This window comes from Vulpes lagopus, chromosome 11 (assembly GCF_018345385.1).
Source record: "Vulpes lagopus strain Blue_001 chromosome 11, ASM1834538v1, whole genome shotgun sequence".
Classification (NCBI taxonomy): Eukaryota; Metazoa; Chordata; class Mammalia; order Carnivora; family Canidae; genus Vulpes; species Vulpes lagopus.
This window is the reverse complement of record NC_054834.1, coordinates 84,045,062-85,168,837: the sequence shown is the minus strand read 5'-3', so window position 1 is coordinate 85,168,837 and position 1,123,776 is coordinate 84,045,062. Positions and strand designations below refer to the sequence as shown.

The window sequence follows — 1,123,776 nt, the reverse complement described above, 5'->3', positions numbered from 1 at the left end:
TAGAGAGTGGAAAGCCATCTACAAACCAAAGAGAAAGACCTTGGAAGCAAGCAGCCCTGCCAGCACCTTAATCTGGGCCTTCTGGCCTCCAAAATTGTGAGAAAATACATTTCCATTGCTCGAGCCCTCCATCTGATATTTTGTTATGACAGCCCTAGCCAACCAATACAGTTGGACAGCGCTACTTTTCTGGACATCCATTTGGTAAATTCTATGGTGCCATGCTCATTTCCCAAAATTAAGCAGAGAGAAACCACTTCTTACAAAAGGAGCCAGCTGAGAAGAAGTCCTTTTCTTTCTTTGCAAAAGGGCAGGGTAAGTCAAGAGTATTTATAACTGAAACAAACTGTTTTTTTGTAGAAGAAAGCTGGATATCTGGAGATTCAGAAACTGTTCCCATTTTTAATAGCATTGCGAGAATCACTTTTCGCCTTAGTTTTTCCATCTGCAACATGGTGGCAGTGCCTGTCTCTTTCAGCAACTATTACATAGTAGATGCCCAATAAATTCCTTCAGTCAATATTACTGAGTGCATAGTAAAGGCCAGACATTGTTCTTATGATTAGGGATACAGAAATGAACCAAATAAGCTGTTCTTATGCTCTCTAGTGGGAGAGAAGATAGTAAACAAATGAATATATTATATTGGGGTATGCACATCCCAGAACCACTTGTCCCCATCTGTGCCCTAGGTCTAAGCCAGTAGTCGACCCAGCACCAACTCACACAGTTCCCTTAATCGTAAAGCCCCATCTTCCACCCAACTCTCTGGGGACTGGGGGACCACAGCAACTCCTGTGCCCAAGTCAGAGTGCCTACTGGATCTGGGTAATAAGACAGACGTTTTAAAAGAAGAATGCAAGGCTAAGTTGCTCTGAACAGTTAGGCACTAACTAAACCAGGGGAGGAAGAGTAAAGAAACAAAAGTTTACCTGGCTGGGCTTGGGGGAGAGCCAGGAAAGGTTGGAAAGTTTGGGAAGTGGGAAGAAAAAGTCTTTGGGGCAGCAACTATGTATGGTCGATGCTGAGAATGAGATATATGGGACTGGGGGTGATTGGCTGTTCATTTTAAATCTACTCATTCTTCTGAGCCTGCTATTCCCTTGACTCAGGCCGCCTGTGGGGTTTCCTAGTGGGAAGACCTAGCTCCGTGGGGGTTTCGGCTGAGAAGTCACGTGTTTTAATCTGGCTCAGGTTTCCCCTTTAAGACTCTTCAACATCAGAAACAACCATGCCCTGAAACACCCTGTGAAACCCTCCAAATGGCAAAGGGCAGCGCTCAAAGCAACCCAGGGTCTTCTGATTTGCTCTCTCCTTCACCTCTCTGCAGTCCTTCAGGTACTTCCAGTACTGGAGAAGCTATCCTACCAATAACAGTTTTTAACTATAGGAGAACGCTGACCTCTCAAAAGAGTAAATTTATTTAAATCTTAATGAGTCATAACAATTTTGTGTCATCTTCGTTTTATGGAAATCTAAGTGGGAAAAAAAATCCTTATGCAGAGGGAATGAGAAATAGGTACTGAACGAAGTGTGATAAACATTCTCCCTTCTGTTAAATTTTATTACTCTGCAGCAGACTCAAGTCAACACAACTAAAAAGCAAGGCAAGTTAAGTTTGAGACTTCACAGTGGCTCTTTTAAAGGTCTGTTGTGGGGGGCATTTGGGTGGCTCAGTGGTTGAGCATCTGCCTTTGGATCAGGTCTTGATCACGGGTCTTGGGATCAAGTCCCACGTTGGGCTCCTCATGGGAAACCTGCTTCTTCTGCCTATGATTCTGCCTCTCTCTGTGAGTCTTTCATGAATAAATAAATAAAATCTTAAAAAAAAAAAGTCAGTGGGGCTTGGATACTCTAGTACTAAACGAGCAAAGTTCTGAAAGAGACTTCTGCAGCCAGTGGTTGGGCAGCAACCACATAGTCCTAAAGCTTGGGCCAAGGCATTAATTTCTTTGGTTCATGGATCACAGCAGGGTTAAATGCTGCTTCCCCATGCCTTGGAGATATCCAAATATGAATCAAAACTTCATCCTCTGTTCTCTCCCATTTGGCTGCACAACCAGCAAAGAGAGAGCAACACAAGTATCTCAGGGGTTTTCATTCTGTAAACCTGTCCTGGGGGTAGGCCCTGGGAGAGGCACTGGGTACTGAAAGGCACAGGTTTGACCCAAACCTGCTCTTCGGTGTCATTAACAACTTCAAGACTTTACAAATCTCATGGAGGCTCAAGTTCAGTTGGAAATTTCAATCTGGCCTTCACAATTTCTAGGTGTATGTTTTATAAGGAAACTTACTGCTCAAATTGTTTTGTTTTTTCAGCCTGAAATGTATTTACATTCATGGTTGTTGCATAGCACCCAATCCTATTTCAGGTCAACATCGAAAGATGATGCATCATGAAACTCCATTGTTTGTCAATAATTGGGGAGAAAGTCACTAAGTTAATTTTTTTCATCCAGGTTGCTTTGCTACACCTAATATAAGTGTGTGTGTATGTGTATGTTATTAAAAAATCTTCCTGTTGAACAATTTTTTGTTTGCATATTTTACTATATGTAGCTATATATATAGTACATTTATAAATACACATACATATTTCTTTCTTATTTTAATAGGTAGATGCTACTAGGTTTATTTGTACCTATTATTATTTATTTATATCTATTACTATATAGATATACTATACTATATACAATAGATGTATCTATTGTTTCTTATTTTAATAGATGTGTCTTACTATCATTTAATAGCTTGCATTCCTAATAAAAATTGGTAACATCTACTGTTCCAAGTGCTTTATATATGCTAACTTATCCAGATGGTATGGTATTATTAGTACCTCCTATTTTACAGGTGAGAAAACTGGGTCACAGAGATCTGTATAAATAGCATAAACCCTGCCCTGGGATCATGAAAATTAAGATAAGTAGAGTAGCTGTTACATGTATTTTGCATAGTTTCAGTGTATTGAATGTCTATGTCATTGATTTCAGGAAATGTGTCAGTTTTTAGAAACTTTTTTACTGAGAAGATGGGATTGAAGAAGAAAACAATATAAAAGTTTAAAAACACTGAGCAAAATAAAACATGAATTTGTCATAGAGGCAAAAAAGAAAATGTACAATGTTTTTCTCCGAACCTTTTTTGATCATGTTCACTCATTGTTTGATTTAATCAAAACTACTATTCATTTTAAAAGATAACTAATTCAAGGATTCCTGGAGTGGCTCAGCGGTTTGGCACCTGCCTTCAGCCCAGGGAGTGATCATGGGGTCCTGGGATCGAGTCCTGCATTGGGCTCCCTGCATGGAGCCTGCTTCTCCCTCTGCCTGTGTCTCTACCTCTCTCTGTGTGTGTCTCTCATGAATAAATAAATAAAATCTTTAAAAAAAAAATAAAAGATAATGAATTCATGCTTCAATATAATTCTGTTTCATTCCAAAATCTGAAAATGGCTTCAGTTCCAGATGGACACAGGAAAGCACACATTATCATTTTTATAGTTTCTTCGCACACAAAGCTTCCATTTAATATCTTAGGCTCAGATTTAGGCTCAGATTTAACAGGATGTGAATATATGTGTCTTAACTTCAACTGCTGAGAAGTTCACAGGGAAGAGCTAACAATCTGATAGACACTCCTGTCCTCAACTGTTTCTGTGTTGAATCATTATTGCATATATTCCTCATATTTTCCTGAGGAAAATGAGAATTAAATGAAATAACATATTAAAGAATTTGACATATTTGCTTAATAAATGTTCAGTAAATTTTAATTCTTTTTCATTAACTGAGTTCCTTCAATAATCACCCTCTTGGAAAAAGCAGAGTATCCTAGGCTGGGGTCTACGTAAGATCAGAACACTGAAGACAAATTTTAAGGGAGAACCATGAAGTGCATGAAAAGAATAGCATAGAAGGGTCTCTGATACAATGAATTAGCTCAGAATAAGGGTTGAAGTGTAAGACAAGAATATTGTTTCTGGGTAAATGTGGTAACAGCTTCTTAAACGAGTCCTTAAAAGAAGTACATATAAACTGAAGTCTGACCTGTGAATTCCTGGGGCCGAGGCAACTCTATTGTGGGGCCCCTTTGGAAAGAGTGGAACACACAAGAGAGGAATTGCTTGCAAATGACTAAAGGAAGATGGGCTCTATTGGCTCAGAAAGCAGAACATCAGGCTGTCGAGTGGAGGTGAGTGGCAGCAATGGAGTAGATACCTGCCAGGGCTGCAGGTTGAACCGAGACCTAGAGACAGGCAGCAGCCAGGAACATAGTGGGTGATGGGAGATTGGGCCTGGAGGCAAGTGCTCAGTCAGCTTAGGTGGTGGAATATGGAGCAGTGTTCTGGGCCTGGGTGTGGTGCCATGGAGATGAAGTACCAAGAAGTTGCCATAGGGCATGGAAGGCACCCCCACGGATTTCCGGACACCAGAGGTGACTTTAAACTTCAGAAGGAGGGATCCCTGGGTGGCGCAGCGGTTTGGCGCCTGCCTTTGGCCCGGGGCGCGATCCTGGAGACCCAGGATCGAATCCCACATCAGGCTCCCGGTGCATGGAGCCTGCTTCTTTCTCCGCCTGTGTCTCTGCCTCTCTCTCTCTCTCTCTCTCTGTGACTATCATAAATAAATTTTTAAAAAAGTTAATAAATAAATAAATAAATAAATAAACTTCAGAAGGGGTCCCTGAAGCCTTCAGGGTATCATAGTGAGGAACGCAGCCAACAAAATTTAAGTCTAAATGTTAAAAAGATGTGGGGGTACCTGAGTGGCTCAGTTGGTTATTAAGCATCTGACTCTTGATTTCAGGTCATGATCTCACAGTTGTGAAATCGAGCCCTGTGACAGACTCTGCACTGGGCATGGAGCCTGCTTAAGATTCTCTCTCTCTCCCTCTTCCTCTGCCCTTCTCCCATCTAAAATAATAATACTAAAAAATGTTAAAAAGATTTATTCACTCAGGTTTGGGATGCAAATATTATATCAATATATCCATATTTCATATGGATATAAATGAATGAAAAATCACTTAAAGCAACACTTCTCAAATTAATATTTGTGGCCCTTAGAGGTCATTGCTCAGCTCTAAGAATAATTTCACAGTAATGTATCTTAGTCCTTTCCCTAGTCCCTCCTCCCAGAGGGACAGGCCACAAAACAAATTACAGGCTTTTCTTAGAAATAGGAAGGTGATGGGAAAACAAGGAAAGGAGTAGAAGAATGGTGTAGGTCACGAGGACCTACAGGCAAAATTAAGACGACTAATGGAAATAATAAGGCCACAACGATTTATGACAAATAACAAACACAAGCGACAGATTTCAGATTTTGTTTTTTAAGAAACTTGAGCTAACAAGCCAAGACCAGTTCAGTTTTGGGCCTAGCCTTTCTTGAAAATAATTGCTTTTACTAACAAACAGGAATTTGCCTGAATAGAAAGTGCAAGTCAAAACACAGAAAGATTTAGTAAAAAGAGACACACAGGTTTTCTGCAGCTCACATGGGTGAGTCACACAATTACCTCAGGGAATACAATTAAAGGCAAAGGACCAGGGAAAATCCAGGAGGCAGAGTATTTAATCACACTGGAGGGAGCAGGATGGTGCACAAAGTCTTGGTGATCGGGTTTACGCATGGCATAACTTTATCCAGCCCACAGAGAGGAAGTGTGCCATCCCCAGAGCTGAAAATTAAATTATTCTGGAAATGAAACCAGTAAAAATCAGCACAAATGGAGATAATCAACCCCTTGTAAAGATAATCCAAGAGACTATCTTGAAATGAGTGATTCAGGAAGATTTGGATATCTACAGATAGAAGACAACTAGAATAGGGCTAGAACGTGATTTCCATAAAAAAAAGTCACAAGACTATTGATGGTATTTTCTACTGTATGGTGTGAGGAAAGATAGTGTTAATGGAAAACACTAATCTTCATGGAGCCTAGGAAAAGCATGTTGTGAAGGAAAGACCTGGTCATTGTTTTCCTCATATTCCCAGAAATTAATAGGAAGCTTTGGACACAGGTGTGCCCTTGCCTGGAGAGGGACAGCTGGTGGAGTGCAGAGACCATTAACCAAGCTTCTCAGTAAGAATGCCTAGTGTAGCTTCTTGTCCTTCAAATATCTTTTCTATGAAATTGGATCAAAACCTGCTATTCCCAGTGTTAGAATCATGTATAAGAGTGTGGGTCTAAAGTGTTCTCCTCAACTAAAACATTTTAGCCCAGAGACTTCAGTAACATGCTTTTAAGATTTTATGTCTGATTTGGCTGCTCAGATTTGATTTGTTTTTGAAGTTTATTCATTGGTTCTGAAGTGTGCTCTAGATAAATATGAAATGCATTCATGTACCAACACTGCACACACTTACACACACACATACATACCACAAACACTCTTTGGGGGAAACCAAACAGAGTCATAAACCATTGAAAAAAATTTTATAGCACAGATTTCTAGAGTTCCTCATGCTAATCTTTATTTCCTGCTTCCTCCTTTTACTCATCAAAAGCGAGTTTGGAGGTCAAATTTAGATTTGCTTTTAAAAAATCCCTAAAAAATGGATGAGATTTCTGCTTCCGAAAAAGATGAAGCAACAGAAACCGGATTTACTCCCCCACATGTAACAACAACAAAAATAAACAAAATACATAAAACAATGGTTTTCAAGACACTAGACATCAGGCATTAAAGGACAGTGATCCCTGAGACACAAGAGACAAAGTGAGTCCTACATAGCCCCAAATTATCTAATTCACAGTTGTAGAACATTCTAACCAACAACACCCAAAGCTATTATTTTTTTAAGTACACATGAAGTATTTAGCAAAATAGACCATACTCTAGGCCATAAAACAAATCTCAATACATTTAGAAAACCTCAAGTCACACAAAGTATGTTCTTTGACCACAATGGAATTTTATTAGAAATCAATAGCAAAAAGATATCTGGTCAATCCGCAAATATTTGGAAACCAAATGACACACTCCTAAGTAACCCAGGGGTCAAAGAAGAACTCAAAACGAAAATCAGAAAGTATTTTAAACTGAACAAAAGCACAATATATCAGAATATGTAGGATGTCACTAAAAACAGTACATGGGGTAAATTTGTAGCAATAAATGACTATGTTAGAAAAAAAATCACAAATCAATGACCTCAGCTTCTACTTTAACCAGAAAAAGAAGAGGGAAAAAAAAAGCAGAAGAAAAGAAATAATGAATATCAAAGTGGAAATCAATGATATAGAATACAGAAAAACAAAAGAGAAAATCAATGACACCCAAAGTTTCTTTAAGATAAATAAAATTGGTAAACCTTTAGAGATATTGGAAAAAGAAAAATAGAAAACACAAATTATCAGTAGCAGGAATGAGATAGGTAATATCTAGGTTCTACAGACACTAAATGGATAAATAAGGGAATGTTATGAACAACTTTATGCCTATAAATTTGAAAACCTATATGAAATGAACAAATTCCTTAAAAGACAAAAAAAAATTGTTTGAAAAAATAGATAATCTGAGTTTCCTTATATGTGAAAGAAATTGAAAGCGTAATTAAAAACCTTCCCACAATGAGGGGTGCCTGGGTGGCTCAGTTTGTTGAACAACCGACTCTTGATTTCAGATAAGCTCTTGATCTGAGAGTCATGAGATCAAGCCCCACTTTGGGCTCCACACTGAACCTGGAGCCTGTTTGAGATTCTCTCTCCCCCTTTCTGTCGGCAATCCCCTCACTCGCTCGCTCTCTCTAAACACAAAACAAAACAAAAAAACCTTCCCACAAAGAAAAGCCGAGGACCAGATGGCTTCAAAGATAAATTCCATCAAATGCTTAATGAAGAAATCGCCTACCAATTCTACACAAATGCTCCCAGAAAATTGAAGAAAAGGGAATACTTCCCAATACATTCTTTGCAGCCAGCATTAAGCTAATATCAAAAGAAAAGACATTACAAGAAAACTAAAGCCGATATCCCTCATGAACACAGAAAAAATTTTAAACAAAACACTAGCAAGTCAAATCCAATACATAAAAGGAAAATATATCATAGCTAAATGGGGTTTAGTCCAGTAATGCAGAGTTCATTTAATATACAAAAATCAATGAAATAATCCACCATATAAACAAACTAAAAGAAAATCATGATCATCTCATATATACAGAAAAAGTATTTGACCAAATGCAACATCCATTTCTAATAAAACCTCTCACCAAATTAAAAATAGAAGAGATCCTCCTGAAGCTGATAAAAGACATCTATGAATACCCTATAGTTAAGATCATACTTAATGGCATAAGGCTGGATGCTTTCCACTCATACTATTTCTATTCAACCAAACCTCTAATACTGGAGATTCAAACTAGTACAATCAGCTAAGATATAAAATAAAAGGCATTCAGATTAGAAAGGAAGAAGTAAAACTGTCTTTATTCACTATGCAGAAAAATCTATGGAACCTATGAAAAGCTAGTAGAATAAATGAATTTAGCAAGGTTGCAGGATACAAGATCAATATATACAAAAATGAATTGTATTTCCACAAACTGGCAAAAAATTACAGATTGAAAAATAATTTTAAATACTATTTACAATAGCATCAAAAATATGAAACACTTAGAGATAAATCTGATGAAAGATGTAAAAGAACTATACATTAAAAACCACAAAATATTGAGAAAAATTAAAGTTTTGAATAAATGAATACATATTGGTAATTCACGGATCAGAAGACTCAATATTGTTATTTTTTTAAGATTTCATTTATTTATTCACAAGAGACACAGAAAGTGAGGCAGAGGTACAGGCAGAGGGAGACACAGGCTCCCTGTGGAAACCCCAATGTGGGACTCGATCCCAGGGCCCCAGGATCTCGCCCTGAGCCAAAGGCAGACGCTCAACCACTGAGCCATTCAGGCATCCCGACTCAACAATGTTATGATGACTTTTCTCCCAAATTGATTTACAGATTGAATCCAATTTCAATTCAAATCCCAGCAGGATTTTGTAGAAGCTAACAAACTATTTTCAAAATACAAATGAGAATGCAAAAGACCTAGAATGCCAAAATAACTTTGAAAAAGAACAAGCAGCACTTGGGTGGCTCAGTGGTTGAGCGACTGCCTTTGACTCAGGTCATGACCCGGAGGTCCTGGGATCGAGTCCTACACTAGGCTCCCTGCAGGGAGCCTGCTTCTCCCTCTGCCTATGTCTCTGCCTCTCTTTATGTGTCTCTCATGAATAAATAAAAAATCTTAAAAAAATAAAGAAAAAGAACAAAATTGGAGGGTTAATACTACCTGATACCAATATCTATAACACTACCATAATTGCAATGTGGAAGTACTAGTACAAATAAAAACAATTAATAAATGGAACAAAAAAGTCTAGAAATTGACATATATAGACAACTCATTTTTGATCAAGGTGAAAAGGCAATTTAGTGGAGAAAGGATAGTCTGTTCAATAAATGTGCTGGAAAGATTGAATATTCATGCATAGAAAAATAAACCTTACAGTATAAACAAATATTTACACAAAATGAACCACAGACCTGAAAGTAAAATCTTAAAATCTACCTTAGAAGAAAACATAGAATATCATTGTGACCCTGAGTTAGACAAAGATTTCTAGATTTCAAAAGCATGATCCAGGGGATCCCTGGGTGGCTCAGCAGTTTAGTGTCTGCTTTCAGCCGAAGGCGTGATCCTGGAGTCCCGGGGCGAGTCCCAGGTCGGGCTCCCTACATGGAGCCTGCTACTCTGCTTCTCCCTCTGCCTATGTCTCTGCCTCTGTGTGTGTGTGTGTGTCTCTCATGAGTAAATAAATAAAATCTTTTTTTAAAAAAAAAAAAAGCATGATCCATAAAAAGAATAAATTGATAAAGTAGACTTCATCAAAATCCAAAGCATCTGCTCTTCAAAAGACAATATTAAGGGAAGGGGGAAAAAATGAGCTACACACTGGGAGAGTAAATTTGCAAATAATATATCTGATAAGAAATTTGTGTCCAGAATATATAAAGAACTCTCAAAACTCAGTTATAATAACACATCAATTTTTTTAAATGGACAAAAGATTTAAACAGATACTTCACCAAAGAAGATATATGGATACTGGATACACATACATGAGAAAATTTTCAACATCATCAGTTATTACAGGAAAGTAAATTTACTTATTTTTTTGTTGAAGTATAATTGAGAAAATTTTATCTATTTAAAGAGCACAACATGGTGTTTTTTGTTGTTGTTTTTAAAGATTCTATTTATTTATTTGTGACAGACACGGAGGCAGAGACACAGGCAGAGGGAGAAGCAGGCTCCATGCAGGGAGCCCGACAGGGGACTGGATCCCAGGTCTCCAGGATCAGGCCTTGGGCTGAAGGTGGCGCTAAACCGCTGGGCCACCCATGATGTTTTGATATACGTGTATATTGTGAAAGGACTAGCATAACCAAATTAATTAACATAATCATCACCTCACAGTTACATTTTTTTTCACTTTTTCCTTTGACAAGAACGTTTAAGATCTACTCTTAGCAAATTTCAAGCATATGATACATATATTTATCAGCTACAGCCACCATGCCATATAAGAAAGAAATGCAAATTTAAACAACAATGAAATACTACTATACTCTGTTAGAATGGCTAAAGTTGAGAAGACTGACCATACCAAGTGTTGGCCAGGATATTAGCTTCCTAGGGTTTCCAGAACAAAGTACCACAAATTAGGAGGCTTAAACAATAATAATTTAATAGTAATAGTATTATTAATAGTATAGTAATAGCTAAATAGTAATTTAGCTGTGAAGGCTAAAATCAATGTTGGAAGAGTTGGTTAGCTCCTTCTGAGGCTATAAGGGACCATCTATCCCATGCCTCTCTCCTGGATGAGGTGGTTTGCGGGCAATCTTTGGCACTCTTTGGCTTGTAGATGCATCACCTCAGTCTCTACCTTCTTCTTCATATGCTGTTTTCCCTGTGAGTGTGTCTGTCTCTGTGTCCCAATGTCCACTTTTCATAAGGACACTAGTCATAATAGCTTCATCTTAACTTGATTGTCTGCAAAGACCTTATTTCCAAATAAGGTCACGTTCACAAGTTCTGAGGGTTAGAACTTCAAGATCTTTGGGGAAGAACACAATTCAACCCATAACAAGATATGGAAAAACTGAAACTCTCACCTACTACTGGTGGGAATGTAAAATGTTACAACCACTTGAAAACAATTTCGTAGTTTCTTCAAAAGTTAAACATATAATGACAATATCATCCAGTTGTTTTAATTATGGGTATTTAACCAAAAAAAATTAAAAGATACGCCCACAGGAGGATCTCTACACAAACGTTCATAGCAACTTTATTTATAATAGCATGAAATTGGAAACAACCCAAATATCTATCAACAGGTAAATGGATAAACAGATTGCGTATAGCCATGCAATGGAATATTACTCAGCAATTTTTTAAATGAACTATTAATGCATGCAACAATACAGCTGTATTTTGAAATAATTATTCTAAGTGAAGGAAGCCAGACAAAAAAGCAGTAAATGCTGTATGATTTAATTTATATAAAATTCTGGAAATTGCAAACTAATCTAGAAAGCAGAAAGCAGATCAATAGCAGCCTGGGGCCTGAGATGAAGAGGAATGGCAAAAAGGGCTTACCAAGGATCACGGTGAAATTTGTAGGGATGATATGTTCACTACCTTGATTATAATAATTGTTTCATTGGTATATACATATGTCAAAAATTCTCAAATTGTACATTTTATATTTGTGCAGTTTTTTGTTTTTCTATTTTATCTCAATAAAAGTACACCAAAAGCCTTTTATAATTTTGTAACTGCATTCACAAGGAAATGTATTTAAAATATTATTTAGGGCAGCCCAGGTGGCTCAGCGGTTTAGCACCGCCTTCGGCCCAGGGAGTGATCCTGGAGTCCCGGGATCGAGTCCCATGTCAGGCTCCCTTCATGGAGACTGCTTCTCCCTCTGCCTGCATCTCTGACTCTCCCTCTCTCTCCTCTCTGTGTATTATCATGAATACATAAATAAAGTCTTTAAAATAAATAAATAAAATATTATTTAACCCCTCAGTCCTAGTTAGGTTTCTGGCCTTGGACTAATAAATTGCTTTTTTCCAGTAACATAATGCCAATAAAGTCATTATGTTGGAACAAAACTATAGATTGATTTATAAACATAATGCAGAAAAATTAACTTATGTTCATGGATTCCTGGTCATTTAGCCATCCATACCTTCCACCTTTATAGAAATTCATATATTTAAGGACACTATGATTCCTGTTTCAACCTAGATAAACAGTAAAAGCCAAGTAGCACGCCTTGAAAGACTCCCAGGAGAACCAGCAATATCAAACAGGCTTACCAATATCCTAACACTCTCTGTTCATTGAGCTTTGCAGTCTTTCTTTTTAGAAAGCTGCCCTGAAGTCTAATATTTAACCAGTTAAACCTAAGAAGGGTAGGTGAAGATCTCTGTCTACAGGTTTCTTTTCATAGCTCCATGATATCTCCTGTCTAATCTCAACTATATTATCTTTTCTACCCTGAGGTATAGCATTTTAAATTGGCTTAGAAATAAAACCTGATGGTTGGGCACCTGGGTGGCTCAGTTGGTTAAGCATCCAACTCTTGATTTTGACTCAGGTCATGATCTCAGGGTCATGAGATCGAGTCCGACATCAGACTCTGTGCTGAGTGCGGAGCCTACTTAAGAGTCTCTCTCCCTCTGTCTCCCCATCATAGTCTCTCTCTCTCTTAAAAAAATAATAAAATAAAAAATAAAACCTGACAATCTCCAACCCTATGAGTGTACATGATAAGTATGAACATACCAGAAACTTCTTTGCCCCTGATCCATTAGGATCATTTTCCCTACCTCACAATGCCTGTGGTTGTATTTCTGGAGGCCCAGTTGTGCCTGGCATTTGGCTTACATTATTTGTCATCTTACAATAATCCTGTAAGGTAGGTGTTTATTGTCCCACACACAGACACAAACCTTAGCAAATTTATGCAACTTGACCAAAGTAACACAGCTAAGAAATAATGGAAGAAAGACTTTCAACCCATCGGTCCTACCTTGCTCTTTCTCTCTGCCTCCTTCTCCCCTATCTACTCCTTCAAGATGAGAACACACTCAAGTATTCTGGCTGAATTTTTCTGGGGAGTCTTTAGATGAAATTAAAAGGCGCAGCAACCCCTCTATTTTGTTATTGTTCTTGTTTAAAAGGAGCGTTGGTGATTACAAAAGGTATCTCATATACAGAAATTATAAACATATAATTGCAGAAAATTAAATGGAATAGAATATCTAAATTACCAGAAAATGATTAATAGATGTCAAACAAATATTGATCACTCCTCAGCCTTTCCATTTAAGTTCTAAGAGCGAGCTCACAGGGTGGCCACCAGAGATACAGGCCTTGAGAAAGCTCTTCAGTGAACATTCTCTCCGGAGGGTTCTCCTCCTTTGTCAACGGATGTGTGCCCTTTTGCCTGCTTCCTCTGCACATCCTCTCCAAGATTACACTCGGAGGGTAGAGGAAAGCATGAGCATGGCACAAACTAGGCTCTGTACTGACAAGGCAGGTTTCAGACACCCTGTGCAGACCAACCGAGACCGAGATTCAGCTGAAACTTCCACGTGACTGGAACTTTCTTTCTGGCTAAATACCACACACTGGAAAGCCGTTAATTGAATTAAATTGATATAAATTGCTGCCTGGATTAAGGCAAAAAACTAATTCATTGACTCACCCTGAAACTGGCCCTTAGCCCAGTGAATTTTCACTTGTTTTCTCCCCTTAGTACTCCAACCACTGTGTGTATTATTAGTTAAAATACCATGGTGTTGCTGAATCACAACATAAAGTGATATTTTGAACACATTCAGAAGACTTTAATAAATAGCTGGGGGAGTCTCCTAAAAAATAGATATTAAATAGGTTAGAAAACTTCTGTCTTATATAAACCAACATACCCTTTTATCTACAGTACAGTTACCTCTTATGAAATAGCTTATCACCTGAAGTTAATGTGTAGCTCAGGGTAGGGCTGTAACAATAAGTCACTTAAACTCTTTCAGTGTCCTCATCCTTATATAGTGACTGCAATAATATCTACCTCATTATGTAACTGTTGTGGGTATTATCTAATAATTGTAGTTACATTTCATGAGGTTCACTATTTGCCAGGTTATGAGTTCTTCCCATGTATTATGTTATGGAGTGGACACTCTTATTACTCCATTTTACAGAAAGGAAACGGAGGCTGGGTAAAGTGCAACAACTTGGCATAGTCAAAGAGAAGATTCTCACCCAGGCAGTGTGACATTTTAACTACTACACCTGGAGCAAAGTCTGGCACACAGCAAACACCCCATAAAGGACAGCTACTAAAAAGAAAGAAGGACAAGAATATGGCTTTTCTCTCTACCCAGCAAGAAACCAAATTCGTACTCATTCTTTGTTTGCCCCAAAATATCTTTTATTTGCTTTAAGTAATAATAATAATAAAACCCACTTTGCTGAGCATTTACTATGTCTCAGTCATTTTTCTAAGCACTTTGTGGGTATTAACTCAAGTAATTTCAAGAAGCCAGTGAGATGGTACTGTTTTTATGCTAATTGTGCAGATGAGGCAACTAAGGCACATAGAGGTCATGCAAGTGACCCATCACACTACTAGTGAGTGACAAAGCCAGAATCCGAAACTAAGAATCTGACCCCAGATTCCCTCCTGCATGTCTCCACTTGCCCATCAGTGATCATGACACCAAGTCCTGTGTGTGATGTGCCACCATCATCAACCTTTCTCCTGTCAATATCTTCAGTATCTTCAACTCCGTTGTATGTAACATCTTGATTGGGTGACATCACCCAGTGGCCGCCCTCTCCCTGTATGTGCCTAGGCTGCTGGGCATTCTTAAGAAAATACGTGATCCACTATAAATTCATGGTTCTTGACCATATCTGGGACCCTGGCAATGCGCAGATTTCCAGCTACATTTCCACAGCAGCTCTCTCGTGGACATAGGAGCTAGGCTCATCTCCTTTCTCTGACTCCAGCTCTGTTCTCATTCCTAATACATGAATTTCCCTGCTACTTCACAGAGAAACTAGAACCTAGCAAATGACAGAACTTTCTACTCTCCGGGTGCAGACTTCACCTGTGTCTGCAACCATTATTTCCTTCATTCCTGCTGTAAAGGGAGGCACTGCCTTCCTTTCCAAAGTGAATCCTTTTACTTTTTGCTCTAGAAACTTCTGTCTTCTCAGGGGCCTCACCCTGACTTTTTCTGTAACAAGTATCTTTAACTTCCACATCTCTATTGGATCCTTCCCATCAGCATCCAGACATGCTCAAGTCTCTCACCTAAAAGCTAACTTAGTGACAACAATAACAACCGCACCTGCTCTCATCCCCAATAGTGTTCTCACAGTCTATGCAGCTATTTTTCCTTCTCCCAACAACCATGAACTGCTTGAAAGAACTGTCTACACTTGATGGCTCTGATCCTAGTCATCCCCAACCATTAATGCATCTTGTGGCTTCAATTACTAGGAGCACTCTCCCTAAGGTCATAACTTACGTCCTTGTCCCTAAATCCAGTGCAAATTTCTGCCCTTTTATCCTATGATCTCTCCAGAGCATATGAAACTGTTGATAGTTCTCTCCTTGAAAGACTCCTCCTCAGCTTCTAGACACCTATGTCCTTCTCAGTCTGCTTCCGTAGCTGTCCCTTAAATGTTTTTGTTCCCTCTGATTCTTTTCAGGGGTCTTCTCTTCTCTCTCCATCTACAACAGTCACATCCCCTCCCATGGCTTTATATCAACCACAGATAACTGCCAATTTTATGCTCAACACATATATGCAACTGCACCTTGGACATCTCCACTTAGATGTCCCATAAGCCTCTCAACATATTGTAAACTGAAATCCTACTCCTTCCCCAACTTGTTTCTCAGTGCATGGAGCTCCCAGATTGGCCATACCAACAAAGGGATATCATTCTTGACAATTCCTCTTTCTTTCTAGTACACCTGGTATTGATGATTGCTCTACTTCAACATCTTGCAACATGTGTTCACTTATCCCAATCTGCCGTTTTCGAATCCGATCGTGAGCTATCTCTTTGTCCAGACTCCTGCAACAGCCTCCTCATCCTTATTAAGCACTCATGTCCAAGCCATTCTCCATTCTACATCAGAAACGTTCTCTCTAAAATGTAACACATAAGGGCACCTGGGTGGCTTGGTTAAGCATCTCTCTTTGGCTCAGGTCATGATCTCAGGGTGCTGGGATGGAGGCCCACATTAGGCTCCCTGCTTAGTGGGGAGCCTGCTTCTCCCTCTCCCTCTCCCTCTGCTGCTCCTCCTGCTTGTGCTTGCTCTCTCTCTCTCTCTTTCTCCCTCTCTTTCTCTGTCACATAAATAAATAAAATCTTTTAAAAACAATAAAATATAACACATAATGCTGGTCACAGCAAAACCCCTTAATGGCTTCCTATTGGCTTCAACATAAAGGTTATTAGCATGATTTTGGACCTAGCCCCAGTTTTCCCATTTAGCCTCAGTGTTTCCAGAACCTCCCACTTCAATATCCAATATTTCTGCTACAAAATTTTCCCAAGTACTTTATGTCCACTCTTGCCTCTATTCTTTCTGACTAAAACATTTGCCCAGTCTCTTTTAGCTCAGCAAAGTCTCTCACACTAACCCCCCATTTCCATTACCATTTCCAGGCAACTGCTATTCTGCTTTTTGTCACCACAGATTGGTTTATATTTTCCAAAATTTTATAAATCCAGTGACTGATGTCCTTATAAGAAGTCTATATGAAGACACAGAGAGATAGACAGGGAAGAAGGCAATAGGATGACGGAGGTAGATTTTGCAGTGATGCAGCTACAAGCCAAGTATGATGAGGACCACCAACAACCACCAGAAAGAAGCATGGGAGAGATTCTCCCTCAGAGCCTCAAGAAACATCCTTGTCAACACATTGATTTTGGACTTCTAGTCTAAAAAAACTGAAAGAGGGGTGTCTGGGCAGCTCAGTCAGTTGAGTGCCTGACTCTTGATTTTGGCTCAGGTAGTGATCTCAGGATCATGGGATCCAGGCCCACATCAGGCTCCTCACTCAAGTGAGGGGTCTGCTGGAGGTTCTCTCTCTCCCTCTCCCTCGCCCTCTCCACACCTCTCTCTCTCACTCTCAAATAAATCAATCTTAAAAACATAAAAATAAAAAACTGAGGGAATAATTCGTGTTGATCTAAGCCACTCAGTTGTGGTCCTTGTTATGGTAGCTCTAGGAAATGAAGTAGTAATATGTTTTTTTTTTTTTAACTTTTCAAGACTGCTGAACTGTTTCCCAAAGTGATCACACCATTTTACATTGCTATGAGCAGCGTGTAAGAGTTCCAGTTTCTCCTCATCCTTACTGACACTTAGTATGGTCAGCCTTTCTAATTTTAACCACTCTAATAGGCGTATAGCAGTATATCATTGTGGTTTCAATTTGCATTTCCCTAATGCTTAATGACCTTGAAAATCATTTCATATATATTTTTTTCTATCTGAATATCTTCTTGGGTGAAGTGTATGTTCAAATCTTTCGCCTATTTGTTATTTGGATTGTGTGCTCTCTTATTATTGAATTTGAGGGTTCTTTATATGTTGTAGATACAAGTTCTCTATCAGATATACAATTTGCAAATATTTGCAAACCCAGTAGTGGTTTTCATTTTTATATTCTTCACTGTATCTTTCAAGGTCAGCTAGGTATTTAAAGTGCCAGGTTAGATGCCACTTTTTCTTAGAAGCCTTTTCAGAGCTTCAAGCCTTGATGAGTGGACCTTCTAAGTACTTGTCGAATTTCAAATACATCCTTGTATCACGATAAGCATTGTATCCTGTTAGAATTGTTTGGTTACCTGTTTGTTTCTTTTCCTAGAATCTAAAGTTTGTGTTCATGGGCAAGGACTCATTATGCCCTATTATTTGTTGTATCCTCTTCACCAGGACAAAGATTGACAGAGGCTAGCTTTGGGTAATTTTTTGCTTGGCTCTCCAGAATCACCGTCCAGAGTTCAGTTCTCCACCTTGCTCTGTACTCTGGGAAGCTGACTTCGGTGGGCCCCTTGTCCATGGACTTCTGGCTGGGTTTGTCTGGTGAGAAAAGATCAGAGGGGGGAGAAGATAGAGCAGACTATTTACTCTCACCTCCCTCTCTGACAGCTTCAGTTCGGTAGTAGTTGCTGTCCTGTGCTGCTGGATGTTCCCTGTCTACAGGTATAGCTCTCACAAGGATCCTGTGAGTACTCCATGCCCTTGAGTTTTTAGTCCTTGGTGTAGCAATAACAGATTCCAGCACTTGCTGGAAACTAGGTCTTCACCACTCTGTTTTGGTTCCATTCACACTGTCCATACCTTTATAGCTCTTTCATTAAATCTTCACTATAATTCAGGGCCTCACCTCTTTTTCTTGCTAAGACCCTGATTCCCCGCACACACAAAAAAAATATTTGTTAATTTTGACCCTCACCATAACCCATACCTTAAGTGAGTTTTAAATCCCTGAATTTTCTCTGCTGTTTTCATTCAACATAATTCAGGTTCTAATATTTTTCTTGAGTTTCAAATGACTCCAAACACTATATTCCTTTTAACCTCATTCATACCTCCCCTCACTCACTCACTCATTCAGCAGAAACTTCTTGACAATTTACTAAGTACCAGGAACTGTGCCGCCCTGCAGAGTCGCAGAGAAGGAAAATACAGTCAGTCCCCCAAGGAACTCACATTCAAGTGAGAGATATGATCAAATAACTAATTCTCATTCAAAAGGATACATTGAGCAATGGAGATATGTACAAAGGCCTGAGGGCACAGAGCTCTAGCCACCTCATTCCTGACTGAAGTCAGGAGACATCAATACAACAGGACTGGCCTTCCCACAAATGACCACTCTTGGTATGCCAGACTCTGTGCTAGGCATTGTATGTACTTACCCCATTTAGTACAGCAACCCTATAAAGCAAATATTGCCACCTATGTTTTACACAAAAGGAAACGGAGGCTAAGGGAGGCTAAGTAGCCTGCTGGTAAGTAGCAGAGCACTCCCGTTAACCATGATACTGTCCTATGTCATAAATCTAAAACACACACAAGATCAAAGTATGGGAAAGAATAATTTTCTATTTCTATTTCTTGGAGAAATAATTTTCTCCAAGGCTAAAAAGCTCTTTGCCACAGATTTTCACCTCAAAACCACAATACTTCAGGAAGAGATGAAAAACTAGCTCTTTTCTGAGTCTTCTAATTGTTGAATAAGAAATATGGTGTCGGTAGGCCAGGAAGCTGTCATCACCACTCTTCATTACACTAATTGCTCTTAGATGAAATATGGTTTGTTTCCCCTTTTTATCCTCCTCACATTCATAGCTTTGCTACTTTGGAATGTTCTCTGTTTTGGGGGCAAGGAAGGCTTTCTCCTTTTCTCATTGCACGGAGGGTACAACTGAAGTCCAGGGCAGGTGACTGTCTCACCTGGATCCCACAGCCAGTGGGAGATGGCTCAATGTCCCAGTGACTGACCTTATTTGCCCCAATAGCTACCCTTTGCCCCAACAGCTGCCCTCTGCCCCAATAGCTGCCCTTTGCCCCAGCCAGGTCCATCTACTCGCTGTTGCTTATACAAGCGATTCACACTCAAACCTTTGCATTTTTCCCCACAACTTCTTCCCATCCCAGCACAGCCTCTTCCCGTGCCTTTCTGAATACATCTACCCCTGCACAATCACTCTAGCTCCTCTTAATCTCTCAACCTTTTACTCTCCCTGCCCTGAGCTTCATCAAACTTGACATCAGCGTTGCACTTTGCTTCCAGATTATGCATGTGGATTGCACTTGACTGTGGTAGTAGATACCTGCCCACTCGTGCCTGAATCACCTACTTTGGAGATATTCCCGTAGTACACAATGTAATTCTGCGGCCACAGGAGAAATGCTTCATGATTAAAATCTCCATAGTCAGTATGCTAAAGGCATCCCTTTTCTGCCTGTTTTCAGGCAGAGATGCTAACTTCTACATCTAATGATATACTGCAGACTCAGTGCACACACTGGAAACTCTCACTTCTCTCAGCCTCACCTCTTACTCCAGCTGCCTCTGCAGTAGCCAGCCCTGCACAGGCTTCCCCCAGTTTCCTTCTGGGGCAATCTGACAGCACCTCACCTCTAGCCATGCCATGCACCTGTTGCTACCTGCCCCTGGGCCTCTTAGATGCTAAGGCCTGGGACCATGCTTAAAGCTCACCACTGCCAAGGAAATGTGCAGAGGAGTTAATAATCCTAGGATCACCTTAGCCAGCAGGAATGAGGAGCCTGTAGATAAACGCTTTCTTCTTTTCCTCAGGAAAGACAGCTCAAAGGTCTTCTGAGGCCCTACAGGACTGAACACATGTTGCTACTGCAATGGCCAAGGCAATGGCTTTCCCTTCTACCCTATTTCACTCTGGCCTTCAATCTCATTTCCTGGCAGCGATCTCATCCCAGGTTCTGCTTTCTGGGGAACCAGGCTAAAACAATGTATTAGTCTGGCTGAGTTGCCATAAGAACATATCATAGATTGGGTGGTTTAAACAAGAGAAATTTATTTTTCACAGCTGTGGAGGCTAGAAATCGAAGGTCAAAGTCCAAAGTTTCAATCTTTGATGAGGACTCTCTTCTTGGCTTGCATATGGTCTTGCTGTGCTCTTATGTGGCCTTTCCTTGACGACTGCAAGTGGAGAGATGTCTCCCTCTTCTTCCAAGGCCACTCACTGATCCCGTCTAGGACCTCATCCTTAAGATTTCATTAAATGTGATTAACTCCTGAAAGCTCTCTCTCCAAATACAATCACACTAGGTTTGGGGCTTCAGTGTATGAACTGGTGAAGGCAGATGCAATGTAGACTATAGCAGACGCTGTTACTCATAAATGTTAATTTGATCTTGGCCAATAAGGCTGAGAAAGGTCCCCCAAGATTCCACCACCTTCCTTTTTTTTAATTATTATTATTATTTTTCTTTAAGCTCCCTTCTCCCTCTAATGTTTTAGTGATTAAGGCCAAGGTCCTATTTAGGAAAGGTCTTATGTTAGCTTGTTCTCATGAATATTAAATGTTCCTAGTGTTCTGCTGGTTATTTGAAAGACAACAGCTAGAAAAACTACATTCTAATTTTTTCCTACTAACTAGTTTAGGGAGCAACTTTTGCTATCTTAAGGAGTGGCCTAGAGCAAATAATTTTGCCTTTCGAGATGGCTTTTCCTGGCTGTAAAGTGGAACAACTGCTATGAAGTGGGATAACCCAGCTATTTTGCTGGGTGAAGGGGATCCAAGGAGATGGAAAGTGGGGGATGGCATTGAAAAAAGAAAAGGAGATCAACAATGGAAGAACATTGGGGTACTTGGAGGAAGGACCCGGGTGCACCCCACGGGTCTCCATGGTCCGCACTCCGGAGGAGGGGAGGTCCAGAGAACTCACAGAGCGTCTGGGTTCACGGAGCAGCTCAGTTTACTCCCAAATTGCTTGCTGCCAAACCCGCAGTGTTTTCCAGAATCCGGGTGGTTTGCAAGCCCAGATGTCAGACTTCCTGTCCCGGAGATTCTCAACTTGCTTCCCCCCCCCGCCACCACCCCCCCCCCCCCCCTCGCCACCCCAGCCGCTATTCGGCCTCCCCCGGGAAGGAGAGAAGGGGCTGGAAGCAGGAGGAGCCTGCACGGGACGGCCTCACCCCTCCTCCGTCCCCACCCCAAAGGCAGGAATTTCTGGGACGGGCCGGCGGTCCACGGCCTCCTCCTCCTCCCGCTCCCCCTCCTCCTCCTCCTCCCCGTCCGAGCCCCAGGGAACGGGGCGGGGAAAACCTCCGCGACTTCCCCGCCCGCAGCGCGGAGCCCCGAGTGTCCTCCCGCGGCGCGGGGACCACGGAGCGGGCCGCGGCGGCCGAGGCGTGGGGCGCGAGGCGCCGGGGGTGCGGGGCCCCTGCGACCCCCCGGGCCGGCGAGCCCAGTGGTTAGCGATGCTGTGGCTGCGGCTGCTGCTGCTGCTGGGGGCGCCGCGGAGCCTCGCCCGGGGCGCGGTGGCCGCGCTCAGCCTCGAGCCGCTGCTCCGGTGGCAGGGTGAGTGTCCCCCGGGCCCAAGGGGCCGGATCCGCGCATCGGGGGCGGGGGGGCCCGGGAGGAGGCTAAGGCGACCGTGCTTTCGGGGAGGCCGCTGTCGGGGGCGCGGAGGAGGCCGTGCGCACCCGCCGCTCCTGCGCCCGCCGGGCCTTGCGCCCCGCACCCGCACCCGGCACCCCGCACCCCGCACCCGCACCCGCACCCGGCACCCCGCACCCACACCCCGAAGCCGCACTCCGCACCCCGCATCCCGCACCCCGCACCCGGCACCCCGCACCCGCATCCCGCACCCCCACCCGGCACCCGCATCCCGCACCCCCACCCGGCACCCGCACCCCGCACCCTCACCCTGCACCCCCACCCCGCACCCGCACCCGCACCCGGCACCCCGCATCCGCACCTGCACCCGCGGGGCACCCTGCGAGAGGCTGCCGGGCGCAGACTGGGTGACGCTCAAAATGTAGTCCCTGGAGACCTGTTGATGGGGGAGGCCGCCCTGGGAGGGTGACTGGTCCTCCGTGCGAGCTGGAGCAGGTGCGGCTCTAGCTCCCCTGGGGCTGACCCCGAGAGCTGGGTCTGTGGCCAGGCTGAAACGAGGTGGTCTGCAGGGCATTTGGCAGCCTGGGAGCCAGGTTCCTAACTCCGCCCCGCAGCACAAGTGCCCGCAGAGATCATCCCCCCAGCGTCCAACCAGCACCCAATAGGCATGGGACTCCCAGAAGATGTGTCAGGAGTCACGAGGAGAGGCTGTCCCGCCAGGGGCCCACAGGGGACAACCCGGCATGGGTGCCCCTGAGGCACAGAGGCGGGGCCCAGAGGGAAGGACCCTCTGTGGAAGGAGGGGGGGGGCGGCGGGTAAATGAACCAGGAGCCTCCAGGCAGCTCCTGTCCTGTCTGCCTTGGAGGATGAGTTTGGAAAGAAGTGAAACAAGTTGTGACCAACGCCTTCATTTTTGTTCACTTCTCAACATACTGTGCGCTCATTTTTGAGGCAATCTTTTCTGGACTAGATTCTCTAGCCCCCCCGCAGGCCTTATCAGGGACAGGTTGAGTAATTCTTATTCTAAAACGGCCAAAGATGAGAGACCTCTCAACCTTCATGGTAAATTCAATAGAAATGGTCCTGTATGATCCATCTCCACCAAGGGCTTGTTCCTTTACATTTTCAAGTGCACCTGAGTGCTAGGGATCTAGAACGGGGCCGCAACCCTAGGACGGAAGCTGGACTCAGGCCACACAGAGAAAAATGTGCTGGTGATCCTCTGAGCCAGGGTTAGCACTAATGAGCTAATCCCTACTATATGTAGCAGACCCAAATCCTGGCCGGAGATAATTTCTAATCAGTGCCTTCTTCTCAGTGGTCAAGGACGCTCTGAAGTTAAAACCGTCTGCTACTTCCCGTACATTCCAAGTGACAGTTTGCAAATCTGAAAACCCGACATAGTTAGCAGAGAGATAGGAAATGCTGTTACTAGTGTTCCCTGAATGTGCACGCTGTGTGCATCGGAGACCGTGTGACGTTGACTGTGCAAGTCCTTGCACAGATTCCCCTCCCTGACTTCCACCATCCCCATCGGTAAAATTTTTTTGTTGTTTTTTTGTTTTTTGTTTTTCCCCCATCGGTAAAATTTTAAGTATGATCTAGATGGCTTTGAAATCAAGTGTTTCCTGTCTATACAAAGATGGAAAAAAGCAGATCTTAGCATTGGAAGGGACTTGAGACATTGTCCGCTCCAGACATCCGTCTTTGAAACATGGAAGCTGAGGTACAGCTTTTACACAGGTTTCTGACCATGTGTTGGGGGTGCCTGGGTTTACTGCTGTGATCCACATGTGCGCCAAACCACGCTGACTTATTTTTAGCCATGGTTGGTCTCCACGGAGCAGCTAGATGACGTATGCACGCATCTCAGCTTGATATTCACTAATAAGGGATATGTAATAACTCAAGGCAGATTGTACATATGGCACTTTTTCATCTGAGTTGTTTCATGTGTATTGTTGATTTGATATATATTATAAACATCCCAGTCTTGGGAGGCAGATGATGGATGCTATTGTGGGGACTTTTGATTTATCAATAATTTTGTGTTCAAAAATCAGTAGATAGTGTCGTATAATAGTTAAGTTCATGGTCTCTGAGCCAGACTGTGTGGGTCCAGATCTTGTCTCTACCGGCTATGTCACCTTGGACACGTTACTTCGCCTCTCTGTGCCTTAGTTTCCTCATATATAAGAATGGAGGGAATAATAGTACTTACTCAAGTGTTGTCATTTTGTTTCAGTATCACCACAACACCATCTTCCTCTGGCCAATCCAGACCATTGTGACAGGTTGATAGACCTTTAACAATCACATACTGCCCTGTGCACCGCACTGTACTGCATGTCTGCCATGTGCCTCCTACCTCTAGTTGGCTATCATACATGCCTCACGGTGATTCTGGAATCTGAGCTCTTCTAGCAAGTGCTGTAACTTTGTAACTTCACTCACTCAAGTACCCCCAACACTGGGAGGGCAGGTGGGAGGATGAAGATGGGAGTGGGCTCCGGGGAAAGGTGGACATAGTTTCTGTAGAGGTTGCTAAAGGAAATGAATAAAAGAATTTTAAAGCTATATTGAGAGCTGAAAATGATGTGAAATGGCCTCAACCTACCCCAAAATAGGAGACTTTCCTCAGCAGCACTTATCTTCCCAGGGGCAGGACTGGAGGGAGCCCATGGCTGTGTTAGTCCTTATGGACAGTCAGGTAGGCTTTTCTGAATGATCAAAGGGAAATGAGGGTGCTGATGTGCCTGAGGTCATAGTGCATGACCATGGGGGCATGTCTAGAAGAAGACAGTGAACTGGGGTAGAGGGGTAGGGTCATCTCTTGAAATCCTGTGTCAACAGGAAGAGGGGTGGAGGGGCTGAAGACCTCTGCTGTGTATTCACTATCTGTTGAGCACTATGTGCCTTGTCTCTCTTCGTAGTTTGGATTCACCCACAAGCAATCTCTGAGACATGTACTTATTTCAATGCAAGTAGTTTATTTGGGAGGTGATTCTAGAAGACACGATGAAGGAATAAGGAAATGAGACCAGGAAGGGGCTCAATTTCACAGGTGCCCTTCTCAGTCACTGTGGAAAATGCCGTGGATCCACTGAGGGGCAGGAAACAGAGGAATTCATCCACCAACCCCCATTCCTCACCGATGGAGGGCTCCTCCTGGGGCACTAGTCTCCCGGTCTCTGGCCTGCATGAGCTCTGTCAGGCAAGGAGACACAGAGTCAGTCACAAAATATGAGCACTGTCTCGGGCAAATGACCTCCAGGGTAGGCAGTGCGGGTAGGAACTAATAGAATCTGCTACTCACTCTCAGATTTGGGGGGGAGAGGTAAAAATATGAGTAGGATATGTCCTCAAGAGGCTGAGAGTCCAGAGACAGACACAGAAATATAAAAATTACAAAACAGTGCAGTAGACGTTAAGATAACAAGGTATGAGCAAAGTTCTAAAGGCATACTGAGAAGGGACTGGCCTGAGGGGCTGCACAGTCAAAAACGCATTTATTTTCCCAAAAGATAAGTAGGTAGTCGCCACGTGGGAAAAAGGAGATAGAGGATCCCGGGGGAAAGCATAGAATGTGTGCCAAGGCACAGAATCATGTGTTTCGGCAATAGGCTGAAAGTTCTAGTCTGAACTCTTTTGTATGGAAGAAAGAGGACCCACTGAAGGTCACACGGGCAAACATTAGGCTGGATATAGGGACACCAGGATCTCAAGGGGGACCCAAGGGCAGGCTCTCCTGTGCAACCAGGCCTCCTGAGAACTGACAACTGGCTGAAATAAAACAAACTACTTTCTCTGTTTCCTGCTCTCAGGGGCTGCTTGCTGGTCCCTGTTTGGTACACTTTTTGTGGACTGGTTTCTTCTGCTTCCACCTACAAGACCTTTCATGTGTAGCTCCCAGAGCTTCTGTGGGTAGAGTTGCTCAATCTTCTAGGAGAGGAATCTGGCCACACTTGTCATAGCATGCTGGCCAGTCCCTGCACTCTCCCCTGAATCAGAAGGCTTCCTATAGCTAGTAGGCTGTGAGAGTGGTGTGAGGTGCACGCAGGGATCTGCTCCCTCAGGGACTGTGACGGAGGAGATCCCCAGGACGGGGTTGTGGCAGGAGAAGTAGTTGTGACAGGACAAGCAGTTGTGACAGATCTATATTTGGATGCAGGCAAGAGATGAGGGAATGAAGAATTTGGTCAGAGGCACTCTGCTTATGGAAATAAATTCTGGTTGCGTGAATTGGGTACTGCCGAGAGGAGTCTCATGGGTTTGGACAAAAGGGAACCAGATCACACTTTCAAGCTTAAGAATGCCAGGGTCAGTTTGGGACTTGAAGAGGGTAATTCTGGAAGGCAGCAAAGAGACCATGTGAGAGGTTAAAGTGACTGCCCAGGAAGAAAGACATTGATGACCTGAGCTAAGTCAGTCACAGCAGGAATACTGAGAAGCAGAAAGTGTAGATTTCAGAAATATGGGTTAAAGAAGAAGATAATTTAAAATAATAAACTTAGTGAAGGACACGGGAGAAGTGACAGAACAGGAGGAGCAGTGGTTATTCAATGGAAAAAACAAGGTGGAACTATTCTTAGTAGTGACCAGGTCCAAGGTGTGGTTGCAGGCATGGTCACTGAAGTGGGGAATGGGTGAAAGAAGTCCTTGGAGCAGAGGAAGTTGAGGAACCCAGCATTCATAGCAGTACCGACACATACATTTCACATATGTATGTGAAACGAAAGTTTCATTTAAAAAATATCATTACCTTTACACGACGTGCTGCTACTCATTGACTCGGTTCCATGCTGCCTCATTTTGTAACACGGCTTATGACACACTACATTCATATCATGACCCATTGATGAGCCATGACCTGTGGTGGAGAAAACACTGGACCAGAGTATTAGGGCATCTGTGCAGAAGTTAAAGGCATTGAGGTGGAGAAGACAACAGGGAGCTTGTGGGCATCAAAGTCATAGTGAATGTAAGGAAGAGGTTCAGGATGGTGCACCCCAGTGTTGAGAAAGGGAAGACTGAGTGCCATATGGGAGAGGTTTGTGAAGGAGGGTGCTGAGAGCCACCACCTGGAGGCAGCAGTGGGCAGACGCGGTGACCCCGAGATTTCCCCATGGCTTCCATTTCTGATACAAAGGTAACGATGACTCCCTTGACTGCTCCTAATAGTGCCTGACATTTGGAGAATGATCACTGTGCTATTTTACATACATTAACACACTGAGCCTTCACCACAGTGAGGCAGGTACTATTAATACATACCCTTCTTTACTGATGAAGAAGGTTAGAGAGCTTGCCCCAATAGGAACTTGAAAAATGGTAATTCGAACCAGGCACTCAAGTACGGATACAACAGACACTCCCCATAGCCTGTGACCTCATAAAATAGTTCATTGATGGGAGCGTATGACTTGATTCTGTTTCAGGAGGAAAAGGAAGCCAGCCTCTTGTTCTCTGCAATTACCAGTACATCCACATGTAAGAGTGAATATTTTCCTAAAGCAGAAAAGCTATTGATTTTTTAAAAAATTGTTCTAGGCAATTCCTACACCCCTGGGCAATGAGCCATCCTCTAATCTAGAGATGTGGAATTTAAGTAAAAGCCTGATCAGACACTGGTTTAGCTGTCCTACCCGGCCATCAGTCACTCCCACCACCTGACTCCGTTTCCCCCATCTTCATCATTGTCTCAGAATCTCTTCCACTTCATACTTTTCTCATCCCAGTTTCTCTGACTGCCTGTTTTCCTCAGGAGCCTTTGAGAGTCAGCATAGACTTCTAGTTTTCCTAGTGCTTTTCTTTTTCTCATTAAGCTTCTAAATTCTTCCTATTATTGTTTGTTACAGTAACTGATGCCACACAATGCAGGTTCCAAGCCAATGACCAGAACAACAGAGTCACACAGAATTCAGTTGTCCCTTCATTTCCCGTTCCTTGACCTAACAATTTGCTTATTTATTCCAGTTTTCTGAAGAAATGATTTCTTTGTTTTGCCTCTTAAACTCATCCCTGTGTGATAAATCCTCCTATGATCTATCAAAGTAATATAGTTGAGACATTACAGACCCTTGCCGCCATTTTCTTTTTATTATTATTATTTTTTTTTTTTTTTATTTATGATAGTCACAGAGAGAGAGAGAGAGAGAGGCAGAGACACAGGCGGAGGGAGAAGCAGGCTCCATGCACCGGGAGCCTGACGTGGGATTCGATCCCGGTTCTCCAGGATCGCGCCCTGGGCCAAAGGCAGGCGCCAAACCGCTGCGCCACCCAGGGATCCCCTTGCCGCCATTTTCTTTTCGAAATTATCCTTGAAAGCCCTTTAGGAGATGTTCCAGTACAAAGCTAGGAACATAAATTATATTTCTTTAATTATTCAGATTGAAAGGAGATATAGTTCATAAAAGAAATAAACAAAAGAAGGCCTAGTAGACATGGTATTAGGTCATTCAGAGAAAAATATAAAGCCACTCAAGAAAAATGGAGGAATATCATTTAAATTTCTGTAAATTGGGTTCTGTGATACAGAGCTAAACAAAACAAATAAGAGATTTCTGCTTTGATGTGTGGTCACACGATTTTTAAATTTATGAGATCTTCCAGACTACTACAGTTTCAAAGAAATATGGTACTATGCTAAGTGAAATAAGTCAGTCAGAGAAAGACAAATACCGTATGATTTCACTCATATGTGGAATTTAAGAAGCAAAACAAATGAGTAAAGAAAAAAAAAAGAGGGAGACAAAGAAACAGACTCTTAGCTATAGAGAACAAACTGATGGTTCCCAGAGGAGAGGTGGGTGGGGGATGGGTGCAATAGGTGGTGGGGATTAAGGACTGTACTGGTTGTGATGAGCACTGGGTGTTGTATGGAAGTGTTGAATCACTATATTGTACACTTGAAACTAATATCGCACTGTATATTAACTAACTGGAATTTAAATGAAAACAATTTTTTAAAAAAGATAAATGGAAAAAGTAAAAATAAAAAAGATAAATGGCTAATCTAAAAACACACTCAGCCTCCCAAGTAATAAAATAAATACAAAAAAAAGCTTGTTAACATAAAAAAGAAATATGCTAGTAAAAACTTTTACTATGTCTGGCTTTTGGCATTGAGAACTTTCCTTTTCAATTATGAAAATATAAGAGGAAATTCAAAGTGGTTATCTAACTGAAAACATTGTTGTCTTATTTGGCACTATCCATGTTCAGTGTTAGGATTTGCTTTTCTTTTATTAACATTTATAAGGTGATCAAAGTGACTGAAGTTATCCTTATGACCTATGAACCCAGTGCTATTATTACACCCATTGTACACATGGAGAAACCAAGGCAGTTACTGTTCAGCTTCAAACAGTTCTGTCCTAAAAGCTGTGCTCGGTAGTTTGCCAAAGCCTTTCTTCCAAAGTGTAGATTTGTTCAAGTAAGAACAGGGTGGGTTCATGGGTATGTGGCCAATGAAGACACTTAGAGTCCCCTGCTCAGCAGGGCATTACACTTGGAGTTTGATGTCCTGTGGTTTTGAGTCTTGGAATTCTCGATAATTTTAATCTCTAAATTTGTGCTCTGGGCATGAAGTCTCATGGAACAATTAAACATGAACCAGAAGCTAGAAGCTTCAGCTCAAGTCAGTCCCACTTTTGTCACCCACCCATCCCCAACCAGATCCCCTGGATGGGTTCTAAGTTCCTGCCTCCCCATTCCTACTCTCCATCCACTGTGCCAACCAGGTTATGTTCGGGTTAGGGGACAGGAGGCCCAGGGTCTGCCAGCGGATGCCCAGTGGCATCTCAGGGAAGAGCAGGGCAGCGGCTACCCACCCTGGGCTGACAGTACCAGGCGTGTTTGGTGAGGACTGAGTGGGGATCCTGTACCTATCCCCAGTCCAGGTACTGAGTGTGAGTCCAGTACTTTCTGACACAGAGGTTGCAATCCCTTGTGGGCTCACGGGAAGTGGAAATTGCCTTCACTTCCCTGCCCCAGGTAGAGCCCCACATTTTATTTTACTCTGGGCCCTGCAGAGTAGGTGGCCAGACTGAACCAGAAGCATGGGGACTAATATGGTTTGAATTGTAACCCCCTCAAAATTGGTATGTTGAATTCCTAACCCCCATATCCTGGGACTGAGACCTTATATGGAGATAGGACCTATATGGAGGTAGTCAAATCAAAATGAGGTGATTAGGGTGGACCCTAATGTCAAATGACTGGCGTCCTTATAAGTAGGGGAAATTGGGACACAGAGATATCTATAGAGAGTAGATAACATGAAGACGCCCAGGGGGAAGCCATTTGTCGCCAAGCCAAGGAGGGAGCCTGGAACAGATTTTTTTCTCACAGGCTCAGAAGGGGCGAATCCTGCTGACACCTTGATTTTTTTACTTCTAACCTTCAGATTCGTGGGACAGTAAATTTCTGTTAAGTCACTCAGTCTGTGGGACTTTGTTATTGCAGCCCTAGCAAACTAGTCCAGGGACTAACACTACATCTGCCATTAAAAGTTGATTTGTTTTTGTGTTATTCCCTATAAATTAAGTAAGTTAAGTAAATGTGTATTTTTCTTAAATGAGTGTATTCTTAAAACACCTAAGATGGATGAGCTCAGTGTCAACACATTTGTGTTCAATAATGTCACATCATTTCCAAGATTGTTGTGGTTGTTGGTGGAGTTGTTTTCTGTTTCTGTTTGTTTTGGTGACCCAGTCTTTGAATCATATCTTCAGGGCTTCTACATGCAGGCATTTGTGAGGGAAGTTTATGTTCTGTCTCACTGTGTCCTGCTGTAACTTGCTCTCTGTAGCGAGGCTTCCTGGTGACTGAGATGGTATATTTTCAAGCCAGTCTATAGGGTAACAGAACTTCTGTGAATAATGAGTTTTATACCAGCAACGTCTGTTAGGTACTTTCAAGCTAAAGACAAAATGATGGAGGGATAGGCAAAAAGCTAAAAGGAAGACAAAGGTTTTCAACTCAGTTTAAAAATTCATTGGTAAGATACAGAGATCCAGGAAAGAACTGCAGAAGAGATGAGATTTTCTGCAAGGGTCAGCTACTGCTAGATGAGATTGGCAGAGAGGACGGGACGGGAGGGAATCCGAGTAAGCAGGGAGTGGGGGTGGCAAGGACAGTCTAAACGGTTAACCCACTTCACACAGGGGTTGGTAACAGGTAATTTGAGTCCCCACAAAACGGGAGCCAGTACAGCTGATTAGCTGGGTTTCATGTTTCCCCACATGTGAGAAAGAGTATTGTGTGCCCCATGGAACTGGGAGTGGCGATTTGGGAAGATTAGAGAGAAAGTGGGAGAGAACACGTAAAAAGATTTATCGAGAAGGATCCCATGGGCCTGTGGAGGTGGTGATTATCCAGGTTCAGAAGCTGCAGGAGAATAAACAATGTGCAAAATCAAGGACAGTGCTAGGGCAGATAAAGAGATGGAAGTTCTGGATGGGATAAGGAGATATTTTAAAATGTACTTTACCTTTTAGTTGATTAATAGAAGGCAATTGAGAGGTAGCCACAGGCCTTGGTGGGTGCTGTCAGATTAAGAGATGAACACCAAGTCTCAGATGATTTGGGATAAAATGCAAACATGCGTGCAGAGAGCCAGGAGGGGCAGGCACACTTTTCCACTTTGTTCTGTGGGACTGTTCTTTCAAGTACAATGCACATGCCGCAAGCATCAGAAATTCCTTGCTTATTGGTTTGGAAAGTCGTATTAAGAATCCAGATTTTCTGCACCATTCAGCCATGAACAGAACTCGATTCAGTGGCTTACAGCATCCTCTCCTGCTACAGAGTAATCTAAGTAAGGAACACAATCAGATCTGAACCCATTGTTCACTGGACAGGACAAATCCAAATTTGTGTAGCTGGAAAAGGCCAATACATCCCTAGAGAGATGCTGCTCACCTTTCAGATTGGTTACAGGGGAGAGATGCCCTCCCTTCTGGACCCTTTCCATGTCCAAACTGAAATAGAGTAGTCCCTTCTTTTCGCAGGGGATACATTCTCAGACCCCGAGTGGATGTCTGAAGTCGCAGATGGTACCAAACCCTATGTAGACTATGGCTTTTCCTATACATACATACTTATGATAAAGTTGAATTTATCATTTAGATACAGTAAGACATTAACCAGAGTAACGAATAATAAAACAATTATAATATATTGTAATAAAAACTATGTGAATGTGGTGTCTCTCTAAATAACTCATTGTACTGTACTCACCCTTCTTGTGATGATGTGAGATAATAAAATATCTATGTCATGAGATGAGGGCCATAGATATTCTAACATAGTATTAGGCCACATGTGACCTGATGACACATCAGAAGGAGGATCATCTGCTGCCTTCACCGTGGTTGACCTCGGGTAAACTGAAACAGCCTAAAGCAAGATGGCAGATAAGAGGGGGGGAGGGACTACTGCACCTGTCAGAACAGAAAAGAACTGAACAGACTCAAGAGATACTACAGGCAGACAGTGCCTGAGCACCAGCTGTGTGGGTGGATAGAATAGAAGAGCTTTAACCCCAGGGAAATGGGGTGGGAAATTGAAACTGGGTTGCATTTGGCAAGCTGCAATTTCCTAATAGCTTGTCTTAAGCAGTGCACTTGATGTGAACCGTGTATGTGAACTTTTCCTTCTACTTCCCTTTAACGAGGAGGAGCACAGAGCCTGGATTAGAGCCCCCCTCATGATGGAATTTATTGAATAGCAGAAAGCCCTTTGCTTGCCTAAAGTCCCACCATCAAAAGAGCATTTCTTTAGGAACTGTTGTTTTATTGTTTGTTTCAAGTGTTTTTGTGTGTGAAAAGTACAGAAACCCCAACGAAGTCTTAAAGCTTCAAACCTTATTCACTTACCACTTCAAACCTTCAGCCATTTCTAAGAGAAGAGCTGTCTAAAGCAGAAGGAGGCACCACAAGACAGGTGGAGCACTGACTGTGGGCCCCACATTGTTTTAGGTGCTCACAGTATAGGTGGAGGTGATCAGAAGGGGTGTCAAAAGCGAAGTGGTGGGGGCCTCAAGAGAAATGTCCTACAGGTACTTCCCACCAGCCAGCACTGTTCAGACAGACAGATGAGACGGTAATAGTAGCCCCCAGGCTTTAGACTCCAACCTCGTGGTATCACAGGCATCGGCAGGCATTTACCAGCCAACTGCACAGCTGAAACCAGAAAACAGATCATTGCCGCTGCCTTTTCCAGAATCCTCACATTCCATCAATCACCAAATCTTGTCATTTCTTCCTCCTTTGAATTCTCTTCTAAGTGACTAGAGTCTCACCCTTCTTCCCTCCTCCTTTCCTTTCCCACCACAACCAGCTGAACTGACAGCTTCTGTCCCCTTGCTGGATCACAGCAATAGTCCCCACACTGTGCTCCAGTTCCACTGGTGGACCATCTCATCCCACCGAAAGAAGAACTGCAGGCCTCGGATGTTTGTCTCACGCCTATATTCTGAGCACCTAAAACAATGCGGGGCACACAGTCAGTGCTCAGTAAATGCTTTTGTTCAGCGTGCTGATTCATCCTCTACACCACAGCCTCAGTCATGCCTTCTCTCATTCCTAAAGCTCTCTCTCATCCAAAGACTAATATCTGTGAATAAAATTCAACTTCTTCATAAAATGACCCCAAACCACCCCTAACTTTGTATTCTACAGCCACCAAAGTCTTTTTTATAGGTGGGCTCTCATCACCCTGAAGCTGATTGTTTTTGTCACTTCTGAGCTTTGGTGATTTTGCTCCAGAATGCCCCCTTGCCCAACTCCCTGGCTGTGCATCTATAGACCTCCTCCACTACTCTGAACTCTCTCTCTCTCTCTCTCTCTCTCTCTCTCTCTCTCTCTCTCTCTGCAGTGAAAACAGGCATCTTGCTTGGCTAGTTTCACCAAAGTACCTCCACGTGTGACAAATGTTAGGTCCCTAATAAAGGACTGTTGAACGAAAATGCGTGTGTGTGTGTGTGTGTGTGTGTGTGTGTGTGTGTGAGAGAGAGAGAGAGAGAGAGAGAGAGAGAGAGATTGAAAGAAAGCGAGAGATATCTCTGATAGGCCAAATCATCCCTTCTAGATCCGGCTTCTTCCTCATTGTGTTTGTTTATACTCTGACACCAAAATATACTTCAGCATTAAGGTATAATTCTTTCTGTACATTTCATGATGTGCTCTCAGGGATAGCATCAATTCCTTAAGGGCAAACATTATGACATACATATCCTCCTTTCTGCAGGGTTCCTAACACATACCATACTAGGGACTGAAAAATCATTTGAAATTTTAACTCTCCTACTTCAAATTGTTTGGCAACAATTTGCAGCAGTTTGTTTTCTCCTTTATAGGTTATAAATTAACGTGTGTAAATAAAGCTAGACTAAGACCTTTATGGTCCTCACCGAACATGTGGCTATTAAACTTCAAAGACAAAAAGGATTTGGGAAAAAATGTAAAAGAATGACTCAATTAAATAACCTTTAAAGTCCCACCAGTTCTAAAGTTTATGGTTCAGGTTTATGGTTAGAGTTAGTCTCCTCCAAATGACCTCATTCCTTACAGCATTGTTCTCTGTCTCCTCCCTGGAAAGTGGACAAGTGCATGCATACACCAACACTCTCCCCACTCAGAATGATCCGATGACACTGAGGACCTATGTCTATCTCATATAGGACACTAGTTGAGGATCCAGTCAAGTGTTTCAACTTCTGGGCTATTTTCTTTTGTTTTTCATCACTTGCCTTTAAGGGATACTCTAATGTAGCTGTAATGTTTTCTTTGGAACTGATGGAACTTCCTTCTTTTTCATTAACCAGAATTCTCATGATTTCAGAAGAAATAGATATACTTTTAAGGGACAGATATTTAGGAAAATAATTTCTCTCTCTCTCTCTCTCTCTTTAGAGAGGTTTTATTTATTTATCCATGAGAGACACAGAGACAGAGACAGAGACATAAGCAGAGGGAGAAGGAGGCTCCCCATAGTGAGCCTGATGTGGGACTCGATCCCAGGACCCCGGGATCATGACCTGAGTCAAAGGCAGACGCTAAGCCACTGAGCCACCCAGTTGCCCCAAATAATGCCTCTTTCTATCTCTGGTATCCTACAACAGTACCTACCACGTGGCTAGTACCCAATGAATACTTGTGAAATAAAGTAATATTCTACATGCAGTCATGAAAGGATTACCTTTGACTGAAGTCCTACATTTAATCAAGGAAGAATTATCCTCCCATTTCTTAGAAAAGTGCATGTTATCCTGTGGGGCCAAAGAGTGGATCTAAAATGATCTCCTCCTCAAAAGAACCCAGAGGTAGAAAGTAGAACCACTATCTTCTATTTTATTCCCTCTCCAAAAAAGGATAAAAATTAGTTTATAAGTTACTTCTAGTAAATCAATCCTTTTCTCCTCTTAAACTTATAATTATGAAGGGAAGTATAATAACATTTTACTGCAAAGAGATTTAGTAATTCTGGCAGTACTTCATTAATCACTTAATCAGTGTTCAAGCAGAACTGATGTCCTTGACATATATAATCAATCTTGCTTCCTCCCACATTTGATTTTCATCCTTTCTAAAACCTGACTATAGACACTAAGGATTGGGGGCTTTTCTTCACATTATGTTTTTGTTACAGACAACCCCTATATGCATATAATAATAATCAGAATATTGATACCTATATTGGGTCTCCTCATAGTCTATTTGAAAGCAATTGTTTTCTCTTCAGTGAATTTATAGAGATTAATGGTGCCAGGACCAGATTCTATTATAGTTTAATGGGAAAATGGGATTGGGCCATTTTTTAGCTTCGTATGGCATAGTATTCTTTTGGAGATGGCATATTTATTGTTATTGTTAAGCCACAGCTACTTGTTTATGATACATTCCGAGGAACTTTTCCAAAGCTACATTCTAAAGGCAGCTGGGCATGAAAACATAATAACGCTCCAAAAGTGAGCAGCATGGGATTCAGTTTATCTAATATCTTCTGCTTCAGGAAGGTATTTTTATGATCACTGGTGTAACTAAAAGTTCTGATTCCGATACTCCTTTTCTCATAACATTTAATAATTTGAACACTTAAAAACATTACTTATCCACCCAAAATTTTAGTGATATATAATTTCCATGTTGATTTACAGACCTTCCATTCACTCATCCATACACCTTTTGTCAACATCATGTGTTTTTCTCTTTCTCATAAGAGAGCTGCAGAATAGACTTTCAGATAGATGAGCATGAAAGAGGAACAGATGAAGACTCTTAATTCATGATTGCATATATATTTGAGCAAACAAGACAAGAAATTTGTTTTTTGGCTTTCGGAGAGTATTTTTACTCCATAAAAGGTGACCTCAGGATTATCTAAAACTAAAAAGCCTATACACACTGTGTGCTGCAAAAGCTAAAGTAAAGATGAATTTTTCTGAAAATGACTGGAGTCTTTGGGGACGCTCAAATTAGCACTCTCCAGGTGCTCCATCGGATCTACAGTTGCCTCTGCAGACCGAGAATTGGGAAGCCAAAAAGATAATAGTAACGATAATAACAACATCAATTTGCTGAAGTCTTCCTATGCCAAAGTGGTGGGTGATGTGCTTTGCATGGGTTATTTAACGCAATACTCTTGCTATCCCTGTGAGGTCAGTATCACGCATGCTCCCATTTCAAAAGGGAAAGGCAAGGCTCATTGAGATTTAAAAAATTCCCCAAAGTTCCAGACTAGTCTGCCTGTTTGAGAGACGTCAACTACTAGTCTGTCCACCCATCTTAGTGTATAAACTGAGGCCCAGAGGGCTGAGATCCAGCCAGTAAATAGGTGGAGATATTTGAACATGTATATGAGATAGAAGCTAAATTACAGAACAATTATAGTAAAATAATTATCCTTTAGTGAAAAATTAATGAAACTTTGGGTTAGCTGGAAAGTAATTAGTAGGTTACAACAGAAATTAAGGTTAACGTTCTACCCAAGCATGAAAAGGTGAAAAGGAGAGTTGGAGAGAAGGTTAATTATCAGAGTCCACACAGCACTGGCAAGGGGTAGATTTGATCTTGAATGAGTATTACTAATAACCATATAGACATGGTCTTCATTAGGAAAACAAATTTCCTGATCTAAATGAAATCTCCCTAAAACCATTCATTCTCTTCCCCCGTCCAAACACACACTCGCTTCTCTTTTGCTCTGATATATGATGATCAAAGCAATTTTCTGACAACTAATTCAACTCCTCAAATGTATGGTTATAAATAAGGTTATCAATTATTAAACGAGGTATAGCTTTTATTAATACATTGACAATCTTTTTTTTTTTTAACAATGTCTTAAGTGATTTTGGTTACTGTAAATCAGTTCTTGGCCTGAGTAACTTTGAAAAAAACAAAGAACTTTTACCAAAATGAAGCATTGTCCCCATGCACTGATGCACAAGGTGGCTTGTTCTGCACTGTTCCAAATCTCTAGAAGGCCTCTGCTTGTTACTTCTATGCCCTGGCCACACAACACAACTTGCCCCAAACCACAGGCATTTTAAGGAAAGCTGATAATGTCCCTTCAGCTTTCAAAAGAATGGACAGGAGGTAAAATATAAGAAGAGAGCCTACCTAATGAAAGAACAAAAGAGCTCTTGGCCCTGACCGACATTCTGAGTTGAGGAACCCAGGAACCCTAGGCCTCCGAGCCTATACAGGCAGGCCTCTGTAGCTGTCAGCACATTTAATCAACATTAAGTATTTATTGAACTTCTATAATGTCCTCAGTACATTCTGTGCTTAGACTGAAAAAATTAGATGATTTCTACCTTTGAAAAACCTGTGAGAGGACAAGTTCATAACCACATAGCAGATGTCTTCCAGACCAGTGACTCTAGGTATAGTCAGATAGTGGGCACGTAGCTAACACCATTCCTTGGCTGAGCCCCACCAGCTTTTCCGCAGGGAATTCACTCAAATCTCTTCTTCTGGCTCCAGGGGGTTAGAGGCTCAGAGGTATGTCACAAAAGCTACTTTCTCCATATCTTCCTGTGGCGTGTGTGGTTTTTGCCACTGCCATAGCACTCTACCACTTTTCATGTATCTACGAATGGTACCAGGCCTGAACCAGCATCTTGGGCATTCATCTACTGCTAGTCCAACCCAACGAGGCTGCTCTTGTGAAAAGGCCATCGCCACATCAAATGTCCTCATGTTTTTATTCCACATGGACCCAGCAAAGAGAATGAATATGGAAAAGTTTTTTCCCCCACCAGCATTGCATCTTGTATCAAGACACAAAACAGCACTTTACTTATATCCCCTTTTGTTTTTCTATAGGAATTTGATGGTAGAACTTTTTATTTAAGCGACTTTTCGATTCAGCTGGTATGTTTCTAATATTCAGGCACTTGCTTGAAGAAAATCAAAGTGTCACCAAACTTCTGGGCACACAATGTCCCTCCCCTTTAGCCCCTGGTGTTATTACCAATCCCTGTTCTCTCTCCAGTTGTGGTGAGCTCCTTCACCATAATACCACTCCCCTGTGGAGTCACAGGCAGCCTTTGCTACAATATGACCATGGATGTCTTAGGTCACTTTCCCATTAGTTCCAACAAGTCCATTTAAGTTTCCCAAGAAATCTCTCTGTTTTGTGCAAATAAAGTCCTTCTGGTGGACACATCTATCAACTCCAGATCCGTTCAAAATGACCATAAATTATAGCACATGGCAGCATGGGCATGCACACTGGGATCCTCATGACACTAGTTAATAATATATGAAAGTTCCATGCTACGTTTTCTATTTTGTTGTTGCAGATAAAGGAATGTTCCTTATCCAAAGTGAGAGCCTCAAGAAATGCATTCAAGCAGGCAAATCTGTACTGACCCTGGAGAACTGCAAGCCACCAAATAAGCACATGCTTTGGAAATGGGTTTCAAACCACCACCTCTTTAACATAGGAGGCAGTGGTTGCCTGGGCCTGAATTTATCTAATCCAGAGCAGCCATTAAGCATATATGAGTGTGATTCCACTCACGTTTCCTTGAGATGGCACTGTAACAAGAACATGATCATCGGCCCTCTCCAGTACACAGTCCAGGTGAATCACAACAATATGCTTGTGGCCTCATGGAAATATCTTCATAAGTGGATTTCCTATTTGTCAGATGGTGGAAGCATTTGTGAATATCTGCACAAAGGTAAAAAATAATTTAAATAAAAGTATTTATGAAATGATATATTTAGAATGTTTACCCCTAAAGTAAAGATTTGTAAATTATATAATATGACAGCACCTAGAGCCTCAAGGGACTTCTGCTAAATACATTTTAGTTGCTTACTTGACTCTTATTAAAGGATTATTTGAGTCTTAGAATGAACTTTCTAAATTCTGCTAAAGAAGCAAACTCAGAATTTAAAGGTATTTGGGGTGAAAACACTTAAATAACTGGGAATCAATGGAAAAGAGGAGAAAGACTAGAAAGATAGGAGAGAAAAAGAAAATAAAGGTGGGAAGAAAAGGTCTTTAAAGTAAAGACTGGTCAGGGTGAACAGAAGAACCTCTCTTGCCACCATTTCCCTTATTGTAGAAACTCAGCCCCATGTATGAGCATGACTACAGAGCACCTCAGAGCCTCCTCACTCGCATCCATGTCATTCATGGGCAAGGCATTTATTTATTTATTTATTTATTTATTTATTTATTTATTTATAAAAGAGAGACAGAGACAGAAGAGAGAGACAGGAGAGAGAGAGACAGAGAGGCTCAAAGACACAGGCAGAGGGAGAAGCAGGCTCCATGCAGGGAGCCCGATGGGGGACTCGATCCCAGGTCTCCAGGATCAGGCCCTGGGCTGAAGGTGGTGCTAAACCGCTGAGCCACCAGGCTGCCCAAGGCATTTAAAGATAAACCACAGACTACTGTCAGGAGCAATTGACATGTATGGCTGGGAAACCATGATTTCAGGAGTAAGGGCTTTATTTCTCCATAATTCCTTAATATTTGGCATTTTGAGCAGGAAATAAAAGGACAAAGAAAATGGCATAAATTCTGAAACCTCAAACCTGTTTCTTAGATTTTTGCTCTGTAGCTCTCTTCATTCATTCATCTATGCAACCTTCACATATTTATTGAGCACTGGTTGTTTCTCGGGTACAGTGCTAGACACTTAATTTACACAAGCCAACGAGACAGATGTGGCCCCTGACCTCATGGTGATGGTGCTCTGTAGAATTATGCCTTAACAAGAGCATACCCTTCTAAGGACTTTATACCAGTCCTAGGAAACAGAGCAAGACACCCTTAAGATTCAAAGCAAGACTTTCTTCTGTACCTACAGTAAATGAATTTTACTGGCGTAAAATTCTTGACAGAGCCAAGAGCAAGCCATTTGCAAGGACTCACAATAAGCAAGTGCTGCAAGCCAGCACTCTGAATAGTCTATTGTTCTAAGGAAGAACTTAATATTTTGCTTTATATTCATTTTTTAGCCATATACTCACATTCTTACGCACTGAGTAGAAGTCAGGGTATTGAAATAAGATGATGTGCCCTGAAATATCTGTATTTCCTAAACGGCCCAAACCTCCAGGCCTGGCAATGTGGTGTGTGCTCAGTCTAGCCCCTGCCAACTGTGGTGACTGAGTGGGAACCTCCACAGCTGGTCCTTCTGCTCCAGGACCTGTTGACTTAATTGAGGGTGGCCCTGAGCCCCCTCACCATGGAAAGCCCCCGTTGAGTCATGATTAAGGCTAAGGATACTCAGTTACTGCAATACTCTGAGAAAGCAGCTGACAGGACACCTCCTCACACTCCTCTCCCCTAGACTCTTGTAGAGGCCTCCTAGCTAGTCATCCCATTTTCCCTTCTCCTGTGTAGGTTCGGTTTGCCACACTGCACCCTGAGTTAGTCTTTAAAAATGGAAATCTTATCATGTCATTTTCTCATTCAAAACTCACTAGTGACTTCTCACCACCCTCATAGTCAAGGCCCAAATCCACAATGTGGCAGAGCCAGCCCTCTGTGAGCTGATGGGCCAGCATTTCCCCAATGCCACTTCCTTTTGCACCTCCTTGCACTTCCCCATTCACCCCACGCAGGCTCTTGTCACAGGCCCTTTATATTTGCTGTTCTTCCTACCAGAACAACTCTTTTGCAAAGACTTGCTCCTTCACTTCACCCAGTCCTCATTCAGAGACGCCTTTGTTGCAACCCTGTCCAAAATGGTGCCCCTCCATCCTTCAAACACACACAGAGCTGTTCTGTCTTCCCGTCCTGCTTTGTTTTTCTTCGTGGCACTTAAGTTTTTCTTCGTGGCACTTATCACTACCCAGAATTATACATTTACTTATATATTTGCTTTCTCTTTGTCTCTCCCCACTGGAACAGAAGCTCCATATGAAAGGGAATGTTTGCAGGTTTGCTCTCCAGTACATCCCCAATGCTGGGCGCATTCAATGCTCAATAAATATCTGTTGAATGAATGAATTCATAAATTCCGATTAAAAAATAAATCCTGAAAAAAATAAAAAAATAAAAATAAAAATAAATCCTGATAAAACTGTTGAGGTTCAGATGCTGATCCCTGATATATTTGGGAGCCAGAAGTTGTTTTAAAGTCGATCTTCATTTAATTTTCCTTCCCATCCACTGACAAACACATGTGCTACTGCGGCAGGGCACCACTGTAAATAAACAGGTAAGAAAATATCTAAACAAGCCACTTACCAGCACGTGCTCTGAAGCCAGCACTTTCCCTTGTACTGCTACACACTCTAGACAGTGAGGTCCTGAGGGTTCTCTGTGGTAGAGCAAGGGCCTTCGCCATCGTAGATTTTCAGTCAATAAGAAATGCATTCTCTATATGATAGCTTTCAAAGATAAAGCTGACATTATTCTTATTTAACTTTGATTTTTTTCTTCTAGATATGTACACAATCAAAGGGAATGCCCACGGGATGCCGTGCATGTTTCCTTTCCAGTATAACCGACAGTGGCATCATGAATGCACCCAGGAAGGGCGGGAAGATGACTTACTGTGGTGTGCCACGACAAGCCGCTATGAAAGAGATGAGAAGTGGGGATTTTGCCCAGATCCCAGTAAGAATAAGCTCTAGTTTCCCCCATATGTCATGAATGAATCAAGCATGATTAGAAAGTTATCTGTATCTAAAGAAAAAGCACCAGGATTGACATATTGAAGTCTGAATAAGTCCCCTGATTCTGTTTATCCAGATTTTGATTTTGTGTTTGTTTTGCCTTGAAAAGACAATTCTGATGTATATTCTTTTTTCCCTCTTATGTTCAAAAGATGTTAATTAGCCATTCTTCATTAAGCTCAGTGCATAAGGATGCTTTAACTAGAATGAAATTATAACACTCTGTGTGCTCATTAATCCCAGCTTCCGGGCAAAATACGTCAAAACAAACCTGAATGCATATAAAACTCCTTCTTTATTCCAACTTTCGATCCACCCCCTCCTATAAGCTGCCTTAATTTCTCCATGTCCAGACTGCTTGTCTTGCCCATTGTCAAGTCTAGGCATCACCTGGTCTGCTGATGACCTTTCTCAAATTACAGTTGCCCTCATTATTTCTCAACAGTGAGTTCTCATCTTGATTCCCTTTTCTTATTGCTCAATTTCGAGCTATAACCTCAAAATCTGACAGCTGCAATGTTCTAACTTTTTTCAGTTAGACTTGATTTTTATTTAGCTAAAAGCTTTCCAATAGCTGTTAAATATTGAAAAATATTGATATATATATTATATATATATATATCTTCTACTTTTTTTAGAGAGAGAGGAGGGAGAGGGATAGAGGGAAAGAGAATCTTAAGCAAGTTCCATGCTCAGAGTGGAGCCCAGCACAAGGCTCAATCCCACAACTCTGAGATCATGATCTGAGCTGAAATCAAGAATCAAATGCTTAACTGACTGGCCACCCAAGCACCACTATATCTTCTACTTTCTGTATTCAATATCCTTAACCTTGGCCCCGGAAAGTCCGAGAATATAGCTTCTACTATCTCCTCTTCCTTGCCTACTTCCACTCCACATATATGACAAAATGAAACAAATAAATTTGAAACAAAAGCAAATTGAAGAGAGGAATTTCAAAGAATATGGTTTATAGGTTATCTGTAGAATTGTTTTCTAATCTAAGAACTAGGATGACTTAAGCAAATCAGAGAGAATACAGGCTTTGAAGTCAGGCAGACCAAGATTAGTGTCTGTTTCCCTTCAACAATGAGATCTTGAGTCTCAGTTTCTTTGCCATAAAATGGAGATAATAATAGTAGTACCTTTTTGGATTACTGAGATCCAATTTGATGATGCCTCTAAGGCACATGTACTTTTAGTACATTGTAAGCACTCACCAAGATTAGCCATTGCCATCACCATCAACGTGTATCATTATCAAAGCTCGTAGATCATTATACTGAGCTAGTATAGTGGTGAATACCAAGAGTGTTAGGATTAGGACCCTCCCTTCAAAGAACTTGGCCTCTAGATGTAATACTAGATTTGCTCAATGCTAGAAAATACAGACTATATTTGATATAATATTCTAGAATCACCTGGAAAATAGTTACAAATACATATCCTGGCTCTTCTCTCAGAGATGCAGTGGGTCCAGTGTGTGGGACCCAAGCATCTGCATTTTTGACAAGTTACCCAAATGATGCTGTTGCAGATAATTCTTCATCAGACAATTCACAGTATGCAGATAATTCTGTGCAACATACATCTATATACAGCAGTGATATTAAGACACTTAACAACTAATATGATAGGGACTATTGACCAGTCCAAGTGGAGAATTTAACATAGAGATTAAGAATCCTGAAGGCTCAGTGCTAGTTTCAACCCCTCAGCTTTGGGAGTGTGAGGAGATGTGATGAAGGAAGAAATGTAGGAGAGACTGGGGCAGGAGCAGCTGGACGGCTCAGTTGGTTAAGCGTCTACCTTCAAGTCAGGTCATGATCGCAGGAGCTTCAAGTTAGGCTCTCTGCTCAGCAGGGGGTCTGCTTCTCCCTCTCCTTCTGTCTCTCCCTCCCATTTGTGTGCTCTCTCTCTCTTTCCCTCTCTCTCTCTCTCTCTCTCTCTCTCTCAAATAAATAAAATCTTTTTAAAAAGAGAGAGAGACTGAGACAGCAAGGGGCACTCAAGAAGCTCAGGATGGCAGCTATTCATCAGCCAGCGTGAAAGTCTTTCATTGTTTAATAACTGTCTAGTCATTAGCCTTCTCTATCTGAATCCGAATTCCTGTATGTAGGTGTCTGTGTTTGTAATCCCTATGCTCCTTAGATTCTTGAATCAGATGCCATATTATTTACATTGTCTTCCCTTTCCATTTCCAGCTGTCATACATGTTATTATTTAAAATAAGTAGGGGCACTGAGGCTCAGTCAGTTGAGCATGGGACTCTTGATTTAAGCTCAAGTCATGGTCTTGGGGTCATGGGAGTGTGCCCATGTTGGGCTCCATGCTCAGCACAGAGGCTTCTTGGGATTCTCTCTCTCTTCCTCTCACTCTGTCCCTCCCTCCCTCCCTCACTGCTGCTCTCTCTCTGTCCCTCCCCTACTCTTGCACTTGTGCTCTCTCTCTCTCTCTCTCTCAAATAAATAAATATGGGCGTCTGGGTGGCTCATTTAGTTAAGCATCTACTCAGGTCATGATCTCAGGGTCCTAGGATTGAGCCCCAGTCCGCTCCCTGCTCAGCAAGGAGTCTGTTTCTCCCCTCCCCCCTACTCATGTGTGCATGTGTGCACTCTCTCTTTCTCTCAAGTAAATAAAACCTCTAAAAATAAAAAAATAAAAAATAAACCATAAAATGGTTTATTAAAATAAAAATAAAAAATAATAAAATAAAAAATAACATTAACATGTATTTCACATGGCCTTAATCCTAGGGACATTTTTTTTAACTTAAATTCAATTTGCCAACATATAGTATAACACCCAGTGCTCATCCCATCAAGCGCACCCCCCTCAGTGTCCATCACCCAGTCACCCCAGCCCCCTGCCCACCTCCCCTTCTGCTACCCATTGTTCGTTTCCCAGAGTTAAGAGTCTCTCATGGTTTGTCTTCTTCTCCAATTTTTCCCCACCCACTTTACCTCCTTTCATTTATAGTCCCTTTCACTATTTTTTATATGCCACATATGAGTGAAACCATATGATAATTGTGTTTCTCCGATTGATTTATTTCACTCAGCATAATACCCTCCAGTTCCATCCACATCAGAGAAAATGGTGGGTATTCATAGGGACTTTTTTTTTTTAACCACAGTATTCTCCTGAGGTTCTGTGAAGAACCCTGTTACCATCCTCTGTCTCTTGTATTCAATTATGGTTTCCCAGGTGGAAGCCTGGGTATGGTGGTGTTTGGGGCTTTTCACCCCCCACCCCCAGTCTTCCTATAGTTCAGAAGCTTCTTCTGTTTGTCAGCCTGCTAGATTCCAGTTCTCCTGACCTTTACCACAACCAGCACTATTTGTACAGTGCTGACTGTACAAATGGTTCCAGTTTTCTTGCTTTCTTGTTACTTTTGGTTCCTAGTGAGCAACACAACTCAAAATGATGTGTCAGAGCCTGAAATCTGAGCAAGCTGATAGCTTTTCCATGGTAGCAACAAGTGGATAGGACAGAAAGGAGTGAGTGGAATAAGGTGCAGATTTGTACCTCTGTATCTCATCTTTCTTAATGGAGATTTTTAGTATCTCACTGTAAAATGATGCTTCCTTTTAAAAAAAGTTGATTATAAGTGAGCAAAACTTAAGTTTAGTACTACTACAAATATAACACACTGGCAGTGAGGGGTAAAATAAAGCACCTGTCACCTTAGAGCTTCAGGAACAAGGAGATATATAGGAATTTCTCTGGATTTGTTTAGAGGCAACTCTAGTTGCCTAGCTAGTCCCTCTTAACTGTGTGTCTTACTTTACACAGCTGGATAGTCATGTTTAGTTAGAGATATTTTTAAGATATAAACCGCTGGAATTGTCTGATTGCCCTTGAACCTTATTTAGCTGATACGATTTCTTTTATCAGTAACTTCAATGGTGTAACGGAGCAGATTGGTATCAACATAGATGTATTACTCTATGAATGAACCTCACCGACGTCTCCAACACTGGTTGCAATGCTGTTATTTCTCCTGTCATTATGCTCTCTTGCTCGTTATAAGGACCATACCAACCTCCTTAACTTCCTCTAACTTCTTACCCTACCCCTCATTCTCCTTCCTGATTCTCATCAGAGTATCTCAGTTCTTACTTATAATGAAAACAGGATCCATCAGAGGAGAAGTTTTGACAATTTCTGTTTCCTAACCTTTAAGCCTACATAGGTCTGCGTTCATCTTTTTCTTGCATCCTACACAATAGTGTTCCTCCTTCTACCTAGGACAGATATTCCTGCTTGGACTCCAGAGCTTCCCATTCAACTTTCTCCAACCTGTTTCTCAGTGTTTCTCAAAGTGTGATCCCCATTCCAGCAGCATCAGCATTCCCTGAAAGCTTGTTAGAAATGCAAATTATCAGCAACACCCCCAAATGACTATATCAGAAATTCTAGAAGTGCAGTCCTGCAATCTGTTTTAACAAGTCTTCTAGATGATTTCAATGCCCACCGCTCTACTGGATCCTTCTCCCTTAGCAGTTAAACCTGCTTAAGTCTTTTTGTTTAGTTGTATGTTTTTATTTAAATTCTAGTTAGTTATCATATGGTAAAATTGGTTTCAGGTGTACAATTTAGTGATTCACCACTTCTGTATAACACACACTGCTCATCACAAGTGCCCTCCTTAAAACTTATCACCCATTTAACCTATTCCCCATGCACCTCCCTCCACCAATCCTCAGTTTGTTCTCTGTAGTTAAGAGTCTCTTATGGTTTGATTCCCTCTCTCTTTTTTCCCTTCCCCTATGTTCATCTGTTTTGTTTCTTAAATTCCACTGTAGTTAAGAGTCTCTTATGGTTTGATTCCCTCTCTCTTTTTTCCCTTCCCCTATGTTCATCTGTTTTGTTTCTTAAATTCCAAACGAGTGAAATCATGTGGTATTTGTCTTTGACTACCTTATTTTGCTTAGCATAATACAGTCTAGCTCCATCTATATCTTTGCAAAAGGCAAGATTTTATTCTTTTTGATGGATGAGTAATATTCCATTGTATAGATATATATATTGTGTATATATGTGTATATATATATATTGTGTATATATGTGTATATATATATATATATATCACATCTTTACTCATTGATCAATCGATGGACATCCATAATTTGGTTATTGTTGATAGTGTTGCTATAAATATTGTAGTGCATGAGCATCTTTGAATCAGTATTTTTGTATTCCTTGGATAAATACCTAGTAGTGCAACTGCTGAATCATAGGGTAGTTCTATTTTTAACTTTTTGAGGAACCTCCATACTGTTGTCCAGAGCGGCTGAACCTGTTTGCATTCCCACCAACAGTGTAAGAGAAATCTGCTCAAGTCTTAAAATAAACCTTAAAAATAATATAACACCTTCATCCCCACTTCTCCTGCTTCTTGAAAACACCCATACCTTTTACCCCACCATAGACAGACTTTTAAAAAGAAATATCTATACTTCATCTTACTTTCATTACTCAGTCCATTGTCTCTCCTTGACTTCTTTGACAATGCATGCTTGATCTCCATTTCATTCACTCATTCCCACACATCTGTATCGAACACCTACTATGTGCCAAACTTGCTGCTGGGAATATAACCATGAAAGTGAAAGATAAAAGTCATAGTGCCTATCCAAATGAAATTCACATTCAAGTATAATACCTAAGTTAATATATAACTTTTGGTAAGTGCTATTTATAAACAAAACCAAAAACAGTGTTATCAGTAAGAAATTTAACTTAAATTTGTAAGTCGAGGAAGGCTTTTTTTCTAAGTTGTATTTAAATCTCTAGTCCAAGAAATGAATAATAGTTATCAAGATGGAAAGTGAGAGGATGAAGTATCTACCTAGAAGTGCATGGTAAAGCAATGTACAACGAGGCAAGTGGAAGGGAAGGTTATGGGAATGGTCAGCACTACTAGATGTACAGGTGGTAAAGGGAATATATTGTTTGAATAGAATTAAAAATAATAATAAAACCAACTACAGGTCAATCTACTTTTGACTCACCATGCACATGCACTGAGAGATCTAAACAATGTCCATGATTAAATACTCTCACCTACCCAAGGCAACTGCTTCCCCACCTTCACCCCCAGCGTGCCACTCTCCAAATGTCTGAAGGCTTTGAGGAGGGAAAGAGGTTACTGCTATCTAGGAAAGATGATGAGGGAGGGAGAGAAGAGCAAGCTACTCTTGGAAAGGTTGGCAGAGGCCAACTCATTCAGAAGCATGGTAATTCAAGGTGTCCTACAGGTAAAGATTTACCTAATTCTAACTATAAATGGAAGCTATAGAGGGATCTTAAGCAGTGATATGATAATGATTTAAAATTTTTTTTAAGGATCACTCTAACTCCTTTATGGCAAATGGCTTAAAGGGGAGCAAAAAGGAAATCCTAAAGACCATTTATGAGGCCCCAGCGTAGTTGAATCAAGGATAGTGATGACTTGGGTCAGGTAGCAGAAAGTGGGTTGGAGAATGGTGTATTGAAAATCCAAACTGGATTAGACTGAATAAGACTGAATAAGACTGAATAAGGTTCTAAGCAACACAGTTGAGCTGGAAAGAAGCTGAGCTGTCAGGTGTCTGAGTAGCTGATTAAAGCAATAAGACTAAAATGAAAAAGCTAAGCTTTCAATCACTTACTGTGAGATATAAGCAAGAGCCTAAAATGGGAGGAAGCACCAACTCCACTTGTTCAATTTTTCCTTATGGAAAGGCACACTGTTCAAAGGTCACAAAGATCAGCACGGGACTATCAAGGGAGGCCTAAATAAAAGCCTCCTCAGTTTTGTGGACTCTGGGGCCAAGGATAAGGGGAGGGGGAAAAGTTAGGAGTAGAAAAGGACTGGGCACTGAGAGTGGATAAAAATGTCTTCAAGGTTCCCCCTCCTCCATCCCCCAACCTCAGTGGAGGTACCTGAAGAGGTTGTCATCCCAAGGCCTCAGAAAAAGAGGCTTAGAAATGAAGGAGCCAGAGCTAAGAATGTGAAGAATATGATGTGCCTGAGTCTTTGACTGAAACTCCCTTATGAGACTTCAGTGCACTGGCTGTAAACCAAGTCTGATAATGAGGTCTACCAGGTAAAGCCTTTGTGATAGCCTATGGTCAGGCCTGAAAAATCACATGTAGATTTTTAACCAGGAGGTGGACTACTCGGTGGTAAGGACAAACATAAAGGATAAGGGAGAAAATGAGGTGTTAATTAAGACCCCAGGTTTCTGATATGCATAGCTAAGTTAATGGAGATACAGATTTGGAAGAGAAAATCAAGCATTCAGACTGGAACATGTTATATATCACTCAATCATGTGAGATGTGGACCAGGCAGTTAGACATAAAGATCTGTATATATTTGAGAGTTGTAGTTAAGGGATTTATAGAAATGGGATAGATAGTCTAGAGTATGTGTAGAATAGAAAGAAAGGGGACTCGGGGCCAAGTCCTAAGACCTCAACATTTAGTTTGAACAAAGAATGAACCAGCAAAGGAGACTGAGAACAGGCAGCCAAAGAGGTAGAAGATAGCCAGGCATGTAAAGGCAAGAAAAGAGAGTACATCAGCCAAGACAGGAAGCTCAACTTGCCAAATGCTGCTGATGGGCTAGATGTGACAAGATCTGAAACTTAAGTGTTCGCTAGACTTGGCAACATGGAGGTCACTGATGGCCTTACCAAGATATACTCTAGTTGCTAGATTGAGTGGGTTAAAGGGCAAATGGAAAAAATAGAAGAGAAAGAAACACTTCCCAATTCATTCTGTGAGGCCAATATTACCTTGATACTGAAACTAAACAAAGACATTACAAGTAAAGAAAACTACACACCACTATCTCTCATGAATATAGATGCAAAAAATCCTCAACAAAATCCTGGGAAACAGAATACAACAACATATAAAAAGAATTGTACTCCATAATCCACTGGAACGTTTCTCAAGAATGCGAAAGTGTTTTGAAATCTGAAAGCCAATTAATATAATACCCGTCTCAATAGGATAAAGGACCCCATATGATTATCTCAATAAATGCAGAAAAAATATTTGACAGAATTTAACCTCCCTTCATGTGATTAAAAACAACAACAACACTCAAAAACCAGGAACAGGAGGGAATTTCCTCAACCTGATGGGAGCATCTATGAAAAAAGATGCTCACAACCAACATAAATAATGGTGAAAGACTGGATGCTTCCCCTCTATGATCAGGAATAATATGAGAATATCCACTCTTACCACCTCTCTTCAACATTGTACTGGAGATTCTAATCAGGGAAAGTAGGCAAGAAAATGAAATAAAAGGCATACAGATTGGAAAGAGGAAGTACAACTCTCTCTGTTTGCAGATGTCATGATCTCGTACTCATAAAATTCTAAAGAATCCACTAAAAAACTATTACAACTAAGAAACACATTCACAGCATGCAAGATCAATATACAAAAATCAATTGTATTTCAGTATAGTTGCAATGAACAATCTAGAAATTAAATTATGAAAACAATTCCATTTATAGTAGCATCTAAAAGAATAAAATACTTCAGAAAATATTTAACAAAAGAAGTGAAAAACTTACATCCTTAAAACTACAAAATATAATTGCAAGAAGTTAAAGAAGACCTAATAAATGTAAAGACATTCCATGTTCACGGGACCAAAAAGACTTAATATGGCTAAGATGGCACTACTACTGCAATCTCTATCAAAATTCTAGCTGGCTCCTTTACAAAAAGTGACAGGCTTATACTAAAATTCATATGGAAATTCAAAGGGCCCAAGACAGCCAAAATCATCATGAAAAAGGATAAAGTTGGAGGATTTACACTTCCCTACTTCAAAACTTATGCAAAGTTACAGTAATCAAGACAATGTGGTCGTGTCAAAATTGAATAGGGGCACCTGTGTGGCTCAGTGAGAAGAGCACGTAACTCTTGATCTCAGGGTTGTGAGTTTGAGCCCCACGTTGGGTGAAGAGATTACCAAAAAATAAACTTAAAGAAATTGGATAAAATTGTGAATCTTTATTTATGGTTAATTGACTTTGGACAGGATGCCAAGACAATTTAATGGGGGAAAGAATAGCCTTTGAGCAAAGGGTAAGGGAAACCGGATGTCCACATTAAAAAGAATGAAATTGAACTCCTATCTCTCACTGCATAAAAAAATAATTAGCTTAAAATAGATCAAAGACTTAAATGGAAAAGAAGACTATAAAACTTTTAGGGAATGTATATGGCCTTGACTACGGCAATGCAGTCTTAGATGTGACACCAAAATGCAAGCAACAAAAGAAAAAATAGATAAATTGGACTTCATCAAAGTTAAAAACTTTTGTGCTTCACTGGTCACTATCATGAAAGTGAAAAGAAAACCCATGGAATGGAAGAAAATATTTGGAACTCATATATCTAATAAGAGACCTTATTTCTAGAATATGTAAAGAATTCTTAGAATTCAATAATAAAAAGACAACTCAATTAAAAATGGATAAAGTGTCTGAACAGACATTAATCCAAAGAGGATTTACAAGTGGCCAATAAGCACATGAGAAGATGCTCAGTATCATTAGCCATCAGGGAAATTCAAACAAAAAACACAATGAGATGCCACTTTACAACCAGCAGGATGGCTACAACCAAAAAGATAATAACAAAGCCAAAAAATAGAAACAACCTAAATGTCTATGAACTGATAAAAGCATAAATAACATGCAGTATAGCCATGCAGTGGGGTATTATTGGGCTTTAAAAAGAAAGGAAGTGCTGGTACATGCTACAACATAGACTACTCTTGGAAATATTATGCTAAGTGAAAGAAGCAAGTCACAAAAGACCACATATTGTAGAATTCCATTCATATGAAATGCTCAGAATAAGCAAACCCATAAAAATGGAAACTAGATTAGTGGTTGCCTTCAACTGAGGGTGGAGATGGGGACTGATGGGGCAATGGAGAATTACTGCTAATGGGTACTGGGTAATGAAAATATTCTAAACCTGATTGTGGTGACAATTGCACAATTCTTTGGATATACTAGAAATAATTGAATTATATATTTTAAATGGGTGAGTTACATGTCATGTTATGTATATCTCAATAATACTGTTATTTTTGAAACAGTAAATGGGAGATGAGGAATTGAAGACAGTATGTGTGTAAAAGTATTTGACTAACGAGGGTAGAGAAAAGGCAATGGCTTGAACAGGGATTCCAAGGGAGGAAGTATTTTTGTTTCTTATTTTTTAAGAATAAGAGAGATGCTAGGTCATCTTTGAATGCATGTAGAAATAATCTAACAGAGAGAGGCTGAAGACGCAGGAAAGTAAAAGCAATTGGTTACATTGCTTTTCAGAAGACAAAAGGAAGTAGGATCCAGATCATAAATGGACAGACTGGACATCTAGCTTTTCAGAAGACAAAAGGAAGTAGGATCCAGATCATAAATGGACAGACTGGACTTTCATAGATGTAAGGACAATTTCTTTATAGAAGGGAAGAGGGAGAGGATGGTGCAGGCCCAAAAAGTTTGACTCATTAGGTGATGGGGAGGAGAAACTGGTCCAGAGGCTGTGGACTTTCTCTCTGAGGAGAGGGAAGAAGGAGTAAGAAGTTTGGACAATGGGAATGGTATGAAATGAGCATTGTGGCTGTTGGAGAGCAAGCTTACTAGAGAAAACTAGTAATGTTTCCAGAAAGTATTCAGGATGGTTGATAATCAACTGATCAGAATGACTTTTCTGTGCTCATCTGTTGGGAGCAGGCACAGAGAAGGCAGATGACTGGGTTCCTTTGTTGAAACAGCACTCCATGCTCATTTATGGACTCAGTACTTAACTTACTTAAAGACTTAGAAACATGTAACAAAATGGAAACCATCGCTTTTCTTGGGCTTCTAGGACCCATATCTACTAGTTTTTCTCTTTCTTTTGTGGCCACCACTTCTCAGTTTCCTTTGATAGTATATTCTCCTCTACCCAATTATCTATAAATGCTGATAGGTAAGCTTGGGGAATAGCATGAAAGAGATGGAACATGGTACCTGCTTTCTTGATATTTATATTTTATCAGGAAAAACAGAGAATGAACAAGAAAAATTAATACATCATTTAATTTCAGTTGTGATCAGGGCTACCCAAGAAGTGTGTAAGGCATTAAGAATATAAAGCAAGAAGTCCTGACTTGGCTTGATATTCTTTTTACATGAGATTTACCAACACAGCAGTTTGCAGGGAGCAGAGATCCAATAACTGTGATGAGTATATAAGAGGCCAAAGAGAGAGAAAAATAATAACCTTGTAGCTTGGACTTGCTTTAACCATATGAGAATTCATTTTTTTTAAGAATTCAAAATTTTTTTAAAGTGGCAAGGAACAGTTGACCTGGGACAATGGCAAATCTGTATCCCTAGAGAAGAAAAACCAGCCATGTTAAAAGAGGAGGAGGCATGGCTGCATCCCAGCAAAATCCATAATAAAATCAGTGTTGACATGAATAAATCTCAGTGCATTAAAAGAGAGGTATATTTAGGGAGGGGAAAAAATCACCTATTTAAAACATCATGCAAAGGATTTGGGTAATCTTTCATCAAATAGTTGGCAATACAAAGATATATAGGACACAGTTGCTTCCCTTAAGGAGCTCACAATTTATTTGTTGCTTAAGGAGCAACAATATAAAGACAACCACAGATGCAAAGAAATATAACAATATGATTCTAGTCCTTAGAGTAGAATTTTTCAAGAATAATTAAATGCACCTGAGACGCCAGCCTTCAATCTCACATTTTCAGTGGCTTGGGAAGAGAGACTATGTATGAAGAAGCAAGAGAACTAAGAATATTAAGTGCATATGCCCCAGACCAAGATGGGAGCCTGTGCAAACAGGTTCCTGGGAAGCAGTCTCTGTGGCAGAGATGAACACTCTCTTGGGGCTCTCTTGGGGGTGTGCTCTCAGGATCAAAACACGTGGAGAGGAAGGGGAGAAAGTAGCATTGTGCAGGATGGTGATGCAGGCCTGGAGATCTCTAGACTGACTGTATGAGAAGTTCTCATACTGGAATTACCCCTAGTTGAGGTGCAAGGAGGGATCGATAGCCCTGCACTGATTAATCATGATTTGCAGGCTGCCTTTGGGAAGGGAGAGTGATATTGGGCAAAGAGACTTTTCAGTGAAAGCAATCCTTGAAGAAGGTTTAACAATGAGATGTGTCTGCTGGCAGCTAGAGAAGGTCTTATTTAAGGCCTTTGATCCTGAAGGGAGATCAGGACAGCACACGACCGTGCCCAGGCCCAGAGTGGCACTTTCATCCCATTTGTTACCATAAAACCTTCAAATAGGTGGCATGCAGCCCATCTAGAGAAGAGAGACTTCTATCTTACTGCAGAAGTAGAAGTACAAATTCTTCCATTTTAGTTAAAACCAAATTTAAATGACAAATGAACTTAATTGTTAGAAGAATATAGGCACTTGCAGCAAAAGTTTGACTGAAAGTTTCCTTTCGATTAACATTAAGAATTGACATTAAGAACTGACACAGGGCAGCCCTGGTGGCTCAGTGGTTTAGCACCACCTGCAGCCCGGGGTGTGATCCTGGAGACCTGCCTGGGATGGAGTCCTGTGTCGGACTCCCTGCATGGAGCCTGCTTCTCCCTCTGCCTGTGTCTCTGCCTCTCTCAATCTCTCTCTCTCTCTCTCTCTCTCTCTCTCTCTCTGTCACTCATGAATAAATAAATAAAATCTTAAAAAAAAAAAAAAAAAAGGAATTGACACAGCAGCGCCTGGGTGGCTCAGTCAATTAATCGGCTGCCTTCAGCTCAGGTCATGATCTCAGGATCCTGGGATGTAGCCCTGAATCTGACCCCCTGTTCAGCAGAGAGTCTGCTTCTTCTCCACCCCCATTCATGCGTGGCTCTCTCCCTCAGATAAATAAATAAAATCTTTTTAAAAACAGAGGAATTGGTGGAGATAATGCAAAACAAAATCTAACAAAACTGGGCTGTGTAATTTGCAACAGAGACAGGATCACCGGCAAGCCTCTCCTCTCAACTGCTTAAAGCACAGAATTCAGGCAGGTTACTGCAAAAAGCTGTATTTACACAGCTCAATCTATGTCCTATTGAAAGAGCAGGACCAACTTTTGGCAAAAATGGGAATGAGAGCAATTGAAGCGTCCTCCAGACCTTTTCTTATCATGATATGGCTGTGGGCTGAAGGATTTATTATCGGATCTTTCCTTATAGCAGGAGATGAGAGGTAGTTACTCTATTCCCAGATCTCTCTTCCTGCCATCCTCCCCCAATTTCCCCTCCTGACATTTTCTACCTACATCTCTCCCTCTCTGACATCCTACTACCTTCTAGTAGTAAAGGGCTACTCAGACCTGCACTCCTTGGGAAGTGCTTTAATTTTTTCTTCCAAGCCAGTGTTTTCCATGGGTTCGTTTTGTGAACCACCTGTATTAGAATCAGGAATATGTTTATTTATTTTATTTTAAAGATTTTATTTATTTATTCATGAGAGACACACACACAGAGAGAGAGGCAGAGACACAGGCAGAGGGAGAAGCAGGCTCCATGCAGGGAGCCTGATGTGGGACTCGATCCCTGGACTCCAGGATCACGCCCTGGGCCGAAGGCAGCACTAAACCTCTGAGCCACCCGGGCTGCCCCAGGAATATGTTTAAAATGCAGGTTCCTGAATCCTACCCCAGACCTACGAATGCAGAATCTCTAGGACTAAGACCAAGGAATCTGCATTTTCTTTACAAGCTGGCTAAATGCTTTTCTTGCACACTGAAATTGCAAACACCTCCTGCCCCTTGTCTCATGGCCTCAACTGTCACGCTACATGAGCAGAGCTGAGCGGATGTCCGTTCACACTTACTGTTCTGTCCATCTCAAGGATGGCCTAGCATTTTAACTGAAGACAATCTCTAAAGATTCGTTCTCCATGGGGAAATTTCAGATACCAGGGCAAGATGATCACTGAAATATGCCTCCTTTCTTTCTTTTCCTTTCCTTCAGTTTTACTTGGTGATAGCTTTGTCTTCTGCCCTCCTCCAATCTTGGATCCTTCTATGTATACATAGATCAGTCAGAAAGCTATATAGACAACTTTAGATTTATATTTGGTTTAATCATTTCTAGTTAACTAACTCGGTTCTGGGGAAAGCACATTGTGATCAGACACGGAAACAAACTTTCTACCTTCCCAAGGGAACCATCTAAGTATTATGGGGAAGGAAACATTTTGTTGTCAAATAAGTCTGAAGTATAACCAAATTAAAATTGTGCTGCTTCTTTACTACAGACCTTCTCAGAGCCTTTACTATGCTATTGTACATTTTGCATTTACCAGAGGAGGTTATTTATGCATTATGTCCCAGCTCCTCTTGGAGAGCTCGTGGAAATACACTACTCTGTGGATCCCACTTTGGGAAATACCGTTCTAGATTTTAGCAAGTTGCCTGTCCATCAGCTACACTCATGATGCAGCATGTTTCATGTTTTCTCCATTCTGAAATTCTTTGGCTGAATATGATCTCGGGTAATTACTGTGCTGCTTAGTTCACCTTGGAGTTTGATTTAAAATTTAGCAAAATTACCCAAACTAAGTCTTTTGTTTCTGTTATTTCAATAAACTTCAAATTTCAGTTACACTTTTCATACTTCATAAAATTTACTTTTAAGCATACTATGTAATGTTTTATAAGTACATAGTACTTGTGTAAGTATTTGTACAAAATGTACAAAAAGTACATTTTGATTCTCTTCCTTTCGGTTGAAAGAACCTTATCTTAAACTGGGTATCAGTGTTCCTGTTCTCAGTGTTTATTTAAAAACCTGTGTTCATTATAGACTCATATTTCAATTGTATCCCTTTTATTCCACCTAGCATTTTGGTATTTGTGGGGAAAAGACTTTTTGAAACAACATTTGCATGTGTCTCAAATAAACATTTAAATTCACGCAGCTTTCAGTATAAAGTTCTAAATGACTACTTTTTAGGGAACTCAGATGTTATTTTCACAAATATTTCCTTTCTATTTCATTCTTTTAAGAATGCTTTCTCTTATTTTCCCAGAAAGGATCAAATCTTCTTTATTAATAATTTCTTGAATTTCCTTTAAATCTTGAAAGAGTTGAACTATAAAGTGCCAGTGGGATAACAATGCATATTTCATGATAAAGACCTAATCAAGAATCAATAAGGCATTGAAGTTTTAGAGGTTGAAGTTGGAATCATTCCACTCAAATTCATTTTAGAAATGCAGTGTTGTATAGATAAAATAAGATTATAATTAATGTTTTAATGGACTTTATTTTCAGCGTCCACAGAGGTGGGTTGTGATGCTGTCTGGGAGAAGGATCTCAATTCACACATTTGCTACCAATTCAACCTGCTTTCCTCTCTTTCCTGGAGTGAAGCACATTCTTCATGTCAGATGCAAGGAGGAGCTTTACTAAGTATTGCAGATGAGAACGAAGAAAATTTCATAAGGAGTAAGTAGGTGGATGACGCACACTGATATTAATGCAATTAAAATGACTTAACAATTATGTTCAGGTATGCAAAAATATATTCTGAAAAAAAAAAAAGCCCCGGGGCACCTGGGTGGCTCAGTGGTTGAGCCTTTGGCTCAGAGCGTGATCCCACATCGGGCTCCCTGCATGCATCCTGCTTCTCCCTCTGCCTGTGTCTCTGCTTCTCTTTCTGTCTTTAATGAATAAATAAATAAAATATTTTTTTTAAAAAAAGTCCCTTAGAAAATGTTTTCTTTTATTAATATGGTGCCAATTCATGCCCAAAATTGTGACCTGTCTCCTGGGCCATTCCACCTGGCACGCGGGCATCTTTCTTATCTTCTCTCCCTTGGAGAAAGGAAGTTGAGGCCCCAGCAAGGGACCCAGAACAATTTGCAGCTCTAGCAGGTGGATCTGGGAGACTTACAAACTTAAATACAAATTCCTAAAAAAAATTAAAAAATAAAAATAAAACAAAATAAAATAAAAAAACAAATTCCTGCTCTGCTGGAGATCGTAGCTATTCAGCTTCCATTAATGAATAAATAAGTTACTTGTTAATTAAACAAAATCTCACCTGTCAGTCAATATGCACAAATACAAAGGACTTCTCATGGATGACAAAGAACTTAAAATTTGGTTAGAAAAGCAAAAGCACACACCTGCTAACTAACAGGACAAGACAATAATATGTCAAAATAGTTGTGCTAATGGACTAAGTCTTGTGTTTACCCATCACCTAAACTCTCCTCTCACTTCTCCCTGTGGATTAAATGTGTTTGTAGATGGGTACACACAGCTTTTTAAAAATTTTTAGAAACATTTGAAAGTATCACAAAGTCACTCTTTTTCTTTTCTTTTCTTTTCTTTTTTTTTTTTTTTTTTTTTTTTATTTATCCATTCATGAGAGACAGAGAGAGAGAGAGAGTGAGGCAGAGACACAGGCAGAGGGAGAAGCAGGCTCCATGCAGGGAGCCCGGCGTGGGACTCGATCCTGGGTCTCCAGGGTCAGCCCCTGGGCGGAAGGCGCGCTAAACCGCTGAGCCACCCCAGCTGCCCAAGTTAGTCTCTCTAATTAAAATTTTCTGATGCTTTTTTTCTAATAATATTGCACATGTAGTACATGTTTATTCTAGAATAATTTTTTAAATTTCAAGTATACAGAAAGAAAAATATCCCATAATTCCATAATCTGGAGATAACCATGTTTTTCTGGGGGGGGAAACATGTAATGGCTTGCATATAGTTTTCATGGAAAATAGTTTTTGAAGAAATGCATGAATGGCCAGGAGCAGGGGCCACAGAACCACCAGCTTGAGTTTAACTCCTGCCTCTACTTTGCAGCAGAGCTACCTATATGGGTGACCTAACCTGTCTGGGCCTCAAATTCTCTCCTATCAAATGGAAATAATAACAGTGCTACTTGTTGGTTGTGTGGATTACATGTCATGATGCAGATGAAGCCTTACAAAAGTGCCTGGCACACATAACAAACACTCATTGTGTGTTAACCATTTAACAACTATGCACACGGTTTGATAATATGCTTACTTCTTCATGTACCAGCATATGATGAACACTTATCCATGTCTGCATCATAATTTTTAATGATGGCATAGTATTATAGGTTAGGAATAATATATGTATTTAACCTCCTACAATTATATAGTGATATATAGATAAAATTATTTATTTTGTTTCTATTTATTTGCTGCTATTATTCATTATTCCTGCACTTACCTTTGGGCATAGACCCCCAATTATTTCTCTATAAGTCTGTGGAACTAGGTTCACTAAGTGGAAGAGGAAGCACATTTTAAAGCTTTTTAAAATCATTAATACCTTCCAGAATGAATATAACAAATGCTTGAACAGTGCAGGTTTGCCCCTTTCCCCACAGACATGCAAAAGTAAGAAATTATGATCGAACCTGATTTGAGTGAGTCCTACTGCAGGAAAACACCAATTTCCAGTATCATTATTAGCCTGTAATGGTTTTTACAGAAAATTTTGCATACCATGTATGAATTATAATTGTTATCTATCTTGACTGTCAGGATTTCTAATAAGGTTTGGACTTCCTCAACAAACTTGAATAACGATGAAAGAAATAAGATCTGTCAAAGACTTTGATTTAAATACCAAAATTCTATAATTAGATTTCGGGATTGTTTAGGGAAACAGAAGTCTATTCATAAAGGCAGAACCCTGTTCTGACCAAGGTATTTTTTAATGATGAGAATAGTCTAGTTTCTTGCTAATCGCTGGTGAACATTAATTATGATATAAGGAATTATCTAAGCTGTCACAAATGTCAAGAAATATTCAAAAGAATTGAGGTTTGAGTTTATTATTACAGAATTGTAAGCCAATTTAGCTGTAAACCTAAATAAGTGTTTTTGTGACCTTAAACACAAATTATAAATTACCCAGTGATTTTTTTATGTGTATTGTTAAAACAACTGTACAGAGAGTATTCAAAATAATTCTCAGAATAATTACTATTTAAGTATTTTAATTAGGTTATTTGAAAATATCGCTAGGCACTTGCTCTAATATGAAATGTGAAAATTCTCTATCTTGTCAATCCATCTTCCCTGCCACCTCCTGTCACGATAATTGTAATATGATTTAATCAGATAGTATTAGTGAAGAGAGTAATCAAATTGACATCAGGAAGAGATTTGGTATAAATGCCGCAGGAGCTTGCAAGGGTGGGACCTGTGAATGATTTGCTGTTTTTGTTTAGGGATTTCTGGGGTCTCGAAATTATAAAGCCCCTTTTTTCTTTCCTAAGTGGGGTAGGTTCTTCCAGTTTCCCACTATTGTACTGACATGCTCAATCGCAGGGGCTGCCCCAGGCTTGTTATGGGAATACATGATCTTTATAATCTGGGGATCATACAACTAATCATTCAAACTGAGACTCTTTTGAGAGTAAAAGAGGGTGCAATTAGTAAGTATTCTGAGACTACCAGCATAAACTGTCAGTTTTCCTGGCAAACTGGGATAGTCACCCCATCTATAAGCCTTGACTGTCAGGGCCTGGGTATTGGGCAGGGCCCCTGCATCTAGCTCAAAATATATTGGGTTCTGAAGCAGATGAACCATAAGAGGAAAAGGAAAATGCTCCCTTTTGTAGATTAAAAGACTAAATAACAATATTCGAAACTGTCCCCAAATTAGTCACTTTCACTATGTTTCTGACACAGTTTTTAAATTTTTATTCATAATAATTTGGGGGGATTTTAAAGGCAGTGCTTTTATTTTTTTAATCAAAATAATTGAAATATAACTGTAGACCATAATGTACACTGTGCAGATTCTTTTGAAATTATCGTGGCTTTCTTTTCGGCATTGTATATGATCAGTTTTGGTGAACTCATTCTCTCTTAGGGGAGCCATAATCCCCAAATCCAGAGACATTCTTTTTTTTTTTTTTTTAAGATTTTTTTTTAATTTATTTATTCTTGAGAGATAGAAGGAGAGACAGAGCCAGAGACAGAGCCAGAGACACAGGCAGAGGGAGAAGCAGGCTCCATGCACCGGGAGCCCGACGTGGGATTCGATCCCGGGTCTCCAGGATGGCGCCCTGGGCCAAAGGCAGGCGCCAAACCGTTGCGCCACCCAGGGATCCCCTCCAGAGACATTCTTAACATTTTAGTTTAGAAGGTTGCATTTTGCCCTCAATATTAATAAAAATCCCTATTTTAAATACTTAAAAAGCATCCTTTAAACAACTGTGTAAGACTTTTTATCCAATCGAAAAAATATCCATCCCTTAATTTCCATAACATACTTCTCTCTGGTTGGCCTTCCACATTTTGAGTTGACTTTTATTTTTAATTTTTATTTCTTGTATTTCCTTTATGCTAGAATAATTTTTAAAAATTCATGTAACAAAAGAAAAATTTCCCCTAATTCTACAATTTTGATAACCACGTTTTTCAATATAAGCGTGACAATACACATGTTTATACATAGCATCTATTTTTAAAATGGGGCTAAATTAAAATGTGAGGAGCTGTGACCTAGGGGTTTGGAGCAGGGGCTGTGGAGGCAGCCTGCTAGAAAGCTTTCTCCCAACCCAGGCTGAAAGAAGCAACATAGCCTGGCTCCAGCCTGCTATCGATCCCTCTGGGTACTCTGGTCCTTTGGATTATGCTTCTCCTCTTGATCAGACAACTCCTACTGGCTCTCATACTGGACAGCCCCCTCCTTGCTTGCTTTAGCATACCTTCTTAAATTTGAGGACTTGCCTCCATTCACCAATAATACTTCCCTGTTTTTCTCTTCCTTGCCAGATCCCTAAAGAAAAGCTTCTGCCCATTGTTCAATTATTTAACTGTGAAATACTTAAAAAATATTTGAGTGCAGAAAATTTTATGTGCACACACATATACACATTATACAGATTTAACATCACTTCTTCTTGTTCTACATTTGCTTGGAGCCTATGGTGGCCTCAGCAACCTGGAGTTTGGAGATTTCAAGCTAAGGCTACCATGGCACCAGGCACACATAGCAAGAGAAGGAAGACAGAGGGGCACTTTCTGGAGTGGACTTCCGGACACTTTCTCCTCCCCCATCTAAATGTGTGAGCATGAGCTCACACAGATCAGATGGTCTCAAATTTGCAAATATGCAGTCTTGGGAGGATTGATGATCACTGAGGGGCAGCACTTCTGGATGGATGAAGACTTCACAGCTAAAGAATTGCTGTTTAGTGAGCCTTTAGGAGACTGCTGTTTCTCTCAAGTCGGCAGAAGCTGACTTTGTTACTCTGAAGCATCAGAGTGGGGTTTAGCAGCACTTAAAACCTTTTGTCATTGACTGGAGTTCATTTATGACTGCATCCTTCAGGAATAACAAAACTAGAAAGAAGTGTAACATTGTGGGGAAGGGGTTGTTTGCTTCCACGGGTTGAAAACCCTATATTTCTCTTCATTTCAGAGCACTTGGGCAGTGAAGCAGTGGAAATGTGGATGGGTCTGAATCAGCTGGATGAACATGCTGGCTGGCAGTGGTCGGATAGAACACCACTCAACTATCTGAACTGGAACCCAGGTACCTACAGCGTTTTATGTGCCTTCAACGGGTGACAATATCCTGCACCCTTACACAGCAGCTATTTCCCACATGTATATAAGTCCTGTTATTTCAAAAGTGGTTTATAAACATTTTTAAAGCTTGCCTGAATTCCCATCAGGCAAGCTTTTCCAGACAAGAAGGAGGTCAAGAAGGTAAGCTATTTAGCCAAGGTTGCAGGAGGATTGGGTTAGAGTCAAGACTCCTGTCAGCTGTTTTAAAATAGCGACATTATGCTGAGTGAAGTAAGTCAATTGGAGAAGGACAAACAGTGTATGTTCTCATTCATTTGGGGAATATAAATAATAGTGAAAGGGAATATAAGGGAAGGGAGAAGAAATGTGTGGGAAATATCAGAAAGGGAGACAGAACATAAAGACTCCTAACTCTGGGAAACAAACTAGGGGTGGTGGAAGGGGAGGAGGGCGGGGGTGGGGGTTAATGGGTGACGGGCACTGAGGGGGGCACTTGACGGGATGAGCACTGGGTGTTATTCTGTATGTTGGCAAATTGAACACCAAAAAAAAATAAATTTATTATAAAAAAATAAAAATAAAAAATAAAATAGCGACAAATTGCAAAATATTTATTTAAAACAATAAAAATCAGCTATTGCTATCTTTGTGAAATCATTTGTCATGTCTGGATTAAAACCTATACTAAATCATAGATATAATATAACATAGGATATGCCTTACATGCCAAAGAGAAGGGCTATCTCCCTGATGCTAAAATCTATATTTACATATATATCAAATATATCATATTTGAATAAATAAAGCGACATCAATATATATTAAAATAACTGGTTTGCCTCTAACATTAAACACACACACTGTATTTTCAGAAATAAATTTTGAGCCATTTGTTGAATATCACTGTGGAACATTTAATTCATTTTTGCCAAGTGCCTGGAGGAGTAGAGATTGTGAATCCACCTTGCCTTATATATGTAAAAAATACCTAAACCACACTGATCAAGAAGTGATTGGTAAGTGTTTTTACTCTAAGTTGTTTTCTTTTTTTTTTTTAAGATTTTTATTATTTATTTATTCATGAGAGACAGAGAGAGAGAGAGGCAGAGACACAGACAGAGGGAGAAGCAGGCTCTATGTAGGGAGCCTGACATGGGACTCAATCCCGGGTCTCCAGGATCACACCCTGGACTAAAGGCAGCACTAAACCGCTGAGCCACCAGGGCTGCCCTCTAAGTTGTTTTCATGAGTTCCTTACTTGTCCTTTCAATGCACTCAAATTCCTTTATATTTTTGCTAATAACTCATAATTTAAGGCTAGTTTTTATATGAATAAATATATGTAATATATGTAAATAGATTCCAAAGGCACCATGAATTTAACAAATGCACTTAGGTTTTTACTAAAGACTAAAATAACATAAGCATTGAAAATATTGTCTGCTTATTTTTTTAAAAAGTTTGCATTCTCAGTTGATCTGCATTAGATAAACAAGATATGCTTCCTTTCTCTTCTAGTTTTGAGTTTTATTTATGGTTACCCTAGAAATTGAATATAAATTAGAACAGAGTTTTATAAAATTCTTTACTTCATTGATCTCCTATCACACTCTGTATCTTTTATTATCCTTGTCCTTGAAATAACATACAAACTTTTATGTGCGACTAAGACTTAAATACTACCTAATTACAGCCTAATACCTGAAGCCCAATTATTTGTTTTTAAGGTCTATTGGTCTTTTCAGTTTCTGTGGGAATTAATGTCTTAACTCAGAAAGTAGAAATAAAAACAGAACCATACCTAAAAGGATCATTACCAGCAAATTAGAAACAACTCCAGATTTTAAGTAATAAACTGAATTATTATTTTTAAAAATTATTCCTTAAAATCAGACTTTAACTTTCATTTTTCTTAAAGTGGCTAAGCCTAAGGGTATGGTAAAGTAAGGGAGCGAAGGGAAAAGAAGCAGAATTGTGCCATTTTTTTATGTGGGGATTTTTTTTCATTATGTCTGTCTTTCAAATTGTTAAAGTAATCCTATGTTGATGAAAATTTATATTAAGGTTAATAAGTAACATTTTACAAATTGTGGAAAATGACATTGTTTTTTGTTGGTTTAAAAAGAAAAAGATGCTTGGAAATATTACACTACCCACTGTGAACCTGGCTGGAATCCCCACAGTCATAACTGCTATAAACTTCAGAAAGAAAAAAGGACCTGGAATGAAGCTTTGCATTCTTGCCAGTCTGATAACAGCACATTGATAAACATTGCTTCATTAGCAGATGTGGAGTTTTTTGTGACCCTCCTTGGAGATGGTGAGTGCCAAATGTCTCTGATTTAAGAGGCATGAAATATAATGGAGTTACTATTTTTATTAATGGAGTTGAAAAGAAGTTAAGCTATTTAAAAGTGATTATTTATGGCACATATATCTCCAGTTCCTAAATAATATTCAGGAGTGCAAATTCATTAGATTTCTATAAAATATATGCTCAGAAATTTTGTAACACCTCACATATGCCAGATATATTAGAGGTTTTTTTTTTTTTTTTTAAGGGACAAAGGTCATTTCTGGAACTTATAATAAGAACTTAAACCTGCAATTTAGCTTTATGGCCACTACATAGCAGTAGTGTGCTGTGGTCATGTAATCCAAACAATAATGGAATTTCTGAGATAAGTAACTGGATTTTAATAACTTCAGCCAGTGAAAATTTATTTGGTTTGGTAGTTTCAAGCTGTGTGCACATTCAGGAGTTCTGAGCTCCTAGGCCTCCACCCACCTTCTGTCCATCAGAGCAGGTCTCCCCCTATGTTATATATTTGACATAGAATTCTGCTGGGAAAACTTGAAATCACGGAGTTAAAGTAAATTTTTTTTTTAATGAAAAAAAATCTCCAGAGTCTACTCTGGTGACCTTTTGAAAGTTAGGTTTTTAGTTTAGAATGAAAACAAAAATCCTTCTCTGTCACTTTTTCTTACCTCCTGCATTTGAGATTAAAAGAATCCCGTGGCTGCCTCTGTCTGAATAGGAGCACTTGAACATTTCTCTCAGCCTCCTAGGGTCTTTTCACCTTACCTGGGCTGTCAAACTTTATTTACTTTTCTAGCAACCCCATTGCTCCCATTTTAACGCTTCTAAGAGTTTCTGCTCCTTTTTTCCCCATGGCAAAAAAAAAAAAAAAAAAAGGCAAGAAAAAATATATTGTAAAGGTGGGTTTTTTTTTTTTTAAGTGCCCTTTTCCTAATCCAGTCGACCTTCCTATTTTTCCTTTCTCTAGGCAGAAGCAAAACCATACTGTTCAAATCTACTTTTCATATAGTAGCAGGAACTAATTAGAGTCCCAGCAATCTGACTTGCTTTTAAGCTTTGTCCTTGCATTGGTTTTAGCTCACACACTGTCCCACTTCCAAGGTCTTGTCAAGCAGATGGGGTAGTATAAGAGGAAAAGATCTAAGTACATATTTTATATCAAAGCTTAAGCAAGTTTTATTGCATGAAGGAATAAAGAAGAAATCATTTGTAACAGGCCCGGTGCATTATCTCCTTTGCATATAATGGGATTCCTATAATTTACATTTATCTCTTACAGAAAATGCATCAGAAACATGGATTGGTTTGAGCAGCAATAAAATTCCAGTTTCCTTTGAATGGTCTAATGGCTCCTCAGTCACCTTTACTAATTGGCACACACTTGAGCCCCAAATTTTTCCAAATAGAAGCCAGCAATGTGTCTCAGCAGAGCAATCTGTAAGTTGATTTGTTTGTTTAATGCTCACTTTGCTGGACTTGTATTGAGGATCATGTGCATCAGGGACTTGGCCTGTGGCAGAGACTAAGATAGACACAGTCCCTGTTCCTCCAGGGGCTTCCATGCTAGGCAGTAAACATGTACACACAAGAGAAACATGGTAATTATAGTTGTGATAGGAGCTTTGAGGAAATACATGACGCAAAGGTAAAAAACTTGGCTTGGGTCTGCTACTTCAGACAGGGCAGTCAGGAAAGGCTCTCTGAAGAGGTGACATTTAAGATGGAACCTAAAAACAACAAAGACAACTCTTGAGGAGCAAGGAAAGAACATTCCACAGACAGGGACAGCAGCTAGTGTAAAACCCAAAGCATAGCTAAGGCTTGCCATGTTTAATAATCAAAAAGGGGACCAGTGTGGCGTGAAGGTAGAACGGAGGAGAGACTCAATCAAGAAGGAGCAGAAGGAATGCAAAACTGTGAGGCTTGTAGCCCTGGCATAGGCTCAGAGAGACAAAGGGCTTGGTTGGATTTACATTTTAAAAAGTAACTGTAGTTGCTACATGGAAAGTAGATCAGAGAGAGGAAAATGGAAGCAGAGAAATCAGTTTGGAGGTTTCTCCAGGGTTGAATTTGGGTAGCGAATGTAGAGACAAGCAGAGAAATTCAAAGATCCTTTGGAGGATAGAAATTGTTGCTAGATGGTCAGATGTGGGGTGAGAGCAGCGTAGGTGTTTGGCTTGAGCAACCACCATATTTGTGGATGATGGTGCCATTGACCACCAGGTGAAGTTGGGAGGGGAAGATCTAAGATGTCAGGAAATTAGAAACTGATGGTTTTAAAGTTTCACTGTCCTGTTAACACAAAAGGATTTCTACAATGTGTGTAACCCCATTGAAAAGTGTGACTTAATGGAAAATTTTGTTCTTTTCCTCATGGGAAGGTAATGGTCCCAGTGGTCTTAACATCACGTTTATCTCTATGCTCTAGTCTTTCATTTATCTAAAACATCTGATTAGACTATACAAAATTAGTTTAATCCCAAACCATTTGAACATTTATTATATGTTGAGAATACTTAATCTATTTGATCAGATAGCTACTAAGCTAACTGGTTGAGTTTTAAGTCATTAGGATTTGGTAGACATTCTCACTCTTTCTTACCACCAAGATACCATAACAAGTACAGCTTATTAAATGTTACTTAAGTAGCTTGACAAAGTAACTATGCCAATGAAACTTGGAAATTATCTAAGCACTTACTTGCAGGGCACATTTCATTGTTTTATCTTTCAGGCTGTCGTAGGTATGCTCAGTTACAATTTAAATGCTGAGGCAGTTCCCAAGTCACATTTGAAGGACAAACAATGACCTCTCTAAATGTTTGTCTTTGGGTCTAACTCCACTGAAAGCCACCATTGTTTATTCTACAATATTTGATGCTTTATTGGTTCACTGGTTTTGAGATAATTAAGATAACCTTCATTTCCTACCATCATTCTCCTTTTTCATTTGACAGACATCGGTATTTCACAGAACAGGAGCTAACATTTGGACAGAAAATTATATTTAAGAGAGTAAGGACAGGTATTAATATTATAGGATGTATCAGGACAATGCTGTTGTAAGTGTGGTTCTTGTGTACCCCTTTCTGGAAACTCAGCAGCTCCTTAAACAGTGGAGGCGTAAAAAAGAATATTTATTCCCATGAAGTAGATCTCAATATGAATATAATTATTATAATTAACAAGTTACCTAAGCATGGGTGATGCCTAATTTGAATGTGAGATCCTAGGAACTGTTTCATTCAAGCATTCATTCATCCATCCATCCAATTGTTCTTAAGCAGTTACAGTATGACTGACCTTATCCTTTAGCTGGATGGTTTGCTGGAATATTCCATGGTGGGAGGGCTACAGAGCTGCTCTTACAGATGAAGGTGTCAGCCTCCTATACAGTATTCATGTTCCCTAAAAACCCTGCTTGCCTGAGATACAATTTAAAATTTGAATTGTGTGGTTTTAGCCTAAAGGTCTGATTTGTGTTAAAATAACAAATCCTTTGGGAGGATAAAATTTTAATCTGTTAGCAGTTATTGTATATCATTATTAATGTAGGATATTAGAGCAGCCGTCTGCAGAACTAGACGACATGAAAGTATCTGCCTGTCATATAAAGAAGAAATGGAGTGAGGCTTTGGAAAATTAGTAGTAAAGAAGGAGCTTGAACACAAAGATCAGCTATTATAATGTTATCTAGGGTGATTCATGGTAGCTTCCAGGCATTTCCCTAGCATCAGGTTTATACATGTAAGTAGCAAAGCATTCAATTTTATACTTAGAAGTGGTTAAAGAGAGGAAGCAGCATTCTTCCTTGGTCACAGGGATGATTTCATCCAAGTGGCTCTGAAAATGTGGCCCCCAGATCAGAAGCATCAACATCAATTGGAAGCTTGTTAGAAATGCAAATTCTCAGGTCCTACCTGACCTATTAAATGAGACACAATGATCATGAGGTCCGGTCATCTGTGCTTTAGTAACCCTTCCAGATAATTCCGGTACACAGTAAAGTTTGATGAATCACCGCTCTAACCCATCCTTTTAAAAGAAAAATTGAGAGCAGCTTAATATAAATCCAGGCGAAGCCTGGTATTAAATCCTGGTTCCAAATTGTACTGACTATAGGACCTTGTACAAAGTATTAAACCTAACCTTTAAAATGGGAATAATAAAAAAATAAAGAAAGAAAAATAAAAAATAAAATGGGAACCATAATGCCTACTTCACAGCAACGTTGAGATTATATATGACAATTACCCAACATGAAGCCTGGCACATTATCAAGAAACATGAGTGGCCCCTCCCTCCTGCCCACCAACATGGGATTGTGTGTCTTAGAATGGTTTGCACACTGGAAAGAGCAAGGCCTCCCACTCCCATGCACAGTGAAATGCACAGTGAAAGAGCATCAACCCTTCTAAGGACAACACAAAGTCCTGACTCATTACCCCATCCTGAAACACTTAATATTAATTATATTTTTATTCAAAATAACTGATGTTGCCTATCAGCATCAATAATGAAGTTTATTCATTCATCTTGTTAACATTTTTCTACTTAGGAGGGACACTGGAAAGTTAAAAACTGTGAAGAAACACTTTTTTACATTTGTAAGAAAGCAGGCCATGTCCTCTCTGACACTGAATCAGGCTGTCAAGAGGTAAGTGCTACTAACATTGTGTTTAGGTATAGTGACTTCATAACTAGAATAATTTATGCAACAGCAATTTAAAGTGAACCTCTCTTCCTCTCACACCTGCCTTTGCTCCCTCCTCCCTCTCCTACCCCTCCCTCTTTATCTCTCTTCCTTCTTTCCTTCCTTCCTTCCTTTTTTTTTTTTTCTGACCTTGGGCTGCTTTTAGCAAACCAAGCAATTATTAACTAGGGGCATATTAAGGATTTACAGCACTGTGAAGGGTTGTTGACTACTTTTCTTTTGAAATTAAAAATATAACTGATCCACCTGTATAAACAATGACTGCCATGCGATGCCCCCCTCTCATAGTCTTCCAGTGAAGACTGCTAGAGTGAAAAGAAATGCATTCCTTTGATGGAGAGTGAACTTTTGCACTCAGAGTCTTGCCTTCCTTTTCACTCTTCTTAAACTTAAGTATTTGAATAGAATACAATAATGGCAAGAAGCGCATGTTTGCAATATATTTATTATTTGGGAAAGAGATAATAAAAATACTTCCATATTTTAAGTAAAAAAGTATTTTTGGTACTTGACATACTTATTTTTAGTACTTAAAGTAATAAAAAATGTGTAGTATCTCAGGTTTAAAATTAAAAGATAGACAGTTATGTTCTAAATTTCTTAAAATACATCCAATATCCTGCAGTAAAGTTCTCAACACATGCACTCTCTCTCTCTCTCTCTCTTTCTCACATGCACATACACTAAAGAATTTGGGTTTAAATATTAGAGATTCCTATGCATCTCCAAATTTTCCCAAACCTGGCTTTTTATGCAATTCTTTATTTTCTCTTCTAATCCAGTTATTTATGTTTCAATGAAGTGATGACCCATCTCTCCAAGAAACTGCATTTTATTCATTAGTCAATGCGTAAATATATGAATTACTCTTCATACCCTAGGTTAATAACACCTGTGCCATAGCTGACATGCTACCAAACATTATATCTAATGAGCACAATTCCCAAATTACTTAGAGTTGATTGCTGATCTAATCCCTATCTGATCAGAAATGTTGAAAAAAATATTGGTCTTACTCTGGTTTTCAAGGCAACTAAACATGTTGTATTTGCGTTGAAAAGGAAATTAACTCCTTACACAGTAGAAACAGAACTGATGTTCTATTCAAACTTTTGTACACTGCTTCCCTTTTCTGACTAGCATTACCAATATTTAAAGTTCAGAGTAAATTTGGAGGTCAGAGCCAGTTCTCTAATTTTATGATGAAATTCCCATTTATATTTTTATGTATCAATCCGTGAAAATGGTTTCAAAAGCTTCCTTCCTTTTAGCTAACTGCTCCAGTGCACTTCTCTAAACAGTTTGTACAGTCAAAATCAACTTATAAAATATTTCTCACACCACACACAAAAATAAACTCAAACTAGATTAAAGACCTAAATGTGAGACCCCAAACCATAAACATCCTAGAAGAGAAGAAAGGCAGTAATTTCACTCACATTGGCAGTAGAAACATTTTTCTAGATATGTCTCCTAAGGCAAGGGAAACAAAACGTGAAATATACTATTATGACTACATCAAAATCAAAAACCTTTTGCACAGTGAAAGAAACCACCAATAAGATGGAAAGGCAACCTACAGAATGGGAGGAGATATTTGCAAATGGTATATCCAATAAGGAGTTAACATCCAAGATATATAAAGAACTTGTACAACTCAACACCTAAAAAATCCCCAAATAATCCAATTAAAAATGGGCAGAGGACTTCAATAGACATTTTTCCAAAGAAGACATACAGGTGCCCAACAAACACATGGAAAGATCCTAACATTGCTCATCATCAGGGAAATGCAAATCAAATCCACAATGAGATATCACCTTATACCTGTCAGAATCTCTAAAGTCAACAACACAAGAAATAACAAGTATTGGTAAAGATGTGGAAAAAAAGGAATCCTTAGGCATTCGTGCACTATTGGTGGGGATGTAAATTGGTACAGCCAACTGTGGAAGATAGTATGGAGGTTCCTCAAAAATTAAAAATAGAAATACCATATGATCCAATAATTCTACTACTGGATATTTACCCAAAGAAAGCAAAAATACTAATGTGAAAGGATATATGCAACTCTATCTTTATTGCAGCATTATTTTTTTTTTATTGCAGCATTATTAACAATAGCCACGATATGGAAGCAACCTAAGTGTCTATCAATAGAGGAATGGATAGGGAGATGTAGTGTACACACACATCCTCAACACACACAGAGAGGAACATTACACAACCATAATAAAGGAGGAGATTGTGCCATTTGCAATAACATGAATGGACCTACAGAGTATAATGCTAAGTGAAATAAGTCTGAGAAATACAAATACCATATGATTTCACTTATATGTGGAATCTCAAAAAACAGATGAATAAACAAACAAAACGCAGAATCAGACCTATTAATATATAGAACAAACTGATAGTTGCCTGTGGTGGTGGGGGCAGTGTTGGGCAAAATGAGTGAACATTAATGGGAGATACACCCTTCCAGCTATGGAATGAATAAGTCACAGGAATAAAAGTCACTACATAAGAGGGGAAATTTGCTTGATAATTTCAAAGCAAAAAAAAAAAAAAGACTTTTTTCCCTCACTTATTTTTTTTGGGGTTTGTATAATGTGAGCAATTGTTTCAATACTGTCATCATCACCGTTTAAAGTGAAATGGCACCTCATGTACAAAAGATACTCACAAATACAATCAATTATTCTTCCCACTTTCACTGTGTGGACAAAGGCTTGTAGTAAAGAGCCTTTGTTTTTCTGGTTATTACTAAGCCACATTCCTCCCCCAGCCACTTTTCTGGAGCCTGTTCAGTTCTCAGATTTTTTTTTTATTATACTAAGCAGCCTGTGATCTGAAAACTACTAATGGAGAAGGAATACTTTGTTAGGAAGGTCAAATTGTCAGCCTTCCTCTGCCTGTCCTTCCAAATACAAAAGCAGTCTAACCTCCCACCCCATCTGGAGTGATCCAGGGGGTTCTGGCTGGAGCTGTCAATTACTCACATAGGCAAGGTTATGGGGGGAGGTTAAGGGAGTGAGTTCAGAGCGCACTCCGGCTGGCTGGATTTGGAAATCCTGTGATCCACACCTCATTTAATAATATGTTTTGAAGTAAAATAGCTGAGTTCTAAAATAAGGTTTTCTTTAATTTACTGCAAGACTGCGACCTTTTATAAGAAACATAGCAGAAATCATTTTATATCTGATCAAACTCTGGCAAGTATTGGCATGACACAGAATAAAGTGTATTTTAAAAGTTGCAAATACAAAAAAAAAACCCTGGTGAATACATAAAAATAGATAGATGTAAGTGGTGTGAATTTGTAGTACTAGAAGAAAAGGAACTAAAATAACTCAGTTAAAGTATAGAAGACTAATGAATGCGTGTCTCCTATAATATATGATTTTAAAGAACAGAGCCACCCTTTGTTGCTCCCAGGGCGGAGCCATGGAGCTGCACATTGATTTGTCATTTTTAAGTGCCAAAGCTTGCTTTCTCTCTCTCTCAAAGGATAGCCAGTTGACTTAGGAATAATTTTTTACAAAAAAAATATATTTTATAAATATATATAGTTTATAAATAAAATTATATTAGGCCAGAATTGACTCCCAGGCCAGCTTGTTCACTAGCTTATGACTTTATCCAGGGCTCTAACCTCAGTGAATCTTAGTGGGATAACATGAAATAAGTAATACAAAAGAAAGTTGAAAAAAATACGCACTATCATTTAGGTATATATGTATCTATAAATGTTTAAGGTCGCTGCCTGCACTGTCTCCCTTTGATTCTCCAAACTACTCCATAGATAGTATTACTATCTTCATTTACAGAGGAGAAAATTAAGACATTTAGAGGCTAAATAAAGTTGCGCAGGAGTAGAGCCAGTACTCAAACCCGTGCATTCTTCCTTCAAAGCCAACACTCTTAAATTCCACCATCCTGTAAGAACCGTTTGTATGAAGCAGAGAAAGAGAAAAAGAGAGATCTTGAGTGAGTGCCCCTTTGTTTTCATCTGTTTTAGGCTTTAAGATTTCAGGTGAATTGAAACTTTTAGGTTTTAATGATTAATAAAATAAATATAGAAGTGGCTGTAGCTAATGGCATTACCAGGTAAAACACAAAGATTTCAAGACAAAAATTCAAGTTTTGAGTTTTGAGTGGGTCAGAGAAAAAGAGTTATGCAAGTAGTAAATGAGAATACACAAAAACAATATTGTGCTGTTTGAATCAGATTATGTCCTTGATTTTTTATTTCCTTCTTTTTAAGGGATGGGAGAGACATGGTGGATTCTGTTACAAAATTGACACTGTCCTTAGAACTTTTGACCATGCCTCCAGTGGTTATCACTGTCCTCCTGCACTTGTGACCATTACAAACAGGTAAGGTAGAAATTTTCTATCAGAAACATGACTGTACATTTTTGACAGGAGGGCTCCTGGGATGATAAAATCTAGTGGTAATCAGTAACTTGTCAAAATCTAAAGTGTACTGTACATTAGAGTATTAAATTATTTAAATTATTGATTGAGATGAATTTAAATCATACAACATTATTCCAAAATCAATTTTTGAGTAACAAAGAGAAAATTTAAGATGACTTTTATTTTCCATAAAGATTTATTAATTATTTAGCTTTGCTAATATATTCAGTTGTATTTAGATTTTATCTAAAGGCTTGTAATGGAAACAGGGTATGTTATTTAAAAATCAAGTATGTTTTTAATGTAATGTGTGTGAGTGATGTGGGTTTTCTTTTTTAAAAAACAAAGTATAGCTAAACTGTGGAGGATTTTCAAATGCTTCCCCATTGCTTCTTACCTCTAAGTTGGCTTTGATGTAGACGTCTCTCTGCACAGGCGTCTTCTCCACACTAACAGAGAAACTGTGTCCTTTGACACTCCACAGAATTTGCCACAAGCTATAGAATTGTAATAGGGAATAAAAGTACCAATAGTGGAAGTGACCTCAGTGTCATTATCAATACCAGGAGAACAATGAGGGCTGGGAAACCGAGTCAGCCAAGCTGAAGACGAAAACAAGGAAGAACCTTCAGTGGTTGAATGGGAACCTATACCTGCAAAGCTAGTCACTTGCTTTCTTACTGAGGCAGTTGCCTTTAAAAATATCCACCGAAGACCAAGAAACAAGACAATTGACACTACGGTTTTATCTAGAGACACTCCACACATAGGTCTAACCTATAGGAGGAATTGTGATTTCTCTGCTCTCCCCATAGAGGAAGTCAACATTCAGTGCCACCAGGATTTCTTTCCTACTCTTACCTCTTACCTTCTTTCCCAGTCTTTCCTCCAAGTCATGCACAGAACGTGCACACGCACATGCACACATGACTGGATTGATAGCACTTGGCAAAATAAATTGCCTAGTGAGACATTTTGTGCTCAGGAGACCCTTCCTTCAGGAACAGCACCACCCTTGTGTGTCACAGTGTTGTTTTGGGCTCTATCTTCCTTCTTCCCAGAAGAGCTGCCAGGCAAAAGGAAGCCTGTATCTTCAACTCGCTCACCCACCCAAAAGGCTTTAAGAACACCTTGGGTTAGAAGTCCTCCAGTAAGTGAGCCAACATTGGGCTTTATTCAGGAGCCTGATCAACGGAGCTATGCTCTTTTGTTAATTATAACGTAATTATGTTTTTCACTAAAGAAAATAATTCGTTTCACCTGTCTCTTATGTCTTATTCTTTCTTTTCTTTATTTGTGTGTAATATTCCTTGAGTACCTGTCACATACCTGACACTGTGTTAATTATTTTTCATATGCTATCTGACAAGGCAAAAAACCAATGGTCAAGAATTTATTAGAAAATTATTTATTAAATATCTATATTGTGAGAGGCACTATGTTCAACACTGGCATACTGTACAAAAGAAATAAAAGGCATGGTGTAATTGTCCAGGTGCCACTTGCAGGCCAACAGCTTAGGAGATAGAACATAGAAATATGAAACAAGTGAAGAAGGTGGAAGAACATAATAAATGGATAAATTCAAAGTGACATTACAGATAACCTATAATGCCAGTGTGACCAAAGTAGGGGAGAAATCTGTTAGCGTTCAAATGCTTCATTTTCTCAGAATCCTGGAGACTTCCTACAAATAACAGGAAGTGTCTGTTATCTACCTGGTTTCATTTCCTCCAAAACTGGATACAAGAGTATGTTTTAAATGATTTATTTTTTATAAACTGTATTCAGTAGCCAATACTAATGTATGGTCTAGGTCTAAAGCAGAACTATAGCATAGCTAAATTTGTTTGCATTCCATCCACAACCCCATAGGCCCACCCAGGTGACCTTGTGCTAGTATGCTACTCAATGAACAGTCAAGCCCCTGCAGTTCTAACCATTAGCCCCAGAGAGGCATCTCTCCCAGACAGTTACCACGTGTGTACACTGCCTTGCAAACATGTCTACATCCAAAGCAATGACTCCAACAGAGACATACAAGTTGAGGAAAGGAACGGCCCCACATTCTTAATTTTTATTCATTCATTCATTCATTCATTCATTCATTCATTTATTCTCCATCAGGTAAGAAACAAAGACCCACACTACACCTCATTCTATGAGTGACATCACACAACAAAATTTTTCAACAGTGTTTTTTGTCGAGAAGGTGGGACAGTAGAGGGAAAGTCTCCTCAGATCCAGGAGTGTCCACTAGCAGTCTTGGTAATCATTTTCTTCCATTACCAATTTTCTGTTTGACTTAAGACACTCTTGTCACTCATCAGTGCCCAAGCTTGTAGTTGCTAATTGATTTTCCACTCTTCTGCACAATTGAGGACAGATATGATGGGCACAATTAGAACCACCTGCTACAAATTTCTAATTTCTTTCGTTATCAACCTACTGCTCCTGGTCTGGGACATTTAACACTTTGTGGAACAGAGAGGAAGAAAAACAGACCCTTATTGCGAATATCAGAATGTTATTTTCTTGCTAACTGTTAACAAAATTTTTTCAGACCTGGACACTTGACTTCCATATAGGGCATGACTGCAAAACTTGAGTTCCAGAGTTACCATGGATAATTGTATAAATGCATGTATATAATGAATCAGTCAATATGGAATATTTGGTATAAAATAATCCAAATAACATTTAATTTTTTGCATTTTGCCAAAAGCAAAAAATCCTAGAATATTTTATTTTCTCCTAGGTTTAAATGTGCATTATTCTCAAGCATTTTTACAGCTCTGCTATTTTCCTGCAACCAACGTACCCCCTAGACACTTTTTTCCCCCTGAACACTTTTGAAGTTAATTATTTATTGTGATAAAATGTGTAGAATATATGATGTATCATTATAACCATTATTAAATGTACAGTTCAGTGGCATTAAGTACAGTTGTATTATTGCACAATCATCACCACCACCCATTTCCATAACTTTTGCATCTTCCCAAACTAAAATTCTGTACCCATTAAATAATAATTCCCCATTTCCCTCTGCCCCAGCTTTGGGCAACCATCATTCTACTTTCTATCTCTATGAGGTTTAACTGCTCAAGTTAACACATCAGAGGAATCATGCAGTAGTTGTCCTATTGTATCTGGTTTATTTCACCTAGTTTAATGTCCTTCAGGTTAATCTATGTTGTAACATGTGTCAGAATTTCCTTCTTTTTTTTTTTTTAAGATTGTATTTATTTATTCATGAGAGATACAGAAAGCGAGAGAGGCAGAGACACAGGCAGAGGGAGAAGCAGGCTCCATGCAGGGAGCCTCATGTAGGACTCGATCCTGGGTCTCCAGAATCACGCCCTGGGCTGAAGGCGGCGCTAAACCGCTGAGCCACCTGGGCTGCCCAGAATTTCCTTCCTTTTTAAGGCTGAATAATATTCCTTAATATGTATATACCACATTTTGTTTATCCATTCATACAATTGACATGAGATGCTTCCACCTTTTAGCTATTGTGAAAAATGTTCCTGTGAAAATGAACTTACAAATATCTTTCAAGTCCCTGGTTTCAATTCTTTTGGGTAGTATGCCCAGAAGTGGAATTTCTGGATGATAATTCTATTTTTAATTTTTTGAGAAACAGCCATACTGTTTTCCATATCAGCAGCACCATTTTACATTCCCACCAGCAGTGCACAGGAGTTCCAATTTCTCCAATTTCTCTTAGCCAACACTTGTTATATTGTTTTTATAAAATAGCCATCCTATAGGTATGAAATAGTATTTTTTTGTGGTTATAACTTGCACTACCCTAATAATTAGTGACATTGAGTGTCTTTTCTTGTGCTAATTGGCATCTGTATATCTTCTTTGTAGAAATTTCTATTCAAATACTTTACTCATTTTTTATTTTTGTAAAAAAGATTTTATTTATTTATTCATGAAAGACAGAAAGAGAGGTAGAGACATAGGCAGAAGGAGAAACAGGCTCCTCACAGGGAGTCCGATGTGGGACTCAATTCTGGAATCCCGGGATCAAACCCTGAGCCAAAGATAGCCGCTCAACCGCTGAGCCACCCAGGCATCCGTTTACCCATTTTTTAATTGGACTGTTTATTCTTTGTTGAGTTGTAGTAGTGCTTTATATATTCTGGATATTAATCCCTTATCAGAGACAAAATTTGCAAATACGTTGTTCTATTCTGTGAGTTGCTTTTTTCACTCTGTTGATGTCCTTTGATGCACAAACTTTTAAATTTTGATAAAGTCTGTTTTATCCATTCTTATTTTGTTGCCTGTGCTTTTGGTGTCATATCTAAGAAATCATTGCCACATTAAATGTCGTGAAAATTTCCCCTTTTTTTAAATGAGTGTTATAATTTTAGCTCTTGTGTTTAGGTTTTTGATCCATTTTCAGTTAATTTTTGTAAATGGTATAAAGTGAGAAGAGTCCAGCTGTATTCATCATCTACAGGTAGATATCCAGTTTTCCCAACATCATTGTTGAAAAGACTGTCTTTTCCTGTTGAATGGTCTTGGCACCCTTGTGGAAAATCATTTGACTCTATTTGCAAATGTTTATTTCTAGGTTCTCTGTTCTATTCTATTAATCTATGTCTGTCTTTATGCTGGTTCCACATGTTTTTTTATTATTGTACTTTCAGTAAGTTTTGAATTCAGGAAGTGTGAGACCAGCTTTGTTCTTTTTCTTTTAGTTTTGTTTTGGTTTGGGTTTTTTTTTTTTTTCTATTCAGGATCCTTTGAAATTCCATATGAATTTTAAGATGGATTTTTCTATTTCTGCAAAAGACATCATTGGGATTTTAACATGGACTGCATTCAATCTGTAGATCACTTTGGGTAGTATAGATATTTAAACAATTGGTTTTTCAATCTATGAACATGGGATTTCTCTCCATTTATTTGGGTCTTCTTTAATTTCTTTCATCAGCATGTTGTAGTTTTCAATGCACAAGTCTTTTGCCTCCTCAGTTAAGCTTATTCCCAAGTATTTTTTAATTTTTTGATGCTATTATATACAAAATTGTTTTTGTAGTTTCTTTTTCAGATTCTTCATTGTTAGTATATAGAAATGCAACTGATTTTTGTGTGCTGACTTTGTGTCTTGAACTTTGCTGTATTTATTAGTTCTATAGAATAATAGAATGCAGTTAACTTTATTTTTATTTATTTTATATATATTTTTAAAAGAATTATTGATCTGAGAGAGACAGATAGAGAGAGCATCCACAAGTTGGGGGAAGGACAAAGGTAAAGAATCTTCAAGCAGACTCCCCACCGGGTGAGGAGCCTGATAACATGAGGCTCAATCCTGCAACCCATGAGATCATGACCTGAGCCGAAACCAGGAGTCAGACATTGAACCAACTGAGCCACCCAGGCACCCCTAAGATTCTTTTTAAAAACATATTTTAGTTATCCTCTTTAAAATTATGCAATAAAAACATTCTCATTGGTATAAATTTAAACAAGCCAGAAGAATATAAACTAAAAAATGAAAGTGCCCTCTCACTGCCATTCCTCCTCCCTCCCAACCAATCCCACTTCTCTCCCATTAACAGTTAACAAAGGTAACTGGCATTAACAGTTTGGAATTTGTTCTTGTGTGTATGTTAAGTATCTTTTTAAAGTCTCTATTTCTCCTCTAGTCTTTTGAAATAAACAACAGCCAAAAACTTAATATCTCAGGTCCTTGAAGAATGCCACCAAAAACTTCTTGTAGTAATAATCATGTGCATGTCTCCCATTTTAAAGCTACTAATATTCTATTTCTATTCTTTATTTAAAAGAAAAAGAAAGAAATTTATGATTTTTCAGTTAATTTTTGTAAATGGTATTAAAATAAGAATCCAACTATTCATTCAGCAATGAGTCAGTTATTTGATATGGTATTAAAAAATGTTAACAATTATGTTATTAAAAGAAATCCCATTGTAATTATTCAGTTCAAAGTTGAATACCTCCTAAGTGGATCACTGTATGTAAAACTATCACTATATATATATATTTTTTTTTTTTTTTAAGTGAAATAAGCTCTCTAGTGAAGCTACATCCAGTTCATTACTTTTTTTCTTATTTCTCATTTTAGGTAATACAAACACTGCTAAGTGTTGTGTTACTCACAGACAAGAAACATATTTTTTTTCAGCTACATTTTGTCACTGGCTAAATGGATAAAGAAATATATTCAGTTAGAGATTCAAATACACAATATCTCCTTTTGAAGTGTGAATTTTTTAAATGTAAAATTTATTTTGAAATGAAAAAATTTGTCAATGTATCCCAAAAATATGTATTGCTGCCTTCAAATTGCACTTTTAAAATTAAAATGTAAAGTTTAGCACCATAAGTAACAATTTCTCATCAAACTGATGGAAATTCAAGATATATTTTTCTTATTTACATTGAAAATGCACATTTGATTTCTTAACTTTTTTAAGGAGTTGATTGGAAAACATTATTTTTCTGATTTTAAGAATGATTTCCCTAAAAATTTGATTTTTTTATAAGTAGTTACACATATGCAATTTGTTTTTCTAAAAAATAACAATTTTTACTTTACTGAATTCCTTAGATATAATATGTTATTCTGGTTCAAATAATAATATAAAAATATGTATATATGGTTACTTTTTGTCTTATGTCACAGCAACATTTGAATTATATAATCCACTGAAACCAGACAAAAAGTCCAAATTAAAAAAAAAGAAAAAGACTTTAAAAGATCATCTGCTCTATTACTGTAAGTGAGAGTTTCACAACACTTTTAAGTGTTTGGGACCAAATAGTGAGTGGTAACAAATATAAAATGTCCTCTTACTTCTTTATCTGTTGGAAACAGACACTCCAAAGGCTGCATGCTATGATCTAAAGTTAAGTTTTTAGAATATATGATTTAAAAGAAAGACATATTTCCTGAATTTCTTTATTAACAATGATACCTTCTAAACTGTACCAAGAAAACTAGAGTCCTGATTTGAAGGTTTTAGGATCTAATATATGAGTGTTAAAAGCAACTACTTAAAAGATACTTGCTAATTTAAGAAGCACAAGGTTTTCATATTTTTTTTTGTTGTTTTTTGGGGGGTGTTCTATTGTTTTAAGCAATCATTAATAGTGATAAAATAGCAAATCAGAGTAGACTAAATAAATCTAAAACCAACAGGGAACAAAACCAAAATGTTGTTATGAAGAGTGACACCAGTAGCCAAGTTCACAGACAACGTTTTTTCTCCCTTATCCAATAAATGCCATAGTACAAGGTAATGGAAGAACCAGTAATATCTCCTGGGTTTGAACCAGCACAGTAACGGTGGTCTGGCCATAGCCTCCATGATGAAGCGCCTTGCTGGCCTCCTAAGACAGCAATCAAAGGCACTGGCTGGGCATGATAACAAAGCAACTCTGTCTCAGAGAAGAGAAGGTAAAGCAGATCCTAAGTTATGAGAGCAAGAACCATTGAAAGCATAAGGAAAATTACAATAGCATCTAGATAATGTTTAGTTTTATGTACTTTCCTTTTGAAACACATTTACATAAAACTCTGCCACTGCAATCTGGTTAAAAAAGAACTTTTCTAATTTCAAATGTGTGCTCTTTCGATTATTAATAGAGTACAGAAAATATTTACTAAAGTGTAATAAAAATCCATATGCTCTGCAAAGAGGAGTATCATGGGTGCCTAAGATAACTAAATATTGGTAGTGATGTTCATAAGGCAGTTAAGAACTTTAGTTCTTTGTATTCTTTTCTCTCTTCTTTCCATTTCCTTTGGAACTCTTCTAGTCTTGAACGACCCCATTGCTTTTGTTTCCCTTAGCAACTGAAGTATGCATGCTAATGAAAAAATTCCAGAATTGGATGAAAACATCTAATTTGCTTTCCTTGGTTTCCTGGGTAATCTCATCAGGTCTACCCTTTCTTACTGACTCAGCAGTTCTGGCCAAAAGTCACCACTGTTTGAAATGTGTTTCCTCAAAACTTCAGATGTGGGACGCCTGGGTGGTTCAGTGGTTGAACGTCTGCCTTCAGCTCAGGGGTGTGATCCCAGAGTCCCAGAAGTCCCACATCGGGTTCCCTGCAGGGGGCCTGCTTCTCCCTCTGCCTGTGTCTCTGCCTCCCTCTGTGTCTCTCATGAATGAATAAATAAAATCTAAAAAAAAAAGAAAAAAAAACTTCAGATGTGTTGAAAATAAATTTTTCAAGGTAGTTTACATCTTAGTTTAAAATTTCAGTGCCAAATTTTAATCCTCACATTTTTCTATTAGATATTCATGTGGAAGCATATATACAAATTTTCCAGATTCCACTTTTGATGCATTCATGTTGGGAAAGGAGAACTGCCACCAATCAATGAACACTAGTTCACTCAGCCATGTGGGAAAAATATTAGTGGGTGTACATCCTTGGTTTAGTTCCTAGGGTTTTAAATTTATCTTCAGGGAATGCACACATCTGAACACATTTAAATAAGCCAATGACTCCATGTGCTTGTGAACAAACTAATTTGGGAGCCATAAAATTGCTACTCAAATCTCTGTTCCATTCTCACTAGGCAAGTATGCTGGGTGGGTGCATGTGAACTCCATGTTGGCAATGTTCATTCCTCTTCCCCACCGCACAAACATTATGGCAAGGTATGTGCTTTGTAGCCTAATTACAAAACAGGGACATGTTGTGCCAAGAAATATTTTGCTAGCTTTATGGACTTTACCAACTATACTCTGAAACTGGAGCTGGACTCTATTCCTTGAAAGAATTAAGCCTTGTCTTTGAGACTCAAATTTTCCTCACTCATCTATTTCTGGGAATTGCACAGACATTTGGCATGTATTAGTAATGTTCAGGGTCTTTGAGTATTTTTCTGCTCCATGTTCTGAAGAATTCATCAGAAATGCTTACCCTGGTGCCATTTTGTGCACCTCATTATGCTTTAATGACATTTTTTTTATTGCCCAGAAATTTACTATAACCATTTCTTTTTTTTCCATTTTTAAGGTTTGAACAGGCTTTTATTACCAGTTTGATCAGTAGCATGGTAAAAACGAAGAACAGCTATTTTTGGATAGCTCTTCAAGACCAAAATGATACAGGAGAATACACTTGGAAGACAGCATCGGGGCAGAAGTCTGAGCCGGTGAAGTACACACACTGGAATGCACGTCAGCCTCGTGAGTAGAGGGGACTATAATACCACTTCTCCCTCCTATTTTCTTTGACCAAAATTCCTTCCACCCCATGATACACCTCCTTTGGTGCTTCTTTTATGCCTAATCAATTAAAACAATTACCACAGGTTCTCAGGGGGTGACCTATGGCTGGCTATTTTTAAAAGTATAATCCGTGTGACATTTGACAGGTTCAAGGTATAAATTCATTGCTCAAGATCACATATGCCTTTATTAGCAGGAAGTCCAGTTTCTTCCTTCTAAAGTCTTTTCCCCAACCCCATCCCCCTCATTGTCCAAGAATCGCAGGGGTTTACTCAGGCCAGAATAGTCTGTTATACTTCAAAGCACACTGAATGGGCACATATGGACATATCTGTCAATCCACAGTCAGTGCCACTCTGCTGTGGAATGCAGGCCCATTACTTAGGTAAGACTTTCATTAATCCATCTCCTCCATGGACCTCTGTGGTAACTTAGCCAAGATTTCAGAGTTAGAGCTCTATTAGTTCACTCTCATAAGCTCAGCTCTAGATTCCAAAACATGAAACTGTACCAGGTTAGTCAGTTCCAGAGAAGCAAATGGCTCCAGCCACAACCTACACTAGAACTAGGCCCTGTGGAACAGGACACCAACCTAGACTTGACACCCTTTTGCCTCATCATGAGTTCCTATTTGGATGCCTTGGTCCCTATTTTACTTGTGGGTCTCAATCAGGCTACCTGAAGAAATGATAGGCAATATGTTACCTCTACATTTGTTTCTGGAGGAAATGGGGCCTCAGGCTCTTCCCTGAGGAAAGATAAATATTATTGTAATATTATCAAAATAATTTTCATAAATCAAACATGTAATAATAATTAGTCAAATGACTAAATATATCAACTAAAAGAGATTGTCAGAACAGATCAAAACATAAGACCCAACCATATGTTGACTACAGGAAACCCACTTTAAATATAAAGACACATGTAGATTAAAAGGATGGAGAAAGATACACTATACAAATACTAATCAAACAAAGGCAGTAATAGCTATATTAATTTCACACAGCAGACTTCAGAATAAGGAAATTTTTCGGGAATTAAAAAAATGAACATTATGTAATGGTAAAGGAGTCAGTACTCTAAGAAGATATAACAGTCCTGAATGTGTATGTGCTTAATGGCAGAGTGTCAAAATACATGAGAAAAAAGCTGATAGAACTGCAAGGAGAAATAGATGAAGCTACTATTACAATTAGAGACTTTAACACTCCCCCTATCAGATATCTATGGACTACCTAATCCACCAAGATCAAATTACACATTCTTCTCAAGCTCACATGAAATATTTGCTAAGATAGACCACATTCTGGCCATAAAACACATTTTAACAAATTTAAAAGAATAGAAATCATCCCCAAATAGCTAGGGGAATATTGAAAAAGAAAACCAAAGCCGGGGCATCACAATGCTGGATTTCAGGCTGTACTACAAAGCTGTTATCATCAAGACAGTGTGGTACTGGCACAAAAACAGACACATAGATCAATGGAACAGAATAGAGAACCCAGAAATGGGCCCTCAACTCTATGATCAACTAATACTCGACAAAGGAGGAAAGACTATCCACTGGAAAGAGGACAGTCTCTTCAATAAATGGTGCTGGGAAAATTGGACAGCCACGTGCAGAATTCTCTTACACCATAAACAAAGATAAACACTGTAAACAAAAATAAACCATTCTCTTACACCATACACAAAGATAAACTCAAAATGGATGAAAGATCTAAATGTGAGACAAGAATCCATCAAAATCCTAGAGGAGAACACAGGCAACACCCTTTTTGAACTTGGCCACAGCAACTTCTTGCAAGACACATCTATGAAGGCAAGGGAAACAAAAGCAAAAATGAACTATTGGGACTTAATCACGATAAAAGTTTTCTGCACAGCAAAGGAAACAGTCAGCAAAACAAAAAAGACAACCTACAGAATGGGAGAAGATATTTGCAAATGACATATCAGATAAAGGGCTAGGATCCAAGATCTATAAAGAACGTATTAAAATCAACAGCAAAGAAACAAACAATCCAATCATGAAGTGGGCAGAAGACATGAACAGGAATCCCACAGAGGAAGACATAGACATGGCCAACAAGCACATGAGAAAATGCTCCACGTCACTGGCCATCAGGGAAATAGAAATCAAAACCACAATGAGATCCCACCTCACACCAGTGAGAATGGGGACAATTAACAAGACAGGAAACAACAAATGTTGGCGAGGATGTGGAGAAAGGGAAACCCTCTTGCCCTGTTGGTGGGAATGGGACCTGGTGCAGCGACTCTGGAAAACTGTGTGGAGGTTCCTCAAAGAGTTTAAAAATAGAACTGCCCTACAACCCAGCAATTGCACTGCTGGGGATTTACCCCAAATAGACAGATGCAGTGAAATGGCAGGACACCTGCACCCCAATGTCCATAGCACCAACGTCCACAATAGCCAAACTGCGGAAGGAGCCTCAGTGTTCATCGAAAGATGAATGGATAAAGATGTGGTCTATGTATACAATGGGATATTACTCAGCCATTAGAAATGACAAATACCCACCATTTGCTTCAGTGTGGATGGAACTGGAGGGTATTATGCTGAGTGAAGTAAGTCAATTGGAAAAGGAGAAACATCATATGGTCTCATTCATTTGGGGAATATAAAAAATAGTGAAAGGGAATAAAGGGGAGAGGAGAGAAAATGAGTGGGAAATATCAGTGAGGGTACAGAACCTGAGAGACACCTAACTCTGGGAAACAAACAAGGGGTGGTGGAAGGGGAGGTGGGCGGGAGGTTGGGGTGACTGGGTGATAGGCACTGAGGGAGGCACTTGATGGGATGAGCACTGGGTGTTATGCTATATGTTGGCAAATCTAACTCCAATAAAAAATATATACAAAAAAAAGAATAGAAATCATACAACGTCTTCTCTCAGGCTACAGTAAATTAAACTAGAAACCAATAACAGTTGAAAGATCCCGAAATACTTAGAGATTAGACGATACATTTCTAAATAACACATGGATCAAAGAAGAAATCTCAAGAGGAATTTTAAAACCTTTTAAACTAAATGAAAATGAAAATACAACTTATCAAAATTTGTAAGATGCAGAGAAAGTAATGCTTGGGGGAAAATTTAAGGCACTAAATGCATATATGAGAAAAAAAGAAATATCTAAAATCCATAATCTAAACTTCTACCTTAGGAAACTAGAAAAAGAAGAGAAAATTAAATCCAAAGTAAGTCAAAGAAAATAATAAGAATTAGAGCAGAAATCAATAAAATTGAAAATAGGAACTCAATAAAGAAAATCAACAAAACCAGAATTAGGTTCTTTCAAAAGATCAATGAAATTGATAACCCTGTAGCCAGACTAAGAAAAAAGAGAAGACACAAATTACTGATATCACAAATAAAAGAAGGAGCATCACTATAGTTCCCAGAGGCATTAAAGGATAATAAAGAAATATTATGAACAACTCTATATCCACAAATTTGGTAACCTAGATGAAACTGACCAGTTCCTTAAGGTACAATTAGCCAAAATTCACACAAGAAGAAATAGACTATTGAAGTAGGCCTATAGCTATTAAAGAAATTGAAACAAAAATTCATAACTTCCAAAACAGAAAGCACTAGGTCCACAAGGGTTCACTGGTGAATTCCACTAAACATTTAAGGAAGAAATTACACCAATTCTCTACAATCTTTTCCAGAAGTTAGAAGCAGAGAGAATACTTGCTGTCCCATTCAGAGGCCAGCATTACCCTAATACCAAAATCGGACAAAGATATTGCAAAAAAAGAAAATTACAGACCAATGTCTCTCATGAAGAGAGTAGCAAAAATCTTCAATGAAATATTAATAAATTAAATCCAACACTATAAAAAACAGTTATACACCACAACCAAGTGGGATTTATCTCAGTTATACAAGGATGATTCAACATTCAAAAATTAATTAGTGTAATCCATCACATCAATAGGCTATTTTAAAAAGTCACATAATCATATCAATAGGTGCAGAAAAACATGTGACAAAATCCAACACCTATTTGTTTTAAAAACTGTTAGCAAACTCGGAGTACAGGAGAACTTCCTCAACTTTATAAAGAACATCTACAAAACGCACAGATATCATACTTAATGGTGAAAAGCTTTCCCACTAACACCAGGAAAAAGGCAAGAATGTTCCCTACCAACACACCAACACTTCTTTTAAACATTGTAACTAGAAGTCCTCACTAATGCAATAAGACCAAAAAAAAAAAAAAACAAATAAAAGGTATACAGATTGGAAAGAAAGAAATAAAACTTTGTTCACAGATGATAAGATTGTCTATGTAGAAAATAAGAATCAATTAAAAAAAAACCCTTGAACTAATTAATACGTGATTATAGCAAGATTGCAGCATAAAGATTAGTGAACAAAGGTCAACTGCTTTCTTATGTAATAGCAATGAACAAGTGGAGTTTAAAATGAAAAACATTATCGTTTACATTAGCACCCTCCAAATTATAACACTTATATATAAACCTAACAGAAAATGTATACAACAATCTATATGAGTAAAACTATAAACTTTAATGAAACAAATCAAAGAAGAACTAAATAAATGGAGAGATATTCCATGTTCATGTATAAAAAAACTCAATATTGTCAAAATGTCAGTTTTTCACAAACTGACCTGTAGATTCAGTACTATCCCAGTCAAAATCCCAGCAAGCTATTTTATGGACATTGACAAAGTGATTTTTAAGTTTATATGGGGAGGCAAAATAGCCAACTCCATATTGATGGAGAAGAACAAAGTCAGAGAACTAACACTACCTGACTTCAAGACTTACTATAAAACTAGAGTAATCAAAACAGTGTGGTATTAGGGGAAAAAAAAAAAGACAAATCAACAGAACAGAACAGAGAGCCCAGAAATTGACTGACATGCACCACAGACCTAAATGTGAATCACAAAGCTATGATACTCCTAGAAGATAATATAGTAGAAAACCCAGATGACCTTGGGTCAGGCAATGACTTTTTAGATACAACACCAAAGGAACAATCCATGAGAAAAACAATCTTCGTTAAAACTAAAAACTTCTGCTCTGAGAAAGACAATGCAAAGAGAATGAGAATTCAAGCCACAGACTTAGAGAAAAATCTGCAAATACTACATCTGATAACAGACTGTTATCCAAAATATGCAAAGAATTCCTTAAACGCAACAATAAGGAAACGAAGGACAAGATTTAAAAATGGACAAAAGACCTGGGGTACCTGGGTGGCTCAGTCAGCTGAGTATCCAACTCTTGGTTTTGGCTCAGGTCATGATCTCAGGGTTGTGAGTCTGAGCCCCAAGTTAGGCCTCCCATTCAGCAGGGAGACTGCATCAGTCTCTCCTTCTACCCCTCCCTCTGTTCACACTTTTTCTCTAAAATAAATAAAATAAATTTTTTAAAATGGACAAAGCTTAAACAAGGAAGATATATAGATGGCAAATGAGCACATGAAACTATGTTCAACATCGTGTATCACTAGAAAATTGTAAATTGTGATGAGATACCACTATTAGAATGACCAAAGTCCAAAACACTGACAGTACCAAATGCCAATGAGACTATGGAACAGGGACACTCATACATTGCTAGTAGGAATGCAAAATAGTACAGCACTTTCAAAGATAGTTTGACAGTTTCTTACAAAACTAAACATACTCTTACCATCACATAACCCAGCAATCATACTCCTTGGTATTCAGTTTACCCGAATAAACTGAAAACTAATGTCCACATAAAAATCTACACATGAATTTTCATAGAAATTTTATTCATACTTACAAAAACTTATAATCAGTCAAAGTGGCCTTGAGCAGGTGAATGGATAAAGTATAGTATAGCAGACAAGGTAATATTATTCAGTGCTAAAAAAAAAAATGAGCTACCAAGCCATTAAAAAAAATGGAAAAGGGGATTCCTGGGTGGCTCAGGGGTTTAGTGCCTGCCTTCAGCCCAGGGCATGATCCTGGAGTCCAGGGGTCAAGTCCCACTTCGGGCTCCCTGCAGAGAGCCTGCTTCTCCCTCTGCCTGTGTCTCTGCCTCTCTCTGTGTGTCTCTCAAGAATAAATAAATAAAATCTTTTAAAAAAATAAAAATAAAAGAAATGGAAGAAACTTAAATGCATATTACTAAGTGAAAAAGGCCAATTGAAAAATCTACATACTACATGATACCAACCATTGACAAACGCAAAACTACGGGACAGTTAAGAGAATACTTGTAAAAAGTTGTTTGGAGGGGAGGTAGGGATAAATAGGCAGAGCACAGAGGATTTGGGGGGCAAAGAAACTATTCTATATGGTAATACAGTGGTATATATATATATATATATACATATATATATATACACATATATACACATTTGTTCAAACCATAGAATGTACAACATCAACAATGAAATCTAATGTAATGTAAATCATGGATTTGGGGTTAATAATGATGTGTCACTCTAAATTTTAACAAATGTACCATTGTGGTATGGGATATCAATAGTGGGGAAGGTTTTACATATATGGGGCAGGAGGTATAAGGGATGACTGTACTTTCCATTCAATTTTGCTATGAATCTGAAATGCTCTAAAATACATAGTTTATTATTATTTTAAACTATACTTTTTAAAGATGCCTGCAAGGTGAAGTTAACACAAATTACATTTTTTGTGTATAAACACTGGTGTATATATATATATATATATATATATATATATATATATATATATATATATACTTTGCATGGCTCTATAAAAGAAACATTATAATTTAGTCAATAAACAACCTACTCATTCTACAAATTTATGAATAATATTAAAATGCAGAGAATAGTAAAGTTCCATGTCGTACTATTACCGAAAAAAAAAAAGCTCAGGTTTCATTTCTAATATACTTTGGAATTTTGTTAGGAATGTCTATACCTGTCAAAATAAATTAATACATTTTGAGTAGACAAAGTCTTGATTTTTACCTTCCTCGGGGCATATTTGGATGTCTAAAATCTGAAACTGAGGCAGAGCTCCTTGTCATTCATAAGTTTCTGCTATAATTTATTTGAGTGGCACTACTCTTTTCCTGTTCTCCCTGAAGCAAAAATAATATCATGATGCTCAGTTTGGCTGCCCGTGTTGACTGACATTGAGTAAATTGTCTCTGAATAAGATGAAAATGTAAATCTTTTTCTGAAGAAAATAGCAATATAAAAACCTCTGTGTTTCTTTTTTTCTTTTAAATTGCAGTTTGCAGAAACACCATCCTAAATCACTTTTTTTCCCCTGCCTGTCATGAAAGTATCCATTAACTTGGTCCTCATGTCAGAATCTTAATCCAGTCCAAACTGACTATAAAAATTGACCACCAAACAGGAAGCCTGCTGTTTTTGAAAAACTTAGCCAAGACTCTGTCCTTATGTCATATCATCAAAATATTCCATCTATGGTGGAATCGCAGTTCCGCCACTTTTTTCAACTTTGTATTACATTCCTCAAATGGTGTAATGACCCCGCATATACCCATAACCAGTGTCATCCATTATGAACTCATGGTCTATCTTGTTTCATCTATACCCTCACCCACTTCCCCCTTTCCCATATTTTGTCATAGCAAAGCCCAGACATCGCAATGTTTCATCCACAAATATTTCAGCATTATCCCTAAAAGATAAAGACTTCTTTTTCAAATACATGACTATAAGACAATTGTCACAGTAAAAGTAATTAATTATAATTTCCATGACATAAATCTTCAGTTAATTCTGAAATTTCTAAATTATTCATAGATACTAAATAATGGATTTTACACTATTTTGCATCCATCTATTACTCAGGCTCTGTGACAAAAGTTTTGTTTCTAAATCTAGATGCTACTGCAGAAAAGGTGTGCTTTGGGCAGCCTGAGTGGCTCAGCGGTTTAGCACCGCCTTCAGCCCAGGGCCTGATCCTGGAGACCTGGGATCGAGTCCCACGTCGGGCTCCCTGCATGGGGCCTGCTTCTCCCTCTGCCTGTGTCTCTGCCTCTCTCTCTCTCTCTCTCTCTCTCTCTCTCTCTCTCTCTGTCTCTCATTAATAAATAAAATCTTAAAAAGAAAAGAAAAGGTGTGCTTCACTCATATGGGATAACTCCAGAGCATTTACCCCAATCTTACCAAGTCAGTAGAAATCTTCTGCCAATGGCAGGGAAATTGGGATCCCAGGAGAGCACATCAGATCTGTTTTTCTTGAAAGTGACTCCGCATAGCAAGGAAAAGCCTTCCAGCCAGCAGATAGATAGGCAGAGCCAGTTTAAGGCTTCCCAGAGTTCTGAAACAAATCACCACATAAATGAGGGCAAACTTATTCTCATTTCTAGGCACTCTTTGGAAATGTCCATATCTTTTTATAGTCATGTAAATAACTGTCATACAAAGTAAAAACGGGATTGTAGATCTTGAAGGAAGGGCTATGGGCACACACAGAAAAGAAACGTAACAGGGGGAATGAGAGGGAGCTCCATGGAAATGGAGGAACATAATTTGAAGGGAAGATTCAATCATTCAACAGCTCTTTACTATATGCCTGCCCTCTCTGGACCTTGACATTGTCTCATGGTAGACGCAGTCGAATCTGTTTTCAAATTCTGCATCAAACTCTCACCATGCGGCAGAAAAAAAGGACAGAGAAGGAAGGGGTAGGAAGAGGACCTAAGAAGTAAGGATTATTGCAGGATGGGAAAATAATTATACTCAAGTAAAATAATTGTCCAGAGGCTCTGAAGGCCCAGCTACAGTTCCCTCCTACCCTGAGGCCACAGATTGATTTCGTTCGTCTACTTTCAGGTATTTGGCCAGAGAGGATAGATAGAAGCTTTCCAAATCAGCTCAATTTCTATGGTTAGTGGCTTTGCCAAATGGGAAGGACAAGAATAGTGAATTGGAATTTCTTAATTGACCTAAAGTTATCCATATTTGAGGTTTGATGGAGAGAGTGAAGGGGGATAGAGGGAGGGTAGGGCACGTAAAGAAAATCAGTTTAAATGTGAGATTCACCACTGCCCTCCCCTGCAGCCCACCACCCCAGGTGGGACTCAGCACAGCCCCTGCACCGGCTGACGATGGACCACAGCAACAAGCCCTCGCATTCTCCATGACACCTCGAGACTGTCCAGTGACGCTCCACCTGACAGGTTCTGGGGCCCACTTAGTGCCATCACTCAACGTGAACACTTGATGCCGTTTCTTTCAATATTTATTTCAAAATTTCAGAGGCAACAAACGCCCTAGCAGCAGGGACTTATTTGGCTGGTGGGGGTGGGGGAGGCGGGATGGGACACTCAACATTTTTTTTCCATTTCAGAAACTCAAATGTCAAAAAAAAAAAAAGCGCATTAAGAGGTTTATTTGGGTAAATGGCCCGTGGTGGATTTCCCCCCAGAAAGGGGGAAGGAACGAGCGGGTAGACCTTTCTTTTTGGACAGAAGCTAGAAGGCAGGAAACTTTGTGCGGTGTCACCGTGAGCACCTCCAGCTGTATTAGTGCCATTGGAATAATAAATTTGATATGGTGGTGAAAAAAAAAATAGGAATAGGATGATAGTTTTTCTTCTCCAATGGGAAATGAGTTATTGAATTTGAGAACAATTTCTCTAGGAGAAAAACCCCCTCCACTCTCTCCCATACCCTACCTTATTATTTGGCTTTTGCAAGCACACCCACAATATAGGATTATAAATTCGGTTTATATCTCCCTTAGCCCAGTCTCCCTTTATTACCCCGCTTTACTGCTTCTTTGGGGCTGAGACTTTAAAATTTGGGTCAAATGTTCCATTAAGTTAACCACTTTAGAATACCAATAACACTCCTGCAGCACTTTTCATCTTCATAGCAGATCACAAACATCTCCTTCTCCACTAATGAAGATGAGTTGAGTATCTACAGTATCTAAAACCAAAGCTATTTAATCATTGTCTGATGTGAAAAAGTAAGACAAAATGCAAGACCAACAAAAAAAAAAAGTATATTACATTTTAAACTTGCTGATTCGAGCTTTTTAAAAATTCTTTGAACATGCAGGAAGAACTTCTGCCACAAAATCCCAGCTTTTATAATGAAAAGTCAAAATAAGAATAGAAGCAACATCTTAGGGGTGGTTTTAGCCCTTCCTATCTTTAAGGATGTGTTTAAAATACATTATTCCATTTGATCTTCATGAAAACCAGTGAGAAGAAAAGGAACTGTTATCCTCACATTTCAGACAAGGTTTCTTGTGATTAATTACCTGTTTGGCTTTTGAGTCACTAAATATTTGTGCTGAGACTAGAACTCCAAACTTCAGGCGCCAAGTCAAAGGCTGCTGGGGAAGGAAGGACAGATGCGTTGAGGGGGGAGTGTACGTTTGCCTTGCTCTTTCAACTAGAGCAACTCCATTGGCCTGTTACATTTGGGGCTTCCATGCAGATTTCCACATTTTGATTTCATTAGAATCTCATCACAGAGTATGCAGCATCTCCTCTATTGTTCATGACCCTGCTGGATCATGAGCTGCATTCTAAAATTACATTGAACAGGATTGCAAAGCTCCTCCTTCCTTGAACAGGATTGCAAACATCTCCTCCTGAGAGGTTGCAGTTACATGCTATAATGTTTCCCCTTTGCGTGGCTCCCATCATTCATTCATCTTTTTTTAAGATATTAATTAATTAATTAATTTATTTATTTATTTATTTATTTATTTATGAGAGACACAGAGAGAGAGAGAGAGGCAGAGACACAGGCAGAAGGAGAAGCAAGCTCCATGCAGGGAGCCCGACGTGAGACTTGATCCCAGGACTCCAGTATCATGCCCTGGGCCAAAGGCAGGCACTAAACTGCTGAGCCACCCAGGGATCCCTCATTCATTCATCTTTAACACTGTTAATTAGCTGTTCTGGCCAATGGAGCTGACTGATGGTCTGTGTATGCACCAACTCTCTCTCTCTCTTGACTTTTTTTTCTTCTATACAAGTCATACTAGTCATGTTTTCTTGTTTACTACTGGTCACTTTCACCTTTCTGGGTCTCTTTGACGCATCAGCATGCACACACACACACAGAACTGTGAGCTTCTTGTGTCTAATGTAGGATGCCTAGTGTCTAACGTAGGACGTGAACTCAGGATTGTTGAAGACACAAACGCTGGTTCTTTCTCTTTCTCCCTTATTCCTTCTCTTTTTCCACAAACTCTTCCATTCCTTTAGGAGAGGCTCTTTGTATATCTTCCTCTGTCTTCTATATCACTCTCTTTAGTCTTTCTGTGAGCATAAAATAATCACCCATTGCTGACAAGGATAAAGCCAGTTGCTCTGTATCTAAAAAGAAATTGAAGCCATTCCTTGTGAAGGAAATTAAGCAAGACAAATATCTAGTACCAAGTGACTACATTTTTAAAAGTGCCTTTAGGTCCAGAGTCATCAGAGTCTTCAGATGTTCATCTATAATTGCTTCCTTTTTTTTATAAGCACCCCTAGAAAACTCTTTTCTCTTTTTTTATCTTTCAAATTTCAGCTCAACTGTCATTTCCTGCAAATCCTTTACTGACATCCTGAAGCGGACTCCATCACCCCTTCTGGAATCTTCCCAAAGAAATCTGGACTCTCCTTTACTGTAGTACTTCATACATTATGTTCAATGCAATTAATTCTTTGTGTCTATGCCTCACACTAAAATAAAGAATTTGTTTTGTTTGTTTTGTTTTGTCCTTTTATCCCTAGCAGCTACTATACTGACTAGCCTGGTATGCAGATATAGGTGCACAATTTTGTTGTTGTTGTTGTTGTTGAAGTTGATTTAGATAAATGAACACTTTGGCTTCAAGAAAAAAAAGGTTCATTCTTAATTTTTATTCTATTTTTGGAATCGGATTGCTTTCTACTATCCACTGATATTTGAGGTGTATTTTTTAGCTGTTCTGTGAGTTATATAGATTTGATGACAAAAGAGCATCTTAACATAGAAATTGTTTCTATGGAAAAATATGGTTCATTTTCCAATATGTTCAAGCATACACAAAAGAACAGAACTTCATCCAGAACTAGATGGTCTTTCCCTTTTCCTTAATGTCTGCCTAATTCCTACCCCCAGAGTTTCACCCCATATGGAATTTCTCTCCACTCTCCCGTGGTTTGCAGTTTGGCTTTCTGTTATGTACCTTGCCTTGAATCCATCATTTATGTATTTTCTCTGTCAAATCTGTTTCTCAGAGGATAAGCACGATGCATTTTTCATTGTTGATTTTTCACAATGGGGTTTCAAAACACAGTATACAGAGTAAGTGCTCAGTAAATGATGGTCTAAATTTTTCTCTGAGCAGTTAAAAAAAAGCTCAATAATTGAAAGTAGAAGAATATTGGCATTTGACTGAAATATTTGGGGCTTGATTGAATATTGGGGATATTTCAGTCCCAGGTTGAATAGTGCCTAGCTCCCTATCATTTGCCATCTGAGCTTCAAATGTCCAAATTCCAATCTTCATGGGCTCTTTTCCCTTACTTTTTCATTTGTTTGCTTCAAAGATGAAAGGAAGAGAAATGAGATAGTTCTGCTAAGAAAGCATTCTTCTTCATCTTTCTTGTTCTTGTGTGGCGCTTCTTTATGAGATGTCAGTTGTGCAATGCTCTAAAGACCTGTCTTCCAAGAACAAAATGTTCTAGTAATTCTGGTATTTAAAAATGTTGTTTTCTGCTTTTAGGCTACAGTGGTGGCTGTGTTGTCATGCGAGGAAGGAGTCCACCTGGTCGCTGGGAAGTGAAGGACTGCAAACATTTTAAGGCAATGTCACTGTGTAAGCAACCAGTGGGAAAACAGGAGAAAACGGAGCAGGAAGAGAGATGGCCCTTTCACCCCTGCTATTTGGACTGGGAATCAGAGCCTGGCTTGGCCAGCTGCTTCAAGGTGATGCCAAGGGTACCTAGGCATTCTCAGTGGAACCAACATTATTTCAGTTTTGTTCATGTATCCCAAATTCCTTTACTCCAGACCAGTGCCTAGCACACAGCAGGTACTTAATATTTATTGGCTGTATCTATCGTTTCAGTTATATTCCAAAATAAGTTTAAGTCAAAAGACTGACATATCTCTGATAATACTGAAGTCCTCTTCTTGAAGATTGGTATCAAGGCCCTAGTCAATACTGTTCTGACAGTATTGCATAGTCCCAAATGAACAAGGCAGATGCTCACTGGGTATTGAAATGGTACAATTCCATATCATTTGTATGAAAATGAATAAGTCTCTATTATGGAATAACACCATTATGCTGCTAAAAATAGCTTTTGCAGCTTGACAGACACCTGAAGGTCAAACAAATTAATAGATACAGTTGATATATATGTGTGTGTGTATATATATATGTCTGTGTGTGTGTGAAAATTGTGTGAATAAACATCTTTTTGCAAATCAGCTTTAGATCCTAGATGTAAATCAGTATCTACAATATTCTTGTCATGAAACATCTAAGAATGCATTCAGTTTAATGTACACATGTACAATCCTACATCAAATTCATCCGATAACAGTGACCTCACAAGGAATAAGTTGAACCTTAGAAATTAGCAAACTGAGGCAGCCAGATGAAGTGATTTGCCCAAGATCACAATTATTTATTGACAGAGTTGGAACAAATGCCTGATCTTAGGGCTCCCAGTCCAGTGCTTTTTCCATTACAAATTACTCGGACATGTCAACAAATGTGTGGTGTGTTTGATGGGCATGGTGCTAGGATTGATGAATTTTAAGTATTCAAGAAAAAGTTCCCAGAGGAGGTGAGTTTTGGCATATAATTTTAAAGATGGAAAGGCTGCGCTGTGTCCCACAGGACCAGGAAACCTATTCATTCTGGTCTCAGCAAATCAGAGTCTGGTGAAGCCTGGCCGCAGGATGCCTGCCTGGCATTACAGACTCTGGCACAATGTCAGGCAGATAAAAATGAGGAGTGCACAGAGGCCTCGGGTCTGGAGTTCTGTATTTGTGGACCTTCACCCTTGATCCTAAATAAAATCAGAAGTACATCTCCATTTGACTGATGTCTTTCTGCTACTGTGAGGACAGCTGAGAAACAACAGAGAATTTAGGCACAGCTAAGACCCAAAGACCTTAGTAATATACCTGTCCTGGTCCCGGGTCTCATTTCTCATTTCCAGCTATAGGTTAGCCAGATTCATGATCATTCAGCCAATTCTAACTTGTCAGAAGGTAATCTGGTGGGATAGAAATTCATGGACTCTTGAAGCAAGGACTTCTGGATCTAATCCTAGCTTTGCCTATTTGTAGTTGCTTGACCAGAAATTTGTAACCTCTCTTAGCCTGACTCTCCACATCTCTTAATAAACATTTATTAAGGGACAAGTATATGTCAGTTACAGGATATTTAGAAGAAGAAAAAAGAGTCCTCAAGGAGTTTATTTATAAAACTGAGCTCATTATATCCTCCTCGTGAATTTGTTGTGAGAATAAAATGAGAAAATAGTTTTACGATGATTAGACACATCCTAGTTCAATAAATGTTATTTCTCCCTACTAGGTCAAGCTTTTAATATAGAATAATGACAATTGTATTACTGTTATTTTCTTGTCCAGAATTAAATCGCCTCACCTTATCCATAATAGTGTCAATTTTCTTTTTCCTCCTACTAAACCAGGTATTTCATAGTGAAAAAGTCCTAATGAAAAGAACGTGGAGAGAAGCAGAAGCATTTTGTGAAGAATTTGGAGCTCACCTTGCAAGCTTTGCTCATATTGAGGAAGAGAATTTTGTAAATGAACTTTTACATTCAAAATTTAATAGGTAAATATTTGTTAATTTTTTAAAAATGCAATCAAATATTCTGTTTCCCAGTAATAACTTATTAGGGATGAGTATCCCAAATATTTGTTTAAAATCTCAAGAATTTGTTTTAAGCCTTAAACCAATTAGCCATTAATTGTGAAAGAAAAATTTATTCATATAGTTTTATATTTATATTGCACCAAGTTCTTATTCTATAAAACAAAGAACAAAGTGATGGTTGTTTTGATATTTGAAATCTTTTCTGTATATCTCAAGTCAGAATTTTAGAGCCTTTCCAGAAAACTCTAATTATCTAACCCCATGATATTCAAAGTGTTGTCTGGCAATCCCGAGAGTCCTAGAACCCCAAGATTAGGAGATCAAGTGGGCTGAGGTCCTAGTTCCATCACTGACTCACCAGAGCAGCTCCCACCAGCTCTACTTCTAGTTATTTGTATATAATGAGTCCATGTAAGATTTTGTTTGAAAAAAAAAAAAAATCCCACTGATTGAAAAAAACATTCCAAACCAACATCCGAACTTTACATTTGAGGAAAGAGGCATTCACTTGTTGGTATCCATCTTATAGGTTTACAGAATCTTGAATTACATGAAATTAGAAGATCAATTTAAATTTGAAGAAATGAGAAAAGCTTGTGCTACCTTTTACCCAATGTAAAAATTCTTTCCAGTATATTACTGTGGTCATCTACTATCCGCACAATTCCTTTCAGAGTGATCCTTATTTGGGAGAAAGTCCATTCCATTGTTGGAGGCTGGTTTCAAAGATCAAATTTCTAGTAAGCCAGAGCAATACAGATCAAGTTGATTATATTTTTGAACATTTGAAGACAGCCATTATGTTCTCTTTTAGTGAGTCTTCTCATCCATTGGCCTCTTTTTGTAATATGTTCTTGTCAGCTAGCATACATTTTTGGAATATCTTCTATGGGAGGGGTACTTTTAAATGATTAGCTGGTTGGAGAATGCAATAGACAAGACAGACAAAATCCTGCCCCCGAGAAGGCAGTATGAATCCAATGGCTCCATACATTTATTAAATAAAAACAAATGTAACATCAGGTACTATGCTCCAAGCTCTGGAAATCTGGAGTCTCAATGAAACACTTGCTTAAATTACAGAAAAAATCCAAAACTATTTTTTTGGGAAAATCCTAGCCTTCCCCATAGGTTACATTTAGGACACTCCAAACAATGATTAATATGTAACATCTATCAAATTATTCATCTCCTGCATCTATAGTAATGTTCTTAATGGTTGGAGCCATTGAAATCATCTCCCAATGTACTCTCATAGAGTACTGTTGGGGGAAAAGAGTCAAATATTTGCAAAACAACGCAGAAACTTGGAAATTTACCATATGCATTAGCATTGTAAAGACTTCTAGAAGGAAGCATTTTCTTCTACCACAAACCTCTTTTTCTGAGAACACTTATCAACATCCCATGGAAATTCTAGCCCCTGTGAGAAATCCTGACCTAAAACCACGTTTCTCAAATCTGGCTGATTCTCACACTCACTTGGACATGTTTTGACACAGAGCCCTCTGGTCTCACACCAGAACTGCTGAGTCAGATTCTCTGAACCTGTGCTCGCTTTGGCAGCACATATACTAAAATCAGATTCTCTTTTTTTTTTAATTTATTATTTTTTATTCTTTTATATAAATTTTATTTTTTATTGGTGTTCCATTTGCCAACAAATAGAATAACACCCAGTGCTCATCCCATCAAGTGCCCCCCTCAGTGCCCGTCACCCAGTCACCCCTACCAGCCGCCCACCTCCCCTTCCACCACCCCTAGTTCGTTTCCCAGAGTTAGGAGTCTCTTATGTTCTGTCTCCCTTTCTGATAAAATCAGATTCTCTGAGACTGAAGAAAAGTTCAAGAAGCTTCCTGACTAAGTGGACCACAGTCTGGTGTGGGGCCACAGATTCAAGGGATGCAGGATAGTCTCCATTGTTCTAAGTTGTAACTTTGCTTCGTGACTTAAGCTCTTTGCAAAACATCCTTTCATATTTGGGTATAGGGAGGTTTGCTATATGAAATAACCACGTGCAAACTGCATCCAAATTTGTTGTAAGATCAAATATCATTATGTCTATTTATATGAGTTCTCACACTTGAAATTTCTTGTAGAACTTAATGCCAAGCATCTACCAAAGTATTAATCATTAGCACTTAATCACAAAAGCTGTATAATATTACTTTGCACCAAGAGTGCCAGGGAGTTTAACAAAATCTCATGCTTGATTATAGCAAATAAACCAGTTCTCATAGTAGCATACATGCTTCTCCTTGTTATGGCACTGCTTTTTTATTTCTATCTTATTATTTATTATATTATTAAAAATGATACAATTATAGGAAACTGATGAAGAAAAAATTAATGCCAGTTCATCATCTAGGAGCCAGTACGTATCAGGAAAAATGTAGAACTCTGAATTCACTGAGTAAAGGAATAAAAAGTTCTTAAGGCAGGAGAGTGATATGAATTCCCAGCCTGGGTCATTGATGTGAAGGTACCTGGCTTAACCTTAAGGCAGCATCCTCCCCCTCCACAACCTTGTAAATTGTAAATTGTAATCATGGCAGTCATCAGCCAGGCCCCAGTGCTCTCATGGATTTCTAAGTCACATTTTACTTTCATTTGTATTGTTCAAGCAAAATAGCTCACATATCTGAGAAAGGGATGCTTCAGAATAGGCTTGCTTCACTGCACTAACGAAAATAAAGCATCTGTCATGACTTCTGAATCTTTTAAATCTTTAATTCTCCAAATTATTCTCAGAATATTATCTTAGTGAGATGGTTCGTTGTACAATTAGACTTTATTGGTTGATTTATTGAGTACTCTGTGGTTTGATGTATTTGTCCTCCGCCTAATAGGAGGAAAGATGATTCTCTGTGGGGCTTCTCGCCAAGTCTAACCCCGTGGTGAATGCTGAAGTTAATCTACTGTGCCTCAGACTGATTTGCTATGAAATTATGTTGGGATCTGAAAAAATAAAAAACAAACTCTGCTGTGTACCTTTTATTAAAGGGTGTGGTGGGTAATTAACCTTCAAAGAATATATGAACATTTGACCGAAAAGCAACAAATCAAAGCATAGGAAAGTAGTAAATATATAGTAAAGTAGTAAAAAGTCTTCTAGGGAAAAGAAGTTCCAAAATTTCTTACCAACTTGCTTTCATGTGTTCTTAAATGATTGAAAAGTGCTGCCATCCCTTATGAACATGAGAAAATAGTGTTCTGAATATAAGTTAACTTCTCCCCTAATTGCATGTCATCAAAGAGCACACCATACAAGCCCAGAGAAATAGGAAGCCATAGCTCAGATTTTGCATATAGAAAATGTTCAGTAAATGTTCATTGACTTGATCGATCCTGCCAGGAGTATCAGCTGTTTCCTGTGCACATAAATACTTTAAAATATTACTTGAACCTTTTACATTATGTTGTGAATTGAGTAGGAAGAGCCAAGTTTTTGTTTTTTTTCACAGGACAGAAGAAAGGCAGTTCTGGATTGGATTTAATAAAAGAAACCCACTGAATGCTGGCTCTTGGGAGTGGTCTGATGGGACTCCTGTAAGTTTTACCAAACTGAAGAAAAGGAAATGAATTCAAAACAGGTGACCCTGGAACACTTTGGTAAACCAACCAAGGGAACCTGGAAGTAATGACCATATTTCCTGTGACTCAGACCCAGATAAAAACTGCACCAGATCCTGGTACCATAGGAGTTATTTCTGCAAAGTCCTGGGAAACCTTTGCTAGCTACATAGTTTTGAGGCCAGCTATAGGATCTCATCCTGGAAATAAATAAGAATCTCCAACCCCCCTCCCAAACTATCTCTCCATGTAAAGAGTCTTGAGAAAGAAGCAACTGTTGTTTAAAATAATATTAGGCTTTCTTTACTCCACCTTCCCTCTCTAGCTTGGCACCTAATTATATGAATATGGGACCCTTGTCCAGATCACAATGAAAAGAACCATTTCAGTTTATCTCTAAAAAAATGCCAGCCTTAGAAACACCATCTCCTTCTCAACCAGAGCAAGTTATCTAGAAGGAAAAAAAAATTTTACTTTTCTTTCAACCTCATACTTGTAAAAAGCTCTGTGAAGGAAAAAAGGAATTCACTATTACTTCTTTTTTCAGGTGCAATGAGGAATTCTCATATTTTCCTTAAGATGATAGGGAAAAAATGGAAGCTGTATCCCAGATTGAAATGAGATCCATCTGAGGGCACATGCAAAATCAAATTATTCAGTTATACCTGTGAAATAGGAGGCTAACGTAAGCCTGCAGTGAGCACTTATTGCAGCTCTTATTTACTGAGCCCGAATTATATTCTTACCATTGGTTGAATGCACTGCTGCATGATCTCATTTCACCCTTATAATGATTCAATGCAGCGGTTATTGGTATGCTTAAATAGTTTGCCTAAAATAATGCATAACAGAACCAGAATTTGTACACAGGTTGTCTGCCTCCAAAGCCACGATGTTATGTCTTCTTGTTGGCAAAATATCATCAGCCTAACTTTGAAATAGTAAAGATCAATAGAAAAGAACAATCTCTAGCCCCACTAGAAAAAAAATTGCAGTAAGGAAAGGATCTGTGGAAATCTGTATGTGGAAAACAAAAATAATAAGGACATGCTAGTTAAACATGTAACACACACACACACACACACACACACACACACAAATAGTGCTGCGTCTCTGAGAAGGGTATCAGGACCAGAGAGTAAGAAGAGACCTTAGAGATCACCTGCCCCATCCATTTTGCTATCAGATAAACTGAGGCCCAGCGAGTGGAAGGATCTTAGCAGACTCCACCTGCTACATAAATGACAGTCAATATGGCACCTGGAAAACGAAGTGTGGTATGTAGAGGCTGAGAATGCTTCCTTTTGTTTTAGTAAAACAATCTCATTAGTAATAGAGAGGAATAGACTATTTGGTTCAGCATAAATGAGATAAACCCATTAAGCAGTGCATGGAGTTCCTCACCACCACTCCCTACTTGGACAAAACAAATGTTCAAACTCACACTATGGTCTGAATACATATGAGCTTATGTATTTTTACATTAGGTGAGTTGTTGTATGATTGTGTACATGTTTGAGGAGGCGTATAAATGTTTCAAACATCCTCTTTTTTCCAAATTTTTACTCCAGTTTCACCTGTGGTCCATCCACTTTTCTGTCAGGTAGCCATTAAATCATTGATAAGATTGAATTTTTATTAATATCTCTCTTACATGACCATTCATGGAAAGCGTTGGATAGTTTTCCAATTAAAGCTAGTGAAAACTGGGGATCCCTGGGTGGCGCAGCGGTTTGGCGCCTGCCTTTGACCCAGGGCGCGATCCTGGAGACCAGGGATCGAATCCCACATCGGGTTCCCGGTGCATGGAGCCTGCTTCTCCCTCTGCCTGTGCCTCTGTCTGTCTGTCTCTCTCTCTCTCTCTCTCTCTCTATCATAAATAAATAAAAATTTAAAAAAATAAAAAAAAGTTTAAAAAAAAAAGCTAGTGAAAACTTAAAATTTAGTGATAAAGACTAAAATTTCAGGGTATATGCAAAAGAATCTACATCACAGATGAGACCCAAATCTAACAGATCAGAGCCTTTCAGAAGTTTGCCCAAGGTCCCAGGGCTAGCCTATTGTGGCCAGTGAGAAAACAGTACAAGTTCAGAAGGAACCGTGCTTCTGATTTATTCTTTCTGGAGAAAGGACTAGCTTGCCTCCTTTTAAGAAAAAAAAAAAACGTCTAAAAAAATGTTAGTTTCGTTAGCTTGTTCTTCACAAATATGGAACAACCTTTAATTGCAATCTTATCCAGACATTTCTTAAGCTTCCTCCAAGTCTACTGTGGTTTATTTACAGAGATGCCTGTTTTGATCTTTTGAAACTTTTTGTGGGGGATCATTGTTAAGAAATAATGAATTTCATCTGCTGCAGGTTGTCTCTTCATTTTTAGACAATACTTATTTTGGAGAAGATGCAAGAAATTGTGCTGTTTATAAGGCAAATAAAACATTGCTACCCTTACACTGCAGTTCCAAACGTGAATGGATATGCAAAATTCCAAGAGGTAAAAACATAAGATTTTTACTATATGTTTACTTTCTAATAATCTACAGAATTTTTCCAAGTGAAGAGTTACAGAAATCTAAAATTTAAACACCTGGACTGCAGTACCAACAACCATCATGACGAACCAAACTGTACTACTTCAGCAAAGAATGCCCCACGGGGGAATGAGAAAAAAGTGACACCAGGGCAGTACACTAAGTTAGTTAATAGGAAATGAGGGTAACCAACTATATTGTGGAATACGGTATTTTTCAAGTACTATCTGGAAGAAATGTCACTGTGGCATTACAAGCAACCAAAATTATTTGTCAAATGAATAGGTGAAAGCACCTAACGTAGTGTGTGACGCACAGTAGGCCCTTGACAAGTGTTCACATCCTTTCTTCTTTGATCAGAGGCCCCTCTTGAGCCTCCTCTTCAAGTGTGAGAGCCAACCATACTTCAAACAGGACAAAGTATCTAGTTTTTAAATGGTATTTTAAAAGGCAAAGTACAAAATACTGTGTTTAGAGCTGAAGTAATTCAGAGATGGTACACTTGTGAAGAAAGGTCACTCAAGGTTGTCTGCTTTCACTTTGCAGATGTGAGACCCAAAATTCCACCCTGGTACCAGTATGGTAAGAACTCTCTTGGCAGTTCTTGAATATCTAATTACATGCCATTATATACCATTCCTGTATTATTACTGTCTTCCAATTGAGCTTCTCTTTTCTTATGTCAATCTAGAACTAATTAAAAATCAAATTAATAACAAGTATTTAAATGATTAAAGGTTAATATTCTAACAACACTATTTTCATGACATGTGAATTTAAAATATGTATTTATCCCAGACCTTGCAATACAAATGAAGTTTTCTTAGATGAGATAAACCAAGGAAAATAAGCAAATTATATACTTAGTTATATGTATGTAAACATACTTATTTATGTATATGGCACACACACACATACTTTTTTTAATGCTAAGTGACTAAATTACAATTGTGGGGTAAATTGTAGTATATCCTATTTAAATTGAATTATATCAGTCAATGGCTTTTGCATCATTTGCATTGGTTTTCAGTGTTTTTGTTGTTGTTGTTGTTGTTGTTTTTCAGATGCACCTTGGCTCTTTTATCAAGATGCTGAGTATCTTTTTCACACCTATGCTGCAGAATGGCCCTCCTTTGAGTTTGTTTGTGTCTGGCTACGTGGTGATATTCTCACAATTCATTCTGCACATGAACAAGAATTTATCCACAGCAAAATAAGAGCGGTATTTGAATACAATTAACCATGAGAAATTCAGAGCTTAGCTCCTTCTTTTGTCTTTGGGGGGATTTTTTTTAAAATTTGACTTCAGACATTTATTTAAGTTTCATTTAAAGCCATGTATTTTTGAGAATTGATCGTCTTCCTGTTATAGGGATTAAGAGAAAATAACGGAAACACAAGTTTACCGTGTTGGTCAATCATTTCATTATTGTCATTCTTTATTAGCAACAGTTATGAGTAAGTAGAGTTTTATTGTCTAAGTGAGGCTCATTCAATCATTCAATATCTATTTATTCAGTCTACTCTTCTAAGGGCTGGGGCTTTATCAGTGATTAAAATAGACCAAAATTCCTGCCCTCATGGGTCTTATACTCTAGTCTGGGAAGAAAGACTGTAATCAATATAAGTACATAGCATTACATAATATTTTAGAAAAAGATAAATAGATAAATGCCATGGAGGAAAATAAAGCGCAAATGAGGGACAAAGTGTACCTGAACAGTGTGTGTGTGTGTGTGTGTGTGTGTGTACATGGCTGTTTTAAAATTTTGAATTTTACTTACAAGAATATAATACTTTTAAGTCTATAAAGACTCAATATTCAGAAAATAAGGAGTGGTTTTCCATTTCAACTTAAGTTAAAGACTTGGACAATCTTTGAGGAGCTAGGCTAATTGGAGAGAAAGCATGCAAAACCTGTTAAATAATGAAGCAGACTGCCAAAGAATAGTGTACACTTTCAGTGTATTTCTTCAACAAGCATTTATTGAGCATTAGGTATGTGTCAGGCATTGTGATATTTGTCAAAGTCATAAAAATGTCAAGAACACAAAAATGAGATATAGTCTCTGTTTTTAAAAAGCTAGAAATAATAGTAAGTGAAAAGGGAGCAATATGTACAAATTATCAAGGGAACACTAAGAGGGAGAAACTTATTCTGAATTTTTACTAGGAAATCTTTGAAAGTAAGAAAAAAACCTTTTACTATTATTTCATGATCGCCAGGAATCCTTTCTTGAGCTATCATCTTTTCATATATTTGTAAGTTGATTGTTAAAATGAAGCTCTATGTTTAAAACATCTTGGCATGTAAGAGAAATGTCTTCTCTTACAGCTCATGGAGCTTTTCCATTTCTATAATCCTATTTGATGCATAGACAGCCTACAAGGTACAGGTAGGTCAGGGCTATTACTGAGTTGTAATGGAAAAAGCTGAAAAACAGAGGGATTAGGTGACAACCTCACGGTCCCACAGAGACTTAGTGAAGACTAACCACAAGAATGAGATATTCCCCACTACTGGTTTGTGTGCTATTTTACCACCCTTTCTCTCCTACAAATAGAACACTCAAGCCAAATCCATGTTAAGCATCAACATGTCAGAAAAATACATTTATTTCTTTAACAAGACAACAGACTCCTGGTGGCAATAACAAGACATCAGATCAATTGTCTGAAAACCAATCCATCCATCGACATGACAAAGTGCATGTCTCAATTGGAACTGATATTTAGCCAATACTTATTGTAACCGTATCAGGCACTGTGCTAAGTACTACTATTTAATGCCATTTAATCTTTCCAAGGACTGTCTGTGGGAAGTCTATTATTAGGACATTTTACAGTTGAGGAAGCTAAAACTCCAAAGAGGTGAAGCAACTTGGTTACTTACACAGCAGCTAAGTGATGGAATCTGGAAGTGAACCCAGGTTATCTGACTTACAGAGTCACTTAAAACCCTTCTGCTGGCAGTAAACAGCAACTCTGTCTCACGCATGAGCAATAAAAGACTTATTTGATCTTTCCAACAGGGCTTAGGTCTCCTAGGAATATCTGCAGGTCTCTTCTCTTCACCTTTCCCTGAATTCACTCTCCCAATTATTAGTGGTTGGGAAGCCAGTGGGGATGGCAGAGTTAATACCTCCCGAAGAAGGAAATAGTAAAAACCCATGTGTTTAGCTGTTTAAGAAGCCATACCTAGTGCCATCCATGGTACTAGTTGAGGACTAGATCTAGTTGTGATGTCAAACCAGGTGAACCTTGTGGTGTCTTACATGGCAAAATTGTTACCCAGCCTGTGACCATGTTGATACAGAATGCCTTGTCAGTATGATGGGCGGGCAGCTGACTGACCTAACATCCCACTGTGCTACAAAAGAAAATTACTGGATGGTTTAAAATGTGTAGATGAAAAAGGGACAAGGGAGCTAAGGGAAAGGGTATCAATTTAGAAAGAAGAAAGCTCTAAGTTTCCAAAGCAGTTCTTATTATCACGTAATCTATGGCTGTGTTATGCACTCTTTTGTGGTGGTAGTAGTGATATTTATAGTGACCATTTTCACTTCACCAGTAAGAAATTCCATATCTATGAATGTCCTACTAGAATGAGTCAGTCCAGAAGTTATTTTATTCCAGGATGAGTAACTAAACATGTAGAGATCATAAAATTCACTTTTGTGGCACTCTCGTCCTATAAATGCAGGAAGAATCAGAATAGTAATTAAATATAATTTTTAGAGATTTTATTCATTTATTCATGAGAAACAAAGAGTGAGAGAGGCAGAGACATAAGAAGAGAGAGAAGCAGGCTCCGTGCTGGGAGCTTGATCCAGGACTCAATCGCAGGACCCTGGGATCTCAACCTAAGCCAAAGGCAGATGCTCAACCACTGAGCCACCTAGGTGGCCCAGTAATTAAATATTTTTGGTATTACATATCTGTTGTATAGTTTCCCTATAAAGAATAGGAACTCAGAAATGTGAAAAACAAAAATAACATTTAGTTGGGAAGTAAAAGAACTATTGAAAAAGAAAGCTGGATGAAATTTTAAAGATCTGAAGCAGATTTTTTTTAAACAAAGTGTTTCCATCTTGGAAAAGTGGTTAGTCAGTATTTTCTCCTTGAATAACAGAATACCACAGGCATGATGAGAGTGAATTTTTGAGTACTTATTTTTTAAGCCATCTTGTTGGCTAGATTAATGCCAAAAAAGTAAAAAGCCATAAGCACTTTAGGAGTTCTTTAACATGAACTACTACCCAATTAATCCACTTAGCTAACTTCAAAATTGCAATTTACTTTTATTTTTATAATTTCATGTCTAAATACTTCTAAGAAAAATATATTAAAGCTATGAGTCATCCTCCAAAATATGGTGTTTCAACCCTTAAAATAACATGGTTTTGATATGACAGGTTACTCTTCCTTGTATTACTTCATAGATCAATGACTTCATAAATTATATTGGATATTGCTATATCTTATTTTTATAAGTATTTTCCCATATGATTCTATCTATAATGACTATAACAAAGTATGGTTGATGTTATGAAATCTGTGGTCATATTACATTTCTTTATTTGAGAGAATATTAATAAGTCTTCTATTTTTGTGGTTTGATACCTAAGCTAAAAGTTACAACATCTATTTTTCACCATGGATTTTTCACTTGGGATATCATCTAGCTCATCCTTCTAGCTTGTGGTTCTATTCTGTATCACAACAGGTTGTGATGTGCCATGTGGAGGATCACCATGATATAATTGAGGTGGCAATAAATATGTCACTTAAGATGTAGTTATAATTTCTCTTTAGAGGTCCTTAATTGGGGCAGTGAATGATCAGGCCATGATTTCCACTACTGTTGCACATGAGACCTCTTTAGATTGAATGAAATTGTTGTGGTTCTCCCACTGAGTTCACAGCCAGTCTCAATGGATCCATTCCAAAGCCTGACAATAGGAATCTAAATTCAGCATGTAAGAACATGTCCATGAAATAACACCTCAGGGATCCCAAATTATAGTTGTTCCATCTTGCATTATTCTCAAATTGCTGATATGGCAGACAGCCACACTATTCAAGGAATAAAAATACCTGTTTATAAATTAAAATGTTAGAGAACTCTTAGGTTCTGTTGTATGATGACCCAAAATTCATATGGAGAAAAATATGTATCTTAACATGTATTTCCAATTTTTACAGAAGAAATGAAGTGCAAATTTAAATACACAGTGCTTTCAAATTAACAAATTTTTAGCTTAAAAATTAAGTTACATTTCACACACACAGCATACACATAAAGTATATTGATTTAGAGGTCTTAGAGAAATCCTTACTGCTTCTTCCTCTTTTATAGTTAAAGAGGGAATTTCAATTTCCTGGGTCATAAGTCCAGCGTTACATCTGCTGTAATGTATGTGTGTGTGCATGCACACATGCATGAACATGCTGTTTCATTTTATACTTTATTGTACTGATATCTGTATGATAAATAATGGTACAAAATTAGTAAAATGCAGAAATGATTTTCTGGTTGTTAAACACTGGTAGTTTTGTAGTATTCCTTTGTCCTACATTGTGTCTATTTAAATGGGAAGGTGCTAATACTGTTTAAAAGCTTAACAATCAGACTAATGCCAAAAATTCAAAATCTTTTTTCTATTGATGTCTTTGTGCTTTGAATTGTTTTTCAAACAGAGTGACTTATGCAGTGAACTATAAATCACTGAGATGATAAACCACTAAATCTTTAATCAAAAAAAGGAGTCTGCATCCTATTTTACTTTACAATATTATTTTGTAAAGCTCTATTATGAGAGTTAGAAAATTTACTTTTAAATACATAGGGAAAGTTGTAAGAAAGATTTTCAATAGTTGATTCTAATTTCCCTTCATAATGAGGAGGGAATATTTTTAAATAATGGTTTCAGGTTCTCTCAAGATGCTAGGCCTTAGTGTACTCTTCTTTAGATAATTGGGTAAAATAGTGAAGAATAGAAAGCTATTAACAGCAACCCCATTAATCTTAATACTGAAAAGGGAAAACAAGTAGAATAAATGCTGACATATTCTTTTTTTTTTTTTTAATAGCTATCAAAGTATGGTGTAAATTGGTGGATTGGACTTCGAGAAGAAAGAGCCAATGATGAATTTCGGTGTGGACCTAGATCAATTTGCATTTTATTTTGTTTGACAGGTTTTATTTGCAGAATGATTGGACTAGATCTTAGTGATCAATTTGTTAAATAGGCTTCAAACATTGTCTTTAACTTATAAATTTCCATTTTTCTAACTAAAGACCTGAGTATCTTTTTAATTTAATAAAAATTACCCCAGAACTCCAAGAATGGTGTTGGAGATTGAACATATGGGATAGAAGAAGACCCTAAAATTCCCTTAATTTACCTACAGCTGGAAAGATGGAGCACCAGTAATATACCAGAACTGGGACAAGAGAAGAGAAGGATCTATGAGTAATCAGAGCCAGAGATGTGGCTTCATTTCATCTATAACAGGTTATTATATTTATCCATTTTGGGGTTTATAATACAAACTGATCATTTTCAGAAGGCTAATGTCTCCTTTACATTGCATTAGTTCAGTGAGAAAGTTTTGTTTGGCTGGCTTGCTTTTTTTAGTTGAATATGTTGAGTTTCATTAGTCTTAAGGATGGCCATTTCTATAGTTAGTTAATTCCATGCATTCATGTTCTTGAAAATGAATTACAACCATAGAAGTCATCCCTCAAGAACCAAAACAGCACCAGAAATAGACCCGATGAAACTGGTCAAAAATGTGCCTGACAAATACTACTCTCTAAAAAATTTCAATATGGGCCCATTTTTAAACTCTCTTCTTAATATTCAGTTTATAATTATAATTATAATTTATAATTTACTTCCACTTTCCCATTTTTTTAAGATTTTTAAAAATTTTTATTTATTCATGAGACACAGAGAGAGAGAGGTGGAGACATAGGCAGAGGGAGAAGCAGGCTTCCCGCAGGGAGCCCAATGCGGGACTTGATCCCAGGATCCCGGGATCACACCCGAGCCCAAGGCAGATCTCAACTGCTGAGCCACCCAGGCATCCCTTCACTTTTCCATGTAAGAAAAATTTTCATTGAATTCAGTATTTTTTTAAATACCTGGCATTAACTGCTTCTTGCCATAAAATATCAACGATCTCCAAACTGTTTGAGAAATACAGTTTACCCTTTAAGATGGGTCTTTAAAATTTAATTCAGTTCATCAAATACAGTGTTATTTGGGTTGACTGTCCACTCATATCCATCCCACTCTTTATATCCTATAAAAGGTAATTATGTTCCTAATACTTAACAGATTCATAAGGAACCTATGCCCCAAATCAGAAGAAGGATAAACATAGAAAGCAATCCTTGGTGTGAGGGTATTTGCAGAGAAAGGAAAGGAAAAACCACGTTGTTAATCAGCTCTCTCTTGCCAGCAGGTGTCACAACAGCCTACAGAAAGGCTGTTTTGTGATTCTGGAAGACTAGCAGCTATTCTGCATTGAAAATAGCATTCTTTAAAAAAAAAAAAAAAAAGGCATTCTAGCCCCTCCTTCAAAATGCCAACATTTTTTGGCTTATATCCCTCACACTAGAAAACTGAAACTGCCTTTGCAATTTACACGCATCCTTGCACTATTCTGGGATTTATAACTTGAATGCTAATGAAATGCATTCTATAACCTTTACTCTGAAAAATATAGCTCTTCTAAATTAAAATACATTTTCCAGGAGGCTAAGGACTTTGGGATATATCTTCCCGAGGGCATGTCTATGTGTGCCTGTTTTTTTAAGGGTCAGTGTTGAAAGTGCTTCTTTCTTAGAAGTTACTGAGTTAATTTTTCAAGATTACATATTTTCTAAAAAATTATAAATTAGAAATGATCTATTGTTTTAGAATCTTTTTTCTCTTTATACCGAAGCTGAATATTTTAAAACAAAAATATGAGTCTACATTTTTTTGTTAACCAAACCAAATATTATAAGAACTTTAATCAGTTCTGTGATTTCAATTGTAGTATTTTAATTAGTTGGGGTTTGGGTTTTTTTTTTTTTCTAGTTTTGTTTTTGTTTTTCTGCATTTGCAAAATTTCTACATTCTTGAATTAGAATTACTGATTTGGTACCCTGCCCAGTTTGCTCTGGTCACCAGAGAACTCTACAATTACCAGTTTAGTTCAATTTCTAGATTTAAAAAAAAAACTATGATAAATCATTAGCAGTCATAAAAATGCGATAGAGAATACCTACAAAGAGTTTCCATTGTTTCAGGTCATGTCTAACCCATTTACTCCTCCAGGACTCTGGGCTAGTGAAGAGTGTTCAGTTTCTTTGCCTGGCATCTGTAAGCGAAAGAAGATTTGGGTCATAGAAAAAGAGAAAGATACCCCAAAACAACATGGAACATGTCCCAAAGGATGGTTATATTTTAACTATAAGGTAAACTCATTTTCAAAAAGCTGCCTTTGTTGCTGTTTTGTAGATGTTTATTTTAGAACAAAATCAAACGGTAGGTGTGGCTTTGAAAAACCAGAAGTTGTCCATTGGGACCAGGAATTTTATTGTCACTACTTTCAAGAGATTTCAGTTTTCAATGTATGGGCAAACCTCTTGGAATAAACAGCCTTGACATCACCCTTCATTTGTATACTCAGTTTTTGCTATTGACACAGTCATTCATTGTGCCGTGTGACTGTTTCATTAGGCGTGATGCATGCGAGCATGTGTAACTAGGCCCTGCCCTCAAATGAGCTGTCAACTGCAGAGGGTACAGACTCCATCTTCCCCTTCTTTTGTGTCTTCCCTGCCTGGAGCAGACATAGAGTTCTGCCCGCCTTGTGAATTGACCCACTAATAACATAACTCAGTCAATGTCATCTTGAGCCTCATAAAGCTGGTGCTTCTATGCAGAATTGAAAATTTTTTTAAATTGCCAGTGGGGATATTTGTAAACCAGATTTATTATTTCTGATACTGCCTCCAATTAAGACCCTCCACTCTTTATGTTTCATAATGAAATAACTTTATAGGCCTTAGGTGGAAGTAATTAAAATGCATCCCAAATTATAAATGTTTCATTCTTTGATAATGGAAAAACCCAAACTGTGTCATAATTTAATATGTTCATATGAAATTGCTCTTTAATTGTGGACAGCCAGTTATCAATCTGTATGTTCAGTTATATTTGGCAGAGCCTTCTCTTTTTTGTGATCATCTCATTGTTAATTTGTGATATGAGGCCATTTGGATTTTTTACATGTATTTGTTGAGCACCTACTACATATATGGCATTGATTTTTTTAATTGTGGTAAAAAATTCACATAATATGGAATTTACCATCTTAACCATTTTTAAGTGCATAGTGCAATAGTGTTAAGTATATTCACATTGTTAGGAAATGAATCTGCGGATCTTTTTTATCTTATAAAACTGAAACCCTAAATCCAAAAAAAGAACAACCCCTTGTTTCCTCTCCCCCAACCCCTGGTAACCACCATTCTACTTTCTGTTTCTATTAGTTTGACTACTTCAGATAGTGCGGAGAAGTGGAATCATACATTATTTGTCCTTTTGTGACTGTTTCATTTCACTAAGCAGATTGCCCCCCAAGTTTATCCATGTTAAAGCATGTGTCAGAATTTCCTTCCTTTTTGAGACTGAATAATATTCTATTATATGTATATACTGTATTTTGTTTTTCCACTCGCCCAGTGATGAACATTTGAGTTTCTTGCACCTTGTGGCCAAGAGTTTTTGCTGGGTAATTGTATATATATATATATATATAACTGTTATCCCATCTTATATCTGAGAAGAGCAAGACTAGTCACATTGTGTGCTTTTCCTGAAACTTAATAGCAAATAAATGTCAGGTTGAGAATCAACCTCAGATTTTCTGACCTTGAGTCTGGTAGTGTTTGTCTCTTTCCTGTAGTTGCCACTTCATATAAGAATTTAAGGATTACCAGACCAATTTAGCCCCATGACACAATCTAGTGGCACTGTGAGATATCTTCTAAAATATAGTGGTTTTCTAAGACTTTATATGGTATGGAGGTACATTTTTAATAGTTAATATGTTCTCTCTGATTCCTATTTCCCCATACTTTAAAATCTACCAGTTATACATTTCAATATAAAAAACATAGCAAGTATTTAGTAGAACACTGAGTATTACTAAGTCTTGAATTAAAACCTTTGACAATTAGTTCTTTTTAAAGCTATTCTACTGTGGAAAATATATTTAAAATAAAACATGCCATTTTAACCATTTTTAAGTATACAATTCAGTGGAATTAATTACATTCACAATGTTGTTCAGCCAACCCCTTTATTTCCAAAGCTTATCATCCCAAACAGAAATTCTGTAACTATTAAACAACGACCCACTATTCCCCATCCCTCCAGCCCATGGTGAATTATTTCCTGTCTCTGTGAATTTGCCTGTCTAGATAGTTCATATAAGTGGATTAACACAATATTTGTCCTTTTGTTTCTGGCTTATTTCACTCTGCATAATGTTTTCAAAGTTTATCCATATTACAGCATGTATCAGAACTTCATCCTTCTTATGACTGAATAATATTCCACACCACATTTTGTTTTTTCCATTCATCTGTTGATAGACTTGGGTTGTTTCCACTTTTTTGGTTATTGTAAATAAATCTGCAGTGAACATTGGCATACAGGTATCTTCTGGAGTTCCTGTTTTCCCTTCATTTGGGTATATATCTAAGAATGGAATTACTACATCATATACCAATTCTATGTTTAACTTTTTGACGAACCAGTAAACTGTTTTTCACATGGCTGAACCATTTTACAAGCCTACCAGCAGTATATGCTAGCAATTTCTCCACATTTTTTATATTTTATTTATTTATTTGAGAGAGAGAGTACAAACAGAGGGAGAGGCAGAGGAAGAAGCAGACTTCTCACTGAGCTGGGAGCCCAACACAGGGCTCGATCCTAGGACCCCAGGGTCACAACCTGAGCCAAAGGCAGATGCTTAACTGACTGAGCCACTCAGGCCCCCCTTCTCCACATCTTTAACAACATAGGTTATTATCTATATTTTTAATTATTTCCATCCTAGTGCCTGTCTAGTGTTATCTCATTCTGGTTTGATTTACATTTCCCTAATGGCTAATTTTCTCATGTGCTTATTGGCCATCTATAGACTATCTTTGAAATAATATTTATTCAAGTCCTTTGCCCAGTTTTATTTGGGTTATTTGTCTTTTTATTGTTGAGTTGCCGGAGTTCTTTATATATTCTAAATATTAAGCTCCTATCAGATACATGTTTTCTCTCATTCCATAGGTTGCCTTTTCTAATGTTCTTTGATGTATAAAAGTTTTAATTTTAATGAAATTCAATTTATCTCATTTTTCTTTTGTTATTCATGCTTTTGGTGCTATATCTAAGAACAGGTAGCCAAACCAAGGACATAAAAATTTACTTATGTTTCTTCTAAAAGGTTAGAGTTTTAGCTCTTATATTAAAGTTTTGGTCTATTTCTTAGTTAATTTTTGTACTTTGCAACTATTAAAACAGGTGCATCCTGGAGTGCTCTGTATAGAACAGCCACAGAGAAATGCCTATGTTGTCTCAAAATCACACTTTTGATGCAGACAGTGAGCGACCCCAAGTATGAATACAACTGTTCTAGTTACTAATCATAATTGCTCTCATGTATAAAAGAGGATATTTTAAGGAAATTAACAGCATATCAAATCCTTGGTATTAGAGAAATAATTCTTAAAAATTTTCAGTGGTTGCTTTTGATTTAGGCCTTAGCTATTACCCTCTCCCCAAACTTCTTTATCTGCACAACTTAACTCCAGTCCATGTTCAATCCTGTGTAAACATACTGACTGTGTGTGTATAGAGGCCTGGGAGCAGTGATGGTGGAGCGGATTCAGGGCAAGAGAGCAAATGAATGCCTCCTCTGAAATGAATAGAAAGGGGTATGAGTAAAGCACAAACACATACCCAAGGGGAGAAAGGTGTTCTGAAGCAGGACTGGAGCAGGATTAAAACATCCTGTGTAGTTCAAAAATTTAAAAAATCTTTATTGATAACTAGCAGCTAGATTAGTGGTTCACAGCCCTGATCAAATATTTAGAATCACCATGTGAGCTTTTTAAAAATGTCAAGATGCAGGAGACATCCTAAAGATTCTGATTTAATTGATCTGCATTAGATCTACATTCCAGTTGTTTTTTAAAAGGTCCCTCAGTTATTCTAATATGCAGCCAATATTTGCCCAGCAATGCAGCAGTTGCACAATTTAGTCTTTGAATCATTCAGAGGATTTGACTAATATATACAGCAGGCCACCTGAAAAAGATGATCTTTCACAGAGTGAGATTACAGGGGGTCTCCAAGTGTCCCCACCTATCACACCTTCCCTTGCATAGAAATGGTTAAAATCCCACCCTTGGAGTCTCACTCCTTTGCCTTGACTTTATTTTTTTAAGGGAAATATTTCTGAGATTTGCCTCATCTGTCATCTATACCTTGGAATAAGTGGGCTTATCAGATCAGTAGAAAAACTGGTAATAGAAGTATTGATAATGGAGAGGAGGAGAGCCCCGTGGGGATGGCTCCCCTGATTAACAAAGTTACAGAGGAAAACTGGGAGGTAGCCATGACAGACATTATTCACGTCACAGTTCTGAATGAGCATCAGTACGTTATGTCCCACTAAATTTTGCTTCTTGTTTGTCAATTTCCTAGGGCTAATTTTTTTTTCTAAGAAGAAAATCCTATTTGGTTGACTAATTATCCACCTTTAAGAGTTTTAAAACTGAGATACCAGAAGTTAAGCATCTTTTCTAAATGTTTCATAAATTATTTCTTTTGCATTTGATGATATATGAGTCCTGACCTGGGACAACCCCTAGAAGAGTGAGTCATCTAAGATACCTGTCACAGCAGGGCTGGAGGCAGAAAAAATTCTAAGTGTGCATATAGTTATGTGTTATTAGGTTAACTCTTATGCTTTACTCACACATTTTTATACAAGGATCTCGACTGAGTGCTAATGGCTGCTTTGTACATCTAGTTTGGGATTAGCCAAAATTTGATTTCATGCACAACATAGTTTTTCCTTTAAAAAACACTCTCTTCTTTTCTAGAAAACAAAAAAAAAGCATCCATATTATTAACACTTTATTCATTCATTCATTTAATGTTGGACATTGGTAATTTGATGGTGAGGAAAAACAAACATAATCCCTTCTGTTTGGTAGCTTTCAGACTAGAGAGGGAACAAACATTAGTCATCAATCAAGAGTATAACTACTTTATAACTGTGACATGTGTGATGAAAGGGAGATACACGGTTCTCTAAAAGCATATAATAGGAGAACCTGGATGAAGTGGAAAAAAAGACAGGAAGCACTAAAAGCAGGGGGTACAGGATGTGCTAAGGTCCTGTGGTGAGAGGGAATATGATCTATCAAAGAAACTAAAGGAAGCATAAAGAGTGTGAAAGTGAGATGTGTGAAAAGTGTAAAAAGAGTGTGGAAAGTGAGACGAAAAAGAGTTTCTGGTTTTTATCATAAGAACAATAGGAAACTCCTCAAGAGTTTTAACCAAAGAAGGATATGATCAGGACTGAGTTTTTAACAGAATCATTCATGCTACAATGGCAAAGACAGACTGGAGGAAGGCAAGGATGAGGAAGGTTTGAAGACTGGTTGGGAAGCTATTATAAAAGTCCAGGCAAGAGAGAAGTAGTTTGGGCCAAGGTAGTGAAGGCAGAGCCTGTGAGGTGGCAGGAATGGAAAGAATGGGGATCTCCACTCTGAGAAATGGGTCTAAATAGTCATTGAAAAGGGGATGGAGTGGGAAGGTGAGGAGACTCCCAGGTATCAGGCTTATATAAATACATGGCTGACTTTCAACATCAGTAAGAACACTGGAAAAGAACCAAGTTTGGGGGAAAGGTCATAAATTCCATTTTCAAATTTTGAACCGGAAATGACTTTGAGACAAAAAAAGAATTTTTATACAAAACTTATTTGTAATACAGTAGGATATCCTTAATTCACACCAATAATAAGAGAGGCATTAAACTTGATCACATTTTGCAAATTAGTAAGTAAATAAACAATTTAAAATTAAGAGTGCTATACTTCATCTTACTGCTTTGCTTTAATTACTAATGACACCATTTTGAACTATACCAGTAAATATGTTTTTGGGTTTTTTTTTTAAGAAACAATGAAGTTGTGGTAATGGGAAATAGTTAAGCTAGTAAACCTTGGCTGAGACAAATGTGGGGGAAGGGGGAGTACGAGTGTGTGATGGGAGGCATATGTGTGTGTTTTCTGGAAAGATTTATTGAGCTAACTAAACCAGTGAGGTTCATTGGTATTTACAAATGGTTCATTAGTGACTATCTGAACACAAGGTGAATTCACATTAAATGATAAGACTGCCTAATAATTAGTGTGTGCCACTCTTCGGAATTTGTAATTAGAGAAAAGAGACAAAATGAAAGGAAATAGATAAAAGAATAGTTGTTATAAAATTAAAATCCTTTAAAGCCAATTCTGTTTCTTTGTGAAGCAAACAAGTCAAAGAGGACCAGAAGAATTGAAAATGTACTTCCTCTCTTAATTGGTAAATCAACTTCAGGCTACATTAGGATTTCTGGTTTTGTTCTAAAAACAGTGGACAATCCCTACTTGTTATTTATTTAACTTACTTACTTACTTATACTTACTTATTGAAAATCCCTAGTAGTTTTAAACTAAAGAGTGACATGACCAGGATTAAGTTCTAAAAAGAATTACCTGGGAACTAATTGACATCTGGCGCTGGATAATTCTTTGTTATGGGGGGATTGACCTATGCGCTATAGAATGTTTGGCAGCATCCTTGTACCCTACCCACCAACAGCAAAGCTCCCACCTTGAGCTGTGACAACCAAAAATGTTTCCAGACATTACTGAATACTCCCCTTTAGGACCGTTGGACTAAATCTAGAATGCCTGAGAATGTCAGAATGTCATTTGACAGCTATTTAGGAGTCTATTGGCTTTTACTATGTTCCATAAATATTTACTGGGGACGTTCTTTGTTGTGATGTTCAAAGAAGAGCAACACTTAGCCTCTCTGCTTTTTAAGATGACCATGGGGAAGGGTTGGGTGACTGACAAATATAGAAATTAAAGGATGAGGAAAGATGTCATTCCAAAGGAGGATAGGGAAGGATGCTCTCTCAAGTGTAGGCTTCCACACTAGCTTAGAATTATCTTGTAACTGAGTTTTCTCAGAGGCAAAATCTTGAGATCTAAACTATCAATGACTAGGTTTCCCTGTGGTCATTGAGAAAAGTATTCCACATGGAACATCCTTTGCATACAGTCTCTCCTGACTTCTCCAGAACTTTGCCTAATCCACTATAGCCTTTCTTTTCTATCTCTCCCTCTCCTCTGACTCCACCTGGCCTTATTGATATGTTTAAATTTCACTGAGCTTTGGTGGGGAGCGGGGGGGGGGGGGGGTCACGTCTAAACCCCACCTGACCTGTCCAGTCGTTACTGTTCCATTTCTCACCGCATAATGACTAATCCTGCTATGCCACAGACATTATTTTCTCATGAGTAACAATCAGCTTTCACTGCCAAATTCCACAGCCTTCTTTTTGTGTTCCATTACTGGCCTCCCTCCCTTCTGTTTCTCCTTCTTAGGTTCCCTTGGTTCTCCCTTGCTTCTCTTCCAGTTGGGCTCATTTTTTTCTTTTCCGGCTTTTCCTCATTGACTTACAAACCACATAGCTAACTCAAGTAATCAGTGAATTTAAATACCTGATGTGGTTGGATTCCCCCGTATTCCTCTCTCACTTAAAGTGAGGAAGTGTATTTGTAAATAAAATTGAACTAAACTATTAATTGCTACCTACAGAATTTTTAACAATTAAATCTACCACTATACACTTTGCAATCAGGTGGGCTCCTTTTTAAAGAGAATATTATTTTTCACTGAGCAGAAGACATTGTTCTGATATCCTGCGTAACAAAACACATCCTTGCTTCAGTTCCTGCCTGATACAAATGCATGCAAGATAATGACTTGCCCTAAGAGCTGGTCCTCTGTTTTACTTTCATACCTTTGGAGCAGCTCAGAGAAAAATTAGCCATTTATGCTTCAGAAAATTATAAAGAATTCTAAAGGTTGATCCTCAGTGTCTTTGGGAGGTTTTTAATTCATTTTGAAAAATATGGAAATGAATGGTTTTTTTGGACATTTTTTTAAAAGTGCCTTTTGATGAAAATCCCCAAAGACCCAAGTGATTGGAAGAACTGGACATCGGCTCAAGATTTCTGTGCTGAAGAAGGCGGGACGCTAGTTGCCATTGAAAATGAGGTGGAGCAAGGTAAAGTACTCAACATTTCAATCAGCCAAAAATAACCATTCTTATTCAAATATTTATTACAATGTTCCCCCCAAATACTAACATTTCTAAACCCACATTTTAAGTATTATATTGCTAATGACACATAAAATTTCAGTTTGACCTACAAGGTTTATATCATAACATCTGTAAAAATTAGTGCATTGCATTGCTTATAAACTGCTGATTTTTGGAGTCTTGTCTCCCTAGTAATAGTGGAAAAAATAAGAACATATTTATGATCTTTATTTCAACATGACTAAAACAATCGGAGGTAAATTCTTTTATAATTGCCTGGTTATCAGTTTTAGATCCCTTTAGATTTACCTGTACACTTGTATCTTATATTTAGGCAGTTGTATACTTCAGTTTAAGTATAGGAGATAAACCCTCTTTTGTTTTGAATGAACACTGGAAATTGCTTTGTTAATGATATGACGAAATCCCAGGTTTAGCCAGCTAATGTCTGTCGATTTATACTGAAACAAAAGTGAAAGAGACTGCATTACCTTAATAAGAACAAAGTAACAAATTCCTACAATTGATAGATAACTAAGTTTTGCTGTCATTTAAATAAAATCATAGCTATAAATAGAATTTGATGATTACCCAAATGGTTTATATGGTATTAAATTTAATAATATATTCCTATTTTCCAGCTTTCATTACTATGAATCTTTTTGGCCAGACCGCTAATGTGTGGATAGGGTTACAAAATGATAATTATGAAAAATGGCTAAATGGAAAGCCTTTGGCATACTCTAACTGGTCTCCATTTGATGTAATAAATGTAAGTTTTCAGATTTATTTTTTAGAAATCATTTTAGCAAGAGATCCTATTTAATACTTACTTATTAAACTGTTTTTTGCTCCCTATACTTTATAAGCATAAATTTTTATTAGTCTATTATTAATATACTAATTTTCAATAATGTAACTACATATCATTTTCATGTGTTCCATTAATGTAATTACTATCACAACAAGTATTTATTTTGTAGGTTATGAAGTGATCTGTGAACAGGTTTATTAAATGCAAATACAGGAATAATAGTGTTGTTTGAATTTTTTAAATTGTCCTTAATAAAAATGTCAGTGTTATAATAATGCTATATGTTACCCTTTTTTAAAAAAACATGTATCTTTTTAAAGATTCCAAGTCATAACACCACTGAAGTTCAAAAACATATTCCTCTCTGTGCTTTGCTATCAAGTAATCCTAATTTTCATTTCACTGGAAAATGGTATTTTGAAGACTGTGGAAAAGAAGGTCATGGGTTTGTTTGTGAAAAAATGCAGGGTAAGAAATATTTGCTTTTTTATTCTTTTCATCTCTATGCCCCACTCTTCTCTTCCATATTTGTTCTACACACTTTGTGACTGTCATTTTCATAGCTAGCAGTGCCAGGTACTTACTTTTTTGAGTTTTACATATATTTACTCACTTAATCTCCACTACCCGAGATTTACGCCTTTTAGTGGGGTTCTAAAGACTACAGAGACTAGTGGGGTTCTAAAGATTACAGAGACCGCTTGAGAGATAACCACATTTATGCATCCATTTTGGGCATGTCAAATGGCTTTACTGCTTTGTTCTGGGTTTATGAGTGTATTCAGGTAATGAAAAAGACTTTAAGAAAATGGTATAAAGAGTCAAAGAAATAAACTAAAATTTCCTACTTTCTTGGAAACATAAAAATGTGGCTGTGGCTAAATATGGCATGTAGCATGTTTCTAGAGCTGATGATCAGAACCCCAAGTGACTTTTGGTATGAAATACAAAAGCCATACTCTTACACATGGTCAGTGGGGTTGATAATCAGGTTAAATGTACTGCAAATGACCTTTAGTAATAAAACTAAAAACAGCTCATATCTCATGCTTTCACCAAGTGCAAGGCTTCCCTGTACCATGCTACCCTAGAACACCACAGTTTGTTTCTGGAGCTGGGTAGGACTCTGCGTAGCCTATTGTATATATACTTAATGGAATATGAATTTTACCTCTTAGCATTGCATGCATGTGAACTCTCTAATGCACTAATCATCATCCCCAGAAACGGAGTTCCACAGAAGCCCTATTTCCTAATTCACAGTTACAACTTAAACATAATACTAGGAACTGAAAGAAGATACCCAGTTATAGCAATAGTATTATGAGAAGAGCAAAGTCTTGTAGGGAAAGAAATATCAATATACCATGAACTTACACACTTATGATATACCTGGCACTGTGCCTTGGCTTCATAAGCAATAAGGCATAAAAGCTTCCCAACAATGCTAGGAAGTAGGTAAAAGTCTTCCCATTTTACAGATAAGAACCTTGAGTCTTAGGAAAAGTAAATAATATATTCAAAGTCTCTCAGTTAAAGACAATGATTCTATTTTATGACCTTGATGTTGATCTCTTCTTTAAATATACTACTCTCTGACCATTTTCTCTTTGATAATTTTGGGACTAACAATGTAAATGTTCTTTTGGACATAGTATAAAGTAGCTGTGGTTGAGAGCATAGGCACTGGAGTTCACGCCCCACCTGGGTTCTTTCCTCACCTCTGTAAATAACTACCAGTGAAGTTTCTTATCTTCTCCAAACTTGATTTCCGCGTCTATCAAGTGAGATAATTACTATCTCACAGACTCTATGTATATACAATGCTTAGCAAGTTGCTAGCATATTAACAAAAGATAGTTTCTACTATTATTTCCAAAAAATATTATTCAACTACATAAATTCTTTTTTTAAAAAAAAGATTTTATTTATTTATTCATGAAAGAGAGAGAGAGAGAGGCAGAGACACAGGCAGAGGGAGGAACAGGCTCAATGCAGGGAGCCTGATGTGGGACTTGATCCCCGGGACTCCAGGATCACGCCCTGGGCCGAAGGCAGGCACTAAACCACTGAGCCACCCAGGGATCCCCCCAACTACATAAATTCTTGTAGCCTATAGTTAAGTGCCCCAATTCTGATCCACTTCTTTATTTGCTATATAAATATGTGCTTACATTGGACTTAGAGCCTAAAGTCTAACGCCTGAAAGATAAAGATTTCTAAGTAGCAGGGATACAAGGACAAAGTCAAGACCCCCAATTTGGGACTTGTTTTCAAACATATCTTTCTTTTTCAGGTCAGTGGGTGGCAAAATCATGTTGCTCAAAATAACTTATGCTTTGAAGTTTGATGGAATCAATTACAAGTGGAGAATTTTATATGTGTGAAAATACAGATATATAATGTAATGGGGAAAATAGTTAAATTGGTATTTAGGTCACATATATGAAAATTTCAGTTAATTTAATTTACTAATTATTATTTTTAAAAATCTACTATGGTATTGTACTGGGTTTTTTAAAAAAATAACCTTAGGCTTGGTACACAGGCTGGCAAACAGACCTCTAATAAAGAATAAACAGGTATAAAAGTGTACTCCATCACCATTTAGTTGGTAAATAGGATAATTTCACTTTGGTTTTACAATATGCACTACTATTATTTTGAGGTCACATTTTCAGGTAAAAGTCAAATTCCCATTTTGCCATTTTTACTTGGCATAAAGAACCTACATTTACTGAGCACCTGCTATGTTCCAAGTACTGAGTTTCAGTAAGTACCCTATGTGGTTATCTCTGAATTCTACACACACCTTACTAAGGAAGGCCTTACTTATCTCTTACAGAACATAAATTTGAGGTTTGGAGGGATTATTTATATTCCCAAGGTGATTTAGCCTTATATAGTCAGGACTGGGATTGATTCCCAAGTCTTCTGACCTACCCACACCTCATCATGCTCAAGTGTAATACATTCCAAATGTAATAAAACCAACAAACAAGGAAATACCTCAGACACTTTGGATCAAACAGTTCAGAAATACTTACCTTGGTTTTCTGTTTTAGGTTTCCTAAATTTAGCCTTTCCTAATACATACTATTAGAACAAACTGGCATACTGTTCTACATACTGTTAGAACAAAAAGGCAAGTGCACATATTAAAGAGGAAATGTCTTGGATGTAAAAACACGGGCTTGGCTGTCATATAATCTGTCACTCATGAGAAAGAAAGCACCAGTGATCATGTCTGGGAAAATCTTGCCTTTTAATTTGTAAATCTTGACTCTGACAGGTGACATATTAATAGTAAGTCATTAAGGAACTGTGTCTATTTTAATTGTTTATTAATGTAATCTTTAAACTTTTTAGAATTTATACATGTAAACATTAAACATGATAGCAACTATCATGCAGTCTCAAATGTAATAAAGGGTGGCATCTGAGAATATGCGCTTGTAAAATTATGTTTGCAACACAGTATATAACTACATAATATATGTCAATATTCCTTAGTATTAAGATCACCCAGAGCTGAGTGTGTTAGGCTGGGTGTAGCTAGTGGAATAAAATCCACCTAAGGAGATCAGTTCCATCAAAAAGTGGTCAGTTTAAAAAGGTGCAGTCAAAAATAGAAAATCTGGAAATGGTTAACTATATGTGTATACTTTTAAAAACACTCATGCATTAAAAATTTCCTAAGTGTTCTCATTCTTTAGCATCACCTATGCTTTCAGGTATTATCCTCATTTCAAAATAGTTCTGGGAAGGAAAACTCTGATGCTAACCACAGTAGGGATCATTATGACAGGGATCCAGGCTAAGCTTTGCCTCCTCCTTTCTCAATCAGATGCTAAAAATAATTTTTTAAAATTAATTTTTGTTGTTCTTGTTCTAGATACCTCTGGACACACTGTAAATACATCTGATATGTATCCAGTCCCTGATACCTTGGAATATGGAAACAGAACTTATAAAATAATTAATGCAAATATGACTTGGTATACAGCAATAAAAACCTGCCTAATGCACGGAGCAGAACTGGCCAGCATTACAGATCAGTATCACCAGTCCTTCCTCACGGTTATCCTCAACCGGCTAGGACATGCCCACTGGATTGGACTGTTCACTGCAGATGTAGGTATCTTAAATCCCTTGGAACATCCCTGAATAAGTAAATTTCAAATCTGCCTCCTTAGTGATATGGCCAGTGAATTAACACAAAAAAAAAATTCCCAGAAATAATAGTAAATGTAACATTTAAATAATTGGTTTATAGAATAACCACTGACCGACCTCATGAAGAGCCTATGACTACACATTAAAGGCATACACCTTTTAAGAGAATACGTCCCCTTGCCTAATTTCTGAGAATTAATGCCCTTCAAAGGTTCTCTGAAAATTTCTGAGTATCTGCCTCATGTGGGCAATGGAATACATCTTAAACTCAAGCACCTGCATTTGAGTAATTCGTTGCATTTAAGAAATCCCCAAGAGAAATGGATCGTACTTCCTGTCTAGAAATGTGGTTATTATTTTTTTATTTTTATTTATTTATTCATGAGAGACAGAGAGAGACAGAGGCATAGGCAGAGAGAGAAGCAGGCTCCCTGCGAGGAGCCCGATGTGGGACTCGATCCAGGGACTCCAGGATCACTCCCTGGGCTGAAGGGAGACGCTCAACCACTGAGCCACCCAGGCGTCCCGAAATGCGGTTATTAATTCAGTACCTCCTTGGAATTTAACACATGGGTTTTCTGTCTAGGGGTGTATTTTGGAGAGAAAGATTTTTTTAATTTTCTCTTTTTTTAAATAACAGTATTATACACTCAAAGTAGTGAAAAGTAAAATCTATTCTACCCCAACCTCTGGTTCTACTCCCCAAAGATAATCACTGTAAACAGTTTCTGGTGCATCATTTAGAAATTTTCTAGATATGCACATATATACACATAATGCATATGTTTATTTTTTTAAGTACAAATGAAGTCACATTACATGTGTTGTCCTTAAATTTGCTTTTTGTTTAGCATTCCTTATACAGCTTTCCATGTCAGCACATAAAAATCTAACACATTCTTTGGGACAGCACCACATGGGATATACCATTACCATTCTCCCCTGAATAGAAATTTGGGCTCTTCCCAGTTTTTCACAACTACAAGTAATCAAACAAACAACTTTGTGCAAGTTGAATAAATTCCTGGAAATGAAATTGCTAAGCACGCTTTAAATTTTTAAGAAATAGTGCCATAATGCCTGCCAAAAGTTTGTACTGATTTACATGCCAACAACTATGATAACATGTTGGGTTTTTTTTCACATCCTTATCAATACTAGGTATTATCAAAATTTAATCTTGCCATTGGGATACGGGAGAGAATGGTATTTTATACTTGTTTATCATATTTTTGCATATCAGAATGTTTTAACTTGCTGTAGTCAATTTTGCATTATGGCCTCTGGATTTTGTATCGTACTTGAAAAGATTTTCTCCACACCAAGAGGATAAGATATTTAGCCAAGTTTTCTTTAGCACTTTTATGTTTTCAATTTTATGTGTGAATCTTTGATCAATCTGAAATTTGTTTTGGTGTAAAGAACAAGATATTGATCAACTTTTCTCTGATCTCTTACTGGGAATTATAGTGGCAAGCAACCAAGGATTCCCAAAAACTAAAAAAAGATACCGTTGTGATAGATATTTTTTTGTCCGGTCATATTCACAAGCTGTCCTAGATCCTCCCCCTGAAAAATAAGTCTAGATGTGGAAATATAAATGTATGTGTCAAGTAAGGGCTGCTCAAACAGCATTGGGTAATGCCACCAGCAGTCCTAGCAAGGAAATAATGGCCCAATTTCCCTCCACAGAATGGTCTTAATTTTGAGTGGTCAGATGGAACCAAATCTTCCTTCACTTTTTGGAAAGATGATGAGTCCTCCATCTTGGGTGACTGTGTTTTTGCTGACACCAGTGGACGCTGGAGCAGCACAGCCTGCGAGTCATTTCTGCAAGGAGCAATTTGTCATGTACCTTCTGGTAGGTTCCATTCTATTCAACCCAACAAATATGTACTGGAAACCTACTGTGTGCAAAGCACCATGCTAAGCAGGAGCTATGAGTAAGAGTAATAAGAAGTATCTGCCCCCAAGAAACCTCTGGTCTGGTATATGTGATGTTCAGACAAATGAGCTATTATACCAGGCAGGGCTACCAAATGATGGAAAAGTAGCAAGTGTCATGGGGGTTAGCAAGAAAGAGAACACATCATTTCCACTTGAGCATAAGTAGAAAGACTTCTTGAAGGACATGACTGTGGAGACTTGCCTTGAAGAATAGATGGGATTTAGTCAACTGGGATGGGACATGGGGAGGCATTCTGAGCAGAAAAGTTTGCACAAAGACATGAAAGGAAAAAAGGATTGGACATGTATAAAGCAAAGCTCATGTTGAGATTTGCCTGCATGGCAGGGTACCAGTAAGGAGGTGGGAAATTAGGCTAGAAACCTTCATTAAGAGCATGTATGAAGGAAAAACTAATTCTTCTAAAACACCATAGAAGTTATCCTTCCCTTTTCAATAGCATTACATTTACTGAGTGCTTAAGAAGTGTCAGATACTAGTTCATTTAAATTTATTGTGTAGGGGCACAGTCAGTAGAGCATACAACTCTTAATCTCAAAGTCAGGAGTTTGAATCCCATGTTGCAGGCAGAGATTACTTAGAAGAAAAAAAATTTAGGGGCACCTAAGTGGCTCAGTTTGGTTACGCATCTGCCTTTTGTTCAGGTCATGATCTCACAGTCCCAGGATCTAGCCTCACATCAGGCTCCCTGCTCAGTGGGGAATCTGCTTCTCCCTCTCCCTCTGCCCCTCTCCACTGCTCATGCTCTATCTCTCTCTCTCATTCTCTCTCAGATAATTAAATCTTTAAAAAAATTTTAATAAACTTCTCATGTAAGAAAGATGTTGTTAGCTGTCTTTTTATAGATAAAGAAACTGAAGTGCGAGGAAGATAGGTAACATGTCTACAGCCATTCATACATAGGATCTCAGCATGGAGAGTCAAATGACTCTCATGCTTGACCTTTAAAGCAAAGTCCACCTGAAATTTCCCTTAGTTATATATTATGTTATGTTATGCTATGTTACTTTACTGAATGCATGTTTTTCTCTCATAGGTTGATTGGCAAGTAAGGATTTACTGAAACTATAATATACAGCACTGCACAGAACACATTTTGTATATTTGGAAGTGCCTCTTGCCTACTTCATTCAACTTCCAGTATTTCCACGAATCACATCCCCAAATTTTTCCACCCTTTAGGATACAAATTACAAACATAAAAGACAGCTACCCTCACCCAAGCAGCACCCAAACTAAACCTAAGAAGCAATGCATTAATATCTCCTGGTATGTTAGGTAAAGATTATTTCTGCCAGAAAGTCTACAAAACAATCTTGGTTTTATGATCATTTATAGTAAACCCACTCTTTCAGAGTATTATCATGAAAATCTCATTACACATATTTATCTTAGTCTGTCATAGAATTTAATGCAATGTATATCTTAATAAATGAACCCAGTCACCATCCTAAAATCATAACTGATTTTTGTTCATAGAAACAAAACAATTTGGACATCCAGAGTTGTGCTCAGAAACATCAATTCCCTGGATAAAATTCAAAAGTAATTGCTACAGTTTTTCTACAGTCCTAGACAGTATGAGTTTTGAGGCTGCTCATGAATTTTGCAAAAAGGAAGGTAATTCTTTTTGTGATGGTAAAATGCTTTCAATGCGTTCCTTCTTGACATTTCAGTAAACAATGTAGTTTTCTTCATTTGTCTGATTATTTAGTGGCTTTAGGAGTAACAAAAAAAATTGAAAAAATATTCAATATAACCATTGAATTTGCTTGTTTGGGGTTGGTTTATCTATGAAATTCGATGTCCAGGATAGAATATGAAAACCTAAGATGATGTCTCAGAATACTACACTTTCCCAAGAAAATGTTCCTTTTGAATGCATTTGAATATAAATTTTTAAAGTTCCCTAAAATGAATATTCTATATGCTTGGACTTCTTAAGTACAACCATATATCTTTTAATAAATGTGGTATAACTTTTAAATTTTTAATTAAAAAATTACTTAATTTGCAGTAGAAATTTTCACTCTGCAAAGACTGAGCTTTACAAATTTTGGTATAGGAGACATTTTTTAAATTGTATTTCACATAAACACAAATACTTGTTTATTTACTGCTTATCTCTTTTATAGGATCTAATCTTTTAACAATCAAGGATGAGGATGAAAATTCATTTCTCCTAGAAGAGCTTTTTGCTTTTGGTTCTTCTGTCCAGATGATTTGGTTGAATGCTCAGTTTGATGGTGACAGTAAGTAAGATTTGGGTAGAGAAGAGGAAAGGGCATAAATAAATACATGGTGGTCAAGGTTGATGAAAAAGGCATCTGCAAACCAGAAGGCTCTTCTTGGATACATTTGCTGTGAAAAAATAGCATGAATCCTAAAGCCATTTCTTCCAAAGACAATATTTCTAACCCTTTTCTATACCCTTGTGTCCTTTGAAATAATCTCAGAATACCAAAAATGAAAACAAGCAAACAACAAGCTTATCTTATAATTACTCTCACGTCATGAAGATTCTTGGATGGAAATTTGTGTTCACAGACTTAGTCATAGACAACAAAACCCTGTTTATTTAAAAATACTCAGATTATTCCTCAATGTTATAAAAGCACAACAGAATTATAGAAATGTTTCGATGATATATTGTGCTGTCAGAATTATTTGCTTTTCATAAAAACCAGAGTTTGTGATCAAATGACAGCATGTTATTCTTCCATGTAATTGATGGTTATTGAAAGTATTTATAAAGAAAATTCTCTTAATTGGTACGGAGAACTTATTATAGGGATATACCAAGGTGGAGGGTGGGTCCACTCTAATAAGGAGTGTTTCAATCACAGACATTGTTTAAAATTTCTAGCCCATTGTGATATAAAAGGTGACTGACTTTTAGTTACTTTTATTGTTGGTTTTAAATACTTGCCGACAATGTCCCCCTATTATTGCTTGCCCATGGATGGGCTCTATAATTGCCTCTACCTCTCAGTACACCAGTGGCTTGCTTTTTAAAGAAATTAGCTGTAAAGTTATTTTAGAAAGTGAGCCATTTTGCAATAATACAGATGTTAGGACTTAAAATGATACCTTTAAATTGATTATAATGATAGGGAGTATTTCAAAATTCAAACTGTTACGTTAAGGAAGATGGTATTCTAAATGAACTAAATCAGAAAAATATATCTATAATAAACAGAGAGCCATTCACAAGGCAAGTTTACTAATACGCACCTTTTGATGTTGTATTCATGACTGTACCCCCTGAATTGCATGCATCAGATAAGAAGACAGCCTCATGGAATTCAGGAGAATGAACCTTTTATGGTTCATTCCAGTCTTAGTATATTTGATAATTACACATATAATTCATAGTAAGTTAGCATTTTTTCCACAGATAAAACTATAAAGTGGTTTGATGGAACTCCCACAGACCAGTCAAACTGGGGCATTCGGGAGCCAGAGATGGACCATGTCAAACCCCATCTGTGTATTGCCCTGAGGATCTCAGAAGGAGTGTGGCAGTTATCCCCATGTCAAGAAAAAAAGGGATTTATATGCAAAATGGAAGCAGGTGGGTAAAGCCAGAGGGTAATTCTTCATTTTGATTCTACCCTGACTAATGTTGACCCACCTTTAGCATTTATAGCTTTGAAAATTCAAGTATTCAGGGAGTATTCTGATAAATTTTAACATTATCATCTTGTTCAACATCAAACAAGTCAAAGGACATTTCAGCTCCTTCTTTCTCTGATATGAAGAAAAAATCATTATAAAGCCTATGACTTTCCTGTGTCATCCTAGCTGTTAATGGGCAAAAAAGCAGTTTAACCTAAAAAAAAAAAAAAATGGAAGTAGCGATGTTACCCAGCAACCCTTACTGGCAACTGCTACTCAGAAATTTTAAGGTTCATCTTTGGTCCCAGGAAATATAATCTAGGCCTAGGTATTCTTGCTTGATAACTGGATGAGATTCTCTGTTGCTAGCCATTATATTATAAAAGTCATACTTCAACTTCATCTTGAACTGCATGCTTTGTTGTGATAAAAAGAAATAATAATTTTAGAAATTTAAGCCAGAAAAATTTTAGTCAGCTGCAAACAATACAGAAATTTCTAAGATAGGATGTTAGCAATGATCATTAACTGGAAATGTGTTTTTAATAATAATCACAACATTTCTAGATGCAAGTATTGCAGAGAAGGAGGAAGTGGTGTGGCCTCCACTGCTGGTGAAGGCTTCTGAGAGGAGATAAGGTTTTGGAATCCCAAAAGATAAGGAGAATAGAGAAGGGAAGGCATATGAGACAAAAATCCAGTATGACTACAGGCAGCAACTGAGAATAGCTTAGATGAGAGTGAAGGATTCACATTAGGTGGTGATGGGAATAAAATTGGACTGTAATGTAGGATCCATTCACAGAGAGTACCAGTCTAAAGAGCTGAACTTCATGGTGAAGAAGACAAAGAACCCCTATGTGCTCTATAAACACCTGCAGGGGAATCACACTAATCCAAGGGAGGCAGTTGTAATTTGAGTGATAGAGCTAGGAACTAGGAACATGAGGAAGAGTAGAAATAGGAAAAGAGAATCAGCAGGCTTTGGTGATCCAATTACACACTGGGTAGGAATGAAGGAGAAAAACCTGATAGGTGTCATCACCAACATTCAAGCTCCCAATAGTGTGGATAGCAGTCCTGTGTGGAAAACATGACTAAGCCTAATAAGTAGTGTACCCAAGTGATCAATAGCATTTCATTTCAAAAACAAATCAGAAATACCTCATATGTGTACAGGACTTTAAAGCTTCCTATAATATAGAGGGCACCTCTTTCATCACTCACAGCAACTTCCAAAAGCAATGCAGCAGATATATTCCCATTTTACAGATGAAAAAAGCACTTGTCCAACAAACTGAGGCCACATCAAGAACCATGCCCCAAATTGTCTGGCTCTATATGCTTCTGTGTATCTGCCCACTGCATGCATCCAGACAATAAATATTCTTTTAATAGTCTCTCTTTAAAAAGTATCTTCACACGCACATAATATATGGTCCCATGTTTAAGTGTGCAAGAGTGAAAGGGCATAAGTACTACACCGAGGCACTTCCATCACTCCCAAACTCTTTACTGATCTTCCTCTGAGTCATTCTCTACATATTTTTCTGGATCTTTACTGATCTAGGTCAAAAATAGCAGAGTTCAAATTTTGAGTTAGAATCTACTTGAAAGAGATACATTTCTATAGTAGAAAGTCCTCAAACAGGAACCCTCCACTTTTTTGAATGGAGGAGCTATTATTCATTTCCCAAGATTCTTGAGATTGCAAAGTTGAGAAAGTGCTGATTTTAAAATCCCCGCATGGAGTAAAGAGATTATCGTTGCTGGACAAACTCCATCTCAGAGCTTAACAAAACTTAGTTCCATGCAGGCAGGGACTATATTTTATTCATATTTTTATTGCAGCACAGTGCTGAGACTGGATGGAAATTTTTCAGCTTAAAAAAAAAAGCAGTGTTTGTGTTTGTGAGCAACAATAATGATTACAATAAATCAGGGGTCAGCAAAATTTTCTTGTAAAGGACCAGACAGTAAATATTTTAGGCTTTGGGAACCATATAGTCTCTGTCACGCTGCCATTGTGGCATGAAAGCAGCCACAGACAATACATAAACAGATGAGTGTGGCTGAATTCCAGTAAAACAGTAGTTATAAAAACAGGCACCAGATCTGATCCATGAGCCATAGTTTGCTGAGCCTTGCTGTAAATAATAACATAATTTTGCTGAATTAAAAGAAAATTTTCATCGCAGTTTGTTTTTGTTTTTGTTTTTTGTTTTTTTAAATTTGGTTTTAGGTCTTCATGCAGTAAAGGAGCACTCAGGAAAAGGTAGGTTTGAATAGTAGAAAACATTTTGATTTCTCTTAGAAATAATAAAATAGAAAGTAGCTATGTAACAATACCTATCTTAACTTGTTATCATTGAGCTTTTCCTTTTTTTCACCTTCTTTCAGGACCAAGTCATAGTATGGTGCCTCTTGCAGTAGCACTGACATTGATAGTAATCCTGGCACTTTCCACCCTTTCCTTCTGCATATACAAGCACAATAGAGGTATCTTCAGTAGACTTGCACCATTCGGGAATCCTTACTACCCCACAACCAACTTCAGTACAGTACATTTGGAAGAAAATATTCTCATTTCTGATCTTGAGAAGAATGATCCATAACAATGAACTCAGAGAATGCCACTGCCATAAAGATAAGTAAAGACTTAAGTGGAGTCTTCCCTGCATTTTCCTTTACAGACTAGATGCCATTATAATGTGAATTGTATTATTTTAATTATTCTTAAACTGATTACTGGTTTTGAACAGTAACCAAATCATAGAGGTGTTGATTTATTCATTTCCCCAAACTGTGATCTATTCTTAAAATGGGGAAATTATACAATGGTTACTAGTCAGAAAACAAGAACTAGTAAAGGTAACTCCCTACTGAAGACTCTTGAACTAATGTGAATAATAGGTTTTGTATTAATATATTTCTACTGAAATTTTAAAAGATTTTTCAAACTAATCTGATAACTATTCAGACATTTGCCCACACCTAATCCATTAAAAAAGGGAGAAAGCATAACAAACTTTTAAACTCTGTACTTGTATACAAGATGAAAAGTTAAAGACTTCTGAGAGGTTTCTTGTTTGTTTTTTAATTCAATCATTTTAAAAACAGTGTTTAGAAAATTAATTTCTAAGCTGAAAACTCACACATTCCAGGCTCTAAACTAATATTTAAGCTGATATTTATTTTTATTAGTTCTGACTTCTGAAATTAAAAAAGAAAAATTACCTGTCTTTACGTAGGAAAGATCTTGGTTAGTACACTTGCATAAGCAACCACGTAATATGGCCTAAAACCTTCAATTACTAAATAATGACTATGTTTGATATTTTAAAATATAGATAAGCTTAAAAGAATTCATTAAAGTCATACTATTGTTAAAATTAATGGCCTTTCTTAAAACTAAAGGTATAAAGTAATATATAACTCTCCTGACAACTAAAAGATATAAAATTTAATTTGAATTTAAAGGTACTGTAATCTGAACTACAGTACCATTAGAACCACACTAGAGAATATATGGAGAAGTAGTAAATAAATGACTCTCCAGTCATAATCTAAATACCTTTGCTATATAAATGAGTTTATATGGGGTATTCTATTTAATAAACTGACGTTCTTAAGAACTATCTCTGTGTCAGACTAGTTAATGCAGTTGGTAAATATGAATAATAGCATGACACTGTCCATAAATTAAATACTGCATATTTGACTTTCTTTCACAAATTTCTTATATGGAAAAGTGACTTCATAATCAACATTTTAAAGTTTACTCATTACATAAATATTCATTGTGCTCGCTTTGGCAGCACGTTTACATAAATGTTCATTGTATTCCTATTAAGAACCAAGTGCTGTTCTAGAAACTGGGTGTATTGAGGTGAGGAAATTAATGAGAACTCTTGTTTTTATGTCACTTATTTTCTAATGAGAGAAAAGTGAGAGCAATCCAGTAAAGATATTCATAAGTAGAAAACACCAGGTGGTTATGAAAATTAAGTAAGGTCTTGTGATAGAGAGGAACCAGGGGAATCTCCAGGCCTCCCTAGAGTGTGCATTATTACATCCATCTGCCTTGAAATTAGTGGCCACTAGTCACAAGGTGGAGCTCTGGGAGAAAGTATGAGTGAATTTCTAAGTGGAAAGCCATCATCATTAGAAATAGAATTTGATGAGCATGGAGTCCTTGTAGCCTGAAACAGTTAATACAGCTTCTAAAAGAGGCTCCTTGCTACTGGTGTGTAGCTTCCACACTAGGACGATCTACTTCCATAATTTTCTTTTTAGTTTTGATATTTCATTTTTTAAAAGATATTATATTATGCAGCAGTTGTATATTTATAACTCACAAGAATAATTGGCTTGAACTAACCGGGTATAAAAGCCCGATTTAACAATCTGTCAAGTGAAATTAAAGTTCTGTTCTTTTTAGTGTACCTGGTAAAAACTGCTAATCAATTATCCTTCTAGTCAAAGTATATCGAAGTAGAATAGTCACACATAACAATTTGACCAAGTCTGTCATTAATAAAGTGGTTTTGCAGAAAGAAACTGCACTGTTTGTCAATGCTCTGTACTTTGCTATTTAGTATTGAACTACATCTCTGGGGAATCTGTCCCCATGTACAAGATCATGCACTCCTTCTCATTATTTAAATTTCAGAAATAGAAAGTACTGAAATATTATGTTTTATTTATATATGCGCACTTCAAAAAGCTTTTTCCACATCTATTTTTAATCTGAACTAGATTCCATAGCTATAGCATGAAAAGCAAAAAGGCATCAGGGTCACAAACTCATTCACACATAATTAATGTGCCCCTTTCCAAAAAATCAATTATTATCCCTGACTCTGAGTAATGGAAAATCTTGGATTTTATTTATTTATTTATTTTAATCTTGGATTTTACAATTAAAGGTATCTTGAGCTCTTCCAATTCCAATAGTCTTCTTTCAGTTTAAATGCTTCTCCAATAGAAAGTTCCTCTTCCTATCAAGGGTGGATTAGATGGTCTCTTTAGGTAAACAGTCTTTTGGAGTTTTCTTTTCCTCCTCAAAATGGTGTTAGATATATGAGAACTTGTGTCTTTGTAATACTGGGGGGAGAAAGTGATAAGTGACTGTAAATGTGTGTTATCTGTGTCCACTGAGGGTAGTTGTCTGGCCCTATTCCTGGGAACTTTGCTGGCCTCAGCTATGAAGCCTATAGTTGGTGAGAGTCTATTGTCTTTGATTTGCTCCATTCTGGCTCTCCCTGGTACTGCCTTATCCCCAATATATTGGCTATGACTCCCATTCAATTCTCTACCTGAACACTGCAGTTATACACAAGGCCACTTCACTTCTGCAATCTAGTACCATCAGTTACTCTACTAGGGAGTACTAAATCCTGTAGCAAACAGTCCCCAAATCTCAGTGGCTTAACACAGCAAAAGTTTATTTCTCATCGACAATGGGTTTGCAAAAGGACTTTGCATTCATGGGTCCAGGCATCTCCTATATAGTAAGACCTCTAACTTATAGGGCCTTGGAGTCTTCCAATGGGTCTCCTACCTCTGCCTCACAGAAGTTAACTTGAAATCTATCTTTGATTAAGACTATTGATTATTGAAATACATTCTTTAAGTTAAGAGTCATCATACTAAGAACACATACCCTGAAGGTACATAAAGATTTTCAAGGGACACAGAGACATGGATATTTTTAAGGAACTCAGTTTCCAGAATCTTTAACCTTCATATATATTCTTTCTTAGAAGTAACCTTCATGAGAACACATGTGAGATCATAGTGTCATGCTGATTCTTCTTTTCCACCTCTCTTGTACAAATGCCCATCACTACCATAAACAAAAACAAAAACAAATCATAGCTTTCACTCCAAATCTTGCTATGATGCTTTATCTTGGGAAAATTCTCCACCAAACAAAGGGAAAAAATTCAAAGTCATGATGTCAATGAAGATTCTTTTAATAAAGGAATTCTAAAACCAGTGTAGAGCCTGATGTCTTTCCCTATGTTCATAGATTTTTCTGTGAAGGATGAAGTGATGAGTAAGAAATTCCATGTTGGGCTATTCTAAGTTAATATGCATTAAACAGTGGAACATAAAGAATGATAACTACTTTTATTTTAAGACTTTTTAGCTCATGCAGCCCCTAATTTTTTGTCAGAGAAGGCTTTTCTGTAGAGAAATTTCTGATGAAAGCAAAAGAAGTGTAGATATTGTTAAGAACCTGACATCTTACCTTATCCTGATGAAAAGCTTATGACAGAGCTCTGTGCTTAATCTGTCTTAGATTTCTAAGTGACGCTGAGTATTAACATGCCCATTAAACTGAAAAATGGGCAGCCCCAGTGGCACGGCAGTTTGGCGCCACCTTCAGCCCGGGGTGTGATCCTGGAGACCTGGGATCAAGTCCCACATCAGGTTCCCTGCATGGAGCCTGCTCTCTCCCTCTCCCTCTGCCTGTGTCTCTGCCTCTCTCTCTCTGTCTGTCATGAATAAATAAATAAAAGCTTTTTAAATTTTTAAATAAAATAAAATAAACTGAAAAATGGAATCAGATATTTTTCTGAACATTTATTTGTCTTATTTGGCTCAGGGATTTTGACAATGAAGATTGGCCTTACCTATTAAGTTTTATGATGAATATTTTTCATTAACTGAATAAACTAAATTGGTAACTCTAGTGTTATGATTAAAGCACTTTTTAAGATAAAGATATTTTAATAGAAAACTAGTATTGACAAAACTATAATGAAATTATCAATATATCATTTTTCCCAACCTAACTTTGTATATCAGATAGAACAAGAGGTGCCTATGAGTGAAAGAGTAACAGGTATAATTAATAGTCATTGGAAAAGTCTTCCTAAAGTCTGTTAATTTTACTTCTAGAAAATTGACAATGTGAATCACTCTAATGACTGGGTAACAAATCCTTTTACAACTTGACTGTTTCCAGTTCTTAGCTTTAAGCAAAATTCAAAAGGACATAATCAAATTGTCCATTGACAGATGACAAAAGTGTTTTTAATTGTAGAATCACTGTGATTTTGGGCACAAATGAGAAAACAATTCAAATAATGAAATTATATCCCTATAACAAATCCCCGTTCATTCCTATCTATTTATTTACATGAAGAAAGTGTTTATATTAGCCAGGATAGGTTAGAGCATGCTGTGAAAACAAACAAAACTTCTAATGTTAATGGTTCAAAACAAAACTCAAAAATTAAAATTTTTGGTCATGCAAAGCCTACTATGGTTCCATAGTTTATGGTTCTCCAGGGAAGTTCACATCCAAGCAATAATTCATAGATCCAGTCTGCATGTTCCTACCTCAGGAATATGGGGCTTTCAGTGATACTATAACAGGAAAAAAGTAAAGAAATCTTAAGCTTCTGGGTCCTTAAGTGGCACTTTCACTCACATATCATTGGCCAGACTAGTCACATGGTCCAACTTACCTGCAAGAAAGTCTGAGAGGTCTCCCAGGGTGCTCAGGAAGGAGAGGATAGCCAACTACAAAGAGTCCGGCAATCTCCATCAGAGTTTCTCAGCATGTATAGCTGATATAATAATAAAAATAGAATTCATGCTAAATTCTAACTCATTCTAGCAATTTTAAATTATTATTAGCTAATTTTATCTGTAATCCATTTCATTAAGAGATACACTGCCTATAACATTTTAGTTTGATATATTCTAATCATTTATTAACTTCTGTAATATATTTATGTTGTTCTGACCAATTGTGTACTAATAAAAATTAAAGTGACAGTTCAATATACAAGAAAATGTATAACACTTAGAACCTATGTTGGCAGGGAATTTTATAAATAATTTTAATTTGTATACATATTTTTTTTTTACTGTAGCTAACATGACAAGGTAATGAATAAAATATTTTCAAGATTAAAAATATATTACATTAAGATAAAACTCTGTGGGGGGATTGGAATGGAAATACAAGACTAAGGAGAAAAACAAAGCAAAATCTCTGACTGCCAAGAGTTTGTGTGTATTTCTATTTTTAAATAGATTATGATGGAATTCAAATTGTTAAGGTATCTCCAATCAAAGGAACTAGGGTTCCATGAAGTGGCTGATTCCAGGTCCAGGACAGGAAAAATGTGAGATGAAAGTAGATTACCTTGTGGTCCCAGAAAGTAAAAAAATGCTCATGAAAATATGAGGTCATGCCCAAGGAACACAGGAACTAACCTGAAGGAGCTCCCAGTGGCCAATATTGGAACAATTTGAGCAAAAAAATATATACATATATATTAAATATATATATATGCATATATATTGCTAGTATTGTATTATAACCCATAGAATAAATATCTATTAGTCCATATTGTTAAAAAATAAACAACTGAATGAATGAATAAATAAACTGAGGAGAAAGAAGCAACAGTTCTTTTCTACAGGAGAATTATAATTAATAAATGTAAAAGGAATGAGAGAAACAAAAATTACTATTAGGCAAACACAACAGTAATAATTTATATAGGCAAGATCCAGCAGTGGGTGCTAAAATTAGTGGGTGACCGTTTGAAGAGAAACAGGAAATTTGCATAGCCTTAAAGTATCACCCCCAAGACAGTCACTAATTATAATGGGAAAGTACTAACTTTACAGTAAAAAAAAAAACCCACTTTAACCAAGTGATCAAGGCTAGTCTAAGCATGATAATCAGCCATATCAGCATCTTGTGTTCCCTGGTATGATGTCCTCCTAAGGGCACGTGACTTCTTTGGCATCTTTTTCAATAAGGAATAATCTTAATTTAATAATAAAAAAACACCAGACAAATCCAAATTGAGGAACATTCTACAAAATAACTAGCCACTTCCAAAGTACCCAGGTCATAAAAGGAAAGATTAAAGAACTGTCATAGATTAGAGGAAAATAAGAAGACATGACAACTAAATGCATGGTAGCATCCTGAATTGGATCCCAGAACAGAAAAAGGACATAATGGAAAAACTTGAATTAAAATGAAATTTATAGTTTAGTTAATATAGTATCCTACTTGTATTCATTTCTTACTTTTGATGATTATACTATGGTTATATGAAATGTACCAATACAGCAGGCTGACTGACTGAATGGTACACAGCAATTCTCTATACTATTGGCAACCTTTCTGTAAATCTAAAATCATTCAAAATAAAAAGTGAAAAAATCTGCTATGATATGAAATTCCATTGGATGTATTAACAGAGTGATGTGACACTTTTTTCCAATGCTATTATTTATCATATGCTGAAAATTGCATACTACTTTAAAAAAATGTTTAGATGTCAACTTGGAAATGTGTGAAGGGATATATATCTTTTCTTTCAAAATTCTTTTAGGAAATATGCAAACACAACCATTTGAGGACCACTACTATTTGACATTCTTTCTCTCCTGACCCAAATGAAAAACAAGCAAAATTCATCTTTTCTTCAATCTGACTAACAGCCCTCCTACCAGAGGTTTGGATTGACACACATCTTACTGTCGGTCGGCCCCATTTATTTGTTTTTGCTCTCTTTTCTCCACACTCTTTCCTGATCCTGTCTTGTTAGGACTCTCATTCTCTTACTCTTGCTTATCCACAACAACCTCATGGCTTAGTCTTAATGGCAGATATTTCAAAAATGTTATATCCATCATAATTCTCCTTGCCAACATTTATAAGACACTGGATGTAGTGATTATTACAATACATGGTTGGACTCTCCATTCTCTCTTCCTCCACTTCTTAACACAGTGACAAATAGGGCAAGACCAAATCCAGTCTGGTGCCTGTTTTTGTAAATAAGTTAACAGAACACAGCCATCCTCCTTCATTTTCACACCATGTATGACCACTTCCTGTCTGCAACAGCAGAGCTCAGCGGTTATGACACAAACCGAATGGCCCACAAAGTCTACACCACATCTACACCACTTACCATCTGACCCTTTAGAGGAGAAGTTTGATGACCCTGATCTAAAAAATTAAAATCTAAAATGGGCAATCCAACATATTTTGATATGTCTTAGTAAGCACTATTATATATATAGGAAGTACTTCAACATATTGATAAGCAGTTCTAATCAGTAAACATTTCTTGAGAGCTTACTACGGCACAGAGACAGTCCTAGGTTCTGGTACTGGAAATATGAATAAAATTGTCTCTGTTCTCATGGGGCTTCAGGGGCAGAGGAATATGTAAATAATAAGTTCAATATAATGTGGTACAAATAAAAACAGAAGGAACAGAATCAGAAAAAAAATAAAAGGACACCAATTAATTCTGTCAGAGAAGGAGGCTTAACATGAAAAATGATGCCTATTAAATAGAAACTTTTAGATAAACATCTTTCTTTAATATCTTTTTAAGCTGAGAAAAAAGTTTTCAGTTTGAGGCTAACAATGAAGAAAAGGTGGATCCAGTCGTCATGATGTAGCTAATTTTTCTGAATCCTCAGAAAAAAGAGTTGCAAGAATAGTATACATTACTGCCTTTATACTGTGGCTAAATCCATTTAAAGCCAACTTGTTTATAGTGATTCTAAGCTATTACAGCAGTGGATTGGAGCAGGCAAGTAAGTATGCATTGCCAATCATACCACATCATTCAAATATTAAGTTCTATTCAGTTAAAAAAATAATTACAAATAATTCAGTTTAAAAATCTATAGATCGGGGGAGGGGCAAGATGGCGGCAGAGCAGGGTCTCCAGGTCACCTGTCCTCAACAAATTACCTAGAAAACCATCCAATCATCCTGAAAATCTACGAATTCGGCCTGAGATTTAAAGAGAGACCAGCTGGAACGCTACAGTGAGAAGAGTTCGCGCTTCTATCAAGGTAGGAAGACGGGGAAAAAGAAATAAAGACACAAAAGGCCTCCAAGGGGGAGGGGCCCCGCGAGGAGCCGGGCTGAGGCCGGGGCGAGTGTCCCCAGGACAGGAGAGCCCCGCCCGGAGGAGCAGGAGCTGCACCGACCTTCCCCGCGGAAAGGCCTCCCGGGGAATTGGAGCAGGATCCCCAGAAAGGCGGGGATGCCCTCGGGCTCCCTGGGACAGTAACAGAGGAACTGCGCCCCGGGAGATGCGCCGAGCTCCCTAAGGGCTGCAGCGCTCGGCGGGACCCGGAGGGGCTCGGAGGGGCTCGGGCGGCGGCTCCGCGGAGGGGGCGGCGGGGCTCCGGGAGCAGCTCAGCGGCGGCAGCTCGGGCGGAGGAAAAAGCTCCGCGCGGAGGGGGCTGCGCGGCTCCGGGAGCAGCTCGGCGGCGGCGGCTCGGGCGGAGGAAGAAGCTCCGCGCGGAGGGGGCTGCGCAGCTCCGGGAACAGCTCGGAGGGGCTCGGGCGGCGGCTCCGCGGAGGGGGCTGCGGGGCGGGAGCGCGAATCCAACAGCGGGACACAGCCCAGGATCCGGCCTCCCCCAGGGACAGGCAGAGGCCGGGAGGGCCCAGGACAGCAAGGACGCTCCTGCCCGAGCTGAGCAGATCAGCGGCCCCGCCCCGGAGCCCCCAGGCCCTGCAGACGGAGAGCCCCGGAGCTACTGCGGGAGCTGACTCCAGGGTCCCAGAGCTGCCCCCGCCACTGTGGCTTCCTCCCGGGGCCTCACGGGGTGAACAACCCCCACTGAGCCCTGCACCAGGCAGGGGCAGAGCAGCTCCCCCAAGTGCTAACACCTGAGAATCAGCACAGCAGGCCCCTCCCCCAGAAGACCAGCGACACGGACCAGTTCCAAGGGAAGTCAAGGGACTTAAAGTACACAGAATCGGAAGATACTCCCCCGTGGTTTTTTGTTTGTTTGTTTGTTTGTTTTTTTGTTTTTGTTTTTGTTTTTTTGTTTTGTTTTGTTTTGTTTTGTGCTTTTTTTTTCTTTCTTCTTGATTTCTGATTGCTTCCCCCACCCCACCCCACCCTTTTTTTTCTTTTTTCTCCTTTCTTTCTTTTTCTTTCTCTTCTCTTTTTCCCCTTTTTTCTCTTCTTTCTCTTTTTTCTTTTTCTCTTTTCTTTCCTTCTCTCTCTTTTTCTCCTTTTCCCAATACAACTTGTTTTTGGCCACTCTGCACTGAGCAAAATGACTAGAAGGAAAACCTCACCTCAAAAAAAAGAATCAGAAACAGCCCTCTCTCCCACAGAGTTACAAAATATGGATTACAATTCAATGTCAGAAAGCCAATTCAGAAGCACTATTTTACAGCTACTGGTGGCTCTAGAAAAAACCATAAAGGACTCAAGAGACTTCATGACTGCAGAATTTAGATCCAATCAGGCAGAAATTAAAAATCAATTAAATGAGATGCAATCCAAGCTAGAAGTCCTAACGACGAGGCTTGACGAGGTGGAAGAACGAGTGAGTGACATAGAAGACAAGTTGATGGCAAAGAGGGAAACTGAGGAAAAAAGAGACAAGCAATTAAAAGATCATGAGGATAGATTAAGGGAAATAAATGACAGCCTGAGGAAGAAAAACCTACGTTTAATTGGGGTTCCCGAGGGCGCCGAAAGGGACAGAGGGCCAGAATATGTATTTGAACAAATCCTAGCTGAAAACTTTCCTAATCTGGGAAGGGAAACAGGCATTCAGATCCAGGAAATAGAGAGATCCCCCCCTAAAATCAATAAAAACCGTTAAACACCTCGACATTTAATAGTGAAGCTTGCAAATTCCAAAGATAAGGAGAAGATCCTTAAAGCAGCAAGAGAAAAAAAGTCCCTGACTTTTATGGGGAGGAATATTAGGGTAACAGCAGACCTCTCCACAGAGACCTGGCAGGCCAGAAAGGGCTGGCAGGATATATTCAGGGTCCTAAATGAAAAGAACATGCAACCAAGAATACTATATCCAGCAAGGCTTTCATTCAACATGGAAGGAGAGATAAAGAGTTTCCAAAACAGGCAGGAACTGAAAGAATATGTAACCTCCAAACCAGCTCTGCAAGAAATTTTAAGGGGGACTCTTAAAATTCCCCTTTAAGAAGAAGTTCAGTGGAACAATCCACAAAAACAAGGACTGAATAGATATGATGACACTAAACTCATATCTATCAATAGTAACTCTGAACGTGAACGGACTTAATGACCCCATCAAAAGGCGCAGGGTTTCAGACTGGATAAAAAAGCAGGACCCATCTATTTGCTGTCTACAAGAGACTCATTTTAGACAGAAGGACACCTACAACCTGAAAATAAAAGGTTGGAGAACCATTTACCATTCAAATGGTCCTCAAAAGAAAGCAGGGGTTGCCATCCTTATATCAGATAAATTAAAATTTACCCCAAAGACTATAGTGAGAGATGAAGAGGGACACTATCTCATACTCAAAGGATCTATCCAACAAGAGGACTTAACAATCCTCAATATATATGCCCCGAATGTGGGAGCTGCCAAATATTTAAACCAATTAATAACCAAACTGAAGAAATACTTTGATAATAATACACTTATACTTGGTGACTTCAATCTAGCTCTCTCTATACTAGATCTTCTAAGCACAACATATCCAAAGAAACGAGAGCTTTAAATGATACACTGGACCAGATGGATTTCACAGATATCTACAGAACTTTACATCCAAACTCAACTGAATACACATTCTTCTCAAGTGCACATGGAACTTTCTCCAGAATAGACCACATACTGGGTCACAAATCGGGTCTGAACCGATACCAAAAGATCGGAATAGTCCCCTGTATATTCTCAGACCATAATGCCTTGAAATTAGAACTTAATCACAACAAGAAGTTTGGAAGGACCACAAACACGTGGAGGTTAAGGACCATCCTGCTAAAAGATGAAAAGGTCAACCAGGAAATTAAGGAAGAATTAAAAAGATTCATGGAAACTAATGAGAATGAAGATACAACCGTTCAAAATCTTTGGGATGCAGCAAAAGCAGTCCTGAGGGGGAAATACATTGCAATACAAGCATCCATTCAAAAACTGGAAAGATCTCAAATTCAAAAGCTCACCTTACACATAAAGGAACTAGAGAAAAAGCAACAAATAGACCCCACCCCCATCAGAAGAAGACAGTTAATTAAAATTCGAGCAGAACTCAATGATATCGAGACCAAAAGAACTGTGGAACAGATCAACAGAACCAGGAGTTGGTTCTTTGAAAGAATTAATCAGATAGATAAACCATTAGCCAACCTTATTAAAAAGAAGAGAGAGAAGACTCAAATTAATAAAATCATGAATGAGAAAGGAGAGATCACTACCAACACGAAGGAAATACAAACGATTTTAAAAACATATTATGAACAGCTGTACGCCAATAAATTAGGAAATCTAGAAGAAATGGACGCATTCCTGGAAAGCCACAAACTACCAAAACTGGAGCAGGAAGAAATAGAAAACCTGAACAGGCCAATAACCAGGGAGGAAATTGAAGCAGTCATCAAAAACCTCCCAAGACACAAGAGTCCAGGGCCAGATGGCTTCCCAGGGGAATTCTATCAAACGTTTAAAGAAGAAATCATACCTATTCTACTAAAGCTGTTTGGAAAGATAGAAAGAGATGGAGTACTTCCAAATTCGTTCTATAAGGCCAGCATCACCTTAATTCCGAAACCAGACAAAGACCCCACCAAAAAGGAGAATTACAGACCAATATCCCTGATGAACATGGATGCAAAAATTCTCAACAAGATACTAGCCAATAGGATCCAACTACACATTAAGAAAATTATTCACCATGACCAAGTAGGATTTATCCCTGGGACACAAGGCTGGTTCAACACTCGTAAAACAATCAATGTGATCCATCATATCAGCAAGAGAAAAACCAAGAACCATATGATACTCTCATTAGATGCAGAGAAAGCATTTGACAAAATACAGCATCCATTCCTGATCAAAACCCTTCAGAGTGTTGGGATAGAGGGAACTTTCCTCGACATCTTAAAGGCCATTTACGAAAAGCCCACAGCAAATATCATTCTCAATGGGGAAGCACTGGGAGCCTTTCCCCTAAGATCAGGAACAAGACAGGGATGTCCACTCTCACCACTGCTGTTCAACATAGTTCTGGAAGTCCTCGCCTCAGCAATCAGACAACAAAAAGACATTAAAGGCATTCAAATTGGCAAAGAAGAAGTCAAACTCTCCCTCTTCGCCGATGACATGATACTCTACATAGAAAACCCAAAAGCCTCCACCCCAAGATTGCTAGAACTCATACAGCAATTTGGTAGTGTGGCAGGATACAAAATCAATGCCCAGAAATCAATGGCATTTCTATACACTAACAATGAGACTGAAGAAAGAGAAATTAAGGAGTCAATCCCATTTACAATTGCACCCAAAAGCATAAGATACCTAGGAATAAACCTAACCAAAGAGGTAAAAGATCTATATCCTAAAAACTATAGAACACTTCTGAAAGAAATTGAGGAAGACACAAAGAGATGGAAAAATATTCCATGCTCATGGATTGGCAGAATTAATATTGTAAAAATGTCAATGTTACCCAGGGCAATTTATACGTTTAATGCAATCCCTATCAAAATACCATGGACTTTCTTCAGAGAGTTAGAACAAATTATTTTAAGATTTGTGTGGAATCAGAAAAGACCCCGAATAGCCAGGGGAATTTTAAAGAAGAAAACCATAGCTGGGGGCATCACAATGCCAGATTTCAGGTTGTACTACAAAGCTGTGGTCATCAAGACAGTGTGGTACTGGCACAAAAACAGACACATAGATCAATGGAACAGAATAGAGAACCCAGAAGTGGACCCTGAAATGTATGGTCATCTAATATTCGATAAAGGAGGAAAGACTATCCATTGGAAGAAAGACAGTCTCTTCAATAAATGGTGCTGGGAAAATTGGACATCCACATGCAGAAGAATGAAACTGGACCACTCTCTTTCACCATACACAAAGATAAACTCAAAATGGATGAGAGATCTAAATGTGAGACAAGAGTCCATCAAAATCATAGAAGAGAACACAGGCAACACCCTCTTTGAACTCGGCCACAGTAACTTCTTGCAAGATACATCCACAAAGGCAAAAGAAACAAAAGCAAAAATGAACTATTGGGACTTCATCAAGATAAGAAGCTTTTGCACAGCAAAAGATACAGTCAACAAAACTAAAAGACAACCTACAGAATGGGAGAAGATATTTGCAAATGACATATCAGATAAAGGGCTAGTTTCCAAAATCTATAAAGAACTTATTAAACTCAACACCAAAGAAACAAACAATCCAATCATGAAATGGGCAAAAGACCAAAAAAAAAAAAAAAAAAAGAGAAATCTCACAGAGGAAGACATGGACATGGCCAACATGCACATGAGAAAATGCTCTGCATCACTTGCCATCAGGGAAATACAAATCAAAACCACAATGAGATACCTCACACCAGTGAGAATGGGGAAAATTAACAAGGCAGGAAACAACAAATGTTGGAGAGGATGCGGAGAAAAGGGAACCCTCTTACACTGTTGGTGGGAATGTGAACTGGTGCAGCCACTCTGGAAAACTGTGTGGAGGTTCCTCAAAGAGTTAAAAATAGACCTGCCCTACGACCCAGCAATTGCACTGCTGGGGATTTACCCCAAAGATACAGATACAGTGAAACGCCGGACACCTGCACCCCGATGCATGGCCACAATAGCCAAACTGTGGAAGGAGCCTCGGTGTCCATCGAAAGATGAATGGATAAAGAAGATGTGGTTTATGTATACAATGGAATATTACTCAGCAATTAGAAACGACAAATACCCAGCATTTGCTTCAACGTGGATGGAACTGGAGGGTATTATGCTGAGTGAAATAAGTCAATCGGAGAAGGACAAACATTATATGTTCTCATTCATTTGGGGAATATGAATAATAGTGAAAGGGAATATAAAGGAAGGGAAAAGAAATGTTGGGAAATATCAGGAAGGGAGACAGAACATAAAGACTCCTAACTCGGGGAAACGAACTAGGGGTGGTAGAAGGGGAGGAGGGCGGGTGTTGGAGGGGAATGGGTGATGGGCACTGAGGTGGACACTTGACGGGATGAGCACTGGGTGTTTTTCTGTATGTTGGTAAATGAACACCAATAAAAATTAAAAAATAAAAAAATAAAATAAATAAATAAATAAAAATCTATAGATCATGTGTTATATGAACAAAATAATTAATATCCTATGGCTCTTTTATAATTTATAGACACAAAAATCGTGGCTTACACTAAAAAACTAAAACTTTTATAATTGAACATTAGAAATAAATATTTAAAAGTAATATCTATTTTAGAAATATTGGTCTATGATTTACCAGTTTATGATTCCTAAAAGCCTGACAAAACTTAGGGCCTCTTGGATTATTTGCAAGAATTTACAGCATTTATAATTTTATATCTGATGCTTACAATTCAATATAAAATGACTGAAAACACAGACTTTTTCATTCTTTTTGTTGTAAAACTTAGAGGTACAATGGTTACAAGGTTATGTGATTTTAAAAAAAAATAAGCTATATAACCCCTATGTTTATTCCAACGTTATTTACAATAACCAAACTATGGAAACAACCTAAGTGTCCATCACTAGATGAATGCATAAAGAAGATGTGGTATACATACACAATGGAATATTACTCAGCCATAAAAAAGAATAAAAATCTTGCCATTTGCAACAACATGGATGGATCTAGAGAACATAATGCTAAGTGAAGTAAATCAGTCAGGGAAAGATAAACACCATATGATTTCACTCATGTGGAATTAAAGAAGCAAAACAAATAAACAATGAAAAAAGAAACAAACCAAGAAAACAATTTCTTAACTATAGAGAACTAATGGTTACCAGAAGGGAGGTGGGTGGGGGATGGATGCATGGGATCAAGAGTACACTTATCCTGATGAGAACTGAGTAATGAATAGAATTGCTGAATCACTCTATTGTATGCCTGAAACTAATGTAACACTGTATATTAACTATGCTGGAATTTAAACTTTTTAAAATACCACAAAAAAAAATCTCAGCTGTAATATTCAGGCTTACATAAATGGCCAATATTTTAGGTATATTTATAAATATGTCGAGCCATATGTTCCATTTAAGTCAATTCCATTATTGTTGCTGCATTCTAAATTTTGAAGAGAGAAATCAACAAATGTGCCTAAATTTGAAATGCTAGATAAAAAATTGAAAATCTACATGCTACATAATGCATAATGAAGAATTGTAATTGCAGAAGAAAATCCATAACTAAAAACCACAAAATGAGTCCCACGTATACCAGTGACCTTCTTTACTCAGAGTTAATTAACACAAGCACTTGCTTCTTGCAGAGCACTTTACTATAATTTAGAACAAATTAAGAAAAAAATCACTCAAGTGCTGTTTTCTTCACACCATGAAGTGAGCATAGTGGGCCAAAGTTAACTCATTTAAAATATTGTCATCCATTTCTTGTAATTATGAGTAGCAATACCCTTCCTTTTTTTGAAAAAAAAAAAAAAAGACATCCTGATCTATACTATCTTCAGTTTGTTTCTATGCTTCTATTTAATAATGGAAATTGATTTTAAAAACTAATATAAAATGCCCTTTTCAGTCTCTCCAATTAAGTGTCTCATTTACATTAAATTCAAGCATTGTATATTTTCCTGGGCATTCTTCAAATAAATATACTCTGAGTTTAATATGGCAAATTATTAAAGGACTACATTAATATTATCTCTTGCATCTCCCCTAATCCTATAATTGTGAGTTTATTAATGTTTCCACATGGCATTTTGTGAACTAACTTGAGCTTCTTTAGCCCTAACTTATGAGGTCATGTCCCCAGGTAGTTATTTAAACTTTGGTTTTTACCTTCCCAGAGATCAGAGTTGGTAGGAGATGGAAATCCAATTCAAAGATGTAGGAATCAGTGGCACTCTTGCCCCTGCAGACTTTGAGGAGAGAGTAAGACCCAGAGCCAAAAGGTAGAACCAGGGAAAACTTACTTAAAAGGATTGGAAAAAAAAAATAAAAGAAATAAAAGAAAAAAAAGAAAATAAAAAAATAAAAAGGATTGGGAGGAGTGAGAACTGAAAAGGAAGCATTACCTCGCTGTCACCAAGGACTTTGGAGTTCCTGATTCAAAATGCAGTTCTGTGGAGTCCAATGAGCATATTGAAGAGATATATGTATTGCTATGTTTATTACAGTACTGTTTACAGTAGCCAAATTATGGAAATAGTCCAAGTATCCAATAGATGAATACATAAAGATGTGGTACACACACACACTCTGGAATATTACTTAGTCATAGAAAAGAACATAAAGAAGTCATAAAAAAGAATGGAAATCTTGCCATTTCCAACAATATAGATAGGTCTAAAGAGTATAATGTTAATTGAAATAAGTCTGTCAGATAATGACAAATACCATATGATTTCACTCATATGTTGAATTTAAGAAACAAAACAAAGCAACAAAGAAAAAAAGACACAGACAAAAAAAAACAGACTCTTAAATAGAGCACAAACTGATGGATACCAGAAGGGAGGTCGGTACAAGGACGGGTGAAAGAGGTGAAGGGGATTAAGAAGAGTACACTTAATCATGATAAGTACTGAATAATGGATAGAATTATTGAATCACTATATTATGCACCTGACACTAATACAATACTGTATGTTAATTATACTGGAATTAAAATTTTTTAAAAAGAATGAGCATCTCTGAATATAGTATATACCCAGGCAATAGGTTCACATAGTCCTTAAGCAAAAGCTCATCTGATTAGGCAAGAAATTGTTTTACTCAAGATGATACCTAAAAGTGCTAAGGAAACCAGTGTCTCGCATACTCCCAACAAAGGTTGCATCTTAATGAAGCAGTACCTCCTGGCCACAGGGAAAGATCAGAGAACAGTGACTTTGATACAGTAGAAACTCCCTGGAGTTGATACTACAACTTAGACTTCCCAAGGGAAGTTTAGAGAGAAAAGAGAAATATTGAGCAAGAAGGCCTACTTGTTTATGCATTGTTTTAGAAGGCAATTTGTAATTGAATTGCATATTAAGGGGTGCCTGGGTGGCTCAGTCAGTTAAGCATCCCCACAGAAAGACTGCTTCTCTCTCTGCCTATGTCTCTGTCTTTCTTTCTGTGTCTTTCATAAATAAATAAATAAATAAATAAATAAAATCTTTTTAAAAAGTAAAAGAAAATTCTTTTATGAAAACTCAGCTAAAAGCTTTGAGAAGACTCAATACAGGTGAAGAGTTAATTCTGTTGTTGACTAAGACAATGACAAATATTGGAGAAGGTTATAAAAATGTAGGGCTTTGCACCCAGATTGGCCTACAGCTATCTTTGAATTTGCACCACACTAAAGACACTGGAAACTGGAGATTGTGGACAAAACCCTATGGGTGTGCTTTATGCATGAGACCAACAGGAAGCCATGTTAAAATGAATGATACTGTCCCTGTATCAAAAGACCTGGAGAAGATGTGTGTTTATGTATCCTAATAGAAAATAAAATGTTTGTACCAAGTATGCATCTATTGATTTCTATGATTCCTTGCTCTAACTGATATTTTTGATTCCCTGAGTCCCAACTGAGTTAGATGAGAGTGATGCAGTATGCAGTATGAGTAATAACAACAACAGGAAATAATGATGGCTGCCATCCATGGAAGTACACTTCTTAACAAATGTACTTTAATATTAAAGTGTAACATTAAATTTACTGATTAATATTCAATTTTTGAAAAAGATTTTATTGATTTATTTGCAAGAGTGACAGAGGGCAAGCACAAGCTGGAGCAGAGGCAGAGGCAGGGGCAGAGGGAGAAGCAGGCTCCCCACCAAGCTGGGAGCCTGATGTGGGGCTCAACCGGAGAATCCTGGGATCACGACCTGAGCTAAAGGCAGACACTCAACCACTGAGTCAATCAGGTGCCCAAAGAATTTTCTTTTTAAACTCATGTTTTATGTTTTTAAATTTAATTAAACTATAAAATTACAATACCTAGTTTGGGATAAATAGATTCGGGAACAAACACAACCAATTCATGTTAAGCCTATGAGGGACCCAGTGGGAGCAACCGCCTTGCCTCCCACTTGAACAGCGCATTTCACAGAGGGCTTGGCTAGCCCAGCATGGCAGCAAAGCCATAAGCTGCTTATTCAGTGATTAGTGTTTGAGATTTACAGCAAACACAGAAAGTAAGAATTTCCCTCAGAACTTAATTCTGAAATCCACACAGAATGGATCTGACCACAAATAAGCAAGTCCGTGCAAGAGAGAATATAGCTTCCCAGGTTACCTGTCTAGATTGTAACTTGATTAAACATGTCTGAGGAAAGAAAGCAAGAAGGTGCTGAGGAAAGGGGTAGGGAGAGGAATCAGTCCCCTGTGGAAGCAGATTCACACACAGATATCCTGGGCAGTTTTGTGGGGGAAGGGATTTGGGTATTGGACAATGTGTATTTCTACTTCCAATGGTAAGGCTCCTGGGGCATGGCCAAAGAATTTTAGGGGTATAAAGTCTTCCCTGGGTAAGATGGGCGTATATTACAAGATCATTTTACCCCGTGCTATAAGCATAACCTCTTTTATTCCATTTCCATGCCCAAAATCTCTAGTTAGGATTTGGGTCCTCAGTGTAGGTTTGCCTAGTATGGAGAAAATGTCTGATCTCCCATATTTTGAATACATTAGGTCCTAGAAGATGGGCTGTCTATGATATAAGAAATGGCTTGTGATTATAATTAAATTCCCATGCACCTGAAAGAAGGTGCTCATTCTGCAAGTACTCATCCTATATGTCTAATTGTAAATTAATTCATTGGCATTGTGATAGCAACTTCAGTCTCCTGTGTGATTGTGTAGCGGCAGTGATGGTTCCAGATTGTCACTGTGGAGGTGCTCAAGTGAGGGTGATCTCGTTGGGAAGGGGATCTTGGCCCAAGGGACTTGTCCTGGTTCAGTGATGGAAGAACACATGCACAGTGCTTACTTGGATGACATAACAATCCTAAATTGGCATTATAGTCTTTAACTTGGTTTTTGTGGGTGTTTAGTTAGAGGGAGCTAAGACATGACATTCCCTGGTCTCAAACAAGAGTGACTTTCTGTGACTTAAAATTAAGAACCAGGTCCTGGGATGCAATTGTGATATTTAAGGCCCAATCCATCTCCACTTAGCATCCATTTTCTGTGATGGCAACTAGGCCTCTTCCCACCATCTCTCATTCTATTTATTTCACCATAGTGTTTGAGGGATCACAGATTAATGTCATGCATCTTGTTTTCTAGATGGCAAAAATGGGCTTAGAAACATTCTTCAATATGAAAAAAAAATTAAAAAAAAAAAGAAACATTCTTCAATATGACCACTGAATGATACATGGCTAATTTGTGGCAAAGTTGGATTCAGAATCTGATCTCATGATTCCAGTTTCCAATTCTTGTCAGTAGTTTGTGCTGCCTGTGGTTTGATTAACCCCAGAGCACAAGTAAAGTGCAGATTAGAGGAGTTGAGGGCTTGGTAGACAGGGACAACTGAAAAGGCCATGCTACTAGGCCATAAAATCAGACATGGGCAAGTAGGTTTCTCAGCTAACTGAGATGCCTTGGAAGGTGAGACATAGTTGCAATTCTGCTTTGGAATCCAAACAAGTCTTTGGAACAGGGAAGGAACCCCAAGGAGAGCTCTAAAAATGGAGAGATAAGGGGAGCCCAGGTGGCTCAGTGGTTTAGCGCCACCTTCAGCCCAGGGCCTGATCCTAGAGACTGGGGATTGAGTCCCATGTCAGGATCCCTGCATAGAGCCTGCTTCTCCCTCTGCCTGTCTCTCTCTCTCTCTCTCATGAATAAATAAATAAAATCTTTAAAAATAAAAATGGAGAGCTAAAGGAAAGGAGTGTAGGAGGGGGAGAAAGGAAAGGAGTGTAGGAGGGGGAGTTAGGAACCCCAGAGGAGCTCTACAGGTTGCCTGACAAATGATTAAAAGCAAAGTTACCTTGATGAAGTCCCAATAGTTCATTTTCGCTTTTGTTTCTTTTGCCTTTGTGGATGTATCTTGCAAGAAGTTACTGTGGCCGAGTTCAAAAAGGGTGTTGCCTGTGTTCTCTTCTATGATTTTGATGGACTCTTGTCTCACATTTAGATCTCTCATCCATTTTGAGTTTATCTTTGTGTATGGTGAAAGAGAGTGGTCCAGTTTCATTCTTCTGCATGTGGATCCCAGCACCATTTATTGAAGAGACTGTCTTTCTTCCAATGGATAGTCTTTCCTCCTTTATCGAATATTAGATGACCATACATTTCAGGGTCCACTTCTGGGTTCTCTATTCTGTTCCATTGATCTATGTGTCTGTTTTTGTGCCAGTACCACACTGTCTTGATGACCACAGCTTTGTAGTACAACCTGAAATCTGGCATTGTGATGCCCCCAGCTATGGTTTTCTTCTTTAAAATTCCCCTGGCTATTCGGGGTCTTTTCTGATTCCACACAAATCTTAAAATAATTTGTTCTAACTCTCTGAAGAAAGTCCATGGAAGCTTTTGCACAGCAAAGGATACAGTCAACAAAACTAAAAGACAACCTACAGAATGGGAGAAGATATTTGCAAATGACATATCAGATAAAGGGCTAGTTTCCAAAATCTATAAAGAACTTATTAAACTCAACACCAAAGAAACAAACAATCCAATCATGAAATGGGCAAAAGACCAAAAAAAAAAAAAAAAAAAAGAGAAATCTCACAGAGGAAGACATGGACATGGCCAACATGCACATGAGAAAATGCTCTGCATCACTTGCCATCAGGGAAATACAAATCAAAACCACAATGAGATACCACCTCACCCCAGTGAGAATGGGGAAAATTAACAAGGCAGGAAACAACAAATGTTGGAGAGGATGCGGAGAAAAGGGAACCCTCTTACACTGTTGGTGGGAATGTGAACTGGTGCAGCCACTCTGGAAAACTGTGTGGAGGTTCCTCAAAGAGTTAAAAATAGACCTGCCCTATGACCCAGCCATTGCACTGTTGGGGATTTACCCCAAAGATTCAGATGCAATGAAACGTCGGGACACCTGCACCCCGGTGTTTCTATCAGCAATGGCCACAATAGCCAAACTGTGGAAGGAGCCTCGGTGTCCATCGAAAGATGAATGGATAAAGAAGATGTGGTCTATGTATACAATGGAATATTCCTCAGCCATTAGAAACGACAAATACCCACCATTTGCTTCAACGTGGATGGAACTGGAGGGTATTATGCTGAGTGAAATAAGTCAATTGGGGATCCCTGGGTGGCGCAGCGGTTTGGCGCCTGCCTTTGGCCCGGGGCGCGATCCTGGAGACCCGGGATCGAATCCCACGTCGGGCTCCCGGTGCATGGAGCCTGCTTCTCCCTCTGCCTGTGTCTCTGCTTCTCTCTCTCTCACTGTATGCCTATCATAAATAAATAAAATTTAAAAAAATAAAAAAAAAAGAAATAAGTCAATTGGAGAAGGACAAACAGTGCATGTTCTCATTCATTTGGGGAATATGAATAATAGTGAAAGGGAATATAAAGGAAGGGAAAAGAAATGTTGGGAAATATCAGGAAGGGAGACAGAACATAAAGACTCCTAACTCGGGGAAACGAACTAGGGGTGGTGGAAGGGGAGGAGGGCGGGTGTTGGAGGGGAATGGGTGACGGGCACTGAGGTGGACACTTGACGGGATGAGCACTGGGTGTTTTTCTGTATGTTGGTAAATTGAACACCAATAAAAATTAATTAAAAAATAAATAAAAATGGAAAAAAAATAAAAAATAAAAGCAAAGTTACCCATTTGTTTTTTGGTTTGTTTTTTTTTTTTTTTTTTTTTTGGATGAATCTTATGAATGGCAAGACTTCCTCCTGCAGTCCTGGATAGTAGCAGGATTGGGTTGTTTCTGTTTTGTTCCATGTTTCCAAAGACTGATATATTCTTATTAAAAGCTAGTAAGCTGCATTCAAAACTGATTAAAGATATCAAACAAACAGCTCTGAAAGTCACATAACCCCAGGGAAAAAAAGAAAACTTTGAAAAAGCCGTTTTTATTAGTAATGACTGGAAAGCAAAAGAATGAGAACTGGAAGACCGCTGAGTGTAGATTCTAATAGGTTACACCCATATCAGATATAAATGCAAAGGCTTTTAGCATCAGTTTTGTTCATCTTCTACTTGTTCTAGATATTCCTCCTAATCCACAATCCACCTGTCTTCACCCTGTTATGTACCTCGGCCTGTATCACTTGGACTTCCTTGCCCTCTAGCTTCTGTTGGGTCCAGTTCAATGGAATACTCCAAAAGGAAGTTCAAAGATTAAAAAAAACAAAAAACAAAACAAAACAGTTCTGGATCTTTATCCCTTTGGCTCTCCCTTAGCTTAATGTAACATAACAGTGGCCACATTCCTCCACTGAGGTCACATTGCCTCATCTCCTCTCCCACAGCTACAGTGTTTTCCAGACCCAGGAACAGCAAAACAGCTTGTTTCTTCAGGCCTCGGGTAGTAACGGCTCCCCGTTGCATGGAGTTCCCGGGTGCTTTACTGTTCCTTGTTGCTTCCTTTAACCTTCCCATACCTTTACAAATAGCTCCTTCATTAAACTCTCTTCAATTCCACATCTCATGTGTCACCCATTTTCCAGAAGGCCCTGATATAGCAAGCTTGCAAACATGGGCCATGCTTTTGATACTGGAGTGGTCCACACTCTAGCAGTCTTTATTCTCCAGCTTTCAATTTCATTTTTGTGTGAAGCTTTTCCAAGACAACAACATAAAATTCCAATTAAGCACATGTTCAGCCTACCAAATTCTAAAAGCAAGCATAGTAAATCATTCCCAAGTAAGCCATTCTTGGGCTAAAATAAGAGTGGACACTGTCAAGGGAAAAAGGGTTATTATAAGCCCAAACTGTTAAATTATACTTTCATGACTGAACACAACTGTAATCCATATTATTATTTTAAATTACACTATAAAAAGCAGCCATTTATCACCTTTCCAAAACATAGTGATAATATATTACCAAATTATCAAGGGTCCTTTATTAAAGCTCTTGAATTTGATTTATAATGCATGATGTAGCTTATCCTTGAGAAAGATCTACTAAAAGGTATACTTAGTCTTAAAGCTAGTGAAATAAAATCTCCCTCTAATCAGCCACCAGAAAGCTTCCGCTTCAATGCTTTGTTGATACTGGTGTCAGCAGGACATTAAAAGCTTGAAGCTTTTTATGTTTGATCAAATACCAACATTATGCTGAAGCAGAAGTATTAATTCACAGAGTGAAGCTTCCAAAACCTCTTCAATTCTCCTTCATCATTCCACGCCCCCACCAAAAAGGTCATATCATATCAGGGGGCTTGGGGACAAAAAAGAGATGGATGTTTTGTGAATGTTTGTTATATACAAAACCACTCTAGAACCCGAGGGAAAAACAATCACTAAAATACACTTTTCTGAAAATGCCAATCATACTCTAAGAAAGAGGAAAGTAACTGTTGCCGGGAAACAAAATGGTGACACAGTTATTATTTTCATCTCAGAATGAGAAACAGAGTACCAGAAAGGGTCAAGAATTTGCCCCAAACTTCCCACTAGTGTTTGGGGCATCTGGGATCACTGTCAATCAGATCCTAACACTATATTCCCTCCCCGAATAAAATCTCTGTTAACAAAGAAATAGGAAACCTCACAGGTTAAAGAAATTACTTTTCCCCCACAGCTTTAATTTCTTTCATCACTTTGATTCTGGGCCTTCCAAAAGAAAGTTTTCATTATACTTCCAGATTCACAAAATACACTCAGGGGAACAAATTGAATTTTAAGTGTGTCTTAGAAACCTGCAGCAAACTGTCAACAATAAAAGCAATGTTCTCAGAAGATTATTTACACAGAAGAGCCCAAAATGTATTTACATTGACATCTATGAAGCTGCTATAAACACTAATCTTAACAACTTCTAATGGTTCTCTCCTCTTCTTATATACAAATACACCCCAAAATGTGGAATTATTGTTCCTGACACAGTAATTTGGATACTGTGCAATGTATAAGATGCCTAGCATCATCATAACACTATTAAGGCATGGCACATCCTAATAATGTATTGGATTTTTTTTGACGGAATGATAAGGAAAATAAGAGTTGGCACCATTATTTCTAACAGGCATACAGGTAAGCTGGAGAGATTAAGTGCTGACATGGAGGTACATATATGCACTGGGGAAAAGGAGGGAGGAACAAGAAGGACCTTTTAGGTTGTTTGAAAACAAAATTTCAGGGAGTTGAAGAAACAGAAGTTGTCTACTTTTTATTGCCTGGGTCCTTATTTATGGCAATAAGGAAAACGAGCGTTTATGGAAAACGCTCGGCATTGCACAAGTGATATACATCAGAATCAATAAAAAATGGAATTTACCATGATATTATAACCAAATATCATTCCTAATGAAATATTGGATCTAATCGAATTGTCCATTTTGGGGTTCCAGGGCAGATTTTTCCTATGATCAAAAGAAGAACACAGGACCAAAACCATACCTGGTATTTTGTTTTGCCATCCCCCTCCCCTAATCAAAGAAAATGGTTTTCTAAATTGATTATTTTCCTTGTCAACAGATGCAAGGCTTGAAATTTGTTGCCCAAAACATTCAGCAATGAGTAGCTTCTCTTAGCTTAAAGATTCTGGCACAAAGCTCATTTTTATGAAGGCTTGGGGACTAGTTTAGTTAATAGTCCTTTTCTGGGACACCTTTTCTGACAGACTCACTCCCTAGCCTCTCTTGCAGCTCAGGAGCAGGCATGTGACCTAGACGCCACCAACGAAATGCACATGAGTGACACTTCAAGTCAGAAGCAAACACCATTGTGGTAGGCTGAATTATGACCCCCAAAGATATCAGGTCCTGGTTCCTGAAACGTGTAAATGCTGCTGTACATGGTAAAGACCTTGCAGATGAAATTAAATTAAAGGTACTGAGATGGGGAGATTAACCTGCATTATCCAAAAGGGCCACACATGAGTCATATGTATGCTTGTAAGAGGATGACAGAGGAATTTGACATACACAAAGAGGAGAAGACGATGTGACGACAGAGCAGAGAGGGATTTGAAGATGCTAGTCTTGAAGACTGGAATTTTGCAGCCACAAGTCAAGGAAAGCCAGCAGTCATCACAACTTGCAAGAGACAGGGAATGAGTTCTCCCTTAGAGCCTCTGGCAGAGCACCACCCTGCCAGCACCTTCCCTGGTTTCTCCCAGTGGTGTTAATTTCAGACTTCTGGCCTCCAGAATTGTGAGAGAAGAAATTTCTTCTGTTGTAAGCTCCTCAGTTTGTGGTAATTTGTTACACACCAGGAACTAATACAAATATGAAGAAACAGGTTCTGCACGGTACCCACTGTGGAGAGACTGGCTGAAACATACCGCTTTCAGAAGAAGTGGTTTCTGAGGTTCCAGGACTACCTTCAAGTATGTAGGAAACTACCAAATGCTATGCCCAAAAGGTGTGGCTGAGGAATCCTTTGGTACGATTTATGCACTGTCTTGGCTGTGTAGTCTGACTCTCTCAACAATTCTGTGAGCTATTTATGTTTTCGTACATTACTTTTCTCCTTGAGCTAGAGTAGATTCAGTTGTCCACATTTAAGATAGGGATCTACACCAACAATTAAATTGGCATTATCTTAAACATGCTGGATTATCCTTACCTATAGCAGGTCACATATGGGGCATTCACTTCTTCCCATATACCTATGTAAAATCCAATTAAACTAAGAAGTGAGGATAACTATGAAGTAGAAAAGAAAGGGAGATGATACAAGGAGCACATTTAATTCAGTTAGAATAAATTCATTGAGTCACTGTATTCAATCACAATAATGATGGGTCAAGCCTTGTCTTTGAGGAGGCAAAATGCGTACTTTAAAGATAACGATATTGTAAGTGAATAATATTTAGTTCTTGCCCTGGTATCTTGTCCTACGGTTTAGTGAAAGAACATGCTTCTCTCCAGGGCCTTGTCACTCCAAGAGGGGCCTAGGAGCTTCTCGCATTAAAGAGGAACTTGTTAGAAACATCAAATCCCAAACCTCAACCTTAACCAGGCTTAATGAATCAGAATCTGCATTCTAACAAGATGCCCAGGAGATTCACATGCATATTAAACGTTGAGAAGCACCTCATATGGGTACCAGGAGGAGGACTTCCTGGAGGAGATGGCATTTGATTTGGCACGTAAGTTGGTGCTTGGGTTGAGCTATAGAGAAAAACATTTCATGTAAAGAAAACACAAGGCTTCAAGGTGGGAAAATATGGAACATGATGACAGGTCATTAAATGTTTTTTTAAAAAATCCCACATAGAGCATAAATAAAGGGGAAATAGGGGGATGCCTAGGTGGCTCAATGGTTGAGTGTCTGCCTTTGGCTCAGGTCATGACCCCCGGGATCCTGGGATCAAGTCCCACATCAGGCTCCTCACAGGGAGTCTGCTTCTCCCTCTCCTATGTCTCTGCCTCTCTCTCTCTCTCTCTCTCTCTCTCTCTCTCTCTCTGTCTCTTATGAATAAATAAATAGAGTCTTTAAAGAGGATGGGAGGATGTAGGTTAAGATCAGATTGTGAGTGGGTTAAGAGTCAGGTTCTGGAGTTTTCACTTTAGCTTGGAAGCAACAAAGGTGCATGAAGGGGCAGGAGAGAGGGTAATATAACCAGAACTGTGTTTTAGGTAATTTAATCTGACAACATGTGTCAAGTTGATTCAGAAGAACAACTAGAGGATCTTAGTAGGGAACATATGTCAATTGTTCAGGAAACACCAAAGTAAAGAGTATCAAGGAAAAGAAAAATATAAAGTACTGGTTCTGAAAAAAAAATAAAAAGAGCTTGGTACTGTTTGTTTGGGGATGTGAGGGATAGCATAGATAGAAAAATCCAAAGTTTGGGTGTTCAGCAAAAAAAGAGAGAAATTTGGAGGATAATGGATTTAGTAGCAATGTAAAAGTTGATGAGCCTGTTCATTTTAATGCATCTTCAGGACATGCATTACATTTGGAAGCATGAGTTTAGAACAAAGCTCAGGAGAGAAGTGGAATCTGGAAAGAGATTTAGTAGAAATTGGCATAAAGGTGATAACTGACACCCAGGCAGTAGATGAGCTTGCCAGCTTGACATAAAGTGTGGATGATTAAAAAAAAAAAAAAAAAAAAAGACAGACATGGAAAGAGCCAGGAGGAATAACTTCACTTATGGGGTGGGAGGAGGAAGAAAGGAAAATGTACTAGCCAGGGATCTTGAGAGCAAACCATAGAAACCAACTAACTTTCACCCAAGCAGGAAAGGAGTTTACTGATGCATATGGGTTTGCTCTCAGAAAGCAAGAAAGGGGAACCGTGCCCAGAAAATAAGAAGGAACCAAATGAGGCCAGCAGTTGTTAGCCAGGACAAGCTCACACAGGCCAGGAGAGAAATTGGTGAGAATATCAACGCAGTGCTGCCTGCAGGACATGTTCAGCAGTGCTGAGGCTGCACCACTTCTCTGGGTAGGAGACATTTAGTGCTACTTCCACCTGCATAAATAATTTCCGACTGTTCCAGGCAAGAGTCTCTGATTGGCAGGGCACAGGCCATGAGCCAGCATGCTAGCAGCTGGAGCGAGGGAGGGAGGAAGGGGAAAGGAGAGAGTTAGAGCTACCACCAGACTGGCTGCTTCTGCCTGCCTCTACACCCCTGCCCCAGCGATTACCCCAAACACACAGAGGTCAGGATGCCAAGCAGCCAAAAACTGGCAAATATTAACTAGAGCAACCAGGAAGGAAAGTCAGCAGAGGAATCAGGAGTACAATGTCATAGGACAAGAAAGAGCAGTGGTCATGTGGTCACCAGTGGCAAACAATCAGGGATGCCAAAGAGGATGCGGGCAAACAGTTCCCGGATCAGGCTACTGAAGTCATCTTTAAGAGAAAACAAGCCAGACTTTAAGAAAAAGGAGAGAGAGACAAGAGTGAAGTGACTACGTGAAGGTTACATATAAACTATTCTTTTGTTGTTGTTGTTTAAATGTGGAGATGGAAGGAAAGAACCAAGAAAGGTTGTTGTAGTTGGGGGATATATGAGCATATTTCAGGCCACTGGGCAAAAACCTGTAAAGAGGGTGACTGAAAATTCTAGAGAAATTAAAGAAGTGAAAGAAGATCCTAGAGGATGTGGGAGGGGTTGGGGTCAAAGATAAGCAGGTGGTGGCAGCAGGAGACAGAAGAGAGAATAGAAATGGGGACAAGCAAATCTTGATGTGGTTCCTTTACTTTAAGTTCACATTTATGATGTGCCTACCCTAAATAAGTATTGTGCTGGGTGGACACACAATATTGATAAGGTAAGCAATGATCCTCAAGGAGCTGATGAGTTAGTCACATTAAGTGACATCTAATGCTCATTCAACCCTAAATATGCTATAACTTTAATATTTTTTAAGATTTTATTTATTTATTCATGAGGGACACACAGAGAGAGCCAGAGACATAGGCAGAGGGAGAAGCAGGCTTCCTGCGGGGAGCCTGATACAGGACTCGATCCCAGGACCCCGGGACCACGACCTGAGCCAAAGGCAGACACTCAACCACTGAGCCACCCACGTGTCCCTAACTTTAATATTAATTGCAAATATCAATAAAAACAAGTTAGAATTTAAAAAGGTCAAACAGGATACAAATTGCTATAGGAATTCTGGGCGAGAAACAGATATTTCCAACTGGGAAGGTTTCAAGGAGGAAACTGACCCATAAAGGATAAATACACAGAGCAGGGGCAATGAGTATTTTGAGGGTCTGCCAGACAAAACAAAAAAGTCTCAACTATAGCACACACAAAAATTTGGACATTAGAGAAGACATTTATCAATTTTGGGGCTTCCCAGCTTCTGAATCTTATTTGAGGTCCCTTCATCTTGAGAGGCGGAGCTGTCACTCTATTAGCTGGAAGTTCAGATCCTCATTTTCCCTGCCACCTTTATATCTGGAGCAGAGGGGCATGGATTAATCAGGTAGGCAAACCTGCTTCTGAGTCCTGCAATGCCTGTCACTTCACTTGACTCTGTAGCATAATTTTATGATTCCCGTCCACTGTCTAGATTAATTCCCAGAGCCTGGTTCTCCCAACCTCCTAGCAATTTGAAATCTTTTCAATAAATTTGTTTTAATTTAGCTATATAGTCTTTTTTATGTTGCCTGCAGCTGAGAATCCCTACAAACAGGTATGATAATCCTGACCAATATTGATATGATCATAGAAAATCTTATAATCCAGTTTGAATGAAGAATTGCGGGGGACACTACATACCAGCCAAGGTTGTGTCAGGAAAACAGAATGCTCTCTAGGCACAAGTAAAAGGGGATTTTTTTAAAAAAAGGATTATAAAAAACTCTGAAGGTCCAGGGAAGCAAAGGAGAGAGAAGATGTTGCTAAAATTCATGAAATTTATAAATGGGTACATCGTAGAAACCACCACTGAGGATCTCAGCCCTCTGCAGCACCCAAGGAGGTGGTTCTCAGGAGGATGCTTGGAAATCCTGGCATGGCTGCCCAGATGTCTGTCATCTGCAGATGCTCGTGTACTTGTCTGGAGCTGCAGCTGGAGAAAAAACCTCCTGCTGCTCAAGCTTGGACTCCCCTCCTATGCTCTAGATCCTTAGGGATTTTGTTATCCTTATTATCTCTCTTGTCCAGTTGCCTCAAATTCTCTTTCCTGACTCATTTCCTGCACCGTATAAAAACGCTCAATTCTTGCCCTATACTTGGCTATTTATTTCCCTTTCTTTCTGCTCTTATCCAGAGGCAAGATATCTGGCTACCTGGAAGAGCAGTTGTCTGCATTCAGTCTCCACTAACTAACCTCATGCCAGAAGACATTGTAGCGTATTAGGAGCTTAGCTTTTAAAATGCTCAACATGGGTTCATATTTTGCTAGGACCACTTATTTAACTGTGTGACCTAGTACAAGTCACTTAGATTCTGCAAGTCTGATTATTTTCTTAAATTGGAGATAATCACAACTTCTCAGGGCTGTGTGAGGAGTACTTAATTAGTTCAATGCCTGGCATATAGTGAGTGTGCATTAAATGTAACCTGTTGCTTACTCCTTGAACCTCTGTGGTCAGGCTGCCCCTCTTCCACTGTTGATACTACTCCCACCAAAGTCTCCAGTGACTTGTTAAAAGTGATGAAAAATTTTCCATTTTTTAAGATAATATTTGATCTGTTTAAAATGTTCCACATAATTGACCCCTCCCTCTTAATTTAAACCCAATCTCCAAACCAGGGTACATAGGATGATTCACTAAAGTGATAGAAGAAAACATTGCAACTTCTATTGTTTATAAAATACATCATATTTCTTTCTATGCACCATATGCATGCAAAGAAAACTGCCAGTTAAATATGACACAGCTTTATGACACATGTAAATGACATGTGTCATTTACACATTCAGTTAATATCTATTACACGAACACTTTTACATTTACTTAAATATTTATTTAAACTTACAAATAATGGCAACATGATTGGTTATGACTAAGTTCATGTATTTGTGGACAGTGATGTCATTTCAACTCTGATCAACAGACATTAAAATGGGGGAAAATATGCATTTTATATGATATACACATGCATATATATATATTTACACATATATAATGGAGTATTAGCCATAAAAAAGAATGAAATCTTGCCATTTACAACAACATGGATGGAGCTAAAGAATATAATCTAAGCTAAATAAGTCAGTCAGAGAAAGATAAATACCATATGATTTCACTTACATGTGGAATTTAGGAAACTAAACAAATGAGCAAAGGGGGGAAAGAGAGAGAGAGAGAGAGAAATCATAAAATAGACTCTTAATTATCAAAAACAAACTGATGGTTACCAGAGGGGGGTGGGTGGGGAGGATGGATTAAATAGGTGATGGGGATTAAGGAGTGTGTTTGTCATGATGAGCACCAGATAATGTATGGAATTGTTGAATCACTACATTGCACACCTAAAACTAATATAACACTGTATGTTAACTAATTAGAATTAAATAAAAACTTAAAAAGTCAAAAATAAAATAAAATGTCAATATTATGTTAATAATTGTAGAAACTAGATGATTGATATGTGAAGGTTCATTATCCTATTCTTTTGGGTATGTTCAAAATTTTCCATGATAAAAAGATTTTTAAGAATCAAAACTGGCTGGCTCAGTCAGTAGATCATGCAAACATTACATGGTCTCATTCATTTGGAGAATATAAAAAATAGTGAAAGGGAATAAAGGGGAAAGGAGGGAAAATGAGTGGGAAATATCAGAGAGGGAGACAGAACATGAGAGACTCCTAACTCTGGGAAACGAACAAGGGGTGGTGGAAAGGGAGGTGGGGGGGGTGACTGGGTGACGGGCACGAGGGGGGGCACTTGATGGGATGAGCACTGGGTGTTGTGCTATATGTTGGCAAATTGAACTCCAATAAAAAAATAAATAAAAAATAAATAATAAAAAAATTTAAAAAATAAAGATCATGCAACTCTTGATTCAGGGGTTGTGAGTTTGAGCCCCACATTGAGTATAGAGATAACTTAAAAATTAATAACTCTTTTCTTAGGCCAGTGGCACAGGCAGGATGGGCAAGTGTTGCAGTCTGTATACTGCCAGGAAGCTCCACAGCCATGGATCAGATTAGAAGTAGCATGACGAACAGTGTAAGAAAGCCCATTTGGGCACAGCTGGGAAGGTCAACCCTTTTGGAGGTGCTTCCCATACAAAGGGAATTGTGCTGGAAAAAGTAGTAGTTGAACCCAAACAGCCAAATTCTGCCATTAGGAAGGTGTCAGGGTCCAGCTGATCAAAAATGGCAAAAAGAATCACAGGCTTTCTACCCAATAATGGTTGTTTGAATTCTATTGAGGAAAATTATGAGATTCTGGTTGCTGTATTTGGTCACAAAGATCATGCTGTTGGTGACATTCCTGGAGTTCACTTTAAGATTGTCAAAGTAGCCAGTGTCTCTCTTTTGGCCTTGTACAAAGGCAGAAAGGAAAGATCAAGATCATAAGTTTTGATGGTGAAAACATGACAATAATAAATTTTCATATGCCCCAAAACCAATAATAATAATAGTAAAACAAAAGGCATCTTTTAAAAAGTCAAAAGAAAATATGTGTCTTTGGAATGCCTGGATAGCTCAGTTTGTTAAGGGTCCAACTCTTTGTTTCAGCTTTAGGTCATGATCTCAGGGTCTATTAATATATATTACATAGATTAAAATATTATATGTATACAACCCATAAGTAAATATACATGGGGATTGTTCAAAAACTTACTGACTGAATACATAATTTAAAAGGTTTGGAAACCGCTGATTTAAACCATGTCTTGATAAGTAATATTCTTTCATTGTTTCCCTCTTCCACCTCTTCTTCTTGACAATCTTCATGCCTCCATCTCTCCTCTTCCCGTCCTTTACCTTCCATGTTAGTATCCGTAGAATTCTTCATTGTTCACCATTCCTATAACTTTACTCCCTGTACACTGATAACTCTCAAACCTCTGTCACCTAAACAGTTTCCTCCTGAGCTCCAGACTAAAGGGATTAGTAAATTTCTCCACATCCATGCTATGGATATCTCAAATCCATCAAATCTAAAACAGAGTTTGTCTTCCCCTTAAATCTTCCCCCTCCTCCTCTCTTCCTTATCACAGCAAATGGCACCATCATTTGCCAGTCACCCACTTCAGAACTCTGATTTATTCTTTCAACTCCTGCTTTCTACTTCCAAATAGCTCTAAAATATGTCACCTGCTCTCTTTCTCCAATTTAGGTGATGGCTGCAACAGAAAATATGTTACATTAAAAGCCAATAGTTCCATCTAACAATGTAAAATTAAAATGAAAAAATAATTTGCATCATTAGTTTATCATGCTAGAGTTACTGAGATCATCAGAATGGCCCAAAACAAAGACATCTGCTGTTAGAGGGTATTTGCCAGGACTCAACACAATATTGTTTTAAGCCAACAATTAACTGGGATGTGAAACCTGATTTTTTTTATCCCATAATTTGGTATCTAGTGACTTAAGTATCTGGCTGTTAGAGAAAATCCCATTACCATTTGGCAAACAATCTCTGACTGGATTGATTAGCCATGAAATGAATGCAAGTGATTTGCACAGCTTAAATATGCACTTAATAGTTTAAATATGAGATGACATTGACAGCTTTCCAAATAGTACTAATATTCCATTAGAGCAATTCACTAATGTATATCAATATAATCCTTACATATTACCATTATTATTACATTTTTTTTCTTTATACTTTCAGAATTTCCCATTTTTACCTTGACTATATCCCTAATTTCTTCATTCTGAGACTTTTCGGGGTTGAGGAGCTGCAGCAAACACAAGTTAAGCCATAATAATCATTGCCACTTTATTGCTGACCTTATTCTCCTCTTCTACTATTTACAATTTAAATGGAGACGAGTTTGGATGGAAACTACAAAACCCTATGCTGCGGTACATAATTTGAAGAGAAATGCAAAGAATCTGAATTGTACATGGATTGACAGGCATTAAAATGAGAAGTTTCTTCAGAATAATTGGGAGGGCCTAACGATGCCATAAATAACAGTGATATATCTAACCCTTTCAATATTCAATAGCAGCTTATTATATTCTGTCTCCCTGTATGAGCTGCTTTATCTCTTATCTTCGCTCTGTTCCCATCATTACTGTCCTCGTTAACACCCTCCTGTTTCTTGCTTGGACTTTCCTAACAGCTCGTCCAGTCTTACCAACTTGGCATTTGTCCACAGCTGCCAGACTCATCTTGTCATTTTTCCAAAATGTAAATCTGATTATATCTTTTTGATGTTTTTGTTTTGGATCAAACCCTTTCAGTCGTCTGCATTGTGGAGAGGATAAAATCCAAGTTCCTCAATGTTACACCCAGAACCTTTTTTGCCATAGCTCTACCTTACCATCTAGTATCACCTTTGACTGCTTCCTTTGGGGCAGACAGACCTTGCCCCATTCCTGGGTATGCACTCCAGGTCCCAAACGTAATGTACTGTGTCTCTCCACTAGAAGGGCCTCCTACCCCACTCTCATTTGACAGCCTCTATCAGTGCCCAGTAGCAAATGTTACCCCATGGCCTCCTAACTCTGGAAAATCTTCATTACCTACTCATGCAAAATTAACTGCTCACTCTTTTAAGCTAGTATCCTGGCATTAACATGTCTCTGTCTTGCACTAAATCCTACCAAATCATAAATGCTTCTTTACATGTCTCATCTTTCCATTAGGCTTGGAGTTGCTTAAAGAGAAGGACCATATCTTGTCCATGTTTTATATCTCCAATAGTGAATTTAGTACCTAACAATTTTAATAATAAATTTCAGTTATTGCACACTAGAACTTTTCCAGGTGCTATTCTAAATGCTTCCCTCATTTAATTCTCACTGTACCTTCATGAAGTAGGTACTATTACTAGTCCCATAAGAAAAGTAAGGCAAAAGTAGGTGTTTAATAAATGTCAATTAATGAATATTATTGCTTTTTTAAAAAAAAATTAATGTAGTCATGTCATCATTACTCCTAATACTTTCCAGACATTGTTACAACTGCAAGATGATGCCTTGGTAGAGGTAAAGTATATGCAATGGCATGAGTACAGCTATTCGGTTTGGGAAGACATAGATTACCTGCCATTCTGAATTCCACTCTATGTATACAGGCCTTCAAGATTAACTGCTTTGTTTTAGTTATTTTTGTTTTCACATGTTATACTGGCTTTTTAAATAATTTTCCCCCTCCTGATCTCATTTATACCTAATCATTATCTACAGAAACAGTTAGTACTATTATTACTTACACATTTCCTTAAACTGCCAGATACAGAAATTAAGTTGCCAAGCCGGAGGGGAAAATGCCCACTTCAATACCACTAAGTGGGTAGTTCTTGTGCTAATTTAATATTTATCTTGTTTAAGTTTTTTCTTCCGCAAGTCACATTAGTAAGACAGATTTAAGATTTATCCTAGATTGTGAGAGATAGTTGTTCTGTGTAACTACAGTTTTGCAATTCTTTAGCATGTGAATGTAGATAGATTATTAAATGATATGGGTTTTTTCCAGAAAACATTTTTATTTTAACGACTCCAATATGCTGAGCTCAAATGTATAAAAAATGGGGGAATTTGGGACTGGGTGTAAGGTGAGAGGCAAAGGTATTTCTAGTCCAAGGACTGATGCCAAATCACAGTTTATAAAAACTACCTGCTGCCCATCATGATGCCAATGAGGTAGAGAAGTATTATAACCACATCTTTAATTTCTAGACTAATTCATCAGAGATATCCATAACTCATATTGAAAATCACAGAAGGATGAGTTCAATAATAATCTAGTTAATCGTCCCAAGTGGAATCCACACCTCACCCAACAAGGACAAGTGAGGAAAAGAGATAAAAGAGGAAGCAGAATAATAAGGTAGCTGAAACCAAGAATCTGGCCATCTGCTTCTTCAGAGGGAGTCATGTCTTTACCCTTATTTTATATTTAAGGTATTCCGCCATTAAAAAAAAAAAAAAAAAAAGCAATGATAGAATAAGGAAACACCTACTTCCCCAGGAAAATGAGAGTACAGCTGAAGTAAACCAGAGGACAGGCCCACCCACAAAAAGTGTGATTTCTGTAAACTTTTGCTTCTATTCTTTTCAACTCTCCTGCTTCTTGCTCCTGGATCCTGCTGCCTGTTGAATTTTTGCTAACTCTGTATATCTCATATCCAGATCTTTCAGAGAGAGGCTCTAATTAGCTCCACAAATCATAATAGTCCCTGTTGAGCAACCTCTCACACCAGGCCTGTAGGGCCATTGGCAGTGCTCTGTACAGATCCTGTCTGATGGCTGTGCTATGTTAGTGTACTTCAGTCCTGGAGTGCTTTCAATCTCAACAACCAACACTTCCATCTCACTGTCAAAGGGCTGCCCTCAGGTTGCAGGAAAACAGTTTTTTCCACGTGCATAGAGAGCAGACAGTGCCTGGAAATTCATAATCATAGGCTCAGTCCTTAATCAATGATTGATGAGTAAGGAAATATAAATACCCCACCTCCCTCACCCCATAGACAAATACCCCAATCCCATAGACAATGGGATTGTCTATGATGTGACCACTTCTCTCCAATCTTCTCTGCAGAATTGTAACAGTTATCTTCTGTGGGATTTTGCTGGACATTCCATCCTTGTCTGTCTTTCTTCATACAAATCATCCCAGAACATGCTTCTGGAGAACTCAACTCAGAAAAGGCCATTGTCATATCCTGCTAAGTCACTTAGAGATTGATTGTCTTTGAGGCAGGAGCTTATCTTTGATCTAATCGGCTATGATCAGAGTTACAGGATCATAACCTGTGCATACCCTTTAACAGGGGCTTTGGCCATGGGCCATGGCCTCTCTGAGTGTGAGAAGTAGAAGCGCAGGCCAGAATACACTCACATTCATCTGGGTAATGTCTCCTGGGCATAAATATGGTAAGGCAATAACAAGTGAAGGCAACAATTACAAACTGTGTATGTCGAATTGAAGAACTTAAAGTGCTCTATATACCTAATGTGGAAATGATGATATGCCATTTGCAATCATAAAGCAGCATGTTAAAATACAAAAAGCAAAGATATAAGAAACAAACCTGGGAATACAGTATGAATAGGGAAAATACACCTGCAGATATACATGCATGCACACAAACACATACACCCACATACACACACGCAGGCTCCAGAAATCAACTCTTTCCACTAAGAGCAATGTGGAGTTGAACCACATTTAAAAACCTTAACAGTACTTCCTTAGTTTTCTATTAACTCACAGGGGAAGTCTGACCACCCATGGGGCAGAGACCGATTACAGTTATTTACAAGGTAGGGAGGATACACCTTTATTTATGGTTGTATCCTGTTTTTTAATTTTTGAATTGTTACGTGTCTATCTTTCATTCTGCAAATTGCATACAGCAACCTGGTAGGTAATTTACACACTAAATTACTTTACTGTAAGAATAGTAAAACACTAAAAATCCCTTTAACTCAATAACCACTTACACACAGGCATCACGATATAACAGTAGCACTATAAAACAGCAATACAATGAATGAAGTCACAAAACATACAAAGCACCTTTGAAGATACTGGAAATAGAAATAGTCATAATTATCTTACCCAAACTTTTTTGTGGTGATGTCGCAAAACACAGTGGTCCACGCTCTACCCACAAAAGGGAGGAGGAAAACACCCAGTGTTCTTTACTAAACAAATGAAGGTTTTAGTTTTTATTTTTTAGTTTTTTGAATTATCATCTATTGTTGCCTGACAAGATTCTTTTCTTTGCATTGAAATTAATTGTACCAGAGAGTAAGGAATAAAAACCATTAAGACTTGGTGCCAACTCTAGTGGGGATGATGAGTATGCACATAATTATAATACAAAGGAAAACCTATCAAGCATTCTCATTCTAGCTAATGGAATCAGGGTTGGCTTCAAGGAAAAGCCTATTTGAACTATATTTCAGAGAACAATAGGATTTCCAAAAGAAGAGGCAAGGAACAGGAAGCTCCAAAACCTTATTCCTATGATTACTGTTTTTTACTGTCACAGGTTAAAGTAACTCCTGCAAATCTCAGCTTCTTTCTCTTTCAGAGCCTCCCACTGATCTGCCTTTAGGAAGAAGCAGAAAGCCCAACTGGGTCTTTTTCTTACCAAACAACTTTAGAAAATAGTATAGCATTATCTGTTAAAATCTAATATATGCATACCCTGTGACCAAGCAATTCTACTCCTTAGAATATACTCAAAACAAATGCTTGCATTTGTACATCAGAATCTTTGTACAATGATCAAAGTGCCTTATTTGTATTTGTCAAAAATTGGAATTATCAAATGCATAAACAAATTGCAGTATGTTCATACTATGAGATATATACAGCAACGAAAATGAAAAAACACAGCTACACACAACAATATGAATAGAACTTACAAGTATAGTATTGAGCAAAGAAATCAGATACAAAAGAATACACAGAGCATGAATCCACCTATATGTAGTTCAAAAACAGGCAACCCTAAGAGGTCTATTTGTAAAAGATCCAACCATAACATAAAGCAAAGACATAACCATAAAAGTGCAAATAGTGGCTGCCTCTAGAGAGGATGAAGGGATGTGTGACAAAAAAGGAACACAGACAATGCCTGTGGAAATGTTATATATTTTTTGCCTACGTGGTGGTTTCATAGATATTCACTTTATAATTTATTATACTATACATTTATGCTTTACACATTTTTCATATGTATTTCAAAATAAAAAAATAAAAGGGAATCTCTACCATCAACAATAAATATTCCTAGAGAAAAGACATACATATGTGGGAATATTATTGAAACAATATGGGATCCCTGGGTGGCGCAGCGGTTGAGCGCCTGCCTTTGGCCTAGGGCGCGATCCTGGAGACCCGGGATCGAATCCCACATCAGGCTCCGGTGCATGGAGCCTGCTTCTCCCTCTGCCTGTGTCTCTGCCTCTCTCTCTCTCTCTGTGACTATCATAAATAAATAAAATTTTTTTTTAAAAAAAGAAACAATATAAAACATATGACCAAATCCCAAAGATAAGAACTACTAGTATAGGAGGTCAAAAAGGATAGGCTTTGAAGAGTTAAAATTTGAACAGAAGAGAAAGATCTGTCCAGGTTGGTGGAAAAACCTGAACAAAACTTCCTTGTTTTGTTTTAACAAAACTTAATTTCTAGTGGTTGGTATGCAAAACTAATGGATGACAAGGTTGAACAGGTAACATTGGATCAGATTGAGACCCCTCTATGTGATAACATGCACACCCATGTTAATGAAAACATTAAATATTAATAACTACTGTCTATTGGTTGCTTATTTTGTGCTAGGGAATTTATGGCTTACAATAATCTTAAGACTCAGTGTTTTATCTCTTCTTTTTTCCTTTTTTTTTTTAAAGATCTTATTTATTTATTCATGAGAGAGAGAGAGAGAGAGGCAGAGACACAGGCAGAGGGAGAAGCAGACTCCCTGTGGGGACCCCGATGCGGGATTCAATCCTGGTACCCCAGAATCACGTCCTGAGCCAAAAGCCGATGAGCCCAACCATTGAGCCATCCAGGCATCCCACTTATTCTTTTTCTCAATGAATAAACTGAGGCTCAAATTAAGTGTCATGCCTAAGAACCCAGCTAGCAAGTGGTGGGATGAAGACTTACGTCCACATGCCTGATTTCAAAACCCATGATGGAAATGAGGACCAATCTATTAAGAAAAAGTAATTCTAGTATCCAGTTGTGGTCTCTACTATTTCCTACTAAAAGGAAGCAAACATCTTTGAGAAGTGGCTGACTCCAGATCTGGGGCAGGAAAAGTACAGGCTGAAACTGAAACATCTTCTCATTCCAGATCAGGAGGAAACTATGAAAGACTCTATGGCCATGTCTCCCCTGGCCTAAGTGGAGCATCAATAAATATGATAAATGAAAGGGATTGAAAAATATCAAATACGAATGAATGATAATTAAAAATTAAAATCTCATTGGTTGGTTGCCTTTAGAGGATGCTATGGACCTCCTCCTTATACTTTCAAAACTGATAAATAGAGGGAAGAATTAAGTTTCCTGTATGATCTGTAGGTCTGGGTAACCAATTAGCTGATAAGGGAAAATTTCTCTTTAAAGAACCATCTAACTAATAAATGAAGACAAAAACGATAGAATTAGAATATCTCTATTTCTAATTCTTAATGATCACAGTAATGATCATCGATGGCTGACAACATCACCAAACAATGAGAAAAAATCACATTATGGGCTTCCTGACAGGAAAGCATGGCACATATGAAATAGCACTGTCAAAAATAAATTGAATCTGAGTCTCATAAAGCTTTATACTAATGTATAAGAGTTATGAGGGATAATGGAACATGTTAACACAATAGTGATGCAGTAATCCAAATCCAGACTCTGAGAAATTCTACAAATGAGTCAGCTATTTCTCACACAATACAAGAGAATAAAGAATGGAAAGACAGGGTTCCTAGAGATTTAAAGATACTTAAGAGATATCTCAACCAGTGTCAATGTAAATACCTTATTTAGACTCTGGTTCAAAAAGCAAATTGTAAAAACAAAACAAAAATCATTTACAAGATAATAGGGGAAATGAGAACACTAATTAGATACTTAACCGTATTAAGGAAATCTTGTCATTGTTTTTCAGGTGAGATAATGTACTGTGGTTATGTCTTTACAAGATCTTATCTTTCAGAAATGCATACTGACATATTTACAAATGAAATATGCTTCAAAATAATCTGAAAGGAGTAGAGAGTGGGTCAGAGTAGAGATGAAATAGGACTGATCATGTTTTGATAAATGTTGAAGAAGGTGATGGGAAGAGTAAATTCATTACACTATGTTCTCTACTCTCAGTGCAGTTTTTATATTCTATAGAAAAAATAAAAATAAAAAGTTTAAAACATGCTCAGAGTCTCTCTTCCTCTGATTCATGGAGAGGGAGAGACTAAAAAATACTAGAGAGGGGAAGAATATGGTTGGGAACACAGAAGTTAAGAAAAAGGGATCTGGATTTTCCTCCAAACCTGGGATAAAGATGAGTTACAGACAGGAAAAATAGAGACCTGGTGAACTCACATTAGGTGGCCTCTAGCCTATCAGCAAAGGAAGAGGCATATTTTGCTCCATGGAGGAAGCCTACAAAGAGTTGGAACTGAGTACTAGAATGGAAAAATTTGGGTCATTTGCTTCGTGGAGATATTAATGGGTTTTGTCATTTACCAATAATGTTAAAATTGGTAAACACAGTAATGCCCCTCAGCACTAAATAGTGTCATACCTCTCAGTACTAAAATTTCTTAGGATTCTCAATTCATAAGTGTTCCTAAAAGTCGGTTAGGCAGCATTAATTCCTTAACTAAGGTAATCTTAACAAAGGTATCTTAACCTTACTCTTAACTAACAAGTTAGGTGGTCATGAGTTATGAGTCAGCTTTGATGGAGAGTCACATTACACTCTGATTTCTTCACTATCTTCTGCTAAAGTCAGAAGAATAATTGTTATCACGTATAAACCTGACCAGTTTCCCTGAGGAGCAAGGGCTCCTGGGCTTTCGTTATTTATCATTTGAACTGTTGTTTTCTTAGAACAGATTTTAGCAATGGGTTTGGTTATTCCAAAGAAAGAACTTCTAATTACATAAATAAAAAGCAAACCTATCACTCTAATTCTCTCCTCTTTGCCAAAACACAGTGAATGTATGTCAGTAGCAAAACTTAATCCTTCATCACATTTCCCACTTCCAGAAAAATCATCTGTACCATTAAAATTATTTTCTTATTTTCCAAAGAATGCACCTTTAACAAAAATGTTTCCTAGGGAATTCCCATCATGCTTGAGGTGTTGCAGTCCTACCAGAAAACATTACTGATTTTTACAATATACTCCCACCAACTATACAAAGTCTTACCAATGCCAGTTTCCTCTTAACCTATGACCCACCCTTGCATCATTGCTTTGCACCTAAATTTCACCCCCGCCTTCTATCGGAGGCAGGTAACCAGCCCTAAGATGTTCTCATTGGCATTTTGAAAATCTTCCTATGAGTCTCAGGGTCCACATCTAACCTCTCTTGTGCTTCTTATAACCACAGAGGTCAGTGAACCCTCTGAGCTCTAGTTTCCTTGTCCATACAATGGGAAGGCACATGATGGACTCCAAAGTTCACTGTGAAGTCTGTAATTCCATAGTTCCTTGGTGTCTGTGCATGAGGTTAGGCTGAGTAGATGAATGAGTCAGCCACCCTGGCTCCTTTCCAGTTCCTCCTGTCAATATTCTGTAGACATACTGATGGAACATTTCCTCATCTGAGAATTCTACAGTTTAAAGTCTGTGAGGTAAGTTCAGTTTATTTTGATAAAAAGAGTTGTTTAATTTTGTTTTTTGTTTTTTAAATGGATGAATTACAACCTTATATTTGCCCTTTGGGGTCTATGTTCATGATTGTAGTCCTCATGAGTTTAGTTATAACAGGAATAAATGCAGATCTTTATTATCATGCTGCTGTGGGAATTGTTTAAAATTTATTCTTAGACCAAGCTCTTGCTTGGGCCTCCTGGGTCCTCCTTACTACACCTGGGACCATCTGTGGGCATCATCAGAACTGCAGTTTAAATGTATCCCACACCAGCTTTCTTTACGCCACAACTCCTCATGCAGTTGAATATGCTCCATTTGTAGTTTCTCTTGTTCACATCTCACTGTTTTGGATGCTGTCCTCAGGTACAGTTCTTTCACATGTTGAATCGTATCATCCAGGTCCAGTAAGGAGAACAAAATCCATGCTAGGTAAATAGAAGAAATTTAAAGTAGGGAAATAACTTGTTACAGAGATGTAGATGTTGAAAGACCTAAAAATAAGTGCCAGTGAGGTTATCTAAAAAGTACCAGTTACAAAAAGTTACTAGTACCCCCAAGACCTGAGGAACAGAGAAGAACTAGTATTGCCCAGGCTACCCTGTGGGAGCTAGAACCTTGGAGAAGGAACCACCCAAACTTGCTGGAAGCACTGCACGGTTGCCTGGTAGGAACTGGACCACAAAAAGTGGGGCTTTCAGGCAGGAGCTGGAACCATAGAAGAGACACAGTCATAGCTCAGCATGCTCCCAAAGCATAGAGGAAAGAAACACCTGGGATTCTTCCCCTCCCAAACCTCCATTTCCTGCCAGTAACTCGCATTGGCTGAACCTAACCAGAAGGCAGTGCGAAAGGGAACCTGAGAATTCTGAGCAAGCCCTTAAGATTGAAAGCAGAGGAGGGCAGAAAGTGGATCTGAGAGAAAACAGGCAAACAACCTGAATACAAATTGGAAAAGGAAATACAAATAACTAATAAACATAGGAAAGTATATTCAACTACTTTAGAAACCAGAAAAAAATGTAACCTTAAACCACAATGAGATACCATATTGCTCCCCACAAAAATGTTAAAATGCCAAGTATTTTTTTAATATTTTATTTATTTATTCATAAGAGACACAGAGAAAGAGAGGCAGAGACATATGAAGAGGGAGAAGCAGGCTCCATGCAGGAAGCTCTATGTGGAACTTGATCCTAGGACTCCAGGATCATGCCCCTAGCCAAAGGCAGACGCTCAACCGCTGAGCCACCCAGATGTCCCTGATGCCAAGTATGGAAGATGTTCAGCAGTGGGAAGGTTTGTACACACTGCTGGGAGTGTGAACTAGAAAGCACATTGGCATTGTCTAATAATGATGATGATGTTGAACATACCCTATGCTCTAGGAATTCCACTTCTAAGAACACACTCTCAGGAAAATCTAGCCACGTACAGGAGACATGTACAATAACATTCACAGAAGCATTGCTAAGTATAGCAAATTACCCAGCTGGAACCTACTCAAATGTCCACCAGCAAGAGAATGCATAAAGTGTGCTTTATTCTTATACTGGAACATTGCATAAAAAGGAGCAAACTATAGCTACATACACAAGTGAATACACAGATGAATGTCATAGGCATGATTTTGAGCAAAAAAGTACCCCAAAAAACTTGAAATGATTCCACTTACATAAAATTCAAAAACCTGCAACATTATATAGACTATTTAAGGAATGAATCATCTATGGGGAAACTATAAATGAAGGAATGATAAACAACTCTGAGGAGGGGTTACCTCTGTGTGCAAGAAAGGTGGACATGGTCAGGAGGAGGCCCAAAGCCTAGCTACTATTTTTTAGATATGATACATTTTATATTTAAAAACTTCACTTCGAAGACCTAAAAGCTCATGTTTCCTCTTCCTAATTGTGACTGGGAATAAAATAATATACTCTCACACATTCATGCACGTTCTATAGTTAGATTTCCATTTTGGTATCCTCATTTATGGCTATTAACCTTGGCCTAGTTATATCAATCTTGTCTATGTTGCCTCGGTTTCCACATCTGTAAAATAAGGATGATAATAGTTTCTTCATAGGATGATTATCAGATACAAAAACACACCGGAAATGCTCAACCCCATGGCCTGGCACCCAGCCAGTGGCAGATGTCTGTTATTTTGCTCACATCATTGCTTCAGTCCATGTAGTGTCCTCCCCACCACCCCTATCTACTGACCATTACTCATCCAAGGACATTCAACATAGTGCCTGAAGACCCTCCCACCCATCCACCCCAGCTGACTTCTCCCTTTTTTAAATGCCTAAACTTCCTGTTGCCCGCACCGGACATTTACCATGTATTTATTTATTCATTCATCCTTTATGAGGCACTTACTGTGTATTTATTCACTCATTCATACAGCAAATCATGGGTCAGGTCCTGGGAACATAGAAGTGCCTAAACAGACACTGCCTTCATGGGTCCTGCAGCCTGGAAAGGGAGCTAGACATTCCACCAGTGAGGGAGTGCATAACTCTTTAATCCAGCTATGCTAGGTGCTATCAAGACAAAGTGTGAGATGCATTGAGAATCTATCACAGAGGAGGCTGACTTAGACTGTAGAGTCAAGAAAGATTTCTTTAAGGAAGTGACATTCAAGGTAAGACTTGAAGGATACACTGCTTTCTATTGTCACCATAGGCAACAAATATTTATTTTTTTTAAGGATTTATCTATTTATTCATGATAGACTTAGAGAGAGAGAGAGAGAGAGAGAGAGAGAGAGGCAGAGACACAGGAGGAGGGAGAAGCAGATTCCATGCCAGGAGCCTGACGCGGGACTGGATCCCGGGACTCCAGGACCGCGCCCTGGGCCAAAGGCAGGCGCTAAACTGCTAAGCCACACAGGGATCCCCAATAAATATTTATTTAAAACATATAACCTACATGGAGTATCAGTGCACATGTAACTACAGAAAAAATAGAGTAGTCCCTCCTTACCCATGGGAAATACGTTCCAAGCCTCCAAGTGGATGCCTGAAACCACAGATGGGACCAACCCCTATATATACTATGTTTTTCCTATACATACATACATAACCATGATAAAGCTTGATTTATAAATTAGTTATGGTAAGAGATTATGACAATATACTGCAATAAAAGTCATGTGACTCTTCTTTCTCTCTCTTTCAAAATATTATACTATATTCATCCTCCTAGTGATGACGGGAAATTATAAGATGCCTACCTGATGAGCTGAATGATGTAGGGACAGAGTTTTACCTATTGACCTTCTGACCACATATCAGAAGAAGAATCATCTGCACTGTAGTTGACTGAGGGTAACTGAAACCACAGAGAGCAAAACTGCAAATAAGGGGTGATCACTCAAGCAGCAAGTGACTAGAATGTACAACATTATCCAGATGTTTAGAATCCCCAAAGGTCAGGGTTTTTCTTAGAGACATTTTATATAAAATGTGAGATTTGAGCAAAGCCTTAACTGGAAAGGTAGAACTAAGACAAGAGAGGGAGGCAAAAGAGACATTTTAGATATATTACATATATATATATATATATATATATATATATATCCATTTATCCATATGGATATATGGGCAGAGATAGGAAAAGGCAAGACAGGTTCAGACAGGTGGCTTGAACCAAGGAGTGACATAGGAAGGTGACTAAAAGTAAAAGTTCAGATCATAGAAGGGCTTGGTTTATCCTAGATAGGTTTTCTTTCTGTATTATGGGTTTCTTTGAGACTCTCATAAAAACCCTGGACTTCTTCTCTTTCTCAAAAAAAAAAAAGTTTTAAGTGTATTCGTAAATCTGTATATAATTTCAGGGGTTCACAATCCCTCTGAACTCCCAGTTAGCACTGAAAGGATGCAAGCAGAAGAAAGGTGACATGTTCCAGTGTTTAAGAGTGTTTCCTTTGCCTAAAAGGGAAATTACTGGTAGGAAGGTCAATTGAGAAACTATTTCAACATAATGAGAGCAGGAGTTCTTGTAGGCCCTATGCAAAAGGGGTGGCTCTAGGAGTTCATTAAGTAGGTAAACTAATATTTATTGAAAGCTTACTCTGGTACTCAGTGTAAGAAGGTAAAAATGAGAAGATAAGAGCACTGCCCTCAACTAGCTCCAAGCTGGGCACGATCACCAAGGCAAGCAGCCGTAAATGCAGAGGGAGTCAGAGCAGTAGCAGATTGTCTTACTCAGAACTTTCCATTGGCAAGTTCTAGAGAATCAAATCAATGTCGCTGATATTATATTCAAGGCACATCACAAAACAGCCACAACTCACCTCTCTGTTGTCATTTCCACTTAAGCCTCTACCACGACTACTTCCAACACAGGACTCAGCGGGCCGGGCATTACTGGACTGACCTATCCTGACACTACTTTTCCTGCAGGTCAGTCACTATTTTTCTCCAAGTAGCTTTGCACGGTCAAATTCCTATGCACCCCCAGAGGCCCAGTTTGGGTGTTGTCTCCCTTGAAGCTTTGTCCAGTCTCCCCGTTCATTCTGCTCCGAGTTAACTGTGTGCGGCCTCAATAACACTGAGCAAGGGAGGGATGTTGTCTTTCCATCTCACCCTGGGAGGTGCCCATCCCTGTGGTGGCAGGTGCTTAGTATCCACTGAGCTGAAAGGCCCCGGCAGGGAGAGGATGGAGCCAAGGCGCATTTGGGAGCCACCGTGAAGCCTTGGCGGCTGCAATCAGAAAGGCAGCCTAAATGTCCTCCCCTCGTGGAAGAAGCTGCTCAGGGGACAGCAATGCAGGTGACTCTGGGCACACATCATGTGCCTTTATGGGGTTTGAAAACATAGGACATCTACGACCAGGCAACTAGGGTCAGCCTAGCTACAGGGGCTGCAGACGCCACGGGGACAGGATAAGTGTCACTGTCACACCGCTGGTTTGTGATGCAGACAGCCACATTTCTACGGGATTGTTATTAAGAAAAGAGCTTACTTGCAAAAGTCAGGTGCTTATGTGGCTTAAATCTTTTGGAACTATTGATTGTAGGGTCCCTCGAGTGGCTCTTGCTTTTAATTCTTTAACAACTGCAGGTGAAACTGCAGCGTGCCATTACCTCGCCTTTGCTTGCGCTATCCAGATACACGGCCGCAATCGGGACACCTGGATCCCTTGGCGTGACCGCAGCAACAACGCTACGGGCGCAGGTTTCCGCCTTTGGGGCACGAGAGGATGTGGGTGCCCTTGCAGCGCAGTCATGCAGGGAAGACGTCCTCCCACGCGGAGGTGCGCTACCGGGACCCAGCCCTGACTGCACCCACCCCGCCCACCAGGGCGTTGCCAGGTCCTGCGCGACACTCGGCTCTCTCGCTCCGCGCGCGCTTCCCGCCTCCAGGAGCAGAGCCGGACTCCCGGCTCGCGGGCGCCCCGCCCCGAGGCCCCGCCCCGAGGCCCCGCCCCGCCCCGCCTGATTGGCGGAAGGCGGAGGGGGCGGGGCCGGGCCCGGGAGGCGGGCGGCAAAAGCGCCGGCGGAGCGCGGCGAGAGGGTGGGTGCCGCGTGCGCCTGGGGACCCGCTCGGGATGGGGACGCGCTGGGCGACCCTCCGCCGCGCGGCGGAGCTCCTGGTGCTCCTCCTCAGGTGCTTCCGGCCGGCCGAGCCCTCTGGCCGCACAGGTAACCGCGGGCGCGCCAGCCTGCCGGCCGCTAGGGCCCTCGACGTCGTCGGGCCCGCCGACTTTCCGCGGTCCGGGTTAGGGCTGCGCTTCGGGTCTCTTCCCCTCTGCTTTCCACGGGAGGGGGCTGGAGCCCAGCGAGTGAGCCGAAGGGGAGGGCCGGGGAGAAGGCGCTCCGGGGCTTTCCGGTGCAGGGGGGCGTGGAGGGGAGGGGGAGAGCATGGAGGGGAGGGGGAGAGCGTGGAGGGCGGGGGGGGCGGGGAGGGGAGGGGGCGTGGAGGGCGGGAGGGACGTGGAGAGCAGGGGGGAGGTGGAGGGGCGTGGAGGGGGGACGTGGACGCCAGAGGGGCATGGAGGGTGGGGGGGACGTGGAGGGCAGGGGGGGAGCGTGGAGGGCCGTGGGCCGTGGAGGCCGGGGGGGGAAGGGGGAGAGCGTGGATGGCGGGGGCGATGTGGAGAGCAGGGGGGAGGTGGAGGGGGCGTGGAGGGCGGGGGGCGTGGAGGGGAGGTGGAGGGCGGGGGGGGGGAGGGGGAGAGCGTGGAGGGCGGGGGACGGGGAGGGGAGGGGGCGTGGATGGCGTGGGGGATGTGGAGAGCAGGGGGGAGGTGGAGGGGGTGTGGAGGGCGGGGGGCGTGGAGGGGGGACGTGGGCAGCAGGGGGGAGGTGGAGGGGGCGTGGAGGGTGGGGGGCGTGGAGGGGGGACGTGGACAGCAGGGGGAAGGTGGAGAGCGGGGGGGGGCGGACATGGAGGGCGGGGGGGGGGCGTGGAGGGCAGGGGGCTGGAGGGCAGGGGGGCGTGGAGAGCAGGGGGCGTGGAGGGGGGACGTGGACAGCAGGGGGAGGTGGAGAGCGGGGGGGGGGGACGTGGAGGGCGGGGGCGGCGTGGAGGGCAGGGGGTTTGGAGGACAGGGGGGCGTGGAGAGCAGGGGGGAGGCGGAGGGGCGTGGAGGGCAGGGGGAGCGTGGAGGGCGGGGGGGCGTGGAGGGGGGACATGGAGGGCAGGAGGAGGCGTGGAGGACTGGGGGGGTCGTGGAGGGCAGGGCCTTTTTCGTGCTGAGGGAGAAGAGGCCACTGTAGAGAAGGCGCACAGCCCTTTCTGTGCAGGTCCCCCCGCTTCCTTGTCCTCTCGCCTCTAAAAGCTGGCTTCCCTGGAGTAAAGGGCTCCCCAGGACCCCCAAACCCCATCCAGCCCGTCTCGCCCCTCCCTCGCCTCTTGGTCACCTGGGCCACTGCGTGCCTAGAGGAACTGTCTACCCACAGCGCCAAGGATGATTAATGATTCCCCGACTTTGCTCCGCGTTCGCCAAAGGTGCACGTCAGAAGGAAGTCAGGTTAAGCCATGTCTTCCAAAGTGACCATGATCGTAATTCCGTTATGATGCCCTCCCCGAAAGCCTTGAGCAGCGATCCTTTCTTCTAACTGGCTTATCAGCTCCCAGACCCCCCACCCCACCCCCAGGAGGCCCAGGGCTGCAAGTTCGAGCGCAGGTCACTTGTCCGCAGACCTCCTTCCTGCCTCTGACTGCGGAAGCAGGACCAGGAATAGACTCTGCGCTGATGCTCTGGGTAGTGCCAGCCTCACCATCCCTCCCCCCCCACCTCCGCAGCAACCGGGGTTTGCTTTTACTTTCTTTTTGCCTTGGCAGAAGGTGCCCCAGAGGACTTTCTTAGTCGCGCTGCATAGTGGGCAGTCAGTGAGCCATCACCACCTACCTCTTCTGTTAACTTTGCTGTATTGAGGAAGTAAAAGATGCACAAGGAAGTCTTTGAAAACGGTAGGCTCCTTGTGGCTCTGATTTTCTCCTGGCAGCTAAAGTGGATTCCTGCCAGATTTAGACTTTTCTCAGAGAGTGATAGGAAGAAGCTTCCCAGGTATGAGTGACATCACCCCATCTACATCGAGGACGTTTTAGTGAATAATGTCCTGATTCACGCTGCTTGAGGGGTGCGAATCCCCAAAGCCCTTCACTGGCTGTGAGAATTCTCTTCCACCTGCCCCACAGTCCAGGGAGAAAAACCTCACTGCCACGACTAACTACAGTCAAAACACACTAACCTTTCAGTCACCAAAGTCTTGGTTTCCCTCTACCTACTTCCGGTTTAGTCTTAGCTGTTTTGTCTCCCCTACAGAATTCAAGATTAAGGATTAATTTTTGCAATCTCTCCAATCCCTGGCCTTTCTCATCAACCCAAACCAAAGAGCACCAGCTTAACTCCATTATCCCTGCACAAGGTCCAGGCAGGTATTTGTTTTCCTGCATCCTTCCTTACCCTCAGCAGCTGCTCTGGTCAGCTTACATGTACTCTCAGACCAGACCTTGTGGTCCCATTAAGGGAAGCGCTGGAGTTTTGAAACCCCAGCCATTTGAGTAACTTGTTTGGCAGTGTGTCAGCTTCATCATACTGGTAATGGCATGTACTCGGTTACATGTATGCAGCTAGGTTTGTGCGGATAGTCTGGGTTGCTCAGTTGCTGAAGGAGCTCTTCTGTGTCTTTGGGGAAATGCCAATTGCTTAGTTTACTTTTTTGCTTCCTTGGAGAGCTAATAGCTTGAAGTAAACCAATCCTTCTGGGACTCCTGAGGTTCTTACCAGCCCATACCACCCAATCTGAACCCCAAAACTTTCTGACTCCTAGTAGACTATCATGGATCCAAGGTCACTTCCAGACCTGTTTTTGAACTGGCAAACCCAGACTTCTGACTCTTCTACTCCACTTGTACAGTCAGCACACATGGTGGCAACTCCACAAAATACTTAACATTGGGAGCTGTAGAAGTTCCCCCCTAAAACTAAAAATGCTGCAATCTTCATCCTTTGCCTTCATCTCCCTTTCCATTTGTCTGTGATTATAAAATGTTGCTGTTCAACTTCTCTTTGGAATGTGCAAGGCTCTTTGGTTTAGGTAAGAAAAAGTTACCTAATGATTAGGCAATAAGAGATAGTTTTCCTCTGATGGGTATGGCATACTAAAAATTCATTTTCAGTATATTTCGTTTCAGACACAACTAGAATGTTTATGTAAAACGTAGCATATAAAACTTGCTACTAGGGATGCTTCTTTTTATCAACCTCTGCCTTTAAGATTTGCCCAAATATTGTATGTGGAAGTAAACATTAAAATTCCCATTTAGGGGAAGCCCTGGTGGCCCAGCAGTTTAGCACCACCTTCAACCCAGGGCATGATCCCGGCGTCCTGGGATCGAGTCCCTCGTCGGGCTCCCTGCATGGAGCCTGCTTCTTCCTCTGCCTGTCTCTCTGCCTTTCTCTCTGTGTGTGTCTCTCATGAATAAATAAATAAAATCTTTAAAAATAAAATAAAATTCCCATTTAGGACCAATATGAGGTAACATGAACAAGATGCAGTCATGCTCTGTAATTAACTTTTCAAAATGTAATACATTCCTGAAATATTTTATATACCCTTATTTAACACATTTTCTTTAAGAAGTAATTGTTTTCAATCCTTCCCACTCTTCAATCCACCATCTCAATAGGGTCGCAAGACTCAGGCAGACTGAACAGCTTCTGCCAAGGGTAAGGAAAGATATGGGGAAACACCATGAGAAGACTTATGTATTATTTATGAATGCATACACATACATTATGTATGAAGGCTAATAGCAAGTTTCCTTAAATCATATCAATAATTAATATTTGTGCTAAGTGACCACTATAGACATCAAACATTGTACAGACTTGGTTAAAAGACAGATTTAGAATAAGGCAAGTATTTATGACCATAGATGTTTCAATTAGGTAAGAAGTTTGGCAGCTCCTTTTTTTTTTTTTTTTAATGATAGGCACACAGTGAGAGAGAGAGAGGCAGAGACACAGGCAGAGGGAGAAGCAGGCTCCATGCACCAGGAGCCCGACGTGGGATTCGATCCCGGGTCTCCAGGATCGCGCCCTGGGCCAAAGGCAGGCGCCAAACTGCTGCGCCACCCAGGGATCCCGGCAGCTCCTTTTTAACATAGCTTATGCATGCTACTCCACACCTCTCCTGTACACTTTCAGAGTTTCTACAAGCTTGTTAAGTCTATGGGTGTCCCAGAAGTAAAACATATAGTAAATGGGAAAGAGTAAATTTTCTTTCCCTTCCAAAGAGTATGAAGTGTCACTGTTCCCTAAGTCCACATGCCTGATACTAAAAGGATTAGAATGACCTAAAATGCTACTAGCATTAGCATGACATAATAAAGTTGTGGACATCTGTTCAAGAACAATATACAATGAACTTAGCAAAGACCAGTAAAACCTGCAAGGCTAGGGATCCCTGGGTGGCGCAGCGGTTTAGCGCCTGCCTTTGGCCCAGGGCGCGATCCTGAAGACCCGGGATCGAGTCCCACGTCGGGCTCCCGGTGCATGGAGTCTGCTTCTCCCTCTGCCTGTGTCTCTGCCTCTCTCTCTCTTTGTGACTATCATAAATAAATAAAAATTAAAAAAAAAAAACCTGCAAGGCTAGGAAAACTGTTGTCTTGTGGAAGGCTACAATGTTACTACTATATACTATCTAATATATATATATTTTTTTCTTGCTTTTATCTTAGATTTGAAGATACAAAAACCCTGGGGATAGTAAGTGACTTCCCCAAGGTCCCCCAACTGGTAGCTGAGATAGGTCTTCAGTCTAGGACCCCTAAATCCTTATTCCACTGCTTCTACTATACTAAGAACTGTAGCTAATCTATTGAATTCTGCAAAGACTATTTGAAAAGTCTAAGAACTTCAAACCACAAAGGTAGCAAAGCTGCTGCTAGCCTAGTTCACCTATCTGGGTCCAAGGGGCATAGAGCAGAGTTTCCAGAAAAGAGAACAATGAGACCATAGGGCAAGGGAAGGGAAGGGAAGGTTCCAGCAAGGGTGGTGGATGCCTGCTTTCCTGTGGAAATTTCCTGCAGTAATTCCGGATACTTTGGAATGCGAGATTTATTTTGGAGAAGTGAGAGAGAATAGTTTAGGAGAGAGAGAATACTTTGAGAGACCCTCATGGGTCTAAGTGGATATTAAATGTGTGGGAGAAGGACATTGGAGAAACTGTGAGTGATAATCTTCTAAGATAGTATGTTTTCCTTTTTTGTCATCTGCCCTCCTAAATTGTGTCCACAAAGTAGAGAGTGGCAGAGAAATGTCAAAGAAAGAAGAGTGAAGGATGGAAGCTAATATGACAAAGACACCTAGCTGCAGCCCTGTGTGATATTTTAAAATACAGATTTGAAAGCAGAAGTAATTTAATGTTTTACGGGATTTTGTGGTTGTTCCTATTGTTTCTCTTGTTGTTGCCGCTGCTGTTTAAAACAAAAAAATTCTCTTTAATTTCAAGTTCAATCTGAAACTTGACTTAATTTTATAGTTACTATTTATATGGTGAAATTTCCCCTCAAGTCCTTGGTATGAGAATTTTTAACTCTGAAAGCCTGTGAATTATTATTAGAAAAGATATTTAGCGTTAGTAAAATCAGTGTTTGTGAAGCTGGCATCAAAATGAAAGTGCTGTTTGGGAACTAAAGTTTTATAGGTCCTTCTGCTGAACCCTTTGGTTCATTGACAATGATTGTTTACATTTGTCGAAAATATTTCAGTTTTACTCTCACCAACATGAACTTTTGTGCTATAACTTCAAAAAATTTTTCTTTCTAAAAGCACTGGCCAAATTGTTCAATTGTAATTTGTTGTAACACATGTGAATCTTGTTCCATAAGCTCAGGTGTGCATGAAACAATGCATTGCTTATTTTCATAAAACCAAATTAAATTTTATTCTGAAGTCCTATTCTACCAAGTTAACAGAACTTCAGTTTCTATCATCACTGAAGTCTTCCCTAATTCATGGGAAACTACCAGGGAAATATTCAGGGAGATCTCTCCTTTAGCCTCTAGCTTATACTCGATGCTTCTGAGTTTTCCACTGTGCAAACCTTCTGGGTGTTGGATTCTGTATCTCAGCTGATTTCTGGAGCCTAGGCTCAACCTCCCTTCATGATCCACACAGTCAGCAGCCCCCTGGGCCCCTCCTCACAGACTTCCCATCATGTTCCTGAAGGTATGATGGTGGAGCTGACCATGGGTCCCTCCTATCCTCAAAATCCAGACCTTCATTTCCTCTCATCCCTTTACCCCACTATTCTACTTCTGCCCCCTCAGAAGTTTCCCCATCTCCTCTGAGACAAGTTAATGCCATGTAATAATTTACCCTGTCATAGTAGCTAAAGTATAAGCAAAGCAGAACTGCAGCCCTGAATAGGTTCTCAATATTTTTCATTGACCTTAGACCACCTGTCTAAGGCAGATGAAAACTAGAAAGCTTCTTTATATCATTAAATAAAGTATGTGTGGGAAGATATTTCATGGAATAACAATAACAAATATACATATTATTCTAAGTGTTTTACGTATATGAGCTCATTTGAACCTCACATCTACCATATGAAGTACTATTTTACAAAAGAGAAAACTGAGGCATAGTGGTTAAATAACTTGCCCTGATTGACATGAGTAATAAGTAGCAGAGGCAGACTATGAACCCTGGCAGACTGGCTCCCTGGCTACCACTGTCCTCTGACCTTGTGTAGTACACTGCAGTTGATAGAGTTTGGAGGCTGGGAATAGTCCAATGGTGCTCAGACTCATCAGCAAGCAGGGGACAAAGGCACACTGACCACAGAGTTCAGAATCCTGAAATGTCTTCTTTGACTATCTTGACTCAGGCAATGATCCATTCACCATCATCAGTGAAAACACGGGCAAGTGTATCAAGCCACTGAATGACTGGATAGTAGCGATGGACTGTGATGGAAGTGGGGACATGTTGTGGAAGTGGGTGTCCCAGCATCGGCTCTTTCATTTGCAATCCCAGAAGTGCCTTGGGCTAGGTATTACCAAACCCACAATTTCCTTGAGAATGTTCAGTTGTAACTCCAATGCCTCACTGTGGTGGAAATGTGAGCACCACTCTCTGTATGGAGCTGCCCAGTACCGACTGGCTCTGAAGAATGGACATGCTATAGCAAGTACAAATTCATCTGATGTCTGGAAGAAAGGAGGCACAGAGGAAAACCTCTGTGACCAGCCTTACCGTGGTGAGTATTGGAGAGGGACTTTAAATCATTTGCTGTTGTGTTTGGTTAATGTGACATTAAACATGAACAATTGATTACAAATAAAGTCATGCATTGGTAAGGGAGCTAGCATTCAATTCCGGGCACTGAGCATTAACATTGAGCTACCTATGTGAGATCGGTGCTAGTTTTCCCCTTTTACAGGTAAGGCTAGAAGGGATTAGGTGCCTTGTCAGAGATCACACAGTCACTCTGTAGTAAACCTGGGGTTTGAAATCTCTATGATACATGAGCATATGTATTTCCTATGATTACATTCTGAACTGCAAAAGAAAGGAAACATTAGAGTAACAGGAAATCCTTCATACAAAATGAAATTCAAATGACCTAAAGAAATCAAACCTATTCTAAGGTTAAAAAGAAAAAAAAAAGGGCAGCCCAGGTGGCTCAGCAGTTTGGTGCCACCTTTAGCCCAGGGCCTGATCCTGGGGACCTGGGATCGAGTCCCACGTCCGCCTCCCCAAAGGGAGCCTGCTTCTCTCTCTGCCTCTGTCTCTGCCTCTCTCTGTCTCTCATGAATAAATAAACAAAATCTTTAAAAAAAAAAAAAAAGGAAAAAAATAAAGGAAATGTATCTCTCTCCTTGCCTACAGATGTTTATGTAATGGAAAAACTTTAAGACCTCATGTGAGTTTATTTTTATTTTTGGCATGGCTGTCACACTTTGATGTTTGTGTTTATGATTTTAAGAGCGGACTTTGCTTTCAAAAATAAATACAGTTGCTTTCAATTGCTTTCAAAAAATAAATACAATTGGCCCTTGAACAATATGGAAGTTAGGGGTACTCACCCAAAAGCTAACTACTAATAGCCTACTGTTAACTAGAAGGCTTACTGACAATGTAAACAGTTGGTTAACACGTATTTTGTATGCTGTATGTATAACATACTGCATTCTTACAATAAGGTTAGCTAGAGAAAAGAGAATGATATTAAAATCATATGGAGAAGCGCCTGAGTGGTTCATTCAGTTAAGCATTGGATTTTTGGTTTCAGCTCAGGTCATGATCTCTTGGTGGTGACATCAAAGCCTAAGTCTGGCTCTGCACTGAGCATGGAACTTGCTTAAGATCCTCTTTCCCTCTCCTCTGCCCATCCTGTCCCCACTTGCACATGACATGTGTGTCTACATGTGTGTGCTCTCTCAAAAAAAAAAAAAACTATAAGAAATAGGAAATACATTTACAGTGCTGTAGTGTATTTATATATAAAGAAAACACATATAAGTGGGCCCTTGCAGTTCAAACCCATGTTATTTGAGGATCAACTGTATATGAACATTGCATATGAGAAAACTGATCATAAACTTTGTTCTGGGTCTAGAAACTGGATTATAACAAATTTCCAAGTTTAAAAAGAATGAATTGATTGGGGTGTCTGGGTGGCTCAGTTGGTTAAGTGTCCGACTCTTGATCTCAGCTTAGGTCTTGATCTCAGGGTCATGAGTTAAAGCCCTATCTTGGGCTCCCAGAGTTGGGCTCCATGCTGGGCATTGGAGCCTACTTTAAAAGAAAAAAAATGAGTAGGTTTATTTTTTAAACCTCTAAATTTAATCAGGTATCACCAAAATAAATCTTTTTCATTATGTTGCTCTAAATTACATTAAATGTTGATATGTAAATATATATTTCATCATCTTATTTAAGTCAACTGTTATCTCACTTTTGCTCTTTGTAAATTTACCTAGCTTTACAGAGATTTTTCTTTTCTCTCAAAGGTCATTTAAGCTAAATTTAGCACCTTAGTCTTCCAGTTACCTGCACAAATTTCTCTCCTATAGTAACTATTTCTATTTCCTACTGAAAATGCATCTGATTTCTGAGATGTCAGGCTCTATTCTTAGGGGAAAATGTTAAGTTAGAGAATCAGAGACAGGGTTTTCCTTTTCTTTAATCCTCAATCCTTGAGTAGTTGAACAAGTCTGTTTTTGCTAGCCAGCTTCCTCCTATATATGCAATGGAATATTACCCAGCCATCAGAAATGGAATCTTGCCATTTGCAATGACATGGATGGAAGTAGAATGTAATATGTTATGTATTATGTTAAGTGAAATAAGTCAGAGAAAGATTACCATATGATTTCACTCATATGTGGAATTTAAGAAACAAAACAGATGAACATAGGGGAAGGGAAGGAAAAATAAGATCAAATACAGTGGGAGGCAAACCATAAGAGAGTAAGAACTGAGGGTTGATGGGGGAGGTCGGTGGAGGATGGGGTAAATGGGTGATGGGCATTAAAGAGGGCATTTGCTATCATGAGCACTGGGTGTTATATGTAAGTGATGAAACTAAATTCTACCTCTGAAACTAATGATACACTATATGTTAACTAATTTGAGTTTAAATAAAACCTAAAAAGAAAAAAAAAGAAGCAATTGCTTTCTGGATGCCACTTAATGGCAAGTTTAAATTTTGCACTTTGAAAGCCTTTGTCTAACTTGGTAGCTAAGAGGAGAGCATGGAATGAAAGAGAAAATGCCTTTTAAACTGGATTTATTTCATTGTATTTGTTCCGTTCAAACACTAGAAAGGATAATTTTCTTGGTGGGGTCTGTCTCCTGCCCCAAATTCTTTTGAGGGATACAGTTGTAATTATAAATTCCTTTAGTCTCCAGAATTTCAATCTAAAATCTATCTTATGCATTTGTAATATTCTCCTAAGACTTGTACATTTCACTCAGCTGCCAAAATGATCAGTAGCACAAAAAAAGTTTAAGAACCCACCTAGGCTACCACCCCCACAAAGAGCTAAACAGTGCTACCAGCAAGAGCCCACAGACAGAAGGTGTTTCTTGACCTTACCAAATCCAATATTTGGAACACTGGATTTTCAAATAAGAAATTTAGAGATTTCTGAGAAAAGACCCACATTCCGACTTATCGCCTCCTATCTCAAGTTTTAATTTGCACAGAAGTCATGGTCAAACCTGCCTCCTCTTCTCCATCCCTTTCCAGGTGATTGGTACCGTCCCAGTCCTGCATGTCAGAAATCTACGAGTCACCCTAGAGTGTCCTGCTTTCCTCTCTCACCATTCCAATGTAATCACATATTAAGTCCTGGCAGTTTTACTTCTTTATATTTATGCATTCCTTTCCTGTTTTTAGATTAGAGACTACTGTCTTAAGTTAAGGACTTTATCTGGGACAGTTCATTCAGACTCCTTGTATTGGTTCCTGCCCTGCCTTTTTCCTAGCTGTATAGAGATAAGAAAGATAAGATACTTGAGTGCCAGTAGACTGAAGTCCAAGGTTATCCAGCTTGTTATAGCAAAGCTACCATTCAACCATGACTGAATTCCCCAAATATAGCTCTTTTATTTCTACCTTGGTTTTTGCTATATAAGTTTTTTTTTTTTTTACTTCTAATATAAGAAAGATTATTTGTCACTGTGTCCTGGGTTGCCTTTCTCTCCAATCCCCATCCTGTGAGTCGTGTTTATCTTAGAGAAAACTTTGGTTGTATAAATGTTACAAATGAACTGCATTTGCCTAGCATCCAGATATGCATTTATATCATTAAGATATCTTGAGCTCACTCTGACTCTTCAAATTTTGACTTTTTGGCAAATTGAGAGGAAATTGAACTATCTACATTTTGAACAACTCTTAGGAGCCTGCCAGCCCCTTTAACCATTGAAGCTATTTTGCCTCATGAAGAAATTAATGTTAGTTTTCCATGTAAGTGATTGAAATCACAAATTTGTACCTATCGTAGAATATGCTGTTGTTTTAAGAGTGCTATTACATAAATTCACACATTCAGACAAGATTCTTCTCAGAAAAAGCATGTCTCTCTAGGGAAACACATGGGATTTAAGAGGTGTAGTAGCAGTGAAGAATGTGTGAGAATGAAACTCTTCGTTGAATAGTTAGCATAATTTAGCTGCTACTAATGTGGTTGTTGTTGTTATATGCCTATCATTCTTCAAAGGATATTGTGAATAGGAGAGCTTTTTAATTGAAGCCTAGCTTTGAGCTATGATACATAACTTGAAACCTGAGAAGGCAGCCAGTAAAGTCACAAGTTGTCCTTAATGTGTCAAGGACTCTATATTGAGAGAGCCAGTTCTCATCCCTGTCACTTACAGTTTACTGAATGTCTTACTTTACACTGCAAAAATGGGGATTTCACAAAAGAAGTGTAATACTTGCTCTACTACTCTCACAGGTTTATGGTAAAGAAGGAGTGAAATAAATGTATGTGAAAACACCTCATATAACAGAAACACAAGATTTTTTAGGAAGAATCTGTTGGTTCTACAAGTAATAGTTACTGTGCTCAGAGAATCCTTTTAAGTGCTGTTATATAAGAAGAGAAGTGGTCATGAGCTTTGGTATCCTTAAAAATGTAACATAAGTAATAAGCAGTTTCCCTATGAAATAAAAGGTCAAATTATTTTTTAACAGAAATATCCTGTCCAAAATCATTTACATGTCAGAGGAAAACAAAATCAATATTCCTTAGAAGACTATTTGCAAATAAAAGCATCTAGATTATTCTCACTTTTTGCTGTACTGCTGCTTAATATATTCTAAACTGTTAAATTAAGTCTCATACTTCAGTTAAATGAATGTTTGAGAATGATAAAGAATGTGGAATCAAATACTCTCTTAGAGCACACTTTTAGGCAAATCTGTGAGACTTTTTAATGGATTCTAATAGCCTGATAAAGGGTAATAAGATCTGACTATTATGCTTTACCTAAAGCCATTATTTGATCTGATAATGACCTTGGTTTTAAACAAATTAAGGATATGGGAAAAGGTGACTAAAATAATTACACAGTTAGCTGTTGTATAAAAATGCCTTTCCAAGAGAATTGTTACCCACATAAGTATTGAGCACTTCCGCTTGTATTTGTAGGCATACTTGAGGTTGGAATAATTTTTCAGTTCCTCTCCATGTATCAGAGGAAATTATTAAGATGAGAAACTAGTTCTGCTACCTTGATGGCCACCAGCTATTCCAATCACTGCCTAGCTAAAGCTGGTTCTTTTATGTTCTGAATTGCCATGCTCTGCTCCTCTCCAAGAACCTTCTCAGAGATCCAGCTGTTCTTTCTCCCACTTCCTCGAAACCCACAACCCCAATTCCTTGTAGAACCACCAGTCTGTGAACAAGGGGGCTGTGTGTCCATCTGTCTAACTACGGTTGTTCCAAAGTCCACACACACACACACACCCCTCCACCAGTGATTCCAAGGTATTTTCTTGGCCATGCTCTTCCTAAGAAAAGAAAATAGAATATAAATTTAGTCTCAGGCAGGGCACCCCTTCTGATGAAGTACTCCGCCACCCATGGTATTCAGTTGATCAAGCAGGGATCATTAAGCTCTTCATCACACCATAACAAATGAAGCTTTACATAGATTATCTCATTGAATCTCCTTGAGCAAACCTGTGAGTTAGATACTAATATTCCTTATTTGCAAATATAGGAACTGAGGCTAGTAGAAGTTGGAAAGCTTGCCTATAGCTGCACAGCTGGTCAGTGGGGGAACCAGCATTCCAAGTCCAGACCTAAGCAGTCCGCATCCACGTTCTAAATGTTCACACTGCAGCCTACTTAGATACCATATTCTCTTAAGTGAAAACAGCAATCTCTCCCTTACAGAAAATTTAGGAATTCATTAACTGAAAGTGATTGTTTTTAACAGCCACCAGTTTTTAACTTTCCTCTACTTCCTCCCCATACCACAGAGGTATATACCAGAGATGGGAACTCCTACGGAAGACCTTGTGAATTCCCATTCTTAGTTAATGGGACCTGGCATCATGAGTGCATTCTTGACGAAACTTACAGTGGGCCATGGTGTGCAACCACCTTAAATTATGAATATGATAAAATGTGGGGCATCTGCTTAAAACCAGGTATGTATGGACTAGCAGACTTTATATATGGAAAGAAAATGGATACCATTTATGTGAGGCAAAAGGGAGAAGGAAGAGTCTAAGAGAACTCAAAAATGACTGCAACAAATATTATCCCAGAGAAAGAGTATATATTTGAGGAGAGAGAAGGAGAGAGAAATAATGCGTAACTATGAATTTGCTTTCAGAAGCAGGCCAAAGCAAGAACCAAGACAGGATGGTGCCATTGAAGACAAAGGAGTAGGAAGAGGAAATAGAAAAGGCATGAGCCGTTAGGAAATTATGAGTAACCTTTACTAGAGCAGTTTCAAAAGACCAGTGGTCGTGGAAGCCAGGTTATAGTGAACTAGAGTATGAACAGAAGGAGAGAAAACCTCTTAGGTTTTAGGGATTGGAAATGGAGCAAAGGTGGTGTTTTGGGGGTAGATAGGTTGAAGAAAAACTGTTATGATGGTAGAGACTTAAGTATATTTGTGGCCTGAAGCAAAGAGTAAGGGACAATAGAGACCTATATCCCTGGGACAGCATTGGTGACACTGTTCGTCCTGTTCATTCAGTATATTAGGCAGAGCATTTTTTCTAATAGCTTCTTACTAGAAGGAAACTATGCAAGGCGTTCTTAAGAATTCACTGCTCTTTAGAAAGAGAGTGAGACCAAAGTAACATTTGCATCATGATCTGGTATATAACTGAGACATATCTTCTTACCAGCCATATGAGAGTTATATGAGGTCATAGTACCTGACATGTGGTAAGTGTCCAGAAATATTTTTAAATAAGCAATTGGTTGGAAGAATGTATAATAAAGAGTAAGGGAAAAGCTCCAGATCTACGTAATAGTAAATACTTATAGGGCCCTGCCAAGTGGCAGGTACTAGCCTAAGCACTCAAACTATATTAATCCATTCAATCTTCACACAACCCTGTAAGGTAGGTACCACTATTTATGCTCATTTTACAGATGAGCAAAGTGAGGCATGGGGGAGTTACAACACTTGCCTAAGGTCACTTAGCTATACATTTTAGATCTAGGATTCAAATCTAGGAAATCCAGTTTTGAAGTCCTTGCCTTAAACAACTATACTATCATGCCTCTTCCAGTAGCCAAGCTGGTGATATTACTAATACTGATCCCTCTTTAAAGGAAGCTGAGTTCAAAATGAAGAGTTCTAGGCAACTAGAAGAGGTTATTTTGAGTTAGTGGTTCTGCAGCAGAATCACTTGAAAAATTTATTAGAACAAAGAGTTTTGGGGCCCACCTCCAGAAATTATAATTTGGTAGATTTGGAGTTTAGTGAGTTCCCAGATGATGCTGATGATGCTGGTCTGGGGACCACACTTTAAGAATCACTGTTCTGGGTAGACGCACAGGTTTTTCAACACCTAGAACCTACTGAAAGATAAAAGTATTTGCTTCGGCTACAATTGATACTAGGCAGTGTTTGGTCAGCTAGGTGCTGATTTCATATAAACCTCGCTATAGTCTGGATCAGAAATTTTCAATGTGAAAGGGATTTTAGAGGTTATCTAGTGTAAACCCTCATTTTTCAGGTGAGGGGCAGCAGATGCAGATTGATAACATGGCCTATCAGGGTCAGACTGCATTTGTATGGAGCCTGGAGATTCCAGGATCCCTGACCTTCATTCCCCACTGTACTTATCCCACTTTACCATGCTTCCTTGACTATCATGAGTTTCAATGTCTTTAGCTTCCTTTGGGTGGTGAGGGTGAGAATGGTAGCATTCATATACCTCTCAGACTTATTTTTAGGGAAGAAGCAGGACTATGAATTTCTCAAAGCTGACGATTGTTAAACCATGCAGATTGTATTTTATAGCAAACATACTGCCATCCCACTGGAAGCTCCTGGATTTACAGACATAAGGCCCCAGTGGTAATAAGGAAATTTTAGGCAATATACTTACAAATCCACCGATTTTGTTTTCACCAAATATCACTTTCAACTCAGTTGCTATTTAGGACATTCAAATGTGTCTGAAGAAGCAGTGTGTGCTGTTCAGAAGATCAACAAGACCAGATTTAGATAGTGTTCTGATTATAGCTCTGTCACAAACACTGCTAGATCTTTGTTTCCATCTGTGAAATGAGAGCATTAGACAAGATGATCTCAGAGGACCCTTCCAGCTTGAAAGACCGTAAGTCTAGCATGTGATAGGAGACTGGTTATGGGAAGCCCTTTGGAAAACTCCCTGAGTGGAGCCTGGGACACCCTTGACATTGTCTATATTGCATTTCTTTTTCTAGAGAGTATTTTTAAACCACTTGTGTCAAGACCTGTATAACTCATCTAAGAAATAATTTGAAAAGTCTGTCTGAAGCTATACATGCTTTTTAGATATTTGTTAAAGAAAATATGCACATTATACAATGAACATATATGTCTGTATACATATGCACACATATCTACATATACATCTACAATATTATATAATATTAATTTGGGTCATATACTAAATAATCTGTTAAAACATTAAGAAGATATTTAGACTGAGTTTTTAAAGTAAGGTAGTCACTTAGATTCTAAATCTTGGGGATTTAAGCATCATGTCTGCACACACACACACATGTACGTACACATAGTGTTTCACTGCAGGCTGTAGGCAAACCCCTCTGCAATCTGCCACCATTTTCAAGTGAGCTTGTTTTCCATCAGCCCGGGAATTTGACAATGTGAGCACATTCAAAGACTCCTACATTTAGGCAGAGGACCAGCATGGGGTAAAATATGGCATTGTAATTGACAGGGAATAAAAGGAGAGTAGAGGATAGGAGAATGGAAGCTTTAATCAGCCAAAGTCATTTGTTTCCCATGACTTCAATTTCTTTGTGTAACCAAAGAGTCAAAATATGGTCTAGCCAAACAATAAGCTTCAATTTTAGTGTATCCTTAGAGTATGGAAATTGAATTGCAGTATTGGTAAGCACTCTTAGTAATATAAAACACTATTCCCTTACTTTATGATCCCTAACATATCTTTTTATCAACAGAAAATGGCTGTGAAGATAATTGGGAAAAGAATGAGCAGATTGGAAGTTGCTACCAATTTAATACTCAAGCCACTCTTTCTTGGAAGGAAGCTTACATTTCATGTCAGAATCAAGGAGCTGACTTACTGAGCATCAGCAATGCTGCTGAATTAACTTATCTTAAAGGTAGGTTTGCATGTGGTAGAGCAAATTGCTGGGATTGTAAAGATGGCGTCTGTCTACCTCTATTTTCATATCCAGGTGTGTTGTTTTCTGTATTTATTTTTCTGTCTTCTCTTAATTGTCAACACTGAAGCCCATAGGCAGAAATGTATGCATATAATCCTATTCTATCCTTTGAAAATGCATTTCATGTTGGAGACTGAAAAGAGGTTAATGTTCAGAAAATGGTGTCAGGTAGCAAATTAAACTGCTACTCTAAGCCTAAATGACAAGATTTTTTTTAAGGTGAACATTAGACTCTTTGAAAAGTAGAGAGGAAGGTGAAGAAGATGGCCAAGTCACACTAGATGGCATCAGTGACAGGTCCTTGTGTTGAGTAGAGGAGTGTCATCCTCAAAGGCAAGGCAATGTCTAAGAAATCTTAAAGTGGATTTAATGAATGGACACATAGAGTGAATAGGATTTTGTTTTGTTTGTGGGAATTCTTAAATTTTTAATTATGAAAACATATATATATATATAAAAATAGAAAGTAACCTGAAAGAGACTTGTGTAACCACTACCCTGACTTACATACTCTATACACTAGACATTTCATTATATTGCTTTACATGGATTGATTCCCTCCCCCCTTCCCTTTTTCCCTTATGTTAAAGAAATAAAATGTTAACAGAGTAAAAGCCCCATGTCCATCTCTCAAAATAACTATTCTTTGAGTACTTTTACTATATATATGTATATATAGTATATATTATATATATTATATATACTATATATACTTTATATTTATATATCTTTATATATATAATATATACTATATATAATATATACTATATAAAATATATACTATATAAATTTATATATATATATATATATATATATATATATATATATATACCATTTATGTTTTCATTATACTATTCTGTTTTTAAATGATATAAATAGGGATCCCTGGGTGGCGCAGCAGTTTGGCGCCTGCCTTTGGCCCAGGGCGCGATCCTGGAGACCCAGGATTGAATCCCACATCGGGCTCCCGGTGCATGGAGCCTGCTTCTCCCTCTGCCTGTGTTTCTGCCTCTCTCTCTCTCTCTCTCTCTCTGTGTGACTATCATAAATAAAAATTTAAAAAAAGTTTTAAATGATATAAATACTTATTTGCCCATTTATAGGTTTATCCATTGTCAACTGCTGCTGTAAAGTATTACATTGTATGAATAAACCACAATTTATCCATGCCCTATTGAGAAACAGGTTGTTTTCAGTTTTTCCTATTACAAACACCTCTGCAGGGAACATCCTCATTTGTGCCTCATGGGGCAGACATGTATGAGAATTTCTCTAGAGTTAGGAATTGCTGAGTTATGGGGTGTACATATCTTCACTTCTAATAAAAAAATTCCAAAAAAAAAAAAATCCAAATTGCTTTCCAAAGGGGTTATATTCATTTAAATCTCCACTAGCACCTGGTGTTATCAGATTTAGTTGGCCAATATAATGAATGTGAAATAGTATTTCATTTTTTTCTTTTATATTTTCCTGATAATTCTTGTGGTTTTGTGTCTCATGCTTATTAGGCTTTCAGGTCTTCAGTTTATAATCTGCTAGTTGATATCCCTTGCCTGTTTTCTATTGAGTTGTTTGACTTTTTCTTATTGATCTGTTATAGTTCTTTATATATACTTATCTTTTGCTGTAGGATTACAAATAATTTATCCTAATCTTTAGTCTTTTTGCTTTTGTTTTTTCTTATCATTTAAAAATATGTTAATTTTAATTTGGTCAATCTTTTCCTTACTGTTTAGTACTTACTTATATTATCTGGCAAATTTTTTCTTAGCCCTAATATGATAATCCTCTCATTTTTCTTCCAAAAGTTTATAATTTTGCTTTTCATATTTATATCCATAATCCATCTGGAATAAAATTTCTAGAGGAGGAACTCTAATTGATCTTTCTCTACATGGATGTCAGTTGACCAAGCACTATTTATTTCACATTTTTCCCTCAGATTTGTTATGCCACCTCCAGTAAATATAAACTCCCCTGTTACATGTGGATTGTTTCTATGCTCTCCATCCTATTCCTTTGGTCTACTTGTCTGTGTGTCTATTCCACACTGTTTTAATTATGCCAGCTGCATAGTAAATATGAATGAGCAAGTCCTCTCTTATTTTTTTTAAGATTTTATTTATTTATTCGTGAGAGACGAGAGAGGCACAGACATAGGCAGAGGGAGAAGCAGGCTCCATGCAAGGAGCCCGATGTGGGACTTTATCCCAGGTCTTCAGGATCACACCCTGGGCCAAAGGTGGCAATAAACCACTGAGCCACCCAGGCTGCCCTCTCTTATTTTTTTTCTTGAATTGCCTTGGCTATTTTTTTAACCACTTATTCTTTTCCATGAATTTAAGGATCACCTTATTAATCTCAATGAAAAACTTTATTGGGACTTTGGAATTGCATTGAATTATAGATTAATTAAAGAGGCACTGCTGTCACTACATTATTAAGTCTTTTCATCCATGAAAATGGTATGCCTTTCTACTTATTTGGGACATCTTTTATGTATTCAGTAAAATTCTATAACTTTTTCCATCAGAGTATTGCACATCTTTTACTAGAAAGTTTATAAACAGAAAGTCTCTATTTAATTTTTAAAAAACAAGAAACCTGGGATGACTGGGTGGCTCAGTTGGTTGAGCATCTGACTCTTGATTTTATCTCAGGTCATAATCTCAGGGTCATGGGATAGAGAGCCCTGCATGGAACTCCACTCTGTGGGGAGTCTGCTTCTCCCCTTCTCTCTCTGCTCCTTCCCCATCCTTGCTTTCTCTCTCTCTAAAAAATAATAATAATAATAATAATAATAATAATAATAATAATAATTAAATCTTGGGGTGTTTGGGTGGCTCAGTTGGGTAAGCATCTGCATTCGGCTCAGGTCATGATCCCAGGGTCCTGGGATGGAGCCTCACATTGGGCTCCCTGTTCAGTGCAGAATCTGCTTCTTTCTCTCCCTCTACTTCTCCCCCCGGCCTGTTCTCTCTCTCTCTCAAATAAATAAATAAAATCTTTGAAATAAAATAATCTTTTAAGAAATCAAGAAACCCAAGTTACTGAGTCTCTGATAATTTCAATGAAAAAATAAATTATATGATGTTTCAGTAATGATGTTTCAGACTGAAACTGAGTACTAAATGCTTTTCATACATTATCTTATTTAATACCATATAACAATGCTATGAAGTATAGGTATTTCTATTATTATACTCACTTTGCAGATGAGGAATGTGAGGATCAGAGAGGAAGTGTAATTTGCTCAAGGTCACCTACAAGTAATTAGCAGAGCCAAAATTTGAACACAATCAATCTGACTTGAAGTAAAGTTGTAGGGGATCCCTGGGTGGCTCAGCGGTCTGACGCCTGCCTTTGGCCCAGGGCTTGATCCTGGAGTCCCGGGATCAAGTCCTGCGTCGGGCTCCCGGCATAGAGCCTGCTTCTCCCTCCTCCTGTGTCTCTGCCTCTCTCTCTCTCTGTGTCTCTCTTTCTCTTTCTCTTTCTCTCTCTCTCTCTCTCTCTCTCTCTCTCTCTATGTTTATCATAAATAAATAAATCTTTAAAAAAAAAGAAATAAAGTTGTATCCATCATTCATCTATCTGCATTTACCTTTTACAAGACTAGTAAGTTTTTTGCAGGAAGAGTTGGGTCTCATGAGTTTTTCCCTTTTGTACAAAACTCTAAGCACTATTGCTACATATGAAACAAACGCCTATTCCTAAATATAATTCAGAGAAATTCTATCACACTGTTTTATAATAAGTATAAATATTTGCTAAATTCAAACTATGAGCAAAACCCTAATACCTCCAGATAAATTACATAATTTAATCATCATCCAACCAGGGATGCCTGGGTGGCTCAGTGTTTGAACATGTCTGACTTTGGCTCAGGGCGTGATCCTGGTCCAGGGATCAAGTCCCACATCAGGCTCCCTGTGAGGAATCTGCTTCTCCCTCTATCTGTGTCTCTGCTTCTCTATGTGTCTCTCAGGAATAAATAAATAAAATCTTTAAAAAAATCATCATCCAACCTCATAGGACAAGTATTTTTATTCCCATTTACAGATAAGGAAATTGGCGTTTAGAAATAACATACCCAAGATCACATGGCTGAGAAGTACCAGAATTGGGATTCAAATATCAACATATATGACTCCATAGCTCTTACTTTTTTTTACTATACTATTTGCTTCTCTTACGTATTTTTTTTCTTTTCATCATTAATAGTCTAGTGGACTTTTGTCATGCTTTTTAGCTAATGCTTTGTTCAGCCCTCCTTTCTTACTTACAGCTTTACCCTTTTCCTATGTTGTTTGGTCCTTGAATAATCAGACCCTGATGGGCTAGTGGTTCAATGGAATTCTTTTCCAGACCTCACCGAACCTTACATAGAATATTGTTGAAAGTAAAAAGTGCCAATAAATTTAAGACTCCTGGAATATTGACATTTGAAAACTAATGTTCTCAGTGAAGGACAAAGGTGTGACTATAAAAATCATAACAACTAATGATGCATTGGGAAGAATGAATGTTGCATGATTCCTTTATGCATCATTTCTCTTTAATAACTCATAAAAGTGAGATAATATACTAAGTGGTCCTCCTGTGCTCCAGGCCAGATACCCTCATTTTATGTATATCAATAATTTTAGAGATACACCCTTTCTAATCTTCCAACCTCCTCTTTCACTGTGAATGTTGTTTAAGTGTATTGTAATTATTTTAACCTAATTATAATTGCTAGTTTCCCAAGACCCGAGCTGTATTTTTTTTAAAGATATATTTATTTATCATAGACAGAGAGAGAGAGAGAGAGAGAGAGGCAGAGATACAGGAGGAGGGAGAAGCAGGCTCCATGCCGGGAGCCTGACGTGGGACTCGATCCCGGGACTCCAGGATCGCGCCCTGGGCCAAAGGCAGGTGCCAAACTGCTGAGCCACCCAGGGATCCCCCCCAAGCTGTATTTTTAACATCTGAATCTCAGAGTATCCAATATTGAAAATTTATTGAAGTTTCTCTTTTTACTGAAAACTGCCATGTATAAACATTGGGCTGGGGGAGTGAGGCCAACAAAAGTGAATCAGACAGTGATTTTGTGATCTAGATGCTTCACCTACTTGGGGAAATAAGAGCTGTACATATTCAGAGCATAATGGAGAATGTATTCTCAAATGACTTCTGATCTGATAGCTAGTGGTTGGATGGGACTAGAGAATCTACTGCCAGAAAAAAGGCAGAAACAGTCCCTTGAAAATAAGTCCCATGTAATCTAAAAGAGGTTGGGTTTTTTTGTGTTTTTTTGTTTGTTTGTTTTTTGTTTTTTTTTCTGCCTGCCCTATACTTAGTTTTGTTTTACTAATACAGGGGCTTCTGGAGTGGATGATTTGGTTTCCTTACACTCACTAGATTTTGTTTGGAAGTTAGATTTCCCATGGCTCTGGCCTTCCTAGAGAACCTCTAACCACATACTCATCCCAGAGCTACAAAACAGGACCCAGTAGTCCCCAGACCAGGAATAGCACATTTGCATTTTCCTCATTTTCCTCCACCCTGAAGTGTTATTCACTTTGAGTGGCCTCTGACAGGTTCTCCAAGGCTAGGACACTTCTAAGTCAGGGTCCTTGCTGGTGTTGCCTTTCTAATGCATTAGAAGTTCTTCTCTGGCTCATTCCAGGTGCATTACCATGATCAGGCCTGTAGTGTCCCTTATGGAGAGAGGAATAGAAATAGAGGGTCAAGTCTGAACAGGTTTTAGGGACAGTGACAATTCTACTTCAGTGAACTCACCTATTTGATTTGGTTAGGTATGAGGATTTATGCTAGCAGTCATCTGTTTCTTGATGGCAAAGATGAAGGTAAGCTAAGTCTCAAATTGGTCATCTTCTTGCTTGGATTGTATGTAGGAAAAAAGTCTAGCTTCAGATTGTCCAAGCCATAAATGAAATGTCTGCCTTTCATATTTGACAACCTGAATTTTTAGAATCCATTTCCCACTCACATTCACCTGGCATAAAACACATAAAGAACATTCCTGTTTTCCAACATGGTCACAATTTTGAAATCCTATGATTCTACTGAAGAATAAGTCATCAGTATGGCTCACGAATAGGACAGTGTAATGAAGCAAATTAGGAACCTAACAGATTCCAAAGTTCATTTTGTTTCTTTATAAATGTGTCCTTACCATGTGCAGGTAAGTGATGAGATTATTCAGATGTCCTGCCGGGGATATCTGAAAAGTCTTCATGGAAGGGAAAGTATTGAGTTTGGATGGGCTAAAAGGATTGGTCTTCCATAGTATCCCCAGTTAAAAATTAATAAAGGGAATTCTGAGTGTCCTGTATGATTGAGTCTGAAGTACCATATTTATGTCATAGTTTCCAGAACTTCTTTAGGAAGGCTGGGGAATCAACTGCTTTTATGAATGAGAAATTTACATTAGATTAAATCTTCTATTTGTATGTCAGTGCTTATGCTAACCAGGTGAAAGAAAAAGATGAATCCAAAGTGCCCTGCAGCATTCTCCCAAGCCATCTATCCAAATACCCACCTTTTACTTCCTTATAGAGTATCCTCACCATTTATTTCCTTGAGAAAAGTGAAGCAAACCCTTAGATTTCCTTCCTCATACTTAGAAATTTATCTGTATCTGTCATCCCTCCAGTTTGCTCAAGGTTAACTCCTTCTCCAAAGCTCTTTGCATCCACACCAGCTGTTTCTTCCCTCTCTTAAATTTTCATTGACTCTCCTCACTCTGCTGACTCTTTCCCAACAGGCCATAAAGTTATTTAAACTTCTACCATTAAAATATAGATAGATAGATGTAGATATAGATGTGGATATATAGATACAGATGTAGATATAGATTCAGATGCAGATACAGTGTATCTTTGCAATTCACTCCCCTAACTTCACATCTGTTCCTCAGTGGAGTGGTAATTAGGCCTCTGCTCCTACCACCCTCTTTCACAAACCCCTGCCCATCCCTTTAATATTGATGTCTGGGTTATTACTCTTGGCCCCTTTCATCTTTGCTGTTGCTATTTCTGCTCTATACAGGGGAGCTTTTCCACTCCCTTGGTGTCAGTTCTGTTTTAGGCATTTATGTTCTAAAGTCTGCAGTAAGGCAAAAATTGAATATAGTCAAAACTACCCTCAAAAAGCCCTTAGAGTCTGGATATAGTTTTCTATATGCAAATTATACATATATCAGATATTTTTGTGTGATTTACATGTAGAAAATATCCAAATTTCAAGAACCATTTTTATGTATATAAGGTACACACAAATTATATAAAAGATAATTATATCAATATAAATTTAATTATTTAAAAATTTTATAAATTATATTTTATAGTTTATATAAAAGTTATCTTAAACATGAATATTTTATAAATATTATAATTATAAATGACTATATTTTATATATAGAGAGAGAGATTATGTATATAATTTAATAATGTATCTACATAATTCCCAGAGGAACTAAGTAGCTGTTACTAAGTGTTTAAATGCTGAGAATATTTCAACAAATATATTCCAACCTGTCAGCTCTTCCTATTGTTAGCATCATCCTTATCTTCCGTAGATCATTTCATCAGGTGTTCTCTTTTACTTGGCCTTCAACATATTCAGGTTCTTTTTTCATGATGTTGATAAAGTCTTACCAGGTTTTTGAATAATTTTGTTGACTTTCTTGGTACTGGTGTGAAAATCCTTACAATCTTTTCAGTTTACCAATACACGTGGACACATATAAGCATGATTGCATCCGTTGCTTGTGGGCATATGTATCTTGACTGGCATATCTGCAACTAGCTTCACTATTTAAATTATCTCTGCTTCTCTATCTTTGTCTCTTTCTCGCTGATGGCTTCTGGTAGTCAAGTAATGAATTTGAGTGATACATCTTCACTGTAGTCTGTGCATGTATGTCTTATTCTGTGGCTCCATCCTAAATATCTCCTTTGGACTCTAGGGTTGTATATTCCATTGCCTACCAAACAGTTCCAATACATATTTCTGAAGCAGTATGGGTAACACTTTACCTTTTGAGGGGTCTACATCTGGTTCTGTCCATAAATTGAAGTCCTCATGGGGACAGGGACTTTGTCTTTTGTTTTTTATATCCTTAGTACCAGTTAAATGATATGTGCTTAATGAACTTAAACTGTCAGTCTGGAATACAGTCAGTTCTTCAAAATCTAGATATACAATCGAAACTGTTTTCTTCTGTATCAGTACAAGAGGATTATAAATAGCGAAACAGCTATTTTGAGAAGTGAAACAGCTATTTTGAGAAGATTCCGTTCTTACCTTAGAAGAAAGGGACAGGCTAAGGAAAAAGCAGAATTGAATTAACTTAGCAGCCTTTGGCTGGCTTTCGTGGATAGATAGCCTCCTACGGAATTCTTGCCTTACAATCAAGACCTTGAGATTTTCGCTATCAGTAGAAACTTAAATCTGACTTAGATAATAATTTAGGCAATTTTGTCATTTGTTAAAATTATGTGATCCTTACAGAAAAAGAAGGCATTCCAAGGATTTTCTGGATTGGCCTAAATCAGCTGTACTCTACTAGAGGCTGGGAATGGTCAGACCAGAAGCCATTAAACTTTCTCAACTGGGACCCAGGTAACTTCCCTGTCTTCCACCTACTATGCACAGAGCAAAAGCTTCAAAAAAGTAAATGAACAAAAGCAACCTATTCACTGACAGTTTATAAAATTTTCAAATCTTGACAAATGTTATTATGATTACCTCTCAGAAGAATTTTTCCCCCTAATTCCTTCTTTATTGTGATACCATTACAGCCAAGTTGAACCATACCATGGATAACTGAGCATTTGTCTCTAACCTTTATGGCAACCCTACATTTTTAGGTAACAGCAGAATAAGCCCCATAACATGACATGTCTGTGACTAACCTGTGTTGTCTCATCTGCAACTCAACTTCATACAGAAATATACTCTCATTTTAAAACTCTTGGGATCTGCTACAATACTGCTCAAGTCCTGACAACATAATGGTTGTATTTTATGACATAAATAAATACCTTAAAGAAAACTTTATAGTTAATAAAACCAACAAAATCTTACTTAGCCAAAAGATTTTTCTCCCCAAAATAAGTTTAGGTACCTTTTTAAAAAAATAAAATCTTAGGCTTCTGACAAATATAGACTCTAAATGTTAACACTAGATTCAGTATTTTTTTAAAAAGTATTCTGTATACATATTAGAAAAATGGGTTAAGTACAATAAAATACCAATAGGTCATTTTAACTTAATGAAATTTCATTGAATTAATGAATTAATTCCCTATTCAGTTAATAAAATCTTCAAAGATAATTTAACTTTTAATTCAAGGTCTTAAGAGCATTACAGAATCATAAATTAGTATTTATTATATAGAGTAGCAGATTAAGAACTACTGTCTGCAGGATATGATATGGAAGTTGATTGGAGGCAGAGATTTGTTTTGGTTTTTGGTTTTGCTTTTTAAATTACTTATAGTGTATCAGAGTGTTTCACCCTGTATCCTGTATTTTAGAAAGAAGACATATTTAAGAACATGAATGTTTATTGAGGTGTCTACATCTCAATTTAGTAGAAGGTTTTAACTATTTTGAGTTCCAATATAATCAGAAAATTAGAAATACAAATTATTTTTTCTAACCACCACTTGGCCCTAAACTTCTCTTTTTAATTTTTTGAATTTTCTACCGTTTAAGATATGCCGAGTGCACCAATGATCATAGGTGGATCAAGCTGTGCAAGAATGGATGCCATGTCTGGTTTATGGCAGAGTTTTTCCTGTGAAGTTCAATTGCCCTATGTCTGCAAGAAACCCTTAAATAACACGGTGGAGTTAACAGGTATCTTTCTCATTTCATTGTGCAAATAGGTCTTAAAATTATAGTTTTGTGAAGTCCAATAAAATCCATTTCAGACATCTATTTCCACCATTCCTTCACCTGATACTACCAATGCCAAAAATTACTTTGTTTAGACCCTGTGGTTGGGTATTATCAACTATATATGCATAAAGCTTTGGTTTGGTATATCCCCATAAGAAGGCAGAGGTATTCTAGGTAAGAAATATGTTTCTATTCACAGAGGTAGCTCTTTTTTCATTAGAGCAGTGGTTCTCAGAGTGTGGTTTTTAGACCAGTAGTATCAGTGTCACCTGTACCTGTTTGAAATGCAAATCCTTAGGACCCACCCCAGATTTACCAAATCAAAAACTCTGTGGGCCCCAACAATCTGTGTTTTAAGAAGCTTTCCTGGAGATGCTGATGCACATTCACGTCTTATGTATAACTTGCCTCTCTGAGAAATCAAAAACGGTAGACGGTGGAACTCTCCTGGGATTTCCAGCTCCTGCCCTATGATGCCCATCCTTGTTCTGTCCTTCTTTGCCAGGCTGATTTTTTAGGTTGTTGTGTTGATAAATCAGGTAGAAAAGCAGAGGTGCTGAAGGACAAAATGTGTACAAGGAGGGGGGTTTCAAGGGATTTCAGGGGTAAGAGAAACACAGAACAGTTGAAGTTTCTGAAGTACAGAGAAACTTCAGAAGCCTTTGAAAGAATAAGAGGAATGCCCTTACTGTCTTGCACAAGGCCCAGCACATACCTGGTATTTGATTAAATCCTTCTGAATAAGAGAAGCTAATACTCAAACCTGTGAGGAAAAAAGGTTTTAAAATGTCTTGTTTAAACAATGTTGGGGGAAGGAGATAAAATTTCTTGTCCATATAGGAGCATAAAGCTATTTTTTAAGAGTAAAAAATAAAGATTGTCAGATGTTTTATTAAAATACTAGGGGAAAATGAACATTCATCTTCCAAGTTGATTCAAACCAAATTTAGTCCACACACAAAAAGCATAATAGAAAAGACAGCACAGATGAAAATAAACCAGGTGACTGATGATAGATCAAATAAATATCCTGTAGTAGCAATTATTAAATAAATCATGATGTTTCCACATGATTGAATAATATGCATTTATTAAAATAACTGTGCCAGCAGGAAAATACAAGAGCAGAACAAAATGATATGCCTACTTATCATTTTAATCTTGTAAAAATATGTTTTCATAGAGACAAAGACTAGAATAGTAAAATGTTTGTTCTAAGTTCAATTATGGGTATTTTTTCCTCTGTTCCTTTATCATAATCGTAAAATATAACAATAATTATAATAACATGTTCTATTTCAGAAACTTAAAATTAATTGAGTTATCTTGCAAATGTGAGAAGCTAACTGGACCTGAATTTTATCTTTAAGTAAAGGGAAAACTGTTTACATTTTTAAGTTGCTGTATTTTCATTAAATACAATTAAATTAATTCCAAACAGTTATGAATCCATAAGGTCTGAGTAATTGACTTAATTTCTAATTCTATTAAGAAGGTTAAAAGTATTTTATATGGTTTTATACCTCAGTCTTTTTCTCCAATATTTCTTGACCATAATTTGAGTGAGTTTTAACATGATCTAAACAAAGAATCACTAATTACATGAGGATGTGAATCTAGTAGAGGAAAGGAAAGAAGAGATCCAGAGAGGCCTTGTACCCTTTCCCTTTATCACTGTCCTCTCTTTCATGTGGAGTTTATAAATGTTTTACTCTATTCCTTAAATCTTTATCCTTTGTCCAACAGTAGGCATGAATGCACATCCCCTTACCAATCTTTTTTTTTAAGATTTTTTAATTTATTCATGAGAGAATTTTTAATTTATTCATGAGAGACAGAGAGAGAGAGAGGCAGAGACATAGGCAGAAGAAGAAGCAGGCTCCCTGCAAGGAGCCTGATGCAGAACCCCGGAATCATGACCTGAGCCAATGGCAGATACTCAACCACTGAGCCACCCAGGTCCCCTCCTCTTGCTAATCTGACATACATGACCATACATGAATCTGGACTTCTTAACCTCTCAAAGTCAGAGACTAGAGGGGAAGCTAACAAATCCCATACCAAGGAAGAGATATGTCAGTGACTGACTTACCCCACACCATTCTTCTATCTATTGGGACTAAGGGAATTAATTCCCTCCTCAAATAGTTGGAGCCCAATCATGTAGCACATTTGTATCACATTGCAGTTATATCATTATCTGTATCCCATCACTCTTGTGATGCCATGTAGAATGAGGCACCACATAAAGTCATGTCCTTATGCCCTTTGACATCACATTCCCTAGTTTTCCAGAATCCTGATGATTTAAGAAGGAAGAATTTGGAATGTTTTTTATTCAAAATAGATGTATCTTTACTGGAATATAAATAGCTGCTTTTCTTGCAGATGTTTGGACATATTCAGATACACACTGTGATGCAGGCTGGCTGTCAAATAATGGGTTTTGCTATCTGCTGGTAAATGAAAGTGATTCCTGGGATCAGGCACAAACAAAATGCAAAGCCTTAAGCAGCGATCTCATCAGCATTCATTCTTTAGCAGATGTGGAGGTGGTTGTCACAAAACTCCATAATGGGGGTAAGTTTTTAAATTTTCCTATTTGAGAGGTTTAAAACATTCTAAGGTACCCCTGTTTTTAGACTCTTAGTGGAAATGAAAGCCTACAATTTGATCCTTACAGATTGGTACTATCCAATAGAATTTTCTGTGATGATGGAGCTGTTCTATAATCTGTGCTGTCCAGTATAGCTGCCACCAGCCATTTGTGGCTTGTGAGCTTGTGGAACTGATTTTTACTTTTATTTAATTTTTGTTATTTTACATATAGGCATATGTAACTAGTAGCTACCAATTTGACAGTATAGCCAGTGATTGAATAATTTCCCTCCTCTCATAAGCTAAATGCTATTTAATTTGCTCCAGATGCTTAAGTGATGATAATTTCATGATTATTTCACTTTTGTAATTATTTAAAAGCTAAAGACTGAAGAACAAAAATAAGCTAGACAGGCAGTATTATGTCCTCCTCCTAGGATTCACTAATAGTAATAGCTAATAATAAATACCTCTTCTATGTCAGCATGGTGTTAATTGTTTCCCCTGGGAAGGCAGCAGCATCATCCAAGGGTAGGGATGGACGTCAATCCCATTCTGACGCGATTTGTAGAATTTCATTATAGGTTTCCCCTGCTATCCAAAAGTAGATTGTTCTTATGAAATCTTTCATAAACCAAAATGGCATAAAACTAAGAAGTAAACACCATTTAATAAAAGCTAAATCCTCTTCAGATTTCTTTCACTTAGTGAAAACAGGTACGTTTTCGTAAAAGTGAAGTGGCAGAAAGAGCAGAGGAAACCTGTATACCCCATAAAGCAAGGTTTATCTAAACTAGATAGGGAACACTTAACCTATAGATCATAGCATGGTTGTTCCACTACGTACTCTGCCTATATACATACTTTGAAAAGCACTCAACTCCTGGACTGCCTAAATGAGCAATGTTTTCATAGATTAATTACAAATACCACTGAGACTCCTAAAACCCCATTATCAGAATGTAAAAATCAGTAACAATGTACATAATGAGGTATGTAATTGACTAAAAGCAAATAAAATATTTTTCTTTTAGATGCCAAAGAAGAAATATGGATAGGTCTTAAGAACAAAAATGTACCAACTTTATTTCAGTGGTCTGATGGTACAGAAGTTACTCTAACATATTGGAATAAGAATGAGCCAAATGTTCCCTACAATAAGACTCCCAACTGCGTTTCCTATTTAGGAAAGGTAGGAAACCTCCTGTGGCTTATTTATATTCTTATTGTATACCAAATAATAATAGTAAGATGACTTTGGATGAGATATTTGTGTTTGGGCTAGAAAAGAAAATAAAAGGTAAGAGCCCTATAGATTCTCTTTCCAGAAGCTACTGGAAAAAATAGGTAAATAACACAATGACTAAATAAGCAATCCACTTCCTGTCTGAGAGTATCTGGTCTGGTCTGAAACACATAAAAGGAAATCCTGTTAGAACTCAATTTTTATGCCAGATTGATTCTAATAAGCTGCTTTCTCTCTGGACCGTCAATATGATATTTAACATACAGCCACAACTTAAGGGAAAAATCCCATCTTCTTAATTCATGTTCAAATTTTTATATTTTATATTATATTTTTATATTTTATATTATATTACTTTGAGAAGTGAAAACTATTTTTATTTAAAAATAAGGTCTCAAAAAAAAATAAGGTCTAAGGGCAGCTGGGTGGCTCAGTCAGGGGAGCATGTGACTCATGATCTCCAGTTTGTGAGTTCAAGCCCCACATTGAGGATAGAGACTACTTAGTAAATAAATTAATTAAAAATTAGGTCTAATGTTTTTTCAGAAAACATCTTTCTTCTGTAGAATGCTTATTTATTAAACATGCTTTACTTAAGAGTCCAAAATAGGCTCTATTTGAGAGAAAAGACATGTGTATCTCTATATTTTGTTTGTACTGCTTTTCCTGGGGACTCCTAATTATCTAGGAGGCTTGTGTCACCCAAACTTCTAGAGAGATGTAAATGGAAGTAATAAATGATATGTGTATTTAGGAGTGTTTCAAGATTAAAGAGGTATTTAGAAAGGTGTCAGAGATAAATTTAGAAGGGTGTCACATTTCGTGCTCTATTTAAAAAGATATTTAAGATGTCTTTGGTAGAGTGTCAAAGATAGAGATCCCATAGGCAAGAATAAACTGATAGCATACCTAGATAGCATTCCAGTGTTCAAAACTGACCCTTATCACAATTTACTTTTTGAAATTTAATTTGAAGAAAGCAGAGTGACTTAAGCAAAATTAATGCTAAGTAGCATATTTGAAAGAGATTATTTTGAAGTCTAGGCTGAAGTAGAGTGGAAGGAACTTTTGATTTTGGAATTGATTTTGGGAGAGTAGCTGTTCTAACTACCATGATTTATATATATATACATATATATATATAAATATATATAATTATATATTTTTTATATATATTTTAATATATTTTATATATATATATATATATATACATATACATATATATATAAAGAGACTAAGACAGCATGGTTGGTTGATATATCCAAAAGTTTTTAGCCAATGGGCAAACTTAGGCCATGTCATATGAAAGAAGACTAGAACACTGGTGACTGTGTGTAGGCTGAGTTCTTCTTTCTTCAACTTCTGTACTAAAAGTCCTTGATGGTTTTACTGTTACTCTAACAAGAAAATAGAATCATTTCCACTATGATCTGGAGGTGGTGTTGAAATAACAAACTGTGAGCCACAACCTTGCCGGCCTACTGGGTGGCATTTTCTAGGAGTATGTCCCCAGATGTAGTCTTTGATTTATAGTCATTTTCTTTTTCCTTCTTCTTCCTCCTTGCCCTGCCCCTTGCTCACAGTTTTGTGAGAAGAAACTATCTTGATTTAAAATAAGTTAGAGTTCAACTCTAAATATATGGCAAATAATTTCTCTGTGGGAAATTTTTTTTCTATTTTTAAAAAGCTAGGTCAGTGGAAAGTCCAGTCATGTGAAGAGAAACTTAAATATGTATGTAAGAAAAAGGGAGAAAAAATGAACGATACAACATCTGATAAGATGTGTCCTCCAGATGAGGTATGTAAAATCCCTGTATAAGTTTTCCTAAGCAGCGTTACATCTTCTTGATTGAAGGTGGTAGTTGAGACTGAAACAATTCAGACCTGGAAAGTAGAAGAAATGACTATACCTTCTGTTCACTTATGTTAGAGCAAATCAGAGGGCAGTGAATCATAACATATTGGCATTCTTACAATAAGAAAAAATTTTATAGGAAAAAGTTACCTATTCATGATTTTTATTTAAAAAAAAAAGTATGTGATTGTAATCCTTAATGCTGATATCTTTCCTTCCTCCAATTATTTTTTTCCTGTTCAAAAATAGTTCGACCAACAATATTATAGTCTTATGAGGAGCTAGGCCTTGGAGGTAAAGAGAAATAAGACACACCTTCCATCTGACACAGGCTCACAGTCCTGTAGGAGTTATCTATGAAGTTATATCCCACCTTCATCATCTGTATGGATTTACTGGCCATGTCCTTAATTTCTCTAAGTGTGAAATGTTACCAGTGTAACAGAACCTTGCTTGTTAGAGGAGGGACATTAATTGATGTATCTCCTCTGATTTAGGGCTGGAAAAGACATGGAGAAACCTGTTACAAGATTTACAAAGATGAGGTCCCTTTTGGAACCAATTGCAATCTGACTATAACTAGCAGGTATGACCATTAGTAAACATGTGCTGGTGAACTTTTAAATCTGGGTTAGTTTTGCTAAATAAGCTTTCTAAGAAAAAAGGTACATCTTCAATTTATATAGTATTCCATCATTGTAAAAACACCTACTAACTTAACCCTTGTTTTGCAGATTTGAACAAGAATACCTGAATGATATGATTAAAAAGTATACTAAATCTCCAGGAAAATACTTCTGGACTGGCCTGAGAGATATGGATTCACATGGAGAGTATAGTTGGACAGGTGTTGGTGGAGTAAAGCAAGCTGTAACTTTTTCCAACTGGAATTTTTTTGAGCCAGGTGAGTGCCTTAGTCTTGAAAGTAGTGGAATATGATGATTTGTGAAATGCAGTATACCTTCCAGATGTTGTCTTCACTTAGCTTTGAAATGTGAGGAAAATGATAATCTTCAGGATGGTAGTCTATCAATGGAACCATATCTATGGTGCAGTGACTAGAAGCAGTGACTATGTCTTCCTTATTAAATCCTTAGGAATAACCCCAAAAAGGGACCTAAAAAGCTCAGTTCTCAGAAATCACCTATAATGGCACAAAGCTAGAACCATCAGTGCGAGGTTTTTTTTTTTTTTTTTAATCTTTTCTATGTAAGCCTCAAACAGAATCTAGAAGCTTCATTTTGAAGTGCTTTACATTTTCATCTCTTTGCTTCTTAACTTCTTTCTCCAAATTTCTCCAAAATTGAATGTGTTTATTTCTATTATTCCGAATGGATGAGAATTAAGGAGGCAATATTGTAGGTATTACTCATTCTAAAAGTTAGTTCATCCTTCTTTAACCAGCTCAAAGTATTGACCATATTTAGCCATAGAATCAGAACCATTTTGAACCAGAAAGGACCTCAGATATCCCTTCTGATTTCAGAGTTGAGAAGATAGAGTCTCAAAAGGTGATTTACTTAACAAATGTTACCTGGTTATTGAATTGCTGAAATTCAGATCCCTGATTCCTAATCCAGTGCTTTATAGAGGATTTTGGTTTTCTATAAGACTGGAGCTATAAAGCATTCAATTTTTGTTTCTTTGGATTATTTATATTTTCTTGTTTTTGTACGATGTGATCACAAAGACCACTTTTTATAACCCAGTTACTGGAACATATGAGTGTATAATGAAACACAATACTTGAAATAGAGAATGCCCACAAAATTTGAAATAGATGGTCACCACCATAAATGTAAATGGTATTGATAACAAGGTCATCTTTTTACTTATAGAAGATGGAGGATACAGGTGCTTATCTTGGTGAAATCTCACTTTAGATTATAATGTTCTAATATATAAAACATGGGATTTCTTTTATACACATTCAGATTTCTTACAGTCAATGTCATATTCTTCATAGATAACCTTCAGTGGTTGGAGAGGAGCTCAGGAAATAGACACAATGGCTATTCTCTCAGTCCTATAGCCAGAAAGACTACCATTAATCTCTATTTACTATAATTACTCCCAACTTCAGCCAGCTTGGTCCATCATGGACAAGACATGGGTAGGGGGCAGAACAGGGGAAAAGCAGGACACCCATCGAGGACAACACAGCATCTTTTCTCCCAGTCCCTTGTTCCAATTGCTGTCTAGGTATGAGACATGAGACAATGTTTGTTTGGTGAAATAGAAGTCGTCATTATTTTCCAACTTATGTTCTTCTTGTCTTCTACCCACTTCAAGCAGCGTGGTATAATATAAAAAGGAGCATGGCACTTTGCCAGACAAATCTGGGTTCAAGTGTTGACTCCACTACTCATTAGCTATTGTTGTCGCAAGTCACTTATTCTTCGTCTGAGAAATGGATCTGATAATACAAACAATCTCTTAATGTTGTGAATAAATAAATTCTGGCTGCCATAAAATAGACAGAAACAAATGTATGTTACCATATATCTCCTTTAATATTGTACCCCCTATTCCTTTGGATCTGAATCTGAAAGAGTCTTGTTTCAAGGGTTACTAAATTGCTGAAAAACTTTTCAAAGTCATTAGCTAGTATGAATCACTTAGGGTATGCTGAGCAGCTTAGTGATTTAGAGTGCACCTCTATATGCAGACCACCTAGATTCTAGTTCTGGATCAACCACTTACTAACATGTGACCTTGAACAAGTCACTAATCCTCACTGTACCTTGGTATGGCAATAGAATCCACTCCAGAGGTTTGTTGTAAGGACTGATTCATTTAATCCTGTTAGAATAGTACCAGGGGAGTAATAATCACTGATCTTTATTTCCATCATCGTCATTATCATCATCATTATTATAACACATCCCTTTCTACCATTATCTTTTATATCCTTTCTCCAGACCTTGGCCCAAATAAAGGATAAGGACACTAGAAAAATGTTTGGACTTTAATGTTCAAATGTAATGTTTAATTAAACTTTCTGATTCAACCCCAGCTTCCCGAGGTGGGTGTGTGGCTATGGCTACTGGAAATTCTCTTGGAAAGTGGGAGGTGAAAGACTGCAGGAAGTTCAGAGCACTTTCAATTTGCAAGAAAATAAGTGGGCCCGTTGAGCCTGAAGAAGTAGTCCCCAAGCCTGAAGACCCTTGTCCTGAAGGCTGGTATAGTTTCCCCTCAGGTCTTTCTTGTTATAAGGTAAAGTAACATTCTCATTCAATTCCTTAATGAGGTTATCTTTCTACTATCCTAGTCCACATACTTGTAGTAGAAATTATGCTCCTCCTCAGGCACATATGTAACCTACCAAGGTGTTTGGGAGCACCACTCATGCCTTTGTCATGTCCTACCCAAAAAAGCAGGCCTACAGCCAGAACTGCCTCTTTCCTAGTGTTCTTTTGCCCTGAGACATTAAGTAAGCTACATGCCATGCTGACACTTTGCTTATGATTCTCATATCCTTCTAATCTTTGTTGTCCAATGGAGAATTCTATCACTTCTTATAATTTAAAAAAATCATTTTAGGGCCTGTATCAGTCAGCTGTTCCCAAAAAGAAACCATTACGTAGTATCTTAAAATTCAGTGACTATAACAACAAACATTTAATCTCATGTCCACAGATCTCTGGGTCAAATAGGGATTGTTTTAGTTCAGGCTTGAATGGTGAGCTCTGCTTTCAACAGTGGGTCAGCTGTTCTGGGCTTCAGGCTATGAGTTGGGATGTGCTACCTTGATCTGGGTCTCAGGCTGAAGGGGCAATAGTTTTTAGGGGCTTGTTCTTACAGTCAATTGTTAAAGCCTAAGAGGCCAGCCTAACCATTTAAGCACATTTCAGGTCTCTATTCACTTTACCTCCACTAACATGCCATTGATTGCAGCAAGTCACATGGCCTGAGCCCAAATCTAGGTATAGGGAAGTACACTTTACCCACCAGGAGGTCATGGCAAAAACGTAAAATTGTATCACAGGGAACTGAAGAATAATTCAATCTCTTTCTGTTCCTTTTTTGAAAAAAAATTAGTCATCACAAACCAAAGATGGCAAGTTTTGCTTTGCACCTTCTGTTCATGTTAGCAGGGCAATCTGCTGTTTCATTCATCCTCATCAGAAAACAGGCCTGTACTTGTATAGGTTTCATTGTGCTATGTTCATAATTATGTTTTTAGCATATTTCTCTGCAGAAGTCTACTCCCAAAGTATTCATATGTATCCTTTATAGCCTTACCTACTGGTCCTAGGAATGCAGGAGAATGTGGTGTCTTGTTGGAGCAGTTTCCCATTCTGACTAAGGAAGGTCATCCATCTGACAGCAGTAGCTGGCCTTAGTTGACACTTTCAGCAGGTCTTGGTTGTATCCCAGTATATGTTATTTTTAATTTATATATATATTTTTTAAATTGAAGTTTGATTTGCCATATACATATAGTATGACACCCAGTGCTCATCCCGTCAAGTGCTCCCCTCAGTGCCCATCACCCAGTCACCCCATCCCCCCACCTGCCTCCCCTTCCAGTATCCGTTGTTCATTTCCCAGAGTGAGGAGTCTCTCATGGTTTGTCACCCTCTAATTTTTCCCACTCATTTTCTCTCCTTTCCCATATAATCCCTTTCACTATTTCTTATATTCCTTGTATGAGTGAAACCATATAATGATTGTCCTTCTCTGACTGACAGGTAAAAATAAGAACATTTTCCTGTTATTATCACACCTATAAGAATCCATTTCAGAAGCCTACACATTTGAATCAAAGAAACAAAATAAATGAACAAGGGGGAAAAAAAGAGACAAACCAAAACCAGACTCTTAACTATAGAAACAAACTGATAGTTACCAGAGGGGAGGTGGTGAGGGGACAGTGGGTGAAATAGGTGATGGAGATTAAGGAGTGCACTTGCGATGAGCACTGAGTGATGTACTGAACTGCTGACTCACTGTATTGTTCACCTAAAACTAGTAGAACACTGTGTGTTAATTCTATTTGAATTAAAATTCAAAGACTTAATTAAAAACCTACACTTTTTATACGTAATAGACTTGGAAATTATGACTATTTTATGATCATGCCAGAAAAGAGATTAACATTGTGTTTTGTTAAGCTGTTTAATATAGAAAGAATCGTAAGAAAAAGGAACTGGGAGGAAGCTGAGAGGTTCTGCCGAGCTCTTGGAGGACACCTTCCCAGCTTCACTCAGATGGAGGAAATAAAGGGATTTCTTCACTTCCTCATGGACCAGTTCAGGTAATACTTTGAGGATGAGATCTTCTGTGCTGAATCTGATGCTCTCCAGGTACTCAGAATTGACATGTTTATTTTCTAAAGGGTCATTCAGTGCTTGGCAGTCTGTCAATATCAAATATTTTTATGCGCAAGACACTATGAATAATTTGAAGATGAGGGAGATAGAATCACCCTCCTTTATGTAGCATAATAAACTCCAACAATGGGGATAAGAAAAAGTATGGTAAAAATCTAGAACAAAGGTAAGGAGGGACCATGAGAATTCTAAAGACAGATGAATACTTTGGGAGGTATAACTGGGAAAAATGTTATGAAGAAGGATGGTTCTTAGAAGGTAAGGTAGTACTTTGAAAGGTAAGACTAAGAGAAGGAGCCAGAAAAAACAGAAAATTAGCAAAGGTACTGAGACCAGAGTGTACAGATACAGTCAAGGAGAAATGAGTCATTCCATTTACCTAGAAAATGAGGTTTAGATATGAAATTGGAGCAACCTTATTTGCCAGGGAAGGAGTTTGATCTTAAGTCAATAAGCAAAAGAAAACAAAACAAACCAAAACAAAAAAATACCCAACAAGTGTGTGTGTGTGTGTGTAATATATATGGGGGAAGAGAGATGGTAGGTAGATGCAGGGTAAGTAATTAGAAAGTTATTACAGCCCTCTTGTGGAAAACTACTTTGAGAATGGGCAGGAAGAATGTGAAAATAGGAAAGTAATCAGAGACACTACAAAGAATCAATTAGCCATTGTGATTTTGATGTTATGGTGGAAGATTCTTGGGTGATTTTCCTGATGTCCAATGTGGAGAAATGTGGACCAGGTGATGCTATCATAGGAGAAAAATTTCTCTGAAGCTTTGGGAGCAATCATGAGGGCATTCAAGTCCACGAATTTCTTTTTTTCTTCCCCTATTTTTATGAATTGAAAAGAAGACCACCAAAATATGCAAATCAAGGATTCAGGGTATACCAGGCAAAATCATGGAAAAGAAATTACCATTTAGACTTATCCTGGTGAATACTTTCCTTATCATTTTAACTCAAAAGCCTCAAAGAAAAACAGCAAAACAAACAAAAAACAGGTACCAAAACACAAAACTCAACTGCTCTTCTTCTCTAGGACATTAAATATAAGAAGATGTTTAAAAACTGACATCTAAAGAGTTTTGAGGTGGAAAATGTTTACAATATATTAATTTTTTAAAGATTTTATTTATTCATGAGAGACACAGAGAGAGAGAGAGAGGCAGAGACACAGGCAGAGGGAGAAGCAGGCTCCATGCAGGGAGCCCGACTTGGGACTCAATCCTGGGTCTCCAGGATCAGCCCAGAGCTGAAGGTGGCGCCAAATCGCTGAGCCTCCTGGGGCTGCCCACAATATATTAATTTTAGTTCTCAATTACATTGCTTTTCGTTTGTGAAAATTATAATTGATATAATCTTAGAACTCACTTGAAAAAAATTCAAAGACACGTTCCAGTTGAGAGATGAATTAAAAATCAAGAACACCTGAATAGGTAGTTTATTTTAAAAGAATTGGAAGTAAGAATATATAATATAAAAACATCCCCAGTCTAAATAATGCAATATGTATATGTAATGATAAAAATAGAAAGAAGTTATCCTAAATCCTGAAAAAAGAAACATGGGAATATTTTAATAAGACCAGGTGTTAAACTCTGTTTATAAATTAAAACTGGGATATAAAGAGATGAAATGGTTTTCAAAAATGAAAGTATAATAAATTCCTCATTTGCCTAGAAGTCATATTTAGAAACACAGATTATGTACATTTTATTTTTTTTTTATTTTTTTTTATTTTTTATTTTATTTTTTTTAGATTATGTACATTTTAAAACAGTATGTTCATCTACTGAATATGTAATGGGTGAAAGAAAGGTTTATATAGTAAATTATGAAGAAATAAAATAAAAAGCATGAAATCCAGTGTAAAGCAAGATGGCAGAAGACCAAATTTATCTATTTCCAGTTATGTTTAATTATAAGTCTGCAAATTTCTTCAATAATGAAATTCAGCTATATGCTATTGAAAGACAAATCTTGCCAATTAGTGCCTGTCCAGCTCAAAGAGTATGACGTTCTTTTCCTAGAAGAAAGAAGCTATAAAGTGTTTCACAAGTTGAGAAATTTTGATAAGAACCCATATTTTTAACGTTTCTTTAAAAATTGAAACAACAGGGCAGCCCGGGTGGCTCAGCGGTTTAGTGCCGCCTTCAGCCCAGGGTGTGATCCTGGAGACCCAGGATCGAGTCCCACGTCGGGCTCCCTGCATGGAGCCTGCCTCTCCCTCTGCCTGTGTCTCTGCCTCTCTCTCTGTGTCTCTTAGGAATAAATAAAAAAAAAAGAGAGAGAGAGAGAATTGAAACAACAGGACACATTTTCATATCGTAGCAGTAATTAGTCCTGAGGAGACAGTGGCCCACCAAGATAGGGCATCATTCTCTAATTTGTGGTTATCTCTAATTTATTACTCCTTTATCCACTTTACCTTTGTTTTTGTCCCATATTAACCTAAATAGTAATTGAGTTAATGATCACAAACAATACAGTAACTAAAATGAGAAAATTAAAAGAATGAGCTAAATTGTGCAAATGTGAACAAAAAGCTAGAATCACAATATTGATATTAGATAAAATACAATTGAAGTAAAAATTCACCAAATGGGGAAATGAGGTCTATTTCATATTGAGTAAAGGTACAATCTACAATGAATTTATAATAGTCAAGAGCCATTACATATTTTAAAATAATAGCATCAAAATATATGAAGCAAAAATATTAATTATATTAGTGAAATATTTCAATAAGTAACAATAGTGGGAACCTTTAACACTTGTCTTATCAGCAAGTAAAACAGACAAAAGAAAATAATGTAGAATATATGAACAGTATAATTAAGATGGTTTAACAATATCCTCCTTGTTCATACATTACAAAGTCTATATTTATTTTCTCTTCAAGCTCTTTGCCTGTGTCACTTACAGTAATTGATCTATTAGGCTAAAAATAAATTCCAAAGTGGTGAAATTATACAGGTATATAAAAAGTGAAGCCAAACTTATAAATTCAGTGTTTTTGAGTAACTGTTTTGGCAAATAAATCAAAACTGTAGAGATGGTAATAACAATACCCTCTCTGAAATTCATGGGATCTAGCCAAAGCTATAGTTGGAGGTACATTAATAGCTTTAATAGCTTTAATTATTAAACAAAAATAATGAAAATAAGCATTTACCTAAAAGTAAAAATAAATTTCAACGTAAATACAAGGAAACCATAAGAAAGAACCTAATAAAGATTTTTATATAAAGATACTTAAAATGAAGCCTTAGTGGGGCACCTGGGTGGCTCATTCGGTTAAGCATCTGCGTTTGGCTCAAGACATGATTCTAGAGTCCTGGAGTCAAGTCCCACATCAGACTCCCTGCTCATCAGGGACTCTGCTTCTCCATCTCCCTCTGCCTCTCCCCCCAGCATGTGTTCTCTCTTGCTCACTCTCTCTATCAAACAAATAAATAAAATCTTTAATTTAAAAAATGAAGCCTTAGGAATTATAAAACCTATTTCATGAAGAAATTTTTTAATTGGTAAGAATACTATGCATAATTTCATGCTGTTACAAATGAAGTTGTTAAAATTAATACTTTTTAGGGAAATGTAAGTTGGTATACAATTGATTTGATAAGTGGAAACCCAGTAATTTAATAGCCATGAAAGAAATGGAAAAAATTGACAAGGAATTTCTTCCAAAAAAGAGATAGGAAATATAACATGGTTATATATGTGACTTTCTTCACATTTTAAAGAAGAAATCATTACCTTGTATTTCAGTGATACAAGCAAGAGCTTGCATTCCATTACGTAGAAACTGATATAGACATCTGGTTTATTTTACAAACTAGTCTAATCCTGATATCAAAGCCTATCAACAAGAGCACAAAGAATTACAGACCAACCTCTTGACTAGACCTGAAAAAGAAAATACTAATAAGTGATAGAATAACAAACACTGATACAGTCCTTATTATGTGCCAGATAATGTACTGAATGTTTTCTATTAGCTCATTTAATCCTTACAACAACCTATGAAGTAGTACTATTACAATCCCCAAATGCCAACTAGGTGCCCCAAATATCATTCTTTTCAAAATTCGTCCTTAGAACAGATCCAAATTCATCTCTTATGACTACCCAGATCCCAACACTCAATTATGAAAAAATGTTGGATCAGTATATGCTAACTTAGACACCAATGAGATATTAAGTAAAACAAAACAAACATGACAGATGTAATATTAGAAGTGACTTCAGGGGTCACTTGCGTGGCTCAGTCCATTAAGTGTATCCCTTAGGTTCAAGTCATGGGATTGAACCCCATATTGGGCCCCCTGCTCAGTGGGGAGTCTTTTTCTGCTTCTGCCTCTCACCTGGTTCGTACTCTCGCCTCTCTCTCTCTCAAATAAATAAATAAACTGTTTTTTAAAAAAAGATTGACAATAATGATGATAATAGGGATATTTACCTTTTTCTGACTTTTACAGAAATGCATTTAATGTTTAATCCTTAAATGTGATATGGCTATTGGTTGAACTACACTTCTATTTTTCCTTTAACAAGAATTTGTATTTTAATTAACTGACTGAGCTGCCCAGGTGCCCCAATTATTGTTGATCTTTGTTTGGAATTTATAGCCTGTACATTAAGATTTTCTTTTTTAAAAAGAATGTTATTCCATGCAAACAATTACAATATATTTAGTGGGAGGAAAAGCAAATCATGAAAAAATAAAAAATATACTATTTACATTTAAAAGTAGATTACAAAAATACATCAAAGAAAGATAATCATTGTTACCTCTGGAAGTTAAGATTTTGAGTAATTTTTGAAATATTTAAACATTTTTCCACACTTTCCAGATTTGCATTAATAAACCTACTATTGTGTTTTTCTCATTAAGGAAAGGGAAATTTCACTACAATGTGCTGGAAACCTGATGCAAAATACAGTACATGTGTTCCATAAATATTCATTTATTAAGCATCTATTATAGAAGTTCAGACATTCTGAACTTTATTTTCTAGCACTAGAAATTATTATACAAGATTTCATTGCACACTAACCTGAATTAATTTGGATATACAAACTCTTAATTTCCTTTGGAGGTTAGTGTTTCTTAGATACTCCCCACAACCTTGGGAGTAGATTATAATGAATGCAAAACTCAGACCAAATCTTTCCACATGTACAAACATTTATTAAACAAACATTCATTGAAACAAGCACAAAACTTATTTCAGACAATCTGTTTCATAAGCTTCCAACATCCCAGCAGTCTGTCCTAGGTGTTCGAGCCACCATCTTGTAAGGAAGGGTCATTTGAGGTAGATTTGACAGTATTCCTGAGGCAGGATTCTGTTCCTATTATAGTTGGCATCAGGTAGTTCCAATCATCTGACCCAGTGACTAGACATGGGTTGATTTAGAGATCAAGCCCCAGATCCATTTCTAATGGTACTGGGTACCAGCCTTACCAGAAAGTAATAACCTTTCATGAAGGGTGAGAGTGTCTCTAAATATTTTAGCTATTCCTCATATCTTAAGTAATTTCAATTTCACCATTGAGAGCCCATTTCTAATATGCTGATTAACAGGCTTCTAATTTTGCTGATAAACACCTATTTCTGATATTCACTCTGCTAATAACCAAAACCTCAGGTATGGCTTCGAATAACAGACATCTTTGTGGTGGCTGCCTTTGGAACATACTCTGATACTCTGCTGATCCTCCTTGAAGTGAGAATTTTGAGCAGGGCAACTTACTGGTGCTTAGCTCTCAAGTTTGACACACACAATATCATACTGTCTAGACCAAAGTATTTTTAAGTAAAATACTGACATAAACAAAGTGGATTTTCTAACCAAGCAAGAGGTTAGAAACCTTTATTATGAACAGGGAGGCATTGATAAGTACTAAGCAATGAGGTTGTAGATATTTGTAGGAATCAAATGATGGAAAATGGAATATCATAAGTGATATAAATGATCATTAAGAGCTTCCATATACAGAATAGATTACACTAAAAAATAAAACTGAAGTGTGAGAGGTAATTAAGGAGTTTTCCTTGATTTGTTTCCTTGTTTCTGATCACACTTGCTGAGTTTCCTTTCAGTTAAGAAATTAACACAAGTTCATTATGTAAGATTTGGGGAATATAAAGAGTGTTAATGGAAAAAATAAAAGTTGGGATGCCTGGGTGGCTCAGTGGTTGAGCGTCTGCCTTTGGCTCAGGGCGTGATCCCAGAGTCCCAGGATTGAGTCCCGCATCAGACTTCCTGCATGGAGCCTGCTTCTCCCTCTGCCTATGTCTCTGCCTCTCTATGTCTCTCCTGAATAAATAAATAAAATCTTTAAAAAAATTAAAAATTAAAATTAAAATCACTTCCAATCCTGTATGTTATAAACATAGTTAGTGCTTAATGTAAATCTTTCCCATTTTCTTCCATTCCGTGTATATAGTTTATTTTCCAGAGAATGTACAACAATGTTTTTTTCCTGATCACAAAAGTAATATATATTTAATTTAAAAAGTAGAAAAGCACAAAGGAAAATACAAATCACCCTAATCCTTTCACTCATAGGAGCCATATTTCATTTGTACTCTTAACCCAGCAGGTGATACAGACTATGTTGTCTCCTTTAATCAAGAGATCGTTTGCCCACACAATACTTAGAAAGACAATGTATGCCTAAGGGAGGGAAAGGGAGGAAGGAGGCAAAACCCATTTACATCAGAAAATGATTGTAAAGCTTACCCCTTGAAGGCTTTACTTACCTTTTTATTGCAGGAATTGACCTTTCTCAGATGTCCATTGCCCAAATTGTGTATTGCATGCCAAGTAGTTAAATCAGATTACTGCTATACTTCTCACAATCTAAGTTCTCCATCTCTATTTGTATTTCAATGAAAGGATTCATGGTGCACAAAGTCATTACGGCTCTAAGATCTTTGCAACTCTTAATGGCAGCCCACCAGGGAAAGCCATTGTAGAACAAAAATAGTTTTAGGATTAAAGGAGAAAGCCTTGTTTGCAATGCTGTTGCTGCTGTGTGTACTACCTCCTGTGATGTAGCATGAATGGATTTCGATATAAATCTAAGGCTTTGCAGACTAAGCACCCTCATCAAATAGTATTTATTGGGGTTTGTAGCTGAGATACTATTTTCCTTAGAAACCAGATGCAGCAGGAAATTTGATTGAGAGGAGGAATTTTAACACAGATACACATATTAACCTTTCGCGCAATGTCTTCTTAACCTAATACCCTAAAACCATATACTTAGTGCTTGTAGTAGAAAAATTTATATAGAGAGAAATTTTTCATTTGATTTAATCCTCCAGTTATGATCCATTTTTTCTCTCAAATTTTCTAAATCCACATTAGAGGTGTGCAATGATTAAAGTGATTTTCAATTTCTTCTTTATCTGCCTGTGGATAAACCAGGTCAAACCAGGAATAAGTTACAACTGAGGAAATATTTTCCGCCTCCTACCACACACAGAAAAAACACAAGTAGCTACTATTTTCTATATAACACACTAATGAATTTTGAATTGGAAGCGAAAAGCTATAAATGTCTGGGTTCAATCTCAGAAAGTAGTGAAGACTAAAAATTTTGGACAAGTGTTTTCTAGGAAACTATTTTTTAGACATGCCACCAAGGAGGCAGAAGAAATGAGCTTGACAGCATAGGTTTCTAATGGGCAGAGGTGGAGCTAAACAAAGACTGTGTGGAAAGGTTAGAGACAGATCTCTAAAGAGGCTTCCAGTGGGAGCTGACTATAGAGTAAATGGAGGTGACAGATGACCTTTGACCATATTCCTGGTTGTACTGTTGATTGTAAAAAGAAGATAGACGATCTAAGCCTTACTTTAGGGAAACACAAAAATGTGCACAAATTCCTTAGGCTCAATTAAATTTGTGAAGATATTTGAAAGAAATCAAGTCACATCCAAGTAAGTAACGAGGAACCAAATTTAACCTCCTCTGGATCTTACCCATCTGACTTTAATTATACTGTATATGGCAATTACCTTGACTTGTGGTTTAGAAATTCAGCAGTTGGGAAGTGTAATAAATTTTGGAAGCCAAAAAAGCTCTGTTAGAAAGCTCTGAATAGTTGAAGACACACTGCAAATTCCTCTTCTAGCTGCTAAATTCAAACTGGATTTATTTGCCTCCACTGGATTATCTGAAATTTACAAATTGGTAATCTTTCTCTAAAAAAAGAAAATAATATAACAATAAAGACTGAAAGGGGATTATCCTCATATTCCATCGCAATTAGTTGAAAAGCTTAAAAGATGAAAAGTATTTATATTAAAGTATGGGGGAATGTTCAGTAGAGGAAAGAGGTGAACAAAAGCAATTATTTTATTAAAACATAAGAAATTGCTTTAAAATTAAGTTTACTCTAGCTTTGAGTCACTGGCAAATTTTTTGAAATGCAGATTTATATTTTTCAGCTATACATTACAGATTCCATACATACTCTTGAGTATGAGAGTAAGAATTAATTTTAAATTTGGGTCCTATCCCTTTTCTACTATGTGCTATATTTATAGGCATATAAAAAATCTATATCTATATATCTAGTTATGCCTATGTAATATACACTCATATGTACTGATCATACATACTACATGCAATCAGAAGGTTAAATTATAATTAATCAGTATTATCAAAAAAAAGTTTACATGGATAATAGTCTACTTAAAAAGTATCTACTTAAAAAGCCTAAAAAGAGGGCACCTGGGTGGCTCAGTGGTTGAGCATCTGCCTTGGCTCAGGGTGTGATCCCGGGGTCCTGGGATCGAGTCCCACATTGGGCTCCCTGCAGGGAGCCTGCTTCTCCTCTGCCTATGTCTCTGACTCTCTCTCTCTTTGTGTCTCTCATGAATAAATAAATAAAATCTTTAAAATAAAAAAAGCCTAAAAAGTGTAACACAGTTTAGAGAAAATTTTCAAGTGGAGTTAGAGATGAAGAAAATGTTTTTATGGTTATAGCACTTCTATTTATATTAGCAATATCTCCTAGCTAAAGAATAAATTTAATTGAGGAAAAGGGATATTTATAATATATGTCCCTGCTTCTATATGTTATTGTATATATCCTTTCTTGGAATGTCTATCCTTCTCTTCTCGATCAATCTGAATATTGACACATGTTAAACACTCAGATTATGACTCAAAAGAAATATTAGCCATCTTTGAGAGACTCTTTTGTCCTATAACCTCACAAAACATTTCCTGACTTCCTACAGTCCACAATAAACTTCCTTCCCTGAATTTTTGTAATGCTCAAAATTTATACAAATTTTATATCACTTGATATCTTTCCAAAATGGTTATTTTCTTTGTTCATGTATATCTTGTCGCCCTGACTAGTTTATATGCCATTTGAGGATAGGTAATACGTCTTGTACTTCTCTGTATTACCATGGCATCTAGCTCAATGCCTTGTGCATAGAAGTACAATAGTTATGAATGTTAAATATAATTACTTAAATGACTGCCTAATTATGTTGTTCTTATATAACCCATGGAGTTTGGCTTTTAGAAGATACTTATACTTAATCTTTAGGAAAAAGGGGGTGGGGCGCCTGGCTGGCTTAGGTGGTAAAGTATGTAACTTTTGATCTCAGGGTTGTGAATTTGAGCCCCACATTGGGTGTAGAGATTACTTAAAAATAAAATCTTTAAAAAAAAATACTTGTTTAATTTAAACATTTTTTAGAGCATATTCTTTTTTCTCTTTCTCTTTTTTTAGATTTTTTAAATTTAATTTCAATTTGTCAACATATAACACCCAGTGTTCATCCCATCAAGTGCCCTCCTCATTGCCCTCATCCTCCCCCCCCCCAACCCTTTGTTTCCCAGAGTTAGGAAACTCTCATGGTTTATCTCTCTCTTTAATTTTTCCCACTCAGTTCCCCTCCTTTCCCTTATAATCTTTTTCACTATTTCTTATATTCCATGTATGTGTGAAACCACATGGTGATTGTTCGTCTTTGATCGACTTATTTTACTCAGCATAATACCCTCTAGTTCCTTAATGGTCAGTGGGAATTAAATAATTTTTTTAAATATTGATCCTGTTTAATAAAAATTTAGCCAGATGATTTGTCCTGCATTTTTAAAAAAAGATATTTGTGTTATAAACACTTTAAGAAAATGTCATTGCTATCTTTGTATCAAAAACATTGTCTAATAGTGAAGCTCTCCAGTAGAAGTTTTGGAATAATCATGCCCTTTATTTCCCCTCAAGTGCAAAGTAGAATGTTTTACCTTTCATATGAAGAACATAACTGAAGACTTAGTTTTAAGAAATATGGTATTTTTTCCATAGCTTCCTCATATTTAGAGTTTGGTTTTATTTTAGAAGGCATCTTTATAGAGCTTAAAATTGTACTTTTCAGTTAGTGACAAGACAAACTTATATCTTAAGCATTCTAGACATGTGAATGCTAAATATTTTTGCCAAACCTGTGCTCAAATTTTTTTTTAATAATTTCTTTTTACATAGTGACGAGCGTTGGCTGTGGATAGGTTTGAATAAAAGGAGCCCAGATTTACAGGGATCCTGGGAGTGGAGTGATCATACACCAGTAAGTTTAAACTTTCTTGTTTGGGATAATATAAAGGGATTATTTGTTTCCATATCAGGTAAATTGATTGTTAAATAATACATCCACATACCATGTAATCATTAAAATTATGAAGAAGTATCTTTATTGAAATGGAAATGCATTCACATATATGAAGTGAGGGGGAAAGATACTAACCTTGTTTTTATTTTTAAAAAATAACCATACCTAAATACATAAATAAATATTTTTTTAAAAATTGAAAAATAGCCATACATTCTCTCTATAGTCCTAAAAATATAAAAATATGGTTATATACATACAGTGGTCATCTTTTTCGTTTTCTTTGTGCTGTTTTTATTTCCTTTTTCCACAATGAGAAGCTTTTACTTTTATTCTAAAAACATAAGAGTTATGTAAAAAAGAATGTATCTTTATTAAAGGAAATAATTTGTTTGGGGAGACCTTAAAAAGACCTTAAATAGGGATCCCTAGGTGGCGCAGCGGTTTAGCGCCTGCCTTTGGCCCGGGGTGCGATCCTGGAGATGCGGGATCGAATCCCACGTCGGGCTCCCGGTGCATGGAGCCTGCTTCTCCCTCTGCCTATGTCTCTGCCCCCCTCTCTCTCTCTCTCTGTGTGTGTGACTATCATAAATAAATTAAAAAATTTTTTAAAAAAGACCTTAAATACTATTTCAAATGTTTACATTATCCTAAAGAGAGGTTTTAGGTAATACTTATAGGAGCAAATTATTATAAAATGTATTAAATATTTTCTCCACAGTACCATTGTGTCAATTCATCATATATACTTTCCAAATGTAAAATTTCATTTGGACTTTCATTTTCAAATAGGAGCGTATCTGAAATTAGTTAATTGAATAACTGGCATTTCAACACGTGCCAAAAAAAGGTCTTTTGCAAGTTCCTTATTCTCTAAAATTCCAGCTGCAAACTTAATGCACTATTAACCTCTACTTCTGAAACTGTAGCTTCCATTGTTTGGAAGTATGATATTTTCTAAGTCATCTCATGATTTAACATCTTGATATTAAAAAAGAGAGAGAGATGAAAAGGTTTTCCTACTGTGACATGTGAATGTGTTTGAGTTATTAAAGCTGCCTAAATTACATCTAAATTGCAAATATTTATACATCAGTCGTAAGTTCTCAAGCCTCTCTTGTTTTCTAAGGTGTCTACTATTCTCATGGAAAATGAGTTTCAGCAGGATTATGATATCAGAGACTGTGCTGCTGTCAAGGTCAGTACAATGGTAGAAAATCTGCATATTTAAAAATAAATTTGGCATTGTGTACAGTCAGGCAACAGATTCACAGAGTGCCTCTTTTAGGTATGGAGCATGATATTAGATGCGATGGGAGGGAAGAACACCCATGGCCCTGCTCTCTCAAGCTACCTAACTTAAACTTAATTTGAGAAAATAAAATTCATATTCAAAAAAGGTTGCTCTTATAACTGTAAAGTAATAGGCTCCAATTTAGTTTCTAATGAAACTCAGAAGAGGAAGTGGTTCCTGTGGCCTGTTTCCAAAAGGGATAGGACTTGAACTGTGCTTTTGTACAGATGGGATAAGGTAAGCCTTTCTAATGGGGGAATGGCATGAGGAGGTGGCATAAAATAAAGGAAGAGTGGAAGGGAGAAACTAAGGTAGTGAGGAGAAAGGGATACAGATCAAGAAGTTTGTATCGGTGCCATGGTTGAAAACAAGGTTGGGAAATTAGATTGATGGTAGGCAACAGCATTATAAAAGTTTTTTGACATGAACCAAGGAGAGTATGAAGAAGACTCATCTCAAGTCAGATTTCAAGATGTAGCAAGTAGGATAAGATGACATAAAAGAGCAATTAGTCATCTTCCTTTGCAAAATTCATTCATTTATTGATTCCATAAATAGTAGTCCAAGCAGTCTATAATGCTCTGGAGGATACAACAATGACAAGATATAAAACAGTTGTTGTCACAGAACTTAAGTTTAGTAGGAGAGAAGTAAACAAGTAGTTATAGGAGCTATGACAGATGAGGTATACGTTTTATGCAAGAATGAGTATTATAAGGAGATAGTGATGGTGATGGACAATGGTAATCGTGATGATGGTGGCATCAGCTAATACTTGTTAACTTGTGAGCTAGGTACTTATTTCACTTAATACTTAAGTGATCTTGTGAGGTAGATGCTATTACATATTTATCTTTTAAGGAAGAAAGTTGAGTTCTGAGTAAGTGTACAGGGTTATAGAACTGAAATTTAAACCCATGTGCCTGGGTCCACCCTGCTATATGACTAGATGTTTATAGAAATAGAAAAAGGATGTCTGGGTAGCTCAGTGGTTGAGCATCTTCCTTTGGCTCAGGGTGTCCCAGGTGGTCCTGGGGTCCCGGGATTGATTCCCACATTTGGTTCCCTATCAGGGGTCTGCTTCTCCCTCTGCCTGTGTCTCTGCCTCTTTCTCTGTGTCTCTCATGAATAAATAAATATTTTTTTAAAAAAGAGAAATAAATAGAAAGGATACTGGTTTATGGAGAAAATACTACATTTTAGTCTAGATATTTTGAATTCAAGCTAGTAGTAAGAAATATATTTTTTTTAAGTAAGAAATATCCTACAGTTGAAATCAGAAGACCAGAGTTGGGGATCCCTGGGTGGCGCAGCGGTTTGGCGCCTGCCTTTGACCCAGGGCGCGATCCTGGAGACCCGGGATCGAATCCCACGTCGGGCTCCTGGTGTATGGAGCCTGCTTCTCCCTCTGCCTGTGTCTCTGCCTCTCTCTCTCTCACTGTGTGCCTATCATAAATAAATTAATTAATTAATTAAAAAAAAAAAGAAGACCAGAGTTGAAGGAAGAAATGTGTATTTTTAAAAAATTGTAAAGGGTCAAAAGTGGGTTTAGGAGAGCTGTCAATGCATAAAATATAAGATGGGGAAGTAGGAGACATATAGATTATACCTTTGCTATGTAAGCCAAGTAAGTGATTGCCCAGAAGTGCTGCAGGTTGCTTGAGACAAAGAACTGAGAAGGCCCCTGGAAAGCCCTATTTTCAAAGCAATTGTTCTGGTAATAAACTGTATGGTATCATGCCATTTTTATAGAATTCTGTTTAACACATGAGAAAGTGAAAACTTCAGAGAAGCTTGTAATGTTTTCAGAACACTGATGCAATATACTATGTTCTATGTAAGTAGAGTTCTTATGTGTGAAGAGATTAGAAAATCTACCAAAAAAACTAACTAAAAGAAACACTGATGTGGCCTGTGTCAGGAACAAGGCCAGCCAGGCCAGTGTTCTAGGAGAATCTCCCCTCACTTGGCACAGTACCCACCAGAATCTTGGCCTTAAGAGAAAACAGTCCAAAAACTGGTGGAGATTCCTCCCAGGTCATGCCCTCCCCTTTCCTTTCTTGCCTGCTTACTGGCTGGAGTACAATTTGTAGAGACCTATCTTGGATCATGCAATGCAGGCTAACATCCTAGTGTAGAGCAACAGCAAAGCAGGAGCCTGGGTCCTTGGGGTCAGACTCTTATGTCACATTTTCACAGATCTGCTTTAATCATAGTCTGGTGTTTGGAAGCCACTGAAGTAAATTTTTTTTTCTAGCTTGACCTTTCTCAGATTTAAAGGTACAATCTACAATTTCATATCAGCAAAAACAAGAAAAAAAACAATAATTTACATTTTGGACATAAACATGACTTTATGACATATTTCCTCTATCAATCCTTATTAAGGTTCTTGATTAGGCTGTTAACTATTTAATTTTTTTATAATAAATGTATTTTTTATTGGTGTTCAATTTGCCAACATACAGAATAACACCCAGTGCTCATCCTGTCAAGTGCCCCCCTCAGTGCCCGTCACCCATTCACCCCCACCCCCCGCCCTCCTCCCCTTCCACCACCCCTAGTTCGTTTCCCAGAGTTAGGAGTCTTCATGTTAACTATTTAAACACTGTGTTCATTCATTAAATAAATATCTTAGGTGCTAGGGCTAAAAGAGATTTAAGATTATACTTTAGTGTTTTATAAAGTTTCATCAACTTCAAAATATTCTACAATCCTCTTTCTCCTTTAGGTCATTCAGAGGCCAGGGCGAAGAAGCTGGTATTTCTATGATGACAGAGAATTTATTTATTTAAGACCTTTTGCTTGTGATACAAAACTTGAATGGGTATGCCAGATTCCAAAAGGTAAGTGGTAGTTATTCCTTTTCACAGTCTTCTCATGTGAACATTGTAAATGCTGAGTCCAAAGTACCTAAGAGAGTGTTTTAGACTATAATTATAGTTTTAAAAAGCCTATGAAGATATAGTTAATATATTAAGCTCCATCCTGCCTGACTCCAACCACAAGTACAAGACTGGCTTATTGAGATTAGATGGTACCTTCCTCTTTGATCATGAAAGAATTTTTATAAAAGATAAAATTTAAGATAAATTTAGAGATTAGATTTTGGAATGAAAGATTATTTCAGTGAAAAGAAGACACATAATGTAGGGACGCCTGGGTGGCTCAGTGGTTGAGCATCTGCCTTTGGCTCAGGTGTGATCCCGGGGTCCTGGGATCAAGTCCCTCATCAGGCTCCCTGCATAGAGCCTGCTTCTCCCTCTGCCTGTGTCTCTGCCTCTCTCTCTGTGTCTCTCATGAATAAATAAATAAAATCTTTTTTTAAAAAGGCCACCACCATATTCCCTTTAAAAGACATGATATCCTTGGGGCGCCTGGGTAGCTCAGTTGGTTAAGTATCTGCCTTCTGCTGAGGTCAGGATCCCAGGAGCCCTAGGTCAGGCTCCCTGCTCAGCAGGGAGCCTGTTTCTCCATCTCTTTCTGTCCCTCCTCCCTGCTTGGGTTCTCTTTTTCTCTCAAATCAATAAATAAAATCTGTTTTAAAAAATAAATAAAAGACAAGATATCCAGTATAGTAACTGTCAAGTTTCTTTCACAAAGGCAACTGGCAGGCCATTAATAAAAGAGGGAACTCTGTGTGTGTGTGTGTGTGTGTGTACTACATCTTTATCCAGTCATCTGTTGACGTGCATCTAGGCTCTTTATATTTACTGTGGACGTTACTACTATAAACATTGGGGTGCATGTGCTCCAATGTATCACTATTTTTATATACTTTGAATAAATACCTAATAGTGCAATTGCTGGATCATAGGGTAGTTCTATTTTTAACTTTTTGAGAAATTCCTATACTATTTTTCAGACTGGCTGCACTAGCTTGCATTCCCAACAGTGTATGAGGGTTCCTCTTCCTCCACATCCTCACCAACAGCTGTTGTTTCCTGAGTTGCTAATTTTAGCCATTCTGACCCATGTAGGATGGTATCTCATTGTGGTTTTGATTTGTTTTTCCCTGATGCCAAGTGATGTTGAGCATTTTTTTATGTGTCTGAACAGAAGTTTTTTATAAGATTACAATAAACAACTATGCATATTTTTAACTAATTTGACCCATTGTTGATAGAAATTAACCATTATATAGAGAACTGACTTAGAGAGAGAAGCCAAAGATGTTGAATATATAGGCAGTGCTCTGAGAAAAGTCTTCTCTACGTTAGGCCCAGATATAACAGCAAAATGAAGAACAGCTATTTTACTCTGTAGTTTCTAATACTCATCAAATTACATCTTTGCCTTGAAACAAGTGTGACCTACAACCAGAATGAAAAGGGAGAGGAAAGCAACTAGCAACCTGCGAGGAGCTGTTCTGCCCTGGAACTGTCTGGATGCTTCTAGGGGCAATCTTAAAGTGATTTTCACAGTCTTTGTGAGTTAAGTAGGAGTCTTGTTTCTGGTTTTGTTTGTTTGTTTGTTTGTTTGTTTGTTTGTTTGTTTTTTATAGAGTAGAGAGTTGAGTCTAAGCAGCAGATCCAAAGTCCCATAGCAGTGAAGGGTCTGAGGGCATTTGGACCCTGACTCACTCAATTTCAAGGCCCATAATGCATTGTAAAGTATCACATTTCCTCTGTTTCCAACTGGAAATTCTGGGTGATTTTTATTATTTTTCTCCCAGTTTTGTCTTTATCTTCTCAAAAGGTTCAGTACTGGATTACTGTACATTGTTTACAATAATACATTGGGGTTGGGATGCCTGGGTGGCTCAGCGGTTGAGTGTCTGCCTTTGGCTCAGGGCGTGATCCTGAGTTCTGGGTGGAGTCCCACATTGGGCTTCCTCCGGGGAGCCTGCTTCTCTCTCTGCCAGTGTCTCTGCCTGTGTGTGTGTGTGTGTGTGTGTGTGTGTGTGTGTGTGTGTATCATGAATAAATAAATTAAATTAAATTAAAAAAAAGAATACCTTGTGAGAACAATGAATTCTACCAACCAAGGTTTATAGAACAATTACTCAAATTGCATTAGATGGAGAAGTAGTTCCTGAATAACCTCATCCTGCAGTAATGATTATCTTTGTGCCTATTCCTTAGTGTTTCTGTGTAATATATACAATATACTCATTTACTTATGTATACTTTCTAATTATTAGCCATATTTTATCCATCTAGTCTTCCTTTGTGACCTCCGTGATGTAAGGTAGAGAACTACCAGGAATACTTTAATAGTTAACAGATCTACCTTTTTGATTGCCACTAAAACATCGTTAGCATAGGCCCCACAAAATTCAAACCAAAGCAATCATAATATGAAAAGAAATAATCTGGCCAGAAATGGTCCAACTCAGAAAGTCCTCTTGAGTTAGATTAAAGGCACTTACTTATAATAGGACATCATCTGTAATTGGATACTAATCCTCAGCCTTTTTTTTCCTTTCTTGTACCAGGCCATACTCTAAAAACACCAGACTGGTATAATCCAGGTAAGTTAAGAAAACTGAAATTTAGCCAAAGCTGCTTTTATCTTTTCTGTAATGTATTTAGTTAATTATCTAAGCCCATGCCCAAGTGCCAGCTTCTCTATCATATCTTCAAGGGAGATGAAATATCTCCAGGCAGGAAAAGTGATTGGCTGGTGTGCAATGAGGCTTTGAGGCTGGGTTTGTTCTCCTCTGTGAGTACAGGAGGGTGGCAAAGTCTCTCACTGGCTCAGCAATCCTTGGTGCTTTGCGGGTAGCACTGCCCTGGCCAGAGAGAGCAGATTACTATTCATAAATAGTTTTAAACATTAATTCACGCTTAGATGGTGTAGTTTGATCTGTGCATAACTCTGATATTCTTCTTCTTCAGAGCGTCCTGGAATTCATGGACCTCCAGTTGTAATTGAAGGGAGTGAATACTGGTTTGTTGCTGATCCTCACTTAAACTATGAAGAAGCGGTCCTGTATTGTGCTAGCAATCACAGCTCTCTGGCTACCTTGACATCTCTTGCAGGACTAAAAGCCATCAAAAACAAAATAGCAAATGTAATTTGAGAGAATATATTTTAAAATATTTTTCTTATTTTTCTATTTATTCCTTCAAAAATTATTTCAGAAGTCTTGCCAAAATCTACAGAAGTTAAATATTCCTTTCAAGTAAAATCTGCCTAAAAACATCCAAATTCATCATTTAATGTTAGAAAAGGGGGATAAAACTCCATAATGTTTTAAAAATATTCAAGATTAGTTATAAATGTCAACTTATAAAATCAACAGAGATAATATAAAATATTCTTTTTTTTAAGTTATTTATTTATTTATTTATTTATTTAGTTGACAGAAGGAGAGCACAAGTAGGGGGAGTGGCAGGCAGAGGGAGAGGGAGAAACAGGCTTCCCGCTCAGCAGGGAGCCCAACTCAGGGCTTAATCCCAGGATCCTGAGATCATGACCTGAGCTGAAGGCAGACACTTAACCCACTGAGCCACCCAAGTGCCCGTAATATAAGATATTCTAATTCTTTATTATATTTTGTACTAAAAGTTAACTTCATAGTTAACTTGAGTTTCCATTTCTTTAAATAACTAACCTTGTAAGATAGGAAAATAATTTTATACTTTTAAATTTACAATTATTTACAATAGAACACTATATAATCGAATTAATGTATACCTATAATTACAATGACCATGTTTTATAATAGCACATAGTGTTAAGTGAAAAGTTTCCAGCTACTTCTTTGATGGAAGGACCTGGTTTACATAATTTAGAGAAGTAATGGAATGTCTGGAAATGCTAGTGGTTGTGGTTATGGTGGGACAGGGTATTTTAAATAAAACCTCTTTAGGAAACTCAGCACAAATAAGGATAGGTGATTTTGTCTGTTGGTTGGTTTGTTTTTCAGATATCTGGTGATGAACAGAAGTGGTGGGTGAGAACTACTGACCAGCCAGTAGATCGTCGTTTTATGTAGTATGTGACACCATTGATATTGCCTTTGTAAAGTCATTGGAAAGAAGCAGTCCCAAATTCTCCTTTAGAAAATGGATTGTTATTTATAATTTGTTTTGAACATTCATCAATAAACCGTGTGGACTACAGAAACCAAGTCCTGTTACGTATTAGCATCAAGAAAAAAGTGGCATAAAATAATGGCATAACATTAAATTTAGAATTAAAATAACAGTTTAAAAAAAACAGAATAAAAAAAAAACAGAATAGAACATGTAACTACATTGTGAGCTGTGAACTCTCTCATTTTTTTTCAGCTCACGATATCCATGGCATCACTTTCCTATAACATTTCGGGAGGAATGCTTGTACATGTCTGCAAAGACTTGGTTCAATGGTAAATTCCAAATCTTTTAATGTTGATTATGTAATATGTGAACTTCAGGTTTGTTTACTAACTTAACCTTATTTTCCTGTTGATTATACGTTGGTTGCTTCATCTTATTTTGGCTTATTGCTAATGACCATAGTTCAAATTCCAAATGCAAACAAAGTTGCTTTTCATTGTATTTTGACTTCCTTTATACAATGGTGACTGCTTAGAAATAAACTTACCACTTTCATAACTGAAAAGCATATAAATAAATTTGCAAAGATAAACAGGTAGCAATTCTAAATATAGTTTAGTTCTCTTCCCCCTCATTAGCCTTCACTTTCAGCCTATTTCCTACCATCAGGTCCTGTGGTGGTAACTGTGGTTCTTATACTAAATGTATGCATTTTTATAGGCAAAGCTGGTATGCTCTACCCTACTGATATGATAATAACAGAAGATAGAAATGGCTAGAGAAGAGGAATATACTTTAACTGTTTGGGAGAGAGCAATTGAAAGAGATTTTCTTTACTACTGGATTGTTTTTAAAATGTGCTGAATGGAAAATTCTCACCCCTGTAATTCTGCTTTTCATTTCTCAGACTTAAATAAGCCAGCAGACTGTAGTACCAAGTTGCCCTTCATCTGTGAAAAATATAATGTCTCTTCATTAGAAAAATATAGTCCAGATTCTGCAGCTAAAATACAGTGCTCTGGGGATTGGATTGCTTTTCAGAATAAGGTAAAAAGGGAATTGCTACATTGTACAAATGATGATTGCTTTCATGATAGTTGTATGGCCTGTAGCAGAATCGCAGCCCATCAAACAACTTCACTAAAGATAGCCTCTGTGTATTTCAGTAACTCACCTGATCATTGCCAGAAACAAAGTTAACTCTCAAGCTAGTGATGCCTAGTGATGCCTACAGGTCTTCAAAGTACTGTGTTCTTATCCAGTTGCTACTAAAATTAAATTGCTGATGTTGATTGGTCAATGAATTATAATACTTTAAATAATAAAACTGTCTCTATAGCATGAAGGAAACTGACAATTTCTGGCTGATGTATTTTCCACTTGAAAGAAAGCATCCAAGCAGCATCTACCAATTAAATTAGACCAGCATTTCCAAACTATGTTTTGGTTACAATATATGCTAACAAAATGTTAATCATTGATCTTGCCTTCCAAGGGGTTTAATGATTACAAAGGTTTGGGAAACGCTAGATTCTGTATCTGCCTCTTTGAAATGATAATCTAGATTGGTATATGTATCTCTTTGGAAATGCATTTGGTTGCTAAGTAGAGAGATTGCTATACTATGTTAGAACATCTATTCTCTCACACAAAAGAAGTTTGAGGGTAAGTGGGCTGAGGTTGGTATGGAAGCTCCACAACATCTTCAAATCCAGGCTCCTGTTATCTTTTTGCTCTGCCATCCTTAACATACTGAAGGTTCCAAGCTCCAGTTCAGGGTGTTCTGTCTAGGGCCTTTCCTAGAAGCTACCCAGCGACATAGAGCTCACTGGCCACTCCAGTCTCCAGGGAGTCTGAAAAAAAATTCTGTTGGATGCTTCAAGGAACAGTATTTAAGGTGTACCACTTCACATTAACATGATCATAGTATCAAAAAGAAGAAGGAAGATAGGAGTCTTACAACTGAAAACATCTGTACTGAAGCTAAAATAATAAGGATACATTTTGACTTTTTAAAATTAGAACAATCTTCACACACACACACACACCAAGGTACTGGGACTACATTAATTTACATAATTGAGGTAAGTTTGAATTAAGATTTCCTGCCAAAAGAAAGGGGGATGACTTCTTTTAAAATGCATGTTTTTATATAAGGAGGTGATGATTATCAGTTCAGCCTTTGAAATCAGTTGGAATAAATCTAAACGCTGATCATATCTACTATCTGTCTACTTCACTTACAAGTAAAGTTACTTAACTGCCCTGTGCCTCAGTTTCCCTATTTGTTGAAGGAATTAAGTGAGATGGTATTATGCAAACTGTTAGCACATGGGAAGCACTCAGTAAGAGGGAGATTTTTTAAAAAAATAATTTGACTGATAGACCACTCTTTAGTTGTTTATATTGACAGTGTAGGTCTGCATTCATATAGTACTACTTTGTAAATTTCCATATCTCACAGACCAAAAATTAGCAGCCCTCTAAAAGATGAGATATTTACTTCCTATGTGAGCTCTTCGGTGCTTGGAATCTTATGCTTCATTTATGTTTTTTGTTTGCAGTGTTTTCTAAAAATCAAACCGAAGTCTCTCACATTTTCCCAAGCAAGTGATACTTGTCACACTTATGGTGGCACCCTTCCTTCAGTGCTGAGCCAGATAGAACAAGGTAACAGAATTGTTTTGGAAACATGTTTTATTCTGATATGGGGGCCAAGTTAGTTCTGAGAGGCTTTGGGGAATTAACATATTTAAAAATTCTTATTAAATTACTTTATTACAGAATAGGTAAAAGAGTATCGTTGTAGATAAGTAAGAAGTATTCGATGAGATTTTTTTGGTGTATCTATAATTTGAATAAGTCAATGCTTTTAAAAAATCTCTTTCTGACAGATTTCATTACATCCTTATTTCCGGATATGGAGGCTACTTTATGGATTGGTTTGCGCTGGACTGCCTATGAAAAGATAAACAAATGGACAGATAACAGAGAACTGACATACAGTAACTTTCACCCGTTAGTAGTTGGTGGGAGGTTGAAAATACCAACAAATGTAAGTTTTTTAAATCAGAAATCTAAATTGCTCAAGGGTACCTGAGTGGCTCAGTCGGTTGACCATCAGACTTTATTTCAGCTCAGGTCATGATATCAGGGTATGAGATCAAGCCCCCACTCGGGCTCTGGCTGGGCGTGGAACCTGCTTAAGATTCTCTCCCTCCCTTTCCCTCTGCCCCCACCACCCACTTCTGCTGTGTGCATATATGTGTGTGCTCTCTCTCTCTCTCTCTCTCTCTCTCTCTCACACACACACACACACACACACACACACACACACCTATATAGCTCTGTGAAATACCCACGTCTTCTATAAATTATTGGATTAAGAATGAGGTTTCTATTGTATGAGTCCACTTATATAAGATATTCAGAGCAGGCACATCTTCAAAGATAAAATGTAGATTAGTGGTTGCCAGAGGCTAAGAAGGAAGAAGTATTGGGAGTGATGCCTAAAGGGTAATGGCATTTCTTTTTGGTGGTGGTAATAATATTCTAAAAATTGATTGAGGGTGATGGTATACACATTGATATTTTCTTTTTATTCTACTTTATCTAGTTTATTCTCTTTGTCCTATCTTATCTTAGTCCATTATCACATAAGTGAGCCAACTAAATGAGTCTCAAACCATATTTGATCCCTAATCTAGGAAATTGCAGTAAGTATTTCAGCATCTTTTCTTCTAGGGCTTTTTCATATATTATTGTTCTGACATAGATAATATCATAATATATATAAAATGGTATATATACCATTGTCTACTTTTCTCATTTAGTATTATAAATAGTTTCTTATATCATTAAAAGATGTACTTGATAAGCATTTTAATAGTTGTGCGATATTTCTTAATGGTATGCCATTATTTATCCAACCAGTGCTGAGTATTTAGGTTGTTTCTATTTTTACATAATCATAAATAGCATTACAATGAACAGTTTTGTGCATAATCTTTGGTTATATTCAGATTACCTCCTTAAGATAGATTTTGGAAGTCAAAGCCAGATCAAAAGATAAAGTAGTTATAAAACTCTATTCACCAAATGCTTTCCAGAAAGGTTTATGAGTTTTTATATTTGTCAGTAATATATTATAATTGCCATTCTATCCATACAAACATATTAATAATTTCTAATATTTGATCACTTAATATGTGTCAGGCACTTTGCTAATGCATCACATGCATTATTTCATTTAATCTGCACAACAGATGTGAAAAGGTCTGTTATTCTGCCTCTAAGAAATGTAGAAACTTGTCCCCAGTCATGCAGTCACGCATGCAGTCGTGACTAGGTCCATGAGACTGCAGAACCAGGGTTTTTGGCTTCTCTACTATGTTACCTCTAAGGGTCATTGTCTTTTAAAAATTCTTGCTAATTTGGTAATTTAAATATATCAATCATATTTTTCTTTATATTTCTCTGATATCTAATGAAAACAAACTTCTGTAAGTTCAGTAGTACCTTGAGTTTCATCAAGTATGAATATTCTTATTCTTTTTCAATATTTTTCAAAGTCTTCATGTATTTTCTTTTGTCTTCATGTACTTCTTATTGATTTTACAATTATGTAAATATTAAACATGCTGACTCTATGTTTCTTGTGTTTATGAAAAATATTCCTGTAGGTTTTTTTTAAGTGCAGAATACCAAAAATATTATAGAAGTAAGTTTTGATTTTTTGCATGTGTGTACATTCAAATATGTTTATTTCTCTTTTCTCCTCCATTTTTTTTAGGTTAGAAATTTCATCATGTAGATGTTAGTTAAATATATGCCTATATTTTTTGCCTTTTTTTCTTGACTGCATGATACAGCCATGGTATATAGTGTATGTTGTCAATGAATACTTCATGCTTTTCCCTAATCCTGTCAAACACCATTTATTGCATATGCTTCTACTTGTTAAAAGCAATATAGGATGCCTCCTTTATCTTACACTAAGTGTGAGTGTATGAAATATACTCTTATGTAGCTATGACACTGATCTAAATACTATAATTTTGCATATTAAAAAATATGATAGGAATAATTATCCTGTATATATACCTTTAAAAAATGGTTTTAGCTATTCCTGTCCATTCTTCCAAACTATAATTGTTTCGTCAATCTCCAACCCAAACAATTAAACAAACTTATGATGAGAATTTGACAATATTTTAGTTAACATCTTTTTATTATTAATCTTTCAACTCAAGAATATGGTATATCCATTTATTCAAGTCTTCCTTTAGAGCCCACAGTGAAATTTTTGTAGTTCTGTCTCATTGCCTTTGAGAATGACAGATTTTTTCTTGATTTTCTCACTGATATGTAAGAAGCTTTGTTTGGGTATTTTTATGTATTATTTCACAGGCACCCATCTTACTAAAACCTCTTATTCTACAGTTTTTCACTAGATTTTTGGGGGTTTCTTACTTAGATAATTATAATCTTCAAATACTAGTTTATGCTTCACTACATGTGGTAGGGCTTCTAGAACTGTGATAGTACCAGAGGAAATAACTACCATCCTAGACTTGATCTAGATTTTGTAGGATTGTCTGCAGTCTCTCATTGTTATTTATGATGCTCACTCTTTGGGCACTTTTCAGGGTCTTTTTGGTTTGTTTTTTTTTTGTTTGTTTGTTTTGTTTTGTTTTTTAAGTAGGCTCCACGCCTAGCATGGAGCTTGACATGGCGCTTGACCTAAGCTGAGCAGAAGAGTCCATGATTAACCAACTGAGCCACCCAGGCACTCCAATGCTGACTCTTTAAGTTATATCATTCTATAACTAGCTTATTTAGAACTTTTATTCAGGAATAAGTACTGAATTTTCCAAAGCTTTTTTTCTAGTGTCTACTAAAATTGTCATATATTTATAATAAACGATCTTTATCTTATCATAGATTCTAGTTGCTCCAAATGGATTATTATTTTGCTATTATACTGAATTGGACTTCTTAGAATTATATTTGGGAATGTTTTCATCTCTGCTCATAGAATTAATTTTTTATGCTATATTGTCTGATTTTTTTTCCCGATTATGTCAGCTTCATAAGATGAACTGGCTAGGTTTCTGCCTTTGTGTTTTGAAATTATAATCAAGCCTGGAGAATTATTCAGCCTGAAAGTTTGAGGGAATTACCTACAAAATCATGTGATGTTATTTTCAGACATCATTCTCTAATAATAAAGGGATTTGGTGCAGTGGTCAAATGCCTAAATTCCAGAGTCACATTGTCTGGTTTTGAATTTCATTCAATCATTAGTATGGAAGTTCACTTAACTTTTCTTTCTTTCTTTTTTAAAGAGTTTATTTATTTATTCATGAGAGATACAGAGAGAGGCAGAGACACAGGCAGAGGGAGAAGCAGGCTCCCAGCAGGTAGCCCAACCGGGACTCCAGGATCACACCTGGGCTGCAGGTGGCGCCAAACCGCTGAGCCACCTGGGGCCTCTGCCCCCCACCCCCCTTAACTTTTCTTAATCCTCAATTTCTTGTCTGTAAATTCTGATTCTGTTATACCTACAACACAACGTGAAAATTACATAAGATAATTCATTTAAAGCTTTTAGCTATCTCACATATAGTTTTGAAAATGAACTACTAGTATTAATTTTCAATTTCCAATGAAGTGACTGGTACATTTTGGTGTTTCTACTTCTCCTTATAACAATTATGCTAATTTGTTCTTTTCAAGATAAGTTGCCTATTTCATTTAGATTTTTTAAAAATATATTTAAGTAAACTACACCCCATGTGGGGCTCAAACTCATGACCTCAAGATCAAGAGTCCCCTACTGTTCTGATTGAGCCAGCTGGGTGCCCCTCATTTAGATTTTCAAAGGTATTAGAATAAGATTGTGTATGCTATTATATTTTCAAATCCTCATGCCTTATTTTGATTGTGTTTTTACTTTTTTTTATTCAGATTTTTACAAAACTGGTATGTATTGGTTTTCTCCTCCCTCTTCTCCATCTTCTACTTCTATTGCTTGAGATACATTTACAAATATTACTACATTTTTCCATCCTAGTTTTTTGGAGATCTATTTTTGTTCATTTTCTAATCCCCTGTATTCAATTCTTAGTTCATCTTTCCTTTAAAAAACACAATACATTTAATAGTACATATTTGCATTATTCCACTATTGGAATATTTGCCCCAAGAAAACAAAAACACTAACTTCAAGAATGATAGCAGAGTGTTAAATATTACTTTAATTGTGTTTTCATCTTACTTTTACCAGTTTTTCTTTTATCTGTTTGCAATTTATATTTAATGATATTGCCACTGTTTTGTTTTATAATTTCTAAAGTTAATTGCCCCTTTTCCATGCTTCAGAAGTTTTTGAGGATTTTCTTGTGATTTCAGGGTCAACTCCTTAATGGAATTTTTTACAGGAGGAAAAATCCAATTTGGGATATAAAGTTCTCTTGCTAGGATCTTTAGACAGTTAGTTTCATGACTATTTGTACATGTTTGCCTTTTTGTTTAGATTTTTGAGGAAGAGTCCCGATACCAATGTGCTCTAATGCTCAACCTCCAAACATCACCTTATACTGGGACATGGAATTTTACTGCCTGCAGTGAATACCACACTCTGTCTCTCTGTCAGAAATATTCAGGTATAAATTATTATCTAGATATCTATGGTACTTTATGCTGTTGGATAAATACAGTATTTTTTCACAAAACTCTTATAAATGAATTAATATTAATTTATAAACAGCTTTCCTAAAATTTTAAGATAGCTAAATCCATATTGGTTCAGTTAGTCACATTATCTCAAATGGAATATGATTTTTTTCAAGTGTCATTGCTTTACTTAATTAAATATCAAAATTAAGTATCAGATGGAATTTATTAATAGGAGTTGTCTAATTATAGTAAGTTATGGTTGAATTTTGTTCTTTTTTCCACTCTGGCATTTATTTTTCAGTTTTTACTTTCTATCTTGGAGAAAGAAGGAGAAAAAATATATTTAATTGACTCTGGTAAAGTTTATCACACACACACAAAAGGTGTGAAGTGTTATAAATGGGTCACTGTATATACCTTACTGTAGCCCAAATAAAATGTGGGCTTAAAAATAAGAATCATCCATATTTTCAAAAAGATATTTTTAGAGGTATTACATTGTTTTCATTGATTACAATGTTTTTAACAAATAATTTTTTTAAAAAAAGCTTTGTCATGTAATGAGAACCTCAAGTAGATAATCCATGTACTTCTAAGGAACTTTTTATTAAACCAACCTATGCCTTATTTGTCTCATATTGTTTAGTAATTGCTTTACTCAGAGAAGTACTGTAAAGCAGTAGTTCAATACAGCCTCTTGTGGGTTGTTTTGTACATTTTTCTCATCAGAACTCTCCTTGATGAGATCTTTTGTAAGAGAACACCTAACATTTTCTCCTGTTGAAGGAGTTCAAATAAAGGAGGTATTTGACACCAACCTGAAATGGTAATCTAATTGCCAGCTCCTTTTATTTATAGCTTTTTTCCTTCCTAAATCAGATCAACAAAAACAGAATTTTGTTCTAATTTTAGAAAACAAATGCTATGGCTCACACATATTACATATTAAGATACACAGCAAGACATACATACCTAGTTCTCCTAACCAAAATCTAAAATAAATGAATAGATAAGTAATATCTAAAGCACTCGTTGTGGAGAAATTTGAAGAAATGTCCTATGACTTGCAGAGTGGGTGTTTTTTTTTTTCTTTTACATACAGAAATTGAAAACAGACAAACCTTGCAGAATACTTCAGATACTGTAAAGTATGTAAATAATCTGTACAAAATCATCATGAAGACTCTGACTTGGTTTGATGCTCTAAGAGAGTGTCAGAAAGAGAACATGCACCTGGTGAGCATCACAGACCCTTACCAGCAGGCGTTCCTAACTGTGCAGGCGGTTCTTCATAACTCTTCTTTATGGATTGGACTCTCCAGTCAAGATGTAAGTTTTCAGTCCTAACTGCCAGAACTGGGTGATGAAATGTGAAATTTTTGTTGCACACAGCATTTCTCATATCAGACAAAAAGAACCTGGAGATTTTAAAATCTTACTCCAGTGAGTAAATTTCATGAAGTGTGTAATTTTTAGTGACTGTCATCTTTCTACTGTTCAAAGATCTAGTGCTATATTGTTTATATTAAGAAAAAGTTGTACTGAACATATGTAGCTGAGCACTTCTTTTTACTCTAGTAAAAGACTGAGTAGGAATGAGGAACTGCCACATCTCCCCAGCCAAAGAAAAGAAGAGACAAGAGAAGAATTAAAAAATCAGATAGGGTTGAGTGTTGGGATGGGGGAAGGTCCAGAGGGAGAGGAAGAGAGAGGATCCCAGCAGGCTCCACACCCAGTTGCAGAACCTGATATATAGGGCTCCATCTCACAACCCTGAGATCATGACCTAAGTGAAACTCAAGAGTCAGACACCTAACTGACTGAGTGACCCAGGTTCTCCTATAGTGAACTTTTTTTTTAAAGAAAATTAAAATCACCTGTAATCCCAGCACTTTGTAATAAATAAGATTGAATAATTTGGTTTATATCCCTCAAGTTTTTCTCTATATACATATGTATATGTTTTTTAAGATGTTTGGGATCATACCATTTTCTTTTTCTTCTCCACTTAAGGATTTTGGTCTTGTTTCTTACCCTATTTTAATCTTCACCTATGTTTCTCTTTTTCCTTTCACTCTTTAACATGTTTATTACATGTCTGCATAAACTGCCTTAAATCTTTGGAACATGACCAGATACAAATAAATAAAACTTTACATTGAAAGCAATGGAAGGGTATTGAAAGATTTTAAACATGGTAGTAACAACAGATTTTTACTTAGAAAGAATTGTACTGGCAGAGAGTGGATAAGGAAGTGAGTTATCTAGAGATTTCTTGTAGAAATTCATGCAGGAGCTCATGTTGGTCTGAACTAAGGCCTGTGGCAGTTCTGGGTTAAATAAAGTCCAGAGAGTGGCTGTGGCAGTGGGTCACTTAAGTACATAGAAGTGGAAGTACATAAACATAGAAGAAGTGAAGAAGGCTTGGGAATTGGGGAGTCATTCACATGAACATTAATGTCCGTAGGTCAATGTTAGGACCAGGAGGACAGAGCAAGACATGGGGCTTCTACTTAGTGAATGTCAGGAGGAACAAGGAGGCCAAGTCCTAAGTGGATGTCAGAAAGAGGCAAGGAATCTGGTAGTTTGCATAAACCTCAAAGGGAATGACTGAAGGAGATAAAAATACTGACTACTCCATTCTCCTGGCCCTGTGGTATCTGAGAATGGAAACAAACAGCCTTCCCTTGTGGGTATTGAAAGGAAATTATTCCCTTAGAAAAGACCAGTTTTAATTGAGATCAATTAAGGTCAAGAATTTAGTAAAGAGATATTTACAGTCTTAATAAAGAGAGATCAGATTCAGCAAAGAGATAGGGGGTCCAGGGATTTATCTACAAGGAATAGAAGTTCCAAAGGCCCAGGTACCTGGGGTAGTTGTGAGTGCAAAGGTGAAGGAACCCAGAGTAATACCAAGTACAAGCAACATCACATGGTCAAAGGGCCACATTTGAGGCCACAGGGCTTTGGGATTAACTGGCCACAAAGTTACCCCTGGAACTCTCTGGCAGAGAACAGTTTCAGAATGAAACAGTTGGTGGTGTTGAAACTTAAGCATGTTTGCTATTTATGGTTCACTAAGGATACTGTGTATGGCCTTTGCCCAATATTCCAACCAAACCAGTGTTGCAAAATTGCCTTGGCCTCAGGACAGCTTAGTTTGTTGGGTCAGTGCATAAGGCCCGGTGCTCTCATAGCACCAGGGGGAGCGCAAACAGGTCTGTACCCTGCAGTCCATCTCCTAGACTGTACCTATTCTGTAAAGCCTCTTTCAAGATAGGTGGGTGGTCAGGCCCTTGTCAGGGTGTAAGGATGGATGTTCACAGACTCTGAGTGCACAATAGAATATAATGAATGAGGAAGTTTCTCCATAAAGACACGTGTAAAAACAGCAGTGTGAGATGAGATCCCCAAGGCCTGAGTCAGGGTTAGGAGGAAGGGAGCTAACATTTATGTAGCATTTCTTGTGTGCCAGCTGGCTATGATGTGTCTTACACATTACCACACTAATTCTAGCCCTGAGGGGTTTAAGTGTCACATTCACGTAATAGATGACAAGTTGGAAACTCCACAAGGTAAACTCAAATCAAAAACTAATGAATGACTAAGCCAGAATTCCAAACTAAATGTGCTTAGCTCCAGAGCCCATGTTCTTTCCACTACTACACGTTGTTTTACTACATGTGGTTTCTTCCAAAAACCAACAGTTCCAGATATGTTGTGTGGCAGCCCAGTATAATGGCTCAGACCATGGACTCTAGTGTCTGAAGGCCTGGATTAGAGTCCCAGAACTGGGGTATATATTCTGTGGGACTTGGTGCACATTAGATGCCTTCAGTTTTCTTATAGGTAAAATGGAAACAGTAGTTCCCGTCTCATATAGTTGTCATGACATTGAGTAAGTTAATATTTGCAAAGCACTTAGGACAGTGCCCGGCACATGGTAATGCTATGTAACTGTGTGTTAAATATAAGGTAAAATTAAGGGTCATTAGATGGACTATGAGGAACAAAATAATACAAAAGGGATAACATGAAGTATGGCCACTTGAAATGTATTTCTGCTGCTTACAGGATGGACTCAACTTTGGTTGGTTAGATGGGAAACATCTTCAGTTTAGTCGCTGGGCTAAAAATAATGAACCACTTGAAGACTGTGTAATATTAGACATTGATGGATTCTGGAAAACATCTGATTGTGATCATATGCAACCGGGTGCTATTTGCTACTATCCAGGAAGTATGCTATATTTTAGTTCTTAAATTATTATCAGTCTCATGAATAGTGAAATTTGTGGGGAGTAGTTCTGTAAAATCTTGTTTTGAAATTATAATCATGTCCTTTCTTACAACAAAATTTGTGAAAATTCATATCAGGTAGAATTATTATATATTAAGTACTTGGTCATTGATTTGTTATTTTAGACATTGTTATATATTTATTTTTGTCAGTTGATAATGATAATTGACCTTTGAGTTTTAAATCCCTATTAGCTTCATTTTGGATATATTTTGTTTGTATTCTATAAGTACTTCTATTTGTGGGAATTTTTTTGGTAATTCTTATCAACAACTAATATTTCTTTTTAAGAGTCACTGTTAAGATTCATCTGTTTGCAAGTCACAGTAACCAGCTCAAGCTAGCTTCAGCCAAGAGGGAAATCGTCAAAATGAGAATATAGCTGAGCTTCATGAGAATGGGAATCAGAAACTGAATGGAATCAGGAACCCAGAGATACTGTCTCCCACCTGTCTCTTCTGTTTCTCTCTGTGGATCTGACTCTTTTTTTATATACTTTCTGCTTCTTTCTGCATGTGGTAAAACAAGGCAGCTCTGTAGCCTTCAAATATAGCTGTAACTGACAATGAATTGACTATCCTTGAATTCCACTTTCAAAATTCTTAGAAAGAATCTGATATACCCAACTGAGTAAGGTATGCAATCTCTAGCCTTAGTCAGAGGAAGGTGGTTTTACAACCACCAGGGGCCCACATTCGTGCATTTTCAGGAGAGAGAAGATACTACTTTCCAGACAAAGAAAGTTGTAAGCTGGGAGAGATTCTGAATGGTCTCTACTGCATATTAAATCAGTTTGACTGTCTTTGAGTAGAGCATAGCTATATTTGCATCTTCTTAAATGTATTGCTTTTTCATAAAATTGTTTAAAGAACCAGATTTTCTAGATGTCAGATTTTCAACTATTTCTGTTAGTTTTCATTAAAGCAACAACTTAGAAAATCATGTATTTCATTAAAATGTACCCTTAAAAATAAATAAAAAATAAAATATGACTCTAAAATTAGAGAAGATATCAGTAGCCAGAAACTTAAAGATGAGTTTCCAAAGTTATAGTTCAATTCCCATTATGAATATCTTTGTATAGTATCTGAGGTTGCCTCTTGTATTTGAGATTTGGTGGTACAGGAAGACAGAAACTACATTTAACCTAATAGCACCTCATGTTTTACATTCTCCTACTCACTCCACAGCAGGGGAAAGAAATTGTGTTAAATAAATTCCTTCCTACAGAAACCCAGTTTAGAGGTCATATTATATTTGAATATAAACAGAACAAGCATCATTAGGCTATATTATTTATTGGCTTCCTGAATATTCCCTACAAATCAAGCCTAATTACCATGAACAGGATTCAACATTTATGACTACAGTTAGAATTCTAACCATTGTCTTTTTCTTAGATGAGACTGACAGAGAGATCAAGCCAGTTGGCAGTGTTCAGTGTCCATCTCCTGTTCTATCTACTCCATGGATACCATTTCAGAACTCATGCTACAATTTTGTGATAGCAAAGACTAAATATACGGCAACAACACCAGATGAAGTTCATTCTGAATGCCAGAAACTGAGTAAGTCCCTTATGTGGCCATTAGATGTATGTTCATTAAAAAATAAGTCTCACCTGAGTGTGTTATAGTTTTTTCTTTTTGTTTTTAATTTTTTTTATTATTTATTTATGATAGTCATACAGAGAGAGAGAGAGAGAGGCAGAGACAGAGGCAGATGGAGAAGCAGGCTCCATGCACCAGGAGCCTGACGTGGGATTCGATCCCAGGTCTCCAGGATCGCGCCCTGGGCCAAAGGCAGGCGCCAAACCGCTGTGCCACCCAGGGATCCCTATAATTTTTTCTAATTAGCACTAGATCTCAAAAATATTTATCTCCTACTTTCTGCATTATCAATAAGAAAAGGTATTCACATTTGTGTCTAGTTAAAACGGAGATATAAGAATTACTTCTTTACCCATCCATTAGAGAACTATTCTGTCTTTACATGAATAAACAAATGAGTTCTACTTAAAAAGCAAAAAAAAAATGACACTAGCAAGCAGAGAACTGGATGTTAAACCAAGCTAGACTGTGGGCAAAGTAAAAATAGGTGAATTTTGGTGGTCAAAAGCTCATATAAGTAGTCAAAAGCAAAGAAGCAGCTCTGCTTAAAAGAAATGCATATTTCATACTTTCACACTTTCAACTCTTAGGACTCTTCAGATATTCCCTGTGAGATCCACTGAGGATCTGTGACTTCTGAACAGTGGACCTGTGAACTCTGGGAATTTCCTATGGCAAATATCAAAGTATTATTCCCAAAATGTGCTGTGTAGAAACTCGTCTTAAAAGATATTCTACAAAAGGATCCTTAGAAAAAGAACAAGATTGAGAAATATTATACACCATTGCTTCCTGTTAGATATTATCAAATGTACATTAACATATACTTTAATATATGTTATAAATGAATTAGTTAACTTTGTTTAACCAATGATGTTTGTGACACTTTTATCCATTTAGTCTTTTTCTGAGAAATTCCTGCTAATTTGCTGAGGAACACCTTTGGGAAATGTTAAACTTTTTAACCCTAATATAAAGAGTGATCTCTAAAGAAAAGGAAGATCTATCATACAGTCTATCCAAGAGGTTTTATTTATTATAGTTTTGGGCAGTATATTATTAATATGGATAAATTTGTACCAATTCAAAATAAGCTTTAAATGGGGAAAAGTTACGTGAATCAATGTTTTAAATTCTCTACTCAGCTGCTAATTTTTCACTATTCTATAAGATTAAATTTTTTTTTCAAAGATTTTATTTATTTATTCATGAGAGACACAGATTAAGAGAGAGAGAAAGAAAGAGGCAGAGACACAGGCAGAGGGAGGAGCAGGCCCCATGCAGGGAGCCCGACATGGGACTCGATCCCAGGTCTCCAGGATCAGGCCCTGGGCTGAAGGCAGTGCTAAACTGCTGAGCCACCTGGGCTGCCCATATTCTATAAGATTAAATGTAATATGAAAATATTTGGAGTACCTGGATGGCTCAGTTGGTTAAACATCTCACTTTTGATTTCGGCTCAGGTCATGGTCTTAGGTCATGAGATCAATCCCTGTGAAGAGCTGGGCATGGAGCTTGCTTAAGATTCTCTCTCTTCAGGAAGACGAACCATGAGAGACTTCTAATTCGGGGAAACAAACAAAGAGTTGCAGAAGGGGAGGAAGGTAGGGGGATGGGGTGACGGGATGACAGGCAGTAAGGAGAGTACTTGATGGGATGAGTACTGGGTGTTATACAGTATGTTGGCAAATTGAATTTAAATAAAATAATTTTCTTTTTATTTCTTCACTAAAAAAAATAAAGCAAAAACAAAATATTTGAAAACTTAATCTATTTATTTTGGTATAGATTATTTTCTTAAAAGGATTTATTTATTCATTTGAGAAAGAGAACAGGAGTGGAGAGAGGGGCAGAGGAAGAGGAAGAGGGAGAGAATCTCAAGCAGACTCCCCACTGAACTCAGCATCCTATGTGGGGCTGGATCTCATGACCCTAATATTTATGACCTGAGCCGAAACCAAGAGTCGGATGCTCAACTGATTGAACCATCCATGTGCCCCAGTACAATGAAATAGTTATATTTATATGTCTGTCTTATTTTTCATTATTGTTTTAGAGTTTATTAAACTGGGAAATAAATGTTTTAAATCTACCAAAATAAAGTGTTCTAGATAAGTAATTATTAAAATGATTGACTATTTTTTTATGTAACAGATCCAAATTCACATGTTCTGAGTATTCGAGATGAAAAAGAGAATGACTTTGTTCTTGAGCAACTTCTGCACTTGAATAATATGGCTTCATGGATCACATTAGGTATAACTTATGAAAGTAAGTTGTAAATCTGCTGATTTTCTCCATTTAAATTCATATACCTCATTATGAACTACTTGTTTATTAAGCTACAAAAGTATAGTTCTTCAAAGTATATATTTGTTTGTTTTAAAGATTTTATTCATTTATTCGTGAGAGACAGAGAGAGGCAGAGACATAGGCAGAGGGAGAAGCAGGCTCCCCCTGGGGAGCCTAATGCAGGACTCGATCCCAGGACACCAGGATCAAGACCTGAGCCAAAGGCAGACGCTCAGCCACTGAGTGACCCAAGAGCCCCAAAGTATATGTTTATCAATATACAAAATGATAATTATACACTTAGCAGAACTTATATAAATACTAGACAGTTTTTGTATCTCAAATCTGCCATTAAAATGCCTTTACCACTAAGATTAGAGTTAAATGGTGGAAAATAATTTCTTTTCTCCACTATTTCTCCTAGCAATTCAAGACTAACTAAAAATGACCATGCTGCCATAGAAATCTTCAATAATTACTTTAAATCTCTACTATGTATATGGGATGAGTGGGAATGGAATTATACTTCTATTATTGTTGCATCTTTGGGTTTACAACTTTGGCTTGGACTGTATGTTAGAAAAAAGAGGAACAGTCTGACAGTGAGATAGAATATTTGAAATTGGGACTAAATTCCACAAGTCCAAGGTATAATTGCTATAAAATTTTTTAAAGATTCATTCATTTATTTTAGAGAGAAGAGAGAGAGAGGGTGTGTGCATGCTCAAGAGGTGACAGGGGAGGGGCAGAAGGAGAGGGAGAGAAGCTCCAGCAGGCTCCTTGCTGAGCATGGGGTAGAGCCCATGACCCTGAGATCATGACCTGAGCCAAAATCAAGAGTTGGCCTACTCAACCAGCTGAGCTCCCCAGGTGCCACACTATGAAATTTTTTAAGACACAGACCCTAGTAATAGCAGAAATAAGACCTATTTAGAAAAATACTCAATTGGAGATGTCCTAAAAATCACAGAAGTCGAAATTAAGAAAAAAGTCACTCTGAAACATCACACATCAAAAGCATACATTTAGCCTCAAGGGGGGTAGGCCTTACTAAGGGGCATAGGACAATGACAGCCAAAGGCAGAAGCTAACTTACTCAAATATGAGCATGCCATATTAAATAGCTAAATTAATCAAATATGAGCATGCCATGTTTAAAAATAGCCTTCTCCTTGCAATTTAACCTTTCTTAGAGTTGGTAAGGCTTTTCTTAAATACTTATGATGTGCAGATGAGTTAATAAAAATTAAGCTATCAAGCAACAGGTAGGACTTAAGTTGCCAGTTGAAGATGAGTTCATCATAGTAGGACTTAAGTATACAAATCCTTTCTCCAATGACACTTGAATACCCTTAAAATTAGGAAGGGGAAAAAATGGAGAGAAACTAGGTGGCTAGGCTTTACCTGGAAATGATCAAGGAAACAGTGTTCCATAGGGATTGGGGGAGACCACACCCAGGACATAGAGATTTTAATTTTACCTTCTGATATACTTTTTTAGTTATATTATCAGAAACAACTACAAATGTATTCTGTATTCTAAAAAGCATTTTCATATACGTAGACTTCCTTTTAATCTAATCTTAACTTATTTTTATAAATTGTATGAGTGACAAAATTTCTACTAAAATATATAGACCTATGAGTGACATGTAGAAAGATATTTCAAGCAAACAGCAAATTTGGTTTATTTTTTTATTTTTTTTTTAAGATTTTATTTATTTATTCGTGAGAGACACACACAGAGGAGAGAGGCACAGACACAGGCAGAGGAAGAAGCAGGCTCCATGCAGGGAGCCTGACAGGGGACCTGATCCCAGGTCTCCAGGATCACACCCTGGGCTGAAGACAGTGCTAAACCGCTGAGCCACCTGGGCTACCCAGCAAATTTGGTTTAAATATAATTCTTAGTGGCTAAATTCACATCCATAGATTAATTTAATTACTTCAGTATACTTAAATAATATTTAATTACAATACCACTGATAAAAAGGATTTTGTTTTTAAAGTTCTGACTTTTCAGAAGTAGGGCCATGAATAGAAATTACTGAGGGAAGCCACTTGTCAAGCCAAGTGAAAAAGTGACCCTTTTGTATAGCAACTTTAGGAATATACCATTGCCCATCATATTGACCATAAAATTGTCAGTTTAACACTTGGGGAGAGGTTTCCAAAGAGGGCCTGAGACATGAGGTGATAGCAGCGAGCAAGAACCAGATCACATGTATAGTGTTTCTAGCTGCAGGCAGATGTTTAAGTGTACTGCCTCAGAAGACAGTCATCAGTGAAAGGTACAAATAACCAGGACAACAATGGGTATGTGTACTTTATAATGACACCACTCTTTAGGCCAATTTGTAATTTTAATAGGCTGGCAACTTATTTCTCCAGAAACTTTTTTTTTTTTTTTTCTCCAGAAACTTTAATAAGATATATTCCCATACCATACAATTCAGCCATTTAAGGTATACAATTTAATGGCTTTTAATATAGTCACAGGGTTGTGCTGCTATCACTACCCCAAAAAGAAATACTGTATCCATTAGTACTCCCTCCTCATTCCTTATCCCCTCGCCCAGCTCCCAGCAAACTACTTACCTGCTTTCTGTCTCTACAGATTCCCTGTTCAAGACATTTCATATAAATGAGATCATACAGTATGTGATTTTTCTGTGTGACTAGCTTGTTCTACTTAGCTTAATGGCTTATGCATGTAGCACTGTAGCAGGTATCAACAATATTCTATTGTATGGATATGCTGTATTTTATTTATCAATTCATCACTTGATGGCCTTTTAGATTCTTTTTACTTTTTTGGTTATGAATAAAGCCTCTATGAATATTCGCGTACAAGTTTCTATGTGGATGTATATTTTCATTTATCTGGGGTATATATCTAGGAGAGGAATTGCTGGGTCTTTTTTTAACCCTTTGAAGAACTAGCAGACTGTTTTCCTAAGCCGCTATACCATTTTCTATACCTTCCAATTCTCCTGTGTCTATGCCAGCATTTTTTATCTCTTTTTGATTGTAGCCATCCCAATAGGTATGAAGTGGTATCTAATTGATAAAAATTATATGTCATTTTTATTTCATTTCCCTGATGATTAATGATATTAAACATAATTTCATGTACTTAGTGGCTATCTGTATATCATCTGTGGAAAAAAGTTTATTCAGATTTTTTACCCATTTCTTAATTATTTGTTTTTTTTATTATTGAGTTATATAAACATTTCTTCTATATTCTGGATATAAGTTCCTTGTTAAATAAACAATTTATAAATATTTTCTCCCATCATTTTCTTTATTTTTTTAAGTAAGCTCCATACCCAACATAGAGCTCAAATTCATGGCCTCAAGATCAAGAATATCAAGCTCTACTGACTGGGCCAGCCAGGCATCCCCCACCATCACTTTCTTGATAGTTGAATTTATAGCAGAAATTTTTTTTAAAAAGATTTTATTTATTTATTTGTGACAGCAAAAGCGGGAAGGGTTAGGAGAGAGGCAGATGGAGGGGGACAAGTGACTCTCCACCAAGCAGGGAGCCTGACTCAGGGCTCCATCTTAGGACCCTGGGATCATGACCTGAGCTGAGGGCAGACACTTAACTGACTGAGCCTCCCAAGTGCCCTGCACAAAACTTTTTAATTTTAATGAAATACAACTTACCTATTTTTTATCACTTATGCATATCTAGAAGGCATGGTCATGAAGAAATACTCATATGATTCATTCTAAGAGTTTTATAGTTTCAGCTCTTATGTTTAGGACTATGATTTATTTTGAGTTAATTTTCTATATGGTAAAAGGAAAGGGTCTATATATATGTTTATATTTATTTATTAATATAAAATATATGTATATTTTTTGCATGTAGATATCCTGTTATCCCAGGAACTATTCTTTTGCATTGAATTGTCTTGGCACCCTTGTCAAAATCAGTTGACATAAATGTGCACAATTGTGTATGGTTTAGGTCCAGAGAAGAGATTTCTATCAATAGTTTTGTAATATGTTAATTTTTAAATAAAAGAATTATATTCATTTTCATTGCAATTTAACATATATATAGGAGAAATGAAAATTTGATTTAAAAATGATAAAACATATAGCTATGGCAGGATGGTGAAATCACTTTATAAAGTATAAAATTTATAAGCTATAAATTTTAACTTTTATGTTTATAATTTATGCTTTCCAAGTTAAAAATAAGCATGATTTACTACTATAGTCAGAAAATATTTTAAAGGACTATACTTAATCATACAACTTTTTAGAAAGTAAGTAAAGGAGAAAAAATCAGTTGAGTTTGTAATATTAACTATTATTCAAGTCTTCATTCAATCTCTAAGCATAGAAAAAAATGTTTCTTCCCTAGATAATTCTCTTCTGTGGTCTGATAAGACCATGCTGTCATACACAAATTGGAGAAGAGGAAGACCAGATATAAAAAATGACAAGTTTTTTGCTGGCTTGAGTACTGATGGTTTCTGGGATATTCAAGCCTTCAATGTTATTGAAGAAATATTTCACTATAACCAGAACAGCATCCTTGCTTGTAAAATTGAAATGGGTAAGTATGCTAATGTTGAATTTCCGCTCCAGAGAAAGAGAACATAAGGCCATTAGCTCCATGAGTGGGAATCGTGCAACTGTGTTTTTTGAAAGTCTCGTCTATCTTCAGTTCTATGAGAGATACAGGAGTTACAGAGGAAGGAAAAGACACAGTCTGTGGTGTCAGGTTCTTGAACTCAGGGAGTTAAATGTATCTGGGAAGACAGCATTAAACTCCTTAGCATTATTTTATGTAAGTTAGTTTTAGGTTATTTGGTACTGGCTTAAGTTTGTTGGAAAGTCAAACCAATAAATAAATCTCAAAAGAGATCAATGAAAACAGGAGTAATGAAAACCATACTTTGAGGACAAGGTAAGACTTGGTAGGGTCTTGAAGACTGGATAAGATTTTTATAAATAATAAAGTGTGTTTGGGTAAAGTTTTGACATTCTCACCTAAAAATAAATGTTTCTTAAATTTGCCTAATTACTCAAGTAAATCTATTTTTAAGTGTGTATCAGTTTTAAATTTTCCACAGCTTAGAAACTGTTTTTTTTTTTTAAGATTTAATTTATTCATGAGAGACACAGAGAGAGAGAGAGAGGCAGAGACATAGGCAGATGGAGAAGCAGGCTCCTGTGAGGAGCCTGACGCAGAACTTGATCCCAGGACACTGGGCCTGAGCCAAAGGCAGACGCTCAACCACTGAGCCACCCAGGCGTCCCTAGACACTATTATTATGGCCTCTCTGCTTTAAGCCCTCTGCTAACATCCAGGCTGATCTTCTCCCTTCATAGTATGACAGATTAACTTTCTGGAGCACCATTTTGATCAACAATCTCCAGGGTTTCCCTATTACCAATTACCTTGAATTCATTTAAGCTTCTAAGGCATTTTAGAAACAGTCTATTCTAAAATTAAAGGCTTTCTTCCAGCCCCATTTCTTCGCCCATTCTTGGCTCAGTAAGCCTCTTACTGTGTCAGGCTGATCTCTTAATTGTCCCATGTACAGTGTGTGCTTATCCTCATTCGCACCTTTATTTATGTTTTTTATGGACTAGAAGTCTTTTTATTCAAGATTTTATTTATTTATTCATGAGAGACACACACACACACACACACACAGCGGGCGGCGGGGGCAGAGTCACAGGCAGAGGGAGAAGCAGGCTCCATGCAGGGAGCCTGACGTGGGACTCGATTCCAGGACTCCAGGATCATGCCCTGAGCCACCCAGGCTGCCCGACAAGAAGTCTTCCACCTTTTTTCTTTTAACTTCTTTAACAAACTTTTTATTTTAGAATGATTATATATATATAAATTATATATAAATATAGAAATCTATATATATAAATATAAATATATATATATATAAAAGATTTTATTTACTTATTCATGAAAGACACAGAGGGAGAGGCAGAGACATAGGCAGAAGGAGGAGCAGGCTCCCCTTGGGGACCCTGGGACCCCAGGATCACGACCTGAGCCAAAGGCAGACACTCAACCACTGAGCCACCCAGGTGCCCCGGAATGATCTTATATTCATAGAAAAGTTACAGAGACAATACAGAAAGTTCCCATATACACCATAACCGATTTCCACTATTGTTGACATCTTACGTAATTATGGTACATTTGTCACAACCAGTATGATAGATTACTGTTCATCAAAAGTCCATACAGGGATCCCTGGGTGGCGCAGTGGTTTGGCGCTTGCCTTTGGCCCAGGGCGCGATCCTGGAGACCCGGGATCGAATCCCACATCAGGCTCCCGGTGCATGGAGCCTGTTTCTCCCTCTGCCTATGTCTCTGCCTCTCTCTCTGTCTCTCTGTGACTATCATAAATAAATAAAAATTAAAAAAAAAAAGTCCATACATTATTCAGATATAAAAAATTTTTTATTTACTATGCCCTTTCTATTCAGGATTCTATCCAGGATACAAGTTATGTATAGTCATCATGTCTCCTTAGGTTTGTTTCTCTTGGCTATGAAAGTTTCTTAGACTTTTTTTGCTATCAATGACTCTGACAGTTTTGAAGAGGACTGACCATGAATTATATGGAATGTGCCTCACTTCGGGTTGACTGATGTTTTTTTTTTTTTTTATTTTAACCTTGATCACTTGCCTCTAGATGATATTAGCTTTCTCCACTGCAGAGGTACTCTTTTCCCCATTTCCAATACCATACTCTTTGTAAGGAAGTCCCTAATGATCAGCCCACACATACAGACTGAAGGGTTATTCACCTTTCTGGGAAGGGCATATCTATGTAAATTATTTGGAATTCTACTGTACAAGAGATTTGTCTATTCCCTCCCATTTTTTAACTTATTCAGTCAGTTGTTTATATCAGTATGGACTCATGGTTATATATTTTATACTTTGGGTTATAATCCAGTATGCTACATTATCTAATATTTTATTCAAATTGTTCTAATTCTGGCCATTGGGAGCTCTTAGTTCCTGTGCCTCTCTATGAAGTACCCTCATCATTGTGGTTTTGTTACTGTTATATTATTCTCCATTTGTTTTTAGCTTACTTTCTGGTTATCTTATTTCTTTCTAGTCCAAATTTCATCTAACCTAAATTTTGCAAACGTAATTTGTTAAGCAGGCTTTCTTTTCTTTCTTCTTCTTCTTCTTCTTCTTCTTTTTTTTTTTTTTAAGCAGGCTTTCTGACTCTCTTAATTCAGATGAATCAATCTCTCCTTCTCTACTCAATCACATATATTATAGCAGTTAATTGTTTGATCTGCATTTTAGGTATCCTTTTCTATCTTCAATTCCTATGTGAGCTCTTTAAATGAAAGACAATGTTTATACCTTTTTTTAATCAACCAGAAAATTATAATATTTAAGAACCTATCACATGTGTTGTGGCAATAAGAAAAATGATGTATGTATTTTACCTCCTTTGTTAATAAGAAATCCAGGTTTATTTAACTTTAGAAATGATCACATGTCCAGTCTTACCCAAAATATGTATTTTAAGTAATTTAAACATAATCACTAATGCTTTTAATTTAAATATTATAGTTGACTACAAGGAAGAATATAATGCTACTCTGCCACAGTTTATTCCATATGAAGATGGTATTTATAACGTTATTCAAAAAAAGGTAACATGGTATGAAGCATTAAACATATGTTCTCAAAGTGGAGGTTATTTGGCAAGTGTTCATGACCAAAATGGCCAGCTCTTTCTGGAAGACATCGTAAAACGTGATGGATTTCCACTATGGGTTGGGCTCTCAAGTCACGATGTAAGTCTTATCTTATTTCCCAGAAATTTTGCAAATGTGTTAGAAGGTTGGAAATTTGAGCATAAGATTTTTTTAAAAAGATTTTATTTATTTATTCATGAGAGACGCAGAAAGAGAGACAGAGGCAGAGACATAGGCAGAGAGACAAGCAGGCTTCATGCAGGGGGCCCAATGTGGGACTCAATCCCAAGACTCCAGGATTATGCCCTGGGCAGAAGGCAAGTCGCTCAACCACTCCGCCACCCAGGCGTCCCTGAGCATATTAGTTCAAAGTATAACATCAGCTGAAGTCTTGGGACTCAATTTGCATAGCATAGCACTTTTTTATCTCTTTACAACACAAAGCAATTAGAAAACTATATTTGTAGAATGCTGTAGGGCAAATAGCCAGAACCATAACTGCCCTAGACACTGCCATCCCAAGGGTCCAGCAGATAAATATCTCAACAATACCTCTCAGTTTGGAGCAGACCAACTGAAAGTGGTAAAAAAGGAATAGCACAGAATCAGAAAAACCTGAGTTCCAGTATTAGTGGTGGGTCTTCCATTTACATGTTCAGTGATCATGAGCAGGTTATTTAACCATTGTAAGCTTGTTTCTTCATCTGTAAAACTGGGGTGATAATATTTTCCTTAACATAGGATTATAGTGAAGATTAACACAAAAATGTATATAAGATACCAAATAAAATTCTTAATGTTAGGACTAATAAATGTATTTTCCTCTCACTTTCTCCTTACAAATTGCACTATTTGGGAATAATGTTTTGGTAGTAAACACGTCTTTTGTGCCACTATTTGAATCCTGTTAATATATTCAGTTACCTATAATAATATCCAATATGCCAAAAATAGGCATCTATTGAGAGTAGAATTGAAGGCATAATTTAAATAATCTTTAGAACAAAGTGAAAAGGATTTTTAAAAGGGTGACAAATTAGGATTATAGAATCAAGGAAAAATCAAAAGTAGTCTTCCCATATGAGTTTCTTGAGAAATATTTTTTTCTTCTAGCTCCCTGCTGTTTGATGGCCTTTATAATATGAAAAAATGTAGCCAGAGACACAAACCACAGAACTATAAAACATAAAAAACAATATTCAGAATAATATGAAGGTTGGGATGATAAATCTGTAATTGTGACAAAAAGAAGCCATTTGCATGTCATTTAATTTCAAGTGTTATAAAAACTCATCCTTAAAAAAAATAAATCTAGAGACAGAGTATAGTAACTCTGTAAATTTGAAGTCCTACTTAAACTGCACAACAGTAAATGTCTCAAATCAAAGTGTCAAAAGTAAATCCCTGATTTTGCAAATAGGTCCAGACCTATAACAATTGTAAGCACATAATTAACAATCCATTCCAATACTTCATAAAGTATATATATATATTCTTCTTAATATTCTTTTTGAACATTCTTTCTTTCTGGATTCAGGTTATCTCTATTATTCTTTCAAAAATTCTTATGCTAAAAAAAAAATTCTTATGCTAAAAAGTGTTCTAAACCTTTTTATATCTATTATTCTTAAAACAGGGAAGTGAATCAAGTTTTGAATGGTCTGATGGCAGTACATTTGACTACATCCCATGGAAAGATAAACAATCTGCTGGAAATTGTGTTGTCTTGGATCCAAAAGGAATTTGGAGACATGAAAAATGCAAGTCTGTTAGGGATGGTGCTATTTGTTATAAACCTATAAAATGTAAGTCTTGATTTTGAAGAACTATATTGATTGAAATATGACATTTTGTTTTATGTACATGATCAAATAAAGGGATTTTTATAGATTTTTAAGTAAGGTTTATTCACAAATCCTATAAAAATAATGTTGATACTTTGTGAAGAGAAACAAATATGATATATCCTTTCAAGATATGTTCCCAAAGACTTTTAGTTCCTCTATTACTAAGTATCTATTACTCTAGAATTTGTGAATTTTAATTTAACTTAGCAATGTTTTACAAAGGCTGAAATGTTTCTTTTAAAAAAGAGTTCAGCAGCATATTAATTTGGGAAATACCTCAGGTTTGATTTACCATATTGATGGCTCTGGGAGTTTCTATAGTAAATAAATCTGCTTAACTTTGTGTAACTAAGCACTTTCCAAACTTACATGATTCTTAAAATCTAAGGAAAAAGCCCCTTCCGTCAGGGGCTGGACTTGGGCTCATCGTGACAGGCAGAGCCTTGAAGAAGAGCACAAGAACCAAGATCACCCAGGAGCTGCAGGAGCCTGCTGGACAAGCCAAGAGATGGTGGGGGTGGCATCTCTGAGGCCTCTTGTTCTCAGCACTTGCCATGCTTTCTGCTCCAAAGAATCCCGCAAAGAAGATTCAACATTTGTAATTAAACAGATTCAAGCAGAAGGAAATGTGAAAACCTTATCCAGAGAAACAAGTGAATACAAGAAAAGGAGAATGAGATCAAGAATAAGGAAAAAACGGATAATCAAGAACTGACATTTCAGTTGTTAGGTACAGAAAGTTAATGTTTTAGAAAAACAATTGGAATACATGAGAAATGTGGTAAAGTATACAAAAGTGGAAAACACATCTGTGTTGGCTAAACAGACTTTATAGGATCAAGTAGAATGACAACATGAACAAACACAGATTCAGTGCTATACTGGCTTGAATAGTATCCCCCCAAATTCACCTCCACCCAGAACCTTAGAATGCAGTCTTATTTAGAAATAGCCTTTGCAGATGTAATTAGTTAGATGAGGTAATGCTTGATTAGAATGGGCCCTAAAGCCCATGACTGGTGTCCTTATAAAAGGAGAGAAACAGACACAGAGAGAAAAGGCCCTTTGATGACAGAAGCAGAAGTTGCAGTGATGCAGCTTCAAGCCAAGAATTGCCATCAACCACCGGAAGTGAGGAGGCCTGAAAGAGATTCTCCCTCAGAGCCTCCAGAAAGAAGCAGTCCTGCTGACACCTCATTTTTAGATTTGCCTCCAGAACTGTGAGAGAATTAATTTCTGTTGTTTTAAACCACCAGTTTTGTGATAATTTATTATGGCAGCTCTAGGAAACTAATACAAGAGCAAACTTTGAAAACTGAATCTTCAAGGGGCACCTGGATGGCTCAGTCAGTTTAGTGTCCAACTCGACTTCAGCTTAGGTCATGATCTCAGGATTATGAGATCAAACTCCATGTTGGGCTCCACATAGGTCATGGAGCCTGCTTAAGAATCTCTCTCCCTCTCTTCCTGTCCCTTCCCTCAACCCATCTCTCTCTCTCAAACAAACAAAAACTTAAAAAAAAATAGACTCTTCAAAAAAGAAAATAAGTGTTGGTAAGGATGTGGAGAAATTGGAGCCCTTGTACATTGCTTGTGGGAATAAAAAGTGGTGTGTAATCACTGTGGAAAATGGTATGGTGGTTTCTCAAAACTTTTAACATAAAATTACCATAGGATCTAGTGCTTCCACTTCTGGGTATATATTCAAAAGGGATGGAAGCAGGAACTGGAACAGGTATTTGTACAACCGTATTCACAGCATCTTAATTCACAATGGCCAAAAGGTGAAAGCACCCCAAGCCGTCCACTAACAGATAAATGCATAAGCAAAAAGTGGCATATACATACTATGGAATATTATTCAACATTAAAAAAGAAGGAAATTCTGACACATAATACAGAATACAACCTGCATGGTTGAATCTTGAGAACATTATTCTAGGTGAAATAGCCCAGACACAAAAGGACAAATACCATATGATTTCAATTATGTGAGGTACCTAGAGCTGTTAAATTCATAGAAACAGAAAGTAGAATGGTAGTTTCTGGGGGCTGGCAGGAATGGGGAATTATTATTTAATGGGTACGGAAGCCCTAGCTCCTCTTTTTGTAGGAGACAGATTTTGCTATGCAAATATACTGCACTTTGTAAACAAATTACCAAATTTTCACTTGTGGATATGATTTTAAAAGTAGTTTTTTATATGGCAAGGCAAAACTAAGTTTGTATCATCAAGATAAAAGGAATCCAAAGAAGGAAAGAATTTTAATTATTTCAAAGTACAGCCTGTCTTTGCATCTTTTTTATTTTGTCTCTTCAATTGTTTTTAAATTAGCCTAATTCCGTCTTAGAGGGCTAAATACTTTCTTCTGTTTTCTAAGTTTTAAAAATGTTATTCCAAAAAGCCAATTAGAATGTACACTTTTAGAGTATGAGCTGTAGCTTTCTCTGGTGTGTGTATTGAGTCTAATGCTTCTTATCCACAGGAACCATAGTTTCAGATAGGGCTTAGTGAGATTTTAAAAGTCAATTGTTTTTTCTGTGCATTTTTACAATCATGTCTAACATTTTTATAGCTAAAGAAGTGTCCTCTCGTACATACTCACCAAGATGTCCAGCAGTAAAAGGGAATGAGTCCCAGTGGATCCAGTACAGGGAGCACTGTTACGCATTTGACCAGGCACTGCACAGTTTCTCAGAAGCCAAACAATTCTGTTCAAAACTTGGTGAGTTAAAATTTATTGATTTTCTTGGACTCAATAATTTAATCATTGGATTTTTTTCCCAAGGAAATTATTTGAAATAATGATTATATTTTTGAAAATATTTTGGGAACATCTGGGTGACTCAGTCAATTAAGTGTCTGACTCTTGATTTCAGCTCAGGTTATGATCTCAGGGTTGTGGGATTGATCCCCATATCGGGCTCTGTGCTCAGCAGCAGTCTGCTTGAGAATCTCTCTCTTCCTCTTCCTCTGCCCCACCCACCAATGCATGCATTCTCTCTCTCTCAAATAAATAAATCTTCTTTAAAAACTTCTAAAACAGGGACGCCTGGGTGGCCCAGCAGTTGAGCCACCTGCCTTTGGCCCAGGGCGTGATCCTGGAGTCCCAGGATTGAGTCCCACATCGGGCTCCCTGCATGAAGCCTGCTTCTCCCTCTGCCTGTGTCTCTGCCTCTCTCTCTGTGTGTGTCTCTCATGAATAAATAAATAAAATCTTTTTCAAAAAATTTTCTAAAACACTCCATATTTATAATAGCATTTTATAACCTATTTGCCCAGTGGTAGGGAAATGGTAAAGTATTTTATGATATATAAGTTAAGTGGAATTTTGGAATAGCCATCATAAATGACCAATGTAAGAATAAGTATATGGAAAATAAAAGTAACTGGGAAGAAGTAGAACAAAAAATTGCTAAGTGAACCATTATGTGAAAATGACAAATAAAATGGTCTAAATATAGCAAGATATGTTTAGATGAAGGGATTAGGGCAAATTTTTTTTGTAAAAGTTAAACATTAAATACAAAATTATAGGTTTTTCCACTACGTAGTTATGAATGAGTAAGCTTACTTATGATGAAGCGTGGGTTATTCATCCATTCTGCAACTGAAATGGCCCACATCCTCTGAACAGTGTAAGGAACAGGACTTTTTATCTTCAGATTTAACTATTTTAGAAAGGGCAGCAATGATTGGATCTCTCCCATGAGAAATTTACCTTGTAATCAAACTGTGAGATGACTTCTAGGGAGACTACTGAGAGTATTTCAAAGACCTGCATGCTTGAGTAGCCACTTAGCAAGACTAAATGGCATTTATCTCATTTACCTTGCTAAACTGTTATGGGAGACATTTGGCTGATTTAGCAATCTCCTTGTTACTGCTTAACTATAGGATGGAAACTTTGGTGTGGGAGCTCTCATGTGTTATACATGTATACACACACACACACACACACACACACAATGGGAACTATTGTGAGCTATACATGTTCTGAAAGTCAGAAGCATCTTGCTCCTACAGGAGAAAATAGAAAGGTTTACTGCCATTGTAGTGTAGGGGTTAAGCAGATAAGCCTGAGAGGCAGACAGGTCTAAGTTTTAAATCCCAACTCTCGCACTTACTATCTGAGTGCTATAGAAGTTACATTTTGCTTCTCTTTTCTCATCTGAACAGTGAGAATGAAAATAGTACTAATTTCAAAGGTTGGATTGTTGTAGGAATGAATGAAATGAGATAATGTATGCAAATGTAGCACAGTGCCCTGCAAATAGTGAGCATTCAAATTATTCTTATTATTAGAAAAGATTGAGATTGGCTTTCTAATTTTATAACTGGCTAGCTGTGTAAACCTGACCAATTTATTTAATCTCCTTGAGCCTCTGTTTCCTCATTTGTAAAATAGCGATAATATCTTCCCCTACAGGATTATGTAATATTTAACAAGCACGTGCACACTGTAGTCTTCTATGAAGGAACAGAGACTTGCCTTTGCCCTTCCAATGCTACAACCACAAAAGAAATGCTTTAGATCAAGTGTGGATAGGCTTGTCACTGTTGAAAACTATTTGATTCCACTTAGGATTGATTTTCAAGTCTAGTCATTATTTTATTTCTATCCCTTGCCTGATGATGGCGATAATACTATTTTCTATGTGAGTTTAGGGCGATTTATCAAACTTCAAGAGTATTCAATTCCATACTATGTTTAGGAACTTATAATGGGCATAACCAAGTATGCCTATGTATAAAATAATATTAAAGGAGAGGCTAAGGCTCCCCAATATCCCAAAGCTTTTGTTTTCATTTTCTTTTTAATAAAAGCAAATTAAAAGCTGAGTTATTATACAGAAATGGTTGTTGAGAGCATGCTGAAATACATCTTTTTTTAATATTTTATTTATTTATGAGAGACACACACACAGAGAGAGAGAGAGGCAGAGACACAGGCAGAGGGAGAAGCAGGCTCCATGCAGGGAGCCCGATGTGGGACTCGATCCCAGGTCTCCAGGATCACGCCCTGGGATGAAAGCAGCACTAAGCCGCTGAGCCACCCGGGCTGCCCTGAAATACATCTTTCTATAATCACGTACCCCACTTCTTATGGCTAGCTGTTCATACACAGTTGTCTCACTGGCAGGCAGTTCCAAGATCAACATGTTTATCTGGTAAACATTTTGAAGAAACATAAAATTTTTCTATGTAAAGTTTTAATCTAGAAATATTTCTAAAATTTTAGAATCTATTAATGCTATACTTAAAAAAATCTGGGACAGATATCATATTTTCAAAATATTCTCTATGTAAAGCTTGAATTTCTCCATGATCTTGATCATGATAGATTTTTTTCAAATGGCTAGTTGAGAATAAGCCACTCCTCTAGTTTGCATAAACTAATTAGTTTAGGGTTTGTTTTCCTACAACAGATCATTCTGCAACCATTGTTACCATAGAGGATGAAGATGAGAATAAATTTGTGAGCAGACTGATGAGGGAAGATAATAATATTACCATGAGAGTTTGGCTTGGATTATCTCAACATTCTGCCGGTAAGTGGCACACACAGTGTACAAAGAGAGTTCCAGCTTGTCCTAAATACCAACTCAGCCTTTCTAAAGAATGTCAAGTGGTGGTTCTTATTGATAAATAAGTTATGTCTGCTGGTTGTTTTAGAGACTTATAAATTTCTAATGAATATGTGAGGGACTTATTAGTAATGATGGAAAACACTAATGAACTCAGGTTAACACTAATGAAATCAGGTTAAATCAACTAGGATGTTCTAGAAACTTAAGAGGCTTGGATCAACGACATTATTTTTTTCTCCTTCCCATGACTTACTTTCCTTAGAGTTGTAATGTCTATCACCTGTGTTTTTGTAGCTTATAACTGTTTTTCAAAAGGTTCTCTTCTTTTGTTCTCTTCCCTCTTGTAACATTTTTACCATAGAGAAAAATTAAATCTTAATGGTGATTTTGTTTTTCAAACAAGCTTAGTAAAATTGCAGAGAATTGGTTAAAAAAGATGTGTGGAAGAAATTTTCAAGGAACAATGGTTTAATCCAAGCAATAATGGATAAAAGATTTGAGTGAACTTGAAATTGATAAAGATTGAATTAAGAGTACACATTCAATAGGAGATAGGAAGAGTGTTTTACATTGTATAGCAAGTTGAATTCTAAATAATCGAGATAAATGTGAATTCCAAAATATTAAGTACTTGTCAAAAAGTGAATAGATTTAAAGTTGGTTGTCTAAAAGAATTCTAAGTTGTGTTTACACTATTACCACAAGGCGGTGCTACCTCAGCTGGAAAATAAAAATGGAGTCATGGCGGGGAGACCCTCCTGGACCCTCTCCACCCTTCCTCCCCCAGCACGTCTTTAACGATAGGAGTTTTTAAATTCCGGGTAGGGCTGCTGATGGGGATTCAGGTCTTTAGAAATCTATCCCTCACACAATATGCACTCACACCCATGTGCAAGCATTCTGCACTTTAATCAAAACACCACATTTTATATCAGTGGTGTCTAATGGAACTTTCTGCAAAGATGGAAATGTTCTATTTCTGTGCTGTGTAACAGAGTAGTCACTAGCCACATATGGCTGTTGAGCACTTGAAATGTGACAAGTGTGGGGCAGCCCAGGTGGCTCAGCGGTTTAGCACCACCTTCAGCCCAGGCCCTGATCCCAGGATCGAGTCCCACGTCAGGCTCCCTGCATGGAACCTGCTTCTCCCTCTGCCTCTGTCTCTGCCTCTTGCGCACTCTCTCTCTCTGTGTGTGTGTGTGTGTGTCTTTCATGCATAAATAAATAAAATCTTTAAAAAGAAAAGAAATGTGACAAGTGCAACTGAAGGACTGATTTTTTTAATTTTTTCACTTTTAATAAGCTTCATTTTATTTTTTAAAATTTTTAATATTTTATTTAAATTCAAGTTGCCAACATATAAGACCCAGTGCTCATCCCATCAAGTGAATAGGCTTCATTTTAAATAATGACATAGCACAGTTCTAAGTTCTAAGTTGTATGAGCCACATGCCATTTTACCTTAGAAATTTATAGGCAATAAACTTAATTTCTTTCTTTAGGTCAGTCTTGGAATTGGCTGGATGGATCAAAAGTGACATTTGTCAAATGGGCAAATAAAAGTAAGAGTGATGGTGGAAAATGTAGCATTTTGCTAGCTTCAGATGAAACTTGGATAAAAGTTGAATGTTCCCATGGCTATGGAAGAGTTGTCTGCAGAGTTCCTCTGGGTAAGTATGGAACCTATCCTTAAGAAATATTTTTGCAGAACCGGTCAGGAAATAAATGTGCGACTCAATTATGTGCAAAGGTTTGTACTTTGTCCTAAAGTCCTTATTTATTCCTTTAAGTGTGTCCAAAAAACTTGATGAAGCCATACAGAATCTTTCTCAGAAAAATAGATTGCAAGAGAGAGAAATGCCAAGATGTCTAAGACTCCCAGATAAAACTACTGGACAGCTAAAAGTTTGTATAATTCTTTCCTAAGAAAGATAGAAGCTGCCAGAGTATTGGGGAGCCCATTTCTTTGAATATATTCTTAAGATGTATTTGATTCTATCAGTCAAATATGTAAAAGCTCAAAGGTCTAATTCTGTAGTTAGTGTGCTTCCTTTCTCCTCATTCCCATAAAACTCATGATTAACTTAGCACCAATGCAAAACTCAATTTAATTACTTAATATTTCCTGGAAGGAACATCTAAAGGAAGTTGTAATTTAAACTTAGATTTCATCATGAATTGATACATAAAACAATCATAAATATCTTACCTTAATTTCATTTCTGGAGAAAGGAGCTCTAAATGTTTCACAGAAATATTTCTGTAGATTTAGCATAAAAATATCCCTTTGGTGTATAAATATTAAAGATAAAACCCCAATGCTAGATTACTGGTTTCTGTACCAATATATCTATTCAGAATATATTCAGGGACATGGCTACTTTAAATTAGGTTATCAGGGAAGACATCTAAGAACAGGAGACTCTGAAGCTGAGATCTGAAAAACCAGCTAAGGAAAGATCAGGGGAGGCACTATGGGGAGAGCTACCGGTTATAACAAAGAGCCTACAGCAGCATGAGCTTGATGAGTGCTCAAGGAAGAGCTGGAAGGTAGGCAGGCACCAGACACCTAAGACTTTGGAAGCAAGGGTCAAGAGGCCAGATTCTATGCTGAGTGAAATGGAAAACAACTGGAATATTACGGGGGAAGCTGGGAAACAGGGTTAGGATGGCATAAACCAAGAGTTCTGTTTTAGCATTTTGAGCTGTCTATATGAAGAAGAGATACTCATATGGAATGACTAGCATGCAGCTGGACATATGAAAGAGAAGAGAGGTCAGCATAGAGTTAGTATTTAAAGCAAGAGGACAAATGAATCCATCTGGGCAGCATGCAAAGAAGGGGTCTGAGACAGCATTTGAAATTGAATAGCTAGGTGCTAAATGAAGTCATCCTAAAGTCTTAAAATTTCTTTAAAGCAAATAACACTTTACTTGGCCCTAGGTAAGTCAAACACAAAAATTTACAACTTGTAGCAATTTGCTATCAAAATAAGGTAATATATTGGAAATAATGTTCTCGAAGGAAGGGAAAGTAAGAATAAAGATAATACTCTAAATTCTTTAGAGAAAATTGCTAAAGCAATGAATAGGATTTGAATGAAAAGGAAAAGAGTTAAATCTGAAAACACTTGAATGTTTGATGATGATTTTGAATTCTGTGTTAATGCGCTATAAAACAATCAGCTATTTATTGTGTCTAATTTGTACAGAGTTGACACATGTGACATGCAGCCTAATGTATAAATCAGTAATGATGGCTTTTATATTCTCTCCTCCAATGTCAAACCTTTCCTTATTCCAGGCCCTGATTACAGAGGAATAGCTATCACATTTGCTGTGCTCAGTGTCTTAGCTTTCATCTGTGCACTGATTTGGTTCCTCTTCCAAAGGAACCGGTTGCACTGGGCAGGCTTCTCCTCAGTTCGATATGAACAAGGAATGAATGAAGATGAGATTATGCTTCCCACTTTCCATGACTAAATTCTTCTAAACGTTTGCTAATTTGCACTAATGTGTTGGGAAAATGAGCCATTTCAGATTTTCCCAGCGTCAGTATTTACTCTATCCTAAAGTAGACATCGTAAGTACTTTTACAGTTGTTTAATTGCTGTGCTGGTATCTACTGTGAATTATCCACAGAATGCCGTGTTTAAAACTTTACTTAATAAAAAAAAAAAAAAAAACTTAATAGAATGGAGAAGAACCGAAGCCAGGACTAAGGTCCAAATTATTTGCAAGGTAATAAATTTAACATGCATTTTCTCTCTAAGAATGTAGTTAGTAACCAAGATATGTATATGTGAATGGCATTTTAACACAACTGCTTAGAGACTTAAAATTGGCATGGTACTAGGTCATAAATCTACCATTTAGCTTAGGGGTGCCTGGGTGGCTCAGTTAGTCAAATGTCTAACTCTTCATCTAAGCTCAGGTCTTGATCTCAGGATTGTGAGTTCAAGCCCTGCATTGGGCACAATGCTAGGTATGGAGCCTACTTTGAATGAATGAATGAATGAATGAATGAATGAATGAATAAATAAATATCCAGCCTAATGCAAAATTTGTACCTCAAGGTGAAAATATAACTGTAAATATTATCAAAATTATTATTTTAAAAAAACAGAAAATGAAAAAAAGTTTCCTCTCCTCAAATTGTCATGTGGAAAAAAAAAAAACCAAAAAAACCCAAAATAGTCATTTGTAGCATTCAGAAGAAATTATTAAACAATGAGATTTTACTTTTTTACACAACAAAATAGTGCTTTTGGCAAGATGCTTCTTATACTGTTCCAAAGATATTTCATATCAAAATTCTTTAAATGCAAATATTTTGTTTTGTCATAGTTATTCATAAAACAATGGCTTTAAAGGAGATTTAGTACTTAGCATTTTCCTAAAGTGTAGGAACATTGTTTTAAGATTGATTTAGATGTACTTGCAGCAGTGTGATTTTTGGCTTGTGTACAGTTTATAACCCTTTCTTCTTAAAGGGAATCAGCTAAGGATATGAGTTCTTGAAAATTTCACAATTTTTATGCTTTATATAACATGTCAAATTTTGACTATGAAATTTCTGTTACTTTGTTGCCTTTTTCTGTGAGCTAAAGAGAAAAGGAGTCTATAAAGGAAATTGTACATCTTGCATTTGTAAAAATGAAAATTTTATAGTGAAACTCTAAACCCTGTGATTACTACTAAAATATTTTAGATGATGAATGATTAAGGAAATGCTGTTTTGTGATTATCACTTTAAATTTTACCATCTAAAAAAAATTTTTAATAATAGTTTCCATTGGACATGGTGAATGCTTTATTCAGTGTTTATATTTATACTTTAAAATATTTTTGTATAATATTCATAGATTTATTTTAAGATTTAGAGTATTTATACTATGATAAATGCTTAAAAATAATTTTCTGTGACAGTTTTAGTATAGTCTAAAACTATAGTACAGTTGTCCTGAAATATTTTTATTGAATTTGTTAGACTGTTCCTCTTGCCCTGTGAGCTGTACAATTTTAATTGTTAAAGATTTTCTTCAAAGCACTAAACCAACTTATTGTGAAAAGTACAACTATACAGGGTACCTACCTGGCTGGCTCAGTCGGAAGAGTATCCAACTCTTGATCTCAGGATTGTGAGTTCAAGCCCCACACTGAGTACAGAGATTACTTAAGAAAATAATAAAGTAGTAAAATCTTTTTTTTTTTTAAAAAAAAGGACAGTTGTATATAATAGTGATGCTGTAATAAAATTTTATTTTTTAAGTAAAAGTGTTGATCTCTGTTGAAAAAGTATCTCTGTGTTGGGTTTTATTATGTTAGCATATAGTATAACAAAAAATAAAGTGTGCTGCTGTTGTAATTCAAGGTATCCTTTATTTAAAGAATAAATACAATTAGGGGTGCCTAAGTGGCTCAAGTGTCAAGTGTCGGTCAAGTGTCAGACTCTTGGTTTGGGCTCAGGTCATGATCTCAGGGTCATGAGATGGAGCTCTGTGTCAAGTTCCAGTCTTAGCATGGAGTCTACTTGGGTTTCTCTCTGTCTCCTTCTCTGAAAATAAATAAATAAGTAAAATCATTTTTTAAAAAAAGAAATAATCATCCTATACTCTGTTTGATTTAAGTCTCTTTTTCAGGTGCCTTTGACTCAGCAATTCTTAGCAAGTCTTTTAACTATTGGATCAGCAGAAATCCCATCTATGGCCCATTTACTTCTCATTCTTGGTGCTTCTTCAGGAGATCCTCCCCCCACGTCCCAACCCAAAGCATTCATCAGCCACTAGGTCACTTGTTTAGTTCCAGGCTCATATCTCTAACTCCCACTGGAAAAATCTACATCAAAGTCCTTCTCAGTATGATCAGAACTGCCTGTATTGCGCTCCTTTTTCCCATTTCGCCTGTTGCGGTTGTGTCAGAACAACCAAAAACAGCCTTTTCCGGTCTTCTCTATCTAATCCAACCCCCACATGTGGTCTGACAAAATTGATCTCTCAAAACTAGGTCCTAAAAAAGCAAGAAGATATACCTAATGATCAGGTCCAGAGGACAAATGTAGAATTGATACCAATGCTCACCCTCTTTTTCCTCCCTTTGCCCCCCACACAGCATGTTCTCCTCCCTGATCCTAGGGCAAGATGTCACCATTATCTGGGAGCTCCCCTCTGCAAATGATTGCAGTAGTTTGGTAACCCCCAATCCTCATACCACTGCTGAGTTTATGTTAGAGAAAGACATTCAGATTCCTTTATCTTTGGTTCATTTAATCCTAAAACCCTTTTGAAGAAATTAAGACTTAATTGTTATTAGTTCAATAATTTTGTCTTGTTTAAGAAGACGAATTTTGACCAGATCTTAAAAACCTGTTTTTAATAGACCTCATGATCTATATACAAAGTTACATCTAATTCCTTGCATATTCTAACTTAAAACATTCTTACAATATCTACGTTTCACAAATTTAATATACATGTATTTCTATTTTTTCTAAGCTAAATTAATCACAAGCAGAATTTTAGAAACTTTTTTTCCATTTCCTCCAACCAGTTCTACTTCTTATATTCTCTTTCAATCAATATGAAGACACCATACCCCCCTTCTCCCAAACTAGAAACTCAGAATTCATCCTCAGATCCTCTCTTTCTCATCTCTCTAATCCAACAATTCTGGCAATTTTATCTCGGGCTTCTCACAGAGTGGCTGTCTCCAATATCAACAGTCTTAATTCAGGCCTTTATCACTTTTTTATTTTCTCCCTGGTTATTTGTACCAGTCTCTTCACTGGTCTTCCTCGTCAGCCTTTCCTCTTCATCCCATTTTTCCCAGTCCTGGGTCTACAGGAGCTGAAATAAAACAGAAGAGGGCTCACTTTGTGTTTTGATCTAAAGTTACCTAGCCCTCCTCCTTATTTCAGGCCAAAAGGGATCTCAGCCCAGGGACCTTTCCCAGGAACTTTATGTAGGCTGACGATCAGTCCTGGGAAGCCCAAGGGTTTAGGCTCCCTGGCCAAATAACCTTTTAATGCAATGTAAGACCAAGTCAACATTGCTCCAATTGCTAAACAACAGAGAAGCAAAGTCAGATAAAACTGGAGTCTAGAAATTAGGAAAACACTGGTGATCTAAGCCAGTGGAAATGTAGCTAGTGGAGCCAGAATCCAGGCTGAGCTTCAAAGTGAAAGAGAAACTAGGAAATGGGGAATATGATATTCTGAAAAGTGAGGTGGAGAAGGAAAGGACAGGGATTGGGTCACAGCTAAAGGGAGAAGAAGGGTTGAAGAAGTTTTTTTTTTTTTTCTTTTTCCAAAGAAGGGGGAGGGGGAGAGATTCACAGGTTTAGAAGCTGAAAGGAAAGAAAACAAAACAAATCAAAACACCCCAAAGGTGGACAGAGAAAAGTTAATGATGCAGGGGAGAGAGAGATAGAGTCATGGAAGATCTTGGGGAAGATGGAGGAGAGGGAAGAGTCTAAGTCCACAGAAAGAGGAACAGGGTTTGGATGGGTTGGGGAAGACTGCCTTCTTCTCTAAGGCCACACAAGGAAGACCTGCATGGAAGAGAAGGGGAGAGCAGGTAAGTATTTGAAGATTTTTGTCTATACCTGATGGCCCCCCGTCTCTATTGAGTAGAAGGCGAGGTCTTCTGCTGAGAAACATGAGTAGTAAATTGGGTCTCATCTTGAAGTGAGTAATAAAAAATGTGAAATACTTGATCAGAGGAATAGGGGAAGACAATGACCAAGACAAATAAAAGGATCACAGAAAAGGCATCCAGGGCCCAGATGAAATTAAAGCCATATATTTATACTGACAACCACCAGGAAAATGGATTGGTTTCTTCTACCTGTCCTTAGTTACGTCAGTAAAGTTGAACAACAGGAGTCTGTAAAGAAGAAGAGATCTCATCCTCAAAAAAAATTAAACATGGAAGGCAGCCCCGGTGGCTCAGCGGTTTAGCATTGCCTTCGGCCCAGGGCCTGATCTTGGAAACCTGGGATCGAGTCCCATGTCAGGCTCCCTGCATGGAGCCTGCTTCTCCCTCTGCCTGTGTCTCTGCCTCTCTCTCTCTGTCTCTCATGAATAAATATTTTTTTTAAATCCTAAAAAAAAATTAAACGTGGAATTTACCAGCCAAGATACCAAAGCTGGTATCTTTTACCAGCTGGCTCAGTTGGTGCAGCATGCAACTCTTGATCTGGTGGTCATGGGTTCAAGCCCCATGTTAGGGCTCAAGAAACCATATGATCCAGCAATCCCGCCTCTGGGTGTATACTCAAAGGAAATGAGAACAAGATCTTGAAAGGATATCTGCACTCCCATGTTCACTGCAGTGTTATTTACAATAGTCAAGACGTAGAAGCTTAAATATCTGCCGATGGATGAATGAGTAAACAAAACTTTATGTATATACATATATCTCACATACATACACAATGGAATATTATTTAGCCATGAGCAAGAAGGAACCTGCCATGTGTGACAATGTGGATGAACCTTGAGAACATTATAGTAAGTGAAATAATATCACAAGAAAAAAATTATTTTTAAGAAAAAAATTTATGATTATAATGGCAATGGATGTTAACTAAACTTACGGTGATCATTTCATAATAAATACAAATATCGAATCTATATATTATACACCTGAAATTAATATAATATTATATGTCAATTTATGTCTCAATACAAAAAAAAAGTAAGACAGAGAAAGGCAAATGCTGTGTGATATCGCTCATATATGAAGTAAAAAACAGCTAGACTAAGGCACCTGGGTGGTTCAGTGGTTGAGCATTTGCCTTTGGCTCGGGTCATGATCCCAGGGTCCTGGGATCGAGTTCCACATTAGGCTCCCCACAGGGAGCCTGCTTCTGTCTGTGTCTATGTCTCTACCTCTCTCTGTGTCTCTCATGAATAAATAAATAAAATCTTAAAAAAAAACAAACAGCTGAACTCATAGAAAAAGAGAGTAAAGTTGTGTTTACTAAGGGCTTGGGGGTGGAGGAAATGGGGAGGTGTTGGACAAAGGGTACAAAGTTCCAATTATAGGATGAATAAGTTCAAAGGATCTAACATGCAGCATAGTGATTATAGCTAATAATATTGTATTATGTTTTTAAGGTTCTTCCATGTTTTTAACAACCTGACAGTTCATTTTTTTTAATGCCGAATTTCATTGTATGGATGTACCACAGTTTGTCCATCACCTTGTAGAGGACATCTTGGTTGCTTGCAGGTGTTAGCAACTGTGAATATAATATAATATAACAGCTAATATAAACAAACATATGCAATTTTTTGATATAAGTTATCAATTTGTTAAGGTAAATACCAAGAAGCACAATTGTTGAATTATATGGTAGGAAAATATTTAGTTTCATAAGAAGCTGCCAAACTGTCTTCGGAAGTGCTTGTACCATTTTTGCATTTCATCAGCACTGAATGAGAGAGTTCCTTTTGCTCCTCCTCTTCTTCAACATTTGGTGTTGTCAGTATTTTGGATTTTAGTCATTCTAATAGGTGTATAGTGATATTTTAGTTTTCAATTCTTTAGTAACATATGATGTTGAGTGTTTCCATATGCTTTTTGCCATCTGTAGATCTTTAGCGAGGTATCTATTTAGATCATTTGTATGTTTTTTTAAATTGAGTTCCTGAGTTTTTGTTGAATTTAGACTCCATTTTAAAGTGCTCTTTCACTAACGATATGAGGTCTTACTTGACCCTGTTTTGTGTATTGTGTTGTCTGGTTCCAGATGCCCCCCTCAGTCAATTTACAGTCGTCTATACATATATATTATAACAAGCATAGTTTTTTTTTTTCTCCTTAAACAACAGAGCCTAATTTTCTTACATTTCTGGAGGCCAGAGGTTCCAGATCAAGGTATGGGCAGAATTGGTTCCTTCCAAGGACTGTGCAAGCATAGTTTAAAGACCCTTAATCCAGAAAGCTGGTAACAAAAGTTGTCTGAGGTGGGAACCTGGGTGGCTCAGCAGGTTAAGTGTCTGACTTCAGCTCAGGTCATGATTTCTGGGTCCTGGGATGGAGTCCCCAGGGGGTTCCATGCTCAGGGAGGAGTCTGCTTGCCCCGCGGCCCACTCGGGCTCTCTCCTTCTCTCTAATATAAATAAAATGAAATCTTAAAAAAGGGGGGGGGGGATCTACTCCACTGGGAGGAGTCTTTGACACGGGGATTTCTGACCATTAGATGCAAAGAAGGACCGACAGACACTGCAGCAAGTGATCAAATCAGCGTCACCAATATGAGGCCGAGGGACACGGTGTCTGTCCTGGGCAGGGGGCGTCACTTCCCCGGTACTCTCGCCAAACAAACGCAGTGTGAATCCTGGTCTTACACACACGCGCGCGCACATGCACACCCGGAGGAAATCGAAGACCAAGTAAAACTGGAGGACGGTCTACGAGGTGATCCCGGCGCTCCGACGAGGTGGGACGAAGACCCGCACTCAGAGGAGCTGCCCGGGCCGGGCCCACCGGGAGGCCGGGAGGCTGGACGGCCCCCGCAGTACTCGACGACGGCCTGGCTCCTGGAGCAGGGAAGCACCCCTGCAGGGACGGTTGTCCAGGGGGGCCACTGCGCCGGTGCTCCGGTCCTGGCTCTGACCGCTCGCTGGGGTGATTTATACGCGGTGCAGCCCTCAGGGAGCGGCTGAAGCGCTGCGGAAGCTCCTCGGACCATCCGTCCCATCCTGCGGAGTCCGACAGCCGGGCCGCTCCCAGGGCGGGTCCCAAGGGCCGCGCGGGCGGGGAGGGGCGGGAGGGGGCGGCGCGGCCGGGCTCGCGTAGGGTCAGGCCCCGCTGCCCCCCCTCCCCTCCCCGCCCCCTGGGGCCGGCCGCGTGGGCGGGGTGGTGCGCGCCCCGCACTTCCGAGGAGCGGGGAGCGGGAGCCAGAGCGCCGCCCGGGGCGCCCGCACCCGCCGTCATGGCCCGGGCCGCGCTGCCCGCCGTCCTGCTGCCGCTGCTGGGCCTGGCCGCCGCCGCCGCCGCGGGTGAGCTGCCCCTGCACCCCCCGACCCCGACCCCCGACCCCGCGGCCGCCCTCACCCCCGCGCAGCGGTGACCGTCCGGCCGCCGACGGCCTCGCCCCCCCTCGCGTCCGCGCCCCCCGGGAAGGGCTCCCCGAGCGCCCGAGCGCGCCCCCGGCCCGCAGAGCTGCGAGAGCCCGGGCCCGGGGTGCGGTCGGCGCCGTCGGGGCTGAAGGGGGGCGGCTGCGGGGGGAGGGGGCTGCGGAGGGGGGAGCTGCGGGGGGGCTGCGGAAGGGGGCTGCGGGGGGGGACGGCTGCAGGGGGGCTGCAGGGGGGGCTGCGGGGGGCGGGGGCCGCGCGGCCGGCCGTGCGCGCTGTGGAAGCAGGAGAGCGGTGCAGCGCCCCCTCCCGCCCCGGAGCCGGTGGGGCAGGCGAGGCCGAGGCCGGCCGCCTCCCCCCTCCCCCCCGCGGGCGTCGTGTGACCCGTGGGGGCGGCTCGGCGGTTACGCAAGTGGCGTCGGAAGGATGGCACGTGATCGGCCTTTCCCGAAACAGATTCCGAGGAGCGCGGGCACCTCGCGGGAAGCGGCGGGGGAGCCCCCCCCAACGCGTGGCTGGAGCACGAACCAGCCCCCGGTGAACGCTTGTGTGGGCTGCAGTGAAGTGCTTATTCGAGTGTTTTGGGTTTTTTGGATTTCACTTTCATTTTTTTAGGATTTTATTTATTTATTCACGAGACACACGGGGGAGGCAGAGCCGGAGGCCGAGGAGAGGCAGGCGCCCCGCGGGGCCGACGGGGGGCGGGGCACGCCCGGGGCGCAGGCGCGAGCCCCGGCGCCCCTCGGCGTGTTGGGGGGGGGGACAGGCTGCCGCACCGCCCAAGGCGCCTCACGTGGGAGGCAGCAGCGGGGAGGCAGCGCCCTGCGCTCCTGCCTGAGCGCTCCCGTGGACCTCCTGTGGCTTGGCGGGGCGGAGGCCACCTGGAGTGGAGGCCACACGGGGCGGAGGCCACCTGGAGTGGAGGCTACATGGGGTGGAGGCCACCTGGAGTGGAGGCCTACGGAGCGGAGGCCACCTGGAGTGGAGGCCACACGGGGCGGAGGCTACGTGGGGTGGAGGCCACCTGGAGTGGAGGCCACGCGGAGCGGAGGCCACCTGGGGTGGAGGGCACGGGGGGCGGAGGCCACACGGAGCAGAGGCCACGTGGGGCGGAGGCCACACGGAGCGGAGGCCCCACGAGCTGGAGGGCACGTGGGGCGGAGGCCACACTGAGCAGAGGCCACACGGAGCGGAGGCCACACAGAGCAGAGGCCACACGGAGCGGAGGCCATGCGGGGCGGAGGGCACGTGGGGCGGAGGCCACCTGGAGCGGAGGCTACGCGGGGCGGCCTTCACGGTTCACGCGAGTTTTGTCTGGGACCAGCCTGGGCGGTTCTGAGAGCCGCCGCCGCGCCCTCGGAGCCTGCGGTGACCTCGGGCTGCCGCGCCTTGCCCAGGATGGACTTTGCTTGTCAGATTCCTTTTAAGGATCCGTTTCTGGGTGTTGGGATCCCTTTCAGGGACGCGGTTTGCAACAGTAAACCAGGACGAGTGTCTTCGGAAAATTTTGTTCTTTCCCTTTTATCAGTCCAGTGCGCTTAGCAGGCGTTGACCAAGGTAGTGCTACTAATAAGGGGCTTCGAGGACTGGTTTAGAAAGAGCACGAGCTCCCCGGTGAGGCACAACCGTCGGCCTCCATCAAGCTCCCTAACTCCTTGCTCGTGGGGGCGATCCCCCGTGGGGCCATCAGGAGCCTGAAGTGGGGCGGCGGCGGCCACCTGCTGGGCCTCCAGGTCCTGGGCCCGTCCCTGTGTTCCCGTCGTACGAGATGCAGGGTCCGTGTTGGGACGAGAGAGCCTCGGGAGGCCGTGGGATCGAGGGCTGACAACCCTGTGTTTGTCATCATGGTACCTCGCAGCAGCTCGTGCAGACAAGATCACCAACCATATTAGACCTACGACTACGTCAAGAAAGAACGTCTCCGGGTTATCACAAAATTAGCTTAATTAGCTGAGTGGCAAGATCTCAATGGAAAGGCTCCTGTGGTTCTTGCATGAAGTAGAAGTTTAAGGTTGAAATGGAAATCGTTGTTACCATTCTCTGTTGTTTTGGAGTTTATTAGCATAAGTGATCTTATGTTCTTAACTATTATCTTGAAAATCACAATGAACAAAATATTTTTTAAATTCCCGAGTAAGTTTCCATGGGATCCTTTTTAGAAAGTTCTCCTGTAATGGTGCTTGTTCCCATCGTGGGTGATCAGTGTGCTTATTGGGTAGGTGATTTCCCCTGGGCCTGAGATGAGTGAATTTTTAAGCATACTCCGAGAAGTCCTCCAGCTGTGGTCATCCTGTGGATCAGAATCTAGGTCACTCATTTTGAAGTTTTATTTATTTATTTATTATTTATGATAGTTACAGAGAGAGAAAGAGAGAGAGAGAGAGAGAGAGAGGCAGAGGGAGAAGCAGGCTCAGTGCACCGGGAGCCTGACGTGGGATTCGATCCCGGGTCCCCAGGATCGCGCCCTGGGCCAAAGGCAGGCGCCAAACCGCTGCGCGCCACCCAGGGATCCCTAGGTCACTCATTTTGAATCGCCGCAGCCTACAGGCCCTGGAGGAGGGTGCCCCTGCCTTCCTGGCTCTCACCACTTTACCACTCTCCCTGCTGTTCACTGTTTATCCACACTGGGCCCCTGGAGACTCAGCCACCTGCTGGTTCCTCTGCCCAGACCGTCCTCCCCTTCCCCTATCCTTGGCATGGCTGCCCCCACCCACGTCATTCAAAAATATCTGTTCATGTGTCACTTTGTCAGGCCTTCCCTCAATGGCCCAATTCTCTGTGGCATGCCCCTATTCTGTCTCCTTCCGAGCACTTGATTATTATTTTATTTCTGTCATGAACCGATCTCACAATTGAATTCAAAGCATTAAATCGTCTTAATTCATTGATGTGGCTTTTTCTAATTCTTGTAGATGGCACAGTGGTATTTCAGGGGAAATGATCTCAGGTAAATTTTTGTAAGTTTTGAGAATGTTTCTTCTAATGAAAAAGTGAAATTACAGTTAGGCGTTATCTCAGGACTTCTTTCATTGTTGAGAAGTGTTTAAAAAGTGTGTTTCTGCATTGAAAACTAGTTTTGCAGCAGGGTTCTTGTCCACAATTTTTTATGATACATATCAAATACTTATTTTGTTTGTGGGTTATTTTGGATTTTGAGGGCAGATCCTGAGACTGAACCTATAAGAAAATGGACCAGTGCTGCCCGATGAGAAAGCCGCAGAGGAACGCTGGCACCCCCATTCTATAAATAAATCTCATGGCAGCTCTTCTACAAAGTGACTGCAGGGGAGAAAGGTGGAGGTGGACCTCTTGGAAGGTGGGTTGGGGAGGGTGATGTGGAGAGGGAGTGGAGTGTCAGAGTGGCTGATTTCCTTGGGATTCAGGGAGATTTTGGAGCCCAGACTACAGCCACAGGTCCCCTAGGTTAGTCAGGGACTTGGAACCCTACTCCTGCCTCCATATGTTATAACAAACAGCTCCTCTTCTTTCTCGGTCTCTGCCACAGTTGCTCTTGTGGAAGCCAAGTGACTGTGACTCATATCTCAACCGGAGAAAGGTGAAGGTTTTATTACTGACCAGGGGGAAGAATGCAGTCTTTGCCTTCACTTTGTTAACATTCAGAACAAGTATTTCCCAAGGATCACTTCCTCTTATGCTGTGCTGGTTGCTTAAAAGAAATTATAAGGGAACAGAGAGTTCTCTAGAACTGACTGTAATGCCAAATATTCCTGGAGATATGCTGCTGTATTCTGTAGCACATGGTAATTTCAGGCAGAGGATCTGTATAGAAACTTTTGGAATCTTAAGTGCAAGCTTTTAAAATTTTTATCAGGCTCCTAAATTTCTATAAATATTGAGTCAATGGAATTATAAAGTTATAACATCCATAAAGAGGGCAGCCCGCGTGGCTCAGCGGTTTAGCGCTGCCTTCAGCCCAGGGTATGATCCTGGGGACCCAGGATCAAGTCCCACGTTGGGCTCCCTACATGGAGCCTGCTTCTCCCTCTGCTTGTATCTCTGCCTCTCTGTGTGTGTGTGTCTCATGCAAAAATCCATAAAGAGCCACTTAGGTGCATTATTAATGACCTATCTTTCAGGACAGCTGTGAAGAAGTAAGTGCTAGAAAAGAACTTTGCAGAGAACATTGTGCACAGGCTGTGTGTGTGTGTGTGAAGTGTATTTGGCAAAATATATTTTTAAGGAAGATATTACAGAACCTGTAATTGAAAACTTATGGCAGTATTTTGGGAGGCAGGTTTTTAAGGATAACAGGATTATAGCATAACTATAGCTGATAACTTAGCATCGCGCAAGGCTTAGCTTAGCTTTCTGCTCATGGAGTGCATGCACTTCAGCAGCTCTCCTCACAAGACGCGTCCAGCCTCTGCTTGAACACGTTTCTTATTCAGAGTAAAAATATATGTCTTGAGTCGTTTTAAAGCTTGTTTCGGGGGCACACACTGACCGGTAGCATAAGAAGGGATTGGGGCTGAATCAACTGGGGTTACTGCTAGTGCTGAAATGAACCGAAGGGGAAGGCAGTTGAAAATTTTGAGGAAGTGAACAGTTTGTTTTGTATTTTTATGGCCATAGCTTCTCAATTTTTTTTTTTTTTGGTCTTGCTGTGTATTGCTTATTTAATTATTCAACAGTGGTCTTTGAGTTGCTGCAATCCTCTTTATCATCGTCATCATCCTCATTCCCATCTCAGAGGCCCACGTTTGCTATTCCCTGTCTGACCCAGACTTCCATGTGGCTTTTTCCCTTCAGCTCACTCAGACTTTTTACATGTTACCTTGATAATGAGATCTTTCTTAGACACCTTTTAGGGGTGCCTGGGTGGCTCAGTGGTTGAGCATCTGCCTTTGGCTTGGGTCGTGATCCTGGGGTCCCGGGATTGAGTCCCACATCGGGCTCCTCGCAGGGAGCCTGCTTCTCCCTCTGCCTGGGACTCTGCCTCTCTCTGTGTGTCTCTCATGAGTGAATAATCTTAAAAAAAAAAAAAAAAAAAAGACGCCTTTCTAAAACTGCAGCTCTAACCCCAGCTCTACATTCAGGATCTTGCTTCTCTGCAGGAGCCCAGTGTGGGACTCAATCCCAGACCCTGGGAACACGACCTGAGCCAAAGGCAGACATTCAACCGCTGAGCCACCCAGGCATCCCTTGCTTCTCTGTTTTAACTTTTCTCCTCAGTATTTATCACCATCTTTGCTTGCTCATCTCCAAGATGGCCCCAGTGATTCTTTCCTCCTGGTATTCATAGTTTTGTGTAGTGCACCCCAGCACTGAACAGGGGTGACCTCTGTACCCAATAGGATATTGCAGAAATAACAGAGTGTGACCCTCAAGGCTGGATTATAAACGCTATTGCACTTCTCCCTTGTTCTCATTTGAATCATTTGCTCTGAGAGAAGTCACCTGTATGTCATGGGGACCCTCAGGCGACCCTGTGAAGTCCACATGGTGAGAACCTTGGCCACTTACTCACAGCCAGCACCAACCCACCACCCATCTGAAGGAACCTTCTTGGAGGCTTATCCTTCAACTAGCTCAGTCTTCAGATGGCTGCGGCCCTAGCAGAGAGCTTGGCTGCAACTTCATGAGAAACCCCAAGAATGACCCAGCTAGACAGCTGCTTCCAGATTCCTGACGCAGAGGAACTGTGATAAAGGTTTTTACTTGTTTTAAGTTGCTTATTTGCAACAGATTGCTAATACATCAGCTAAATATAAAATACCACCCCTCATGTCTTGCCTTGGTGTATCTGCCTCGACTAAACATAAGCTCTAGGACGGCAGGATTCTTTTTCCTTTTTGTTCGCTGTGGCATCTAGGAAGCACCTGGAACATCTTTCTCACAACAACCGTCATAAGAATAAGTACTCTTGTTATCCTCGTTTTACAAATAAGGAAACTAGGGTGCAGTGAGGTTAAGTATCATATCCACGATGGAGTCAGAGCCAGGCTTCTCCACAGCTTAATGTGTCCCCTGCATGCTCTCTCGTGTCAGGTACAAGACGCTAGGATAGTTATTAAGGAGGGGACACTGCAATTTAAGAAATGGTTTCTGTTGTCATGCAGTTAACAGTCCAATTGGGAAAACGGTAAATATCAGATAACTGGCACACAGAGCAGAATTTGATCAGTGCCATATGAACGTGTGTTGGTCTCCAAAGGGTAACACAGCCCCTTTTCCAAGAATAATGGCTACCTGTGGTTCTTACACATGGGTCCCCATGGCTTGTGTCATCTTATCCTCACTGCTCGAGCCACAACTAATCGAAACAGGGATAATTGCCTAAATCAAAGAATGACTGCTCTAGGCTAGGCAGCGCTCAAGGGAGTTCCTAGTATAAAAACCCTACGAGGCCTATTTACTGAGCTAAAACCTTCAGAGTTCTTATTATCCCAAGTATCCTTACAGCAAATCTCTATCACTGCAGTAATCTAGCAAGTTTAGTCTTTGTAGCCAGAAAGCATCTCATACATGTTATTAGAAGTTCAGACGAGTCAGAGGTTACAAGAAGATGAGGGTTGGACACTTCTGACACACGAGCTGCCTCTGAAATAAGAGTATACTTTAACCAATAGACAGTATAGAAGAGTTATAAAGCTTTTATAAAGCATAAGAACTACAAGTGTGCAAAGAAGTAATTTGTAAGTTAACATCATTTGGTGTTGATTGTATTTTTGTGTATTTAATAGACTTGCTTTATTCCATATAAAAACTGAATTGCAAAATTTATTTTTTATATTCTTGAGTTATCAGTAGAAAATATTATGTGTAGCTTTGACTAGAAATAATATGACAACATTTGTCAGCCTGTGATTCAAGAATTTCCAGTGATATAGAAAGGTGTTTCAGGTGTCATCAACCATGGTAATGGAGTCTGTTTCCATTTAAGTGGTGGTTTTTTAACCCTATAAAGATAAAGAGAAGGGAACAAAATGAATCAGAACAAAATAGGAAAAGAAAGAAAAAAGAAAATAAAAATTTGCATTTGCCCTTGTGACTTTCTGTTTGAGTTTCATTCTGGAAGTGACTGTTTGTTTTGTCTATCATGTCTTAACATATAAAACATTATCTGGTAGGAGGAAGGAGAGGAGGGAAGAGACCGGCCTACTTCACTCATTGAATATTTGACTCCTTTCTAGGTGCTTGTCATTGTGTTTTCTATGATACTCCCTCTGTTTTGGAATTTCTTTTTCTTTTTCCTTTTGTACATGACAAACTCTTTTATCCTGTAAGTTGTAGCTCAAATTATTTCCTTCTTTTTGAAGTATTTCCTGACTTTAAAAGTTATTTACTCTTTCTTTTATTGTTTTATATAGCATTTTACCTATCATACCTCTGTAATATCTGTTATGTGCATGTGTCTGACTCTCCCATCAGACTGAGCACTTTACATGAAGGACTCATTCCTCTTTATATCCCTTTCTCTTTACTCCTTGGCACTGACCATTATACCTGACATATAGGAGTTGCTCAGTAAATGTTCACTAGATGGGTGATGGGTAGATGGAAGAACAGTTGTTAATAACCTATTCAAAGGTGTGAGAAAGGGAACTCTGCTTTGGGCTATCACTGGGTGAGAAGAACAACTAGAAACTCTAGATGAAATTCCATTAAAACCATATTTGCAGGCACCAGAGAGCTGCTGAGGTGAGCCCAACATTGTGTGTATTAACTTTTCCCTTTATGAGAGTTGCCAAAATCTGCAGAGTTTTGGGCAGTCTCAGGGTGTTAAGGAGGCAAAATTTGAGTTTTAACTGGCCAAAGAAGAGAGGCTCTGCTTAGTTCCCAGGCTTTTTATTGGGATTCATGGATATTGAGCCTCCCAAAGGCTACACCTCCCCAGGTCAACTCAATCCTTGACTGTATTAATGTCACTGTCAATACCCAAACTGCCTGCCAGAGTTCCCTTTAGGGGGAGAGTAACATCATCTAGGGCCTCTACATTTTTTTTCCTGCACAGTGTCTTAATTGATTTAAAACAAACAAACAAAAACAAAAACCCATGCACCAAGCATTATAAGAAATAGGTTAAAGGAGAAAAGAAAAAAAATTGACCAAAAGGCAACCCAGAAATTAGTTATCAGAAATGGACTTTAAAATAACTATAGTTAAGTTCAAGAATATAGATAATAAAATTGAGAATTTCACCAGAGGTCCAGAAACTATATAAATAAAAATGAATTGAAATTCTATAACTGAAAAAAAAAACCCCACTGACATTATGAACTCAATAGACGGATCTAACAGCAGATTTTTAAAACCTAAAGAGTAGATAATAAACCAGAAAGAACAAGATTATAGTATGGCGAACCAAGAGTATTAAAATATGGGAAAAAACAAAGGAAATATTTGGGACATGGTGAAAAGTCTAACATGAACATGTTGAGGGCAGCCCGGGTGGCTCAGTGGTTTAGCGCTGCCTTCAGCCCTGGTCGTGATCCTGGAGGCCCCGGATCCAGTCCCACACCGGGCTCCTTGCGTGGAGCCTGCTCCTCTCTCTGCCTGTGTCTCTGCCTCTCTCTCTCTCTCTTTCATGAATAAATAAAATCTTAAAAAAAAAAAAAAAGGCTTAAGCGACCATCAACTTAAAATAGACTGCTGTATACATAGGATGCTTCTATAGGAACCTCATGGTAACCACAAACCAAAAACCTGTAATAGGTACACAAAAAAAAGTAAAGAGAAAAGAATCCAAACATAACGTTAAAAAAAAGTGTATCACAAGGGAAGGAGCAAGAGAAGAAAGGAACTGGGAAAACGATGAAAGCAAACATAAAGCAATGAAAGAACTGGTGCTAAGTACATAGCTATCAATAATTCTTTAAATGTAAATGATCAAAATGCTCCAATCAAAAGATATAGGGTGACTGAATAGATTAAAAAGAATAAAATAAAAATAAAATAAAATAAAATAAAATAAAATAAAATAAAATAAAATAAAATGACTGGGGCACCTGCTGTGCTGGCTTAGTTGGTAGAGCATGCGACTCTTGTTCTTGGGGCTGTGAGTTCAAGCCCCATACCAGACATAGAGCTTCCTTAAAAAAAACAACCCAAACCAAAAAAACCCAAGACCCATTTATATGCTGCCTTCAAGACTCGATTCAGACCTCAAGACACGTAGACCAAAAGTGAAAGAATGGAAAAAAACATTACATGGAAATGGAAAGAAAGCTGGGTAGTAATACTTATAATATCAGACAAAACAGACTTTAAAAGAGAGACTATAACAAGAGACAAAGAAGATAATGATAAAGAGATCAGCCCAGCAAGAGAATCTAGCAATTATGGATATCTGTACACCCAACATAGGAGCACCCAGATATATAAAACAAATATTAACAGACCTAAGGGGAGAAACTGACAGTAATGCAATAATAGGAGGGAATTTTAACACCCCACGTTCATCAATGGACAGATCATCCAGACAGAAAATAAGGAAACAGTGGCCTTACCACATCAGACCAGATGGAATTAGTAGACACATAAAGAACAAAGCAGCAGAAGATCTATTCTTTCCAGGTTCACGTGGAACTTTCTCCAGGATAGATCACCTGTTAGGCCACAAAACAAGGGTCAGTAAATTTAAAAAGCTTGAGATTGGATCAAGTGTCTCTTCCAATAACATATCTAGTATGAAACTAGATATGAAGTATAAGAAAAAAATGGGGGAAAAAACCCCAACCCTGCAAACATGTGGAAGCTAAACAACATGCTACTAAACAACCCATGGTCAATGAAGAAATCAAAGAGGAAATTTAAAACTACCTTGAGAATAACCGGTGTTGGTGAGGATGTGGAAAAAAAGGAAAAAAAAGCTCTCATGCACTGTTGGTGGGAATGCAAATTGGTGCAGCCTCTGTGGAAAACAGTTTGTTGAGGTTCCTCAAAAAATTAAAAATAGAATTACCATATGATCTAGTAATTCCACTATTGGGTATTTACCCCCCAAAACAAAAGATAATTAGAAAAGATATATGCATCCCTATGTTTACTGTAGCGTTATTTACAGTAGTTGGGATACAGCAGCAACCCGTGTCCATCCACAGATGAATAAAGATCTATACATCACCAGTGGGATATCACTCAGCCATAAAGTAATGAAATCTTGCCATTTGTGACAACATGGATGGACCAAGGGGACGTTTTGCTAAGTGAACTAAGTCAGAGAAAGACAAATACCATGTGATTTCACTTATATGTTAGATCTAAAAGAGTTCCTCTGAGTAAGGACCAGACTTTCAAAGAGGGCAGCAGCAGTATATAGGCAGTATAGTATATAGTATATAGCAGTATATAGCAGTATATAGTATATAGTATATAGCAGTATATAGTATATAGCAGCAGTGAAAGTAGGATGGCTGAGTACTGTTTCTCAGACAGAGGATCTAAGGGCCTAGCTGTTTCACTTACAGACCTTCAACTGTGCACCCTGTTTTCAGGCCCTCCCTAAGCCCTGCCCCTATAGGTGTGTCTGGCTTCTCCAATTCTTAAACATTTGTGGACTTCTTGCTTTTTAACTCCTGGGATCGTACTGCTCATATAATTTTACAGCCAGGTTTTTTTTTTTTTTCCTAACTCAATGTTTCATTAAGTGAATGTTGCTAAAATACCCCTACCAACTACCTTTAAGCCACCACAATGAGAAAGTTCTAGATTACTACCAGAATTCAAGCCAAGGTAGTCACATGTGTAATGCCCAGTACTTATAGAACAGCAGGAAGGAAAAAAAAAAAACCTGCATACAAAATAAATTGTATCTTGAGACACCTACTCTCGTGCTAGTACATCTTGAATAATTTTTAATTTTTTTAAAGATTTTATTTTTAAGGATTCTCTACACAGAATGTGGGGCTCAAAACTTACAATCCTAGAATCCAGAGTCGCATATTCCACTGCCTGAACCAGCTGGACAGGTGCCCCCATCTTGGATGATTTAACTACTAAATGTAGCAGTATGAGGTGGGGAACGTTGCGGGTCTCATCATGGGGACAATTTTAAGTAGTCTGTGGTATTATCTAGGTTACTGACCCAGCTGCTGCAACAATGATCTGAATTAGCAATGACTTAACAAAATAGTAGTTTATTTTTTCTCTCATAGCAATCTGAGTGTGATATGATGGCTCCATGTAGGATCCTTCTGTCTTGTAGCTTTGCTATTCCTAGGCTGTTTCCATTATTGACATGATTAAGGATGGCTAATGACATTTTCGCCAGTGGGAAAGGGGAAGTATGATCCAGGGAGCATACTCCCTTTTAAAGGCAGGTCTGCACCTTTCACTTCAGCCCAGAGCTCATTATCCAGAAGTTACTGGAAGATAGGAAAATAACTTAGCTTGGTGGACATGTATTCTGTGCTGTATAAGAAGCCAACATAAAAAAAGAACCCACAAAAAAAATTTAAAATAATAATAAATGCACCAGGAAAAAAAAAAGTGCCGTGTTCAAGTAGGAGACAAGTAATGGTCTCCGCCATATTCTGAGTTTAGTAAAGTCAAGCTTGTTGAGTTTAGATGAACATAGCTGATGGTTAAGTTCTCATCTTTTCAGTAAGGCATTCTTTTTACTTGTTTACATTAATGTTACAACACATATAGAACTTAAAATAAAACTAGGTAAAAAAATATCATGGTAATTTTCCCTACATAGACCTAAGAGAATAGGGAAGATCAATGCTTTTTTTATTCACCGAAATTCAGTAAAATCCTCCTTTTCTCCATCTTGCCAGTGAAATCAAACTCTTAAAGGCTTACTTTTGAAAATAAATTCATGCTAACGAAATTCCAGAGCCAAGGCTTAAAAATATGCACATTTATAATGAACAACAACAAAAAAACCCAGATCAAGATAGAGGCGAAGGAGGTGCCATTCCACTCTACAGCAACAGAGGAGGAGATACGGTTCTGTTTCATAGAACTAGTTCAAGGAATCTGCTTTGATGAGGTGTTGAACTAAGAACATTCATAAGAACATCAATCTTGTTTTCCTGTGTAACATGAAAACTTGTCTGAATATTCATAATCTAGCAACTTGTCTCTGCTCTTGGAAGTATAATTTTTAAAAAAGATCTTGTAAAACTCTTGAGACTTTTGAAATTGTTTCTATATACTGCAAAGATAACCTTCAAAAACCTTGTAATTCTGATTGGTTGTCCTTCTTGATAGTCAGTTGCCTTGGTAATAATGCTGTAATTTACAAGTCTGAGTTCCTAAACACCCTAAAGACTTGTAACTTTGCTCTGTCAAATCAGAAGAGAATCACTGGCACATCGCCCCTTTCCCATATGTAGAATGGAGAAAAATAAATTACTATCACACTAGTCAATGTCTTATTTTAACAGAGAGCTTTGTGGCTAAATTCTTTTTTTTTTCTATGAAAATGTAATATTCTTGATCTTTCGGAATTCGTGGAATTCTTCCCAAGTTGTTTAATAATGTTTCTCTTTTCCCATACAGACTGTCCTTCATCTACCTGGGTTAGGTTCCAAGACAGTTGTTACATTTTTCTTAAAGAAGCCGTCAACCTAGAAAGCATAGAGGACGTCAGAAGTCAATGTACTGACCATGGTAAGGAACTTCTTTTTTTTTTTTTTTCCACAGTCATAAATGGTGTTCACTAATTTCTTTAAAAAAATGGTTTTGTCATATTTCACTTTCACCTGGGTCCTTGTAACAGTCTGTATAACACCCAAGCTACACACTGGACTTGGGTATATATTTAACCTCTGAGTTGGAAGACTGCTGTTCGGCCCCCCTGTCCAGAGCTGTCTGCCAGGAACTTAGCCACAGCAGGACCTTTGTCATGTGCACATCTGTGCAGAGCACTGTGCAGGCACTTCGGATCCTTTGCCCGGGTATAGCCATTCTAACATACCCAGCAGGTAGTTTCTCATTAGCTTCCTTTTATCAAGGGGAGAAATTAAGTTCAGTTATTTGTTCAAGGTCATGCCGGTAATAACTGGCAGAGCCAGGATTCAAACATGGTTGGATCAGATTTTAGGACCATAGTTTGTGATCACTGTTCTGCCCTGAAGGAGCCCTTTTGGGTACTCGGTGTGGGCACAAGTCAGATGGGACCATGAAATGAACCTGTGGTAGAGACGTTAGGGAAGAAGGCTCTTTGCCAGCAGATACGCTCAATGTTTTCTGGAAAATACCACTTTGCATTGTGAAATATTTCAAATAAAAATGTCATTTTTAAAAAGGTGTGCCTGGGTGCTTTTTACATATTTGGCTGTTGGGCCCCAAGTGCATCCTTGTTGTGAAGCCTCTAATTGTGATTCTCATAAGTTCAAACTGAAACTAGGAGGTTAAATAGCATCTTTTTTTTTTTTTTTAAGATTTTATTTATTCATGAGAGACACAGAGGGACAAAGACACAGGCAGAGGGAAAAGCAGGCTCCCTGCAGGGAGCCCAATGTGGGACTCGATCCCAGGACCCCGGGATCACACCCTGAGCCAAAGGCAGATGCTCAACACTGAGCCACCCAGGCTCCCCTAAATAGCATCTTTTTTCAACCGAGATAGCTATGATATGGTGATATAAGAGTCCTTGATCCTTTAGAAATGCTTTTTACTACTCCATGAGATCTAAAATCTCTTGATCATTTCATTAAATTTGATCTTAGGTTTATTAATAACTCCAGCATTTAGAAATGCCCTTTACCTACAAAACCCCATAATTTTCTGACAACCAACCAATATGACATTTTGGTAGAATATCAAATCATACTCATTTATTATAGAAGTAATGAATGTAGGTATAGACATTTTTAATCCTATGAAGTGCCATATAGTACTCAATACATATTGTTCCCTTTGAGAAACTCATACACCTGCCAAATGGTGTAGAACATTAGCTCTTTGAGAACCAGACAAAATTTCCAACCTACCAGTATGGTTTCATTTTACAGAAACTGAATAAAAGGAATTTTTGTTTTGAAGATTTTATTTTTAAGTAACTTCTACACCTAACATGGAGCTTGAACTCACAACCAGGAGATCAAGAGTCACATGATCCACTGCTGTGAATAATAGGAATTTTTTGAATGAGGTTTTCCCATAACAATTTTCCATCTCTTTTTGAAGAAATCACTTATGTTAGGTATACTTAGATATAAATTTCAATAACAGAAATTATATTGGAGGCTGAGAACTAAGGAGAGACATGCTCCTGAACCACAGGTCAGAGTTCACTGTCCAGCTTTAATATTTATCTTTAGCAGTTAAGCAACTGCTTCCAATACAGATGCATAATTAATACTTGTTGACTGACTGACTTCTACAATTCAAGTGTAGTGAGAGTTTTTGGTTTTGTTTTTGTATTTGCCATTTTCCTTTAGCAAACAAAACAAAATTGAAAACACCTAGCAACATTGTGACTTTACCTTGATCGCTTGTTTCAGAGTCCATTAACTCTGCTTGTTCAAGGAGGTTAGCCATTTAGAATTTTAAAATGTTATGTACAAATTTGCTTCTAAAATTTATCTTGTGTCTAAAAAAAAAAATACATCTTTTCCCCAGTTAAAAATTTATCAATTCAGTTTGTTTTAATGTTTACATTTTTTTAAGCTTCCTCATACATTTCTGTTAACCTTACCATTTATTTGATACTCTTCCATATTTGTTTCTACTCTGGAAATATTCAGTTTATTGATGAATCAGAAAATTAGCTAAAATTAATGCTGGTATTTATTTTTGACTAGAGTAGTAGTGTTTTGGTTTAGAATAGTAGATGGACATGAATTCAAGGTTTGCTATGTATGAAGAAGAAAAAGCAGAAGGAATACTAGAATATACATTTGGATTTGTAAAATCTTCCCAGCTGTATAAAACCCTGTCTTAAGCGTATCATTAGGGGTTTAGAAAACAAGTGCTTGTTACCTTTTGGGCTGCAGAGAGCTATATTTAGAAATATTTCCAGGGATTTGTGCTAATTTACTTGATATCGCTCTCTTTTTATTATTCATAATAAGGAAAATAATTGTGAGAGGCTAAAATTTTTATTTTGCAACATTTACCTTTATGTTATCATTTTAATAGAAAAAATAAATATTTTCAGTCTTTCCTTTTTGTGATTTGTGAACTATGTCACTAGCTATAAAAAGAATTAAACACCCAAATTACATCTCAGCAGGTACTGTCACTGGTAATGCATTGTAAAAAAATTTTCTTGAGCACTTGCATTCTTCAGGGACTTATGCTGTCATTTGTTAAAGAAAATGAAAGTGTGTCTTATTTGCCTGACACAGTAATTTAAGTTTATACAGTATTTAATTAGATTACAGTGTTAAGAATCGTTAAAGTTCCATTGGCTGCCACAAGGTCAAAGAAAAGGATGAAAAACTCATCTCTAAACACTTAAGCCTAAACTATAACCTAGTTAAATACTTCCCTTGAGAATTTTTCTAGAGTGGCATTTCGGTCACATTTCACAAGTAAGTACAACTAAGTATCAGGGTAAAACGGCTTAAGTCTCTATGACATTTAACAGACAGGCAGCGGGAAAAACCATCATAGAGTTTTTAAAAATTGATAAATGACTCTGGGAACCTCATTGAATCCTAACTTTGGATTAAAGTATTAAGTATTTTAAAGGTCAGTCTTTTTTTTTTTTTCTTTTGAAGATTTTTGGTAATAGCATGATTTATGCAGATCACTATACAAAATGAGAAAAACATATGCAGATATTTTAAAAATAAAACAAAATCAGGGGTGCCCACTTGGCTCAGTTGTTGGGCATCCAGCTCTTGATTTTGGCTCAGGTTATGCTCTTGGGGTTGTGGGATCAAGCACCACACATCAGGCTCCTCACTCAGCAGGGAGTCTGCTGGAGAGTCTCTCTCTCTCTTTTTGTTCCTCTGCCCCACCCCAGTACATACTGTCTCTCTCCCTCTAAAATGAATGAATAAATCTTAAAAATAAAATAAAACAAAGTCACTCTAAATTGCACTGCCCTAAGGAAATGTAATGACTGTTAATATTTTGGTAAGTATCGTAGACTTCTCCCCCATCCCAGGCAAATTTATAATAATAAATGCTTGATCTTTTTTTTAATATGTAAGAAAAGGGATATTTGGGAAACTGCCCCGTAATCTGCATCTTCCTTTAAAAATGTCTATGGCAGTAAAAATACAATGTTTATTTTGTACTAACTACATTAATCTCATATATAGAAATCCCATAATTGATTTAGTTAATCTTCTAATATTGGCTATTATTTTCAGTCTTTCACAGTCATACATGTGTAATGAACATTAATGGTTGAGCACAGGGCCTATGACTGTTTTAGCATAATTGTTAACGATTGGTGGGTCAAATAATGTGTTTTTAGGGCTTTTGACACATCTTGCCAAATAGTTTCCAAAAAGGCTGTACTAATTTTTACTCCACCTAACCCAACGTATGAGTTCCTCCTACGTTGTTATACCTAAGGCCAGACTGTTTAATCTGTAAGCCTGGAAGTCTGCTTATTTTTAATTTTCATTACTTTACTAGTGAGATTGCATTTTCACACATTTCTTGTGTTTATATTTGCTTCTGGGAGGGTAAATTGTCTTTTTTACAATCTTGAAACCAATTTTTTCTTCTATTAAGGTGTCTGCTGCTTTATTTATAATGGAGCTTTAGTCTGCCCAGTTTGGGATTTTCTTCTTTAACAATACAGTATGGTTTGGGGGAGATTTTTTTTCCCTATAGTTAAAATTGTTTTCTGTAAGCCTCTTTTAGAAGATGTGGTAGTGATCACCTAATACAACTTTTCTTTTTTTACCATATCAGTACGTAATAGGAGCTCTTTTTTTTTTAAGATTTTATTTATTCATTCATGAGAGACACACATAGAGAGAGAGGCAGAGACACAGGCAGAAGGAGAAGCAGGCTCCATGCAGGGAGCCCAACGTGGGACTCGAACCCAGGTCTCCAGGATCACACCCTGGGCTGAAGGCAGACGCTTAACTGCTGAGCCACCCGGGCTGCCCAGGAGCTCTGTCTTTCCCTTTAACTGTTAACTTATTATGAAACTACTATCAATTTTAGTCTGATGTCATAAATATAGTAGCCTGTGATGTAAGCCTCCTATAATTCTCAAAGTGTGGTCCCTGGAACAGCATAGTTTCACCTGGGAACCTGTTAGGAATATAAATTCTCAGGCCTCATCTCTGGCTGAATCTGAAACTCTGGATGTGTCCTCCTATTGTTTTAGCAAGTCCTCCAGGTGCTTCTGATGCTTGCTCCAGGTGGAGAACCACTGCGCTGAACTATAAGACAATATTCTGACATTTTCAGGAGACTTTGTTAAGTCAAGCTGATTTTGGAGGGATGTAATTTAATAGGAGGCTAGACTTCCTCATTTCCGTGTGTAGTTATATTAGTTGTAGTACAGAGAGTCTGCAAAGTTTAAAATATGTTTAAAAATACTGGAAAATAGGAAAATTTGTTACTTTTAAATTACTGAGGCTGGAAAGTCACATGTTTCTTAGGAACTTTTTTTTTTTAAAGATTTTATTTGAGAGCAAGAGCGAGAGTGAGAGAGAACATGTGCAAGGGGGAGGGAGATAGAACAGAGAGGGAGGGATAAGCAGACCCTGTGCCAAGCAGAGAGTCTGACACATAGCTTGATGCAGGGCTCAGCCCCAGGACCCTGAGATTATGACCAGAGCTGAAATCAAGTCTGTTGCTCAATCGATTGAGTCACCCAGGACCCCCAAGGTTATATGCTCTATTCCTTAATTACCTGAGTATGGCTGGAAGGCTGTTACATTACTTCTCTACGTTCCTCAGGATTAGGTGAACCCTCCCCACCAGATTTCTGGTTGCTAGGAGTACAAGCCTTGGTGTCATCATTTATTCAACTGTTTTCACTTGAAAAAAATAGAATATCATGAAAGAAGCTAACTCCACTAGCATTTTCTAAGTATTATTCAATTAAGACAGTGGAATGTTTTTTAATTTCAAGAGAATCTTTGTTTAGGCTAAGAAACAGGGTTAAATGTCTCTTGGAAAAGTAAAGTTACTCCTGTTATTTATAGGGTGCTGATGTGTACCTGTAGCTTACAGATTGTAAGGACAACAGCTAACGTATAAAATATAGATGGCTGCTGCTCTTTACTCTTGAATTACGTGGAGGAGTCACAGGAAAGATCAACTAACTATCCAATGAGAATGAGGACCTCCTTAGCAGTCCATTTCCCAAAACCAGGGCTTTCTAAGGACCACGAAGAAAAGTATGGGAAGGCATAGGCTTCGGCAGCAGGCACATGAAGGCAGAGTCCACACTGCTTGCTGCTGGAACTGCACCAGGCCTTGGAGCTGCTCTGGTAGGTCGCCCTGGTACTCTTCAGTTCTCCGGGGTATGGTCAGAGCTTTTCCTCCCTACACCAGGGAGATGCGCCCGGGAGAAACCATGATTACTAGAGGAAGAGGTAGTGGGGAAAAGTAAAGTTGAAAGATGCAGAAAAATGTTTATTGATCAAGCCTCCCATGGTTTTGTCCCCTTTTCTATAAATCACCAACTCTATGTGAATGAAATGAGTATAAAATGCCCAATTTATCCCATCATTTCACTTTTCTCATGAATATATTTTCAGAAATGTGCATATTCTCAAGCTAAATTTTAAAAAGGTATAAATGTGTAATGTTACTGTAAGTGTATTAAAATAATGCATAATCTCTATATATACTTCATGTGATTTTTCACTGATTTTGGGAACATGTTAACTTTTTATACCTAAAAATAATTCCAGGAGCAGACATGGTAAGCATACATAATGAAGAAGAAAATACTTTTATACTGGATACTTTGAAAAAGCAATGGAAGGGCCCAGATGATATCCTCCTAGGCATGTTTTTTGACACAGATGGTAAGTGATATTTACCTTGTAGGAAATCACTTTTAAAAAAATGGTAATAAAATTGAGGACTTTGAGATTCTTCAGTTCTCTCATTCAAGTTGGTGTTCCCTGTGGTGTCTATCTGGGTGTTGTATTTTCAGTGTGAGCCCATGACCTGACAGTGGCTTTTCCCTGAGCAGCTCAGTGTGTTGCACACAGAAGAGTCAAAGTTGATTCTCTTTTCTGGATTAAAACAGGTTTTTAGGCTCATAATACCTACATAATAAAATGGAACTAAGTTTGCTATTAATATTTTAGTTCTCTTGGCTATTTCCCAGTGAAAATGTTACTATATTATTTTCATTTTCCTCTTCGTTTTTTTTGTTTGTTTTTTGTTTGTTTGTTTTAGAGAGGGGGGAGGGGAGGAGGAGAAAGGGGAGAGAGAGAGAGAGAGAGAGAGAGAGAGAGAGAGAGAGAGAGAGAGAAAAGGAGAGAAAGAAAATATTCCCTGCAGGCTCCAACCCCAGTGCAGAGCCCAAGGCAGGGCTTGATCTCACAACCCTGAGGTCATGACCTGAATGGAAATCGAGTCAGATACTAAACCAACTGAGCCACCCACGTGCCCCATCTATGGAACCTTCTTGAACCAATACCTTTTTTTTTTAAGGTTTTATTTGTGAGAAAGAGATGGCAGGGGGCACTTGTGGGGTGGGGGTGAGGGGGTGGAAGAGTGACTTGATGCTGAGCAGGGAGCCTGATGCTGAGCAGGGAGACTCGATGCTGAGCAGGGAGCTCAGTTCCAGGACCTTGGGATCATGACCTGAACTGAAGGCAGACACTTAACTGACCAAGTCACTGAGGTGCTCCTTGAACCAATACCTTTGATTTGCTTGTTCTAATTTAAATACTACAACCAAAAGTTTGACCAAACATACCTTAGTAATTTAATTTCCCTTTAACTCTAGACCCTTTTCTATGGCTGTAACAGTTTAAAACTGTCATAATGATGAAAATATTCTTAACTGACAGATGAAAGTTTCAAGTGGTTTGATAAGTCCAATATGACATTTGATAAGTGGACAGACCGAGAAGATGGTGAGGATTTGGTGGACACCTGTGCCTTTCTGCACACTAAGACAGGGGAATGGAAAAAAGGAAACTGTGAAATTTCTTCTGTGGAAGGAACCCTTTGTAAAGCAGCTAGTAAGTATAACTGAACAGACATTTTTCCATTCCTGGAGGGGTGCGGAAAGTAGAGCTGGTTTTAAGATTTTCTTTGAGACAAGTGTGCCTTAGTAAATTAGAGGGAGTAAGACAGACTTCAGAACACAGTAGGATGGTTTGCTCCCAAGTCTCAGAGTCCAGTGTAATTCTCTTACATTTCAGAGGTAGGACCAGATCATGTGAACCAGGCATACTTTTATCCTGCTTATATTTAGAGCCTGAAAGAAGTTTAAATTTTCCATTGTTTGAAGTATTTATCATAGCCTCTTTGCATATGATTAAACAGAAATGGTGACGAATACTTATGTCTGACTCCAGAATTCTAAGATTTACAAAGAATTTGACCTTGTAAGGGTACTAACATCCTTTGTTTAGGCAAATGAAGAAATGCATTGTGTAGTTTATAAATGATTCTGAATTGAAGTGTAATTTTTCTTCTGACCCATCAGAATGCTTTTTTTTCCCCTTTCTCTCCCAAGGGGTGAACCCTGAACCTGCCCCTGCCCCTCCATCAGCCCAGCACCCCTGGCTTCCAGCTGTCCCCTCTTCCCTATCAGAATGCTATTTTCTGATAGGATGAGCACGGGGTGTTATTTTATACGTTGGCAAATTGACCACCAATAAAAAATAAGTTTACAAAAAATGCTTTTTTCTAATGAACAAAATTGTCACACAATATTGGTTTTTTTTTTTTTAAAGATTTATTCATGAGACACACACACACACACACACACACACACACACACACACACACACAGGCAGAGACACAGGCAGAGGGAGAAGCAGGCTCCATGCAGGGAGCCTGATGTGGGACTCAATCCCTGGATCCCAGGATCACAACCTGAGCCAAAGGCAGGAGCCCAACCGCTGACCAACGCAGGGGTCCCATGTCCCACAATATTTTGATGTTCTTGCTAAACACCAAAATTTGTCCTAAGTTTTAGAAATAATGTTTTTCTCATTAAAAACACTTAAAATTTCAAAATGTGATTTTGGGATGCTTGATACATGATAGCCACTTCCTCATTTTGCCTCTTTAGTATTTCCCACCTACTTCTACTGTAAACCAATAATATGTTTCCTTTTTACATTTTTTTTGCTTCAGCAGGGTTTTTAGCTACAGTTTATAGTAATTATATTAATTTTCTCATTGTTTTATTGTAATAGATTTCAATTTCCAATATTTATTGATTTTTTAAAAATTGGTTCTTTTCATATACTAAGTCTCAAGACACCATTATAGAAACCACATTTTTAATTATAACTTTGAAACATCAGAAATAGTGAACAAATCCATTCTAATGAGGTCACAGGTGTATACTTTAATTTTACTAGGTTTGTTTTCTACAGACTCTACCAAAATACTTTTCCTCATCTTATCACTTTTTTGTTAATCCTTTTCCACCAACCAAGCTAATGCGGTTAGACCTCTACATCTTTAAAAAATAAACAAAAACTTTGTTCAAGATGGAAAACAAAATTGACCAAGCAACAGAAATATGTGTTATATTAATTAAAGGGGTTCGTTTTTAACTATTTTGAAAGTGTTTAAAGGCAAACTTAGAATAAAGCGTACTTGAATTCTAATTTTTATTTTCTTTTGTATTTTAGTCCCATATGAAAAGAAGTATCTATCAGGTAAGCAATAGTCTTTAATTTTTTTCCACAAGTAAAAACATATTAAGATTCTAATGTTGAAATATTACTAAAGACCCATGAAAATTAATTGTATAACATAAAGTAGAATGACTTTTTAAAGAATTTAGAAAGGGCTCAGTAATAAGACTTGACATTCTAAAAATAACTGCAAGTTATGTATGAATTTTTTAAACACCAAAAAATTTTTCCGACTTTTTGTAGGCAGTGATTCTACTTTTATTTTTAAAAAATTTGGCCTCAGTTATAATTATACTTCATGAAGTACCTGTCATAAGGGTTTACTAAATGTACTTTTTTTTTAAAGAACAGGTAATATATTAACATGGCTCAAAAAGCAAAATTATAATAAGGCAAACGCTGAAAAGTCTGTTTCCCATTTGCTCCCATCTACCCTATTCTATATCCTTACTGGGCACTAGTTCAGTTTCTTCTTTAAATGTCTTGTGTTTCTTTTGCCAAAATAAGCAAGCTGAGATATAGGACTTATTTTGCCCCATTTATTCACTAAAATACTCTAGATATTGCTCCGTATCATTACCTGTAGATTGAACTTCGTTTTTTTTTTTTACAACTAAATTACTCTTCCATTGTATGGATAGGCATAGTTAAACAGCTCCAGACCCTTCTTAGCTTGTTTCAAAACATTTGCTATTGCAGTGCTGCAATGAGTGACTCTACCTTGCACAAATACATCTAAAGATTGGATTCTATAGATGGATTTAAAGTGGATATACAACTTTGATTGATGTATTAACAAGAATTGTACCATTTTGCATTCCCAGAAATGTTACAAAACTTACAGATTTTTGCCAATTGGTTGTATGTATAATTTTTGTTTTTTTCTTTAAAGAGAGTGCATGCACATACACACAAGGGAGGGGAGGGGCAAAGGGAAGGAGAAGGGTTGAGTCCTAAACAGGCTCCATGCTCAGCATGGAGCCAGACACGGGGCTTGATCTCAAAACCCTGAAATCAGGGATCCCTGGGTGGTGCAGCGGTTTGGCGCCTGCCTTTAGCCCAGGGTGCTATCCTGGAGACCCGGGATCGAGTTCCATGTCAGGCTCCTGGTGCATGGAGCCTGCTTCTCCCTCTGCTTATGTCTCTGCCTCTCTCTGTGTGACTGTCATAAATAAATAAAAATTAAAAAAAACAAAACAAAAAAACAAAATCCTGAAATCATAACCTGAGCTGAAATCAAGAGTCAAGACACTTAACCAACTGAGCCACGCAGGTGCCCCATTTAATGTCTTTGAGGTACAAGATGTACAAACCTGAAGTGTATAGTTTGATGGTTTCTTCTGTATACACCTGGTCAACTACCTCTCAAATTGATACAGAACATGTTACACCAAAAATTTCCCTCAAGTCCTGTAGCCCTACCACCACCTATCCCAGAGTTAGCCACTATTGAATTTTATCACTATTGAATGCTATCACCATAGGTAAGAGTTGTTTGTCAACAAAAATATAATTCTACTGGCTTCTTTTACTCAGGATTTTTAAAAAGATTTATCCATGTTCTGTAGGTATTGTACTGATTCTACTATTGCGTAGTTTATAAATATATCACCATTTGCCCAATCTTTTGTTATGTATATTTGGGTCATGTCTAGTTTGGTACTAATATGGTAAGAGGTGCCTATGAACATTCTCATTTGGACCTATTTTGTCATTCTCCTAGAATATATTCCAAAAAGTAGAATTGCAAAGGTCATTGGGTAGCTAATATGTTTATCTTTAGTAGAACCATCAAATTTTTCAGTGAGTTAATTCCTACTGGCAGTATATGCAAGTTCCATTTACTCTAGACATCCATCCCATAATCGTCAACCTGATTCTAACCATTCAGATGTTATGTGATGTCATTTTAATTTCCCTGATGAATAATGTTGAGCACTTCTACACACTTACCATTTCAACGTGTTCTTTTGTGATATGCCTCTTCAGGTTTTTTATTTCTAACTGGGTTGCCTTCCCACCTGATAGTTCTTTGTTATGAAAAATTCTGGATAGGAGTTGTCACATGTTGTATCATGGATATTCTCTCAGTTTGGGGCTTGCTGTAACTATGATGGTAGAGGAGAAAAGGAGTGTTTGAGAGTTCATGTAGATATTGGAGAACCAAGTTCTCACTCTTCTAGAAAGTAATAAAGAAAAAAATAGCAAAGGGGCATGTGGCTGGCTATGTGGCTCTCGATCATTGGGATAGGGCGTTCCAGCACCACGTTAGGTGTAGTTTAAAAAATAAAACAACCAAAAAACCTCACCTCAATCAAGGAAGGCACCACCTCATTGCCATTTGGTTGGCTATCAAAAACATCCAAAACAGAAAACAAATGTTGACAAGGATATGGAGAAAATGGAACACGTGCATTATTGGTAGGAATGTAAAGCGATACAGACAACAGTATGGTAGGTTCTCAAAAAACTAAAAATATTAGTACTATGATCCAGCAGCTCCGCATCTGGGTATAGACCCGAAAGAAGTGAAAAGAGGTTATCAGAGATTTGTACACCCATGTTCAGAGCAGCATTATTCACAATACCACAAGGTGGAAGTTGCAACCCAGTGTCCATGAGTGGATGAATGGATAAGCAAGACATGGTGTACATATACACCATGGAACATTATTTAGCCTTAAAAAGGGAATAATGACACATCCTACACATGCACAAACTTGGAAGACATTAGGTGCTAAGTTAAATAAGCTGGTCACAAAAAGACAAATACTAGGATTCCAATTATATGAGGTAACTGAAGTGGTCGACCTCATAGGATAGAATGATGGTTGACTGGGCATCAGTGGAGGGAGGAATGAATGGGGTGTTATTAATATAGAGTGTCTCAGGGTTGAAAGATGAAGAATTCTATGGATAAATGGTGACACAGCACAACCTGAATGTACTTAATGCTACACTGTCAAAACTGGTTAAGATGCTACATTTTGTTGTATTTTGCATTAAAAAACTGAACCAAGAAAAGCTGTGTAAGCATGTTATTTATAAGCATAGAGGCAAAAAAAACAAGTTAACAGGAATGGGAATCCAGGGTTAGTAGACAGGACCACAGTACTTGTTACAAATCTTGAAATATGAATTTTAAGCTCTGCACATGTGTGCTTGGGGGGGAAGGGAGGATTCATAAAGATTGAAACATGTAGGAAACAGTTGGTAAGCTATGATGGTTCTCAAAACCTTTATCAGGAATAGTTGGAAGATTTGGCAACACTTGATCTTTATAAATTCCAGAGTGGTCTCTAAATTCATTAAAAAATATTTCATAAATATATGTAACTACTATGTGCCTGGCTTTCTTAATACATATTTTTTTTTCATTAAAGGTCTCCAATAAGAATGCAATCCACACATTAACAAATTGTGACTACAAACTTTTATTTTAGGACCAAAAAGGAGAGGATTCAGCTATGGCCATTTACCTAATTCCTCCTATTATTTAAGAGTTATTCATGAGAGACACAGAGAGAAAGGCAGAGACACAGGCAGAGGGAGAAGCAGGCTCCATGCAGGGAGCCCGACATGGGACTCGATCCCAGGGATCTGGGACCACACCGAGCTGAAGGCAGGCGCTCAACCGCTGAGCCACCCAGGTGTCCCCTCCTATATTAATTTTTTTAAAGCAGCCTGTATTTTATCAGTGACTCTCCTTCACTTTAACAAGTTAACTTTTAGCCAGATTTTCCTTGCTATGCTTTACATTTTATCATTTTTTAAAAGAGAAAATAATTTTGAGATTTTTTCTCACATGCTTTTGGGTGCTAAATATAATACAAGTACTTTGCCCCCCCCCCCCAACTGAGTTAATTTCCCTGGACTTACAGAAAGATAACAAAGGGTTTTGAATAGTCAAGAACTGCAAAGCTGTATATATATAATTGCTTCAGGAATACACAGTTACTTGGATGAATTTTTAAAAATTAAAACAAGGTGCCTGGGTGGCTCAGTCATCTGCCTTCGGCTCAGGTAATGAGCCCTGGGTCCTGGGATGGGAGCCCCATGTCCACCTCCCTGTTCAGCAGAGAGCCTGCTTCTCCCTCTGCTGCTCCCCCTGCTTGTGCTTGCTTGCTCTCTACCAAGAGAAATCTTTAAAGAAAAAATAAAAACATAAGCTTCATTAATATAAACAAATATCTGAAGACAACTAGTCTTGAACAGTATATATTCAGTCTTAGACCAGGAAGTAAAAACCAAAGGAGACAAACAGAACTGCGGTATATCCTAAGTGTGGGTAACTTCCATTTTAGGATCTTACAGTAGACTGAGTGGCAAATTGTAAAACTTAATTGAAATCTTAAATGACAGCTGTTCAAGCTAAGAAACATTAATCTTAAGTGTGTAATTTAATCAATGTGCAATCAATTTGCCTATTTCCCCAGATAGGGGAAATATTTACATGATAGGCAAATATTTACATGATAAAACTGTATTTGTATTCTAAGTGCAATATGAGCAAGTGATTTCCATATAGATGTATGTGTGTGTGTTGTGTATATATATATATATTTTGTCTTTTCCTTTTCAGATAACCACATTTTAATATCAGCTCTGGTGATTGCTAGCACAGTACTTTTGACAGTTTTGGGAGCAATCGTTTGGTTCCTGTACAAAAGAAATTTGGATTCTGATTTCACCACAGTTTTTTCAACTGCACCTCAATCACCTTATAACGACGACTGTGTTTTGGTGGTTGCAGAAGAAAATGAATATACTGTTCAATTTGACTAAGATTTTGGAAATCTCAGCTTCAGATGTCAAATACTTTGACAGTGATTCCTGTGCAGGATTGTAAAACTTGATAATGAAAATTATAGTTTTTATGTTTTTTTCCTTATTCCAGTAAAATTCATCATTCTCATGAGAATCACTGTAAGAAAAACCTATCTTTAGATTCATTATAAGAACTTTAAAAAAAAATGATCACAAATACAATTTAGTAGTTTTAGCCACCTCCCTAAATGCATTTTTCATTTGAAAAAGTTTACATACAGCTCGAAGTAAAACAGATAAAAATAAAAACCCAGTCTACTGCTCTATCTTCCTTTCCATTTAGTTGAACCACCGTAGTTTAAAGGTGAATTAAAACTCTGTAGTTTTAGCAATCACCAGGTCTTTACCAGTTTCTAGGTCTTGCTCTTTTATTAATAAACAAGATACGGGAAGTAAAACTTTTAAATAGGTCCTGTACATTCAGATATCACAATGCTATTTACTGTCGCAGGTAATTCCTCTTAATATTTTAATCTTCATTTTTGAGTAGATGTAGCACATTTTACAGACTTTAACAAGCCCATATTCCACATAATTATACAATTTCACTACTTTTAGAACATCACTTTGGACCAGAAATAGTATTTTGCACTGGTCATAAATGGTTAGAACTTCAATGAAATTTTATAAATTTTTTTTGAAACAAGAAGATTACAGCCATACCAGGAAAGTGTGGAGGAGGCTGGCAATGAGGCTTAACACAGAGTCCCTTCAAGGATTTTTCTCCTGCCACCAGATCTGTTCCTACATTAGGTATCGCATGCTCTCCAACCACTGATGGAACTATCATTTAATGACATGAAAACTAAGCAAAAACTGTGGAAAAACACTACATACTGCTGTAGTGGTGATGCTCAAAGTTTTAAGTAAATGTAATATACCTTTCAAGACAATGTTGAAAAGAATCATTTTGGGGGTAAATGAAAATGAAAGCTGAAGCAAGAGCGATTTCCCTCAGCATCCTTTACAACTTTAGAATATGAAAAGATAAATATAGAGTTCACATAAAATTATATTTATTGTATTTAGAAACTTGAAAGCTCAAAGAAGTAATGTCTCTCCCTAACCCACATGCTATCAATTATCTTGTGGGGAGATACACGGTCTCTCAGCCTTGACCAATGGCAACAAAGTACCAGCCTGTGCCATCTGTTTCCACTGGCACCATGAATAACATCCTTCATCACAATTGATGGCACTGTCCTTTATGGACACAGGAAAAACTACAAAGTGATGACAGGACTACAGTATGTCTATGTGGTACCAGACAAGCAGATGTTACACCTGCTGTATTACACAAAACTGTGCTCTTAAGTTTTAAATTTCTGAGATCTTGGATATGATCTGTTTTATTGTTCATAAGCTATTAAGAGTGGTGCACATAGTGAACAATAGACTGGAATTCCTTCCTACTTCTTCTATTCAAATCCTACCAGTCCTTTAAGAACCTTCCTTAAAACTTTCTCTAATAGTCAAATTTCTAAAATGTCCATTATGGTAGGCCCAAGCTACATGTGGCTATTTAAATAAAATATAACAAAGTTTGGTTCCTTCGGTGCGGCAGGCACACTTCAAATGCTCAAAACACCCTTAGTTAGTAGCTACCTTATTGGGTAAAACAAATTTTAGACCCTTTGCATTATCACAAAGTTTTATTGGACAGTGGTCCTCTAGAATACCCCCTTCCACTTAACTCCCATACAACTAATTTTCTTCTGTTCATTTTGGTAACTTCTACCCAGTAATAGCTCTTCCAAAATGGCTGCTTTAAACTGAGTTAATTTTCCATATTTGATTTCGTTTTTCAAGTCCTTAAAGGTCCCCGGGAGTGAAGTGTTAAATCTTAATTTTCTTCATCTATCACTGTAACAGGCCCTTGTATCTATTCAGTGGTCAACATCTAACTGTATCATTCAAATATGTTATTTTTAACATTAACATTAACAGAAGCTTGCCTGTTTACATTCAAAATGCATAAATTGCTTTCCTGAACATCTTGGTTCTAGCTACTAAGGACAATATAAATTCTTATGTTTGGCAAGTATCTTGAGAGAACAGTATTACTTTTAACTGCATTTTCCTAGGAACTTGCATTCTTTGTAGTGAACAGCATATGGCATATGGTCTCTGTTTAGAGCTTAAAAGTAATAATGAAAAGACTTTCCTTATTCCCTCTAATTCACATTTAAAGGATATCAGAAACTTATACAATACTGAAGTATGAAATAGTCATGCTAAGGAACTACAAGAATACTATAAAGCTCAAGCCACTGTGGATCTCTGTCATTAAGCATTAATATAACAAAACTATAAATTGTACACAAATGAAATGTTTTCTATTTAAATAAAAAGTTTTGTGGAAAAAAAAAGTTTTGTGGGTTAAGCAGAAGATACTTAATTTTCATGCTGAGTTCTATTAAAAGTATAAATGTTTCAAACTCAAAGCATCCCTAAAGATCCAGACAATAGATTCTGAAACTGGAATCCTTTAATTTTGTATTTTTTCTTTAAGGCAATGCAAAGGTAACTGGTAAGTTGAGAAAATATTTTAGAAACCATTATATTTTTATATGAAATGGGATTTTAGTTTTTAAATAAAGTTCTTGGCTCTAAGGTTTGAGGTCTACTTTGAGTACCAACTTAAAAGGAAACATTTCAAACTATAAAGTAAATCAATCAGTGTGCACTTTATTTCCAGCCAAGGTTTTTACATTAAGACCAACAAACTATGTGAGCAAACTGTTGATTCACATTTGAGAAATTACATGGTTTCTATTTAGCTTCTGAAAATGTAGTTAGTTGCCATAACATAAGACTTTATTTAATGTGAAACCACCTGAAGGTGTTTTAAAGTGTATCCAAGGGTGTTGACAGAGGAAATATACATACAGTGTTATGAAAGTATACACAACTGATGACCACAGTGTAGATCTATTGCATGGTGAATAGGTAATGTTTATCTATTCTCCAAAAATAGTGAAAAATACTAAGTCATTAAATGAATGCTCAGAATTACCAAGGAACAATTAAAAACGACCAGGATCCAAACAGGTTATTTGTATCATATTTATCTAGAAAGAAGTGACAACACTAAAAAACATTGAAAACCAGTGTTTTAAACTTTAAATGCGGGATTTAAAAATATTCCGATAACTTGAGATTGCAGTAATTTTTTTTTCCAAATAGCATTTGACGGGCATTTCTGATATTTTTTACAGCTGTGATATTCCTAAAAGGAATATCTACATACTATGGCCTATCAAATATAATCTGCATTTTGCAAATCAGTACAAAAATTTTTCCATCATTTGTACATTTTATATTTATATACTTTTTAAAAATTAGATTTTATTGCTAAGTGAATTTAGAATTCATATTAAATTTGGAAACCTAATATAATGCTTTCATAACTTATTCCCCAATTGCTTTTTTAGAAACACTGGAAGCAAATGATTATGAAAATGAGACTGCAATGTAAGGCATTTTGAAAGGAAAAATAATTAGGTGCCATTTGCCATTTTATTTCAAAAGCATATTTTGTCCCACTTTTTTAACTAGCAAGAGACTAAAACATGAACCTTTTTCATAAATATGACTACAGTAATCAGAACACAAAAAAGTTGTCAGCATTGCTTAAGTATTTAAAACAAGAGTAACACCTTCCCACTCACCTAAAAGAAAAATACTTTTGATTACCAGTTTATAAACAATAGATTGACTGGCCATGTTAAAAGGTCCAGCAGAATTTTAATTCAGCAATACTTGAGAATGAATATATATATATATATATATATACACACACACACACACACACACACATATAGGACATCTGTATGTGTGTGTATGTGTATATACACACACACATATTTTACACACACACATATGTATATATATAGTCAATGTATTCAATAGGCATTCCCCCACAAAATTAATTCATACTTAATTGCCAGTTTTAATAAACACTTGTTCACAGATCATCCATTTGTCTTATATGAAGTTAGGCAATATCAAATGTTCTGTTATGGTCTCCATCTTCTTCGGAATCATCCTCTGAAGCTGTTGAAAGAAAACAGGATGATCAAGAATGATTTTAAGGGGGATGAGAATGGAAGTGTAAATATGAAGCCAGAATAGCAATGACTTTTAAAATAAAAATCCCAATTTAGTACACTGTTTGGTCAAAATGGTAAGTTATGACAAGGTTAGGGTGGCTTGACTGTGGGTGATGCCCATTCACAATGTTCCCACCCCCACACCTTTTCGTTAGTTTTTATAAAAATGAAAATGCTTAAAACTGTGCTTCCAGAAAAGTCTTCTAAAAAGCTTCTGAGATCAATCTGTGTTCACAGTAGCTAATGATATAGACACTAGAGAAAAAAATGAACTTAAGGCAAGTGCTCTCACACACCTGAGTAGAATCTGGTTTATTACCGCTGCATGTTTGATGCATCCGATGAGAATGAAAAAAAATGTACACAGAATAGGTTATGGGTGTTCTTGCAATTTACATCAAAGCTATGTCTATACAATGCCAAGAAAAAGTTCTATTCAGTCAAAAAAGCTTTATATAGACACAGCCTAATTTAAAATAATTGGATTCAATAAAAAACTTTTGTTGAGATTATTCCTATGCCTCCACGCTGTCAGAAATCTCACTTGTGCAGTATTTCTGACATCAATTTATTTAAGTCATTAAAGTAGCTTAGAAGTTTCAAATTAACATCCTGGAATGTCTATAGGAAGGACGTAAGTAAAGAACATGTATTCTATAAACTGTTCTGTGTTGAAGAAAATGGAAGTACGCCAAAATGAACACCCCATCAGTATTTCCCCTTTTATCAAGGGCAGAAAGGTTAAATGTATATTCTTCTTGTATTAACACTGGACCCAGTATTTAAGAACAACCAACAAATTGAATTAACAAAAAATTTATGTTATGTGTGGATGAAACTTAAGTTTCCATATTTCGGTCTATTTATTAGAAATCTCAAGTCCATTTTTAATAAATGGTATAAAGCATATACTTAGCTCATGAATGAGTAAATCATATGATTAAGTTTTATGCTTATCATGGAGAAATATCAAACTAAGAAAACAGCTTTTCAGGTCTATTTATTAGAAATCTCAAGTCCATTTTTAATAAATGGTATAAAGCATATACTTAGCTCATGAATGAGTAAATCATATGATTAAGTTTTATGCTTATCATGGAGAAATATCAAACTAAGAAAACAGCTTTTCAGGGAACTTCATGTTTTCTATGAGAAAATTCAGTCAGAAACAACTCTCAGAACATATGAAAATTCTGATACTTATAGACAAACTTGCAGCACCCATATCTTTCACTCTCAGCTGACTTTGGGTATTAGATCACCTCCATGTTTCTCACATACTGGGAATAGACATTGCTATGTTTAGGAAACTAAATTCTAAACGAGAATCTTAGTTTAAAACAAAACAAGCAATCTGGGGAAAACATACACTGAAACAACTTACTATCATCACATCTGGTAAAGTATAAATTATAATTTACCAAAAAGATCTTTGTCTTAGGCAACATAAGGGATCTGAACTAAGAAGGTATAAAAGGTAAAACAAGATTTACATCAAATGAATTCCCATTTTATATACCCCTGACTCCTTTATATACCATTTCACACATACTAAAATGTGAAAATACATTATCTGGTTGTACCTCTAATCCTTTCAAAACTTGCACACTACAGATAACACTCCAAGTGTTCTGAAGATGAGTATAGCAGATACAAGTGGAGAATACATATTTTAAAACACTTCAAAGAGTGTGATGGAATCTGATCATGGGGCGCTGGTTGCTTTGGGTGAAAAAGTACAACAGGTAGGGTAATCTTGGATTCCCAGGAACTGTTTCGGAGCCACCAATATCTGTGCCCACCTGATATGAAGCACCCTGGAGGCTATAGGACTCTGAGGTTAAGCTTGCAGATGCCTGTAAAGATTTGGGCACTAAATCCCTTCACACAGGAGCCCAGGCAGAAGTCCTAACGCTGGAACGTGATCTTAAGAGATGGGAGCTGCTGGCGGAGCTGGCTGCCTATTAAAGGTCCATGAGGACCTAACAAGGAGCAAAAGAAACCACTATGGCTTCTGTTATAGACTCAGAATTAGGAATCTTTCATCCCTATTTTCCTAGACCTATAAACAAACCCAGGGAAAACCTTTAATGATCTAACAAAGCTGAATAGCCAGTAAAATTTCAAACACACACAAATCTAACAGATTTAGAAGTATGGTTTGACCAGTAAATGTTTTTTTGATTAAAAGTTTTAAAACTAAGGGTTCAAAAATAAAATTTTATTTAAAATAAAACACTAGTTAAAATACATCCTTCTATATGAACCTTAAAATTAATACACTATTTTTTTTTTAAAAAATACGCTTAAAAAAAAAAAAAACTGCCACTTGCCCAACCCATCTTTCCCAAATCAATTATTTTGATATTAAGCCTGTCAATGAAGCTCTAATTTGGTAGAAAGAGTATATACAGTTAGATTTTGCTCTCTGGGTTTCAATTGCAAAAGTAAATTCAACAAGTCTGGGAAGGGGAAATTCCACCTACTTTCGAGATCTTCCATATGTGCCTGAAGAGTTCTTGCAAGGTTAATAAACTAGAAACAATGCAGAAAGAAATATAGTAGTTTAAATGTTGCAAATGGATCTAAAAAGAGAATCAGTATAGGAGATTCATTTCTACTTTAAAAAGTCAAACACCATTTTAAGCCTTTAAAAAGGGGTCGTTCTACCCCCACATCAAAAATTACAAGCTTAGGATATTATCTTTTAAATGTTGTGTATACATAAATATATATATATTCATTATATAAATGGTCATGTAGAAACTGAAAACAGATACAATAAAATAATTTTATCCAATGACATTCTGTCTTCTTGAATAAATACAACACTTCAAAAATTATGGAGAAAAAAATTAAAACAATTACAACTCGGACACGAATTCACTTTTAGTGATCAATTAAAAAAGACAAAACATGAATAATCAATATTTTCCTGCCTAAACTTCACAGCTCCAGAAGTAAATCCAGTAAAGACTTCCACTTTAAGAATTTGTCTATACCTTTTACAAAGGCATGAATTAAACACATCTTACTATATGTATTATATAAGGTTTATTCATTTTGAAAAGTCACCTTTTAAGAAATCAATTTATGGCATTTACTAAATTTAGATTCTACTCTATTCCTAAAGTACTTAGAAGTCAAGAGATCTTTGCTCAAAATTCTGAATCCTGGTGATAGCTTATTCTCTTCTCTCTCAATAATGATAGTCTGTCAAATGGCTCACAGGAATAACGTTCACATGATAATTACAGAAAAAAAATTTTTTTAACCAACTCAGAAGCAGTATATATGTTGGTTATTTGATAATTTTCAAAATAAAATAGGACCATTACACCTTATCAGAAACTTGGCTCTATTGTTATCAGAATGAACATTTATTTAAAAAATAGTCTGAAGTATAAGTTTATGAACACGTTACAAGATATGAAGTATTCACAACACTACCATACTAAGATGTAGACCCTAGCCCTTGCCACACAAAATGGGCAAGGGAGCAGAGTATAAATTTCCTATGGTACACTGAGGTAAGTAGTATCATTTTACTTATGAGCATCTTAAGATAGCTAGCTCAAAGGTTAAGAGTGGACACAGTAAACACACAATAGTCCATATCTTAAGTAGTTTGTAATATTAATGCTTAAAACCTAGTACACTGGTAATCTTTTGTAGGATAGTAACAAATGAAATTGAATTTCCCATACTCTTGGTTTTTGGAGTTCAGTTTCAATGTCAGGTTTCTAAGTTATAACAATGACTGGGATTTTCCCTCCCAAATTAAAATGAGCATTTCCCCTAGGTGTTTTCAATTCCATACCTGTTTTTCACTGAAACATATTCCAGTTACCTTTAAGAGCTAGAATATTACTCTTTTAAAAATAGCTTTATGAAAGAATTAGGCTGTTTGATACAGAAGGAAGACAGGAATTTCTATTAAATCTACAATATCTTTATTTTTAAGATACATTTTTTTTTTTGTTAAGATACATTTTAATATAAAACCTCCCCCAAAGAAAACAGAATGTGAACATATAAAAAAATGTGCTTTACAAAGCAAACACTTGCAGCATCGCACCCTCTCTCCATCCCCCACTCCAATATTACTTACTCGGACACGTGTGCTTGGTTCATTTGTATTTCCCATCATATCAGAAAAGCTTTGTTCGCACAAGTGCAATAACACAACTAGGTAGAGACCAGAGCTGATAAACTCATACTCAGCCTTCAAGAGGGAAGCAATCGAAAAAAAGAAAAATATGGACAACGAAAAATTAGTACAATGAGATTGATACTCACAGTATATTGATAAACTAGAGAAAATGTATTTATATCCAGTTCCTAAGAAGAGATACAGTACTATCTATTAAAAAAGAAAAGTAACTTTGTGGTATCATCTGCATGGAAATTTGCAGTAGGTAAAGACAGTTCTTCGGTTCAAAGCTGTTCTGTTGTTTTAAAGCTAAGAATAGAAATCATGAATATAGTGGTACTAAAAATCTAACCTGTAACTGTTGCACAACAAACTATGTAAATTATATCATTCTTTGATAATTAACTTATCTCAAGTTAAAAGAACTATATTGTATGTTCCTTTTTTATATTGTATGTTCTTAATACCAAATTGAGCAAGTTATTGGTTACAGATTCTTCAGAAAACTCAACAAATTTCAAATTGATTAAAAGTTTCTTTAAATACTTCAATAACTGCTTATTTTTACCTTAAAAGGAAATCTTGTTCATAGAAGATTAAAAAAAGTTTAATGGTTATCACACTGAAAAAGATGAAAGCACTGGATAATGAAAAAATAAACTGTATTAAAACTAATCATTTAAAATAAGGGTAGTTGTCAGGCCAGTAGAATCCATGATTCACAAAGAACAACGATACTACAGCCAGGAAGCTTAATCAAGAGTGTCACTTTTATAATGACTCTATCTAGTATTTCCTAACACCTCTAAATTATTTAAGAGGAGGGTCATTAAAATCCTTGAAGAATAATAAAAACATTCGTAGGTACTGAAAAGCCAAAAACCACCTTCAAAAGACATGGTGGAGCACCTACAAGAAAGGGCAGGAGAAACCATTCTTTGACATCTACTCTAATTTTGAGAAAACAAAAACAAAAATCTTTCCATTATTCCACCCCTCCATATTCTTTTTCCCTATTCTTTAAAATACCAACATCCAGCTGTCTAGACAAACTGTAAGAATTTAAGACAATTCCTTACTGAAAGTGGTTTGGAGTACCTTTTGGCATACTCTTCCATTAAAGAATAAATCAGTAATTAGCATTAGGGTAGCATCTGTACTACAGCAACTGCCTAATGTTTCATTCAATGCATCAACTCTTAACTTGGATGTAATCAATTAGCTTCGAGAGATCTGGGAATCCATAAAATTATATACAGATTTTGTGTCTATGTGTATTCTGTAAGGAGTGTCCCTGGTCTTAATCAGATTTTTAAAGGATATCCATATTCCCATATTTAAAAAGTGAAGAGGGGATCCCTGGGTGGCGCAGCGGTTTGGCGCCTGCCTTTGGCCCAGGGCGCGATCCTGGAGACCCGGGATCGAATCCCACATCAGGCTCCCGGTGCATGGAGCCTGCTTCTCCCTCTGCCTGTATCTCTGCCTCTCTCTCTCTCTCTCTCTCTCTCTGTGTGTGTGTGTGTGTGTGTGACTATCATAAAAAAAAAAAAAAATTTAAAAAAAAAAAAATAAATAAAAAGTGAAGAGTGTCCACAAAAGATTATATACTGCATGTTTTCATTTATATGAAGTATATCCAGAATAGATAACCCATAGAGACAGAACACAAATTGGTAGTTGCCGGGAGAAGGGGGGAATAGGGAGCAACTGATTAATGGGTACAGGATTTTCTTTTAGAGATGAAAATGTCCTGGAATTAGATGGAGGTGATGGTTGCACAACACTGCAAATGTATTAGTACCAATAAGTTGTTCATCTTAAAATGGTTATGTTATGTAAAGGGGGGGGGGCAGTTGTCCATTACTCCTTCATTTAAAAAGTGTTTTTAAAGCATTCATGTGGGCAGCCCCAGTGGCATAGCGGTTTAGCGCTGGCCTGCAGCCTGGGGTGTGATCCTGGAGACCCGGGATCGAGTCCAACGTCAGGCTTCCTGCATGGAGCCTGCTTCTCCCTCTGTCTGTGTCTCTGCCCCTCTGTCTGTCTCTATGAATAAACAAAATCTTTTTAAAAAATAAATAAATAAATAAAGCATTCATGCATTCTCTGACCATCATCTCTCTTTTTACTATAAATATGCTAACCACGCTTGGATAGTATGGCCCTAGAATCATCCTTGTAATCTGTTTCAACATATTCCCACTGCCCTAAATTTTCCTTTAAAGAGGGAAAAATACTGAACTGTAAGCTTTAAGAAAAATGAGTGATCAAATCAATGGGGGTGTGGGGTGGAGAGTAGTGATCAATACAAAAAAATCTGAGAAACGAGAGGAAAGTATTTTATATAAAATCTTAATATGATTAGAGAAATCCCAACATTATTCATTATATAAATAACAGCACTACTGTAGGATACAGTACACTAAAGGAAAAGAAACAATGTGAACTTGGAATAAATTATTTCATGTAAGCTAACTCCTTCAAAATGAAGGTGGAAGCAGAATGGGGGGTAGTGGAGAGGACAGAGGGAACCAAACAGGAGGAAGAATGGGGGGTGGGGAGGGATGTCAGATAGGCATGTAAAAAATTATTCCTAGCATAAAAAATACAGAACTAGGATGCAGATCTGGGGACTGTTGTTTCAACTATTTTCCAGTACTAAGAGGCTTTCACAATCGAGACTGCTCTGGAGAGAGAAGAATGGCAGGTCTACTTTAGGACCAACTTCCTAAACCATTATTGTTTCCAGGTTAATTTAGAAAGCATCTATTTTACCTTAGAATCTGTGACTTGGTTATTTGCCTTTTGTTTTAAAAAGTTAGGGGTAAAATAATGAAAAAACTACAAAATCATACAATAACTAATGTAATAACAGAAAAATATATTAAAAACATTACTATTATTATTTCAATGCAGGTTTTCTGACCATGATTTAATCTTTTCTTCAAGAGTTGTCCTTTAAGCATAGAATAGACACTTACCAAATTAGGCAAAATATACTAACTTGTTCATTTGCATGAGCTCTATGTAGTTCATGAATATCAAAATCCTCCAGGTTAAGCTGCAACTTCTCTTTACAGAGTTCACAGGTGGTTACAGCCTCTAATGAAGAACCTGGTAAAATTAGAAGTAAAGCTTAGTTCTGCTAGGTCTCCACAAAACAGTTTTCGTTGTAAAGTTTAAGATTTCATTTATTTGAGAGAGACAGTGCACTTGAGCAGGGTGGTGGGAGGGAGGGAGAGGAAGAGGGAGAAGCAGACTCCCCACTGACCAGAGCTGGAGGCAAACAATTAACAGACTGAGCCACCCAGGGGCCCCTCCTTGTAAAGTTTTAAGCTTAGAACATAGAAAATCAAAAGGGAGAAAGGAGGATTGCCTTACTTCTATAAACCAGTAATGTCTCCTAAAATAGCAAATGGTAACACTAATGTGCTTGTGAAATCCTAAGCGATGGTGTTTGGGCCTACACCCTAGGCCTACTATTTCAGATCTTTTTTTTTTTTTTTGCCTCCCAGATATGCACACACATCCCCACATTCCTGATGGTGGGAAGCTGACAGTGGGATGTCATCTGTACTTCCTATTTCAAGTACCTTAGCAAGATGCTATGAAAACAATTTTGAATAATGTAGTATCCCAATGAGTTACCTATACCCAGGCCAATTTCTTTGATACCACAATATATACCTAAGACCTTCTGTGCTCTAAGCAATGTGCCTTCCCTATAAGTGAGAAAAAAAGGAATCTACCTTCGTCTGGATAAAAACAGCTCCTTTCAGCCATAAAAGGAATAAAATGTTGATTTATGCTACAACATGGATAAACCTTGAAAATATTATGTTAAGTAAAATAAAGCAGATACAAAAAGGACAAATATATGACTCTATTTATATGAAATATGTACAACAGGCAAATACAGAGAAATAGTAAATTATCAGGGATTGGGGAGAGGTGGTGGTGGTGGTTGTCCTGCTTAATGGATACAGTTTTTTTTAGGTGATAATAAAATTTTCCAAGTGGATACAACTCAATAGCACTGATTTGTATACTTAATAATGGTCAAAAGGAAAATTTCACATTATATATAGTTTATCACAATTAAAGGGGGGGAAAAAAGCTCCTTATAGCCTATATGCATTCTGTTATTGGTTACTTAAAATGACTTTCTGATTCAGAAGCAGGAAAAGCACAGTTACAAAATATGGACCTTGAAGATAGATCATTTAGTACAAATCCTTTCACATCTTAGGAATACATTTTTTCTCTTCTAAGAATTAAGTGACTTATAGAACAACATCTAAAAAAGTCATACAGCTGGGAAAAGTCCATTTATCCCCTACATTGTTTAGTCCAGGACTCTTTTCCACGTATACCCCATCTTGTGCAGTAAGCCCTAACTGCATTTGCCTAAACTTGTAAGTCTATAGACTTGCTTTACTCATCTCTGCGAGTCTTGCAGATTTTAACAGTCCATACATGGCAGCTGCTTAATAAATATTTAAATCAATCTCTACCAGAATGAATCTTCTACCAAATGGGTCTTTATATAAGTATGAGAAAGGCTTGTGAAAATTGATCAGCAAAGTTCAGTTCTTGAGATCTTTACATTCATTTGACTGTATCTTACAAAGTACTTATTAGTAAGATTGATAAGACCCATCGAATTGAGTATTTACCAAACTACTTTAAAATGACTAAAACTAAACTTAGGCATCTATATTTTTAAAAATTCTAATGGGTAATGGTGATTAGCAGCCAAGGTTGAGAACCAACATTAAAAAAACCTGGAGAGGGATCCCTGGGTGGCGCAGCGGTTTGGCGCCTGCCTTTGGCCCAGGGCGCGATCCTGGAGACCCGGGATCGAATCCCACGTCGGGCTCCCGGTGCATGGAGCCTGCTTCTCCCTCTGCCTCTCTATCTCTCTGTGACTATCATAAATAAAATTTTAAAAATATTAAAAAAAAATTTAAAAAAAAATAAAAATAAAATAAAAAAAAAAAAACAAAAAACTTGGAGATCCTCCAGTTAAGTGTTAAGAGTTATTATTCCAATTGAGGTTCGTCTAATTCCAAAAAGCCAGTATTCTTAGTACACTATTCTCTGTTTTCCTACCTACACAATACTATCTATTTATCAAATATTATCAGAAGACGAGTCACGATGTTTTTTATTTTGGTAATGGCTAACATTCCTGGGCCCTTACTAAATATCAAGAACCAGCTTCCATGCTGAACACTCATTTAATCTTAGTAATTCCCCAGCACAGTGACTCATAAAGCCAAGAGGCTCTCATAACACCATACAATTAAGAAAAGGCTGCTACAGGTGAAATGGATCTGTCCTACAGCTTTGGGATCAGACTACCTTAAAACAAAACATAACCCCCCTAACCCAAGGAGGCTTTTGCTACCTAGCTACACACAAATTTTCCTAGGAGCCTCATAATGTCCAGCATCAACAGGTTACCCAATTCTTCCAAAAGATTATTAAAATTATATTAACGCCATTATAAATCACAAATGATTTTCCTATGTCACCAACTATTATCAGACCGTCAATCTCATACAATTGTGTACATTAATTAAACCAATCTAATTTCCCACCTTCTCACCCTACTAGTCACTTTCACTATGTCCTCTGGTACTCATGGTCTAACAATTATATTTCTCTCATAACCGGTCTCTTTTTTGGTTCATCTCTTCAACTACATGCCTAATTTATAGTGCCCCTCTAGACTGATACATACTTTTCTGTAGCCATTTTTTCTCACAACCCCTTGTACCTCAGGACCAAGAAGTAGAAATAAATAATGCCCATATCTATTGCTATTGAAACTGGTAAGTACCTTTTTTTTCATTAATAACTTTAGCACCTAGCTTTCTAACTTTACCAATTTACTTCTTGGCTATTTCAATATCTACACACATTTTTTCATTCTGACTTCCTCCACATCCATGCTCTAAGTATTCCCCTTCCCCACCCCAGCCAACCACTAGGGTCATATCCTTGACTTTGTTATCATAGTTTATTACACAACCCCTAAGTCTATATATTTTATTTTTCCTAAGTCTATATTTTAGACATTTTCTCCATTGTACCTACAACTTCTCATCATTCCAGTTCATCTACTCTGGCAATTCTCTTAAGTATCAATGAGACTCAAAGACACTAACCCTGCCGCTTTCTTACTGTCCAATTCCTGGATGATTAATTTCCATGGTCACCACAACTATGTCGTTATGAATACTCTTAACTCCTTTCATCATATTTGCCTGGCAAAGATCCCAAACCCAGCAAACTCAAATCCATGTCTATATCCAACCATCTGAAAACGGTTTCTAAAAAATATATATACATCTTACTTTTAAATCATCTTCATACCACAGATTTTTATGGATACTAGTACCTCCAAGAGGTACTAAAAACATCTTTTAAGTATTATTTTCCCTACACATCAAAATCTCTTAACCTGTCCTAAACACCCTACCTCCTTTTATTAAGAAAACAAGCAATTATGCAGGAATTCAAGCAGGCATTTTCTCATCAAAGCAACAGACTAACCAACATCCATATCAACACCAGCTTTCTAAAGTAATTTTTTTCCTATTAAAAATAGGATAAAACTTGCGTTCTGGATTCTCTTTCCCTTTCCTTTTTGTGTATCTTCTTCTTCCATTGTATCTCTTATTAAAATAAAAACATGTCTTAAAAACAAAAACATGTCCTAAAATCCCACTTTAAAACAAAAACATGTCCCATGACTCCATTTTAGTCCGCAATTTCTCCCCCTCATCACCAATCTCCTTAACAGTAAAGCTTATTGGAATGTGTGGGTGGCTCAGTGGTTAATCCCAGGGTCCTGGGATCAAGTTCCATCCCTGCAAGGAGCCTGCTTCTCCCTCTGACTATAGCTCTGCCTCTCTGTGTCTCTCATGAATAAATAAAATCTTAAAACAAAACTAAAACTAAAACAAAACAAAACCCCAGTAAAGCTTATTGAAAGAAGGGTCTATGTGGCTGTTTCCACTGTCTTACCTTGTTTTCTCTCAGTCCCATTAATTATGCTCATGATTCCACCTCTCCACAAAAACTGAAGCCACCAAATGCCATTTCTTTGTTCTTCTCTCTTACAGTACTTGACAGGGTTGACCATACCCTCTTTTTTTTTATTTTATTTATTTATTCATTAGAATACAGAGAAAGAGAGAGAGAGAGAGGCAGAGGGAGAAGTAGGCTCCATGCAGGGAGCCCGATGTGGGACTCGATCCTGCGTCTCTAGGATCACGCCCTGGGCTGAAGGTGGCGCTAAAACGCTGAGCCACCAGGGCTGCCCTGACCATACCCTCTTTAGAACACTTTCTTTGGGCTTACACAACACTGCATTTTCTTTTTTCTTAATACCAGATTGAGGCTGATCCTCAAATACCCTCTGTTCCCACTAAATGCTGGGTGCCCCAGAGCAGCTCTGTCCTGGCCTCATACCTCTGATACCTATTCTTGCTCTAGGGACCTTATTTAATCCCATAGCTTAATGAAATTATTTATGTGCTCTAATTCCCCAAATGTAACTTTCAGCACCTCCTGAAACACCAGGCTTGTCTAAGTGCCTAGATGACATTCTTAGAGGCTTCTTTAGTAAGCTGTTTATGGTATGTTTAAAACAGAATTATTTCCTGCCCCACACTCTTCTTTTAATTCAGTAAATGATCCCACCATTTATTTAGTTGCTCAAAGTAAAAATATGAACTCCTTTCATTATTCTTTCTACCTCCCAAACATAACAGAATCCATCCATTTTTACCACACCATCTCTTATAATATAGATTCCTGGATAGATTCCTTGCCTTTACTCTTGTCACCCTAAAACCCACTCTCCACAGAGCAGCCAAAATAAAATCATTTCACTCCCCTACCTTTCACTAGCTTCCCATCACACTTAGACAAGTTTAGACCTAAACTTCAGACATTAGTTTAAAAAGTCTTAAATAAGCTAACCTCTGCTAATCTCTCTCCTCTCTCATCTTAACTGTATCATCCTCTCCTTGCCCTAATTATACTCCTGTGACACTGCATTTCATTCAGTTCCTCAAACACACTTGTCATACCACCTTAAAGTTTTCACATTCGATGCTTCCTCAGTTGGAATGCTCTTGCTCTCATTTTAGAATAGTTAGCTCCTCTGTTCAGTTTAAATGTCTTCACCTCAACAAGGCATTCCTTTAACACGCGACACCAGCACAAATGCAAGTGCCTTGTCTGTCTTGTTTACCACTCTAGCTTCCACATCTACAACTGTGAATGGCTCCCTAATGGGTACTCAATGAACAATTTATCCCTACAGTAACTTTATCATTACTGCACAACAGCATTAAAAACATTATTTCTCAAGGACACTGACATAGCTGGTAAATTGTAGGTATTATTTCTTCAATTCAAAAGGATCTTACATGATATAAGGATCAACTGTGATAATCAATTATAGTCATACACATATGAAAAAGTAGTTTGTTGGATTAATGAAATATAAAAAATACTGATAAATTTATGTAACACCAACGAATGTGCTTTAATGCTTTTGCTTCAAAAATCAACATACTTTTGATAAGTATAAATTGGACAGTCCATTATAATCAAATTTGCTAACTAAAATGCGTTTGTGCATACATCTCTTGGAAAACCTGTGAAAACAAAATACATAAAAATGTAAATCTCACCGGAGTTAATTTTGGCCTGTAGCCACTTTTTCATACATTCTTGGTGGACATACTGCAAACTTCCTGTGCACTTGCATGGCTCTATCAGCAAATTAGATGACGATGCAGCTGCCATCTGACAAATCCTACATAAGTCACCTTCTTCTTCTTCAGAATCCTCTAAAAGGAGGCTAGAAAAAAAGGAAGGAACATTTCATAAACAGAGCCATAATAATTCATCCTTGTTGGTCATTTCCAACCATACTTAATTAACCTCAAACAACGTCTTTATTTCTAGTCATGTTCTGAGTAAAAAAAAAAAAAAACATAAAACCTTTAAAAATAGCAACCACCATAAAAAAAACTAGTTCAATGAGAATGAAAATTACAATGTTTTACAGGTAAATTAAATAGGCTATCTCCTATTATTTACTTTCAAATGCTTTAAGTAATTTTGTCTTTGATATCACACGTAAAGCTCCTTACCTTTCTTTCATGATCACTTTACAAACATCCCTAAGAGATTTTTATTTCTACAGTATCATAGACTACTTCAATTCCAACAGTATTAAGGAATATTCTTATATACTTAACACTTTTCTCCCCCACCTCCCAAAGAACTTTTAGGACAACATGAATAAATGAAGCAAATAATGACTTTTTTTTCATTTATTACATATTATCAGAACTACATATATTAAAAACTGATAAAGCTTTTTGTATTAAATTACAGTAAAAATGAATAGATTTTTAAATTATCCATTTCCTCTACCCCCAACAATGTTATTCAACCATCCTGATTTTTACAGGGCAGGCTTTTAAAGTGTAAAGCAGTTTCCATTAACCTATGTCCTCTATATTTAATAGGCCAACATGTACTGCTTAATTTAAATGCAGAATGGTAGCTATGGTGTGGATATATAATTTTTTGTTAAAATCCCTATTACCTAGTACACTGCTGACATTAAAGAGATAGTGAGTAAATTAAAACAACTGAATCCTAAACTGTTACTGAAATACAACCTGGATCATACAGGTTCCTAATGAATTTAGTAAAAGATGTGTGGAAAGGGGATTAGATGCACAACTATTAGGTGACTATCATGCTCTGGCTGAATTAGAGATACAACCTCAAGCACAAATATTTATGTTTTCCCTTTAGACTTAACCTTCTCTGGCTTATAGCTTCTTATTTTTTACTTGGGGGAGGGGGGGCCTATTTTTTTTTAGACTCATTAATTTACCTGTGGAGTGTCTTGAAATCCTCATGTATGAGCAAAATATGTAATAAAGGTACACACACACAATCTCTATGACAAAATAACCAACAAATGCTGCTTTATAAGTGATCTGACCAGACAGGGTGGTACTGGCTTAATCGGTTTCTCTGTGGAAATTATTAAATGAATGCTTTGCTGCTGTTTATACCACTGCACTGAAATTAACCTAACTTTGAACTCAAGAAATATAATAGTTAATAAATTTCTCAGCAGACAGCTTGTATATCAGAGGAAGTTGCTATACCGACATTAAAGCTAATACTACCAGGGCAGTGAATCTCTCTCCAAGGAAAGAAAAATAACAAAATTCAAGTACAGGAAGAGAATAGTTCCACAGTACAATCTGTCCTACATAAAGAAATAAAGGGAATATAGTACCCTAATGTCCAACATCTCAGTCTTCCTTTATCCTCAGAGAGTTAGATCTGAATTATTTCTTAAAAAAACAAAAATCTAAAACAGTTAACAACTATGCTTCCCAATAATTTCATTACATTAGGCCTTTAAGAAATAGAAAAAAAACCAAAAATGTAAAACATCCCACACTACAGCCTTTGCTTTACCTAGGTCTTTTCTTCCTACAAGTATATTTTACATGTACTATCTTTTTTTTTTTTATTTTTATTTTTATTTTTTTTTACATGTACTATCTTAACCCATTTTATCAGGAATTTATTTTTCATAAAAATTTTTTTTTGGTCATAAAAATTATTTTAATAGAAAAACTAAGTACATTAACAAAATAATCAAGTTGGAACTGAAATCTCTGATCTTTCATCTTTTCCAGATTTTTAAGCAACCTTCAACTCTACAAAGATTACATTTGCATAAAAAAGATCCTAAGTGCTGAATTTGAACTAGTATTTCTATCAACTATTCACAACATATACTCAGTATATACCTGGACTTCAAAAACAAAACAATTTGTGTAAATGATTTTACTTCATTTTGAAGAGTCTGAGATGAGAAATACAAACAAATGGTAAATAAATCTTACTAAAGGCTAGGCAGATTATTTTGATAATCCATGACCACTGAGGCCCCTTGCCCATTTAGTAATGGCCGACCAAGGGACAAGGCAATATTTTTATCTTTTTGCTCATCTGTATCAAAAGCTGGTTAAAAATAATCTTTAGACTACTTGTTGATGCAATCTATACTCCCAGTGCCTACATTCATTTTAATTCTCATCTACTTCCTCTGAGAAGCTAACATCTTAGTGGTATAAATTTTAAGGAAAAGAAATCTGAGATACCAATGTTATGAGAAATCATTTTAGAAATACATTTCTTTCTCTAATCTGCTCTTTGCTTTATGGACTCACGACAGGTGTTCAAATTTACCTCTCTTTTATTTTCTGCAGTCTTTCTGGATCTCTTGAAGGTGCACTTTTAGTTTTATCACTTTTTCCATCAGATGAACTCCACCCTGAAGGAATAATATCTACAGTAATCATGACATTGTCGGTCAGATTATTTCCAAGTGCTGGGGGGACTGCAAATCGAAATAAGGAACCAGGAAGGATTCCTGTTATTCCTGTATTTCTTCCACTGTGGGCCGAATCTGATGGGGAGCCACCTGTAGCAGCGTTACTTGATGATGCAGATGCTTGTGCTCTGTTGGCAGTAGCCCCAAGGGGATCACTCTGTGCTTCTAGGTGAACCACTTCATTTGATTCTCTTCTAAAAATATGATGAGATCTAGATGGTATATCAGAGGTAGGTATCCTTGAAGATTCATCTCGTCCCTCTCGTCTCCTTCTGGAGAACAAAGGTGTGCATCTATTTCTAAGTGAGGAAGATAACCACGGTCCTGTATTTCTACCTTCAGATTCTTGGTTAAAATTTTCTGAATCTGGCTCAGAGCTATGATTTTGGCTAAGAGATGACAAACCCCATCTTCGCCTAAGAAATCGAAATCCCTGAGAAGCTTCAGATGCTCTACTATCAGGAACATCGGAAGTTGATGCTGCATTGCTACGAGACTGTGAAGCTGTCAAGATTCTTGGAGACACGTAAGAATTTTCAGAACTCAGTGATCTTGTATTCAAGGAATCCTGGCTAGATCTTCGAGAAAAAAAGGTAGATGACATACTAGAAGCTATACGCGATAGTAATCTCCTAGTCGAACGTCTACTTTCATTGTCAGAAGATTCTTGAAATGATCTCTGAGATGAACCAACCCTATCTGAACTGCTTATGGTTGAGGTTTCATCTCTATTTGATATATAAGAAAATCCAGGCTGTGTACTGCTTTGTGGAGATTCCAATTCCCTTGGAGAAAAATTTGATCTTAGCGAATTTCTACTGTTGTCCCTAGAACATGGTATGGTATGATGTTCAGAAGGCATTTGGTGATTTGTGGATGATGTATTCAACTGTAAAGTGCTCACTGAGTTATCTTTTGGTCTTGCTCCCTGTGAATATGAAGAAGGAACTCTGTCTTGACCATCTATTTTTGAAAGAAAAGAAAGATTACCAACTACATGAAATAAAATGAGTATTATTAAATTTGTATTTAACTAATTACTGCAAAATGAATCATGGGATTCAAACCGAATATTGCTATACCATACACACCCAGCAGCTTAATTATGGCAAAGAACATAAATGTAATTCTCTTTCTCTACCTCTGATATAATCCAGTACTGTTACTAAGTCAACACTGCAAAATGAAAAGAAAGAAATGTGTTATAGCTTATGAGATAAAGACCTAGATCTACTAACTTGATGTAGGTGTAACAATCTAAATGTTAATCAGAAATTGATGTAGTAAACTAATACCTAAATGGACAAGAATTTTAAATGGGCCAAATTATTCAAGACTCTCACGACAAATAAAGGCAAAATAATCCTAGGGAGACAGTGTTCTGGAGATTCTTCTTACTCTGCAATATGCATAAAAGATATTTCACACAAATATTATTATCCTTATAATTTTAGGGCAAACCTTGCTAACAGCTAAAACTTTCTCTAATCTTTTTTCTTTCAAATTAAGAGCAACGGTTGGTTCTCAGACATATCTCTATTTTTTTTTTAATACTTTCTTGGAGCTATGAGTCAAAATAGGGACTTGGTATCTGCAATTTTGAAAAGTATACTACTACCAGTGGTTCAAATCTTAAAATAGGATGAGAAATATTGTAGCACTCCTTTATAAAGAGTAAGACTGCTACTGCAGTAACACATGGAGCCTCATGAAGGGATAAACTGTTAGTGGCTAAGTCTATTTCTGTCCTATACTTGTAGACCTCTAAGCATAGATGCTACTGATACTATATACTGTAACTCCTCTACCTGATGCCAAGCACACAAAAAGATGAGTTTATTGATTTAAGAGACTTGCCCCAATAAGCTTATTTAAAATAACCTAAACCTTTAAGAACAAATATATTTTCTTCTACATAAATCAAACTCTACTTTTGCCTGCTAAATCTGTCAACTTCAATAAGCACATTTTGTTTTTGTACCATTTTTGTTTTATGGTATTTAATCTTGAAGAAACCTCAAGCTTAGTGTACACTGACAGAAATGGTATGGATCTTTATTGCAACTGAATGAAAATAAAGGCACACTTTAATTCTAAATTATGCCTTAAAATGTTGATTTCAAGCTTTAATTAGGTCAGAATTTAAGTAGTAACTACACCCTACATTTAACCCCTGAACAACATGAGTTTGATTTGTACAGGTCCACTTACACACGAACTTTTTTTCAGTAAACCTAGTAGTATTATATATGTACTGTCTCTTCCTTATGATTTTCTTAACATTTTCTTTTCACCAGCTTACTTTATCCTAAGAATACATTACATAATACATGTCACCTACAAAACATGTATTAGCTATGTATGTTTCTGGTAATGCTTCCAGTCAGCAGTAGGACAGGAGTACTAAACTTTTAGGGGATTCAAAAATTATACATAGATTTTCAAATACACTGGAAGAATGGGGAGACAGGGGTCAATTCCCTCACTCCTACATTGTTCAAGGTCAACGGTATAAGGCAAATGATACTGGAGTATACAAAATTATTTAGTATACTTTAGGACATACACATTCCTTTTTTTTTTTTGACATACGCATTCTTTTTTTTAAGGTTTTTTTTTTTTTTTTAATTTTTATTTATTTATGATAGTCACAGAGAGAGAGAGAGAGAGAGGCAGAGACACAGGCAGAGGGAGAAGCAGGCTCCATGCACCGGGAGCCTGATGTGGGATTCGATCCCGGGTCTCCAGGATCGCGCCCTGAGCCAAAGGCAGGCGCTAAGCCGCTGCGCCACCCAGGGATCCCTGGACATACGCATTCTTAAAAGGAAAAGCACAAGCAAGAAAATTATAGGCAGGGAGAACCTGGATACTAATGTACATCTATTTTAAGCCTTTTATTTTTAAAAAATGTAACAAATAAAGTACTAAAATACATTCTAAGCTGTTTTGAAATCTTCCTAAGATGCACTTTGTATATTCGTTTGTGCTGTGATTTTAATGATATAAAGAGGAAAATGTAACATGATTAGGTACGTTATATGTAACAATACAATTTATACATACATGATGAAGTTGTGAAATCACCACTTCGGTGACTATAATCCATAAGATTACTAATGGAAGAATCCGCTCTTCTCTCTAAATCTCTTCTCTCTCTCATTAAGTCAGTTCCAAATGATCCAAGTACCATTGATGAAGATCTAGGAACTTGATTATGCCTCCAAGAAGAATCTTAAAATAATTGAAGACATTTTAACTCAGAGAAAGCTTTCAAGGTTTCTGATGACAAATCTTCAGTATAACATAGGGAGGTTATTGTGATTTATTATAGAAATCCTCAAGGTTACATCTTGGCAATCAGAAGCAACATTCAGCAAAACATAAAATTACTCACTAATGAAGTCACTTATTCACTAATGAATCACTTAAAAAATTTCCTACTCAAACACATTTTTCTTTAACACTAAAACCTACCACCCATCCGTGATGCCAATGTCTCACTTTTTAGAACATCTGACCATACAACGTAAGCATGATGTAAAATAATTTACAGAACAAAAATGCAAAGCTTGCAAAAAATACAGAATTTCTTGAAAAATCAATGAAAGTGACGGTGGAAAGAACAGCCAAAATCAAAATCAAGCCATCCAAAATGGAAGATGTTTTACTAGACACTGAAGATATTTTATTAGAAATATTATCATTGACATCACACTTGGTTCACTCTTACTCTAAGAATGTATTGTTGTAATCATAATCTAAATTTTAAATGAAATCATATTTGACAAAATAAATCTCAAAACTTTTCCCCCCTAACTATTTACCTTGAAATTTTGGTTCTTCCTTTCCTAGTCCCAATAGCCTTATTGATTCCTCCTCATTAAGGGAAATGGCCCAGGGTATTTAATGCTATGCCTTCACAGAGTAGAAGAGACCAAAAATATCTGTGCACAATGGTGTTTCTCTACAATGTTAAGGACAAGTCTGCTCTTACCCATCACACTACTCTTAATATTCTTCAGATGGGCAGTGTCTTTCCCAAGGCGGTCCTGCCTATCAAAATAGAAAGGAATCGCTTACACTAATTCAATTGATAATACATAAGCATTTCAAGAATTTTATCTTCCAAATGTGTTATCACAAATTCTGTCTCATCTTAAAACTACTTCAGGAATTCCCTAGTGTTTCATTTGAAGAGGAGTGAGGGTCTAAGTGAGGAGAGAGCCTCCTGCCCTCTCAAGGAAAAGAAACATCTTTTCAATTTGTGCAACAAATTTATGTACAAAATACCATGTATGGAGCTTTATGGATAAGTCATCTAAATCCCAGAATGGTTAAGTGACTTGTCCAAATGCCATACAGCTAGACGACTAGAATACTTTCAGATTCCTTATAAAGAACTCCTACTAGAATATCAACTATTTTTGTTTAAAGAATTTGTTTCTGAAAAATAAGTATATACCACAACATTTACAAAAGATATGCTTAGGTAGGAAATATAAATATGTGTCCGTAAATTTGGCTTTCCTAGTATAACAATTAAAAAACTGACTTCCTGTATTAATCAGCAAAATACTTGTCACTTTTAGTGTACATATCAGCAATTCTAATTATTCAAAATATTCTAGTCCTGTTTGTGTTAAGATATTTCTATCAAATTTAGAACAAACTCCAAAACAAAGAGTTAATTTCAGTACAAACAATAATTTCAGTTGTAGCAGTAACTTAAGGTAGGATTTTGGAAACTCCACTACATTTCTGACCCACTATCTCACATATGTTCTACTTGCTTAATACAACTATGTCTTGGGGGAAAAAGGCTTTAGTTCAAAATGCATATATAGTGACTCTTACACAAACTTAAGTCTTACCTGGTACTGCATTTAAACCATGTCCAATATTTCTCCCGACTGAGGTAGATGTACAATTTGTACAGGAAAGTTTAGGTCTTTTTGAATCATGATCCCGTTGCTGGTTTTGTGATCTTGAGCGTGCTCCCTGAGTTATCTCAGATTCACTATACCATGTAGATTGAAATGGTGACGCAGATGCTGAGGCTGATGTGGACTGTAAGTTTCAAAAAAGGGTTTTGATGGAACAACGAAACACTTGCTTTCAGTCTATTAAGTTTAATCCCCAATTTTATTCATTCCTCATAAGTACAAATTTTTCTGCCACGTAGTTTTTTCAGTCTTTGTTCCTTTCTACCCATGTGTCACTTTATATTGTATTTTGCTGGGTAATCAATTTGATTTAGATTAAATCTTCTATGTAACTATATATAAAAAAACATGGTTAGGAAAAACTGAAGAGCAAAACAACAACAAAAAATCTTATTAATATTTTGTTTCCTTGATTCAATTACTTCAAACTCCTGAGAAACCAGTTTCTTCTTCTAAAGATGGACAGATCAAGAAAAGAATCAATATATAAACTTATGAAAACTACTCTAAAAACAAGACTTTTCAAATAATAAAAGATTTATCCTGCATCTAATGCCTATTCTAGGAAATACAATCTTATAACACTATAAATGGTATTTTTTTTTTTAAAAAATCTTATTTGCTCTCTTCCAAATATTTTCAAGAGCGAAACAAGAACAGATAATATTAAACATAGTACTTATTAAAACTTAGCTCTGGGCAGCCTGGGTGGCTCAGCGGTTTAGCGCCACCTTCAGCCCAGGGTGTGATTCTGGAGATCTGGGATTGAGTCCCACATCAGGCTCCGTGCATGGAGTCTGCTTCTCCCTCTGCCTGTGTCTCTACCTCTCTCTCTCTCTCTCTCTCATGAAAAAATAAAATCTTTAAAAAAAAAAAAAAAAAAAAAAAACCTCTTAGCTCAAGGTTTTCTTTTAACACAATCCATAACATAAAAATCACTCAGAATGTACAAACTATTTTACTTCCCCCTAACTCTTTAATTGGTTATTCAACATAAGGCATAAAAAGGAAAAGGATTAGTTCGTCCCCTTAAAAATGTAGGTTTAAATAAGAACATAATATTTCAATCATAACTGTTCAAAGTGTTCTCTTCCTTTATGCCTCAATTATAAAAAGCATACTGCACACATTCAGGTAACTGTATTAGTTCATGGTTAACTCTACAGAATAAACCTTGCACACATGGAAAAGCAGAGGAGCAAAGCTAAATAAGGAGTCGGCCAGATCAGGATTTCATTCATCCCTTGCACAGGGCTGTTTTGCTAACTGAATGTGGCTTCAGCTTAGTACAAACTTGGTCTCACAAGCCTTCTCCACAAATCAATGAGCTGGAATAGCATAAGAGATGAAATTCATTAGATATTTCAAAACCATCTTATACACTGTTATTAGGATATTAGGGACCATATGCTATAGGCCAGTAATTCTAAGACCTTTAAATTTCAGAGACCAAAATTAAAAAAAAAACTTTTTTTAAGATTTTATTTTATTTATTCATGAGAGACAGAGAGAGGCAGAGACACAGGCAGAGAGAAAAGCAGGCTCCAGGTGCCCTCAAAATAATTTTTTTTAAAGATTTTATTTATTTATTCAGAGATACAGAGAGACAGAGACATAGGCAGAGAAAGAAGCAGGCTCCCCAAGAGGAGTCTGGTGTAGGACTTGATTCCAAGGCCCCAGGATCATGACCTGAGCCAAAGGCAGACGCTCAACCACTGAGCCACTGAGGTGCCCCAAAAATAAATTTATTTTTTTAAAGATTTTATTTATTCATAAGAGACACACATAAGAGAGGCAAAGACATAGGCAGATGAAGAAGCAGGCTCCTCACAGGGAGCCTGATGCGGGACTTGACCTCAGGACCCTGGGGATCATGACCTGAGCTGAAGAAGGCTGATGCTTAACCGCTGAGCCACCAAGGTGTCCCAATAAAAATGTTCTAATTCAAAATTTAGAAAGAACTGCCACTTTTGACAAGCAAGGATCTAAATTAACAAATACCATCTATTCCCATCCTCAGTTTTTAAAAAGGGCATTTTTTTGCTCCCAAAATATGATGGATTTAAGAGAATAAAACAGAAGACTTTTAAAGTGAATAAACTTTATTTGTAAAATCTCTTATTTTTGCTTTGCATGGACCTGACAAATTGTTATTGAATAGCACTTCTGCAAATATGACTTTGAGAGCTACTGAAATAGGAAATACTATCAGATCAACTACCTCTTAGATCCTTAAAGCACTGTGGAAAATAAAAAAAAATAAAAGGAATCAAAAAGTAGGAAAATCAACTATGAAGTCACTGAAATAACACAAAATAAATCTTTGTAACAAGGGAACAGTAATTGTAAGATAAAAACTCATCAAATTTAGAGACACTGAGAAATGAACAAAAAAGTCTAAAATTAATCTAATTTTCAGGCACTGAATATTGTTGGGAAAAGACACATTCATTGTTCAGGAAACGATTTTCATGACTCACAATGCTAAAATGCAGGCCATGCAGCCTGTATGTCATTCCAGAGACAAAAAAATGCTTGTTAATATCAACGTATGGAAAGGAAAAATAAAGGTTCTGACCAGTATTTCTGCTGGCTTAAGTTCAAAATCAAAACCTTTTTTTTTGGCTCCTACCAATTTTGTCCAATGTTCAAATACCGTTGGTCTGCATCATTTATATTCTACCATTCTAAATTAACAACCTAAGGAATTCTTTTTTTTTTTTTTTTAAAGGAAGAGAGACTGCATTCCTACCTCACTTCCCAACCTCCAGGGAAGAGAAAGGGAGGGGACGAAGGATTAAATAGCCAATGGCCAATGATTAGTCAAGTCAATCTATGTAATGAAACCCTCCATAAAAACCCAAAAGAGAAGCACCTGAGTGGTTCAGTCAGTTGAGCATCTGACTCTTAGTTTCAGCTCAGATCATGATCTCATGGGTCAAATAATAAAAAATTGTTATTATCTACTACCAGGGTTATAAATGGTCTTCCCTTATGACTGAGAACTTAAAGATCTCTCTCACCACAAATACATAGCATGGCATTATTAACTATAATGTGACCATACTGTCCATTACTTCCTAAGGAATATTTTGTAACTGAAGTTCATACCTTTTGACAACCTTCACCCATTTTGCCCAACCCTACCCCCCAGAATCTGGCAAACACCAATTTGTTCTTTGTATCTATAAATTTCTACCTTTATTTTTATGGGGGGGGGGAGGGGGAGCTTGCGCCCGCGCATGAGCAGGCAGAGGGGCAGAGGGGGAGAGAGAGAATCTCAAGCAGGTTCCATACTCAATGCAGAGTCCAACATGAGGGTCAATCTCAGGACCCTGAGTCATGACCTGAGCCAAAATCAAGAGTTGGATGGATGCTTAACCAACTGAGCCAGAGAGGCGTCCCCAGTTTTCTTTAGATTCCACATATACGTGAGATCATTAAGGATTTGGGTTTTTTAAGATTTTTTTTAAAATTTTTATTTATTTATGATAGTCACAGAGAGAGAGAGAGAGAGGCAGAGACACAGGCAGAGGGAGAAGCAGGCCCCATGCACCGGGAGCCCGATGTGGGATTCGATCCCGGGTCTTCAGGATCGCGCCCTGGGCCAAAGGTAGGCGCCAAACCACTGCACCACCCAGGGATCCCGGTTTTTTAAGATTAAAAAAAACAAAAAAAAAAAACAAAAAAAAACGTATTTGGAAGAGAGCAAAAGCAGGGGGAACAACAGAGGGAGCTGCAGAGGGAGAGGCTCTCCACTGAGCAGGGAGCCTGCCGTGGTGCTGGATCCCAGGATCATAACCTCAAGCAGATGCCTGAATGAGCCACCAGGTGCCGCAGGGATGTCTTTTTGCCTGACATGCTGTCACAATTGGTAGGTATCTTTCCCTTTTATGGCTAGATTATGTTCCGTTGTATATACACATAACATTTTCTTTACCCATTCATCTATCAATGGACAAGTGGTTTCCATATGTCTTGCTTGTTGTAAATAATGTTGCAATGAACTTGCAGTTGTAGATATCTTTTTGAATTAGCATCTTTCCTTCTCAGACAGATACATAAAGTGGAAAATGCTAGATCATATGGTGGGTATATTTTTAATCTTTTGAGGCATCTTCATAGTTTGTCATGGTGACTGACCGCACCAATTATATTTCCACCAACAGCACACAGGGTTCTCTCTTCTCCATACCCTAGCCAACACTTGCTATTTCTTTGACAGCACTTCTAACAGGTGTGAGGTTCTAACAGGTGTGAGGTCTTCCCTGATTAGTGACACTGAACACCTCTTGATGTACCTATTAGCCGTTAATGTCTTCTCTGGAAAAATGTCCATTCAGATCCTCTGCCCATTTTTTAAAAATATATATTACTTTTTAAAGATTTACTTATTTATAGGGGAGAGGGGGAGGGGAGAAACTCTCCAGCAGCCTCCCTGCTAAGCTTAGAACCCAACATAATGGCTTGACCTCATGACCTTGAGATCATGACCAGAGAGGAAATCAAGAGTCAGATGTTTAACTAAGCCACCCAGGTACCACCTTCCTGCACATTAAAAAAAAAAAAAAAAATGTTTTTGCTACATAGTTGTATGAATATTTATTTATTTGAGATTAACCCTTATCAGGTATATGATTTGCACATACTTTCTCCTATTTTGCAGGGTGCCTTATCATTTGTTTTGACAATTTCCTTTGGTATGCAGAAGCTTTTTAGTTTTGATGCAGTCCACTTGTTTAACTATTGTTTTGACTGCCTTTGCTTTTGATGTGAAATCCAAAAAATTATTATGAAGACCCCTGTCAAGGATCTTACCATCTATATTTTCTTCTAGGAGTTTTACGGTTTTAAGTCTATATTCTATATGTTTGAATCTTTAATCCATTGAGTTGATTTTGTGTATTGTGTAAGACAGTGGCCCAGTTTCATTCTTTTACAAAATGGCTTTCCAGTTTTCCCAAGACGATTTACTGAAGAGTGACTCTCTGTTCCACACTGTACATTCTTGCCTCTACTGTGGTCAACTGACCACATATGTGTAGGTTATTTCTGGGCTCTTTACTGTGCTCCACTGATCTGTGTATCTGCTTTTGTGCTAATATCATACTGTTTTGATAATATAGTTTGAAATCAGGGAGCATGATGCCTCCATCTTTGTTTTTCTTTCTCAAGATTGCTTTATCCATTGGGATCTTTTGAGATTCCAAATTTTAGGACTGTTTTGTTATATGTCTGTGAAAAATGCCATTGGAATATTGGTAGAAAATGCACCAAATATGTAGAATATTTTGGGTAGAATGAACATTTTAGCGACATTAATTCTTCCAAAGGCACAGAACAGCTTTCCATTTACCTGTGTCGTCAACTTTTTCCATTATCAAAGTCTCATATTTTCAAGTATACAACATTCACCTCCTTGGTTAATTAATATCCCATGAGTATTTTTTGGTGCAGTTGCAAATAGGATTGTTTTCTTAATTTCTAGTAATTACAGAAACGCAATTGATTTTTGTATATTGAATTTACATAGTACAGCTCTACAGAATTTATTCAGTTCTAACAATTATCTGGTGGAATCTTTAGGGCTTTTATGAATATTAATCATGTTATCTGGAAAAGAGAGGCGGTTTTTACATTTTCTCTTCTCATTTGAAAGCCTTCTATTTCTTTTTCTTACCTAACTACACTGGCTAGAGCTAGCAATGCTATGCTGAATAAAAGTGGTTAAGAATAGGCATCCTTGACTTTTGTTTAGTTTGATCTTAGAGGAATAGCTTTCAGTTTTTCACCACTGAGTATGATGTTCACTAAAGGCTTGTCCTGTACTGTCTTTACTATGTTGAGGTATGTTCCCTCTATACTTTTGCTGAGTTTTTACCATAAATAGATGTTGAATTTTGTCAAATGTTTTTTCTCCATCTGTTAGATGATCATGATTTTTATCCTTCATTGCTGAACCATCCTTGTATTCATCATGGTATATAATCCTCTTATTATTGAATTTGGTTTGCTAATATTTTGTTGAGGATTTTTACATATTGGGGACTTGTACATATGTCATCAGGGAAACTGTCCTATAAATTTCTTTTCTTGTAGTGTCCACATCTGGTTTTGTTATCAGAGTAATGGTGGCCCCATAAAATGAATTGGGAGTTACATCCTCTTGTTTTTTTTTTTTTTTTCAAAGTTTGAGAAGTTAGAATTTTTACAAGTGAAACGATCTGATCCTGGACTTTTGTTTGTTGGGAGATTTTGATTACTGATTCATTTAATCTTCTTACTCATTTCTGGCCTGCTCAGACTTTCTATTTCTTCACGATTCAGGCTTACTGGGTTGTGTGTTACCAGGAATTTACCTATTTCTATAAGCTGTCCAGTTTTGGGAGAATTGGTCATTGTAGTTCCTTATGTTCCTTCCTATTTTTTATGGTATCATTTATTTCACTTCTGATTTTGAAACCTCCTCTTCTCTTGGTGAACCCAGCTAAAGGTTAGTCTACTTTGTTTAGCTTTTGAAAAAACATCAGGTCTTAGTTTCACTTATCTTTTGTATTGTCTTTTTAGTCTCTACTTATATACTGATCTTTTTAATTTCCATACTTCCACTAACTTTGGGCTTACCTGGTTCTTCTTTACTCCATTCCTAACACTGCACTGGAAGTCCTAAGTAATGCAATAAGGTAAGAAAAGGAAATAAAATTTTCAGATTGGGAGTAAGACATAAAACTATATTTGCAGAGGACACCTTCTATGTGGACAATCTCACAGGACCAACAAAATAGTCCCTCATAGGGTTACAGTAAGGTTGCAGAACACAAGGTTAGTATTAAAAAAGTCGGGACAGTCCGGGTGGCTTAGCGGTTTAGTGCTGCCTTCAGTCCAGGGCCTGATCCTGGAGACCCAGGATCGAGTCCCACATCAGGCTCCTTGCATGGAGCCTCCTTCTCCCTCTGCCTCTCTCTCTCTGTGTCTCTCATGAATAAATAATAAAATATTTTAAAAAAATATTTAAAAAGTCAAATGCTTTCGCATACACTAGTAACAAAATAGTGAAATTTGAAATGAATCGTTTGCAAGTCAGTGGTAAAGCAACAAAGAGCCCAATTTAAAGATAAGCAAAAGATCTGAATAGACATTTCTTCATAATTAAAAAAGTAGCTGATTAGCACATGAAAAGATGTTCAATATCATGAGTCATCAAGGAAATCTAAATCAAAGCTGCAATGAGACATTTCACATCCATGATAGGATGGCTAGAATCAAAATGTATGAGACATGTAGGCAAGGATGTGGCAAGATCAGAACCCCTGTAATTGCTGGTAGGAATATGAACTGGTCCAGCTGGTTTGGAAAACAATCTGGCAGCTCCTCAAAAAACTGAACATAGAGTTATACCAAATGACTGAAAAATCTTATGCTTAGGTATAAACCCAAGGAAACTGAAAACATAAGTTTGCATAAAAACTGCACGAGTATTTATAACACCATTATTCATAAAAGCCAAAGATAGAAACACAAATGTCTTATCAGCAGATGAATGAATAAACAAAAAGATATATCCACAGAACAGACTATCATTCACCTATAAAAAGGTATACCCAATCAATGGAATATTGTTCATCCATAAAAAGGAATGAGGTACTGATATATGCTAGTAACACAGATGAACCCTGAAAGCATGCGAAGTGAATAAAATCTAATACAAAAGACCACAGTGTATGATTCTACTCACGTCAATGAAAAGTCCAACACAGAAAAACATAGAGACAGAAAGTAGACTACTGGTTGCTTGGTGCTGAAATGGAGGCGCAATACAGTGATAGCTTAAGAATCTGGGGATTTTTCTTGAGATGATAAAAAGGTTCTAAAATTCACTGCAGCAATGATTTGTGCAACTCTGTGAATATACTACAAATCACCAAACTGTATATTTTATTTTATTTTTTTAAAGAGTTTTATTTATTTGACAGAGAGTACATGCGTGTGGGCACACAGAAGTAGAGTAGCAGGGAGAGGGAGAAGCAGGATCCCCATTGAGCAGAGAGCCTAAAGTGGGCCTCAAACTCAAGACCTCAGGATCATGACCCGAGCCAAAGGCAGATGTTTAACCAACTGAGCCACCCAGGTGCCCAACTATACTTTAAATGGGTGAGTCATATGGTTATGTGACTGATATCTCAATAAAGTTATTCTTAAAGAACCTTAACAATGACTGCAAATACAACCAATACTATCTCCTGGACAATGCTTAATCATTTGGAAATTCTTTAATTTAATACACAGTAATAGAAACAAGTCCAGAATGTAATATTCTTCTTTGGCTCATTCCATGGATCAGTGCCATGACTATGAGGACTAATTCCTGCCTCGAAAATTTTCCAGACCAAAATTATCTTAGCCATAAGCAACAACACGGAACTCTGACCTCTTCTAAATATTCGTGTGCTACAGCATCCACCACCACATTAATCTGAAGTCTTATTTTCTAGTTTCTACTAGGAATATACTAATAATCGGAATACTACACTGAAGACCATGTCTAGTAGATCATTCACTATCCCCTTTCAGACCCAAATGGCAAGCAATGCTTTCTTTGAGGAATTCATTTCTTTTCCTTATGAACAAAACACCTTACAGAGCTGGTTCGATTTCCCTGTGACGTTCCTGATGCCCAAAACAAGAGTCTATGTTTAGCTCTAAAACAATGCATGGGGGCAGCCCCGGGGGTGCAGCGGTTTGGTGCCACCTACAGCCTGGGGTATGATCCTGGAGACCTGGGATCGAGCCCCGCATCGGGCTTCCTGCGTGGGGCCTGCTTCTCCCTCTGCCTGTGTCTCTGCCTCTCTCTCGCTCTCTCTGAATGAGTAAATAAAGAAATCTTAAAAATAAAAATAAAAATAAAAAAAATAAAACAATGCATGTCTTATAAATGCCTATCAGTGTTACAACTTTGACCTACTCTCAGTATTTTAACTATATTTGTCCTGATTCCATTTTACTTATTTTTCTGATTCCATTTAAAAACTATTCTCATTTTCTTGTCTACTTGTATTTATTTGTACGCATGCATGTTATTTAGTTCCTTGGCAGCTAACTTTGTATTAGTAGACAAACATGTATTGAAGTTCATTGGTTCTGGGACGCCTGGGTGGCTCAGTGGTTGAGCACCTGATGCCTTTGCCTCAGGTTGTGATCCTGGGGTCCTGGGGTTGAGTCCTTCAACAGTCTCCCCGCAGGGAGAGCCTGCTTCTCCCTCTGCCTAGGTCTCTGTCCCTGTCTCTGTGTCTCTCATGAATAAATCTTAAAAAAAAGAAAAAAAAAGACCATTGGTTCTTTTAATTCTTGAGATAACATAGTATGCAAATGGTAACTTACATAAATAAAAATAAAGTAAATGAAACTTACATAAATACATATTTACAGAATGCTCTCAAATTTTCACTTGTAACTATGAATTAAAGGAATTAAATTTTCTTTTAAAAATATTTAAAATTCTACTTACTGTTAACAAAGAGATAAGATGATCATGGTACATTTGAACCATTCAAATTGCAACAAAAACTTCAAGATGAAGCAACAGAAATATCAGCAAGGTTAATAATAGAGGCATCCCAGTTTACAAATGGCTGAGAACCAAAAGATCCTCAGAAAATCAGTTGTTCGGAACTCAGAATCTATATTTTCCCAAAGAAACAATGCTATCCCTAAGTCTTGGATTCTTAGACTTAGGTACACTATATATTCATCAAATGACTAGGGGAAACTACTTCCAGATTTCAGATCCTTATCTATGACACAAGTATTATCCTATTTAAAATTAAAAGCAAAAAATGTTCTATAAAATGTTAAGCACTATATAAATATAAGGTATTTCCCTATTATTTAATCCTTAACTGAAATTGATTTATCACAAGCCTAGTCTTGACTCTTGACCCTTCTTTCTCAAGCTTTAGCTTTACTAAATGTCTGAGATAAGGGGAATGTTATGTTGCAAACAATTGTGAGAAAACATCAGCAATGTTAAAAAAAGGACTCCCTTTGATGTTTAAAGGTCTTATTCATTAAATATATTTTTGGTGAGTAGTAGTAATATTATAGAGAAAGACAATTATGGCTTCACACCTATGTGGAATATAAGAAATAGTGAAAGGGACCATAAGGGAAGGGGGGGAACTGAGTGGGGAAAAATTAGAGAGGAAGACAAGCCACGAGAGTCTCCTAACTCTGGGAAACCATGGGTTGGCTGCAGATGGGGATGTAGGTGGGGGTACAGGGTGACGAGCATTAAAGGAGGACACTTGATGAGATTAACACTGGGTGCTATATGTTGGCAAATTGAGTTTGAATAAAATTTGAAAATATTATATAAAATACATAATATGTTATTTAAATATCCTGATGACATATACTGTATCTTAAAGGACATAATCTACTTAAACCAATATAAAGCCAGGAAATAATGGTAACAATAGCAATTACAATCCTCATCATTATAAATGGAAACATTTGAACTCCAAGTCCCAGGCACAGTCACTTTAAGTGCTTTAGTGTGTTGTTTCAATTAATCTTAATAATAACCACGTTGAGAAGTTACTATTACCACCACTTTACAGAAGAAACACAGATATAAAATAATTAGTGCAGGAACACAGAAGTTTCAGTTTCTAAACCAAAACTAAAGAGCAGGGTAGTAGTAGTTAAGATTGGAAATATTCCTATAATCCATTAAAAAAAATAAGACGCCATTTAAAGAAATTGAAAACATTAAGAAAAACTCCAACCCTGATTTATCTTAAGAATCAATAAAAGACACAAATTGTTTTTTATGCTTGCATTTGTTTAACTTCTACAATGAAAACAGACTTTCAGAGTAATCTATGACATTAATAAAATGCTGCAATGAATATAGTCTTGAAAATACTTATATTTTCAGGTGAATGTCAGTAAATTTTCTATATATATAGCTAAGACTTTTAGGACCTAATATAATTAACTATAACAATGATAATAAAAACAAATGTAGCAGCTAACATGTATATAGTGTTTATCATGTTGCAGGCACTATTCTCATTCAGTGTAATAATTCATCTAACTTGACTGATATGGAAAATAAGAAAGAAAAGTGTAAAGCCCAGGTTCATACAGCTAGCAAGTAGTGGAAGAGGACTCCATTCTAGAAGTACAGGCTGGTTTCAGAGTCTGTTCCTCACTAGTAAGCTATACAAAAAAAATTAGAAAAAGAACTGTAGACAAATTTTTTATGAATACAGAAAAAAAATCTGTGCTCTTAATAAGTCATACTCATTTAACCCAGAACTTCTCTACAGAATGCAAATATGTGATTCTGTACCTCAAGCAAGTGTTTTTTGTCTAGCAACAGAGTAAAAAAAATACATTATCAACCAATATTTAAAATGAGATTCAGTAAGTAGTTCATAGAAAGTGAGGAAATATGTAATATATGCATTTTAGAGAATATTTTTAGTTTAGTCTTCCTCTGAATATTTTATAAAACCATTATGGTGTAGAAATAGTTTAAAATGAGATTCTTTCATACATCACATGATATATAAATTTATAAATACTTAAATGGAAATTTTCACTAAAGGATTCTCTTTGATTCAAGTTAAACATCAGACTTTTGCACACCACATATGATTTCATTAGCTGTTCAGCCAATAATGCAATAAACTGAAATTTGAACGATTAGCAATATGAATTGCATTAAACCTAGAAATCACGCCTTCTAAGATTTATACTATTTTACACTACAATCATTATATTTAAAACACTAAAAAGCCATTTCAAACAAGTGCTGTCAATCCAAAGGAAAACTAACTACATAAGAATAGCTTATGTAGATTATGAATCTGCAAACTCATTAACCGTGAGTAAAGCCCCAAAATTCATCTAAAAGACTCTTAGTAATATATCTTCACAAAAGACAGTTTGTCAATTTAATAATCACCCACCACTAAAAGCAAAATATTTAGAAGCCACACTAAAGAAAAACACTTAACAATCATTATTCTACCACTGCTTTGCGTACATGCAGAAAAGTCAGATGAATACATATAATGTTCAAGAAAGGGTACAGTTTTTGATCCTCTGACCAAGTCATCCACATTGAGTCAAATTTATACTTAAACTAATACTTATATGTTTTTAAAATAAGTTTCCAGGTCTTTGAAATTCAGTATATAATCATTTTTCTTGTTTTTTTTTTTTTTTTTTTGCAGTATATAATGATTTTATATCAGACCACAATGCTGCCTTCATAATTTTGAAGTCCACAAAGACAGAAAATATTGAATTTTTGTTTCTTGGTGTGAAGAGTCATTCATTTTCCTGCAGATATACTCCTGTGTTTTATTAAAGGATGCCTCAGATCCAGCTGAGGGTCTTATTAACTACAGTTACTACTTTCCTAAAATCTAAAAACCAAGTGGCCCCAGGGATTTTCAAAAAGACTGTGTACATATATTCCAAATTAAGATATTACCTGATATTCAGAATCCAGTCTAAATGAAGAATCTCTTGAGTGATAGGTATCATTTAAACTATTTCCTCTGCTTCCAGACATCATTCTAGCACTTACAGAGCTAGAGGGTTGAACAGAAATTCTTCTTGGAATCCTTGAAGGTTTAGACTCCATTCTTGAGATTTCCTGTGAAATGCAAATTTTGATTAATTGCCTTTGGGAAAACACACAAACCTTTGATTCTTAAGAATCCTCCTTAATCATCAGTTCAAATCAAGAATTAACCATGCAAATTAACTATATCAGGCATGGTGAATTATGAGACTATCAACAGCCCTCTAAGTCTAAAGTCCATCAAAGGCTTTCCATTGCCCATAAAATGAAGCAAACTCGTAAAAGTGGGATGATGATCTGAAGTTGTTTCCAAAGCCTGGGCTCTTTTCCTCCCTGAATTTTGTCTCTCTATGGAATCCAACACTAATCTGTTCTTGTCTGCTATTCTTAGTTATTAAATACTCTTATCATGAACATTAACTATACTATACTATTTGCACACCCTCCCATCACAATATGTTTTCACGGGCCTTTTGTATGTACCTAGAAACTCAGTTTGTTCCCCCTTCAATTACTAGTAATGGTAGGGAACTAACCATTTTTCTTTGTGTGCTTCTGCTCTGTACAAACTTTTAAGACACGCTATCTTATGCTATATAATTTGTTTTCCTATCTCCCTTTCTCAAAAGTGAGAATAATTTTTCATTACTAAACATTCTTCAACCTACACCGAGTCACAACAGTTTTATGTTTTATGTGATCTTTTAAGTATACAGGTATCTCCCACTTTTCAAAAGTCCAGAAAAGACCTACATTAGTACCTGCTTTCACCAACAAAAAGAAATCCAAGAGAACTTTTGCTTTTATAAAAAGGTGAAAAGTGAAAAAACAGAATTCAGCATTTGTTTCGTAGCAAGCCATCATACCAGGCAGTATGTACCCTGAGTAGCAAGTGACAACACCAATCTCCTTCCCCAGGACTACATTCATCATCTCAGCATCAAGCTGCCCAAACTCTAAACTGTGTCTATGAGTTTCTGTACTTTATCTCGATGTATATTGTGCATCCCTTAGCAGGATGTGGCATACAGTATCATAAAACTCTGAGAGAGGTTATTTTTTGGGTCTGGGAATGCTCCGAAGTTTTCCCATACAAACTAATGCTAATTGCTTCTTCACTAATTTCAGCTTACAAAGTTTCACAGAAGTGCTCTACTTTTGGACAGAGGTGGACACCCCTGTGTATATGAATGGAATCATACAACATATTCTCTTTTAGGTCTAGTTTTATTTGCTCAATATTGTATTTGTGAGATTCATTTGTATTGTAGATGTTGCTGTAGTAAGTTCACTCTAATTGGTTAAATGGAATTTCACTGTATCAATACCCATTTTACTGTGGATGGATGTTGAACTGTTTCCAATTTTTTTAAAAGATTTTATTTATTTATTCATTCACGAGAGATACACACACACACACACAGAGAGAGAGAGAGAGAAGGCATGGACACAGGCAGAGGGAGAAGCAGGCTCCATTTCATGCAGGGAGCCTGACGTGGGACTCGATCCCGGGTCTCCAGGACCACACCCTGGGCCGAAGGCGGCACTTAACAGCTGAGCCACCTGGGCTGCCCGAACTGTTTCCAATTTTAGGCTATTACAAATAATGCTGCTATAAAGACATTACTTTTATGTATCAAAAAACTTAAATCACAATAATCTCTTCAACTTCTCCCTACCTACTTTAAAGGTCAAAAGTTCCCTTCTTGTTCTGGTAGTGGACTGGCATTAAAGCAACTACAAACAGATGGACTTCACTTATTTGATATTCCAGTTGGGTAAGGTACACTTGCTTTGTTAAAATGTTCAAATTTAGGGGCACTTGGGTGGCTCTGTTAGGCATCCACCTCTTGATTTCTGGTCAGGTCATGATCTCAGGATTGTGAGATGGTGCCCTGCCTTAGGCTCTGGGTTGGTCAAGGAATCCCCCTCTCTGTCTCTACCACCCCCCACATTCCACCCTTGTCCTTAAATGGGGGGGGGGGGGATAAAAAAATTCAAATGTTAACATTTAAGGTAAAAATACCTAATCTATTTTTGGCGTGTAACCTTATTAACTTGCCAACTTGGATAAATCACAACCTTCTACCTTAAAAGTTACTACAAAAGAAATTTCTTTTGTTCATAATATTTACTTTAAATACATGGTATCAGGCAATAACAGTTAAGAGAATGAAGATAGGAAAAAACACCAACACATATAGTCTACATTGCAAGATTTACATAATAAACATGAAAAAGATGTAATAGATGCATTATCAATTAAAATTCTTCCATTAAAAATATCCAACTTATGACAAGCTAAAGTACGTTATACTGAGATATGATTAAATCAAAGAAAGTTGATCAAAAGGTCAATCTTGAACTTCCAGTTAAAACATGACAGATGGGGCACCTGGGTAGCTCAGTGGTTGAGCACCTGCCTTTGGCTCAGGTCTTGATCAGGCTCCCCATAGGAAGCCTGCTTCTCCCTCTGCCTACATCTCTGCCTCTATCTCTCATGAAAAAATAATAAAATCTTTTAAAAAAATGACAGATTATCCTTAAAGCGTCTATTTTGCCCCTCTTGCCAAAACCCTGATAAGACAGCGGTAAATGAATCTAAAGGGGGCCAAAGGAGGCAAGAGATTTCAATGTATATTTGGAAAATCCAAAGGAGGAGGAAAGGCACAATAATTAAGCAAAGAAAATAAAACCACACCCTAATTAGGAAGAGGTAGAAACTAGAAGCAAAGCATTTGGCCTTAGGACACTAAAAAGAACCAAGACCTGAAGATAGAGGATACCTTAAAAAGAAAAGATGCATAGGGTTAAAAATGAGCAGTAAAAGGAGTAAAAGGTCAAATTCTTCCCCTAGCTTCATTCTCCCAAAAGGAAGGTATTTATAGGATTTCATAGGTAAACCATACCACTCAAGTATACAATCATCTCTGCAGGGGTTAAGTTTAAAAAACAAAACAATATCTATAGGCTCACTGTTGAGACCTGAGATCTATTTCCTAGTCCTATTTCTACAATGTTGCCTTAAAATTAAGGGATTTTATTCTTGGATCACCAAATAAAACACCAGAAGATTTCTGGACATTTGGACTGCTCCCAATTACCAAGCTAGTTTGCCACATGAATATCCCACCCCACAGCAAAGTCTACTAGTCACCAAGACTTTCTAATCAGTTTTAGTGCTTCTTTCAGATAAACGTTAAGGATCATGGAGTGTCCTCCAATATGAAAGATCAGGAAAAAAAAAAACAACAAAAAAAGAACTTAAAGAACATTTTGGGAAAAGAACTAACTACTACCCTCAAAGAGATCAAAAGACATCCATTCATGAAATAGGATGCTTAAGAAAGAAACTGGAGAAGGGACGCCTGGGTGGCTCAGTGGTTGAGCGTCTGCCTTTGGCTCAGGGCATGATCCCAGAGTCCCAGGATTGAGTCCCACATCGGGCTCCCTGCATGGAGCCTGCTTCCCCCTCTGCCTGTCTCTCTCGCTCTTTCTGTCTCTCATGAATAAATAAAATCTTAAAACAAAAAAAAAGAAAAAGAAAGTAACGAGTATAATAGAGAGCTTATGGACATTCAAAATGGGATACATTTTTAAAAAACTGTGATACAATGAAATAAATTCAACCTAAGCATAAGTAATAAATTGAGGAAACCTCCCAGGAGTAGAAAATATAGCTTTAAAATAGAATTAACCAGGAGAATTATCTGACTCCAGCCATGATTGATAAAGAAAGAAGAAAATTACCAAAGAAAAGAACTGAATGATACAAATCTCCACACTGAAAGGGATCCAGAGTACCCAGCAGGATCAAAGAAAGAAAAAAAAAAAAAAAAAAAGACCAACACTAAGCACAATTTATCATCTTGAAATTTTATAACAAAAATGAAGAGAAGATCCTGTACTGGCTTCTTAATTACAACTTTAAGAACTCTCAAGACAATGAAGCAATGCCTGTAGTACTGAGAAAAATGTTTAGCCTTGAATTCCAATCTAGCAACTTAATGTGAGGTGAACAGGACACATTTTTAGACATTCAAGATCTTTTTATTTATTTTTTCATTCAAGATCTTTTAAAAAGATCATAAATCAAGACAAAAATCATAGGAAGGTAAATGAAGACGATGTCCTAGAAAAACAGGAGTGTAAAGAAAGAAACAGACATGGAACCCAGGAAACAGTTAAAAAAGGAAAAGTCTAGACATAGAACCCAGGAAATAGTTCCAAAAGTATGTAGAAAGCCTAGGGAACTACTACTAATCCAGATTGGACCAGGATTGCAGATAATGAAAGCAAAATTCTAAGGGGGAAGTCACATGAAAACTATTGTGGCAAATGGCAGAGACCATAACACAACTGGGGAAAAAAACTGCTAAGTACAAAGAATGAATGGCAATTAAGTTTTCTTCATTAGGAAAAATTATTGTACAACAAACGGGGTGTTTGGGGTGAAACTTGGGTAAATATTTAGTTATAAGGGAAACATAAGGTATTGAATCAGTTCTTTTGCTACAGGGACACCTGGGTGGCTCAGTGGCTGAGCGTCTGCCTTTGGCTCTGGGTGTGATCTCAGGGTAGTGGTGGTGGAGGGGACTGAATCTCACATTGAGCTTCCTGCATGGAGCCTGCTTCCCCCTCTGCCTGTGTCTCTGCCTCCCTCTGTCTCTGTGTCTCTCATGAATAAATGGATAAAATCTTTAAAAAACATTTTTTTTTTTTTTTTGTTGCTACAAACATGCTGTGGGATGGAAGTGACTGGGGCAATGAAGACAAGGGTGAATAACGAAAATGCATATGATACTTAAAAATCATGAAATAGTATAAATATGTTCTTTAGAAATGTGAAGGTAAATCCCAGAACAGCTAAAAAGTTGAGGTCAATGCCTTTGCAAAGGGATTGGGAATGAAGGGTGGGGCAAAGGATTACTCTTTTCCTTTTTAAATTAATATGATCATATCTCCTGGTTGCCCAGTATCTCCAGAAAAGTCCTAATTTGTGCTCATTACCCCAGGACAATTATTAATAGCCTTGGGTTGTCTCTTAAAAGTGGCCTAGTTTGGACAGTAAAGCATACAGTTGCCTAACATAAGTCTTTTCCATGTTCTAGCCTTCTTTTTTTTAAAGATTTATTTATTTTAGAGAAAGAGAGAAGTGGGTGGGGTCAGGGGCAGAAAGAAAGAGAGAACCCCAAAGCAGACTCCCTGCTGAGTGGAGAGCTGGACACAGGGCTCAATCCTATGACCTGACCCAAAGTCAAGAGTCAGCCACTTAACCAATGAGCCATACAGATGCCCCTACCTTCAGCTTTTTATAAAACATTTAAACTAAAAAAAAAAAAAGAAAAAGAAAAAAAATTTAAACTATATTCATATAAAATATTCAATTAAAAAGAAATTATTATGAATAGGACATTTATGGAAGGCATACACAATTAGTGAGAAGAGCAATGGTTACTGATATGTAAAAACTCAAATGATTTAAGAAGTTGCAGATTTATCATTTTATTAAGACAACTATAAAAATTATAAACAAGGGGGAGTCTGGATGGTTTAGTTGGTTAAGTGTCTGCCTTTGAAAAAAAAAAAAAAAAAAATGTCTGCCTTTGGCTCAGGTCATGATCCTGGGTCCTTGGATCCAGCCCCAGGTCAGGATCCCTGCTCAGCAGGGCATCTGCTTCTTCTCCCTGTTTGTTCTAATAATATTTATAAAACTAAACAAGAGACTATTTGTGATGAGGATATTAACAGAGAGACAAAATGTTTTTTTGAGATATAGGCCTATAGATGGTTCTACAATAATTATGTTTTTGTTTTTTTTTTAAATTTTATTTATTTATTCACGATAGAGAGAGAGAGAGAGAGGCAGAGGGAGAAGCAGGCTCCATGCCAGGAGCCCAACATGGGACTCAATCCCGGGACTCCAGGATTGCGCCCTGGGCCAAAGGCAGGTGCCAAACCGCTGAGCCACCCAGTGATCCCCTGATTATGCTTCTTCATCATACCTTATAGTTTACTTTGTATTTATACTCAATTTTTACTTGCACTTACTTGCAGAATGAAACTAACCTAGTAGGAAATCTGCTCAAAACAAACCTCTTGGGAGAAGGCAAAGAGGCACAGTCCTCTGAGATACAGAATTTATACTCTATGAAACTATTTTTGGCAACTCCTCTATATAAATTGATTGAATTCTGACAATGTAGGTGTTAGCAGAAAACTTACATAATTTGGTTGCATAAGTTGTAGGTCAAAAGTACAAAAAACTGTAGAAAAAAATAAAATGCGCAGTCCTTGAAAAACTGCTTCCAGACCACTTGCATCGTACTATGGAGACATCAAGCCTATTAGATGCTTGGTGTGTGCAAGGTACATTAACTAATACTAAACAAGGGGATGAGGTGAGAGGACAACGTGGAATGCAAACACTGAGATAGTGACTATGAAGACGTTGTGGTCCGGTAAAGGAAAAAAAAAACCCACACAAATAACCATTCATTTAAATTGTTGTACGTGTTGTAAAAGAAAGGTATAAGCAAGAACTATCAGAAAAATGTATTTGAAGCTTAGTACTTTTAACCAAGACTTCATGAATACAGCACAAAAAGTTCATTAAGTGCAATCTTACCTCAATAGTCAGTAAAATAAATCTTCATTTTTCTAACACTGTATGTCTTTAAATCTGTATTTCTTTATTTAGGTTTGATTCCTGAGTCAGACAGCTGTTTGGTAATTAGATAAACATTACCTCCAGGCCTGGCTTCATAGGCATGTGACATATACAGGATCCTGCACTTGACTGAAAGCTGTACTACTGACATCTTGAAATTCTTGATAATTCCATCCCGAACTTGTGTTTATTTGGGGGGGGGGGGGGGGGAGAGAAGAATCTTAAGCAGCCTCCATGCCCAGCATGTGAGCCTGATGTAGGGCTGAATCTCACGACCCGAGACCAAGACCTGAGCCAAAATCAAGAGTTTGATGCTTAACCAACTGAGCAACCCAGAGGCCCCTGAACTTAGGTTTTATAATACTTGAAGTCACAGAGGACTGTGGAGCATGAGCTTGAACAGAAGGAATACATGACTATCTGCTAGTTGTATACAGTATGCATGATCGCTATGAAATTTTCACAGCACGCTTAATTCATACTCTCTTTAAGCCTCATGCAAGTCCTAGGCATCAGGAGTCCACCTGAATCGTGTGCTCATATTCCTTATCAACATATCTGAATAAGCTGAGGCACTGACAGCTGCAAAGGGCTGATTCTCCATTCTCCAGATTTGGCCTGAATGCAGAAAGAAGAAAATGAGCGATAAAAATTGTTTGATCCATACTTGAGGTTTTTACTTTACTGAACTTTTCAACTTTGGAAATGAGGGTTGCTTGGGTGAAGATCCTCTGGATCAGATATTTAACTGCTAGTTTACCTAATTAGTTGTGACTTTACTCTGGTTAAGTGTACCCTCCCTCACTTTAAAGCATTTTAATAATGACTGGCATAAAGCAACAGGAATGGAAATAGATATTCCTACCAACATCACAATTTATGGGGTCTGTTACTCTCATAAACCTGTGACTTGTTAGTTACTAGGAAAATTAACTTTTTAAAGATAATTTCATTTTGCTGGGCTTCCTCAGAAACTCTGAAGAGCTCTTTAAAACAAGTTCATGTTTTCCAGTGATCTGAACATTATAAAGAATCTTTAGGGGAAAAAAAGGTGTTTTCTACCTATAAACAACACAATTCGAATTTCTTCTGTGGAAATAATCTTGTCTTAAACCTTCTCTCAGTTCAGATAAAAAGCCCAAAGGAATTCATCACTGAGTTATAAAAATCTCTAATTTTGTGCCCAATGTTGCCTGCAAATTATCAAGATCTCATCATGACATGTTAAATAAAACTGAAAAAACTATCTCACAACTTATACTAGAATATAAACACATTAAAATTGAATTTTACAATGTTTTCAGCAAGACTCTACTTGGACACCAGGGCTACTCTGGGTAAACCAACAAAATTAAGTTTCTGATAATACCATGCTAGGCTGTCTAAAGTGAAATCATTAATGGACATATTTTTGTCTTTTGTAATGGTTCCATTTCCAAACTTTTTTTTATAGGACCTTGCTAGAAAAGAAGTCTAAATTCTCTGCCCCAGCATCCAGAACTCTAACCTGTTTCCACCTAATTTCCAATTGCCACCTTAAAAAAACAAAACAACCTGGTTGCAGTTCAACTTTTAAAAGTTACTGAGTACTTTCAGTATACCAGGTAGGGTGCTAAATTTTAGAAATATTAATAATAAAATCTATTTCCTAAACTCATATTTCAGGAGAAGAGGGAGTGGAATAAAAATAAGTACATACACAACTTATGAAGGGAAATTAGGAATCCAAGAGATATGAAAATACAAAAGACCTTCCTGCCCTGGGAGCATTTGTAATGTCCAGAAAATTTAAATTTTCACTTTACGAATCCAGCAGAAGAAATCACAGCCCAGGACATGCATGAGGCATGGTTATGTGGATACTGATTTTACTAGTCTCCCAACTTTTCCCTGCTTCAATATTTTCAAGCAAAATAAGACAAATTGAACAAAATTGGGCTTCAATGTTCCCTCTCTGCTGAATGCATAGAAAACAAGAGAACATTACTCCAACTAACATAGTAAGTAACAGTGAGCCAGATAATCTATTAAATCACTTTTCTTGAGTACACCAGAGCTGAGACTACAAGGCAAACAGATGAAATGAACAACAGAATGATAAGCCCCTCAAAAGAAAAAATAAAAACAAAGGTGGCCACCAAAAAGGCTGGTAAGAAACAGCCAAAATTTATTAAATTTTTAAATGCCTAAAGGTAAATATTTGCTAGTCTAAGACAGATTAGAAATTCTGGGGGCGCCTCAACACAAGGTGAGTCTTTTCCATAAGCCTCATACGAAAGACTGAGGACAGATAAGAGAGATGAAGTCTCATTCTCTGTAGTATGACCATGCGGGGCCTGTCTATGCTTAAGAACTTGAAGGAGCTCATCCAGGCCCCAGATCCTGCAGGAGTACAAGGTGGGATTGGCTGTGACTAAGAAAGGAGGTATGAAACCCATTTCCAGCACAGACTCTATACAAGGCAAAGGTCTGTGGCCATTGCAGAAGGGCTATAAAACCTGCTGCCCAAGATCCTCCATCAATACAAGGCAGAAATCAGTGTTTTGTTTTGTTGTTTTTGCAGGGGGAGGTGGGGAGATGGCAAGGGTCTGCATGCACTCTGGACTCTAGGAGGCCGGGAGAAGAACAGAACTTTTGGGACCACCCCACCTCTGAGGACTTAGTTTTAGACAGCCTGCCTAAGACTAGAGAAAGATATACAGAACTAAGAACACTCCCTTTTACCCTAAGCTTTGCTTTAAATAAGAAAAAAAAGGCAGCCTACTGCTGAGAGAGCTACAACAGCCTTAGAGAGAGAGAGAGAGAGAGAGAGATCTCTTTATGGTACAAATGTACAAGGCCTGTGGGAAGTTAAAGCTAGTAGAATACTACTAAAAGAAAGAAATCCTCCAGTACCCCAGGCTTCACATTACATAGTAGCAGTCTACCACTCTGAAGTTAAAGTGGTAATAAAGATCAAGCCTGGCTTGGGTGGTCCAGGTGGCTCAGTGGTTTAGTGCCGCCTTCGGCCCAGGGCCTGATCCCGGAGACCCAGGATTGAGTCCCACATTGGGCTCCCTCCACGAAGCCTGCTTCTCCCTCTGCCTCTCTCTCTTCCTCTGTGTCTCTCATTAATTTAAAAAAAAAAAAAAAAATGCCTGGCTCAACTACAGACTAAACCAATTTCACTATCACACTAAAAACAGTCTGACTGAAGTAGAGTATGTCTAGATCCAAGCTTAAATATTATTTCAGTCACTACTTTTTTTCTTACAATTTTGGCCATTTAACCAAAAATTACAAGACCTCTAAAAAACACAAGGAAAGGGCAGCCCTAGTGGCCCAGCGGTTTAGCGCTGTCTTTGGCGCAGGCTGTGATCCTGGAAACCCCGGATTGAGTCCTACGTCAGGCTCCCTGCATGGAGCCTGCTTCCCCCTCTGCCTGTGTCTCTGCCTCTATCTCTCTCTGTCTCTCGTGAATGAATAAAATCTTTAAAAAAAAAAAAAATTAACCCATTGCCATGAGAGTCAGGAAACCAAATGAGCATGGCCCCAATGTGAGCAAAGTGGAAAACTGAGGCATTTAACAGTAAAGCAAGCAAAACTGAAGAACTAGGGAAAATAGGCTAAAAGAAAATTGTCCAAAATGAAGCATGGAAAAACAGTTGACAGTAAGTATAGAATGGAGGGTTTAAGAGACACTGATAGAGAAGTAAAGAAGTCTAATGTACTTTTCAGTTGAATTTAGAAAATGACCAGGGCAGAGAAAAAAAATTGAGGAGATACTGGCTGAAATTTTTTCAACACTGACAAAGGATCAGAGTCAGGAAGCCCGACTGGAATAATTACCAGAGATTAACAATTACGCCAACTTCTAAATACTCTCACCCCTCCAAGAATTACATTTAAAAACAATAAAGATCTGAAAATGCCATGAGAGCACTGACTGGGGAATAGTCAAAAGCTCCAAATAAGATTTCAAAGGAGGTAACATCTTAGTTGACCTTTGAAAAATAAAAAGAGACAAGAAGCCATAAAAATGCTAAAGCATGTTGAAGAACTACAAAATAGAAAATAATTTGAGTGTCAGAGTGAAGTTGAAGATCTGGAAGTGGAGAGAGGAACAAAGATCTCTGAAGGGAATAAATATATAAAAAATAGATTAGCCCCATATCACAAAGGCAATCTTGTGTCCACTGCTCAGGAGTTTGTACTTTAACCATAGTCAATGGTTTTGAAGCTTTTCACCACCAGTAATTTGTATATTCTCCTACCTTAGGACCCCAGAAATTATCTTCCTGACAGAGCTTTCAAAAATAAAACAATTAGTAGTTCAACAAAACTTTATCCAGTTTGCCTAACCTTAATAATAGATACACATACATCTTCCTGCATTTCTCTTAATGCTGAAAGTTAGTAATTAATTTTACTACCTTTGTGGAATAATAGGCAAAAATCTAATGCAACAGGCTCAGAAACTACTAAAGATCTTGAAATACCATCAGCTAAAAACAAAACTCTCCCAAGTTTGTCCTGAACTAAGGACAAGTTACTAGGAAAAAACAAACCAGCTCCAAGGCAAATTAGTGAGGGCCTAAAGAAATGGATAGAGAAGGCAGATTAAATACGTCAAGTAGAAAAGGATTCTTTGGAGGGTGGGGGGAAATAATTCAGAATACCTATTAAAAGCCACTTTTTTTTTTCTTGCAGGGATTTAGAATAGAAGACAAAAAAGCCCAAGATGAGTTTTAAAGAAATTAGTCTGAAGTAGACAGAAGAGGCTTAGAAGCATGGTAGAAATAGTTTTGAAAACACAGGAGAGCAGCCTAGGTGATAACAGATTTTCAACCACTTACACTGATCTATATACTTCTCCCCATACACGTATGTTACTTCCTGGCCTTCTGATTTCACTATACTTTCTAGATGGTCAGCCTAAGTGCTGCTCCTCCACTGGTTATGCCTGATGAGTAGAATTTAGGGGCGCTATGGAAAAGGAAACTGAAAAGCTTCAGGCCATATAGGAAAACACTTAAGAAAAAAGGAATTCTACCCATTTCTCTAGCTAACAGTAAAACTCTCTTTGAGCATTACCATAAATTGTTTACCAAGTATGCCTTGGATTTTTAGTTATCAAACTTGGAAAGCTCATTAGTTCCTAAGGTCAGAGAAATGATAGCGTGTTAAAGTTTTCACTGATTCTGCTTATAAAGAGATCAAATAACATGTATCCTTTCCCATCACTCTCTAGACCACTCTGTTCATTTAAAAAAATTTAAGGGAGAGAGAGTGAGAGAGCACGCACAATAGCAAGAGAGAGCTCAAGCAGGGAGGAGAGGGAGAAGCAGGCTCCCCATTGAGCAGGGAGCTCAAGTGGAGCTCAATCCCAGGACCCTGGGATCATGACCCCAGCAGAAGGCAGACGCTTAACTGACTGCTCCTAGACTCTAACTCTGTTCCATTACTATAACGGTCTTGTTCACAATCTGTCGTGAATCTCCTAACACTCATAAACCAAGTAACAAGACTAACAAGACCGCAGGCCCATCTATATTAACAAATAGTATGGCTCACCCCTAAGACTTTCCCTTTAATTAATTAAGTCAATAAAGATGAAAATAAATATGAAACTGAGGCCAGGCAAGATAAATTAAGCATTGCTCATTTTTTAGCACATGAGCCAATTTCTATTTACAGAAATGATAGTTAAGAACGCAAGCTATGAAGTCCGTCCTTTACTTGGGGTGATGCTAGACTTAGTTTCTCTAGTATTTAATTTCTTTGCCTACAAAATGGGGATAATAATAATACCAACTTCAAAGGTATACTGTGAACTTTGCTACCGTGTAGTATGTATTCAGCAAATACTTGCTCTTATTAAGCAATGCTATCACCATTAAAAGATTTTCATACAGCTTAGCAGACATTCTCTTGGTTTTTTCATTACTTGAAATTTGTCTTGGGGTGCCTGGATGCCTCGGTTGGTTGAGCATTGATTTCAGCTGGGGTCATGATCTTGGGGTTGTGAGATTGAGCCTCACACTGGGCTCTGCATTTAGCATTAAGTCTGCTTGTCCCTCTCCCTCTCTAAAATACATAAAATCTTTTTAAAAATTGTTTTTAACACATAGTAAAAAGAATTTTTTAAAGTCATATAGATTTATTACAGGAGGATAATTACCATCTAAAAAGACATACCTTGCTTGTGGAAGCATATGTATAAATATTGGGGAAAAATAAACATTAACATTTTATTGTTTATGGTTGGGTTTTTTCCTGCCTTATATTCAGTTTTCCAAAACTTCCTTAATGTACTTGCTCCTTTTATAATTAAGAGTAACATAATTTGCAAATGAAAAGACTTGGTTTTTTTTTTTAAATACCTTAAATTCTATAAAGAACTCCTAGGAGTAATTCCCTAAATTGCAGTACTACTGGTCTACCCTCTTCAGTATCGAGGTAACACAAAAGAAAGTAATAAATATTAAACAATAAATTACAATTCTAGTAAATATTATGTAGAATATAAGGTTAAAATCACTCACAAAATGTTTAGACTACCAGAATATGCCTTAAAAAATTTACTATAAAAATTTCCAAACACGCAATAGAGACAGTAAACCTCCATGTATAAGTCAACAGTCTCCAACAATTATCAACATCTAACCTATCAGTCTATTCTAGCATCCTCTATTTTAAAACAAATCCCAATTATGACATTTTTAAGAATGTCTGTACTTAAACCCCTCCCAACCAAGTATGCGTATTTCTTTACATTGTGATGTTGCTAGAAGTAGAATCTTACTTTCCCCATTCTTTGGATATGGGCCAGTCTTGTGACACTGACTTTGACTATGAGAATGCAGGGTTAAGTGACATTATACCATCTACAAGGCTGTAAGAAATCTTACAACTTCTACTTTCACTCTCTTGGAATGCTGTCTTGAGAACCCCATGCCATTAGCCATATAAAGCAAAGCCTAAATGTTAACCAAACCAACTATCAGACCTGTGAATGACACCATCTTGGATCTTCCAGTCTGAGAAATCCTACAGCTAAATGCTAGTACATGAGTGAACCCTGGCAAAACCAGCAGATCGACCCAACAGGTGCACAGAAATGTACTAGTAAACAATAATCTTAATCCACTAGGTTTTGAAGTGGTTTGCTATGCAGCAAGAGTGATGCTTCATAACTCATCCTATTTTAATTCTGCTACAATTATGTACCCAGTTTCTATGAAAAATTGATTCTGTTTTAGGGTCTAATTTAGAATTTGTCTTAAGTATCTAGGGGAGTTGAAGTTAGTGAATTACCAATAAATTCAGAGCCTGAAGGCCAGAGTTATCACACAAAATACCTATGTATTCCAGTAGCCACTAGTCTTCCAGAACTGCAAACATACTTATAATTCCATCATTATGTATAATATTCCATTTCATACCAAGTATTTAGCCTTTTCTATAAAAATCTGCTTCCGGGAGAAAAAATATTTTTTAATTTTTTTTTTTAAATGGGAAATGCTGCGATGCCCGGGTGGCTTAGTGGTTGAGCGTCTGCCTTTGGCTCCAGGCGTGATCCTGAAGTCCTGGGATCGAGTCCCACATCGGGCTTCCTGCATGGAGCCTGCTTCTCCCTTTGTCCATGTCTCTGCCTCTCTCTGTGTCTCTTATGAATAAATAAAATCTAAAAAAATAATAATAAATGGGAAATTCTAGTATTTTATTAATCCTAGTGAAATAAGATCAATAGTGAGATGTGGAACCTATATGTGGTCACAAAAGAAAACACAAGAGAAAACACAAGAGTTTTAGAGTTTCTAAAAACTGCCTCTGAGTTTCAGCTGACAGATATTTAAGACACAAAGATCTACCCATGCTTTAAAAAATAATTAGAAAAAGGCTTAACATCTTCACGAGAAAATATGCCTATTATGTTAAATTTACACTACTTTATAAATAATCTCTTCTCCTTTGAAGTATTTTTGATCTGTAAATGTGAAGTTTCAATCTTCATTTAGAGTGGACACCATTTTAGAGAAAGTGAGAAACACATTACACTGCAGTGCAATGATCCTAATAAAAGGTGAGAACCTAGCTTTTAAGGTCCAAAATTTGGCCTCTTCTAAAGCTGTTGACAAAACTGGGTGTAGAGCAGTGGGTGATTTCAAAACCAGGTGTTCAACTTATGTAGTCTAACTGGTAGAGCCACAGAGAAATATATTTGAGAGCAAGAAAAACCAGCTTTGATCACATGAGTTCAGACCAGAAAAGTTAAGATCAATGAAAATGAAACCTGAGCCAACTTTCAAATTAGAATTTTATACCCACCTTGGGTTCATCTTACTATTAGCAACTGTATTAAAGGTAGAGTTTCTATAAAATAATGATTTGTGAGAAGATAAATTATTTGACTATAACAGAATTTTGCTTTAGTGAATTCAAACAGATCTTACAAGTAATTCAGAATCTTACTCTTTTGACATTATAATCCTAATGTGATCAGGTGTTAATTCTGCTATTTAAGAGTTAAAACGTTCACTAGTAAGTTTAATTTGTTGGTTAAAAATAGTTTGATGCAAGCATTTCCCTCTGCATTCCACTTATGCATTTCCCACTGTTCTTTATTATTGGCACTTAATTATCAGCAGTTAACAGAAGGATGCCATCAGTAAAGATAACCTAAAAATCATTTTTATTGGGCTTAGGGATACAATAGCTCTCCATTCCCAACAGCACAGAGCACTTTCTAAAACAGTAGAGGTCTTTCATGTCACCTTCCATTCAATTTGTTGCAGCTATGGGAACAAATTGTCCATTCCTGAAACAAAATACGATACCATGACTTTGCAGTTTCCTTATCACACTCCTAGTCATCTTCACATCTCTGTTCAAGCAATAGTTCCTGTAAAAAAAACTTCCCCAAAGATTAAACACCCCTCCTTTGTGCTCCCACAGTAGTACTATGTTCTTAGACTGAGATAATAGCAGCAGTTGTTTATACATTAGTCTCATGACTAAACTGTGAGTTGTGGAGGGCGGGTGCGTGTCAAGCTCATTCTTGTAATATGAAGAAGCCCTGGTCTAGTAGCCAGAATACAACAAATTTCAAATTATCAAAAAATGTTTTACATAAGTTGGTAATTTTACACTATTCTAAAATATTAATAATGGGCAACTCTTGAACATACACCAGATGAAGAGTTGGATGAAATGGATATGGAGCTCGATAAAAATTGGCTGCACTGAGAGCCATGGATGATGTTCTCAGGTGATTATCTGACATCTTCATGTAGAACACATGCACATCTATATAAGGAAATCTTTGTGCTTTACTTTGGAAAATAAGCTCTCTTGCCAGTGTGGCAAAGAATAATCACCTGTATTTAAGTAGGCATTTTTAATCATTCTTATTCAAGACATCTGACCCTGCATGCAACTTTGGAAAAAAGCCAAGATTACACATACCCCACATGCCTACATCTGTGGCATAATACAGAGCAAGGGAAAAATTGTAAAAAGTTGTTACCTAAAAATATTTGTATATAAATGTTTATATACAAAACATACAAATAGAACTTATATAACAATTATTGGGGGGGGAGGGGCTATTAAAGGCTGAGTACAATTTTAAGGTTATTCTGACCAGAATATAAACAATTGGACTTTAGGTATCAATTCCAATTGCTTATATCCATTAAAAATTCAATCCAAGAGCATTATTGTCCCCTAGGTGTTGACTACTACAGGCTCCCTCACCCAATTTAATCCTCACCTCAACTCTAGGAAAACTGCTATGGTTCTAAGGAAACCTGAAGGGATTAAAAATTATGCCAAAATTAAGAATCAAGCCCAGATCTTCTGAGTTTAAATGCCTCATACACCACAACACCGCTTTCACAGAGGTCTGTAGAGCTGTAAATGAAGTACTGACCCCATTTCTGAAACAAAATGTTTATTCTCATGGAAAAAAAAAAATCTAATTACACCATGTGGTTTGCCTTGTTAACAAAAGTATGCTGTTTTTTAAATAAAAATTCGTTTTTTGACCTTACCTTAGCTCTAGACGGAGAGAGTAAAGGGAGGTCTGAAAAAAATTTACAAAAAAATAACTAAAAAGTCCTACAAACCTTAAAAAATGAAAGAGATCTTAATAAAACTCCATTTCACGTTAGCACCTTGACTCTCAGTAGTGCCGAGCGACACCAGTCGTGACGAATCCATTACCAGGACAGATTTTCCCCATTTAAGAATATTTACATGTGTACGTAGAAAAAATAATAATAATTGTCGTATTTTGTGGTACTTGTTTGTACATGATGTCCACCTTCACTACGCAGCTCCATTAAAATGAGGGAATACTCTCCGACGGTGCCCTCGAGCTCTTCAGCTCTTCCGCCACAGGCCGGTTTCCCGTACACCCGAACGCACACATGCCGTCGACTACTTCAAGTCGGCCTACACGCAGCTCCGCGCAGCCCGGAACGACTCCCAAAGCAGCAGGACGTTCACGGGACGCAGCGAGCAGTGAGCCCATCGCCGGCGCCGCCCAGGGGCTGGCAAGGCCCGGCCGACCCGGAGGCCGCCCCCCGCGCGCCTGCCCTCAGGGCCCGGGTCCGCCGGACCGTCCGAGAGGAGGCCGGCCCCAGCCCCTCGCCCACCGCCCGTCCATGAGGAGGACGTACGGTCCGCCCCTCTCCCCGTCACAAACTCCGCCGCGAGACCGCAGGCCGCCGGCAGAGGCCCGGCTCGGGCCCGGGCAGCGGCCTCCGCGGCCTCCCCTCCCCCACGCGGCCTAGCCTAGAACCGACCCGACAGGGAGAAGCCCGAGCGCCGCAGCTGCTTACCCCTGCTCCCTCGCCGGCACGGAACGGGGCGCGTCCTGCCCGCCACGACCGCCCCGCCGCCTTCCTCCTCGGGGTTGTGGGCCTCGATCCGAGCCGAGCAGTCCGCAGAGAAGCACAATGGCGCCCGCCCCTCGCCCGGAGCCGGCGCACAGCTGACCGCCACCGTTGAAAGCCCCTCCCTTCTTCTCCTCCCGCCCCCGCCCCACCCCCCAGTTCACGGGCTGCGCCGACTTCTCGCGAGAGGGGCGGCGCTGCGGGGCCCCGAGAGCTGCGGGCGGGCTCGACGTACCCCGCCGCGGGGTGGTGCTCTGGCTGCGGCAACCGTTGGAGGGCTGCCCCCGGGAGGCAGCGAAGCGCCACCGGTAAGCAGCGGCGGCTGGTCGGCTGGCGGGCTGGCGGCGGGGCCGGCGAGGGTGCGGGCGCCGGGCGCGGGGCGTCGGAGGCCTGGCCCAGGTCGGCCGCGCTCGCCCGGCTGCCGAGAGCTCGGATGTAGCCCCGGCGCTCCCCGGCGCTCCTCGGCGCTCCCCGGCGCCCGAGTCCCGGCGCGGGTCCTGCCCCCTCCCGCGAGCCTGCAGGACCTCTGCTGGGAAAACCGCCTGCTCTTTTTTCTTTTTTTCTTTCTTTCTTTTTTTTTTTTTTTTTTTTTTTTTGCGCTTGGTAAGTGGCGCAGCGAATGCTCGTGGACTCGAGCGAAGCACCGGCTCCTGCGACCTCGCCTCCTGCCCTCCCCTCCCCGGGCGCGGGCCGGCTGCCCCGGGACCGACCCTCCTCGGGGTCCTCGGGCTCGGGGTGCTCCGCTTGTGCCGTCGTGTCTTTCAAAATCGCGGTACTGATCTTTGAGAGTGTAGCTGCAGATTTTGCAGTAAAAAAAAAAAAAAAAAAATTCACTTTTAGAGGGGAGAAAATTTTGAGATAAAGTGGTCTGGTGAAAATGAGGCGAAACTTTCAAGACCCTGTGAAGTGTGGAAAACTTACTATGTGAACGATTAGTAAAAAAAAAAAAAAAAGGGGGAGTAAGAGAAGAAAGCCACAATTTAATGCGCATTTAGATAGTACGTGGATTCAGGTGATACTGTGCGTATTTTGAATAATTTATCAAACGTAGAAGTTCTTTACCTAAGGTAGAGGCAAGTTACGGGAACTTGTAGGCTTACTCATGGCACCTGATTTTTTTAAGTCACCTATTTTATTAGGTTTTAAGCAATGCATTGGATTCAAATAATTCCAGTCAATGAAGTATGAAATTTATACGTTATTTCTTTGTCATTTTATCCAAAGGCAATGTACTATCACTTATCCCTGTTTCAGTCTGGGAGACAGACAGACTGTCCACGCTTCACTATTACAAGTTGTAAAATAGTATGAATTTTAAAGATTTAACGTTTATCATTTAAAGTTGGCACATAAATGTCAATCTAGTTTTTTAGAATGTGAGTTAAAGATTAAGCATCTGGTATAGGGTAAAGTGAACACATTATATTTTAGAGGAAATTAATATCCCTTTTTAGGAAACATTTTTTTTTCCCCAGCCTGTGTGAGTGTACCTGTAGCATCGTGGCTTTGGATGTACACACCTGAAGCACCAGACTGCATGAGTACCAATCTGCTTCTGACTCTGATCTTACTACTTTTGTTGTCTTGAGCAATTCCTTAACTTTGCAAACCTGTCTGTGTAAAATGGGGTTAATGACAATACCTGTACCACACAGGGTTGTTGAAAGGACTAAATGAGATAATGCATCAGTTCCTGGAACATAATAAGCATTCCATAGCTGTTAGCTAATGCATTCCATGTTTAAACCACCGCTAATAATATCTTTCTGGGGCTTAATGTTACATAGGTCCCTTAAGCATCTTCTCAAGTATATTCTACGCTAAGAGGAATGACTGCACCATTTTCCTGAACTATGGCAGTCAGACCTGGTAGCAGTAACTTCTCTACAGAACCCCCAAACCTGGCAAGAATGGTTCAGATTTTTTATGGCTTCATCCCCACCCAGAACTGATGCTATCAGCAGAGGTGAGTGTGGCACCAATTTTCTACGCTAAACATAACTTCCAGACTAATTTCTTACTGATGCTAGTAGTTGGGTAAAGATCACTGATAACTATGTTTTTATTCCTTAACAATGATCACTTACTGCTTGTAAAATACCTTCTCTGAGTTCCCATGTAACTATCATTATCAAGAAATAATTATGGAGATTTTCCTCTGTTAATGACAATTTGATAGGAATTGTGGATACAGGGGCCGTTACAATGGTGACTATATCTTCTGAACTAAAAATCAGTACGAAATGATTTGACAGGCAAAATGTTTGAATTCAGAATTGTTTGACCAATTTAGACTCCATAATTGTCGTTTTTGCTCAAAATACCAATTGATCTTCCTTTACTCAACTTTTGGTCCTTATGACCAACTCTGACATACTGTTTTATATCTAAATATCTTGGTTCACCTCTTGCCTGCACCACTCATATTAGTTTTCGTTTTCTAAACTTGGCTTCTTCTCTAAATTAGGCTCTTATTTACAACTACTGATTTCCCCTTTCTACTTTATAAATTTGTCATTTGGTTATGGTCATAGCAGCCCTTTCCTCTAATGGCTAAATATTTCTTCAACTACCTAATAGCTTAGAGAATTCTCTTTCAGATATTAAATTTAAAAGCTCCAATTTTCCTTTTTTTTTTTTTTTTGTCATTCCACAATCTAATCTTCTAAGAAGCTTCCCTATGTAAGGGCAATCTTACAGGTTCTCTTCACTTTGAATAAACCATGTGATCTTGAAAAAGTGTGGTCATGTTTGCTTTTTATAAATCAAATCATTTTTAAATGTAGATTATTTCTTAAGCTTTCAAGTAACAGAAGATAATGCTTGGAATGAGAAAAGAGTGGTTATAGGGAGGTTGTCCTTGAAGTGAAAAGAAAGGATGCCAATTTCTTCTTAAGTGGGCATTTTATTGATCCCTGGAAAAAGAAACCTTGTGGCATCAACTAATTTGGGGATCTACTATTTAAAATTATAGGTAATAAAATAAAAGTTGTAGGTAATTTTATTTTATTTTTTAAGATTTTCTTTCTTTCTTTGAGAGAGAGCATGTAGGTGTATACATGTGGGGGTGGGGGTGGTGGGAGAGAGTCCCAAGCAGACTCTGAGCTGAGTTGGAGCCCCACACAATCCTTGATCTCACTATTCTGAGATCATGACCTGAGCTGTAACCAAGAGTTAGGCACTTAATTGACTGAGCCACCCGAATGCCCCAAGGTATAAATAATTTAAAATACATACTATTATTTAATAATGGATTGAGGACTCTTCTTCTTACTTAAAGATACTGTGCTTTAAATCTTTGATGTAGGGGATCCCTGGGTGGCGCAGCGGTTTGGCGCCTGCCTTTGGCCCAGGGCGCGATCCTGGAGACCCGGGATCGAATCCCACATCGGGCTCCCGGTGCATGGAGCCTGCTTCTCCCTCCGCCTGTGTCTGCCCCCCTCTCTCTCTCTGTGACTATCATAAATAAATAAAAAATAAAAAAAAATAAAAAAAAAATAAAATAAATCTTTGATGTAAAAGAATTCCTTTCATTCCAAAAATGGTAAACCTCTGATTTAGAGATTTTGTGAATTTTAATTTTTCCTTTAATTAGAGAATTTTAGAAATTTGAGTCTAATAAAAAAATACCACATTTAATAAAGAAACATTCAAGAAACTCTGTTAGTTGATTTCTGCTGCAATAATTTTCAATCCCCAAAGCTAGTAGTTGAAACAATATAAAAAAAAAAAAACTGTCTGAGAAACCTTTTTTTATACATAAGCTCATGGTCTAGAACTCACTGGTTCTAGGAATAATCATTCTTGCTCATATAGTTACTCCAAAATATATATAAGCTGATCAGAAGCAATTCCCAATTAATGATGCACTTGGAACCCATATGTAAAATACATTTCAGACTGCCTGAAACATAGTTTTAAATAAAGGCAATTCTTTTTTTTATTAATAATACTAGGGGTTGAGAAAATATGTTACACAGACCAAATCTGGTTCATTGCTATTACTGTAAAGAGTTTTATTGGAACACAGGCAGGCTGTGTTTATGTATTATCTATGTATTCGTGTTGGCCCGAGAAACAATAAATAATACGTAATAGTACTATCTATTTATGTGTCTAGAGAATTGGCTAATATAGTTGTAGGGGTTGTTGGAATTGTAGGGCAGACCAGAAGGCAGAAACTCAGACAGGAGTGAATAATACAGACTTAAGGCAGAATTTCTTCTCCAGGAAAGCTGTTTTTACTCCCAAGGCTGAATAGACGAGGCCCATCATATTATCAAGGATAATTTCCTTTACTTAAAGTCAACATATTGTAAATGTTAAGCACATTTGCAAAATATCTTCATAACAATGCCTAAATTAGTATTTGATTAAATAACTTGATACTTTACATTCACTAAGTTATCTCATAAAAATAACCATCACTTCCCATGACTGCTTTTACCCTACAGTGGCAGAATTGACTAGTTGTGTTTGAGACACTGTGGCTCAGAAAGCCTAGAATATTTACTGTTTGGTTTTTTACAGAACGTTTGCCAGCCCCTCTAGTAAACTGAAACCAGATTGAACTGACTCTGTTCCTTTAATAACAGTCAAGGTAAACATACATACACATCAGAATGATAATAATCGGCTCTCATGGCTACGTCAGATTACATTTACAAAACTATATGGAGAAGAGTATCCAAATACTGATATAACTTCCTTGGGTATCCCCTCTGGCAAGTTTGGTCACTATCCCCTTCTTAGTTTTTCTTCATGTGTATGATTTTATAAGAATGTAGGTAGGTGATTATGCATACTAGCTATTTTATTACAGGCCTTTTCTCTTTCCCTTCATAATTTGGCTCTCCTGTCTCTAATTACTACTTGATAAACATCCTTGCAAAATTAGTGAGTAATTTTTTTCTATATGATCATCCAGTCTTAAAAGTTCTAGGAGCACCTGGGTGGTTCAGTCAGTTAAGTGTCAAACTCTTGATTTCAGCTCAGGTCATGAACTCAGTGGTAAGATCAAGCCCAACAATGGGCTCTACACTGGGCGTGGAGCCTGCTTGAGATTCTCTCTCTCCCTCTTCCTTTGCCCCTCCCCCTTCAATGCACAGGTCCACACTCTTTCAAAAATAAATAAAAGAATAGTTCTGTAAAACGCAAGTGTGCTTTCTCTCTCCACACATACAGAACTATCTACTCATAGTTTCTTTTACCATTTATTTTATAAAACAACCTCAGATTTCAATGTGCATGTTCATCTTGGTTTTTTCAACCAAAAGTACCTCTTATCCAAATCCCTGTTTATATTGTTTATCCTTTCTTTTTGAGTGTAATAGCTATTACCATTCTGTCTTGTCTTCATGGTTTTTTCAGCTTTCTCATCTTTCTCTTGACTTGCTATTTAGTATCTTTTACAAAGATACATTCATATGGTAAAATATGTCTACGATTTCTTTTATAACTTTTGCGTTTTTAGCTTAGTTTAAAAAGTCATACCTATTCCTAGATTGTATCATGTAGTATCCTAGATTTTCTGGACTGTGTTTAATTAAACTTAAATTAATTTTTGTATATGGAATAATAAGATACAATTTTATGTTCAATTCAATGGATAGCCAGCTATGCTGGTAGCATTTCTTAAATACTTTTTTTGTTTATGTATGACCTCTGTCACACACTGAATTCTCAAATTTATACTAGATTTATTTCTGGATTTCCTCTTGTGAAAACTAAACTATTCAGAACTGTAAACTACGCAGAGAACTATTATTTTGGTTCCTTTTGAGTCTTCTTTACATTTTGTTACTGTTCTGCGATTTGATCACCTACTTATTCAATAGTAAGAAATGGTAACTCTATTTCCTCTGGAATCACTTTGCATTATATATAGTGCATGTTATGCATGTTATACTAACCTACCTAGAAATCATCTTAATTTTTTCCCACTATTCATTTCCTCTTCTCAGCAACTTGCTAAAACCATTGAATATACTTCATTATTTAAAAACACCTTATCAATATTTTTATATTTCAAAATAATTTTTTAAAAAACTATACACATACACATATATACTACTTAGATTCTTTTCTTTATTTTTAAATATTTTATTGATTTATTCATGAGAGACATAGAGAAAGAGGCAGAGACACAGGCAGAGGGAAAAGCAGGCTCCATGCAGGGATCCTGACATGGGACTTGATCCCAGGTCTCCAGGATCACGCCTTGGGCTGAAGGTGGCGCTCAACTGCTGAGCCACCCGGGCTGCCCAACTACTTTGATTCTTAACTCTGTTTCGTATCCCATAGTCCAGTCTCAGTTTTTCACCATGTAGCCTTGGCCATTCTTGACAGCAAGTTGGCCACTTGTATCATGACAATACAGAAGAAATCTTAAATTTTTCTGTATTATATCATCATAAGTGTTATGATAATAGTAATATGTTAAAAATATTTCATTCCTAGTTAATGTTTATAATTCTTAGCTTTAGCATAGCAAACAAACAGGTTGGCAGTAGTTGCTGACTTTGTTGTGGCTTGAATATTATTCTCTTCAAAGCTGAGAACCCTCTACTTTAAAAAATATTTTAATTCAGTTCTTAGAGATATTAATTCAGTACTTTTTTGTTTGCATGCAGTTAACTGTGCTTAAATTGTGGAAAGGCTTTTCTCAGGAAACTGATTATTTTACTGTTTTGAAGTCTATTAAGGTATTTTTTAATCTTATGAACTTCATCTCAAATAGTTCTTGAATTCAAAGTTTTGAACAGGTGTTTTCATATTAGGGTCCTAGTATGTGAATGAAAGTACGAAATACAATTTTAATGAATATTTGGTTTCTCTTAATGGTTTTATAAATATATTGATGTGACTGTGTATGTTAGACATTATTTTCTTACCAAATGTTTTCTTGGTACATCAATTTTGCTATGAGTCATCATGTTACAAATTGCTACAGGACTTCTAAAATACAATTATTTTCATGAAGTTATATATCAGGTTTTAATAGACCTTATTAATAGCTTTTAATCTGAATAAATAAGAGTCAAATTACAGCATTAAGAGATTAATTGGATAGATGAAAACTTGTATCTAAAAAGCTTGAGTAAAGAGTTTAAAGTTAAATTTCAGTAATTCTTCCTGATAATGTTCAGAAATAAAAACTGTTAAGTGTTTAGTCTTACCTATACTTGGAAGCAAGCCACATAGAAACTATTAGTATTTATTTTCTTCAATGAAAAAACATGTATAGGGATCCCTGGGTGGCACAGCGGTTTGGCGCCTGCCTTTGGCCCAGGGCGCGATCCTGGAGACCCGGGATCGAATCCCACGTCAGGCTCCCGGTGCATGAAGCCTGCTTCTCCCTCTGCCTGTGTCTCTGCCTCTCTCTCTCTCTCTCTCTCTGTGACTATCATAAATAAATAAAAATTAAAAAAAAAAAAAACATGTACAGAAAGATCTAAATATACTACTGCAAAAATTTGCTTCTAAACCAATTAAAGGGGGTCGCCTGGGTGGCTCAGTGGTTGGGCATCTGCCTTTGGCCCGGGGCATGATCCTGGGACTCCCAAGATCGAGTCCCACATCAGGCTCTCTGTCTGCTTCTCCCTCTGCCTATGTCTCTGCCTCTTTCTGTGTGTCTCTCATGAACAAATAAATAAAATATTTTAAAAATAATAATTTAAAAAAATAAACCAATTAAAGGGAAAGAAAAGCAACTTTTACATATAGAGTAGAAGTTTTTACAACCCTATTTAGAAGATTTTTGCTTTCTTGCTAGCAGAACCATGTGTAGAATTGAAGCTTTGTTCACAGCAAAATTGGCACAGGCTATCTTTGCAATATTTTTAACTTATTCAGGAAAATGTTGTGGAAAAGAATAAAAATTATTAATATAAGTTAGATGAAAAATGCTTTTAAGAATAAAATAGAAATTTTTAAATATAGAACCAACTATTAAACATTACGTTGTTATTTTTAAAATAGCAGTAAGGGTAATATTTCATCAGTTCATATAGATGAATGAATAAGTTACCATTATTTGTGAAAAAATAAATGACACAGGTTTTTAGTCCTTAAGAATAAGATCAGGGGCAGCCTGGGTGGCTCAGCGGTTTAGTTCCGCCTTCAGCCCAGGGCATGATCCTGGAGATCTGGGATCGAGTCCCACGTTGGGCTCCCTGCCTGGAGCCTGCTTCTCCCTCTACCAGTGTCTCTGCCTCTCTCTCTCTCTCTCTCTCTCTCTCTCTCTCTCTCTCTGTGTCCCATGAATAAATAAATACATAAATCTTTAAAAATGAAAAAGAATAAGATCATATATTCCCATTGAAAATTAAGGAATAATGTTTCCAGTTTCTGGTTATACATGTGAGGAGCTTGGAAATCCCACTCTATCCTAACAACAAGTAAAAAGCTCGTCAGACTGAAAAATCTCTTATGAATTCATAAGAGATTGAAACCACACACAAGAACGGGTGCCTGGGTAGGAAACCCTGCACTATAATTAATTGCTGGAGGCTCAATATGGACAATTCTGAGACTTAACAACTCCAGTGAGACCCAATCATAGCGCGCCCATCACAGTATTGAGAGATTCACCGTTAGGGGTTAGAACAGATTCCCAGAGTTAATATTGAAGAAAACTCTTCTTGGACTTCTGTCAAGGAGAAGTCCATTTCTCCTGGCAAGTGGAAAAGGAACCATTTTGAAATACACCACATCACTATGTTCTTAACACACCCTGCCCTCAGGGGAAACGTTAACGGGAAACCTAAACTGACTTATCAGTACCTAACTAATCTGAGTAAGAGAAACGCCCAACTATTGCCAGCTCTACCCATCCTGTCCTTCCTCCAGTAGAAAAAAACAAGAGCCAACTGAAAAGCTCTTGTGAAGTTCACAGTCCATAAACATTGACTTTGTAAAAGACTGAGACCTAATCATGGAATTATACAATGTTCCCCTCCCCGCCTCACCACTACATTACTGAAGGTTTTATTTATATCAGTTCCTTTTACCCCAACATATTATGTCTGACTATCAAGAAAAAAAAAATAAAGCAAACCAAAACCAAAAGACAAAACATGATTTGAAGAGATAGAGCAAGCATCAAAACGAGACATAGTGGAGATATTGGAATTTTGTTATTGTTATTATATATTTATTTTTAACATAGCACCCCAGTTTCATATCATGCACATTTTCCGAAGTTTGTGATTCTTACCCTGTTTTTCCCAAAACAGGAATTTACAACAACTATGATTAATTAGTATGCTATAGGCTCTGATGGATAAGGTAGACAACACAAAAACAGCTGAGTAAACAGAGACATAGAAATAGTAAGAAAGAATAGCAACAAAAAGTGCTAGAGAAAAAAACCACTATAACAGGAAAGAACATCTCTATGGGTTTATTAGTACAGTTGACATGGCTGAGGAAAGAATCTCTGAATTAGAGTTTATGAAAATAGAACCCTTAATCAAAAATCAGAGAGAACAAAACTATAAAAAAAGAGCACAATATCCAAGGACTGTGGAAAAACTAGAAAAGGTGCAAACTAGGTATAATGGGACCATCTCAAAAAGAAGAAAGAAACAAACAGCAGGGAGCCTGCATCTCCCTCTCCCTCTGCGCTCTCCTCTCTCCCTCTCTTGTTCTCTCTCAAATAAGTAAAATCTGTAAAAATAAAAGTTGAAGAAACTTGTTGACAGTAGACCTGCCTTAAAAAAAAAATTAAAAGTAATTCATTACAGAGAAGGGGAAAGTATTATAGTTCAGAAATTCAGATCTGTGTGAAGAAAGGAAGAGCACCAGAGAAGGAAAAAATGAAGGTAAAATATGAACTTTTATTTTTTTAATCTAATATTATTTTGCTCAAAATAATACCAACAATATATTCAGTTATATATACTCATGTGTAGGTCTATGTATGCATATGTAAATGCTTCTGTATACTTATACGTAAACAGACTTAAAAGTAAAGAAAACTAGTAGGGGTAAGGAGGATCAGTTTCCAAGAAGACATAACAATTTGTAATATGTATGCATCTAAGAACAGAGCATCAAACTACATGAGGCAAAAATAATAGAACTGCAAAAAGAAATAGATGAATTCATTATCCTTGTTGGAGACTTCCATACTGCTTTCTCAGAAATGGATTGATCCTGCAGATAGAAAATCAGTAAGGACATACCTGAACTCAGCCACATCTTTAATCAACTGGATATAATTGACGTATTTCGACTCCTTCATCAAAACAGGGAAATTAACATTTTCTCAAGCTCACGCGGAACATTCACCAAGATAAGCTACATTCTAGGACATAAAACACACATTAACAAATTTTAAAATACAAATACAATGTCTGCTGTCAGCCCATAATGTAATTAAACTAGGAATCAACCACAAAAAGACAGCTAGAAAATTTTAAAATACATGGACATCAAGCAATATACTTCTAGACATAGGAGTCAAAGAAGAAATCTCAGAAAAATTTTAAAATATTTATTTATTTATTTATTTATTTTTTTAATTTTATTTATTTATGATAGGCACACAGTGAGAGAGAGAGAAGCAGAGACATAGGCAGAGGGAGAAGCAGGCTCCATGCACCGGGAGCCCGACGTGGGATTCGATCCCAGGTCTCCAGGATCGCGCCCTGGGCCAAAGGCAGGCGCCAAACCGCTGCGCCACCCAGGGATCCCTAAAATATTTAAAACTTAATGAAAATACTATTTAAAATTTGTGGGAAGCCACAAGACAGTGCTTAGAGGGAAATTTGTATTATAGAATTTGTACATTGGAATAGAAGGAAGGTCTAAATTCAGTAAGTTTCCAGGAAACTAGAAAAAGAAGAGGAAATTAAGTCCAAAGTGAGCAAAAGAAAAATAAGATATAATAATAGAACAGAAACCAATGATTTTGAAACTGGGAAATCAATAGAAAAAAATCAACAAAACTGAAAGCCAGTTCTTTAAAAAGGTCAATAAAATCAGTAAGTCTCTAGCTAAGGTTAACTAAGAAAAAAAGATAGAAATTAATAATGTCAGAGAGAACATCACTACAGATTCCATGGAAATTGAAAGGATTCCAGGAGCATCTCTAGGCCCACAAATTTGATAATCTAAATGAACCAATTCCTTTAAAGACACAACATGTCAAGACACACACATGGAAATAGATTTGGGTACACCTGTATCTATTAAAGAAATGGAATCAATAATTCATAACCTTCCAAAACAGCAAGCACCAAGCTCAACTGGGTTGACTGCTAAATTTAAGAGAGAAATTATATCAATTCTCTCCAAACTCAGAGGATAAAAGGAAAGGAAATAGTTCTTAACTTGCTCTGTGAAGCCAGACTTAACTATATAACCAGAGTAATCAGAGCAGTGTGGTATTAGCAAAAGAATAAACATAGATCAATGGAACAGAATAGAGAGCCCAGAAATAGACCCTCATAAATATCGTCAACTGATCTTTGACAAAGTAGCAAAGGCAGTATAATGAACAAAGAGAGTTGCCTCAAAAATGGTGCTGAACCAATTGAGTAAATTAAAAAAAAAAAACAAAAACCCAAAAACATAAAAAAGGAACTAGATACACACTTTACACCCATAACCAAAATTAATTTAAAATGAATCATAGGCCTAATATAAAATGCAAGACTATACAACTATAGAAGATAAAATCTAGAGACCTTGGATATGGTTATGTCTTTTTTTTTTTTTTAAGATTTTATTTTAAAGTAATCTCTATACCCAATGTGGGGCGCAACCTGGAGATTAAGAGTCACATGCTCTACGAGCTAAGCTAGCCAAGTTATGCCTTTCAAATAAAACACCAAAGACATGGTCCATGAGAGAAATAATTGATAAGTTGGACTTTATTAAAATTAAAAACTTTGGCTGTGTGAAAGACTATGTCAAGACAGAAGTGGGGTGGGGACGCCTGGGTGGCTCAGCAGTTGAGCTTCTGTCTTTGGCTCAGGGCGTGATCCCAGATAACTGGGATCAAGGCCCACATCAGGCTCCTTGCATGGAGCCTGCTTCTCCTCCCTCTGTCTGTGTCTCTCATGAATAAATAAATAAAATCTTTAAAAAAAAAGGGGGGGGGGCAGAAGTCAAGCCACAGAGTGGGAGAAAATATTTGCCAAAAACAGGCCTGATAAAAGATTGTTATCCAAGATATACAAAGAATGCCTAAAACTTAGCAATAAGAAAACAACCCAATTTTAAAATGAACCCAGGACCTTAATAGAAACATCACCAAAGAAAGTATACAGATGGCAAATAAGCTTGTGAAAAGATGCCCCACTAATATGTCATCAGGAAACTGAAAATTAATACAGTGAGATACTACTGTATACCTGTTAGAATAGCCCACTTTTGGAACATTGACAATACCAAATACTGACAAGCAAGTAGAGCCCCAGGAACATTCATACGGCTGATGGGAATGTAAAAAGGGACAGCTACATTGTAAGATAACTTCTCACAAAATTAAAATGATTTTTTTACAAAATGAAACTCTTACACACTACCCAGCAATCACATTACTTGGTATATACCCAAAGGATTTGAAAATTTATGTCTATAGAAAACTTGAATGGGCACCTGGGTGGCTCAGTGGTTGAGTGTCTGCCTTTGTCTCAGGTCATGATCCCAGGTCCTGGGATTGAGTCCTGCATTGGGCTCCCCCTGGGGAGCCTGCTTCTTCCTCTGCCTGGGTTTCTGCCTCTCTGTGTGTCTCTTATGAATGAATAAATAAAATCTTAAAAAAAAAAAAAAAAGACGCCTGTGTGGCTTAGCAGTTAAGCGTCTTCCTTCAGCTCAGGGCGTGATCCTGGAATCCCGGGATTGAGTCCCATATCAGGCTCCCGGTGCATGGAGCCTGCTTCTCCCTCTGCCTGTGTCTCTGCCTCTCTCTCTCTCTCTCTCTCTCTCTCTCTCTGTGTGTGTGACTATCATAAATAAATAAAAATTAAAAAAAAATTAAAAAGCCATTATTATAGATTGATTTTTTCAAAAGTACTTTTGCTTCTTTTCCTTTCTTCTTGTGAGAACTGTACAATATTTTTACATTATTTATTTTCATTTGTATTACTGACATGTAGTTGACACAATATTACATTACTTTCAGATGTACAACATAATGTTTTGATAACTCTATATTATGCTATGCTCACAAGTGGAGTGACTGTCACTGTACAACGCTATTCCCTTTCATCCTCAATGACTTCCATAACTGGAAGCCTGTACCTCCCACTTCTTGTATTTAAATATAAAATGCAGATTTATCAAAATACATGAATAAAAATTTTTATATGTCAAATTATCATAGATGTTAAAGATATGAGATAGAAATACAGTATTAATACCAAATTCTCAAAGCTTTTTATTTTTATTTTTATTTTTTTTATTTTATTTTTTCTCTCAAAGCTTTTTAAAAGAATGTTTATCCAAAAGGTGAATAACCACTTCTCTAGGATTACTTATATTTATGACTTATATAAAATTCATTATTTTGAGGCAATTGGTAAGACACAGAATTGGAAAACTTTATGCTCATATCCTGTGCTGTGTTGTGGTTTCACAGTTTATCATACACATTCAGTATGCTTTTTATTAACCTTTTAAAAAATATCTTAAAATAGTTTCCTATTTTAAACACTTTGAGAATTTTAGTAGGGTAACTTAACAGATTTATACTAGCAATGAAAGGTAGTATTGACAGCTTATGTATTTCACACTTAAGAGAAAATTTGAAGATGGTTATATTTTCATTACTTCACATATTTAATTTTTAAACAATTTCTAAGCATTAATTCTTATATATTTGACTTTTTGTACCCATGAGGAGTTTATATTGTAATGTCATATTAGTAAAGTCCCAGGACTCTGACCCTCATAGTTGAGATAAATAGCTAAGATCAATACATACTTTTAGGAATTTTGAATTGATAGGATCCATTGCAATACAGGATTAATAAAACCCACTGTAGACTTTGTGGATGTGGTATTACAACTGGACCAAGCAGTAGGGATATAATTCAAATAGAAGTGAGAAGCAGTTGTGGTGGCTGATTAACCAAAGCACAAAGGCAAAATATTATATTTTTTCATTTATTTATTCTAAGCTCTATGAAGAATAGACTCTGAAAATCCAGGGTTTATTTCTAACCATGGCTTTAAAAAAAAAAAAAAAAGATTGATTTATTTGATAGAGAAAGTGAGAAAGAGAAAAGGAGCAGGGGGAGAGGGAGAAGGAAAAGCAGAATCCCTGTTGAGTAGGGAGCCTGGTGTGGGGCTTGATTCTATGACCCCAGGATCAAGACCTAAGCCAAAGGCAGATGCCTAACCCAGTGAGCCACACAGGTACCCTAACTATGGCTTTTTAATAATATTGTTGATGTGCTTGGGCCAACTTAAATATTCATTTAATCTGCATGATCCAACAAGTCCATTGGAATGGCGTGGTGTGCTCAGTTTAATAAGAGATACTGGAGATTGTTCCTTGGTTGTGTGTCATTGTCCCGTCTGAGTAAACTGAGACTAACTCCATCCTATATTCCTTGCTCTGCGACCACGTGCTATTTCTAATATCTGGGATAACCAGAGATAATCCTTGCAAACTGTGGACATTCGGAAAATGTTAAACAAATGAGCAAACAAGGAAGTTTAGGAACTTGATATTTTGTAAGTTGCTTAAAATAGTAAGTGGTTATTATCTATTAGTAGTGCATATTCACTAAAAGTGAATGTATGTAAGTATGTTTTGGACAGATAGAGTAAATATTGTTGCTGAGAAATCTTTAATATACTATTTAATTGACAACTGAACAAACAGGGTTGCTGGAAGGGAGATGGGTGGGGGAATGGGGTAACTGGGTATTGTATGTAACTGATGAATCACTAAATTCTACCTTGGAAACTGATAATACAGTATAGGTTAATTGAATTTAAATAAAAAATGTTTAAAAGATACTAATTATGTAAGACATACTCATTAGAAATTTTAAAATTATTGTTAGTGTTTTTGGATACTATTATAAAATGAATAGACAAATTTTAACTCCAAGAACTATTAAGAAAGAAAGCATTGATTCAGGGCAGTGTTAAAAGTCACCTCACCAAATATGGTAGGAAGGGCTAAACATTTTTATTATATGAAATAGTAGTAGCTCCTATTAAAATATTTTTATGTTAGGAAGTAAAAGGTTGTTTATAATAACTATATGATGCATAGTATTTGATAGAATTAAATAATATACATATATATGTATGAGATACAGCTATACTTATTAGTAAAATGGTTTTATATTGAGTGTAATAGTAGGTTTTTGATAAGCTTAGTTTCATAAGATACCAAAATGAGTACTCTGGCAATGGTGGTTAGCAGAGTAACAGGCACTAGCCCAAATGATAATTATTGGTAATTTGCATTGAGGTTTTTCATTCAAATATTTAAAAGTATTTTGGAAACACTAATTAAATCTTTCACAATCTCTTATAATAGGTATTATCAAATTAATTACATATTTCATATGAAAAGGCAACAACCGAGAGAGGCAAAGTTATTTACCTAAGATCACATATCATTTAACTGATAGAACCTGAATAGTACCAAATTCTTAATAGTTCTAACTCTATATAAAATAAAATTTTAAAAGTGCAGTAACTTAAGGAATATTGTTATAGTTCCAAGAATAAAAATACTAAGTCTCAGCATTTAAAAAAAATGTTTACTAAGGCAAAATATGTGTGTGTTTGTGTGTGTATATATATATATGCATATATATACATTTTTATTTAAGATTTTATTTATTGGGACACCTGGGTGGTTCAGTGATTGAGTGTCTGCCTTTGGCTCAAGTCTGATCCCAGGGTTCTGGGATCAAGTCCCATATTGGGCTCCTGGTAGGGAGCCTGCTTCTCTCTCTGCTTGTGTCTCTGCCTCTCTCTCTGTTTTTTTAAAGATTTTATTTATTTGTGAGAGAGTGCAGAGTGAAAGAAAGCACGAGCAGGGCAAGGGGCAGAGGTACAGAAAAGTAGGCTTCCCACTGAACAGGGAGCCCAATGGGGCTCAATTCCAGGACCCTGGGATCATGACCTGAGCTGAAGGCAGATGCTTGACGAACTAAGCCACCCAGGTGTCCCCAAAATATATTTTACTAAAGCTAATTCCAGGTTGATTTCTATTATGTATAGGTAAGCATTCTTTAAGATATAAAGAACTAGTAATTTCATTTGCTATTTTAATTTTAATAGTATGGTCCTGAGGCTTCTCACATGGGCTGTGTTCTGGTAAGTAAAGCTCAAGAAAAGCCAAAAGTAGTGTGGGCTGTGAATAAAATACTCTCCTACAGATATTACGATAAACTAGTAATTTATTACACTTGACTACTAAGGAAAATAATTTTCTTAGGGGAAAGAGAACCTTAAAAAAAATATCTCCTTTTGTATGTAAGACTTGTATTATTTTGTATTTAGTTAATAATTTTTCTTCTACAGTAGTCTGATTACATATCACATGGTTTATGAATTATTTGAATGCCATGGTACAGTATCTGTAATAATTCACTTTATACTATACAGACTACTGAGTCAGTGAAGATTAGTCAGTTGCAGTAGTGCTCTCAAGCAGTGTTATCATTGCAGTACTAGAATAAGCATGTCCCAACCATTAAGAGCCTGACACTTCTTCATCCAGTAAAAACAAACAAAATATTTATAAAAATATTAAAAACCGGTTAACTGGGGTAACAACAAAGGCATGAATCTGAATCTCCTCACATATTCTCAAATAAACAATAATGAAGAACAAATAAAACCACACATGACCCATGTTTTAACATAACTAGAACAGAGAGTGTTCAAACTACAGATTATCTGTAAGTAGAAAAATGAATACCAAATCATAACAAGCCATCATTCACACCCCTGTGCAAACCATGGTGAAGAGCAAGGATGGTCTACATAAAATTGCACAGGACAAGAAGGGAGCTAGTGACAGGCTTAAGACTGATTAAAATCACTTTCAGGAAAAATTCCTCCCTAAATACTTTAGTTCTGAAAAAAGCTTACTTACAGATCAGAGCACCCTGTAGGAAGGGACTGACCACTTTGTAAACGACCCACAGAAGCAATTTTGGAAAGGCAGTTCTTTTGGGGGGAAGAGTGTAAAAAAGGAAGGGGAAAAATGCCCTTTGAAAACTAAACAGTTAAAAGGGGAAAAGAGCAGGAGAGCAAAATTTAGGATCCTGCAAGACAGAAGAATATATTGATTCATTTATTTATTAGAAAGAGTGTTAGTGGGTTAAGGGGCAGAGGAAGAGAATCTTAAGCAGACTTTCTGCTGAGCACAGAGTCTGACACAGGGCTCCATCTCCAGAACCATGGGGTCAGGATCTGAGCCAAAACTAAGAGTTGGATGCTTAACTAACTAAGCCACCCAGGTGTCCCAGACAGAAAAGTATTTTTAAAGACTGAAGAGCAATTCTCTTCACACTGCTCTGCCCTCCAAATCCAATCAGTAAAGAAATCATTCTTTACTAAAAGTAGAGAGCATTCTAGCCTATATAAGATATAGGAATCTTATAAACTGCTTCAGTCAGGCCTGTTAACAGCTATGCAGAAGTGACAGCAATGTAAACTACATAAAACTAATTTCAAAAGAAAGAGAAAAAAAAAAAAGAAAAGAGAAAAAAAAAAACAACAACAAAAAAGAAAATGAGGATAAAAATTGTTTCAGTTGATGAAAATGTCTATTACCCCTCACCCTCCACCAAACAAACAAACAAACAAAACACCAACCAGACATAAGGATACAGATCTATAGAATAGCATTGAAACTACAAAAATAGGGCAGCCTGGGTGGCTCAGCAGTTTGTGCTGCCTTCAGCCTAGAGCCAGATCCTGGAGATCTGGGATCAAGTCCCACGTCAGGCTCCCTGCATGGAGCCTGCTTCTCCCTCTGCCTGTGTCTCTGCCTCTATCTATCTCTGGTCTCTCGTGAATAAATAAATAAATTATTTTTAAAAAGTTTTTAAAAATTTAGAAAAAAAAGAAACTAAAAATGTAGGGGTTCCTGGGAGACTCGGTCAGTTAAATGTCTGACTCCTGATTTTGACTCAGGTCATGATCTCAGGGTTGTGAAATCAAGCCTGGGTTTGATATTGGGCTCTGTGCTAGGCGTGGAGCCTGCTTAAGATTCTCTCTCTCCTCTCCATCTGCCCCTCCTCCCCCAACTTATGCACATGCACAGGTGCTGCCTCTCCCTTTCTCTCTCTCTCTCTCTCTCTCAAAAAAAGTACAAAATAAACATCTTTACAGTCAGCTTATTTTCACAAAGGATGCCAAGACAATGCAATAAGGGAAGAAAAGTATTTTCAACAATGAGTGCTAGGATAAATGGATATCAACATGTAAGGAGATAGAAAGTAGATTTAGTGGTTGCCAGGGACTGAGGAAAGCAGAAATTGGGAGTGACAGCTAACAGGTACAGCATTTCTATTTGGAGCGATAAAAATGTTTTGTAATTTTACACAGTGGTGATGGATGCATAAACGTGTGAATATACCTAAAACCACTGAATTATTTTATATAATACTTTGCTAGGAGTGCCATTCACAAATAAACACAGAGTGACTTAAAACAACAAAATTAAAAAACAACAACAACAACAAAATTTATTTCCCACACTTCTGGAGGCTAGAATTTTGAGATGAAGGTGTCAGCAGGATTGATTTTATTTTGAGGCTTGTCCTTGGCTTATAGATGGCTGTGATCTCACCGTGTCATTACATGGTCATGTTTTCATTTGTGTGTTGTCTGTATTCTAATCACTTCTTTGGATAAGGACTAGTAATACTGAATTAGAACTCATCCATATGTCCTCATTTTACCTTAATTACTTTTTTAAAAAGGCCCTCTCTCCAAATACAGTCACATTTGAGATACGAGACAAATTCAGCATATGAATTTGGGGGGAGTGAAGAACACAGTTCAGCCCATAACAGTGTAGAAAGCTGAATTTTTATGATATGGGAATTACAGCTTGAATTAAAATATTGTAAGAATCTCTTTCAAACCTCTCTTTAAATACAGTTGAAAACCTGAATGAAAAAGATAATTTCTAAGATAAATACTGTTTATTTGAAATAGTCTAACTTTTTTTTTTTTTTTTTAAGAGAGGGAGAGGCTGAGAGTATGGGGGAGACAGGGAGACAAAGGAGTGACAGAGGGAGAGAGAGAATCTTAGGCGGGCTCCATGCCCAGCACAGATCCAAACAAAAGGCTTGATCTCACAACCCTGAGATCATGACCTTAGCCAAAAATCACAAGTTGGATGCTTAACCAAAGTCACCCAGGCACCCTGAGATAGTCTAATTTCTTTCAAAGACATAAAGAATAACAAAGACCTGTTTTCTAAAAAAAAAAAAAAAAACATCAGGCCCATTTGGTACCACAAGGATATTTTATGAAACATCTAAACACCAGATAGTTTCTTTTTTTTTAAATATTTTATTTATTTATTCATGAGAGACACACAGAGAGAGGCAAAGACATAGGCAGAAGGGAGAAGCAGGCTTCATGCAGGGAGCCCGATGTGGACTCAATCCCAGGACTCCAGGATCACGCCCTGAGCCAAAGGCAGATGCTCAACCGCTGAGCCACTCAGGTGTCCCAACACCAGGTAGTTTGCTCTATAAATTGCTCCAGATTATTGAATGTGAATAATAACAATTTTTTAAAAGATTTTATTTATTCATGATAGAGAGGCAGAGACACAGGCAGAGGGAGAAGCAGGCTCCATGCAGGGAGCCTAACGTGGAACTCGATCCCAGGACTCCAGGATCATGCCCTGGGCCAAAGGCAGGTGCTAAACTGCTGGGCCACTCAGGGTTCCCCATAACAATTCTTAAAGAAAACACAAAAAGAAATTATAGCCTAAAATCAATTATAAATACTGATACAAAGTACTAGATAAAATATTACTTACCAAATTCCAATACCACATTAAGAAAATACACCATGGCCATGTGGAATTTTTTTCTAGGAACAGGAAATTGGTTAAGTATTAGGAAACCCATTAATATAATATTACTGTATTAGATATAAGGAGACAAATCATGTATAGATGGTGAAATGACCTTCCAAAATCAATACCTAGTAAAAACACTCAACAAATAGGAATTGATGAATATTTTCCTTAACATCATCTTTTTTTTTTTTTTTTTTTTTTTTTTAATTTTTTTTTTTTTCCTTAACATCATCTTAATGGGAAACACTAAAGGTATTTTCACTACTATTATTAGGACAAGGTAAGGATATCCAGTAACCCTACTACTATTCAACATTTTACTGGAGATATTAGGCAACGCAATTTAAAAAGATTAAAGAGTGGGGATCCCTGGGTGGCGCAGTGGTTTGGCGCCTGCCTTTGGCCCAGGGCGCGATCCTGGAGACCCGGGATCGAGTCCCACGTCGGGCTCCCGGTGCATGGAGCCTGCTTCTCCCTCTGCCTGTGTCTCTGCCTCTCTCTCTCTCTCTGTGACTATCATAAATAAAATAAAAATAAATTAATTAATTAATTAAAAGATTAAAGAGTAGAGGTATAACAATTAGAAAATAAGAAAACATTTTTTTTTGTAGATAAGATAGTAAATCTGGAAAAAACCTAGAGCAAGTTTCAGTAAAATAGCCCAGTAGCCAAATCTGGTCAGATCATTTTGTTTGTGCATTTTCCTTCTACTATTACAATTGGATAGTTGTGGTAAAAGTGGTTTGGCCCAACAAAGCTGAGAATGTTCTAACATTTTATAAAAAAAGATTGTGGACTCCTAGAGAATCATTATATATTATAAAACTAACTCAAACAAGAAAATAATTCAGTAGCCAACAAGCTATAAAAAGCATTCAATATATTTCAGTAGAGCCTAAAATCCTTTACATAGACAAACATTTACCAGTTAGAGGATATATTGATAGGGGAAACCCCAATTAAATACCAACAAAGAAGATAAAATACTCGGGAATAAACATATCAAGAAGTATACAAAAACTATTTGAAGAAAACTAAAACACTTCAGAAAGATACACAATTAGATTTGAAAAAATGAAAAGGCAGTTCTCCTTAATTTGTAATTTTAACATAATCTCAAAAAAATGCGAACATGGTATTTTACAGACCTAGACAAGATGATAAAGAATTCATATAAAAATACAAATATGTGAAAATAGCCAGGAAATGTTTCAGGCAGGAATCATCAATGGATTCTAAAAACTAAAGCATAAAGAGTTGACAAATGAGGATATTTTTATAGTGTCAAGATACCTTCCCACAAAATAGCTTATTAATCACTAAAGGAAAAAGAAGGAACAACTTTACAGTTGAGGTTCCAACTTAAGTTGTCAAAGTTAACATTATGGAACAAATAGACATCATGCATCCTGATGGTATGCACTGAGAAGAGCATAACATCACTTCTGTGGTATTCTTCCAAAAATATGTAACCTGATCTACAATTCTATGGTCAATCAATTGTTGACAGCAGAGGAAAGAATATGTAGGAAAAGACAGTCTTGTCAACAAATGGTGTGTTGGGAAAACTGGATAGCTACATGCTAAAGAATAAAACTGGACCACTTTTTTATCCTATACACAGAAATAAACTGAATTAAGAAACTAAATATGAGACTGGAAATCATAAAAATCCTAGAAAAGAACACAGGCAGTAATTTCTCTGAGATCATCTGTACTAACATATTTTAGATATTATCTACTAAGGCAAGGGAAAACAAAAGCAAAATTGAACTATTGGGACTACACCAAAATAAAAAGCTTCAACAAAACTAAAAGACAACCTACAGAATGGGAAAAGATATTTGCAAATGATGTATCTGATAAAGGATTAGTATCCAACACCAAAAAATAAGTATTCAGTTAAAACATGGACAGAAGGCATGAAGAGACATTTCTTCAAAGAAGACATACAGATGACCAACAGATATATGAAAAGATGCTCAACGTCACTCATCATCAGGGAAATAGAAATCAAAACTACAATGAGATATCATCTTACACCTGTCAGAACGGCTAAAATTAACAGCCTAAGAAACAACAGGTGTTGGCAAGGATGTGGAGAAAGCAGAACCCTCTTACACTGTTGATGGGAATGCAAACTGGTACAGGCCCTCTGAAACAGTATGGAGGTTCCTTAAAAAGTTAAAAATAGAACTACCCTATGATCTGGCAATTGCACTTTTACCCAGAGAATTTACCTGGAGAATACGAAAATACTAATTTGAAGGGATAATGCACCCTGATGTATATAAGTAGCATTATCTATAATAGCCAATTATGAAGAGAGCCCAGATGTCCATCAACTGATGAATGATAAAGAAGAGGTGGTACAGGGTGGCTGGGTGGCTCAGTAGGTTAAGCATCCAATTCTTGATTTTGTCTCACGTCATGATCTCAGTGTTGTGAGATGGAGTCTTCAATGGGCTCATGTTCAGTGTAGAGTCTGTTTGAGATTTTTTCTCTCCCTCTGCCCCTGCCCCTCACCATGCACTTACTTTCTCAAATATGTTTTAAAAAAAGAAGTGGTGTGTGTGTGTATATATATATATATATATATATACACATACACACACACATATACACATACGTACATATACATATATACAATTCTATTATATATATATATATATACACATATATGTATAATGGAATATTTTTCAGCCATAAAAAAGAATGAAATCATGCCATTCATAATGACATGGAGAGAGCTAGAGAGTATTATGCTAAGCAAAATAAGTCAGTCAGAGGAAAACAAATACCATATGATTTCACTCATATGTGGAATTTAAGAAACAAAACAAATGATAGGAGAAAAAAGAGAAAGACAAACCAAGAAAGAGACTCTTAACTATAAAGAACAAACTGACGGTTACCAGAGGGGAGGTGGGTAGGGGATGGGTTAAATGAATCATGAAGATAAATGATGGGGATTAAGGAGGGCACTTGTAATGAGCAGTGGATGTTGTGTGTAAGTGTTGAATCACTAAATTGTAAACCTGAAACTAACATTACACTGTAGGTTAACTAATTGGAATTTAAATAAAAATTTTTTTTGGAAAAGGCATGAAGAGACATTTTTCTGAAGAAGAATTACAGATGGCCAACAGGCACATGAAAATATGTTCAACATCACTCATCATCAGGGAAATGCAAATCAAAACTTAATGAGATATCACCTACCACCTATACAGAATGGCTAAAATCAAAAACAATGAACAACAAGTGTTATTGAGGTTATGGAGAAAAAGGAACACTGTTCCTTGCCCTGTTGGTGGGAATGCCAACTGGTACAGCCACTGTGGAAAACAATTTGGAGGTTTTTGAAAAGTTAAAAATAGAACTATTCTACCATCCAGTAATCACACTACTGAATATTTACCCTAAATATACAAAAACGACAATTCAAAAGGATATATTCACCCCTATGTTTACTGCAGCATTATTTACAATAGCCAAAATTTGGAAGTAGCCATTGATAGATGAATGGATAAAGAAGTGGTATGTACATGCAATGGAATATTGTCAGCCATAAAAGAAAGAATGGAATCTTGCCATTTGTAACTACATGGATGGAGCTAGAGAGGATAATGCTAAGTGAAATAAGTTAGAGAAAGACAAATACCATATGACTTCACTCATATGTGGAATTTAAGAAACAAAACAAACAGGCAAAGGAACAAGAAACAAACTCATAACTATGGAGAACAAACTGATGATTCCCCTGCAGGTGGTGGGTGGGGAAATGGGGAAACTAGACGATGGGGATTAAAGAGTACACTTATGACGAGCACTGAGTAATGTATAGAATTGTTGAATCACTATATTGTACACTTGAAACTTCTGTAACACTGTACGTTAACTATACTGGTATATAATAAAAACAAAGAGGGATCCCTGGGCGGCTCAGCAGTTTAGTGCCTGCCTTTGGCCCAGGGCATGATCTTGGAGACTTGGGATCAAGTCCCACATCAGGCTCCCTGCATGGAGCCTGCTTCACCCTCTGCTTGTGTCTCTGCCTTTCTCTCTCTCTCTCCTTGTGTCTCCCATGAATAAATAAATAAAATCTTAAAAAAAAATAAAATAAATAAAAACAAAGAAAAAAAGAAACTCTGGGCAGCTAGAAATGTGGAAGCCTTTACCATATTGTCATCTGATCAGACCAGCTCAGCATCAGAAACAAACACACGTGGGCTCTACAGTGAACTACAAAGAAGGCTCTCCAGAGAGAAACCAAAACTGAATGACTCACCTGGAACACCTAGTGGTGAAACTTACGAAGCCAAACAAATGCAAAACCCTTCTCATTCAGACTTTAGAAGTGGAAAACCCTAGCCCATCCTATTAGTAGCACTGACTAGATGTCACTCTCATTTTCAGTGGATCTGCTTTTTTGTGTGTATATGTGTGTTTTATTTTTAAGGAGAATATAAAATGCTGACCAACTTATCACACACACACAAATATGTAACCCGAATTTTAAAATTGAAGAAACATCAGCCAAACTAAAACTGAGTGACAATTCACCAAAAGATAATGGACTGCTCTCTTAAAAAATGTTAAGGTCAAGAAAAAGAATAAGGAACTTGTTTCAGATCAAAGACTAAAGAGATGTGACAATTAAATACAATGTATGACACTGGGCTGAGTCATTGGCCAAGACAGAAACGATTATTGTTTTATTTTTATTTTATTCTATTTTTGTCATAGAGGATGTTAATGGAACAACTGGAAAAATGTGAAGGTCTGTAAATTGGATAGTGCTAAGTTAATGGTAAATTCCTTATTTTGATAAATGTACTTTTTAAGTTACTACATTGAAATATTTATAAAGGGGAATGATATCTGCAGCTTGTTACCACATTCAGAAAAGTCTGTGGAAGGAGGAGAAAGAGACTGATAAAGCACATGTTTAGTTTAGGGAATCTGAGGAAATTGTATTTTTTTAAAAATAAATTTCTAAACTTTGGAATTATTTTGAGAGTTACAGAAAGGTTTAAAAGATAGTATACCCTTCACCCAATTTTAGTTTTCTTTGATGTTGTCATTTTAAATTACAGTGGCACGTTTTTGAAAACTAAACCAATATTGGCACATAATATTAACTAAACCCCAAATTTTATTCAGATTTCACTTGTTTTCTATGAACTTTTAAATTTTAAACTTCAGACTTTAATCACATTTTATATATTTTTTAAATTTAATGTCCCTTTTCTACTCAAAGATTCAATCCAGCATACCACATTGCATTTATTTGTCATCACTCTCCAATCTCCTTTGGTTTGTGATGATTTCTTAGTCTTTTCTTATTTTTCATGACTTTGACAGTTTTGAGGATACTGGTGAATATTTCTAAGAATATCCCTCAGTTTTGGTTGTTATATATGTTTCTCATGATCAGACTGGGGTTATGGCTTTTTAGAAAGACTACTGCAAAAGTGAAATGCCCTTTTTATCCATGATAACAGAGAGTAGATGCTATCAACAGGGTATCTCTGGTCATGTAAATCTTGATATCTTAGATGAAGTAGTGTATGCTGGGTTTCTCCTCTGTAAATTCCAATTTGTTCTACTCTGGGAGGAAGTCACTATGTCCAGCCCACTCTCAAAGGCAGGGGTAGGAGGGCAGGTTGAATCTTATCTCCTAGATAGGATAGTTTCTACATGTTATTTGGATTCCTTTATAAAGAATATTTGATTCTTCTCTATTTTTTATATTTCTATGGACTAATGTTTATTTATTTTATTCTTTGGGTTAGTTCTAATATTTATTTTGTCACTGAAGTATTCCAGCTTTAACCATTGGGAATCCTGGTAAACTCCTATGGTCTTTTGACATGAGCCCATCATTTTGGTTTGAGAGCATTTCTTTGCTTTCTGTTTCTATAAAATGCTTCTGTTTTATCTTGTATTTTCCCTGTCCCAGTCCTAAATGGGCTATTCCTCCAGAGGCTTAAACAAGTCTCTTTATTGAAGAATGATACCTAAAAACCAAAATCCTGGTAGAGTGGTTTGAACTATTTGTAACTTTACTGTAAGTCTAAAATCCTTTCAAAATAAAAAGTAAATTTAAAAATGAGTTAAAAAAAAATAAAAATAAATAAAAATGAGTTAAAAGTTATAAGGTACATAGCCTATTTGTTATTCTTAAGTGTACTACTTTAAATTATGATGTCAGTTACCAAATGTTACCTTTTAAAATTCATTGATGCTTATTCTCTTTTTCTTTTGATGCTTATTCTTTCTAAATAGAAATTATAGTTTAATTCGTACCTAGAGATTAATAATCTTATACAACCTCAGTAGAACATTTTTATACATTTTATTTGCATGTCTTAAAGTGGAGACACTTGGTCATATTTCCTACCTCTTATGAAAAGCATTGAGATCTGTGATTAAATTCATGAAATTATTTACATTACAAAACTAATAACCAAGCAGTCTAGTCTAACATGCATACATAAAAGGGCATAGCAGGGGAATAAGGGAAGGAGATCTTGACATTACTCATAACATTTTCAAGCAAAAATACTGCCAATGTCAATTCCATTTTAGTGAATAAGCATGATGTGGGCAGCTTGGCCTGTTTGACAAGAAATTCCATATAAAAATATGTCATTTCTTGTGGAAGTTTCAAGTTATACTTCTTTGATCTATGAGGTATAAGAAGGTTACTTCTCTACCAGATGCTTCTATTCTATATCCTAGGAAATCATTTTAATTATTAATTTTTTAAAGATTTTTTTTTAACTAATGTATATCCATTGTGGGGCTTGAACTCATGACCCTGAAATTAAGAGTTGTATGCTTTTTTTTGACTGAGCCAGCCAGGTACCCCATTAGAAAGTCACTTTAGGAAATAAGTTATTTCTTCCAGGGGCACTTGGGCGGCTCAGTGGTTGAGTGTTTGCCTTTGGCTCAGGTCATGATCCTGAGACCCTGGGATCGAGTCCCGCATCAGCTTCCCATGGGGACCCTGCTTCTCCCTCTGCCTATATCTCTGCCTTTCTCTGTGTCTCTCATGAATAAATAAATAAAATCTTTAAAATAAATAAATTAAATAAATAATTTCTTCCAGAATATAAGTATAAGTAAGGAAGGTACAAATGAGGATATAGATATGCTTTAGGTCTTAGTGACACTAAGAGTATTCTAATAAATAATGTAAAAAGGAATCCAATACAGCTACAGTAATATGGATAGAGATAGAGAGTATTGTGCTAAAGTAAAATAACTCATTCAAAGAAAGACAAATACCATATGATTTCACTTATATGTGGAATTTAAGAAATAAAACAAACGAGTGAAGAGAAGAGATAGAGGCAAACCTAGAACAGACTTACTATAGAGAACAAACTGATGGTTACCAGAGGGGAAGTGGGAGGAAAATTGGTTAAATAGGTGATGGGGATTAAGGAGGGCACTTTTTTTTTTAAAGATTTTATTTATTTATTCATCACACACACACACACACACACACACACACACACACACACAGAGGCAGAGGGAGAAGCAGGCTCCATGCATGGAGCCCAATGTAGGTTTCAATCCTGGGACTCCAGGATCATGCCCTGGGCCAAAGGCAAGCACTAAACCACTGAGCCACCCAGGCATCCCATGGAGGGCACTTATGATGAGCACCAGGTGTAGTATGTAAGTGTTGAGTTACTATATTGTATACCTAAAACTGATATTATACTATATTATCTGAATGAATTTAAATAAAAACTTTAAAAATACACCTACAATGTAGCAAAGATACATTTTGTATGGTCTTATCCTATTTTTTAAAAAGATATATTTATTTATTTTAGACAGAGATTGAGAGCATGAGCAGGAGGGCCAGAGGAAGAGGGAGAGAACCTTAAGCAGTCTCCATGCTAAGTGTGGTGCCCCACATAGGGCTCGATCTCACAACTCTGAGATCATGACCTGAGCTAAAACCAAGAGTTGGATACTTAACCAACTGTACCACCCAGGCACCCCGTGGTTTTTTACATGAATAGAAAATTTCTAGATCATCTTCAGTCGGCAGGTTGTTACCAAATGGTGTGTCATGAAGTCCGTTAAGTCATATTTATTCAAGTTAAATAAGATAACAGAAAATGCCAGTGTTGGGACACCTGGGGGCTCAGTGGTTGAGCATCTGCCTTTGGCTCAGGGCATGATCCCAGGTTCTGGGGATTGAGTCCCACATCGGGCTCCCTGCAAGGAGCCTGCTTCTCCCTCTACCTATGTCTCTGTCTCTCTCATGAATAAATAAATAAAATCTTAGAAAAAGAAAATGCCAGTGTTAGGCACATATTATTACTATTACAGAAGCTTTTTTATAGTTCTTTATGTATATGAGCAAGTGATTTGTGGGTTGTGATATAAAATACATTTCTTATTTTGAATCTAGGTAAAAAAAAAAAAGTATTTTAAAAACATGTTTCGGGATCCCTGGGTGGCTCAGCGGCTTATTGCCTGCCTCTCTCTGTGTGAGTGTGTGTGTGACTGTGAGTGTGAGAAATAAAATCTAAAACAAACAAACAAAAAACCAAACATGGTTCTAGGATTGTAGACCAAAAACACTTAAGAGCGGACCTCTAGGGTGTAGAAGAGGAATTTTTGCAAAAGAGGTATTTGGGAAGAAAGGGTCTGGAAACCTTTTTTTTTTTTTTTTAATTTTATTTTTTTTAATTTAATTTTATTTATTTATTCATGAGAGACAGAGAGAGAAAGGCAGAGACATAGGCAGAGAAAGAAGCAGGCTCCCTGGAAGGAGCCTGATGTGGGACTCCATCCTGGGACTACAGGATCACGCCTTGGGCTGAAGGCAGACCCTCAACTGCTGAGCCACTCTGGCATCCCTGTGGATTGATTTATTTTTTTAAAAGATTTTATTTATTTATATGAGACAGAGAAAGAGTGAGCAAGAGAAATAATACAACCTGAGGTGGGGGGCACAAAAGGAGAAGGAGAAGCAGACTCTCCACTGAGCAGGGAGCCTTATGTGGGGCTCAATCCCAGGACCCAGGGTCCGAACCTGAGCTGAAGGCAGACCTTTAACCAACTGAGCCTTCCAGGCACCCCTCAAATCTGTAGATTTAAATATCCACTCGATTCTGGAATTGAATTTTCAGCTATTATCTATTGTATATTGCTCCTCTGTTGTTCTCTTAAGCAATTTCTGGAATTACTCTTAGATATACACTGTGAAAAAAAAAAAAAGATATACACTGTGGCCTTTAGAACTGTCTATCCTGTCTTTAAATATGTTTTCCAATTGTTATTTCTTTTTCTATTGAGAATTCATTGTAGCACTTTGGTAAACAGTGTTGTCTAACTGAAAACTATTTCTTCCACTTTTTCTTCATGAACACCTTTTTTTGTTTATGCAATGGGTAATTATGTGCATTGGAAAACATGAAAGGGGTAGAGGCAAATGGGAGTGCAGTTTGGCAGTTTCTTAGAAGGTTAAACAGGCTAACTATGCAACCTAGCAATCTTATTCCTAGGTATTCACCCAAAAGAATTAAAACTATTTCCCACAAAAAAACTGCACATCAAAGTTTATCAGTTTTATTCATATTTGTCAAAAACTGGAAACAACACAAATATCCTTCAACTTGTAAATGGATAAGCAAACGTGGAATGTCCATGCAATGGGATATTTCTCAGCAATGCAAGGGAATGAAACTGATTAATGCACTGACATGGATGAATTTCATATGCATTATGCTAAGATGAAGAAGCCAGACTCCAAAGGCTCCATACTATAGTAATTGCATTTATATGACATTCTGGAAATGCAAAACGATAGGGACGGAACTAATGGCAGTGGTTGCCAGTGGCTGGGTGACAGAAAAGTTGACAACTGCGTACTGACATCCTAATTTCTAGAACCTAAGAAATATTACCTTATATGGCAAAAGGGACTTGCAAATGTAATTCAGTTAAAGATGTTGAGATGGGCAATTATCCTGGGTTATCCTAAGGTTGTCTAGGTATAAAGATAATTGCAAGAGTTTTTATAAGATGTTGGCAGGAGAAGGTAGCAATGTGACAACAAAGCAGAGATTAGAGTAATATGGACAGGCACAAAGGTATTCTGACAATTTTCAGAAGCTGGAAGAAGCAAGAAACAGATTCTTCCTGGAAGCCCCCAAAAGGAAATACATCTGGCAAAACCTTAATTTTAGCTCAGTAAAACTCATTTCGGGGTGACTGGCTGGCTCAGTCAGTAGAACATTTAACTCTTGATCTCAGGGTTATGGGTTTGAAACCTATATTATGTATAGAGATAATTTAAAAATAAAATGTTTTAGGGGCGCATGGGTGGCCCAGTCAGTTCAGTGTCCGACTCTTGATTTTGCCTCAGGTCATGATCTTAGGGTCATGAGATTGAGTCCTCTATGTTGGGCTCCACGCTGGATGTGGAACCTGCTTGAGATTCTCTCTCTCTCTCTCTCTCTCCTGCCCCCCCACCTTGCATGTTCTCTCTTTTCCTCTCGAAAAATAGAGATGTGTGTGTGTGTGTGTGTGTGTGTGTATATATATATGTAATAAAACCTTAAAAAAAATCCTCATTTCGAGCTTCTGACATGCAGAACTATAAATTTGTGTTTTTAAAGCACCAAATTGCCATATATTAGCTATTGTAAATAATGCTATACTGAACATGGTGGTACAGATTATCTCTTTGAGATCCTGTTTTCATCTCCTTTAGATATATACCCAGAAATCAGATTGCTGGAACATATGGTGGTTCTATTTTTAATTTTTTAAGGAACTTACATACTGATTTCCATAGTAGTTGTACCAATTTACATTTCCACTAACGGTGCACAAACGTTTACTTTTCTCCACTTCGTGACTAGGTTTAGCTAAAGTTTTGTCACTTTTATTTATGTTTTCTAAAAAGCAGCTCCTAGTTTCATTGACTTTTCGTATTGCTTTTCTGGTCTGTATTTTATTTATTTCTGATCTGATATTTGTTATTTCCTTTCTTCTGCTAATTTGAGGCTTAGTTTATTTTTCTAGTTCCTTGAGGTGTAAAGTGAAGTTGTTTATTTTGGGATCTTTCTTGTTTCTTTTTTTTTTTCTTGCTTCTTAATGTAGCCATTTAACTCTAAAATTCCTTCTTGGGACGCCTGGGTGGCTCAGCAGTTGGGCATCTGCCTTTGGCTCAGGGCGTGACCCTGGAGTCCCGGGATCGAATCTCATGTCGGGCTCCTTGCATGGAGCTTCTCCCTCTGCCTCTCTCTGTGTCTCTCACGAATAAATAAATAAAGTCTTAAAAAATAAATAAATAAATAAAGTCTTATAAACAAACAAAGAAGCTTCTTAGAAATGATTTTGCAGGATCCCATACATTTTTTGTTTTGTTTTGTTTTGCTTTTTAAAGATTTTATTTGTTTATTTGACACAGAGAGAGAGAGAGAGTGTGCGGGCACAAGCAGGGGAAGCTGCAGGCAGAAGCAGAGGGAGAAGCAGACCCCCTGCTGAGTATACAGAGATCAATTCCAGGATCCTGGGATCAATGACCTGAGCCTAAGGCAGATGCGTAACCAACTGAGCCGCCCAGGTGCCCCATGATCCCATAGTTTTTGATATGTTGTGGTTCCATTTTTGTTTGTTTCAAGATAGTTCTTAATTTCTCTTCTGATTTAGTTTTTGACTCATTGGTTATTCAGGAACATGTTGTTTAATCTCCCCATATTTAAGGATTTTCCAGCTTTCCTCCTATTATTGATTCTTATTTTTATACAATTATGATTTCAGTCTTAAATTTGCTAAGACTTCTTTTGTGACCTATCATATGATATATCTGGGAAATGTTCCTTGTGCACTTGAGAAGTGTGTGCATTATTACTACCATTGATGAAGTTTTCTGTATACATCTGTTCCATTTGGTCTAAAGTATGGTTCAAGTCCAAGTTTCTTTGTTGATTTTCTATCTGGATGATCTATCCATTGTTGAAAATGAGGTATTATAATATACTGTATATAGTATATTTTAGTATACTGCTATGATAGTATTGCCTATTTCTCCCTTCAGACCTTAATATATTTAGGTGCTTTAATGTTAAGTGCATATATATTTAAGATTCTTATATCTTCTTTTTTTTTTTTTAAGATTCTTATATCTTCTTGATTAATGGATTCCTTCATCATTACATGATGACTGCATCTTGTTATTACTTTTGACTATAAGTATTTTGTCTGATATAAGTACAGTTGATCCTTCAACAATGTGAGATTTAGGGGCAGTGACCCTTGACAAAGTTGAAAATCTACATATAACTTTTGACTCCTCAAAAAGTTAACTAATGACCTGCTATTGACCAGAATCCTTTCCAATAAGGTAAACACTCAAGACATATTTTGTATGTTACATATATACTATATTCTTACGATAAACTAGAGAATCATAAAGAAGGGAAAAAATTATCATACTGTATTTATAAAAAAATCACATGTAAGTGGACCTGCGCAGTTCAAACCTGTGTGGTTCAAGGGTCAGCTGTATAGCTAACCCTGATCTCTTTTGGTTTCCACTAATGTGGAATATTTTTTGCCATTCCTTTACTTTGTGCCTATATGTGATCTTAAAGCTGAAGTGAGTACCCTGTAAACACCATATAGTTCGGTATTGTTTCTTTGTCTATCCAGCCACTCTATGCCCTTTGATTCGAGAATTAAATCTTTACATTTAGAGTTATTATTGATAGATATCAACTTGCTAATGCCATTTTACTGTTTTCTGGCTGTTTTTTAGTTTCATTATTCCTTTTTTCCTTTTTCACTGTCTATTTTTGTAGACTAATGATTTTCATTGCTTTGATCTTTTTCTATCTTTTTGTATATCAACTATAGATTTTTGCTTTGTGGTTACCATGAAGCTTACATAAAATATCATAATACAGTCTCTCTTATCCTGATAACAGTTTAACTTCAGCCACATATAAAAACTCTATCATGGGATCCCTGGGTGGCGCAGCGGTTTGGCGCCTGCCTTTGGCCCAGGGCGCGATCCTGGAGACCTGGGATCGAATCCCACATTGGGCTCCCGGCGCATGGAGCCTGCTTCTCCCTCTGCCTATGTCTCTGCCTCTCTCTCTATCTCTCTGTGACTATCATAAATAAATAAAAATTTAAAAAATAAAATAAAATAAAAAAATAAAAACTCTATCCTTTTACTCCTTCCCCTTTTTGTTTTTGATGTCATGATTTACATCTTTTTGTATTACATATCTCTTAACAACTTGTTGAAACTATGCCTATTTTAAATGCTTTTGTCCTTTATACTAGAGTCAAGTGGTTAACACATCACTATATTATAATATTAGAGTATCTAACTTGGCTATATGCTTACCTTTACCAGTGTGTTGTATATGTTCCTTTGTTTTCTTTTTTTAAAGATTTTATTTATTTATTCATGAGAGACACAGAGAGGCAGAGACATAGGCAGAGGGAGAAGCAGGCTCCCTGTGGGGAGCCTGATGTGGGACTCAATCCCAGGACCCCAGGGTCACAACCTGAGCCAAAAGCAGATGCTCAACCATTGAGCTACGTAGGTGCCCCCCTGTATTTTCTTAATATGAATTAGCATCTTTTTCTTAAGGCTGAATAACTCCTTCCAGCATTTCTTGTAAGGCAGATATATTGGTGATTGATTTGCTCAGTTGTTGTTTACTAGAGAAAGTATTTCACCTTCAATTCTGAGGGACAGGTTTGTGTGAACTTTCTTGGTTGTCTGTTTCTTTCTTTCTTTTTTTTTTTTTTTAACACTTTGACTATGCCATCGTTGTGCTCTTTTGGTCTGCAAGGTCTCTGAAACGTCCATAGATAGCTTTATTGGGGTTCCCTTAGATGAGAGAATATTTTTTCTCTTACTGTTTCAAAATTTTTCTCTTTTTCTTCAGTTTTTGATATCTTTATTATGATGTGTCTTGGAGAAGACTGTTTTCTACTGAATTTTTTTTTTAAAGATTTTATTTATTCATTCACGAGAGACACACACAGAGAGAGGCAGAGACACAGGCAGAAGGAGAAGTAGACTCCATGCAGGGAGCCTGATGTGGGACTCGATCCGGGGTCTCCAGGATCACACCCTGGCTGAAGGCGGCGCTAAACTGCTGAGCCACCAGGGCTGCCCTCTCTTGAAATTTTGAGGCAGCCTATTGGCATCACGAGCTTGGATGTCTAGATGTCACCCCAGATTTGGGAAGTTTTCAGCCATTGCCTTGATTCTAGTGGTACAGACTGCCAGTTGTAGGGGTATGTGCCAGTACCAGGTCCAGCAAGAGCATAATGTCTCTTTGGTTCAGGCTCTTGAGGTACATTATATTGGCAACTGTGTGGTTCTTGGCAAGCAATTGCAGCAAGGTCTGTTGGAGTCCTTAGCAAGCCCTTCCAGGTCCAGAACCCAGGGCAAATAGTGGTGAGGCCAGAATCAGTGGTGTGCCCACACTCAGCTATGGGAGTCAGCTGCAGACATACTCATAGTGATGGGGGCCAAGGCAAGTAGCAAGGGCCAGGGCTAATTATGGGCTTACTGGCAGGAACAGAGTCCATAGAAAGGTGTTCTCTCCTGTGGCTGTTCACTATTACTTCAAGAGTACACATTGTAGTGGGGTCGGTGACAAGGATCAGGCTGAGGGTATACAGGTGCACAGCTGGAAAAGTTAGCTACAAGTAAGCTACAAAGTGAGAGCCATGGTACCAGCTGTAATAACAGGAGGCCAGACTTGGTTTGGACCCACTGGCAGCTGCTGCAAGGCCTTGGTTGTCTGTGTGCTCACTTATGGGTGCACACCCACTACCACTGCCCCTTTACCCCACATCTCCTGCCAAAGACATGTCCACTGTAGTGGAGGCTGTTAACAATCATGGAGGGGGAAGCATCGCAGGTGGCTCAGCAGTTTAGTGCTGCCTTCGGCCCAGGGCCTGATCCTGGAGACCTGGGATCAAGTCCCACGTCAGGCTCCCTGCATGGAGCCTGCTTCTCCCTCTGCCTCTCTCTGCCTCTCTCTCTGTATCTCTCATGGATAAATAAAATCTTTAAAAAAATAAAAATTAAAAATTAAAAAAAAAACAAGCATTGGGCTAGTGACGTGTAGGTGCACAGCTGAAAGGACTACCTCTGAATATGGCTGTGGGGGCCAGCCAGGGGGCCTAGGCTGGTGTCTTGCACTTGCAGAGTTGTACAAGTGCAAGCTACCAGACTCTGGCAGGGATGAGAAGGTGCTCAGTCAGCTAGCTTCTTATACTTGTGCAGCTGCAGTGGGCTGTTCTTAGTTAACACTAATTTCTGTGGGGCAAAATCTGGTGAAATATGCCTCATGGTCCTTGAAGGCTCTACTAGCTGTTGACATTGTCAGCCCTGAAATCTGATGAATTTGTCTGCAGATCTCTGAACCTAAATCACTTCCCACTGTGTGTCTACTAATAGTAGCTTCTGCTTTTCTTTCTTATACCTAGCTATCTCCATATATGTCAGCTTTGTTAATCTGGGTGGGGTGAAACCAAAGCTGTAACTTCACACAGTATCCCAAAAGGCTGGACAAGTGGGTTGCTCATTCTGTTCTTCCTTTCCTATCTGGGAAGTTCCTTATTAATGCTCAACAATACCAGCTTGGAGGATGGGATGATACAGGCAAAATGAAGTTGTCTTCCTTCCCATTAAGAATGGGATTTTTTTTTGATAAAGCTAATGTAAATTTATAAAGATTGTATTTTGTTGAAAATAATTTCTCCTAAACCAGAAATTGATAATTTGTTGCAACTGGAATCCCAACTCTGATTATGTAGTAGTGGCAGCTTAGAGCTGTGCATTAAGCATTCTGAGGCCACATCAAAGCTCAAAATCAAAGTGTGTCTTGACTGATAATTGACATATGCAATGAGCAGAAGAAGAAGTAATAGTGGCCCAATTATTTACCATTTCCTTTCTCGATTTTTTTAAACTCCAGTATAGTTAACATACAGTGTTATATTAGTTTCAGGTGTACAATATTGTGTTTCAGTAGTTCTATACGTACTTCAGTGCTCATCATGCTAAGTGTACTCTTAATCCCCTTGACCTACTTCACTCATCCCCCACCCACCTCTCCCCTGGTAACTATCAGTTTGGTCTCTATAGTCAGACTATTTTTTGTGTGTTTTTCTCTTTTTTCTTTGTTTCTTAAATTCCACATGAGTGAAAACATATAGTATTTGACTTTTTCTGACTGACTTATTTCACTTAGCATTGTATTCTAGAGTTCCCTCCAAGTTTCTGGCACATGGCAAGATTTCATTGTTATGGTTTAGTAAAATTCCATTGTATATTTATGCCACATCTTCTTTATCTACTCATCTGTTGATGGATGCTTGAGTTGCTTCCATTGGGTTGGCTATTGTAAATAATGCTACAATAAATATAGGGGTATGTGTTTCACTTTGGATTAGTGTTTATGTATGTTGTTGGTAAATACCCAGCAATGCAATTACTGGATGGGAGGGTAGTTCTATTTTTAACTTTTTGAAAACCCTTCACATTGTTTTCCATAGTGACTGCATCAGTTTGCATTCCCACCAATAGTGCACAAGAGTTCCTTTTTCTCCACATTGTCATCAACACTTGTTGTTTCTTATGTTTTTTTTTTTTAATTTTTATTTATTTATGATAGTCACAGAGAGAGAGAGAGAGAGAGAGAGGCAGAGACATAGGCAGAGGGAGAAGCAGGCTCCATGCACCGGAAGCCTGATGTGGGATTCGATCCCGGGTCTCCAGGATCGCGCCCTGGGCCAAAGGCAAGCGCCAAACCACTGCGCCACCCAGGGATCCCTGTTTCTTATGTTTTTGATTTCAGCTATTCTGACAGGTGGGAGATGATAACTCATTGTGTTTTGATTTGCATTTCCCCGATGATTAGAGATGTCGAGCATCTTTTTTTTTTTTTTTTAAAGATTTTATTTATTTACTCATGAGAGATACAGAGAGAGAGAGAAGCAGAGGGAGAAGCAGGCTCCATGCAGGGAGCCCGACGTGGGACTTGATCCCGGGACTCCAGGATCACGCCCTGGACTGAAGTCAGGCTCTAAACCACTGAGCCACCCGGGGATCCCTCGAGCATCTTTTCATATGTCTTTTGGCCATCTATATGTCTTCCTTGGGGAAATGTCTCTTCATATCTTTTGTCCATTTATTAATTGGATTATTTGGCCTTTTTGGTGTTGGGATGTATCAGGTCTTTATATATTTTGGTTACTAACCTTTTACCAGACATGTCATTTACAAATATCTTCTCCCATTCTTTAGGTTGCCTTTTAGTTCTGTTGATTGTTTTCTTCACTGTGCAGAAGCTTTTTATTTTGATGTAGTCCCAATAGTTTATTTTTGCTTTTGTCTCCTTGGCCTCAGGAGACATATCTAGAAAGATATTGCTATACCCCGTTATCAGAGAAGTTACTGCCTGTGATACCTTTTAGGGTTTTTATATTTCAGGCCTCACATTCAGATCCTTAATCCATTTTGAATTTATTTTCGTGTATGATGTGAGAAAGTGGTCCAGTTTCATTCTTTTGCACACAGCTGCCTAGGTTTCCCAACACCATTTGTTGAAGAGACTGTCTTCTTCCCATTGCATATTCTCACCTCCTTTGTCCGAGACCATATAATTGCGAGTTTATTTCTGGGCGCTCTATTCAGTTCTGTTGGTCTATGTGTCTCTTTCTGTGTAAGTACCATAGCATTTTGATTACTACAGGTTTGCAGTAGATCTTGATATCTGAGATTGTGATACCTCCAGTGTTGTTCTGCCTTTTCCAAGATTGCTTTGGCTTTTCAAGGTCTCTTGTGGTTCCATACAAATTTTAAGATTATATGTTCTAGTTCTGTGAAAAATACTGTGGTATTTTAATAGGGATTGCATTAAATCTGTAGATTGCTTTGGGAAGTATGGACATTTTAACAATGTTTGTTCTTCCAATCCATGAGCATGGAATATCTTTCCATTTGTTTGTGTTGTCTTCAGTTTCTTTCGTCAGTGTTTTATGGTTTTTGGAATATAGGTCTTTCATCTCCTCGGTTAAGTTTATTCCTAGGCATTTTATTATTTTTGTTGCAATTGTAAATGGGACTGTTCTCTTAATTTCTTTTTCTGCTCTTTCATTATTAGTATATAGAAATGCAATGGATTTCTGTATATTGATTTTACTGAATCCATTAATCAGTTCTAGTAGTTTTTTGGTGGAGTCTTTAGGGTTTTCTATATATAGTATCCTGCTATCTGTAAATAATGAGAGGTTTGTTTTAAAGATTTTATTTATTTATTTGATAGAAAGTGCAGAGTGAGAGAGAGCATGAGCAGGGGGAGGGGCAGAGAGAGAGGAAGAAGCAGTCTCCGTGCTGAGCAGGGAGTCCTATGCAGAGTTTGATCCCAGCACTCTGGGATCATGAGCTGAGCCAAAGGCAGATGCTTAACTGACTCAGCTACCCAGACTTCCCAATAGTGAGGGTTTTACTTCTTCCTTACCAGTTTGGATACCTTATATTTTTGCTTTTTTGCGTGTATAATTGCTGTGGCTAGGACTTCTAGTACCATGCTGAATAAAGGTAGTGAGGGTGGACGTTCTTGTCCTGTTCCTAATCTTAGAGGAAACACACTCAGTTTTTCACCATTGAGTACAATGTTAGCTGCAGGTTTTTCAAATGTGGCTTTCATTATGTTGAGATATGTTCCCTGTAAACCTACTTTGTTTAGAGTTTTCATCATGAATGAATGTTGTACTTTGTTAGATGCTTTTTTTATATCTATTGAAATGATAATATAGTTTTTATCCTTTCTTTTGTTGATGTGACACACCACATTGATTAATTTGTGAGATTGATCCACCCTTGCATTTCAGGAACAAATCCCACTTAATCATGGTGGCTGATTTTTTAATGTATTGTTGGGTTGGATTTGCTAACATTTTGTTGAACATTTTTGTATCTGTGTTCATCAGAGATCTTGGCTTGTAACTCTCTCTCTCTTTTTTGGAGTGTCTTTATCTGGTTTTGGTATCAAGGTAATGCAGGCCTCATAGAATGAATTTAGAAGATTTCCTTGTATTTTTGTTTTCGGAATTTTAGAATACCTATTTTGAGAATAGGTATTAGCTTCCTTTAAATGTTTGGTAGAATTAACCTTAGTTAAGCTGGTTGGTCCTTGACATTCATTTCTTGGGAGTTTTTTGAATACTGATTCAATTTCATTGCTGGTAATCTGTTCAGATTTTTTATTTTTATTTTTTTGGAGGGGGACTCAGTTTCAGGAAGTTAGATGTTTCTAGGAATTTATATCTTTCTTCTAGATTGTCCAGTTTGTTGTCATATCAGTTTTATAATCTCTTACACAATCCTTTATATTTTTGTGATGTTGGTTATTTCTCATCATTCACTTCTGATTTTGTTTATGTGAGTCCCCTCTTTGTTCTTTGATGAGTCTGGCTAAAGGTTTATCAATTTTGTTGATCTTTCAAAGAACCAGCTCCTTGTTTCATTCACTGATTGAGTTTCTATTTCATTTATTTCTGCTGTAATTTTTATTATTTCCTTCTACTGGGTTTGGGTTTTGTTTTCTTTTTCTAACACCTTTAGGTGTAAGTTTAGGTTATTTATTTGAGATTTTTCTTGCTCCTTGAGGTAGGCCTATATTACTATAAACTTCCCTCTTAGAACAACTTTTGTTGCTCCCAAGGATTTTGGATCACTGTGTTTTGGTTTTCATTTTTCTCCATGTATTTTTTTATTTCCTCATTGATTTATTACTCATTTATATTTAGTAGCATGTCACTTAACCTCTTTGTATTTATGTTCTTTCCAGATTTTTCTTTTCTTTTCTTTTCTTTTAATATTTTATATATTCATGAGAGACACAGAGAGAGACAGACACAGGCAGAGGGAGAAGCAGGCTCTCTGTAGGGAGTCTGATGTGGGTCTCAATCCCCGGATCCAGGATCACGCTCTGAGCCAAAGGCAGATGCTCAACCATTGAGCCACTGAGGCGTCCCTTTCCAGATTTTTTCTTGTTGATTTCTAGTTTCATAGAGTTACAGTCAGAAAAGATACTGACTTCCACCTTTTGTTGTTGTTGTTGTTGTTGTTGTTGTTGTTGAGACTTATTTTGTGACCTAACATATGATCTATTTTGGGGACTGTTCTGTATACACTTGAAAAGAGTGTGTAATCTGTTGTGTTAGGATGGAATGTTCTGAACATATTGTTAAATCCATCTGGCTCAGTGTGTCATTCAAAGCCACTGTTTCCTTGTTGATTTTCTGTTTGGATTATCTGTCCATTGATATAAGTGGGGTGTTAAAGTCCCCTACTGTGACTGTATTATTATCAATTTCTTCCTTTATGCTTGTTATTATCTATCTGCTTTATATATTTTGGTGTTCCCATGTTGGGTGCATAAATAATTAAAATTGTTTTATCTTCTTTTTGGATCATTCCCTTTATGATTATATAGTATCCTCCTTTGTCTCTTGTTACAGTCTTTGTTTTATTTTAAGATTTTACTTATTTATTCACGAGAGACAGAGAGAGAGAGGCAGAGACTCAGGCAGAGGGAGAAGCAGGATCCATGCAGGGAGCCTGATGTGGGACTCAGTCCTGGGACTCTAGGATCATGTCCTGAGCCGAAGGCAGACATGCTTAACTGCTGAGCCACCTAGGGGTCCCACAGTCTGTTTTAAAAAGTATTGCTACCCTGGCTTTTTTTTCACTTCCATTTGCATGATAAATGTTTTTATATACCTTTACTTTCAATCTGCATGTATCCTTAGGTCTGGAATGAGCATCTTGTAGGCAGTATACAGATGGGTCTTGCTTTTTTTATCTATTCTGTCACCTGTGTCTTTTGATTAGAGCATTTAGTCCATTTACATCAAAAGTAATTATTGATAAATATATGCTTATTCTATTTTGTTACTTATTTTATGGGATTTTTTTTGTTCTTCTTTGTTCCTTTATTCTCCTACTCTCTCAGTTTGCTGGCTTTCTATAGTGATATACTTGGATTCCTTTCTCTTTGTTTTTTGCATATCTATTAAAGGCTTTTGATTTGTGGTTACCGTTAGGTTTATTTTTATTTTTATTTTTTTAATTTTTATTTATTTATGATAGTCATACACAGAGAGAGAGAGAGAGAGAGAGGCAGAGACACAGGCAGAGGGAGAAGCAGGCTCCATGCACCGGGAGCCCGACGTGGGATTCGATCCCGGGTCTCCAGGATCGCGCCCTGGGCCAAAGGCAGGCGCCAAACCACTGCGCCACCCAGGGATCCCCCGTTAGGTTTATATATAACATCTTATGCATATAGCAGTCTATATTAAGGTGATGGTCACTTAAGTTTGAACTCATTCTTTATTCCTTTCTCTATCACGTTTTATGTATGTCCCCACTGTTGTGGCTAAGCCATGTTTTCCTCCAGGCTAGCCATATGCAATGGCTCTCTTTGCTTCTTGTGGGCAGTGTTTGGTCCCTATGTTGTTATTTGACTAGTCTGGGCCCTTGTTTGTCTTCAGTTGAGTCAGACCAGCTGTTTGCCAGAGATACATAGCACTGAACTGTAGGGCATTTTACCTGTGTTGTCTTATGAGTGTTCATTGATGGGCAAGGCCTGTAGTAAGATCAGATGTCTGCCCCAGTGCATTTCTGGGGCTGCAGTTGTACTGTTGTGAGTCATTATCTTCCCCTCTGTTTGAGTCAAGAGTCACTTTGGAGTGCTGTTGGCCCCTGTGGATGCTGATTGCACACTGCCAGGCTTGTGGTAGTACTTTGGGTGGGCACTGGACAAGGGCGTATTGGAAGGGGCAGGTCTACAGGAGAACAGGAGCAAGGCACCCAGTACCAGCAATTTCCACACTGGTCCATTGTGGGAGTGGAGCTGTAGCTTCCCAAAACTCCTGCCCAGGACAGCAAGAGGGGGCAGATCCACAGAAGCATGTAGGCCTGGGGTGTGATGTTAGCAAGGTAGGTGGAGAGTGTAGCACCATGCTGGTTCCCACAGGAATCCATGTGTCTAGGCTAGAGTTGGGATAGGAAAATGGCACTTGCCAGCTCTTTTTTTTTTTATTTTTCCTTAGTGAGGTCTTCCAAAGATCCCTCAGGCTCTGAGATTAGTAAGTAAATCTCCCACTAATATATACCAGGCATTTTTCAAACTGCTGGTTCTGTCTTCTACCTCAGCTGGTCTGTTTGTTGTGCTGTCTCTTTAAGGACAGGGACTCTGCCCTCCTAATTCTCACAGAGTGGAACCCACTGATTTTTAGTTCCAGATATTATGCCCCACTGATTGTTGGGATCCTCAGGTTTTCAAAGCCAAATATTATGAGGATTCGTCTTCCTCATGTGGGTTCCCCGTGCCTACCATGCCTGGTGTGAGGGTCTGTTTCTTTCTCCTCTTTGCACCCACTAAGTTTCTCTAGTGGACAGTCCCATGGGTCATTTGGCTCCTGACCACATCTTTGCCCTCCTGTACTCTTCTACATGGTCTCTTCTCTATATTTAACTGTAGAGGGTCTGTTCTGCCATTGTTCAGAACTTTTCTGGGTTATTGATACTGATGTGGGTGTTAACTAGTTGTATCCCTAGATCAAAGTGAGCTTAGGATCCTCCTATACCACCATTGTCCTTGAAAGTCTCACCTTTCTAGGTTTCTAAGTAAATTATGATATATGCTCATGTTTAAAGGAGGTTTGATTATTCAGTCTTTCTATATTACTTTTCTCATGAATAAGTAGAAATAATTGTCTTCTTAATGCTAATTCCTGAGTAGTGATGAAGTAATTGAGGCATTGAAAATATTTATTTAAGGGCACGTGGGTGGCTCAGTGGTTGAGCATATACCTTTGGCTCAAGTCGTGATCCTAGAGTCCTGGAATCCCTCCCTGGAGGGAGCCTGCTTCTCCTTCTGCCTATGTCTCAGCGTCTCTCTGTATGTCTCTCATGAATAAATAAATAAAAATCTAAGAACAGATAAATAATAATCTTAAAAAAAGAAAAGAAAATATTTATATAAGGGCACCTGGCTGCCTTAGTCAATAGTAGATTGTGTTACTCTTGATCTTGGGGTTGTGGATTCAAGCAGCACTTTGGGTGGAGATTGCTTAAAAATGAAATATTTAAAAACATATTTATTTAAATTCTTTTATGAAAGTTACATTTTCATGTCATGTTCTTTATAAATATCTGATTTACAAAAGGCTTCTAATAGTAAATCACCTACATTTAAAAATTAGAAAAGGACCTAGAAAGAAATATTTATGAAGTCTATTCACAATCACTCCTAAGTGGAAACAATCCAAAAGTTCTTCAGTGGCTGAATGTATAAACAAACTATGGTACTTCTCATTATCCCATACTACTATATTCCATCCTATATATTATATAGAATACTATACAAGAGAAGGGAGAGGAGACTGGGGAATCGGTTATATAGCTTACGAGGATTAACGAGCACATTTATCACGATGAGCACCAGGGGAGGTATGGGAATGTTGAATCACTATATTGTTGTACACATGAAACTAATGTAACACTGTATGTTAACTGGAATTAAAATAAAAATTTTAAAAATGAAAGAGGAATAAGAAATTGGTTTAAGAAACAATAGAAAGGAATGAACTATTGATAAGTGAAAAAATTTCAATGAATATCCAAGGGAACAGTGAAATAAAGAAACCCTTCTCAAGTGCTTACATCATGTGTACTTAACTTTATAAACTACTTTTGCAAGGACAAATGTATATTGATAGAAAATAGATTACTGGTTGCCAAAGGCTAGAGATTGTGGAAGTGTGTGACTACAAAGGTATAGTAAAAGGGATTAAGGTGGAGGGTGATAGACATCTTCTATATCCTGATTATGCTGATAGTAATGTGAATCTGTACGTGCACTAAAATTTATAGAACTATCTACTTCCAAAAACCAATTTATTTTTTTTTTTTAATTTTTATTTATTTATGATAGGAACACAGTGAGAGAGAGAGGCAGAGACACAGGCAGAGGGAGAAGCAGGCTCCATGCACCGGGAGCCTGACGTGGGATTCGATCCCGGATCTCCAGGATCGCGCCCTGGGCCAAAGGCAGGCGCCAAACCGCTGCGCCACCCAGGGATCCCCCAAAAACCAATTTAATATTAAAATCTTAAATAAGTTTTAGAAAAGAATCTAGATGAGGACTTTGAGTTGGCTTCAAGTTGTATGTGTGCTATGAAATGAAAGGAAAATTCTGAGGATTAGAATAAAAGATCTAAGAAATTATATGTTAAAACCCACATTGTATAGCAAGTGGGCAGTTGGGGTTAGTATTTAGTGTCTCATGAATTTGATTCATATTCTGTAATGGAAGGAGTATATATATAAAAAAAAGAAAAGAAAAGAAAAAAAGGAAGGAGTATATAGATAAGCATTTTACTCCAGAATATGTGTTGGCCTTGTAGCATTAAGTAAAATAGATGTTCTAAGAAAATGCTCCATTTTTTTTTTTCTTTTGGCTTCACATAGTTTCTGACATAGTATTAACATCCCCTAGTTGGAATAGCATGAAATTAGATGATCTAATAATACCTCTCCTGGCTGCAAAGTTTGGTTCATTTTCGTTTTTGCCAGATAACTTTTTTGAGTTTTCATGTTTTAAGTACGTTTCATTTTTTTAATACTATGCCAAACAAAAATTTAAGACCACTAGGTGGGGATGTAAACAATACAGCTTTTGTTATTTCTCTTGTGCTAAGAAGTAACTTGATGGGTACAGCTATAAGCGTAATTACCCAAAAAGAGGGAAGAAAACAAAAAAAACCAAAACTGTAAAAGCACTTGATTTTATATTTCTAATTGTTACAGTAATCTGGATTGGGGAAAAATGAAGCTTCTGAAATAAGGATAAACTCATCTATGTTCAAATAGCATATTCTGAAACCATAATTTCTTGGGATGACTCCTCATTGTCACAGTATATAATATTAATTGTCTTATGGGTTTGTTTTGTTCTAATACATTTTTAATGATAGATATGAAATGAAAAATTCAATAAGATATATTGTAATTTTCTGTTTTTTATACAATTTATACAATTTTTATAATAATTTTCTGTTTTCTTGTTTTGATACTATAAAAAAGAATGATCATTTACCTCTTTTAAAGATATGTTTAAAATCATGTTAGTTTCATGACTTATTACTGATTTTCAGTTTTATACATGTAATTAGCAAAAACATAGTTATGTTAGGAACGTTAAGAATATCTTAGAGAGTTTCTCCATAGTAAAATACCATTGTGCTATGTTGCAAACAGTCTTTTAAAGAGTACTTAGAAAAAAAAATTAGGGAATGGAAAGGGCTTTTTTTTTTTTCTTTTTTACCTCTAAAATGAGGACTGCTGTATATTTCAAAAGTTAAAATTATCTTTTTATTTTTTGAGAATTTTCTTCTCTCATACTGTATTTTTTATTACTTTTAGAGCAAATACACGTGATTATTGATAATTATGTGGGCTTTGGTATGAAAACATTGTATCACTGTTGAAGATTCCCTTTAACCACAATACAAGGCTTCTATTCAATAAGGGCTGACACTTGTTTCTTTCAGCAGTCTGTCTTAGATTTTTGGTTGCTTAGTGCTGGTCAGAAATGGAGGTCTGAGAATATGATATATTTAATATTTATTTCTTAAGTAAATGTAGCAATTTTTAAGGAACTAACGATTCTTATAAGTGAATTATCAATTTTTATGACTGCTTACTATATATAACAAAATTTATCATTCTAACCATTTTAGAAACTTGTAACATATAATATAAATTTTAACACTTTCTCTATTTTTAAGTGTACAATTCAGTGGTATGAATTACATTCATACTCTTGTGCAACCATCTGCTGTTTGCAAAACTGTTTTCATTACCACAAACAGAAACTCTGTAACCATTAAGCAATAACTCCCCATTCTCCCCAGCTACTGGTAACTTCTAATCTACTTTCTGTCCCTATGAATTTGCCTTGAAAAACTTGATTTTAATATAATTTTATGTTTTTAATTTTTCCATTTGGATGAAAAATATTTTATATGGTGGAGATCTACTATTGTCATTTGGAAGAAGTAAAATATAACACTGAACAGTACTGTATTACACATATACAGACAAGTAGCTCTGAATTATAACAGAGAAACAAGTTACTCATGTCAGTAAGTTTACTAGGCATCTTATTTAATCTTAGGATTACTTAGTATTTTCAGGAAGAAAAGAGCTTACCACTCTATTGAATTCTTATGATGTGCTTTATATTAGGACAAAAATCAAGAATATACATACATACATACATACATACATACATAATTAAGGCCCTCATTTTAGTCACACTAAGGTGACAAATGTACAAAACAGTTGAACAGAAAATAAATAGAAGTATATGAATTAGAAGGGAAAATGACTCAAAACATCTTTCATTTTAATTATTCCATTTGTTTATTTCAAGTCATACATGACACATTAGTTGGAAAATATCAACAGGAACAGCAAATAAATGGCATAAAAATATTTTTACTGATCTTTTAAGAAACTGCCTCTCAGCTAAAATTATTTTTAAAGGAAGGGCTTGCTTGCACTGTAAGATAATCTTTGCCACTGGAGTTTTCTGAACAAGAGTAAAAACAGAATTTTAGTGACTGGTCAAATATTAACTGTCCACACCTACAGTTTTCTGAAGAAATTTAGACATGATTCATAATTTAATAAAGGGCTTCAGATTTTGTTTTTTCTCAATGGGAAGATACATAGTAAATAGATCAACAAATGAGTGAAATCTTTGTAGAAATTTCTGTACTAAATTTAATAGTTTGATTCATATTGTAATTGAGTATATTGAACAACATGGAGATAATTGAAGCCTTTCATTTAAAAGAAGCTAAAATTTTGTTATATTCTATAGTAAGTTGATATGCTGGTAAATTTAAAAATATAGTGGATAATGATTAAATTAGTTGAGGAAATCTGAAAAACCATCTTTCTGTACATTATTTCAGGTAAAATTGTACCTTAATTATCCCAGAAAAATGACTCAATCTATTTTTAATATATATTGAGATGGCTTTCCTTGGGTTTCATAGTTCTATAACTAGGAGGGGTTTCTTCATAATGTTTTACTTATGTTGCTATGACATTCTTTACCTTTAACTTATTACCTCATATCCTGAGTATAAATGGAGAATAGTTCACTACTGCACACAATTTTTTCCTATCCCTGAGTGAGAGATCCAGAGGAATTTTAGAGTTGTTTGGCTCATTCAGCTTCCATTAAATTACAGTCTGTTATGCCTCCTTGTACTGAAGAGGCTGGGAAGCTAAAAATTGCATTTCCTGAATTCCTTGCTTTTGATGTTCTGGATGCATATCAAGTTCCTTCAATAATATGCACTCCTGCAAAACTTGGAAGGAAGAAGTTAAGGGAAGGCTACTTTTCTGTTCCTCTTGGCTGTTGCTGCTGGGCAACAGGTTCAGGAAGATGTCAGATTTGGGGCACCTGGGTGGCTCAGTGGTTCAGCGTCTGCCTTTGGCTCAAGTCATGATCCCAGGGTCCTGGGATTGAGTCCCACATCTGGTTCCCCTCAGGGAGTCTCTTCCTTCTGCTTTTCCCTCTGCCTATGTCTCTGCCTCTCTCTGTGTGTCTCTTAAGAATAAATAAATAAAATCTTTTTAAAAAATTAAATTAAAAAATACATTCTTCTTTCTCCCACTCTTGATACTCTTGTTGAAAATCAATTTACCACAGATGTAAAGGGTTTTTTTTAAATTTAATTTCAGTTCCTTTCCATTGATATATATGTCTGTCCTTAGGCAGTACCACACTGTCTTGATTACTGTTGCTTTGTAGTAAGTTTCAAAATTGAGAAGTGTAGGTTCTCTAATCTTACTCTTTCTTTATAAGTTGGTTTTGGTTTTCTGAGTTCCTGTTTTCCTTAGGAAACCAGAATCAGGTTGTTAACTTCTACAGGGGGGTAGGGGAGGAAGCTTGGATATGGATGGAGATTGTACTGAATCTCTTCATCAATTTGGGGACTATTGCCATTATAACAATGTTAAATATTTCATTCCATGAAATATTCTTTTTATTTTAAAATATTTTTCAGAATGTTTTGTAGGCTCAAGCATACATATCTTACTCTTCTTTTGTTAAATTTGTTTTTGGGTATCATTTTTTGAGCACTTCTTTTTGTTCTATTATAAGATATTCTTCATCTGTTTCATATACTTTTACCCTAGCTTCAGAATGAGCCATTTCTCCAAGAAGCCTTGGTTATTTTTAATGGGTAATTGTATTTAAGAAACATTATCTGGATGTTCAGTGTGTTCTAAAATACTTATTTTAGAAAGGAAACTAAGGCCCACTAAGTTCTAATATTCCATTTGATGGCCTTCTAAAAATAGTATTGTACACTAAAATGAGTTAGAAATTCTTTGGGGAACTCTACTCTCATGTATGGAGTCTGAAAAAAGTAACACAAGTCTGAAATATGTTATTATTGTGAGAAAAAATATTTTCTAAGATGGCTGGAAATACTGACAAAGATGGCAGGTTAAAATAGCTTTTATTGGCTAAATTTTGATAATTCAAACATAGAAAAGAAGATCATTAACCACTTGAATCTGTAAAAAGCTTTAAGTCAATGATGATGCTCCAAAGGAACAAACAGTGTTCAGGAAATCATATATGTATTTGTATGGGGATCTGTGATTCCCAGTTACAAAATATACCTTATGATTACCAGCTAAGTGATAACTTACCAAGGATCAAGAAGTCGACTATGGAGTAATGGATTTGTGTCTGTGGTCCTTAGACCATGCTTAATATAAGAACTTCTCAAATACAAGTGTGGTTGTAGGTATATTGAGGGATCTTTCAAGGAATCCGGGGCCTGGTTCTAGATAAACTGTCAGGGAAGCTTAAAAAAATTGTCTGGGAAGCTTGAGATGTGGACTTGAGATTCTCCTGCCTCCCAGTAAACCCCCAGAAATATGTTAGATATATGTTATATACATATATCAAGTTATCTGGCAAACACCCCAGATTTTCAAGTAATGGGAGGAGTTAGGAAGCTATAATACTCCCCTTCTTTTTGAAGAATAAAGTAAATGCTGCTTATTCCTGGAAAGACCTTCACTTTGTTTAGCAGTTGTGTATTTCCATCAAGATTTTAGAAACTCAGGATGCTTTACTGGATATAGTGTTGTGTAATTCTTACCTTTTAAAATTTTTAATGGATACTATGCAATTCTATCTTTCTGTTTTCAGGTCACTCTGAAGTCTGACAACATGATTATATCTTTGGGCAGCTCCCAAGTGTCCAAATTTCATAAAGAAGTAAAACTGTACATTTTTTCTGATGATAAGATTGTTTCCTAAAAAACTAAGGAGTCTGCAAAGCAACTAGAACAAACAAGTGAATTTATTTATTTATTGCAGATAAATACATGTTTAATGATCCATTGTTCTTCACACAGATAACTACAGAGACTTTATGATCTCAGGATATATAACCATGCAACACAAACCAATCAACCAATTCTAAAATAAACTTGGCTTCTTACAACTATCCTGTAAACACTGCAGCCCTTGTTCCATCCAAAATGAGCCATGAGCCTCCTCTCACATGAAAAGTTATCACAGGGGAATGGGAAACCTAGCTTTCTGGCCAAAAGGAAAAACCAAAGGAAAAACAGTAACTGGGTGAACTGGTGAGAGCAGGATATGCAGTGCCCTTCACTGTGCTGCTTTGCTCTTCTTACTCTTGCTCTTTTCGTCCCTCTTCTTCATCCATGTTAGCTCTCAGTAGGTTTGAGTAAGCCATCTGAAACTTGTTTACTTCTTTGGAGCTCACCACAGTGCTGATCTTCTTTTTCCCAACAGTAGCTCTTAACAGACTGTTGTCTGAGGGCTCAAAGCCCTCTACAGAACCTTTCCTTGGAATGGGTTTAGTTTGACCATCATACTTCTTTAGGGTGTTGAACACGCTGCCCGACAACCAGCACTTCTGGAAGAGTCTGGTCAGCTCCGTCAGGAACTGCTCGCTCTCCAGCAGCACCATCCCAGCGCCGCTAGCTCCCAGGCGTCAGCATAAGGCTCTCCAAACAAGTGAATTTAATAGTGTAACAGGATACAGAGTTAAGATATAAAAATCAATGGTATTTTAATATACTAGTAGCAAACAACTGGAATTTTTAAAATTCCATTTACAGTTATACCAAAAAAATAATTCTTAGGAATAAATAAAACAAAAGGCATTTACAGCTTCTACCCTAAAAACTACAAAACATTAATGAGAGAATTTAAAGATTAAATTAATGGAGAGCTATACTTTTTTCATGGATTAGAACATTTAAGATTAGTCATATGACTCTTCTAACCAAATTTGTCAACATATCCATACAATTTCAATTAAAACTCCCAACTGTTTTGGCAGAACATGACAATCTGATTCTAAAATGTATATGGAAATGCAAGAAAAGAAAACATGAGTAAGCAAAGCAATTTTTAAAGTGGCAAACAAGTTAGGATGACTTAAACCTAAATGATTTCAAGACTTCAGATAAAGTTACTGTTATCAAGACCACTTCTGGGGCTCCTGGATGGCTCAGTTGGTTATGTGTCCAACTCCTGATTTCAACTGAAGTCATGATTTCAGGGTTGTGAGGTCAAGTCCTGCATCAGGCTCCACCCCCAGCACCATGTCTCCCTCTGCTCTGCCCCCACACGCTCATGTGCACTCTCTCTCTCAAATAAATAAATGTTTAAAAAACTAAAAAGACCACCTGCTGTTGGTGAAATGATCAGCCTGAGGATAGGTAGAAACAAAATTAATATTAATGTAAACCTACACATACATAATTATCTACTTTTCATTAAGAGTACCAAGTTCCTTTTTTTTTTTTAAGAGTACCAAGTTCAATAAGGGAATGAAGAATATTTTTAATCAATGATGTGGCTAACTGGCTATCCATATGACCATCCACATTTCCTACTGTATTTCATGAGGAGAAATTAACTCAAATTAACTCAAAATGAACTATAGACTTAAATTTAGCACTATAAATTTTGGGGTAAAAAAAAACAGGAGAAACAATTTTGCTACCTTGGGTTGGGAAAATGATTTTTAATTAGGACTCAAGAAGCATGAACCATAATAGAAAATATAAGTTCCTTTTTAAAATCAAAGTTAAAATTTTTTCTCTTTGAAAACACCTTTAAGAAAATGAAAAGTTGGGCATCTGGATGGCTCAGTCTGTTAAGTGTCTGCCTTGGGTTCAGGTAATGATCTCAGGGTTCTGGGATCAAGCCCTACATCCCACTCCCTGCTCAGTGAAGAGCCTGCTTCTTCTCCTTCTCCCTCTGTCACACCTCCCTGCTTGTGCTCTCTCTCTTAAATAAATAAAATAAAAATAAATAAATAAAATCTTTTAAAAAGGTAATTGCTAAAACTTTATTTATTAAAAAAGGAAAAAGTGAAAAGGCAATGCATATATGAAGGAAAGTATTTGCAAACATATTTTAAAGGACTTGCCTTCAGGATATAAAAACACTTACAACCTATTAATAAAAAGAAAAAAAATGATCAAGTTTAAAAATGGGCAAAAGTTTTGCACAAAGCACCAAAATGATACTTGAATTGATAATCACAAAAAATATGCTCAAATCATTAGTCAACAGAGAAGTGTAAGTTTAAATAAAAATGAGACTCCTTTTATGCTCATTAACATTGTTAAAGTTTAAAAGGTATCAGTACTAAATGCTGGTTAGTATTGCAGTAATTAGAACTGTCAAATTCTGGTGGACATGTAGAACGGTTTAGCTTAGCCATATCTGAAAATGGTTTCCAGTTTCTTAAGTTACCAACAAAATAAAAATAGATAAATTGGACTTCATCTGTAATAAAAACTTTTGTCCTTCAAAGGATGCTATTAAGAATGTAGAAAGAAATGCACAGAATGGGAAAAATATTTTCAAATCAAATATTTGATAAGGGACTTGCATCTTAAATATGTGAAAACCTCTTACAACTCAATAATAAGACAAAAGCCCAATTAAAAAATGGGGGGGGGGGTTTGAATAGACATTTATCTGGTGTAGCAATGGCTAATGAGCACACAAAAAGATGTTCACTGTCAGTAGTCATTAAAGAAATGCAAGTCGAAACCAAAGTGATATACCATTCACTCCCACTAGGTTGGCCACTAAACCTAAGAAAAAAGCCTAAATGAGAATGTAGAGGTGTTGGAACCTTTCGTATATATGTCACTGTTGACAATATAAAATAGTTCAGCAACTATGGAAAACAGTTTGGCAGTTTCTGAAAAAATTAAACATAGAATTACCATATGACCCAGTAATATGGTAATATCCACTTGTAGGTATATGACCTAAAGAACTTAAGACAGATACTTAAACAAGTACTTGTATACAGGTGTTTCGAGCAGCAATATTCATAATAGCCAAAATGTGGAAACAACCTAACTGTCCATCAGTGGATGAATGGATAAATCATTTGGGGTACAGGCATGCAATGGAATATTATTCAGCCAATAAAAAGTAAAGAAGTAGTGTGTTACATGCCATAATGTAGATGAGCCTCAATAACATTATGCTAGGTGAAAGAAGCCAAACACAAAAGACTATATATTTATTCTCTGATTCCAATTATGTGGAATATCTAGAATGGATAAATCCAGAGACAGAAAGCAGATTGGTGGTCATGGTGGTTTGGAGAAGGAGGGAATATATAAAAACTACTTAGTATGGTGTTTTATTTTGGGGTGATGTAAATAATATGGTTGCACAATATTCTTTTTTTTTCTGCAAAATAGGAAACCAGTTTAATCCAACTTTTTAAAGGTACAAATTAGAGGTTGCACAATATTCTAAATTTACTAAATGCCGCTGAATTATTCCCCTTAAAATAGTTAATTTCATGTTCTGTGAATTCCCACAGGAACACACAAACATCAAGATACCTCTACACGCTAATTAGGATGGATAAAATTTAAAAGCTTGGCCATACTAAGCTTTGACATGGTTGTGGAGGAGTTGGAACACTCATTCACTGCTGATGAAAATACAAAATTATAAAACCACTTTGGAAAATAATTTGACAGTTTAATAAGTTAAACATATACTGCCACATTATTCAACCATTGCACTTTAGGAATATACCCAAGTGAAAAGAGTATATGTTCAGGGACACCCAGGTAGCTCAGTGTTTGAGCATCTGCCTTTGGCTCAGCTTGTGATCCCCAAGTCCTGGGATCGAGGCACCTCAGTGATTCAGTGGTTGAGCATTTGCCTTCGGCTCAGGTAGTGAGTGATCTTGGGGTCTTGGGATCAAATCCTGCATGTGGCTCCCCACAGGGAGCCTGCTTCTCCCTCTGCCTATGTCTCTGCCTCTCTCTCAGAGTCTTTCATGAATAAATAAATAAGTATTTTTTTTAAAAAAAGAGTTTATGTCCACATAAACTCTGGTACTGAGATGCTCCTACTAGCTTTATTTGTAATAGCTTCAAATTGGAAACATCTGAAATGTTAGTGGAAAACCAAATTGTGATGTATTTATAAAATGGAATACTCTTAAAGCAATAATATATAAGGATGAACTATCAACACACACACATGACAGTATGAATGAATCTCAAAATCATTTTGCTAAGTTAGAAGCTGGGAGATGGAGGGAGAATACATATGATGTCATTTATGTAAAACTCTAAAAAATACAAACAAATCTTTAGTGACATTAAATAAATAGATGTCTGGGGCCAGAGCTGCAGGCATCAGGAGAGAGAAGGGTTTCAAAGGAGATGAGGAAACTTAATGGGGTGATGGATATATTCAATGTATTAATTGTGGTGGTTTCACAGATGTATTCGTATGTCAAGACTTATACCTCAATAATCCTGTTTTTAAAATAACAAATGTTGAGAAGAATATGGAGAAGTTGGAACCCTTCTGCACTGCTAGAGGGGATGAAAAATGGTGTAACCACTTAGAAAACAGTGTGGCAGTTTCCCAAAAGGTTAAACACAGATCAATTCTACAATAAAGTATATGTTCATTAGAAATGAAATCATAGACCCACAAAAGAAATTTCACAGAAATATTCATAGCAACATATGAATAATAGCCAAAAGCTGGAAACAGACCAATTCTATCACCTAATGAGTGGATAAACAAATGTGGTATGTTCATAGGATGGGATATTAATTGGCCACAAAAGTGAATGAGGTATGATACATACTTCAGCATGGTTGACCTTTGAAATATTACACTAGTTAAAATAAATTCAAACACAAAGAACCAGGATTTTATTATTCCTCTTATATAAGGAACCTACAATAGGCAACTTCATATAGACAGAAAGTAAATAGAGGTTGCTAGGGGCTGGAAAGAGGAGATTAGGACTTAATTTTTAATTGGTACAGAAAATTGTGTTTAAATAAGTAATGGAAAACAGTAGAAATAATAAGAAAGGAATCTAAATAGAGAAATACACACTCTATGGAGAAAGAACCAAATAGAGATTCTAGCATTTCAGTTTACCATAACTGAAATGAAAAATTCACTAGATGGGCTCAACAGCAATAAGAAGAATCAATGAACCTGAAAATCATTTGAAAGTACCCTATGTAGGAATAAAGAGACAATGATTGAAGAAAAATCAACATCTCAAAGAACTGTGGAACAGTGTGACATATCCCTATATACATGTAATGGGTATCCTAGAAAAAGAGGACAAGTAAAGTAGGCAGGAAAAATTAAAGCAATAAATAATAAAACGACATCTCAATTTGATAAGAATATTAATCTACAGTTTGGAGAAGCTCAACAAATCCAAAGTGTGAAAAAAGACAGAACCATACTTGAATGTAATGGAACTGTTTAAAGTCAAAGTCAAAAAGAACTCTAGAAAGAAGAGAAAAACAACCTATGAATAAGGGAGCAACAATACTATTCATAGCTAATCTCTCTAATCAGAAACCCTGGTGTTAGGGGCACCAGGGTACCTCAGTGGTTGAGGATCTGCCTTTGGCTCACTAGGGTCCAGGGATTGAGTCCCACATCGGCTTTTCACAAGGAGCCTGCTTCTCCCTTTGCCTATGTCTCTGCCTGTCTGTCTCTCATGAATGAATAAATAAAATCTTTAAAAAAAAAAAAAAGAAAGAAAGAAAAAGAAAACCTGGCAATGAGAAGACAACGTAATGACATACTCAGAGTCTTGGACTTGAGTTTGGGAAAGGCACTGACAACTGTAGAACTCTATATCATGTAAAATTATCTTTCAGAAATGAAAGTAAAAGGCATTCTTAAGAAAACAAAAAAACTAAGCTTTTGTTGCTAACGGCACTACTAGCATTAATAAAGTTCTTCAGGCTGAAAAGAAATAATAGTAATAATAGTTAACAGTAAGTCAGATCCACATGAAGGAATAAAGAGTACCAGAAATGGTGTATATATGTGGGTTAACAATAAAAGACTGATACTTTTCTTTGTTTTCTTAATTTCTTCAAAAACCACTAAAAAAGTAATTGAAAGCAGTAATTACAGCATTTTGTTGTTGAGTGTAGAACATACATAAAAGTAATATAATTTACATTACTAGTACTAACAATGATGGAAAAAAATGGAACATATAGGAGCAATTTTCTGTAGTAAAGTCAGTATTTATCTGAAGTACGTTTTCATAAATTAAAGATTCATTTTGTAACCCCTAAAGCAATGACTATAAAGAAACTTTAAACAAAATGTAATAACCTAATCAAAAGTGGAATTACATTGTTACATTGAAATTATATATATTTAACATATAAGACATCAAAGGAGTAATAGAAGATCAAGAAGGACATTTTAAAAAACAAATATAATGATGAAAAATACAGCACTGTCAATAATTATAATAATTGTGAATGGACTTCAGTAGAAAGGCAGATACTTTACATTTCTTTATTCCTATAGGACATTATTATGTCCTCCATTTGCCCTTCCAAATCCCCTCTTCTTTTAAGTCTACTTTGCTTTTGACTTTAGAAAACTGATTTTCTGGATTTTATGAGTAAAATAATCCTCTGGCACCTGGTCAATTTCTACTAATGAAGACAGCCCTTCAAATATATCAGGAAAATAGAGTATGTAGCCAAGGTATTTATCCTTGTGGTTACCTCACTGTTAGGGCACCTTAGGCTATCTATGTCTCTATATTGGAAACATTTTCTACACTATTCTCTTCTGATAGTTCAGTAAATAACCCCCCTTTACTCAAACCTATGACCAAAAGGATAATAAGAGCTCTACTGGTATTAGCCCTGGGTCATTGTATTGTTCCTTGTGGTTTCTCTTCACCCTCACTTTTATGAATAGTGTCTTTGTATATTAACTTTCTTTGAATTATTCCAAATTGTGCCATCTGTGTGCTGAGAGAATTCTGACTGATTTATATAGCTGTGATTGTTTAGATAGGATGTTCATTCTCTTTTCCATTAGCCATCTTCTCTTCCAAGGATTTTTCTGTATTTATATTTTTCTTCATTCTAAAAAACATTAAAAACTATTTCACGTCTTTATTCAGATTTAGTCTCCCAGGAATGCATATTTTAACTATTTTTGTTATTTTGCATTAGGTAATTCTTCATATGGACTAATTGCTTCTGTATTCATGCTGTCTTTTCTTTTCTCCTCTGCCTCACTCATGTTGTCTATTTTCTGTCTCTCCTGTTGCATCTTTGAGGTAACCAAACAAATGAATACTAGATGTTTATATTTTGTTCAGAAGAAACTATTTTTAGAATGTATGCTATTTTGCACATCTTTTACTTTTGCTGCAGTGTTTTTTTCCTTTTCTTTTTTAAAGATGTTATTTTTAAATAATCTCTACACCCAACATGGGATTTGAACTCACAAACCTGAAATCAAGAGTCATGTGCTGGGCAGCCCCAGTGGCGCAGCGGTTAGCGCCGCCTTCAGCCTGGGGTGTGATCCTGGAGACCGAGGATTGAGTCCTGTGTCGGGCTCCCTGCATGGAGCCTGCTTCTCTCTCTGCCTGTGTCTCTGCCTCTCTTTTGCTCTCTCTGAATGAATGAATGAATGAATGAATGAATAAATAAATAAATAAATATTTTAAAAAAAAAAAAGAGTCATGTGCTGAGCCAGCCAGGTGCACCCCTACAGTGTTTGTTCAAAGCAATCTTTTCTTTTTTCTTTTCTTTCCTTTCTTTTTCTTTTCTTTTCTTTTCTTTTCTTTTCTTTTCTTTTCTTTTCTTTTCTTTTCTTCTTTCTTTTCCTTCCTTCCTTCCTTCCTTCCTTCCTTCCTTCCTTCCTTCCTTCCTTTCTCTCTCTCTCTCTCTCTCTCTCTCTCTCTCTCTCTCTCTGGCCTACATACTCATGTAAGTCTATCTGGCATTGTTTTCAAGGATAGTATTGAAGAAAGACCCCTAAAAATTCTAACTTTAAAACAACTGCTGGCAAGTAGCCCTTTAAGCATTGACTTTGAAGTCAAGCTTCTACTTCAGTTTGTAATGCCTATAGATATTATATGGATCAATTGGCCTGTGTTGTGGTTTTTTACATTAATTATTTAACTTTTTATTTGATTTATATTTTTTAAGTTTTTGTTCCAAGTTAGTTACCGTACAGTGCTATATTACTTTCAAATGCACAATATAGTGATTTGACAACTCCATACATCACACAGTGTTCATCACAAGTCCACTCCTTAAATTGTCATTACATATTTAAACCATCCCCCACTCGCCTCCCCTCTGGTAATCATTTCTTCTCTATAAAGAATCTGTTTCTTGGTTTGCCGCACTCTCAATTTCTTTTTTTTCCATTTACTCATTTGTTTCTTAAATTCCCAATATTACTGAAATCATATGATATTTGTCTTTCTCTGACAGACTTATTTCACTTAGCATTATACTGTCTAGCTCCATCCATGTTATTGCAAATGGAATGGCAAGATTTCTATTTTTTATGGCCAAATAAGATTCCAGTGTATGGTGTGTGTGTATTTGTATGCGTGCATATGTGTGCGTGCGTGTGTGTGTACCACATCTTTATCCATTCATTAATCAGTGGACGCTTGGCTATTGTAAACAATACTGCTATAAACATAGAGGTGCATGTATCCCTTTGAATTAGTGCTTTTGTGGGACACGTGATTGGCTTAGTCTGTAGAGCATGGGATTCTTGATTTCCAAGTTGTGAGGTCAAGCCCCACACTGGGCATAGAATTTACTTAAAAAGTTATGAATTAAGGGTGCTTGGGTGGTCAGTCATTGGAGTGTCTGCCTTCAACTCAGGTCATGAGCCCAGAGTTCTGGGATGGAGCCCTGCAGCTGCTCCCTGATCAGCAGGATCTGTTTCCCCTTTTCCTTCCAACCTCTTGTGCATACTCTCTCTCTCTCTCAAATAAAGAAAATCTTTAAAAAATTATAAATTAGTGTTTTTGTATTCTTTGGGTAAATACCCAGTAGTGCAATTGCTGAATCGTAGGATATTTCTGTTTTTAACTTTCTGAGGAGTCTGTATACTGTCTTCCAGTGGCTGCACTAGTTGGCATTGCCGCAACAGTACAAGGGGTTCCTTTTTTTCCACATCCTCACTAACATCTGTTGTTTCTTAGGTTTTTTATTTTAGCCATCCTGGCCAGTGTGAGGTAATATCTCATTATGAAAAACAATGATGAGTATCTTTCATGTGTCTGTTAGCTATCTGTATATTTTCTTTGGAAAAAATGTCTATTCATAACTTCTGCCTATTTTTTTTTTTTTTTTAGGTGTTGAGTTGTATCAGTTCTTTGTATATTTTGGATATTAACCCTTTATCAGATATGTCATTTGCAAATATCTTCTTCCATTCTGTAGGTTGCCTTTTAGTTTTATTGATTGTTTCCTTCATTGTGCAGAAGCATTTTATTTTGATATAGTCCCAAAGTTTATTTTTGCTGCATTTCCCCTGCCTCAAAGGACCTATCTAGAAAAATGTTGCTACAGCCAATGTCAGAGAAGTTACTGCCTGTGTTCTCTTCTAGGATTTTTATGGTTTCAGGTCCCACATTTAGGTCCTTAATCCACTTTTTAAAAGATTGATTGATTGATTGATTGATTGATTGATTGAGAGTGGTGGAGGGGCAGAGGGAGAGGGACAGAGGGAATCTCAAGCAGACTCCTTGTTGAGTGTGGAGCCTGATGCAGCTTGAGCCCAGGACTCATTAGATCACAACCAGACCTAAAACCAAAAGTTATATTCTCAACTGACTGAGCCACTCCTGCTCCCTGTCTTTAATCCATTTTCAATTTATTTTTTTGTGTATGGTGTTAGAAAGTGGTCCAATTTCATTATTTTTTAAATAGCTGTTAAGTTTTCACTACACCATTTATTGAAGAGACATTAGCTATTCTTTCCTACTTTGTTGAAGATTATATAATTATTGGTTTATTTCAGGATTTTCTATTCCATTCTATTGATCTATGTGTTTATTTTTGTGCTAGTACTATATTGTTTTGATTACTACAGCTTTGTAATATAACTTGAATTCTGGAATTGTAATGCCTCCAGCTTTATTTTCCTTTTTTTTTTTTTAAGGTTGCTTTAGCTATTTGGGATGTCCTGTGTTTTATTTTGTTTTGCTTTTGCTTTGTGTTGCATTTTCTGTCAAAATGAGTCTCAGACCTCAATTTACAATGCTTCAAATATATGTGCTGTATTCAAGTGTATCTTTCTACCCTTTTTCCACTCCCAGTATGCATAATTTCATATGTTCCCACCCTGTGCCTTACTTGTTTATATATTTTATTCTGGCAGTTATAGACTCTGAAGATATTACAGAAAAAAGAAGCTAAGGTGAAACCTTTGGCATGCTTCTGATTCTGGATGCCTTTGTACAACTGGGAAATATTATACATTTTTTTTAAATTATTTATTTATTTATTTATTTATGATAGTCATACAGAGAGAGAGAGAGAGGCAGAGACACAGGCAGAGGGAGAAGCAGGCTCCATGCACCGGGAGCCCGACGTGGGATTCGATCCCCGGTCTCCAGGATCGCGCCCTGGGCCAAAGGCAGGCGCCAAACCGCTGCGCCACCCAGGGATCCCCGGAAATATTATACATTATAACAGAATAGAAGTTGAGTCTTTACCTACCTATGTTAGTCTGTGCTATTCTTGTTCAAGGAATATATTTCTGATTCCATTCCATTGTTACAACAGTGAAAGATCCACCAAGGCTTTGGCTTTTATTGTTTAAACTTCCTGTACTACTTTTTTAGGTTAACGCCCAACTCCAGTTAATGTTATTGCTTTTTTTGTACTCCACTGACTCCCAAAGAATTTCAGATATGGAAGAATTTGTTAGAGATTATCTTTAGAATTTTCTGTTTGGTAACAATATGGTCCAGGAGTTAAAGTAGGATTCCCCTGTGAAAAACCAAATGTAATAAAATATATGCAGGTCTTCTGATTACCAGTCCATTGCCCTTGCCTTTATTTCATGCTACATCTTTTTTTTTTTTTTTTTGTATTTTTTTATTGGAGTTCAATTTGTCAACATATAACACCCAGTGCTCATCCTGTGAAGTGTCCCCCCTCAGTGTCCATCACCCAGTCACCCCATCCCCCTGCCCACCTCCCTTTCCACCACCCCTTGTTCGTTTCCCAGAGTTAGGAGTCTCTCATGTTCTGTTACCCTCACTGATATTTCTCACTCATTTTTCTCTCCTTTCCCCTTTATTCCCTTTCAGTATTTTTTATATTCCCTAAATGAATGAGACCATATAATGTTTGTCCTCCAATTGACTTACTTCATTCAACATAATACCCTCCAGTTCAATCCACATTGAAGCAAATGGTGGGTATTTGTCGTTTCTACTGGCTGAGTAATATCCCATTGTATATATAGACCACATCTTCTTTATAAAGGGGAACTCTCTTGCACTGTTGGTGGGAATGTGAACTGGTGCAGTTACTCTGGAAAACTGTGTGAAGGTTCCTCAAAGAGTTAAAAATAGAACTGCCCTACCACCCAGCAATTGCACTGCTGGGGATTTACCCCAAAGATACAGATGCAGTGAAACAGCAGGACACCTGCACCGCAATATTTAAAGCAGCAATGTCCACAATAGCCACACTGTGGAAGGAGCCTCAGTGTCCATTGAAACATCTTTTAGGGATCCGTGGGTGGCGCAGCGGTTTGGCGCCTGCCTTTGGCCCAGGGCGCGATCCTGGAGACCCAGGATCGAATCCCACATCGGGCTCCCGGTGCATGGAGCCTGCTTCTCCCTCTGCCTATGTCTCTGCCTCTCTCTCTCTCTCTCTGTGACTATCGTAAAATAAAAAATAAAAATTAAAAAAAAGAAAAAAAAAAAAAGAAACATCTTTTATTATTTGAGCTTATATGTCAATGAACCCACATTAGAAGGAGTACTAGTATAATGGTCAGTATACCTAGATTTTAATAACAGATATATCACTAATTAGCTAAATGATTTTAGAAGTCACTGAACTTTATTTGTAATTACAACATACATCATATAAGTGGCTGATCCAGGTTTTCTTTACATTTTAAATTTCAGTTCCAAATAAAATGGAATGGAGTACTGATACATGGTACAATATGGGTGACCTTAAAAACATCATGCAATGTGGAAGAAGCCAGGCACAAAAGGCCACATTATTGTATGGTTCTTTTTCTATGTAATGTCCAGGATACGCAAAGCCATAGGGAGAGAAAGTCAATTAGTGGTTTCCAGGAACTCTGGGGGAAGTGGGGAATTTGATAATGACTATTAATGGTTATGGGGTATTTTTTTTTTAAGATTCTTTATTTATTCATGAGAGACACACAGAGAGAGATGTGGAGACATAGGCAGAGAGAGAAGCAGGCTCCATGCAGGAAGCCCAATGTGGGACTCAGTCCCGGGACTCCAGGATCACGCCCAGGGCCGAAGGCAGGCGCTAAACTGCTGAGCCACCCAGGGATTCCCTATGGGGTATCTTTTTAGGGTAATGAAAATCTGAAATTAGACAGTAGTAGTGACTACACAAATTTGTTAATATACTCAAAAACACTAAATTGCACATTGTAAAAGAGTAAGTTTTAGGATTCCTGGGTGGCTAGGTCAGTTAAGTGTCTGACTCTTGATTTCATCTCAGGTCATTATCTCAGAGTTGTGAGATTGAGCCGCCTGTCAGGTCCGTGCTGGGTGTGGATCCTGTTTGGGATTCAGAAGGCTATACAATCATTCCATTACTGTTTTCTGAGATGGCCATTATAATGCAGCAGCCATTTCCCATTTTTTTTCTATATTCACAGAATAAATGGATTAAATTCTTGGATATATCATTCTCCATAGATATGAAGAAAGGTAGTATTACCTTGATAGCATTATGTGTGGGGATTTAGATTTCTGTGGTTTTTAGCAGGAATCTTTTAACAGTTGAAAATTAATAGGGATTTCTGTTTCTGAACAAGATGGACTAATTGAACAAGGTTTACCCTTCTACCTGAAATAAATGGAAAAAAGAATGAATTTATGAAACAAATGGTTTTCAAGACATTGGACATGAGGTTAGCAAAGGACATTCTTTCTTGAGAGACAAGGTGAGCCCTATTGTCTCTTGCTGTGTTGAAAGACTATCTAGGCCCTGTGACAAGGTAGGTAAATGGATGCAGAGTTCGGAGAGTTGAGGAGATATTGCTGAGAATCTGTGACAACAGAGAGCCCTGGAATTCACAGGGTGAAGTACTGAAGTGGAGAGAATTACAACCAGAGATTTTCAGAGAACCCCCCTTAAGTTTTCAAGAGTATTGATCAGTATATGAATATGAAGATACTGCCTGAGGCTGGGGAAAGAACCATTGAAAAGGGTCAGAGGGAAGAGTGAAGTTCTGACAGGGATAGGAATAGTGTTTGTTTCTATATTCCAGCCTAGAGAACCTCACAATTCATAAAGCATTGGGTACAGTGTTTTAAAAAATCTTGTCTTAGGAGTGTGCGATACTTAGCCTTAAACATGAATGCTGCTGTGTTCCTACTTAAAAAATCTTAATGTCAAAACCTGAAAAGATCAAACAGTTCCAAGTAACTTAACTGCATCCCAGGAAAAAAGCTCAAGAATATTTATGGAATTATGAAACTGTCCACCTAATAAAGTAAAATTCACAATTCCTGAGACATGGTAGAAATTTATTAGGCAAGGGGCATCTGGGTGGCTAAGTTGGTAGAGCATGCAACTCTTGATCCTGGGGTCATGAGTTCAAGCCCCATATTGAGGGCAGAGCTTACTTAATTTTTAAAAATGTTTGTTTTAAAGAAAATTACTAGCATGCAAAGACACAAGAAACTATGATAAACAATAAGGAAATAAATAAATTGCAACTAATTCAGAATTAATACAGATGGTAGAAATAGTAAGGATCAAAAGTTATTATAGGTGTATGCATTTGTAAAAGCTAGAGAAAAGATTGATCATGAAAATGAGTATTTTTCCATAGAATAATGAAGATAGAAAAGACTCAAAATGAACTTCTAGTACTGATAAATAATACCTAAGATGAAAAATATACTAATGGAATTAACAGCTGATTTTATGTTACAGAAGAAAGATTAATGGAGATGAAGACACAACATTAGAAACTACTAAAAATGAATCACAAAGCAAAATACATTAAAAAAAATGAATAAACATCACTGAGCTCTGGGACAACTTCAGGTTGTGTAATATATTTGTAATTGGACTTCTCCACAGAGACAAATGGCAGAAAAAATATTTGAAGAAATAAAGGCTGAAATTTTTCTGAATTCAGTGAAAGCTATAAACTTGAAGATTCAAGAAGCTCAATGAAGTCCCAAACCAAGAAACATGAAGAAAACTACATCAGAGCAGGTCATCATTAAATTGTTCAAAACAAGTGAAAAAGAGAAAATCTTGAAAGCAGTTTGAGGAAAAGAGACACATGACTTAGAGGGCAACAAACAGAAGAATTTTAGGAGATTTTCAGAAACAATGTAATCAAGAAGACCATAGCCAATATCTTTAAAATACTTAAAGAGGGCACCTGGCTGGCTCATTCGATCAACTGTCTTGACTCTTAGATTTGGCTCAGGTCTTGATGTCATGGCTCATGGAATCCGCCCTGTGTTGTTCTCCACAGTTAGTGGGAGTCTGCTTGGATATTTTCTCCCTCTGTCCTTTCCCCTGCTCACATGCTCTCTTTCTCTCTCAAATAAATAAGTAAATTTAAAATAATACATAAAGGAAAAAAACCCTTAATTCTACAGTTGTTATTATAGAATAGTATAGAATTTAGGATGCCTGGGTGGCTCAGTGGCTAAGCGTCTGCCTTCGGCTCAGGGTGTGATCCTGAGGAATCCCAGGATTGAGTCCTACATCAATGTAGGATGTCTCTGACTCTCTCTCTGTGTCTCTCATGAATAAATAAATAAAATCTTGAGCAGGCTGGGTAGTTCAGCCGGTTTAGCGCTGCCTTCAGCCCAGGTTGTGATCCTGGAGACCTGGGATCGAGTCCCATGTCGGGCTCCCTGCATGGAGCCTGCTTCTCCCTCTGCCTGTGTCTCTGCCTCTCTCTGTCTCTGTGTTTCGCATGAATAAATAAATAAAATCTTTAAATAAATAAACAAAATATTTTTTAAAAAAGAATAGTATAGAATTTTATACCTAGCAAAAATCTTTCAAACATGGAAATGAAGTCTTTTTTAGACTTGCAGAAGCTGAAAGATAAGTGATTTTTTATAAAGGTGCAAGGTCAATTTAATGGAGAAAGAATAGTCTTTTCAATAGGTAGAATTGGGAAAATTGGATATCTATGTGCCAGAAGTGTATTTTTATCTGTACTTTGCATGATACCTAAAAACTAATTCAAAATGGATTATAGGCCTATATATAAAAACTCAATTATAAAGATTCTAGAGGAAAACATGAGAGAAAGAGAAAATCATCATGATTTTCCATAAGGTTTTCCAAAAACGTCTGTATCTGTAAAAGTAAAAAGATAAATTGTTTTTTATCAGGAAGAAAAATTTTGCTCTTCAAATATACTCCTAAGGGAATGAAAAGACAGACCACAGTCTGGGATGATAACTTTACAAATCTGATAAAAAGACTTGTATCCAGAATGTATAATAGCTCTCATTACTCAGGAATTAGAAAATTTAAAACCCAGTTTTAAAAAGTATAAATGATTTGAACAGACACTTCATCAAAGAATATATAAGGATGGTAAATAAGCATATGAAATGTTAACCAACATTATTAGCTGTGGGGAAATTCAAATTAATACATAAATCAGATTATACCAGATACCTATTAGAGTGACCAGAATTAAAAAGACATACCACCCCTATGTTTTGGCTAGAATGTAAAAGATCTGGACGATTCACTCATTGCTGGTGGGAATGTAGAATGATACAGTCACTATGGAAAACAGTTTAGTGATTTCTTAAAAAATTAAATATATGTTTACTATATGATTCAGTCATTCCACTCCTTGGTATATATTCAAAAGAATTGGTTAAAAAAAGTGGTAACATAGATCTGCGAGACACAGAGAGAGAAAGACGCATAGACATAGGCAAAGGGAGAAGCAGGCTTCTTGCAGGGAGCCTGTTGTGGGACTCAGTCCCAGGGCCCCGGGATCATGACCTGAGCCAAAGGCAGATGCTCAACTGCTGAGCCATCCAGGTGTCCCATGCATACAATTTTGTACATGAAATTTTATAGCAGCATTATTTGTAATAGCCAAAGGTGGCTATTGCAATCAAAATGTTAATCAACTAATGAATAGATAATAAAATCTGGTATCTATACAATGGAATACAACTTAACAATAAAATGGAATGAATAGTTAGTATATGGAACCAAACTGATGAATATCAAAAGAATTATGCTGAGTGGAAGAAGCCAGACAAAAAAAGAATACATACCATACAATTTAATTTATGTAAAATTCTAGAATATGCAAACTGAGTCCATTGTGACTGAAAGCAAATCAGTGGTTGAGGGTCATCAGAGTTGGGTAATGTAGAAAAGTGGGAGGGAGATATTATAAAAGAGCAGGACCTAGTGCATACAGAGGCAGAATTTAAACCCCGGTAATCTAATAACTCTAGGGCATATGCTGTTAGAATCAAAGGGAAAGTGATAGCAAGCCTAAATTAAATTATGAAGTATTTTAAAAAGTGAAAGAACATGAGGAATCTTTTGAGGGTAATAGATATGTCCATAATGTTGAAAGGTATGTATGTGTGTGTGTGTGTGTGTGTGTGTGTGTAGATAGATGACAAAATGATCTAATTATAAGTTCTAAATATGTACAATCTATTGTATGCACATTACATGAAGTCCTCACTTTGCACACCTCCAATATGCACAGGTTTTAGTGTATTTAATTAAACTATACCCACCCACCCCCTAAAAACATGGTTCAAATTTAATCTACAACATAACATTCCTTTTAAGTAATTGCATGGATTACAAACTTTTCTCCTAACCATTCAGCTTACAAATCACTATTTAGAGATACCTGGATGGTTCAGCAATTGGGAGTCTGCCTTCCACTCAGAGTGTGATCCCGGAGTCCTCAGGTGGAGTCCCTCCCTCACCGGGCTCCCTGCATGGAACCTGCTTCTCCCTCTGCCTGTGCCTATGCCTCTCTTTCTGTGTGTCTCTCATGAATAAATAAACAAAGAAAATCACTAAATAACAGATGCAGGTCATGATAGTGACCAGTCATAGTAGTTTTTCCAAAGTTTGTTGATGATTTTTCACTGCATATATAATGTTATTTCATGTACAAACAGCAAACCATATAGTTGTGTTGCCTCTTTGCCTCCTTAGTGATCTATCCACATTAACCTTTTGCCAAAATGAATAATCAAAAGAGGGAATTGGCTGACTGATAGAGTTAATTTTATGTGTCAATTTGACAGTGCCATTGGGTGCCCAGATATTTGGTCAAACATTATTCTGTGTGCTTCTGTGAGGGTGTTTTTGGATGAAATTAACATTTGAATCAGTAGACTGAATAAAACAGATTGCTTGACTAATGTGTGTGGCCTTCATCCAATCAATTGAAAGCCTAAATAAAACTAAATGGCTGACCTTTGAGTAAGAGGAAACTCCTTCTGCCTGGCTGATGCACTATGACATTAGTCTTTTCATGCCTTTGGCTCTTCTTGAGTCTTGATCCTGCCAGTTCTTGTACTGAAACTTACAATATAGATTCTCCTGATACTTAGGACTTTGGAATCAGTATGGAACTATATCATCAGCTCTTCTGGATCTCCAGCTTGTCTACTGCAGATCACAGGACTACTCAACCTCCATTATTGCATGAGCCAATTCCTTATAATAAATCTCTTTCTGTATATATACTATTAGTTGTATCTCTGGAGATTCCTGACCAAAATGAGGAAGAGGGATGCTGCTGTATCAAATACCTAAACACGTGGAAGTGGCTTTGGAACTGGGTAATGGGTAGAGAAGCTAGAAATGTTATAAAGTGCTAGAGGATGAATGTTAAAGGCAATTCTGATGCAGCCTCAGAAAGAAAAGAGGGGAGCTGAAGAGAAAGCTTCCATTTTCTTAGAGAATATATTAATAATCATGAACACAACTCTGGTTGATAAATGGGTATTAAACCATTCTTGGTGAAGTCTCTGACAGAAATGAGGGACAGGATATTAGGAACTGGAGGAAAGGTAATCTTCATTTTAAAGTGGGAAAACTTGGGTAAATTTTGTTCTTGTGTATTGTGAAAGAGAGCTTCTGAATGATGAAATTGAATATTTGGCAAAGAATATTTCTTTTTATTTTTTAAAAGATTTTATTTATTTATTTATGAGAGGCACAGAGAGAGAGAGGCAGAGTCAGAGGCAAAGGGAGAAGCAGGCTCCCTGTGGGGAGCCTGATGCAGGACTTGGTCCCAGGACCCCAGGTCACGACCTGAGCCAAAGGCAGATGCTCAACCACTGAGCCACCCAGGCACCCTTGGCAAAGAATATTTCTAGGCAAAGCATTAAATGTGTGACGTGAGTCTTTATTACTTATAGTAATGTGTGAGAAGTGAAATAAATTGAAGACAGAATTGTTAAACAATAAGCAACCAGAATTTGAAGATTTGGTAAATTTTCAGCCCATCCATATTGAAAAAACTGAAAAGCTTGTTCTAAAAAAAATGCTAAAGCTATGGCTGAACAACCATTTGATAAAGAGATTATGGATGCAATTCATGAATATAATTAACCATTTAAGCAGTACCTGGCACTAGAGATGGGATTGTACCAGGAGAGACCCTATCAGTTTGAACCAAAGAGGATAGAGAAAGCAGGACAAAATGAAGGATGGTTGTAGGAATTTGTAGATTCTATAGACAACTATGGACCTATTCAGCTGGAAATGTGTGCTATTTTTTTTTTTTTTTTAAGAGAGAGATGTCTGGGAGGGATAAAGAGAGAGAATCTTAAGCAGGCTCCACACCCACCATGGATCCTGTCGTTGGGCTTGATCTCACTACTCTGACATCATGACCTGAGCTGAAATCAAAGAGTAGGACGCTTATCCCACTGAGCCACCCAGGCAAACTATGAAGGCTATTCTTAAAAAAAAATGAAGAATGACCCCAAAACAGATTCAGAGATCTTTTTTTTTTTTTTAAAAAATTTTTATTTATTTACGATAGTTACAGAGAGAGAGAGGCAGAGACACAGGCAGAGGGAGAAGCAGGCTCCATGCACCGGGAGCCCTATGTGGGATTCGATCCCGGGTTTCCAGGATCGCGCCCTGGGCCAAAGGCAGGCGCCAAACTGTTGCGCCACCCAGGGATCCCAGATTCAGAGATCTTTAAGGCTGCCTCTTGCACTACAGGCCTGGGGAATAAGCCTGTTTTCAAAGGGCCCTTGAAGAGAGTCATGAGGTTAGGATTGCCCTGCAGAGTTATAGGAGTGAGTCTGCTATTTCAGTGGGCCTGAAAAATAGGGTATTGAAAAAAAAAAATAGGGTATTGAGCCAAAGGTGGTGTTTCTCAAACCTGAAGCTCTAATGGAATTTGCCTTGCTAGATTTTGGACTTGCTTATAACCTGTCACCTTTCCTTTCTTTCCTGTTTCTTTCCTCTGCCTGTCCCACTATTGTATTTTGGAACTTGTCTGGTTTCACATGTTTACAGCTGAAGAATTTTCTTTCATGATGAATTGTACCTTGAATCTCACCCATGTCTAATTCAGGTAGCATTTAGATGAGACTTTGGACTTTATTTTATTTTATTTTAAAAAAATATTTTATTTATTTATTCACAAGAGACACAGAGAGAGAGAGAGAGGCAGAGGGAGAAGCAGGCTCCATGCAGGGAGCCCGATGTGGGACTCGATCTCAGGTCTCCAGGATCATGCCCTGGGCCGAAGGCAGGTTTTAAACTGCTGAGCCACCCAGGGGTCCAAGACTTTGGACTTTAAAGTTGATGCTGGCATGAAGTAAGACTTTTGGGGGTTGTTGGGATAAAATTAATGTATTTTGCATATGGGAACAGTATCAATATTGGAGTGCCAAGGGTGGAATGTTATAAACTGGATGTTTGTGTCCAACCAAATTTCTTATGTTGAAACCTTGGGTCCTCTAAGTAATTAAGATTGAATGAGGTCATAAGAATGGGCCATGACCCAATGGGATTAATGTCCATTTAAAAAGAGACACCAGAGGGGTGCCCCTGTGGCTCAGTTGGGAGTCAAGACTCTTGCTTTGGACTTAGGTCATGATCTCAGGGTTGTGGGATGGAGCCCTACATGGGCTCTGTGCTCAGCTTGGAGACTGCTTAGGATTTTCTCTCTCCTTTCATTCCCCCTCCCAATAAATAAGTCCTAAAGAAGAAGGAAAAGGAGAGGAAGGAGAGGAAGAAGGAGAAGAAGAAGGAGAGGGAGGGGGAGGAGGAGATACTAGAGGTGTGGAGGTGAGGGTGGAGGCCTTAAGGGGAAAAAGAAAGAGGGGTCTCCTAGCTGGCTCAGTCAGTAGAGAATCTGACTCTTGATCTCTGAGTGATGACTTCAAGCCCCATGTAGAGGTTACTAAAAATAAATAAATTTTAAGAAAAAGAAAATATATCAAAGCCTTATTTTCATTCTATCATATGAAACCATAAGCAGATAACAGCCACCAACAAGCCAAGAGAATTCAGAGTGAAGCCTACCTCATCAGTACCTTCTTACAAAATTGAGAAACAAATTTTTGTTGTTTAAGCTATCCAGATGGTGATATTTTTTTATTGCTGAATAGGCTAACACTGACAAAGATGAGAGTGCGGCAAAAACAACAACAACAACAAAAAAAACTATGATAATTCCATTAGTGAAATTCAAATCTATCTTAAATAGAGTTACAGATGAAATACCTGACTATGGGAATATTGATACTAATGTTATTCAAAAGATTCTAGATATTAAGTCAGAGGAATTTAGTGAAAATGAAGTTATCAGCATAAATGAGGAATGTGGTTGTGACAAAAAGAATTAAGATGTCCCAGAAGAAGTCATCCAGTAAAATATTTCTGAAATAACTCTTAGGGATATTTCAGGACCATGAAAACACCCGGTTGAAATGTTGGAAGCTGATCCAGACTTAAAGTGCAGTATAAAAGGAGGTTTAGTTCCAAAATGGTGGAAGAATAGGAGACTTTAGTTTTGTCTGGTCCCAGGAATTCAACTAGATAGCTATCAAATTATCTTTAATACCTATGAACTCAACAAGAGATCTATGAAAAGAACTGCTGCAATTGTACAAATAGAAAAGTGACCGATTTCTATGAGAATGACAAGATGGAAAACTCACTTCAAAAAAGAAAACAAGAGACAGTACTGCCTGCCAGAGACCTAATCAGTATGGACATAAGTAAGATGTTAAGAATTAGGGTTCAGAATAACAATTAGAAAGATACTAGCCCAACTTAGAAAAAAAAAACATAAAAGACACCAGAGAATACCTTTCTGGAGAAATAAAAGAACTAATATCTAATCAAGCCAAAATAAAAAAGGCTATCAATGAGATGAAATAAAAAAATGGAGGCTCATAAGGCTAGGATAAGTGAGGCAGAAAAGAAGATTAGTGAGTTGGTGGGAATGCAAGCTCGTGCAGCCACTTTGGAAAACAGTGTGGAGGTTCCTCAAAAAAATTGAAAATAAAGATACAGTATGACCCAGCAATTACACTACTGGATATTTACCCCAAAGATACAAATGTAATGATGTGGAGGGGCACCTTCATCCCAGTGTTTATAGCAGTAATATCCACTATACCAAACTATGGAAGGAGTTCAGATGACTATCGATAGATGAATGGATAAAGAAGATACGGTATATATATATATATACACACATGTATATATATAAAATATGTGTGTATATATATGTATCTGTACATAATATACATACAATGGAATACTACTCAGCCATCAAAAAATGAAACCTTGCCATTTGCAATGATATGGGTGGAACTAGAGGATATTATGCTAAGTGAAATAAATCAATCAGAGAAACACAATAATATGATCTCACTCATATGTGAAATATAAGAAACAAAACAGGATCATAGGGGAAGAGAGGAAAAAATAAAATGATGAAATCAGAGAGGGAGACAAACCATAAGAGACTCTTAATCATGGGAAACAAATTGAGAGTCACTAGAGGGGAGGAGGGTGGGGGAGTGGGGTAACTGGATGATGAACATTAAGGAGGGCACGTGATGTTATGAGCACTGGGTATTATATAAGACGGATGAATCTCTGTAACCAGTAATACATTACATGTTAATTACTTCAATTTAAATAAATTTTCTAAAAAAGAATGATATAGAAGAAATATGGTGGAGAAAAAAGAAGCTGAGAAAAAGAGATAAGCAACTACTGGATCATTAGGGGAAAATTCAAGAGAAAATAATACCATAAAGTGAAACAATATTAGAATAATTTGGATCCCAAAAGAAGACAAAAGAGAGGGGTGATAGAAATATATTGGAGCAAATTCTAGCTGAGAACTTTCCTAATCTGAGGAGAGAAACAGGCATTCAAGTCTAGGAGGCACAGAGAACACCTCTCAATATCAGTAAAAATAGGTCAATAGCTTGACATTATAATAGTGAAGTTTGCAAATTTCAGAGACAAAAAGAAAACCATGAAAGCAGCTTGGGACAAGAGGGCCTTAATTTACAAGGATAAGAAACATTAGACTGGCAGCAGACCTACCCACAGAGACCCAGCAGGCCAGAAAGGACTGACATGATATTTAGGGTGCTAAATGAGAAGAATATGCACCCAAGAATACTTTATCAGAAAGGCTGTCATTCAAAATAAAAGGAAAGATACAAAGTTTCCAGGACAAACAGAACCTAAAAAAATTGTGATCACTAAACCAGCCCTGCAAGAAATATTAAAGGAGATCCTTTAAGTGAAGAGAGAGCCCAAAAGTAATGTAGACCAGAAAGGAACAGAGACAATATATAAAGAGTGACTTTATAGGTAATACAATGGCACTAAATTCATATCTTTACTCTGAATATAAATGGGCTAAATGTCACGACCAAAAGACCCAGGATATCAGATTGGATAAAATAGCAAGACCCATGGATATACTATCTGCAAGAGACTTATTTGAGACCCAAAGACACCTCCAGATTGAAAGTGAGGAGGTGGAAAACCATTGATCATGCTAATGGACATTAAAAGAAAGCTGGGGTAAGCAATCCTTATATAAGACAATTTAGATTTTAAACCAAAGACTGTAATAAGTGATGAGGAAGGACACTATATCATAATTAAAGGATCTAACTAACGAGAAGATCTAACAATTGTAAATATTTATGCCCCTAACATGGGAGCAACCAAGTATATAAACCAATAAATAACAAAATTAAAGAAAAACATTGATAATAATACGATAATAATATTGTAACACCCTACTCACCCCAATGGACAGATCATCTATCTGTGTAGAAGATCAACAAGGAAATTAGGGCTTTGAATGACACACTGGACCAGGTGGACTTCACAGATATATTCAGAGCAGTCCATCCTAAAGCAACAGAGTACAGGTTCCTCTCGAATGCACATGGAACATTCTCCAGAATAGCATATGGGGTCACAAATCAGGTCTCAATGGGTGCCAAAATACTGGAATCATTCTCTGTGTATTTTCAGACCTCAGTGCTTTGAAACTTGAATTCAGTCACAAGAGAAAATGTGGAAAGAACTCGAATTCATAGAGGGTAAAGAGCATTTTACTAAAGAATGAATGGGTCATTGAGGTCAAGAATTTTTTAAAATTCTTCTGTAATTTCCTGGTAACAAATGAAAACAAAAACACAACTGCTCAGAATCCTTGGGATGCAGCAAAAGCAGTCCTAAGAGGGAAGTATATAGCAATATACGCCTTTCTTAAGGCACAAGAAGGTCTCAAATATACAACCTAACCTTACATCTAAAGGAGCTGGAGAAAGAACAGCAAATAAAGCCTAAACCCAGCAGGAGAGGAGAAATAATAAAGACTAGAGCAGAAATCAATGGAATGGAAACCAAAAGAACAGTAGAACATTGCAATAAAACAAAGAGCTGGTTCTCTGAAAGAATTAATAAAATTGATAAACTCCTGGTCAGACTTATCAAAAAGAAAAGAGAAAGAACCCAAATAAATAAAATCATGAATGAAAGAGGAAAAATCAAAACCAACATCTAAGGAATAAACACAATTATAAGAACATATTATGAGCAAATATATGCCAACAAATTAAGCAATCTGGAAGAAATGGATGCATTCCTAGAGACATATAAGCTACCAAAACTGAAACAGGATGAAATACAAAACCTGAACAGACCCATAACCAGCAAGGAAATTGAAGCAGTTCTCAAAAATCTCCCAACAAACAAGAGTCCGGGCTGGAAGACTTCCCAGGGGAATTCTACCAAACATTTCTAGAAATAATACCTATTCTTTTTAAACTGTTTCAAAAAATAGAAAGAAAACTTCCAGACTCTTTCTATGAGGCCAACATTACTTTGATCCCAATACCAGACAAAGACCCCACCAAAAAGGAGAATTATGGACCAAGATCCCTTATTGAACGTGGATGCAAAAATTCTCACCAAGATACTAACCAATAGGATCCAACAGTTTACTAACAGAATTATTCACCACAACCAAGTGGGATTTATTTCTGGGCTACAAGGGTGGTTCAACATCCACAAATTAATCAATGTGATACACTACATTAATAAAAGAAAGGACAAGAACCATATGATCTTCTCAATAGATGCAGAAAAAGCATTTAACAAAATACAACAACTTTTCTAGATTAAAACTCTTGTAGGGATTGAGGGAACATACCTCAATATCATAAAAGCGATATATGAAAGCCCACAGCAGATATCATCCTAAATGAGGAAAAACTGAGACTTTTTTCCCTAAGGTCAGGAAATCCATCACATGGATTTCCACTCTCACCACTGTTGTTCAACATAGTATTAGAAGTCCTAGTCTCAGCAATCAGACAATAAAAAGAAATAAAAGTCATCTGAATTGACAGAGAAGAAGTCAGACTCTCACTCTTCACAGATGACATGATACTCTATGTGGAAAACCCAAAAGACTCCACCCCAAAACTGCTAGAACTCATATAGGAATTCAGCAAAGTGGCAGGATATAAAATCAATGCACAGAAATCAGTTGCATTTCTATACACTAACAATGAGACAGAAGGGAGAGAAATTAAGGAGTCAGTCCCAGTTACAATTATACCCAAAACCATAAGATAATTAGGAATAAATCAAGGAGGCAAAGGATCTGTCCTCTGAAAACTCTCAAACACTCATGAAAGAAATTGAGGAAGACACAAAGGAATGGAAAAACATTCCATCCTCAGGGATGGGAAGAACAATTATTGTTAAAATCTCTATGCTACCTAGACCAATCTATACATTCAATGCAAACCCAATCAAAATACCATCAACTTTTTTCACAGAGCTGGGAAAATAACCCTAAAATTTGGGTGGAACCAGAAAAGACCCCGAATAGCCAAAGGAATGTTGAAAAAGAAAAAGCTGGTGGCATCACAATTCCAGATGCCAAGCTATATTACAAAGTACCATCAAGACAGTGTGGTACTGGCACAAAAACAGAGACATAGATCTACGGAACAGAATAGAGAACCCAGAAACGGATCCTCAACTCTATGATCAACTAATCTTCAACAAAGCAGGAAAGAATATCCAATGAAAAAAAGACAGCTTCTTCCAAAAATGGTGTTGGGATGGGGATCACTAGGTGGCTCAGCAGTTTGGCGCCTGCCTTTGGCTCAGGGCGTGATCCTGGAGTCCTGGGATCGAGTTCCACGTCAGGCTCCCTGCAGGAAGCCTGCTTCTCCTTCTGCCTGTGTCTTTGCCTCTCTCTCTCTCTCTCTCTCTCTGCATCTCTCATGAATAAATAAATAAAATCTTTTAAAAAATGGTGTTGGGAAAATTGGACAGGCCATGCAGAAGAATGAAACTGGACTATTTTCTTATACCATACACAAGAATAGACTCAAAATGGATGAAAGACCTAAATGTGAGATGGGAATCCATGAAAATCCTAGTTGAAAACATAGGTAGCAACCTTTTTGATCTCAGCCATAGCAACTTCTTACTAGACATGTCTCCAAAAGCTAGGGAAACAACGGCAAGAATGAACTATTGGGACTTTTCAAGATAAAAAAACTTTTGCACAGCAAAAGAAACAGTCAAGAGGGATCCCTGGGTGGCTCAGCGGTTTAGCACCTGCCTTTGGCCCAGGGCACGATCCTGGAGTCCCGGGATCGAGTCCCGCATCAGACTCCCTGTGTGGAGCCTGCTTCTCCCTCTGCCTGTGTCTCTGCTTCTCTCTCTCTCTGTGTGTGTCTCTCATGAATAAATAAATAAAATCTTAAAAAAAAAAAAAAGAAACAGTCAAGAAAACCAATCGTCAACTGACTGTATGGAAAAAGATATTTGCAAATGTCTTATAGATAAAGGGCTAATATTCAAAATCTGTAAAGAACTATCAAACTCAACACTGAAAGAATAATCCAATCAAGAAATGGACAGAAGACATAAAATATTTCTCCAAAGAAGACATACAAGTGGCCTACAGACACATGAAAAAATGCCTGACATCATTGGGCATCGGGAAAATACAAATCAAAACCACAATGAGGTACCACCTCACCCCAGTCAGAATGGCTAAAATTAACCACTCAGGAAATGACAGATGTTGGTGAAGATACAGAGAAGGAGAACCCTCTTACACTGTTGGTGAGAATGCAAGCTAGTGAAGCCACCCTGGAAAACAGTGTGGAGGTTCCTTAAGATGTTGAAAATAGAGCTGCCCTACAACCTCGCAATTGCACTACTATGGATTTACCCCAAAATACAAATGTAGTGATCTGAAGGGGCATGTGAACCCCAATGTTTATAGCAGCAGTGTCCATAATAACCAAATTATGTAAAGAGCCCAGATGTCCACTGACAGATTATGGATAAAGAAGATGTGGGGGACGCCTGGGTGGCTGGGATTCCTGGGTAGCTCAGCAGTTGAGCATCTGCCTTTGGCTCAGGGCATGATCCCAGGATCTTGGATTGAGTCCCACGTTAGGCTCCCTGCGAGGAGCCTGCTTCTGCCTCTGCCTTTGTCTCTTCCTCTCTGTGTGTCTCTCATAATAAATAAATCTTTTAAAAAAGATGTGATATACACACACACACATAATGTAATACTACTCAGCCATTTGCAACAATGTGGATGGAACTAGAGGAAATTATTCTAAGTGAAATAAGTCCATCAAAGAAAGACAGTTACCATGTGATCTCACTTACATGTGGAATTTAAGTAACAGAACAGAGGGTCATGGGGGAATAGAGGGAAAAATAAAACAAGACAAAATCAGAGAGGGAGACAAATCTAAGAGACTCTTCTTTTTTTAAAGATGTTATTTATTCAACAGAGAGAGAAAGAGAGAACATGAGGGGGATGGTGGTGTAGGGCAGGGCAGAGGGAGAAGCAAACTTCCTGCTGAGCAGGAAGCCAGATGTAGGGCTCCATCCCAGGACCATGGGATCATTATCTGAGCAGACACTTAACCAACTGAGTCACTCAGGTACTCCAAGAGACTCTTAATCATAGGAAACAAACAGGGTTGCTGGAGGGGAAGGAGGTGGGGAGATAGGATAACTGGGTGATGGACATTAAGGGGGGCATGTTATCTAATGAGTACAAGGTATTATGTAAGACTGATGAATCACTGAACTATACCTGTGAAACTAATAATACACTGTTAATTAATTGAATTTAAATTTTAAAAAATGCAGTATGAAATTCATTAAGGAATAGAAAAGCAGCTAACTCCCTACCATAACCTTAAGTTATGCAAGAAAGTGAAGGCAAGTACTGTTCAAACTACTTTTATTTTTTTTTTAAGAATTTGTTTGTTAGAGAGTGATCGATCATGTATGCACAAACAAACTGGTTGGAAGGGAAGCACGAGGGCAGAGGGAGAGAGATTCCTGAAGCAAACTCCCAGTGAGTGCAGAGCCTGATGTGTGGGACAATCCTAGGACCCTAGGACACCTGGGTGGTTCAGCGATTAAGATGAACCTCGAGTCCCAGGATCGAGAACTGCACTGGGCTTCCTGCAGGGAGCCTGCTTCTCCCTCTGCCTGTGTCTCTGCCTCTGTGTGTGTGTGTGTGTTTCTCATGCATAAATAAATAAAATCTTAAAAAAAAAAAATCCTAGGACCTGAGATCATGACCTGAACTGAAATCAAGAGTTGGCACCTTAACAGCCTGAGCCACCCAAGTTCCCTGTCCATACTAGTCTTAATAGTTTCTTTTTTCAAAGAGGTAAGAAATCATTTTAATCTCATTAAAATATTAAATTTTAATGTACTAAATTAATACTGCTTTTTAAAAAGATTTTATTTAATTGTCTTAAAGATTCTATTTATTCATGAGAGACACACAGAGAGAGAGAGAGGCAGAGACACAGGCAGAGGGAGAAGCAGGCTCCCGATATGGGACGCAATCCCAGTACTCCAGGATCATGCCCTGAGCCAAAGGCAGGCAGACACTCAACCACTGAGCCACACAAGCGTCCCAGATTTTTATTTATTTATTTGAGAGAGAGAGAGAGTCTCAGAGCTTAAGCAGGGGAAGGGCAGGGGAGATGGACCAACAGATTTCCTGCTGAGTGCAGGGCCTGACCTCAGGGCTCAATCCCAGGATTCTGACCCAGATCATGACTTGCGTGGAAGTCAGATGCTTAACCAATTGAGCTCCATCCCAGGACCCCCCAAAAATACTGGTTTTAATATTTTTTCATTTCCCTGTAAATTTATAGCCCACAGTAAAAGTTTTCTTTTTTTGACAAAAAGATGTAAAGGTTATGGAACAATCATAATTTTTTCCATTAATTATTTAAAATCTTTATATGTTTTGGATTGAACAGTCATTTTTTACTGTCCTGCCATCATTGTGCAAAGTGTAAATTACTTGTATATCTCAATTAAAACTGCTAAAAATTGGGGCACCTAGGTGGCTCAGCCTGTGGAGCTTCTGCCTTTGGCTCCGGTCATGATCCCAGGGTCCTGGAATCAAGCCCCATGTTGGGCTCCCTCCTCAGTGGGGAGTCTGCTCTCCCCTCTTGTTCTGCCTGCCCTTCCACTTGTGCACTCTGCCTCTCAAATAAATAAATAAAAATATTTAAAAACCCTGCTGAAAAGAAGCTAGTAATAATTTAAAATTTTGATTTTAAATTTAATTGTATTCAGAAGCATCAGAAAGAAGTAGGAATATTAAGTATAAATCAAACAAAAATGTTTCATTCAGTTAAATTCAAAAGCTTTGAAAAAAAAATCACAGCTACAAGTATAAAAACCATAGGATTATTTCAATATAAACAGAAAAAGCATCTGACAAAGTACAAATCCATTCATGATGAAAACCCTCAACAAAGTAGGTTTACAGGAAACATGTCTCCACATAATAAAGTCCACATTTGTAAAACCCGCAGATAACATCACAGTCAATGGTGAAAAATTGTGAGCTTTTCTCTAAGATTGGGAACAAGACAAGGACATCCACTCTCATCACTTTTATCCAACTTAGTACTGGAAGTCCTAGCCACAGGATTATACACACAAAAGAACAAATAATGCATCCAAATTGATAAGGAAGAAGTAAAACTCACTATTTGAAGATGGCAGGATACTATGTATAGAAAACCCTAAAGACTCCACCAAAAAACTACTAGAACTGATTAATGGATTCAGTAAAATCAATATACAGAAATCCATTGCATTTCTATATACTAATAATGAAAGAGCAGAAAAAGAAATTAAGAAATTAAGAGAACAGTCCCATTTACAATTGCAACAAAAATAATAAAATGCCTAGGAATAAACTTAACCGAGGAGATGAAAGACCTATATTCCAAAAACCATAAAACACTGACGAAAGAAACTGAAGACACACAACACAAACAAATGGAAAGATATTCCATGCTCATGGATTGGAAGAACAAACATTGTTAAAATGTCCATACTTCCCAAAGCAATCTACAGATTTAATGCAATCCCTATTAAAATACCACAGTATTTTTCACAGAACTAGAACATATAATCTTAAAATTTGTATGGAACCACAAGAGACCTTGAAAAGCCAAAGCAATCTTGGAAAAGGCAGAACAACACTGGAGGTATCACAATCTCAGATATCAAGATCTACTGCAAACCTGTAGTAATCAAAATGCTATGGTACTTACACAGAAAGAGACACATAGACCAACAGAACTGAATAGAGCGCCCAGAAATAAACTCGCAATTATATGGTCTCGGACAAAGGAGGTGAGAATATGCAATGGGAAGAAGACAGTCTCTTCAACAAATGGTGTTGGGAAACCTAGGCAGCTGTGTGCAAAAGAATGAAACTGGACCACTTTCTCACATCATACACGAAAATAAATTCAAAATGGATTAAGGATCTGAATGTGAGGCCTGAAATATAAAAACCCTAAAAGGTATCACAGGCAGTAACTTCTCTGATATGGGCTATAGCAATATCTTTCTAGATATGTCTCCTGAGTCCAGGGAGATAAAAGCAAAAATAAACTATTGGGACTACATCAAAATAAAAAGTTTCTGCACAGCAAGGGAAACAACTAACAAAACTAAAAGACAGTCTTTGGAATGGGAGAAGATATTTGCAAATAATAATAATATTTTAGTATTCAAAATACATAAAGAACTTCTACAACTTAACACCAAAAAAACCACAATAATCCAATTTTAAAAATGGACAGGAGACATGAAGAGATATTTCTCCAAAGAAGACATCCAGATATCAAGAGACACATGAAAAGATGTTCAACATCTCTAATCATCAGGGAAATGCAAATCAAAATCACAATGAGATGTCATGTCACACCATCAAAATGGCTAAAATGAAAAACACAAGAAATAACAGGTGTTGGTGAGAATGTAGAGAAAAAGAAACTCTTGTGCACTTTTGGCAGGAATGCAAACTGATGCAGCCACTGTGGGAAAACAGTATGGAGATTCCTCAAAAACTCAAAAATAAAAAAAAAAACCTTCAAAAATAGAACTGCCATATGTTCTAGTAATTTCACTCCTAGATATTTAACCCCAAAATATGAAAATACTAGTTCATATGGTATGAAGGTATATGCAACCCAAGTTTATTGTATCATTATTTACAGTAGCCAAATGTGGAAGCATTCCAAGTGTCCATCAGTAGTAGATAAATGGATAAAGAAGTGGTGTGTGTGTGTGTGTGTGTGTGTGTGTGTGTGTGTATGTGTATGAATATTAGCCATAAAAAAGAATGAAATTTTGACATTGCAACAACATGGATGGATCTAGAGAATATAATGCTAAGCAAAATAAGTCAGAGAAAGACAATTACCATATGGTTTCATTCATGTGGAATTTAAGAAACAAAACAAAACCACAAAAAAAGAGAAACCAAATAATAGACTCTTAACTATAGAGAACAAAACTGGTGATTACTAGAGGAGGTGGTGGATGGGAGTGATGGTTGACATAGGTGAAGGAGATTTAGAATATGCTTCTCTTGATGAGCACTGAATAATGTATAGAATTTCTGAATTACTGTATTGTTCACCTGAAACTAATAACACTGTAAGTTAACTATATTGGAATTAAAATTTCTAAAAATAAATTTAAAATATTAAAAATTAAAACAAAAACTTTGAAAAAAAAAAATTAGCACAAAGAATCCGAAATAAAAAATATGTTTAAGGGAGTGCCTAGGTGACTGGGTTAGTGCATCAGGGGACTCTTCATCTCAAGGTTGTAAGTTCAAGCCCAATAATCGATGTAGAGATTACTTAAATATGAAATCTTACAAAATTATATGTTAAAAAATTTAAATACATTAGGAAAGTTTTTATATGACTACTGAGATTTTGTTGTCTAAAGTTTCATTATATTTTTATATTTTTTATATGTTAAAGCCTTTAACTCTTGTTACTTGTGAATGAGTTTGATTTATTTAACAAATCAATCATTCAGTAAATAGAATGTTAGCTCTTAATAAATAGATTTGGTAAATTGGCCTGATCCCTAGTTGATTCCAACTACTTGGTTAAGTTCTATTCGATACTGGGAATTAAATGATAAGCTATACACACTCACAAACTCATATGTAAACAAATAGATATAATATATATATTTCCTGCTATAAATCTGAGAACCTGTATTTGACTTAGGTGTGCACAAGGAAGGTCTATAGCTTATGCCAAGCACCTTACATTAAGGTGAAAGAATAAAAAATAGTCATTAAACAATCTATGGAAAACATTACAGAAGAAGAGAAAATGAATGTTATCCCCCCAAATCAAAGAAAGAATATAACATTAAAAATTAGAAGAAAGTTTTATAAACATTTTTTATTTCTGCCTCAAGGTTAGAGAGTAATTATGATCTTGATAAAGTTGAGCAGAAAACCTAAAGTACAAAAGAAAAACGTTAATATTGGATAAAAAAAATTTCAAGTGGTATCAGGAAAGATTTCAAGGATAGTAAAATTCTGCTGATAGAATTTAAGTCTTTATTAGTGGCAGTATGTACCCACATGATCATAGAGACAAATCATTGATGTGATATTGAGTTTACTCTGTAAGCAGAGAAAAAGAAGAAAATATGCAAATGGTAGTATTTTTTTAAACATACCTAACTTAGGTATGTTACAAAATAAGCAACTGGAAAATGAGCAAAAATAAAAAATATTTAATAATTTTTTTAAATCTAAGAATTCCAGTTAAATAAATCAGCCTAATCTAAGAATCAACAAAGAGAACCATTCTTAAATCTACCTAACAGTATTTTATATTTTTAGATTTTATTTATTTAATCATGAGAAACACAGAGAGAGAGAGGCAGAGACACGGGCAGGGGGAGAAGCAGGCTCCCTGCAGGGAGCTGGATGCCAAATTTGATCACACCCTGGGCTGAAGGCAGGCTCCAAACCGCTGAGCTACCCAGGGATCCCTGACAGTATTTCTGAATTATAATAAGAATAAAGACTCAGAAGAGTCATGTTCCAATAAGGAAATAAAATTTAATTTCCACTATTTTTTAAAATTTCCACTAATTATTAAGAAATCTTGGGACACTTAGCTGGTTCAGTCAGTAGAGCATGGGGCTCTTAATCTCATGATCGTGAGTTTGAGCCTCAAGTTGGGTATAGAGATTACTTAAAAATAAAATCTTTTTTTTTTAAAGATATTATTTATTTATTTGACAGAGAGCACATGTAGGTAGAGCCGCAGGCAGAGGGAGAGAGAGAAGCGGGCTCCCTGCTGAGCAGAATTGGAGGAATGAGGACATAGGGCTCAATGCTAGACCCTAGGATCATTACCTGAGTGGAAAGTGAAACGCTTAACCACTCAGCCACCTAGGTGCCCCAAAAATGAAGTCTCAAGAAAAAAAAAAATCTTTACGTGTTTCAAGCTTATTTGAATGGGCTCAGCTTTCTCGCTAACAGTAAATTCCATGAGAAATAGAAACATTTAGGGAAGGGACACCTGGGTGGCTCAGTGGTTGAGTGCCTGCCTTCAGCCCAGGGCGTCATCCTGGAGTCCTGAGATCGAGTCTCACATCAGGCTCCCTGCATGGAGCCTGCTTCTCCCTCTGCCTGTGTCTCTGCCTCTCTCTCTCTGTCTCTCATGAATAAATAACATCTTAAAAAAAAAAAAGAAAGAAAGATTCAGGGAAAAGATTAAGACTTTTCTATTTAAATGATTTGTCTTTCATTTCTGAAAGGAGTATAAAGAAATTCTCAGATTTCCAAGGGCTTAGAAAAAAATACTTCCAGACCTCTGTAGGAAAAAAAAAATCTTTATAAAGACATAACTCCTTAACTGAAAGATGATATATTTTTTTTAAGATTTTATTTATTTATTCATGAGAGACCGAGAGAGAGAGAGAGAGAGAGAGAGAGAGAGAGAGAGAGAGAGAGAGAGAGGGAGAGAGAGAGAGAGAGAGGCAGAGACATGGGCAAAGGGAGAAACAGGCTCCTCTCAGGGAGCCTGATGTGGGACTTGATGCTAGGACCCCAGGATCACACCCTGAGGGGAAAGTAGATGCTCAACCGCTGAGCTCCCCCAGGCATCCCTCAAAGATGATTTTTAAAAATCTTTGTAAATGTCTGTAATGTCTTTGTTGTAAACCCAATTGTCAATTTGTAATCTTTATTTTACTCAGTTTATTAATGGTACTTGAAACAATTCAGTACTGTGTCCTCCATGAATATTTTTATTTGATGTCTACAACATTACTCTTGGTTTTTCATTCATTTCATGCCCCACCCCCTTAATTTCCTTCCTTGGTCTTTCTTTCTGTATCCAACTTCTAAGTTTTGCAGTACCACAGGGCTTTAGCCTGTGTCAGTTACTCTTTGGTGATCTCAACCATTTCGTATTTTAAATACTATCAACATTCTTTCATTCATTCATTATTTATATATATTTAAAGTAGGCTCAGCTTGGGATTTGAACTCACGACCCTGAGATCAATAGTTACATGCTTTACCAACAAAACCAGCCAGGCATCCCTACTATCAACACTTAAATACTATAAGGAAGTAACTTCCAAATCTCTATCTCCAGCCTTGGACCTTTTCCCTAAACTCCAAACTTATATAGCCATTTTTGTACTTAACATCTTTTTACCTGAGTGTTTACTTAGCATCTGCAACTTAACAAGTTCAAAACCAATCCATTGATTTATACCAGATCCCAGCCCCTTTACCCAAAGCAGATGCTAACTTCAGTCTTTTAGTTCCCAAGGACAAATATCTATGGAGTCCTTATTTATTCCTGTCTATTAGAGCTCATATCCAATCCACCAACAAATGTTTATGACCTACCTCCAAAATATATTCAGAATCGGAACCACTTTCTCCTACTTCAGTCACTACTGTCAGTTTTAAGTTTAGTATCATCATCCCATGGTTGGATTTTTTAGTAACCTCTTATGTGGTCTCCTAACTTCTATTGTTGTTCTGCTATAGTGTCTTCCAACACTGAAGCAAGAGAGGTCTTTTCCAAAGGTAAGTCAGAGTATGTTATTTCTTTGCTCAAAACCACTCTGGTTTTCTAGTTAGGGTAAAATTCCAGTCTTTATATCATGGCTTCAAAGCCCTACAAAATATGACCTTATCTCTTGGTGCTCTTCTTGACCACATTAGCCTATTTCCTGTTCTTGAACAAATTAAATATTTGCAAATATTGTTCCCTCTGTCTGGGAAGCTCTTCCCCTATATATTTACATGCCTTACTTCTTTTTAGGTTTTTGCTCGAATATCTTAGTGAGGCCATTTTTCACTATTCCTAGAACTTCTTATACATCTCACCTGTACTATTTTTTTTGTCCATAATACTTGTCATAGCCATATATAACAGGAGTCTGCAAATTATGGCCAGTGAGTTAAATCTCACATACCACTTGTTTTTGTACATAAAGTTTTTTCAGAAGGCAGGTATGCCTGCTTCTGCTGCTGCTGCTGCTGCTGCTGCTTCTTCTTCTTCTTCTTTTTTTTTTTTTGCATGTTGTCTGTGGCTGGGTTTTTTTCCACTACTCTAGTAGAGTTGAGAGATTGCAACAGAGACACATGGCCCATAAAGCCTGAAACATTTGCTGTTTGCCCTTGATAGAAATTTGCTGACCTGGTATACACTGTGTATTTGCTTGTGTGTTTATAGACTGTCTCTCGCTACAAGGGAGAGGGCAGATTTATTTTTTTCACTGCTATATCCCTAGCACCTATACTAGTACCTGACATATAATAGGTGTTCAACAAATACTTCTGGAACAATTAAATGACTGAAAGAAAGAAAAGACATGGCATGGTATAGTAGTTAAAGGATATATGACAAGATTTTAGTAGAAAGAAAAATAAAAAAAAAACGAAAGAAAAATTCTTCTAGATATAAGCTTTGTTATGTGTTATTACCATCTAAAAACAACATGTTTTCAGTTAAGTATATTCTCAATTAAAAGACATTTGTGTAAATACAGTAGAAAGAAAGGGCACCTGGGTGGCTCAGTTGGTTAAGCGTCTACCTTTGGCTTGGGTCATGATCCGGAGGTCCTGGGATTGAGCCCCACATTGGGCTCCCTGCTCAGCAAGGAGTCTACCTCTCCCTCTCCCTTTTTCTCTCCCTCTGGCTTGTGCTCTCTCTCACTCAGTCTCTCTCAAATAAATAATCTTTAAAATAAATTTTAAAAAGAGAAAGTAGAGAGAGCTATCACTCTTCTGATACTTAATGAGAAAACGAGAAGGAAACCCCCCAAAAAAACCAAAATGTTCACCAGCAGTAACCAGAAATGAGAAACAGGATAGAATCCTATAAAACACATTTCTTTTTTTTTTTTTTTAAGGTTTTATTTATTCATTCATGAGAGACAGAGAGAGAGAGAGAGAGGCAGAGACACAGACAGAGGGAGAAGCAGGCTCTCCGCAGGGAGCCCGATGCGGGACTCGATGTGGACTCGATCCCTGGTCTTCAGGATCACGCCCTGGGCTGCCCCTATAAAATACATATCAGAAGAAAGATAGAAACAGAAGATTTGCTGAAGCATAGTATGGTGCCCAAAATCACACCTTTCCAAAAGCTTATCTTAATCTCAAGGTTAATGATGATCTTGAGATTCATCATTACTATACCTTTAATAGTAGAGGATTAGATGAATAGTGTCTCCTTACATTTTTCCCTTTCTTGCAGAAATAGAAACAGCTCCTGGGAAGAAATGACTGAAAGGTCAAAAGTGAAGGATAGGGATGGTTTCTTCACAGAAACAGAAGCTTCAAGAATCTGAATCCCAAAGGCTTTCTCCCTATGAGAATAAAGATAGGTTTCCTTCCCTAAATAGTTAAGGTGAACCTCAAAGAAAATCTCAATGAGCTCAACTTAATTCCTCCAACAAAAGTTGCACATAAAAGCTGCAACAAAAGCTCCAGCCGAGGGCATCTGGCTGGCTCAGTTAGTAGAGCATGTGACTCTTGATCTTGTGGTCATGAGTTTGAGCCCCCACATTAGGTGTGGAGATTACTTTAAAAAAAAAAAAGCTCCATCTGAATTGTCTCCTTCTCCTTATAGCTTAGCCATGCTAAGTAGCTCACAGTTCGTAAATTTCTTTTTTCCATTTTTAAAGATACAGCTTATATTACCTTGTTTCCAGATGATTTCTGTCATTTGTTTTGCATCTTAGAGGATAATTTTTCTCTTTTTGATTGCCTCTCTTCAGTGAAGATGGGAAAGATGGAGAAAGGTTATAAATATATAGGGGGAAAGAGTAAGTTTATAAAAAGTAATTGGAATTCATTCAGGCTAGGGATATTTTAATGTCATTGACTCTAAAAAAAAAAAAACTAATGACATTTTTGGTAAACAATTCTGGTAAAATAGTAAAAGCTTCCCAGAATAAACACAAAATTTTGCTTTCCAGTATTTGTGTCTCTAAAAGTGGAAAAGACACTAATGCTAAGGAAGTATTAATTCAGCGTTGTACTTCTCAGAGCAAAAGGCAGTTATAAACCATACAGTTGCCAAATGTATTAAGCCAGAGGCAAAATAATAAATATTATGTCTGGGAATAAGTCAGAATCAACTATTGGCAAAATTCCTTTAATGTGATACATTTGGACACTATAATATCAATGATATACAGTATGAAAACACAGTTACTATTAACAGGTGCATGCTAATAGATACTGGACTTTATAGTTGGATGAAACCTTTAATATGAAGAGTAAGAATGAACTTTTAACCTTTTGTGCCTTTTATGAAAATGAAGTCAACTTTTTTAATCATTGAAAAACCATGATAAAGGGGAAGAAATTTTTAAAATTTGGATCATAATTATTTTGTGAGCCAAAAATTTTTCTGGAAAAAGTGTGTTGGAATCTATATAGTAGATTGATGGAATAAATCCAGTAGTTGATGGAATAAAAGCTATTGGATAAGAAACAGCATTACTAGTTAAAGAATTAATACCTGAATATTACTTCTCATATTGCATTATTCCCAGGGCACAATTAATCTGTAAATAATATAGACTTATCTGATTCAGTTTTTATTTTTATTTGTTTTTTTTTTTTAAGTAAGCTCCATTCACAGCATGTGGCTTGAACTCACCACTCTGAGATCAAGAGTCACACACTACCAACCGAGCCAGCCAGGTGCCCCAAAATAATAATCTTCTTCTTTTTTTAAAAAATTTTTTTAGGGTACTTTGTCACAGTACCCTTTTTTTTTAAAAATATTTATTTATGATAGGCACACAGTGAGAGAGAGAGAGGCAGAGACACAGGCAGAGGGAGAAGCAGGCTCCATGCACCGGGAGCCCGATGTGGGATTCGATCCCGGGTCTCCAGGATCGCGCCCTGGGCCAAAGGCAGGCGCCAAACTGCTGCGCCACCCAGGGATCCCTAATAATCTTCTAATATTTGAAAACTATTAACAAGTTAGCAAGAAGATATTCATATCACTGATGAAAAAGTAAAGTTTCTTTTTTCATTTTCATTTAACTCATTTACTTAAAAGTATCAATGCCATTTATGTCAAAACTACATTCTTAAAAAATTTCAACTATAGGTTATTTACAGATAGGGTTACAGACACAAGAATTTGGTAAAATCAACTGAAGCATTCTGTGAGAATCAACTTGTTATATGGATTTTGCCATACAGTATTTTATATTTTATTATTATTTGAAATTTATTTAAAAAAATATCCCAGGTTTACTACCATACCTCTCTGTTAGGGAAGACCACAATTGCTAGGCCTCAAGGAATGCACCGTCCCACTGAGAGATGTCAATACCCTAAAATATCTGATACAATGTGATAAACACTCTAACAAAGGTATTCAAAGTAAAATGAGTATGCATTAGATTATTTTTTCTGGGTGGAGATGAGTGAATAAAGATATATATGACTCAGTGTCATAATGATCAAGCCTTCTTTGCATTATTATTTGTCTTGATATATTATTTTCAGTATTAAACTTTTTAATAATTTTGCCCTGGAGAGTTTCAAACTATTCAAGGTACTGACACATGCCATTTGGGCAAGCGCTCTGAAATCACAGAAGTGTGGGTTAGGAAGAAATATGTATTTTTTAAGATTTATGTATTTATTTTTAAGAGAGGGAGAGTATGGAGAGGAGCAGAGAGACAGGGACAAGCAGACCCTGTGCTAAGTGCAACACCCAATGTGGGGCTCGATCTCATGACTCTGAGGTCCTGACCTGAGCCAAAATCAAGAGTCAGATGCTTAACCAACTGAGCCACCCAGGTGCCCCAGGAAGAAATATTTTAATCTCATATCTGATTTCAAAAATTCATGTGGCGACTGTCCCATTTTATAGTGAACATGTTTCAAGTTGGAAAACAAGAGTTTTATATTCGCTACTCAATTATTTTCACAATATTTTGAAAAACACATACTCAGTGACCCAAATTAATTCCTAAGCACAATTTTCACTACTTCCTTTAAAAACTGGATCAAGGAGTGCCTAGCTGGCTCAATTGGTAGAGCATATGACTCTTGATCTCTTAGTATAGGCCCATAATATTTTTAAATTTCCTTTGTAAAAAAAAATAAATCTAATGTTGAAATTGTTTAATACACACACAAAAACAGATATATATCAGTATATATTGCAACACAATTTCAAATTAGGTCTCTGAGTTACATTTGATATGTTGAGTAAGTTCCTAATTTGTTTCCTTTATCAGTTTTCAAAATTATGTGTTAGTTTCCTAGCATCCTTCATGAAAAATGAGGTTTTTAAAAAAGTATCATTATAAATGTAATTTTTAAAAGATTTAGTTATTTCTTCATGAGAGACACAGAGAGAGAGAGGCAGAGACATAGGCAGAGGGAGAAGCAGGCTCTCTGCAGGACCCTGATTCAGGATTCGATCCCAGATCCCGGAATCATGACCTGAGCCAAAGGCAGCCACCCAATCACTGAGCCACCCAGGCATCCCTCATTATAAATTTATATATTAAGCCATATTTATGTTTCAGGTGCCTGGGTGGTTCGGTTGGTGAAGCGTCTCACTCTTGATTTTAACTTGGGTCATGATCTCAGGGTTGTGAGAACAAGCCCCAAGTTGAGCTCTTTGCTGAGCATGGAGCCTGCTTAAGATTCTCTTTCTCCCTCTCTCTCTCTGCCTCTCCCCATTTCCTCTCTGGAAGAAAAAAAGGGGGTATATTTATGTTTCAATCCATTTTGGTTAGTCTTAACAATGTTCATATTGTCCCATTTTTGACCAGTGGGAGTCACTTCAGGTTGTCCCTCTTCCAATTGGTTCTCCAGTCCTTTAATGTGATGCTAGTAATCTTGAGTTTTGTGTGCGTTTGTGCTTTTATTTGTTTTGTTTTGTTTTAAGATTTTATTTATTCATTCATGAGAGACACAGAGGCAGACACAGGCAGAGGGAGAAGCAGGCTCTGTGCAGGGAGCCAGACGTGGGACTCAATCCCAGTCACACCCTGGGCTGAAGTTGATACTAAACCGCTGAGCCACCTGGGCTGCCCTTGGCTTTTCTTTGAGAGCAAGAGAGAAGAGAGCAGTGGGAAGGGCAAAGGAAGAGGGGGAGAGAATCTTAAGCAGACTCCACGCTGAATGTGGGAGCCCCTTTCAGGACTGGGCCTCACAACTCTGAGATCAGGACCTGAGCTGAAATCAAGAGTCAGGTGCTTATACAAATGAGCCACCCAGGCACCCAATAATCTTGATAGTTTTCATGCTTAATGGTATAATAGGGTATTCTAGGCTTCTCGTGGACATTTCCTGTCCCAAACTTGGAGTCAGCACTGAAATCAAGGAATTCTTTTTAAGGGTAAATGGTGTTTAGAAACCATAATATGAATACATAGGTGTGTGCTTGTTGCTTACTGCAATGGTTCCTTTCTCTGAGACTTTTATAGTGGGCAGAGTGATGAGTTCATTCAATACATCTAATTCAGGATCAGAGTTCAAATTTAGGATCAGAGAGTTTTTATATAACTCATTCATTTTACATTTGTTTCTTTTTTGTTCCATAGCAAAAATTAATTTTTAAAAATACCATCTTTGGGGCACCTGCATATCTCAGTCAGTTAAGTGTCTACCTTCGCCTCAGGTCATGATCCTAGAGTCCTGATCCAAGGCTCCTGGGATCAAGCCCTGTATTGGGCTCTCTGCTCAGTGGGGAGCCTGCTTCTCCCTCTTGTGCTTTCTCTTTCTCTCTTTCAAATAAATAAAATCTTTAAAAAAATAAAAACACCAACTTTGCTCTTTGCTAAAACATCCATTTTCTTTTTTTCTTCCACCTTGTTTTCTTTTTCTTTTTTTAAAATTTATTCATGAGAAACACAGACAGAGAGAGGCAGAGGGAGAAGCAGGCCTCTTGCAGGGAGCCTGATGCAGGACTCAGTCCCGGGTTCTGGGATCATGAACTGAGCCGAAGGCAGGCACCCAGCCGCTTAGCCACCCAGGTGTCCCAACCTTGCTTTTTTTTTTTTTTTCTGAATTTAATATATACTGTAGTTGTGAAATACTTCATAATATATACATTCCTCATTCATTTTTAAAAATTGCATAGTACTCCACTCTGTTCATGTACCCTACTTTATTCAACTGTTTCCCTATGAACATTTGGGTTATTTCCAAACTTAAGCTGTAATAAAATGCTTCAATGGGTGAGAAATAGTATCTCAATGATTCTTAATTTTCATTTCCCTTAGCAGGGTTGAGAATATTTCTGTTTCAGGGCCATTTGCCTTTATTTTTCTCTAAAATGTCTGTTCAGGGTGTTGGTCTTTCATTCAATTTTTTTAAAAGATTTTATTTATTCATGAGAGACACAGAGAGGCAGAAACACAGGCAGAGGGAGAAGCAGGCTCCCCATGGGGAGCCTGATGTGGGACTTGATCCCAGGACCCCAGGATCAAGACGTGAGCCAAAGGAAGATGCTCAACCACTGAGCCACTCAGGCATCCCTCTTATTCAATTTCAGATACTCTTTATATTTAGGGTCATGGGGGATCCCTAGGTGGTTCAGTGGTTTGGAGCCTGCCTTTTTTTGGCCCAGGGTGTGATCCTGGAGTCCCAAGATCGAGTACTATGTCGGACTCCCTTCGTGGAGCCTACTTTTTCCTCTGCTTGTATCTCTGCCTCTCTCTCTTTCTCTCTGTCTCTCATGAATAAATAAATAAAATCTTAAAAAAATATAGGGTTATGGAATTGTCTCATTTAAGTTATATTTTTGAGTCCCTCATTTGTCATTGTATTTAGCTTGTGGTATTTTTTTTTTTGCCACATAAAACCTTTTTATAAAGTGCCATGTAAAATGTTTTTAGTTTTATGTATTTGAATAAATTTTATGTATTGCCAGTATTTCACATTATTGCATCTAATTTTGACCATTGCTAGGAATGTTTTCCCTATTCTACAATTATAGAGGAATTTACCCATAAATTCTCCTAGTACTTGTGTAGATCAAATTTTGACATTTAAATATCTGTTCTTTTTAATATTTATTTATTTTAAAGATTTTACTTATTTATTTGACAAAGAGAGAGGGAGAAGAGAGTAAAAGCAGGGGAACAGCAGGGAGAGGAGGAGGCAGAAGCAGGGTCTCTGCTGAGCAGGGAGCCCAATGTGGGACTTGGTCCCAGGACTCAAGGATCATGACCTGAGCCAAAGGCAGACGCTTAACAGACTGAGCCATTCAGATGCCCCAAATATCTGTTCTTTTTAAAATTTATCCTTAGTACAGATCCAAATTCATCTCTTATGACTACCCAGATCTCCACACCACTTATTAAAAAGTCAATTTTTTCCTCACTGCTTTGAGATACAGCTTTTATCTATGTGAAATTTCCATATGTACTTGGGTCAGTTTCTCACATTTCTATTATATTTCATTGATCTTTTTCTCAGATGCCAATGCCAACTATAAATTTTAAGGGCTATATATATGTAGTGTATTTTAATATCTGATACGAAATCTCCCTACACATTTTTAAAAATTGTTTTTCATTTTTAAGATTTTATTTATTTTTGAGAAAATGCAAAAGAGAGCACAAGCAGAGAGAGCAGCAGAGGGAGAGAGAGAACCAGACTCCTCACTGAGCAGGGAGCCCGACGTGGAACTCGATCCTGGGACCCTGGGATCATGATCTGAGCCAAAGGCAGACGTTTAACTGCACCACCCAGGCACCCTCCCCACACACTTTTAATGCTCTTCTTTTTCAGGGCTTTTCTTTTTCTTTTTTAATTTCAAATGAATTTGTAATCAGTTTTATACTTATAACAGTTCTAAGGCAGGAGTGCTTATCTGAAGTACTGTATTGAGTTTTTTAGAAAATGGAAAAGATCCTTGGTTTTCACCCCAGACCTACTGAATCTCTGGATATTGGGCCTGAGTATGTATATTTTTAGAAACCTTTCCAGTGGATTCTGACAATCCCATTAAAAATGACCTTATATTATAAAGTATAAATTTAAGTTCTAATTCATGATTATTTTATGATTTATTTTCTCTTACATATGCTGGATCTTACTTAATGACTCCAGCATTTATCCATTTTTTTTAAGCCAGAAATCCCTCATCTTCCTTCAGTCCTTCTCTCCCTTAAGTCTGTTTTCTGTTGGTCACCAAATCCATATTTTACCTCAAAAACATCTGTCTTGAAATCTCCAATTCCATTCATGGAGTGTTAAGCATTCTGGTTGTACTATAGTCTGTCATTTGCTCCGCCTACACAGTTGTTGGTCCCTAAAAACAAAGTTGATTATGTCACTCCTAGCTGACCTTTGTTGGCTCTCAGGATAAATTCAGCCCCCTTTCCATGGTACCTTTGGCTTTCACTGGGAGGTCCCACCGTCCTTTTCCTTCTTCATCGCGGGTACCCCATACCATATTCCTGTTGTGGTGAACTTCTCACTAATGGATGGACACCAAACTTAGTAGCTCTTTGTATTTAAACTTACAGTTTCTTTTACTTAGGATCTGCCCCTCCCATGCCTTGCTTTCAGTATTTGAGATGCAGTTCAGGTGATATCCTTTTGATAAAGCTTTTTTTTTTTTTTTTTTTTTTTAACTCAGTCAGAATTAGTTGCCCCATCCTCTTTATTGTACAATACTTTATTTTTTTGTATCTTTATAATGTGATTTATGTGCCTCTCTAATCTCCCAGGAATTTCACACTTTCAACATCAACCAGAATGGGAGCTTTTCATGTTTTTCCAGTCTCTAGCAAAGTGCATAGCATACAGGGAGTACTCAAATGTTTGTTCAATGAATGAAAACAAATAACTCTTCATTAGTTTGTACTGATTGAAACTGAAACAAGCTATGACAGTGGCCAGCTTGTTCTACTATTGAGATCTCTCATTCTTTAGGCTTTTTGAACCAGCCTTCTTAGACTTTCTCTGTACATGTCAATTCCTTACTTTTTGAAGATCCATGTATAATACCTATAGGAATAAATTAGATACTTAACCATCTTTATTTCTGTATCTACCTATGTGAAAAGTTCTGTCTTGGTCAAAAAATAGATGCTGCTTTACAGAAGAAAGTGCAACAATTTACATATAGTAGTGGCATAATTAGCATGGATAGGTATTTATCATAAATAGAATTTCAGAGATAATTATCAGTAATATTAGAAAAGAGGTTTGATTGTTAAATTCTTTTGCAATTCTGAAGATGAAGTAGTAATTCAGATGATGATCTTAGGTAGAGACCTAAGTGCTACTGGACCAAATTATTTTATAACTGAGTATCCCCCTACCCTTCAACTCTATGACTGTGCTGTAATCTATGAAACAGTCAAATGTGGTAACATAAAATTTCTAGTATACTATTTTTAAAAAATTAGTTTTAAAGGTATAAATTGGATAATTAATATATTTAAACTACAAAATAGCCCCAAATTATTTTAAACATATATTTAAATATACAAGTTGAAGCTTTTTATTGAAATTTAGAAATTCATTTTATGAATTTAGATATTAATCTGTTTTTCATTTATCAGCTACTTTGTTACTTGATTTCTATTTAACTCCAAAAATATTTTCCAAATTATATAATAAATATATATAGTCTTGATAATAAAATATACTTTTAAAATATTTTAAAGACAGTAAAATCAAGTTCTTTATTATCACTACTCCTATCTTTTATTCCAACATTTTGACAACACTGAGTCTTATTTTGTATAAGCTACTTCATCGTTCAACCAAGGAAAAGATAACTCTGTGTTGTATGTGGCTGCAACTTGAAACTATACATACATACTCTTAAAAACATTTTTTGGATTATGGTTTTAAAATTAACCAGAGGAATGATAGGAATTTTTAGTATGAGTTTTTATTACCAATGTACCAGTGTTTTCTGTTGATTAGGCATATATTCAAAATTTAATAAATGAATTTTTTGTTAAATTTTTTCCCCACAGGTTCCTTCTCTAAAAATAAGCAATATAAACTATGCATCCTTATGAGACCTAGTGTTTGGAAAAACAAAGTGCCATCTTCAACTCAGTATCATTTCAAAATATTATTGGAACCTAAAATTGAACTCTATTTTGCTGAACTCTATTTTGTTTGAAGTATTTAAGTATCCTTAGTTACCAAAATTACTCAAGGGTGCCTTTTAACTTTATTTCAAGAGAAAGCTTTAAGAGAATTCCGTATAAAAATTGAGGCAACTTGAACCTAGCCCTTTTAAAAAATTTTTTTTCAAAGTTGAATACTTTCTCAATAATGCCAGTGAGTAAACTGTCAGAAATGGATTGTTTGAAATATTAATATTATAATCCTTTATATATAGAAATATCAGTGAGTTGCCTTGTTTATTTCCAAATATATTAAAATATGTTTGAATAATGACCACTATTATTTAAAATTCATGAACTTTTTTGTTAATTGTTTTGGCTGGAATATCTAAATGCTAGCATTCACACTTATATTTTAATCTATATTTTTCTTCTGTAACATTATTGGTAAATTTTGAGATTGTGGAACTCTTGACCCAGTCATACATGTACAGAGCTTGGCCTCTGAGTTAATTAAATATGAGTTAATAATATATTATAAGGAAATTATTGTCCTTATTACAGTTATTAGGTAGTTACTCAAATTATAGCTTCAAAGGAATGCAGAGCATGGAAAACTCAGGATTAAATTATGCATTTGAACCTTAGGCCAGCTTTTACTGTAGAGACAGTTTTCTGCTAAGAGAGAAATTGTATGTCATTGAAATTAAATGCTTTTCTGGGGATGGAAGGTTCCAGTTTTTAATGAAATTACTGAGTGTGGTGTAGTGAAATGATTAAAATCTGTATTCCGGGAATGTGGCAGGGAAGAAAAATCAATAAGTGCTAGTGCAGCTTTGCTGCTCAATGTGAATCCTGAGAACGAAATAAACTACTACAAAAATAATAATTAAAAACATATCAGCACATTAATTTATTTAGCATCAGTCTCCTGAGACATCATCTTCACTAATTTTTAGCATACATTTTACTGTGTAATGAGCAGCCTTTTTTTCAAATATCCCTATTAGACAGGCAGTATTTCTGCCCTTCCCCCAGTGCTCCTGCATTGCAATCATTGTACTTGCACTTATTATGTTACAAATGACCGAGGTAAGGCTGACATTCTCAGTGCATGCAAAAAGACCTAGTCTGCCAAGCTTTTTTTTCCCCCCTAATGAAGCAGCTTTGTGAAATCTCCCCATGTGTTAATACTAATGAAGATCCTCCAGCACAATTAAAATCACAACCAGTGGCTGAAGAGGAAACATAAAACAATAGCATCTTTTAAGATACATTTATCCACAAATGTATGTACAAAATATACATATATGGTCAAATTATTCTTCTGTAGCTTGCCTTTCACTTGTTCATCCTGAAAATTAATTCCTGCAATTTTTAATTATATAAACTTGGAGAGTTTAATGTGTTCGGGGGGGGGGGGGAAACACTACCTCAATGAAAAAAATTAAATTATATATATTCTTGTGTAATAAAGCATTAGCCAAAGTTAAGATTTTTTTTAAAAATCATTTTGAAGAAGCTATGGGGTGGTAATACCCAGGAAGGAATAGGGTGTACTTCTCCTTTATTTTAACTTTATTGATTTCAGGATGTTGGTATGGGGGAGGGGGGGGCGAGGGAGAAATGTAAGGGTAAACAACAGAAAGTTGGGAGATTCTGGGGGTAGACAAACGCATACCTCCTGTGTAGTTTAAGTATGAGGCAGTGAAGTATCAGTCTTGATTTCTAAGTGTTCAGTTCCTACAATTGGCTACGCACCCCCCTTTTTGACTTCAAAAATTGGAGGGAAAAGCTACAATCGAGATTACCTTTTACAGTTTTAACTTGTAAGTTTAAAACGATTCGCTGTCTTCACGTGTTTTATTTGAATTTTAATTCAGTGTATCAACACCACAGCTAGTCTAACTTGCCAGCGTTTGGTCAGTGGCGTTTTATCCCGGGACCATCTTGCGTCCTGATTTTTATTCTGAGTCCGAAACATCCACGAATTCTTGGCACGTTAATTTCGTGGGTTCACGGACCAAAAGGTTTAAGTGGGAATGGTTAATGTCTGCTCCTTACTGTGCGGTTTACGGTTTTTAAGATTGGGTTTCCGATCCTCTCTTCTGTCCTGGTTTGGGGAGAAGAAAAAAATTAAGTTTCTTAACTTTTTCCTGGGACAAGGAACGTCGCGCACTGAAAGCTGCAGTATTCTTGGGAGGAAGCAGCCCCCCCGCTCCTGCAGCAGCTGATGGGTCATTTATTATTGGAGCTGAAATGGTATAAACAATTCTCTCTCGTTTTTCCCTTGTTAACAGCAACTTTCATTGTTAGAGAGAGGAGCGAGAGAGAAGCCTTGCTGGTTGACGTCACTTGGTTCATGAAGCCTTCGCCCAGAAGTGAAGCCGCCGAACAAACCTTGAGGAGAATCATCTCCGGCTTCCATCTGCGGCCGGGCCGGAGCTGGTCGGAGCTGGTCGGGCGGCGGCGGCGGCGGCGGCGGCGGCGGAGCGGGGCGGGAGGGCCGGGCCGGGCCGGGCCGGGCCGGGCAGGGCAGGGCAGGGCCGGGCGCCCGGCAGGACCTCGCCTCCGCGCCAACTCTTTCTACTTTGCTTGCGGGAATAATAACCGGGACCAGGAGGCGGGGGGCTCCTGAACGCAAGAGTCGCCACCTTGAGCCGCCTGGGCAAGGCGGAGACCTCGTCCGCCGCAACTCTCAGTCGGAAAGTAAAGGTGAGTCCGGCCTGTCGGGGCGCGCGGGGTGCGGGGGAGCCGCGGGCTGGGGCGGGCTGGGGCGGGCTGGGGCGGGCGGCGGCGGCGGCGGTGGTGGCGGTCCCGGCCCCGGCTCCGGCCCCGGCGCCCCCGCCCCCCCCCGCCCGCCCTGCCCTCCGCCGCCCCGGCCCCGGCCCCGGCCCCGGCCCCAGCCCTGCGCCCGCCGCCCGCCGGCCGCCCCTTTGTTGTGCTGGCGGCGAGGCCGGGGCGGCGCTCGGGGTCCCGCGCGGAGCCGGGCGCGGGGGACGCGGTCGGGGCGGGGGGCGGGCGGCGGGCGCGGGCGCGGGGGACGGGAAACTTTACTCCGGCTGCCGGGCGGGCGGGCGCGGGCGGGCGCGGGGCCTTTGTGCGGGCCGCCCTGCCCCTCCGCCCGGCCCCGCCGCCCCGCTCCGCCGCCCCGCCCGGCCCGGCCCGGCCCGGCCCCTCCCGGCCCCGCCGCCCTGCCCGCCGGCCTCGCCCCCCGCGCCCCGCCGGCCGCCGCCGCGATGGCCGCCGCTCGCCGGGAAGCCCGGGCGCCGCCGCCGCCGCCCCCTGCCTCCGCCGCCCCCTGCCTCCGCCCCCTGCTCCCCCAGGGCCGAGGGCCTGAGCCTGCCCGCCCGCCCCCGCGCCCGCGCCCGCGCCGGCCCCTCGGCTGCCTCGGCGGGGCTGGGAGTCGCGGGGCTGGGGGGCGCCGGGGCAGGTGGGGCCGGGGCAGGTGGGGCCGGGCTGGGCTCCGGCGCGTCCTCGGGGCTGCGCGGGCGGAGAGGAGCTGCCCCGGCCCGGCCCGGCCCGGCCCGGCCCGAATGCTGCGGCCCCGCGGCCCCCGCCCCCCGCTCAGCCCCCCGGGGCCCCCCGGGGCCCCCGCCCCCCGCCCCCCTCCCCCCGGCTCCCCCCGCCCCCCCGGCTCTCTCTTTTGTGCGTCGCGTCCGGGTGAGGACGGCGGCAGCTGCAGCCCTGGCCGAGCCGCCGGGGTTCGCCCCTTTGTGCGCACCGCGGGATCCTCCATTTTCCCTGCCCTCCGCGCGACGGGCGTTTCGCCATCTTGGGCGATTTTTATTCCCAAGCCTCCTTCTTTCCTATTTTTGAGGGAGGGAAGGAGACCTCAGGAAGGCGGGGGGCGCGCCTGGATAAGCCTCAGAGTTCAGGGGATGTTCGGGGCCAGTGACGTCATGTAAACTTTACCGAGAAACTGTCCCAAGAGCGAAAGCCCCACCCGGCGGCCCCGGCTCCGGGGCACCGCGCAGCGCGGGGGGACCCGCCTCGGGGGAGACCGGCCTCGGGGGGACCCGCCTCGGGGGGACCCGCCTCGGGGGTCGGGCCTCGGCGCCGCCCGCGCAGGCCCGTCTCGGTAACAGGTGGGAGGCGGCCGAGCGCTGCCCGCGGCGTCCCGGCCCGTCCGCCCGCCCCCGCTGCAGGCCCCGGAGCCGCGTCCACCGCGGAGGCGCTTCCCCCCGCCCGGTCCCCCCCGCCCCGCCCGGTCCGCCCCGCCCGGTCCCTGTCGCCGGCGGCCGCTGTGCTTACGGGACGCGACGCGGGGTACCGAGACCCCCTTTTGCGGCGAAATCATGTGTGTGTGTTGTCACGGTCCCTGGCACCTTGGAAGGGTGCACGGCCGAGACGGCGGACACTCTGAAGTCGGGCAGCAGGCCCTGAACGGTCGGCAGCAAGGCCGTGGGTGTCGGGCAGCGGACCTCGCCAGCCCTTAGGGGAACAGAAGCAGCGAAAACGAGCGTCCTTTCATCTGTTGTCTGAAGTAGTTTGTCACCTCGCAGAAGTTGGGCCGGTCACGTGACCGGCCTTGAGGCCCCGCCGGGCCGGGCCGGGCCGGGCCGGGCCGAGCAGAGCCGAGCCGAGCCGAGCAGAGCCGAGCAGAGCCGGGCCGGGCCGGGCGGTCCGCGAGCGGGAGGCGCGGGGGGCCGCAGCGGCCGTGGGCCTGTCCCGTGGGCCTGTCCCGTGGGCCTGTCCCGTGGGCCCCGGACTCCTTTCCAGTCGGCACATTTACTTCCAACAAGGACAGGAAACTGTATTTGATTTGCATTCTCTTTGTCTTCTGGGCTGGGGAGAAAACACTGACTGCAATTAACTTTAAAAAAAAAAAAAAAAAACTGATAGAAGCGATGCTGAATCCCTTGAAAAGGTCTGTGTGACATGAAGACCCACAGGGTACGCGCCGGGATGTTCGATCGTAGCGGCCTTCCCCGGGCCGCCCTTGGCTGCGTTATTTACCTTGGAATTTGCTTCATGCAAAACGCTGCACAGAGCGCTTGACCGGATTGAACGTCTGCCATTTATGTGAGCTGTAGGTAGGTGAAAAATGTTTAAATAGTTAAAAGCACATAGAACAGATGGTTTTAAATTATACATGCAACAAAGGACTAAAAGATTGGGCAGAGTATAAATGGCAAGCAACAGAGGATAAGCAGTTTAAGGAAATGGTAGCTGCGTACATTTGATGTCTCACACCTATTGTAAACACCGTACATATTGTCACTATGCTGCATGATCAATAATTTAGCCAACAGGGAGTCATTCGTGAGTTTCAGATAGAAAAAAGTCAAGTTTTACAAATGTTTGAAATGGGTGGCTGGATATAAAATTATTTTGAACCTATGGTAACAAATAAGAGTCTCTTAGGGGAGGTGATCAAATTGTAGGCTGTAAAAAGAAAGTTATTTATCAGGGCTTAATATCGCCGTATTCATACAATGGTTTGGAGAGAAGTAGGACTAGGTACATGCTTTAAAATCCAGAGAAGAGTATCTTTACTGTTCTTATATGTTAAACTATTGCTGAACTGTAGTAGCATTTATTCTTTCAGACGCTACTTAAAATACTTTTAGCGTATTCAGTCTTGGAAACACATTTATTAGGATACGCTTGACATAATTCACTAGGTACTTACTAAACGAAGGAAGAATCTATTTTGTTATTTTTTGAGTTTTGTACATTATGATAATTTTTCTTGGTGATTGTAGTTTGCTCTCAATTTTTAAAATGTAAAGGTTTTTATGTAGTTTTTGGCTTTCTAGAAGGAACTGAGTAGAGTTAGCATTTTTCAAGATTTAAATTAACAAAGTATTCAGAAATTTGTTTTTATTTTTATGTCATTTATTTAAAATGCGTTTAAGACTGTAATGGAAACCTTGGAATTTTAATTCTGTTGCCCTTTCTCTCATTTCTTTGTTTGCACGTTTATTATAGAACTGCAGTGTAAAGGAGCAGATGTTTTGCCAAACATCCTGATGTGTTGCTTTTTCTTATGGGAGTGCATAACTGTTCCTTCTGATGCATCAACTTGACAGCTGGTTGATTTCATGGAGCTGCTAAGAAGCCATTAGTGGTGTCATTGAATTGAAACAGAACAGTCACTCCCAGCTTGAACTGCAATTGTTAATGTCTTTGTTGCTACTTTTGTGTTACTATACAAGATGTAGGATATAACAGTTGCATGAAAGTTCCTGTTTTCCGTCTCATCTCCTTGAATTAGTGAAACAGTGTGTTAAACTTGATTACTTTTAGGTTTAAAGATTTCTGAAAGGAAAAGATTTTAAATTGTAGTTTCTGAGTTTCTGACCTAGTCTTAGCTAGGACTACCAAAACAAGTGATTCAACACAAACAAAATAATGTGTGATTTTGACCCCTAGTTGAAATTCTATCATCTTAATGATTTTTAATATACTTGATATCCTGAGGGATTAATTAAATTACCTAGTTAGGTATTCTAAGAAGTTTTTGATTATATAAAATTAAGTATTTCATACCATAAGGTTTTAAAAAGTTGTGCTCTATTTAATAAATGTTGACTTGTTTGATTAAATATTTAACATTTTGTTACGGAAAGTGATCAGGAGAGAAAAGAAGTAGTGAGGAAATGGGCAGTTTTATGTTTAATTTTCTTTATAAGGGGATGAAGATATTAAGTAATTTAATAGTGCTCATTTAATGATTTTTAAAAATTGAAATTATATTGTTATTGTACTAGTAACTTTTTATGATACACCTTTCACCTGGTCACACTGGTACTAAGTGGTCTCAAATCATCCCATTGATACCTAAGTGTTTTCTATTTATTTATTTATATGGTGGGAGGGGAGATAGAATGATCATTCTTTATTCTTCCTCTTTCCTAACACAGAAAACATAGTTTTTTTTTTTGTTTGTTTTGTTTTGTTTTTTTAATGTATAAAAAACCTTTAGGATAAGAAGTGTAAGGATATGTGATGTAGTTTATCACTGTGTCAGGAGATCTCTTCTAGTTCTAGTATTTACTCATTTTTAATTTTTTAAAGCTTTAAGTACGATAAGCATTTAAACAGTTTTTCAAAAGGCACAAAATTTATGACCTTTAAAATAGTTTGCCTTTAATAAAACTTAACATGTGAAGTTAGAGATTAGAATATATGATTTGCTGAGTTAAATACCATTAAAAGAACTTTTTATGCAATATAAACAAATTGTAAACACTTCTAATATACTGCTGAGTGATTCTCGAATTATGATTTCCTGAAATTACAAGTTTATAAAGATGTTTTCCTTTTAAATAGATCATACATGTCTAAGACTTCTTTCTTTCAAGTAATATGCTCTCTCGACTCTTTTTATATAATAGCCATATATAGTTCCTTAAAGAGAAAATCATTCTGCTACCTTAGCCTATGATTCAATTTTTAAGAAATATACTTATTCTTAGCATTTGTGTCAAGGCAGATGTTCATATAAGCTAAGTTATGGTAAATTGTATATTAAATATAAACTTTTATTTTAAGGGAATCCCAATGCTTAGCCCTTTTTTTTTTTTTTTTTTTACAGGTAACGTAGTCTTAATTGTAGTGTGGATCAGCATCCCATTGTTTAAGTAGGAATTGTTCCACATTGGGTGACTCTAAACAGAAGAGTCATAAAAAGTTTAAACTTTATATGTTTTCCTGTTGGCCCTATTAACTTTGCAGTTATGGGCATAAGTATGATTAATTTATCATTACATATGGAATTAGAAAGTTTTGGCAACATCTTTGCTGAAAGAAAAACAAAAGGAATTTGCATGACTTTCCAAGTCTATTCTGAATGTTATGTGAATTGTGACAGTTCACAATTAACAGTTTGAGATGAAAAATATTTAATAGTCTTGATATTATAAACAGAGGTTTTAGAATGAATAGGCTTTTATAAGAGTGTGAGATGAAAATAAAATTTTTGTCACACTTATTTAAAAACTTACTGTATAATATAGGGTGTTTTCTATCTTTTTTTAAATTAATGCTTTTAAAATAGTTGTTTTTATGATTTATGAAATTTGATTTGTATTTTGGTTTTTGGATGCCTTGCATTAAAAAATTAAGTGTTAGAGATAATAATAATAATGAAGGTAATAAATAGATAAAGAACCTTTACTAATTTTGTGTGTGCAGATGTATGCATTTATATTTAAGGAAAATGAAGCATTTGGTTTAAAGATAATTATTGCATTGGTACTTCAGCTATGTGTAGGCATAATTGTGTGTTTTTCCTCTGTTTTCTCCTCTTAACACTTTTCCACAAGCATGCACTCATTAATCAAAGACGGTGCACTCCTGCTGAGGGCAGAGAGGTTCATCAAATTGGCAGTCAGTTTGGTGTAAAGAACGGTGTACTGAAGCTCTTAACTCACTGGGACATAAATAAATCTAAGGTCTTTGTATGCAAACCCTGGAGGTTAATACTGTATAATTCAATGTCCTGTCTTTGTTTTTATGATTGATGTTTTTAAATGTTTCAAGCTTGATGCAAGTCTTCTAGTAGGTCAGGTCTGACATTCTGATTGGCTGAAGTAAGAAAGCATTAGGTTGTCAGAAGGACTTTGAGTATGCTGCAGAGATTTTGATTTTTTTTTTTCCCCCTACGAGATCATTGTCATATTGCCTGAGCTGTTATAGGAATGTACCATTGATTGACATCCCCCACTGTGATAATGGACCCAGTGCATGAAATGCCAATAGTTTGGTCCTATTTGTTCGGAAGCTTACTGCTATTTGTATCCTTAACAGAGCTAACATGTAGAACAAGCAAAACTACTGGGATTTCTCTGTAGAAATAGTGCTGGGATTTGGCTTTAACATGAATTGGTTGCATATTCATAATTTAAGAACAGCTGGTTACAGCAAGCACATAGTCATTTGCAAGCTATTATAAACCATTCCACTCACACATGGAGCCTGTGCTTGGTGATTTTTTTTTTTTTTTTTTTTTTTTTTTATTGATCTACCTGCATTTAAAATCTGGTCACTGCTGCTACAGAAGCTCTTCATTTTAGCTGTGTTTGCAACATAGAACAGCTTCAATTTTAAATATTTAATTTAAACTAAATGCAGAATAAAAAGAAGCAGCTTTGAAAGAACCAAGTGTAAAAGGTCAATAACGCATTACCCATCATATATCTCATCTTGGCCAAAAACAAACAAACCTAGATTACACAGCGATTGTGATTTTGGGGAAATATGTTTTACAATTTTATCCATAGATAAGTAACTGAATTATCTTTGTTTTAAAAATGTTGTTAATTATATTTTGCTAGTTATCTATAGTTTTAGGTAACAACGCAAGGAAGGAATAGACTGTGATTGTCATTGTTATAAAACAATTTCATGTAATATACAGAAACAAGACAGTACTCTTTAGTTTATGAGTGGTGTAAGATGAGATAGAAAAGAAGAGCAACAAGACATTATAATTTGATTAGGATAATGCTACTCCTAAAACCAGAAAGCTGCATTAATTTTTTTAGTGGAAATCTAATGAGGACTCTCTTCTTCTGCTTTTTGGGTCCCTTCTGGAATATTAGGCACAGCTATGCTTTTACAGTATTTAAATGATATGTGTGTAAACTAGTCCACCTGTAATAGTTTCCTGCATGTTGTGCTGCCTAGCCGTGGCTGATGAAAGAGGAGAAAACCTCTATATCCCACGCTTTCCGTGAGAAGAGTGGGAGGGGAAACGTTAAATGTGATTTCAGATATCCTTGTAGGAATCTCGGGGAGCTCTGCCTTGATTTGTGTATGTTAAAATAAGCGGATACACGAGTGATTTACAAGGATGGTGATTATATTGAGCCTTCTACACAACACAGTATTATGTTCACATGTGCATGTATGTGTTTGTCCCCATGCTAGATGATGAAGTAGCTTTCAGCACTTCAAGGTTGAGTACCACTCCTAAGAGTGCATTTTACTCTTTCTTGGCTTCACAAATGGCTGGATGTGTTGGTAATATAATAGAATATATGGCCAAATTTAATCTAGCTGAAGTGGGCTGCACTTTTTTCTAAATAATAAATTCAGAGGTTATTAAAGGACGATGTGTTATGTTTTAGTTTTGAGTTGCATATAATAATAACTTTATTACACAGTTAATTTGCTATTATTTGAGGTTTCATTAATCATTTTGTGAATTATTGTATGATTTTTTTTCTCTGCGTTTTGACTGTTGTCCTTTCAGTCGTTTTCCTGCTCCAAAGAATCTCATCACAGAATAAACTGAGGAAATAAAGGGAAGTAAAATTCAAATAAGTTTTGTTTCCCTTCCTCTTCCACTTGATAGATCTGAAGGAGAGAAGTTGTCTACCTTTTTTTGGTTCTCATTACAACAGATAATTCTATTCAGATAAAAAGAAAGGTGAGGTAATGAACTCAGTTTCTAAAATATTAGTAACCTGTGGGGGTGGTGGCTGGCTGGCTCAGTCTGGAGAGAGGAGCATGTGACTCTTGATCTTGGGGTCATAAGCTCAAGCCCCACATAGGGTATAGATATTACTTAAGTAAAACTTTAAAAATAAATAAAATATTACTAACCCAACAAAACAGTAGGAAGTGTGGCCATTACTTGAAAGATGAATTGACTCAGCAATGACACACACAGGAGAATCACTGGTATTTGATACACTTGTATTGTTTTAGTACCAATAATAGGGGGAAATGTGGGACGGCTACTTTCATTCATCAAGTTTGTCCTGAATACAGTGTTCAGCATTTTCGGAGAGCTATGGTTGAAACTTTGTGAAAGCTCAGAATAGGGGCGAGGTGACTTCTGGTTGGAATCATTAGAAAAGGCTCTTTTGGCTTGGGTAGCATTAAATTAGATCAACAGGAATGAGTAAACTGGAATATTTAGAGATCAGGAAGAAAGGATCCAATAAAAGAAGGGAATTATGAGCCCCTCATAGAACAAATAAATAAAGCGAGGTCTGTTAGTTATCTGGAGTGGTTGAGTAGCCTTTTTGAGGTTATCCCAACCTACACCTTCCCTCTCAGAAGAGAAAGAAAATGTTATGGGATCCTTCTTTCCTCCATTGCTTTCAAGAATGCTTGGCTTTTTCTGGTGAAGGCAGGTTAATCAGTTCCAAAGCATCTGTTTCAGTGATAGCCTTGTTGTTTGTGGAGGCCATTTTAAAATTGACAGAACTGCCCTTACTGATCAGAGTTATTGAAATACTGTGTTCCTTTCTCCTTCATTCTTTTCCAATGCTTTGTAAATGTTTTTTTGTTTTTGTTTCTGTTTTGAAACATAATGCATGGTCATACCTACTAAGAACATTGAGCAAGAGGACACCTGTTTCCCTTTTCTCAGTTTATTGGTGAAGAACTAGCTTTCAAAGGGAATTTGATGACTGACCCAATTAACACTTTTACTTCTTTTAGTTACTTTGGATGAATAAAGAGGATAGACTGGCTAAACTGCCAATAATAGAAATATCCATAAAGACAAAAAGAAAATGTATAGCCGCTATTTATAATTACATTAGTACTGAATTTCACTAATAATAGAAATACCATTTAAAATAGTACGGGGGTGGGGCAGCCCGGGTGGCTCAGCGGTTTAGCGCCGCCTTCAGCCCAGGGCCTGATCCTGCAGCCGTGGGATCGAGTCTCACGTAGGGCTCGATTTTATTTTAAATAAAATAAAATAAAATAATATGAGGCACGTGGGTGGCTCAGTCAGCTAAGCATCTTTTTTTTTTTTAATAAAGATTTTATCTATTTATTCATGATAGCCACACACACACACACACACACACACAGAGAGAGAGAGAGAGAGAGAGGCAGAGACATAGGCAGTGGGAGAAGCAGGCTCCATGGAGGGAGCCCGACGTGGGATTCAATCCCAGGTCTCCAGGATCACGCCCTGGGCCAAAGGCAGGCGCTAAACAGCTGCGCCACCCAGGGATTCTTAAGCATCTAACTCTTGATCTCAGTTCGGGTCTTGATCTCGGGCTCATGAGAACAAGCCCTATGCTGGGCGTGGAGCCTACTTAATAAAAGTATGAAAAGGAAAGATTAAAAAAAAAAAAAGTCATACACAGATGTGTAAGGTCTTCATTTTCAGGAGTTAGACTTTTCCTAACTTCATTATTACTCCACTAAGATAATGAAATTCATTTCATTTTCATTATTTACAATGTTGTGATGACCATTTACTTGCAAGAGATGTGCTAGAAGAAAACCTTTAAGACGTCCACGTAATTCTTTCTTTAAAAAAAAAAAGATTTTATTTATTTATTTATTCATAAGTGACACACAGAGAGAAAGAGAGAGAGAGGGGCAGAGACACAGGCAGAGGGAGAAGCAGGCTCCACGCAAAGAGCCCAATGTGGGACTCGATCCTGGGGCTGCAGGATCATGCCCTGAGCTGAAGGCAGGCGCTCAACTGCTGAGCCATCCAGGGATCCCCCACATAATTATTTCTTGTATGATGAGGTGTTTTGAGATAAAGGTGGAAATGAGTAGAAATAGAGGGCTATCCAGTGTCTGAGTTTAGAGAGGAGCCATACTTTTTCTGGTTTCCATGATGACATGGTTATTGAAACATACTTTTGGACTTCCTTGGGGAAAGGATTACTGTTGACATGAACTATTGTGGCAACATATGAAAGAGCAAAGCCCATTTTGAGCATCTGAAGAATATCAGGGAGCAGCCTATAAGTCACAGGACGATGTATTTCTTCTTCTATGGGTTAGTGTACCATACTGGAAGAAATAGGGTATGCCAGGTAACAGTAACAGGTAGAGGTTGTGGGTCAAATCTCTTTAAAAGAGGGGTTACTGTAGAGCAAAAGGAAGTGTGTCGTTAGGGGGTGGATAGTAACAACATCAAAAAGAGGAGACAGTTTTAAAGAAGGCTTTTAAATGAAGTTAAGAGAAATGGAGCACTGTGACACAATTTAGTCCTCAGGAAAGTCTCAAGATTTTCTCCATTGTGGCCTAAGTACCTTAGCATTAACTTCTTATGCATTGTCATTAATGTTTTCAGCAGCTTATTGAGAAAATAATTCTTATCTATAATCATACCTTGGGGATTTGAAGTAGGAATTTGAAGGGTTAGGGAAGGGCTGTGTAAACAGCCGGTCCAGGAAGAGAACATGCAATACTTTGGCCAGTTAGGTGAAAGCTTTCTTTCCCTTCCCTTTCCAGAAAGACTATTCATAGATGTACTGCCAGAATTCAAACAAGAGAAGAATTGGTTTAAAGAATTTGTAAGTGCTTTGTACCATGTGTGAAATGGGACGGTAGGCATAAGGTATGCCAGGGTCCTAGACAGAATAGGAACCTTCCATTATTTGGGTTTTTTGGGTTGTTGCTTTTCATGAAGTATTCTGTTGACATAGTATCTTGAATTTGACCTTTCTCACTTTAATGCGAGACACTTTTTGTGAAATAGGTCAATTTTTTTTTTTGCAGTTTATTGCAACTATTTTATTCTTAGTAGGTAGCATTTTACATGTTTCAGCTTAAGTCCAGAGGTACCAACTAAATTAATTACATCTACCTGAGTAGAAACGCATGCTGCTTTCTGTATTTGTTAATGTCAGGACTTCACAAGAGACCTGAAAGTAATCCTGTAGTTACCCATGGAAACGAGTAAAAATCACTTATTTTTTCATATTTCTTACTATTGTGATGTGCTCATAGTCACATATTAGGCAGTAGTGATTAGTTAAATAAATTGGTCACTGAATTGAGAACCAGAATCGGGCTGACATCTATTTCTTAGTAACTAGAAACAATTTAAAGTGCTCAGAAATGAAATGCATAGCCCATAATATCCTCAAGGAGGCATAATTTACTTAGGGAGAAAGGATGTACCTAAAGTGCTGTTTCATCTTTTGTGATTTTAGCCCATTGAAATTCAATTATTTACGTTGGAAAAATTGGAACTGGGAAAGGAAAAACAATTTCAGTAACCACCATTCATTCAGTGAAGTTATTTATAGGCAGGATACAGGAGTCAGATACTCTCTGTTCCTGGGTAGCTCTCATGGTGTGGCTCTTATGTCTTAATATAAATATTTTTTTTGTATATCATAGTTCCTAAATGCAGGCCAGCTATGAGTATCTGGAACTCCATTACGCGAATGACGTCTACTTTAGTGCTGGCAGTCAAACTGTCTGTGTTGGACTTGTTGAGAGACCATTTATCTGTCTCAGTATGGTTCATGTCAAAGATAATATTTACTATATTTTGATATAACCTACTGACTAGAACCTATCCACACCCCCCCCCCCCCCCAATTAGATGAACCTCTACTGGGAGCACATGAGTGGCTCAGTTGGTTAAGCATCTAACCTTTTAATTAATTAATTAATTAATTATGTTTATTTATTCATGAGAGACACAGAGAGGTAGAGACATAGGTAGAGGGAGAAGCAGACTACCCGTGGGGAGCCTGATGGGGAACTCCATCCCAGAATCAGGCCCTAAGCGACCAGGTCCTGAGCTGAAGGCAGACACTCAGCCACTTGAGCCACCCAGGTATTCAACTCTTGATTTCAGCTCAGGTCTTGATCTCTGTCATGAGTTCAAGAACGTGAGTAGGCTTGGGGCCTACTTTATTTTATTTTATTATTTTTTAAAGATTTTACTTATTTATTTGAGAGAAGGGGGGGAGAGAGAGAGAGAGAGAGAGAAGAGAGAGAACACAAGTTGGTGGGAGGGGCAGACAGAGAGGGAGAAGCCAGCTCCCCACTGAGCTGAGAGTCTGATGCAACAGTAGTGGGTAAGGGGAGGCTCCATCCCAGGTGCTTAGGATCACAACCTAAGCTGAAGGCAGATGCTGACTCAGGCTCTTACTTGACTGAACCACCCAGGTGCCATAGGGTCTACTTTAAAAAAAAAAAAAAAAAAAAAAGAGTGTTTGCTGTTAAATGAAGGTAGCATGGTCCAGGATAGTTCATATGCTTAAGTATTGCTATATTGATACCCCAGAATGTAAAGAGAAGAAATTGGTTTGGAATTAAAAGTGTTCAAGGAGATGGTGAAACTTCAGTTGATTTTTGAAGGAAGTAGTAGGTTTTTTAAATAATTTAATTTAATTTAATTTTATTGATTGATTGATTGAGATAGATATTTTAGAACAGCAACCTGAACAAAGGAGAGGATGATGTAGGAGACTTACCTAACTAAATGTTTGTAATGGGAGATAAAGTTACAAAGGGGAGTTTAGGTTAGCTAATAGATTTTTTTAAGCAGAGATGTGATGTGATTAAAAATTTAGAAAGATAGATTTGGAAGAAATCTGTTAAATGTGTAGAAAGCAGGGACTATTAAAAGAAAGACCAGTGACTTCTGAAGAAATTCCAGTGTTAGGTGGTAATGATTAGACTAATAGCAATAGAATGGGTAGAAGGTTATACATGAGCTACATAATACTTTAAAGGAATAGAGTTGAGTAGTGTGGGGAGGTTGGAGATTGTATTACCTTGCATGCAAATCTATTTCTTACGAATATAACAATAATTTGATGTAGCTGAACATTTATTTCCTCCTTTCCAGATACTGAAAGCAAGAGGAAGAAAGACTGGGGGGTGGGGGAGGCTAGATAGCTCATTCAGTTAAACATCTGATTTTGGACCAGGGCAGATCTCAGGGTACTGGGATTGAGCCCTGCGTTGGGCTCCCCTCTCAGTGGGGAGCCAGCTTGACCCTCTGCCCCTCCCCTTGCTTGTGCTGTGTCTCTCTCCCAACAAACAAGAGAGATTGACTGTGGCTTACCACTTGCCAGTGTTAGATACTGTTTCTAATACATCATAACAGTCTCATGATGAGTTTAGCTTAAACTTTTTTAAAAACCCTTCTACTTCACTCGTGGTATAACGAAGATGTATGAAGATGAGTACTCACCTACAGTTAGCTTGATATTTTCCTTTTTTTTTTTTTTGTATTTATTGCCCTGCATATGTTTAAACCATTGCTAAACATCACTTTCTGAAAACCAGTGGGAGATAGGAGGAAGCATGTTCTAAACATAAACATACCATACTTTTTATGGATCCCTGAGGATAGACTTTCATGAATCCATGCTTTTGCACATGATGTTCCCTGTATACAATTTTTATTCCGTCTCTTTCTGCTTGGTAAAATCTGCTTATTTTCTAAGACTTCTTAAGAGTTATTTTTAAAAAATTTTCCCAACCCCGTACCTCCTCACAGGATTATCTGATTCTTCCCTTGTGCTACACTGGAATGCTAATAGTGGAGCACATGGTTGTGCATACAGATAGATTGATTCCTTACTTCCGACCTTTATAGATATGCTTCAGTGCACATTTTTATGCATAGTACTTTTATTTGTTGCTGTTTGATATTATTTCATAGGATAAATCCCTAAAAATGCAATTATTGGGTTAAAGGCTGGGAATACTTTAAGGCTCTTAATATATGTATTGTGAACTTGGCCTTTGAAAGGATTATATGAGATAATCGTATTTCACTAGTAGTATATAACCATACCTATTTCACTACACCTTCATTGGATTGGGTCATATTCATCATTTTTAGCCATTTGCCGAGTCCATTGTAAAACAAAACAAAACAAAACTGTACCTTATTTAATCTGCGTTTCTGTGACTAATTAGAATGAACATCTTTTAGTAAATATGCTTCTCTTTTGTGATTTGTCTTTGACATTGCCTGTTACTACACAGAGGTTTTAGTATGTTGATTATAAGCTATTTATAAATTCTAAGTATTAATGATATTATGCTTTTATTATATTTATTATAATTCTTTAGCTTTTTAGTAGTTTTTTATTTCCAGAAATGTGAAATGTCATTTCTTCATATTTTAAAACATTCTTTCCATTTTTAAGCTTAAAAAATGTTCTTTTCCCAGGGCACCTGTGTGGCTCAGTGTGTTGAGCACCTGACTCTCGGTTTTGGCTCAGGTCGTGATCTTGGGGTCTTGGGATCAAGCCTTGCTTCAGGCTCTGTGCTCGGCATGGAGTCTGCTTGGGATTCTCTCTTTCTCCTGCCACCCCTAACACCCTACTTGTGCGCTTTTGTAGTGTGAGTGCACACCCACCCTCTCTCTCAAATAAATAAATAAATAAATAAATAAATAAATAAAAATCCTCCTCCCCAGAGTTTTCATAGACACATTTCATATATTTATTTTGTTTTTTGACATATAATTCTAACCATTCCTTTTTTCTTTTTTAAAAAAAATATAGAATCTATTTATTCATGAGAGATGGAGAGAGAGAGAGAGAGAGAGAGAGAGGCACAGAGACACAGGCAGAGGGAGAAGCAGGCTCCATGAAGGGAGCCCGACCTGGGACTCGATCCCGGGACCCCAGGACCCCAGGATCATGCCCTGGGCCGAAGGCAGGCGCTAAACTGCTGAGCCACCCAGGCATTCCAAGCCTACAGCACCGAGTAGTCCCAGGCGGTCTCCCATCCGAGTACTAACCAAGCCTCACCCTTCTTAGCTTCTGAGATCAGACAGAGATTGGGTGCATTCAGGGTGGTATGGCCGTAGACACTTTTTTTTTTTAAAGTACATTTTCTGCCCCAAGTGGTGCCCAAACTCCTGACGCTAAGACCAAGAGTTGTGTGCTCTTGCCAAAAGAGCCAGCCAGACACTCCATTTCCCATTCCTTTTTGCTAGTAGAACTACCCTTTAATGCCTATCTTAAGGCCCAACCTCCTGTTAACAGTATCTGTACCACTAAAAAAATGTTGTATACTCTAAAAAATCTCTATTACAAGGAATGTTGAATTAGATAACTAAAGGTCAACTTTTTGATTTGGTTCTACCTCTTGTAATAGAATTCTTTATAAAAATATTAATTTTATTAGATAATACTGAGCATATTAAAAATAACTTTTCCGTGATAAGTTTGGGTCATCTTCCTGGTCAATAATTCTATTATACTTACTAGATGTCTGAATTATGACTATTAAAATATAACTTAATGAGAGTTTATTTTTTAAAGGTTCAAGTTATATTTGTGCCATATTTGTTTATGACAAAAGTAAATTGTGGAAGCAACTCCGTAACTTGCCAGTTTTCCTTCTTAATCATATTCATTGTCCTTTGATTTTTTTCCTTTATATTCATTTTGTTTATTTTCTAGCATTTAAAAAATTGAGGTACAAATGGCATACATTGTCAGTTTCAGATGTAGAAGACTTTTAAAAGTGTATTTTTGACTAAAAAATTTCTCAGAAGTTTTGAAAAATACAGAAAATATTAAGATAAAAGTCTCAAATGTCCAAAGTTCTTTTACTTCCATTTTTATTTTATACTGAAGTTTATTTAATGAAATGAAAGTCTTCATAAATGAAAAAAACCCAGCAAGTTAGTTTCATAAACCTTTCCTCTAAGAAGAAAATGAGGGGCACTAGCATAGGGTGAAATGGTTTTGTGATACCAAGTAAAAACAAATAAAAAAAAATCCTATTAAGCAAAAAAGGACATTGGTGACCTTGGCAATAATAGTTTTAGTGGAGTGTTTTGGACTAAAGCTAAAGAAATAGGACTGTGGAGTTTGGATAGTTGTTATTTTTTAAGGGAAATGAAATCAGCAAGTTTCTAGGAAGGAAATGTGGGCTTGAAGATGACTTTCTTAATGATGAGAATGAAAATAGAGGTCTAGGGATAGAGTTCAGAAATACTTTGAGAAGTGGGAAGACGTGGGTTCCAAACCCATGTTAGACTGACATTATCTACAAGGAGGGGTACCTCTGTAATTAATGAATGAGAATGAGAAGATGTGGGTGTGTTTAGCAATGAGTTTGGAGCTTTGGTGGAAAGAAATTTCAGAGTTCAAGTTCCAAATATCAGAAATTCTTCAACTACAGGGGTGCCTGGGTGGATCAGTTGGTTAGGCATCTGACTTTTGATTTTGGCTCAAGTCATGATCTCACCGTCATGAGATTTTTTTTTTTTTAAGATTTTATTTATTTATTCATGAGAGACACAGAGAGAAAGAGGAGGCACGGGCAGAGGCACAGGCAGAAGGAGAAGCAGGCTCCATGCAGGGAGCCTGACGTGGGACTCGATCCCGGGACTCCAGGAACGTGCCCTGGGCTGAAGGCGGCGCTAAACCACTGAGCCACCCAGGCTGCCCACCGTCATGAGATTGAGCCCCTGTCAGGCTCCATGCTCATTGAGGTGTCTGCTTGAGGTTCTCTCCTCCTCTTTCTGCTCCTCCTTCAACACGTACACATTCTTCCTCTCAAATAAATAAATAAATCTTAAAAAAAATTATTGGTGGTATCTGGGTGTCTCAGTCGGTTAAGCATCTGTCTTCAGCTCAGGTCATGATCCCAGGGTCCAGGAATTGAGCCCCACATTGTGCTCCCTGCTCAACAGGGAACCTTCTTCTCCCTCTCCTGCTACCCCTGCTTGTGCTCTCTCTGTCAAATAAATAAAATCTTAAAAAAAAAAAAAAATAAATAAATTCTTGAATTAGAAATGCCTCTTTGCTGTTTTTTCATAAAACAAAGTTTTAATTTCTTATTTTATCTGATTATATCAGGAGCATTTTCTCATGTCATTGAATATTTTAAACAGTATATATTAGTTTATTCAACTACCCATGTTTGAGACATTTAAACTTTTTGATTAATGTATATTTCAATATATAATGAAATAATTTAACATCAAATGTCACTAAGTCTCTGTGCATATTGTAATTCATTTCATTAGGAAACATTCCTGGAGATTGAATCGCTGGGTCAAAGCATAATGAATGGTTTACATTTATACAGTGTCATTCTGGTAAATATTAACAACTGGTTTGTGTGTCTGGTGGGGGGAGTGTGATTTGTAATGTGTGTTCTTTTTCCTGGTGTAAATACTCCTGACGTAGTCTATTTCATTCTAACAGTTAATACCACTGAGTGGAGTTGGGATGTGCAGACACAGAATTATTATACAATATGTGTACCAAGCTGATACAATAGATGTAAATAACCTCCACAGCATAGAGAATAATAAAATGTGGTAAAATAATTAGAAGTGATAAGTTTTGAGTATTTATTACCTTATTTTTAATAACTTATTGATTTGTAAGTTTATATAATTTAATTTTTAAGATTTCTGTATTTTATTTAAAAGATTTATTTATTTATTTAATGAGAGACATAGAGAGAGAGGTAGAGGCACAAGCAGAGGGAGAAGCAGGCTCCATGATGGGAGCCCGATGTGGGAATCAATCCCAGGACCCCGGGATCACTCCCTGAGCCAAAGGCAGACGCTCAACTACTCGACCCCTGAGCCACGCAGGCATCCCTATGTTTTATTTATTTTATTTTACTTTATTTTATTTTATTTTATTTTATTTTATTTTATTTTATTTATTTTTTTCCTATGTTTTTATTTTATTTTATTTATTTATTTTTTTTCTATGTTTTTATTTTAAAGAGAAAGAGTGAATGTGAGCAGGAGAAGGGGCCAAGAGGGAGAGAGAGAATCCCAAGCAGACTCCCTGCTGAGCACAGAGCCTGACAGGCTCTCAGTTTCATGACTGAGACCATGGCCTGAGCCAAAACCAAAAGTCCAGATGCTTAACTGACTGAGCCACCCAGTAGCCCCTATATAATTTAATTTTTAATAATGACTGTGTTTAACAACTGGGTTGCAAAATTCCCCAGAATTTTAACAGTTGACTCTTGTGAACTTCTATGAGCAAGCTCCAGAACTTTACTCCTAAGTTATCATTTTTTTTCCTTTTCTCTTTTTCCTTTCCTTCTTCTTTTTTTCTTATACTTATTGTGGAATTCCCTCCCCCCATATTGTTATTTTCAATATAGGAAGGCTTAAATACTCAGAAGACCAATGTTGCATTCTTTTTGTGTATGGCTCTACAGTTTGTTTTGCTTTCACTTACCATATATGGAATCTATTTATGTGAAAGAGATGAAGTGTGAATACCCAGCTTTATTTTTTTTTTCCCCACAGACTATTCAGTTTTCCCCAAAACACTGTGGAGTAATTCCTACTGGCCATTGATTGAATTACTCAACTTTCTTGTTTTTTTCTAATATTTTTTCAATTGATTCTATAGGACTTTTCATATATATATAATCATGTATTATGCAAATGAAGATAATTTTGCTGCCACACTTCTAATATTTATAACTTTATTCTGTGTAAAGAATAAAGTTGACTAGTATTAACATTGAGCATGCCTTTATTTTTTTTCTGATTTTGAAAATGCTTCAAATACATCATCATTGTCTGTGATACTTGCTTTTGGTTTGTTAGATGTGTTTTTGAAAATCATGTTAGGCAAGTATTAATCTATTTCTATTAAGACTTTTAAAAAGCCAGTTAAAATTTAATTAAATGCATGGGCAACTTGGTAATTCTTGATGGCTTTCTCTACCTTGGTGTTTTTTAAGTTTGTTTTTCATTTTACAATTAGTGCTAGACAGAGGTTTAGATGATGGTTTTTAATATTTGGGATAAGCAACAAGATGAACTGGGCAACAGGAAATACAGTTTGATATGTTTTCTCCTAGAACTTTTTTTGCTGAATCTCAAGAGATCTGTGTTGTAGGTACACCTGTAATCCTATGTTTGAGGGTCAACATGATTGATTTTAGCAGTTCCCATGCTTCTAGGAGAGCCTGGAATACCTGTGGATGGGAAGATACAATCAGGGGCAGAATGGCTACGCTGTGATACTGTGGAATATGAGTATGGTGAGTCGGTACTTGTGACTGCTTATTCAGATTTCATCATCACTTATAAAGCTGACTCCTTTTCAATCCTAATGACAGGTTGAGGAAAATTAAAACAATGAGGCCAAAAGGTAGCTCTTGATGTCTTTCGGCAGTGTGAATGTGAGTGCCAAGCTCTGTGACTCCCACTTCTCTTATAAGCCTTCCCTGTTCCTAAACTTTAATTCTACAGGTTGTGGGTTGGGATATTTTAGAATATTCTTATTGCTTAAAGTCAGCCCCTTATACCATTGGGGCATATGTGTATAGACTCAGAATCTTGTTACAGTTTTGGTATTTTCCCTGACTTCTTTGATGATGACATTCCTCATACTTATTTTGGTCCTTTTGGGTGGATTTTTGGGAGGGATTATGTGAATGAATGCTGTATTGAGGTTTTAAAACTCTTTTCACATATTCATGAAATTTTCCTCAAGAGAGGTTATACTCTCTTATACGTCTTCCTGTGGACTTTGAGAATTTTTCTTATTCTTAATGGGAATAATTTTATTTTAATATGTATATATAATTTTTAAAACCATTTTATTTATTTATGAGATAGAGAGAAAGCCAGGGGAAGGGCAGAGGGAGAAGCAGGCTCCCCCTGAGCAGGGATCCCAACTTGGAGCTTGATCCCAAGACTCCAGGGTTATGACCTGAGCCAAAGGCAGATGCTTAACGACTGAGGCACCTAGGTGCCCCTAATTTGTATATTCTTAATTGTTACAGATAATCATATGTTTCTGTTTACTGGGGAATTAATTATATTTGTATTTGAATTATTTAGAAGGAATGGCTTTGGTAAGATTTTTTGAGGAATATGATCATAATTTTAAGGATTTTTCTTGATTCCCCCAAAAGGCTGTTCTTACTAGGAGGTGTGGCTGATTATTTTCATAGGAGCAAGCAAGAATGTTAACCAGCCTCCTTGAGTTTACTTTTGCATGCCTTAGTAAAGCCTATGCACTATTGTACAATTACTATGGCTACAAAATAAACTTTAAAAAAAAGATTTTATTTATTTATTTGAGAGCGAGAGAGAGAGAGAGCATGAGTAGAGTGAGGGACAGAGGGAGAAGCCAACTCCCCATTGAGCAGAGAGCCTGATATGGGGCTTGATCCTGAGACTCCAGGATCATGTTCTGAGCTGAAGGCATATGCTTAAATGACTGAGCAACCTAGGTACCCCCACAAAATAAAATTTTAAACTTTTATTCATTTATTTTAAAGATTTTTTTTTTATTTTTTTATTTTTTTAATTTTTTATTTATTTATGATAGTCACAGAGAGATAGAGAGAGAGGCAGAGACACAGGCAGAGGGAGAAGCAGGCTCCATGCACCGGGAGCCCGACGTGGGATTCGATCCCGGGTCTCCAGGATCGCGCCCTGGGCCAAAGGCAGGCGCTAAACCGCTGCGCCACCCAGGGATCCCCTATTTTAAAGATTTTATCTTTTTGAGAGAGAGAGAGAGAGCACACACAAGCAGGGGGAGGAGTAGAGAGAGAGGAAGAGGGAGAAGCAGACTCCCTGCTAAGCAAGGACTCTGTTATGCCCTGTAGATGCTTAACCAACTGAGCCACCCAGGTACCCCAAACGTTTTAGCCTTTACATGTCAGCTAGGACTTTTATTTATTTATTCTTCATTTTATTTTTTAAAGATTTATTTATTTTTAGAGAGAGCATGAGTGGGGAGGGGCAGAGGTAGAGAAAGAAGGAGGGAGAGAAGCAAACTCTTGCTGAGCATGGAGCCCAACTTGGGGCTGGATCTCATGTCCCCGGGATCACCAACCAAGCTGAAATCAAGAGTTGGATGCTAAACTGAGCTAGTGAGGTGCCCCTCGGGAACTTTCTTATAAGAGGAGTAATATTTGGATGCATAGAACTAAACGGAGGTACATTCCAAATTGTCTGTAGATAAAGATGCAGAAATTTAGCCAAAGTTTATATGTTCACTATGGATAATGGTAGTCAAAATGTAGATTTGGTTTTCTGTTGTTTATAGGTTAGCATATCATGTATTTTATAAATGAACATTTATTTTCTTTTTATTATTTTAGTTGTCACATAGAGGTAAGGGCTTAAACTTTTGTTTCTCTTAGCATTAAGAGCAAGCCCATTAGGTATGAATTTTGGCCAAATTGCATTACATCTTAATGCTTTACTTTGTCATTTACTTATTAAGTATTTTGCTCTAGGCAAGGAACTCTTCGAGTTAGGGTAGGAGGAAATAAAAAGATAAATAAGATAACTTATCTAATTTAGGAAAATACTAAAGTTTATCAACATGATTTAGCATGTTTTAAAACCTTATATAGCTTTATACTGTATATCATTTTCCAGCCTGCTTTTTCCACTCACCTTTGTATTTTTGTTTCTGTGAGTCAGTAAATTGGGATTGACCTAGGTGGTTTTAACTCAGGGTCTCTCTTGAGGTGGCTATCAAACTTCCACTTGGGATAGCAGTTATCTCAAAGCTCAACTGGGGCTGGAGGATCTAATGCCAAGCTCACATTGTTGTTGACAGTTCCTTGTTGGCTGTTGGTAGGAGGCCTCAGCTCTTTGTCACATGGTCATTTCCATAGAGCTCCTTCTGACATGGCAGCTTGCTTCCCCCAGAGTAATGAGAGACAAAGACAGAGGCAGCAACATAGACTCTTTGGAGTGACAATGCTTTAAGAGAGGAAGAAGAAAATTTTGAGCATAAAGCAACTTGGAAAAAGTTATTGAACAGTTCAAAAAATCTAACAAAGTCATGATTTCGGATACTCCCAAACTTAAGATGACTCCAGGAATAATTAGAAACTCTGCTGAATAAATCTGTAGTCCAGATACATATGTATTTCATTGGTATAAAACAAATGTATATATGAGAGGTTCATACCAGTATTAACAGGAGGCTTATTTTCATTCTTAAAGGTGGCTGCTTTGCTTGAAAATAAAAAGCCATATTAGAATCCACTATTTCAAAAAAGATCAAAGTCTAAAGTGGAGTCCCAGTTAGGATCGCAAAATATGCTATCATATTTTAAAGCCTTAATTCTAGTACTATCCATTTTATGATGGAGGGTAAATCTGGACACTTGGTGACTTTAGAGTTTTGTTTAGTTTTGGTTTTTGGCCACCCATAGTGGGAATGGAATCAAAATTTTTAGAGGTTATAATGAAAATGTGAAGACTTTTTAATGAAAACAATCAAGGAGAAAATACTAGACTGGCAGACTCCTTCCTTTGAGTATCTTTAAAATTATGTGAATTGTGATTCCCTTCCTCCTTTTCATATTTTACCATTTAGTACTTGACTATCCCTATATAACTTACCTTAAAATATTTGCTTCTGCTTCCTGAGTCTACCTTTGTTACCATAGAAACAGAAGTGGACGAGGGAAATTGGCAAGACAACCAGCAACTGAAATTAATGAGGATTCTAACTCCTCACCTGTAGTTGTTGTGTTTCATTTACAACTCCTCTTTTAAAAATAAGCAATGTAAGGCCTGTTGAGTAGGAGAAAAAAAAAACCCTGAAACTGAACTCTCATTTGCTTCAGACTTGTTCTCTTGCCTAGAAAGCTATTAGGAAAGAATCTTTTTAACAGCGTGGAAAAGAGTTTTCATTCTTGTGAATAGTTAGACTACTATCCATTCTGTGATGTTATACCTTTAGGTGTTTATCAGATGTTTTTCATTAATAGGTATTAAAATAACACATTTTCTAGGGAATGAGATGTGATATTATGTGATATAAGCCTCCTGTCGTCAGTATGTTTTCGCACATACAATTTAAGTGAACCTGGAAAAATAGATACAGATCTTAAATCTGAAAAGGCATTAAAAACATTATTATGTATAATCAGTCTTTTATTTATCATGTCAAGAAATACTTTTTAAGTATTAAAAAGTATAAAGTTTTAAAATGTAAACTTTAAAAAGTCTATTAGAAACTTTTTAAAAAGTACTTCTTTGCATTTAAAAAAATTACACAAGTGATCTCTAATGCCTAATGCGAGGTTTGAAATCACAACTCTGAGGTTAAGACTGCATGCTCTATACACTGAGCCAGCCAGGTGCCCCTCTTCTTCTTCTTCTTCTTTGTTCTTTCTTCTTCTTCTTCTTTTTTTTAAATTTTCTTCTTGAAATTTAGGTAAATGTGATGAAGTTCACATTGTGAAGAGACGAACTATTCAAGACCATTAGAAGTTTTCTTCCTTCAATGTTTTTTCCCTTTTTTACAATTAAGAAATAGCACATTTTAAAGAATTTTTTTGCTTTAGAAACCTAAATTTAAGCTGCTTTCCTCTGGTTGCATCCTATAAAATTTTTAATTATATTAAATCTATAGGCATACCTCAGAGAAATTGTGGGTTCTGTTCAAGACCACAGCAGTAAAGTGAATACTGCAATAAAGTGACCTAAATGAATTTTTTGGTTTCCCAGTGTATATAAAGTTATATTTACACTATAGTGTAGTCTGTTTAGTGTGCAATAATACCATTATATCTAAAAATAATGTACATATCTTTTTTTAAAAGATTTATTTATTTATTTATTTATTCATGATAGACATAGAGAGAGAGAGAGGCAGAGATACAGGCAGAGGGAGAAGCAGGCTCCATGCCGGGAGCCCGACGCAGGACTCGATCCCAGAACTCCAGGATCACGCCCTGGGCCAAAGGCAGGCACTGAACTGCTGAGCCACCCAGGGATCCCCTGTACATATCTTTTTTAAATTACTTTTGACTACGTTGACATACAATATTACATTAGTTTCAGGTATACAACTTAGTGTTTGACAGGTTTATATATTATGCTATTGCAGTATCATTCACTATGTTCCTTATGCTGTGCCTTTTATTCCTATGACTTATGCATTCCACAACTGGAAACCTGTATCACCCACTCCCCCTCACCCAATTTGCTTAAGTCCCCTATCCTCTCCTTTATGGCAACCATCAGTTTGTTCTGTATTTGTAAGTCTGAATTTGTTCTTTGTTTATTCATTCATTCTTGTTTTTAGATTCTACTTCTGAGTGAAATCACATGGCATTTATCTTTCATAGTCTGACTTATTATAGTTAGCATAACACTCTTATCTATCCCTGTTGTCTCAAATTGCGTCATCTCATCATTTTTTATGGCTGCATGGTATTCCTCAGTAGAACTGCTTTCAAAGCTGGAGTCCGTCCTATCAAACCATACCACTGCTTTATCATCTAAGTTTATGTTATGGAGATAGAAGGCCTCTTTCCTTAAACCTCATGAAACAACCTCTGCTAGCATACAACTTTTATTCTGCGGCTTCCTCTCCTCTCTCAGCCTTCATAGAATTGAAGAGAGTTAGTGCCTTGTTCTGGATTAGGTTTAGGCTTCAATGAATTTTATCACTGGTGTGATCTTCTATCCAGACCATAAAACTTTCTCCATAACAGCAGTAAAGCTGTTTCACTAAATTATCATTCATGTGTTCGTTGGAGTAGCATTTTTAATTTCCTTCAAGAATGTTTTGTTTGCATTCGCAATTTGCCTTTTTGGCACAAGAGCCCTAACTTTTGGCCTGTTTCAGCTTTCAACATGCCTTCCTCACTAAGCTTAATCATTTCTAGTTTTTGATTTAAAGAAAGAGATTGTGACTCTTCCTTTCCCTTAAACGCTTAGGGGCTATTGTAGGTTTTTTTTTTTTTTTTTTAATTTATTCATGAGAGACAGAGAGAGAGAGAGAAAGAAGGGCAGAGACACAGGCAGAGGGAGAAGCAGGCTCCATGCAGGGAGCCTAATGTGGGACTCGATCCCGGGTCTCCAGGATCACACCCTGGGCTGCAGGCAGCGCTAAACCGCTGCACCACTGGGGCTGCCCTGTAGGGTTATTAATCGGCCTAATTTTTGTATGGTTCTGTCTTGTGGAATAGGGAGGACCAGTTTGGGGGGAGAGATCCATCACTGGAGCAATCAGAACACATCCAACATTTATAAAATTTATCGTCTTACATGGGCATGGTTCATGGCCCCTCAAAGCAATTACAATAGTAACATCAAAGATCTCTGGTCACAGAGAACCATTACAAATATAATAATAATGAAAAAGTTTGAAATAGAGGACTTCCAGTGGGGTACTGGCTAGAATCTTCTGCGTGGGTCAATCTTCATGCCTACACATTTCTGCATCCCCAGTGCAGCCCCCCTCCCCCCCCCCCCCCCCCCCCCAGCTTGGGACTCTGCAACCAGTCCAACCCTGCTGCCCTCAGCCTCTGCTGCAGTCTGTGTGGGCTTTCCGTGGAGCACTTGAGGCCTTTCATGGGGATTTTCATGGGGCACTCTGCCTGCAAATGGGCTGGATCTGCTTGAGCCTCCTGTGCTCTTGAGCACCCTGGGGCTATAGCTGCAGCATGCTGCAAACCCAGGGGGACAGAGCTTTTGTTGAATTACTGAGTGATGAAATTGAGGAAGAGAAGAGACAGAATCAGAAGTCTCTCCTCAAGAGGTTGGAAGCCAGAAGTGAATGGGACAGAAGCTAAAGTAGCTGGGAAAGTTGCTAGAGAAGAGATCATTTGTTGTCACTTTAAACATTAACAGTAGCATCCTGCCAACATTTGATGGGGAGGAGGAGCCCTCACAAGGGCAGAGGGTTGAAGAGCAGGAGCCTGAACGGACACCCATTCCCAGTTTCAGGGTTAATGTTATAAAGAATGGTGACAAGAAGGCTCTGTTGCTGGACTGTCACTATCTAGAAGATGAGCTTGGGCAAGAAGAGGAGGACAAAAGTGACATCTTCTCCCTCAGAAAAATGAGCTTTCGGTCCATTGGTGAGCCTGAGGGGAAGGACACCCAATACCAATCCCCTGGTTTGGGCTTTACATGATCCCTTGATGGATTTCCTGGCAGGCTCAGGGGTAGATAACACATTTGCAAAAGAGTAGAGTTCAGCACAGCCCTGGAGCAATGGGAAAACATTCTTTTTCTCGAAGATCCCAGAAAGTTTTATCAAGGGCCATAGAGCAGACAAAACATTGAACATCTTAAATTTATGGCAGGTTTTGCCAGGAAACACACCTATTCTGAAGCCACTCACACACATATTTTGGGATGGTTTTCATTGTAATATCACGGAGAATAATTCAAATTTAAATTATTTCCATTGCCCTCTTATTTACCCATTTATTCTCTACAAATCTTATTCCTAGATTCTTGTGTAACATAGTAATGGACAATAAAATTGGTTTATCTCCTTCCTCAAAAAAAGAAAAACTGGGCAGCCCGGATGGTTCAGCGGTTTAGCGCTGCCTTCAGCCCAGGGTGTGACCCTGGAGACCTGAGATCGAGTCCCACGTCGGGCTCCCTGCATGGAGCCTGCTTCTCCCTCTGCCTGTGTCCCTGCCTCTCTCTCTCTCTCTCTCTCTCTCTCTCTCTCTGTCTCTCTGTGTCTCTCATGAATAGATAAATAAAATCTTAAAAAAACCCCAAATATTTCAAGAATTATCAAATTGTGACACAGAGACGCAAAGTTGTTGGAAAAATGGTGCCGATAGCTTGTTCGAGGCAGGGTTGCCACAAACCTTCAGTTTGTAAAAACACACGCTCTGTGAAGTACAACAGAGCACAAAACAAAGTATGCCTGTATTCCCAAAAGGGCAGTGTTTTTGTTTTTGAAGACATTTTTTTCACATTGTATTTATTTATGAGAGAGAGAGAGAGTGAGTGACAGTGAGAGTGGGCCGAGGGTGGGGAGCAAAGAGAGAATCCTTAAGCAGATACTACACTAGGTGTAGAGCCCAACTCGGGGCTTGATCTCATGACCCTGAGATCACAACCTAAGCCCAATTAATGAGTTAGAGCCACCCAGGTGCCCCTGTTTTCAAAGAGCATTTACTTGTTTTCTTTTAAGTGGGTGGTTAGCAGTAGTTGCTTTTGCCTGGTTTCTTTTCTTTTAGAATTGTGTCTCTTTTTTTTTTTTTTAAGATTTTATTTTCAAGTAATCTCTACAACATCGAAATCAAGAGTTGCACTCTGTACCAGCTGAGCTAGCCAGGCACCCCTTAGTATTGTCTTTAAATCAAGTTCACTTTGAAGTTTGAGAAATTTTTCTTAGACTACACGATTTTTAGGCTCCAGTCTTAAATATTAATGGTCTTTGAACTGTTTTTCTGGTGTTTTGTATGTTTTTTAGAGCTGTTTTGACTGTGCTTCCCTACCAGTAAAAATGTGTTGGGAGCATAGATCACCTATATATGTGTGTGTGTGTATATATATATTTTGTCGTTTTATTGTTTATGAATTATATATTTCCTAATATTGTAGTATATTTATGTAGGATATATGATATACTAAAAAATAAAATAAAAATAAGATGAGATAAAGATGATATAAAAAATATCTTAAATAAAAAAATAAAAAAAAAAAAGAAAAAAAAAATCTTAATATATTTTGCTAAAAGTGAAGCCTTTAAATTATGAGCCAGTTTCTCAAGGTATACTGAACACTTAGGATGATAGTTGTTAACAGTAATAGATATCCATATTATAAGAAGTTTATTGTTAAATTCTTTATTTTGGTAGAGATCCCCCCCCCCACCCCACCCCCCGCATAATATGGTTGATAACTAGGAGCAAAAGCATCAGCTTTGGTATTTTTGTGTCATTTCCTGTGATTCTGTTAGTTTTCTACTCTTAGTCCTGTTTGGTCTGCTATAACAGCATACCGTAGACTGGGTGGCTTATAGACAATAGAAATTTCTCTCACAATTTGGGAAGCAGGGAAGTCTTAAGATCAAGATCCTAGCAGAATCCAAGTCTGGTCGGAGCCTGCTTTGTGGTCATAGAGTGTAGCCATCTTCTTACTATGTCATCAATGTTAGAGGGACCAAGAGAGCTAAGAGGCCCCAATTCCTTGCATGAGAGCTCTATCTCCAACTGAATCACCTCCCAAAGGCCCTCTCTTCTAATGTTAATACATTGGGAGTTTAGAATTTCAACATAAATTTGGGGGTTACACACACATTCAGACCATTAGCATAATCAACCCATGACTTTTTTGTAGGAATGTTTTTAAGCCCCTTTTACTTTGTGAAATTTGGTTGATGGCCAATTGGAAAGAGAAAAAAAAAAATTGCCAATAAGATTTTTGCCTTTACAAGTACTTCTTTGTTCCATATGCTTAGTATTTATTACCCAACTCATCATCAAGTCAAATCATATTTGAGAGCTATCTCAAGAGGATCTGCCCAGTGTTAGTTCTGAGGTCAACCCCAGTACACTCAGTTTTCTGCTCTCTCATACTCCAAACTGGGGTTTTATTAGATGGATATAATTCCTGTTGTTTTCCTATAGTTGCTTCGTCTTATTATCACATCTCCCTTTTGCATCATTATGTTTCCCTTTCTTGGATTATTACCACAACATACTCGGAAAAAAGGATCCTTCTTTTCATTTCCTTCATTATTGCCATAAATTCTCTGCTTTTTACTTAGCAGAATTTTATTTGCTACCTATAATACTTTCCTACAATTCTTTTTTTTTTTTTTTAAGATTTATTTATTTATTTGAGAGAGAGAGAGAGAGCGAGAGAGAGCACACATACAAAGTCAGAAGGGGCAGAAGAGAATCCAGGCCAACTCTCTGAAGAGCGGGGAGCCTGATATGGGGGCTCCATCTTCGGACCTTGCGATCACTGCTCTGAGCTCATGATCCGAATTGAAACCAAGAGTTAGGCACTTAACTGACTGAACCACCCAGCCTCCCCTCTCCTCCTGTTCTTTCTTGATCTGACTTTAGTCATGCTTTTGCTTCACATCAACTCCACCAGAGTGTTCTTGTCAGTGACCCTGACGACTTCTGTGACTTCAGTCAGTTCTTAGTTCTCACATTCTTGACTAAACCTGTAGCATTTAACCAAGTTTATCACTCTATCCTCCTTTAAACTTTTTGTTTTCTTATGCCTTCCACAACTTCATATTTTGTTTTTCCGCCTAGTTTTCTATTTTCCCTTTCTTCGCTGGTTTCTCTTCATGTCCCTATCCATGCCCCAGGCCTTACTCCTTGCACAACTTCTGTTCCTTCACTATAATCACTCTCTTGGTGAAGTCATTCTACCCCCTGGATTCAGATAACATTGAAATGCCAAAGTTGCTTATTCCATTTTTTAAGGAGATATTTTTTCTTTTGAAGTATAAGTGAGGTATAACATTATATTAGTTTAATGATATTCATATATGATGTGAAATAATCACCCCGTTAAGTCTGATTAACATCTATTACCACACATAGTTAACAAAGTTTTTTTCTTGAGATGAAAACTTTTAAGATATATTCCCTTAGCAACTTTCAAATATGCAATATAATTTACTATCCATGTTACCATGCTATACCTTACATCTCATGACTTAATTTACTTTATAACTGGAAGTTTGTAACTTTTGACCTCTTAACCCATTTCACCTATTCCCCCACTCCTGCATCTGGTAACCATCAATCTGTCCTCAGTATGTATTAGGAGTCTTTTCTTTTCTTTTCTTTCTCTCTTTCTTCTTTCTTTTTTAGATTCTACATATAAGTGAGATCATATGGTATTTTTCTTTCTTTAACTTATTTTAGTTAGCATTATGCCCTAAGTTCCATCCATTTTGTTACAAATAGCAGTATTTCTATTTTATGGTTAAGTAATACTTCATTGTAAAAATATACATTTTCCTTATCCATTCATCCATTAATGCATACTTTGGTTGCTTCTTGACTATTGTAAATAATTCTGCAGTGAACATATGTATCTGGGGGTGTATATATCTTTTTGAGTTAGTATTTTTGATCTTCTTCAAATACCCAGAATTAAAATTGCTAGATCATATGACAGTTCTGCTTTTCATTTTTTGAGGAACTTCCATACTGTTTTCCATAGAGGGTTTCCTTTTCTGTATATCCTTGCTAGTACTTGTTATTTCTTATTTTTTATATAATAGCCATTCTAACGCATGTGAGGTGATACCTCATTGTGGTTTTGATTTGCATAATCTTGATGATCATTGATGTTGATTGAGCACCTGTTGACCATCTGTGTCTCTTCTTGAAAAAAATGTTTATTTAGATCCTCTGCCATTTTTTAATCTTTTTTTTTTTTTGCTATTGAGTTGTAGTTCTTTCTATATTTTAGATGTTAATTTCTTATCAGACATATGATCTTCAAATATTTTCTGCGACTGAGTAAGTTGCCTTTTCATTTTTTTTTAATGATGGTTTCCTTTGCTATATGGAAGGTTTTTTGGTGTGTTTTTTTTTTTTTTTTTTTTTTTTTTTTTTGCTATATGGAAGGTTTTTAGATTGATTTAGTACTAGTTGTTTAATTTTACATTTGTTGCCTTTGATTTTGGTGTCAAATCCAAAAAATGATTGCTAAGACCAATGTCAAGGAGCTTACCACCTATGTTTTCTTCTGGAGGTTTTGTGGTTTTAGGTCTTATGTTCAAGTCTTTAATCCATTGTGAGTTGATTTTTTGTATGATGTAAGGCAGTGATCCAGTTTCTTTCTTTTTCGTGTAGCCATCCAGTTTTCCTAATACCAGTAATTACATAGATTATCCTTTCCCCATTGTTTATTCTTGCTTCCTTTGTCACAAATTAGTTGACAGTATATGCATGAATTTATTTCTGGGCTTTCTATTTTGTTCCTTTGATCTTTGTGTCTTGGTTTGTTTTAATGCCAATACCATACTGTTTTGATTACCATAGTTTTATAATGCAGTTTGAAATCAGGACGTGTGATCCCTCCAGCTTTGTTCTTTTTTCTCAAGATTGCTTTGGCTATTTGGAGTCTTTTGTAGTTCCATACAAATTTTAGGATTTATTTGTTCTATTTCTGTAAAAAAATGCTGTTGGAATTTCAGTAGGGATTGCATCGAATGTGTAGGCTGCTTTAAGCAGTATGGACATTTTAATAATATTAATTCCTCCAGCCCATAAGCATGGAATATTTTTTCCATTTATTTATATCCTCTTCAGTGTCTTGCAGTTTTCAGTGTACAGGTTTTTCACCTCCTTGATTAAATTAATTCCTAGGATTTTTTTTTCTTTTTTGTTGTAGTTAAAAATGGGTTTGTTTTCTTAATTTCTCTTTGTGATAGTTATTTGTGTATCAAAATTAAATAGCTTTTTGTATATTGATTTTGTATCCTACAACTTTACTGAATTCATTTGTTACTTCTAGTAGTTTTATGGTGATAGAAATCTTTAGGATTTTCTATTTTTAATATCTTGTCATCTGCAAACAGAGACAGTTTTACTTTTCCATTTCTGATTTGGATGCCTTTTATTTTTCTTTCTTGCCTAACTGGTCTGGCTAGAGCTTCCAATACTATGTGGAATAAAAGTAGGGAGAATTGTTATATGTATCTCTCTCTTGTCTTGTTCCTGATCTTAGAGGGAAAATGTTCAGCTTTTCACAGTTGAGAACGATGTTTGCTGTGTGATTGTCATATATGGTCTTTATTATGTTGAAGAAAATTCATTTTATACCCATTTTGTTGAAAGTTTTTATCATAAATCGTTGAATTTGGTCATATGCTTTTTCTACATCTATTGAGATAATTATATGACGCCTATTCTTCATTTTATTAATGTGGTATATTGCATGACTGATACGTGGATATTGAAGCATCCATGTACCCCAGGGATAAATTCCCCCTGATCATGATGTATGTTCCTTTTTAATATATTGATTTTGATTTGTTAATATGTTGTTGAGGATATTTGCATCTCTGTTTATCAGATAGGTTGGACTGTAATTTTCTTGCAGTGTCCTTGTCTGATTTCGTTATCATGGTAATGCTGGCCTCATAAAATGAATTTTGGATTGTTCCTTACTCCTATTTTTTTTTTTTTTTTGGAACATTTGAGAAGGACCTTTTTTTTTTTTCTTAATGGAATAAATTTATAAGCCTGGAGTTATTTCCCCTGAACTCCATCTTTCATACTAACTGCTTTTGGGGCGCCTATACCTATAGTTTTTTAGTGATTTCAGATTTAATATTCTCAGCGTTAAAGTTGGAGGACTGACATTACCCAACTTTATTTTTATTTATTTATTTTTTTTTAAAGGAGAATTTTTATTTATTTTTATTTATTATTTATGTATTATAGTCACAGAGAGAGAGAGAGACAGGCAGAGACACAGGCAGAGGGAGAAGCAGGCTCCATGCACCGGGAGCCCGATGTGGGATTCGATCCCGGGTCTCCAGGATCGCGCCCTGGGCCAAAGGCAGGCGCCAAACCGCTGCGCCACCCAGGGATCCCCATTACCCAACTTTAAATGTACAATAAACCTACAGTAATCAAGACAGTGTGGTATTGGCACAGGAATAGACAAATAGATCAGCAGAACAGATTGGAAAACTCAGAAGTAGATCTACATCAATATAATCAATTTGATCTTTGACAAAGCAAAACAATAATAAAATGAGGTAAAGATAGTGTTTTCAGAAAATGGTGCTATAATAACTGGATATTCATGTGCAAAAATGAATTTAGATGAAGACTTTACATCCTTTATAAAAATTAACCTAAAATGAATCACAGACTGAAAAATGAAAAGGCAAAATTATAAAACTTCCAGAAGATAACATAGGATAACATCTAGATGACCTTCGGTATGGTCATGCCTTTTTCGATAAAACATTAAAGCCATGATTCATGAAAGAATTATTAAGCTCAATTTCATTAAAATTAAAAACTCGGTCTATGAAAGATAATTACAAGAGAATGAAAAGACAAGACCCAGAATAAGAGAATATATTTGCAAGAGACACTTTTTTTTTTTAAATCTATTTATTCATAGAGACAGAGAGAGAGAGAGAGAGAGGCAGAGGGAGAAGCAGGCTCCATGCAGACAGCCTGACGTGGGACTCGATCCAGGGTCTCCAGGATCACGCCCTGGGCTGCAAGCGGCGCTAAACCACTGTGCCACCGGAGCTGCCGGCAAGAGACACTTTTGATTAAGACCATTATCCAAAGTATACAAAGAACTCTTAAAAATAATAAGAAAACAACCTAATTTTAAAAGGAGCCAAAGATCTTGACAGCTCACCAAATAAATACGTGAAAATGTGCTACATTTTATGTCATGAGAGAAATTCAAACTAAAACAATGAGATACTACTACACACTTACTAGATTGTCCAAAATCTGAAACATTGACAACATCATATGCTGGAAAGGATGTGGAGCAACAGAAACTCATTCATTGCTAGTGGGAATGCAAAATGGTACAGCCACTTGGGAGTACAGTTTGGCAGTTTCTTACAAAATTAACCATATTCTTACCATACATTTTAGCAATCATGCTCCTTATCATTTACTCAGATTAGTTGAAAACTCATGTCCACAAAAAAGGATGAAATTTCATTCATGATTACCAAAACCTGGAAGCAACTCAGATCTCCTTTAGTGAATGGATAAATAATCCAGAAATGGACTGTTATTCAGCATTACAAAGAAATGAGTTATCAAGCTATGGAAAGACATGCAATCTTAAATGCCTATTGAGTGAAAGAAGCTAATCTGAAAAAGCTGCAGACTGTATGACTCCCAAGTATATGACATTCTGGAAAGGGCAAAACTGGGGATAGTAAGAAGATCAGTGTTTGCCAGAGGTTAGAAGGGTAGGATGAATGAATTAGGTATAGCACAAAGGAAGGACAGTAAAATTACTCTGTATGATGTTATATTGGTAGATGCATGTCATTATTATATATTTGTCCAAACCCATAGAATGTATTTCAAGAGTGTACCCTAATGTAAACTACGGACTTGGCATGATAGTGATGTGTTAGTGTAGGTTCATAAATTATTACAAATGTGCCACTTTGATGGAGCATTTTGATAACAGGTATGTATGTATGGGGCCAGAGAACTCTTTACCCTCCTATCAATTTTGCTGTGAACCTAAAATGGCTTTAAAAGGTAAAATCTGTACAAGCGAGTAACCAGCCAGCCAACCTGTATGACTTAGAGTCTTACCAGTGGCCTACAAGGCCCCACATAACTTCCTTACGGCCCCTTCCCGGTTTCATGCCACTTCTTACTACATTTCCTGTAGTTTACTCTGGGCCAGCTCCATTAGACTCCTTGGTGTTTCTTGTATACGTAACAGATAAACTCTTGCCTTAAAACATTGGCATTTCCCAGTCATTCAAATAACCTTATGGGTTGTTCTCAGCTCTTTCAAAGCATTTGGTCCAAAGTATTCTTCTGCATGACTCTTTCCTTTAACACCCTAACTGAAATTGCAAACCTTCCTTCCTGTACTCCCTGCACTCCTTATCCTGTTCTGTGTTGTATTTCTTCCCTTGGCACTGATGGCCTTCAAATATTTCTATTGTAGTTTTCTCTCCTAATGAAGGCAAAAATTATTATTTTTTTTGTTTTTTCTTCCTCCTGATGAATAGCATCTAGACAGCACTTGGTACATAGTAGACCCTGAATACGTTGTTTTTTTGTTTGTTTGTTTGTTTGTTTTTTGTTTTTGTGGGTGGAATAAATGAATCTCATACTATTAAAATTGATTTACTTGTCTTTATTCTACTTGACTCTTAAGAGGCAAGTGCTGTAACATGTGTCTTTCTTTTTTTCTCTTTTTTTGTATTTTTTTAATTGAAGTTCGATTTGCTAACATATAGTATAACACCCAGTGCTCATTCCATAGTGTCTGTTTCTTCAGTATTTCATACACATGGTTGTGTGACACTTGTTCTATTTATAAGACAATATACTTCTCACTTTATACAGGTATAATCATAACAGAATTACACATTGAATTACACATTAGGTTTTTTTCCCCTTATGTTCATAGGTACTTTTTTGTTGCTATGTATTCTACATAATTATACACATTATTTTGTTATCTTTCAAAATTCTTAGGAAATCATGTAGGCAATTCACAAAATAGATAACACTGAAAAATTTTCTTGGGTTGATATTTTGCCATTTAACTATTGATTATTATGAGCATTTAAGTTTTTTTAACTTGTACTTTTAAAAAGCAGTCTCAGTGAATGTTCTAATAAATCTTTAATTCAGTAACCTGGAGATATATCATGTTATAAAAAAAATGCATGAAGTTTAACATTTATAGAAGAGCCAATCAATATATCTCTGTTATGAAAAGTTTCACTTTAAATAGTGTGAAACTTCCCTAGTGCATTTATATATGTTTTCTTCTTGGCTTCCTGTTTTTATTGCCGGAAGATATATTTTAAAGATTTATTTATTTTTGAGAGAGAGAGAGAGAGTGCATGCATAAGCAGGGGGAGGGGGAAGGGAGAGAGAATCCTTGAATAGACTCACCACTGAGAGCAGAGCCCAAATCAAGGCTTGATCCCAGGTTTCTGAGATGATGACCTGAGCTGAAATCGAGTCAGAGGTTTAATCGACTGAGCCACCTAGGCTGTGTATTCTTTTTAGACCTTTTTAAATGCATATGAATGACTACATATATACACAAAAACTAGTTAATATATGTATTATTGTGTAGTTTATCTTTCTTATCTTGTGTCCCAGAACTCTACTACATCAGTATATAGGATGTCTTTGTAAAAATCACGCTATGAGGTATAATCTTTTAATTATTCCTCTGTTGATACACATTTCATTTGTCTAATTGTGAGAAATGGTGGGTTATACAAAGTTAGATATTTCTGTTCTACAGTGCATTATGATTCTTCAGAGAGGGTAAATGGTGTGTAGAATTTCCCAAACTTATTTCACCAATAGAACCTTTACTTTCATGAAGCATGTAATTCTTCCAAAGAGCATGTCATATCACTGATGCTCCATTAAATTTATTTGGAGCTCTAGTCAATCTTCTTATTTTACTTATAATGAAACTAAGACTGAGTAAATGAAAAATTAGAACTATACTCACAGTTTCTTGACTGTTTTTCCATGTTGCTCCTGATGCTTTGAATTTAATCTTCACTTAATACTTTTTCCTGAATTCAAATAGGCAAGTGAAGCACAAAAATTTTTTATAAGGAAAAAATAGTTTTCGTGTATTGATACTAGGAAAAATTAGTGTTTGTATGTTTTTAGGGTGTTTTTTTTTTTTTATCAGCATGGAGTATCTTGACAGGTAATTAGTGACAAGTGAAGACAAGTTAGTTTTCAGTCAGGTTGATAGAGCTTTTCTATCTTTTTTTTTTTTTAGATTTTATTTATTTAGAGAGAGAAAGAGTTGGGGAAGGGGCAGAGGGAGAAGAAGAGAGATTTGAATCTCAAGGAGACTCTGCACTGAGCATGGTGCCTAATGTAGGGCTTGATCTCACGACCATGAAAATCATGAGCAAAATTGGAAATCAAGAGACAAGCAACTGAGCCATCCAGGCACCACTTGATATAGCTTTTCTTGACAAATGAACTAGTTCCTTTCTCATGTTTGAGTAATTCTTTCAGCTACTTTAAGAGTAAGAGTCACTTGAAAAGAGGTATTAAGTTTCATCGTGCCTAGTAAATTTCTTAGCTATTTATTTTACTTTTCTTTTTCTCATTAAGGTTAGTAGTTTTATTTCTTATAGTATTTTGGAGGACTCTAGTCATTTTAGATATGTTTTAAAACAGAGATACTGTTGAATCTTTTTTGCCATAATGGTCTTACCTTTGCCTTCCTTTGAGTTGTCAAGTCCTCTAATCTTAGGGTACAATTCAAAGTATGTTTTCTTTTGCTCATATAATGTTTGCTTAGATCAGTTATTTTGTGTAATGAAAACAATCATTGGGGGAGGAATTGATATTCCTCTTTTAGTTCTGTAATTGTTTTAAATTTTTTTCTCTTTTTTGTAATAGTTTTTAAAATTTATTTAAAGAATGAAAATAGATTTTTTCTGATCATAAAGATAATGCATAGTCTTATAGAAAGTTTAATGCATAAAGAATTTATGCAAGAAAGGTTAAGTCACCTAAAATCCTTCTATCTGGAGGTAAGCCCTTTAACACTGTAGTAATATCGAACTTTCTTCTTGGTAAGTATACACACATACATTTATAAATACAAGGTCATACTCTATTGACTTGTTATTTTCCCTTTTACTCAAGAAAGTATGTTGTAGAGCACTTCTTGTGAATATAGAGAATATAAATTACTTCTTAATGAGTACAAAGTCATTTTATGGATATATCCTAATTTAATTAATGCTCATTAATAGACATTTTGGATGGGTTCAAAGTTTTCCAAATTATGAATAGTTCCCACTTGAACATTTTTGTAGATTTGGCTTTATGCTCTTTTGATTATTTTTATAGTGTAATTCCTAAAAGAGAAATTCCTGGATCAGAATTCTGGTACTTGTTGCCAAACAGCTTTCCAAACAATGGTAACAATTTATAATCTCTCTAAAATTATATGAGAGTGTACTTGCTACCACATCTTACTCAATTCTGGATTCTTTTTTTTTTTTAAACCTTTGATAATCTGTTTGGTACATAATGACTCAGAATTGTTCAAATTTGTATATCTTTGATTATTAGTCAGATGTAATATATTTTTAGGGAATGGCCACTTTTTTTTTTTTTTATAAGTGAACTCTTCGCTCAACATGGGGCTCAAACTCACAACCTGGAGATCAAGCATCACCTGCTCCACTGTCTGAACCAGCCAGGTGCTCCATTTAATGACCACTTTTGTTTTTGTTTTTGTTTTTGTTTTTTTTTTGTATACATTTTCTGTTACGATTTTTGCTCATACTGGTATTATGCTATTAGTGGCATATATTTATTTCATCCTCACAAGAATCCTTTGAGCTCTACATCTGTTCCAGTCTATAGTTGAGGGAACTCTTATGTGGTTAAGTAACTTGCCCAAGATTACATAGCTAGTGTATGGTAAATCCAGGATTCAAATTCAGATTTTCTATACTCAGTAGGGTCAGCCAGAATTTTTCCTGAGCTTCTGAGTATATTTCACTAGTATAATTCAATTTATGAATTTTTAATACTTTGAAGCTATTTGATTTTCAAGAATTTAGTAAGTTCTAGATTTTTTAAAGATTTTATTTATTTATTAGAGAGCACAGTTCAGCCTAGTATCTTCCTAACTTTAGTCTAAAAACAGTTCCTACGAATGAAGGAAGATGTAGGGATTCTTTTCCTAGATCTGGATGTCTTTTTAAAGATTTTGTATCCAAAATACATACTACATATCCATATTACAATTTTATCTTTTGAAATTTTGATATTCTTAAGTACATACTGATATCACTATGAGGGTTTCATGATCACGTTTTTATACTTTTTGTAGATTGGGGCCTACTCTCCCAATTTCTAGTCTGTCAACATGGTTTTGACTCTTAGAATTTTAGAAGTAGAGCATCTGCAGTCTGAATTCCCCATTTTACAAATTAGGAACCTCAGACACAGAGAGATTAGTAAATTAATTAATGGCAAATGTTGTGGTTCAACCCTAACAGCAATTTTACTTATCTCATTTGGGGCATTTGAGTGTTTGCCTATTTTTGGCTGAAGACTTGTTAAGCATTTCCAAGTTAATGAATTCCTCTATTTATATTCTTTTTTTAAAAAATATTTATTTATTCATGAGATACACACAGAGAGAGAGAGAGAGAGAGAGAGAGAGAGAGGCAGAGACACAGGCAGAGGGAGAAGCAGGCTCCATGGAGGAAGCCCAATGTGGGACTCGATCCCGGGTCTCCAGGATCACGCTAAACCGCTGAGCCACCCGGGGGCTGCTCATTACCTTTATATTCTTAATGCATAACACCATGCTTAGAATATGGAAAGCACTTAATAAATGCCTGTCAAATTGAATTTCCATGTGACTCCCCCCCCCCCCCATTTTTATTTTATTCTGTCTCCTCTTGGGTAGTTTAAATTTGTTTTCTACCACATTTTCCTTAGTTTGTGTTGTGATCAGTCCTTTCATTTCACAGCTCTAATAAGACTTTTATACTGAAAAAGAACATAAGTATTCTTCCTGAGTCCAGGGCCCGTCTGGAATTCTATGCTGAATTAGTAAATGCAGGTGAAAACTTAAATAGTATTGAATCAAGTTATAAACATGTAGATTTTTAGATTCTGAACTAAGATGCTATTTAGTTCAAAGCTCTCATACAACAATATAGGATAGAAATGATAAAATGGCAGAAGTGTATCAATTTGTTAAGAATAATTTGGCAATAGTTAGCCTTATAGCTGAAGGGAACTTCTGAGAGTTCTATTGGTTTAGGCAGTTTATGGTTTCTGGAAATATAATCTTTCTGAAAAGTTCAGAACTTTTCGTAAAGATCATGCTGCTGGTTCAGGTACTTTATACAATGATAATCTAAGTAAAACATAATGAAGGTCAATATCGGAGGAGTTTCTATAGTTATTCTCAAGTTTCATGAATAGATGGGTGACTAAACCACATTCCAGTGATCATTTACTCATTGTTAGTTTTTTTAACTTCATTGCATAATCATGCATGTATACTATTAATTGAATTCTTAAGAATAAACAAAATACTGAAATGCTCACAGCCAGGGAAATTGATCACCTGTGTGCAGATTGTCTTGAAATAGAAATTAATAGACACAGGAAAACCCAGTCATTCTTTGCTTATTTTATTTTATTTATTTATTTTAATTTATTCATGAGAGACACAGAGAGTGAGAGAGAGAGAGAGGCAGAGACAGACAGAGGGAGAAGCAGGTTCCATGCAGGGAGCCTGATGTGGGACTTGATCCCGGATTTCCAGGATCACAGGCGTCAAACCGCTGAGCCACCCGGGCTGCCCTGCTTATTCACTTTCTGAACTTGTTCTTTAATTTTTGTTTTAGAAGTTCTGATTTATCATAGTGATTTTGAATCTTTGTAACTGAAATCAGAAATCAGAGTTGTAGGTCCTTAGCTAGAGCCTAGGCTCTATGAAAGATGCTGTGCTTAAGAGTCTTGAGAAACAAACATGAATAACTCTATGCTTGAATACAAGCACCATATAATATGATGAATGTTGTAGAAATATAAGCAATACATTGTTTATATTTAGACACATAAATAACAATCATAAATATCTATAAACAGATGTCCTAAGTTTTGCAGGATGATAGAGAAAGGAGTGGTTAATTTTAACTGGAATAGATGCATAAGAAAGATGTGTAGACTTAAACTTTGTGGTCCTTGATTATAGCCCTGTTGAATTATGAAATCCTGTTGAAGTTTATAATAGTAGTTCTGTACGTTTGGAAGGGTCTGGGAATGGAGATGAAGGAAAACTTGAAAATGATTGTTACTATCCCACTCTACTGCAGTATATCTTTTACTGCCATCACTCCAGTGAAACAGTTCTTAAGAAAGATCAATAACATTACTCATTGATAAATTCTGTGTGGGAATTTTTCAATTCTCATGTATGATTCTCTGTAGAAATTGACATGTAAACATCTCATTATCTTTTTTTATTTTTATTTTTTTTAAAGATTTCTTATTTATTTATTCATAGAGACACAGAGAGAGAGAGAGGCAGAGACACAGGCAGAGGGAGAAGCAAGCTCCATGCAGAGAGCCTGATGTGGTACTCGATCTAGGGTCTCCAGGATCAGGCCCTGGACTGCAGGCGGTGCTAAACCGCTGAGTCACCGGAGCTGCCCTCTCTGTCTCTTTTTAAAGATTTATTTATTTTAGAGAGAAAACAAGCACAGGTGAGCAAGCAGGGGTGCCGGGGGAGGATGGAATTCTATCCTCCAGCTAAAAAGAAGACAATGGACATTGAGTAGTCTCTGCACAGATGCCACATCTAGAAGGAGGTCATTCTCTGTGCTAAGGTGGTAAAAATATTCCTGCTAATATTTTTAAATGGTTTTTTAAGTCTGATTTGGAAATCTGTAATTGTGAGTTACAGATCCAATTTAATTTTTCTCTCAAAATTTTAGCCGGTTGTCCCAACATTATTTATTGAATACTTCTTTCTTTCTTCACTAATTTGAAACACCACTTTAAAAATACATACTAATTAATTCACAGGACTGTTTTTGTATTCTTTGAATTGTTTCTTCCATATTCCTTTTTTTTTTTTTTTAACATCACAAATAAGATTTCTTATTTGTCACCATTAAATGTCTGAATTTTAGGGATCCCTGGGTGGCACAGCGGTTTAGCGCCTGCCTTTGGCCCAGGGTGCGATCCTGGAGACCCGGGATTGAATCCCATGTCGCGCTCCCGGTGCATGGAGCCTGCTTCTCCTTCTGCCTGTGTCTCTGCCTCTCTCTCTCACTCTCTCACTGTGTGCCTATCATAAATAAAAAAATATATATAAAAATAAAATAAAATAATGTCTGAATTTTAAACAGATTCTTGAACTGGTGGCTCATATCCATTAGCTCATTCCACTTGGGAAGTGGTCTCATTTCCAGTAGCTTTTCTAGAATTACTACCTTCAACATGAAGCTTTATGAGCTTTCCAATTTCAAACTTGGGCTTCTTCAGCATTTTTACATTTCAACAAAGACATCATGGAGTGGATAAATAGACCGGCAAGCCTTCTTTTTAAGTCTTTTCTGATAGTGTCTGGAATCCATTTATTGACTACTTCTTTCAGGTCATTTGTCTGCACCTCTTGGGTCATGATTTCCGTCACCTTTTTCCAAATTTGGCAGACCTGTTGGGACTGAGCATAAAAGGTCTTCTGAATCTGATTTTTGCATTTTTTTTAGTAAAACCAACAATAAAATAAATAAATAAAATAGCCATCAGTAATCTTGACGTCAACATGAGCTTCAATCATGCTCTGCCATTTTTTGACCATGGAGCACATCTTGTCACAGGTAGGAACTATGCCAAGGAAATTAGTCAGTTGTTGCCCTGAACGTCCTCAGTTCTAAATGCAACTTCATTCTGTAGATCAGGAAGGCTCACTTCAAAAACATGACCCTTGAGACGATCAGATTTTGGTTCTTTGAGTACTTGTGGCTGATGTTTTTCCAATATTTCTTAAACTGAACATAGCTGATGCTTTCACATTATACTAATCTTTCCTAGAAAATAAATCAACCACTTTCTTGGCTCCCTTTCAAAAGGTGCTTAGGTTCTTGCTGACTGCCTTGGCACTGCACAGGGAGCCAAGAGTTTCTTTCATATCCTTATTTCTTCCTCAGTACCTCAATTTTAATTGCTAACTTGTATAAGTTTTGTGATATTTCTTGGGACAGACCTTTTTTTTTTTTTTTTAAGATTTCATTTATTCATGAGAGACACAGAGCGAGAGAGCGAGCGAGAGAGAAAAGCAGAGACACAGGCAGAGGGAGAAACAGGCTCCATGCAGGGAGCCCGATGTGGGACTCGATCCCTGGCCTCCAAGATTATGCTCTGAGCTGAAGGCAGCGCTAAACCACTGAGCCACCAGGGCTGCCCTAGGATAGGCCTTTCATCTTTGGTCCTGTATTTCAGAATTCTGCTAGTTGTTTTTTCAGGTGTATTTTGACCATTTTGTCAAGTCCCAGAAAATAATCCTTTGAGTTTTGACCAGGGTTGTACTAAATTCACAATTTTTAATTCGTTCTATTTTTATTTCATTTTATGACTTATACAGTGAAATTTTCCTGGGAGTAGAAAGTAGTCATTTATTCTTGTTTCTTGGTATATGTTTTCTTCATTAATCTCTCACATACTGGGTTTATTTCATGGCTTTTAATGACAAAATTTTTATCCAGCTTTTTCTTCTGGTTAAGTCATCTTCTTATAAGGACAGATTCATAAAGACCTACTATTTGCTTAAGAATATACAGGTAGATCCTTCTTGACTTCTTTCCCTGTTTCCCTGGGTACTATCTTGTATCCTGAAGGTTTTGATAATATAGGTTTATTCAATCTCTTAGCTCTTTGTTCAACAGCGCAAGAGGTTGGGGGGGGGTACTGGATCATTTTTTTTTTAATTTTTATTTATTTATGATAGTCACACAGAGAGAGAGAGAGAGAGAGAGAGAGAGAGAGAGGCAGAGACACAGGCAGAGGGAGAAGCAGGCTCCATGCACCGGGAGCCCGATGCAGGATTCGATCCCGGGTCTCCAGGATTGCGCTCTGGGCCAAAGGCAGGTGCCAAACAGCTGCACCACCCAGGGATCCCCTGGATCATTGTTTTTGACGATTGTTATTTTGTTTTCTTTATGACCATTGCATTCATATGTAGACTCATAACCTTTGGAAAAACTGCCCAGGCCCCAATTCTGTTTTTACTCCCACTTGATTGATTGATTTTATTTTTAAGTAATCTCTGTGCCCAATGTGGGACTCACAACCCCAAACTCCATGAGCCAGCCAGGTGCTCCTTTATTTCCACTTTAGAGTGCCTACCTGGTGAAAGAGAGTTTTGAAAATTTGCCCACTGCCTCTAAGAGCACTTTATCTGATAAGACTGTGTATCCATCCATCTAGTCTCCCAACTCCTTATCACCTCTGCAAACAATTGCAGCCTCATTTGCTATTATTTTATACCTGTGAAAAAAACCTTAAGAAGATTGGTGTTTTTCTTTCCTATAGCGTTTCTTCTTTTATATTGCCAACTTGAAAGATCCTCCCTCCAACCACACCCACAAATCAGAGCAAGCCCTAACCACTCTTTGGAATCTGGGTCACAGGTGAATGCTGAGGAGTGCCTATGTTCATTCTCTTTAGCTGTGCTTTTGCAAAAATGAATATTTTTCATCAGTGGCAGGAATAAGACTATCCCCATGCCATGGACCAGTCTTTTCCGTGGCTCTCTTCAGTCTTCATTACTTGTTCCTAACACATTTGATCTTTACTTTATTGGTTCTAGATTATAGTTATAAGGATTCAGGCTAAAAAAACTTCTCAGTGAAGAGCTTATCTTGAAAGAGTCAGAACTGCTGTGTATAATAGTATTATTTACTATTTGCTCTCCTGTTCATTCTTCTATACCTCCCCCAAAGAAAAAGCTTTTTATTTTTTGAAATTGTTTATCTTTTTAAAATTTTAATACCAGAATAGTTAACATATAGTGTTATGTTAGTTTCAGGTGTAAAGTGTAGTACCTCAACAATTCCATATATCACCAATACTCAATCAAGACAAGTGCACTCCTTAATCCCCATCACCTATTTCTCCCATCTTCCCTCCCCACCTCCACTCTGGTAACCATCAGTTCAAAACAAAAATATTTTATTTTTTATTTTTTTTAAAAGATTTTATTTATTTATTTATTCATTCATTCATTCATTCATTCATTCATTCATTCATGAGAGACACAGAGAGAAAGGCAGAGACATAGGCAGAGGGAAAAAGCAGGCTTCATGCAGGAAGCCTGATGTGTGGGACTCAATCCAGGGACTCCCGGATCATGCCCTGAGCCAAAGGCAGGCACTCAACCACTGAGGCACCCAACTGTCCTAAAACAAAAAGCTTTTAAAGTCATGTCTGATTCAGTATTTTTGGTGTAGTAGAAATTTTGGAAGTAGAGCATACTTGCTTATTGTCAGCAAACAAAATGAAGTGCCAAGGTGCCTATGGTCGTATTGCAGGAATTATAGAGATAATCTTAATAATTTTGATGTAGTAGTAAGGTCACTCAGTGCTGCTTTAGGTTCTGCATTACAATGTTTAGTATTTCTTTTCACTTGCCCCTCTGACATGACCAAGAGAAGTCCTTCCCATTGTTTAGGTTTGGGACATGTTGGCATTTAAGTCCTCTGTAGTCTGCCATTTTGTTATTTATGTAATTTTGGTAAATCATTTAATCAGTCTTTAAGCTTCAATTTCCTTTTCTGTGATGATACTTGCTCTGTGTACTTCATTGATATGTTAAGAAGTAATATGAAAAAATATATACATTATCTTTATAGATTATAAAATTTCATACAGGTAAACAAGATTTGTGCTAGGATACAATAAAACAATTACTGGAGACAGTGTTGGAGTTCTATCAGAAGATTATTTTTCTACCTGCATCAAGCCCTTCTATGAATATAAAGTCTAATTTACCTTCTTATAATATATATTATTTATAGAGCTTATTAATGATTATATAAAGCAGAAAACCAGGATAGTACACAATATGAGAAAGCATCACTATTTCAGCAGTCTAAATATGATATCTTTGCAAGTACATAATATTGGGAAATGAGTTTTTGTCTGAATGTATAACTTCTAATATACTAAAGCTTAGATTTTGTTGAGATGTAATACAGAAATGGATGGAAAAAAGGATTCCAGTCCATGTGTTCAAAATTCATATTAACCATATTACCATGCTTCCTTCTCATCATCATAAAGTGAGACTAATATAGTAATAATAACAAATAGATAAAAATTTCAACTAAAATGAAAATAAGATTAAAAACTAATGAGGGGCACCTGGGTGGCTCAGTTAGTTGACTGACCGACTCTTGACCTCAACTCAGATCTTGATCTGAGATTATGAATTCAAGCCCCTCACTGGACTCTGTCCTGGGCGTGGAGCCATCTTTAAAAAAAAGAAGCAATAAACATAAAAAGACTACTGAAAAAAACAATGAAACAGCAAGGAAGAAAGTAAATCAGAAGTAAGATAAAATAATTTTATTTATTTTTAAAGATTTCATTTATTTATTTGACAGAGAGAGCACAAGCAGGAGGAGCAACAGAGGGATTATGAATGATGGAGTCCCATTTTGACCAGGTAGCCTGCTTCTCCCTCTGCTTGTGTCTCTGCCTCTCTCTCTCTCTCTCTCTCTCTCTCTATCATAAATAAATAAATAAATAAATAAATAAAGATAAATCTTTAAAAAAAAAGAATGAGTACAGTTATTTAAATCTTCAGAAAAATTTAAAGTTAACAAAACTCTAATCTCCCGTGCATATTTTAATTTTTACTTTTTGTGTTTTGTGTTTTTTTTTTTCCACTTAATACAGAAGCCAGTCCAGGATCAAGCTTTATAATTAATTGTCATTTCTCTTTGGTTTCCTTTAATCTGTAACTTCTCAATAATTTTTCTTTATCATCTTTAACACTGATGTTTTTGAAGAAAATGTCTCCCCCACTTCTTTTTAATCGAATGCACCTAATTTGGGTTTGTCTGATATTTCCTCATGGTTAGATTCAGGTTATGCATTCCAGGCCAGAATACTACAGAATATTTGCATTGTAAGCGACCACCTTTATGTTCCATTCATTGAAATTAGCTCATTGAACTTTCTTTCTCCTTTGCTTTTTTACTCTTAAGTTGTACTGCACACAATCAGGATGTTAACAGTGTTTTTCAAAGAACATATGGTATTATGGCGATGGATGGTGGTGATGGCTGCACAAAAATGTGAATGCACTTAGTACCACTGAACTGTACATTTAAAACTAAGATGGTATATTTTATATTTATTTTAATATAATTTAAAAATGGTAAAGTAAAGAATCATAGACCTAATTTTTATATTTCTTATGAACACTATTAGGGACAGTTGCCTGGAAAAAGCCTTATACAAATAATACATGCTTTAAAAATATTTAGTAGTTGTTTCATAATTATTAACATCATTATTTTAGTAGTAGATAATGTAGTACAGGAACAACTTTTATTCTATGTATGATTTGCTTTTCCTATGATATTGTACTATTTTTTTTTTTTTTTTTTGCTGCTTAACTACCACCTTGCACCTTGCAATTTGTGGTTTTAGTCCTCAACATTCTTAAAATGTTTTGATACTTTCTCTTTAATCAGGATAAAATCAGCAAAAGAAAAGTTATTTGTTTAATAAGTTGCTGTACTTTAAAAAAAGAAGTTATCCTGCAGCTCCTTGCTGGCTCAGCCAGTAGAGCATGTTACTCTTGATCTCAGGGTTGTAAGTTCAAAATCCACATTGGGTGTAGAGGATACCTAAAAATAGAATCTTAGGAAAAGAAAAAGAAAAATTGTCCTGCTCTTTATGTTCCTGTCTTACCAAAATACATATGAAATATAGTAAACAAATAGTTGATGACTTACCTTTTAGCGTAGCCTATATTATATGGATATGTGGAATTTTCTTTTCTATTGTGATTGGTTCTTTATTGTGGTATTAATCCTTAATAGAATCAGCCACATAATCCTAAATATAAGAAGTCTAAACTAGATAATTATTATTATCACATTTATAAAAAGTAATTTGCCGTCTTGTCCTACTCTTTATTGAAATAATTCCTTTGTGCATCATGGTTATATTCTCCTTTTTAAATCCAGTGACCTTGTCTTAGTCTTTTCTTCTTTTTTTGACCTTGTCTTAGTCTTCATCATCATATTACCTAGAGCATTAGCAATGAATCTTAGCTTTTTGAATCAAAATTAGTCTATGAATTATGAAATTCCCATATATAAAAATATTTTCATAAAATTTAAAAGAACTGCCTTTTGGTCCTTTATCTTTAAGAGAATTTTAGATCCAAATGATTTGTTTACTGCCTGAGGTATTAGGGGGTAGTATTAAAAGTAGAGCTCTTGGGGCACCTGGGTGACTCAGTGTGTTAAGCAATCCTCATTTCAGCTCAGATCACGATTGCAGGGTCACGGTTGATCCCTGAGTCTGGCTCTACGCTCAACACAGAGTCTGCTTGTCCCTCTTCTCCTGCCTCTCCTTCTGTGTACTCCTGCTCACTCTCTCCCAAATAAATAAATAAAATCCTAAAAAAAAAAAAAAAAAAAAAAAATGTAACTCCTGAGGATAACAAGGCCTCTAAATAGTTTCCAGAATCTTAAGCTGAAAGAACAATTGGATCTGATCCACAGTGGTTACTTTGGCTGTACAATCAGTTACAGAGATTTTGAGGCTGTGTCTGTGCTAGGGGCTAGATTCATTTCATTAATTAAACAAATAATTATTTATTGAACATGTATTATGGATTAAGCATTGGGAAAACAGTGATGCACAGTACACATTTCCTGCTCTCAAAAAATACGGAATGATTACTGACTCTAATTACTCATTCGAAAGAGAAGATGATTATTGTAAAGCTTAGACTCTAAAAATCAGAGAGATCCAATAGAGCTTATAGTTCTGTTGTTTAAGTGCAGGGCTATTACAAGAAGTGGATTTTTGTTTTCTTTTTTGTCTTTTAAGATTTTATTTATTTATTAGAGAGAGAGAGTGAGAGATCACAAGCAGGGGGGAGGGGTAGAGGGAAAAGCAGACTCCCCACCGAGTAAAAAATTCGATGTAGGACTCCATCCCAGCATCGTAGGTTCATGACCTGAGTCAAAGGTAGATGCTTAATCAACTGAGTTACCCAGGTGCCCCTTGTTTTCTAATTAATTCTAACCATTTTCAGTAAAGCCTGGAGTTACACAATAACTTTGACATTTAGAGTTTGGAAGACATAAATGGGTTTTTATAGATCCCTTTAAATTGTGTCAGTTAATAAAATCAAAGCATTTTACATTCAAATATTGGTATTCAGAATCCTCTACATTCAGTTACTATATCTTTGAAAAGAGATATGTCTTCTAGAATAGTCATAACTTTAAAAGTTGCTAGTAGAATAGTCTTTTGTATAAATTTATTATGGTTTCAGAAATTTGTTAAAGTTTTTTTTAAAGATTTTATTTTTAAAGTGGGGATTGAACCCATAACCCTGAGATCAGGAGTCACATGCTTCACTGACTGAGCCAGCCAGGCTCCCCCAGAGATTTGTTTTTTATTATTATATAATTGTCTAATTATTTTGTAGAGCAAAGAAATTGAAGTAGAATGTTTTGTAAATAGACATTATTAAATGTATTAAGGGAACATCTGTCTAAAATGGCACTGTTTTGAATCTTTCTATAAATTGCTTCCATGCATTACAATTACTGTATTTTTACTGACAATTGTATCACTCATTTCTAATAAACTGAATTTAGTACATTTTCTACAATCAAGATTCCAAATCTTTTCACTTTCTCAAACCTCCAAACTCTCCATGGTCCCTTGCAATCTTTTTTAAAATTAAAAAAAAATGTTTAAAACATTCCAAACATACAGACTCTAAAATAGTACAATGAAAGTGTTTGTACTGTACCTACCACCTTGCTTTAATAAATGTTAACTTTTTGCCACATATGGTTCAACTTATTATACATAAATAAAAACAGATACACTTGAAACCTCATATATACCTACCTAACCCCATTCTTTTTCTTTCTTCTCTCCATAGAAGAGATCTTTATGTTAGTCACTCCTAGGAAAGTATACCTTTTTTACCATACATGTATATGATATGCAGTATTGTTTGGCATGTTTTAAAACCTTATATAACATTATACTGTATGTATCATTTTCCAATCTGCTTTTATCACTAATCTGTTTTCAGATTTATCTATATTTATTTATGTACTGTAAGTCATTCATCTTCATTACTGAAGAGTATTTTATTGTATGAATATAATATAGTTAATTTATCTGTTCTAATAATGGATATATAGGGTGTTTATAATTTTTCACTATGAATGTCAAAAGGAACATTCCTCTCCTTGTCTTCTAATGCATAGCTGTGGGAGTTATGAAGAATGTATATCTGGAATTGGATTTGCACCTTGAAATGATTATCTAATGACAAATTGCTCCCTGCTGGTTGTATGTTAACATTCCACAGTCCATAGGCCTGTGTTGTGACTTGGGACAGCTCTGACCGCATGGCTGGCAGCAGACCACACCCACCTTTCCCTCAGTGTATCCCTTTCACTGCTCCCAAGGGCCCCTTGAGCCCCTGATGTCTCTACATCTGGAGAGTCTACATCTACATCTGTCCCTGCCGTGGGTCGTTGGCTTTTCTGGATAACATCATCACGTAGGGGGTAATTGCTGTTACACAGTACATGCAAACTTCATATCTTTTTGATCCTTAATGAATTCGATGTTATTAGACATAAAATTTTGCCAATCTGGTTATTAAGTGATTCCTGATCGTTATTTTTATTTCTCCCATTGCCTGATTGAATATCTTTCACTCATTTACTAGTTATCTAAAATTCGTCTTTTGTGATTTGCCTGTTGATATTCTTGGCCCATTTTTCGAACTTAAGTTGTCTATTTGTTATTCTATAGTTATAGCAATTGGAGCTATCTTTTCTCAGTGGCTTGTCTTTTCACTTTGATTAAAATGTCTTCGTTGTATAGAAATTTAAAAATTGTTAGTTTATTCCGTTACGATTATGCTTTTTTTTTAAATTTAAAAATCTTTTCCCATTATTCCAGTGAATAACTCAAAATTTAGTAGCTTAATAACAACACTTATTATATTTTATGGTTTCTGTGTGTTAGGAATTCAGACAGGGTATAGCAGAGTTTCCTTTTCTGCTCCATATGCCTCAGATGGAGTGACTGAAGTCTGGCAGCCATAGGCTGGAATAATCTGGAGATTATTTTTAATAATCTTTGCTCATGTCTTGTGGTTGATGCTGGTTGTTGGCTGGGGTCTCAGCATGGCTGCCAGCCAGAAATCCTATACACTTAACTTTTTTTGTTGATTAGAAACTAAAGGACAAAAACAAACAAACAAGAAACTAAAGGACAATATTAAATAAAAATGGTAACAACAAACATTTAGTTTTTTCTTGATCCTATTGGGAATACTTCTTTATTTTAGTTATTTGTTACTATCAATAATATGTTGTTGTGTTAAAAAAAAACTTTTCTATTGTTCAACTAAGTTGGATAAGAGTTATTTTTTTTTAAAGATTTTATTTATTCATGAGAGACAGAGACAGAGAGAGAGGCAGAGACACAGGAAGAGGGAGGAGAAGCAGGCTCCATGCAGGAGCCCCATGTGGGACTTGACCCCGGGACTCTGGGACCACACCCTGAGCAGAAGGCAGGCGCTCAACCACTGAGCCACCAGGCATCCCTGGATAAGAGTTTTAATCACAATTTATATTCGAATTTTACAGAATACATTTTTTTTTTTTTGCATTCTTGAGAAGATACTGTAATTTTCTCCTTTTAATTCACTAATAGTGTGACTAACATTAATAGCTTTTCAGAAATAGACCTGTCTTTGTATTCTCTGAATAGAAACTGCTTAGAGACACTATGTGGCTCAGTCGTTTAAGAATCAGACTCTTAATTACGGCTCAGGTGATGATCTCAGGGCCAGGGATCAAGCTCCACAACAGACTGCAGGAGGTGTGGAATCTGCTAAGATTTTCTCTCTCCTGATTCTCTCTCTCCCTTTCCCTCTGAGCACCCCGATGCACCTCCCCTTTCTGCATGCTTGTGCACACTCTCTCTTTCTCAAATAAATAAATCTTTAGAAAAAGTGCTTAGTCATGATTTATTAATAGTATTTTAGTATTCTGCTAGATTTGATTTACCAGTTTATTTAGGATTTTGCAACTGAAATTGGTTTGGTTTTACTTTCAAAATTAATCTAGCTTCATAAAATGAGTCTTTCCCTCTTTTTCTTCTCTCTTTTCCATAATAAATAAATAAATAAATACTTAATCTAAAAGAAAATAGGTCGAGAGGGAAAAGAAAAAATACTAATAAAAAACATGATAGATTTATACAGTGTTATTAATAATTATATTTAATGTACATAATCTAAATACTTAAGAGAAAAATTGTCAAATTGGACAAAAATGCAAGTGCCAACTATATGCTATTTAAAAGAAAAACCCATTTTAAATATAAAGACATAGAATAAAGTAAAAGAATATAAAAGATATACTCTACAAATAAAAGAAAGTTGGATTAATTTCATTAATTTCAGACTAAGTAGATATCAAAGTAAGATATATTATCAAGTCTACAGAAATTAATAACAAGGGGCTCCTTCCATCAAGAATTATGAAGACAAAAATACTAAAATCACAGGCATCTAAAAAAAGTAACAAAATAAAATGAAAAACTTTATGTGAAATTTGAAATCTTATATAAAACACATAATTTCCTAGATAAACATAAAGTATCAAAATTGCTTCAGGATTTTTATAAACCTTAGTAAATGAATAATCAAGAAAGAAACAGCATCTGCAATTAAAATTACCTTCCCCTAAGTAAGAAAAAAATAATCTTTAAGGAATGATTATATTTTATATAGACTTTCTCAGTTTTGGAGCTATTACTTCATTGTGTTTTGGTTTCTCTTGTTGCTGAGGAATGGTCTGTCAGTATTCCTTATGAGATAACATGTCTTTCTCTCTTTGACATTTTTTGTGATTTCTTTTTATCCTACCCTAAAGTTCCACATCTAGGTGACGGGTCTAGATGTGAATATATTTTTATTTGTCCTTCTTTGGACACAAAATATACTTTGAATCTGAGAAATGAATTATTTCCTTAATTCTAACAAACACTCACTTGTTGATTCTTAAAATATTGCTTCTTTATTATTTCCTCCACTTCTTTTAGGACCTATGTTGGGTCTTTGTAGTATCTCCTACCAGTCTCTTAACTGTTTTTTTTTTTTTTACTAAGTTTATTGATACATAATTCATCTATAAAATGTACCCTTTTAAAAGTAAATATATGATACAAATCAGTGACTTTTAATATATATTCACAGAATTGTATAACCATCACCACTATGTAAAACTAGGACTTCATGAAGAAATCCCATATATAAACTAGAGGCTACTCTCTACTTGCCACTTCTCTGACCTCTAGAAACCAGTAATTTACAGGTTTCCCACTCTTATGGGCCCTAGAAACTAGTAATTTACTATACTGGAAATTTCATATAAATGGAACCTTACAATATGTGGTAAAGTTGGTTTTTCTGTCCTTCCCATTTTGTGATTGGTTCTTTCATGTAACATAATGTTTTCTTCTAGGTTCACTCATGTCGTAGCATGTATTAGTACTTCCTTTCATGTTATTGCTGAATCATCTTTCATTGCAGGGGTATGCCACATTTTGTTTATCCATTTATCAGGGATGGACATTTGAATAATTATGAATATTAAACACTTAAGAAAAATGCTGCTATGACCATTCATGAACAAAACACATGTCCATTTTTTTTAAGATTTTATTTATTCATGAGAGACACAGGCAGAGAGAGAAGCAGGGAGCAGGGAGCCCAATCTGGGAGCCCAATCTGGGACTCAATCCTGGGACTCCAGGATCATACCCTGGGCTGAAGGCAGGCGCTAAACAGCTGAGCCACCCAGGGATCCCCCACATGTCGATTTTTATGTGATCTATGTTTTCAGTTCTCTTGGGTATATACTAGGAGAGGAATTACTGGGTGACTAGGTAACTCAGTTTAACTGATTGCAGAACTGTTACATATTTTTCAAAGTGGCTGTAACATTATATAATGCAGTTTTCAAAGGCTCCAGTTTCTCCATATCTTCATCAATACTTGTTATTTTCTCTCTTTTTCACTTTAGCTATTTTACGGGGTCTGAAGTGTATCTTACTGTGTTTTGGATTTGCATTTTCCCAATGGCTGGTGATGTTGAGCATCTTTTAATGTGTTTATCATTCATTTCTATATCTTCTTTAGATAAATTTTTATTAAAATCCTTTGCTCACTTAAAAATGTAATTGATTTTCAACAAATTGAGTTTTAAAGGCTTTTAATAAATATATTTTTATATAATTTCATTTTTTTAAGATTTTATTTATTTTAGAGTGAAAGAGTGGACGGTGGGGATGGGAAGGACAGAAAGAGAGGGAGAGAGACTCTTAAGCAGATTCCACACTAAGTGTAGAGCCTGACACAGGGCTCCATTCACAAACCTGAGATTATGACCTGAGCTGAAACCGAGAGTTGGATGCATAACTGCACCACCCAGGCGCCCAAGGGGTAGTAAATTCAAATTCTAGAACTTTTGGGGTCCCTGGGTGGCTCAGTCGGCTGAGTGTCTTACTGTCAGTTTTGGTTCAGGTCATGATCTCAGGGTGGTGGGATTGAGCCCTATATCTGGGCTCTGGGGCTGGGTGGAGAGTCTGTTTGGGATTCTCTCCACCTTCTCTCTGTGCCCCTCCCCTTGCTCTCTGTCTCTCTTTCTCAGATAAAATAAAATAACGAAAATCTTTAAATTTCAGAACTTTTTGGAGCTCTGTGTTAGGAACCAGAGATAGAGACTAAATACTTTTTTATTATACCACAAGCATCTGTTATATATGAGACATAATCATTGCTTTTATGAAAATTGGTATCTAGTAGAGGAAACAATAAAAAGATCCCAATCATTTGAGATAAGTTAATTAGTGAAAGAGATATGCACAGTATCTGATGGGGTATTAAGATCAGCACTTATCCAGGCTGCAGGGAGTGCTAAAAGTTGGCATTGGGGTTGGAGGGCAGATGCCAGAGGTTAGAAAAGGGCTTCTGATAGAAGTTGCTTTTCTCTAGACAAAAAGGGAGAAGGCAGAGAGAGAAGGGTAAAAAGTGTCCTGGGGCTAGAAATGACAGGAAAAGGTAATTCAAAATGAGATCACTTTCCCCTCAGGGTGATATATTAGAGAGCCTTTCAAATCAAGTATTAGTCTACTTTTTTATCCCTTGCACTCAACTATACAGTGAAATCACATTTAAAACACTGGAATGATATTGTCCATATTCTTTTTTTTTTTTTTAAGATTTTATTTATTTATTCACAAGAGACAGAGAGAGAGAGAGATGTGCAGACACATAGGGGGAGAAGCAGATTCCCTACTGAACAGGGAGCCTGATGCAGGACTCAATTCCAGGACCCTGGGATCATGACCTGAGTTGAATGTAGATGCTTAACCAACCGAGGCACCCAGGTGTCCCAAAAATATATTTTTTACCATGAGAAATTTTAAGGTTTTTTTTTAAACATGTTTTTGTTTTAAAAAATTCTCAATCTACTAACTTTAAAAAGGAAGCAAACATTTGCATCTTTTTATGCTATTTCCTCTTAACGTGAGAAAACTTGCTGATTAAATGGATAATTACATAAGTTCAGCACTAAATCTGTTTTTGTGTAGTAAACTTCTTTACCTGTTTTGTTTAGGTATATGATAAGAAAAGGGAGAACACAGCCTGCACATTTTGCTGTATGTTGGTTATTCTTGGGTTGCTGCAAAAACAATCATTATTTCATCCTGAATAGCTCACTTCACAGTTTACTTAGAAACTAAAGGCAGCTATTCTCTTTGAAATATTCCAGCTTTTATGCTTATTTAAATCACTAGCAGTTTGAGAATAAAAATCTTTTTAAAAAAATTTTTTATTTACTTATTCATGAGAGACACAGAGAGGCAGAGACATAGGTAGAGGGAGAAGCAGGCTCCCTGTGGGGAGCCCGATGTGGGATTCAATCCCAGGACCCTGGGAACATGACCTGAGCCGAAGACAGACACTCAAACGCTGAACCATCCAGGTGCCCCCAAAATAAGAATCATTTTTAAATTTAAATCTTTATGCATTGTTTTGAGAACAGACTGGGTAGCATTAATATGTAATACTGTATATCACTGTGATAATATCACAAATAATCGATTGAAATTTAAATCAAGGCATGATTTGTTCTGGAGTATTCGGCATACATTAATTGTTATTTGATAAATGCTGCCTGTGCATCACTAGGTAGAGCAGAGATCATGCCAAATAATGTGAGAGCGTAGGTCATAGAAAACCTAACACAAGGAAAAGAATAGTAAATGGTATGATAAAATTCATTCGCTATGGCAGTGGTGAACTAAAATTATATATAATAAAACTTATTCAAGTGATTAAACTTATTAACAACTCTTCATGATCTTGTCCTCTTCTCCCAGTAAATTCAGTTTTTTTTTTTGTTTGTTTGTTTGTTTGTTTCAAATTCTCTTAAGGATCACATTCTTCAGAAACTCACAAATGTTCTTTTCACCATCTTTTTTAGCATGAATTTAAGCTGCTGATTATGTCCGGTTAACTAGCTTGATGATCAGTATCTTATATTCCTAGAACTTTAAAGAAAAATGTTGCTTATTCAGACCAGAGTATTCCATATCTTTGCTATTGAAAGAGTCAAACTAGCATTGCCTTTAAAGCTCCAAATGAGACTTCTAAAGTTTTTTTTAAAGCTTTTCAACCTGCATGAAGAAGTCAATGAGCATGCAGATATTATATGCTTTACTTCCTCAAGCTGTAATCCATTTGTTAGTTTCTTTTGAAATGCTTCAAGCTGTTTTAATATCCGCCTTTTTTTTTCTGATTATTTGACAATTGCCAGTTTTTGTTGAAATGTTAAAACAATATGCCTCTTTATGGATACCAACTGTTCATTAAATAGGCAACACATTTGATAGTGAGGAGGAAGAAAATTCACAGGCAGTGCAAGGATTTGTACTGATATTGGTTAGCATTATACAATAGATCCATACAACATGGAGATGTGTTTTCTGCCTCAAAATAGTTTTGATCTTATATCATTTACACAAAGTATAATTTATTTTGTCACTCCTAATCAGAACTCATAATAGATGAGAATCTTTAAAAATTCATTGTGAACTAAACTTTACAACAAAATGATAAGTAACTCAAAGAAGGGGCAGAGGATTCGAACATTTCTCCAAAGAAGATGTACAAATGGCAATAAGCACATGACAAAGTGCTCAATATCATTAGCCATCAGGAAATGCAGAGCAAAACCATAGACCCACTGGGATGAGTATTAAAAAAATGGAAAATAACAATTGTTGGCAAAGGTATGAAAACTTGGGTATCTCATATACTACTTGTGGGAATGTAAAGTGCTACACCCATGTTGGAAAACAGTTTGGCGGTTACTCAATAAGTTAAATATAGAATTACCATACGACTCAAAATTCCTGTTCTTAGGTATATATATCTAAGAGAACTGAAACTTTACGTCCACACAAAAATTTGTATATGAATGTTTATAGTGTTATTCATAAGGGCCAAAAGGTGGAAACAACTAAATGTCTATTAACCAATGGTTGGATAAGATGTGCATATAATTGAATATTATTCATCTGTTTAAAAGAGAATGAAATACTAATATATGCTATAGTATGGATGAGCCTTGAAAACAGTTTACTAAGTGAAAGAAGCCACACAGAAAACATCACATACTATGATTCCATATATGTGAAAGTGTCCAGAATAGGCAAATTCACGGAGACGGAAAATAAATTAGGGATTGTTAGGGGCGGGGAGGGAGAGTCTGGAGGAGAATGGGCAATGACTACTTAATTGGCATGATTTTTCTCTTTGGGATGATGAAAGTGTTCTGGAATTAAATAGTTTCTCAACATTGTGAATATACTAAAACCACTGAATTGTACACTTTAAAATTGTGAATTTTATGTAATGGTGTATTTTATCTCAATTTTAAAATCCATTTTGATTTCTAACATATTTTGGGGAGGGATGCCTGAAATAGGTAGAGTACTTCTCTGGAATGTTCCACATCTTTTCCTAGAAGTAAAGTTATATGTGACATCTTGAACTCTATTTAGCTGCTGAAATGCTCTTAAGTATTATGCCATTGGCCGGTCTCTGAGGAATGTTAAAGAAATAGCTGTTCAAAACCGATTACTTTGTTTATTGCTAGAATCTTTTTGACAACTCCATAGAAAGACTTTCCTCAGGTCTCAGCAAGCTTTCTTCCTTCAAAAAAATGATTTAACTTTATGAGTACTGTGAATAATATAAATCAACAAAAGCTGCATATGGCAGTCACTTCTTTGCATTGATTATCAGGAAACCTATCTTGGGTTGCCCCTATTACAAGGGTTACAGGGCTTTGTGGCATGCATTTTCTTTTAAAGATTTTATTTATTAATTTATTCGTGAGAGACACGCAGAGAGAGAGAGAAAGAGGCAGAGACATAGGCAGAGAGAGAAGCAGGCTCCATGCAGGGAGCGGGACTTGATCCATGCATGTGGGACTTGATCCTGAGACTCCAGAATCATGTCTTGAGCCAAAGGCAGATGCTCAACTGCTGAGCCACCCAGGCATCCCATGGCATGCATTTTGAAACTAACTTTATTCTTGGCCTAATGTTATTTTTTTTGCTCTCAATTTCTAATTTTAATTTGTGTATTATGTACCTAAATGTATTACTTCATATCTTATTTTAGAACAGGACAGAGTATAAAAATACACAAGGAATTGAGGCACCTGGGTGGCAGAGTTGGTTGAGCGCCTGACTCTTGGTTTTGGCTCAGGTTGTGACCTCTGGGTTGTGAGATCGAGCTCTGAGCTGGGCTTCGAGCTCAGCATGGAGTCTGCCTGGGAACTCTCTCTGGCCCTTCCTACTGCATGCAAGTATAAGCACGCACACACATGCTCTCTTGCTCAAATAAATAAATCTAAAAAAATATACAAGAAATCAAGAGTCTTAGAGGGAAAAAAGCTTAAAATGCAAATGTGTTTGAGTAACATAACTAAATTAATTTACACTAATATGTAATCACTTGTCTTTATAGTGTTCAGATTTTTATATAACTATTTAATTCTTGTGGCGTTTTTATTTAAATTCCAATTAGTTAACATACAGTGTAATATTAGTTTCAAGTGTACAATATAGCGATTCAACACTCCCGTACAACACCTGATGTTGATCACAAGTGTATTCCTTAATCCCCATCAGCTGTTAATAACTGTCTAATTAGTAACTTTGTTTAGGAGGCAGGGAAACATTGTAGAAAGTAATTAATAAGCAGAGAGAACGGAACTCTGGAAATGATGGTTTGTGTAAATAATTGATATGTCAGTTGCTTTCTGTTTTGAGTAAAGTGATGAGTGGAGAAGAGATGGTGCTGGAAATCCAAAAGTGGAAATGGGTCAATACAGTGGAGGGAAAAAGGAAAATACAGTGGAGATGCTTTTAAAAATTGCTAGCTTTACTCTTTATCTAATGTTGATCCTATTTAAGCCCTAGTGTGCATAATCAAATAAAAGCTGTGTATGGCATTATTTTTACACTGTGCAGCTGCATGTGTATAGCTTAGAAGGACATTGCTGTCACATCATAAAATACATCAACATTGCTTTGCATAATCTTTTTAACATGACAGCCTTTATTATAAAGTAATACTGTTTCTAAGGGATTTTTAACCTAATTATATATATATAATATTTTACCCCTATGATTTTCAATATAGTTTCCTTATAACCCTTAAATTACATGTCTTATATTTATTATCTTTGCATTTCTAGCAGCAAGGACACATTTATGCATTTATTAGATGCTTAGTAATCATTGATTTTGCTTCTGTAATTTTCTCCATCATCATTCTTTTTTTTTCTCTACATCATCTCATCAGCATATATACATGCTGTTCTGTTCCCTCATTTTAATACAAAAATATTTCAAGACCCTACATCCCCTTTTAGCTATAGTACCATTTCTGTACAGTCCTTTAGAGTGAAACTCCTTCAAAGAGTTGTCCATGTATGCCACCTCTACAGCCTCATCACACTTTCTTTGCTTTACTTATCCTATTCATGCCTTTGTCTTCAGCATTCCACTGAGAACAATCTTGTCATGGGCACCAGTGAATTTACCTCACTAAATCCAATGGCCATTTCTTAGCCCTCAGGTTAAGTATTGTCCAGCAACATTTTGTCACAGTTGACCATGTCCTCTCTCCTGAAACATTTTATTTGGATACTTAACTTTGCCAAAGCCAAATTCTTTTTTTTTTTTTTTAAGATTTTATTTATTTATTCATGAGAGAGAGAGAGAGAGAGAGAGGCAGAGACCCAGGCAGAGGGAGAAGCAGGCTCCATGCAGGGAGCCCGATGTGAGACTCGAGCCCAGGTCTCCAGGATCAGGCCCTGGGCTGAAGACAGTGCTAAACTGAGCCACCCGGGCTGCCCTAAAACCAAATTCTTAATACTGACATCACAACCACCACCAAACCTATTTCTACCCATTGTCCTCTATCTCAGTGTGTGACAGCTTATTCACCCAATTGATCCGATGAAAATCTTGGAGTCATTCTGGACTCTGATGCTTTTTTCTCTTAATCCACCAGCAAGCCAATATCTAACCACTTCTACCATTGACATGGCTACCATGACAGTCCCCTCATTTCCGCCTGAATTACTACAGTTCTCTAAACTGGTCTCACTGTTTGATTAATCTCTTCCTTTTCTATTCCCAGGATTTTTTTTTAAATTTTTTTTATTTATTTATGATAGTCACAGAGAGAGAGAGAGAGAGAGAGAGGCAGAGACACAGGCAGAGGGAGAAGCAGGCTCCATGCACTGGGAGCCCGATGTGGGATTCGGTTCCGGGTCTACAGGATCGCGCCCTGGGCCAAAGGCAGGCGCCAAACTGCTGCGCCACCCAGGGATCCCTATTCCCAGGATTATTCTGTATACAGTAACAAGGGTGTTTGTTTGTTTTTAATCAGATCACATCACTCGTTATGAAATCATCCCTATGGCTTTCAGCACAGCTGAAATGATATCCATCTATTACTGTTGCTTTCCAAGTCCTCTGTGATCTGTGCCTAGTTCTTCTACCACTGACTTCTAACTTATTGTGCACCAATACTGTACCTTCTCGCCATTTTTTCAAAACACCTAAGCCTTTCCACCTTGGGGCATTGGCACTTGATATTCTTTCTACCTGAAACATTCGTTCTTGCTTCATTCTGATCTCTGGGCAGTAATCTTCTCAGACGGGCCTTTCTTGCTATCATTGCATCTCCTTACCCTTCATTGTAGTACTTTTCACTATGAGAAAGGCTATAATTTTTGTACTTTTTGGTTGTTTGTAGGCCTGCACAATTTCTGTATAGGTTCTGTGAAGACAGAGACTTTGTCTTCACTGCCATACTTCATTTTTCACTGCCGTATTTCCAGGTCTAGCACAGTGCCTGCCACATAGAAAACTCTTGATTAATAGTTAATAAATGAACAAATGAATCCCTTGATTTGATTAATGTTTTAATGTGTGTATTAGTGAAAGAAAAATTTAAGGTTGGTTTGTGATTTATGTAAGATTTTCACTTGTTAATTTTTTTATTATTCTGGTGAAATATATATAACATTAAATTTAATATTTTAGCCACGTTTAGAATATGGTTCAGTGGGGACGCCTCAGTGGCTCAGTTGTTGAGCATCTGCCTTTGGCCCAGGGCGTGATCCTGGAGTCCAGGGATCGAGTCCCGCATTAGGCTCCCTGCATGGAGCCTCCTTCTACCTCTGCCTGTGTCTGTGCCCCTCTGTCTTTCTGTGTGTGTCTCATGAGTGAATAAATAAAATCTTAAAAAAAAAAAAAGAATATAGTTCAGTGGTATTGAGTATATTTACACTGTTGTACAGCCATCACCACCATCCATCTTCAGAACTCCGCATCTTCCATAATTGAAACTCTGTACCCATTAAACAAGAACTTCCCATTCTCCCCTCCTCCAGCCCCTGGCAAATCACCATTCTACTTACTGTTTTATGAATTTGACTATTCATGTACCTCTCATAATAAGTGCCTTACATCACAATATGTTAAGAATCATACTGAGTTTGTCCTGTTGTGACTGGCTGGCTTAGTCCTGTTTGGACTGTTATAACAAAATACCATAGACTCGGTGGCTTATAAACAATAGAAATTTGTTTCTCACGGTTTGGGAAGTTGGGACATCCAAGATAAAGGTGTGGACAGATTTGGTGTGTGGTTAGGGCCTGCTTCCTGGTTCATAGATGGCTGTCTTTTTGCTATAACTTCACATGGTGGAAGGGACAAGGAAGTTCTTTGGGGTCTCTTATTTTATAAGGGCACTAATTCCATTCAGGGGTGTTCTGTTCTCATGACCCAATCACCCTCAAATCCCACTTTCAGGTGTCATCACACTAGGGATTAGATTTCAACATATGAATTATGGCAGGGTAGAAGAGGACACAACCGTTCAGTCTGTAGCACCAGTTTATTTCATTTAGTATAATGTCTTTAGGATTCATCTAGATTCTTGCTGTTAAATGTTTTTAAGTTGAAATTTTTTTCACTAAGTACATAGCAATTAATTATATCAGTGCCTTATACTTCTCTTTCATCTGTGTACCTCTAAAAACTTTATAAGCATAATTAACTAAACTTCACAACCTCAGTGTAAAGTAGATAATTATGGTATCGCAAACTGAAGTTCTAAGAGATTGCCTAAGGTATATAATAAGTATATGCCAAAATTCTTTTTTTTTTTTAAAGATTTATTTATGTATTCATGATAGACACAGAGAGAGAAAGAGAGAGAGGCAGAGACACAGGAGGAGGGAGAAGCAGGCTCCATGCTGGGAGCCCAACGTGGGACTCGATCCTGGGACTCCAGGATTGCGCCCTGGGCCAAAGGCAGGCGCTAAACCGCTGAGCCACCTGGGGATCCCCATTATATGCCAGATTTCTGAATGAGGACCAGGGTTATGTAATTTATTATTGAAAGCTTTAGACCAGATTTCTTGTTTATGATGAAATCATTCAAGGGTTCTAAGAAAAAATAGTGATAATAATTATTTAATATTCATGACAACATTCTTTTTTTTTTTTTAAGATTTTATTTATTTATGAGAGACACAGAGAGAGATAGAGAGGCAGAGACACAGGTAGAGGGAGAAGCAGGCTCCACGCAGGGAGCCCGATGCAAGACTCGATCCCAAGACCGAAGGATCATGCCCTGGGCCAAAGGCAGGCGCTAAACCGCTGAGCCACCCCAGCATCCCCACAAAGTTCTTTTAATAGAAAAGGAAACAATATATATTATCTGAAACCTAGTTTTTTTTTATTAGTAATGGCAAATTTAGTTATTGGATCTAACAATTTTTTTTTGCCTTCATCTTGTTACATTGTTTAATTGCCTCATGAGTCTTAATAGCCATAGTGTAAATTGGATATTTGAAGTTGGACTGGAATAGTTTCATTTCGATCTTGTTTTTTAACTATTTATTTATTTACATTCATTCATTCATTCATGAGACACACAGAGAGAGAGAGAGACAGGCAGAGACACAGGCAGAGGGAGAAGCAGATTCCATGCAGGGAGCCCAACGTGGGACTTGATCCCTGGACCCTGGGACCACACCCCGAGCCAAAGGCAGACACTCAACCACTGAGCCACCTAGGTGCTCCCCACCCCCCCTTTTTTAAGGCAGTCTTGTAAGTGGCAAATATTGATTGGTAGGACTAAGACTCTGATTTTGATAAAAACTAAAATTTCCCTGTAATTATATTCAGATAATGTGTTTAACTTAGTTAATAGTAATTCCTGTAGGCTTTACCTCTTTGTGTTGCTACAATTTGATTTGAATTTCCTAAAGAACATAGAGAAATAAAAGTACAGTCAAAACAGCATATAAGTTTTCTCAAATGAAACTCTTCATTATGTTACTTCACCCAAGTGATTAGTTCATTTTTGGATATTGTGTATATATTAACCCCAGGAATGTTTCAACACTGATTAACAGTATGACCCACTTTCTTCCTCTACTGGATGACCATTTATGGCATTAAGGCAGAAACCTATGAACTAGTAAGTAAAGATTTTGAGAAGTGCTAATTAGTTTTGAAAGAATAGGGTGGTAAAGTTGAGGAAACCATGCAACTTATATATACTCAAATTTTTTGAGGATAGTTCACCAAGTCTAATAGCTGGTTATATTTGCATGGTTTCTATTTTCAGCAAAATTTTATGAAGTTACCATTGAGCTCTAGCTAAATTTCATGTAATAAGACTTATGTTAGTTGTTGAAAAATTTAGTGAGTTAACCTTTGGGGATTATGGCTTTTCTAGAGATGTTTCAATCATACGTAATAATAAGGATGAGCATTCCATATGAGGAAAATGATTCATTGAAATCATTGACCATACAAGAAGTGCTTTTAAATTATCTTTGTTTATATTTGGTCTTACCTGATCTAGTAGTACAGACAATGAGTTGTTTAGTTGAAGAGAGTAGTAAGCTTGGAGAGGGTGACAAAAAGTTAAAATCCTGGTAATTCATTTCTTTAAGGCTTTAAAGAGATTATATATACTTTTTTGCTTTTGCTTTTGTTTAGCACTTAAGGAAGCTCTCCTAAGGGAGATCTCACTTTGTTCTAGGTTGTAATATGACAGAAGTTTTATTTTATTATTATTTTTTGAAGATTTACTTATAGAGAGAGAAAAAGAGAGAGCAGGAGGGGGGGACAAAGGTAGAGGGAGAGAGAGAATCTCAAGCAGACTCCCAACTGAATATGGAGTCTGACCTGGGGCTTGATCTGAGGACTCTGAGATCGTGACCTGAGCTGAAATAAAGAGTTAGATGCTTAACCGAGTGAGCCATCCAGGCGCCCCAAGTTAGAAGTTTTAAAATGAAAACCTGTAATTTGCCTTATTCTTAGACTTCTGTTGGGAGGCTATAGAGTCATCTCTTTCTAACTTTCTGAGTTTGGGCTTCTGATTATTTCTAAAGGCAGGTATTGAATTAATCAACAGCAGGTTTTGAACTAAAGGCCTACTTACCCTACCAGAAAGCCTGATGAGGTCTTCAAAGCAAATAGTGCCAACAATATAGAACCTAGGTATGATGATGCTTTTTTGATAAAAAAAAAAATTATAAACGGTCAAAATAAAAATTGAAGGCTTTGAATTGGTGAATATGTAGGACTCCTTATTTCTCTTAGTTCTATAAGTTGTATGAACACTTTATTTCAGGTAGTCGGTCAGCTGTCAGTTTTAAGGGTAGGATGTTCCATTCCTTTTTATTAATTTCAGTGTATTTTAGCATGATTTAATGTGCTATCGCATGAGTAATTGGATGTACTGCCTTCATATTCTCTGTGAACATTAAGGAAAGAAGCACATCAGATATTTTACTATATACCCTGCTTAGACAAATAAGTTGAAATTGAGGACAGGAGGCATTCAGTGAGTATGATATACCAAAAATACGGCTTGGAATTGGAACCCATATCTATTAACACTGTCTATTTTACTTTCTTTTTCTGCTTTGGATGTCCTCCCCCATGAAAGCAGTAAAACAACTTTTAGCCTGGATACCAGTGTTTGTACAGATCAGGAGATGATTCTTACTTCTTTATTTGCATGTAAGATTGATGTCTATCCAGCTTGAGAAAGCTGCTTAACAAAGTTTACGTTTTATTGTTTATAATGTCTTTTTTTTAATTTATTTACTTATTCTTGAGAGACACAGAGAGAAAGGCAGAGACATAGGCAGAAGGAGAAGCAGGCTCCCTGCGGAGAGCCTGATGTGGGACTCGATCTCAGATCCTGGGATCAGGACCAGAGCCAAAGGCAGGGGCCCAACCGCTGAGTCATCCAGGCGTTCTTATAATGTCTTCTATTTCTATATTCACTTTAGACTGAGATAGCAGGGTTTTTTTCATATATACCATATTACATAATTAGTTAAAACTTTTGTCTTGCTATTAAAGTTTGCTCATCTGTTTTTCTTAAAACATTATAAGAAAGTGAAAACAGTTAATAGCAAAAGAGGCTCTTAAGAGAGATATGGGCTATCAAAGTTGTTAATAAAATAAATTTCTTTTTTTTCTATGTTCTATTGAGGCTTTAGTCTTAATGATAGATGTTCTACCCAGCAGAACAAATTAAAGCAAATTGAAACTTTTATTTTTCTTTTAAGATGTATTTATTTATTTGAGAGAGAGAGAGAGCACATGAGTGGAGAGGGGGACAGAGGCAAGAGAATCAGACTCCCACTGAGCTCAAAGCCTGATTCAGGGCTCTATCTCATGACCCATGAGATCTTGATCTGAGCCAAAACCAAGAGTCCAACTCTCAACCAACTGAGGTCACTCAGGTGTCCCTAAGGCAAATTGAAACTTTTTAATAGACAGTATAAATGCAATCTGAAAAGGCTTAAAATTCAATTCTCAAAAACCCAAGACTTTCCCCATGTAAGTCTTAGGATACAATAAGGATGGTACAATAAATCTTTTTTTTTTTCCCCACCAGACATAAACTTGAAAGTTATTCAAAGATAAAATAATTCCTTTCTAAATTTGGAGTGATTTTTCTAAAATGAACATACCATACCCAACACAGTTGAGGGTTTTTTTTCCCCACTTCTAAAAAAATAGAGAAAAACATTTTTGATATTTAGGAGAATCATTTACAGTTCGACCCTAGTGTGCTGTCAGAATTGTTTAATTCTAATATGGTAGCCACTCTCTACCAGTGGCTATTTAAATCTAAATTAAAAATAATTAAAATTAATTAACGTTTAAAAGTCAGTTGCTTAATCATAGTAACCATATTGCTTAATAGCAACATTTGGCTGTGAGTTGGATAGTGGACGGCTGATACTGAGCATTTCAATCATTGCAGAAAGTTACATTGCCTGACACTGGATAAAGTATTCCATTGGCGGTAGATTATGTTTTTACCAGTTTCCTCAATAGTTTTCTAATATTTACAAGTATATTCTTCTTCCCTCCTAAAAAAAATATTGCTGATTAGGGCCTGATTTTTTTTTTAAGATTTTATTTATTTATTCATGAGAAAGAGGCAGAGACACACAAGGAGCAAAGAGAAGCAGGCTCCATGCAGGGAGCCCGATGCGGGACTCAATCCCAAGACCTTGGGATCACACCCTGAGCCAAAGGTAGACACTCAACCACTGAGCTACTCAAGCCTCCTGATTTTTTTTTTTTCTGTTGAATAATTTCCCTAATTAAAAATATTAATGGTCAGGATTTGAAATAGCTAGATGAGGGTAGAAGCATGTTTAGAATTTTAAGAAGTCTTTATTAAACCTTAAAAATGTATGCCAAAGTATATGTAGTTGTGAATCTTTAAAAAGAGAGTGGTAGAAACAGGCTTCCTATGTCTGCAGTCCAAGACTGCCAACACTGAAACAGCCTACAAGTAGCATGTGATTTGTAAGATTATTTTTTCTTTTCTTTAATTTTTTTTTAAGATTTATGTATTTATTTTAGACTGAGAGAGCGAGCATGGGGGGAAGCCACAGAAGGAGAGGGAGAGAGAAATTTCAGTAGACTTTACTCCTGTCACAGGGCTCAATCCCATCATACTGAGACCACAATTTGAGCTGAAACCAAGAGTTAGATGTTCAACCCACTGCAGATGTTCCTGTGAGATTATTTTTCTTGTGTAATAGAAGTAGATTTATTAAATAATAAAAATATTTTTATTGTATAGCTACACCTCGAAAAGAACAAACACAGCATGGATCCCTGGGTGGCGCAGCGGTTTGGCGCCTGCCTTTGGCCCAGGGCGCCATCCTGGAGACCCGGGATCGAATCCCACGTCGGGCTCCCGGTGCATGGAGCCTGCTTCTCCCTCTGCCTGTGTCTCTGCCTCTCTCTCTCTCTCTGTGTGACTATCATAAATAAATAAAAATTTAAAAAAAAAAAAAAAAAAAAAAAAGAACAAACACAGCAGAAACGTTAAACTGATACATAAATGAATGATTAAATGTTTAATGACTATTATTTAAATACATTTTATTTTTATTTTTTTATTTTTTTAAAGATTTTACTTATTTATTCATGAGAGACACAGAGAGAGAGAGAGGGAGGCAGAGACACAGGCAGAGGGAGAAGCAGGCTCCATGCGGGGAGCCTGATGTGGGACTCGATCCCAGGTCTCCAGAATCATGTCCTGGACTGAAGGCGGCGCTAAACCGCTGAGCCACCAGGGCTGCCCTAAATACATTTTAGAGGTAAACAGCCTATACTTCTATATTCAGATTGAGGTGAGAAAAATTAGATATTCTGTTCATTTATTCTTCTGAATCTTTTCAATAAACTGGGTAGGGATAGATAACCTTTCTCTGCGTGTGTTGAGACTTCTGTGGTGTCGTCAGGTGAAGGTTAAGACTTGAGTATGTTAAAATCAATTACATAAAGATTTTTGGGGTGCCTGGGTGGCTTAGTCAGTTAAGGATTTGCTTTCGACTCAGGTCATGATCCCAGAGTCATGGGATCTAGCCCTGCCTCAGGCTCCCTCCCTGCTTTGCAGAGAGAGCCTGCCTCTCCTTACCCCTCTGCTACTCCCTCTGCTTGTGCTCTCAATCTCTCTCTGTCAAGTATATAAATCAAATCCTTTTTTTTTTTAATTTTTTTTTTGTTTTTATTTATTTATTTATTTATGATAGAGAGAGAGAGAGAGAGAGAGAGAGAGAGAGAGAGGCAGAGACACAGGCGGAGGGAGAAGCAGGCTCCATGCACCGGGAGCCTGATGTGGGATTCGATCCCGGGTCTCCAGGATCGCGCCCTGAGCCAAAGGCAGGCGCCAAACCGCTGCGCCACCCAGGGATCCCCCCTTTTTTTTTTTAAAGCCTAGCTTTCTGTTTTGGGGCAGAAGAGGAAAAATAAAGATAGGTAAATGTTAATTACTGAAAGATTTCTTATATAATTGTATATCTTGACCTATCCCACAGTTTAACACTGGTAGGTGTTTTCTAAGTATAAATATGGTGGAGATTTTCCCTGTGCATATTTACTGAAATGGTGACTTGTAGAGAAATAGCACATAACCAATATATTAGTTGAATTGTGTTTTCATAAAATGTGATATTGCTTTTTATATGTGTAATTTGAATACGTTTCCTAGTTTCAAGATGATTTTAAAGAATTACCTTTCCTTGTAAAAGCCACTTAGGATTTTTATGCGAAGCTTTAAGATTTATCTGGCTTTATCTAGTATCATTTGAATTTTATATATTTCTTTTCTTGCATTTGCAAGTACCCAGTGAACCATGTGTAAAAATTGTTACCATGATGAAGGAATGCCTTTGCTACTTTTATGCTATTAGCTTTAGAGCTTTAAATATAGTATGCAGTTTTAACTATATAGTCTTAATTACCTTGTATTTTTTCCAAAAAATAAATAAAAAATAAAATGAAACATTTTTTATTCAGTCACAAATATTGTTTGAATGTAACTATCTTAATAACTTTTAGAACTCTGAATTACAGAGTTTTATACAATGTATGATTGCTTCTTTCATAAGGCTTTTTTGTATTGACATTTTATCATCATGAGATTGTGTGTGTGTTTGTTTGTTTAAAGTAGGGTCCACACCCAATGTGGGGCTTGGACTCACAACCATGAAATTAAGAGTCATATGCTCTACTAACTGAGCCAGTCTGGTGCCCCACAAGACTGTTGATTGCCTTGAGAGCATAATGCTCTTGAAGGCAGGTCTTTGGATACAGAGGGTAATATGTTGGCAGAATGGAATGGATGGAAGGTGTGAGATGAAAAAAGGAATCAGGGAAAACTCAGGTCTCTGTCCTCGGACAAGTCATGCATCTCTCTAGCATCTATTTTCCATGAGTGTATAATAAGAAATATCTCTTTCCCGCTACTTTGAAAGAATTGTTGATGAAATAATATACAAAGGCCCTTTATGAATATTAAAACATCATAACATTGTGTTTTTATTAACACGAAACATTTAAAAATTTACCTTAAATCATGCCTCATTAATTGAGAAATATCAAAAAGCTTAGATTTTACAGGGATAAGAACTCTAAGCTCTCTATAGTTCAGGAAATAGTTTAACTTAAATAACTTCCCTTGGGTTTATAGTGTATACCTCCTTCTGTATAGTTTTGTCACTTCTCATAAGGATGAGCATGAGGTCATTTCTCCTATTAATTGATAATAAACTGATAATATAGTCATAAGATGAACTGCTAATCTGATCGTAGAGAAAAAGTTATCTATAAATAGTACCTGTCTCTCTCTTGTATATAGTGTATTTAAGATACTGTGATTCTCTTCTTAGTATTTGAAAGCAAATACTTGAAAACAAATAAAAAGCAACACAAATGTCCTATGGTTTATTTACTAATATGTTAACCCTGGGGTGTTACTGATTATAAACAAAACATAATCTATACAAAACATGCTATTATAAATAATGACCTATAAACAAACTGCAAGTGTTATATATTTGTATCATGCCAATTGTACTTTCCCTGACATATTTAGATTCATTTAAATATGACTTATGGCATTAAGAAAGACAAAAATGCTAAACAAACACTTTAGCTTCTAAATTACTTACTCAAATATGATTCAGCTGAATGCTATTTCTGTTTTCCTATTGCAGATTTCTCAACAGTGATGTCACAAGATTGACCACATTGATCACAGTAAGACCAAAATAATCTTTTAAGGATGTTTTATTTTTCTCCAGAAAGAGAATTGTATTGGAAAATATTTATAATTTTAAATTATTATTATTTCAACAGTCAATTGAATATTTACACTTTCAATGAACACTTCACACTTCTAGTTAAATACTAAAAATATTGCTTTAAATGATTTAAAAACATTTAAAATGAAAATTACTTTTAAGGGGCACCAGGGTGGCTCAGTGGTTGTGCATTTGCCTTTGGCTCAGGTCGTGATCCCAGAGTCCCAGGATCTAGTTCCGCATCGGGCTGCCCACAGAGAGCATGCTTCTCTCTCTGCCTATGTCTCTGATTCTGTCTCTCATGAATAAATAAATGAAATCTTTGAAAAATTACTTTTAATAAATAACTGAAATTATATGCTTAATTATACTAATATATTTCAATATGAATCATAATCTGAACATCATGTTTCTGAAGTTTTTGTTTTTACTAAAAAATGATAGAACATTTAAGGTGACTCCATATTAGGTAAAAATTGACAAAAATAAAATTACTTGAGAGACTGTAATCACTTAATAAGGAAAGACTGTGAAAACAGCCTTGAAAGGACTCTTAAGCTTGCTTATATTTTTCATTGATACTTAAATTATTTATAGAGAGTCTTCCAAATATGGAGAGTTGCTGAAAAGAGAGTTCTCAAAAGTAACTAATACTTTTCCTCTTTAATTTTAAAGTGTTCATACTACTATATATAAGGAAATACATTTTTTTTGCTTGTTTTAAAGATTTTATTTATTTATTAATGAGAGACAGAGAGAGAGAGAGAGGCAGAGAGAGACCTGCCTTTGGCTCAGAGTGTGATCTGGCAAACTCTGAGGGAGAAGAGGCAAAGGGAGAAGCACGCTCCATTTAGGGAGCCTGACATGGGACTCGATTCCGGGACTTCAGGATCACGCTCTGGGCTGAAGGCAGGCCCTAAACTGCTGAGCCACCCAGGCATCCTACGAAATACATTTCTTAAAGAAAAACCTTTATCCAAGGCCTTGATCCACATTAGTATAAAATTACTAAGTAATAAAAAATAGTTTTTTTGAAAAATTCTTTTAAATAACATAGAAATACATTTAGAGTAAATTATTCACTCAATCTGTTTCTTTTATCCTGTTCTAATTGTTCATTAATAATATAAGCAGTAATAATCAGAAATGTAAACTCACATGTAGATAATCTTTGTATTTATGTTTTAACATTTTTTGGGAAAACTGGTTTATTTTTTTAAGTTGTAACATTTTTCAGAGTCCAGAGAGTACTTCTATTGTATTTTTAAAGACTTTGTCATCATTGAGTATACAGATGTGAAGATGTTTATGGCATATTCATTCATTTTCCTAAGGGATCACTTTCGCTGTCTCTAATATGCAGCTCTTTGCTTGTTTGTTTTTTTCTTTTTTTTTTTTTTTTTTTAAATTTTTTTATTTATTTATTTTATGATAGTTACAGAGAGAGAGAAAGAGAGGCAGAGACACAGGCAGAGGGAGAAGCAGGCTCCATGCACCGGGAGCCCGACGTGGGATTCGATCCAGGGTCTCCCGGATCGCGCCCTGGGCCAAAGGCGGGCGCCAAACCGCTGCGCCACCCAGGGATCCCAATGTTTGTTTTTTTCTTAATCAGAACTTTATTACCCTAACTGAATAGTTTACAACAAAATATTAACATTTCTGTAGTAATTTTCTGTTTAGCATCAGGTGTTTTAGAATTAAGGAGATTAACATTAGCATCGGATGAAAAAGATTTTTAATTTGAAAATGCTAACTCTCACTGTACATGTTTAGGGTAATATTAAGAGAATATGTAATTGCAATTGTTCTCAATTTAAGAATTTCAGGAAGAGAGGTAGTGACCAATATCATCTGACATTAAATAAGTTAAAGAATAAGAAGTATTCATTTGAGATGTTTCTAAGTGACTGATAATAGACCATTACTTTGTAAAATATTGGGCTGTGAGGCCTTCTCCAGCCCCTTGAGTCAAGAAAAGAGGGTAGACATCAATACTGATTCTGGTTGAGGGAACTGTGCAGAGAATATTTCAAGTGTTGACCATATGGCAGAAATGAAATGAGGCCAGGGAAGGCTGATATGTTCAGAGAAAATGGAGAGGTTAAGAGACTAATCAGAAGGGATCCCTGGGTGGTGCAGCGGCTTGGCACCTGCCTTTGGCCCAGGGCGCGATCCTGGAGACCTGGGATCGGAACCCACGTCGGGCTCCCGGTGCATGGAGCCTGCTTCTCCCTCTGCCTGTGTCTCTGCCTCTCTCTCTCTCTGTGTGACTATCATAAATAAAAAATTTAAAAAATTAAAAAAAAAAAGAGACTAATCAGAAGTAGATAAGCTGATGAAATGAGATTATAAAGTAATAGCTAAAAGAGCAGAATATTGTGGCTGGGTGAGAGGGGATATTATAGATTATTTCAGAGCCGAAGTTGTAATGAGTTTTTGTATATTATATAATATACATCTTATTTTTTTTCCCCAGAAATTTTTAGAACACAAGAGAATTCAAATTTTTCCCATGTTATAATCCACAGAAATGTTTTGATCTTCTAATTGATCTCTCATCATCCTGGTCATCATTAATTCCCTTAAAGTCTGTATGTTCGCAGTTTAATCTTATTAAAGCATTGCTCTCTTTCACTTCTCTACTGAAGATGTTTAGTGATGTGCCATTTCCACCAAGGTCAAATCTAGATATTCTAACTTGGTATTCAAGCTCCCTCCTCAATTTGGCTATAAAACATTTCCCAGACAAATATTCTATCATTCAAGAAGAATCCTACACTTTACCCAATGTGGACTATATACTCTATGTTAAATATTCATTTTGGCTCCATACTTATCTTCATGTCATTCCCTTTCCCTAGACTATTCTTTTTTTTAAATATTTTATTTATTTATTCATGAGAGACACAGAGAGAGAGTCAGAGACACAGGCAGAGGAAGAAGCAGGGTCCATGCAGGGAGCCAGACGTTGGACTCGATCCCGGGTCTCCAGGATCACACTCTGAGCCAAAGGCAGGCGCTACACTGCTGAGCCACCTGGGCTGCCGTCTTTTTTTTTTTTTTTAAGATTTTATTTTTAATCAGTCTCTGTGCCCAACATGGGACTTGAACTCACAACCTTGAGATGAAGAGTTAAATGCTCTACAAGCTAAGCCATCCAGATGCCCCTCTCTAAAATATCATTTTTCCATTTCAGGCTTTTAGTTTTTTCTGATGAACTCAGACTTCTCTAGTACCTTGTCTACAGATAATCATTTCTTTGAGACCTTCCCTAATCATCCTAATTGAAAGTAATTCTCGGGACACCTGGGTGGCTGAGTGGTTGAACACCTGCCTTCAGCCTGAGGCGTGATCCTGGAGTCCCGGGATCGAGTCCCACATCGGGCTCCCTGCATGGAGCCTGCTTCTCCCTCTGCCTGTGTCTCTGCCTCTCTCTCTCTCTCTCTCTCTCTCTCTGTCTGTCTCTCATGAATAAATAAATAAAATCCAGAAAAAATAATTTAAAAAAAATAATTCTTCCTAGAAATTTGGTAATGCTTAATTTTTATTATTACTATGTTACTGATAATATCTATTCTCTTTTATTTTACATATTTTAATACATATTTTCCAACTGTGCTCAGCAAATGAGTATTCAGCCATGTTTGATGGTAATCGTAAATACTCCAGAAGGAGCTAAATTAGTTAGCATCTTTAGTTTTCCTACATTAAAATTGAAATAAGGATATTAATGCAAGAATATCCAGAATTGAACATAGGAAGCAGGGTTGATGGGAAAGAATGTAGGTTTTAGAACCAGAGAGGGTTTGGGGCACCTGGGTGGCTCAGTCAGCCATCTGACTCTTGATTTTGGTTCAGGTCATGGTCTCAGGGTTATGAGACCCGGCCTGGCATCAGGCTCCATGCTCAGTGAGGAGTCTGCTTGAGATTCCTTTTCTCTCTCTCTCTTTCTCTCTCTCCCCCTCTCCTCCTCACTCTCTCTAAAATAAATAAATAAATAAACAAACAAACAAATAAATCTTAAAAAAAGAAAAACTAGAGAGAGTTCAAGTATTGATGCCACTAAGTATGTGACCTTCCACAAGTCACCCTCTTTGTGCCTCAGTATCTTCACCTGTAAAATGATGTATTACATACGCTTCAAAGGATTGCTATGCAAGATTTACAAATAATGTTTATTAATTTCTTCCCTCTTACTTAACTTTACATATGGCTCCTTTACACATACATGAAGGGTCATGAAATCAGCTGTAAAGACTTAATATCCAAATTTACCTTACATATTGTGGCCCTTTTGTTTGTAAGTTTCAATAAATGAATTTATATTCTCTATAATACATTTATTTATGATAACTTAATTGACATATGAATTCCAGCAAGTAGATGTGATTAGATCTTTTGATATGATATACTTTTATTTAGGGAAAGAGTCAGGCCTTACTAGAACATTATCATCTTAAAAGGCCAGAATGAACTTTAGAATGGTTCAGGTTGTGCTACATTCCCCCTTATACAACAGATGAGAAAACCATGGTCAAGAGAGTTTGAAGGGAGGTAATATGTGTAATGGCTAAGAACATGAACTGAGGTCAGAAAAACAGTTGTTTAAGTTTGTGCTCTGGTACTTATAGCTCTTGTGATCTTGAGTCAATCACATAGTCTAAGATCCATTTTTTTCCTCTCTAAAGCAGAGATAATATATGTCTAGGAGTGTTGTGAATATTAAGTGATATCATGCTTATAAAGCATAGCACAGAGGCTGATACATATTAAATTCTTTTGACCCCTAGTTGTATCATCACCTGTAAAGTTACTTTTCTGAAGTCATGTAGTGTGAGATCTTGGCCTATCCCTGATTTTGTTTTATTCTACCAGATTTTAATATTGTTTTGTGATCACATTTACTTTTTTTAAAAAAGATTTTATGTATGTATTTGAAAAACAGAAAGCTCACACACAAAATGGGGAGGCAGAGGCAGAGGGGGAAGCAGATTCTTGACCTTGGGATCATGACCCGAGCTGTAGGCAGACACTTAACTGACTGAGCCACCAAGGCACCCATGATCACATCTACTTGACTAAAAATCTCTAAACAGCATTTATAGGAAGTATAATAAAATAACTCATAGATTTTTTTTCCTTCTCAAATCTTTCCAGATTCTCTTCTTTGAGAATATTCATGCAATTTCACTTACATGCAGTTTCGTTAATATGTAATTTCATTAATATATTAGCTATATTTTTAAATATTCTGATTTAACCTTTTACTACATATTTTAATAATCTGTGACAAAGTAAATTAAATGGCCTTTTCTGGTTTTGTTTTGTTTTAGTTTTGTTTTTTGTTTTTAACGAGAGAGAAAGAGCACTCACACCTGTGTGTGAGCAGAGTAGGCGGGCAGAGGGAGATGGAAAGAGAGTCTTAAGCAGACTCTACACCCCAGTATGGAGCCTGATATGGGCCCATCTTATGACACTGAGATCAGGACTTGAGCTGAAATCAAGAATTGGATGCTTAACCAACTGAGCCACCCAGGTGCCCTAAGCCTTTTCTGTTTTTATTAATATTCCTTTTTTCCCTTTGTAATTTTATTATAAGTATTACTTAAATTTTGTAGAGACTAATCTCCACCAACAGAAATATTTCACTTAAAAATTGAAATTTGGAAGGAACTATTACACAGTTTTACAATGTACACACTACTAGAAATATTGTTGTAGATAGCAAAAATGTCAGTTACCTACTACAGATAAGATATAACCAAGTGTCATAGTGACTGGTAGTTGTTCCCTAATGTTGGTTGTCCCCCTCTACTAATCTTTTCCCAGCATTTCAATACCTGGAATGAGAATATTTCCCAGCTTCCCTTGCATCTAGATGTGGTCATAAGACTAAGGTTTGGCCAAAGATAAATAAGCAAAAGTACTCTGTACAACTTGTAGAGAGTAGTCTTAAAGGAAGGGTTGCATTCGCTCTTTTTTCTCCCTTCCTCCTTGGTGATTGAAATATGGACATGATAATTGGAAATAAGTGGAAATCCCAAACCAAGAATGGACAATGCAAAAAGAGAGAAAGTCTCTAACATCTTCAGATGTTACCCTGTCTGTGTCTATACTGGTGTCTCCATCTGAACTTCCTTGACATGACAGGGATAGACTTATTTTTTGTAAGCCACTGGTTTCAGATTTTCTGTCACTCATGGCTAAAACTAATCCTGACACACTAAAATAACTTGACAAAGAAAGTTTATTACATTGTTAAAATGTCTTTGGTTTGTTTACATTTCATTTATTTTTATTGAATTCTGCTGTCACTTTTTATAGCTTAGATTTTAGGAGAAAAATAGAAAAGGGACTAATTCACTGTGTCTAGGGGAGGACACTAAGGAAAGCTTTACAGAGAAGGATGACATCTGGACTAGATTTTTTTTAAAGATTTTATTTTATTTTATTTTTTAAGATTTTATGTATTTATTCATGAGAGACACAGAAAGAGAGGCAGAGACATAGACAGCGGGAGAAGCAGGGTCCCTGCAGGGACCCTGGGATCATGACCTGAGCCAAAGGCAGATGCTCAACCACTGAGCCACCCAAGTTGGGCTGGATTTCTGAGGTATGAAATAGAAGAAAACACTAATACTGAAAGATATATTTACTCCTTTGTGTGAAATATATATGCAGCATTATTTACAATAGCCAAAATATGGAAGCAACCTAAGCATCCATCAATAGATGAAGGGTAGGGAAACTGTGGTAAATATATGTGTATGTATGTACACATACACACACACACACACACACACACAGGAATATTATGTACCCATAAAAATAATGAGATAATACCATTTGTGACAACATGGATGGAACTAGAGTATAATGCTAAGTTGAAATAAGTCAGGCTGCGAAAGATAAATGCCATATGATTTCACTCGTGTAAAACACTCATGTCAAAAAATAAAACATGAATAAACAAAGAAAAAGCAGAATCAAACCTATAAATACAGAGAACAAACTGACGGTTGCCAGAGGGGAGGAAGGTGGAGGGATAGGCAAAATGTGTGAAGAGAGTGGGAAATATACACTTCCAGTTATGGAATGAATAAGTCACAGGAATAAAAGGCACAGCATAAGGAATGTAGCCAATGATCTTATGATAGCGTTGTATGGTGACAGACGGTAGCTATACTTGTGGTGAGCATAACATAATGTATAAACTTGTTGAATCACTATGTTGTACACCTAAAACTAATGTAATATTTTGTGTCAGCTATGCTCAAATAACATTTTTTTTTAAAGGAAGAGAATCCAGAAAGAGGAAATGGGTTTTATGGATTTGGAAAAAATGTATGTGAGGGACATGCAAATATTTTGATCTAATACTGTTGAAATATAAAAGTTGAGAAAGTAAATGAACCTAAAGTTTAGATTTTGTAGGAGTTTACATACCAAGAATTTTGAAAAGTGCTAAATACCTAGCAAAGAGTTCTTTTAATATTTTATTTTTTCTTCATTTTTATTTTTATTTTTTCAAGGTTTTTCTATTATATAAATGTTGAGAAAGGAAGAACAAAACTAACATTTATTTATTCACTGTTTTTTAAGATGATAGGTGTTTTCTATTTGAGCCTTTATTATTACAGTTACAGATGACTAAACAGAGTCAGAAAGATCAAGGGTCTTTCCCAGTGTTTTTTTTTTTTAAAGTTTCCTTTTATTAAAAAAAATTAAAAAAAAATAGTTTCCTTTTATTAACCATCTATAACACTTCCATCCAGATCACTACAGCTTAAAATAGATCACTACCATTTTGCAGCTATTTAGTAGCCAAAAGCAATGGATAAGATCCATACAACAGTTCTGAAAAGTTCGCACTGTCAGTTCAGAACATCTGCTTCACTGAGTCTGATTATTTAAAAAGAATGATAAGAAATCAAACATCACAAATATGTTTTTATTTGTCACCATTAAATGTCTGAATTTTAAACAGATTCTTGGACTGGTGGTTCATATCCATCAGCTCGTTCAACTTTAGCACCGGTCTCATCCCCCGTAGCTTTTCCAGAATTACTACCTTCACCATAAAGCTCCATGAGTTTTTCCAATTCATACTTGGGCTTCTTCAGCATTTTTACTTTTCTAACAAAAACATCATGGAGTGAATAAATAGACTGACAAGCATTTTCTATATCTTTTCCGATGCTGTCTGGAATCAATTTATTGACCACTTCTTTCAAGTCATTTGTCTGCACCTCTTGGGTCATGATTTCCATCATCTTTTTCCGGATTTGGCGGACCTGTTGGTGCTGAGCGTTAAGAGGTCTTCCGAATCTGATTATTGCGTTTTTTAGTAAAACCAACACAAAATAGATGAAGCAAATAACCATCGGTAGTCTTTTCATCAACATGAGCTTCAATCATGGTCTGCCATTTTTTGACCATGGAGCACATTTTGTCACGGGTAAGATCCATGCCATGGAAATTAGGCAGGCAGTTTTTGCCCTGCACATCCTCAGTGATTAGCTTGAATTTCCTAAATGCAACTTCATCATTCTGCAGATCAGCAAGGCTAACTTCAAAAACGCGACCCTTGAGACAGACCATCAGACCCAATTTTGGTTCCTTGAATTCTTGTGACTAGTGTTTTTCCAATATTTCTTTTTTTTTTTTAATTTTTATTTATTTATGATAGTCACAGAGAGAGAGAGAGAGAGAGGCAGAGACACAGGCAGAGGGAGAAGCAGGCTCCATGCACCGAGAGCCCGATGTGGGATTCGATCCCGGGTCTCCAGGATCGGGCCCTGGGCCAAAGGCAGGCGCCAAACCGCTGCGCCACCCAGAGATCCCTTTCCAATATTTCTTATATTGAACATAGCTGGCGCTTTCACATCATACCAATCTTTCTTAGAAAATGGATCAACCACTTTCTTCTTGGCTCCCTTTTTGCCGCCTTTCGTAAGGCGCTTGTTCTTGCCGACCACCATGGCGCTGCTCTGGGAGCCCTTTCCCAGTGTTTTCTATTGATAGTTAAATGATTATTTGTAAAGTACAGAAATCAGCCATTTCCAGAAATCTGCTACGTATTAATTGACCTTTATTTTTCTGCCTTTTGTTAATACCAGAAGCATGGGACACCTGGGTGGCTCAGTTGGTTAAGCATCTGCCTTTGGCGCAGGTCATGATGATCCCAGAGTCCTGGGATCGTCCTGCTTCTCCCTCTCCCTCTGCCTGCTGTTCCCCAGCTTGTGCACTTACATGCTCTCTCTGTCAAATAAATAAAGAAAATCTTAAAAAACAAATAGCCAAAGCAGATGTGTATATTTGGATAAAAGATCCTTCTCTGCTTAGCGCATCTCCAGCAAAAGTTGCATCATTATACCATTAATGGAGCTAAAAGCAAGCATGGTGTTCTCCATGTGACTGCAGATATAAATGGTATTGTGCTGCAGAGACCCAACTAAACTTCTTTGAACAAATGGAAGTGTACAATGTTACACATTTAGTTTAAAACTTAATTCTTACTTGAAAATTCTAAATGAGCTACTGTTTAATAAATTTGCCTGAAAAAAAGCAAAAGACAATAACTTTTTAAAAAAGATTTTATTTATTTATTCATGACAGACACATAGAGAAAGAGAGAGAGAGAGAGAGGCAGAGACACAGGCAGAGGGAGAAGAGAAGCAGGCTCCATGCAGGGAGCCCGATGTGGGACTCGATCCCAGGTCTCCAGGATCATGCCCTGGGCCGAAGGCGGCGTTAAACCGCTGGGCTGCTGGGGCTGCCTGCAAAAGACAATAACTTAACATAGTCTAGAAATAATTATAGAAGCATTAGAGAATATAAAAGAAAAACGTTTTCTACTTTGGTTTGGTGTTTTTTTGCTGTAATCAGTAGTGAGTCTAGCACCTAGACTAGATAAATGTTTTCTGAATTAAAGTGACTTGAAATTTTATTTTGTTAGTACATCATTCTCTTCTCTCACGCTTTCTAGAACACCAATGCAGACTTCTAAATGTTGTAGTCAAGGAAAAGATAAAATACAAATATAATCTGCAAAAACTGGTTCAGAGGTAAGAATAAAGTTGTTATAGGCTGAGTTATATAGAATAATGAAATTTGATTCTTCTTCTTATTTTATAAATATACAAAGGAAAAACTAAAGAGGAATGATTTTGATAAAAATGGAAAATTCTTATTGTATAGCATCAAAAGGACACCTCAATTAGCATGTCATAGATGTTAGGGCTGCCTGACTGGCTCATTCAGTTAAGAGTCTGACTCTTTGTTTTGGCTTGGGTCATGATCTCGAGTTGTGGGACTGAGCCCTCTTGTCAGTTTCCAGGGTCAGCACAGCGTCTGCTTTGAATTTTTCCCTCTCTCTCTCTGTCTCTCCTCACATGCTCTGTTTCTCTCTCAAACAAATAAAATCTTTTTTTAAAAAAAAAAGTTTAATACAAATATTCCTGATGCTGTCCTTATGTGAATGCATTTTCCATATGCATTTTAAAACCATTACATCAATAAGTATATTTCCATAATATAAGATAGTGCAAGTAAACTTTTCCACATGCAACATATGCCATCTATTTTGTGAATAGCACATCTAATGCTTACAATTTTATTCTCCAATTTACTTTTATCTCAGGAAAAAATGCTTAACTTTTATTCATAAAAATTCATGGTTTTTGTCTCTTTATTACCCCTATTACTGAATAATTTCTGGGTGTCCTTTTTTTTTCTTTTACTCTAGATCTTTCATAGTTTTAGTGTCAAACTTACAGAAATGAAATTTTAGAAAACTTACACATTTGGCAATAAACTCAAATGTCACAGTTCCCCTCAAATATTACCTCCTCCTCCTTGAAGTTAGAACTAATATCCTCATCGTTTCTGCCTTTTTAGTATTTGTTATATCTGTCATAGCAGTATTCTTCAATACTACCTTGGATCTGAGTATAGATATATTCTTTGTGGAAAGAGGGTTTCCTATAATAATTTACAAATGTTAATATAAAAGAAATTAATATGAGTATATTCTTATATCTCTTGGGATGCTTACCTTATACTCAATTACTACCATGTACTTGCAGGACTGTGATTGTGTTTAATTATGTCAGTCTAATAAGAAAAGAACAGAAATAGATTTAACGTATATGGCTCATTTGTATCAAGTGAAGGCCAGATGACATCAAGAGTGAACTAAATTAAAGCTTTGTAATAGTTTGAGTAGAAAGAAATGGTGGCAATATTAAATGTTTAGGAGACACTAGATTAGAAGATAGGCATGCCGAACTCAAATGTATTTGGAAAATAATGGGGAAGTACAATTAGTACCATATTCCATCATATTGAGTACAATGATTTCATTTTAGCAAAAACATCATATGATAATTTGAAATCTGCTAGTTTTGTGGCTTTTTTTTAGAGAGAGAGAGAGATGGAAAAAGCACACACAAGTGATAAGAAGGCAGGCAAAAGGAGAGGGAGAGAGAGAATCTTAAGCAGGCTGTATGCCTATTGTGGATCTCATGACCCAGAGATTATGACCTGAGCTAAAATCAAGAGTTGGATGATTAACTAACTGGACCGACCACCCACCCATAGTTCTATAGCTTTTATGTGCATACTTTGTGAATTTGTTTTGGTAGTATATTGAATTAGATTTAATAGCAAGAAGAGTTTATCGATAGTTACTTTTCTATGTATTTCAGTAATATAATAATTTAATTAATTTCAATCTATCCATGTGTTTATAAGACATTTTTTCTCCATTTGTAAGGATCTATATATATCTTAAGTTTTAGAAACATCCTTATAAAGCTCTTATCTGCTTTATGAGATGAGTTGTATGTTTGGCTATTTCACCTGTTAGCCTTTAAAGACCTTACTATCTAGTAAAGGCATATTATGTTTTATTCATTCTTTCAGTTCTCTTAGAGTCTGTTAGAATGCTTTGTATCCAATAGTGGCACAGCAGAAATTTATTCAATAAACTGTCCTGTGCTGGTGTGTCTCTTAGTATGATAATGTCAGGATGAACTAGAATGGGTAAGTACATAGAAAACATACAGAGAATATACACTTTAACAATTTGAAATTCATACAAGTTAGTAAATTCTTTTTTAAATTAAATATCTCCTAGGGTTTTGATCACTTATCAAGTTGTATGAATTACTTGAAATTGAAAAAGGATCTATAGGATGGTAGGAGGAAAATGAAATATTATATGGCAGGCTAGAACTGAATGTGGAGATGTAACTAGAATGCCTCAGGGAGCAAGACAGGGCATCGTTGCAAAAATGCAGTTTTATTTTTATATAGTTAGGGCAGCTTGAGCATTGGTTTCCCAAGGAAAAGGAGAAACAAGAGAGTGGAATGGAAAGGGATATGGGAAGGCACTAAAGATGCCATCTTCTTCCACTTCTGAGAAGCCTGAAGCCATGTCCCTACACAGTGTTCTCTTTAGCTTAGGTGGAATTAAAAGTGGCATAAATTTAAAATCCTCTAGAGTAGTATAGTAAGTATATCTTCTACTTTCTAATTCTGTTATGTTAGATTTTTGCATGATGTTGCCACAGCATAGAGTTTAGTTATCTTACTAACTTCTTAAATATCTTATCAATTCCTATTTAAATTGAATTACCTATTCCTAAGTTTCAAAGCCATTCAAAGTTCTCTTTGCCGTGTCTATGTAACTTTCCAACATGGAAAGTTCTTCTAGTTATAACATTCTTTTTTTTTTTTTTTTTTAAGATTCACTTATTTATTTTAGTGAGAGAGGTGAGAGTGCAGTGGGGAGGGGCAGAGGGAGATGGAGAGAGAGAATCTCAAGCAGATTGCACACTGAGCACAGAGACCAACTCAGGGCCCCGATCCTATGACCTTGAGATCATGACCTGAGCTGAAATCAAGAGTTGGGTGCTCAACCAACTAAGCCACCTAAGTGCCCCTAGGCAGAACATTTTTATGACTAGAACATATAGTGAAAATTGTGTCTGTATCTTTTTTTCCATACATCATTTCCTTTGCTTGAAGTGTTTTTACCTCTCTTGATCCAATGCCAATTCATTCTAAGAGTGATCTTATAGTCTTCTTATGATAACTGTGACCTTCATGGAGTTCCCTTTCCTCTCAACATTTTATCTTTATTTTCTATCCACAGACGTTTCTTTTACATTTTAGAATCCTTGTTTCCAGTTTTGTATGTGACAGACATTGGTACTTTCTATCCTTTAGCACTAAACTCAGCATGTCTAAACTTGAACACATTTTCTTCCAATTTCCAGAAACCTTTTCCTCTTTATATATTTCCTGTATTTGTCAATGATACCAACATCCACTTAGCCACCTAAGCCAGAAATATTAGTTATCTTTAACTACTTCCTCAAAAGTTCTCATCAGGTCTGTTATCAAATCACTGCATGCATGCAGTGCAATAATAAGAGTCGGTGTTTATGAGTGCCCACTGTGTCCCAGGTACTAATCTAAGAATTTGATATTTAGTAACTCATTCAATCTTCCTAACATTATCATTCCTGCTTTATGTAAGAAAGACATGTCTTTGCTAACAGAAGTACACACCACCACTCTGAAGCTGTCCATCCAAATGAAAACAGCAGGAAAATTATTGACTATGATCAAGACTAATTTACAAGAAATGGTAAGAATAGAGGGACATAATAAATGACACAAGGGGATAAAATTAGGAAAGTCCATACTGGGAAACTCTAAAAGACAGAAGATCTGTTTTCCTTAACTAAAAGTGTTAATGGCATGAGGCTGTGGTAGAAGCAGTTACAGATGAAAAGAGACTTCAGGGATATGTCAGCCTATTCTAATCTATATATTATATTTGAATCCAAATTCAAACAGTTTAAAAATATTATAAGACAAACATGTACACTGATTCAATATTTAATGTTAAGAAATTATTGTTAGAAATCATTGTGGCTAGGATAGTAGTGTTGGACTGTTTAAGTAAAAAGTCTAATCCTATACCTAAAGGTTTAAGCATCTATGTCAGCAACTTGAGAAAAAAACTACTTTCACAAATCACTTTTTACTTGGTCTCTGATTAAAGGCGTGACAAAACATTTAGTTCAATCTACTTATTAGACTTAAAATATAATTTGTGCTTTTACTAATGCACAATTCTACAGAAACTCAGTATTGTGTCATTTTCTCAGTATTCAGTGTTTGTTTTACAGAAATATGGGTAGTTGAAAGAAATAAAGGCTAATATTCTAGAATTTCTGTAAAAATGATGATGATGATGATGATGATAGTCAACAGTTGAGTGCTTAATTACATGCCAAGTACCCTTTTATGAATTTATTGTTTTAATTTATTTCACCATCCGAACTTCATGAGAGAGGTACTGTTATTTTCCTCATTTTATAAAAGGGAAATGAGCTATAGAGAGGTTAAACAATTCACCCAGAGTTACATTGTTATTAATCAGTGATGTTCAGGGTTAGAGCCCATTCAGTTTGAAATGGATCTTGTGTCTTCACTATACTACACTGCTCCTCTTTTTGTCGTGATGCTGTTAATGTTTATCTCATTTACTTCATTTATTTGAGAATGTCTTAATTTCTCCTTCATTTTCAAAGAATAATTTTGCCATATATAGAATCCTTTGTCAGTAATTGTTTTTCTTTTAGAATTTTAAATATGTCATCTCCCTACCTCTGGCCTCCATACTTTGTGATGAGAAATTGGCTGTTAATTTTATTGAGGATTCCTAGTAAGTGATAAGTTGCTTCTCTCCTGCTGCTTTCAAGATTCTTTTTTTTTTTTTTTTAAGATTTTATTTATTTATTCATGAGAGACACACACACACAGAGAGACAGAGACACAGGCAGAGGAAGAAGCAGGCTCCATACAGGGAGCCCGACGTGGGACTTGATCCTGGGTCCCCAGAATCACACCCTGGGCTGAAGGCGGTGCTAAACTGCTGAGCCACCTGGGCTGCCCTGCTTTCAAGATTCTATTTTTGTCTTTCAAAATCTTGACTATGTGTCTCAATGTGCTTCTCCCTGTGTTTATCCTTCCGGAGTGCAGTGATCTCTTTGAATGTGTGGATTCATGTTTCTTTCCTTAAATTTGGGAAGTTTTCAGCCATTACTTCTTCAGATATTTTTTTTCTGCCCCCTTTTCTCTTCTTTTGAGATACCTATAACATATCTGTTGACTTCTCCATACTTTTTTCTTTCTGTTCCTCAGACTAGATAATCTAAATTGACCCTTCTTCAAGTCTGTTGGTTCTTTCTTAAAGTCTGTTCAGTTTGCTTTGAACATCCCCCTCTCCAGTGGTTTTTTCATTTCACCTATTATTCTTTTTAGCTCCAGCATTTTTATTTAGTTTCTCTTCATAATTTCTATGTCCTTACTGATACTCTCATTTTGTTCATATATTTTTTTCCTGGTTTCCTTTTGTTCTTTGTCTTTGGTTTTCATTAGCACTTTGAGCATACTTAAGCCTGGAAATTTGTTGCTAATAGAACCGCCCTACAAGAAATGATAAAAGGAGTTCTTCAGGCTGAAATGAAAGGACATAGATAGTAACTAAGAGCCATATGAAGAAATTAAAAAATAAAACAACCTCTAATAAGGGTAAATATATGGGTGAATAGATAGGGTACATAGTGCTTTGAAGGAAATAAATAGAAGGTCAATGTAACTAGAGTACAGAGAAAAAGGATTATGGTTTGAGATTAACAACCAGAAGATAAAGGGCATTGTAGAATAAGTTAAGGATTTTCCCCCCCTTTACCTTAAGAGCACTGAGAAATGTTTGAAGTGTAAATTGAAGCTTGAATTGTCAACAACCCAACTTTAATTGAGGCTTAATTTGAGCAACTCACCTAAGATAATACAGTGATCAAGAGGTAGAATAAGGATTATAAACCAGGAATGTCTTTTAAAAAAAATTATTTATTCATGAGAAACATAGAGGCAGAGAGAGAGGCAGAGACACAGGCAGAGGGAGAAGCAGGCCCCACACAGGGAGCCCAATGCGTCTCCAGGATCACGCCCTGGGCTGGAGGTGGCGCTAAACCGCTGAGCCACCTGGGCTGCCCAAAACCAGGACCGTCTTGATCTAATATCTTGACTACTGCATTTCTTATAAATACAAATTTAAGTATTCAAGAAATTATAAGCTTAAAATTTCTGTGACCTGAAATTGTTCATATTATTTCAGCAGATGATATTAAAGTGCCAGCTATGTTTGAGGGATGTGATTTTACTTGTTCCAAATGCAGACATGGTCATATTATTTTTTTTAGCTCTGCTTGGTGACCTGTTGCTTCCCAATAAATGGGTGAACCATTAGAGCAAACACATATTTGATCTGTTCCTATGATTTCTTCCACTTTCAACTTCTGTCCTCTAAGAGAGAGTTAAGAATAAAGGCTAACTGTGCCAGACAGTTTCCAAGTATCATTTTATCTTGACTTACTGATAGTAAGTAATTGTTCCAAGTTGACATAATTAGTAATTGGTATAACTGGGATTCAGATTCATACTTCATTAAAGTTGGTAATGTACTCAAAGATTCTATCTACCTGAGAAAATATTCCCTAGAAAGGAATTGTGACCCATTTATTCATCCAATCAGTACATGATGTGCTTCACATTCAGTCACTCATTTATTCATTTATTTAACAAACAGTTATGCAGCACTGACTTATATGCTTATACTCTCTAGCTATGTAGTCAATTAGACAAAGTGCCTTCTGTTTACTTTTATTTATTTATTTTTTTAAATTTTTATTTATTTATGATAGAGAGAGAGAGAGGCAGAGACATAGGCAGAGGGAGAAGCAGGCTCCATGCACCGGGAGCCCGACGTGGGACTCGATCCCGGGTCTCCAGGATCGCACCCTGGGCCCAAAGGCAGGTGCCAAACCGCTGCGCCACCCAGGGATCCCCTTCTGTTTATTTTTATTAAGTTTGCTTTCTAGTAAGAGAGAAGTAAATAAATACATGAAATATTTTTAATAATTGATAAGATCTCCTAACCAAGGAAAATATGATAGCATATATATGGGGGCAGGGTAGAATTAAGGGCAGTATGCATATAAAAGTTGGAGAAGGCCTCTGTGAGGAGGCAACACTCATATTGAGAAACCATCATCAGAAGGAGCTAGCTGTGTAAGCATCTTAGGAAATAGGAATCACAGTGCTAATGAGGTTAGGGTATTGTAAACTGGGGAGTAGAGGTAGGCAGATGTCATCAAAACAGAACTTTTTTCCAATGTGAAGAGAAGCCACTGGAAGTCTTTATGGTTGGTGGTTGGTTTTATTTTCCTTCATCTCATGTTTAAATTGAAAATGTTCCACATTCTGCTTTTCTCCTATTGGAGGCTTTTAAGCCATGTCTCATATGTAGGTGGCTTTAAAGCAATATTATAAATTCTTTGTGATTTATATTTTTGGAGGTACTTCGTTTTCTTTTACTTGAATTATATATACTATTGCTATCGGAGTTAAGAAGTTTCCATCATCTTAAAGAGAAATTCATGGATATGCATTACTCCTTGACTCTAAACATTACATTGTGCTTTTTGAATTACTTCGTAAATTTCTAAAGATGGACGGTATGGTGTTTCTATTGTTTTCTCTAGGAGCTTAGGATCTAGTGAAGAAACAGACACACAAACCAGTCATTATAAATGTGGTAGATACCATCATAGACATATATGTACAGTGTTTTTGGAATATGAAAGGAATAGTGTGATCCCTGAGGGTGGGAAAGTCCTCATCAAAAATTTTCATTTTAGGGATCCCTGGGTGGCGCAGCGGTTTGGCACCTGCCTTTGGCCCAGGGCGCGATCCTGGAGACCTGGGATCGAATCCCACGTCGGGCTCCCGGTGCATGGAGCCTGCTTCTCCCTCTGCCTGTGTCTCTGCCTGTCTCTCTCTCTCTCTCTGTGTGACTATCATAAATTTTAAAAAAAATTTTTTTCATTCTAGGGCAGCCCGGTGGCTCAGAGGTTTAGTGCCACCTTCGGTCCAGGGTGTGATCCTGGAGTCCCAGGATTGAGTCTCACAATGGGCTCCCTGCTTCTCCCACTGCCTGTGTCTCTGCCTCTCTCTCTGTGTGTCTCTCATGAATAAATAAAATCTTTAAATAAAAAAAATTTTTTTCATTCTACAGAGATTTTCCATTATGCTGTTTGAATCCTAGTAGGGCTAGGTATCACTATTTGAACAGGAATGTTAGTGCTGCAAAAAATCTTTAGAAAGAGTTTATAATTTCCAGCTATATAGCAAAATAAATAAGTGGTACCTGACTTAGGATATATGAGAAAGTCAAATTTCTTTTCCCAGTGGAGGGTAAAAAAGCTCTTTCGTACTGCTGCCCTTTTTCCCTTTTATTTTCTCCCGCCTTTTATCCTCCATTTTTAAAAGCATACATGTGGTGGAAAGAAGATTAAATGTTACAAGTTTTGAAGGAAGGTCTCATAGCAAATTTGAGGGGTGGTTTTGAGGGAGGAAGTATGATTTTAAAAAAGGGAATTTATTTATTTTTGAGCTGGTGATAGCCTCTCTGATGGTCCTCAGCTGGGAGTTTAGATCTTACCCCTCCTCAGAATCCCAGCTATTTAATGTTTTCTGTCATAATATTAAGCAGGCACTCTCAGGAAAACATGCAAGAGTGTTAGGAGATTAAAGACAGTACAGCTGTAGTGAGCAAATGACACCAGTGAAGAAAACTGTGTGCTTTGTGAGTCTGTTGGTCAAGAATAAGAGGAAGGGGGAGTACCTGCATGGCTCAGTTGGTTAAGTGTCTGCCTTCAGCACAGGTCATGAACCCAGAGTCCTGGGATCAAGCCCTGCATTGGGCTTCTTGCTCAGCAGGGAGCCTGCTTATCTCTCTCTCTCTCTCTCAGCCTGCCTCTCCTCCTGCTTCTGCTCTCTCGCTCTGTCAAATAAATCATCAAATAAAATCTTAAAAAAAAAAAATCAGAGGTAGTATTCTTAGAAGATAAAATTGTATGAAACCTAGACAAATGCCTAAAGGGATAGTACAAACTGACTAACAAATAGAGTACTTGCATGCCAGGATATGAAGAGGAATGAAACCAGCACAATGTAATTTAGAACATTAGTATGCTGAGAGAACTAAAGGAACTGAAGGAGGGGGTATTATTTCCTCCTTAGCAGTTAAGTATTCAGTCAAAACAGAGTGTAGTGTTGGGATGCCTGGGTGTCTTAGCGGTGGGTGTCTGCCTTCGCCCAGGGCGTGATCCTGGAGACCCAGGATCGAGTCCCACATCGGACTCCCTGAATGGAGCCTGCCTCTCCCTCTGCCTGTGTCTCTGCCTCTCTCTCTCTCTCTTTCTCTCTCTCTCTCTCTCTCTGTGTGTGTGTGTGTGTGTCTCATGAATTAATCTTAAAAAAATTAAAAAAGAGTGTGGTGTTGTACAGAGTGAATATAAAAAGAAAAGGTAAAAGAAAAATACAGCAGAATTTCAAGAAAGGGTAGCCAGCCTTTATATAATAAAAAATGACCTTTAAAGTTAATTGCACTGGGGAACCTGGGTGGCTCAGTGGCTGAGCGTTTGCCTTTGGCTCAAGTCATGATTCCGGGGTCCTGGGATTGAGTCCCATGTTGGGCTCCCTGCATGGAGCCTGCTTCTCCCTCTGCCTGTGTCCCTGCCTCTCTCTCTCTCTGTGTCTCTTCTGAATAAATAAGTGAAATCTGTTTTAAAAAATGAAAAATAAAAATAAAATCATAAGGTTAATTGCACCAGAGTAACTACCCCTGAAATCAGCATCTTCCAATAGAAGATGATTTTTAATGTAGAAAATACTTCATGAGACTAAGGGAAAAGGGTAGCTTGAACATATATATTTAGTTTGGCTAATTGCGGAAGGCCCAGTAATTTTATAGAAAAAATGCATTTTAAGAAAACATAAGCAAAGAAATAGAAGAGGGATGAATAGCAACAAAATTCTGGAAGCTGGAGAGTGGACAGAGGAGTAGTAACCAATTTAGAAGGGTTAGAGAACTGAATAATTAGCTGACAATGAGGTGAGCTACAAAGAAATGCAGTTTATACATTTGAAACCCTTGAGTACTCAGAAATGATCAATTCCTGGTATCTCCGGAAGGGAGGCAACAGTGGTGGGGGACATTTTTAGAAGTACAGGTCAATCTTTAGAGACAAAGACTATATGAAAACGTAAAATGTTTATTAAACATTCATTAAACATAGAAAGTCCATTTAACCAGTTATAGTCCTCAGATCTCCTGTACTTAACACAGTTGGATGCCTCCTTCACTCAATAGAAGCCTGGAGGCTTATCCTCTGGAGTGGATCTAACTGAGGTCTTTGGACTTTAGGTAAATGAAACACATTTGTGGGCAAGGGCATTAAAGGAAGAGGGGGTTTGAGTGAATGCTTATCATATACTGAATATTGTGATCTCCCAGTCACATTTACTAAGTTGGCTCTAAAAGAAAAACTTAAGGATAAAAACATCAAAGGGATTCCCAAGTGAAATGACTTAGCCAAGTGAAATCCACAGTTGATAAGCCTCATAAAGTTGACAGAATTTCCAATTAAGTTTTTAATATTCCTTCTAGAATATGAGTGGATACACAAGTGTCATCAGATATTTGAGGAAAGCCTGTATTAGAAATAACAAAGACCTAAAAAGATAAATAGAAAAAAAAAGTAGAGGAAACAAAGACTCTTAAACTTTAAAAAAACTTAAATAATAATAATTATTAATAATATTTTTAGAGAAATAAGAGAAAATGATATGTCCATGTCACAAGAGTTTGCTATAAGAAAATGAGTGGGCAAAAACCAGAAAGCACTTAGAAATTAAAATATGAATGATGAAAATGAAAAACTTACTTAGAAGGATTAGAAGATAACATTGAGGCCACCTCATAAAAAATAGATAAGAGGAAGCAGAAAAAGGGAGAGAAATCATTATAGGACCAAGAAAGAAGGTATAATCTAAATTATAGGAGAGGAATATATATTTCTCTAGTGTTTATACATAGCATATATTATTTATATTTGGGGGAAGGAGGAAGAGATAGGGGAAGGGAGTAAGAGAAGAAAAAAGTTGCAGAAGGATATCTGTAATAAGTAATTACAATTTTTTTTCCTCATACAAAAGGTCTTTTGCATATTTTAAATGTTGTTAACCCTGGTGAACTTCTCTCTTTTCTCATTGGAAAAGAAGTTGATGAAGTCCTATTTGCTGCCTTTTCTTTAAGCTTTCTTTTTATTGAGGTGAAATGCATATGACATAAAATTTACCATTTAAAAGTGAACAGTTTAGTTTTTTCATAATGTTAGATACCATCTCTATGAATTCACCTATTTTGAAGATTTAATATTGATGGAACAGTACATATATGAAGCTTTTTGTTTCTGGCTTTATTCACTTGTTTTGGAAGTCCATTTACCTTGTAGCAGTATCACTTTTTTCATTCTTATTTATATCTGAATAATATCTCACTGTATGTGTATACTACAATTTGTTTATCTGTTCAACCACTGATGGACATTTGAGTTGTCCCACATTTTGATTACTGTGAGTCATGCTTCTGTGAACATGTGTGTACTTGTACTTGTTTGAGTACCTGTTTTTTTTTTATTTTTTTTTTTAAGATTTTATTTATTCATTTATTTGAGAAGAGAGAACACAGGGAGAGAGCAGGGGAAGGGCAGAGGGAGAAGGAGAAGCAGGCTCACCACTGAGTAGATAGCCCAACATGGGGCATGACCTCAGCAGGAAGAAAGCAGATGCTTAACCAGCTGAGCAACCCAGGTGCCCCTGAGTACCTGTTTTTAGTTCTTTCGAGTATCTAGGAATGGAATCGCTGGGTTAGATGTCAATTTTATGTTTAACTGTTAAAGAAACCACCAAACTGTTTTTCCTAGCAGCTGAACCATTTCCCTGCCACAGCAATGTATGAGACTTCCAATTTCTTCATTTCCTTGTCAAGATTTGTTATTTGTATTTGTTTGGTTTTTAGTATTAATAGCTATACTAGTGGGTGTGAAGTGGTTACCTCATTGTGGTTTTGATTTGCATTTCACATATTGCTAATGACTTTGAGTGCCTTTTCAAGTGGTTATTGGCCATTTATATATCTCCTTTGGATATATATTCAAATCCTTTGCCCTTTTTAAAATTGGATTGTTGTCTTTGTGTTGTCGAATTGTAAGACTTTTTTTATATATTTTGGATATTAGACCTTTACCAAGTATATGATTTACAAATATTTTCTCCTATTCTGTAGGTTGTCTTTTTACATTCTTAATAATACTTTTGATTCTCCCAAATTTTAATCCTTTGAAATCCAGTTGATCTATTTTTTTCTTTGTTGCTTGTGCTTTTGGTATCATATTTAAGAATCCATTGCCAAATCCAAGGTCATGAAGATTTAGCACTATATTTCTTCTAAGAGTTCTATTCATTTATGTTTAGATTTTGATACACTTTTTTTCAAGATTTTATTTTTGAGGAATCTCTACACCCAGCACGGGGCTCAAACTAACAACTCTGAGATCAAGAGTCTCATGCTCTATCGACTGAGCCAGCCAGGTGCCCCAATGCATTTTTTTTTAAAGATTTTGTTTATTTATTCATAGAGACACAGAGAGAGAGAGAGAGAGAGAGGCAGAGACACAGGCAGAGGGAGAAGCAGGCCCCCTACAGGAAGCCCGCCTTGGGACTCGATCCCTGGTCTCCAGGATCACACCCCAGGCTGCAGTCAGCGCCAAATCGTTGCGACACCGGGGCTGCCTGCCCCAATGCATTTTGAATTAATTTTCAGATACATTACAAGGTAGGGGTCCAACTTAATTCTTTTGCATATAGATATCCAATTTCCCCAGAACCATTTGTTGAAGAAACTCTTCTTTCTCCCACTGAATGAATGGTGTTGGTGTTCTTGTCAAAACTCAGTTGGCCATGGATGTATATGTTTAATTTCTGTACTATTAATTCTGTGCTAGTGGGTCTGTATGTTTGCTCTCACACCAGTGCCACACAGTCTTGATTGCTGTAGCTTTGTAGTAAGTTTTGAAATTGGGAAGCCTGAGTCCTCTAACTTTGTTCTTCTTTTTAAATATTATTTTATTTATTCGGGGCCACTTGTAATTCCACATAAATTTGAGGATTTTCTATTTCTGTAAGAAAAAAGCTGTTGGAATTTTTTTTTAAGATTTTATTTATATATTCATGAGAGACACAGAGAAAGAGAGAAAGAGAGAGAGAAGCAGAGACATAGGCAGAGGGAGAAGCACATTGCATGCAGGAAGCCTGATGTGGGACTCGATCCTGGGACTCCGGGATCACACTCTGAGCTAAAAGATGCTCAACCGCTGAGGCACCTAGGCGTCCCAAGCTGTTGGAATTTTGAGTGAATCTGTACACCACTTTGGGTAGTGTTACCGTCTTAAAACTACTAAGTCTTAAAATTCAAGAGCGTTGGATGTTGTAACATTTATTGAGGTTATATTTAATGTTTTTTAGCAGTGCTTTGTAGTTTTCAGTGTATAGGTCTTTCACCTCCTTGGTTTAGTTTATTCATTGGTATTTTGTTCTTGTAGATGCTATTGTAAGTGAAATTGTTTTCTTAATTTCCTTTTTTGGATTGTTCATTGTCGGTGTATAGAACACAGCTGGTTTTGTGTGTGTGTGCATGTATGTTCATCTTGTACTCTGCAGCTTTGCTGAATTTGTTTATTAGTGCTAGTCAGGGCTTTTTTTTTTTCTTCTTTTTTTCTTTTTGATCTTTGGAATTTTCTATCTTTCGGATCATGTCATCTGCAAATGGAGATAGTTTTACTTTCCAATTTGGATGTCCCTTCCTTCCTTTCTTCGTCTTTCCCTCCTCCTCCCTCACTCTCCCTCCCTCCCTGTGTCCCTCTCTTTTTCTTTCTCTTTCTCTTTTTTTTTTCCTCTTTCTCCACCTCTTTTTCTCCTTTTCTTTTTTTTTTCCTTTCCTTACCTAATTTCTCTGGCTAGAACTACCAGTGGTGAAAGCAGTTCTTCTTGTCTTCTTCCTGAACTTAGGAGGAAAGTTTTTAGTCTTTCACCGTTTAGTTTGATGTTGGCTGTGGGTTTTTCAGAATTCCACTTTCATGTTGAGGAAGTTCCCCTATATCTTTAGTTTTCTGAATTTTTTTTTATTATGAAAGAGTGGTGGATTTGGTCAAATATTACTTCTGTGTCAGTTGAGATACTAATGTGATTCCCCCCCCTTCATTCTACTAATGTAATATATCAGTTGACTTTCTTATGTTAAAGTATCTATTTATTCTTAAAATTTAATTGCCTTCTACAGTAAGCTTTTTCTTACATTCCCAAATTGAGTAAAACATCAGTTCTTTCACTGTGCTAACTTTAAAATGTTACATTTTCTTTTTTTTTAAGATTTTATTTATTTATTCATGAGAGACATTGAGAGAGAGAGAGAGAGAGAGAGGCAGAGACACAGGCAGAGGGAGAAGCAGGCTCCATGCAGGGAGCCCGACGTGGGACTCGATCCTGGGTCTCCAGGATCATGCCCTGGGCTGAAGGCGGCGCTAAACCCCTGAGCCACCTGGGCTGCCCTTATTACACTTTATATTGTTGCATCTAGTTGTTGTTTGTAATTTGTTTGCTTATATATATTTTTAAATCCTAAACCTTTTTTCTAGTAATGTATAATCATATGGGGCTCCTTAGGAAGTATAATCTCTAACCAGTTTTTGTATAACATTTAGTAAGTTAATTTTCAGTAAAAATTTTATATATTTGATTGGTACATTAATAAATATAATATCCTCCTTTAAATAATCTGTGATAATTTTTTAATATATAAAGAGATGCTTTTTTTCTATTTTGCAAGGGACACAATTTTATTATAGTTTTAATATGTAAAACATACTTTTTTAAAAAAGATTTTATTTATTTATTTGAAAGAGTGCACACACAAGAGAGCACAAACTGGGAGAGGGGCAGAGGGAGAAGGAAAACAGATTCCCTGCTGAGCAGGGAGCTTAATCCCAGGACTCTGGGATCCCAATACAAGCCTAAGGCAGCCACTTAACCAAATGAACCACCCAGTCACCCCAAGACATAGTTTATCAACTTCCAAGGCCAGGCATCTCTGCATAAGAACCTAAAGGCATCTTTTTATTTTTTTTTTAAGATTTTATTTATTTATTCATGAGAATACACAGAGAGGAGAGAGAGGCAGAGACACAGGCACAGGGAGAAGCAGGCTCCATGCAGGGAGCCCGACGCGGGACTCGATCCCAGGACTCCAGAATCGTGCCCTGGGCTGAAGGCAGCGCTAAACCGCTGAGCCACCCGGGCTGCCCTAAAGGCATCTTTTTAAACGTGGAATTTGCCATGCTAACATTTCTAATTGTACAGTTCAGTAATGTTAAATATATTCACATTGTGCAACCAGTTTCCAGAACTTTTTCATTTTGCAGAACTGAAACTCTATACCCATTAAACAAGTTTCCATTTCCCTTCTTCCTCCATTCCTTGGCAACCACCATTCTACTTGCTGTTTTTGTGAATTTGACTACTCCAAATACCTAATGTAAGTGAGGTTATATGATATATTTTGTTGCTAAATTATCACGTTATGTCCTCATTGGCTCATTTCCCTACTAATACACTTCATGCTTCTGTTCTTTAACACAAGAAGGTAAAAAAAAAAAAAAAAGCATCAGAACCGTCATAGCAACTATATCAGTGTTCAGCTGTGTAATATAGGGATTGCATATCATAAGCACTCATCTGATTGTCACTACCACACATGATATACATATGAGTTTTTCAGCCTATTCATTTTTGCTTACTACATTATGTTATTTTATTATTATTTTATGTTGTCATATTACTTATTGTATTTATTCTATTGTTAATTGATTTTTGTTATTTTATTTTTATTATAAAGAGATATTTAAACATGCTATCACCTCATTTAAAAATACAAACACTTTGAAACAATTTGTGAAACTCCTTGAGAGGTTTCAACTTACTGTATTCAGTTAGTTGTAAGCTCTTTGTGGACAAAACTGCTTTATTCACATATGTCTGTTCACAGTGTTAGAACTTAAACCCTCAGACTCATTTATAGTAAGTACTTGTTGGATCCAGTATATTTTTTTTTGGGACCCAGTATATTTTTAATGCGTATGTGTAGTTATTTGTTCATGTGGTCAACGAATCTATATATGATTTTGCCTACACTGTGAGCCAGTTACTTTCTATTAGTTGTTCTTTTCTACAGTGCTATTTAATATATGAAGCTTGGGGACCAAAGCAATTGTCAAATCACTTAGCAGCAGTAACTCATTTATACCTTTGCTACAAAAGTATGATCAGCCTTTACTAAAGAATCTATTGGACAATTGCAATAATTCTCGGCTGCTTCTTACTATGAGTTTTACTTGGAGAGGTGGAAAAAGAATTGATTTATTTTAGTTAAATGTTAATAATGAAAACAGTGTTCATATCTTTGAAGAGAACTAGATTCATTATTATCTGAAGTTGTACTTGCATTTTTATAGGAATCACTCTATTCTTAACCCAGTTTTCTTTGTCTTATTTTAAGCCTTGTATGGTGGTCATTTTTGCATACCGAATATTGGACTTATTAGGCAAATTAAAAGAAAGTTTACTTTTAGTCTCCATACTCTTCAAGTAAAATAAAGGTGTATTTTTAGAGAAGTCATTTTGGAAATCAAAGTCTGTGAGAATAAGGAAGTATTTTCCCAAAGAATAAAAATTTACCATATTCTAATATGTGCAGTACCTGCCAATTATATCTTCAGTTGACTATAACGGTAAGTTTTGAGAATTAAGAGTAATAAGCTCTGGGGTGCCCTGTCCAGCTCAATTGGAGGAGCATGGGACTCTGGATCCTGAGGTTGTGATTTCGAGCCCTACGTTGGGTGTAGAGATTACTTGAATAAATGAAACTTTAAAAAAGAAAGGAATAATAAGCTTTAATAATGCGGTTTAGTTATTTACTTAATGGAAGAAATGAGTCAAGTTACTAAAAGTTAACTTCCCTCTTTTGTATATTTATTAGATTTAACTGCTTTCCTGAAAAAATTAAAATTGTTAATTTTAAAATTAGTTATGGAATACAAGGCATTTTAGAATATGACTTAGATTGTAATTTAATGTTTAAAGAAAAACTTCTTTTTTTTTGTTTGACATGTCCTTTTAGGAACACACTTTGTAAATCCTCCATATATTTTGAATCATGACATCATAATAAATATGAAGTTTTTCTTAAAATTAAAAATAATCATTTGCAAAAATAACTATGAAATATGAATAAAATTTTAACTGATTATGGCCTCTCTTGTTAAAGGAAACACTCTAAAAATATTTTCTCCTTTAACCAAATTTCAAATCCATTACATTTTCAGTTTATGCTTCAGTGTATTATCAAACATGAATTGATGTTAAGGAATGCATTTTTTGATATGTGGATTAGTCTACATCAAAAGGCAATTTTTTATTATTTCATGTATGTTCATTTTATCTCACTAATAAAGTTATATGTTTAAACATGGAAACCATATCTTCTTTTGCCTTTCCCTTAGTTCCTAATAATAGGTATTTGATGAATTAGCTAATGATTAATGCAGGATCAGAAATGGAGGGTTAATTCTGAAATTGCTTCTTCTGCCTTTAGTTTTGCAGCGGTTGTGTTTGAGGTTGTACTTGTTAGGTAAAAATAACCATACGTATTATTTTTGGATGCAGTACTTTGTATTTCTTAACTTTTCATATGTACAAAAAATATTAAATCTTCTATCAGTCAGGATTAAGATTATTTCAAAAGATCGCTTGCCTCTACAACTTCCAGTTCAGAAATTAAGATGCATGCTATGTATATAAAACTAAAAAGAATCTCAAAATCATGTTAAGTCTAGTACTTTCATTTTCCAAAACCAAACCTTAGAGCTACTGACTCTATGTTATACAGCCACTTCATGGCAGAGTCCAGCATTGGTGTTGAATTCCCAGTTCAGTGTTCTTTTTCTTTAAATTAGATGGCTTTATTTCTTTTTAATGTATTCTATTTTTTTCATGTTATTTTAGAACGAGGATCACATTTCAAGCCTCTTTCTGTTAATAGTATCACCATTTCCCACATGAGTATATGAATCCTGGTATCATGTTGGGTCGCTCTCCTTCCTCTGGCTCTAGATCAAAACTTAAAAGTGCCTGTGCTCTGGCTTCATTATCTTTTGCATCCTTTGCATCCTTTTGCCTTCTTTGTTTTCCTTTCATTCCCACCATCAACCTAGTAGATCACGTTTAGATGTTTCTCTAGTTTCTCGGTCTCTAGTATCATGTCTCCTCTTCTCACACATTGTGGATAACATTGCCACAGTAATTTATGAAGTCACGTTTTCTTTTTCCACGCCTTTATTTATGCTATTCCTTTTGGGGGGAAGATTCTTTTTCTATCTCTGCGTATATATTCAAATGTTGAACTACCTTTAAGACCAAACCTAAATCTTGTTTCCTTTTTAATACAGGCCATATCTACCTGAATGAGGTGGCACTTAAAATCTAGGGTCAGTTAGTTTCTGTAATCATCAGACATCTAGACTCATAGTATCGTGTAATAAAGTGATACAGCAAGAAGAGACTTTAGATGTCACCTATTCTAGTCACCTCCCTTTATAGTTGAGTAAAAAATTTTCCTAGAGTTAAATTTAAATGGCTAACATAAGCATTTGGAGGGTTCAGAGTAGATATAATTAGACTTCAGTCTCCTAACCTGTAATCCAGAATTCCTTCCTGTGTAACAGTCTTCCGCAACTATAAAGTGCCTTGTCTTTTTAGGTGCTTTTTCATGAGTTCATGTGTAATTTTCTCTACTTGAGGCCAAGAATCTTATTTTAAACTTCTTTGTAGTCCTCTTAATGTTTTGCGTATAATAGGCCTTAACTGAATCTTTATTTTATGGAGAATTACTTTCAGATAAAATTAATATTTTAAATAAGGTTATTGTTTCCATTTTATGAATACTAATGACCAAGGATTATATTGCTTTTATTTAAAAAATGGAAGTAGAATTTTTCATAGTACTTGGAAGTTTGCATCTATTTCTGATATGTTTAACAAACAAAAAATTGTAGGAGAAAAACAAGATATAATTGAAAAATTCTCTGCCTCTCTTTTATTGCTAGGTAGATGGGTTTCACTTGTTATAATATTAAGAACATTGATTTAAGTACAAAACTAGAAATTTTACCAACATTTCTTCATTGCTTTAATGTTTCCAATTTCTAAGAAACTGTTTTATATGAAGTAATTTTCTAGCAAATTGTATTAAGGGTAATAAATATGTTGTTTTGTTGTCTTAGTTACTGAGCCATTACTGAACACTACGTAGTACAGTCTTTTCAGGTTTTAAAGTTTTATGAATATATTTGATTTAATGCATGTAAGTAAAGCAATAAGAATTACAGCAGATATATATACTTTAAAATTCTTTTCAACTCAGCATAAATAAAATGGTACATTAGTGGGAAGCTTAAATACCTATCATGTGAATAAAGCATGGGCTTCATGCTTATAGTTGGGGATATATGTATCATTTGCTTTAGATGGCTTACAGAGGTGATATCAAGGTGAAAGCAGGCTTGCAGAATGGTTGGAAATCATTGATATTCTGACTTGGAGGCTGTAAATGGCTCAGTGGCAGATGGAGTCTTTGTCAAGGAAGAAAAATGGCAGCTTTGGAGCATCATAGATGTTTTGCTAGCAGCTCAGCACACAGGCTGTGACCTTCTAGTATTCGGGAGTCTTTCTTATGCTCTAATAAATTGTCCTCAGCTTTTATTCACCCAAAGTAGATAAACAGTACTTATCATGTTTCAGTACAAATTGAGGTGTTTAATTATAGAGAGACATAAATATGTTTTATTATCTGGTTTTTAAAGAAGTAAGCTTTTAAGGAAACATGGATTTCTTGTATCAAAAATATTTCTCAGTTATTTTACAAGAGTGAAAACAATAGATTTAACTGGGAAAAATTAATTTTGTAGAATCAGAGAATACTAAAACTAGGAAGTATATTAGAAATCCTAGACAAACTCTCATTTTACAGATTAAGCAACCGAGTCTCAGAGACTGTGATTTTAACCAAGGTAAACAAATTAGTTCCTGAAAAACACTAAGTAACTGTTAGATTATTTCTTGTTACACATATAAAATACATTTAGTTATAAAGGTAAAGGAAACTATTCTCTTTGAATAAAACTTAGAACACCACAACACATACTACTTATAACAGCTGCATAAGGGTAGATAATTTGAGACTTTTATTTAATATTCAATTGCACATATTTTTATTGAAAAGAATTCAAGTTATTTATTTTAGTCTGTTACCATTAGATTACAGTTTAGAAAAATTTTTGTTGAATGGAGAATTTATGCCTGAGTTATAAAGTTATATATGCATAAACTTTCTTCTTAGTCCTTAATAAAAACATATTTAAATAAGATTTTGTTTAAATCAGAACCAATTTAAGTATATATTTTGTGTTGACTTATTTGAGTATTTTTAAAAGTATTTATTTAGAAATGTTGCATTTCATATTAGAATATGAATATTATATTAAATATTAAACTATTTGAAGGGTTTTATAGTGAGATATTTTGAAAAATTGTTGCATGTGTCTGTGAGAATTTCTTCTCGTTTTTAGTGGAATATGTCTCCATCATGAGAGTATATTTTCACATAGAGTATGTTCGATTGACCAGCTGACTTCTGTTAAATAAGGTGTAACATGATTCAAATTGGAAGTGGAAGCATTACACACCTAAACCTACTAATGCATTTGACAATTGCTAAGGTTACAGGAAGGAATCCCTGTACATCACAGAAGAAAAGGATCCTTTGCTTTAGAGGGTCAAGGTTACTACATTCAGCGCTTCTAGTTGTAGTCTTTTTGTAAGCCAGTATCTAAAGAAACATAGTTCAAGAGAAATTTAACAGTAATTCTTGTGCATTTTCTAAAGATAAAATTATACAGCAATTTTACAATTTTATCAATTTTATTGATTAGGAGAAAAATTTGAAAGGTTAGTGCTGAACCTTCCAGAATCTTGGAGTAAGTTTTTGATTTTGTTTGTTTGTAGGTTTTATTTGGATAAAACTGGTCAGACCTTAATAGATAGAATATGGGCATGATAAATATTAATTGTTAACATCATAAAGGAGAATACTGTTCCTTTAATGGTTATGTTGATATGTAGCTATTTCATCAATTACCTACTTTATTATTTTATTTATTACTATTTTTTAAAAGATTTTATTTATTCAAGAAAGAGAGCAAGCACGAGCAGTGGAGGGGGGCTGAGGGAGAGGGAGAAGCAGACTCCCCACTGAGTGTGAGGCCTGAGGTGGGGCTGGATCCCAGGACCCTGAGATCATGACCAGAGCTGAAGGCAGACACTTAATCCACTGAGCCACCCAGGTGCCCCTACTATTACAATTTTTTTAAAGTAACATGTGGCTTGATCTCACAACCTTGATATCGAGTCACATGCTCTACTGACTGAGCCAGGCAGGTGCCCCCTTTATTTACCTGAATATGAAGTAAATAACGTCAGATAGAAGTGATGGTTATTAAATTATTGAACAACTAATTGAGCATAGTATATACAAGTTCTGTTCACTAACAAAACAGACTTTGCACTCATGGGGCTTACAGCCTGTGAGCAAAAGGGAGAATACTTAATAAATTGATATTTAATATGTTAGATGGTGGGACACCTGGGTGGCTCAGTGTTTGAGCGCCTGCCTTTGGCTCAGGGCATGATCCCGGAATCCCAGGAGTCCCACATCAGGCTGCCTGCATGGAGCCTGCTTCTCCCTCTGCCTGTGTCTCTGCCCCTCTCTCTGTGTATTTCTCATGAAGAAATAAATAAAATCTTAAAAAAATATGTTAGATGGCAATGAACACTGAAGAGAAATAAAGCAAATTAAGGGTTATGAGCGCAAGGGTTGTGGAATTAGTATTTGTTACAGAGTGGTCAGTGAAGGTCTGTTTAATAAAATGATAGTTTAACAGAGAACTTAAGAAAATGGGAAGAGCAAGTCATGTGTATATCTGAGTGAGGACTATCCCAAGGAAGGCAGTAAATGCAAAAACATTGAGGAAGACTATGTTTGGCATATTTGAAGAAAAATAAGGAAACCATGATGACTGAAGTGGTATGAGCAATGGAGAGTCGTAGTAAATGAGGTTGTAGAAATTCACATAAACTTACATTTAAGACTTAGTTCTTTTCTTTTAAGACAAGATTTAAAAAAAAAAAATTATGTTCTAAGCTTAACCAAAGCCCACATTGTTGCTAAACTGATAGTCCCCAAAGTAGTCTCAGTAGAGCATTGGTTGCATGGAGTGAGTATTGCATGAAAAAAAAAAATCCCATGGTCAGATAAGTTTAGGAAATATAGGGTTAATGTTAAACAAAATGACAAATTTTGTTTAACAACAACTGTTGTGTGTATGTTTTAATGTGCTAATTAAGTTTTGTGAATCTCTAACTTGCTTGACTCTTCCTTCAAAGAGCGTTTTATGGGACTAGTGTTTTTCGTTACTGTGGTAAATACTGTGTTATCCAATACTACAGGTTAACTATAGATTAATAAAAGGATTTTCTTCAAGTGCTATTTTATAGCTTCTCTATTCACTTTAAGCCAACACCTTTCCCTGCCTGCTTTTTCAGTTAAGACTACATGTCTTTTTTTTTCTTTAAATATTTCTCAAATCCATCCTTTCTTTTCTATTCATAATGCCTAAATCTTTATGTAGGTTTGCATCATGCCTTACTTGGGCTGTCACTGTTGCCTCCCAACTGGTGGCTCTGCCCCTAGTCTTGCTGTGTCCAAATTCATCATCCTCTCAGTGACAATTTAATTGACATCACAAATCTAACTACATTATTCACCTACTTAAAATAATTTACTAGCTTCCCATCACAGAATAATTTTTTTTCACACAGAATAAAATTTAATTTCATTTGCATGGCATGTGAAATGTTCCATAATCTGTCTCTTGCCTACACCCAAAATTTGTCCTAAATCTCCCCACACTTCGGACTTTCTAAATATAAGGCCATGTATATTTCCTTAAGCACACAGTGGGTATATATTCTTTTTTTTTTTTTATTCATTTATGATAGTCACACAGAGAGAGAGAGAGAGAGAGAGGCAGAGACACAGGCAGAGGGAGAAGCAGGCTCCATGCACTGGGAGCCCGACATGGGATTCCATCCCGGGTCTCCAGGATCGTGCTCCCAGGGATCCCACAGTGGGTATATATTCTTTTGCCTTTTTGTTCAGTCTATTATCTCTTCCTGGCACAACCTCCCTTCTGTGAGTAGCCTAATTTTTCTACTTTTAAAGGTTTAGAACAGATGTTATTTTCCCCAAGAATACTCTTTTTCCTCCTTCCACCTAATAATACTCTTAAGTTCTTCCTGGCTAAATCAGGCGCACTGATGTATAATTCTGTCCAAGCACTTAAAAGAATAAAATAAAAAATCTGTGTTTTATCCACTCTCTCGATTCTATGCCTTGTATCTATTTTAAGTGTTTATACTTTAAGTGGATACCAAATAAATATTGAAATTAACTCTACTAAATAGTTGAAGACCTTCTGATAAATAGATTTATCAATTTCCCCTTTCTCTAGCTCAAAATCGGTTTGGATTGTAAAATTAAATATATAAAACTTTTAGAAAGAAACATAAGGGAAAATCTGTGGGACCAAACTTGAAAGAGTTCTTATACATGACACAAAAAGCATAATCCATGAAAGAAAAAATCAGTGCAGATCAGTAAATTGGGCTTTATAAAAATTAAAACCTTTCATTTTGCAAAAGACCCCATGAAGATGATGAAAATACAAGCTACCTAGTAGGAGAAAATATTTGAAAACCTTATATCTGACAAAGCACTTATATTTTGTGTTAAAAAAAACTCTCAAACTAAAAAAATGCCAACAGTCCAATTAGAAAATGGGCAAGCGAGATGAAAGAACATTTCACCAAAGAGAATATATAGGGATGCCTGGGTGTCTCAGTGGTTGAGCATCTGCCTTCTGCTCAGGTTGTGATCCCGGGGTCCTGAGATTGAGTCCCACATCAGGCTCACCACGGGGAGCCTATTTTTCCTTCTGCATATGTCTCTGCCTCTCTCTGTATCTCTCATGAATAAATAAATAAAATCTTTTAAAAAAAGAGAGAGAATGTTTAAATATCAGTTGAGTATATGTAAAGATGTTCCATGTCATTAGCCATCAGGGAAATGCAAAAATGAGCTATCACTACTCCTGCATCAGAATACCCAAAATAAAAGATAATGACATATATCAAATGCTGGCAAGTATGTGGAGAAATGGGACTTTTCTTTTGGGAATATAAAATGGTACAACTACTCTGGGAAAGAGTTTGGCAGTTTCTCAAAAAAAACCCCAAACTAAACATACCCTTTCTATATGACCAAACCCCACACTCCTGAGCATCCATCCTAGCAAAATGTACATATTTGTCCATAGCAGCTTTATTTGTAACAGCCAAATTTGGAAATAACCAAAATGTCTTGTAGTGGGTGAATGGCTAAATACAGTATGGTGTGACCTTTTTGTGCAATACTACTCAGCAATAAAAAGGTTTCAGTTATTGATATATGTAACAGTTGGATAGATCTCAAGGGCATTAGGTCGAGGGAAAAAAGCCAATCTCAAAATTCACTATGATTTCATTTATTTAAAGACAAAAGTAGGGGATCCCTGGGTGGCTCAGCGGTTTAGTGCCTGCCTTTGGCCCAGGGCATGATCCTGGAGTCCCGGGATCAAGTCCCACATGGGGCTCCCAGCATGGAGCCTGCTTCTCCCTCTGCCTGTGTCTCTGCCTCTCCCTCTCTCTCTCTCTCTCTCTCTGTGTGTGTGTGTCTCTCTCATGAGCAAATAAATAAAGTGATCTTAAAAAAAAAAGACAAAATTATAGAGATCAAGAACAGATTAGTTGTTACCAGGTTTTAGGGATGGGGGAGGAGAGGAGTTTGGGTGTGACTGTAAAGGGGTGGCATGAGAGAGATCTTTGTGGTGATAGAATAGCTCTGTATCTTGACTGCAGTGTTCCTTACATGAATCTACACATATAAGATGATGGAACTGTATATATACATTGTAGTTAGTTTCCTGGTTTTGATACTTCACTACAGTTACATAAATTATAACCATTGGTAGAGACTGGGTAAGGAATAAATGAGACCTCACTGTACTGTTTTTGCAACCTTATATAATATATAGTTATTTCAAAATTAAAAGTTAAAAATATTCTGTTTCTTCTTTTACTTTTCCACCCATCTCTGAGAAAACAGCTTTACCTCACAACCTCATGTTCATTGCAGTAGCATTTACAATAGCCAAGACATGGAAATAACCTAACTGTCCATTAATTGATGAATGGGTAAAGAAAATATAGTATTTATATAAAATGGAATATTATCCAGACATAAAAAGAAGGCTAGCCTGCCATTTGTAACAACAGAGATAGACCCTGAGTGCATTGTGTTAAGTGAAATAAGTGAGACAGAAAAACCAATATCATATGATCTCATTTATATATGGAATCTAAAAAAAAGACAAACAAGTAACAAAACCTCAAAACACACACACACACACAAATTGAACTTATAGATACAAAGCAGATTGGTATTTGTCAGAAGTGGGGGTGGGCAAAATGGGTGAAGGTGGTCAAAAGGTACAAACTTCCAGTTATAAAATAAATGTCCTAGTAAAAACAAAAATCTTTCTCACCTCCACATTAAACCTAAGAGTTTATTCATGGTTTTTTTTTTTTTTCCACTTTTTTCCTTTTCTTTGTCCTCTAAAGACTTGTTTCATTGATAGTCATAAGACGTATCCATCTTCTCCTTTCTTAACTGGTTTATTTAGGATTGTCTTGTTGTAAATAAAATTATAAATAGAAGTAGGGATCCCTGGGTGGCGCAGCGGTTTGGCGCCTGCCTTTGGCCCAGGGCGCGATCCTGGAGACCTGGGATCGAATCCCACATCGGGCTCCTGGTGCATGGAGCCTGCTTCTCCCTCTGCCTGTGTCTCTGCCTCTCTCTCTCTCTCTCTGTGACTATCATAAATAAATAAAAATTAAAAAAAAATTATAAATAGAAGTAAATAACAAACCTTTCCTTCCCTCAAGTTGTTGTGTTTATATATTAAAGATATTTATCTGTGTTAATATGTGTAGCTCTAGGTCATTTAACTGCTGGGTGCTATTTTATTATGTAAACATTCCACAGTCTTTTAATTTATTCATTTTCCAATATTTCATTATAAAAATAGCAGTGCAACTTACATGCTGTATATATCTCCTTACCCATATATATGAGAATTTTTCTGGGTTACATATGTAGAAGTGGAACTGCTGTGTTATAGATTATATACAGCTCTGATTTATTATGTATTGCTTAATTTTTTCTATAGGATCATACTAGTTTATACCAGCAGTGCAAAAGAGATTTCCTGCTCTACATTTCTGCCAGCTTTTGGGATTTCCTTAACTTTTGCCTTCCCACTCCCGCCAAATAGAACTTGCTATAAAGTCCAAAAGATTTTACTTCTATAATATAATTTATTTCTTGCTCTACTTTGACCACCTAAAGTAAAAAAAAAAAAAAAAAAGATTCTTCTGATCTTTCATATTCATCTTTGTATTTGATTCTACTGCCACAGCCTTATTAGTCACTTATGTCTTGGACTAAACTATTGCAACAGACTGAATTGAATATTGTAGTATCCCTATTGGAACTCTTTCTGCTCCAGTCCATCCTACTAGGCCAATATTTATTTCTTTTCTTTTTATTTTTTTTAAATATTTTTATTTTTAAGTAATATCTTTGCCCAGTGTGGTGCTTGAACTCACAACCTTGAGATCATGAGTCACATGCTCCACCAACTGAGCCAGCCAGGTACCCTGTTAGATCAGTATTTCTAATGCAGGTAGTTTACCATCATTCACAGTGTTATATTTGAATACTTAATATGGTATTTATTGTTGTCTCCAATATGGTCCTAAATACCTTTTCAGCCATATCTTCCACTATTTTCTTCTTTTTTTTAAAAGATTTTATTTATATCTTCATGAGAGACACACACAGAGAAAGAGGCAGAGATATAGAGGGAGAAGCAGCCTCCCTGCAGGGAACCTGATGTGGGACTTGATCCTGGGACTCTGGGATCACTCCCTGAGCCAAACGCAGATGCTCAACTCCTAAGCCACCCAAGCATCCCTATCTTCCACTATTTCCTACATATGCTTTTTATACTAGTCACACTAGATTACATTCATTTATTTATTGATTCATTCATTCAAGAAGGTATTTAATGTTCTTACAATGTTGTACATGTGTGTTTACACTTCGGTTCTGTAGGTTGTACTGCTGTAAAATGAACAACTCATGATTTTTGTTATAGAGCTTGCAAGTTGCCTCAAGCTATTCTTCAAATATACGCAGTGCTCTTCATCTTCTGCTTTTCAGTATATGTCTGGCCCTCCACTTACGATGCCATTTTCTCCAGTTCCTCTACTTCACCATCTTTGTCTTTCAAAATCCTACACACTTTCAAAGTCTGCTTTAGATGTCACCCTTCATGAAGCCTTTTATAAAGTCCTCAGTTAATTATGCTTCCATAGGGATGCCTGGGTGGCTCAGTGGTTGAACATCTGTGGTCCCAGAGTGCTGAGATCGAGTCCCACATCAGGCTCCCGTGAAGAGCCTGCTTCTCCTTCTGCCCATGCCTCTGCGTCTCTCTGTGTCTCTCATGAATAAGTAAATAAAATCTTTAAAAATAGTATTTATTACTATTCTGCTTCCATAGCTATAGTGCGTTTATGGCACTTATTATATTCCATATATCTGTCTTCGCCCTCCTGGGGTGATAAGTAGAATGATTTGTCCATTCATCTATTAATGCCCTTGTGGCACTTATCATTATGTCTTGTGTATGGTAGGCATACTATTAACTAAAAAAATTAAAGGTCACCTGTGCAGCCCAGGTTTAGCTCAGTGGTTTAGCGCCGCCTTCAGCCCAGGGCCTGATCAAGGAGACCTGGGATCGAGTCCCACGTCAGGCTCCCTGCATGGAGCCTGCTTCTCCCTCTGCCTGTGTCTCTGCCTCTCTCTGTGTGTGTCTCTCATGAATGAATGAATGAATGAATGAATCAATCAATCAATCAATCTTTAAAAAAAAAAATGTAGCTTCATGGGGATCCCTGGGTGGCTCAGCAGTGTAGCGCTGCCTTCCGCCCAGGGTGTTATCCTAGAGACCTGGGATCAAGTCCCACATCAGGCTCCTACATGGAGTCTGCTTCTCCCTCTGCCTGTGTCTCTGTCTCTCTCTCTCTCTGTCTCTCATGAATGAATAAATAAATCTTTAAAAATAAATAAAAAATAAATGTAGCTTCACCAATTAGAACAATTTGGTGAAAGATCAATTTTAGTGAGAAAAAATGCTTAATTTATGTAATTTTATTAATTTAAAACACCAGAGAATAAATTAAACAGTAGTTCTCTATATAGTGATCCTTAGACTGACTTTGATGAATGGCAAACTTTATATATTCAATTTGTTTTTAGACTCTTACATACTTTCCTTAAATCAGAGTTTTTCAAACTATATTCTGAGGTAGTTTTGTTGAGATGCCTTGGCTACTGCTGGGTGCCTTCTCTGCCACAAAGAGCTGGCCTTCATTTATTTTTTACTATACTGGGCTTCCTAACAAGATTCTATTTAAGAAAGAATCCTTGGGCTTAAAAACTTAAAATAATTTCTAGAAAGTATAAATACTTCCATTTTATCCATTTTTTTAATACTTTCCAGATCTCACAAAAAAGATTATTCCTACACCCTTATTCTTTTATCACCACAATTTTAAATCAGGAGTCTATGTGAATATGAGACTTCAAGTAATTAAGCAAATGGTTTTTGAGTATGACAAGTAAATTGTTGATTCTTTGAATATTCTGCATTTTAATATGGATTTTTGAGGAATTGTTAGAATATAAAAAGTCACTGGAATTGGTACACATTTTTAGGTAGGTAGAAGAATTTTCTAGAATGATCTAGAGCTTTTTAAATTTTTATGGTACAAAAGATTCTGATTCAGTAGGCTTGAGCTGGAGCTTGAGAGTCTTTATTTTTAAGAAGCAACTGCAATGTTGGTGGTCTGTGGACCACACTTGAGTTGCAAGGAGCTAGATCACCTTCCAAAGCCCATCACTGCATTTTTAAATTACATCCTTTGCCTAATGAAAGTAGGTTTTCAGTATTGCCATAGACATTTGCTTAAACTGGCTTTTTTCTCTCCAATCTGATTTATATTTTGACACTTTAATAGACATTTCTTGGCTTTTTAGGGAAATACCTTGTATATGAATTAATTATTGTTCTGCAATCATGTGATTCTTTGCTTAAAATTGTCCTTCACAGTTTTTAAAATAGTCTGGAAAACAGACTGTCAGTGGCAACTTTCAGAGAGTTTTTAAATAAGAAGCATTTTGGGACACCTGGGTGGCTCAGCAGTTGAGCGTCCACCTTTGGCTCAGGGCGTGATCCAGAGTCCCAGATCAGGCTCCTTGCGTGGAGCCTGCTTCTCCCTCTGCCTGTGTCTCTGCCTCTCTCTCTCTCTCTCTCTCTCTCTCTCTCTCTCTGTGTCTCTCATGAATAAATAAATAAAATATTTTAAAAATAATAATAAGGAACATTTGGCTTATGTTTTCAATATAACTGAAATACTTATTGACTTTTATTTTGCAGGATATTGTTTGAGGTTGTATATTAAGGTATTATAAAAATAGAAACCTTAATTTCATTTGACTAAGGCTGTTTTAGTGTGTATAAGTATTGCTATTTTTAAAAGTTGTTATTATCATGAATTAGTAGCAATTATATACCACAGCAGGTTAGGCTGTTAATTTTATCTGTACCACACATGAATTGAAAACCTAATTGTGTAAACAGTCAACCAATAGGATGGATAGTCATTTAGTTAAATAGCTTATACTCAAAAAGATATAAATCAATCTTGAAGTACATTAATGCTTTTTTTTAAAGGTATATAATATCAAGTACTTTCATAGTCTTTTGGGCTTTTATAGAAAATTATAATAATTAAATCATAAATTAAAATTAATAAATTTTTAAGAAAATTGTCAGAATTATTCACTTTTGATAAGTGGAAATAGGTGATTAATTTTGTAGACCAGGATAGCAGAGCATTTTGGGGAGAAAAATTATGATTTTAATCTAAAAGCATTATAATAATTTGCAAGTTGATAATTATATCAGCCTTACATTATTTCACTTAATAACTGTCCGTAGTAGAAATTGCTGGAGGATTTATATTATCACAAAAGTGACTTTAAGATATATTATTTTTAAGTTTCTTATTAAGTAAGCAAGCACTATTAATAAAAATGACTTTAAAATATATAATTTTTAAAAATTTCTTAAGTAAGCACTAATATTGCTATAAAAGTTGTCATCTAGAATTTATGTCAAATGTTGATAAAAGTTTTTTTAGACCTGATCCAACTATTTTGCATAGAAATAAGCCGCCTTTGTTTCTTCTGGTAGCATCCATTGATTTTGTTTTTCCAGAGGTACATTAATAGTGCTGATAGAAGCAGAACAATTGGAATTTACATTAAAAATAAATGTGATGAAAAAAAAAGCATTACAGTATAATATTATAGTCTTGATTTTGCTTTAACCAAAGTTCCGAAATCTAAAGGACAAAAATACTGACAAGGTCAAGAAAAAATGAAAGAAAGAACAAACGATGCAAAAAGAAAATGACACTGAGGTCTTGGTTTAATACATATGTATTCCAGGTTGATGGTTGATTTCATTAGCAAATCTCATTGTTATGCAATGTCTGTTCTTCTGCAGCAAAATGAATATTGTATTCTCACAGGCACTGTGTGTATCTATTCTGTTGCAATAAATGAAAATATATATATTTGTAGCTTCCTTTGGTTTACTCTTTCCAGTTTGCTTTTTAGAAAAAGAAAGAAAATTGAATTACATTCTTTCTTTTGTTGTTAAATTTGCTCTAAAGCTTTTCAATTTATGTGATAGATATGTTTCCTACTTTTGTTCTTTAAGGTAAACAATTATAAGGTGGTTAATAATGTAACCATTTTAATTATCCTATAACTTTTAAAATGACTAGAATATAATCTTGATTGATTTAAGGTGCTAATTAACATGAGTTTCTTAAGCATATGCTTTCTCACATTTTTAAATTTTGGGAGTGCTTTTTCTTATTGCAAGAAAAATGTTAAGGAAGTGTACATATTATGACAAATGTAAATACTGCTACCATTTGCAATAGCAAAAATTGTACATTGAGATTACTATACTTAGATTGAGTTTTCATAAAATAGGAAATTCAGAAATGACAAATTTTGGTGGCTACACATTGGAAAAATTCATTTAACAAGGGATTAGGCTTCATGACTGTTTGGGTGATATATATAAATTCAAATATGGATCAAACTATATTGGACATAGCTGATATAATTTTGGTCATTTTGAGGTCTGACAATTTTATAAAATCTATTTGGTTTTTGGTAGTGTTCTCAAATGTTGTTCTTACAATTAAATTCTTTTGACCATCTTGAAAGTAGAAAAGCCTAAGGTTTGATTTAATATGGGTTGATTCCATACACCATTTAGAAATTACCTATATGGGGTGCGCCTGTGTGACTCAGTCCGTTAGACGTCCAGCTCTGGATTTCAGCTCAGGTCATGATCTCAGGGTTGTGAGATTGAGCCCCACATTGAGCCCTGTGCTGTGCATGGAACCTGCTTAAGATTTTCTCTCTCCCTCTCCCTCTGCCCCTCTGCAACCTCCCCTCCGTCCCTACCCCCAACCTGATCCTGCCAAAAAAGTTACCTACATAGTAAAAATTGGCAACTGACTCACTTGATGCAATCCTACTAAATATTCTGGTCATGGTAAACAAACATGAGCTGTAATAAATATGTACAGTTTATTAATGAATAAATTAATTTGTACTTATGGTGTTTGCATTTTATGATTTATAGTGAGTGATATAAAATCAGGTATTTCAAAATCTAGTAAGGTGGATCCCTTAAATAATTAGAGAATAATATAGAGCTAAATCAGGTGGAGAAAGAAGGTTTTATGGCCCCAAATAGGCTCTGAGAAAGGACCATGCTGAATAAGATCTAAACTGATAATGACATGGAGAAGCAATGGGAAACAGAACATAAACCTGACATCTTTGGGAGACAGAGAAGTGACCAACCCAGCTATAATGGATGATGTGATTCGCACCATACGTAAAAATTTGCCGTATGTGAAAATTGGGTTGTAGCATTGTTAAATTTTAGCAGTAGTATTCAGACCACATATATATGGTATCCTGAGATGCTACCATTGCTAGCCTTATTTTTCTTGTAAAATGAGAGGAGAGGTATTCTGTTTATATTTATTTTACAACTGTCTTTTCCCCTTACCAATAATATAGAAAGCAAATGCTGTAAAAGCATGCAAAGATTCATGCTCTAAAATGAATCTACAATGGTACAAACTGAATGAGAACATAGGAATCTAGAAACCCTAAGTCAGATTTCTTTACCATAGTTAGAAATACCAAACTGAAGAGGAATAAAAGTCATCATAGATTGGGTTTTCAGGCTGTTGGATCGAGCAGGGTTATAGAAAGTCGCTAACAAAGACGAGAGGAACTGTTTTAAGTAAAAAAGAGAAGTTCCCTTTTAAGTGTCTAGACTTACCTAACTACCAGTGTCTTCTCTTTCATCTGATGTGGAACCACAGTTCTAGTTTGCATGCCCATTTTTACGTACTCATCCAGCAGAAAAACCAATATTTAGAAAATGAAGTATGAATTTGCAGTATGAAAGTGGACTGTGAATCTAACAAAAAATCCTGGGGATTGTTAGTATTTGTTTAAAAACCCAGATTAGATAAATTATCGAAGCTTTCTTAGCAAGATGGCTTATTTTCTGGGTAAATTTCCTTTAGTTATGACCTCAGCTTCCACTGAGGAAATGTTAAAAGAAACTTTCATGTGAAATTCGTTATTTAATTTCTGCAAAGATGCTGTTGAAAAAATTATTGTATTGTCCAGTGATACATTATTTGAAAAATATAAAAGAAATATCTCTCAATTCTGAGTATTAGGAAAAGCTCTGGTGCTTGTTTGTAAGATGTCTTATGGAGAATTAAAAATTTTGTAATTTGGTCGTTTCCCACTTGGCTTTTATTGCTGGGAAGTTCAGAGCTGAACCCCCTACATATTAGAATCATCTTGTGCAAGGCCTTATGATAGGTGTTTCTGTTTCAAGTTTACCTTGTGTTTCATCTTTCTTGCTTCCTCTTTATTTTCTCTTTATGCATATTAATTTATATTTTGAAAGCATGTGTTCTACTATTCATATTTCTCTAAGTCACATTGAATTATTTTGGAATAAAAAGGCTATAAATAACCATGTAAAGCTTACTTATTGCTAGCAGAAGACAAGTAATAAAAGCAGGAACCTTCCTTCCTCCTTGTGTCCCCTCCCCTGCCCCCTCTCTTCTTTTTGTATGAATTTCTTAAGTCATGGATGACTAATCTCTGTGGTTTCTTAGACTTGCCAGGGGGTGGGGGAGTCCTTTCTGAAGATTTTTGCCCATTTGCTCGTATAGTTACTTTATTGTGCTAGGTGTGCCCTACACACGAGTGCCTGACTTAAGAGAGTAAGTAGGGCTGAAATACATCCTAGAGGAGGAAAAGGTGCCTTTTTCACATATGTCAGCTCAGAGGGGGTCTTTTTCTAACTCACAGAGTATCATATATATTTCCTTGGTTTTTGTCCCAGCCCTTTCAGCTGAATTATAAACTCTTATTTTTTTTTTAATTATAAACTCTTAATACCAAACCTTGCTGATTGTTGAAAAAAGCCACCATGAATGAAACAGAATTTCAGATTTATTTTATCATTATCCTCTAACTTTGATATATTATAGGAAATTAAGATAGTCTTGGATCTTTGAAATAACAGAAATAATAATTTTCTAATTTAAAATTTAGTTTTGTTTTGGTATATGAATTATAGTCAAAGCTACATATTTAGCAGGAATTATATCTTAAATTTTCTATAAAAGAAATATTAGGACTTTGTTTTGCATTACAGACAACTATAGAATATTTTAATTATTTCATTTGACCAAGAAATGCAGCTGGAGCTGAACTGGACCTGGAACTATAACTCTGTAGTCATAGTTTTTTAAAAATTTGCTATTTCATGTCATTGTAGTAAAGGTGGTGATTAGTGGGTTGTATTAATATTTAATATTGAATACACACTCCTTTCAAATGACATATATTGTTTGTAATGAGACCTTTTCTGAGATTCTATTCTCTTGTCACTAGAGTTTTCTCTACTTGGGTGTTCTTTTCGTTATTAATTTTATTGTCACTTTGTTGTGTTTTCTCTTTCAGTACAATAGAATTTTATTTCACAGAGTAAATATGATTTAAGTAATGTAACTTAATGCCTTGATTATGTTGTAAAAAGGTCATTAAAAGTTCTTTGCATTAAAATTAAAGCATTCTGTGTTTCTAATAAGACATAGATACATGGCCTTAGTATATATAGAATTAAGATAAATGCAGTTTTGTAGATTAAGATTTAAAAATCTTAAATATTTTTAAAATGTGAATTAGTTTATCATTTTGACAGAGTATATGTGTTTGCTTTATACCCTTGTTTTATACCCTTAATTTAAACACTCATTCATTTACACTAGAACTTTCAGAGAAGGAAAAAACCCCAGCAATTTGGGGGGAAAAAAAACTAAGGACAAGAAAACTTAGTCTTCAAACTAACAATATATTTTTAAAGATGCTCACAAGTAAATATTGTTCAGTTTTGTTTTCTTTTGAAATATGAATTTTAAAGGATCCTGGGAAGAGCTTCAAGTTTTATAAACTTTTTGATTCATATAATTGAGGTATTTTTTTCAAACACTGCCACATAAATTATAAAGCAATATTTTTGCAGGAGCTTGCCCTGATAAAAATAGGCTTATGCTTTGAATAAAATTTAATTTTGGCTTTTAATAATAACTCAGAAACTTCTTTTATCTACTTTCATGAGGCAGTTGAAATTTAAACACTTTTCCTTATATTTAGCAGATTTTTTGAACAGTTATTCATAGTTTAGTTTTTTTTATACCTTATTAGCATTGCCTCGTTTCTTTACAATTTACTTGCCAGAAGTAATTTTTAAAACCTACTTAAACAGATTCGTTTTTCAAGCATTCCTTATTATAAACTGTGTGCCTATGCACGTCAGGAATAAACCCTCCTTAAAAAAGGGAAGAAAGACTGAACTCTTTATTGTCTGTTTTGACGTTAATAAAATGAAGAAAAGAACGATTACTTAGACATCAACCTCACCTGGCTTAGTTTTGTCACGTGAGCATTCACGTTTACTGGTGATCTAAGTGCACCACCTGCCTTTCAGTTTGTTTACCAGGAAATCAAGATGTGTAAACTGCAGGAAGTACTATTTGACCCTCTCCGACAGTATCTCATTACAATAATTGCTAATCTCTGAATAAGACAGCCATGTTTTGTGAGTAACTGAGAGAGAGAGGTTGTGTTAGGTAGATTTTAGGTGTTTCAACAAACAGAGCATTGTAAATGCTTACTTGGATTATGTTTTCATGATAGCTTTTGATAAAAGACATGTGGTGACCTTTGGGGTCAGCAAAGCTAGGACACAATAGTAGGTATTCTTTCATTCCTTTTAACTGAAAAATATCACGGCTTGTTGTTTTGGAGTGCTGTCACTGCTCTGAATCGAAAGGATAATGGCTACTTCCTGATTAAACCCACTCTCCACAGTAAGCTGTTAATGTTATACTGTGTGTGTTTTTCTCTTGTAAATGCAATAGTATTTGATGTTTTCTTTACTTTTTATCTTTGTCTTTTCATAGATATATCTGTGTAAATATATCCTGAAGTTTAAGTTTACAATTAGAGTAGAAACTACTGGTTTAAGTTTGGAAAATTTCTTTTAATGAAAAGTATTTCCTTTGGTAGCAACCATCTCATATACTCATTGTAGATTTTTGGTTGAAGAAATTGGCTTTTAAAAAAGACATTGAAATGATAAATTATATTGAACTGTCACTTTCTTGGCTAAGGAAAATTTTAAAAATAACATGTGGTAAATCAGATTAATGTTTTCAGGGAATATTTGACTAAAGTAATTTTATTTTTGTTTCATAAATTTCACAAATGTATTTACGTTTATCATAATTGTTGATAATTGTTTTAATTATTAAATTAAGTTATTGTTCTTAAATTAGTTAAGAAATCCTTGTGATGTAAAAACAGTATTAAGTACTTGGAATATAAGAAGAGAATAATGAGCTGCTTAGTTTTAATCCTAAAGCTGGCAGTCACTCCATCTGTGGTCTTGGGACAATCATTTAAACTGCTTACCTCAGTTTTCTTGTCTGCTGTCCATGTGAGTGTTAAGTAAAATGTGTATGTTTGTTTATTTCTTTATATTAGTACAAACTGTAAAGAAAATTAGTTTTTACAAGTGTTTTATAAAATGGAGAACTGACTCCAGAGATAGAGTAGGAAAACATTTAGGAGTCACAGTAGGCAGGGAAATAATATTTTTCTGTTATAAAACAATAGAAAATTTATTTTTATTATAAAATAAGAGAAAATAGGGTTTAAAATAAACATCATACAATTGGCCTTTTAATTTAGACAGAATTGTTAGTTTTGCTCAGTTCAAAATATAACATTACCAGAATATTATTGTTGGATACATGACTGAAATGAAAAGTGAAAAGCTTGGAGGTGATTAGTAAAGTGTCATAAATGGACTTAAATCTTTTTCTCAAAAGTCTTACTTTTGGAAATGAAATTATTCAGAGCAGAGAGAAGAATGTGTGTATATTTTAAAGGCTTATAAGTGTAGTTCATCTAAATAGTAAGATACTTGATTTTTAAACTCTAGAATTAGGTACCCTGGCCATATAAAAGAAAATATATTATTAAATTATTAAACATAGAAAGCAATTGCCAAAGATAGTTATAGAACCTAACATCCAGAAATATTTTAAAATATTCTGAAATAATATAAATATAATACTTTTATTGAGAGAATTAAGAAACTGTTTTGCAAAATGCTTCACAAAGTTATTTTAGGTAAATAATTTTTAATATAAATCATTGGTGCTTTCTAGGATATTCTAAAGATTATGTTTAGTGAATATTTTAGCTTAGTCAAGTTATTGAAGTAGGACTTAAAGTAGTGGTTCTACTTAATTTGTAATAACAAGTAATAGATGTCAGTATTGACTGCATAATATATATATCAATCACTGTGCTGATTTTCTTGTAGGAGATACAGACTTTTACCTTTACCCTTTTAGAGTTCCTTGTGGCTGGGCCTGAAAATTAAATAGACTTTTAAGGTACATCAACATGAGAAAAGCATACAGATTTACTTAATAAAAGTTTTGCGTGACATGGAAGTCTGCATAAGGAATGAAGATCCAAAGAAATGGCAAAACCTATTTGTTTTATATTAAGTTGAATAAAGAGAGACAGTTACGGAAAAGTGAAAAATTATGTACAGAGGCTAAAGGGAGAGAATTATTTTTAACAGTCTGTAAAGAATTATCACAGTCTCAATTTTTGTCCTTGATGATAAGAATGTTACTTTCCTTCTGGTATAGGAGGACATCTTTCATAGAGGAATTACATTTTTTGCTTTTAAGAAAAAGAAGGAAGATCAGAATCTTTTTTCCTTATATTTGCTATTTTTCAAAGGCCTTTAACTCAAAATAGTCAATATGCTAGAGTGGCACGTTCTGAATTTTTTCACTATTACCTGCTTTTTATATTCATGGTAATCATATGAGATTGAGATATCATCACTACTCTACTTTTTACTAATAAGGAAATAGTTGTAGAAAATTTAAATAATTTCAACAGTGTTTTATAAGTGCCAGACCCAGACCAAAAACACAGAATCCAGAACTCAGTCTTCAGTGTTATGCCTTTAAGCATTGTGTTTATATTTTGGAGATAATAAAGGTGCTTACATCTTGATTTAGATAGGTTTATTTTTTTCATCAATATATTAAATAATGCAGAGTACTTACTAAGTGTCAGGCACTGTAAGGAAGTGCCAGCACTACTAATAGAAAGTAAAATAAAACTCCTGTGTTTCAAGAAATTTAAAGTAGTTTAGTTGAAAAGACAGAAAATTAACAGCTATTACAGTACCCTGTGATACTGATATAATAGTGGCCAGTGCAGGATGCTAAAGGCAACACAGGAAGTGCCTAATGTATTCTTTGATTCACATATTTTATTTGCATTTTTTGGTGCTATTCTAGGTACATGAGATGTATCAGTAAATAAAACTTCCAAAGTTCTCTGCTTTTGTGGAATGTATAATGGGGGTGGAGATAAACAATAAACATGATAAATGAAGTACATAGCACATTTTAAGTTGTCAAGTTTAATGGAGGATAGAAAAAGTAGAGCAGAATAGGAAGGCTGTGGTGATGATGGGTTGCAGAGATTGAAGAAGGATTTATAAAGAAGGTGATAATTGAGCAAGGACCAAGGAATTGGATAGCTCTGTGGAAATCTTTGGGAAGAGCCTTCCGGATAGAGGGCTTGAGGCAGGAACATGCCTGGTATGTTCAAAGTAATGAACAGAGACCAGTGTGATTGGAGCAGAGTGAGGGAGATGGGAGAGTAGAGGAAGTATTGATAGAGGTAATGGGTGGAAGGGTTAGATCATACAGGGCTTTACAGACCCGTAGAATGACTTCAAGGAGCCATTGCAGGGCTATCAGTAAATCTGGTTTATACTTTTGAAGGATCATTCCAGTTGCTGTGTTGAGATTAGACTATATAGGGAGGCACTGTCCTCTAGTTAAAAATCTCATAGCGTAAAAAAAAAAATAAAAAAAAAAAATAAAAAAAAAATCTCATAGCGTAATCTAAGTGACTGAAGTTTGATAGAAGTCAAATTCTGGATTTTTTTTTTTAAATTCTGGATCTTTCTAAGGTACAACCAAAAAGGCTTTTGATGGATTGTATCTGGGATATGAGAAAAAAAGACAAAACGACTCTAAGATTTGGCTGAGAAACTGGGAAAGATGGTTTTGGCATCAACTCTGAGATGGGAAAGGTATTTAGATGGAGCAACTTTGGGACAGAGATGAGCAATCAGGACTTTCGTTTTGGATGTGGTAGATTTTTAAGTGTCTAGTAGATGTACAAGTAGAGATTAAAGAAGGCTTTCCAGAGGAGATGCCATCTAAATTGAGGCTAAAGAATGAATTGGTCAAAGAGGTGCCTTATAATGAGATTAAAAAACATCCTTTATACACTTACATGAATCTTGGCATTTTCTACTTTACATATTTACAAACTACAGAGTAACAGCTAAACATCTAAAAAGTCATAACATTTTTAAAAGAAGTAAAATTATTTCAAAGGACAATTTATTCTAGATAGTTAAATTTTCAGAGCATTTCATTAGTTACTATATTAATGAGTTGTACTGGGTGCTATTACAAACGTTGATTCTCACCATAGTGCCATAAAAAATTATTTTTCCCATTTTACACTTGGAGAAACTGAGTCTGAGGGAGATTAAAATTGCCTGAGGTCACTGATATATTAAGTGATGGGTCTGCATTCAAATATAAATGTTTAGTTTCCATTGTCTATGATCATCATTTTTAAAAATATATAATATATTAAGTTTTGTAAAACTTTAAACTTTTATTTAAGATCTCAGGGAGTTTTCTTTCTTTCTTTTTTTTTTTTTTCGTTATCTTTATTGTAACTTTAATGTATAGTGATACTCTTGGAACATAAGGCTTATAGAATCTCCATCATAGAGTTAAGCCGTTTGTTGGGGAGGTTTTTTTTTTATTATTATTTTTTTCAATATCTGTACAACTTTCAATACAATTACCTATTACAGACAGTTCCTCCACTCTTAGCTCTACCCCCATGCGTAGTCCTTAATACACATTTAGAAAATTACAGCTACTATTATCATCTTTATCCCTCTTTCTAATATGCTGTGACCTTGAGAATCACAATCCAAGCTTGTTGGAATCTTTTGTACATTATAAAACCTCAGAGATTAAGGGCAGGAGGACATTTTAATTAATAAAGAATGAGTTTAACTCCTGTATTTATCTGATGGAAACCCATTTTTGTTTCTTTTCCTTTAATGGCTGCTTTCTGGGGAAGTGAATTTGATAAATAGCTGTGTTTCTGACTGGAAAAGCAATCTTCTCTGAGATGTCAGTGGATATTTTCATTGGAAAAGTGAATATAAGTCATTCTACTTCAGTAGGAAATAGAAACATAGTTGTTCATTGTAACAGATTTACTTTTAGGTAATGATGCTATACTTTAAGAACTTAAACATTTGCCTTTAGATCAAAATATAATTTATGTAATTTATGATATGTTTTCAAAAACACATTCAAGAGAAGGCCATTCACACATTCTGCAGGAAATAAATATTTTAACAAAAGCATTTTGCACATTTTGAAAAGTATCAATTAAAAAAAAACAAAACAAAACTCCACTGTGGATTAAAATAGCCTCTAAGCCTAACAGGTTATTTTAAGCATATACTAAGGACATAAGTAGGAAATTTACCTAGTCTTTATATTTCTTTTCTGTAACTATATGGCTTTGTTCCAAGTGCACTGTTTTATACATTTCTCAAAATTTTATACTATTTTTTCACAGGAACAAAAATATTTATCCTTCCTATTTCTTTTTCTAAAGTCTTCCTTCTCCTTCATTTTATACCCCAAATATTTATGTATGATATATTTTAAGACTATTGTGATTATTAAATGAGATTTTGCATAAATAAAAATTATGGTTGGCTCTTGTAACTATATTATTTGAATAATCTCATATTTTAGTTAATTCTGTTTAGGATTAGATGTATATATCCTAAATGTATCTACTTAGGCATAAAAAATACTAGTATATGTGTTAAATGTTTGTATATTCCTCATCTATTTTGTTTTATTTTTTATTTGGACTGTGTCTTTAATTCATTTGGGGAAAAAGAAAAACGGTCAGTCAGAACTTTTTCTGGTAAAAGTATCCTATTGCCTATTTTTAATAATTATACTGAACTAAATCTATTACATCGTTGATTAATTGAAGAGTGCCTTAGGGAATGAGTATTCTGATTATTTTTTTGAGACAGCTTTCTCTTAACATTTGTTACTGAAATTTTTACTATATATATTTGTGCAAATGTAACATTAAATTATTTTTTAGAGATTTGAAGATGGAAGAGAGCTACTGGGTCTTCATTTGACAATTTGAGCTACTGCTAATCTTGTTTGGTAAACAAAGTATAAACAAATATTAAATATGGGTCTTGATTTGCTAATATGAACAACTAATCTTATTTTATAAACAAAATATAATCAAATATTAAATGCGTAACAGTAATTAAAAAATACCAGTGATGCCAAAAAGAAGAGAGGATTAATTGCTGAGTAATTAAAAAGATAAAATATTATGATTCGGGAATAAGAGAGAAGGGTCACTAGAATGACCAGGGAAGGCTGGAAAAAGAAAAAGGGACCTGATCTTCAAGCAATGAAGAAAAATTTCAAGTGTTAATTTTTTATAACATCTTTACTGAAATATTTCATACACTACAGTTTATAATTTACCCATTTAAAGTATATAATCCAATGTATTCCACATTACTAAATTTTTCAAGTTGTGGAAAAATAGATAACATAAAAATTACCATTTTAACTATTTTTTAAAAACATTATTTATTTGAGAGAGAGCATGTGAGCTCATGAGTGCGGGCGGGGGGGGGGGCGCGTAGAGGGAGAGAAAGAATCTCAAGCCGACACCCTCCTGAGCTCAAAGCCCTGTGGTGGGACTCAATCTCACAACCTTGAGGTCATGACCAGAGCCAAAATCAAGAGTTGGTCACTTAACTGTCTGAGCCATCCCAGTGCCCCTTCATTTTAACCATTTTTAAGTGTATAATTCATTGGCATTAATCACATTTACAATGTTGTGCAACAGTCACCACTCTCTTTTTCCAAAACTTTTCATCACCTCAAACAGAAATTCTCTAGCCATTAAGCACTAATTCTATATTACCCCCCTTTTCCCCAATCCCTGGTAAACTTGAATCTACTTTCTTTTTTTTAAGATTTTATTTATTTATTCATGAGAGACAGAGAGAGAGGCAGAGACACAGGCAGAGGGAGAAGCAGGCTCCATGCAGGGAACCCCATGAAGGACTCGAACTTGGAACCCCAGGATCATGCCTTGAGCCAAAGATAGATGCTTAACCTCTGAGCCACCCAGCCATCCCTTGGATGTACTTTCTATCCTTATTAGTTTGTCTATTCTAGATATTTCCTGTAAGCAAAATCATATAATATTTGTCCTTTCATGTCAGGTTCATTTCACTTACTATAATGTTTTCAAGTTTCATCTATGTTATAGCACCTGTTGGAACTTCGTGCTCTTTAGGGCTCAGTAATATCCTATTATTTATCTATCTTTCTATCACAGATGTGACACATATGTATGTATATATCACATCTATTTATCTCTTTTTTTTCTATTTATCTCTTGATGGATTTTTTAAATCTTTATTTATTTTAAAGATTTTGTTTATTTGAGAGAGAGGGAAAGAGCGCAAGCACAAGTGGGTGGAGGGGCAGAAGGAAAAGTAGACTCCCTGCTGAGCAGGGAGCCTGACACAGGGCCCAAATCCTGGACCCTGGGATCATGACCTGAGCCAAAGGCAAATTCCTAACTGACTGAGCCACCCAGGCAACCCTCTTGATTGGTTTTTAAATGTACAGATATCTGTTCAAGATTGTGCTTTCAGTTCTTTTCAAGCATGTATGTGCCGTGGTGTGAAATTGGTAGGTCATGTGGCAATTTTATGTTTAGCTTTTTGAGGAACTGCTGTTTTCTACAGTGACTGCATCAAGCGTTAACTTTTATTCTATTATACCATAGAGTACGTAAAAGATTAACTGAATCACTACTAGCTTCAGCACATAACTTATACTTTTCTTAAAAGGAAAAGAGAAAAAGGAAACATGTATGTGTAAAAAACCACCTCTTACAGTGAATTTTAATAAAATAAGCCTTCTGGTTGCCTCTAATTCCAGTTTTGCTGTAATATTTTATAAACATGGTCATCAAATCTCTGTTTCTTAGTTCCTAAGAATCTGTTGTGAAAGGATAAATATGGCCATTTCTACAAGTAATTAGTGTAACTTTAGTGTGATTCTGCCCAATGTTATTTTTTAGTTGCCTTTTTTGCATTATAAAGTAAAATCACTTATGTCTAGTGGGAAAATACTCCCAATACACCCTTCTTAGTCATTTTATATTAATCTTATTTCATTTATGTTAACATTTTATAAGTCTTGAGAGAGAAGACTACTGGCATTTCAGTAGACATTTTTGAGATGACTCTTAAAAGTATAAATTCTGTAATTCCATGTGAGTTAGTAGAACAATGTTTACCTGTCTTTTTTAGATCAGTGAGGGGCCACTAAGCCAAAAGACAGGCTTATTTCACTAGCTGGATAAGGTCTTATAACCTAGGAAATGGGAAACCATATTGGAATAGGGAAACTTTTTTGACTTAATTACAAACATCCCTAGGAAGGATATATAATGTAATAAACACATAAACAATAATGAGATCACTTATGGATTCAATATGGAAATAGTAATAATGGATATAATTGGTTACTTAATAAGAATATTGTTTAGGACATCAGAGAAGTAATTTCTGGGAATAAAAGGAAGACTAATTAGAAGCTTCCTTAAAATTTCTCATCAAAAGTGGAGGGAGGCCCCCTGGGTGGCTCAATCGGTTAAGCATCCAGCTCTTGACTTTGGCTCAGGTCATGATCTCAGGGTCATGAGATCAAGCCTCATGGCAGGCTCTGGGCAAAACAGGGAGTCTGCTTGAGATTCTCTCTCTCTCTTTCTCTCCCCCTCTCTCTCCCTCTCCTTCCCCCTCTCCCTCTCCCCTTACCCCCAACTTGCCTTAATGGTGATTTCAGCTTACTGAGTCTTTCCACACTTATATAAGAAGTGAGAAGGAGGGATCCCTGGATGGCTCAGTGGTTTAGCGCCTGCCTTTGGCCCGGGGCGTGATCCTGGAGTCCCAGGATCGAGTCCAATGTCTGGCTCCCGGCATGGAGCCTGCTTCTCCCTCTTTCTGTGTCTCTGCCTCTCTCTCTCTCTATGTCTATCATGAATAAGTAAATAAATAAATCTTAAAAAAAAAAAAACTGAGATTATGAGGTCTCTAAGTCATCAACAAGATTAAACTTAGAAAAAAACTTTTGGGAAAAAAGTTTCCAGTTGTTAAAAAAAAAAAACAATACATAATTGACCATAGAATTGCGGTTGACTCAAATATTTGAATAACCTGCTGAAAATTAAATAATTAAATAAAATATTTTAAATGTTTTTATTGTGGCATTGCTGAATTGGTAAGAAACTAAAGAATTTAAAAGGATCAAAAACTAAGTAAGGTATAAAATTTAAAGAGGAGAGGGGGATCCCTGGGTGGCACAGCGGTTTGGCGCCTGCCTTTGGCCCAGGGCGCGATCCTGGAGACCCGGGATCGAATCCCACGTCAGGCTCCCGGTGCATGGAGCCTGCTTCTCCCTCTGCCTGTGTCTCTGCCTCTCTCTCTCTCTCTCTGTGTGACTATCATAAATAAATAAAAATTAAAAAAAAAATTAAAGAGGAGATTAGAAGGCAATATTGTTAAAATATCCACAGTGTTAAAAGTGGTCGATAGATTTGATCACTATCAAAATCTCAATGGCACTTTTTACAGACATAGAAAAACCAATTCCAAAATTCATATGGAACCCTAGAAGATCACAAACAGCCAAATCAATCTATAGAAAAAAAGAACAAAGCTAGAGGCATCACACTTCCTGTTTTCAAAATATATTACAGAGCCACAGTAATCAAAACAGTTAGTACTAGAATTCAGACATATAGACCAATGAAGCAGAATAGAGAGCCCAGAAATAAATCCATGCATATATAGTCAACTCATCTTGGAAGAGTGCCAAGAGTACACAATAAGAAAAGGCTAGTCTGTTCAGTAAGTGGTGATGGGAAAACTGCCTATCATCTGTATGCAAAAGGGTGAAATTGGACCCTTATTTTACGCTATACACAAAAAATCAACCAATATGGATTAAAGACTTAAATGTAAGACCTGAGGCTGTAAAATTCGCAGAATAAAACTTAGGGGCAAAGCTTCATGACATTGGTCTTGGCAATGATTATTACAGATGTGTCACCAAAAGCATAGGCAACAAAAATAAGAGAGTGAGACTACATCAAACTAAGAATCTTCTGCACAGCAAAGGAAATAGCAGAATGAAAAGGCAATGTATGGAGTAGGAGAAATACTCGCAAACCACGTATCTGATAACAAGTTAATCTTTAAAATATATAGCTGACCCTTGAACAACACAGGTTTGAAGTGTGTGGGTCCATTTACACGTGGAATTTTCTTTTCAATAAATACAGTACAGCATTGTAAATGTGTGTTTTCTTCCTAATGATTTTCTTCATTCTATTTTATTTTCTCCTACTTTAAGACTACAGGATGTAATACATATAATATACAAGATGTTTGTAAATCAACTATATTATTGGTAAGGCTTCTGGTCAACAGTAGGCAATTAGTAGTTAAGTTTTTGGGGAGTCAAAAGTTATATGCAGATTTTTGACTGCTCAAGGTATTGTGCCCCTAACTCTCGTGTTGTTCAAATGTCAACTGTGTAAGGAACTTTAACAATTCAATAGTACAAAAAACTGGTAAACTGATTTAAAGATGGACTAAAGACTTGAGCAGACATTACTCCAAATATGACATGAGAGCGGCTAACGTGTATATGAAAAGATATTCATCATCACTAGTCACCGGAGAAACGCAAATCAAATCCACAAGAAGATAGCACTCCACACCTTTTCAGGGTGGCTATTATCAGAAAACAAAATACAAGTGTTCACTAAGATGTGAGGAGTTTGGAACCCTTGTAGAAATGTAAAATAATGCAGCCACTATGGAAAATAGTATAGAGGTTTCTTAAGAAATTAAAAATAGAATTACCATATGCTCTAGCAATCCCACTTCTTGGTGTTTATCCTAAAGAATTCAGTCAGGGTCTTCGAGACATATTACTGCTCCTGTGGTTCATTAGAACTATTCACAGTAGCCAAGAGGTGGAAACATCCTAAATGTACATCAACAGATGCGTGGATAAAGAAAATAGTTACATGAATATGATGGAATATGGTTCAACCTCAGAAGGAGGGAATTTGCCACTTTTGGCAGCAGCCACTTGTGCGTTTAGTATGATTATAATTAATTGTCATCCTTTGTCCCTTCTCACTTTTCTTCTTTTAATTATTTTATTCAGCTTAGAAGATTACTTACCACGTGGTAGGAAGCGTAAGTGAGTCCTACATGGAATTTTGTCCCAGTATCTTAGTATCCCGATGACTGAATGGTACGGTGCTTAAGGTGTGCTTGTGCCAACACCGTACCACCAGATGTGGATGAACTCAACAGCTGGGGGGCATCTGTCTGCCTGCTGTTCTTCCCAGGTCTTCCTTTTTATCTTTCTTCTAAGATTGTCCAGAATTTCTGTTACCTCTTTATTGTAGTGATTTGAAGCCTGAATTTCTTTACTGAGTGAGCTGTTGATCAGTTGCCTAGTAAAATTTTTCTAGTTTTCATAGCAGATTTCTCCAGGTTTTAGATTTTTTCAGTCTATCAGGATACATTTTGGAAGCAAACCTCTTTTTTGTTTTTGTCCTTGAACATCAAGATCTCCTTTGCTGCCATTCAGATTTTCTTTGATGGCTATCAGCCAGCTTTCAGAAGGTCTTCTTGTTATTCCAAACTCTATTTCAGGGACACATGAATCTTTAATGTTTATTACCATAGTTTAGTTACCTTATGGGCACCACCACTTCTCTGCTGGCTTATCCTGTAAGTTATTATACCTGATATGGAGCAGGTGGCTTATGTGTGAATGATGGATTATTTATCATTCCTACTAATAGTGCCAATTGTTGGACTCTTAGCTCTTTGGATATTTTGTGTTGTTAGATTCTTTCACTTACCTCATTATTTTCCTTTTTCTTATCCTCCTTATACCTTAGGACACAACTTACTAAGGGTGGAAATGGACTCAGTACTTTCAATTATTTATCTTTGACCCTAAAAGGAAAATACTCAGGATGTCAAAAATTGGGAAAAGGAGAGTAAGACATTGGTGGTAATGATGTTTTCCTTGCTGGCCCTATATTATAATAGATCTACAGGTTCTGAAAGGCAGGCCCTCTTTCCTAGGCTTCAGCCTAAGTATTAAAAGTATTCCTCAAGGTTTTGGGTGTTTCTTCAACCAGGCCTACTTGTTTTATTTTTCCTTGTGGTATTATTGCCCAAGTACCAGGAGGTTTTCTTCATTTAATAATAGCTAATAGAAATCTACATCATTTCTCCCTGAAAGTTTTTCTAAAGTCTTTATTTCCTAAGTAGGATTAGTTTGTTCTAATACGTTTATTTTACTAATCATTCCTTAGACATGATATTGAAGCTGAACTTTGTGGGTATTCAATTATCCAATTTGGCATATTACAATTCAGATATCCTGAATAGCTGGGACGATCTGTTCTAATACTAAGTCCACTTCTGCTCTCATCATGCTGGCTCCCTCCTTTTGGGGTCAAAGATAAATAACTGAAAGCACTGAGTCCATTTCCACCCTCAGTTACATAGAACCTCAAGAAGTGATAGATCATGTAAGGGTTACCAGGTAAGAGATTCATGGTTGGCTGGGGGGTCTTACCCAGGTAGTCACATGTCCTCGTAGAAACTTTTTTGGAGGTGTGGCAGTCTTATTTTCCCTCCTTCCTTTCAGTGTGCCTACTGTATATATAAACCTTGCCTTGGACAGTGTATTTACAGCAGCCTTTATAAGAGTGCTTTGGGAAGAGGCAGAGGACTCTTGGAAAGTAGAGATCTTTGTTTCAGATTTCTCTGTCCTTGTGACAGAAGGATGACTGAGAGTTCTCATACCTGCCCCTGTTACCAGCCACCTTGAATGCTCACTTGGACACATGGTAGACAATCTGTAATACACAGTTAGCTTTTGCATGTGTAACCTATTCAGATCCTTCATTAACACTTGTTTATCAAGTTGTTGGTTGTTAGTTCTAGTGTATCGAAGCTCTCTTTACATTTATCTGCTATTACCTGCATGAATTTGTCTCTATGTTTTAATTTTCCCACCTAGCTTTGGGACCTTAAGATTAATTATATTTTCTTGCCTTTCCCTCATGAGATCTTTTCATCTAGGCTGTCTATATATTTTCTTACACTTCTTGTACTCATTTTAATCCCTACCACCTCATTCTAGCAGATCTTTTTATTTTTCTTTTTATTTTAGTCTTCTAGCATCCTTAATATTATATCCCAGGCTGGCAGGGCAGTGAGCACTAGCTGATCATTATTTACATTTGAACCTCAAAATTGATGGAATTTAACAATGTTGAACTGAAGCTTTTTAAAACACCATGGCAATGAACTTAGAGCTTTCTAAAACTCTTAATGCATAGCTCCCATCCCCAAAGACTCTGATATAACCAGCCTGAAGTTGGACCTTGGCATAAATATAAATATTTTTTAAGATCCCCAGTTGTTTCTAATATACAGCCAGGGTTGAGAATCATTGCGTTGAAGGAAGTCTAGGGTAAAACTCTTATGTAGCAAAGAATTTCTTTAATAGTAAATATTTGAAAACCTAGTAAATAAAGGCACTGTGCTGGAATTCTCTTCTACAAAATAAATCATACACTTGTTTGTTTTACAAGATTCTAAGTTAATATTTTTATTGGTCAAATTTTCCCAACGTGAATGAGTACTTCCAATTGTAGTGGGCTTACTACTTTTATCTGAGGATATTATGTAAGTCATTTTCATAATGTTACTTCTGTCCATCAATATTCAAAATAAAGTGATTGTGATTATATAATAAACATGTAGCTTTGTAAATCAACTTCTGTTTACCGAGACAGATTTTGAAACATAATTGCTCTCTGCATCTTTGTTTAAAATATATGTTACATAAACAGACTGAATAGCAAAATCAAATTAATTCATGTGAAACTTTGTTAGAGGAATGTTCTGGACCAGCACTTTTATGCATTTGTAGATAATATTTCACACTTATATAAAAAAGATTTGCCATTTAAGCAGAGTGGAATCTTGTTTATCTGTCTTCAATAGGATTCTAATATATGTCTTAAGAGAGAGATGTTTAATATGAGACTCATAAACCAAGTGTGACTGAACTGACCTCTCAGGGTCTTGGTATATTTTAAGTAAAATAAAATTAGCTAATGCAAGGGAAGTAGTAACCCTAACATCTTTACTGTAATGAATTTGAGAAGTTTGATATAAATATTGGAAAAGAGTTGATTGGCATAAATAGATCACTTGAATGGCAAGTTAAATTTTTAGGTTTCAGCAGTTTATTAAAATTAAAAGAAGGGGCCTAAGTACCAACTGAGAATTTGTACTTTGAACTTTATAAATTAGGTTTTTTGAATGATAGGATAAATTTACTAATAATGAAAAATAATGCTTTTGCTTTATCAAGATTATAGTATATTTAGAAGAAGTTAAAGTATAAAACATTGGTCTTTTTATTCAATTTACTTATTTGAAGAGATTTTCTGATTTACTTTTTTTTTTCCCCAAAGAATTTATTTATTTATTCATGAGAGACATGGAGAGACAAAGGCAGAGACACAGGCAGAGGCAGCTCCATGCAGGGAGCCTGATGTGGGACTCAATCCTGGAACTCCAGGATCATACCCTGAGCCGAAGGCAGCCGCTCAACCACGGAGCCACTCAGGAGTCCCCTGATTTACTTTCTTAGGCTCTTGACTTTTTGGAATTAAATAGGGCCCAAATTTGTCAGTCGTCTTGGATATCTGTTCATTTATTGATTCAACAAATATTCATTGAACATATTCTATGTACTAGGGCTGTTCTAGGCCTCTGAAGATACCAATCTATACCCATATGTAGCTTATATAACTAAGTCTTGTGGAGGGAGTTAGACAATAAATAGAAAAATGAAATATATAGTAGAGGTATATTTTAGGTGATATATTTTAGATGGATAAAATATATTTTGGATTGTAATAAGTACTCAAGAGAAGTGGTATTGGTGATGTGGTGATTTTTAAAGTGGTCAGGAGGGGATCCCTGGGTGGCGCAGCGGTTTGGCGCCTGCCTTTGGCCCAGGGCGCGATCCTGGAGACCCGGGATCGAATCCCACATCGGGCTCCCGGTGCATGGAGCCTGCTTCTCCCTCTGCCTGTGTCTCTGCCTCTCTCTCTCTCTGTGACTATAATACATAAATAATAAATAAAAATTTAAAAAAAAAATAAAAAAATAAAGTGGTCAGGAAAGGCCTCAGGAAGAAAGCAATGTTAGATCATTTGACCATTCTGAACTAAACTTGTAGGAGGAGGTTTTTGTTTTTGTTTTTTTTTAAAGCAAGCATTACTAATGTATTTTCAAAAGTCGAGTCCCAAGCATATGGGTAAACTATAGTTAGAGATGTTAAATTAAATCACCCAGTGTCAGATGCTGTTAATTAGTACCTTAGCTGGAAGTGGAATCCAGGCCTCTTTATTCCAAGTACTCTTTCTTGTTATTTTGCTCTTTATTTGGGGATGTGAAGATGAGATGTGGTTGGTTATTATATATGTTATTGTTACACCTTTCTGCTACTTATTGAGAAGATCTGTAATCAGGTAAAATAATAATTTTTAGATGGATAAGAAAGCATAAGCAATCATAAAATTTTTGCTTCTAAGTACAGGATTATAAAAGACCAAGAAGGATCATATAGAATAAGTTGATATTCATACTTAAAACAGAATGGAGACTGCTTCTATATAAGGTTGAAGTAACTTTTTTCTACTATAATGGTAGTGGGATTGGGTTAACTGATCAAAGACTTGGAATGCAGGATAAAGAATATTTTGTACTAACTTTAACAAGGATATGGGGACTGTCCAACAGAGCAGCCGGAAACATTGGAGTTAGTCTAGAGCATTAAATAGTTATCAGAGGAATCCAGGGTCTTACACAAACAATAAATGGAACCATCAAATAAAAAAAATGAGGAAGAATGAAAAGTTGATAGAAGTGACAGAACCAGAATAGAATCAAGTAAAAACAGGAGAGTAGGTTCAAAATTAGGATCATGATTGACAAGTAGATGTCTAACTGTCCCTCTTATAGGTCCTTAATATTTGTTACTGAGTTTGGAGTGATAGATTGAAGGAAATGTGTGGGCCTTGCTGGCTAACTAACATTTTTCCACTTCAGAAATTGAAAATGGATAAGCAGTTTGTTTAGTCATTGACAAGCATATTTATGAAGACTTGAAATTATTTCTACAATAAAAATTTGTAAAAAATAGAGGTTTTTTTCCCCTATATCTTAAGTTTCTTTTTCATTTTTTTAAACTGACAATTGGTGATAAATATTACCATACATATAATGCAGAGATATTGAAAGAATTTTAAGTAGGAAGTGGCAGGATCAGATTTTTGTGTTAAAACAAGTATGATTTTTCTTAGTAGGATTATTGTGGCTGTGTGGAGGAGGATTAGGGAAAAGAGAAACAGACCTCTTAGAGAAGGTTGTTACGGAATTTTCAGTAAGAATTGATTTAGGATTGTACTTAAGATGATAGTGGGAATAGAGAGAAGATATGGAAGAAGCAGAATTGGCTTAAGGGAGTGAACAGTTTATGTGGTTTAGAATCTCAGGCTTATTTTTCTTTGTTAGATCTCTCTATTATAAAAATCCAGCTAATCACATGACCATTGGAATGAAGTTGTGGAACAAGTCTGGTAAGTTCTTAGGAACTTATAATGTTGGATAAACCTGTTCAGTTCCCAAACTAAATTAATATAGCGTTAGCAAGTTTATATAAATGTGTACACACACACATACACACCCAGGGAAGCGAAATTAACTACATGGGTGAGTTCTTGAGAGGCTTTGATAACATGAAAGGTCATTCTAGGAACATTCTACATTTGGTCTTGGATATAGAGGCTGAAACTGAGAATACCGACTAAAATTTCAGTAGAGAATGCATTAAGTCAAACAGCATCTTGTCAACATGAGATCCAAAGTCTTTTTTTTTAATACCAGCTTTATGGACATATAATTCACATACCATACAATTCACCCGTTTAAAGTATACAATTCAGTATTTAGTATATTCACAAGTTATATGATCATTATCACAATCAACTCAAACATTTTATCATCCCCAAAAGAAACTCAGTACTCAATAGCAGCAATTCTCCATTCTTCCCACAGCCTAAGGCAACTGTTAATCTACTTTCTGTCTCTACAGATTTGCCTTTTCTGGACATTTCGTATATACAGAGTCATGCAATATATTGTCATTTGTGACTGGCTTCTTTTACTTAGAATGGTATTTGCAAGGTTCTTCCATGTTGCAGCATCTATCAATATTTCATTCCTTTCCATTGCCAATTAATATTTCATTGTGTGGATATGTAGTATATCTTTTATTTATCATTTGACAGTCATTTGGGTTATATCCACATTCATACAGGAGTTTTTATGTGGACATATGTTTTCATTTCTTTTTGGTATATACTTAGGAAAAGAGTTCCTGGGTCATATGATAGCTCTGTGTTTAGCCTTTTGAGGGACCCAAGTATTCTTTTTTTAAATATTTTATTTATTTATTAGGGAGAGAGAGACAGGCAGAGGAAAAAGCAGGCTCCATGCAGAGAGCCGGATGTGGGACTCGATTCCAGGTCTCCAGGATCACGCCTTGGGCTGAAGGCGGCGCTAAACTGCTAAGCCACCGGGGCTGCCCAGTATTATTTTTTTAATTTAAATTTTAGTTAGTATATAATGCAATATTGGTTTCTGGAGTAGAATTCAGTGATTCATCACTTACATACCACACCAAGTATTCATCACAAGTGCCCCCTTAATACCCATCACCCCACCCACCTCCCTCCATCAACCCTCAGTTTGTTCTCTGTAGTTAAGTCTCTACTGATTTGTTTCCCTTTCTCCTTTTTCTTTCCTTTTCCCTATCCCCATATGTTCATCTGTTTTCTTCCTTAAATTCCACAGATGAGTGAGATCATATGGTATTTGTCTTTCTCTGACTTATTTCACTTAACATAATGTACTCTTGCTCCATTCACAGTGTTCCAAATGGCAAGATTTCTTTTTTCAATGGCTGAGTAATATTCTATTGTATATATATGTTATATCGTTTTTATCCATTCATCAGTCAGTGGACATTTGGGCTCTCTCTATAGGTTAGCTGTTATTGATAATGCTGCTATAAAGTTCAGGGTGCATATACCCCTTCAAATCTGTAATTTTGTATCCTTTGGGTAAATATCTAGTAGTGCTAGATTGCTAGATTATAGGGTAGTTCTGTTTTTAAATTCGAGGAACCTCCATACTGTTCTCTAAAGTAGCTACGCTAGTTTGCATTTCCATCAGCAATGTAAGAAGATTCCCCTTTCTCTGCACCCTCGCTAACATCTGTTGTTTCTTCTGTTGTTACTTTTAGCCATTCTGACAGGTATGAGGTGGTCTCTCATCATGGTTTTGATTTGTTTCCCTAATGATAAGTGATGTTGAGTATCTTTTCACTTGTCTGTTAGCCATCTGGATGTCTTTTTCGGAAAAGTGTCTATTCATGTCTTCTGTGCATTTCTTAACTGGATTATTTGTTTTTGGGTGAGTTTGATAAATTCTTTATGGATTTTGGATACTAAAACTCTTTATCAAATATGTCATTTGCATATATCTTCTTCCATTCCATAGGCTTTTAGTTTTGTTGATTGCTTCCCTTGCTGTGCAGAAGCTTTTTATCTTGATGAAGCCCCAATATTTTTGCTTATGCTTCCCTTGCCTCTGGTGATGTGTCTAGTAGGAAGTTGATATGACCAAGGTCAAAGAGGTTTCTGTTTTTGCTCTCCTCTTGGATTTTGATGATTTCCTGTCTCATATTTAGGTCTTTCATCCATTTCGGATTTGTTTATGTGTATGGTATAAGAAAGCGGTTCGGTTTCATTCTTCTGCACGTTGCTGTTCAGTTTTCCCAATACAATTTGTTGAAGAAACCATCTTTTTTCCATTGGATATTCTTTCCTGCTTTGTTGAAGATTGGTTGACCTTATAGTTGCACATCTATATCTGGGTTCTCTGTTCTGTTCCATTGATCTATGTGTCTGTTTTTGTCCCAATTCCATACTGTATTGATGGCTATACCTTTGTAATATAGCTTGAAATCCTGAATCAAGATGCCTCCAGTTTTTCTTTTTCAGAATTGCTTTGACTGTTTGGGGTCTTCTGTGGAAACCTAAGTATTCTTAACTTTTAAACATTGGAAGCAGAATATTAGATAGCTGCTTAAAGCATACTTTTGTAGTCCAAATAAGTATTTATGGTTCTATCATTAGACTGTATTTATTTTAGTGACCAGTAAGCTATTTCGGGATGCCTGAGTGGCTCAGCAGTTAAGCACGTCTGCCTTTGGCTCAGGATGTGATCCTGGAGTCCTGGGATCAAGTCCCACATTGGGCTCCCTGCCCCTGCCCTGGAGTCTGCTTCTCCCTCTGCCTGTGTCTCTGCCTCTCTCTGTGTCTCTCATGAATAAATAAATAAAATCTAAAAAAAAAAAAAAAAGTAAGCTATTTCAAAAGGATACTTAATTTTATCATTTAAATGCTCATTTTTAGAATGAAATGCTCAAAAATACTGACTCCTGGGTTCTGTTAATTATATTACTGTATGTAACTGTTAAATATTTTCATGTATTTAGTGCAGGTCCTATTGAGACATGTTTGGGATATATACTTAGGGCCTTCTATCATGAAGGTAGGCAGCTAAATTCTCATTGAGCAGTGTTTTGGAGGGCTTTGATTCTTCCAAGTATAAACTAGGGAGTACTATATTAATATTTGGGCCTCTTGGTACAGTAGAAATAGACAAATGCAATTCAGAAAATAATAAAAAAAAATAAAGTGGAAAACTATTTGAAAGGATGTAAATACATAATTTGACTAAATTTTATAGTGAAGAGAATGGTGAAAGGAATTATAACTACTTGTGAATCTATGGAGATGATCAGTGTCATAAAGGAGAAGACTTGATCCCTAAATTACTGAGAAAGGGAGTTATAGTCTGAACAGAATAGATTTTTTTTTGAGTAATGAAAAGTTATAAAGTTATGTATTCTCAGGAAAAAGCAGTTTTATTTTGGTTATCTAAAAACTAAACTGAGGGACACCTGGCTGGCTCAGTCGGTAGAGCTCACAATTCTTGATCCTAGGGGTTGTGGGTTTTTGAGCCCCCTTAGGTGTAGGGACTACTTAAAAAGAAATCTTTAAAGAGCAAACTAAGCTGAAAATGTCACTGTTACCTAAAAACAAAACCTTAAATTATACTCTTATCCATAGCCAAAGTAATGATAACACTGTTATCATTATCATGGGACATGTTGACAGGGAATAGCCTAATATATTTCAACATCTGTTCATGTTTACCTGTGAAAGAAATCTGCTTAGCAGTGCAAATGCTCTTGACATTTGTCACTTGTTTTTGTTCACATTTAATTTATGAAAGAAATAATATTAAGTTTTAATGAGCTGTTTTCCCACTCTTGTATATTTAGCTTGAAGAAAATAACGATATTTTCTTCTGAATTTTGGTCAGACACATAAGGACAGCAGACCTAGCAGTAGGTGTGCTAGGTAGGCACTCTCTTTACAATAGCTCTTTGAAGTAGGTGTAATTACTCCCATTTTACTGATTCACAAACTAAGACTCAACAGACATACTGGCTGTGTTCTGAATGATACAGTGAATTTATAAGATAAATGCAGAGCAGTAATAAATCAATATAATTAGCAGCTTCCTGGGTAGAAGCTAAAGTGCTTTATAGTTCAAAGATGGGAAATTGTGGCCTAAGGTTAGTCAGAGACAGCTTAATGGGTAAAGTGACTCTTGGGCCTGTATTTGAAGGAAGATAGTATTTGGACTGTTGGAGGGGAAAAACAGAATATGTCTCAGTGGTATAAATAGCATGAGCAAGGATGAGAAAAGACAAGACTAACATGACATTTATTAGGAAGGTTTCTACCAGAGTCTTTGGTTACAAGTAATAGTAAACTACTAAAAATTATTAGAAGAATGGGTTATTTGGCAGGCTAGAGAGAAGTTTTAGGGAATATAGGAAAATCAAAAAGGCAGGTCTAAGGAAAAGAACCTAAGATTGGTAATATTTTCATTTTCTCTCTGTCAGGACCACTCAGCTTCTCTGTACTTCTGCTCTCCATTTTTTTCCAACCCACTTTTCTTTAGCTTGTATGTTGATGTAGACTACTTAATTGACTTATTCATTATATCCCAAACACCTAGCATGTTTCATGGCTTAATAAATATTTCTAGGACTCTTGGGTGGTGCAGTTGGTTAAGCATCTGACTCTTGATTTTAGCTCAGGTTATGATCTCAGGATCATGAGTTCAAGCCCTGTGTTGGACTCTGCACTCAGCGTGGAGTCTCTCTCCCTCGCCCTCTGCCCTTTCCCCCTGCTCTCTCTCTCTCTCAAATAAATAAATCAAATGGAAAATCTTTTTAAAAATTAAAATAATAAATGCCTTCTGTAGGGGTGAACATATTATGTTTCCATACATGGTTAAACTTTGTATAATTACTGTCCTTATAGCATCTGAGTGAAAGAACTTTGATCTATCTTTAATTAGCTGAGTATGCAAAGTAGAAGACTCTGGCATTTAGGCACCATCCTAGGTGCCCAGCTAATATAATGTCCCATATTTCTTTGTCATAAACTGGAAAGTTATGAGAATAGGTCCCTGAGTCCTAGCAGAAATCTAAGGATTTCGTATAACCACTCTTACGTTAATGGACTATGTATAAAAAGCATGGATTCTGCTCAGCATTTTGTGTGTGTGTGTGTGTGTGTGTGTGTGTGTGTGTTGTAGTAGTAGTAGTAGTAGTAGTAGTAGTAATAGTAATAGTCATAGTAATCATTCCAGTATAGCAGGTAGTATGATTAGGGATTATAAAATCCTTCTGTGCTTCACCATAAAAGACATACATTACTGGGAAACCAAATAAAGCAGTTTTTCTCAAGCTTCCTTTACAGTGACCCAGAATATTTCCTGTTTTCCCAAAATCAGACAAAGACCCCACTAAAAAAGGAGAATTATAGGCCAATATTTCTGATGAACATGAATGCAAAAATTCTCAGAATATTTCATTTTTTATAACATTGATATGTGGATTTCATGATCTTCTAATAAGTGGGTCACAGTTTTGAAAATTTTTCTGCAACTGGGACTAAAAAATTCAATACCATGGCCTAGAATGTAGGGTTCAAAGCCAGTGTTTTCTGTATATTATTTATATTTGATTCTCTCACTGGAGTATTGGGTTCTTCTGGAATTTTGATGGAAGTTCTAGTATAAATGGGCACTGGGGGCACCTGGGTGGCTCAGCAGTTGAGTTTCTGCGTTCAGCTCGGGGTTGTGATACCGGAGTCCCAGGATTGAGTTCCACATCAGGCTCCCCACAGGGATCCTGCTTCTCCCTCTGCCTGTATCTCTGTCTCTCTCTGTATATCTGCCATGAATAAGTAAAAAAAAAAATTTTTTTAAGGGAATTGAGACACCAAGGTGTTAGCTTCTTTTTCAATTCTTGAAAGTTGTTGACAGGGTTACCTGGGTGGCTCAGTGGTTGAGCATCTGTCTTTGTCTCAGGGTGTGATCGTGGGTCTTAGAATCAAGTCCTGCATCGGTATCACCTCAAGCATCCCGCTTCTTCCTCAGTCTATGTCTCTGCCTCTCTCTCTCTCTCTCTCTCTCTCTCTGTATCTCTCATGAATAAATAAATAAAATCTTTAAAAAAACAAAAGTTGTTGACAACTCTACCTGTGCAGAGAGAGTTGTCAGCATCCGTAGAGAGGCAAGGGGAAACCTTTGCAAAGAAATACTGTATCTTGAAGCCTGTTCTGTGAAGCCACCTTTTTTTTCCTGCTAAATTCTGTCTCCCTAACTAAGTGCCTTGAGAATATATAGCAGCTCCTCTTCTGACAATAGTAACTGAACCTACGGTATTGCAAATAAAACAAAACTTTTGATTTGTACTAGGAATATTTTGTTGGAAATGTTAAGAAGAAATGCAAGTTATAACAATAGAGTTATTTGAGATTAATTACCTCCTAAGTGGATGGTGCAGCTTTTAAGTGAATAGTTTCCAAATGGCTAAACCACCTTAATCTGCAAGTGATTTCAGTGAGATCTTGAGTATTTTGGTAATGGCAAATATACTCTGTGAAGCAATCATGATAGTATGATGATAGTTTCCATTTCCTCCTGAAGGTAACTGCTGTCCCAGATAACTTCTTGCATGTCAGCCTTCCTCTAAAAAGCTTTGATGGGTAGTATCTGCCCTGAAGCTGCCAACTCATGCTTTAACAGTTTTAACAGCTCAAGTTACTCAATATGAAGCTGGCTCCCTTGCTAAGCCAGAAAATTTCAGTGTCTGAGGGAAAACTATTATTTAGACCAGCGCTATACGGTAGTAAATTGTGTAATGGTAATGTGATAGCTGTTGACCACTTGAAACATGGCTAGTGAGACTTTTAAATTTTATTTAATTTTAATTAATTTAAATTTAATTACATGTTGTTGGATAATGGCTACTCTATCAGACTGTGCAGATTTAGACATTGCTTTTGATACATTGGTCTTGGGTTAATCAAAATTGCTTGCTGTCTAGTTGGATACTAAATTTTAAGGATCCAATTCCTTAAAAATGGAAATGAAATGTAATGAAAAGACTGATTTTTTTTTTTTTTTTGGTCTAGTTGAAGGTGTAACCACACAGAGAAGAATAATTTAAAGAGATTTTTAAAATATTATAAAATGACTGTATATCCTTAGTGGACTACATGCTAACGACCAAAAGAATTGTGTTTTCAGTAACCATATTCTTGTGTTGGTATTGGTATTATTATTCTGAGACTATTGGTTGTGTACTATGTCATAAATGAGTAATTATGTGTTGTGTATTAAGTGTCAAGAACTGATATTTGGTACAAGAACTGAGATTTTTTGGTGAGTGAAAAACAAGAACTGCAGATGTAAAAATTGATAATGGTACAATAAAATCCTGTAGTCCTAAATTTAAGTCATAAGCATTGACATGACCTTTGTCTTCAAAGAATGATATAATAATTTTTAAAGATTCTACTTTTTCTATATTCCAGGGGCCTGTAACCTAACTTCATACACTTAGAACTACATGAGGCTTCATGAGGCTACACTCTCTATTCTCACTCTCAGTTATGACTATATTCTTGACCCCTTGTTATGTCTGACCCCCCTCTCCTTTTCTTTAACCTTTTGACCTCCTTCACCCATTTTTCCCACTCTCTACCTTCTACCTCTGGCAACCACCAGCTGTTCTAGGAGCTTGTTTCTTTTTTCTTTCTAATCCTTTTAGATTTCACATATAATAGAGCTCACATAGTATTTATCTTTTTCTTTCTGACTTACTGCACTTAGCATAAGCCCTTAGGGTCAATTCATGTCATTGCAGATGGCAAGATTTTATTGTTTTAAATGTATACCACAATTTTCTTTATCCATTCATCAACAATGGACACTTAAGTTTTTTCCATATCTTGGCTATTGTAAATAATGCTGCATTGAACAAGGTGATGCACGTATCCTTTTGAGTTACTGTTTTGGTCTCCTTTGGATAAACACCCAGAAGTGGAATTGATGGATCATATGGTAGTTCCATTTTAAAAGTTATCAAAAAAATTTCCTACTGTATCATACCAATTTATATCCCCACCAGTAGTGCAGAAAGGGTTCCCTTTTCTCCACATCTTCACCAACACTCGTTATTTCTTGTCTTTTGATGATAGATAACTATTCTAACAGGCATGAGGATATATGTCATTGAGGTTTGATTTTCATTAATCTGATTATGAATGATACTGAGTATCTTTCCATGTACCCATTGGCCACCTGTATGTTTTCTTTGGGAAAATATCTATTCACATCTTCTGCCAGTTTTTAATTGGATTGTTTTGGGTGGGCTTTGTTTTTGTTTTGCTGTTGAATCATATGAATTCTTTATATATTTTGGATATTAGCCCTTTATCAGATATATGATTTGTAGATATTTTCTTCCATTAGGTAGGTTGCCTTTTTATTTTATTGATAGTTTCCTTTGCTCTTTGGAAGTTTTTTAGTTTACTGTAGTCCCACTTGTTTATTTTGTTGTTGTTGTTGCTTTTTCTATTGACATCAGATTCAAAACATTGCCAAGACCTATGTCAAGGAGCTTATCTGTGTTTTCTTCTAAGAGTTTTATGGACTCAGGTCTTAATTTCAAGTTTTAATCCATTCTGAGTTAATTTTTTGTATGTAATTTTATGTATGGTAGGTTAGTGGTCCAGTGTCACTCTTTTCATTGTGGCTCTTGTTTTCTAACACCATTTATTGAAGAGACTATCCTTTCTCCATTGTATACTCTTGCCTCTTCTGTCATAGATTATTTAATCATGTATGCCTGAATTTGTTTCTGGGCTTTCTATTCTATTCTACTGATCTATATGTATGTTTTTATGCCAATACCATCCTGTTTTAGTTATTTTGGCTTTGTAATAGAGTTTGAAGCCTTTATGTTGAAGTACATTGCCTCTACTTGCCTTGTTAGTTTTTATCATAAATGGATTTTGGATTTTGTAAAATGCTTTTTCCATATTTGTTGACATGATCATATGATTTTTATCTTTCATTTTGTTAGTATGTTATATTGCATTTACTGATTTGTAGATATTGAACCAGCCTCTGAAATAAATCCTATTTGATCATGGTGTATGATCTTTTTACTGTATTGTTGGATTTGGTTTGCTAATATTTGGTTGAGGATTTTTGCATCCATGCTTATCAGGGATATCAGCCTGTGATTTTCTTTCCTTGTGATATCTTTGTCTGGTTCTGTATCAAGTTAATGCTGGCCTCCTAAAATGAGTTTGGAAGAGTTTCCTCTTCTCCTTCAGGGAAGAATTTCTTTGGGAAATTGCAAAGAACTTGGTATTAGTTCTTTGAATGTTTGGTAGAATTCACTAGTGAATGTATCTGGCCCTGAACTTATGTGTGTTAAAGTTTTATTTAATATGGATTCAGTGGGATCCCTGGGTGGCGCAGTGGTTTGGCGCCTGCCTTTGGCCCAGGGCGCGATCCTGGAGACCCGGGATCGAATCCCACGTCGGGCTTCCGGTGCATGGAGCCTGCTTCTCCCTCTGCCTGTGTCTCTGCCTGTCTCTCTCTCTCTCTCTGTGTGTGTGTGACTATCATTAAAAAATATATATATATATGGATTCAGTTTCCTTACTAGTAATTGGTCTGTTCAGATTTTCTGTTTCATAATGATTCAGTCCTGGCAGCTTGTAAATTTCTAGAAAAGAGTCCATTTCTTCTAGGTTGTCCATTTGTTGGCATATAATTTTTCATAGTAGGTTCTTATAATCCTTTGTATTTCTGTGTTATAAGTTGCAGCATCTCTTTCAATTCTGATTTTATTTATTTGGTATTTCCCCCTTTTTTCCTGGTGAGTCCAGCTGAAGTTTGTTAGTCTTGTTTATCTTTTTAAAGAACCAGCTTACTTTCGTTGATCTTTTCTATTGTGTTTTTTTTTTTAATAATTTTTTATTTATTTATTTATGATAGTCACAGAGAGAGAGAGAGAGGCAGAGACACAGGCGGAGGAAGAAGCAGGCTCCATGCACCGGGAGCCCGATGTGGGATTCGATCCCGGGTCTCCAGGATCGCGCCCTGGGCCAAAGGCAGGCGCCAAACCGCTGCGCCACCCAGGGATCCCTTCTATTGTGTTTTTAGTCTCTTTCTCTGCTTTAATTTTTCTTACTCACTTCTACTAACTTTGGTCTTTTTTCTGGTACTTCAGGTGTAAAGTTACATTGTTTATTTGAGACTTCTTGTTTCTTGAGGGTAGGCATTTATCACTATGAAATTCCCTCTTAGAACTGCTTTTGCTGCATCCCAAATTTTGATATGTTGTATGTTCCATTTTCATTCGTCTTAAGGGATTTTTGTTTTTGTTTTGTCTTGTTTTTTGACCCATTGGTTGTTTAGTAACATATTGTTTAATCTCCACATATTTGTGAATTTTACAGTTTTCTTTATATAATTGATTCCTAGTTTTATATCATTGTAGTTAGAAAAGATGCTTGGTATGATTTCAGTCCTCTTAAATACATTGAGACTTGTTTGTGGCCTAGCTTATGAATTCTGGAGATTGCTCCATGTGCACTTGAGAAAAATACATTCTATTGCTTTTTGTAGCAATATTTCGTGTAAATCTGATAAGTCCATCTGATTTGTTATTTAAGTTTCAGTGTTTCCTTATTGATTTTCTGCCCCAATTTTCTATCTTTTGATATAAGTGGGGTATTAGAATCCTCCACAATTATTATATTGCTGTCTATTTATCCCTTTAGGTCTATTAATATTTGCTAATATATTTAGGCCCTCCTAAGTAGGGTACACAATGTAAGCGTGATATCCTGTAGTAGATATACCTCTTTATCATTATTAATGCCCTTCTTTGTCTCTTATTACAGTCCTTGTTTTAAAGTCAATTTTGACTGATATTGTTACCTTAGCTTTCGTTTGGTTTCCAGCTGTGTGGAATATCTTTTTCCATCTCCTTACTTTCAGTTCATATGTTTCCTTACATCTAAAATGAATCTCTTGTAGGCATTATACAAATAGGGTCTTGTCTCATTTATGCATTTAGCCACTATAGTGAAACACAAGTATTTTTAATGAATTATTTTCTTTGAATTGTAAAATCTAAAATGTGGCTGCCTACTATTTTTTTGGGGGGGGGGGTAACATTGTGATAAGATAGAATTAATAATGTTTAACTGGATTATCTTCACCCTCTTAACAAGTTACCCTTAGGTTAATAAAGAAACATTCTTACAAAGTGAATGGTCTTTTTTCTTTGTTTATAATATTAGAAATATTGAGATATTTTAGTACCATTTAAACTCAAATCTTTCCTGGTGTTTCCAGGACTACCTACGATTTCTCTGTTGAAGTGTTTTTATTTTTGTTTTGTTTTGTTTAAAAGATTTTCTTTATTTGTTCATGAAAGACACAGAGAGAGAGAGAGGCAGAGACCCAGGCAGAAGGAGAAGCAGGCTCCATGGAGGGAGCCTGACGTGGGACTCAGTCCCGGGACTCAAGGATCATGCCCTGAGCCGAAGGCAGGCACCAAACCACTGAGCCACCCAGGGATTCCCACAGTGTTGGAGTTTTAAAATACTATCTTAATATTCCTGGTGATCAGTTTGAAACAAGTTTTATAGAATACTGTCTCTAATATCAGGATTTTACAATTTAATAGTTACAACATTGGTATTTTTCTTGCTGTATTTTTGTTTTCTTTTTGAATATGACCCATTAACTTAAGGCACATAAATAATGAATACACATTTTCATTTATTCAACAAATATTTAATAAGCAAATGTTTGGACAAGGTACCCTACTAAGACTCTGTGGGAACTGTAAGATATTATAAACCTGATTTCTGCTTCCATAATCTTAGAGATTTTGGCCCCATTAACTTACAAATTGCAAGTTCATATTTATAATATAGGATAAAATATAAGTTCAATAAAATCGGCAGTAATAAGATGCTTTTTTAAAGACTATAAATTTCAGAGCTTTGACTTCTTAAAATTGTCAGTAGTTACAGTACTAATGATTTGGGATCTATGGTTTCCAGCTTGGGTAATCAGGTAAACCTCCATGGAGTGTCATTTTCACCTGGGACTTGAAGAACAGGAAGAATTTGATATGTGGGTATTGAGCAAGGGGTGAAAAACATGTAGAGAGGAAAATAAACTTGAACTAAAATAAAGATTTGGGAAAGTGTGGTGCAAGAATCAGGTGATAATAACATTTGAGTTTGGGTAATATTGAGAGGGAGATTTTGAGAAATGAAAAAGTTTATAAGATAAGCTTGGTAGTTTGGTTCAATTTTTTTGTTGTTGTTAATATAGGGAAAGGATGGACAGTGTGTATGTCGTGTGATGTGCCATCACAGTGCTTTTTTTTCCCCCCAGAAGATTATTTTGTAGAGAGAGAAAAGCCACTTAGATGACAGTTCAGGGAAGAGGAAAAATGATAAAAAGAATTAGGATGGTGATCGTGGCTATCTCTAGCATCAGATGGCTATAATATTAGATAATGGAGATTTTAAAATTCTATTATAGTGTGTGAGGAGTTTTAAAGTAATATGGTTGCTGAAAATTTAAATATAATTTCAGTGGGGCACCTGGGTGGCTCAGTTAAGCATCCAACTCTTGGTAACAGCTCAGGTCTTGATATCAGGGTCGGGACATTGAGCCCCACTTTAGGGCTACTTTAAAAGTAATAATAAATTTTAAAAATAATAATAAATATAATTTTGAAGCTCTAAAATGCTATAAATTTTTAACAGAATATATTCAGTAGTCACCAACTATGGAGTTAATTGTCTCCTGGTCACGTATACAAGTGACCCTTGAACAACACAGTTTGGAACGGTATAGATGCATTTATGTGCAGTTTTTTTCAGTAAATGTATTGAGAAAATTTTTTGAGATTTGCAACAATTTGAAAAACTCACAGACGAACTCTGTAGTTTAGAAATACCAAAGAAATTAAGAAAAATGTATGTCATGAATGCATAAAATTTAAAGATACTAATCTATTTCATCACTATCACAAAATATAAATCTATTATAAGAAGTTAAAATCTATCATAATGTATACACAGACTATTCATGACACCATTCACAGCTAAGAGAAATGTGAACAAACATAAAGATGTAGTACAGAATTATAACTGTATAAAAATAACTGTGGTACATATTGTATTACTGTAATGATTTTATACCTATCTCCTACTGCTATCATAGTGAGCTCAAGTTTTGCAAGTATCTACGTAAAACACTAAGTGATGCTAATCATCTCTGCATGAGCAGTTTATCTCTCTAGTAAATTGCATATTGCAGTAAAAAGTGATCTCTCCTGGTTCTTGCATACTTCCATATTGTTTAATGCGATACCATAGATCTTAAATAACACCTTGGGATCCCTACAAAGTGCCTCTAGTGGATGCTGGAAGTGCTCCCAAGAAGCAGAGAAAAGTCGTAAGAAAAAATTGAATTGCTGATAGGTGTACCATAGGTTGAGGTCTGTAGCAATGGTTGATCACAATTTCAAGATAAATGAATCTGACATAAGGACCATTGTGGAAAAAAAAGAAAGAAAAATTCAAGATGTGGTCACTGCAGCTACACCTGCAGGCATGAAAACCTTGCACTTTTTGTGACATATCTTTTTATCTTGTACTGAAAATGCAGCTTTTATGTAGGTGCAGGATTGCTATAAGAAAGGCTACCTATATACTTAAAGACTCCAGTATGACTTGAGAAAAAAACCAAATCATTATATATGACAACTTAAAGTAAAAGGAAGGTGAAGGATCTAAAGCTAGAAAATTTAATGCCAGCAAAGGATGGTTTGGTAATTTTAGAAAGAGGCTTGGCTTTAAAAATGTCAGGATAGCAGGAGAAGTAGCTTCTGTCAACCCAAAGGCCCTAGACAAGTTCCCAGGCATCACTAAGAAAATTATTGAGAAGGAAAGATTTCTGCCTGAACAAGTTTTTAATGCAAATTAAAGTGTCCTATCGTGGGGCAGGGGAATGCCACAAAGGACATTTGGTAGTTAAGACAAAGCAAGCACCAGAATCAAAGGTAGGGAGGACTGCATTCTGTGCAAATGCAGCCAGGTTTTTAAGATCAGGACTGCCCTTATCTGTAAAGCTGCTAACCCTTGATTAAAGGAAAAAGATAAATACCAGATGCCAGTCTTTTGTTTGTACAAGGTAAAGCCCTGGACAACAAGAACCCTTTTCTGGGTTGTTTGCATCGATGCTTTGTCCCTGAAGTCAGGAAGTCCTCTGCCAGTAAGGGGCAATTTAGAAATTGCCTTTTAAAATCTTTTGATATTGGCTACTCAGAGCCCCATGAGTTCAGTGCTAAAGATATTGAAGTGATCTTTTTGTCCCCCTGAACACAACGTGTCTAATTCAGTTTCTAAATCAGGAGGTCATGAGAATCTTTAGGGCTAGTTACACATGGTACTCTATGGAAAGGTTTGTCAATGCAATAAAGAGAACCTTGGTAGAGAAAACATCATGAAAGTCTGAAGGATTGTACTATTGAAGCTGACATCATTGTTATAGAAAATGCTGTGAAAGCCATAAATCTGCAACAAATTCCTGCTGGAGAAAACTGTGTCCAGATGTGTTTTGCATGACTTCACAGGATTTGTAACATAACCAATAAGGGAAATCATGAGATTGTGGTTATAGCAAAAGAGGTGTGCAGTGTACGTAAAAGGGTTTCAAGTGGATCTTGGAGAAATTCAAGAGCTCAACGACACCACACCAGAGTAATTAACAGAAGATGACTTGATGAAAATGAGTGCTTCCAAGCCACTACCAGTGATGAGGAAGAAAGACCTGGAAGAAGCAGTGCTAAACAGACATTAGATAATCTGGTGTTAGTGTTCTAATTACTTAAGACTGCTTTTTACTTCTTTTACAACATGGACCCTTCTATGATATGGGCACTATAACTAAAGCAAATGGTGAAAGGGTTAATACTGTACAGGAATGTTTCTAGAGAAATTAAAAGCAAAAAAAACTCAGAAATTGTAATGTACAGTATTTCTATAAAGTTACACCAAGTGTGCCTGCCTCTCTTGCCTCCCCTTCCACCTCCTCTGCCTCTTCTACCTTTGCCACCCATAAGACAGCAAGACCAACCCCTCCCCTTCCTTCTCCTTCTCCGCAATGTGAAGACAAGGATGAAGATATTTATGGTGATCCACTTCCATTAATGAATAGTGAATAATCATCATGCTGTACATTTAATAAAATTATGTTATGTGTATCTTCATGTGAAAATCTAATAACTGTATGATAAGAACCGAATAAGATGTTTTTGTGTCATCACAAAATGTCATCACCATCATCACCCCCTAAGTTTTCACCATGTAGAGCATTGTGTGTAAGACTTGTATGGAAGGGGATAGCCTATACTTAACATAGGCATAAGGTGAGTGATATTTAATATAAAATCAGTGCATTAGTTTTCTGTTTCATAACTTTGCTTTCAAAGAATTACATTACTGTATGGTATGCCTCTCTCTCATAATCGGAGAAACCATGCATCAGCCTATAACAATTTATTCATTAGTGTATAGGCTTGGTTACTGTGAAGCAATTGTATCCATTATATTAGGCTATCATAAAGCAATCATATTGCTACATTTTCATTATCAATGCATGAGTACCTATAAATAAACATGAACTTCTTTTTCTACATTATCTTTACATTTTTGATGTCTAATATTTGTTAATGATATATATAATATCTACATTCTTTTTTATCATATATGATTTTTAGAACATTCTCTTTTTCTCTAGTTTACTTTATTGTAAGAATACAGTATATAACATATAAAATGGGTGTTAATTATATGTTACCAGTAAGGCTTTCAATTAACAGTAGGCTTTTAGTTAAGTTTTTCAGGAGTCAAAAGTTAAACAGATTTTTGACTGCACTAGGTGGGGGGTGTAGTTAGTGAGTGCCCCAACCCTTGCATTGTTCAAGAATCAGCTATACTTATATACTTGCTTTCTGACGTGTTCAAGTTTTAGAAAGCATTAAACATCAGAAATGCACATGGTTGCTTGCATTTGGGATGTTTGAAATCATCTTTTAAGCCTTTCTATATAAATAGGTTCTGTAAGCAATTTGGTTAGATCTATATATTTTAAGCCTAGTTATTGATATCAGTACTCAACTAAAGGAGAGGAAGATATAGTATTAGTGAGTGTTGGTAAGACTAAATTTTTGTGAGCTTGTTTTTTGAATTATTTTTAAGGTTAATATGAGCCTGAGATATATTACACAGATACAAGTTGTATAAACTTAATAGTAGCCATAAATAGACTCCTGCAAACTTGTGGGGTTTTTTTTATAGATCATTATAACAAGTTGTGGAAAAGCTATTTTTTTTGAGAACTTTTCATGCATTCTGAGGAAGGGCAATATAGGTGCCTTTTTCTCCCCTCAATTGTGCCTTCATTTATAGTAAACCTCTAATAAAGTAGAATCTGATCCGGCACACATATCAGAGCTCTAGAGGTTAGCCCTGGGATAGCCAAAGTCCTCGTTAATGTGGTAAATGAGAAATGCTTCATCTTTTATAGCCTCTGTGACAAGGATTGTCAATATTAACTTAAAATTCCTAAAGGTAGATTTCTGACTTATCAGTCTTGCAGGAATTAACCTGAAATAAGACAATAATACTAAGATTTGGTTTAAGTTAGATGAGTTACACTGATACTAGTAAATTCCCAAGAAGTTGGGCAGATTCTGTAGCTATTTTGGACTCATGTAGTATAAACTTTTGTATAAAATAAGTGTCATTCTCTAAGTCTTGGATTGAAAAGTGTAACAAGGGGAGATCTGATTAAGTTACATGTTTTATGTATGTATTTTATGTGTGATTTGATCCAGATTTTTTTCAGGTAGAGATTCTTAATTGTAAGTAAATTTAGTATTCACACAAAAACTTCAAAGCATGGGTTTTGCTTAATATTGGACCCTCACATTAATAAAATTTTGTCATAAATTTAGAATAATTAACAATATAGTGTAATATAGTCAGAAGCAAGGTATATCTTTCCAAGAAGTCAAAGTTTTTGACATAGACTGAGAAGAAGGAATAGAAAAGGAACAATACAATATAATTACAAATTTCAGGTTTCTGGAAAAATGTTTTTCTGGTACTTTACAATAGGAAATTCTTAAAGCTTGGATTTAATTGGTCGAAGTGGTATACTTAAATATGCCCATTTTTATCTAGAACTTAATATTTCTTTAAGTTTATCTAGTTTGGAGTTTGCTCAGTTTCTTGAATCTAAAGAGTTATGTCTTTCATCAAAAATGGGAAGTTTTCAGGGTGCCTGGGTGGCTCAGTCAGTTAAGCATCTGCCTCTGACTTAGGTCATGATCTTAGGGTCCTGGGATCCAGCCTCTAGTCAGGCTCCATGCTCAGTGGGGAGTCTGCTGCTCCCTATTCCCCTTCCCCCAGCTGGATTCTTGCTCTCAAATAAATAGATAAAATCTTTTTTCTTTTTGAGGGTTAGTAAAGTACTTCTGCCAAGTAATTTTTCAGAACAACATCTCACCTCTCCTTTCATGCCTCCAGTGACACTATTAGACCTTTTGTTGCTGTCCCACATGTCCCTGAAGTTTCATTATTTGTTTTAATGGTTATTCTCTCTGTTGTTCAGATTGGATAATTTCTATTGATCTATCTTGAATTTCATTAATTCTTTTCTGTATCACCTGCATTCTGCTGTATCTATCCAGTGAGTTTTTAACTTCTGTTATTCCATTTTTTTTAATTTTAAAATTTCCATTGGTTCTTAGTCTTCTCTGTCATTGTTGAGTCTTTCTATTTTTCCATTTGTTTCAAGAATGTTTAAAATAACTTGTTCAATAATCAATTTATTTACAGTATATAATAGGCATTTAGAAGTAAGAATTTGTCTATGGTTAAGTAAACTATTAGTGAATACTATAGCTGAGAGGAAATTGGTTTTCTGACTTGGTCTAGAATCTCATATTTGAGTTAGTGAACAATTAGCTAGTCTAAGCCAATAACATTAATACAGCAGCCTTCAAAATACATATGGTTCTTTATGGAATAATTTTTTAAACATCCTTTGTAATTTGGGGTTCTTGGTTAATTGTTAATGATAATTGGAAATGTAGAGTTTGTGATTGGTTCGAAAGAGTTGTAAGTCCTCTTCCTAAAGTATCCTCAAGGACAAATTTTACATCTGTAAAATCAATTATTATGTTCTTGATCAAGAATTTTTTCTATACCAGAAAAAATTTTAAGATTATACTTGACACTTGAAATATGTGAGACTTAAGAGTACCAACCTCCTGTGCAGTTGAAAATCTGTGTACAAGTTTTGATTCTCTAGAAACTTAGCCTACTATTGACTAGAAGCCTTACCAAGAACATAGTCAATTAACACATATCTTGTGTATGTATTATATATTGTATCCTTACAGTAAACTGATAGAAAAGAAAATGTTACCAAGAAAATCATAAGGATATCCATTTGCTTTGATGTGGATGGAATTGAAGGGTATTATGCTGAGTGAAATAAGTCAGTCAGAGAAGGACAATCACTCACATGCAGAATAGAAGAAATAGTGAAAGGGACCATAAGGAAAAGGAGGGAAACTGAGCGGGTAAAAAATAGAGAGGAAGACAAACCAAGAAAGACCCCTAACTCTGGCAAACAAACAAAGGATTGCGGAAGGGGAGGAGGGTTGAGGGATGGCGTGACTGGGTGACGGGCACTAAGAAGGGCACTTGATGGGATGAGCACTGGGTGTTGGCAAATTGAATTTAAATTAAAAGAAAAAATGAATCAAATCAATATGTTGTACACCTTAAACTTTGAAAAAATCATAAGGAAGAGAAAATACATTTAAAGTACTACTGTACTATATCCAGGGGTGCCTGAGTGGCTTAGTCGCTAAGCATCTGACTCTTGATTTTGGCTCAGGGCGTGATCTTGCAGTTGTGGGATCATGCCCTAGTTCGGCTCCACACTTAGTGCGGAGTCTACTTCAGATTCTTTCTCCTTCCCACATGCCCGCTGATGAAGGGTTCCATCTTACCCTGAGATTGTGACCTGAGCCGAAATCAAGAGTCAGACACTTAACCAACTGAGCCACCCAGGCACCCCTTTATTTTTTTTAAACAACATTAGATCAAACTTTAGATTTGTTGCCTTTTTCATTTCTTATACCATGAATATTTTCTTGTGTTAAGTAGTATTAGAAAATAATATTTTTAATGGTTATTTTAGTGGTTTTAATGGTATCCACTTTAATAAATATTTCAGTTTAATTTGTTGGAACAGAAATTCTTCCCAGATTTTGATGGATCATCAGCCTTCTTAATTTTTCTGTTATTACATTTTCTTTTTCTGGGCTCTTATAGATATTTTTTTTCTTATAGATATTTTAGAGAGAAAAAGAAAAAGGCTGAATCAGAGACTATTTTTAGATATTTTTAAAAATTTTTATTTTTAAGCTTTTTAAAGTATATTTTCTTTTGTAATCGCTACACCCAACATGAGACTTGAACTCATGACCCTGAGATCACAAGTCACAGGCTTTGCTGAGTGACTCAGTCACAGGCTTTTCTCATTCTCTGGTCTTCCTATTTTTGGCCTAAAATTTTGGTGTGGTTTTTTTTTTTAATTTTTAAATAAAGCATTTTTGTTACATTTTAATTGTTCACGATGCTTTATTTCTTCTCTCATTTTTTCAAGTGTTAAAAAATATAATGTCTACACTTATTCCTTAGTAATTCAGATTATAATAAAATTTCTTAAATACCAAGAGACTTTTATCCCTGACACTTAACACTTTTGTTATAAGTTACTTAATATTTCTATGTCTGTGTTTTCTCATCTGAAAATTATTATTATTAATGATGACAATAATATATCTGGAGTTCACTTGCTATAATTAAAATAATATAGAGAAAATACTTATCAGAGTGCCTGATATAAATACTAGGCTCTCAGTAAGTAATAAGGTGATGGATGGAGTTACAAAAGGGTTGTAAGTGGTGATGATACTGTCAGTAATAGTCGACATGTATTTGATACATTGTCTCAGTTTTGTCCACATTGTTCAGTTTTAAGTTAATTTACTTGCTATATAATCTGACTACTAATTTTTTTTAACTCTATTTCTTTTCAGTGTTTTTCCCCAATCTTGTATTTATGGTGCTTTTGGTCCTTTATTCAACTTTGAACCTATTCCTTTTGAACTCTGTGTTTTCCAATATATCTATTATCAATTATATTTTGACTACCATAGATTAAACAAGTTCACTAAAATTGTTGCACTGAAAATTTGGTGAATGTATTTTTAATTTCTTTCAGATTATTAATTATATAAACAGAAATTCAAAAGAGTAAATAATAGGATCAGCATTTAAATATCCTCATCTTATTTTTTCAAATCAGTTTTTTCACTTAACTTTTCTTTAGAGTTTAATGAAAAGAATTTCAAAGGAAAACAGTTACGACTATAAAAAATGACTCTATAATTTCCTGTTTTATATTTAGCTCATTCAGCCAAAAAATATTGAGGAGAACTTTTTTTTTTTTTTTAATTTTTATTTATTTATTTATGCTAGTCACACACAGAGAGAGAGAGAGGCAGAGACACAGGCAGAGTGAGAAGCAGGCTCCATGCACCAGGAGCCTGACGTGGGATTCGATCCCGGGTCTCCAGGATCGCGCCCTGGGCCAAAGGCAGGCGCCAAACCGCTGCGCCACCCAGGGGTCCCTGAGGAGGAACTTTGTAGAGCCTATCAATGATTTTGTAGTCTATCTTAAATATAACTAATGTTTATTGAAAAGCTTAAACAAGGAAGTGACATTTCTAATATATATTTTTAACAAACTTTCCTCTGTGAAGAATGAATGTTAACAAGAGGGATTGGGGTACTGGCACATGTTTGTTTCTAGAGGAAAACTGTTAATGACATGGATCACAGTGGTACTATGGAGATGGAAAACTGTAGATCAATTTCAAATTATGGTAGAAGTAAAGTCAAGAAAACTTGGCAATGGACTGGGATTAGGGGGTCAGGAGGATAGATATGTACATGCTCATCCCCCTTTATGGGATGTGAATTCTGTGGTTTACATACAGGGTTTGTCTCATGACTTGCCTCCTGCATTAAAGATACTATTGTGTAAATTTTTCCATCTGATTTGTTTGCATTCTTCCAGTCAGAATGCTGCCAACTTTTATTTTAAAATTCTCTTTGTCTCCTGGTTAAGTTCTGTATTCTTTTTTATAATCTTTCTTTCTGGTGAGCTATAGACTCACCTGATTAGACTTTGCTTAACTTTCATGCATTGTTTTAGCAGTGGGATCCCAGCACTAAAGTTATACTAATGATGGGTCAGAGTGGAGTGAGTGAAGTTATGAAGGGTAGGTAAAAAAAAAAAAAAAAAAAAAGGAAACCACAAAAGTAGACAATTTCATTTTAATAATGTTAGTTGAAAATGAGTAGAAAATATGAGGATATGAGGTGGCAAAATAGAGATGAGTGGTCAAAGGAGAGTTTTTGTTGTTTTTAAAGATGGAAGAAAACTGAGAAGAATCCAGTAGAATAAGAGATACAGAAAAGGGAAAGAATGATCAGTGGAGTAAAGATTCTGACAATCTGCGAAAAGGTGATAATTAGTTCAACAGAATGAAGGAAGTCCACCTACTCCATTTTAACAGATGGGAAGGAAAGGATGAGTCATTAGCTTTTAAATTTTCTAAAAGGAAGAAATTGTTTTGCTATAATGTTGTAAATCCATTACTTAGTTCTTCCTAACCTCCCAACTGGCAGTTACTAATTAAGGTCGATAGAGCCAAGCATTCTATTCAACAATTATCTTAATTTTGTTTATATTTGCTTTTTTGTACTTTTTGCTTTCCTCTCTAAAACAAATGAAGATAGAAAAGAGAGAACTGAGTATCCATGGGGATGTTGAAAAGGAGATAATAGATGATAAGATGCGTCACTTACAACTTCCCCAAGTAAGTGATTAACTCAGCCTACCAGGGTCAGGGTATTTGGGGTGCAGAATTAGGAGAATGTTCCTCATAGGAGAATGAGATCTAATTTGAGAACACATTGTGCAGTGGCTTGAAATTAGGATTTAAAGACCAAGGAAGAGTGAAAATGTCTACTTCCAGTTGGGGACTCAGATTTTGAAGTCACAACAGATAAGATTGGCCAGATGGCCATGTTAGTAAGAAGTGATATGAGACAGAGATCCTTTAGTGGCTTGCAGACTTTTTTTTAGGGCAATGGGACCCTTTTTTTTTTCCAAACAAAATCTCACATGGAATCTCAATATACAAAACAGATAAAAGAGGACCTTTGATGGAATCTAATAGCATATGAGCTAGAATCATACTCTCAACTTTTACCTCTCCTTGCCTTCTTCCAAGGCACTTAAAAATACCTAAGACTCTGCAGAACATTTTTTAATTAAAAAGAAGACAAAAACAGTGCCCCCTTCTCTTTCTGCTCTCCACACCCCAACCTCTGGCAACCACCAGTCTGTTCTCTGTATCTATGTGCTTGTTTTTTTTCTTAATAAAATTTTTATTTTTAGATTTTTAAAGATTTACACACATAAGAGAGATCATATGGTGTTTGTTTTTCTCTGAATTACTTTGCAGAGGTCCATTCATGTTGTCACAAATAGCCAAGATTTCATTCTTTTTTATTGCTGAGTAATATTCCATTATATGTATATATCACGATTTCTTTATCTATTCATTCACTGATGGATAGTGGAGTTATTTCCATACTGGCTATTGTAAATAATGCTGCTGTGAACATGGGGGTGCCTATTATCTTTTTGAGTTAGTGTTTTCATCTTGATAAATAACCAGAAATGGAATTATTGCATCATGTGGTCATTATATTTTTATTTTTCTGAGGAACCTCCATACTGTTTTCCTTAGTAGCTGTACCAATTTACATTCCCACAAGCTATGCACAAGGATTCCCTTTTCTCTATACCCTTGCTAATACTCGTTATTTCTTGTCTTTTGGATAATAGCCATTCTTAGAGATGTGAGATGCCATCTCCTTGTGGTTTTAATTTGCATTACCCTGATGATTAATGATATTGAACATCTTTTCATGTATCATCAGAGCCAGATGATGAAGAGCTGTTCCTGGGTGACAGCTACAAAAACCAGGGCAGCAGACATAAAAACTAGGATACCATATGTGTATAAAACTCCTCTCTAGGAGACACTAGGACTCCAGAGTGTGACCAATTGTGAGCTCCAAGATAGTACGCACCCTCAAAATTTCTGGAAAAGATTATAGTCAGCCCTTCAATGTATGATTAATTAGAAGCTTGTGCCTTGGGTTGAATTCGTGATTGGCTAATAAACCTCCTCATAGAAAGATCAAGCTGTGCATCTGTTGCCTCTTCTTACTGGAGATGGTAGCTGTTTGAGAACCCTTTCTCCACTTACTGCAGCCCTCTGGATCCATGAGCGTAAGCCCCTCTGCCCACCAGAGCCAGGTGATGTAGAGGTATCCCCTACATAAAGTAGTCATGAAAATCGGTGTACGAAAAAAAAAATCGGTGTACTAGATAGGGGTGTGATTATTACAGTGTGTGAAATGAGGTAAACAGTCTCCCCTTCCCTCCAAAACTAGGCAATCAAGAGGTGTTCTCTAGGAAGCAGCCTTTAAAAATGGGGCACTAGTTGAATGTAAAGGCTTCCTTCTGGAAGATACTGGTGCTCTGGAGCACAGCAAAGAGGAAAGTGTGAAGATGACATCTGCCAATCTCCATCCCTATAGAGGGTTCCAGGAGGTTCCTGTGTTTTAAATTAGATGCTGCTCCCCTATGCCGATGCTTTAACATAAGCAGGTGAGCCTTCTTCACTTGAGGTCTGGGCACAATTCACTGCCTCTGAGTTGGGTCCTGGGGCAGGTGAATCTGAGCGTGAGTCCTTTAGGAGCAGTTTCTCAGGTCACTACAGTCTTGTAGGTTTGGGGATGCAAGCCTTGTTGGTTCTCAAAGTTAGTTGTTTTGGGGACTCATCTCAAGTGTGTGTCATAAAAGTTAGGGTGCCCAATGTGGGGCTCAAACCTTTTGTTCCTCAGGGAAAGGGAAACCCTTTACTCCTCTGGATTTTAAGTTCCTTCCTGGTTGTGGGTCTCCATGCCAGGAGTGAGATTTTATAGCAAGATTATATGTCAGCCTCTTAACCTGCTTTGATGTGGCTTTTTTGTTTGCCTAATATCTAGATAGAACTAGACCAATGAAAGGGAGAATAAGGAAAAAGTAGAATTAACTTGTTAAATATTTCCTGTTAGGTTAGCTCTGCTTCTCCCCATTGAAAGGGAGTTTTTTTTTATTCTAGTTCATCAGACATGTAATACTTGGAATCTTGTTTCTTCAACTTCTGATATGTGTATATCTTGCATAAACTAACATGACTTCTGTTTGTTACCCTGCTTTATTTTTCTCAACCTCTTACTCATCAGCCTCAGTTACTCTCTAGAAATATCTTAGAAATTCCAGTTAATTTTAGTTGTATTTCCTAGTTAAGTAAAGCTTTATGTCTTTTTGCTTGTGTTTTGGGACCCCTTGCATGTGTAGATGAAAGGAACAATTAACTGGACATTGTCTCTCTTTTTATTCTTTTGACTTTTGTATCCTTGTTAGAAATTTCTAATCCTAGTCAATATTTAAATTCATATACTCTGTCCAAAATTGAGCTGATCTCTACATGTTAAATTTTGCTCAAATCTTCTATAACATTCTTTTATATCTTAGGATAACCTCTTAGATGTCTCATTGCAAAGTAATATTTAATCCTTTGGATGGAAAATAATACTCTGAATAGATATTTACTGAACAGTGTGAAAATCACTGCTTTACTCTTGGATAATTCTCTTTTTTTTTTTTTTTGGATAATTTTCTTATCAAGTTTCTTGAGGTATAAATAAGATGAATATATCTTGAAAAGATTTAGCAGAAATTTATAATTTAGCATTTGGAGATAGAACCAGGCCAGTGAAAGGGAGGATAAGCAAAGAGTGGAATTAAGTTGTTTAATATTTTAAATTTTATTTATTTATTTTAGAGAGAGAGTCGTGGAGTTGGGCAGAGGGAGAGCAGGAGAGAGAATCTCAAGCAGACTCCCTGTTGAGTACCGGGGCTCAATCTCTTGACCCTAAGATTATGACCTGAGCTGAAATCAGGAGTTGGACTCTTAACTAACTTAACCACTCAGGCACCCCAAATTATTAAATATTTTAATGCAATGTGAAGGTTTTGTTTCGGTTTTTACCATCAAGTTGATAAACTCTGATAGTGACTTGAGGGTTAGTTTTGTTCAAACCTATCATCTTTCAGATAAGGAAACTAGTATTTAGTATGTCTGAGACTCTCCAGATCACAGGCTGCAACACAGAGCACCTGATTGCCAGCCCACTTGTGTTTGGGTATGTAATTGTTACTCTTTACAGTGGTGTTAAAATATGTGAAGCAGCAAAGGAAATTGATTCATTTTATATATTTATATTTAAATTGCATATACTAAATGACTCAAAGTAACCATTTTTGAAAATGTAGGTAAATAAAAGTTTTGTAAATAGAATGATTGTCCTTCAAACATATTCTATAATTTTGTTTAATGTCTAGTAAGGTGTTTCTCCCTTATGTCCTATGTCATGAAATCCCTTACCAGAAAAGTGTTTGTCTTCTTGGCTTTTGTTTTTGTTTTGCTACTTAAAATCTTGAAATATTTGTCTGAGGGTTCAGCTTCCTGGGAGTTATCTAAAGAAATAGTTATATAAAAGCCTTTTTCAGAATTTTTAGAACATAGTGGACTTGTAAATCTACTGTTAGTAGTACTACTAAACCAAAAGGAGCAGCATAGTGACTACCTCCTGATACTGTCCTTTATTATTGTTATTCATTTGAGTTTACATTGGAAGGAGAAGTAAAATTTCACCAAATCTACTTTTGTGCTTTAAATTCCCACAGAGAACTTTTGGTATTGTTGGCAAAGATAAAGACAAGACACCTTCTAGGAGAAATATCTAACTCTGTTTTTATGTTTACTTTCTGAATATTCAATTTTATTCTGTAGCTGTGCTTTCAGCACTAAAGAATCATGCAACTAAAACAAAGGGCAGCTGATCACATTTGTATTTGTTAGCCAACATGTCTTGCCCTTCCCTAATAGCACCTGTTCAGGTTTACACCTAGCAACTGTCAGTGTCCATAAACTCTGTGATCAAACAAAAGGGAACTTTGATATGCCTGAATTTGAATGGTATGATCATTAAATATTTTTTTGGATGGAGTATGGAAAATCATTGTGCAGCAAAGAAGTTGTTTGTGGTAATTCCAATTTTTGTCTATTCTCAAATTGGTATTGGTAAATATCATCTTAATAAAATATAGTCAATTCATGCTATCCAGTCTGAGTAAATATTGATATGTATTAATGACATATCATATATTATCGGTTTCACACAATTAGGACAAAATGTAAAATGATAGAGTTTGACACAAATGATAGGTTGAATATAATGATAATGTTATCATTTATCACAATGTCAATAAATCAGTTTGAATCATCTTATAACAATTATATAGAATTACTACTTAATAGAAAGTTTTAGTTAATTGAATTCCAAGTAATAACAATTTTTGATACTTTAGATCAGGATTTCTCAACCTTAGCACTACTAACGTTTTGGGCCAGATAATTCTGTGCTAGGAATGTTCTATGCGTTGGAGAAGTTTAGCAGCATTCCTGGACCTATCTCTGCATTGCTAAGATCAAAATAGTTAAAATAAAATAATACATGAATGATATATATAATAGAACTTCTATAGAAAATGGCTGCATAGGCATATTAAAAAAAAAGAAAGTTATGCCCTTTTCCATTTAAATGAACAAAAAGAACCAAGAATAAAAGAGAGAATCCCACTTTTACTGAAACAAAAAAAGGCTTCTAACTTATACTACTAGCTATAGTTCCACTCATCCTTATTGTTAGGTTTAAATTTTATTTTTAAGCAATGTTATAATAAAGAACCTACTTTCATTTCTGCAGACTAGATTTCAAAAGTAGATTGTAAGATCCAAGTATATGTATGTATATTTTTTATTTTAATGACTATTTCCTGGAAAAGACCTTCAATAAGTGATATGTAGAGACTGCTCATTTTGCTTTCTGGGTTTCACTTGCTTTAGTCCTGAATCAAGTTATAACGACAGAAAGAAATATACATAGGGTTCATAATTTATTATCCCAAAAAGAGTAATGACTATTATTTATTGAATATTTTTATGCCAGGTACTCAGCTAAAGTGCTTATCTATGTTATATCCCCAAATTATTTTTGCTGTGGAGTACAAAAGCAAATTAAAAAAAAAAAAACCTTTCCGAGACACCTGGGTGGCTCTTTAGCGCTGCCTTTGCTTTGTACCAGGGTGTGATCCAGGGGTACCAGGATCTAACCCTACATCCGACTTCCTGCATGGAGCCTGCTTCTCCTTCTGCCTGTGTCTCTGCCTCTCTCTGTCTGTGTCTCTCATGAATAAATAAAAATAAAATCTTAAAAAAAGCCTTTTTATTATTTTTTAAAATACTACACTTAATTAGTACATTTTAAAATTCTTTAAGATGGTGAGGTTACCAGCTATAAATTTTTTAAAATAACCTTTTTCTGTAAGCTCTACCTAGGTAAAGGATGCATATTTTTTGTATGTAGTAAAATGAGACTTGTTGGTGAAAACAATTAATGGAGAAAATGTCAGTATGGGCCTTGCCAACAGACCAGCCACACGTCTCCAAGCTCATTGGTGACTGTTTGATGACCCAAAACCTGCCCTTTAAGCATTAGTTTCATGTAACCATCAGGATCAACTACACTTTTCCATGATGAATGCTGATGAAGAAAAAGAAAAGTTCTTTAAGAATATGGACATGCTCATTTTAACAGTATCATCATCTGTAAAGATGATCGACAGTGGTGCCAGAATATGAAGAGAAGTTTTTGAATTTATATATGACTGAGGGGGAATCCCTGGGTGGCTCAGTGGTTTAGTGCCTGCCTTCGGCACGGGGTGTGATCCTGGAGACCTGGGATCAGGTCCCACATCGGGCTCCCTGCCTGGAGCCTGCTTCTCCCTCTGCCTGTGTCTCTGCCTCTCTCTCTCTCTCTCTCTCTCTCTCTCTCTCTCTGTGTCTCATGAATAAATAAATCTTAAGAAAAAAAAAAGCAGTTCTATATATGATTGGGAAACTTTCTTAAATGGTTACCAATGATGCTATGTGTCAATCTGAGATAACCTTTTATTATATGTATCGATCTTATGAGAAAAATCATCTAGATACTATATGGATTAAATCAATATTTATATATTAACCCAGCATTATTTTAATTGGCCAATATTTTTAAATCAAACTATTTTTCTTAGAAAATATAAAGTAATTATGTAATTTGCTTGTAGAATTCCATACAGAAACCTTTTTTATGGTTAGATTTCATGGTGAAAGTTTACTTGTGGTTGATCGTAAGTTCAGTTGTAAATGAGCAGTATCTTTTTTTTGTTTCATCCTATAAATTGTGTACTTATTAAAGCAGTTGTGAACTTCGTGTTTTTCTTGCCTACCTGTAGGATCAGTGTATGCAAAGTATTAAAATAAGCATAACCTATTCTAGATTTTAAAAATTTATTGGGATAACATTCGAAATTAGTTTCACTGGTAGAGTATGATGGATATTACAAAATGATCATCACAGTAAGCCTACTTAACATTCATCATCACACAGTTACAAATTTTTTTTCTAGTGATGAGGACTTTTAAGATCTACTTTCTTAGCAACTTTCAAGTAAACACTCTAGTATTACTAAGAACAATCACCATGCTGTACATTATATCCCATGACTTATTTTATTTTTTAAGATTTTACTTAGTTATTCATGAGAGACACAGAGAGAGATGCAGAGACATGGACAGAGGGAGAAACAGGCTTCTCACAGGGAACCCAGTGTGGGACTCGATCCCTGGACCCAGGATCACACCCTGAGCTCAACCACTGAGAGCCACGCAGGTGCGCCTCCCATGACTTACATATTTTAAAACTGGAAGTTTGCACCTTTTGATCCTCCTTCACCTATTTCTACTGTAGATTTTTAATGACAACATAAACTTGCAATAAGGCCATTGTAAAATTGTACCTAAAATAGCTAAGTAGATAAATAAAGATACATGTAAGTGGCTCAGTCATTATAAATGGGTCATACTAAAGCCATTTTAACTATAGTTCAAACTTGATGTTACTAACTGTTCTAAAACATATTTATCTTTTTGGTGAGGGAGAAGTGCTTGCTGTGATAGAGATTACCAGGTCAGATTCTTGGATGCTTAAGACTTACCCGACTTGGAATTAGGAGATGCAAATGTGGTGTTGTTTTCTTGACTTGTTAAGATAATATGGGTATTATGTTGTAAGTGAATAGATGATGAGGTGATTTAGGAAGAATAAGAAGCTAATATGTTACATGCAAGTCTATTAAAATAAGGTTTGGTATACTTAAGATTAATCTCATTTCATAAATTTGTGTTTTAAATTATACTTCTGTTTTTATTCCATATTTTATCTTTCTGAAGAACACGTTTTGAAATTATTTCATATTTTATAAAAGTATGCTTAAATGTTTGACTTATTTTAATAAGATATATTTAATTCTTTGAATAATTCCACTATCTAATACTGAGAATTAACATTTTTCTCCCTCTTATAGACATGGAGTCTGGAGAACGGTTACCATCCTCAACAGCCTCCTCTACTACACCTTCATCTTCTCTACCTTCTGTGGCTTCATCAGTTTCAAAAGGCGGCCTTTCCACGGGAGCTGCTTCACTTAGCTCTACAATCAACCCATGTGGTGAATACCCTTTATTAACTCAGTTTTAGAATGCCATCCATTTACTAATTTGCATTCATAGTGTTTAATTGAACTCTAAATAAAATGTTTTCATTATCTCTGTTGACCTGTTGAATAATAACTAGGTTAAACATCCAGTTTGTGCTTTTTCTGGATTTTACCAGCAAACTGAGGTTGCACTTTTCATGCTTATTAGAGTTCGCTTTGAGAGTTTCATCGTAACATCTTATTTGACCATTTCAATTAATAAATGAGCACACACAAAATGTTCAAAACAATAGGCCCATGAGGGAGTGAAGAAATACAAAGGAGTCCTTGGTGGTAAGATTAGGTACCAATGCTATGGACCTTTTATTCTAAATGTGCTTCTGGTATTTGAAATATCCTTCTCCAAACTGCGACTACCCCAGTTCATAGATGTTTACTAAGGGAGATCATTTACTCAATGGAAAATATTTTAAAAATTAATAGCCTGACAAGTTTCTTTTCACATGAACAAAGTTTAGATTGCTAAAAAGACAATAATAAGAGTTTTATTTCAGAAGTGAAAATATCATAAATTTTATTATGTAGAAGGTGTTTTTAATTACTGCCCAAAATCACTCTTTGCCCAAACACAGGTTTGATAGAATACATCCTTTTTTCTTTTTTGAAAAAAGAAAACACGTTAAGTGTGATTAACTTATTCCTTTATCAGTAGGAAGCTTTTTAACCTTAAATATTTTTTGTCTTATAGATTATTTCATGTTTATAAGCAGTAGAACTAAATGATATCTCACTTTTTTAAAATTAGATTTAAAATTTTGGATAAATGAAATGCATATATATGGAATGTGTTGACAAAATACATTAGTAAATTGTCAAACATATATTTGTTCAGTTATTCTTTTTAATCAGTGGAATAACAAGAAGAATGTCATTTTGTCATTGATTTATCAGAATAATTTTCTCTAAAATTGGTGATTATAAAATAACTAGGAAAAAATAATCTTTTATTAAAATAAAATCCCTGTTCTCCTGCACTCTGTGCAGTCTTGGTTAAGTCCTTGTACAATTTCATGCACACTTCCCTTATATATGAAATGATGAATGCCTTTGATGATATGCTGTGTTCAAAAATAGTGATGCTATTTTATCTTAAGTTTATCTAAATGATTGCACACAATTGTACCTCTGTAATTATTTTCCCCTGCTTTTTATAATTCTTCTTCCCTTTGTTGTCAACTTATTTCAGTGGATCTTCTAATCTGCTATGTAACTTTGTATTTACTTCTGAGTTAGTCTTTATATAATGTTTCTAGAGAATTTTTTTTTAATATTGAAGATTTCATTCTTGAGTTTTCTGGATACTTTGCTGTTACCAATTTCTCATTTTTCTAAATTAGTGACACACGAATTACCTTGATTAGTCACATATTAGGCACTATTTTTTGTTAGCAGTAGTTGGAAGTTGCAAAAGGGGTGGAGTATGCTGAGTTGCTGAGTGGCATCAGAAATTTCCTCGTCTAGAAAGGAATTCATTTTTGTCATTTATTTACCAACTGAAAAAATTCTAGACTTTTTATGTTAAGAATGGAAGCATATTTTATTTCTGTGTTTATTCAGGAGTATATCAGTTATTAACACATTATACTTTCAGTATATATAGCATGAGTTTTTTAAACTTCCTAAGAAAATGCTTTGTTTTTGTTTTTAACTTTCACAGTGTTATGATTTATGTTTAAAGTTTTATATTAGCTTCCAATTGATAAGTTGCTTAAGAGAATACTCAGTTGTCCCACAGAGCTCTATGTATCATATTTTCCCGTCTTCTCTTATTTGACTCATTCTTTTTGACACATTCATTCTGATAATTCTCTTCCTTTACGAAAAAGATTGCAAAGTGTTAATGGACCTGAACTCTTTGTCTTAATAAACAAGTTAAATCTCCTCAATTTGTTTGATGTAAGAGACAACAAGAACAGTTTTCATCTTTAAAATGTCAAAACCTCAACAGTTCTTTAGTGGCTCCTTTGAGGACATTCTGTTGTCTTAAACAGTTATTTTAATTGGCCTTTCTCTGTCATCTTCATTAATGGTATGTCTATAGGAATTCTGAGTTACAAAGGATGTAATTCAAGCCTGCTTTCAAACTTTGATCAACTAATTTTTTTGAGAGAATACTTTGTCAGGGCTTGGGATTAAACCTACCTACAAGTTAGTCTGTCACTATTATGGATGCTGGCAGAAGACTTGAAACTCCTGGGTCAGAAGTTTTATTACTTACCGTCATAGCAAATAACACAAATATCATGTTGGCATTGGCTCCCCACACCTCCCAAGTCCCACAGAGGCAACACAGTGCCCCAGTTGAATTTTATAAATGCAGTGGATTTGTGTCACAGCTGAAGAATACTGAACTTGGGGAATCCATTGCTTTCATAAAAATAGAAGCATATGCACTCTTCATCTTTAAGATGTTGCTTCATCCTTTAGGGTTGCTCCTTGCAAATGCATTCCTGAGAAACAGCCTCCTTAAAGGGTGGTCTAGGCTTTGCGTTCTTAGCCTACCCAGCAATAATATGCAGAGACCTGGGATAATTGCATTTTACACACCTTTAATTTTATTATGGTAACTAGGATAGAAAACAAAATTTCAATAATGATTGATCTAAGGCTATCTGCATATGGGTTTTGTTGTTTTTATCAGAAGAGTAATATTTCTTCCCCCTTTAAGGCATGATTTTTACAAAATAACTTGCCTACTTCTAAGAAAATAGTTCGGGATAGCTTTCAGTAAATGTATTGGTACAATAAACAAAAAGTAACTAAAATATCAAAACGTAGGTTTTAAAAAGTGAAGAGGTGTTAGCTAAAGAAAGCCAATGTTATTGAACAAAAAACAACAAATTAGCCACTAAGAATAAAAGAAAACAATGGTTTGCATGACTCACACACCACTGCTAGTAAGCATATCAGTTCCTCAGAAGAAAACGAAACGTTTTTTCTGGCCCTGAATAGTATAGGAAATGTCACCAGAACCTTTGTATAAAAAGCCAAATAATGGACAGTATCCCATATGCCAGTTTCACAGATATTTACAGTATTCCACATATTGGTTCTGAATGAAAGTTAAAAGAATAATAGTTCCACAATTAAACCTTACCAAATTTGTTTGAAATTTGTGGTCATTGCCCTAATACAAAGAGAGAACTTTGAGAAATTTCAGTTGTAGTTAAACTGTGTCATAGACTACTGGTTTTCTTTTTCTTTTTTTTTTTTTTTTTTGTTTTCATTTTTTAAAAAATGATTTTATTTATTTATTCCTGAGAGACACAGAGAGAGGCAGAGACACAGGCAGAGGGAGAAGCAGGCTCCATGCAGGGAGCCTGACGTGGGACTTGATCCCGGAATTCCAGGATCACGCCCTGAACTGAAGGCAAACGCTTAACCGCTGAGCCACCCAGGCATCCCAGACCACTGGTTTTCAACCCATTTTTGAGGGCAGAACCTTCAAACAAAGGCTTATAAAAATGCTGAATATATAAAACATAGAGGCTGTTTAAAACTTCTCTGGCTAAAGCCTGAGTATGCCAACTTTTCTTAGAAAAATTAAAGAGGCCGATTTACACATGCATCTTAATTACAGGCCACCTCCCTCTACAGATGCCAAATCATAGTATATTGAGGAAATGCAAGTTAACCAGTAAAGCCCTCAATTTAGGGTATGTGTTAGTTCTGACAATGCTTAACTATGAATAGGAAAACATGGCAATTAAACACATAAGCTAATAGAAAGGCAGTTTTGGAGTGGGGAATGCCATCACAGACCTGGGCTCCTAATTTTACATTCTGTCTTCTAGATTATGGGACTTTCATGCTCACATGTGTATCCGGTGACTGTAAGAGAGCTGATCCACATACAGCACTATTTTCCAGGAAGGAGGAAGGGGGGGTGGGGGTGGAGCAAAAGTTGCATGCCAGCTTACTTTGGCCCCTATTAAGGAGCTTTCCCAGAAACCCCATCCAGAGATTTCCACTTACATCTCTTTTGTCGGAATGATAATCTCGGCTTCAAGGAAGTTCAGGAAAACTAGTTTTTTGCTGAACATATTGCCATCCTGAAGAAAATAGAGTTATTAAGGAAGAAGAGAATGGATAGGCAATATCTACTATGGCTAAGTGGAACCAGAGGGTTGGGAGGTCAAGCTGGAGAATAGGCTAACGTCAGATTATTTAGAACTTCACGTGTTATGCTTAGGAATTTAGGCAAAATAAACTATTGATTAAAGATTTTGCAACTGAAATATCTTGAAATTGAATCTTGGTTTATCTGCATATTAACAATGTGAATTTGGATAAATTTCTTAATCCTCTCTGAGCTTTAGTTGCCTCATCTATAAAATGGATATAATTCTACCCATTTTTCAGCACTATAAGGATAAACAAAATAATGCCTGACATATAGTAAGGACTTAGTAAATTATAACCATTATTTTTATTTACACTTCATCCAAGTGGAAGGGTTTTTTATGATCACACAGCTTTGAAAATGAAAGCTTGAGCATCGTGTCAAATATCAGTTTACAATGGGAATGAGACTAGAGACAAATACTTTTATTTATCTGGGTGGGAAATTATATGGACCAAAATTAAGGAGTTACTGGAGATGGAGAAAGAAGTTGCAGAGATATTTAGGGAGTAGAGTGTTATGGGATATAATGACTACTCAAATTTGGCAAGGCAATGGTTAGAGAGAGAGAGCAGCCCTGACATGACTTGAATAACTGGGTCAGGAGTGATGTAATGAGAAATGTGGAGGAGGAAGTTTTAAAGGATAAAAGGCTCAGTTATCTTTTTGCATGTTGTATTTAATGGAATATACATCCATTTATGTATCCACACTGGTGTTGGTGGATATTTGAGTTGTTTTTGCCATTGTTATGACCATTAAACATGGATTCCAGTGCACATAAGCATACATTTTTGAAAATGTCTTCAACTTTACAAGTAGTACTAATTTATTTTTCCACCAGCTGTGTATTAAAATTCCTGATGCTTGTCATCCATGCTAACTAACACTTCTCATTGGCCAGCCTTTTTGATTTTTGTCAATGCTATATATAAAGTAATGTCTCATTAAGGTTCCTTTTAATTTTTTTTAGCCTTTTGGATTTCTTCTTTTTTTAAGTGATTATCTAAGGCTTTGGGACATGTTTCTATTGGTTGGTATATCCTTTTCCTATCGATTTATGAGTATTTTGGATGCTGGTCCTTTTGTCAGTTATATTTGTGGAAGATATCTTTTCCCAGTCTGTAGTGTGTCTTTTATTCTAAATTGTCTTTTGGTTAACAGAACTTCCAATTTTAATGTAGTCAGATTTATCAATATTTTTATTTATGCTTATCCTTTTTGTCTTAAGAACTCTTTTACCTTCAAGGTCATACATCTATGTTTTTAAGGATTTTACTTTCCTTTAGTATTACTTTGAAAAGTTTATGGTTATCCGATATCAGGCCGGTTGTGATAGACTGAATTGGCTTTTTGATTTTGGGCCTGTTACCAGTGGGGTTGTTGGTTGATTTGTCAGTTCAGCTCATGATAACATAGACCACTAAAGCAATTTAAGCCCAAAGAGATTTAATACTGGGAACAGAGGTGCTTATGAAATTATTGAGGAGCCGGTCCCTCATCCCCACAAATGATTTCAGGGCATTAACTATTGAATTGGCCTGCTTAAGGAACACTCTGGTTCAGTCAGGACACCACTGTTCCAACTGATGACTCCATGGGTCATACCACATTAGCTGCAATCCAGTAGTCAGGAACCACTGTCATAACAGCCTCCAAGGTTGATCTGTGTTGCCTGCTAGAGCTGCACCAGCAAAAAAACATACCTCATGTGCTACTAATCTGCCAACTTAACTCAGTTTTTAATTCTTTCCAAATACCTCTGATTGTCAGAATCTAAATTATATCCAGAATCCTGGCTGTACAAGAGACTGATAAATGTAGTTTTTAGTTGCCCAGCTTCTGCATTGCAGGAAAGTACACTGAAAGGAGGTTAGAACAAATGCTAAATGAGCCAATTACTTATCCACTTGAACTTACCTAGTGATAGGCCCTCTGCCTATCTCCCAACCAGTGAAGTGTAATAAACTCCTGATACATATAGATGAGCTTTGTTACAGTTTCAGCAGTATTTTTCATTTTTCTTCAGAACATTTAATAGCTCATATATACTTAGTACAAATGTCTTTTGAAGGGTGCCTAGGTGGCTCAGTTGGTTAAGCATCAGACTTCAGCTCAGGTCATTATCTCAGGGTCCTGGGATCCAGCCCCTAGTCAGGCTAAGTGCTCAGTGGGGAGTCTGCTTTTCCCTTTCCCTCTATCTCCCTCTGCCTCTCTCCAGCTTGTGCTTGTGCTTGTTCTCTCTCTCAAATAAATAAATAAAATCTTGAAGAAGCAAAACAAATCTCTTTTGAGATTTGTCAGAAATGACATAGTTGACCTCTTTCTCCTTGAAAACCTGTTTTGAGGAAAAGTCAACCTGATATTATTTCTTCCTTAAATTTTTGATAGAATCCACCAGTGAAGTCATCTAGGTTTCTAAGGTTTGGGTGTTGTTGTTTTAATTGTTGTTGGAAGATACTGAAACATGAGTTCAACTTTTTAAATATCAATGTAAAACTGATCAGGTTATCTTTTTCTTCTTTAGTGAGCCTTGGAATTTGTCTTTCAAGGAATTTATCCATTCCATCTAAATCATTGAATTTATGAGCACATTATTGGTCCAAATAATTTGTACCCCATGGGATGTGTGGGTGGCTCAGTGGTTGAGCATCTGCCTTTGGCTCAGGGCGTGATCCTGGAGTTCTGAAATGGAGTCCCACATGGGGCTTCCTGCAAGGAGCCTGCTTCTCCCTCTATGTCTCTGCCTCTCTCTCTCTCTATCTCTCTGTGTGTCTCTCATGAATAAATAAATAAAATCTTTTTAAAAAATAATTTGTGCCCTTTTTTCTTTGTGACTAGAAGTTTATCAATATTTTTGAGGTTTATTAATATTAATCCTTTTGAGTAGCTTTTTCATTGATTTTTCTCAGTTTTCTGTTTTCTTGATTTCTATCCTTTATTATCTCCCTGTTTTTCTAGGAATGTGATTTTTTTGTGATTTATTGAAGGGAAAACTTAGATAATTTATATAAGACCGTTTTCTTATAAATATATGCATTTACTGATATAAATTTTCCTGTTAAGTACTTTAATAGCTCTATCCCACAAACTTTGATTTGTTTTCATTATCATTCTAGTGAAAATAATTTTCTTTAAGATTTTATTTATTTATTCATGAGAGACATAGAGGGAGAAGCAGGCTCCCTGCAAGGAGCCTGATAAAGGATTCGACCCCAGGACCCCGGGATCATGACCCGAGCCAAAGGCGGATGCTCAGCCACTAAGCCACACAAGAATCCCACCTAGTGAAAATAATTTCTATTTTCCTTTGTGAATTTTTTGACCTATGGGTTATTTAGAAGTCAATAAATTGACATTTTTATTTTTTTAAATTGATGTCCATTTTAGTGTCATTGTAATAAAAAAACATACTGACGATGATCTGTTCCGTTTTTGGCTTTCCACTGTTGAATTTTTAGACTGTTGCCCTGTGTGTCTCCTCTGTGCCTGTGAAAATTGTCAGGTCAGCCAAGTACTTAGGCCAGATGAGTCTTATTCTTTCTGGTTTCCTTGCTCCTAAGATTACCCTCTACTTTCCAGCTGCTCCGCCAGCTTTGGACTCTGTACTCTGACATTTCAGGCTTTCTGCTGTCCAAGCTAATCATAGTGAAGGAATGTACTCAGTTAAGAAATATATCAAACTCAACTGATATGCCGTGTGTAACAATGGCTTTCAAGAATAGATTTTTCTATGTTCTCTACTAGCTGTTCTGCGGGGCCCCTGGGGTCCTTCCCCATACATGCACAGTGTACTTGTAGCTAGGCATTTAGATAGTTTAAGATCTGAATTTGAGCCTCATTCTTTCTATGGTTTGCTCACTGCCAGAATTTCCCCTTTAAATTTCCTGATGTCGTTTTATATCCCGTTTTTATAATTATTTTCTATGGATAGTTAATATGACCTCTACACTACTACTACAATATTACCTGAAGTTGTCCCCCACAAACAAATCACTTTAAAAAAAATTCACTTAAGACCCCAGGAGTGATATATGACTCAGTCTAGTCAATCCAAATATCATATTTCCTAGGCAGTAGTGATTGGGCACATGATGTAAGTCAGACTAATCAAAGACAAAGAAATTCTATTCTGGGATTTTTATTGGTGAGAAAGGTTAGCCTTTTGTCCCACAAACCTAGGAGAAAGGGCTCATTTGAGGACATGGAGCCAAGAGAAGAAAAAGAAATTAAGTACTGGTAGACTTTGAATCAGTCTTCCTTATCTAAAGTGAGCCTTTCCAAAAGTTTTTAAGTTATATGAATTAATACATTCATCTTTTCACTTAGCCATTTTGAATTGGGTGTTTGGTACCTTTTGACCTGATGCACCCTCCATGGTCTAATCTTGGCCTACTTAAGATTTATCTGGTACTGTTCTAATTCTGGTCCCATTATTGTTCAGACTCCCTGGCCTTTCACTTCTTCAGATATAAAACATTCTTTCCCAAATCAGGATCTCAAACATGCCCTCCCTCTGTCTGGAAGATCTTCATGTGGCTGAATTTTTCCTTTTTTTTTTTTAAAGATTTTATTTATTTATTCATAGACACACACACAGAGAGAGAGAAGCAGAGACACAGGCAGAGGGAGAAGCAGGCTCCATGCAGGAAGCCTGACATGGGACTCGATCCCTGGTCTCCAGGATCACATCCCAGGCTGCAGGCGGAGCTAAACCACTGCGCCACGGGGGCTGCCCTGATTTTTTTCTTAAGCTTGTTCTCAGGTTAAATGTCTTGAGACATTGATTGGAGAATTCTCTTCTTTCTATAGTGTCTAGGTAATTGTTCTACTATTGTATATTTTTGTCCCTAATAATTTCCTCCATCATACTCTTCACAATGTATAATTATACATTTGGTGTTATTTTGGTTATTTGTTCCTTTTTCTACATATAAAGGATGGGAGCTATATCTGCTTTCTTTTATAAGCATATATCCAGTCAGTACCTGGCACAAAATATATGCCCAAGAAGTAATTTTTGAAGAAAGGAAGGAGATGAACTTGTAGGTCTTGGATTTGAAAATTAGATAAAATAAAGTATCTTTAATAAGTTTTCTAGGCCATGCTATATTTTGTTCTGGTAGTACCAAATGACTATGCAGATTTTAGTGAGGAATGGGCATTATGAGCCATGGTAAGGAATCTTAAAGGATCAATCGACCTCACTGAAAAGGGAATGAATAAATAAAACCCTGCAAGTCCAAAATTATTATTTTCTTAGAACTTCTTACTTAAAAGATAACCACTGCTTAAATTTACAATCACTAGAGAATCATCAAGAAAATGAGACAGGTCTATGATTATGGGTTTAAGAATAAAGCCAAGGTTTCATTCCAGTTTCCTTTAGTATTTATGTTACAGTATGAGTAACTATTACAACATTTTAGTTGATTTGTCTATAGTGTAGATATCTATAAATTTCATAAAGACTTTCAAATGTTCAGCTGGATAGCCTTCCTCCCACTCAGTGGGTTTATTTTTGAAATATTTTACTTTGACTTTTATGAGTAGAACTTTATAATTTTAATGTAGAATTTTAACTGTAAATTACTACAGAAAAGTAATGCCTTCAAATCAGTTTAAGTACTCATAAAAATAAACCCAATATTATAGATTAAATTTTATTTTCTTCCAAAAAAAGATATACTGGAGTCCTAACTCCCAGTATCTCTGAATGTGACCTATTTGGATATAGAGTCCTTACAGAGGATCAAGTTATGATGAATTATTAGGGTGAGTTTTAAACCAGTATTACTGGTTTCCTTATAAAAGCAGAAACTTGGACACAGAGACATTGCACATGGTGAGGACATAGGAAGAACACCTGAGGTTACCAAAAGCTAAGAGAGAAGCATGTGGCTGAATTTTCTTAGTACCTTCAGAGGGAGCATGGCCCTGTCAACTCTTTGATTTCAGACTTTGAACCTCTGGAATTGTGAGATAATACATTGTGTTCTAAGCCACTCAGTGTGATACTTCATTATGGCATCCCCAGCAAATTAATATACCCCGTATGTTTTTCAAGGTGATTTTTAATAATTTTTACTTATTGTAATAATTTTTTATTTATTGAAACAGGTAAGAATTTAGAATTTGATCATTTTTTTAGTTATCTTTTTTCTATTTCATTATTAAAATAAAGCTGCATTTGAAGATAAAGAATATATAAAATATTGTATATTTTTACCATTTTTATCCATGAACTCTAAATCCTTTCACTGGTGTAACAAAAATGCTTATTACGAAAGAGGCACTGCTCCTATCTTTACCAAGAGTCATTTGCTAAACTGAATTAAAAGCTGTTTCCATGCCCAGTGTTAGAGTAGCTCCTTTCATTCCCAAGGTTACTTAGGCTTTTAATGACTTGTTTTCTAATAACAACAAACAACAACAACAACAAAAACCCTGTTTTAAGGGAAAATAGTAACTTTACATAGACCCTAAGCAGATCACAACTTAATCAAATGTTTGAAGTTAGTATCACCAGTACACATAGCAACATCTTGGACCCCAGATATGTTGCACCGAGAAAGGTGTCTTGCTTCTCCTTCTATGATGCATAACCTCCTCTAATCATGAGAAAGCATCAGACAAACCCCATATTGGGAGATATTCTACAAAATATTGGACCAGTATTCTTCAGTGTATCAATATCATGAGAGGTAAGACTGAGGAACTGTCACAAAGAAGAGAAAATTAAGGAGATACAGCAACTAAAACTGATAAGATCTGAATAAGTTTTAAGTTTTAGTTAATTAATCAAGATTAATTTCCTAGTTTGAAAATTATTTTTTGTCATGTAAGATGTTAACATAGGGGAGGTTCGGATTCTACTAATTTTGTAACACATGAGAATCCTAAAATCTCAAAATACGTGCTTAAAAATAAAAATAAAGACATTATTTCCACGACATGCATCTTTTTAAAATATTAAAATGTAGGGGTTAACTGAGAAAGTTTTGAGACTGCAGCAATGAAATGAAGATTATTTGCAGGAAATATTTTGTCACCAATAACTATAGAATTATTTGTTCTCTAATCAAAGTTCAAGTTTATAGTTTATACATTTTGAGTTCCAGAATATTTGAAGATGAATATATTTAAGAATTTTAATATGTGAGCCAGTAATCTGAGCATCTCTTTAATTTACAGTAATTTTGGTGATGTTCAATTTTGTTTTTACATTCATTCATTACTAGCGTTAAAATACACCCATAACCCTTATTTGAATGTGCTGCCATTTTTGATGATTAGCATACCTTACAGGTTGTATTACTAGGGGCTGATTTTGCAATGCTGTAAAATTATGCTTATGATTTTAAAGAACTAGAGACAAGAGTTTGAAGACATGTTGCAACAAGTTTGGGAAGCAATGGAAGATTAAAGACCTTTTTCTTTCCAGCGCACAAAAAGCAACATTTGTGGAGTTCTATCATAGTAATCAGTCTCCTTGATTTTAAAAAGATTAGATGCTTCAGCATACTTCTTATAATTATTTTCTTTAATTGGCTATCTGGACTTTTTCTGACTGTGAGGAGATCTTGTTCACTGGTAGTTCAGGTTCAAGGCATTATTATAGTATTTATGCTATTTTGTTCTTGTGGGAGAAAAACCCTTATTGTGTTGTATCATGAAGTTCACTAACATTAATAAAGATACTTGCAGTTACCACGCCTTATTACTGAGACACGGACATATAACTACTTTAAATCATTTATACATAGATTGGCTAGCAGAATTTGAAAAGCTGTGCTAAATGGTGTTCAGCTTATTAAGTCAGAATTTAGGTATTACAGATGTGTATTAATATTTATTATGGAAAATTTGCACATTTTTACCTGCCTGTTAAAAACTAAAAGTTGGATTTATAATATTGAAACTATATTTGCATTTTTTAAAAAAGATTTTTATTTATTTATTTGTTCATGAGAGACACCCAGAGAGAGAGAGGCAGAGACATAGGCAGAGAGAGAAACAGGCTCCAGGAAGGAAGCCCGATGTAGGACTCAATCCTGGGACTGCAGGATCACACCCTGGGCTGAAGGCAGACGCTAACTGCTGAACCACCCAGGCATCCCTATGTTTTAATGTTAATATCTGTTAAAAAAAATAAGTGTACTCTTCTAAAAGTATTATTATTTTATGATATAATTTATTAGGTTGCAAATGTTTTCTCTGAGCAAAATTTAAGTTTTAATCATAACACGTTATTTGGGAGCATCTTCTGATATTAGATATATTAATATAGAAAAATTACTTCTACAAAAATAGAACATTCTAATATCCAAATAATGTTATTTTGTAGTTGTAAGATTAATAGAACCTGTCTTGACTCCTGTTGTATTTTGTTTCATGTAAGACAATATCATTCTGCTTTTTTTATTAATACAGAATATGTTTTGTCTTAAATGTAGTTGTAGCATTCACTGAGCCACCACCAGTTCATGAGCAAACATCACCTTGGCAACAGTAACTTAAAATTTCAAGCCAACTAAAGGCTAAGGATATTTTTCTGGCAATGGAACCCAGGGTATAATCTAAACAGCACCCCCTGCTGTATAAGAAGATTAAAGTACAATGTAGATGTCACTAAATAAGCTTCTAATTTTCCAAAGAGCTTTGAGTACCATTATGAATTTTTTTTATAATTGGTGCAGGGAAAAAATTATGAGATATACAGTTGACCCTTGAACAACATAGGTTTGAACTATGTGGTCCCCTTATGGACACATTTTTTTTCAATAAGTACAGTATTGTACTATAAATGTACTTTCTCTTACGATTTTCTTAACATTTTCTCTAGCTTATTTTATTGTTAGAATGTGGTATAGGATATAGACAACATACAAAATATGTGTTAATTGACTGTTGATGTTGTCACTAAGGCTTCCAGGCAACAGTAGGCTATTAGTAAAGTTTTGGGAGGAGTGGAAAGTTATAGGTGGATTTTCAACTGCAGGGCGTGGAGGAACAGTTGGCACCCCTTACCTCTACCTTGTGCAAGGATCAACTGTATTTTTAACCATTTAAAGAATAATTCCTGGGATGCCTGGGTGGCTCAGTTGGCTAAGCATCTGCCTTTGGCTCAGGTCATGATCCCAGGGTCCTGGTATGGAGCCCTGCTTTGGGCTCCCTGCTCAGTGGAGAGTCAGCTGCTCCCTTTCTCTCTGCTTCTCTCTCCACCCCCTCCACCCCCACCTCATGCTTTATCTCACTTGTGCTCTCTCTCTCAAATGGGTAAATAAAATCTTTAAAAAATAATAAAAATAAAAATAAAGAATAATTCCTGGTTGTTCTAGCCTTTTAAAAGAAGAAAGAAACAAAACTATCATTTGTCTGTGGCAGGTATTAGGAAAGGTTGCCCTTGCAACTGATAACAGTATGTTTTATGCAGTGTTTTGTAGAGAATAAAAATGATTAAGAGATGGCCTTTTCCTTTATAACTTTATACTCTAGTAATGGTATGATAAAAGATAGCAAGTAATCATGAAAGTTCAAAGAAACCTCAAAACATGTCTGGGAAATTCAAGGATACTTCTTAGGCAATATGTTTTTGAGATGGTTAGGATAGATAGGATTATATGAGGCAAAAGAAGTCAAAAAGCATGTTACATAGGCGGGAGTGGGGGGTGAGGTGTGAAGTGGAGAAATAATGTGACCAAAAATACAACAGTGGGAAACATTTGTTAAGTACTAATACCTCACACTTTGCAGGTATTGGGGATACTGAGATAAATGAAATTCAGTTTTTGTTCTCAAAACGCTAAAATCCTAGCTTACAATTTATTTGCATAGAAGTGATAGTTAAAACAGTATTTCTCAGAAATACTAAGAAAGAAAGCATACAGAAAAAAATATAGATAGCTGGACAAAATCCTTAAAAATGCTTACTTTTTAGAAAAGAAAATCCGATAAAGCAGACCAGAAATATTATTAAGAGATATAGTTAAGAAGAAGATCAAGACAGTTCCGTGACCTGGAGCTTAAGGGTTTTGTAAACATGGGTTTTGTGTTGTTGTTGTTTCAGTCCCTCACCCTCCCTCCCTTCCCTGAATGTTGGTTTTAATAAGGCAGAGGCACTCAGCAATGCCAGATTTATAGAGAAGTTAAAAATGAGACAAGAAGGCAGCCTGGGTGGCTCAGGTTTAGCACTGCCTTTGGCCCAGGGCGTGATCCTGGAGACCCTGGATGAGTCCTGTGTCAGGCTCCCTGCTTGGAGCCTGCTCCTCCCTCTGTCTCTCTGTCTCTCACGAATAAATAAATAAAATCTTTTAAAAAAAGATTTAAAAAATGAGACAAGATTAGTGGGACCTTGGTTAATTAGGAAAACTTTAGTAACTTGAGGCTTAAGGTTTGACACAAATATTAAAGATTCTGAGAAGTGGCGAGGGAGTAGACATACAGGTAAGACTTTTCTTTCAAGTCTAATGCAGGAGAGATGGTGATGAGATTAAGAAGGAAGAATAGATAGGGTTGGGGATTGGTGGAAGCCTGGGGGAGCCTGGAGGTCATGCTAAGAAATAAGGAAATGAAAACGGGGAAATTGTGGTTAGAGTGCAACTTCAGAGTTTAAGAGCTTGAAGGTGATAGAATTTTGAGTGATCAAATCTAGAAATCTAGTATGTGACTTAAATGGAATCAAGGAGGAATAAAGGCCAAGTAGTAAAAAAAAAAAAAAAAAAAAAGTCAGGACCAGGGGTTGGTGACATAAGACAAGAGGAAGCTAGGAAGTATACTTGCAAATTTAAGTGAAGATTCAAGACAACTTTCTGTTCTAATTTAAGGTCTTTGGATCAGTCCCATGGATGTGCCTCTTCTGTTCTTAATGAGTAGTGAATTAATTTGTTAAACAGATATTTATTATATATCTGCTTTATATGAGACCACCACTCTAGGTATTTGGGATCTATTATTGATTCTTACATATGACAGTAACCATTTAAATAATACTGAGATATTAACTAACTCGTTTTGTACATTGTGGTTTAAAAATATAGTTCAGTACTATTAAATTATGTTCAACCATGAGTTTCTTGAGGTCAAGGATAGTCTCATTTCATCCTTGTATGGCAGGTACTAAACATAGCATCTGACACTTAATAGGTATGTTCATGAAATGCCTGAATTACAGAAACTTTTGAATAAAGAACAGAGTAATTATGCAAGATTTTTTACATGGAATTCATATCTGTGTTTTTTTAAAAGATGATAGAAAAACAATACTAAAATCATATGTAGTGTTGAGACCTTTTTTTTTTAAAGATTTATTTATAAAAAAAATTTTAAAAAAGATTTATTTATTTATTCATTCAGAGAGAGTGAGAGAGAAGCAGAGACACAGGCAGAGGGAGAAGCAGGCTCCACACAGGAAGCCCGACGTGGGACTCGATCCCGGGTCTCCAGGATCACACCCCCTGGGCTGCAGGCGGCGCCAAACCGCTGTGCCACTGGGGCTGCCCCTGTTGAGACTTTTTTAATATGAAAGCTATATTTTTAAAGATTTTATGTATTTATTCATGAGAGACACAGAGAGAGGCAGAGACACAGGCAGAAGGAGAAGCAGGCTTCCTGCAGGGACCCTGATGCAGGACTTGATCCCCAGGCCCCAGGAACATGACCTGAGCCAAAGGCAGGCACTCAACCACTGGAGCCACCCAGGTGTCCTGAAGCTGTATTTTTTATCTCATTGACTTTGAGATTCTTGCTATAAAGGCAAAATATAGTGATAACCACAAAAGTACCAAATTCACAAATTTTCTGTTTAGGCTGTAATGAACAGAAACAAAGATCAGCTGGCTTAGAAAAGATACCCAAGTCTGTCATTCCCTTGTCCTTCCTTACGGTTCCTTTATGGGTCTTCCTTGCAAAGACACTTTGAGGATCTTCCCTGTGAGATCCAGTTATTATGTTGTTATATTGGAACCTTAACCCTCAATCAGTAGTTTTTACTTTATAAGCTGACATAAGATATAACAGATGTAATGTATTTAAATCTTAATACCTTAGTAAAAATAATGTAATGTTATTTCAGCAAATAATATAGGTTTTATGTTAGTCTCTGAGGGTAGACTCTAACCTTTTTGATGATTCCTCTTGGTTTTCAGGGAATATAAAAGCAGAGGAGAGATTTCCTTCATTATTAAATGATTTAAAAAGTATTGTTAGTTTTAGCTTTTATTTTTACATTTCTCAAATGTATTATATTAAAAGTAATTAAATTGCAATGCACAGTTAGGTATAATATAAACAGAAGATAATATAACACAGAGCATAAGCATATTTACCATAGTAAATTCTTAAACTAGTCTGGAGTGTGGGGTTTGATACTCTATTTCCATACTACTAGGCCAGGGAAACTTAATTATTTCCTAGAAGTAAAAGGAGAATATCCAAGTTTTAACAAATTTTCTGTCAAATCTCTTCCAAAGTATGAAAAACAAGTTGTATTTTTTATTGTATAACATTTCAACCTGGAGCTATAACACTTAGAACTAGATTCCCTTTAGAGTGGATGTTGAAAAGTCACACATTTGAATTGAATGTGATCCTTCCATCACAAAGTTAAAAATTACTTTTATATTGATAACCACCCTACAATGCATTTAGAAATATCTTAGTAAGTTTATTCATTAAATCTTGATGCTGTCTTTTGTATTGCTTTATTAGGCTAGAATATGATCTCTTTTTGGTATCAATTCTCCTCACCTGAGAGGTATTGGACAGAGACCTTAGTTTTCTTCTGGCACATGGAACTGGGAATGCTTTGCCCAGAGTGGGTGATAATTTGAGTAATGGCTTGGTGACAAATTTTGGACTTATTTCATTGGTTTTCAACCTTATGTTAATAGAACGCTTTTATTTTCCTTCTTTTGAGTGAAAAAAAAATCTGATAATACTGTACCTGTATTAACAGAAAGTTCACTTCAGCAGGTCAAACTGTTGTGATTAGTCACAATTGTGTACCTAAAACATTATTTTTCAAATCTCAAATTCAATGTAAATAAGGTTATACCACTCATTTTAATTATATTTTGAGTCCTTTCATATTTCTAGAAATAGTCTATAGGGTTTGAAGAACAGAAATAGAAAAAGAAAAAATGTAAAATAAAAATTTAATCAATAAGAAATTATTATAAATTTTAACTATGAACGCTGAAATCAGATAAATCTCATCTGTTTTTATAGTACAACTTTAAGTGTGTTTTTTTCCCTCCCAGGACATTTATTCAGAGCAGCTGGGGATCAACCGTTTAACCTGTCCACAGTGTCGAGTGCCTTCCCAATGGTCAGCCACCCAGTCTTTGGTCTACATTCAGCCAGCTCAGGGCATTCAGAATTTGGTGGTTTGGGGACACTTGGTACACCCACAGCCTTAGCCGCACATCCCCAACTAGCATCTTTTCCAGGTAAACATCTGTTACAAACAGTGTTCAAGGAAAGGAGAAAAGCTTGAAAATGTTCAAGCAGTAATTTGTTTATTAAATTGACTAAAAAGAATAGTCTAATGCCTGGTCTATTAAAATTCTTGTACAAGAATTGATTCAATCATATTTATCATGTGCAAAAAACCCCCACACTATGTGTGGTAGATGGCATTGCAATTATAGATGTTCAAGTGTTTAGCTAGAGAAAGGCGCACCTGCTACAAAAGTGAATAATTAGGCCAAGTTTTTCTCATGCTTTTTATTGAAATATAACATGCAGGAAAGTGTACATACTGTGAGTGTATAGCTTACTGGATTTTTCAGCTTTATTTGATTTTTAAAAAATTATTTAACTTATGGTGGAAAGTAAACTCCAGTTCTTATAATGAATATCTCTATACTTTTGAGTTTCACTTCTCTGCACTTTCTAAGAAAGTTGAATTTGGCTCTTAGATTTCTATATTTTTACATATTTGATCAGAACAACTTTAGATTTGCACTAAACAACTTTAGATTTGCATTGTCACTTATATGACAGGAAGACCAGAACTATCCCCAATTTACAGATTATGAGAATTTGAGAGCTCAGTAAAACACCATTCAAAGCTTAAATTGGACAAACATGCTATAATATAATCTGTTTTGTTATATTATTTTGAAAGTCTAAACTTTCATGTGTTTCCAGTGATTGATTTTACTTTAATAAATTTTGTAAGCAATGTATGGTTTGGTGTTATAAAAAATAGTTTAAGAATTAGAGCATAGTTCTAGAGACAAATAGACCTGAGTTAAAATCTGGCTATGCTACATTTTAACTGTGTGACCATGAACAAGTAATCTGACCACTCTGCCTCAGTTTTCTCATCTGAAAAATGAGGATAGATAATGGTACCTGCCTCTTAGGGTTCTTGTGAAGATTGAAGAAAATAAGCCAACTGATTGCAATGTTTAGTATACATAACTAGTAATTATCATTATTATTTCCTCTTGCCCACTTTAATGGGTAACATATTATCAAGTGCTTCTTCAAAAGGAAATAAGTATCTCTTTTTAACTATATACAGAATGGAAAGATGATTAGATGTATATTTCAAGTACTGTTTCTTGAGTCATATTATTCCTTTAATTCAGCTGTCTGGCATAGAGGAGCTGATGGGGAGGGGTAATGTGACTAGAAAGTTAAAGTCTTTTTTTTGAAAGTTAAAGTCTTAAACTAAGTCGTAACATTTGTTTTAAAAATACTAATAGGAAATTATTTTGGCCAGTTTCTAGCATGGTCGCTTAGCAAGATAATTCAACAGATATTTCCTGAAATATAGGATCTCTGAATAAAAATCAAAATATATAGTAGTAATGTAGGTAGCTATTGGTGTCTTAAATTTTTTTTATCATTTTGTTATAGTTTATTATATCATTGCTTTTGAGTGTTTCTAAACTGCAATGTAATTGCTATATTATTAAAATCAAGTACTATCTCTACTGAAATAATAGCTAACAGGTGTAAAGAGTTACTTATCTGGACTTCAATAATACTGATACTTCCACTGTATGAAAAGAAAGTTCTCTAAGCCTATCTGAATTATTCACTCATTCATTTATTGTACAAAGTTCTCTGAGGTTCTACCATGTTCTGTGCACTGAGGAATACACTAACATAGTACATGTTGTTTACGGTTTTTAGAAGATGAATAAACAGACAATTATAATACAGTCTTTAGTGGTGAAAGTATGTCTGTATAAGCATACTTTTTTTTTTTTTAATTTATTTTTGATAGTCATACAGCGAGAGAGAGAGAGGCAGAGACACAGGCAGAGGGAGAAGCAGGCTCCATGCAGTGGGAGCCTGACGTGGGATTTGATCCCGGGTCTCCAGGATCGCGCCCTGGGCCAAAGGCAGGCGCCAAACCGCTGCGCCACCCAGGGATCCCTTTTTTTTTTTTTTAATTTATTTTCATACTTTTTTTTTGCCAGAGACTACACCTAGACCTAGAAGATTCATTTGTTTAAGTTGTAGATTTGGCAAAATAATTTAAATTTAAATTCTCTATAACTGCCTTTATTCAAAAGGGTAATCTAAATGCCAAATTTTTGAAATAACCTAAAAAATAAATGAAGAAGGAAGAAAATATTAGAAATCCTAATTAAAAATAAGTTATTTTAAAATTTTATATACTTATTCTGCATTTCAGATGATCAAATCAATAGATAGAAAATTATGTGATGGACATTACTATAATATTATTTCCATTTTATATTGAAATAGTATTTCACAGTAATTTCTTTTAAAATATTTATAATTTTTGGTCATATTTTTATATTACTGTGAATTTCTGTGAAGCATCTGGCTCTATCAAGTATGAAAGATTTTAAAATGCTACTATATCTTCTAGGCTCTCTATCATCTGAAATATCAGACTCTTTCAGTTGAATATTATTAATGTTGCCAATATGCTGTTACCTCCTTTGAATACGTTCAGAAACTCATCATGTACTGGCTTATGTAATCCTTATTTTGTTGTTGTTGTTTTTTTTTTTTTTTTAATTTTTATTTATTTATGATAGTCATAGAGAGAGAGAGAGAGGCAGAGACACAGGCGGAGGGAGAAGCAGGCTCCATGCACCGGGAGCCTGATGTGGGATTCGATCCTGGGTCTCCAGGATCGCGCCCTGGGCCAAAGGCAGGCGCCAAACCGCTGCGCCACCCAGGGATCCCTGTAATCCTTATTTTGTATATTTTGTTTTATCAACAAGTTAGTAAGTGACTAAATTTGTTTTTTGTTTTCTTAAACTTGGAAGATAAATAAGCTTGTCATTTAACAAAATTACATTATCTCATGGAATATTAGACATTTGTAAAGTTTGTAGTCAGAAGCTCTACCATTTTCATATTTTATTTGATTGATTTTATTTACTTCTTGTTGTTTAACCTGTGGTGTCAGCTTGTTTATAACTTACACATTTTCCAACTTTTTTTTCCTAATCCCCATTGTGTACTTATTTATAGTGCTGTTCTAACATACAGTGTTATGGTTATGTTTTTTTCTGAGGTTATATCTAAAATATTTGAATCTTATACTTTGATTACCTTAACTGATTTGTTGGTTGTTTATGAAGTATATACATTCAGCTGTAACACTTTAATTATAGACTCTATATTAAATAATATAAATATCTTTAGGAAACCTCAGTCCCTTTTTATTAGCTATTTGGAACCAAGGTTTCAAACCTATAAATAATAATAGATTCCAACTGTGCTGATACAAGCCCAAAATACACAGTTTTTCTTCCCACCTAAATACACTTCTTTCATCTAAACAGTGGATAAATGATTAATGCTTTTGTATAGTTATTCTTGGTTCAGTTCCCATCATTCAGGCACTGCTAAATATGCATTGGTGTCATTTCACTAGCAATGCCTTCCTGCAGTGCAGAATAGCTTTTGCAGTTTTCTGCTAATACTGTTTTTAGACCTTTTAGAATAGCAGCTACCATGAACATTTCACTTTTTAAAGAAAACAGATTTTGCCATTAGATAATGAGGGTACACATTGCATTACATTCTATTTTTAATAAAGAGATATTCCTAGAAAAGATCATACAATACAATACACTGACAATATTGAATTTTTTTCCCATACTATATTATTGGGTTTCTTTTCTCTAATTTCCTTTTGGTGGTTACAATCAATGAAAAACATAGCATATCTCTTGGAAGATTAGCCTGAAAGTTCATAACTGATTTGGTAATCTGGCCGGTTAGCCAAGTGGAAAAGATTATTTCTGAGATTTTTAAATGGGACAATACAAGACTTTCTTTTGGATTATTTTCAAATCTCTTCTTTATCTTTGAAAATGTATTCTATAAAATTTGGCTTTTTTCCTATTCTAAAAGTTTTAACTAAGTTTAACTGTTTGAACATCTAAATTGCATTTGATGATTTTCTACCACTGATTCATTTTACATTGATAAAACTGTCATTGTTATCTGTAATTTATGAGAGAAATAGAAACAAAATCCAAGCTTTCTTTATTAACTATATGGTGAGGAATTTAATAAACCTTTTATATTTTAATATGACTTATTTTGGAAATCTTTGAATATTTTGCATTTCTTAGACAAAATAACCTAACACTTTTGCTATCTTTATTTTTGTTTGAGTATAGAATATCTTCCTTTATAAATGTTCTTGAGGTATACTGATTTACAGTGCAGTCTTTGTATTATTATTTATGATTTATCAGACCCAGATTTAAATTGAGGAAATTCTTGACATAGGTTGTCAATATGTTTAAAATATATTAATATATTCTTAAATATTGTTTCTATACTAATTTAGAAAAATTATGGTATAAGTTATCAAAAAGTCCAACAGTTCTTTAATATTCCAAATTTTCCATTTTATTTTTAAGACCATAGACTACCTTTTTTTTTTCATAAACTTAGTCTCAAGGAAGCTGCCAAGTGAAGATCCTTGAATACTAACTTAATGAGGAGAGTAATGAGTGTATAACATCTAATCAGCTGTCTTACAAGTTAGATGATCAGACTGTGTATAATTCAGCAGTTTTGTTTCAAGATGAAATTTAATATATTTTCCAGGAATAAAATATAAAAAGCATTGTTACATTAACTAGAAAATTAATTCAAGTATTTTTTGCTTCTTTGTTTGGTGTTTGGTTTTGAGGTGCAGAATGGTGGCGAACAACAGATGTTCATACTCGTACAGGGGCAACCTTCTTTCCACCATTACTGGGAATTCCACCAATGTTTGCTCCTCCGGCCCAGAATCATGATTCTTCTTCATTCCATTCAAGGACTTCAGGAAAAAGTAATAGAAATGGTCCTGAAAAAGGTATTCCTGTTAACTTAAGTAATGTTTTACAAATCTTCCATTTCAATACCTCTTTTCAGTAGGTTTGATAACATTTCTATAACAGTGTACTAGACACTTTTCCACAATGCCTTGCTTACTCCTTACAATAACTGGGAAATTGGGAGTATCCTCATTTCACATCCAAGGGTAAATAAGTGATTCAAGGACTGCTTACATGTCATTGTGGCATAGGCAGGATTTGAACCTAGACCTTTTAACTCCTAGTGCTACTGCTTTTTCCTCTCTATCTCATTACCTCCTTTGTGTAACCCAGTATAAGATTTACTTTTTCTATAATTAAGCATTAAATTTGTCAAAATGAATATCCAAGTGCTCCTTTTTTAAAAAAGTGATCATTAATATTTCTGCAGTTGATAACTGTTGTTAGAATAGCATTTACAAATTCTAATAGCATTTTGGATGGTTTATTTTTATCTTTTTTTACTTGGGTAAGAGTTTTTGGTGAGTTTGCTCTGAAAAGGGAAATGTTTGCATTTAATTATATTTCTAAACATTTGTTTAATTGAAGTTAAATTCAGATAAATATCAAATTACCTTTTTAAAGTGAACAATCAGTGGCATTTAATGCATTCATGGTGTTGAACAGCCACCATCTGTGTAGTTTCAAAACATTTCATCACTCTAAAAGAAAACTGCATACCCCTTAAGCAGTTTTTCTCCATTCTTCTTTCCCTCATTCTCTGGCAATCACTAGCTTGTGCATCGTCCCTACAGATTTACTGTGACTATTTCATATATATGGAATCATACAGTATGTGACTTCTTGTCTGACTTTTTTCACTTAGTGTGATATTTCAGAGAGTCCTTCATGTTATAGCATACATCATTACTTCATTCCTTTTTATAATTGAAGAATATTCTCTTGGATAAACATGTTTGTTTTTATTTTCAAGGTGTAAATGGGTCAATAAATGGAAACAGTACATCATCTGTATCTGGTATCAACACACCTGTATTATCCACTACTGCTTCAAGTTCTGTGGGACAAACTAAAAGTATAAGCTCAGGCGGAGGAAATCGAAAATGTAATCAGGAACAAAACAAAAATCAGCCTTTGGATGCTCGAGCTGACAAAATAAAAGATAAGGTAAGTTATTCCTTCAAGGACAAATATATAGCACATCTTTAAGCATTCTAAATTTCAAACCACATGAATCTATGGAATAACTTCTTAGGAATTGCCAACTCCTACTTTACAGATGTTTATTTTTATGGTTTGATACTAGTGTTATGGCTCAAAAATTCTATCAGCACCAGTATAAATAATACAAATAGTAGTAATAGCTAAGATTTATGGAGAACTTAACACATAACAGCTCTTCTCTAATTGTTTTGCATATAATACCTATTTTAATCTTCTGTATACCCCTAATTAGCTAGGTATTGTTATTACAAATGGAGAAACAGAGCCTCAAAATAGTTGGCCAGTAAGTTGCCAGGATTTGAAGTCAAGTGGGCTGACCTCAGAGCCAATGTTTTTAGGAAAACAAAAATAAGAAAACATTTTATTATGGGAAACTTCAAATATAGAGAATAGACAGAATAGTGTAATAATCCTGTATACCCATTATTCATTTTCAAATATATCACCTCATGGCCAGTGTTATTTCATTATATCCCCAACTGTGCAGGTTATCAGTTTATGCCTCTCCACTCTAAATTCACCCTTTTCTCCTTTACTAGTTGGCACAGTGTTAGACCTTGTCAGCAGAGGGTCTTGGAGAAACTCTGGAAGTGGACAGGGCTTCTGTTTCTGGTTCCAGTGTTTTCTTCTTGCCTTATGCCATGGCTGTCCGTGGGTAGCTTTCTCACCAGCTGGCAGCTCTCTGTGGGCTCTGTTTAGGAGAACTAGTAGTACACACTGTCTAGGGAGTCTCATGGGCATCCCAGCAGGCATTTTAGTAGTAAGTGTTTCTGGATGCCAGTGGGTGACTCTCTAGCTAATTTTACTGGCACCCCAGCAAGGAGGTTTCCAGCAACTTTTCCTGGCACTCCAGCAGGCATGTTTCCTGTTTGCCAACCTTGACCTGTGATGCCTCAATGAGCTTTTCTGCCGTCCAGTGGGCAACAGCCACTTTCTCTTCAACAAAGTTTGAAGTTCAGCCTTGGGTGAATGAGGTTGGTAGATGGAGGCCCTCTTCCAAGTTTACCTTTATTTTAATACTCTTCCTCCACTCTACAGGAAGTGGCTACTCTCTACATCTGCTATTTCAATATTCTTTAGAGGTCTCTTTATCTTTCTTAGTAGTTCATATTCTGCTACTAGTTAATACTTCTATATGATAAAATTCCCCTGTTCAAGTTTTTGCTGTGGTTGCTGCCTTCTGACTAGACCTTGTCTGCCACAGAAAAGATATTATCAGGAGTAGGGTGGATATGCAGATTGCATAATGATAAATTCACTCTAATATTCTGGTTACCCTGAGCCTTTAGATTTCCTCTTCCACATCATGCCAGGGAAGCTGTGACATTTCCACTTTATTAAATGTAGGCCACGACTGAGTCCAGGTTTCTTGCATCCAAGCAAGTAACCAACCTGAGATACGTCCAGGTACACGAACTAACACATTATATCCAGAATTTCTAGTTAGTGCACCCATATTAGTGAATTTGGTCTGCTCTCATTTGTAATTTCTTCTTGAGCTGAGTGGTCTTGGTTTATTTTGAAATAAAGTCTTAGCATCAACTGCAAACATTTTGGAAACAAAGATAATAACTAGGGGAGTGTCTTCTCATCTCTAAATTCTATAAAAACCGTGTTGAAGCCCTGGTGTTCTGGGGAAATAGAGTCAGCAGTTTGTGACTGTGCACATATCACTTTCTTCACCATCTCAGCTATAATACCAAGGGGACTTTTGACACCACAGCAAGAAGAGCAAGACAAGGATGGCCACTGACTGTAAATAGCAGTGATCCAACCTTACATCATCAGATTTCTGATTTCAATCTTGAAGAACTATTTTATCAAATTATCTTTTGCCCTTTTTCAAGACAGCATCAAGCCCCTTAGGTTTTCCAGGATCAACTGAACAAATCAAGATTTCTTTCTTTTTGCCCAGAGTATTTCACAAAAACACTTCCTCTAGATCTTTCAGTTCCTTTTTCAACTGAAGATAAATGTTTCCCATGACACTGTAAGACATATGAAAGTCTAGGGAAAGGTCATGTAGTGAAGCCAAGAAGCTTAATGGTATCCATCACAAAAACTCAACAGGACTGTGCTTGGGCCCAAACATTTTCTTTCCTTTTCAAGTCACCCCTCTGAGCACTTCAAATCACTCACTGAGCAAATGTGATGAAAGACTCTTGGTTGTTTCCAGGGCTCCAGGGTGGCTCAGTCTGCTAGGTGTTCAACTCTTGATTCCTGCTCAGGTCATGATCTCAGGGTCATGAGATTGAGCCCCATGTTATGCTCAATGCTCAGTGTCTGCTTGAGATTCTCTCTCCCTCTGCCCTTCCCCCCACTCATTTGTGTACTCCCTCTCTGTCTCAAATAAATAAATCTTAAAAAAAAAAAAAAAGATTCTCTGTTGTTTCCTTCCAGGGACACAGGTTCCAGGGTCATATTCTTCACCTGTTGTTCTTTAACTGTCCTTATTCTTCTTCCTTATGATTTATTTCACTGGCATTCCCATTAGTATGAGCTCTACAAGGCTATATCCGCACTGCTTCCGGCTTCTCCACAGCCAGACACTGACTAAAACACTACCCATTCCTTATTTCCATAGCCTTATTAACAGTAATTTTTGTTAACTTTTATAAAACTAGTCTTTTTAACTGGAAAATATATAGTAAAGCTCTTTTCACTTTATTTTTTTTAAGAAGTGCTTTTGAGGCCTCTGGGTGGCTCAGTTGATTTAAGCATCTCCCTTCAGCTCGCTCATGATCCCAGGGACCTCAGCAGGGAGCCTGTTCCTCCTTTCTTCCCTCCCCCCTGCCCTTGTATTCTGTCTCTCTCACTCTGCTCTCTCTCATTCAAATATATAAATAAAACCTTTAAAAAAAAAGGAGTGTTCTTTTTCTCTTCTTTTATTCAAGTATATTGAACATAGAGTGTTATATTAGTTTCAGATGTACAATGTAACAGTTCAGCAATTCAGTACATTACTCAGTGCTCATCAAGATGAAGGTACTCTTGATCCCCTTTATCGATTTCACCTTTTCCCCACTCACCTACCCTGTGGCAGCCACCAGTTTGTTCTCTGTATTTAAGAGCTAGTTTTCTTATTGTTCATTTGTTTTGTTTCTCAAATTCTACATATGATTGAAATCATATGGTATTTGTCTGTCTCTGACTAATTTCACTTAGTGTGATACCCTCTAGTCCACTCATGTTGTTGCAAGTGGCAAAATCTCTTTTTTATGTCACATCTTCTTTATCCATTCATCTCTTGTTGAGCATGTGAGTTACTTCCATATCTTGGTTATTATAAATAATGTTGCAGTAAACAGAAGGTGTATATACCTTGTTGAATTCGCGTTTTCATTTTCTTTGGATAAATGCCCACTAGTACAATTACTGAATCATATGGTAATTCTATTTTAATTTTTTGAGTAATCTTCATACTATTTTCCAGAGTAGCTGTACCAATTTGTATTCCCACCAATAGTGCATAAGGGTTTTTTTCTACATAGCCTTATTAGCACATGTTATTTCTTTTGTTTTTGATTTTGACCATTTTAACCAATGTATGGTGATAATAATTCATTGTGGATTTGATTTTCATTTCCCTGATGATGAATGATGTTGAGTATCTCTTCATGTGACTATCGGCCATCTGTAGGTCTTTCTTGGAAAAATGTCTACTCAGGTCTTCTACTCATTTTTTAATCAAATTATTTTTTTTTTAGTATTGAGTTGTATAAGTTCTTTAAATATTTTGGATATTAACCCTTTATTCGATATACCATTAGCAAATATCTTCTCCCATTCAGCAGGTCGGTTTTTTTGTTTTGTGGATAGTTTCTTTAACAGTGCAAAAGCTTTTTATTCTGGTAACGTCCTAATAGTTTAATTTTGCTTGTGTTTCCCTTGCCTGAGGAGACATAGCTAGAAAAGTGTTTCTATGGCTGATGTCAAAGAAATTCCTTGTAGGAATTTTAGGCTTTCAGATCTCATATTTAGGTCTTTAATTTATCCTGAGTTATTTTTGTGCATGGTGTACATTCTTCTGCATGTAAATGTCCTGTTTTCCCAGCACCATTTGTTGAGGAGACTTTTCCTCATTGTCTTTTCTTGCCTTCTTTGCTGTAGAGCAATTGACCCTAGAAGTGTGAGTTTATTATTCTTTTTTCTTGATCTTTGCGTCTATTTTTATGCCAGTACCACACTATTTTGATTACTACAGCTTTGTAGTATATCTTGAAATCTGGGATTACGACACCTCCAGCTTTGTTCTTTCTCAGGATTGGGTTTGACTCTTCAGAATCTCTTGTGGTACCATAGAAATTTTAGTATTATTTGTCCTAGTTCTATCAAAAAATATTGATATTTTGATAGAGATTGAACTACATTTGTAGATTGCTTTGGGTAATATGAACATTTTAATAATATCAGTTCTTTGAATACATGAGCATGGAATATCTTTCCATTTGTTTGTGTCATCTTCAATTTCTTTCATCAGTGTTTTGTACATGTCTTTCACCTTAAGAGCTATTCCTAGGTATATTATTATTTTTGGTGCAATTGTAAATGGTATTGTTTTCTTAATTTCTCTTTCTGCTACTTAATTATTAATGTATAGAAATGCAACAGATTTCTGTAGATTAGTTTTATATCCTGCAACTTTGCTGAATTCATTAATTCTAGTAGTTTTTTGGTGGAGTCCTTCGGGTTTTTTATATATAGTATCATGTCATCTGAAAATAGTCAAAGTTTTACTTCTTCCTTACCAATTTGGATGCCTTTTAAGTATTTTTTCTTGTGTAATTATTGTGGCTAGGACTTCCAGTATGATGTTAAATAAAAGTGGTGAGAGTCGACATCCTTGTCTTGTTCTTAATCTTAGAGGAAAAGCTCTCACTTTCTCACCATTTAGTATGATGTTAGCCGTAGTTTTTCATATATGGCCTTTGTTACATTGATATATGTTCCCTATAAACCTACTTTGTTGAGGGTTTTTATCATGAATGGATGTTGTACTTTGTCAAATGCTTTTATGAATCTACTGAGATAATCATATGTTTTTTATCCTTTCTCCTATTAATGTGATATATCACATTGATTGATTTCTAGGTTGTCCAGTTTGTTGATATATAATTTTTCATACTATTCTCTTATAATCCTTTGTATGTCTATGGTGCCAGTTGTTATTTCTCATTCTTCATTTCTGATTTTATTTATTTGAGTCCTCTCATTTTCTTGATGAGTTTGACTTAAAGTTTTAGCAATTTTATTTATCTTTTCAAAGAACCAGCTCCTGGTTTCATTGATCTATTATTCTTTTAGTTGCTCTAATCTTTATTATTTTTATTCTTTTACTGGCTTTGAGCTTCGTTGGTTCTTCTTTTTCTAGTTCCTTTTGGTGTAAGGTTAAGTTGTTTATTTGAGATTTTTCTTCTTTCTTTAGGTATACCTGTATTGCTATAAACGTTCCACTTGAATAGCTTTTGCTACATCTCAAAGATTTGAGATTGTTGTATTTTCGTTTATCTCCATGTATTCTTTCATTTCCTCTGTGATTTCTTAGTTGATCCATTCATTGTTTAATGATGCATTATTTAGTTTCCATGTAATTGTGTGCTTTCCCATTTTTTTTCTTGTCTTTGATTTCTAGTTCCATACTGTTGTGGTTGGAAAAGATGCATGATATAATTTCAGTCTTTCTGAATTTATTGAGACTTATTCTGTAGCCTAATGTGATCTATTCTGGAGAATGTTCCACGTATACTTGAAAGAATGTGTATTCCATTGTTTGGGGATGAATGTACCTCTTAGAAGTGGTGCTAAAATCTAGGTAAGATCTGAAATCCCCAGTGCCTCTACATTGTACAATGCATTGATTGAGCAAGACTTTAGAGCATGCATATGAAACAGACCCTGTTCTTAGTTATGATAAGGTGTCTACATTGACATTTCTGAACAAAAATCAGTGGTATTAAAGCAAAAATATTTCATGAAGCAGGTACTAAAAAACTTACATAGGCACCTCTTTAATGATGTAAAGAGATGGATTCTATACACACATATGTTGAAATTACACTAGAGAGAGACTGCCTATCAAAGTAAGGGATATTAGAACTTAAAATTTCAGAAAAAGAGCACCTTTGAATAATACATTGTTTGGCATGAATTTGTAGTCATAGGTTGTCAAGTAAAATGGAGATGAAGGACAATTGGAACTAAGGAAGAAAATCTTATACTTTTTCTTTTTTACCCAGTATTTTTCAGCTTTAAAAGCTTTTTATTATTATTATTTTATTTTTTAAAAGATTTACTTATTTATTTTAGAGAGAGACAGAGCATGCAAGTGGAGGGAAGAGCAGAGAGAGAGAATCTCAAGCAGACTCCCTACTGAGCGTGGAACCTGACAGGGGGCTTGATCCCACGACCCACGAGATCACAACCTGAGCTGAAATCACAAGTCAGATGCTTAACTGACCTAGCTACCCAAGCATCCCTTAAGAGCTTTTTAAACATTGCTTAGGTAACCCTTTTCATGTGCAGTTTGAAAAAATGTTCTTCAGCTAATTTCGATAATCCCTCCTGGGTATTGCTATCTTAGTAGTAGGCATTGAAAATAATAGATTAAGTCTAATTCCCTTTTATACAATGCATGTATATTTAGAATAAATGTAGACATTTTAAATTAAACAATATATATTACAGACTAAAATACACATATGGCCTGTTGAGAAAAGAAAATAAAACCGTTCAAGTTGCAGTTATAAACCAGTAACAAGTTACTGTTACCACAACACCCAAACAATCTTTTAAAAACATAAGTGAGTTTTTATGGTTTTAAAATATCCTATGTTATCATTCCCTCCCATAGTTTCCTAACCCACTCAGGCTACAAGACCCTGTATGATCTGACCTCTGCTAGTCCATCCAGCCTTATTTCCTGTCTCTCTCTCTCTCTGGTTCCGTGTGCTGTAGCTGATTTAGCTGACCTATCCATTTTTTGAACATGCCAAACTTATTTCACAGCTTTTGCCTTTGGTCTTTCTTTAGTCTGGAAGGCTCTACTGTTTTATCTCATATGAGTGTCTTTCAGTCTCCATTTAAGTCTCAGCTCAGAAAGATCGTACCTGATAAGTGCATCTAAATCTTCACCCTCCAGCACACACTGTCTGTCCAACTGTCCTGTTTTAGTCAGAGTATGTATCTAAAAACACTTATTTATATTGTTTGTTGATTCTCTTCTCCTTGTTACCACTAGGGCAGAGTTGCTGTCATTCCTTTGTATCCTGAGAGGCGAGTGACTGACTGTGACTGGTACATAATAGCCTTGACTTTGTATTTATTTTGTTATTGAAAGAAATAAGTGTACAGTGAGATGAAAGTTCAGGGAGAGGGTTCTGAAAAGTTTTCCCAGATTGGAATGGGGTTGGGGGGTGGTGGTGATAACCTAAGAAGAGACAGGAAAGAGACCTACTACTGAGTTGTGTATAAATACAAAGTAACTACACACATACGTACAGCTAATAGAGACTAAGGAGACAAAATTGGTAATACTGAAACTGATTTTTTTTATTTTTCTATAATTAATACCTGGACGTATCTATTCACTTCTATTTCTTTTTTCTAAAATGGGGACTAAATTTGTTAACTTAATAAAGCCAAAGACTCTGTAAACTGTCAGTGTATGGTCTGCGAAGACTATCTGCACCAAAATCATATTTAGTTCCTATTAATGTAGATCCCTGTGTCCTATTTTGAATTGAAACTCAGGAATCTGCTGGTTGTGGCAAGTTTAGCAAGTAAATATTTTACACTCTGAAACTTTAGAATCCACACTTCCAGACCTACTCTTGAGGCATGTAGACTCCATTTCTCATGCCACCCTTAAATTAAAAACTGCACAAATTAGTTGGGCATTAAAATAGGGGTTTATTTTTCTCTGGTAAATTACTATATCTCCTTTAGGTTTTTCCTTTCTTAGTCTCTATTAAAACCCAAAGTGGTAACTTCTATTTAGACAATTTTATGATTTTCATAATCTTGCTATACATGCTTAGAAACCCACAATAGATTTTGGTTACAATGAAGGAGCTTTTTCTCTGCCAAATAAATGGTAGGCTTAATGTTATTTATTACTGTTGTTTCCCTTTAATCTCTACTTTGGTCTGTTTCATCCTGTGATACCCACACTATTCCAAGTCAGTTTCTCATCACTCTGCTTTACTGTGAGAGAGACATAATTCCAGAAATGATGATTACTGTTAGTTGACTTATTGAAGCGTGTGTCTCTGGAGGAGGCATTACGTTTGCTAGTTTAGAACAGTTAACACAGGGTACCATTGTAAGGAGAGTATAACAACAGGAATGACTGTCTTCACTCATATGCATTTTATTTCATTTAAATCAAATTTCAGAAAGCACAAAGGAAAGAGTACTAATTTGCAATCTAGAACTCTCACTTCAACTTGGCTTCTTTTTGTAGAAGTGTATTATTGTCTTTCATGCCCCAAACTCATTAGTCATGACAGGCTGTATTTCTATTAAAACCATAATTTGGGGGGCACCTGGTGTCTCAGTGGTTCAGCATCTGCCTTTGGCTCATGTCGTGATCCCTGGGTCCTGGAATTGAGTCCTGCATCAGGCTCCCTACAGGGAGCCTGCTTCTCCCTCTGCCTATGTCTTTGTCTCTCTCTCTGTGTCTCTTATTAATAAATAAATAAAAAAAAGAAAAAAAATATTAAAAATAAATAAATAAATAAAATCTCTTTTTTAAAAAAGGCCATGACTTTTGTAATTCATTGCTTTTGTAGTTTATTGCTGCTATTTTGTTCTTTATCAATAAAACCTACTGAAATGTTCTTATGTAATTTTGGATTGTACTCAGTCTTACTGCTTTATCATGTCAGTATTTCTCCTTTTCAGTTTCATTGGCAGAATTTTAACTTTCCCATTGTTTATATAGCTATTTAGTCATAAATCATCTCATAATTTTTCCTTCTTTTTATCCACTACTATTGTCTGTTCTGGAGTTTGTTTGTTTGTTTTTTTAAGATTTATTTATTTGAGTGGGGAGGGGAAGAGGGAGAAAGAACCTCAAGCAGACTTCCCACTGAGTGCGGAGCCCCACTCGAGGCTCAATCTCTGACCCTGAGATCATGACATGAGCTAAAATCAAGAGTCTGAGCCTTAACCAACTGAGCCACCCAGGCACCCCTACTACTGTCTGTTCTTTAAACACAAAACTAGTTTTTTAATGTGATGTAATATCACTTTGTACCAATTTTAGATTTTCTTTTTCCTATATAGCCTTAAATGCTCCAGAAATTAATATCTCTCTCTATTATATTATCTGTCTTTTCTGGAATGAAATATAAAAAATTAAATTCCTTGCTAAATCAGCCCCTAAGTCTTTTGCTACTTATTTTCTCTTCTCTCTGGCACTTTTTTTTTTTCCAGTACTTGTTACATATGGAATTACTTGCTTTCATATTAGTCATGTGTCTACTCTACCAACACTAGAGTTTAAGTCCCTTGAAGGCAAGGACTCTGTCTTAGATACCATTGTTGTCAACACCTAGAAAGGTGTGTTTGGCATGTTATATGTAAATATTTGGTTAAACATAAGAAAGAAGACTAAAGCTCAATATTGAACTTCAATGTCTGTATCCCTTATCATAATTGGAATTATTTTGTAAATTGCTCTTTTTAATCTGTCAGAGATTTTGAAGCATGGCAATCATGAAAAGATCATATGAAAAGATATATACTATATCAGTGTTTCTAATGTTCTGTACATGACAAAGCCTGTACTTTTTATTGGAGAATTCCTTTCAGATAAGTTAATTGGATCTGTTTGTTGAATAATTGCCCTTAAAACATGTGACTTTTCTTCCCTTTTTTCTAAAATGACATATTTAGATGGAAATATCACTTGAAAATTAAAAGAGCATACCTCTTACTGAAGTTTGAATTTTTCAAAAAATAAAGTCTTGCTAAAAACTTGTCTTTACCCAGAAACCAAGGAAGAAAGCTATGGAAAGTTCTAGCAACAGTGATAGTGATTCGGGTACATCATCAGACACCTCAAGTGAAGGCATTAGTAGTAGTGATTCAGATGATCTAGAGGAAGATGAAGAAGAAGAAGATCAAAGTATTGAAGAAAGTGAAGATGATGATTCTGATTCAGAGAGTGAAGCACAACATAAAAGTAACAACCAGGTATAAGTAGTTTCATTGGCAGTATCCACACATTCTTCCTACTTAGGAATTAACTGGTTTATCTTGACTCTCAAAATCTATAAAGTTTAAAGGTAATCATATCTTTAGTTCTTAACATTTGCACAAGAAAGGAGATAGAGAAACATTTTTAAAGGGACATTTGGTATATTTTTTAGTGAGCTTTATGTAACTGTCATTAGCACTTTTTAAAGTACCCTTTTCTCTCCAACTGCTTGACGTTCTTTGTTTTAATAGATATTGAGAAGTCACCTTGTTATTTTTCTCTACAGGTGCTATTACATGGTATGTCAGACCCAAAAGCAGATGGACAGAAAGCAACTGAAAAAGCCCAGGAAAAAAGAATACACCAGCCATTACCTCTTGTGTCTGAATCCCAGACTCACTCATCATTCCAGTCCCAGCAGAAGCAGCCTCAGGTTATGTCACAGCAGCTTCCATTTATTTTCCAAAGCTCTCAGGCAAAGGAGGAATCTGTGAACAAACATACAAGTGTAATACAGTCTACGGGATTGGTGTCCAATGTGAAACCTTTATCTTTGGTAAATCAAGCCAAAAAGGAAACTTACATGAAACTCATAGTTCCTTCTCCTGATGTACTTAAAGCAGGGAATAAAAATACCTCTGAAGAATCTAGTCCTTTGACCAGTGAAATGCGATCCAAACGGGTAAGTTAAAAATTATTTAGGGTCAGCCTGGGTGGCTTAGCGGTTTAGCGCTGCCTTCGGCCCAGGGCCTGATCCTGGAGACCTGGGATCAAGTCCCACGTCAGGCTCCTTGCTTGGAGCCTGCTTCTCCTTCTGCCTGTGTCTCTGCCTCTCTCTCTCTCTCTCTCTCTCTCTCTCTCTCTGATGAATAAATAAACAAATAAAATCTTTTAAAAAATTATTTATAGAAGAATTTTAGTATTAGAAAAAGAGCTTTTATATAGTCTTACAATACACAAGTTTAAATTAAATTCTTCTCTTATTTTCATACCTTATTAGTTACCAAGAATAGAATATACACATCAGAACTAGATTTCTCTGATTTTATATTTACACATACATCTGCTTAATATATTCTTGGCAACACGATCATGTCATTTTTTTCCTGAAGTATAATGCTTTAGCAGTAAGGGGAGAAATACATTTGAATAAGATATACACCACAATTACTTTTGTTTAAGATCAATGTCCTTTTTCCCCCTAATACCAATATATTCTTTTTTAAAGAAATAAAAGAGTAATTTACCTCTGTAGTCATATAACAATTACAAGCATAAAAATCCTGCATGAAGAATCATTTGCCTTTGCTATTTTTATTATTTTTTAAGAATCTTTTCAAAGATTGATTAATTTATTTATTTTAGGAGAGGAAGTGCACATGCTTGAATGTGGTGGGGGAGAGGCAGAGGCGAATCTCAGACTCCCAGCTGAGTGCAGGGCTTGGAGCCTGACACGCTCATCTCACAACCCAAGAGATAATGACCTGAGTGGCAACTAAGAGTCTGTCGCTTAACTGCTGAGTCACCCAGGCAGTACACTCATTTTTTTAAAGAATTTTTTAAAGATTTATTTATTTATCTATTTATTTATTTATCTATTTATTTATTATTTATTATTTATTTATTTAGAGAAAGAGAGTTCCTTTGCCATTTTTAACAAACTATATGAAATACAAAACATTTTGAATAACTTTTATTAATGCAAATACCAGAACCACTAATCAGAGAATCTTTTTCATCTTTATTGTCTTGGTATTGATTTTGTATTGCTATATAATCCACATTCATATGTCTAGTAGAATTCCAGTAATTAAATGATCAGTGCCTTTTATTCTAGAACCAATCCAGAGTAGAGAAAAAAAATATTGTGTTTGAACATAGTATCCTATCTTTTGATTACAAAAATTATCATTAGGCCTCCTCATCATTAGATAACACTTGTACAGCTCCTGCAGTTTGCCAGCTATTCCTTTAAGTACTGAACATGCATTTACTCATTGGACACTAGCAACTGTAAGTGTTACTAATATTATAATGCCCATTTATAGACAATCAAATTGAGGTTCAAAAAACTTAAATAACTCCCCCAGGATCACACTGCTAGTTAGTGATAAAGTTGGAGTTCACATCTGGGCAGTGTAGCACTAGAATCCTCATTCTTAAACACTGTGATATGCTGCCTTTCTTTCTTAAAAAAGTTAGTATTCTTGTCCATTAACCCTTATTTTACTGTAAATAATTTAAGAACAAGGTCAGAGTAAAAAAGACTGGAATAAATCAGGCTGTTTTGAGAATTAAGTGAGTAATTCTCAAGCTTAAGTATATATTAGAATTAATTGGACAATTTTTAAAAAAGAACACCTCAGGACAGCTAAATCAGGATCTCATGTGTTGAGACTGAGGTATTGCATATATTAAAATCTTCCAAATGTGTAGCCAGAATTGAGAATCCCTGATCTGAATGGAATGACCAATGGTATAATACCATTCATATGATAACTTGTAATGTACTGCTCAGTCATAAGGAGGTATTGTTATTGGCATCACATTATTGACTCTCCATGTGTAAATTAGGCAAACTACAAATTACATTGTTTGGGTTATTTCCACTTTGAGATAAATTATACAACACATCAGGAGTTATTTGCATTTTGAAAGGTTTCTTAATTTTTCAACGAGTTTCTTAAATGTTTCTTATTTAAAGAATTTTATATGACTGCCTATTAGAAAGTCACTTATTGAACAATTGCTTAGTAATTGTAACCAACCTAGACTTCCTACACATATGATCTTATGTAATTTTAGCAAAATTGTGTGAGGTAAAGAAACTAAAGCTTAAAGAGACTAAGTCACTTGTTAACATCATAGAACAAGTAAAGAGCAGATGGATTTTTAAACCAAGGTCATTTCTTTTTGAAAAGCAGGAGACACTAAGGCTTTTGCCCAGGAAACTAACATAGCAAAGGCTTAAATTAAGATGAAATTGGCATCAGCATATAGCATATATTGGGAGAAATGATGGTATATGGCTTAAGTTTGAGCAATATCTTGATGAAAGAATCCAAAAGACATAGAGATATGGCTGACTTGGAAGAAAGAAAAGTAAAAGATGTTTTTAGTGTTTCAAATTTAGATTACTGAGACACTAGGAACAAAAATAACGAAAGGAGGGAGTGAAGAAACCTGTATTTTGAGGGGAGAAAGACTAATGGAATTTTAAATATATTATGTCTAGCCAAGATTCAGCAACCAGCTTGTAGTCATCACTACCACTAATTTTAAGCACTTGTGTATCATGATTTAAATTTGTATCTGAGCAGCCATTGTCAGATATGGAAGGCAATAAAAGTAATCTTTGTTTTTATGGTACATTGTTTTGTATTTTAACTTATATTTCAACAGGAACAATATAAACAGACATTCCCAGCGCAGTTAAAGAAGCAAGAGTCATCCAAGAGTTTGAAGAAGGTTATTGCAGCTTTGTCAAATCCAAAAACAACCTCTAGTTCACCAGCACATCCAAAACAAATGGTAGAAAACAACCACCCTAATCCATTCTTGACAAATGCACTTTTAGGTAATCATCAACCAAACGGAGTTATTCAAAGTGTCATTCAAGAAGCCCCTCTAGCACTTACTACCAAAACTAAAATGCAGAGTAAGATTAACGAAAACATTGCTACTGCAAGTAGCACTCCTTTTTCCTCACCTGTAAATCTGAGTACAAGTGGGAGAAGAACCCCTGGCAATCAGACAACTGTGATACCCTCTGCCTCTCCCATACTGCATACTCAAGGGAAGGAAAAAGTGGTTAGCAATAATGTAAACACAGTAAAAACACAGCACCACCCGCACCCTGCAAAATCTTTAGTGGAACAGTTTAGGGGAACAGACTCAGACATTCCCAGTAGTAAGGATTCTGAAGATTCAAATGAGGATGAAGAAGAAGATGACGAGGAAGAAGATGAGGAAGATGATGAAGATGATGAATCTGATGACAGCCAATCAGGTTATTTTTTATTTTTAAATTTAAAGTATTTATCTAAAAGCTATGTGAACCAAAACATTTTAAGGATACTCTTAGTTCACAGACTTAGTCATTGTCATTCACTGTGTTTCACACAGCTATGTGCTTTCCATAGTGAGCTGGTAAAGTATTAGAGTGATTGAGATTGGAAATCCTAAGTTAAACTCTCAGCTTTGTTATTCATTTAATATTAAACAAATAAAAACTTGAAATGAATATAAATGATGCATGAATGAAGAAATAACTTCACAAATTTGCTTAATTTTCATTTAATTCATTACCACTCATTTATCCTTTCTTTTTCATCTCTTCTACTTATTGAAATATGTCAGTAGATATTTTGAATGAAGAAGGTAAAATTATAGTCAGTCATTTAGAAAGTACCAAAAACCTAAATCCCTGTGACTATCTATTAGCAACACAGAATTTATTTAATAACGAGTACTCTTTGAGTTTATTTTTATTTGCTTTCTAGTTTTGCTTGTTTTTTTTAAAAAAAAACTTCTTTCCATTTTTCTTCCCCTTTAACTCTCCTCATTGTTCCACAGAAGATTGAAAGCATAAAATATAAGATAGCATAAATTTGATATACAAAGGTGCTCACTTCAGCAGCACATATACAAAGGTGAAATACATATTATAAAAATATTTGAATTTGTAACTGATCAGCCATAAGTCCAATGGTAAATTTTCTGGCTACCAATGTGAATAAGCAAATACAGTCAGTTATACAACTTAAAGTGTCTAAGATAGAAACAATGCTTATGGTAAGAACAACTTGTTCCCGTAATATTTTTTCCTGGGATTCCCGTAAACAATTTTGCATGATTGAGTTTGAATATCGTTATTAATAACTTTCAAAGAAAATTTTTTTTAATTTTTTTATTTTATTTTATTTATTTATGATAGGCACACAGTGAGAGAGAGAGAGAGAGAGAGAGAGAGAGAGAGAGGCAGAGACATAGGCAGAGGGAGAAGCAGGCTCCATGCACCGGGAGCCCAACGTGGGACTCGATCCCGGGTCTCCAGGATCGCGCCCTGGGCCAAAGGCAGGCGCTAAACCACTGCGCCACCCAGGGATCCCCTCAAAGACAATTTTTATAACAAATTGCAACATAGGCAGATGGTACTACACAAAACACAATTCCACAAAAGCTGTTATTCTGAGAACCTTTAAGGTACATTCCAAGTATTAGGTCTGTGTTTATCAGGTTTAATCCAGGAATAGGTATTACCTGTCTATAGAAAGAGCTGGATTTATAGTACTATATTTCTAGACCAAAACTTAACTTATTAAACCATTAAATAATCCCACATAATTCTGTACCCTGGTCTTTTGTGAAGCCTAAGAAGCCTGATGAAGTCTTGTACCTAAATAGAATAAACTGCAGTCAGAAAAGCCAAGAATTTCTCAGAAAATGGTTTTCTTTTACCTCAAAGCCTAGATGAAAAAATGATGGTAGTTCCAGACTTCTTTTCCTCATACTGAACCTAATATACTTCTTAAGCTATTGGAATCTATTAATTTAATCAATTCCATTCCCTCTATACCTTAGTTCTCTATTAAATTAAGAGTGATTTTGAAACCATTCAGCAGAACTCAGCATGTGAATAGTGTCATGTGAGAAGAACTGTTTTATGATTAAAGTGTTGAGTAAAACAGATACTTTTTTTTTTTAAGAATTTTGAGAATTTGTAGTCTGCATACATTGTACTCAGCTTGTAAGATAGTAATTTTTACATGAACTCTTCAGGAATGTTGATCAGTTGAGTTCAATCACAGATGCTGATTCCTAAACTATTCCATTTAGATACAAACTGCAAATGTTGGTGATTATCTAGTTATAATATACAAATGCTTCTTTTACTTCCCAGAATCAGATAGTAATTCAGAATCAGATACAGAAGGATCAGAAGAAGATGATGATGATGATAAAGACCAAGATGAATCAGATAGTGATACTGAAGGAGAGAAAACTTCAATGAAACTGAATAAAACAACTTCCTCTGTCAAAAGCCCTTCCATGAGTCTCACAGCTCACTCAACACCTCGTAACCTCCACATAGCAAAAGCCCCAGGCTCTGCTCCTGCTGCCTTATGTTCTGAATCCCAGTCACCTGCTTTTCTTGGCACACCTTCTTCCACACTTACTTCAAGTCCACACTCTGGTACCTACACTTTATTTTATTATTGTAAAGTACAAGTCAAACCATAGCAAGAATTCTTATTTATACAGTGTTCTGGGGATGATCTCTTTGGAATCAGGTGTTACAGCCAGATTAGAGGCTGGCTGAGAAAGGTCAGCATGGATTTTCAAAGGATCTGACCCATTGCCATTTTTTATTATGTGCTTCCAATTTAAGAACCTGATTGATGACAGCTCTTGATTTTGAATATTTTCCTGCTTTTGTGTTCAGTTTATGCTTCTAGAATTTAGAATCTGACTAACAGTTGGACTTTTTTGTACTTTATAAAAATGAGCTCACTTGGTTACTTGAGATACAATTGCATATTTGCCCAACACTTTGCCAAAGGTCATTTGTGTTAGTGAGAAGCATTATTATTTCATTAATGTGCCACATCTTTTTTTTTTCTATTTGACCTTTTATAAACTTCTAGAAGTCTTCATTAAAAGTTTTTACATTAAAAAAAAAGTTTTTACATTAATATTCCAAAAGGACTTTTTATTTCTGTTGCAAGAGCTAAGGAAATCTAGAAGTGTATAGTAAAATATCATGTTGCTCTACTTATTTCACTCTTTTCTTAGAAATGTCTAGTTTTGCATTCAATTGCCACAGACCTGTATAATATTCTACTAATTTAAGATATACATATTTGCGTTTGTCAAACTTGGCCATTGACTATGAAGAATTTTATGTACAATCATAATCCTATTCCTTTGTACTTTAGGTTAAAAGATGTAGTAATAGTTTTGGCTATGGATTTATATGAACAGAGGAGTTAAATTATTTTTAAGTGTATGAGCCAGCTGTTGAAATTTTTCAGCATCTTAAAACTCATATTCTCAAAGAAAACAACTGTACCTGGTTTTCTGAAAGCTCTATCTACAATTTTCCTCCTACTTCTTTAGCTATTTCTTTACATACAAAATGAGAGGAAAGCTATGTATTTTTACCTCCCATTGTATTTTATTTACAAAGGCTAGTTATTCTGTAATGCAGACTGAAGAAGACGGAAAAAGATCCTCTGTACAGTGTGTTTTGTTGCAAACCATCTAAAAGTAACCTACAAGTTGTAGAAACACCTTAAGTAAATCAAGTCATTAAGATATATTCTTTAAAGAAAAGTCTGAAAACTATCAAAAAATTGTCCTCTATATAAACTAATCCTTTATGTTAACGGGCTGAATTTTCTCGAAGGCACTTCCAAACGAAGAAGAGTAACAGATGAGCGTGAGCTACGTATTCCTTTGGAATATGGGTATGCAAAATAAGACTTCTCTTTTTGCTTTTCCTCTGCATATTTATGCATGTTTGATTTCTCACTCTTAGCTATTCATAAAAGAATTGAATATACTGCGTAGTATTTATTAGAGCAGAAGAGCTAGAGCAAAGGACAAAGAAGTTGATCTATCAGCAAACTGAAATTAAGGCTAACGGCAGAGTTTAGGTGTGGCAGAGCTGGGATGGACTCAACGTAGGCCAGTGGGACTGTGATTGGAAAAAAATGCAAGGGAAAATCCTTTGACAGAGGCCAGGGCAGAGACACAATTAGGAGTAAGAGAGGTTTGGGGGAAGATGGAATGAAAGGACAGTAATAGCCACTGTAGGCAAAACTGGGGGACTTGAGCAGAGTTTGGCTAAAATGGCTTCATTGGAAATGAGAAGTTTTACGCTCCAAGTACATGATCCTGAAGGAGCAGAGAGCCGGGTTTATGGTACTCTTTTCACTTAGCTTCTCAGATATAAAAAATTCATACACATTGACACATGTTACTGAATTTGTCCAAATACCCAAAGTAATACTAGTTATGATTTCTAAGAAATTTAACAGAGTTTGATATTTGTAGCTTGAGTCTGATTAATTTTTAATGGAATTACTTAGCTAAAAATCTTACTAATTTTAGTGATAAATGTACCTAAGTTGTATGATTAGGGATTTATATTTATTTATATTTTTCATGTTATCTAAAAAGCATATGTTCTTAAGTTTTTTTTAAAAAAAATAAAGAGCTTTCCTAAAACTAAATATGTTATAACCCTCATTTCTGTTATGTGTAGCTGGCAAAGAGAGACAAGAATAAGAAACTTTGGAGGGCGCCTTCAAGGAGAAGTAGCATATTATGCTCCATGTGGAAAGAAACTTAGGCAATACCCTGAAGTAATAAAGGTACATACTTTTCACCAAATAATATACATTTGGTGCCTGTTAAGCATGTTTATGGAAAAAAGGTGCTCTTCTTTCTCAGATAAAGTTCCTTGATACAAAATATTGTCTTGTATGGGACTAATGTACTTAACCTAAATTGATCTTCTCTAAATCCATAGCCCCTTGATAGAATATGCAAATCATTAGTGTCCTGAAGAAAGCTCTACATCAAAGCTGGGTTGTAATTATTAAAACCTGAAGTGGAAAAATATGTGATTTTTTCAGTATCTCAGCAGAAATGGAATAATGGATATCTCAAGGGACAATTTCAGCTTCAGTGCAAAAATAAGAGTGGGTGACTTCTATGAAGCCAGAGATGGACCGCAGGTATCCATTTTTTAAAAAGTATAGTCTTTAAACCAGAAAGTAGTACCATAACCTAAATGAAATAAATTTCACTGCACTCCAGAGCATTGCCTTTTGTTAGTTAATTCATACAGCTATACATATAATTTTGTGGTTAACACTCACCAAAGCCTCAATTTACAATATTCCAGTAACAAGGAGCTTTGAACTAATAGCTGTCTTTTTTAATTTTTTTAAGTCAACATTTTCCTGTTTATTAATTTTGTCAACAATTTTACAGTTTATACAGGTGTAAAGTATCTGCATGTTCACGTGAAATATAAGAAAATATTAGTTCCCTGAAAGGTAAACTAATTTAAAGGTAAATTAATTTGAATAGGAAAAAATATGTTGTTAGAAGTCAGTCCAAAAAGGAATAAATATGCCATAGTTCTTTGGAAGGATCTTGTCCATCTGATTATGCCATGCTACGTGATCCATTTTCACAAGTGAGGTAATTTGGGGTGGGGGGAAGGTCCCTTAATTTTAGGTGAGTGGAATTTCTCCTTTTTACAGAGACTTAATTTTTCAGTTAATTATATACATATCAGAAAATATTACCACAACTTCCTTTTTGCCTGTGGGTTAAGTACACAACCTTACCAATCAGCACAAAGAATCCACCAGAGACATTTCATTTCCTATATGTTTTCTTTATGGTTTTGCTTTTGTTTCTTACTTGGATTCAACTGCGTATGCTTATTATTCCCTTTATCAGCCCCACTGAAAGAGGTCCTAGTTAAGGAGTGAGGAGACCTAGATTCTTGTTAACCTATGAAGTAGTTTTGTGATTTGAAACATCAAAATAATGCCACATTTTTCCTCAATTTCCTTGTCTGCAAAATAAAACAAAGACAATAATAATTTTACTTTAGGATTATGGTGAGGTTAAAATGAGATCATTTGCATGAAAATGTTTCAAAAGGTTAAATTGCTCAGCCAACTGAAGTTGTTGATATTTTCTTTCTTGATTGAATCTTTCTCCCTTATGGCCCATTCTAATGCACAGAAATAAATTTTTTCCAGTAATATTTCTAGTGTGAATAAGCAGGTTTTTCCATCCTGTCTTTCCCGCTAATTTTATAATTCTAGAAAAAAAAAAAAAAAAAAAGGCCTTCCTAATTCTACAGGTTTCTTTTGAGACCTCAAAGGTAAGGGAATTTTCTAAGAATACAGTTTCAACCAAGCAGAGACATAACTAGAACTCAAGGTTTCTAACAGTGTTCTTTTACATTCATCATATAACCTATTTTCATTATTGGCTATGACTTTTTAAGGAACAAGTTATGTCCAGGTCTGCTTGTTTCCTGGTAATTCAGAATACCAAAATTTATTTCTCTGAGGCTTAGCTTCTTTACTGAAATATATTCTAGGAGTTTTCTCTTTTTATTTTTTACACTTAAAAAAATGTTTAAACTTAGACTAAATCTGCTGCCAAACAGATTTTCAGAATTTTATTGTTATTTTAACTACTTATATATATACTAGATCAGTCTCTTATCACGAAAAATATTAGAAGACAATAATAATTTTACTTAAAAATTCTAATCATTTTTTAATTGTTTGGCTCATGGTATCAAATCCTTATTTATGCCAAAGATATCCTTGTATTTTTAAGCTTAGTAGATTTTTGTTCTGAGAGGAAAGCTAATTGCTGTTCAATACATAAAGGATTTTTAGTTTTGTATCAGTGATAATTAGACTTAATCTATAAAGCCTCATTAGGCAAAGTAAAATGTTCTTTGACATCCATTCACTTTTTATTAAACATAATCAGTGTTTTCTAAATGTGTATTGCTTTGTTGAGAGATCAATTCATCAAGGAAATATGATGAATTAATAAATCCAGAATATGTTAAGCAGCCAACATTTCAGCAGACTGCTGAGGGAAAATATTAGAGTACTTCTGTCAGTTAAAAAAATTAGTAAGTTGGATTCGTTTCAGGATATTTTGAGAGAACAATAATTAAAGGTAAGTAATCCCAAAAAAGTTCAGTTAACTCATTAGAAATCCATATAGTACATATAATTCTAGATCCATATATATTTCCATATGTAGCATGATGAATATGTATAAGCATATAGTTAATTAGAAATGTGTATAATTATGTAATAATTTTATATGAAAATGAACAAAGATTATATATTTTTGTTAGGGTAACTATGATTTGTGATCATTTGATTGGCCCTAAATTTTGTAGAAGATGTAAAATATAGTTTGGCCTAGCCACTGTCACTATGCAGAAATTACCTGTATGTGTTTATAATATGTCTGCCTTTATACAAATTATGGAAAGGGAATGATGACTATATAGATACTGAAAAACAAAACTGCATATTGAAGGATTGGGAAGAAATGCATCAAAATTTTAATGATAGATGTAATGGTTGGTGGTACAATTGATCATTTTTTTCTTTCTACTTGCAAGTTTCACATTTTCTATAATTTGCTTGTATTACATACAATGCAAAAAACAATTTCCTATTAAAAAATAAATATTTTTACCTCTTCTAATAAAGCTAAGCATTCAGTTTTCCAAATGTATGGAGGTTGTACATAATGATTTCAAATATTACTGCTACAGTTTTCCAAGCGTCATTTATCTATTCTGGGTGATTGATAGCAAATGAAATGCTGTATTTGCAGATTCGTTACTATTCTTAGTCACTTTCCTAATGAAGCATTTGCATTGGAAAATATATTTTCTCCATCACATTTTTCCTTTATCTCTTAAAATTATCAAGAATAACCAATATTAGTTCTGTAAGTTCTAATTTTGTTCAAGGTATTTCAAAAATTTCAACAGTGGTATTGCAAAGGTCTGTATTTTACAAATTTAGGAAATGGTAATTTCTACAAGAATTAATTCTAGTCTGCAGTAGAGAACCATGGTTGGGCATCCCTGGGTGGCTCAGTGGTTTAGCACCTGCCTTTGGCCCAGGGCATGATCCTGGAGTACTGGGATCGAGTCCCACATCGGGCTCCTTGCATGGAGCCTGCTTTTCCCTGTGCCTGTGTCTCGGCCTCTCTCTCTCTCTGAATAAATAAATAAAATCTTTTTTTTTTTTGAAAGAGAGAGAACCATGGTTATTCTTATGTTATTTTTCAATCAAGATATTTCTGAGCTGAAGATAGATCATATATATATATTTATTAACAGCAAACATTTGAAAATATTGACTAACTTTGCATATAATATAGCAAGATGAGAGGTATGAGAGCTTATATTTATTTGAAATTTAAGTAAATCATCACTAAAGGACAACAATCTAATTTCTTTTAAAAAATAAGAAAGAGGGATCCCTCGGTGGCTCAGCGGTTTGGTGCCTGCCTTTGGCTCAGGGCGTGATCCTGGAGTCCCGGGATCGAGTCCCACGTCAGGTTCCTTGCATGGAGCCTGTTTCTCCCTCTGCCTGTGTCTCTGCCTCTCTTTCTCTCTGTCTCTCATGAATAAACAAATAAAATCTTTAAAAAAATAAGAAAGAAAAGCCCCTTAATTCAGGTAAATAGAGTTGACATAAGAAATAGTTCTTATGTCTGTATTCATTTTTCATTTTCAGTGATTATTTCAGTCTATTCATTTTCAGTGTTTATTTATTTCAGTCTACAAATGTGGTAAAGGATTTGTAGAATCAGCTGCTTCTCAGTATCTTCTGATACTTACATGCCAATCACTTCCTATGGGCTTCTATAAAAATTGTGATTTTAGGGACAATAGACTTCATGGAACAAAATGAACCTTCTTATAAGGCCATGCTTTACTGGCTGGCTATATCTTGTAATGAAATTCTGTTAACTATTTTAGTCAGTGAAACCCCTTTGAAAAGAATATAAAGTAAATAGGTTTCTTACAAACTTATGCTTCATCACATTAAAAAGAATTTGTGGAACTGTTTTCATTTTATTTTGGTTTTGGGTTTTAGAATATTAGAAAGTAAGGATGAGCTCAACATAGTTTAGTAAGTATAAAAGTTATATCTATTTTACTTAAATATGATATTTAGGTAAAAAGGTATTCACACTTTTAGGAATGTGTGATGGGTTCAAGATAAATTATTAATGACAAAGATTATATTGAAACATGATAATCTACTTTGAAAAGTATGTTTTGTGAATTATAGAGAAGAAAACATTTAAGCATAAATATAAGCTTATTTTTTCAACCAGTAAATTCACATAGACTAATGAATGTTTACTGTATTCAGGATAGAAAGGTAAAGAAAAAGGAAAGATGCAAAGAAGGAACAAACTAAAAGTGACTTAGAAAATGCTGCCTTTTCTATTTGAGATGTATATTTTTTAGAAAGTTTTTTTTTCTTTTTAATGGCATAAGGCCATGAGAAAAAAAAATTTATAGTTCTTACTGAAAAAAAGCCCTTTTTCTTAGTCATTTAATCAATAAATACTTGTGGCAAATATTTAATGTGCCAGGCATTTTTTTCCCCCAGATAAATTTTCCCTAAAGGTGTTTTCCTTAAAAACTGTGAACACATTTCACTACAGAAATGAACTTGAAAGCCTGGCTTTGAAAAAACAAAACTAGTGTTTGTAAGAAACTGGAGAGTACAAAAGACATAAAAGTTATGATCACTGTCTCAGAGAAGATAAAACACTGAGCACAATTGCTATCCAGCAAAAATCAGGGTTTTGTTAGTAAGGAATATAGGGAGACTTCACAATAAAGCAGACAACACACAGTCTCTGGCAAGATTGTAATGCTGCTAATTATTTCATATAAGAACAAAAGATTGGGAGTCCGCAACCAGGGTTCTAATTCAACTCTGCTGTTAACTGTCATACCTAATGCAACATAGCTGTGGGCATATATGGACACTGAGAATATGAAAGATCAGTACCAGAAATCTATAATACTGAAAATTTATGTCACTAATGTACCAGGTAGGATTTCTGACGGCTAGGCAAGGGGCCTCTACTAGGGGGCCAACTGTATGAATCCAAATGTGGTGCTAAGGAGGTATTTGAAGGTCATGACTCTAAGAAGGTAACCTACTGTGAGTACTAGGAAGCATAGCCAGCATTGTGGAATGATTGTATCATACCACATCTTTCTCAATGTTTTTTTTTTTTTTTTTAAAGATTTTATTTATTTATTCGTGAGAGACACACAGAGAGAGGCAGAGGGAGAAGCAGGCTTCATGCAAGGAGCCCGATGTGGGACTCGATCCCAGGACCCCAGGTTCACGCTCTGGGCCCAAGGCAAGAGCTAAACCGCTGAGCCATCCAGGCGTCTCCTCAATGTTTTGTGGTTTTTTGTTGTTATTGTTTTTAAAAAACCTCAGTGGTTTTTAATAGGGTTTTAAACCCCATCTTCCAGCATAGGCAATCTTACTCTTTCACATCTTTGAAATGCTATTCACTATATGATATTAATAAACTATATGATTACAGTAAATTAAGAACCCCTAATTCTGTAAAGTTCATAGTACATAAAGCTCTCACTACCTATCCTTGGCATCATAAAGTAGCTAAAAATAATCACAATGTTAAATTATGCAATAGGCATAATTCAAGAAAATTTTGATTTTTCTTATGATATTAACTTTAGTGTATTTCTTAAAGTGGGAAGTTCTATCAAAAATATTTGATGCCTTCACTTTGCTTGTGCCCTAAGATTTTTCTTAGACTCCTGGAAGGCTAATTCAGCATCCTATGTTACTTTGAAAAAACTGAGGCCTACTTTTCTAGGCCTTCATTTCCTCGTATGTAATGTGAAGGATATTTATCTTAGGAGGTCTTTAAGATCGATTCCCTTTTAGGTATGACATTCTAAAAGCTTTTTAATGTTCAAATTTTTAGGAAGTAAAGGATTCTGTAAGTATACTTTTTAAAAAAATTTTATCAGAGAGAGAAAGCATGAGCAGGGGGAGGGGCAAGGAGAGAGGGAGCAGGCCCCTCACTGAGTAGGGAGCCCCATACAGGACTAAATCCCAGGACCCTGGGATCATGACCTTAGCTAAAGGCAGAGCCTTAAAAAACTGAGCCATCTTGGCATCCCTCCCTGAAAGTATATTAACAAAGAAAATGTAATGAAAAAGACCAGTTTTGTTTACTTGAGCTGTGGTTACATTTACTGAGAATTATTCAGCCAGAAATAATTTGGGTAAATGATTGATTCACCAAATGACTAACAGACCTAAAATTGTCAGATCAAATACCTTTATCTGATTTAAAGTATTCACCTCAGCTATTTTACTACCAGAGGCAAGGACTAGGATAGAGAAACCGCTCCCATTCCAGAAAAATATGAGTAAAGTTCCTCCATTCACTTATATAACATTGAGCATTGGAAAAGTATTAGACATCTCAAATATTAATGTGGGATATTGATACTTAGTGGCGAAGGCCTGCAAGTCCATGCTGAAATTGCTGTGGCGAAGTCTTGATGATACTAAACTTAAAAATTCAGTAACTTGGCAAATAGATTACTCTGTGAATTGACTTTTGGTGGACTGATATACTTCTTTTACTTATGTACTCTTTACCCCCAAAAGAAATCAGTCTGGAGGTATATAAAATTAAAGAAAATGGAAGCAACAAAGAAAAATAAAGATAAGCCATGATATCAAATTGAAGTAGGAATGAGACTTAAGAATACATTTCATTAAAACCTGAACATGTTGCTGGCAAACCACAGATTGAGCTGTTAGTGAAATATAGTTTCACTATATTTCTATATGAAATAGAATATTTCTATGTCCTAGTTAAATAGACAATTCAGTGGCTATAAGATAAAGTGAAAACAGGCCAATGGCTCATAAGATGTTCAACTATACTTTAGAGTGTCGTTTGTGAAGAGTAATAGAAATGTTGAAATACAAAGTTGTATTTAAATTAAATTTTGTAAAAAAAAAAAAAATTAAATTTCGTATAATTTTTGGTTTTCTGAATATAGAAAATATTTTTAAATTATTCATTTGAAGTAAATGCTTTTTTTTAAAGTTCTATTTAGTATAAGGTATAAAATACCTGAGAGTAAAAAATTTATTTGCAGGCTTTCTCAAGTATTTTTCCATCCTGTATCTTCACTATATTCAGGAAGAAAACCTCATTACCATTTTCCTTTTCCATGTTACCTAGAGACCACTTCAAACTTTAATCACCTTTCTGGTCTCCATTCACACTTCTCTCCTTCACATGCAGGTAGTTTTTCCTCCTTAAAAAAACAATGTTTTTACCTTCCTTTCCAGCTCTAATTCTTTTTTTTTTTTAAGATTTTATTTATTCATGAGAGACACAGAGAGAGAGAGAGAGAGAGAGAGAGAGAGAGGGAGAGAGAGGCAGAGACACAGGCAGAGGGAGAAGCAGGCTCCATGCAGGGAGCCTGATGTGGGACTCCATCCCGCGTCTCCAGGATCAGGCCCTGGGCTGAAGGCGGCGCTAAACTGCTGAGCCACCTGGGCTGCCCTCCAGCTCTAATTCTAAGCCCTAATTCAGACCATCATTATTTTAAGTGAACAGTTCAGACAAGTTCTTGTCCCAAACTCTAAACTCTTTTTCAAATTTATTACTACTTGTCATGTGGTCCTTGAATTACCTGCATTAGAATAGCATGAGGTCTGAGTTAAAAGTCCTGGTCCTTTTGGGGAGAAGATTCTCAATTACCTTTAGAGACTGCTATGCCTTGTACAAAGTAGATATCTCAACAAATGTTTAAGTAGTAGAAACTCTTTATAATACATGCCAGTCTTATATTGTACTTTTATAGTGCACTGCGGTGTATGTTACATGGTGTACTTATTTACTTAATTATTTTGTTCAGTCTTCTGAAGTAAAACATAAATCTTCCCCCCCCACCTCTGAGGTATGTATAGAAATGAAGGTCTTATTGCTAAAGATTGAAATTAGTAACTCTTGAAAGCATTATTACAATGGTAAAATAGACCTGATCTTTCACCATGCCCATCATGTTGATCATCTCCATTCTTTTTGTCCACGTCTTTCAAATCTTAGTTAAGAAAGATTATTTTCAGGAACCGTTTACTGTCTTAGTCTTAGAAACTAAGAAAAAGGGATGCGTGGGTGGCTCATTGGTTGAGCACCTGCCTTGGCTCAGAGCATAATCCTGGGGCCCTGGGATTGAGTCCTGCATCAGGTTCCCCACAGGGAGCCTGCTTCTCCCTAGGCCTATGTCTCTGCCTCTCTCGCTCTCTGTGTCTTTCATGAATAAATCAATAACATCTTTAAAAAAAAAAAAGAAACTAAGAAAAAATAATCAGTAATTTTGATACATAATTTCTGATTGACCAAAAGCTTATAGCATACGAATCAGGTAATATAAGTTGTATTTGCTTTTTCTGAGGAAAAGCTTATTGAGAAAACTCCCCTTTTTTCCTTTACAATAGTTTTGACGACTCAGTGAATTAAAGCTCTAATTTAAGCTTTAGATTTTCCTAACAGTCCATTTCTCATTTTCTAAAATCCAGGAGTCAGAAGACTGTATATGTAGCACAATATATGCAGTTTTCTTAGCAAGTGTTTATAAATGCCAAGGGCAAAAATGTAAATGATAATGTCAGCATATTTGTCTGGTAAATTTTGGGCACCAACATAATCTATCCTTTTTTTGACACAGGTATATTTTCCTAGCTGAATAAAACATAACTATGTAAAAATTATAACTGGATAAAAAGATAAATTGATAAACCCTTTAAATCTTGGCTAAAGTTGACTTTATTATTAATAAGATACCTTAAAAACTAAATGCAGATTCCTTTACAGACTTCTTTTATTAGTCTCTCTTCTACTCCAAGTGTCACAAATGTCACTTTTATATTTTTCAATTTATGTGATGCATGCTGCCTTAGTGCCTAGGAGCATAATAGAAAAATGAAAACCTAAACTAATCAAAAGCTTCCCATACTGGTGAACATAAAATTGTTTTGATGACTTCCTTCTTAGTGGTTTGTGGCATAAAAAAGCAGTTAGTACAATTATTGTTCCTATTGACCTCATTTGAAATATCAGCAAAAAAATTTTACTTTCTACAAAATTTAAAATTATTTTTCACATGAGAAATACTGAAGTGAATTAGTATAAATATTATTTTAAACATATAAATATGGACTATATGCATTACATTTTTTGACAACAATCCTGCTGTGATATAAGTTGCTTTCATAGTTGCATGAATGCAACAACATAAATGAATGTGCTTTCACAGTTGAACATTGTGATCAGTCATTTACCAAGTATAAAAAAAAATCTTAGTAACATCAATTAAGTACATGTAGTGGTTAAGAGCACGGGTTTTAGAGTGAGACAGTCCTGGGTTCAGAATACAGTTCTGGGGATCCCTGGGTGGCTCAGCGGTTTGGCGCCTGCCTTTGGCCCAGGGCGTGATCCTGGAGTCCCAGGATCGAGTCCTGCGTTGGACTCCCGGCATGGAGCCTGCTTCTCCCTCCTCCTGTGTCTCTGCCTCTCTCTCTCTCTCTGTGTCTATCATGAATAATAAATAAATAAATAAATCTTAAAAAAGAACAAAATACAGTTCTGTTCCTTGTTGCCTCTGTACTTCAGGGAATTATTTAACCTTACTGGCTCAGAATTTCCTCAGTTGAAATGTAGGAACAATAAAACCCAGATAGAGCTGTTATGAAGATTAAAGTATATAATATGTTGAAAATGTCTGAAACAAAGCACAGTGCTTGAAATGTGGGTTATAACTATCATCCATTATGGTAGCAAGAGTAGTATTTGTATTTTTTTTGAATGAGATACTCATTCAAAAAATGAATGAGATACTAAGGCCGAGAAATAAGGTAAATATAATAGTATATTTTGATCAACATGTGAGGAATAATAAAAACAAGAGTCAAATTGTATCTAAATACTCAGCAGGATTATTCCTATAATGCAGTAGCATTATGCTGGTGTATGTGTTCCTGCTGGGGGTCTTCCAATGGGAAGTCTCAAATGTATAATATATACCATGTCCCCTATCATCAGCTTTAGAAATTATCATGTGGCCAATTGTTTTATGCCCCCATCTACTTCTACTCTTCCATAATTTGCTGAAGCAAATCTTACACATCTTACTTCATCTGTAAATTTTTCAGTGTGTTTGTATCTCTAGAAGATGAGGACTCTTGTTTCTACAAGAATATCATTATCACACTTTAAAATGATCATTTCTGGATATCATCAAGTGTTAGGCATTGTTCACAGTTTCAGATGTTCCTTAATTGTCATAATCTGGTTTATCTTTTAAATCAATAAATAAAATGTATTTGATACATCTCTTAAGGCTCCTCTAATCTTCGTACAGTTGTTTGTTTTTTTTTAAGTTCTTGAAATATACTTGTTGAACTGAATACTTTGTTGAATTTCATAAAGACTGGATTTCACCGTGTGGTTTAACATACACTAGTTATCTTACTTCTTCTATAAAGTTATAGTAAATAGGTCCAGACTTAATCAAATCTAGGCCTGATTTATTTGGTGGGGGGCAAGATTAATTTATAGATAATGGAGTGAACCTCCATCAGGAGGTTGATGTCTGTCCAGTTGTCTCTATTTCTGATGATTGCCAGCCACTCAAGTTCAGTGCTTAGTTCCATGAATTCATCAGGTATTACACAATGTTGATATTCTGACTCTTATATTCCTTCTTGATTTATTAGCTATAATATGTCTATAAAGAGAAACTTCCTTCCATTATTTAGATAGCTTCATGATTGGTTGAACTGGTAACATATGAAAACAATCTATAGGGATGTCATCACACAACTACTATTTCCAAATATCTGTCAACTTTATCATCATTATAGTTCAGAAATGGTGATTGATATATCTCTATGTGTTTATAGATACATATGTTTATAAATATATGTTAATAGATATAGATCTCTCTATATGTTTAAACTTGATCATTAAAGTAAGGATACCGAAGATATGCCAAAGGCAATGAACAATTATAAATTTAATTAAAAAATAAAATTCCTAAGGTTTGTACCAGCTTTTATAAACTTCAAGATATCCAAATTGACCTAGAATTTTCTGACATGTTGATCACTTTTGTTCACTTTGATTTTAACATATTATTTCTATAAAATGTTAATTAAAAGGGAATGCAGTGGTGTCTTTTGAAAGAAGAAGATGTCATTCCCCGTATCAGGGCAATGGAAGGCCGTAGAGGAAGACCGCCAAATCCCGATAGACAGCGAGCAAGAGAAGAATCCAGGATGAGACGTCGGAAGGGTCGACCTCCAAATGTGGGAAGTACTGAGTTTCTAGATAACACAGATGCCAAATTGCTAAGAAAATTGCAAGCTCAAGGTAAGAAATATATAATATACTGTAATAATCATACTAAAAAAGTCTGTGTATCTCTTAACGTTTTTGACTTATGAATGATACAGTTCTCACTTTCTAAAAAATAGATATTTGTGTTAGAATTAAAGTAAGAAAATAAGGAATCCCACTGGTAACTGGAGTTCTTTGATTAGGTAAGCTCCTTTCAAGAGCCATACTCATAAACACATCATACCCTGTGTGTTTGGAACTACAAATGTGGGGGATAAGCTTTTAAGGCTTGCACAGAAAGGGAATCAACCAGCACTTGGCACATGCCTTAAGGTTGTGCCAACCTTCTGGAAATTCTCATTTTAACAGCTCCCGATTCCTTGAGGTGGTACAAGGGAATAACTCCAAAATATGTGGATCTGTGGAGTAAATTTTCAGTCAGAGAACTCCAATTACTGGTAAGTAACCCCAGTCTTTTTAGTTTGGGTTCTTCTGTAGTCTGGATATATCATATATATTTTCAAAATGGCCAAGTAATAGATTTAAATCAAAAAGTATTTTAAGATCTCTAGAAAGTGTTATGTATAAAGCATAAAGTGCTCATATTAATCTCAATTGTATTATAACTGAAAACTACAATGTAAATTATCAACATGAAGTTCCCATGCCATGTCTGACACAGAGAAAACTGACTAAAATATTTCTGTTATGAGTTATTAATTACAAATGTGAATCCTCTTAAGGCTATCTAAATATACATCAATACCTGTGTTGGTATATAAACATATATATCAATATAAAGGTTTAATAATAAAAACTGACTTAAAAAGCTAGGATTTTTACTTCTCATGGTTTTTTTCTGGAGGAAAAGTTTGGCTTATTTCCCTTTATTGTAAATACCATCATAATTCTTTGTCGCTGCTTTGTTTTTATTATAAAACAGACACCCACACAAAAGCTTATAAAACAGAATGCTTTACAGTAAAGAGACACTCATTCTCTCTCACTATAAAACAAAAGATTCTCATGAGTGGCATCATTATTAACAATTTTTTTTGTAAATCTGTTGAGAAACGTGTACACACACTCCTACATACACACAATATATATATGTACACACACATATTTTTTTCATTTCAAAAATAAATGTACTTATAGTGTACATCCTGTTCAGCTTACTTTTTTCCATTTAATTTGTGTTGAACATCTTCCTGTATCTGCACTTAAAAATCAACCTTACACATTTAATAGCTGAATAGTAAGTAATGCACTGTGTATAGCTCCACCATATTTCAGTCAGTCTTTTTTGATGACTATTTGAGCTGTTTCCCAGTCTTTGCTATTACAAACAGCCCTGTAGTAAACAGATATTATGCATTTATTCATATCCTTCTATGGGTATGTCTATCTATAGTATAAAATTGCAGAGATAGAATCTTTGAATCAAAGCATATGTGCAAAAAAAATAAAATATTTTAAAAAGCGTATATGCATTTTCAATTTTGGTAGCTAGCAGGCAAATATGACTCCAAAAAAGCTTGCACTAGTTCATACTTCAATTAATAGCAGGTAAATTAGCTGCCTGGCATGTAACTTAATGTCCTATAATTTTTTCTCTGCCTTAGTATGGTAGTGAAATTTTTTTTAGTTCATTTATTCATTTATTTGTTTAAGTGATCTCTATACCCAACATGGCTCAGGTCAAGACTTTCATGCTCTTCCAACTGAGCCAGCCAGGCACCTTATTTGGGAAATTTATTTTATTTTATTTGGTTTCTGTTAAGACTTTCATCTCCCTTGAATAGTTACTAGTGAAGGTTGAAAAAAAGTTAATGTATTAACAGATATAGCCATAAATGATAAGTTTTTAAATTAATATTGTTGGTAATCCACTGACTCTTTGATGAATGTATAATAGTGATGAGTATGCATTGTTTACCTAAGATAAGAAAACTTGAAATTAACTGATACCCAGAGCATGAGTTTTTCAAGTATATCTTGTGTATCTAATAAAATACTATTAATGCCTAGTATCTAAAATAGCAACTTTATATTTGTAAAATTAACTGAATTTTATTTTAACATTTTAGGGGCTAATTATTTAACTTTTACCCCAATTTTTTTCTCCCTCTAGATTTCAGATTGGTTTGTTTTCTGTTACATTAGCCTCCCTTTTTACGTTGGCATTTTGCAAGTTCTGATATCTTTGACCTGATTATGTATATACGTTTTTTCTCAACAAGTATATAAATGTTAAATATTTAACAGAAAATAAATAATACTTACAAACATATATGGTAAAATATGCATGTTTTTCTTGGGAAGAAAGGAATGTGTCACTTTATTACCCCTTTAACTTCTAAAGGGCTTCTATATTAACAGTTTGGGGGGATTATCTGAGGGGATCCTACAAGTTCCTATTATATATTATTATCATACTAGGCCTCAATTAAACTAAAAAACTGAACTAAATTTGAAGAAAAATTCAGAACAGAAAAATAAATGCAAACTTTATATATCCAAACATTATGAAATGAGAGCTCTCTAATTTCTCAAGAGAATAAAAATAAGAATCTAAGAAGGTTTCAATATGAAAAAGACTTTAACCTAATAAATAAACTCACCAATACAATTAATACCTTAAATTTTCTAAGATATCAAATAGTACCTCTACATTTCATATATCATAGAATCTGAGATGCCACAATCATTTCATGCACCACTATTTAAAGATGCACTACTAAGAAAGAAAAGTACTGCCAATTTTCAGGCACATTCTGATTTTAGATTATATTTTAAAATGCATCTCAGAATCAAAGAAATGTGGTATATGTAAAATATCCCTAAACCTGTGTGTAAACTACTTCAAAAATAAAATTTTATCTTTGAAACTTAAATAGGTAATTTCTTAATCCATAAATATTTTTCAAATGGATATTTCAAAGATTTTAATTTACTTATTCATGAGAGACAGAGAGAGAGAGAGAGAGGCAGAGACACAGGCAGAGGGAGAAGCAGGCTCCATGCGGGGAGCCCGATGTGGGACTCGATCCCGGGACTCCAGGATCAGGCCCTGGGCCAAAGGCAGGGGCTAAACCACTGAGCCACCCAGGGATTCCCTCAAATTGATATTTCAAAAGTTGTAACAGATAATCTATTTAGCAACCATAAGCTAAATAAATGAGAAGCTATTGGAAGCAGTTTATTTCTCAGAGCCTGAGTGAATTCTCTAGATCTTTTAACTCATTCTCCTTCCTCCATAGTGCTTCTAACTTTTAAAAACACTTTCCAACTACTCATAAAATTTAAGCTATATGAATATTTTTAAAGATTTAGAGAGAGAGTGAGCGAGAGAGAGCACATAAGCAGGGCAGAGGGAAAGGGAGAAGCAGACTCCTCTGCTGAGTCGGGATCCCAATGTAGGGCTCAATCCCAGGACCCAGGGATCATGTCCTGAGCCAAATGCAGACGCTTAACAGACTGAGCCACCCAGGCACCCTGCTATGTGAATTTTAATGATAAGAATTTTATCTTCCTTGCTAAAGTAAAAAGATACGGGTTGAACTTTTAAATGATTTTCTGTCCTAAGGGTTTAAAAATGAAAAATACTGTGTAGTTGTATGGGGCTTGAAGTTGGCCAATACATTCATACACATATACAAACCTAAATATAGCATTTATTTATTGTAAGCCAGACTTCTATTTGAGAGCATCAGTTTTGCTTGGAACAAAAGATCATACCTATGCCACATTTACAAGAAAATATTCTTTTTAACACTTGACACATCTTTACATTTTAAGGTAGACTTAGGTCTTTATAGCAGAGTTCAGTGAAAGCTTTCAGTTCTTAAATGTTAGAAAAATAGTCATCTGGTATTATCATAGGTGAGAACAGTATTCTTCAGGTAGATTATTATTGGAGTTTGTTGATTCTGTAGCCTACTTTATAGATCTTTATTTCCCAGGGTATTTAGTGAACAAAAGAAGATCCTTTTTATGTGGTTCAGAAATTTTTGATGATGCTTATAACTTAGTATTGAAAATTATTGGACGATTAAAGATATATTTCAGCATTATCTTCCATTTTATCTTTCATCAACAATTCCAGTTTACTAGGTCAAATAAGATTTTTTACATCCCATCTCCTCTTTTAAAATACTTGTTGGTAGAAAATCAGCCATAGTAACCAAGGTCACTTCAGCTGTTACAAAGACACAGGTTTAGATTCTTGTCTAAAATCTCAAGGCATTCAATTTTTCTTAGAAGTTCTTAGGACCATACAAACTGTGAAGTCAGAAGGACCTGGGTTTGTATTTTGGCTTTACTATTTAACCTTTGTGAACCTTAGTTATTTCATCTGTAAATTGGGGATAATGTTGCCTATCTCATAAGATTGTTATGAAGATTAAACAAGTTCATATAATTCAATAAATGATGGAAATTATTAGTAAAGCTCAAGTAACTCAGGTGTCAGCCAATCATATTCATTATTGAATATAATATAAAGATTTCTTGAAACTCATCTACAAAGTTTAAAATAATGTCTAATGTAAGATGGTATTTTATGAAAAAATATTATGATATACTACTTTTATAGTTAAAAGTATTCTGACCAAGTTTGCCAGTAGAAGAAAGCATGACATTACATGCCTTCTGTATCAGTTACCCCACTGCCACAGTAATGCTGGGAAACAGCCAACCACAAAACTTCAGTGATGTACAACACCAAGCATTAATTGTTGCACAGATGGAAGCAGCTGGAGGGAAATTAGGCAGCTCTGCTGATCTTGGCTGGGCTTGTTCACATATGTGAAGTCAACTGATTCCACATGTCCCAACCTTCAGCTGCCTAGCCCAAACATGTCGTTATAGTAAATGGCAAGGTACAAGAGTAAAAATAGAGTACAAGTATATGTTTTAAAACTTCTGTGTGCATCACAACATCCAGTGCTAACATCCTACTGGCCAAGGAAGATCACATGGCTGAACTTAGCATCAAGGAACAAGAAAATGTATTTCACCTCTTCATAAGAGGAATTGCAAAGTCACACTGCAAATGATATGGATGGAGGGAAGAATGAATAGTTGGGGCCATTTAATTATGTCAGCCTATCACAGTTTCATATATTTGTCTTTAAACATTATGAAGACTAGGTTGTCTTTGAAATTCACTGACATTCTGTACTCTTTTTTTTTTTTTTTTTTTTTTGGAGATTTAGGCCCTCCTTTATAAATGAAAATGTCACTGGATTCAGAAATTTTACCATTTATATAGCTGATTGAGATACAGAGTTTTAGAGGCTTTGTATTTGTTCTCTTTGGGGTTCTTTCTCCTTTTTATATATTCTGTTATCTTTTAAGACTGAAGCTATATCACTACTTTTGCATAGTAAGAGCTATTTTCCTACAATGTGGGAATTAACATGAAATGTGAAAAAAATATATACTTAGATTGGCCTCTATGAAGAGGATTAAAAGTATCATTTCTGTGTAGTTCTGTATATGGGATCATACTTGGTGAAATAATTTGGCAGATTCTAGGGGAAATTAACATGAAGTTTCCTGAGACACCATTCTCCCAGTTGGTATCTAACCTTAGGCAATTTTCTTAAAAATTATGTCCTTCATGATACCAGTTTCACAGTTATTATTTTTAGATTAGCAATCATGTAAAGTTGTTAATATTCCTTGAAATTTTATGTTTTTCAGAAATAGCCAGGCAAGCAGCACAAATAAAGCTTTTGAGAAAACTTCAAAAGCAGGAACAGGCTCGGGTTGCCAAAGAAGCTAAAAAACAACAAGGTGGGTGACTTAAATGAAAACATACACAGGAAGAGTAAGTATTGGGGAATTCATAAGAAGCTTCTCCTCTTCATTCCCTTGCTGATGATATCTGTGCTTTGGTTTTTCACCATAGCAATAATGGCTGCTGAAGAAAAGAGAAAGCAAAAAGAACAAATAAAGATTATGAAACAACAGGTACGTTTATGTGTTAGAACTGATTTTTATAATACAAATGTTATGTTGGGGGTTCTATTGGTATATGAATATATATATATACATTTTCTTTTTCTTTTTTTTTATATTTTCATTTTGATTTCTCTTGTGTATCTTAGAAAGTTGTCCTCTTGCATTAGTTAAAATTCACCTCATCTTTTTTTAAAGATTTTATTCATTTGAGAGAGCAAGTTTGTGTGTACATGCATGAGCGGTGGGGGTTAGGGTAGGGAGCAAGCTCCATCCCATGATCCTGGGATCATCAGTGATGTTAGCTGAAGGCAGATGCTTAACTGACTGAGCCACCCAGGTGCCCCTAAAATTCACCTCATTTTTGAACCAAGTCTTCTACTTCCAAGTTTTTAGAGATTACCACAAAGTAAATCTAAGTATTTTTCATATTCTGATAGACTCTGAATATAAGTTGACATCGTGAACAGCTTTCCAATTTTTCAAAGTACGGTATCAGTAAATGAAGGCTATTGCTTAAATGTTCATATTTTAGTAAGAAAAGCATGTTGTTATAAAACAATAAAATATGAATAAAAAATTAAACTCATGTTATACAGAATAAGATTTGTCCCCACTGCTTCCGAATGCTTAAGAATTACTACTGCCAAAACAAAACAAAAAACAACAACAACAACAAAAAAAACAAGAAAGCACTATTTCGGCATATCTAGTATTCTATCTTATGTCTACTATATCGCTCGCCTATGTAGTTTTCAAAATTAAGTATAAATGAAATGATTTTAAAATTTTTACAGATAAAGCATTACATGACAAGATATTTAGGTTTATTTAAGATCAGAATGTGTGAACTACTCTGTCATCTCCATATATTCACATAACAATTAAAGCAGAAAGGAAATGAGAGAAACTACCACTTGTTTAAATATTTCAGCAGCAAGTAGTTATTCCTGAGTATGAAACAAATTAAATTGTGTTGTTATATAAATAGCTGCTATATAAATGGGTTGGGCTGGATGTGATGTGGGTACCTTCAAGGTTCCTCCTGTATTGGCTAAAGCAGTGGGATGATGGAGAGTGGATGTGGAATGGGGAGCCCAGAACTTAGTCTGTAGTCAGTGAGCCAAGGGTTGATTATGGGCTCTGCTGCTTAATATTTTTGTGACCTTAGATGAGCTGTTTTCTCTTTCTCTTTCATTTTCATCTCTATTTTCTCCTTGGTAAAAGAAAATAACTGCATCAGTTAATGGTTAAATGATTAAAATGTCTACCACAATGCCTGGCATAAAGGAAATGCTCACTTTTTAAAAGATAGAAAACACCAAAGTAAGGGCACCTGGGTGGCTCGGTCAGTTAAGTGCTCAGGTCACGATCCCAGGGTCCTGGGATGGAATCCCTCCGTGGGGCTCTCTGCTCAGCAGGGAGCCTGCTTCTCCCTCTCCCTCTGCCTGCTGCTCTGCCTGCTTGTGCTCTATCTCAAATAAATAAATAAAATCTAAAAATAATTAATTAAAATTTAAAAATAAAACACCAAACTATACGGTATATTCCTTTACTGTAATTCAATGTAGCTGATTGTAAACTTGAACTTTTTCCTTACTTTGTTGATTGTGACTGCTAAAGACGCTATAAGATTGACTTAAAAATATGTAGTCTCATGAATACATTTTTTAGAATACTATATTTACTGCATATTACATATATATGTTAAAATAGTTTCTATTTCATTTAAGTGAAATACTGTTTTTATAGCCTATCCTATTTCCTGATGGCTAGAGACACATCAAATCCCATCAGCACTCTAACTTCAGCTTGTGATCCTAAACTCTTGAAGTGGCTACACCCTAAGCCTAGGGTGTAGGCTTACTTTACCCTGCCAACCAAAAAAGCATTGGGGTCTCAAGAGTCTAGCAACATTAATACAAATGAACTGATATTTAGATATTCATCAGGATATTTGTCTGAGGCTAGTCTCATAATGACTTCTTCCTTGTTGCCAACAAAGTCTAGCATAGGTTTACTCACACAGCTATACAATGCCTATTTTAAAGTCAGCATTAGTTAGATCTGGAATAGAATAGTAGCATGTGCTTCTCATCCTCTGGATTATTTTTTCCATCTAGTAGCCCAAAATATCACTGTATAGTCCTCTAATCAATTTTCTGGAGACCTGCAGAAGCATTATTATGAAGGAAAAGGAACAGAAGCAATGGAATCTGACCAGGTCTTCTCTGTATTTAGTATTTGACCTTAGGCAAAATATTTACCCTCTAGGAACTTCAATTTTGTTTTAGGTTTAAAAAAAAATGATAACTTCAACTCCTATGTTGTTTTTTATCTAATGATCAATAAGATATTTTATGTGAAGTGCCCAGTTCAGTGCTTGGGTACTCAATATTCTAAGGTGACCCAGTATTATAATCTATAAATAAGGCTTATCTCTATTAATACTGATGACAGCACTATCAGATATATGTACACATATATGAATCGCTTGGACATCTAATATAAAGTTCTGACTGAGTATACATAAGCCTAAGATCCCATACCTATCTCTGTCCTGAAGAGAATAATGAATGACTTTTACTGACTTCAGAACATACCACCTTATAACCTTATGATTAACAAAAGCAGAAAAATTAATTCACAAGTATGCTTCACATAGGTCTCAAGTTCTAATCTAAATAAATTATCAAGTGTGAATCAGGTAGAGCCTTCTCTAAGATTTGGAAATGAAATAAAAAATATGTTGAGTTTTGATGTTTGGCAAGCTATAATTAATAATAAGTACCAAGTAGGATCACCAAAAACAAAATTATAGAATTTGATCAGTCTTCTAGAATGAGAACAGTAATTTCAGAAATCTCATTTTCCTGGGATCCCTGGGTGGCGCAGCGGTTTGGCGCCTGCCTTTGGCCCAGGGCGCGATCCTGGAGACCCGGGATCGAATCCCACATCGGGCTCCCGGTGCATAGAGCCTGCTTCTCCCTCTGTCTGTATCTCTGCCTCTCTCTCTCTCTCTCTGTGACTATCATAAATAAATAAAAATTAAAAAAAAAAAAAAAAGAAATCTCATTTTCCTGCAGTAGAGCCCTGCAGGGAATCAATAACATTAATCTGGGGGGAAGAAAGGAGTAAGTTTAAAAACATTAAACCATAGCTTCAAAAGGTACACTAACATCTGGACATTGGTCCATAGGTATTATAATAGAAAGCAGTATAAATGTGTTGGTTTTAGAAATCCTAGGACCAATACAATTTGCAAGTAGAACAATTTAGGTAGGTTTTTTTTTTTAAATATATATTCTTATTAGTGCCAATTTGGGAATTTCAGAGGGATTTATGAACATGAAATTGTTAACAATATGCTTATAGTATATTGCATAATTAAAAAAATTATATATAAAGTTCTTATCAATGTTTACATGATCAGTAAATTCTGAAACAATAACTAGTATATTAAATTTAGACAATATGAATACCTAGTATGTCATGTGAATCATTCCCTACAGTGTTAAATTGTTAATTAATCCATTTATTTATGTATTAATTTGTTTATTTGAGAGAAAGAGAGTAAGAGGGAGCACAGAGCACACACGAGCAGAGGGGAGGGCAGGAGTAGAGGCAGGAGAAACAGACTCTCTGCTCAGCGGGGAGCCCATCTTCCAGGCTAGATCTCAGGACCCTAGGATCATGACCTAAGCCCAAGGCAGACACTTAACCAACTGAGCCACCCCAATAATTAATCCATTTTACAGTAATGTTAAGATTACTTCTGGGGGAGGAGGGCGGGTGTTGGAGGGGAATGGGTGACGGGCACTGAGGTGGACACTTGACAGGATGAGCACTGGGTGTTTTTATGTATGTTGGTAAATTGAACACCAATAAAAATTAATTTTAAAAAAAAAGATTACTTCTGAATTTGGCTTATTGTAGTAATTAAAATTAATGTCATGTTATTCACCATGTGAAATTAAATTATGGCATGGAAATTGTTGTAAATAATAATCTATTAGAATTGTATGACACTATATATTTTTAAAGGATTTTAATTTCATCATGACATAGTGAGTAAAGGGCAAGCACCTCTCCCTGTTTTATACAAGAGTAGTTATTTGTTCAAGATCATGCAGTGAATGACTAACTCAGGACTAACCTTAAGTTTTCTGACTCCTGAGGTACTATTTTTTCCCTATTATTCTGACCTATATTTATCTCAAATTAAGTTTACTTTTACTTGCATACAGGCTAACAGAGTTTAATTACCTTGGTTTACCTGGTATCTATATACTTATTTAGCATTTGTATTTTATAAATTGTTTTGAGAAATTTTATGAACTCACTTTAATTTAAGACATGAATATATATATATGATGTTAAGCTAAATCATTAACTTTTATATCCAGCATGGGCAATCTTTGATGAATATGCACTTATATCTTAAATCACTTGATTCAACTTAAATACTTTTCACCATATATTTAGTTTATTGTCTTAAATTATCATTATTTTTTCTACAGGAAAAAATTAAAAGAATACAACAAATCAGAATGGAAAAAGAACTTCGAGCCCAGCAAATTCTAGAGGTAGAACTCTTAAATATGATATAATTAAAGTAATATATATCTTAAAGTCTACAAAAATATAAATTTTATGCACGAGTTCTCTCACTCAACAAATTAATATGTTCATCAGAAATTCTCTTTACACATAACACATAGAGTAAGACCTTATCTGAACCTTATTTAGCAGGCTAATGTAATCCTAATAATAAAAACACAGAAAATCAGACAAGACAGAAAAGAGAAGAAATCTCTGAGCAGCCAATATAGTTGTCAGAAGGTTCATGTGCTAAAACCGTTAGGACTTATAGTCAGATATTTATTTTCAACTTAGAAATAAAATGTTATAAAAGTAAAAGTAAATTTTAAATGTAGAAATAATTTAGCTTATTTTTCTGGTTTCTAATATATCTCTCTTCCCCTGAAGCTCCTGGAGTAGGGCTAGAGGACATAATAATGGCAACAGCAAAAGTAATAGCTGAAAGACAGCAAGAAAAAATGCAGAAAAACTCCAACCCACATATATAGGAATTCAAAATCCTAGCAAGAGTATGTAATTTTATAGTTGAATAGCAAGCAATTTTCAACACCGTAATGGCCAAAATACATTACTATATCGAACTGTGCAGTAAAATAACTGATGTTCAGAACAATGGCCCTGAGTCATCAAGAAAAAGCCAAATTGTGTTAAGTGTACTCTTTCTAAACAGGCATATGTCTCAAAATTGTTTTCATCCAAAATTGTGAAAATAAACTTTTAATGTTTAAAATTATTATAACTTATCAGCTATTCAGGAAACCATTGTCATATAAAACAATTCCCTGATGACTCCAGATAGCTGAGGTTTTCTGTTACAGTTTTATTCTGTCTAGAAATAATAGACATACTTCCTTACCCACTTCAAATTAATTTTAAAACCCCTCAAATAGAAAATATGCCTATCCTAAAGTAAACTGATAATAACTATTGGGTTAGATAGTTAAAGACTATAAGATTGTGAATCTCAAATTTGATAGCATGATTTTGATATTCAAAATGTACTTCATGAAATATGTTTACTTAAAAAAAAGCCTTTATTTAACCACATTGTACAGCTAGAGAAAATGAGATTTAATGTTTCATTTAAATCATCTGAGTAATGGATTTCTTTATCTCAAATTTCAAATGTTGAAAAGAAATTTCAAATAAAGTGGACATGTGCATTTTTACTGATTTATTCATAGTTTTTGTTTATCTGTTAAAATCCACGCCATTTTCTAAATTTTCTACAGTGATCATGTTTTATTTTTAAAAACAGAAAAAAAAAGACAATACATGCCACAAAATCAGTTTTGTGATTTAAGTTTTAAGTTAAAATGATATCAACACTCAGATATTTCAGACTATTAACGGATTGAAGAATGAAAGTCGACATACTCTTATGCATTTAAGAATTTTTGCACATACTAATGCTAATCTGTAAATTAAAAATGAAATTAGTATGTTAAATATAATTTTAACTGAAAAATGAAATTAGTTATGTTAAATATAATTTTAACTGGGGGGAACTATGTGTCTACATATATGTTACATATTGTTTTGTACCTTGTGAGGCATGTAGCTCCATTTTTCAAGTCTGAGATTATTTTTAAGTTGTAGTAGTGCTGTTGCATGACTTTGAGACCTGTTTTGCATGCACAGGCTAAAAAGAAAAAGAAGGAAGAAGCAGCAAATGCCAAATTATTGGAGGCCGAGAAACGAATAAAGGTTAGTTTAGATGAGAACCAGAGTTTTTATTTTTCAAAAATAAAAACTATATGATGTTACACCAGTATCAATTATATGAAAAAGTAGCTCTCCTCAAAATGATTATCTTAAAAAAATGTTTAGCACAGATATAACATGTGTATAATGTGTGCTTTTTTGTATGTATATTGTTTGTACATGTTTTTCTGAATTTCATTATACAGGTTTTATGTGATGCTTTGAGCTCTTTGAGTAGCAAACATCAAGTCAGAAATGTAAACTATCGCATAATACCTGTATATGCGTTTGCTGAACCAGAATAATCTTTCCAAAGCTATTTTGTGTTGTTGATGTTTATGTTCCAAACTGTGTCCCAAATCTGATTCTCTCCTTCAATTATAACCTTATCTTGGTTAATGTCTAGCAACTATTTTAACTATTAAAAAGTGAAGAGCCTACAGAAACAAAAACCTAATCGAGCAACTTTATTTGCCGATAATAAAATTAACCATTGTTAATTTGTGTTATGTCTTGGTTTTGATTTTCTGTCACGAAGCATTAGAGAGTTGGACCCCCTAACCACACACACACACACACACACACACACGTTCTACCCCTCACCTTCGACGCTTTCTCATAATTAATTTCTGAAGGAGAGGGCATCTAGTGAGCCTACTGGTTTTGGAAACAGACACAATTATATCCTATAAAGCCAGGAAACTGTTAGTTATCTTTTGTACATGGATTTTCCTACTCATTTCTTTAGATTTCTACCTCCTTTTAATTGTTTCCCTTAATATCATCTAGATTTTTATCTTTATAAGAAAATTTAAATTGATGTCATTTGTAGGATTGTTTGCATCAAGTCCAACCCCCTTGAGGGTAGTGCCCTGAACTATAGCTGAGCATGAAAGTCTTAAGCTGATCTTAGTCTGTTATTACTTTCATTCATAGATAGTTTACAGAAATGATACCCTTGCTATTTAGGTACAATGTAGTCTATTTGGGGATTTATGTTCAGAGTGAAGAGAGTTCTCATCAGTTGGATTTGGGGGTTGCTCTATATAATGTATTAAAATAATTTTAAGGATACATGTACCAATTGTATCTGATATGCTCTGACCATTTAGCTAGTCAGTTCAGTGAATGTGGCGTTGAAATATGCTATGAGGTTATTGAATTTTAAAGTGAAATGGCTACTGAATAAGATCCTTGCCATTATCATATTATCTTTCTGTATTAAGTAGAACCATATGAAATTGCCACCATATAAGTAAAAAATGATCAAATATTTGCAATTCCACATGGTTCAACCTAATGCAAGACTATACAATTTCAGAAAAGGAACTGTTAATACTTATGCTATGTTTAAATCTTCCTTAAAAATTATATATTAAGAGTTTCTTATTTTTAAGGAAAAAGAAATGAGACGACAACAAGCTGTTCTTCTGAAGCACCAGGTCTGTATGCCGATAGTTATACAATTGTTGAAATGTACATTTTATAATTTTTCTTAAATTTATTTTGGGGAAAAGCTTCAAAATGTTTTCTTAAAAGTTTCCTATTTAATTCCTGCTTAAGTTTTTCCTTCATCTTATGGTTTATTGCCTTGCTTTGGTATTGGTTTCTTTTGGGGGGTTAAAATTGGTTTCATGACTCTGTGATTTCTGTTTCATAATGTTGTGCCAACTCTTTCTACCAGGAGTTGGAGAGGCATAGACTAGATATGGTATGGGTATGTTTATTTTTGTACATCTAACACCGCATTGTGATTTGGTTGTGATATGGTTGTCATAGCAATGCATAAAGTGTAGCACTGGCTGCTGTCATATTACATACTGCTGCATGGCTTTACAGCACAGTGCATTGCATACATCTGCTTGTCTGTCTATAAAGAAGATCATCTCCAAGATTTTTACTTGAATTGTGCAAGCCTTATATAGGCTGCTGTCTAAAAATTTACGTTACTGATGTCACGATGAAAGTTGGATCACCATACAATTAGATATGATAATGACCCATATTCTCCCATCATTCTAGATGCAAAACTGCCATTGAATACAATGGGAATTTTGAGTTAGTTTGATGAGAGAATATGAAATATATTCTGGTTTTATACACAAATTTTAGAAATGATTTTAGAAATATCCCTTTGAGGGGATCAAATACATTTAAACAAAAAGAATTCATTAGCTATAACTGTGATTTTTTTATTTTTAAATAAAATGAGATTATCAAAACTAGTGCTTATCTTATTTTCATTCTGTGCCTTTCAGATTCCATTTATTAGCCCATGGTGCAGCTTTTATGGTCTTACGTAGCGCATCAAGTGGCAGACATCAGTAAATAGGAATATCCCATTTCATTGGTGTCGGTATATGAACCACGACTAGTTTAACTAAATTGGTATAAAAGCTTTAAAAAAAAATCTTTCTGATTTGTTGGTGGCTTATTGAATTTACAAAATGATAGTGTGCTTGAAATAAAAATAACTTAATTCCAAAACCATGAAGTGAAAGTGATTATAAATCAATTTCTGCCTGACCTAAAAATTCAAGAACTATACGACCTTTAGTTTAATTGGCCCACAGTACATATTTGTGGTTTTTCTAATAGCAGATGTAAGGTAACTGACCTGTTCCAGCCAACCATTATGCTTTTTGTTCTGCCAGCTTTTGAAGGAGCATCACAACTGACCATGAGTAAATCTTGTATGCTTCTGTTTACACTGTCTCCATGTTCATTGCTTTACCTTTTTGCTTTTGATTGTTCTTGTATTTGCTTTCTAAACCTGAACTAAAACATGCACAGACTGGCCATTCTTGTCTTATATTTAGTATTTACTGTGACTTGTCTATAAATGCTAAACATGCTATACTGAGTTTTGTTTTGTTTTGTTTTTCCATTTCAAAATCAAACTGTTAATTTTAGTTATTTTCCTAATTTTATCTGGCCTAATAGGAACGAGAGAGAAGGAGACAACATATGATGCTTATGAAAGCCATGGAAGCTCGCAAAAAAGCAGAAGTAAGTGTATGTTTCTGGAAAAATGTTAGTATTTTTTCCTAAAGCACTGGTTTTTCTAAATACAAATTTTTCAGAGTATAGGTTTGTCATGGTTTATTGACTTCTATAAGCAAGCCAAATGTTAAAGATAATGACTGTTAGAACATAAAAGAATGTAGGAAGGATTCCAATCTATGTGTTAATTTTCTTGGCTGAGATTTTAATTATCTTTTTTTAATGTAGTAAATGGCATTCGTTTGGCTAAAAGTAGTTATTTATTACTGCAACAGAGTTTTACAAAATTAATATTACAGCATGCCTAAGCAAGTCCTGTGTGTCTTAACTGAAATACTAGTCAATCCAACCACGGACTTCTGCCTTTAGAATTCTTCTTTACTGTTCTATGTGTAAAATTGGGTTTGAGTACTTTCCTTAAAATAGACTTTGTACAAATAATTCAGAATAAGGAAATTATTGGAATAAGTCAAAATGAGCTTATTTAGGATATAATAGATATCAATTAAAGGTTAAAATATATATTACAAAGGAATGCATTGTGTATAAAAGCAACTGAATGGAGGTATGGCCGCTATATCCAGGCCTTTGGAGTGTGAAAGACTCAGAATTCCCATGCTGACTCTGAACCAACTTGCTTTAACCCTTGCTTACTTGCTTACTCTTTATTTCTTTCTTTCCTTCCTTCCTTCTTTTCTTTTTTTTTTCAAATTTTTATTTAAATTCTAGTTAGTTAAAGGTTATTTCTTCTTTTAAATTGAGATAATGATAGGGATCCCTGAGTGTCTCAGCGATTAAGTATCTGCCTTTAGCCCAGGGCATGATCCTGGAGTCCCAGGATCGAGTTCCAGGATCAAGTTCCACATCAGGCTCCCTGCATGGAGCCTGCTTCTCCCTTTGCCTGTGTCTCTGCCTCTCTCTGTCTCATGAATAAAAATAAAATCTGTAAAAAAAAATTGAGATAGTGATACCTCCTAGGATTATAAAGTTATCGATTATAAAGTTATCAATTGAGATAAGCATTTAATAAATGAGAATTAATAAAAACGACAGTTTGATCTGGAAGTTTGAGAGGCCTGTATTTCAGTCTTTTGGCCTCAGCTCTGGCTTAAATTATCATTATAGATTTCTAATAAATAGAGACAATAAAGTGTGTTGTTTAGGAAACTGGACATTGTAACCAAATTTCCTGGATTTGAATTCTAGTTTCAGTGCTTTCCAGCTACATGACCTTAGGGAAGTTATTTCACCTGTCTGTGATTCAAATTTTTTGTCTAGAAGATAGAGATGATACCAGTTCCTATTTCATTTTGTAGTAATGATTAAATGGGTATGTATCTGTATGAGCGTAGGTGTAAAGTTTTTGGAACAAAGCCTAGCACCATACAGTGCTTACAATTCCTGATCATTATCTATGTGTTTGCTGTGTAGAATGGGCCTAGCAAGATGTATAGCCAGGTTGGGAACTACTAACATGGATCACCTCCAAGTCTCTTTAAGCAATCACTTTTTGTGACTCTCCTAAACTTCATGTACGTTTTGTCTTAACATTTTTCTACCTGTCTTCTCTTCTAAACCTGTTCGTTATCCAGGCCCATTGACAGCCTCTACACCTAACACAGAGGTGAAGCCTATGCGTGAATTTCTAACCATAATCTCTGGAAAATGACAAGCAGAGAAAGAGAAAGGCAACAGATTGTGGAAATTGGTGTGGCAGCTATCTCTGTTCCCTTCTAAAAGCAGTATATGGCAGTGGGAAGAGTAGGGAAGGGGATTAATTAAAATTCTCAAAGCTCAACCTAATTTCCTCCAATCTGGAGAGATTGAAACTGAATGAACAACTCATGAAAAAGACCTAGAAAATCCCTCAAGAGACAAGTTCCTCTCCACTAAGTATACTTCTTTCTAGTGGACTGAAATGAATGAGGGCGTGTCATTCTGATTTTTCCTGATTGAGAGAAAAGCTAAAGAAAGGCAGAATAATGACAATAACCCACAACATTATCTCCAGATACACTAGAATTTAGTAGAAGGGAAACACCCAAGAGAATACTAAAAGTAAGATCATTAAAGAGAGTGAACACTCAGGTTCAGAGATACCCAAAAGGCATGACTTGCTCCATTTCCTATTTTTCTTATTTCCTATTGATTGGGAGGAGAGTGGGAAAAGCTGATGAAAAGAGATGGGTAAGATCTGGCTTGAGTGAAAGATAGCAGCCACAGGATAAATGAAGACAATTAAAATTAAATCTTCCAAGAATCCATGAAAGACCAAGAGCACCTTTCATGGGATAAGATTTACCTTTAACTGGATAAAGCAAATCAGGTACATTGATTCCAATAAAACATGGAAAGAATATGAGAAGCCAAGTACAGCTCTCCCTCTCCTAGCTCATTCATCCTCAGAAAAAAGAAACATGAGTAAGATGCACATTATTTACCCTTTTATCTGAAGTACTTAAAAAAATAAAAACGAGTATCAGATAAAGTGAGAAAGAACTAAAAACGAAAGCCACCTATATTGGAAAAATACACAATCTTGACTGGGGCCCGCATCAAGCATAAGTAATTAGAAAAGGAATGTCGGGATACCTGGGTGGCTCAGCCATTGAGTGGCTGCCTTCGGCTCAGGGTGTGATCCCAATCTGGGAATCAGATCCCACATGGAGCTCCCTGCATGGAGCCTGTTTCTCCCTTTGCCTACATCTCTGCCTTCTCTCTGTCTCTCATGAATAAATAAATAGAATCTTAAAAAAAAAATACAAAAGGAATGTCAAGGCGAACATGTCAAAATACTAAACCAAAAAATGTGCATATGTAAAATAATAATGTAAAGCATAATTTAAGGAACCTGCCTTCCCTTATTTTCATGCTTGTTTTCCTCAGCACTTGCTATGCATTCTTCACAGAGCAGCACAGTGATCTTTCCAGAAAGTGAACCATATTACATCTTAACACTATCCAGTGGATTCTCATTGCAATTGTAATGAATTCCAAAATGCTCACCATGACAAAGCAGTCACACGTGCTCTGACCTCCACCTGTCACTCCAACTTGACCTCATACAATTCGCCTCTTAAGTACTATATTCCAGTCATTTTTGTTTATTTATTATCCTAAACAAAGGATCTTTACCATTGCTGTTCCTCCACCATATATTTTAGTGGTTCTTATTTGTTGTTTAGTTATAGATCAAATGTTAACTTGTCCAAGAGACCTTCCCAGAACAACTAACTTTGTATTTTTTTATACCCCACTTCTGGAACTCCATTCCATCATCTTATTTATTTTAAAGTTGTTTATGATCTGCTTCCTCCCAGGTTGTAAGATCTGTGAGGAAAAGAATCTTATCTGTCTTGTCTACCACTATAGAGCCAGGTACAAAGGTGGAGCTTAGAAAATTGTAGTTGAAGGAAGGAAGGAAGGAAGGAAGGAAGGAAGGAAGGAAGGAAGGAGTTAAAATGAGGGGGCAGTTAAATTAGCAATAAAAATGTCATTAAAGAAATAGTACCTTATATAGTTTTCTAGCTATAAAATTCTTTATATAATAATAAAATCTTTTATTTTACTCTAGGTGGTTTTCTTAAAGTCATACATTCAAGAAACTATTATTTAAAATAACATATGTTATAAATAATCCCTTACTGGAATGTTTAAGAGAACCCCATAGGTAAAACTGAGCTCTTAAAATGTTGTTATCCTTTGGTAACTATAGACTTATGAACAAGACTAGATAATTTTGCCAGTTATTCTGATTGTAAATTGTGTTCCCTTACTGAATGGTACCTATAGATCTGTGATCGACTAAGTACTCATTTAACTCCTTTTTTTTTTTAATGAATTTATTTGAGCGAGAGAGAGCAAGCAAGCACACAGAGGGAAAGGGAAAGAGAAAAGGAGACTCTTTGTTGATCAGGGAGCCAGATGCAGGGCTCCATCCCAGGACCCTGAGATCATGACCTGAGCCGAAGGCAGATAGATGCTCAACCCACTGAGCCACCGAGACCCCATGCCTTTTTTTTTAACTTCTTAAACTACTATTCTGTGCACAGCATTAGGTTAGATACTGTAGGAAAACAAAAAATTGAAAAGTATTAATGATGTTTTTTTAATCATATCAGAGATAAAAATTTATAGTATGGATAGTTAGGCAGTAACTAGGCATATGTTTTTACTAGCAATTCAAACATTCACCAGATCTTAAATCACTGTGCCACCTCAATGAATATTAACAAAATATTCCTATGTACTTGTTCATTTTCTTATTATTACTTGACATGCAAAAGATGTAACTAGTGTAATGCCAATAATGGGAATATCTTGACTTCATATTCTATTACCTATAAATGTGTTATTAACTATTAAGAAAAATTAATTGTAAAATTAAAGCCATATGATACATAGGCAGGGTCAGCTAAAAATTCTGAACTAGCCTATATGTAACCTTTGATTCTTTTAATACCTTCAACATATAATTACTAGATTGTAAAGAAAGAAAAACAGAAAGGATAAATAAAACTGTGAATAATATTTAAAGAACTAATGAGGTTAAAAAATAAATTGCTTTTGCCTTGTTAATTAAAAATCTATAACATCTGAAGTTATTTCAAGAACCTCCCCATATCCATCAAAGTAAGACAGTAATACAAACATTACTTTTATGTTATTCTATGTATACTACACTGATCTTTTTGATTTAGTGTTACATCAATAAATTTTTACTAAAATAATCTAATTTAACTAGTTTTTCCTTTGTATAAATCTATAATTAGTGGGGCTCCTAGGTTGCTCTTTTGGTTAAACATCTGCCTTTAGCTCAGGTCATGATCCCGGGGCTGGGACCAAGGCCCCATATCAGGTTCCCTGCTCAGCTGGGAGTTTGCTCTTTATCTCCCTCTGCTCCTCCTCCCTGCTCATGCTCTCCCCGCCCAAATAAATAAAAATCTTTTTAAGAAATCTATAATTAGTAAGAATATTCAGACTTATATAAATTACCTTACTTGTTATTACTCTCATTAATTTTAAAGGGTCATTACTATATCATTGTTCATAAATATTTTTATAGGAAAATGTAAGAAAGAATAGTCTAGTGAATAAAAAAAAGGCTTATTTCCCAGTATAATTCAAATATAATATGAGACAAATCTGCTTTCATTATTACTAAGCACTAGAAACAGGTTAGTTAAAGTAATGTGACAAAGTAGCTCAAAATCTCCTCTTTCATTTGTAAAAACTTTAAGCTATACTAGTCACAAATTTATAGTTACTTTACTCATATTAACTGAATAATCAACTCTAGTAATCGTCAGAGTCTTTTATATGTCTCCCTCCAAGGATTAATAAACTATAAGACGTTGTTAAATACACAGCTATCACAGAATGACTGTGTCAGCACTTTAGGAGACAAAACCATAAAATAGAAGAGAGTAGTTCAGGTTTCAGAAGTCATCTAGTAAACAATTTGAAAGCAGAAAAAATATATAACCCCTCCCCACCCATGATTCAAGTTATGACTGTTTTATAAGCCTATACTTATATTAATCATTAGTGAAAAAGGAAAATAAGCAGAATTACACATATAGATGGTTTTATTTAAGCAAACCTCTTATTCAGTTGAAGACTTATGTGGCCTACTTGTATATTATATTTATATAATGTACTTATAATGTAATTTTAAAATTAAATGGTCTAAAAACAAATATAAAATTATTTTCTATTAACTATCCAATAAAATGTTAAATGTCATAGTCAATTTTTGAAAGATTATTATCAACTTAATTTAGATATATTAAAATCTTCAATTATCTGACTCAAGATTTATTAACAATTTAAAAAAAGAATTATTAATAATTTTAATTTAAGAGACATATAACAGTAACTATTCTACATAGTATTTAGATACAGAATTATACAGACCTATGTAATACTTTGGAAGATTTTAAGAAAATACAATAACTGGGAGTTTTTTTTATACATTATACCTATTAAATAAACTTTTTATTAAAATATAAAATGTAAAAAAATAAAATAAAAAATATAAAATGTAAGGGTCTCTCTTCAGTCATGTGATTCATAATTTTTTGTTTGCTTAAACTTAGTTTTCATATTTTGAATGTAAAGGTAGTCCCTTTAAAAAAAAATTACCTTGATTGTTCTACTCATATTTAGTGTTACCATAAAACGCTATTACTTTTAATCTTTATATCTGTCTTCTATAAATACTTATATTATTAATCTTATTTATACTTGTATTCTTCCTACATCCTGAGGTAAACCTGTGTCTCTTAAATTATATTTATGTCTTTGAAATTTAATAAGTACAAGTTGCTGTCAAAAGAAATGTATTCTCCTAATAATGCACAGAACAAACACTTAAGAGACCCAGTAGTCATAAAAAGCAAAAAAAGTAGGCATCTTTGCACCATGGTCTCTTAAAAATGTCTTGTTTTGCAGTCTGATAAGTTGTAAAAGTTTACAGTAACAGGTCATTTTACCACATTCATTGTTTGGTTTTTAAACTTCTGAGATTCTAAAATAGAATAAATTTATTTCATACATTTAATATTATGCTGTAGATTTCTGGAAATACTGTCATTTATGCCTTGAGAGTCCCTAAAGTAATCTTTTTATGTGAGTAAAAACTAGTTTTGAAATTTTCACCCTATGTATTTTTCACTGTTTAGGATAATCTAAATTTAATGCATTTGCTATCAAAAGGTATTTCAACTTTGAAATGAAATGTAAATGACTTCTTAACTAAAATATTAGTAATATTTTGATATAGAAAATTCCATTGCTATAATTACAATGATTAAAAAATATTTTATTATAAATGACTTATATTCTGAGAATTCATTTGCTTCAAGAATTTCTACATCTAGAAAACTGGAGGGGATGGAGGGATGAAGGCAAAAAAAATTAAGAGAAAGCACACTAATTGCTTGTCATTATTGATAGTCCACCTAGAATATAGTCAAGAGCTATATTTTATTCATTTGTAGGCAATTTAAGTTATTACCCTGAAATTTAACCAATGTTAATATTGTAAAATATATTTTAACATTCCTTCCATATCATGATAGGTTTCATAATTCTTCTCTGGTATATCAGAAGTTTCTTGTGAATTGACCTTGCAAAACCAAAAAGTTCCATTGTAAAATCCTAATATTTGACATAGTAACAAACCATAATATAATAGAGGTGCTTGGATTGCTCAGTAGATTGGGCGTCCAACTCTTGGTTTCAGCTTTGGTCATGATCTCAGAGTCATGGGATTGAGCTCAGAATCGGCTCCACACTCAGCCCAGAGCCTATTCTCTCTTCTTCTGTCCCTCCCCTGCTCATGCATGTGAGCACATACTCTCTCTCCATCTTTCTTATTAAAAACATAATATTATAGAAATTAAGTATAGGGTCAAGCATGGTAACTTCATTGGTCAAGAAAAGGCTTAGGTAAAAGATGGTAAATACTGCTCTTTCAAACTGTATACCAAGTCTAAAAGAGTTAGAATACTACACAAGTTTAAACATCATCAAATTTGGCCTAAAAGAGCATTGCTACTTTAAACTTTAGTTTCTGGAAAAAATTATCAGATAATAAGTCTGTTTAATTTTGATATGGGGGTACGCCTGGGTGGCTCAGTTGAATATCTGCCTTCGGCTCAGGGCATGATCTCAGAGTCCTGGGATCGAGTCCCATGTCAGGCTCCATGCATGAAGCTTGCTTCTCCCTCTGCCTGTGTCTATGCCTCTCTCTCTCTATGTCTCTCATGAATAAATAAATAAAATTTTTAAAAAATAATAATTTTGATATGGGGATGGTATTTTCAGGCACATCAAATCATAATATTTGCAATTAAAATGATTAAGAAATTAATAATGTTGGAGTAGATGTGAGAAATATGGCTTGGATATTTTTAAATTCCCAAATATAACTTGAATATTATTAATAAATGTATTAAACTCTGCTTTTGGCTACAAGATTTGAATTGTAATTGAAAAGAGAAGACATCAGTTACATTTGTCCACAGAATGAAATATAAAAAGTGAGAAAAAAATCGGCTATCGAATATGTTTAATGACTAGTTTACAGGTGTTAACCTATCGATATTTATATGGAATATCGATATTTATATGCAATGTTTATGTGGATTAGCAAATTAATAAATGCTTAGATAATTTTTATATGATACCCCAAATATTTCTGTTAAAGACATATGACAGCTGTTATAGTTGGTAATAAGAACATTGAGACCAGTGGAAAAGGAAAGTTGAACTGATATAAGTTGATAAGAAGAAAGATAAAATCGTTTAAAACTTCCTTGAATAGAACGCCTGGGTGGCTCAGCAGTTTAGTGCCTGCCTTTGGCCCAGGATGTGGTCCTAGAGTCCCGGGATCAAGTCCCACATCAGGCTCCCTGCATGAAGCTTGCTTCTCCCTCTGCCTGTGTCTATGCCTCTCTCTATCTCTGTGTCTCTCATGAATAAATAAATAAAATCTTAAAAAAAAAAACTTCCTTGAAGGTTTGGCAAATTGTATTGCTGGGAATTGAATAGATCCATAAAGAAACAGGTGAATATGTGTATTCCTCTGACCTCTAGAAGCTTACACTAAAGTGGAAGAGATCAACTTTAGACAAATAATTGTCCCATAGTACAACAAATAATAAATATTTTTAAAAATTGGTTTTCTTGCTTTTCTCCTTGTCTTTCTCCTCCTCTTTCTCCCCATCCTCATCTTTGTCCTTTTTCATCATCTTCATCATCCAAGCAATGACTCAAACTGATCACACTGTCTTCTCAACACAGGTGTATCACACAATGTGATTAGAACATGGGAAATGAACTGAGAATCATGAGATATGGGCCCCAAAACTTGTGTAGGGCTAGATTGTGACTATCTTTATATACCATTTTAAATATTAGTTGATTGTTGAGGGGACCCAGAAGCTCTAGTTCTTTCAGAGTTGTCTTATACAATTCATTGAAGTTCATTTAATCAATAACGAGTAAATTCAGCAAATTCACTACATTTAGAGATTTCATGTTTCCTTTTACATATCTCTAATGGAAGTATGTCTTGAAGTAATAAAGGTCCTATAAATTTCTAAAATTTCTTGGAAATCTCCATTTTGTCCTAAAAAGTGATGTCATTTTACTTTCCATGCCATACCAGAGCCATGCTTTTAACTGGAAAACATATTGCCTATCACTAGCTGAAAATGATATCCAAGAATATATGCCATATTTACCTCATGACATAAATGCAGTCTACTCATTGTCTGCATATTACTACAGTGTTACGTACCCCCACATTGCCATCAATGTTAAGTTGGCACAGTGAAGAGAGCATTAGTGTCACACATGCCCTCTCTTTTTGGAAAAGAAATGGTAACCATTTTCAACCGTTTCTAGTGAATTTATTTTTGCAATTACTATTATGAACATTGTTAAGAATTCTGGGTTAGGCCTATATGGTAGAATTTATACCAGCTACTTTGAAATCTATAGAAGACATTGGTCTTTTCTGTTGGCGATTGTAACTCATTATTCTGATCAGTGACCAAAATGTTTTCTCTTTGGAAAAATTCTTAGAGCAACGGCCATGTGTTTATAAATTAAAAATCCAATTCTGGAAAAAAACATGTTCTACCAATGATAATTTGAATTAAAAATATATAATGCATTGTGCGAGTGTTGCATGTTAATTTTGTATATTTTATGTCATCAGACCCTCAGAAACTGCTTTTAGTTTATAACCAATAAGATTAATTATAGTACTTTTTTGTTGTCAGTAATCTTACAAGATAGCTTCTGAATCATTTTCCTCCCAAATGTCTGTATGAATCAATAACCCCAAAATTTAGAGACAGTGTAAATATGAATAATGACTTGAGCATATCATCTAAAAAGGCTTTCATGACCTGGCCTCTGGCTCTTTCATAATATCAGCAATATTCAACCAGCAGCCTACACTCTACTCTTGAAACTACTAGCAATTTCTCAAATACATTGCACTTTCTCTACTCTGCCTGGAATATCCTCTCCCACTCTTGTGTCCCCTCTGTGGCATGCCTTCCCACAGCAGTCAATGTGCTTAGCCATGGTAATTGAAACAGAGATAGCTAGAATATGGGCAAAAATGCTAATATAGTACAGGAAGCAATAAATGCAATGTTAAAATTATAGATTAGAGCTATGAGAATTAAGAGAAATTGGTACGAGGATGGAGATGGTAGTGTTTATAGAGGATTAAGATCCACTAGATGGGAGTAATGATCTTCCTGATTAGAGTGCACTAATGTGAGGAGGTTAGAAAACAAGATGATCATCAGAAATTGCAAATAGTTTGAGTAAATCTACATAGAATACAAAAATGGGAGATAAGATTGAAGCAAAAAAGAAAGTTTAGAATTCAGAAGAAGTTATTTTATTTTAATAAAAATAAAGAAAATTGAAAGATTTTTTAATCAAGGAAGAGATATGACTAGCCTTACAAAAGTAAACCAATCATTAATACATCATATGTGTGATGTAATAGACTAGAACTGCCTGCCTAATGATTCCACTTTTATTTCTCATCTAAGAATCATATTTGAGATATGGCAATAAAGTAATGACACTAATATTATCGTAGAGAATCTCTTGACTTCTTCCAACAGAATGTCGTCCCCTACAACAGGGAGACAGGACGATTATTTCCATATTGCTGCCACTGAAAATATTTTTTTAATGCTTTTGGAATTGCCTTCAGAATCCATTTTACGTTCTCTTAGATGTTGTTTGAAGTGCTAAATATTTTGATTCTGTCACAGTTGCTATCTTAGAACTGCTTTTGCAAATTCAAGCATGTTGTTTCTACTTTCATACTGTAAATCCTCCCTTCAGGGAGCTACACAAAAATTTGTGTTAATACTAGCTAACTGTATTTTATAAATATTTAATTACTATATGCATTTTATATATCTGCTTTTATTAGTAAGTATTTTATTCTCATGCTGTAACCTGGGGAAGGTTACAGTATGAATAAAATTTGAATAATGGAATAATCTCAATTGAATCTAATATTGACAATGCAAACACACACATACACATAGTAATAAAATTATTTTGAAACTCGCAGGGTGAAAGTAAGTCATTGTTTCTACGTAGTTCCAAATCTATTCCTAAATCTCCTGAGAAAATTCTGTTCGTGGAAATAATAACCCTCTGATAACTTTTTAAATTTTTAACCAGAAGTTTTTCAAACACATACAATTATTAAAGAAACTGTTGGACATGGTTTTCTTTTTAAGGAAAAAGAACGGTTGAAGCAAGAAAAACGTGATGAGAAAAGATTAAATAAAGAACGTAAACTAGAGCAACGAAGATTAGAATTAGAAATGGCAAAGGAACTAAAGAAGCCTAATGAAGATATGTGCTTAGCAGACCAAAAGGTAATTTATCATGAGAAACATTTCATTAATAAGTGTAATTTTTCCTGTATCTCACCTGATTCCTTTGCCAGAGTTGCCACTATGAAAGCTTTTTATTTTTAACTAGAGCAGTGGGTTTCCAAGTCAAGGTCAATCTGCCTTTCCTGACTAGCCACCAGTAAACCTCTCTAGAGCTCCTATGCCAATAATGGCACTTCCTAATATGTAACAGCATTCCAAACCTTTTTTTTTTTTTAAGATTTTATTTATTTATTTAAGAGAGAGAGAGCGTGCACGCAAGCAGGGAGAGTCTGAGGAGCAGAGAGAAGCAGACTCCTCATTGGGCAGGGATCCCAATGCAGGGCTCGATCCCAGGATCCCGGGATCATGATCTGAGCCTAAGGCAGACATTTAACCAACTGAGCCACCCAGGTGCCCCATGTAAACAGTTTTAAATTGAAGTAGAAATACTGAAGAAATCTACAAAGATGAATTAGAGAAGTGGATAGGATTTCTAAATGTAATCATTTAGGTATAGAAAGCTCTAACTCCTCACCACATGCCCATAGATAATTTAAATAAGTGAAGATTTATAATCTATAACCTCCTTCAATGCTTTGTAATTGTAGCTAACTTTTATTAAATATTTTTACTACATACCAGGCACTATGTCAAGTGCTCTAGATGAATTCTCTCATTTAATCTTCATCACAGTCCTGTGGAACTGGTATTTATGCCCATTTACAGATGGGGAAAACTGAGACACAAAGAGGTTAAGGAACTTGCCCAAGATTGCACTGCTAATAAGTGGCAACTTGGATTCAGTCTCTAGTTTGTTAAATTCCAGAGTCCACACTGTTTATCGTCTTGAAGCCAAGAAGCATATCCAATGAAAGTACTTAATATGTGTTTTCTATTCCATCATGCTTCACAGACATGTAATGTGGCTAAAATATATAAAAGAAATTTGGAAGACCAATTAGTATTGATGTCTGGCATGATTTCATATACTTATGAGTAGAAATCTATTATGTTTGACTCTACCTAAGAAGATGGCATTCCTAAAAAATTATATCTATACTGCATATTGTCTCTATAATACTGTCTCAGGAATACATTATTATACTTGATTAGCAGCATCTATATTTACTGATAAGTCATATTCATCTAATATACAAATAATGATTTTCTCTTAATCTGTGTAAGCTCTCTTCTGAAGTACTTAAAGCAAACTTTTAATACTCCAGTGAGGATTTAACTATATTAATATTCTATTTATTTCATAGCATAAATGCTTTAAAAAAGAAAGTATGCATACTAGTTTTAGTCAATCAGATGTTTAAAATTTCCTAAGCCCAGAATGGGTATATATGTTTGTTACTAACACATTTAATAAGTTTTATAGTGAATAAATATTTTTTAATACTAAATGAGCATTATCTCCTTGCATCTTTTATTTGTATTTAAATCTATATGCATTTTATCAAATATGTGTTCATTTTGTTAGCTTTGTTATATGCATTTCTAGAATCCTATGGACATGTATGTGTATGATAGTGTTCAGGAAAAGTCTCTGAATTAAGTTAAAACCATTTAATTGGTTGTCAAGTGGAATGTAAAAGATTTGTATGGTTTCTGCTATTATCCATATTTCTGTGTTTCCATTCAATATTAGTAGAAGTATATGATTTGTATTTCAGTAAATGAAGGGTAGGGGACCATTTTTGAACAAGACAAATTCAGAGAAATAGAAGTATTGACGTCATATTTTTTCCACTCAAAAGTTAAGATACACATATTAAATATCATTCATATACAAAAATGTTTTAAATTTAGATTACTTATTTAATTTTTTAAACGTTTATGACAACTAGTACTATAGTCATTAAAATGTTAAAATGTAAACATATTGGAGAAGGAGCAAAGGAGATAGCTTTTCACTTTTAATATTGAAATTCAGTGTTAATGTTTCACTACATTTAGGAACCCTAGACTGTCACAGTATAACTGGGTTCTTGATAGGGTCATGGATTCTGATTATGTGGACGACTTATTTATTCATATTCATTTGCCAAAAAGGCTACCATGCTCAACCATACAGCTCACAGATACAAACTGTTAGTTTCTGAGCTCCCAAAGTAGTGTGAAATGTAATATAAAATCAGTCTCCACCAGTAGAAGAAATCAGTACTCTACTAAGTATGTTCACCAGAAGATACTTTTGAAATGTTTCTTATGTTCCCTAATTTTTGCTCCAGCTGTATAAACCAATGTTTATCAATATGTTAGTTAAAATTAGTGGGGTTTTTTGCAAAAATCTAAGTTCATGTTGGGTTCAACCAAAATGTATCATTGGTTACTTGCACTCAACAGCCTGTCTGTACTTAATATCAAGGGATTATAGAAATCCCCTCAGGAAATTTATTCTCCAGAGAGAAAATCACTGGTATGATATGCAGGAAAAAAGAAAGATAGCAACTTATTTTACTTCAGAAGATATGAAATCATGGCTTTAAATTAATTTATTTATTATTTTAATTTATTTACAGCCTTTGCCAGAGTTGCCTCGTATTCCAGGACTTGTTCTCTCTGGAAGTACATTTTCAGACTGTCTCATGGTGGTGCAGTTCTTACGAAACTTTGGTAAAGTTTTGGGCTTTGATGTGAATATTGATGTTCCAAACCTGAGTGTTCTTCAAGAGGGATTGCTAAATATAGGGGACAGCATGGGTGAAGTACAAGACTTGCTTGTGAGGCTCCTCTCAGCTGCTGTATGTGATCCAGGTCTAATTACAGGATACAAGGTAAAAAATATATATATGTATAATTTTTTTTAATTTCTATCAGTGCATTATTAGCTGGTTTTAGCGTATTAGCAGAAGACTGCATAGACTGATTCATTTTTTTCTATGTGTCTCACAAAGTTAAATGTAGATTTGCTTCAGGGTAAATTGATACATATCTAGAAAAACCTGGTTCATAAAGCCTAAGGAATATAGATCTTTCCCAAATTGCTCCTTTTTTCCTCTATCTGTCAGCAAAAACCAAGTTAAGGAAATACACATGTGATATTAGACAAAACAATTCATAATTCATAAAGCAATTAGAACTCATGTGTACCTTCTGAAATTATACTGTGTTGTCTCTAAATCACTATGAATAACTGAGGCTAATCAAAGAACTTATAGACCAGCACATTAAGACTCTGTACTGTTCAGTGGATACCCAATAAGTTCAAATTTATCTTAATTTCAACTAAGATACACATTTTGGTCAGCTTTGCTGTAGGCAATATTGTAGAGTGAGAGGCTTCCAGATGTATTTGTTACTTTCTCTTCCATCTCCCTATTCATTCAGTGTATCAGGCAGTAGAACCCATGACACCAGAGAGCCAGAACACAATAGTGAGAGCCTGAATACCACTATTGACAGAACATCTAGATAAAGCCTGGAAAAGCTTAGGATGGTTCCTATAGTCAAAGAAGGTGTGAAAGACTATTTATACCCATGAGTTTACATACTATTCTCCCTCTCTACCTTTTAACCAAGGGTTTAGAGAAGGATTAGAAGGATTACAAGTACTTAAACACTTGGCTATTATCTGTTGTATATTTTTCATCTCCGCTCCATCAAAAAATGTGAACTAAGTCCTTGTCAGTAATATCTAGGTCATATATAATATCCATATTTTAAAATCTTATTGTGAACGGTTATAATCAACACTGGTAAAAATGTCAAACTTTTATAGGCCAAAACAGCTCTTGGAGAACATTTGCTGAATGTTGGTGTGAATCGAGACAATGTTTCCGAGATTTTGCAGATTTTTATGGAAGCCCATTGTGGACAAACTGAGCTTACTGAAAGCCTGAAAACCAAAGCTTTTCAGGCTCATACTCCAGCGCAGAAAGCTTCAGTCTTGGCTTTCCTGATCAATGAACTAGCATGCAGTAAGAGTGTGGTGAGGTAAGCATATACCAGACTCCTCTGGTGACTGTTTTCTGTTTTAAATTTGTCTAATCACAAAATAATACAAATTTGTGATAGAAAATTTTGGAGTAACAGACTAACACAAAAAAAATCTATTTGATCTCACCATTCAGAGGTGACTACTGCTAATATTTTTGTGTATTTCTTTGCAGTCTATTGAAACAAAAATTTGGATCATACAATATAGTCTTTGTAACTTGTTTTGTTTATACAATAATTTTGTTATTTATACACTGAATGTAAAAATGCTGTTTTTTTTTGCTATAGTGCCACAAATGAAAGAATCCAGAATTTTTCTTTATTTGACATCTTTCAATGACATGACTACCTGATTTTCCTTAGTAGCCATTCCTAGAGTTATCCAGCTATTTTTTATTTTATTATGTGCTAATGCAATCTAAATATTTTTAGTTAATTTAATTTATTAATTTGTACTTTTTCAAAAGTACTTAATCTCATTTAAGAGTCAAGGTAAGTTTTCCAATTTAGTATTTCAGGATTTGGTGAGCAAATCCACATTCATCTTATTCTTCCTATTTATTATTTTACAGATTTTAAATACGTTACTTTTAGTCCTTTACCTTTGTAGGAAAAGGATCGATCCAAATATTTTGGATCTGTGCATTTCTACCATTACTGGATATTTTAAGTTTTCTATATATCTATAAGGATATGATAATATATTAAAATAATCTTCAATTGTTTTTGCTATTCATAGGCAATCATTATTTTTACTTACCAGAAACTGTATCAGTTTATTACCAAATTAATGTATTTCGTATTGGATTAACTTATGTCTTTTCATATTTGCATTGACAGTGAAATTGATAAGAACATTGATTATATGTCAAACTTGAGGAGAGATAAATGGGTAGTAGAAGGTAAACTTCGCAAGTAAGTCCTGTTTTATTAGAATTAGTTTACTACTTTTCCTTTGTACAAGTTCCCCTATAAAACATACAAATTGCAAAGATAGAATTTCAACTTTATTTTGTCTTAGAATTAGAAAAGGTAAAGCTTAATAAAGATGAGATATGAAATTAATGAAACTCAGGGTCAGAATTTGCAGTGGACAAAAGATATAATGAGATTCATTGAGCTCATATTCTTAAAACTTAGAAGACAGTACATTTGTCTTCTTTATTTCAAAGAAGTCAATCACATTTTCTAAGATTGTTGTTGCTATCAGGTTACTTTTGTCATAAACAGGATCTGTTTGGAACTACCACTTTTTTAAATTGCTTTCTAATTAAAGTTTGCTTTACAGAAGGTCTAACATATCCAAATGTATTCAGCATTAAAACTTAATTAGCTTCCTGCCAGGAAATACAATGCTGAAATTATTCAACTTCTATGTTAAGAGGATAGCTTCTTTGTGGTAATTTGAATTGAAATTTATTCAGTCTGATAGCATGAGATCAGGAAGTATCACTTGGCCATTGCTAGAGTTGTCTTTTCAGCCTTCTAAGTTTTATTTTTTTTAATGTGTTCTAATTCCAAAGAGATATCCTGAATAATTCTTAAAAGTTAATATATTCTGTAATTTCTGGAAACATGTTTGTTAAATTTCCTTAATTCTAATTTTTATTGACATTGATTTATTCCTTACTAACAAAAATATGGTAAGGTATTTTTGCTTAAAACTCATGTTGTGCTCTTTGGGAAGCCTGGGTGGGTCAGTCAGTTAAGCATCCAGCTCTTGATTTCAGATCAGGTCATGATTTGAGGATCATGAAATCAAGACCCAGGTTGGCCTATGTGCTGGGAATGGAGCCTGCTTGAGATTTTCTCTTTCTCTCTCTCCCTCTGCCCACCTCCCCCCTATCATGCGCACACTCTCGATCTCTCTGTCTCTTAAAAAAAACAAAACGAGGGGTACCTGGATGGCTCAGGTGCTTAAGCATCTGCCTTCAGCTCAGGTCATGATTCCAGGGTCTTGGGATCGAGTTCCCCCTACCCCTTGGCTCATTCTCATTCTCTCTCTCTCTCTCTCTTTCAAATAAAATCTTTTTTAAAACTGTTACACTCTTTAAAAAGTACAGAGGGAAGACTTTACCATATCATCATTTTTTTCATATTTAAAGACTCAGAATCATTCATGCTAAGAAAACAGGCAAAAGAGACACTTCAGGTGGCATTGATCTGGGAGAGGAACAGCATCCACTGGGCACACCTACACCAGGACGCAAACGAAGAAGGAAGGGAGGAGACAGTGATTTTGATGATGATGATGATGATGATAGTGATGACCAAGCTGATGAAGATGATGAGGATGAAGAAGATAAAGAAGACAAAAAAGGAAAGAAGACTGATATTTGTGAAGATGAGGTAATCAAATTTAGGTTGATTTTAAACTTAGCTAAGACTGCATAACATATTGAAAAATCACAAAATCTGGAGTCAAATGGATTTGTGTTTAAATTCCATTTTGACAATCATTTGCCTCAGTTTCTTCATATGAAAACTCATTGTCATAATATTCACCTCATAAAGTTTTTGTGATAATTAGGTAGATATTGAATACAGTGCCTACACATAGAAGTGCTTGTATTGAGTAAAAAAGTGAAGATTTTACATAATGACTTGAGCATTCTCCAGAGAACTATTCAGATTCTTAATTTCAGGTATTATCTTTTATTCTAGTAACATAATATCTTACATTTGTACAATCCTTCATTCGTTAAAGGTTTAGTGAGATTGGTATATTTCTTAAATAGTAATTTATTATGTGCCTAGCTTTGGGCACTTTTGATCAAAAATAAATAAGACACTGAAAGTCTCTTCTCAATTTACACTTTCATTGAGGAATATTTGCAATAAGTATTTAAGAGCTCACAAGGTTGTTTGCTGAAAAAGAAATAGTCAAGGAGGTAGGAGATTTCTATAGTGGTCAGGGATCCCCAAAATCCCCTCCAGAGTCAGTGACTTAGTAGGAGACTTACAGAACTCATTATCTAATCATACTGTGCCTATGAATTTTTAGAGCAAAAGGAAACAAAACACAACCAGAAAATGCCTATGGGCCGAAAACCAGAGGAAACCAGGCTCAACATTCTAAAGAGTCTTTTCCTACGGAAGTGAAACAGAATGGGTTTATTTCTTCCAGCAATAAATTGTGACATGTGTGAAATGTAAAATTAGATACTTGGTGCCCAGAGTTTTTACTGGGGGCTGGTCACATGAGCACCTCCTACATACCATGTGCCAAAATTTCAGACTCCCAGAAGAAAAGTATGAACCACATTGTTAGCACAGTTTAGTGAGCCACTCTTACAAGAATGAAGGAAACCCTTGAAAATCCAAGTTCCCAGACACCAAGGGCCAACGTTGTGAGCAGGCCTTTCAAAGTATAGCAGTCAGACCTTCAGTGTTAACTCTTTTCTACTCATGTAGTAATCAAAATCAAGAAGATCAAACCTTTCAAAATGGAGACAGTGATAAACAGTATTAAGGCAGCAGGAATCTAAAATGATAAAGACGGAAAGTGTACACTGAATTTGGCAACATAGACTCATTCATTGGTAACCAGTGCCAACACAGTTTCATTAGGGGGTTGGGAGTGGAATCCAGGCTATGAATGAGAAAAACAGAAAGTGAGAAAGTGAAAATGACTGCTTTAAGCATTGTGCCTCAGAAAAAAGGATATAGTTCCTCGAGGTTGGCAAAAACCAAGAACTTTTCAGATGTGAAAGACATGAGATGATTTTTGTTTGAAAGGACTAAATAAAATAAGAGAGAGGGTTGAAGATTAAAGAGATGAAAAGAATAATTAATGGTATTAGGTCCATAAAGATTTTGGAGGGGATTCAATCAAAGTAGAAGGGCCAGCTTTGAAGAGTAGGCTACAGGGAAGAAGGCAAGGTCATTGAGGGGTGTGTGGGGTGTGTGTGTGTGTGCATGTGTGCGTGTGTGTATATGTGTGTATTTAAGGGAAGCTACCATAAACCACAGAAATAGACATATATAAAAGGGAGATAAAGGTTGAAGTTCACTTTTTTACCAGAAAAGAACGCTAAAAGTACTGATTAGCCTGCAGAATGGTACTCAAAACACAATATACTGTCAATCATTCCTTCTGCCCTCCATGCTAATGAAATGTAGAATTCTTTTCCTTTCCTGCATCAACTAAGTACTGCTGGAGAAATAAGGATAGAAGACCTCAAGGGGTGAATTTGTTGATGGAATGTATGAAAATAATATCTAATCAAGACCAATGATGAATTACTGAATCAAATTTTTGACTGAATCTGGATAATGTAGAGGAACTTACAAGATCATGTGCTATACAATTCTCTTAAGTGAAATTAGCATACATGCAAAATGTTTTCATAAATTCTTCCCCATGTTATATTTTAAACCAAAATTATAAAAATCACCAGAAGGAGCTTTACTTCTTTTGAGTACCAATCTGAAAAAGAGACATTGAGGTTCCTTACAGAAATTAATTATTTCATAATGTACTGTTGAAACCAACTGATCATACGTTTTCATGCTGCAATAAATAGTGTGAAGGGTATATATTTTGGATATCAGAATTGTAACTACTCAAACAAAAGATACCATTTAAAACCAATCTGCTTCATTTGGAAAGTGGAGCTATCTCCATAGCAGGAATAAAACCTTTCTGACCAATATTAATCACTATTAATCACCTTTTCATAGAATTAGCATCACTCTTCAGCACTTAATGTTATAATTTGTTTTGAAGTGTTAATTCTCATAAATTTTAAAACTCTATATTAGGTTTTCAGTATATTCTACTGGGACTTACCCCACCAAATTAGTTTATTTACATAAATTATTTGTTTCACCTGACTTGTTTTTTCACTTGGAAAATTAACAAACTATACATTTTTTTCTTTAAGGGAGATTAAAAATCATTATTAATTATTTAAAAATCATGATTAATGTTTCTTAGACCAGATGTATTATTTAAAGTGGTACTTTATTTTTTTTATGAGTGTTGAACTATAGAGTTAATTAGATTGTAGAGTTCATTGATCAAAATCCTGGCAAATGTATAGCTTGTTATTAGTATGAGAAAACAGTTTAAAAGCTTTCAAAAATAATAAATATTTTAGGACCTAGAAGGCAAATTAGCATTTCCTTTAAATGATTTGAGAGCTATTCTTCACAATGAAGAACTGACAGCCACTTCTCAATTTCCTATTAAATAAAATTTTAACTATATAATGAATCTGACTGGTAAGATAGGCACATTATTCCTCCACAAATAGATTTGGCCTCTTGATTAAAGGATAGGTCATGTCTGTAGTTACACTCCTTAAAGAATTAATTGCAGAGACCCACATGATTTCTTTCAGTTAGGAAATACTGCCCTTGACTAAGTCATAGCCCTTTGTCCCAAACATGGTCTCCTCTTCTCATTTTTCATTCCCTGAACACGTGGAGTCTAATAGTTAGATTTGTTTTGAAACTTTTGTGAGCTTTAACCTCACAATTCGGCATGTAAAGTTATATGGACAATTACACTCTAGCATATAGAGACATATAATGACCCTCTCTTTTCGATGAGAAACTATAGAATCATGGCAGGGATTCTGTGTTCTTAATTTTGTTGTTTTCTCTCTGGTCTTTTGGGTTCCTTCATATCTCTTAAAATTATAAGGACTATTAGCCAAAGCTCCTTTAAATAAAACTTTGACATTTTACTTCTTTTCCATCATAGGAAAAGTCTTCGAAATGGCAGTTAATTTGGCTGATACATAGCTATTTCAATGTCTTATTTCAAATATTTGTTGATTAAATTGCATTTTACATAAGCAAATTATCAAACATTTATCCTTTGGTCAAAAGATCAGTTTAGAATCCTATCGATACATAAATATCTATTTGAGAATCAAGATTTATATTGTAGGTTTCTTTTAATCCCAAATAGAAATCATATTACTATTAACACAAATAATATGCCTAAATGCTTTTGTAATTTGGTTCACTAAATTTGAATAAGGCGTGGATAAAAGATAGAGATTTTCCTTTCACTTCCTATTATTGGGGTGATAGCCATACCAGTGTAGAAATATCTATTCATGAGTGTTTGGTTGCAATGTACTTTGTAGAAATGCTTATAGAAAGTGAACATCAAAAATAAGTTTCTGTTTTTTTTTAATCCTAAACTGTACCTTCATCTTCTCATTAAAGTACAATTTTCAGAAAGAAGGAAACTAATCTTATTTGTGTATTAAATGCCAGGAAATATGCTAGTTGCTTTCAGATCTGTTCTTACTTAGTTCTCACAAAAATCCCATGTTACAGATAATGTTATCACCAATTTACAGATAACAAAACAGTCTTAGAAGAGTTAAGTGATTTGCCTATGTGAAAGTAGTGTAGCTGAGATTCAAAGAAGCACATATACCTTCTATTACTTCATGCTTTCTCTCTCAAACATGTAATTCGGGGCTGGTTTTCGTATATTTTCTAGAGTGAAAAAATTCATATAGTCCTATATGTACTTTCCATTTTTGAAATTAGTGCTGTATATAGTAGAGATTATTTTTCTTCTAAAAACTCAATGTGTTCAAAATGTAATTTAACCTTCTTTGCTCTAAAAATGACTCTTGATTATTGGTACCAATACTTTTGCAGTTGTCAGATTTAAAGCCTTAACATCATAATTTACTCTTTTCTTCACTCCCTCACCCTTTCCTGTCTCAGATCCTGGACTTGTCAGGACTTAGCAGTTCTAATTATGTAATATCTCTTTATATCCACTTGCTTTTCTTATATCTATTTCTTTGACACCAATGAGGCCCACATTCTCCTTCCCTCTTGAATCATTGCAGGAATCTACTAACAAGATTTACTAATTCTAGTCCTTTCCCTGCTCCAGAACATCTTACAACTGTTATCAGATTAATCTTTGTAATGCATAGTTATGATGTTTAACCTCCCTCAAAGGATATTATTTATTGTCCATTACAATTTAGCCCTAAACTCCTTATCTCATCTCCCACTTTATCTCTTGATGTGCCTACCTTTCAGGTCATTGTACGGCAAACTCTTTCTGAAATGCCCTGCCCTCTTTTCTCTGATTGATCAATTCCTAACCATTCTTCCATAGCTGATTAAAACACAACTTCTTGGGCAGCCCCCGGTGGCTCAGCGGTTTAGCCCTGCCTACAGCCCAGGATGCGATCCTGGAGACCCGGGATCGAGTCCCACGTCGGGCTCCCTGCATGGAGCCTGCTTCTCCCTCTGCTTGTGTCTCTGCCTCTCTCTCTCCTCTCTGTGTATTCTCATGAATAAATAAATAAATAAAATCTTTTAAAAAAAAAACACACACAACTTCTTAAAACAAAAACAACAGCAACAAAAACACAACTTCTTCCATATAGCCTTTCTTGGTATAGATTCCCACCAGAATAAATCTCACCTTCCCCCAAACTCCATGACTCTTAATCTCTATCTTGAGATTCTTATAGCTTCCTACTATTGGTTTTTATTTTTTAGTATTAATGTTTTGTCTCCCTACCAGATTATTTTATTTATAAAGAGCAACAACTGAGTCTTACTTATTTCCATAGTACCGATCCTAGTACTTTACATATAGGAGACTTTCATTAAATATTTGCTGACTGATTAAAAAAATAAATCTTAAAAACAGGTTAAATGATACTGTATTTTATTATGTATAGGATGAAGGTGACCAAGCAGCAAGTGTTGAAGAGCTAGAAAAACAGATTGAAAAACTGAGTAAAGTAAGCACTTTTCAGATTACAGTTAACATCTTTTTTGCAGTGTTTTAAAGATCCACCTTATATGGAATTAGTTCTTCTGGCTGCTAAATAAAAACAAGCTTTTTTATAAGTAATTAAAATGAGGAGCTCTAGAAACATTCTCACATTAATCCTTAAAAGTTTAATGCCAAGGTTAAAAGCCTGAACTTAAACTGAAACTCTATTCTTCAGCTCTTCATTTAATACAGAATATTGGTGAATGCATGGTTTTATTTCTTGGAAGTAATTACTTTTAAAATTTAATCAAATATCATGGTAATAGTTTCAGCATCTTATGTTTTATTTTACATTACTATATTAATGTATTTTATTTGCATTGGATTTATAAACTATGTATTTGTGTACTTCTCATTTAAAATACTCAATTTAGAATTGAATTTCAGTAGCATTAGTGAAGTTTTAAATGAACATTTATAAAAAGGATGAATTTTTGTATTATGAGATTAATATTATGGATACCTATATATTGTAAAATTCATCCCAAATTTATCCCAAAATTTAGCCATATGTTGCCTAGGTTTACAGAATGAGTATAAAAATGAGCAAATACAGAAATGGTCAATTATATATATGTGAGTATTATTTGTCATAAATCCATAGAATTGAGCCAGTTTGTTCTGGCCAGTAAAATACTTGATCACATTGTTTATGATCAAGCATAAGATGAGCTTTACTATAAGATAACTGATAAAACAGAACAGCTTTTTAATCCATGGTAACAAAAATATTCTAATTACTTTCAAAATAATTTCTAACTTTATAAGTGTTACTAAAATTGAAGTCAGGCATGTAATATTTATCTCCTTTGCTATCTGTTCCCAGTAGTGAAATCTATCTGCTTACTAAAGGCATAATAAGTGTGAAGTCACTTATATATTAATTTTTAAAGCACTTGACACCCATAGCTTAATTATATGCATCATTTTTTAACAGCAACAGAGTCAGTACAGAAGGAAGCTCTTTGACGCTTCTCACTCTTTGCGTTCGATGATGTTTGGCCAGGATCGTTACAGACGCCGGTACTGGATTCTTCCCCAATGTGGGGGGATTTTTGTAGAAGGCATGGAGAGTGGTGAAGGTAGGAACTATTAATCTGTTACAAAATAATATAAGAAACCACCTTTTTAAAAAGCCTGTTGCTCCTTCAAAAATATTTTGTGCTTCCAGTATCAAATTTGCTTTATGGGTAAACATTGTAAAACCTTGCTTCCCATTTCTTTTGAACTCATAATGCCTCTTTCACTGATAAATATTCCTTCCCTGTTCATGATTTCTCTTCTGCCGCTCTTTCTGACATCAAACATAAACTATTCTTCCCCTATTTAGTGGACAAGGATCTTCACCTGTAGTATTATCCCTTAGGGTTGCTTCTCCATTTTTCTCTCCCTTCCCATTGTCAAATTTTTAACATGTGGTTTATTCTTTAATCTTTGCAACAACCATCTATCCTAACAGTGTCCCTGGAGATCACTTGCTTGAACTAAGATCCTTTTCATAATCCTCATTCACCTTAAAATCTTGTTCATGTTTGAAATTTATGATCACTTTCCTTCTCTATTAAACTTTGTTCTTTTTTGAGTTTTGTGTTACCACACAGTCCTTGATGTTTTACCTTTATACTATTCTCTTGCTGCCTCCACTTGTGTTACATTAACTAACTCAGTACACAGTGCATTTATGTGCTGGATAAACCTTGAATTGAGCTTCTTAGAACCATATATTTGGATGTTTCCAAATGTTTAAAATCTGATGGGACTAAGAGTATTATATCAGTGCTTATAAGTTTAAAGATGTAGATATAGCTCCATGGTAATGCATGTAGGCAAAAACTTCTCTCAACACATTATTTTTGAATACCCACTTTATGCCAGGCATTTTTAGGCACTACAAGAAGTTCAGAGATACATAAAATATAATCCATGCCTAGTAGTAGTTTAACAGTCCAATGGAAAGAGGAGATTGATTGATCACATAGATGTCCAGACCCAAGTTTTTATCAAGTAGTTGTTTTTAGCAATGGAACCACCCTTTTTTAAAATAAAAATATTTGCAGGAGGGCAGTTAATAATGCATGTAAAGTACTTAGAGTAGTGTTTGGCATGTAAGCATTGTTGGCATATAGTAAACAGTGTTTTACATAATATATTTCCTATGACTTCAAATTAGGTGAAGTAAGAGTATAAAATCATGTATTGGAATGATACATGAAAGTCATGCTCTGCCTTTCCAAGGCAAGGTTGCTAATGGAGCCAGAGACAGTACGTGGAAGCTTCAGCTGCATTTTATTTCTTTTCAAAAATTGATGTTGATGGGCCTGTATGTTGATTGAACAGAATAGTGTGGTGGGTTCCTTTTTTAACTGTTTGCTTAAAATATTTTTTACTTTAAAATATTTTATTTTAGCATGGAAAAATAGTAATAAGTGGGACTACATTAGTCTAAAAAGTTTTTGCACAGCAAAGGAAACCATTGGCAAAATGAAAAAGCAATCTACTGAGTGGGAGAAAATATTTATAAATCTTATATTTGATAAGGGACTAATAACGTAAAATACATAGAGAACTCATGTGACTCAAAGCAGAAAAACGATCTGATTAAAAAATGGGCAGATCTGAATGGACATCTTTTCAAAGAAAACATACACATGGCCAACAGGCACATGAAAAGGTACTCAACATCACTAATCATCAGAAAAATGCAAATCAAAAACCACAATGAGATCTCACCTCACACCTGTTAGAATGGCTAGAATCAACAAGACAAGAAACAACAAATGTTGGTGACAATATAAAGAAAAGGGAACCCTTGTACACTGTTGGTAGAGTTGTAAATTGGTGTAGCCTGTGGAAAAAGAGTATGAGGGCTCCTCAAAAAATTAAAAATAGAACTACCATATGATCCGGCAATTCTGCTTCTGGAAATAGTAGGAAGGCCCTAAGCTCAGGTGCAAACAAGGAACATGGAGGACTGCGATATATTAAAGGTTGAATTCCTAGGAGAAATTATTGAATATGATATAAATGGAATCAGAGAGAAATTTGATGAATTAATCCTCAGTGGAAAATTGTGATTTCTTAAAAGCTCTATCAGAGAGGCCAAGAGGAAGAACTTGTTTAGAATGATGGTTTTAGTATAGAAATCTATATTTTATTTAAGTGTAATCCACATTTAGTTTCAGGTGTACAATATAATGATTCAATAATTCTATACTCAGGGCTCATCAAGATAAGTGTACTCTTTTTCTTTAATATTATTTATTTGAGAGAAAGAGAATACGAACAGGGGGAGGGGCAGAGGGAGAAGCAGACTCCCTGCTAAGCATGGGGCTCGACCTCGGGCTCATTCTCAGGATCCTGAGACCATGACCTGAGCTGAAATCAGGCATTTAACCAAATAAGCTACCCAAGTGCCCCAAGATAAGTATACTGTTAATCCTCTTTTTTCATTCATACCCCAACCCACCTCCACTCTGCTACCACCAGTTTGTTTTCTGTAGTCTGGGAGATTTTTTGTCTCTTTTTGTCTTTGTTCATTTGTTTAGATTCTTAAATTCCACACATGAGTGAAATCCTATGGTATTTGTCTTTTTTTTCACTGACTTATTTCACCTAGCATTATACCTTCTAGGTGTATCTACATTGTTACAAATGGCAGGATTTCTTTTTTATGGCTGAGCAATATTCCAGCATGTGTGTTACACCATACATGAAAATAAATTCAAAATGAAGTAAGGACCTAAATATAAGACAGAAAACCATTAAACTCCTAGAGGAGAGTACAGGTAGTAACCTCTTTGACATCAGCCATAGCAGCTTCTTACTAGATATGTCTCCTGAAGCAAGGGAAACAAAAGCAAAAATAAACTATAGGACTTTATCAAAATAAAAAGCTTCTGCACAACAAAGGAAACAATCAACAAAACTAAAAGGCAACCTATGGAATTAGAGAAGATATTTACAAATGATAAAAGATTAGTATCCAAAATACATAAAGAACTTATAAAATTCAATACTCAAAAAAACATAATCCAATTTTTAAAATGGGCAGAAGACATAAATGGATTTTTTTCAAAAAGGATATAGAGATGGCAAACAGACACATGAAAAGATACTCAACATCACTCATCATCAGAAAAACACTGCCATGAAATATCACCTCACACCTGTCAGAATGGGTAAAATTAACAACACAAGAAATAGTACGTGTTGGCAAGGATGTGGAGAAAGGGGAACCTTCTTACACTGTTGGTGGGAATGCAAACTGGTGCAGCCATGTAGAAAACAGTATGGCGTTTCCTCAGAAAATAGAACTGCCCACTAGTCCAGCAAGTGCACTACAGGTATTTACCCAGAGAACACAGAAATACAGACTCAAAGGGGTACATGCATTCCAGTGTTTATAGCAGGGTTATTTACAATACCCAAATTATGGAAAGAGCCTAAATGTCCATCAGCTGGTGAATGGATAAAGAAGTAATGTGTAAACACACACACAGTGGAATATTACTCAGCCATAAAAAGGAATAGAGTTTTGCTATTTGCAGTGACATGGACAGAGCTAGAGAGTAGTCTGAAGTTAATCTCTTTTCAACACTGCTGAAATCAGTTCTTTATTAATACGAACATAGATTACTACTGCTGTCCCCAACTCTATATACTTCCTTCCTTCCATCATGTCATGTCTCTACTCCAAAACCTTGAATGACTCCCTTTTGCTGATAAGCTGATGTAGTAAGCCTGTATACAACCTAGCATTTAAACATTCAAAGCCTTCTATAAATCTGACTTCAAAATATCTTTGCACTGTTCTCTAATATGAATTAACATAGACAAGTCTACTCACATTGCTTAACACATGTGCATTTCTCCTTCTTTACATACTTTGCATACTTTGTTTTGCCACATTCTGTTCAAGATAATACTATATTGCCTTTCCTTCACCATCTAAATTTCACCTTTCTTGATCCAGCTCAGTTTCTAGTCTTTTTATAAATTCTTCTGTAGCTTCTGTAAGTGGAAATAATTTTTAGTCTTGGTGAACTACTATAAAACCAAATAATTATACCATTATCTTAACAATTGATATTCATACTGCTTATATTATTTAAGTTTTATAATTGTCATATGTACTTTTGATGCTTCCTACTGTTAAACATAGTACTTTATATATCACAGGCACATTAAAAATAAGAAGGTAATTAGGGATGCCTTGGTGGCTCAGCGGTTGAGCGTCGGTCTTCAGCTCAGGGCATGATCCCAGGATCCGAGATCGAGTCCCACTTCAGACTCCCTGCAAGGAGCCTGCTTCTCCCTCTACCTATGCCTCTGCCTCTGTGTGTGTCTCTCTCATGAATAAATAAAATAGTACTTAAATGTCTTTATGAGGTTTATAAGAATAACTTACGGGAAACATTTTAATTTTAGGCCTCTCAGATTAAATCACATTTATTGAATTTTTAGTTACTGGACCTCAGTTTCTATTCAGGCCCTACCACTTACCCTCTCTGGACCCCGATTTCTCTTTCTACGAAAGAATTTAAATAGGCTCTGTAAAATTCTTTTATTGTTATCATGTCAAATAATGGATTTAAGAGAGCTACAAAATGATACATAAATATTAATGGTACTTTTTACTATATTATTTGTGGTCATTGCATGGTACAGGGGAAAAGTTGGAATAAATTTTCACTTAAAGGTTATTTTCTCATATGATTTTTATGCATTCACTGATTATTGTGAATCAGCTATCAGCACTTTCATACGTACTATGAAAGTTATAAAATAAATAACATGTAAATTCCTTCTCCTTATCTGGCAGCTAATTAAAATAGAATAAAACCTTTATGATTTTAATCATCAAGTGTTTAATGTGCACTTATATTGTGCCTTGTACTAAGTAGTATGGAGATACAAAAGAATCAATTAACCTGTCTCTATCCAGAAAGAACTCACAATCTAATTGGAAAGATATACCATACATGAGGACAAAGAACAAGAGCATATTAGTGTGCACCATAGGCAAGTAGTATATCTGAGAGGCAAGGCTGATAAGGATGAATAAGTACTAACTGGTAGAAACTGCCATAAAATAAGTACTTAATAAAAGTTAATACAGTATTTACAATATGCAGTACTCTATTCCTTGCATTTATCACTTTTTAAGTTATCTAAAAGCACAATATGTTCTTAATGAAGTTTAGATTTAACAACATTCATCCATTTAAAAGTTTACATCCACAAGTTTAAAAAAATAAGTGCCCAAGTATTTTTTAAAATCCCTATAATAGCTTTATCCAAAGAGAAGATATCAGATCTTGGATTACCTCCAAAGAAAACTATTAATTAAATTCATGTTGTATAAGATCCAAGATAACTCACACCACAAGTGAAACACACAGTGCACATAACAACAAAGTTTATCAGTATGCTAACCCTAGCATAGAGACATAACAAAGCATATAGGATCTGCTAAAGCCCCCATATTGGTCCCATAGGAGTGTTCAGTTCTAGACTAGACAAGCAACAAGATCACCTCAAGAGAAAGATGCCTTCCTTCATATTTTGTATTTTTAGATTAGTCCAAGGGGAGATAGAAAACCCTTTGTTTCTCTAAGCAGCAATATATATATATATATATATATATAAGGACCTCTGCACCTAGGAACAGCAGTAGGAGGTACAAATAAAGAGCAGATCCCACATACTGAGAGCCTTGGGAACAGTGCCAAACATCAGCTAAAGGCCCTGCTGTCCCTCTGCAAACTAGCTCAGTGACTAATCTGGCTTGCTGATGGACCTCAGGGAAGAGAAGAAGAACACCTATAGCCAGTTAGCTAAAACTGAGGGTTTATTCCCCTTTAGTCCACCCCTGACCTTTGGCGTAGCTCACTAGATGTATGCCTTCCCATCTAGAACAGTTATTAATTGGGTTTTAAATGGTGCCTTCTGAAGGAGACATCAGATAAAATTCCAGAACAAACAATATTCCACACCATTAGTAGATTTAGAGTTCCCCTTAGCCATTTGTCCATAGTACATTCAACAAAGTGTCCAAAACGATGCATTTATAATATTACTCAGGTCAAGGAATCAATGCTAATGTGTTCACTGAATAGAGCCCAAGCCTTCTTGATGGCAGTGTCCCCCAGGGTAGCTGATTTGGGGTCATACCCTCAGCTTCATGGGTGCCGATTCAAGGAAAGAGCCCTGGTGCAAAATAACGAAAGCTCGTATCCCTGTATACCTGTCAACCAACTTAGAGGTAGGTTCTGCTGCTGACATTAGAGATCATAGCTGGGAAAGTCTCCAGTGCCTTTTAGATCTTGAGTCACTATTAGCATCATACTCTAACCAGCTAGGCTAACCAGCCAGTTTGAGTCATGATAAAAGGTCTCATAGTTGATTTACAAAGTGTCCAGACAATGTTATGTCCGGGTAGTAGGCAGGAAGGCCCTGTTTTTCACATAATAAAACAAGTTCCATTGGATTACGGTGCCAGCCAGTCTGGTTCAATGCTGCATTTTGTATCCACATGGCATTTACGCTCCCCTGGGATTAGCACACTGCCAGTGTGCTGTAGGTCCAAAGTAGATGCCCCTGGTGTGGGAAATGGATCACTGGGAGCTCAAATGCCAGGATATGAGTGTCCTTCTGTTTCAAAGAAGATAAAGAGAGTTTTACACAGTATAATTAGTAAGGACAGAATTATGGATAACCCAAGCAAATGAAGACTCTGGAGTAATGAGTAATTCCTGTGGCATTGTCTGGGAGTGGAATACCCAGAAGGTCCTCCATAATTAAATAGGTTGAGGATGACAAATACAACATCCTAATATCTTTGGAATAAGTGTCATTGCGTGGGTTAACGGTAGAGGGTTATTCAGTACAGTTTGTTACTATCTGCAAAAAGGCAACAAGATAATTATTCACGCTACATCCACCCTCTCACCTTCTGTGGTCAGGCATGTTTATGCCCATGCCACATCCATCATTATCTTTAGTGGTGATTTCTACAGTCTGTCCTTCTTTTCCGGAACAGTAAGTTCCTCTTGAAACCAAGAGATGCCATTTTCCCACCAAAGATGTCCTCTAGACGGAATACACTGTGTGAATATAAGGACTGCAGAAAATCTCCTGCTTGTAGAGTGAGTGTGCAACAAAAACTCTTGTATTTAGAACTGTTTTGGAGTACCAAGAGAGAATCAAAATTGCCCCTCCTGCTGGTGTTGCTTGTGTCATCTGGAAAGCAAGAGAATATCGACATTTGTATCCATCCACTCATCTGTAATATGAACAACAGGAACCTTCCAGCCCCTGTTGAAAGATACCAAAAAAGGAGAGGAATTTTGAGGTATAAAAACTCAATGTCTCGGCATACCAAGTAGATTCTTCATCTCTGCTCTTCAACTTTAAGATGTCAAGGAACTTCACCAGAGTATAGGGACCTTTATGAGGTATGAGGAGTGTTCAAAGTATAAACAATAGAGGGCACCAGACCAGACAGTGTACAGAGGTCACTGTGGAGGGGTTAATGCAACTATCTTTTACAATACTATTCCAGCATTCTGTACTGCCTGTGGAGAAGAGGGAGCATAGACCAACCACTTGTACTATGTTGCCAAGCCGATTGTTGAATGGCAATAACTGTGAAAGGAATTCCAATTGTAAGGAATTTCAATTGTTCTATTGTATCATTTCTGGAAACTCTACCATATAATAAATACGTTTCAGTCTTAATGTATTATATGGTGCACACATATCCAGAATTCCAACATATCCAGAAAAGGAGTATACTGTTCAGTGGCTAGAGGAAATCAGATACTCAGGCTAACAAATACCATCAGAGTATCTTTGCTAGAGACTTCAGTCATAGATCCTTGTAACATTAGTCCCAAATAGGGTTGTTAAATAGTGAAATAGTGTTGTTCAGTACCCCTACCTGAATCTATTCTTGCATAAGAAATGCAGTCTTTCTCCTCTAAGTATGCAACCGTATTATGAGTCCTTGGCAAGCCTGGTCAGTGCATCTGAGTGTTGACAACATGCTTGGCCAATGGTTACCAAGGCTGCCAGTAGAGGTCACAACAAATATGTCCAACTGGTAGGTGGACTGCTTGTGCAGGACTTAAAATACCCTAGTATTTCCATGCCAGTTATGCAGTCTGATAAAGGAACAATTGGAGTTCACACAAAAGATCCAAGAGCCTTTTGCAGTTATGGTGATTCTGGGCTTTGAGCCATAGGTAACAACCAGCTCCTAGTGCCAATAAAGGAATTTGGTTGCAGAGGCTCTTTTGCATTCTGAAACAGTAGTACTTGGTCCCTCATTTCTAGCAAGCCTCTAAATGTTTGAGGCTCTTCTCCTTTCCAGCAGAGTGAACTGAGGAGTGTGGTTAGCAATCCCTTGGAAGGAGACCCAGAGACAGAGCCCAGCCCTAGTCCTTCTTAGAGCCCAGATCAGGAACAAAGAAAGCCTAGCTTCTGAAGTTGACTCAAACTTATAAGGTGGAGCTAATGACTTAATATTCCCACCCGTAACCCCATTTCAAGAGTTGAAATGATACAGGGTATTCCCTTAGGTTCTGTGTTCCAAGTCCTTTCCTCAAGAGTCTAGAGACTGTGAGATCGTACCAGATGGTCAGTAGGGGTGAGCCTCAACAGCTATAGTCTCTGAAATACAGTCCTTCCCAGGCACCTACTTCACCTAATCTTCTGGCGAATACCCCTGTCTGAACAATTCTTCAAGTCTGTGGCCGTTGGATCTTTTGTGTCTCATCTCACAGGTCTCTTTATTGACTATCTCACTAGGTCTTTTAGGCTTTTGAAGCGGATAACACTTCCACACTCTAGAATTACACAACCCATCAACTCTGTCTTACCAATCCTTCTCTTTATGAGCAATACTACATTTATTGCTGTGAGGGAGTCTCTGCCAGAAGTCTAGCCTATCTTCTCCTTCCTTTGTTCCTTTTTTCTTTTTATTTTGTCTAGAAACCTATGCCAGTTTAGGCTGTCTCTTTCCATTTCCTCCCCTAAAATGGGACTTGTATGACCTGAAAGAACTATTTCTTTTCTAACATTGTCTCTTGATGAAGGAGTAAAGTCAAAACCATTGTCCACTTAGGTGGATCTTTTCTGATTCTGTCATTTAACATTCTTGGCATGAGAGCATATTGTCTGGCCTTCCCCTCTCAAGCCCTGGATTTTCTTATAATCATGCTATATCCTATGAGGATCTAGTCCACATCACATTCAAGAGTCTCAGGCATCTATTTTACCAAAGCTACCAAGCATCCAGTTTGAAAAGGGTCGCAATACCTGTCCCAGCACTACTAGTCAACCCAGACTGCTCATTCTGTAACAAGGGCATGTGTTTCCCCCTCCTCCACTTGTTTAAATCTCACTGTTGTTCCTTCATCATGCAAACAAGCAAACGAAGCTTCTAAGGATCCTTCCAAGTGCTGTTTATGGTGGCGGACCTGTTGAAAACCTAACTTTTCTTTTACTGCTTGTTGCTGGATTTCCTCCTGCTGGTATTCCCACTCAGGCTCCTGTAGAGCATACCTCACAATAATTGGCTTCATATCACAAGGGCTAGTTGCTTCATCATATCACAACAGAGGAATTGTGGGTGCTTGCCCCACTTTACATTCTAAAGGGGCTGCCATCACCCTTTCTGGTTCATGCTCTACTTTAGGACTCATGCAAATCTCTAAGCTAATAAGGAAGGAGGGATAGAACTGAATTTGAAGCCACCTTATTGCCACTAGACTCCCGGTTTAGTGTACATTTTAGAGCTACTGCCATCCTTGGCACAGCTACTAAGACCATCCTAACTCCAAGTGAATTAAATGCTGACCCCAAGAAGAAAATCTTCCACCCCTGCATACTCCCGTTCCAGAATCCATGACATTAGGACTTTGTTGGACACCAACTGTTATACAGAATGCATGGTTACAAAAACCACTAATGACATACATGGTGCTACCTGTAGCAAAGTTTATTAGTAAAGGCAATTTATAGGCAGAGAAATAATAGTACAAAGGATCTTCAGGTCCCATAGTGGTTCCATAGGACTTGGACATGTGACAAGAACACTCCGAGAGATAAAACACTATACACCTTGTTTTGCATTGATGGGTTATTAGGAGAAAGGATAGAAAGCAAGCACTTAGTTTCTCTAGCAGTAAACCTCTTAAGGGATCTTCGGGTTTAGGAACAGTCACTAAACGGTATGCATACCAAGAAGCAACATGTAAATACCTGGTTCCCTGAGAATAGTGTTGACATTAGCTAGCTAAAGGCTCTACAGTCCTTTTGATGGCCCTTAGAAAAGTGGGAAGGAAGGAAGCCCCATGGCCAACTCAGCTAAAACCAAGGATTTGTTTCTATTAATTCACTATATATATTTAACCATTGGGGTAAGTTAGATTGTAGATCATTTATTTGGTATTGGAAGGAAAATGAAACAAGTTTGTTGTTAAATTTACACACACATACATGCACACACTCTGTGATGTGAATGTTGCTCTTCCATTTGGTATTAAGATCTGGTTACAGGGACACCCGGGTGGCTCAGCGGTTGAGCATTTGCCTTTGGCTCAGGGCGTGATCCCGGAGTCCTGGGATTGAGTCCAGGGATTGAGTCCCACATCAGGCTCCTTGCATGGAGTCTACTTCTCGCTCTGCCTGTGTCTCTGCCTCTCTCTCTGTGCCTCTCATGAATGAATAAATAAAATCTTTAAAAAAAAAAAAAAAGATGTGGTTACAACATTAGGTCTAGAAGTATAAAACATAATAATTCCTGTTGCGGATATGTGGGGGACTCTTACCTGAAGAGAGAGGATATATTATGGTATCAAACATCTTTTTTTAAATTCCAGAATCTAAATTCATTCATTCATTCATTCATTCATTCATTCATTCATTTCTGAATGAGACTGGGAAGGAACAATCCTAGAGAGATAAAATGATGAGAATCTGCTTCCTTTAGTCTTCTCCACAGTAATAGCAAGAAATCTCCTAGGAGCTGGGTCATGGTAGCACTCTCGACCTGAAGACTGCTAACAAGCAGTGCAAGTATTCCTGAGGTTATGCTATACTGAACAGGAAGGTGCCTTTGAGTCCAGTGAGGAAGCCATTGCATAGAGACCTGTATTCCATGCCAGGGTTTTTGCATTCCTTATGTTCTTTATCTGTGTTTTACTTATAGTGAAATAAAATTTATTTGAAGGTTATATAGCTTGCTGCAGCCCAACTAAAGAGAGCCAAAGGAAAAATTTTCACTTGAACTTAGAGTGGTAGACCCCTAGTGTCCAGTGACAACTGTTAGATGAACTGAGAGGGTTCAAAGTGATTCTGATAAAACCCAAGAAGACATAGTCCCTTTCCAGTAGAAAACATGATATTTTTTTTAGGATTTGTTTTAATTGAGAAATGGTATTTTGTTTGTCATTATGCACTTACATTTACTACCAGGGAAATGAATCAAGCAAACAGTAGTCCCTATTTCATCTCTTGCCTTTCTCTTCTTCATTCTGTCTTGAAGACATTTTATTAATACTCATTGGCACATGTCGAGAAGGACTGGAAGGAACCAGGGGGTTGTATGAAATGAAGATAGAAAATTATTTAAAATCAAAGATTTTATTTAAACTAAACATCCTGTATATACTTTCCAATTTTTTTAAATAATTTTATATTTTAATTAGAGGTTTATCCATTTATAATTAAAAATTTTTTTTAATTTTTTTTTATTTATTTATGATAGTCACAGAGAGAGAGAGAGAGGCAGAGACACAGGCGGAAGGAGAAGCAGGCTCCATGCACCGGGAGCCCGATGTGAGATTCGATCCCGGGTCTCCAGGATCGCGCCCTGGGCCAAAGGCAGGCGCCAAACCGCTGCGCCACCCAGGGATCTCTATCCATTTATAATTAAACAATTTGAATGTAAAAACTAAAGACAACTGTAATTAGGGTGTTAAAATATATCATCAGCTCAACATACTTTATTAGATATAAATGGGAAGTCATCTACTAATCTCAAACCAGTAAAAATTGGTTGGTTGGTTGCTTAATCCATTTGTTTTTGGACGTGTAACAGAGGTTTTTTTTAAATACTAGTTCTCAGAATAAATCAAGAACAAGTATTAGTACTTAGCAACCAAAAACTTGTATAAAGCACAGGTGTATGAAGAGAATATTTGTGACTCTTTTCACATTTGCCTAATTAGAGGTGATGAAGTAGTGTTTCCTTCTCAGGGCAAATGTGTAGAAGTACATAGAGATTATATGAAGCATAAGATTTTTTGCAAGCTGCCTTTAAGATTTTCTATATCACTGGTTTTAAGCAATTTGATTATATGTCTTGGTGTAGTTATCTTCAAGTTTCTTGGAGTTTGTTGAGTTTCTTAGGTCTGTGGTTTATAGTTTTCCCCAAATTTGGAATTTTTTCGACCATTATTTTCTCAAACTTAATGTCCTTGCCTGCTAATTCTACTATCTTGTTAGTATGTGTCATGTTTTCCTGTGTCTTTGCAGGCCTAATTTTGGATGCCTGACGTTGTGAATTTTACCTTCTTGGTAAAATTACCTTCAGCAATATTTTTTGAATTCCCACAAACATTTTTGAGCTTTGTTTAACTGAAACACAGTTAAGGTACATGGAAAAAGTTTGATCCTTTCAGATCTTGCTTTTAAAATTTGCTAGGCAGGACTAGGATGGTGCTCAGCCTGGGGCTAATTATTCCCTAACTACTGACGTGAGATCTTTGAGTACTCTACTTGACGCCTGTGAATTTTGAGGTTTCCCAAGCTGGTTGATAGGAACAGATACTATTTCTAGCCTGTGGGAGCACCAGCAGTGTCAACTCTAATCCCTTTCAAGTGGTTCTTTCCCTGGTCTCAAGTGGGTTCCTGACACATCAGCACTGATGCGTATTCACTAAACACTCAAGGGGCCCATCCACAGATCTATGGAGTTCCTCTCTAGGCAGCTCTCTCCTCTCCAGCTCTCCCTGCTGAGCCAGTTGGATCTCCCTTGAACTCTCAGTTCCAACTCATCTCAGGTATCCACCAGCTATGCTTAGATTTCTCCCTATGGTGGAGCCTGGAAACCATCCCAAGGCAGTAAGCTGGAGCAATCATAGAGCTTGCTGCATTTGCTTTCTCTCATGGTTATCTCATGTCCAGTTTCTTACAAACGGTTGTGTCATGTATTTTGTCTGTTTTTTTTTTTATCGTTTCATGCAAGGAGATAAATCTAGTCCCTGTGACTCCCAATTGACCAGAAGCATAAGTCTGAGGAAGACACTTTTAATTTAGGGTAGAAACTAATTTCAAGAGAAGGATGTAAGAACTATTTCAAACATTAAGAGAAGACTGGTTAAATGAATCATGATATATCTATATAATAGAGTATTACACAGCTGATGAAGTAATTAGTTATAGGTTTGCCATTGGAAGCTGTTGAAAGTGTATAGTGAAAAATATTAAATACATTCTTTTATTTCATCATTTAAAAATATTTATTGAGTCCTGATTTTATAGCAATCACCATGTTAGGCATTTGAGACCCAATAATAAGCAAGGTAGACATTGCTCTAAGTAAAGCTTGTTGATTTAAATTCTAGTGTGTGGGAGGGGGAATGGTATAGAAAATAAACATTATTGTGTCTAATGGCAAATTCTGCCAAGTAAATATACAGAATGATATTCTAAGGTGAATGGAATGGGGACCCTACTTTAGATAAGGTGATCAGAGAAAACCTCTGTGATGAAATGACAATCAGAAACATAACGATAAAGAGCCAGTCAATAAAATAGTATTCTAGGGTAGGGAAGAGCAGTGCAAAGGACCCAAGAAAGAAAAGAACTTACATGTTTGGGAAGCTGAAAAAAGGCAGAAAGGAAGAACAAAGGACAGAAGTGGCCAGAGGTTGTGGAGGTTTTCAGGAACTAGATTATACAACGTTGTAGGCCTCATGTAGAGGTTTGGATTTTATTCTAAGTCTCAGAAAAGTAAAGAGTAGTATTCCCTTTGTGTAATAGTGTAAAATAATAGAATGCATATAAGATTTCCAGAAGAGTCTACAGGCATGATTGGTTAACCATGGTTACCTCTGAAGAGTAGAAATGAGGATTGATGGAATAAGACAGAAAGGGTTTTTACCTTTTATGTCTCATTACTGAATATTTTTACCTTGAACATCTATTACTTTTCAAATCAAGTAGATTTATATTTTTAAGAGTTTTTATGAATTCTTTTTTCTTTTAAGATTTATTTATTCATGAGAAACACATAGACATAGGCAGAGGGAGAAGCAGGCTCTCCACAGGGAGCCTGATGGGGGACTTGATGGGCCAAAGGCAGACGCTCAACCCCTGAGGCACCCAGGTCCCCCTGAATTCTTTTTTAAAAACATTGTCATAAATATGAGTCAGAGGTTCACAAAGGAGAAACACCAATAAGCCTATGAAAAGATAATCAGCCTTACTAGTGATCAGAAAAAAATACAATTTAGATTTTCACCTCCCAGATATTGAAAAAGACAAAAAATATCAATGGTATTCAGTTTCACTGAGGGATAGGGAAATAGATGATTTTGTGTACTTTTGGCATTAATGCATATTGATTTAGACTTTCTAGAGAGCAGTTGACAATTTATATTGCAAAAACTCTGAAAAGTACCTAACCTAACATTCAGTGAGGTTTTTTTTCTTTAGAAATTTATCCTGAAATCAGAAAAGGTGTTTTTGTTTTTTTGTTTTTATTTTTTTATTTATTCATGAGAGACACAGGAGAGAGAGGCAGAGAGAGAAGCAGGCTCCCCATGAGGAGCCTGATGTGGGACTCCATCCCAGGACTCCAGAATCATGACACCTGAGCCAAAGGCAGACACTCAACCCCTGAGCCACCCAGGTGCTCCCAGAAAAGAAGTTTTAAAGTCCAACAATACAGATACAAGATCATTCATCATTTACAGCACTGTTATAATAGTGAATAATTAATTAGGACCTATTAATAGTCATCAGCAGAAGATTGATTTTAAATTATGATATATTCCATTGAATACTGCCATTAAAATGTATGGTGCAGTTATATATTTATTGATACATCAGGATGTTTACAGAGCATTATTCAGTAAAATGTGTAGGTTAGAATATTATAATAGGATTTCCTTTCTTTTACTTTATAGGCTTATGTATATATGTGTATGCATAGAGAACTAGAATTTATACAAAAATGTTAATAATTTTTGTTGTGTGTTAAGGCTTTTAATGTTTTAAAATTTTGTAATGATTAATTATAAAATTACATTAATTTTCCAAAGAGCAAACAAATCTAGCCTATAAAAAAGAAAAACATGGAGAATATTAATAATCTAGAAAAGTTTATTTATATATTTATGCATATAATTTGATAAATAGTCATAAAATACAATTAAAGTATAGGTTGGATCTGAGATAACTGATCTTCTTAATATTTTTCACTTTTGTAGGACTAGAAGAAATTGCAAAAGAAAGAGAAAAACTAAAAAAGGCAGAAAGTATCCAGATCAAAGAAGAAATATTCGAGACTTCTGAAGATACTTTAAATTGTTCAAATCCAGATCATTGTGAGCAAAAGGAAGATCCTAAAGAAAAAGATAACACAAATCTGTTTCTTCAGAAACCTGGCTCTTTTTCAAAATTAAGCAAGCTTTTAGAAGTAGCTAAGATGCCTCCTGAGTCAGATGTGATGGCCCCCAAACCAAATAATAGTGCAAATGGATGTACATTGTCTTATCAAAACAGTGGAAAACATTCATTGGGCAGCATTCAATCAACAGCAACACAAAGCAACATGGAAAAGACAGATTCTAATAATCTGTTTAGTACTAGTTCAGGTGGTCCAGGGAAGTTCTACAGTCCTCTACCCAATGACCAGTTGTTAAAAACACTGACGGAAAAGAATAGACAGTGGTTCAGCCTTTTGCCAAGAACCCCTTGTGATGACACTTCACTTACCCATGCTGATGTATCTTCTGCTTCTGTAGTGACTCCTCAGTCTCAGCCACCATCTACGTCACCCTCGCCTGGCCCCGCTCCCCTTCTGGGATCATCTTCTGCTCAGAATCCTGTTGGCCTCAATCCATTTGCTGTATCACCTCTTCAGGTTTGTACTGCTGATTGTAACTCATTCCTGTGTTGCTTTATTTAATCTTTGACCCCATGAAAATTCTCACTCCAGAGAATCAATCGGGTATTTGTATTATCCCTGCCACAGTTTGAAAACTGGAGTCACAATTGCTGCTACCAAGCTTCATTACAACTATGAATTTCTAGTCTAAGGCAAAGGCTTCTTGAATTACCTTTTTTTGTTTTCAGAACTTAAAAAATAATTGTAAATGCTAAACGTTTTTCCCAACTTTTTAGATTGTTACGTTTTAAAATGTTTTTTTGTAGATGAAAAGTGGAGTATCTATGATGGGACTCCAGTTTTGTGGATGGCCCACAGGCGTGCTTACTTCTAATATTCCATTTACATCACCTTTACCTGGTCTGGGATCAGGCTTGGGATTATCTGAAGGAAATGGTAATTCATTTTTGACTCCCAACGTTGCTTCAAGTAAAAGTGAATCTCCAGTGCCACAGAATGAAAAAGTCTCTTCAACTCAACCTGCACCTGTTGAAGTAGCAAAACCAGTAGATTTTCCTAGTCCAAAACCTATTCCAGAAGGTAGGTACATTGAGATAGTTTTCAGCCACTTAATTTATTTCATTGTTAATAGAGTCCTATATTATAACTGAATCTCTGATAGTTATATACATAATTATAATTATAAATCTTTTGATTTGCATTGTGCCATTAATTCATATTCAGGATATTTGTAAGAGATGTACATATTTATCTTGACTTAGAAATGCAGTTTGGTTGGTGGAGAATCATTGATCCAGAGGACCTAAAAGCTTTGCTCAAAGTGCTACATCTCAGAGGAATCAGAGAAAAGGCATTACAGAAACAAATTCAGAAACACTTGGATTATATTACTCAAGCCTGCATCAAGAATAAGGATGGTAGGTACCTAAAAGAGATTTCTGCTCTCTTGCTTATTTATAAAAATTAATTATTTTCCCTTAAAATGTATTTTAGTATGTCTTAATTTATTACTAACAGGCATTTTTTTCTATTTTTCTCAAAAAATAGTAATTATTTACATTTCTCAAATTGGCATTACTTTCTTATAATTTTTTACAACTTTCAGACCTATTGTGTTGTTTCTTAAATAAGAATATTCCTACTTTTAAAACCCTGCATGATATAATGAGCACTGGGTATTATATAAGACTGATGAATCACTGACCTCTACCTCTGAAACCAATAATACATTGTATGTTAACTAATTGAATTTAAATTTTAAAAAAGAAAGGAATAAACCTTTTAGAACCCTGAAAATTTTTTTTTTAAAAGTAAGCTTCCTACATATGCACAAGTGCATTTATATATATTAAGTTACATGCATGTTTTACCTCCGGAATTTTATTTACTTTCTGAAAGAAATCATTGGGGAATAAATTGGATTTCTTTTCAAATGTAGTTGCCATTATTGAATTAAATGAAAATGAAGAAAACCAGGTAACTCGAGATATTGTGGAGAACTGGTCAGTAGAAGAACAAGCAATGGAAATGGATTTGAGTATTCTTCAACAGGTGGAAGATCTAGAAAGGAGAGTTGCATCAGCAAGTTTGCAAGTGAAGGTAAAATTAACTTGGAATAAAATCTGTTTTTAGGATAATGGAAGGTAACTAATATTTATTATCTGCCTGACATATGCCAGTTACTGTGTTAAATATTTTCATTTTATCTCATTTAATTCTCAAAATGATCCTGAATTAATTTTCCCCATCTTACAGGTAAGGAACAAGGCTCAAAGTAAGTAACCTGCCAGTGGTCTTATAATAAGTGGCTAAATGTGGGTTCAAACCAAGACTGTCTAACTCCAGAACCCATGTCTTTTTACTAACTGTTGCTGCCTCCTTAATGACAATCCAAACTATCATTTCTGGTATGCAGTTCTTTACCACAAGCAGAATTTCAGTTTTACCCATGATGATATAATGCTCTATTAAACTCCTACAACAGTGTTTCATGTAGGACCAAGAAGCACCTCTACGCAAGCCATGTTGTATATCAGACTTTCACTCTGTATAACTTTAATTTAATTTAAATAATTTAAAATTGGAGAATAGAGACGTATATGAATATGTGTCATATTATGGTACACACACACTCGCACATAACATAACATTCTACATATCTATGTAAAGTTTTAATTTAGGTATTTATCTACTGGGCATTACCATTGTCACTATTAGCCTGGCTTCCAAGAGAAAGGCAAAAGAAAGGAAAGCTTTACCTTTGTGCAGGATTTTTTGGTTTTGTAAAGAGGAGTATGAAGGTCTTCTCAATTGACAATAAGGTGATATCTCTGAGAATAAATGGATTGATGGTGCATGAGACAGACACCTGAAAAGCTTTAAAAAATGTTGTTTCCATGTAATTTTATTTGATATTTCACATTTTATCCAGAATGAGAAACTTTTGCTATAATACTATCCTATCCAATAATTAAAATATTTCTTCAAAATTACTGTTATGCTAGCTTTTGGAAACTTTCAGAGATCTCCAAAAAATAACATTTTCCAGAGCTAATAAAATATCCCTTTCTTGCCACAAACGTAATTACCAACTTTAGGAAGTTTATCATTTGCTGAAACTATTGTGCCAGCCAACTATACAAATATTTTTCCTGGTACTCTAATACAATATAAAAATGCCTCATTTATCTGGCATTCTCAACAAATGAACTCTTCTACACACGTTAATTTTCTGAAGAAATGATAATTATTCAATTTAGTGCTAAAAATTTTTTAACATGTTTGTTGGATCGCTTAAATTGCCTTCTTAAATTGAGAATGATGAATTTGATTTAAATTATCTCGGTGACGTGCTATCTTTAGTATGAAGACCAATGATTAGATAATGATTCCCTCGGGAAACATGGAGAAGTTTTGCTTCTATATTAAATGATCCTAGTGTGCTTTGCTTTTTAACCTATGTATGATATTGGCTTTCTATAGTCTGTTTTCTTTCATGGTCAGTTGTTACTACTTGCTGGTTTAAATTTGATTAGTTCTACTAGCCCTATTTTCCTCCATCTCTCCTCCCCCCCCAATCTAATTTGCCAGTTCTGATTGGCTATGTTTTGGAAAAGCTCATCATCACATTTTTTCTAAGTTATATATAAAGTACTTTATATATGTGTGAAGCATTTTCCTGGAGATATACTCAAATTTTGGTGCAATGACCTTATCACATTATTGGCTCTTAGATATTTTTGGCTGTGTTCTCAGTTAAGTGGAATTTTTTTAAGTGGTGTGTAGCATCTCTTTCAAACTGTAAGAATGAAGCCATTCAACCTGCATCTATGCATACTATTTATAATTTCCTACTTTCTAAATATAAATACTCTACTGAGTTAATGAGAAAGAATTGATCCCAATATACAAGACAAAATAATTATCACTAAAGAGATTTAATAAAAAGCATAATGTTCATTTTGTTTCTTATTTACTCAGTGCCTATTCCATGTCAGGCAGTGCACATCACAAAATTGGATACAAGGTGGTTTCTGTCCTCAGAAAGCTTGTCAAATAATAGGGAGATAAGACATGTATACATTTCCGTAGAATCTACTGACTGATCACAGACAAGTACAGAGTCCTGCATGAATTTTGAAAAATAATATATGTCTTCTGGTGGGGAGATATGAGAAAGATCAGGGAAGATTTCACGGAGAAGTCGAGAGGGAATTAGAGAAGATGACAAAGCTTCCAATGGTCAGAGAACAGGGGATACCATACTAGGAAAAGCAAACAGCATGAGTGGAGCACCAGGACCAGGAGGCTCAGAACGTATATGTGGAGTGGCAAGTCATGGAATGTGACTCCAGTGAAGAGTACATAAATGGGAACATGCGAGAAAGAGTTAGATTGATGTACTCAAATGTTATGGTAAAAATACAGACTTTGTTAAATAGTAGGGAATCCTTGAAGGATTTAGGCCAGAGGATTGATATAAGCAAGCTAAGTTGTAAGACCATTTATTTATTCAATCAACATATATATATATCGAGTGCCATCTGTTTGCCTTTACTCTGCTGGAGATAAAATGACTAACAGCAGACATGGCCCCTGCCCTCATGGAATTTAGAGGTAAAAAATGTTAGTCAAATAATCATAGTACTGTAAAATTGTGACTACCACAAGGCTATGGAGTACTATGTAGTTCTATGAAAGCCTGTAACAGGGAGACTTAACCTCCTAATAGGAGGTCAGGGAAGGATTCCTTGACATACAGACAAAACAGTTTAGGCAAAACTCCTGTGGCTGAAGGAAAAATGGTAAGTACAGAAGAGTGATGGAAGAAGTGAGAATGGAAAAGAAGAGCAAAGTTCAAAGACTACCAAGAGTTTTCCATTTACGTGGTCCCATGAAATTAATAAGTTTTTATTCTCAAGTCCTTCAGAATACTTTACTGATTTTTCATTACACCTTTCATGAGATCAAAAGCTATTCAATTTTCTTCTTCAAACTTTTCTTACAACTGTTTCTTGTAATTTTCTGTTCTTGTCTCTACCTAGCATTAGGAAACACAAGATAAAAACTTTCAGTAAAGATCCTTGAGATCTGCTGGTGTCTGCTTCTGTATTTTAAGTACAGGTCATTCACCCATCAGGAATCTTAAGAGGAAACCATAATAACATTATTCTCTTGATATATAGGGTTGGATGTGTCCAGAGCCTGCATCAGAAAGGGAGGACTTGGTATATTTTGAACATAAGTCATTTTCTAAATTGTGCAAGGAGCATGATGGAGAATTTACTGGCGAAGAAGAAAGCAGTGCACATGCTCTAGAACGGAAGAGTGACAACCCCCTAGATATAGCTGTAACCAGGCTGGCTGATTTGGAGCGGAACATTGAGAGAAGGTATCTGAAGAGCCCCTTAAGTACCACCATTCAGATCAAACTGGATAATGTGGGCACAGTTACTGTCCCTGCTCCTGCACCATCCATTAGTGGTGATGGTGACGGGTAGGTTATTGAGATTAACTTGAAAAATTATTGTGCTTCTTTGCTAATTGGAGCCTATTTTCTATTGCCTGTTATCTATGTATCTTCTTGTATGTCTGTGATCCATATGGATCATGCTATTTGCATGGTGCTTTGTAAAAACATTTTTTTTTTTTGTTATGTGCGTTGATGATCCTGCAAAGTGATCTTACATTTACCTGGTTGTGACTAAGCTTTGAGGCACGTAGCCACAGTCTGCGCACTACATCAAATTTAGTTGCTTAAACCTTATTCTTATTGGCTGTTACATGTTTTTGTCATTGCTTGGCTTTCAGTGTGATGATTGTTTCACATTCAGTAACCATAAATGTGGATATGACCTACTTAATTTTTCTATATTTCAATGCAGAATTGAAGAGGATATTGCTCCAGGGCTCAGGGTATGGAGAAGGGCATTATCAGAAGCTCGCAGTGCTGCACAGGTAGCTCTGTGCATTCAGCAGTTACAGAAATCAATAGCATGGGAAAAATCAATTATGAAAGTTGTAAGTGTTTTCATTTAAGAAATACTATAACTAATTTACTTTGTCCTGTTTTTCCCAACCTCTAAATCTTTCTTAATTGTACTTTACTTATTGTCAAAATAATGTATGCTTTACTTGACAGTTTAAGTCTTAAATACTGTATTAGTTTGATACTTTTCTCCTTATTTTGAGCTTTTTGAAGGAACCTACCAAATATGTTCTCTCTTATTTTTAAAAATCTTGATTCTCATTCCGTTGAGTATTGTTTATAATTCTGACTGAAGTTATTTTCTGTTCTGTTCACATAATAGTTGTTAATCTAAATATTTTGAAGACCCTTTCAACTCTTGTAAACATTCCAGTTGCTAACATTATCTGCTACATTCACTGCATTCTTAAAATGTCTTATATTTCTACCAATTCTTTTTTTTTTGTAATGCTAAGAAATACTAAGATAACTAAATGCAAAATAAGTAGGGAGCTTAATTCGTGCACTATCATATATATGACATCGGATGTAGCTGACATGAAGAGTTAGTTCTTTTACTTTTTCCTCTAACAATTAAAACTGGTTTTTCACCTTTTTTGCTCAAGCCCAAATAGTTAGCATCATGTAGTGGCCTCTACTTTGTACCAGGCACCAAATACCATATATTCAAAATAATAGCTATATTCCATATATCTTTCAGAGAGATACTCATTTTAAATCATGTTCATGTCCCTCTTGACTTATATATCAGATATATCCCATATTTATTATATGTGAACTTTTACGAATTACTTTGACATTTGCTTTTGAATTACAGATTAGCTGTAAAACCCAAACATTTGAGATTAGTTTTTATGAATGACTAAGAGAAAAATTCCTTTACTTAAAATAGTTACTCCCCAAAGAAAAGAAGTGATCCTTAAATAATTTAGCATTCTTTGCTTTATTTTAACCTCTAAGTTTAGACTACTCAAGGCCCTACTCATTCTTACAAACAAATTTGGTTGATATAAAATATCCATGGAATAATGAATCTACAGTTTTCACAAAATTCACCCTAAGTTTTAAAGCATGTTCCATTCATCTGGTAGCATTTTTACCAGGTAAAAAGAATTTTTCTTCTAAAACTTATTATTAAAACCAGTTTTATTTATTTATTTATTTAGATTTTTATTTATTTATTCATGAGAAACACAGAGAGAGAGAGAGGCAGAGACACAGGCAGAGGGAGAAGCAGGCTCCACACAGGGAGCTCAGTGTGGGACTTGATCCCGGGTCTCCAGGATCAGGTCCTGGACTGAAGGCGGCACTAAACCGCTGAGCCACCCGGGCTGCCCCTAAAACCAGTTATAAAATCATCTTGGAGAAATATATTTGGTGAAACCTAGGAGTAATGATCAAAAGAGATTGAATTCTACATCAAAATAAAATTGGAGCAGTTCTTTTTTCTCATGTACGCCAAAGTGTAGTCATCATGATGTGGTCAGTTTTGTTATGGCCGGTATATAGAAACCCAGAATTTGTACCAAAATCTGCCTTTTATTTGCTGAAAGTATACTTACTTTCAGCAAACAAAAACTTTATTTAATTTTTGGCAAATTCATAAGCCTTTTTCATGCTATTAATATAGACTTACCTTTATTTAACTCCATCTCTTATGATCTTCATTTATTAATATTTAATAGTATATTATTTGCTATGAAACTATCTTGAAAAGAAGGCATAGTTTCATATTCAAAGATTTATGAGCACTTTTTAACCTTTAACTAGAAATGTAATAGTCCCTAGAATAATTCTCATAACAAGTCCTAACAAAATGTTAAAGTATTCAGTACCTTTAGAAATACCCTCTTTGCTAGAGACACGGTTTACCATCAAAAGAAGGAGCTGTCATAATTTGTGTCCAGGTAATTTCTCTGCCCACAGAATGCTTTATATTGTGGCTAACGTTAAGCATAGGCAACATCTATTTTATGCTGTACATTTCCTCTAACATACTATGAGCTATTGCTGTGATTTTTCAAAAGTGTTATGAGCTTGATACCTGTCACCCTTTTTTAACAAGTATCAGAAATAATTTTATTTTTAAATCATAAATGTGAGATGTCAAAGAGACTTTATAGTATTTTTAGTTACCTATTATAATAAATAGAATTTACTTAATGTTCATGAATCTGATTTTTTACTTTGATTGCTATAGGGATTTAATTATAACCTTCCAAATGTTATTTCTCAATATTTTTACAATAGAAGTTGTAAAGATGTAATTTAAATGTGGAGGAGTTAAGGTATTTAGTGATGTGGTATTAGAAAAGGTCATAAAATAAATGCTTACTGTTGGAATGTTAAACTCTGCTGCTTTTGCTCTTAGTACACATGCCAATTTTAGTATTATGTATATTATATATACTTGATAGATATTTAAGCTGAATAGTGTGTATCTGCCATTTCGATAAGATTTTTAAGCTATCATTGGTGTATATATTGAGTTATGTAAGACAATTTTAGTTTAGACTTCCCTAGATTAAGATTTAATGTTGTATTGAAAGTTTTAAAAAATTAAGTTTGAACAGTTAAGCCATTGTTTTTAAGAATATAAATATATAGCTTTAAATTAGCATGAATGATTTATAGTTTAAATGTTTTTATTTTTAAAATGATTACAAGACATTCTCTACTGTGACTAAGAGTATAAACTAATTGTCAAAACACAGTGTTAGTATTTACCATTTTTTAAAGTCGTCTTGACAGTTTTTCTTTTCTAACTTTGCTTTCCCTTTGTGAAACTTATTATACAGAATATGTATGCATGGTGGGGGGGATCTCCTTACAGATTTTAAAGTTCTTAATGATACTAGAAACTTTTTCACAGAGAAGAAATACTTTTGTTTTTAGTTCTACAAAATAAATCATGATCAATTAAATTCTTTGATTTAATTTGTTACCAATTTTTTTTTTCTCCTTAGAAATCATTTTGTAGGATTCATTTTCTGCACTTGTGACACATGTTTGATTTGGGTTGAATTCCAAAGTTTCCTGGTTTGGACACATTTTTTAATCAATCACAAAAAGTAGATGGATAATTTAGCCAAAATATAAGGTCATCTTTTTATTATTATATATAATTTTGATACTAATACAAGTTTCCTGATTTTGATCTTAAAAAATTACTCTAACTCTTACTTATTTCTTTCTCAGGATATCATGAGGATGCTAAGATAAGCAAAAGATGAAATACATTAAAAAATCAAAACACCATGTATTAAAGCTATTCATTGCTTTATGTGCTCTAATGTCACGTTAATTATTTCATATGTTAATGTGTACATGCTTCTGAAGTGTGTGCAGGCATTCAACCTCTAGCTTTGTTCTCTGCAGTGTACTTGAAATGTGCATTTACCCCAACTGAACTGCTCACCCGTCATGTGGTCCATATCTGTGTAATGAGAGATACATAGATTTGTATGGCTACTCTATATTTGTTAGCAAGCGGAATGTTTGTTACTAATAAAAATCAGGACTTACGGTGTGTTTACTATCCGAATAACGATTCTTCATGGCAGAGAGCTAATTTTAAATGATTTCTCATGTATTATAGTACTGCCAGATCTGTCGAAAGGGGGATAATGAAGAACTGCTTCTCCTTTGTGATGGCTGTGACAAAGGCTGTCACACATACTGCCATAGACCCAAGATTACCACTATACCAGATGGGGACTGGTTTTGTCCAGCTTGCATTGCTAAGGTGAGACTGATCTAACGCTAAACGTTTTAATTGCCCAGTGAAAATGCAGAGTTGTGTGGGGATTTTTTCAAGATACAATTCATAGGCCATAAAAATCACCTTTTTAAAGTGTACAACTCAGTGGTTGCACAATAGTCACAAAGTTGTACAACTATCACCACCATTTAATTCTACAGCACTTTTCATGACCCCAACAAAGAGTCTCTGTGCCCAATATAAGCCACTCCCCGTTCCCCCTGTCTCCCCTTGCCTTTGGCAACCATTAGTCTACTTTCTGTCTCCATGGATTTGCCTATTCTGGCCATTACATAAAAATGGAATCATACAATATACTGCCTTTTGTACCTGACTTCTTTCACTTAGCACAATGTTTTCGGGCTCATTCACATTCCAGCATGTATTAGTACTTCCTTTTTATAGTCCAATGATATTCCATTATTTGGATGTACCACATTTTGTTTAACCATTCTTCAGTTGATAGACATTTGGGTTGTTTCCATATTTTGGCTATTATGAATAATATGAATACTTCTGTGAAACATTCATACACAAGTTTTTATATGAATAGGTGTCTCTACTTCTTTTGGGTATATACCTAGGACTTAAATTCCTAGGAGAGATGGCAATAGGATATATATATTTTAGGTCACTTTCTGGTCACATTTAAATTAGAAACCTGTGGACACTCATACTGATTGATTAAAGAGAAGCAATATGATAATAGAAAGTAAGGAGTAGGAAGTGTGAAAGTGTCAGTAGGTATTGAGGGCCAGAGTCTGTTAGGTGTTCCCTAACTCAGTCACTCCCTTCCATGCTTAATGTCTTGGCCAATAATTACCATTAATCATTACCAGTAACTGCCGCGTCTCCCCAAACTAAATTCCAAACATCCATCTATTTACTGCCTCCTTTCTTTTCAGTCTAGCCTCTTTCACGCTCTAACTCCAGTTCTCTGACCTCTAATCTATTTATCTGAACACCTTCTCACTGTCCCTCTGTAGACCCTTCGTGTCCTTTCTTTCTTTTCTCCTAACCTCACTTGTAATGTGTCAGCATTTCATTATCATAATCATGCATCCACCTTTATCCCTTATCCTCTATTCTTGACTTCTCAACACCTATACTTTTATATCTAAATGTGGTTGGAGAAAACACCCAGCCCTTTAAATTTGAGGTATTAAGAGGACCTTTAATGGTGCCTGATGATTTATCTCCAACTCTGTCTCCTCCATCCTTATTCTCAGCTGATGACCTTACTCCCATTTCCCTGTGAAAATAGAAGCCACCAGAAGAAAATATTACAAGAGTTTGCCACCACATCCACTATCCTTCCTGTGTCTGTGCTCACATACTCTACTTTCTCTCCTGTTGGCGTGAATTGCTAGTGGCTCTGACAAACTCAGTTTCCCCTACTTGTGACTCACAACCCACCCCCTCTTACCTTTTTAGGAGTCTGATTCCAACAGTTCTTCTTCTCCTGCACCATCAGTGTCTCCTCCTCCTGAGTCCTTCTCGTCAACCCACTAACATGCTACTATTCCTTCCATCTTGAGAGAACTAAACAAAAACCATCTTCTGGGCTCACTTCTTTCTTGATTCACTTCCCCTATTTCTCCCCTTCCCGTTACAGAAGAACTCATGGAAAGTTTTCTGTTTTGGTTCTCTGATTTTTCTCTTCCAAATCACTCTTGAATTTACTCCAGTCAGATTTTCACCTCCATAGCTTCTCCAAAATTGCTCTTATCATAATCACAAATGACTTCCACATTGCTTAATTCAGTGATCTGTGCGTAGGCCTCATCTAACCTAGTAGGTATATTTGATACAGTGGAGCATTCCATCTCCCTGAAATCCTGTTTCAGAACACCTGGGTAGCTCAGTCATTGAGCATCTGCCTTTGGCTCTGGTCGTGATCCTGGGGTCCTGGGATCAAGTTCCGCATCGGGCTCCCCTAAGGGAGCCTGCTTCTTCCTCTGCCTGTGTCTCTGCCTTGTTCTGTGTGTCTCTCATGAATAAGTAAAATCTTAAAAAAAGAAAAACTCTGTTTCTACTTGACTTCCAGGATACCATACTTACCTGGCTGGCCTTCTGCCTTTGCTCTTTTTCAGTCCTTTTGCTGGTTATTCTTACGTCCCCAATATCTAACATTGGAGCACTTTCGTAGCTTCAGAGTTATCTGTAAGGTGGGATAGTATCTAATTTGTAGAGAGTTTTTTTTAAGATTTTATTTATTTATTTATTTATTTATTTATTTGAGAGAGAGGAGGAGAGAGGACATGGGCACACATGCATGCAGGAGTAGGGACCAAGGGAGAGGGAGAGCAGGCTCCTGGCTGAGCACAGAGCCCAGCACATTGCTCGATCCCAGGACCCCGAGATCATGACCTCAGCTGAAATCAAAAGTCAAAAGCTCAACTGACTGAGCCACCCAGGTACCCCTAATTCATAAAGATATTTAAAGATCAAATATGGTCATGTATATGAGAGTTTTTATGACTTTAGAATTCTGTGATATGTATATTAATGCTTTATTATATATGTGATTTTTATTTACATTTTATTTTTATAATATATTTATATTTATAAGATAGCAGAGGGTCCCACATGGCATTATATTCACTAATAATTTTTAATTTTTCATTACTTAATTTGTCATATCTAGTTAAGTATAATTCAGTAATTTTCACTTATTGTACATAAATTATCTTTTAGCTTCTTAACTGTCAAGTTATAGAAATTTCCTCCAATGCTTTATGAATTAGTAACAAATTGGTATGTTGATTCTTGAATTATCATCTGGTAGACTATAGGACGTTTTGTTTTCAGTAAATTTGCTCAAGTTAGGATTCTGCCTATCAGTCATTCAAGGAGTGGACCAGAAGATGTAAGATCTCTGATCTAATCCAAGTGCTTCTATGTAATGCAGATTTCTAAGCCTCTGCCCTCTTTGTTTTTTAAATGTAGTGAATTAGATGTAGCATTTCTTACAACAATAAGAAATATTAAACGTTTGATTTTGATATATAAAGATTTTTAAAGTTGATGTTTTTAAACTATCTTTCCAGTTAAATCAGTTTTTATAATATCTTGTTCTCAAATGGTTATTTATGAAGCATTGTGATTAAGTATTTTTACTCTGTGTATATGTATGTGCATGCCAATATATATATACATATACTTTATTATATTTATATATATTTATTAAGTTTATAGATTTGTTTTATATATATCTCACAGGATCATAAACTCAAAAGGACATGTATGTATGCGTGTGCCCATATATATATATACTTTATACATACTCACAGACACACACACACACACACACACACACTTGAGGTTTCAAACTCCAGTACCTACAAAAGCCAGGCAAATGACACAAAAAGAGTTGAGACTGTAGCAAAAAGGAAAGTCATGCCCCAATTTATTTATTTATTTTTATTAATTTTTATTGGTGTTCATTTACCAACATACAGAAAAACACCCAGTGCTCATCCCGTCAAGTGTCCACCTCAGTGCCCGTCACCAATTCCCCTCCAACACCCGCCCTCCTCCCCTTCCACCACCCCTAGTTCGTTTCCCCGAGTTAGGAGTCTTTATGTTCTGTCTCCCTTCCTGATATTTCCCAACATTTCTTTTCCCTTCCTTTATATTCCCTTTCACTATTATTCATATTCCCCAAATGAATGAGAACATACACTGTTTGTCCTTCTCCGATTGACTTATTTCACTCAGCATAATACCCTCCAGTTCCATCCACGTTGAAGCAAATGGTGGGTATTTGTCGTTTCTAATTGCTGAGTAATATTCCATTGTATACATAAACCACATCTTCTTTATCCATTCATCTTTCGATGGATACCGAGGCTCCTTCCACAGTTTGGCTATTGTGGCCATTGCTGATAGAAACATCGGGGTGCAGATGTCCCGACGTTTCATTGCATCTGAATCTTTGGGGTAAATCCCCAACAGTGCAATTGCTGGGTCGTAGGGCAGGTCTATTTTTAACTCTTTGAGGAACCTCCACACAGTTTTCCAGAGTGGCTGCACCAGTTCACATTCCCACCAACAGTGTAAGAGGGTTCCCTTTTCTCCGCATCCTCTCCAATATTTGTTGTTTCCTGCCTTGTTAATTTTCCCCATTCTCACTGGTGTGAGGTGGTATCTCATTGTGGTTTTGATTTGTATTTCCCTGATCATGCCCCAATTTAAATACAACATCATTACTCAGCTCTAGTCAGTTGTTGTCATGTAGACATGTGGGCCCAATGTTCCAGGATCTACCAGTATTTCAGGATTATAGATTTTTATGGGTATCTGCCCAAATGTTTAATGTTGGCAACAAACTTAGAATTTTTATAAGCATTATATGAGCCAAACAGCAACATGTTCTGTGGGCTGTACCACCTGTGAGCCACCAGGTCACATACTTCTGATATGTAAATATACAAACAACAGAAATGTGCCTCTGTATGTGTAATCTGATAGGTTCTGCTTTAGATGTACTGAAGTTCCTCTTTGAATTTGGGTTCTGACAAGATGGAGAAAAAGGGTAGGGAGTGGGGCATCTCTGTCCCAGAACAAAGTAATTCAGGTAACAGAGTAACTATATAAAAGCTTGCTTTTAAAAGTATGTGTATGTGGGGGCATCTAGCTGGCTCAGTCAGTGGAGCATGTGACTCTTGAACTCAAGGTTGTGAGTTCAAGTGCCACAACCGGTGTAGAGATTTCCTAAAAAATAAAAGTCTCTAAAAATAAGGTATGGGTATGTGTACATGTAATGAGGCAAGCTGATAAACATTATTTAGTAAATATATAAACGTCATCATCAGGTACGCAAATGTCATCATCTTTTTGAAACATGCAATTCTTTTGATTCTGAAAAATTTCATGTTCTTACGAGTTTGTTAGAAAATGATCCCAAGTAACAATTTAGTTCACATAAGGAACTAGAAGTTTTGGCCCCTTATTCATGAAATTTTGTTCTTTTTAAGTAACATAATTCTTCAGTCTAACCTAATCTTCATATGTGGGCTTTTTCTTCATTAAGCATTCTCTTTCTCTTAAGACTTGAGCTAGAAGCTTAGTATAATACGAAAACTCAGAATATCAGATATTAGTGAATAAAAATAAACTAAATGGAAAAGAAACTTAGTAAGACATTTTAATTATTTTTTTTAAAGACCTTATTTATTCATGAGAGACACACAGAGAGAGAGGCAGAGGGAGAAGCAGGCTCCATGCAAGGAGCCCGATGTGGGACTCGATCCTGGGTCTCCAGGATCACACCCTGAGCTGCAAGTGGCACCAAACCGCTGTGCCTCCCGGGCTGCCCCACTTTAATTATTTTAATTAGTGACAAGAGATAGTGGTTCTTTGATATGATATGAGGAAGGTATCACATTTATAGTGTGACTTATTTCAGGCAATTAAAATATCTCCTCAACTATACTTGTAACATCCCAATAAAGAGCCAAATAGTTTTAATTGCTTATAGGCAATTATTTAAAAATATTACTAGAAAAGTTTATGAAATCCTCAAAGAAATTAATATGAAATACTCCAAAGAAACGTTTTTAGCCAAATCTATTTCAAGAATATAGCCAACTTTAGATTGTATCTGGACCAAATATCTGACTCTATGATCTAAGATTTCTTAACAGTGTGCTTAAGAGAAGAGATAATTGTTTTTGAAAGATGTATTTATTTACTTTAGAGAGAGAGCATGAGCCCATGTGCACATGGGAGGAGGGGCAGAGAGAGTCTTAATCAGACTCCACTTTGAGGGCACAGCCTGACATGGACCCCAAAGCAGGGCTGGATCTCAAAGACCCTGAGACCATGACCACAGCTGAAACCAAGAGTCAAGAGCTCAACCAACTACACCCCAAGAAGAAATCGTTTTTTATTCTTATTTTTTGTTTTTAAAGATTTTATTTATTTTTTCATGAGGGACACAGAGAGAGAGAGGCAGAGACATAGGCAGAGGGAGAAGCAGGCTCCACATAGGGAACCCAATGTGGGACTTGATCCCCGGACTCCAGGATCATGCCCTGAGCCGAAGGCAGACACTCAACCACTGAGCCACCCAGGTGTCCCAAGAAATGGTTTTAAAAGAGGGTTAGCACTATGCTGGAAAATCAAAACAAAAACTGTCATTACCAGTGACTGCATATCTCTCCTCCCTGATCTATTGTATTTAACATTTAACTCTCAAAATACGGACTTATTTCCCTATTTCTAAATGGGGGTGGGGGAGCTCATTGTGATATCAGTGTGCTGCCTGCAAGTTCTAGGTACATTGGGTAAGGCTACACTGAGATTTTTTTTTTTTAATGTACCTTTAGAGTTAGAATGGCCTTACCAGTTGTGTGGCTTATTTTTCTTATTTTACAGATGAGAAAACAAGGCCTCAGGGTATTTTTTGGTATAAATTCCATAGCTGGTTACTGACAGAGCCATGGCTGGAATTCATATCCTTAACTATGATCTCTCTTATACTATGTCTTTATTGTTTTTCTCAAAAGCAGACATCTATTTTTCTCTCTCTCTGATTTTTCACCATTGCTTTGTTCACACCTGGGAACCACAATTTAGCACTCTCTTTTTATAGCAAATGCTTTTTCTCTTTTAAACAAAAACAAACAAATTTCCAGTAGATTTAATCACTTATAAAGGACTTCTTTATTTGATGACTTTTTTTTAATAGTTATTTTTTTTTAATTTTTATTTATTTATGATAGTCACAGAGAGAGAGAGAGAGGCAGAGACACAGGCGGAGGGAGAAGCAGGCTCCATGCACTGGGAGCCTGAGGTGGGATTCGATCCCGGGTCTCCAGGATCGCGCCCTGGGCCAAAGGCAGGCGCCAAACCGCTGCGCCACCCAGGGATCCCTATTTGATGACTTTTATATTTTGTGAGCCTAGTACATGTTTTCATGTTTTGGCCTAGCTTTTTATTTTTAAAAAGATTTTATTTATTCATGAAAGGCACAGAAAGAGAGGCAGAGACATAGGCAGAGGGAGAAGCAGGCTCCCTGCAGGGAGCCCAATGTGGAACTCGATCCCAGGACCCTGGGATCATGACCCGAGCCAAAGGCAGATGCTCAACCACTGGGCCACCCAGATGCCCCTGGCCTAGCTTTTTACTTACCTTTTCAACTATCTTATTAATAAGCTCTCTGTTTTAACTTTCACTTTTCTTAATTGTGTTCTAAAAGATAGTCCTTTTTACCTTTAAACTCATTTGGTTAGTGACCTAGATTAAAGGAATACTGCAAAATTCTGTAGTGCCAAAGGTGGATTAGCATGAGATCAGTAGCTTCAAGTTTTAGGAGTTCTTTTTTTTTTTTTAAGATTTTATTTTTTTATTCATGAGAGATACAGAAAGAGAGGCAGAGACACAGGCAGAGGGAGAAGCAGGCTCCATGCAGAGAGCCCCATGTGGGACTCAATCCCAGGAATCTGGGATCATATAGAACAAAAGGCAGATGCTCAACTGCTAAGCCACCCAGGCGTCCCAAGTTTTAGGAGTTCTTAAGATAGATTTTTCATGCTTTATTAGATTTTAACCTTATGTTATGGGAGAACAAATTCATAGATATCTCTTAAAAATAAAACAACCTGTAAATCAGAGATAATATTCTTTGTCCTGTCAGACTTTCATAATTTAAAATAATTGAAGGTCTGTAGATGGTTATTTTCTTATAAAACTCATTTACTTTTTTTTTTAATTAAGGCAAGTGGTCAAACTTTAAAAATCAAAAAACTTCAAGTCAAAGGAAAAAAGACCAATGAGTCAAAGAAAGGCAAGAAAGTAACTTTAACAGGGGATACTGAAGATGAGGACTCTGCATCTACAAATAGCTCACTAAAAAGAGGAAACAAAGACCTGAAAAAAAGAAAAATGGAAGAAAACACTTCTGTTAACTTGTCAAAACAGGAAAGTTTTACTTCTGTTAAGAAACCTAAAAGAGATGACTCCAAAGACCTCGCTCTTTGCAGGTATTATTTCAGTTTACACATACAATATACTTACAACATTTCATTTGTTTAGAAACTTTCTACAATATTAAAGGTTACTTTTTGACAATTTACATAAATAGGAAAATGTAAACTCTATGGTATAAATAAATGTATTTCATCCTTTTAAATTAATTTGCATTGTTTCTACTTACAAAGAGATTATAAAAACTACGTTTTTAATAAAAATTGATAATTCTAAAACACAGATACTGATTTCAAACATTATTTTTTTTTAGTATGATCCTTACTGAAATGGAAACTCATGAGGATGCATGGCCTTTTCTACTTCCTGTAAACTTGAAACTTGTTCCTGGGTATAAGAAAGTTATTAAGAAACCTATGGATTTTTCCACAATTAGAGAGAAATTAAGTAGTGGACAGTAAGTAAATCATTTCAGTTCAATACTTACTGAATGCTTAATATGTTTTGGGTACTCTTCTAGTGAGCCAAAAATATATTAATTAAAGGGCCTGCCTTTGGAGAGGCTGTGTGTGTGTGTTTAGGGTAGTATGGTATGGAAGACAAGTCCATTAAAATTGTTTAGATAATTAAAAAGCAGTGTGATAAAGCTGCTCTTGACATTGGAAGGCCACCAAACCCAGCCTGAGAGGTAAAGAAAAGTAACAGGGAAGCGCCCCAAAGTAAGTAAATAACAAGTTGGAGGTTGTATTGTACATCAATGGAATATTGATAATATCTCATGTGGATTTAACAAAGACTGACTAATATTTCCAGGTCATCACAATGTAGAGATAAAAGTTCATTGGAAATTTTAAATATTAAACGTTGTATTATATGTTGTTGGAGAATACGAAAAATGTATTTATTAAATGTGGAAGAAAACTCTTTGTGATCCTACCTGAAGAGTAAAGTGACTTCCTGGCCACAGTTAATATTTGTTAGGTCACCTCAAGCTCCCCAGAGTAGCAGTTCTTAATGGAATTTATTTGGTTCTGAACATTGGCTCATTTTGGAGCCCGAAAAATGAGGCTGTTCACTTGCAAAATAAGCCCACACAAAAGCATTCCTCATTTGAATGGCGGGGAGCTAAGCTGTATATGTTCGCTTCTCCATTATCTGCTCCTCTTATTCCTTGTGGTTTAGCTTAAAGTACCCTGTGACCGTAATTTTTTGTGACCGGCAAAGACACAAAAAATATGAAGAAGGAGTTTTACATTGAAAGAATAACTATAAAATAGATTCTAGTGACGTTATTATTGTTGCTAGTATGATTACCATTATAATTCAGTATGTTATTTAGCTCCTCCTGGGTGTTCTTTTGGTGAAAATCACTGTGCTCCATAATTTACATTCAGTTTGTAAGAGTTAAATAGAATTTAACTCATAATGATCACTGTTCTTCTCACGTCGTATCAAAGATTTGAGAAACTGGGCAGCCCCGGTGGCTTAGCGGTTTAGCACTGCCTTCAGCCCAGGGCGTGATCCTGGAGACCCAGGATCAAGTCCCCCGTAGGGCTCCCTGCGTGGGGCCTGCTTCTCCTTCTGCCTCTCTCTCTCTCTCTCTGTCCCTCTCTGTCTCTGTCTCTAATAAATAAATAAATAAATAATCTTTAAAAAAATTAAAAAAAAAAAGATTTGAGAAACTGACCAAATGACCTATTTCTTTCTTTGGAGCCTGAAATATCAGTTTTTCAAAAGATTATGTGTTTTGTTTTGCTTTTTTTTTTTTTTAATTATAGAAGGGACCTACCCAAACTCAGAAAACATTTAGAACCATTAAAAGTACTGGTTCTAATGTGAACCAAAAAGCAATAGCTGCTGTCTAGATATGAACTAGTTCTTTTGCTTTTGCTTTTTTTTCTATCAAACATGTTTAAGTGGGTAGCATAATGCTTTATTATCAACATGGCCTGGACAAAGACTTACACAGAAAGGCTTTACTTGTTCCTGGATGGCAGATGAACCTAACCTCAGAATCCCCAAGATAAACACTAACACAGAGCTTAGACGTTACCAAACATTGGCATTCCCTTTTGAGAATGAGTCCCAGTGAATGGTGGAAGTCACAGCGAAGCAGCAGAGAGAGGGAAGCAGTTCTATATGATCTTGTTTGTGGTGCCAATTCTGTGGGAAGCAAAATTTAGTCGATTCGAGCTCATCTCACTTCAAGTTGTTTGATTAAACCCAAACTAATAAGTTGGAACCAAAACTCATAAACAATATTTCAAATGTTTAAACTAGAAATTTATAGAATAGAGGGGAGGAAGTACTTTAATGAATCTTTCTGGGTCCCATCAACTGTGGGAATAGTATTCGTTTCACCTGGAATTCTGTCCTGGATTCTAGTCTCCCCAGCATTAGTCATTAACCTTTTCTTATAAGAAGGAACAGTCTAAAAAGATAAATATTTAAAAAAAAATAATAATAAAAAAAAAATAAAAATAAAAATAAAAAAAAAAGATAAATATTTCTCAAAGTAACTTTTAAATATTTTATAAAAATTATTCCCACACATGTTATATGATTCCATTTATATTAAACTTTCACAATAGGCAAATCCATAGAGAATGATAGACGGATTGGTGTTTGCCAGGGATGGAACAAGGAAGAATGGGGAGCAACAGCTTAATGGATACAGGGTTTCCTTTTGGGGCAATGTCAGTGTTTTGCCAAGTAGACAGAGGTTGGTAATAGTAAATACTATGAAAGCACTAAATGCCACTGAATTGTCTACCTTAAAATGGGTAACTTTATATGAATTTCCCCTCTTTAAAAAATAATTCCCAGAACAGGGAAGTGAGGTTATATAAGATCTGAATTAATTTTGTGAGCTCATTACAGATAGAGAAATGTTATTTTATTATTGCACATAGTAGAGGGAAGTGGGAAGGAGTAGAAGACTATACAGGGTATCCCATCAAAGAAATAATTCCACTTTTACCAGATCTCAGAGCTTCAGTGTGTACCTCAAGGATATTTCTAATACATAAATTACTTACTATTTAGCTTACCATAAGTTAGAATTAATTTAAATTTCTAAAAGACCTCTTTTAAACTATATTGGTTTGTCTTGAGTTGGCTTGAAACAAACCATTCCTTTTACCAGTGAGTTTAGGCAGATTCATTCATCTTTCCGTTTTCCACGTTTTTACAGAGAAAAAGGTTTGGGCTTATTACACCAAAAAAGCACTGAAGCCACAGTGCTTCTTATGGAAAGACAGGTCTCCATAATGTTATCTCTGATAAAGGGATAGCACTTATAGCACTTTTTTTTTTTTGCTTGTTTTGGATTATCATACTCCAGTATGATACTTTTGCTCGAGCAAAAGTGCACATTTGAAGAGAAAAGAACAGAAATGGGAAATGGAGATTTAACACAGAGCAGTTTGTCCTGGGAAGTAAAAACTACAGGGCAAGTGTAATGTTTATAGTGCATAGGAAGCATTTATGTTATTTCTACTGTGACTAAATATTTTTGAATGTGGATGATAGGATACCACAACTGATCAGAGGAACTAATAAACCAGTCAAGTGGGATGAGTCCTGGGACAGAGAATTATGTACGGTCAAAGAAAATTGGATGTGAAGAAAATGCTAGTTAGTTGAAATATATCTTGATCTTCAGAGAAATGTATTTTTTCCATTTAATCTTTTTAAATCCTACATGGGTCAGAACACATGCAATTTTTTAAATGTTTATCTTTAAGAGAGTATATGTTTTATGTCAATTTAAATGTAGTTATCTTTTTTTTTTTTTTCAGTTTTACTTTTCATTTTACCTTTTAATTACCTCTTTGTTTATAAAGCAAAGCCATTGTATAAAAACAACCTCTAAATCATGTGTTTTCTTTCAGATATCCAAACCTTGAAACCTTTGCTGTAGATGTCAGGCTTGTTTTTGACAACTGTGAAACATTTAATGAAGATGATTCTGATATAGGCAGAGCTGGCCACAGTATGAGGAAGTATTTTGAAAAAAAGTGGACAGATATTTTCAAAGTGAGCTGAAGTTATAATAATCTCTCTTTTTTTCCTTTTAAACAAGGACAAATGAGACCAGCAATGTGAACTGTATTTACATAAATGTGCAAGGCACATACATAATGACTTTTTTTTCCTTAAAATAAGTATCACAAAAAAAAGAAGTATCAGAAGAATGATACCAATTTTAAAGGCTTCACTCCTACAACAACCAAGGCCCTTGGTTATTGGTTTGTGTGATTTATCAGCTAATTTAGGTAGAACAGGGAAGCACACCCAAAGAATTTTCAAAGAAAAGGGTGTTATAGTGCAATAGCAATTAAAATATATCAAATCGCACTGAATATTCAACACCAGAGCTCTAATGTGGGAAATGGTTCTCCTTTCCCTCTCAATAAATATCTATTTTTCATTTTTTTACTTTGTAGTTTATTTTTTAGTGAATGTATTTAATTTTATGAATTATTTATGATTAAACCACATCCAGAATCTTCGTTTTCTGTGAAAAGGAAGAACTAGAAAATTGCTTTAAATCTTGAAAATACAACAAGGAATGTTTTAAAATATAAAACAAAGCCAAGTTAAACTGTTTACACTGATGTGCTATAAAAGCACCAAAAATAAACTTTACTGTAGAGTTACAAGTACATTTATATATATGTGTGTATATATATATATGTTGCTGCATCACTTGTGTAGTAAAATTGTATTTCAAGACAGTGAAGAAAAATTGACATGTATATACTGTTCATTATTGTTTATATTAAGTCTTGTTTTAAATATGTATTATGTGTATATATTGTTTGGAGACATTATTGTTTATGCCTTAGAAGGACTGTAGCATTTTATTTTAGTCTGAAGGTAATTATAGCTATACAGCTTGTACAGTAATTATCCTCTACCAACACTGTGGCGTCTCCTTGATCTTGGTAGTGCCTGCCTTTGAAACAGGGTGTAGGGGATATTAGTTTTCCATTTTTCTATTTTGTTATATAATTTTAAGCCACCAGGGCCTAAATTAAAGTATAATCATTTGTATCCATGTGGAATAAAATTGTGACAATTTCCTACACACACAGTATTTTTTCATAGAAACATTTCCTTCCCATTTGCCTTGCCTCAGAAATAAATTTAAAAGACATTTGTAACCACTGTGTTTTATCTACTGTGTGTTGTGGTGGCCTGTTGGAGGCAAATAGATCAGATTTTTTTTTTTTTTGTACGTATGTAAGAGTACTTGAAGTTTTATTTAAAATAAAATGTTGTGGAAAAGGTAGCATTCTTTTTTTTAGGAGTGTTATTTTTCACTACTATGTGTGGCACGGATACAATAAAAGACTTTTACAAACTAGTTTTTTAGTTTTTCTTAATGAACCTGAATATATATTCTTTTCAAAAAGATAGTTAATTTAAATTTGATTTTTACAAAATCCTAAAGGTGGAGAGGCAGATGGATGAACATTGAGCGGGGTGGAAGAGGGTGGTTTTAAGTCAAGTGTTGTGCCTTTCATTAGTATCTGAGCCTCTCTGGACCACATTTTGCTGTTTTTTTGTTTTTTTTTTTTTACATTTTCAATATGAAAATATTAGAATACATTTTAAAAGTCTTGTTCTGATATGAGAAATGTCTCTATTGGTAGACATGTAACCAATTGTAAGTTGTCAAGAAATACTGATCATATAGATTAATAAGTCATGAGCTACAAATTCAAGCATTCATGAAATATGATTTGATCCTTGCTGGGCTCTCAGGAATCATTGGTCAACAAGACAGGGAGAGGCCCTTCATGGAGCTTACAGCCTAGTGGAGAAGTGGTCCTGAGACAATATCCTTAGAAAATGGCTTTTAATAGTGAAGGGAAAATAGAAACGTTTTGAAGAAAATATTCCTAACTTTAAAATGCTCTGAGGCCACCTGAATATTTTCTAAAATTTCTAGATGGTTTGTGGAGACTTATATGAAAATGAGCTGTTATTATGTAAATATGTCAGTTTCTGTTTACCAAATATTGCACTTATGCCTCTAGGGGCTCGTGCTTAATCAAAAAGACCATGTGGTGAAAAGAACAAGGTGGTGCTGTGAATAAAGTGTCTGGTTTCTGTGTTTATGAACTACCAGATACTCCATGGGGAGTCTTCTTCATGGGGTGTTGTGCCTTAGAGATGATACATGCTTACATTAATTTATCTTAGATGCTATATAAGAAGCTTGATAAAAATATGTCCAGTGTCTGAGGAGTTCATAAATGAAATAAAATACTTAAACACACAAAGTACAATTTTTCAAGAGTGATAATTTTCTTTTAAAAATTAAAGATAATTTTCTTTTAAAAATAAGTAAGTTATCCCTTAAGTTATCCCTAAAGTTATCCCTAAAAAAAGGAAAGCTTAGTAAATATTGGCTCCTTCATTGTTCCTCAAGAGGGGTAGCTGTTCAAGAAGTGGGCATGATCAGAAACAATTGTTAACTATACATTTGTGGATCATTTTTTATGTGAATGAATCTTGCACTCACAGTGCCCTGGGTCGGGTAAACCAGTATCATTGTTCCCTTCAGATATAAAACGTTTTCCTAACCCTCTGCTATCACATAATTGCAAGTATATACAACATACTTCAATTAAGATAAACTACGCTTTAACCTGAACCTTCTCCATTTTAGTTTTGGTCGCTCTGTAAATTATAAAACACTGGCTTGCTCTTGTGATTAGATTTAGATCATTACTCAAGTAGTAATCAATTAAGAATAACCAAACAGTACACTACGATTAAACCCAGAAAAATAATCATCTTTTTGAAACAATACATAGAGTAATTTAATATTTAGTTAGTTGATAACCATACTGAAAATTAAACAAGTGAAAACTCATCCATGGGTATACCTTAAACTCATAAGAAGTAATTTACTATCAATGCAAGGTGATCGCTTTTTCTTGTTTCAACCCCAAAATGAAATCTGTTCAAAGCACTCATTTAAATCAAAATTATGAAGGATCTCATATGTGCTCCCTCTGTGCTCCTTCTCTTTTCCATCACCTCCATCCTTATCACCTTTGAAAAAATTTAAAATCCTATTCACTTAGCCTCCTGGTAAACACATCCTCAGGGAAATCTGCTATCAATCATTCACTCCTTCTGTAAACTTTATTGGTGGGCTACCTCACTCAAGGTCATTTATATCTTAAATATCTCCCTTTGAATAATGAAAGAAGCTTGTGTTCTGTTAAAAGAATTTCATTGCAACAAGGAGACAAAGGAGATTTTTTAAAGAGAATCAAAGTTCCCTTCCACAGGAATATGATTCATTAAAAAAAAAAAATACAACACTGGGAAACTAATAGAATCTTATCTACTAGGAATTTTGTTTCAATAAAATCTCTTAAATCTCCTGGGCTACATCACAACCTTAAAGAAAAAAAATTTTTTAAGCTTCAACTATATAAAATTGAGGTAACTCTTCATGTCACATTCTTCACAGGATTCTTGTAAAGCCCTTCTTTTATTCTTTTACTTCTTCATTCAGCAACTCTTCAATTTCCTTCCTGTCAAATACAAGTAATTTTAATAGGTCTTTCCAGCTAACCTTTTATATATTCATTTAGCAACACATTTATCTTTACAAATAAATGGTGTGGAAAGTAGTGTTTTTTGAAATTTTATCAGTCGTAGTACACCATATATTTTTTTATTTCTTTTGAGTTGGAAAAAATAATATGGAAATCTAGTTCATTACTCTTGATTGCTGCAAGGTATTACATCACAGGCATATACCCCATTTTGCTTTCAAATTTCTATTAAGAATGAAAACCTAAGGGGCACCTGGGTGACTCAATCGGTTAAGCGTTTGACTTTTGGGTTTGGCTTAGGTCATGATCTCAGGGTCCTGGGATCAGGCCCCCAGTCAGGCTCCGCACTTAGCGAAGAGTCTCCTTGAGGATGCTCTCTCCCTCTCCCTTTGCCCCCCCCCCCCCACACACACACACAAGTGCTCTCTCTTTCTCAAATAAATAAATAAATATTTAAAAAAGAAAACCTAAGTTTCTTATAATTTCTTGTCACTGCATAAATGTCATATTGAAGAGATTTCCAAATGATCTTCACTTTCTGGTATTCATGCCCTTGTATAATCTGTTTCCACATTGTATCAGGGTTAGAACCATAGCCTGTGAATTCCCAGTCTAGGTCATAAAGTACATTTCTGCTTCCACCTTGTTTTCTTGGATCATTTGCTCTGCGTAAACTCAACTATTGTGTTATGAGGACACTCTAGCAGCCATATAACTGCAGCATCTTAGAAGTGGATCCTACAACCCAAGTTAAACATTTGGACGATTAGAGCCCCAGCCATCTGGACTACAATTTCATGAAAGACCCTGAGCCAAACTACCCAGCTAAGCCACTCCTGAGCTGTTTGGTTTGTTGGGTTTTTTGTTGTTGTTGCTGTTGTTTGTTTTTTGATTGAAGGAGAGTTGATATATTAGTGTCAAGTGTACTTCATAGTGATTTGATATTTTTATACAGTATGAAATGATTCCCTCAATAAATTGTAGTTACTATCTGCCACCATACAGTTATTTTAATATTATTTATTATGTTACCTATGCTGTATATTATATCCTCGTGACTTTATTTTGTAACTAGAAGTTTGTACCTCTCGATCCCTTTCATCTATTTCAGTCCCCACAACCCCTCCCTCTTCTGGTGACAGTATGGTTCCTGTACCTATGAGTCTGTTTCTATTTTGTTTTTCCACATAGAAGTGAAATCATATGGCATCTGTCTTTCTCTGACCTAATACCTTCTAGGACCATCTATGTTGTCATAGACGTCAAGATTTTCATTCTTTTTTATGCCTAAGTAATATTCAGTTGTATGTATACACATCTTCTTTATCCATTCATCTGTTGACATTTAAGTTGCTTCCATATCTTGGCTATTGTTACAATGAACATAGGGGCGCATATATCTCTTCAAATTGGTGTTCTTGTTTTCGTCAGAGAAGTATCCACACATGGAATCGCTGGATCTTTTGGTGGCTTTTAATTTTTTGAGAAACCTCCATGCCATTTTCCAGAGTGGCTGCACCAATTTATATTCCCAGTAGTGTACAAGGCTTCCCTTTTTCTCCATCTCCTGGCCAATACTTGTTATTTTGTTTTTTTGTTAATAACCCAGTCTAACCAGTGTCAGGTACTAGTTGATTTGCATTTCCCTGGCAATTAGTGATGTGGAGCACCTTTTCATGTGGCTGTTAGCCATCTGTATGTCTTGTTTGGGAAAATGTCTATTCAAATCATCTGCCTTTCTTTTTTAAGATTTTATTTATTTATTCATGAAAGAGACAGAGAGACACAGGCAGAGGGAGAAGCAGGCCCCATGCAGAGCGCCTGATGTGGGACTCGATCCCGGGACTCAAGGGTCACGCCCTGAGCCGAAGGCAGATCCCCAACCACTGAGCCACCCAGGCATCCCAATCTGCCCATTTTTAATTGGATTTTTTAAATATTATGTTGTGTGAATTCTTTATATACTTTGGATATTAACCCCTTATTGATGTATGACTTGCAAATATCTTCTCCCATGCAGTAGGTTGCCTTTTTTGTTTTGTTAGTGGTTTCCTTCACTGTGCAAAAGCTTTTTAATTTGATGGAATCCCATTTGTTTATTTTAGTTATTGCCCTTGCCTGAAGAGACTGGTCCAATAAAATATTAAGATTGATGTCAAAGAGCTTACTGGCTTTGTTTTCTTCCAGGAGTTTTATGGTTTCAGATCTTACATTCATGTCTTTAATCCATTTGAATTTATTTTTGTATATGGCATAAGATAATGGTCCACTTTCATTCTTTTGCATATAGTTGTCTAATTTTCCCAACACCATGTATTGAAGAGACTTGTCTTTTCCCCATTGTGTATTCTTTCCTCCTTGGTCATAGATTAATTGACCATGTATGCCAGTACCATACTATTTTGATTAGCATAACTTTGGATTATACTTTGAAATCCAGAAGTGTGATGCCTTCAGAGTTGTTCTTCTTTCTCAAGATTGCTTTGGCTATTCCAGGTCTTTGTGGTTCCATACAAATTTTAAGATTGTTCTATTTCTGTGAAAAAAACCACTGGAATTTTGATGAGCACTGACAATCTATAGATTGCTTTGGATACTATGGACATTTTAACTATTATTCTTCCAGCCCATGATCATGGAATATCTTTCCATTTATGTCTTTCATCAATGTTTATAGTACTTGGTTTTCAAGTCTTGCACTTTTGTCAAATTTATTCCTAGGTATTTTATTCTTTTTGATGCAATTATAAATAGGATTATTTTCTTAATTTTTGATATCTCATTAGTGTATAGCAATGGAACTGATTTCTATATGTTACTGATTACTGACTCACAGAAACTATGAGATAATAAATATTGTTTTAAGTCACTCCGTTTTGGGTAATTTGTTACATAGCAATAGAAAACTAACAGACTGTGTGTGATAAGAGTTTCTCTAGGATGTACACAGGTTAGGTATTATGAACACTTTCCATGCTATGGCCCTACTGCTCTCCAAATGATTATACCAGTTTACATACCTACCAGTAGTGAAAGAGGATTCTTTTTCCCTACGTTCCAGTGTTCAATATTTATTTGTATTATTTTCACTAGCAATTCATTATAGATTTTGAATTTGAATACCATGTTTTGAAAAGTATCAAGCAGTCTAATCATATTAGCTGCTTCAAGTCTGATGTGCATGTTCATAGTTTTGTTTTTAACGTAAATGTCATATCTAACCCTATCTGCTTTCTAGGGTCTGTAAAAACTGCACCAAATTTTATTTTCAGCTGGTGATATTCAGATGAAACATTTGCTCTAGTTAGCTGAGAAAGCTGATCTTGCTAAAGAAAAGCCTGAATAGAAAAGGTGAATAGGGGATCCCTGGGTGGCGCAGCGGTTTAGCGCCTGCCTTTGGCCCAGGGCGCGATCCTGGAGACCCGGGATCGAATCCCATGTCGAGCTCCTGGTGCATGGAGCCTGCTTCTCCCTCTGCCTGTGTCTCCGCCTCTCTCTCTCTCTCTCTCTCTCTGTGTGACTATCATAAATAAATAAAAAAATTATTTAAAAAAAAAAAAAAGAAAAGGTGAATAGAAAAAAAAAAGAAAAAGAAAAGGTGAATAGAAAATATTGAGAGTTCTTAGGTATTGCTAGGACTTGTATAGATTCATGAGTTACTGTAGCAAAAGTAGTGCTTGGAAGTATGGTGGGTAAGGAGTTGGCTAAATGCAGAGTTAGAGGAAAAGGTAATTTGGATCCTCTGGACCTTCACTGGAAGAGCATTTTGCACCTTAGCATTTACATCAAGGGGGTAGAGAGGGGCAACTGGGTGGCTCAGTCGGTCGGTTAGTGGCCGACTCTTGATTTCAGCCCAGATCAAGAGCACAGGGTCGTGAGACTGAGCCCTGAGTCAGGCTCTGCACTTAGTGGAGAGTCTCCCTGAGATTCTCTCTCCTCCTCTGCCCGCCCCAATGCGCGCGCGCGCACACACACACACACACACACACACACACACCCTCTCTCTCTCTCTAATGGATAAATCTTAAAAAAAAAAAAAAAAGATGAGGCAGTAGTAAAATTAATATCTGAGATCGTTTGTAGTTTACCTTGACTATACACTTGAAAATCATTTGAGTTGTTCTCATTAGATAACTAAATCAAAGTGTTGCAGAGTATACTAGAAGTTGTAGGTCACTCATTCTTGAACTTTTTAAAAAAATATATTTATTTATTTGAGAGAGTCCCTGAGGGAGCAGGGGGAGGGGCAGAGGGAGAGAGAACCCTTAAGCAGACTACCTGCTGGGCAAGGAGCCTGACAGGGCTCAATCTCAGGACCCTGAGATCATGATCTGAGCTGAAATCAAGGGTCAGCATCTTAACTGACTGAGCCACCCATGTGCTCTCATTCTTGATTTTTTTTAAAAAAATTAATTTAACTAAAAAAAATTTAAATTAAGTATCAAGTTCGATACCTAAGGGTATTCTTATTCTCCCTGAACAGACTCCTTACCGTGTCTTTAATAAAAAAAAAAAAAAACAGCCCTAATAATCATGGTCGTAGATATCAAAGAATATGGTGAATCTTGAGGGAGAACCCAGTAGTGAATGACAGAGGCTTAAGGCTTAGAGCCAATTGGGAATCTATCTTGGGCTCTGAAGTGAAAGGAAAGCTCAGTAAGTTCCCTGGATCACCAAAGGATCATGAGATATTTACACAACAGAGGCTTGTATGGAGATAGCATAATGCCTGGAGAGGCTATAAACTTATTCTAGTGATTCTTTCAATTCTCAAAATACATTTACAATTCCTTTTTAATACTGCTTTTGACATTTGTGATACACTTTTCTGAGTTCATTAGAGCAAATCTCAATTACTTTTTATATAGAAGTGACTTTTTAAAAAGTCAGATTCTAAAAAAAAATTAAAAGTAAATAAAAAGATTCTATTCAACCATTAAAAACTATAATGTGGGTGCACCTGGGTGGCTCAGTGGGTTAAGTGTCCAACTCTTGATATCCTTTCAGGTCATGATCTCAGGCACCTGAGGTCAACCCCACTGGGGCTCAGCAGTCAGCAGGGAGTCTGCTCTCCCTCTCTCTCTCTCTCTCTCTGCCGTCGTCCACTTGCACACATGTGCATTGTTCCTTTCTCCTCAAATAAATGGATAAATCTTTAAAAAAAAAACCTATCATATAGATCTTTATTAATATTTGTAAATTAAGTGAAAAAAGGGGGTTATACTATAGAATTATAGTAATTCTGTTAGAATATATTGAATACACTTAGTATGGGGAGAGTTCTAAAGGGATGTATAAAAATGTTCACAGTAGTTTCTTCTCTGGTTGGTAGAATCTGGGAAGACTTTAACATCTTTGTCATCTTCCTTATCCATATATCATACCTTTGCAACAAATGTGCATTATTCTTATTTTAACATTTAAAAAGACCCAACCGGGATCCCTGGGTGGCGCAGCGGTTTGGCGCCTGCCTTTGGCCCAGGGCACGATCCTGGAGACCGGGGATCGAATCCCACGTCGGGCTCCCGGTGCATGGAGCCTGCTTCTCCCTCTGCCTGTCTCTCTCTCTCTCTCTCTCTCTCTCTGTGTGTGTGTGTGACTATCATAAATAAATAAAAATTAAAAAAAAAAAAAGACCCAACCAAGTAAGGTAAATTTAGCTGGTAAAAATAACTGGTGAATATACTGAATAATGCCATTTAAGGATTAAAGATTGAGGCATGGGATCCCTGGGTGGCGCAGCGGTTTGGCGCCTGCCTTTGGCCCAGGGCGCGATCCTGGAGATCCGGGATCGAGTCCCACGTCGGGCTCCCGGTGCATGGAGCCTGCTTCTCCCTCTGCCTGTGTCTCTGCCTCTCTCTCTCTCTGTGACTATCATAAATAAATAAAAATTAAAAAAAAAAATAAAAATAAAGATTGAGGCATAACATAATTGAGGTGTGACTTATTTTCACATCTGTTTGCAAGTTAAATAGTTTTCTGTTGTATAGATATTTTCCAAGTGGAAGATACTTTATTTAGTAGCTGCCCTGTATCCTTATTTCCTTCCATCCATTCTTGTAGATGTTAGTTGACCATACGCTTCAGGGGAAAGTGGGCCCTTTTTTCAGCTCCAAGAGTGTAATTAATGACAATTCTTTTCCTTCTTGAAAGTATTACTTTTTTTTTTAAAGATTTTATTTATTTATTCATGAGAGATAGAAGTAGAGACACAGGCAGAGGGAGAAGCAGGCTGCATGCAGGGAGCATAAGGTGGGACTCAATCCCAGGTCTCCAGGATCATGCCCTGGCTGAAGGTGGCACTAAACTGCTGAGCCACCCAGGCTGCCCTTGAAAGTGATTACTTAACAAATGGGCATGGAATACAATTCTGGGCAAGGACACATGAGAGAAAGGCTGCTGGAGGACTTCTGAAGAATTGTCCAGAGGAGAACTATTCAAAATGGGCATCAGTGTTTGTCATACTTTCTTCTTATGTAATAAAAAACCATGAATCTAAAACCAAAAATTCGGGTTTGTTATTTTTCAGAAATGCATTTAACATTTAACATCTTGAATTCTCTTAAAGAGTTTTAATAATAAGAAAATAAAGAATTTGAGAAAATGAGAGAAATAAGAAAAAAATTTAAGTTAAATTATGAGTAGTCAGGATTTAAGAATCCATAAACAAGAAAAATACTTCTGGTACCAAAGAGGAAGAAAAGGCCAAAGCATACACCCCCAACACATCCCTGAGTATTTCCCAAGCTCATCCCTTGGCTGGCCCAAGTTTCAAGCCTATTTAGAAGTCATTCCTAGGCCTCCTGTTCTAATCACTCCAGTGCCTATCATCTCTCTTTTGATCTCCTGGCTATTCTCAGTCATACATTTTAGTACTCAATGCCTGACTGATTCACGCCCATTCTGTTCCCATTGCAATTGTATTTTGAGAGCATGTATTGCTAACTATGTAATTGAAAAGCTATTCTTGGGCAGCCCAGGTGGCTCAGCAGTTTGTCGCCTTGAGCCCAGGGTGTGATCCTGGGGTCCCAGGATCCAGTTCCACATTGGGCTCCCCACAGATAGCCTGCTTCTCCCTCTGCCTGTCTCTGCCTCTCTCTCTCTCTCTCTCTCTCTCTCTCTCTGTGTGTGTGTGTGTGTGTGTCTCTCATGAATAAATAAATAAAACCTTTAAAAAAAAAGCTATTCTTTATATCATTTTAAATGGCTTTATATACCTTAAGTGTCACTATTACAAAAAAAGATTGGAAATTAAAGATAAAATAGGATTATTGACCACAGTTACATAATTAAAGCAAAGAATGCATAAAATACAAATCTTTAAGATTCTAAGTTAAAGTTCCAACTATTTGACACTCTGTGAAATAAGATAACCAGTTCACTAAGGTGACCAAAGATTTCTACAAATTCTTACAATGTTAGTATATTGGCAAGATATTTTAATTAACATCTCCTAAATCACAAATCCATAGACTAGAGACCAGTTTACAAGAAGACTTTCCTCTCTGAACTTGCCTTTCTCTGAAACTAACCATACGGGTCTCAAGATCTCTGTACTGAACAACTGGCATGTGTAGGCAGGGAGTTTCCTTTACATAACTTACTTAAAGAATATTGTAACCGATTTGCCCATCAAATTGGTGAAGATTAAATATTACTCAAGTCTGTCAAGAAGGTGGAGAGACAGGCACAACCATATGTTGCTGAGAGTATAAACCATACAACCCCTCTGAAAAGCAACATGACAATATTTATTAGGAATCTTTATACCCTTATGCCCAGTAATTCCATTTCTGTTTGACAATTTCCTTAGTAAGTGTTCATGACTGTGGATACAGATTTATGTACAAAGCCATCTGATCCAGTATTATTTACAATAAGCACCAAAAATACTGAAACAACCGTTCAGCAACAGGGGAAATATTAAATAAATTATGGTATGTATCGTGGACTCTTATGCAGAAAAATAATGAAGCTACTAGAGAAATTTTAGATATGGGAAATAGGATATACGTTTGAGTTTTAAAGGCAGTTTCCAGGACTTTCTGTAAAATTATTAAAATTTTTATGAGTAAAAGACTGAAAGAAAATATTACCTCTGAATGGGCTTTTTCTTTTTGAAGTATAGTTGACATACACATTAGTTCCAGGTGTACACACAGTGATTCAACATTTATATACATTTTGAAGTGATCATCATGATAAATCTAGTTGCCATCTATCATGTCCAAATTTGTCACATATTTTAACTATATTCTCTATGCTGTAAATTGTCTCCTCTGTCTTACTTATTTAATATCTGTCCCCTATTTTGCCCATCCCTCACCTTTGGTGACCCCCCGCTTGTTTTCTGTACTTATTAGTTGGTTTATGTTTTGTTTTTTAGATTTCACAGGTAAGTGAAATCATACAGTATTTGTCTTTCTCTGACTTCTTTCACTTAGCATAATATCCTCTGAGGGGGTTATCTTTGAGTGATGCAATTATTAGGTTATCTCTCTTATGTGTATCTTCTATATTTCTAACAAAGAGCTCTATTATTTATACAGCCACAAATTTTTTTCTAGAAAAACATTGTTTTGGCAATATTTGGCATGTTATTAGGTGTTCCAAATCTCAATCATGATATACTCCTTAACTTAAAAATCACAGGAGCATCTCAAATCATGAATTTTGATCTCCCCTTTCGTCTTTTTCTTTTTTTTTTTTTTTAATTTTATTTATTTATGATAGACACACAGTGAGAGAGAGAAGCAGAGACACAGGCAGAGGGAGAAGCAGGCTCCATGCACCGGGAGCCCGACGTGGGATTCGATCCCGGGTCTCCAGGATCGCGCCCCGGGCCAAAGGCAGGCGCCAAACCGCTGCGCCACCCAGGGATCCCCCGTTTCGTCTTTTTCATTACAAATAATTTCCAGTGATCTCAATTTCATCTTTAAATGTGAGCACTGTAGGTCATTACTCTTCAAATATATGACTTTAGTTTCCTTTTTTTTTTCTAATGTTTCATCATTAAATTCTAAAGTTGCATGGATTAAAAAGCTATCGCCTGATGGCTGATTTTATAAAAACAATTCTTAAAGGAAAAGACTGGATTATAGAATACTACCCTTATCACATAACTGCAAACTGGATATGCTCTTATTTTTAAAGATCTTATTTATTTATTCATGAGAGACACCCAGAGAGAGGCAGACACACAGGCAGAAGGGGAAGCAGGCTCCCTGCAGGGAGCCCAACGTGGGACTTGATTCCGCGACCCCAGGATCAGGCCCTGGGCTGAAGGCGGCGCTAAACCGCAGAGCCACCCCGGCCTGCCCTGCTCTTAATTTAAAAATAAAGTCTGATCAACAGAAAGCAAAATGATTCCCTTAAAAGCGACATTTTGTGCTATTACTTCAATGACTCCCCAGAAGAAAAGCACCAGTTAGGTTCTTTTTTTTTTTTTTTTTTTTTCACCAGTTAGGTTCTAACAGGGTCTTATAACTCTTCAGTACTTACTGATCTTCTTAAGGAGCAGAGTCTCTGCACTACGCAATAGCAATAGCTACTGTGGGCTCCACGGAGGACTGGAGAAGGACGGTTCCAAGAGGCAGCACGTGTTCTGAAACGACAAGGTGTCTTGAACACGCTGCTTAGTTTGAAACCGATCTAAGCTCAGGATTGTAGTAGTGTATTTACAATCTGCCCACAGGGTCACTGCAGGAAATTATTTTTGCTTTGACTGATGTTACTATAAATAAGTTCTAACACATAGCAAAATCCTTTTTTAAATGAAATCCTTTTTATTTGACCAAACTATATCGACTTTTTTTAGATCAGGTTTTTAGATTTGCCAATAAATATAACAACTAGGAAAATCATCGGCAGCTTTCAAAGTTTCAACAGCTCACTGTATTCCTTAAATATCAATTAGTCTTAGAATCTTCACAAAAATTTTTTATCTTTTTTATTTTTTTCACAAAAATTCTAAATAAGAGCCGTCTGTATCTTTGATTTTCATCTGAACGTAGTCCTATGGCATCACGCACTTCCCTGCACGTGCACTTAGCTAACAGGGGTTGGCAATGCTTAGGAACTTTTTGCTGCACGTTTTTTTAATCTCAAAAGGGATTGGAGGATGACTTTGTGGCCACTTACACACGACACCAAGGTCTACCCGCGAGCCTGGAGACACCCTCGCAAGGTGGGAAGACACGCGCAGTAGGTTCGGGCGCTCCCGGCGCCCACAGGGACCCAGGACGCGCAGGGCCGGGGCTCCGGGCGGGCGGCGGCCGCAAGCCTGCGCACCGAGGCACCGACCGCTGCGGAGCAACCTCGGAGGGCGGGGACAGGAACACCTCGGAGGGGGAGCAATACGGGAGCAGGAGACTCAAACACCCGGAGCTGCAATCCCCGCACAGTCGCTACTACGCCACCTTTGAGCCTCGGGGCTCCAGCTTCCCCACCCGCGGAACGCGGGCCCTTCCCGAAGCTCAGCTCGCGGGCCGCACGCATGCGCGGTGGCGGGGCGCGCGCTCGGGGCGGGGCCTGGCCCCTCCCTCCCGGTTTCCACGGCAGCGGCCCGCACCTGCGCGTCACGTGGCCCCGCGCGCCGGAGCAGCTGAGGGCGGGCCCCGCGCGCCCGGCGTCTTCCAGGGGGACGGGGTGCGGCTGGCGGCCCGCGGGGCGGCGGCGGCAGGTGGGCGAGCGCCGCGGGGTCGGCGAGGAGCCTCCGCGCCCGGGCTGTCTGGGCCTGTGCTGCTTCCTCGCTGCCGGCTTCCAAGCGCGCGACGGGGGCCGGCGAGGACCGGGGGGGAGCGGGACGCGGCGGGCCGGGCGGGGCCTGCGTGGGGGGGGTCGGGGGCCTGCGGGGCGGGGGGCCGGGGCGGGGCCTGGGAGGGACCGGGCCGGGCGGGGCCTGTGGGGGGGGTCGGGGGCCTGCGGGGCGGGGGGCCGGGGCGGGGCCTGGGAGGGACCGGGCCGGGTGGGGCCTGTGGGGGGGGTCGGGGGCCTGCGGGGCGGGGGGCCGGGGCGGGGCCTGGGAGGGACCGGGCCGGGCGGGGCCTGTGGGGGGGGGTCGGGGGCCTGCGGGGCGGGGGCCCGGGGCCGGGCGGGGGGCGAGGCGGACCCGGCGGGGCCTGCGGGGGGCCGGAACGGGGCGGGGGGCGGGGCCTGCGGGGCCGGGTCGGAGGCCGCCGTCCCGGGAAGGCGGGGCTCGGGTCGGCTCGGTCGTCCGCGGCCCGGGCGGCTCGGCCAGTCGGCTGCCCCTTTGGTCCCTACGTGTGGGGCGTCCTCGCGGGGCTTTATCTGGGGGAGACTTGGGGCACATTCCGGCCGGCCGTGCGTCGGGCGGGGCGCGCGTGGGTGCTGCGAGGTGCGGGGCCGGCCCGGGCGGAGCGTGGGCGACGGCTGGGCGCGGCGGCGCTGCGGGAAGCCCCGCACGGCCTCGTCGCGGTGCCGCGGTACAGCTGACCCCCCCCCCCCCCCAGGACGTTCCGCGGTTTCTATTTTTTGTTGTTGTTGTTGACGTTATTGGACTTTATGTTTGGGGGGAAAAAGAGGCTAACGATTTGGGATACAACAAATATGGGAAAAGGGATGCTCCATCTGTGTAGCGTTCTGCAGAGATGTAAGCTGTAACGAAGGGTTTGGATTTTATTTTTTAAATTTATTTATTTATTATTTATTTATTTATTTATGATAGTCACAGAGAGAGAGAGAGGCAGACACAGGAGGAGGGAGAAGCAGGCTCCATGCACCGGGAGCCCGACGTGGGACTCGATCCCGGGTCTCCAGGATCGCGCCCGGGGCCAAAGGCAGGCGCCAAACCGCTGCGCCACCCAGGGATCCCGGGTTTGGATTTTAATCTGAATTTGTAAATTTGTTCTCAAGTGCAGTTTGGCTACATTCATTTTTTTGCCACTCTGTCTCTTTGGTTTCCTTGATCCGTTAAGTTGCTTCTTCACCTCAATTTTTTTATATCATTTTATTCTTTTTTAAACAAGGTGGCAGACCACGGCAGAGCTTCTAGCACCGCCGCTGAAATTCTGAATGAAACCGTTTCTTAGACTTTCTGAGGGAACCACGCAGTCCACGCACCTTAGAGGCAGAGCCGAATGTGGCCCTGGCTCCGTCCTGTAGAAGGAACGGCTGAGCCAGTTGGTTGAGAGTGGGAAATCTTTTTGAGTTGAGATGAGCATATCTAGAATGAGGCATGTTTGAGAAGTGATTAGTTAAGAGAGAGGCTTCAGAGGTGAAATAAATACCCGATGTTTTGGATGTTCAGCGTCAAATCAGCTGGAAGTTACTTGCCAAGATTCTTTCTCAGGAATTAATGGAACGTGATTGGCGTGTCACTTGTGACTGATCGTAATTAGAGTTTATGGTCTTATCGGTGTTTTCGCTCCAAATTATTCTTATCTTGGGAGCAATAGTTTGTCCTCTAGGAATGTAGGAGCTTCACTGAGCAAATTCTTAAGTTGATTTTGACTCTTTCGTATGGATTGGAGTTGCATTTATTTGATTCTAAGGATGAAGTAACCTTTATTTAAAAATTGCAGGACATTTTGCCTCAAATAAAGAACATGGTGAAACTAATTCACACTTTGGCGGATCACGGAGATGATGTCAACTGCTGTGCGTTCTCCTCTTCCCTCTTGGCTACTTGCTCTTTGGACAAAACAATTCGCCTGTACTCCCTAAGTGACTTCATTGAGCTGCCCCACTCGCCGCTGAAGTTTCACACCTATGCTGTCCACTGCTGCTGTTTCTCCCCCTCGGGACACGTTCTGGCTTCCTGTTCAACAGATGGTACCACTGTCCTATGGAATACTCACAATGGAGAGACGTTGGCAGTGATGGAACAGCCCACTGGTAGCCCCGTGAGGGTTTGCCAGTTTTCCCCAGACTCCACTTGTTTGGTATCAGGGGCAGCTGATGGCACAGTTGTTTTATGGAACGCTCAGTCCTACAAGTTATATAGGTATGGATATTTACACCTTTTCTGTTCTTAATCCTATTAACAAGTCTGCAAAAAATAAAAATAGAAAGCAGAATACTTTGATGACATTAAGAAGCAGATAATTTTCAGACATCACAAGGAAAGACATTTGACCTGTCTTCTGAAAATTATAAAAACAGATGTTAAAAAAAAAAAACAAAACAGATGTTTAAAATGGTTCTTGCAGTAGATTTGCTTGGCTCTGAGAGTTTTAAATTTCCAGTCTTTCTCTTGTAAAATAAGGGTTAATCTTGTTATACTTCTATGGATTTTTACTTTAAGAGCGAGACAAAACAATCTTTTGAAAAAGATCCAGTAATTTTAGACTTTGTTTTTGTCACTCATGACTCAAGTGTTCTCAGTAATAGAGTAATGGTAAGTAAGTCTCACCTAAGAAACACAACTGTTTCCTGATGAAGATTCTTGCCGGGTGAATGATCAACCCCAGAAGAAAGACCCTTGTGATTAGTGTGGTATTGTGTTTTCATGTAAAAAGAACAAAAACCAGGGGCACCTGAGTAGCTCAGTGATTGAAAATCTGCCTTTGGCTCAGGCTATGATCCTGGGATCCTGGGATGGAGTCCCATGTTGGGCTCCCTGCATGAAGCTTGCTTCCCCCTCCGCCTAGGTCTCTGCCTCTCTGTGTCTCTCATGAATAAATAAATAAAATCTTAAAAAATAAACTAATTTAAAAAATCTGAAAAACTCCTTTTATTTTTATTTATTTTTTTTGAAAAACTCCTTTTAGATGAAAATACATCAATTGATTTTTATTGGTAATGTTCTCTTGGAACTTGCCAATATGAAAGTTATGTACTTTTATGTATATTGTAGTGAACTATATATCGCATAAAGTTTACCTTTTTTTTTTTTTTTTTAGCATTTATTTTTAATTTACTTATTCAGAGAGAGAGAGAGAGAGAGAGACTGAGAGGCAGAGACACAGGCAGAGGGAGAAGCGGGCTCCATGCAGGGAGCCCGACGCGGGACTTGATCCCGGGTCTCCAGGATCAGACCCCGGGCTGCAGGCGGCACTAAACCGCTGCGCCACCGAGGGTGCCCAAGTTTACCATTTTTAAGTTACAGTTTGGTGACCTTAAGTAACTAAGAGCCGTAAACTTTTAAACGTGACCAAGTAAAAAAGCCTAATATACTTTCTCCTGTCCCTGCATCATTCAGAGCACATGCCAGCTGGTAAACAACTGTGCTTATTAGATTTAGGTCTGTGGCTTGAAGGAGGCAGTGTGTTTTAAGTGGCATTATTGAACAGTTTAAAGAGCTCAGAAGGAATGAGATATCTTTCAAGTTTTTTTTATATGAATGAAATATATCTGTCAACTAAGAAATTTTCTTTTTCACTTACCAGGTGATGAATTCTATCTCTCTACCATTACTTCCCTAATGTATGCTGTAAAAAGTTGGCACTGCAGTAGATTTAAGCACTGGATGGGACACTGCAGTGATTGCTAGACTTTTACCTGTTTCTTTTTCCTAGTTGAGAGAATTAAAATTGTCAGCACATTGCTTCCTTATCTTCCCAAGATAATTTTAAAAACTTGTTCACAGCATATTCTTTTCATAAGAATTTATATTTATTTATGTTTAATATTTGAAGATTATGCTTCTAGGTAATTTTATTTATGTTTTTAAGATTTTATTATTTGACAGATATAGAGAGAACACAAGCAGGGGGAGTGGGAGAGGGAGGAGCAGGCTTCCAACTGAGCAGGGAGCCCAATGCAGGACTTAATCCCAGACCCAGGATCATGACCTGAGTCGAAGGGAGATGTTTAACCAACTGAGCTACCCTACCGACTCAACTTTTGGGTCATTTTATTTTATTTTTTAAAGATTTTATTTATTTATCCATGAGAGACACGGAGAGAGAGCGAGGCAGAGACACAGGCAGAGGGAGAAGCAGACTCCATGCAGGGAGCCCGATGCGGGACTCGATCCCATGACCCCCGGAATCATGACCTGGGTGTGAAGGCAGGGCCTAAACCGCTGAGCCACCCAGGCTTCCCTGGGTCATTTTAATACAGAAGTTGAAAGTGCTTTTGACCCCAATAACATGTTTTCCAGTAAAAATGGTTTTTAAAAAATGTGGGACCACAGTTGATATTTTGGTTGGCAGAGCTTTTTTGTTAAGTTTTACAGATTTTAATATGTTCATACAGAATTGCCATATGGAAAAACATGAAGATACCTGGACTTTGGTTTGGATTTGTATAGTTTAGGCTTGAATAGGTCACTTAAAATAATGTTTAAATCCTATTTTTGGAAAAGCATATCTAAGTTTATAGCATATAATATTTTATTTCTACTGACCTCCTTTCTAGTTCTCTGATAGCCATTTGTCCTGTTTTTACTATAGCAAGGTTCTGTTAAAAATTGTAATATAAGGTAAAATATACTCTGAAATGAAATGAAGCCCCTCCCCCCACCTTTTTGCTTTTATTTCAGATGTGGTAGTGTTAAAGATGGCTCATTGGTGGCCTGTGCGTTTTCTCCGAATGGAAATTTCTTTGTCACTGGTTCCTCGTGTGGAGATATAACAGTGTGGGATGATAAAATGAGGTGTCTACACAGTGAAAAAGCACATGATCTTGGGATTACCTGCTGTGATTTTTCTTCACAGCCAGTTTCTGGTTGGTTATTTTACTCTTTTAAGCACTAGTAGTCCCTATTTGTAATTTGTGTATGACTTTTAACTCTTTTATTCATTTTCTTCTTTAGTAAAATGAGAAGGCCTTTTAATTCATTTCTTTTAAGGAAGCATTCTTTTATCTTGATTAAAATGAAATCATGAAGAAATGTCACTAGGGAAAATCAGGCTCTTTAATATATGTTGGGGATGACTCAATTTTGTACAGTAGATCTGGATTCCTTGAATATGGTAATTTAGAGGACTTAACCCTGTTGAGTATGCTGTGGGTTTTAAAATACAGCATATGGCTCTCCAAAGACAAATGTGAAATTAAAAGAATTGGAAACAGAAGCTAAATTTTCAGTTTACTAATTTAATCTTCCAAAAGCTAAATTTATGAAATAAGATGTTTGACAAACACAATTAGCTTTTAGAAATAGAAATACAAACTCCTGAATATACACAGACTCATGGTTTTAAATAGATAACAGTGAATTGGGGAGCTTTCCTCTATTTCAGGATGTTAGGATGGAAGTTGCTTTTGCTTCTTCCATTGTTGCGCCACCAGTGCTGTCCTATTAGCAATGTAATGTGAACTGCGTTTGTAAATTTAAGACTTTTTAGTAGTAGGTGAAATTAATTCTAATGATATAGTTTACCCAATATACGTGTAAAATATTTCAATAATTGATAGTAACAATTAAGATATTTTACTATTTTTTTTTGGTACTAGGTGTTTGAAATCTGGTATGTATATTATGTCACATTTAAATTTGTTCTAGCCGCGTTTTAAGTGTCCAGTAGCCACGTGTGGCTAGTGCCTACCTTATTGGACAGCTCAGGTCCAGAAGGTGGGCAGAATGGTTTTGGCACTCCCCTATTTCATCCATCAGTGACTGATTAAGGTAAGGTATAAAATACCAAATCCAAAACACAAAAGTTCCTAAGTACTGGACACATTCTGTGTCCCTGCCTCCTCAAAGCTCACTTGGCCTCAGACATTCACTTGCCACTCTGGTCTCCTTTTGTTCCTTGAATGTTTCTAAGATTTTTCCAAGGGTTTTACATATGGATTCTTCACCTGGTTCACTCTTAGTTATCCTTTAGATTTCAAGTAAAAATCACTTCAGATGAGCCTCCCCTGTGCTTACCCATATAATTGTATCCTGGTGCGCATCAGTGCCAAAACTTCCTTTGAGGAAACTGCATCTGTGATGTTTAGGTGGAACTCATGTAAAATTGAGTTGATGATATCAATATTGGCATTAACCACAAATATTTAGGAACCTTATCTAGTGTGTATATAATTATACACTGAAATTATCTCAGCATTAAAAGCTAGTGGAATATTTGTGACACCAAATATACTGATTTCCTTCCCTGATTTAATTTTTTACCAAATAAAACAGATTTATGTAATTTTGGATTTATGTAATCCCAGCCTTTGCCTTGATTAAATCAATGGGGAGGGGGGAATCTCATTATTACTCCTTGTGAATTATAGACTAAGCTTTTAAGAAGTGGATAAAGAAAGTTAAGTTGAGAATAATTAAACATTTAATACTCATACCTTTTCTTCCTACTCTTTTACCATCAAGTGCTAGCTAGCCTCACAGACTCTAAAATTGGATTGGAGGATGCCCTGGGCTTACTGGCTCAATATTGGCCCATGGACCCTTGATTTAGGTCCTTAGTGGAAGGTAAATGAAAAGGTTTTTGGTTTTAGTAACATCAGTGGCCAGAGTTACAATCCTGTGATGTGCCTTGTTTAAAATGAATTCTTTGGGATCCCTGGGTGGCGCAGCGGTTTGGCGCCTGCCTTTGGCCCAGGGCGTGATCCTGGAGACCCGGGATCGAATCCCACGTCAGGCTCTCGGTGCATGGAGCCTGCTTCTCCCTCTGCCTGTGTCTCTGGCTCTGTCTCTCCTTCTATCTCTCAAGAATAAAAAAAAAAAAAAAAAATCTTAAAATGAATTCTTTAACCAGAATTTCATTCTGTGGTATAAGTTTAGTTAATATTACTTTTGTCTTTTTTTTTTTTTAAGATTTTATTTATTTATTCATGAGAGAGAGAGAGAGATGCAGAGACACAGGCAGAGGGAGAAACAGGCTCCGTGCAGGGAGCCCGATGTGGGACTCGATCCCGGGACTCCAGGATAACACCCCGGGCCGAAGGCAGGTGCTAAACCGCTGAGCCACCCAGGGATCCCCTTAATATTACTTTTGAATATGGTTTAAATGAATAGAATTAATAGATCTCAGTATAAAAAGTTGAACATTTTTTGGTTTAGATGTTTTACCAATTCTTGTGTATTTATTTTTAACACATTTACATTTTTAGATGGAGAGCAAGGTCTTCAGTTTTTTCGATTGGCATCATGTGGTCAGGATTGCCAGATCAAAATTTGGGTTGTTTCTTTTACCCATATCTTAGGTATGTATTCAACAGGTAGTTCTCTAAAATCATTTGTGATCCAGATAGAATTTCTGTTTTAATTAATCTTTTTACTTAAGGAACTCTGGATATCTGAAAATGATTATAGAAATCTGTATTAATAAATGTTAATCAGTAATTACATATATATACATGATTTAAAAATTGGATGCTTACCGCTGATGATGACCTCAACACCACATTCCTTCTGACCAGAGGCAACCACTTTGCACTTCATCTGTTTGCAACTCTTGGTGGTTCTCAGTTTGCATAAATATTGTTTTACCACCGTATTTTAAATTTATTCACTGCAGTGACTGTTTTTTTTTTTTTTTTTTGACAATGCCTGGGAGCTCTTTCCTACATGTATTGCACTGTTCCTTCAGGCATCCTTCAGGCAAGAAATTTTGATTCAGAAAATAGTATTCCTTTAGGTTTATTTCTTTAATAATTTCCTCCCATGTCCTCTTTTGTAATAATTCTCATGAACTGAGTGTTGGACCTCCTGATTTCTTTCCCTGTGTTGCCTCCCACCCACCTCCCACCACATTTATCTCTTTATCTTTTTTTCTACTGTATGAGAACACTTCTTAACTTTATCTTTTAACCTTTTGAATTTTTTATTCCATCATATTTTCAATTTCTGTAAGTTGATCTTCTCTATTTTTCTCAGTGTCCCACTTTTATTTGATGAATGTGAAAATTGTCTCAAAACTCAGGGTATCAGAGGCTTTTTTTATTTTGTTCCCTTCTGTTTCCTGATTATCTTTGTTTGCTTTTGAGTCTTTTTTTGTTTCCTCTGATCTTTCTCTTTCATAGGGTTACCTTCTTTGGAGATCCTTGTATCCATTTACATTTAGAATTAGGCAATAATAAGATGTTCAGAAGCTCTGTGCCTGTAGTGGTTTGTTGTTGCTGACTTCCCTGTAGGACGAGGAAGTGGCTTGTTGGCCCCTACCGAAGAGGGTTTAGGGCCTTAGAGAACTGCATAGGCGCTGCCAAGGAACTCCCCAGAAAGCCATTAGAAAGAAATGTTCTGCTTAGAGAGAAGCATCTGACTTTTGTGAAGCATGCTATGGGTGGGATGAGGGAGGGATTGGAGGTAAACACCAAGTGTTTCATAAACAGACTTTTTTGCTAACTTCTGTATTTTCAGGTTAATATCTGTGTTCCCCAACTATTGATAGTACTAGGTCTTTTTGAGGTATTCTAGGGAAGAATAACTTTCTTCTTGGCCGCAGGCCCTCCCTTTGCACTCTGGGCTGTTACTTCCCTGTAGCACCTCATCAGTTAATTTGCTTTCTGCCTTTTCAAAATTGGCTTTAGTTTCTGGATTGCTGATGCCTCTCTTTACGTTCTCTTCATTGTTGTGCTTTTATATATATATTTTTTGCTTTTATATTTTTATTAATTCTTTCACTATCATTTTAATGGGAATTCTGAAATTATATATGGTCAGTTGGCCATCTTCAGATGCCTAAACATATAATTTGTTACCTAATAAGCTTCAGTTAAATTACAAACCGCATTTTGTTTTTTATAATTGTTGTCAAAAATTAAACAAAGCTGGACACTAAAATGATAAGATTTTTTTTTTTTTAATTTTATTTATTTATGATAGGCACACAGTGAGAGAGAGAGAGAAGCAGAGACATAGGCAGAGGGAGAAGCAGGCTCCATGCACCGGGAGCCCGACGTGGGATTCGATCCCGGGTCTCCAGGATCGCGCCCTGGGGCCAAAGGCAGGCGCTAAACCGCTGCGCCACCCAGGGATCCCAAGGATAGATTTTTAACCAGTAATATACTATTGCAATAGAGAGAAGAGTCCAACATGAACCATACTCAACATCAGTTTATACAGAGGTGACTGGGCAATTTGAAGGGAGAATGAGGGAATAAGGAGAGAGGTATGTGGGACTTTGTAGAGTAAGGGAAGTGAAAACATACAAAGAACAGAAAGGATGGGGGCCATGTGAAGCTCATCTGGGTTTGCTAACTGGCACTTAGTAGGGAGATTAGGCTCCTGCCCTCCTACAGGTGGGAGACAGGGGTCCTATCTTCAGATGTTGGCTGGAACGAACAGAACAAAAGTTCTCTTGGCAGCCTTGTGTTTTCCCAGGCTGGTCCTTTAAGGGGCCCAGGGTCATCCTAGGCATGCAGCCGTGGGCTGTCAGAAACTATGTTAGTGTAAGTCTTTATAGGCCCCGGTCAGGGCCTTAGTTCAGAAGAGGGCTGAGAAGAGTCTGGCTAGAGTTTGATAAAAGAGAAAATCTTTGTCATTATACCAGTGTCTAGAGAAGGGCCCATTATCAGGAAATAAGAGTTTCTTTTTGTGGAAATTCAGTTAGTTTATTGCCTACTAGGTTATATTTAGTCATTCTTTTAGTATGTTCAGTGACAATACTGGTGAGGATCAGCATTCACTGGTCTGTCCTCTCTTTTTGCTCCTGCCAAAGTAAAATTCTTGTGAGAACCCATGAATATAGTCATATATGGGATGTTCTAAATATGTCTTTAATAATTTTTCAAAAGTAAAGCGTTCCATGCATTGTCTGGAAAATGTGTTTTTATACTGACTCTTTGAAAAACCTACTTAACAGTTTATAAACATGCAGCTAAAGCCTTTTTTATAAAGTGTTTCACATCACTCTCATCTGATTATTTTAATTGCTTATTTGTTAGGGAGAAATAGACAGACTTACAGATCTTATACTTGAGAGTATAACCTGTGATGATATTGCAAGTTTTATTGGTTTTCATTTGATTTACGACTTAACATTTTTGCTGTGTTTGATTGATTGTGCCAGTTCCTAATCTGTATATTCCGTAGTGCCTTCAGTGACCACATCTCCTCTCCGAGACAAAAAATACATGTTTTTTTTTTTTCTATTTGTTGAAACTTTTACCTGCTCTAATGCCCTTTTTGTTTAATTAAATGCTGTTATCTTAAGAGCCATTAACACTTCAAAAAAGTTTTTATTAGGTCTGAGAAAATGAATCCATTTTATTTATTTCCTTATCTCCTCAGATGAGCTTCTTAATAGTAATTTTTATAGTGATTCTTAGTTTGTGACTAAGATACATTGAATTCCATCAGTTTACCTTTAAAATAGTTCTTATAAAAAAAAATAGTTCTTATATTTTCAGTAATTACCAAAAGCATAAAATGGATTTTAGTGTTACCATACTTTGTAGGAGTATTATAAGATATAATTGGAATTATAAGATGTATAAATTATTATTGATTATTTTTTATTTATGGAAGAAAATATTGTCTTGATATCACATTTTAAAAATCGATCTTTGTTGAGGTATTTGGGCAATTTGATTCTTTTAAAGCATTTAGGTAATTGGTATATGAGTGTGTATATATCTGTGTGTATATAAAAATTTGCGTAATATATATATATAAATAATATTTTTAAAACTTTCTTTTTAAATAGGCTCCATGCCCATTGTGGAGCTTAAACTTATGACCCTGAGATTAAGAGTCACATGCTCCACTGACTGAGCCAGCCAGGCGCCCTAAAATATATTTTATATTTTAAAAAATGAGATGCCAAGGTTGTCTTAATGGCTTAAAATTTTAGATTAGTTTAAAATTTTATATTTTTATGTATTTTATAGAGTTTAAAATTTTTTATTTTAAAAGTACTTGATCATTATAATCCCTCATCTCTGCTGAGTGCACCATTTTTCTTTACCCATTACTGAATTTTTGAAACCACTTCATCACACTGCATTCCAATACCTGACTTGTGTGAAGATTTTTTTCATTTTTGTATTCTTTAGTCACTTAAAGATTATTAAAATAAATGAGTGAAATAGTTTTGACTTAAAAATAAATTCTAAGCACAGTCAGCTTGCTAATTTTTCTTGCCTTGTTATTTGCAGGTTTTGAATTAAAATATAAAAGTACACTGAGTGGGCACTGTGCTCCTGTTCTGGCTTGTGCTTTTTCTCATAATGGGCAGATGCTAGTCTCGGGGTAAGCTATTTAGTTTAATTTCCTTAAACCATTTTGATATGAAATAGAACAGATATACAGAAAAGTACATAAAACATAAGAGAATAGTTTGATAAATTGATGCAAACCTATGTAACCACTACTCAGGTCAAGAAATACAGTATCACTGGTTCTGCTCCACAGGGCTTCACCTTCCAGATGCCCCTTTAGGGCGACAACACTTCTGGTCATATACTGTATCGCTTTTTTCTTTTTAACTGATTTAAAACAAATCATACAATGTGTATTATTTTGTGTCTGGCTGCCCTTAGTCAACATGATGTTTGTGGCATTCATTCATATTAATGCATGTAACCATGGCTTATTGATTTTCATTGCTATGCAATATTCCATTGAGTGTGTATACTATTAATCATTTTAATGTTGATGAATATATGGATTATTTTCGGCTTATTGATTTTCATTGCTATGCAATATTCCATTGAGTCTGTATACTATTAATCATTTTAATGTTGATGAATATATGGATTATTTTCATTTTGGGAGCATTACAATAATTTTGTAAATCCATCTGTGTTTTCTGGTGTACATGTTCATGCATCTTTGTAGGAAAAATACATAGGAATAGAATTTATGAGCCACAGAATAATTGTATTTTCAACTTTGGCAGGTAACATCAGATTGTTTTCCAAGTAGCCAAACATCCCTAGAGCTGTGTTATTTCACATCCTAGCTTATACTTGATACTGATATTTTTGGTCTTTTTAATTATAGCCCTTCTTATGGATGTAAAGTGTTACCTTACTGCTTTTTAAATTTGCGTTTCCCTAAAACAGTGAGATTAGAATCTTTTCAGAAGTTTTTGGCCACAGGTATTTCTCCTTTAATGAAGTACCTGTTCATGTCTCTTGCTCATTTTCCTTCTGGATTATCTTTTTCTTATTGATCTATTGTTGAGATTATATATATTGTGTCTATATTTCAATATATGAGCCACTTATTGGTTATATGTGTTGTAAATATCTTTTCCCTTCTGTGGATTTGTCTTTTCACAGCTTAATTTTAATATGGTATTTTTTTTTTTAATTCTATTTATTCATTCATGAGAGACATGGAGAGAGAAAGAAGCAGAGACACAGGCAGAGTGAAAAGCAGGCAGAGAGAGAAGCAGGCTCCATGCAGGGAGCCCATTGTTTCCAGGTCTCCAGGATCACACCCTGGGCTGAAGGCGGCGCTAAACCGCTGAGCCATCCCAGCTGCCCTTCACAGCTTAATTTTAGTGTAATCAGTTTCTTTATGTTCTGAGTCATGAGAATATTTTCTCATGTTATCTTCTAAAACCTTCATTGTTTTTTCTTTCTCAAATTTGATTTGTGTGTATCATGTACAGGAGTCCAATTTTATTTCTTTCCATGTGGATATCCAGTTGTCCCAGTAATATACATGAAAAGATCATTTTTTTCTCCATGTTCTATCTTATCAGAAATCACTGACTATATATGTGTGGATCTGTTTCTCAGCCTATTTCATTCTATTTTTCTCTTTATCCTTGCTCTAAAACCATTCTCTTTCTAAGCTATTCCTGGATTTTGATACTTCCATATAAATTTTGGAGTTAGCTTGTCAGATTGCTTCCAGCTATCCCCTGTACATACATAGACCCATTGGATTTTGATCGGGGTTATATTGAGTCTGATAATTTGGGGGATAATTGGCACATTTATGATGTTGAGTCTTTTAATCCAGGAATATGGCATATTTCTCATTTATTTTTGTTTTGATTTCTCTCAATAATTGTCTTCTCTGTAGAAGTCCTCCTCCTCTTTTATTAGATTTATTTCTAGGAACTTAATTTTTTTGTTGCTATTATAAAAGTCATGGGTAACATAGAGAAGTATATACAGAAAGACAAAATTAAGATCTGTAAGAATTTATGCATTTTTATGTACGAAATCATATCACATGATAATCATTTTTGTTTCTTCCTTTCTAATCATTGTACCTTTAACATCATCCTGTGCCTTATTGAACTAGCTGTCAGTACAAAGGTAATGGAATTAGGGATAACAGCCAACCTCTGATTCCTTTTTGCAAAGGAAAGCTTTCATTATTAAGTGTGATCACTGTAGGTTTGGAGAGATAAACTTTTTTTAGCTCTTCTGTTCCTTCTAGTTTGTAAGAGGTTTTGTTTTTTTATTATGAAGAAGTGCTATGATTTTACCTGATTCTTTTGAAATAATCATATGATTTTTCTCTTTTATTCTATTAGGGTGATAAATTATATTGATTTCTCAAATGTTAAACCAACCTTGCTTTGTTGGAATAAACATAATTTGGTCAAGACTTAACTATTTTTGTGTATATCACTATAGAGAAGCCTGATTCTAACTAACTTGTATTTTTTTCACTGGCTACTTACAGAACTTTCTCTTTGTGATTTTTTTATACTTACTTTGTATTGAGATTTGGATTTCTTTTTATTTAGTTTGCTTTGGGATCCACTGAGCTTGTTAAATATGTGGAATGATAATTCACCAGTTAAGGGGAAATTCTTATTCATTATCTCTTCCAATGTTGCCTCTGTCCTTTCTCTGCTCTAAATCTGGAACTCCAATTAGATTGCAAAATAGACCTTTATATTATAAACTTTATATCTCTTATTTTCTCTTCTGTATTTTTTAATTGTCCTGTTCTTGTGCTTTATTCCAAATAGTTTTCCTTTTGCTGTTGCTCTTCTTAGCTTTATCAGATATGTTACATTAAACTGGTCCATTGATGAATCCTTAATTTGGATTATTTTGGTTTTTTTGGTTCTGGAATTTGTATTTGGCTATTTTTTCAGGTCCACTATATCACTTTTTATGATTTCTAGTTCTCTGTTAAAATTTTTAATCTTGGCTTTGTTTTTCAAAACTTTGTTCTATAAATCAATTAGTTTGGTACACAGTAGCATGAGTCAGTTACTTTATATTCTATTTATATACTTTGGTATATTTTCTCCTTGCTGCTCTTGGATTTTCTCACTCTTGCCTGTCTGGCATCAAACATTGAAATCCACATTCATGGCAGCTTTCGCTCCATCCAAGATATTTGGGCTGTTGACATTTACTTAAAATACTTTGGACTTAAGCCTGATAGTTCTTTTCCCATATGTTCTAATCCTTGCCAAATAATAAACCAAAAAATTAGATATGTTGCCTTTATTTTAGATGTGACCCTTCTATCCCAAAAGAAAATAGTGCATCATCAAAAAGCATGTATAGTAATTCTCTTTTCACCTAGAATTGAAGTCAGTGATAGTTTAAACAAATTTGGATTATCTTCTTTTGTTTTGGGGGATGTATTGTGCATTTAACTCTTGAGAGGTTAATCGATAAAATGATGAAATGAAATTCAGCAAGTATTTATGACTATCTCATGTGCGCAGGTCTCTGCCAGTTGTGATACGGCACATAAAAGGAAGTATAAGACAGTGTGCTCTTCAAGATATTTTAATTCTCTATCCTGATGGTCATGTTGATAACTTAATAACATTGTATGATCTGATACGCCTTTGCCTTCTGAATCATAAAAGAAGTATTAAGTGATACTCAGTATAACTTGTCTGTTTAAAAGCTATTTGTTTTAAAAATGCTATTTTATAGCATTATAATTCCTCATTAGCTTGTATATATGTCAATCTTAATTAATATTTTATGTTAACTAAGATGTACCCTTTCTAGTCATTGTGGATAAATGTATTTTACATTATTAAATATTTTTTGGCATATGGTATCGCTCTAGGTCACATTCAGATATTTTTTCTGAATATTCTTAATTCATTTGGATAAATATATGGGCAAGTTAGTGAGTTGGAAATGTAAGATGGTGAAATATAAACGTTTAGTTTTTTTTTTTTTAATTAATTTTTATTTATTTATTATAGTCACACAGAGAGAGGGAGAGGCAGAGACACAGGCAGAGGGAGAAGCAGGCTCCACGCACCGGGAGCCCGACGTGGGATTCGATCCCGGGTCTCCAGGATCGCGCCCTGGGCCAAAGGCAGATGCTAAACCTTTGCGCAACCCAGGGATCCCTAAACGTTTAGTTTTTTAGGGGAATTGGGATATATGTTTCAACCATACTTCATGAGTAGATAAAGAACTAGTTCGTTGGTCAGTGATATATTCCCTTTGTGACTAAAATTTATTGGTTAGATGAAATAGATACATATTCTAAAGAGACAGTGGGGGAAAATGAGTAAGATATCTGAATACAGGTGGCTACACAGAAAAAATGAATTGAGGACAGAATGGGATTATAGGTCAAGTATGCTAATGAGGTTGTATAGGGCATAGATATAGGGTGACCATGTCAAAGGCATCATGGAATTTATGCAGATATGGGAGGATTGGGAAACAGGGAATTCCAAAAGGCAGGAAATTCTTGAGTGGATTAAAATGGTGCATATAAAAAGCAGTAAAAGGAATTGAGGCTGGAAAAATAGATTGTAGAGATGATATTAGGATGTTGTTATAACTTTGTATAGATTTAGGAAAATGATTGAAACTTTTAAGGCAATTCTAATATGCATTGCCTAGCTATAGGAGATGAGTACTAAAGGTGAAGTAAAGAAACTGAACCATGATTTAGGTCAGTAGTTCTCATATGTTTTGGCCTTAGCATTCTCTGACATTCTTACAAATTATTGAGGAGGAGCTTAAGGAGCTTTTGCTTGTATGGGTTACATATATCGCTATTTACTGAAAATAAAACAAAATTCTAAAATATTTTTAGTTCATTAAAAAAACTCATTGTATATTAACATAACATTTTTTGTTAAGAAAAATAAAATAGAAGAATGAATTGTTTTCTTTTTAAAAATCTCTTCAGTAGGGATCCCTGGGTGGCGCAGCGGTTTGGCGCCTGCCTTTGGCCCAGGGCGCGATCCTGGAGACCCGGGATCGAATCCCACGTCGGGCTCCTGGTGCATGGAGCCTGCTTCTCCCTCTGCCTGTGTCTCTGCTTCTCTCTCTCTCTGTGTGTGACTATCATAAATAGATGAAAAAAAAATTTAAAAAAAAAATCTCTTCAGTATCTGGACTAGCAAAAGATACGCGGGTTCTCCTATCTGCTTCACATGTTCCGTTAGCTCTCAGAGCTGTGATGGCATCACACATGATGGAGCAAAATATGTAGGAACTTCTTCACTCATCTTTCTCTACACCTCCCCTCTAATAATTTTCCTCTAGACCCTTGGCAGAATTTGTCTTTTGTTCCACCCTACTTCACTTGATCAACCAGATAAAACGAACATTATATATTTTAGCTTCTATTCAGGCAGGAAAGATCAGTCTTCAAAATTCAAATAGGCCTGCCTCTTTCCATAAATTCTCAGTTCTAGTTGTTAGGATTCTTTGAAAACTAGTTTTTTTTTTTTTAATGTTTTTTTTATTTATTTTTATTTTTTTATTTATGATAGTCACACAGAGAGAGAGAGAGAGACAGGCAGAGACACAGGCAGAGGGAGAAGCAGGCTCCATGCACCGGGAGCCCGACGTGGGATTCGATCCCGGGTCTCCAGGATCGCGCCCTGGGCCAAAGGCAGGCGCCAAACTGCTGCGCCACCCAGGGATCCCCGAAAACTAGTTTTAAAATGCTGATCATTGTTAGAGTTTTAGGAGTTCAGTAAATAACATCCTCTTCTTCTTGAGTCAAAAACCAGTGAGAGAGAAATACAAAACAAACAGATTAGATAACATGACTGTAGATCTGCATCTGACTTGCCCACCTGTTCTTGGGCACCATTGGCCCACTGCAGACTTAGTACCCTGTGGGGACAGATCAGATAAAAGAGAAAATCCAGAAGGGGCTGGGCCATGTGACCTAGCATCTTTCCCTAAACTTTCCAGTCATCTGTCACTCTTTTTCTGTTAAGTAGGAGAGGGAGAAGGGAGGCCAGGAACCTTATTCCAGAAACGATGGGAAGTGTCCCCTCTCGTTCCAATAAGAAGTTTGTTTTTATCTATTTTGTACTTGTGGAGGGTAGAATTTTCATGAATTTGGAGTGGCTTTACAAGCAACCTTCTCTTGATCAGTGATGACTGGCATAAGAAGGCTTAAGGTCACTTTTCCAAAACTCAAATCATCTCCCTGCTCCCGCCACCCCCCTCCCCCATCTCTTTATAACATTGTTTGTAATCCTATAGAACAGGTCAATTCATTTAATAGCCTAAAAGTACATGATGCAGTTTATCACAGAGGGTTATTAGATATTGCATTGCTTGAAACTGGATGACTTGTGAAAGCTTTAGTGAAATTTGAATAACTATGCCATCTGCTTCATACGTTTTTAGGTTAAAATGGACAGGGTATGTCCCCATTATGAATCAATTTTAATATATTTATGGGGGATGATCTAGGAACTATAAAATCCAAAAACTTGGGTTTTAAGTTCACATAGTTTTCATCACTTACTGGCTGTGTGACCTTGAGCAAGTTCTAATTCCGTACCTTATCTCAGCTTCAGTTCTCTGAATTACAAAATGGGGAAAATAATAACATATTTCTCATAAGATTGTTACGAAGCTTAAATGAGAAAATGCAAGCAAAGCATTTATTGCTTATTTGGGGGGCATGATAGTTGTTCAATACATGATTAAATATTATTTTTATGTAATCTGAAACACTGGATATTTTCTGATTTCTGCTTTTTCTGAGTTTTAGACATTGACCTACCTAAGAGGCATTATAAAATAGCTGTTTGAAATTTTACCATGTTTGTTCAGGAAGAGTTGTTGAGGACGTTGTATCATAGCATCCTCTCTATAAAGACCTTGGGGGAAATCGTTCTTTCAGGTCTCAGTCTGAGGAATTAAAGTCTCTTTTCCAAACTTTGGGTGTGTGTTTTTATCTTAAATTGTGTTAACAGATCATGTTTTCTTTTTTGAATTGCTGTTGAAGAAGCTCAGAACCAAACTTGCAGCCCTCCTGTAGCAGGGTAGACTGGATTTTATGATGTATATTTTGGACACTAAATTTTTTTAAAGATTTTATTTATTTATTTGAGAGAGAACAAGCAAGTAGTGGGGGGGGGGTAGGGGGGGGGACAGAAGGAAAAGGAGAAGCAGACTCTGCACTTAGTGCAGAGCCCAACATGGGGCTCCATCAACGACCCATGAGACCATGATCTGAGCCAAAGTCAGGAGTTCAGCGCTCAACCAACTAAGCTACCCAGGCAGCTCTTGAACACTACAACTTAACCTTCATTTCTCTTGCCTACTCATCGTTGTAGTCTCTTCCTCTCCAGTTTTCTCATTGTAATTTTTCCCTTGTTTTTGCTACATTTTGTAAGAGACTGCAAATACTTTCTGAATGAGAAGAAACATAGATAAATGCATTTAAAATAAAAACATTTGACTGCAAAATAAATCTTTAAACCTGAGGAACACACTTGACCTAAAGAAATGTTGGTGATTTCATTTGATGAGCTTTTTGGCATTGTATAAAGCTAGTTTAGATTAAAATGCTCTAGGTGATTTCTGATATGAGTGGCTGTACAGTATCACTAGAATGTCACGGATCTCCCATGAGTCTATGATTATATGCTCTTCTATACCAACCACATAACTATACATGTTTCTGCTCTCACCCACTAGCCAGATATAATTGACATACGTGTCTTATAGTCTTGAATGAGCAGAGTTGAGGTTTTAGAGTGCCACAAAACTGAAGAAATGGAGTATCAAAAGGCTTGAATACTAATGCCTCCTTTATAAGGGGTTAGAGTGAAAGGCAGATTGTGCTGGAATGTGGATACTGAAGAGTTGGGGGTAAGATTTACATAAAGCAGGAAATGTATAATCAGGGGCACCAAACAGTTGGACTTCTTGTGTGGTGTTGGTTCAGGTTCAATTTAGGGAATATTTTGAGGTTTTATATTATTCGAGTAGTTTCAAAGTATTTTATTTCAAGTCTCAAATATTGAAAACTATTATTTTTTTCCCTAATTCTGATTTCCTTCTCCCAAATCTAATCAGTTATCAAATCCCATTATGTCTTTCTTTGAATCCTATGTCCAAATTAGAGGCTACAGGAAGTGAGTTGACAGTCTTTTTTAATCTCCCAAAGTTTACAGGTCTCTGTTTATAATTGCCATTCTTGCTTGGAATCCTTAGACTCTTAAGAGCTCCTCCTTGGTCTTTTGTTTCTCAAATTATGTTTATACCTCAGTAGATAGGGAACCTATTCCTTTGCCTTCGTGGCTGGCAATCTGTTGCCTACAGGATAGTTTAAATTTCTTGGGTGCTTTGTTTTTTTGTTCTAATTTATATTTTGGGCCATATTGCTTGCTGTTCCCGTAGTGGACTCTTGTCCTAATTTCTGTCTTCCCAGTATACAACGCACATAAAAAATTACTAATGATCTTCAAGTGGTATATTATTAGAACAAGTTAGGTTTTTGTTTTTGTGATTTTTTTTTTAAAGATTTATTTGAGAGAGAGAGTGTGAGTGAGAGCAGGGGGATGGGCAGAGGGAGAGAGTCTTTCAAGCAGACTCTGTACACTGAGTGCAGAGTCTGATGTTGGGCTAGATTCCATGACCCATCAGATTATGACTTGAGCCAAAACCAAGTGGATACTCGACTGACTGATCCAAGTGCCCCAGGATGAGTTCATTTTAATTGCACTAGTTATAGTCTCAGAAGGTGGAATCTCCTTCTAATTTGCTTTTTCACGATGCTCAGAAGTAATAGTTTTCCCTAAAAATTTTATATATTCTAGTAATCATACCTTGTACCTTAAGGAATTTAGGACTAAATAAGAGTATCCACAAATTAATTATGTTAAGCATATACATAGTCAAACAACATTAGCTGCTAATATTATTTCTCAATGTTTTTTGGCTGGAATTTAGCATTTAATGCTATAACTATTTTTTAACATTCAGAATGCATTCATATGCTTCCCATTTTCTTGTATTTTATTTTACATTTGAACATGTATTTTTATTTTTTTAAGATTTTATTTATTTATTCATAACAGACACAGAGAGAGAGAGAGAGAGAGGCAGACACACAGGCAGAGGGAGAAGCAGGCTCCATGCAGGGAGCCCGACGCGGGACTCGATCCCGGGTCTCTAGGATCATACCCCTGGCTGAAGGCAGCGCCAAACTGCTGGGCAATCAGGGTTGCTCAAATTTGAACATTTAAAGTGTAATTACTGTTTTGGAAAAATTCTGCAGTCAAAATCCATCATCTACACTGGATAACCTACTAAACGAGGAATTTTAAGTCCTTCAGAAGCTATGACTTCTGTGGTTGGACTCTTATCAGCTACCTTTTAAAAGAAAAAAAAAATTATTCATGAGAGACACAGAGAGAGGCAAAGACAGGCAGAGGGAGAAGCAGGCTTGCTGTGTGGAGCTGGATGTGGAACTTGATCCCACAGGATCATGACGTGAGCCAAAGGCAGATGCTCAACCACTGAGCCATTCAGGTGCCCCTTAGCTACTTTTTAATAAGTACAAATATTAAAGTTGTACACATGGTAGTAACACTTGTATTGTGTTTTCTCACAACATGTATCATGGTGGCATAAAGATTATTTTTAAAGAGGGAAAATATTATAAAGAAATATTTATCTGTTGTTAATTATGTACTTTGTCATAGTATTGCATTTTTCTCTGATGATCTTTTTCACCACTAGACTAATCCCAGGTGGCTCTTTTTTAAGTTTTATACCATTAAAAGTAATCACGTAGAGTTCATATTAAGTTAAGAATCGTAATTTTCAAAAATGAGTCCCAGTCAAGAGGTAGGTGTGTGTGTGTGTGTGTGTGTGTGTGTGTGTGTGTGTGTGTGTAGAGATTAGTGATTAAGGCATGGCCATATCATTGATAAAGAACAATACTATCTGAAACAAAAACCAAGGAAACAGTACTTTTGACCCTTGAACAACATAGGTTTGAGCTGCATGGGCTTACTTATATGTAGATTTTTTTATATATATATATAATACAGTATTTTCTCTTAGGATTTTCAGATTTTCTCTAGCTTTATTACAAGTATACATTATAGAATACATATAATATTCAAAAATTTGTGTTAACTTCTTGTTATTGGTAAGGCTTCCAGTTAACAGGAACCTTAGTAGTATTAAGTTTTTGGGGGGAGTCAAAAGTTATAGATGGATTTTCAACTGCATGGGGTGGAGCTTAATGCTCCTAATCCCTGCATTGTTCAAGGGTCAACTGTAATAGCATTCCCTTGGACTATTTTTTCCCTTTGAGTTATTAACTGGATATAAGATTGTGTCTTATTTATACATCTTAAATGCTTTCTGTTTATGGCTAGGTAGTATAAATAGAATATGCCATTGCTTACTAAAGTTTATAATTTTCTGATAAATTTCATATATAACATTTGATTTTTTGAATAAAAGTTCATACATGGGAACAAAAAGGCTGCATTCTAAATGTTTGCATATCAGGGGCTCCTGGGTGGCTTAGTCAGTTAAGCTTCTGCCTTTGGCTCAGGTCATGATCTCAGGGTCCTGGGATTGAGCCCTACCTGACACTGGGCTACCTGTTCAGCAGGCAGTCTGCTGCTCCCTCTGCCGTCTCTCACTCAAATAAATATTTTTTAAATAAGTAAATGTATATCCAAAAAGTTATTTAAATGACTTAATACTAATTAATAAATGCTGTACTTTGTTTTTATAGAACTACTCACTCATAATTTCCTTTTTGTTTTAAAGATCTGTGGATAAGTCTGTCATAGTATATGATACTGTAAGTATTTCAAAACCTTCTGTATGTGATTTGTGTAAATTCTATTAGGCTACTGAGCTTCAAGTTAGTTAGGCAAGATGAAAAAAATACACTTTTTCTTGATAGAGTGCCTAAGGGTATACATTTTCAGAAATGCTAAGATAGTTATGCAGGTTAAGGTACAGGTCCTGGGACAAGCCCTTAAATATTTCAGTAGTGATTTTAAGATGGACAGGTCTGATCAAAGAAAATACAACGAGGACAAATATCCAAAAAAAAAAAAATCACTTCAAATTAATTACTCTTAAACTTTTATACCAAGTTTCCATAGTTTCTATAACAGCGAAGGATGAATGTTTACCCCAGGGTTGGGGAAGGGTTTAGCTGAAAGTCACCTACCAATGGTAGCATTTGGGCTGGGTTTAAAGTATAAGGAAGAGAAGGTTTTAATGGACTTGGGAAAAATGGGAGTCTTGGGTAGATCCATATAAATAGCAGAGCTGCATAACTATGAAGAAAAATGAACATTTTACATAGAGCGAAGATGAAGTTAATGAAACTATTCTCCAAGAGAGAATGGAGAATGTTGAATGGAGCCTTATAATGATGAGTTCAGGCTGCAGCAGCTTTGCCAGCAAATGAAACAGAGATGTAAATCATCAAAGTTTAGAGGGTCAAACAAGGAATCTAAACCAGTTCTCCACATGAGAGTTCAAACCACTGAGTACTCTGGCAGGGGCTAGGAAAGAATACTCAAACTGAGTAAAGTGGATCCTGAAAGTTTCTCAAGAAATTTTCATGAGATTTTACAAAAATAGCTATAATGTTAAATTTTCTCCATAAATTATGTATGTAAGTCTCAGTTATATACAACCAATTGTATAGCTGAAACTATAATAATACTGTATATTATCTATACTTCACTTTCAAAAATTAATAAAATAAATGTGTCTAGATACTAGATGGCGAACTAAGTATATTGAAAATCTAAGTAACTAATTTCTACTTACTGGTCTTGCAATGGATAGAAGTCAAATGCCATAGCAAAAATACAAATCATTTCATGTAACAGATGTTTAGGTTACTATTAGTAAATTCAAATAAATTGGCAAAAGCCAAGGGTCTTTTATACTAAAAATTTCTAGGAAAATGGTCAGCAAACAACAGTGCTAATTATTGAGAAAGTGAAATAAGTTTCAACTTACATTAGTGACTAATAATAATACTAAAACACAGCATTTAAACCATTTATGTTAAATGAGTCCTTATTAGTAACTTTATTTCCTACTTGAGTAAATATAAAACTGTTTTTATTGTTTTTCAGAATACTGAGACTATACTTCACACATTGACTCAGCATACCAGGTCTGAACCTAACCTCATTTTCCATTAATATAATTAAGAAAGTAGTCTGAAGATACATAATAGTTGTTTTTATTAACTAGGTATGTCACAAGTTGTGCCTTTGCACCCAATATCCTCTTACTTGCTACTGGTTCAATGGACAAAACAGTGAACATCTGGCAATTTGATCTGGAAACACCTTGCCAAGGTTAGTAAGGGCATCATATTTAAGCCAGTTCAACCCATTCACCATTAAAATTTTAAATTCCATAATTTTTTGAAAAATTACTCAGCTTGCTTTTTCTGAATATAAAATATGCATCCAAATTTAATAGGATTTAAAAATAATTTTAGAGAAGCCAGTGTTTAAAGTAGTTGGTCTATGTTAAAACTGCTGGTAAATGCTTTAGGGTGCATGTTCATGGATATCATACCTCCCATAGTTTTGTAAGCTGTTTATTTGTACTGCAGACTATTCTTTCAGATAAATGTAGCCTGAGAACAAAATAGAAATCATAGTTTTATTGATTCATTTTAGTTTTGGCCTCATCAGTGTTGACACATAATTTAGGAGTTTTATTTTTATCACTGTCAGAATTAGCCAAATAGTGGTGGTGATATGCAGGTGGTAGAGCAAATAGAGTACTTTTGCTGATATGAGGTTTTTGGGGGTTTTTTTGTTTTATTTAAAGTAGGCTCCACGCCCAGCATGGAGGCCAGTTCAGGGCTTGAATTCATGACCCTGAGGTTGAGACCTGAGTGAAGATCAAGAATTAACTGCTTAACTGACTGAGCCATCCAGGCCCCCCAATATGAGTTTTATATAATAAAAAATTTGGTTTTCTAGAGTGGAAAGAAAAAGTTCCAAAAGAGTAGTATTTAACATATCAAATAATACTGTAGTTATACATAGCATTACTTGATTTTTTGAAATTTCTTAAAAGGATGTTAAAGTGGCAAAACACAGATTTAAGGAAATTTCATTTACTTTTGAATTCTGAGTGATAATATTTATAAAGGAAGTACTTTTCTTCATTGTTATTTTATCTGCCTTTCTGTTTTTTGGTTTGTTTTTAAAGCAAGGAGCACAGACGATCAAGTGAAGCAGTTTATTGAAGATTGGTCAGAGGATGATGTCTCGATGTGGCTTTGTGCACAAGGTTTAAATGACCTTGTTGATATTTTCAAAATTAATAACATTGATGGAAGAGAACTGTTTAATCTCACCAAAGAAAGTCTGGTCGATGACTTGAAAATAGGTAAGATTAGTGGAAGATTGGCAGTATTAAAAGTGACTTTTAATAATTTACTCTGAGATTTGTTTTAGTTGTATTAATAGTTTCCTCTTAATATCCTGGCATAGTAGAGAAGGATAGTACATTTTTATTGGAGTATGGAAAAGAAGTGTCCCATAGTATTTCTTTAACTAAAGCCACCATGTAACTAATTTAAAAAATGTATATATTCTTTAAATTGGGACATAATTCACATATGATAAAACTCACCCTTTTATAAGTGTACAGTGCAGTGGTTTTTTTTTAGTATATCCACAAAGTTGTCCAGCCATCACCCCTGTCTAGTTTCACAACATTTTCATACCTTCAGAAAGAAACCCCATGCCCACAAGTTGTCACTCCTCTTTCCTTTTCTCTCTAGCCAGTGGCAACCACTAATCTGCGTTCCATCTCTAAGGATTTGCCTCTTCTTGACATCTCATAAAAGTGGAATCATACGATATGTGGCCTTGTCTAGCCTCTTGCTTAGCCATGTCTTCACAGTTCATCCATGCTGTTGCATATATTCGTACTTCATTCCTTTTTATGGCTGAATAATATTTTTTTTCACTTTATCACTTTTTGCTTATCCATTTATCAGTTGATTGAATTTGGATCGTTTCTACTTTAGCTATTATGAATAATGCTGCTCTGAACATTTGTGTACAAGTTTTTGTGTGGTAATGTTTCCAGTTTTCTTGGGTACATAATCAGAAATGGAATTGGTGGGTCATACAGTAACTCCATGCTTAACATTTGAGGAACTGCTGGACTATTTTCAAAGGAGCTGTGCTATTTTACTATTCTCACCAGCTATATATGAAGATTTCATTTTCTCCATATCCTCATCAGTACTTTTTTTCTTTTTTTAAATTATAGCCATCCTAGTGGTCTCTCCTGGTTTCAATATATATTTCCTGGTGACTGGTGATGTTGAACATTTTTCCATGTGCTTGTTAGCCATTTGTAGATCTTTCTTGTAGAAATGTCTATTTAATATCCTTTGGTCATTTAAAAAATTGAGTTGTCTTTTTATTGTTTATATAAATTTAGATATGAGACTTACTGGATATATGATTTATAAAATTTTCCTCCCTTTGTGTGGGATAGCTTTACACTTTATTGATAGTATCCTTTGAAGCACAAATTTTTTTTTAATTTTTATGGAGTCCAGTGTATCTGTTTTTCCTGTTGTTGCTTTGCTGTAGGTGTCATAGCTAAGAAACTATTGCCTAATTCCTAGTCTCGAAGATTTACACCTTGTTTCTCTTCTATGAACTTTATGTCTAGTTCTTATCTTTGTGTGTGATCAAGTTTGACTTAATTTTTGAATATAGTGTGAGGGTCAGGGTCTAACATCATTCTTTCAGATGTGGATATCTGGTTGCTGCCCCAGTTCTATTTATTGAAAAGATTATTCATGTGCTTTGGAATTGTCCTGGCATCCTTGTTGAAAATCAGTTGACTACAAATGTGAGGATTTATTTCTGGACTCTGAATTCTATTTCATTGATCTATTAGTCTATTGTCATACTGGTACCACACTGTCTTTTTTTTTTCTTTTTTTTTTTTTTAAGATTTTCTTTATTTTATTTGAGAGAGAAAAAAGAAAGAGAGAGTGATTGGAAGGAGGAGCAGAAGCAGAGGGAAAAGGAGAGGGAGAGGGTCTCAAGCAGACTCTGTGCTGAGGTGCAGTGCCTGAATCAGGGCTCTGTCTCATGACCCTGAGATCATGACCTGAACCAAAACCAAGAGTTGGACACTTAACTGACTGAGCCACCCAGGCACCACCACACTCTCTTAATTACTGTAGCTTTTTAGTATGTTTTAAATTTGAAAAATGTGTGTCCTCCATATTTTTTTTTATCTCTCCAAGATTGGTTTTGCTACTCTGGGTCCCTTGCATTTCCATATGAATTTTAGAATCAACTTGTCAGTTTGTCTCAAAAGAAAAAAAAAACTGATTTTTTTTTTTATCAGCATACACTGTAATATTAGTTTCAGGTGTACAATATAGTCATTCACGTCCGTACAATACTCGGTGCTCATCACAAGGCACCCCTTAAAAAGCCACCTATTTTGATATGGATTATATTGAATCTCTGAACTAATTTGGGGATTATTGTCATCTTAACAATATTAATAAGTCTTCCAGTCCATAAGCACAGGACATATTTTGGTATATTCAGGTTGTCTTAATTTTTTGCAACAATGCTTTGTCATTTCCAATAAGCAAGTCATTTTTCCTTAAGTAATATAGTTCAGTGGTTTTTAGAATATCCATAGAGTTATATAACACTGTTTAATTTCAGAACATTCTTATCCCCTCAAAAGAACCCATTCTTTCTACCTAGATCCTGGCAACCACTGATCTACTTCTGTCTTTATGGATTTGCCTATATTGGACATTTCTTATAAGTGGTGCCATTTGTATCTGGTTTCTCTTATGTAACATAAGGTTTTCAAAGTTCATCTGTGTTTTGTATGTATAAGTACTTCAGTGTGTGAGGTTTCCAATTAATTTGTTCACCTTTTTCTCAACACTTGTTATTTATTGCCTGTCATCTTAATGATAGCCACCCTTATAGATATGAAGCGGTGTTAGATTGTGGTTTGGATTTGTATTTACCTAAAGATATATGGAGAATCTTTTTAAGTGCTTATTGGCTATTTATGTATCTTCTTTGAAGAAATACTTGTTTAGATGCTTTGTTCTTTTAAAATTGGTTTATTTGTCTTTTTGGTGAATTGTAAGAGTTGTTGATATATTCTGGATACTAGATCCTTTTCAAAAACTGTCTTAGTGTCATACTCTATTATAATACCAGATACTATTATTAACATACTATAATAAAATCTTAATGGGAAAGCTTAGGAAATAGGATCTCCATAGTGAGATTTATTGTTAATGAAGAGTCAAATAACAACAAAAAAGTTAAAAACATTTAGAGTATAGTGTTATGCTTTCTTAAAATGGTAAATATAGCATGTAAACGTATTTAAATTATCTTGGAATCTTATGGCCTTGTAAGAAGTTAACAGAATGATGGTTTGTGAAAATACTTAGGGTCAGATAGTTTTGTTCTCAGGCCATACTGTAAAAGCTATTTTTGTATCTCTAATAACTTATTTCCTTTATAATTTACTCTTTCATCCTAGAAGTAGGTAATAGAGTGTAGGGGTTTTCTTTTTAAGTTCTGCTGAATTTAGCATCTTTATTAGTTGATTTCTCATTACTCTCTCACAATAAATCTTTACCTTATCACACAGAAGCACTTGACAATGTAAAACAATAATTTCAGATTTCAACAAAGGGTGTTTGAAAACATAAAAGAAGCATAGTAGAAACAATTAATAGGAATAGAATTCTATTCTGATAAAGAATAATAAATTCTTGGATTTAATTAATGGTTTGAAATAGTTTTTGATGGATGAGTCTCAGGGTTAGTAGTTAGAATCATTTTAAACTTCAGTAAAATAAGTTTCAGAACTATCAGGCCAAAGCATAAAATTGAAATGTAATTTAACTTCTGTAGCGGTCTAATAGCAGAATTAGGAAAACCATTATTATGAATGGAGACAAAAATGTTAACATTCTCTAGTAAATAAATCTGTTTTGTGTTTAAGATTTGGAAAGTTAGCAGATTGAACAAATTAAACAATAATAATATTGTTTTATTATTGTTTTATTATAAACAATAAATTATTAAATAAATAGACAAGGGCATTGATTTTTTTTCACATCATTCTGAAGTATTTTAAAGTTCTGGGGTGTCTGGGTGGCTTAGTCAGTTAAGCATCCAGCTCTTGATTTCATCTCAGGTTATGATCCTCAGGGTCATGAGATCAAGCCCCATGTTAGGCTCCATTGTGGGTATGCAGCCTGCTTAAGATTCTCCTTCTCCCTCTTCCTCTGCCCCTCCCCCCGATATGCTTGCACTCTCTCTCTCAAAATAAATAAATCTTTAAATAAAAATGTAAACATCTAATAACACTAAATCTCCTAAAATTATACTAAACTTCCTGAAATCAAAAATTAAAATAATTTTTAAAACTTGATAAAAGTAAAAATACAAATGGGTGAAACTTGTGTGTATAGTCTTACACAAACAGGTGAGTTTTATTTATGATCGTGTTTCATGTGAGAATCAGCAGATATATCCAGTTTCAAACATTTTTTAAATATAAAATGGAATTTTTAATCATTAAACTGAAGATCTTTAAAAATTGTTAGGAAATTTTTTGGTTAAATACAATAACCAGTAGTAACAAGTCTTTTCAGGAGTCTGAAATTCTTCAACTTTCAGAATAAAGTTTTTTAGAATAAATTCTCCATTTGTTGCTGGTTTAACTACATAGTATTCTATACTATAAAGATTAGTTACGGAATTTATAGAAAACAGTTTTGTGTGGTAAAACAGTATATCTGAAGATTTTTGGTTGTAATAGATAAAATCTCTATTTGCGAAAGACTTGCATAGAGGCTACCAGTGGTTCTCTCACCCTAAGAGAATAATTTCTTTTCAGAATCTCTAGGGCTGCGGAGTAAAGTTCTGAGGAAAATTGAAGAACTCAGGACCAAGGTGAAAGCCCTTTCTTCTGGAATTCCTGATGAATTTCTATGTCCAATAACTAGGGAGCTTATGAAAGATCCTGTCATTGCATCAGGTATGTGTGATGCTTTTCTAAGTTTTAGGGCATTATGTGCTAAATGAAAAAATAATGTAGATATTTCATAGAAGTTTGTGTAAACGTGAGAATTTTTTACAGCCTCTGTTTTATAGCTCATGAGTAGTTTTTTTTTAACTCGTTTAATCTGAGGTAAACTATTGAACATTATATATTTCTTAATAAAATTGGATGGAGTAGGTTTGGATAAGATTAGAGACAAAAGGGTTCAGTTTAACAAGGTTTACTTGAACTTGTGAAATGTGTTTTTGGTTACAAGAATGCAAGGTAAAATGTTTTTGAGATAGACTGTTGTGATCTCTTATGTTTACTTTATCATGAATGTAAACAACCTTACAGAAATAAGATTTAAAGCTTATAAAATTGCATCATTCCACATTAATTTCTAATCTGTCAATAGACACAGATGTATGTAATTTACATAGTTGTAATCCGTGAATCCATATTTTTTTAATTTTGTGTAAAACATTATACATTTCTAAATAGTGACTTATTCTATGTAATTTTCAGTTTTAAATACTTTATTCCATTGTGGCTCTGTGCTACATTTTGATTCATATACCAAATAGGAAATCTTTAAATTGTAAACAGCATTGCACTGATACCTTGGTACTTCCTTTTTTTCTGTTATCCATTACTTAGGGTTATTTTTATGGCTTGTGTTCCCCCATCACAATGGTTTTGATAGATTTTGTTAGAATATTCTTTTTTTTTTAAAGATTGTATTTATTTATTTATTCATAAGAGAGAGGCAGAGACACAGGCAGAGGGAGAAGCAGGCTCCCTGCAGGGAGCTCGATGTAGGACTCAATCCCAGGGAGGCAGGCACTAAACCACTGAGCCACCCACGGATCCCCTTGTTGGAATATTCAATGGACATTTGAAAAGTGTGGTCTTTTCCCATTGTGTAGTGTTGGCACTCCTGTTGAAAATCATTTCACCACATATGTGAGGGGATTTATTTCTGGTTTATTTTGTCCCATTGGTCTATATGTTTGTGCTTTGGCCAGTACAGTACTTTTTTGATTACTATAGCTTTGTAATATGTTCTGAAATCAGGAGTATGAGGCCTCCAAGTCTTGTTCTTTCTCAGTATTGTTTTAGCTCTTTAGGATACTTTGGGATTCCATATAAATTTTAGTATGGGTTTTCCTATTCCTATAAAAAGTGCCATTGGGATTTTGATGGAGATTATATTGAAGGTGTAGATGACTTTGGGTAGTATGGACATTTTAATATTAACTCTTCCAATCCATGAATACAGGATGTCTTTCCATTTATTTGTATTCTTTTACTTCTTTCCACAGTGTTTTGTAGTTTTCAGTGTAAAAGCTTGCCAGAAATATATTGGAATGGTGCTTAATCTATTGATTCGTTCAGAACTGATAGCTCCAACTCATGCATATCATCACACAGCTCTGCATTTTATTTAGGTCTTCTTTACATTCTCTTAGCAGTGCTTTGTATTTCAATATATAGGTTTTACACTTACTTTGCTAAAACTGTCCTTAGGTATTTGGTATTTTTATAACACTATAAATACTAGCTTTTAAAATTTCAATTCCCAATTCTTCATTGCTCAATATTTTACAATTGATTTGTAGATTGACTTTGTATTCTGTGACTTTGCTTTAGTATATTAGTTGTAATATCTCTTTTGGATCCTTTTACCTGATTTTCTGCATACATGATCTCATATCATCTGCAAGTAGACATTTGTATTGCTAATCTGTATGCCTCTCCTGCCCCTACCACTTTTCCTGTTTCTTGTTACACTGTCCAGGATTTGCAGTACAATGTTGAAAAGAAGTGGTAAGAGTGCCTTAACATGCTCTTGGGGGGAAGCATTCATTTCAGTGCAGTCTTTCACCATTAAGTATGATGTAAACTGCCTTCTATCAAGTTTAAAAAGTTCTTTTCTATGTCCAGTTGCTGAGAATATTTAAAATGCTTATCCTGAAATAAGATGGTTTTTCTCTTTTATCCTGTATTATTAGAGATTACTGTATTAGTTTCTTCTTGCTGTCATAACAAATCACCACAAAATTAGTGGCTTAGCACATTTTTGTAGGTCAGAGGTCCAGTACATTCTCCTAGATAAAAGTCAGGGTATTGGCAGGTCCTGTTCCTTGTTGGAGGCTCTAGGGAAGAACCCATTTCTTGCTCATGTAGATTGTTGGTAGAATTCAGTGTCTTGTGATTTTAGGACTAAGGTCCCTATTTTTTTTTTTTTTTTTTGCTAGCTGTAACCTGAGGGCTGTTCCCAACTGTGGTAGGCAGAATGGTGGCTCCCCAAGCGTGTCCATGTCCTAGAGCCCTAGAGCCCATGAATGTTACATGGCCAAAATGGCTTTGCAGATGTGAAATTAAGGGTCCTGAGATGAGTCTCCTGTAGTATCCAATAGACCCAGTGTAATCCCACGGATCTTTTATAAGTGAAAGAAGGAAGCAGAAGAGTCAGAGGAGAGGTGACAACAGAATAGAGTTTGAAGCTAAGGAATTCAGGCAGCTTCTAGAAGTAAATAAAAACAAGGAAACTGATTCTCCCTTAGAGCCTTCAGAAAGAATGCCACCTTGCTGACACCTTGGTTTTAACCCAGTGAAACTGATTTCATATTTCTGATCTGCAGAACTATAAGATAATAAATTGTGTTACACCACTAAGTTTGTAATAATCTGTTACAGAGGCAATAGGAGACTAACACACTGGCTCCTAGAGGCTGTTACATTTCTCAGCATGGGGCCTTTTTCCAGCTTTAAACCTAGTATCTTCCTGACCCACTTTCCTGTATTTCTTTTCTGTTTTTAAGAACTGTGAAAATTTCCTGTCTTAAAATCAGCTGATAAGTGACCTTAATCCTTGGCAAGCTTAATTCTCTTTTGCCATGTTAACATAACATTGTCACAGCTTCCAGGATTAGGATGTAGACATATTTGTGGGTCATTATTCTGCCTAATACATTATATTCATTAATTTTTTATTGTGGTGATATACAAATATATAAAATCATTTTAATAGTTTTTGAGTATATAGTTGAGTGGTATTTAATTTGACTTTTCTGGATACCTCATATAACTAGAATCATGCAATATTTGCCCTTTTGTGTTGACTGACTTAGCATTATGTCTCCAGGGTTCATCCACACTGTAGCATGTGTCACAATTACTTTCCTTTTTAAGGCGGAAAAATATTCCACTGTATGTTTATACCATATTTGGTATATACATCCAACCATGGACATGTAGGTCTTTTCTACCTTTTGGCCATTGTGAATAATGCCACCGTCGACGTAAGTGTACAAATATCCGTTCAAGTCCTTGCTTTCAGTTCTTTGGGGGTATATATCCAGAAGAATTGCTCAGTGATACAGTAATTCTGTATTTAATTTTTTGAGGAACCACTATACCATCTTCACAGTGCCTGTACCATCTTACATACCCACCAGCAGTGCACAAGGGTACCAATTTTTCTTGCCTGTACTTATTATTTTGTTTGATAGCCATCTTGATGAGTGTGAGGTGGTACCTCGTTTCAGTTTTGATTTTTGCATTCCCCTAATGACTAGGATGTTGAATGTCTTAGGTACTTACTGGTCATTTTATATATATATTTTTTTCATTTTATATATTTTCTTTGGAGAAATATCTTAGTTCTCTACCATTTTTCAGTTTTTTTTGTTGTTGTTGAGTTATAGGAGTTCTTTATATATTCTGGGTATCCTGTATCATACGATTTACAAGTATGTCTCCCATCCTATGGGTTGCCTTTTCACTCTGTTTAAGGCCCTTTGATGCACAAAAGTTAATTTTGATGAATTCCGGTCTTTTTCTTTCATTGCATATGGTTTTGGGGTCATATTCATAGGAAATCATTACCAAATCCAGTATCATGATGTATTCCCCCTATATTTTCTTCTGAGTGTTTTATTTAGTTTATACATTTAGGCTTTTGTTCCATTTTGAGTTCATTTTTTTATATGGTATACTTATTCTTTTGTATGCAGGTATCTACTTTCCCAGCACCATTTGTTAAAGAGATTGTTCTTTCCTCCATTGGAATGGTCTTGGCACCCTTGCTGAAAACACTAGGCTATGTATGTACGGGTTTCTTTCTGTATTCTGTTGGTCTACATAGCTGCCTTTATGCCAGTACCACACTGTTTTGGTTACTATAGCTTTGTATATAGTAGCTTTTGAAATCAGGAAATGTGAATCTTCCAACTTCTTTGAGATTGTTTTGGCTCTTCAGGATCTCTTGCAATTCTATATGTATTTTAGGATGGATTTTTCTATTTCTGCCAAAAATGTTTTTGGGATTTTGAGAGGGAGATTTGGAGAGGTATTATGATGGGAATCGCATGGACTCTTTAATTGCTTTGGATAGTATGGGAATTTTAACCATTGTCTTCCAATCCATGAACAACAGGATATCTTTCCTCTCTTTAATTTCTTACAGCGATGTGTAGTTTTCAGTATGCAAGTCTTTCACCTCCTTGCTTAAGTTTGTAACTATTTAATTCTTTTTGATGTTTATTTTGAATGGAATTTTCTTAATTTCCTTTTTGGATTCTTCATTGTCAGTGTATAGAACCACAGTTGATTTTGTATCTTTTAACTTTTGTATCTTGCTGAATTGAAGAATCTTTAGGGTTTGAATTCACTTATTGCTGGATTTGATATGCTAATATTTTCAGTATTTTTAAATCTGTGTTCGAAAGAGATATGAGTTTTCTTTGTAGGAGATTTGATTTATGAAAGCTTCAAATATAGCTTTTATAATAGGTTACTTCATCAAATTAGATTTCTGAGTATTCTTTCTTGGAGGTTTACATTTTCTATTACCTTTACAATATTCTTGTTGCATAATTTTAATGTATTTTGTGTTGAATTGTATCATTTGTTTTAATCTTCATTTTCTTTTTGTTTATAATTGCATGGTATTTTTCTTTCAATCTACTTTTAAAACCGTGTACATCTTGAATTTTCATATAATAATCTTTCACCAAAGGTTACCCATTTTCTAAATTTTAACATTATAGATTAATAAAAATGTTCTGATTAAAGTTTATCTAAATCGAACCATCAACTATATCTTTTGGGGGTCTAGATTCTTGCCTTAAGCTTGGTTTGTGTGATTTATCCATGTTGTTATAAAAATTAACAAATTACTGCTTTGTATATTGAATATACTACAAATTATCCATTCTGTCATTATTAGCTGCCATGAACCTTGGTGAACACACATATGCATTGCTATTGGATATATTCCAGAGAATAGATATGTACAAGCTGTTACCCAGAGTGGTTGAAATAGCTTATACCCCCTCCAGCAGTGTATAAGAATTCTAGTTGCTCCCTAGCCTTCCTTATATTTAGTATTGTCTGAGTCTTTCATGTTACCCTTTATTATTTTTATTGAAGCAATTGAAGAGTCACATGCAGTTGTAAAAAATAACAGATCCTATACACCTTGCCTGGTTGTTCTATGCCAGCAATATGATAGAATATCACAACTAGAATATAGACATTGATGCAGTCTACCAAGCATAGATTTCCCCAGTACCATGCATGTGCATTAAGTTCTACAAGCTTGTCCCTTTTGGAGATTTGAGCATCAACCACCAATCAACACAGTTCCAAACTTCTAAACCTTCCTTTGCCTTTTTATAGCTTATCTGTCACCTGCTTGCTCTCTTCAGACCTCCCCAGTCCTTATCTGTCCTCCATTTGTAAAATATTATATGAATGGAATCACACAGTAAATAACATCTTGGGATTAGTTTTTTTCACTTAGTATAATCCAGGGAGAATTGCCATTCATTTATTTTTAGTCTTCCTGCATTACTTTTAGAGGTGTTCCCTGTGGGAAAACATACATATAGTTGAAGTTAATTTTTAAAATACCTCTCCTCAGAATGCCTGGCTCAATCAATAGAGCATGTGACTCTTGATCTTGGGGTTGTGAGTTCAAGCCCCATGTTGGGTGTTAGGGATTAAATAAGTAAAAATGAAGGATTTTTTTTTTTTAAACAATGTAATAGATTTCTGTATATTGTGATCCATCTATCTACTCATTCCTTCCAGCGTGTTTCCACTTGATTTTGGTTTCTTCTAGCTCCTGTTTTATCCTTTCCTCAATTTTTCTGAATTGATTACATGTCCTTTTTGGCTATTATCCCCCAGTGTTTCTTCTGTGTGTATTAAACTGACTGCCTTAGAAGCATTCTTACATAGTATATTTATTATATCTGTCCTTTTAAAAAAAGCAACCTATGCTTAATAAGAAACAAGCAGTAGAGAAATATGTTTTGAAAATGTGGAGGCTTTTCTTACTTTGATCTATCCTTCCAGATCGTTTTTTATTTATAATTTTATTCTATGACAAACGGATATGATAAGAACTTTAAAAATTGTATTTACTTAACAGATCAAATAGTATTCATTAGTATATTTAGAACTACTTCATTCTCAACTACAGGACAGTATTTCATGGTATGAATGTGCCGTAAATTAACTCATACTCTGTTGAACATCTTTTTCCAAGTAATTCTGTAGAAGAAACTCCTCAGTCATATACTGTATACACAGGTACACTTAAATATTTCAACTGGATAAAATCTTAATACTGATAGATACTGCCCTATTTTAAATTCTTAGTTTGATTTATGCTTCATCTTTTTTAAAATTGGCTTGCCCGTTTCCTGGGTTATCACTCTGCGAATGAGGCAGGATGGGTGCACGCTTCTGGGTTTAGGGGAAAAAAACCCCACAAAACCAAAAACACCCACACACCATAAACACAAAAAATGAGCAAGACACCCCTTCCGTTTTATGAGATCCAAGCTGCAAGCGAATAAATCAGTGGGCCCTGCTGCAATCTTCTGCACTCGAGCACCAAGAGATTCTGTTCCTATCAATTAAAGAAGATTTTTAAAAAGTTAAAACTTTACCGTAATGAGGTATTGCCCCATCTGCAAACTTCCCGGACGAGTGATGGGCATTGGAGTCCTTCGTTTCTCTCTGGTGGTCATCCTCGTGCTGCTGCTCGTTTGACCACTTTACTTCCAAATATCAAGGAAGACAAGATGCTTACTTTGCGTAAGCATCTTGGAAATAAAATAAGTTTATTTTTTCCCCTAAACCCAGAAGCGTGCACCCATCCTGCCTCATTCGCGGAGTGATAACCCAGGAAACGGGCAAGCCAATTTTAAAAAAGATGATGAAGCATAAATCAAACTAAGAATTTAAAATAGGGCAGTATCTATCACTATTAAGATTTTATCCAGTTGGAATATTTAAGTGTACCTGTGTATACAGTATATGACTGAGGAGTTTCTTCTACAGAATTACTTGGAAAATCCCAGGGCAAGTCCACCCTGTATTCCTTTACTCTAATAATGCAGACATACAACAGAACAGATCTCTTACTGAGACTCTTAAATCATTATCAGGCTGTGCCGTATCTGCATAAAGTGATTGTAGTGTGGAACAATGGTGGGGAGAAGGGACCAGACGAGTTATGGAATTCTCTAGGGCCGCATCCTGTCCCCGTGATCTTCAAACTACAGACAACAAACAGGATGAGAAATTGACTCCAGGTCTTTCCTGAACTAGAAACCAATGCAGTGTTAATGGTAGACGATGACACGCTAATTAGCACCCAAGACCTTGTTTTTGCTTTCTCAGTTTGGCAGCAATTTCCTGATCAAATTGTAGGATTTGTTCCTAGAAAGCATGTCTCTACTTCATCAGGCATCTACAGTTATGGAGGTTTTGAACTGCAAACCCCAGGGTTTGGAAATGGTGACCAGTACTCTATGGTACTGATTGGAGCCTCGTTCTTCAATAGCAAATACCTTGACCTGTTTCAGAGGCAGCCTCCTGCTCTCCATGCTTTGATAGATGAAATCCAAAACTGTGATGATATTGCCATGAATTTTATCATTGCCAAGCACACTGGGAAGACTTCAGGGGTATTTGTGAAACCTGTAAACATGGGCAATTTAGAAAAAGAATCCAGTGGTGGCTATCCTGGAATGTGGCATCGAGCTGAGCACTTTTTGCAGAGGTCTTACGTATAAATAAACTTGTTAATATCTACAATAGCATGCCCTTAAAATACTCCATTATGATTTCTCAGTTTGGTTTTCCCTATGTCAATCACAAAAGAAAAATATGAAACTAAAACCTCAGAACTGCTTAGTATTTGAGTAGCTTCTCTTTGCTAGGGTTGGTGTTTGGTTTGGTTTTTTTTTTAAGCAACATCATGAACTTTTTTTTATCACTACGGAAGTCTCTACAAAGGAAACAATGTACAGTGCTTCTAGGACATAAAATTCACACGAACATCAAAAACCAAGAAGCTGGGGATCCCTGGGTGGCGCAGCGGTTTAGCGCCTGCCTTTGGCTCAGGGCTTGATCCTGGAGACCCGGGATCAAATCCCGTGTCGGGCTCCCGGTGCATGGAGCCTGCTTCTCCCTCTGCCTCTCTCTCTCTGTGTGTGTGACTATCATAAATAAATAAAAATTTAAAAAAAAAAAAAACAACCAAGAAGCTGGTATTCTCTAGATAGGTGTTTTTGTGAGGAGTTTTCATCCACTGATAGAACTCCTTGGTCAGCGATTTTGTTTACATTCCGAGACTGTTCTACAATTTCTTTGACTCCTGGCATTTGTCTTAAGGACTTATAGCAAATTGTCTCCAGGATCAGAAACTCCAGAAAAGCATTTCTCAGATTTTTCATTAAAGGATGATTGTTTTCATTTGAAGCCTGAAATGCCTCGTTTGCAAAAGCCTGTGGTGTAGAGAAAAGCCATGTGAAGGGAGAATAATCTTCAATCCCTTATAAAAACAAGTGGACAAAAATAAATAAAATTAAAATAAATAAAATTGGCTTTCCCAATTCCAGATAAGTTATAGGATCATCTTGTTATGCTACAAAAGAAAATCTTTTTTTAAATGATTTTTTTTAATTTATTTATTTTAAAGATTTTATTTATAGAGAAGGCAGAGGGAGAAGCAGGCTCCATGCAACAAGCCTGATGTGGGACTCGATCCCAGGTCTCCAGGCGGTGCTAAACTACTGCGCCACCGGGGCTGCCCTACAAAAGAAAATCTAATTGACATTTTGATTAGAACTACAGAAAACCTAAAAAGGGGGTAGAAACAAAAACTTTGTTAGGTGTTCCATCTATTTTATTGCTTTCAAGTCTGTTCTGAACATTTAAGTATGTTAATTCATTTAGGTAGCTTTGTTAAAAAAAAATCAGTGTTCACATTGAAATTCATCATTTCAAGGCTGGAAAAAAAGCTAATAAACCCTATCTGACCATTTTGCTTTTTCTCTAAAGCCTTTACAGTGTTTTATCTCAATTATATAGAGGGAACATACTCTGGTGTCTGTTGTAACTGTGCAAGTATAATGTCAGTTTAATTCTGATTTTGTTTCAAACAGTTTGAAAGTATTTTTAATTCTCAGAGTGCATAGCCTTTCTTGAATGGAATTCTGTGCCTTTTTTTTTGGAAAACTTTCAGCCATTCTCATTCTATATACCTTATCTCTTCATTCTTTAAGGTAATTCTACATTATCTCTGACATTGCTTTGAAATTTTAATGTCAGTAGTTTTTCATTTCTGGAAATCTGATTTAGCATGTAGTTTAAAGGCACGGATTCTGGAACCAGCCTGCTTGGGTTTAAATCCCAGCTCTGTCACTCCAAGGTCATATAAGTAAGGAGTTATTCAGGCATCAGTTTCTTCATGAGATTGTTCTGCAGATTAAATAAGTTAACATAGGTAACAGTGCTTTGGAACAGTAATCATAAATTCATTCTTATTTTAGAAATATTCAGAAGCTGTATTTATTTCCTGAGGTTTGTGCTATCCTAAGCCTGCTCTTTGTTGTCTATGAGTGTTCACCTTCAGTCAAGTATTACCTGTGGAATTTCGGTGCAGGAAGAGGGCATATAGTTCCAGAACGGCATTGGGCTTGCTTTGTCCATTTCCCAGAGCAACAGGGACTGAGCAAGCTTTTTTCTTGGACAAAGGTAATATAAATTCAGAGCCCAAGCCAGTGAGCTCATAAAGGTGAAGCCATTTGAACCTAGAAGTCAGCTGTACATGTAAAAAGACATTTTAGTCACATTTTTTTTTTTATTTATTCAGAGACACAGGCAGAGGAAGAAACAGGCTCCACGCAGGGAGCCCGATGTGGGACTCGATCCTGGGTCTCCAGGATCACACCCCAGGCTGCAGGCGGCGCCAAACCGCTGCGCCACCAGGGCTGCCCTTAGTCACATTTCTAAGTATAATACAGAAACTTGGGAGTTTACTTAACCTGGTTTACTACCAGAAATGGAAGTCTAAGAAACAAATCTTATAGTAGGTACCATTTCTTTGGTATTTTACCAATACCTGGTCATCTGAGTATATTAAATTATTAAATATTGTTTACTTCCTCGAACTAGCTGGTACAGTTCTTGATTTGTCGACTCAATTTGAACAATTTTTAAAAAGTAGGAAAAACAAGCAAACATATTAGTTAATACTGAAAGTGTACAATATATTCTTTTAAAAATTGTCATTTTTCCCCACCGGCAACACGTTTGATTTCAACTAAGCTAACTCTAGTAGTAAACTTCACTCATGAATTTTTCAAAGAAACCAGGAGTATGATTTTTAGTTATAAAAATGCTTCAGTGCCTTTTCATTTTTACACAAAAGTCTCTATGTATCTGGAGATAAGGAAGTGGTCTTTGCTTGGTAGCTCTTTACTACTCTGGAATGAACTTTAGTGGAATAGTGTGATACCTTATATATCATTAGCAATGCTAGATCTGATCCAAATTCTTTTCCTGTTAATCAAATAAGACTTACAATACCATGAAAAGCTGCTATTGAACTTTACGTAAAACAGTGTAACTCACTTTGTTATAGTAGGAAACCTGTACCGCCATAGACTGAATGATTTGACATTTTCCTCACTGCCACCACCCAAGAAATTAACAATCCACAAGCAGGCAAGGAAAAAATCATTTATGGGAATTCCATTAAAAGTGACAAAATATTATATGGTAATGTGCTCTAATAGCACAGATAAAATTTAAAATGGAGGTTCAGGTCGTGATCCCAGTGGGCTCCCTGCTCAGCAAGGGAGTGTGCGTCTCCCTCAGCGGGTGCTCCCATTCTGTCAAATAAATAAAATCTTTTTTAAAAAAATAGAGAATATGAAAAATTGAAGATGCTCACTGATTAAGGAGAGACCAAGAAAATACTCAAAAGTTCAGATAGGCTTTTCATCAGTTAATAATCAGCAGATCAAAAATGCCTCCCATAAGCATTAAAATTTATGAAACCAGTTTCTATAGTGAAAACTTGTGATATATAATAATGAATAAATATTACCAATTTATTGTTCCATAATTCTACTGTTTGATTTTAACTCATCCCAAAAGAGAAAAAACGATTTTAGATTAACAAAGCACAATCCAACCTAAGGGATTCAGAAAGGCTAGAAATAAAAGGATAGGCAAAAATGACACAATTGCAAGTAAAAAGAAGGAGTAATTACATGCCTGCAAAAATGGAATTCAGACCAAGAAAAATTTAAGACACGGTATTTTCTTGTAATACTGAAGACAATTCTCAATGAAGATAATGACTATTACTAGATAAGCAGTTTCAAACACAACAACTTTTGTAAAGCAGAAACAATTAAGGAAAGAAGCACAGTAACAGACTTGACCATACCTGTCAATCCAGAATACACCTAATGTACCAAACCCTGAACATTCAAAATAGAAAGTACACTTTTTTAAACAGAGACATCCATAAATATTAACCATATTTAAACACCAGATACTACTACTACCAGAACTAACACAAACAGCTTTATCTCACCACAATGGAATATAACTAGGAAATTAATAACAAAAGTGGGCCCCTTTCACCTGGAAGGTCAAAAACAATCTATTATATTTATCTAGCCTGGTGGCAAATGAATTAGCTGTTATTGAACTCAAATATTCAATATAGATGTGCATGTTAATATTATTACTCTCAGTAATAGGCCAATGTGATGGTACTATATAAGATTAAGGTTTTCATTATACTCAACTTTGACATGGAGAGAGAGTGCACAAACTGGGGGAATAGCAGAGGGAGGGAGAAGGAGGCTCTCTGCTGCGCAGGGAGTCTGTTGTAAGGCCTGGTCCCAGGGCTCTGGAATCATGACCCAAGGTGAAGGTAGACACTTTAACTGACTGAAGTACCCAGGCCCCTATACTCAACTTTTTAAAAATAAAAATTGAGGGATGGGATGCCTGGGTGGCCCAGCCATTGAGTGTCTGCCTTCGGCTCAGGGTGTGATCCCAGTCCAGGGATCAAGTCCCACATCTGGCTCCCTGTGAGGAGCCTGCTTCTCCACCTCTCTCTCTCTCTCATGAATAAATAAATTAAATATTTACAAATAAATAAAAACAGTAAAAATTGAGTATACTTCCCTACTCAAACTATTCTTAAAATTCAATAAGACAAATTATCCAATTAAAAATAGGCAAAGGATTTGAATAGACCTTTCTCCATAAGAGATATACAAATGACCAATAAGCACCAGAAAAGATGTCCACTATCATGATGGAAATGAAAGTCAAAAGCACATTGAGATGCCACTTGGTTACCCGCTAGTAAGACAAACGTGGTAGAAGGATTTGCAGAAATATTGCTGGTGGAAATGTAAAATGGTACAGCTGCTGTTGAAAAGTTTGGCAGTTCCTCAAAAAGCTAAACATAGCTACCCATGTGATGTAGCAATTGTACTAGATACACATCCAAGAGAATTGAAAACATTCATATAAAAAGTTATACATGAATGCTCACAGTAGTTTAAACTGATAAGAGCCAGAAAGTGGAAAGAACCATTACTGAATGAATAAAATGTGTTGTATTCATACAACGGAATATTAATCAGCTGTAAGAGGAACAAATACTTATAAACGTGCTACATGGATGAACCTTGGAAACTTTATGCTAAGTGAAAGAAGCAGACACCAAAGGCCACATTCTGTATGATTCTGTTTATAGGAAGTGTCCAGAATAGGCAAATCTGTAGAGAAAGATTTGTGGTTGCGAGGGGAGAGTGAATGCTAAGGGGGTACAGAGTTTCTTTATGGAGTGATGAAAACGTCTTGAAATTAGTATAATTCAGAGTTACATAACCATCACCACTAAGAATCACTGAATTTCATACTAAAAAGGGTGGATTTTATGTGAACTGTAGCTCAAAAGAAAACGGCAATAACAGAATCTGCAGAAAGTATCTACCATCCCTCAGAATCTAGAGAACAAAAGGAAGTTGAGGTTATCAGAACCTCACATAGGTCTCCCAGAACCAGAATTCAGGCCTTTAAGAAGGGGTAGATACCCAGCTGGTGCCTCTAAAAGGAGAAGGATAAGACCTATTTGGGCAGTACCTACAATGATGCAAGCAAAATATCTGGAGAGTATAACCAACTACTGCTGCCAGATGAAGGGCCATGGCCAGGTACTTCACTCTGTTGTCTTCCTATAGAGGTTCCAATCGCAAAATCTGACAAGGAGCCGACTGGCAAAGCAGAAATGTGGTTTGCATTATACTGGCTTCAGCATGCAGAGTCCTCCCTATCATGCATGAGTTTGGAGCTGAGAGACAACAGCTTAATAAGTCTCATTAGCATTTAGTCAGATTAAAGAGGAATCAATAGCCTTTATGTGTGTATAAGTATATATGTAAACAAAAGCAATTAAAAGGTATAACATTACCACAACATGGGACCGAGAGAGTATTATGCTAAATGAAGTCAGACAGAGAAGGACAAATACCATATGATTGACTTATATGTGGAATTAAAAAAAAAAAAAAACAGAAACAGACCCATAAATACAGCTGATGATTGTCAGAAGGGAGGGTGGTAGGGGAATGGGCAAAATAGGTGAAAGGGAGCAGTAGATAGTCATCCACTTATAGAATAAGTCAGGGGATAAAAGATACAGCATAAGGAATACAGTTAAGAATACTGTAATAGCACTGTATATTATGCTATGTGTGTGAGCACAGCAGTATACAGACTTACCAAACCATATGAAACACCATATGCCAACTTCAGTTTAAAAAAGAATGTACAACAGAGGACTTAATATATCAGATAGTCCTGATGAAAATTATAAAACTTCCCTACAAAGTAAACTTGGAACAAATGGAAAGCATACCATGATGATAGGAAGCTACATGCCATCAAGGTATCACTATTAGATTTTTTTCCCTAGTGATACAGAAGATGATGAATAGGTTCCATTGGAAAGACCACACAAGTAACCTAGAAAATAAAGAGGAGTGTCAATAGTCCTATCAGATATCAGAGCATGTTTTAAGCATTTAAAAATAACACAGAATGGCGGGATCCCTGGGTGGCGCAGCGGTTTGGCGCCTGCCTTTGGCCCAGGGCGCGATCCTGGAGACCTGGGATCGAATCCCACATCAGGCTCCCGGTGCATGGAGCCTGCTTCTCCCTCTGCCTGTGTCTCTGCCTCTCTCTCTTTCTCTCTGTATGACTATCATAAATAAAATTAAAAAAAAAAAAAAAACTTTTAAAAATAAAAAAAATAAAAAAATAAAAAAATAAAAATAACACAGAATGGGATTGGCACATGCATAGACAGAACACTGGAAAATATATATCTTTCTAAATCTAGAAATTGAACCACGTGCACTTGAAAATTTAGTGAATGATAAAAATGGCATATGTTAAGTCCGTGATAACAATAAATTATTTTAAGAAGTGGTGTTCTCACAACTAGCCATACAGAAAAGGATAAGACTGGCTTTATCTTAAACTGCACATCTAAATTTCAAATGAATTAGAGATATAAACATAAAAAAAGTCCCAGAAGAAAATGTAAATAAATTCCTTGATAATCTGGAAATAAGGACACTTCCTAACCTAGATTCAAAATCCAAGAGAAATATGTGAAAAACTGATGAAGTGTTTTTTTTTTCCAAAGATATAAAAAATATTCAAGAAATACCAATCCTCAAACTTACAAAAAGAGGAGAACTTCCAAACTCATTTTACTAGGGCAGCATCACCCTGATAATAAAAGTTTTTTGATACAACACAGACAAGGACGCTACAAGAAAATTATGGACCAATATCCCTAATGAACATAGATGTAAAATTCCTCAATTTTAGCAAATCAAATTCAATATATTAAAAGGATTACACACAGTGATCAAGTGGGACTTATTCCAGGGATGGCTCAACTTCTGTAAATCAATATGATACACATTAACAAAATGAAGGATAAATCCTATCTCAATTGATGTACAAAAAGCCTTTGACAAAATTCAACATCTGTTTATGATAAAAGCTCTCAACAAAACGGGTATAGAGGTAACGTACCTCAACATAATAAAAGACTGTATATGACCAGCCTGCCGCTAACATCAATGTTAGCAGTGAAAAGCTGCTATCTTTTCCACTAAGATCAGGAACAAGATAAGAGAGCCCATTCTACCACTTTTACGCAACATAGTATTGGATGTCCTAGCCAGAGAAGTTAGGAAAAAAAAAAAAAAAAAGTAAAAGGCATCCAAGTTGGAAAGGAAGAAGTAAAACTATCTCTATTTGCAGATGACATGTTTTTATATATGGAAAACTATAGACTCCACAAGAAAACTGTTAAAACTAGTCAACAAATTCAGTAAAGCTGCAGGATACAAAATATATACACAGAAATTTATTGCCTTCTTTATACTAGAAACAAGCTCTCAGAGAAATTATTGAGAACTGCATCAAAAATAAAATATATAGGAATAAATTTAACCGAGGTAAAAAAAAAAAAAAAAAACACCTGTACATTGAAAACTAGAAAACATTAAGAAACTGAAGAATACACAAAGAAGTGGAAAGACATGGATTGAAAGCATACTGTTAAAATATGCATACTACCAGAAGCGATCTCTGGATTCAGTGCAATATCTGTCAAAATCTCAATGGCATTTTTCACAAAAAATAGAGCAAACAGTACTAAAATTTGTATGGAATCACAGAAGACCCTGAATAGCCAGAGCAATCCTAAGAAAAAAAGCTGGAGACATCACAATTCCTGATTTCAAACTGTATTACAAAGGTATAGTTTCAAAACAGTATGGTTTTGGCATAAAAACAGGTAACATAGACAAACAGAACATAGAGCCCAGAAATAAACCCACACATAGAATATGACCAATTAATCTACAACAAGGGAACCAGGAATATACAATGGGGAGAGGACAGCCTCTTCAGTAAATGGTGCTTGGAATATACAACAGCCAATATGCAAAAACATGAAATGGGACCACTGTTTCACACCATATACAAAAATTAACTCAGAACAGGTTACAGACATGTAAAGACATGAAACCAAAAAACTCCCAGAAGAAAACATAGGTGATAAGCCCCTTGACATCTGTCTTGATAATGAGTTTTTTGATATAACAGTAAAAGCAAAACAACAAAAGCAAAAATAAGTGGGACTACATCAAACTAAAAAGCTTCTGCATGGCAAAAGAAACCATCAGCAAATTGAAAAGGCAGCCTATGAAATGGGAGAGAATATTTGCAAATCACATATCTGATAAGGGTTAATGTTCCAAATATATAAAGAACTCCTATTATTTAGTAGGGAAAAAAAGGATGGAGAGGATCTGAATGTACATTTTTCCACAGATGACATACAGATGCACAAGTATGCGAAAAGATGAACAACATTACTAATCATCAGGGGACCATAAAACCACAATGAGAGGTCACCTCATAACTTAGAAATGGTTATCAAAAAGCAAATAAATGTTGGTGACAATATGGAGAAAAAGGAACCTTTACGCAGTGTTTTGTAGGAATGTAAAATGGTGCAACCACTAAAATATGGAGATTCCTCCAAAAAATTAAAAATAGAACTACCTTGTGATCCAGCAATTCCATTTCTGGATGGGTATTCAAAGGAAGCAAAATCACTAACAACTTGAAAAGATACCTGTACCCCCACATTCATTGCCAGTATTTATAATAGCCAAGACATATAAATAACCCAAGTGTCCATCAATGGACGAACATATAAAGAAAATGTGTATGTGCACAACGGAATATGATTCAGCCATAAAAATGGAAATCCAGGGACGCCTGGGTGGCTCAGCCCTTGAGCATCTGCCTTTGCTCAGGGTGTGATCCTGGGATCCTAGTCGAGTCCCCTACCGGGCTCCCCATGGGGAGCCTGCTTCTCCCTCTGCCTGTGTCTCTGCCTCTCTCTGCGTCTCTCATGAATAAAAAAAAAAAAAAAAAAAAAGGAATCCTGCCATTCGTGCCACCGTGGATAGACCCTGAGGGCATTGTGCTAGGTAAATTAAGTCAGAGAAAGATAAATACCCTATGATCTCACTTACACGTGGAATCTAAGACCATACACTCAACTCATGGATACAGAGAACAGACTGCTGGTTGCCAGAGGCAGGGGGTGGGGAATGGGCCAAAGTGTGAAGGTAGTAGATAGTTAATAGATAAAGTTAGTAGATAAGTTAATAGATAAAAACTTCCAGTTCTACAATTAGTCCTAGAGATATAGCGTACAGCACGGTGACTGCTTCTCCCTCTGCCTGTGTCTCTGCCTCTGTGTCTCTCTTGAACAAATAAATAAAATTTAAAAATTTAAAAATTTGAGGGGATCCCTGGGTGGCTCAGCGGTTGAGCACCTGCCTTCAGCCCAGGGTGAAGTCCCACATTGGACTCCCTGCATGGAGCCTGCTTCTCCCTCTGCCTGTATAAATAAATAAAATTTTTTTTTTAATTTGAAATCTAGTTGACAAAGTTTGAAGCACACAACACAGTGACTCAACAAAATGCAGCTGCCCCGTGTCCAGGTAGCGCTGTTAGAGTACCAGTGACTATTCCCTGTGCTGTCCCTTTCCTCCTGTGACTTATTCGTTCCTGAACCGGAAGCCTGTACCTCCCTGTCCACTCTGCTCCTAACAGAATTCTTACAAGTCTCCCATCACAACAAAAAGGAAAAATTCGTAATTATGTGTGAAGATGGAACTTTCTGAGACCTATTGTGATCATTTCACAATATAGTGAAGAATTATGTTGTACATTTGAAACGAGCATGTCAATTATATTTCAATGTCTTAAAAGGATGGAACTTCCTAAATTAAAAGGGGCCAAAAACATTAACAGTTCACAGGAAAAAGAAAAGCAAATGGCTCTTAAACATACAAAAAGAAAAAATAAAGTTACCTGACATAGCACTGTTCATGAGAGACTGGTGAAAAATCCAGTTTAACAACGTGTTCTCTTGAAGCTCTTGAGGGAAAAAAAACAACACTCCTCCACAGAGCTAAACAGGAGTTAAAATGGTAGGATTCCTACGGAAGTATTGGCTTATCTAGCAACATTATGTACTCTTCAACGCAGCAGTCCTACTTCTGGAATCGACCCCCAAAATAAGAGCAACACTATTTGTAAGAGGCGAAGTCTGGAAGCCACCGAGGTAGCCGTCTATACAGCCAGGCATTGGACTCGGGCGGCAGGGGTGGGGCTGGGAGGGGCGGAATAAAAAGGTAAGGGATCTAGTTAAGGTGGGTACAAAACAGTGTACAGGATGCGAGTTCCTATGTGAGAATGTACGTGCACAGTGTGTACACACCTACGGGCTTATATTTTCAAGAAGACACAGAAGGACAAACAAAACTCTGCACAGTTACCTGTATGGGATGGGGGGGAACAGGTGTTGGAGATAGGAGGGACTCCTCCGAATGTACCCTTTTACATTTTTTACTTTGAAATCACTTTGGTTTTGCATGATTTAACTCTGTAAAACATTAATCTAAAAATTGAGAGGATAAAAAAGGGAAGCAAATGAAAACAATTGTATGTCAAATTGGTGACCTAACCAAATGGAAGAATTTTCCCCCCACAAGTGATTTTCAAATACAGTATTTCAGTTAGAAAATCCTAGTGGATCTATTCTTGGTGACACAAAGAGCCAGAAAGAAATCTTCTATTTCTTTGATGGTCCTATGTTAGTGATATAAGGACATTGTTAGTTTGAAACTGTTGTGTGCATTGTAAGTTAAAGCAAATGTGTAAATATAATCAGGAACTAAGATTTTCAGTTTAAAGAGAACAAGCTAAGAGTAAAAAAAAAGTATGTGCAAAGGCAAAGAATTTTGCACAAACATGTATGAACGGCCCAGAGAATTTTTTAAATCATAAATCCCTTTACCATCAAGTCCGTCATGGGATGAGCTCTCTAATCTCTTGGTATCCGTTTCCCTGGGTTTTCAGTAGGTCAGGGAGTTTTGCTAAGGCCCTTTTATCTTTAGCCATATGCTGTCCACATGTAGCTAACAGCTCTAATAAGGCAGTTTATCTCACGACCACTCTCCTCTCTAGCTGGCTCTTTTCCTGTTTTCCTTTCTGCTACATCTGAATTTGGAGCACAGTAAAACACGGACACTGTTCCGGGTAATTTGTGCAGTCTCCATGGATCTTAGAGGGCAGAACAGAGGATGTTATGGCAGCAGTATTTTAGGAGTAGGGATACAGCACTACCACGGAAACCACAATACAGGCCTTGGCAGTGGAGTTGGTATACTCCACTCATTTTAGTAATCCCAGCCTCCCTATTCTACACTGCAAATAATTTGTGTGGTTTTCTTTTAGATGGCTATTCATATGAAAAGGAAGCAATGGAAAACTGGATCAGCAAAAAGAAACGTACAAGTCCCATGACGAATCTCATTCTTCCCTCAATGGTACTTACACCAAACAGGACTCTAAAAATGGCCATCAGCCGCTGGCTAGAGACCCATCAAAAATAAACTGTTTATATTGTTTATATTCTTCAGTGAGCTCCTCTGAATGATTTAAAGGTAAATGGTAATCAGATATTAAAAGCAAGACAGGAGAAACATGAATTTAGTTACCTATTAAAAACTTTCTTCAAATCATATGGACCAAATAACATACCTGACTTTTCTGGTTTTACTACAATAGCCTTTTTGTATTAGTGAAAGAAATTTTAACCTGTAGAGAAATAAAGTTTCACTTTGACATAAAATTGCAGTGCTCAAATTTATTCTTGCTAGATATAGGTCATATTTTCATTACAACTAATGATTAATCTGAACATAACATTGAAATCCTAGTTAATGGTCATTAATTTGGTAACTCTTTGGAATTCTTTCAAAGGGAATTTGTAACCGAATAGCTGTAGTATTGTTTATGACTAAATTGAAAAAATCATTTGAAATGTTTAATGAGCAGTTTTGTTGGATTCTCAATTTGCAAGGTGGTAACGATTTTTCCCTATAGTCCAAACCTGTGTATAAAGTTAGATGGAATAAATTATGTCAAGTTGACTTTGTTGAAATAAGGTAGCAAACAAGCCTCCTTTTAGAGTTTAGAAGTTATCATACAACATTCTAAGCTAGGGTAACTATACGTTTGTACACAATAGGCTGGCTTTTAATACAACACCCTGATAAGCATTCCCTTGCAGAAAACTTCAAGGTCACAAAGTTGAGGTGTTGAGGTGGCATTGACTTTACGTACCTGCCCTAACCTGTGTCCCAGAATGGAAGGCATGAGTAGGAAGGCATGTTAGAAGGAACTCAACTGTAAGAGCAGTCAGGGCTCAAAAGCCTCATCTAAGCTGTTCAAAAATTCAGAAATGAGAGGGAAAAAGTGATGTGATTATGTATAATTTGGTCTGTTTCTATATTTTACAGATTTATAATTAATTTGCTCTATGTCACAGAATTGTGGAAAGCCAACTACCACAAAAATCTCAAATGGCTTTTCTTTACAGTTGCTTTGTAAAATTTCCACCATCCTAATGGATTACTGAATTTTATTTCCTTTGTGTCCCAGTTGGGAGTTACAATCCTGTGATTTTTCTACAAGAGGATTTTTTTTCATACCACCCAAGCTTCTTACATTCAAAGGTGAAGACAAAAAGAAGGCTAGGAACAGGTCCTAGGTGTTTTTCTATTGTGTTCCACAGAGAAAGTATGTTAACATAATCTTAACAAAAAGCCCTCCATATATTTTTTTTTGATAGACTTATTTTCCAAAGGAGGTGGATTGGTTTTTTTACATCAAAATTACTAAAAATCATTAACACTGATAGAAAACACAATAAAAGATTGGTTATCTTTTAAATGTGTAAACGGCGGCTTTTTCATTTCACCATAGTTTCTTGTTAAAATGGTTGAAAACTAAGATGCCAATAGTTTACTCAAGTGAAATGCTTCCGTTTATGAATGCAAATCCAAAACCAGACAACTCCTCCTCCCCAGACATACAAGCAAACAAACCAAATCCAAAACCGCCCACAGGAAGGGGCCGCACAAGGCCTCTGTACTGCACCCCTGAGGCCGAGCCGTTCACTGAGGACTACATGGGAGCAGTGCTCACCTGCCCACAGCCCCATCCTCAGGACTGACTGACCAGTAGCTTCCCAAAAAGACTTCACTTCTTTCCGGGGTAGTGACCAAATATCTTTAACACTTTTCCCTCCCACCTGTTTTTGTTTTTAACCCCTAAGTTTAATATATGGCTTTAAAGGAGGACTGCAGACACTTTCGTCAGCCTTACAGCCATCCCCAGACAGGATCCTGCAGGAGTCTTAGGGGATATCCTGACTCAAGATTCCACATCAGGGTTTTATCACAGTACAGCCCAGTCTGATGTTCACTTGCATTCCCACTACTCTGAGACGGATATGTGGGTATAATGTATGCACCCTTTTAACTGAAAGACCATACAAATGTGAAGAACGTTTATAATCAACACAGTGCTCGGTGAATTGCCAAAGTGTTTTAAAGAGTTATACTACTGAAGGTACCTGTTTCCAGGAAAAACAGACCCCAAGATTTCTGGAACAGGAATTCTGTTTCAGGCACAAAGGACTAATGCTAACCATTGAATGTTCTGGGGTATCTCGAAGCTTCACACTTTTTCTGAAATTATCAAATGAAGTTAAACATGTGTCTGATATTACTATAAAAATAGACTTTTCACTATTTTCTTTAGGGTAACAAGATCACCCAGGAGTAAGCGAAGGCAGATTGCTGTCATCAGGACAGTCTCTATCCGTTGTTTCATTTAATACAAAACAAACTCTATTAATATTCTTTATTCCATATGGAAAAGTACAGTAGTTGTGCAGAAACAAAACTACATAACAAAAGAGTAAGACTTTCACAAATATTAAAGAAAACAATGAATAAATAAGCCATAGTACTTATAGCAAAACTCACAGAAAGCCTAAAAAAAAAAAAAAAAAGATAAAGCTGTACAAAGTACGCTGTACACACTCAGAAAAAAAGGTTGAAGAATGACACCAGATTTCCTATTCGTACAAAACCATGATGATGCTTATATTCGTTTTTAAAACATTCTGTAAATATAGAACTTCCTTCTCCCCAATTCTAGAAAATAAATTTCACATCCCAACATATAAAACAACTATACTCCCACCTCTCTCAATTTAGCATTTTAACATCCTCCAATAGCACACCATTTTCATATAAAAATACCTTTAAACCAAGGTTCATTCCTGTACCTTATCTTTACAGATGAATAATACATCAGCTTGGACTTAAGTAGCACCTCAAAGGTGTTCATATAAACGAGATAAAGTGCTGTTACTGGTATACTGTTAACATGCCATAATAATACATCGTTCAGTGCAATAACCAGCATGAATGAAGCTTACAAAGAACATGCAAATACATGAGCTTTTTTTTATGATTAAGTATTTGAAAGAGTCATATTTACAAAGTCTGAATACAAGTTGGCTATTTAATATGTACAACACGTGACTATAAAGTAATGATTGTGTAATGAAACAAAAGCAACAACCAACCATACCTTAACTGTCCAAATCAAATACTGTCCTTAAAGGACCCTGGAACGCTTGTTCCAGGAGTGCGACACCTGGTAAAAGCAGTGTGGGAACCAGCTGAGAGCTTATTTACATACCCGAGAGAATGCGGCGTTCCTAGTGTTTAGCCTAGATCCAACCTGACCGTCAGTCATGATTCCAAATGGCTTACTTACACTGTTTCCAAACATTAAAAACACCATGAAGTGGGAATATAGTTCCAAAAAAGGCGCTATAAAAATATTTTTGAGAAGAACCATAACATGGAACCAAACGTTTAATCCTCTTAGGGAAACTACTACAAAGGGAACAGTATTTGGATGTCCTCCTCTTTTGCTAAAACAAAACAAAAACAAAAACGGAAAAAAAAATCACCTATATAACTTTACAGTCACACATTCAGCTAGAAACTTTTATATATTTGTATATAAAAACTGGGATTTGACTCAATGGAACGGAGACTTGGAAGTTCCATCTGCTCCAAGGTCCATCATCCGGAGGCCGCGCCAGGAGTGAGGCCGGTCCTCTAGGGAGTATCAGGCTCCTACCGCACGGCAAAGGCTGGGGGGGCGGGGGGCGAGGGACGGGGGGCGGGACCAAACCAGCTCGGGAGAGAGAAGCGGGAGCTCATGTCTCTTCGGTGGTCTCAAGTGTCCAGCTCCACGGGCGCGGCTGACGACAGCTTTTAATTCTACTCGGCATTACTCACGGTGACTATTTGTCAGAGAAATTTTATTCCACATTTTAAATAGACCCAGGACATCTGGTCCACCACCACCCCACCCCCAGGGGAAAAAGAAAAAAGAAAAAAAAAACCACGCTGAGGTCGTTTCTCTCGTGAAGACCTTTGCGCCGCCACGGCGAGCGGGAGCGGGAGCGCCGCGGCCCGGCTCACACGTTGGACTCTATGAACGGCCGCTTCGGCTTCGCCGAGGGGAGGTGGCTCCTGCGGGGCTCGCTGCCGACGCGTGGCTGCGCGCAGGCGCCTTCCTGGCACGGGGCTGGGGCCGCCTTGGGGGCCCGGCTGTCCGCGCGGCGCGCCGGCCCCGGGCGGGGCTGCTCCTCCGGCTCCCGGCCCTGCGCCAAGCCGCGGACGCCGCCGCCCGGGGGGCCGGCGCTCAGGGCCTGCAGGCCGGCGGCGGAGGCCGCGAGCGCCAGGAGCCCGTCGGGCAGGGCCCGGGCGCGCGGCGCGGGGTGGCCCTGGGGCTGCGACCGCGCCGTCTTGTCCGTGACGCCCATGAACGGCGTGCTGCGCGGCCGGGGCTCGGCGGGCGGGGGCGCGGGCGCGGGCGGCGGGGGGCCGGCCGCAGGCTCTCGGGCCCGGGCCTCGGGGCCGTCGGGGAGGCCGCCGCCCGAGGCCAAGCTGCTGGTGGAGCCGCACATCTTGACGCTGCCGGACGGAGAGCCGGAGGAGCCCGAGCTGGCGGCCGAGGCCGCGTGGCTCCCCGGGGCGGCGGGCGCGGGCGGCAGGAGCCGCTCGGCAGCCCCCGCGGGGCCGTGGGCTGGGCCGCTGCCGGCGGGAGCGAGGTGTGTGCCCGCCTGCGCCCTGGCGCCCGCGTGCGGCCCGGTCCTGACGATCTGCGCCTGGCGGGCGGCCGGCGGCACCAGCCCCGGCGGCGCCACGGCCTCCCGCGGGGCCCGCCCGCCTCCCTGCCGGCCGCGCGGGGACGCGGGCCTGACCCTGCGCTGCAGCCCCTCCTGCAGGTTCCGGATGTAGGGCGACGGGCCGCGGGGCGGCGCCTGGGGCCTGGGTGCCAAGGGCGGGGCCGCCCCCGGGGCCCACGCGGCCTCCGCGTCCGCGTCCTCCAGGTCCAGGGCCGCGGGCCCGCCGGCCGCCTCGTCCTCGGCCTCGTCCTCGTCCGACCCGGGGGCAGCGGCGGGCGCGCCCTGCGGCCTGTGCTGCGGGCCCCGGTGCAGCTGCCTGCACTCCTCCTCCACGCGCGCCAGCAGCCGCCGCACCTCCTGGTTGGCGGGGCACAGCCTCCCGGCCTCCCGCAGGTCCGCCAGCGCCGCCGCGAACTGCCTTCGGGGCAGAGGAGACGCGGTCACTCGCCGCCCCGGCCCCGCGGCGCCCCGGTGGGCGCGCTTCCCGCCCGGGAGCGGCGGGGCCGGCACCCTCGCGGCCCCCCGCCGCCCGCTCCAACGTTGGGCCGCCGGGTCCGCGGGCACGGATGGACCCCGGAGCGCGGGGCGGGCGCCGCTCCCGGGACGCCGCGACCGAAGCCAGCGCAGCCGTTGCTGACGACGTCCAGGCCCGGCCCGCGGAAGCTCCGATTCAGTATCAAGGGATTCAGTATCCCGGGATGGGAGGCCCGGGAGGCGCCGGAGGCCGCTGGGGAGCCCGCGAGCCCCGCGGCCAACCCGAGGTCAACCCGAAGCCAACCCGAGGTCAACCCGAGGTCAACCGGAAGCCCACCCGAGGCCAACCCGACCCCGACGCCGCACAGGGCAGAGGCCTCGCGGGCGCGGCCCACCCCGACCTACCTGCTGTTTCTCTTGGCCCTCGCCCTGGCGTAGAAGGCTTCGTAGGACTGCGGCTTCAGCTCGAGGGCCTTGGAAGCAAATTCTTCGGCCATGCCGAAGTCCTAGCGTGGACAATAAACACGGGTCAGGGCCCGCACGGAGGGGCACCCTCAAACCTCGTTCCCCGGTCAGGAGGCAGCTAAACCCTAACAGTGTCTTGAGAAGAATCCAGGAGAGAAACGGAAACTGACGGCTCAGGGCGGGGGCACGGCAAGGGCCGGTGGTCGCGGCGGGGCGGGGCGGGCCGGGGCCGCAGGAGGAGGAAGTACTGAATCCAGTCCACTAGTTACGGTTACCGGCTCGTCGATTAGCCGGTTGCGGGCACCGCCTCTGAGCAAACACACCCCACGCCAGGCGGACGGGAGGGCGCGTGCTCAGCCCGGGCGCCCTGGCCTTCTGCTCGGCCCGGCCTAGGCGGGGACCGGCCCCCCAGCGCATGTCCCAGCGCCTCGGGAGCCGCGTCCTGGCAGCGGTCCCCCGCCCACCCCCGAGAGAAGCGGCTCCCCGCAGGCCGTGTCCAGAGGATGTGCCCACAGATGCCCCGGGAGCCCCGGGACCGGGGCGGGCTGGCCTAGGCCGCGGCTCAGAACTTACGTTTGTTTTTCTCCGGCAGCGAGACAAGTTGAGATAGAGAGAAACTCTGAGTTCATTGAACGGTCGCATGTCCTCTCCGAATCCTTCTCGAGGAAACTTCCTTAAGGCGTACTGGTACCTCTGGGCCGCCTCTTTCATCTTCCCTTTCTAGGAACCAGAAAGCAAAGAAATTGAGCCTTTTCCTGATGTTCCAGGAGGAACAGGCTCCCCCAGGGCCACCACGGCCACCAGGGCACGCGGGTCCCCAGCTGCCCAGCACAGGCTCACTGTCCTTGCGGCTTCTGGCCTTGGGCTCGGGAAGGAACACAGGTTTTCTAGGAAGCAGCCCATATGTTGCCAAATTGATAACTATTAATACAACAGATTACCCTGTATTTATTTATTTATTTATTTATTTATTTATTTATTTATTTATTTATTTTTTGAGAGAAAGAGAAAGAGTGCACAGGAGCAGTGGGGATGAGGAGAAAGGGAGAGAGAATTTTAAGCAGGCTCCACGCCCAGCACGGAGCCCAACTCCAGCCCATCTCCAGACCCTGAGATCATGACCTGAGCCAAAATCAAGAGTCGACGGCTGATCTGAGTCACACAGTGTCCCTGTTAATATATTTTTGAAAACCATTTCAGAAATGACCCGTCTCCTACTGATGCTTTAATGCTAAGTGTACTAGAAATCAGATGAAGAAATGATACGGTTCTCAAGGCAAGTACGGTCTTGTGGAGAAACCTAGAGCTCGCTGTAGAATCATAATTTTTCTTTGAAGAGGAACTAAAGTACAGGCTTTAAAAATCGAACAGCACTACACGTCATTTTCAAGGCTAAAGAAATCCATTTGCTCAGTCAGTTCCATGGCACAGCAGGTATGAAGTCTGTTGAAAATGGCCTGGTATTTCTAACATAATTGCCTACCAAAATTCATATTAAAACCACTTCAAAGACACAACAACACACACTCTGAACTCAATTTCAAAAGGATTCTGAGCCAGAAACCCTGCTGGGTTGTGTTGGATGCCTACTTATTTGTTATTATTAAAAAAAGAAAAGGAAAAAACTAAATGTAGCCTGTGCAACAGCCTCCTGTGAAAGGATTAATTAAAGTGGTCATAATGCAGGTTTTGTGTTTTGTTTTCAAAACACCTGACTGTCTCATCACAGACCTGGAAAGAACAGTGATTCACACATTAATGGCCTGAGCATCTCCCTAAACCAGGAGTGAGTGAACTACAGCTTCCCGCCAACCCTGGCCTGCCACCCGTTTGTACAATGCAGTCTGACTGGGACACGGCCACATCCATTCGTTCATGTGTCACCTGTGGTTGCTTTCATGCCCCCGCAGCAAAGCGAGGGAGCTGTGACAGAGACCACATGGCAAAGCCTAACATGTCTGCTGTCCGGCCTTTTACAGGAAAAGTCTGCTGACCTCTGAGCTATAAGGTCTTATTTTGGAAATTTCACTTTTAACTTTAAAATTTTTAGTTTCAAATTAATTTGTTAGTCTTTAAATTTATTTCCATTTCTTCTTCTTTTTTAAGATTTTATCTGAGAGAGTAAGAGAAAGAGAGAGTGAAACCACAAGCAGGGGGAGCGGGAGAGGGAGAGGGAGAGGGAGAGGCAGGCTTGCCACTGAGCAGGGAGCCCAACGTGGGGTCTATCCCAGGACCTGGGGATCATGACCTGAGCTGAAGGCAGATGCTTAACCAACGGAGCCACCCAGGCACCCACATATTTCCATTTCTAAGAGAAAATGGTGAAAAAAAGTCAGTCTCCTGAGTGAGTATTATATATTCCTTGGTCATCTTAAGTAAAGAAAGCTCTGGAAACTGTTCCAAATTGCAGACGCTAAAGGATGTTAAAACTAATAGTCGTAGGAGACTTAACGATTCTTTTTTCCTGAAACGTCTCCTGAGCGTCCCTTTCCCGTGTGTCTACGACCCGGTGCACAAAGGCTCTCGTGCCCGAGGCCGCTCTGCCTCACACCAGGGCTGCTGCCTCAGTCACAGCCGCAGAAGTAGCGGCCCCCACGGAGCGCCTCCCCGAGCCCGGCGACGGTCGGTCTGGCCCCCGCCAGGCCGAGGGACTGCTCTTGGGGCAGTCCGGGGGCGGGCGGGGGGGGGGGGACCACTTACTTTGTACATCATGTTTCCTTCCTCCATCAATTTCTGTAAAAGTATAATCAGAATGTCAGGCTTGGAAGTAGCCATCGCCCAGGCGGCATTTCCTGCAAAACAAAGATGCATTCAGGGGCGCGGCGGCGCTCCAGCGGGAAGGAGGTCGCAGCTTCTGAGCCCGAGTGCAGCGACGGTCACCGATGGTGGCACAGTGTGTCCTGCAGCCTCCAGACAACAGTGAAGTGGAGGGGACGGAGTGGCCCCCAGGGAGCTGGTCTCTCTTCAAATCTGCCTCACGCTGAATCAAGCGCCTGGGAGGGAGGCTGGACCGGACACACCTGCGACTCCAGTGCGACGTGCGCTGGGAACCGAGGCATCGGAGCAGCCATGCCCACCCCCCTCAGTTAAACCCAGCTTCCCGGCAATCTCCTCGGCTTCCTGCGGGAACCCTGGGGCTGGGGAGTGGAGGGTGTTCTCAGGCGGGCTCTGGCCCATCCCCCCCGCACCAGGCCCGCGTCCCTACAGCTCACAGCCCACTCCTGAGCGCGGCTGAGATGCTGCTTCAAAAGAGCAGCATCGGGAGCCACCTGCTCCGCCTCGAACACGGACTCTGCCGAGCCTTAGCACCCTCGGGAAACTATCCACCCCAGCTGTGCCTTGGTTTCCCCCTGTGTAACATATGCCGGGGTGATCACTACCTGCCGAGAGCCCTCTTCCGGTTGCTCTGTACCCACACATTCTGAGTGGGGGGGGTCAATTCTGACCAAACACACAGAAGGGGCTCCCCACACACAACAGTACCTCCTGCCCCATCACGGTCCTCAAGTGACCCCCATCCTGTTTCCAGTAAATCCCGTGGCCTTTCCTCCACAGAACTGCTGGGGCTGCCAGTGCCCTACCCGCCCGACTGGGACGACTCCGGGACAGTGGTTCCCACACTCAGCTGCTCAGCAGAGCCACCCAAATTCTTAACCATGATACCTGCCCCCCGACCCCTGCAAGAGATGAACGGCACGGCCCCCTGCCCTGCTCCCGGCCACTCCTAATGCCCTACAATTCTAGACTGTCCTTCAACACTGGCTGCTGCTTTCTACCCACACTGCAGTGATAATGTTATGAACCACTTAAGCATTTTGGACAACTGTGATCAAATGAGCCTTACAGAGGAGGGAAAAAACACAATCTCTAAGCACCTGACATCTTACTTCTTAATCTAGGAGCAGGTAAGTCTCTAACGGTCCCCGACATACTTTAGAATCTGAGGGTAAACCCCCGTCCTGCTGCCTAAACGGGGTATTTACTGACCTAATTTGGCTCCTTTTCTCAGCAGTGTAACCACTACAGATGTGTTTCGACAACCGATGGCTCTGTCCAAGGGGCGCATGCCGCTGTGGTCCACGTGCTCGATCACGGCTCCCTTCTCAACCAGATACAGGACCTGTGGTGGGAGAGACAGAGCCCTGAGGGGTCGCTGCAAGAGTGCCACACACCCACCCACCTCTGCATCCTGGGGAGGTGCTGGCAGTCTTAGCTTTACTGAGATCCTCTACACCTCTGGCCATTAAGGATCCTAATGTGAAATAAAGCTGACAAGAAACAGAGGAGCTGCAATCTGTCGCTAAAACCCACTCTATTAGCATGAGGAAGGCGGGTGAACATTCCCAGGGATAGACATGTTAGGTACATGCATCCATATACCACAGATGAGTACATGCACATCCACTTCCCGGGCCACAGAGATGCCACAATCATCTTTTCGTCTCCAATTACTTAGGAGGCAGACTTCTGCAACAGCTTCAATGAGCTGGCAGGCTACAGCAATGGGCACTTCAGAAACACTCAGATCCACACTGCCTGGGTACAGCAAGCTGGAGAAGCTTGCAGCTTGAGATCAGATAAATCCAATTATAACTCACTTTAAGGCTTAGGAAAGACCCTCAATTATTGGGTATGTAAAGAGGCAAGATTCGAGACCATGGTACATAGACTGATTTGATGTAGTATGAAAGCAGTCACTTGGACATACAGAACACAGAGGAAAAAAAAAAACACTTTGGCTACTCAAATTGTTCTATTCACTAGAAAAGAAGTCTCTAGCCAGCTTAGATTTTCATGTGAATCTGTTAGTCCACCAGGTGTTCAAAATGCCACTAGAGGGATTAATATCCATAATATATAAAGAGTTTCTACAACTCAATAAAAAACCCAAATAGCTCAATTTTAAAGCAGGCAAAGGATGTGAAGACATTTCTCAAAAGATGACATAAATGGCCAACAAACATATGAGAAGATGTCCAACATCACTAATCATCAGGGAAATGCAAATGAAACCTACAAGATATCACCTCCTACCATTAAGATGGCTGCTATCAAAAGGAAGGAAGGAAAAAAAAAGAAAAAGAAAGGAGAAAGGAAGGAAGGAAGGGAGGGAGGGAGGGAGGGAGGGAGGGGGAGAGAGAGAGAGAGAGAGAGAGAGAGAGAGAGAGAGAAAGAAAGAAAGAAAGAGAAGAAAGAAAGAAAGAAAGAAAGAAAGAAAGAAAGAAAGAAAGAAAGAAAGAAAGAAAGAAAGAAAGAAAGAAAGAAAAGGAAAAGAAAGAAAGGAAAAGAAAGAAAGATAAAGTGTTGGAGAGGATGTGAAGGAACAGGAACCCTTGTACATTGTTGATGGGAATGTAAAATGGTGTGACCGCTCTAGACACAATATGTAGGTTCCTCAAAAAAATTAAAAACAGAACTATCGTTTGATCCAGCCATCCCACTTATGGGTACATACCCAAAACAATACAAATAGATTCTGAAGAATTTTCAGGATCTTGAAGATATCTGTGTGCCCATGTTCGTAAGTGCACTATTCATAACAGAGCTGGGAGCAACCCAAATGTTCACTGACAGATGAAATGATTAACACAATGTGACATACACTTACAATGGAATATTCTTCAGCCTCAAAAAGAAAGGAAATCCCAGACCATGCTACAACAGGGATGAACCTTGTGGACATTAAGCTAAGTGAAATGAACCAGTCACTAAAGGACAAATACTCTAGGACTCCACCTATATGGTGGCTCCCAGGGACTGGAGGAGGAGAGAAATGAGGCCTTCTTTAATGGGTACAGAGTTTCAGTTTTACAGGACAAAGTGTGGACATTGAAGTATACTAACACTATTGAACTCTTAGAAATGGTTAAGTTGGTAAATTTTATGTGTGTTTTTTTTTTTTTTTTTTTAAATTACACTAGAATGCCAAGCTCCTTCCCTGTTCCCTAATGCAGATACACTAGGACCTGGTAAGGTAATATATGCTGAAAAATAAAAGTATAGATATGTGAGGTTTAGTTACACGGCTGTTTTTGAAAATCGACATGAAGTTAAGTACAATTTACACCATCCAGGAAATTGAGACCATTTAAACCCAACATCACTGCCTTCTAAAAGCATCAAGGCTCAGACGTGCAGGGTGAGGACAACTTCTGCTCCAAGTTCCCCGGCTTCCAGCAATGCAGGATCTGTCTTCCCTGGCTAATCTGCACATGAAACATATTTAATTCTTCAAAAATGGTAACTCTCAAGGAGTCGAACATTCCTTTAACACCTGCTTGGAGCCTGGGACATGGAACCCGACAAAGGCATGGTTTCTGCACGGAAAGACATTTTGTGGTTCTTAGCTTATTCACGTTTTGCCCCTTCTTATCTCAGACTCGGGCATGTGGCAAAGAGATAAACATAGTGCCCTGGGCATTTTATATTATTTCTAGACAATGCCACATCCATTTAAAAACAAGCCAGATAATTATTTCACTAGTAATTTCCTATATACATGGAAAAAGCGATTTTTAAATGCTCTGTACAGGAATCCTATTTATATGGGTTCCTAGAAGAAAATAAAACTATATATGCATGTGTGTATACATAGTCAATTATGGATCTGCTGTAGACACAGTCTGTAATCGTGTATCTTGAAGGTTTTGAGAGTCTATTAAAATCTTCATACTAAAGTTCTAGAACAGACTGCATGCCACACAATAAGAGAAAAAAATGAAAGCTACAACACAGCATGCTCATACACACTGACCACACTCAGACACGGCCTCACACACCCCCGGGAATGGTTGGACCCCCGACTTTCTCTGTGGCACAGGCCCGGCGCGCAGGTGGACAGTGCGACCACCCGCGGGTACCTACGGTCTCTGCGTCACCGTAGAAGGCGGCCAGGTCCAAGGGTGTGCGGCCGTTCTTGTCTGTCTGGTCTATCTCGGCTCCCTCCTCAACCAGAAATCGGACCACCGCTCTGTGACCTTTCAGACAAGCCCAGCTTAAGGCCGAAAGACCTTCTTTGTCCAGAGAAGAAAGGGCAGCACCTGAAAAAACAGCCGGTTCACAGAACATGAAGTCGGTGAGACAAAGCCCAGAAGCAAACAGATTCACATCCGCCAATCCCTGTGTGGACCCGCGGCAAGCAAGCCTAGGAACTCAGGGGCTGGCAAAGCGATCATCACTGTTGACGCTGAGTAATGGGTATGTACACTCACAACCTATTCTGGTACTTGCCTGTAAATCAGAAAATGACTAACAAAGGGACTTTTCAAACTCGAATCAAAAAGTACGGTCATGGGTCTGGCAAAGCTCTTGGCTTTGTCCATCTGAAAGAAACCTCTGCAGGGGCTCCCATGCTGCTACCTTTGGAAAGGAGGAATTCCACGGTGCTCAAGTGTCCTTCACAAGCGGCCACCATGAGGGGCGTCCGGCCCTGCTTGTCACTTAGGCTCACATCACAGCCGCGGTCCAAAAGCAATCTAACGATCTGAAAGAAACACTTGGAATTACAATCTCTCTGCTCCATTTCAGATCTTGTGCTCTCTATACCAAGGGCAGATTTTTCTACACCTAAAAGCAGCAAAGGATTCTCTTCTTCAAATGCCTGAGTTGTGGGATTTGTAGGGCTTGTGAAATCTTTCCATTGTATTCCTTTGAATAGAATCTTCTTGCAAATATATATTCTTTTTCTGACCTGCCCAATTCATTACTATACCTATAAAACACACACACACACAAGGCATAACCGGGCACGGAAAGGGGAGATCCTAAGCACGATCAGGCAGTGACCAGACAGCCACAACGGGGCATATGGGATAAGTGAGCAGAAGGCAAGGAGGGGACAGAGGTCACGGGCCCCGTGGCGGTGTAGCAGCTACACCCCGTAGGAGGCACAGGCTGCAGGAAAGCATTCACCCACCCCACACCCCCAAGCAATCTGCTTTTCTAAGCTTCGGGCTTAGTGGATGGCTTGACCTTCACAGCAGGCAGTTTTTAGCAAAGCTTCCTGGAAGAGATTCCCAGCCTCAGAACTGTGCCTTCAACCAGCGCACGGTGAAAAGGCTGGCAAACAAAACCAAAGAGCCAGAGAGGCACCTCATACGACCACCTTCCCAGTGTGAGGGGCTTTATGTAGGGGGTGGGCCACAGTATCCAGCCCTCTGGCGCGGTGTTTGGTACGTGGCCTCAACAACTAAAGGTGGCATATTCCCATTGCTTTCTTGTTCTTGATACACTGACAAAAGCTTTCCAAACCTCGCCATGACTTAGGAATATTGAGACCAGGAGAGAGGATTAGCGAGGGCATCATACGGTGTGAGGGTCACAGGGAGCAGATGGCAGAAACCAAGCTCATGGAAATGGAACTGAAAAGCCAAAATCTTGGTGGTGAGCGCTTGTAGCTCCTAACAATGGGACTAGCAAAAGGAAGTCACATGATTCCATGATGTAAAATTGGGTCTAGAAAATTCTTCCTATGATAGATGTGGTAAGATCTGTTTTTTGTTTGTAGCTTGTGTGGAACCTGATGCCAGGCATGGCGTAGAGTCCATGGCCACTGTTCACAAAATGAATGAATGCCTGAAGTCTCAAGGATCCCCTGCTCCCTTGAATTAAGGCAACAACAGGTAACTCCCTAGTAAAAGAAACCAGCCAGATGGGGCGCCTGGGTGGCTCAGTCGGTTAAGCATCCGACTCTTGATTTTGGCTCAGGTTGTGATCTCAGTGTCCTGGGATCAAGCCACACATTGGGCTCTGCACGCAGCAGGGAGTCTGCTTGAGAGTCTCTGTCCCCCTCTGCCTCTCATGCTGCGCTCTAATAAACATGTCTAGAAGGAGAGAAAGAAAGAAACAAACAAACCTGCCTGAATCACAGGGTTGGAGAAGAGAGAAAATGTTTTCTTTTTTCTAAGATTTATTTGAGGGAGGAGTGTCATGTACACATGAGGGCAGTGGGGGAGGGGCAGAGGGCGGGGGTGAGAGTCTCAAGCACAGAACCCAACATGAGGCTCAAATCCCATGACCTTGAGATCATGACCTAAGCTGAAACCCAATGGACACCTAAGCAATTGTACCACCAAGGTGTCCCCAAGGTTTCCTTTTCTAGAGAGCACAACAGACACACTCTTCCTCCCAGTACGTTGGACAAATGGGTCACACAATCACGACAACAGGTGTGTCACAGCAAGTCTTCTGTTACCATGACAGGGCCCGCCCGCTCCACTTCCCTCGCTGGGTACAAGGAAGCAGGTCTCGGCCTCCGCCGGCCCCCAGCCTTGCTCCCAGTTACCAGCCTACAACGGCAGGCTGTGCTTGCCTGTCAGACGTTTGTGGTTATGGAGAACTGACGGCACAAGCAGAAGCCAAGTACAAGGAAAAGCCAGGGCTCAGAGGAGCCGCACTGGCCCCAGGGCAGATGGGCAATAGTGAACTCTATCCCACCCATCGTTTCCGAGGCCTTCCGGGGCACACCCAGTACCTGCCAATGCCCCTGGCGTGCTGCACAGAACAGAGGTGGGACCCCTCTCCTGTTGGTCCGGGATACAGCGGCTCCGTGCTCCAGCAGCAGCTCGCACACCTCCAGCTTGCCTCTTCCGGCAGCGGCCGTCAGGGCTAGGGGAAGGCCACAGGGAGGGGAGTCCGTTAGTGTGGGGTGGCTAACGGTGGCCACAAATTCTCACATGATCCTCCCACGGACAGGGAGGCGGCTGTGCATCCTCTCCCACCTCTCTGAATCCGCCTAGGCTCTGTGACGGCTTTGACCAATAGAACACACAAGAAAATGACGACATGCCAGCATCTGGGCCAAGTCCTGAGACGGGCAACTTGTGCTTCTCCCCGGAACATCCATGCTTGGAACGCAGCCGCCACGGCGGGAGGCAGCCCAAGCAGCGATACACTCACGGGGAGGAGAACCTAGGCCCGGGTGTGGTTCGCAGTCCAGGTGAGCGCTGCACAGCCAGCCAGCAGCCATCCGGCAAGCAGGTGTGCGCACCACCCTGGTAACGGATCCCCACACAGTCTGGCTACACCAGGTAAAGCAGGTGAGCAGACGTGAGCCATGCCTGCCAAGCCCAATAGATTCAGGAGCTACTATATTTTTGTTTATTGTTTTATTTTGTTTTGGTTGTTTTCTCCCCATGGTAAGAGAACCAGAATATAGCTCAACACACATGCATCGATCAGAATTATGATCCAGTGCAGCCTCCTCCCTTAAAGGCATAAATTTCAATCAACAAGATCTAGCAATTGCTGACGGAGTCAAGGGCATATCAAATCATTCCTGTCCTTATCGAGTTTGGAATCTCTGTAACCAGTCAAGATTCTGAATTAAGAATGTCAAGAAAGCAAGAAAAGTGGATCAGATTGTAGGGGTTCTTGAGTGCTCAGGGGAACAGCCCAGTGAGACTCTGAGCAGTGAGTGGCCCGCTGGTAGCAGCAGGTTCTGGGGAAGTCAGCCGAGGATAAAACAAAAACAGCATGGAAGGAAAGAGAATACTCGAAAAGGTTCTCACGAGGCCCTCACATCAATGACTGTGCCTCCCCACCCTCAGGTCATGATGCTTGATGGGGCTGGTGGAAAGAGGGGTTGAGTTACAAGGGGGTCCTCTGCTATATGCCACTGTGTCATCATCCAGGAGAAAGGACAGTCATACATTTTGGGGACAATCCCAGGCCAGGATGACAAGCTTCAGTGGAGAAAAGGACAGGAAGGGGCTCTGGTGGGACGGTGACACCACAGGAAGGAGCATGTACGATACTGATGAGGAGGGAGGGAGCGAGAGTGATGCTGTAGCTCTGTTCCTGCTGCCCACCTGGGACAAGTCTGTTTTTTAAAGATTGTATTGATTTATTCATGAGAGACACAGGGAGGGGCAGAGGCCCAGGCAGAGGGAGAAGCAGGCTCCATGCAGGGAGCCCGATGCGGGACTCGATCCCGGGAGCAGGACCTGAGCCGGAGGGAGACACTCAGCCGCTGAGCCACCAGGAGTCCCCAATTTTGTTTTTATTTTTTTTCCCCCAATTTTGTTTTTAAATGCAGCCTCAGACTTCCAGCTCCCAGAATAGACCGGTGCTGCTACTAGTCAGGAGGACACCTCGGCATGAAAATGGGGGAAACGCAGGACTAGGCCCTCACAGGAGGCAAAGTGCAAACGCCGCGAAGAGGCCCCAGGTGACCCAGGTGACGGAGCGATGGGCGCACCCCCACGCCGCTGGGCGCCCTCTGGTCCCCGAGGTGCATTCAGAGCAGCCGCGGCCGTCGCCAGGGCCTGCGTCTACAGGTCACGCCACCCCAGCAGCGGGGCGCCGAGCATAGGGACAAGTGACACGCGGCAACACGAGGCACCGCCGTCCCGCCTTGGCACAGTCTGAAGAGGCAAAGCACACAGGGAGGCAGGGCGCCGCGGCCAGAGCGGCCAGAGCGCAAGACAGCGCCCGCGGCGCCTCCGGGGCCTCAGGCCCAGGGGAGCCCGGGGGAGCCCGGGGGAGCCCAGGGCTCACAGGCCCGGCCTTCCACGCGCACTCCCGTCCCCGCGTCCCCCTCAGACCCACCGCGGACAGCCGGCCGGGCCACAGCTCAACCCCCAGGAGCCACCCAAGCACAAGAACGTGAGCCTGACGCGTGGCTGAGGAGCCCCCTCACAAGGAGCGCCCCTCACACGGTGCCGGTGCCGGGGACGCAGTTCCGTCACCTCCGCCTCGGGCCCAGGGACGGCCTGGGCCGGGAAAGTGAGGAAGGTGGCAGGACCGTGAGCAAATGTGCCAGGCTGTCCCCCCCCCACTGCTGCTCCTCTGCCACCCTCCTCCAGGTAGGGGTCACCCCCCCACCTCAGGGGCCCGCAGCGACTGGAGGACAAACAAAGGAGGGGACCCGCACACACGGGGCAGCCAGGCACACGACCAGCCGCCACGCAGGACGCCCTTTGAGGGACAGACCAGCGCCCGGGTGGCTGATGGGTCCGACGCGGACACTCCACGAGCTCCCGTTTGCCAAACAGCTCCACGGTGTCGGTGCAGCTCGGCGACTCTCGGCAGCGCAGCACATGGGAAAGGACAGCCTGGCACGAAAACTGGGGCCGTGCGCTCGACGGAGGCGCAGGCGCCCGGGAAGGCCGCAGCGGAGCGGCTGGGCAGCAGAGGAGAGCGCCGCCGGGCGGGCCTGGCTCGGGGCTGGGTTCCCGCACGAGCGCGCCTCCGGGGAGCAACTTCCCTCTGAGAGGAGAGCGCACCCAGCAGCGGCTGCGGGAGGGCCACACGCAGTCCTCTCCCGCACACCAAGGCCTAGCGAGGCGCTCCCGTCTCCCAGCGCCGCAGCCCGACAGCACCTGGGTGCCTTCTTCTACCCAGAGGGGGGATTTTTGCCCTCCTAGCTCAAAACCCGAGGCCAGAGGGCACCTCAGGCTCCAGCAGCCGCAGACCCGAGGCCACAGTATTCAGAAACAAGCACGACTGTTCCACAGTCAGCCACACACTTGATCATCGGGCAAGACGCGGCTCAGGAATGCCAGCTCTGCCGCTGGGACGGCTGACCTCCGAGCTGACCCCAGACTCTAGCGAGGCTCGCTAGGAGAAAAGGGGCGGAAGGGAGGCAGGGGCAGTGGGCGCCCTGGCAGGAGGCAGTGCCTGTCCTCTGGCCAATGGAATCTGGAGATGAAGGTAAAAAAAGACCTGGCATGAGACAGAGACTCTAAAATCAATGTGAACACATGGCACTTTCTAGGACTCAAATTGGGGACAATTTCGTTCACTCGCAAATTCCTTAACAAGATGGCATTTTTCTAATTAAATTCCCTCGAAAGCATCAATCATCTGACGATCCTGAATAAATGTACTCAGCAAAACTGTCCTGTTCTCAGAGCAGGAGATTTGTCACAACAGATGTTCATTTTAAGAGAACCCAATTGACTCTCAATGATACGAACTTATTGAAAACATCAGATACGGTTCTTTGTAAAATGGATCATTTGCAGGCATCTTTGACATATTCACGTTCTGTGGGCAAAGGTCTCATTTATATAAACTGTCAACTTGCCAGAACACAGTCATTCGGTAAACAGGGCTGTCTGTAACATTTTATGGCAGACCAGGCACAGGATGACCAGCCGGTTTGAACAATGGATGGTTACTGCCCTCCCCCCACCTCCGCCCACAAAGCTTTAGTCCCTAAATTTAGAGACTTTGAGAGAAGGATGACAGGTCAGTGCACACAGAGGTTCCCACTTCCAGAAAGCAACCTTTTTTTTGTTTTCACTTAAAGGAATATAAAACTACTTTATTGTAAATACTGGTAAACAGTGGTCAATAAATAAACAATATACAGTTGGATAACATCCTGACTACAAAGTTATTGTTTTTCCTGGTTTCTGCTTAACCAGTAATTCAAATACTGAGAAGATTGAGCCTACGTGTTAGGAATGAGTTGGCGTGAAGAAAAAACATGCAGGTCAAGAATTTGGGTTATAGAAGTCTGTCCACCCATTTATTCCAGCAGGTGCTAAATTGCCAACATTTCTAACCACCTGGTTATGATTAGGTTTCCATGAACGAAGTCTTAGACACTCCACGAATCATGACCTTTTAATCAATACAGCACAAGGATTTTCAACTTTTTTTTTTTTAATTTTTATTTATTTATGATAGTCACACACAGAGAGAGAGAGAGGCAGAGACATAGGCAGAGGGAGAAGCAGGCTCCATGCACCGGGAGCCTGATGTGGGATTCGATCCCGGGTCTCCAGGATCGCGCCCTGGGCCAAAGGCAGGCGCCAAGCCGCTGCGCCACCCAGGGATCCCAGATTTTCAACTTCTTGAAAAGAAATAGTTCACTAGAAGGAACCTTTAAATGTCCACTTAACTAAGTTTTGCTTACCTAATTAAAGTACACCAAAACTTATCTAGTTTTGCCCTTTGGGTGGGAAGGTTGATGGTGGTGATTAAAATTTTCCTTTCAGGGATCTTGCAAATAAACTTGCATTTATATGACTGTAACTAGAGATATGGATTCTGATATGGCTGCTTTTAAGTTGTCCAATTTAAACTCTTTACATTATATTTAAATTGTCTAATTAATTACAAAATTTGAAAGGTTAAAGCTTCAGGAAAAATTTCAATGTAACTTTAAGTAATTTATCTCTTAAGTTGCTGAAAATGATAGCATCCCAGAAACATGGGCTTATCCATGGTTATAAAATGCTGCTTTTGTTTTGGTGAATGTTTCAAAAACAGCGAAAAGAAAACCATTTATGTATGTACTTTTAAAAGTACACACAAAAAGGCCCTAAATAAACAAAAAACCCAGAATGGTCCTTAGGCATATAGGAGTTAAAACACAAATTCTGACTGAGTAACAACTATGAAGATTTCCCCCAACATTTAAAAAAGGTGTTCTCTAATGCAGGGGGATAATGTGCCATGGTCTCATATATTCTTTTCTGATAAAGGAAACGACTACAGAAAGCTTTTGTTTGTTCAAAGTGACCAGTGCTATAGATGCAAAAAACCCCAACAACTCCCTCAATTCTACTTCAAACATATCAAACTTTTCATTAGAATGTTATTTCTTCACACTGATAAATCAAAAAACAAAGACCCAGATTTTATTTATAAACATATAAATATGTATATATTTATACATATATAAAATATATATATTCCATATATATATACATATATACATACACACACACACACACACACACACACACACACATATACACATAAAGCAACGCAAACAATTACTGAGCCTCATCTTCTGGACAAGAATGCCAAGTTAGTCTCTCTTCATAAAACACAATTACAATTTGAGGACACTTCCTATTTGCCTCTTTTGCCAGCCCCAAGTCTGCCTCATCTGAATCTTTCCATTTCATGAGAAACATGAATTCCCCACTGCCGTCTGTGGCACCAATTATTTGTTCAGGATCAAGACCTCAGGCAAAGCCTCTTGGTTGATCAGCAGCATCTCTTTTCTTCTTTGATATGCTATCATCAGATTTGCTGTCAGATAAAGATTTTCTTTTCGTACCATCTTTTTCTTTACTAGCTTTTTGAGAATTAAGAAGTGCAATTTAATTTTCTTCAGGTTCCCAAGTATTGTCAGCACCTGTAAACCCCTTCCACTTGAGCAAATACTCCACCTTCCCATTCACTACACGGCGGTCCAGTACTTTTTCCACCACAAATTCTTCAGGCTCCACCTCTTCTACTTTTTTACTTTTTCCATCCTGTTTCTTTCTCATTTTTTGCAATGTAGTTTTGTGGGAGGCCATTTTTTATTACAGACTTGAAAAGCTATCATTCACCGCCTCACAGCTGCTCGGGATCCCGGGTCTACGGTGTCTCCACAACCTTCTCATACATTCGTTACCCACAGGGTGCCCACGGGATGCCCATGCTGCCCCCCGGGCCAGAGCACGAGAGCACAGTGGGCTGTACCTGCAGAGGGGCAGTGCTGCCGCCGAACCGGCTGAGAGCAGACATGGACCAAGTGGCTGGTACACTTACGTTTATTGGTGCACTTGATTTACTGATATATTGGCTTTTCTACCTTTTATAGAAATGAGGCTAAGAGTAAAAAGACGAAAAAGTGCCAACATTAGTTAAGAGACAGCAAGATTCTCATAAATGCCCTCTAGTTGCAACCAAGATGGAAACCATGGCATGCGCCAGAGGCAGCCTGACCCTCAACTGGAGGCTCACTGGACAAGCCCCACTCAACTGTAAAGGAGGAGAACGCAAGTAGAGCGCGCATGGGAAATGCTGGAAAACGCTCAGCTATTTTATCTGAAAGGTAAACTGTAATTAGAAATTTTAGGATTCCTTAAAAACTTTTTGAGAATGGCAGCCCCTTTCCCTTGTTTCCCAACAACTGGCCGGTTATGACATTATGAGGGGGGCCTGCCCCACGTCCCCCCGCCCCCTGCATTTGGCCTTGCTGTCCTCGGAGTCTGGGCTGTGGACGGGCTGGTCCCCACGTCCTCTGCCTGCACGAAAGCAGCACTGCCTCAAACAAGAGCTAGGCAATGCCTCCTCCTCCACCTTCTAGGAATGCAGCTAAGATTTATGAAAGTCAAATCTCCCGGCCCTGCTTTTTGTCAGGCATTTGTTTCCATCATTGAGGAGGAGGGAGGGCTTCTGTTCAGAGAACTCCCCGGCAGCTATAAATTCTTCATCTCCACAGAGACCAGGTGGTTATTTGATCTAATCCTCAACAAGGTAAAGGGTAAAATGAAACACGATAAAGATTACTCTCACTGAAAAATATCACTGCATTGGGAGACGAAGCCCTGCCAAGCTTCTGGCACCTCCAGTCTTGAACAAAGCCCTGCCGGGTGGGCTCGGCAACCAGCACTGACCAAACGCTCCAGCGGCCTAAGTCGTTGCTGGGAACACCATCCTGGTCCTGCCCCTGCCCTAGTGTTCTCTGCTTGCCAGAAGTCCCCCCGGAGGGCCTGTGGCAGCTGGGGTGGAGGGGAGGGCATCTGTGTTACCAGGCAACAGGTGGCAACTGAACATCACACACACCGTTGCCGCCCCAGCACATGGTCCTGGCTCGCAGTGAGCTACCTATGGAGGTTAAAACAAGGCAGAAAGCAAATCTGAGGAGCCAGGATGCTCTTGACATGTCACGAGTTCTGTATAAAAACACTGCTGGTCCCCGTGCGAGGACTATCAGGAACCTCAAGTTGCCAAGGAATTCAATTAAGGAAACAAAATGTACAGTCACCACCACAAAACAGGACTTCACATGTAACCGAAATCCATTTCCATCCCTCATACCTGCAAAATAATTGCAAAGTAACTAAGATTCTATCACTTAAACATTCATTTCAATAATCTATCAAGACCCAAAGTACAACTAAGTGACATGAAATATTAACAATCAATTTCTCACAACCCTGGCGGCATATTGCATCTCTGAACACTTACAATTGCTGAGCTCTGGCTAAAATACTGTGGGTGAGAGTTTTTATTTCATCTTGACAATAATCCTTTGAATTAGAGGACTGTTAGGTCCATTTTATTAAGGTGAAGGAACCAGAGCCAATCAGTATCGGTCAGGAATTAAGCCCAAACAGTTGAATGAACCTGGGTCCACACTTTCAAATTAGGAAGACCCTGACATATTTTAATATCATACAATGACGCCTATAAAATGCTTCCTACACTGACACTTCATGGCCCTTCTAAATTCATAAATTCATTTAATACACAACATAATTTTTTAAATTTTATTTATTCATGAGAGACAGAGAGAAGCAGAGACACAGGCAGAGGGAGAAGCAGGCTCCATGCAGGGAGCCCGACATGGGACTCGATCCCAGGTCTCCAGGACCAGGCCCTGGGCTGAAGGCGGCGCTAAACCGCTGAGCCACCCAGGCTGCCCTATGCAACATAATTTTACGAAGTATCACTCATCCTAATTTTACAGAGAAGGAAAATAAGGCTCAGAGAAGTTCAACAGCTTGCCGAGGTCACACAGCCAGTGGAAGGCTAACCGCTAACTCCAATGCTGCTGCCTCCAGGAAGTCTCCTTTAAAAATATCCAATTAATCAAACAGACCATGAATGCTATGAATGTTGTTGTAGAGCAAGAGTGCCAGAAAGCACTTTTCTTCTCAGGAAGAATTGTTAAGCTTTCTCCCACAGACAATAAGAATAATCTACAATGACTGTGTTCCTTCCAAACTCTGGTCACATGGCATCCTAAGGCCAAAACAGCTCGATCTAGTAAACATTCAGGAATCCCGTGCTGTTCCCTTTGTCCTATTCCTGACTTTAGTTTTTTCTATTCTTTCATGTATTATTTCAAATAAGCCTCTTCAAATCCTTTGAGGAATAATGGGGACTATAAATAACAAATTCAATTTAAGAACAATTTCCTAAAACATGGACAACATAAATCACATTTCATACAGACTTTGTTCTAAAAAATCTATCAGAAGAACACAGCTTTTAACAGCTGTCACTTCTAAAGTATGCAGAGAATGCTCACATTTTGTGATAGATCCTCTTACACACCAAATTATTTCAGGCATGTATAATGTGTGGTTCTTCTCTCCTTAACGGGCTGGGAATGCGGGGAGGACAGTTATGTGCAGGACTCCATGCAGGGAGTCAGGGTTAAAGGGGGCATTTCCACAGAATTTTTTTTTCTCCTAAAGATTTTATTAAAAAAAAAAAAAGATTGTATTTTTTATTTGAGACAGAGAGTGACAGAAAGCATGAGCTAGGGGAGAAGCAGAGGGAGATGGAGAAGCAGGCCCATTGCTGAGCAGGGAGTCCTACTGGGGGCTCCATCCTAGGGCCCTGGGATCAGGACCTGAGCCGAAATCAAGAGCTGGACACTTAAACTGACTGAACCACCCAGGCTCCCTCCACAGAAACATTCTATACAAGTTCACGTTCAGCCTAGAAGGAAAGAAGGAAGGAAGGGATTCAAGTATTCCAGTAAGAATTTGAAAGAAACAGGGGCGCCTGGGTGGCTCAGCAGTTGAGCATCTGCCTTCAGCTCAGGGCATGATCCCTGGTCCTGGGATCAAGTCCCACATCGGGCTCCCTGTATGGAGCCTGCTTCTCCCTCTGCCTGTGTCTCTGCCTCTATCTCTCTGTGTCTCTCATGAATAAATAAATAAAATCTTATAAAAAAAAAGAATTTGAAAGAAACAACTATGATTTTTCTGTGGAAGTGCACATGAACCAAGGATAGTCCTTCTAGGAGTGAAAGAACAGGCAACAGTGTAGGTGAAGATGCTGTAAGCTACCTGAATGCAGATGAGTACAAGTTTTAATGCTGGAAGCAGGATTTTTTGTTTTTATAGAACAGTTTGGAACTACTCAAAAGAAGGGTGGACTCCACACCCAGCAAAAGCAACATTTTGCAAGTGGTGAACAGAATTCCGGCAAGTGGTCAAGCTACCAGTTCATTTGCACCTGAGATACACTCTGTGGGCTTTCATCACGCCCCAGGCCTTCCCCCCACCTGCGGGCACACCCAGGTCAGCTGATTTCTGTGTCCTGTCAGTGGAGAGGAATGGCTCTCCACAGCACGCTCATGCCAGGGGAAACCTTCTGCTAGAGCCAGAAGACGAAAGGGTAGAGACAAACTCGCCCCCTTAGTTCTTACCCTAAATCTCTCTCTACTTTAGGGCGACCTTCATGTCCACTTCCTTCCTGCCAGAGCCTGGGCTGGCCTCTCCTCCAGTGTCCTACATTACCCTGCTTTGTCCTTCCCCTTACAGGATCCTAGGTCATCCCACCCACCTCCTCTCCTATACCATCCAGGATCCTGGATTACCACCCTCATCCTGGGCTATCCCCTCCCCGCACCCACTAAGGTCCTGGGTTACCCCTCTGTCATGCTTTTAGGACAAAAACAATCAAGAATTTCTATCTTTGTTTGGACTGACAAAATCTGAATTTCCACTAATCTTATGCACTTCCTTAAACACTAGGAGAAAGGAATGCCTTGACAAGGATTTTCCCAGCAACAGCCCTGGTAGGAGTCTCAGGATCTCCAAAAACGGACTCTTGTAGGTGGTACAACAGCAAGTCACTTCACTTTTCTCGACAGGATACATTTAGAAAAAGTCCTTGACACTAATTCTCCACATGCCCCAATAAGCAATGGACAAACGCTTTTCCTTCCAGTCTCTCAGCTGAAAATCTGCTCTGAGATGTTCATACATACGCAAATGCCAAAATCAACCCACTAAGTTTAAATTTACTCTAAATTGGTACCAAGTAATAAGCCCTCCTCTCCCTAAAAAAATGTCAAGTAAAATTTGAATGAACAAAAGGTCATTTTTTAAACCAACAATAAGGCATCCTGTTCCCTGGGGTGTATGCACCTTATTTGGGGGCAGCCTTGAGTATAAGCTCAGCTGTCCGTGGCCTGGGGCCACCAGTGATTCAGAGCTCAAGGTCACCCCACCTCTGGGAGGGTGGGCAGAGCACAGAGCGGGAAATTAAAGCAGTTCCAGGGAGACAAGAGGGAAACTTGGAAAACATCGACGATGCAGTACAACTCATTACCCAGCTTCATGGTCCAGTAAGGGAAACAGGTGAGTAGCCCCTCCCCCTAAGCACACACCTCCCCCTCCCCAGCCCCTGCAGCTGACAGGGCTAGACCTGCAATTCAGGGTCCAGAGGCAGTCAGGCCCTACCCAGAATTCTGTCCAGAATTAAGAGAATAGGGAGCTGTGATTAGTACACATCCTGAACTGAACTGCCCCAACCTGCCAGGATAAAGGAGTGCCATGGAGCTGAATAATCTACTCCACGTACAGTAGAGGAGAGTCACATCTTAGAAAGGCAAATAAGGGGTTTTTAACAGTTTTGGCATTAAAAAGCCATAGTGTTTATAATGACTAAACTTCTTTAGAAAGTATTTACCAACTAAAGTATTTCACCAACTGAAACAGCAAGAGCAACAATACTTAAGATTTTATTTGAGAGAGAGATTAAATGAGAAAGAGAGAGATAGAGGATGTGTGCAAGAGAGACAATGCAAGAGGGAGCACAAGCAAGGGAAGGGCAGGGGGAGAAGCAGAGCAGGGAGCCTGATGTAAGACTCCATCCCAGGACTCCAGGGTCCTGTCCTGAGCCGAAGGTAGATCCTTAACCCAGTGAACCGCCCAGGTGCCCCGAGACAGCACTTTACAGGAAGGATTTCAGCCAGACTTCTTACTTCGCATGACAGGGCATCCCCTTGAAGAAATTAGGGGAGGGGAGCCCTGGGAGCAGTCAGCTGACAGGCACAACAGCATCCTGTCTGGGCATGAAGCCCAAGGCCTCAGCGAGAAAGCTGTAGGAAGGATTTCTGAGGGAACACCGGTGAGAGCACCCAGCACCCTTGGTGAGCAGTCCAGCTGGCGGTACATGGAGGAAGCCGCCACAGACACCATGGTGGGCTGGCGTGGGCCATTCTGTGTCTCAGCTATGCCCACACTATGTCTGGTAGCTAACAGCTGTGCTCCCAAAGATGCAAGCCAGCACCCAACTATGACCTCAGCACACGTGCAGCACGGTGACTGGGACCAGAGCTTCTAAGCCAGCCTGGAATCCAGCAGGACATGACCTGTGCGATGAGAGCCACAAAGAAACTGCAAGATCAGGGCCTTATGAGCAATAGACTCCTTACCTCTCCCACCCCAACAACAAAATTTCTCCCAAGTTATTCTGCAAGGTTACTGTCCCCTACCCTAAAAACTCTTTGCTTTTGCTTTCCTTAAACTCACTTGTTCACTCAGCTGACACTCAGTCACTTGTCACTCAGTCTGGTGACAAGCACCAGACTAGACTGGTGGCTAGTGGCTCCCAGGCTGGGGAGCAGAGTATATTTCCAACATCACAGAAAGTTCTGTTGGGCGACACTGGAATAAATAGGTGAGCTGTTCACATAGGTGAGCACAAGAGACAGGGAAATGTCTGCCCTCTTAAAGCCCACAACTGGGACGCCTTGGTGGCTCAGTGGTGGAGTGTCTGCCTTTGGCTCAGGTCTCGATCCCAGAGTCCTGGGATCAAGTCCCACATCGGGCTCCCTGCATGCAGCCTGCTTCTCCTTCTGCCTGTGTCTCTGCCTCTGTGTCTCTCATGAATAAAGATCTTAAAAAAAAAAAAAAAACACCCACAATTTTTGGGCCAAACAACGTTTGATGTTGATAAACAACATCAACAATCAAATTTATAAATAACTGCAAAGTGAACCAAAGGAATCAGGGGTCGAGATGGCACTGCTTCCAAGACAGGCACATTTGCACATAAAATGACAAAGGCTGAAATAGAAGGGCCTCTGTTTCCCTACAAAGAACATGAAATTCTGACCCAAAACCCAGACAGCAGGCTCATAGGCTTGAGAGTTGCCTGCAAACTTGGAAACACAGCTCCTCTGACAATTCGCAATAGTATGAGGTCACCAGTGAGGCATCTCTGATCACCTGAGTGGGCTAATTCACAACAAACACAGATACGGAAACAGTAATTCAGTTAGGCTGGGACTTCGTGGGAGCCAGCAATTACTTGTCATGGCTGAGGAATCCCTGAAACAGAGAGAACACAAGCATCTGATGGGCTCGTGTCATGTTCCAGGCTGCCCAGGAAGCTCAGGCCTGAGGTTGTCTGGCCATGTTTGTGGACATCATGGAGAGGAGGCTGGGCAGGGCTGTGGGTGGAGGGCACACCCCAAAGGCTCCCTCAGGGGCTCCGTGTTTTCTGACAGGTCCCCACCACCTCTCCACCTGAGGCAGGCGCTAAAGAGCCACCAGACTCAGAGCAGGTTTTCAAGGGCCAGACGCTAAACATCAACCAGATGCTGGTGAAAGGGAAACGTACGTAAATTCAGACTTCTGTTCTTAAATCCAGGAGACATACCCTGTAGGTTTTCTAAAAGCTGCAAGTTTGCTGCAATAAACCCCCAAATTAAACACTGTCACTATTTTAGATGAACATCTTTAAAATCTATTATACTTTCTTGTCTCTCTCAACCTAAGATAAGAACCATCCCCTTTTGTGGTAACATTTGATGATGCCAGGTCATCAGCAGGGAGACACTCGGGCACAGAAGGCACATGACTGTCCCTACTCCCACCTGCCCCGCGAGGACCGGCTTGAGTGACCAGGGACCTCCACAGGTCTACTGGTCCCTGGCTTCCTCCTCTCTGGCTGTCAGCTGTCATCACCTCCCACGGATGACCTGTGGCTTCTAATCAGCAACAGGCATGGAAACGACCCTTGTGCAAAACAAAGGAGATATGCAGGGCCTCTCCTGCCAGAAAAGTGGAGGAGGATTTTGTGCACAGATTTAGCTCCCCCACTTCTGGAATGCAGCTGAGAGAAGGGCAGGTAGCTGCCATCTGGAAGCAGGGTGGCATCTTTGCAGGGAGACAGGAGGGGAAGGTGAACCAAACACAGACCAAGGAGACCCTGCCTGGTTGTCCCAGCAGCGCGTATTTTAAAGCCAAGCAGTTCACAGCTAAATATCTACTGAACAGACCTGTATTAACTTCTACAAAGGTTCAAAAAGAAATACCGAACTGTGTTACTCTTCTTGAACCTTTGCCCTCTTCCCACCCCCCTGACAGGATCACTCAGGGGATCCTACCCTGAAGCTGTGTCTGGAGACAGAGAAGAACCATTCTAGACTGCTTTAGACGCAAAGCACCATTGATAATGCTCAGGAATGAGGACCAGACAAAACCAGGAAACAAAGCTATTGCTTTTACTTCCAGGAGTTCTCAGCAAACAGAAACAGTGCCTGCAGTGGGGCAGTCCACACGGGGACCCAGACCTCCTGGCTCAGCACGAAGTAGAGGCATGCACTCACCTGGCATGTGCCACACTGCCTGCCGTCCACAACACAGTATGGAAGTGGATGGACACTTCTGCCAAGCTATAGAGCAACCTGGGCTATTTAAACGGGTGGAGGAAAGGTTCCATGGAATCAAGGGCACTACTTAAATCCATACGCATTTCACCCAAGAATAATCAGATACCACTTGGGGTCCTGCCCTCTTCCCAGAACCAGAGCCCAAGCCACCTCTCCCCCAGGTACCACAAACTAGCTTTGAAAGCCACACAGGCGGTAGCAGCCCCAGAGCATCAGGAGGCTCTGAAGAGCAGGCCTGTACTCCCTGCTGGGAAACCAAGGTTGTTCCCAAGTGTGGCTTAGCTGATCAACTACACACGTTATCATCTGGCTTGTTAATTATTGAGAAGCATTTTGAAATACTTTTGCACAGGTAAGAAACTGAAGTCATACCCAAGTATACCCTGTTTTACTGTACTTGCTTTTGCACTTCACAGATACTGTGTTTTTTACAAATTGAAAGTTTGTGGCAACTTTGCTAGGAGGAGACTATTGTTGTCCGATAGCCGTTGCTTACTTTGTGTCTTTGTGTAACATTTTGGTAATTCTTGTAATTAAATTTTTTATTATTATATTTGTTATGGTGATCTGTGATCAGTGATTGTGACTCACTGAAAGCTTAGCTGATAGTTTCTTTTGTTTGCAAAATGTATTTTTTAATTGAGGTATATATGTATTTTAAAGACATAATGCTACTACCCACTTAGTAGGTTACAGTAGAGTGTGAAACATTTATAAATAGCCTGGGAAACCCAAAACTTCATTTTGACTCACTTTAGTGTATTATTTGCCTTATTGTGGTGGTCTGGAGCTGAAGCCACAACCTGAGGTATACCTGTACACTATGGAGACACACAGGACACAGCCTGGAAATGCCTTTTAACACTCTTGGTTACACCTATGAAACAACAACTCGTAACCTGAAGTCTTCTATTTTGAATCCTAATTCAGTCATATGGAAAATTTCAAAGCAGTATTGTCTGTATTAAGCTGACAAGTAACCAACTTAGATCTTCATTCCAATGTACTCACCCTCAGGCTTCCCTCCCACACCACAGTTAAGCACCCACATGGCACACCAGTGAAAAGGGATTTGGCAGCTTGTATTCAGGGTCTTCAGTGGGCCCCATACGCTGGGGTCCCACTCTCACTCTCCAAGGCCAGCTGAAGCCTCCCATGCCCAACACCTTCGTTTCATGTGAATACGAGGCTGGGAGTTCCCGCCCTGCTCAGACTGCGTTATTCATAGAAGACCAGGCCGGTTAAGATATGGAAGATTCCACAAAGCAGAAACTACCGTCTTATTTAGGTATTTCTCACTGAGATTTCGTCAGATGTTTCAGGAACTGCTGGTGTAATTCAAAAATGATTTTATGTGCTTTGAGGTAAGTTTTTACTATTCATCTGGGAAGTTTTAAAAGCTGTAAACTTCAAACGCCTTTTGATAAAATAACAATCGGACTACACGCATCCCAAGTCATTTTTTAAGACAATTTAGGCCAAAATGGAGGCTAAAACATCAAGAAAGCTGGCCCACACTATAAGCAGGGGAACCATAATTACCTGTTTCTCCCCACAGCGCGTCAGTGCCATTGACATCTATTTCGTGTTCCTTCTCCAGCCCCAGCAAGCACTGGACCACCTGTCAGGAGTGGCAAGGTGACTTAATGAGTTCTCAGAGCCATATGTGCTTATTATATCCCACATACCAAAGGAGAGAGGGTGTTGTTTTTGTAACCATGATTATCTTACGCCACACAAGGAGACAAAATATAATGAAAACTGTTTTCAAGCATAATTCATATGCTATTCACATTTTCACTTTGAGAAGAATTAAAAAAAAAAAAAAAAAACCCTCAGTGAATTTCAGCAACATTGTTCAGCATTACTAGGTACTCGGAATTCTAATGAATTCCACCATGACCCAAATATGCCAGCCTAATCAACAAAGGACGCGGGAGATCATACAAAGAGCAGTTTCTGCATAAAGCACCAGAAGATGGTGAATCCATTTTTTCACAAAGAAAACAAAGCAATAATACAGCTTTTCAATAAAATAAAATAAATGTTGCCCAGATGATTTTTCTACTGACAACATTCTTCTCTTCCTCCCTCGTCAGAAAGAGCTTCAGGTCACAGTATGAAGGCAGGAGCGTGGGCTCATGGGGAAAGGGCATCACGGGAGCCCCAGGCCAGTGCACACCCTGTGCCACAGCGCCAAAGGAGAGCACTGTCGTGTTCCATGCCCTTTGTGGTAGGCTGCATAACAGCCCCAAATATGTCCACACCCTCATCCTGGATCTCTGATGCTTACCTTATAGGACAAGAGGGAATCTGCAGATGTGATTATGAATCTTGAGAGGCTTCTCCTCAATCTCCTATACATCTGACAAAAATCACACTCCTCAAGAGAGACCAGGAGGAACCAAGGTCAGAGGAAGAAGATGGGATGACGGAGGCATAGGTTAAAGGGTCATACATTAAATGCAGAAGAAGGGGCCACTAGATAAGGAATACAAGGCTTCTAGAAGCACTAAAGAAGGAAAGTTCTCCTCTAGATCCTCCAGAAGGAACACTGGCTTCCTGATACCTGAATTTCAGCCTTCTGACCTCAGAACTGTAAGAGAATGGGTGTGCATTATTTGAAGCCACTGGGGTTTGTGGTCACTTGTTACCACCGCATGAGTGCACAAATACACCCTCCAAGTCTTCTGGAGAACAAGCCCTGCCCTCTTCCAGGAGATGGTTACTGGCCCCACGGAGGCTGCTTCTACACAGACTTTCTCCCAGCTGGCTTTGGAACAAACTGAGTATAACACGAGACAAATGTCACATCTATATGTGGCATTTGCTGTCCTCCCGATGAGGGTTTTTCATACTCTGTGTTCCCACACAGATTTAGGGAGCACTTTAAAAAAGAAAAAACATCTTCAATTGCTGATTTGGGTATTTAACACGCTCTCTGTGCATCTACGTATATGGGTATTTAAAAAACACATTTATAGCTTTATTTTAAAGGAATAATAAACCCATTACCTAGCAACATTTAACCTATTGCTATGAAATATGCATTTTTTAAATGAAGTGACTACTTTTTCCAAAACTAAGATATATAGGTAAGCTGGCTGGCATTGTTTCATATTTTTGTAAATCTCTTTTACATCAGCCTTAAGGGAAGACTGCTGTATTCTCCTTTATTTCTGTACTTGTTGCAATATATAGTGTTGGCTTAAATACTGTATATGTGTACCTTTAATGTTTTAAATGCCAAAATTAAGCCAGCTTTCAATGCATCATGTGCATGCACAGGTGTGCACATGGGTGTGTGTGCACCCACATCCGCATGTCTGCCCTTAAGTGCCAGTCAGCCAGCTAGCTAGCTGGCTTTGCACCCAAATTCGCGATAAATCATTGTGGGTAGAACCTTAATACTGGCAACTCTAATTGCTTGAGCATAATCCAGAATGAGAAACAGGTGGAAGAGAACAGGTAAAATGTTATTAGATCCCCAGACACAGGGGTCAGGAGATGACAATTAAATCCTCAAAACTCAGAAGTTCCAGCACCTACCAAAAATAAGTGTTCTGTTTAACTACTACATGAGGCTTTCCTTCGGTGCGGGAACTGTGAATGACAAGCATTCTTACACACTACCAGAACTTTGAAGTCCTATTTTTAAAAATGCTTCAAATACTCAAGAACAATTTTAGAACTAGTGCTCCATGTGATTATTTTTTTAAAGATCACAAGGACAAAAGAATGAATCAAAGAGAAAAAAGCGGAAGACAGCCACACTGGAGGGTAAATGTAGGACAGAAGAGGAACTGGGATACTGGCAAGAGCAGGCAAAGAACATTAGGAGGCCCCCCACCCTCATGTGTGAGCGCGCACACGCACCAAGACCCTGGCGTCCGAGCTCCCTCCAGGAAGGGTGGCACACTAACAGAAGGTCTCGACACACGGTCACACTAACTGCTTTTTCCTGAGATCCTCATTTTCTTTCATTCCTTATGTGCATCACAGGCTGGCAACTAAGGTGACCGGAAGCAGTGCCAGACCCACTGAGCCATGGCTTTCAATTCCACCAGGAAGGACCTCATGGCGTGACTCACCGAGCTGTGGCCCATGCTGGCGGCCGCCGTCAGTGCCTGCTGCAGGGCCTGGCTCTTCCTCAGCGCACCCGGCTGCGGAGGGCCTGCCGACCACTCACAGGTCAGCAGGTACCGGAGGATGTCGACGTGCCCCCTCAGTGCGCTGTGCACCAGCGCACACTGGCCTTTCTTATCCAAGTGGTCCACCTGGCAGGCAGGTAAAGGTCAGGGTTTAGTATCACCCCTCCATGGAGAACCCGGGTGCACCCCAAATGAAGTGCACAAACTCCAGCCCACTGCAGATGCTTGTGGGGTTCGCCTTCCGATGCAACTTGCTCTAGAGCACTGAATCTCCATTTGAATGACTTCCTTGTAGTAAATGGACCCCAGGCCACCAGGACCCTGTGTAGATCTACTGTCACAGGGCACCCTCAATTCTTGTCTCTCCAGCAAATGACTTAGAGCTCCAAGTTCTCCGGAAGACATGGGTGTGGACACAGATCAAAATCTCAGCCAAAAACCTCTGCTTCCCAACGTTGGTTGCATGAGCAAGCAGTCTCTAATTAAATCTGCTGTGGCAAGCTAGGATTTGGGGGAATAAAGCAGTTCTGGTCACTGAACCGGGGGAACCAGCAAAGGCAGGGATCTGGAAACTCTAGCTATGAACAAGGAAGAGCAGGGAGGGACCCTAAGGGCTATCTAATTGGGGAGGGAGGCCACACACAGGCAGATGACCTGGGATATGTTAGCACAAGACTTGGGGCCTCAAAGCCAGGAAGGCCAGCTAGCCACAGTTAGTGTCTAAGTGCTGCTTACCTCCTACAGGTCCAAGAGGCAGCAGAGGATGTGTCATTCCCTGTCTAATCCCAGGAATACTGGACTGGAAGAGGAACCCAGAGTCCATCCTCACCCACCTGCAAATTCTGGAGATGCTCTGCACCCCCACCCAAAAGTTTTGCAGGAGCCACCTACATGACACCCAGCCTCCTCCCACAGAGCTTTCAGCTGCGATGGGAGAGGGCCTGCCAGCCTTGAATAAAGCTCAGCGAAAAAGGGATTATAAGGGAAAGGAGGGAAACTGAGTGGGGAAAAATTAGAGAGGAAGACAAACCAAGAGACTCCTAACTGGGAAACAAAGGGCTGCAGAAGGTGAGGTGGGTAGGGGGTTGGGGTAACTGGGCATTAAGGAGGGCACTTAAGGGCACCTGGGTGGCTCAGTGGTTGAGCATCTGCCTTTGGCTCAGGTCATGATCCCAGGTCTTAGGAGTCCCGCATCGGGTTCCCTACATGGAGCCTGCATCTCCCTTTGCCTGTGTCTGCCTCTCTCTCTGTGTCTCTCACAAATAAATAAAGGAAATCTTAAAACAAAAAAAAAATTTTTTAAAAAGGGCACTTGATGGGACGAGCATTGTGTGTTATATACTATATGTTGGCAAACTGAATTTAAATAGAAAACATTTTTAAGATCTTAAAAAAAAAAAAAAAAAAGCTAAGCCACAATTTAGATGGAGTAATGAAGGCACAGAGTCCTGCACGAATGCACTCACTGGGAAGGCTTAATTGCAACACTCTCCTTCCGTGAGCTAAAGTTCATTCGTCCCAAATGTTGTGTTTTTGAGGGGAAAGCAAAAAGGCTCCCATAGTTACAATTCTAATTAATGTATTTTTGTTGAAATATCCTAAATTAATGATAAAGACATAGGATAAAGGATAAGACATAGGATAAAGATAAATATTGTAATTAATGATAAAGACAAACACCAGCAATTTATTTCTATTGTTATTCAAAAGCACATCCCCTCTCTTCCAATGAAATGCTTATAGCAAACCTGAAGAGTTTACCAGGAGCTGGGTACTGTTCTCATTTAATCTCTTAACCTTACTGGTCCTACAGGAACTTGTTTAATGACACAGTTACATTTATTTAGCGCTCGGTCACACAGCTGCCCTGTGCTAGAGACCATCGTCCTGCTCATTTTACAGAGGAGGAGCCTGAGGCACACAGGCTCCGAGCTGCACCTACACCCTGGGGCAGGGAGAAGGGAGGACTCTGGGCTGTCCAGCTCCCGCAGGCCGGAGCTCCAGCAGGCCCAAGCACACGGCTTCTGAGAGCCACAGAGTTCACTGTACTGTTTAAGAGACATGAAATGAAATGGAATAGGCTGAAGAGAGGAAAGAACATGAAACACCTAAAATCTTTTCAACCAATCCAGCCCTGTGTTAAAATCTGTGGCTGAGCTCTAGGTCACCCTTTCCAGGCTTTTGAAAGGATGACCCCCACTCCCGCCGCCTGTGGCCAGGGGTGTCCTTGGTGGTCTGCTTCCCCTTGGGCAGTACAAGCAGAGTTAAGAGCTTATGAGCAAAACACATGACCCCCTCTCGCCCCAAGGCTGCACCGAGCACCAACATCAGGCAATGGCTGGCACACGCAGCTCACCCTTTCTGCTGATGTGGCAATTTCTACTTGTTGCAATTCGACAAAGCAGAGAGGCTGGCCCCCTGATGGATAATTCTGGCAAGGCCAAGACGATCTCCCCCTACCCACCCCCGTCCCCACTCACTAGGGAATGCCACTGGCTTACCCTGGCCCCCTTCTTGGCCAGCAGACACACTAGCTTCATATGGCCAGCAGCTGCAGCATAGCAGAGGGCAGTCATGCCATTCTCGGACATTCCCTCCAGGCAGGCGCCGAATTCCAGGAGCAGAGTGACCACTTCCTCATGGCCGAGGTGAGACTGGACGCACAGGATCGGGGCATTATTTAACACTTCCGTCCTGTAGTTCACGTTGGCCCCTCCCAAAATCAGGAGACGGCTCACCTGTTGGATGATGTCCCCCCAACAAGATTAATTTCTCACGTCAACATCAGTCACAACAGCATTTGTGGAGAGAGACGGCATCCTTACTTTAGACCAGGGGTTCTCAAACTAGAGTGTGCAACAGTACAGCCTGGGAAGGTACTGAGGACGCACATTCCTGGTGGTGGAAATCTAAAATGGTAGCTGCTGTGGAAACCCAGGCGGAGCTTCCTCAAGATCTAGCAATCCTGCCCCTGGGAATATATATCCAATGGAAATGAAATCAGGATCTCAAAGAGATCTCTGTACCCCCATGTTCATGGCAGCACTATTCACAACAGCCAAGAGGTGGAAGCCAACTAACATGTCTGTGGACTCATGAATGGAGGAACAGAAGGGGTGCGTCCATGCAATGGAGTATCATCCAGCCCTTATGAGGAAGGCACTCCCATCCCGTGCTGCACCTTGGATAAACCTTGAGGCCGTGATGCTAAGTAAAAACATCCAGTCACAAAAAGACAAACACTGTTGGACACTCCTTACATGGGGGTACCTAGAGAAGTCAAATTTAGAGAGAGAAAAGTAGAATGGGGGTTTACCAGGGAATGAAGGGAAAGAAGTGAGTTGTTTAAGGAGGGCAGTGTTTTAGTTTTATGTGATGAAAAAGTTCTGGAGATCTATTGCACAATAATATGAGTATATGTAACACTACTAAATTCTGCTCTTAAAAACAGTTAGGATGGTAAATTTTATGGGTTTTTTTGACCAAGATTAAAAATAAAAAACCCCACAAAAACCTTTTCTTTAAAAAAGACACTGAAAATGCACATCCTCAGGCCCCACTCCTAGAGATTTCAGATTCAGTAGGCCTGGAGTAGGGCCTGAGACTAGGCGATTTAATGAGTTCCCAGATGATATGGATGCTGTTTGGTGAGCAGACCACACTCTGAAAACTCACTGTTTAAATAAAAATAGAAAATTCACTTTTCTGGCAATTAATCAATCATCATAGAATTTAAAAAATTTTAAATTTAAATTAAATAAAAATTAAATTAAATTTAAAAATAAAAATTAAATAATTTAACAGTAATGCCCAAAGTAAACGCAAATACTCTTTTCTTTACAAGGAAGAGTTCCCGAAAGAAAAACAGAACATGTTAAAATGTTCATTGGACTGTCAGCAGCACAAGACTCCCAGAAAAATAACCTGCTTTTTCTGATCACTACATCTACCACCCAATGACCCTGCTGCGTTTTTCCAAAAACTACACAATCTCTCTGTGCTTCAGTTGCTTCCTAAGGAAACAACAGTGTGCCATCCCATTCCACCTAATAGGTACTCTGCTAATAATGTTGGAAGGTGCACTTTTAGTATTTGCTTGCTGAATTCCTCACAAGACTTTCCCTGGAAGGTTGTGCTTAGAGGCAGAGCTTTCCAAAAGACAACTGTCGTCAACTCATACTTTATATGCTTCTTGGGAAAAATATTTCCTTTGTTGGTGTAATGTTGCTGGTATTTTTATCACTTAACCCCCGTCGGTTGATGGCTCTTCCCCTGGCCCACAGTTCTTAACCCTGCTGCACACTGAAACCACCTGGGAGCTTCAAAGTTTCCAATGCTGGTGGCCCACCCTTGGAGATTCTGACTTGGCCATGGCTGCCAAAGGCTCCCAAGGGATTCCAGTTGGCAGCCACGGCTGTAAACACATCAGGTGATAAATGCAAAGCTGAGGCTTGCTCTGAGCCTGGCACCCTTCCGCTGTGTGACTTGGGGCACACTGCCAACTGCCTCCAGCCTCAGTGTCTTCATCTGAAAAACGGACCAAAGTGTTTCACCTCTTGGAGTTGCTGTGAAAATTTAAAAAAGAACATGCCTGGGTAGCCCCGGTGGCTCCACAGTTTAGGGCTGCCTTCAGCCCAGGGCCTGACCCTGGAGACCCAGGATCGAGTCCCACATCGGGCTCCCTGCATGGAGCCTGCTTCTCCCTCTGCCTGTGTCCGTCCCTCCCTCCCTCCCTCCCCTCCCTCTCTTTGTCTCTCATGAATAAATAAATAAAATCTTTAAAAAAAAAAAAAAAAACATGCCTCACACACCTATAGCCCTTAGCACAGCCCTCAGCATCCTGTAAGTGCTAAACAAATATTAATTGCTATTGTCGGTCACCTTTCGCAGACTCTGTAGGAGCTACAAACCCTTGGTCCCTGATCCCTGGAAGGCATAGAAGGGAGCTCTATCCCAGGTGCCTGGCAACCCAGAGGTACCTCCTGCGGTCACTAGCCCAGAGCAGCAGGGAAATCTCCTGCTTATTTGAGGGGAGATGTAGGCAGCTTCTGTTAAGAGCCACGAAAGGCACATCCAGAAGTTCTCAGGTGCCTACAGCAGAGTCTCAGTTCCCTGAAAGTAGGCAAAACCTAATAAAAACTCACTCGGCCATTGTTAAAAAGAAAACCACGTCAAAGGGGTGTACCGTTGGCCAAGCCACATCCCAAACCGGGGCTTTCATACCTAACGTGGTTGCAGTTTCAACCTCCTCCACAAATGTCTTAACCTGTATATCTGAAACTTTCCGATGAGTACCACTGAGGTAATCTTCCCATGGGCCTTCTCTATCCGCCAGAGGAAGAGGAGGAAACCTGCAGAGGGCCCCTGCCCTTTCTCCTAAGGGAAGGTGACCTTGCCTGGAACAGTCTCGTCTTTACTTTGGCTGTAACTTTCTTCCCTCACTCTCCTTCCTATGAACACCTTGCATTTTGTACAAGATGCCCCTCTCCCTCTACGTGCAGGTGGGATGCTGCCCGAGTCATGAATCCCTCAATAAAGCCAATTACATCTTCAAATGTACTCAGTTGAATTTTGTTTTTTAATATCATGCAATAGATGCCAAATGTTCTTCCACAAGTGGTAACATCTTGAGGTTTCTGATCACTACGAGACAGGCTCTTCTGGTGCTTGCAGTCTGACAGGTGGGAAAACAGAGACTCAGAGGGGTAAGGCACAGGTCAGCTCTGTGCACAAAGCTAATTAAGGTCCAGCAGCTCCAGCAGCTCCAGCTAAGGTTACTCTGCATTCAAGGAAGGGGTTTAATGGTTCATCCTACACATTTATTCCTTACCACATAGAAATTTCCTGATCATCACCACATAAGCTCTCCCTGGATAACATCTGGAAATGGCAATATTGCCTATAAACTTCTGGTTTAACAAATGCAAGAAAATAAAAAAGGGGGTTGGGAGAGACAGGCAAAGCCAATGAGATCATGGAAAATAGAGGTGGCATCGGAGCCTCAGTTTTTCAAGTACTCCACAAGCTCACAACAACACAACTGTTTTACACCTGTCTTGCCTAATTGTCATGCAGAATATGACTGGATCCTTTCCTTCAAGGGAAGTCAGGCCAAAGTCCCTGCCTCATTCCTGTTTCCTCTTCCCTACCTCTGCCTTGCCTGGAAAAATCACAGCCTGAATTTTCCCAGTCCACAGCCTTGGGAAGCCCTTGGCTGGCTGCCACTCATATGTGACCATGTGAGCAAAACCACCCGCTGGGTGAGAGCCTAGAGGCACAGGTGGCCTGGACCTCAGTGGGCTGGCATGACCCTGGCCTGGTGAGGGGAGACTATATTGCTAGAAATCACTGGCATGCCAGTAAAATTAAAATTCATCTACTAAGTAATCATTCTGGTGCAAGTCACTTTAATTTACCAAAGTGGCAAACTGCAATTATTGCACAAAATGACATTCATTCCTGTATGACAACATTTAATAGTCTCTAAAAAAAGTTCCTTAATTGCATGCATAATTTTAAATTACTGTAATTTGTTCAAGATTCTGTGAAAACCCTTTTCTTTTTCCTTGAAAGTTAAAAGAAATGGAAGGATAATGGAAAGCCTTAAAATTCTATAACCAAGTTATAAATTTGGGCATCGTGTGGATGTAGGTGACACTGGAGTTGTATAAAACAAAGATAAATAACTCTTAAATTTGTGAGTATGTTGAAAAGGAAAGGTTTAAATTTGTGAGTATGTTGAAAAGGAAAGGTTTAAATTTGTGAGTATGTTGAAAAGGAACCTATCTCAGGAGGGTCAAGCTCATTACATTCTTACGCTGTACCTTTCAGTTTACTGCCTTAAAAACTCATACTCAACAGGGTATGACACTTCCCATTGACTTTTCTCCACATTAAGAGTAACTTCTCCTGTGCCTGTAATTCATTCAGGTAGTGAAACCAGATGTTGCCATTTTTACTATTTTTCTTCCTCATCATTACAGAATTTTACCAATTACGGAGAAGCCAAAAGATATACTTTTAGCTGAAATGAAAGATGAAACAATGTTATCACAGTAACCTCAACTCTCATTTCTATAAAATTGAAGTAAAACAAAAATTCTTAATATGACTTCTTCACCGCGTGAAATCTAAATTCAGCCATGTTCTCCACCTTTCCTTGCTCCCAGGAGGAAGACTCCCTGTGATCAGTAAGAGCTAGCTCTCCTGAACTACAGGAACCAGCGTCCCTATCCAACGACATGGCAAACCATTCACGTGGATTCCGTCGGCCAGTCCGGGAAGTGAGGGAGCGGGGCAGGGCACCCGGTGCCCGTGAGCAGCTCTCCAGGGTGCTTCGCTGTCAGGTGCCCAGCCAAGAGGGGAGTCAGGTGGAAATCCAAGGTGCCCTCTGCTCATCAAGCCTGGAGCCCTAACGGGGCTGAGTCTGCCTGCACCAGGCACTGCTTCTATCTTGGCAAAGCCCCAGCTTGTGTCCATCTGGGTACGGTGGCCTTTCTCTGACCAACACCGAGCTGCCGCACAGAGCATCCAGGCTCCAGCAGAGCAATGCCACATCCTGCACCTGGGCTCCTCAGTCTGCTCATTCTACCCTCTCCAGGCACCAGGAAGGCAGACGAGGGAGAAAGAGGGCACAACTCTATCTACCCACGAAGCATTCTGCAAGATCCACACTCCCAGATGCACAGCTGGGTGCTGGTGCTGGGGGCGGGATATGCGCGGACAGTAGGGGTGGGGGAGAAGCGTCCCCGGGACACTCTTCCCGTGCCCTTCCCCACCGACTTACTATACTCACCCTTCATGCTACTGAGCGGGGGAAAGGAATGACTGTGTTCACAGAGGTGTTTGAAGGGGAGGACCTGGCTCCCTGGGAAAGCACTTCGGAGGTTCTGTGTGCAGCACGGCATGTCAGGGCCTGGGGCTGAACGGCCAGGAGCCTGGCTGCCATGTCAAGTGGGAGACATTCATGATCTTTCTACTTCGTATTAGACAAGATGGCTCTAAGCTGCTGTAATGCACACCAGTCATCCCCACACTGGTTTTGGGAATTAGCCCTTCCTTGTTGCCCAGACACTTGGCCTTCACATGTTTTAGGTTCTTAGATACGGTTAAAGGAGGAAGGAAATCTACTCTACAAAGCACAGCAGAGTAGTGTGACAGTCAGCCACTGATCAAAAGTGAGGACGCTCTTGCCCAACAGCGGGCCAAATGCTGCTACATGCTGCGTGGTCACAAATACACATCTACACGTGACTCTTAGCAATAGTGTTTTCTCTGTGTACCTATTGCTTCACTGTCGCTCATCAAGCTTAATTTCCTATGAACCATAAAGAGACAGTCCAGATTAGAAACCCAGGATGCTTAAAAAATATATATTTTCCCTGGAAATCTCCCTTTGACCTTTGGTTTCCTTTGTGCATTGCTTCCTGATCACATCCGCTCTGAAAGAGTCATCACGTGCTCACACGGCAGACCACATTTTCCTGCCCAAGCAAAAGCTAAACTTCTAGAAGAGAACCAGTAATGGGGCACTCAAAGCCCGTGAGATTTAGACCAGGGAAAAAGCAGTATTTGGAGCTCTACCAGCCCCTCGGGCCACCCCCTGGGGAGGGCAGAGGGAGGCAGGACTGCTGGAGGGATGTGGGCGGGGGTGGAGGGCTCTGGCTCTCCGTGCAGGGGCTCGCTCACCTTCACGTTGGGAGTGTAGAGGTTCCTGAGAGAAGCGAGGGCAGCAGACAGCCCCTCGGTACTGTACCCGATCCACAGGGCTTGGAGGTGGCTCGAAGAGATTCCCGTCTTCTTACTGAGGCCCTGGAAGCAATACGAGACAAATGGGCGTCATCATCTCCTTTCTAGGGTGCATCAGGCTGCAAGGGGTCCCCCTGGGAGGGTGCAGCCAGGCACTAACGGAGGGCAAAGGCTGTGGCCCAAGGACACTGGACCTAGGAGCCTGACTTCCCTCTGTAAAACCAGCAGTCAAGAAATGAGCCTGCCTTTGCTACATACACTACATCTGAGGAAAGAGATGGCAATGAGGAGAATGTTTCTTGTATAGAAGTTCCACAATCAAATAAAGGAAGAACAAACATTGGAATATCACCATCCTATAACCTTCCATGAAGAGTCCAGTAGTTACTGGTAAAAAGTCGCTAAGAGAAGCAAGCACAAATTTATACCTCCTGATCTTAGAGTTTAAACTCTAAAGTAATTGTGACACTCTGCCCACCAAAAAAAAAAAAAAAGAGAGAGAGAGAGAGAGAGAGAGAGAGCGCATGCGCAACAATCAATTCTGAACCTGATTAAGCCTCTAGATAGAACTACTACCTGATAGGAAATCCAGAGCAAAGAGAAACATGCTAAACTAGTCCATGAGAAATAAGGACATGATGAGAAAATCCAGGGTGTGTGATACTCCACAGGTGATACAGCTCAGGCTCCTCACCAACCAAATGACCAAGAAACAAAGGGGAATGAATGAAATGGAATCTTGACGTGAAAACGAACTTTTTAAGAGATTCAAAGGAGGAAAAACAAATGGGGTTCCTGGAAAGCTCTGGGAGGGCTGAGAGAGCTGTTAGAAATCTCCAAAACCAAAAACCTTCAAAATGATAATGAAAGCCTTCCTCGCATGGTGTGCCTCACCTTGAAGATGTGCGCCTTCAGTATGTGATGGCCAAGCTCCATGGTCTGCTGGCGGTTCAGCTTGCCCTCTTGTCGAGAGAACATGAATGCCAGGAGAGCGTGCCCATTCCTAGAAGAAAAAAACAAAGGCTGGCAACAGAAGACCCCATTCCATGAATGTAGGCTCTCAGGTGTGTCAGGTGTGAACATCTCCACAGGGTTCTGAACTGTTCTCCTGGGGCTTCAGCATCACCGCACAAAATAGGAGAAAAGTTGCCTCTTGACAAAAGACAGCCAATGCTGTTCACTCTTCACGTTATTTTAGGCCTTTCTCTGGATTCCCCTCGCTCCGTGGCGTGACCTCTATGTCTATAAACTCTAGCACAGGGCAGGTCTTTATCTTTGGAACCACCCACTCTCTGTCCCTCATCCATCACTCATCACCTTGTTTATTTACATCCCTCACAAAAATGTAAATTCCACAAGATTAAGGATCTTGCCTAAGGCACATCGATAGTCACAATTCTGAGCAAATGCCCGCCCCTTAGCAACCATTCATATATGTATTTCTTGGATGGAAGGATGTACAGATGGAGTAGAACCATCACTGGACCTGGAATTCAAGCCCCCCTCAGCATAATTACCACTGGGAGTAGATCCGGCCAAAGGAGAAGACCAGAAAATGAGAAGGAAAGAAAAATCAAGCCATGCAAAGTAACAGCTCACAATGAGAAACACCTAGAATTCTAGGCTTGGATGGAATACAGTTCCTTGTCACGGGAAGAAAGCTAAGATGTACAAGTGGGCTTGCTATGTCTGAGCACACGGTGGACATTCAACTGACACTACCAACTAATCCCTCGCTAACCCTTTCATGAAGGAGCCGTCCTACCCAGTACGGCTCCCCACACCTACAAGATTCATTCTACCTCCTGTGGGCTGTATGCCTCTGTGTGAGCCAATCTGGGAAAGATGCTAAGAGTTGCTTACCCCAACAGCAGTAACTTCTATACAATGTGAATTATTCTCATTTCTATTCAACCTGACAATTCTGAGATGCTGTTTGGGGTTGGGGGGAAACAAGTAGTTGTAGAGAAAAGGATAAAGATCACGAAAAAAATGCATTGTCTCAAATGTTTTCTGGTAGGTGCTAATCAGATGATTAAAAGCATGCATCACTTAATACTGTTTAGCTATCCAGTTGCATGCCTATTTTTCAAATAGGTTATAAACCATGTTAGAGGTGAGGAAATCAAGGCAAGTGGAGACCAAGAGATTGCTGACAGTGTTCTGTACGATGTCTTCTAAGAGACCGGGGCTCTTCCATGAGCACACATCCTGTGCTACTCTGCACACACTCCACCTCCCAGACTTCAATCTTGGGTTTCCCTTCTCAGATGAGATCCTCCCATGTCCCTTCTGCTGTCTGCCACCTGCCAGCGCTCCAAGACCCCATGCCCTCCCTAGTCCCTACCAGGGGCAGGTCCCAGAGTTCACCCCGGCCCACATCTCCCAGCCATAAGCTAAGTGATCTTCAGTCCCCCAGTCTGCCGAGCTCGGTGGCCAGGCCAACCATGTCCACCACATAGACGTGTGGCTGAGTACCACGGCTGCCTCTTATGGGGGGATGACCATGCACCCCTTCAGTGGCTGGAACAAAGGCTTCTACTCATCTCAGCTAAGCATGTGGTTTCCTGCCTCTCTGAGGATACAATTCACCATGTAATCACTCAATACCTGCATTCCTCTATATCCCATTTACCTTTTCTTCCCGCCATCCTGGTCTCAGGATCACGTGCCCCCTGTAAGTCTACCTGCACTCATAAGTCTGTACATTTTACAAAGCTGCTATATGTCAAGCTTTCACTATATACGAGATGCAAAACTTAACTGAATTATTTCATTAATCCCCACAACCCTGTGAACCACTAAGTATAATTCCCAGTTTGTTTACATGAGGAAATAGAGCCCTAGACAAGTTAAATGATTTGCCCAAAAGATCAAATAGCTGGTAAACAACATGGTGGCGATTTGAACCACAGTCTCTCCAGTGCAAGAGCATACTCTTGATCAGCTCACCATGATTTCTCATTCATTCATTAACATCCATCTCGTAACCTGCACAGTGCTTGATACTGAGGATCCCCTGGGGAACAATGGGAGGCGCTTCCCTGGAGGAGCTCTCGGCAACCAGAGGAGATGCGCCGTAAACAAGATTCGGGAGAATGGCGCCCCGTGAAAGGCCTCAATGGGAATACAGAGGCGGCAAGCTGCCTGTGCTCCCTGCCCCCATCCCCTTGCATTTCCAACATCTCCTTCTTCACGAGTTATGCTGCCCCACATTATCTCAACACCATCTCCATCTCCTGTGTTAAAAACAAAACCTCTCCCCTCCACGATCATCAGTGGCTTTGAGAGGCATCAAGACATTGTGTGCTTGCTGATCCTCTCCACCCTTCTACCCCCCATCCCAGGAGGTTGGCTCTCTCCTCTTCTATCTCTCACTGCCTGATGGAAGGAATGTGTAAGGATGGAGGACCTCCTTCCTCACTAGGAAGCCATGGGCTCCCTCCTCTTAGTCTTCATCTCCCTTCAGTTCTCAGCAGCTCCTACAACTGGACCTCCTTCCCGGAATCCTGCTCCATGCCCCAGACGTCAGGAGCTTCCTTTCGGATAACTACTCTTCTTCACCTGGCCCCCTCACCACTTCTCTCATCCATGAGGCTGCATCTTCAACTTCCCCAGCCTTCAGATCCCCCTGCTCACCCCACCTTTGGAACCTGTCCACTGTGGTTCTGCTGACCCCACAAGCTCAAGTTGTGTTAAGCAAAAGCCAGCTCCCACCCTACAAAACCTGTTCCACACATCTTGGTTTTCTTACTCTAAGACCAGTGTCACTCTTGGTTTCTGAGGCTTAACACCTCAACATCCTCTATAGCATCTCCTTCTCCTTGACTCTGCTCATAAGGCCACACTGTGCCCACCTGTCTCCTGTCAGCAGGGCCAGCCTCTACCCCTCTGCACCCGTAAGCCAGGTTACACAGATCCCTATGCTCCACACACCACACTCCTGGGCCATGTAGACAACTGGCATTCTAAACCTGCTCAATTACAGTTCTCTACAGATGACTGAGTAAAGTCCACTCTCCCTAGCACATCCTTCTGTTAACTCCTCCATTCCTCGACAAAAGCTCTGGCCAAACTAGACTTGTTGCCAGAATAAAACTTGCTCATTCTGACATGATGCCTTGGACAACTCCTCCTGTCTGCAATAGCCTCATTCCACCTACTGAAATCCTATCCGTTCATTCCTCAAGTCCGTGACATGTAAAAAAGAGAACAGATGGCTGTTCAAATTTTAAAACCCCTTGTGCAACCCTAACAAACTGACGGATCTGAGAAATGATCATCAGTGGCTCTGAGAGATATTAAGACATTGTGGGCATGCTGATGGAAGCAGACCTACCACTTATTAAATATCCTTGCAAAAAATATTTTAAGATAAAATCTGATCAAGTCTCTAGATTTAACTACCAGTTTCAGGAAATAGAGGTGATAAACACATTAAATACCATGAGAATGCAACCAGCAAAATTCAGATTATGGGAAAACATCCAGGACAAATTACTGTCATGCTTTTACTTTAAGAGAGAGAGTGCAAGGAGGGGTTGGAGACAGAGGGAGAGAGGGAATTACTCTGTCATGCTTTTTCTTTAAGAGAGAGAGAGCAAGGAGGGGTTGGAGACAGAGGGAGAGGGAGAGAGGCACTTCACCAAATGCATCCCCCAGGTGCCCCTTTGTCATTCTTTTAAAGAAATGCAAGGACAAAGCAAAAAGAGGAGGAGGAGGAGGAAATCTATATATTAAAAGACACCATAAAACACATTTCATAGATCTTATCTGAATCCTGATTCAAACATACCAGAAAAATATGAAGGAAGTAGAGAAATTTGACCACAGCTAAATCTGTGATAATACTGATGAATTAGTATTAATATTTTAGGTGTGGCAATGGTGCTGTGGTTAAGTATGAATAGGTCTTTTTGAGGTCCATAGTCTGTTACTCAGGGATAAAATATCATGGTACTTACAACTTATTATCAGCAAAAAAAAAAAGATGTAATGAAATGTGAATGATGCTTAAGTTTAGGTGATGTGTTGGGACACCTGGTGGCTCAGAGGTTAAGCATCTGCCTTCAGCCTAGGGCGTGATCCTGGGGTCCTGGAATCAAGTCCCGCATTGGGCTCCCTGCATGGAGCCTGCTTCTCCCTCTGCCTATGTCTCTGCCTCTCTCTCTGTGTCTCTCATGAATAAATAAATAAAATCTTAAAAAAAAAATGTCTAGGTGATGTGAATGAAGACTAATCAACTTATTCCTTTATCTTTTAAATTCTGCTCCTGTAATTCTAACCCAAGGAATAATCAGACCCGGGAGGAAAATTCTATTGCTTTCCTGCAAAGCACCAAGATATTCGCAATAGGTTTCTTCATTTATAAGTTAATCCAGAAACAACTGCCAGGCCCCACAGTAAGGGTACCATAAAGCACATTATCATTTGCCTATTACAAGGTTTGCACAGCTCTGAAAAATGATCCTTTACTAAGATGCTCGCTAAGCGACCGAACTGCTTGCTAAGGGTCCATGATGTGTTAAGGAAAAAACAAAAAAGCAGTTTGGGGATTTTAATATAGAAAAGTTCATTTGGCAAATGTTTGAAATGAATGGAAAGAGGCAGAAATAAAAAGTGAAATGTCATGGTGTCTGGGTGTTGAGTTCTTCTTTGCTGCTGCTCCATAATTGGGGCTAAATTACAACTAACTGGGGTGGGAAGAGAAATGCTACCCATCTTTCAAGGTCCAACCCAAATGTCCTCATGTATGTGAAACATTTTCCAAAAATGGTCTTCCCTAGCTGGAAGCTTCTCCCTCCTGAAATTCATGTGTGGAGTGTGTTCCTCCCACATGGTCACTGCTATACCTCCCCTCCTGTGTGGGAAGCCCTTGAGAGCCAGGCCCTTGTCCCAGGAATCTCTGTATTTGCCACAGTACTCTGTACGTGGTGGGTCTGCAAAAACTTTTGCTGAAATGCATCCAGTAGCATCCTTCCACCATCTCTATCTGCTAAATGAAGTTTAAAAGCTACAGGGGTCTTGGGTAAATGCTGATGTGTACAATCCCAAGAAGGAGCAACTGCTTACACTTTGCACCCTACACATCTCTCCTGCCCTGGTCCAGTCCTGGTCCTACCCTGGCTAAGTCCCCATGCCTGCGTATTGGAACGCATCAGCACTCAGAAGCCTGTCATTTCGAGTACACATCTGCCAAGCATGGGTGGTCAGCTGTGCTCTAGGCTGCATAACATCAGTGCCACCTACCACCCAAACCACAGCGATGCTTTACAGTGAATCCAGTCCAACTACCTCTGCCTCTAACCCCAGTAACAAATCTATATGCCCTGCTGAAGTCTTCCAATTTGTTTCTATGTTTCTACACACTCAACTACAACCTATCTTCCTAGAAAATGATCTCACTTGGCTAAGTAAGTCAAATATAAAATGGCACACATTTCATCTAGTTATTATAGTCTGGCTAAATAACCCAGAAGTTACAGTTCTTTGCCACAAACCAGACCCAAAAGAACAAAACTTTAACCCAATGTTACCTAAGAAAACAACACTACCCACAACATGAAACAGCCAGACCTGTTAGGTCAATGTTAAGTCAGTCCTCGTGGGAGAAAGGTGGTGTATGGCTCACAAATGCTTATTTACCATCTCATGTTTGGTCAAATGCTCGGTTCAGCTCATAGGGGACAGTCCAGTGGCTTGCTGGCCCTGTTACAGGGGCAATTCCAACTCACGGGCAGCAGAAGCTATCAATACAGCAGTGATGCAGGCCAGGGCCAGGCTGAGTGGTGGGACAGGAACCTACCCTTACACGGAGATGAAAGCATCTACACCCTCACCCTCCCTGACCTCGCACTCTGACTAGCACAAGGCTCCACAGGGGGCAGGCTTAGCCGCTCCCCTCCCCTGGGCAGTGTAGAGAACTGCATCCTGGGCACCTGCGAATCCTCAGGGGAACCTTGCACTAGGTCCTAGATGCAGCTGCCTTAGCATCATCTTGTAAATGGGTCGTCTGACATCTGAACCTGAGTCCTGCTGAGCCCGAATCCCAATCTGTTACACCATGCTGAACCACAAATGCAAAATAAGGCAGCCAGATGTGATCTCTGTGCTCCTCTCTGGGCCCGTGGACATATCTGGTCCCTGGGACAAGATGCTGCGTGCCCAAGAGGTGGCAAGGGAGCAGCGGTGCTGGAGGTCAGACTGCAGGTGAAGAAACTGAGCTGAGAGCAGCCTCTGGAGAAGCCTGCTATTCCCCGGAGCCAGCACCACACTCTCCCATGATTCCCATAAAGGGCCCAAGGTCGAGAAGAGAATGGATGGCAAAGAAAGGTCACCAGGTGTTGCCTAGCTTCTTTCTCATCAAATATACTGAGAAATCCCCAAATTCTAGCAATGAAAGGTAGGAAGCTTTTGTTTAGTATGCAGGATATTCCACTGCCCTACTGAATTATTCACTGGGTGTTGCCTTTCCATTAAAAAAGGTGAACTGTTGGAGGGAAAGGGGGAGAAAAAGGTGAATTGTGTTTGAAGTCCCTTCCGCAGTCCCGTTAGGCTCCCTGCAGAGCGGACAGCAAGGGCCGCCTACCTGGGCTCACACAGGAAGGCTGTGTTTTCACCGTCTGCTCTCCACACAAGCCACTCCCTGAAGGACGGGTGGCAAAACATGCGGGTTTTGTCTCGCCTCTTAATGAGGAAGCAGGAGAGAGCCTCCATCCTCTGCTGGAAGTCCTCCCATCCCTGCTCCCCTTGGATGTGGCCCGCATTAATAGCCTGGAAGATCTGCTCGTCCGTCATGGGGTGGAGGGAAGCCAGGGCCACGTTTAGAATCGGCAGCGCTCTTTCGAAGGCAGACTGGGTCATGAACTTCATGTTGCACTGCAGCAGATAGAGCTCGGACAAAGACACAGGCACCACCTTGTAGCTGGCACTTTTGATGACCAAGTGTCCCCTTTGGAAGAGGTCCAGGGTGAGTTTGAGGTACAGGTAGGAGCCGAGGCTCCGCAGCACCAGGTGGCTGCTCACTTTCCCGATCAGGGCAGCGTCGGCCTTGCCGTTCAGGGAGATGTTGCTGAGGATGTCCTGGCTGCTGTGAACCCTGTGCTGGACGTAGGCATGCAGGTCACTGTGAATGTCTTTGTTGTCTGGGAAGTCATCTAAGGAAAGCTTGACAAAAGGCAGCGTGCTTACAATTTCCTGCAGAAGGAAGGAAAAAAAAAAAAAAAAAAAAACCCAAAACCCATGGTGTCACTCCACAGAGATTTCTTTTTTTATGTTTGCTGCATTTCAAACCAGATTCACTAGTTTTCTTTCAAGGAGGATTTTCATGGATTACAGGGACTCATTGTTTTGTATTAAAACATGTAATAGGATAAGTTGAAGATAAAAAGCTTATGTGAAAGAAATCCTGATGCAAGATCGAATCAATAATGGCTTTCTCGAAGCCCTCATCCGAAGACTCAGAGCCAAGGGAGATGTAAGGAGCCCTGAGCAGACAGTGGCGAGCTGGCCACACCAGCAAAGCGGCAGGGAGACCCTGAGGTGACCTGATACCCATAATCCTTATATTGTGCAGAGGTTATACAACAAGGAAAGACACAAACCAGCACTGTGTATCTAAGAACACGGCCAGACATTGAGATAAGAGGCATCCCTCATCGTGCATCAGATACTGGGACTGCAGGACTGAGCCAGGAAACCCGAAACTGCCCCGGCCCAGCCTGCCCTGACAAAGCTGCCTACCTTCAGTATAGCCTACCATCTATTTTTTTTTAAACTGCTGTTCTTCCAAAGTAAACTTTTAAACAGAAGTATAACATACAAACCATCATTGCATGGGGTCATTAATTTTCACAAAGTCAAACATATCTGTGTAACCAGCAGCTAGAAACTGCACATCATCAGCATGTGCATGTTCCTACCCTGCTCCCCTCACCCTAAAGATGAGCGCTCTCCTGATACCTCATAGCGGAGACGAGTTTTGGGGGTTTGTTTCCTTAAGCTTCCCACTATCATTTCTGAAGAATTTAACTCCATGTCCCCATTGAATGTAATAATTACGGGGGGGAGGCTGAGTTAATTGCTCCCATTTTACACGGATGCTAACAAACCTGTGAGAATTTACACAGCTAGTACAGAAAATATAGGACTCCTGTTCCTTTGCTCTGTCGATTGTCAAATTCTGCTTCCTGTGTGATAAATGACTGCAAAGGGTAGGAATCAAATGGCCATAAAAACAAACATCAAGCTTGGCTGAGGCCTAATGCCACTTTTAATGAGAAAAGAAAGAACTCAAATGCTATTTTTAAATAGACATCATCATAAAAGGGCAAAAATCAAAATCTAAGAGTAATGTCTTTACTAAAAAAGGATAGGGGTAGAGGGAAGGAGTCAAAGGTTGTTAAGATAGGATTTAGGGTTCAAACGAGGGGAAAGATGAGGAAGAGAATTTAAAAAAAAAACTCTTCATCTGGCTGCAAGTGGTTTAAGTTTTATGAGGAAAATAAAATGGATCTTCTTTAAGGCCTTAAAAATCTTTCCTTTGGGGGGAAAAAAATCTTTCCTTTGTCTCTTCATTAAAAAAAAAAAAAAAACACAAAGTCACACTGCAACCCCATACAAATACCTACCAGTATGAATAAATTTTTTTAAAAAATTTTTAAAGATTTTATTTATTTATTCATGAGAGACACACGGAGAGAGGTGGAGACACAGGCAGAGGGAGAAGCAGACTCGCTGAGGGAAGCCTGATGTGGGACTCGATCCCGGGACCCAGGATCACAACCTGAGCCAGGCAGATGCTGAACCTGGATGCACCCAGGCACCCCAGTAAGAATAACTTTAAACTCTAGTAGACAAACTGAATTACATCCAGGGCTGGACACCTGCATTATGGAAGTACAGGGACAGTGCAAAGCAGACTTTCCTGACACCTTGATTCATGTGCCTCGGAAGGTAAAAAGGTGCTTGGTTTCACCCATTTGGGGCTTTGTGGACTAAATATTTCAAAGTCCTAATATAGTTTTCAATTCAGCAGCTAAATGCTTTATAACCATTTATGTTGTTAATCACACTGTAAAATTTGGATACGGGGTCTTGCAAAGAGATTGGAGAATTCTTTCTTACCTGAAAATTTGCTCTTACAGTCACAATCAACTTCAGCCAGGCAGGAAATTTAGAAATAATTTTGGTAATAAATGAGGAAAGCGTATCTCCATAGTCAGGCTTATGAAACTCAGCTTCGTTTAAGCCATCTATCAAAATAATGTATTCTTCTTCAGGAATTTTCTGCTCTAAAGGATAAAATAATTTTTTAATTAAGAAATTATACATTTCTATAAAATGGCACTGCCCAGTGTATTTTAATGTACACTTTAAAAAGCATTAAGGAAAACTAAAAAGGTTTACATGTATTGCAGAAGAAATGATTTTCACAGAAGCATATTTTCTATTAAATTTATAATGAAAACCAAAGCACACATCCAAGAGAAAAACGAATCTTATAAAACAGTTTTCAGAAACATATTGCATTATACACATTAACACGATTTCACCCAGGTATATAGATACAGTTAGCTCTTCATAAACTCCTGTCACTGGGGTGAGCTACAGCTAAGATAACTAGCACATACAGAGATTAACTCTGGAAAAGACTCTGGATCCTCCCCCATAGAACTCTGTCAATGGATGCCAGGAATAAAAACTGACCCTCAAAGGAGAAGCATCTGGCCCAAGGCACACAGCCAGCCAGTGGAGAGAACTTCTCTTTTATAGATGTCTAAAATAGGAAGCCTCAATTGGTTTTCCACTTATTAACACCAATTTTCTGCCCAAGAAAATGAGGAAAAATGATGGCTTATCTGTTTCAATCCCCTTTTCTCTAGGGAAGTGCTATATAGGTAGGTAAACTAAGCTCAAAAGGTGAGGAACCAGGAGGAGAAAGGGTAAGAAATACAACCTGTAAAAGCATTAAGATCCCCTACCTGGTCAGTTATTTCAAGGGCAAAAAAAGAAAGAAATCAAATAGACACTTCTAGAAAAGCCTTTAGGTTCAACTCAACTGAGCAGAGGCCCTGAAAAAACCTATGATGGCAAGTTCCCCCCTCAACCAGTGTACTCCCCGACTAGGTAGGAATAAATATAAAATATGCAAGCAACAGTTTCTAGGGCATAAGTCATCTAAATAACCTCCGGTTACAAATTAGCTCCTTTGGAAATATTCAACTGTAGAGTTAATTCTTTATTAGAGAGGTTTCCTTTAAAACTACATCACTCAAGAAGCATGGAAGAGCTGGTTGTGGGAGCTCACATGGGAGATGGTTGTGGGAAAGAGCACACAGATTCACCCACACCCTCCTGGGTACCCGCCCTCACTCCCACCCAAGTCCCTTGAAGGACCTTCCTGGGGACTCTAGGCTCCTAACAAGAGAGAGGGTGTGGGTGGCTGCTCAGAAGTACCATTTCTTAGGCTGGTGAGTGGTTCCAGCACGCCCCTCCTGAAGGCAGCCACCGGGTCCTGCACACAGGACCTGAGGCTCAGCATGCTCTGTAGCTGGGGTTCCTTTATCAGTAGGTCCCTGTAGGCAGCCAGCTGGTGGGACCGGCAGAGCAGAGCTGCAATGCTGTGCACAAACTCGGGCACCAGGCACGTGTATGTGTTATCGGCTTGGCAGTAGTGGTAGGCCACGACCTATGCAAGAAGCAGAGCCATCAGCATCGCCTTCCCCTCCTTCACAAGCTCCCCCCACAATCCCAAACAGATGTGACGTTCCCATCTGCCACAGCAGTGAAATATGTTGCTTCTATTCACCAACACGGAGTCATTATTTTGCTTAATTGATTCAGTTATTCTCTTATTCACACGGTTTGCCAAGATTTGGGCAGACTTTTAATTGCAGCCACAAATCCATCGTGATTAGCACTGAGACCAACACCAGTTACTCTGTATTGAAAATAAATGAATAAAACTCATTCATAAAACCTAAAGCCTACCCTGGCTTACAGCAATTCCTAATAATCCCAAAGTACTCAATATCCAGAAGTGCCATATTCACTTCATTTCTGCTTTCAAAAACAGCAGCATTTCCTTGGGAAACTTATCTGCTTCCCCCAAACCAGGTTAAGCTGGCAGCTAGGAAAGTCGTGCTGAAAGTCACAGCTGCCTTCTTTCCCAGGCAGGAGGGCCGGGCAGCCTGGCTCAAACCCTCAGCCCCCACCCCACACCTGGCACTGTGGAGAAATTCAACAGCTACACGGTTTGTAGGACCAAAATCAGAAATTACCAAATGTCTGCCAATCACGTGAAGGGACACATAGGAGGAGAGGGGTTCCTGCCCAAGCACTTGAGGGATGAGTTGCCGCCTCTGTTGGGATGGATTGAAGTGGCAGCAGGCCACTCGTTAAGAGAGCCCAAGGAAAGTGCCAGATGCAGAACTGTCTTGGAAGAAAACTGCTGTAGATACATGAAAACTCATACCCTTCCACATGTGAATAAAGGGAGGAACAGGGCTACGAGGCAAGAAGATTGAAAAAGGTAAAAATGTATTTGTACTTCCTGTTCTTCAGAAGGGTGTGAGTGCCTACTGTTTCCCTGAGCGCTACACAACCCATGAGGTCTGGTTCACAGCTGACGGCGGCACCCAGGTTAAATGCCTTGCCAGGGTGACAGAGGCAGTCAAGGGACGTTCTGGGATTAGATCCCAGGTCTGCAGACCCTTAAAAATAAGTGGCAAAAGTAGATGTGGCCAAGTCGGAAATGTCACGTGACTTCTGTTCTAGCTTAGATGTATCATCAACACTCTGAGGACAGCCAGTGACTGCTCTCCCACCTTCCCCTGGACTGACTGCGGGAACACGGAGGAGCCTCGGGCTTGTACAGACCACCACCGAGACAGCGGGTACCACGGTCGGCCCGGCACGGGGTCTGACAAAAGAAGCCTGCCGACCCGACAGTGGGCCATCAAATCAATCTTGAGCCACGGCAGCTTGTTTCCATTTCATAAACTGAATTTTACAGGCTGTGAGAATAAGTATAGTCTTAAAACGCCTTTGCTTCAGTTTGTGTGATTATGGCATGTGCCAGGTCTTCCAGGTCACGTGCGTCACTTACTGTGGGTCACAAAGTGGTTTGAAAAATCACTGTGGCAGGGTGGCTTTGAAGTCTATACTCCATCCCTCATCTCAAATCACTCATTTTGTGTGTGGTGGTTTTTTCTTTTTTTTTTTTTAAATGGATTTTATTTTATTTATTATTTATTTATTTATTTATTTATTTTTAAGATTTTTAAAGAAAATTTCTATTTATTCATGAGGGACACAGAGAGAGAGAGAGAGAGAGAGGCAGAGACACAGGCAGAGGGAGAAGTAGGCTCCATGCAGGGAGCCCGATGTGGGACTCAATCCCGAGACTCCAGGATCACGCCCTGAGCTGAAGGCAGGTGCTAAACCGCTGAGCCACCCAAGTATCCCTAGATTTTATTTATTTATTCATGAGAGACACACAGACGCAAAGCCACAGGCAGAGGGAGAAGCAGGTGCCCTGCAGGGAGCCTGATGTGGGACTTGATCCCAGGGTCCTGAGATCACGCCCTGAGCCAAAGGCAGATGGCTCAACCACTGAGCCACCCAGGTGTCCCCAACATCACCCATTTTTAATCAGATGACTGCCCCAAATCAGTGGCCAGGGCTACCAATGCCAGTGAGGAGCGGCTCGGCTCTCAGCAGAAGCAAACAGCAAGGATCTAGGACAAAAAAGCCTTCTTTTCAGCCCCCTGCCCCAAAGTCAGCCCCAGGGGGTACCGTCACTCGATGCTCCTCACACTAGCCACCTCAGGTTTCCCAGCTCTGCAAACTCACACCGCTGCTGCCCAGGGAGCTCAAGCAGGTCAGCAGGAGCGAGTGATGCCATTGCTCTAATGCAGAGGGTTGGTTTATAAATGTGTGACAGATGCTGAGCAGATGGAAAATTTCAGAAGGACCCTGGTGACTACGAATCCACAAAGGGAAAGTCAGCCGAGTCTTTCTTATACCATCACAGAAACCTCTGACAGAAGGACGCAGGGAACCAAAGTCCCCAGGCAAGGGAGCACAGGCTTGGGGGCCCAGGTCACATTCAAGGCTCCCCGTTTCCTGCTCTGGGCACCAAGGGAACGCCAGCACATGCTTAGAAGGATGGATTTGTGGCACCCGAGATACGACCTGCTGCTTTGAGGAATTCTTTCAATCCATTGTTTAAGATGAATAAAAAGCCCACTGCCAGTGTCTGTAGATATGTATTTTCATTAATACCTTTTACTTGGAGTACTCTATTTAACAAGAGCTACGTTTTTGCATTAAGCAATTGTGTCTGTTTTAAGATCTCTCTTTAAATTCCTTTCTCAGAAGCCAAACAAATCTCTCTGGAAGGCTCCCCTAGAACAGGAGCAGATTACCTTAGAAGCAAGGTATTTCACTGCATCCTCTCTTGGCCTCTGGTTCTCAGGACTATCAGACCCAGATCCAGGGGGTGGTTTGGCCGTGTTGGTAACACCTGCAGAAGAACTCGGTGAAAGTAATGGGGTGAAAGGAAGATCCTGGGAGGAATCTGAAGCTGCAGAGAAAGAGGCCAATTTCATTATTACAATATCAGAACAGTGGTACAGTGAGACACTGAACATATTTCTTGATTAGACCCAGAGAGTATTTTAATAAGTAATGAGCGAACATGGTCCCAAATGTCAAAGTCTAAAGGGGAACACAAGTGTCTCTCCTAGGCCTGTCTCCCATCCACCCAGATACTCTCCTGGCAGAACTGCTGTTTCTAGTTCCTTTTGTAAAATTCTTTTTGCTTAAAAAAATATCTTTCATAGCTCACTTGTTCCTGTTCACCATGTAAGAGACACTTTCTTTTAATGAGTTTATTAATAAACAAAATAAGACATGACTAGTCAAATATTTAGTTACTACATCCCATTTTAAGTTGGTTTTTATACTTTGATAAATCCAGCCTTTGTCTGTGGAGAACAGGGTACAAAAGAACTGTGTACAGACTCCTCCTGGCTGCTTCCACCAGGAGCCTAACCCCCTTGGTTTTAGGACCCAAACTCCACTGGGCACCGGATCCAGCCTCAAAGCCCATACACAGAGGGAGACAGGCCTTACAGCTGGGAGAGAACCAGGGAAGAAGGCTGGCCTCGCCCCCAGCAGATGGCTCCCTGGGTGCCAGGAAAGATGGGAGGGTTTAAACAGTTCACCCACATGTGCTGGCAGATCTGAAACAGCAGCTGGAAAACCTTGAGGAAAACCGAGAATGGGTTGTCTGTCCATACTTCCACTTGGCAAGTCCAGCTCTTTCCTCAGGGCTAGGTGCTGCTGGGTACCCCTCTCCCCAAGGGGCAACCTCAGGGCTGTTTATAGCAATGAACTGCCATCAGCTTTCCCAGGAGGAGTCAGACTCCAGGAGCACGCAGAGGAGTGGGGGCACTGCTGTCCCTAGGAAGCCGCTCCTGGTGCCTCCCCACTCCCAAGCCCTGTCCCCGAGAATTCACCTCCCTAGTGAATAGGTCATGGCCATGCACTGGGATTGAATTTACAGATAGGAAGTGTAAACCTGGCTTTCCTCATAATGATTTCCCATAAGCAGAGCCTGAAGCCACATGGTCAATACATGAGGAAATAAACACATTTTTTAAAACAAAAACAAAATAATGTCCTTACATTATATCATAAAGCAGACAAGTAGTTAAACATGCACATACTTTTAGGTGGTGAACTGGGGCTGCTGGAAGCAATCTGCCTCATGCGGCTTCCGTGGCAGCTAAGTGCCACCAACTTAGAAATGATTGCTGTCTTCCCAAAGCCCACGTTTCCAACAACCACGGCTCCTCTGTTTTCGGTCAGTTCTCTGTTCCTCAAGTTTTCTTCTATCTGGTGAAAGAGCCAATCCCTTCCCACAAACACAGAGTCTGTTGTTATGCTTGGTACTTCAAACAGCAGGGGTTTCAACAAAATGTCCTGTGGCTTGTAGGGAGCAAATCGTGCTTAGAGGGGGGAAAAAAATTATTTTAGAAGAATGTCATAATTTCACACACTGAAAAACTCAATTTAACATTGCTTGTATATTATACTTAGTATCTGCCTTTAGTTTTATGCCTCAAGAGGATCTGTAAGTATTTCCAATCTGGCTCTATTACTACTTCTGTAATACCTCACTTATAATCCCCTGTTGGTTTTATAAAGGGTCCTATTAAAAGGACTTGCTAGTTCTTTCACATCAGGACTCAGGGCAGACATGCAGAGGATTAGAGAAAAGAGATGCAAGTGGCCAAACCAGGGCTCACTGGTTTGTCTAAGAGTTTCTAAGATAGGCTTCTTCCATTACTGTAGGGAAAGGTGTGTTCCTCGAGAGAGGACCCCAGCTCTCATGTCAGTGTGATGATGTGTGGCCCTGTCAGGTGTGAGGTCTGAAGACCACCCAAATGTGCTTTACAAGGAGGTAGCCAAAAGCCCAAAGAACTGAAAACAAGGCTGATTCTTTGTTGGTATAAAATTAAATTACCCTTCACTTCAAAGCACTGCAGAATTATTTTTCAACTCCAGAAATGAGTTGATCACATGTTTTAAGGAAGAAGCCATTAGTAGATAAACCTTTAGTGTGCTCACATACACACACACACGTGCACGCACACATACATACACACATATGTGTCATGCTTTTAAATGAGCTGGCTTAAGCGCTGGTTATCCAGATCCTCAATGTTGAGTGAATGCATTCATTATATCCTTTATCACAGCAGATGCAAAGATAAGTACCTTTAACTTCCTGTGCCCTACCTCCAGCTGTATTGTGCCACGGCAATCTAATTGATGTTCGAAGAGGGGCATTTCTCTGCCCGTCTAAATAACTCAGATCTTCCAATTTGGTTGAGCTTGTCGCTGTAATATTAAACTCAAGTTTAGTCTTTTCAAAGTTGGTTTTAATATCATACCCAAACTACTATAAATTAGAATCACTAAAGCAATTTCGTTCAGGCTTTCAACAAAATTTACTTCAAGGGAATTTTGGTTTTGCTTGCCCACCCTAGCTTATTTTTCCGGCAGGGAGGTCAACCGAAAAACTGTAAAAACCAAGTGTTCCTCATTCTTAAAGTTGTGGTGGTGTGGCTGCCGGAATTCTCCATTATTCTTGGAAGAGATGGACTTCACCAAAAATTTTTATGAAGAAACATGACCAGCAAGTGTCACTCTGTAAAGCTGCAAAACTTACAGCAAACACACAACATGGTACTAGAGTCTTCACTGCAGCTCTAGAGAGCCTTCTGTGGTTGCTGGAATGCCAACCTTGTTAATTAAGTGAACAGATTCTGCAGGACAATCACCACTGCTTAAACACTAAAAGTCAGCTCCTGACTGTAAAAGTAGCTATGCAGATTTCATCAGAAATAAACGTATTCCTAAACTTTACATTTTTATATATTATTTACTATATTATATGTATTTTTTTAATTCTGAAAGGAAGTAACATTTACTTCTGTTCAAATCAGTAAGACTCAAAGCACGTAGGTACCAGTTAAGATGCAATAAAAGTCTATTCGAGTATATATACCAGTTGGATTATAAAAACAACCAATACAAAATAATGTTGCTAATTCTTAGCAAATCTTTTTTTTTTTTTTTTTTTTTTTTTAGCAAATCTTAATACATACACAGTACATTTTTGCCCTAGAAGAAAAAAAAGAACTTCCTCTTATTTACATATACATCCTAGGTCACAATGAAAGAATTTTAAATAAAATTAACCTGATTTGTTTGTGGGTTAAGTGACCCAACATGAGGTACTGTTGATCCTAGACATACAATTCTCTTCCAGGATAATAAAATACAGGCATCATTTGAGGGTAAATGAGTGAGAGGGAAGAGCTGAATTCCAAGGGCTAAGGCTTCTAGGGACTGATGAAATCATTAGTGGGACCAAGTTTCAAGGGAAAGAAGTCAAGTTGGGCCATCCGTCTGCTGAAAACCTTCTGGCTGCACAGCAGCCAGCCACTGACCAGTATCATCTGCTCAATCTGGGTCTTCCTTATTTCCCCTCCTGAGGCTTTCATTCTTTTCTTCCTCACTGTTGGCAACCTCCCATCCCCACCCCATTAATCCTTCATTCAATAAGCACCTGGGCAGCTCCAGGGCTGGCTCTGTGGTGGCATGTCCCTTCTTGCCGGTTCCCCAAAGGGCAATCCACCCCATGCCCTTCCCACTTCCCCAGTCCCAGGAGAGTCATCTGACACCTTGACTTCACAACAGCATACACTTATGCTCCTGTATCTTTTTGGTGACTATCCACAGCCTATTTACACATCGTGTGCATACTTATGTCAATACTCTACACAAATCTTTCCCATTAGAAAGACTCAGGTAACTCCCTATGTAGGAATTCCAAGTGAGCCTAATTTATGGGAATCCAATGGCAACCTCTAGCTTCTCTCTGGGTCATTCACTACTAAGGTATGTGATACTTTCTGGAGGGCCACTGGGACCAAACTCATTACCCTGGGTCCCTACAATACCACCTCCTAGAACATACATTTCTAGGTTCCTGCCTTGGATCTGGGACTCTCCCTGGCCTCTGCAAATGCCCCTCTCCTCAACACACCTTACCATGAACACACCCACATGTTGGAGACTGAGGGACAAGTAGCAGCCACAGCTGTAACCTGTAAGCCAAGTTCAGTTCAGAGCTCGAACAGCCACAAATATCTGACCTGTTGCTTCAGCCCTAGGGAATTCAAAGACACCTGGAACTTCCAAAGGGCTTCCTATTTCCGTTCTTCACCTGACCTTGTAGAACATGACATTCAGTTTATAATTCTGTGACAACTGCAAGGATTAAGAGCACAAGACTATACAAAGGGCATTCCAAAGAGAGGATTGCAAAAAAGCAGCCCAGCTTGACACAGATGCAGGAGATGGTGAGGCTTCAAACACCTCTGTTTTCAGATTTCCAGTCACCACAGCTCTGGCTCTGAAGCACGCAACAAAGCGACTTCATCCACTCTGAAGCTCTGATTCTTTCAAACAAGATTCAGATGCGGTGAAATGGACCCTGGCTCAGTGGGGCTGAAAGCCAGGAGCTGCCCACTCCCTCTGCTTTCTAAGCTGTTGTCAAGGCCACCGAGAGAGGCTCAGGTTGGGACTGTGAAGCTTCAGCTGCCTGCTTGGCACCCTGGGGCTCCTCACCCGGCAGAGCAAGCTCCTTGGGACCACATGCTGCCTTCTTGCACATGCGCACAGCAGAGTCTCAGACGTTACCAGCATGACAATTATACTCACTCTGGCATTCAACAATAAATGTTTCCAAAATCCTCAGCACGACTCAGGGTCGAGAAAAATCAGAGGTAAAGCAATAATTTTATTTGCTGCGATAAACCTACTGCTGGTATCCCTATAGGTAAATTCTATACTTCTTGCACACACACACATGGTGTCTAACATCTGAATGAGAAGGGTATTTTAAGATGCTATAGGAAAAGAGTTTTTTGAGAAGTGGGGTCGGGTGGAGGGAGAAGCACAAGAAAACTCTAAACTGAGCAAAAGGAAACACCTGTTGAAACACCACGGACCAACATATCAAAGGTAAATGCCATAAAGTCTAGGCATTAACCAGTTAGAATTTCAAGAAAACTGGCTGGTCATTCCATTTGCTGGTTTCTTGGAAAACTGAATACAGTGTCTGTGATCTACTTAGAAAGCATTTCAAAAGGAAAAAGAAGTTAGTCAAAAAGAGTAGAACCGAATGACCCAACTTCTAGATTATCTAAGATATCATTTTAAAGGCTTCTCATTCTGTTTTCTAACAAAAGAATGAGGTGTCCATGCCACACATTTGATGTGGTATAAAGAACCTGACTGCAGCATGTGAAACCAATTCCACTCCAACAAATACCTTTACAAAGAAAATCTCTGTATGCTAAAACAATCTCCAAACCTAGTCAACTTATTTTTATAGTCTTTGACATAATAATTTTACTAAATTTACTGTACTAGACACAACAGTAAAGAAACAGCCACAGTTCTTTGTAACAGGCTCACTGACAGTAAAGGCTGGCAACTTCAGGCACTTGTTTCCATACTCTCAACCACCACCACCCAGGGGAGAGGGGGGCCAGATCCCCTGGGGCAGCTGTGAACAGGGGCCTGGCATCATCTTTCCTTCACCTGCCAGGCCTCAACTCTGCCTACCTAGGCCAAATTTAATTGTCTGATGTTTCCCAAATGGCAATTTGTGTTTATGTGGATCTTCACATGCAAATACTTCCAAGGGACTGCAATAAATGATCTCTGATGTATTTTAATCCTTCTAACATTGAGGGTTGGGTACTACCCTGTTTGTGGCAGCTGGCCTTCTAATCAGTAGACAAGGTGCTACACACAGTCTATACAACCTGAATCTTTTATTCTTTTCAATGATAATTGGAAAAATCTTGCCATGACTTCTTAACTGAGTTCAGCTTCAGGGATACAGAAGGTGGGTAATGAAGACTCTCCTGGACTCCAAGCTTGTTAACAGATACCATGAGGTAAGGAACTTGCTTATTTCCAAAATAAGCTTTTAGTTTATAAAATTTGCAACACAGAAGAAACCAGCAAGCCCGTTAGGCCAGGCAGCCACTGCTCAAAGCCAGAGGTAAAACCCTCCCACCATTCCACAGGAGGTCTAGCTCAAATGTGTACATAGACCCTAATGAATGAGCACAGCTGAAATCAGAAAGCCTTGCTCCATAATCACTGCAGTCTCCTGGAAAAGCTCAGCTCATATCCACTGTCACTCCACGTGGCAGGAGACCACACAAAAGAGACATCGGGCAGAAAACATAACCCCAAATGGGGGGGGGGAGCTTTCAACACTATTCATGTATTAATGTGTGTCCTAATTTTTAAATAGCTTGATTAAATTGAACACAAGTTTGCTATTTTGTTGTAGTCAATAAAACTATCAAGTTCTGGGATCATACAAACAAGCCATTCATCATACCTAGGTAGACACGGCCTAAAACGCCTCTGGTGCAACACTCTATGCGGTCGTCGGTAATGGGAGAGCAGTGGGAGGGACTAAAAGCTTCTGGAAGAACCATCACTCAGTACGCATAACGTTCCTCAGAACTGCTCTCTGATAGACACGCCAAATCCCTCTTCTGGAACAAGGCCATTTACTTCCTTTGAAAGTGAATTAGAGCTGCCTCTCAGAATTTCTCCATTAGGGCCACTTATGTATCAGCTGCTTCAGAGTTCCATTGAAAAAAAGAAGAAGAAGAAAAAAAAAAAAAACGCCCAGAACCACCAGGCTGGCCTGCCACATCCCCAAGGAGCAGTATAGAAAAATCCTTTGATGTAGGGAGCTAGGAGAACCTGGGTCTTTGTGTTAAGAGAGAAGAAACTTTAAGTGCCATGTTGGTAACAAAGAAAGACTGAAACACTGAAAACAAGTCATCTTCTAAATTCAACCCAAGAGCAGAGTTTAAAAACTCGGGACCATAAAAGCAGAGTTTAAAAACTCTGAGCCGTAAAAACAGCTCAGAACCAGAGTTCCTTCCTTCCTTCCTCCATCCCACTGCTCTCCTTGCTTGACCATCACCCACTGTCAACTAGCAACAGTCACTCCTCGTGTGTCCTGGCCTTGCTCCAACTGCCCCATCCTGCTGAGGAGCATCTGCCTTACCTGCTTGCACTCCCTGGAGGCCTCACCTCCACTGCGTGTGTTTTAAGCTGTGAGCTCCCTTATAACTGAAGGATACAGAAAGTGGACCTCCCATCTGTATGATGGGCCTCAACTATAAAAAAATAAGTTTGTAAGTTGGATCAGAAATTCCTTGAGCGATAGTAACAAACTCATTCTAAAGAAGAATTCCTGTTTACCAAGATGTAATAAAATGTGATAAATTTACTCAGGCTTAAAATATCAAAAACGAAGACAAGTTTTTGGCACTTTTTTCCTTCATACACAAAAGAGCCGTATAGTCTAAATATTAGTTTTACAGAATTCCAGAGTGGAAGGATCACTTAATAGACCATTAAGGACAGCCTTATCATGTTTACAGATGAGAAAACTGAGGCCTAAACAACGTAAGTGCTCGACCCACAATTGCAAAGCTGGCTTGTGTCTGGATCAGATTCCCAAGTGAAGAGAGTAAACATGGGGCACTTTGGACCCACTGACATAATTCTTCTGGAGAGAGGCATGGCCTTACCTGCAACTGAGTTGGGCCGTGGCATTACTAGCGAGTTGGAGCTCTGAGAATAAGGGACCGGACCATCTCCAACTGAGGCTTCAGTTTTGGGCAGCACGCTCTCCGCTGACCCAGGGGGCTCCTCTTCTGCCACTGGGGAGCAATTATCTGCCCTGCGATCATGAAGCACTCCTTTCTGTACCCCTAACCTTAGGCTTCCGTCCTTATTCCATTCCAAACTGGAGCCACTCCGGTCATCATTTTCGGATGAACTTGTAATTGTGGCTGAAATGAGAGACCAAAATACTTTGAAGGAGGCCAGGCATAGCTGGGACTGTTGAGAGTTAACACAAGCACACTGCCCTCCCCGTGATCAATGGAAACTTTTCCAGTCCATGCAGATTTTTATCAAAGTATGTTTCATACAATATTTTGGTAAATTAGAAGAATGTTTACTTTATCAAGGAAAATGAACTAAGTCATTCTACAAGGGAGGGGGGGAAAAGCTGGTAAGATAATGAAAAAGCTATCTAAAAGTATCTGATTAATAGTAAATCTATGTAATTTAGAGATGATGTAGCATCTCTATTTAACAAAGATAAATTGCTCACAAAAGAATTCATGTCTCGTTAAATTCCTTTGAACCTATATATATTTTTTCCCAAATTAATATTTGTATACAGGGGGAGGGGACAAGGCGATACAACGGTTAATGCAGAAAAGATGCAGGAGAAAATTTATGAAAACAAAAATATAACTATGAAGTCAAGCAGAGAATTTGATCCTTAGAATTAAACTTAGTAAGGTCTGTTCAAAAAGAACCAGAGAGAGTGACTTGACTTTATTCCTCTGGCAGCACAGAATAGAAAACCTCCCAGCACACAGAAAACACAAGCATGGGAAGGGATGCTGGACTACAGAGTTATAATTAAGCTTCTAAGAAAGAAAACCAGCATGGAAAACCACCTCGGCAAAGGGGGAGGAATACGACACAAGAAAACAGCAATATTCACCCTACATGGCTTCTACAGCCACTTCCAATGTAAACACCGGAGCCCCTGCAAGCACAGGTTGCCGTGGACCCAACACTGGCTTGTGTCCAAGAGCCACGTCCTCTGACCCTTTGTGGTCCCTGTTTGCATCCCCACAGCCCAGGCCTTTACCAGAGAGAGCCAATGGGGTGTGGCAAATCGGAGCATATGGAGACCAGCACCTGGATTGAGCTACCCGCTTATCAGCAGGCTGGTGAATTAGCTCCAACAGCCTGTTATCTAGAATCAAAGGGTCTGAGTTTTGTTTTGCTTATTTTTACGATGCTCTTTAAAGGTTCAGAAGTAAAGACAAAACAATTTCCTTGCTATGACCGCAGGATACTCTGTCACGATTCTAAAATGGTCTTTACTCCTGCTGCTCCAAGTCTGGACTCATTATCCACGGCTTGTCTCCCTATTTAAAAATCCTTCCCGGGCAGCCCGGTGGCTCAGCGGTTTAGCACCTGCCTTTAGCCCAGGTCCTGGTCCTGGAGACCCAGGATCGAGTCCCCCATCGGGCTCCCGGCGTGGAGCCTGCTTCTCCCTCTGCCTGTGTCTCCGCCTCTCTCTCTGTGACTCCCATGAACAAATAAATAAAATCTTAGAAAAAAAAAAAAAATCCTTCCTGCATGCTGAAGCCTCAGACTATCTACCGCGATCTGGTATCTTCTTTCTGAGCAGCACAGCACCTGGCACATACTAAGTGCTCAACAAATATTTGCTTATTCAATGAAAAAGAAAATGAACAAACTTCTCTTCCAACTGTGGTCAGAGACACTACACTTAATCTCATTGTTATTGATTCAGGACTTGATATCCTGTCTCTATCCACAATCTAATCTGGGATAGGCCCATCAATGGGTGTCCGCCCTTACTCCCAGCATTTATTTCCAAGTATTCTATCAACAGTATTAAAACTGATTTCTCCATCTATTCGGAATCCATCACAGTCTTGTGTTTTATCAAAAGGACCATTCATATGAACATAAGTATATCAAGTATGACTCTTTCCACCCTGAAAATGCTGGTGGTGGTGGTGGTAATGGCAGCCACTAACATTTACTTAAGGTTACTATATGTCAGGGACTATGCTAATGCTTTATAGTAGAGTATTATAATTTATTAATGAGATCACTACTTATTAATAATTATGGATGGAAACCTTATTAATAAGTTGTGATTGTGATTGTTACAGGCCTTCATTTGTAAGTCTAGTGTTCCGGACTCAGAATGCTTTTCCCACAGACATCATTAAGTTCCCTCAACATCTAAGTTACAGGAAAAGTGCCAGCATGGGAGTGATTTGTTTGGTTTTATTTTGTGGCTGTTTTACTGTGGGGCACATGCTCTTAAGGTGCCCCAAATGTCCTCATTTGGGTACTCAGACAATCAAATGGATGTTTCTCCTCATTTGCTTTCCCTAAGTGCCATGCAATTCAGAGTCACACCCCAAGGATCTCCTAGGCCGGACCTCAAGCAGTGGGCAGAGGAACTGGGACTTCCCTACCTCCTGTTACAGGCACAGCACCAGAAGCAGCATTACGGAACAGGGGTGGCCTGGTCAGAGGTCCTAGATGGCGGGCACAGGCCGAAGGTCCTGTTCTTACCGTACAGCCATGAATGCTGGGCTCCTGATAAGGAAAGTTGGGGAGGGGGGCACTCAGCTGCAGGAATGGTAGGGAACAGAAGTCTAAGACAGGGCTGCCGTTTCAAAAGGCGGGTAAGTTAATATTGTGTATCTAAAGAAGAGACTCCCAACTGCCCTCATGATGTTCAGCTAAGACACACATTCCACTGTCCAGGTAGGTGACCGGCTCTCAAGCCCAGCGCCCTCCCACTAAGATCGCGAGCCACTGCGAGCCAGTGCCAGATGCAGCCTCCGCGGCTCGAAGCCCCTCAGTGTGCCTCTATCTTAGTTTAGGCACAGTGAAGCCCTGATGCAGATTCAACGGGGCAGTGGAAGGCCCAACATGCGCAGTCTCCTTGTATGACCCAAGAGACACACAGAACAGGGCAGCTCCACGGTGGCCAAGAAAAAGAAGCTGGTTCCTAAAACTAATGACAGGCTACTCAAAAATACTTATTTTTCTTCCAGGTGAATAAATTCAAACTCCTAATTAAGTTAGTCACTCGTCTTCAAGTTAGCGCGCGCGCACACACACACACACACCCCTACGGCAATATCTTCACTGTGAGGACTTACAAAAAAAAAACAACCCTCAGAAAACTAAGTGATGTTTGACATTTTCTGGAGACTTGGATAATCTTTCAAGTTCCCTCACAACTCAAAATTCTAACACTTTATTCCATCAACGAGTACAGATGCCAGCTCTGCCAATTAAGACTTGCCATCATCATTTAGACTGGGTCTCAGCCACTCTTCCAACACACAGTATTCTGTTAAATGAGTGATTTATCAGGCCTCGAGTTTTATTGAGCTAGGAGGCTAGGCTCCACGCTTCTCACTATTTAGAATTACTTTAGGTTTGGTCCTGCTCATTGATTCACACGTGCTACTTCAGACTCTCCGTATCGTTTGAAAACTCCCTTTAACCAGAGACACACATTCTCTTCCTCTGGAGTAAATGGCACGTTTAACTAGACCTACTAGTGCACACAGCTACACTACCTCCAGAGCACGTTCAAGACATATTTGGACATACGCATGATCACCACAACCCTGGACAAGAGGTGGACAGGCTGAGAACTGTCAGCCCCACTTTATAAATACAGAACAGACTTGGGAGAAACTAATCTCTTTCCTTATTTCTTTCTTCTCCCCTACCCCGTTCCCTCCAACACACACAGTTACTGGTACGTCTAACACAGCCCTTTTGACGGCCCACACACCATGTATTAAAACTCCCTTTGCCTTACATAGCTCTCAACCAGAAGTGTCTGTGACTAAAAATATTCTGCAGTTCCTTAAAAACAGTAGCCCCCCAGGCAGGGGCTAGTGGAGGGAAGCCAGTCCTGGGCAGACAGTAGCCAAGATGAAGTTCCCGGACTAGGAGGTGGGAGAGACAGACTACTTAGTCATTAGATGCTTTACTATATAAAGTACTGCAATAAAACTACATGCCTTCCTCCTTCCCGGCTTTCCTGCACCCCCTTCTTTGCCCATTGAAGGTTCTTTCATATATTGAAAGCATAGTTAAAACGTTTGAAAAACAGTGTTAAGTTCAGGACCCAGTAAGCAGTTTGGTGGGATCTAAATCAAGTAATAGGTTTAAAGGAACATTAAAAAGAAAACAACTACACTGTCAGTCCATAATTGTTAAGGAACTAAGGGCCACTGACATCAAATGGATACTGTACAGAGGTGCCTGGGTGGCTCAGCTGGTTAAGTATCTGCCTCCATCCTAGGTCGTGATCCCAGGTCCTGGGATGGAGCCCCATGTCAGGCCCCCTGCTCATCGGGAAGCCTGCTTCTCCCTCTCCCTACTGCTCGTGCTCTTTCTCACTCACTCAGTCTCTCTCAAATAAATCTAGAACAAAACAAAAGGATACCATACAGATAGAGCAGAATTCATCGGCCTTTGAGATGAAGAAAAGAGGTAAAAAGTGCAAAGAGCTTGGGTTTGAACCTTGGTTTCTCCTCCTCAAGAACCCACAAGGGGTAAGTCTCTCTAGGCCAAGTACTAGGAATGGGTACATTTTTGTCTTTAACTTACAAACATTATCATATTGTGTGTTTGAGTTTCTCTTTATACTGGCTACTAAGATTCATCAAACTTTCTACCCACTGATAAGCAAAATGAATAAAGTCTTACCAACCTGACTCCCAACTTCATCTTTTCTCTAGTATTTTTATTTTTTTTATTGAAGTATAAACGAATGTTACATTAGCTTCAGTTGTACAATATAGCGATTCAACAATTCTTTACATTGTGCTGTGCTCACTGCAAGGGTAGCCACCCTCTGTCTCCATACAACGCTACCACAAGACCACTGACTACATTCCCAATGCTGTGCCTTTCATCTCCAGGACTGACTCATTCCTGAACTGGACACCTATATCTTCCTCACCCCGTCCCCCTACCGCCCTCCCCCCTTTCACTTCCTCCTACTTTTTTTTTTTAAGTTTTTTTTTTTTTTTAAAGATTTTATTTATTTATTCATGAGAATACACAGAGAGGAGAGAGAGAAGCAGAGACACAGGCAGAGGGAGAAGCAGGCCCCATGCAGGGAGCCTGACGTGGGACTCGATCCCAGGTCTCCAGGATCACACCCTGGGCTGCAGGCAGCACTAAACCGCTGAGCCACTGGGGCTGCCCTTCCTCCTACTTCCTTTTCCCAAATCTTATCTCCATGGGGGGGCAAGGGGGGACGGTACTTATTTTTACCAAATGTCTATTTGTAAGCATTCCAAATCCACTGGGGAGGGATTAAGTATAAAGTAGCCTTAGGAAATAACAGCAGTGGCTACCATAAATATAATAGTGTTTACTATGTATGGGCTCTGTTCTTTTTTTTTTTTTTTTTTGTATGGGCTCTAAGTCCTTATTGTATCTCAACTCACTGTATACTCCTACCAGCCCCACAGGCAGGGAAGTTCCATAAAGCCTGAAGCCTTGTGGCAGTGGTCTACACTGTTCTGATCACATCACGCTATCAGAAAAATCTGAGCATACATCCCAAATACTTGCATTTACAAGTTATGTAGATACAGTACCCTAATCTATAATACACAGAAAAAAAATTGGAAAAGACTTAAAAAAAAAAAACAAATGGACATTTTCTTCAAGCGCTCCATAGATGGTCTTGTATTCTCCATTTTCAAAGTCAGGGGTCTCTGAAGAGAGAGTCCTTTGTCCTTCCCCAGACTGTGGAGAAAATCAGATACAAGTTCACGTATGTGATGTGCTTCGTATCTCATGAGTACCCAAGAATGTTTTCTACCCCATACACAACTGAAAATAGAGTAGCACTGAAAAAAACAAACATTTTTAAACTTCTGTATCCAGTTTAATGATTGACCTAGAGTTTAAAAGTTAAAACACTGGACCAATGAATTAAAGATCAAACAAGAAAAGGACATAATGGTTGCTTAGAAAAGTGGGAGAAGGGAATGAAAAACGGAAATCCAGCTAGTGTGGAGACCGCCTCCTTTGACCTGACAGAGTAAAGATCACGAACAACTCTGGAAGGAGAGACCGGAATCTAAATGCTACCGGGCAAAGAGGAGAGAGACAAGTTAGGGAAGCACCGTGCCCAATACCCTGGTCTTCCCGGCCAGACAGGATTCGCTTCTTCCCTCGCCCACCCCCCACCGCCCCCAACATCTTCCATGGTTCTGACTGCCATGACGCATTTTGGGTTTCCCCAAGTGGCAAAGGGCAGGCCTGCCAGAGATGAAACCAGCCTGCCTGAAACCTTCAGACAGAAACGCCAGACTGGGCTTCTCCGTCTGCCCCACCTGCAAACCAACCAACCACACAGGGAACAGAGTCGGCTCACCTGGAGGCACTGCTTTTACCTCCCTCAGCCCAGCAAGGAGAGGACTCCAGGGAAGACCCCACCTTGGAAGGCCACAGGGAAGGTGGCCTGAGTCACCCACCTGTGGCTTCTCTTTGCACAACTTCTGGCAGAGAGCAGTCGGCCTGTGGCCTTGCCCAGGGGTGCTGTGCTTCGGCTCGCGGCAGACAGGTCTCTGTACCACATCTCCGGCTCGGGGTTGCCAGCCTTGCGCAAGGCACGCTCTGCTAGGACATGCAGCGGGGCCAGGGACCGGAGCCACAGCTCACAGTGGCATTTGTCAGTCCCTTGGACTGTGGAAACACCTCAAGGACTGGCAGGGACAGGGAACTAGAGGAGGGGAAGACAGGCCACACTGCCCCAACCCAGTCAGACACAGCAAGTAACAGCCTCCAGAGAAAAGCCTGTGGATTTACACAAGAGCAGTTTTCTAGCCATAACACCCAACGCCTTGTTTCCATAAAGCTTCACCTACCCTGTATGCTGGAGGTATAGACACTGGAGCTTTGGACACAGTCGAATGATTCCACAGAGTTCTGCACTCTTCCAGTAAAGAGCACAAGGCACCATCAGTGGTTAGTATTATGCACCTACAGCATACATCCCTCCATCAGGAAGTGACAATCACTGCCATGTTTTAAACCTTTTTAGTAATTGATAACTTGTCCAGGTCTCCAAGGGCAGAAGACCACTCTTTGGTTCCACAGGTGGACAAGTTTTGAAACAGATACTGAACCTGAAATTTATTGTACCACTACTGAACAAACTTGTTCCTGGTACACAGTAGGTGCCAATAAATGCTTGCTGCACCAACAGAACGGCCCCCTGAAGAATCCAACCACAGTGTGAATACAAGTACAGCAGGCATTCTGCTGCCTCGAATCATGGCTAAGGATTTCTTTCCCACATTAAGTGTATTACCAAATTACATATGTAAAGACAAATTTTCCTCCCTCACCCAAGAGATAAAAAAAAAAAAAAGCTTCTATAATTAAGAATGATTTTTTAAATTGCAGGCAATGCAGCAAAATGAATATTAACACAGATCTGAAACACTCTAAATAGTTATTACCAAATCAATTTCAAAGCATTTCAATTTAGTAGCAAGCAGGGCAATACAGGTGGCAACAAAGCAGTATTAGCATAAAATCAAAAGGGCAGGATTTACAACACGTTAAAAATGAAAATAAAATACAATTAATTCCTCTTTGTATGCGTCTCTCTCTGCATCTGATCATCTCCCCTGGCACACAAAGTCCTTGTATTTACAAGGAACAAAAGGTCTCTAGCTACCTCAGGAATCAATTTCATTTTACAAGCCCAGAAGGGAGTAGAGTTGAGTCACGGAAGATCAAAGTCGACCACGATAAACTTTTTTTTAATATCCTAAGCAACTGGCCAGAAAAACAAATATTATCAAACTAGAGTTTCCCTCAGTTGGTTAAGCGCCAGCAGGATGCTCATCAAGTATCCAGTATTTCCTGCAAGCCACTTTTACAGAAGAAATGTTCCTGTGAAGGTATTCCCCTGCCTAAACTTACACCTGCCTTCCAGCTTCAAAGGGAGAAAGAGCAAACACAAGCTGCACCCCATCTCCCCACCAAAGAAAAGGGAAAGGCAGCAGGAAGAGCCTAAATTCTTTACCCTTTTCATATTCTCAGTACTTAATCTCCTGAAAGCTATAGGGCCTGTTGGAATGTGGTGGCTCAGGTATTGGGAAGCTGGGCAGGTGAACAACACACCTGCTTTGTGTGGGAGACATGCCCCAGTGGGGGAGATGTGGACACCACCCACTCGGAAAACCCCTCCTCCTTCATGGAGCTGTCCTAACACCAACTCTCAAAAAGAAACAGATCTGGAATACTACAAAAGTAATTTGGAGATTATAAATGTCAGCAGGTACAAGCAGATAGTAGAGAAGGGCCTGGAAGGGACAAATGACTAACTTTTTTTTTTTTTTTTTTAATTTTTATTTATTTATGATAGTCACAGAGAGAGAGAGAGAGGCAGAGACATAGGCAGAGGGAGAAGCAGGCTCCATGCACTGGGAGCCTGATGTGGGATTTGATCCCAGGTCTCCAGGATCGTGCCCCGGGCCAAAGGCAAGCGCCAAACCACTGCGCCACTAACTTTTAATGGCCTCTTACTCAGCCAGAATTTTTCTAATTGCTACCTGTAAGTCCTTCTCCTGGGCACATCTATTATTAATGTATAGGAAGAATTTTTTTTTTTTTTTAAATCTTGATAGGGAGGCTGGATTTTGTTTGTTTCTCCTCATCCAATATCCATTCCCTTTCTTCCTAAATAGATCAATAATCCTTTTTTTTTTTTTTTAAGATTTTATTTCTTTTACTCATGAGAGACACAGAGAAAGAGGCAGAGACACAGGCAGAGGGAGAAGCAGGCTCCATGCAGGGAGCCTGATGTGGGACTCAATCTTGGATTCCAGGATCATGACCTGACCCAAAGGCAGCTGCTCAACCACTGAGCCACCCGGACGTCTCTAATCCTTTTATTTTTTTAAACACGCACATGCACACGGGGCAGCCCTGGTGGCTCAGCGGTTTAGCGCCGCCTTCGGCTCAGGGCCTGATCCTGGAGACCTGGGTTCGAGTCCCACGTCTGGCTTCCTGCATGGAGCCTGCTTCTCCCTCTGCCTGTGTCTCTGCCTCTCTCTCTGTATCTCTCATGGATAAATAAATTAAATCTTAAAAAAATAAATAAAAATACACACACAAATATTGATCATGATACGGACACAGACAAAAACTAAACAATATGTTTAAATCAAAAAGTGCTTGTTAAAACCCACTGATTTCAGTGATGCTTTTTAAAAAATCAGATTGGGGAGTACCTGGGTGCCTCAGTTGATGAAGCATCCAACTCTTGGTTTTAGCTCAGGTCATGATATTATTAGAGTCCTGGGATCAAACCCTGCATCAGGCTCCACGCTCAGCAGGGAGGCTGCTTGAGGATTCTCGCTCCCTTTCCCTCTGCCCCTCCCACCACTCACACACTCTCTGGTCTCTAAAATCAATCAATCAATCTTTAAGATAGATAGATAAATAATCGATCAGATTGGCTTTCATACACATTCTAGTGAGTATAACCTAATTTTTTTCTGAGCTGAGATTAATACAGTTTACAATTTCCACTTGTTAACAGCTAGAAGCAAGTTTATTCAAAGGAGTGTCACTAAGAAAAACGTATTCTCGGGCATGGAGGAAACATCTATAAAAGCTACTTCTTTACCAAATTTTCCTTTTAGAGCAAGTTATTAAAAAGCTACCTTATGCTGACTGGGTATGGTTTCACATTTAGAAGGTCCTCACCTTGCAAATTTGAAAAATCGGACAATAATTTCTAGGTAATGCCAATTATTTTAACATGTCAAGAGTAGGACATTTATATATATATATGTATATATATATATATATATAAACATGAAACATATCATGTAACTTTAATGACATGTCATATATATATGACATATATATACATGAAACATATCATTTAACTTTAATGACAAGACACAGCTTAAAATACAAACGACATTATAATATATACATATGTATGTGTGTATATATGTATATATATGTATATATATATACACACACACACACATTTGCACACACATACTTGTACTTACTTTAAAATATATACATATCTATTTATAGGGAATTCAGTTATGCCCATCCAGCTGAGACAGTATTTGTACTGTCTCACGACAGAATTATTATACTTCTAAAGAATATTTTAAGAACTTGGACCTCCTCAAACAGGACGAGGTAGGACTGCCCTCTGCATAACATGATAAAGTTGGAACAGAGGGCACGGAGGTTCTGCTAAGCCCTGACCTCTGCACAAAAAAACCGGAACGAGTCCAATAAATTTTTCTAATGGTCATTATTCTGCCCTTTTTCCTACTAAGCCATTCCTAAAAAGGGAATTCTCTTCACCTGCGATACATCAAAACCAGCAGAAACAGATCTGGGGGCGGGGGAGGGGGGGGCACCCTGTGGCAGCCCCATCAGAAGGCCAGCTAATAAGCATGGGGAATGCAACCTCTCCATGGCATCTGTTGGGCAAAAACATATAGGTTAAATATAATCACCATGATGGAAATAAGCCTACATATTAAGAAGAGGGCTAGGAATGTTTAAGGATGGGCTAACACTATTTGAAATTTCCCCTAAGTGCCCTAAATAAACAGTGCTAATTAAACTGTACATGCAGCTCTGAGCCCATGTGGGCGCCTGCAGCTCCCCAAAGATCGAAGTGCCACCCCAACTGTGTGGACTTGTTACCAGCCCACCCCTGATACCTCTGCCGCTCCAACCTAAGCTCTAGGGGTAAACAAATCTTAAACAACTTGAAATGGAAAATTAAATGGAAACTTCTTCCCCATCTCTCCAGAGCCTGTGGAATTCAGAACACGGATCCTAATCAGCCTATTACAAGCAGCCGCCAGGCCTTCCAAAGCAGGAAGCCAAGGTATCTTCGCCTTCATCTTTGCCCACTAAGATCACTGCGTTCTTGAATATTTTATTTGGTTAAACATTTAAGATGCCTAAAGGCTGCCATTCCCAGGCTACACCTTATAAAAACAGTCCTGTTCCTCAGGTAGAAAAACCACACGCCCCACCTCCAGCAATCACAGAACCACAACTGAGTCACAGATCCCTACTCGGTGAAGAGGCCGTGAAACCTGCATACCCTGTATTGATTGAGGACAAAGGAAGCTCTCTCCCTCCTCTGCCTCACCACTCCTGCCTCTTCAAAGACCTGTGGCCATAGTCTGCCTGGAGAGGAAATACTTGCTTTTTCTCCTTCTCCTACCAACCACATCTCCCATGTGTCCCCTGGCAACAGAATCTAGTTCTGCAGGTCATGGAAGGAGGGCAAACAGAGGAACACGGTCACCAGCACAGCGCTTCCCTCTCAGCCATCTATGGTCCTTACTCCCGGCAGGAGATCAACTAAGGAGAAAGGAGCACCATCCCCAACGCTGGGGACCTTCCATACAAGAGGGACTTAGATTTGCCCATTACTCCACTTCATCTCAACCATCACCGTCTTTATGTGAAGCTGAGTTAAGGGAACATGTCTGGGATCCCTGGGTGGTGCAGCGGTTTGGCGCCTGCCTTTGGCCCAGGGCGCGATCCTGGAGACCCGGGATCGAATCCCACGTCAGGCTCCTGGTGCATGGAGCCTGCTTCTCCCTCTGCCTGTGTCTCTGCCTCTCTCTCTCTCTCTCTGTGACTATCATAAATAAATGAAGAAAAAAAAAAAAGTTCTTAAAATGAGAAATTTAAAAAAAAATAATAATAAGGGAACATGTCTGACTTCAGCCAAGGAATGACGGATGGCCCCAACAACATGAAACAGGTCATTTAACGACAAGACACAGCTTAAAATACAAATGACATTAACAGATGTGACAACGCCAACTTGGAATGGGAATCTTGCATAGCTCCTTCAGTAGCTCTCAACTCTTGAGTAGTACTCAACTCTTCTCTACTAGAAGGCCAGTAGAGAGCCAGAATAATATAAATGAGATCCCCTCCATAGGGAAACAAAAATAATTTAAAAAAATATCAAGTAAATTGAAGGAAAATATTGAGGTGCTATGGAGAGTGTATAATAGGGAAAATAACCACTCTGGGATTGGATGGATGCATTAAATCAAATACTAATTAAGAGTGCTGGTATTCCTGCAGCTCGATCTTTCCTTGACAAGGCAGGAAACCAAACTGGCAACTGTTCCTTTTCCCTCTTTAGAATACTTTTTAAGTCACAGCACTGTATCTCACTGAAAGAGAGAGAAAGAGAGAGAGAGAAAGAGAGAGAGAGAGAGAGAGAAGAGAGAGAAAGAGAAAGAAAGAGAGAGGGAGGAAAGAGTGAATGCATGAGGCATTTTTCAGTCATTGAAAAAGTTTCTGTCACAACAAGAAACTGGCTTGGCTATAATCAGAGGCGGGTAATGCCCATGCCAGATCATAGAATGAAAAGAGAACAGGCTATCCAAAATACCATGGAGCACTGAACTCTTTGAACAAGATAAACTCTTGGGAGGAGAGGACATTTCAGGAGAGTGAAGGATGCTGTCAAGGGAGTCAGCTGGCTACTGCAGAATATACCACGGACTCGGCTGTGGTGACAGCTCAGAGAGGGCATGAGCACAGAGGTAACACTGGGAAAAACGAGTTGGACCAAATGGCAGATGGGGAAGCAGAGTGAGGTGGGAACAGGAAACCAGCAGAGTAAGTGAAAGAATTTAAATTCACTATGACAACCTCAAACCACCACTTGAACACGATGTCCAGAACCAGGTAGTCTACGGAGACAGACACTGAACAAGTCTGGGGGTGTCTGTAGAATGGAACGTGACTTCTAATGGCTACGGGGTTCTTTTTGGGGTGAAAGGTGCTAAAATCAGATTGTGGCAGTGGTTACACAACTCTGAACAGACCAAATACCATTCAGTGGTTTCAGTGAGTGAATATTATGGTATGTGACTGCATCCCAATAAGATAATCAAAACCAAATGAGACAGAAACCTACCGGGAGGGCCTGATCCACATGAAAACTGAGGACAGAGGCAGCCACCCTTATGCTAAGGGCCCCTCCGAAAGCTACGGTGAGTTCTACAGCCAGGGAGCCCAAAACCCAACCCCAGTGATCTCACAGATCTTCTGAGGCAACCCCCAAAATACACAGTGCATGGACCTGCAACTTGGTTTTGAAATAGCAGATAAGACTAGAGAAAATTAGGAGTTCAAATGTCATTCCCTTTGACTACATACATACTCATGTGGAAGTAAGTGGGGTTCCGTCCACACTAGAATGTAAAGTATCCCTCAAAGACATGTGCGTTAAGTCAGAAAAACAAAAGGAGCTGCACATTCAGCTGAGCATTGTAATGTGAGACCAAAAACTACTGAACTAATCAGAATTCTTACTTTAACAGAGAAGGAAAGAAGGGTGCAAAGAACTCGAATGTTATGCAAGTGTTTACCAAGCTAAGCACCCTAGGAGTCAGGACTAGAATCTGTGTCTCCTGATCCACAATTCAGGACAACCAGACCTACTGCGTGGGTGTCAGTGTGCAGGGGCAAAGGATGGAGTCTGAGAAAATTCTGGCCTTAAAAAGAGTGGTCAGATCCCATGAAAGGAAATTCAAGAACAAATACCTGGAAATAAGTGAGGAAATAAAAGGACCTTGAGATTGGGTTGGGAAGACACCTCAAAATGCAGGTTTATTGCCCCGTTCTACGTCCTAGTGGGACCATATCCCCAACAGATGGACTTAATCGATGAGGAGGTCAGATTTTTTAACGTCACAGGCCAGATCCGATCTGGAGATTTTTTAACCAAATGAGCCCAGTGTTATAAAAATAGACACCAAGGAATGTAAAAGCTGATGCTTCGTCCTCTCGGCTGTCCACGGAGCCAGTGCCATCTGCAGAGAGCAGGGCGGGCCCTGGCACACCGACCTTCACAGACCACGCTCAAATCCTCTTAAGAAGTGCCTGCTGAATGCTCTGGCTGACGTGTGTTGAGCTGTTATGTTACCGAGCTGTGTGCTTCTTACCTATAATTCCACTGTCCTTGCTTTCCAGGGTGGAACTAGGGCTGCTAATGGTCTCACAGGGACTTTTGTTGGCTGCCGTCTTGCTGACACAGCTATTCAAGGTTGAGCAGGGGCTATCGGTGCTAGGAGATGCGGTGCTGCTTGTTAGTGTGGAGCAAGGACTGATGCCTTGGCTCAGAGCTGTGCACTGCAAGACGAATGGAAGGAGGAGTTAGCACGGCTTCACACAGGATGCTTCTACACAGTCTTTTGTTTCTGACGCCCAAGCAGAAAAACTAAAAACAGGAACATGGAAAACAGTTTTGTATTTTTTTTTTTTTTAAATAGAAGGGGCTTCATATAGATGTGCTCTTTCAAATTTTACAAGAGAAATGTCTTTGTCCTGTCCCCCTCCCCTCTGATGATGATTATTATTATTATTTTAAAAGGGCAGTCTTAGAAATAATTTAGTGGGAACGCACATTCATAAAATAGAAATAGCAAACAAGCAGACTTCCTTTCATTTAAAGCCTGCAGAAGACAAATGGGTTCTTTGACCTCTGTACGGAAAACCTGGGAACTCTGGTTTTTGTAATGTTTCACGAGCACTGCAGCCCAATTCAACTCCTGAAGATTTATGGGCTCTGCGATCAGGGCAAGGAGGCTGGTGGCCACCACCATCTCAATCAGTGCATGACACCCTCCCAGGGACCCTGGGGTGGGGGGGAACTCTGGCCCCTCATTGCCATGCAAACAGACACATCTCGATTCAGAAGCAGCAGGCTCCTGGTTCCCTAGGATGCCAAGCACTCTCCCGTGCACAAGCCATTTGATTCCATCTTATTTTGTCTGTGCCTCATCTCCTACAATTCCTCATCCCGCTGACCCTCCAAAATCTCAACTGCTTAAACACACACACACACACACACACACGAAATCATATCCCAGAGCAGCCAGCTGAGAAGAACAGCGTTAGGAAGATAAAAGTAGCATCATGACTATGGGATTCTCTCGGCCACTTAAATTCATTGAGCTGTTCTTTCCGGGGTGGTAACTCGAAGGTTAATGTGGACACATCCCGAAGTTCTGCACCCTTCTGCCTCTCCACCCCGCCCCCCCCCCCCCCCCCCTGCAGAAACCACAAACTGTTGAAAGAAATTTCAATACACGACAGCCCAGACTCCTTTGCCTGAACAGTGACTGCCCCCCTTGGGGAGGCGGAGAAGATGGCTATGCCTTCACGCATCCTCTGAGCAGGTATGATATGCGGTGTCTTCCTCGGGCATTACCATGGTCTCATTGTTTTCTTCAATGGTTATGTGTGTGGCACTTGGGATCCCTTCTCCCAGTAAAAATCCCAGCCTTGTCAACAGTTCTTGAGCTGCCGGAGAACAGCTCGGTTCATTATCGGCCTTTGCTTCTGGAACAAAGAAAGAAAACAATGAAGATGCCCCTCTGGGGAATTTCAGTTTTGCATCTGGAGGAGCTGGCACTACAGCTGCTTGTCTGGTGCTTTTGTGTATTTTTTATAAAATGCACAAAGTTTGACAATGCTGCCGGTCCTCTAGCAATACATTCTAATTAAGAGGCTGACAGGTTAAGAAAACAGTAAAAGAGAAAAAACGCCAAGTGCAAAGAGTGAAATATTTGACCTGAATCAGAATGCAGTGTGATTATATGATAGCAATTCCTATTTCCACGGCATGTGAAAAACGAGTACACTACAGGCTACCAAAGGGGCCTGCTCTTCTTAACTCTTTAAGAGCACAGGGTAGCCAATGCCCACAGGAGCCTGAAATAAAGTTCAACCCAAGTGCCATGCTGGCAGAGACTCAGGCTGCTCAGAGGCTGGGGTAAAACTGGAATCCAAGCTCTGGTTCACCAAAGCACAGGCAGAACTACTTTGGTGGAAACGTGCTATGCATACCCCACAGCAGTAGAAGTCAGAACTGGGACTTGAACTCAAGGGTCAACCATCAGGAATCTTCTCTCAAAGATTTCGAATCCCAGCGAAATGTGTCCCAAGAGACAAGGCCCAGTAATACACTCTGCTGTTCACGTGGAGATAGAGAGCAATCAGGCTGTGTTCTCTGCACACTCCACAGTGATGCATGGAAGCAAGGTTAACCTGAAGGTCACGGGGTGTGCTTGCAACCTTTCCCTTCTCTTCCTCCCTGCCCCCACCCAAGGAGCTGGCCATCTTGCCTTTTGCACTAAGAAGAACTGTATTGTTCGGTTTAAATGTTGAGCTATAGGTTAACCTTGTATCCAAAAGCCTGAGGGAACTTAAATACCGGTGATGAAATGATACTCATGTCATTCTAACACCTCTCCTATATTTTTAAAATCAGCAACCATCAGGGAATGAAATAACGTATAAAGCAAACTCTGCTTACAGAAGTTCAAACTTAAGAACAATATGCAACCTGTTATATACTCACTCATCTTAATGTTTTGTTCCTTTTTGTTAATCGTCTAGAGATGCAAACCCATATGTTCATGAACCAGTTTTTCCCACATGTGGAAATCTGCAGATAGCAAGTCTTAGAAATATAACATGAGGAAAGTATAAAATAGCAGTGTTACCTATGAGCTATGATGTCACCACCGAAGTTCAATGCTAACTTCGCCTTTTGTAAGGAACCTCAAAATCAAAACAAGTAGAGCTGAGTAGATTTTCTGTATTAGTCTCACTCGCATATCATTTTTACTCAGTCATGCTCCCAGGGCAGCAGCTACAAGGGATCAGGCTGGCTGTACCTTCAAGGAAGGAAAAGCATCCCACCCATTGCTTACCCTCAAGAGCTCCCAAGGTTTGTGGCAAGAATTGGGGTTTGGATGTTTCCAGCTTGGATGTTTCTTTAGTTGCTCTTAAAAACTGCAGGGGTAAAATAACCAAGGCTTGGTTGTTCTGGGTTAAGAGAGCCCACATGTTTTTAGATCATTTGTGTTAAACTCACAACAGGAAGGGCAGTGGCCCTAAGCCATAGGGGGTAAGAGAGCACCCCAGGGCAGGTCAACCATACCCAACCACACCTAGAAGGCCACTTGACAAAAGGTCCCTTCCCACCAGAGATTTCCAACCATATTTTGATTCCCAAGGTACTTGGGCATTTGGGAAAAGCAGGCAGGAACCAAACCAAATCAGCAAAACTCAGGCACACCCAAGGGCTGAACCACTTCAGAACAGGATCAGTCCCACCCTCCCTTGCCCCAAGGCTCAGGCAGAGCAGCTCTTTTAGCTCAGGTGGCAGCTGGACCAGAGGGAGAGAAGAGGATGCAGATGGAAAGGGGAAGAAGTGGGTAAGGGGGCAGACACAGCAGTTTCTCTACTCTACACCCCCCTTTCCTTTGAAATTATCTCTAGCCTGCTCACTGTGAATGTGCCCCTGAATGTCTAGCTTCTGGTTCAACCTGAAACTCCAGGGAAAGTGCCAGAAACTACTCCCAGTTGGCAGCTGCTGTGGAGACACACAGAACAGCTGCATAGGCTTGGCTGCCACAAAATTTACCCTGACGACAAATGAGGCCATAGCCTATTGCTCACATGGGACTCACTCTAAGATCCTGCAACCCACATAAGTCCCTGGGAGATAGGGTGCCCCCTAAGGAGTCACTGCTTGCCTCCACATTATGTCCGCAAACACCCCAAATTGCCACGGTTTTCATTAAAACATATATATTTATGCAAAGACAACGGACTCCTCACCCAAGCCTTTTCTCTTCAGACAAGTTGGGAGCTGTGGCAACAGGTTTAATGTCTGAATTGACAGGACACCCGCAAGTTCATTATCAATTTGTTCTCTTAATTATTCAGCCTGGACGTGGATGCCACCAAAGTTCCAAAACCTTCCCTGCGTTTCGGATGAATGAACAGACATCCTTTATTTCAGTAGGTCACTGCAATTTCATTTTGTCCAAAAGCTTTCCAACGGTCTTTTCATATTACTCTCTTTTCTCCAATGTCATTCTAGCGACCTTCCCCTCAGAAGGCCCCTTCAGTTTGAATTCCTTAATCCATGTCAAACCATCCACATTCTCCCCTCTCTAACACACAGAGCTTTCGCTCCCTGAACTTTTCATTCTGGCAGGACCACCCTTGGGTGAAGAGTGACAGTGCCATTTTGGGAGAGATGAGTTGCCTACAAACTCACACTGATAGGCTGTGCTGTGAAATTAAAATGCATTTCTACTTCCACAGTCCACCACCAAATACTGAGATTTGAATACTCGGGTAAGATTTTCTTAGAGCTCATTCTTACTCCAAAACGACCCCCAAACCAAAATCAATTGGGACATTCTAAATGGAAAGTATTTTATTCGTGTAGTTAATATTAAATCACTCATCAATAATAGGTGTACCTGACCCAAAACCAGTGGGATAAGAACTGGAGAGAAAGACATTATTTCTTACCAACACTTTACATCTCACGAATTTAAATATCCAAAGAATTTATGACTGCTGTATTTGGAGTTGAAAGAATAATTGGCCTCCCACTTCCTGGGAATGCATTAGACAAGTGAAGAGTGATATTGCTTCCCAATAATGTTTTCATGGAATCTTCAATCACACCATAATGGAGTATTCAAGTGGAGAAAGGCAAAGAGAATTTCTTGGGTCACTTCCTGTCTCTTTTTACCTAATCACACTTCTTAGATTTGCAGCACCAACACTCAGGTACAGTCCATAAACTGACCAGCTCCCAGTTACTGCCATCGTAACTTCTAATCCATTTGTGCCCCTTATAACTACCCCCTCCTCCTTCCCTATAGTCCAAGAAAGGACTTCTCTCCCTGCCAAAGCTACTCTGGACTAAAAGTGTGAACTTCTCTAACACTCAATTTCCCCATAAGGGAAGTGGCCATAACTACTTGTAGATTGTGAACTAAAAAAAAGTGAGAAAGCACCTTATATACCAAGCATCTTTGAGATAAGATACTATATCAAAGTTGGTTATTATTTCTACCAACTTTAACACCAAAAGCCCACTTTCTCACTATTATTTCTTTTTCTGGTTTCGCACACTTCTCTCTATATTCAATGTGTCTATATTTCTCTTACCTAACAAAAAGTAGTTTTTTGTGCATGACTTTTCTGCCTTACATAACTTTTTCTGAACTTACTATTCCTTCAAAACAACGAATTTCCTACTTTAAAAAATTATCAAACTGTTCCCACTCAGCCTATACTTACTTCTTTCATTCCCCATCTCCTCATTCTCTATTCTCAAAGTCCAACTCTGTTAGAACCATGGGGGTCCCTGGGGATGACCAAAGATCATTCTATCAAGAGAAGCTTTATCTGCTCTCATCCTCCTCAAACTCTATGGGCTTGGGCACTGTTGACAATGCTCAGCCACTTACACCATGTAACCTTGAGCAACTGATTAAATATCAGTTTCTAAGATGCGTACCTTCTGAATCAAGTCTGTTAAATGAGACACAGTCCCTTCCTCTACTTCTAAATATCCATGACCTATTTCTTGCTAAACATCTTGCCCTCCTTGCCTTCTGTTTAGAAGCATTTTCCTGTTTCTTCCTGACTGCTCCTTCTAAGCCACCTTCCCCACTCCTTGAATTTCCAAAATAGTATTTATAGAGGAGCATCTACCCATGAACCTGAGCTGACTGTCAATAATTGGTTTCTAACCCTCAATACAAAAACATAGTTATCACATAAGTTAAAGTTCTTCATCCCATTTACCCTATATTGAAACTGTCACCAAATCGTAAACATTTCCTCTTTCAAATTGTCTCCCGAACCAGCCTTTTTCTTTCCAGTCATACCGCCACTTATCAAGTCCTCATCCCCTCAAGTCTAGATAACTATCAGACTCTGGGTCAATTTTCTCATCTCATTTTATTTTCTCCCTATCTTCTTTTCCTTCCTCAAAGCCAGTGGGTTCTCAAATTTTTTGTCTCAGGGTTCACTCCTAAGAATTGAGGATTTCAGAGAACTTTGGGGTATCAAAGTTATCATATTAGAAATTAAAACTAAGAATTTTTTTAAATCTATGGTAATTCACTTTAAGTTTGTAAAACTTACATGTTAAACATTTTTAATAAAAAAAATTTTTTTTCAAAGGTTTTATTTTTAAGTAACTTTTACAACCAGTATGGGACTTAAACTAAACAACCCCAAGATCAAGAGTCACATGCTCTACCAATCTGGCCAGCCAGGCGTCCCCAAAATATTTTCAATTTAAAAAGTTAAGAATGACACTGTTTTATACTTCTACAAATTATTTTTAATGTCTGGTTTAATAGAATACAGCTAGATTCTCATGTCTGCTGTTGCATTCAATCTGTTGTAATACATTTGGTTAAAGCATGTGAAGAACTATGGCCTCAAAGAGATAGGTAGCTGGGAAAGGGAGGAGCCTTCTCAATTAATTACAGATATTTTTCTTTGATACCTCACCAAAACTTGACAAGCAGCAATTCTTAAAGGTTAGTTGTAGAGTTGACTTTGAATCCAAAACAATACACTTTTTAAACTCTGTTACAGTAAAAAGTCAATGGCCTATTATAAGCTTCAAATATTTTTACCCATGCATGATTTTTTAACATGCACTGATGATTTGGAAAATATTGGTTTTGCAGATCTTGCAAGTGCTGACACGTTTTATTATATGATACCAAAATATCACATTAATATAATCACCACATCTCAAATGAAAAGTCCTGGGAAGCCATCAAGCTCAATGTGACAGATACAAATTCCCAAAAACCTAATTTTTTTCACTTAAAAGGTCACATTTTATCATTAGTAAGTAATCCCTGTCAGTTTTGTCTTTTAATTGAAATAACACACTCATTTATAGCTTCTTTTTGAGAAAATGTGAGTCTAATACCCAATTCTGAATAACCATGGCTTGCCAGTCATTCTTTCAAGCAAAAATGGTGTCCCATTAAAAAAACTGGCTAGGTCAGCTTGCAATTCAAACAATCACAGAACTGGTTTTCCTTGAGACCACCATCACACTTCAGCATGCAGTAGCAGTGCTTTATGGGGACTTCCCATTTCATCACACAGGCTATTACAAAGATCAGTCAAGGGTCAAGATTTAATAACCTTATTATCAGTGTTTTGTTATTTTTAATGCTAATGCATGGTGGTGAAAAATACTACACCTAGCTCTAGTACAGCAGGTGCCCCTATTTTGATGTGCACTAAAGCATGAGAAGAGTTACCAACAATTGCTTTTGTACTCTCAGTACAAATGTCAATGCAAGAAAATGGAAGCATCTTCCTAACAACATTACCTCACAGACCCCGTGAGGGCCTTGGGTATGCCCAGAAGTCTATAGTCCACACTCTGAAAAGCTCTGTTTTAAAGTCTTTAATTGTACTAAATTCTCCCTTTTCTTTAAAATCAATAAAAATCATTGTTGCATACACTTCTCAACCTATTAACTGATCTCTCATCTTCCCTTATCTACTCAAAGCCTTGGGGTAAAAAGGCAATGGTCTATCCCCACCAATTCCATTTCCCTTTCACCTACCCACAACTCAAATTCATTCACCTTCACTAGCCTCCTGAAACAGCCCTGCTAGGCACAGTAATATTTACTTTTTAAAAGGCTGATCTCCCCCTTTTGATTTCCCTGTAATTTTTGAACTTGCAAATATTCTGTCCTCCAAGGAGGAAAGTGGCAATTTTCACACACTCAGAGAGGAAATCCATAGTTTCCAGGATTATTGTATCGTCTTGTGGGTTCTTCAACACTTTTGCTGGCATTTTTCCCACCTAATTCATAGCTCATGAATCCTCACTTCTCTTCTCCTAACGACCTCTTCCCTAGTCTAACGCACCTCTCATTTCACCACATTCCCTCCAAACAAAAGGGTCCCCAGCTCAGACCCAGAATTCTTGAGATGCAGCTTGATTTTTCAACTGTTCAGTGGGCACTGGTGCCTAGATGTTCCACTAGCATCTCAAACTCGATGTGCTAGAAATTGAACTCAAACCAAAAGAGATGGTTCCCTCTCTTTCAGTGTCCTCCTAACGTCATCTCAAAGCCTTCCGGCTTCCAGGGCCATGTAATTTCTCAAGAATCTGCCTATTCATCACCTCTTCCTTCCTGATCCTGTTCTAACTGGAGACCTTACTCTGTCTTATCTAACTACTGAAATCTCTTCCTAACCATCTCCCTGATCCTGGTCTCCTGCCCCACTGCTTCCTATACTTTGTTGTCAGGTAAATCTTAAGGTAATCAAGTCCTTCCCAGCTCAGCTCCTCCACTTGGAGTAGCTCCTCCAAACTGGATTAGCCCAACACTACTCCCACTTATGATAATTGCTCTGCGTATACAGGTGGTTAATCCCCGCCTGGACTCTAAGACTCCGTGACGAGAAAACCTATGCCTGATAACCCATCTAAAATAGCATCCAACACAGTGTTTTTCATAGCATGAGAATTAATATTTAAGGAAATGCAGAATGAATAGATATTCTACCCCTAGTCCTATCTCCCATAACACACACACCAGGTACATCCCTCTTCTTTGCGTTCATTTAACCAAAGCCTTACTCAACTATTAGTTAAGCAGCTTATCACCATTCTAAGAAGCTGAACATCTGAAATAATAAAAAATCCAAGGTGTCAGTATTTGCTTAAACATATCTTAAAAAAGACACTCCTCCCAAGATAGGGTTGCATGTAATTATTCTGTTTCATGTGTGTTGGTTTTACTTGCTAACTTGACTGCCAGAAAAAAAGTTTCATCATATTTTGAGATTGATCTTCACCAAGCAATGACTCATTAGACTAAAACTTTCTCACCCCTCCCCATCGAAGCTTGCTCAAGTAGCTAATGACAGATGGAAGCAAATCTGAATGGATTACGGTTGCCCCTAATTCAAAGAAATATAGCTGCAAATCCTATTATAATTTAGTAATCCTCTCTAATTTATCTATTGTTTTTAAAATTTTTCCCTTAAGGCAGATGTACTTTCTTGGGGGAATGACATTCTCCTCCTAAATAATACGTTGGTTTAACAACAGGAAGCTTATTTGGGAAGAAAATTCTATATGACACACAGATTATTAGAACTATTTGACAGGAAAAAGGGGATTGTATTTTCTTTGAAGAGCTCATTAAGTCCTTTTCCCCCCAAAGTAGAAAATGCTGCTTTTCCTAAATATTTTAGAATATTGAATAAAGTAGAATATGTTTCTCTAAAGCTGTTACCAGGTGAATGTAAACTTCAACAGATTTTTTGTATATAATAAAAATATTTATCTGCCCATATCATACAACCCACTTTCCAGATGGCTAAAATACGTAAATTCGTATAATTACTTATAAATTAACGAAAGTGCTCATTGGTTTTGTTTTACTTTGATTTAAAGTTCAAATAGCTAAGAATCATAAATTTATGGGGCTAAACCACAAAATGAGGCAGCTTAGTCTGGGGAGGATATTTCAAATATCTAAGAGTAACTCGGTATTTCATGAGCCTATGGGAAATTTTGAAAGCATTTCACAAAGAGCTGTTTTCAATACTCTGTCTGGTGAATTCTGAAATGCTGTCATTGACAGCATCCAGTAAAGCATCTTAGAGATTAAAAAAAAAATGCCCAAAGAAAATATGAAAAGCATAAGACCAAATTTTAAGTTAAAACTTTAGTGAAGATGCTTGATAATCAACCTAGGAAGCAGGAAGCAGGGTTTGTCTACCGTACATTAGTACGTGGTTGGGTTAATACTCAAACTCAATTAGTTTTAGTTTGCTCCAGCCTCTCCTTTTAGGTTCATTGACCTGGACATAAAATTTACACTTTAATATGGCAGATTTAATTAACCCTATTGAAATGTAAAAGATTCCATGGGGATTACAAAACACACCATCCTTTACTAATTGTCAAGTGGAACTGAGAAGTGACCACTTTCTCATGAAACAGATAATTATGAGGGCTTCCACCAACACCATGGCTAGCCACACAAGACCATATGCTTACAAACATGAACCATACCTATTTCTCTTCTCTTGAACTTGAACACTTAAAAAAGGGAAAATGTACTGTATGTCTTTAATTCTAGACCAAACTTCTGGAAACTTCTGATCTGTATTCACAGCCCAGGTATGTCATAATTTTAGTCCCCTTGCAGAAAGACAATCTTAAATCTGAGTACACGTGCAAATTGCAGGCTATTCCAGCAACATCAATCTTTACACTTGAATTAGTTCACCTGGCAGCCAATGAAGAGAAGGCCTCCCTCAAGAAAGATAGCCCTCTGCCCTGGGCAAGAGGAGAAAAGTTCACACTAGGAATTCTTTTTAACCTCTTTTCTTTGCCCAACACAAATCCTAAATTTCTCCCCCATTCTTACCCAGAGGAAGTCCTAAATTCTACACAGCACCTCAGTGATATTCCCCACAAGGGAGAAAGTTTACACCAAGGAGTCCAGGCCAGCCAAAACACGAAGGGCATAAATAACCAAACTTCAAAGGCTTTGGAGGGTGGAGATGGAAGTAAAGGGTGGTTTATTCTGAAATGGGTGAACACTTTGGTAGATCTGATTATTGACATTCACTTCAGAGGACCAGGTTTTTATTTTCCTTTCAAAAGCTAGAATAGAAATGAGAGAACAGATCAGAATATGGACACCCTACCCTGCACACATGAATTCACAACCAAGAGCGTCTTCATGTTTGTAGAATGGCCATCCTAACCAGACACCACTGGGGACTCTCTGCTCTTCACCACCACTCATACCTGGTGCCCTGCCCCTCCTCAGTGCAAATCCTAGTGTGAACTTCATATCCAAACCAAACAGCTAGGTGCCTGCACAGAAGGGAAAGGATACAGTTTCTCACACTAAGACACAAGCAACAGCACCTCTTCCCTGCCCAGAACACCCAGCTCCTGGCACCATCTCTTCTCCCACCCATTCTAAACTCCTCTTACTGATGTTTATCTTCTGCCAATTGCTCTTCTTAGCATTTTCAGGTTTATTTTCGCCACCACCCTACTCCATTTTCCTAACATGTCCTACTTTGTATCACTCCACACTACATATCAGCAGAAATACAAACTTCAGACACAGAGGTTAGAACATAAAGGAGCTGTACACCTGTGACTACCCACAATTAGGGAGAGGAGGATGCCAGGTATTCCAAAGGGGAAATACAGATGAGTTTTCTCTTTCAGCATTACTACATATACTTGTAACATCGCTTCTCGGCCCTTTGGCTAAGATCAAGTGCATAAACTTGTAACTACATTGAAGGTAAAATGGGCTTTACTACATAGGCCAGGATTCCTAACCACATGTTTCTGCAGGAAAATGGGATATAAGTTCAAAACATACAAACTAGAGACTATGGAGTTGTGTGTTGAGGACTCCCTGCCACCCAAGAAAGGAACAAATGGTAAATTCCCAAAGTGATTTAAAAAATGAACAACTGGGATCCCTGGGTGGCGCAGCGGTTTGGCACCTGCCTTTGGCCCAGGGCGCAATCCTGGAGACCTGGGATCGAATCCCACGTCGGGCTCCCGGTGCATGGAGCCTGCTTCTGTCTCTGCCTCTATGACTATCATAAATAAATTTTTAAAAATTTTTAAAAAATTAAAAAAAAAGAACTATTAATACATCTCTGAAATACTATCGTTCATAATGTCTGTTACACTTAGTCCCAGATAGAGAAAAAAAAATATATATATATATATACAATATCCTTACTAAAAGATTTCAATTCATTTAGACTTTTTTTGTTGTTGTTAATTCAAGATTCTAAAGAAAAATTTTAGATGTTAAAAAAACAAGAAAAATTTTGGATGTTAAAAAACAAAAAAGCTATCAAAAGCTAACAAACGCTTTTAAGAAAGTTATCAGGAGTTTGTACGGTTAAAGTGTCAGCTTTTCAATCAAAGCCTGCTGAATAGTCCAAAACGAGGGAGTACCGAAAAGCAAAACAGAAAGAGTGCTGGAACCGTCTACTGGCTGGTTTTCCTTATCTCCCCATGCCGGAAAGGTCAAAATTGAGAGGAAATAAGACTCAACCCTTAAACAATGCATATGTACCCACTCAACTAGTCCTCCATGGTGTATATAATTCCAAGAATCTACATTAGCTAATCAGATCTTGGTAAGTGGCCGAGGGGGAAAAAAAACCTCCCAAATACATTCAAGTTTGGCAAAGCATTCCTACAAGAGGCACTCAAGTTTCACTCAGAAATGGAATGTCATTATGTAAAATCTTTGGGGGGGGGGGAAATCACTGAAAACATATTCTTACCATTCTCATTGGGCTCTGCTGCCTTGGACACTTCTCTGAACGGGATTATAACTCCGTCTCCAGGCACTCTGGGGCTTTCCACATACTTGGGCTTCCTGACGGGACCTGCAGTGGAAAAGATCCGAGTGTGGCTAATTTTTTCCAGACGCAAACAAAGCTTCGGAATGTACAGCGTGTGTCCTCCCCAGGACCCAAATATGCCTAAAGGAGGAGCCGGCCCCTTCTCCTCCCTTGAGCACACGCACGCTCATTTCAGTACAGACGCGGGAACGTCCGGCCTGGGGCTGCCAAAGGAGAAGGGGCAGTAAGCTCCGTTGCGAGAATGTAAGCTCGGACCCAAACCAAAGCGGCTCCTTTGCCATGCGGTCTCTACGGCTGCCTTTGGTATCCGTCAAGTAAGTGATCCTGACATGTTCAAACCTGGGCAGCTTTTGGCAAAAGGTTTTTTTTAATTTGGAACTGGTCTCTAACTGGGACAAAGACGATCGGGTTGCTGGGTATCTCCAGAGCCAGGAGGCAAGGATCCCAAACAGCCAGGGTCACAAACACACTTGGAGCGCCACAGAGCGCCAGCACGTTATCACACTGTGACGCACGGCAATTGTGTGGGGCGCAGAGGCGGTGGCTTCCTTGGCACCCGACCGGGCCGCCTTCAGGGAGGCCTGCAGCCAGGCCAGCACGCGAACCAGGGATACAGGAGAGGCCGTCAGTCCCATTTCTCACCTTCCCTTCAGCCTCAACTAAGAAAATCTGGAATTCTTAGCTTAGGAAGACGGAACAGACTCCACACGGTGCTGGTGGCCACACACAGGTGCAGCCACCGTGGAAAAGAGCTTGGCCGTTCCTCAAAACGTTAAACACACAGTTAGTACGTGGCCCAGCAGTTCCACTTGTGTACTCATGCATGCTCACACAGAGGTCCGTACACCCGTGCTCGTGGGAGCACCATCAATAGCCCCACGTCCATCAACTGAAGACAATAAAATGTGATGAATCCACACAGTGCAAGAGTACTGGGCAATAAGGAATGGGGTACCGATTTATGCTACAATAGGATGAAACCTGAAAACACCACTAAGTGAAGGAAGCCAGTGCCCCCAGACCACGTATTACAGGAGTCCATACACACGGGATATCCAGACTAGGCAAATCTATAGAAACAAAGAACGAATGGTTGCCAGGGGCTGATGGATATGCGGGCTAAGGAGGTGACAGCTCAAAGGGGTATGAGACTTCCTTCTGGAGTGATTAAAATGTCCTGAAATTAGTGGTGATGGCTGCACAACCTTGGGAATATACTAGAAACTGCTCTAGTGTATACCTTAAACGAGTGGATTGTATGATATGTGAATTATATCTAAATGAAGCTGCTTAAAAAAAAAAAAAAAAAAGACCGCTTATTTTGTCTGTTCCTTTCAAACATCACATTACATTTGGCCCAGAATCACCCACGTGACTTTCATTTTCCTTGGTTGCCTTATACTTAGGAGTGTGTTTTTAACAAGGCCACAGAGACAGGCAACAGTTCACACCAGTGAGGGAGAAGCCGGTGGACAGAGTGGCGGACAGAAGTCCACACCCCCCTCCCGCCCAGCCCTGACCCTCTGGGCCCCATCACCACACCCTGAAGTGCTGAGTCAGGTGGATCCTGAGCGTCCTTCTGCATCAAACATCCTATGGTCTAAGGAGTGCTGTTCAGAATGTGGTTTGTGGGGACAGATGCTGCCATCTAAAGGCTTACTGCAAAAGCATCTACATTAGGATAAAATGATCCAATTCCCAGCTGCCTACAATGTACTACACATTAAAACAGATGCATTATCAAGGAAGTATACAGTACTTGACAAATAGGGATATTATTTCAGACTTCAGAAATCGTGATTTTCAAATAGCTAACAGTATGTAATCACATGGCTGCCTCCATAATTTATTTAGCTCTGTCAGAAAGGGGATTTTTTTCAAAGGTTAAACTGGAATGGTTATAGGGGAAGAGGGAGGACACGTTCACAATATGAACGGAAGGCGTAGGCTACAGAGCAGAATACAAAGCATTATTCAGATTTTATCTAAAACATACACATATCCCTATATAAATAGGCATGGAAAGACAATTGGGGGAGAAGGGGAAATGGGAAACTAACATATTTGCTATGGAGGAGCCAGAAACTAGGAAGAAGAGCTCGAACAGGGCAGGAAACAGGACCAAGTATGAGAACCTTTCCATACTTTTAGTTCCTGACCTATTCTCTACAGTGAAAGAGATCACAGGCATCTTTTCCCCCTACCATCTGCTCTCTTCCATTTAAAGGACTCAGGGGACGTGAAGCCCTGTGTTATTACTGTCTCATGATTCAAATTGCCCCAACCAGCAATGATGCCACCACTCTAGAGACACCTGTGAGTCTCTGCTCACCTTAACTCTTCAGTGTATAATAACAGCAAATCTAAGCAGATCTATTTACAGGCTTCAATCTACCTACCCCATATAGCCTTCAAAAATATTCTCCAAAAGTAAATACTTTCTTAAAATGGATGTACAATGGTTTTTATGAATGTTTGCAACATTGAATCCCAATGTCACCCAGAGCCTTCAAAAAGCACCTATGCCCATCCATGTAATGGTCTTAGGACTGTGTTCTGTTCAGAGGCCAACTGCTAACCATAAGAAATACTCAGCACTGTAGAGTATTAGGAGCAGAGCCTCTGGAATCAGTCAGACCTACCTAGGTTCAAATATGGTCCCCAGCCTCCCCAACTCGGGCCTCAGTAATATCCCACAGCTAAATGATGAACAAATAAGCCTCTTGTTCCAAGGGGAACATCCATGAAAGCAGAGACCAGATGGATCTGGTTCCCAGGATCAGCACAGTGCCTGGCACAGTAAACACTGATGCAGTTTGAAACACTGCACGAATTACCAAAATGTGACACAAAGACACGAAGTGAGCAAATGCAGCTGAAAAAATGGTACCAGTAGACTTGCTGGTCACCCGGTTGCCACAAATCTTCAACTTGCAAAAGTGCAACATCTGTAAAGTGCAATACAGCGAAGTGCAATAAAACAAGGTATGCCTGTATAAACAACTGCTCTCCAACATGATCCTTTTATTTAAATTGCTTTCCACAAACAGCTGAACCTCAAATGCTATAAAACAAGAAAAATTTACAACTATAGAGGTTTTGTTCCTTCCTCCTCTCAATTGCTCATTAGAGAATCTTTGCACACTTTCCATTAAACATAGCAGATGAACACTCGTTTGCCTTTACTCCTTTTCAAAACATCATTAAAGTTGCAGTAAAGGGATTTGAGAGAGACTTATGGGGAAAGAAGACCACCACAGGCAAGAAACCAAGCTTCTGAAAGTGAGAAACAGCTTGCCAAGGAGCAGTGAACTGAGAGGGCTGAAAAAGGTTAGCATTGGGGTCGAGGGTGGGAGATGGCTCAGCCTCAGAGATAGGAGACACCTCTGAAGGCAGGGGCATGGATGGGGCCACACAGGATCAGTCAGGGCTTGAGAATCTATTTAAGGGAGAGTCAGACCCTCGGAACCAGGAAGCATTCCCTCTCTCATCCTGAAGGCTGCATTTTTCTCTGGAAGGTCTAAATGCCAAGACCATAGAGACTCAAGAGCTAAACTAAAAAACCGGGATTAACAAAAATTCCACATGCAGACTGGCAGGCCCCAGATGCACCTCCATCCTGAGCTGTGAGATCAGAGGCAGCGAGCTCCCACGCCACGGCAGAAACGCATTGGAGGAGTCCTCTCTGGGGAAAGTCACCAGGAGAAAAGACCTGTAAGTAACCAGTTGGGGACGTGCCCTGAAAGAAACGGCAGGTGGTCCCTGACCAGTCATGGTACCACAGAGCCCATCCCCAACATGCACCCAGGACTATCCATCAGCTTCTTTGCTCTTCAGATACAAACTAGGATCAGACAGTCGAGCCAGACCCTCCCCTGAACCTTAGCAACTGAAACAAGGACGGAACTCTGAGGAGCCAGAGAAAACAGGAGGCACATGCTCCAGAATGAGAAGCGTTATTGCTTCTACTACCCAAGGGGCTACCATGACAAGGGCCCCGGGGGTCCACACACTGGGCAGGCTAACTGAAGGAGGGGGAGACCAGACGCCGTGTCAGCAGGAGCCCTGTGACCACCAGGCACCCATCTTACGCCCAAACTGGTGAACCACAGTGACACGGATTTCTACACCACTGAAACAACAACTTCCCTAAAATGAAGCACCCACCTAGTCAACAGGGACATGAACTGCAAATTCCATCTCCCTGCCACCCTCTTACTCAGGGGATACTACTGCCCAGCATCTTTCTGTACACAGCTTTTCATTTAAAATAAAATGCTCAACATTCCCAAGCACGTGCTACCTTATAGTAAAATAATCTCACCCCTTCGCTATCAGGTTAATCCCCACAATACAACAAAAATATAATCCTACATAATAATTATGTAGAAAGCATGTATGTCGGTTCCTATGTTGCTGTTGCTGTTGTTGTTGTTGTTGAGGGGAAGGTACAGAGGGAGGAAGAGAATCTTAAGCAGGGTCCATGCCCAACGTGATCTCATAACTCTGAGATTACGACCGGAGCCAAAATCAGGAATTAGACCCTCAAGGGACTAAGTCACCGAGGTGCCCCCGTTGGCTACTGTGTTTTAAGAAAAGGGTTCCTTAGAAACAATACACAGACTGCCAGGTATTAGCATGAAAATCAGCAAGGGTAACCTGGCTGGCTCAGACAGTAGAGCATACGACTCTTGATCTCAGGGTTCTGAGTTCAAGCCCCACAGCAGGTATAGAAATTACTTCAAAAAAAAAAAAAAAAAAAAACCAAAAAACAAATAATAGTGGGAAAACCAGCTTATGTAGAGGCCAATATGTTTCCCCATCGCAGAGACCTTACCTTCCAGCCACTCCTGGGCAGCTCACCCACAGCACTGGTATGAAGCACTCTTCAAGCATCTACTATGTAGAGATCACCTGGGGGGGTGATGTCTTGTTAAAATAAAAATCCTGATGTCCTAAGTATGGCTAGAACCATACTTAGCACCAAGGAATCAAGTAGGAGAGCAAGGCCATAAAAATAAAATACTGATGTCCTAACTAAGTATGGCTAGGCCATACTTCAGCACCAAAGTACCAAGTAGGAGAGCAAGGCCACCATGGGCGGGGCCCCTAAGGAGACCCACCTTTCTACTGCCGGGCCTCAACAGGGTCTAGGGTTGTGTGGTTGGGGCACCAACTTGCTCAGTCTATGAGGCTTTAGATAAATGGGAATTTGTTCTCAATCATAAATGGGAATCATTCTCGATCATAAGCAACTCTGGATTCTTTACCTCATCCAGGTTCTCCCATCGCCCACCCCCACACTCTACTATGTGATATAGGGGAAAGGTCCTCAACTTTATTATTTATTTTAAGATTTTATTTATTCATGAAAGACACCGAGAGAGGCAGAGACACAGGCAGAGGGAGAGGCAGGCTCCCTCTGGGGAACCTGATGCAGGACTCGATCCCTGGACCCGAGGATCACGCCCTGAGCCAAAGGCAGATGCTCAACCACTGAGCCCCCACAGGTGCCCTGGGGTCCTCAACATTAAAGGGCTCTTAAGATAAAGAGACACAGAACATGCCCCAAAGAGGGCACACAGGGGCCTAGCAGGCAGCTTGCCCCAGGAGAGCTCCTGCCAGCTCTTCTCATTATACAGAAGGGCCCGTGTGGGTCCGGGAGAGGATCCACTGCAACACCCCCCACCCAATCACCAGTCCCTACCCCAGGCAGGCGCTCTCCCCAGTCAGTCCTCTGCCTTTATGTAAATCTCCAAGTGTACTGTTCCCAGCCGCCAGTTTTCCTACTCTTACGGACATTTTAATCATGCAGCTGACTGTTCTGCTTAGAAACTGCCATATAAGGAATATTTTTTAAAAGAGATGCAGAAATAAACCAAACTGGGCTTTATCTCCAGGCAGTGAAAGACAGAAGGGCAGGGGTGACTTTTCATTTCTGAGCATTTCAGTTAAAAATAATTTTATATATATATATATATATATATATATATATATATATATATATATATAAATGTGGATGTTTTATATATATATATAAATGTGGACATGTGGATTTTCTTCAAGAAAATAAGATTTATACCTAAATACTGATTCTGATTTCAAATGTAGGTGGAGAGCCCAGAGAAGTTTCCTTGCTTCTGTGTTAGAGCAGCTTTGTAATGAGCATTTATTAACATGACCTCTGCTTCCCATTAAGTGTAACCTTTTTGCCTTCCAAATTAAAAAACTCCATGCCACTCCTTAAAAAAAAAAAATATATATATATATATATGAAAGCAATATTTGGGAAGCAGAACACCTGAGGCTTACTTACTGCATTTAAAGCAGTCTTACATTTTTCACAACATCTGGACACTATGAAAGCTGACACTTTGTATTATCAATCATTTTAGAGGTTTTGTTTTGTTTTTTAAAGCATCCTGAATTTTCAAAGAAAAGGTTCCTGTCAATTTTATCTGGTCTGGGGTTTTCATTTTACGCTAGGAAATGTTTACAAGAGGGGAACGATATAAAGGATAAGTAAGAGAATCTCCTCTGGGGGAGGGAAGCTTTATCCCTAAAGCACATGTCATTAAGTCAATTCCCAAATGGTGAGCTGTGACACACTATCAGATCACAGTTGGGATTTTTAAAGGGCACACTACTGAGAGTTCCCAAAGTCTGACCCCTCCCCCTCCTGTATCCTAAAAGACAAGGGTTGGGGGGAGGAAGAGACATACACTTGGGACTGAGAAAGGGGGAAATCTGGCCTGAGGGCATGAAGGGAACACCATACCTGGGACTGGGCTGCCCTCAGTGAGAGTTTCTTGGAAGGATGTGCTTTGAGGGGAAAAAGGAGCCAGATAATGAACTGACCCAGTCAGGAAGCCTGACCCAAAGGGAAGATAATCTCAAGCACAGTGTGTTGTCTGTTACTTGGATTTCCCCCAAAGAAGAAGAGAAGAGACTACAAATAAAAGCCTTAAATACTGCTTGAGAGGGCTCTACTCCACGGATGGACAAAGGCAGCACAAGGTTCCCCAACCCCACGTGCCTGGGTACTGTGAGGTGATGAGAGGCAAGGCATCAGAAGTGCCTCAGCAGAAGCTTCTCTGGTCTGCCCCGAGGGCTGCCAGAAACTTCTAGAAACACTTTTACAACTGCCTGGGGACCTTGTGTAGGGAGAGAAGGGTGATAAATCAGTGCAATCTGAGTTGTTACTGCTGTGTGTAACCTCCTCCATATCCAAAGACAGCTAAGGTCTGAGGAAATTCATACTAATTCTAGGGAAGGAAAGAAAAAAAGAATGTGAGAGGAAAACAATGAGTCACCTGCAAAGGGTGACTGAAATACGAGAGTTACCTGACATCACTCTCAATAAGCCTCCTTTTTCCTATTTTGAATACCTTATTTTTTAAGAGTGCACTGAGAAGGGCAGACAGCCTTGATTCCCTCACACAAAGCACAAGGCGCTGTGTGATATAAATGTGCATTGCCATCCAGGCACTTAAATCAAGCAGCAAAAATGGTTTCAAAATGAAGCCACGTTCCTTTCAATAAATCAGCTTTAAAATAAATATTGACAATGATCTTCTAGTCTCAGTTTGTAGTGTGCATGTTTACAGCACTAGGAGTACAATAAACCCCTAACTCTACAAAATACCGAGTCATGTTTCCACTTTCTGCCAATGCAGTTTGATCGGTTGGTCATGCTATTCCTACACTGTACCTGTTTTTATATAACCAAAGCAGGGAAATACACTCATCCACCTTACTTACTCAACAAGTATCCACTGGCATCCACTGCATGCCAGATATAGTGTGGGAACAAGATATCAACATGCTCTCCTCAAGTTCTCAGCGAGGGGACAAAACTATCATATTGCCTAAAATTGATTTCCAAACACTTCAACATAAATAAGTGGTATAAATGTGTATCAGGTGCCTTTCATCTACTGCCTAAAAGCAATTAGTTGTCTTGCTCTGGAATACAGACTCCAGAGATTAACTAGCCTTTTAAGATTTTATTTATTTATTTGAGAAGGAGAGCGAGAGCACAAGCATGCATGCGCTCACTCGGAGTGAGGAAGGCAGAGAGAGAGAGAATCTCAAGCAGACTCTGAGCTGAGGGTGGAGGCTGACAGGGGGTCTCGATCTCATGACCTTGGGATCTAGACTCAACTAAAAGTAAGAGCTGAGTGCTTAACCAACAGAGCCACCCAAGCACCCCAAGGTTAGCTAGCTTTTAAAAGAAAGACCAGGGGGCACCTGGGTCGGTTAAGTGACTGATTCTTGATTTCAGCTCAGGTCATGATGGCAGGGTGGTGAGATCAGCCCTGTGTGGGGCTCCCTGCTCAGCAAGGAGTCACTTGAGATTCCCGCTCTCCCTCGGCCCCTCCCCCTGCTTGCTCACATATGAGTTAAGAGGATTAACTAGAAACATCCAGGAAACACTGTGGCCTTTGTATGACCCGGGTATGAAAATCTAGCAGACCCTCAGAAACGTGGCCTAGGCTTAACTAAATAAAAGATCCAGGTCCAGCTGCCGATTCCAGGAAATTTCCTGGTCCCAATGCAAAAAACCAGGAAATTATCTGGTACCCACCCTATGTCTGGTTAGATAAGCTGAAATTCTGTCTGCAGTAGGCAGAACACCTTGAAAGATGTCACTCCAAGATTCCTGTTCCCTGGTTACCAAATGAAACACAATGTGGATATGGCTGTGAAGTCCTGCAGATGGAATTTAGAATTAAGGTTACTAACCAGGTGACCTTAAACTAGAGAGATTATCCTGGACTATTGGGTAGACCCAATGTAACCACATGAGCCCTTAAAAGCCAAAGAGAAGACTGAAGAGTCAGTCTTCATTTCAGGTGCACAGGTGACATGTCCCTGGGGGGCTTCCAGAAAGTCTTACAAGAGCCTTGTATAAGGAGAGGAGGGTAGCAAGTCAGTGTCATCTGAGTTATTACTCATGTGACACTGTTCATACCGAAAGAGTATGAGATGAAAAAGGCAGAAGTTGGCGGAGGCGATTGGAGAGACTCAAAGCAGAAGGATTCAACCCTTCTGTACTTGACACATTGCTAGCTTTGAAGATGGAAGAAGGGAGCAACAAGCAAAGGAATGCAGCAGCCCCTAGAAGTTGAGAACAGCTCCCAGCCCTAGGGACCTCAATCCTATAGCCACATGGCATAGAATTCGGCCATTGTAAACAGGCGTGGGAGTGTCTCATCCTCTCAACCTCCAGAAAAGCATGCAGCCTGGCCAAAATCTTCAGTGAAAGATTCAGCACAAGCCTGGCCTTGTGAAATCAGAGTAGAGAACCATTTGTGCCTGGACTTCTAACCTACAGAACTGTGAGATAATAAATTTGGTTTAAGTGTACGTATTTCCACTAATTTCTTAGGGCAACAATGAAAAATTAATATATTGTCTATGAGATAGAGGTAATCTGTATTAGCTGCAGTAATCATGAATGCAAGGTGCTGTCAGGGCACTGACCCCCTAAAAGAACCGATCTGGAACTTCTAGTCGTGTAAAACCATTATATGGCTGCAGTGAGCCAGTCTGCTAATGAATCTACATGCGGACAGAACCCTGTCTGAACCTTGTTTTCATTCACATCTGAGTTTATAGGGGAGAACTCTCTAGCCCTCACCTCCTCTAACTACTGGTAGCAATTATAATTCACCATAAAGATCTAATCCTGAAGTTGTTTTTTTCCTGCTGGTAAGCATCATTAACCAAGCCATCACAAATACATGGTTAACCACAAATCCTGGTTTTAAGATGTCCCTAGGAAAAAAATCTGACTCCTTCCGGGAATGGTAATTTTAGAGTTTACCTAAGGAACTAGGGAAGAAAGCCCATAAGAGAAAGGGTTCTGTTACTCCCACAAGCAGGAAAGGAGCCCTGTGGTGCGTGGTAAAGCGGCAACTCCAAAAAGAGGGAGGCAGCATCCCTGAGAACTGTCTTTGCCTGAAGGTTCAGACCAATCGTGGTCAAAAGAATGGTCCCTAGACCAGGAACAAGGGCATGACCAGGGATCTTGTTAGAAATGCAAACCCTCAGACCCACCACAGACCAGAGGGATTCTGATGTGCACTCAGGTTTGAACCCCACTAGGTTAGCCTGTCCTGGGTAGCCATACAACACTGGCCAGGGATATTGTTACAACCTGACTAGGTTGCACGGAGGACCATTAAAAGGGCCCCACTCTGACAAGGAGTTACCATGACACATCTTAGCAGAATGGTAAAGTTTAAAAACAAAAAACTGAAGAATAAAAACTGATGGTGAGGAGACAAACCAATGAGAACTCTCCTCCACTGTTGGCAGGGCTGCAAAATGGTATAATCACTTTAGTAAAGAGTTGCCATTTTTATATAAAATCAAGCACACCATGTGACCAAGCAATTCCACAATGACGTACTGACCCAAGAGAAATGAAAATTTATGTTAGCCCCAAAACCTGAATGTACATCTTTATGGCAATTTTACTGATAATCAACCACCATTAGAAGCTACCCAAATGTCCTTCAACTAGTGAATGGATAAACTATAGTATTTCCACACAATGGAATGATACTCAGCAGTAAAAAGAAAAGCGGTATTGATACCCACCACAACAGAAATGAAGCTCAAGTGTACTATACTCAGTGAAAGAACCCAGACTCAAAAGGCTGTGTACTGTATCATTCCATTTATAGGACATTCTGGACAAGGCAAGCTATAGATTTAGACAACAGATCCCAGAGAGTAGAAGTTGACTACAGAGGAACAGCATGAGGGAAAATTTGGGGGTAAGGGAGCTGTTCTGTACTTGACTCTGGTGGTGCTGATAATACAACTCTATGCATTTCTTAAAACCCATGGAACTGTTGAACAAAAAGTAAACTTCATTATATACAAATAAAAATGAAAATTTTTTTAAAAGGGAGATCTGACTTAGGGTGTCCATCTCTACAGGGGAAAATCACTAACTTGTAGGATGCCTGACCTATTGAGAGGCAGAAACATTGGGAGGCCAGTTCCAGCATCTACTATCCACTTCTATCTTGGTAAGAAAGCCGTAATTTTTAACCGGTCACTGTTTTAAGAAGTACCCAATATTTAGAGACAGGCAAAGAGATTACAGAGCGTCTACTGAGTTGGGTGTTAGGGGTTGTTTACATGAAGCAGATTCTCCAAGACTATCTCATTCTATATTCTTGACTGACTTACTAGCAACTGGACTATTTTACAGCTCTGCACATTGCCAAAAACTTAATAGCAATGTAAATGATTCCTGTCCATAGCAATGTAAACAAATTTTGTGTGGCAGAGCATATAAATCTCTGTAATCCAAATTCTCATTTAAACTAGCCTTAACATCTTACTCGTTCCCTCTTTAATTAATGAGCTAAATAAAATTGTTGACATATGACCTTTTGTATTTGCATGTCCTATTTTTGCCTTCTTGAAAATTATACTTTAGCAGTACAGGGAATTAAATAAATCAGAGAGTGCATTTCCCAGCCCGCTTGGCAGCTAGGTAAATGCAATCACTGAGAGGAAATCGAGTGTTGGGTGGGATTTCGAGGAAGAGTGTTTAAAACGAGCCAACCCAGCTGAGAGGGGCCCCTTAGGACTCCTCTCACTTTCTTCCATCTGGCAGGAAATGTCGACATGCTAGCTGGTATGCTAACAATCGTACGGGAGCATGAGGTGACCTCGTGGTAGGAGGGTACAGCAGGCTGATAATGGCACCCAAAAATATGTGCATGACCTAATCTCTGAAACCTGTAAATGTTCTTTATTTGGAAGAGTGGTTTGTGATTAAGGATTCTGAGGTGAGGAAATCTTCCTGGATTATCCAGGTGGGCCCCAAGGGCCATCATGAGTTTCCTTACAAGAGATACAAAGGGAGACCAGATCACCACACAGAGAAAGCCATGTGAAGACAGAGACAGAATGGAAGGAAGTAGCCATAAAAAATGATCACCTGGAGCCCCCAGAAAGTAGGAGAGCAAGAACAGATTTTCCCCAAAACCTCTGGAGGGAGTACAATCGTACTAAACCCTTGATTTCTGAATTCTGGTCTTCAGAACTGTGAGAGAATGAATTTCCGTTGTAAGCCATCCAGTAGGTGGTACTTGGTTGCGGCAGTCCCACGCAACTAATGCAGAGGGTAGGCACAAGACAGGGGCCTGGTTCCCTGACCATGGACACCTTGAAGTCACCTTGGCCCTGCATCATCTAACCCAGACTATTAACGAGAAAAACAAATTTTTATTTTGTTTAAGCCATTATGCATTTGATTGTTTTTACTTGAAGCCCAACTTAATCCTTATATAGTTAACATACTGTGATCATCAATCATTGGTCCCAACTCACTGGTCCCAACCTCGACCTGCCTGATCAGCTGATCGATCATACTGGTCGTCCCGCAACCTCAGCAAGGTTGAGAATTAAATGAAGAGCTGAAGAAGTCGAACTCAAAGGACTGAAAGGACTGTGTTACCTTTAGAAATAACTTTGCCATTGCAGGGCATAATCAGGGAACATCTAGGAGAAAATTTTTAATGTTTTTAAAATATGGACTATCAGAGTATCTGACTGATTAGCTTTGTAATTCCTATTCGAAATATGTAATTTTTAGCTTAAGCTGAATTTTAAACGCTTGACTTTACATTATAAACAAAAAATTTGTAAATGGAGTTTAAAGGTTATAGAAAGCTACGTTTAAAATTATAACAATAGCTTGAAGAGTAATTTGGAACACTTAACATCATCTGCTATACAGACAAAATGCTGCTCTCAGACATCAAAAGACTCATTTTCACAATGGTCTCTCCACAGTATAAAGTCAGTTTCTCACTTTCAAAATGCTCACTGGAAGGAGTTCAAGATGGAAGGAAGGAGAGCGGATAAAAGGAAAAATGGACTCCCCCAAATTCCCTTAACTCCAAGTTTACCACAGTCCACACAGTGCATGTGGACTCTCACAGCCCTTAGCCAGGCCACAATGCTAGCCATCATTTATTTCTAGTCCTTCAGCTGAATTCTAGAACCTTCCATGTGCCACCACAGTCCCCATGGTCATCATGCTATTCTTCTCAGCATCCCCCAGATAACTCATTTCTCCATGTTCCTATTGTCTGAACAGAGAAGGTACGCTGCTCAGAGCCACTCTCTCTAAGGTCAGGAGCAGCCCATGGTCTTGCTGTACATGGTCAGAGGCTGGTGTGTCAGGCCACACACACGTGGCCTCTAACAATCCAGAGAGTCCCATGAAAGGCTCATTGGAGACCGAAAGCAAGAGCAGAGCTGGGCATGTGAGCCTGAGGCAAATGTTCTTCTGTGACCTCTGGTGAGAAGCTCACACTTGAAAGCATGTGATGGCCGTTATCTGAAAAACCTCTTGGAAACATCAGGAACCTCAGAGAGCAGCAGCAGAGCGGTATCTGGAGGCTTAGCTGTTATCTCTTTCGAGTTTGAACAGGACAAATTGCACTCACAGATGACATAGGTAACCCATGACATCACTGACAAGGAGCCAGCTGAAGAGCTGCTGGCAGAGGACACCTCCTTACCGGCAGGCAGCCTCTAGAGTGACGGAGCCAGTCACAACCTCCTCCAGCAACGTCTGACTTTCTCTCTGTGCTCTGACCCCAGGGACACATGGTCTGTATATGGAGTTACAGTATGGTTCTTTAGAATTTTTTTTAAGAATTTATTTATTTATTTATTTATTTATTTGAGAGAGAGAGAGAGAGAGAGAGAGGCAGAGACACAGGCAGAGGGAGAAGCAGACTCCACACAGGGAGCCTGATGTGGGACTTGATCCCCGGACCCCAGGATCACACCCTGGGCTAAAGGTGGCACTAAACCGCTGAGCCACTGGGCTGCCCTAGAATTATTTTTTTTTTTAATCCATCAAAGCAACTACAATTTCATCTCACTTGCAGAAGCTGATCAAGATTAACATTCAATTCAGAATTCCTGATTCCACACTGACTTACTGCCTTTTTTTTTTTCTTTAAACCAATTCCAATAGGCTGTCACACGGACCTCCAGCTTAGCACTTGCTAATGGTCAGGTCAACCACAAGGCCCTATGGATTATCCCACCAATTCCCACACCTCTCCCGTGCCCGTGCCCAGAGACTCCTCCTGTGGATGTAAACACTTCCAGGAGCCAGAGATCCAGTAATCCCACCCGGGCCCCACATCCCCACGGCAGGCATTAGCAAGACCCCTGCCTGCTTTCCACACAGATGCAAACATCTTAAAACCTTTCAGTGAAGAAGAATGACACTATTAAAATAAGTCCCCAACCTGCCTAATCCAAAGAAAAACAGCTCCAGAAGTTCAAGGTTTCAACCTGCTGTACTTTTATGCCTCAGCTGTTAAACAATTTTAAATAATCAGAAAGAAAGCTTACCTTAAGATACCCAGACACCCTTTGGTCTGGGTGATCAAAGTTAGCAGTTACTATGCCAAAAGAAAGAGCTATTAAGAACCTTAACCTTCAAGTGTTTACTTTTTTTAATCTAAACCTGGTGATGCACAAAGCCAAAGTCATAAGGTAGCCTCTTTTAAGAACATGGGTCAGGAGAGTCCCAGAAACAGGCCAAAATTGTTCCTGGAAGACACTCATCCTTCAGCATCCACCACACGGTGGCGCTGCTTCAATGCGGATTTCAGACAAAATCCACAAGTGCATTTCTTCACCCTCAGGACAATGCTTGCACCCATGAGGAGTTAGGAGAACAAAACCCAGAAATGCTTCTTTTTGATGGTTTGACTCTGTGGTTAACAGTCTATACGGAGGAATTAAACTGTGGAGGCAGCAGCCCTCTGCCCAGGTTTTAGGCTGGACCTAACAGAATTCTGACACTTTTGACCTCTGCAGAGCTCCCGTTCACCTACAGCCCACAAGGCAACACGTGAGGCAGAAGGGCCAAGTGCCCCTGAGGTAGCGATCTCACAGTGCAACCTGAAATGTCACCTACCTGTGAATCTACACTGATGTAAGTAACTGAATGGGGAAGAATAAATGAATCTCCATGCAGAAAAACCCAAATTTATGTAGATACCTCACTATTGAGGAGAGGGAGGAGAACACCCTACTCTTCACATGTGGGCTGCTCACAGCACCTTTCCTCCAGAGAGCAGGATATGGAGAGAGCCATAAGAAGACAGAGTAACTTTACTATGGAGAAACGTGGAAACTACTACCGTGGCTGGGTGACCAAGTTTAACATAAACTGTGATAAGTCACGTTGCTAGTATCCACCATCAAAACAATGTGGTAAGAAGGGCACTTTACCTCTGTAGTCTTCATCTCCAAAACCCCCTAACTCCAGTCTAATTAAGAGAGAAGCATCAGACAAATCCCAACAGAGGGGCCTCCTACAAAATTCCAATCAGTATGGATCTGGCAAAGTCATCAAAACCAAGGAAGGTCTGAGAAACTAAGAGGAATCTAAGCAGACATGACAAATAAATATAATGTGGTATCCTGAATAAGATCCTGGATATTATAAACTAAAGAAATATGAATGAAGCATAGACTTTAGTTGATAATATCAATATTAGTTTATTGTGACAATAATCATTAATGTACTATGTTAGTAATGAGAAAAACTGGGTATGTGTTAGATGGGAACTCTGAACTATGATTGCAATTTTTCTCTAAATCTAAAACTATTTTAAGATAAAAAGGTTAGGGACACCTGGGTGGCTCAGTTGGTTAAGCATCTGACTCCTGATTTCAGCTCAGGCCACGATCTCAAGGTCATGAGAGGGAGCCCTATGTCTGGCTCCATGCTCAGTGTGGAGTCTGCTTGAGATTCTCTCTCTCCTTCTCCCTCTGCCCCTCCCCACTCTTGCTCGCTCGTTCTCTCTCTCCCTCTCCCTCTCAAATAAATAAAATCTTTAAAATAAAATAAAAGTTTATGTTTTAGAAAATCAATTCAAAGCTCACGTGGTAACTAAGAGATACTTTCACGTACAGGACAATGCCTTTATCTTCTGTATTAAGGCATTCAGGCTGTGTTCTTGACAGTCCCCTGACACCCACCATAGAAGAAGAGGATTGTTACAGGCTGAATGGTGCTCCCCCAAATTTCATAGGCTGAAGTATTATAAGTCCTAGTGTCTCTGAATGAGACTGTATTTGGAAAGCAGGCTTTTAAAGAGGTAATTAAGTTAAAAAGAGGCCACTGCCATGGGCCCTTAATCCAGTCTGAATGATGTCCTTATAGGAGGAAATCTGGACATACAGACACACACCAGGGATGCACAGGCACAGAGGAAAGACCCATGTGAGGGCTCGATGAATAGGAGGTTATCTGGAAACCAAGGAGAGGGGCCATAGGATGAAGAAAAGCTGCAAGCACTCTCATCCTGGACTCCCAGCCTCCAGAATTGTGAGAAAATACATTTTTGTTGCTTAAGCCACCCGTTCTGTGGTACTTTGTTATAGTAGCACCAACAAACTAATACAAGGGTGAGGAAAAAACAAGCACCACCACCACATGGCATTACTGAAGGTCATGGGAATGAAGAGCTTGATGGCTTCCGTGCCATCTGTACCTACCGGAAGGGATCTGACCTAATGCTGCTGTTCTAAGCAGCAATAAGGTGAAACGGAAACGTCTAGGGCTTTGGAGTAGAGCTGACGGAAATCCCAGCCAGTCAGGAACTAGCTGTGTAAACTATAGGCAAATTATCTACTCCTGGGTCTCTTCATCAACTGTGAATGAGGTTAGTACCTACACCTCAGGATCGAATATAAAGTGTCTGGTACATGGTTAAGTCCTACATAAATACTAAGTTTCATTCCCCCCCTTCCTTTAAGCTGGGAAACTATAAACTATGGTCTCGGGGTCAAATCGGACCCATTGCATGTTTTCATAGATGTTAGTACACCATACCCAACGACCACGCATTTATGTCTATGGCTGACCTGTGCTACACTGTGCTACAATGAGAAGGCTGAGTAGTTACAACACAGACCCTATGGTCCTCAAAGCCTGGAATATTTACCATCTGGCCTTTGACAGAAGAAACTTGTCAATTCTATCTCTGTCATCAGTTACCCTATTGCCAAAAACGAACACTTTTTACTCCTTACTGTACCTGAACTTCCTGACCACTACCGCAGATGCCATGTCTTAACATCCTTCCTCCTCCCTTTTTTTTTTTCTTTTTTTAAGATTTTATTTATTTATTCACGAGAGACACAGAGAGGCAGAGACACAGGCAGAGGGAGAAGCAGGCTCCCTGTGGGGAGCTCGATGAAGGACTCAATCCTGGGATCCTGGGATCATGACCCGAGCCAGAGGCAGATGCTCAACCACTGAGCCACCCAGGCGTCCCTCTTTCCTCCAGCCTTGAGGCCAGCACTCAGCTCAGGCTCCGCACTTCCAACTCCCCAACACTCTTCATGAGCGAAGCTCTGTGGAACATCTAAGGTTCAAGATATTCAAAGTCAAACTCTCCAGCCTGCCCAACCAACCTGTTTCTGTATTCTACATTGTAGTTAATTACATAGCACCTACGCCTATGGCAGGACAGAAACAGCTTGACTTGAAATCCCAGGACCAGGGTTAAAATTCCAACTGTAAGAGCCTTACCTAAATTACAAGAATAATGATCACCTTGGAGACACTTCCTAATAATTACATAGCAGAGAAGGGTAGAGCCACCAGTGCAACAACATGTTTTTGAATCTGGACTCACCTAGAAAACCAAGCTAGATCCCTCGGCAAGATTCCCAGCTGATTTGCAAAGAATTGGTAAAGCATGTGCAGAAATGTGGACTCCTCAGCTGCTGGGCAGTGTGGGGCAGGACCTCAAGGGACAGCCCATTTACCCCAACTGCTGAACAAATATCTCTCATGTGCTATGGTATGAAAAGAGATATAGCAAGGTCTGGCCCAGAGTTGTTCTGCATTTGTCTTCTGTCCCTCATTCTCATGTACAAAAGGTCACCACAACCTATAGATTCTTTTCCCTACAACTTTCTCAAACAAACTTCCACTTCCCTCTATTATCCTGTCAATGCAGAGCTTTTGGTTCCTATACTTCATTTGAATCATTACAAAAGAGTCCCAACTATTTGCCCCAATTCCAAAATGGCCTGTATAAAATAGTTATTGTCCTACAGCCCCTGTTTATTCCTTCCCTCTACTTAAAAAGTGATCAAAGGACACCACTGCCAAAAGACTAAAGTCTTTCCTGGCTCCCATTGAAGTTCCATGCTCTCCTCTGACATTACTGGCTGCCCCCCTATGCCTTGTGAGCTCCAGCCAGTGCAGCCATCACTCACATTCCTGCATGCTCTCTAGACCTCAAGTGGGGCTGTTCCTTCCCTAAAGAACATTCTTCTCGCCCACCCAACGCCTGTTAGCTATGTAACCCCTAATTTACACGTTAACAGCACCCCCTAATGTCACATGCCCTTGGCACCTTACCAACTGCCTCCAAAGATTCTCACTCTTTTCCATGACATCAGGACTCTGTAGACAGCTCAAAGTCTTACAGGTCATCACTTCTCTCATTCATCTGGGAGGTCCTCAAAGCTTAGGGCAAGGTGATTGTTCATCTTTCTATCAACTTTACCTCTACCCCACAGCCTAACATAGAGACATAGACAAATGTTTATGGAACCTCACGAAATCACCAAGTGAAAGAAAGACTGACGTCCTCAGAGTGCCTCTGAGGACATTCAGGAAAAATAAAGGTCACCACCACAAAAAAGTCACATCCACCTACACAGTGTCGTCTTGTGATGAAAGGGATCCTGGAAAAGTCTCTTGCCAACTCAGCTACCAGCAAGTCCAGAAGAACCAGGGGAAGCAAGAGCTCATGAGAGCAGCAGTGTGTAAAGAAGGACTATTTTTAAAGGCCAAAGGGCACACAAACTAAGAATTTCCAGTTTGAAAGGAAGCAGGAAAACTAAACCACAAAAATAATAAGAGTATCCAAATGCAAATTAAAAAGGATCATAAGCAGTCTGCTAGAAGGTTTCTTTCTCATTTCAGGGAAAATATACCGGACTCAGTAAGTTTTATTTTTTCTTTCCACTGTATCATTATGAAACCTACAAGCAACAGTGAAAAAAATCAAGGGGACTCACACGTATGAAACTACAGTAAGATTTTTCCTGCCTTAAAAGGACCTGTTATTCCCCAAGCAATTGCTTATTAAAACACCACCAACTTAAAAAAAAAAAAAAAAAAAAAAAAAAAAAAAACATGCAGTAAGACCTAATGTTGAATAAATATCAAGTCTTCAGAAACTAATGTGTGCTTCCTTGACCTAGCCTGTCGACATCATTTCTTCCTGAGAGACTTACAGGCCCCAGGTGGCCATTCTGAAGGATCTTTCATAGGTGGGCAGAATCAAGATGGCATAGAGGTGCTGGGTGGTTTCCCTGCCCTCACCCCAAACTCTTTGGTAATCAGCCTGCTTCCTTGTGAACTGCTTCTCACACTCCAAATCTTGGTTACTTGCATTCTTACTGTTTGATCTTTACCACTTTTTTTTTTTTTAAAGACTTTATTCATGAAAGACGGGGCAGGGGGGCGGGGGGCGGATGCGCGGCAGAGACACAGGCAGAGGGAGAAGCAGGCTCCATCTCCATGCAGGGAGTCCATTGTGGGACTAGATCCCGGGACTCCAGGATCACGCCCTGAGCCACCCAGGCGTCCCTCTTTACCACTTTCAATAAGAACTACAACAGGACCAAGAATAAATAAACAAGGCAGTTGGCTGGGAGCAACACCTACTACAGGAAATGAAAAGCAACGAAAGATCTCATGAGATCTTTCACACGAACTGTGGACAGGTCACCTCCTCTGCAAAGCCACACCCAGAACTTACAGACCCAAATCCAGGTATCAACAGAAAGGTTTTAGAAGTCCCTGCACTGAGAAAGGAGTGCCTTTCCCACTGTCCAGATCAGACAAACTTGAGTCATAAGAGGAGGCAGTATGAGAAGCCAACAAATGGAAAAAGGAGCAAATTACCTGATCTCAGAAGTCAGGAGCTACAGCACTTCTGAGCAGTATTAGGAGCCAGGCACTTTACCAACATCCCCCTCTACCCTTTCTAAGAACTATGAGGAAACCCAGAATCAGAGAGCTTGTCAAGTCACCTCCAAGGACACAGAGCTACTAAGAACAGGAACTTTGGATTTGAACCCCGGGTCTATCCATCTTTTAAGGGCCAGAAACTTCTCACTACACTACAAACATAGCTTGGATAGAATTTCCCCATTAAGAAGGCAGCAAGGAAAAAGACATGTATAGAAGTTCATCTTATGTAATGCAGAGGAGATCTGCTTAAATCTCAACACCGCTTCTAAAAAAGATAAAAAACAAAACCATGCTTCCTGAGAATCCTTTTTACGCATATAAATTTTAATGTATGTATGAGTGCATATATACATTCATTCAAATTTTAGAGAACACACACCTGACTCTAATAAGAACTCCAGAACTGAGAAAAAAATGTTCTAAATTATTTTGTAAAAGTATTAAAAAAGAAAATCTCCATTAAATTTTTGCTGAAGATCTCAAAGTCCACAATCATTTTTGATTAACAAAATAGGGAATCTCTAGCCTGTAAGCCTCACTTCAAGACCTCTAATTCCTGGGGACAGCCTGGGTGGCTCAGTGGTTTAGTGTCTGCCTTCGGCTCAGGGCATGATCCTGGAGTCCCGGGATCGAGTCCCACACATCAGGCTCCCTGCATGGAGCCTGCCTTTTCCCTCTGCCTGTGTCTCTGCTCTCTCTCTCTCTCTCTCTCTCTCCCTGTGTCTCAAATAAAGAAATAAACAAAACAAATAAAATCCTTAAAAAAAAAAAAACCTCTAATTCCTGCATCAAATATTAATACTAGACTCTAAGATGTGTACAACAAGCACATATTTTCTTTTGAGTACTAAAGACCCTCACATCCAGAGTCCTTGTGAAATCTCGAAATGCCCAAGGCAGAAGTGTCCATAATACTTCCTATATTCTCAGATGACAATTCTCTCCAAAGGAGTTATGACCTGAGCACAAAGGAGTTATGACCTGAGCACAAACTACTTCAACCGCATTCAACTACATGTGCTCCACAAGGTGGGGGAAAGGTTCTAGAGGATGAGACACACGTATCTACTGTTCCCTTAGCACTCTCAGCTTCTACATACCACCAAATAATAGGATACTGTGTATAAGGTACATATTTCTGGCATAACAAGCTACCTACTTCATCTGGCACATCCAAATAAACAATCATCTGTGTTGAATGGCAGAAGAAAAATGACTCATCCAGAGAGAGTATGTCTGCATATACATTTATAAGCAATTTCAGGGATGTTCAAAAGTAACCAGATACAAAGATTTCTGCCTTAAGTGCCAAATTTATCATTTACCTACATAATGGGCAACTCTGTAACTGTGCTTTGGACATCTAAGTGTTCTCTCAGCTTCCATTGAAGTTTTGCTCCCACTGCCTGGTAAGCAAGTGTGGACCACTCTAGAGCACTTACTCTCCATCAGCTTCAGGAATCACTTGCTCTTGTTTTCATACGAAGCTCACAGGAGCTTCACAGATCACTGAGGCAAGGCGCCATCACACATTCTACCTTTGCTCAGATTTCTTTCCTGCTCAGAAGTGCTTTCTTAAACCTTTACACTTACATCACAGCTCTAAGAGCTGGCTTCCTTTACAGGGCAGTTTTACAGGCATAATCTTAATCACTTTGAACAAATCTCATGCAAAACAAGAGATGAATAATACAAGTAGTTGGTGGCAAAGCTGGAATTGGAACCCAGTCAGTGGGTCAGTCACTGCCTTATACTGCTTTCACGTCCTCTTCACAGAGAATAAAGCCTGCTGCCCATCAAGAGGACACATGCTTGCCAGAAAACACAGATATCAGAAGATGAAATCCCTTGGGGATCGGGGAGACACACCTGGCTGAGGATGGAGAATTGAGAGAACTGATACTGTGGGAATCCATTCTTGGCCACCAAGTCAGACAAAGAAAAATGAAGATGGGCTCAAAGGCAGATGACTACCCTGAAACAACCACCACCATGGAACAGCTTGTGTATCAGGCCCTACAATTCACAGTCTACATTTCATTTAAATTTCAGTTACCCTATAAAGAGAAGCACTATTATTACCCCCATCTCCCAGACACAGAAATACCTATAACCTATGCAAGCACACCAAATAGGAGGTGAATCCAGTTCCAAACAGCCCAAGATTGGGGTGGACGAAGACTTCTGCACCTATTAGGATCATTAATATTTTAGTTAGCTAAAACCAGAGTCTCACAAGTGTCTCACTGATGGCAGATAATACATTAAGCTTTTCAAAAAGTGAGCTCAATCTGAAAAGGCCTATGGCTATTAAAGAAATTGAATTGACAAATAACCTTCCAAATTAGAAAAGCACCAGGCCCTGATGGGTTCATTGGTGAATTCTACTGAAATTTAAGGAAGAGATCACACTGGTCCTCTACAATCTCTTTCAGAAGATAGAAGTAAAAGGAATATTTCCTAACTCATTCTGATTCTATAAAGCCAGCATCACTCTAACACCAAAACCAGACAAAGACAGTACAAGAAGACTATGGATCCATAGCTCTCATAAATACAGATGCAAAAATCCTCAAAATATTAGCAAATCAAATCCAAGAATGTATAAAAATATTTACAGGGGTGCCTGGGTGGTGTAATCAGTTGAGCATCTGACTCTTGGTTTCAGCTCAGGTCATGAGATCAGGTCCCACATCAGGCTCTGCACTGAGCACAGGGTCTAGAATTTAGGTTCTCTCTCCCTCTGCTCCTCCTGCTGTGTGTTTGCACTCACATCTCTCATTCTCTTGCTCTCTCTAAAATAAATAAATCTTAAAATAAATTAAAATAATTATTTATCATAGGCAAGTGGGATTGATCCCAGGTGTGCAAGGCTGGTTCAACATCAGAAAGTTAATCCATCATATCACTAGGCTAAAGAAGCAAAATCACAAGATCATATCAATAGATGGAGAAAGTTCATGGTAAAATCCAACATCCACTCATGATAAAAAAAAAAAAAAAAAAAACTCTCAGTCAACTAGGAACAGAGGGGAACTTCTTCAACTGGATAAAGAATATCTACAAAAACTCTAATATTATACTTAATGGTGGAAACAAGAAGCTTTCCGACCAAGATCAGGAACATGGCAAGGATATCCTCTCCCATCAGTCCTTTTCACATTGCCCTCGAAGTCCTAGCCCATGCAAGAAGACAAGAAAAGATAAGGCATATAGATTGGCAAAGAAGAAATAAAACTTTTTCTACAGATGGCATGATCATCTATGGAGAAAATCCAAAATAACAGACCAGAAAATTCCTGAAACAGGGATTATAGCAAGCTTGTAAGATACAGAATATACAAAAACCAATTACCAGTAATGAACAAGTGGAATTTGAAACTAAAAACAATACTACTTGCATTTGCACCTCAAAAAGTGAAATCCTTCAGTATAAACAAAATATGTAAAAGATCCACATGAAGAAAACTAAGCAATGCTAATAAAAGGAATCAAAGAACAAACCAAGTGGATATTCCATATTCATGGAAGGGAAGACTCTACATTGTCAAGATGCCAATTTTTCCCAACATTATCTATAGGTTCAATCTATTTTTTTTTTAAAGATTTTATTTATTCATGAGAGACACACAGAGAGAGGCAGAGACACAGGCATAGGGAGAAGTAGGCTCCACACAGGGAGCCCAACATGGGACTCAATCCCAGGTCTCCAGGATCACACCCTGGGCTGAGGGTGACACTAAACCGCTGAGCCACCCGGACTGCCCCGGTTCAATGTATTCTTAGTCAAAATCCCAGCAAGTTATTTTGTATATATTAACCAACTGATTCTAAGCTTATGTGGAAAGGCAAAAGACCTGAAATAGCCAATACAACTTTGAAGGAGAAGAACCAAGTTGGGAGTACTGACACAATCTGACTTTAACATTTACTATAAAGTTAAAGGAATCAAGACCATGTGGTATTGGCATAAAAACAGACAAATACCTAGGGGCACCTGGGTGGTGAAGCTGGTTAAGCATCCAACTGGATTTCAGCTCAGATCATGATCTTAGGGTTGTGAGACTGAGCCCTAGGCCAGATTCCTGCTCAGCACAGAGTCTGCTTAAGACTCTCTTTCCCTCTGTCTGCCCCTTCCCTCCCTTCCTGCTTGTGCTCTCTCTAAAAATAATTCTTTAAAAAAGGAATAGACCTATAGCTCAATGAAATAGAACCACATAAATATAGTCAACTTATCTTTAACAAAGGAGTAAGGGCAATATAATGGAGCAAAGTCTCCTCAATAAATGGTGCTGGAGTGTCTGGACATTCATATGCAGGAAATTAAATCCAGACGCTGACGTTACACCCTTCACAAAAATTAACTCAAAATGGATCACAGACCTGAATGTAAAAGGCTAAACTATAAAATTCCTATAACATAAAAGAAATCCTAGTGACCTTGACTATGTCAATGATTGTTTAGATACAACCCCAATTCATACAAGAAATAACTGATGAGCTGAAATTCATTAAAACTAAATACTTTTCTGCAAAAGACAATGTCAAAAAAAAAGAAGACAACAAGCCACAAACTAGATATTTGCAAAAGACATATCTGATAAAGGACTATAATCCAAAATATACAAAGAACTCTTAAAACTCGAGAAAACAAACAACTTGATTTTTTAAATGTGCCAAACCTTAACAGATAGATTACCAAAAAGATACACAGGTGGAAAATATGCTATGAAAAGCTGCTCCACAATATATGTCACTAGGAAACTACAAATTAAAACAATAAAAGGGGCACCTGGGTGGCTCAGTGGTTGAGCATCTGCCTTTGGCTCAGGTCATTATCCCAGGGTCCTGGAATCAAATCCCTCATCAGGCTACCCGCAGGGAGCCTGATTCTCCCTCTGCCTATGTCTCTGCCTCTCTGTGTTTCTCATGAATAAATAAAATCTTTTTTTTTTTAAATAAGAGACCACCTTATTTTTACACCTATTAGAATGGCCAAAATCCAAAAAACTGACACCACCAAATGCAAGCAAGGATGTAAAACAGGCATTTTATTCATTGACTGTGGGAATACAAAATGGTATAGCCACTTTGAAAGGAGGTTTATCAATTTTTTATAAAACTAAACATACTTTTACCATATGATCCATCAATCATGCTTCTTAGTACTCACCTAAAAGTATTAAAAACTGATTTCCACACAAAAACTGGCACACTGCTGTTTACAGAAGTTCTATTACTAACTGCCAAACCTGAAAACAACCAAGAGGTTCTTCAGGATGTGAAGGGATAACTAAACTGTGGTGCATTCAGACAGTAGAGTATTATTCACCACTAAAAAGATGTAGAGGAACCTTAAATGCATAATTACTAAGTGAAAAAGCCAGTATACTATATGATGCCAACTCTATGACCTTCCAGCAAAGGGAAAACTATGGAGACTGTAATTACAAAGGTGAGGTGCGTGGATGGAAAGGAGGGAGCACGAATGATTTTTAGGGCAGTGAAAATACCCTATATGATACCATAATGATGGATACATGTCATTATATGTTTGTCCAAACCCACAGAATGCCTAACATAAGAAAGTAAACTTTGGATTTTGGGTGATGATGGCATGCCACTGTAGGTTCACTGGTTGTGACAAACACCGCACTGGGATGGGGGATGTCGATAATGGGGAGGCTGTGGCGTCGGGGTGGTGGTAGGGCAGGGATATGAGAAATCTCCAAACATTTCACTTAAGTTTACTATGAACTGCTCTTTAAAAAATTCTATTAATAGTAAGCCTAAGTTCATTAACTATCACTTAGGACCTTTGACCAATAAAGGAGGACTTGGTTGATGATGGAAGAGACAAGAAAGTCACACCTCCTCAGAGGAAGTTTCCTAAATTTTATTTCTCAGAACGCTTGTACAAACAAAGGGTTCCACGCGTAACTGTTGGCTAGCCACTCTCAGTAAGCCACCAGAGGCAAAGCTTACTGGTTTAACACTCCAGGCCTGGATAGTGAAGATTTTCCCTTTGGTCCTGGTTTTCCCTTTGTAAAGCACTCTGGTCTTTACTGAGCACTCCTCTAGAGATCACCACTCTGTGTTCTCTTCAGCTCCCCAACGCCAGACTCCGCACACCCTTGCCCCTCCACCTGGAACACAGCCAGCCCATTCCTGCCGACACACACACACACACACACACACAGATTTGTTTCACAACAAGCTGGAGGATTCAAGCTGGAACATCAATCTTTCCTTCCTGTTTATTTCTACTTTACAGTAACGTTCTTCAGTGTTAGATACAGGTACGATAGCTTCTGCGGGCTTCTGTGACGTCTCTGCCTCTCTGAGAATCAGAAATTATCAAAAAGACATTGCCACCCACCACTGCTATCCCTGCCCCCATCTGTTTTCTTGAGGTAAAGAGGCTCATTTCTGAGCATGGCACTGGGTTTGTTCTAGCCGCCATCTGACACCACCACAGGGAGCAGTTGATACTGCTGTAAAGTGTGACTGGATAAAGCCTCCAGTCAGCATTAACCACAGGCGGTGGGAAACATGCAGCAAAGATGCCAAGAGCCTGAGAAAATGGGAGAGTGACAGGAGCATAGAAAAGTAGGATTGAGGGGCACCTGGGTGGCTCCATCGGTTACCGTCTGCCTTAGGCTCAGCTCATGATCCCAGGGTCCTAGGATCATGCCCCAAATCAGGAGCCTGCTTCTCCTCCCTCCCATCCGGAAGGAAGGAAGGAAGAAAGGAAGAAAGGAAGGAAGGAAGGAAAAGAAAGAAAAGAAAGAAAGAAAAGAAAGAAAGAAAGAAAGAAAGAAAAGAAAGAAAGAAAGAAAGAAAAGAAAGAAAGAAAGAAAGAAAGAGAAGAAAGAAAAGAGAAGAAAGAAAAGAGAAGAAAGAAAAGAGAAGAAAGAAAGAAAGAAAGAAAGAAAAGAGAAAAGCAGAGTTGAGAAGGCCCCTGGTGACCAACCCAGCTGAAAACATACTCCTCTTTGCTCACTGCCTAACAATAGCAAAGCCCTGAGAGAGACTTAGGCCCTTAATTAAATAATCAGTTCTCTCTAGATATGGAGGAGTAAGCTGTTTCTAGCTTTATAAAGTAAATGTAAGATATGGTTACATTGAAATTGTTTGTGTGTCCATTAGTATTATTCAACCAATCACATGAGGCCAATGACTGCTAATTACTAAACTCCTATCCATTTTAACACGTACATACCTATGCCCCCTTACCTATGCCCCCTTTCAGTTGAAAGAAGTGATCAGATCCTATTTTCAAGGCTCCTGTGGGGAAACAAAGACAAGAACCAAAGACAAGGAGCTCTCAGAACGTCAGGGCAGAGACCTGCAATGAATGACTATGCAGAGGGAGGAGAACGCACAGTGCTACAGGTGTTTGGAAAAAGTTATTTCTCATACAGGGAAAAGGAGAGACACAGGAAGGCTGGACAAAGCCACACATGAGGTCAACTCTGACAGAAGAAGTTCTGACCTCAGGCACCGGGAGGGGAATAAGCAGAGGAAGAAGTGGAATCTAGGGCTGGTTTAGAGCATAGCAGTGTACTTGGTCAAAGGCCATTCAATGGGGAAAAAAGATGGTCTCGAGTAAATGGCGCCAGGACAATTGGATAAACCACATGTAAGAGAATGAAGTTGGCCCCTACCTCACAACATGCATGAAAAAATTAGCTCACAGGGGAATCTGGGATCCCTTTCCTCTCTTTTAAGAAAACATAGGCATAAGTCTTTGTGACTCTGGATTAGGCAATAGTGGCATCAAAAGGACAGCACCAAAATAAACCAGACTACATCAAAGTTAAAAACTTCTGCTTGAGGGACACTTGGGTGTCTCAGCGGTTGAGCATCTACCTTCAGCTCAGGGTGTGATCCCTGGTCTGGGGATACAGTCCTGCACTGAGATCCCTGTGAGGAGCCTGCTTCTCCCTCTATGTCTCTGCCCTTCTCTCCGTGTCTCTCATAAATAAGTAAATAAAATCTTGAAAAAAGAAAAAACTCCTGCTTGTAACAACAGTATCAGGAAAGTGAAAAAGACAACCCACACAAGTAAATTTGAATATCGCATAACTTGTAATTAGAATATGAAAAGAATTCTTACAACTTAGTAATAAAACTACAAGGAGATGCCAGTTCACACATAGTAGGATGACAGTAAAAAGACTGACAAAGACAAGCGTTGACAAAAATGTGGAGAAACTGGAAATCTTGTACTCTGCTGGTGGGAGAACAAAATGATGCAGCCACTTTGGATAACACGTTGGCAGTGCTTCAAAATGTTAAATATACAGTTATCATATGATCCAGCAATTCTATTCCTAGGTATATACACCCAAGAAATGAAAAGATATATACACACCAACATGCACACACAAATGTTAACAGCATTATTCATAATAACCAAAAAGTAGAAACCCAAATGTTCATATACTGAAGAAAGGATTTTTAAAGGTGATATATACATTCAATATTAGGTAATAAAATGGAATGAAGTACTGATACCTACTTCAATGTGGATGAACCTAGAAAACACTATTATATGAAAGAAGTCGGTCACAAGGGCCCACGTGTTACAGGATTCCATTTATATGAAATGCCTGGAATAAGCGAGTCACAGAGACAGAAAGTAGATTACTGTTTGCTTAGGGCTGCGGGATGGTGGATTAGGGAGAGGGGGAGGGATGTAGGGAGGAATGTGGAGTAATTGCTAATGTGAATGGGTTTGTTTTTTTTTTTTTTTTTTTAAAGGGAGATAAAAAGGTTCTAAAATTAGATTGTGGCCATGGTTGCAGAACTCTGAAAATGCTAAAAACGCTGAACTGTAAACTTTAAATGGGTGAATTATATGGTATGTGATATATCACAATAAAGCTGTTTTTTAAAAATGCAATGGGATAAATCACAATGCAAAAGGATGCAAATTTGAACTGAGAGAACAAAAAACTTTTGTGGGACATAAAACACTTATAAACCTAATTAAATGGAAAATGATGATCTGGAAAAATGTTTTAGTGACATACATAAGTGATAGCTTTCAAACAAACAACAGGAAAGCTGTGATGATTTGGTAAGAAATGCATACTGCCCAAGCAGAAAAGAAGACAAATACCACAAAAAATTCACCAAAGAAAAAAAGTACAAATGACCAGTAAGTGTATCACAATCAATCCCCAATGTTAGTTTCCACCCAGTAATCCCACTTGCATAGTCTATCCAATGAAAATATTAGAGATACTAATCTCTAAATTAAATACTAATATACAAGAATGTTCTTCCACTGTTCTTTATTTGGTGGAAAACTGGGAACCTCTTACATGACCAGTGCTCAGGCAAATGGGCAAATCCATCACCTATGTACTACAAAACAGAGCAGGAAAGACATTTAACCAAGTGTTACCTAATAAACCAAGTGTCTTTCTGGGGGTACAAGAAAACCAAGATTTACTCTATCTATATTTAGTACATTTTTATAATGTGTTTTCCTCAACTATTATTTCCAAGATTTAAAAAATAAACATAATATCAGTGTATTTACCTTCATTAAAAAAGAATATGTGATTATCATATAAATCCTTATGGGTGGTTCTCAAACTTTGCTACATATTAGAATCACCTGGGAACCTTTTTTTCTTTTTCTTTCCAATCCCAATGCCCAGGCCATACTTCCTGTGCATTCAGTCAGAATCTCTGAAGGTAGAACTCAAGCATCAGTACTCTTTAAAGCTCTAGGGTGAGGGATCCCTGGGTGGCACAGCGGTTTAGCGCCTGCCCTTGGCCCAGGGCACGATCCTGGAGACCCGGGATCGAATCCCACGTCGGGCTCCCAGTGCATGGAGCCTGCTTCTCCCTCTGCCTATGTCTCTGCCTCTCTCTCTCTGTGTGTGTGACTATCATAAATAAATAATAAATAAATAAATACATAATAATAAATACATAAATAAATAAATAAATAAATAAATAAATAAATAAAAATTTTTAAAAAATAAAGCTCTAGGGTGAGTCCAAGGCACAGACAAACTGTATACAGCTGAACCTGAACCACAGATGGGGAAGTCAGTGGCACCCAGAAAGGTCCTCAGGTTCACAGTGGAGCAAAGGCATGCATGGGTTCTATACGTGAGCACAGAACAACAGAAAGTGTGTGTCCGCGTCACAGCTGGCCATGGCAGTGAGGTCCAGGCAGCTGCCTAACTCCTTGGAGGAGCATAACAGGTCTCCAGGAGGAAACAAAGAATGTTTTCCTATTCACCACAGCAGCACGAGGAACTGTCCTTGCTGAAAGTCAGAGCCCTAATTGTGGCCCTGACCACTTAGGTGAAAGCAAAGCCTAAAACTGGCCGATGCTATAAGCAGGTTTGTGATGGGGACTGTGCATTTCCTGGGTTACTCTCCTCCCACCCCCAAAAATGCCTCACTCAATGCACGTGGGCACATTACGCCCATGGCCGCCCTGTGGGCATGCAACCAGAACACAAACCCACATCATTACAGCTCATGTGTCCACAGTGTACAAGCAGTAAGTACAACGCAGACTGGCATCAGAGACATGCTGGGGATCTGGGCTCAGGACAAGGCTCTACCAGTAACTTACACACTGGGGCAAGAGTTCCATCCCTCCCATATCTCCAAAGAGGCCAGCATGGATGGCCTGACCTGGTCTGGAGGCTTCACTAACTCTAAAGTGTCTATGATTCTGGGCACCTACCTGGCTGGCTCAGCTAGTGGAGTGTGCGACTCTTGATCTCGGGGTTGTGAATTTTGAGCCCCATCTTGAATGCAGAGATTACTTAAAAAAAAGAAAAAATGTCTACGACCTTCCCCACATAACAGAGTGTGGTTGTAGCTAAAACTGGAAGCCAGCTGAGTGTTTTTCTGACCATGAACTTGATCTGACTCAGCTGTAATAATTCCCCTGACACAGTAACATGGAAAGAAAATGGGAATGGTCTGAGAAGTGCAGACAGAAGGGAAGTTCAAAAGAGGAAGGTGACAGGAGGACTTCTCTCAGCCCCTTCTTACTAATTCGGACAAAGCATCTCAGTAGCACTATCCATCTAAGACCATTCCCAGAAGACGGTTAACTTCAAAAAGAAGCCTCTCAAAGAATGCTGGAGGGAATGTGAAATCAATACAGCTTTTCTGGAAAGTGACTGGGCAGTATGCATCAAGAATCTTTAAAAATGCAACCCATTTAGTTCAATAATTCCACTTCTGGGAACTTGCCACTCTTATGATATCAGATGTGGGTAAAAATTACTGGACAAAACCATTCACATCGGGAACTCTGGAGACTCGTTGCACAACAATGTGAATGTACTTTACGCTACTGGACTGTCCATTTAAAAAATAGTTAAGATGGCAAATTTTGTTACTTGTATTTTACCACAATAAAAAATTCTGAGTTCATAGGCATTTAATCACAAAACAAAGCAAAATATCTTGGCTCATGCTACAATTTTAAGAAACCTGAAAAATAACAAATATCTAACAAATGGAAATTGGTTAAAAATCAATCATGGAACATTGGAACAAAAGACATTAAATTTCAAGTTCTTCAAGCAAACTGGAAACTGTTCATGATATAATATTAAATGAAAAGAGGCAGTACATGTGGTCTCAGGTCTAGATGGAGTAGATTTTAAGAATCTTTTAAATAAAAACGTTAATCTTCTTTAAGAAACACTTCTGTGGGGCGAGAGAGCGAGAGAGGGCCTTGACAATTAACTTATGGTCCAAGAATCAAAGGGCAGAATGACTTCCACTTTACAGCCTGTCATTTTTGAGGTTTCTGCCTTAAAGAAACAGACAGCCAGAGAGGTTTTCAAAACTACATCAGGAATCGGAACTGGAAGCGGCAGAGGTGCAACTAGCCAGCACTATCCAGTCTCTCCACAAGTGAGGATGAAAAGAGCAGATCACCCCCACTTTCCACCATCTACTGCTATGCCCCATCATAGTATTCTAAAAGCTTGCTTCCTGTTCATGCCCCACCTTTTGAGTGTTTCATAATGGGCCCAAAGTGATTTGGGAAATATAATCCAAATATAAAATAACTAATGATATGACTAATAAATAAATCACAGGAAATGGGCTTTGCTCTTCTCTGGAAGACAAAAGGATACATTGCAAATATTAATGAATTCTTAATCCAAAAATGCTTGCAATCACCACTTAACTCTAATGGAGACTGGTCCTTTTGTTTTCTTTACCAGCAAATGTAGTTTACATTCAAGAAAAAAAAAAAAAAAAACTTGAAACAATACTCAAAAACTATCTTTAGACTAACAAGTGAAAAAATATATATATGGAGCAAGATAGTAGGAGAGTAAATTATATTAACTAGTGATCTAAGTGGAATGTAAGAAACTCAACCTGAAAAATGCAGGGTCACATTACTGCAAGGTTAATGAAATTGTCTCTGACCCAGAGTTCCCATGGCCCAAAAGCTAATAACCTATTGTATTAAAAAACAAACTTCCATTAAAACAAGCTACGTGGAATGCCTGTTACACGGGTTTATAGTATTTGACCTTTGCTAGAATAGTTTCAGTTCCTGACAGTTTCTTGATTAGCATCAATTAGTGAAAAGTTTCTATCCAAACAAGTAAAACAGGTTTAGATTTTTTCTTTTATAATGCACCTTCTAAAAGAGAAAGGGGTCTTATCTTAGAAATGAGAACAGAAATCATCAAGGAAATTCAGAACTGGGTCTGAAAGATGACAGGATCTAGTGTAAGGGGAGTGCAGGGGAAGGCTCAGCACCTCGGGGCACAGCACCACACCGTATTTACCGTTATCATTAGTAACAACAGTGTGAGGTTTTTAAATAGATGGCTATTTTTAAATCCAATGCACGTTCACAACCATATGCCAACCAATTTTACAGGCAGGTAGAACAGTAGGTCTCTGGATACTTTTCTAACAATATGGCTTAAACAGAAACCTGTGTGCGTTAGACACTGGAAAAAACATTGTTTATTGTCTGATGTATTCTGAGTCACTGCCATTTTTAAGCAAGCATCTCTGCCCTTAGCTTTCCTTTTGAATTAAAATTGCCAAGATAATGGAAGCCAAATCACCACTGTGAGACATTAATTTGCTGCACAAATTTGGGCAATGCACAAGCCTGGCTCTGTTAGAGAAGAATCTGCTGAGTGTATTTCATTTGGACCCAAAGCATCAAATATGGAGAATATTCTCTTCAGTCCATTAAGAGGTTGAATGTTGCACCCCTACTCCCTTATATTCATAAGGCCTTGCAAAGAATTTAACAGAAATAAATGTTATTCCTATGGAGAAAAACAAACTATAGAATATTTTCTCAAAACTAAAAATATCAAATTTGGTCAGGACACAGGAGACCAGGCCTCATCATGGATTTCTGACCAGTAAGAGCCTGTGGCCTCAAGACCTTCCCAGATAGCAATACTTCCCATGCCATTCATTGCTACCTAACATCCCACGAAAACCCCACAAAATAAACCCACTGTAACTATGAGGTGATGGATGTGTTAATTAACCTTACTGTCATCATTTTGCAATTTATACATGCATATAAAAAAATCACTATGCTGTGCACCTTAAACTTACATGATGTAATACATCAAGTGTATCTCAACAGAGCTGGAAAAATCAAATTTTAAAAAATTTAAAAAAAGATTCAAGTCCCACTAAAACAAACTTCCACTAATAATAAAATTCTATCTGAAATGCATATTCCCTAGACTCTTAGGTATTCACCAGGCCTAAGGCCCAAGCAGCATCAATTCATTTGTAGCAACACAGGCTTTAGGAGGAAAAATTCTACCAAAGGTCATATCTCTGCACTTAGCCTTGCATTACCCTCAACCGCCCTTAAGAATCCAGACAGGTTCAGAATTCTATTATCTGTTTTATATAGATGAGGTATACTCAAAGAAGACATCGTGCCTAGCCGTGCCCATCAGACACAAAGGTGCACATAAATACACTGATTCAAGGAAAAAGGACAAATGACATGGCTGATAAAGGAAAAAGTAAAAATGCTATACACAATCTGTAATTAGAAGAGTAATTCTAGTGGGCTAACCATCAAGAAAGGCAGTGTGGGAACCATGATTTGAAAGAAGGGAAGAAATCCAACAAAGAGATATAGGGGTAGGGAAATGCAAAGAGAAGGAAGGACATTCCAGGAATTTCCCCAAATACTGATAAACAGGTCAAATTCCTTGGCACAGGAAATTGCTTCATACCAAAAAGGTTTCCAAGTTCCAGCTAATGACTGGATTGTAAACAATGTTGTCCAAAATAAGAAAGCTCTAGAACAATAAAAGGTTTTGGACACTCACCAATTCATAGCACCATTTCTAACATTCAAAGCCTCGAGATCTGCCGTCTTAATTTTGACACCACACGAACTGCAGATGTCCACTAAATGATTCAGAAATAATGCCTGTCATATCCCAAGTAATACAAGTACTTACAAAACCAGAAAAAGAGATACCAATTCTATAACCCCAAGGCACATTTTAGACCAATTCTGAACTCATTTCTGTATAAATGAGAAGAATCCTTACACTTACTATCAATAAAGGCCCCCAAACTCTCATGCCCTCAGTAAACAAATGCTCAGCAAACCTAAAAGAGCAAAGTCTTATGATTGCAGGTATCAGCATTTTGGAAAGGCTTTCCTCACATCTGAATCATAACTGCTCAAGTTAAGTAACATTTGTGTTTTCACTGGTAATGTTAAGTACAAAAACTTGGTAATGATGAGGGAAGCCAAACTACTTTAAACAAGTAATCCATAAGACCTGCCCCCATGCCTTTACAAGTGTGAATTTTCACAAATTTTATAGTTGTTCAAATGCTGGGTGATGTAATCAAAGAAAGTATATTGGTATATATAACACTTGGCAATAATGAATGGACTGCTGCCAGATTACCTTTGCCAAAATACAAAACTTAAACACACCACAATGAGTTTAGATTATGGCATTTCCTAATTTATGACCAAGAAAACCAGACCAATGATTAACATTAATACTGATAACAAGATCTTGTATCTTTGTAAAAGTCTAGCCTGAGCAATCAAAATAGTTTGTATACAGGTTGAGCTACAGAGAGAAGTCTATTCAAATCATAACTTTCTGTTTTAAAGATCTTCTTCCAGAAATCACTGTGACAAAGAAAAATACCTCCCAGAAAATTCCTTATAAGCAATGGTTTTGCTTACTTTCAATACATGCATTACAGATATAACCAAAATAGCTAGTTTGGGTGTTTTGTTGCTTATTTACCTGGAGATTTTTTATTTGATCTTGATTGCACCGAGTGAGACTGTCGAGGCAGCAGAGGTGATGAAGGCAAAGACATGGAGACCCCTTTGGCCAAGCTCACCCTGTAGGTGTCCTCTGCTATAGGAAGGCTACTCACAGAAAAGTCGCCACCATGGCCAGAGGGTAGGACTTGAGGGGAAGTCTCTGGACCAAAGTCACCTCCTGGAATGAAGAGAAAATCTTAACTTAGATCATCCATTACAGGTAGATTAATTCCTAAGAACTACATCCTTAGAATAGAATTCCCATATATCTTATGTGCATGTTGTTTTTTACGTTTTTTTTTTTTCTTTACCACTCATGACTTTTTACAGTGTGAGAGAAAATTCAAGTTTAACCACTCAGGTATCAGTGAACTCATACCCCTTTCTGGACCCTATCAACTGGCCCAGTTCCCTCCTACCAATGGGTCCAGAAAGCCACCAATCTGAGATTAGATTTTTTTTTTTTTTTTTTTAAGATTCATTAATTTATTTGAGAAAGAGAACAGGAGCAGAGGGGCGGGGGGTGGGGGAAGGGGCGGGTAGTGGTGAGGGAGAGAGAATCCTCAAGTGGACTCCCTGCTGAGCATGGAGCCCAATGCAGGGCTCAACCTCAGGACCCTAAGATTATGAAGTGAACTGAAATCAAGAGTCAGACGTTTAAACCAACAGAGCCACACAGGTGCCCCCTGAGATTAGATTAAAACCAAGTATGAATGATCCATAAGAAGCTATGATTTCAGCTCAAGTAAGGGAGAGGGGTCTTACATAGGGATCATAGAACTGATTCAAATGCCAAAGTTCTTTCCAGAATTCCCTGGCTGCCCACCACTTCTCTCCAGTAAGAGAACCCAAGGAAGGGTAACACTATTTCAACATTCCCCCCTAGCACCATAAATCTCTTCTCTCATCAGCTCCACTCCACATGGCAGAGGGTCCACCTTCCTACAACTCAACCAGCTCAACCCATAGTCATGGGACTGGAAACATGACTCACTGATGAAGCTGGTTCTCCTTGGTATTCAGCCCCTAAATGAACTTAAGGACAAACAAGCTTACTATCATGAAATTAGATATTCTAGGGTAAGCAGATCCAATGACAAAATACAGAGGACGCAATTACAGTATAGAGAGTACAAAAGGGCGTATGTTGGCTAAAATCAGCTCTGAAAAAGATACAGCTGGTTCTCAAGCATTCAGATAATAAACTGTCCTCTATTACTCCTTCCCCACCCATCACTTCCTCCCCTCCAGGGTGTACTAAGAAGCAACTTAGGATGGGTGAGGAGGGAGGGTAAGTCATTACCCTATTTTTTTTTTAATTTTTATTTATTTATGATAGTCACAGAGAGAGAGAGAGAGAGGCAGAGACATAGGCAGAGGGAGAAGCAGGCTCCATGCACCGGGAGCCTGATGTGGGATTCGATCCCAGGTCTCCAGGATCGTGCCCTGGGCCAAAGGCAAGCGCCAAACCACTGCGCTACCCAGGGATCCCAAGTCATTACCCTATTAAAACCTCTACATGCTCTAATATATAGACAGCAGAATTGGAGAGATACAGAAAGTTTTCCATAAGCAAACTAGTCTCTCTGATAAGTAACACCCAATTGGTCCTTACCAAGCCTTCCTGACTCTGAAAAATCAAGGCTTGGATTTGAGTCAGAAGCTTAATTTTTATAGATCTTTGTGTGCAAGACTCAAAAGGGATGTGACCCAAACCATCAAGTTCAAAGAACATCGCTGTGCTTGTTTTTCATGTTAGGAGGCATGGTGAAAAAGATAGTCACCCCCTGCACAGACTGGGGTAAGGGTGCAAGGTTAAAACAGGCAGACAGGCTCATGCTTGACTTTCAAAGGCAACTCAAAACCAGCAAAGCTGTGAATGGAAAAGCTGTGGGTCCCACAATGAATAAGTTGGCAACATTAGAAAGGTCATTTGAGTCTCCCCAGGGCCAGCTATACTTGAAGGGATTTTAACAGACTTGGGAAAATAAAGATTTATCAGTAAATGTCCAAGTTATTGGTATTTGAAGAAAAACACAAAATTATCAGGAAACTCTCACTAGAACTTCCAAAACAAAAACATTCACACAAGCATTCTGTCCCTGAGGGAAGGAAGCAGGAATTCTTAGATCCTAGATCTATGTGAACAGCAACATCACCCACTCTGGTCCTCCTATGACCCTCGCTCCTCACCCTACTTCCTGATCGTCACTGTAGGATCCCATCACCACCAATTCCCAAGACTCAGGAGCTACTCTTCCACCACCGGAGATAAGCCAGAAATCTTTTTGAAACCACCTCCCTGAGGTCTTGAACCAGGACATCAAGTTTCCCAGCTGCCTCTCCTTTGACTGTCAAAAGAAGAAACCCAAAGGCAGAGCTAGGGGTATACCATAATGCCAACGCCTGCTGGGGCTGAGTATCCTCTCCATATATTGAGGAGACTTGAGGAAGTAGAGGGAAGGAAAGCAGTTTTCTCTAGTCCAGTATCTGGCACACAACCAGTCCCCATTGCCACATTGGGCTCATCTGGGGGATGCAAGCAGGTGCTATGCCTATAAGAATGGTGGCTGGTCACCTAATTCCTGGATATTTGGCAAGGAATTTTAGGAGACAGAAGAACCTGGGAGTTGCTGAGGCCATAGCCCCAAGGGGAACACAAATTGGAAGTGGTGGAGGGCTGAAGAGGTTGTCCATGTGGTTTGCAAAGAGCTATACTGCCCTTATGCCATCGAAATCACGATGGAGCAGGGCTGTGACTAGGTAGGGTCTTCTCTACTCATACGCCAGTATTTCTTACCTGTACAAAAAAACCCAAACCAGACTTCGAGCCCCTTAATTTGGATGGGGACACACAAAATTAGGGAGAAAGGCCTCTACTGTGACAATACCAAAAAAAAAGAGTAAAGCTCATTACTGAGAAAGGGTTTATTTTCTTAAATCCTTAGTATTCTCTAATGCGACACAAACAAAAAACTGGGGAGTGAAGGGTAAAAAATAAAAAAATTAAAGAGTTTCCTAATTATAAATTCTGCCCATAAACTTTGTTTATATCAAGCAAAGCAAATATTTTCATTAACTCCAAGTATGGTGAGTTTCCAAAGCAGGCTGTAACCATGAGGACCTTCAGAACAGCTGCACTCTGATTTGATGTGGTCTGCAATAAAATGAGACTTGGAGATGGGACTCAGGAAGGAAAGGTTTCCATTTCAAGTTTACTTTGACATCTCATCATCATGTCCATCCAAACATGCTGTCCCATTAGTTTGTTTTAAAGACACAACTGCAGGTGTCTAACCTCCAGCCCCCTTTTATTAAAAAGGCACAAAGCAGGGAGAGAAGTTTTATATATGAAACAAGTGGGGTGATCTAGCAGTCTAGAAGCTGCAGGCAGCATTCTGGAGCCTGGTATTTTAACTCCATGAGAGCAAAGGGGTTCAGGTCAAAGTAAACCCAAGAGCATCACAAGGACGCAGGCAATGTCAGTGACAGAAAGTGAAAATCTCTTAGGGGCCGCCACGAGAATCATACAATATTGGTTCTGGGCAACATGACATGAGAAATTCTCTGGCTGATTTAACATTCCTCAGCAGATGCTTAAAGAGGTTTCTAGAGGAATTAAAACCTTTTCACTGAAATAACCAGCACTGTGGGCACATTTCCCTTTAGCTCCGAATAGTTGGTGTTCTTTGAACTGTGACCTTATTCCTACCTCAATTAAATGATGAGACACGCTTTAATCACCCTACCCATTGCTGTAGCAGAAATGCCAGCCCAGGTAGAATGAGGTATCCTCTCCAGAGCAGGAAAAACCACGTTATCAACCACCAGCGATCTGCCAGGCCGCCTCCTGTTCCACTGGCAGGTGCTTCCCATGGAACGTTTATATACCACAGACATGCACATCCACCCCAACATGCTTTTAATCTCAGAGAACGTCGAGTCCAATCAAATTGTTTCAGAGACAAGAAGCTGGGACATGGAGGTGAACAATGAGGAGCAGAAGCCACACACCTAGAATGACCTCCTCTCCCAATTCCCCCAACTGGCCAGCTCCCTGCCCCATACATTTAAGAACTTTATTTTGAAAAAAATGGAGGTCCCCCGAACAGACAAGTTTTTAAGTTAGGAGATCTATAAAAGGTCAGCACGTTTTTGCTTTTAAGGTTTAGGCTTTGCCTGTCACACACAGCCTCCATCATAAACCCTCCCCGCCCCGCCCCCACAACACACACACTTTTCTTATTTTAAAATCACCACTTCTTTGATTTCCAAAAATGAAAGACCATAAAGGGAATAGGGGCATAAGGTTCCTCCTCTTTGTAATAAATATAACTAAATACATACATATGCTACATACACACAACACAAAAGAACTATAAATCCAAGTCATAGTTTACAAAGATAATGGAGTTATCAAAGGAGATAAAGCCATCCAATCAGGCATTTTAAATTGGCAGAAATGGCTTTTGATAATGGTTTTTTTATTTTAAAATTTTTTTCCACTGTTACTGACTGTGAAAAGGGATTTAAGTTCATAATGGAAGAAAATGCAAATCTGGGAGATGATGAATGTTTAAAGGTGTCTATGCGGAATGGCAATGTTCAACATTACAGATTCAAGTATATGGAGTGCAGGATTAGAGAAGGCTTAAAAAAAAAAAAAAGAAAAAGAAAAAAGAAAAAAACCCACAAGGGCAAAGAAGCCAGGGAGATGAAAGCAAAATCGCATTTCAGAAAGAACAGACTTGAGAAAAGGAAGGGAGAGCTTAGACATCCAGGTAAATAGATCTACAGATGCAGGAAATAAGATTTCCATTTATTGCGCCACTGAAGTGACTAGGTGGAGAGGGGAGGGGGATGGGAGCTCAGAATAGAAAGAAAAGATGTTCTGTTTATCCAGTTCCAGAAAACGGGGCTTGTGCAATACATTTAACTAGGGCATTAAATGTGCTAGGGCATCTTTTGTGCAGTCCCTGCCTGGGAGCATATTAATGTTTCTTAAACATATTTTCCATCATAAGGTTTTATAACCACATAACTCATATATATTTACAGAAACCTAGAAAATTGGAAAAGATTTCCTCCCACAAGATCCAAATATCATTTTGGGAGCCTTTGGAAGGCTCTCTCCACAACTGAGAGCACTTTAAACTGTTTTATATCTTACAGGGTCTCCCCAAGTAACCAGCCAGAGCTACTGATTGTTAACGTACATTTCAAAAAGAGAGTTATAAGATAAATGTATCCAAGAAAGCAATTTTCCAGAACATTATTCAGAGTCATGACTAAGACTCAATACTGCCAAGAGGCAACAAAGCAGCTCACTCCCACCCCACGCCACCCCCCAGTAAAGAAAAACCTGGTCAACAGGACAAGTTTATCCTTTTGTCTTCAAAAATCCACCAAGGGGATTCTAAACGGAGATCAGTAAATGCGATCCTCAGTTTTTATTCTCAATACTCAGTAGTTATAGAAACAAATGTACCTTACCCTGACACAGGCCATGAGGAAAGGGACTGGCATTTCCTCTCTTATTGTCAAAATTCTCCTTTAAGGCAGATCACCAGGCAAGAGTTTCTAAGCTTAAAAAAACACAAGATCTCCAAAAAATTCCCACCCCAAGCCCTATTAAAACACAATAAATGCTTTCCTTGGCATACTATATATTAGGACAGGGTTCAAGGCACTTTATACTCATTATCTCATATCCTCACAAAGACCTTGTTAAGTGGGTGTTGTTTTTATGCTCCTCTGCCAATAAGACCCACCATATGGAAAGCAGGGGGTATCTCGCCTGCAGACACTGGCCAGTGGCAAGAGTGGAGTCTGAACCCAGACCGTCCAATCCAGAACCCCTTCTACCACCCTGAAAAAAGCCTACTGAGCTATGCCTTTCAACATTACATCATTCTGAATAGTTAATAAGGAATGCCAAAAATAGTATACACAGGTCTATATGCAGCACCAGGCCACCGTGAGAAGAAACCTGTTCCCTCATCTATTTTCACTTTTCGTGCTGGCTGGTTAATTAGCTCCACAGCCCTCCTGGATCCTTCCATTTGGGAGGCACCCAGGCCCAGATCATTAATTTTCTTTCCGTCAGCCACACCTTATGCTGTCACCATACAAGCGAAGTGGATGGGAGATAGATGTTTAGTCATCAAGCACCTTAAATAGTTTCCTTTCATCTTCTTCTGTGCGGTAAACCCAATTAAACTCTTGCAGCCTTTGGGCCTGCTCTCTGTGCCCAGGGCGGATGCACAGAGTGCCAGTCACACCCCGTTGAACCAAGAATCTGGACCGGCCCAGGGAAAGAAGAAAGTAGTGGGCCACTTGTGGTCAAAGCAACCCAGGAGGGTTCATCTTCAATCTTCAATCTTCAATCTGCATGGGATCCATTATTCTAGTTGCCTTGTCAGGTATAGTTGGCAGGCCCGTGGAACACACCCCACTCATTCTGCAGATTTGCTAGGCCTGCCACTCCCGCGCACAACTGACGCTGCGATTCCCAATCCCTGCACACAGGGAAGCCAGCGCCCTGCCCAGGGAGGCGGTCAGAGCTGCTCTGGGGTATGGCTCAGGCACTGGTGGCTCTCCCCCACGCGCTTCTCAGGTGCAGCCTGAGACTGAGAACCACTAAGGCAGGAAGGTGGTCGAATGTGTATGCTCCCGTTCCAAGATAGAGGTGGGAGAGATGAAAAGAAAAGAAACTGGAGGGAATACTCAATCACGCAGATGATTAGGATGCGGTGTACATTCCTTGAGTGTGTGTCTATATACACCTCCGTGTGCCTGTCTGTATACATGCATATATATACACACACTGTATACTCATATATATAAACAAACATACACAATTGTACATGTGCAGAGGCTTTCTAGGAGGACACACAGGAACCAGGCCCAGTGGTTGCTGCCTCTGGAAAAGGAACGGAGCATGGATGGAAGGTATACACTTTAATATGGTTTACATTTTATGTGCATGTTTCCTGTAAATATTTTAAATTTGCATTCCCTAGGACTGAACCACCTATAGATACGAAGATCTAAAAGGACCACCCACCATGGCCTGACTTGGCAAATGGATAAAATGAAGATCTATTCCACAAAGACTGCTAGATGTTATGGTGTGTGGGGTTGACTGCTAGGAGGTGAGTTTATTTTCCATTGGCTGAAGAGGACACAGTTCAGGACCCTATTCTGAAGGAGGTCAGATTCTCAGGTTCACCGAGCACACTTGCTCCCATCATCGATAGGCTCTGTGTAGGTACATGTTTCATTCCTTCTCTGCCCACCCTGCACTCTGGCTCTCTTCCAGGTCCAGGGCATCTCTGTTGCTGGCAGTGGGGTGTGGCTGTGCATACCTGTGGTTGTAGCACACACAGGATAATCCAGAGTCTGCCAGGGAGAGGGCAGGAAGAGGAAAGATAGGCTAGAGGACTGAAGAGGGTGGGGGGGAGCAGAGGCTGAAAGGGCTAGGAATGAGGCAGGACAGGACCAAGGAATACAGAGGTGCAAGGGAGAGGGGGGGCAGCCAGGAGTGCCAAGGGTGGGGTGGTGGGAGGCTAAAGGTGATAGAAGCATGAATTCCCGTTTCCTTTAAAACTGCTAGCAAAACGTCTCCCAAAACCCCAATAAGTTGGTTGTAACTTCAAAGTAAAAGACAAACTCATAAATGCAAAAAGCATATGGAAAGATAAGGGAGTGCTAGAAAAGGAAAGAATTCCCAATAATGTTAAGGATAACGATAGGGCAGCTTTGTCGTCATTGCAACAGCTGAGGACCTAAGCATGCAGAGCCCACTGGGTCAAGGAGCTATCAGGGCCCTTACCCCGGCGCCCACTCCTGTCTTCGCCCCATGCCAACTGGCAGGAACAAAGAGATCCATGTAGGGAAAACAGAGCTGACTAGACCTTTCCTCTTCGATGAAAAGCCTCCCCCCTCCCACAAACACCCCCCAAAATAATAAATGGTGTGAGAATGAGGAAACCTAGAACTTCTGAGAGAGAGGAAAGGGAATATCTTCCTGAAGACTCAAAAGAAAAAAAGGAAAAAGAAATTCAGTGAACTGCATAGCACTCTTGATAGAATACAGGATAACACGGCCTCTATATCCTTCATATGCCGTGTTTCTTATTTTCTCTATACACTGGACTCAGATTAAAAATAAGGGAAGGAAGTAAGGAATTTAACAAGCAGGAGCCAGATTATGATCCACATTTCAGGCATAAAGAGTAGAATTAACCCTAGTAGAAAATCCACTCAGTGATAAGAGAACAAGCTTGAGGAAGTCTCCACAGGCACAGAGAGGGATAAAACTTTAATGATGTGAGAAAAGATTATAGATACGAAAAACAAAAGATGTTTTTTCTGGGAAGAAACAAGGACATGATAATTTTAAAAACTAAAAACAAATCTTTTTTTTTTTAAGTAATGCATGCAATTAAAAAGGACCCACCATACCATGTCCTAGGCTGTGTCCCTAAAGGGAACACACCTTGATTCATCCTGGAAAAACTAAATTGGTAACTTTTTAAAAGATTTTTTTTTATTTAAGAGAGAGCGAGCGCGCACAAATAGGAGGAGGGGCAGAGGGAAAGGGAGAAGCAGACTCCCTGCTAAGCAGGGACCCCCCCCCCCATGTGGGGCTCAATCCCAGGACTGTGGGATCAGGACCTGAGCCAAAGGCAGATACTGAACTGACTGAGCCACCCAGGCACCCCGAGAATCTTTTCTTACCACAAACATCCAGGTAAGTATATATTAACAAAAAGAAAAAAAAATTTTTAACTTAATGGGCTACAAAACCTCAAAAACTTTCAAAGGAACCAGAATTCAACTGCCCTGAGACTATTTATCTTAGGTCCTCAGGCTGCTGTAACAGCATAGCACAAACTGGGCAGCTTAAACAGAAATTCATTCTATCCCGTATCTGGAGCCTTTAGGTCCACAATTAAGGTGTCCAGCAGGACCAGGCTCTCTCTTCAGAGGGATTCTCCAAGGGAGAATCTTATCTAGTCCATGCCTTTCTCGGTTTCCAGTGTTGCCTGTTACCTTTGGCTTATAGACACATCAATCTCTGCCTCTGTCATCATGTGGCATCCTGTGTCTGTGCTTTTCTTCTAAATGCATAAATTAGGGTCCACACTAATCCAGTATGACCTCGCTTTACCTCAATTACATCGATGAAGACCCTACTTCCAAAGGTCACCTTCACAGGTATCGAGAGTTAGAACTTCAACACCTTCGGGCCGGACACAATTCAACCCACAACACTTCTTTCCAGTACCAAAAACCAGAAGTCAAAAGCAACATCTACGAAACTGGAGGGGAGGGGAGTGCAAGACCAAACCTTATAAAACCACACCAAGTTTTCTATTAAATACAGTATCGACCAAAAAACATTCTCAGATATTCAAAGGCTTAGAAAATGCACAGCCCATTTCTTCTTCTTAGGGAAAATAAAAATAAGTGACTTAAGAACCAAAATTAACTATTCAACATTGAAGATACTATCATTAAGGGAAAAAGAAAAGGGGGGGGCTATAAACTATTGCCCAAGCCCAACCTTCAAACTCTTCACTCAACCATCCCTCTTCTGCTTCTACTCCCTTCTCATTCAGGAAATGTGATTTTTGAACCATATCCTTCACTCCATAGTACAGAAATAATCTCTTACCTTATCTAGCAACCTCTTAAGACAATAGTGCCCTGTGCCAAAACTTACAAACAATGGCTAACATTTTTTGCACGGCTGTGACACTGGGTAGAAAAAGCTCTCTCACACCGCCCCCCGCCCCCATTGTCTCCTAAACAAGCAGAATAACACAGGACACCACAACAACCGTCTTTACGGCCAAAGAACTGAAATCATGAAAAAGAAAAATTTGAGTCTATCATATGATCAACATTTTAAAAAACATATGGGAAAAACATTCAAACCAGTATATACAATTTTTGTATATGCTGTATGATGACAATAGGAAAATAATAGGCACAACCAAAAGCTAGGAGGAGGTTTGAGAAAATGTTGATGGTTATTCTTAAGGGGGCAGAAGTAGCAACAGTTGCTCGCTTTTACATTTTTGGTTTGACATATGTTCTAACATTTTTATAATGAGATTATTTTATACGGAAACATATTTTATTTTCCATTAAACATTTCTTTGGAACATGAATTTGAACCCATCACTTTCCATCTCGGGGAGGTTTCCCAGGAAACCCCCTGCTGGACACCTGTTAAGTTGTTGCTCTCAAGAAGCCCCTTCCCCAGGAAGGAGGGCTCACTTTTCCTTTATCTAGGCACCTCCAACTACGCCTACTCATCCACCTGGATCAGTCTTACCCTTGTAGCTCACAGTCCATGGTCATCTTTTTCCCCAGGTCTTACAGACATTGAACGGTCTTCCTTATTGATTGCTCTCACAGTGAAGGCCTGGACTGACTTCTCCCTACACTCACTATGTGGCTCAAAATGCAGTTCCTTACTCTACATACTTCAAAGGAACCACACTGCCCCAGCTCTGTTTACACTCTGACTTCTCTGCATACAACTTCCCATCTCCAACCAATCAATCCTTCTCTTAATATTAAACCTTCTCAAAAACGACATCCTGAATGTAACTTCGTATAACATAGAAAACTCCTTTTTCTGCAGATCTTGGGGATGATGTGAAGAATGATGAGGGTAGGACCACCACACTGCACGTCTCACATCTAGGTGAATGGTGCCCTCCACCTGCAAGGAGGCAGCCCTGTGGACTGCAACCACCCACTGAATATCCAACTCCTAAAGCCATTCTCCACCTCAATTACACACTTAGCCTCGCTATGACTGCTGGAGCTCACTCACCCTTGAATTTCACATTATAGCAAGCACTCAAGCAACACATCAGGATTTATATGGAATTCTCTATTCTAACTATATATGTATGCTCATCAAATGTATCTGTCCTCATCATAATGACGGTGGTTAAGTTAGCAGTAAAAGCCGTCCGTACTTTCTGTACTAGACACTGTACTAAGCGTGTCACATACATTAGTTTATTTATTCACCCTATTCCATTTGCAGTCACTGTCCCTGGGCTATGGTTGAGAGAACTAATGTTTATGGAGGCTACTAAGTAAGCTGCCTAAGACCCACAGCCTGCAAGTGGTAGGCCTGGATTTGAACCCAGGTAGCCTGACCCACTGTCATTAGTCTTCATCATGGCTTTACGCTAGCCTGCCTCCGTACACTGTGGATTCTCTAACCAAGGTCCATACCAAGCACTGAACACTGTTTAGTGCTTAAGAAATTCTGACTGTCATCCACAGATAATTTAGCAAGTCATGTTTCCCTGAATGATAATCATAGGGAACATTCTGTCATATTGGACACGATGACATTTTGGGGGTGGAAAAATACGTGGAGGGAAAAAGACTTTTAGAACAATACCATAACCAGCACACCACCCCCTCACTAACTACTCAAATCCAAACTCTGGCAGTCCTATCAGCAATTCTGCTGCCAACAGGCCTCATTACAAGAGAAAGGAAGGATAAGAGGGAGCTGCTACCATTTATCTTAATTCCTTACAAGGAAAATGGGAACTATAAACATTTGGGGGAAAATACCTCCAAGTTTCTAGGCAGCACTGAAAGTTTCTTTCCCCACAAAAACATGTTAAAAATGCTATATAGCCAATTCAGCACACATTCTAGAAAAAAGCAGACTAAGTCAATTGTGTACATGTGGCTGTTTAACAAGATCCTTTTCAGGCCTCTATGGAGGGGGAGGGGTGCAGGGAGTGGAGAGAGAGAATGAGAAGACTACATTTTCTGCATCCGTTATTTTATTTGCTATATTCCTGCTACACCAGCACCGCCAATGGCGGGGGTGGGGGAAGCATCGCTCAGTTTTGAAAACAGCAGTCTCAATGACATGTCTAGTACAATATCTTAGCAACAATGTCAATATTGTCTCACCACAGCTAACCATATTAACATTCCACTCTAATCATGATTTCTCAAATATAAAATGGAATGCAAGTTACTCCATTCATTCTCTGAGCATCGCTTTGAGAAATACAGCCCTCTAACAATTCCTATAAAGTTGTGCATAAATTAAACATCAAAATCCTATTCAATAGCTATTAGTTCTCATGTATCTAACTTGGAAGCAAAAGAATATGCAAATATTGATGATAAATCGACATAAACACAAGAACCAAATAAAATATACTGACAAATTACTTTGATGAAATCCTGTCCCTGCTTATTTCTGGAATGGAACCCTTGTCACTCATCTCCTTGTAGAGCTGTATTTTAAATTCACCTTTAGAGGGCTGCCAACAACAGGGTTGACTAGATACTAAGGGAGCTCCTTCTCCCAAGAGTTTTCAAAGTCATATACATGTACTTCTGCTACAGCTGGCTGAAGCTGGCCCTGCATGGTCTTAGGAACAAACAGCATCCCGGTGGCTCTCAAACCTAGCTAACCATTCAAAAATCATTACAAACACAGATGCTTGGGCCCTACCACTGGGAATTTGACTCACAAATGCTTCCAGGGAAGCAGCCAGGTTTAGGAATCAATGCACAACAAGACAACTACCCTAGGGCCCATTCTTATAAAGACAAAGTGAATACCAAATCACACAGGCACCACAACTTTGAGTGCACTTGGCAGATCCTGTGTTAGGGGCTTAAATTCTTTCTCCCTTCCCTATCCTAGCCAGCACATGCCATCCCAGACTATTTACAGCAACTGCCCCCACAGTACTCTGCTAAAGCCAGACCATCACCACAGCTCTCCTCCATCTGCACCAGATAAAATGGCCAGGACTGTGTCTGCCACATAGGCAAGGAAACAAAAATATCCAAGATGCTGCCATTCACTAAAGGCTAAAGGGGTCAAGGAGTCGGGGGGGGGGGGGGGGGGGGGTGTGAGTCAAAATGACACAAGTCTACGAAGAGCAAACATAAAATGCTTATTATGGTCCAGGCACTTTCTAAGCCCTGTAACTCACTGAATCATCAGGAAAACCAACAACCCTAGGAAAGAGCTATTGTTACTATCCCCATTCTTCCAAAATGGAACTGAACTTATACAATCTGGCTACTATATACTACAGAGGACACTGGCTTTGGAGACAAACAAAATGGGTTCAAATCTGTGCAGTTACTAGGTGGCAGAGCAAAATCTTAAACTAGTTCTTTAATCTCTACCAATAAGCTATTGATTATGTGGGATAACCATTTATAAACATTTAGCATACTGATACATAATAAATATTCAAAGAGCAACTTTTGTCAGCATTGCCCTATTTTCTCCCAGAGAATTCACTTCTTAGTTTCTCTATTATTTATGAAGAAGTAAAATAGAGATCTCACCCTCCCTCACAACATTTGGGTATCAAAAACTCTCGATATAAATTTAAACAAATATTTATAGGTGTATTTTATTTCCCCACTTTGCAGGCATTTCCCCAAACCAAGAATACCATGTGGTAAAAATGAAACAAACTCCCCAGATCATCAATATTATCAGGCCTGAAGTTAAAAAAAAAAAAAAAAAACTTTGACCTTTATAATTACTATATGACAGATTATTACCTTCATTTTATATGCAAGAAAACAGAAGTTCAGAAAAATGAAACACTCGTTCAAAAAGAGCCAGTAGCTACAGTAAACTGGAACGCCAAGTTTCCTGAAGCAAGGCAGCAGAGTGCTCATTCATCTTTGAGATGCTGCTTCCACGAATCAGAAGGGATTTGAAATACTGTTTGGGGAGTGAAACAGCCACGGAAACCATTTAATGGACGGAGGAGCGGGCGGGGGGGAAAGCTCCAGAATCTCTAATCTTCATAATCTTAGAGCTAAGGATGTAGCTTTAAGAGGTTTAATCAGATTAGCAGCATCAAAACTCTCATACAAAGCAGGGAAAGAAAGAGTGCTGACCTCCCAGAAATAACGATGTGTAACCTCTCAGCTTTCAACACTGAACTTGCAGAATTAAAACAAAATCCTTCACTTAATCCTACCAAAAAAGAAGGATGAAATATACATGAATCTTTTTAGTTTTTTTAATTCAAAATTAAACCTGACATGTATGGCTTGCTTAGAACTCTAGTTGGTAAACAATTAATGGTTAACCACTTACCAAAATATTAAAACAGATACTGAACACAACAAAACAACAGGTAAGCATACAGGCAGTTTAGAGAAAAAAATTTAAATCTCTAGGACAAATACTTATATAACACATACTATGTACCAAGCATGGATTTAAGCACCTTATACATATTAACTCATTTAATCCTCATAAGTGACCCATGAGACACTGAAAGTTTAAGTAATTTGCTCATTGTTCACAGAGCTGATAAACTATGAAGCCAGGATACAAATCCAGGCAGTAGGATTTCAGATAGCCCATAAACATAAAAATGTGTTTGAATTCATTCTGAAGAACTGCAGAATTAAAACAAGATACAATTTTTGCCTATCATACTGCAAAGATGAAATAATTTGATTACAGCCCATGTTGGTAAGTGTAAATAGGCATTCTCGTAGACTGAAAGTGGAACTGTAAATTTAATACCACCTTTTTGAAGGGCAATTTGACAAAAATCTAGGAAATTATAAATCAACAAACTTGTTAACCAATTATTATTCTTATAAAAAAGCACAAGCAGAAATGTACAAGGCGACTCAGCCTATAATTTACTATTCCCCTATTAATGGTTGTATCCTTTTTGTTGTCATCATTATAATCAGTATTAGACTGTCTAATGTAATGTTAAGCAACCTTTTAAAAACCTATGTATTAGTGAAAAATTTGTAAAAATGCAATCAACGAATTTACAAATAAAACACTGTAAAGTCTGTGTAAAGATATATACATATGCATATATATATACACACAGAATATATCTGGAAAGATCAAAGAAGAAACCATTAACATTAATTGCCTTTAGAGAGCAAAAAGGAAAGCAGAGAAGAAATAAGGATGTGTCTTTATTCTAATACTTCTGTATAGCTTTCTTTTTAATAATTGTATATTTAGCTATTTACATTTATGGTGTTTAAATGGCTTTACAAAAACAAAATATTTGTAACAGTCTCAAAGACACCAAGCAGAAATGGTCCTTAAGATATAGAAAAAGAAGAGGTACTACTCACAGTTACTGAGTCTAGATAAAGACCATATAAGAAACTCAGAAATAATCCTTTGAGGTTGGGGCAGGGTAGAAATCAAAATTCCTGGAGAGAGAAATTATAGATATAAAAGAAATCTACTATCTTCTATCTCAGAGATAGCTTTTCCTTTATATTTATTCAGTGCTAAAAATAAAAATAATAGAGCTAGCCAGAGACATAGTAAAAACTGAACTAATCTGGAGTCAGAAAATATACTTCAATCTCATGTTTGTTTTAACTAACTATATAACATTGGGCAGTTGTTCAATGCCTCATTTCCAAATATTCCTCAAAAAATGAAGACACTGGAGCGCCTGGGTGGTTTAGTCGGTTAAACGTCCAACTGCTGGTTTCGGCGCAGGTCCTGATCTCAGGGTCCTGGGATCAGGAGACTCTCTTCAGGCCCCACGCTCAGCCTGCTTCCCCCTCTCCCTCTGCCACTCCCCACCCCTCCACCCCCACCCATGCTCCGTCTCTGTCTCTAAGATAAATAAAATCTTGAAGAAAAAAAAAAAAATGAAGACACTGAACTCAATTTCTAAGACTCTTCTGGATCTAAAACCTTTAATTCCATTACTTTACCCTAGTTTGAAAAAGAACCCCTACATCTAACAATCTAAGATTATGAACCATGAATTAAAAGTTTTACACCTACTAAGGAGATGCTTAACTATCTGGGAACAATCTCTGCCTGCTGGTAGCAACTTGCCAAGAACCAGGCTGCCAGTGCATCCAGGTATCAGGAGGTAAGTAGACTTTTTGACTGTGCACAGAGGCAGAATGTTATCAAGTACAGTGAAAAACCTGATGACTCATTCTGAGTTGGTTTTATGCCTTTATTTTGGTTTCTCTATAAATTTCTTAAATAGAAGCCAATCAGATGAGCAAGGTCTCTACCTCAATACACACCTGGAATTTTAAAATACCAGAGACACTTCTACTCATGGAACGCAGACAGGTTTCAGTAACTTCAATAAAAATTCCCCTGTGAGTGATTTTTATAAGGAAATCCCACTACTACACACCAGGGGCCATACTAGGAAAAGGGAAGAACCAGACTGAAGAGGCCTCTCACATTCCCAACAGAAAAAAAATATACAGTTGACTCTTGAACAACACGGGTTTGAACTACACGGATCCATTCAGACGCAGATCTTTTTCAGTAAATGCAGTATAGTATCGTAAATGTATTTTCTCTTATTTTCTTAACATTTTCTTTAGCTTAATTATTCTTTTGTAAGAATACAGCTTATGATAAGTATACAAAATGTGTCAATTGCCTATTATGCTATTAGGAAGGTTTCTGGTCGACAACAAGCTATTAAGTTTTGGGAGAGTCAAAAGTTATACTTGAATTTTTGAGCATGGGTGAAGAGGAATGAGGGGGGGGTTGGTGCCTCTAATTCCCATATTGTTTAAGGGTCAACTGTACAAGGTCATAAAGAGACAACGAGGAGAAAATATAAATGGGCACTGAAGATTTAAAAGGTCTATCAATCTCAAAGAAATGCTAAAGACAAATACATGTTTTAACTTATAAAATCAGCAAATATCATTAAAATCTACAAATACCCAACACTAGTAAAAATCATGCAAGCAAGCACACTCACATACAGCTTATACAGGAGGCAATCAATAAAATCCATCTGGAAAACAATTTGGCAAGAGGTATGACAAGCTTCTGAAAAGGATGTTTCCTTTCATTATTAATTCCTTGCCTAGAAACATTCTACTAAAATAATCAGGTTTGTACACAGATATCTATTTTCCAGAGGCTTGTGTGTTTTAAGGTTTTTTTATTTATTCATTCATAAGAGACAAAAAGAGAAAGGCAGACATAAGCAGAGGGAGAAACAGGCTCCCTGTAGGGAGCCTGATGCAGAACTCAATCCCAGGACCCCAGGATCACGACCTGAGCCAAAGACAGACACTCAACCACTAAGCCATCCAGGTGTCCTGAACCCTGGATTTTATCTGAAAGCTTTCCATTAAAATCTCCTTTTGAGATCATGAAAAGATGGTATCAATTTTGCAGAATGGGGATTTTCAGCTTGGAAGAAAGCCCTGGAGAAAATAGTAAAGGACTCAAAAAGCACTTAATTGTCAATGCTCTTAATGGCAGAGAAGATAATATAGTGTAGAGAAAAATGGATATTGACAACGAGGTTTAAAAAAGACTTAAAAGAATTAGGCTCTAAATATAAATTAGAAAGGCCTTAACCAACCTGTTTATATTTCCCTTCAGTTGTTTTTTTTTTTTTTTTGAAGACTTATTTACTTATTTGAGAGAGAGTGAGTGTGTGTGTGTGACTGCATAAAGCAGGAGAGGCAGAGAGAGAGGGACAGAGAATCCCAAGCAGACCCCCTGCCAAGTATGGACTCTGACTCAGGGCTCAATCCCACAACCCTGAGATCATGATTGGAGCTGAAACCAAGAGTTGCCGACCCAACCTACTGAGCCACCCAGGCACCCCTATTTTGAAAAAGATTGAGATACATAAAAATAACTCTCTAAAGAAAGGAAATCGTCAGTAGGTCAAACATTTTATTTTTTATTTTTTATTTTTATTTTTTTTATTTTTTTATTTTTTTTTTATTATTTATGATAGTCACAGAGAGAGAGAGAGAGAGGCAGAGACACAGGCAGGGGGAGAAGCAGGCTCCATGCACCGGGAGCCCGACGTGGGATTCGATCCCGGGTTTCCAGGATCACGCCCTGAGCCAAAGGCAGGCGCCAAACCGCTGCGCCACCCAGGGATCCCAGGTCAAACATTTTAGGTAATAAAGTATGATATCAGTTAATTGACAGTTCTTTCTTCCTTGGAGGTACCTGAAATATGGTATGTTTTATAATGAAATATAGTATTAAATTTATAATCAGAATAGAGACAAGTGCTATGAGCTGAATGTGTCTCCTAAAAATTCATATACTGAAGCCCTAAACCCCCACATGGTGGTATTTAGAGATAAGGCCCTTGGGAGATAATTAGTTTTAATGGACATCACACGGGAAGTACCCTCATGATGGGATTAATGTCCTTATAAGAATAGGTCCCAGAGAGCTTGCCGTCTCTCTCTTGCCATTTGAGGACACAGGAAGGCGGCCAGAAAGAGTCTTCACCAGAAGGTGGAGAGACGTAGATTCTACTTTCCAACTCCATGTTTTCAGCTGTAAATAAAGGTTTCTCAATTTGAAGCTCTACGCCAAGACTAACATTATCCAACAGGTTAGCCCTGGTGGCCATCCATCAGCTGCAGGACATCTGCAAGGTCAAAGCCTCAGCCTCTTAAGAGGAATAGTAAGCTTACAACATCCTTCACAGAAGAAAAAGTCCATCTATGTCATATCTTTTAGCCTATCTCCCCACTCAGAAACTACATTTGCCAAAAGATTATATGAAATCAAGTTTTTTATATTTCTGTAGAATAGAACTAAAACCTTGGACTTCTCTTCCTAGAAAATGCAAATTGGAGGCACTCCAATGGCTTAATTGGTTAAGTCCAACTCTTGATTTCAGCTCAGATCATGCATGATCTCAGGGTCGTGAAATCAAGCTCCTCGCCCAGCTCTGTGCTGTGGAGCCTGCTTAAGATTCTCTCTCCCTCTCCCTCACTTGCTCTCAATCTCTTAAAAAAAAAAAAAAAAAAACTGTAAAAATATCCAAATGGTCACATTAAAATTCAGATATAGAAATTTTAAAAAGATTTTTTAAAGATTTTTATTTATTTATTCATGAGAGACCTAGAGAGAGAGGCAGAGACACAGACAGAGGAAGAAGCACCATGCAGGAAGCCCGACGTGGGACTTGATCCTGGGCCTCCAGGGTCCCACCCTGGGCTGAAGGCAGCGCTAAACCGCTGAGCCACTGGGGCTGCCCCAGATATTGAATTTTTATGGGAATTAAGAAACTACACATGACAAAGCTCTTTAAAAATTAGGTATACAGAAAATAAGACCGTTGTTTTTGGGTAATTTTAGAGAAAAGCAGCTTTAATTTTTTAAAAAGTATTTATAAAATTAAATTAGATTTGATGCAAAAAATCAGACTCTGAATTGTAACATTTAATATTTCTCTATTTAGTTTCCTACTGCATTTACACATACAGTTGACCCTTGAACAAAACGGGTTTGAACTACATGGGCCCACTTATATGTAGCTTTTGTTTTTTCCACATTAAAACAGTCAGTACTCTAAATATATTTTCTCTTCATCAGATTTTCTTAGCAAATTTTTTTTCTAACTTATTTTAAGAATATAGTATATAATACATATAACATACAAAATAGGTGTTAATAGATTATTTTATCAGCAAGGCTTCCAGTCCAAGAGGTTATTAGTAGTTATCTAGGGAGTCAAAAGTTATATGTAGATTTTTCAACTGTGTGAGGGTTAGAATCCCTAACCCCTGCACTGTTCATGGGTCATCTACACATACAAAGAGAGACCCAAGCAAGTAAGTGTTGTTGAGAATTCCACTACAAACTTTATGATGATTCAGATAGGTTGTGACTTGCTGGGGGTCTTATTGGCTGGAAAACACAGAAGATCCAGGAGGTGTCTTAATTTCACTTTCTCTGTCCAGAGCTTTCTCTAATTATGCCCTTCACAAGAAACAGGCTGTTCAGGATGAACCAGCTTGGTCCATGACGTGTAGGCGCCTGACACGTGATAAATGTTAAGTATCTGTTCTCTTCCTTCTCTTTCATCCTTTCTATTTCCCAAAAACATATGGGAAAGCTACAAAGAGGATGGAGGGCAGAGCCTCCTACATAGGAAGACCTTCATTAATTAAGAATGTGTCGAAATGAAACATCTCAGAAACTATAAACTATTCTTAAAGCTGCTTACTGACCCCGGAAATCTCTTCAGCAAGGGAGAAAGTCTTCTAGTTTAACTTCACAAAGAAAAAATAAAATGCCAGTACTTGATACAGGCTGAAAGGTTAAATAAATGATTTCCCAAGTATCAACCACCATACAAGAGACAAGTGACTCCGTTTTCTCAGTTTTGTTAGAGGGAAAGGGTAAAGATGGCACAAAAGACTTCAGTATGCCAAGATGAAGGCAGAATCTGCATTTGGAGACGGGTAGTCATGGAAAGAAGCTCCTCTGCCTGAGAGTAGTCCTGGTTGCTCTTCAACTGGGAAAGAATAAAAAGTCTTTCAATGGTTTTGTTTGTTCAAGGTAGCACACAGTTTTCTCAGGAAAGCAAAGCTCTGCAGCGTATGTAGCAGAAGCCAGGTGTCAAGTGAGACACTTCTGCAAAAAGGTTCTCTCATTTTGCCCTGAAAACATCTTTGTAAGGTAACTTAGTCAAGTTAAGGAATTTGCCCAAATTCATGTAAATTGGGAGGTAATCAAGCTGGGATTTGAATCTGTGACTTCTAATTCCCAAGTTTGCTTTCTCTAGACTTTGAGACATGCAGAAGAGACAACAAAGAGAAACTGGTGAAGGAACCAATCAAACCAGAGGGAACTGCATTCCTGATTCTACCAAAAACCAGCTTGGCCTCTAGCCTGTGTTTATATCATGTCCCAATACTTTACAGAATTTGCTTAAGTACCCTGGTAAAGAGAAATACAGTACCTTTAGACTGAATTATTTCTGCCTGTTTTGCTGCTTGGGAAACATTTTTGGAGTCTGTTAACAACAAGATACCAAATATCCATAGCTCAGCAAGACAGTCACTGCACTAAATTCCTAAATAATAGTCCACAACCACAGAAAATGGGCAATGCAGCACAGAATAATCAAAAGCAGCTTCATATTTTCCGGATAAAACAAAGCATCGTTTGTATGGAGGCATTTTTAGAAGGTACCACTGAAAACCAGACTGCAGCCTGGAATGGCTTAAAATACCACATTTAACAATCACATCAATGGCTTTTAAACTTTAGAGGCAAACAGCTTCCTTTTACTACAAATTCAAAGTGAAGGATTAGATGCAAAGCTAACAGATTAATTCAGTACACACTCAAGTTTAGAGACTATCCAATGTCTTAATTAACACCATTATAAGTGCACTTAGCCGACCAGCTGCGTTTTAACGATGAAAAGGTGAGGGTCAAATTTTTTTTTTTAATAAATTGCTTCAAACTAAGCCCCCCTACTGGAAAAAAAAAAAAAAAAAAGAACACAAATAATTAAACTGAAAGGAAAAGACTAATAAACAATTATTTTAGCATATTAACCAACCCTTCCTTCATTAGTCTTTTTAATTGAGGCAGTACCACAATTACAAGTTCACCAAACTTTGTTCTTCTGCCTCAACTTGGAGCTACTTCCACACCAAAACAGAGCAACTAGAAAAGTTGGACAGGGTAAAAGGCTAAGGTTTCAAGATTGGCAGAGGGCAGGAGAAGGGATGCATAGAGATGGAGAGAGACAAAAAAAACCAAAACAGTTATCAACTGTGAGCTACAATTATATCAAATAGAATTAAGATTCATTTCTTGGAGAACAATAAGAAAAAAAAAAAGTCCAAAAAACTAGCCAAATCATTTACTATGTGAAGCAGTGATTATTCTATATGAAATATCTGTGCTTGGCCTTTAAAGTAGAAGGGACCTGCCAGTGTTGATGACAGAAGTGGGAGGTGAAGCCCACTTTACCCTATAGAAGCTAAGAAGTCAAAATACACGTTTGTCTAGCCTCTCCTGCAGCTAGAAGCCAGGCATGGGAACCAGGCTCAGCCATCTGGATACACACTTGACCCACACTTTCCATTTTTCCTGGATGCTATTCTTAAGCATTTTCTCTTCCAGATGAATTGTTAAATCAACTGGTTATGTTGTGTTTAAAAAAAAAAAAAATACTTTTCTGAGCAGTGAAAATATTCTGTATGATACTATAACAACAGACACAGATCATTACACATTTGCCCAAACCCGTAGAATGCACCACACCAAGACTGAACCCTAATGTAAACTATGGGATCTGGATGATCATGATGTGTCAAGTGTAGGTTCATCAGCTGTAACCAACATACTGCTCTGGTAGGGGGTGTTGATCATGGGTAAGGCTATGAATGAGTAGGGACAGAGGATACACAGGAAATCTCTGTACCTTCTGCTCAGTTTTGCTGTGAACCTAAAACTGCTCTGAAAGAACAATGTCTTTAAAAATAAAATGATTGGGATTTCATCAGGGATTAAATGGAATCTATAGGTTATTTTATAAGAGATGGTCAGGTTAAGATACTACATCTGTCCATCTGAGAACAATGTATTTCTTTCCATTTATTCAGGTCTTCCTTTAAGTGCTTCAGCAAAGTTTCATTCTTTTCCTCAATGTAAGTAAGGCTTGCAAATTTCTTCGTAGGTTGAGTTCTACAGTTTTTGTTTCTATTATAAAAAATGGGACTTTTTCCCATGCATTATCTAAATAGTGTTATTGCACTATTTAGAAAAGATATTCATTCTCTACATTGCTCTTTATATCAACTCTGAACTATTTGGTCCAGATTTGTATCAGAACATTCTCAATATACTTATAGTACAGTGATTATTTCATCTTTAAATTAAGTAGGTTTAAGAATAGTAACATGAAAGTTTTTTGATAGGAAAGGTCACTTAAAATAAAAAGTCGTGGTCTCTTCTCTCTCGAGAGCTTCAAAATAAACATTTGCCTTAGAGTCCTAACATAAGACGAAGGAAAGAAAAAATTTATACATATGCCCTTACCTAGCTCTCCCCACATTGTGGTTTAATATTGATTTTTACTCCCTCAGGCCTAACTCAAGGTCAAGAGAAACACAGTGCTCACTTGCACTGATGGAATAGTGGGGACAAGGCAAATGTACTTTCCCCAAAACATTAAGTTTTTAATATTGTATTCTCTGACACAATTCTACAGCCTCCAGAAAACACTTCTGTTTAGCTATAAGCATTTCCTGGGTCTTTTTTTTTTTTTTAAAAAAAAAAAAAAAAAAGGTTTTCTATATTTAGAGTTCACTCAATGTTCAGTAGTTTAATACTGTACATATTTCAAATACTTTTAATATACATGTAACTTAAATTTCAATACCTACTAAAATCTTATCAGTAATTTAAAGTAGATATAGGTGACATTTTCTTTTAGAGATAAGAACTGAAAATGTAACAACTTTTCAATATTTCTGAAAAATATCTGTATTCTTTTAAAGAATACTGAATTTAACTCCATGATTATGCTTTCTAAATTCTCAAAGCCAATTCAATTAAAAAAAAAAAAAAGTGTGGTTCAAGATTGTAAAAACAATCTACAAAGGATATATAAAATGCTGAGCTCAGTATTTTAGACCTAAATATTTCCTAAATTTCTGTAATTGTGAGTTCAAGTACATAGAAATGAATTTTCCTTTGTCTTTGCAACAAAGATTGGTTTTAATTGCAAACAGTAGAGCAAGATTTTTCCATATTGCAGGAGATATTATTGCTCAAGTTTCAGGGCATTCTCCGTAGATCAGTCAGCTTTAATTTACAGAGAAACTTAGCTATGATCTACTTATATAATGAGAGCTGGCACAGAGCTCAACATATGAATGGTCAAATTCCAAGTATTTTCCCCAATCATCTTGTGACATAACTTCATCGAGATTTAAGATTCCATCTGCTTTGTTCCAACTAACACAACCAGGTTCTAGTTAACAGAAAAAAGGCACATACCATACAGATGTTTTATGAGAAATAGTCCCATTGCTTTTTCAAGTTGGTTTGCATTAGTGAAAAGCCATAGTGTGGGAATTATTATGAAGAAATGATTCAGAAAAAAACAGTAGTTGCTCTTAAAGACCAGAGGGGGAAATAAACCCAAAACTCACATGCTTTAAAACTGGAAAAGTTACAAATGCAAACTATGTTCACTGTCTGGCCGTTCTGAAAGGCAGGGTGCCCCAAATCATTACTGTACTGTTATTTCACTGGCCACTGGTCAAAGAGGATGGTGGGCCTGACTCCCATGACTAAATAGGGAGTTTTGGCTTGGAGACCGGGCCACTGGTTGGGCATCCCCAGCCAGACAGCTTAGGACCTAACTTTATGCTGGAAATTACAAAGGCATCTAAAGAAGCAAATAATGAAGTCCCTAGGATGAATGTCAGATGAGCCAAAACAGGGGGGAAAATTTTTTTAAGCTGCTTTCAGAGAAATAAAAAGAAAGATATTTTGGCCTTGACCCAGCAGAGGGTGAATGTCCTCCTGGATAGAAATTATGTGAACTGAAAATTCTCCATAGTAACAATTCTAATTAATTATTCAAGGTAGGGGGGGTGGTTTCTTAAGGTTAAAAGCTGACTACGGTCTCGTTTCTATCATTAAAAACTGAATTTTTTTCTTTGTATCCGCTTATGCAGGCATTAACGAGAAGCTTCTGGTGGAATTTTAACAGTAACTTTACAATAAAGATTCTCCTTTTAAAGGAAGTTTGCTGTTTTGCAGACTTTTTGGTTTATGGGATAACAGCAAATTTACTTAAGTTCCATATAACTAAAAAGTTTAAGCCCACCTATTCTATTACATATGTACAGAAACAGACATGAACACTGTCATAACATTACAAACATTATGTAATTATATATATATATTACATAATATGTAATAAAAGGTACTTCAAGATCTTTTCAATTGAAAAGTTAACTGTAAAATTCAGCGATGTTATGGTAATAAGTGTATTTATACTGTAATAGAAATTAAAACTGAAATGTTATTCCATATACAATAATTCAGAAAAGCAACCACTCTCCACTGTGGATTATTGTTAAGCTTGCAGAGTAAAATAGTACATTCCAAGAAAATCAATCCAGACTAACAGATTTTTATTGTACAATAGTAAATAATATGTAATTTTTGTAGAAAAACAGACCACTAAGTGGTCACCTAAATAACCTTAGAAGAGTTTATCACATGGAAGGCAATGAAGAATCACAATGACCACATAAGCACCAGAACAGAACTCTATAAACAGGAATGAAATCCAAGCCAAATTAAGTAGCTCTCATCATAATGAAAACTAGCAGTCTGGCACTGAGTGAGGCTACACCTGTTAGGTGGAAAATCTGATACTCAAAAGGCGAGAACCAGTCAGCCAGCAGTTGGTCAAACATATAAAATGCAATTGCATGTGGGAAAAGGGAAAGAGCTTTCTAGAAACCAAATTCCTGGACACACCTGCTATCCCTCCAGGTCTGTAACTCTGACTGCCTCTGGATCTGAATGTTCTGTTAAAATTATGAACTTTACAAGTCTTCTGGGGAAGGATTTGGTTCATAAGGCAAACTCAATTTTCAAAGTCACTTCCCATAAGAAAGCTCAGAAATCTATTTCGTTTCTCATAGCTTCCAGTGTTATGTGCGTTCTAACCTGGAACACTCTTTGGACCCATTCCCAATGCAATAGCATCCTCCCAGCCTAGAGTGAGCAGGAGCTGCTGCCCCACGGCCACCTGCTTGTACATACCTGTTTCCTTCCTGCTCCCCTTTCCTCCCTCTCGGCTCTTCTTCAGCACAGCTTTTAACATTTTCAACACTCTTTTGCTTCTAAAAAAAAAGGGGGGGGGAGGGAAGAGGAATTAAGGGTTGTGAGTTGAAATATTATGTACATACTGACACAAAAGGTAACTTAGGCTCTAACAGATTGTTCAGGAGAATCTAAAGATACCTTAAGTTTTACGTTAATTTTCTATGAAGAAACTAAGATGGGGAACTAAATGTTAAAGACACAAGGAGTGTTTTATAACTTTTAATGAAGTGATCAGAAGTTCAATGGCTTGTTATAAAAGTTTAAAAAAAAAACAGAGCATTCTCAGCATTCCACATCTAATTAAGGTTATGAGGCTAAATCTGGGCACGTTACTGTAAGATGTCTGGCACAGGAATTCAGATCTCCTAACCCCAGTTCATCAAAAGAAAACATTAGAACAGAGAATCAACAAGATAATGGTTAAGAAGAAAGCTACATGGTTAAAGGCATGTTTTGCAGATGCTACTGATTATATAACCACAAGGAAAACATTTTGGAAGTTTATCAGATTAAAACATTCCTTATAAGCATTTGCAAAATAAATACAAGGGAAACATTTTAAGCTGATGTCAGGGGACCCAATCAAACAGCACACACTGCAGTGGGTTTTTACTACATACAGCGAGGACTTTTGGGGGGGATGGGGACGAAAGAAGAACGGTCTGTGGCACTACAGCTGAATCCTTTAAATGATAAGCTTCATTTTTAAACAGGGTTGTACTGAGCATGTAAAAACAACACAATGGCCCAGGCCTAAGATGAAACCTAAAACCATCCCTAGAGCAAGAGACAGACAAAAGGACCATTATTTCATCACTGAGTCTCCTGCAGCTCTCTTTTTCCTCCAGTAACTCGGAGGAGATGGCTGGACAACTCCCAGCAGTAACAAATCCGAGTGGGTTGTGTTACCCATCACACCCCTGCTAAGTGCACCAAGGACAAGAAGGTGGAAGGCAAGCAGGTTGTTCCTGGAAGAAAGAAGCAGCAGAGCGGGGCCAAAAGGGAGAAACTCCAGTGGAGAAGACGCCCAGTCCCACCTGTCCAGGGAGCCGGAATGCTGGAACCAGCGTCCGTGTATACGCGGCACCGGCTGCTGGGGCCAGAGCGGAGCAGGGCCTCCATGGGGAGCACAGACCGAGGCAAGAGGCCCCAAGCACTGCCATTCAGTCGCACAACATAAGCACACACGGTGACCTTCTTCTCATTTGGTCCAGGCCTGTATTTACTTTTCCAAGTCCTCTGTTTCCCTGATGAAGAAACCGAGACCCTAGAAGACTGACTGCCCAGGGGTCACACAGCAAATGAACAGCCACGCCAGAACCGAAACCCGCAGGCTCCCAGCAAGGGTCCCCCTCCTTCCACGCTCTACCTCCCCACTCAGAAGATGAAAGCTTTGGGCAACGGCAATCAAACAAACGAACAGACAAAAATCAACAACCAACCAATCCACCCTGGAGATAACTAGGAAGACAACAACTTTAAGCAGAATTTGGAGAAGGCGATGGTAAAGTGCGACAGAGTTAAATCACCTGACAAACAAGTCTCTACACACAAAAGGGGCAGGGTTTACAGCCTAATTCTTTTTTAAACTGCTACTTCAGGGAACCCTGGTGCAAAGGCTGGAGTTTCACCTGAAGGGCAAGCATGGAAACACAAATTTCTCTCGGTGATCATGCTGAAATATTGTAGGAGATATGGTGGACAAAATTCAGGGACAGAGGCCTGCTAAGCACAGATATTTTCTTTTCCAAGTAAATCAATCAACCTTCAGGGCTTGTCATTTTACAAAGACTACATGCTTTAAAAATAAAACAAAGAAAAGTAAAACACGCCAGCCTGCAGAGCTTGGCCGAGGTCCCTGAGTGAGCTCTCCGGGAGCCCTGCACAGGCCTTGATCACGGAGCTCAAGCTCCACCGCAGCACCCAGGGTGACCCCATCATCACCCTGGTCGTCCCCAACCCACGGCAGATCTGCTGTGCCACTGGGGAGACACGTCCCACAGAAGGACCGGGAGACACTGCCTTCGGCATCACGTGCCAGACACCCGGACTGCCCACTCCAGGGAGCCCAGCTGCTCTCAGGATTGTCGCATCTTCCACATCGGTGGTCCTGAGTTAACTGAAAAGGCGATCAGATGGCCACTGTAATTTTTTCTTTCCAGTTTCTGCTTTCCTCCATAAATAGCAAGTCAAGGGGAAAAGCTTAAATTTATATTCTAAGACCTATTCAAACTGTGACCTGGAGAAACTTCAAATGAGTATACCTGAGTACAAAAGGAACTTCAGCTGCCATTTCTTTAATTTATATACTTTTTGAGGAAGAGAGGAAAGACCAGCCTCTGAAATTCTCTAGTGGGAGAAAACTTCCCAGAATTTTCATTTAAAGAAAATAAAATGTGAGTATATAACATTGACCTCAGACCCATGACCTCAAGGCACCTAGATTTTCTTATTTTTCTACTGTTATTCAACATTCTAAGTCTCCCAAATACCATAGGTTCTTCGTTTAAAAACACCCCGAAGTAACAAAAAGTGCCAAGCTTCCTTTCACCGTTTGGATTTCTCATTTAATACACGGAGTCTTTGAGAATAGGCCCAGTATCTCCATGTTTTATGTTAGAATTCTGCACAGTAAAAAAAGAAAAAAAAAATTCTGCACAGTGATTACAGTGATAGATAAGATATAACAAAGATTATCCTAGGTAAAACAGAAAGGATTTCGAAGCAAGACAGAAGCTATTTTGGCTTGCGATCACAATAGCAGCATCGTAACCATGACCACCTTGTCTGAAATCACAGAACACCAGTAGTATTAAAATTTTCCTCTTCTGGAGTGTCATACTGCCTGTTTATACAGTTTCAAGTCAAATCTGTGAGCTGAGGGCAGGGACTATGTTTACTTTTTAATACAAACAGAAGCCAAACGCAGGCTTCACACCCACTCTGTCCTCAGTATTTGTTGACAGATTTAACCAGGCTGCAATGAACACAGATGAGCGACTTCCTCCAAATCAAGCAATTACCCAACATTTATAGCAGTTTATAAGTTACAAGGAACATTCCTATATATTTTCATTTACAAGGAATGCCAAAAAACACAGTTAAATCCATGTGACATCAGGCAATGAGAGACTGGGGAGGAAAATGCATAATACCCTTTCATGTCCACACCTTAATTAAAATCTCATGATCACAAAATCTTATTATCCAGTTATCCTGAATGTGTGCAGGCTAGGAGCTTCTCCCATAAAACAGTTTATCTGACCTCAAAGCAAAGCTGTTTCGAAAGGTGCCTACCTACTTTTATCAACATCAAGCAAACCAGAACAGCGATATTTACAAGTGAAACACTGAAAACTAAGTTGTATATAATTAAGAACTTTTCCCCCAGAAAAGGGAGACATCAAAAACATCCTCAACTTTAAGGGCTTGAAAAGATTTTTCTAACATACCAAGGTTTGACTCATCTAAATAATAGCCACGTCTTCTGTATGGCTACCTTTAGAGCTTACTTTCCTTTATTTGGCAACCTTTAATGCTTATTAAAAGAAAGGAAATGTGTAGCGGCAGTGTGGGGTCTGAAGCACCTTTCAAGATAAATTATATAGAATAGAACAAATCAAGAAAACAAAGCAGAATAGAGACCACAAAAAGAAACAAAGAGGCCTGCTAGATGGGGCACTGGCTGTTGGCTGGAAATTCATGGAAAACTGCGTTATAGAAGCTTCCTGAAAGCAAGAGCCATATCTCAACATTCTTTTAGAGCTCCCACGAGGCTGGGAAAAAACAACTCTTGATGAATACTTGAAATTCCAGTAGGTCTCTCTCCCCACTCCCCAACATCACTTTTTTTTTTCCCCCTATAATAGAAAAAGCCCAGGAATCAAGGGACTAATCTCAGCCCTGGTCGTCGTGTTGTGACTGGAAACAAGTCACTGAACTTCTCTAGGATTCAGATGATTTGTTCAGAAAAGCTGGGGGAGAGAAGAGTCACTACAGATCAAGCAACCAGAAAGCAACTGTATGACGTTACTGCCCTATTTCCACTGCTAGTATGGTAACACTGGGCTATAATTTATCCCCCAATGCACGAAAGCTCAGCCATTCATTCTTCTTTATTCAAAGCCATTCTACAAACCATGCCCCTAATTCTACTGCTCTTTATGGTTAGGCTTGTCATAGGCAAAAAGACGTCCGATTTGAGTATGACTTATTAAAAGCATAATAAATTTACAGCCCCAAGTAATCTGAATTTAAAAGATTTCTGGGCATGAAGTCTCAATTCAGATGTTTTAAGGTCTGATGCACAAATTAAGTGGAAACTCTATTAGATTGAAATCACTTTCAGACATTTTAAATATTCTATGGGAAGATATTCTATGGGAAATATGGCTTTGGGAAAAGTTTCTTAAAAAAAAAAAAAAAAGTTTCTTCTGGGGCACCTGGCTGGCTCATTGGTAAAGCATGGGACTCTTGAACTTGGGGTTGTGATGTCAAGCCACACGGTGGGTGCAGAGATTACTTTAAAAATTTTGGGATCCCTGGGTGGCGCAGCGGTTTGGCGCCTGCCTTTGGCCCAGGGCGCGATCCTGGAGACCCGGGATCGAATCCCACGTCGGGCTCCCGGTGCATGGAGCCTGCTTCTCCCTCTGCCTGTGTCTCTGCCTCTTTCTCTCTCTCTCTGTGACTGTCATAAATAAATAAAAATTAAAAAAAAAAATTTAAAAAATAAAAAAATAAAAAAAAAAAATAAAAAAAAAAAAATTTAAAAACCTGGGACACCTGAGTGGCTCAGAAGTTTAGCACCTGCCTTCGGCCCAGGGAATGATCCTGGAGTCCCAAGGTCGAGTCCCACATCGGCCTCCCTGAGTGGAGCCTGCTTCACTCTCTGCCTGTGTCTCTGCCTCTCTCTCTCTCATAAAAAAAATCTTTAAAAACAAGAAAAAGAAAAGAAAAGAAAATTTAAAAACCTGACTCTCCAAAGCTGGTATTTCAAGTTACTAGAAAATTACTGTATGCAAGTTTGTACAAAGAAGTTCTCATTTTGTGAACTACTTGGCAGAAAGGAAATTTTATTTTAGTAGGAAAATATGAACAAGTACTTCCTTCTGGCTCCAAGAGACTTTTTTTATTTTGTGAAGAGATTTGTTGAGCCCAACTGTTAACACTACTTCCTCCATAAAGCCTTAGCAGGCCATGGCAGCCAACTCGACAAATCCCTCCCGGCACCCAGCAATGTACCTTATACACAACCAATCCAAAAATACATTTTTTAAATGAATGAATAGCAGGTTGTTATGGAAGGGAATTCAAAATCAATGGCAATTCTCTCCCACAAGGGGTTTGGACAAACAGTTTTAAGAATTATTTTTTGGTACCAACCACTAGTTTCCAAGTTATCTGGCCTATCCACGATGAACAACTCATTTCTACAGCAGGATCTGTTCTCTTAACAGGTCCTTCAGAAAGCTGCAGGGAGGTTTTATTTTGGTATTTCAAATACATGTACAGAAAGCACAAGTACAATGACAGAAAAGCCAAAACCTGAGATCAATACGTTCTCCTTCAAACCAGGAAATCAGATAGGGGATAACCAGGGCAGCACTCCTGGCAATAAGCCTTATGACTCCCAGGCCAATGGCTGGTGTACAAGACTGAGCACCAGTCTCCCAGGATCTCTCTTCAGGTTGGATGCTCCTCAACCAAGCACCTACCTCCCCTCCACCCAACAGCAAGATGCTCCAAACTAGAAGACAAAAGAACTGCAATATTTTTACCACCACCATCCATACGTTCATAAATATTTAGGTTTGAGAAAGCAAAGGCATTTCACAGGTACCCTTCAAAAGCCACCTCAGGACGCCTGGGTGACTCAGTCAGTTAAGTGGCTGACTCTTGGTTTCAGCTCAGGTCACAATCTCGTGGATCCTGGGCTGAAGTCCCACGTTGGGCTCCATTCTCATTGGGAAGTTGGCTTAAAAAATTCTCTCCCTCTGCCCCTCCTTCCACTCCCACAAAGCTCCCTCTCTCTCTCTTCCTAGTAAATAAACAAACAAAAAGCCACCTCAAAACTCCTGGAGGACTTACCCACCTGCTTCCTCCACTAGGCTATGAGCCACTGATAGCCAAACCCTGCCCCACTCCCCAGCCCAGTATTCGTTGCTTTACTACCAATAGATACACTGAGGAAGAACATAGCTTTAATCCATCTATAATTCTTAAAGGGAATGGTTCTATCTCAAAATAGACAGCCATCCTTTAATAAACTTAAACAATTTATTTACATTTTAAACAAATTTAAAATATAATAGCCTCATTTAAAATGCAAGGCTCTGAGCATTGGAGGAACTTATCCTGACTCTCCTGGATCAGCAAGCAGCAGAGAGAGACAGGGTTATGACCTGATTTTCCAATTAAGGAATGAGCACTGGGCTAGAGATTGTAGTTGTTCGTTGTACACAAATTTCTAAGTATTCATACCCAGCAAAGAGGGACACAAAGTCAAGTATAATATGATAGGGAAGAAAAAGCCAACAAACATAGGCAGGAAGCTATGCCTCCATTTTCTCTATCAAGCAAAAATAAGGTAGGAGAGAAACAGGGTGGAGAACAACCTTTGCAGAAGAGAAGGAGGCAAACACAAGATTAAAAGGACAGCTGAGGGCAGCCCCAGTGGCGCAGCGGTTTAGCGCCGCCTGCAGCTCAGGGCGTGATCCTGGAGACCCAGGATCGAGTCCCACATCAGGCTCCCTGCATGGAGCCTGCTTCTCCCTCTGCTTGTGTCTCTGCCTCTCTCTTTCTCTGTCTCTCATGAATAAATAAATAAAATCTTTTTTTAAAAAAAATCAAAATAAATAAAGGACAGCTGAACAGGGACACCTGGGTTGAGCATCTGCCTTCGGCCCAGGGCATGATCCCGGGATCCAGGATCGAGTCCTACATCGAGCTCCTTGCATGGAGCCTGCTTCTCCCTCTGCCTCTCTGTGTCTCTCATGAATAAATAAATAACATCTTTAAAAAACAAATAAAAGGACAGCTGAACAGTTCAGACTGCCCAATCCGGGTTGCAGACCATGCCATGGCACCAAATAATGAAACTATGCAACTGCATCCTCTGATGCTCAGCCCCAAGAACTACCCAGAGGACAAGAGGACTGATCAGCGGCTGGCTGTCTGCAGGACTTGTCAAGACTGAGAAGGGTGCTTATGTCACATGCTTGGAGTGCTGTGCCACGGAGACAGGACTGGACAAGAAGGGAGTGAGACCCAGAGAGGACAGGAATGGGGTCTCAAGGAGATCAGAGAACAAACACAGTCAGACTAAGTGAATGAGGAATTTGAAAAGAGTCTAGTCTTTTTAAATGAACTTGTAAATTTTGGAGATGGAGCCATGCCAGACAATGATAAAGGTCACATGATGGCCAAAAGCTTGGTTTGCTAAAGTGCAAGTCCTCCAAGTGAGGGTTACTGGAAGCTATTTGATTCTTGGTGTGGGGAAGAGTCATTCAGATGCTCACTGCAGGAACAGAGGTAGCACTTGGTATAGCCATTATCCTCATAGCTAGTATTTAATCAGGGTTTACTATATGTCAGGTAAGGAGTGTTACACATATATATAATCTCTTTTTATCCTTACCGGAAAAAAAAAAAAAATAGGAAAAAAAACCCTATGAGATAGTTTCCAGATTTTTTTTTTTTTTTTATAACAATCAAGGCAACAGAGAGGCTTAGAAAGATGAACCAGTTCTCCAAAGTTACACAGTGTGCAAAGGTGGACCTGGAACTTCTGAAGGCTCAGGCACTGAGTGGCTGCTTCCAATGTCCTCAATGAACTCGGGAGCAGGGGGTAAGGAAGGTGACCAGGATAGTGCCTAATAGAAGCCTCAAAGACACAGTGGCTTTTGTAGGAGGGTGAACATGTAGTTGTTGTGGATCCAGCCAAGGAGAGCTGGGAGAAAGCCAACATCAACTCTGAGCCCCCATGACCAGGAGGTCAAAGCCCATGGAGGACCACCTAGGGTTTGAACATGAACCACAGTCTACAATCAGGTGCCCATCCTCTCACATAGCCCCGTAGAGGCCGTGACTAGGGTCACAGGATGTTCCCCTGTAAGGTTTATAGCAACGAGAGACCCAAGCCCCGATCCCCAATGTGGCAGTTATCGCCATAGCAGGATTACATTTTCTTCTCTTTCCCCTTCTTTCTATGAAGTTTTCCACTTGTATCATACAACAGAGCTATGAACTCCCAGCTTCCACTGACCAACTTCTTGATGTATAGCAATGACAACTCCCTGAATAAAGACAGACGGTATTACATAAACAAAATGACTTCAGGCAAGTTATTTCCCCTTTCACGGACTCATCTGTCTAACAGGGATACTATTCCCTTTCCTGCTTGACTGGACAATCAGGCCTCTTCCACCTTGCAGGTGCTATAATTTTACAGGGAAAACTTTATTTCTGGTTCGTAAGATCACTGTAATCACAGTAGCTGATAAACCATCACCACAGATGAAAAAAGGGCCCTTGGCTGGGGTCTAGGGCATGGATGATAAGTCTTTACAGGAAAAGGAGAAGAGACCTTGAAGACATGTCAGAAAGTCCATTTTTCACAAACTGTTAAAAGGTACTCAATCAATCAATGCCAGCTGAATGAAGTCTGGTATTATAAATCTAAAGAAATTAAATTTTTTAAATTGCACTGCATCTGGCCTCAAAGTGAAAAAGGTCAGACAACTTCAAATATGCCCCGTGAAAGGCAGCTATTCATTACACAAAGATCTCTTGCTTATGTAGCTGACAGATGGATCTTTCACTTAAAGCCCTGGAACAGAAGACATCAAAACCCCTCCTCCACTCTGTCAGTGACTTGCTAGGATGCTCTGAACAAGGTTATAACCCACACTCCCTCCAGCTCCTAATTTCATTAGGATGGGCGTTCCCAATACCCGGCGCAATTTTTCAAACCTCTCCCAGGTGATTGTAATGTGCAGCCAGCAACACCTATTTAACACTAACTCTATACCAGACCCTGCTCTAAGCACTTAGTCCATGCATATTTAATCCCCACAACCACCCTCTGCAGAAGGTACTGTAAATATCTCTATTCTACAAAGACACAGAGAGCCCAGCGATTTGTCTAGAGTCACATAGCTCATGGGAGCAGAGCCAGGTTGCCCATCCAGGTGGTCTTGCTCCAGAGCCTAACTATACAGTCCCTTTTTTATGCCTCCTTTTTTGGATAAGCATGAGACAGATTAGCTCCCAGGGGCCTGGTGAGGTAGTCAAACAGACAAAACTGCCTAACAGGAGAGAAAAAAAATCATCTTTGCCCCCCCACACACACACGTCCACCACAGAGCAGCATCCCATGTCTCAAATCTATCCTGAAAAACAGAATCTGCCTCTGTTGAGAGATACCTACTGTGTACTCAAGTTCTGCTAGGTATCTAGGAGTTATTTCAAACACCAGTGTTGTCAATATTTGTGACCTGGAGGTGTCATGCTACAAAATGCAAGCAAGCTCTTTAATTTGTGAGCTCACAGAAGAACAACACTGGAAGTTGGGCCATATTACCAACAGGGAAGAGTATCTGGGACAGAGACCTCAGTGTCACATGGGCAATGCTTCCCCTATTCCTAACACCCAGAGGTTAGGAACAGTGTTATTCAAGAGGAGTTCCAAAATCCCACTGCATAGCTCACTGAATGAATTGCATACAGCCTGTTAAAAGGTGATAGGATGGGACAAGGAATGGCCTGGTGTCCAAGCTTTCCTTCTCTGGGCAGTTTTATATAGTTCAATAGATATAAGTTTTAATCTTGGATATCAAGTTCTAAAATAAACCTAGGATATGCTTGCCATAGTAACACAATGAAGAGCTAAATGAAATTCATAAAAGTCACACAGCATCATCTCTTCCATAGCTAAAGCAAATAATGTCAACACACAGAGCACTATATACTCTTACCTGAAATTTGGGGTTTTTTTGGTTGTTTTTTTTAAGACTTTATTCCTAAGAGACACAGAGAGGCAGTGACATAGGCAGAGGGAGAAGCAGGCTCCCTAGGGGGAGCCTTTTCTGGGACTCAATCCCAGAACCCCCGGATCACACCCTGAGCCAGAGGCAGACCCTCAACTACTGAGCCACCCAGGTGCCCCTCTTACCTGAAATTTGTAAAGGAAGCCATTCTCGGCCATAAACACTTGGTTGCAGTAAGCAGTCTTAAAGGGGACTTTACAGGGGCTCATAAGAAAGGTCACTGAGAAATGAGGAATGGTCATATTTTTAAATTCATTCCAAGAGCCCCAAAATGGGGGAAGGTCAGAGCTCCAGATGATAAAAATCAAAGACAATTTGGGACACCCGCATCAGGTTCCCTGCCGGGAGCCAGCTTCTCCCTCTGCCTATATGTCTGCCTCTCTCTCATGAATGGATAAATAAGATCTTAAAAAAAAAAAAAAAAAAATCAAGAGCAATTCATGCTATGACTTTTTTTTTTTTTTTTTTTTTTTTTTTAACATTAACTAATCTGGTCTCAGTGAGATGAGAGCACTACAAGGGTGCCATCCAAGACAGGAGCTTGTGACCTTTTAAGTGTCATGGACTGCTTCATCAATCCAGATGCTCCCATCAGAATGTTTCTGAATGATTCTGATGAATACTCTTCAAAAAAAAAAAAAATCAATTATATTGAAACACAGATATAAAAATATTTTAAACAGGAAAACTGAGATAAAAGTAATGTGTACTTCTTAACATACAAGACACAGCAGCAGGTCTAATAAGCTACTGCAGTTTTCTAAGCAATGGTGAACATAAATGATGGTTCGAACTATCTCCCACAAAGTGGTACAAAAATCTGATTTCTACTTGCCAAAGCCATAGGTGCTACTGACAGTATGTGACGCTGCCCACTCTCATCACTGACGGAAAAGCCACATTTTGGTTAGAGACGGTGAAAATAAAGATGTAAATTTTCTTTCCACCCACCCACATTCACAGATCCCCTGAAGTGCATCCAATGACCCTAAGGATTAGAGACCGTGACGCAAAAAATCAGTCAGACTCAAAGGGACAATTACTCAGACTTGCTAAGTGCTCTGCTAATAGCCCAGGACCTTCTAGAGAAACAGTAATGCAGTTTTATCCCACTCGCAGAACCACTGAAATTCAAAAAATTAAACAGTAATTTACTGACCGGCACACGTTAGCAAGATAGGGGTGGTGCATATGTGGAATACCTAAACAATTAAATGCCAAGTCCCACGATTAGTGGGACTATAAACGATTAGTAATCTATAAAAGTTCTATTTACAAGAAAGCCCACCACCACCAAATTACTAACCCACCCACAAAAACCAGTCTAGTTCCAAGAGAAAGACCTGTGGGAATTTACACTGTGAGACAACAGACGAAAACAGGAAAGCCAGGTTGAGTGTTTTATTATGGTTTTGTTGTTTTCTTGGGCACTCTCCTTATCCTTTTCAAAAGTGTTGAAGGTCCAGGTGGTATAGTCTTCCAATTATCTGGATCAGGCCTCCTAGTTAAGGGTGGTACACCCAAGGCTTGGCCTCGCCCACCCCCACAACTCCATACAGTCAGGCCATTCCCCAGCTGCATGCCCTAAATCAGGGGATGCCCATATGAAGATAAATATAATTTAGAGTCCAAAATACATGGACTTGCTTTGGGCCACTGCCAATTTCTCATGGATCCTGGGTAACTGAGACAGTTTTTGTTTTCATGGTCAGGACCTACAACAACAGCTGCAGGAGCATAATACTTTTTCTAGACTAATAAAATTACCTAAGTCTGGCTCACAGTTTTAGCCATGGCAGCAGCTCAGCTTCCCAGAAAGATGCAAGCCTCATGCAGCCGCAGCGGAGCTGGGAGGGTAGTGCTGAACTAAACTGGTGGCATTCAGACCCGACCCACTGCAAACACCACTTTGGTGAAATTGTGAATTACAGAATAATTCCCATGCATGAGGATTACAAATGTTATTTTTAGGAGTCCCATAAAAGTTTAATCAAACCTGTGAAGTTCAAGCTTTACATTTGAAGTTATGTGACATGCCACATACAAACATCAAGACTTTTTCTAAAACCCAGTGAAAGGTTCAATTAAAGCCCTTAGTAACTCCGCAGTGAAACCTTTGATCACGGAGTCTGTCACCACTTCTCCTAACACATACAAACAGTATGAAACATAGCTCAGACCTAAGGAACAAAATTGGCATTGTGAAGTGGCAGGGAAACCACACACACACACACACACACACACACCACTTTTCTTTCAAGTTGGGGAAGGCAGGGTGGGTGGGTGACTTTCAGATGCTACAGTCTCCAAAGCTAGAGGGTTCCTTGTACTTGGAGCACAAAGATATTTCCTAAATATAAGTGTGTGGTCCCTTTAAGGAAAAACATCCCAATTAGAACCCAGTGAAAAACAGGAACACATGTTTCTTGAATGACTGAATTAGAAACAGTGGATGTGAAATTGTTCTAGATATAATGAAGATGCTGCACAGATGTACTAAGTTTTCATGATCTCAGTGAAACATCTTTCTGCTACAGTAAAATACGGGAGTCTTCAACAGAGCTGGATATAAATTTAAGTATCTGTTCCTTGTTTTTATGCAAACTTCCCAAGCCAACTCCCTCTGCCTTCTCACAAACCTAATAAAACATTCAATGTACTGATAACTCACTGAAAACCACAAAGCCATCCATCCCCAACTCAGACTGAGACTCCTTACAATCATCTCTTATCAATACTGTAAATCTGTTACAAATAGAGACCCTTACTCCACAAATTCAACGAAACACCATGAAAACCGAAACACCATGAAAACTGCAGCACAGGTGGAGACAAAAGCATCCCTCGGTTGATACCGTCAAGTTTTTCCACTGTCCTCACATGAAGGAGGCAGACTATGGGGCGCCCAGGTGGCTCAGTGGTTGAGCATCTCCTTTGGCTCAGGTCATGATACCGGAGTCCTGGGATCAAGTCCCGCATGGGGCTCTGTTTCTCCCTCTGCCTTTGTCTTGCCTCTGTCTCTCACGAATAAATAAAATCTTAAAAAAAAAAAGGGGGGGGGGGGGGGAGGGGAGGAAGGAGAGGCAGACTCTAATTGTCCTCTTTGACAGATAAAGAAGTTGAGACAGCAACTCAGCAGCCTGCCCCAGGCCACCTTCACTCTCAACACTGACTCCACTTCCTCTCTCTCGAAGGCAAGAACACTAGAATTTTGCCTCTGGCACCCTGAGCCTTGGATCCCAAGATCAGATGATGTACAAGACCAGCCTCTAGCACACAGCATGGGGCCTCTAAAGATTGCATTATGACAAAACCTCAATGTACTTGTGATAATCTGGTTTTATTTGAAACTATTATCACGAAGTATTTCTAAACATTTATACTTACACTTCTGAAATAGAAACAATGTGATTCCAAATTCCAAACCATTCAATCTCCATTCTTTTCTCTGCACCTTTTCCTTGGGAAAACGATGTGAATACCCACTTCAACTGCCAACTCCACGCAGGTACCTCACAAAGAGATTTCCCCATTGCTTTACCTGTGCTGCAATTTGAGTACTGGATTTCTAACTTGCTGACATCCACTGTGGCAACGCAAATTCAACATGTCCAAAACTAAAGTCACCCTCCTCCTCCTCTTCCCCCAACCTCCAACACCCACTCACCAGCGTGGGTTCTGGGTGCCTGTTGACGACACCACCACTACCACCCCCAACCTTCCCCTTTAGTCCACCAGACTCAAAGCCACTACATTCCCATGGCTTTCTTTCTGGTCGGACAGCCAATCAAATTACTAAGTCTCACCAGTTCCAGCTCCTCTCTACTCCCTCCCATCATTCTGGGGAGGTAATCACCATCCCCCCCACCCCCACCAGACCACACGAAGGGCCCGCAGCCTGATTTCTCTAACCTTAGGCCAGTTAAAGGTAATCAAAATCACCCCTAGGGCTTGTTAAACCAGACTGCTGAGCACCACACCCAGTCTGATGTTTAGGTCTAGTTTGAAGCTGAGACTTTTTAATAAATCCCAGCTGGTGATGACACCACTCTTCAGGATCCAACACCAAAGAACTACTGCTTTAGACTCTCCTCACTCCCTTTCCATCTCACATCAATTCTTCTTGAATTTTTTCTTCATGGACTAGCAAAAGCCTTCTTAAATCTGAAAATGTAAAAAAAAAAAAAAAAAAACCTGAAAACGTAGGTGTCCATCCGGCAGGCACCTGGGTGGTTCAGTCCATTGAACGTTGAGAGTCTGACTGGATTTCAGCTCAGGTCATGACCTCAGGGTCATGGGATGAGCCCTGCAAGGGGCTCCCTGCTCAGCAGGGAGTCCACTTGAGATTCTTTCCCTCTGCCCCTCCCTCCACTCACATGCATGTGCGGGCTCTCAAACGAATAAATAAATCTTAGGAAGGGATGCCTGGGTGGCTCAGTGGTTGAGCACCTGCCTTTGGCTCGGGTTGTGATCCTGGGGTCCTGGGATTGAGTCCTGCATTGGGCTCCCCACAGGGAGCCTGCTTTTCCCTCTGTCCATGTCTCTGCCTCTTTCTGTGTCTTTCGTGATAAATAAATTAATTAATTCTAAAAAAACACAAAATAATAAGTGTTAGGGGAAAAAAAGGAAACTGTTGTAGGCCTATGATAACTGTGGACAAGAAGACCTACTCTTCACTGTGGACTTACCGTGCTTTATGTTATCTCTGTCACAATTAAAACAATCCTGCAAAATATAGTATTGCCTCCAAATTTATAGGGCAACTTTGGAATAAAAAACCTGATACTTTGAAAGGTTAAGCAATTTCTAAATTCCACAATGACAAATTGGTTCTATGTATTCATTAAGGGGACTCCTCCTTAAACAAACTCTTGTTACCAAAATCTGATGCAAAAAGGAGAATGGTGATAGAAAACAAAAAGAATGTTCTTCCCAGAACAAAGGTGAGACCTAGGAGGATACAAAGTATAGAACCACCTGTCCATTATTTAGTTGGTTTTGATATAGACTCTTCAATTTACCTGCCTCTACCTACATATGGACTCTCTGCTTTTTTGCAGATCATATCCTTCTCTGTTCTAGCAGTTAAGCTCAAGCTAATAACTAGTTCTATGCTATTCTTATTAACAAAGTCTTCAGGGACACCCAGGTGGTTCAGGGGTTTAGTGCCTGCCTTCGACCCAAGGTGTGATCCTGGAGACCCAGGATGGAGTCCTGTGTCAGACTCCCTGCATGGAGCCTCCTTCTCTCTCTGCCTGTGTCTCCGCTCTCTCTCTGTGTCTCTCATGAATAAATAAAATCTTAAAAAAAAAAAAAAGTCTTCATTTGAAAGGGGCTCTTCTGCCTTTGTTATGACCAGCACATGAATGATTCAAGCAGCAAGGATGAGCAGATTCAGAAGAGTCTACATTTTCACATGCTGTCATTTAAAAACAAAAAAAAGACAGACTCTACAATAGACTCATTTCAGACCTAAAAGACACCTGCAGATTCAAAGTGAGGGGAGAGAGAAACATTTATCTTGCAAATGAGTGTCAAAAGAAAGCCAGACTAGCAATATTTATACTGAACAAAATAGACTTTAAAACAAAGACTGTAACCAGAGACAAGCACACTATATAATAATAAAGGGGACAATCCAACAAGATGTTAACAATTATATTTATTCACCCAACACGAGAGCACCCAAATACATAAAACAGTTAATAACAAAGGAACTAATGGATAATATTATAAAATTAGGGGATTGTAACACCCCACTCATATCAATGGACAGATCATCTAAATGGAAAAAATCAAGGAAACAATGGCTATAAATGACACACTGGACCAGATGGACTTAACAGATATATTCAAAACATTCCATACTACAACAGAATACATATTTTCAACGGCACACAGAACACTTTCCAGAATAGATCACATAACAAACCTCTACAAATTCAAGATCAAAATCATACCATGCATACCTTTTGACCACAACGCTATGAAACTGGAAGTTAACCACAAGATAAAAAAGTCTGTAAAGACCACAAACACATGGAGGTTAAATGATATCCTTACTAAAGAATGAATAGATCAATCAGGAAATAATTTAAAAGGTACACAGAAACCAGTGAGAATGAAAATACAACAGTCCAAAAATCTCTGGGATGCAGGAAAAGCAGTTCTAAGAGGGAAGTTTATAGCACTACAGACCTACCTCAAGAAGAAAAATGTCAAATAGTTACTCTAACTTTACACATGAAGAAGCTAGAAAAAAGAACAAGACCTAAAGCCAGCAGAAGAAAGGAAATAATAAAGATTAGAGCAGAAATAAATGATACAAGAACTAAAAAACAAAACCAAAAAATAGAACAGATCAATGAAACCAGGAGATGGTTCTTTGAGGGAAAAAAAATTGATCAACATCTAGGAAGACTTAAGAAGAGAAAGGACTCAGCCAACACCACAGAAATACAAATAATAAAATAAATAAATAGAAGTTATGAAAACCTATATATGCCAACCAATTGGGACAACTTAGAAGAAACAAATTCCTAGAAAGATATAAGCCACTAAAACTGAAACAGAAAAAAACAGAAAACTTGAACAGATATTGAATCCGTAATCAAACTCCCAAACAGCTTCACAGGCAAATTCTACCAAACATTTAAAGAAGTGTTAATGCCTTTTCTTCTCAAACTATTCCAAAATATAGACAAGAAAGAAAAACTTCCAAATTCATTCTATGAGGACAGCATTATTCCGATACCAGAACCAGATAAAGACTCCACTAAAGGGACACCTGCGTGGCTCAGTCACTTAAGCATCTGACTCTTGATTTCAGGTCAGGTCATGATCTCTCAGGGTTGTGAGACTGAGCAGCACCACTGGGGGGTGGAGCCTACTTAAAATTCTCTCTCTCTCTCTCTCTCTCACACACACACACACACACACACACGCGCGCACACACAGCAAGTGTACTTACATACTCTTTAAAAAAATTTAAAACGGTCCCACTAAAAAAGAACTACAGGCAATATCCCTGATGGACATATATGCAAAAATTCTCAACAGAATACTACCAAATTAAATTCAAGAGTACATTAAAAAAATAATAAATCAAATGGGATTTATTCCTGGGTTGCAAAGATGGTTCAATATTCTCAAGTCAATATGATACATCACATTAATAAAATAAAGGATAAGAACCATGTGATCATTTCAATAGATGCAGAAAAAGCATTGGACAAAATACAACATCAATTTACGGTTAAAAAAAAAAAAAACCCTCAACCAAGTAGGTTCAGAAGTAACATACCTCAACATAATAAAGGTCATATATGAAAAACTCACAGCTAAAATCATCCTTAAGAAAAACTGAGATCTTTAACCCATTTTCCCCTAAAGCCAGGAACAAGATAGGAATGTCCACTCTTACCACTTTCATTCAACATAATAGTGGAAGCCCTAGCCATAGCAATCAGACAACAAAAATAAAAGGGGTCCAAATAAGGAAGAAATAAAACTTCATTTGCAGATGACATGATACTCTGAATAGAAAACCCAAAAGACTCCACAAAAAAACTTCTGTAACTGATAAACAAATTCAGTGAAATCTCAGAATTAAAAAAAAAAAAAAAATCAATGTACAGAAACCTGCTGCATTTCTATACACTAATAATGAAGCAGCAGAAAGAAACTACGAAATCAATCTCATTTACAATTGCACCAATAGCAATAAGATACCTAGGAATAAACCTAAACACAAGAGGTGAAAGACCTGTACTCTGAAAACTATAAAACAGTGATGAAAAAACTGAAGATGACAAAGAAATGGAAAGACATTCCATGCTTATGGGCTGGAAGAACAAATATTGTGAAAATGTCTATAGTACCCAAAGCAATCTTAAAATTAAATGGGGACTTAAAATTAAAGTGCGCATTTAACGCAATCCCTATCAAAGGTCTCACATTTAGATCTTTAGATCTTTAACCCATTTTTCACAGAACTAGAACAACAATCCTAAAATTTGTATGGAACCACAAAAGACCTCAACTAGCCAAAGAAACCTTGAAAGAAAAGCAAAGGAGGCATCACAATTCCAGAATTCATATTACAAGCCTGCAGTAATTGGAGCACCTGGCTGGCTCAGTAGGTAAAGCACAAGACACTTGATCTGGGGGTTATAAATTCAAGCCCCACACTGGGCACAGAGGTTACTTAAAATCTTAACAACTCAAATCTGTAGTAATCAAAACAGTATGGTACTGGCACAAAAATAGACACACAGACCAATAGAACAGAACAGAAAATCCAGAAATAAATCTACAATTGTATGGTCAATTGATCTTTGACAAAGCAAGAAAGAACATTCAATGGGATGAAGAATGTCTCTTCAATAAATGGTGTTAGACTGTTGGGGATTTACCCCAAAGATTCAGATGCAATGAAACGTCGGGACACCTGCACCCCGATGTTTCTATCAGCAATGGCCACAATAGCCAAACTGTGGAAGGAGCCTCGGTGTCCATCGAAAGATGAATGGATAAAGAAGATGTGGTGTATGTATACAATGGAATATTACTCAGCAATTAGAAACGACAAATACCCACCATTTGCTTCAACGTGGATGGAACTGGAGGGTATTATGCTGAGTGAAATAAGTCAATCGGAGAAGGACAAACTGTATTTTCTCATTCATTTGGGGAATATAAATAATAGTGAAAGGGAATATAAAGGAAGGGAAAAGAAATGTTGGGAAATATCAGGAAGGGAGACAGAACATAAAGACTCCTAACTCGGGGAAACGAACTAGGGGTGGTGGAAGGGGAGGAGGGCGGGTGTTGGAGGGGAATGGGTGACGGGCACTGAGGTGGACACTTGACGGGATGAGCACTGGGTGTTTTTCTGTATGTTGGTAAATTGAACACCAATAAAAATTAATTAAAAAATAAATGGTGTTAGAAACCTGGACAGCAACATGCAAAAGAATGAAACTGGACCACTTTCTTACACCATACACAAAAATTCAAAATGGATTAAAGATCTAAATGTGAGACTTGCAACCTATAAGGGAATACAGGCAGTAACTTCTTTGATATTGGCCATAGCAATTTCTTTCTAGATAGGTCTCTGGAGACAAAAGGAAAAATAAACTACTGGAACTACAGCAAAATAAAAATCTTCTGCACAGGGAAAGAAACAAAACAAAAAGGGAAAGTACAGAATGGGAGAAGATATTTGCAAATGAGATGTCTGATAAAGGGTTAGTAACCAAAATATATGGAGAACTTATACAACTCAACACCCAAAAAGCAAATAATCCAATTTAAAAAAGGGCAGAAGACATGAATAGACATTTCTTCAAAGACATCCAGATGGCCAACAAACACATGAAAGAGCGCCCATCATCACTCATCATCAGAGGAAATGCAAATCAAAACTACAATGAGCTGTCACCTCACACCTGTTAGAATGGCTAAAATCAACAACCCAAGAAATGACAAGTATTGGCAAGAATGTGGAAATAAAGGAACCCTTGTACACGGTTGGTGGTAATGCAAACTGCTGCAGCCACTGTATAAAACAGTATGAAGTTTCCTCAAAAAGTGAAAAATAGAATTACCTTATGATCCAGCAATTACACTACTGGGTATTTACCCAAAGAACCCTACAAAAACCCTAATTCAGAGGGATACATGCACCATTATGCTTATAGAAGCATTACCTACACTAGCCAAATCATGGAAGCAGCCTAAGTGTCTCTTGACTGATGAATGGATAAAGCAGATGAGGCCTACACACACACGTATATATGTGTGTGTGTACATATACATAAATATACACATACATATGCATATATAATTCACAAACATATAATGGAATATTACTCCACCACAAAAATGAGTGAAATCTTGTCATCTGCAAACAACACGGATAGAGGTAGACAGTAAAATGCCAAGCGAAATAAGTCAGAGAAAGTATTTGTCTTTTACATTCACTCTTATGTGTAATTTAAAACAAAACAAATGAGCAAAGGAAAAATATAAGACACAAATCAAGAAAAAGACTCTTAGAGAAGACACTGATGGTTGCCAGAGGGGAGGTGGGTTGATGAATGGGTGAAATAGGTGATGGGAGCCCACTTGTGATGAGCACCTGGTATTGTATGGAAGTGTTGCATCACTATATTGTACACCTGAAACTAATACAATACTGTATGTTAACTAAATGGAATTAAATTTAAAACTTTAAAAGTAGAGGTTTGAGGTGCCTGGGTGGCTCAGTCCATTAAGCACCTAACTACGGCTCAGGTCATGATCCCAGGATTGTGAGATGGGGCCCCATTTTCAGCCTCTGCTCCTCCCCACTGATTCCATGATTATATGCTCTTGTGCTAATAAAACCTAAAAAAAAAAAAAAAAAAAAATCTTGTTTTTAGTACCTATTAAGAAAAAATATAGGACACATAATTTTGAATAACACCCAGTTCCTGCCCTCAACAAAGTCAGCCTACCAACCAGAAGTCTCAAGTAGCAGTGGCATTATGGGAACACACAAGACAGAGTGACATGGTATCAAAGGTTCTGGAGTTGGCAGATCAATCCACAGGTTTAAAATCCCCCAATCCCAACCCCACCTGCTTTACTTGCTCTGTGATCTTCAGATTAAGTTACTGAACTTAATCTCTCTGAGCCTTAAGATCCTGAACTTATGGGGCACCTGAATGCCTCAGTTGGTTAAGCATCTGACTCTTGGTTTTGGTTCAGATCATGATCTGAGGATTGTGAGATGGAGCCCCTGTTCGGTTTGAAGCTCAGCGTGGAATCTGCTTAAGATTCTCTCTCCCTCTGCCCCTTCCCCTACCCCCTGCACACTCTCCCTCTAAAATAAATCTTTAGGGGACCCCTGGGTAGCTCAGCGGTTTAGCGCCACCTTCAGCCCAGGGCGTGATACTGGAGACCTGGGATCAAGTCCCAGGTCAGGCTCCCTGCATGGAGCCTGCTTCTTTCTCCCTCTGCCTGTGTCCCTGCCTCTCTCCCCCTGTGTCTCATGAATAAATAAATAAAATCTTTTAAAAAAATAAATAAATGGCCATAACTGTCTCATGTTATTGTGTCTGCTTATATAAGCCCAACTACCACTTTTGATGACTAGAATCTTTAAATGTCAGTGGAATGGCCTTTTCCTTTTTTATTTAGGTTAGTAATATGATAGAAATTGCAAATCAAATCAAGAGATGGGGCTGACTGAGGGAGGATGAAGGATGAGTCACATTTCTGGCTTGAAGAGTGCCAATGACCAAAGTGGGAAGAGCAGACAGGGAATGAGGGAATGGGGGGCGGGGGGAGTGGGGAACGGACAGGAACAGGCAACAACTGGGAAGGAAAAGAGTTCAGTTTGGATATTCCTACTTAACAGTAAATATGAGTCATCCAAGTAGAAACGTCCACTAGATTGTTTGAGACAAGAAGATGAACTCACAGAAGGACCTGAGGGTCATTAGCATGTGGGTGGTGGCTGAAACCACAGAAGTATTGAGGTCCCCCAAAGAGGCTCAGCAGACTAAAAGAAAACCACTAAGGATCAAAGCTCAAGGAACATGAACATTTAAGGGCAGATACAGTAGGAGCTAGGAAGAAATTAAAGAAGAAGAAATGTAGATGAAATGATGATGCAAAGGAACCCAGAGGAGAAAGTTTCAAATGAGGAGTGGTCAATACTACAACGTGCTACAGAAAAGCCAAGTCAGAGCTCTATCAGAGGCCACGTGTAACCTTAACAAGAGAAGTTTCCATGAAGTCGAGGCAATGAAAAGCAGGTAACCGGTCATCTGTAAGGCCCCTCTCTAAATGGGATTCTTTGATCTCAAAATAGCAACTTATTCTCCATCAAATAACAAGTTGCAAGGTTTTCTTTCAGAGAAAGGGAATTTGCAAATAAGACAGTTACGGGGTGCCTGGATGGCTCAGTCGGTTAAACATTTGCCTTCGGCTCAGGTCTTGATCCCAGGGTCCTGTGCCCCAAGTCCAGCTCTCTGCTCCGTGGGAAGCCTGCTTCTCCTTCCCCCTCTCCCTTTACCTGTGTGTGCGTGTGTGTGTGCGTGCGCGCGCTCTCGCTCTCTCTCAAATAAATAAAATCTTTTTTAAAAAAGAGAGAGAGTTAAAACATTTAACATGATCTTTGCTATTAAGCTCCTATCGACTTCCTGAAGTTGGTCCCAGGGAAGGAATAAAGAAAAACTAGCTAATTCGCTACCACCCAAAAACCTCCTAGAAGAGGAAGAAAAATGTATACCTTACTAAATAAATTTCCTGTCTAATAAATCTCTGAGGCCAATACCTTTAAATTTCAATTTCAATATTACTTTGAAAAATGTGTTACCATAGGTCAAAAAGCTTTGGTTTCAATATGCAAATCTCTGCGTACTTGGGGTGAAATTCCATTTAAGCAGTTTTCCACTTGGATTTCTAAATAAGCCATAACTCTTATTAAACTTAGAAAATTGGAAAAAAAAAAGATAAACTTAGAAAATTGATCTTCAGTGTCATTTTTCTCATTCCTTGTATACTCACAACAATAGAGTGTTGTCCCAGGCAATTTTAACTTAAAGTTATAAAATGGTTCTACCATGCAAATTATGGTACAAGAGAATGTTTGGCTTGGCTGTATGAACTGGTTAAACTAGTTAGTAGAGTTCAAAAATAATTCCCCCAAACATCTGCTCAGGCTAAGAAAGAGTCTCTTTGTTTTTAAGTCTGGTCAACATACAAATATTTTTCAAGAAGTGATATACTATCTTCTTTTGAGTTTTAAAAAATATATAGAGCAAGGACTCCCTCCTCATCCCCAAAATTCTACTTCAGCACACCTGGGGGGGTCCCAGTATTCTAATTTTTAAAGTTTCACCTTAGGTTCTGCTGGGTACTCCCCAGCCACACTCCTGCTGAGCAGCTTTACCTTTTGGCAGGGTCGCCCAAAATTTTAGGGGCACTGTGACCACTGCATTCTTTACAACAAGCAAAGCGTGGCAGGAGTGGGGAGTGCAGAATGGGACATCCTGCCAGCAAGCCACACGTGACAGCTAGCAGAGTGCACCTGCATCTTACATGGACGTTTCAAGAACTCACAGAGATTTGGAAGCAGCTATAACCTGATTCCCGTCTCCCATGGGTCCTCCTTCCAACACCCAGAGAGAAGGAATACAGGGCAGTCTTCAGAGGCCTCAACCATTCTATCCAGAACTCCCGGGAATTTCTGCTCTGCAGCCTCAACTGTGAGCAGCTGAGCATAAATAACAATCCTCCAAGCTGTGCTCACTTAAGATGGGACTGAAGACCCAGTTCTCAGCCAACGCTCTTCTTTAAAGCAAAGGGAATATTTAAGCCCTGCTAACTACCACACATTAAAGATAGAGAATGCAACTCACAATGTGAACAGAAAAGTTTTGCCCATCAGATGAGCCTCCAGCCTCACCAAAACCCTTAAAGTAGGTATTTTTGTTCAAAAATTTACATATAAAACTGCAGTACAGAAAAACCACAGTACAGAAGAGTAGCGGCTTTCCTAAAGTTCCTAAAGCCATACAACTAAAAAAATCCTCCTTGAGGGACACCTGGTGGCTCAGCAGTTGAGCGCCCGCCTTCAGCTCAGGTCATGATCCCAGGGTCCTGGGATCAAGTTCTGCATCAGGTTCCCTGCAGGGAGCCTGCTTCTCCCTCTGTGTCTCTCCCTCTCTCAGTGTGTCTCTCATCAATAAATAAAATCTTAAAAAAAAAAAAAAAAGAAGAAGAAAGAAAGAAAAGGAGGAAAGAAGAAGGAAAAGAAGGAGGAAAGAAGGAAGGAAAAGAAGGAAGGAAAAGAAGGAAGGAAAAGAAGGAAGGAAAAGAAGGAAGGAAAAGAAGGAAGGAAAAGAAGGAAGGAAAAGAAGGAAGGAAAAGAAGGAAGGAAAAGAAGGAAGGAAAAGAAGGAAGGAAAAGAAGGAAGGAAAAGAAGGAAGGAAAAGAAGGAAGGAAAAGAAGGAAGGAAAGAAAGAAGGAAAAGAAGGAAGGAAAAGAAGGAAGGAAAAGAAGGAAGGGAAAAGAAGGAAGGAAAAGAAGGAAGGAAAAGAAGGAAGAAAAGAAGGAAGGAAAAGAAGAAGGAAAAGAAGGAAGGAAAAGAAGGAAGGAAAAGAAGGAAGGAAAAGAAGGAAGGAAAAGAAGGAAGGAAAAGAAGGAAGGAAAAGAAGGAAGGAAAAGAAAGAAGGAAAAGAAAGAAGAGAAAAATAAACCCAGGGAAGGGCAAAGACACAAGTCAGAATAAGTTAACAGGACTTCTGTTTTGTGAACTGTCAATATTATCAAGCTATTCACGCAACACATACTAAATGTTTTCAGTACTGGGCTAGGAACCATAGAGAGATCCCAAATCTTGAAATGACTACAATAAAATAAGAGTTCTGAAAAAAAAAAAAAAAATGTACTGAAGCATCCCTATTAATAAGCATGCTTTAACACAGTAATTAAGACACCAGATTTTTTTAAGATCCTTAAATCTGAGTAAGAACCCAATTTACTTTCAAAAGCCTCAAAATTTTCAGAGAATAATTCATCTTTGAAAAAAGGATCTGTCAGTGGACAGATGATTCTCTATGCGCCCCACTCACCTTGTCTCACCCCAGACTCCACGTGCTTGCACAACAGAGAGGCGGTCTCACTCGGGAGGGAACCCAGAAAGCTCCTCTGGACAAGCTGACCACAGAAACCTAGAAAGAGACCTGGAGAAAAGAAAACCTGTGAGCACACTCGCCCTAGGAGACAAGCAGCAGAGAGTTTATAAACCAGCTACAGCTGGGGCGCCTGGGTGGCTCGGTCAATTAATTAAGCGGCTGCCTTCGACTCCGGTCTTAATATCTCAGGGTCCTGAGATCGAGTCCCGCACTGGGCTCTCTGTTCAGAGAGGCATCTGCTTCTCCCTCTCCCTCTGCTCCTCCCCTGCTTATGCTGTCAAATAAAATCTAAAAAAAAAAATAATCATTTTAAACCAGCTACAACCTCCATGAAACTCCCGACAAAGCCGTGATGGAGAGAAAAGAGTCATCAGCACACGCATCCTCTTAACAGAGGGGAAAGCAAGGTGACCAGTTGGCAAAAGCAAGAAAATTCATTCTTTCTTCCGACGCCCTCCATCCGAGTTGACAGGGGCAGGGGTTATATTTACCAAAGCCCCTCATCTGGAGCCAGGTACTCGAGTATTTGTTTACTTCTCTCTCTCTTGGTTTTCTCTTTAAGTGATACTAACAGGTTTGCAGCCCAGGACACAAAGAAACGTTTCAAAGGTTCAAGACAAGGAGCCAAGAACCTCCCTAGGGCTCCCCCATCTCCTGCCACGCTCCTCACAGGCCCCGGCTTCCCGCTCACCCCTCCTGAACACACTGCCCGTCCCACAGCTCCTGCGGCGCCCCTCTCCCCCTCTGGAAACGAAGTCATCGTAGCACAGCTCAGGGGCGCCCTGCACGCCCGGCCCACCCGTGGGGCCCTCCCAGGCCTTCCTCTGGCTCAGGAAGCCTGTCCGGGACCTGAGCGCCAGCATCCACTTCCTTCCTGTCCTCCCCTCCAACCAGTTTCCCCAGGGCTGGTCTCACCTGCCCCCACCCACCCACCTCCTGCTCTGTCACAAGAGGAGGCAGGAGCTTGCTGAGTGAAGGACTCCAGGAAGAGGGCCCCGGTGACCGGTGACTGACTCGGCCTATTTCCCCCGGAGGTGTCCCTCTGCCAGGCCCCTCGTGGGCCTTCGGGCTCGGTCCAAGTCACTGCCCTCGGGGCACTGCTGCGGGGCTTCGAGCCCCCAGGGACCCAATCCCCGCAGTCACGCCTCCTCGGCTGGCAAAGCCACGGGCAGGCGGGGCAGCGGCACCCACGAGCCTTTCTCTGGGAGGCAGCCAGGGACAGCCGCGGCGTGTAGGTTCAAGCGTCCCACCACTTCAGAAGCCCCAGGAATCTCGCTGAAGGACACGGAGAAACCTGCACGGACCAGGTGATCACTTGGGGTCAAACGTTTCCTCCAGAAAGGGCCTCCTCTGGCGTTCAGCGACAGCCTGCAGATGAGCCAGGCTTCGGGGCCCCCGGGGTTGCTGACCGCCCTGGTACTACCAGGCACCCGCTGCAGGACCGCACCAGCTGGTGAACAGCAGCTCCCTGGGTGTCTCAGGGCGTCCTGTTATTCGCCCATAAAAGGGATCCCCCGCTTCTTCAGAGGGTTCTGGCAGCAAGGGAGGGAATCCATCTCCAGCCAACATCCTCTCTTAGAGCACACCTCAGGAAGAGGCAGGCCTCGCACTCGTCCCAAGCACACCTGGAGTATGAAGGGATTGCCCATCACGCCCCACAACGTGCCGCCTGTGGCCCAGGCCCTCTGCCCAAAGGATCCACAGATGTGTGGGCGCCCTTAAAGTGCCAGCGGTAACAGGTGCGCACACGCCTGCTTTCCCTCTGGCCCTTCTCCACCTAGAGCCACCCATCTGTTACACTCCTCCTGTAAGGATGGCGGGGGGGTTCCTCTCTGAGTTCAAGACTACAAAGGCACCGCTATAAATTACAGACTTACAGAGGTCCCAAGGGGAGGCGGCTTCCTGCAAGGAGAAGGACTGTCCCTACAGCCTGTTTTTGTGGTGATGAGATCACAGAGTTTAGATTCTGTATTTGGTCCTACATGGGTTTTAAGGGCCATATTCAGTAATTACAGAAGGGAAAAAAGGAGGTCAACGAGACCAGAGGAACTCTGAGTGGTGTTTGAGAAGTTACTTATAACTGCAGCGAGATCACTCACCTCCCCAAACTCAGAACAGAAACTATACCTCGAGTTTTCACCTTTTGTCCTTCAGAATCAATGTTACATTAGATTTTTTAAAAAGGGCAACTTTCTACTTTTTACTTGTTTTTGTTTCGGTATTCCTCCATTCGAAGGGCTCCACTCACTTTCAATGCATAATCCAAAATTTAGGCCCAAGAAAGTTTTAAAAAACAAGCATTATGCCACAAAATATTTTCATGTAAAATTCAAAGACAACAAAGCACATTTACTGGAAGAATTTTTTGGAATCTAACACATGGGAATTTAGAGACCAGATGAATGAAAACCTTCAACTGCCAATCACTAGGTCTTAATTTGCAGATCTAATTTCTAATTGGCTCCTAAAAAAAAAAGAAAAAAAAAAAACACCTTAAAATGCTTTTGAGAATTTACTTACTGGTTTACTTTCTGGTCATCACTCTTTTTCTGGTCATCACTCTTACTTTTTTTTTCTTTTTTCAAAAATGAAAAAGAGCCTCCCAAGTTGTTTATTCAACAGAAGTTAAGTATTCATCAAAAAAAAAAAAAAGTTATTATCTCTCAGCTATCTCCCTAAACCCTAGCAGTGGGCCTCCTCACACCACAAAACAAAGACTACTGTGTGTGTTCATGGACCAAAGCGTGTGACCACTGGTTCCGTGTGACAGTCCACATCCTCTGGTTGTACAGGGTTCTGTGGCACCGCAACCGCTCCACCAGAACATGAGGCCCAGACAGGTGAGGAAGGTCACAGCCTGCTGCGTCCGGAGAGTTCACGGGGGCACAAGTCACAGTCAACTGCATAGAGTGGAAAAACGATGCCACCAAAATGCTAAAGCGAGGAGAAGAATGTTCTCGTTTTTGTTTTGTTTCATTTTGAATGCCAGTGCTTAATAGAAAGCAGGCTTAAATAAAGGAAGATAGGGAGAAGGAGACGCCTAGGGACTTTGCATGCATTTGGGGCAGGAGCAGCAAAAGGCATGATTCTAAAATACCTATTTTCATTTCAAATCCTGCAGCTTCCATTTTCCTTGAGACACAGGTACTGCTAGTATCATTCCACCTCACTTACACCGAGGTGGCTTTCAATCCTAACCACCGGGTCAGAATTTCCCAGTGAGCTTTAAAAGTTCTGATGCGCAGAGAAATGAGAACAGAATCTCTGGGGATGAGGCTCAAATGCTGATACTTTATAAAGCTGACCAGCTGATCTTCGGGTATAGCCAGGATTATGAACCACTGCCCCTGCCCTATCCCCAGAGTGTTTTCTTTTTTCTTGATGGTGTGGGGGCAGCAGGAAATATTTATGCTTAAAAAGGGGGGTGGAAGGTCAAACACATGGACCAGGGATAGAGTTGGAGGAAGCTGAAGTGAATAGTAACTTGCAGGTGGTGATCTCTGGAGTGGGTGCAAGGTGTGGCCTGCAGAGCACACTCCCTCAAGGAGAAGCAGGAGTGGGACAGCCTGGGTCGTTCCCCAAGTAAACCCTGCACAGCTCTGCCTTCAGGCAAGAAAGAGGTAGCAATCCAAAGCTCATCTGTAAAGACCATTCCCAGGTCAGGTGTCTGCTATGCAAGACGTGATTATAATACGGTGGTTTTCCAACGTGAAGAATCTACTGAAGTGTATTTACCCCCATGATTTCCCCTGGTTCTTCTAATAACACTATTTAACAGGTTTGTTTTGTTTTGTTTTTATCTGATGATCTGTATTTCCTCGCTCACCAAATCTAACAAAGCACACACTCATTACAGGATCACTTCCTGGAGTTATATCGCCCCAAAAACAGAGCTTCCCTAGGCTTAAAACCAGCTGGCTCACACAAGGGCTGAACCCAGACATGATTTTAAATTAGCATCGTTATGTTCCTCGAGGTGACAGTGAGTGGGTAAGAGGGAGAACACGGGTATCTGGGTGACGGATGAGGACTGCAGCAATACCGTCTCCAGTTGAGGAGTTAATTCTATCCTCCCTTCCGTGACCTGCTCTCGACCCGTCCTTCTGAAACAGTGACAAAAATCAGGCAGCCCAACCTGGATGCCTCCTTCCTAATTTGTCTCTCGTGGAAAGAATTAATCAGCTTTGCCTAATCCATCCTTTACCAGTATTTCCCCCAAGCACGTCCTGCAGGCCACTGTACCAGAAGGACCTGGGCATCCCTGGACACCACGCCAGACCACATAAGAAGGGGATCGTACTATCTGGAGTAGAGCCCAAGAGTCTGCATTTTAATCAGCCACACAGACACAACAGTCAGTGAACCAGTCATCCATTCCTCCTTTGAAACGGGTTCACCAGATGTGCTGCTAAGTCTCTCCATAACGTCTGCCGCTTCCTCATGCGGGTCACAGTCTTCCATGGTAGCTGCTTTCTCCAACGTCACTGCGTGACGACCACTTTCTCAACTACCGCTTGCACCCAGCACAGCTGGCTCAAGGTTCCTGACTCAAGTCACTCTTCGCTGCACCCACCCCCAGAGCAAAACTTCTCTAGCACTTTCGCCTTAGGATTTTGGGTCTGTTAGTTCTCTCTCCCAACCACACGCTAAGCTTCTCGAAGGCAGGTCCACGTCATCCCTCTGTATCCTCCACAGGGCTGGGTACATCTTGGGTTTTGAGAATAGTGCCTGACTGATCAAACCCTTGCCTCAGCCCCGGGTTTTCCTCCATTCACCTTCTTCTCGTTGTCCCAGAGAAAACATTCATTCTCTCCTTTCCATAGCAAAATCGCTTCAGGCGTGGGTAGGAGAAAAGAGTGACACTCTAGTGGGGACATGAAGGGAGGGGACAGGAGTCATGAGCTAGCAACCTCAACTACCCAGCAAGCAGCTAGGAACCAAACTTAGTCCTTGCAGCTGCCAAAACCTGCAAAACTTCAGACAGCTCAAATCACAAACACACAGCTCAGAACTCCCCAGCCTCGCCCCACTTCGATCCGACACCTCTTTCACAAGCCCTCCCCGAGAGCTATTTTACTAGATAGGATTCTTACGGGAGGGAAATATTTGGTTTCCCAGGTCACCGTGAATTAAGAGGGTGATGGGTAAACTGCTAGATCAAGGCACAATGACAGCCCTGAAATGACTGACAGGGACAGTTTATAAGATCCCAAACAGTACATTACAGGTTGTTATAGTTTAAATAGACTTTCAATCCCCAAAGTATCCAAGGACACACAAAAAAGGGGGGGGGGCATTTCAAAACAGCACAATCAGTGGCCCTGAAAGATGATTTGGGGCACTAAGAAAAGATTCATTTTCAGTGGGTCTCCAAGCCACTCTATCAGGAGAGAAGATGCCCACGTGGCCAAGCTCAGTCTCAAAGATCCACATGTTCTTAAAAATAAAAACAGACACTGTATCCAACTATCCAACCATGTGCTGCTTCTAGGAGGTCTCCAAAACTACTGAATACCGGGACAGACTTCCAAAGGCAGGGACATAACCCTCAGCATTGCCATGCTGACGGGGAACCTTCTGTCTGCCTACTCCCACCCTTGCCACACACTTGCACTGCTCCTTTCCTTGTGGTATTTGTAAGTTAAGCTCCTTACCAGATTTAAACTTCCTGGAGCGGAGGCATACCATGTATGGACACCATGTCCCCCCAGCTCTGCCTCTCACAGCTGATGCCTGCTGACCCTGTGCCAGTTCCCTCTGCCTAGAAGCCCAGATCATCTTAAGGAAGGGGAGATTTAAATAAGTGTGTCTTAAAACACCCCAAGCATTTCATTTTTTAAATTTTAATTCCAGTGTAGTTATAACATAAGCCCAAGCATTTCTACAGTCTTTAAAGATGTTGATTTTCCTGCTTCCTTAAGAAGTTAAAAATACCTAAGTTTAAACATTAGGATTCTATGATCAATGGGGCAAGCCTCGGTTTATCTTAGAATCTAATCTATATGAGACATAGAGCCAAGGAATAAATTCTGCATCACTGCATGTACGTATCTGAACCACACAGGTCAGGATGAGTTTTTCCTTCATCTAAAAGCTACCTAGTCTCAAATGGCTTCAATCATTTATCTATTCAGAACTGATTATTGCACAGCTTCATATTTTTGTCTTGATAAGTAATAGCATTTGCTTTGGGATTAGTAAAGAAAGTACTTTAATGAATGTAACTGGTAGTACCATAATAAAAGGTTATGGTTTACACTTGGTTTGAGTAATTTTATTTCTTTTATCTAAACAGAGTTAAAAACTAAATTTATTTCCAGATTCACAAAAGCAATTCTCAGTTTTGTTTCAAGCTCATTATTGAATGTGTCCCTTACACTCAGACCCATTCATTTTACAAACAGGCTACAATGACCTACCCAGGGTACTGAGAACCTCTCTATTTTAAGAGGGTGGAGGTCAAGGTTGTCGGGACATCCTGGCCTGGTCTGCTGTTTCCAGCTTCTACAGCCCTTCCCCCCCACCGCTGAGGCCTCCTGACCCTCACCCCACCCTCCTTCTTTGGCTCAATCCAGGGGGAATTTCTAGAATAGAGGTTTGTTTGTTTGTTTTTTAAGATTTTACTTATTTATTCATGAGAGAGAAGCTGAGACACAGGCAGAGGGAGAAACAGGCTCCTGAGGGGAGCCTAATGCGGGACTCAATCCCAGGATCCCGAATGCTGGGGCCTTGAGCCAAAGGCATATGCTCAACCACTGAACCACCCTCAGGGGCCCCTACAATAGAGATTTAAACAGTTTGAGCCAAGTTGCGTTTGCTACTTAACCAGCCCTGATCTTGTGTCCAGTCTCGACTTCTTTCTCCTGCATTCCCCAGGCCTAACTCACCCTCTAGCTCAGTTCTGATAACCTGCAAGTCTCTGGGGGCTGAGATGCTTCCTTCCCCTTGGCAATCCTCCAAGAGACCAAAGAGGTCTTCTTCATGTCGGGCTACTCTGATGTGCTGGGCCACTCCAGACCACCCATCTGCCAGGCCACTAGCACTCAAGACCCCTGTTCTTTCCTCCTGGCATACAAGACTTCCTCCCAGCTGCAAACAGAAGGCCTGTTGCCCCACTACATGTCTTCCACCCCTGGGTGGGGAGTTCCAGGCCCAAACTGGGCCTCAGTAGGAAATGACTCAGATCACAAAAAGCTGAGGGTCCCCGGGCCAGAACACAAGTCACAAGATCTGGATCTGAACTTATCAGAAATGAAAATGCCAGCAACAAAACATCAACAAAGCAAGAGAAAACAGGACACATCTCCTCTGAGAAAAATGTGCCCATGCTGAACATGGTGGGTATGCAGAAACCACAGCAGCTTCATTCACTAGTCCTAAGGTGAAACCTGAGGAAAATTAGAGAAATGGCCACAATTGTGTCTTCCCCGGGTGGAGGGGAGCCAAAGGCTTCTTACAAGCAACTCCAAAGCTAACATTTATGGCTACTAAAATTACAAATATGAAAATAACCAGGTAGGTCTTCTCTCCAAAGAAATCAAGTCATGTTCTAAAACCCTGTTAGCAAAGCTAAATTTATATGCATATTTTTATCAACAAATTAAAACAAAAACAGACAACATTAAAAACTCTAGCTGGCTAAACTATATCCCAATTCAAAATGACATGAAAAACTGCAACCTTCATTTTCTGGCCAAAGCTTATTTTTGCAATACCTATCATTTTCTACAGAATTCTAACATTTTCTGCCTTCCACCACTATTTTATAGAAAGACATTTCCCCCTTGGTTTCGTATCTTTGCTTTTTGATCTTGTTAACAATCCTGAAAATTCCAACCTTGCAATTTTTTCAGTCCTGGGAAGGAATAACACACAGTCATTTAAAAGCCAAAAGCAGTGTCAACACTTCCTCAATGACACAGCTGCTGTGAGTGACCAGTGAATCAAAGCTTGTGGTTTTTTTTCTTTTTGGAAAATGATGACTCTGTCTCAAAATAATTCTCAAAGTTACTAAACTCATGGTCAAAAACAGTAAGGCGTCAGTAAAGCAAGAAGTACTGGGGTACCTGGGTGGCTCAGTGGTTGAGAATCTGCCTTTGGCTCAGGTATGATCCCAGGGTCCTGGGATCTAGTCCCACATTGGGCTCCCCACAGGGAGCCTGCTTCTCCCTCTGCCTGTGTCTCTGCCTCTCTCTCTCTGTGTGTCTCTTATGAATAAATAAACAAAACCTTAAAAAAAAAAAAAAAAGGAAGTACTAACTAACTACCTGTGATAAAGTATAGTGAAATACATGAACAAGAGGGTCTTGTCCAATGACTCTGGACAGGAGAGGACCCATTGTATGCTGTGGAACACAAATTCTGTATTACAAACCTATATATTTTTTTAAGATTTTATTTATTTATTCATGAGAGACACACAGAGAGGCAGAGACACAGGAAGAGGGAGGAAAAGCAGCCTCCATGCAGAGAGCCCGATGTGGGACTTGATCCTGGGACTCCAGGATCATGCCCTTGAGCTGAAGGCAGACGCTCAACCACTGAGCCACCCAGGTGTCCCTACAAACGTATATTTATACAAACATACACGATCCAGCAACCCCACTTCTGGGTTTTTATCTAAAGAACTAAAGTCAGGATCCCAAAGAGAGATTTGCAGATTCCATGTTCATTGCAGAATTATTAATAATAGCCAAGATTGTAGAAGGAGCCTCAACCGGTTGAATGGATAAAGAAACTCTGGTATATACACACATTGAATATTATTAAACCTTAAAAAAGGAAATAAATCATGTCACATGCTAAGACATGGATGAACCTTGAGGATTGTGCTGAGTGAAACAAGCCAGTCACAGAAGGTCAAATAGTGTATGATTCCAACTCATATGAGGTATCTAAAGTAGTCAAATTCATAAAGGCAAAAAGTAGAATAGCTGGTTACCAGGGGTTGAGGGGAGGGAGAAATAGGGAAATGTTCATTGGGTGTAAAGTGTCAGTCATGCAGGATGAAAAAGTCCTAGATATCTGCTGTACAAGATTGTGCCGACAGTTAAAAATACTCTACTGTACACTTAAAAATTTGTTAAGAGAGTAGATCTCGTGTTATGTACATGTGTGTGTTTTACCACCACAATTTTAAAAAAGAAGAAGAAGAAGAAGAAGAAGAAGAAGAAGAAGAAGAAGAAGAAGAAGAAGAAGAAGAAGAAGAAGAAGAAACAGGCTCTGAAATTTATATTATGCTGGCTTCAAAGTTCCCAACCCTTTGACTGCTTCATATTGCCTACGTCAAGAGAAGTATATATGACATAGATTAGCATATAATTAAAGGCTAGAGTATAGGATAGGAAGAATACAGAGGGGTCAGGGAACCAAAGAAGGCTGAAGTAGTTGAGGAAAGCATCAAAATGGAGGTAACTCAACCCAACCTCTGAAGGATTATGCTGAGCCTGTGGAGTTTGCAACAAGTCTGGCAGGTGAGTATGGACACTGAGCTGGTCCAAGTCAAGAAGCCATGCTAGGAAAGAGCTTTCAAAGGCTTGGAGAGTAATATTATATGTAGAATGAACTCCATACTTCCAACCCATAAATTAATCACTGACAGCTAGAAACTGAAGCAAAACCAAAGGAGCTGGTCAGGCTATCCTTAAACCATTTATAATCTAGTCCTCAGAGTTTTGAATGTTTTCCATATCCCCGAATAGACCTTGCTATGTGACAAATAAGTAATATAAAAAGTTATAAGGCACAGCTCTCCATCAGGGCCAGTCTGAGTTAAAACAATCAGAAGTAAGACCAAATAAAGTGTATAACATTTCTAAAGAAACGAATAAAAATATGATATGGGAGTAACGTCCCATTTATCTAACATCCCTGAAAAATTAGGTATGCTAAAAAAATGAATCTTTTAGATAATGAAACTGCTCCCTTTAAGTAATAAAATCTGTGTTAAGGGGCTCCAGAGTGGCTCAGTACATTAAGCATCTGCCTTTGGCTCAGGTGGTGGTCTCAGGGTCCTGGGATTGAGCAGGTCCCTGCTCAGCAGACAGCCTGCTTCTTCCTCTCCCTCTGCCCCTCACCTTCACCTGTGTTCTCGCTCTCTCAAATTAATAAATAAAATCTTTAAAAAATAAAAAAAACCTGTATTAATAGGGGACATCTGCATATAGACTAGTGTTGGACAGACATTACGGAATTAACTATATTATGTGATAACGGCATGGGGGGGATCTTTCTTATATTTAGAAAGCATACCAAACTCTTTACAATTACAATTACATGGTGTCCAGTATTTGCTTTAAAATGCTCTAACCAGGCAGCCCGGGTGGCTCAGCAATTTAGCGCCGCCTTCAGCCCTGGGCCTGATCCAGGGTCCCACATCGCGCTCCCTGCATGGAGCCTCCTTCTCCCTCTGCCTGTGTTTCTGCCTCTCTCTCTCTCTGTGTCTCTCATGAATAAATAAAATCTCTTTTAAAAAAATGCTCTAACCACATAAAAACCAGTGAAGGATTAGTAAAACAAGGTTGGCTACATGTTAGTATTTGTGAAGCTAATTGATCAGTATATATATATGTGTGTGTGTATATATATACACATATATATATATATCAGTTCATTGTATTCTTCATTATATATATATATCAGTTCATTATATTCTTACTACTTGTATGTTTTTGGCAATTTCTATAACTTTTAAAGCCCCAGGTTGCCTATTTGGAATAAAACTATCTCTAACATTTATAACCCAGATCCTAACTACCTTATTAGAGACCTTATCAGGTCTCTCTCAACCCAGAATACCTTTTTACTCTGCCTAGACAACTCCTATTCACCCCCTCATGACTGTACCACCTTATGTTCACTCCAGATCAGAGGTCTCAATTTTCCCTGTGCTCTCACTATACCCCATTCATCTCTACTCTATACCCCTTATTATACTGTCTTGTATTTATGCATGAAACCATTTGCATTCTTATACTATAAAAAGAGATCCTAAAGGTGCCTTGTGCACCTGGTTGGTTAAGCATTTGCCTTGGCTTAGGTTGTGATCCCGGGGTTCCGGAACCGAGCCCCGAGCTGCACTCACTCCTCAGTGGGGAACCTGCTTCTCCCTCTCTCAGCTCATGCTTGCTCTCTCTCGCTGTCTCTCAAATAAAGAAAATCTTAAAAAAAAAAAAAAAAAAGTCCCTAATTCGTTTATCATCATATGCCCAGAGCCTAGCACACAATACACACCAAATAAATATTTGGAAATATAACAAGACCTAACCTGGAGTCATCACAAAAACCCAGTTACTATCCTGCCAAGGGATCTTAGAAAGGCGTGTCAGGCTGCACAGCGTATGCTCTTCCCAAGCTGATGTCCTTATACAGTCAAGCAGGCCTCCAATTTCCAAACTGTCATTTCTATGGATGGAAACCCTGAACACACATCACTGTTCACAACTCAAATGGCCCCCAGATAAAAGAGCCCTGGGCACACATTTAGGAGACAGGTGCATATAAACACCCATGAACTATCCATTCAGGACTGCTCGGAGGGCTTTTCTGCTTAATTCCACAAGTGCAACTGTCTTCAGGATAACAAGATTGCCAAGTGACACATAACTATCCCTGTACAAAACTTACATCTGCCTGAGTAGCAGATCAGATCACTAAGTGCCAGCTGAGAGGGTGGCATTCTGGTCACTCCCCTGACAAGCCTTGTCACTTCTAGGGAGTTTTACTCCCCACCTCCCCTCACCAGTAGACTTCAAGTCTTAATGATCCAAGAAAGAACACCTCCAAAGGCTGTTATGAGCAAGTAAAATCATGTATAGCCAGGGTTTCCAAACCTATTTTTATGTAGCAGAACTCTTTTCTTGTACAATGCCAAAAAAGACATTGATTTCTGTTGGAAAAATTTTCAGGTTAAGTTTTTAAGTGGGAATTGTTAAGTCCTCAAACTTTGACTTAAGGCCTGTATCACACGCTCTAGCCCTTAATTATATGCCACTCCATATTGTTTATCCTTCTCTCCCATGTGGACAATACGGTAAAGTAGAAAAGAAAAGAATTCTAAAGTTATAGTAATTGAAATTCTTGTGCTGGCCTGTCAATATTTTTCATATACTATTTTTCTTTAACTTTATTTTTTTTTTCTTTTTTTTTTTTTTTTTTTCTTTAACTTTAGAGCAATATTCTTTGAAGTGTGTGTGGGAAACATCAAATTTGAAAATAACATTTAAGTTCAGCAATTCCTTCTGTTTTAATTTCAGTTGTGTTTTATTCCATTTAAATAAAATTAAATTTACTGTCTTATTTTAAATGTGTGCAGTAAAGCTCTGAATGGTAAAATTACTTTTCTGCATTTTTTTTTAATTGGTGCCAGAAGCACAGATTACTTCTGTCATTGGGAAAATAACTTTAAAAAAAGAAAAAGCCTTAATAATTTCCAGTTGAGTGAGAGAAGCATCCACACCCTACCCTCCAGCTTCAAATGCAGACTTAAAAACCATGGACACCTACGAAGTGTGGGCAGAGGATCAAATATTAGATGAATGTGACAATTACTGTATCATTCATATGTAAATTACCCATTTTAAGTTAACCATTTTCTTTATATTCTCATTACCTGTAATGTATTACCTGTAAGATGATCAGATATTTTAGTTTAGGGTCCTGTGCTAATAAGGTAAGGACTTGGGTATCTTAGCCTAGTGTAACTCCAGACTCCAGGCATCTCCCAAAGGCACAACATGCTCCAAGACCATTTCAAATACTAGCAAACCATTAGAAATATCCTACTAATGATCCACAGCTCAGAAGATGTTTATATGGGTGGTAACACATTATTATACTTTAACTTAACAAGCCCTGTTTTCCCACAGATTAATGGAAAGATCCAAGTAGCAGCACTATGGTGCCTAGAAAAAGACCCTGGGACCAGACAGAGGTCAGGAAAAAGGAGACGCTGGCTACCCACTCAACAGTTGTGAGTGTCCAAGAGGGTCCTGGGTGTACCACACAATAAATACATGATCTTGAACTAGGCACTTAAATTAGTTGGCCCTGATCAGCTTTATATGCAAAGTCAGTGAATCAGATTAGGTGTGTTCGAGCCCTTCCAATTCTAAAATTCAATCTAAACCCAAATTCTTTTTTCTTTTTTTCAGATTTTATTTATTTATTCATGAGAAACACAGAGAGGCAGAGACCTAGGCAGAGGGAGAAACAGGCTCCTCACAGGGAGCCTGATGCGGGACTCGATCCAGGACCCCAGGATAACAACCTGAGCCAAAGGCAGATTCTCAACCACTGAGCCACCCAAGCGCCCTCCAAATCCAAATTCTTAATTGACTGAATGAAAAGACATGGGCATGTACAATCCTTAACATATTGGCTCACATGCAGTAAGCATGTTATAAATGCCAGCAACTATTATTGAAATAAGGAGGTTTGGGTTTTTATGTGTTAATAATGGCATATATTTGAATTTCTTTAGTGGGATTTTCTAAAGAAAAAAAAAAACACTTTGAAGTCCTATTTTAATCAGCATTGTTAAGTCAAAAAAGCCCTTCATGAATTATGAAACTCTACATGAAAGGACATGAACCTCTCAAAATCGACTTTGTTGTTTCTAAATGAGACTTTCCGTGAACTCCTGCAGCACACAGGAAGAAATCATGAGTGCTGTAAAGACTCACTCAGCACACAAGTACTGAATAGTGCTATATGCAAGCTGTAGCTGGGGAAGCAAGATCAGCAACTTGCCTCTGGGTCCAAACAATGGCAAGTGACAAGTGTGCCAGGGGTCCAACCTGTTGAGGGACTTGAAGAAGTAAAAGGTGATCTGGAAACCTCCAGAGCAGGTCTCAGACTGCAGAACTTCTGTCTGGCCCACATGCTTTGTTTTTGTTTTTAACTGAGTTAAGTGGCCAAGATTTAAAAATAGTGAAGTCAGGGACGCCTGGGTGGCTCAGCAGATTGAGCACCTGCCTTTGGCTCGGGTCATGATCCCGGGGTCCTGGGATCAAGTCCCGCGTCAGGCTCCCCCAAGGGAGCCTGCTTCTCCCTCTGCCTGTGTCTCTGCCTCTCTCTGTATCTCTCATGAATAAATAAATAAAATCTTAAAAAAAAATTAACCCCAACGCTGGGGCTGAGGATCAGATGCCATGTAGGGTCTGCTCACTCAGTCGCTGGCTCAGGATTCTGTTTCCCTTTGTCCACATCACGTGCACACAACCAAGGGGCCTCTTAGGAATCCAGGCTCTCATGCAGACTACTGGGCTGGCATCTCCGCTCTGCCACGCACTGGCCATGTTATTATCTTAGACAAATAATCTATTTACCTCATGGGGCTGTGAGGCGAGATGTGTTGTTACCTGCAAAGGGCTGGGAGCTGTACCTGGTACACAGCAACTGCTTTATAAATATTAGATGTTACTACTGTCTGGCCCCTGAAGGCATATGAGTTTTGAACTTCTGTCCTAGAGCTTTAATATCCTACCGTTATCTACTACGTGCTTTTATGATCAAAAAGAAAATGGCATATGGTGAAAGCTAGTCAGAGAGAGCTGGAGAATTACCAGGCCTCCCGGCCACAAAGGACAAATATTGTATGACTGCGCTTCCCCGAGTTACCCAGAATAAGCAAAGTCCTAGGGAGAAAGCCGAATCTCTGTTAGAGGGGCACCGGGGAGGTAGGACAGGGGATTTACTGGCTCACATAAAGGACAGTAGTGTTAGAGTTTCTCTTGGGGATGAGAAAAAGTTCTGGAGATGAAGTGGGGTAAGGATTGTGCAAACGATGTGAATATTCTTGATGCCACTGAAGTATACAGTTAAAAATGGTGAAAATGTATGGGGCCCCTGGGTGGCTCAGGGGTTGAGCACCTGCCTTCCGCTCAGGTCGTGATCCTGGGGTCCTGGGATCGAGTCCCACATGGGGCTCCCCGCAGGGAGCCTGCTTCTCCCTCTGCCTGTGTCTCTGCCTCTCACTCTGGGTCTCTCATGAATAAATAAATACAATCTTTTTTTAAAATGGTGAAAATATGAATTATGCTATATAGATTTTTATTAGCACATATATTTTTTAAAATTAATTATTAGAGGGAAACCTGGCCAGCTAAATCGGTGGAACACGTGACTCTTGATCTTGGGGTTGTGAGTTCGAGCCCCATGGTGGGTGTAGAGATTACTTAAAAATAAAATCTTATAAAAAATGAATTATTAGAGGCTACATAATTCATTCTGCTGCTTTTCACTAGGATTCAATCGTTAATGATCTCAAGCACCCCAAATGCACTATAAGTTCATGTCTTAAGTGGCCACATACTGTATTTCCCATAATAGTTTAGGAAGAACAGTATTAACTATTTTAACAGCTGTGCTGTACAAGAGTGGGCTTTTTCTCAATTTGGCGGCCTAATGGGAATGCATCAACAGCAAATACAGGATGAGGCCGGTGGGACAGACTTTTAATACCTGCCTACAGCAATCGGGCTGTTCTTCTTTTATTATAAAATGCTCCACACAGATGCCTCTGTCTCTCCTTTCTCTCAACAAATATACAGAATGGGAGGCTTCCTGCCAAGCACTATGTAACTGGCTGCCTTTGAACTAGGGGATGCTGGGCAACAGTGACAAGAGGTTTTGATCTCCGTGCCTGTTCTATTAACAGCATTCCACACACACACACACACACACACACACACACACACACACGACTCCTGCCAGGGTATAAATCAACATGCACACGAGAATGTCCTAAACCATTCCAATCAGGGTCTTATTTTTAAATTTCAGCATGCTGACATCTGTCCTTCATTTAAAAAAAAAAAAAAGGATGTAAAATATAAGCAAACTTAAAACTCCTTTGAAAATTGTATTTAACCTGCGTGCACACACAGTACATCCAGTATGTATTTGTAGTCTTCCAACTCAGAACCACTGCAAATAGTTATTTCCTGACATTTACAGAGCCATTTCCTATGAATTTACAATCCTGAGTCCAACTGGACCTAGTTCTAAGAAGAAACTGCACTACACTTGGAAATTTCTTAAATAAACTGATACCTTTTGGCACAAAGATTGTTTGGAAGGAAAGATCCCTTTAAACATTACTGAAAATTCAAAGTCATAGGATATATTTTATGTTTTAGGTATTATATTCTGAGTACCAGCCCAAACTTGGGATGCGAGCTACCTGGTACCTTGATTTTTACTGACACCTGGTTAGTTAAGAGACCAACGACCCAGGTGGCTACAGGTCCTACATATAAACCCTCGAATATTGACAATTATTTTTCCCTGCTAAGACAAAAAAAGTAATTCAAAATAAAAAGATTATTGGCAAAGTGCACAAATATTGGTTTATATCTCTTAAATCAATGTGTACATCAAATCACAAGAATTTTTATATTCCAGAGATCATAGGGGGAAATATAAATGTTTTTATAACAGTTTTAAAAAAAGGCCTCAGGCAAAACTGTTGTGCTTTAAGAAATGACTTCTATCTATAAACCAGCATGTCAGGGCACCATTAGGAGAGAAACTGGCATATCTGTGAGTAAAAAGTTTGACTTTTCCTGTTCAGGTTGCATAGAAACCAAACAACATATATTTATTAAACAAGGCTGAGAAAGTTGCTGACTTCGGAGACAAAAGGAGAATGTGACCCCAGATGTGCTGCTGTTATGACCTGAAGTCTGTCCTTCCAAAACCCACTGTAGTCCTAACCCCCAGCACTTCAAAAAGTGACTTTATTTGGACACAGGGTCTTTATACAGAGGTAATCAAGTTCAAATGAAATAAATCACTAAGGTGGGTCCTACAATATGACTGGGGTCCTTTAAAAAAAGGTGAAAGTTGGACACAGAGACCTCCATGCACAGAGGAAAAATGATATGGAGGCACAGAGAGAAGACAGTCATTGGTAAGCCAAGGAGGGAGCCCAGAACAGAAACTTATTGCACAGGCTCGGAAGGGGCCAACCCTACTGATCCCTTGATCCTGGATCTCCAGCCTCCAGAACTGAGAGACAACACATTTCTGTTGTGTAAGCCTCCTGGTATGCGTTATGACAGCTTTAACGAACTAATATAGCTAATACAGACTAATAGAGCTACCAACCGTGTGGCCTTAGACTCAACAGAACCCAGTCATCAGGAGCCTCTTCCATCAAGTGGACACAAGACGACACCGTGCAAGTATCCTGAAAATCTGCCAATGGCTATGTAGCTAGCCAGTCAGCACTGTGTCAGACAGCGTGGGTCACAGAAGAAACAAAAACTCTCTCTACCTTCTCCTCCAAAGATCTTACCACCTAACTGGCACAAGGGAATGTATAATGCACTGCAAATTGACCATACTGCTATAAATCAAGGCCAAGAATGTATTTTTAAAAAAAATCAAATTCTTTACTTATCAGCCAACTACCAAAAAAGCAGAGCCAATTTTTAAGACAGGATTTTTTCCCAGGACAAATGAAAAGTATGTTATAAAAACTCCCATGTCCTGTGAAGTTTGGGTACATCAGGATGTGTTAATCTCTGTGCCTCACCCCCTTGGGACACAATCTTTACTGCAGGAATATGATGTAACTGCCTTCTTTGTGCACCAAAGAGAATACAATATGCCTTCAATATGTCAGCCTGTTTCATCCTCCCTAAATACATAATTGATTTTCAACATTTTATGCTCCAGTTACTGCCCAAAAGCAGATTGGGACAAGTTCACATGTCAATTGCTCCTTCCTTTAAAGTACAAAGGAGCGATCGGAACAATTAACTAACAGTCTTTCATTTTTCTGGGAGGAGTCATTTGTTTATCACCCTCTCACTCACATATATACCCTCTCATGTATCAGAAAGGATACAGAACTTATACAACCTGGCTAAGAACAGAGCCATATATACCATGAGAAACGACCAAAAAAAAAGAGAGAGAGAGAGAGAGAGAAAGGAATGTTCTTTATTTAGAACATTGAAAGAGCAGCTACTTACATTCCCAATAGAAACAGAATTAGGACCAATGTCAAACAAAAATTAAAAGCTTAAACTTCCCTTAAAAAAAAAAGTAGAACTATATATTTAGGTCATTTTATTTTTAACCACAGCCTTCTAAATGACCTGAATATCCCAGCATCCACTCTAAATGACAAGTTTTAGAATTTGTATGAATAATTTAGTTGGGCAAATTTGTTTTACTTGTTGAATAAAAATGTTACTTTAGAAAATGACAATCCAAGTGTCCACAATAATTTTCAGTCTACCTTCCATTATTCTTAGGAAAAAATAGTGTGTGAGGGGAGAGAACAAACTTTAAAACTGGGTCTTCTGCAAAAATAAGTAATAAATAAAAATAATAAACTTGGGTCTCTCGCACAGTAGAAGACTTCAACCACCATATGGATAAGGGCAAGTTCTGTTTACCTGAAGTTTTCAATCCGTTCATCATCTCCCAAAAAGACTAGAAGCACCAACAAATTTTAAAGCTGCAAGACCATGTATTTGAATTCAGCTTCTGAAAGACACTGCTATTAGCACACTTACTGAGACTTTCTTACAGCATGGAGTGAACAATATACGACATAATAGTTAACTATGACTCCTACTAAGATAAAAAAACAGAGCAGCTGACCTCAGCAACAACACAGGTAGGGCTTGTTTTGTTTTGTTTTGAAATCCAATTTCACTTTCACAAAAGCCAGTATCTCAAGTAGAAGAGAACAATTTATCCAGAATGTTGTTGACTTTGGGAAACAGAACAGCATTTATTGGGGGTGGCGGGGAGGGTGGATACCTGGTTCCTGTTTCCTTTCCCGTGGAGTGCAGGCTCCAGCTACCATCTGGGCCTCCCCACTGGCGCCTCACTCACCCCTTCCTAAATGCCCTGGAGACTTATCTAATCCTTTAGGTTTGGAAACAGAAACTAGGGATTGGGACCCACCCTCTGCCCACTTCTGCTCTTTAGGTGCCAAGCTACTCCCTGGAAGCACACAATTAAGCCTTCTTTACATTCTGGCTATATGGGAGCAGGGTTCCATGTCGGGGAGCCTCAGTGGTCCAGTGTGGCCTATGAGCCACAGTAAGCCTGGCTGCTGTGGGATTCAGTGTTAGGAGGCCCACTGCTGACACATATTTATGTCTTATTCTCCAATCTCAGTTCCATCAGTAAAAAAAGGTGCAGTCTAAATTCCCAATGTCTTCTTTCCCCTTGTCTGTCAGAACCGGTTCAGACTGACAGGAAAAACTGGGGAGTTGCTTATGGCCCTTTCCCCAAATCCTGATAATCCAAAAAAATGAGTTTTTTCCTCTTCAAGGGGTAGAATCTGAGATCTTCCTATCTTAAAAGGTCTGTTTTACTTCCAAGTAACCTATGAGAAAATAGAAGAATCCCAAATACCCCAAATACTTTTTTTTTCCATTTCATTCAAAACTTAGGATGAATCACTGTTACTATTATTATCACCATTTCTCTCTGTATTCCAGCTCAGCCACTCATTAGTAGTAGCCGAGTGACCTTGTCCACGTGACTCACGCCCATTTGTAAAATGGGCATAGTGATGTCACTACCTTATGGGTAGGACTTAGAGTAAAGATGAGGATTAAAGAAACTTTTGTACCTAATGCACCAGGAACGTATGCAGTAGGTAGTGGCAAGTAAATGTCACCTCTTACCCTCATCTACTCAAAATGGACACACAGTTATCTCTTCTATTTGAGATAGTCTCTCTGTATGAGACTATCCCAATAAACCTCTTTTTTTATTTTTAGAGGAGGAAATTGAGACCTAATGTGAACAAGTGATGTACTAAAGGTCACTCACAGAAAAATTTTTTTAAGTTTTTCATTCATTTCCACAAACAGTTTTGAATGCTATCCCCTTCCCACAACCTTCAAACAGGATTTGGCAGATTATAATCAGTACACTACAGCCGTTCAAACAATGGGTTTATGGGCACCCCTGCGGTAGGACAGGCCCTCCCAGAAGCTCCCAGGGCTTCTCATTCAGAGAGGAAGGGCTCGGCTGCATTCCCATCATGAGTAATGTTTCTGGAATTGACATAACTTTTCCTTGATTCACTCCTGTAGTGAGGTCACTTTTCTCAAGGACTCCCAGCAACCCCAAATCCTTATTTTATCGGTCTCCAATTCTATTCCTGGCACTGGTAAGTATCTGCCAACTATTACAGTTTCTCAAATTCCCCATTAAGCCACAAACACATCAACTAATAATTTATGAGTGACTAAGCCTCTTTTATGTGACATTCAGACAGGAATACTTACCAGTCATGTTCTAAGAATGATATTTTAATTATCATTTTTAAAAACTTTCCCAGAGCCAAATGCTGCCAAAGACCAGGTCCATCTATCTATCCTCTTTCAAAGAAGCTCTGAAGGGAATAGAAGGTACCTGTCAATGGCCCATATCTGCTTTTCCCTCTGGTTCTGTAATATCTGGCCCACCTCTTTTCAGAAGAGGCTTTTTTCTCTCTTGTTATGGAATGCCTCTCCCAAAAGTATTACCTTAGTATCCAAGTATTTTATTTGTGGATAATAAATAAAATGCATCACTGCTGAAATGCTGTCACACTGTACTTTCCATTCGGTAGTTTTGTGCCTTCTCAAATGAAAATGAAGCTCTGGGCAATCTTTCATTTATTTCTCCAATCTGCTTATAGTTCTTCAAGAAACCATTTGAATTTTCTGTCTGTAATTCCCACTTATCACAGTAGCTCAACCTAGTCCCAGGGACCAACAGAAAACTAGATGATCAGTCCGCCCCAACCATCATCTCAAATAAATTCATATTCATCACCACTTGTTGGTGTGAGGCACTTACCAAGGTTGCCAGGCTGAAGACTTCTACGATGGAATGCAAGCTACCACAGGACTCTCCCCAGAGAGGCAAACAACAGTTTGTTCGCTAACTTGATAGTCTTCCCTCCCTGTGATCTTTTAAATCCAGAAACAGGTAAGGTATTTGACAATCTTAGAAAATGTTAAATTGTGCGGAACCTAAGACTATTTTACCAACAGATACTCCATGACAGCAGTAAGCGGCCCACTCCGGGCTCTACTCCTGCCTTTCCAGATACCTCAGTGGCCTCCACTGGGGTCTCCCCTGAGGCCACAATCAGCACCTTCTCACCCCCTTTATGCACCCAGCCTCTTGCCAAGTTCAGGTCCAGTGAGTTCATCTTACTTCCACTTTCTCGCTTCCAAACTTAACTTCCTTACTACTTCATTCAGGTCTAATGCCTTTCAAATTTAAAGGCCGATTTTAAAAAACCTTAGTGTAGGAACTGTATTTTTTTTTCCCTCTAACTCAGTGAGTCTAGCATAATCAGTCATGAGGAAGTGATAGGACCATTCTAATGGGGGCATTTTAATCCTCAGGAGTTTGGTTTATGACTACTTCAACATTTCAAGCAGATAGCCAGGCACAGATTTCTGGTTCACTCCACCAAACACCCTACACTCAATCTGCCTGACAGTTTACGTCTCTGTCAATTTCTCATCCGCATACCATTCCATCTAGCAGACTTTCCTTCAAAAAATGCTATGTGCTTTCTCTTCTGGATTACTTTGAGTCTTTCTAAACCAGGTCAAAAGTGGAGGGACGCCTGGGTGGCTCTGTGGTTGAGTGTCTGCCTTCGGCCCAGGGCGTGATCCTGGGGTCCCAGGATGGAGTCCCACATCGGGCTCCCTGCATGGAGCCTGCTTCTCCCTTTGCCTGTGTCTCTGCCTCTCTCTTTGTGTCTCTCATGAATAAATACATAAAATCTTTAAAAAAAAAAAAAAAAGTGGAAGGTACAGGGTGATCTTCCGGATATAGAAAGGAAACCTCAGAAACATGTCAAATCATGTTTGTCTCATTCTTTTATTTTTGTGTATTTTATAACGACTATAATTCAAAACTATATAAAAATACTCAAAATGCTACAGGTATGAACAAAAGTATTTGACTGATAAGATTCCATGTCAAAAATGTTTAGACTACTAGGCTAAATGATGACACTTTTAATACACCTTTCTTGGTGCTCTAGGGACTATTCTTACTAAAATACTATATTCTATCTGTTTGGCTAAGAAAATATTTTGTATTCATGCAGTGTAACATAATATTGTTATTACTAAAATCAGACCTCACTCTTAACTTTCCTATGATATCTCTGAATTATATTTCCTCACGCAACTCTACTTTTTTTTTTAATAGGTTCCAGCCCAAAGTGGAGCTTGAACTCATGACCCTGAGATCAGGAGCCATATGCTCTACTGACTGAGCCAGCCAGGTGCCCCTCACTCCAGTCTACTTTTAAAGACATCCCCCCCCCAAATAAATAAATAAATAAATAAATAAATAAATAAATAAAGACATCCCCATAGTAAAAAAAAAAAAAATGTTTTACTTCAAAATTAAAACCAAGTGAGCAATCAAACATCCTTTAAAAGAGGGACACCTGGGTTTAGCGTCTGCATTTGGTCCAGGGCATGATCCTACACTCTCGGGATCGAGTCCCACATCGGGCTCTCTGCATGAAGCCTGCTTCTCCTCCCTCTGCCTGTGTCTCTGCCTCTCTATGTGTGTGTCTCTCGTGAATACATAAATAAAATCTTCAAAAAAAAAAAATCCTTTAAAAGATAAATGATACTTAAGGCAAGATTTTCAAACACATAAAGCGCTTAACAAAGTATAGGCGGTGTTCCAAGTTCTTTCTCATTTAATCTTCATAACATTATTACAATTATGAAACTATATCACATAATTATATTTATTTTCAGTAAATTATAAAAATTATTTTTTAATAGATGGAGGAATGAACTTTTATAAAACTCAAGACGTCTCTGTAACCACAGTGAATGATATTTTCAATCTGAAAATATCATTTTTCTGAAGACAAACCTTTATTCTCTGTGCCTTCCACTTTATCTACCTCTCATCCAGGAATCCCGGTTACTAAGGGTGAGGCCTTGGGCAGGCAATTTAACCGGGATCCCCGTGCCTCAGAGTCCTTATCTGTGCTAAACTCATCCACTGGAGCGCCTCCTCTGTGCCAGGCACAGTTTCTGGCCAGGAGACAGAGCCATGAACAAAAGACACGATCCTGTTCTCAGGAGGCTTTCAGAGAACCCCCGTAAGGCACTTGGCCTGAAGGGTAACCCCTCATTATAATGTTAGCCATTACTATTTCCCAAACTGCCTCCATTATTGTTATTGTTGTCCTATTTTCATTCTAAGGTAAATCCCACTTGCTTTATTTTTATTCTAAGGCAAATGACACCCAAGTGTTTCTTATCCAGAGAAGAAAAAGGGCAGAAAAGGGGACAGTTAACTGATTCATCAGAATTTGGCACTGGGGCAGCCCGGGTGGCCCAGCGGTTTAGTGCCTGCCTTCAGCCCAGGGTGTGATCCTGGAGGCCCGGGATCGAGTCCCACGTTGCGCTCCCTGCAAGGAGCCTGCTTCTCCCTCTGCCTGTGTCTCTGCCTCTCTCTGTGTGTATCTCTGTGTCTCTCATTAATAAATAAATCTTACCAAAAAAATAAATAAATAAAATGTATCAAAAAAAAAAAAGAGAGAGAGAGAGAACTTGGTACCAGCAAGTGCATGAACTACGTTCCCCTGGAAAGGGCTGTTGCAGAGCTGTCTGGGTGCGGCCGGCCCTCGGGGCTAAGACATCCCGCTGGACGAGGTCCCACCACCGACTTCGGGACAGCAGCCGCCGATCCTCCCGGGACCCTCCTTGATGCCAAGGCAGGTCAGTTCACACCTGGAGGTTACAGCCGACCTGCCGCCCCGCACCTCTGACAGCTGCAAAATTTGACTGCAGTGCAACCTAATCCCTCAGGACACCGGCTTCCAGGCTGCCCCTGCAGGGCCCGTCCTGAGAACATCTCTGCATTTATTCGAAATCATTACGGAATCACGGGCCGCGCTCTCCAAAGTCACTACTGCTACATGGAAAGCGTCGCTCAAGGAGCCCGCCTCCCCGCACAGACTCTAAATCACCAGCAGCCAAGAAAGAATCCGCTGAATCCAACGTAAGCTCGAGAAGTGAACTAAGAACAGGAACTCTCCGCGGAGCACTTCCTTATAAACAGCTGAGATCGCCTCCCCAGCACCTCGCTAAATCCAAATATCTGAGATAGGCCCCCATGTCCAGCCCCGGGTCACAATGCCAGCGGCCACCACAGAAGACAGGACACGCCTTGGGAGTTTCAGGTCACGGCCGCAAAAACTTCCAGAAGAGCCAGATAAATCTAGAACTTTCTCCTGATGTATGTATTTCATACGATTGTGTTAAAATGAAAAGAAAACCTGCAGCAAGACATTTGCCGTGTGCTGATCGGCTACAAAGGCAGAGTTGGCCTCCGTTTGACCTCATCCTTGGTATGTGCTCCGTCAGCATTGGATAGATAGCCAAGCCTCCTCACCGCTGCCACCATCTCATCTCCTCCCGAATCCATGCCCCTAAATTCAACATCAGGCTGCTCGCTTCAGATTCTACCTGCAGTAGGAAGGAAGTTCAGGAGGAAGATGAGAAAGGGGGTGACAGGCCTTGCCCGGTCTCTGCCCTCTCCACACCTCCGGCCTCTGCTACCACAGGTCTAAGAAGAACCTTCCATCAACAAACCTACAGATGGCAGATACCTCCCCCTCCACTCTGCCCTCGGCTCTCAGGCAGCCGCACGCCCCTCCGGAGACCGGATCACGTCACGTCAGCTGGCCTTCCCACCAGCTCCGTCGGAGCTCCTGTCCAATCTGGACACAGGAGGCCACGGTCCTGCTGCTCCCCTCTTCACCCAACCTCATCACGTCACCCAGCATTTTCCCTGTCCCAGTCGTCCCTCCCCCAACAACCCTGCCCTCACCCTCTCCCCCACCACTGCCTCTGGAATCTTCTTTCCATTGTTCAACTCCCTAGGGGTTAATGGCAAAGGCTCTGGAGCCAGGGGGATGTGGTGTTGCCAGGCCTGCTATTTTCTGCATATATGACCTTGAGCAAGTTGCCTAATCAATTCAAATTTCAGATCCCTCCTCTGCACAACAGAATTTACATCGTGTCTGAAAGTGGCGATTAAATAAAAATACATGCAAAGCACTTCGCAAAATCCTCAGCATATATTCAAGTATGGGCAATAAGTGCCCATTTTATGCCGGGAAAATCATAAATGTTCTCAATTATTATTTCTCCCTTCACCATCTTTTTGTTTTTGATGGTGGTAAAACACACTACACATAAAATTTACCATTTTGGCCAATTTTGAGTGTACACTTCAGTGGTATTAAGTGTATTCACACTGTTGTACAACCGTCACCATCATTCATTCTAGAACTTTCTCAGCTTCCTCAACTGAAATTCTATGTCCATTAAACCTCCCATCCGTCTCCCCACCTTTAATGAGGCCTTTCTCCACTGGGAGACACTGGCCGAACCCATTTATCTTATAAACTCATGTAAAAAAAATTCACCCTTCATTGAGTTTGTCACTATCCAGTGAGGCTCACTATCCAGCAGAACCACCCTCCACTCCAATTCACAGCTATCACCTCTTTTTGATAACTTCTCCTCATACTCTGGAAAAAGGAAGAAGAGACTTAATTTACAATTTTCTCTTCCACCAAGGGTTAAGACTCCTAAAGGAACAAGAACAAGAGCAAGAGTGTAGGGGCTTAGGGGTGGAGGGATGGACACCCTGGATTAGAATCCCATCATTTATTAACTGTCTGACCTTGACCAATTACTTATCCTTCCTGGGACCTCAATTTCCTATGAAAAGAGATAATAATTTGCCCATTCACAGAGCTGCTGTTGAATTAACAGTTCAAAGCACACACAGCAGTTCCTAACACACAGCACTTAGTCATTGACCTGAATTACCATCACTTTTACTGCACTTGGGCTTCTAACCCTTGGCTCCAGACTCTGGTCAGCCATTCCCAGGACCACACGTTAGAGTCAGAGGGCACAATTCAATGCTCTGGCATGCAGACCAAACCTCCTACCATTCCAGTTCTCACAATCCCTCACTCCCAGGGTACTTGTTCTTTGATGCCCAGGAGCGTGTCCCCTTCTTCATTCCTTAACAGCAGGGACCCCACCGTTTATCAAAGGACTCACTCCCATGGCCACCACCTTCCATTCTCTGCAACACTCTCCTTTTGCTACACCTTGGGAATCAATACCACAACTCACTTTCCCCATACCTAAATGCTGAGCCAGAAATCCCCAAAGAAAATCACTCTACTCCTGGAAAGATACCACTGCAATTGAATGTGTTGGACCCAGAAAGATTCTCATTGGCTTTTTCTAAAAGTCCCCTCCCAACCCCCTCAACAGCTATCTCAAACTTAGCATTCTTCTCAACCCTGCTCTAGCAAATGCCCTTTTCTCCCACTTCACCCAGAAAACTGAACCCAGCAGGCTGGACAGGTTAACACCCCAATTTCCTGCCCCCAACCTCACCCACCAGCATCCGTATGCACCTCCCCTGGGTTTTCCTCTGCACTCCTTTTCCAAAGCAACCATTACCTGGGCCTCTCCTGAACTTCCCACTTCACTCCATGTTCCCTCCACCCTGTTCCCACAGAAGGTTCACCTTCTAAGTCTCAGCTCCATCCTCTCAACCCACACCTCAGCTGGCTACTCCCCTGAGCTGTGGCTCAAGAATTACCTCCTCCAGGAAGTCTCCCTTCATCCCCCCCCCCACCCCACCCCCAACTCCTTCAATGTTCTACGCACATCTCTGCAAACTTCACTTTGCCATTTCCACTGTGAATCCTCAGTGCCTGCACACGACTTTGAATAAATCAGAGGATGGGTACAGGAGTCTCTGCCTTCTGCTCTGAAGTGTTTCACTAAATGTTTTATTAAAATGTTTTCTTAAAAACATCACCAATTAAGATTCATCATCAGCCACTTACATATGGGCCCGTACATTTTCTTCCTCTGATCTGGACTGAGAAACATCCCCTCCCCCTGCTTTCCCAGAACAAATATTCCTTTGATGAAAGAAAAAACCGGAAACAAAAACACTACTTCCTCCTCAACCAAAACAGAAAACCCAAAATAGCAAGCCGGTTTATGAAAACTATCCAGCTGACATGGGCTTAGGTGGGGATAAGTGCAGTTGTCCGCACTTAAGAGGAGAAAGGGAAGTTTACTTTGGATGGCTACTGGGGGAGGCAATCATACTCAAGTACTAAATAAGAAAGTGGACCAAAGTCAGTCTCGGGTCTATTTATATGGCAGAGGAGGAAGAGGAAGTGGGTAACTCCAGGGGAAATTTCCTTCCTTTGTCCACTTTTACTTCAGGTATGTCTTCCATACTAAGCTCTCAATACTAACTTAGGATGATTTAATTTATAGGAAGCGATTTCGAAGGGCCCCAGGGAACTGCAGATGGTACCTCGGGGGCCCATCTGTTTAAGGATGAAGGCTTGGCACGCACCATTACATCACCCTGACCTTCCTCAGCAACTTCCTATCCAACAAAATCTAGATGTTTGCTCTGTCAACAAGATATTTGTGTTTGTCCCTCCAGCCTCCGGCTTTGGTTCCTGATTAGTTTAAAAATCATTATGCACCCAAGCTGAATAGGGCTACTGTTAGCAGCTGTAAGGTCCTCTTCTGGGCAAATCCCCAAGTCTGTGGCCTTCAGGGAGTGATTTCTGTCCTTTCCACATAATTACATACTCTCCTGATTGATGAGCTGATCAGTCCTCCTACCCATGTTCAGAGCTAAAGCCTCTCTCTTCCCGCTCTATTTATTTTCCCAGGGGACCAGAGAGGAGGGGAGAATGGCCTGGGCAGGGGGTCGTCGGGCTTGCCCCAAAGAAATGCTCAGGCCCCATACAGGTACCTGGGTGTCCCACACTGTCCCCACCCAGACCTGCCGTCCCGACCCCTCCCTCCCACCGTGTAAGCACAGGCCCACTCCGGTCCCATGGCCTGGCAATCGCAGCAGAAGCAGCCACCTCTGGAAGTCACCTCCCTAACCGACCTCCTCCCTAACCTGTTGTCCTCCTTTATGCTCGAGAGGGTACAACCAGAGACATAATGTCAACTGTGAGTGCCCAGTAGGCGCTGGACAAGAGCTTTGGCAGAAAGTACACTCTAAGCAGGTTTTGGGATCTTCTTTTGGTGGAGTGGGGGTGGGGGGTGGGGGGTGAGCGGTGTCACGTGTACTGATGTTTGCAACTTACTTTGAAATGCTTTTAAAAATAAGATGCATTTCCAGTTGCAATGTGGATAGACTAGAGCATATTATGCAAAGTGAAATAAGTCAATCAGAGAAAAACAACTATCATATGACCTCACTCATATATGGAATTTAATAAGAAACAAAAGAGGATTGCAGGGGAAGGGAGGAAAAAAGAAAACAAGATGAAACCAGAAAGGGAGATAAAACACAGGACTCTTAATCATAGGAAACAAATCGAGGGCTGCTGGAGGGGAGGGGGTGAGAGGATGGGGTGAACTGAGTGATGGGCATTAAGGAGGGCATGGGATGTGATGAGCACTGGGTGTTATATAAGACTCATGAATCACTGACCTCTACCTCTGAAACCATAAGACATTTTATGTTAAGTAATTGAATTCAAATTTTAAAAAAAATTTAAAGATTAAAAAAAATAAGGTGGATTGATGGGTAGGCATACAATAAAGCAAAGACCACAAAATCTTAATTGTTGAATCTAGGTGGTGGGTATGTTCACTGTATATTTCTTTCACCTTTTCTTTACATTTGAATGTTTTCATAATTAAATGTTGGGAAGAAAAATGTTAGTGTCTTTTGAAAAAATGAATCAAATTCCAGACCTCATTTGGATTTTTCTAGTTTTTCCACTAATGCTCTTTTTCTACTCCAGGATCCTACTTTGTAATTACTCATCATATCTACTTAACTCTTCTCTGTTCTGTCACAGTTTCTCAGTCTTTCCTTGTTTTTCAAGGCTTTGACAGTTTTGAGGAATACTGATCAAATACTGTGGACTAAATCCCTCAGCTGAGATTTCCTGATGTTTTTGTCACAGGTAGACTGTGGTTAGGAAGGGAAACCAGAGAGGTAAAGTGCCCTTCTCATCACATAATAAAGGCACATGCTAAGAGCATGACCACTGGTGATGTCAACCTTGATTATTCAGTTCAGCTAGTGTTTGTCAGCTTTCTTCACTGTAAACTTACCTTTCACCCTTTCTGCACTGTATCCTCTGGAAGTGAGTCACTAAAGTCAACCCACACTCATGGGAATGAGGGAAATTAAGCCCCAGCTCCTAAAGGGATAAGTGTCTACATAAACTACTTGGAACTCTTCTAGGAGGAGGATGTCTCTTCTCCCTGAAACCATATATATTTATTTTATACTTTGGGTTATAATGCAGTACCACACAACTCTGTTGCTCAAATTATTCCAGCTTTGGCTATTAGTAGCTCTCTGAGTTTGGCTTGTATGTCGTTTAAATATACCTCACTCTTTGTACAATTACCCATTTTTCCAAGGAGCCCTGGTTATTTTTATTAAAGAATGGTATTTTAAAAACAAAATTTGGGTATGTTGCTGCAACTAGGGTGTCGCTGCTTTCAAGCCCTCTCTGTGGTCAGATCGTATGTCTAATAATCCGCACATGCACACACATCTCTAATGATTTCTGTGTCTACATTAAGCTAAACCTAAATTCATACAGGTGTCTCCAACTCTAATCCAGTACCACATGGTTCACTGTAGCCTTGTGCCCTTGCTGGTGGAGAACTTCTCTCTCCAACAGTAAGAAATCTGGCTCCCAGCATCCACCATCCATTTATTCATTGGTTCAACCCTTGCATACATATAAAGCAGTTTCAGTACTGTTAACCTGCACTCAGTAAGAAACAACCCTACCTACTACAATGCAGCGTCTACTCAAAACACTATTTTCCAAAGTTGTCAGGCTCATGCTTTTTGTCCCTCATTCCTTTCAGTGAGGTTTTGTCCTACCACTGTAATATGGGTAGATTCCTTCATCAAAATCTGCATTCATCCTAGGACATACCTGCCCCCACCCACACACCCTTCTTCAGTTTTTTGTTTTTAATTAATACATAGTTCTTACATTAAATTTTCTTTTCCAGCTGTACTGATGTATAACTGATAAATAAACCTGTAAGATATTTATTGTACACAATGTGATGTTTTGATATACACACATTATGAAAGGATTACCCTCGAGTGAATGAATGTATCCATCATCCCACATATTTATCATTTTTTTTGTTGAGAACTTTAAGATTTACTTTCTTAGCAAATTTATTTCAATTACATGTAATACAGTGTCATCAGCTATAGTCACCATGTTGTACACCAGATCCTCAGACTTTACTCTTAACTCAAAGTTCATACTATTTTGCCAAACTCTATTTCCCCCATCCCCCATTAACTACTTTTCTACTTTGTTTATATGACTTTTCTTTTTTTCTTAAGAAATGATTTCACATATAAATGATACCCCGTGTTATGTCTTCTTCTGTCTGGCTTATTTCACTTAGCATGATGCCTTCTAATTTCTTACATGTTGTCACATAGGACACAATTTCCTCCTTTTGGGGGGCTTAATATTATTCCAGTGTGTGTGTTTGTGTATTTTTCTTTATGGACACTTAGGTTATTTCCTTAAGTTCTTTAGTATCTATTTCATATAGTCTATTTAAATACCTGACTGTATGAAATTGATTTTAACACAACGAAGCTATTGGAGATCTTTCAATAAAACTATGGAAGGAGAGGGGTGCCTGGCTTGTTCAGCTGGTAGAGAATGTGACTCCTGATCTCACAGTTATATGAGTTCAAGCCCCACACTGGGCATGGAGCCTATTTACAAGAAAATTAATTTTAAAAAAAGGAACATCTAGGTGGCTTAGTCAGGTGTCCAACTCTTGATTTTGGCTCAGGTCATAATCCCAGGGTTGTGAGACTGAACCTTACATCAGGTACCAACTGGGCAGGGAGCCTGCTGAAGATTCTCTCTCTCCCTCCCTCTGCCCCTCCCTTCCTGAGAAATAAACTTATTAATTAAAATTTTAAAACTGTGAAAGGAGAATGTTCACTGCAGTGTTATTTAAAATTCAGTGATAAGTAGTTTTAAAAATTATGTTATACCTATAGGCTAGAAAATTACTAATACACAATCATTACAAATCATTTGTAAAATACATATTAACGAGACATTATATATCATGTGTATGTAAAACAGCAAACAATAAAAAGTACACGTTATTTAACATCATATCATGTGCGTGTATGCCACTGAAGGAAGGAACACACACCAAAAAAATTGTTTTTTAAGTCCCCCCCCCCATTTTTTTTTAGTTAAAAGTAAATAAGAGAAGACTGTTTGCGGTGTGGGAAACTTTAAAGAGGATTCTTCTAAGACACAAGGTGTTGGACCAGACAAAGAGGAAGAAACAAAATCAGTAGCTGTGTCCCAAAGGTCCACATTGCATCCAGGTAGGAAATGTAAAGAAAAGCAAGCAAAAGGCACAGCTGGTGGGTGCCCCCAGGGTCAGCCATAATCAAAGATGAGGACAGTGGTGCCTATGCTAAGATGTTTACTACAGACAGAGGTACAGACTAGAAGTGAGCACTGTCTGGGAAGCATCCTGAGAAATGTGGGGCCAGGACAGTGCCTTAAAGGATAGGAAAGACTTAAGTGGGGAGAAGAAGGGGGAGGCAGTGTGAACACAGACAGGTGTGTTAATAAGACCACCTATCTACCTGGAAGTTCTCTCATTATCCCATTCTATAAAAACCCAAGGAAGATCCTACACAATGACGGCCATTTTGGGAGCTTCAGTGTCAAGTGTCCAACCCTCCGGCTATCTGCCCTCTGGCTGAGTGCTTGTAGGTGGGTGGGGAAGATTACCCAATAGGATCTGGTTAGCCTGCAGCTGATTTGATAACATTCAAGTGGCTGATAACAGGAGCCTAGTCCTGGATTTTCAAAGATTAACATTTTTACATTGGAATTTGCACTCCATCCCTACAAATCTCTCTCTAAAAAAAAAAGATTTTATTTATTTGAGAGAGAAAGAGAGGGACACCTGGGTGGCTCAGGGGTTGAGCATCTGCCTTTGGCTCAGGGCATGATCGCAGATCTGGGGATCGAATCCCACATCAGGCTTCCTGCATGGAGCCTGCTTCTCCCTCTGCCTGTGTCTGTGCTTTCGCTGTCTCTCATGAATAAATAAATAAAATCTTTAAAAAGAGAGAGAGAAAAAAGAGAAAGAGAGCCCAAGGGGGGTTGGCAGAGGGAGAAGTAGACTCCCTGTGGAGCAGGAAGCCCAATGCAGGGGCTCGATACCAGGACCCCAGGACCATGACCTGAGCAAACACTCAACCAACTGAGCCACCCAGGCACCCCTGAAATCTTGCTTTTTAAGAGAAAGTAACACAAACACCGGTAACCATCCATCACCTTGAAAAGGTCAATGGCAATAATGATGGAATTCCAGCTTATCCTAACTTCTCAGTGCACAACCCTGTGCCCACCAGCTAGCTGGCCAGTTCCAGGCCCATGTCACACAGGTATAAACACAGAGAATCTTCATCCCAACAGTAAGAACGCAGCAGGAACTCGTATGTGCTGAACATTTAACTGGGACAAAGATCAGATGTTTCCTGCATTGTCTCTGTCCTCACAACCAGCAAGGCATGGATTGGTCTTGGAAATGGTCTCTCAGTGTGAAAACGGCAGAACCTCAATTCACACTCAGCTCTGTGCAGCTCTAAGCCTGTCGTCTTTCTACTTAGACTGGTGTCATTTATCCCAACAATCTCAAAGCAGACTTAAACACACCTTTAGTATCACTCCTTTAAAAAAAAAAAAAAGCATAGGATCCTTTTTTTCTCAAAATAATAGTTCTTTTATGAAGTAATTCATACATAATGCCAAGAATTCTATTTAAAATCTAAAGTATAATCTCAAAACCCAATACATTAAAGTTGACCAGATATGAATTAGCAAGTCAACTTGGTTACAAGTTGTTTTTTTAAATGATTGCAAATCTAAAACATTAAAAACTCAACATTTTTCAATATGAAGATCTTGAACTGAAATATAAACATTAAGACTCATTTTTTTTTCATTCTCTGAGAACTAATGTAGTCTGTATTCTGAAATAGATTACCCTATTCCTCTCTCTATTCATTCTCCTCCCCCTCTACTCTCCCCTCCCCACAAAAAGAGATCCTGCCTCTAGAGTGAATCCACTCTGTCATCTATAAACCGTGAATTTAAAAAGGTTGGGACCCATTGATAGTTTAATCTCTATTGTCCTGAGGCAGAAATTCCCCTTGAAAGTTTAAACTAAGTATGTCAAGAACACTAGAATTACTTTGTCCAAACCACCTGAAAAGTTTTTCATATTCAAATTATTTAATTTCTTCAGCACCCTTTAAATGATTAAGAGTGATAATGTCAAACACACACTTGCAGATATTTGGAACATCACTGCCAAACCTTAGCACATTCATTAACACAGGGGACATCAAATGCTATTTGTTATGTTGTAAACAAGACAAAAGACGTATCTTCTCCCTACACAAATCAAAGGAGAACTTTAGTAACTTTTTAAAAATTTCAGAAGTTTAATTTGGAGAACCTGGGTGTGTCTCAGTCGGCTAAGCATCCAACTCTTGATTTTGACTCAGGTCACCATTCCAGGGTTGTGAGATCGAGCCCCACAGTGGACTCCATATTGAGCATGCAGTCAGCTTCAGACTCTCCTTCTTCCTCTGCCCCTCCCCTCCCCACTCCCACTCCCACTCACGTCCTCTCTCACTCCCTCTCAAAAAACATAATAAAAAATGAAAATAAAACATGCAGAATACATGTAAAGGGTTGAAACATGTAAATGGTTCCTGTATTAGGAAAAAATAGTATAGAATAATTTTTTTAAGTAGGGAAAACTGTTCAATCCTACCACCCAAAGATCCTCCAGACTTTTTTCTACATACACAACCCATTTCAAGGGGGCTACAATCTGTGCATAGACCCTCAAATGTGTCCAACAGTTACATAACACATACTTTGAAAAAAAAAAGCATTAAGGTGATTTATGGCACTCATACTACTCTGTAGCCTGTTTTCCAACTTCACTCTAGAGCGAAGACATCATCCTACATGACCCAACTCAGTTCCCTGTCACCCTATACAAAAGTTGCTTATTATTCCACTGTATGCGTGACCAAGTTTATCACCAAGCTCCTTTTGAGGCAAATATTTGGTTACCCAACTTTCTTGCTAGTAACCAATACTGCAGTGGATATCCATGTAACATAACTTTATGTATTTACACGATTATTTTCATAGCATAAATTTCTTGAGCTAGAATTTCTCGTTCAAAGAGCTGGCATGTTTTAAATTAACACACTGAAAGGTTGCCCTCCAGAAGAGTTGTCCCCATTTATTCTCCCAAAACTGTATGAGACTATGCATTTCCCCATCACCCATACCAACACTGGTATTATTCTTTTTCACCAAACCATGAGGGAAAAAAGTTATATTAGCATCAAATAAGCCCTGACCAAGCCAGGAGCCATCCTAAAAGCGTTATATGTACTCTGAGAGCCCTGTAGAGCTAGGCACCCACATATATTTTATATCTACGTAACTGATGGTAAACTGGGGAACAGAGATGTTGACTAACTTGCCCAAGGTCGTACGACTTGTCAGAAAAGGCTGCTGGAGTTCGAACCCAGTTCGCCCACTGCCGGAACACACACTAGAGCAATTAAATTTTTCAAAAAGGTCAAAATCCTCTTCATTTTAGATGGAATCCAGCCATCTCTTTCCCAGAAAAACCTACTGAAAATTCTGATTTCAAGAACAGTGGAGAGATGGCTGGGCTCGGGAGCAGTGAATTCAAGGTTGAGTTCGGCCACTACAGGCTGCTGCCCCGGGGGCCTGAGAAGACGGCCCACCCCGAATCTCTCCCTTTGGCTGAAAACTGCACACATCCACCGTGTCTACCTGAAGATGCTGCTGTAACGCCCAAAAGGAACATCCATGCCTTCAAAACTACTTGCTGAGCCCCTTCCATGTGCCTGCAGTTTGGTGACAAAGGGGCCATCATAGCTCTGTTTGTCCCTAGGAAGGGAAATGAAATCATATAAACAGAAAAGCCCACTGAGTGAATGTACATTTGGGCTGTATTTTTCACAAAGGCATATTCAAAGAATGGAAGGGAATAAAATCATGGATGTTGCGTGAAACGAAAAAAAAAATGTTATTTTCTCTCCTTTTCCAAACTTTACAGAGCATCATTTAACACTTATAGTTCTTAAACCATTTTAATTGCTATGAAAGCACAGATAAGTGTGGTTTATTCTGACTGAAATGATGTATGTGAAGTGGGAAACTCTAAAACACCCCATGAATGGTATTATTGTCAAAGCATGAAATAATCTAGCATTCTGCATAATAGCATTAGAGTGCAGTAGCCCAAGTTATTTTTACACTGCTGCTTGGTTTCCACCTCACCTGATAATGTACAATGTTAGCCACTGCTTTACATTTGCCTTTTTTAAAGAAATGCGTGCATGTGAAAAAATGGCCAAACAGTACAGAAGGGTCTGCAGTAAAATATAAGACCGTACTCTATCCCAGATCCTGGCATGCCTCTCAGAGGCAATCATTGCTTACATATACTGATATGTACTTCCAAAGATACTCTATGCATATGTGTGTGTGTGTGTGTGTGTGTATACACATAAATATATATCTTTTTCATTTAATAATATTCTTGGAAGTTTTTCCTTAAGAGCACATATAAACTGACCTCATTCTTTTAACACCTACAGATCACTCTCTTATACGAATGTACCATAATCTATTTAATTCAGACTATCTGCTATAAAAATGCCTGACAATGCTATCAAACACTATTTACAAAACACTTCTTCCTTACATTTTGATTTTCCATCCTAGCAAATTTTACATATTCTAAGTTTTTCAGCAAGGTACATGAGACCCACCAGCACCTTCACAGACACAGGCTCTCTGGGCTGCGCTCCCAGTACTTCCTGCCCCCAGCCAAACCCAGGTGGCATATAGTTCTCCTAAATACTCCGTGCATTGCTCATGCTGTTGTTCTAGCTGCAACCCATCCTACCTTCCTTTGCTTGGTTAATTCTTACTCAGTCCTTCAAGAGAGGGCTTAGGTATAACCTCCCTCCAGGAAGAAAAGATTCCCCAACCCGCCGGGCAGGGGAACCTGAACAAATTCAGGATGAATTTGTACAAGTCAGCCCTAGCTACTATATTTTAAATTTCTCCAGATAAGAAAACACTGTACTAATCTTAGCACCTGCCAGAGTTTAGTACAATATCTGGCACACTAAATATATTTAACACCACTGAATTAAGCTAGAATGAAAAGGGAAGTTCTTGAACACTTCTTGGGTGCCAAGCCCTACAAACATCACTTCTCACTGAACACAGTGATACCCAGTTTACAGATGAGGAAACTATGGCCCAGAAGTTAAGAAATCTGTCCAAAGGCAAAAAGAGAGAGCTAAAACTTGAAACTAAGTCTACTTTATTTCCAGAACCACTGATCTTTCCATTCTGCTTTTGGTCACACATTCTGATGCTGAAAGTTTAGTTGAGAAGCTCAAATATGCAATCCTGGAGGGTAGGACAACCCCATAACTGTTGTGGGTAATCCACGGGCACTACAGTCCCCCAAAAAAGTCAGCCAAAAGCAATCTAGAATGCAGCACTAAAATGGCAGAAAACAAAAAGGAGGTTATGAACAAGCGAATCTTGTCCACAGCATCCACAATGTGCACCTTTCACACTCAGGCAGCGTCTTTCGGGAGCCATTCAAAATAAAGAGGACAAGCCGACTTAAGCAGCTGCACAGCCCAACATCCCTGCTTAATCCCACAGCTAGCTCTCCCGGTGAGCAGTTTCTCTCCCCACCCCCAGCTCCACAGCATCCACAGTCCCATACCACCGGCTACAGCTGACCTTTGGGTCTGCACCCATAAAGGATTTAAAAGCTGACCAATTCTGCACAAACAGAGCTGCCCTGGAAAGGCCCACAAGCGGGTGAGGGGCAGGACACAGGCCAGCACTGCAGGAGCAGCACCAGCGTCCTGTGAACCTGCTAGAAGACCCACGGCCGGCTCTAAACCCTCATCTGCAAGCTGAGCAAAGAATGCCTACCCCTAAGGCCTTTAAGGGTATGAAATCAGACCATCTAAGAATAACTGCTTAGCACAGAGCCGGGCACCTATTCAGTGACTGAACAAACCGATCAGAGGACAAGCAGCCCCTCTCCTATCCTCTCCACCAGGACAGGGATAAGAAAGGGCAGTGGGGAAAGTCCCATAACTAATATAGGAACTCAAAATGACATTTAGCAAAGGTGGTAACACATGAGGAAGTCACTCCTCTCTCCCACACAAGAAAAGAATGAACCATTCAGCAGCAGTTAATGAATCCAGGCCTCACTCACTAGGAGTGACAAAGCAGCAAAAATTATCCCAATGGTAACCAGACACCAACACAAAAGACACACAGGCTGAAAACAAAACAAAAAAATCATTTCTCTCCTATTATCAGCTACAACCGAACAAGAATGTCTAACTCTTTAGGAAAGGTAGACTATGGTAGGAAATGGTTAAAAAGAAATGCATGGCACAGTCAGCCCTCGATACACTGCCGAATAAAAGAAGCAGGCACTGGAGGTGTGTTGAATGAAGCCCATTCCCAGGTCTCACACTCCCTCTCCAGATTAAGGGAGTAGAGCTGGGATTAGGTCTCCCAACCTTCAGAAGTACTCCCATTCCAAAGTCTCAGAAAACAACCTCGGGGAAAGCAGGTAACATTCCAGGTGGCCTTGAGACTAAGTCACACTTAGGCCATACTGAGCTGGGGCCTGAACCTAGTTGGTCTGGCTTCAAAGCCTTCACTCACCAAAAACAGGGACACAAAATGGATGAAGGTGGCCAAAGGGTAGAAACTTCGTTATAAAATAAGTAAATCCCAGGGATATAATGTACAGCAGCATGGTGACTATAGTTAACAACACTGTATTGCATACTTGAAAGTTGCTAAGAGAATTGATCTTAAAAGTTCTCATCACAAGGAAAAATACTGTAACTGTGTGGTGATGGATGTTAACTAACTAGACTTATGGTAATGATTTCGCCATGTATACAAATACTGAATCATTATGTTGTACACCTGAAACTAGTATTACATATTAATTATAAGCCAATAAAAAGAAAAAAGACACAAAACAGACAGAGAGGAAAGGGGGGAAGGGGCTAGTCTGGAGTCATGAGTAATACCAAAGCTTTATTCCTCCTCACTCTCCACCTGCCAGGTTCCCTTTTCCAACCTTTTTCATAAGCAAGGAAAATACTCATAATCTAATTGTCCTAGAATTTCCTGCCAAAAGTCCACTTAAAAAACAAACCTAATGGGGGAGGGGGAAGGAAAAACAAACCTAATGGGGGAGGGAAGACTTCCTACTTTTGAGTATTTAATCCAAATAACTCAAAACAGCCTTGGCAAAATTAAATATGAATGTATGTACATTCCTAAAAAATAATTTTCCAAGGTGTCGGTTCTTACCAGAGCTCAACATCATACTGTTTAAGGAGCTATTGAAAAGCCCCGTTCAAAGAAGTGAAGTTAAAAGACAGCCTAGGCCACACAGAGCCAAACATTCTCAACAGTATAATCCTCTTGCGACCTGCCTGGCTCAATCTGGGATCCCAGGATCTTGACAGAAATGCAGACCGCCAACCCTCACTGCAGACCAGTGGAAACACTAGCAAGCAAGGCCGTGGAAAGAACCCTTCGGAGTTAAATGCCATACAACACCGTTTAGGCCTGGGGGCTGTGGAACGAAGGGCTACATTACCCATCTCCTCCTACATAAGTTCTATTCCAAACCTACCGAAAGGACTTCAAGGAGCTCCTACAGGGAGTCTAGGAAGTGCTTCAAGAACCAAACTTTCAACTGGCTATTGGGGATTTCCAAATGGGTATCCCTAAGGGGCCCCCAACCCTGCCCCTCCCCTCCTGAGAGATGCCTCTGCTATGGGCATTGTGGGTACCTTGCTGCCTGCCTGGAAACAGCCTTGCCCTCTACCTTGAGCCAGCTGCTAAGCAGTCCTGGTTTGTCCTGGAAGAAGCTTCCACGCTGCTGCAAAAATCATCTCCCATGCTCACTCTCTTCTGTGTGTTCTCATTCCCTCTGTGGTAAAAGCATGGTGGCACAGGACTGTCGACCTGAGTGCAAATCTTGGCTGAGCCCCTCTCCTTTTCTGCAAAATGAAGGTGAGGATCACAGCACTCTATAGAAAGTGCTCTGCAGTGAGGACCTGAACTAATGCACCCTAAATGCACAATAAAAGGTATTGAACTGACAATGGTTCTCTTCCTCCCACGAACATCATCTCTCACCTGACCTACTTCAAAGCCTCATAACAGAGAGCCCTGCCTCCCATCTGTCCCTGCGCCAGTCTCTCCTCCACACCACCGCCGCCTGAGCTTTCCTCCGACACACAGCTCTGATTACATCATCTCCCTGCTTTCAAACCTTTTGACAGCTATCACTTGCTTTACAGGATCAAGTCCATACTTCTTAGCCTAGCATGCAAGGCCTTTTGCAATCTGGCTCCTCTCCCTCCTTGCCACTGTACCCAAATGCCAAGTGCCATCTGTTCTAGTAACCATACCCCAAACATGACTTGTATTTTCACACCTCCCTGCCTCTGCTGGTCCTGCTCCCTTCACAGAAAGTCCCTCACCCTCTTCCCCACCCGGCAAAGTACAACTTTCACCTCCTCCCTGAAGTCTTCCCCAGCCACCAACTCCTTCTCCTCCCCTGCCTACTCTTCTTCCTCTGCTCCTTCTCCCCCTGCCCTCCCTCCTCGACTCTCCTGCTACACACTTGCCTTCTAACTATGCATGCACATGCACTTGTCTCCTCAGCTTGAGGCACAGAGCTGGGACTTGCCTCAGACGGGCATAAAGACAGCCCTCAAGAAGTATTTGTTGGAGAAAAAAAAAGAAGTATTTGTTGGAAGAATGAGTGCAAGGCTTCCACCAAATGAAAACAGTTTCTAATTTGTCAAACAGTTAACACCTTCATGGTAACTTTTTACTTCTAACACTTGTAAGGGTATTGTATTCCTTGAGCTAAGATTGCTCTTAATAAAGCAAAAAAGACCCATGAAGGTGAGATGTCTTTATAAATTCTGTCTGCTTAGAACTCAATTACTATCCCTCTGGAAATGACATCTCCTCCCTTTTTCTATGATGGGTGAGGGAAATCACGCTCTTTGATTCTTCCTGGCTTGACTTTCGGGATGTGGAGCTAGACAGCTTAAGGAGTCCCTCTTCTGCCTAAAAGAAAAAAAAAAAATTTTAGAAAGGAAGGGATAAACAAAACTCTTAGTTAATGGTAGTGAAAAAAGTGTAACAAGCTCAAGTGTGCTGGACTTGAGTGCCCTTAGGGAGTCAGGTTCATTCTCAGAAAACAGGTGCTGCCTGGGCAAAGAGTAGTGCAAGTCCTTGTCTTCCTGGGACCTGTTCTTGTCTAAACCATTAACAAAGCCACATGTCCCAAGACTCAGAAACAGCTGGTTGGAAGAGAGCATTTAACTGGTTTACCCCAAATGCCAAGGATTCAAGGCCCATAAATGTCCATTTAAGTGGCCTCCAAAACTTGTCCCATTCGAAACTTAGGATTTATTAACTCTCCCTTTACATGAGTCTTTAACAGGGAATAAGCAAGGAAGGAGAATCTTCCCTCCTCCCACTGTGAAGCTCTGAGGCCCTTCGGGGAAGCACTGAGCCCTGTCCTCTGCAGGAAGGCTGCTCTCCTGGTTGGCAATAGGCCTGTTCATAAACATAGACATACTACTTGAATATGGTGCTACAGGCTTACTTCATCTAAGCAAAATAAAGTGCATTATTCTAAACCACACTCAAGTGAAACTCTGCTAAAGTTTACAGAGCTTCTCATGTTCTCATGTCCTTAGTAAATAAATGGATTTTTAAAATACTGATTTTCATTAAAACCAGACAGTTTGTTAGCAATATCCTCATGCCAATAATAAAATATCCTTTTTTCTCTGGTTCCTACTCCTTTATAAATTACTACCTAAAAATGTCCCACTTGTTTGTTCAAAATATTTCATATAAACATCTAATTGTTTTAATGTAAGCAACCAAATAACTATCCAGATTATCTTGAAATCAAGGTCTTATCAGTAGTTTAAAATTAGCAATTTTAAAAACACTCAGAACAAAAAAATAGATAAAAATTTAAAAATAAAAACAAGGGACACCTGGGTGGCTCAACAATTGAGCCTCTGCCTTCGGGCCCAGGGTGTGATCCTGGGATCCGGGATCAAGTCTCGCATCGGGTTCCTCTAGGGGACCCTGCTTCTCCCTCTGCCTGTGTCTCTGCCTCTCTCTATTGTGTGTCTCTCATGAATAAATAAATAAAACCTTAAAAAAATAATAAAATAAAAACAAACAAAAACTTCCATTCAATTACTGATCCAGAAAGGTGAGCTTAAAATATGGTTAAGAAGAGAAGGAAGAAAGGAGAGGACGTTGTGGCACTTGTGAGCACTGTGCAACATATTTGTTTTGTTTGGTTTATTTTTAAGTTTTTAATTCCAGTTAACAGAATATATTATATTAGTTTCAGGTGTACAACACAGTGATTCAGCACTTCCATACATTACTTGGTGCTCATCACAAATAGTGCTAAGCATTTTACATCTCACCCTCAGTCTTGGCACAAAGCCTATGAATGAAACAGGATTACTAACCCATTTTATGGGTTAAAAAGACAGAGGTCAAGTAAACTGCCCAGAGTCCCACGCTAAACCAGAGTTCATCTGGCTTCAAAGATCATGCTTTTATTCACTAAAACCTATATATTTGTATTTTTAAAAGAGGAGAAGAAAAAAAAAGTACTGTGTATTTTAGTGTGCTACTATAGTTTCAAACTGCTTACTGTCCAAAGTGCCTTATTATTCACAAGTGAATTTTAATACATAGAACAATATTCCCACCTGCTAAGGGATTAAATACAAGAATGTGCTGGGAACTATCTATGATAGCTACCATTCATCACACAAAGCTGCTTTATATATACCATGCTATTTTTCATTAAGACACACAAAATTTCTTTGAGTTTAATTTTTCCCAGACATAGAAGTACTTGGAAGATTATCAAGGGAAAAAAAACTTAAATATCAAATTAAGTTAGCAAAGTCAGCTACAATAGGAACTTTTATTTACATGTCTGAGTTTCCAAGATAATGTACATATAAAATTATGACCCTGAGAGTGTACTTAGATTTATAGCTGTACTTCAAATTAGCATAAGCATTTATCAGAAAAATATTCTGTTAAAATTTATCCAACAGAGGTAAAATGCATATTGCTAAACTAATGTGCTCAAAATAAATCTTCATAGAATATGTTTTACACTTACAACTCAGATACTGTCATTCTGAATAAAATTCAACCACCAAAAATGTTTAATGCTCAAGTCACTTTACAAAAACATGGTTTATAATCTTAAGATATACTGAAAACTTATAACCATTTAACCAGGCCAACTATTCAGAATAACACAATGTTTCCAACCACAACTGGAATAAAATTAAATTTGTACCCCTTTGCTATACTAATAAAATTAATTCCCAAATGAACTTGAAGGCATTACATATATATATACACACACACATATATGTAATATATATCGCATGAGTATGTTATATATTACATATATACAAATGTATGTATTTGTAGATTACATATTAATTATACATATATGACAGATGCATAGTATGTGTAATACATGTATTACGTGTATTAATGTAGTATGTGATACCTATATGTATTAGATGTATTATTACATATGTGTCTACATATATTATATATACACCTATATAAATATGAATTGCTAAATTAAAATGCCTGTTCCCAAATCATAGAAGAAAAGCATAGTCCACGACCTATTCTTGCCCAAAATATTTAACCTGAATTTAAACCAGGCCTTGAGATCTAACCTCTAATTTCTAGGAAATACAGTGCACAAAGGACAAGGTAAACACTTTTACCTTGTAAAGGTAACAACTTAAGGAAACTATAGATATGGAATATCCTACAAGGTCTCTTCTACAAGTCAGAAGGGAGGAGGAAGGAGTGGTGAGATAGCATTTTTCTACATTTAAAAAGACTAAAGAGACAAAATCAGCAAAAATTCAGTGCTAATATGTAAACCTTGACTGAATCCCAGATCCAAGAAAACAAAAATGGTGACAATTGCCATCTGGGGGACAATTAGATGACATTAAGAAATCACTGTTAATTTTGTGAAAAGTGACAATGAGGTGGTGGGGTTTAAGTCCTTAGTTAGAAATGCATACTAAAGTTTGTCAGGATGTCTGGGCTTTGCTTTAAAATATTTCAGCAAATTAGGGGCACCTGGCTGGCTCAGTCAATGGAGCACTGAGACTCCTGATCTCAGGGTTGTAGGTTCAAGCCCCACATTGGGTGTAGAGAATACTTAAAAGTCTTTTTAAATCTTTAAAAAAAAAGAAAATATGTCAGCAAATTAAACAACAACCCAACATTGTTCCCGGGCAAAGATGCTTTGCAAAAAAAAAAGTTTCCACAATTCAATTTATTTGGAAAATGCTTAAAACTTTGTTTCCCTCCAAGGGAATTCACAATGAAGATTAGAAATAATGGTACTCAGAAGTCCTACAATTAAAAAGAAAACTACCTATTGTGCTTTGGTAAACCCAGGTCTTACCACTTATTTGAACACAGAGCTTTTTTCACTGCATAACATCTACTAATTTCATGAGAATCAGTTTCCATGGAACCCCCTTTGGGAACTGCTGCTTTATCTAGCTAAATCACTCTCAAGTAAGGCTCTCTTAAGTCACACGTATGCTCCAAGAACTCTGAATAATAAAAAATTCACAACTGCATCTATTTGCAACTTAGAAGCCTGTCACTTTTTCTGTCTTTGCATCTATCATAAGTATATGTTGACTCTAACATGTTTTAATTTCTAAATCAAATCTTTGTATAAAACAAAATTGCCACTGCAAAAGTTCCCTCCATGGAGTTAAATTTTGCTATTCAAATCTACTTCCTTTGAAATCCGCAATGAAATAAATCTCAAATTCATAAGTTGTCAAACCACGACACATTTACACTTTCAAAACTTCCCCGAGATAGTTCAAAGGCTCCTCAAATGCTCTCCAATGACTTCTCAAAGTAAGTTACTGGCTTCATGGTAACAAAACACAAAACAAAACCTGAAATCAAAACTCTGACAGTCTTTCAAGGTAGTACTTAAGGACTTCTAACAATTTACCTCCAAGTCCTCCAAATCCTCATCTTTATGCACCAGAAGTGGTCCTGTTCTTACAAATGGGTCTTTTGGGTACTTGAACAATTGGATTCCAAGACAGACTGACCATATCACAAATTCTATCTACTCCATGGCTAAAAGTATAAAAGCAAGCTTTCAACTAATATCTGCAGTTCATTTGAGTGAAAAATGTGTCCTATTCCATTTAAAAGCCTCAGTACTTAAAAACTTTGGGAATACACTTAAAAGACATAAATGGCTAACAAAGAAATCTGAGCTAGAAGTCACTGCTATAAGGAAACAATAAAATTTGATGTCTCCCTTGCATCTAGGAGGCAATTTACAACATTCAAAACCCTTTCATAGACATTCTGTCATTTGACCCTCAAAACCCTAGAGAGATGTCTGTTTTCCATCATGATAGCATATATCTAACATGACTCACTTGAAAGCCAACAACTTGTCAACCCTCAATTATCCTTCCCATGGAGAGAATAACGGCATATGTAATTTGATTCAGCTGAGCCATGAAGAGTCCATCACCTCCTGTCTCCCAGTGGGGACACTCAGGCCAGACCCTTACCACAGGAGTTCCCCCATGAAGGGCTTGGAGCTACTTGCAGACAGCTAACTGTCCACGGGCATTTAGAGCTTCATACAACCCAACCTCCAGGCCTTGTCTGTACTCCACAGGGGAGGAGACTCTCCTCTCAACTGACTGCACCTGCCTAGGATTGTCTGATGATGTTTCTGCAGCATCAGTCTTCAGAGCTTCCGTTTGTACCCATGACACTGTACCCACATGGAAGGAGAACAATGTCTAACTGTGGGCAACACATGTGAGGGCAGACAAAAAACTTTGGAATAAAAATGCCCTGGGTTTGGATCCTGGATCCTCCTGTCTTGGCCATGTGTATTCCTCGGTCTCAGATTCCTTATATGAACATGCAGCACTCTACCTCCTAAGGTTATTGAGGGCTGGAGGAGAGAGAACCTCCTACTGCCCTCCACCCCTACTGGCACAGAGCTGATTTTAACAGCTGTGGGTTCTCTGCCTGCCTCCTTTTTCTTCCAGGAAAGGGAAAGAAGCAATTTAAAAAACTGACTAAGGCAAGACAGGACCCCAACCATCAAGAAGCCCAGGCATCAAGCCCAGGGTGCCTGGCTGGCTCATTTGGTAGAGTATGCAATGCAACTCTTGATCTCAGGGTAGTGAGTTCAAGCTCCATGCTGGGCATGGAGCCTACTTAAAAGCCTATAACCCGGAGGCAAAGTAAGCAGGCCAACAACTTATTAATAAAAGGCAAAAAGGAAAAACATTATAATTGTACAAGTAATGTGCTGGGGGATTAAACAGAAGGAATCATGTAAATGCAGAAGGGGAAGATGAAAAAAAATGTTAATGACAAAGCAAAATTTGAGCTAGGCCTTGAAGGACAATGAAAATGTAGTGGGGGGGTCACCTGCATGGCTCAGTCAGTTAAGCCTCTGCCTTCCACTTGGGTCATGATCTTGGGATTCTTCCCCTCCCTGCTCAGAGGGGAGTCTGCTCCTCCCTCTGCCTCCCCCCTCCCCCCACCCTTCCCCACTCATGTGTGTGCGCTCTCTCTCTCTCAACTAAATAAATAAAATCTTTAAAAAGGGACAGCCCCGGTGGCCCAGCGGTTTAGCGCCGCCTTCAGGCCAGGGCCTGATCCTGGAGACCCAGTCCCACATCGGGCTTCCGGCATGGAGCCTGCTTCTCCCTCTGCCTGTGTCTCTGCCTCTCTCTCTCTCTCTCTGTGTGTGTGTCTGTCATGAATGGATAAATAAAATCTTAGAAAAGAAAATGTAGTGGGGGATGGGGAAAACAGCCTCCCTTGAGGCAAACTGATACAAAGTATGGGACAGTTATGGAAGGGGGATGAGCTGAGTGGCATTTGCAAAGACATGGGTCTGGAAAAGAAAGTCATGAACCAGATCATGGAAAATCTTGAAGGCTATGAATACAAGGAGAACAGCCATGGCTCTTACCTGTCCCCAAATCAGTTGTGCTTTCAGCTACAAGTAACAAAAACTACATAACTACCAAGTGACAGGAAAATATGGTCTCAAAACTTTTTGGTCATGGAGCCCTAAAAGTAAAAAAATTAAACACGTATCCCCAATATGTTACAAATTGCATATAATTTATATATAATTAAAACACTAGAGTTATGAATTACATGCGTATACTAATGTATGTACATTATAAAACATCCATTAAAAGCTTTTCAATGACCTAAAAAAAAAAAAAAAAAGCTTTTCAATGGATGAGAATGATTCAAACATTATTCTTACCTTTATTTTTATTAATACAAATCCATACACAATTTTTGTGCCAATTTACTAATCTGAGTTAAAAGTCATTTCCTCAGGGTACCTGGGTGACTCAGTCAGTTAAGCTTCCAACCCTTGGTTTCAGCTCAGGTCATGATCTCAGGGTCCTGAGATGGAGCCCCAGGATATGCTTTGTGGGGGAGTCTGCTGGAGATTCTCTCCCTCCCCCACTCTGCCCCTCCCCTCAGCTCATGCTGTCTCTCTAAAACCTTTTTAAAATATCTAAAAAAATAAAAGTCATTTCCTCATCTCTGTAAGACACTTTCTTATCCTATAAACTTATATCATTATCCTTAAACTTTCTTTGCAAGAGAGCCACTTGCCCATTTTGTGGGAGTCTGTTTACTCAAAAATAGATAATATAATTCATAAATCCTCCTACACAGAGTTCACCAAAGGCAAGAATAAGAATGAGAGTACCACTGGCACTTCCACCAGGTTATAAAATCATCTCTCATATAGCCTAAGTAACAGGAGACTTTTCAGATATACCAACCAGTGTTAACCATCTATTAAATAATAGGAAAGCAAAAAATAAATAAATAAAAATAAAGCTTTTTTTTTTCTAGATAAGGTTCTAATATTTCTTTCCTTTTCAGACTAGATGGTTTAGCGCACTCCATTTGGAGATAACTGCCTCAAACAATAATAAAAAAAATTTGTCACACAAGAAGTTCTGAGTCACAGTGGTTTCAGGGCTAGTTAATTGAGCAGCTGGAAAATGCCACCATGTTCATGGCACATCCATCTTTGTACTCTGCGATTCTCTGAGTATTAACCTGTTCTATTTTGCTGACAACTTTCAGTTCCCAGTACAGCGGTACTCCACAGGTATCACATAAATATTCATTAACCAGTCTCTAGCAAGAGGTATGGTATTACTAAAGTTGACTGAACTTGATCAAGATTCATTCCCTAGGGCAGAGAACACACCCAACTTACCTTGAATGCACGGCCAATGGAGAACCAATCAAAAGCAAGATCATGATACCAACTCATGTGGAAATTATTACAGCACTGGCCCTCCTACAGAATCATGTAACCAAGTGTGAGTAAGAGTGCGAGTAAGCCTAGATCCCAGCAGAAAAACCAGCCAGCTGAGCCCAGCTCCAATTTCTGAATTGCAATCAACTAAACACAGTAGTTGGTTTAAAACACAAAAAGCAAAGGAGACCAGGATAGGGAATGCTGTGTATCCCTGGTATAACACTCCATGTACACAGGACAACAGTGAAGAAAAAACTATACTGTTTCATTTCCATGGTTGTTGGGGTTTTTGTTGTTGTTTTATTTAAACATCTAGTTCAGGGTAAGCAAGCACGCAATAAACATAAATAATTGATGTTACTGACCCCAAGTAATTTAGAATAAAGTATGGCAAAGAGAGGGGAGTATAACGGGATACATGATAATAATGATCAATTCCCGACTTTTCTGCAGTAATTCAATACCCATTATACGAGTGCCTGTATATGCAGCAATTCAAATCCCCAAAGAATGTGGAAAAGTCTCAAGAGTGTGGGGTATACATCACAGAAGCATTAAAAATGTTCTTACCCTCTGGTACATTGGTATGTTGTTATGACCAGCAATACCACTTTTGGAAACATATCCTGCATGAAACAGCTAGCTCTTTTTGTTTAGACAGCTTCCTCCCTCTTCCATTAACAATAACCCCCTTCTTTGTGGGACACTTTGTCTCCCCACAGTCCCATCTTGTGGGTCTAATGGAGACTGCCAACCTTAACTCTCCTTTGGTTGGCATTAGGCCAATCTGGGTTCTCTCCAGGATTTTCCAAAATTGGAACTAAGAGCAAAGAATCAGTTTCTTGATGATGTGAGGTTTTGAAGCTACCAGCAGCCAGGTGCCCCTGTGTGGGGCAGTGTGCTGGGCCCTCATTCAAAGGGCTCTCATAGCCTAAGAGATCTTTTTTCTCAACACACCTAAATGTCCAAATAGACTGATTAAATAAATTATGGTAATGTATGTAATGGATTTACCAAAGAGTCACTAAAACAGTACCAAAGAAGAATATACTGATATGACAAGAGAGGAAAAAAGCACATTATATAAGTATATACTATATTCTAAACTGTGCAAATATATGTCAAACCTTTCTCACATTTCTTCAAAAGCACATGTACAAAGGATCCTGTTTTTGCATGAGTATATATGCATGAAAAAAAGCATAACCAGGTGTTAGAGACAGCCCCACCCACGACCCGGACTCACAGAGGTTATAAGCCACTGTCATGATAGGCAAGTAACCCTAGGTGTGCTGGGTGGAGGAGGGAAGGTGGTGAGTCACTGTGGCTCTGGGCTATCTGACTGAACGTACTGGGTTCACATCTACATACAACTGTGGCTGGAAGATTTTTACTAACAAATTCCTTCATGGTAGTGGCAAAAACCTGTGCTAAAATCCAGGGACTGTGCCATCCCTCTGCATTAATTTTCTTGTCCTTGACATTCTTGCCCATGGGACTCTTCCTCCCAGAATATTCTTCTTGATCATACATACCTGCAAGAACCCTTAAAGACAATATCTACTGTTGAAGGGCAAGTGCCATCAATACCACAGCCAAACAAACCAGAAGTCCTTTCACTCACTCTCCACAAGATAATTTTTCCTGAGAGCCTTCTTTATCAAAAGTCTTCCTCTATCATTTCAAATCCAGTCTCCCGGGCAGCCCGGGTGGCTCAGAGGTTTAGCACCACCTCCAGCCAAGGGCGTGATCCTGGAGACCCAGGATCAAGTCCCACCCATGTCAGGCTCCCTGCATGAAGCCTGCTTCTCTCTCTGCCTCTCTCTCTCTCTCTGATGAATAAATAAATTAAAAATCTTTAAAAAAATAAAATAAAATAAAATCCAGTCTCCCGATCATAAAAAAACAGAAGCTCTTCTTCTGTTTTGCTGCTCTTGTTCCCTTCTGGTATGTTGACAGTCTCCCAACTTCACAAGCAAATACTGCTTCATCATGCTCTCATGTCAGTCAGTCAATCGGTACTTATGGGTACATACTCTCTTTTGAGGTTTAAACCCGACTGCTTAATATTCTAAAGAGGCAGTCTTCTGAGAATAAGTTTAAAAAGCTAAAGATGGACAGGCTGCTCAGACATAAAAGAGCCTATAGCTTAGCACATAATTTTATTTTAGAACCTTTTAAAGAAAATCCATACCAGCTTCCAGATGAGTGTCAAGTTGCGCTCAGTGCTCTTAAATAGGCAAGCAGGACACAGTACAAACATTTAGAGTCACAGTGAAAATGGGTCACCTGCAGCCTACTACTTACTTCTTTACCGTTAAACCAACAGCATGAGGGAAGAATTTATGTAGCACAGAAAGTGCTGCAGAATTAGACTTCTCCAAACATCAGCAGAAAGAGCCCAAGAATGATGACACCAAAAATTAAGGGACTTTTGTCCAGGCTTTGTAATTCCGCTGAGAGGTACCACGATGAAAGGCAAAAGATATCTTCATTTCTTATTTTTAAAAAAGACATATTGATCTGAGAAGTGATTTCCTTAAGAATGCTGTCTGGGTTACTAGTCTGGATTATAAATCACACTACACCCTGAAGCCTACTTAATAAAAAAGAAGTTGAAAATAAACAAATGATTAGTTTGAGGTATGTGAATTTCTGAAGCTCTCTCGGGGAGAAAGTTTTATTACCATTGTTACTGATCTGTTTTTAATCTCTGACATCAAAGCATAGATGTTAACCCTGGGGCTCTGAAACCAGAAGAACCCATAAATGAAATACTATAAGAAATTGCCACATATTAGCATTAGTCTGTTTGTCAAGTCTTAGCCAATCCTCAGGTGACTCCATAAATAAAGGGAGAGGGGATAAGGAGAATGAGCAGATCCAGGTACAAGTCCAACTCCACCACTTATAGATGAAACCCAGCAAACTGATCTAACTGGCTCAGCCTCAGTTTACTAACCTGAGAATTAAGGGTTAAATACATAGGTAAAGCCCTTTGTAAACCCCAGAGCACTGTGCTAATAGTAGGCATTCTGTAACCTGTGCTTAAGCACATTGCTCCAAGTCTTAGAGAAGTTTAGTGTTGAAAGATAATCCCATTTTAGAGATGATGATGATGAAAAAATCAGAAAGGTGTTAGAGCCTTGTATGCAAAACACTTTGTAAACTGGTTGGGGGGAGGTTCTAATTTTCCACCACTGAAATACATGTTTAAAAGACAGTCAGGGATCCCTGGGTGGCTCAGCGGTTTAGAGCCTGCCTTCGGCCCAGGGCCTGATCCTGGAGACTCAGGATCCAGTCCCGCATCAGGCTCCCTGCATGGAGCCTGCTTCTCCCTCTGCCTGTGTCTCTGCCTCTCTCTCTCTCTCTGTCTCTCTCATGAATAAATAAATAAATAAAATATTAAAAAAATAAAATAAAATAAAAAATAAAAGACAAAGTTACCCTAGAGACTAAAATCCGTCTCCACAAACACACACACACACACACACACACACACACACACACACACATCCTCTGCTTCATTTTGAATTTGTAAATTTTACTCCTGTAACTAAACTAAACTTTTCATCAGAAAGATTAAAATAAAGCCACTTCTCTGACCGTGAGGTTCACAGCCTACCCTCAATCTAACCTAGGCAAAACCTTCAGGATTGGGTTGGAAATGTCTAAAGGAAACATTGACATAACATTAACCTTCAGCTGTGCTGGCAGGCGTCATTATAACGTGGATTATAGTTATATCAGCCCAGGAATACTGGTTTGATAAAGAATTAATCAGCAACTCTGAGGGGGAATGTTGCCTAAAAATGGACAATTTAATCAAGACAATTTCATTGTCTTCAAAATTGTGCCCTCAATCATCCAGTATCAAAAACTCAGTATGGCACCAAATAAATGGCGTGTGGTGAAAGAGACAAAATGTTCTTTTTTCTACAGGCTCTTATGGGAAGCAGAAAAGGGCTGACTATGAATCCGTTATGCTTTAGTTCCACGATGGACATAAATTATGATAATTTGGACATTCTGGTGGTTAAACCAGAAAAGCAGAAAAACACTGCTTCCAAGTCCCAGCAAAAGTTAAAAGTTTGTGGCATCACAGCTAAAGAGACAGGGTCATGAAAAAGTAACCTTACATTTATTTCTGGACTTTCCTGCCTCCACTGAAATGGATGACACTATTTCCCATCCCTTATTGTCAGATCACAACAGTCCGGAAGCCTGGACCAAGTTCACTTGGCAGGTGAGAGGAGCAGCGCCCGGAGGAAGTCCTGAAGGATGTCAGATACCACATTTCCTTTACTCCTGCACACTTTTCATCTCAATTCCACCAGGATCCGTGCACCGGGAGTCCTGACACCCGCCATGCGCCGTGGCTGACAAACCGCAGAAACTGGCATCCTCTCGCGAAGGTCCTCGCGAATCTCTAAGTAGATTGGATGAGTGAAACATGCAGGCGGCCCGTCACGGCCGTCTCTCCGTCGCTCATAAATTCCCCCGTTTCAGCAATCGAGACGCAGCTGTTAACGTCCACAACCGGCGGGAGCGGATCCGAACCGCCTCGGAGCGGCCGGAGAGCTCCGCGCCCCCCCCCCCCCGTGCCAGCCTGGCGGGGATAACCGGGACCCGGGGCGGGGGCGGGGGTCTGCAGAGCTGCGGACTCCCCTCGTTCCCACCATGGAGGAACGCCAACTCCCAAAAAAGAAAAGAAAAAAAATCCCACCAACTCTCTGAACCCGGCTCCCGGGCTGCTCCTTCCCTCAGCCGCTCCGCCTCCTCGCTCGTGCCCACTCCGCAGCCCCAGGCCCGAGGTCCAGGCCCGAGGTCGAGGCCCGCGGCTGCGTCCGGCGGGCCCTGACCTGGTGACCCGCCGACCGCGCTCCTCCGGGGTCAAGGGCAGGAGGGCGGCCCCCTCGCTCCCCGGCTGAGCCCCGCGGCAGCGCTTCCGACGCGCCACGAGGCCCCGCGGCGCCGACCCGGGCCGCCCCCGCCGCCGCCGCCGCCGCCCCCGCCGCGCGCCCTCCCGCAGCCGCGCGGAGTCGAGGAAGTTCGCGGCGGCTGCGGCTGCGGCTGCGACCCGGGGCCACACAATGCCGGGGGCTCCCTCCGCGGCCGGGCGTCCGGAAGGCGGCCGCGCCCGGCGGGCCCCAGCCCCCGCGCCCCGCGCCCCCGCCCCCGCCCCCGCGCGCCCCGAGGGACCCTGCGCCCGTGCGGGGACCCGGGAGCCACGGTCCTCCCACGAGCCGCGCCGCTCCCGCGCCCCCTCCCCGACATCGCGGGGCCGCTCCTCGCCGTGCCTCGGAAGCCCCGGCGCCCCCACCCCGCGGGCCACGCGCCCCCGCCCGCCTCCCGGGGCCCCGACAGCTCCGCGGAGGGCGGAGGGCGGGCTCCAGAAACTTTCGCACTTGCCTCGCCTCCGGCCGCAGCGCCCTCTCCTCCCGCGCGGACCCCTCGCCCCGGGGCGCGGCTGCAGCGGGCCCCGCCCGGACCCAGCGAAGCCGGCGGCGGCGCCAGGGCGGCGGGAGTTACCTACCGGGAAAGTTTCCAGCCCCGCGGCGCGGCTCCCCGCCAGCGCCCGGCCTCGGTGCGCCGCCGCCTCCCGCTCCCGGCGCCCCGCCCCGCCCGCGCGGCCCGCCCCCGGGCCTCATTGGCAGCGCCAGGCCCCGCCCCGCGCGTGTTCCCGAGGCACCTTCCCCGCGCGCCCGCCCCGCCCCGCCCCGCCCCGCCCCGCCCCGCCCCGCCCGCGCCCCTGGGGCCGACCTGCCGAGCGGTCCGCGTCTCCGCCGCCCCGCCCCGCCGCCCCGCCGCGCTCCGCAGACGGCCGGGGAGGGCGGGCGGGAGGAGCCGCGCAGCGCAGTCTGTGCGGCCCCTGGGCTTGCCCTCGCCCGCTCCACGCGCCCGCGCGGCCGCCCACTCTCGGGGGCTCGGGCGAGCTCAGGGCGCCGCGCCGCGCCGCGCAGGGGGCATCTCCCCGCGCCTCTCCGGTGCCCGGGCCGGGCCGGGCGGGGCGGGGGCGCCCCCTGGCGCTCGGGGCTGCCCGGCCGTCCGGCTGCTCCGCGGGGCCCGCCGCGCGCTCCTGTCGGCGGGAGGAGGGAGCCAGGCGAGGGGGAGAAACAAAGATGTTATTATTGCTTCGGTCGGGAGCAGTAAACTAAATTCCCAAGTTCCCAAAATGTCTTGTTATTTCCCAGCAGAGCAAAAGCCAGGTCGGGGCTCACCGGCACCCCGCAGGCTCCCAGGCGGTGCATTCAAGCCCGGCGGGGGGGAGCTCGGGCCCCTCCACAGCCGGAGGCTGCGGGACCAGCCTCGGTCACCCAGAGAGCAGGCAGGACTGACTGCTGCTGCCTTGTGTGGGCTTCGGAAACGGTACGGGTCACCCCAGTGCTGTGTCTGGAGCTGGGAATACAGAAGTTGCTATAAATGGATTTATTGGCAACCCCTAACCTTGCTGTAGCAAGCCCGCCTTTAACTGTGTTTTAAACAAGTTCCCCATAAAAATTTCAACCTCATGCAGAGCTTCCCAATATAAAGATACCCCCGGAGAGGAGTGTCTCTAGTTAGAGCTCTTTAGGAAAAGGGACAGAACGCAAAACGCCACACATCCTTTCTACTAAAGACAACTGAAATTCGCTGGATTTTCACCCATAGTTTCAAAGGCCTGATTATTATTGTGCTGATATTTGAGCAGTAAACATAGCAGCCACCTTGAAGTCCTCCTCAAACTAGAATATGAATATTTATAATAAAATATAAACTTATTAAACTGAAAAGTATTGACCTATTTCTTCACTCTGAAACGTCTCATTGCTGAAAAATATGGTGGTATGTTTTAATTTTCCTTGAAATGAAATGCATAAGTTACCAATCTTTCAACAACAGATGAAAAGGCAGACAGCAACCTTAAAAATAAAAGAATGACACAAACAAAAAAATTCCACAATAGTCTAATCTGAAATATTAAGATATAAATAATCCTAGGGAAACACTGGTACAATTCCCTGCCTCAGACTCCTTGATAATAGGCAAAATGTATAGTGGATGACATTTATAATTTATATCACCTTCTTTGGTCTTTGGCTCCTTTAAGCTATATTGTCCAAGTTTTTTATGAAATTGCTTAAACTGGGCTTTGAAGACAAAAATTCATTTTCCCCTTCTATCCTCAAAGCTCCCAAAGTAGGGCAGCCTGGCTAGCTCAGCGGTTTAGCGCTGCCTTCAGCCCAGGGCCTGATCCTGGAGACCCAGGATCGAGTCCTGCGTCAGGCTCCCTGCATGGAGCCTGCTTCTCCCTCTGCCCCTGTCTCTGCCTCTCCCCTCGGCACCCCCCCCCCCGCCCACCCCGTGTCTCTCATGAATAAGTAAATAAAATCTTTATTTAAAAAAACTCCCAGGGATCCCTGGGTGGCGCAGCGGTTTAGTGCCTGCCTTTGGCCCAGGGCGCGATCCTGGAGGCCCCGGGATTGAATCCCACGTCGGGCTCCCGGTGTATGGAGCCTGCTTCTCCCTCTGCCTATGTCTCTGCCTCTCTCTCTCTCTGTGCGACTATCATAAAAAAAAATAAAAATAAAGATTAAAAAAAAAAAACTCCCAAAGTAGTAAGTAGAAAATCACATAAAGCAAATATGTTAATTATCAACATTATCTTTAAATTATTTTTGGTTGAAACATTTTTGTCATTATAGTTCCAGAAGTCACAGTCACTAAAGAAATAACTTTATCACTGCCTAGTTAGGAGTATTTAACATTCTAAACGGCATACAGCGAGCAATCTGAAATTTGTACACAGAAGGGCCCTGTCTCCCCCTTCTTCCTGTAGTGTTTATATAATCCAAACTACATATGTTATTATGCACAGTCTGATCTCCAGCTTTAAACAGCTAACATTACATACAGTATGTCATACTAAGGACACCAAAGCTGTCTTAAGCTGTGAGTGAAAATGGTGCGTTTTATAGAAGACAAGGCCCAAAACACACAGTAATCAGAATTCATGGGTGAGGGGGGGTAAAGGGGGGGGGTATCCATTAAGATTAAGTCTGTAAGAGAAAAATTCGAATATTTTCCAAGAATCTAAAAATACAAAGTATTAGCTGAGCACAATTTCATATAAAAAATTTCAATGCTTTTTAAATATCTGCTTTTCCCTTTGAAAAAAACAGATATCTTTAAATAGTTGTTAGGTGATTGTTTTCATTTTCAGGGGGAGAGGTGAGCAAGAATCACTTCTTGCTTTTCTTATGGCATTTCTGATCAACCCATTGAATTTTTTAAAAACTCGGTACATTTCTGTTGATTCCAGCTGAAAAAAAAATAATTGAAAGACAAATATAAATCACATTCATGTTATATGTTGAACACATTCGGCAAACATACCTGCAATACATCGGATTTCATTTTAAGATTTCCTGTTGGTTTGCCAGCAATGGTAGCTTTTCTCAGCAGAATGAAAGAAAACAGCAAATAATAAACTGGTTATTTTACTGTATAATTTACTGCCCAGGGCAATAGGCTGAGGAAGGAGTGAGAAAAGAATGTGTCTCATGAGTGTTAGTATGCTTTTTTCCCTTTGCTCAGATTCTTAAGTACTTCTATTTTAAATCGAGCCTAAGTTAGGATCAGAGCCAGTGTTTATTATGGTATGTGTAGTATAGAATACATAGTGAGAAGTGAAATGTTTAAAACAGTGTAGGAATTAAATACAAAAACTGAGAGGGAACTGAAGAAAAATTAAGGCAAGGTAGGAAACCCAGACTCAAAATGATTCAGCCCACAAACACTTTTCGCCTATTTTGGAGCACCTTTTAAAGTTTACATAATTCATTCTCCTTTGGTCCATTCATTCTTCCTTTCCTTTTTAACATTTTAGGGAAGAAAGGCATCTTTAGAGACATGGGGAATACTAAAATAAATTAGGTGGTAGTTAGAAATCCGTTGGGAAAAGCAATGAAATTGCATACCCTACAACAGTCCTTGGGTATGTTACAATTCATGGTCATGTTCACATGTGTGTCAGCATCACGGGCAGGGGTGGGCTAACGGCAGACATTCATCCTGGGATATGGAAAGCCTTATTTGTATACAGTTAGCCACGCAGTCAAATTAAGAGTCATCTAATGGGACATATAAACCCCTCTGCAGGTCTAGCACATGGCCCCCCACTACAGCAGAAACTCATCCAATAGGGCTAGCATTATTTAAACCAATAAGGAATCCCTGAGGGAAGAAAATAGGGAAATAGATTCAAGGGTTCACATTTCCTTATAAGAATATAGGAGTAACTAAAATCCCAGGAGAATTTTGTTTAAGACGGCATGCCATCCGATTAACATTTTAAACATAGATTTAGCTCAATCTCCTGACGGTGAAATGGTCTATAGGGAAAAATAGAAATTTCCTATGTTTAGGAAGGGTGAGGTAATGCAATCAGGTAGTAATCCCTCCAATAAATGTTGTTGAGTCTGGTTAAGATGGCTTAAAAAGAAATGTGCTATTAACTTTGAGTATAACAAATGCATTTTAATATTCTCCACCTTGGGAGTGGTGCTTTCCCTCTTCTCAGCAAGCTGTATGATAGGCCCGGACACTTGAGTCATAAAATCTAGATCCCAGTTCTGACTGTGGCACTTACTGTTTGTGATTCCTGGCAATTTGTTTAGTCTTTTCAAGTCTCTGGCCTCTATCTATGAAACAAGGAGGAGAGCACAGAATCACTCACTGCTTCACGGGTTTGTTCGGAAGATTAAACGAAATACAGTTAGCAGCACCGCATAAATTAGAAAGTGCTCTACAAAGGCAAACTTTCATTTAGTTGACAGTAAACTATGCTTTTCCCTCCCCATTACCTGGGGCCTCTTTAGTTGGAATAATGACCTAAAGTCCTGATCAGAGGAGTCCAGAATGCCTACATTTGACAAATGTGAAAGCAAACTTGCCTTAAAGATGATTTAGTAGTAGATAATAACTCCAATTAAGCTCTCAGAGACTCATCTGGGGGTAAATTGTCAGTTCTTCTCTCAAACAGAAGCAGTCAGGAGCCATTTACAGAGTTACATTTTTCTCCTGTGTTAAAGAGGAAAAATTGCAGTATATATACAATATAAGTGTACCTCACGTTATGCAAATGAACATATGGCAATACTTAATTACACAATGTATTGATTTAAAGGAACCGTTTCCTTTAAAAGATTCTTGCTTGGATTCTTTGCAAGTGTCGCTACAATCTTATTTACATTATTAATCACTAACCATCCTTTCAATTCTGTGAAATAGTACTGATCAACACTAATGAGATTATGGGTTTGAACCCATATAAATATTTTCTGTAAGACCAAGCACTAGTCAAACCTCCTTTGCAGTTGCATATTTATTTGAGGAAGTATAAATCAGGAAATAGCATCTAGCAAAAGATTTGCTTTAAGCCAGGGGGTGGGAGTGGGGAGCATAAATATGGAGAGCCTAGCCAAAATGGAAATGTTGGTTTTGTTTAAAAATCAGTTAGGCCTTGTCCCTTTGATGATCAGACAATGTAATCCAGAAACAGATGAGGAATATTGATGATGATAATGATCAATTTCCTAGAACTGAGAGAAGTTTCTTCCCCAAGAGGGGATGCAAAATAGACAGATGTACCTTCCAAGACACAATGTACATAAAACAGGATTCCTGTATTTAGGAAACTATTTTTTAAACTAGTCTTGGGATTTTAATATAATAATTAGAAGCTCTATCTAAAACAGTCTATTAAGGATCTGAACATTTTAAATTGGGGGCAGAAATGTTTAAATATAAACTTTTGCTCTACCTTCTGTGTGTGCCATGTCTAAATGTTTCAGTAGCTTTAACCAGAGTCATGTCTGCCTAAGAGAAAATAGGGCACAATGTAATTATCACAAGAAATTAAACCACTGGGCTTCATTAGAGAAGTCACCTCTTACCTAGAGCATTTGCTCTAAAAACCAGCTACTTAGTAAAGATTGATTTGACTACCTAGTGAGCTGTAGCTAAAGCCCTGCTACCTTTCAGTGGATTCAAAGCTCTTCCTAAGCCTCTTTTTGCTTTTACAGCTTCTCTATTGCCTCTCTTCAAGGTTTTCAGTGCCTTTGAAAAGACCTCCTGAAGGGAAAGAGATTACTGATACAATTACAATAGAAACAGGTTAAAACAAGACATCAGGAACCCAAAATAAGACAGCAGTCACTGGGGTTAAAATTAGATGGTGTCCTCATCCGTCTTCATCTTCTTTCTAATTCTTCATGCCCTCATCCTACCCCTTAAGAGCCAGTCAGAATGTTAGAGGCCTAAAGCTTCTTGACAAAGAATTGGTACCTGCAAAGGGGGGAGAAAAATGTCCTAATATTTATCTGGGAAGCTATATTTAACTTACCATTCAAAATCAGGTGGCATGTGGAGAAACTGAATCACTCATCCATTGCCGATGGAAATATAAAATAAAATGGCACTCTCGAAAACTGTTGGGCAATTTCTTTAGAAAAAGCTAAACATGCAACCACCATATGACCCAAAAATCGCACTCTGATTTATTCCAGATAAATGAAGACTTGTGTTTACATCAAAAGCTATAACCAAGTGTTCATAGCAGCTTTCTTTGTAAGAGCCAAAAGTGGAAATAACCCAGAGGTTCCTTCCACAGACGGACGGTCAGACAAACTGTCTGTAGACCATGGAACATCCATGGACTACTAGTCAGCAATAAAAACAGAATGAACATTGATGCTCACAACCTGGATGAATTTCCAGGGGATCATACTGAATGAGAGAAGCCAATTCTAAAAGGTTACATAATGAAAGGTCCATTTACATAACATTCTTGAAATGACAAAATTATAGAAATGGAGGACAGGTTAGTGGTTGCCAGGAGTCAGGGATTGTGTGAAGGGGAGGGAGCTATCTGTGAAACGACATCAGAAGAGATCCTTGTAGTGATGGGCATTTTCTGTTTCTGTGACTATGTCAACATCAATATCTCTGTGGCAGTACTTTATAGCTTTGCAAGATACTACTGTCTGGGATAAACTAGGTAAGGGTACAGGAGAGCTTTCTATTATGTCTTATAGCTGCCTATGCTATTAACAATGATCTCAAAACAAAAGGCTGAATTTTTAAAAAATCAGATGGTAAAAAATGCTCAAGAAGTTGAAAACCAAAATAACAGCCATTAAATAGCCATTAAAATAGCCATTTAAAAAAAAAGGATCCTGTGTATCATCACTTAGAATGACGAATGTATCAAAAAACAAAGACTGGCTCCAGATGTTGATTGAAACCTAACTTCCAGAGTCCCCTGACAGAGCAATCTGCACAATCAATAATGCCCATAACCAAATGACAGAGTGGCTTAAAAGCTGACAGCTTTTTCTGCTAGAGTGTGAGCTCCATGAGGACAAGGAATATGTTGCGTGCTTGAGTGAATATAAATTCTGCATTTTTCCAAGTCATCTATTACTGTGTGAAGAATCACCCCAAACTCAGTATCTTTATATAATAATGATTCACCATCTGACTGGGCTCAGCCAGGCAGTTCTCACTCAGGATGCACCATGTGTTGCAGTCAGAATAAAGCTCAGTGGAGTCTAGCACCCGGCCTGGAAAGACCCAGAAGAGCTAGGGCCTCTTAGGCATCTCTGCCTGGCTGTAGGGTTTCTCTGTGTGGTGGCCCCAGCAGAATCAGACCTCTTTCATGGCAGCTGAAGGCTTACAGAGTAAGTTCCCAAGACCAAGAGCAGAAACTGCATGGCCTTTTCCAACCTGGACTCAGAAGTCACCCAACCCTTAATGTTCTCTGTAAGAGTTGTCATGGCATAATGAAAAGGCCTTAGACTTTAGAGACAGGCAGACCTGCATTCACAGCCCAGTTCTGCCCCTTTTAGCTCTGAGCCGTTGGAAAAGTGATTTAACCTCATTGCAACCCAAGGTGGAAATGTTATCTTAATAACTGGCATCAGAATTCCCCTTTAGAAGATCTTTACTGGGAAAACATTTATTGGGTCAGGAAGTGAGACCTTTGGTCCCATGTATGAGTTAAGTAGCAAGATATCACAGACACAGGCCAGACTGCTCTGAGTGTGACAAGGAGAGGATGTCAGAGGAAACTGTAAGATAACAAAAGGTATGAAGCAATGTGTATGAGGGATCCCCCCGCCTCTGCCCCGTTCCAAGAAGCTTCCTGCAATGAATGCACCAAGGAACATTTTTAAAATTGTATTTTAGGGATACCTGGTGGCTCAGCCAGTTAAGCATCTGCCTTCAGCTCAGGTCATGATCCCAGGGTCCTTGGATTGAGTCCTGTGTCAGGCTCCCTGCTCAGTTAGGAGTCTCCTTCTCCCTCCCCCTCTCCCCCTCCCACTCGTGTTCTCTCTCTCCGCTGTTCTTTCTCTGCTCTCACTCTCTCTCAAATAACTTTTTTTAATCTTTAAAAAAATTGTATCTTTTAATATAATCTCTAACCACAGTGTGGGGCTTGAACTCATGATCTCAAGATCCAGATCCAGCCAGGCATCCCTCAAAAAACATTTTAAGAATGAGAGAGTGTCGATTATTAAGGTTAAAGGTAGGGTGCCTGGGTGGCTCAGTCGGTCAAGCCTCCAACTCTTGATTTTGGCTCAGGTCATGATCTCAGTGTCCTGGGATCGAGCCCTGTGTCAGGCTCCACTCTCAGTGGGGAGTCACGTGTGGATTCTCTCTCCCTCTCCTCCTCTTCCCACTGGCGCATGTGCTCTTTCTCTCTCTTAAATTAGTAAATCTTAAAAAATAAAATAAAGTTGTGGTAATGCATTGCTTCTGTGTGTCCCTCTATGCCTTCTGCCCCTCTCTGCAGCCGACTTTGAATTATACTTTTAATGACTATTACTTTTACTGCTTTTGTTGTTGTTGTTATTTTAATTCCAATTAGTTAACATACAGAATAATATTAGTTTCAGGTATACAGTATAGTGATTCACACTTCCACGCAACACCCAATGCTCATCACAAGTGCCCTCCTTACTCCCCATCACCTATAATCACCCCCCACCCCCACCTTCCCTCTGGGAACCATCAGTGTGTTCTCCATGGTTAAGAGCTTGTTTCTTGGTTTATGCTTCTCTCTCTTTTCTTCCCCTCTTTGCTCATTTGTTTTGTTTTGATTTTTAAAAGATTTTCATTTATTTATTTGACAGGAAGAGAGAGATTGAGAGCCAGAGAGCACAAGTGCTGAAGGGAGAAGCAGACACCCCACTGAGAAGGGAATTCGATGCAGGGACCCCGGGCTCATGACCTGCTCAGGAAGCAGACACTTAACTGACTGAGCCACCTAGGTGCCCCCATTTGTTTTATTTCTTAAATTCCACATATGAATGAAATCATATGGCGTTTGTCTTTCTCTGATTTTTTTCACTTAGCATATACTCTATAGCTCTATCCATGCAAATGGCAAGATTTCACTCTTTTTTTTTGTTTGTTTTTGTTGTTGTTTTTTTTTTTTTTTGATTTCACTCTTTTTTATGGCTGAATAGTAGTAACTACTTTTCAATGTAATGGCGCACAGCAGATAATAGATGGTAACAGGTGTTATGTCTGTGGATAAAAGATTCAAATTTACATGTTTCATAAAAATAATTATTTTTTTGATATACCAGTTAAGGCCAGAATCAGGAAAAGCTCAGCTTAAAAGGACTTAACCAGGGATGCCTGGGTGGCTCAGTGGTTGAGCGTCTGCCTTTGGCTCAGGGTGTGATCCTGGAGTCTCGGGATCGAGTCTTTCATTGGGCTCCCTGCATGGGGCCTGCTTCTCCCTCTGCCTCTCTCTCAGTGTCTTTTATGAATAAATAAATAAAATCATAAATAAATAAAAAATAAGCAAAAAAATAAGCATGTGTGTTTTACCCCAATTTTCTTGAAGATTTTTTTAAAGGTTTTATTTATTTATTCATGAGAGACAAACAGAGAGGCAGAGACATAGGCAGAGGGGATGCAGGCTCCCTGTGGGGAGCCTGATGTGGGATTCAATCCCAGGACCCGGGATCATGACCTGAGCCAAAGGCAGACACTCAACCACTGGGCCACCCAGGTGGCCTGAACTTTTTATTTATTTATTTTAGAAAGAGAGAGGACAAGAGAGGAGCAGAGGGAGAGGGGCAAGCCGACTCCGAACTGAGTGAGGAGCGCAAAGCCCCCTGCCAAGGGGCCCAATTCCATGACTCTGAGATCTGACCAAAAGCAAGAGTCAGAGGCCCAGCCGACTGAGCCATCCAGGCTCCCCTTACCATAAAAACAAAAAACACGAAACACAAAAACCAGGTGGGATCAAGTGTATAAGAAGAACCAAAAGAAAGAGAACAGGATAATAGATGGATTGAAAATGAAAATAAAGTAAAAGGATTGAAAGGAAAATCCATACAAATGGTCCCTGACAGATGGTTTATTTAGGACTTTTCAACCTTACAATGGTAGGAAAGTGAAAACATTCCATAGAGACTGTACTTTATATTTTGATCTTTTCCCAGGTGAGCAATATGTGATGTGATCCTGTCTGATGGCACTGGGCAATGGTAGTGAGCCACAACTAGCTCCCAGTCCTACTCAGGATCACAGGGGTAAACAACCAATACAGTTACCACCATTCTGTACCCAGACAACCATTCTGTTTCACGTTCCGTACCATATTCAATACATTACGTGAGCTTTTCCACACTCTTTTTTAAAAAATGGATTTGTGTTTGATGATTTTGCCCAACTGTAAGCTAATGGAAGTGTCCTGAGCATGTTTAAGGTAGGCTAGGCTAAGTTATGCTGTTTGGTAGGTTAGTTGTATTAAATGCATTTTTGACTTACGATATTTTCAATTTATAACCGGTTTATTGGGATGTAGCCCCCTGTAAGTCAAGGAACATCGATAGACAAAGACAAATTATTTGTAATAGTCTTGGCTCAAAAAAAAGCTATTAGTTTTTTTTTTCCCCTTGAACATGAATGACACAGAGGCCTAATTATCAGGTTTATTTGAGTCATCAGCAAAATGGAACAGAAAAGAACAGAACAACCTGTAATAAATCTCACCTAAAAAAGGTGGGAACAAATACAAAATAAGAGATGGATACAAGTAAAGAAGCATCTGAAACCCAGTTCTTTAATGGCAATATTTATGTGCTCTTTTTCCCTTTTAATGTGTAAATAGTTTGAATACTACAAATGGAATAAAGAAAAATCATTTTTAACAACAGTTATTAACATGATGTAATATTTGTATGAGTTTCCTGTGGCTGCTGCAGCAAATCACCACAAACTCAGGGGCTTAAAGCAATAGGGATTTCCTTTCTCACAATTCTGGAGGCCAGAAGAATAAGGGTGTCAGCGGGCAGGCTTCTCTCTTCCATCCAGAGGCTGTGGGGGGGAATCCTTCCTTACTTCTTCCAGAGTCTGAGGCTGGAAGCATTTCTTGGCATGGCCACATCACTCCAGTTTCTTTCTTTTCTTTTCCTTTTTAAGATTTTATTTATTCATTTGACACAGAGAGGGACAGAGAGAGCACAAGCAGATGGAGAGGGAGAAGCAGGCTCCCTACTGATAAGGGAGCCTGACACAGGTCTTGATCCCAGGACCCCGAGATCACGACCTGAGCCAAAGGCAGAAGTTCAACTGCCTGAGCCACCCAGGAGCCCAGTAATTCCAGTTTCTGGCTCCAATTGCACAAGGCCTTCTCCTCTTCTGTGTCTGTGCCTTCTCCTCTTCTGTCTGGCTCAACTCTCTCACTGCCTTTCTTTCATAAGGATACTTGTAATTGGATTTGGGGCACCTACCTGGATAATCCCGGATGATCTAATCCCCAAATCCTTAATGCAATTGAATCAACAGACCTTTTTCCCAAATAAGGGGAACATTCATATGTTCGAGGTATTTGGACACACATATCTTTTGGGGACCCACCACTCAACCCACTATAGTATTTATTAAAACAGAAGAAGAAGCTAACATAATTGAATAAAGATTCTAAGACTAGATTTCAATCTACAATTTAATTTGCTAATGAGATGTGGACAGTTTTATTTTTATTTTTTCAGTTAAATGCAAGTAGCTTATTGTATTTAAATAACGCACATATGTGGAGTCATCTAGTGATTTTTATCATAGTAGAGACACACAGAACAATTAGATAGATGACACATGGGCCAAATGTTTACAGTTTTAAGAAAATCCATTTCCACTAGCAATTTTTACAAATGAAAAATAAGGCCTTGGGTGGCCATCAAACACATATTACCTTAATAAAACATATATTAGAATTATAAGACCCAGCTTACAAATCAGGGTCTCTTTGGGAAACTAGAAACCAAACTAGGCATTTCAAAGAGACAGCATTTACTCTAGGAAATGACATTGTTGGGAGAACTGAAAGTCAAAAAGGGAAAAGTAGCTAACCCTGAGATTAGTCAGGACAGAAAGACAGACAGCAACTGAGGGATGACAAAGGAGGTAGCCCTATTATAGAATAGGATTGCGCTTCATACTATGTCACTGGGAGTGCTAAACAGGATGCTGGCAACACCAGGGAGAGGGCATCCAGCAATGACGTCACTTCTAGAGATACTGCCAGAAACAGGAAGAAAGAGAACTATGACTTCTCCCCTCTTTCCTTCGAATGCCTTCTAATTTTCTCCTGGAACCTTCTATTGGCAGAACCTAACAGAAAGTCAGCTAGACATGAAGCCTGGTAAATGAGGTTTGCAGGCTCCTAGCTCCAACATTCCGAAGCAGATTGTGTGGAAGGATAGATGGGGAGCTAAGAGACACCAGGCAAATAAGCAGCACATCCAGCGATGTGGAAGAGCAGGTGGGTTTCCACATTGCTGATGACACATAAGTCAGAGCACCGAGACAAATAACTCTTCATATCTATTGACCAAAATAATACCACTTTGGGGAACATAACTGAAAGGAATAAAGAAATAACCTCAAGGAAAAAAAGAAATAAAGAATTTACACAGAGATGTTGGAAGAGGCATCATTTATAATAGCAAAACCATGAAAACAGCCCATATGCCCAACAATAGGGAGATGATTAAGCAAACCATGACAGATCTATGTAATAAAATAAAACTTTTAAAAAGAGAAATACATGTTTCAAGTAAGTATGAAAATGTTCATATAAAATAAACTTAAGTGGAAAAAGTAGAACCTAGAATTGTATTTTTACTATCACAATTATAATTGTGTAAAACTGTGAAAGTATCTGAACAAAGATCAAGAAAGAACTGGAATGATATAACCGGTTCATAGTTAACGTTTCTTAGGCTTCTTTTCTCCTATAAAGTTGCTTAAGTTCTTAATTAAAAAAGAAAAGTAAATAAGTCTTTATCTTTAGATCCAAACCAACTAAAAATGATGTGTTTCATGTTAAGCAGCTTTAAAGAAAAAAAACCAACACACACACACACACACACACACACACACACACACACATGCACTACAACCTGGCTAACCATTCCCACCATAGCACTTTTTACAACTCTGGCATTAATCACTGCCATGGCCCAAGGCCAGTGTCCGATTGGTCTAGAGATTTTATTTTACAACCTGAGAACACTGGCTGGCTCCCAGTGCCTCTGCTCTCCTGCCCTGAGCTGAGCCTTTTTTCTTGTTGCTATACTTCATGTATTTTACTACAGGCCAGGAGCTGTTAAAGTTAACTAAAGCAATGAATAAAGATAACAGGGCAGTGTGAACAGCTCCCCCACCCCAGCATTTTAATGACTATTTAAATTTTTGTCAATATTTGTAGCTTCAAAATGAGGTTTTCTCTCCCTGAGCCCCAAATGCCTATACCATTCCTAAAACAAAACTCCCTAAACCCAGAGGGCAGGAGGCCACACCTTTGAATACCCCTGCCCCCAATACATCCTGTTTCCCAGAATCGTGATGTGCCAAGAAGTTTTTTGCACTCATGAACTCTGCCTCATTAGCAGGCTCATACTGATGCTTGTCACAGCTGCCTCAAGACTATTTGGAGTCTGAGGGTATGTGGTTACATCAGGGAAAGTATGACAGCATAACTGCCTCCCATAGGGACCTGCTGGCAAATTGCCCAAGAGACCTTGGCTGTGCCCGGAGCTGGCTCTCTGTGTGATTGATTAAGCAGTGAGAGGACTCACAGGAGAACCATGCTCCAAACTTGATCAGCTTGCCATTTTGCCTTTTGTGGGTACTTGAGGATCATCTTCCATAGGGTGTCTAGCTTTGTAGTCCAGCTTTGCCCCCCACCATCTGTGCAACTCTTGGTAAGGGACTTCAGCCCTCCGTGCCTCTATTTCCTAGTGTATAAAATGGGGAAATAATAGTAGTTGCTTCATAGTTCTGTTGAAAAATCTGGGATAATGCCCATGAGGCTTAATGGAGGATATTGCTAGTTGTTTATCCAAGATCCATTCTACCTTTCTTTCTTTATTCACAAGAAACACAATTTTGTTTGGGCAGCAATAAGCCCAGCTAAAATACTCCCTCCCCAGGCTCCCTTACAGCTACGGTGACCATATGTCTCTGTTCTATGGGGGAAGGAAGGGTTTCCAGAAATACAGTAGTTTCTGATTTTAAAAAAGGGGGTGGGGTGGGGTGGAGGGACAGAGCCAGCCAGACTGTGTATTTTGCTTTTTGCTCTGTTTTTTTTTTTTTTCATTCTGTATAAAATGAGAACACCTCGAAATAAAGCAGCCATCTTGCAACCAAGAGAACAAAAGCTAGGGATAGTACATCAAGGGACCCAAGGAGGGACCTGGGTCCTTGAAGATTTTCTCAAGCAGCTGTGCCAGAAGCGAAGTACCTACTTCCAAACTTCTTGAAAAAATGAATTCCATTTGGCTAAACCAGTGTGGTTGGAGTTCTTTCAAATGAAGCTGAACGCAATCCTGGTCAAAACACTCAGCATACTGCCTGCCGAGAGTAATATTTTACTAAAGATTACCTTTTCTTTTTTTTACCTTTTATTTTTCTACAAAGTATCATGATTATGAATCAGCTGTCATTACATTGAGCACTAAGAGAGGGTCACCATTATTATTCTGGAATTCAGTTAGCGATAAATAATAAATAAAATCCTCTATTATCAACTAGGGCTGGTAAACATTCTCATTATTCAGAGACACTGGCTATAATAACGTTTGTTAAAATAAAATTTGCCATTCTCTTGCATTTTTTTTCTTATTGCTACTAGGTTATATTCAATTAGCCCTCTGAGGAGATGATTTTATTGATAAATCTAGTAATTGAATGAAGGGCAGGGAATAGGACATTTAAATATTTTGACTAACATCTATTTTTTTAAATTAAATTTTATTTGGTGAAAAGAAATGTTCCTTTCCAAGAGATACCATCTTTATTTTTATTGATGAATATAATAGATCTGTTTCTTTCGAATGCAACAATTTTTAATGCTTTCTAAGTAAGATTGCTAGTCAGGGTAGGGAGAGGACAATGTTGTTGATTTACCCAAGGGTAAATCTGATGTATATGAAAGCTCTAGGAGATTTCTCAAGATTTCCCTAAGTCTCAGTTATGACACGGTAAAAAGCTTGCTCTTATATCTCTGCTTCCTGAAGCTTCTCTACTTGGGCTGAAACATGGATCCACCTCTAACACCAGAAAAGCTGTTTCTAGATTCAGTCTGAAAATACAACATTACCATAATACCAGGGAGAAATCAGACAACCTGTCAGATATCTCCACAATCCACTAATTAAATTGTGTTCCTCTTAGTTGTTTTTTTTTTTTTTCTTCTCTGTTTTTATACTTTGTCGTTCAAATAGAGGAAAGCAACATGATAGTCTGGGTTATGCTATAATACTAACACCAAAACCTCAGTGGCTGAAAATGCCAAAATTTGTTTTTCGTTTATTCTATTTCCCCTTGATGGGTCAGCAGGGACATTCTCCTCATGATAGCCATTTAGCCCAAGCTGAGAGAACAGCTACCACCTTGAATGTCGCCTACTACCATGTCAAAAGGAAAGGGCCTTAACTAGCAGTTTCGAATATGTGTCACCTTGGCTCACAATTCATTAGCTAAAACCAATTTCATGGCCCCACACAACCAAAAGTGAGCCATGAAGTTCAACTCTAACATGTGCTGGAAGGGGGGACCCTGGTTAACAGTAGAGAGTTAGCATTACGGAGAAAACCATTTACCCTCAGCTGCACGTCATATCACTCACATTATCTAACTCTCATAACAAACTTTGATATTTAACTTTAATTTCCAGATGAGAAATCTGAGGATTAGACAGCTCGAGTAATTTGACCGAGAATCCCATCTAACATGTACACTTGATTTCAGTTTCATCTGATTCCAAAATCAGAGCTTTTTCTATTATTTCCCTAAACTTCCCAATATCTCCTGTTCAACTGCTCACAACCTCCCAGGCTTGGGGGGGTCAGGTGGGATGGGGGAACAGTGACTGAAGAAAAGGCTTATTGTTAAGAGATAATTCTCTCCACAAAGCCAAATGGTGCACCTTCTGGGGCCTCATTAGTACGATGAAATGACCAACTGAACTAACCTAACCCCAAGGATCTGAAACTGAACCCCACAAGACCAGAAGCAAAAATGACTAAAATGAGATCGTGGAGAAGGAGATATTAGGGATGCCAAGTGGATCATACAGACATTGCCATAAAAATTGACAAGCAGCATTATGCTATTTCTGTTCCTCAAAAACCTTCAAGTGATCACTCCAGGATGCCTATTACCCAGGGTGATGCCCAATTGCTTTCAAGAGCTCTATTTGCTACTACATAAATCTCACCTTTAATCCCCAGAGAGTGTAGATAATTTTGTTAAGTTCATTGAAAGCATCATAGACACATTTTTGTTACTGCTCTGAATATACTAATTTTGGAAAGGACTCACTTTTCTTTTCTTTTCTTTTCTTTTCTTTTCTTTTCTTTTTTCTTTCTTTTCTTTTCTTTTCTTTTCTTTTCTTTTCTTTTCTTTTCTTTTCTTTTCTTTTCTTTTTTTTAAGGAACTCACGTTTTGAAGTCAAGCATGCACTCAAGCATGCCAGGGAGGCTGATCTAACCTAAAAGTCTGAGGCAGAGCATGGTTGCATACCATTGACCTGCTTCTTTGAGGGATGTAATTTTCAGCAAAGAGAGGATGATCCTTTAAGCTTTTAAAATAGTTTTTACATTGTGTCTCATTTCTACTACATAGCTAACTGTAAGACCTTAAGTATTCAACTTATGATATAATATAGCTAGATTTTGACTTTTCTAAGTATACTCTAAAAAAAATTATAAGCCTGAAGGAATAAATTCTTCTGTACTTGAAAAATGCCTGTGATAAAATGTTAAATGTAAAAGGCAGTCTGTACACTTTTACAGCACGCTGGTTCCAGGACTGTTAAGCACCCAGTATGTACCAGTTTCAATATACCAACCTGGGTATGCTCGGCTGGGTCAATGCCCCGAATAACCCCTGGTGAAGTCTATTTTAGCAGCATTTGTATTTGAGTCATAGATTACAGATGATTTTTTTCCCTCTGCTTTCCAGTTTGTCTTTAGTGTTACTCGTCTGATAAAAAAAAAAATTTTTTTTTAGCTTGAAGAGCATTTACAATATAAGTTTGAATACTTCGCATGATGCACTCCCATATTCCTAATAGATTTTTTTAAATGGAAAACACTATGAAGATAGAGTATCAAAGACTCAAACAGTACTCTTAAAATAATCAGTAAGGTATGAGAGTTAAAACTCAATTTTAAGAAGAATGTCGTAGAGTTGAGAGTCAACCCCTCCTTATAACAGCCAAAATTTAAGTCACCTGAATAAATAGAGAGACGAGAAGGAAAGGGCACTCTGAACTCTGCAACCTCTCATATTTAAAAGAAGAAACAGAAGAGGTAATTCCAATTGACCCTTTGTGCTTTATGGGTTTTACATCTCTGGGAAGGTTAAGATGACAGCCCATTCTAAACACATGTCCATTTACATTAGCAGCCTTTTCTATGGGTGACTTAAGTGCATATTTGAAACATTCCAACAGAGAAACAAAAAAAGACATCAAAGGGCCAAATAAATCCACACAAGTGTGGGGATTTGAGAGGCAGTTTATTTGGACTTTATCTCATTCTTATTTACCCACCACAATCCAAATGAGGCCATAAAGCAGTCAGTACCCAAAAGACCTGCTTTCCATAGTCAAAACAGTATAGATCTCCACTCTTTCAGGAATGTTACAGTGGATGCTTTGACTATGCTACCAAAGGGGACTAGGGGAGGATGTTGGGACGATTATTTTACTATCGTATTTTAAGTGAGTCAAATAGGTGTCAAGTTCCTGTCTGAACTCTAATTAAGCCTGGATACTAAAAATGAACAGAAACAGGTTGAGAGCAGTTTTTATACTACTTGGGTGGTTGGTTAGCTGGAATAGCCATGACTGGAATGCCCTGAGCACCCCAACTTGGGTTGATGATGTAATTCAAGTTGAACAATTTAACTTTTCAGACGGTTGAGCTAGGTCTAGATTCATAGCCAGCCTACATTCTCTCTTTAATGACTTTTCCCCCTTCTTCTCTTATACTCCTTTCTCCCTTGATGGTATCACTACATATGGAAAACTGCAGATGTTTAGTTTATCCAACAGGAAAGATTAATATTCACTTTTTAAAAACTCTGGTACATGAATAAAATCCATATAACAGTACATGCAGTACTCACATAAAGAACTCTGGGGGGATCCCTGGGTGGCGCAGTGGTTTAGCGCCTGCCTTTGGCCCAGGGCGCGATCCTGGAGACCCGGGATCGAATCCCACGTCGGGCTCCCAGTGCATGGAGCCTGCTTCTCCCTCTGCCTATGTCTCTGCCTCTCTCTCTCCCTCTCTCTGTGACTATCATAAATAAATAAAAATTAAAAAAAAAAAAAAGAACTCTGGGGCCCTTAACTTTAGTAAGAGCTAAAGAATGTTTTTAAGTGGAGAGAAAGAAATGATGGGAATATTTGCTACAGGATGCAGACATCATTCCCTGGTGCCATTAGCTCAACAGGAATTAAATGTAACTATGAACAGGGGAAGTCATTAAGTCAATGGCTTTTTGGTTGTTGTTGGTTTTTTTTTTTTTTTTTTTTTTTAGGAAGCTCTTGCTTTGCAACCTGGCTGGACTGATTTGTTAGGTTTGGGCAGGGAGTACAGAGATAAAATAATTGGGTAGAAGAGAAGAAATAATGTGAGCAAAAGACGAATACTGAAGTTCAAATGGGTACAACCCAAAGGAAGGCTATGGAGTGATAAGAAAGAGGCAGATGTTAAATAGTTAACTTCTTTAGCTGCTATCTTAACTAGGGCATCACCATTAATCAAAACTGCAAGTTCAAGTACTGGTTCTTGAAGGAAAAAAATCAGAAAGGGGCTCTTTGTCCTTTGTTAACACAAACACAAACATTTGTAAAACAGAGAGAAATGCCTTTCTGTGGCTTTCTCCTTTGCAAGTCAGGGATGACTGGGTAATATTCAGGCAGGAAAACATAATAATGATTGATGCCTGGCAAAGTCTTATATCACTAGGAGCAGATATTTTATATATTTTTGGCCTGTTTCTCTATATACCCAGTCACTTCTGCTAGTCATTGAAAGAGTTTCTTACGTTTTTTGAAACATATATGATTCTTTCTAGCTCCAGAAAATGATGAGCTACCACTGTTTGCCCTTTTTAACTTAAATTTTTTTAACTTAAAAATTACAAAAAAAAAAAAAAAAAAAAAAAAAAAGAAAAAAATTACAAATGTTGGGCAGCCGAGGTGGCTCAGCGGTTTAGCGCCGCCTTCAGTCCAGGACGTGATCCTGCAGACCAAGGATCGAGTCCCACGTCAGGCTCCCTGCATAGAGCCTGCTTCTCCATCTGCCTATGTCCCTGCCTCTCTCTCTCTCATAAATAAATAAATAAAATGTTTTTTAAACATCACAAATGTTAATTATAAAAATGTAAACGATGAAGAGGAATATAAAAAAAATTTAAAGTGGTGCTCTCCCCTACCCTTCTCTTCATACTCATTTTAGTTATCTATTATTGCATAACGAATTACACTCCCTCCCCACCTCCCTGACAAACTTAAAAGCCTAAAGCAATACATATCATTATCTTACCATTTTCTTTGGATCAGAGAGATCCAGAAAGGCTTAGCTGGATGGTTCTTGGCTCAGAGTTTCTCACAAATTGCTGTGAGGATGCCAGTAGGGATTGTAGTCATCTGAAGGCTTGACTGGGGTTGAAGGATCCACTACCAAGGTAGGATCTACTCATGTACCTGGCCTGTTAGTGCTGGTTGTTGGCAGGCTTCACTTCTTCAACACATGGACCTCACCTTAGAGCTACTAGGTGTCTTCACAAGGTAAGAGCTAGCTGTATCAAGGGTGAATGATCCAAAAGACAGAGTAAGGAGACATCCAAATATCTTTTATAACCTTGTCTCTAGAATCACACACACACACACACACACACACACACACAATCCAGCCACACTTGAGGGGATAGAAATTGGGCCCCACCTTTGCAAAAGGAATACTGAAGTACTTGTGGATATAGTTTAAAACTGCCACAGTACTTTCTTTTAGTTTCTTTAAGATTTTATTTATTTATTCATGAGAGACACAGAGAGAGAGGCAGAGACACAGGCAGAGGGAGATACAGGCTCCATGCAGGAAGCCCGATGTGGGACTCGATCCCAGGACCCCTGGATCATGCCCTGAGCCAAAGGCAGACGCTCAACTGCTAAGCCACCCAGACATCCCCTGCCACAGTACTTTTTAAAGTAAACAGTAATCACTATTAATATATTGGTATATAATTTTCTAGACCATTTTTATGTACATATAAATATGTATAATGTAAATATGGATTTATATATTAGATGGTAATTATAATGTATACTAGATTATATATTTATAGTTGTTTTATAAAACCCAGAAAATGCTATGAAATTATTTGCAAATTTTTATTCATTAGTTTATCAAGGACATCACTTCTCCTCATGCCACAGAGCTTCTTCTAAATAGCTGTGTAGCATTTCATTGGATACTATAACACAATTTATTTAAGCATTTCCCTAAAGATGTACCTTTGGGTTGCCTTCAGTTTTTTGGTACTGTGAATAATGTTGCAGTGGACATCCTGGTACATAAAACCCTATCTGCTTAAGTATTCCTGTATGATATATTCTTATAAATAAAATTGCTATATTGAAATATTTCTGCTTTTACTATTTTGATACATACTATCAAATCACCCTCTAAAAGTGTAACATTTGTTTGGTCATTAAATTGGTTAAGGTAGGCTAAACAGAGCTAAAGATTGCCCATGGATTAAAGATAATAAGTTTATTTCTCTCTTCTGCAATAATTCAAAACAGATTTTCCAGTCAGTAGCAATGGGACTAGAGGGATAGGTAGGAGGTGTTTGCCCACATAGCTCTTATCTACATAGCTCTTCAGGGATCCAGGATCACAGTATCTCTGCCATTTTTATGATATTCTAAGGTGACTCTTGTTGTCACCAGCATCATTTTAAGCAATGAGGAGGGAGGTAAGAGCATAATGGGATAAGCCTAGAAATTTTTATTGGGCAGGCCTAGAAATGGCATTTGTTGTTTCTGCTCTCATTTCATTGAAGAGAACTATAGAGAATACTGGGAAATATAGTAAAGTTGGGCAACTATATGGCATTCTCTGCCATAGGGATTTTCAAATATTTAAAATTGGCATGTCACAGATGTCAAGTAATTAAAATGGCTGCTAATTAGAAACAACCAGGAGAACCAAGCAGTACATATCTGCTAAACATTAACCTTACTATACGGCCATGAAAAATTTTAAATAAAAATCCAAATAATATTTTTCATGGTCTCAAAAGTGTATTTTGTTCTGCAATTTAAATGTTTAGCTTACCCAAATAGAGCAAATTTTGAAAAGGAAAAATGAGGATGTTTTTATGTCACTAGATATAAAGACATAATATGAATACAGTAATTAAAATAATGAAGTATGTAGGAATAGATTGATGAGAATTTATAAAACTATAAATTCTGCCAAACTCTCAAGTGTGTTAATCATCATTTTCCTGGAAACCACCCTCTCCAAGTCTGCCATCATCCTGCTTCAAGGTGTCTCCAGGTGTCCTGCACTGCCTGGGGATTCCTTTTGTGGCTTTTTAAAAATATGTATTTTATTTATGTATTTCTGAGAGACACAGAGGGAGAGGCACAGACATAGGCAGAGGGAGAAGCAGGCTCCCTGGGGAGCCTGATGTGGGACTTGATCCCAGGACCCTGGGATCATGACTTGAGCCAAAGGCAGATGCTCAACCACTGAGCCACCCAGGCACCTTTTGTTTCCTTTGTTCCATGCTATCTTTGTTCTTGGTTTACAAACTCATTTTGCTGGACCCCAACCATTAATGGCTTCCTGAGATAGGGCACCTAGAAGGTATATCTTTCAAGGCCTTGTATGACTAAAGATACTTTTATTCTTCTTTCAGGCTTGATTGACAGTTTAGCTGGGTATTAATTGATAAGTATTTCCCCCTCAGAATTGTCCCTGGCATCTAACGTTGCTGTTAAGATATCTAGTGTTACCTTGTATCTATTCCTTTATGTGTCACCCCTTTTCTTTCTTAAAGCTTTTAGACTTTTAGACTTGTTCCTTGGTGTTCTTGGCCAGTAGATTTGCCTTGCCTGTTTGGCTCACTTGTTTCAGTAAGTACTCAACGGAACCTTAGCCTCTGAAGATTCACATCATCTACTTGGGGGGATGTTTCTTCCATTATTTCTTTGATAATTTCCTCCACTCCATTTTTTATTGCTCATTCTTTTTTTTTAATCCCTCTTTCCTATTAATCAGATGGTAGATTCCTAGATTGATTCTCTAACTTTCTTATTTTCTCTCTGTTCCTTTTCCATCAGTACTTTGGAAAAAAGGCTTAACTTTTGTCAGCCATAAGATAATAGTAAATACCTTTTAGCTCAGGCTTCCTTGATCATTGTCCTCATAGCTTGTTGTTGTTGTTGTTGTTTTGTTTTGTTTTGTTTTAGTAGTCTGTAGTCATCACTGAGAGGCAAGTTAGGGAGAGAAAATTCTTGGATCCATTTTAAAATCTGAGACATTGAGGGCAAAGTGGGTTCATGGCAGGGTCAAAGTCACAGCTAGTAGAGAACACAGCTCTGAAGCTGCCTGAGGCTGTGTCCCAGGCAACAGCAGGCCCCAACCCTACCCCGCACAGCCTTGCATAGAGAAGTGTGTCTTAGCCTAGGTGGGGACATGGTAGACTGCTCCCACCCCACCTGGCTACACCCTCTTTGCTGTGCTCTTCCCAGGCCCCTGGAGAGCCTGCCACCCAACAACAGCTGAGATGGTGGCTCCTTGTGCACACTCACGTAGGCATACCCACCCTCCATGCACACAGCGCTAAGCCAGGCAAAGACACATAGCTTTCTCCATGGGCATGCAGCACATCCATACTCAACCCGTATAGAGCTCAGGTTCAAGCAGAAACACCTGTGTCCTTGCACAGTGGCAGAGGATGTGTATGTGTGTGTGTGTGGGGTGGTCCCTGGGTGGGCCAGGCAGGTGGCCACGGCCACTGTGGTAGTCTTGTCAGTCAGCCTTCAATGTCTTGATGTTATCCACAAGGTTCTAGGCTAGAGAGATACCAAAGATCTGGAGGAGGGTGATGCCCACGAGGACCCCAGCCATAACAATCAGGTTTTCCTGCAGCCACTTCTCAAACTGGCCGATGCCACAGCCTTTAGTGTGGATGGAGCCCTGCTGCTCCAGCCCCAGTCCAGATGACAGCCTAGCACACTAGGTGTTAAGGACACCTACGGCAGGGTCCCTGTCGCAGCAGGAAGAGCACGCTGCAGCGCTCCTGACTGGGGCTCAACTCAGCGCAGCTGAAATAAATACCGAGGCTCCAGTCATTAGGTCCCCGGGCTCAGCAGCAAGACGGATATTCCTGAGCGAGGTCAGTGAGGTTCTGGAGGTCAGCACTGGCCCGGTTGGCCTTGACATTGTTGCTCATGAGGAAGAAAATGATCTGCTTTCAAATCCAGCCCTTGACTACGAATGCCAGGACCCCTGCTGCCCGCTCCAGGAAGAGATGGGGAGCCCTGAGGACGACTGGAACAGGAAGGTCATCTCCCCAAGTGCCTGCAGCACCAACAGCACACCTCCCATCACTCCCAACAGCCACCCCGGCTGCAGGCCTCCCCGATGTGTCAGTGGCCGGGGACACCGCCCGCCCCCCAGGCCCACGGCCTCCCGACCCACCCCCCGCCCAAACTTTTCTAAGATTTTCTTTATTTGAGAGAGAGCGCAAGCAAGGAGAGCGGGAGAGGGAGAAGCAGACTCCCTGCTGAGCAGGGACCCCGGCATGGGTCTCTATCTGGGCACCAGATCCTGACCCCAGCTGACCTTGCTTAACCCACGGAGCCCCCCCGGCCCCCCCCCAAGGTTGAGCAGGAGTCGGACAGAGCGGCCTGAGCCCTCTGCAGCCAGGCCGCACCCCGACCCCTCGGACGTGCGCCCTGGAGGGCCTGCTGCAGGGCTCCCACAGGGCCATGCAAGTAACTCGCCTCTGCTGGTAGCAATAGGTATTTTCTGTTCACAGCCAACCTTCCTTCCTCCCCCTCCTCCCCGTTACCTCCTCCTCCACCGCCAGCGTGCACCTGTGCACAGCTCCCCATCTCCGAGGGCTTTAGCTTTTCCTCTTCTAACAACGGCTTCCTTGTGTTCTTCACAAAACGCCTCTCAGATGCTCCAACTCGCCACCCAACCGCCACCACCCCCTTGTTCGGGGCGCCCTACGGCTTGGCTGCCCTGGCGTCAGGCAACCTCTTCTGGCACAATCGACCGTGACCCGAGTGGGGCTGGCTGGGGAGATAACATCGAGAGGCTTGGGGGCCGGCAAACGATCAGAAGTACGCCCGCTGACTGGAGAGAAGGTTCTCCAGCCTTAGGAGGCTCAATGGGCTCTTTGAAAAGTGGAAACAGAGCCCGCCCATCGATTTCAAAGGATTATCATGAAGATGATGTGGACCGGTCTTATGGGGGGGGGCACCTTGCAGGCCCCGGGGACCGGGGGCCTGCTGCCCGCCTGTCAGAGAGCCAGCAGGTCTGCCTCCCTCCTGCCCAGAGGTCTGGGAGGGAGAAGGGGGAGCTCTCCGTTGGGGTGGGGGCGAGGTCTTGGGGGAACTGCAGAGTTCTTGAGGAGGGTCTATTCCGTGATCCTGCCCACCTGGGAAGAGGAGCAAAGGTGCTCTCTTAAAGCACAAGTGGGAAGCCTCCCGAGTGTGTGAGCCTATGTGTGTGCATGTGTGTGCGACCGAGTGTGTGAGCCTGTGTGCATGTATGTGTGTGTGACCAAGTGTGTGAGCCTGTGTGCATGCATGTGTGCACGACCGAGTGTGTGAGCCTGTGTGCGTGCATGTGTGTGCATGTGTGTGCGACCCAGTGTGTGAGCCTGTGTGCGTGCACGTGTGCGACGTACATCCACTCCTGCTGCACTGATCAGAGACGTGTGAGAGTCTCCAGTGTGAAGCTGCGAGCGCCGGAACTCTCATGAGAGCCTACTGACACGCTGGTGGAGAAAGGGGTGAGAGGGATGATGGAGCTGAGAACGAACAGATGGTCTTTAAAAAAAAAAGTTTCCCCTAAAGCTAAAATTTTTAATTAAAAAGACTAATCTTTTTCCTTTTTAAAACCCTCTTTTTATGATAAAATATACTACACAGTGAAAACATAAAATGTGCAGCTTAATGAGTTATCAAGGTAATATCTGTGAAACCATCACTAAGGTCAACAAATTACACATGGCTAGCACCTCAACAGTCTCCACCTGTCTCTCCAAAATCCGAAAAACCCTCCCTCCGCACAAAGGTAACCATAATGTGATGTTTATAATAATCACACTCTATTTTTTTCACTTTTTTCATCTAAGTATGCACCCTAAAGCACTGTACTTTTTTTTTCTTTTAGATTTTATTTATTTATTCATCAGAAAGACAGAGAGAGAGAGAGGCAGAGACACAGGCAGAGGGAGAAGCAGGCTCCACGCAGGGAGCCCGACGCGGGACTTGATGCTTGGACCCGGGATCACACCCTGAGCTGCAGGCAGCCGCTCAACCGCTGCGCCCCCCAGGCTCCCGGCGCAGTACTTCAGTATCGCTTGTTTGAGGGCTTAAGGTAGGTGGAAGCATCCGGTGTGAATATACATCCGTCGTCTGTCTATGCTACTGTTGATGGCATTCGGTTTGCTTCCAGGGCGGGGCTGTTATTACAAGGTATAAATACTCTTGTACATGGTTTCTGGTGTGTGTATTTCATTAGGGTGTACAGTTGGGAGTGGTATTGTGGGATGAGAGAGTATGTGAATCCCCTACTTGACTACACAGTGTTTTCGAAGTGGATTCTCAATGTACATTTGTGGAGCATTTCTCCTTGCTCCACATCAAAACTGATAATTCTTCACTCTGAGATAATGTACTTCTCTAGAAAAAAGACTTTAAAAAAATGAAAAAATAATTGTGGTAGAATTAACAGGTTACTCTTTTTGAGTGACTTTACATGGCAAAATAAAGATCTAGTAGTTACCCTTATGCCTATTTTCCCCCCTGAAATTCTACTGGACCATGACATCTCAAATGCTAGAATGATGATCCCACACAGCATGCAATTGGTTGTTCCTATTTATCTTTTTTGACCTCAAAAACCACTTGATACATATAGTATCCAGCTTCCAAGGTGATCCCCCAATGAACTTCCACTTTTGATATTTATGTCTTTGTGTAGACTTCCCATACTGGTAAGGGCTGGTTTTGTGCCCAATTAAAGTGTCAGCATATGGGGCACCTGGGTGGCTCAGTGGTTGAGCATCTGCCTTCAGCTTAGGACATGATCCTGGGTTCCTGGGATGGAATCCCACATTGGGCTCCCAGCAGGGAACCTGCTTCTCCCTCTGCCTATGGCTCTGCCTCTGTGTCTCTGATGAATAAATAAAATCTTTTTAAAAAAATTTAAAAAATAAAGTGTCAGCATATGAATTCACAAGCTAGGTAATAAAAGACATTGCTGCTTCAATACTATCCTTTTGGATCAATCACTGTAGGGAAAGTCAACTACCATATTGTAAGGATGCTCAAGCAGCACTATGGACAGGACCACATAGAAAAAGAACCCACTCGGGACGCCTGGGTGGCTCATCTGCCACCCGCACGTCTGCCTTTGGCTCAGGTCGTGATCCCGGGGTCCGGGAATCAAGTCCCACATTGGGCTCCCTGCAAGGAGCCTGCTTCTCCCTCTGCCTATGGCTCTGTCTCTCTGTGTCTCTCATGAATAAATAAATAAACTAAAAAAAAAAAAGAAAAAAGAAAACCCATTTACTAACACCACCTTGCTAACCAAGTGAGTGAACCAGCTTGAAGAAGGAATCTTCAGCCTCAGTCAGGTCTTTGGTGATTTCAGTCCAGCCTGAGTTTTTCACCTTGACCTCAGAAATCATAAGGCAGACAAGCTATCCCCCTGTGCCCTGTTTGAATCCCTAATCCACAGAATCCATAAGATAATACATGATGATTGTTGTTTTAAGACACCAAGTTTGGGGATGATTTGTTACACAGCAAGAGGTAACTAACAGCACACATGACCACCTAGGAAGTGTCCTTGCCCAGAATTTGAGCCTGAATCTGAATATGCCTATATATTTAACTACAGATTTAGAAAAAACAGAAGGACAAAGGAATGTGTTAAGCAAGTGCATCACAGGGCTGCAATCAGTAAAATCCAGAATATAGGAAATTTTATAGCACGAATGACACAATTTCTTCAGCTAGCAAATTAAGGGGGGAAAAAGATGAGGAGAGAAATCTAACATTAAGAGGGACTTAGGGGGATCCCTGGGTGGTTCAGTGGTTTAGCACCGCCTGGAGCCTAGGGCGTGATCCAGGAGACCTGGAATCGAGTCCCACATCAGGCTCCCTGCATGTAGCCTACTTCTCCCTCTGCCTGTGTCTCTGCCTCTCTCTCTCTCTCTCTCTGTGTGTGTGTCTCTCATAAATAAATAAAATCTTAAAAAAAAAAGTCATTGTGTTTTAACCATTTCTCATTCCATCTGCCAGGACGTGTGTGTATCCCAAACGAAGACTGTTTCTTCAGCCCATGGCCAGGAGTAAGGAGTATGTGAAGCTGATTCACAGGGGAAATTCACGTGAGCAGGAAATAAACCTGTTTCCACAGCATAACCTAGTGTAATCTGACTCTTGCAAGAAATGTTTCAATCAAATAAAACAGATAAGCCATATTAGTATCTCAATTTATGAGACCATTGTAGAAATTTGATTACTATGATTTGGAAATTTCCCATAATAAAAAGTTTAAAGAAATAGCCTATTCACTTGAGCTCCAGAGTTATCCATTGACTCCCAAAGAGGTACAGAAAATAAGGGAGCTGGGAGGAGGGGCACCTGGGTGGCTCAGTGGTTGGGCCTCTGCCTTGGGTTCAGGTCACAATCCTGGAGTCCTGGGATGGAGTCCAGCATTGGGCTCCCCCCAGGGAGTCTGCTTCTCCCTCTGTCTGTGTCTCTGCCTCTCTCTCTCTGTATCTCTCATGAATAAATAAATAAAATCTTAAAAAAAAAAAAAAAAAAAAAGGAAGGGAGCTGGAAGGACAGAGCTGAACAATTAAGTCTAGCAAGTTAGTCCACAAAGGAGGGGTTTGAATCTGGCCTCAGGATGAAGACAACAAAACTAATCATTTCCAGTGAGAAAGATTTTTCTTCAGGAGCATTTCAACAATCCAGAGCAATATTAGGGCAAGATTCAGAGCCCTGGAGAGGTGTGGGGGGCTCTGGAGTTGGTAGCTTTGACCTCAGGTGTGAAAGGGAAAGGCGTGGCCTAAGTAGAACCATGATCTCTTCTCTGCCCGTTAGCTAAAATCACACGCAGTATCTGTCTTCACCAATTAAAACGTCTGATGTAGGGATCCCTGGGTGGCGCAGAGGTTTGGCGCCTGCCTTTGGCCCAGGGCGCGATCCTGGAGACCCAGGATCGAGTCCCACGTTGGGCTCCTGGTGCATGGAGCCTGCTTTTCCCTCTGCCTGTGTCTCTGCCTCTCTCTCTCTGTGACTGTCGTAAATGAATAAAAAAATAAAATAAATTTCCTCTTTAAAAAAAAAAAAAAGAAAAAAAAGTCTGATGTGTTCTCTGAGTCCTGGGCATTAAGTTACTGCTCGGAGCTTGGAGATGGGCTGGGAGCTGCTCGATCCGCTCGCGGGGCCTGGAGTTCCATTACTTCGAGGAATGATGCATTCCTTTGACTTACTGACAGATGGTTTTCTATCTTTCCCCTCGTCTCCCATAAAGTGCTCTAATTCACTCCTCGCGAGGCTCCAGACTGCACTGCTACCATTTGCACTGCAAGGATAGAATTTCCTGTAAGTGGAGGAGACAAAGTAAGGGAGCGAGGGCTGCCTCTCAGCACCACATCCCAGACAGTGGTGTCCAGCGGGGCCGCTTGGGTAGGGGAGGCTGGGCCGAGAGAAAGGAAAGGGGCTGCTTTGAGCCAGATCCCAACTCCAGAGCCCATGTGGCTGCCACGTGGCCCCATGGAGGGTGAAGATGGGCAGCTACGGTGGGGAAGAAAATCTCTTCGTATGAGAGAGGCAGCCGTGGCCTTGGTCACCTCCTGCCCGCCTGCCTAAAGCAGTCAAGTGAGCAGATCCTGCCCCTCATTCCATCCCCCAAACCTAGGGTGCTCCTCTCTAGGAAAAAGAAGAAAATGGATGGGTCCGTGAGGGCAGACACATCTCCCACCCCCACCCCCACAAGACTGACATTGAAGTTTTGTGTTGTTTTGTTCTTCTTTTTTTAAAGATTTGTTTATTTATTCATGAGAGACACACACAGAGAAAGAGAGAGACAGAGACAGAGACAGAGACACAGGCAGAGGGAGGAGCAGGCTCCCCGCAGGGAGCCTGATCCCAGGATCGCAGCCTGAGCCAAAAGCAGCTGCTCAACTGCTGAGCCACCCAAGCATCCCTGTGTTGTTTTGTTCTTGACATTGAAGTTGACAAATGAGTAGGACTGAGCATTAGAAACAGGACTGGGAAGTTATGGAATTGGATGGGAATAGCAGTCAGATATAAAGGGAGCCCGCTGCCCAGGGATTCCTCCAGAGGCGGCTGGGAGCAGTTAATAGCTTCATGCTTATACCCCAATGAATTGTTATGCCTCCATAATCATAGGGTTCCTTCATTTCCCCTAATAACACGATAATGAAAAACAAAAACAAAAAATTTTAGTTTGGGTTTTTAGTGATATACCATCCACTTTAGATTTTATTTTATTTTTTTAAGTAATCTCTACACCCAACATGGGGCTTGAACTCACAACCCCAAGATCAAGAGTTGCATGCTCTCTAGACTGAGCCAGCCAGGCGCCCCTAGATCATCCGCCTCACACTAGACAACCCCTGTCCTTGGCAATTGCCCTTCTTAATCTTTCCTGCCTTCTGCCTTCTTTCTCTTATCCTGCAGAAAAGCTGTGCCCCCTGCTGCCCTCTGTGCAATTAACTAGAGCCAAACTTATGTACCATCAAGGACACTAAAAATAAATATCTATATTTTCTTTTAATATTTTGCCTACTGTGACCTACTTTTAGCTCAGTTTCAAAAGCAAGGGGGTGAGGTGTGTCCTAAATAAACATGGCATTGAACTCTGCTCTACCGTTTTGGCTGCATGACTTTTTACCATAAACCGAGGTTGTTTTCTATAGACTGTAAAAGTTTAAAAGATCTTCTGTGTCAATATATTGATACTTAAGCATCATCTAAAATCTGTTTCTTTGAAGACCTTTTCCCACTGATAATCCTGGTATTAAAGAGCGCTAGTTAGTGTCACCTCTGAAGTGCCTGAGTCACATGTACAATCCTTTACATCCCACCCACGTGTCTGAAAACACATTTTTCAGCGATTCTAAAATCAAGAGCTGTGAAGATTTCTTTCAAAGAGTATTTCATCAACTGATGTTATTTTAATTATTCATCTTTAATGAGGGATCTATGAATGTCTTCAAAAAATCAGACCTAATAGGTAGACTGTCACCTAAAAAAAAAAAAAATCAAGGTATAGTCTGAGGTCTTCACAGGCATTGGGTGATTATTCTCATAATTTCAATACTTCAGTTTTGACAGCAAGATATATGTGAGTACTTTCAAAGTTAGTGTTAATATTCACCCTAGGAGTTATTAATGAACACTTTAAAGTGCTCTAATGGGGAATGCAAACTCCAGGGTGCAGTTGGTAAGCCCTGAAGCGCTCTAATCAGAACTTGGAATCTGTGGCTACTATGGCTCCTTGAACGATTCATTTCTGAATCGACACTAGAGGATTTATTCTTTAGCATAAGGGATGCCAGAAATAGCTTTTTTTTTTTTTAAGTGAAATGCATGTTTTTGAAGTATGTATATTGAACAGGAAATCTCCCCTTTGAAAGAATGGGGCTTAGGTTTTGGATGCATCCAGAGGCTCGGGTGTCTATCTGGCCCTGTGCCTGCCGCCTCGTGCAGGACCCTGTCACCGAAGCCAGTGAGGAGTGTGGCTGGATCCTGCTTTAGACAACGTGATACCTGATCGGGGCAAACATTCATGCAAGCTTCTGGTGAGGAGCCTTGAGCTCAGGGATCACATAAGGACCCTTGGGCTCATTTGCTAATCAATGTTTGTACATGGAACTTGGTCAGACACTGACCTTCACAGACCTCACCAAGCCGTGGCCCCGTGGAGGGCAGGGAGGCCCAGGCTCTATGGACGAAAACTGGCAAGACACTGGCAGTCGTGTACCACCAAACTGGCTTCAGACTGGGAACCAACATTTGGTCCACAAATCATTACCATGAGATGTGTTTAATGGCGGGGCGGGGGGGGGGGGGGGGGGGAGGGCCAAATAGAAAAAAATGTAATTACAATGACAAAGATTCAAGGAGGATTCATAGCGAAAAATGTAGTTTTAGCTGGATAACAATAATAATGTAAACAAATTACACAGGCTCACTGCATGTTCTAAACCCTCTAAGCATAAACGCATACATGTATGCATTTAATATCTGCCCCAACTCTGTGAAGAAATACTATTATCGGGACACCCGGGTGGCTCAGCAGTTAAGCATCTGCCTTTGGCCCAGGGCATGATCCTGGAAACCTGGAATTGAGTCCCACATCGGGGTCCCTGTGTGGAGCCTGCTTCTCCCTCTGCCTGTGTCTCTGCCTCTCTCTTTGTCTCTCATGAATAAATAAATAAAATCTTAAAAAATACTATTATCATATTCTTTTTTTTTAAGATGTGTTTATTTGAGAGACAGAGAGAGCACAAGGGTGGGGGGAGGGGCAGAGGGAGAGGGAGAAGCAGACTCCCTGCTGAGCACGGAGCCTGATAAGGGGCTTGATCCCAGGACTCTGACATCAGGACCTGAGCTGAAACCAAGGAGATAGTGGCAAAACGGACTGCACCACCCAGGGCCCCCCACTATCATATTCCTAACTGCATTTTACTGACCAGGACACAGGGGCACAAAGTAGGACTTGGACTAAATCCTGCAGAGCGAGTAAGTGGACAAGCTGTGATTTGAACCCAGGCAGTCTGACTCCAGAATCCAGGCTCTCATTGATCTAGAAACCAGAGTTTTGGGGGATCCCCGGGTGGCTCAGTGGCTGTGCCTCTGCCTTTGGTTCAGGGCGGGATCCTGGGGTCCTGGGATGGAGTCCAGCATCAGGGTCCCCCAGGGAGCCTGCTTCTCCCTCTGCCTATGTCTCTGCCTCTCTCTCTCTCTCTCTCTCTCCCTCTGTATCTCTCATGAATAAGTAAATAAAAAATCTTAAAAAAAAAAAAACAGAAAAGTTTTTTTGGAATTTTTTTGAAAACTGGCCGTCAGTATGTGCTCAGGACCCACAGGAGTTGAATGAACTAAAGAAAACTGGACTCGCTCGGAGCGCCCAGGGGAGAACGACTGGTTCCGCGGGCTCCCTTGGCTTGGGAACAGGCCCCTGCCAACAGGAGGTCTGTGTGGGGCCCCATGGGGGCAGCAGGCCTTCTGCGGGGAATTAAAAGTGAAGGCCCATCCCTGGCGGACGCTGGCGGCTCCCCAGGAGTGACACTGAGGGGACACGGGCGCCGGACTGTCTCCCTCCTGAGCACCTGTCACCTGCCCCCCCCCCATTCCTGCCGCCCCTCGAGCCTCAGCAGGTGCTCCCCGCGGCGTCCGCGAACCCAGCCCGGCCTGCAGGGCAGAGGCCTCCACGCATCCGAGGGCCCCGGTGCGTGCGGTCCACCCGCGCCGCCTCTCCCCGGCCCGGAGGGAGCACCGGGCGCTTCTGCCCACTTCTAGGTGGGCACAAGCTCCGCGGCCCCGGGACCAGCCAGGAGCCCCGCAGGCTGCCGCAGGGGCTGGTGCGATGCAAGGTCCTAGGGCCTGTAGGGCTCTTCTGGCCGTTGCTTGCTGCTAGGTTGCAAATTCTTTTTGACAAATCCCCAATATTTGCATGTATCAGATTGATTTTATATAAAAGCCTAATAATTAATTTATTCATCAGATTGGAAATGAGACCAGGAATTGAACCTGACGCTGGAAATTCAAGAGAAAGAAGATACAGACCCTTCCGATTTGCTGGGAGTCGTTTTGCTCGTGGGTAGTAGGAACCCAACTGAACGTAGCTTAAACAAACAAACAAACAAACAAACAAACAAACAAAAATGTGTTGACTCGTGTACCTGAAAGTCTGAGCATACATTTCAGGCATGGATGGACCAAGGCGCTCCAATTATTTCACCGGGGCTCCTTCTCCTCTTTCCATCCCTGCTCATCTTTCGCTCTGTGCGCTGGCCCCACTTGCCCTTACTAAATGCAGCCTCCTCCAACATAACCTGAACCGATGGCTGCAAGAAGCTTCAGCTTACGTCATTCTTTTTTTTTTTTTTAAGATTTTATTTATTCATTCATGATAGACACAGAGAGGGAGAGGCAGAGACATAGGCCGAGGGAGAAGCAGGCTCCATGCAGGGAGCCCAACGTGGGACTCGATCCTGGGTCTCCAGGATCACGCCCTGGGCTGAAGGCAGGCGCTAAACCGCTGAGCCACCAGGGATCCCCAGATTACATCATTCTTAGAGATCAAAATAGCAGAGGACTAGAGACCTTCTCTCCCTCGGAATCCATCTATCAAAAATTAAAGAAGATTTTGATTGGCTGCAGTTGATGACATTTGATTGGCCACTCTGGCCAGGAGATTAGAGTATTGAAATTGGCCATGTTTCGGTTACCTGCTTCCCCCTCAGATGAGAGAGGTTGGACTCCAGCTGTATAACATGAAATGCATTCCCCACACAGAGAAAGGGGTGAGGGTAGAGAAAAACCAACAGACATACACTGTGGTAGCCGGCCTCGAGGAGAACCCCAGGTGAATATTTACATCCTTGCATCATCTTCCAGGCTATACCACAGCTAGCCTGTGAGACCAATAGAATCCGCACACACAATGGTGTGTGACCTTCAAGACTAAGTCATAAAAGAATAGTGTGGTTGTAGTTAAGGCAGTGGTTCGTCAGAATCACATAGAGGCTGGGCAGCCCAGTGGCTCAGCGCTTTAGCACCGCCTTCAGCCCAGGGCCTGGTCCTGGAGACCTGGGATCAAGTCCCACGTCGGGCTCCCTGCATGGAGCCTGCTTCTCCCTCTGCCTGTGTCTCTGCCTCTCTCTCTCTCTGCGTCTCTCATGAATAAATAAATATAATCTTAAAAAAAAAAAGGAATCACATGGAGGACTTAAAAAATACACAGATACTCAAATCCTAGCCCTCGAGAATCCAATGACTAGGAATCTCTGGTTTGGGTTTGCGAGGTTGTTTTTGGTTTTTGGTTGCTTGGTTAGCTGGTTGCCATCAAGACATGTGTCTGCTGCGGTGTCTTTTGCTATGGTCTTTGGACCACATGCTGCAGAAAGCAGAAAACATAGGCTCTTGGGGCCAATTCAATCCTAATGAAATAGGATATGAATGAGCAGATAGAGTGGAGTCCAAGGATCTGCGTTTTAACAAACTCTTTAGGAAACTTTATGCACATTAGTGTATTAATGTGTAAACTTGAGAGATGGGTGACTTGTGGAAAACCCAGGAAAGAATTGTTTTGTGGAAATAAGGAGTTTTAAGGAAGTGGTAAATTCAAAATTGTATATATATTTTTGCCATACTGATGCAAAAATATGCTTGAATGAAAAGACTAGCAGGAAATACTCCAAAATGGCCATGTTTGTATTATGGTGTAGATACTAGGATTCTGTTTTTGTTTTTGCGTTCTGTAGTGTAAATACATTACCACTATGACTCAGACGATGCTTTTCAGACAGTTTAAGGAGCTGTGTTAATGATGTGGAGAAGTCAAGTTGGACAAGGGTTGAAAAGAGGTCATTGGCCTTAGCAAGTGGGAGGCCATTGGAGACCTTTGGATGAGGGGGTGGAAGCCAGATTACAATGGTTGGATTCAGTGGATGGGGAGGAAGTAGAGGGAGCCAGTATAGACCATTAGTTCAAGAACTTTGGCAGCAAAGGCAAAATTTAAAATAAAATTCTTCTTTTTTTTTTTAAAAAAAGGACTATAAAATACTTGTTTATTATATAAAATTGGGTAATTCAGAATATTAAGAACAGAATAATAGTCACCCTCAATCCCACCACCAATGCCAAACCATGTTAACAGTTTGGCATATTTGTTGAACATTTCTCTTTCACAACAATGCTTTGAGGCAGAGAGAGCAGCTCAAAATCATCCACATCATTTTCAGTTGAGGAAACCAAGGCTCAGAAAGAGATATTTTCCTGAGGCACTAACACAGTCCGTGATGAAGTGTTTAGTTTCCATAGTGCCTTGGGTTTCCCCAGTGCTCTGACTTCATTTCCTGGTAGCTCTGCCCCCACCCTACAGCAGAATTGGCCAGGCTAGCTCTTTCCTTGTGCCCTATGGTAGCCTGAACAGATGTTTGAGCTGCAGTGCCCCCGACATTCCACTGCACCCATGGATTTACATTCTCAAATCACCCATTAGGTCAGTTCTCTCTGAGAGTAGGACCCAGCTCTCATTCATCCTGGTATTCCTAGATCCTGGCATAGCATTCAACACAGAATCATTGCACAACCCGTTTCTGGAATGACAGATAAAAGGTGGTGTTTGGTACAGTAACTGATGCCGTTTTCATTTTCGGTTTTTCCTGTTCCTCCATAAAAGTCCCCCATTCTGGCAGCGGCTGGGGTGTTCTGTACACAGACTGCCTCCGGGTAAGAAGAACACAGTAGGATCAGAGTCCAATGATTGGCTTTTGATTTTCAAAAGCTCAGGTGGGGTATAAACCACAGATTTAGAAGACTGACTAGGGGGATCCCTAGGTGGCTCAGCAGTTTAGTGCCTGCCTTTGGCCCAGGGTGTGATCCTGGAGTCCCGGGATCAAGTTCCATGTCCGGCTCCCTGCATGGAGCCTGCTTCTCCCTCTGCCTGTGTCTCTGCTTCTCTTTCTCTCTGTATCTCTCATGAATAAATAAATAAAATCTTTGAAGAAGAAGAAGAAGAAGAAGAAGAAGAAGAAGAAGAAGAAGAAGAAGAAGAAGAAGAAGAAGAAGAAGAAGACTGGCTAGAAGGCTGTATTACCCTTGACTAAATACTGTCTAACTGGAAAAAGAAAAGAAAGGAAAAGGAAACAAGTGAGATACTGGTGTGAGTATCACAGTTCCCTGTGAGGGAACTCCCAGGAAAGGGGCCTGATGAATTACTGGTGAATCCCACCCTGCTGAATCCCATTCCAGAATAGAGCTTGCCGAGTTAATAAAACACCAGAACACTCCCTGCTTTGGTGTGGTGTTAGAAGAGTAGGGAAGAATTTGCCACGTGGAGAGTCTAGGCCAGCACACTGTCCAACAGAAATATAATTTGAGCCATGTATGTAATTTTCACTGTTCTAGTTAGTACCCACATTAAACCAAGTAAAAAGAAACTGATTTCTTTTGATTGAAAGAAGTTGATTTTAATAAAGTATTTTTATTTAACCCAGCATATTCAAATATTATTGTTCCAACATGTGACAATATAGAAATCATTAATGAGATATTTTGTATTCTTTGCACAAAGTGTTTGAAATCTAGTACATGTTCTATAGCCCTAGCACATCCCAATTTGGAGTAGCTATATTTCCGTTATGTATTCAGCAGCCACCTGGAGGTGGAGGAGGCCACATTACATAGCAGGAGTCTGGACAATCAGATGTAAAATGGCCCCATGGAATGCTTAATCTCCCTGCTAAAAATTGGAGCCATAGAATATTTCTGATGTGCTCAGGAATACACTGACAAGGCCCAAAGAGCCAGGGGCCTAAGGACATCATGTTCCAGGCTGATGGGAGATCTAGCACTGATCTGCATGAGCTGAGTGGACAGAGGGCCATCTGGATGTCTCAGTGGATGCCATGGAGTGATAGCAATCCAGGGACCCAAGACCTACCACTCCACATGTGTCTACACTCTGTAAACCTTCAGGAACACGGACACCACCCTGGGGAAAGGTGGAAAGCCCATCCTAACCGTGATTAAGTTTCCACTGTTTAGTGGGATAGGAGCTTCTTCTTTCAAAAGAAGTTCTGTATAGAAAATGAGGTGACACTTATTTTGTGGACTGAGATTCAAACTCATTTCAAAATAATGAATGAGTATAACTAGAAAAAAAAAAAACCCAAATATCCATCAACTGATGAATAGATAAATACGGTATACCTAAACAATGGGATATTAGCCATAAAGTATTAACTCATGTCACAACATGGATAAGCCTTGAAAATATTATGTTAAATGAAAGCAGCCAGTAACAAAAGGCCATATGTTATGATTCCACTTATTTGAAATGTCTAGGACAGGCAAATATATAACAGAGACAGAAAATAGATTAGTAGTTGACTAGGGCTGGGGATGTGGAGGGAAGTGGGGTTAACGGCTAGAGGATTTAAAGTTTCTTTTTAGGGCAATGACAATGTCTTCAAAGATTGTGGTCATGGTTGGACATATCTGCAAATAGACTAAAACACATTAAATTGTGCTCTTTAAATGGGTGAACTGTATGCTATGTGAGGTATACCTCAATAAAGTTGTTTTTAAAAAAAAAAAAGAAAAGAAGGGAAAAGAGTCATGCTCTCTAATTTTGTTTAAAACAAGGAGCAGGGAGCAGGGACGCCTGGGTGGCTCAGGCCTTGAGCGCCGCCTTCGGCCCAGGGCGTGATCCTGGAGTTCCTGGGATCAAGTCCCACATCAGGCTCCCTGCGAGGAGACTGCTTCTCCCTCTACCTGTGGCTCTGCTTCTCTCTCTGTGTCTCTCATGAATAAATAAATACAACCTTTAAAAATAAATAAATAAAACAAGGAACAAATATCGCATGGTTCACATCATTAAATCTAGGCCCTGGATATATGGGGGTTCATTATGCTATATTCTCTTTACCTCTCTGTATATTTGAAAAATTTTTTAACGAAGAAAGGAGGGTAGTGGTTCCAGTTTAACATCCATGCCCTTGGGCATAAATTTGAGAAGGCATTCCCTTGCCTTTACTAATTGCACAATAAAATAGAGGAAGACAGCTTCTTCCTCTCTTTTGTGGGCGCCTGCAATGCAGGGGATTGCCTGAGGGATAGTAAATATTATTTCATTTCCTCTACTCCTGATAAACTTTCTGGGGAGCAGTCAGGTGTTATCTGGAGAAGCTAGCTGATAGAAATGACCCCTCACACTTCCAGGCCACCACAGATGTGAGGGGAGCCCTGCCCTGGCAGAGAACAGGATCACGGAAGAGATACGCAAAGAAGGGAGCCAGAGGGAGGAAGGAGCAGTGTAGTTGTGGCTTACTGTGAGAAACTGTCACTTATAACAAGAAAATCCCAGAAAACTAAGAGATTAGAAGACAATTATTTGCTTTATAGAGATATTTCTAGTATTTTATAAAAACATAAAGTTAGGGGCACCTGGGTGGCTCAGTGTTTGAGTGTCTGCCTTTGGCTCAGGTCATGATCCTGGGGTCTTGGGATCGAGTCCCACATCAGGCTCCCTGCATGGAGCCTGCTTCTCCCTCTGCCTGTGTCTCTGCCCCCCTCTCTGTATCTCTCATGAATAAATAAATAAATAAATAAAATCTTTTAAAAAAAACCCATAAAATTGATTTTTGTCAATAATGCATGCAAATACACGTAATGATAAAAGCCAATAGTTGTATAGTGCTATATCCATTGTTCCACTTTCCATATAATTAACTCGTTCAAGCCTCATTATAATCCTCATTTTACAGCTGAGACCATTGCAGGCTGAAAACCCACACAACTAAAGGGCACACCAAGGCTTCCAGCACCATGCTCCTAACTGCTACACTTGACCGCCCCCCTCAATAAGATACGGAAGGGCTGCTCCCCTCCCCAGAAGCCACCACTACTACAAGCTTCCTGGGGATCCTTCCAGAAGATAGATAGTTCAAGGAAACTTTTCTTTTGAAGGCTCATTCAAGCCCCCTTTTCAATCCACAGTTTGGAAAATGGATTCACATGCTCCTTTGCATCACACAGTTAGTTCTGACCCATAAACGGTGAAGTCCCGCAGGCCCCGCAGAGAGGCACAGCCTGTTACACAGCCACCTGTAAGCCTACAGACCCACAAACAAGGGGCCTCTGATTTACTAGGCTTCTCCCCGCTGGTCCGCAGAGCAGTTAATCTTCTGCCCGGGGGCAGCGTTTGACAGCTCCCAAAGGTCCCGTGAAGTACTCTTTTCAAAGTAAAATTCTCAATCAAATAAACTTGAAACAGACTTGGTCTGGATCCAGGTACAGACCTGGCCCCCGCTCTGCCCCCAGGCAGCAGTTGGCTACACTTCACTTCCTGGGTTTTTTGAATCCTCTGGTGCAGACTACGGTTTTCCTTCAATAAAACAGTGATTTAAAACCTTCATTCTTCCTGTTTTAAAACTGTGCCAAGGCATAATCATTCTGTCTTCACCAAGGAGTACACAAAAATCAACCGGGGCTTTACAGTCACTCCCATGGGGGACTGTCAGCTAAATACTTTCTTAAACCCACCCATCTGCTTTTTGAAAAATCTCTTACTTTTATCCAAATAGAACTATTTTTTTCATTCCTTTTTTCCCCCCTCACTGGAAATTTTATTTTAATTCTAAGCATTCAGTTTCCTTTTAGACATTCAGATTATTCCTGCTCTTATGTGGGTGCCTACAGGTTCTCCCTACCTCTACCAGGGATTTCAGTGGTTTTGATGGTGACATAAAAAGGAAAGTTTTCTTTTCTCTCTGTAAACTCTGACTAAAATAAAACAATGCAAAGGATGAGTTCTTGTGGTGTAGTGGCAGGGGAAGTATTTGTGAGTGGCAAAGGTGTACAGTAAATTTCTAATACCTCCACGATTTAGATTAATGATATTCAGACAAAGTTTGGAACAACCATAAATAAGTAATGAAGAGCATTGTGGATCATCTCAGCCCACAAGTGCAAAGTTAAAGGCTGTCTTTCCATCTGATTGAGCAATCTCAGATGAAATACCAATTCTATTAATTCACTTAGCAAATAGTTATTAAGAACCTCCTCTTCAAAGCATTATTTTTTTTTAAAGATTTTATTTATTTATTCATGAGAGACACAGAGAGGGAGCGAGAGAGAGGCAGAAACACAGGCAGAGGGAGAAGCAGGCTCCATGCAGGGAGCCCAATCCCAGGACCCGAGGATCATACCCTGAGCCAAAGGCAGATGCTCAACCGCTGAGCTACCCAAGTGTCCCTGTTCAAAGCATTATTAATAAGGGTAATAGAAACTTTCTTTGGTTATCAGAACAATTCATTTATAAGACACTACAATTCCAGATAATTAAGAATAGCCCAAATGCCTTAGTATATAAGATGCTGTGGAGAGTGATTTTATTACACTTTTGCATTGTCTTTCAGCGTTTTCTAGCTATAAAATTGTTAAAATATAGATTTCTAAAAGTGGCAAAACCATGACTCTCAAGCAAATATAAGATGAACCCATGTTAAAGATTTTACTTAATTTATTATTTAGTGGAGAGATTGGAAATACAGTTCAAAGGAAAAATCAAAAGAACCACCATTTTAGAGCAAAGAGATGTTAAAATGAATTTACAAAGGGATACAAAACTGGCATTATTCACTGGGGTGAAAGGGTGTGGGGGAAGTGAATTTAAACTCCTATACCATAATTCTACTATAGAATTTATTTGCATGACAATAGATAATTATTTTGCATTGCTATCACATATCTACAAATTGAGTTATAAAATAGCTCAGTGAAAAATCTGGAATCAGATAAAGCGGTACAGTATAGAAGTATAATTGACATATAGTATCCTATTAATTTCGGGTGTACAAAATTCAACATTTTCATGTATTATGAAATGATCTCCATGATAAGATACCATCTATCACCATAAAAAGTAATTATAATATTATTTGACTATATTCCCTATGCTGTACATTATATCCTGGTGACTTATTTATTTCATAACTGGAAGTTTGTACCTCAATCCCCTTCAGCTCCAACTCATCCTCCTTCTGGTAACCAATTCCCAAATCTGCTATGAATCTGTTTCTGTTTTGCTTTGTTTTTTAGGTTCCTCATATAAATGAGAGCAATATTCCAGTATAGAAGTGAAAGTGCCTGATTCCAAAGCTTTCAACAGTTTTCAAAAAATATTTAAGGTAACATTTAAAAAAATTAATACATAGTAAAATTGACATTTTTGTTGATATGCAGTTCTATGAATTTTAACACATGTATAGATTCGTGTAACCACAACCACAGTCAAGATACAGGACTGTTCTATCACCCCTCAAATCTCCCAGTGCTATTCCTCTGTAGTCCTATCCTTTCCCTACCCCTGGCAACCCCTGTCTGTTCTCTGTGACCATACTTTTGTCTTTTTGAAAATATCAAAATAATGGAATCACAGAGTACGTAACCTTTGAAAGAATTTTTGAATTTTTGAAATTATCACAGAAAGTTGTAAAAAATAGTGCACAGAGATCCTGATACTCTTCACACAGTTCTCCCAATGTTGGAATCTTAACCTACCGACAGTGCAATATCAAACCCAGGAAACTGACCTTGGTGTGATCCATGGCCCTCATTCCCTGTTCATCAGTTTTGCATGCATTCATTTGTGGGTGCATATACAGTTCTATACAACTTTATGACGTGTGGATTTGTGTAACCACCACCACAATTGAGACACAGAATTATTCCATCACTGCCAAATTCCTTGTCTTATCCCCTTATAGTCACAATTTTTGGAAACCTTTCTTTATATATTCTCCCCCCCCACACACACACTTTAAAAAAGACCTAGTATAATATAATTAAGCAGAACAATCCAACCCTTTTTTTGTACTGTAATGTTTATATTGCTTTTTACTGACATGATTACTTTTATTTATTTTTTTTTTTTCATGATTACTTTTAGAAATAGATAATATGAGAGTTGTCTGGGTACCTCAGCCAGTTAAGCATCTGCCTTTGGCTCAGGTCATGATCTTGATTGAGCCCCTGGTTGGGTTCCCTGCTCTCTGTCCTGACCGCTCTCTTAATCTCTTAAATAAATGAATAAAATCTTTTCTTAAAAAAGGAAATAGATAATAAGATAATAAATAATATAATAAAATGTCACTTTGAGGGTTTTTTGCTATTATTTTTATTTTGTAACTATTACTGAAAATAATTTGGTCACATAGAAAGGATATGTTAAAAAGTGGTCTATCCCAGGTAGATCACTACGTGATGTGGGTCATTATTTGGAAACCAGGAACTTGGACTTCCCCAGGCATCAAGATATGCAGTAGTTTATCACTAAAAATGAGTTCAAGCTCTCTTACAGCTGTTGAGTCAAATGGCAGAAACTTAAAATGATTTTTCCTCCTCAGTACTTTTTATTTTAAAAAATTGTAATAAAAAGTATAACATGTTAAACCTATAAAAATGTCATATTTTGGCAGTAAATAGATGAACTATGGAAATGGAATAAGTCAAATCTGTCTTTAAGTTTGAAAAGACTTTTTAAGGGAAAAAAAATAGTTTCCAAACCTATAAAAACTCAGTGCTCCCTCTGGGCTCTTTTTCTCCCCCCATCTAATCATATTTATTAGTTTTTTTTTTTTTTAAGATTTACTTCTTTACTTTTAGAGAGAGAGAGAGAGAGCACACAGTGGAGAGGAGCAGAGGGAGAGGGGGTCCCAAGCAGACTATAGCCTGAGCATGGAGCCCAAGGTGGGGCTCGATTCCATGACCCTGAGATCATGACATGAGCTGAAACCAAGAGTCAGATGCCCAAACAACTGTGCAACCCAGGCACCCCTCAGATTTATTATTTTAAGGTAAGAATAACAGCAGACACTCTGACTCTAATTTTTTTCTATTTGTTTATAAATTAAAATCAATTTTACTCATAAATTAGATTGATGCTTAGGAATTACCATACTACTATTCAATCCTAGTAATTTATGAGGGACTCTGCTTTCTTATTGGCCCCATCCATACTCTCCTTTGTACGTTGTTTCTGTCATGAATTAATATTTATTATAAATGTAAGGATTGTTCTCACCATTTGCTCAAGTTATCCTTCTTGCATTCTCTGGTCTGTTTAGCCTCTATTTGCCATGACATTTTTTTCCTAACGCCTGGATGGAGACATTCCACTCAGCAACTGATGAAGACCCGGGGGCTGGAATAATAAAGAAACCAAATACTAATGAGAAGAGACAACAAGGGGATGTTTTTACTTTTTCATTTTTATTGACTCTTTTAATGAAAAGTTTGCTTTTTCATTTTTATTGACTGTTTTTATATGTAGTCTCTTTTCTCTATAATTGGAATTATAAGCCAAGATGTGTGCAACTTTCAGAGCTGACTTAATGAACTCATTATTATGATTGGATAAGTACATTGTCTGCAGTTCTGAGCGACTGACTTTGCCCCAAGGTCCATAGGCACGGCTACTAATGAGCGCAGTACAACACTGCTCCTTCAGGTAGGAGGAGTGTTCTCCATTTGCCTCTCCAGATTGACTCTCTACTCTTACCCACCTAGGGTTGCCAGATTTAGCAAAACTGCAGGATGATGGGTGAAGTCAGATGTTTCCCCCCAGCTCCTCCTCCTCCTCTGGGTGCTGAAGGTCAGCAGGGTCCCTCCACAAAGCCACAGCTCCTGCAGATTGCCTGTCTTCCAGCTAGACTTACTCTCTGAGCCCAGTAACTCTCTTGTTTCTTGACCCTCAGGCACAAGAGTGGCAAAGGCTCTCTCTGATGTAGCCCCAAAGTCTTCGACCGTCCCATTCTGGTTTCCTTGAACCCTCGTACACCACTGAAAATTGTCCCCTGATTAAATTCTCCTCTGTTCCCCATTGGAAAGTGCCATCTGTTTCCTGTCAGGACTCTGATTGACATAAAATCTGATTAGCAGAGAATACATTACCTGTTTTGTAAAAATATAAATTGTAAATTAAATCCTAGTTTTTCATTTACATAAATCTATGTCTATGGACTTACAGAGTTTCAAGGCTGCTATAGCTTAATTTATAGTGTATCTTCAACTGAAGGAGAATCCTAATATCTCTGATTTTGGAGGCATTGCAGATGCTTCCATTCATTCACTATTAAGTATAAGCCAACAGCAAAGATTTCTATGTATATCATATTGTCCTTCTTTTGATCCCTTCTTTGCATAAATATAATTTGATATTTTTGCCATTTTAGTCACTTAATTTAGTTAACTTTTAAGGCTATATAAATGTGTACATATATAGACGTGTGTCTGTGTATGCATAAAATTTAAAAAGAGTGGGGAAATGATTAAATAATGGTTAAATAAAACATGATAAATTCATACTGTTGAATACTATGTGGTCATTAAAAAGAACGAGATAAGCCTATAAATATGAATATGGATACAGCTCCAAGACATTTGGCTAAGTGACAAAATCAAGACCAGAACAAAAAAATACAGAATCAAATGTTCTGTGTATGTGTAATCGTGAGGAGTAGACTGGGGAGGCCGAGTGTACCAGCCTATAGCCAGCACCTTGGCAGAACAGAGAACCATACTTTTCATGCTTTGCTCTCTCTGCTTACATATGGCAAAGGACTCTTGTGTATCTCTTAGAACGTGCGTTCTGTATTCATTTATGCTGTCTCCTGAAACCTCACCAAAATGACAGTAAAGATATAAAGTGACAATACAGGGCAAGAAAAACAGAGACCACAATAGAGGATTAGAGACAATAAAATTCTAGAAGGTTAAAAGTGGACAAGAGGTAGTCACTGAATTATTAGAGCAGTGAAAATTGAAGCTAACGTTTCTGCAGAGGTGCTTGCCAGTGAAAAGCAAACTAATTCGTGGCCCAGAACACCTGAAAGAGTCAGAAGTTAGAGACCTTCCAAGGAGGGGCAAGATGTGAGACAAACATAGGAAAATTAGTTGAGAGTTGGCACAAGGAGCAATTAAAGCTCTTAAACTTCTACCCCACCCACTGAAGCCCAGTGATTACATCCCCAACTCAAGATGGACATGAGAGGTTTGGTGATGGAGAGACTATGCCAAAGAGACCCTGGACTGAGGGCTGATGACAGGCACAGCTGAAGGTGGGGATGAGGCACTGGACAGAAGACAGTGAGATTGAGTGAAAGGCTGTCTACCACATGGGAACACCCAGGCCATTTCCCCTCCTTAATCCCCAGGATGCTGGCAGGGAAGCTTCTAGCTCTCTCCCAGCAGACTGGATAGCATTTCTTTGGAAAAGACCCAAGAAAAAGACCTAATGACTTTTAGGGTTGTCCAGGAAAACGTCCAAGCTCCACCTGATAACCCTACCATGAACCTCACCATTCGACAAACACTGTTTGTGGACTTAAAGCTTCCAGTCAGGCTTTTAGCACCTCAAGTTTTTTTTTTTTTTAAGATTTTAATTTTTATTTACTTGAGAGAGAGTGAAAGCAAGAGCAAGAGAGCGAGGGAGCGAGAGAGCGAGAGAGAGCGTGCAGAGAGAGAAGGAGGAGTGGATTCCCTGCCAAGCAGGGAGCCCAATGCTGGGCTCAATCCCAGGACCCCGGGATCACATGACCTGAGTTGAAGGCAGACACTTAAACAGACTGAGCCACCCAGGCGCCCCGAGCACCTCAGTTTTAACATGAACTGGAAGACTTTTGAGGAAAACTTCTTATATTAAAAAAAAGTAATAAAACAACAGAAAAAAGGAAACTCAGGAGAATCAAAGGCTATGCCAGGAGCAGAAGAAAACTATGGGACGTCCAGGTCGGGTGGAGGCTGGTGGCACAGGTTGTGAAAGAATTCACCCAAGGCAGAACAATGGAGATAGAAGTTTATGGAATACACTGCAGGGAAGCAGTGGTCAGAACAGCAGAGCAGAGACTGTGATAGGGTGGTGGTGAGGGGCTACTTACAGGGCTCCTTACAGGGCTGAGTGAGGAAGTATGGAAGTATGGAATTTCCTCCTTTTGTTGGTCATCTTAGGAATTGTACTTGGTTGTAAGTAGTCGATTGGTCAGTTAGGGTCTATGGCTGTTTTGAGAGGAGTTGTTTAATGAGCCTATTTGCATTCAATTTGGGGGGTCATCATGGGCCCTATTACCTTGATCAAGTTTCCATTGCTCGAGCCTGTTGCCTGAAAGCAGCCTCTACAAAAATCTCAAACTATTAATATCCTCCCAAAGGTAAGTGATGCTACTGCTTTCTTGGGATTAAAACAGTGTGCTACGACAATGGAATGATTAAAGAACAAGTGCTTTAGAAATTAAAAAAATATATATTGATTTAAATAAAAAATTCAGTAGAAAGAAAAAAAATTCAGTAGAGATGTTGAAAGAGAAAGTTGAAGAATCTCTCAAAAGTAGAACAAAAAATTAGGAAAGGGAAGAGAAGAAGGGCAATTCAAGAGGTTCAATATCTGATTTCAAGAAGAGGACAAAAGAGAGGCAGGAATTGTCAGACACTGTTCAAGTCTGGGTTCTCCAGAAAAACAGAACCAAAAGTAGATACATATAAATGTAATATATTTATTATAAAGGATCAGCTTACTTGACTATGGAGGCCAATCAGTCCCAAGATCTGCAATCAGCAAGCTAGAAACCCAGGAGAGCCAATGGTATAGCTCCAGTTCAAGTCTGAGTCCAAAGGTAGTAGGCAGTCAGGCAGCGAAAGTGAATTCTAATACAACATTTTCTTCTGTCCCTGGAGTTTCAATGAATTGAATGAAGCCTACCCACACTGCTGAGGGCAATCTGCTTTTACTCAGTCTACTGATTCAAATGTTAATCTCATCCAGAAACAGCCATAGATGCACCCACAATAATGTTCAACCAAGTATCTGGGCACCTTATGGCCCAGCCAAGCTGACCCATCAAATGAACCATCATGGATAGATATATGAACACATCCCAGAATAAAGGATGGGATTGGGAAATGAAAATGACCCATACATACCAAGACACAGCACTGCAAAATCCCCAGTAGGGATAAAAAGAATTTAAAAGCTTCCAGAAAGAAAAAGAAAAGTCATGAGAAAATAAAGTGGCATTGAACTCTCAACACCAGGAGCTAAATGCCTTCATAATTCTGAGGGAATATCTTTCCAATCCAATTCTTTGCTCAGCTAATCTATCAAATACGAAGTTAGAAAAAAAGATATTTTCAAACAGACAAATCTCAAAAACTTTGCCTTCTTTATATCTTTCTTTCCAGGAATCTTTCAGAACATGTATGCTACCAAAGAGGGAGAATAAACCAAGAAAGAGGAAGATGTGAATAAGAAAACAAGAATTCCAGCAAAGGAAAGAGGCAAATTGAATGTCTAGAGTCATGGTCAAGAAAATATGAGGCTGACAAAAATCTAGCAGTTCTAGAGATCAACCACTCCAGATAGAAACAGAAGGATGGAAGGATCTAGGAGAGATGTCTCCATTAAAAGCAAAAGCAAAAGCAAAAACAAAACCTACAAGAAAACTTGAGGTGCTTGACAATGTTGCTGGTAAGAGAATTAGAGAAGTATAGAAAAATTATACGTACACGCACGCACAATCCCCACTCACTCATGCAAAAACAACAAAACAAATAAGTAAGCAATATTTAGCTCCTGGAAAAATGAAAGTATAAAAAAAGAATGTGTACAAAGCACTGCTTACTTGTAAGCAATATTTGCATTATTCTATTATAAAAACTGAATATTCATTTAATACACGATTATGATTCAAATACATGGTACAGTGGGAAGAGCATGAGTGTGTGGGTGTGTACGCAGGAGTGGTAAAAGGATATTAAATCCTTATCTTCCATAGCATAAAGTGAGTACATAATGTCTAAAATTATTTAATCAGTATTGTTATTTTAAAACTAAAGAGTAAAATATAAAAAGAAAAACAGCTATTAAATTAAAAGTTGCCTCTGCCTTTGGGGAATCTAATTCTGGGGCCACCTATTGTTTTGTTTGTTGTTGCTGTTTGTTATTATAAATTTGGTGGCATTACTTGATCTTCCAAAACAGGTCTGGGTATCTTTTTGTTACCCAAAATATTTTTATAACCAAAAGAAATTGCATACAAGGTGATACAAAACATTTGTGTTAAAGGTTTTCTTAAGCTTTCTGGAATAGGTTGAGTCTAGACAAACAAGATATCTTGATACTAATTTTCTACTGGTTATTAATCACCATTTTCTTGTTGTTTTTTTTTAGATTTTATTTATTTATTCATGAGAGACACAGAGAGAGGCAGAGACACAGGCAGAGGAAGAAGCAGGCTCCATGTGTGGAGCCTAATGTGGGACTCATTCCTGGACCCCGGGATCACGCCCTGAGCCGAAGGCAGACGCTCAACCACTGAGCCACCCAGGTGCCCCTATTAATCACCATTTTCATAATCAGATGGCTAAGACATTAGGGCATGTACTTTATCATATTATTTAGAAGACATTTCTACCAAAGTAAAATTTTCTATTGTAGGGTAGGAAAAAATCTTTTTCTTCAACCCTTCTAGGTTCTTGATTGGGATACTATAACAAGAAACAGATTAGCCAGGGAAAGGCATACAAATTTATTTAATCTTAATCTAATGTAATGCAAGAGCCTTAATTAGGAAATGAAGGTCCCAGGAAATGGTTAAACCTGAGTGGTTTTACCCTGGGTTTGTTTGGGGTTTTTTGTTTTTGTTTTTTACCCTGGGTTTAAGGAAGAAGGGAAAGTTGTGGAAAAATGTGAGAGGACAAAAGTACACAAATTCAGAGTACTAACCTAGGGGAAGCTTAGCAATGCCTGTTTGGACTCCTCTGTTTTTGTTTTTGTTTTTCCGTTTTAGACAGGGGTAGGGGCAGGAGGAGCAGGGGAGAGAGAGAATCCCAATCAGGCTCTACACCTAGCACAGAGCCCAAAGTGGGGCTCGATCCCACCACCCTGAGATCCTGACCTGAGTCAAAATCAAGAGTCAGAAACTTAACTGACTGGTTAAGTCAGGTGCCTCTTCCTCTGTTTTTGAAGGAAAGGATGCTCCTTTTCTCCGAGTATAGGGAGAGCGCTTCTCATCTGAGAGTCTTATGACCTGCTACAGGGTGGAAGGGAAGAACAGAGTCCTTCCTGCACCTGCCATTTCCCAAGTTCCTTTAGCTTGAAATATTCAATATGCCAAGGGGCCATATTTGGGGGTAGTGTGTTCCGAACCCTGTCACTGTCATGAATGAAATGTATTAACTTTCTTTGAAACACTGTTGTTAAGAATCTTTATATAGAATCAAATAATTCTGTAATTCTATTTTACTCTTTTACATTAATTTTTATCATGTTCTCTTAAAAACCATCAAAGGAAACAACCTTAGATTAATTCTTTAAAAGTTAATGAATTATTTAGATATATCCTTAGAGATATTTAGATATATCCTCTCATTTAATTTCCTCCCTCTAATCAGTGTGGGAGTATTAATACCCAGGGTCAAAATCTTGGTTTGGATTTCTTTAAATTATCTTTATATAAGTAATGCTCTTAAAATAAATGTAGTTGTGCAGAAAACAATCTAGAGGAATATATAACAAAAAGCTAACAGTGAATACTTGCTAATCGAAATTGGAGAGGGTTTTCTAAAATGTTTGATAGTCACAAAGTGTGTTATTTTTATAATCAGAATATATCTAGGGATACCTGGGTGGCTCAATGGGTTAAGCATCTGTCTTTGGCTCAGATCATGATCTCAGGGTCCTGGGATCGAGCCCAACGTTGGGCTCCCACTCAGCAGGGAGTTTCTTTTTCCCTCTGCCCCTCCCCCTAGCTCATGCTCTATCTCTCAAATAAACAAAATCTTTAGTAGAAAGAAATAGAATATATCTGTGAATAAGTATGTGTATATGTGTGTGTGTGTGTGTAAAATAAAAAGGGTTGGGCTCTATTATTGCTGTTCTTTCTGGTCTTCACCTTTACCACAAAGGGTTTCATGAGCACAAACCTGAAAGGATTTCCTGTTGAACTTCACATGGCATTCTAAGATATGATTTAGCTATTTTGACCGAATGACTCTGAACTGAGGTGGCCAAAGGCAAATGCCCTGCTCTAGACGGTTAGATCCAAATTGGGGTCATGCATGTTAATGGAACGGCCAGGAACGTCTAAGCTAAGCTAATGGGCAATCACTTGTCAGTCCAGTCAGCCACGACAAATACATGTGCAAGCACAGGAAATGAACTTTACACATTAAAAAAAACCACAAATAAATAATAATGATTTATTAATTAATAAACAAAATATATTTCAGCCCCATTTTTTTTCTCTTCTTGTCTAGTCAGGCCATTTTATGTTGACCAGAAAATAGAAGTGACAGTTTCATCTTTTTGCTATCACCCTTCTGGAGGAAGAGCATCTTCTTTCACAGTAGCCCCCCATCCCTTTTTCTTTAAGTTTATTTATTTAAAGATTTTATTTATTTATTCATGAGAGACACAGAAAGGTGGAGACACAGGCAAAGGGAGAAGCAGGCTCCATGCAGGGAGCCCGATGTGGGACTTGATCCCAGGATTCCAGGATCACGACCTGAGCCAAAGGCAGACACTCAACCACTGAGCCACCCAGGTGCCCCAAGTTTGTTTATTTTTAAAGTAATTTCTATACCCAATGTGGGGCTTGAATCTATGACCCTGAAACCAAAAGGCAAAGTTCTCCCATTGAGCCAGCCAGACACCCCCTTCCCTAGTGGCTCTTCTTACCTGAGAAGACATGGACTTGATTCTTTCCTCTTTAATTTCTAGGACAAACAGCTAAGGCATTCTTGGCCTCATGTTCTCAGTTTTTTATGTAATTTTTCCAGTCCTTAGCATACATTTTAGAGACTCTAACAGAGATTCTGCAAATAATTCATGGTGGCATTGGGAATAGAACTATTTGACAGGGGCACCCGGGTGGCCTTTGGCTCACGTCGTGGTCCTGAGGTCCTGGGATGGAGTCCCGCACTGGGCTCCCTGCGAGAAGCCCGCTTCTCCTTCTGCCTATGTCTCTGCCTGTCTCTCATGAATAAATAAATAAAACCTTAAAAAAAAAGAGCCATTTGATAATCTTTGCTCTCTGCCTGCCTCATACGGTGTAGTGCTACAGATGGAATGTGTGTATGTCTTCTAATTCATATGTTGAAACTAATCCCCAGTGTGGTGGCATTTGGAAGTGGGGCCTCTGGGAGATCATTAGGTCATGAGAGTGGAACTCCTTTGCCCTTCTGCCCTGTGAAGACACAGTGAGGAGATGGCCATCTATGAACCAGGAAGCAAATCCTCACCAGACATTAAATCTTCCAGCACCTTGGTTTTGGACTTTCCAGCTTCTAGAAATGTGGGAAATGTGGGAAAAAAAATATTTGTTGCTTAAGCCACCCAATCTTTTTGGTATTTTTGTTACAGCAGCCTGAATGGATGACCAAGTACAACCTCTTATTTTATATATTTATATAAAATACACACACACACACACACACGGGAAATAAAAGAATCTTTGGAGTCCCCGTTGACCACTCTTGGTCTCTGCTGACCTGAATCCAGTTTATTAGCAAGTATTCCCAACTGTCACTTCAGAAGTGCCTGCCTCTGTCCAGACCCACCAATGTCTTAGTCCTGGTTCTCAGGGGGGTTGTCCCACAGAACCACTGGAACAGCTGCATTTTACTCTTGCACTCTAGTGTTTTACTGCACAGCAACCAGAGTGACCTTTCCAAAGGACAAGTTTGACCACATCTCCCTCCTATTATTGACTATTAAATTTTAAAGCCAGGTTTGTTGAGGTATAATTTATAAACAGTAAAATTCACCCCTGTAATGTATACAATTTCATGAATTTTAACAAATGTACACCACATCCACAATACAGAACAATCCCGTTGCCCCCCCTGAAAGTTCCCTAACCCCCTTTGTAGGCAAACCTTTCTCAACCTACTGTCCCTGGCTACTGATCTGTTTTCTGTCTTTGGAGTATTAGCTTTTCCACAATGTTACAGAAATGGAATCACACTACATGTAGCCTTTTGAGTCTGGTTTCTTTCACTTAGCAGAAAGTATTTGAAATTCACTCATTAGTTGCATGTGTCAGTTCTTTCCTTTGTATGGCTAACTGGAATTCCAGCAATATAACTGGTTATCCATCATCAGTTGGTAGACATTTGGGTTGTTTCCAGTTTTTGGCCACTATAATTTTTTTTTGTTTTGTTTTGTTTTGTTTTTTTTTAATTTTTTTAAATTTTTATTTATTTATGATAGTCACAGAGAGAGAGAGAGAGAGAGGCAGAGACACAGGCGGAGGGAGAAGCAGGCTCCATGCACCGGGAGCCCGACGTGGGATTCGATCCCGGGTCTCCAGGACCGCGCCCTGGGCCAAAGGCAGGCGCCAAACCGCTGCGCCACCCTGGGGTCCCATTGGCCACTATAATTAAAGCGACCATAAACATTTGTGTTCAAGTTTGTTGGATTTTTGGGGTGGAGACACTTAATGTTATCCCTTTCTCTTGGTTTTAAACATGTAGGAGTGGGATTTCTGGGCAGTATGGTAAATGCGTGTTAAATGTTGTAAGAAACTGGTACTCTGCTTTCCAAAGTGGCTAAACCATTTTGCATTCCCACCAGCAATGTATGAATTCCTGTGGCTGCCCATCCTTCTGAGCACTCAGTATTGGCAGGTTTGTTAATTTGAGCTATTCTGGTTTTAATCTGCATTTCTTTAATGACTAATGATATCAAGCATCTTTTCACATGCCTAGTTACTACCCACATCTTTTCTTTGGTGACATGTCCGAATTTGTTGCTTAGCTAAAAAAAGGGGGAAGGGGGCTGTTTTGTTACCAAGTTGTATTATTATTAAATTTAAAAAATCCTGAATAGATCATACATTCACATAGTCTAAAAACCAAAAATGTTCAAAAAAGTCATTCATGGGGAAGTGCCCAATTCTGTCCCCTTTTAACCTCTCACTATGCAGCCTTAGAAATGTTCTCATTAATTTGTTTCCTCCCAGAGTTCCTTTATGTAAATATAAATATATATTCCTATCTCCTCTCCATTCTTACACCAGAAATAGCATACTACGTACACCATTCAGCAACAGTATATCCTGGAAAGCATCCTGTGTGTTCTTATAATTACATATGATTCTACTGTGAGGATAAGGCCTATTTAGCCAGTCCCCAATTGATGGATGTTTGTTTCCAATTATTTCTTTACAAATAACACTACATACAATGAATAAACTTCTACACAGTTCTTTGGTATGCACGCAGTTCTATAGCTGTAGGCTATATTTCAGAAGTAATTTTCAGATTACTATTTCTTCAAGCACGGCTATCTTGATGTCTATGTACATTTCCTCTGTTCATTTTGGCTCAGCTCAAGGGTCTTATGTAAGCCTTATTGATAAAAAAAGAAAATTGGTGTGTGTGTGTGTGGGAATGGAGTGGGCGTAGGGAGATCATAGGTTGGGAGTTCCTCCTAACAGACTCTGCTTGCCAAGCAAGGTATAAGAAGAGGAAGGCCAGGCCCCTCAAAGTTTTTTTGTGATAGCGACATTCTTAATCCTGCTCTAAACCTATGTCTGTGTTCTATTTATTTTATCGCAGATATCTCATGCCTATGTCTGCGTCTTTTGCTTCTGATCTCTACTGGACTAAAGATTTTTTGTTTCTGATGTGTATTTCAGTCTCACTAGCGATTTATGGAGTTTGCTCTTCATAAGTTTTTCTTTTGATCATCGTTCACCCTCAGTTAATTTGCTCAAGTAAAGAGCAAAATCTCAGGAGGAGATTAGCAAGAAGGAGAGCAGTTAGCTTTATCAAATGAAGTGTTTCTGAATTTGATCATTCACTCCTCACTCAAGGGGAAATTTAAGCTGTGGTAGTAGCCTCTTTGATATTTAACGATCTCATTGATAGTCTCAGTTATTTATGTCTTAAAGGGCCACACAGACTTTAAAATGCCAATTATTCTTTTAAACCCTATTCACACACTAAAAACAGAAGCTGAGGGCTAAACACAACCACTTACCAGACTGCCTTCTGGTTAGTCCTAAATTTAACTCGAATCTTACCTTTAGTATTAAAGAGACCTTTTAATTTTGATTTTCTTATGTACACCAGGTACTGTGGTCACTGTGAGCTGGTTGTTTATTAGAAGAGGCGATTGTCAAGTGATGCCAGAGAGCTTTGCTCATGTGTGTGCTGATTCAGCTCTCCTGTCCAAGTTATTTTCAGAACAAAATGCTGCAAATAGAGACCATAATATTTTTCTTTCCACATTGTTTATTTCAAGAGACATGAGAACCATCATGAAGAAGATTCATAGGCTTAGAATGTAAACCCTGCAAGTCTGCTTTGAGTTTGTGAAGATGTGATTGTGGAGTCTCTTCTTCTCTGGGTCTCACCTCTGCCCTGAGAAAATGGCAGGCCCTGAAATTTATGGGAATTCTGACCTATGAGGCCAGAAACCGTCTGAGACCGGAGAAGGTGGGAAGCATAGAGACTGGCCCCTGATGGGGTGCATTTCTCAGAAGAGAAAATAATATTACCTGTAGCTCTAATTTCCACAGCATTGTTTTTAAACACTCAGAGATGTTATTCTTGAAATAGCCCCCAGGCATATGGAAGACACCAGATTTAAGTAACTCCCCTTCCCTTCCAAATCTTAAGGCTGGAAGCTTGTCATTTTATTTGGGGTGGGGGGGAATCCCTTGAAGCAATTAGAGAATCCCTCGTCTTAAAATTGTACAAACTGCACATGCAGGGTCCGAACAAAGTTTTTGGGAAAAATAGTCATTTTTCCCAAGCAAATAGTCATTTGCTTTTAGGTTGAAATTTACTGGGAACAATTTTATTTCAAAAGATCAATTTTTGCCATTTCTATTAAGCTAACAAGGACAAGGCTGAAAGAAGCCTTAGAGTAGGTCATGAAAGCTCCAGATTAAAAAATATTTTTTAAATGGTCTCATTGAGAAATTTTTCAAATGAGAGTCACACTTGAATGAATGCTGTATCAAATTATCCGGAGACAAAGAAGAGAAGCCATTCTACCAGAACAAATGCAGCCTGCTTTGTTTAGAGGACAAATCATTCTTGCAACCAGTTTGGAAATGTCACTTTTAAGTCAATGAGAGTTGTGTTCAAATAAGAGGGGGAAGCAAGACCCCATTATATTCACTAGGATGTGATGTTTTGCTTCTGAATGGTTTCTACAGTGCATGAAAATTCCTTTTTTTGGAAGGGGGTGCGTCTTTTTAATGTCTTAAACTGTTTTCAGGTTTTACAAAGTGCTTTAGCTTTTAGATCGAAAGGGCAGACACAGTCACCCTGGAACACCAATGGTCCAACTACAGAAGCTCTGGATTTTTTTGGATAAGACTTTTGAAGTCTTGGTAAAAACGGATTCATTGGCTCACACGAGGAAGTAGTCTTCTGGAAATGATCCAAGGCTTGCAGTCATCCGACCCACCCATTATCTTCATCTTTCTGTGATATCACTACTGGAGCCCTGGCCATAATGGGGTTGATTTGAGTGACAATGGTGTCCAGGGGAATAGGATGTTCAGAGGTGAGAATGAGCAAAACTGATGGGGAAGTCAATCTGTTGCCAGGCATCGACCAGACTGGCTAGCAGCTATGGGGTTTATTTATTTATTTATTTATTTATTTATTTATTAAATGATTTTTATTTATTTATTCATGAGAGACAGAGAGAGAAAGAGAGACACAGGCAGAGGGAGAAGCAGGCTCCATGCAGCGAGCCGGATGCAGGACTCCATCCCAGGACTCCGGGGGCACGCCCTGGGCCAAAGGCAGGAGCTCAACCGCTGAGCCACCCAGGTGTCCCCAGCTATGGGGTTTATAAGCAATTTGGCTCTTTTGGTTCATTTTGGCAAATTCTAGATCCCCCAATACTATCGGTTAGGTCATGAAATCAATTCATTTTTGTTACCAACATTCAAAACAATTTTGTTATTACTAAAAGAAACTATAATGCTAAGCAACAGACTAACACTGTCAAATGACTGTATCTTCTGGCAGATAAAACACTCAAAATGACTGATGATGTTTTTATATCATTTTAAAGTCTGATTTCTTTTCTTTCTTTCTTTCTTTCTTTCTTTCTTTCTTTCTTTCTTCTTTCTTTTTCTCTCTTTCTTCTTTCTTTCTTTCTTTCTTTCTTTCTTTCTTTCTTTCTTTTTCTTTCTTTCTTTCCCTTCCTCCCTCCCTCCCTCTCTCTTTCTTCTTTCTTTCTTTCTTTCTTTCTTTCTTTCTTCTTTTCTTTCTTTCTTTTTTGTTAAAAGACAAGCTTCTCCATGGAGATAGGAAGATGTAAGTTGGGCTGCAAAAGCTGTCATCCTTACTCAATGACAAGGAACACCGGGCTGACACTAGCTGAGGGAGAAAGCAGGCACTCACTGGAGTCTGTAAAGATCTATCGAGAAGTAAACAAGGGATGACACTTGGTGCACTCTTACAGCAGAGACTCAAACGTTTTTGAATGATCCAAATAAAAGATATCCTTCCAAAAAGAAAGCAAGTTTTAAAGGAGCACGAATTCTACACATTGTTGATAAAAAATCAAATTCTCCACTTAATTGCATGACTTTCCAATTTGATTTTCTGGTAGAAACAAAGCTTTAGAATAGCAGTGGACAGTCTGTGGACAGGGGACTGTTTAGCTTTGGGAAGAAGCAAGAAATGTTCTTCGTGTTGCTATTTCTTAAATGTGCCTTAAGGTAAGCAATAAATAAATGGCACAAATACCAGTGGTAAGTTTTTCATTGCAAGTCTAATTAATATCATTAGTAATTATAAAAGGAATATTAAAAGTAATCCTAACCATAAACATACATAACATTTTATTACATGCCAGGCACTGTGTTAGGTGCTGATATACATTTAATCCTTAAGCAGTAATCATCGGGTTGGCATTAGTAGCCCTGCTTTACAGATGAGAACAGCAAGGTTAAGAAAAGTATGTCCATAGTTACTAAGCTATTTATTTAGATTAGTAGAACCAGCATTTGAATCTAGGCAGTGTAACTGCAGAGCCTAAGTGATTTAAGCTTTAATAAAATCTAGCACTTATGGAGCATGTGTGTACTGTTATTACTATCATTTTACAGATAGGGAAACAGGTAGAAAAACTTTCCCAAGGTCACACAGCTATTAAGGGCGGAGGTGAGATGTAAAGCCAGCCATTGTGACCTTAGACTCTGAATATTTAATGTCTAAGGCTGTATAACTAGTTACAATATACAGATTTCTCATGAGAGTTAGAAAAGGTATTTTCATTTGGAGTTAAAGAAAAATGGGATCTGCGTGGTTTTGCCTAAGTTGGACATTCTGATGAAGTGGCTGTTTACCACCTTCTTGGGACTAGGCTGTGCTGACTGGATGGCTGGGCTTTTTGCTGGTTTATACTGTCCTCTAGTGGTTGGCAGGAAATTCTGATGCTACTCCTATTTGACAACAAAGGAATAGAATGTTGTTAAGAAGACTCCTTTTAAACAGAAAAGTAAGACCTGTGTGGATAGTATTTGTACTTTCAGTCTTTTGACTGAGAAAAATATGTAAAGTCAAAGAGCTACTATGAATATCTCTTTAATGTGAATGCATTTTTATTCATCTCAATAGGATACATATAGATGAAAACAGGACACATATTGTTTTCTTTTTTAATATATTGCTTTCAATGTATATATATGTACGTACACATACATATATATATCTACATAGATACACAGATGGGCAGCACCCGTGCACAGGTGTATGTCTGTGTGTGTGTGTGTGTGTGTGTGTGTGTGTGATTTATTTATGTCTCAGCTCTAGACTATGCTGGGTGCACTGATGGATTTGAAAGCCCTCACAGCAGACTTTCCTTCAAGGATCTTTGGCTGTAACTTCAACAAATACCCATACCTAAGGCAATCACAGACAAGGGAAATTGAATGAACACAAAATCTTAGATTAATCAGCATATTCTCATGAATTGAGCAAAGAGTCCCCATCCCTGAGTGGAAGAGACCGAAAGAAAATTGATTTTCTGTTTAACAAGGAAGAAGTCCTGCTATAAGATACATAGCAGTCTTACTGACATATCTCTTGTTCCCCATTCTGCATCCCTGGCTGATGGCCTGGAGATGAGAGGGCAGTGGGAACAACCCCCAGGCAGGCAGTATGGAGTGCATTGTCTAAAGGGAATTTAAAAACAACAATAAAAGCAACTAAAAGTAGCCTACTTTTTACTATCACCATCAGCCTGCAATTCTAAAAACTGACAGTGACAAAATAACTCTCCCTGAAATTTTTTTCTAGTTTTAATTCTAAGTAATTACTGTGGTTTCTATTTGGGGTTTTTTATTTTGAAAGATTTTATTGATTTATTCATGACAGATAGAGACAGAGAGGCAGAGACATAGGCAGAAGGAGAAGCAGGCTCCATGCAGGAAGCCTGATATGGGACTCGATCCCTGGATCTGGGATCACGACCCGAGCCAAAGGCAGATGCTCAACCGTTGAGCCACCCCTCTATTTAGCTTAAATAAATAAATAAATAAATAAATAAATAAATAAATCCAATGAACACGTTTTAATTACTCATCCTTTCATAAACATTGTATTCTATGGCATGAAATTCATTTGGAGAACTTCTAGTTATCTGTTGGCCTATGACACATGCAGATTCTGCTACAAGCATTTGTTTTAGGACTAAGTTCATGATCAGTTGGAATCATTTAGACCTCAATTTGGTCAGAGTTGAACACATACTTTTGGGTCTAAACTACAGATCTCAAATGATCAATGATAACACAGTGCTTGTGAAGACAAAGAAACAGAACTAGAGCAACTTTAATTCTGTCCGCATGTGACCACACAGACATATTTGCAAACTATCAGAATCAAGTTAGAATGATGTACAGTGAAATGATAAGCTTTATTTGTTTTAAAGATTTTTTAAAAAAGATTTTATTTATTTATTCATGAGACTCATGGAGAGAGGCAAAGATGTAGGCAGAGGGAGAAGCAGGCTCCCCACAGGGAACCTGATGGGGGACTTGAACCTAGGACCTTGGGACCCATAACCCAAGCCAAAGGCAGATGCTCAACCACTGAGGTTTTAAAGATTTTATTTATTTGAGAGAGACAGTACTGAGAGAAAACATGAGTGGGGGAGGGGCAGAAGCAGACTCCTAGCTGAGCAGGGACCCCAATGCTGGGCCAAATCCCAGGACCCCAGAATCATGACCTGAGCCAAGGGAGACACCTCACTGACTGAACCACCCAGGTTCCCAAAATGATAAGCTTTAAATTGTTCTTTAAAGACTGCCACAGAGAAACTGGAGAACACCACCAACTCTGAAAGAACAAAGCATAAGGAAATGGACATTTTTTTCTTAAGATTTTATTTATTCATGAGAGACACAGAGAGAGGCAGAGCCATAGGCAGAGGGAGAAGCAGACTCTTCACAGGGAGCCCAATGTGGGACTTGATCCCAGGACCGGGATCACACCCTGAGCCAAAGGCAGATGCTCAAAGGCTGAGCCACCCAGGCATCCCAGAAATGGACATTTCAAAGAATGACAAGAATGTCTTGTGAACAAAAGATACTGGTCTTGCACACTGCCAGAGGAAATCAAAAGGACAATGTCTGAATACTTCACTCATTTTCACCAAGAACTAAACCCTCCTTCTAAAGGATCAGATACAATCAATGTTCACTATCAATCAGCCACTTTTTCTGACTTTTGCAAAAGAAAAATTTAGGAAATTCTAACCAGATACAATAGAAATTTATGATGAATATTTTTTTGTGAAGCTAATTTAAGGGATTTTTTTTTTGACTGCAGAGATATTTGAAAACGGCTATGATTCATCCCAAAGAAACATAGACCTGGACAGTATTACAATCTCTGGGATTAATGAGATTATTATGAACCTACCAATTTCATCCTCTGGTTAAGTTTTTTCTTAACTATATGTATATTTATTGCTTCATTTGAAATATTTTAAATATTAAAATAATTCAAAGTACCTTTGTTTAATATGAGTAGAGAGAGCTATGCTGTCTCAACATGTGAAAGTTGATTTTGGCAATCGTTGGCAAATCTGAAGACGTGAAAGCTTGTGGTGCAGGAGTGCCTGGGTAGCTTAGTTGGTTAAGTCTCTGCCTTTGGCTCAAGTCATGATCTTTGGGTCCTGGGACAGGGCCCTGCATTGGTCTTCCGATGCTCAGTAGGGAGTCTGCCCCTCTCCACTGCTCATTCTCTCAAATAATGAATAAAATCTTTAAAAGAAAAAAAAATGATGTTATTCATTACTGCAACAGACCAGATGTAGGTATACGGTTTTACCCTCTTTAAAAAAATTATATATTTTAGGGGTGCCTGGCTGGCTCAGTTAGTAGAACATGCAACTGTTGATGTTGGCCCTATGTTGGGCCTAGAGTAAAAAAATGACATATTTTAATCGTAAAAATTAAAACAATGATTTTTATTTTAAAAAATAGAAAACTTACTTTTGAAAAGCAATGTATCTATTATTTTTTTAAAGATTTGAAAGAGAGAGCATAAGTGCATGCAAACATGCATGGTGGGGAGGGGCAGAGAGAATCTTAAGTGGACTCCACGTGGAATGTAGAGCCCAATGCATGGCTCGATCTCATGATCCTGAGATCATGACCTGAACCAAAACCAAAAGTCAGATGCTTAACCTACTGTGCCACCCAGGCTCCCCCAAAGTAATGTATTCTTAAAGCATTACACATTCCCATGGGATGTCTGGGTGGATCAGTGGTTGAGTATGCCTTTGGCTTAGAGCGTGATCCCAGGATCTGGGATCGAGTCCCACATGGGGCTCCCTCCATGGAGCCTGCTTCTCCCTCTGCCTCTGTGTCTCTCATGAATAAATAAAATCTTTTTTAAAAAAAAAAAAAAAAGCATTACACATTCCCATTTGTGACTTGTAATATTTATTTTGATTTTTTTTTATTAAGATGTTTTTACTAATGATTATACTCATGACTGCTAATGCCCTATGGAGATAACTGCCTTGACCAAGTCTCTGTAGTGTTTCTGACAAGGGAGATCAGAGGTGGGATTATTTATGAGGTTTCTGGGGTCTGGTTTAAGGTGGGTCTTTTGATGTTAGGCTTGATCAGGATGGACAAGGTTAATGAGGTAATGGTTTAGTATTGTTTAAGACAGTAAAGTTAGGATTTTTGAAGTGACCCTTTAAAAAGTAAACAATCGGGATCCCTGGGTGGCGCAGCGGTTTGGCGCCTGCCTTTGGCCCAGGGCGCGATCCTGGAGACCCGGGATCGAATCCCACGTCGGGCTCCCGGTGCATGGAGCCTGCTTCTCCCTCTGCCTGTGTCTCTGCCTCTCTCTCTCTCTCTGTGACTATCATAAATAAATAAAAATTAAAAAAAATAAAAAATAAAAAGTAAACAATCATATGTTAAGTACAGTTGAACTAACTATTGCTTTGAGAAGGAGATATTTACCCAAAGTTGTGGACTCAATGTGTTTTCCTCAAATCCATGTTAGAGTCTTAATCCCCATTGTGATGGTATTTGGAGGTGGGGCTTTGAGACATAATTCTGTTTAATTGAGCTCATGACAGTAGGGCTGCCATAATGGAATTAGTATCTTTATAAGAAGAGATGCCAGAGTTCTCTTCAGGCATGTGGACTGTGGGAAAGGACCTACAAGCACATCATGTAAGGCAGCTATCTACATGCCAGGAAGAGGGCCCTCATCAGAAAAGTGGTGGCACCTTTATCTTGAACTTCTCAGCCTCCAGAATTGAGAAATAAATGTCTGTTGTTTACACCATGCAGTATATAGTATTTTGTTTAAGCAGCCTGAACTTAGATACCCCACAAGAGCAAACTGGTAGACTACTGTTTGGATTAATCAATTTCTCAGGAAATTCAACATTACCTATCTCATCAAGAATTTTCTGGAAAAGGAAAGTCCTACTACTCCAGACAGTGAATTGTGGGACTGCAGAATGTTTCCTCAATGTATGCAATAAATAAGTTCAGTAAAATAAATAATACTGTCTGCATTTCCTTTTTGGCTATCATTATTACTCCTTTCATTTCATGATTACATCTGAAATTCAATTGTTTAGGGGAAGGGTATTAAATACGATCTATGCTGGTTGCCAGTTATGCAAGGGAGGCCTGCTAGAGGGATTATCTAAAAAGAGCCAATAGTAGTGTGGCATGAAAGAATGGGGAAAACTTTTACACCGCTGGTGGGAATGCAAACTGGTGTAGCCACTGCAGAAAACAGTATGGAGGTTCCTCAAAAAGTTAAAAATAGAGCTACCCTATGACCCAGCAACTGCACTACATATTTATCCAAAAAGTGCCAGCTTAGTGATCCAAAGGGGCACCTGCACTCTGATGATTATAGAAGCAATATCCACGATAGCCAAACTATGGAAAGAGCCCAGATGTCCATCAATGATGAATGGATAAAGATGTGTCACATATACACAATGGAATACTACTCAGCCATCCAAAAAAAATCTTGCCATTTGCAACAACGTGGATGGAACTAGAGGGTATTATGCTAAGTGAAATAAATCAATTAGAGAAAGCCAATTATCATATGATCTCACTCATGTGGAATTTAAGAAACAAAACAGGAGCATAGAGAAGAGAGGGAAAAATAAGACAAAATCAGAAAAGGAGGCAAACCATAAGAGACTTTTTCTTTTTCTTTCTTTTTTCTTTTTTTTTTAAGATTTTATGTATTTATTCATGAGAGACACAGAGAGCGCAAGAGGCAAAGACACAGGCAGAAGGAGAAGCAGGCTCCATGCAGGGAGCCCGATGTGGGACCCGATTCCAGGTCCCCAGGATCACGCCCTGGGCCAAAGGTGGTACTAAACCGCTAGACCAACAGGGCTGCCCAAGATACTTTTTTTTTTTGAGACTCTTACTCATGGGAAACAAAGTGAGGGTTGCTGGAGGGGTAAGTGGGTGGGTGGGGGAACAGGGTAACTGGGTGATGGGCATTAAGGAGGGCATGTGATGTAATGAGCACTGGGTTAGTTATATAAGACTGATGAATCATTGACCTCTACCTCTGAAACTAATAATACACTATATATTAATTAATTGAATTTAAATTAAATGTAAAAAACACATTAATTTGTACACTCATGCTCATACCAGCATTATTCAGCATAGCCAAAAGGTAGAGACAACCAGGTCTGTGGACAGATGAAAGTTAAAACAAAATGTGACACACACATACAATGGAACATTATTCAGCCTTAAAAAGGAAGAAGTTCTGTCACTTGCTGCAACATACATGAACCCTGAGGACATGACAGTCACTGAAATAAGTCACAGAAAGACAAATACTGTATGATTCCAGTTACGAGGGGGACCTAGTCAGATACATAGGGATGGGAAGTAGAAGGTGATTGCCAGAGGCTGTGGGAGGGAGACATGGGGATTATTGTTTGATGGGTATTGCATTTCAGTTTTGCATGAAGAAGAGTTGTGGAGATTGGTTGCACAACAATGTGAATATATTTGACATTACTGAATTATATGCTTAAAAATGGTAAAGATGGTAAATTCTATGTTATACATATTTTATTGCAACTAAACTAATTTGTTACATGGAAACACGGATGATTTGCATAAGCTTATTTTGGCATAGCTTCCTTTTTTTTAAAAAAGGGAGAGGACACCATAGCAGCCAACCCTCAGAGCATTTCCTCAGACAACTTGCTGCCATCTGCCAGAAAATTATTCTAATGTGTGTATAATTCCACAGTGATCTCAGTATGAAGGGTGCCCTCTAGAGTTGTGCAACATACTGCCTGCACTGGTTAGAGTCCCTGCCATAGAGCTACTTAAAATGCGGGGGCCCAGAACTCTCCACCTCTGAGAGGCTCTGTGAATGGTCCAGATGTGAGTAGGGGCTTTTGTAAAATTCAGGAGATGAGAACACACAAGAAATGTCTGATAGGAAGAGTTCGGATTGTTCAAGTTGTAGCAGTTGAAAATGCTGTTGTGTCAAAGTAAATAAGGCAAAGATGAAATTTCCCAGGGTGTCCAGCTGGCAAGTCAGGAAGTAGCTCTGGGTCAGAAGTGGTGGGAGGTGATGAGCCATGAAGAGAAGAAGCGATCACCAGGGTTGGCCTTATTCACAGATAAAATGACATTACCTGGAACACCGAGAAGGCCCTCTGCACAGACATAATTTTACTACTACTTTGGAGTGCCTAAAATTCCAGCTGCTTCCCTTCTAACCAACGGAGGGTTAGAACAACAAATAACGTACACATCACGTGGTTCAAGTCTCTCATTTCTCAGATGCAGTCTAGAATGTTCTATGACTCACCTGTGTTTGCACACTAATTTTGGTGTTTGGCTTTGCTCTCCCTTTGGGCATCCGAGGACAAGAGGGCTCTCAAGGGGGAAGAGGGCATCAGAAAAGAACAGGTAGGCGTCGCCTGGGGGGCTCAGGGTGTGACCCCGGGGTCCTGGGATCGAATCCTGCCGGGAGCCTCCTTCTCCCTCTGTCTGGGTCTCTGCCGTTCTGTCTCTCATGAGTAAATAAATAGAATCTTAAAAAGGGGGGGGGGGAGCATAATAGGTAGATGGAATATTCCAGAGACATGGTTGCCCCACTTCACAGTTAACATAATTTCCCTTCTCCTCTAACCCCAAAGCCCCAGGAAGGGTAAATGCAGAGGGAAAAGAGGGAACACAAGAATGTCCACAGTCCGGGAAGCATAGTAGGGCTAAAGGGAAACTCTCAGCAGCGGGCATCAGACTTTTCATCCGCGTATTCACTGAATGGATCGGACACCAGCTCAGGGGAGGTTTCTGTGCTTGGGGATCCTACAGCCCGGGGGGGAGGGGGGGCGGGCGCGAATACGTGAATCGCCGCAAACCTGGAGCACGTGGTGCCAAGGGATCCGGAGGAGGGAGCCGCTGTCCTCCCACGAGGCGTCGGAAAGCTTCCAGAGGAAGGGATATTGGAGCAGGTTCCTGAGGGGTGAAGAGGCGCCTGGCAGGGTCACTGCAGCAGCACGTGAGGGCCGCGCCTGGAGCCCCCCTGCGGCCAGCGAGGCGCCCCGGGCCGCGTGAGGGCGCGCTGACCGCGAGGTCAGCCCCCGCCGGGCACGCACGGCACAGGCCCCTCGTAGGACAGGGCGCCGGCTCCAGCGGCGGCGGCCGAGGCGAGGGGGGGCCCAGGTGAGGGGACCCGGGGCGGCCCCGTAAGGCCCCGGCCAGCAGCGTCGGCGGCGCAGCCTCCCCCCACACAGCACGTCCACAGAGCGTGGGTTCCGCTGCCGGCCGGGAGGCTCAGGGACGGGGGTGAGCGCCAGGGGCCTCGCCCAGCCGCGACCCGAGGGGCGCCTGGATGTGAGGCGACGCCGCCCGGGGCGCTCGGGGCGGTGAGGAGGGGAAGGGACGTCCCGGGCCCTCAGTGGCCACCCGGCGGGGCCGGAAGCAGGAGGAGCCGGACATCCGGGAGCACCCGGAAGGGGAAGGGCCGGGGGGAGGGGCCGGGGGAGGGCGGGTGTCCCGGGGCGGGGCGCCTGGGGGCCCTGTACACCCGGATGGAAGTCCTTAATATTTATTTTTATTTTGTTTAATACAAACCCTTGTGTTATTTTTATTATTTTTTTAAAGGTCGTCTATCCGGGAGGGAGCACAGGTGTCGCAGGGAGGGACAGAGGCGAGAAGGGGAATCTCAAGCGGACACGGGGCTCGACCTTCTGACCTTGAGACCGTGACCTCCTGACCTTGAGACCGTGACCTGAGCGGAAATCGAGAGTGGGACGCTGAGCCGACTGAGCCACCCGGGCGCCCTGGAAGTTCTCGATACTTTAAACAGCTGTGTCAGGGATCCCTGGATGGCTCAGCGCTTGAGCGTCTGCCTTCCACCCAGGGCGTAGTCCCGGGGTCCTGGGATCGAGCCCCACGTCGGGCTCCCTGCAGGGAGCCTGCTTCCCCTTCTGCCTGTGTCTCTGCCTCTCTCTCTGTGTGTCTCTCATGAATAAATAAATAAAATATTTAAAAAAATAGCTGTGTCCAGCCAGGTGCCCCGGTTGCCGAGCATGAGCCGGGGGCGGCAGAGGGCCCCGCAAGCCTCGCTCCCCACAGGACAGACCGCTGCGGAATGCAGGCTGGAGGGCAGACGAAACGGTCATCAGAAACGTTTTTAAGCTCTTTACACTTATGTAACTCATTTAATCCTCACAACAATTCCACGAAGCAGACACATTTGTTATCCCTGTTTTATAAACGAGGACGTGGAGGAGTGCCCTGGATTACGGACTCAGTAAGATGAAAACAACGGGTACACTAGGAAAAGCATCCCACTGTCTCATAAGGATTTAAGAAACAATAGCCACCCTATCACAACCTGCTCTGATTGCCTGAGGCCTCCAACAGCTGTAACCTCGTCTTGTTATTGATGGATTTGAAGGCAGGAGATTAGAGTAGGATACAGGAGGATTTGCCTTAAAAATTTACAAGTGAACTAATGAGAACTGAAAAACAGAATTCTCTATTGTTGTGTTAAGCAAAAATTAGTTGCCTGCTCCAGGACATTCCCATCCTTGGAAGATAAGAAGAGGAGCCACTAAGCAGTTTCCCAATCAAGAATAACAGCTTAAGCATCGGCAATACTCAAGACTTGCCTCGGGTCGCCTGGGGGGCTCAGTGGTTGAGCATCTGGCTTCAGCTCAGGTTGAGATCCCAGGGTCCTGGGATCGAGTCCCACATCAGGCTCCCTGCATGGAGCCTGCTTCTCCCTCTGCCTGTGTCTCTGCCTCTCTTTCTCTTTCTGTGTGTCTCTCATGAATAAATAAATAAGATCTTAAAAAAAAAAAAAAGACCCATTGCCTCACTGAGCCCATGTATGTGAAGCCAGTGTGTCATAAACTCTGCTTAATTCCAACCATTCCTCACCCTGCAAGACCTGTCTAAAAAATCATTCAGCCCAGGTCCTGAAAACCTGAAAATATTTTGCCCTACAAGGTAATGTTTATCAATAGGCTTTTCTGGAATTAAGACTTGACACTAAGTATATATTTAACTATATAGCTGTGATTACATTGTGACTCTACCAGTAAGAGGACCCCAACTTAGAGCAGTCTTGTGGGTTTAAGACACATGCATGTGGAGCCTTCCTGCTGCAGTGATCTTCGCTCCAAAACTATAGCCCTAGTCTTACAAGCTGGGGATCCCAGGGGAACTGCTTCCCTGTGGTAGAACATGGTCATTACAATGTCTGGCTCAGGGACCTCCTAGAGCCCAACCATCCACAGCCCCATGAGTTCCTGCCTTGAGCCCAAGTTACCATGAAATATGTCATGAGACCCTGTCAACCTGGCCCTACAGATTGAACCTGAAATAGGGTTCTGACAAAGGCGATTCTATATGTCATGAGTAAAGAGAGCAGAGTTTCTGAGATAGCTGAATATGAGAAATTAGACCAATAAAGATGCCCAACTAGAACGCTAACTCACCGGATCTTACTCCCCCTGGGGGTAAGAGAGGAAAGTATGAAAAATTACAGTAGAAACCAAGAGAAGTAAAGAGAGAACAGCAGTGGAAATGATTGGATTGTTGAGAGGGAACCTGAGTCCTGAGAGTACAGGGATCCTAGGGAACGCCAGCTGCTCCGTGCTGGTGGGACCGCAAAATGCCAGAGTCACAGAGCTGCTGTGTATGCCGGATAGCTGCAAGTCATGGCCCATTCTCCACGAGGCCTGTGGTGTGGCTCATGAGATGTTCTGTTGTAATAATGATAACATAATAGTTTTCTTTTTTGCTGATAAACATAATAGTTTTCTTTTTTGCTGCATTTGTTGAGCACAACAATATGCAGAGATCTTAAACGTTCACTTCTACGAACCCATGTTACCACCAACCAAACATGAAAGAACGTTTTCATCACCCAGAACATTCTCTTGTGCTCCTGTCTAGTCAATCCATTTTATACCAGAAGTTCTATAGATCAATGTGCCTATTCTTGTGCTTCATATGCAATGTCCTTTCTGTGTCTGCTGCTTTTGCTTAGCATCAAAGGTTTTTTTTTTTTAACATAAGAGTTTGAAGAGTAATCCATGTTGCCGCAAATATCAAGTGTTGTTTTTTTTAATGACGTATTCCATTAGAGGGATATGCTATAATTTATCTTTTTTCATGTTGATGGCCATTTGGATTGTTTCCAGTTTGAGGCTATTAAGATTAAGGCTGCTATAAATATTCATGTCCAAGTCTTTTTGAATATTTTATTGGATACATACCAAGAAGTGAAATTTTGAGGTCACAGGGTTGATGCATGCTTACATTTATGAGAAGCTGCCAGACTGTTTTTATTTATTTATTTATTTATTTATTTGCCAGACTGTTTTTGAAAATGATCGTACCATTTTGCACTCCTTCTGGCCACCTTACAAGAGTTCTAGTTGCTCCTCATCATTGCCAACCTTTAGTATCGTCAGTCTTTTTTATTTTAGCTACTCTGTTGGATGTAAAAGGGCATCTCATTGTAGCTTTAGTATGTATTTCTCAGGGCACCTGGCTGGCTCAGCTGGTAGAGCATGTGACTCTTGATCTTGAGGTCATGAGTTTGAGCCTCATGTTGGGTGTAGAGATTACTTAATTAAAACTTTAAAAATATGCATTTCTCTGAGGAGTAATGACATTGAGCATGTTTTCATGTGCTGATATCCATCTTTTGTGAAGTATCTGTCCAAGTTTTTTTGCCCATTTAAAAAAACTAGGTTGCTCATCTATTCCTCATTGATTTGTAGTTCTTTATATATTCTTGATATGAACACTTTTTCAGATAAATATCCTGTACATATTTTTTCCAGTCTGTGGCTTACCTATTAATTTCCTTATTTGCTTTTTTTTTTTTAAAGATTTTATTTATTCATTCATGAGAGACACAGAGAGGGAGAGAGAGAGAGAGAGAGAAGAGAGAGAGGCAGAGACACAGGCAGAGGGAGAAGCAGGCTCCATGCAGGGAGCCTGACGTGGGTCCCGATCCTGGGTCTCCAGGATCACACCCTGGGCTGAAGGCAGCGCTAAACCACTGAGCCATCCGGGCTGCCCTATGTGCGTTTTTGGACAAAAGAACTGACATTGTTTTGAGTAGCAGCCACTATACTAAGTGCTTTACCAGTATTGTTTCACTTAGTCTTAAAAGCTTTGTAAGTTCGATAATAACCTTCCCATTTTACAGATGGAAAAGTAAAGACTGAATGAGGGTAAGTAATTTACACACACACACACACACACACACACACACACACACAAGTAATTTCCACACAGTTTAGGGATGGGAGAGTCCCTATTCTAATTAGTAATCGAATCAGTCAGCCCAATTCCAAAGCCTGAAGTTTTAGCCACATACTAGGCTTTGGGTCTTTACCCTTTTGTATTCCTCAGGAGCCGCCGTCTTTGAAGGCAGTACACCTGAGCCTTTGCTCCTGACAAGTTGAATGAACTTCACCCAGGCAGCTGTGAACTGCATCCCTGGACAGTACAGACCCACTTTTGTAAACTCACAATCCCTGCTTTAACCATTTCCATGGTAAACAGACTCTGATGATGAGTTCTTACCATGATCTCAGGGTGCTTTCCTCCATCACCAATTATTCAAAAGACAAGAAGTTCATTGTGACCATACTGACCAGCTACAGAATTATTGGCACCATAAAATTGCTTTGAAATGTTACGGAGTCCATGGAAGAGAAGTTTCTTTCTGGGGAGTCATTCAGATTTGAGGCTTGCCTTGTCCCTTTCTTAATTCTCCCTCATTATTTACATACAGCGACCACTTCTTAGCTAGCCCCGCACCCCCCAACCTTGCTGGACAGTCTCTCTGGGCGGTATTGTGTGGATAGCCTTGTCACCACTGCTAAATATTTATGTTCTTTGTTATTGTAAGAATCTCTGGTGTCCAGTAAAACATCATTATCTTGCATTACACAGTGCTTTGCCACAACTCAATGACTTAAAAAAGCTTGATCACAGTAATACTTGAATGTTCATAATGACAACCAGATATCCCATGTGCTTTGAGTGTAAAATGTCAGGGGACAAGGGGCTTGGGGAGGCCTGTGTCCTCTTGGCAGCTTGGAACTCTGCAACAAAGGGAGCCAACAGGGCTTTCTTAAAATGATAGGTAAAGAGTAAAATCAAGGGTGGAGGCTCTGCACGGTGGGAGGCCTATAAAGAAGTGGGAAGAAGCTGTTCAATATGAAGCTTCCAAAGGGCAAAGGAGGTCCTGGAAATGCTGACAGGAGTGCTCCAGAGTATGACCTTCCCCCCCCAACCCCCGCCAGTCTCCTGAGTTTTGTGCTCTGAGCTCCTCCAGAGCAATGTACAGACAAAATTGGGTTACTCTCACTTGAAATGATTCGTTGCTCATCTTGGCTTGATTGGTCTTGAAATAATCACTTTACAAAGATGTGCAATGCTTGGTACCACTATTTCCTTCAATTCATGTTCCTTTTCACTCACTCTTAAATGCCCAGATTGGGAACCATAAAAGTCTCCTCTTTTTGGCTGTCTGGCTTTGTGCTGGCATTAAAATCCAATCAAATAAACCAGACAAAAAAACACCCTTAAACCTTTTTTTCTAGTATCTGTTGGATGCCAAAGCATTTGATGGGTAACTGAACAAGTTCGAGTTCAAGAGAGGAGACTAAATGTAGGGTACAGCCAAAAGGCATCCTCACTGTCTGTGAGGGTAAATCACTTAATCTTTCTGAGTCTCAGTTTCTTGGGATGATAATAATACCTGCTGTATATATTTATTATGGGCATTAAATGAGGTGACAAATATATAAAAAAACCACTTGGCATATGATAGCATTTATTAAATGTTAGTTCTCCTTCCTCTTCTGTCTGGGCTTCACTTAGTTCATCTATAAAATAGGACTTGCCTCATAAGGATCAAAGAAGAAAATCGACACACAGACACTTTGTAAGCTGTGAAGAGCTCCACGTGGTAGTTATTGTGAAACAGGTCATTATGTTTTCACCATATTTGAGTCAGTTACTCCTTTGTCTTTCAGATATTCCTTAAAGTCAAAACAGAACATGCACAAGAGGTTATCTTTAGGTCCCCAAACCTCCATTTTTTGAAGGGACTAGAATATAAACTATGACGGTTAAGAGCTTTAAGGGTTAGTAGAAAAGAAAAGAACAGCATTTTAATGGGAAGGGGAGAATGCCTCAACATCCTTCCAGACAAAAGGACATTTCGAGTACCATCTTCAAAATCTAGCTTGAAAAGGTATTGTATTATGAAGATGAACTGTCTGTACTTTACAATATTGTAGAATCTTAGAGATGAAGAGGCTCTTACGCATTGAGGAATTGGCTTTAAGTTATTTGCTTTGAAACTATTCTCTTAATTCCTGATCACAATAAAATGTTAGATGGAAGTTTCACCTGGATACTAACATGCCATAGGTATGACACTCCAAAGGAGGCCCCATAACCATAAGTAGAATGAAGAAGCAGTTTGAAGACTCTTGATCCCTTACCCCAGAGGGAGGTAGGCCCTAGGGACCCCTATGGAGCAGGGACTGAGGGGGTGTGGCCTTGAGAACAGAAAGCATTCAATATTTCCTGAGAGTTGTACAAGCATTCTTGGATGGGATTCACTGGAAAACCTACAAAACCCCCAAAAGGAAAAGTCAGTTGTGATTAAGCCTTCTTTAAAAAAAGAATTTATTTATTTATTCATGAAAGACACAGAGAGAGAGAGAGAGGCAGAGAGAGAAGCAGGCTCCATGCAGGGAGCCCGACGTGGGACTTGATCTGGGGACCCCGGGATCATGCCCCCAGCTGAAGGCAGGTCCTCAAGCCCTGAGCCACCCAGGCATCCTGTGATTAAGCCTTTGTCAAAAGACTTGGAAACTTGCCCCCTCACGTTAGCAAGCTGGGGCCCTGAGTGCAGAAAGGGGAAGTTGACCACAGTCCCCTCCCCTGCTGTAGGTTTTCCCTGTTAGCAGCCCTAACTCTATCGGAGTTTCGGTTTTTACTTTGATCCGGCATCCTAATTACTGAATAGAAACAGTGTATGTGACCCAAAGGGACCATAAAAAATTAGCCCCTGAAGATCTGAGCATGAATCGGAGGCCAGCAGCCTGCCTGAGTTTTGGGCAGCTCCACCTCTTGAAGGATCATTAAGATGTGTGTGGGAGTGTGTTTTGATTGTCACAGTAATTAGTGAAGAGGGAGCGCTACCGGCATTTAGAGGGCTAGAGCCTGGGATGCTAAAAATCCTGAAAATTGTCTGGCTTGAAATACTGACAGTGTCCCCGCTGAGATACGTTTCATAGAAGCAAGGACAGGAACACCCTTTTCCTGAACCAATTTTTTAAAAGACAGTAGAAGACAAAAATAAAAGCATGTTTTGATTATATCATAATTCATAATTCATGCTTATTCACCATATCCATTTCACTTGGGTTGAAATGGTTTTGTAGGCTCTTTACAGGACTGGAGAGCTCTTCTCCACGGCTGTTCAACTATGTCCTGGCTGCTTGGAATGCAGGCCATGGAGCAGGTGAAGGATCCAGCAGGAGGGCCCTGCAGTGGGGGTGTTGCAGAGCCCCAGCCCAGATTAGACCTGCTGTGGTACCTGAAGACAAGGCTCAGTCCCAGATGTGAGGAAACACAGGCCGCCCTGGTGTGGTAGGCTGAAGGGAGTCCACGTCCTAGTCCCCGAGACCTGTGACTATGCTACCTCACAAGTCGAGGAGACTCTGCCACGGCGATTAATGTGAGATCTTGAGACTCAAAGATTAACTCAGATTATCGGGTGCAGACAGTGTATTCACAAGGGTTCTTATAAAAAGGGAAGCAAGTGGATCAAAGTCAGAGAAAGATATGACAACAGAAGAAGAAGGAGGGTTGCAGGTGGCCTCTGGAAACTGGAAGAGACAAGGAAATGGCTTTTCCTCTAGAGCCTCCAGAAAGGAACACAGCCTTCACAACACCTTGATTTTGGTCCATGAGACCCATTTTGAATATCTGATCTCCAGGACTGTAAGATAGTCAAACTGTAGGGTTTTGGTTGTTGTTGTTTTAAAGGTTTATTTATTTATTTGAGAGAGAGAAAGAGAGCATGAGTGAAAGGGGCAGAGAAAGAGGGAGAGTCCTAAGCAGACTCCACGCTGAGCGTGGAACTTGACATGGGGCTTGATCCCACAACCCCAAGACCACAAAATGAGGTGAAACCAAGAATTGGACGCTCAACCAACTGTGCCACCCAGGTGCCCCATGTTGTTGTTTTTTTAAAGCCACTAAATTTGTGGTAATTTGTTACAGCAGCAGTAGGAAAACCAATGCAGCTGGTTTATTTATTTATTTAATTTATTTTGCAGCTGGTTTAAAGTGTAATAGCAACCTTCCTACTGAGGAGACCTGTAGATCTGAGTTTTTCCAGAAGAGCCTCCACCCCCTACAACACACCTCTCTCTACCATTTTCAAAGATTTCAAGGAGATACAAAAGCCTGTCAGTATCTCCCGCCAGACCCTGTGGACATTTGTAGTCACAGCACAGTGCCATGTGATAGAAATGTGTGTGCCCTGGGACAAGCATTCAAAGTAAATAAAAAGGATTTCTATATATATATATTTTTTAAAGATTTATTTATTTGTGATAGACATAGAGAGAGAGAGAGAGAGAGGCAGAGACACAGGCAGAGGGAGAAGCAGGCTCCATACCGGGAGCCCAGGATCGCGCCCTGGGCCAAAGGCAGGCGCAAAACCACTGAGCCACCCAGGGATCCCCAAGGATTTCTATATTATATGCGATTTTCCTCACTAAAATTTCTCCCTCTCCACATGGATAGTTGAAAATGTAGCCCAGGGGCCCTTGGGTGGCTCAGTCGGTTAAGCATCTGCCCTCAGCTCAGGCCATGATCCTGGGGTCCTGGGATCGAGCCTGCTTCTCCATTTCCCTCTGCCCCTCCCCCTGCTCCTTCTCTCTCTCACTCTCAAATAAATAAGTAAAATCCTTTTCTTTAAAAAAAGAAAGAAAGGGCAGCCTGAGTGGCTCAGTGGTTAAGCGCCACCTTCAGCCCAGGGCGTGATCCTGGAGATGGGGATTGAGTTCCACATCGGGCTCCCTGCATGGAACCTGCTTCTCCCTCTGCCTGTGTCTCTGCCTCTCTCTCTCTCTGTGTCTCTCATGAATAAATAAAATCTAAAAAAAAAAAAAGAAAGAAAGAAAGAAAGAAAATGTAGCCCATTGCATCAAGGATATCAAACTGCTGTGATTTTCACAAAGACTTCCCTCATCCTACCAGTTCCTAGACTGGATCCAGTGCAGCCTCAGGTCTCGTGGAAGTCTCAATGAGCAGGGTGAAATAAGTATTAGAGAAAATTGGGGGCACCTGGGTGGTGGGGTCCATTAAGTGTTGGACTCTTGATTTTGGCTCAGGGCATGATTTCAGAGGGTTGTGAGATTGAGCCCCTTATGGGGGTCTGTGTTCAGCGCCAAGTCTGCTTAAGACTTTGTCTTCTTTTCCCCTTTGTCCCTTCCCCCCTTCTCTTTCAAATAAATAGATTTTTAAAAAAGAGACAGAAAATTAGGTAGACGTTGCAAAAAGAACCTCCTTTACTCAGCGGAGCAGAGCCTTTAAAATGGTGGTAATTCTATCACCGTTTCCAACATTCTACTACAACCAACTAGACTTTCCCCCTCTTTCTTCAGACCATAGATGAGTATTTAGCTATAAGCTTGAAGATAGAATGAAGCTGGACTTTTGGTTTATTTGACAAGTAAAGCTTAGCATCAGATACTTGAATCATTAAGGAGAAATGCATCGTAAAACTAAAGATTAACCAGGAGTCAACACAGATCGCCTTATAACCTGTTTCACTCATTTCGGTAGGAAAATGTTAATTTCCTCAGAACTGGATATCATGCACTGAGTATGGATTCCCTGAGAAGGTCTGTTTTCTCTCAGGAATACTTAGTCTGGCACTGGGAAAATGAAAACAAGTCTTAAAAAAAATCTTTCCTGGGTAGTAATTTTCTCTGGGGACTTTAAAAAAAAAAAAAAAAGAGGCATTTATGAGAAAGAAAACCTGTCTCTGCAATCTCACCTTGAACGTCAAATAAAAATGCACAGAATAGGCACCCCGGGTAGCTCAGGTCCACCTTTAACTCCCTAAAATCAGAAATTTTCAAATGATAATGTCTCCTTTCGTCAACTGAAAACTTGGGAGGGAGAAGTTTATATATGTGCTTAACAAATAAAAAAAGTAAGCAGTACAGTACCGATTGCACATATGGATCCTAATTTCGCTAAAGTCTGCCAAATGTGAGAAAAATAATCAATGTTGTTAATCAATGTGTAATTATGTTAGTATTCCATGTGAACTTACTACTCAGTATAATAGGCCTACGGGCTACATTAGACGAAGGTCCAGTTATGGCAACAGGGGCATTTGACATCTGTTATCCTTGGAGGTTCTCTGGCTCTCCCTGAAGACTAGCACCTCACTCCTCCATCCTACGGCCTCTTTATCCTGGTGACTTTGTCAGCAACCTGTCGCCTTCTCTAGCTCTAACTGAGCCACCACCTTCATGGCCTGACGCCCAGGGCTCTGACCACCCCCTTACAGCCTCTCTCCCACCTCACCAGCTCTCTGACCTCGGGGAGACCTCTTTAACCCTGAGACCTCCTTGCTCTTCTCACTGTGGGCACCTTTCGTACTTAGCACTTCCAAATCAGACCGCTCAAGAACTCACCTGAGAATCAGGGCTGTATTAGTGTCCTAGGCTGAAAAAGTATGGTACCCTCGTCCTAGGTGTAATGAGAAAGTAGAAGGAAGTCCAATTTCTGATTTGATTCTAATAGTGATTGTTTTAGTGTTTGTCTATTTGTTTTAGAGAAGGGGTAGGAAGAAGTGAGGGGAGTACATTCTTTTCTTTCTAAGATTTTATGTATTTATTTATTAGAGAGAACACGTTCATGAGTGGGGTGAGGGAGGCCAGAGGGAAAGGGAGAAGGAGAAAGAATCTCAAGAAGACTATGCTCAGCCTGGAGCCTGATATGGGGCTCGATCCCACAACCCTGAGATCATGACCTGAGCTAAATCCCAGGAGTCTGACGCTCAAACAACTGAGTCATCCAGGTGCCCCAAGGGAAGAATATTCTTAGAAAAAAAATTCTTTTTTCATTTCTGGGGGTCTCTGTATTGCCAGTACTTCAAGTATGATTTTAGTCTGTTCATTGGGTAATTGGAGTCATTTTACAACTCTTCTCACCCCCTGTGCAAACTACCCCTCCACTATCCAGCCCGGCAGCACCCGGCACTAGCACCCTGTGCTCTCACATCAGCATGCCTGGAATCTCCTGAGGTGTTTGCTCTCGTTGCTTGCTGCTCACCTTAGCTCCCAATGGCTGTGCAGACCTGGAGGCCTGCTGTGACCCGGATGGCTCACTCCAGAGCCCTTAGCTTACAGGGCCAACTCATCCGTCACCACGGTGACTCCGGGGCTTGCGGGCTGACTGTCTCCACTCATTTCTCCAACTCCTCTGAGGCCTCAGTCCTTCTGTCTAGACTTGTCCTACTGAAGTTGCTGCCTGAATACTGCTTCCCAATGCTGGCTTGGAAGACATCTCCTCCCAGGGTTCAAGAGGGAAACAGGACATGAGGGACCTCTGCCCGCCCCTCCCTCCCACTTCAGACCTATTTAGGGGTTTAGAACTCACTCTCCTGGGCGCCTGGGTGGCCCAGTCAGTTAAGCGTCTGACTCTTGGTTTCAGCTCAGGTCATGATCCGATGGTCCTGAGATCAAGCCCCACATTAGGCTCTACATTTGGTGGGGAGTCTACTTGTCCCTCTCCCTCTGCTCCTCCTCTTGCCCCCCCCCTCTAAAAAACAAAATTTTCGGTGGCTCAGCGGTTTAGCGCCTGCCTTTGACCCAGGGCATGATCCTGGGGTCCTGGGATTGAGTCCCACATTGGGCTCCCTGCAGGGAGCCTGCTTCTCCCTCTGTCTACAGTCTCTGCCTCTCTCTCTGTGTGTGTGTTTCTCATGAATAAATAAACAAAATCTTTAAAAAAAAATTCTTAAAAAAACAAAGGACTCAGTCTCCTTTCAATCTTCCTCTTCTCTCTGCTCCTGTCAATCAACTGATCAAACTCCTTCCTTGAGGGAAAACAGCTCCTACATCTCCTAGAATTCCTTTTCTTATGGGCTCTGCGAAAGCCACTCTAGGTATCTAAGAGAAGTTTTTAAAATACAGAAATACTTTTCTCTCTCAAAAGGGTTTGGCTCTTGGCTCTGAAAGCTTGAAATTCAAAACTATTGTTCCTGCTGGGTTCTTTTAAAAGGCATGTACTGAATATCACAACTGAGCAATGATTTTTTTGTTGTTCTGAACTGTATCTCACCTCCCTCTGAAACAAGCTTCAGCGAGTTAAAAGGTGTTAGGCTGTAAAGAACTAGGGGAATAAAAGAAAATACTTTGGGTGATATTAGGAAAAAATAAACCATGCACACAGACACCCCCTACTGCCATGGGCTGTTGAGAGTTTGTTTTGGCCTGGACAAAAACATCTAACTTAAAAAAGAAAAAAAAAAAACATCTAACTACTTGTCAATATTTTCAGCTGGATGAGTTCCTCTAAAAGGCTGTATTTCTGTCTTCTCTTGGAGTCACGGCAACTCTGGGCTGTGGCAGTCACCAGGACTGGTCCGCCCCAGTTTGCTGAAGCCCCCACAGCCTTGCTCCCATGTTTGCCC

General features: G+C 38.4%; 8 protein-coding genes, 1 long non-coding RNA gene and 8 pseudogenes across 55 annotated transcripts; 7 read left to right on the top strand and 10 right to left on the bottom strand.

Moving 5' to 3' along the window:
* Positions 1-21,813: 21,813 nt before the first annotated feature.
* On the top strand, positions 21,814-135,337 carry PLA2R1 (phospholipase A2 receptor 1). 2 transcript variants are annotated; one of them, XM_041722838.1, is made up of 30 exons: positions 21,814-22,208; positions 39,062-39,445; positions 42,172-42,345; positions 57,738-57,911; positions 62,886-62,999; positions 63,868-64,011; positions 65,121-65,315; positions 66,595-66,752; positions 69,874-69,972; positions 74,297-74,409; positions 83,473-83,645; positions 96,425-96,627; positions 98,373-98,518; positions 102,025-102,109; positions 104,492-104,624; positions 105,208-105,243; positions 105,726-105,883; positions 110,755-110,819; positions 111,076-111,179; positions 112,995-113,134; positions 120,972-121,089; positions 121,767-121,897; positions 122,260-122,407; positions 125,835-126,073; positions 127,808-127,976; positions 129,561-129,701; positions 130,217-130,333; positions 131,479-131,655; positions 133,942-133,974; positions 134,100-135,337. In XM_041722838.1, the coding sequence occupies exons 1-30, from the start codon at positions 22,109-22,111 to the stop codon at positions 134,312-134,314; spliced, it is 4,386 nt and encodes a 1,461-aa protein (XP_041578772.1). In that variant the 5' UTR covers positions 21,814-22,108; the 3' UTR covers positions 134,315-135,337. The 2 variants fall into 2 exon arrangements, with proteins under 2 accessions (XP_041578772.1, XP_041578773.1); XM_041722839.1 differs by lacking the exon at positions 133,942-133,974.
* Positions 135,338-166,366: 31,029 nt separating this feature from the next.
* On the top strand, positions 166,367-166,798 carry LOC121501307 (annotated as a pseudogene).
* A 15,478-nt stretch (positions 166,799-182,276) lies between these two features.
* LOC121471383 (lymphocyte antigen 75) lies at positions 182,277-309,533 on the top strand. Of its 2 annotated transcripts, XM_041722103.1 has the most exons (39): positions 182,277-182,410; positions 189,116-189,487; positions 195,230-195,400; positions 198,411-198,575; positions 207,156-207,266; positions 208,365-208,508; positions 210,939-211,130; positions 212,183-212,340; positions 214,082-214,192; positions 214,747-214,835; positions 214,984-215,153; positions 217,266-217,465; positions 219,367-219,509; positions 230,115-230,196; positions 231,368-231,436; positions 234,264-234,378; positions 236,970-237,005; positions 237,373-237,548; positions 238,407-238,474; positions 238,771-238,850; positions 239,429-239,568; positions 241,086-241,191; positions 241,416-241,576; positions 246,059-246,188; positions 247,304-247,530; positions 250,276-250,441; positions 251,902-252,069; positions 254,266-254,382; positions 258,788-258,982; positions 262,001-262,227; positions 263,765-263,933; positions 266,553-266,702; positions 269,407-269,529; positions 271,071-271,238; positions 293,123-293,233; positions 299,410-299,526; positions 300,526-300,699; positions 302,332-302,358; positions 306,920-309,533. In XM_041722103.1, exons 1-39 carry the CDS (start codon positions 182,317-182,319, stop codon positions 307,120-307,122), a joined length of 5,625 nt encoding a protein of 1,874 aa, XP_041578037.1. In that variant the 5' UTR covers positions 182,277-182,316; the 3' UTR covers positions 307,123-309,533. The 2 variants fall into 2 exon arrangements, with proteins under 2 accessions (XP_041578037.1, XP_041578036.1); XM_041722102.1 differs by lacking the exons at positions 293,123-293,233; positions 299,410-299,526; positions 300,526-300,699; positions 302,332-302,358; positions 306,920-309,533 and adding an exon at positions 272,873-273,614.
* Positions 309,534-309,827: 294 nt separating this feature from the next.
* Positions 309,828-362,097, bottom strand: MARCHF7 (membrane associated ring-CH-type finger 7). 6 transcript variants are annotated; one of them, XM_041722106.1, is made up of 10 exons: positions 361,925-362,097; positions 344,336-344,500; positions 331,759-331,954; positions 329,951-330,118; positions 326,743-327,850; positions 324,141-324,310; positions 318,431-318,540; positions 315,388-315,501; positions 313,763-313,811; positions 309,828-311,220 (listed from the first exon to the last, which is right to left on the bottom strand). In XM_041722106.1, exons 2-10 carry the CDS (start codon positions 344,486-344,488, stop codon positions 311,162-311,164), a joined length of 2,127 nt encoding a protein of 708 aa, XP_041578040.1. In that variant the 5' UTR covers positions 344,489-344,500; positions 361,925-362,097; the 3' UTR covers positions 309,828-311,161. The 6 variants fall into 6 exon arrangements, 4 of the variants coding, with proteins under 4 accessions (XP_041578040.1, XP_041578038.1, XP_041578041.1 ...); XR_005982675.1 differs by having other exon boundaries at positions 311,131-311,220; positions 318,408-318,540; XR_005982674.1 differs by lacking the exon at positions 313,763-313,811 and having other exon boundaries at positions 318,408-318,540.
* A 563-nt stretch (positions 362,098-362,660) lies between these two features.
* On the top strand, positions 362,661-754,171 carry BAZ2B (bromodomain adjacent to zinc finger domain 2B). 28 transcript variants are annotated; one of them, XM_041721643.1, is made up of 40 exons: positions 461,927-462,296; positions 478,870-478,950; positions 505,530-505,591; positions 529,887-529,929; positions 621,944-622,087; positions 639,518-639,706; positions 644,410-644,577; positions 645,513-645,706; positions 655,757-655,960; positions 656,251-656,646; positions 659,367-659,973; positions 661,867-662,160; positions 663,373-663,433; positions 664,234-664,342; positions 664,607-664,708; positions 675,812-676,022; positions 681,699-681,791; positions 681,907-681,968; positions 686,477-686,542; positions 688,200-688,265; positions 689,660-689,704; positions 689,947-689,979; positions 691,206-691,271; positions 702,560-702,700; positions 705,229-705,483; positions 706,428-706,642; positions 707,486-707,560; positions 708,751-708,994; positions 714,325-714,387; positions 715,360-715,504; positions 730,925-731,580; positions 731,871-732,144; positions 732,327-732,482; positions 733,004-733,164; positions 736,251-736,561; positions 736,950-737,085; positions 740,652-740,798; positions 748,536-748,801; positions 749,059-749,202; positions 752,639-754,168. In XM_041721643.1, exons 5-40 carry the CDS (start codon positions 621,946-621,948, stop codon positions 752,790-752,792), a joined length of 6,651 nt encoding a protein of 2,216 aa, XP_041577577.1. In that variant the 5' UTR covers positions 461,927-462,296; positions 478,870-478,950; positions 505,530-505,591; positions 529,887-529,929; positions 621,944-621,945; the 3' UTR covers positions 752,793-754,168. The 28 variants fall into 28 exon arrangements, with proteins under 28 accessions (XP_041577578.1, XP_041577589.1, XP_041577586.1 ...); XM_041721640.1 differs by lacking the exons at positions 461,927-462,296; positions 478,870-478,950 and adding an exon at positions 459,871-459,975; XM_041721642.1 differs by lacking the exon at positions 478,870-478,950.
* Positions 411,804-412,259, bottom strand: LOC121471232 (signal recognition particle 14 kDa protein-like). Its single transcript, XM_041721686.1, has one exon. It carries the CDS (start codon positions 412,152-412,154, stop codon positions 411,852-411,854), a length of 303 nt encoding a protein of 100 aa, XP_041577620.1. The 5' UTR covers positions 412,155-412,259; the 3' UTR covers positions 411,804-411,851.
* Positions 474,658-474,777, bottom strand: LOC121472372 (annotated as a pseudogene).
* On the top strand, positions 485,143-486,246 carry LOC121471230 (annotated as a pseudogene).
* LOC121471689 lies at positions 501,265-509,925 on the bottom strand (annotated as a pseudogene).
* LOC121471229 lies at positions 537,906-539,176 on the bottom strand (annotated as a pseudogene).
* Positions 754,172-755,042: 871 nt separating the features above from the next.
* LOC121471234 lies at positions 755,043-766,814 on the bottom strand. Its single transcript, XR_005982638.1, has 3 exons — positions 766,472-766,814; positions 765,833-765,935; positions 755,043-756,307 (listed from the first exon to the last, which is right to left on the bottom strand). It is a non-coding gene; the product is annotated as an uncharacterized LOC121471234 (long non-coding RNA).
* Positions 766,815-766,856: 42 nt separating this feature from the next.
* On the top strand, positions 766,857-816,545 carry WDSUB1 (WD repeat, sterile alpha motif and U-box domain containing 1). 7 transcript variants are annotated; one of them, XM_041721678.1, is made up of 11 exons: positions 766,857-767,012; positions 768,874-769,295; positions 771,777-771,961; positions 774,302-774,394; positions 778,289-778,382; positions 789,098-789,131; positions 790,435-790,475; positions 790,556-790,662; positions 791,534-791,713; positions 796,256-796,396; positions 816,149-816,545. In XM_041721678.1, exons 2-11 carry the CDS (start codon positions 768,898-768,900, stop codon positions 816,304-816,306), a joined length of 1,431 nt encoding a protein of 476 aa, XP_041577612.1. In that variant the 5' UTR covers positions 766,857-767,012; positions 768,874-768,897; the 3' UTR covers positions 816,307-816,545. The 7 variants fall into 7 exon arrangements, with proteins under 7 accessions (XP_041577612.1, XP_041577613.1, XP_041577617.1 ...); XM_041721679.1 differs by lacking the exon at positions 816,149-816,545 and adding an exon at positions 800,422-802,921; XM_041721681.1 differs by lacking the exon at positions 766,857-767,012 and adding an exon at positions 767,452-767,687.
* Positions 803,201-804,862, top strand: LOC121471233 (annotated as a pseudogene).
* Positions 816,546-816,646: 101 nt separating the features above from the next.
* TANC1 (tetratricopeptide repeat, ankyrin repeat and coiled-coil containing 1) lies at positions 816,647-1,045,991 on the bottom strand. Of its 7 annotated transcripts, XM_041721675.1 has the most exons (28): positions 1,045,894-1,045,991; positions 992,554-992,664; positions 967,815-967,894; positions 957,362-957,442; positions 942,174-942,374; positions 906,723-906,827; positions 895,765-895,895; positions 894,497-894,683; positions 880,415-880,678; positions 874,986-875,108; positions 873,932-874,213; positions 872,627-872,784; positions 869,655-869,886; positions 868,323-868,489; positions 865,786-866,393; positions 859,092-859,200; positions 858,138-858,260; positions 851,951-852,187; positions 849,390-849,575; positions 846,841-846,919; positions 831,391-831,524; positions 829,278-829,401; positions 828,783-828,958; positions 825,906-826,038; positions 824,619-824,710; positions 822,492-822,638; positions 821,859-821,959; positions 816,647-821,397 (listed from the first exon to the last, which is right to left on the bottom strand). In XM_041721675.1, exons 5-28 carry the CDS (start codon positions 942,247-942,249, stop codon positions 820,266-820,268), a joined length of 5,106 nt encoding a protein of 1,701 aa, XP_041577609.1. In that variant the 5' UTR covers positions 942,250-942,374; positions 957,362-957,442; positions 967,815-967,894; positions 992,554-992,664; positions 1,045,894-1,045,991; the 3' UTR covers positions 816,647-820,265. The 7 variants fall into 7 exon arrangements, with proteins under 7 accessions (XP_041577609.1, XP_041577604.1, XP_041577608.1 ...); XM_041721670.1 differs by lacking the exon at positions 957,362-957,442; XM_041721674.1 differs by lacking the exon at positions 957,362-957,442 and having other exon boundaries at positions 872,627-872,724.
* On the bottom strand, positions 836,639-838,997 carry LOC121471231 (annotated as a pseudogene).
* LOC121471688 (translation initiation factor IF-2-like) lies at positions 1,043,678-1,053,175 on the bottom strand. The gene is made up of 4 exons (XM_041722466.1): positions 1,053,077-1,053,175; positions 1,046,121-1,046,511; positions 1,045,084-1,045,827; positions 1,043,678-1,044,786 (listed from the first exon to the last, which is right to left on the bottom strand). Exons 1-3 carry the CDS (start codon positions 1,053,173-1,053,175, stop codon positions 1,045,121-1,045,123), a joined length of 1,197 nt encoding a protein of 398 aa, XP_041578400.1. The 3' UTR covers positions 1,043,678-1,044,786; positions 1,045,084-1,045,120.
* Positions 1,053,176-1,068,985: 15,810 nt separating this feature from the next.
* LOC121471687 lies at positions 1,068,986-1,070,073 on the bottom strand (annotated as a pseudogene).
* Between the last annotated feature and the right edge of the window lie 53,703 nt (positions 1,070,074-1,123,776).

Coding starts and splice junctions, on each gene's coding strand:
- PLA2R1 (XM_041722838.1), top strand. CDS start 22,109: ATGCTGTGGCTGCGGCTGCTGCTGCTGCTGGGGGCGCCGCGGAGCCTC. Junction 63,000..63,867: donor CTATCTGAACTGGAACCCAG/GTACCTACAGCG, acceptor CTGTATTTTCAG/AAATAAATTTTGAGCCATTT. Junction 105,244..105,725: donor TCCACCCTGGTACCAGTATG/GTAAGAACTCTC, acceptor GTTGTTTTTCAG/ATGCACCTTGGCTCTTTTAT.
- LOC121471383 (XM_041722103.1), top strand. CDS start 182,317: ATGGGGACGCGCTGGGCGACCCTCCGCCGCGCGGCGGAGCTCCTGGTG. Junction 250,442..251,901: donor TATTTGCTACTATCCAGGAA/GTATGCTATATT, acceptor TCTTTTTCTTAG/ATGAGACTGACAGAGAGATC. Junction 263,934..266,552: donor TTGTTATAAACCTATAAAAT/GTAAGTCTTGAT, acceptor ACATTTTTATAG/CTAAAGAAGTGTCCTCTCGT.
- MARCHF7 (XM_041722104.1), bottom strand. CDS start 344,488: ATGGAGTCTAAACCTTCAAGGATTCCAAGAAGAATTTCTGTTCAACCC. Junction 331,955..344,335: donor GACTGGATTCTGAATATCAG/GTAATATCTTAA, acceptor TGAAACTTACAG/TCCACATCAGCCTCAGCATC. Junction 324,311..326,742: donor CTGCAGAAAATAAAAGAGAG/GTAAATTTGAAC, acceptor CTTTTTTTCTAG/CCTCCTTTTAGAGGATTCTG.
- LOC121471232 (XM_041721686.1), bottom strand. CDS start 412,154: ATGGTGCTGCTGGAGAGCGAGCAGTTCCTGACGGAGCTGACCAGACTC.
- BAZ2B (XM_041721649.1), top strand. CDS start 621,946: ATGGAGTCTGGAGAACGGTTACCATCCTCAACAGCCTCCTCTACTACA. Junction 645,707..655,756: donor CTGACAAAATAAAAGATAAG/GTAAGTTATTCC, acceptor GTCTTTACCCAG/AAACCAAGGAAGAAAGCTAT. Junction 659,974..661,866: donor ATCTGATGACAGCCAATCAG/GTTATTTTTTAT, acceptor TTTACTTCCCAG/AATCAGATAGTAATTCAGAA.
- WDSUB1 (XM_041721678.1), top strand. CDS start 768,898: ATGGTGAAACTAATTCACACTTTGGCGGATCACGGAGATGATGTCAAC. Junction 790,663..791,533: donor TCTGGAAACACCTTGCCAAG/GTTAGTAAGGGC, acceptor TTGTTTTTAAAG/CAAGGAGCACAGACGATCAA. Junction 791,714..796,255: donor GGTCGATGACTTGAAAATAG/GTAAGATTAGTG, acceptor ATTTCTTTTCAG/AATCTCTAGGGCTGCGGAGT.
- TANC1 (XM_041721670.1), bottom strand. CDS start 967,875: ATGTTAAAAGCTGTGCTGAAGAAGAGCCGAGAGGGAGGAAAGGGGAGC. Junction 894,684..895,764: donor AAGAAAACAATGAGACCATG/GTAATGCCCGAG, acceptor TTCGTCTTGCAG/TGCACAGCTCTGAGCCAAGG. Junction 824,711..825,905: donor GAGAAAAGGAGCCAAATTAG/GTCAGTAAATAC, acceptor TTTGTTTTGCAG/GAAATGCCGCCTGGGCGATG.
- LOC121471688 (XM_041722466.1), bottom strand. CDS start 1,053,175: ATGACAACTCTTACAGAGAACATTAAGGGTTGGGTGACTTCTGAGTCC. Junction 1,046,512..1,053,076: donor TGGTCTTGGGAACTTACTCT/GTAAGCCTTCAG, acceptor TTGGGAATTTAG/TTTACTGCTCCCGACCGAAG. Junction 1,045,828..1,046,120: donor AGACGCGGACCGCTCGGCAG/GTCGGCCCCAGG, acceptor GGCCCGCTGCAG/CCGCGCCCCGGGGCGAGGGG.